Below are 1,153,433 nucleotides of genomic sequence, written 5' to 3' on the forward strand. Positions count from 1 at the left end.
CTGCATCCGTAGAGAAAAATCACATACTGGACATGGGAACAGCACATCATTCTCAACGTAGAATGGTCTTTTGCTAAAGATTCAGTTCTCGCGTGCTAGCCATCAAAATTCCTCTCTCAGCCAATGTATCTATTACTGTTACAAGAAATGTATCCATTCTAAAGTAGCCATGCATGTGAATACCTGAAAGTAAAGCAAGTCAGCAGAAATTACAGTACAATGGCTTTATGAAATGCAGCAAGTAGGAATACAGGCCTTCAGATGAAATGTTAACTTAAGACATTAAATCAATAGTGCACATTTAATATGCATTCGCACATCTAAACATATGCAAATATAATATTCTTTAGCACTTTTTGGTAATTTGGTATTAATACACAGTAAATTATCAATTTGCACAATAATAAGAATGACAGAGAACTATATTTTAAAGTGCATACGTGTAACATTAATGTATATATTGCTAAATCTTTCTCGTTTGACAGGTACTAATATGCTACACATATAAGGATGCCTAGAAGTCAATAATATAATCTTTACAAGTTACACAGACAATGTAGCACACGTTTAGGGATCATGAGTCAGATTTTAGTATGAGTAAAGATGGTTTGAAATGAACTACACAATAATAATGTTATCTATGCAATGTAGCACACATTTTAATTGAAAATTCTCTTAGTTGCAATGAAGCATATATGTTTTGTTATAAAATGTAAGTCACTTTTGTAATCAACATCAAATGGTTATGCTTATATCATTTCTATTAACTGCATTTCTGTTTAGTAAAGACAGTTACTAAGTTAACACCAAAAATATTTCTTTCGACATTGATAGACATTGTATGCAAGAAACTATAAATTCTCCAGTAAGGACACTCTGCAGTCGTGTTGTCGGATGCAAAGTGTGCGTAAATCATGTTTTTTCTAAACAATCATGTGCTAAGTGCACATTCATTTTATATGTCAGATTTTGTTCTTGTTAGATTTTGTTATGACTAAACAGTGGGCAACTTTGCACTGCACTAATCACCCCTCTGGTGGTGAATCAAGCAATCACATTAATCTCTTATTAGATGTTCAGATTACAGTTTTGTTGTATTCATCATTTTCTGTCCTCCAGAAATTTCATTTCGTCATAAAGTTTACTCTGTCTCTCTTCTAGTTCTACATCTGTTATCTTTCTCTTCACTCCCTTTTTGACTTGTGTATGTTTGTACACTTTAATAAAGTAATCCACAATGAGCAATTATCACTAATGGTGTCAAGATACTTACAGCAATTCCACTCCCTAAGTTTCCACATCATCTGCCTATAGCAGAAATCCATTCCCTATTGCTTCCCAAGTACCTGTTGTTGTTAACCCTTTCAAATCTTTCTTCAGGTCAGAAATGGCACTAATGTATTTCTTTAGGCCCTTACTTTCATCTGGGATGTAAGTGCAACAATATTGAAACTTTAACATCCTACAGACTCCACCCTCCTTCGCGAGAAGGATGTCTAAAGCAAGGTAGTTCGGTAAAACCATCAATTTGATGGCAACCATTTCTGTGTCTATAACTAAGATTCCTCCATCTGAACTAGTAGCCAATTTGTCAACTTCAGTAAAAACTTTCTAATCTTAAATGAGTTGAGTATCACTCCTACGATTGGAATCAAAGCACCAAAAATATCCCCTACTATTTGACAAGCACTGACTCCTCTCTTTGTCCTCACATATTTTCCCCTTGTTAAGTCATCAATTTGGTCCACATGGTAAATCTCTGGAAAAACTTCTCCCAGATAACATGCTCCATACCATCTCTTGGGTAACTTGTAAAATGTACTTTCCCCACAAATGTAGTAAACTCCAGGGAACACAGAATCTCCTCAATCCAAATATAACTCCAATTTCCTCGAACTTCAAATGTGTGGTCACCTTCACTTGTTCCTACAAAATACGTATCAGTTGTGTATTTTCTAATGGAAATATACAATATCCCTTTGTCTTGCCAATCTAGAGCTAATGCAGCCATGTTTCCCACTATTCTGTGTGCAGCTTTAGCTGAAAGATCTCTCCTATCTTCTACAGAGTCAAAGAATTTCTTTTCTACACTTGTCAAGAAACAGGTTAAATTGTGTCTATGTGTATAAGCAGGTCCAGCATCATAATGGGTATACAGAAATGTCCCATTATGTCAGCATTTTTAGCATCCTGCTGTGTATTCAGCGTCAGCACAGAAACTTCCTTAAGAACATGGGGCCTGTTTACGAGTGTGGTGATCTTATCGCCATTCCACTGCTGCAACAATCCCAATTGCTCTGTGGAGTTGAGGGTCTTTTGCCTGCCCTATTTAGATACATGCAGCTTGAACCATCAACCGCATCAATGAAGTGTGCCCCGTCTGTGAAACGGCAGACTGCAATGCTGGCGATTAGTACTCTGACGCTGTCAGGGCTGCACGCTGCATCCTACCTTACACTGTACCCAAGGGGTCTATTTTCAAAAGAATAATAGTGGGAACAGTAGGAGAATAATGGCAATGTTAAGTGTAATCAGGAGTGCCATGCAGACAAAGGGTAATGTACAATTAGGCTGTCCGGTTTTAGGTTTAAACCTATAATAACTGATAATACCCCACTGAAAGAGAAATACCCCTCACAAGTGAAAACAGATAAACACTGAAAAAACACCTGCACAACCACATATTACATGACATTCAAAGAAAGGAAAAAGAGAGTGAAAGAGTAAGTTTTTAACTTCCTGAAGTGGCCAATACAATGTAACATTGTTATAATGCTAGCAGTAAGAAAGACTGGGCTAACATTTTTCTGCTGGACTTTTGTTGTATAGGGTTGCCACTAAAATAGTATTTCTTCTTCCTTTAGTTTTTTTCAGTTTTGTGGTCTTAGTCTAAAAATGCAGGGTTTGGAAGCATGTTTTAGGTTTCGTTTTAATTATTTTATAAACTGAAGAGAATCAGGAAATATCAAAATCATATTTTACTTTTTGGATGCGTTTCGTTCTTTCAATGATAGGTGAAATGGCTGGTTTCATAAGAATCTTTCCCAAAATGTGTCATCACATTTACCCACAGAGAATGGATAAAAACCATTAATACATCAGCCGCCAGTTTCTAGTGAGTCAGTATTGATAGTGGCGAATTGCCAACACCTCAGGCTCTAAACATTCAATGCAAGGTATGGTGACAAGTATATGTGAAAAGAGAGCTATCTTCAAGCATCTGGGATAATAATTAAAACATGACACCAGACTTTTGGAAAATACAGAACTCAGTGTTACTTGAAATGCGCCGTGAAAACAGGTTCTTTCCAAGTTCAACAAAGGTTGGAGTGATATTATGTGTATTTGCAGTGATTCAGCTACGTATATGAAAACGTTGTGTGATGACCTGTTAAAATTGATACCTGAGCTGAGGTGCTTCCCTGTAAGAGTTCATTGCCATCTATTAGATGATATGCTGAAAGCATCTTTACAATCTTCAGAGTTAATGAGGAATGCTATTGACTTTTTGTCCATTCTGGTGCAGTTTTCTTATGCAGAGGAACTAAAATGCAAATATGTATAATTTTGTGGTTTGTGTAGCATCAAAGAAAGAGTCATCCCAACTGTGTCCCTTAGCTGATGGTTCTCAATCCAAGGAGCTATGAATGCTATATTATACGTGTGGCAACCGTTTACAGAATTTCTGCTGAGTGATGTTGCCAAAGGCAAGAAATGTGAGTATCTGTGGTCACATTTTGATAGTGATGTGAATAAAGTACACTCTACTGCATTCTCAGATTTTTACAAGAAAACATAACTGCTGTAATGGACAGAATAAAAAAACTAGAGTCTGAAAACACCCTTGTCTGCCAAGTGTTCAGCATAATTGGTGTAGATGTGAAACATCTCCTTGAGAGTAGGCTGGGCAACACTTTTGGTGACATTGGCAATGTAACATGTTCCATGTTAGAGTGCTTGCCACTTGGTAAGCAAAGCAATGGTGAAGAGCAATTCAGGAACTTTTATTTTACAATGTATGAGAAATGGCTGGCAATGATGCATAGAAATGGCCCTTCACCACCAATGGCATTTGAAGTCAATAAAACCTCACTGTGGTACTCTGTTCTAGATCCCTTCAATAAAAGGGAATTTCTTCCGTAGTTTCAAAAGTGCTGCTTCATTTGTGACCGCTTCAATAACTCTGAGCGGTACAAAAGGAGGTGGTGATGGGCGGAGCATCTGAACCAATCAAACACTCACACCCAGTCAACAGAGGGTTTAATCCATCACCGTTCTTTAGCCCACTCTGCCACTCCAGTTCAGACATGGCCATATGCAAATCAGTCTGACCCTGTGCCTCAAGGGAACAGTCCAGCCCGAACTGCCAAGCCATGCCTTTCCTGGACCGGAAACAAGCTTCCGAGGATCGGTGTCTGGCATTTCAGCCGTCTTCAGCACGGCTTGCTTGAATCCAGTGGCAAAGTGAGCAAGGGACTTAAGTCTGAGCATACCCTGCCAACTTATGGTGAACAAAGCGGTACAAAAGGGGGCGGTGATGGACGGAGCATCTGAACCAATAAAACACTCACACCCAGTCAACAGATCTGGGTTTAATCCATCACCGTTCTTTAGCCCACTCTGCCACCCCAGTTCATACATGGCCATATGCAAATCAGTCTGACACTGTGCCTCATGGGAACAGTCCAGCCCGAACTGCCAAAGTGTCCCTTGCTCACTTTGCCACTGGATTCAAGCAAGCCGGGCTGAAGACGGCTGAAATGCTAGAAACCGGTCTTCGGAAGCTTGTTTCCGGTCCAGGGAAGGCATGGCTTGGCAGTTTGGGCTGGACTGTTCCCATGAGGCACCGGGTCAGACTGATTTGCATATGGCCATGTCTGAACTGGGGTTTTTTAAGGTATTGAAATCACTTGGAAACACTGAAAAAACTCCACCAGAGTTTACCAAAAATAGAAACTGAAAACAGGAAAGCCTATGTACAATATAAGAGAAAGGTCAAAAGGTCTGCTAATCAGTCCATCATTTTATATTTAACATAGCATTGTAACATTCCAAAGTAACATAGTGTCAAAACAAATCAAGAGGTTGCACCTCCTGCAGCAACCTCTTGGTGGGGGCCCACAAACCCACACTGACTTACTCCTTTCTACTGACGCACTGAATCGTTCAGCCCTTGAACAGTGAGTTTTTGCTGGCAAAGCAGGTTAATCTGGGATTTGTAAACTCGCCCTCTCTGGTTCACCACCAGAGAGTCACCGCAGGCAAGTAAGGAGGCACAAGGTCGCCTCTCCGGTATCTAGGGGCGAAGGCAGCAAATCAGCAGCTAAAAAACTATTTTAGATGAACATAAGCAGACAAGAAACATTTTGGTCAGACAGCACATTAGAAATAACAGACCATCCGTTATTACATATAAAAGAGCCCAAATCAACTTCTCCCCTCTGGTAACCAGGGCACTCTCTACCTCGATACCATCAGAGACCCCCTAGGGGCCAGGCACCCACAACCATGTGAAAGACAGAAACGCGGGGGGACACCCCTTCGAAGAAGTGAATCCCACTGTCAACGAGAAAAGGCAAGTCAGAAGGACCCCAACCCTCTCTAGAAGGATCACCACCTTCTTCTACTGCCCTATATAAACATGAAACTTGTGGTATACCTAATCCATGCACCCCAAAGATATGCACTCACCTTTGCCTGGGACAGCCCCAGCACAAACACTAAAATCAATCCAGACAAACCAGCTCGAAATCGAAAACACACCCTCCCAGAGGACAGTGGCCGCCCAGGCATCCAAATGAAGGACCTCTGACTACCAGCATCCGTTGAGCACAGGATGAGTCAGATGAGATTTACCCAAGTGAGTGTACACCCACCCACCAAGATATGTCACGGCACAGATTGCGGCATGTGGAGCATGGGAAACAGTGTGTCAGGGATGGAGCAAATAACCAAAAGCTCGGAAACTGTTCGAGAGAACAGCCATGAAAATATATGTTAAAAGAGAAATATTGCAGCGTCAAAACCCTTACATATGCACATAGGCAGCAAGACAGGGTGCCCCTCACCCAGCGTCAAAACCAAAGTATTCCAATCTGTAACCAAGTGTGCTGCACTACTCAAAAAACACACAATAAATGACCAAAGCAAACAAAGTACAAACAAAAGAGAGAAAACAATATACAAGCCAGGGGATTCATCACTGTGTGCTGAGAGGAGCCTGGGGAAAGGTGGATCAAGAGCAACCAGAGATGTAACAACTATTAACGGCTGAAAGAAGCATTCAACCCCAGAATGGAGGGGGAGAGTGAGACCTCGAAGAGAGGGAAGCATCTTGGTCAGACCTTCACAGGAGGGAGAAGGCAGCTGAACGCCGCAGAAGTCAGCAGTTCAGGTGCCACATTCTTCACCAACTGTAGAATCCTGATAAAATAAATACAAACTCTGTCACCACATATGATGAAAGAGAACATTTATTATAATACGTGATGCATGGGGACAGTTAGCTGGCAGTCAGGTGCTTGATAATAGTAAGCCTCACACAATCATGTATTGTCTAAAACTACAAAAAGGGTGTTGCAATACCTGACCAGTAAAATCACAAGAATAAGACAATTTCTCAGAAATGATGGGTGGGGGTATCAAATGTCAATCACCAAATTCTGCAGGTTACACAGTTATTGAACACCAGGCCAATCAGGAGAGGCCAACACTGTGTGACACCTGCATGGTGTAAAATGATGGGGCTTTTTCTACCCTCGTGTCATTTGATAGTTACAGTTGTGACTTTCCAAGCTACTGCAATGTGCTAGTAACTGCAACTGTTGTCTGAAAGATTTGTAATATTTGTCCGAACAGGGACACATGGGCTTTTCCACTTCTAAATATGGTGTGGCCAAATGTTTGTTGTTAAGCTAGCATCTTGTGCTGTGTGGATGATGTCCTTGAGCAAGCCGTGCACTGTGATACCAGCTTGCTTACAGCAAAAGTACATTAGTTCACCCCAGGTCATTTCTATTCTGTGCACATTCCAAAGGCCTTATCATCATTGTTTATCACAGATCTCAGCAAGACAAAATGGATTCCATGCATGGCAGAAAAAAATGATTCTACACCTTGGAGAGTGGGTGGTGCGGTGGCAGTGCTTGTTGTGGCATCTGGGGTCGAGAGTGATGGTGTGTCATCGGGGGTGAGAGGCCCAGGGCCCGTGGCGCTGGGTGCGGTCCAGGCTTGGACAGGCACAGACGGGCCTAACTTTGATGCTGGGAGGAACAGTGAGTGGATAAACCCGGTCGGGAAAACCCCAGTAAAAAAACCCAGGCAGCTGTGGTGTCACTGGATCAGTCTGGCACAGGCAGTAACTGGAGGCCACAGACAAGTGGCAAGCTAGGTGTCTAGGTGCCTACCAGGTGACTTTTGTGGTTCATCCTGACACCCCCTCAAATAACACTCCAATTTGTTACATTTGAAAACATCCACTGTATTCCCAAAAGCCTTTTTTAGGGACTGAAGAAGGCTGCATGAGAGATAGCGTTATAGAACGCAAGTGAGAGGTCTGATGATCCTGTATGGTGAACACAACCCTTCCTTAATATTTTCACGTTTTGCTTCCTTGACATGCCAGATAACTGGATGATTCATGGTTAGTTGTGGACCCAGTGTACTCTTGTTTCCTGTAGTCTCTCTCAACACCCAGATGATGGTGTACCTTCCTTGCATCTAAAGCATTAACATTCAGACACTGCTGCAACAATCAACATGATTTGCAATTTGGTGTTCTTTGCTCTGTGCTGTTAGGATGGTTGTGATGGAGCGAGGGTGAAAATAAAAAAATTTGTATACCCCTCGTAAAGTCTCTTTCCCATAACTGTAATATGTATTAATCATGTGATTTTAAAATGAACCAACATAGAATAGAAAGCACACACACAAATACACGAGGGATACTAATATGCTTGTGTTGCAAACCATAATCCATTAATTATGTGAAACTGTCTTACTAATATAGTGCGGAAATGCTTTAATCTAATATAAGGCTATGCATGAATGCTTTCTAAATGTATAATTGTGGCAGAAATGATGGAGAATGGTAAGAAAACAGCGCATATGTGTGGTCTGAAGCTAGGTAACCACTAACAGGATGAGCTTAGATTGGGGGGAGGTAAACAGAAGGGTTTTACTTCGAAATCTAACGTTTAATTGTGTTTGTTTTTATAATAGTTCCCGTATGGCCCATGCGGCCTCGTAAAACATGGAGGGTTTACGAGACTCCAAAAGAATATCTTTCCACGCATGCGTGACTGTGCTCGAGAGATGTGCAAGCAGCCTGTGTCTGCACGGCTGGTGTCAAGGTCAGCGTGGCCCGAAGAGCAGAATGGTGCCAAGTTAAAGCTGTCCGTGTCGTGAGCTTGGGAATGTACATAAAACTGACAAGGGTGAAAGAATGTAATAACGAACAATCAGAAACTTATTGTGTTTGGAGCAATGACTAGGCGCAAATATGGACAGTGAGGAGATGAGGTTATCCTCATCTACCCCTTAAATGGACCAATGAGAATTGAAATCGGACCTGTCAGGACTTTTGTCCCGGCTACTAGGCACACGAAGGTAGAAGCGAGTCTGGGGGTATGGTTTACCAGCTTTATTGGTTCTTTTTGGCTTAGTATGCTCTTGCTGGCTCATGAAACAAGGTAGTGAGATCTATGTGGTCAGTTATATAGTCACTTACTAAACATAGGAAAATAACAGGAAGTCTCTTATACAGTATTGGCGCTCTGTCACTGGTCCGGAGTCTTTGTCCCCTTCTTCGGGAGTAGACGTCGTTGACCGGCCTCCAGATACCCAGAAGGGAAAAGAAACAAAACAAGGGTCAGGTCTCTGCCTATTTTGGGGGCGTGGCTTGGACGCCGATCGGGATGGCGGCGTGAGCTCGCAGCTCCGCGCGGAATCCCGCTAATTCTCCTGTTTTTCGGGACCCTAGGCGACCCGGAGACGACGTTCCTGCCCTCTGAAGTGTAAGGGGACAGCTGGACGTAAGCGGTGAATCGCTGGGGGACTGCTGGCCCCGAGGAGATCGAGGAAGAGGCGGCCGAGGTGTAGTCCGGGGTGTGAAGAAAATGGCGGCGAGGAGGTCGGACGGTCCCGAACTTCAGCCCTGAGTCCGGCTGTCGCCGAGCAGTGAGGGACCCTGCATTCGGCTGCCCAACGCACTGGGATTGGCGGCGCGAAGCCCTGAGATCGGGGGACGCTGCCCGATTCACCCAGGAGATCAGGGGTTCTCGTCGACCACCGCCCTACGACTCATCCTCCCCCCACAGACCCAGTGGGGGTGACGGAACGGAGCTCGTCCGCCTGGTCATTGCTCCTGAGACCATTGGCGGTGACATAGCACTGCCCGGTGCCCGGTGACCGGCACGGACCCACGGGGGAACCCGCAGTACGGGTGGCCGGACTTGTGACGCAGCGCCCTAACATGGCGGCGATCGGAGGGCCGAAGCCCGGGAGCCGCGAGGGGGACGCGGCGACATCGACCCAGCTGAAGGAGTGTCCCTCCCCGGAGCTTGACCAGGAACAGCGGCTGAACCGGCGCTTGGATGCCATCCTTGAGGCGATCACCTCCACTAAGGAGGCGTTGCACAATGACATTGCCCAAGTGGCCACGGGCCTGGGGCTGCTACGCGCGGATCACGCGAAGCTGGCGGATCGGGTCAAGGATCATGACCAACTGTTGCTGGACCTGAAGCCATCGGTGGTGACCGCGGAGCACAGGATTACAGACATTTTGGCCCGACTGGACACTCTAGAGCGGAGGGCGGAGGATGCCGAAGGCCGCAATAGGCGGAACAACGTGCGGGTCGTAGGCCTGCCGGAACGGATTGAGGGGGAGGATGCGGTGGCCTACATGGAGAACTGGTTCCGCACTGTGGTGGCACCGGAGGGGCTTACTCCATTTTTCACTCTGGAGCGGGCTCACCGGGTGCCCGCTCGCCCGCCGGGGCTTGGCCGCCCCCCCCGACCAATGGTGGTGCGGCTCCTCCACTACAAGGACCGAGACCTCCTCATCCAGCGGGCCAGGATGTCGGGCCCTTATGAGGTGGAGAACAGCAAGGTAACGATCTTTCCGGACTACACGCAGGCGGTCCAGAAGGACAGGGCATCGTTCCTTGCTGTGAAGAAGGAGCTCAGGGAGGAAGGCATTCAGTACTCCTTGCTCTACCCGGCCAAGCTGCGGATTATCATGGATGGCACCACACACTTTTTCCAGACTCCGGACGAAGTTTGGCAATGGCTTGAGTCGTACAGAGCAGGGACGGATAGGACGCACCAAAGTCGGCGAGACCAGCCCAAGCCGCCCCGGGTGCGGCAGTCACAACGCATCAGGTCCCGCAACAGGCGCCAGCGGGAGAAGCGGGAGGCTCAAATGGCGGCGGAGAAGAGGGATGCACTCGCGGCGACGGCGGCCATTACAGGGTCGCAACAGAACAGTGAACGGGCCGAAACGGACTCGGGAGGAGAAGGCAGCAGAACAGGAGAGGAACTTTCGGAGGCAGAGAGCCAGAAGGGGCCGACAGTGACCCCACAGACTTCGGATACTATTTTCTGCGGCTGAGATAGACTTGGGACTAGATCGGGACTTCATGGTAGGGTGATATCCTGTTGCTGGAGGGCGGGTTGCCGGGTGGGGGAGCTGAGTGTATCGGAGGGGATGAAGGGCGGGACGCGGGCTCCGCTAGCTGGGGTCGGCGGCGACTCACCCCCCTAGGCCCTTAAGGTCGACTGTGGTGGAGACCACAGGGTAAGTGTGTGAGAAGTTGGATCAAGGTTTGGATGGGGGCGGCCGTTGGGTTCGCGTGCTCTGTCCTGGGGAGTGGGGTTTGGGGAATGTTTCAGTTTTGGGGTTGTTTGGGGGGGGCAACTGCATTGGGGGGGTCATGGACCGTTGTTGTTTGACTCGGACTGTACGGAATTGGAATGGGGACATTACCTAATTTGAAATGCCTAACGTGGAATGTCCGGGGGCTGCGGACTATGGTGAAACGTCACAAAGTACATGCATACCTGGTACGCAGGGGGGTTCAGATAGCTATGCTCCAGGAGACTCACCTCACCAAAAAAGAGTGCGCTGCCTTGCAGAAAAGATGGCGGGCCAGGTTTTTGGCACCACTTACTCAGCGTATGCCAGGGGGGTCTTGATCTGGGTGAGGGCGGGGATACCCTTTCAAGTGCTGAATCAGGTAATAGATCCGGATGGCAGGTTTGTAGCGGTGGAGGGGAGATTGTATGGACGGGATGTGGTTTTCTGTTGTGTTTATGCACCGAACACTGACCAAGGCCGATACTTTGATAGCCTCTCGGGGTCCTTGGCCTCTTTCCTGGCGGGTCCGATAGTGCTAGGGGGGGACTTCAACTCGATTACCGATGTGGCTCTGGATAGGTCCCATCCCCCCCTAGTAGACTCTCCTGTGCGCAGGCTGGCCGCGCACAGGAAGGACTGGCAAGAACGATGGGGGTTGCTGGATGTCTGGAGGGAGAGGCACAGGGGAACCAGGGATTACTCCTTTTATTCCGCTCTCCATGATTTACATGTCAGGATTGATTCGGTGCTTTGCGGGAGCTCCCTAGCCCCATTGATTACCCATGCTGAGTACCTTGCTAGGACGATATCAGATCATAACCCCCTGTTGGTGCATATTCAATGGCAGAGGGAGCGCTCAGTAATACCAACATGGCGGCTTCGTCCGGAGACGCTAGAGGATTCTGTGTTCGACGATGCGGTCCGGCAGGGCATTGATAGTTATTTCGGTGTGAATGAAGGAACGGCGACGAGTAGGTCTACTGAATGGGATGCAATGAAAGTGGTGGTGAGAGGGGTGTGCTTGGGCAGGTTCTCGAATGCTCGAACGACTGTGCTGAATGACTTAATGAAAGCGGAGGAAACTTTGAGGGACTTGGAGCGCCGCAGGCCAACTAGGCCAGGTTTACAGGCCCAGTTATTGGAGGCGAAGGAAGTGGTAGCCACGGAGACGGAACGTTTGAGATGTTATGACTATAGGCAGTACATTATCAGGGCACACGCAGAAAGGGACAAGGTGGGTACCCTCTTAGCCAGACTAGCTAGCCCGGAACTTAGGGGTTGCCCGATCCTCAGCATTACTAACGCGCAGGGAGAGATGGTGTACTCCCAGGCAGCTGTATTGGACCGCTTTAGGGGTTACTATGAGGAATTGTACCGGAGTCAGTTGGGAGTGGGGGTTCAGGACATCGTGGAGTACCTGGGGGAGAGGCCGCTTCCGGTCTTGGACGAGGACGACGCGAAGGACCTGGGTAGCCCGATCACGCTTACGGAAATTCGAGTGGCTATCAAACATATGGCCCGTAACAAGACGCCCGGGGTGGACGGACTCCCAGTCGAGTTCTATCAGCACTATGTAGACGCTCTGGCGCTCAGGCTGCTGGTGGTGTATACGGAGGCCTTCGAGAAGGGGGCATTGCCGGGCTCCATGCGGGAGGCCTTGATAGTACCACTCCTCAAGCCTGGCCGGGATGCCGCGGACGTGAGGTCTTATCGCCCGCTGTCCATGCTGACGGTGGACTATAAGATCCTGAGTCGCATCCTGGCCACTAGATTGGCCCCGCACATGACGGGCCTGGTGCACAGGGATCAAGCCGGGTTTATACCCACGAGGAGCACGGCGATGAATATCCGCCGCCTGGTGGGAATAATGGACGCCATCTTGGATGGGGAGGGAACGCCGGCGGTTCTGTCCGTGGATGTCGAGAAGGCCTTCGACAGTTTGGAATGGCCTTTCTTGGATGGAGTGCTGGAGCGGTTCGGCATGGGCGATGGGTTTCGAAGGTGGACGAGGGTCTTGTATGCCTCGGCGACGGCGAGAGTTCGATTGGGCGGCTTGGTATCTGCCGCGTATCCGGTGGGCAGGGGAACACGACAGGGATGCTCTCTCTCCCCTCTGTTGTTTGCCCTGGCGATGGAACCCTTGGCGGTCCATGCGAGGTCAGGCGACCGATACGCGGGAATAGTGAGTGATGGGCAATGGCATTATATATCGCTCTATGCAGATGACCTGCTCCTGTACCTAGCTGACGCTTCGGGGGCACTGGTTGGAGCGATGGATCTGCTGTCCGAGTTCGGCCGACTGTCGGGCCTTAAGGTCAATTGGGCAAAGACCTGCGTGTTTCCGCTGAGAGCGGGATCGCCAGCCCCTAGCAGCGACTTGGGTGTGACATGGGAACCCTCTTGCATCACCTACTTGGGTGTCCGCATTTACCACTCGGCTGCTGACCTTTTGGAGGGTAACATTGGCCGTTGTGTCCGGTCACTGCGGGGTAGCTTGTCTTTCTGGTCGACCCTCCCGCTGACAGTCCTGGGCAGGATAGCATTGTTGAAAATGGTGGCGCTCCCCCGCTTCCTTTATTATTTCCGAACGCTACCTGTCTGGATTCCCCAGGGGGTGTTTAGGGAACTGCGGTCACTGATTATTGGCTTTCTGTGGGGGCATGGCCGTCGCAGAATAGCCTTGAGCACGCTACTTCGCCCCAAGATGGAGGGGGGCATGGCCGTGCCCGACCTTGAGCTGTATTATCTAGCAGCGCAGTTGCAGGTCCTTACGCAGAACGTAGCCAGGGTGTTCCGGGGGCCGGAGGAGGACCGGGGTCGGGGGATACAGCACCACGTGCTGTCGTACATCATTATGCAGCAACGGCTTGAGTTACGGGCCCTCACCATGGAGGAGCGGACGCTCCGGCTGTGCTGGCAGAGGAGCCTTCGGAGAGCGAGGGCATCGCGGCCTTATGCCCCGGAGATCCCGATCGGGATGTTGACGGCTTTGCCGCACGGAGGGGATTGGTCCCCGTTGCTGGACTGGGAGGACGCGGGGTTGCAGGTGGTGGGTGACTTGTATATAGATGGGGCGTTGGCGCCGTTCGACGTGCTCCGGGACCAGTTCGGACTGCCTGAGGGGGGCTTCCTACTACACGCGGCTGTAGTGGCTGCCATGCAAAAGCACTGGAAAGAGGGGCTCCTGGAGCCCGCGACGACTATGGCATGCCAATATGTGGTGATGGCAGCTGGTACATTCAAAGCTGTGACGTGCCTCCATAATAGGATGCTGAACGAAGGGCTGGAACCACTCCATGGGCTCAAAGCTAAATGGGAGGGGAGCGTTGGCCGGCCCATACCGGATACGGCATGGGGCCATATCCTGCGACGCACGTGGAAGGGCACCAGGAACGCGCGCTTTCAGCAGGTCCATTTTTATGTGCTCCATAGGGCCTATTTAACTCCAGAGAAACTACAGCGGCACTTTCGGGTGCCGGATGCCTGTTGCCCCCGGTGCTCGTCCCTTGGGGCGGACATGGACCACTTGTTTTGGGGGTGTCCACAACTGGGAACTTATTGGGCGGAGGTAGGGGAACTCCTGAACGAAGTGACTGACAGGGAGGTAGAATTCGACATGGCGGCGTGTCTATTGCTCTGGTTCCCGCATACTAAGCACACCAAGGTGACAAGTAAATTCATAGATCTGGGCCTGATATTGGCTCAAAGGGAAATATCGTGGCACTGGAAGGCCAGGGGGGGTCCCTCACTGCGTAGATGGAAGAATGAGTTGCTGCGATGGTCTGACTGCGAGAGCGTGCTCCGGATGAAGCAAGCAGTGAAGTTGGGGAATGAGAAAGCTCTGGATGCGGCGCGTGCATGGGAGTTAGTGGTACAGGCTCTGCGTGATGCTTTGGTTGAGGATGAGGACGGCGAGAACTAAGCCGCTGGACACCGCGGGGCGAACACAGAAGAATCTCACTACGCACTGTAGTGGAACCATCCAGTTCAGTAGAGCGAAGCACACACCTTAGCAGTTGCCAGGGGGTGGGGGCGTTGGGGGGGTTAGTTGTAGAGGGGCTTGGGGAGGGCCGGAAGCCATTGGAGGGTTGCTGGAGGAGGCCTTGGAACTACTGGGACAGGGGGTATTGAGTGGCGGGCAGACTGATTGGGTGGGACGGCCTGGCACGGAGGCCCGAATAGCCTAGAGTAGGCCTCGACGGGGGCAATTACGTTGATTCCACGGAGATGGCTGACGGGAATGTTGTTGCGGGTGGGGGGGTAAAAGCAGATACGTAAAACGACCTTCCGCCAGGGTCCCAATGGGACGTACACTGTGTTGTGTTCCTCTCGAGCGATCTGATATGCCGCCCGGCCTCCGGGATGCGGGCTGAATGGCTGTGTACAACTGTGAACTGTCATTGGACGGGGGGAGCCCACAAATGCACTGGCTGTTTACTTTTTCCTGCTGTTTATAACTCTGCAATAAAAATATAATTTAAAAAAAAAAAGGTCTCTGCCTATTTTCAAAATACGTGTGGGGGAAGGGATGTGCACACCTCACACCGGTCCCTAACAGTGCCGTGCCTAAGTGAGGGATAATAGTGCTAGTGACGTAGTGTGGTGCTAAGGCGGCCTTTCCACCACCCTTTAAACCAGCCCCCAGTCTCCCCCGTCACTTGCCTGACGCCACGGTCCCAGGTGACCGTGGTATCATGAGATCCTGCCTCCTCTGGTTCCGTCAGGGGGCCGGTCTCGCTCGCGTTCTCTGGGGTTCTTGTGTTGTCTTCGGGTTGGTCCCTCGGGCTCGGGACGTTCTTCTGCCTCTCCTTGTTCTCGCCGACGTCCCCTCCTTGCTCTCTCGGCCTCGAAGCGCTCTCGAAGGTCTCCTCTGTTCCTTCCGGTCCCGACTCCGGCTCTGCGCACCGGCCTCCTGTGGACGCTCCCATTTGTGTTCGGAAAGCGGAAACAGCGCTCTCCCTGGCCACAGCTGGTACGCCGACCTGACTTCCGGCCGCGTCCGTTCCCGCGGCCATCTTGGGTTGGGTCGGGGTCGCGGCTTCCTCACAGGACCCTAAAAGTTTCAAATTTTATTTAGATAGCTAGGGAAAATGGGTATAAAAGAGGTCGTTTGGAAGAGAGAAAAAAGCTTGCTTTTGAATTATTTTTCGTACCACGGCATGCTGTCGGACTGATCGATTTTCCTTGGTGCAAAGACTTAGAAATTTTTCCTGACATTAATTTTTGATGGGGACGGATTCCTGATGAATGGTGAACATCGAGAAAGAATAGAGAGGCTGTTTTTGGGAACTCTTCTGCTTTAACCCTGATTTCTATTGCAGAAGAAGATTGGTAATATGTCTTTGACTTCTTTTTCTGAACTATTCTGCAAAATAAATGTAAACTGTTTGAATTTACATTTTCTCTTTCTTTAGGTGAATTAATAAAATGTTAAACTGAATTTGAACTAAGTGCTTAATAAAATAAGGTAATGCTAGGAGATCTAGAAATTTTAAATAAAAATTAAAAATGGAGAATTAAGCTGGTCTTGTTGTACATTAGTTAACTTTTACTAGCTGATCCATTGACCAAACAGTGGGGTGTCTCTAATGTTTTCTCGAGAATTAAAAACCACGGTAAGATCTTATAAACTGCAGATGTATATATAATGTATAGAATTTAAATTAACTAGATGAAGTAGGACACTCCGCTATTCCAGCAGCTTATCCTCTGGTTTTCACTGATCTTGGGAGCAGGGTGATTTGTGTGAATGAGTGATTTGCGGTGTTATTGGCCCCACCAACGAGTAAAGTGTGATAGCTCCTAGGATATATAGTGATGGTTTGGAGGTTTGTTTAAGAGTAGCGCTGGATCAGTTTTTCTTGGTAGCAGGAGTCTGGTTGCTATAGGTTAACCTGGACAGGTAATGTATAGATTTAGCAGGGTAATGTATATAGAGTTTTGATGTACAGAAATTATGACTAACATTATATGTTGAGTCTGTATTACATTATGTGCAGTCAGAATTGTGAGGCTTCTGGGAAGTAGGAAGCTGGTTACTCTGCTTAAGAAGAGGAAAAGTGTGGCAAGTAAGTCGCACATTACATAGTCTGTTTCAAAATGGTAACATCATCTTGTGTTACAAGTTAGGGACATTTTACGTGTAAAAGTGGTGAATGTATCGTAAAGTGTACCTTTAAAATCTTGGCTCTAAGCACAGGAGTCAAATGTACTCTGATTAAAACTTAGCCCTAAGAGAGTAGCAGAGTTGTTACCGGAGCTTGAGAGAAGGGTAAGGTAGAGGGAAGTGCAATTTTATCGGCAAAAGTAAAATTCTGTGGTAGAGAAGAGGTAAGCGCTGTCTACTGGAAATACAGAATTCTTGCGAGTTTGAGAAAACTATCACTTTGGTTTAGCGAAACAGATGAATGGAAATGTTTTGTGTCCTTACTAACTGATTTTAGTGTATAAAGGTGTAAATATAGTGTGTCGATAATTTTTTTAAAGGAGGGGTCAGTCGAAGCTGCAGAAACCGGAGCAGGGTTGACGTCAGAAGTGTCGCGCTGGGATTGGTCCACGTGACTAGACTGTAGTGAGCACTGATTGGTGTGCTAGCAAAAACTGTGTAAGCGATTGGTTGAAAGCGATCGGAACGTATTCTGTTCTGATTGGTGCATTAGTGTGAAACGCACTGTGATAGGTTGGTGCAGCAAAGCAGTTTGTGGACCAGTGCGCAATTGTTTGAAAGTCAGGAAACAATCAGAAAAATAGAGTTCAATTATGGAGAAGAAAAATAAAAACCTACGTGGTTTAAGAAATTAAAGAACGTGTTTAAGAAGGATAAAGAAATAGTGACAAGAGAGTGAAAATTGCTTCCTCCACCTAAAAATCCTGCATCGTACATGATGACAAAATATGGCTATCATACCTGCATATGGTTAGATAATTGGGCTAGGTAGACTAAGAATGATGGAGTATTGGCATTTCCAGAAGTAAGTTCTTTTAGCACTGCTGTATTACGAAATTTGAGAGAAAAAATGACTAAACTGGAACTGAGACCTAGACCAACTCAATTTGAGGCATTGACCAAGTGGGAAGATGAGATGCATGAATTGGAGCGAGAAAGATTTGAGGGTTTCAGAGGACCTAGAGGTAGAGTGCGAGGTTTATGGGCAACGACTCATGAGAGTAGAATGTGAAGATGGAGAAATTCTGATATGTGTGATGGAATGTATCTGGTAAGAACAGTTGATGAAATGGTAGGACGGAAGTGTAGGGAAAAGAGAAATAATGTGGAAACAGAAAGAAAGAGTTATGGGGATTGTGAGATAGAGGATGAGGTACCGGAGGAGAAATTAAATAGAAGACCCCCTCCATATCACCCGAGTCCTGTAACAGTGACTCCAAATGCACCGCCAATGGAAATCAGATTTACTGGTACACCAAAACGATTTTCTGAGAATAAAGACAGTGCAGAGAGGGAGGAATTGAGATATGAGTCTAATGCCTCATTAATGGAAACCAGACTTACTGGTACTCCAAGACAAAATTGTGAAAGTAGAGGTAGTATGGATAGAGCAGAAAGGAGATTTGAAGGAAACCCAAGTACGTCCGAATATGTGCGATCTACTAATGAATTGACTGAAAAGATACAGGAACTCACTAAGAATATAGAAGCTGTGACTGTCCCAGTAACAATAGGTCATGTGATTCCGGTGTTTGAAAATCAGAAAATAAAAGAACCATCGTTAACTATCCCTTTGAACCAAAGTTTACAAAAAGTAAGAGAAAAGGTTTATCAAGATTTGTCTGAAGTTAGGCATACTAGTCATATGACACCGCCTGATTTTACCTTAAATCAAAGTCTTCCATATAAGTTTCCAACATGTGCGGAGTCAGATTCTGCAACACCCGAAAGAAGTATAGAGAAAATTGATTTATCACAAACTCCTGTAGGACCGACAGAAAAAGAATTAAGTGATTGGCTTAAAACGTAGAAATTAAAGGATCAAGAACCAAAAGTGTTAGACGTGGTCAGATTAAAAATTGACATGGAAGAATTAATAATTGGAACAATTGGAACAGATAGGTTAAAAGCATACCAAGATGATGAATTAATGTTCATGTGCAAAAGCATTACATGGAGAGCTAAAAATCTGCATGACCAACTAGAAGGACTGGCAAATGAACTTAATATAGACTTTGCAAAGATTAAAATGTTACAGAAGCCTTAAAGAGTAGATTTTACAGAAAAAGATATTGACAATAGGAATACTGCCGGAAGATTAACTCAGATAAAAGAATTAATTGTATTGTTGAGGAAGTGGGGTGATGTGGAACAGTGGAAAAGTAAATGGACAAAGAAAAGGGAAGAAATCAATGACAAAACATCATTAGCATTTCCAGTTAGAGAAAAAGAGGCGGTAGAGAATGAATTCCCTATGAGAGAAATATCGGGAGGTGGGTATGTGCTTGTTCCTTGGACTAGACAAGATATATTGTCATTTACAATTGATTTCCCTAGGTTACAAGAAAAAAAACTATGGAATGGTACCGACAAGTGGATCAATTTGTAAAAGTCTCAAAAGTGTTGTGGGAAGATTTGGATGGGTTGTTTGACATAGTAGTACCAGCAGATTTATAGTCTGAATGCAAGATTTCTGTGGATTGACCAAAAGCCGAGTATCCAAGAGATACTAGAACAGGTGCCCCTGGACCTGAGGTAATTCAAAAATATGAACAGGTGATAGTGTTCTTGAAAAATAAAATCCGTCCAAAAGAAACAGATTGGATGAAGTATGACAGGACATTGAAAGAACCCAAAGAATCAGTACACTAATTTTATGAAAGATTGTTATTAGTATTTAAGCAGTACAGTGGATATGAGGAATTGAGCGAAAAGAACATGAGTCATTTTGTGTATTGTTTTGTTTTTGAATTAAGACCAGAGATAGGGGATATGATCAAGCATAACTTGATGGGTTGGCAGTCATATTCTGTCGACGAAGTGTTGAAGCATGCAAAATATTGTATTGATGAGATTGAGGCTAAGCAAAGTAGGTTTAAAGCAAAGCCACGTGGGCACAAGTGAAAGTGGCTGAACATCAAGTGGCTCAATTGGAGAACAAAAGTCATGATGGAGGTCAAGTAAAAATGAAAGGAAACCCAAATAAAGGAAAAGGAATGGGTAATGTAGAAGAAAAAGTTCCCATGTCACAATTGCGGCAGGTTAGGGCATTGGAAGAACAAGTGTAAGTTGCCACCGAGAGTTAATCCCAAAAATACATCATTGACTCCACAGGTGCAGAATGAGGTAATTCAGCAGTCATCGCCACAGCAACAGGTAGTTACCCTACAGAGTCATGTGCCACAGCCACCACTTCCATACAGTGTAAATCTATAGAAATACAGTGCAGAGACAGGATTCTTCGGAGGAGAACAGGTAACAAGATCACCTAGAGTGAATGTGAGTCCACCGTATTGGCTGAAGGAAGATGGGAATGAGTCCGATGAGAGTTATTGACGGTGCCTAGGAGAGGGAGAAGAGTGCGTACTTGGGGCAACTCTACAGGTAGATCAATCTGGTCCTTTTGTGAATGGAAAGCTGAATGATGTAAATTTGGCTTTCCTAGTGGACACAGGTGCTACCCATTCTACTGTTAGATCAGTAGAAGTTCAAAATCCCTCTCTCTCAGGAGACAGCATCCAAGTAGTAGGCGTAGCAAATAGGCAGATTAAAACATCCCTGACAGAACCCGTTGAAGTGGAAATTGGCAATTTCAAAAATATGCATCGATTTGTAGTGTGTGACAGTAGTACTGTTAACCTCCTTGGAAGGGACATGCTGTGCAAAATGAACTGTGCCATTTACTGTTTACCAGATGGCATTGAACTCCAAACTCCAGATGAAGATAGATTGTATAACATGATCATGTCACTGATAGATTCAGAACAAAATAGCATGTTTCCTGTATTTGATAAAGAAAAGATACCTGGTGAATTAAAAAAGACAGTAAAGGAAATGGTGTGGGATTTCACAGGAGAAGATATTGGATTCATGAAAGGTGTGGATCCTGTGAAAGTTTCTGTAAAGGACGGAGTGAGCTACCCAAATATTCCTCAGTATAAATTGACAGCAGAAATAATTGAAGGAATAAGTCTGGTGATAAACAAAATGATTGAACAGGAAATATTGAGAGAAATAATAAGCAGTCCATGTAATTCTCCTATAATGGGATTGAAAAAGCCTAATGGAACCTTTAGGATAGAGCAGGATTTACGAAGAGTTAATAAAATTGTTGTCCCATGCTGTCTTGTTGTGCCAAATCCAGCAGTGATCCTGTACCAAATTGCACATGATGCAGAATGGTATACAGTCATTGACCTATGTAATGCGTTCTCTATGGTTCCATTACACCCTGATAGCCAGCCAATATTTGCTTTCCGGTTTGGAGACCGTATTTTGTGCTGGTGTCAAATTCCTCAGGGGTATACTGAGAGTCCCTCCATCTTTAATAAGTTATTAAAGAAATCATTGGAAAGTTTGAACATGCCTTGAAATTCGGAATTGGTTCAGTATAATGATGACCTGTTGGTGGCATCAAGAACAAAGGATGCATGTGTTTTAGATACCATTGCATTGCTGAATCATTTGGCAGAAGGAGGACATAAGGTGTCACCATCAAAGTTACAATTCTGTCAGAAAGAAGTACAGTATCTAGGTCACAAGATTGCCCAAGGAGTCAGACAAGTTACCATAGAAAGGATCAAAATGCTACAGGGAATGAAACCTCCTAAAACTCAGAAACAAGTGAGAATGTTCCTAGGAATAGTAGGGTACTGCCGGCAGTGGACTAGTGGATTCTCCCTGATAGCCAAGCCATTGCAGAGACTGACAAGAGCAGATGTAAAAGACCCCATAGTGCTAAAAAAGGCAGAAATGGAGGCTTTTGAACAACTGAAAACCAGCCTGTGTGAAGCACCAGCATTGGGTATGCCTGAATATGAAAAAGAGTTTGAATTATATTACAGTGAATGAGAGGGATGTGCATTATCAGTTCTAATTCAGAGACATGGGAAATTGAGAAAGCCAATTGCATATTTCTCAGCTGTTTTGGATCCAGTTGCTAGGGCATTGCCAGGATGTCTGAAAGCAGTAGCTGCTACACGTGTGAGTTTGGAACAGAGTGAAGGTATAGCCACATCACTCCCCACCTGAGAGACCTACACTGGCTCCCCATCAACAAGAGGACAACCTTCAAGCTCCTCATCCACGTACACAAAGCCCTCCACGGCACTGGCCCAGCGTACCTCAACAAACGACTTAGCTTCTACACCCCCACCCGCAAGCTCCACTCTGCCGACCTCGCCCTTACCGCTGTCCCCCACATCCGAAGAATGACAGCCAGAGGCAGATCCTTCTCCCACCTCGCCGTCAAGACCTGGAACACCCTCCCCACCAACCTATGGCAGACCCAAGACCTACTGACCTTCAGAAGACTACTCAACACCTGGCTCTTCGATCAGTAGCAGCAAGCCCCCCTCACCCCCCAGCGCCTTGTGACCCTCACTGGTATGTAGTGCGCTCTACAAGTGCCCTGATTGATTGATTGATAGTGATGGGATATCCGTTGAAGGTATATGTACCTTATTCAGTGGAAATTCTCCTCACTAGGACCAAAACACAGTTCCTTACCAATAACAGGATGACAAAGTATGAAAAGGTAATTCTGGGTGCACATAATGTGACAATAGTGCGATGTGTAAATGTGAATCCACCTACTTTGTTGCCTGATGCCATGGATGTGGAGGTGAGAAATGAAGTCGATGATAAGTGTATGGATGTTCTGGAGTATTGTACCAAACCAAGACCTGACATTAAAGATGAGCCATTGCCTGAATCTGATTATGTAATGTTTGTAGATGGGTCATGCCTGAGAACAGATGAGGGTGTTTTGAGTGCTGCATATGCTGTATGTAAAGTGGCAGACGTTCTGGAAGCATCTTGTCTGAAAGGAATTCGTTCTGCTCAAATAGCAGCGCTGATTGCTTTGATTCGAGCATGTGAACTGGGAAAAGAAATCAGAGTCACCATATTGGCTGACAGTCAGTATGGCTTTGGGGTTGTCCATGATTATGGTCAACTGTGGTCACAAAGAGGTTATTTAACTTCTGCAGGATCCCCTATCAGAAATGCTGAGTTTATGACAATGTTGATTGATGCAATTCAGTTACCTGAGAAAATTGCTGTTGTAAAATGTGCAGCTCACAATAAAGGATATGATGAAGTTACCAGAGGCAACCGCCTTGTTGACTCTATTGCTAAGTATTGTGCAAAAAATCTAGCATCCATAAATAAGGACAGAAAAGAGGAACATGTTTCAAGTCCTTTAATGCTAACAACAATAGTTGAGACCTGGCAGGAGGTAAAACAGATGCAGGAAGAAGCAAGTGAGGAAGAAAAAGACATTTGGTTAAATGCAGGATGTAGACAAAGAGTAGAAGATGAAGTTTGGGTTTGCAAAGATGAAAGACCAGTAATGCCTGATAGCATGATCTCTAATATGGCCAGAATGTACCATGGTCAGGCTCATATTGGGAGGGAGGGGATGATAAGGATGTTTAGGCAGACCTGGTATAATCCCAAGTTCAGGAAGATCGCTGAGAACATTTGTCAGCGATGTCTTGTTTGCCAGCAGATAAACCCAAGAAGAAAAACAGTTGAGAGTTTGGGAACCATAGGACGGGAGGGAGGTCCATTTACAAGAATGCAATTGGATTTCATTGAGTTGCCACCCTGCAATAGGCTCCGATATGTACTTGTGATCATTTGTCTATTTTCCCAGTGGGTGGAGGCCTTCCCTACCAGACGAAATGATGGAGTAACTGTTGCAGAGAGAAATCATTCCACGTTTTGGTTTACCAGTAACGATTGAGACTGACCGTGGGACTCACTTTCATAATGAGTTAATACAGATGATTTGTGAGGCACTGGACATTCGTCAGAAATTACATTGTGCTTACAGACCAGAGGCTTCTGGGGTAGTTGAGCAAGTAAACGGAACAATAAAGAACAGAATTGCAAAAATGTGTTTGGCCACAGGAAAGAAATGGCCTGATGCTTTGCCACTTGTTCTGATGACCCTAAGGAGCATACCTGATAAAAAGAAAGGATTGAGCCCTCATGAGATTCTGATGGGAAGAGTGATGAGGCAAGCATTTGTGCCAGTTGATAAACTATTGACTATTAATGATGATATCATACTGGATTACTGCAAAAACCTGCATGACATGGTAACTTCTGTGTTCCATCAGGTGGGAACTGAGGGAAACTCAAAAGAGAAACATCCAGCTCATGATCTAGTCCATGGAGATTGGGTTCAGATAAATGTACACAGGAGAAGAAACTGCCTAGTTCCTCATTGGCAGAAGCCAAGACAAGTCATTCCAGTTAGCACGACTACAGTTAAGTGTACTTGTGTAAAGAGATGGGTGCACGCCAGCCACACAATCCGTGTGCCTGAGCCTGAAAATCCACTGGACGAAGCAGAAATCACAACTGACTCAGATTCTGAAGGTGAACCAGATGAAAATCCAGATACTGAAGCTCAACCTGTTTGTCGACATCTGGAAATATCAGATGCGAGCTCTGCATCTGAAGAAGAAAGTGAAGTTATTGAAGTACCAAATTCTGAAGATCGACCTGAAAGTCGAGATTTGGTAAGGGCTGATACCAGTGCGAACACTGATCAAAATAAAGACAAAACTGGTAGTCAGACAAGTACTGAAGGACAGTCTGAAAGCTCTGAAAGCAGGAACAGAAATCTTGAAACTGGTGAAAAGAAACAACTCACGATAAGGATGAGCTTCTAAGTACCAGCTACGGAGAGGTTCCTAACAGAGTGAAAGAGCTGACCAAAGAAAAAACAGATTCAGTAGAAAAAATAGATATTATAAAGTTCACCATAAAAGAAACTGACGAGAAATCTGAAAAGCTGAAGTGAGGATGAAACTCAATTAAGGAGAAGTTCAAAAAAGAGTGCTTGGAGAGTGGAACGTGACACTGTCAAACCTGTAAACAAAAAAATTCAAACTGGTAAATAAAGCTCAAGTCCAAGAAGATCAAGTAAATGAAATACCCAGTCAAAAGGAGTTGTTGGGAGAAAAGATAGAGATTGTGCAAAGGCCAAAAGGAGTAAGAAGACCATATCAAAAATACAATACAAGCCACCTGAATGGTCATACATTGCTTTGCCTCTAATAAGGGAAGTAAATAGCAGTCAAGAAAAATTGTAATTATCAAAGTGAAGCAAAAGAAAGCGAGTGAATTGAAAACTCAAAAGAAAGAAAAGAGTACCTAAAAGTGGGAAACCAAAGAAAGAAAGGTGAAGGAACAGGATTGTTGATGTTATTGATGATAAGGACACTTTTTGAGTGCAAAAGGATTTGAAAGAGACAATATAAGATCAGTAAAATTGTAAAAAACGCGGTGTAAAAAAATAAAAAAATAAAATGGCTACTAATGATGTAACAAGATCGAAATGTACTATTTTTAGAAAATGGTGTAGAATGTGGTTAATATGCACAGGGTTATTAATGTTGGTATGGTTGATATTAGCTATTGTGATTCCTTTTAGGCCTGATTTTGAAAAAGCAAAGGCAAATGAGAGTATAAGCGAAAAGGCCTGTAAATCAAAGGGTGAAATTAAACACATGTATAGACCTGAAGTACATCAAGATAATTGCATCAGCGATTATACAAAGAATACATTTTCGAAGTTATTGTCTGAATATGTGAAAACTATGGATGCCAGTGACTGTTATGTTTGTGTGAAATTACCTGCTTCTGTATCCTTGGGTGTGACATACCACCACCTTCCATTAATGTATGGGGTTACATGTAGTGTGTTAACTACTTTGTTTTATAAAACAGGTAAATTAGAGTACTATTATTCAAATTCTGATGATGTTTTTGCAAAATTGAAAATCGGAGCTGAATTGAATCAAAACAAAACAAATCTGCGAAAGTTTTTGGAGAATATTTTTGGGAAACACAAGAATTGACCCATGATTATACGTTCAAACATAATTTGACTTGTAAAATGAGAAATGAGGAGAAAGCCTTTTTGGACATGGTAGAAGAAAGACGAAACCAATATATAAGAAAAGAAAAAGCAAAGAAATCTAAATCTACAATGTGGACATTTGAGGATGAGAATATAGAAGGGTGTAATGTGAATGTGGGTATAAATATAGATTCACTACTATTAGGGAAGCTATGTTTTCAAAGAGATAACACTGTGTATGATAATTATTTTGTGGGAGCGAGTCAATGTGAAGATACATATATTATAAAAGGGGGTTGGGGATTTAAAGGAGGTAATGATCTAGTTTTTCCCGGCATATACTTTTTGTGCGGGAACAAAGCTTATTATAGTTTGCCTGATCACTGGTATGGGTCCTGCTATATAGGCCTGCTCTTTCCTAAAAATGTTCATGTAGATAGAAGAACTAATGGAATTCATGAGATAGGTCAACCTTTAAGTCGTAGAAGAAGGGAGAGTGTGATAGAAATAACATGTAATGTTTTTGGAGCATTGATACCAGCAGTGGGTATATCTTTTAATGCAAATAGAATTCGGAAGATGTCAACCATAGTAGATCGTTTTACAACAGATACTGCAGGGGGATTTTTAATGGTAAACATGGAAATGGTGGCTATGAGAGCTATGGTGATGCAAAATCGACTTGTTCTTGACAAAATTTTGGCAAAAGAAGGAGGAGTCTGTGGAATTTTGAAGGTACAGCACTGTTGTACCTATATTCCTGATAGAAGTCAAAACATTGAAAGTATATTACAAACCTTACAGAATTGCATAAAGAAATTATACCAATGGAGGTTGATGGTGTTCTTGAGAAACTTGGTAGGAGTTTTTCAGCTGTTAAGAATTGGTTTTATGAAATAGGTAGATCAATAATAGGGAAACTATTAATTCCAATAACTATAATAATAGTGATAACCTTAGTCTTAAGATTAGGTTGTAAACTTAGAAAAAGAAGAAATCTTAAAAAGTCTATAAAAAAGGAATTTGAAGAAAGACAATAAAGAGAACGTGAAAGGAGGACATTGAAATGGAGAGATTAAAGAGAAACTTTATCAAGACAAAAAGAACATAGAAGAGTATAAACCATACTATTTGAAAAGAATTTGAAACATGTTTTTGAACATTTTATAAAAATTTTGGGTGTTATTTGGTGATAAATTACCAAAGGGGGGGAGTTAATGGAGCGAGGGTGAACATTTTTTTTGTATACCCCTCGTAAAGTCTCTTTCCCATAACTGTAATATGTATTAATCGTGTGGTTTTAAAATTAACCAATGTAGAATAGAAAGCACACACACAAATACATGTAGGATACTAATATGCTTGTGTTGCAAACCGTAATCCATTAATTATGTCAAACTGACTTACTAATATAGGGCGGAAATGCTATAATCTAATGAAAGGCTATGCATGCATGCTTTCTAAATGTATAATTGTGGCAAAAATGATGAAGAATGGTAAGAAAACAGCGCATATGTGTGGCCTGAAGCTAGGTAACCACTAACAGGGGGAACTTAGATTGGGGGAAGGTAAACAGAAGGGTTTTACTTTGAAATCTAACGTTTAATTGTGTTTGTTTCTATGATAGTTCCCGTTATGACCCATGCAGCCTAGTAAAACATGGAGGGTTTACGAGACTCCAAAAGACTATCTTTTCACGCATGCGCGACTGTGCTCGAGAAATGTGCAAGCAGCCTGTGCCTGTGCGGCTGGTGTTAAGGTCAGAGTGGCCTGAAGAGCAGAATGGTGCCAAGTTAAAGATGTCCGTGTCGTGAGCCTGGGAAAGTACATGAAAGTGACAAGTTAAAGGACAAGGGTGAAAGAATGTAATAATGAACAATCAGAACCTTATTGTGTTTGGAGCTATGACTAGGCAAAAATATGGACAATGAGGAGATGAGGTTATCCTCATCCACCCCTTGAATGGACCAATGAGAATTGAATGTGGACCCTAAAAGTTTCAAATTTTAATTAGATAGTTAGGGAAAAAGGGTATAAAGAGGTCGTTTTGAAGAGAGAAAAAAGCTTGCTTTTGAATTATTTTTCGCACCACGACATGCTGTCGGACTGATCGATTTTTCTTGGTGCAAAGACTTTCAAATTTTTCCTGGCTTTAACTTTTGATGGGGACGGAGTCCTGATGAATGGTGAACATCGAGAAAGAATAGAGAGGCTGTTTTTGGGAAATCTTCTGCTTTAACCCTGATTTCTATTGCCGAAGAAGATTGATAATATGTCTTTGACTTATTTTTCGGAACTATTCTGCTAAATAAATGTAAACTGCTTGAATTTAAATTTTCTCTTTCTTTAGGTGAATTAATAAAATGTTACACTGAATTTGACCTAAGGGTTTAATAAAATAAGGTCATGCTAGGAGATCTAGAAATTTTAAATAAAAATTTAATAAATGAAGAATTAAGATGGTCTTGTTGTCTATTAGGTAACTTTTACTAGCTGATCCATTTACCAAACAGTGGGGTGTCTCTAATTTTTTCTCGAGAATTAAAACCATGGTAAGATCTTATAAACTGCAGATGTATATATAATGTATGGAATTTAAATGAACTAGATGAAGTAGGACACTCCGCTATTCCAGCAGCTTATCCTCTGGTTTTCACTGATCTTGGGAGCAGGGTGATTTGTGTGAATGAGTGACTCGCGGTGTTATGGGCCCCACCGATGAGTAAAGTGTGATCGCTCCTAGGATATATAGTGATTGTTTGGAGGTTTGTTTAAGAGTAGCACTGGATCAGTTGCAAGTATTTAGGGATGTGATCCTAAATCAGTGCTGACGGTACACCAAGTAATCTGTTTCACAGTGAAAAGATTGTGATCCTTCCCTTAGCTGCATACTTTTTAAACTTTGCAAACAGGATTCGAACCTGGTGCTCTCATATTAACATTTCAGTACATCATTGTGTTGGTTCTGTGTTTCTTAGATTATTAGGGGCCTATATATGAGGCTGTTTGCATCACTCTTGCACCATGCGATGTGGTGCAAGAGCAATCCAAACCTTAAGACAGATTTTTGCAGCCACACAAAGACATTTTGCCTGGCTCTGAGTGGCTCCAAAAATCGGGACTAAAGCAGCATAAATCACTGCGTTGCATCATTCTGCTCGGGAAGGTGTTCCATGGTCATGGTGTTTGTATTCCCTCCCACGGATTGTGATGAAATATCCGGACAAGGAGAAATATCTCTATTTCCCCAGACTATGCCTCTTCCTGCACATAAACATTCCTGCGTGCAATAGAGACACCCTTACATCATGGTGCAAGGCTGCCTGCATTGGCGCTAAGCTGCCATAAGGGCACCAGCACAAGGGAAAGGACATACGGTGCATTTCTGGCACGCAGCGCTGCCGACAGCAATACTCATTGCACACCCCTTTCACGCTAAGTGATGCGTGTGAAGGGGCCTTATTTATAAGGGCCAGTTAAACCACAAAAATTGGCTTAACGCCGCTTTGTAAATATAGAGAAGGGCATATCGCAACCAGAACGTCACTTCCCCCACACATCCGTAAAGAAGAAAACTACGCTAGGTTCCGAAAGAATATTAAAACTTGGCTTTTCCAGAAACAACTATGCTAAAACCATGCTCATCATATACCTTTGCTCATCCATATGCCACAGGCGCCGGGAAACCCTTTTTGGGTAGCTGTCCGCCATATAAATGTAAAAAACAAATAAATAAATAAATAAATAAATAAACGTCGCTAAAAGTGCCCTGATGACCTTGAATAATTCTTAAACATAGGTGATTTTAAGTACTGTTTTTCTTTAATTTATTGTTAATACCATAATGTGTGGGAGTCTGTTACAGACATTTTTCAGAGAAAGAGGGCATGAAAGAGATGTAATTAGATCATAAATTCAAATCTATTCCGAACAGGGGCCCCCAAAATACGTTTGGCCTGAGGCCCCCAAAATCGTTAAGATGTCCCTGCTCCGTGGTATATTGAGCACTGCCTATCAGGGACCCTCAGCCCTTTTTAGTTGTGAGAGCTCAGTGGTCCCTGTGACTGTATGTCCTGGAAAACCCTGCTTGACAGTCAAGCATGAAAAAGGATGCAGCGGAGGAGCTTCGCGGGCAAGCAAGATGGCCGCGTAAGCTCGGAGCTCCGCAGACCCTCCGACCCTCCGCAATAATCCTGCTTAAAATCCTGTTCCACGTAGGTGGATTCCGACTGCTGACGGGTCACTGATGCGGAGCCTGCCTCCCGCTTTCGAATCGGAGGTTCCTACGCTGAGCTACGTCGTGTGATGTCCCTTGCCAAGGAAGCGCCATTGTCTCCTCGGTCTCCGTCACTCCGCATGATTGGGATGCGTAGTGCAGGGTGGTGAACCCCGCTGGCGGAATTTCCGATACGGCCGTGTCTCCTACCACTAGACTGTGTTCCACATCTGTTCTACAACCTCGGCCTGTCGCACCTTGGACTCGGAGCTGTGTGTGGTGGCCCCTCGGTCTCATCGGACCCAACATGGCGGGCAAGGGTGACCCGGACAAGACATCGAACAAAGGAGTCCGTGGCAAGTCCCAAGTGCAGCAGAACAGGATTAATAGATATGCCCAACTGCGCGTATCGCCTGCACCGGGGGTATCCACTAAGGACATCCCTTCATCGGGCTCGCCAGACGGGTCCGAGCCCACCCTCAGTGACATTATGGGGGCCATCTCGGGCATACGAGCTGAAATACAGAAACAGCACGAGGTCTTGACCCACAAAGTGGACACATTGGCGGTGGATCTCACCCTCATCAGAGCTGATCTGGGTAAAACCAACGATCGGGTGAAATCGCTGGACTTAAAAACCTCGAGCCTTACCACCGACGTCTCGGACCTGCAAACCGAGGTCCGCACCCTGCAGCTCGCCTCGGACCAATTCTCCAGGAGACTGGACGACTATGAAGGCCGTGCCAGGCGACAGAATGTCCGCATCATTGGCGTTCCGGAAGGGTCGGAAGAGGCATCGGCAGACCTGTTCGTTGAGGACCTGATACAGAACCATCTTACTCCCCCCGGGTTGAGCAAATTCTTCTCGGTGGAGCGAGCACATCGGGTGCCAGGTGGCCCGCCAAAGTCGGGCGCGGCACCTAGACCCATCATTGCTAGGTTCCTCAACTTCAGGGATCGGGACGCAATTCTACAGGCGTCCAGAAGGCACGGATCGTTACAATACCAGAACTCTGAGGTGCACTTCTATCCTGACTTTACCAGGGCGGTACAGAGACAACGGCAGAGCTACGGGGGAGTGAAACGGCGACTGAGGGACATGGGACTCAAGTATTCGATGATGTTCCCGGCCAAGCTGCGGGTCGAGCACGAAGGCCGAGCATTGTTCTTTGACTTTCCGGACAACGTAAGCGAATGGCTCGACACTCTACCACAGCGTAGCGACGACCGGGACAACAGTGAAGGGGGCGCCGCTGGTGGCGCGGACTTGTGAGAACTGGCTCTACTACAAGGACAATGGCGGTTGGTGCCCCTGCTATATGTGACATTCGTCCCTTTTCCAGTGTAATAGCAATTGAATTTCCTGTTGTTTCATGGGGGACGGCGGGAGGTGTCCGCGGGGAATCTTACTCCTCTTGGGGCTTTTTGTAGACTAGTTAATGGGGCGACAGGCACACTGCTGGTTGGGGGGGCTTTTTAGTCTGCTGCAGGGGTGCAGGGTGGGGGGTGTTTTGGGACAAGTTCGAATGTCTCTCAGTGTGGAATTGTTTTCTTTCTTTCGGCAATGGGTGATGTATATTGTTGCACTTTTGATTCTGCAAGGGTCTCTCGGGCCGGGTGGGGGAGGGTGCCATGATGTTGGGGGGTAGGAAATTAAAAGTTATCAGTTGGAATGTCAATGGGTTGGGTGACCGAATCAAACGGGGAATTGTGCTTCAAATGCTCAAGCGTCACATGCCCGATGTGGTTTTTCTACAGGAAACACATTTGATTGGGAACACATGCAAGGCGCTCAATCGCAAAGGGTACAAGATGGTGGCACACTCAGGGTTCACTTCAGGCTCTCGGGGGGCAGGCGTTCTTGTCCGGGCTTCCCTTCCGCTGGAGATTGACGTCACTACGATAGATGATAGGGGACGCTACGCAGTGGTGGCTGGGCGGTGGGAGGGGAGGGCCCTCATCCTACTTTCAGTTTACGTCCCGCCTGGCCTACAGACCAGCACGTTCCATGACCTTGGTGGCGCCATTTTAGCTTTGCCTGACGGGTTACTTATTGTTGGGGGTGACTTCAACTCGGTCTGTTCTGGCACCCTGGACCGACAGCCGTCTAGAGACCTTCGCCACTCTCAACTGTGGTTGCCCACGTTTATAGACTCGATGGGCCTTGTGGATAGTTGGAGACTCTTGCACCCCACGCTTCGTCAGTACTCCTTCCTGTCCAGCGCACATGGTAGCTTGTCCCGTATAGACTACATCCTTACCTTGGCAGCTCACGCTACGGCCGTGTCTGAGGCTCGTTTTCTGGTGCGAGGAGTTTCGGATCACTCGCCGCTCTTGGTCTCCTTCGACTTCGATATCGCCCTGTCGGTGCGACCGGCAACGGTCAATCCTTGGTACTTTCGGAACCCGAAAACCCGTGCCCTGCTGGCCAAGGCTATAGACCTTTACTTCTCCGAGAATGAGGGTTCGGTTGGGTCGGCCGCGACCCTGTGGGAAGCGTTCAAGACCGTCCTGAGAGGCGAGGCATTTGCTTTAATAGCGGAGGCCCGTTGGAATAGAGATGCCGATCTCCTTTGTATCGAGGAAGAGATCTTGAACCTCGAAGCCCAACTGGATCCTGAGACTAACCCAGACCTCCTTCATGAGCTTTCCCTGAAGCAGTTGGAGTACCGAGATCTCGCTACGAATGCCGCCCAGACCATGGCTAGGGAACAGCAAGGCCGCATCTACGACGTGGGTGACAAGGCTGGCAAGCTGTTGGCCTGGTTGGACAGGAGGGAGTTGGCTAGTCGGGTTGTACCTGAGATCCTGGGGGCAGATGGAACCCCTGTCACTGACCCTTCCGCCATTGCCGAGTCTTTTGCCGATTATTTCAGGGGCGTCTACACCTCCACCTCTGACTGCTCAGAGGCCGACTCGGCAGAACTTCTTTCGACCGTGGATCTTCCCTGTCTCTCTGAGGCGGATCGCGATGATCTAGATAGGGATATATCTTCTGACGAGATTGCCCTTGCGATCCGCTCCTTGAGATCTGGCAAGGCGCCGGGTCCCAACGGAATCCCGGCTGAGCTCTACAAGATACGGCCTGATGTGGTCTCCCCGCATCTCCGTTCTATGTTCTTGGAGGCGCGAGACGCCGGCATTCTCCCCCTGGACCAGAGGGTGGCCACTATTGTAGTTATCCACAAAGACGGTAAACCAAGGGATGTGTGTCGTTCGTATCGACCTATCTCCCTCCTGAACACCGAACCTAAGGTCCTCGCCAAATTGCTTGCCAACCGACTGGTTGGGGTTATTGGCGACTTGGTGCACCCGGACCAGTCGGGCTTTATTCCGCACCGCAACACTGCCCTCAATCTGAGACGGCTTCATGGCGCCCTGGCTAGGGCGCACACTCTCACGGAGCCAGCTGTGCTGGCATCCCTCGATGCCACCATGGCGTTTGACTCCATCGAGTGGAATTACCTCTGGGCAGTGTTAGCTAAGCTCGGTTTTGGCCCGGTCTTCCTTAGCTGGGTGAAACTTCTTTATGCCAGCCCGATGGCTAATGTATATGTGAATGGACGCCTGTCGACGTCTTTTGCTCTTCACAGGGGTACAAGGCAGGGCTGCCCCCTGTCGCCTCTCCTTTTTGCCCTGGCTCTCGAGCCCTTGGCGGCTACGCTTCGCTTTCACCCTGACCTCCATGGTATCACCTGGGCACCTGACTTCGAGGACCATATCTCCCTGTACGCAGACGACATCCTTCTATATTTGACGTCCCCGTACAAGTCTCTCATTGTTGCCTGTGATGTGCTCAGACACTTCGGGAGATACTCTGGCCTGATTATCAACTGGGCCAAGTCCTCCCTATACGTATTGAAAGGGGACACGCCGCGCCTCCCCAGAGGCTGCAACATTCAGGTGGCCACGCAGGGCTTCAAGTACCTAGGGATCTATATCTCTGGGAACCGGAAGGTTCGATACGACCAGAATTTGCTCCCCCCACTGCAGCGCCTTCGACGCGACGTGGAGGGTTGGCGTAAGCTCCCGCTCTCCCTGCTTGGCCGAGCGGCCCTGTTTAAAATGATGTCCTTGCCCAGACTCCTGTATGCCCTGCAAAACACCCAAGACCCAGTACAGGCCTGATATTTCCGGGAAGTTGAGAGCCTTCAGCGGGCCCTACTTTGGGATGGCCGCCCTCGGGTGGCGATCGCGAAACTCACGCTCCCGTGGTATGACGGGGGCATAGCGCTACCGGATGTACGTAGGTATTACTGGGCCTCCCAGCTTGCAGCCCTCAACTACGGGTTTTATGGGCCGGTGAATAGTCCCGGATACGCCATGGACAGGTGGCTTATGGGCGGTGGTAATTATTACCGAGCCCTGTACTCCAGATCTCTGGATCGGCGGATGTCCGGTCCCACGAAGACGGCCGTATCTATTTGGCGCACGATCACCAAGGTGCAGGGCTGGCAGGGCAGACTGACCAGCTTCACTCCTCTGTATGAATCCGATATGTTGGGCAGGCTATGGCACACCAAGGGCTTTGATAAATGGGACCTCATTGGCATCTCTAGGGTGGGGGATGTGATTTCCAAAGGGGCTATCAAGACCTTCCCCCAGCTACAGACTGAGTACTACCTGGGTGCCTCGGAGTTCTTCCGATATGCCCAGCTGAAGCATGCCTTGCTTTCTGCTACCACCCCGGGGGAGGATATCCCGGAAAGCTCACCGCTGGAGGACAGAGTGCTGGACGGCCATATGCCCGATAGCGCGATCTCACTGTCTTACAAAAAGCTAATTAATGTCCGCACTGACCTTCTCCTTGGGTTGCGAGACCAGTGGGTGGCGGATGGCCTGGAGATCGACGAGGAGGACTGGCAGAGTGCGGTGTCCTCCCCTAAGGAGGTTGCCATCTCATCTCGGCTTCGTGTGGTCCAATTTAAAATCCTGCACAGGGTATACGTTACTGGCCCCCGCCTTATACACATGGGTTACTCGCCCGATGGCCTCTGTCGTCGAGGCTGTGGTGCCCTCGCCACCTTCTTACACATATTGTGGGAATGTCCGGCCATAGCGTCCTACTGGAGGAGGATTCACAGGGTCATGAGCGAAGTGTCGGGAGTGGGGATTGCGGCGGAAGCACGTAGGTGCCTCCTCAACATTTGGGAGCCAACGGATCACAACACAGCCCAAACTCAGTGGGTGACCCTAGGCAATATGGTGGCCAAGAGAGACATCGCTCAGAGGTGGGGAGCCAATACGGCACCCCTTGTGGTACAATGGAAAGCCAACATGGATTGGTGTATGTTCGGGGAGAAGACTGTCTATGCTGCCAGGGGTAAACCTAACAAATGGAACAGGGTGTGGGGTGCTTGGAACTCTTACCGGGGGGATGTGTGCCTGCCCCCTGAGCCTGCTTCATTGGATGAGCACCTGTCACTGTGACCTACGACACCGACTGTGCACGATAACTGATTGATCCTGTATTTCCCTCCTCCCCCTCCTATCATCCTCCACTCTTCTGTACTTCTGAGCTGCTGGTCTCTTTCTCCTCCCGGCCTTCTACTCCTTGCTGTATTCTTCTCCCATTGCCACTTCTCGGCGCCACTTGGCGTCTTTCTTCTTATCGTTATAAAATTATAAAATAAACCTATAATTTCCTGCCGTACCTGATTTGCACTACTATGCTTTGCCTACTATGCTGCCTTGCCTCCGGGATGTTAGGCTGAATAGCTGTGTGCTCTTGTGAAATAAAGGTTTTCAAAAAATTAAAAAAAAAAAAAAGAAAAAGGATGCAGCCTGAGGGCAGGGTACATTTTGGTCTTTATTCCTTCTGCAGCAATGATATAGTTGGAAGCCATGAGGAGGGCCAATTTATTGTTCACAAAGTCTATCTCATAGAACTACTCTAGGCATCATGCACCAATGGCTTGCACTAGAACAATATATTTTATGCTATAGTGCATTGTGCAAAAGGCATTAACAAAGAATTATAAGTCTATATAAGTGCAGATACTTTAACTGGAAGGTATGTTATAAATTCAGACTCTCATGGGAAGGGCAGTCGTGTGAATAGGGCACTGGATTTGCAGACTTTGTGAAGCCTGGGGCCTATGTTGGGTACTGTAACCTCTAAAGAATGCCAGAGTGCCCACGTGCCAGTCAAAACAATGCATGCAATGCTGGGGTTGAATCTGAAGAGAAGCGTCAGTTGCTTGTGATTTCAAAAGGGGGTGGCTAATACTCATATGGAGAGTCCTTCATGGTTCGGAAGGCAGCTGCAAGAATGTGGATCAGCCTCTAATTCTCCCAGAACAAAGATTGCAATCTTGTTTAGGTTCATTCAAAAGAAGTTCCAATTAACTACGTGGTTCCCACAGGGCGTGACCTGGATCCTTATCTGGTTTTCCACTAGTAAGTAGATTTTGGTCCATCAGCATGCATCTCCAAGTGCACATATGGGAGTTCATTAGCTGTACCAAAACATGCATACCGAGCAGTAAACATGCCCCTGCCACTCACCTCACCTTCCTAGGAAAATGTCAGCCTGCTGATTGGTCGTGTAATATGTGCTCTGTTTTATTTTTCTTGATGTTAGACAGGTTAGCGTCAGTGCCCACTGTAGATCTAGACCCTGCCTGATAATAATGAAGGGGCACATCCCGTTCCATTTATTCTTGAAATGTTATCATGATCTATTTCCCCTTCTTTTTTGGCAGTATGTAAACTTGGAGGGTGGAGTAGGTAAGTTTGGAGACTAGATGACAGTTACCCAGCATCCTAAGGCCTGCTTATGGCTTTTTAGGAGAGGTATGATGATGAAATGTTTCAGGAGGTTTACCAGTAGGATGTGGTGGGTGTGCTGTCTTAGCACTGGATCTTCATGCACTCGCAGCACCCAGAGGCCAGACAATTCAAACCTTACTTGCCATTTGCCGAAGATTTGAGCATCCGATTGATCCTCACTCCCTGATGATGGAGGATTCGGAAGTAAGTCTGTTTTAAGGTGTATCAACCACGTCAGATCCACTTACCCAAATGTACTATTCTTGTCTTTCATATTTTTGCAACTCAAATTATTTCTGATTAATGTGGCCAACACCATAGAACACTGTCCCCCATGCTACTAAAATCCTGGAAGTGCTAGAAACTGCAGTCTTTGGCACTGGCACCTGGGTGTGGTGCTGCACAGTGTGTAGATAACTCCCCAAGGTGGGGGTAGGAGGATCTGTTCAGGACAGTACCCCGTGACTTGAAGGTGCCCTTGTGTGCCAGAGTATTCATCTGGGGTCAAAGTTGGTGGTGTGCTGATCTGGGGCGGTTCCTTCCTGTCTACCTCTACTTGGTCTCATACATCTCTTGTATGAGACTTTGGCGTCCCGCAACCAAGACCACCCTAACACCAGGACGTGCTGCCCCCGCACACACAAGCCATAATTCTGCCATGAAGGAGGGAAGCGAATGGTGGTGGTTGCCTGTCGATCACTCGTAAAAAGCTTAATAGCTTTGACAATCCTGCACCCCCGCATTTTCTTACCAGATCTTTTTTCCTCATACCCAGGACCACATCAGTCATTATTTGGAAAGGTACAGAGAATTGGAGAGACTGTACCCGTAGTATGTAAAAAGCCCAGTCCGAAATTAACCAGATCACTGTCAGAAAGCATACATTTCTTTACTTATTGTGTCCTGGCTGTCCCAAATGCAATAGTTGTGCCAGATTGACCTGGAATGCCATTTATTTTTACCATCTGAATGCTTTGGTAGTTACCTTTATGTGACTGTTTCTGTTGAGTGTAACCCCATCGGTAACGACATACAGCCCCCATTCTGTCTTCTGTGAGATATACACGTTTTTCTACTGTGAAAAGTGTTCCATACTGATGCACTACTTTTATCAATCCTGCTCCCCAGGTGATGCTATTTGCACTGTACTCATGGGTAAATTGGTCAAACCTCACTGGCCCTTTATGCAGTGTGGTAGGTAGGGTGACATGCTGACTACTTCTCCTCCTGCACACATCTGCTCCCAAAATGGATGCTGTCAAGCTATATTGGTTACTATACTGACTGTATTATACCAAACCTTCTGAATTGAGCAACCTATATATATGGTGCCATGCACGTATATCACGTTTTCTAAACATACTTCACACATTACTGCCTCCTCCACCCAAATTGTACTTATTGTGCGTTCACAACTCCAAAGACAGAAAGTTCTATAATCAATTTGAACTTGCACTAAGGGGTAAACCAGAGCTTTGTGAGAGGGCAACACTCAAACATATTTAGTGGTCGAAGGTGTTTATTTTCGTGACTGGACAAATATTCCATACTTCATGTTCTCTGGGCCTTGACCCTCTTCAAAGTGAACACTGATCAGAAACAACCTCAATTCTTCCTTCAGCCGTGGGGTAGGAAGCACATCACCATCTGTGTGTGTGTATGTATGAAGCTTATATAGCGCATGACTTACCCTGGGGCATCTCCGCGCTTGCTTAGGGAACCCGTCCTGGTATTCCCCTGTGAGATAACCCTGGCAGGGTATCCACAAGGTGAAAGCCAGGCATCCCACCGCGAGGGGCCGATGTGGAGATTCAGCAAGCTATTGCCCAGAGTCGCAGAGTGTGAACCCGTGAGTCGAGAAGGCACCGGAGCGAGAATTATCGAGTCCGTGGGATTATTGAGCCCAAGACCCGCCGAGGCGGGGAATTGAACCCTGGTCCAGGGCCGAACTCAAGCTCCAGGTCTGCCGCCTCTAACCCCTGAGCCACACTTCTCCACAGATCTCACATCTTGCACCTCTTAGGACTTATTGGGCTTTCAGAAGGTGTGAAAATTGATAGCAGCCTAAAGGTGGATGTGCTTCCCCTAAATAGGACACCTCATCATGTAGCTCTGTTATTATGTTTGCATGTTAGAATATTGATTCTAAAATATAGTCTTCCAGAAGTACTGTGTCCTAAATATTGTTTACAAAATATCGTCCCATTAGGTGTAGATTTCTAAACTTGAGACACTGAAATGCCATGCTATGTGACACGCACGCATTAGGTGCTGACATCTGCCTTCAGAAGCAGGTGTGCCAGGTCGGATCTCAGAGACATGACTGACGCCTGCAGGGCACCACGCTCTACTCTCTGGCGAGTGCAGGACTCTGCATCTGTATCAGGCCCAGAAGTGTGCAGTTGGTTCGCGGTGGGTGAGTGGAAGCCACCAACACTTTGGTGATCGAGGGCACAAGTCCTAGAAAAGAAGTGAGGGGACTCACCAAGTTAGGCAGAATTGGTGTGACATCACCACACTTGACATCACTGTGTGTGACATCACCGCATGTGACATTACTGCTCATGACATCACTGCACGTGACATCAAAGCATCACAGGAAGTGGCATCACAACCCATGACCACAGAGGAAGTGATATCAGATCTTAAGCTCTCACATATGTTTAGCAGGTCTATTGTGAGTACATTTGAGCACATTAGAATATTTAACAAATTAGATTTTGCATTGAAGTTGTGCCAAAATGCAGACGCAACCCAGGCGCAAATTCTGTGCCTCAACTTAAATTTTTTTTTTTTAAGCAGCCAAAAAGGAATTGGCAACAAAGAGAAATGTGGCAGTAAATCCGTTCTGTTTAATTGGTTGCAATGTCTGCATTTTAAATTATCTTATGGGGTTACAGCACCTGCACCAGAGATCTTTGTGTGGCAGCTAAATCTCAGGGAATGATAATAATGGTTAGATAACTCTGGAGGAGAAATTATTTTCTGGAGAGATCTGTATTTCGCCTAGTCCTAGTTTTGAATCATAGTAGCATAGAGGGTTAATATGTCTCCTGCACAGCACATTATGCATCTCGCTGATGACAGATTTTTATTTTAAGTAAATGGAAAAGCGGGTTACCGCTTTTAAAACAGAGATCCTTTTGTTACTTGCAGTTCATAAATTGTAATCTTTCTAACACAGCACAGTGAGGTATGAAGGACATGGGGCTCCCACACTGTGATCCTCACTGTCTTATGTAACACATCCATTATATTGTTTAAATACATATGATTTATTGTCAAGGGTATATTTGTCATTGTATGATCTGGATGTGCGATGTAGTCGCGCTACTCATCCCAACGTAAAGTGTCAGAGCGTGTTACATCACATGCACACAAATAACAATTTAAATACCACTGTTTTGTTTTATTTCTTTTATAGCACATTAGCTCTATTATAGTGCTAAAGCAATGTAAAAGAAATAAAACTAAGTGTTGGTATTTTAATAGTTATTTCGTGTATTACTGGGGCGACTAACACATCTGACATTCTTACAATGCATGCATATATATCTCTTATATTCAGGGACTGAACAAAGTCAAAAACATTTCTCTCTTAAGTACCTGTGAAGTAATGTCTTTGTTTCCCCTCCATTGCATCTAGGTGCAAGCCTCCCGATAGCTCCCAGCCAGGATACTCCAACAAAAAGAGGCATATAGCCCCTTAACTTCGCCCTTTGTTATGCGGCCAGATTGCATCTGCGAAGCCCATTCTCCGTCTGCTGCTCAGAACAAAAGCAGACAACGTGCAGGCGCTGCTGAAAGTGCCCCTGTCTTAGAAAATGACGCTAGGAGGAGTTCAGCATATTTCTGTAAATCCTGGAGAAGTAGGAGGAATGTGGCACTCTGCTGAAAGCGTAATAGAAGATGAGAGGTGGCTCCGCTGTCCTAGGGGACCGAGCACTCAATTGCAGTGAAAAAGCAAAAGACTCCCCTAGCGCAATACACACAACACACACTTCTATTCTTCCACCCATCAGGTAAACGTCTATCATTCACTTTCCCATCCTAACATTGGAGCATTGATTTTTCTTAACGGGGGCCCCTATATAATTCAAGAGGAGCCCGACAATAAATCCCTCAAATTCAGATATAGCTCCTACAAATGAATAGTTTTATCAAAATGACCAGTGTCAAAAATTAAAAGGAGAGGGAGCAGTTCTCCCAACAACAGATTCAGCACCAACACAGACCCTAATAGTACAGTAGTTAAAAACACATCACAGACATACAATTATATTCAGTGCAAAGGCATGCGATCTGTATTATACAAAATACAGAATACATGAAAATCAATTGACATGAGGAAACCCTATAGACACAAATATAAATTCTGTTTTCAAGATAGATCCAACAATGTTATTCTAGAGGGGGAAGCCTGATGAGAGCCCTGCTCTTATCCTTCGGGTTCCTCCCTGCTGGATTCTTTAGAAAAAAATAGTGTCAACACATTTCGGTAGGTCTAAGGAAGAATAAAGGACCACCTTCTTCAGGACTCTTCAGGACTCAACATATACGGGAATTTACTCCTCCATCATTAGACCTTTGCGACCGTCAAACAGGTTTCCGTTTTCACTCTCTTGTTTTTCCAACACTGTTATTTTTGTGGAGGACACACACTTAGATATTGGCACCTCAACACTTGTTTCACTGCCCTTGTACTGCTTCTGGCGGCCGGATTAAAACACTCTCAACTACTTTGTGTAGGGGCAAAAACTGATTCTCTCTTGTAACTTTGTTTGAACCTCTGTGAGTTTGTTATATGGAGTTTGTGGCAAAGAGAAAGGTACATAACATCCAGGAGACCCTCTTGTATTTGGTCTTCCTGTTAGAAGTCCGTCCGCCTCGTCGAGGTCAGATTGAGACTTGCACTCTTAAAACCTTTCCGTTTGCCTTTGTGATTCGATGAAATCTGTTTGGCTCCTCTTTAATTATATAGGGGGGCTCCCTTTAAGAAAAATCAATGCTCCAATGTTAGGATGGGAAAGTGAACGTGAGACGTTTACCTGAAGAATAGAAGTGTGTGTGTGTGTGTGTATTGTGCTAGGGAAGTCTTCTGTTTTTTCACTCTGCTGAAAGCGGCCAGCTTTGTATCAGGGAAGACGGCGTCTATGCTCTGAAAATAGTGGGTAGACTACGTTTACCCGCGTCTTCCCTCGACTCGAGCCCAGGGTGAATCTGATCGCACCATAAATTATAATTTATTTTGTGTTTTTACCTGTGTTGCAGATTTCCTCTCACCATCTTGCTTGTTCTTTTGAGTTGGACAGTCGGAAACCTAGTGGTGAAAACTTGAATACCCAGGAAATATGTTGCATATGCCCTATATTTACAAATATTTTCAACCAAATCGAAGATGAAGAACCTTTATACTTACAGGGTGTTGAGGAAACACTTTATGGAGACCAAATAAAAGGAACGTAAGGCTTGCAAAGGGAGTGCCACAATGGACTAAGTAAGTTGTTTTGTCTGATCATGCCCCCTTGCGCCTTAATCCCTTGTTTCTTTACGTTCTTTTTGCTGGTTCTTGTGAGTAATGTTATATTTTGTCTCTAAAATAAGTAACGTGAGTTTGACACCTACTCTTACTTTCCCCCTGCTTGCTTTATGATCAGAGACTGGCAAGGTGGAGTTCGGGAAAGATGTCAATATCTTCCCACAAGGTGCCACCATGATAAGATGAATGCTCTTCGGCCATCTCTAAACAGGTTGGGGCAGATTTATGAGGCCCTCGCGCCACGTTTACACCGCTGTTGCGTCACGCAAGGCGGCGTAAACGTGGCGCATCCCTACGAACGATTTACAACATGACGCATCTAGGCAGATGCGTCACGTTGTAAAGCCCTGCGCCGCTTGTGGGCGTTCCGGCGCAGGGTGGGCGTTCCGGGGCAGGTGCGCCTCGCAAAAGTGGCTGAGTGAAATCTATGAGATTTCACTCAGTCACTTTTAAGCCAATGCTGCGTCAAAAGCCTGCGCCTGCTTGAAGCAGGCGTAGGTCTTGACGCAGCATTGTTAAAATGGGGCACCCCCGAGCCTTGCTGGAGCAGCGTCGCGCTTGCGACGCAACTCCAGCAATGCGCCACATTTCCGGCACAGATGCGTCACGCATCTGTGCCGTTTTTGCACCATGGTGCGCCGCATTATAAATGCGGAGCACCATGGCTGGCGGAGCTGTGGCGCACTGTGGCGCATGTTAACTGGCGCATCCCTGGGGATGCGCCAGTTAACATAAATCTGCCCTGTTGTATTGCCGAAAAATTTTAAAGGTTCGTGAGACAATGGCGCAAATGCAGGACATTTTGGCTGCATTCCAGGAGTTAAGGTCTAGGGTGCAATAACTTTCAGATAAAAATGCGGTCTTACTTCAAACCATCACTGCTGGGGAGCAAGAGCCTATCGCTTTAGATCTTCAGCAGCAGGTGTTGGCGTTTCTAAGTTTGATGGGATCCAGGGAAGGTGAAATATTTTTTTAATGATTGTACTATCAAAATCACTTTAAAACCCCATCAGTTTTATTGAACACTGAAACTCCTAAATGGTGGACGAGTTAGCAATTTGTGTTTGTTACCTAAAAGTTAATGGGCCACATTATTTTTTTCACTTGATATGCACAAAACTATACTTACGTCATAATTCTGGACTGTCTACAATGCGCTATATGATAAACTGCAAAATGTAAGAAAAAGGTTATTAAAAACATCAGTTTTGTTTGGGCAGAGAAAAGTGTGGTTTTATAATAGGAAAACTAAGAGAAAATGCTCTTTCTTGGGCAAACTTCAATTGTCACCAATAGTGACGATATGTTTTCGGAAGGAAACACTGAAAGGTCTGACTTAAGGACCCTGTACTGACTTCTGTGGTCTAAATAAAGTTACTGTATATAATGGATATCCTCTACCTTTATTCAGAGATATTCTCGAATGATTGCATGATGCAAACGTGTTCCAAAGCATGACTTGGTTGGAGCCTATCCTCTTTTAAGGACAAAGGAGGGAGAGGGATGGAAACCTGCTTTTATAACACCATGCGGGCATTATGACTAGAGCGTTCTGCTGTTCAAACTGTTTTCCAGTGGGTTATTGATTCCATTTTTTGAGATAATAAACAATAGTGTACCTGGTTGACATCTTTGTATTTTCTCCTTCTTCCGACCCACTGAATATGTTTGTCCGGTATCGAAATGTTTGAGAGGCAATAAATTGATTTGCAAACATGAGAAAATGCATTTTGACAGCGATCATGTGGAATACTTGGCAATGTTGTTCTCCCTATGGTCTCTGTGGTGTCTTGTTATATATTCATAGTATTGTTTTATCTTGGTTTGGCCCCTTTTGTATAATTCTCCCCTGTAGGTTTATGGTCGATTCTCCCCTGTTTTCTTATTCGAATATTTATGTTCAAGGCGAGACTATGATTGTTAGTTGCCAGATACCTTCTATCTACTGTGGCTGGAGTTTCTTCTCCTGTACCAATAAATCTTTATTTTATGTCTATCTAAATGAGCCTGTTAATTTGTTCTTCAATATCCTAAATGTGGGTTTCACTGTCTCTTCATGGATCCAGGTAAGGTGGAGGCAGTCACTGATTGGCTGGTCCTACTTCAGTTCAGGAAGTACAGTGTGTAGTTGACATTGCAAATTCCTATCAGACATGTAGTCATAATATTTGTTTTGCTTATACTGTGCATATTACTGTTTATCAAGATAGGTGCAATATTTCAATGGGACTTGCAAGCTGACCACGCTTTTGAAGAATTAAAGTAGGGGGTTATTTCAAGCCCCATTTTATTGCATTGAAGCCGCTTGCTCCTTTTTGTGGATGAAGCCGACGCCTCAGCTAGGGCTATCAGTTTTGCTTCAACAAGAGGATGATATACCGGGACATCCGGTGTATTTTTGTCCATAACTACATCTTCTTGTAAAATTACGTATTCAGTATGGAGAAAGAGCTTCTAGTGATGAAGGAAGCTTGGAATGAATTGTGTCATCTTCCTTTTGGAATAAATCATGAATCCGAACTAAGAATAGACCATCACAAAATAGAAATCCTGGAGTAAAGGCAGTGTTGTAACTGTTTTACGAGCTAAGTAGGTATATTGTTTTCAAATTTGCCTTTTAAATCACATTTATTACAGGTTGTACGAACATTGTAGCTGATGCATTATCTAGACAGTACCCTGAATTACATCATTCCGGCATTGAGCCTTATCCCATTTTTGGTAAGCAACACTTGTTGGCTGCAATTCCACCTTTCTTTAGATGGGGTTAAGGGAACATACGGTTCTTTGCATATTCAAATTGATTATTACATAAAACCTCCAGAATTGTTCTCCTTGTTTTCCTAATACGGCTGCTCTATAAAGGAGCGACATTCCCTTGCTCAACTACCAGCAGGGAATGCGGGTCCAGATTCAAGAAAGAGGCACATGAGCTGCTCCTGAGTTCTCGTGACAGGTTCCCGCCAGGTATTCAGAGGAGGTAAGCATGGTCTCGCTCTAAAAGAAGGTCTTCCTAATGAATTTGTTCTTTTAAGGACAACTGTGAAGTAGTAAAGGATGCAATTTGTTCAGAGCTTAATCTGGCATGTTTGAGTAAGAACATAATTGGTGAACACAGAAGTGAGAAAAAGTAAAAAAGAACACGCTTGTCTGAGACACAGAAGTTTGCATACTGAGATAATTCATCTGCAGTGCAAGATCTACATGTTGATGAGAATGGTGCCAGAAATCTTGCCACTGGAGAAACTTGGAATGCGTTGATAATTACAAACAGCAAGAGCTTTTGATAAAGGCTTTGAAAACTCTCAAGACGTAGAATTTCCAGTGAACTGTGCTGATCTCTTTGGGCACGTTCAATTGGGACCATGGAAGTGTGTTCTATTTTTGTAAGGGACATATACATGTATGTTTCTCTACTCTATTTTATGATGAATGTATTTAATTTGTACTTTTATGGTTTTTTTGTACGCTGAAACCGAATAAAGTTTACTACTACTACTACTACAATTGGGACCATGGAAGTGTGTTCTATTTTTTTAAGGGACATATACATGTATGTTTCTCCACTCTATTTTATGATGAATGTATTTAATTTGTACTTTTATGGTTTTTTTGTACGCTGAAACCGAATAAAGTTTACTACTACTACTACTACAATTGGGACCATGGAAGTGTGTTCTATTTTTTTAAGGGACATATACATGTATGTTTCTCCACTCTATTTTATGATGAATGTATTTAATTTGTACTTTTATGGTTTTTTTGTACGCTGAAACCGAATAAAGTTTACTACTACTACTACTACTACTACAATTGGGACCATGGAAGTGTGTTCTATTTTTTTAAGGGACATATACATGTATGTTTCTCCACTCTATTTTATGATGAATGTATTTAATTTGTATTTTTATGGTTTTATTGTACGCTGAAACCAAATAAAATTTACTACTACTACTACTACAATTGGGACCATGGAAGTTTGCTCTATTTTTGTAAGGGACATATACATGTATGTTTCTCCACTCTATTTTATGATGAATGTATTTAATTTGTACTTTTATGTTTTTTTTGTACGCTGAAACCGAATAAAGTTTACTACTTCTACTACTACAATTGGGACCAGGGAAGTGTGTTCTATTTTTTTAAGGGACAGACGCTAATGCAACCCGTTTTGCCAGTGAGTATGACACATTAGGAATTGGAATTGTAATGTATGGCTTTACTGATGTTAATCTTGTTCTCCTTCTATAAAAACCTGACCAATCCCAATCTTTCCGTTTCTGGGCGAGTCGTTTTCCACTCTTCTTTCTGTCGCTTGTCAATGGAGCTTGAACTCTCAGGTTGGGATCTTCCTACTGGTCTCTTCCTTTCGGCAGGATCTACTCCTGAGTGCGGACTCCCAACCCTAACCCCCTGCTCCTGCCACTTGTCACCATTCACCGCTCATTGCTCTTGCCGCTGCTGTCCCAAGTTGAAGGTGGAGAGTTACTGAGGTTACTTTCCGCTCCTGCATTCTGCTCCTGCATCTACTTAACCAGTTAGACAGTTTTATGTTAACTACATCACTAAAGTTGATTTATTCTCTTTCCCTCTGTTCGCCTTGTCGTGCCTAGCCGTACCTTGCCAAAGCCACGCCCCGCCAGACCAAGCGCGGCGATCGCCGAAATTCAGAGTGGAGTAAGGAGCACGGAGCAAGCCCTTGTCAGCCGGATTTCAGCAGCAGGAGAGCAAGCGGGCTAAACGAAAAAGATTTCCTCCCCTGCCTCGGAGAACAGCGGAGCCCTCGGGGAGAGGCAGGGAGAGACGAGGGGAGCGGGTGCGGGAGCGGCGCAAGCAGGAGGGCTCGCCGAGCACAACGAGCCTCTGCACACGTAGCGGAGGCAGAGAACGCCACTGACCGCCAGCCCCAACTTAGCCCCCTTTCAGCCCCCATTCCTGCAGACTCGGACTATTAGCTGAATCAGTGAATCCAGCTGAGTCTGCAAGGCAATACCTTGCGAAACCTCGGAGTTATAAGCTGGCAAGAAAGGGCGTGTAATTGAAGCACCAGCCCTCAGAAGACCAAACACCAACGGAGAAGTCGCAGACTTTAAATTCGACAGAAAGTATCAGTGGGGCAAGGCAGCAGGCGGAAGGCAACTAAGGCAGAACAGAGGTAAGTGAACAACTTTTAACAAAAGTAAATTTAATAATTAAGAGTTACCACCCTTAGTATAACATCAGTTTTTTGACTAGAAATGGCACCTAAAAGAGGGCAAAAATTACTGGATGAACTAGGAAGGAGTAAATCTTTGGAGGGCTCAAAATCACTGGATGAAAGCCAGGAAAGTCATGCATCATCTATGGAAAATAGTAAGGGGAGACGAAAGAAAAGAAAAGTCAAAAGAGCAACGAAGAATGCCCAGAAGGCAAAAAGAGGGTGCAATCAAACAACCAATAAACAGAAAGGCAAACATTATAAATCATTAAACCCCGCAATAACATCGGATATAGATGGAGAAATAGTGGAAATTGGCGGAGAAATTGGTGAAAACTCAGGCTTGCTAGATGAAAATCAAAGACGGTCAAATAAGGGAGAACTCCAGGAAGAAGTTAATCTTGATAACGAGGATGATGGGGTGAGCCGCAAATCGTTAAACCAGACACTGCAGAGCCAAAATCACCAAATCTCGGCGCCTCGACTATCATCATCGCCAAAGATGTTCTCACTGTTGTCACCAGGGATTGAAGATCACAGGGGAAACGAAGGCCAGAACCAGAGCGTTATCTGGGGAGGTGCACAAGATCAATTCCAGCAGCACCATCCACTGCAAAAATCCCCAATACATCAAGAGAGCCTAAGGACTAGTTACCCAGCAAACCCAGTCAGAAATACCACACAGGACTCGGTGCTCTCTGAAACTCCAACATCCTCGCTGATGGATTTAATCTTGTTACTGCAGAAGGCAATTCAAGGAATCCTGGAAGTAACCCTTTCAAACAACGGAGTGATGAAAGCTCAGAAACAACATCTAAAGAAAATAGAAGAAGAACTCAGAGAAATAAAGAGCCAACTGCCAAGCAGGGTAAAGCCAACTGATATATCCCCACCAAATGAGGAAAGTGGCAGGATAATACCAGAAGAAGAAAGCATGGTAATCCTTGAAAGATCGCCTAAACCCGTAGAACAAACAGCAAAGAATGCTGCAGAATCTATTGACAATGTGTACATATCAAAAAGACCTATGCTGATAAAAAGGCGCGGTGGGTATGTCACACTCGGGACCAGGAACAGGATAGGAAAGCCCAGGCAAATGAAACATGTAGGAATGAGAAAAGGGAAGGAAACAACGAAGGGGAGGTGCAGTCAGGATTAAATGCCTCAGCCCCAACATTTATAACACAGAGACTTACACAGGTAGAGGCAAAAACTTCAATGACCCCAAAGACCCCGAGAGCACCAAGGAAAAAGCAGACTCACAGGGAGGAAACTGAGAACCCGCCCTCAACCTGTACGACGAGACAAAAAGTAAGGCTAATGGATGAACGGGGTACTGAACAAAGGTCTGTAAGATCACAGATACACGAAGAACCCAACATGAGAAATAAAGGTCGGAAAGGAGGGAGAACATTCACCAGCCAACAAGCGCATGAAATAAACACGAACTTATATGAGAGAGAGGTTAACAAATGGTTATTTCTGGACCTGATACCAGCAGGGAGGAAAGAGAAGCTGACAAGAAAAATTAATCCCCTGAATAGGGCACTGATCTTGGCCACATTTGCAAAATGCGGCAGTCTGAGGGGGATCGGTACTAAAGACCCCCAGCATGTTGGCTCTGTAGAAAACAGGCATGTTAAGGAAATAACAAAAATCACCCTTTATTCAGACCTGGTAAAAAGGGCAATCCTGAAAGCCTCAAATGAGATAACGCAACAGGGAATAAGGATTATCCCAGAGAGAGATATAAAAACCTCTAAAGATAACAATTTCTTAAAACAGCATGCCGGGCTACAGAAGAGACAAGTGATTCTCTATAAAGAAACAAAAGGAGATCGAAGCTCTCTGAACATTGTAATAGACAACACAGGGAATGATTCCTCATGGGGCAACTGGTCGTTACATAGTAATCGCACGGGAGAATGCAATGAAAGTAATTCGGTGGATACAGACGAAGAAGGTGCTCTGAGTGACGTTGAATAGGATGGAGGGGGTTCGCAAGAACTAGGTCTCTTAACCTGGAATGTAAATGGGCTAGGCAACGAGCAAAAATGGGAATATGTAAAGGAATCCATAAATAAAGTGGACATTGCCTGCCTGCAAGAGACCTGGTTATGCGACGACACCCCAACCCTTGATGGTTATGCCCAGATACATCAGCCTGCCATAAAGAAAAATCGTGGGAGGCCCTCGGGGGGGCTGATGACATTGGTATCAAAAAAAGTAATGAGGGAAATAAAACTGTTGAATACAAAATGTAAATGGGTACAATCAAGCAGAATTGAACTCATGACGGTGGATCTAAACTATAAAATGTTGATTTTAATGAATGTATACATGCAGTGGGACAATGGGGAGGAGTATGAAAGGGAAATGAGGTGTTTTAAAGAGGATGTAGACAGTACTCTAGAAAATTATCCCGCAGACATAATAATGATAATGGGTGATTTCAATCATAAACTAAACCCAAAAAAGGCTGACCTTTGGAATAGGGAACAGTTAGAGGTATACGGAATAAACCCGGCAAGGTTCCCTGCTGGGGAAACTTCGAAACAAGACCTAGAATTAATACACACCCTAGGAGGCAGGGGTTTTCACTGCGTAAATGGGAGAACAGAGACAGACTCACCGGCAGGAAAAACGTTTATCCAAGGGCAACAGAACTGCCCAATTGACTATATATTCCTGCAGGCCTGGAACTTTCACCAAATTAGGGACTTTAAGTTAGTTCAAAAAGAGGTGAGTGATCACAAACTCCTACACATAGTAATATCGGGGGGAAGGAAATTACAGAGAGAAACAGTGATTACCCAGGAGGTTGAGTACCCCAAACGCGTGACGACACGTTTAACTGTGGAATATATGGAAAAACTGAAGGCCATGCAAACAAAAATGGCACCTGAAAACTGTGAGAATAAAAATCTGAAATGGTTTATTGGAAAATTAGAAGAAGTTGTGCAATGCCTAAAGATAAAATTAAAATGGAATAATCCCATAAGGGTAAAACAAACAAACCGTGGTAAAGGGTTTTCTGTGGCGTGCCAAAATAAGAAAAGGGAGATAAGAGCAGCACAAAGGAAACAAAAAAAGAACTTTACACAAGAGAGACAGGAACAGTTAGTCAAGCAGAAAAAAGAACTCAAGCAAATGGTACTCTCCGCAAAAAGGTTATATAAAGAAAAATGCTGGTTAGAATTATTAGAAGCCATAGAGAACAAAAACCTAAGGCAATTTTGGCAACTAGTAAAGGCTGCAGCTGGAACAACAGATGGTGAACTAAATTGTGTGGTGAGTGAGGCAGCATGGGAAGAGTACATAAGGGAATTGTACGGGGCAAGGACTCCCAGCGAGGAGATAGAGATCAAAACATGGCAAGAAATCTCAGAAGACCTTTTATTCAAATTTAATGAAGAACAAGTTGAGCTCACAATAAAAGAACTTAAGCTAACCCGGGCAGCAGGCCCAGATAATCTTCCTGCAATAATTCTGAAGACTGAGGTTAAATGGTGGGCAAGATTTCTTGCCAAAATGTTCCAGGTAGTACTAAAAGAAGGGGTGATGCCTCCTACCTGGAAGGGGGCCGTAATTAGGCCGATCCACAAAAAGGGAGCAAAGAGGCGCCAAAATATTACCGGCTGATTAATCTCCTAGATATAGGTGAGAAAGTGTTTTCTAAAATTGTATTGAAACAACTGAATGCATGGGTAGACGAGTACCAAATAATTCCCATAGAACAGGGTGGTTTTAGAGCGGGCCACTCCACAATAGACTACGGATTTGCTCTAAGGGCGATGGCGAGGAAGTCGACGGAACAAAATGGCAAGCTATGCTGCTGCTTCGTCGACTTCAAAGCAGCCTTTGATTCTGTGGATCGGGCCTGCCTATGGGAGACCCTAAAGAAGTTAAATATTCCAAAAGACCTACTTACTATAATAAAAGAACTACACAGGGAAAACTGGGGGCAAGTAATTAAAGATACGGTGGGCTCCTTGACCCCAAAAATACCCATTGCTAATGGATTAAGACAGGGCTGTGTGCTGGCCCCCCAGCTTTTCTCGATCTTCCTGTCAGATCTCCCGGCATATCTAGAGGTGGAGGGTAGTGCCAGCCCTAAAATGGATGGAAACAAGATACCCTGCCTATTGTACGCGGATGATCTGGTAATAGTAGATCAGACTGAGAGGGGCCTTCAAAGGAAGCTTAATGCCTTCAATACATATTGTGCCAGCAAATTTCTAACTATCAACCTGGATAAAACTAAAACCCTATGCTTTGGGAAAAAGTTAAGCAGATTCAGTTGGTACATAGGTGATCTCAAATTGGAGACAGTTAATGAGTACCGATATTTGGGTATATGGTTCGATAGGACTCTAAATTGGAATACCCATTTGGAAACTCAAAAGGCAAAGGCATCTCTTCCATATGTGGCCTAAAAAGGTTTAATGGGGACTATGGTGAGATGTCACACCGACCACTGCTTAGAGCTTTTGATGCAATGATCCCCCCCATGTTTTATATGGCGCAGAGATCCTTTATTTGAGCGGTAAGGGATCTTGGGACGTGATAGAGGGGAATTGCATAAAAAGGCTCCTATTACTTCCCCAATCTGCTATGATACAAGCCATCAGAACTGAAATAGGCACAAAGTCCTGGGTGATTCTAACCGAGATGGCTGAGATCAGATTCTGGAAGAGACTAGAAGACCCTGAAAGTAAAAAAGTAGCATACTGGTGTCGCAATGAAATTCAGAAAAGCGAGCTAAAATGGGCGAAGGCCAGTAGGGAAAAATTGAAGGGAATCTGTAATTCATTAGAGTTCGACTTGGACCTGGGAACATACCAAATCCCTAGTACCAAAGGTAATCTGAAGCAAAGGGGAAAATAAGTTTCTAAACTGCTTGATATAGGTTATTTAACAAAGAAAAAATCAGTGGCGCATATGCTAAATGCTTGGTCCCAAGAAAACTGGTTCCCCTACCTTGATAGATTAACCAATCGTGGACTCAGGCAAGAGATCCTGAGGCTTCGAATTGGGATCAACCCATGGCTAATAAACAGAGACCTTAAAATAAAAATGTTAGATCAGGAAGGTCGCTGCAGGTGTAATTTGGGAACTAAGGGAGACCTGCTGCATATCATGTTAGATTGTCTGACACTCCTAGAACATAGAAAACTTTGGCTGCGCCCAGTTTTTATAAAATATGATGTAAAAACAAGGTCGCAGGCGGCCAGCCTCTTAACAGAAATCCCCTACATCGATATTGCAATTGCCCTCGGGAAATTTATAAAGGTGGCCCTGGGTGCATTGAGAGCCAAAGAATAATATGTAGTACTGTATGGATCTTAGCGGAATGAAATCGTTTTGAGTAGTAAGAATGTGAATAGGTTTTAATATACAAAAATAAGTTTTAAGATAATTGTAACGTTTACTGAATTTTGTACTTTTGATAACGGTGTGTATGATCTTTTAATGGACAAGTTTTAAAAAATAAGTGTATGAATTTATGGTGCATACTCCATTCTGCGTTATGTTCACTGTATTGTTTAAAGACCATGGTCATAATAAACATATATTTTGACTTGACTTGACTTGATTTATTCTCTCTCCAAAACGTGTACTGTTAACAAGTGCTTTTGTTGTAAGTTTATGGATATGTTACCATCTGTGTAGAAGTCATCCCTTTATGCACATGCTAGGTTGTGAGTGTCTACTCTCTAAACGGAACAGCATTACTGTGGTTGGCGTTCTTTCATTTTAATGTATCTGTCTGAGAAACAGAACAAAGCTATGAGCAATTACATTAGAAAATTAAAACATAATTCTATATACCTTAAACATGCAGACAGGACAGATAGCTCAGCCTCTTTAGGTCCATTTGTATAGAAAAATAAACCATTTGTCTGGTTACTTTGGAGTAGGCACGGAAGAAACTAAAAGAGTTAGGAGCGTGCGCACCAAATGAATACGACATAAATAATTGTAAACAACATACAGTGATATAATCTCCACCACGTTAAACCCATGTCAGATCACTCATTCACAAAAAGTGCTGGCAGCATGCTGTTACTGCCTTCAGTCTGTAGAGGTCATAATGCAGCACGTTTGTTGAAAGAGAAGGCAACGAAATGAAAGGGAAGGCTTTTTTTAATCACTGACGCTATACAATGCAGAGTGAAAGGGTGTTTACTGGTGACCTGGTTTTTAGGTATGGAAAATTATCATCATCAACTGTAGCTGTCTCTCCCGCCTCATTTTCAAAAGTAAGTATATATATATATATATATACATGTATGTATGCATAGAGGGGCTTTCGGGAAAGCCTCTGCACCCAGTGCTCTGTTCAAGCATCGTTCACATTTTACTTCTGCGCATTGCAGCCTCGAGCATTTGACAATGGTTCAGAACTTCTCCTCATCGTGAGTGACAGCATTTGCATCAAGGTGCCACTAGGAGAAGCCAATACGGATAACCCTAAAAATTGAGCACACATGCCACGGAATTACCACCATTGTGCCAGGCTAAACATAATGCCATGTTTTGGCAATATTCTCCAATGGATGCTCCCATGAAGCCTAGATTTACCCCCATATGGCCAAGACTGTCATTATGGTATGAGTGGGCATCACTGTGCTATTGGCACACAGAATATGCCAAGAAGTACTGCAATTTTACAAGGACCACCATTATGCCTTTGATAAGCACCATCACATCATGGATACATACAATACACCAAGAATTACCACCATTATGCCAGGGTCATTTTATCAAGGGTGGGTAACATGCCATATTTGATACCAACAGCCAAAAATTCCCACCATTGTGCAAGCGGCAGCAATATGCCAGGGTTCTCATCATCTTTCGGATGTACACAAGTTGCTAAGAATTACCACCATTTTCTGAAGGTCATCAGGTTTCAGGGCTAGCAATGGGCATCCTCAAATTGATGCCCCCAGATGCCCACAGGTTGCCAAGAATTACCCTCATTGTGCAATAGCCAGCATTACACTAGGGTGCCTAGCACACATAATACCATGGATGCTTACAAGTTGCCAAGATTTACCACCATTGCACTAGGGTCAGCATTTTATCACAGTGCACAATGAGCATCATCCCAAGTGAGCATACCATTTGCCCAAAAATGATCGCCATTATACAAGGGCCAGTATTTCACCAGGATGAGTAGTGTGCACAAAACCGAAAAACATAGAGACACTTACAGACATGTACACATACATTCACATACCCAAAGAAACAAACATAAACACACATACATACACACAAGCATGTGCATATACAAAGCATCAACACTTTTTTTCAACTTGATTTATCCTGCTGAGCTGCCATCCTATCTCCTGCTAATGCTATGGGCTGCAACTCATCTCGGGTTTATGTTCAGCTACTGCTCCCATTCAATGCTCCAAGGAAGAATGTAGGCAAACAGGAGCACCACAGGACACCAGAGGGCAGGGGTAAGTGAGAGTGCCTTATGGGTAAACATCAGATGTTACAATGTGGGTATTTAACTCTAATGCTTTTTACACCACAGGCATTAAAATGCACCATTCTTCCTATATATATATATATATATATATATATATATATATATATATATATATATATATATATATATATATATATATATATATATATATATATATATATATTCACTGAAAAAACCATAGGTGATGTCATTTGAGATGTCATCAGTGATGTCATCAGTGATGTCACTGACCATGTCATGAATGATGTAATATGTGACATCATCAGCAGTGGATTGCGGGTGCGCGATATATAGTTAGTGCAACATATATATATGGAATTTCAATGGTTTTGTGTGAGTAAAATAAGGTTTTGTAAATGCGAATTCCTAACTATATATGGTCTATAACCTATGGTTTTTTCAGTGAATTTTCAAGGTTTTGTAAATGCTAATTCCTAACTATATATGGTCTATAACCTATGGTTTTTTCAGTGAATTTTCAAGGTTTTGTAAATGCTAATTCCTAACTATATATGGTCTATAGCCTATGGTTTTTTCAGTGAATATATATATATACATACATATATAAACATATATCATCTGTATATCTATATAAATACAAACATAAATGCATGCATACATTTACTTATATGCATACAGATGCATGTTATTTACATGAAAGTTGAATAAACACTAATAAAAGCAAAGCTAAAAAGCCACCTCATTACAAACAGAATGGCTTTAACTTAAACGAGGGCGAGATCTATTGCATTTTCAATGCTTGTTTACTTTGGTTCCATCAAGAAGGCATTCAGATGTGTCACACATTTGCCATAAATTCTGAATGTTAGCACTCTAGTTGCACATTAGATCACTGTAGTAAAGCTACTGCTCACCAGGGACGTCTGCTGCTGGTATTCAAAGTGCATGTTTCAGTCTGCATGTCAGAATTTTTTTAATGAAATAGAAGAGGATTTGAGAAGTCACTCAAAATGATCCCTAATTTTTCTTTCTGAAGCACTAATCATACTTTCTATGGCAAAATTAACCCCCTCATGTTGTTCCTTTTTAAATTGAGTGTTTTCAGACTTACCACTTCATTCCAATCAAGATGGCTTCTGGTGTGCCATACTTTTGTCATAAGTAAGACTGTTAGCGCTCTAGTTGTTCTTTAGAACACTCTGGGACATTCTGTCATTGGGCTATACTTGGGGTACATCTGGGTGATATTTGGGCTACATTTAGGCTCTTTTGTCTCTGGTGGCCATCTTGGGAGACTGTATGTCAGAATTTTTTAATGAAATTGAAGAGGGTTTGAGAAGTCACTCAAAATGTGCCCTAATTTTTCTTTCTGCAGCACTAATCATAATTCATATGGCAAAATATACCCCCTCATTTTGTTCCTTTTTAAATTAAATATTTTAAGAGTTACCACTTTATTCCAATCAAGATGGCTTCAGGTGTGCCATACCTTTGTAATAAGTAGGACTGTTAGCGCTCTAGTTGTTCTTTAGAACACTCTGGGACATTCTGTCATTGGGCTATACTTGGGCTACATCTGGGTGATATTTGGGCTACATTTGGGCTCTTTTGTCTCCGGTGGCCATTTTCAGAGACTGCATGTCAGAATTTTTTTATGAAATAGAAGAGGATTTGAAAAGTCACTCAAAATGTGCCCTAATTTTTCTTTCTGCAGCACTAATAATACCTTCTATTGCATAATATACCCCCTCATTTTGTTCCTTTTTAAATTAAATGTTTTAAGAGTTACCACTTTATTCCCATCACGATGGCTCCAGGTGTGCTATACCTTTGTAATAAGTAGGACTGTTAGCGCTCTAGTTGTTCTTTAGAACACTCTGGGACATTCTGTCATTGGGCTATACTTGGGCTACATCTGGGTGATATTTGGGCTACATTTGGGCTCTTTTGTCTCTGGTGGCCATTTTGGGAGACTGCATGTCAGAATGTTTTAATGAAATAGAAAAGGATTTGAGAAGTCACTCAAAATGTGCCCTAATTTTTCATTATGCAGCAATAATCATACTTTCTATGGCAAAATATACCCCCTCATGTTGTTTCTTTTTAAATTAAATGTTTTAAGAGTTACCACTTTATTCCAATCAAGATGGCTTCAGGTGTGCCATACCTTTGTAATAAGTAGGACTGTTAGCGCTCTAGTTGTTCTTTAGAACACTCTGGGACATTCTGTCATTGGGCTATACTTGGGCTACATCTGGGTGATATTTGGGCTACATTTGGGCTCTTTTGTCTCTGGTGGCCATTTTGGGAGACTGCATGTCAGAATGTTTTAATGAAATAGAAAAGGATTTGAGAAGTCACTCAAAATGTGCCCTAATTTTTCATTCTGCAGCACTAATCATACTTTCTATGGCAAAATATACCCCCTCATGTTGTTTCTTTTTAAATTAAATGTTTTAAGAGTTACCACTTTATTCCAATCAAGATGGCTTCAGGTGTGCCATACCTTTGTAATAAGTTGGACTGTTAGCGCTCTAGTTGTTCTTTAGAACACTCTAGGAGGCTGCAGTAGAACACAAAGGAATCAACTGACAGTCTCTGTCCTTGTTGGATGTACATGTTTTACTGAGAATGTCAGACTTCATTTTCACATGACTGAGAAAGATAATGTGAATTTACAGAAAATATGCCTTCAGTTTAGCTTATAGATCCCCTTCCAAACCACTGTGGGAAAATCATGAGATATTAGTTTTCTTTCAAACAATATTCATGATATCACAGCAGAAGGTTTTTTCACATGGTAAAATCACCTTAGAACCCACCAAAATTCCTAAAACGAGTATGGTACCATCAACAAATGATTTATAATGTAACTAAAGTCCTAAAACCCTCTATTAACTACAATGCTTTTTAATGGGGTGCTATCATGTATATTGGTCCCAAGATGGCTGCCAACACTTCTTGGATGAAGTGCTGACAGCCAATCAGATCAGATGTGTGGTTAGGCTCCGCCCAGATATATATCTTTTTTTGAACCTAAATTACTCAAAATCCACTGGAGCACATATATTGAGACCTAGCAAAGGCACATCGGGCTAACAGCCCCTACAATTTTGCCAAGTTTCGTGCAAATCCATTCAGCCGTTCGAGCTAAAAGTGAGGCCAACCGCCCTATGGAAATTAACATGGGAAAAACGCGTTTTGGGACCCCCCTTTTTTCTCGGCCCCCCCTTGATGAAACCCCCCCAAATTGTCAGGGGCTGCTCAGAAACAAAATGTTCCATTTTCCTGAAAATTTCAGCCAATTCCGTCCACAAACGCCAAAGTTATTAGACATAGAATTTTCAAAAATCCCATAGAGAAAAAATCCTAACTATATATACCTACTGGCGACCGCCAGTAGGTAATATATATATATATTACCTACTGGCGGTCGCCAGTAGGTAGTTATAGTTAGGATTTTTTTCAATGTTAAATCTGAAAATTCTATTTGGAATAACTTTGGCGCCGGTTGACGAATCTGCCTGAAAATTTCCTCAAAATGGCCTCGCGGCGTTCCGGTCCTTCCCTGAAAGTTTGGGGGGGATTCGTCAAGCGGGGGCTGAGATAAAAGGGGGGTCCCAAAACGCGTTTTCCCCATGTTAATTTCCATAGGGCGGTCGATTTCACTTTTAGCCCGAACGGCTGAATGGATTTCCACCAAACTTGGCAAAATTGTAGGGACTGGTAGCCCGATGTGCCTTTGCTATGTCTCAAGATATGTGCTCCAGTGGATTTTGAGTAATTAAGGTTCAAAAAAATATATATATCTATAGCCGCGCTCCGGTACGCGCACCGGTACGCGCACCGGGCGCTTACCGCGACTTGCGTGCAGAAAGCTGATTGGCTCTGGGATGTCTGTAAACATTCTAAACAGTCCGGAGCGGCCGCCATCTTGTGTCTCGGTAGGATCGAGACACGAGAGGTGGCCAAAACAAAGAGGGAAATGACCATAAGGGGGCAGAGTAGACCCCCCTTGACCCCCTAGGTTTGATGTGGGGGCCATAAAAGGGCCCCGCGGAGCAAAAAAAAAATTAAACAAAATTTTGATTTTCGCGGGGTGAGCGCCCGGTACGCGCACCGGTACGCGCACCGGTAAGCGTACCGGGGAGCATACCATGGGGAAAAAGAATGACAGTTTTAAAAGTAGCTGTTTAAAAAAAAAATGTTTTGTTGTTTTTTTTTATACATACACATACATATATATATAAATGCATATGCATATATATATATATGCATATATGTGTATATGTGTGCGTGTAGAGAGAGGTAGAGAGGTAGAGGTGTAGAGGTAGAGAGGTAGAGAGGTAGCGGTAGAGAGGTAGAGATTAGTAGAGAGAGAAGAAGAGAGAGGTAGAGAGGTAGAGAGTAGAGAGTTAGTAATAGAGAGTAGAGAGTGAGTAGTAGAGAGTAGTAGAGAGCAGTAGAGAGAGTAGCAGAGAGTGAGTAGTAGAGAGTAGTAGAGTGAATAGTAGAGTGAGTAGTAGAGAGTAGTAGAGAGTGAGTAGTAGAGAGTGAGTAGTAGACAGTAGTAGAGAGTAAGTAGTAGAGTGAGTAGTAGAGAGCAGTAGAAAGTGAGTAGTAGAGAGTAGTAAAGAGTGAGTAGTAGAGAGTGAGTAGTAGAGAGTGAGTAGTAGAGAGTAGTAGAGAATGAGTAGCAGAGAGAATAGTAGTGAGTAGTAGAGAGTGAGTAGTAGAGTGAGTAGTAGAGACTAGTAGAGAGAGAGTAGTAGAGAGTGAGTAGTAGACAGTAGTAGAGAGTGAGAAGTAGAGAGTGAGTAGTAGAGAGTAGTAGTGAGTAGTAAAGAGTGAGTAGTAGAGAGAGAGTAGTAGAGAGTGAGTAGTAGAGAGTAGTAGATAGTGAGTAGTAGGGAGTAGTGAGTAGCGAGTAGTAGGGAGTGAGTAGTAGAGAGAGAGTAGTAGAGAGTAGTAGAGTAGTAGAGAATGAGTAGTAGACAGTGAGTATTTGAGAGTAGTGGAGTAGGAGAGAGTAAGTAGTAGAGAGTAGTGGAGAATATTCCAAAGTTTGGCACAGCACCACTTTCACAATGAGTCCAATCAAATCATATCACTTAGAGTCCTTATTGAAGCGCTGAATCTTGGTGTATATTCAAATGCTTTTATTTTCCTTAAGTTTATGTACCACAGCCAGCCGAAAGGTTTCGTTCTGTACAACAGAACTTCTTCAGGGCGTTCTTATTTCCTTCAAGTTATGTCGGTATCCAGTTGTCATATAACTAGATATTTCTTCCAAATGTTAGACGAGACATAAGTATATTCTTATTCAAAGTGACTAGGTATCAATTTTACCCACACAATTCGGGCAGACTTGAGTAATTTATAGCATCCTCAAAGTCAGTCTTTCAAAAATTCCAAAGTATAGGACATGATAATCCAAATCCAAATGTTTCTCAAGAAAAGTAATTTACAATCGTTCGGAATATCGGTGTTTGGGCAGATATGATCCAGGGACCCCCAGTATGCAAGGGGAATTAGTCCCCCCTCTACAAACGTGCCAGTGGCCTGCATTGCAGAGAGGTGTAACAAGGGTGTGGCCTCATTACACTTCTCTGCAATGCAGCTCCCTCGCGCATACTGGAGGCTCCTGGTGGACCAGTTGACCCCAGGGACCCCCAGTATGCAAGGGGAATTAGTTCCCCCTCTGCAAACGCGGCAGTGGGCTGCGTTGCAGAGAGGTGTAACAAGGGGAATAGTCTCATTACACCTCTGCAATGCAGCCCCTGGCGCATACTGGAGGTTCCAGGTGGGCTAATTGGCCCCCAGGGGCCCCCAGTATGCAAGGGGAATTAGTTCCCCCTCTTCAAACATGCACGGGGGCTGCGTTGCAGAGAGGTGTAAAAAGGGTTGTGGCTTCATTACACCTCTCTGCAATGCAGTCCCCTGGCGCATACTGGAGATTCCTGGTGGGCTTTCAGGTCTTATATAGTTAGGAATTAGCATTAAAAAAACCTTTGAAATTCACTGAAAAAACCATAGGTTTCACACCAGTTATAGTTAGGAATTAGCATTTAAAAAACCTTTGAAATTCACTGAAAAAACCATAGGTTTCACACCAGTTATAGTTAGGAATTAGCATTTAAAAAACCTATTAAATTCACTGACAAAACCATAGATTTCACACCATTTATAGTTAGCTGGAAATTTTACTGACATAAAACCATTGAAATTCCCACGTTATAGTTAGTTGGACTCACTATAACTTGCGCGCCTGTAATGCACTGCTGATGACGTCACATATTACATCACTCATGACATGGTCAGTGACATCACTCATGACATCACTGATGACACCATCCTTGTGACAGAGTGACAGACCTAATTTCAGTGTAATGTAACGCTTGAAACACATATTCAAAAATAGAAACAAACATTTTCAAAAAAATGGAGATACCCAAACCAGTAACAACAACCAATTCAGTAATTCCACCATCTATATACACATCCACTCATTCACCAACAGTTCTATATAGTCACTCATATATATACTCACTCATCATATGTAGTGATACACCTATACATCCTGTTACACATCAGCAGTCATCCAAAAGTTACTCACACACATACTCACACATGCAAATAAACTATTGAACATCCATTTATTTGCATATACATTTATACACACACTACCACCTTACTTCTAAGGAAACTTACCCATACTTACTCTCTTAAACAATCACTTATAGAAACACATACTTATTTAAACAGGAACTCCTACAATCTCTCACTATATATACTATACTCACTTATATACATCAATACTCACATATACTAGATTAAAACATATGTCGTTACTAATGAAGACACTAGTGAGACAGTCATTCACTCACTAACACACACATATACACACTCATCCACCCATACAGTCCTGCACATATGCTGTCTTCAAAACACATACAAACAGTGAGTCAGTCACCAACCCCTGCAGCCACTTATACACAAAGAGAAACACTGATACAAACATTTAAATATTTAAACAATACTCGCTAATATATGTATTCACTAAGATACACGTAATAAGCCAGTTACCCAACCAATTTTTTTTTATAAAAAAATCCATTTACACACTTATTTAAACATTTATTCTTCCATCGACCTTTACAAATACATATATAAAACAAATTTATTTTTCAGAAAGACACACATTCACTGGATGGTGTCATCAGTGATGTCATGAGTGATGTCACTGACCATGTCATGAGTGATGTAATATGTGACGTCATCAGCAGTGCATTACAGGCGCGCAAGTTATAGTGAGTCCAACTAACTATAACGTGGGAATTTCAATGGTTTTATGTCAGTAAAATTTCCAGCTAACTATAAATGGTGTGAAATCTATGGTTTTGTCAGTGAATTTAATAGGTTTTTTAAATGCTAATTCCTAACTATAACTGGTGTGAAACCTATGGTTTTTTCAGTGAATATATATATATATATATATATATATATATATATATATATATATATATATATATATATATAAAATGTCCAGCTCACTATAACAGCCTTGAAACCTATGGTTTTTTCAGTAAATATATATGGCTATATATATATATATATATATATATATATATATATATATATATATATATATATATACATATATTACCTACTGGCGTTCGCCAGTAGGTATATATAGTTAGGATTATTTGTCTATGGAACTTTTGAAAATTCTATGTCTAATAACTTTGGCGTTTGTGGACGGAATCGGCTGAAATTTCCAGGAAAATGGCACATTTTGTTTCTGAGCAGCCCCTGAAAATTTGGGGGGGTTTCCTCAAGGGGGGGCCGAGAAAAAAGGGGGGTCCCAAAACGCGTTTTTCCCATGTTAATTTCCATAGGGCCTTTGGCCTCACTTTTAGCTCAAATGGCTGAATGGATTTGCACGAAACTTGGCAAAATTGTAGGGACTGTTAGCCCGATGTGCCTTTGCTAGGTCTCAATATATGTGCTCCAGTGGATTTTGAGAAATTAACGTTCAAAACAAGATATATATCTGTAACAGCGCTCCGGGCTGCGCTCCGGTCCGCTTACTTTTCGCGAAACGGAACTTTGCGATGCGAAGCTGATTGGCTCCCCGTGTCTGTCAACATTCTAAACAGTCCGGAGCGGCCGCCATCTTATCTCTCGGTAGGATCGAGAGAGAAGAAGAGGTGAAAAACGAAGGGGGAATTTAATGAAAGGGGGCAAGGTATACCCCTCTTGACCCCCTAGGAATGTTGTTGGGGTTATTAAAGGGTCCCGTGAGGAAAATAAAAAAAAAAATTTTTTTTACGGTAGAAGCGCTTCTCGGGCCGCGAACTGGGCCGCAAACTGGTAGCGAAACGGGAATTCGCCATTTTGTGCTTCGTTTTAATTAAATTACTAGGTATAAGGGGGTGCGGGAGACGTATCCTAATCCCTTATGTTTCCTGAGGGTGGCTGAGGAGGCTCATATATGTTGATATATGTCTTCCAGCGGCTGTGCGTGCGCCATCTTGTCTCTCGGTAGGATCGAGAGAGAAGAAGAGGTGAAAAACGAAGGGGGAATTTAATGAAAGGGGGCAAGGTATTCCCCTCTTGACCCCCTAGGAATGATGTTGGGGTTATTAAAGGGTCCTGTGGGGAAAAAACAATTGATTTTTCACGGTAGAAGCGCTTCCCGGGCCGCAAACTGGTAGCGAAACGGGAATTCGCCATTTTGTGTTTTGTTTTAATTAAATTACTAGGTATAAGGGGGTGCGGGAGACGTATCCTGATCCCTTATGTTTTCTGAGGGTGGCTGAGGAGGCTCATATATGTTGATACATGTCTTCCAGCGGCTGTGCGTGAGCTTTTTATTTATTTTGCTGCGTGATGTCTGTTAACGTTCGATTCGATGGAAATCAGGAAGTGTTGACCGCCAATTTGTCAGTGCGATAAAATATTTTGTTATAAATAAATCCTTATTGATAAACATTGTCTGCGCCATCTTGCCTTTTTTCCACTGCCACAATTTTGTCGTGCACGGCAGCCATTTTAGATGCCAGGCCGGTCCCAGGCTATCACCTAGCCCTGCGGATGTAGTTTATGGCCCCAGCTGTAGAGAATCCAGACATGCCAACCCTCCCGATTCAGGCGTGAGACTACTGATTTCAGTGCTAGTCTCCCGCCTCCCGATTTCTGCAAGCAAAAACCCGGGGGCATATTACCAACAACTAGCGATAATTTTTGTCTCTAACTTGTTTAGAGACAAAAATTATCGCCGCACATCGGCGATTTTTATCGCAGATAAACCTTGCTATTAGCAAGGTTTATTGCAAATGCGATAAAAAACGGCCGCAATGCATGAATATCGCTGAAAAGTCAGCGATATTCATGCATTATCGAGCAAATGCTCTTAGCCATGTTATCCACCTCCCATTGGATAACATGGCTAAGAACTGCTCAGGGCAGGTGTTAGCTTTTGGAGATATTCGCGCTTAGCGCGAATATCTCCAAAAGTTGGTAATAGGAGATAGCGATGTTAGGGACTGTTTCCAGTCGCTAACATCTTGGCACGCCCACTTTGCATGTCATTAGTGATAAATATCACTGACATGCAAAGCGGGGCCCAAGATGGTCGCTATCTCCTTTTAGCTGTCACTAACTGGTGTTAGCGACAGCTTGGTAATAGGGAGATAATTTTATCTCCGCTTTCTTGGCTTTTAAAGCCAAAAAAGCGGAGATAAACCCCCTTGATAATATGCCCCACGATTCCTCGGGGGTTTCAGGTGACAGGGCTTGGTATTGTGTTACGTGGTAATTCTTCCAGGAAACGTCAGAGGGTCGATGCAGGGGTTCTAGAAGGGGTGATAAACCATTTAAGCCTCATGGTCTTTTAAAGATCTGTGAAGTACTCGGGGCGGCGGTGTGTGTGTGTCCTCTTTCAGGAGCGGGCGGGGGGGGGGGGCACTGCCAGCAACTTGCCAGGCCAGGCAGTGTTCAACACTTGCATCACCCTTTCTCTGCCTGCTATTGCGCTCCATGCTTCGGAAAGGTGAGAAAAAGAACGTGCATTTGAGTTTGAAATGTTCGATCCTGTAGCAGTACACTTGCAAAGCCCACACATGACAATAACCCGATTCAAGGTCCCATTCACCCGATTTTTAAAAAATATATAGCACTCCAACAAAGTAGGATTATAAAACTTTATTAACTTTTAAATATAACGAACGCAACAAAAACTGTAAATACATTTAAACATTTTTTAACAAAAAAAACAACAATGGTCAGAAGCTGTCTTTTGTGCGAATAGTCCCAAGGCAGCACAACGTGCTGAGTTCTGGACGGCACTGGTTTTTGGTTTCCTACAATGCAGCTCAGAAAAACAGCGTGGGGCGTCCCGGGTGGTGCGGGGGGAGGCCTCGTCAGTAGCGGTCTGTTGTGCGAATAGTCCCAAGGCAGCAGAACGCGCTGAGATGTGGATGGCACCCAGGTGATGTCCAGTAAACTGCCGCACTGGTTCTGGTATCCTACAATGCTGCTCTGAAAATTGGCGTGGGGCGGCCCGGGGGGGGGGGGGCGTGGGGGAGGCGGCGTGAACGGGCCTCCCCAGGTGGCGGCCATCCAGCTGAGTTGCGCCCGCTCTTGCGGCTACAGCGTCTCGCTCACCATGTTGTTGACTTCCGCCCACTCTTGCAGTGCAGCGATAGGCGGCTGCCACAGGACTCTTAAAATGGCGGACGGCTCTTCGGTTTTGGGCCTGGTCCACTAAAATGGCCCTGGGACACCTTGGAACTCGGACGCTTGCCTGCTAGGGCTTGGGCTCCATTCTCGAAAGCGTCCCCTCAGCCGTGAAGATTCTACAAAAGTCTTGGGGGCCCTCGACTCCTGCAGGCTTCCGGTGGGGAGCGGCTGCCATGATTGCTCGCGGAATGACCACGACGGAGCCACGAGATGGTGGTGCTCTCATGCTGACGCCAGCTTCAGTCTGAATCATCCAGAAACAAGGTGGGGCTTTCATCGTTTGGGGAAAAAAAATGTTCTAAACCAATGAAAAGTGTTATTGTTAGGTCATATGACCAAGCCTTCCATCTTTAGGAAACCAAAAGTAAAATGAACCAATGAAAAGTTTTATAAACAAGTCACATGACCTGTTATGCGGCATAGGGCTACAAAAAGCGTAGAAAATCCGTTGGCACGTGAGGCGGCGTCAGTAGCGGACCGATGTGCGAATAGGCCGAAGGCAGCACAACGCGCCGAGATCCGGATGGCACCGAGTTAGTGTCCAGCAAGTTGCTGCACTGGTGTGGCTATCTTACAATGCTGCGCCGAAAGTCGGCGTGGGGCGCCCCATTGGCCTGTGAGGTCGCGTCAGTCAGTGGGGGCTGTGCGTCTCCCCCAAGATGGAGGCTCCTCGGCTGCAGTGGGGCGCCCCTTAGCGTTTCACTCGCCGCCCAACTGAGTTGCGTCCGCACTTGCGGCTACAATAGGCCGAAGGCAGCACAGCGCGCCGAGATCCGGATGGCACCGAGGTGGTGTCCAGCAAGTTGCCGCACTGGTGTGGCCATCCTACAATGCTGCGCCGAAAGACGGCGTGTCCAGCTGAGTTCCGGTCACTTTTGCGGTACAGTGACTCGAACGCGCCGAGATCCGGATGGCACCGAGGTGGTGTCCAGCAAGTTGCCGCACTGGTGTGGCCATCCTACAATGCTGCGCCGAAAGTCGGCGTGGGGTGCCCCGTTGGCTTATGAGGTGATGTCAGTAGTGGACCGATGTGTGAATAGGTCGGAACCAGCACAAGGCGCCAAGATCCGAATGACAAGTCCTGGATGTTGAGTGCCATAGTTGAGAGTTCTGAGCAGTGCTTGTAAGACTGTCTGAAGCTTATTTGCACCTGCTGCAGCTTCACTATTGCCCTGGTGTGGCCAAAGATCGCACATGACATAGGCGGCCGGCTCCCGAGGTCCGGCGGAACTTTTTTCCTTTTCCTTTTTGCTTCTTGTCCTACAATCCGTTTCACCTGAATACATGACCAGGTCCCTGAATGTGTGCAGGGGGACGTTATTGATTGAATCAAAATGGCGGCTTCACACAAAGCTGACTCAAGTGTTGCTGTTGATGCTATACAGACAAAAATTGGTTTTCAGTTTCTACATTCTTCAGGATTTTTTTTCCATCCAAGGCTGATTGAGAGTTTGTAGAAAAATGGCTTCAGATTTTCCACATACTACTCTTCAACATTCTTCCTAAATGTAACAATGTGAGACTCACTAGGAGAACGGCTGTTTATCTTTCCTTTCAAAATGCTGCCAACAATATTTTCTGAATGGAAGACACCATCTTGTAGCATAAAGGGCCGAAATGGGTTCTGGTCTGGCCGATGGTTGGTGGAGACATTTTGACTATATCTTGGACCTGCCCGGCCTCGCCCAAAATGGCGCCGGTATAAATGGGACTCGTAACTCCTTGTTGTGTACTGGTTGAACAACCTTGATATCACAAGATATGAATGCAGTTTTGATGCTCATGGCGGGCGGGGACGAGAATTGATTGAATATTTTGACATCCCTATTGATATTAAGTTCTGATTTGTTATTGATTACTGTAGTATTGAAAGTTCGAATTAACGTCACCCATGGTACTTGCCCGCAAATGTATATTTAGATAATTTTTTTGTAACTGGCCCTGTCGTAATTTAATTACAAAATGTACGTCCACCGATTCCGCAACTGTTAGACACCTTAGTTCTTGCAACCTAATGGCCCGCTCGTTACGTTCCTCTATAATGTAAATGTCTCCTCATCATATACGATTTCAGTTTGCTCCGTGGCCGGCCCACGTGGTTATAGGCCCGTATTTGTATACTGACATTTTCACAATAAAGGTTTTTAAAACAAAACATGGTAGTAGTATTTACATTGGTAAAGTTTTTACTTTTAGTCACTGTTTTCGAATCAGTAAAAGGCAAGTGAAATAAAGCAGTCCAATTACATGACGGATAAAAGGTATAATACGTAGGAACGCAGTAAAGATAAATGGTCAAGGGCAGTTGTGTTTTCCACTCCTGCAACATAAAGTGATCGATAAGAATCTGATAATCAGGCGTATCGGCGACTAAGACAGCAGGCCGAGTGTCTTTTACTCAACGGCCCCGTCATGGGACGAAGAAATGCCCTTTTTCTCGAAAAAGGAATATATTTTACTTGCAGGACAGTTGTAAATTTTCCAGGAAAGTACATTAGCCTGGAATATTATAACATATATGTTTTAAAAAAAAAAGTTCGAAATCAATAAAAAGCGTATTTTTTAGGTCATATGACCAAGCTTTTCATTATTAAAATAACAAAAGTAAAATGAACCAATAAAAAGTTTTATTAACAAGTCACATGACCTGTTATGCTTACGTTACGCGCTGCGCGCCGCGCCCCGGATCCCTTCCGGGTGCGCTAACGCGGCGTATCATATAACGCATTACGCGACAACGTAGGTCAAGAATATAGTCAAAATGTCTCCACCAACCAGCGTTCGGAACACAACCCCTTTCAGCAGTCCAAAAACTTCTGTTAAATGACAACAGAGGGGACAGGCAACAAGAACCATCAGTCAAAGAGGGGAGGGCAAGTTCTTCTCTACCGGGTCATGTTGGGGCGCTACCGGAACTGATCGGATTGGTAGTCTACAGTGTTTCTGGATGTTTCAGACTAAAGCTGGCGTCAGCATGAGAGCACTACCATCTCGTAGGTCCGTCGTGGCCATTCCACGAGCAAACATGGCAGCCGCTCCCCACCAGAAGCCTGCGGGAGTCGGGGCCCCCCAAGACTTTTGTAGAATCTTCACGGCTGAGGGGACGCTTTCGAGAATGGGACCCAAGCCCTATCAGGGAAGCGTCCGAGTTCCAAGGTGTCCCAGGGCCATTTTAGTGGACCACGCCCAAATCTGAAGAGCCGGCTGCCATTTTGAGAGTCCTGTGGCAGTCGCTTATCGTTGCATCGCAAGAGCGGGAGCAACTCAACTACATGGTGAGCGAGACGCTGTAGTCGCAAGAGCGGGCGGTAAACAGCTGAATGGCGGAAGAGGCACAGTGTAGCAAAAGCGGGCGGAATGGCAACTAAAACGGTAAAGGGGCGCCCCACTACAGCGTGTCTTCAGGTCAAACGGATTGTGGGACAAGGTCCAGAATAGAAGAGTCATCAAAAGGCAAAAAGTTCCGCCGGACCCCGGGAGCCGGCCGCCTATGTCGGGGGCGATCTCAGGCTACACCGGTGCTATAAGACTTGGGGAGGGGGTCGGAGCCAAGCGTCTTCTCCGAGTCCGTGCCATCACACCGCCCCTCGGGGGCCTCCATCAAGTGGTTTAGGGAGGTACCATATAACATTGTTTTCAAATGCAGTCAGGTCCACAAACGACCCCCACTTACTTTGAGAATAGTGAAGCTGCAGTAGGTGGAAATAAGCTTCAGACAGTGTTACAAGCGCTGCTCAGAACTCTGAACTATGGCACCCAACATCCAGGACTTGCCATCCGGATCTTGGCGCCTTGTGCTGCTTCCGACCTATTCACACATCGGTCCACTACTGACATCATCTCATAAACCAACGTAATGTAAATAGTTATTTAATAAGATGTTTTACCCTGTTATTTTGCTGGTGTGTTGTCTATATTTTTAATATTTGCATAGGGTTTGTCGTTATTTTGGGCGGGGTGGGTGACGTAGCCGAGCTGTCTTGCAGCCCTCATGGTGTGGAGCTCAGTTCATCTCACTATTTTTGTATTTCTCATGAAGGGTTGTTCCTAATGTTTCTATTTTAGCGAGGTCAAAAAGAGATCCAATTAGTGGTCTACTGATTTTGCTCGATTACTTTTAATTTTTTACACGATTTTTCACTATCTGCAAAGACTAAACAGAGTATTGCGACTTTGTGCTTGTTTGTAAATAGAGAATGAACCAAAGAGAACCAATTCTAAAATAGTAAATGCTTGGATAACAATCAATCAAATGGAGAGACAAGCAGGCACGACGGATTACAACGGGGGTAAAGGTCTGCGTTAACTACCCTTCACTATCTGCAAAGAGAGAGTACTACTAAGAGAAAAGAGGGGAGGGGGGGGCAGCGTTCAAAGCACATCAGCGTGCATAAACACGAAAACGTTTTTACCTATCACGTACTTGACATTTGACAGCTTTTGATATTTGCTATTAAAAAACCATTGAAATTCACAGAAAAAAACATAGGTTATAGTCCATATATAGTTAGGAATTTGCATTTACAAAACCTTGAAAATTCACTGAAAAAACCATTGGTTATAGACCATATATAGTTAGGGATTAGCCTTTTCAAAACCTTATTTTACTCGCATAAAACCATTGAAATTCCATATATAGTTAGATGCGCTAACTATATATCGCGCACCCGCAATCCACTGCTGATGATGTCACATATTACATCATTCATGACATGGTTAGTGACATCACTGATGACATCACTGATGACATCTCAAATGACATCACTGATAAAATCACTGATAACATCTCATTTGACATTACTGATCACATCACTGATGATATCATTCATGTGATAATACCATGAACCTCTTCAGACTCTAATATAACCTTAGATACAATCAGTGTAAACAGACAGTCACAGACTGTCACTCATCCATGGAGTTACTCACACACCTAGTCAGTCATGCAAAGAATCAATCACACCTCCATTTCCTCAACTATACAGTTATACACACCTTACTTATTCAAACATATACTAACACATATTTACTCTCTTATACAATCCCTGATACATGTTCACAATGATCCATACAGCCACTCACACATTCACTGGCTCTTATGCACAGTTATTTATATATGTCAACTCTCACATGTACTGTGTTTTACATATGTACTTACTTTGACATGTAGCACTGAGATATCCATTCACTCAGCAATACACTCATGCACAGTCAACCGCCCATACAGCTGTTTCCACATGCAGTTTTGAACCCACACATATAGTGAATCAACTACTCACACATCTATGTACAGAGTCACACACCTCCCAGCCACCCATACACACACACTCAGTGTCCCATACAAATACTTGGACAACCAATCAATAACCCATACAGTTATTCATATAGCTACTGATCAACACATGCAGCAGTTTGTAGAACAACAGATATAATGATGCACAAATTAAGATAGTTTAGTCACTAACCCATGCACTCATTAAGACACATTTAATCATTCTCTCATACAGTCAGTCATGCACCTACTAAATCCTTCTTCCAGACACTTATACATCCACTCATTCTTCAATATGTAAGACATATTTTAACTTTACAGAAACATACAGTCACTGGATGTTGTCATCAGTGATGTCATCAGTGATGTCATTTGAGATGTCATCAGTGATGTCATTTGAGATGTCATCAGTGATGTCACTAACCATGTCATGAATGATGTAATATGTGACATCATCAGCAGTGGATTGCGGGTGCGCGATATATAGTTAGCGCATCTAACTATATATGGAATTTCAATGGTTTTATGCGAGTAAAATAAGGTTTTGAAAAGGCTAATCCCTAACTATATATGGTCTATAACCAATGGTTTTTTCAGTGAATTTTCAAGGTTTTGTAAATGCAAATTCCTAACTATATATGGACTATAACCTATGGTTTTTCCTGTGAATATATATATATATATATATATATATATATATATATATATAGCCATATATATTCACTGAAAAAACCATAGGTTTCAAGGCTGTTATAGTTAGCTGGACATTTCACTCGTACAAAACCATTGAAGTTCTGCTAACTTTAACTCGCAATCCACTGCTGATGATGTCACATATTACATCATTCATGACATGGTCAGTGACATCACTGATGACATCTCAAATGACATCACTGACGACATCATCCAGTGAATGTGGTTTGGTTTGTTAATTAAATATGTATTATATATATAGCAATCTGCATTGAAGAATGAGTGGATAAATAAATATAAATATATGGATGGAGGATTTAGTAGCAGTGTGATTGACTGTTTACTTGACTAATTTATAGTGTCTCACCAGTGGCGTAACAAAACTTGAGGGGGCCCCCCTGCAAAGTACATGAAGGGGGCCCCCCTGTCAACCCGGTCCATCCCCTTCCCCCCACCGCCAACAAATCAGGTACATTTTGATTTGAAACTTCCAATATTTAATGAAATGCCTCTATTGTCTTGCTCAAAGTTCTAATGAGAAAGTAGGAAACACTTAACATATCAAAACTATGTCATTTGTAAGATCGTCAAGAGCAGATTATTTAATTGAGACAGCTATCAGAACTGGGCGGTCCTGTTGTCTCTGGAACTGCCTATCGCTGAAGATCAAAGGACAACTATGTAGGGCGTGAATTAGAAGTTAAATTGATGGACATTAACTTGGAACTGTCCGAGCAGCTCTACGGAATTGATTGTCATCATTAATGCCAACTGCTGAGAAAAATAGCTGAAGTGTATTTCAAATTTAAGGAAGCCAGGCAGTGTTGTGTTCCGTCATTACCACCCACTTGAGTTCAGGATTCAAAGACACTGTGCCGGGCTAACATTATTTACATTCTGTTACTCCCTGCAGGAGTGCCCAAGTCATTCAACTTATTTCTTGTGAGTTTTCTGGTAAATAACATTGGAGATGGAAAGTATTACCTCCCATCTGAATGATGAATACTTTTTTTTAAAACATGCTTTTGATTATAATTTAGACCTTGTTACGTTGCTCATTTGGTTGTACCATTCTTGATGATATGAAGTGAGAATATTTGCTATTTTGACATTAGGCAGTCTACAAAAGAAGAAGTTAGTGAAATCAATAGAGTGTGTAACTTCCGAATACTACCAATGTTTCTTACATTTTAGAGTAGTGTAACACATATTAAAATAAATGCCAGACTACCCACTCCCCATGTTACACACCCAAAAACCTCAAGCTCACATTTGAAAAAGGCTTTGAGGGTTCAACTAACCCTGAATTCTGTGAATTTTGGGTGATGCAGAATTCATCAACCTTTATTTCCTAAGGGGAAACAACCTTAAGAAATCGGTCATCACATCGCGTTACCTTTACAACGCGGTTGTTAAAACGACTACGCTGTTACATCGCAGTACATTACAATGCAGGTCATTACAACGACTTGCTCTAGATGGCGCTCTAAAGTAAGGAATAGTGTAATTTACTATTCCAACCCCTTCCCTACTTTTGCACGCACTGGAGTTGGAATAGTAAATTATACTACTCCTAAGTCCAGCGCGCCATCTAGAGCATGTCGTTGTAATGTACTGCAATGTAACAACGCAGTATTAGCATGCGTTGTAAATGCTTGCGATGTAATGGTATAGATTCTTACTAAGAGATTTGTGAATGAAGTATATCTGTAGATTTACGGTTAGTTTCTGCATCATGATGCTCTTTCCCTAAGGTAATATTTCGCATTGAGAGAATGTGATGTGAGCACACTTGTAATACAAAGAGAACTGATGTACAATGCCTGTGGCATTTTATATAACCTCAGAAACACTTTAGTTTAAACATTCTGAAGCTTTCCTATAATTTGCTTTTTTTTGGAACTTTGTGCACAAAATGTCTTTGCCATGGGCCTAGACGTGCTAGCACACGTGGGAATTGGGGCCATCATATTCGCAGATGGCGGCACTAGGGACATCCTAAGGAAAGTGGGAGACAAGGGCCAAGCTTATTTTGGGGGCCCCTGTAAGGAACAGTTTTGAATTTATGATTCTATTTCACCTCTTTCATGCCTCTTTGGCCAAGTCACTGACAGTGCACAGACGCTCTTGTCCAAATTCTTAATGTGTTACATGTAATATTCACGGATAGTGATGTGTGTTTTCAATATTGTAACACAGCAGATGTTTGCTAATATTATTGCCAATAATCTCTGTGACACACTCCCATTTCCCATACGCGAGGTCATTATTTGATTCAAAGGAAACTATTTCATGGATGTTGCATGAAACAAATACAAATTTAGCTACCAAATTTAATAGACACACAACACCCACAGTGAAAATAAAGCAAAGGAAAATGGTATTTAAAACAATCTTTTTAAGAATCATTCAAAGCAATCAGGGCGAGCAAGACTCTACAGAACAAAGCTGGCTCTATCAGGGGGCCCCCTGAAATGCTGGGGCCCTGGGCTAGAGCCCACTATGCCCATGCCTTAAAACATCTCTGACATTGGCCCTTAATTGGTTGCAACAATCTCCCATCCAGTAATGGCAACCTAATAAGAGGCAGCAATCATGACCTGGGGGAAAACAAGGAGGCTTTAGCAAGAGGGCTGCATAGACCTACTGAGACAAGGGCCCACTTTGATGGACCTAGTGGCAGAGAGCAAACCCCAAAAAAGGCAGCATTGCCATCACAACCTCCATAGAAACTCCAATCAGCCCCTCCCTCCCTTGCAGCAACCAGAGTCACTGGACCCTCCATTAAAAAAATATCACTCAATCCAATGCCTTCGCAGGGTTCCATGCAGGCTAGACTAGGCTGCATCTAAAATGTTTGCAGTGAAAAGCCTTACCTACGAAAGCTTGATATATAGTAAAAAAGGCAGGGCCAGCTGCAAAGACCATTGTTACATCTTTAAAAAGCTTTAGAGTGTAAATTAGAAACGTGATGTCCCTTCTGCCTCAAGTCAGGCCACAGCGCCGTGCGTTATTAAGACGCTGCTTTTGAGCAGCGAACACTTTTTAAATTGGTCAGCCGTTTTCATTTTTTTAACATTTGTTGTTTATACCCAAGAGGGTACACCAGGGGCAAGAAAATGTATTCCCCAAGCCAACTGCTGTCATACAAGTTGGAGAACAGCAATAATAATAACAGCTTACTGAAAATCCAGCCGTCACACTGAAAGTGCTGTCAATAAAACATGGCACATAAGGCTTTGCTGTACCGGGAGAGAGAGTGAAGCCACCTTCCGCCGCTAGAAATGAAAGCAGGGCCACAGAATCAAAACTCTCAGAACACTTTTGGTCCCCTAACTCATAGAACGTTGGCAGCATGCCTGACTGTGGATCAGACTCAGGCTAAATGGACATATGTCAAAAAATACAAATAATCACGTGTACATAAGAAGAAGAATAAGGGACTAGGACCGCAATTTTAATTATGGCCACACTCACCATCTCAGCGTCCCAGACCCACCGGTATTCCGCCTCACGTGCAGTGTGCACTGCGCATTAACAGTCCAGTCCAGCCCTGCCCCATCCTTGTCCCCGCCCTTAGACCGAAGAACACGAAGCTGTGCGCTGCACTCTGCGCAACACACAGCATTTCATTTATTGTGAGGGGACTGACCGCATGCCCCACCAGGAGGCTGACATCCACAAAGCTGTGTGCTGCGCACGGCGCACCATGCAGCACTTCATTCATTTTGAGGGGACTGGCAGTATACCCTTCCCTGAGGCCAAAATCCACAAAGCTGTGTGCAGCGCACAGGGCACCATGCACATAGCTGCCAGGGTTAGAGATTGCTTATGTTTGACATTTTCATAGTTTTACTGAAATTATGAGTGACGTTCAACAACCAATGTGTGACACCTAGGAAAAATACCAAAAGTTACACCCATATGAGCAATGAGAAACTAAAAATTATCTTGAAACTGCTGCAATGCACCATTACTAGTGTAGGGTGTCAGAACTTTACATCATGCACACATTATAGAGAGACAATGAATCATACGTGTCTAATCAGTCTGACGGAAATGTTACATACGACAGTGAGGATTATAAATTGCAAGAGTCACATGTCATCCACACTGGTAGACAGTATATTGTCAGTGTTTGGTCTGGAGAAACTCAAACTCAGGGCTTAAAACTTACCACAGTGGTTGGTTATACTAAGAACAATCTATTTCTCCCCCCCAAAAACCTTTTTCGCAACATTAGGATAATGAAAGTCTGGGGGGGGGGGAAATTACGTTGTAAACTTACCACGCAGTTTGAATACAAACTCTTTACTGCAGTTCAGAAGTAATTGTGTTATATTAGGATTGTAATTTATGAACTGTAAGTAACTAAAGAATCTCTGTGACAAAAGCAGTAACCCACTGATCTACCTACCCACATAAAATACACTTTGTGATCTGTATGTACACGTTTTTGCAGCATGCAAATTATCATACTATGCTACTTCAGGATGGGTGAAAACCGCTACTGGACAAAAGGCGAATCGTGCTTCAGCAGGAGAATTATTCATAAGAGTTACCTTGGCATGATTTTAATTGTCGCCAGAAAGCTCCTGAACACACACGTTTTTTGGCAGGTGTTTTTTTATTTGTGCAAACACAGCACCTAAGGGAAGAGGGGGGTCCCCACATTGTCGTAGTTAAAAGCCGATTTCAGGATTCCTTTCAATCGCAGAAAGAACAAGTAAAACAAAAGTAAGCAGGAGTAGCACTGGCTGTAACCCTTTACAAGTACACAGAACACACAGGCTTCTGCACTGCAAGAAGCAAAAGTAAAAGCAAACAGAAACACCGTCTGGAGAGTCAAACCTGTCGTATGCAACATTCACCACAACATTCGAAACAAACAATACTCCATTATTAAAAAGAAAAACTGTTCCTACCATAGAACTTAAAAACTTTAGGAAAGGAGGCCCCTGCACTGCGAGGGAAGCATGCAGCAACCTTCAGAATAAGCTAGGCCCATGATGTCAGACACCAGGCCCATGCTGTCATAAACTCTGTGCCACACCGTCCTGCTGCCGTGGGCTGCCCTGAAGTGTCCGTCCATCTGTCGAGGCGAGGCAGGACAATAAAACTGCGCAGCAGCAATTAATGGGGGCCCCTGAGGTTCACGGGCAGGAACGAAACTGAAGAAATAAAAAACACATCATGCTGCCCCAGCCTGTGCTGAGTCCGGAGACTGCAGCAAAGTTAAGTCTGTTCACGTGACCTGACAGGCGCCAGCGGCCCAGTCTAGCAGCAGATGGCGCTAATTCATGATAGTTAAATGCTTATGTGATCATCTGCATGTTCAGGGGCCACAAAAAGGTCTCAGTGGCTCTAACCGGGTGTCGATGGGGTGGCGCCAGTTAGCCAGCATGTCATTTATTTGAGGGGACTGTCGGACTGGAGCTATAACTTCGAAACTACATCCCGACCCAGCCTGGTGGGCGGACTTACAACCTTGCTGTCAATTGTGCTAAGGGGCCCCCCTGGAGCTCGAGGCCCCCCCGCAATGCGGGGGCTGCAGGGCCCTGTGTTACGCCCCTGTGTCTCACTAAATATATTGGATAGTGACTAAACTGTGTGAATATCTGTATCACTTTGTCAGTTGTTGTGTAAACTGCTGCACCAGTTGGTTACTAGCTATGTGAAAGTCTATATTTATTAGTGATTAGTTAACTGAGTATTTGTATGGGAGAGTGAATGTGTGTGTGGTTCGGTGGGGGGTGCGTGACTGCCCAAGGATGTGTGAATAGTTGATTCAGTAGATATATGACGTTAGGACTACATGTTATAACAGTTGTTTGGGTCAGTGTATATCTTTATGGGTGTGGTGATGAGCAAATATATCTCGCAATGGTACATGTCCAACAATCTAGAAAAATAAAAGGCAGTGTATGTGAAAGATATAAATACGTATGCATAAGACTCAGTGATTGTATGGATAACTGTATACTTGTAATAGTGATTTTATAACACACTTAGGAGTCGATTAGGATGGCGGACGGAAGGACGACCGCCGGCCTGGAGTAGGCGGAAAATGCCTTTTTTCAGTCCGCCAGCAGCGGCCAGTCCGTCCGCCATATTAGGATGGGAAGCACTGCCAAATTTCCGTACGCCACGGAAGAACAAGCACCGCGGCGTAAATATACCCGACCCGGCGGCGGACATACCCAATCCAGAGACACCGCCGTACGGAATGACGTCTCCGACCGTCCACGTAATCACAATGGCGTAAAAGACACAGCAAATCGCAGCGGAAAAACCACCAGCCTGAACACGGCGGATTCACCACAGCAGAGAAGCAAACATTGCAGAGAGATACCCACCATAGGCAGATCGCCGTCATGGAAACAGCTCTTCACGCATTTCCGCTCCTCTTCGTGCTCCACCACCAGCAAGTCATGGACCGTCGCCGACGACGACGCAGGTACGCAAACACACCAATCGCTATCGGAAGGGGAGTACCTGCCGGGGCTGTGACGTGGGGAGGGGGAGGGGCATGTTGGGGACACAGCATTTATGATACCACCAATATATCAACAATGCAAGGAGACAACCAGGAATGACACAGCGAAACCACTACACAGGAATGGCTTGCTTTATTGCATATAATAGGGGTTGGCTCCCAGAGTAGCCAGGAGCATGGGCACTGGATAGAACAGAACAGGTACATCTGAAGCAGCACATGAGAGGGGCAACGAGCATCAACAGGCCATGGTACAGAACAGAGCAGGTACATCTGAGGCAGCATATGAGAGGGGATAAGTGCATCAACAGTCCATGGCAAACAACAGGTCCATCTGAGGCAGCACATGAGAGGGCACAATGCAGCATCTTAACAGCAACAGGGCAGTGTTCACAACAGAGCAGGTACATCTGAGGCAGCACATGAGAGGGGATAAGTACATCAACAGTCCATGGCAAAGAACAGGTACATCTGAGGCAGGACATGAGAGGGGCAACGAGCATCAACAGTCCATGGCACAGAACAGAGCAGGTACATCTGAGGCAGCACATGAGAGGGGATAAGTGAATCAACAGTCCATGGCAAAGAACAGGTACATCTGAGGCAGCACATGAGAGGGGCAACGAGCATCAACAGTCCATGGCACAGAACAGAGCAGGTACATCTGAGGCAGCACATGAGACGGGATAAGTGCATCAACAGTCCATGGCAAAGAACAGGTACATCTGAGGCAGCACATGAGAGGGGAACCGAGCATCAACAGTCCATGGCACAGAACAGAGCAGGTACATCTGAGGCAGAACATGAGAGGGGATAAGTGCATCAACAGTCCATGGCAAAGAACAGGTCCATCTGATGCAGCACATGAGAGGGGCACAGAGCATCAACAGTCCATGGCAAAGAACAGAGCAGGTACATCTGAGGTAGCATATGAGAGGGGATAAGTGCATCAACAGTCCATGGCAAACAACAGGTCCATCTGATGCAGCACATGAGAGGGCATAATGCAGCGTCCTAACAGCAACAGGGCAGTGTTCACAGCAGAGCAGGTCCATCTGAGGCAGCACATGAGAGGGCACAATGCAGCATCCTAACAGCAACAGGGCAGTGTTCACAACAGAGCAGGTACATCTGAGGCCGCACATGAGAGGGGCAACGAGCATCAACAGTCCAATGCACAGAACAGAGCAGGTACATCTGAGGCAGCACATGAGAGGGGATAAGTGCATCAACAGTCCATGACAAAGAACAGGTCCATCTGATGCGGCACATGAGAGGGGCAACAAGCATCAACAGTCCATGGCACAGAACAGAGCAGGTACATCTGAGGCGGCATATGAGAGGGGATAAGTGCATCAACAGTCCATGGCAAACAACAGGTCCATCTGATGCAGCACATGAGAGGGCACAATGCAGCATCCTAACAGCAACATGGCAGTGTTCACAACAGAGCAGGTACATCTGAGGCAGCACATGAGAGGGGATACGTGCATCAACAGTCCATGGCAAAGAACAGAGCAGGTACATCTGAGGCAGCACATGAGAGGGGATAAGTGCATCAACAGTCCATGACAAAGAACAGGTCCATCTGATGCAGCACATGAGAGGGGCAACGAGCATCAACAGTCCATGGCACAGAACAGAGCAGGTACATCTGAGGCAGCATATGAGAGGGGATAAGTGCATCAACAGTCCATGGCAAACAACAGGTCCATCTGATGCAGCACATGAGAGGACACAATGCAACATCCTAACAGCAACATGGCAGTGTTCACAACAGAGCAGGTACATCTGAGGCAGCACATGAGAGGGGATACGTGCATCAACAGTCCATGGCAAAGAACAGGACCATCTGATGCAGCACATGAGAGGGGCACAGAGCATCAACAGGCCATGGCAAAGAACAGGTACATCTTAGGCAGCACATGAGAGGGGCAACGAGCATCCACAGGCCATGGTACAGAACAGAGCAGGTACATCTGATGCAGCACATGAGAGGGGCACAGAGCATCAACAGGCCATGGCAAAGAACAGGTACATCTTAGGCAGCACATGAGAGGGGCAACGAGCATCCACAGGCCATGGTACAGAACAGAGCAGGTACATCTGATGCAGCACATGAGAGGGCCAACAAGCATCAACAGGCCATGGTACAGAACAGAGCAGGTACATCTGATGCAGCACATAAGAGGGGCACAGAGCATCAACAGGCCATGGCAAAGAACAGGTACATCTGAGGCAGCACATGAGAGGGGCAACGAGCATCAACAGGCCATGGCACAGAACAGAGCAGGTACATCTGATGCAGCACATGAGAGGGCCAACAAGCATCAACAGGCCATGGTACAGAACATAGCAGGTACATCTGATGCAGCACATGAGAGGGGCAACGAGCATCAACAGGCCATGGTACAGAACAGAGCAGGTACATCTGAGGCAGCACAAGGACGTGTGTCATGCGCCCTGTCCCATGGACATTAATAATGCACGGGTGGTCACAATGGACAATCCAGACACCAAGTACAATGACATGTGAGTGATGGAACTGCACCTCACAGCACAGAATCAGGTGGACTGATTGACCTATTAGCTTCGGACACAGTGGCAGGATCTGATACAGGATTGGGAGATACAGCCACAGTACCAGTGACTGACACATGAGCCATAGACCCAGACACACTGGCAGCACCAGAAATAGGAGTGTGGGACACAGCCACAGCTCTAGCGACTGACACATGAGCCAGAGACCCAGACACACTGGCAGCACCAGAAACAGGAGTGTGAGCCACAGCTCTAGTGACTGACACATGAGCCATAGACCCAGACACACTGGCAGCACCAGAAACAGGAGTGTGAGACACAGCCACAGATGTAGTGACTGACACATGAGCCATAGATCCAGACACACTGCCAGCACCAGATACAGGAGTGTGAGACACAGCCACAGATCTACTGACTGACAAATGAGCCATAGACCCAGACACACTGCCAGCACCAGATACAGGAGTGTGAGACACCGCCACAGATCTACTGACTGACACATGAGCCATAGACCCAGACACACTGCCAGCACCAGATACAGAAGTGTGAGACACCGCCACAGATCTACTGACTGACACATGAGCCATAGACCCAGACACACAGCCAGCACCAGATACAGGAGTGTGAGACACCGCCACAGATCTACTGACTGACACATGAACCATAGACCCAGACACACTGCCAGGACATGTCCCTGTACAGTGACCAACAATTACCATGCCAGCATCTGAGACATGAGAGTGGCGGACACACACAGTAGCAGTACCTGAAACAAGAGAGGGCACAACTGACACAGTGCTACTACATGAGGCATGACAGCGAACAACAGACACAGTGCCACTATCTGACACATGAGAGTGAACTGCATGTGACCCACTAGGACCACTGAACTGATGAGCCACAGGGCTGTATGGGCCAGGAGGCAGGGTGGCTCTGGGAGCTGGGGACAGCTGTATTGGAGCGACATTGGGGTGGTCAGGTGTCACTGGTGTGTGTCTCCGTTTCTTTGGGATATGCAAGGTAACCCTGGACATGACTGGACTGGTACGTGGTGCAGGCTCATCTGAAACATCACCCATCAAAGGTGGTTCATGTGCTGGTGGTGGTCTGCTCTCTGGGGACGTGCTGGACCCTGCTTGACGCTTGCTATGGCCCTGCCTTCTGCCCTCTGCATCATGTGTAATGGGGGATGCAATAACAGTGTACTCCTTCCTCTGCTTCACCAGGGTATGGATGAGAGTAGAGGTATGGGGGGACTCCACCTCTGACACATGTGGTGTACGTTCCTTCAACAACACCTGATGTATGCCTGTCCTTGGTGGATGTCCTGTGAATGGGAGAAGCCTTGGCCCTGGGAGGTGTCCTGTCTTTGGAATGTGCCATATCCATTGGCGGTGCTCTGGCCCTGGGAGTTGCCCTGTCCTTTGTAGTGCCCTTGTCCTTGGGAGTGTCCCTGGCCTTGGGAGTTTCCCTGTCCTTTGTAGTGTCCTTGTCCTTGGGAGTGTCCCTGGCCTTGGGAGTTTCCCTGTCCTTTGTAGTGTCCTTGTCCTTGGGAGTGTCCCTGCCCTTGGGAGTCGCCCTGTCCTTTTTAGTGTCCTTGTCCTTGGGAGTGTCCCTGGCCTTGGGAGTTGCCCTGTCCTTTTTAGTGTCCTTGTACTTGGGAGTGTCCCTGGCCTTGGGATGTGCCCTGTCCTTTGTAGTGTCCTTGTCCTTGGGAGTGTCCCTGGCTTTGGGAGGTGCCCTGTCCTTTGTAGTGTCCTTGTTCTTGGGAGTGTCCCTAGCCTTGGGAGGTGCCCTTGCCTTGGGAGTACCTTTTGAGGGGGATGCCTGTGTTACATGTGAATCCCTGTCCCCTAACACCCTTTGAGGATCCTGTGTGTCAACTCCAGGGTAGCTGATGTTGTGTTCTGTGAAAGCTTTCCCTGTCCTAGGGGATGGTGTCTGTGGCCTCTGTGCCCTGCCTTGCTGCCTGTGCCTGCTTCTAATGCAATACCCAGAAAATGAAGCCTGGTCAGAAATGTTACTCTCCCCGGAGACATCAAGTGGTGTGGATGGAGGAACTGAAGTAGAACCTTGTCCATGCGACTGTTGAATGGCTGCAGACACTGTGTTGGATAATGACTGAACTGTTCCGTGGAGACCAGCAACATCACCATGCATCCCCTCCATAAATGCTACCACCTGCCGCAACTTCCTATCGTGGTCTTGGAATGCATTGATAATGTTGTTCTGCCCTACACACAGCTGTCGCAACAGATCAACTGCCTCAGCACAAAGGGCAGTTTGTGTCACAGGGGCAGGGGCAGCGGTGCCTGCACCGAAGGCCACTCTGCTCTCCCTACTCTGGCGAGCACGAGCAGTACTTGTTGCAGTTGGTGGCAGTGTGGGCCCAGTGTGCTGTGTACCGACTGAAGGTAAAGATTGCCCTCTCCCTGTGTCTACCAACAGTGCTGACTCACCAACACTGTCTGAAGATGAGGACGATGGTGTCTCCACATGTGAGTCCTCAGGGACAGTTCTGTCCCCCTCTCCGGGGCTGCTCTCTTCAGTCTCATTCTGCGTGTGTGTGATCTCTGATCCGGATGCATTTCCACCACTAAGCTCCGTCGTTCGTGGGTCAGTGCCCTCGGCCAAAGCTGAAAGAGAGTGATAAGAGGTATACCTAAGTGCCACACTCACGTACTGCAAATTACAAAATCAAAACTTCCTTGACTGCTGACCAACATGTAGCACCCATCCTGCACACGAACCACCCCTACCAGACATCCTCATGTCATAGAACCGGGGGTGCCTGTGAAACATGTACATTTGTATTTGTATTTGTATTCGGTATTTGTAGAGCGCGACTGCCGCTCCGAAAGGAGCATCCTGGCGCTGAAACAAACAGGGCAAGTGCATGCTGACCACCACACATGTGATGCCATGGGACCACAGACCTCAACGGCATGTCCTGGGACCCGGCACTACAATGCAACTGGTATGTCCACCGGGCTGACATGGATGCTAACGCTCACTCCGCTTATGGCACCAACATGCAATTGCAGCACAACATACACACCACGGATGTCACTACTGTGTCTGAGCAGCAATACATGCATGCACTCACAAGTCACAAACCCATTCAGTCTGCTTACCGCTAGTTTGCTGCTGCTCCCCTCTCAACCGGGCGGACAGGTCAGGATGTGTCCCAGCTATGATAAGTAGCATTAGAGGGGTGATGGTACGTCGTGCAAGCCGACCTGATCTTGGAATCATCCCCAGTGTCATCTCTGCCACATTCTTGCTGAGCCTGGAGATGTCGTCCCACTGCTTGTGGCAGTGTGTGTGTCGCCTATTGCACACCCCCACTGCCCGTACATCACGTGCTATGATCCTCCACACGGCCTTGCGAAGGTGCAGCTTGACCTACCATGATGGGAGACAAGAGGGTGCAAGTCAGTGGACAGTTGGCTATTCACACAGATAGGAGCAACACATATCTTTCAGCAGCCATGCACAGTACAACACATGTGAAGGTCACACAGCACACCGCCAAGATTGCAGAAGCCAGGAGTCAGTGACCACCTCATGCACACCAATATGTCCGCCACTGCTCTTACCACCTGTCCGGGGGCACCGTAGAGCCGTTCATAGTGGCGGAGCACACCGTCCACAAGGACTGCCAGCTCCGTTGTGGTGAAGGGACGAGAACGGATCTCTCGAACTCTGGGAATGGAAAGGTCCAGGACTGTGGCACAACAGCAGCAGTTGGTGGATTGCTCAGCAGCAGCAGGTAGAGGTGATGGGTTCAGGCAGCAGTTGTTGGATTGCTCGGCAGCAGCAGGTAGAGGTGATGGGTGCAGGCAGCAGTTGTTGGATTGCTCGGCAGCAGCAGGTAGAGGGGATGGGTGCAGGCAGCAGTTGGTGGATTTCTCGGCAGCAGCAGGTAGAGGTGATGTGCGCAGGCAGCAGTGGCTGGAAGCAGTGGATGTGTGCTGCTGAAATTCACACATTTATAGTGCCCTGAGCTCATATCAGTGGCACACGTCTGCAGCAATTGGTTTTCCCGGGCTGCCTCATTCAAAATGAGCCAATGACTGGCCCTGCTGTGGCGGTGCACAGCTTCCTCTAATTTTAAAATCGCTTACGTGTCCCGTGTTACCTGTTTCCATTGGCTATATGTGCAAGGACCATCACGGTCACATTCCGCCAACCTCATGTGCGCGCTACTGCGGTGGTGCATCTTTTGAAAATCATCACTCACTGGCATTGCAATGGCGGAGCACGCATTCCGCGGGGGCGGGGCAGGCTAACACATACACCTGAATGTGCAAGTGGAAATGGTAGTTGGTATCCCCCCTTTCAGTCACTTAGCAGCACCCACTGCTGACCGCCGGGTGCGGGCGGTCGCCCACCGCCGGGTGCGGGCGGTGGCCACGGAAGTGAACGAAATAGGTTTGCTGCAGGGAGCCGCCGGCTGAATAGTAGCGTGGCGTGAAGATTACCTCTTCCGTGGTTACCCATGGAGTGTTGACCCAACCTTTGGGATAAATCGGGCCCCAGTAAATACTGTGAGTGCCCCCACGGGTAATACCGTGAGTAACAAAATAACTATTTATCACTTTTTCACATTGATATCTTCACGGACGGGTGCACCTTAGCGCGTGCACACCGCCGGGAGATTGTTTAGTAGGTCCTGATGAATGCAGAGCGATTTATTTGGCTCATTGCAGAAACATGTTGACCATTTTATTAAGGACTTTTGGTTTTCATTAACAGAACCACTGTGAAAGTCCTTTGTTCACCTATTTTAACTAATGTGAGTTGGACTCTAAATAAAATTGTTGATAGTCACAACTCGACATTTTTTAATTTCTACACATTCTCTCACTTGTTTGGTTAGCACTACTCAACACACACTAAACCCGCTCCGCTGTAAGCAGGCGTAGTAGCACACTGGGAGGACATTCTGTCCTTCCAGTGAGAACCCAATGATGAAGCATGTCACCACCAGGTGGTGAGTGAGGGTTCTTTTTATCACTAACTGTGTGTTTTTTCAATTCACTGGGTTTAGTTCCTTGTTTAGCTATTTTGACTGAGTACCTCTTGGCACTCAATTGCATCGCTCTTTTGTTGTTATTATATTGATTTATTCTGGGGTAGAAGGGCGATAGCAATATACCCTAACTCTCTTATTGTAGTTCGGTTCCATTGATGGCACACATATTGGTCTGATTCCACCCCAGGATCGTGAACCCATCTATCGCAATCGGAAGCACTACCATTCCATCAATGTGCAAGTGGTGTGCCTGACTGACAACATCATCTCCCATGTGTGTGCCAGATTTCCCTTGTCCGCACATGACTCCCACATCCTGCGGAGCAGCATTGTCCCCCAACTGATGGCTAATCTGCGTCAAGAACGTGCATGGCTTGTAGGTGAGTGTGCTGTGATGACTACTGTGTTGTATGTGTGCCATGCTGTTCACACCAATCCTGGCAATGATGTATGTGTCTGTCATTCCCCAACCTAGGCGACTCTGCGTACCCAAACTGCCCGTGGCTGCTAAGCTCCCTACGGAATCCAACTACCCCAGGTGAAATGCGCTATAATGAGGCCCATGGGAAGACACGTCGGGTGGTGGAACGTACATTTGGACTGCTGAATTCTAGGTTTCGCTGCCTGGATAAAACCGAAGGGGCCCTACAATACTCACCCGGCAAAGTATGCAAAATAGTGATTGCCTGCTGCATGCTCCACAACCTGGCCTTACACAAGAACATTGAACTGATCATGGACCCTGCAGACCAACAGGTTGCTCCGCCTCCCATACCCCCCATGTCCAGTGATGAGGATAGTGGGGAGGAAGAATGTGTGGACCAGAGGCGTCAGCTCATTGATCGCTACTTTCCTTGATTGTGAGTAACTACCTCTTGTGCTGCTGTTCAATGCGTGACGTATGTCTGCTGGTGATGGGTGGATGTGGTGTGTATGCTGCCTGTTATGTTCTGTTTGCACATGTGTGTGGGACATGATGTACAAGCAATGCTCCCATATGTGTGTTCCGTGATCCGCTTACTTTGAGATGATTGTGGGATGTGGGATGTTGCAGTACGTTGTTGTGTGATGGGTATGATTCAGTTTCCTGACCTGTGCTTGTTGTTCTCTGATTGTCCATAGTTCCCTCACACAGAGCCATGATTCCAAACAACATTAATCCCTGCACCTGGTGATGAAAACAACTGTGACAAACCTGTGTTTCAACATGGAGATCACACAGCCTTCAGTGTTTCCGTGACTTTTATTTACAGGGTGTGGATTACTGTTAGTGCATATTTACAAATAGGTGTTGGGGGGTAAGTGTGAGTTGAAGGTCATGTCAGATGACAACACCGTGGGGACACCACATTGTGTGATGTACAGCTAGTCCAACAGACGTGTGCCAATGCTTGGCATTGTGGGGCAAGATAGTTCGCAGAGTGAATGCCAGGCTCAACGAAGGGTGAAGTCAGTGATGGCCCCTCTTTGAGCGGGTGGATGGTGCATTGCCACTGCTCTGTGCTGGATCCAGCCCCGGACGGCCCCTCCGTCTTGGAGCCAGAGCGGAGCCAGCTGTGGGGGCAGGTTGTTCTGGGACCACCTCCCTGTCAGTGGCCTCAGGTGATGGTGGCAGTGGTGTTGGTGCCCTGTCCCACTGGCCACTTGGGGGAGTAGGAGGTGGTGTTGGTGCCCTGTCCCGCTGGCCACTTGGGGAGGAGGAGGTGGTATTGGTACCCTGTCCCGCTGGCCACTTGGGGGAGGGGGAGGTGGTGTGGCGCGGGATAGCCACTCCCTCCAGAGAGCTGTTTGCTGCCCCATGAGGTCAACAATTTGTCCATGGACCGCAACAGCTGGCAGGTCTGTAGCAAGTCTTGGTGTGCCCGATCCGCCTGTGTCTGCGACCGCTCGTTGGAGGCTTGCACTCTGGCAATGGCATCTAGGGTCTCGGTCCCAGGATGGGCTGGGTGTTGTTCCTGACCTCGCCGTGCACCTGCACTCCTGTTTGTGAGCTGAGGCCTCACCTGTGTCCTCCCCATCCACTCTCCCTGCTAGCCTGAGATGTTGATGGACCATCATCGGACGATGGGTCAGGCAGGGTGGCACTGGCAGGAGTGGTGGTGGTGGTGGTGGTGGTAGCTGCACAGCTCACAATGGCAGGTGTTGATGTTGTGACACTGGGCCAAGGTGGTGGAGGCAGGGATGTCCTGGGAGCCTGATGGCCCTGGGAGTGTGCTTGGGCCCACATTGTCCTCTGCACCTGAAGTGTCCATGGAATCTTTACCGGAGAGTCCAGGCTGTGAGGGGGGCGACTGGTGCTGGCGGTTGCTGGTTTTGCCTGTCAAGTTGCGATCACCTGAGGGACAATAATTTAATAATCAATGCTGTGGACATGGCAGGTTTGTTGTTGTTACATTACAAATTTCCAGGGAATCAGGACATGGTTGTTGGTGTCATCATGTTGGTGTGGTAGACAGTATAGGGCATTATGGTGGTGTGGAGGTGGGGAGACAATACTTGTTTTTGTGTGTTCCGGTCCTGCTATTGGATGGTGCCCCTGTGAAGATGGCTAACTACCTGTAAGTTTGACAAGGGAGATGCACTGGTCAGCAATTGGTGGTACGGACTCCATCTTGCTCTGTGATGGGACATGGGGGCCTGTTGGGAGTTGTAGTGCTGGACCCCCCACACACCCACCCACCCCACCCTCCCTGTGGACATGGGGGCCTGTTGGGAGTTGTAGTGCTGAACCCCCACCCCATCACCACCACCCTCCATGTGGACATGGGGGCCTGTTGGGAGTTGTAGTGCTGGACCCCCCCGCACCCCCACCACCCTCCATGTGGACATGGGGGCCTGTTGGGAGTTGTAGTGCTGGACCCTCCCACCCCCCCACCACCACCCTCCATGTGGACATGGGGGCCTGTTGGGTGTTGTAGTGCTGGACCCGCCCACCACCACCACCCTCCCTGTGGACATAGGGGCCTGTTGGGAGTTGTAGTGCTGGACTCTCAACCCCCCACCACCACCCTCCCTGTGGACATGGGGGCCTGTTGGGAGTTGTAGTGCTGGACCACCCCACCCCCCACCACCACCCTCCATGTGGACATGGGGGCCTGTTGGGAGTTGTGGTGTTAGCTGCTTTGTGAACATGCAAGCCTGGGAACGTAGGAGGCAACATTTGTGGTTGATCCTGGTGGGTGCATTTGAACCCTGGACTTCACATTTGGGTGACTGTGTGGTCCACATGCATTGCCTGGAGCCTGGGAGATGTGTCTTGGCAGTTGTGCAAGGCAGGCCATGACAGTGTGATAGTGGTCATTGGTTTGTATTTACCAGCCTCTAGTCCCTCTTCTATTCCTTCCAGGCTCTCAGGGTGCAGTATGCCCAGCACCTTCCCTTCCCATTCGGAAAATGGTATAGGCTCCGGGGGAGTGCCGCCGCCAGTGTGTTGTGCCCGCAGGTGGTTCTTGGCCCTGATGCCTTTCACCCTTGCCTTGAGGTCCTACCACCGCCTCTGGATCTCGTGTTTGTTGCGTGGCACGTTCCCTGAATCATTGAGTCTGGTCATTATTCTGTCCAACATGGTGGTTTTGGTTGCCAAGGTGGTCTGCTGGACCAGGGTACTGAACAGATGTGGTTCGACACGGATGATTTCATCCACCATGACCTTCAACTCACTCTCTGTGAACTTGGGGTTTTTCTTGGGTGCCATGGTGAGTGATGTGCAAGGTGTTGGTGGGGTGTGGTGGGGTATGCAGGTGTGTGGTATGTAGGGTTGGTGTTGTTGGGGTTTGTGTGGTGGGTGTGTTGGTGTGCAAGTTGTATGTGTGTTTGTGTGTGTCTGCTGTTTGTGCTATTCTGCCTTTTTCTTCAATCTGTGCTGTGATGCAAAGGATTATGGTAATGGGAGGGATTCATTTTATACTCTGTGTGGTGGTTGTGTCCCAATGGTTGTTGCCAGTCAGGTGTTCTGTGGGTGTGGTGACTTGGGTGCTCTTGTTTGTGGTGGGGGGGTGTCATTGGGGCGTGTAGTTGTTGGGGTTGGGTGTTTCAGGTGGGTGTGTGTCCTGTTTTTTGTGTTTTCTATTTACTTCCGTCCGCCATTTTTTTAACGGTTTGACGGCAGGGGTGATGTTCGTTTGGTCCTTCCACAGTCAAGCTCAGTTGGTGCTTTTTTTCCGCGGCAGTCGAGGAAAGTGGTGAGTTCCGTTGGGATGGCAGGGTTATCCTAATCGCACGGCCGGACCCTGCGCAGGTCTGGCGGCGGTTGGGCCTGTTTCCGCGGTCAATGCGTCCGCGGCGGACGGTGTTTCTGTGGTACCGTCCGCTTGCGGTGGTCTTTGATGTGATCCGTCCGCCGCGGTCGGAGTGTGATGACAGAAATATCCTAATCACAACCGCAAATTACCTGCAGTGCGGTCGGGAGTATTTTTGCTGCGACCATGGCGGGTGGGACCCGTTTCCGTCCGCCATCCTAATGTGCCTCTAAGTATGAGTTACTGAATAAATGAAGTGGTGTTTGTATAAGTGTGTAGCTGAGTAAATATAAGTATGACCCGTTGTTTGCATACGTGAGTAGGATGACTGCATACGTGAATAGGATGTGTGCTGGTGTGTAATGTTGATATAGGTGTATAAGTATATTTGATAGTGTTCTATTGATCATTGACAGCATGTATGAGTGAATCTATAGGTAAGTGATTAGATATGTGTGTAAATCTAGGAATAAATTAGTGGGTTTTTAGAAACTTGTATTGGTGTGTCAGTGGATTCAAATATGGTACTCTGTATTTTACAGTGAGTGATGAAAGGTTATACTAGTGTATGATGAGGTGTATCGGATTGTCATGTGGATGATATCATCAGTGATGTCATTTGAGATGTCATCAGTGATGTCACTGACCGTGTCATGAATGATGTAATATGTGACATCATCAGCAGTGGATCGAGGGCGCGCGAGTTATAGTTAGCAGAACTAACTATAAAGAAGGAATTTCAATGGTTTTGTACGAGTGAAATGTCCAGCTAACTATAACAGCCCTGAAACCTGTGGTTTTTTCAGTAAATTTCTAAGGTTTTTAAATGCTAATTCCTAACTATAACATGTCTGAAAGCTATGGTTTTTTCAGTGAATTTCAAAGGTTTTTTAAATGATCATTTTTAAATGTAATAATAGTTATATGTATTTCTTTTATACTGATTTCCTACAATTTTTAACTGTTTATTTTTACATATTTTATTTTTCAAATTACATTATATACTTTTAATATACATGGACATAAAAATGTTATTTAAAATATTGAAACTGAAATATTGTTTTGTTTTTTTAAATGTATAAGTGCAGAATAATAGGTGTGTTAGTTAGGGGACTGCATGCATAGTGGATAGGGGTTTGAAGCAGTCCATGTGCTAAGGCCTGGCTCAGTTCATGAGTACTTGGGTACTGACTGAATGATTAGAGTACTGCAAGGAGAGTGACTGGGTTAATTTATAAGTATTTGGCTTTTGGTGCAGTTAAAGGATTAGTACTGTAGTGTAGTTCCTATTTTCCCTAAAGGCTCTGCGCATTGGAATAACATAAACAGCAGTGTAGACGTAGGACTGCGGTCTTATAGGTCTCTACTGACTATGTTAGACTTAATTTAGGTTTGCGCCAGCTAGCTCAGAGGTCACTGGAAACTTTCTTGACTGAATAGGAAGTGATCAGCTTCCCTGGCTCAGATAAGAAGGGATTCAGCTTCCGACAACCGCATAAACATGACAACTTTGCTCCTCAGAATAAGAGTCAATCTCTAGAGTTGTGTGAAACAATAGACAGCTATTTCACTCAGTCAGTTGTGCAGATTTTACTTTCACCAGGATGCAGAGAATAGAGAGACGGGCGTTTTCAGTTAAAGATATTATTTATTGAGTAGTCTTCCTTCTCATGCAAGAGAAATGAATTGCCACAATTGCAAGGCTTGTTATTATGAAAAGTGCGTACAGTAAAAGGAGTATTACGAAATAATACTGTAAAAGCATTTATATGGTTTCCTAGCCATAAGATAGTTAAAATGAATAAAATATATACATTCATATATACATTGGCTAACGACCTCAACTGGTGCTTCTAACTATGCCTACCCCGGTGTACCTGACCTAAGCCTAATACATGGGAGGGAGTAAGTAAGTTGCAGTTTAAGTTAAGTTGGTTTTGCCAAGAGTTTGTTTCAAGAATTCTCTCTAAGGGTTTAGTCAGCACCGTACCGCTGGAATAGAATGCAGGAGGTCTGGTATCTCCTCTCAGGACCCGATATCCCAGTTACCCGCAAGGGTAGGCTGGAAACGCCGGAGCTGGATTTTCTCGGCAGGAGAAAAGACAGCGTCTTTCTCAGCGCGTCAAGGAGGAGGAGGGGCAGCGTCCGTGGGCTTCTCGCATCTGCTGGGCTCTGCAAGGGACAGCTGTTCTGCTCCAGTATTCACCACCACTGTGTGCTTGCTTAAGGTAACGTTGCTATATATATATATGAAAGGTGCAGAGTTTGACGTAAGTTTTTGGACATAAGACGTCAATAAAGATGTCACTAAGAACTGGTCGTTCTTACAGTGCTCGCAGGAGTTCTATTTCTAATCAAAACAAAGCAAGCGGGGCTTTCCCAGGTTGCTGGGGGGTTTGAGATGTCGAAAGAACTCTGTGTGTTTTCTAGGACTCTAAGGAAGTGGCTCTGCTGTGTCATGGACTGTCATGAGCTGCAGAGACGAGTTACTGAAATATGGCTCTGATCGTTTATGCCATTATAGGGATATGTATTGATTATAGCCGTATAGGGACATGAGGTTACAATATTGATCGGGGTCCTAGATAGAACACAACATCCACTCCACGAATTTATGTCCATCAAATTACTAAAACTAAAGCAATAAGAAGCACGTGTATTCATACCCACCCCAAAATACATTTCGCATTTGAAATGGTGTATTTGAAATACATGGAAATGAATTTGTACTGTACGTTATCAAGCATAGTAATCATTCAAAAAAAAATTATTGCATATGTATTCAGTTAAACGACTTTGCGAAGAATTACACATGAAATGTCTCTAAATACAGAAGAGAAGGGCGAGACTATTTCATCACATATGAATGCAATTGCTGTAAAATGTGCTAGAGGCTAAGGTAATTTTGTCTCTAGATCCACTAAAAATAGAAGCTCTGTTCTTTATGAATAGTTCTACTTTAAGCAAAGGACGTGTGCCAGAAAAAAAGGTAAATATTTTGAAAAAATTAATTTCTTGGTGAGCGGGGAAAAAATAGTTCAAAACGCTTTTCAGTAGCTTTTGTTGTTCAAAGCTGAAGGCCGAATTCAGAGTTCATGGGAACGCTGTGTGCCGGATTGTTTTCCCAAAAAGTTATTGTTTCTGTTCAGGAGAGAACATCATTTCAGACAGGCTCGCAAAGAATTGGTCTATATATTCAGGTGACAGTTCGACCAAGTTCGATAATGCTGTAACTTGGCAGTTGTGAGAATGATTGCTATCATCGATTTCAGGATCAGCAATGCTCACAGAAGGTCGTACCTGGGTGATGCTGCTTTCATTTCTTGCTTCACTGCCACCACCTAGTCGTAGTGCAGAAGTCTCAACGAATGCCGTCATCAGGATTGGTAACAGCTGGGGACAACACGATGCGTGAGCCGTTACTGGACTTAGCAAAGTATCGACGTCCATTGGTATTGCTGATGGTAGTGCAAGACAGGTGTCTAACACGCATTCCTCTCCGCATAGCATACATCGAAGCACAGGTAAGATGCAGGTCTGCCATATAGGTCTGAATGAAATAAACCAGGTCATATTCAGATCTCGTAACCAAGCTATCCCAAGGACTCTAGTTATGCGGTCCCGGTAGCGTATTGCTAGGATCGTTTCTTCCATCCGTGCCGGAGTCATGTCTGCATTTTGGTTTGCCATATCGGAGCAGGAGAGTCAAAAATAAAATACCTACTACGAGTCCCAAAAGTAGTGGTACACCATCAAAAATCGAATGTACAAAATTTGGAAAGATACCCAGGACCGCTTCAAATGGTGTTAACAGTCCCGAAAAAACTGTCTTAAATACATTCGAGATACCACTGGCATTCGACATATTTAGTATTTGGCTGAGCATTTCTTTGAAATGCACCGGGCAATTTGTTGATAAAAGTGCATGTATCTCTGCCGCCGTCCTTGCAACTTGGAGATCATACGTCTCTTTTGATGACGTGATGGGCACTGTTGTCTGCAAAAGTACAGACTTCATTCTGCTTAAAATATCAATTCGTATACAAGAGATTTTCAAATTAGGCCAAATCGGAGTCACTGAGTCTCCAGGGCCGTTTGGATACAATGCTTGCATACAGCAAGTGACCATGGACCATGGAACTCACGCTTAAGAGATATGCTTTCCCTGGCACTAAGCCACAACAGCTGTGATCCGTTATTAGAACGTAACTCCCGTTAGAAAGTTGCCTAAAGAATGGCTCTATTTGTGCTGCAGGTGTGCCATGCTGGTGGCATGAAAGGTTGTTTGAAGTACCCTCACAGGCCCCATGTAAGTTAATACCTTGGCACAAAAGTATACCGCTTAGTGAATGTTTACACTCATTACCACTAAGAAATACATTTTTGTTGTTGTCACTATAACATGTGTGTGTATAAGGTAATTTCCATGATGACTTAATGTATCCTTTACCCAACTTTTCATACTGGCCTACCGGTATATATTCAAGGCAATTTTTAAATTGGAAAGTTGTGTATTATCCATTCAATGACAGGTCTTTCTGACATTGTCAATGGTAATCTCTCAAGTTTTTCAATGCTCAGGATTGTATAGTCTGCTCCTTTCTGTGCCAAACTGATTTGTTTATCAGTAAGGTAAAAGATGGAAAACAATGACGTTGTGTTGATTAAACGCCATGGTACATAGCCCGAACAGAGATTTTTAAAACGTCCATCCTAGCTGTACAATAGAACGTAATTGGGACTGGCCATGTTGTAACATTAGCAAGTCCTGGTCTATTATATCAATAGCAGATGATACAATACTGTCCAGTGAATATATTCTGGAGGACAGAATCATTAACCCATTATCCACAACAGAAAGTGATTTTTCCAAATTAATACGATCAATTTCTCGTATTTTCTTGGCTGTTTCAATTTGAATTTCTTTCCAAGCCTCGTTGTATGCCGCATATATGCTGGCCGCTATGAAAAGTTTTTGACGCTGTTTGCGTGGTCCCATAATGAAATCGCGCAAGTCAGCACCATCTTTAAGTAAAGACAAGTGTTGCTTAATTTGTGCCAGTGTGGATGTTTGTAGCCATTCAAGGCAGAGTTTCCCTAGACTGTATGTTGTTACTATCCCTGGATGTTGTCTCTGGGAATATCTAGGGTCTGCTCTAGACATTTTTAACCCCTGTGATTTGTTCAGGAATCTATCTTGACAGTTATTCGTGTCTGCAGGCCAGATTAACCACTTTTTCCAATCAGGATGTGTTCTGTTTTCGTTTAAAATTTGGGATACGTCTATCTCAATATCTGTGGTTGCATTGTCAGGTATTGGCTTTGGAATAGACGGTTTGTTAAGGTCTTTAATCTTAGCTAGGCCAAGACAGGTTGTTTGTTGAATTGTGTCATTCAGGAACATTATTTGTTCTGGGATCATGCAGGCTCGAAATAATGCTTCTTGGCCTTGTACCTGCCAATCTTTTGTACCCCAGATGGTTTTTGTTTCAATTTTATTTTTCCAGAAATCAAAACCAAATGTAATCATTTTTTCATAAAATGCTTCTGAATATATCAGTTTAGTATTTGTCAGCATGGTTTTCGTCCCTGTTTTATCCAACAGTTTATAATAAAATGTTTCTGCATTACTCGTGTTAAACCCTGAGAAGTATTGGAATTTCTCATAGAATGTTTTTGAACTGCTTTTAGGTGGAGTAGCACAATGTTCCCATTGGTTATATTTAAAAACATTTCTAGGTTGAGCAGATTTATGTAAATAGTGGTCTGCGTAATGCGAAAAACAGTACATCTGTTCATAATTAGATGAACCTTGTAAATAATCATATTCTGTAAATTTTGCTGACAACACCAAATCTGACATCATATCATTTATACTTTTAAAGTCCCAATCATCAGAGAATGTACTTGGTTTTACAATGTCACTTAATGAAACCTTGAACTGGTGAGGATATTTCAAGATCTCGACCGGGCCATATATTTCATACTCTGTCTTGTCCCAAACTACCCCGCCAGGTATTGGAATGGCTGTCCTATCTTAAGTGTGTAACACACTTAACCTCGATGCACTGTTGCTATATGTGGTTCAGGAAACGAACAACACCTTTTTTTTAAAACAGACTTTTCAGTATTTTTTCAAAAATAGACATCAATTTTTCAACTGTTTATACTCGTCAAATTTACTTCACAGAATTACAAACAAAATTCTCATGTTCACATTCCAACGTCAACATAAAATTATTTCCAAGACATTATTAAGTAACACATATTCAAAAACGATGAATCTTCTCTTGTGCCCATTGCATTTCGAGCTATGGAAGCTCTTCATCAGGGGCCTGAAACTAAAATGGACATAATGTCAACTTTCTCAATTACAAGGATATCAAGGATACTCAAGGTACATGGCAAGGTAATTCAAAGAATGATATGAAAAACTTATTTGAAAGGTGAATCAAAAAGAAGAAGAATAGAACCTTATCCCCCACCACTTTGTGTGGAAACTGCCTCAAATACTCACTATTTCCAAAACAACGACGATCAGTGTCCTGCAAAAAACAGGGTGGTATGGTAAAACTTGTTCTATATAATCACCTGAATCAAAGTAGTGGTGATGGCAGTGAAAGCCTAACCACTGTCTTACCTGGGAGTCAACTAAATGGTGAGTTGGTCATACATCTTCTACCAAGCTATCATCGACGTTTACAACTGCCGTGGTCTGCACCCTGATAACATTAAAGAAATCGAGCTTACAAACACATTCTCCATTCTCGAAACTCAGTCATAGTGACAGCTCTCTCTAGCCTTACCTCTCTCTATTGGGTCAAAAGGACTTCTCCTGTTCACCCTCGGACCGTCTCGCTGTCGTTCAATGAACTACTGCTCACTCAGTTCATGTCGCTACTCTCTGATATCGGGGCTCTAGAGACTGAAAACAGACTATTCCTCGTCCCAGTATCGGAACTGGAGGCATCAAGAAAAACTACACCGAAGAATATATATATAAAAATATGAGAACGGGACCTTGAACCAGGCTGAAGCTGTGGCTAAAAACGTATAGCTCATACAATACTGGTATGCTCAAAACACTCGACAAACTCTGGAATTCGACCTATTCAAAAACGGGCACCATCTTGGAACGGGGTGGGAACCTTTAAACTCGTGAAATAAACGAGTGAAATATACAAAGAGGATAGGAAAAAGATAGAAAATATAAGAGTCACATTAGAAATTTACAACAAAAAATGTATATAAATGTTTACCACTATGAACAACTAGTAGCATTTTACCAAATACATTCGACAACCATGTGTACAGTCTCAAAGTGAAAAGGGTCACAGAAAACATGATAAATCTATTTTTTCATTAAGACCTGCTGGTTCTTGTGTTTTTTAAAATTGTATCCAGTGAATCTCTCTTTGGAGGAGGGAACTGGTGAGATCAACCCCCTCATGAATTTTAATGAGTTCTAGTATGGAAAACCTGACCTGGGAAATGTTGTGTTTATTATCTGACCAGTGTTTAGCTAAGTTGCTTTTGAAATTCTTATTCCTAATCGTACTTTTATGTTCAGAAATTCTGGTTTTCAATTTCAAGGAACGGAGTTTGCATCAATTACGTATGCATAATTAAGTGGATAGTTGACAGGTAATGCTGCACAGTTGCCTTTTGAAGACGTTTTTACCGCCAGCATGGTTTCCCCGTCTATGTATTTTTCTGAACGCTTTTCCGTGGCTACGGAAGCCGGTTTACTTGCTTCCACTATGGCTGTATTAGCCAATGAATTCCCTGCAACGTGAACGCCATCACGTCGTTGACTCAGTGTGTGTATCACGTGTGTCTTTTGTAGTTCTTTCTGTAAAAGAACTACTTGTTTCCAAAGCATCTTATGCTTGATTGTGGCACCTGTGTCATCCTTGTAATCATTTTAAACCCAGCTCAGCAAATCATTATTGTAAGAATTGATGAAAAAATGCGAATCGCACACGATTAGTGTCGGGAATTCGCGTTCAGCATTTTCAAGCGCCATCTTTAAAGATCTGATTTCAGCTCGCTGAGCCGAACATTTTCTCAGTGATTCAGTTTTTGTTATTTTCGGTCTGAATTTACTGCAGAGCCAGCGACCTTTAACAATCGCGCAGGCTGCATCGTAGGATTTATCTTCTACATTGTAATGCTGTACAAATCTGTCTGTATAGATTATACAGAATTACTGTTCAAGGGGCAGAATTTCGATTGGCAGAGGATATTCCTTTTCATATTTTAAATCATTCAGTTTTTTCATGTGCGGGGCGTAATAGTATTTCACGTCTTTTGCAGCAAGAGAATTTTCCCACTGTATCCATTTCGGATCCAGTGACACTGTAGGCAGGTTTACTGGGCTGAATAGTGCCTCGAAGGCGTATTCTGCTGTGAGAACAGTGATCCTTTTGCCTTGTGCTAGTTCTCGTTCCTTTGCTAAAGCAGTTTGCACGGCCTTCACAGTATTTTCTGTGAGACTGAATGTTTTTTCTGCTTGTGTGTACAAATGTGATTTGTAAGCTATTGGTACCGTTTCTCCCTCATTAGAGGCCAGGTACGTGAATCCGGATCTTCCTGGGATGACTCGGATTACAAGGTTGCGTGTATTGTCACGTGTTTCTAATTTTGTTTTTGCTAACATGTCTGTTTGCAATGATCTCAAAATTTCCGTGTGTTTTTGAGTCCAGTTGATTGGTTTAAAATCAGGTTTAATTAAGTCATAGAGAGGTTTAATCCTCTCTGCGTAGTATAGAATGTAAGTTCTTCCGAATTTCAGGAAGCCTAGAATCGATTGTAAGTTATTCAGCGTTTTTTGGTGCTTGGAGTACAGCGCACTTCTCTAAGAAGTTGTCCGCTAGGCTTTTTCCTTCACTTGATAATTTGTATCCTAAGAATAAGACTGTTAGATGGGCAATTCTCGACTTTTTAAAGTTGAATTTGTAACCCTCTGCTGCGAACCCAAGTATTATGGTGTTCACCCTTTTCAAGTGAGTATCCAAGTCGTTGTCTGTGAGATAGATGTCCTCGACATAAGATAATGCCCCATCATCATAGATTTTTAGTAACTCTGTTACTCTGGCTGAGAATAGTCCTGGGCTGTTCTTGAATCCCAGTGGGAGCCTACAGAAATTTTTCTGTGACCCCATTATTGAGAAAGCGGTCAAGTATCTGCTTTCTGGTGCAATGTTTTGGCAAAAGAACCCATTAGATATGTCTAATGTCGTTTTGTAATTTTTGCGAACTATGTTATTTATTAGTGCAGCACTATGCGAATTTTGTACTGCAAATGTTTTGCAACATGAGTTAAGGTGTCTATAGTCCAAGACTAGGCGAAACGAATCGTCCGGTTTGGAGACAGGAAACAAAGGATTGTTCATTTGAGAGGTGCATGTTTCAATTACCCCTTGGTATTCAAGTTGATCTAAAATCTCCCTGAACTGTTTTTTAGCTTCTTGCTTAATTGGGTACTGCCTTTGTGCAGTCGGTTGACTTTTTAAATGGATTTTGTGAGGAGGAGAGTCCTCATCCCATCCTACATGATTTTTATATAATGCTGGTGCCTGGGCTACTGCCCATTTCCTTGCATATATATATTTAGTGTGAATTGGAATTTGATTTGAGAAGGCAGGCATAATCATTTCTTTGCCATGAGGGCACTCCCTGACAAACTCTGAGGGCCAATCTTTCTCGGCTAACAGGATGTCAAAGCCTTTTGAGAGGTTATCCCAAAATAGACCCCTTATTTTTCTAGTCTTATCTCCCTCTATACGCAGTGTTATTTTGTATATCTTATGAGGTTCGCTAACTCTGGTGTCTGCAGTTTCTACCTGAATGTATTCATTCGTGTCCACTGTCTCCAGATGACTCATCAGGATCTTGCGAGCTATGGTGATTTTTGCTGCACTGTCTAGCATTGTCTGTGCCCACTCTCCATTTTTCAGCTGTGTCCTCAGTATTCTCGGCATGTTCGATTACTCTAATACTGGCTACCTTCTTCCTCGGGAATTGTAATTTTTTACTTTGAGCAGGTTCCTTTTCTTTGGACTTGGTGTGCTCTTCCCTTGGGTCTGACCGTCCTCTTCTTTCCGATTTCTGCGAAAAAGATCGAGAGGGACGTGTATCAATATTTTGATATCTATCAGGCTTTTTCAAGTTATCCCTATTTCTAAGGTTATATCTTTTCTCAGAGTGTTCCCTCTGGGGAGACTGGTGTTCTCGAGTCGGAGTTCTTTCCCTCCGTCGAGGAGACCTTCCTCTGGACTGGAAAAAAATTTCTTTGGGAGTGGATTGTTTATTTCCATCCCAGCTCTTTTTAGGAGTGTTTAGATTATTTTTAATAAATAATTTTTCAGGGTTTTTGAGTAGTTGGGGTTTTACTGGTTTCCCACCCAAACTATCTCTACCTAATTCTTCATAGCATTTTTCTATAATTCTGGCAAGCTCAATTGGTTGATCTGTTATATCTGTTTCTTTCAATTTCTGGCGGATCGCCACAGATGCTGCTTCTCCTTTTATGTTGGCTAGTAATATAGCCAAGACCTGCTTGAAGTCTTTCAGTAATTTCATACCAAGAGTTAAAGCAGGTTCTGGACCGTATTCATTCTGAATTTGTTTCAGCACATCCGGTATTACCGCCATGAACGGAACACCATGTGTTTTTCTGTAAATGGAAGCAAAGACTGTACCCCAAGTGTCACAGTCCTCCACATGTGGTGCCACCCCCATTGGAAGGCAGATAGTCAGAATTCTGTGTTTCTCAATAGGGGTAGTATTCGGGAATACTGTCTCTATTTGAGTAATTTTCTGTGCTAACCAGAAAGGAATTTGTTCCCGTTTTGCTGGAGTTTTTCCAAGACATGATTGTATGTTTTGTGGTGTAATTTTATTTGTGTCCCCTGATGAGGGGTCAGCTGTGGAACATTAACAGCTGTTTGGACTGTTGCAGTCCGCATTACATATTGGACTAACTGTCTATGTATTTTAATTAATAATTGTAGCTGTGCTAAAAGTTCTTCTCTTGACATTTTTTCAATGTCTGGATGTGGTGTGTAGCTGGCTAGAACCGGCCACGTTGCTCCTGGTCTACCTAGTGGACCGAGCCTGGTAATGTGATCATTATGTTTTAGGGCGCCTTTAAACCAGAGCATGTGCTCTTGGTATTTTAATGGGATTTCAATCTCCTCGAAAGGAGCGTACTCTTCCGGTGGTTCCTCTATTTTGTAATAGTGAAACTCGTGTGTTGTAGCGTTTGCCGCTGGAAAGTTTATCCAAGAATAGAATACCTCTGTCTGCCGATATTCGTGTGCCTCTATCATGAAAATGACTGTACCACCTCGTGATGTCAGTCTGTTTTCTATAAGTTTTGAAGTTATAGATTTTCTTATGTTTGCCGGGATGATAATTGCACCCGGTTCATTAATTCCTGTAACAGCGAAACCCGGTTGGTCCGCGTCTACTGCGACCTCATTGGTTCCGTTGTTATTGCCATTTACTGACATTGTTTTAATGAAGGTTTGCAGAGCAGGTTTCCAAGGAAACAAAGATTAGGTGCACAATATTTTGGAACACTGTATCCTTCAATGTTGACTAAACCAGAAACTTTACATAGGAATCTCTTCCTACTAAGTTCCGGCGGATTTTAACCTTTCACCCACTCCAGACGTCTATTGGAGTATTTACGGGAGAAAGGATCTGTGTGAAAAAGCACGACTGAGTTACTCTAACGTCTTGCGTTAGTTTTATCGCCTTACCAAACGTTGGGCGCCATGTAGTGTAGTTCCTATTTTCCCTATAGGCCCTGCGCATTGGAATAACATAAACAGCAGTGTAGACGTAGGACTGCGGTCTTCTAGGTCTCTACTGACTACGTTAGACTTAATTTAGGTTTGCGCCAGCTAGCTCAGAGGTCACTGGAAACTTTCTTGACTGAATAGGAAGTGATCAGCTTCCCTGGCTCAGATAAGAAGGGATTCAGCTTCCGACAACCGCATAAACATGACAACTTTGCTCCTCAGAATAAGAGTCAATCTCTAGAGTCGTGTGAAACAATAGACAGCTATTTCACTCAGTCAGTTGTGCAGATTTTACTTTCACCAAGATGCAGAGAATAGAGAGACGGGCGTTTTCAATAAAAGATATTATTTAATGAGCAGTCTTCCTTCTCATGCAAGAGAAATGAATTGCCACAATTGCAAGACTTGTTATTATGAAAAGTGCGTACAGTAAAAGGAGTATTATGAAATAATACTGTAAAAGCATTGATATGGTTTCTTAGCCATAAGATAGTTAAAATGAATAAAATATATACATTCATATATACATTGGCTAACGACCTCAACTGGTGCTTCTAACTACGCCTACCCCGGTGTACCTGACCTAAGCCTAATACATGGGAGGGAGTAAGTAAGTAGGCAGTTTAAGTTAAGTTGGTTTTGCCAAGAGTTTGTTTCAAGAATTCTCTCTAAGGTTTTAGTCAGCACCGTACCTCTTGAATAGAATGCAGGAGGTCTGGTATCTCCTCTCAGGACCCGATATCCCAGTTACCCGCAAGGGTAGGCTGGAAACGCCGGAGCTGGATTTTCTTGGCAGGAGAAAAGACAGCGTCTTTCTCAGCGCGTCAAGGAGGAGGAGGGGCAGCATCCGTAGGCTTCTCGCATCTGCTGGGCTCTGCAAGGGACAGATGTTCTGCTCCAGTATTCACCACCACTGTGTGCTTGCTTAAGGCAACGTTGGTATATTTATACCTGAAAGGTGCCGAGTTTGACGTACGTTTTTGGACATAAGACGTCAATAAAGATGTCACTAAGAACTGGTCGTTCTTACAGTGCTCGCAGGAGTTCTATTACTAATCAAAACAAAGCAAGCGGGGCTTTCCCAGGTTGCTGGGGGGTTTGAGATGTCGAAAGAACTCGGTGTGTTATCTAGGAATCTAAGGAAGTGGCTTCTGCTGTGTCATGGACTGTCATGAGCTGCAGAGACGAGTTACTGAAATATGGCTCTGATCGTTTATGCCATTATAGGGATATGTATTGATTATAGCCGTATAGGGGCATGAGGTTACAATATTGATCGGGGTCCTAGATAGAACACAACAGTACATGATGCTGAATGGGTCAATAGAGGAGTGCAAGGGGAGTGACAGGGTGTTTGCTGAAGTGTATGTATATTGACTGGGGAATTGAAGGTGTGAAAGACAAGTGTGTAGGTGATTAAAGGACTGCATGCATAGTGGATAGGCATTTGAAGCAGTCCATGTACTAAGGCCTGGCTCACTGCATGAGTGCTTGGGTACCGACTGAATGATTAGAGTACTACAAGGAGAGTGCCTGGGTAAATTTACAAGTGGTTGGGTTTTGGCGCAGTGAATGGATTAGTACATGGTGCTAAATGGGTCACTAGAGGAGTGCAAGGGGAGTGACAGGGTGTTTGATGGAAGTGTATAGATACTGACTGGGGAATTGAAGGTGTGAAAGATAAGTGTGTAGGTGTTAGAGGACTGCATGCATCGTGGATAAAGGAATTGAAGCAGTCCATGTGCTAAGGCCTGGCTAAGTACATGAGTACTTGGGTACTGACTGAATGATTAGAGTACTGCAAGAAGAGTGCCTGGGTGAATTTATAAGTGTTTGGGTTTTGGCACAGTGAATGGATAAGTACATGGTGCTGAATGGGTCACTAGAGGAGTGCAAGGGGAGTGACAGGGTGTTTGCTGAAGTGTATGTATATTGACTGGGGAATTGAAGCTGTAGAAGACAAGTGTGTAGGTGGTTAGAGGACTGCATGCATAGTGGATAGGCGTTTGACGCAGTCCATGTGCTAAGGCCTGGCTCAGTGCATGAGTACTTGGGTACCGACTGAATGATTAGAGTACTACAAGGAAAGTGCCTGAGTGAATTTATAAGTGTTTGGGTTTTGGCACAGTGCAGGGATTAGTACATGGTGCTGAATGGGTCAGTAGAGGAGCGCAAGGGGAGTGACAGGGTATTATCTGGAAGTGTATAGATACTGACTGGGGAATTGAAGGTGTGAAAGAAAAGAGTGTAGGTGGTTAGAGGACTGCATGCATAGTGGATAAAGGTTTGAAGCTGTCCATGTGCTAAGGCCTGGCTCACTGCATGAGTACTTGGGTACTGACTGTCTGATTATAGTACTACAAGGAGAGTGCCAGGGTAAATTTATAAGTGCTTGGGTTTTTGCGTAGTAAATGGACTAATACATGGTGCTGAATGGATCAGTAGAGGAGCACAAGGGGAGTGACAGGGTATTATCTGGAAGTGTATAGATACTGACTGGGGAATTGAAGGTGTGAAAGACAAGTTTGTAGGTGGTTAGAGGACTGCATGCATAGTGGATAGGCGTTTGAAGCAGTCCATGTGCTCAGGCCTGGCTCACTGCATGAGTACTTGGGTATTGACTTAATGATTAGAGTACTGCAAGGAGAGTGCCTGGGTGAATTTATAAGTGGTTGGGGTTTGGTGCAGTGAATGGATTAGTACATGGTGCTGAATGTGTCACTGGAGGAGTGCAAGGGAAGTGGCAAGGTGTTTGCTGAAGCGTATGTATACTGACTGGGGAATTGAAGGTGTGAAAGACAAGTGTGTAGGTGGTTAGAGGACTGCATGCATAGTGTATAGGGGTTTGAAGCAGTCCATGTGCTAAGGCCTTGCTCACTGCATGAGTACTTAGATACTGCCTAAATGATTAGAGAACTGGAGGAAGAGTGCGTGGGTGAATTTAAAAGTGTTTGAGTTTTGGCGCAGACAATGGATTAGTACATGGTGCTGGATGGATCAGTAGAGGAGTGCAAGGGGAGTGACAGGGTGTTTGCTGGGAGTGTATAGATACTGACTGGGGAATTGAAGGTGTGAAAGACAAGTTTGTAGGTGTTAGAGGACTGCATACATAGTGGATAGGGGTTTGAAGCAGTCCATGTGCTTCGGCCTGGCTCAGTGCATGATTACTTGGGTACTGACTGAATGATTGGAGTACTGCAAGGAGAGTGGCTTAGTGAATTTATAAGTGTTTGGGTTTTGGCGCAGTGAATGGATAAGTACATTGTGCTGTATGGGTCATTAGAGGAGTGCAAGGGGAGTGACAGGATGTTTGCTGGAGTGTTTGGATACCGACTGGGGAATTGAAGGTGTGAAAGACAAGTGTGTAGGTGGTTTGAGGATTGCATGCGTAGTGGATAGGGGTTTGAAGCAGTCCATGTGCTAAGGCCTGGCTCAGTGCATGAGTACTTGGGTACTAAATGAATGATTAGAGTACTGCAAGGAGAGTGCCTGAGTGAATTTATAAGTGTTTGGGTTTTGGCGCAGTGAATGGATTAGTACATGGTGCTGAATGGGTCACTGGAAGAGTGCAAGGGGATTGACAGGGTGTTTGCTGGAGTGTATGGATACTGACTAGGAAATTGAAGGTGTGAAAGATAACTGTGTAGGTGGTTAGAGGACTGCATGCATAGTGGATAGGCGTTTGAAGCAGTCCATGTGCTAAGGCCTGGCTAACAGCATGAGTACTTGGGTACTGACTGAATGATTAGAGTACTGCAAAGAGAGTGCCTGGGTGAATTTATACGTGTTTGGGTTTTGGCGCAGTGCATGAATTAGTACATGGTGCTGAATGGGTCACTGGAGAAGTGCATGGGGAGTGACAGGGTGTATGCTGGAGTGTTTGGATCCTGACTGGGGAATTGAAGGTGTGTAGGTGGTTAGAGGATTGCATGCATAGTGGATAGGCGTTTGAAGCAGTCCATGTGCTAAGGCCTGGCTCAGTGCATGAGTATTTTGGTAGTGACTGAATGATTAGAGTACTGCAAGGAGACTGCCAGGGTGAATTTATAAGTGTTTGGGTTTTAGTGCAGTTTTAAAAAAAAATTCAGATGGGTACTGGTGGTAACTGACTCTGACTAACCAGTCCTAGAGCCAGTGCTATTCTAAAAGACACTTAGAATACAGTTAAAACACCTACATACACTAGGGAACACTATGCGTTGGGGTACCCCTGTGATTAAAATGATTTCCTCTGTAAGCCCCTAGTACATATTAGGGCAGGGGGATTAAAACTACCTCTTAAAATGTGCCACAGGGCGCGTTTGCACACTGGTGAAGGGAAGGCGGCTGACCTGACATGTGCAAACACGCCCTGTGGCCGATTAAATTTGGGAGATAAAGTCCCCTTGAATCCTGAGTGTCACTTGGGTCCAACTAGCCCACCAGGTATCTCCAGTTAGCGCGACAGAGTTGTGCTGCAGAGAAGTGTAAAAAGTGGCACGGCCTGGATCACCTCTCTGCAATGCAGCGAGGTGGCGCTTACTGGAAGCACCTGGTGGACTAGTTGGCACCCAGGGGCCCTTAGGATTGAAGGCAAAATATTTCCCCAACTTAAAACGCGTCACAGGGCATGTTTGCACACGTCACCTCAGGCCCCATCCCCTCCCTTCAACACTGTGTAAACGTGCCCTGTGGCCGTTTTAATTTGGGAGATTAAGTCCCCTTGAATCCTGAGGGTCCCCTGGGTCCAAGTACCGCACTAGGCACATCCAGTGAGCACCACAGAGCTGCACTGCAGAGAGGTGTAAAGAAAGGGCATGGCCTGGACCCCCTCTGTGCAATGCAGCGCAGTGGCGTTACTGGAAGCACCTGGTGGACTAGTTGGCCCCCAGGGTCCCTCAGAATTGAAGGGGAATTATTTCCCCATTTTAAAACCTGCAACAGGGCGTGTTTGCACATGTCACCTCAGGCTCCATCTGTGAGAAAGTGCCATCTTTCTTGCATGGTACGCCCCCACTTTTTGCTGAATTGCTGATGTGCTTTGACTGAGTGTGCCCTGGGCTCCTGCCAATCAGGTGCCCAGGGCCTGTGTTCCTTCCGTAAAACTGTATTGAAGCTGAAACCCAATTGGCATCTCTGGCCACATGTCAGCCCCTGGTAAATGGTACCCCAGGCACCCAGGGCATTGTGATCAGAGAAGACCCCTAAGGACTGCAGCACTTATTGTGCCACCCTAAGGGGGACTGCACCATGACACCCACACACTGCCTTTGCAGACTAAGTGTCCTGGTGCAGAACTCAATAAAGAATCGACATGGCACACATCCCTGTGTGCCATGCCCACAAACCCACTGCCCTGGCATACATCATTCACCCCTCTAGCTGGGTGCCCTATGCCAGTGGTGTAGGCACAGGTGCATGAGCCCTGTGCCCCTACAGTACCCAGGGCCATTCCTGGGCACTGTAAGTGCAGTGATGCCATTAAGAGTATATGGTGCTGGGAGGTTGTCATTATGAACTCCACAGCACCATAATGGCTACACTGAAGACTGACAAGTTTGATATCAAACTTCTCAGCACATTAAACCCACACTGATGCCAGTGTGGGATTTAATGTAAATGCATTACAGAGGGCATCTTAGAGATGCCCCCTGAAAACTTACTTACAATCCACGTCTTGTCTGAGAGGCTGCCTAGGCTGCCACACAGCAGACATGTTGCTGGGCCCCTGGGTGGAGAGCCTGCAACAATGCACATCCTGGGCGCGGTGCTAGGACTCCTCCCCAAGGATGGGCAGGGGAAAGCTTCAAAGGCATACCGCCGTTGTGAGTTTCTCCAGACCACTTGCTGTACTCCACAACCGATCCCACTGGTTCTGACCCCCACTCTGGCGGGAAGACAGGCGGGAAACCCTACGTGAGGAAAGGAGGTGTGCCAGACTGTGTCAACTCCACTCCTCAGGTGGGAGAGGTGAGGTGAAGCACAACTCCAGGCCCCGGCCATCTTGAGGATGGGGAGCCCTGCCCAATCAGAGATCGGCTCATGGCCCCTCTCACAGGAGAGGAGCAGGATAGGGGGTGAACTCACCCCAGGACAGGGACCTATTGGTCCCTGCCCTTCCCCTACCTGTAACACCCCTAAATTTAGTACTTAGGGGCACCCTGAACCTTCCTTCCCCAGATCCCAATTTTGAAACAAGAAAGAAGACCAAGAAGAAGAAGACCTGCCGTGCAGCTGCTAACAAGAAGATGACACCAACTGACATGGCCCCAGCTCTGCAGGCCTGTTGATACTTGAACCTGCTCCTGCTAAATCCCGGCATTTCCTGCGTACAGCAACCTCAAGAACCCCGGAGGACCTGCCTGCCTTTACCCTCTTAATGATTGGGACTACCACGAGCAGTGGCTCTGCTCAAAACAGCAACATCCCTGGTGCTGGCCTGGAACCGCGAATCCAGCCCACTCTGCACCCGCCGAGCCCGTCCTGTGCCAGAGTAGACAAAGGCCCTGAGGACGTCACCACTGCGATTCTGTCCTGGAATCCAGTGCCCAAGGACCATCCTCGAAGACCCAGTCGATGCCTGCAGACTCAGAACCAGGGACCCCTCCAACCGCGACCTGCAGAGGGTAAGATTTCCCAACGTCCAGAGACACCTCTACACCCGGCACCCCTCGGCATCCTGTGCCCAACTCCAGGGTGCCTACCTACCCTCCAAGATCCCAACTTACCCCTCGAAGTGTTGGTCGCTCCAGAAGATCCACCGTCCCTGAGCCTGCAGCCTTTGTTCCCTTTTAAAGATCTCCATTGAATAACATTGAGCGCCCTACGGCTCAAAAGCACCCTGCACCCAGCCGCCCGAGTGCCCCTGGCAGTGCCACCTTTGTCCTATCCTACTTTCCCATTGGCCCTGAGCAAGTGACCAGGAGCCCGGCTCCCACAGCCGCTTGGCCTGCTAGCCAGCAGCCACCAACCGAAGGCCCCCTGCCTCTCATTGGATAACATTGGACCTAACTACCTCCGCACCTTGCTGCCCCTGTGCCGCTGAGGGTGTACCAACTGTACCTACCTGACCCTGGGAGACCCCTGAGTCTATGCCCAGAACATTAACTCTGCCAGTTGAGTACTTACCTAAAAGCCGATAACACACTTAAGATAAGAGACTAGGTTTCTCCCGACCACCTAAGCGCTGTGACCGCCCTGACTTCGTTAGAAGTGGTCGCTCCCTGCTGCCCTTGCTGACTCCTGCCTAATTGTGACTGGTATCGTGTGCATTGCGCTGTGGATCTCATTAACGTGTGCATCGCGCTGCTGACCCTTTTAGCGCTTGAAAGTGACTGTAGCATTACCCTATTGTGTCCATTAACTGTATTTCATTATTTTCGGCGTGCCTACCTGCTAGCTCGACTGTGCCTGCATTTGCTCATTTTATCAGTGTGCCTGTGCTGCCTAGCCCGCTTTGCTGCTTCGTTGGTCTAATAATTGAAATTGACATAATCACTCTCTCCCAATCCGGTCTGCACTCGCGTTTTCAGCCGCCATTATCTGTGTTGTTGTTGTTTTGCCTATAGCCCGCCCCCTCCACCACGCACCCGCCTCCCTGCTGCTCCTCCCTCCCACTAAGAGACTAGGTTTCTCCCGACCACCTAAGCGCTGTGACCGCCCTGACTTCGTTAGAAGTGGTCGCTCCCTGCTGCCCTTGCTGACTCCTGCCTAATTGTGACTGGTATCGTGTGCATTGCGCTGTGGATCTCATTAACGTGTGCATCGCGCTGCTGACCCTTTTAGCGCTTGAAAGTGACTGTAGCATTACCCTATTGTGTCCATTAACTGTATTTCATTATTTTCGGCGTGCCTACCTGCTAGCTCGACTGTGCCTGCATTTGCTCATTTTATCAGTTTGCCTGTGCTGCCTAGCCCGCTTTGCTGCTTCGTTGGTCTAATAATTGAAATTGACATAATCACTCTCTCCCAATCCGGTCTGCACTCGCGTTTTCAGCCGCCATTATCTGTGTTGTTGTTGTTTTGCCTATAGCCCGCCCCCTCCACCACGCACCCGCCTCCCTGCTGCTCCTCCCTCCCACTAAGAGACTAGGTTTCTCCCGACCACCTAAGCGCTTTGACCGCCCTGACTTTGTTAGAAGTGGTCGCTCCCTGCTGCCCTTGCTGACTCCTGCCTAATTGTGACTGGTATCGTGTGCATTGCGCTGTGGATCTCATTAACGTGTGCATCGCGCTGCTGACCCTTTTAGCGCTTGAAAGTGCCTGTAGCATTACCCTATTGTGTCCATTAACTGTATTTCATTATTTTCGGCGTGCCTACCTGCTAGCTCGACTGTGCCTGCATTTGCTCATTTTATCAGTTTGCCTGTGCTGCCTAGCCCGCTTTGCTGCTTCGTTGGTCTAATAATTGAAATTGACATAATCACTCTCTCCCAATCCGGTCTGCACTCGCGTTTTCAGCCGCCATTATCTGTGTTGTTGTTGTTTTGCCTATAGCCCGCCCCCTCCACCACGCACCCGCCTCCCTGCTGCTCCTCCCTCCCACTAAGAGACTAGGTTTCTCCCGACCACCTAAGCGCTTTGACCGCCCTGACTTTGTTAGAAGTGGTCGCTCCCTGCTGCCCTTGCTGACTCCTGCCTAATTGTGACTGGTATCGTGTGCATTGCGCTGTGGATCTCATTAACGTGTGCATCGCGCTGCTGACCCTTTTAGCGCTTGAAAGTGCCTGTAGCATTACCCTATTGTGTCCATTAACTTTATTTCATTATTTTCGGCGTGCCTACCTGTTAGCTCGACTGTGCCTGCATTTGCTCATTTTATCAGTGTGCCTGTGCTGCCTAGCCCGCTTTGCTGCTTCGTTGGTCTAATAATTGAAATTGACATAATCACTCTCTCCCAACCCGGTCTGCACTCGCGTTTTCAGCCGCCATTATCTGTGTTGTTGTTGTTTTGCCTATAGCCCGCCCCCTCCACCACGCACCCGCCTCCCTGCTGCTCCTCCCTCCCACTAAGAGACTAGGTTTCTCCCGACCACCTAAGCGCTGTGACCGCCCTGACTTCGTTAGAAGTGGTCGCTCCCTGCTGCCCTTGCTGACTCCTGCCTAATTGTGACTGGTATCGTGTGCATTGCGCTGTGGATCTCATTAACGTGTGCATCGCGCTGCTGACCCTTTTAGCGCTTGAAAGTGACTGTAGCATTACCCTATTGTGTCCATTAACTGTATTTCATTATTTTCGGCGTGCCTACCTGCTAGCTCGACTGTGCCTGCATTTGCTCATTTTATCAGTGTGCCTGTGCTGCCTAGCCCGCTTTGCTGCTTCGTTGGTCTAATAATTGAAATTGACATAATCACTCTCTCCCAACCCGGTCTGCACTCGCGTTTTCAGCCGCCATTATCTGTGTTGTTGTTGTTTTGCCTATAGCCCGCCCCCTCCACCACGCACCCGCCTCCCTGCTGCTCCTCCCTCCCACTAAGAGACTAGGTTTCTCCCGACCACCTAAGCGCTGTGACCGCCCTGACTTCGTTAGAAGTGGTCGCTCCCTGCTGCCCTTGCTGACTCCTGCCTAATTGTGACTGGTATTGTGTGCATTGCGCTGTGGATCTCATTAACGTGTGCATCGCGCTGCTGACCCTTTTTGCGCTTGAAAGTGCCTGTAGCATTACCCTATTGTGTCCATTAACTGTATTTCATTATTTTCGGCGTGCCTACCTGCTAGCTCGACTGTGCCTGCCTAGCCCACTTTGCTGCTTCGTTGGTCTAATAATTGAAATTGACATAATCACGCACTCGCGTTTTCAGCCGCCATTATCTGTGTTGTTGTTGTTTTGCCTATAGCCCGCCCCCTCCACCACGCACCCGCCTCCCTGCTGCTCCTTCCTCGCCCCTCCCCTCCACTATCCGCATATGATAGATGAACTCTAGCGCAGCGGTCTCGCGCAGCGGTCTCGCCGAAGGTGCGCCAAAGGTAAGCCCGTTTACGCCCGTCCGCGCCTGGACCGCGCCCAGCGCCATACCCCCTGGTCCTCGCAATGCCCACCCCTCCCGCATTACATACTCTGCCACCACCCTCCTAGCCCTTAACCCCGGCCGTTCCCCCAACTGCGTCCAAGCCGCTCCTGGACACACCCATGGACCCTTCTCTTGCAACTCCTGCAGGTTCAACGGCACCAAGAACAACTCCTCATCCACGATCACACAACAGATATCCGACCCAACCACCTACAATGCATCCTGCTCAACACCCGCTCGGTCCACAGGCACGCCATCGACTTCTGGAATCTACTAGACACCATCTCTCCGGACGTCGCCTTCCTAACAGAAACATGGATGAACGCCACATCTGCCCCAGACATCACCATTGCCATCCCGGAAGACTATAAGATCATTCGCAAGGACCATACCGGCCAAACAGGAGGAGGCATCGCTATCGTCCATAAGAAATCCATCCGCATCTCAACCAGCTCAGACGTCAATCTCGCCAACACTGAACACCTTCACTTCCAGATCCACATCGACCCCAAGACCACACTCAGAGGCACCCTCCTCTACAGGCCACCAGGACCCCGCGCCCAATTTAGTGAAGACATCACGGACTTCATCACTCCACACGCGCTCCCCTCCGAGGATTACATCCTTCTGGGAGACCTCAACTTTCACCTTGAAAAGAACAACGACCGCAACACCACCACCCTTTTGGACAACCTTGCCAACCTCGGACTTAAACAACTTGTCACTACCCCCACCCACATCGCAGGTCACACACTCGACCCTATCTTCACCTCCAGCAAACATGTCTCCTTCAGCCATACCACAGCTCTCCTTTGGACTGACCACAGCTGCGTTCACTTTACCTACAACAAGTCCACATCCAACAACCATCCCCAACCCACTCTGCGAAGAAACTGGAACAAAATCACCATCGACCAGATCTCCTCATCGCTTCTGCAAAACCCCCCCGCCCACTCCTCAAACCCCGACCAAGCAGCCACTAACCTCACCCAATAGTTATCCAACAGCGCCGACATCCTAGCACCACTGAAAAAATGACAAATCAAACTAGGCAGCAAGAAGGCCTCCTGGTTCAACGATGATCTTAAGAAATCCAAGAAACTCTGCCGCTCCCTTGAGAAGGCCTGGAAAAAAGACCCAAACACCAGTACCAAGGACGCCACCCGTATACACCACCAACTGATCCGGAATGCCAAGAAAGCCGCTTTCAAGGACCGACTAGATTGCAACGCCCACAACAGCAAGGAATTATTCAACATCGTCAAGGAATTTACCAACCCCTCAGCCAACTCCAACGACATCACCCCCTCTCAAGCCCTCTGCGACTCCCTAGCCTCATTCTTTCACAACAAAATTGCAGACATCCACAACAGCTTCGACAACCGACCCGAAGACCAACCCACCCAACCCTCTGCAGGACCCCCACCCCCTTGAACATCCTTAATGACTGGAACCCAATCTCCACTGAGGACACCATCCGTCTGATGAACTCTATCCACTCAGGATCCCCCACAGACCCATGCCCTCACCACATCTTTAACAAAGCAGACTCCATTATAGCACCGCACCTCCGAGACGTCATCAACTGCTCCCTCAACTCCGCAACCTTCCCGGAAAGTTGGAAACATGCCGAACTCAGCGCCCTTCTGTAGAAACCCACAGCTGACCCCACCGAACTCAAAAACTACCGCCCTATCTCGCTCCTTCCATTCCCGGCCAAAGTCATCGAGAAAGCGGTCAACAACCAGCTCGCTGCCTTCCTTGAAACCAACAAATCCCTCGACTCCTCACAGTCCGGCTTCCGAGCCAAACACAGCACTGAAACCGCCCTCATCGCAGCAACAGACGACATTCGAACTCTACTGGACAATGGAGACACAGTCGCCCTCATCCTCCTCGACCTCTCCGCAGCCTTCGACACAGTCTGTCATAGCATCCTTTTACAGCGCCTCAGAAACGTCGGAATCCAAGGAAAAGCACTGGAATGGATCACCTCGTTCCTCACCGGAAGAACCCAGAGAGTCCGCCTTCCACCATTCAAGTCAGAGGCCACTGAAGTCATTTGTGGCGTGCCACAAGGGTCTTCACTCAGCCCCACCCTCTTCAACGTATACATGAGCCCGCTCGCGGGCATCGCACGCCAACACAACCTCAACATCATCTCCTACGCCGATGACACTCAACTGATCCTATCACTCACTAGAGACCCTAACACTGCCAAAACCAACCTACATGAAGGAATGAAAGAAGTAGCCGATTGGATGAAGCACAGCCGTCTGAAACTGAACTCAGACAAAACAGAAGTCCTCATCCTAGGCACCTCCCCCTCTGCCTGGGATGACTCTTGGTGGCCAGAGGCCCTCGGAAAAGCACCCATCCCGACGGACCACGCACGGAACCTGGGCGTCATCCTGGATTCCTCACTATCGATGAACAGACAAGTCAACGCCGTTTCTTCATCTTGCTTCAACATTCTTCGCATGCTCAAAAAAACATTTCGCTGGATCCCCACCGAAACTAGAAAAACGATCACCCACGCACTGGTCACGAGCCGCCTGGACTACGGAAACACCCTATACGCCGGTACCACCGCAAAACTCCAGAAAAAACTCCAACGCATCCAGAACGCTTCAGCCAGGCTCATATTAGACATCCCGCGTAAAGAGCACATCTCTGGTCACCTGAAAAACCTCCACTGGCTCCCCGTCAATAAGAGGATTACTTTCCGCCTACTGACCCACGCACACAAAGCACTTTACGAACTTGGACCCGAATGCCTCAACACACGTCCTTTTACACCCCCTCCCGCCAGCTACGATCCTCCAACCAAGCCCTTGCCACTATACCTCGCATCAACAAAACCACCATGGGAGGTAGATCCTTCTCCTACCTGGCAGCTAAAACCTGGAACTCACTTCCCACTCACCTTCGCCTTACTCAGAACCACCTCACATTCAGAAAGCAACTTAAAACGTGGATATTCGACAAGTAATTCCCCACCCTTCTTCAAGCGCCTTGAGACCCTCTGGGTATGTAGCGCGCTATATAAATCTCTTGACTTGACTTGACTTGACTTCCATAGGCTAACATTGACTGGTTTCACTTGGAAATTCTTCCTAAGTGTGGAGTTTTGGAACTTTAAAATATTCATCTAAAATCAGCCGAACTAAGAATTCCGATTTACTCACCTGTTATCAGGAGAGACCTCAGTACTGCATCTTTGAGCCCAGTACTGATCCTAAAAAGTAATTCTAACCGTACTTACCAGTAACTTGAATTTCCTTCCATAGGATATCATTGCCTACTTTTTGCTGAAAAAGTTTCTAAGTTTTGATTTTTGAAACTTACAAATATTCTCTAAAAATCGTGCCAACGATAAAAACATAATTACTTGCCTGTTTTAGATAGAGGTCCCAGTGCTGAACCTAAGAGTCCAGCACTGGATTACCAAAGTAACGTGAACATACTTTACTTGCATATTGAATTTCCTTCCATAGGATAACATTGGTAATTCCAACTGAAAACGTTAACTTTTAAAATACAATAATATTCCTTAAAAATCACTACTGTAGCCAAAACGCTGTTTACAGTTCATGTCCCGGGACTGAATCTAGGATCCAGTCCTGTGGTTAGAAAAGTAATCTACAAAGTAACTAATTGCATTGAGCTCAATGTTGCATTGTGTTTGAAATTGTGTTGCCTATTGCAATACACTGTAACTATTGCATTCAAAAAGTCTATTTGAAAAGTATTTAACTAAAGTACCTCATCCTGAGAAAGTATATTTTGATTCCTTGTTGGCTCTAAAATAAAACAACTATATTGTTTGATACAAAACAATTGGCCTATAGTTCAGTTCTTGAGTGTGTGAGACCATCTGTTGACTGAGTGTGTACAACAAATGCTTTACACTGTCCACTGATATTGCCTTACTGCTCGACCAAGCTACCACTTTAGAGAGTAAGGTTATATCTAACTTTAACCTCTGCCAAACCCCAAACGCCCTGTGGCGCATTTTAAGCTGGAGAATTAATTCCTCCTCAATCCTGAGGGTCCCTGGGGGCCAACTAGCCCACCAGGTACCTCCAGTATGCGCCAGAGAGCTGCGTTGCCGAGAGGTGTTCGGAGGTCATGCCCCTTTTCCAAAACACTGCAATGCTGCTCCGTGGAACTTACTGAAGGTACCTGGTGGGCAATTTGGCCCTGGGGACCCCATGCCCCAGGGCCTGACCCCTTTTAAAAGAAAAAAATATTAGTTTTGAAGGGGGCCACCTGGCCCCCCTCCCGAGGCCATAAATGGCCCTGGAGACCCCATCCCCCGGGGCCTGGCCTTTTTTTTATTTTTTATTTTACTTTTAGGAGGGGGGCTGCACCGCCCCCCTCCTTAGGCCATTTATGGCCCCTGGAACCCTATCCCCCGGGCCGGCCTATTTTTTCCAATTTAAAAAAAAAATGTATTTCTGAGGAGGAGGGCCATGTGACCCCCCTCCCGGGCCACCCCTGGGACCCCATCCCCCGGGGATGGCCCTCTTCGTTGGGGACCATGGGGGGTCCTCAATCGCCCATGTGGAAAAGCAATCTGCTTTGCTTCACTGAAGCAAGAGCAGGTTTCCCTGCTCTCGCTTCAACAAAGCAAAGCAGTTTGCAATGATAGGGTGGGAGCCGCAAGGACACTGCAGTAGCCAGCCCTGGGGGTTGGGGGTCCCCAGGACCATGACAAGGCTCCAGGAGGGTGGCCGCGCGGCCCCCCTCCACAATTTACCAAGCCCTCGGGGGTGGTGGTCTCCGGGGCTTGGGGGTCCATAACAGACCCCCAAATTAAAAAACGTAGTGCCCCCAGGGAGGTGGCGGCCCCCGGGGCGTGTGGGGGGCTCAAGCCCCCCACACAGGTTTCTTTCATTTAAAAAAAGCCCCGGGGTGGCGGTGTCTGGGGCTTGGGGAGGCCTTTGAGCCCTCCACCCATCTTTTTTGTAGCCCCGGGGGTGGCGGTCTCCGGGGCTGGGGGGCTGAGAGCCCCCCACATATTTCAAAAAAGCCCCAGGGGGTGGTGCTCCCTCAGGCTGGGGGCCCGGTACTATGATATATTGCCCCAGGGACTTGGCCCCTCCGGGGGGCTAATTAGGAACAAAGCACGGGAGCCCGCGCTTCATTTTTTTCCCAGCAGCGGGATGCGCGGATCCTCCACACATCCCGCGATTTAAAAAATCGTGTTTTTCTCACTGCTTTATTGTGCCTGGGTTCTACCAAGGCCAAAGATGACTGCCAACACTTCCTGGTTTGAGATGTTGACAGCCAATTAGGATAAAGCTCGTGCACGGAAAGATCCGCGGCCCTAGATGTATATTTGATTTTACTTTCTATTTTCTCAGGAACTACTGAACGGACTTACACAATTTAATCAAAAGGCACGACTCTGAACCAAGGGCTCCTTTTTACCAAATTTGGTGTAAGTCCATTCAGCAGTTCGGGCTGTAGCTGCGACTAAAGGATCCTATGGGAAATTGCATGGGGAAAGCACGTTTTGGGACACACTTTTTTTCTCGGCCCCCTCTTGACGAATCACCCCGAGACTTTCAGGATAGGAGCGGACCGGAGCGCCCCACGAGTTTTGAAAACTTCGCGAAGATTTGTCAACCTATGCCAAAGTTATGCCAAATAGAATGTAGCGGATTTCCTATGTATAATAGGTCCTAACTATAAATACCTACTGGCAACCGGCAGTAAGTTATATATATATATATATATATATATATATATATATATATATATATATATATATATATATATATATATCCAAAAAGTAACGGCGTTCCTCACGAGCACTCAGACAAGGACCATCTCATCTCATGGGTGTATTCCCCTTCTCACTAACCAGAGAATTAAATCCCCAATCCCCTATCTCACTACCCAGAGGGACATATAATGCACAATCGCGTGCAGACAGTGGACAGCTCGGGTAGCCATGACTACTGTCGAAGCTTGATACACAGGGGGAGGAGTCCCGTAATATGACCCTTACGGCAATCCTTGTAACACGCCCTTCTTATGCACTCCCGATATTTTGGGCTCAACGTTCTGTCACTAAATAGAGGTTTTATATCCTTATCGCGACCAGTGTGTGTGGGAACCGAACACTGGACACGAGCAGTTCTTGTTTACCACACGTAGCCATGACTACGGCCTAGCATGACGCACACAGGGAGGAGTCCCGTAATCAGAACAACAAGTTAGTTTTCCCACATTGTATTTACAACTATTGGATTTCAAGGTTATGATTTACCCTTGACATGACTCACTATGCTATTAATTTCCTTATTACAATGTGTTCGCTTTATTAATAGCGGTCTACTAAATAATACAAGTTTTATTGCATAGAATCATTGTGATGAATTTAAAAAACAGTGATCGAGTAGGGGAGTGGACATAACTCATTTCTGCTTTGGTACTAACTTGTTAACTCATATGTTATACACCATTTCAATATGGCCTCCATAGCTGTGTTAACGTGCGGGACTGATTAAGACCATGAGTCCTTTCTTGATGTTTATGGTGCAACTAACATAAATAATGTAAATGGACTCGGTGCAAATTGTGTGATCAAGCACTCTCTGGAGTGCGAAACGCGTCACGACGAGATTTATGGAGGAATAAATCTATCATCTTGGTAACCCTGTGGTTTGCTGTGTGGTCCTTGTCTGAGTGTTCGTGAGGAACGCTGTTACTTTTTGGATATTGATTCCGGCTGCTCCGCCGGCTCGGGCCACACCCACGAAGGCGAGGGGTTGCAGTAGGAGCTTTTTTGAAGTGGATATATATATATATATATATATATATATATATATATATATATATATATATATATATATATATATATATACATATATATATATATATTTATATATATATATATATATATATATATATATATATATATATATATATATATATATATATATATATATATATATATATAATATATATCCACTCTCCAAATAAGAAAAATTCTGGCACTCCGCTTGGTAGTTTGAATTAGTTTATTCAACACACTGTGATCGCCTACGCGTTTCGAACATAACGTTCCTTCTCACGGCAGTGTCATACACTGAGAAGGAACGTTATGTTCGAAACGCGTAGGCGATCACAGTGTGTGGAATAAACTAATTCAAACTACCAAGCGGAGTGCCAGAATTTTTCCTATTTGGAGAGTGGATTAATTTCGAGACCCTGTCCTGGTCTCGATTCTGGCACCAACTCTGAGGTGCTCCCTCTGCGACAGGACAGCTCGTGTTGCATATATTTGTTTAATATATGAATATATATATTTATATATATATATATATATATATATATATATATATATATATATATATATATATATATATATATATATATATATATATTATATCTATATATATATATACAAAACCAATCATTAATGCATCTTCAAGAAAAACGATGTCCGAACCACTCAGTCCTTTCCAGCATGTTTTATTTCACGGCCTGGTCACTCGACACGTTTCGGAGGGAGACCTCCTTGGTCACGAGTATATATATATATATTCACTCAAAAAAACAAATGTTACAGAGATGTTATAGTTAGGCTCAGGTTTCACTCATACAGCAGTTATAGTCAGCTGAGCTAACTATAACTCGCCCACTGCTCATGACCTCACATATTACATCACGCATGACATGGTCAGTGACCACTGATGACATCATCCAGTGACTGTGAGTGTTTTTAAAAAGTTTGAGTGCTAAATATATATATACACCAAGGTGTACTGGTGAATCAGTGGGTATATGAGTGCCTTTCTGGAAGATTCAGTGGGTGGGTGATGACTATTAAGTGAGTGATTGGGTGTCTCAGTGAATGTATGGGTGAGTGAGTAGGTTGCGTGAATGTCTGTATCAGACTGTTAGTTGTTGTCTAAGTGGCTATATGGGTTGGTGAGTGGGTACGTGAGTGGCTGTATGGGAGATTGATTGGTTGTCGGAGTTGTATGGGTGTATGAGTGTCCGTGTGGGTGGGTGAGGAGCTGTGTGCCTGCGTGCATGGATGAGTGAGTGGGTGAGTCAGACTCTGTATGGGTTAGTGGGTGAGTCTGTGAGGGGCTGTATGGGTGATTGAGTATGTGTATGGCTGTGTTAGTGAGTGAATGGATGTGTCAGTGGTATAAGAGTGAGTAGTTGCATATTATGAAAGGCAGTATAGGTGACTGTTGGAAAATATGAGCAACTGTATGGGTGAGTGAGTGATTGTGAGAGTGGTTGTATGAGTAAGTGTGTGTGTGTGTCAGTGACTGTATAGGTGAGTGAATATGTGTTAGTATCTGTATAAATAAGTGAGTGGGTGTGTGTATGACTCTATCAGTGAGTAGATAGGTGTGTGAGTAGCTCTATGGGTGACTGACGATGTGTGACTGACTGTATGAGTGTATCAGTGGATATATCAGTGGCTGTATTAGTGAGTGAGTTGGTGTATGAGTGGACATATGGGTGACTGAGTGGATGTGTGTGTGTAGCCTATGAATCAGTGAGTGGGTGTGTTAGTACAGGTATGGGTGTGTCAATGATTTTGAGAATGGTAGTGTGTGTATGAAAGGTTATATTAGGGTGTGAGTGGTTGTGTCAGAGATTCTGTGGATATTATCAGTGATGTCATTTGAGATTTCATCAGTGATGTCCCTGACCATGTCATAAGTGATGCTTCATGGGGTCACGAGTTATAGTTAGCTCAGCTAACTACAACTGCTGAATTTCTCTGGTTTCGTAGGAGTAAAACATGAGCCTAACCTTGACATCTCTGTAACCTTTATTTTTTTCAGTAAATTTCTACGTTTTTTTAATCATTTCCTAACTATAAAGTCCCTGTAAGCTTTGTTTCTTTCAGTGAATTTCTAAGGTTTTTTAAATGCTAATTCCTAACTAGAACATCCTTGTAACCCTTGTTTTTTTCAGTGATTTTCTATGGTTTTTTAACTAGTAGTCACATTAGCAGAGTGGTGGAGAAAGGGGGCTGGGTCTCCGAAGACCTCTTAGCAATCTCGCTGTGTGGGATTTTTACTGGAGATAACAGGAGGGGTAGTTGGCCCCTAATTACGTCATTGGGGGCAACTAACCCTCCTGTTACCTCCAGGAAGTCACAGCATCCGGATTGCTGAGACCTGGTAGAAGGACACACCTTCTTTCTCTATCACTTTGCAAACGCGGCTCCTGGCACGCTACTAGTAGGGAGATGAAGTCCCCTTGGCTATTGAGGGTGCTTGGGGACTAACTACCCCTCCTGTTACCTCCAACACACACACAGTGGATTTGCTGAGAGGTTTTTGGTGGCTACGCCCCCTTTTCCCACCACTCTGCAAGCGCACCTCCTGATGCACTGCTGCTTAGGGGAAGAAGTCCACTTTAGTTCTGAGGCCTTCTGGAGAGAAGGGGACCTCATACCCACACCAGCATTGCACTGAGAGGCACATTTGCCGAGGGTGGAGAAAGGGGGAATTGCCTCCGACCACCTCCCAGCAATCCCACCATGTAGGGCTTACTAGAGGTAACAGGAAGCCTTGCTGGCCCCAAAGGACCTTCTGCAGCCAAGGGGACTTCATACCCCAATCAGAAGCGCGCCAATATGCACATTTACAGAGTGGTAGAGAATGGGGGCAGGGTCTCTGGTGAGCTGCCAGCTTTTTTTTCACATGGCCCCTTCCCTGGGCCATTTTTGGTCCCTGGGACCCCCCTCCCCCGGGGCCAGGCCTATTCTTTTTTTAAAAATATTTATTTAAAGGGAGTGGGGCCGAGCGGCCCCACTTCCGGGCCATTTTCGGCCCTGGGAACCCCATCCCCCAGAGCCTACCCCATTTCTTTTTTAAGCAAGAGAGGGGGGCCGTGGTGCCCCCTCCTTGGTTGATTTTAGCCCCAAAGGCCCCGCAGACCCGGCTGGCTCCCCGCCTCCACAGGCATTGCTTTTTTACACTCACAGAGCTACTGACATGCAGCTCCCTGTGTGAAAATGGAAAATGTGCTCCCCTTTGAGCAAGTGAGACCAAAATGCCATCGCTAGCTCAAATCAGAGCTCTATTTGCTATTGCTTGGTGGGAGTGGTACTCCCACGAAGCCATAGCAAACTCCAATGTCCCGGGTGTGGGCACCCCGGACATTGCTGGAGCCCGCCCTGGGGTGGAGGTGGTGGCGGTGGTCCCCAGGGATATGCAAGGCTCCACAAGGGGGACAGCGCACCCCCTCCTTTCTTTGTTTTAGCCTCGGGGGAGCTGGTGGTCACTGGGGCCCACAACAGACCCCCTTCATTATTGTTTTTGTGCCCCACAGAGTTGGCGGTCCCCGGGGCAGCAAGGGAGGCCCAACAGCATCCCTCACATTTCTTTAAAAAAAACAGTGTGCCCCCAAAATAATGATATTTAGTCCGGGGGGAGGTAGCAGGCCCCGGAGCAGTGGGGGATCAATTTGCCCCCTACATTTCTATTATGTTTAGTCCCGGTGAGGCGGCAGTCCCTGGGGCTCGGAAGGGGCCACATGTGCCCTCCACATTATTAAAACATTAGCCCTGGGGAGGTGGTCATCCCTAGGGTGTGGGGTTGCCGTGAGGGCAACCACTGCATAAAGAAAGAAAGATGCGCCAGCGAGGTGGCAGTCTCTGGGGCTTAAGGCATTGTAGGAGTATGCCCCTCCTAATTATTTACACATGCCCCTGTGACTTAGCCCTATATTAAATGAGGCTCCTAAGCCTGCGCTTCATTTATTTTCTTATTTCAGCGGGAGTCGCAGATCAAATGCGATTCCTAACAATTTTCGTTTTATTTTGTTTTGGCCCGGGGGGTTTGGGGGGGTCTAGGTATTTCTAACTGTACCCCTTTTCTTTTTTTAAAACTTTTTTCTTGTGACTTGGTTCAACTGAGTCACAAAATGGCTGCCAACACTTCCTGGTTTGAACTGTTGGCAGCCAATCATATCTCAGCGCGAGATCGGGAGGGGTCGTGGATTTACTGCATCCCTATATATATACAATTGGGAATTTCTTTAGAACAGTAAAAATAGGTGCGACCATCAAAGACTAATAAAGATAGGCACTACAAGACCCATAAGACATTGCGTTTTACTCACCTGAGTTAAATAAATGTGGGTGTGTCTACAAATGCACAATCTCTACGTCGAAGCCTCTGATGAGGGCGGATGCCCAGAAACGGGTCTGGCAATAATTGTCGACATGAGAACTGTAAATCAACAAAGTACGAGTTGAGCTTTTACCCGGAGGCGTTGTTGGTGGGTGCTGCTGCGCCTGAGGGCAACTTGGAGCGTGAATATGTATGCGGTCGGCCCGCCGCAGCAGCTTGCCCCACCCCGTGAGGACTGGGGGCCAGGGGGCCTTGAATCTTCGGGGCTCCGGCTGTGGACCAACAACAGGGATCTATGGCTCATCCACACTCTGGGATGTCTATTAAGGCAATTGCATCTTTCAAAAGTTATTTCAAACTAAATCCTGCCCAAGTGGGCAAATTACTTTTGAGACTAACGATACAATAACTGCAATATGATGCTATTACTGATCATATCTACAACCCCGCCCATGTGGGCATAGTTATAACTTAATCCTCAATATACTAGCTTGAATGATGCTCTGTTCTCACAAGACAAAACTAGATCATAAACTACTCCTTTCTTTACTATATGTAAACTATTTTCTGGTTTAAACCCTATTTACTTGACTGTCTAAAGTGCTTTAAAACATTTTTAAAATCATGAGTGGCAGACAATTGCTTTCTTACATTATAAATCTATATCGCTTACACATGTCGATTTTAAGGAACTTGTATTCATCATGGCTCAACAGACCCTCCTCATACCACCTTTGTAAAAGACCTTTGAAATTCTCATGACAGTTTAACATGTCTGATTCCTTGATCTTAACATAACATGTTTGATTGTTCAAGTTATGTTAAGATCAAGGAATCATGATGAGTACAAGTTCCTAAAAATCGACATGCCAGTAACCCCTGTATTTTATTTAATTCCAAAGGTACACAAAAATGTGGAAAATCCACTGGGGCGCCCAATCATTTCTGCGATAGGAAGTGCTTTTGAAAATATATCCAAGTTCATAGATTCTTTTTTAAATAGGGAGGTGCAGGCATTACCATCTTATTTGAAAGATACAGGGGACTTTTTTAAACAAATTTACGACTTGCGCTGGGAGGATGATTACCTCTTAGTCACTATTGATGTCACCACATTATACACGAGTGTAAAACATGATGACGGCTTAAGGGCAGTAAAACACTTCCTGAGCAATAGACCAATCCGGTTAAGGGCTCATACCGAGATGCTTTTGAAAATGGTTGAGACATGCCTAAAGAGTAATTTCTTTTTATTTCAGTGATACCCTGTACCATCAAATCTGTGGTACTGCTATGGGCACCTGCTTCGCCCCCAGCTATGCGAATTTGCATATGGGCTGGTGGGAGGAGCAGGTGATCCGGATGCAGTACCATACAGAGTGGAAGGAGCATATCATGCACTGGAGTTGATTTATTGACAATGTATTCTTGTTATGGAAAGGGACTAGAAACCAAGTTGAGAAATTCATTAAAAAAATCCAACATAATAACCTCCACCTGGTATTCACAAGTGAGATAGGTGAAACTAAGGTAACCTTTTTAGACCTCACAGTATACATCCATAATGGTAAGATTTCCACTAAGCTGTACAGAAAACCGACTGCAGCCAACACGGCGCTTCATACATCTGGTTTTCATCCTGTTAATCTCAAGAGAAGCATACCGTTTGGAACGCAACTCCAGGGAGGAAGTAGAGACAAAAGCAGAATTGAGGAATCTCGAACGTAGGTTCAAGAAAAGAGAATACCCAGGAGAATGTATTGATTCAGCAAACTCGAAAGTTAACAAACTAAAGAGAGAGGACATTTTATTTGGGGCCCCAAAAGAGAAAAGTACAAATAAAGAAAATCAGTGCAGACTAATTACCAAATTTAGTCTGCAGCAAGGAAAGATGAGAAGAATTTTGAACAGCCATTGGCATCAAATCAAAAATGATTCAGTTCTAGGCAAAATTGTTCCACGTAGACCTGAAATAATAACTTTCAGACAGGTGAAATCTTTCAGGCAGGCACTTGTCAGAAACATAGTCAAGAAGAAGGTAGTGAAAGGTACTTGGCTGGATAAGAAGCAGGGCTTTATAAAACGCACCAAATGTAAAGCCATTAACATGAAGGAATTCAGAGTAGGCACATCCAAAGATATGCGAAAGATAAGAGGTAAATTTAATTGCAAAACAGATTTTGCTGTATACCTACTGCAGTGCCCTTGTGTAGACATAATGTGCAAATTTCAACTTTAGCAGCACTGTAATAATAGCTCCTTAATATGTATTAATGTGCAAAATATAGCAAAAACTATGAACTTAATGTTCAAAAATCGCCCATTAAAATGACGATAAAAACATTACAATTGCAATTCAATAAAAATATATAAATATATATTCCTATATAAAACGCAAATCTTATGATGTAAAATAAAACCTGCTGTGCAATCATGGCTCATTTAAATTTCGATAAATTGTATAGCCACAAAATACGTCCAATTGTTTGTCAATGCGTCTGCTAGCTGCGATGTATTGCTGGCATCGTTATTATGTGTGTACAGCCCAAGTGGGCATTTATGACTTCTATACTGATCCAAGTCTGTTATGCTGTCAATTTCCAATGTGTAAAAAGCACATGTGTTAAATATTCTATTATATTTAAAAAGTGTAATAGTTCAAAAGTAATCTTCTTATAACCATAATATGCCCAATGCATCTCTAAAACTATAGCCTTCGCTATCTAATACCGATGCAGCACACCTCCCCAAAAGAGTGAAAACCTAAAATCTATGTTACAAATATATAAAAAAATAATGTATCAAATAGCTATTCAAATTTAGTCAGTCAATTCATTCCTATTCAATATGGGCCCATATTGATAACGAGAACAACAATAAATTTAGTCAAAGAGTGAGAAAATGATCGTGCAGAGCTAGTAGAACCCACAATTACTAAACAATTATTGCTAATTGGAGAATTCCTGAGATAGATTTACAGACAGGTATGGAAATCTTTGCTAGAGTTGAGCCCCACCGGATGCTTGGTATCAAGTTCAATTATATAACGTGTCTCTAGGAGACGAAGTTTGGCCTCTCGATTGCCACCCTGTTTCATAGGGCCAACCGTATCTATTACATAATATTATACCAAGTTGGGATTGCTGTTATGTAAATGCTCAAAATGTCTAGCCACCGGATATGATTGATCCTTACCAGTGATGGCTGTGATGTGCTGGAGTATCCGTTTGTGGGCTGGTAGTTTTGTACTGCCGATGTATCTAAGCCCACAAGGACACTCCAGCACATAAACTGCAAAGTCTGTCCGGCAGGACAATCTTTTGTTGATCGGGATAGGTTCTGCATGAAAATGACTGATGTATCGGTTTCTATTGCTGCCAAATTTGCATGCCTTGCAACTTGGACTTTTTCTAAAACCCTTAATCTGTGACATCCAAGTTCCTTGAGTCACTACTTCCAGATTGTTCTTAACCAAGCTGTTTCCCATCGATTGTGATTTTCTAAAGGTGAGAGCAGGTTTATTTGAAACCAGCCCTTCGATAACAGGGTCTCCTCTTACCAAATTCCAACTGCGGGTAAAAATCTTCCGCAATTGTTGGTGTTGTCTGCTAAATGTGACAATAATTCTAGTTGGGGCATTCGTAGAATTAGCAACTAGATTCTCACTCTGGAATTTGAGTAGCAGAGCCTCACCTCTGGTTAGGGGTTTGGTCTTACATATTGCTTCTTCTGTTATGCCAGGGGCATAGCCTCATGCCAAGAAGCGTTTCTTACTGGCCTGCTGGGCAACACGGCACTCCTCGTACGAGCTGCAAATGCGTCTGATACGCAGCATCTCCCCATACGGGATGATGCGTATCAGGTGCTGCGGAAGGTGTCTCGACGCGTGCAGTACCGTGTTGCCCGCTGTGGACTTCCTGTACAATCGGGTTGCCAAAATGTTACTCTCCACGTACACCTCTACATCCAAAACACAAACTGCCCGTAAACTCACGGTAGATGTGAAATTCAAATTAAGACAGTTCGTATTTAACTTTTCTACAAATTGCATCGCACTTGTCTCAGAGCCTTTCCAGATAAAAAATAGATCATCTATGTATCTTAAATTAATGACCACATGACCCTCCATAGTGTGCCTGTGCTCTCCCCCCAGGACTTGCTCCTCCCACAGTCCCATATGGAGACAAGAGTAGCTGGGGGAGAAGCAGGCCCCCATTGCCACGCTTCTTACTTCCTGGTAAATCTGATTGTTGAACAGAAAATAATTCTGTTCAAGACATCCTCTCACCATGGCCAACAGCATTTTGATATGGGGTGCACAATTCAAGGGTCTCAAATTAGGAAAATGCTCTACTGCTTTGATACCATCATTGTGTCTTATCGAGGTGTACAATGAAGTCATATCCAATGTCATTAATAACATATCTGGACACCAATCTACTTTTTCAATCTTTCTCAGAAAATCGGAGGTATCTTGGACATAAGAGCTTAAACTTTGAACCCATTCCTGCAGAAAAAAGTCAATATATTTTGAGGTGTTCTCCATGATGCTATCAATGGCTGAAATTATCGGTCTTCCCGGAGGCCTGGCAGTGGATTTGTGCACTTATGGAACTAAATAGAAGGTGGGGATCACTGGATGCTCCTTCTTCAGGAAACGGTACTCCGCATCACTCACCAATCCACCACCACTCTTCCAAGCCAGCAACTTTGAATAATGTTCATTCTATGCTGTTCTAACTACATGTATGTTGCTCTTCCTGTAACACGCCTGATCCGATAATTGAATTTCTGACTCTGACATGTAGAGTTGACGTGGCCATAGGACCATGTTGGACCCCTTGTCCGCTTGTCTTACAACATTAGCATCCGATTTTTTGTCGTAGAGGCGCAAATCGGTACGTGAACCGGGCAGCTAACCCGGCAGCTAACCGGCATTGTAACGGGAGTCTGAGGAGAAGCTGAATGGGTGTCAACATTGTAAACAGTCTGGAGCGGCCGCCATCTTGTTTCTCGGTAGGATCGAGAGACAAGAGGTGGTGAAAAACGAAGGGGGAAATGAAGGAAAGGGGGCAAGGTAGACCCCTCCTGACCCCCTAGGATTGATGAGGGGGATATTAAAGTGGCCCGCGGGGAAAGAAAAAAAAAAATTGCGATTTTTCGCGGTAGAGGCGCGTCCCGGTACGCGAACCGGGCAGCTAACTGGGCAGCTAGCCGGCAGCGTAACGGGAGTCTGAGGAGAAGCTGATTGGCTGTCAACATTGTAAACAGTCCGGAGCGGCCGCCATCTTGTCTCTCGGTAGGATCGAGAGACAAGAGGTGGTGAAAAACGAAGTGGGAAATGAAGGAAAGGGGGCAAGGTAGACCCCTCCTGACCCCCTAGGATTGATGAGGGGGATATTAAAGTGCCCCGCGGGGCAAAAGAAAAAAAAGAAAATTGCGATTTTTCGCGGTAGAGGCGTTTCCCGGTACGCCAACCGGGCAGCTAACCGGCAGCGTAATGGGAGTCCGACATCTTGTGTTTTTGGAGCGTCAGGTTTGTGTACCGGGTAGCGTTCCGGTAAGCGTAACAAGGGGAAAACCAAGAGAAACAGTAAAATAAAATTTAAAGGAATAGATTTCCACCAAACTTGGCAAAATTGTAGGGACTGTTTGTTTGATGTGCCTTTGCAAGGCCTCAAGATATGTGCACGTGTGGATTTTGTCTAATTAAGGTTAAAAAAATATATATATCTGTAAGCGTGCTCTGGCGCGCTTACGTTACGGGTTTTGTTTGCGCTGCAGAGACGATACGTCACGTTTATGCGACGCGTCATGAGGCGTCTCACGTGGCTACGTGATACGTCACGTAATAAAGAATATATTTTACAACTATAGATATTAGCTTTTAAAAAACCAATGAAATTCACTGAAAAAACCATAGGTTATAGACCATATATAGTTAGGAATTTGTATTTACAAAACCTTGAAAATTCATTGAAAAAACCATTGGTTATAGACCATATATAGTTAGGAATTAGCATTTACAAAACCTTGAAAATTCACTGAAAAAACCATAGGTTATAGACCATATATAGTTAGGGATTAGCATTTACAAAACCTTATTTTACTCGCATAAAACCATTGAAATTCGCATATATAGTTAGTTGCGCTAACTATATATCGCGCACCCGTAATCCACTGCTGATGATGTCACATATTACATCATTCATGACATGGTCAGTGACATCACTGATGACATCACTGATGACATTACTGATGACATCTCAAATGAGGAAAATGTTCTGACACCTCTTAAAAAACAAAATGACCTGGTGGACAGGGTCACCAGGCCCTAATAAGGCTAAAGGAGGGGGGCACATGGACACCATCCCCTTTAAAAAAAAACACAAGGTCATGTGGCTTACCCGCCCAACACACAAGGCCAAAGGTGTGTTGGAGGGGTTGCTTTATTTATTTATGGTAATAGAATATTACTTTATGTTAAAAAAAACTGAAATTTACTGACAAAAATAAAGGTAAAATTAACGTTATAGTTAGGTGAATATGTCCATGACAAGATTAACGTTTAGTAACAAAAAAAATGCTAGTTATATTTAGTAGAGCTAACTTTAACTTGCACTCCCGCCATGCACTGCTTATGACCTCACATATTACATCACTCATGACATGTTCTATGACATCATTTATGACATCACTGATGGCATCTCAAATGGCATCACTGATTACATCACTAATGACATCACTAATGACAGATTCCAAGCTTCTTTTGTAAACCTTGCTCTATAAACGGATATAGCATTAGAGCAATGAAAGTAAGTGCACAATAGCTCAGAATAATATGAAGTATCATTACTGATTTCATACATACAACCCCCATTAGTAAAGAAAGCTTGTGTCATGTGCAACATTGACCCTATATCCTACACTTCATGGTTCACTAAGTACATGCTGACTATGAACCAAAGATGAAAGGGTAACCTATCCTGCACACGGTGATGGCACGTGGAGTTACCTGCTCAATTTACAATACTCACCTGGGCCCATAAACATACACACTTTGAATAGGTTGTAGGAAGGTGGATATCTGACTATGGTTGCCCCCAACTTTTTGCCTAGTGTTTTGCTGGTTTTCGACATAGTTGGCCTGGGATCCTGCTAACGTATATAGTCTTGTCATGTGCTTAGCCCTCTGATCTCATAAAGAGTTCAGAGGTGTTTGTTAGTTAATAAATATCTTGTTTATTTTCATAACTACCTGTATGGTGTCCTTTCATTTGGTATTCAAGGGGTTATATGTGGTAAAACAGCTGGCTTCACATGCCAAAAGAGTTTAGCCTAAGACTGCTTTGTCCATGCTACAATTAGGATAGTTAGTCTATAAGGTTGACTTACAACCAATCACCATAAGGGTTGTTTGGACTGATACAAGGTGATCACTAGAATTAGTGAGCATCTAATATCAGGCCAACTTCTCACATAGGTAATCCGGCTTTTATCATTTGCCAATCAGGATTTTATTTTACTCTAGGACTTGTACCTATACACATTTGACTTACCAATCCTTGTCACCTGTATTTAAGTCCTAAGGGATCAAGAGTGTTAGAATAATAGGTAGAAAAATAACATTTACCTTCATAAAAATAACCACAGACTCGGAAAAAAAAGTTTAAACACTGTATCTATGTAAATTCTTAAATGTCAAAGTCCATATAGAAGCGAGTAAAACTTTTTCAATTAGGAAGATAATGATTAGAGCAATGATATGTAGAAACATTACGAGATTTCTTTTAGGCATTAAAAAATAGGGAGTGAGAGAGAGGGAAACAATACAATGACATACCCACACAGATTTATATTTACTTAGAATGTTGTGAAGACCAACCCTGGCCACAGGCTGGCATAAACGACAGAACTCCTAATAGTTCAGGTGGCCACAGGACAAGACAGGGGCAGACCAATAAGAATGAGGACAGGGCAGATGCAGGTCAGGACAGGTACCCTCAGCTAAGTGCAACGCCAGCGTCACAACCCTCTCTGCGGCTAACAGTCGGACCCCGATTCATCTTCCTCAGCAATTCCCGATTCTTCTGACAGAGGGCTTCACCAGCACCTATGTTCTCGATTCTTCCGACAGAGTGCTCCACCAGCACCTCTGCTCCCGATTCTTCCGACAGAGTACTCCGCCAGCACCTCTGCTCTCGATCTCCTATAGCTTGCGTTGGGTCAGTGACAGGTCAGCTTTTCGGACAAGTCGGACAATCTAACTAGCTAAGCCTACCTTAGTTATACCATTTTCCAGGACAATGTACCCCAGTGTTGCAAATGTGTGTATTCCCTTGATTTGATTGGTCAAAAGGCGAGGAGAGGTCATCACACCATACCAGTTATGAGATCATTTCATTCAATCTTCAGATCAATGTTTCCTGCCCATAATTTTATTTTCCAATGCACTTTTATTCCACCCAGCAATGAATGTTTCAATAATAAACACAATGTAGTTGATTAGTTCAATTTGGCTTCCTTTCGAGAGGTCGGAAGGTAAAGTTCCCAAGAACATCACGGGTAAGTCAGGACTTGGCTGTGTTTCAATGCCAATGCTTGAGGGATTTTGAGTTCTTTTGCGCAGACGCAGCTCTTTAAATATGAAGTTCAGTAATGACACATCAGGCCCAAATACGAGCTAGTAGCAAAGTCAAAGAGAAACAATTTAGAACAAGGAAATAAATGAATGCACTGTATACCACTTATCTCTATTCTATTCCCATTATTTCATTTTAACTATAGCATTAATAGTTAAGCAGAACGAACACGGTCTAGTCAAAGCAGCAGCAGGTGCATTAGTATGTGAAACACGAAGCAGCCATCTTTTAATACAAGTGCGCAGCTGCAAAGAATTCCCTCGAAAGCAGAAAGGACATCACACCACGTGAGTGTGGCAGACGCATGCGCAATGAAATTCCCGAGTTTCGGCGGCCATCTTTAGACACTCGGAATACCGTTTGTAAAAAGCACATTGTCAAGCTTCCCCTGGATGTGGAGCAATTATTAGTAAGACAAAACATGTTGTTTAATAGGTTACATATTATTTTGAGAGGGTTGAGTCCGAGCAAGTCTCTTTACGTATGAAACCTTGCTCCATCAACGGTGTTCAATCTGTGTACAACTGTTCAGGGAAACCAAGTTCTTCCAGATATTGAAGCCCTGTTACATAACTAGTATCCTACTATGGACAGTCTTTACCTTTAGTTGTATGAAACCCCTGACGGTCTCTTAAAATACATTGAGAAATTAAGTGGATATGTGTAGAAAGGTGTGTACTGTTAACACTGTTTACTCCATGGAGAGAGTTTACTTTGTTCTACATTGTTTGCAGACAGTGAAACTCTCATGAGAAATACACCACAGAGTATTAAAAGGAATCTACTAAGAACAGTGTACACTCTTTGCCAAACATGACCACAGAGTTATTATCCACTTGAAATAACCACAGTCTGAAGGTGCTAAAGATCATTACTATCTTCAGCCTTTTGGGAATGTATGTATGTATGTATGTATGTGTGTTCTTATATAGCGCTCAACTTACCCTAGGGCATCTCGGCGCTTGCCTTGGGAACCTGTCCTGGCTTTTCCCTGTGAGATAACCCGTACTGGGCATCCCCAAGGTGAAAGCCAGGCATCCCGCCGCGGGGGCCGTTGTGGAGATTAAGCAATCTAATGCCCAGAGTTGCAGAGTGTGAACCCGTGATTAGAGTGGGCACTGAAGCGAGAATTATTGAGTCCGTGGACAATTGGGCTCAAGACCCTGCCGCGTCGGGAATTGAACCCTGGTCCCGGGTCTGACCTCTGCTTCAGGGTATGCCTCCTCTGACCAGTGAGCCACACTTCTCCTCTGACCAGTGAGCCACACTTAATGAGAAATAAATGTCTAAATGTAGAGAAGGGGTCATGGTAGGGTTACTCTGACCCCAGGAGTGAATTGTAGGGGTCTTTGAGAGACCTGCTATGAGTTTCAAAAAGGCCAAAATAGTGTTTTATTTTACATGTGGTTGGAGTCACGGACCCATTGTGCTGCTCAGAGCGGCCCCCCACTGTGTAGCTTCATGGCAGGGTTGCAAACACTGCCAAAAAAAGAAAGACACTCACTTACACAGAAATACATGCACTCACAGACACACACACATTTATTTACACACCCACTCACAGACCCACACAGAGACTCATGCACCCACTCACAGACCCACTCAGACACTGACGCACCCACTCAGACCCATACAGACACTCACATGTTCACTTACATTCCCACACAGACACTCATGCAACCACTCACAGACCCACTCAGACACTTATGCACCCACTTACAGACACACATACACACACTTATCCCTGAAATCAACTTTTAAGGTCAAGTGGAAGGCTCAAGGGGACTAGAACATGGCTTCAAGTAAGATTACTATAGAGAAGGACAAGTGGTGGACTCTCCCACAGTAGGGTGGGCTTGTCGTCCATCAAGTTGCACTTTCTGGCAGAAGAGTGAGGACTCTTACACTACCCGATGGTGGGTGAGGCTCAACAGAACTTACATATTCTTCTGAGAGATTCTTATTTTTGTTATTTTTTCCCCCTGCTAGAAAGGCTAATTGGGGATCTCTTCAATGCTTTACCTTTTGCTTTGCAAGTGGAAGGTTTCTTCCACGTGCATAGTAACAATATAATTTACAAACTTTGAAGCACACGCCTCTCAGATCAGTTACAGTGATGTACACTTATAGAGTATAATAACATAATGGCAAAGTTCCTTATCTTCTTGTATGTTACTTTTATTCCATCCACTTCTTTTAGCCTTAGCTATCACATGTTTCATCGCTTGGGGGGATTACCCCTATGACTTCCTCAGGGCTAAAAGCAATACAAATGCCAATGTTGTAATACAAGAATAAGATGCACAATACAACTAAGAGATATAAAGCATGCTGTTGTTATTACTTGAATGCCCTGTGCAGTCTCCTACATTTCGTGTGTTGTGAAATAAATAGTGATGTGGAAATCCGTCCCAAACCTTTATAAGTTTCATTTGATCTGATCAACATGTCTGTGCATATTTGCTTATAATTTAGTGCAGAAAGAAAAAAATCTCCTGTGAAACATAAAAACACACTGTCACAAATCTCGTGACAAACATAATAATTCTAGGTGAAAAATAGTTGTAATGCCCCTATTGCAGAGTGGTCCTTAACTCTAACTATATCTCGTGATCAAGAAATTCTAGAATCCAAAACAACTAAAATAAACCTCCAAGGTGGAGCACTATGGAGGCATTCTGTACCTGTAATCTAAATGTGATTGAATATATAGACCTACGTAAATCAGGAAGAATGTATAAAGTGGCATCAGAAGCAAATTTCAGAAAGGGCCGCTCGGTCAAGAATTGCAATATCCAGAGTTAATCCCTAAATAAAGGATTACCTCCTACAATCAATGTCGATTGAGAGGTCAAACGTCCAAAATTCCGCATAAATGAATGTTCAGCATAGAGTTGTCAAAATCCAGTAGTGGAATTGACCAAGAATGTCCTTCTCTATGTAAATTAAAATTGTCAATTAAATCAACCCAATATGGGAGCGTCCGCTAAATGATTAAGTAGTAATAAATTTGACTAGAGACTTATCCCAAGAGTTATCACACTGGTCCAATGTATATAGTATATAAAGTCGATCTCTGGAAGACCAATAAGCTTCCGATTTATCAGGCTCCAAACGAGGGAACCCTGTAAAGAAAGGAGAGTGCTCCAACCATAAGTATATCCAAGTGAGAATAAAAGCCCCCAATAACCACCGCTCACTGGAGCATTAAGGAATCCTACTTATGCCGTGGTTCTCGGTACCTGAATGCAGGTAGCATGCAAGCCGGCTCCCGGCAGTGTATATCAGAAAAGCATCAAGATCAAGAAAGGACTATCTGTGATGGTAGTTCATATGTCAGCGCCATCGTAGAAGAATGAATACTTATATCGCCAAGCCGATTTCAATAAGATATTAGTCCTGATGTAACTACATGTGGCAATAAGAGGCATCGGAAAGGTAAAATCCTCTGTTAATGTAATGTGATCTGATGCCGCGATTCTAGATACCTGGTTACAAGTAGTGTGCATGCCGGCTCCTGGCAATACAGGTCTGAAGAGCATCTAAATAAAAAAGGACTAACTGTGACGTTAATTCACAAATTAGCGCCATTTTAGAAGAGTAACAGGATACCAGTGCCAAACTGACTAATTTGAGATGTGAGTCCTAATGCGACATATCTTGAATAGAAGGTACTTCGAAAAGGTATTTGACCTGAATAAATGCAAAGTGAGCAGTAACTATATATTGTTGCTGCCCATAAATCTATAAATTGACGAATGGACCCCCATGGTCAAGTTCCAGCTGGGGGCACCAAGTTAGAGAGGTGAGATTCCTAATTCAAAGGTACAAAGTTCAATCTGAGATGAATGTCAAATTACCATACTCCTCTGTATATGGCCATTTTATGGCAGAAAGGAGGCTCCGATTATGCTTTCTCTATTTCTTTACTGAAAAATACAGCAGCCAATCAGCACACAGTAAAGAAAAAAGCAACTACAATACCCATGATACCTGGGCAACCATTGAGTATACAACACTATATAAAGGATCATAGCGGTCACAACTTCCTCTTTCTTTGCTGCTTTGCAGGCAGTTAAGTGCACTTTTCTTTTTACTAATTACTGTATTGCCTTTGCGCTGTTCTTACTTGCACTTTTGCCTCTTGGTATGCTTCTATTGTTCGCGTTGTAGCGCTTTTGTAAATGCAAGTGTTTTGAATGTTTCTCTCGGCTCTTGTGCCGGCGTTTGTTTGGGAGCGTGGGACACCTCCCCGGTGCAGGCGCGCGTTGTCCGCGTCTGTTCTTCTTGTGGAGCGGGAGATAGGGGGTCGGGAGACAGGCACGAAGCTCACGCGTCTCTCCCTTCGGCAGGCGGCTGTTCGCGCATGCGTGACAGCTTTATTTTCATTCGCTCTGACTGGCTCGGCTTTCCTCTGCCGGCGCTTTGCCTCAGAAAGCGAATTTGACAGCTGTTCTTCAGTGTGCCCACAAGCCTGTCGACTGGTCTCCATTCACGCCCTCTGACAATACAGTTGGGGGGTTGTAAAATTCGCATAGGCTCTGCCTAGAGTGGCTAAGTACTTTTTGTCAAGCAAGCCTTCCCTCCACTTTTGACTTACCTTTTTTTGGCAGGTTTTCCTGCATTGTTGGCTTGCTTTGGGGCTCCACTCCCCCTGAATTAGCCGTGGCTATTGAAATTACCTTTCTCCTTCCTGTGGGCATTTATTTGGGGGACTATTGTCGCCATGGGAGATTATTACGAAGAGGAAGGATACTATTATGAGGAAGAGGAGCCCTCTGGCTCTGTGGATGATTTCATGGGTCAGGCTTTGTTTCAGGCCATTGCCCCTTTGAAACGTCACTTATCTGACTGCGCTGCGCAACAGGGTTGGTTGCCTCCATCTTCTGGGCACACTAAGAAGTCTCCCAGGAATCCTCATCATTCGGACTTCGCAAAACTGGCTATGACTCTGTCTTCCGCGCCTCCATCCAAAAAACCAGCTGCGTCTGGCCTTTCTACCCCTATTTCTGATTCTGATGATGGCTCTTCATCTTCTTCTTCATCCTCTGAACCAACAAAGCCTCCTCCTTCAAAGAAGACTCGTAAGGTACATTTTGTGATGCTCCTTCTACGCCCCAGTTGCTTACTTTTGACCCGACCGATATTATTCATCCTAATTCTTCGTCCTGGTTACCCTCTCCTGAGGTGGCGGATTATATCCTAACCCACCTTTTGAAAAGGATGTGCATGCGCGTTTGCGCTCAGAGTGTCCGCGTTTGGACCTTGCTGATAAGCTTGCTGAAACCCCTGAAGTGGACCCCACCATGGTCACTTACATGAAAAAATATTCTAAAGACCCCAAGAAAGGTTTGGACCGATTCTGGCGGTCCTGCCAGGACAAGTTGCTGGATCTGCTGGGTCCCTTAACTAAAATTCTTGACTTAGCCTTTCGGGCCAAAGAATCCGGCGCACTAATTGATCCAGACGAGTTAGTGGGATGGTCGCAATGAGCAATTTGCATCTTGGGAAATGCCAACTGTGCTCTTTCTTCAGAGCGTCGCCGCTCAATCTTGATGAAACTGGATCCCAAGCTCACGGACTTGGCTTCTTCCGAGTCGGGGCCCCAAGCCCAGGGTTTGCTGTTTGGCTCCCCTTTCCTTAAAGAACTTACTAGGTTTGTGGCCACTTTTAGTGGTTTGGATAAGGCCCAATCTAATCTGCGCCGGGCTTTTCGCCCAGTTTTTTGCAGGACTGGACGACGGGGACGCTCGTTCGGCCGTGGTTCCGATCAACACTCTCAACGAGGTTTCAAGTCCCAAAAGGGTGGTCAGGATTACTCCTCTGGAAAATCCAATTTCTATCCCTCTCGGAAAGGCAGAGGACAATACAAGAAAGGTGGTTACAACGGTAACGAGGAAGGACGTCAGGATTCTACAACCTCAGGTGAGCTTGATTCTTGCTTCAGATGTGGTTTTGGGGGGCAGACTGCAATTTTTTCTCCCAAATTGGCGATTAATCTCAAACGATGCCTGGGTGTTGGAGATGGTGCAGGGTTACAAAATAGAATTTTACAGTCACCCTCACCAACATCATCGGCCTCATCCACTTGTTTTTTCCAACAAGATCAGGAATTCATTTCCTCAGAGGTCGCTTCTCTTCTGGCCAAAGGGGCCATCGTCTCCATGACACCTCATCTGCAGGGATTCGTCAGCAATGTGTTTCTTGTAGAGAAAAAGGGAGGGGGGGCTTGTTTGGTCCTCAACCTAAAGGAGTTCAACGGCGGAGTGGTGTACCGTCATTTCAAGATGGAAGGCATCCATCTTCTGAGGGACCTGCTTCAGGAGGGCGACTGGATGGTTCGCCTGGATCTGAAGGATGCCTATCTGTCGGTTCCGATTTACGCCCCTCATCGTCGTTTCCTACAGTTTCAGTGGCTTGGGACCTGGTACAAGTACAAGGTCCTTCCATTCGGCCTCTCTTAAGCTCTGTGGTGCTTCACGAAGCTTCTTCGTCCAGTGATGGAGTCTTTGAGGTCGCGCGGGGTTCGCTTAATAGTTTATCTGGACGATGTCCTCATCTTGGCACAGTGCCCACTTCTTCTACGGTCTCATTTACAGTGGTCCATAGATCTATTGCAATCTCTGGGTTTTCTAGTGAATCCTCAGAAGTCCGACTTTGTTCCATCTCATTCGATGAATTTCCTTGGCTTTCGGATAGATTCAGTCTCTTGTCAACTCCTCTTACCCGGTCAGAAAATCAGGTCCATCAGGAGGGACTTGCAATTGCTCCTGGCTCAACGGACTGTCTCCTTGCGATCGGTGGCTCGAATAGTAGGTCTTCTGTCCTCTTCGATTCAAGCGTTCTTTCTGGGACTGTTGCATTATCGGGCGTTGCAGCGTCTAAAGATCAGACACCTGCAGAAGGGTCTTTGGTATTCGGATCACTTTCCTCTGACGGAGGATGCCCGAGCGGAGATGTTGTGGTGGTTGGACCACATGGAGTCATGGAACGGCCGTGCGCTGTTCGGGAAGACTCCGGATGTAGTGATCGAATCCGATGCCAGCCTTTGGGGTTGGAGAGCCTGATGCAGTCGGTTGTGACGGGAGGTCGATGGTCCCAGGAGGAGCTGTCCCTTCACATCAATTGCTTGGAGCTTTTGGCAGGCTCTTTCGCGATTCGGTGTCTGTCTCCTCAACGGACGAATTGTTGCATTCTACTCCGAATGGACAATATCTCGGCAGTGCGTTATGTCAACAAACTGGGGGGTACCAGGTCCAGACTTCTGGTGGAGATTGCGAAAGACTTCTGGCATCTTTGTCTGCAACGTCAGATCATAGTTATTGCAGAATACCTGCTGGGTCGCGGCAATCGGATTGCGGATTGGAATTCTCGTCATCTGAGAGATTACAGCGATTGGAGGCTTCACCATCGAATCTTTCGAATGTTATCCCGGATTTGGGGGCGTTGCCATCTCGACTTGTTTGCCTCTCGCCTCAACGCACAGGTTACCCAGTTTTACAGTTGGCGTCCGGATCCGGAGGCACTGGCCACTGACGCGTTTCTCCAGTCTTGGCCTCCTCTCCTGTGCTATGCTTTTCCACCGTTTGTGATGATTCCCCGGGTTTTGGCCCGCGCGAGACAGTTCTCCTCGGAGCTCATTCTGATCACTCCTCTTTGGAGGGCTCAGGCTTGGTTTCCGGTTCTTCTGGAGATGTGCTGCTCAACGCCGCTCCTTCTTCCTCACAAATGGAACCTGTTGCTGGACCCTCTTCATGAACCACACCCCCTAGTTCTGTCGGGTCAGCTCCATCTGGTGGCATGGAGGATTTCGGGGGACGCTGGAAGGTCCCAGGTTTATCTGGAGACGCTACCCGATTTATCAGTGAAGCTTGGGCCCCCAACACACACAAGCGTTATGAGTCAAGTTGGAAACGCTGGTGTGATTAGTGCTCACAAGGGTCGGTGGATCCCGTTACATCAGATCTCGCTTTGATTATCAATTTCCTGGCCTCCATGGCCTCGTCTGGGCTAGCTTATAGAACGGTTAACAATTTTCGTTCTGCGATTTCTGCGGGTCATGTATCTATTGATGGCAAACCCACTGGGGAACATCCCTTGATATCTAAATTACTGAGAGGCATCCGGATGGTAAAACTTCCTTGCCCTAATTATGTTGCCTTGTGGGATGTGTGAGTTGTTTTACGTTTCTTAGATTCCTGGCCTTCAAACTCTTTATTGACCCGTAAGCAACTCTCAGCTAAGCTGACTATGTTATTGTGTTTGGTTTCATGACAGGTTTCTGATGTTCGGGCTTTGTACCTCGCTGGTCGTACTTTCTCCCCAGAGGGCGTCACTTTTGTTATCTCGAGACGGACTAAGTGTAATACGTCTTCCGTTACTTATCCGTCTTTTCCTCACAACCCTCAACTGTGTGTGGTCCAATGTATCAAGGATTACAAGGTAAGCACTTCACCTTTTCGACGTGATTTACAAGGTCAATTACTGATTGCTTTGCAGAAGCCTTTCAAGCCATGTTATTCCTGCTACGCTAGCACGTTGGTTACGGTGGCTCATGCTGGAAGCAGGCATTGATGTTTCCCTCTTTGGTGCCCATTCGACACGGGGAGCTATGGCTTCCAAGGCTTATTCCATGGGTGTCAGTCTTCATGACATCATGAAGGCCGCTGATTGGTCTTCTGAATCTGTATTTAAGACATTCTATTTTAAACCTATTGTAAATGTTGCTTCAATAGTGGTGGCTAAGCTTTGAACAAGCATAATCGGAGCCTCCGTCCTGCCATAGAATAAAAAATTTGCTAACATTTGTGCCAAGAATTTTCAATTCTATTAAGGACAGGAGGCAAGGATTATCCCACCCTTATTTTATTTCTAATAATTGATTGCATTGTTTCTATGCATGTCTTCTGTGCCATTATTTTGAATGTTCTATGCAATGTTCCCGCCCTATTATGGATTCTGGTTTTAATCCTTTATGGGGATGGATTTTACGGCTCTGTTTTACTTCTTTCAGGCTCCGACCTTAAATGAAATATGTTCAGTCTACTCCTGTTGGATGGTCTATGGATGTTCCAGCGAGATTCGGATGTTGCCTCCTCACTTCGACCTGATGATAGCCTCTCCTCGGGACGTCCTTCGTGGATTGTTTGAGTTTGCCGCATTTGAACTTTTCCTTTAGTGACGGTTATGGACAAAGAAAGAGGAAGTTGTGACCTCTATGATCCTTTATATAGTGTTGTATACTCTATAATTGCCCAGGTATCATGAGTATTGTAGTTTCTTTGTTCTTTACTGTGTGTTGATTGGCTGCTGTATTTTTCAGTAAAGAAATATAGAAAGCATAATCCTCGCCTCCTGTCCTTAATAGAATTGAAAATTCTTGGCATGAATGTTAGCAAATTTTTAATTATTCATCAACTATAAGGATAAGGCCAAACTGCCCTTACTTAGTTATTGCTATGATCCTGGCTTGTGTTTCAGTACTTTGTAAAGGTGTTTCCCAGACTATCCATAAGTTTAATACGCAATCAGTCCTCCAAAAAATTTAGCAACTCCTGATCAAAGTTAAGTCCGTCTTCTACTGCTCTAAGATGCATGATCCGCTTTGCTTCATATCTTTAAAGTTAAAGTTTTCTGTTGCCCTCATGCTGATCCTGGTGCTCTGTACGAATAGGTGCAGGCGCCTTGTATTATTTTAAATTGTTGGTGTACTCTAACACTCTGCATTTGTGTGACTTACCATCTCTTGTGGCTGCACACGCCCCGGTCCATCGCGGCTCCTCTGCCGTTGCGTGGAGGGCGGCTCTTCCCTCACGGCTCTCTGTGCCGGTCGGGTGGAAAGCGGGCACCATCTTGGGAGAGCCTGAAGGACACGGAGACCAGACTAGGCGGTCTAGTTGTCCGAGGCTCTCCCGCATAAAGCGCACATGTGCTTCCGGAAGCGCAGCGGACGAGCGCAGCGGGAGAGCCGATGGCGCGCCGAAGTTGCGCCAAAGTTAAGCCCGTCTGCACCCATCCGCGGGCTACCGGGGCAAGGGGCACACCACTATGCCCATTTTTTATCATACTCCTCCACTCAATTGCGTTCCCTTCATAGAAATTGGCCTCTTAACTCTGAAACATTGTCTCGTGTTCAAGGCCTTGGTATTGCTTCGCCACGCCCACCATGCCCGCCCCCCCTCCCCTCACTGCCGCCCTCCTTTTGAACACAAGGTCTGCTGTCAAGCACCAAATTGAAATATTTGGTCTCTTAGATTCCAACTCCCCAGACCTATTGTTTTTAACTGAAACGTGGTATCGCCCTGACTCCCTACCGAGCGTCTTGGCGGCCATCCCGGCCCACTACTTTATGCTCCGTGCTGACCGACTGGAGGGGAGGGCAGGTGGCGGGGTAGCCTTGATTGCCCGTAAGGGACTCCATTTTCAGACACTTGCTTCGCCTGCGATACCAGCAGCCGACTGTCTCGTAGTACGCTCTACCTCTTTTAAGATTCCCCTGGTTTCCTCCCCGCCCTCCAGGACTTACTGGCCACCTTGGTAGTCAATAGTGCCTCTGTCCTCGTTCTGGGAGACTTTAATTTTTGGCCTACTGACCCCACCAAGGACACCATATCCAAAGATTTTACTCAAATGCTACTCAGTCTCAATTTCACCCAGCACGTTCATGGTCCTACCCACAACCGGGCCATATTCTTGATCAAATATGGACATTAAATATCCCGATTTCCGCTCCAACTATTTCGCCCTGCCCATGGTCTGATCACTCCCTGTTCTCTTTCTGCTTGGATTTGAGCCTTGAAAACACACCTCCTTTCTCCAAAAATATCAGGGCAAGGAACTGGAATCGAGTTGACATTCCATCTTTGTGCAACTCGTTAACTACCACCTGCCCGGATTTATCGGGCTGGGCCCCACATTCCCAGGTTACCACCCTAGATCGCTGGCTTACCAAAGCCTGCAACCTAGTGGCCCCTCTGAAGCGGATTACCATCAACCGCACTCACAATGCCAACAAGTGGTTCAGCCCTGGCCTTAATGCCAAGAAACTGGAGTTACGACAGGCTGAACGAGCTTGGAGAATAGCATACTGCCCGACCCGGAGGCAACACTATATTACCACTCTTAGTGAATATAAAAAAGACATCTTGGCAGCTAAGACAGAATATTTTTCGGGGCGTATTATAGCTGCGGAAAGCCAGCCACGTGAGATCTTTGCCACCGTCCACGAGCTGGCATCATCGGACAGAACTTTGCCCAAGATCCCCCCTTCTCAGGCCCTATGCGACTCGCTTAACGAGTTTTTTATTGAGAAAATAGTTTGTATCAAAGCCAATATTCCTTCCCCTTCGCCTACTTTCACTGACCCCCAACCACCAGGCAATAATCTGTCCCTTACCCACATTTCTGCACTAACCAGAGATTCCCTGCCCCCCTTACTTAGGTGTGTCAAGTCTGGCTCCCCAGCTGACATTTGCCCGGCTCGTATTCTCCGTCAGATTTTTTCTGATTGCCCATCTCCTGCCCTCACCCTTCTGAATGATTCCTTCATGCATGGTTCCGTCCCTGTCCCTTTCAAGACCGCTACAATCATTCCTATACTAAAAAATCCCGGGGCGGACCCTGCCTCCCCGGCAAACTATCGCCCTATATCCCTTCTCCCATATCTGGGAAAGGTAGCTGAGTCCATGTCACCCAGGCGCTCAGCTCCTTCATAGAGGACAGTAACTACATTGCACCCTGCCAGGCGGGCTTCCGCTCCAGCCATTCCACTGAGAAGGTGATTATCTCTGTCACGGACCAACTCAGGGAGGGGCTCGATACCAACATCCCTCAGGCCCAAGTCCTCCTAGATCTGTCCGCCGCTTTTGACACGGTGGACCACTCCATTCTCCTGTCCCGTGTCAAAGCGGCGGGCATAGGGAGACAGATATTGGCCTGGCTAGGCTCCTTCCTGTCTGACCGTACCCAGGCTGTCCATCTGGCTGAATTCTCTGCCCCGCCCGCAGGGTGCAATGCGGTGTCCCTCAGGGCTCCTCTCTTTCCCCCCTTTTGTTTAACCTTTACATTTTCCCTCTTATTTTTGCACTGCAACAAATGGAGGTCACAATGTACAACTACGCTGATGACCTCCAACTTATTTTTAATTTCTTCTCCCTCACATCAGGTATCACCAGCTTCCAGTCCGTCATGCTGTTTATCCGGGATTGGATGAATGCGAACCACCTTAAACTCAACCCGGATAAAACAGAGCTGGTTCTGACTGGTGGCAGTGGTAACCCTTGGACCCCCTCATTTTGGCCCCCCTCTCTTGGCCTACCTCCCACCCCTTCACATTCAGTTAAGACCCTCGGTATCAAACTCAATCATCATCTGACACTCCACGCCCACATTAGATCTGTTGTTTCCTCCTGTTTCTTTACTCTACGTATCATTAGGAAAATATCCTGGTTTTTCTCTCCCCCCGCACTTAAACTTATCCTAATGGCCATGGTCCTATCTAAGATCGACTATGGAAACATTCTTTACAAAACTTTTTTGTTCCAGCAAGCTTTTAGCCCCAAGCCCACTGTGTCCTCCCCGCTCTGTAATCCCCCCCGCGCCAAGAAACTGCTAGTGAACGTGCGCTCTATAAATCCCTAAAAATTCAAATTCAAATTCACGCGTGTGATGTATTGTGGGATGTAGGCAGATGACTTCCCTAAGAAAGGTGGGCAACGAGCACCAGCAGAGTATTTGAGTACTATTTGAGGGTCAATTAAGGGTACCCGAGGATCAGTGGTGGTTCTGAGTATGACCCGAGGGTTTCTGGTGTTGAATGTTATACTCCGCACACTACCTGATAGTGGATTACAGTGTCAGAGGACTGGAATAGGGTCTCTGAGGATGACTAATATCTACCATGTGATTGGCTGAGTTGGGTTGGAGGAGCCTATATGGACCCAAGGTCTGTGAGACCTGCTTGACCTTTAATATTCAACTGAAGGACCCCTAGTGACCAGTAGATGGGCTCTTAAAGCAGGTGCATAGCTAGCAATAGTACAGCAGTTTCAGTGGCCCCAGGGTACAGACGTGTGGGGCGTCCAAAGCAACCCAGGTGTGGCTTTCTGTTAAAACTTATCTGAGTGACAAAGGGGCCCATTTTCAGTGCCTAGATTAGTCACCATGGTTCCTTTACTAAGCTAATGATCTAGGCATCGACAGAAGAGGTGTAAAGGGCTGTGGGGTTCTACGGGATAACCCTGAGGTTTCTGGGGATCACTGAAGCCCTCCCAAGGGGCCTGTGCTGCCCCACAATCCTAAACAGCATGCCCCACCCTTCTGACATGATAAACCTTTGAGAACCGGAGGACTCTGGGGTGCCTCCGTTCTCCCACCTTCTGCCTGAAATGTTTTATTAGAGGGTTAAGGACATCATTGCTGGTCTTCGCACCCCCCACCTAGTTGCATACACTGTTGGGATTAGGAGGTTCTTGTAGTAGGCTTCTACCACTGCATGCGCTTTCTGCTGCACATGCTATGCCTTTTTGCCTAATTAAGTAAGCTTGCATCACTGCTGCCTGTGATGTACCAATGTTGTGTGCGAGGGAACCCTGCTCTTCTGCTACAAGGCTGTACCTGTTTTTGTTTTTGATGCAAAGCCTCCTCTTCCGCTAGTTGGGATGTGCATTTCCTCTGTGTTAGATAAACCTGCAGAGCTCCTCGCTGTACTGTATCCGTTCAGTACACGTGAGGGAAGCCTGCACTGCACTGCAAAGGCCTCTTCAACGTATACATGAGCCCCCTCGCGACCATCGCTCGCCAACACAACCTCAACATCATCTCCTACGCAGATGACACCCAACTGATCCTATCACTCACCAAAGACCCCAACACCGCCAAAACCAACCTACATGAAGGCATGAAAGAAGTAGCAGAATGGATGAAGCACAGCCGTCTGAAACTGAACTCAGACAAAACAGAAGTCCTTATCTTAGGCACCTCCCCCTCCGCTTGGGACGACTCTTGGTGGCCAGAGGCCCTTGGAAAAGCACCCATCCCGACGGACCACGCACGGAACCTGGGCATCATCCTGGACTCCTCACTCTCTATGAACAGACAAGTCAACGCAGTCTCATCTTCATGCTTCAACATCCTCCGCATGCTCAAAAAAACATTTCGCTGGATCCCCACCGAAACCAGAAAAACAGTCACCCATGCACTGGTTACAAGTCGCCTGGACTACGGAAACACCCTATACGCCGGCATCACCGCAAAACTCCAGAAAAAACTCCAACGCATCCAGAATGCATCAGCCAGACTCATACTAGACATCCCGCGTAAAGACCATATCCCTAACCACCTGAAAAACCACCACTGGCTCCCGGTCAATAAGAGGATTACTTTCCGCCTCCTAACCCACGCTCACAAAGCACTCTACGAACTTGGACCCGAATGCCTCAACACACGACTTTCCTTCTACACCCCCCCTCGCCAGCTACGATCTTCCAACCAAGCCCTTGCTACCATTCCTCGCATCAATTAAACCACCATGGGAGGTAGATCCTTCTCCTACCTCGCAGCTAAAACATGGAACTTACTCCCCACTCACCTACGTCTCACTCAGAACCACCTAGCATTCAGAAAGCAACTTAAAACCTGGATATTCGACAAGTAATTCCCATCCCTTCCTCAAGCGCCTTGAGACCCTCTGGGTATGTAGCGCGCTATATAAATTTCTGACTTGACTTGACTTGTACTATACACACTGCATTGCAGGATTTACATTTAATGCAGGTGGGGCAATTGACGCTGTATGTTTGTTCTGCTGTCGTTAATTAAGCCACAAACACACCTGATCTTTTAACAAACTATGCCAGCAGTACTAAGCATACATTTTAGAAGATCTCAGGGGTGGGAGCACAATTTTAATTTTACTCAAAGGGGGATTCAGCATCAAAAAGGTTTGTAGACCATTATTATTTTAGTGGAATAAAGACAACGATGATTGGGTGATTTTCACACCCAACGTTGTACACGGTTTGTCGCTAAAGCACTTCAACTTTGAATATTATTGGAGATGGTGAACGAAAGCTCACCACGATTGCATGTGAAAAATCCACCATCAAGACAGGCTGTGAATCCATATTGCGTTTAACGGCTCTGCTGCCTTGTTAATCTGCAATTTAACCAGATCTCGAAACTTTTCATCGTTTTTTGTTTTCTGTCCACCACAAACATGTGCCTGTATTACTGGATGTAATCGAGGACATGGTATATGAGCCTGGTTGCCCGCCACATACGACCTCGGTTGGCAGTGACAAATCACAGTGTCTTTCCCTGTAGTAAAATACTCATGGTATTTTCAACTGAAGAGGCTCCTACTCTACCTTTTATTTCCGACAGCCATTCTCCCTGAACCTCGGGAGGTAATCCATTCACATTAATAAACGGATAATCCCAAACCCTAAATTAATTTGCGAAAGTGTTAATAACAGCTTTCAGTGTGCCCTGCCCGGCGCCCTACTGCAAATTTCTAATCCTAGAAAAAAATCTCGAAATTGATAATATAGCAGTACCCTACAAAGACATATAGGAAAGCTTCCAAATTTCAACACCGTTTCCTTTTTGGACGGATTTGTAAGTATACTGACGCTGCACAAATAAATTCTGCACTACAACAGTCGTTGGCATAACAGTGAGAAAGGAAGGGGTGTGTGCTTTTCAAAATGCTGCTTCCCAGCATCAGGCATCATCATAGCTTTTGGTATCCCCAGTCTGGAAGCCTCAATGTTTTCTGCACATCGAAGCCAAGTCAGGGTTTTATATTGTTTGTTGACATTTCAGTCTTCATTCATTACGATCCCACTCAAATTCCAGCTGTAGGCATGTGATTTGGTCTTTTGTGGGCACAGAAAGCAGCTCTGGCTGCCCAGAGTTGATGCTCACAATATGTTCATTTGCACGCTCAGCCAAAGCGTGCCTGTGTGCCCGAATGCCCGCTCAGAGCACTGGCCACTGGGAATGCTTAATCCGATTAAATGAAGGCATGATGATCACCGATGAAATAGAACAACTACAAAACGAAAAAAAGTGTATTTTTCTTCTGATTTTGCACTAAAACTTGGAGGTAGACTGCGTGGTGTGGGCAAGTTGATTTCACCCAAGGTGCAATCACCCCGGAGTGGCCTAACATTTTATAAACTTTAGTGCCAATTAGGCATGTAAACATTCAAATGTAAATCAGAAAACTAATTAACAGAATCAATATTTATGGATTTTCCCACGCGCAAATGCCACTTGCTCTAGGACTGGAGAAAATCTGCAGATGGAGCATATTGTCTGCAGTCTTACTTTTGGGGGTGTGTGTTTCCGCTGTGCAAGTGCTGACCTCTGTTCCAGTGTACGTGTTTATGTTTCACTTAACAGCGTATTTATCGCTAGAACTTATGTGATCAACAAAAAAGAACTATGTTTAGTTTAACATGAGCATCGATTAAGAATAAAGGACATTTGGGGGCTCTTAGTTAATTTTAATCATAAACCCCGGTCCAATCCACTATTGTAAGCTGCCCAGGGATTTTGAAGGGCAACCGCTGGTGGCAATGTCTGACCACCTGGTAGAGAAACAATTCCAATAAAGAGCCTCTTCAAGAGCCCCCTGGGCATTGCAGTGCCAGCCCAAGGAGGAGCTCACCCAATGAAGAAGCATGCCACTCAGGAGGGTGAGAGTCAACATATCCTATTGAGGATGTCTCCTTTGACCTCAAACTGGTCCTAAAACCAGTATCTGGAAGAGAGGACCTAGACGCCGGAGTGCAGGATTACAGTTTCCAAAATCTTCATACACAGAATCCGCTTCTGTGTTGATTTGCGGTCACACATAGAACTTCAAACTGAAGAAACTCTGCTCGTCTGTGGATTTGCCACAGTTGGAACTTTAGTCTTAGGGGAGGGAAGGGGGCATATCCTGAGGGTGGCACATTCACTGACTTGTTGCCTAGCCATCACCCTTGAAACACATAAATGAACTCCAAAAAGATAGGAGCAAATGTTTTTGTAGGATAGGAATGGCAATAGGACCTTAGAATTACATTTCTTTCCAGTTGGAAAAAATAAAGTTAAATGTCATAACGCACACGTTCCAACATTTCTCCTGTGCTTTGTTCACAAGTAGTACGTTTAGAGAAAGATGAATACTTATGGAAATATAATGTTATGTCTATAATTGCAAATGTTTCCAAGCCGATGCTCATGGATTTTTGAGAATGTGCAAAATATAATAGTGCCTCTTCACCTGTAATTTTGCTGTTCTGTTTTAAAGAATAATGTTATACCAGTATCATCCCTAGGACAGTTTGCTACATCAGGCTGCTGTTCAATGACCATGTTCAGAATGGGTCTCAGTTCTCTTCAAGTGCATTTTATGCACTTCTTCGTGTATGACATACATTCAGTGGACCAGTGAATAGAATATGCATGTGCTTATCTTCATTATTGTCACCAAGTTGTACTAGACATGCTTCACTTCAAAGATATAGAAACAGGCCTTCCTTCACCACTGAATTCAGAACCTCCCCAATAATATCAGCAACAGTGTCACCCTCTCACCAACCTCAAGATGGGCTAAGGAAATCCAACTTAGTCAAATGTTATGACCTGCCTGCGGACACCAATTCAAAGGCTCCCATTGCCACTAACATTCTATCTACAAAACTTGCCTCACTACAGAAGGAAGAACAGCTACTGCTGAATGCCCTAAATTGCACAAACACCAACTGGAATGACAAATTCAATACCTTCATTAATCAACTCACCCTTCATCAAACAGCCACCAACCAAAATCATAACTGAAAAGAAGTCTCAGAGGAACACAGAGCAAAGCCCAAAAAGAATCAAACAGCATTTCTGTAACAGTGAATATGAGAATCTACAAAAGAACACAAATCCAGCTCAACACCAAATACTGCACAGGTTACTCACAACATTCCAGTCATCAGAAGCTTGAGAAAACAAACTGCACTCAAAGGCAAAGGTCTCATCTTCATAAAGTCTCTCACTACCTTATTCCGCAATTCCTTACAAGTTACTCTCAAGTGCCTTCTCCTTAACTGCTGGTCAACAGTAAAGCACAACGATGAGATAGCAGACGTTATTTTAGCAGACGTTATTTTCTCTAACAAACTGTACCTGACCTACCTGACCAGGACTTAGCATATTCGTTTCGTGATGGGCATCTTGTACCCATGGAACACTCTAACATCCGCCTCGAAAGACAAAAGACAATAGGTGGTAACGTGGCAATCAGCTGCAAAAAGATAATTACCTGTGAAAGCCGAAAAACGAAGTTGCTTTCTTTCAATGTCTCTCTATTACAATTAAAACAATTGACCTACGAGCCAATTAAGCTTCATAGCATTTATCAGCCACCAGGAGACAATAAGATAATTGTACTGCAACCGTTCGAGCTCTCATCACCGCTCCAAACACAAAATCTCCATCCACTCTAGCAATAAATCTCCCTTGGAAATTTCAACCTCCTCTTGGAGAATGAAAAAGAGTGCACAACTTCTCTGTTGACTTCTTTTCTAGTGATCTATTACCTCAACGAGCTTTGCCCATTCTCCATTTGTATGAAAGGAGCAACTCTGGACTTCCTGATTACAAGGAAAGGGAGAATTAAAACTGGCACACCAATTTAGGTCCATTGGTTTAACTATTTCCTCATACCTTTCCAAGTTTATTTTAAAATAACCATTAACAGACAACCCAGAAAACCCAAACAATTGATCAGAACATAGACACTGACAGGATGGCTTTATTCATAGAACCAGTACAATTTCACATTCCTGTTGGGATGCTGCAGAAAAAGAGAATCAATGGATGTAGAGTACATCAGAGGAAATATGTACAACAGCTCAGAAAGAGTGGTACAGTTGTTAAGGGTACGCTTGGAATACCATTCTACAGTGGCTGAGACGGAATAAGAAGGGGGCCTACCTAGCAAAATAAGAGCTAGGCCAACCAGAGACTCAGTAATGGAACAATTTGACTTGCCACTATATTTGTTGTATGTTTCCCACTGGTGTTTAGTTCATTCGCTCCGTGTGTGTATTCCTTCTCTTCAGTACCTCAAATCTTTTTGCCACTCAAGAACCTCCTGCTTGTCTCCTGTGAAGTTCTGCCTTACTATGAAGTGCATGATTTGATTGCTGCAACCCCCATGGCTTTCAGTATGGAGACTTGGTGATGCTGAGCTTTGGGCAAGCAGTTACCGAGCGGGAAGGGAGCTCTGGAAAAGATGCCTGTCTGTATACCTTATTTATCAGACTAATGTAGGGCATATATATCCGCCAAGGGAATATCCTCTGACTGAACACCAATTGAGACTACATTCACCTAACATTAGAAATGGCAGGACCTGTACCACCCTGCCCACTCCTTCCCACTTTCTCTCTCAGCTGAGAGCAGGCTCTTCCTGCTGCATGGGAGAAACAGATACATTACTTAAATTGTTACAGGCTTTAGCGGCTCTTGTGGAAAGGAGAGCAGATCGTTCAATTCTGCTTGCTTGATGACCTAAACTTTCCCCAAAAAACTGTGACATTTATTTAAAATTAACAACATCGTTTGGATACTGAAAATGTCCCCTGGAAACCGGGTTGTCTGGTCACCCTATCTTTTGGGGGATGTTACATTTTAGAATCCTGAAATCTTTTGTCAGTCTCTCGGGAAACACATCTATGTTGTTGTGGCATTGATGGTAGAAATCGAGATTTCTGTCTAAAATCACTTCCACTACTCGATTTAGTTGGTATATCAAATTATTTAGGATCTAAATGTTTTTCTCTCATTTTTCCCAGACTAAAGGGCTCCGAAGAATTTCAACACATCAATTTCCCCCATGGTTACATTTCGTGGATACACTCTTGTGACATTGTTGTGAGGTTAACAGGACCCGTGCACAAATGCTCCCATTTTTTCATGTTCATGTTTTAAGTTGCCAACTTTTTAGACAATGACTTTTAAGCACATTTTGCGTGCCTGTAATAGTGTACTCAGAATTTTTTTTGCTTACAAATACCTTTCTTTGTAGGCACAGTATCATACCAGCATACATTTTGTCCAAGGACCAAGGGGCAGATGTACCAAGTGTTTTGCATGTCGCAAAAGCTGCGAATCGCTATTTCGGAGCGTTTGCGACATGCAAAAAAGAAATTGGCATGTATGAAAGAAATCGCATCGCACAATAAGAATTTGCATGTTTGCGAATTCCTAATGTGCGAGAATAGAAAAATCGCAGAATAATTAGCGAATCCCTATTTTGCATTGTCGCATAATAGCGAAATTCGCATTGAGATGTAAGAAAAAGTCGCAAATAGCGATTTTGCCTAATTCGCACATTAAGAAATCGCTATTAACACCAGGTCGAAGCAGGTGGTAAAAAAAAAATCCTATAAATGAGCTCCCAGAATGCTTTTTCACTGTTTCCAAAATGGCGGGACTGTACCTGATTGCCAGGAGGCTGTGCATCCAAGCTCTTGGCCAGAGAAGACAACGCCAGGAAAGGATATTCCGATTACGCATTACGCTGTTCCAGCAGACACAGGAGGAGATATATGAAAAATACAGGCTACATCCTCACACCATTCTTGACCTCATTACTGAATTGAAACCATTTTTGACACACCCAACTGCCAGAACACAATCAATACCAACACATGTGCAGGTATTGTGCTCACTGCACCTTTTGGCTTCTGGCTCCTTTCAAACAGTAATAGCAGAGGTTGGTGGAGTCTAACAGAGTGCCCTATCACGTTTCTTCCATGTCTTCTTGGATGCAATGATCAGTAGACTTCAACATCATATATATTTTTCAAATACACAGCAAGCCATACAGGAAGCCAAGTTGGATTTCTATCAAATTGCAAGATTTCCACATGTGATTGGATGCATAGATGGAACCCATATTGCCATCAACCCACCAGCAGCCATTGAATATGTATTCCGCAACAGAAAAAGCTACCACTCACTGAACATCCAGGTCATATGCAATGCTAAATACCTAATCAATGACAGTGTCGCAAAGTTTCCAGGGAGTACACATGACTCTTACATCTTCAGACATAGTGCAATACATAGACGTCTCAGTGCTGGTCAGTTTGGAGATGGATACCTGCTGGGTAAGTAATACACATCCATCCACCCTTCCACCCAACAAAATATAATGGAACTTAGAGCCACTTTTTCCTCTCTAACTTGCAGGTGATAGTGCCTACGCAGTGCGTGATTTCATACTCACCCCATACTTGAATCCTGCAAATGCAAGTGAAAGACGCTACAACAGGGCACACCGGTCCACACGTGGGGTAATAGAACGTACATTTGGAATTCTGAAAAGCCGTTTCAGACGCATACACAAAAGTGGAGGTGCATTGCAATACAATCCAGAGACATGTTGCAAAATAGTGACAGCATGTGCAATGCTGCATAACATGGCAATCCGCAAAGGCACAGAAATTGAAGTGAGTGACTCAGACACATCTGATGATGAAGATGATAACCCTCCACCAAGAATGGCAGTGGCAGGAGTAGGAGCCATGGCTGGTCGTCAAAGAAGGGCAGAGATTACACATAACTATTTTTAGGTGAGAAAAAACAAGTAAACACCATTTTCACTTTGCTATTGTTCTTTTATTCAGAACATGCAAACAGTGCTATATGTATGATTCATTATTTCTAATGTTTGTGAATGTACATATCCATACTAGTAAAAGTAAACAAAAATAGACTGCTGCATAGCTACTTCAACATTGTAAGTAATTTTTTCCGTTGGCGGCTGGAAGCATGTTGCTCATGTGGAGGCATGGCCTCTTGCTCTGCTCCAGTAGTGAAACGCCTTCCACTCCTGCGTTGCACCATGATGTTAGTTGGGGTGGGGTTGTTACTACTCCTACTGGAGTTGTCCTCGCTTTCTCCCAAACACAGGAGAGCCCTTGCACCTGAGTGGGTTGTTTGCATGCTTTCCAATACCAATGTCATATTGTCCACACTCTTTCCAACTGAACGTGTGCATTCACTTAATTCACGCTGCATGTTCACACTGAGACGTGTGAAGTTGCTGGTGACTGCACATAGCCTGTTGATGGCTTTGGTGTAGTTGTGCATTGTGTCCTGGCAGCCTGTGCAGCCCTGTTCCGTGCCTCCTCTGTGTTGACAAGTGTCAGGCAAAGTTTATCTATCGCATCAGCCATGCGTTCCTGGTTTTTGTTGGATTTTAGTAGCTGCCTATTGATAGATCTCAGTGCCTTATGCTGTAGGCGCTGCACCTGAAGCATGTTGTGCTCAAGGCCTGCAAACACTGTCACTACTTCACCTTGTCCTGTGTTACTTACAGATGGCTCAAGACGGAATGCACGTGCCCTCCTTGGACTTTGGGATTGCTGTTGTGCATCTTGGGAGGACACAGTGACTGTCTCATTGGGCACTGCTTCTACATCAGAAATTTCTTCCTCTCCATTGGTTCTAGTGGTAGAACTCGTCGGCGCTTCCTTTGTATGTTCACAGGGGCATTAGTGACTTCATGTTCTTTATCTGACATCACATGGGGAGGTGACAATTCAACATCATTCTCAGTCCTGTCCTCACTGGTATGTCCTGTGAATATAGAGTGCAAATTATGAATTTGTGTTCTTGACAAAATAAAAATTTTCATGGCAGAGTATTACTTGTACTGCACTGTTTCAGCATTAGGTAGTCCCAATTTAAAAATTTATATAAGTGACTATGATTGACAGTGTTACTATGTCAATGGGACTACCACTCCCATAATGCATTGCTCTGTTCTTGTTTCACAGTGTTAATGGACTAATGGTAATCTGACATGCAGTGCACACACACACACACACATTCTTTGTACACACACATGGGTGCACTTTCCAATCCTCTTACCTTGTGCTGTTGCTGTGGGTTCAGAGCTGTCAATGTTAGCCACTGCACTCACACTTTCAGTTGACAGTGTGGATTCTATCAGTTCCTCATGGGGTGTGGGTTTGTCCACAACGGAAGTTCCACCACCTGTTAGGTTGGCATCTTTGATCCTCTCAGCAAGTCTTTCTTTGGATCTGAGTCTCATGTCATACCACCTTTTTTTAATTTCATCAATGGAGCGAGTGGTGACTCCTACAGAGTTGACTTTCTCCTGGATCTCCAGCCAGATTTTTCTTTTCCTGGAGTCAGGTACCTTAAATGATTTTTTCCCAAACAGGTCCTCATGGTTACACACCATTTCTTCTATTAACATTTCTTGCTCCTTTTCTGAAAACTTCTGCTTTCTTTTTCTCTTTTCACTTGGCTGCTCCTCCTGTGCCTTCTGTGACTCCATTGCTCAACAAACAGGTCTGCTCTGCCTCAGCACACTCTTCCAACTGCCACTGGGTGTGGCTCTGGGTAGCAGGTGCAAGCAATCACTGGGACTTCCTGGTTGTGATGTCATCAGCTTGTTCCTGCATAGCATGATTCCCGTTTCAGCGAATACTTAATTTGCGAAAATCGCAATTATGCGATTCGCTCATTATTCGCATTATTTTCTGCGAATTTTTGGAAATCGCTATTTTCTCGCATTATTTTTGTTACATTCCATTTTGCGATTCCGAAATTGCGATTCGCTACAAATCGCTATTACGGACTCACAAAATGGTTTTTTGATACATCTGCCCCCAAGTCCACTGCATAAACCGCCCTTGCATCTCATTGTCTGTTCGGAATCAGCTCTGAATTGGTAGAATCAACAATGACAGCCGAATCTGAACCTAAGCACACTGTGAATGGGTCCAGTTTTTATTATATAAACTGCCCCAAGCCTTGGTTCAACAGAGGAACATTTCCATGAATTGTTGTGGTCGCTCAATGCCTGAATTCTAGCCCATATGAATTGCATCACTATCCTGTGAGGGACAGCAGCCTGTACTACCCCAAACTGGCTTCCAGATGAAACATGCACACAGGTGAATAGGGAGCTAGACCACTCCAAATTATCTGGCTGAACCGCAAAGACCTTATGCTCTCTAGGATAGGTAGTGTTAAGTATAGGGTACAAATATATGTATTCCTATAATAAATGCAATAATTATAATGGTTTATTTATCTTTTTCAACATTGTTGAAATGCTGGTTGCAATGCTCTGTTTCCTTCTACTAATCAATGCAGTGCACATATTTTACACAAGAATCCAATAACTTTAATAAATGTTTGAAATGACAATTGGGCATTTTTTGTGTCTATATTGGGGCATCCCTGAGATAGCAACGAAAAAGTAGATCTGTTTCCACGATTTCCTTGTGGGAATTAGGATTATGTTCTGAGTTTGCAGACACCATCAGGTACCCTGTGAGGGTTAGGGGCCAGATGGCACACTGTGAGCTAGCCAGGAACCAGGGCAACATATTCTGATGGTATGAGTGGACATAGTCCCTATAGTTTTTATGCTTATGTTGCCCAAACTTATAGCCTTACTGAATTAGTAGGAACCATACAACAACACTTCTGCTTGATGAGACTTGATGTTTCTTGTTTTACATGGCAAAGTACTTTTTAAGTCTAAGTTTGCATATGAAATGAAAAACATGTATCTTAGTTTTTGTATAGTTAAAGGTACTTTGGCAGCAAAAAGAGAAACTCGGTTCCAAAACTTGTTTTCTGTTGTGGTTAGGGATCAGCGACAGAATATCGGAAACACAAATATCGAGGACAAGAATATTGAGAATGTAAGTGCAAATAAGTGAATATAAATTTGCTATTCCTAACTCCTGATCTACAGCCCTTTAAGATACATATATCGTCAAGTACAAATACGTGGAGTTATATATATTTAAAGTTTACTTACCCATAGAAAATGACCTTCACAATATTCTTGTCCTCAATATTTTTGACACAATATTCTGTCCTACGATATTTGTGTTTCCAATATTTTGTCCAAACACAGTGCTTAGCACACGGTCTGATAAACGAACTATTGTGAGCTGATTATAAGGACTGACACTTCTATTGTAGCATGAGTGTGAGTTGCTGCTCCCTGGAGTTCTGCTTCCCACTTGTTCTTTTTCTTCACTGCTCCCTCCTCTGCTGCTTTTGTTCTTTTGGCACTGACACCTCTTCATCAGCCTGGTTAAACATTTTCTGTGCCGGTTGCTTGCTGAGGCTCTTTAGATGGAATTCGACAAAAAGTCACAGTTTTATTTAGATCAGAGGTTGATGCCCTAAACATAAGATCAGAGTCCAGATGTGAGTTAATATCTGATACAGCGTTCACAGATCTTCTTCTTGTTCTGTATGGACCAAATCACAACGATTTAAATATATATATATATATGTTTTTCCTGTGAGTTTGTCATTGCTTTTCAGTTTACATTTCTGTCAATTCTTTTACTTTTATATGGTACTCATATTTTGTCAGTCTTTTCTCTATCCCAGTTTTAAAATCCCCAGATACTCTGGTTTTCATATTTTGCAAAATCACTTTTCAAGGTGTTTATTTCTTCCAACAATGATTTCCTCTCGATATTTTCATAAATGTCAAAGATCACCAACATTTTGAGCTGCTGTTAAGCTGAAAACAGTTGAAACACTTGGGCTTATGCAGTTTACACTGAGGATACATGACAGGTAGCTAGAGGATATCCTTGATAGCTCAGTGGCATAGGGCATATTAGGGGCAACAATATCACACTTGGCATTGACAAATAGGTGCAACCCATAGCCCAAAGACACAGCGCTACGAGGCCTCCGGGTTGTTTGCGCTCTATAAAACCCGATTAATAATAATAATAATTGTTCCACCTGAGATCCAAGGTGGAGTTGAAACTCCAAAATCTTGAATAAGCAGGCATTATTATGAAAGTAACCAGACCTACTCCAGTTGTTTCATCCATAGTAGTCACACAGAAGCCCAAACAAGGGCAAATGAATGGAAATGTAACTCCAAAATGTGACTGTCCAGATGACAGAAAGATAGAAGCACGCACGAACCAGGATGGCCTACGTGCTGAATGACAACTTTCCTACAACGTGAGGTACATTTTTCACATCTTCCTTTGGTGGTGACTTGGTCCTTGTCTCACCTAGACCATTCTGTGCTACTTATTGGGCCATTTCTTTGATGAGGCGGTGAATTCCCAGTCTCTGCCAGAGCATGCTACTGTATTCCCTCGCAAAGTGTCTCATCAGAAGGAGGTGACTTGAGAAGGCGGTTTCAGCCACGCCTTTTCTATTAGGATCAACTCCCTCTTAAAGGAATTGGTGGGTCTACAGATCTTTTTCTCTTGTTCCCTCCTTGACTGCCCGACTTTCATTTCTAAATGGGATTGCTTACCTTCTTAAAACGACTGCTTTAAACTATTCTTGGCATTATTAATGAAATAATGACCATTTATGTTGGAGTTTTTAATACTTTTCTGACAGAAAGTCAGTGTGGGATTAAAAGGCACATAGTTCATTCATATTATTTTTGAGAACCACATTTTATTTGGTTTTGACAAAGGGAATACAAATAAATCAAAACATCATGAACAAAAATGAAGCTCCTCCTATTCGGTCTCAGTCCTTTTCATCTCCCACCCACCCATCCCAAATCAAATCACATTAAAAGGCAAAGAATCCAACATTGAGGACAGCCCATAGTACTCCCGCCATTTCCCCACATTTTTTCGAATTTCGTTGGACATTCCTGGGCAATATAGATTGGTTCTTCCTGCTTGGCACATCAGTCCATACCAGCACGCCACTGCTTCAACTTTAGTGGGTTGGGTTGTTTCAAAGACAGAGCTTTGTCTCTTTTGGCCACCAGGACAGCAAGTCCCACCAGAGTCCTACCGCCCACGGACTCCCCAAAGTCATTCATTACACCCAACAGTGCTACCTTCAGGGTCAGTTGGATTAGGGTATCCAGGATTGCTGTCAGTGTAATGCTAATCCTAACCCAATAATGAGAAACCTTCATGCATTGACAAACCATGTGAAAGAAGTCTGCCATGGGAGATTGACAGCGGGCACCTCTGGGGTATAAAAGGATACCTGCATAACCTAGTCACCGGATAATCATGCAGGTTTGCTGTAGGTAGTGCAGGTGGATCAAATGCAGGTGGGTTGAAATCGTTAGCTCGTTTGGAACCACACATGCCTCCATCCACTCAACCTCCTCCAGCTCCCCAATCATTCCCTCACATTTCTGTTCCAGTGATTCCAGTGTTTCTGGAGCATTGCCTATAAGGGAACAATATAGTTGGGAAATACCCCTGCGTCCTAATCTCCCCATCAATAACATAGCTTGCAGCAGTTCTCGTTGGTGTTCACTGTAACACCCAAGAACGTGACGCACATGTAGGTATTTCGGAATTTGGGTACGAGAGAGAAAACTGGGTTTGAAGATTTGCAAAGAAGTACATGGTGGACCAGTGCCACACACTGGCCAACGTAGTGTTCCCTATTAAATTCCAGCTGTGGAAACCCTCTAAACGCACCAGCCGTCCCAACCAGAGACGCTTCCAAAGGGGAGTCTGTCCAGTCAGGCGCCCATCCTGTAAATCGCAGAGCCCCTCTCCACATCAAAAAGATCGATCTGGTTACCTCCAGAAGAGTGAGGGGAAGGGGTCAGACATATAGATAGTGCAGCATCCCATCGAGGCCAAGTCCGCTTAGGTCCAGCTGGTACGCCGGGTCATCCAAGCCATCCGTTAGCCAGTCATTTATAAGTTAACCAATAGGTAGGATGCCCAATCTAAACAGAGGGGTGATATTTACTCTGGGAAATGCAAGGAGGACGACCACGGCAAAGAAAGGGTCGAAAAATTGCTGCCACCTCGTTGAACCAAACGTTAGGAATGTGGAGTGGGAAGTTTTGTAGGATATACACGAATCGGGGCAGTATAATCATTTTTATTAGTGCGACTCTACCCAAAAGATTAAGAGAAAGGTTTTGCCACACTGCCAGGCTGTTCCTAGTCCGATTCAAGAGGGATGCCAGGTTAAGAGCATGAGTGAGGGCAGGTAAAGTCATGAAGTGCACCCATGAATATTTAAAGCTGAGGCGACGGATGGCACTCAGGAGGTGGGTCTCTTGCAGTAGAGCTACACTAGGCTGATGGCGATGAAGAGATTTAAGAAGTATGGTGCTTTTGATACAGTCTAGAAGACCATTTACAAGCCAGGAGATGAGGCTAAATCACATAGTTTAATTGGTTTGGGGGTAGAAGGACGCATCTAGTGGCAGCAAGAGTCGCAGGGTCTCAGAGAAGACATGACGTCAAGAGCAGCATGCAACACAAAGAAAATCATGACAAAAACAAAAAGGAGTAAACTCAATATCCACAGCAACTTTTCTCAACCTCACCTCACCCCTCACTTCTATCACGGAAGCAGCTTTCACCCAATAACACCCTTCAACAACAGAAAACATAAGTCGATATTCAAAGAGGACCTCCTCATATGCAAGAATCAAAGTGAAAGGATACGTTTAATGTTAGGTACCCTGGGTCAAGGGCAAGTCTTTGGTGGTCTGAGAATCTGTCCAGAGTTTCTATGATACTACCAAAGAGTCTATGTCTTTGGAGGCAAAGAATCCTTCAGCCTCTGACAAGGTGTGGGGTGGCGGAGGGCAGCAGCGCCATCAGTTTCTGGTTGGGATCTGAAAAGGTCGGCCTCCAAGGATGTTGGGGATTGTACACTTATCTCCATGCCTACCTCTGGACTTGGGGTGATGACGGGTCTGTGAGCAAGTAGTAGCCAGCCTCGGGGATCTAGGGCCACCTGTGAACCATCACCTGGAGAACCATTTCTAGTGAGAGATCACTGCTCAGTTGCTCATCCCCAGGCCTCCTCTGCGATATCGAAGAGCTGGGAGCGCAAGTCATGGACAGTCCACAACCTTGAGGGAAGAGCACCATATAAGGACTGAACATGTCTCTTAGTTTCTACTTTACTGCATCAAAGGATTTATGTTTCAATTGTGTTGCTCCTGTAAAGTCCTGGAAAACCATATCATGAGACGATTTGGTAAAGGAGCTTACCATAGGTGCGGGCCTCGCAAAGGATTTTGTCTCAGAAGTTCAGGATTTTGATAATTAACGGTTGAGGAGGAGCACTGGGTGGTGGCTGCTGCACCAATGAGTGATGCGCTTGCTCCGCCATGAACCATGGCGATAAGGATCCCTCTGGCATCGAGGTACGAAACCAAATCTCCAAAAAAGACGTTGAGTGGGGGCTTTAACCCCCGCTGGGAAGCCCACCATATGGAGACTGCTCCTACAGGTGTGGTTTTGGGCATCCTACGCTCTAGTCTCTAGGGTACGGACTGGTGCAAGCAATGTATTTTCTTTTGACTTGAGGTTAGAGAAATCATCCTCAAGCGTGGAAAATCTCCCCTCCACCTCTGTCCCTCACACCATCATGCTTCAGAGGTCTTGACGCAATAGGGCCACTTCAATACCAACATCCCCAATTTTAGATTCCAGGGTTTCCCGGGATGCTTGGATGGCCTGGAGGATGTAATGAATGTCAGGGGATGCAGGGGGCACCGGTGTGGGATCTTCCCCCGCAAGTCTTTTGTTAGCCTCAGAAGGGCCTAATTTATCAATCTTTGAGTTTTGACTCCGATACCGGGGGATTATCCTTTTCCATAGTCATGGCACAGGAAGTCAACCAAGGGAAGTCTTCCTACAAACCGCTGTTGCCTTAACACCTCAGGATGTACCTAAAATAAGAGGACAGGGCCTCCTCTCTAGTACAATCCAGCCCAGACACCAGACTGTTCGGGGCAGGCAATTGTATCCAACTCGACCCACCTTCCCCTGGCCAGGGGTAGCACAAGCAGTCATGGTGGGATGTATATGGCAACAGCAGCTGACAAAAGTTCAGGGTCCGCAACTCTCCAAACCTGCAACTCCGAAGTCTCCTCCGCTATTCGGCTGTGGACAATATTGTGGCCATCAGGAGGACCTGGATAATGCAGGGCACCACCATCGCAGCTTAGAACTCTCTTGGGCCCGCAGCCCATAAAGAAAAACAAATGATAGGGGAGAAGGGAAAGGCAGGTGCTCCACTCCCCCAAGGGTGGCCTCTTTTGTAGTGCATAATGTATATTTAGGACAGTCTGGCTCTTGCGGGCAAGGACAGAGGGACGGGCGCATGGGGAGGTCACCCCCATATATCGGTGCAGGCAGGGCCAAGGTACTCACCAGAGCCATGCAGGCCGCATGCATGAAGAAAAGCATGGGTAGGTCAGCGTCTTTTGAAAGGTGGTGCTCCAATCCCAAGCTGAGGTGAATGGAAGAAGAGGTTGAGTCATGCAGAGCAGTTCTTTGTATAGCCAAGGTAACACTGAAATCTGTGAAAGATCTGGGGCAAATGGTTCAATCTTTTGTCTTGATTCCTGGGGGTGTTTCATGTGCTGTGCTTATCCGACCCATATCTTTATGTCTGAAACCCGATAAGCAGGTCTCTGTTGCCAGCCTTTTATAGATTATCAAAGTATAGTGTCTGATTGTGCTGTCAATTTAATTGTGTGGATTTCTATAAATGCCAATAAACTTGATTATCAAGAAAACACTGCAATCTGTGGCTACCCTAGTGCCACCGGGCTCTAGCCACGGGGTTGGAAAAGTGCAGGGCTGCGTTAAGAGGCAAGTGGCCCTGAGCATCGATGGTCCCCTCTTGTGAGTGACCACCAGCCACCTCCAGGGTCACCATAGGACACAGATAGGTGGGGCTGTCCGGCCGACGTGAAAAGACAAGTTGTGGCCATCAAAATATTTGCTATGTTATATTAATAACATTTAAATAGCGCACAAATACCACTGGTCTCTTGGCGGGTACATGAGGGGTGAATAAAATGTTACTGCGAAGCTTGTTTAAAGAGAAGAGTTTTCAGACTTTTCCGAAAGGGAATGAGAGCAGTCTTTTTCCTCAGACTCTCCGGCAATCCATTCCAAATCTGAGGTATCAAGACTGAAAAAGCCCGGCAGCCCAAGGTTGCTTTACTAAAGTATGATAGGTCTGCAAATTCGCCTCGGAGGAACGTATACAGCGCACAGGCATAAAGTACCTCAGAGCTTCCTTAGTGTAAACTGGCACAGTACCATACAGTGTCTTGTGACAATACACAAGCCCTTAAACATAACCCTCTGTTTGACCGGCAACCTTTGAAGTTGTTCAAACAGCAGCGTGGCATGCGTCCATTTTAAGCAGCAGTCTTGTTGCTTCATTCAATGTCACCTGGGGAATTGCCCAACAGCTTAATGGGAAGGCCAATATAGAGGGCAATCCCATAATCCAGCTGTGACAATATCATTCCACCACCACTTTTGGCATAGTTAAAAATGAAAGAATTGGAACCAGTTTCTGAAGTTGTCTCAAGAGATCTGTGCAACTCCCACATACAGCCGTCACTTGCATAGACATTTATAAACTACTGTCCTTCTTAATGCCAAAGCCTTTAACTGCTGGTAAGGTGCACGTGCGGGAACCTAACTCCAGTGGCCAAAAAAGGTCCATCTAGGGGCTCCCCTTCCTTGTGATTGCCAGCACTTCAGTCTTTGTCTGGATTGATCTTCAGAAAGTTGACTATCATCCAGTTGACACAAAAGGGGATGATGGACGGAGTGTTTGAGCAAATCAAACACTCACCCCCAGTCAACTGATCTGGGTTTAATCCATCACAATTCTTTAGCTCACTCTGCCACCCCAGTTCAGACATGGCCATATGCCATGTCTGAATCTGCTTCCTCTCCCGAAGTAAGGGGGTATACCAGGGAGCACGCATAGCCCTATTCCTTACTTTTTCCCTATGTGCTGTGGCCACCATATCTATGATGTCCTGCATCCAATTAGTACTTAGTACAATGAGTACTTTCCGGTTCCACCTCCTTCCTCCTATTTGGAGATGCATTGAGGCCCGTAGGGAATCCACCAGATAAAAGTTATCAATTTTAGACCAGCTTCGTACTGTACACCAAACTGGCAGACAGCATGTGTGCTGAGTTGGCAGGCAGATAGCAAAATCATCAGTCGAAAGCTGGGCATATTATATTCAAAGTTTAACATCATCATCTCCTCCTCATCAGGAAAGCAACAATTCATCTAGAGGGTAACAGAGTGTTTATTCACTAGGATTTTGCAAAAGAAACTGTAAAAATGTGTCCACAATTCACAGGGTTAAGGCTCGACTGAAGGATGCAGGTTATAAATATGGTCTTTTTGACCCATCGACAATGCATATATGGAAAAAGAACATTTCTAAATCTTTTCGTTCTCCTTTAGATCTGATAAACTGTCTGAACCAACATCATCCCATTTCAATGGACTTGAAATATTCAGGCTCTGCATGTTTATACTGATTTCCCAACAGCATAGTATATATGTATATAAACTATACCAGGTTCATGCAATGTGTACTGTCTTGCCTTGTTACTGTCTTTCTCTCTAGTTCATATTTGGGCTTGGAATATGACTTTTTTATGTTTTGTTTGTCTTTTTATGGGCTACTCTTTATTTCTCTTCTCTTTCTTTTTCACTCACATACTCCTATGTCTGCTCAATATAAGCTAAATATTTTATCTCTAAATGTCAAATGTGTATGCCACCCAGTCAAGAGGCGTAAGATTTTTGAATATTAAAAATAATTCAATGCAGATATCTGCCTTAGTCAAGAAACACTGGTTGGTGATAAAATGTTAAATTCCATGTTTAAAAGATGGATTATAAATATTTCTTCATTTGTGGGATACAACAATGGTGGCGCTAATAATTTTTTCACGCTGTTCTCACATAAGACTGTTGTCTAACCGACATGACTCAAACTGAAGATTTGTATATGCTTGAATTAAACTTCATAAATGTATCCTTAATCTAGTTAACATTTGTGCTCCCACAATTGATGACCCTCTCTTCTGGAAAGCAATTACTACAGAAATAATAAATCTAGGTAATGCACCTCTATTAGAGAGGTGATTTCAATGTTATTTGTTATTCACTTTTATACCAATCCTCTACTTTTCAGTTCAGACCGTCTAAATCATTATACCTATTGAAATCTTTTTTTCTACTACTGAGCTTGTTGATTTTTGGAGATTAGCTTATGCTGCAGTCAAGGAGTTTACTTCTGTGTCTAATATTTATTATGCTTATTCTTGACTTGATTATCTAATAGTCTCAAGGCACTTCTGTGTTTGTAAAACCTACCATTGAACAAATTACAATTTCCAACCATACTCGAATTTCCTTCTCTCTCATTTTACATGAGAAAGGGTCGCCAAAGAACAGATAGAGAATGAATGCTGAAATAGTTTTGAATCCACCGAAGTCTGCCAAAATCTTGCTGTCATTACTGACTATTGTATGACCAATTATCCTGACCACACTCTTAAATTATTATTTGGGATGCTCGGAAGGCATATATTTGAGGTGTCACTATTTTTGTTGTGGCTTATGACAATGAAACCGTCTATGCTCATCTCTCTTCCATAGAAAAGCAAAAGCAAATTGCTGAATTAGAGAGACTTTTAATCTCTTCACACATTAATAAATACAAATCCCAACTTCAAATAATAAGATAAGAATAGAACTACATTTTAAGTAAACTGGCAGGGTTACTTGTCTCTAAAGAAAAATCAAATTACTACTTAAACTCAGATAAATCTGTAGGACTTTTGGCAAAATACTTATTTATAAAAATGATAACAATCAGATACAAGCAATTAGGAAATAAGATGGTAGCCTGCTTCTTCACACAGAAGGGATTACACATTTTTTAAAAATCTTTTTACTCCACTCTTTATGACACACCTACAGTCCTCCCAAGCGATAGCAAAGACACTTTTTTAAAACATTGAATGTCAAACAGAAATTCTTCACCTCTGTGTCATCTGGATGTCCCTCAACTGCCTTCAACTCAATGGGAGCAAAACAGAAATTCTATTGTTTGGCAAAGCTTGGAGTCTCTGACAGACGATTGGTGGCTGGCAGAACTGGGCCCCACCCCTTTGCCCAGCAGAACCACAGGAAACCTAGGCATACTCATAGATGATATACTACCAATGTGAGACCAAATATCCTCCACATGTGGCACCTGTTTTGGCACCATGCGTCTTCTCCCAAAAATCTTTAGATGGCCTCCATTACTTTCGCGCAAAACACTTACCCAGGCTCTAGTCATTAGCCACCTAGATTATGGCAATGCTGTGTTCCTTGCCAACAATGAATCTATCCTGTCGCAACAACAAGTTGTTCAAAACACTGCTGCATTTATGGTAAACAATTTGCCTCCAAGGATCCCATTCGCCCCCACACTTAGAGCCCTACACTGGCTTCCCATTCGCAAGACAGCACTGTTTAGACTTCTCTCCATAATATACAAATCCTTGTCAGGCTCAGGGCCAAAATAACTACAAAATAGATTCCTCCCTTATGTTCCAAGCAGGAACCTGCTATCAAGCAACCAATCTTTCCTACGCCTCCGGCAGAGATGCACTGCTTTATATGGCGGCCATGCCTTTTCCCATCTGGGGCTCGCTCCACTAGAACAAAATTCCTCTGTTCATTCACATGTGCCCAAGTTTAAATGAATCAACAAAACATCTTAAGACCTGGATGTTCTAATGCTGCCTCTATTACAGCTACCTTCCAATTATGCACCGAGATGTCCCAGCGGGGATGAGTTGTGCGCGATATTAAGCGCCAAACAACATAACATTGCCAATTACCCCAGATATCTACACAAGATTAACTGAAATTAGAAAATCTAATTGATATTCCAGACATTCATTTTGCAACCAATCTCTAAGAAAACTGGGCTCGATGGTATCCCAGCAGAATTTTACAATTATTTCAAACAGAACTCTCCCCCACTCTATTATAGTTATTTACTGGCTTCAAGAAATTTTCTGCTGTAAGCAGCTGTTATAAAGAAGCCATTATTATTGCAGTTCCGAAACCAAAAAAGGACTCATTAACTAGGACTTTAAGATTTATGCAAAATTTTAGCTAACAGGCTCTTGTGCAATCAGATCAGACAGGTTTTATTAAAGGAAGACTCTGTGCACATAATACATGTCTTTTATGCCATGGTTTGTCTTTTACCGATAAACTCAAAAGTACTGCTGGTCTGTTAGCTTTTGATGAGGAAAAAGCTTTTGTTAAAGTGAATTTGCAGTTTTTGTTTCAAACACTGGAAGACTTTCAGTATGGTTCCAATTTTCGGAATATGGTTCAGCTACACCTTTTATCAATGGAACTTTTCCCCCTTCATTTCATCTATACATGGGTCCTAGAGAAGGATGTCCCTTATTGACTCTTTTATTCCTTATTGCTACTAAACCTCTCTTATGCTTCTTACAAAAAGATATAGCATATACTGTTATTGTTTTAAAGGATGTTGTTTTAAAAGTTTCAGTCTGTGCTGATGATATTTTATTGTATGCTACTGATCCTGCTACATCTCTATCTACTACCAGCAGCCCGTCCCGACGTTGTCCGGGTATGAATTGCTGCCGGCCAGTAGTATATTGTTTTCTAGGATTTCGTTTTGATAGCATTTCTTATCTGTGACAGGCCTGTGAAACGCTCCGATTCACAGTGCACTGCTGATGCACTTAAGAGTGCGCGTTCAGTAGTGTGTGAACTCGAGTTTCCCTACTTTAGTTTTCCTTGCAATATTATATAGCGCGAACTCGACAACATGGCATGAGCACAATTTACATTACAGAAGAACACATTCATTTGTGGTAGGCACAGGGAGACAAAGCAATTTGCCTGGAATCACAGGATGTTGAGCTGATGCCGAGATTCGAACGTAGCTCCCCAGCTCTAAAGTTCGCAATTCTAGAACTTGTGTCGGTGCTGGCCATCAATGAGAGAGACCTGTGCATTTTTCAAATAGGTGGTGAAAAAATACTAGTATGTTGCTGGAGATGTGGGCCACCGTGCCACCAATGTACTTACCGGGGGAGGGTAAACACCCATTTTTCCGCAACTTTCTTTCCGCATACCATCACTCTGCATACTTTCATTACGAAAGTACCATGACTCCGCAATGCCATTATAACGCATGGCATTATATTTTATATGCTTTTACCACCCATACATTTACAACTAAATTCGTTGTAAATGCATGAATGGTAAAAGCATGTCTTTTTTAATGTTTGGAAAAGGTAAGTATGGGTATAGGGGTATATGTTTTGGGGTACTGAGGTATATGTTTTGGGGGTGTTTGGGCATTTTAAGGGTTCAGATATAGTTTTGGGTTATGGGGTACAGGGGTAGTTTTAGGGTTTAGGGGTAGGTATGGGTTTGGGTACAGGGGTATTTTTAGGGTTCAGTGCTAGGTTTGGGCTTTGGGGTGTAGGGGTATTTTTAGGGTTCAGGGGTAGGTTTGGGTTTTGGGGTACAGGGGTATTTTAAGGGTTCAGGGCTAGGTTTGGGTTTTGGGGTATAGGGGTATTTTTAGGGTTCAGGGCTAGGTTTGGGTTTTGGGGTACAGGGGTATTTTAGGGATCAGGGGTAGATTTGGGTTTTGGGGCACAGGTTTATTTTTAGGGTTCGGGGCTAGGTTTGGGTTTTGGGGTAGAGGGGTATTTTTAGGGTTATGGGGTAGGTTTGGGTTTTGGGGTACAGGGGTATTTTAAGGGTTCAGGGCTAGGTTTGGGTTTTGGGGTACAGGGGTATTTTAGGGTTCAGGGTAGGTTTGGGTTTTGGGGTACAGTGGTATTTTAAGGGTTCAGGGCAAGGTTTGGGTTTTGGGTACAGGGGTATTTTTAGAGTTCAGGGGTAGGTTTGGGTTTTGAGGCACAGGGGTATTTATAGGGTTCAGGGCTAGGTTTGGGTTTTGGGATACAGGGGTATTTTTAGGGTTTAGGGATAGGTTTGGGTTTTGGGGTACAGGGTATATTTATAGGGTTAAGATGGGTTAGTGTTTAAGGGTGTTGGGGTATTTTAAGGAGTAAGGGTGGGTTAGGATTATGGGGTGCAGGGGTATTTAAAGGGAGCAGGGTGGGATTAGCACACAATATGAGACATGGCATGAAGGGCGGAACGTACCACACGCCCCCAGCGTTTGTCACGCCCCCAGCACAACGCAGACACGCCCACAAGGGACTACTTTGCTGGCACGGTTCTTTTACCTTTTAAATGTATATGGTGGGCGTCTGCATAGCCTATGTCCTTCTGCTGCAACTGCCTTTTCCAAAGCTGTATTGGGTGTTGTGATTGGTGCTGTGGTTCCTGAGATTACCCGCCTCAAAGGTTTGGGCTCTCTCTTTATTATATTAGTATGGATTTTATGTATTATCAATAGGCTTAAGTTTCTGGTAAAACACTAAATGTTAAAACAGATTTTTTTTCGAACAACCAGATCTTGAGGGCTATTTAGAATTATGGAAGTCGATAATAGTCTGCAGTTGTGTGGGGAGGCTGTTCCAGGTCTTTACTGAGATGTGGGAGAAGGAGTGTCCTCCACTTCAGCTTTGATAGTGGCGGGGAGTATGGACAAGTGAGAGGTAGGTGAAGTGTAGTCTTCTCAATGCTTGGTGGAAGTTCAGGCAGTGTTCAATGTAGGCGGATCCTTGGTTCTGTAGAGCCTTGTGTGCATGGGTCAGCAGCTTGAATTGGCATCTCTTCCTACGGGGAGCCAGTGGAGTTGCCTGAGGTGGGATGTAATGTGGGTTCTTAGGGGATGGCCGATGAGCAGTCTGGCTGTGGTGTTCTGTATGGTCTGAAGTCTCTGTAGGAGGTGTGCAACTGTTCTTCATCCAGTCTGTGATGCTTGTCATGCATCTGTAGAAGTTGGTTCCAGTGGTGTTGATGTCGCCAGTGAGTGAGAGGATGAGTTGGGTGTCTGCATAGCAAATATATTGAGACCGTGGAATCTGACAGTGTTGGCCAGCTGGGTCATATACACGTTGAGGAGCATGGGGCTGAAGGATGAGACCTGGGGGACCCAGCAGGTGGTCTTCTTGGGTTCAGGGGTGAAAGGTGGATTCTCTGGGTTCTTCTGGTGAGGAAAGAGGGGATCCATCTGAGCTTGTCCCCTTATATGCTGATGTGGTGGAGTCTTTCAATCAGCATTTGATGGGACATGATGTTGAAGGCTGCTGAGAGGTCTGGGAGGATCAGAGCTGATGTTTCTCCCTGGTTGAGGAAGGTTTGAATGTGGTTGGTGGCTGCAATCAGGGTGGTTTTGGTGCTGTGATTGCTGTGGAAGCCGGATTGGGAGGCGTTGAGTAGCTGGCTCTGCTCCAGGTGTGCCATGAGTTGCTTGTTAAAGATCTTTCCAGTACCTTCGCTTGAAATGGGAGCAGGGAGATTGGCCGGTAGTTTTTGAATTCGGGGTTGATAGAGTTTTTTTTTAGTAGTGGTCTCACTTTGGCGAGTTTCCAGGCATTGCAAAATGTTGCTGTGGTGATAGACGTTCTGAGCAGGGTTGTGAGTTCATGGCTGATCCTTTAGTTCTTTTGTTGAAGATGTGGCGCGGGCATGGGTCTGTGGGAACTCTTGAGTGGATGGATTTCATTGTGGAGGTGGTGTCCTGGGTAGAAAGGAGGCTCCAGGTGTTCAGTCTGTAATTGGTGTCAGTTGCGGTGGTGGCGCATCTGTCAAGGAAGTCGGTACATGTGAGCTGGGGTTCGAAGTTTCTGTATATGGGTGCGATCTTGTAGTTGAAGAAATCGGAGAGGTTGTCGCACAGCTCCTGTGAGGGTGTGATGTTGTTTTTGCTGGAAGCCAGGTTGGAGAATTCCTTAAAGGTGTTGCAAAAGGTGTTGCAAAGCTCTTCTGAGTTGTTGGTGCTGGTTTTGGTGTGTACGGCTGGGCTGTCTTCTTTGTTGCCCTCAGCAGACAGTGGTAGAGGATGAGAGAGATTTTGAAGGCTGCCCTGTCGGAGGTGTCCTTGTTGGCGCACCATCTCCTCTCCAGCTGTTTGCTGTCTCGTTTTGCTGTTCTGAGTTCTTGGATGTAGTAGCTGGCCTATTTGGAGGATTTTCCATGGATGTTGCTCTTGATGGGGATGGTGCTGGTGGTGCAATTGATGATCCAGGCGTTGAAGTTCATCACTCCCTGAGGATAGTGCCGGTAGCGGGGTTGGAGGTGTTGAGGACATCCATCCAGCTGGTCTTTGAGATTTTGTTTCACCTCTAGTAGGGGGGCTGGTCATCTTGGGGGTGGCAGTGCGGGTGCTGGAGATGCTGAAGTGGACAATGGAGTGATTGTTCTGTGATGTGGCTGTATTTGATGTGGTTGATGGAGAGGAGAATGGGGTCCAGCATGTGTCCTGCAGTGTGTGAAGGATAGGGGATGATCTGGGTCAATCAGTGGCTGCTCATATAGTTGACAAGGTGTGTGGTGGTGTTGTTGGGGTTGTCGATGTGGAAATGTTGGTCGTCAAGGATGATGTAGATCTTGGAGTCTAAGGCTAGGGGCGCTATGAAGTCTTTGAAGGTGATGCGGAAGCTGGAGCAGAAGTCGAGTGCCTATGTTGGTTGTCTTGCCGTCCATGTGGAGCTTGAAGTTGAGATGTTCCATGGGGGTGGTGATGTTGTTGGTGTAGTGGTGCACTGTATGGTCTCCTAGTGAATAATGACTGTTCCTCCTCCAGGCTTGTTGGTGCGGTCCTGGTGAGTGATTTTATATACGTCGATGATCGCTGTGGCAATGTCTGGGGCGGATGTGGAGTCCAGCCAGGTCTCGGTGAGGAAGACTATGTCAGTGTTTGTTGCTGCTTCCGGGGTAGAGGGTATAGAGCTTGGCGATAGTGTATCTTTGGAGAGCAGGAGGAACAGGGTTTGTGGCTTTTGGGCACAGTCCAGGCGCAGATGGGCACCAATGGGCCTGCCTTTGGTGCACATGGGCGGGCCTGCAGCGGCCTGCATTAAGTAGGTCCTGGAGTTAAATTGTTCAAACCAAAATTAATTGACACACCAACCTGCTGGAATTGCAATAATAGTTAGGTTCTTTAAAACATAGGCTTCATGATTGCTCTATTATTGTCCATTTTTGGATTGAAATGTGGAAAATGATGAGAACGCTTTTTAGTTTTCAACATCGTTTATCATTCCATGTCATTATGTATACATCTAATGTTCTCAAACACCTACTTTTTAATGATTGACTGTATGATTTCTTTTTTTTTAATTCAGTTTTTTATTAACAACCTAGAACAAGACAGTGGTCATCACATTTCAAATATAGCTAAATCACATGTGCGTAGTGGGAGAACACAGATCATATAGAGCGTTTACATTATAAGAGTGTACACATCAGTGTCTCACAGTTCTATTCACAATCCAAGTGGCTCGTCCAACGGGACAGTTTTGGGGGGCTCGCATATGCCGCCTCTATACTCGTTCCATTTGGACCAAACTTCTGTCCATTTCCGTGTGCATCCACGTGCCACGTACACTGTTTTCTCCTGGAGCAAGGGCCATTCCATATCAGTCTTCCAGGAGCTTAATTTCGGCGGTTCCTTAACCCCCCACATCCGTGCTATGTTGCGTTTTGCAATGACACATCCCAACGTTGCCCAGATCCTCCCCTGGTGTGGCATTTCCGGACTGTATGATTTCTAATATATGGCATACTATTGGCTCCTATATTATCAACTGCATTGCACCATAATATTCTCAATGAATTGCTCCCTCTATCACAGATGTAGCCCTTTTAATTTTTTGGTGTATTTTAGTTAGAATATTAACCATATTTATGAAAGTTATTATTAAATTCATATTGCAATTTCATGAATTATTCCGTAGAGTTGCTGTACTGTTTTTGTATGTGTCAAATTTTATGATCTGCTTATATTTAATCAAATTTTCTGAACTGTCAAATGTCATTGCCAAAAGGCACACCTCACTACAATCATTGGCAACATCGTAAATGAACTCAGTTGAGTGGGGTGGTTCTCGAAAATGAATCTGAGATCAGTTTACCACCTTGGTTCTCTCTGCACGGTCATCCCCAAACGTTTGGCCTTAACCCACTTGTTTTTTGAACCCGTCTTTGTTGCCCTTTAGGACTCTGGGCACTTTACCAATGCTTTCCAGTGCTAAATTGCTTGTGCTCTCTCCTGTAGAGATGGTGAAATTGGCTTACATCCAATTGGCACATTTATTGTACGTGTAAGTCACTAGTAAAGCGGTATTACAGATACACAGGGCAGGTAAATTAAACCCTACTAGTGGGCCTGCTGCCCTGATTTTGCCACTCACTTAAGTAGCCTTTTAAAACATGTCCCAGGCCTGCCACTGCAGCCTGCAGGTGCTGTTTTAAACTGCCATATCGACCAACACCCAAAATAAACCCTTTGCCAGGACAAAATGTTGTTTTTTAATACATATAAGTCACCCCTAGGTAGACCCTAAACATCGCTTAGGGCAGGGTGCAGCATATTTAATAGGGTGGACATGCCTTTTATAATTTTACATGTACCGGTAGGGAAAACTGCCTAAATTTGTTTTTCTCTATTGCATGGTCTACCTCTCTCATTGGATAACATTGGGTAACCTTATTACACTTAACAAATTGCACCTTTTGATTGGGAGCAGGAGGGAAAGTCATGTTTGGTGTCCGGGGAATTGTACTTAAAAAACCTTTTTTATGGTAAAGTCGGATTTTAAATCATAATTCTGAAAATGCTACTTTAAGAAAGTTGTGTAAGAACAACAGGAGAGGACCCATAAACCACGTTGGGATGGGTGTGTCGTGTAAGCAGAAACAATTCCCAACAGGTATCATGTAAAGGCAATTTAAATAATGTATGCAATTTGCATTACAAAAAGGAAGAAACAAGGAGTCACTGGATTTTTTTGTAAAAGGCAGTATTATTCACCATGCCTTTTTTTTGTAAAAGGCAGTATTATTCACCATTTATGCTGTGAAGTCAACGGCGTTTCGATCCCCTTGATCCCCTGGAATCAGTGAGTAATACCCAGGCAGGGGAGCGTAGGTAGCTCAGGTCCATGCGGTCGCTCAAGAGTCGAAAACTGATCGCATTAACTGCTAGCAGCCCCTCACTAGAAGAGCCCCTACTGCCTTCCGCCGCCCTGATTCATTCAGGCGCTGCACGTCCCGTCCGCTGATCAGATACAATCAACGATCAGTTTTCGACTCTTGAGCGACCGCATGGACCTGAGCTACCTACGCTCCCCTGCCTGGGTATTACTCACTGATTCCATCGACAACCCTGTCCTGATGACGATCCCGACTAAAGGGGATCGAAACTCTGTCGACTTCACAGCATAAATCATATGACGCATATCACGCTTTGTGCTCCTGTTCAAATTTCAACATTCTTGTTTTAAGTGATTACAACTTGTTTTTGTGGAGCCATTATTTGATGTAAATACTTGATTTTATGCGTCGATCACGCTGTTCACTTTAGCACTTGCACCTTCACTATCACCAATTGTATATAGCACCTTGCACCAAGTGCCACTGGGTTGTCACATGATCTGCTCTGTACAGTGCTGTTTAACTGTATTGCCATGTGAAAGACCTTTCCCTTTGTTCATTGGTGAATAATACTGCCTTTTACAAAAAAATCCAGTGACTCCTTGTTTCTTCCTTTTTGTAATGCAAATTGCATACATTATTTAAATTGCCTTTACATGATACCTGTTGGGAATTGTTTCTGCTTACACTTTAAGAAAGTTGGCATTTTCTTGTCCTAACTATTTGATGCCTGCAGCTTGTTTCTGTGTCACATGACTAGGTGTAGTTGGCCTTTGTTTATTCCTTCCAGACAGCATCACAATAGAGAGTCTGGGTGCTGGCAGGATTGGCAGAATGGGGGCAGAGATGTCACCTGCCACACTTGCCCTTCAAAGGCAGCGGCCCAACTCAAACACAATAAACTTCCCGCTAACCTACTGTTGCCGCAGACAGACTGGGCCCACGACAGGGGGCAGGAAATTCCAGACCCCGCTGTAGGGGGAAACACCCCCACTTCAAAGTGGGCACCAGGTATAAAAGAGGACCTTCAGATCCACTCTTCAGTACCCTCCTGCACCTGTGGATACTATATAAGAAGGACAACCTACTGCCCTGCTGCTCGAGGCCTGCCCTGCTTGCTGAGAAGGAAGTCCAAGGGTCAGCTGACTGACCTCTTGTTCTGAGCTACAGGGACAGAACAAGCTCCAGAGGTATTCCTGCAACTGCCCAGCTGACCTGCTGTACTCAATCTGCCAGGACCTGAAACTGGACCTGCCTGAGCCCTGCTGGCCTCTGCTGGAGTGAGTTTCTGATCCCCAAGAGATGCCTCCCAGGTCATGAACCCCGGGTGTGGCATTGGCTGAGTACCTCCTTAGAGAAAAGGAGGAATCCTGATGTTTTGGGCTTTTCCCGGCCACAAACTGGTTTGTTCACACCAAGATCTTTCTGCCCTTGTCGAGTGCCAAAGAAAAGCTTTGGGTGAACCCGGCTCTTTGCTACAGCGACCATCAGCAACAACTGGCAACCCAGGCTCTGCTTTTCGTGCCACAGCATCGACAGCCCACAGTGACCGTCAAAGCGAATCTCCAGCAATGACCATTCACGACAACCAACAATATCCTCGTGCTACACTGCAGGCTGGCAGCAACGCCCAGTGTGCTCTTGGCGGTACAGCAATGCCCATCCATGACGCTTTCCCTGCTCCTCGCTGCTTTTGCCACTGACAATGGAACTCTTCGCACTGGACTTTAGAAGGTAACTTTTTCAGCTGAACTAACCTGTTCCCTGTATCCAGCCCAAACTCCATCATGGTCGACCTGATCTTGTGCCTTTCACCCGGTCTTGCAAGACCTGATAACCATGAGTGGTGCTTTGTGCTTTTAGGCGCTATACTTACCTGAAACCTTTAAAATTGCAAATCTCTGGTTCTACTGAATTGGATTTTTGTTATTTTGTTTTTAAATAATGTATTCATTGTTTCTCTATTTTTCTACATAGGTGTAGGGTTTTTCTTGTGTTGTTACCATTTAAGTGCTGCAAAAATACTTTACACATTACTTCTAAGTTCAGCCTGACTGCTTTTGTGCCAAACTACCACAGGGTTAAGGACGGGTTAATTTAGTGACATTTGTGATTCACACTGACAAAGATTGTGGCTGTTGCTTGAGAATGGCTCACACCACCTCAGCCAACAACCCAATTTCTCGCGTTACATTACGACTTTCTCTACACACATGGGCCTTTACAGGTACAAAAGGTTCAACTTTGTAATATCCAACGCAGCGGAAGTGTTATGGAATTGCATCAAGGAAGTACTGTCTGGATTGCCAGGCATCTTTAAGGTAAGTGATGGGGGTCGTGGCCAAGATGGCAGAGTGAGCAGACGTGCCTTCCTCACGCACACAAAGCACCCATAATCGCTCAAGGAGGGACCGTGTATTGTAAATCACGGGCCGACTGCCCCGGATTTGGACAGCACCAGCAGGGGAACTATCCGGTGGCATCCACAGGTGGACATGCGTTGAGGCCTACGCCGCGCTCAAAGCTTGAAGCATATGATGACCGGCCGGTGAGCGGTGGCGCCTCGGCCTTTAGCCCTGCAGCGGGTTGAAGCAGGAGAGGCTTGTTTGTGGCATTCCTCAAGCATAGGTTTTATATAGGGTCTAACAAAGGGGGACAGATGCTAGTTCATTGCTTATGTAGCAAACAATACGCACACGCAGTAAAAGCAATCCAAACACGCTCGGTTTAGAGGTAACTGACGCCTCAGCCATTGCGGCCGAATTTCAGGCGTTCTTTGCTATTGCTATGAATGAGCCACTCTTGTGGTCGGGTACTTGATGATGACCACCAACCATCACCTTCTTAAACTGACTTTAGCGTGTTATCTTATTCTAGCCTTAATGTAGACTGATATATATATATCTATATCACCAAACAACTCCTTCTATCCTGATATATATATATATATATATATATATGCCTAGTAAGAACAATTAAGTAGAATAGTACCTTTTGATATAAGCTCTTACCATTGACTTTGACATGGCCTCATGTCGATCTTATTCTTCAACTTTGTCTTGCTTCACAGTAGACTATTTGTCATAACAGCAAAGGAAAATTTCGGGAAAAGCTAGATACCAAGGAAACTAAGGAATACGTACAGGATGTAGTCGAACATTCTTGGCTGCTACCCCCATCACTAGACAATCCAACAAACTACCAGGAACTACAACTGCCTGCACCTAGCCCTACAGACTGTTGAGCCAGGGCAGTGGGAGACTCTCAAATCCTAATGGACTCTGGAGACTCAGAGGATTTTGGACTCACTCTACCATTACAGACATGAGCTGGCAGAGAACCCAGGGCGCTGTCAGCTCTGAGACCACAGTGTCATGATCCCCACTAGTATGACGACTCAGGTCCATGTACATCACCAGGGAGTAGTGAAAGCAAAAAAAATGGATATGTAGTACGGTATGGTTCCTCTACCTAGACAAGCTGGTGGAGAAGACAGTGAGAGCCTGAGTATGGTGTCAAACTGCCAGGAACCCTCAATCACCCTCACCAGATATTGCTAAAAGAGGACTGCGGCAACTGTGAGTGTATGCCAGTCTACAGTTTGGTAGCCAGTTAGATGAGCGCAGGCGCACATGCTGATAGTCATCAATGATTATTCCAAGTATCAAGCAGTAGAGCTGAAATCTACACGGGCTGTCTGTGAGGTGCTACCTAAGTTGTAGAATATCATGGCAACACATGGTTTGAGAGGAGAATTGAGAACAGATAATTGACTGTTACAACGCCAGAAATCGGTAAAGCATCTCAAGTCATGGAATATCGCACACAAGAAGATGACTTTGCAGTGGCCCCAGGCTAATGAGGTGGTTAAGAGGTTTAGGTGGACATTGAACAAAGTAATTTGCATTTCCTAAGCAAACTCTCAACCCTTGGACACTAGGCTATTTATTCGTTCCTCAGGTATTTATTTGTTCCTTAGGGAGTATTGTCAAAATCTGCATGCCACCATGGCCAGAGCTCTAGGGCACACATGCACGGGTAGGGTGATCAATCAAGTGATACCCCCATCACCCCAGTTGGAACCTGGTTGCTATTGATGACCAGGTATTGCAGCAGTATCTGGAGCAAAATGCTCAGGCCAGCCACAAGTGTGGAGCCGGGGAATCGAGCATAGTTGAAGGTGACCTAGTACTCATCAAAGACTGACATCCCAGGAGCAAGTTTAGGCTGCCGTCTGAAGTGGAGCCCTGGAAAGTGATTTGTCAGCAAGGCACCATGATAATGTCCCGGAGGGGTGAAGGAGTCACCAGAAATGCCTTATTCTTCATATTATTCAGGAGGGCCAAGGAGTCCCGACCAAGGGTATTTCCAAAACATTGATGGGGATGCTGACCTTCCGACGACGTTCTCATTTTCCCAACCTGTGGGGTTCTCAGAGTGGAAACGAGTCTGAGGGTGAGGGTATCCCTATTGTTGAGATGCTACTCAGGAAACATGTGGGTCCTCTGACTCAGCTGGTCAGAGTGGACGTACAAGACATCATTTGAGAAGTAATCCCACCCATCTAGCAGACTCTGAGACATTATGGTATCAATAGCGCTGATGTCTTGTGGAAATTCAGAGTCTAGAGATAGCAAGGTCGAGTTGTGTGCACTGATCTGAATTTGTTGTATGTTGGGAAGTAAAGCAACATCTTTGTGAAATAAAAATGTAGTGTCATAATGAGGGGTGGTTTAGTGGCCCTACCCCTAGTTTAGTGTTTGGTAGTTTTGGCTGAGAGGTTATGTGGCCAATGTAATAAAAGAAAGAGCTAGTGCCTCGACCCTGGTCTTTGGCCACAATTGCAACTAGCGTCTGGTGTAGTGTTCTTTATTACAAGTCCAGGTAGGGTAATGTATGAAATTATTTTCACATATAATACCCAGGCTAGATACAAATCAGCAGTTTGTAACTTACCCGGATATAACAAGTTGAGTGCTTTTCAACACGAGAAAAGGGTGCTAGTCAGCCTCTTTCTTATCTGTGAACAGACATTACTCCCGAAGGATTAATGCTACGGGTTTTATCCTGTGGTTCTGTGTGGATGCAGTTATCCTAAAAACAGCCATGTTTTCACCTCTGTTCTGAACTGTAAACGCTCATGGATGCTTTGAATCTTGTCTGGTAGTGAGTTCCAGACCTGGGTGGCGTATACCGAGACAGCAGTGCCTTCCAAGGATGATTTATTTGCGTGTGTGTCGCTACAGCTGTGGCGTGTGGTGATGCAAACAGAGTGAAAGTACATGTAATTGTAAGTCACTTCATTGGGCTCTTTGTGTAAGTCAGCACGTATAGCAATTATGTTTAGGTGTATCTATATACACTCACGAGTGTTTGTGAAATACTGATTTCTGCATTATGCACCAAACCACGGTTTGTAGGGGCGCAAAACCGAACTGTACCGGTGCAACTGATTCTAATCTGGCTTTTTTTATTATTGTTGCTAAATAATGTGTCACACTGGTGGAAGCAATGCTCAAAAACTAAAAACACACATAACATGTCTCGAGACTACTGATGCTCGAAACTGGATGCAATCGTCGCCTCCAGATAAAGGACGACAGATCTCGCCCTACTGAAGGCAGATCTCCCGTTTCTTTGAGGATGGGAGGGTGTGTCCCTGCGTGAGGCAGTCTGCAGCACTGCACCAGGCGGCGTCTGGACAGGAACCTGCCGCTGCCCACCAGGCATGCACCATTTGAGCACACCATATCTCAGCACTCGGGGGTGGGGGCGCAGGGGTATACTAATCACACCTGACACAGCAAGTTTCCCCCCGCCGTCTCCAGGGGAGGCATCTATCCCGCCGCTGTAGCAATTCCTTTGTCACTGTGCATGCGACGGCCCCTCCCTGTGTCTGCAGGGCAGCAGCCGTCTAAAGACGGTAGACTCGGGCTTTGCTTTTAAAATAGCGCCTACCACATTACACGTGTTGGATAAACAACTTGAACCTGTCGGTAACAAAGCTCCCTGCGATGGGCACGTTTTCAGCAGAACTAGGACATATAATACAACAAAAAGTGCAGAAGGGCACATATTTCTGCAGCGGGAACGTCAGTGACCCGAGGGTGGCAGGTTTCCGTTTCAACGGGGCTCGTCTGGTGCCTCTCATCTCGTTGTTGTGCCTCCTCACCTCATAGCATCCCCCCTCCCTCCACAGAGGTTGTGCACAGGCTCCAAGCTGGCTCCCTCCCGCTCCCCATCCCTCCCTCCAGTCCATCAGCTCACTTTCCTCCGTCTTTCGCAGCCTCCTTCCCTTCTGTCTCCTTCCATCCAGCTGCTGACGGGCAGGGGCCCCTCCTCCCCTCCGCGGAGGCCCCGCCCCTCCTCAACCACGCCCCGCTCTCTCTCCACGGCCCCTCCTTCCCCGTGGTCACCCAGTGCAGTGTCGCCATTCCTCATAGCTTGCCCCTAAGTGTCACCCTGAACCCTGGTGCCTCCGGCTCCCTCGGACTCCACCGTCCCCTCTGGTCGGGAGCCGCCTCCCATCCACCCCCGGTCACCATGGCCTCGTCCGCGCCCTTGCTCCTGGCTCTCGCCTGCCTCGCTCAGGTCTGGAGAGGTAAGCAGAAGAGGGGTGCAGCATGTCACGGGCTGCTGGGGTGGGCAGCGTCTCTGGGGTGCAGCGGGGAGGGGGCTCTGAGCTGAGCCGGGACAGGCCTCGGACTTCCCCGCAACCAGGGCTGAGGAAGGATCCCCTCTGACACCCACACCTCAGCCCGCAGTAGTGCGCCTGCAGGGTGGTGGTGGGAGGGAACAACGGAGTGCCGGTCACTGCTGGTTGCGTTGTTTGTGCATGACTTGTTGCCAGGCGAGGGGAAGAGTAAACCAGCGGGACTTCATTAGAAAGCAAATTAAAAATAACGGTACTTCTTTAAGTGTCCCGTTATTCTGAGCTGGGGGTTGGCCATTTGTTTACACTCACACCTGCAAACAATTGCCACTCAGTACTCGAGGTTTAAAACATACATTGCCATATTTGATGACACCGAAGAGCGGTAATTTGTGACAGCTGGAGTTGTATATGGTCACTGACTTGCATTGTAATAACTTAGATTTTAAGTTGTAGGTAGTAGACAAAGGTGGCATTCTGGGGTTTAAAACACTTAAATTGCATTAGTTGATAGGTTATACCTTATACTATTTTAAATCTCAGGATGTATTGTTTTTACGACAAATTGACTTAATTCTAACATCCAATCTACCAGCTGCATTGTTCATTTTTCTTTCTACCGGTCTGTTAGTGCTGACAGAATATGTATAATCAGTGCAAGGTGCCTTTGCAATAATTCTACAATTGAACTTGAAATCTAAGAAGTAACCTCTTTACTCTGATGAAGAAATCGTTTTTGTGAGTCCGAATGTGATTTCTGATGGTCCAATGGAAGTACCCAATCGCTATAGCATTATTAGTCCCTCAGGCCAACACATGGCTGCGTTAAAACCTTTCATTGTCATGGAATAAATGAGAGACAACGTTGTGTGAACTTTATCGGAAGTCTATCTTGACATGCTGCTTTAATGCATTGTTGTGTGAACGAATGTTGTTTTTGAAAGAAAAATAGTTTGCGATTTGTAGTTTTGCTGTAATAACTTCTTCGTATTCTAGCATATGGGAGTTATATATGCCCCACAAAGTATATTGAATGAGAAAGCTGTCGAATGGTTGAATTCAGAAACACAAGAAGCTGGTTCATCAGATTTTTAAAAACATGCCTTTAGTTTGCAATTGAGCTTCGCTCACGTGTGTGCTGTGCATGGGTGTTCTTGACACTTACCTGTCCAGTGAGGAGCTCTGGCCGCAGCGTTGCAGAGTCCCACAGACCAGCCCGGACGTTCCAACAAAAGACACCGTTGACATTTGAGTTGAATGATGAGTTGTAATAATATTTACCAGAGTTTTTCCACTTTTTCGTTTACATTGAGCAGTTGTAACATTTCATTTGACGAGATTTACAAAACGCAGAATCGTGTGAAACTTATCACAAAAGAGTGAGAAAAAAAAGGTAAACAAGTGACCCATTTTATATATTCTTTGGGTCTGGCATTAGTCAGCCCTGTTGTAAAAGACTCTTCAGTCTCATCACAGGGCTAATTAACATTTGAGCTCTATTTCACCTATCACAAGGCTGACTCTTCTAGATATCGTGACATGGATCCTTAAACTTTCAGACACAAAAATACTCCCTGTGACTCCCAATCCTTTCTTTCTGTGGCATCTCACTTTATTTCTTTCATGTTCTTTTAGTTTGGCACATTGTCCAACCTTAAAAAAATGCTAACTGTTCCAGTAGAGATTGATGCATTGGAAATCAGGCTTCTGTAAACAGTGTCAGTAGTGGACTTTGATATGCATCTCTTTGTGGTGACATTATGAAGCAAGCCTATTAGGGCATCACAGAACACGACTCTTGCTCGTACCCAAAACAGCATTTTTTAAAATGGTTATCAACCCCATTGGAGCCAGTACCTAATGATGATCGTCTCCACATAGCTAAGCTTTCCAAACATCATGCACACCCCCAGTAGCAGACCTCTTTGTCTAGCCTTCTGACTGCCTACCATACCTAGCTTTGGTCTTGTACTGTTGTCATTGTCCTGGTTCTTGCTTCTGCTGTCTTTGAGCGCGGAGATACTCCTGCAGGAGTTTATTCAAGCGCTTAACAAACCCGCAAATAAATAAATAAAATAGTTATATTACCTTCAGACCCCCACACCCTCCTACCCTGGATATCCTGCCACCAATCTTCTCCGCCCCCCAAAATGTCCAGAGCTTGGTTGTCTTGCTATCCCAACTGCAAAACGCTCGTACCTGGTTGACCTGTCTTTCTCGGCCAGACAGTCTCATATCAGGTTATTGAACGTTCAAATCACCTGGGCTGAAGTGAGTTTCGCTTTATGAGCACAAACTCCATTTTGATTGGGTTGATCTTTGCACTAGACATAAAGGCTTGGATGCTGATTAATCAACTTGAAATCCATTTGCTTGTCTTCAGTGTTTTGTTGCTGAGAGATATCTTGCCAAGAGTGTAGGATTCCACTTAAAAACTGAACATTATGAATGTATGTTGAGAGCCCAGGGGAACACTGACGACTGGGGAGTGAGCTATAGCTGAAGAGGCATGTGTTTGCATAAACTAATGTTTATCTGATTGGAAATAGATGAACGGGTCAAAAACTGTGAGTGATGTCTGTGTGAGAAAACTGGGTTGCTACTGACACCCGATGATATTGGGTGACACATGCCCGACAGGTCTAGGTGCATTAGGGGTCTGGTTACTTGGATGTCAGTTAAATCATGGTGTTGTTTAATGCATGTACTTTTGCTGTTATTAGTGGTGCATTAAGGGCAGTGCATGGAATCCTATGAGGGAATCATTTCATGCCAGTCAGTCACTTTTGGAGCTGCATGGCTATCACTGCCTCGAGAATTTCACCTAAAATATGTGGCAGGTGTTGGTGCAGTAATTGAAGTACTCGTGGTGGTTTGTTGTCCATTATCTGGTAAGGTTGTGTTAGGGAGGTGGGAAAAGCATCATTCTATAGAAAAAATATTGTTGTGTATCATTTAGATAGTGCACAAGTACCACCAGTGTGGCATCATGAACAAAACAAGATACGCAAATTGTGGTTCTATGCGGTCCATCCAGAAGAAGAGGGAGAACCATGCAAGGGAATCCACAGGCTCCACATAACTCTCAGTAGAGGATCTACTGAGACTGCCCTGAAGTGGTGAATGTGCATCACACTGATGCAGGTCAATTAATATTGTTGAAGGATTATGCTTAGATTAGGAAATTTAGACGAGGTGGGTGGAACATAGCTAAGATATAAGATGTTGAGGATGGTTTTGCAAGTGTTGAGAAACACTTTAGATGATGGTTGAAAGTAAGCTGTTGCGTTTGTGATTGCTACAAAAAAACATTACAATGATGGCTAGAGATTCAATGGTCTTGTTTTGAAAGGAGTGCCAGCTGGATATGTTGTGGGGATGTGTAACTAGTGTGCCCAAGTCCTTTTTTGTTAGCCCAATTTTGTCTACTCCTGTTGATTTTGTTAATAAAGAAATGGTGCATGTCCAAAATACTGAGTGAGGGATCAGGTCGGACTTGTGTTCCTTGAAGAGGACTTATTTAATTATTGGCTACCAAAATGGCCTAAAATAATAGCCTAATTTCATTGTAATAATTTGTTTGTAGACAGACATGAGTGCTTTGAGGTGATTGAGACTTGTGCCATTTTCTTTGATCTTTAAAGTGACTTTGTTGGTGTTGATTTCCTGTCTGAGTTGAGATTTTTGGTGTATGAGAGGAGCGTTTGGGCTTCTTGGTAGCAGAGGGGTTTGTTGATGGTGCCCTCTGACATACATGTCAGTTGTGATGGGTGGGTGCTATGTGGGAAGTAATTGAAGAACTGTGAGGCAAGTAGTCGGTTTAAGTTGTCATTTAAGAAGTGGTTAATCTTGTTATCTTGTGTAATATACCATCAAGAATATGACTCTCATTTCCCAGATGTCCTAAAGCATGACAACATTGTAATAATATGTTAATGCCATCATTAATTAAGTTACCTTTTGGTTCGGATCTTGATAGATTTGATTTGATTTAATTGACAAACAAGACACAGAGGAAAAGAGCACACCAAGGTTAATTTTTTTTAATTCAGCAGTTACAGGTCCAGCACAGACCTCAATCTGACAACTCTAAATGATACATTAAAGGTACAAGTTGAGTCCTCCATTGCAACAATATTTCTGAATAACACTAGATAAGCTATTGGTGCTGAGATTGCCCTCTGTGATTGGCTGGCAGCTATTTTGTGTATCAGTAGGCAGAATAGATAATCAGCCAAAAGCGTTACCTCTCTCACACAGTTTCAACATTTGCAGAGCTACTAAAAAGTTTGTCTTGCAATACAGGTGGGTTCCTTTATAAGGCATCGAATTCCAAGGGGACTTGCTATATCCTTCTAATGTACAGCGGTGTGGTGGTACTGTATTCCTTATAATACATGGTGCCACCATTCCCCTTCCCACAAAATGCTTACATTGTCGTGTGTTGCTCTTTCATGTGAAAGAGAAAGGATCTGTGTAAACGCGAAGGATCTATTTAAAATCTATAGTACAAAATTAAACACACCAAAAAGCACCAAGATATTTGTTGCAATAATATATTAAAATCAGTTTACTACAAATCGGGTAAAGAAAAGCATAGCTCTGATTATGTAGAAACATGCAGATAGATTCTGTCTTTCCTATAATTATCTAAAGCATGGAAAAATAAATGTTTCCATAAATATCTCCTTTCTGCTTATGGCTGTTCATCTTGGAAAACTGAGCTGAATAAGGAGCACACCGATTTGTTTTAGGTTTGGAAACTGTGGCTTTAATTATGCTATGCGCCCTGCCTTTTCCTCTCTGAACTGCCTTTCCCCTCGGCTGCCGGCAGAAGGCATTGGTTACATCAGAACTCAAATGTAATAAGTTATTACAGTTGAGCGGCTACATCATTTATTTATTACAGGCTGTGAGAAATTGGGTTGTTGGTTGAATGTGGTGTCAGCCCTGGTCAAACAACAGCAACAATCCTTTGCAGGGTGAACCCCTAAAAAGTCACTAAATTAACCTGTGCGTAACCCGAGGTAGCTTGTCACAAAAAGGAGTCTGGGTAAACTTTGAGGCAATTTCTAATGTATTTATGAAGCACACAAACAGTAATAAAGTGAAAACACACTACAAGAAAAATACTATCGCAATTTAGAAAAATAGAGTACATTTTAATGAATTCTTTGACATCAAAACAACAAAAACCCAATTAGATGGTGTTTTCAGTGGCTGAGGGCTTGGAGAACTCTTTGATGATGATGAAGAGTTCTTTGCTGTGGGTGGAGCTGGTTTCAATGCGGTCGTCCAAGGCGCTCTTTTATTGTCTTTTTCAGTAGTTGGTATTGGTTGAGAGACAATTTTAAGGGGGCTCGTCTGTGGGCCCATTGCTGCTGTGCCTTATCCTTTCTAGTTTCTTGCAGTTGCATTCCGCAGTTCTCAGTTCCGTGGTGTACCAGCTGACTAGCTTGGTGCGTCTCTTGAGTTTGGTGGGGTTTGACGGGGGGACACTGTCGGTTAATCGGAGATCCATGTAGAAGTTTTTGGCAGCCTGTTCTAGGTTGCGTGTGGTGTCGGGACGGGAGATGTTGAGGGTGCCAGTCCAACGGCTTCTTGATAGTTTGTTCTAGCTGCATGTGGAGAACTGGACAGCTTGTAGGTGGTGCCGGGGTGTCCTGTGAAGGTGGAGTGGAACATTGTGTGGTCTGTTTAGTGAGTAATGTCGTATGGCTGAATTTGACTCTGTTACTGGCCACGAAGATTGAGTCGAGCATGTGTCCTGCATAGTGTGTGGGGTCAATGACTAGTTGGGAGAGGCATGTTGTTCATACTTTCGAGGAGGTTGTCAGTGTTGGTATCGTTGATCATTGAGGTTAAAGTGAGGTCTTAGAGCAAGATGTTGTGTTTGGAGTCATTGATGAGCAGGGTGATGAGGTCGGGGATGGTGTCACAGAAACTGGGGCATGGTCCTGGAGATTTGTAGGTGAGGGTGCTTCTGATGGTCGTTTTGCCATTGGTTTGGAGTTGGAAATTGAGGTGTTCCATGATTGGGTTGGTGTCGTTTGCGGTGGTGGTTCAGTGGATGTTTTTTTTTGGGGATAATGGCGATTTCACCTCCTTGTTTGTTGGTGCAGTCCCGGTGTACTATCTTGTACCTGTTTGGTGTTGCTGCAGCGATGTTTGGATCGGCTGAAGGATTGAGCTATGTTTTGGTGATGAAGACAGGGATAAGGGAGGTGATGGTATCCCAGATCTCGGTGGTGTGCTTGCAGAGTGATCATGTGTTAAGCAGCAGGAGTTTGGACCCAGTCGTGGTAGGCATGGTGGTGTTTGTTGTGGGTGCGGGTGCTCCAGTGTTGCAAGAGAAGAGGTAGCACCGGCTGGAGAAAGGTCCTGACGTGAAAAGTGGAGAACTGTGTCAGCAGTTGTTGTTGCAAGGTCTTGGGTGCAGGGAATCGGAGCTTTCTAGCAATATCTTTGATAGGCGGGAGAACCATGGTGCCGGGCGCAGGTGTAGACTGATACAGATGGGCTTACCTTTGGCATGCCTTCGGCGCACCCGCTGCACTCATCTACTGCTGCTTCCATTAAGTAGGAACCTGGGGGGAGGGATGGGCTGTAGGTGGCAGTGGGCAGGCCTGGAAGATGCGGCAAAAATAGGTGAGCAAAACAAGCGGCGAGCAAGTACACAAAGCAGGAGAAAAACAATAAGGGCTAACCGAAAACATGAAGAGGACTAAAAGACAGTTACAAAAATGGCTAATCAAAGCAAACGCAATGTTAGCAAACAATGAAGACTATACAGGCAAATACAATGCAGGCAAAATAGTAAACAATGCGGGGAAAGCGGCAAAATATAGACTATACAGGCAAAAACAATGCAGGCAAAGCAAGGCAGAACTCGGGAGTGAGAAAAGGCAGTAAACAGGCCGTATAGTATACTGGAAGAGGCAAGGACAGCAAGAGCGGGAGACCTGTAGAGCAGGTCAGGTTTGATCTTAGGTTTTTTCATACATTATGTGGGGAAACAGACATGCAGGCTCTCATGAAGCTGAAATGATAGCAAGCCGATTAAAGGTTTTGTCATAAAAAAACACATGTTGTCCTAGTATTTCAGGGCACATAAGGGAACTTCTTTGTGTGGATGTGTAGCTTGTGAAAGTGTATTATGCCATCCCTCAAGTGAAGTAAGCCAGTAGCTGAAGTTGGTTGAGCCATTGCCCCACCTTGTATGCTGTAGTGGGTGGGAGAAAAATGTGAACAACACAATGACAGGCCATAACAAACCAACGGATGAAGAGGGCTGGCTGAAAGCCTTTAAGTATATTACAGCTACATTTTTGATAAAATCATAAGGTAATGGCTAGTACCAAACATAAAAAAAGAAGACATCCAGCCAAACCAAAGAACTATCACATGATAGCTTTATTATACATGGAAGCCAATGTGTATGCAGAAATCTTTCTGAATAAGTTACAGACTTGAGCTTCCAAAGAAACATGAACACTGCCTTTTCAAACAGTATTTGGTCCAGCATGAGGTGCAATTGATAATATAATGGTGAATGACTTAGTGATTTACCAATAAAGGATAGCTAAGAAGATGCCTCTTTCTGCATGCTGTGTAGATTATTCAGTCACCTTTTGACTGAGTTGATAGGAATCTTTTGTGGACAAAACTGAGGAACTGGGTGGGAGGCAGAATAATGTCCTCCAAAGGAGATTCAAATTCTGTATTATGAAACATGGTTTCAATAGAAATTGGAGCCTGGTTACGCTCTTTTTAGGCAAATCAAATTGGTCTCCTGTCATTGCCCCTTTCCTTTTTATTAGGTCTCGCCTACAGACAGATTGTAACTGTCTTTTTGCTGAAGATTTGTTGTATACAATTCCAACTTAGAGTGGCCTTTGGGTTGGCCCATTGCATACCATAGGTTGGCTTTCTTGTCAGTCACATTATTTGCTTCTTATCTAAGGTTTTTCCTTTGTCTTTTGTTTGTGCTTCACCTGTAGCATAGCTTCTTTACCATACTTTTGATTGGATTACTTGTATCCGCTCCATATCGGCCATTTTTTTCAGAACTTCATGGGAGTGCAACCCGAGTTAGATTGGTAAACAAAAAGTAATTTGAGCAAGAGCTGGGAAAGAACATGGATGAGGGGAAACATTGAGGTGGAGAAGAGACTTTAGGGGATGGAATTCAACAGAGTGGAGTGAAGCAACACAGACAGTGGGCAGACGCAACAGGGGTGTGCGGGGGAAGTGACGTGTAGGGTACAGGTGATGGTAAGCAAATAGAGGGAGCCACAACAATGTGGAGGGAGGCGAAATCCAATGAACAGACGAGAGTGCAACTTGGAGTTCAAGTACATGGTAGAGAGGCTCGAGGGGTGAAGCTAAATAAAAGTGAATGCATACGTAAGAACTACTCGAAGGACAAAGTTGTAGAAATAAAATTTGTAGGCTTTATGAACATAAATGTGCGGAATAAACAGATAGAATGAGGAAAACACGTGCACTCGGATGGAGTGCAAGGGCGGCCTTAGGCATGTGCAAGCTGTGCACCTGCACAGGGCCACCAAACCCCAGGGGCCACCATGCCAATATATATCCTTAATATAATAATCCTCTGAGGATGGATACATATTTGTGTGGCGGCCCCTGGCACGGATTTGGTGTTCCACTTCCAAACACCCTGACCCCCCCTCTTCACTGGCCTCCACGCTCCGCCCCGCCCGGACCCCCTCTTCCGGGGCCCCCTACCGACGCTCCCTGCCCAGGGCCGCCATGAGGCCCCTGTGGAGTGTTTTTAAAAGAAGTAACAAATACAAGTTCACAATAAGCAGATACATGTGGAAGAATGAAAGAAGCCGATCAGAAAGACGATAAACAGGCTGTACGCCGCTAGAGGGACACAGACTGGATGGTTGTGCTAAAACAAATTGAACCATTGAATAGAAAGCAAGAAAATCAGTGAAAAACAAAAAGTGGGCATTCCAGGTCCTATCAGCAGGTCCCTTTCGCAACCTGGCATCAGCGACCTAAAAACTGCTTGAATTTCATTCTTATTTACAAAATGTGTGTAAATTAAATAAAAACTCCGTACGATCATCTCCTGGTACTTTTGGTCCGCATCTGCTGGCGTATTTACTGTTCATTTTATCGAAAACAGAGACGCCCATGTTTTTAAAGCCCTGGTTTCTGTTTCTGAAGATGCTTGACTTTAGGTCTGCGTGAAACATTAGTCACTTTGAAGTTGTGTAGCAAAAATAAGGAAACTTTAAGTCCTATATTCTGTATGCACAGTATCAGCAAATTTAACGCAAGAGTGGTGAGCATTTTTAATGATGCTGTTTCCTAATGCCTGAATTCACGGTGTCCAAGTTTGTTGGCAGGTTGTCAATCAAACTTATTAAGCCGTTTTAAAAAAAAGCACTGTTTAAAAATGAAAGTAAAACGTTCTTAATTGAATCATGTATATTTGTATAATTGTACATGCACTATCTATTTTTGATTTATTATTTTTGTTTTTCCAATAAAATGTATTATTTTTCAAAACAGAATACAGCGTATAGTTGCCACAATAGATTTATGTTCATCATGAGTCGGAAATCAAAATCTAGTATTCAACGCCCAAGATTTAATGTTTGGATTTGGAGATTAAAAATTCAAGATTCAAAATACAGGAATCACTTAATAAAAATGCACCCTCTCTGTCACCAGTCTTGACAGCCTCTTTACATGTCACCAACAATAATAATGAGAAGTATTTAAATGAATCACAAGATCCTCTACCTCCAGACACCAAGCTTTGACATTTAGTTACATTTTCTTTTCATTTTGGAAGAGGGAATCCAGAGTTCTGACTACAGATCTATGTCCCAATTTTGTAGCAGGTATGAGGAGACAGTCCATACATGCCGCTGTATGGCTTACCATAATGCCCTTGTCGTAGCATCCAGGTTATTCTGGCTCCCTTTTATCCTCCAGGTTATTGCTCTTCGCCCTCATGAGGGCTAGAAAACGTCTGTAGGTCTCTCCTGGCCTTGTAGCAGTACTCTTGAGGGGGTGAATTAGTTCCTGTGGTACAGAACTGTCAGCTCACTCATGTACCAAGCCTTGCCCAATACCATTCCTGATACCACAAGACCAGCATCAGGCAGGTATCCACATCCTTTAGCTGACAAAGGTCCTGCAAACTGTGCTGGCACCTCATAGCAGCTGGTGTCCACCCCCACCCACCTCGCCGGACACACACTCGACGCAGTCTTCTCCTCCAGCACCGACATCGACTTCAGCCACGCCTCAGAGCTTCAATGGACGGACCACAGCTGCGTCCACTTCACCTTCAAGAGAACGACGACCCACCACCACCAGCAACAGGCCGCCCGCAGAAGCTGGAACAAGATCACAGCAGACCAGCTCGCCACCTCCCTGAGCCAGCACCCTCCCGCCAGCTCAGCGAACCCCGGCCAGGCCGCCGACAACCTCACGAAGTGGATCAGCATCTGCGCGGACGAGCTCGCCCCGCTGAGGACCCCGCCCAGCAGACCCGGCAGCAAGAAAGCCCCGTGGTTCACCGACGAACTCAAGAGCTCCAAGAAGAACTGCCGAGCCCTCGAGAAAGTCTGGAGAAGGGAACCTACACCGGACAACAGGACCACCCTCAAGCTGGCCACTCGGAAGCACCACCAGCTGATCCGCGCCGCCAAGAAAACTGCATTCAAGGACCGGCTGGACAACAACGCACGCAACAGCAAGGAACTCTTCAACATCGTGAAAGAGCTATCCAACCCCAGCGCAGGAAACAACGACATCACCCCATCGCAAGACCTCTGCAACTCCCTCGCTTCATACTTCCACAACAAGATCGCGGACATACACAACAGCTTCAACAACCAACCAACGCACACCATGACCGAACAACCACCCCCCACCACCACCCTCCACGCCTGGACCCCGATCAGCACCGAAGACACCATCCGCACGATGAACTCCATCCACTCCGGATCATCGACCGACCCCTGCCCTCACCACGTCTTCAACAAGGCCGACGCTGTCATCGCACCCCACCTGCGAGACATCATCAACACATCCTTCGACACCGCCACCTTCCCTGAGAGCTGGAAGCACGCCGAACTCAGCGCTCTACTCAAGAAACCAACAGCGGACCCCACCGAACTCAAGAACTACCGCCCCATCTCGCTCCTCCCGTTTCCAGCCAAAGTCATCGAGAAGACCGTCAACAAGCAGATGGCCGCCTTCCTCGAGACGAATGGATCCCTCGAGCCAATCACAGCACCGAGACCACCCTCATCGCCGCCACCGATGACATCCGAGCCCTGATGGACAACGGAGAAACAGCGGCCCTCATCCTCCTAGACCTCTCCGCGGCATTCGACACTGTCTGCCACCGCACCCTAGTACAGCGCCTCAGCAACGTCGGAATCCAGGACAAGGCGCTGGAATGGATCATCTCCTTCCTCGACGGGAGAACACAGAGAGTCCGCCTACCACCGTACAAGTCAGAGGCCTCCGAAGTCATCTGCGGCGTCCCTCAAGGATCCTCTCTGAGCCCCACCCTCTTCAACGTCTACATGAGCCCCCTCGCGGCCATCGCACGCCAACACAACCTCAGCATAATCTCCTACGCCGACGACACCCAGCTGATCCTCTCCCTGACCAACGACCCCGCCACCGCCAGAGCCAACCTGCATGAAGGGATGAAAGAGGTAGCCGAGTGGATGACGACCAGCCGCCTGAAACTGAACTCTGACAAGACGGAGGTCCTCATCCTGGGCTCTTCACCCTCCGCCTGGGACGACTCCTGGTGGCCTCCCGCCCTGGGCACCGCACCCAAACCGACAGACCATGCACGCAACCTGGGCTTCATCCTGGACTCCTCCCTCTCCATGACCAGGCAAGTCAACAACGTCTCCTCGGCATGCTTCAACATCCTACGCATGCTACGGAAGATCTTCTGGTGGATCCCCACCGAGACCAGGAAGACTGTCACCCAGGCCCTCGTCACTAGCCGACTGGACTACGGCAACGCCCTCTACGCCGGTACCACCGCCAAGCTCCAGAAGAGACTCCAGCGGATCCAGAACGCCTCAGCCAGACTCATCCTCGACATCCCACGAACCAGCCACATCTCCGGACATCTGAGAGACCTTCACTGGCTCCCCGTCAACAAAAGAATCACCTTCCGCCTCCTCACCCACGCACACAAAGACCTACACGACCAAGGCCCGAGCTACCTCAACAGCCGGATCAACTTCTACGCTCCCAAACGCCACCTCCGATCAGCCAACCACGCCCTCGCCGCCATCCCCCGCATCTGAAGAGCGACTACAGGAGGAAGGTCCTTCTCCTACCTGGCCGCCAAGACCTGGAACTCCCTCCCGACCGACCTGCGCCTGACCCAAGACCACCTCTCCTTCAGGAAGAAGCTGAAGACCTGGCTGTTCGAGCAGTAGCGGCACCCCCCCTCCCCCAGCGCCTTGAGACCCTACGGGTATGTAGCGCGCTCTATAAGTGTCACTGATTGATTGATTGATTGATAGCGTTGCTAGGTGGGGATGGGTAGGTGTTGTATTCATGCCGCATTGCGGTTCAGCACTTTGTTTGGGGCCTCAATTTGTCCCCCCCTCTCCCGCATCCTAGAGTGCTGCTGTCCACCACTGTGAAAGTGCAAGAAATGGACAAAGGTTCCTCCAGTCGGAAGGAGATGATCACAGGACGGCAATCTTAGTCCCTGGCGATCCCCCCTCCCGTTTTGATATTTTTTTAAAACGTCAACCATGGCATTATATTCTTTGCTTAAAGCTGTAGCTTTACACACTATTGAAAGCCAATGTAGAGCACCCTTGCTCTGTTGAAGGTAGGAGCATCCATTAACCTTAAGCCCTGAGCTTGCTTGACTAAAGCCTCCAACTGTATTCCTTTCGATTTCTTTATGGTTGAACGAGTAGAGCATCTAGAAGGTAAATGGTATTTACTCCATTTCTTTTTTAGCAGACTATTTCAATATGTCTTAGGAGCTGCAGTTTCCGACTGCATTGTCATAGCACCTGGAGGATTGAGAAGAACAGCATCTGGTTTCAGGTCTTTCAGTATACCTGAGCAGTATGTTGTGCCGTATGTACTTGTCAGCTCGGTGTCCAACTTTGTCCCACGAAGTCTGGATTTTTAGCAGACTTTCAGGTTAAACACTAATTTTAATACTTTCCCTTAAGTTTCTTTGCCTGTTAATTTTTCATATGTGAGTATCTTAAGTCTGGTTCTTCCCCATCTTCTAACCCTTTGTTATACTCCCCTCTTCTAGCTGCATAATCAACTTCATTACAGCATCAAATATGATTTTGATTTTTGTCCAAAGTCCAGCACATTTGAACAGTACAGGGAGATGTTAAGATATTATTTTAGATACGGTACCCTCTGTGGTCCACGGTCACAGATCGTAACCCCCACCCCGCTCCTCCACTCCAAGTTTTGCCAGGGCACCCGTCAGCAATAATTTGCGTAATTCAGAGAAATGATACCACGTTTAAAACCTCATTTAACCTTGTGACTACTGCCATGTATTTGTGAGGCTTTTACCATAATGTCATTGTGCCGTTTATCTTTTTTGTTCGAGATTAATTAAGCTTTGAGCTGCTGCAAAGAGCAATTGGAAATCTGCTTTTGTAGGATTAATCCTACATTTCGGGCAAGCTTTCTGATTCACAACAGGTTTCAATTGTAATCTACGTCAGTTGAAGATGTCCTGATATACTCCATACATACAAATTATGCATGTTGTTTTCCATCCGGTGGAAAATTTAACTATGGGGGATACATATGACTCCAATTGGATTTAGCACACACATCACTTCCTTTGACGGGTAAATGATTCGTCGCTGGTGGTAAATACAACCACATTTAACATCTTAGTGTTACTTCCCATTCCTACCCCGTAAATTCTCTACATGAACAAATCTGCGTGGACCTCCATTTCAAGAGGTACATTAATATCCATAAACATGAGTTTGCAAGTGTTAAGGTACTTGCGCACACTGACTCACCCAGCAACGCAGTTTCACACTTGGCTCCAAGGTTGGCAGTTAATCCTAGTGGTGGAATCTACTCATTTGAAAGTATCCGTTCCAGACAGAAAATTCCATGGCAATTTACTTTTGAAAAGTGCTGTTTTTTAACCTAATTTCAGTTTAGCTGCACAATCTGGTCTGTAGAGATGCATTGGTTCTAATGCTCATTGAAACTGCGCTCTGTGCGTCATGCACTTCAGCGCCTCATTAGAGGTATTGAGTGCTATATAAATGCAGCTACGCTATAAGGGCACCTTTTAGGAGAAGCAGCCTTGGTGAAGTTGGAACCTTAACACCAAAAGCATTGGCAAGCCTATTGGGCTTGTCCTTGAAACATATTGGCTTTGCCAATGCTTCTCCCCACCTCCCCAGATTGCAGCTGCAAATGTGCGCACATACTCGATGGACAGCTTCGAATTATTTTTTGTTGTTGTCTATGTTAAGAAACCCCATCCAAAGATGGCTGGTCACCTTGAATGTGTGCGATCCATGGTGGCCGTCTTCGACTGGGTTATCTTAAAATATATAACAAAATTATTCAGAAATGCTTGCCACTAATCGTGCATGCACATGTAACCATCTTGAAATTGTAAGGAAAAATTAAGATGCCGCCTGCCAAAAGTGCAGTGGAAAGTGATCAAAGTACAAGTGGGGTGGGAAGCCTTGGGGCAAGTGAATGTTAAAGTAGGGGAAGTCGTGTTTGATATAGAAATAGAGAGATGGGGGTGGAAGGATCCATGCTATCCAATCAAAATGCCTCGAGACCCAAATGCTTCTGGGTGGGACAAATACAAGAATGGGGACGAAAGCCTTTGAATCCCCAGCAGAGAAGGGAGATAGAAAAGAAAGCTACCCAATCGTGTGTCAGATCTGACCCAAAATATGTTGTTCACAATAGATCTTTTAAAATTTTTACCAGATATTGTTGGTATCACATAATTTTAATTTTGAAGATCACGAAATAACTTTGATATTGTCCAAAAAGTGTCACTGAAGTACTTTGAAAATGAAGTCTTATCACAAAGGTAGTCAACTCCCCTAGACTTCAATAACCTAGATGACTCCCCTCTCGTATGCCCATCAAGGATAAGTGGTTATCTGACTGTTTAGCCCCTTTGCTGCGGGGGTAATTCCCCCGCTGTGCTGGGGGTCGCGCACAGCGCCCGCATGCTCATGACGAGCTGAGCTCGTCATGAGCTACAGGGCTCCTGTGCTCATGACGATCTCAGCTCGTCACAGGTGCATTGGCTCCCGTCGAACGCTCAGCACAGCAGGTGAATTCTCCCTGCACCTGAGCGTTCCACGGCCCATGACGAGCTGAGCTCGTCATTGGCACCGGAGCACTGTGCCTCATGACGAGCTCTGCTCGTCATGAGCATGCAAGGTGTTAAACTACCTGCGTTCTTCTTCCTCCCCTGCACTGTATACCTAATGATTGTTTTTGCTTTATCTTTTTGCACCCTTATATCTTGCTATGCAATGCAATTTTTCTTTGTATATGTTAAGGGCTCTGATACCCACGGGTCAAGCTAGCGCTATATAAAACTTTTAAAACAAAAGGATGTAATAATAAGATTTTTTTTACAGCCTCTAAACTTAATATTGTTGACGGTATGTTATTAAATAGCGTGTATGTTGTAAGACCGCCATCGTAAAATGGCTTCTTGACTGGGCATGGCATATAAGAAAATAAGAACTTTGACATTAAGGCATTATAAAAATATCTGTGTTGTTTTCAATGGTGCTTGTCATTTTTTGGAGAGGTGTTGAATGAAATGACTCTGCTGTTGCTGGTGAACCTAAGTAAAACAATGATTCTGCCCCAAACATTTTTTGTACAGTTGTGGGGTAGCTTGGATGTTGAGGGTCTATTGCTGCGAGACGAACTGGTGAATGGAGGGACTGTGGTGGGTGTTCGCGTTATAGTGTGGTTGGGGTTGAGGATTTTAAAGTACAAAGAAGTTGTAGTTGAGTGATGAAGGCTTGACAGTATGGTAGGGAGGAGTGGTAATGCAATGTGGAGTGGTTGGTGGTGCAAGGATTGTGTGGGGCAGTGTGAAGTGGCGCACCAGCCTTTCTAGAGTCAGGCAGGTGGGATCACCACAGTGTTCTTGATATAAGTTCTTTTTCCCCTCACGTCAGCATTGTTTGAAAGCTGAACGTGGACTTTGTGTTGGAGACACCCAATGATTCTTACAATCCCACCAGTCAAAAAGCCATCATGCTCACTGATTCCTTTTGACATTGCGGTGTAGGGTCCGTGCTGCGGTACTGTGCGAGGTGATGAGATGCAAGTGAATTGATGCAAATGCAGTGCAAGTCTACTGCAAGAGTGATATATTGTGCCACTGTAAACAGACGGTAAATCCGAACAATGCGCCTGCCGCCCCTATAATGCTGCTTGGTGGATCCGTAAATTATACAGTATACATTTGCTCCAATACAAATGCTCATGCGCTTCACTAAACAGCAGAGGCCCTTTGTAAAGTCAATATTTCTGGAAATGAGTTACTTTTGATGCCTCTAGCTGGCATCAAAAGTGGTGGGCCAGCTTAGGATCTGCTCCTGGCAGATATTCTCGTGCCTATACTTGGTTCCCGCCTGATTCCTACAAGACCTGACTGTCCTGTTGAAGTGGGTGGACGCCAGACTCACAGTGGGGCCCGCTCACAGATCAGCAGCTTTGGAGGGCGGAGTGGGGAAACCAGAGGCTGACAAGACTCTGCTTCAGGTAGGGTTTTGTCACAGTTGTGTCGTGGCTTGGAGCAGGTGAAAGCAAAGGCAGCACAGCCGGACACTGCCACACCTTGCACTCAGACTCCGCAGCCAATCAAGGGAAACAAAGATACACCTGTGTGCCACTTCACTAGTTGGACAAATGAACGACTGAGATAGGAATTCCTTTTCACTCTGTTAAAATGCAAAGTATGTCCGGTTCGTATGTGCTTCGCTTGCATGTTATGTAGAAAAAACAATGTAAATAGCACTTAATTCAAACGGAATTGTCTCCAACCTTAACTGGTGTAAATTGCTATGCAACCCCTTAGTGACTAATGTGTCACCCATAGGAAAACACTCTAAGGTTCAGACGTACCTCTGCTTGCCTGTTAGATATAGCTGTGTGCAGTGTTCGGATAACCCACTGAGCTATTCTGCTAGCATAAGAAGTTGAGCTGCAGGTTACACAAGGATCTGAGCTTTAAATGCAGGAACGCACAGCGCTGTTACAAGCATAAACATCTGTGACTTGCAGATTACATGTAGTGTTTGCAGCAGGAACATTAAAGCTCTAAGCTGCTGCATGAGGATTCAGTCCTGTAATCAGCAGGTCACACACAGATCATTTAAGTACATTAACCACCTACTCGTTAGTGAGTGCATTAACCACCCATGCTGTTTTACCAGCTTTATGCTCTTTGTTGCTGGAAACTCACAGAGCTCTGCAGCACGCGTTTAAAGATTGTTCTTCTGCATTTCAGCATGCCCGTTTTTTTAGTGGGCAAGTTTGCAAAAAATATCTTTTAGAACGCTAACTTTAATTTTCACTGTGTGATCGTACAGATCCCTTTCCTTGGCAAAGCAACATGGCAAGTGAGGCTTTACATGCCCTGCTCTGCCTAAACAGCCCACCCACAGCAAGAATGACTCCAATGTTGCCACCTCCCATGTCCAGAGGAGGTTTTAAAGGGAGCCCATCTGTACAAAGAATTAAACCTATTATATGAAATTCTTTCCAGCTCACTGTCTTATAGTGCCTCTTCAGTGGGTCGCTGGCAGGGCCGGACTGGCCGTTGAGGGCACTGGGCAAACCCCCGGTGCACCGCAAGGGTGGGGGCCGTTTTTGATCCCTTAGGGGCCGATTTTGTTACAGGACCTGTAACAAAATCGGCCGAAAACCGGCCCTGACAAAAAGCTCTTTCTGCCACTCTAATCTATGCCACTCACCTCCACTCTGCACCACTGCCCTCTATGCCTGTGCAATGTATGCCAATCCACTCTATACCACTGCACTCTACTATGCACCACTCTCAACTATGCCACTGCATTCTATGACGCTGCATTGTATTCTGCTGAATTGTATGCCACTGCACTCTACACCACTATACTCTGCAACACTCTACGCCAAAGCACTCTACACCATCCCAGTCTACACTGCGCCACGCCACCGCATTCTACTCTGCACCACTCTACTCTATGCCACTGCAATCTACTCTGCATCACTGTACTCAACATCACTCACTACTCTCTACGCTACTCAACACCACTGTAATCTATGTCAATGCACTCAAAAAACACTGCACTTTAATAACACTCTACAGCACTGCACTCTAATCTGCACTACTGCATTCTATGCCAATGCACTTTACACCACCACTCTGGATCGCTACGCCACTACACTCTGTAGTTGCAACACTTCATTCTATGACACCATATTCTACTCTGCTCCACTCTATGCCCCTCTACTCTGCTCCACTCTATGGCACTCTACTCTGCACCACAGCACTTTACGGCACTATACTCTAAGCCGCTTTTCTACACCACTGAACTCTACTCCACTCTATTCTTCTTTGCAACACTCAAATCTGTGCCGCTGAATTCTATGCTGCTGCACTCTGCCACTATACTCTGCAACACTCTACGCCAATGCATTCTACACCAGTCCACTAGACGCCTCTTTGTGCAATTCCATCCATGCCACTTCACTACACAACTCTCTATGCCACTCCACTCTACTCCTCATCATTCCTCTTTGACATTCTGCGCAACTCTCCTCTACACCACTAACTTTTAGCCATGCTGAACAGCAGCCACGCTTGTGTACAACATGGGGGGGGCGAGTGAATGGGACAAAAAAAATGGACTTGCTTGCAACGGCCGGCCGCCGCCTCTCCTATGTTCTTGTCCTCTTCATCTTCCTGTCCTGGACGGCAGCAGGAAGTACCCGGACACACAGGCGCCCCAGAGCCAATCTCAATGATATATATATATATATATATATTGTTTTTTTTAAAGAAAAAGTTGAGGCCTGCCGATCGTGGCCATGGGCCATGCAGTGCGTCCAGCTGGAGGCGATATGTATATATTTTTTTTATAAAGAAAGAATTCATGCTTGTGGGGTTTTTTTTAAAGAGAGAATTCGGGCCCACCGCCCGTGGGGATGAAATGGTACCCATTGAGGGCAACATTTTTAAAAAGGAAAGTAAAATAATTTGCAGCAAAAAGGCCTCAATTTCATTTTTTGTGCACTTAAATTCCCGTTTTTGTGATGTTAAAGGTACTAATTTTAACTGCAGTATCCTGGTTGGAACTATTCTGTAGCTTTACCTTTGATTGCTGGATGTTGCAGTGTTAGTAAATATAGGTTTCAGAAGCTAAAAGCGTGTGTAAATTTGACAAAGAAAAAATCAAAATTTACGGAAAGGCATGTGCAGACCACCCCAACCCAGAGATCACCAAAAAGAAAACTTTGCCCCTCTTGCTTATTACCTGGAAAGACTTTTTGCTTGAGCAGATATTGCTTTTCCAGTACCAGCCAAGCTACTGGAACAGATTATCAATGCGCAACTCATTACACACTCAAGACACACATGGAGCAGAACCAGCTACTCGAACCCTCACAATCCGGATTACTAAGCAATCATGGAACTGAGAATGCCCTGATTGCAGCCACCAGCGACATCCAAACTCTCCTTGACTGAAGAGAAACAGCAGCTCTGATCCTCCTTGGCCTTTCGGAGCCTTCAATATCGTATCACACCACATGTTGATCAAAGAATAACACATTAGCTCTGAAGGGGTCTCACTCAGATTATCACCTCCTTCCTCACCGGAACAACTCAGAGGGTCCGCCTACCACTCTTAACCTCCAAAACCAAGGAGATCATCTGCAGTATCCCTCAGGGCTCATCCCCCAGTCCCATGCTCTTCAATGCATATATGACAACATTGGCCAACATCATTAGATCTCACTGCCTCAACATAATATCATACGCGGATGCTACCCCACTCATCCTCTCCCTCACGGATGACCCTACCATCACCAAGACCAACTTCCACAGATGCATGACAAGCGTCTCCGACTGGATGAATTAAAACTGCCTTAAGCTGAACACAGACAAGACTGAAATACTGATCTGCAACAACAGCAACCCCTGGAGCGACGCCTGGTGGCCCTCAGACCTGGGACCCACACCCATACTCCCCGTCCATGACAGAAATTTCACAATCATCTTCGAGAACAAGCTCACCACGAAATCATTGATGAACACTGTCTTCTCCACCTGCTTTCTCACTCTGCCTATGCTACAAAAGATCTTCAAGAGGCTACGACTGCACACCAGATGCACCGTGACACAGGCCGCCATCACCAGCCGACTGGACTATGGCAATGCTCTCTACGTAGGAATTGTTGCACACCTCCTACAGAGGCTTCAAACCATACAGAGTGCAGCAGTCAGAATAGTCCTTGACCTGCTCTGATGAACCCACATCACACCCCACCTTGGGTAACTCCATGGCTTCCCGTACAGAAGAGATGCCAATTCAAGCTGCTGACCCGCGCACACAAGCTCTACACAACCAAGGACCCGCCCTCATCAACCACCTCCTACACTTCCACCAATCATGAAGAAGATTACGCTCTGCTTCCTTTCACTTGCCCACACTCCTCACACCGAAGGAAAAGAGGAGGATGCTCCTTCTCCTACAGGTCAGCACGGACTTAGAACAGCCTCCCCACGCCATCACCTCACTGCCGGAATCCTGAATTGCCCTCAAGACCTGGCTGTTCGAATGAGCCACAGTGCTATATAAATCCTGATTGATTGATTGAGTGACTGTTGCCTGGCAGTACATTTCCTATCCTGCATTGTGGGTAAAACTTGGAAAAATAAAATACTGCAATCTTAAATGCAGTCACTGCTCTGTTGTGCACAGGAAACGAATACAGCAAAGTCTCATATATTAATGGCAACTCTGAGGACATCATACAGGCTGACGACCTCTCTATGCTGTGGTACAATATTTAAAGCGCTCTTGTGATGCACAACGCTTGTATTTCTCAGCAAGTATTGTTCAGCAGAATGTATAGTGGTAGCCTTGTATTCTCAAACAATTATAGTAAATTATGCAAACAGCAAAAATTCAAACGTAAAAATATGTTGAGTACAGGAGTCTGGCATATCACGACTGTTTTACCCCGGTGAGAATTCTTTGACATCTGTTAGAGCAATTTAACCTTAAATAATTGCCCATTGGAAACCCCATTCTGCAAATATTAACATAAAAAGAACTTTAAAGCAATAGATTTACCTCTGTTTAACAGTGGATCTTTTTATCGAGCTTTGCACCATACGTCCTCAGTTAACATAGAGGAAGCAGATGATCTATGCGAGTTTAAGATCAATGTAGTGCATTAACATAAGGAAGAATCAATCACCTGTCTATAAAGAATGCAACCGGCCCTTAATCAGTGACTCAAGCCTGGGCACCATATCGGTTGAGTAATAGGCAACTGATTCAGATTGGGTGGAGGCAGTGAAAGGCTCTGAACTAAGTAACATTTCTGCTCCACCCTCCCACTAGTACTAGCAAATGTCTACGCTCCATTTGGTTGCATAAATACCTGACCCTATTCAATTACACGGCATGACTGACGGACTGTATGAAGTCTCCTTTTAGAAGAACTGCACCCTTGAGAACATTCTGCATTTTAACTCTGCAGGGCTTAATTTTTACTTGATCTGAAAGGGCCATGGAATTTCAATCAGCCAAATGGATATCTGATTTCAGGCTGATGAAAAGAGGTTTCCAGAGACTGACTGTTCTGTTATAAGCAGACATCCTGATTTTCTTGACTGATGTTCATACTTACTTACTTACTTATGCCTACTACTTCTCCTGGGGTATAGGCCATCAATCAGGACTCTCCAGCAATCTCTGTCCCTGGCTTTTCTTTTGAATCTGACTCCAGGTGTAACCCATCTCCTTGCAGTCAGCCTCGACACCAGTGGTTTCTTGGGCTTCCTCATTTCCTACGCCCTTGAGGGTTCCAGATCAAGGCAATCCTGGTGGTGTTTGATGCAGGCTTGAGGTGGGTGTAACCTATCCAGCCCCAGTGTCTTTTCATAATCTCGTCATAAGCAGGGTGTTGAAAAGTCTCCTGCCATAGGTCGTTGTTGCTGATGCAGATTTTGAGCTTTTTCCTCAGACAGGTGTTTATGAAGCTCTGGACTTTGTTGGCAGCGGTCACTTTTGTCCTCCAAATTTCTGCTCCATACAGAAGGACTGGTTTTACACTGGTATTAAAAAGCTGGATCTTGGTTTACAGCGTTAGGTCCTCGCAGCTCCAGATTTTCTTTAGCTGAATGACATATACTGACTGGCAATGTTGGAACACCAGCCGGTGAGGCAAACTCTGTTTCTCATGCAGAACAGTCCTGGTTTGTCTTGACTACATTGAAAATAATGAAAGGTCTGGATGCTTCAGCTACATTCCTATTTGATGATGGGGCATTGTTCCCAAAATAGGCTACTAGTCTGAAAGCCTGTTTGTTGTCTTTTTTTTATAGATCTTGAAGGCCTCTCAAAAGCATAACATTTTTAATAATCTACTGAACCTAACTTTAATGTGGTTGGCCCGTAAACTGGTCTCAAATTATGAGATTCTAGGCAAATATTTTATTTTACATGACTGCCTTTTTCTGCATGATCTCAAGAGCACGTTCAAATATGCGCGTTCAGCATTGTACTAAAAAACCACTTGTTTGATTTAATATTCTACACGTTTGCTCCATATCTAATAAAAATCCAGCTCGCTTATAGGGTACGCATGACTCCTGACCACTTGTTTCACTAATAGCATTGCCGTCAGTGCGAAGGCAAGAATGTTTCTCAGTTCATGTGTAAAACTCCCTTTTAACCCCTTCCATGCTCATGATGGAACGGTTCCGTCATGACCACGCCCGTTTCTACTAGAGCTCAGCACCGAGGGGTATCGGCGCCGCACAGAAGGGGTTAATAAATGTTACTAAAACATGATGTGGTAGTGCACGGTTATTTACAGACCTATTTTCTGTAGAAATGGCCACAAACATTTGCACTAACATGCAGTTTTACTTATAAAACTATATAGTGTATAAAAAATCTTTGAAAAGTGTTTAGGCAAAAATGAATATCGCCTGCACATAACCTCGTAAAGTGTTCTGATTTTTGTTTTTATCCTATTAAAATCTTGTTTTTCGTCAGTTACAAAAAATGTGCTTTCATACCTAATGAAATATAATTTGAAATGTTTGTGCAGTTGATTTAGTAGATATTTAAATAGTGTGTTAAAAAAACTGACATCCTACAGCCTTTCATTTCACACTCTTAATTGTACATAGTCATAAAGTGACTTTTGACCTCTCTCTGAACTTTGAGCAAATGTGACAAGATAAAAACAAGATTTAAAGGTATCTGTCCTGCTCATTCACCCTGTTAATGAGCAGAACACCTGTTCTTTGTCAGCTGCCAGAACTGTCCAGAAGGTCCTAAAAATAGCTTGCACTGATAAATCTGACTCGCCTTAGCAATAGGCGAGTAGATTTCTCGAGACCTGCATTGCTTATTGATTTTATCAAAAGAATAGTAACAAATATAGAACCAACAGCCATCCCCAACCAGTTGACATAGGGGAGCAGGTCATCACAGCCCATGTCATACATTGATACAGAAGTATTAAACCCAGTTAAAACTCCTCACTAAGCATGGTATTGGACATCAAGTACCTGTATTGGTAGAATTCACTTCACTATCTGATGAGAGAACCTGTGAGCCCCTTTTGGTCTATGAACATGGCCAGCAGTCCCCTCCCCCCAATACTTCCAAGTCCTTCTCATGACTACACTTTTTGAGGTTCACCTCCTCCGCAACAGCCCATCCAGCCACATCCTTCGCCCATCTTTCCACGCTGGGGCCATTTCCTCCATCCAGGGAACCGCAGTCCTTCTCTTGGCCAATAGCATCAATAGGTGTAATAACTTAAACTCCATTTTTTGACACTTACATCATCTGATATCTCCTAACCGGTAAAATACGGGATCTGCCACTATCAGTGTTCTCACTACAGTAGCTACTCGCACCACAACAGTCATCCAGAAGGCATGTACCACTGGGCTGGTCACGCTAGATGTAAGAGAGCTGACATGTGAGCCTGGCATCTGTGGCAACCACTGGGTTTACTGGGACCTATTTTATTTAGAAGTAGTGGTGTCTCGTGTGTATGGTGCAAAAGTTTGAAGTGGAATAGATTAAACCTAGCATTACAGGAAATAGACTAGACCAACGCACAGATCATACCATTGCACGTCCTCTAGTTGGACCCCTATTTCACTGTCTCAGGTCGCCTATGTAGGGATTGGGGACCAAGGGTCGACATACCACTCTGTTCTAACAATCCCCGAAAGGTAAGCGATGTGGTCAGAGCTGAAGGGAAGGTTGGCTATATATCTCGGACTATGGCTGCTATACTGGCATAGTTAAGGATTGCCCAGGCCCTAGTCCATAGGCTTCTTACGCTGCCTCAAAGGTAATAATCTCATCATTGGTAAATAGATCTCCCAGGGTCTAGCAGCCGATCTCTTTCCAGTCATTATATTCACTGAGTCAGCAAGGATTTGGAATGCTGGTAGGTCCTAAAAGTTAAACTCTAGCAATGGGAGTCCTGCCCAACACCACCTTGACAGTCCTTTCCCAAAGGGATGCCATGTGTCTGACAAGGTATGATACAGAACCTGTATCCCATTCCACTGTCATCCGCTAATGCGGGAGAGAAGAAACTCACTTCTCATCTCCTCCGAGCAATTTCCACCAGTTACCCCCTATAGAAAGCCAATGCGTCGCATGGTGAAGCTGCAAGGCCCAAGAGTACAGTTCAAAAATCGGGACCGCCAGTGTCCCCGCATCCCCCTCTCCATCAAGGACAGAAATAGAAAGTCATTTGCCACTCTGCTTCTGCCTCCAGCCCATATCAGAGTATTAGGGAGGGAGTGCAGTCTCTAAAAGATTGCCTGGGGCAGGGTGTCAAGCTGCATAGTATGTAGGCAGCGAGGTTATAACACCATCTTGGCAACAGCCACTTGGCCCATGAGGATTGGTGGGAGGGTAGTCCAAAAGTGGACCGAGGTTCCTAATCTCAGTAATACCTTCTGTGTTATGCTGCCTGCATTTTTGTGGTGTGTGTGCAACTAGAAACTCTGATATCAGAACAGATAAAGAGGTTGGCTTCTGGAAAGTCAAATTGCCCAAAGGGAACAACAATGGTTTTCTTTGGTTAATTTTAAGACTCGTAAGTTCCCAAAAGGCTTCCAAGTAGTTTAATTAGGAGTGGGAGGGACCTCCAAGGGATAGAGATAGAAAAGCGTGGCGTCCGCGTAGAGGGATACCACATGGTTGACAGCCCGACTCTGATTCCACAGTCTGGTATGATCTGTCGAATCTGTATTGCCCAGGGTTCTAGAAATATAGCAAAGAGAAGGGGGGATAAAGGGCATCCTTAACCACTTGGATGCTAGGCGTTTTCCCGCTGGGTGCTGAATTACTCTGATTCCCACTCTTCATGACGAGCTCAGCTCGTCATCAGCACACGACCCCCGTGGGTGATGACGAGCTGAGCTCGTCATCAGCATCGAAGGGGTTAATATGTTCTCTTGCCCACTACCCATGAGTTTGAGTTTAATCGACCAACCTCCACCCTTGGCGTTGGTTCAGTATATAGGAGACACACTCAAGCCTGTAAATGTACACCAAACCCCATTTCCTCCATCACCTTCATAAGGTAGTGACTGTCAACCGTGTCAAAAGCTTTAGCAGTGTCAATGGAGACAACCACTAATTTCTTTTCTCTACCCTCCATCTCAAGAAGGACATGCATCAGCTGCCACAGGTTCATAGTGGTACTACTCCCAGGGATAAACCCACATTTGTCCTCCTGGATCAACTGAGAAATGACCGGTCGCAACCTAGGAGTCAAAGCTTTACAAAAACACCTTTGTATCCGTGTTCATCATCGTGAGTGGGCAGAGGGATCTGAGGTGTTGGAGACAGGTTTCAAAACCATAGGAAATGCAATCTAGATGGGGGCAGCACTTCAGTGTCCCTGGCTTCCTGGTACATCTTAAGCAATTGTTTTGCGAGCACAGGGGTAAAAGCCTGATAAAAGTCTCCCCCAGACAGACAGGCAAGCGCCATCCAGATCTCCCAGTCTGTTTGTTCAAATTATATTTAACTATGGCTTGGCAGCACCTCTATCATCCAAACCGTTTGTCATTAGTTAAAAAAAAACATAAATACAGTGGGCTTCGTAGGCCTATTACTCTGTCACATTACTCTGTCACCACATGTTATTGGATGTGTGATGTCTCATCTGCCTCCTTTGGAGTGCTTCCTGTGCAACTTGTGCCTTTGCAACGTGTGAGGGACTATTTCACGTTGTAAGAGTACAAACCATTGTCACAGTTTGGCACGTTCAATTCTTTATCTCGTAAGCTTTCTATGCATACACAATACTTTTTATGTATTTCCTTTCACTGCAGAAACTTTTTTTTATTGCATTTGTCAGGACTCTAGTACAGCTTGACCTTCAGGTGGCTCCCATATGAGATTGTCCCTTTGTTGATTGGGAGAGTCTGACCTCAAGCTGGCTGTAGATGCCTGTACTTGAATGATCCACACTAGCAGATAGATGAAATTCACTTTTATTGAATTTCTGATGCCAAGATGTGGAGCCCATCTGCCAGCGTCCTTCAGCTAAGTCGTTCCTTATCAACTGCCTCACAGACTACCTTTTTTCCTAGGTAGGAATGTAGAACTTGGAACAACGCTTGGAAAATGCTAAACATGCAAGCGTGTACAAAGAATATAGAAGCAGAACAAAACAGGGGCGGCTCCTCCGCTAAGGTGGAGGAGCGTTGCCCCACTGCTCATAGAGCAGAAAAAAAATGATAACCTGACTATAATTTTTTCTTTTCTTTGCTACGTGGCTCGGTTGGGGTAGGGCTGGGGTCATAGGGGGAGGAGTGATGTGCACGCTCCAAGTATGCATAGTTGCTTGGATGGCCGTCTTGGCTCAGCCAGTCATGCGCACTTTGCATGTTCCCCACCAGGCTGTATTGCACCGACCTGGTGAGAAACCGGCAAAGGCCCCCAGTTCCTGTCTGAGCGCTGAACCAAGGTGCTCTGACCAATCACAACGCTGTATTGCAGCATTGTGATTGGCTATTGGGATCCTGGCTGCTTCCTGGTTTGGACGTCGCCCAGAAGAGAAGCTGTGAGACGGCGGCCTTTTTAAAGGTATGTTTCTTTAATATATATTTCCATTCCTGCCACCACCGTTCCCTGCCACCCGCCACTGAAACTGGGATCTTACCAGGTCATGCAGCAATTATCCTATTCTCTCTCGTTGCGTTCTCTCGTCCTAATTCACCTCCTTGCTCCTCCACCCCTGTTTCCTTCCTCCCAGTCCCCTCTCTGAACCACTTGGTTTAAAAGAGAAAGCCTGTTGGACCTGAATGTCAAGTAGCTGCCTTGCTAGAAATTAGAAGCTAGTTTTACCATTGAAGAGAAGCCAAGTACTCCACCTTTATAGTTTGTGGTTTCCATACCTAAGAAACTCAGGATGATCAGATGCTTCTCTGCGATGCAGGAAGATGACGGTCTACGTTAAATAGTCAAATAGCTTTCATTGTGGAAAGGACACAGTAGTACTTTTGTGTTATGATCTGTACTAAGCAAAGTATTTTGATGTGTTGATAGCACAAAGAATACTCGGTATGTAAAGGACTTTAGGGTTCTAGACTCTGGCAGTTTGTGCTGGAACTGGTATGAAGCAAGAACCTGTTAGTGGTGTTTGAACACTTATTGGAATACATCCATCTATCAATCTACTTTGATCCAGTGTGGATTAATCTTAACACTTTGATTTGTACTACATATTTTGGACTTCATCCAAAATATTGAATGTTCGTACAGTGGTGGCTGTGACTGTTGTCTGCTAGGAGATATCTGTCTGCATCTCATGAAATATAAAACAGTGGTACCCTTGGATTCACTTATGTGCGTATAAGCCACACGTTAATTTCTAAAGCCCAAGAATAATACTCGAACGAGATGAAATGTATTCAACTTTAGGATCAAACAAACATTAAATATTCAAAATATAGGATGGAGAAGCTACTCAAGTTGTCATGTAAACACGAAGGATAAATATAAAACAGAAGAAGTTTCTAAATCCATTAGTGCAGCATTATATTTCGTAGCCGACAGCGCAGTCCATTGCTGTCAGTGTGATAATATGTAATCATCTATAGTTGTTAGCTCTTAACTTGCATGTTTCCCGTTAGAATGACAAATGTCCTCCATGACCACAGCTTTATTTTTTTAAGTCTAGTTCAACAATTAATTTCCTCTCAAATTCCACTGTAAATTGACTGTAGTCGCAGATTAAACTAGCAATGACAAAGCCAGTAACAGTAGGTCTGGCGTTTGCTCCCAGCCTTTTCGGCCTTGTCAGGGCTTGTATTGCTTTGTCTTCGCTTTTATAACACTTTATTTTTGAGGAAAAAGAACAAGCATTGCCAAAAATACCCCAACCTAGTGCCACTTATCGAAATTGAAGATGCATCAGCAGCAAGTTTTACATTCTGGTATAGTGTCATCCATGTTGAAATGAGTACCACTTTGGTTGAATTCCATCTCTATCAGTTCACTTACAAATTATGCGGATCACCTGGCAGTGGATTCAAGCTGTGAATAAGATGACTACACATGTCAGGTGTGTCAGAAATAGTTAAATCTGGATTAGGGCTCAACAGAATTATTTAAATTAAGCCTTGTGGCAGCTTGACCGCATTCAACAAGTCATTCTTCTTAGTCTGACCTGGAGATTTCACTCCAGCGGTCGTCTCTCAACCTCTGTACCCCGCTCCTCGTTGCAACAAATTTGATCCCTTTCTCGTTTGTACATTTGACTTGCAGATCCTCGCAAAACTAGTCTCATTAGCCACATTTGAGACGTGACAGCCCTTTGATGGGGCCTTTGTTTAGCCTAAGATGGAGGGTGTACATTCTGGATGTAAAAGCACTCCAGAGCTGGCTGCTTTCTCTCGCCAAACTCCTACACATTGGACTAGGACATCTCACTCCAACCCATTTTTTTCATAAACATTTAATGTTTCAACCCTTGGATTTGGGAGGGCCTGGCAAAGCTCTCTTCCTTCCCTGGGTGCATCCACTTAATCTGTCATGTTTCATTGGCAGTACATGCTTCGTTCACTCCTAAGACTTCTCATCATGTATAATGGGCAGGTATTCTTGTGAGCCACCATAAAGTGTAATGCGAGTGCTGGAATGGGATCCACTGAGTGATTTATTTCACACCTGTACAGCTCAAAAATGCTGTTGCAGGATCATCTGCTTTTGTGTTGTAATATCTTCTTTTGCTCCCTTTGGAGTGCTGTAGGTCTTTAGAATACTTTTTTTTTTATTTCAAAGTATTTTATTTATAAAGAAGTGACAAAGAATAGAAGGTACATAATATAATAAAAGTGACACAATTGAGTCAAGATAAATACACAATCAGAGGCTAAAATTGAGGTGTAAGCAAAGTAAATGCATTCAAAAGTAAAAGTAGCCTGTTATAAATAAAGGAACTAATTAGGTAAAGACTACTATCAAAGCAATAAACAAAAGTATCACTATCAAATTTTATAATCCGGGATAGGCGAGGATATAGAATAAAAGAAAGAAGAAAGAAAGAAAGAGCGATAGAAAAGATGGAAAGGGACAGAGGACAGGAAAGAGAAAGAAGAAGAAGAAAACAGAAGAAGGATTCCCACCGGACTAACCCAACACGTAAAAACATAAGACACCAATTAGACAGACAAATCAAAAGGAAACTGAGCAACCAACCCTTTTGACAACAAATCCATATAATCATCCAAAGCTTTCCAAACCCCACTAGAGATAGATGGAGAGAGATGAGCTTGATCAACCGAAGTGTGAGCGCTGCGCAAAAAGGAGACCCAAGCCCACCATGTATGATAAAAAAACGAAGAAAAGGATTTCCACTCCATAAGTATGACTTTCACCGCAACAGTCAGAAGGAGATCCATCAACTGTAATTCCATTGGATCTAAGGGGAGAGGAGTAGGGGCAGCCAATGGACCCAATAAAATTAAAAGAAAAGAGAGTTGGAACTCAATACCAAAGATTTATTTTATTTATTTATTTTGCGATTTCTAAAGCGCCTGGTGACCCGTAGGCATCCCCGCGCTGTAAATCTGTGAGGACCAGGAGAGGGGCAGAGGGAGTGAGTTATTTGGGAAACAGTAGGGTTTTGAGTTTCTTACGGAACAGAGTGTACGAGGGTTCCAGACGTAGACTGCGAGGGAGTGAGTTCCAACCTATGGAGGCTTTGACCGCAAAGCGACGACCGCCGGTGCGGGCCTTCCTGAATTTTGGTACAGTGGTCAGATGTTCGGCTTCAGAGCGGAGGGGTCTGGGGGCTTTATAAGGGGTGACCATGTGTCTCAGTGCGGCAGGGCCAACTCCATTGATAAGCTTGTGGGTGGTGCACAAGGCTTTGAACTCTACTCTCTGGCGGACAGGGAGCCAGTGTAGGGCTTTGAGGGCAGGCTTGGCCGAAACTCTGGGGGGGAGGTTCATAATGAGCCTGGCCGCCGCATTCTGGGTGCGCTGGAGTTTGGCCAGGGTGTATTCCGGGGCCCCGAGATAGATGGCGTTGCTGTAGTCGAGCCGGGCTAAGACAAGTCCCTGGACCAGTAATTTCCTGGATAGCGGGGGGAGAAGAGGTAGGATCTTGCGCACGGATCGCAGTAGACCAAAGCAGGTACCTGCTGTCTTGGCCGCCTGTGTCTTCATGGTTAGGTCGGGTTCCAGCCATACTCCTAATGTTTTGATCTCCTTTTTTGGTGAGGGGATTTCACCAAAGGTGTCAGGCCAAACTGTTGGTGGAATGGACGTCCATTTGTTGCCCAGAAGCATGATCTCGGTCTTTGCACCATTCAGCTTCAAGGCCGAGTCACACATCCAGGAATGGATGTCCTGGAGACAGTTAAGCAGGCTGTCAGGATGGTTATCCAGGTGGGACAGGGAGACGACTAGTTGAGTGTCGTCTGCGTAGTTTATCATTTTTATACCGTAGGGGGCCACTACGTCTTCCAGGGGGGCCATATAAACATTAAACAGGGTGGGGCTGAGTGACGACCCCTGGGGAACTCCGTTCTTGAGGAGAAGTGGTTCTGACCGTGAGTTGCAGTCCCACACCTGAAAGGAACGGTTGGAAAGAAAGGATTCGATCCATGCTCGCGCCGTACCCACAATTCCTGCCTTGGCCAGTCGATGTAGTAGGACACGGTGATCCACCGTATCAAAGGCAGCACTGAGGTCCAGGAGGATCACTGCCACTGATCCTCCCGAGTCCAGAATGCACCTTGCCTCCTCGATGACAGAGAGGAGGGCGGTGTCCGTGCCATGGCCGGGTCGGAACCCAGTTTGGGATTGGCGCAAGAGATGGTTAGACTCGAGGTATTGGGACAATTGCGAGTTGACTAGCTTTTCCGCCATCTTACTGATACATGGGAGCAGCGAGATAGGTCTGTAGTTAGCCATGTCGTCCGGGTTGAGTTGGGGCTTTTTCAGCAGGGCCTTAACGACTGCATTCTTCCAGTTGGGGGGCACCGTACCTTCCGAGAGGGAGATGTTGATAAGGTCCTTGATGATAGGGGCTATATTGTGAGACACCTTTTTTAGGAATCTAGCCGGGGCTGGGTCAAGGGGGGAACCACTTTTCATTTTCTCCAGCGTGGAAGTTACCTCAGTGAGGGAAACTGCTCTGAAGGTGTCCAGCTGTGGACTGTTGTTACCGTCCGCTATATCCGAGATGGAAGGGGGGCTAACGGTGGGGAGGGAGTCCAATATTCGCAAGATTTTAGATTCGAAGTAGTTGGCCAAATCCTTACTTCTGTCTGGGGGGGGGGGGGTGAGAAGAAGGTGCTGTTGGGATGTTTAATAGTTCTTTGACTATCTGGTATGATTCTTTTGAGGAGTTTGTCGCGGTTTTAATTCTGTTGTCATAAAATGTCGCTTTGGCTAGCTTCAAGGCTGTTTTGTAACGTCTTACAGCGTTGTGATACAAATCTTTGTTGCTATGGAGCCAATCTTTCCTCCATACTCTCTCGGCCTTTTTACTCTTTACGGAGCGTTCTAAGTTCGGGATTGTACCATGGTGCATGGCCCTTAATTTTATTTTTGACCTCTCGGTTTTTGATGGGGATGAGGCTGTCAAGGGAAGAGGAAATCCAGTCTCTGAACTGGGTGTCCGCAATGGCGGGGTCGGCTGTGAGACTGGGGGTGGTAGCGTCCAGGGCCAGGGCCCAGTTTTCCACCAAGAGTCTGGCCCAAGATCTGTCCTTGGTGAAGGTTGTGGATTTATGGGGTTTCTTAAAAGAGCCTGGAAGGAGGACCGAGACCAAGAAGTGATCCGTCCACGGGAGGGGGAGGGAATTCGTGAACTGAAGGGAAGGAATGTTAGAGAAAACAGGGTCGAGCAGATGTCCTTTCGCGTGCGTGGCTCCGGAATTAGCAAGGGAGAGGCCGAGGGCGCCCAGATCACAGATTAAGTCAGATGCTCCTGTGTCTGATGGGTCATCAAAATGAATGTTGAGATCACCTGTAATCAGGAAGTTAGATGTTAGGAGGGCCAGGGATGAGACGGTTTCCAGAAACGCGGCAGAGAAGGGGCCGAAATGCCCTAGGGGCCGATAGACCAGAAGGCCTGACAGGGAGTTGGTCGGGGAAAGCTGGAGCGTGAAGAGGCAGCTCTCCGACTCCTGGCTCTGAGTCTCACTAGAGCGACAGGTGAAGTAGTCTCGGTAGATGATGGCTAGTCCGCCGCCTCGACCAAGAGGACGGGGTTGGGACATGATAAGGAAGCCCGGTCGTAGGGCCGAGACTATGTCGGAGTTAGAGTGACCGGTGATCCATGTTTCGGTTAGGAAAAGTATGTCCAAATCGTGATCGACGATAAGATGGTTTATAAGTAGGGCGTGCTTAGGCAGCGATCTGCAATTGAGTGTCGCTATTTTGAGACCTGGGAGTGGGGCAGTCGCACTGGGAAGGAGTAAGTTTCCAGTTTTGCAGGTGTTGCAACCAGTGAAGGGGTCGTTGGGGTCGTATATTACATGGCAGTTGCTGTTTCTAATAGGTCTGAGGCAGAGGAGGTCTCGACGGGAGTATTGTCTCCTTGTGGCGGTAGGGTCGGGCATAGAGTCTGGCCCTAGGCCCGGTCGTGCGCGGATGGGCGCAGACGGGCTTGCCTTAGGCGCTCCCGCTGCGCTCGTCCGCTGCGCTGGTATGGCCGGCACATTTGGGGTGGAGGGAGGTGGGCGTGGCCTCAAAGTGGGCGTGTCTACCCTTCGAGCGGTGATGGCGGTTGGAGGGGAGTAACCCTGTCTCAGCGTTCAGTCAGCTGTATCAGGGGACAAATAGGCAATCCTGCTAGGCGCTAGAAGCGAGCGCTTTAAGTGCAGGTGAGTGAAGTTTAAAAACAGTGCAAATGAGGAGAATAAGTTTTTTAAAATCAAACACAGAATAACACACCTCCGGCTTCCGCCTCAGAGGTCAACACGAGACGAAAGATGAGAGAGAGATGTTTATGGATGAGGTTCCAAAAAGGCTGAAGCAGGGAACATTCAAAAAACATATGCTGAAAATCGCCCGCCAACAATCCACAACTCCAACATAAATTGTCATCTTTAAGATTGAGCGAATGTAGACGAACAGGCGTCCAATGAAGGAGGTTGACAGAGAAAAATTTAGACTGCATTAAAGATGGGGCGATTTTATTGCGAAGAGAGAGTTTACCAATCAATTGCCAAGTGTCTGAGGAAATATGATCCGTAACGTCATGATCAAATTGGTGTAACCATTTTTGTTGAGCAGCCGTATGTGCGGGTAGTGAGGCAGATGATAAAAACGTATAAATCTTGGAGACTACGTGACCAGATTTAGTCCAGATATGAAAAAGAGAAATGGTAGAAGAGGTAGGATGAAGACGTACCTTAGCAAGGGCCACTTTAATTTTAAGAAAAGTATAAAAATCAAGGTTTGTTAAAGAATGCTTTTGAGCCAAGGTGGAAAAGGGTAATGGCTCATCAGAAGCACCATAAAGATGTTTAACAAGAGAAATCCCTTTAGCCGCCCAATAGGACAGGAGGGTGGGAGTAATATTGAGTTTAATTTTATAACTCCGCCAAATAGACGACCACCTAGTTTTATGTAATGGGATTGCCACTTTCTTAGCTATACTCCTGACCGCAGCAATTGTATCAAGAATTATAGAACGAGAAAACAGGATATGCAAAGTAGATGTGGTGCAAAAAGAGGCAGTAGGCAAAGGAGATGCTAAGTCCTGTTCTATTAGTAGCCAAGAAGGAACATGAAGAGGTGGAGGAGAGAACCATAAAGCACCTTGAGAGGCCAAAAAGGCAGTTTGGTACTTTTCCCAATCAGGAAAATTGCAACCTCCCATATCACAAGGTCGTCGCAAGAATTTGTATGCAAGTCTAGCACGTTTGTCATTCCACAGAAATTTAGATGTCAGAACATCAATTTCATGAAAAAAGGAATCTGATAACTTAACCGGAAGCATGGAGAAAACGAAATTAATAATGGGTGTGATCATCATTTTAAGAGTCTGGAGGCGACCCCACCAGGAAATATGTTTCGGGGACCATGTATCCAAAAGACGACGTACTTTAAGAAGAGTCTGGGATTCGTTATAGGCAGTAGTGGCATAAAGGGTAGAACAGAAATAAATACCTAAGTATTTCAGATGTGTAGACTGCCATTTAAAGCCCGCAGAACCCATATGAGAAGGGAAACAGTAGGCATTCAAAGGGAACATTTCCGTCTTATCTTTATTTAGGGTATAACCTGAAACCGTTGAGAAGAGGGAAATGGTATTTGAAATAGCAGGTATTGCCAAGGCGATATTGTCTGAAAAAATAAGAACATCATCTGCGTAGGCAGCAGTTTTAATACAGTGAGGCCCAAAAGAAAAACCTTTAATGTCTGGGTGTAACTCAATTAGCCTAAGAAGAGGATCAATAGATAGTAAAAATAAAAGCGGAGATAAAGGACAACCTTGTCTAGTGCCCTGACCAAGATTAAAAAATGACGATGTAGCACCATTAACTCTAATGTTAGCTCTAGGTTGAGAATATAAGGACATTACCATATTAATGAAGGAGTCGCCAAGGTTGTGTGCACATAAAACAGCACGAAGAAACGGCCAAGAGACCTTGTCGAAGGCTTTTTCAGCGTCAAGGGCCAAGGCCGCGGCAGGGAGTTGAGACCGTTTAGCTGCACCAAGAATATGACAAAAAGTGCGTATATTATCTCGCGCAAGACGTCCTTTCACAAAACCGGTTTGAGAGGAATGAACAAGATGAGGGATAAAGGATTCCAATCTTTTGGCCAGGATTTTGGCAAAAATCTTAGCTTCCATGTTGAGAAGAGAAATAGGAGGGAAGTTTTTGGGATCCGAATGGTCTTTCCCTTCTTTTGGGATCACTACTATAGTAGCTTCAGCCGCAGTACCAGAAACAGACCCATCCTTAACAAAAGAATCAAAGACAGATTGCAATTTGGGAACAAGCGTAGGGAGAAGTTTTATAAAATAAAATAGGGTAACCATCAGGGCCCGGGGCCTTGCCAGATCGAGTAGCTTTAATTGCGGTAACAATTTCCTCAGGGGAAATCGGCCTATTTAAAAAAATACGATCATCCTAAGAGACCGACTGAACCGGAACCGATTTTAAAAAATCCTGACACTGGTCAAAAGAGGATTGATTAGAAGGAGTATATAATTTATTATAAAAATCACGAAAAACTTCAAGAATTTCCCCAGTTTGGAATTTTTTAGATCCCGAGTGGTCAGTAATAGAAGAAATTTGCGAGGACTTAAAGGAGAAATCCTGAAATTTTAATGTAGCTGCAAGAATCTTCCCAGCTCGATTTTTTTTTAACAGTAATTTTTTGGATTTCTGCGCTTGTACTCCAATATCGGCTCTTTTAGTAACAATAGTATTATATTTGTATTTTAGTTGCTTTATTAACTGTAAACAGGATGCATCCTTAGATTGCCTAAAGGTGGCTTCCAGAGTTTTAATTTCAGTTGATAAATCTGTAAGCTCTTTGTTAATACCGGAATTTCGTTTGGACATACATTTAATAACCTGACCACGGAAAGTGCATTTAAACGAATCCCAGAGGACGATTGGGGAAGATACAGAACCTTCATTCTCATGGAAAAAAGTTTCTATAGCCTTAGAGAATTCGGTAACCTGAGTAGCATCATGCAAAACTTCTGTATTCAATCTCCAGGAACGAGCATGTGATTTAGGTGCAAAGGATGACAGCGTAAAAGTAACCGCAGCGTGATCAGAAATCAAAATAGGATGAATAAGCGGAGAAGAGGAGGACGAAACAAGAGAAGAATGAACAAGGAGATAGTCAATACGAGAAAAGGAAGAATGAGGTGAAGAAAAGAAAGAAAAGTCACTACCTGTGGGATTGTGAAGACATATATCTTGAAGCTGAGTGAAGGAACACATGTTAAGCATTTGTTTGTGGGATTTTGGAGGGCGAAACTGAAACGCTGAATTCCTATCCAAAATAGGGTCCATCTGTAAATTAAAATCACCGCCAACAATAAGATTCCCAGAATGTGGGGTATCATTTAATTTTTTGGTAACCGATTTCCAAAAGGTCGGATCGTCAATGTTAGGAGCATAGATATTCATCACATAAAGATCATTATGTCCATCCAACAATTTAGTTAACAACCAACGACCCTCAGAATCATGAGCAGAAGAAATTATAGATAAACCTGAATTCTTCGAAATTAATGTAACGACCCCATTTCGTTTGCCAGAGGCATCAGAGCAGCAAACATCCGAAACCCATTCCTTCTTCCAAAACAACGCCTCTCTGGTAGAGACCTTGGTCTCTTTAAAAAGGATCAGGTCCGAAGAAAGAGATTTACAATAATCTAAGATTTTTGACCTCTTCACCGGATGATTTAAACCCTTAACATTAAGGGATAATACATTCAAACCCGGCATGGAAGTACATAAAAAAGAAAAAAGACGCCATGGATGACAGAGAAACAACCAACCTCACAGAGACAAGGAACCAACCAGCAAACATAAAGAACGAAAAGGGAGTATCCATGTGGGGAATCCGAAATAGAAAAAAAGACAGAAAAGAAGAAAAGAGAAAAGAGAGAAGATAGAGAAGAACCAGTAGGGGAGGCCTAAAAAAGACCAAATTCATACTAGGGAGAACGTGGAAAGGCGAGCAAGGGACCCGTACAAGGAGGAATATTAATTGACATCAATAGCCCCAAGAATATATCCAGCTGATGGCATTAAAGTAGGAAATAGGAACAATCAAACTAGCAACAAATATCAGCCTAATATTATAAATAAGCACAATGTAACCAGTAAATCTGTACAATCACACTAAGTTAATAATCCAATAACAAGAGTCATACCTATACTATGTATTAATATCAGACAATCTGATAATGAAACAAAACAATGTGGTAAAGCATGAAAAATAGATAAATACATGAAGATAATTATGTATATCCTAAAAAGAAATATTCAATTAATGAGCAATCCTTAACTGCATAAAGTTAACAATATGTAATTGAAATTGAAATTGAAATTGAAAATGCAGGAACATATAAACATATAAGAAAAGAAAGGAAGAAAATAGGAGAATAGAAACGAAGAAGAAAGAAAAGAAATGACACATATCAGAAAAAGAAAGGTAACTATTAGTAATAGACAAGAATCAAGGAAGGAAAAACTGACCTGAAATGAATGTTGACATGGAATATAGACTACTAGGGCTGAAGACAAGATAATGAAACTGAAAGAATGACCGACTAAAAAGCCAGCAAAAGAAATAGGTTAGAAAGAGTACAAAGAGGAGAAAATGAAATAGAGTAAACAACATCACTCTGAAAGAAAAAGAGAATATAGAAAGGAGATATGTTAAGGAGAGGAGTGAAATGGAAGACCGAGAAACCTATAGAAAAATAAATAGCAACAATAGTGGAAAGAGAAACGGATAAGAAATCTAAAAAGGAGAAATCTAAGGAAAAGGGATACAAAGAGAAGACAGTGCGTACATAGGGAGAACGGAAAAACTCCAGCAACGGAGTTAGAGATTAATACCGAAATATAGGATCAACAGGAGAGAGATGAGAAAAACATAGGCATACAGAAAACCACCATCAAGGAGACACAAGGAGACAGTTCAAGTGCCCGAGGCACCAGGATCCTGCAATGTCGCTCTTTGAATCTCCATCTCTATCTCCAACTGGTTGTCCAGGAATGTAGCTAAGTCAGCCGGCTCATCAAAAATTCTGGAACGTCCTTTGTAAGTAATGCGGAACTTCGACGGACCAGAAAATGAAAAGGGAATGTTCATCTCAGAAAGACGTTTCCGAAGATTAAGGAAGCCCTTTCTCCTTATGACCGTATCTCTGGCAAAGTCCTGAGAGATTGAGATTCGATGTCCTTCCCAGACGACATGTTTAGCCTTCCGCATATGAGAAAGAATCTGTTCTGTATGTTGATGTCGCAGTGGCTTAAAAATTATTGCTCTTGGCTGGGTTGCCGATTTATAACGAAACGTTGGAACACGATGTGCTCTTTCTATCTCAAATTCTCTCTGGAATGAGATTTGTAAGGTGTCAGGAAGCCAATGATATAAGAACTCAATCATAGACGAAGATGATTTCTCTGCATCCTCCGGCAGACCAAAAATGCGTAGGTTAGATCTACGATTACGGTCCTCCTGCTCAGTGAGATCTCTTCGCAATGCCGCCATTGAGCGCTCCAAGTGGCTGAGGGACCTGGATTGTTTCTGCATACCATCCTCTGCACAACTGATACGTGACTCCGTGGACGATAAACGAAGAGAAAGGGCTTTGAAGTCATTTCTAATAGCAGACACCTCCACTTGCAGTAAATCTGTATTCGTTTTTGTTGACTGCGCAATATCATGCACTTCATTAAGGCGCGTTAATATTGTGTCCAGAGTGGAGTTAGTGTCTGACTGAGCGGACTCAGGCGTAGGGGACAATGACTTAAGTCTCTTAAGCGAAGTGCCAACATCCTTTGAGTCTTTATTATTCGAGGAACGGCCCATATTTGCAGCCATGAAGGAACAGTCTTCAAGAAAAAATACACAGCCACTTGAGGAAAAGAGGAGAGCAAAAACTGTGTAGTCTGCACCCAAAAAGTGAAATACAGCACACTGAGCGTAATGGGCGCCAATTAAATAATAGCGGCGGACTTATATGCAGGGCAGGCACCAAATTGAATGATAGAGCCTCATATACAGCAGGAGGTCACAGCAAAGACATCGTAAGAAAAAGAACAGCACCAGCAATAGACAGCTGCACTGAGAAAATCAGAGCGTGGGCAACATAATATCCAGCCAAGCAGCAAAAATAGCAGAAAAAAGAAAGAAATGTTACCAACTTCAGGCACCGTAGAAAAAATGACCTGGACAGCCACCACAGCCGGCAATAAAGTATCCAAGGCGGCACTTCTGAAGAGAAATGTCAGCTCCGTCAGAAGCGGGAAAATGGCGGCCGCCCGTGAGGGAATCGAGCGTCACAGGAGCCTGACAGAGAAGACATTCAGCTGTTCGCAGAATTCGCCGAAAATGCCTTCAACCAACTCCCTTCATGTTCCGCCGCAGAAGAATGCCGTTTCTTCGCGAAGGGGCAGTCAGGAAGCGGAGGAAATAGTCCGACGGGACACTCTCGCCTCGGAGCTCAAGCGCGACACGCCATGCTGCAGCGGCGCGCAAGCCACGCCTCTTTAGAATACTTTTTAAGTGCCTTTAGCTGCTCTTGGGGTGAAAGCAAAGAGAAGTGGCCACAGATCTTGAGAATAGGTGAACTGTTATGAATAACCATTGCGTTCATTGAGGGAGTCCTATAAGGAAGGTGAAAAGTGTAAACATGAATTTTTATTTTGTTCAAATATCTTTATTGCTTAGTTAAAAAGAAATACATTTGCATTACAGTAGCAATACATAAAATCAGAGTCAAATATATAATGAAGAATTAAAAGGACTTCATGACAAAGAGCTACTGGACTGGCATGAAAAGATGTCAAAGTTATCATATGAAAATGATCAGATATGTCATGACAAATAACAAGTATTGTAAATTCATCAAATATTAAGTATAAATCCCAGGAATGTGGAACAGGTGGAGTGTCTACATATATTGCAACAAAGTCATGTGTTAGTTGTATTGCTTGATAGATAGAATACATCAGCGAGGGGAAAGAGGTGAAAGAAGGGATGAGAAAGAAAGAGGAAAGAATACTAGAGGGAAGGAAGAAGGATAAAAAGATGGGAAGGGACATCGGCTACACCTCTGAGAAAATAAATTAAGAAATTGAATCAATAGGATATTGAGCTACCATCCCCTGGGAAGACAAATCCATATAGTTATCCGAAGACTGCCACACAATACTAGCAATTGAAGACGAATACTGCATGTACATTCAAAAAATATATGTTGATGGGTGCCTAGTACTGAATTGCAGTTCGAACAAAGATCAATATCTCATAACTTCAACTTATGCAAACGGGCAGGGGTTCAGTGTAAGAGATTCAATGTCTTGTACCTTGGCAAAGATTTAAAAAAGAGGATGTTGTACTAATATCCTAATGTTAGCTTTTGGTTGCGCATAGAGAGACATAACCATATTAATAAAAGTATTACCAAGGTTATGGGATTCTAACACTGCTTGTAAAAAAGGCCAAGAAACTTTGTCAAAAGCCTTTTTGGCGTCCAGGGCAATCTCAGCAGATGGTAATGAGGAACGTTTTGCTTTTTCTAAAATGTGACAGAAGGTACGAATGTTGTCTCTGGCAAGCCTACCCTTGACAAAAACTGTTTGTGAAACATGGATAAGATTAGGAATATGACCCTCTAGACGTTTTGCGAAGATTTTTGCTTCCATGTTCAATAAGCAAATGTGACAGAAGCTTTTTGGATCGGAATGATCCTTACCTTCTTTTGGTATGACTACAATAGTAGCCTCAGCAGCCGTACCTGAAACATTGCCAGAAAGAACATAATTATCAATCTTCTTAAGATATTTAATTATTGAAGAAGTAAATGTTTTATAAAAGGCAATAGGAAAACCATCTGGTCCGGGAGCCTTCATCCAACCTGTAGCCCTAATATTCTGCATAATCTCATCTGTATTGATTTTTCCCAGCTCGATCATATCAGCATGCAAAATAGTATTATTAGGGAGAGAATTAAGAAACTGTTGGCAGGTACTCTTGGTATTTTGATCCTGAGGTGTAGATAGAGTTTCATAGAATTCCAGAAAGACCCCAAGAATTTCTTCCGTGTGAAACTTTTTTGAGCGGGGTTTATCTGTAACATGAGTAATACAAGTCGCATTGGTATTCGTATTCTGATATTTTAAAGTAGCAGCTAACAACTTACCAGCTCTATTCCATAACAATAATTGACAGGATTTTTGATCGTGCACTCAAATATAAGATTTTTTTGTGACTATGGAGCTAAAAGAATATTTTAAATGTTTTATATCCTGCAAGAGCAATTTATCATTAGTATGGTATATAATTCCTCTCTCCGCTAATATCATCTCCCAAAGACTAAAGAGACTTCCTAATGTCACTGTTTCTTTTGGCCATTTTTTAAGAATGTGACCCCTTATTGTACATTTAAATGCATCCCACAATACTATTGGTGAATCTGAGGATTCATTATCTTTGAGAAAATGATCAATCTCATCATTAAGTTCTTCATTAAGTTCTTTGACCTCATCGTTATCTTCTAAGATTTCTGTGTTTAGAGGCCAACTACGAGGACCTTTAGTATCCGTGAGATTAAAGATGATTAAAGAGAATGCATCGTGTTCAGAGACAACTATTGGATGGATCATAACATTTATAGTATGTTCTAAAAGAGAGGCGTCAACCAAAAGGTAATCAATTCGAGAAAAACTAGAATGTGGAGAGGAGAAAAAGGTGAAGTCGCTACCCGTAGAATTGTGTAATCTCCATTCATTCAAAAGACGAGACAAGCATATATTAAGCATATGCTTATGTGCCCTAGGAGGTCGACATTTAAAAGCAGAGTGTACCTAAAATAGGATCAAAAGGGAGATTAAAATCACCTCCAACGATTGTTCTTGAATTTCGTGGAATGTCAAATGTAAACATGAATTTGATTAAAACTATAGATCATGTTATGATACTGAAGAGGGCATGGAGGCTCAGGGTCACAGAAAAGAAAGTGCTTTTTCTGTGCTGCACTCAAATAGAAGCAAAATGTCTATTTTAGCACGCTGCATACAACTATAATAATAGAAATATAAGAAGTCACTGAAATAATAGAAAAGTGAGAAAATGTCGGGGTTTAAGGTGCTCTACCATGACTGCTAAGAGGTACCATTGACTCTTCTTTTAGGTAGTTGACCGATTTCAGGACTTAATAACACCAAAAGGGTCTGTATTTGTGTCTAAAAACAAACTGCAAAAAGGACATGAGAAAACAGACGAGTTATAATGGTCACAGAAAAATAGTTGTAAAGAGTAAATATTTTACATTGTGGTGCTGTTATGAGATCAGGGTAGACATCCACTGACTGCACCAGAAATAGGCCTTCTAGTCTATGGAATCTCATACAACCCCTTTTTATGTAGGGTCGTTCGTGCCTCTGGAAAGATGGAAAATCTTGTAATTGTTTCTGCGGTTTGTATTTAGTAGGAACAGCACTAAACTGCAGTCTGGATATCAAGCAGAACTGGCTAGCTTGTAAGTGAACTGGTTTGGCTCAATCGGAAAGTTGTTTTTGCACTTTGTAGATTTTGAAGCGCAGTTTACCCAAGTTACTTTGTAACTGCAGATGTTTGAATCTGGTTCCATATCTGTGGGTCCATTCCAAAGGCGACTATAAAAATAGTGCTGATGTTTTCCTTTATGTGACAGCTCTGACTTGGTGTGGAAGTACTACATAAGAGTTTGGCTACAAGAGAGGATATTTGATCAAATCATACTGTTCTCAGCTAGAGTCTGCAAATTCCTCTTTGTTTTACTTTTGGTTATTTTGCAGAACTTCAAGAGTAGTATATGGCCAGTTGCTTGAGCCCTGAATAGTTCGTGTCCTAGCACCCAAGTAGTTGGTGCCAAAGTACATCTGTTACTCGGTTTCAGACTCAATGCCTACAGGCAGTGCCTCAAGGCTTGTAGGTTCTCTCCTGTTCACTCTCCCAGTGACTTCTCAAGTTGAGCTTTCACCCTTTACTAAAGGTCAGTGTTTCACAACGGCTACCATGCACTCGGCTGCAGGACGTTTGTGCTATGCCGCACTCGAGATTGAGACGGAGCATTGCCGCTCGTTTGCCCAGATAAGACTTAGAACAAATGCTGTAGAAGTTTTCTCAAAGGAAATAGGGCTGACATGCATACTTGTTTGTGTGTTAAGCCATATTTTTATGATTATAGCCCTAAAATGTCAAGATATGGGACTATACCGTAGGTTGTAATAGCGCATCTTTATATTTGTACATCTATCCCCTGTTTACATGCTCGCAGTTCTAGTTTATTAACTCTTCTTACAGCGGTAAGTACCTTGGGCTACCATTCAGTGAGTGTCACATATGAGCTCCTCCTGGGCAGCCGAATGCCCGTAGTGATATTTGTAAGAGCCACCGCCAACCCACCCCCACCCTTCGTTTATCTCTCCCTGGGGACATGATATTCTCAACTTGATATCTATCCCCTTCGTATCTCTATTGAAGGTTCTCTGTTTTATTCTAAACAAACTTTTGAATGCATGTAGGTAGTTCTATTTAATTGTGTTCTCTCAACAGGACTGTTTTCCGTTTAACCACTAAGGATAAATACGTGGAATGATCCTTTTAGTCTGCAGGAACGTAGATAATGTGAATTCAGCTAGCCCTATTTCAACTTCTCTAGTTCTGTGTCTTTTCCTGGATTAATCTAAGGGTATGTAGTGTTCATTTAGATAGCTCCTGCTGTATATGTTGTACACCTATGTGGATATACTTATCATGTTTCCCACACAGTAACTTCTTATGTTTCTTCCTTTAATTGTAATCTACAAAGGCCTTTGTTCACTTTGCTCTGGGCACTCTGACCAGATTGTCTGCCATATCCCGGTCAGAGCACTTGACACTCTCCATTTGTGATTTGTCCGTATAAGAGAGACAGTTCATATACGGACATAGTATGAGTTTTTTTTTACTTCTGACAAGCTTCCTTTGAAACCTCACTGTGGGAATAAGGTCACTGATGTAATATGTACACATCTGCTTTTGTTGCACATTATTTTCTTTGGTCTTCAATGGAACTACACTTGGGGAGTCTTCTTAAGTCTCTTTAATCTTGATTCTCCTTTTTTCCATCGACACTGGGTGTTCTTCATGATATGGTTTTGTTGATCATTGTCGGGATACTTTTTATTCCCCACATTCCTGCAACTCTTATTTATTTATATATATATATATATATATATATATATATATATATATATATATATATATATATATATATATATATATATATATATATATATATATATATATATATATATACATATATATATATTTTGTATTCATTGTTTAATTTTCATGTTTCAGAGTGTATACATATTGAATACGAGCTCCCTGACTTTCCTGCCCTCTGTTTGGCTGGTTCATGCCACTACATAAATATTACGTTCATTGCCCTGATGAAGGAGGCATAACTATTTCCGTTTTGTCTTCTCACCGAAACGTCTGTCGGCGCACCTCTTCTGTTTATTCAAAACAATAGCAATAGATGGATTATATTGATATATATGTAAGATATGTATTGATTGATCGAAGAGCTATTTTGTATGTATAGCTATGGATATTGGTGCAAATTGATAACTGGCAAAATATTGTATAGCAAGTTTTGGGACTCTGAAGAATGTTTTTAAAGTATACGTTGGCTGGTTTACCTTCATATGACTGCGTATGGCTGCCTTGATGTGTGAGTATGTGTTTGTTATTTTGCTTTACTTTGACAGTGAGCCTAAAATAATGTTAACATTAAAGAACTGTTTGATGTAAATTAATATATACGAAATAATACAATCTAAATTGAGTAGGTCGGTCTCATGATATGGATTTATTGACTGAGTTGTACCTGTTTAAAAAATAATAAAGTAGCGTGTTTTTGTTGTTGCTTTTTGATCATTTATTGTCCCCTAGTGTTGTCTTCTTTCCTTATCTGTGTTCTGGGGCCACATTGTTTCTAGATTCTTGGCTTCCAGTTGGCAAGACAGTCCCATTACTCCAAACCTGAGACAGAAACTTCTCAAAATACCTGCTATTGATCATAGAACAGACCCTCATGTCCTAGGAGCCATCATCTGTCCTGCAGAGACGTTGGCAAAACAGAAGGCTCTTCTAATTGGAAAGAGAATGCAGACGAAAAACACATTCAAGTAGAGTAGCTCAACGTTTGGTATTAATGAAAAGGGACTTTTTAAACGTAATTACTTTGGATTTGAAGCTTCTAATGTACACAATGAACCTTGAACTTCCTTACCCATTTTACTGCAGTTATGTGTAAATATAGTAAAGCATAGCCCTCTCCGTCCACTCTTGCTGCCTTTAACAAGCTTACGTTGTATGTACTTAAACAAGCATTGGCAAAGCCAATTGTTCTTGGTTTATCTTGGCTCATTGGCGTTTTCTACCTGTTACGCTTTCTAGGGTGGAGCTCGTTTTCAGCGCCAATGTTTTGGAATGACGGGCATTGGCCCCTTACCCTCCCTTATGTCTCGAGCGGGTGCAACTGCCCTGTTGTGCCCCAGGTGAATAAAATAACAGTGCTGTTTGACTTAGTGGCAGACAATATTCCGTAGTAGGTACCTGCTTTACACTATAGTGTAAACTGATGTTACCTTTTAGGAGCCTGGTGATATAAATATTGATGTGTATACATATCTTCCTTTTCCCAGCCCTGTTATTTTAGTCACTTTATTCCTATAAATATAATAGGGAGAAAACCAAATGCCTGGTAGGTTTATTGTGTCTTTGAGTTCTACTCTGTAGTATGCCTTATTGGCATTTATTGGCGTCACTGCGCGCAAATTTATGAGTTACACGAGATTAAAAATAAGAACATCAACCCGTTATCAAATGTATATTAATGAGAACAAAATAGTAAAGTAGTAGTTCTCTTAGAGAACTGTAGTGCATCGCCGGGAATATAAATTCACAGAATAGTTCTGTAAAAAAAATATATAACAAGAAAAAACTCACGGCGTTCAGAGAAGTGATATATAAGACACAGTGCCTCAATGTGATACGACAAGGGCGGTATTTCCCACTGAGTTTGAATACCTATTCAAGCACGACCAGTGACATTGGAGGACCCTGTGGCACCTAAGAGAATTTTTTTTAACAATTTGAAACTTGTAAGGTGATGAAATGTGTGCTTACAGTCAAGTCTCTTTAAGGATCAGAAGGATGCACGTGGCCGGGTACAGCCTGCTCTCGTTTGACATGCAGAGAAGTTCAACAGGCAGGACTGCTCCCGGTCTCTGGACATAGCATCTGAACATCCACATTGTCACGAGCAGAGAAGTCATACATGTTAGCTGTGCATATTTATTCTGACAGCCTGGGGACTCGTGCGAAAGAGGGGGGGGGTGTAATTGAACCGTATGAAGAAAGATTTGAACCATAAATAACATGGCTTTGAGGCTTCACTTTACTTGAATGGATCTGCAAAATTGTGCAGTAAATTACAGGGAATAACACGAGGGGCAATCATTTAATTGAATGCAAATGTGCAGTAATACTAACAGCACACATTGAGACGCACATGGGTATTGCATTTACATCCTTTTCAAAGAATACATGTAAGCATTAAGGCAGGTACGTAAGTGAAATTACTGTCTGACAGCTTCAAAGAATCAAGGGATTCAGAAATAGGCATCCAAAACGTGCCTTAACCCCTTCGCTGCTGATGACGAGCTCAGCTCGTCATCAGCCACGGGTGGCGTGTGCTGATGACGAGCTGAGCTCATGTAACGCGGTATTTCGAAAAATGCCGCACAGCGCAAAAATCACTGCAGCAGCGATGCGGTTAAGACCGTAAGTGTGACCGCATCAAACGGGCCTTAAGAGTGATTGACTGGCTCATGGTGGCTGCTGGGATTGAAGTCAAGGTTTGTGCTTTGTCCACAAATCATGCTGGGGCAAAGGTCCTGCATACTTGCAGAAGCCAACAACTCTGTGCATAACCGCTGCAGGCCTCTGCTCAAGCTCCGCCTACTGGATCAACCATTGGTTCTTCAACAGGATGAAGCACTGTGGCAGATGTTTGGGTGTGCCTGTGGAACACCATCACCGCCAGCTTAGAGCTTAGCCCAACCACATGAAGTTCAAAAACTCCTGAAAGGTGAATCGAGATGCCTTGAGTTAGGATTGACATTGAATCAAATTTATGATGAATAACATTGGAGATGGTCTGACTGGATGCTAACTTACGCGCCTACAACCATGTTGTATTTCCATATATCTGACAGAGCTTTTCAGTTACTGAAAGACATCACTCATAACTATACACATCTACTAATAAATGCATAGACAGAGGGAAAAAAGCTTATTTTCTGCTGGTTTTGCAGGAAAGTGTAAACTCCAATTTCTTCTTGCAATATAATAGATTGCAGATGGAGTGAGATGGAAAGTGTAGACAGGGTGACAGAATGGGTTGTGAACACGTGGGGTGAGAGAGCGGGTTGTTAGAGTGGATGCCAGATTGTGTATGTGGAGTAGATTCTCAGAGGGCTGTGAAAATGGATTATAAACACAAGGGTGGATGCAGGGCCTTAGTATGTGCAGGATCTGTGTGTATAGGTTCAAAGAGTGCGGGAATATGGGGAGTACTGCTTCGGGGAGAAAGCATGGGATATGGGGGCGAGCATGGATAAGCATGACTCCTGGTTCAGCCATGCTGATGTCCGCCAGTGCACCACCATTCCATGTTACTGCTCAACCGCGCCTGTCATTAAGAGGAATTACTTCTAGTGGGAGGCTTGTGGGAAAGCAATCTGCTCTCATACTAAATCAGAAACAGTGGTTTAGGGTCAATCAGCTCCACAGACAATACAGAATTTAAGCTGACCTGAAGGAAGCATGACTTTTGGAATGCTAGAATGCTCTCTATCTAAAATGGTAACTACCCAATGTTCTTTTTTCCCCTATTTTAATGTCTTTTCTAGTTCTAGAGAAGAGCAAGACTTGTTGTCCCAGCGATCTCCTTAGCGCATACATGTGTTCTTGTCCAAGTTTAGACCATAAAATTATTACATTTTCCAGCTGAATGGGGAAAATGTAAATATGGTCGAGTTGCAGATAAGGCGAGGATTCTATTGCTAACTCCTCCTTTCCCCCTAAATGTTGTGCAATATGTCAGTTACCACTTCTTAAAGTCCTTGAACAAATTGTATTCAGTTTGTTCACAAAAACCTCCTCTGCAATTACTGCCAGCTTGACCATTATTAGTGTAGTTTCAAGGCACTCCACTCCACAGAAACGGTGATCCCTGGTGTGTCAAATATTGTCACTCCAGACTGTCACCGGAAACTCTTGTAAGCCCTTATCCTGCTTAACCAATCAGCAGCGTTGAGCACTGTTGATCATATAACACCCCGCTTGCAACTCTTGTCACCCTCTTTATCACCAGCACAGGATGTAATTCATTTCATCCTGTCATTCTAATGGACCATTGGCACACTCTGAGAGTTCAGCACCTTTCCCATCACTTGTGGTACTTCTTGATGGCCTCCGGGATAAGGTCTGAGTTTCATTACTATTGATTCAAACCTACTCTGTAAGTGTTATATTTTCTTCCTTCAACTTATCTTCCTATTTCTGTGCAATCAACTCTCATACGTTCTTTTTCCTTCCTGTATTCCCTTTCCTTCATACTTGTGCCTCTGAAAACTTAATGTAATACAACACTGGGTGTCTGTTCTTTCCTTTATGCTCCTCTCTCCAAAGAAACACAAACTCTACTTCCCAGATTCAGCAATTCCCTGGTTGCGTCCCAGTCCTATCTTCTTCCGACCAAACCTCGTAACTTTGACACTAGCATGAGACTTAAGTTGTTCATCTCCTTCACATCCACTACAAATTATACATAAGATTAATCCTTACCTTCTATATCACACTACAAAACCACTCATTAATACTATAGTTACTTGTGTGGTTCTTGTCCAGTCTATTGAATTCTGTAATATGCAAATGACAATCTCCCCAGCTCATCAGGAACTTCATTTCGAGTTGGGCAGAGGGATGGGCTAACCTCGATCTGTCTAGGTAATGCCACCCTGCCACTAACTACAGCCCAGTGAGATGGCCATAGTTCTACCTCCACTATTGAGCTTCCAAAGTCAAGCAATGTAGGATCTAAGTGGCAGTACATGGCCTGGTGAGGTGAAAGAACGGAGGGGGAGCCCGTCAGTTAATAGTTGGTAGTAGCACCCATGTACCCCTCCTTGTGCTGTGGGTATCCCCAGGATTTACATCCACATTTGCCGTGCATGCAGGGTGGTGTGATGGCAAATCCCAAGAATTCCTCAGTGCCCAGAATCAGCATGACTCCTGGTTCCGCCATCCTGATGTCCGCCAGTGCACCACCATTCCATGTTACTGCTCAACCGCGCCTGTCATCAAGAGGAATTACTTCTAGTGGGAGGCTTGTGGGAAAGCATTCTGCTCTCATACTAAATCAGAAGTCTGAAAAGATATATTTTTTTTAAGTGACATATAAACTGTGAATCACAAAGTTATATGACAATAGGATCCCCGTAAATTTCGTAAGCGTAAACTCTAAAGAACACACGTATGGACTGCAAATGTAAGTTGTTTTTTTTATTATTACATGGGGCTTAAGTAGAGATCATGTTACCGCCGAAACCAAAAGTTATCCCAGTGTAGAAATTGAAATCCTGGGTTTAGCAAGCATTCGTCCTTCGAACTGATACCAAAATGTAAACTCTTCTGGGCTGAGCAAACTGTTCAAGAGTTTAGCCTGTGATGCCTGGCTTGAGAGTGAGTTACACATCCAGATGGACACAATTTAGTAGTGCTGGTTTGGCATTGAGCACAACATGGGTGCTGCTACTATAGTCATGCCAAGTCAAAAATTCTAAAATCTGTTATTGTAAATAGCAGGGTATGGATGGGATTTAGGCCTGCTCCGAGGTGACCAAGTCTAAATTGGGGCAAAAAACTGTCAGCGTTATAATTCCTCAAGATCAGTTTGACGCTCAATGAGGTTCACCTCTCGATAGCCCCAACTCTGTAATGCAGTAACAGGGCAGAATATTGAGGTGATCCAGAGAGGGAAGGAATGGGAAGTAAACCGCGGGGAAGGAGACCTGCAGAAGAAACGCCATATCGCAAGAAGTTCTCCCACTCAGAACCTTTTGTGTCAATGTGTATTTATGGGTTCTACGATTACGTGTAAAATAATAGACCAATCTTTAATCCACAAGGATGTGTATATCAGAACTCCTTTCTCAATCACATAAAACACACAATAATAATTTGGCTCATTAATATCTGAATATATATACTCTATCAGTCTTAGACAGGGAACTTAGTGTAATGCATTACTCGAATACCCACCTCGGTTTCAATGAAGGCTTACGTCACAGGGGAGAAGAGCCAGTCTTTAGGCTCTTGTAAATATCCCTCTTAAATGACAAATTAACAGTGCAAGTGTTTCACTTCATCATCAAGGCCACAGCGCATATTACTTCCACAGCACGCATAATATAATGATCTGAAATCCCAAAGGGAAAACTAAACAAAAGTCAGGAATGGCACCGTGTTTCACAGAGCCTGTATCCACAAAGGGGATTTAAATCATAAGCTCACTGTGCTCACGAGTCCAGTGCAGATGACCCCTTTGAATCACTGTGGCCAGGGTTAGTTTGCCTGACAAACACAGCGCTGCAATAAGGACTTTCCCCACAGATTGGATAGTAAAGGAAACCACAGCACAGAGATAGTTCAAGCTCGCAAACCTCCCGCAGCATCCAGACTGAAGCACACGTTGGCAGCTTTAGGGGGTTGAGGAATATACTTGGTGCATGTGCATCCTTACTGCCAGGGCTTTATGTGGGATGAAAAAACTGGGGGTGGGGTCTCTCCAAGGGGCGTCGTAAGCTAAAAATCTGTGCTTGGCATAGCGTGCCGCCCGACTTGTATTTTGCTGTTTCTGTCATTGCATTCAGATATAGGATACAAGTAACGCTACACCTTCAACAAGCCAGGACTATTGGCTTTGCAACGGTTGTTAGTTGCATATAATAAATAAGCAATTACTATGGTTCAGTGTCTTAAATGGGAAGAAATAAGTGCAGGTATGAGTGTAGCAAGTGTGCGGGGCTAGGGACGGGGCTAAGGACAAGATATATTACACACTTCTACTATGTGGCCGAATACTTATATATTCTTGAGTGCGCACTCACAGAAACAAGCAGCAATACTCACACAAAACATTCCAAGAATGTCCTTTTAACCCCTTCCCTGCTGCCGTTGGCCGTCACAAGCACTACCTTCGTAGTGCTGCGCATGTCCAACGGCCGGCGCGGCCCCGCCCACGCAAGAGAATGCCCGCACCGCCCGAACGGGTTAAAATACCTCCCTAGTATCTGGATTCCCTCCATCTTTCACTTGCTTTTCTCTCACACACACAAAAATGCGCATACAAGCAGGCAAACACCCAGACATAAGTAGACAGACACTCACACAAAAGACTCAGGTGGGATAAAGGCCACTTTACACCCCTTATCTCCTGTGGCTTTCTGATTTGCGGCTATTGCTGCTGGCAGCAGGATGCCTGGATTCGAGTGTGTGCACAAATGCTCACCATGGTGTGTATGTGATTGACAGAATAGGTCCCTTATACTGCACTTTTGGTCGCACTTACAGTTTTGGTCACTGGGTGTTTGCACGGCTTTCACCGCAATTTATGTTATGTATAGTCCTATGTTGAATTTTTCTGGTTGTACGTCTTGTTAAGTGGAATTTATTATTTTTTTCCCCTTTCCTTATGCTCCGTCCTTTGTGGGTACACCAGGGCGTATTGTAAGCAGGCCCAATGATGAAGCATGTCACATACTTCGGTTTGTGAGTGAGGGCAGTTTTTCCAAACAGAGCGATTTGCCTGCTTGGGATTTTCATGTTTATGTCTTTTTGTGTTTTGCTTGTGTGGTCTACTCTACTCACCCCCTTCGTGTGTGTACATTTGTTATGTATGGGGGTCAGGGGAGGTAGAGTCTAAACTTTTAGGACCCTCACCCCTTTTCTGTGTTGAATATTGACAGAATAGGGCCTGAATGGACCCTGCTCTGTCAAACACAGCCTGGTGGTGAACACCAGACATTATGCAGATGAGCCCTGCGAATTGTTTAGTGGTGGCTCAGCTTGGGCTAGAGGCGCTTTGGCTGTCAGACAGCCTCGTTCGTGAGCCAAAGCAACTATTAACCTACCTTTGTGTACTGGTACTCTCCTTGGCAGCAGAGAAGGGCCGGTACTCAGTACCGGTGAGTACCGGCCCATTTAAAGCACTGCTATGGCTTGTATATAAAATCGAAAAAGCTTCCACTTAAAGCCCTGGTGACACCATAGAAAGGTAAAGATGCCTTCAAGGGACTTTGTTCAATCTAAGTTTTGTTATTTAAAATTAATATGAGAAGAACCAATTTATCGTCCTTACAATGAGTGAATCAAAACTGATCAAATTGTGTTGTCAACATGAAACATATAAACAAAGACACAGGGTGTATACGAAAAAAGTGTTTTTATCAAATAATTCATTAAGAAAAATCAGCTTCATATACAGAAAAATAAGCGAATAAGATTTTAGGACTGTGGGTACACATAAAAATAAATTGCTAAGTGACTCAACAGAACCTAAAAGACACCTATCCCAAAACACATTGAGTAAAACAAAGCAAGGGATGAAGTGCAAAGTCGACGTTTCGGTTTCTTAGCAGTTATTTGATGAAACCATCCTCAGGACTGTAATCAGTTCAGATCTGTATAGAAATATTGTAGTCTGTTTGCGGATTATCGTCATCCGCAAGAAGATCTTAGAAGGATCACAGTATCCTGGGGACCTGACTATCGAATGCGGAGATCGCTCATCCAAGTTGGATGTAGCGTCTGAACTTCACTCACATAGGGTTCACGTATTCATACACAGTAGAATTCATCCAGTGTATGTTAGGTGAATTATTATCAAATTTCTGAAAAAAATTAGGGGTCGATGCACATAATTTGCGCTTAAACGAGCCTGTGAGCAGTCAGAGATCCTGCAGTGTCTTAAGATGCAGCGAGGTGAAGTCAATAACGCGTGTCCTAAAATCTTATTCGCTTATTTTTCTGTATATGAAGCTGATTTTTCTTAATGAATTATTTGATAAAAACACTTTTTTCGTATACACCCTGTGTCTTTGTTTATATGTTTCATGTTGACAACACAATTTGATCAGTTTTGATTCACTCATTGTAAGGACGATAAATTGGTTCTTCTCATATTAATTTTAAATAACAAAACTTAGATTGAACAAAGTCCCTTGAAGGCATCTTTACCTTTCTATATTTACTTACCCAAGCCCTCAAGGGTATTCCGGGTTGCTCACTTCCTTAATAATTACTGGTGACACCATGACAATCTTGCTGCGCTTGATTTTCTAAAAGAGAAGGGAGAACTAGATAGAAAAAGACTCTCTTTAAAGGATTTCCCTTCCCCCTACAACGCTCAGCTGGCATGATGTCATTCCTTTACTTCCCCATTAGTGAGAAGTGAGCCTTGTGAGCACGCGCACATCGATTTGCCTGCTGTCACTGCAACCGTTACTTTCCAGATCACTGAATTATGCGACTCAGTGAGAATATCGTCCTAAGCGTGTTGATATGCAAGTATAATTAACTGGACATTGTGGTGTAACAAGTCCCCGAGGACCGTACGCTGTTTATTTGTTGCTGGTGGGTGCAGCCTAATAGGGGAGAGAGCGCCTCTGCCACATGAATAATGCTCTCATGGTGCAGTCCAATCAGGATAGCGGAATGTAGGTAACAAAAAATGTTTTTAAAAAAAGGTGTTTACAAAAGTAACAAACTATGCCACGTCATGCACTTATTAGACGGATCGTATTTAGTGGGGGGAACCTGGTCATGAGTAGTGGGGCCTCGTCTCTCGGCAATGGGCGTCTGATTTTCAGCATTCCCTGAGGCGCAGCATAATCATGTGACTACAGGATTTATGGGGGATCGGTGCAGCAGCCCGGGGGGCGACATAGTGTAGGTGTTGTGCTGCCCTTACAAATCCATACTGTTGGATCCATCCGAGTGAGAGCTGGATTCGGCTTCCTCACCAAGGGATTGGTTTCTTTCCGGATGTTCCCAATTTGCTAAAACCTCCGTCCATGGGCCTGCCATGGGATGCCTAGGCAGCCCTCGGGCGTCCTCCCTAGCCAAGGCCCTCTCTTCTGCTCCCGCCCAATGTGTTACATTCCTTTTCCAATTAGCTATTGTAGGCCCGTTCATTGATTTCCAAGTTATTGCTATTCTCCTTTTAGCCAAAACGAAGGTCAAGTCTATCAATCGCGCTCCCACTAACTGCTTGGGGGGGCCTCGGAAAGAGTCCCAGGATACAGACTCCGTAGTGAGCTCAAATGGACGTCCTATTGTCTTTCTAGTCTGCTCCACAGACCGTTACGGGTCTCGCCACCAAATGTGACCCAAATCCTATAAGGTATCATATACGTCCTTTGTGTATAATTAACAGAGAGTTGCTTCTCAAATTGTGTAAGTACTTACCTTTGGTCCTGATGAAAGCCCCATAGACCCGGCTGGGCATAATGGGGCTGAAACATGTCGGCCTGATATTTAATTAGACGTATAAATGATCCACTTACCCGATCCATATCTACACACAAGTATTTTTATCAATCCTCTTTTTTAGAATTGACACGCGTTATTGACTTCACCTCGCTGCATCTTAAGACACTGCAGGATCTCTGACTGCTCACAGGCTCGTTTAAGCGCAAATTATGTGCATCGACCCCTAATTTTTTTCAGAAATTTGATAATAATTCACCTAACATACACTGGATGAATTCTACTGTGTATGAATACGTGAACCCTATGTGAGTGAAGTTCAGACGCTACATCCAACTTGGATGAGCGATCTCCGCATTCGATAGTCAGGTCCCCAGGATACTGTGATCCTTCTAAGATCTTCTTGCGGATGACGATAATCCGCAAACAGACTACAATATTTCTATACAGATCTGAACTGATTACAGTCCTGAGGATGGTTTCATCAAATAACTGCTAAGAAACCGAAACGTCGACTTTGCACTTCATCCCTTGCTTTGTTTTACTCAATGTGTTTTGGGATAGGTGTCTTTTAGGTTCTGTTGAGTCACTTAGCAATTTATTTTTATGTGTACCCACAGTCCTAAAATCTTATTCGCTTATTTTTCTGTATATGAAGCTGATTTTTCTTAATGAATTATTTGATAAAAACACTTTTTTCGTATACACCCTGTGTCTTTGTTTATATGTTTCATGTTGACAACACAATTTGATCAGTTTTGATTCACTCATTGTAAGGACGATAAATTGGTTCTTCTCATATTAATTTTAAATAACAAAACTTAGATTGAACAAAGTCCCTTGAAGGCATCTTTACCTTTCTATATTTACTTACCCAAGCCCTCAAGGGTATTCCGGGTTGCTCACTTCCTTAATAATTACTGGTGACACCATGACAATCTTGCTGCGCTTGATTTTCTAAAAGAGAAGGGAGAACTAGATAGAAAAAGACTCTCTTTAAAGGATTTCCCTTCCCCCTACAACGCTCAGCTGGCATGATGTCATTCCTTTACTTCCCCATTAGTGAGAAGTGAGCCTTGTGAGCACGCGCACATCGATTTGCCTGCTGTCACTGCAACCGGTACTTTCCAGATCACTGAATTATGCGACTCAGTGAGAATATCGTCCTAAGCGTGTTGATATACAAGTATAATTAACTGGACATTGTGGTGTAACAAGTCCCCGAGGACCGTACGCTGTTTATTTGTTGCTGGTGGGTGCAGCCTAATAGGGGAGAGAGCGCCTCTGCCACATGAATAATGCTCTCATGGTGCAGTCCAATCAGGATAGCGGAATGTAGGTAACAAAAAATGTTTTTAAAAAAAGGTGTTTACAAAAGTAACAAACTATGCCACGTCATGCACTTATTAGACGGATCGTATTTAGTGGGGGGAACCTGGTCATGAGTAGTGGGGCCTCGTCTCTCGGCAATGGGCGTCTGATTTTCAGCATTCCCTGAGGCGCAGCATAATCATGTGACTACAGGATTTATGGGGGATCGGTGCAGCAGCCCGGGGGGCGACATAGTGTAGGTGTTGTGCTGCCCTTACAAATCCATACTGTTGGATCCATCCGAGTGAGAGCTGGATTCGGCTTCCTCACCAAGGGATTGGTTTCTTTCCGGATGTTCCCAATTTGCTAAAACCTCCGTCCATGGGCCTGCCATGGGATGCCTAGGCAGCCCTCGGGCGTCCTCCCTAGCCAAGGCCCTCTCTTCTGCTCCCGCCCAATGTGTTACATTCCTTTTCCAATTAGCTATTGTAGGCTCGTTCATTGATTTCCAAGTTATTGCTATTCTCCTTTTAGCCAAAACGAAGGTCAAGTCTATCAATCGCGCTCCCACTAACTGCTTGGGGGGGCCTCGGAAAGAGTCCCAGGATACAGACTCCGTAGTGAGCTCAAATGGACGTCCTATTGTCTTTCTAGTCTGCTCCACAGACCGTTACGGGTCTCGCCACCAAATGTGACCCAAATCCTATAAGGTATCATATACGTCCTTTGTGTATAATTAACAGAGAGTTGCTTCTCAAATTGTGTAAGTACTTACCTTTGGTCCTGATGAAAGCCCCATAGACCCGGCTGGGCATAATGGGGCTGAAACATGTCGGCCTGATATTTAATTAGACGTATAAATGATCCACTTACCCGATCCATATCTACACACAAGTATTTTTATCAATCCTCTTTTTTAGAATTGACACGCGTTATTGACTTCACCTCGCTGCATCTTAAGACACTGCAGGATCTCTGACTGCTCACAGGCTCGTTTAAGCGCAAATTATGTGCATCGACCCCTAATTTTTTTCAGAAATTTGATAATAATTCACCTAACATACACTGGATGAATTCTACTGTGTATGAATACGTGAACCCTATGTGAGTGAAGTTCAGACGCTACATCCAACTTGGATGAGCGATCTCCGCATTCGATAGTCAGGTCCCCAGGATACTGTGATCCTTCTAAGATCTTCTTGCGGATGACGATAATCCGCAAACAGACTACAATATTTCTATACAGATCTGAACTGATTACAGTCCTGAGGATGGTTTCATCAAATAACTGCTAAGAAACCGAAACGTCGACTTTGCACTTCATCCCTTGCTTTGTTTTACTCAATGTGTTTTGGGATAGGTGTCTTTTAGGTTCTGTTGAGTCACTTAGCAATTTATTTTTATGTGTACCCACAGTCCTAAAATCTTATTCGCTTATTTTTCTGTATATGAAGCTGATTTTTCTTAATGAATTATTTGATAAAAACACTTTTTTCGTATACACCCTGTGTCTTTGTTTATATGTTTCATGTTGACAACACAATTTGATCAGTTTTGATTCACTCATTGTAAGGACGATAAATTGGTTCTTCTCATATTAATTTTAAATAACAAAACTTAGATTGAACAAAGTCCCTTGAAGGCATCTTTACCTTTCTATATTTACTTACCCAAGCCCTCAAGGGTATTCCGGGTTGCTCACTTCCTTAATAATTACTGGTGACACCATGACAATCTTGCTGCGCTTGATTTTCTAAAAGAGAAGGGAGAACTAGATAGAAAAAGACTCTCTTTAAAGGATTTCCCTTCCCCCTACAACGCTCAGCTGGCATGATGTCATTCCTTTACTTCCCCATTAGTGAGAAGTGAGCCTTGTGAGCACGCGCACATCGATTTGCCTGCTGTCACTGCAACCGGTACTTTCCAGATCACTGAATTATGCGACTCAGTGAGAATATCGTCCTAAGCGTGTTGATATGCAAGTATAATTAACTGGACATTGTGGTGTAACAAGTCCCCGAGGACCGTACGCTGTTTATTTGTTGCTGGTGGGTGCAGCCTAATAGGGGAGAGAGCGCCTCTGCCACATGAATAATGCTCTCATGGTGCAGTCCAATCAGGATAGCGGAATGTAGGTAACAAAAAATGTTTTTAAAAAAAGGTGTTTACAAAAGTAACAAACTATGCCACGTCATGCACTTATTAGACGGATCGTATTTAGTGGGGGGAACCTGGTCATGAGTAGTGGGGCCTCGTCTCTCGGCAATGGGCGTCTGATTTTCAGCATTCCCTGAGGCGCAGCATAATCATGTGACTACAGGATTTATGGGGGATCGGTGCAGCAGCCCGGGGGGCGACATAGTGTAGGTGTTGTTCTGCCCTTACAAATCCATACTGTTGGATCCATCCGAGTGAGAGCTGGATTCGGCTTCCTCACCAAGGGATTGGTTTCTTTCCGGATGTTCCCAATTTGCTAAAACCTCCGTCCATGGGCCTGCCATGGGATGCCTAGGCAGCCCTCGGGCGTCCTCCCTAGCCAAGGCCCTCTCTTCTGCTCCCGCCCAATGTGTTACATTCCTTTTCCAATTAGCTATTGTAGGCTCGTTCATTGATTTCCAAGTTATTGCTATTCTCCTTTTAGCCAAAACGAAGGTCAAGTCTATCAATCGCGCTCCCACTAACTGCTTGGGGGGGCCTCGGAAAGAGTCCCAGGATACAGACTCCGTAGTGAGCTCAAATGGACGTCCTATTGTCTTTCTAGTCTGCTCCACAGACCGTTACGGGTCTCGCCACCAAATGTGACCCAAATCCTATAAGGTATCATATACGTCCTTTGTGTATAATTAACAGAGAGTTGCTTCTCAAATTGTGTAAGTACTTACCTTTGGTCCTGATGAAAGCCCCATAGACCCGGCTGGGCATAATGGGGCTGAAACATGTCGGCCTGATATTTAATTAGACGTATAAATGATCCACTTACCCGATCCATATCTACACACAAGTATTTTTATCAATCCTCTTTTTTAGAATAAACAAATTTACCTTGAGATGAGTAAGAATTTTTAACTCACACCTCCTTTTGAGCACTTGTAGACACTATATCTGGACACTACTACGTATCCAGTGGTTACCTCTGGCTAGAGGTAAGTATACAACAAACAACGACCCAATGATGATGCATTAGCGCATTGTAACTGGCGGGGAATCAAGATATACCGCCCTCGAACTACGTGCGTGTATGAGGGTTTTTTAATACGAAAGAAAATAACCCCTGGAAACGTAGTTACAAGTGGTCCATTCTCACCCACTTTGATTTTCTAATATTGAGCAAGGAAGCTGAATGGTCTTTACCTTCCTCCTCCCTCCCTGATGATTTTGAGTGTTGTCCGCTCCTCTGATAGGAGTGATCCAATTCATCCATGACCTAAAGGAAGTAGAATTGCCAATTGGCAACAATGGATTTACAGGCTGCTGTTAATAAGCTATAAAGTGTGCATCAGATTGGGATTGTTAACGAGGATCCATGAAACCCATCACAATCGACTGGAATTCCTGTTTGATCTGAAAACTAATAAGTGAGGAGAGGAATTCAGACACCTGGTCCCAGAACGGAGTGACAAAATTGCAAGTAAAGAGTAAGTGTGTTAGATCTCCGGTGTCACTATTACAGTTCCGGCAGGATGGTCCCTCTCTGAGGCCCACCTTATGAATGGGGGTCCGAAATATTCCATGAAGCAGCCAGATCATGGTTTGGGAGTGGTCCATTCTCCCCACTTTGATTTTCTAATAGAGCTGACAACACTGCCGTACAACACTCTCCCTGCAAACCACAACACAGACCACCATAGAACAGGCATGACACCTACCTTGCTACCACTAAACCCTCTAAAAACATAACCTACAGCGTACACCTGTCCTCCTCCTTTGGGAGACCCGTACGTCTGTTTCGTCAGCAATAAAAACCTGCTTGATGCACGCTGTCTTATACAATATTTGTATTACGAACTCCTTCTGCGCCCAGTTATACCTGAGACGTTATGCTAATCATCATCTGTACTAATCTCACCCCACTTTAGCGGCGAACTGGGTCTATCATCTGTTCTACAGTCGTCGAGCTTCTACACCTTGGTACAATTCACCCTAGACTGTCACATAGCGATCAATGCATGCCTTTACATCATTCTGTATATGCATTTTCCACCGTTTATACTGTTTTTCTTTCAATTTAAATATTAATAGAACTTCACAGTGTCTTTTTTTGTATTGTCATTTATTCTCTTTATGATATTATGTTTTATTATGTTGCATATGCTTTTCTTTTATTAAAATCTCGATAAAACTTTTTGAAATAAAAAAAGCATGCTTAGTAATTGCAATAACATTATTTAAAAAAGAACTGGAAGCCCATGTTGGAAAAAAACTAATTTCAGCACTGCTGTGTTAAATACACAGCATACACACTCTAAGTGCACATCCCAATTTTCAGATATAATTCGAAATTTTAGGCATGACTTCAAGTTTTTAAATGAACATTCTTGTTTAAGTTATTTGCCATAGGAACATATAAAACGAATTTTAAAGGAACCAACTGAAACTGACAATGAAAACATGCACATAGGTCACATCTTTTAATTGTGACAGTCCATTGGAAGACCAGCTCTCCTTCACGTGTGACACTCTAGCTCCAGGGTGTTGACAGTAAAAGAAAGTTTAATTATTCATTTCACATTAATTAAAGCACACACTACTTGGGTCACATAACAGCGACACAATATAGTCACGGATCAAGTGTACAAGCATGTTGCTACCACTGCACTGCATTAAGAACAATATTATCAAAATAACATTTAGAAAAACAGTCTAGCAATTCTAAAAACAAAGCAGAATTAACTAGAACCTGGGCATCCTCATAGAAAACGTAGTTAGTGTGTAAATGAAAACCGCTCCACAGATGAATTAGAGAGGAGTTTACTGTAGCTGCGATAAAGGACAAATTAGCAGGTGATAGATAACAGGCTCATTAAGACGTATGTTTTCCTGAAGATGGCAAAAAGTTTATTTTGTATCCCCAGATATAGAAAGTTGACATTGACATGGAAAGTTGACATAAGCCTCTAAAGTCCTACCCAAGACCTCCTTTTCTGTCCTACTAGCCTGAATAGTATTTTGTTCATTAACCAACTGAAAGGATGACTTTTTCATTTTTTTAAATACACATTGGCCAAGCCAATAGGTCTGGTAGTCTGGTATTGGTTCCCAGCCGTTTGGCTTTGTCAGTGCTTGTTTATCAATCAATCAATCAATCAATATAAACTTTATTCGGATAAAAATACATATCCATAAAAGTACAAAAACACAAAATCAATTAATATAGCCATTAAGGTTAAAATTGGGCCTCCAGTAATACAGTGCACAGACTCCTAATGAGACAATCAATAAAACAAGGAAAAAAAACATATAATGGTTGAAGTTAAAAACAAGAGGTAAAGCGCTATAATTCAGCAGGGGCGCATAAAATTACGGGTGCGCACCGCCGCCTTCAGGAAAGAACCAACCCGAAAGGTTAGTTCATCATCGTTTAGAGCAGAGGTCTTCAAACTGGGAGGGGGGTGGCTCGAGTGATCCCAGGGGGTGTGCCAGGCTGTGCACAAAAGAAGCATTATGCTCACAGCAGGGCTTTGTTTTAAGCATGGAAGAAAACGAGCAGCTGTAGCCTCTCTGTAATGTGCCATCATTAACAGCTTTTGTCATTTATATCAGGCTGGGAGAAGGTGTCAGAAGGGAAGGGACTCTAAACCTTCTTTTACACCCCCACCCCGATTTCTATTAATCACACTGTAGGTATTTTTACATGTTAGTAAGGCCTGCCTTACCACAATAGTATGTTTTGCAATCGTGTACTTGGTTGTATTTTTAAAACACTAAGAGGATTTAACTGGAATGTTTAAATATGTCTCCTGTTTAAATAAATTGAGACATATTTCAACATTTCCAATTTAATGGAACTATTGTGAAAAATTTTGAGGCTGAAGGGCCCGATTATTTAGATTTTTTCACTGGGGGGGGGCGCGGCGTTAAAAAGTTTGAAGACCAGTGGTTTAGAGCAATTTTATTTATTTATGCGTTTTTATATAGCGCGGACTTTACCCGAAGGCGTCGGAGCGCTTCACAATAGGAACAGTAATGATACATGAGGAGGAAATTACAAGTGAGCAAATTACAAAAGCAAACGGTAAGTTACATGAGGCAAAAGTGACAATTGTGAGCAAACAAAATACATGAGGTAGCAAACGGTGCAATACAGGAGGAAAAAGTGACGTGTGCAGGTTACAAGAGAAAACAAAGTACAATTAGAGGTATAATACTGCAATAAATGGCAGACACTCCAGCACAAGAACAAACGTTACGTAGGCAATGGAGGCACTTGTGCAAGTATCTAAAGCAAACAAAATGTGAGAGGTAGCAAACAGTGTGTTACAAGAGAAAAGTGGCGTGTGCATGTTACAAAAGAGTACCAAACACAGGTACAAGGATAATACTGCAATAAATGGTAAACACTCCGACCACAAGAACACACTGGGAAGGCACTTCCATAGTCATGGAGAAAAGAATTTTCAATAATGGAAGTTCTTCCTTCAGATAATCGAGAGGGTGTGAATTAAATTTAGAGGTGTCTTTGGAGGAGGAGAACGTGAGGTCCGTTTTGAAGGCCTGGGAGGAGGTGGTGGTAAGGAGCTGAGGCAGAACTGAGGTCCAGATTCTCACTGCATTGCCTGAAAAGGATTGGGCCATCGATCTTTCCTTCTTGAAAGTGGAAGGTTCAAGCATTACATTTTCTGCATTACGAGATGGTCTAGAGCCTCCAGAGAGTTTCAGTTTATTCGCCAGGTAGCGAGGAGAGGAGGAGTGCAAGGCTTTGTGGGTGATACAGGCAGTCTTGTAGATAGCTCTAGGCTCAATGGGAAGCCAGCGGAGAGTGGATAACTTCGGTGTTATGTGGTCGCTTCTTTTGGCCCCATAAATGAAATGAGCTGCTGAATGGAGAACAGATTTAAGGGGGGACAGGTGGGATTTGGGGAGGCCAGTAAGAAGAGAATTGCAGTAGTCCAGTCTGGAGACGACTAGCGATTGCACCAGGCTTTTAAGGTCTTGCTCCGGGAAAAAGCGACAAATTTCCCAAAGAAGGCACAGTTGTTATCGAGCAGACTTTGCAATGGAATTGATGTGGGAGATTAGATTGAGTTTTTTGTCGAGTATGACACCAAGGGATTTTGCGCTGTCGACAATGATGGGTTTATTGTTAAGTAGATTCATCTGATCCATCCATGATTGAACCAGGGGAGGAGAGGAGGAGGAATTCAGTTTTGGAGGGATTCAGAATCAGTTGATGAGTTGACATCCAGTTTTGAATGGAGTCGAGAGTAGAGCTTAGGATGATCACAAGATCGTGAGGGGAGGCAACCTTGAGGTAGATTTGAGTGTCATCTGCATAGAGATGATAGTGGATCCCGGATTTACTTAGGAGATTTCCCAGTCGTTCTAAAAAAAGATTGAACAATGTGGGTGCAAGTATAGAGCCGTGAGGAACACCATGACCTACCGCCAAAGGAGATGAAAGACTGTTCGCTATTTTGATCATTTGGGATCGATCAGAGAGGAAGGAAGCAAACCATTTAAGCACAGTGCCCTCCATGCCCATTCTCTGTTGCAGAGTGTTGAGGAGAGTGTTGGGATATGGGATCAAAAACCTTTTGGTGAGAATCAGATAATAAGAACAAAAAAATAAAAAGTGCAGCATTGATTGTTTGTGTTGATTATTGCAGGGACAGGGTAGAAGGTCAAGGTTAGTAGTAAAACCTACAGGAAAAGATATCATAAATTTCATAGTATCAGTCTTCAGCCGGAAGAGTAAACCCCTTTCCCAACTGCCAATCTGTTTTAACAGATAGCTAGAAACTGCGGGAATGGCATTCTCAATATGCATGTATCTGGCAACTGACATTTTTTTCCGTTCTATAGCCAATCTAGCACTTTTGTATGATGTATAGAGGGTCCTTTGGAGGGTTTTACTACTGATGGTGCCAAGGTCTGAGGGGTTTAAAAATACAGATTCTAGTTTCACACTAACTAAACTTTTGTGAACCGCAGCTAACCATGGTATATCCATCCCCATGTCACATTTCAAGCAATCTGAGATTATTTCTCTGGTTAGTTGAGCTGCGGGATTTTTCCAAATTCTCAACCAAAATAGGGTAGAGCGAGCCTTAATGTAGTCTTCAATGTATGGAAGATTGAGTTCACAATGGCTAGTGTATTTGGATGATGAGATCGGTCCGCCCAAGATTTTACGGCAAAATCTATTCTCTTCACCCTGGATGCTAGCCCTGTTAGAATGCCCCCAGACTTAAGCGCCGCAAGTTGCATCTGGTATACATTGGAGTCTGAGGATCTTAACAGTTTGGGACACCGCCTCTACATTCTTTGGCTTGGGAGTATAATGTTAATGGAGTTTGTAAACTTACTACTACGATAGACCACATGATTAGTCCACAACCCATTAGGTGCAAATACCAGACCAAGATATGGGAAAGTGCAAGTGCTCTGTAAACAGTTAGAATTTAAAACTATTGATGAATTAAAATACTTCTTAGACCCACACACCAATAAAAATGAATTTTTAAAATTGGTGCATAGATCCAGGGCTGCCATAAACTCTACGAAGCCATGAACCAAGATGCGGAGAGCTTTTGGAGTGCGCCCTATCAGCACCGCATCATCTGAGTATAACAATGCAGGGAGTTTGTTGTCATTAATAAGTCGGACATCCTGGGTTAATGTTGCCAAAGACTTATTTAAATCATTGATGTATAAGATAAATAGGAGGGGGGCCAGGATGCAGCCCTGCCTGACCCCCCTACCGACATCAATGGCTTATGAGACCTCACCATCCTTACTAATACGCACTCGGGTGTTTAGATCTTTGTGCAAATAAGCTAAAGAAGAAACAAGGGACTCATCCAATCCACAATTTAAAAGGGTTGTCCACAGCCGAGATCTATTAACAAAGTCAAAGGCCGACGTAAGGTCCATGAATGCCAGATATACAGGTGTTTTCTTAGCTATGTTATATTTGCTAATAATCAAGTTGAGGTTAAGGCATTGTTCCACAGTGCCAATGTCGCTCCTGAACCCCAACTGACACGGATGTAAAATCTGACATTCATCGGCCCATGACATAATCTTGTTGTACAGTACCCTCCCTAAGATTTTCAAGGTATTATCGATCAGGGAGATCGACCTGTAGCAACTCTGGTTTGAGCGATCCCCCTTCTTAAAAATCGGCACTATAATACTGGAGGACCAAGTGTGGGGTATAGGGAAAATGGTTAAATTGTTCAAAACGTTTAACAGTAGTGGTGCCCAAAAATCTGGGTGGCTTTTGATAAGGGCAATAGGCAGACCGTCGGGCCCGGGGGTTTTAGATCCTAGGCTCTGTTTAATGGCCTCCTCTACCTCCGATAAATCAATCGGGATCCTGGTAATTGGGGTATTCTCCTCAATGACAGAGGGAGGATCCGCGGCAACATAGATCTTACTAAAATGAGCCTCCCAAGACTCACTGGAGATATTACAACTAATTGGCAACATAGTTTCCCAGGGACCTCATACCTTTAACAGCCTGCCAAAAGTCCTTGCCGTTTTTTAAGGTATTTGCCTGAACGAGGTTGTCCCAATACTTTTATAATCTCCTCCTTTCTGATTGCGATAACTCTCTTGAACCTCAGCCTAAGTGATTTAACCGAAGAACTGTCTCTAGGTTTGTTAGCAAGCGCCCTTCAAAGGGCTCTATTAGCTGAGGAACAGTCTGCATTAAACCAACCTGGGTTTAAGTTAGTTTTCTTATTGGGCTTGGACAACAGAGATTTAATGCCGGTACAAAGCTCTGAGAAAGCACGACTACCTCCAGATTACGTTCTCTAAACATCAGACAGGTGTTACTCAAGTCGGGGTAAGACCTTACCATCCTTTCATATACCACTTTATTATCTATACCACGCCAAACCAATCTAAGGTTGTCAGTAGTAGAGGTCAAATCACTGGCATCCTGCACATTATCATAATTAGGTCTAGACGTGAAACTCCGGGTCAAATTAATCAGATTATGGTCCCCCTGAAGTGTGGGAATTACCTCCGCCTTTAACACACAGTTTTCTTAACAAGTGGTGATAAAGATATAGTCGATGGTAGAGGCTGAACCCCTACCTCTATATGTGAGTTCTTTGTGACCATCCCTAGAGGGCACAGCTGCGAGCTCCATAACATCTAAGAAGTTATTGGAGCTTAGAAGGTCCAATAACTGGTCTCCTCTGTGACAACAGTCTCGTATCGGTATGGTGAATAGCTGAATAAATACCCTTTGGGATTTTTATATTGAAATCGCCACCTAAACAAATGCCCCTGGCTTTCGCGCCACAATTAAATGTTTGTAAATTAGAAACAAATTCAAAAAACTCAATAAAGTTCATATTGGGGACGGTTTTAAAATCATCATTATAAAAATGGATCAAATAAAGTGAAATCCCCTGTGTATAGATTGTGACCTGGAATTTATCGTTATTGGTATGGAGAACCCTAGCCCGGCCCCCTGCCCTGATATTAACCCATGTTGAGAGGCCTCCAGCTAGCCAACCTGAATCTGGTAGGGGATACAATATTGAAACATTCAAACCCCTCCAGGTACAACTCCCTAGTTGAATACAAACAAGTCCTGTGCACATGTTACAAACAGTAAGTCTTTTAAAGGTTTACAAGAGTAGCACGAGCAAAGTAATAATCGTTGAAGCAAGATGGACTCGTAACGATAGATTTTCAAAAGAAATGTATTAAGCCTCCCATTCTGGAGGGGTGACATGAAGAAAAAGAACAACACAACCAGCCGACACGTGTTTCTTCACCGAGCCAATGGCTCGTGACTCTTCAGGGCTGTAATTAGTATCAAAGGTTACCGGTTATGTGGCCGGTGATAATTTCAACCCGTCGGAAACGGGTAAAAAGAACAGCGTAGTAAAATCAAGGGTAGGGAGAAAACAACGAACGGGAAACAGTCGTGTACGCGGCCAGTATAGGAGCGCCAGTGCAGGTGGTTCCGTGGTGTCTGACTTCCATGTTGAAGCGGTTTTGGGTCTCCTCTGACCTTGTTGCACCGTTCTCATATTGTTACTTTATCGTACTCCTACCTCTACCAGCATAGGCGCCATTTTTGCTTGTATACTCCAAAACCCTACACTGAACCCACTACAACTCCCTAGTTGCCCAGGTCTCTTGGAATATTACAATGTCCTGGTTGTAGATTAACTCCAGCCAGTCTGGTAAATTTAATTTAGATGCCAGACCCGCAACGTTGCAACTCAATATTTTGAGAGTACAGTCTTCATTAGATACAATTTTGGGATGTCAGGTTCACAGGGCTGGGGGCAGATTCGGCAGGGTACTGGCTCTTCTGCCTCAGTGGCTCTCGATTTACGAGGGGAATAGACAGTCAATCTTGGCAATCCAAACCTGATAAGGGCGTTAATCTGTTGAGGAGGGGAAAAGGGCGGGGAATGCAGGACATATTAGAGCGGAGTGCCTCTAGTGTAGCCTTATCAAAATAGCCCAATGGCAGAGCCCAAATACTAGTAGTAAAGTTAGCATGCTCCTCCTTCAGCATTAAAATTGCTTTTGCCACAGATGGTCTACAAAAGTTGATAACTATGCAATCCCCTTTAATGGATTTTGGGGACGTACCTACCCATCCTACTCTCCACGCCATAATAATATTCTCCATTAGTGATGGCCTAAACCTTTTATATTTGGAGAGCCAATCCAAGCCCTTACAGTGTAATTGCTCCTATGATTCTGTTTGATCATGCCTTAGAGGGGGCACTCCGGCTAAAACCACAACATAAGGGCATGCCTCCCGAGGTAGATTTAATACCTCCCTGTTGCCCCCAAGGTCTGACAAACCAGTGCGATCGACAGCACCCTCTCGTGATGTATTGCCAACAACATTAATATTAGTTGAAACCGGGGGGGCGTGGCTAGCGGCCGAGCATGGCGGCAGCGTGCAGTGGGAGCTCCTCACGGCGTAACAGCCTTCTGTAAAATCCGATAACTTGATCCGTCACAGAGCCTGCCCGAAGCGGCGGCGCCTACTCAGGAACCGAAGCTGCACCTCCTGATCCAACCCTGGTGAAAATAGGTGGTCGAGAACTGCACTTATCATCGAGTGCGGAGTGAGGCCTACAACAAGAGGGAGACCCCGGCCTGGATTATCCATCCACCCCGACGACAGTGCAACCCGCCTGGGCTGAACACAGTAGCGGCGACTGGCCCCTCCCGTGAGACGGACGGAATAACCCATTTGCAGGTGAAGGACTCTGTGAAACGGTCCAGTCTAATAATTGGAAGCAGTGGCTTGAACCATAAACATTCTAGGGAGCCAGGGAGGTGTAAGGACTGAGAACACTTCCACGGGAAGGTCGGCCCCTTGGGACCCTATTCGGCGCCATTTTTGGAGTTGTAGTCCACCCGCCCCGGGCGCCCGAGACCAGGAGCGGGCCCCTACGGGGCTTAAAGCTATACAGCGACACTCTTGTCGAGACGGCCCTTGATACACTCGTTGGCCTGCAGCCTCCACACAACAACGAACTCCTGAACAATTCCCTGGGGCAGCACTGCCGCACCGACATCTTGGGAACGCACGGCCTCGCACCATGGCGGGCAAGGGGACCAGAAGCTCGTCAACACAGGCGAAACTAGACAAGTTTGCTTATAGCCAACAAGGACACTCGCAAGTTGGCGGTCGACACTCCACGGGTGCGACCCCGGACGTGGAAGGCAACAAAAAGGTGACGCTGGAGGACATTATGAAAACTCTTTCGGAGGTGAACACGACGGTGGGATCCATTTCCTCCGAAGTCACTCCGCTGAGAGCGGACTTTCAAAAAATCACAGAGAGGGTTTCGCAAGTGGAAGTGGTAACGAAATCGCTTATCCAGGACACCTCCGACCTACAAGTGGCCATGGAACGTATGGAAAAAATCACAAAACTGTTACGTGACAAGTTGGACGACCAAGAAGGGCGTTCCCGCCGAAATAACGTGCGCATTCTTGGCCTGCCGGAATCAGAAGGGAAGGGAGCCATGGACCTCTATGTCGAGGACCTCATAAAAAATAAACTGCAGCCTAAAGGTCTGTCCCATTTCTTCTCCGTAGAGAGAGCGCACCGGGTCCCGGGTGGGACGCCCCAACCGGGTGCGACACCGCGACCTGTATTGGCCAGATTATTCAACTTTAGGGACAGAGACGCCATCTTGCAGGCGGCAAGGGTTTCTCCACCAGTCAAAATCCAGAACTCTACTTTAGCCTTCTTTCCGGATTATACGGCTGAGGTAGCCAGACGCCGGAAGTCCTTCACGGAGGTAAAGAAAGCACTGCGGGACAGGGGCCTGCAATATTCCATGTTGTTCCCCGCCAAGTTGCGCATTGTGGCCGAAGGAAAGGCATGGTTCTTCGATACGCCAGAAGTGGTGTGAGAATGGCTCGACGGGTGGAGGCAGGCAGGACAGCAACAACGTCCACACAGAGAACGACCACATCGTCGCAATGATGAACAAACGGACAACCAGCGTGACCGACCTTCACACCAAACGGAAGCTTCTGGACTAGACTCCGATTTAGAAAGGGACACTCTTGACTCTGGACAGCCGGCTTCGATCTAGAGGTGGATTCTGCACAGGTACATTTATGTGTCACACCAGGCTCCGGAGTGGCTAAGCTGAGTAAGGTGGGCATTAGCCGGTGCCTACAGGAGACTCGCCAACCCCACGAGCAAGTAACATAGTTGGGAAGGGGGAAAAGCACTCTGCCAAGTTGGGGAAGCGGGCGGGGAATGGTCCGTGGAGCAGGGGAGCAGGGTGGGGGGCTGGGGGGGTTGATTAGTTGTTAAAAATGTTATGTTTTGTCATCATGTCTACACTATGGTACACCACGCTGCTGCAGGTCACACACTTTTGGTACACTATCACACGATGCCACCTTTTGATTGGAGACGGCAGCCGTTACACTGACTACACGTCCCAATGGCTCAACAGATACAAGCGTTGCCCAGTGAGGGCGCGACGGCGGTAACTGATGTGCCTCCATTCCGGGTGTTGACGTGGAATGTTCGGGGTTTGGGAGATAAAATCAAAAGAGGTATCGTCTTGCAGGCGATCAAACGTCAGAAGCCAGACCTGGTGCTACTCCAGGAGACGCACCTTGCAGGGTCCACATGTAAAGCACTCAATAGGCGGGGATATGTTATGGCGGTGCATTCAGAATTTACATCGGGCTCCAGGGGCACTGGAATACTCATGAAAAAAACATCGTCCTTTCTTGTAGGGGGGCACAAACTAGACGACCAGGGCCGCTTCGTGGCGCTATACGGACAATGGGAGGGTCGGCCGCTGAATGTGGTCTCAGCATACATTCCCCCGGCACTTCACTCAACAGCACTGCCAGCACTTGGTAAATTTCTCCTGGACCTCCCGGAAGGGGACACAATAATTGGGGGAGATTTTAACGCTGTAATGGACCCGACACTAGACACTCTGCCCGTGCGTACTCGTTCGGGTGGTTCGGCCACACTTCACGACTTTGTAGAGGCGATGGGCCTTACGGATGTATGGCGGCATTTACACCCAACAACCTCACATTTCACGTACTACTCTGCTGTACATAGAAGCCTTTCACGAATCGATTATTTCCTATTCCAGGGGCTGAGTTTAGGTTTAGTGGACAGAATGGAAATTCTACCGAGGGGCATTTCTGACCACTCTCCGATATCCCTATCGCTTACCACCAGGGGGAGGAAGAGTGCGAGGACCTACCCACTGTATCCCAACTATCTGAAAATCCCTGAGATACGAAAAAAGCTTAAGCGAGCCACTGTACAATACTTTGCCGAAAATGAAGGGTCCGTTTCTTCGCCCTCCATCCTTTGGGAGGCCTACAAAACAGTTTTGAGGGGGGAGGCGATTGCAACTATTACGGGTCATAAAAGAGATTCGAGACGGGAGCTCATGGAACTGGAACTCACACTCCACAACGCAAATATCACCCACATGTCGAACCCCACACCGGAGATGGCACACCTGCTGCAACTCCGCCAACAGCAGTACCATGATCACCTCAAAACGAGCGTCCAAACTCAACAAGCGAGCACGATTCATTAGGTATATGATGTAGGGGACAAGGCCGGGAAAAGGCTGGCATGGCTGGACAAGAGAGGAGGTAGCAACAGAGGCATTCAGATGCTATACACACAAGATGGGCAACTACAAAAACACCCTGAACACATAGTGCATACCTTAGCAGACCACTTCCAACGCATATACACCCCAGGCCGTGAAGTCACTGCACAGACAGCGGAGCTTTCCCTAGAAAATATCCTCATCCCTACACTCACACATGAGACGCAACAAGACTTAGAGGCCGACCTTTCGGAAGAGGAAATTCATTCGGCAATCCAGAGCTTGCAATCGGGTAAAGCGCTGGGCCCCAATGGCCTGCCTGTGGAATGGTACAAGGTGATGGCTCCCGCGCTGAGCAAACCACTGCTAAACATGTATAACGACAGTCTTGACAGGGCGACTCTGCCGCTTGATCAACGCACTGCCACCATAGTGGCTATCCCTAAACCGGGTAAGCCACCGACTGCATGCACCTCCTACCGCCCCATTTCCCTGCTCAATGTAGAGGCTAAAATTCTCGCTAAGATCATGGCCAGCCGACTTACACCCCATCTTCACACACTGATTCACCCTGACCAGTCGGGCTTTATGCCACACAGGAGCACGGCAATGAATTTGAGACTGCTTCATGGGGTACTGGCTCGCGCACACCTCTTTAGTGAGCCGACAGTGATCCTCTCCCTCGATGCCACTATGGCTTTCGACTTAGTGGAATGGGAATACCTGTCGCGGTGCTTACCCGTATGGGCTTCGGACCGAAATTTCAGGCATGGCTACGCCTGCTGTACACACTGCCAGTGGCACAGGTGGTCGCTAATGGACACATCTCAGCGTCATTCCCGTTGAAGCGGGGGACGAGACAGGGGTGCCCGCTGTCCCCGTTACTCTTCACCCTGGTATTGGAGCCCTTAGCAATTCTGATCAGAGCTACACCGCTGTTTCGAGGGATCACATGGAACGAGGGATGGGAAGATAAAATCTCCCTATATGCCGACGACATGCTCATTTACATGGTTGACCCTGAGGCTGGAATTCCTGCCTTATTACAGCTTTGTGACACACACGGGGCGGCATCAGGGTACACGCTAAACTGGACTAAATCTGTGGTATATGTACTCCAGGGCCCAGAGCCATTGCTACGGGAAGATTGCCCCCTGACCTTAACAACGTCCTCCTTTAAATATCTGGGTATACACATCACAAGAAGCACCACCGACTTCTATACTGCAAATTTAAAGCCCCTTTTAGAGCGTCTGAAAGCTAATGTCAAACACTGGGCGACTCTCCCCTTGACCCTCTTGGGAAGGGCGGCTTTATACAAAATGATGGCGCTTCCCAGGTTTTTGTATGTTTTGGAAAACACCCCACACTTGGTTGCACCACACTACTTTAAACAAATTGCAGCACTGGTCTCCAGCCTCCTCTGGAACAATGGTCCAGCGCGTATCGCCCATGATAAACTGGTGAGGAGTTGGTATGGAGGAGGGATCGCTCTGCCCAACGCCCAACTGTACTATTGGGCGGCCCAACTTAAGATCATTAACCTCTGGATACATGCCTCACGTGACGATCCGGCGTACAAGGCTGATTGGTCACAGCTAGGGACAGACGGCATGCTCTCAGTACTGTATAATAAAGCCCAAGTCAAACATTTGGTCGGCCCGACACTCCACACGGCTACGTTGTGGCACAAGGCACAGGCACGATTGGGTTGGGCGGGCAAACTTACCAAGTTAACGCCACTGTGGGATACTAAGTTGTTGGGTAATCTTAGAACATGTAAAGGGTTTACACAGTGGGATCACATAGGGATCTCCACGGTGGGGGACCTGTGGGACAAGGGCACAGTGATTACTCTGCCGCAACTTCAACAACAATATGGTCTGGGCCACACCGAGACATTCAGATACATACAGATAAGTCACGCACTACTCCAGGCGATTCCGCAGGGCACCGATCTTCCAGAGTCGTCTCCGTTAGAGGACAGGCTGCTAACAGAATTTATGCCACAGAGCGCTACCTCCCTTACCTATAAAAAGTTGGTTAACAACCTGATAGATCCCACACTACAGCTACAGGAGAGGTGGATAAGGGAGATAGGGGAGGTTGATGAGACGGAGTGGAATGAGGCACTCGCCTCGCCAAAGGAAGTGGGCATATCGGCGAAATTTAGGCTCATACAACTTAAGATCCTGCACCGAGTCTATTACACGAGGACACTACTGCACAAGATACAACAGGCGCCTCACCCATTTTGCCTCAGGGGGTGCGGGGAGGAAGGGACCCTGTACCACACCCTATGGGACTGTCCACTGATACAGGAGTATTGGAAACAAGTTCTACGTACAGTTTCTCAGGCAATTAAAGTATCTGTCCTACCTGAACCTCGTAAATGCCTCTTGGACATTTGGGACCCCAACGATTTAGACCGATATGGGCAGTTGTGGGTCACATTGGCCATTACAGTAGCAAAAAGAGACATTGCACAGAAGTGGGGTGCCCAGGATCTACCCACGGCGGCAAGGTGGGCCAAGAATATGGACATGCTGATGGTAATGGAAAGGGGAGTGTTTGTACTTAGGGCAAGCCCCAGGAAATGGAATAAGATCTGGACCCCCTGGAATAGCTACAGAGGGATCATCTGTGACCCTCTGCCAGAGGACGAGGATTTGGACTCCGAGGAGGAAGATGATTAATAGGGTGGTTGTTTTGCTTTTTGTACAGTGGACTATCATACAACGGCTGCTGGTTGGGTACAGAACTGTGATGATCCTTTTATAGACTGCTCTAAGTGGAGGTGTGCAATTGACTTACGTTATATGATGACAAATATGTTGATTATTGTACCTTTGTTTTCATTGTTTGATATTCTCTTTTCTATTTCGTTAATCTCAGTTTAAACGTTACTATAACTTATCATGAAGATTAGTTTTGAGGGGGGCGCTTTAGATAGAAATAATACCGATTACTGTTGTTACGCACACTGCACTGGGACTATACACTGCGATGACGTTCACACACTCGATTAATCATCACCCAGTGCGACTAATGATTACATATCACTACGCTATGCTGCCAGTATCATATACGATGAGATTGAATTGCACTTTTCAACGGTATTGTATGTCTCATTGATGTCTTCATGTCAATAAAGATTTTCAAAAAATATTAGTTGAAACCACGGGTGGTGCTAATGGGTGGCATGATGTGTGTCGCATTTCCATCAATAGTTCTATTCATGCCATCATTCACAGTATTCCTGTTTGCCCCACTACTACCCCCAGGTTCAAAACACAAGCAAATGTTGTTACACATATCACAGTGAGTAGACCCTAAATTCAAATTAGGGGATCATTTGGGGTCTGTTGGTAGATTCAAGCGTTATTGGATGGCATATTTTGCATGGTTGGCATTCCCAAATCCATGGGCACAATCGTACTAGCGTTTTATGGGATGGACAATATTGGAGGTCACAGGTTGGGACGTAGGGGGCACAACAAGCAAACGATCCCTCAAGGTGGCAAGAAAATTATCAAGTGCGCTCTTAACACAATCAGTGATCGCATCCACAATATGGCTTATGGCTACTTCACTCCTACTGCTACTATCAAAAAGAAACTGGTCAGTCTCAGTCTGAGTTCCAATAGAGCAATAGAGAGGATTGATATCTGGAACGTGCACCTGGGCCACAACTGTTATAAGATTGTTAGGAGGGCGAATCCAAGAGTTCAACGTTGTGTGGGATGAACAAGGGCGAGTCGGTTGCTTCCTCTTGGCGCTTACTGTCTTAACAGGCTTCCTTTTGCATTTGGGTTGTAGTGTCAGTTGTGGTGTCACCTCTAGGCTCCTCACGGGTAGTAATAGAAATGTCTAAGTCACTGGTATTTGAATTGATAACTTATACTGTCGGCCTCATTGGTTGGGGTAGTACCCCCAGGCCAAGAGAGAGGCGCCTCTCAGTCAGTTCGATTTCATTACTGACAATGCTGACTGCTCTTTCCAGCATACTATCAATAGTTGTTGCGCAGGCCTAAATGCCGTTTGTCCCACACGCTTCCCCATAGTCATGTTAACATATATAACTGATTAGTATGGGAATAAATACTTAGCTCACCTAGGAGGGCTAACAATCAGCAAACACCTGTTGAAAAGGGGTTGGCCCAGTCCAGTCTCCTCCGGTCTCTGATGGGCCCGCCCTTGGCCCGGGCACGCCTGCGGGTGTCCCGCACTGCTGGAGGACCGCGCTGAATAAGAGGGGGGCCTCCTCCTGCGCCCTGCGATGGTGGTCGCACAAGGCCCTCTGGGAAATGTAGTCCGCAACCCCCTGGCTGTTCTTCTCACGGCGGCTCTGTGCATTTGAACTGCTGTGCCCCAGGAAAGCAGGTGAGAGAGCTTCTGCTGTGGCGAGTGGCAAGTGAAGAGGTAAATTAAGCCGTTCCCCTCACGGCGTTAGGGCGTTAGAGCAGAGTCTTAGAGCGTCCCGCGCTGCGGGAGGACCGCGCTGAATAAGAGGGCCTCCTCCTGCAGAGTCTTAGTGCGTCCCCCAAAATGTCAGTTAATGGCAGAATTTAGTAGTGAAAAATTGAGCGGCAGAGTTCACCAGCCACCTGCACCTGCGCCCATTGTCTCCTCGTCCTTCCTCTGCTGTCCCAGCATTCCTAGACAGATAACCACATTCCACCGTCTCTTTGATATCTTTAAATCCCCCTCGCGGTCAGCTGTTATCAATCAAAATATAAAAACCTTGCCTGCCAACATTTTTCAAGTTCCATATTGCTCCGGGCAATTGAATTAGTGCCAATTACACATTGCCGCGCAGGCTCTTACGCGACCGGGCACTTTAACTTTAACTGAGGGAACACGCACGCTGAGCGATGTCCCACCCTCATCCAAAACGCCGCCTCAGTTGCTGGAAGAAAGCCCTCCTCGGCTTCCCCCTACGGTGTCTCACTGCCTCCCAGGGCGGCGTCTTCAAACGCAGCCTTTCTCTTCCCGCTGCGGCTCAATGTATCGTGCCTTTCCCAAAAGGATTCTTGCCGGCGCCACGCTGCCTCGGGGATTCATTCACACAGCGTTCAGAGAGCACCTACGAACGCCACCACACTCGCTGCTCTGCTGGGGGTTCGCGCTGTGGGTGGGTGGATGGGGCCTATTAACCTCATGCTTGTTTAGTTTTTTAGGTCTCGCCTGTCGATGCGCATGCGCATCGAGCAAGCGAGACTATGGGGGCTTATCCACTCTTTATCCACTGCAAGGAATCGTGGCGATTCCTTGCAGTGCACGAGAAATTTAAGCTCAATGCGCATGCGCATTGAGCTTAAATGCGCGTGCACATGCCCCCAGCCGCCTGCCTTGCCTACTCTCTCTCACAGCCTCCCCCAGCTCCGCCCCCTCACTTCTTGATTGCACGGCCGCTAGGCCATGCCTCCCCTACTCTCCTCCCCCCTCCTCCTCCTACTCTCCTCCCCTACCTGCCTGCCGTGTCGCACCTCTCCCCTCTCCGCCCCCTCCCCTGCACTCCCCAGCCATATGTTGCTTTTTTCGCTGCTGCCTTTACCACAATGGCTCGTCCTTCTAAGCAGCTGGTAACACGCTACTATTACATGCCGTGTCGCACCTCTCCCCTCTCCGCCCCCTCCCCTGCACTCCCCAGCCATATGTTGCTTTTTTCGCTGCTGCCTTTACCACAATGGCTCGTCCTTCTAAGCAGCTGGTAACACGCTACTATTACATTAAGATGGATGGAAGGCTGAGTCAGAAACTCTGGGATTGAAATCGTTGATTTTGCAGGTTACCACATCATTGATACAGCAATACGTCAACCAACTGAGTTGGCTGTCCAGTTTTAACTCAGATCCACTAACCTTTCAGGAGGCATCGAGCTCACAGCATACCTGTCACACGACTGGCTGTGCCCCAGCCCTGCTGGCCATTCAGATGCATGGACATTTCATCCTATCTCCAGATGTTCCCCTAGACTAGTCGCTGGCACGGGACTCCTCATTTCAGCAGCCTTTCCGGAAACACGCAAGCATTGAATTTGTCAGCTGCCACACCCTATCCCGCGGCCACCATGAGGTTGTGTAGAGTTGTCTGCACAGCCTGCAATCAACCAGGTCGCTTCACAGATCGATGAAGAATCCGTGAAATTAGCATCTCTTTTATTGTACTGTGTTTTTTTTCTAAAGTGCTCAAAAATCTTAGCGCTTCCGTGTAACACTATTGCGTGTTGTTTAGTTTGAAAAAGAATCCATGAAAATCGCAAATAGACGTAAATAACGGCCTCCTATTTGAAGATGCAAATCCTACATAACAAGAACGTAATAGGAAGTGTGTTACAGTTGGCAAAAGGGTTCAGGAAATTACACGTGTCCCCGTTGTATTCCGATCATGGGCTTGACGGTCGAGGGTTCGAATGCCAGTATCACCCACTCTCTCTGCCGACTTCCGTAAATGACTTGCAATTAAATATGGAAATAATGACGCGCTGTTTGCAGCTCATACGGAATAGCGCTCCGAACGGCTGTATGCAGCGCTATAAAAGACAAGTTATTGTTCACACTCGTAGTGAACCATTCCACTCGCAGTGACGGGATCTGCTCGTCGATATATATCTCACATTGCCAGGGAAGTTTCCAGGCACTAAGCATAGTAGATAAATGAAAACATCTGTATAGTGCCCTTAGAGGAAACGATCCCTACGTTCTATTCATTGGAGCGACTGCAGGTTAATAGGTGTGACGTCATAAATACGGCACTCAGTTCATTTAGACATGTTGGCGCCAAAAGCTTTGTGCACTAGCGCCTCGGGAATACTGCAATCTAGCGCTCAACGAGGCCGGACAGCTGTGTTTCATCCTCTCGAGCACAGACCATATGCACAAACACAGGGGCAACCCTGACACCCAAAAGCTCACTTACGTACATTTGTAGTAAAATCATACATTTTTAAGGTAGTAAACTCACTCACTCACTCACCCTCACTCATCCCACACCCTCACTCACCCTCAACCCCTCACCCTCACTCAACCCCTCACTCACCCTCACTCTCACTCATCCTCACTCACCCTCAACCCCTCACCCTCACTCATCCTCACCCTCACTCACCCTCACCCACCCTCAACCCCTCACCCTCACTCACCCTCACCTTCACTCACCCTCACCCTCACCTTCACTCACTCTCAACCCCTCACCCTCACTCACCTTCAACGCCTCACCCACCTTCACTCACCCTCACCCACACTCACCCACACTCACCCACACTCACCCACACTCACCCTCACTCACCCTCACTCACCCTCACTCACCCTCACTCACCCTCACTCACACTCACCCACCCTCACTCACCTTCACCCACCCTCACTCACCTTCACCCACCCTCACTCACCCTCACTCACCCTCACTCACCCTCAACCCCTCACCCTCACTCACCCTCAACCCCTCACCCTCACTCACCCTCAACCCCTCACCCTCACTCACCCCCACTCACCCTCAACCCCTCACCCTCAACCCCTCACCCTCACTCACCCTCACTCACCCTCAACCCCTCACCCTCACTCACCCTCAACCCCTCACCCTCACTCACCCTCAACCCCTCACCCTCAATCCCTCACCCTTACTCACCCTCACCCACACTCACCCACACTCACCCACACTCACCCACACTCACCCTCACTCACTCTCACTCACACTCACACTCACCCACCCTCACTCACCCTCACCCTCACTCACCTTCACCCTCACTCACCCTCACCCTCACTCACCCTCACTCACCCTCACCCTCACTCACCCTCAACCCCTCACCCTCACTCACCCACCCTCAACCCCTCACCCTCACTCACCCTCAACCCCTCACCCTCAACCCCTCACCCTCAACCCCTCACCCTCAACCCCTCACTCACCCTCACTCTCACTCACCCTCACTCACCCTCAACCCCTCAGCCTCACCCTCACTCACCCTCAACCCCTCACCCTCACTCACCCTCACTCACCCTCAACGCCTCACCCTCAACACCTCACCCTCAACGCCTCACCCTCACTCACCCTCAACACCTCACCCTCACTCACCCTCACTCACCCTCAACACCTCACCCTCACTCACCCTCAACACCTCACCCTCACTCACCCTCAACCCCTCACCCTCACTCACCCTCAACCCCTCACCCCCTCACCCTCACTCACCCTCAACCCCTCAACCCCTCACCCCCTCACCCCCTCACCCTCAACCCCTCACCCCCTCACCCCCTCACCCTCACTCACTCACTCACCCTCACTCACTCACTCACCCTCACTCACTCACTCACCCTCACTCACTCACCCTCACTCACTCACCCTCACTCACTCACCCTCACTCACTCACCCTCACTCACTCACCCTCACTCACTCACCCTCACTCACCCTCACTCACCCTCACCCTCACTCACACTCACCCTCACCCTCACTCACCCTCACTCAGCGCAACCACAGCATCTTCACTAAATATATTTAATAAACTTTAAGCTATTGGCAATATAAAATAAAATCCATTTTATTTACGTATTAATTATTAATTGTTTTTTAAAGCCATTGATTTTTTTAATATCAATACATATAAGTCACATATAAGTCCCGTTAATACAAAACATGTTGCTTTACAAATGCTAGAGGTGTCACATTTACAAAAATTATAACTATTGGCTTTGTAAAGAAGAAAGCTATTAATTTAGCTATTTAGAAAAAACAATACTGCAATCTAGCGCTCAACGAGGCCGGACAGCTGTGTTTCATCCTCTCGAGCACAGACCATATGCACAAACACAGGGGCAACCCTGACACCCAAAAGCTCACTTACGTACATTTGTAGTAAAATCATACATTTTTAAGGTAGTAAACTCACTCACTCACTCACCCTCACTCATCCCACACCCTCACTCACCCTCAACCCCTCACCCTCACTCAACCCCTCACCCTCACTCACCCTCAACCCCTCACCCTCAACCCCTCACTCACCCTCACTCTCACTCATCCTCACTCACCCTCAACCCCTCACCCTCACTCATCCTCACCCTCACTCACCCTCACCCACCCTCAACCCCTCACCCTCACTCACCCTCACCTTCACTCACTCTCAACCCCTCACCCTCACTCACCCTCAACGCCTCACCCTCAATCACCCTCAACCCCTCACCCTCACCCACCTTCACTCACCCTCACCCACACTCACCCACACTCACCCACACTCACCCTCACTCACCCTCACTCACCCTCACTCACCCTCACTCACACTCACCCACCCTCACTCACCTTCACCCACCCTCACTCACCTTCACCCACCCTCACTCACCCTCACCCTCACTCACCCTCAACCCCTCACCCTCACTCACCCTCAACCCCTCACCCTCACTCACCCTCAACCCCTCACCCTCACTCACCCCCACTCACCCTCAACCCCTCACCCTCAACCCCTCACCCTCACTCACCCTCACTCACCCTCACTCACCCTCAACCCCTCACCCTCACTCACCCTCAACCCCTCACCCTCACTCACCCTCAATCCCTCACCCTCAATCCCTCACCCTCACTCACCCTCACTCACCCTCACTCACCCACACTCACCCACACTCACCCTCACTCACCCTCACCCTCACTCACCCTCACCCTCACTCACCTTCACCCTCACTCACCCTCACCCTCCCTCACCCTCACTCACCCTCACCCTCACTCACCCTCAACCCCTCACCCTCACTCACCCTCAACCCCTCACCCACCCTCAACCCCTCACCCTCAACCCCTCACTCACCCTCACTCTCACTCACCCTCACTCACCCTCAACCCCTCAGCCTCACCCTCACTCACCCTCAACCCCTCACCCTCACTCACCCTCACTCACCCTCAACGCCTCACCCTCAACACCTCACCCTCAACGCCTCACCCTCACTCACCCTCAACACCTCACCCTCACTCACCCTCACCCTCACTCACCCTCAACACCTCACCCTCACTCACCCTCAACCCCTCACCCTCACTCACCCTCAACCCCTCACCCCCTCACCCTCACTCACCCTCAACCCCTCAACCCCTCACCCCCTCACCCTCACTCACCCTCAACCCCTCACCCCCTCACCCCCTCACCCTCACTCACCCTCACTCACTCACCCTCACTCACTCACTCACCCTCACTCACTCACCCTCACTCACTCACCCTCACTCACTCACCCTCACTCACTCACCCTCACTCACTCACCCTCACTCACTCACCCTCACTCACCCTCACTCACTCACCCTCACTCACCCTCACCCTCACTCACACTCACTCACACTCACTCACCCTCACTCACCCTCACCCTCACTCACCCTCACTCAGCGCAACCACAGCATCTTCACTAAATATATTTAATAAACTTTAAGCTATTGGTAATATAAAATAAAATCCATTTTATTTACGTATTAATTATTAATTGTTTTTTAAAGCCATTGATTTTTTTAATATCAATACATATAAGTCACATATAAGTCCCGTTAATACAAAACATGTTGCTTTACAAATTCTAGAGGTGTCACATTTACAAAAATTATAACTATTGGCTTTGTAAAGAAGAAAGCTATTAATTTAGCTATTTAGAAAAAACAACACATAAATAAAAAACAAAAAAATAAATAACACCTATAGCTCAAACTTTCCTACTGCGAGACCTATTGCATTTCCAATGCAATAGGTCTCGGAGCATTTGAGTTAGAGCTTTTAGAAATGTTTATGGCTTTTTTTTTTTTAATTCTTTAGCATTGGCTACAGGAAACAAAAATGCTAAAGATTTACAAAAAAACCCATAAACAATTCTAAAAGCACTAACTCTAATGCTGCGAGATCTATTGCATTTCTAATGCTTGTGTAAAACTTTATAGTTGAGGGAAGTTGCTGGGCTGTCGTCAATCTAAAATAAACATTGACTGAAGCAAAAAATGTTTTGTTTGGTGTCATAAACCACATACTACTGTAGAAGTCACTGGCTTTGATGGTAACTACTTTGTGTATGAATGTGCTCCTAGTGGAAAGGGGTGTTTCCCTGAAACCGATTCCAGGATGCTTGTTTCCGGTCCTGGGAAGACCTGACTTAGCAGTTCGGGCTGGACTGTTCCCAAAAGGCACAGGGCAAAGACTGATTTGCAAATAGCTTGGTCTGAATTGGGGTGGCGAAGTAAGCTAAAGAACGTTGATGGATTCAACCCAGGTCTGTGACTGGGTGTGAGTCTCTGAAAAGTTTCAGCACTCTGTTCATCATCTCCTTGTGTTTGCTTTGTTCGTCCTAGTGGAAGGGCATAATACAATCATTCACAATGAAGGTAGCGAATGGCTGAAGTGGGCTAACCCACTGCTCCATGCTGTCTGTGTGTTATCGTGGGTGTGAAAGAAAATGTGAATGACACAACAGACCAATCAATGCGGAGCACTGTTTGAAAGCCTAAAAATAAGTATATCACACATAAAATTGTAATAAAATGAAAAGGGCTTTGCTCACGTCAGACCTAAAAATCGGATTTTTGCCACCTTATGGCAAGTCACAAACTACATGAGATACAACTGAACTTTGATTCCAACATTTAATGCAATTTTGGTATATACCTTTAATATGGGCTGGATGCTATCAATAAAAATCTTAGGACACAAAGAAAATATTTTATAGAGCTTTCCTTAAGCACACTAAACCCATTTACAAATCGGGTATTTTGTGGCAAGGTTAGGAAATTCGAGGTCTGGTCTAAATAGAACATGTTTTTTTTTACTTGTAAAGTACAGAGAGACCTATCCTGAATACCACTTCATACAAACATCCTAATCAAGTACATTTAGCCCAATATCACCCCCCTACATTAACTTGAGTCAAAGTTCTTGAGCACTGGTTCTTAATCTGTGGTCCGGGAAACCTTTGAGGTCCTCAACACCTACTATTAATGAAGTGTACATAAATAAAGAAGCAAATTGTAACATTTGACATTTTAAGACGTTCTGTAAATGTAAAAGAATTTGAAATTGGAGGCTAAAAATTAAGTTGGTATCTTCCGATTGATTCATTTGAGCAAGTGCATCAAACTAAGCACAGTATGTACGATGAGTGGCTTCAATTTAGTTTAGAAAAAACTCCAACCTATCCATTAAAATTATTTTTTAATATTTTGTGAATTAAATACAATATTTCATCATTTGTGTACTTGTTTGAATACTTACTTGTTTTTTTGTTTTGCATTTCAAATCATTGAAAATACTTAGGCCAGGCATGCCCCTTTCTTTCAGTGATGATTCAGTAGGGGTCACCATATTCAAATAATTATTCACTGGGGGTCTCTAAGTTCTAGTAGTGATTCAGTTCCGGTAGTGATTCAGTGGAGCCCACAGAAGTCAAACAGTTAAGAACCACTGTTCTAGAGTAAACATAATTGTGTCTTTCAGAAGCTGAGAATTGGTAGAAGTTGGTGCTTGCATATGCAGAAAATGGTAAAGGTGAAACAATAAAGATAATGAGAGGCATCTTTGGAAATAATTCATTTTGCTCTACCTTACCTACAGGAGGATACGGTGGTACCGTTCAGAGACATTACTGCTAGATCAGTTATAGGGCTAGAAGTTGGATTATTGGTATCAAAATAGCATTTCTTGCAACATTACTGTATAGATGGTAAACAGTAGGACAGTTTCAGGTATACAATATATTTAGGCGCAGAGCAACTTCACAGACATATCTGCATGTTAATAACTGTATGGTATAGAGTAGTAAACATTGACAGAGAGCAGTGTATGATTGGAGCAGATCATTGTCCCACTAGAGCTCAGACCGTACAAGATAAGCTTTTGGTTTGCTGTTCAAAGTTGGCAGAGTTGAAATGCACGTAGAACATCTTCGAGTCATTGATGGTGACTGCCCAATCCCTGCAATGGATGTACATTGTTATCAAAATTTTCTTGCTCATCTGCTCAAGAATAAACTACCTCTGCTGCTAGAGATGCAGTGCTTAATTTGAGATGGTGGTTTCCGGTGCTCTGCACCAGCACTTAATTGACAGCACCAGGGCCTGTGACAGTCTGCCACAAGGTGGCGCTGTCTGGCTAATTTAGAGATAACCACAACAACAGTTAAATATTAACTCAATATAAATTAAAAATGAATATTACCTTCTACCCAAGCCATTCTAATAGCTTTGGGGGCCTGAAACAGTCCTAACTGTCACACTTGTGGGAGTGTGAATGTTAATACTTGTATTGTCACTATCATTGGTGGTGCTGGCAGGGGCAATGTGTGGTACAAGGTGCAGTGGCCTTTTGACAAGAGCCCTGGCACTTGTATTTTTTAGCACTGTAGAGATGACACCAGCGCTTCCTGTCTTGCACTGAAATCTCGGAGACCAGCAACAGTATGGAGGGTACTCTAATTTTTCTCACACTAAGAATAATCAAGTGTACTCCCATTCCCCTCTCGTATGGACATCAATATCAAGTACTCTCATTCCCATACTAACACATCAGCAAAAAAGAGTACGCTCATTACCTTCTCATATGCACAACATTATGTATTGTTTGCCTGGAGGGTACATACTCCACTGGGTTGAATGCCCGTGTGCTGTTTGTGTGAGGGAACAGTACTCTAGTGGGAGAAATGGCTGTGCGCTGTGTTTGTGCAGGATTCGTACTCTACAACGTTCAATGCCTGTTTGATGTTTACTTTGAGGGTGAGTAATAAACTGGTTTGAAGGTGTGTGCTGTTTGCATGGGCAGTGAGTAAACCACTGGTCAGAAGGTCACTTTGCTTTTCTCATGAGGTTACATACAGCACTGGGTTGGATGCATGTGTGCTGTTTGCATGTATGGTGCAGACTCCACTGGAGGTGATGGTTGTGTACTGTTTTACGGAGTGTTCCTTCTCCACTTGGTTTTATTCCCATGTGCTCTTTGTATGGAGGGTGCTGCATGCTCTATTGAGCTGAAGGCCCATGTGTTGTGTGTATTCTAGCAGGCATTCTAATCTAGTAAATTGAGTGGGTATGCCACTGGGTTCCACTTCTGTTTGCGTGGAAAGTATACAGAGATTAATAAAGCTTGTGGTATAGTTTAAGTATCTTTGCAGTCAAGTGGCAGGGCTCGCTAGGGTATGTAGCATACTTCTTTATTTTGTAGTTCCATGCACGCTCCAAGCAGAAGTGTAGAAGGAGTAAATTGTTTAATGGGACACCCCACCAGGTGCAATGACTTTTGTGCTGAGCAGTAACTTAGACATCGGACATAAACATAGCACCCCCCGCCCCTTTTTAGGTCCCGCCTAGCGATTGGGGAGATCTATTGTTGATTTTTCTGACAAAGGAAATGTGTACGCGTACAAACAGGACATGTGCTGGCGTTTCAGCACAACACGCGCATGGCGCGCCTTTGCTTTCTCTCCCTCCCCCCGTCGGGTGCTCACTTGGTGAGATCTATTGTCGATTTTTCTCTTGAAGGGGGACAGGACATGTGCACGCGTACGGACAGGAGATGTGCACGCGTACAGGTCCCAGCGTTTCAGCACAACGCACGCAAGGCGCGCTTTCCCTTTCTCTCCTTCCCCCCTGTCGGGTACTCGCTTGGTGAGATCCATTGTCGTCGATTTTTTTTTTCTCCCAAAGTGGGACAGGAGATGTGCACACGTATGGGTCCCGGCGTTTCAGCACAACGTGTGCATGGCATGCTTTTGCTTGCATTTTACAATATGGCGGCCGTTGCGTTCAGTTTACATACTGCTCGCTGCAGCGCCGTTTTCGATTTCTATGGTGGTTCCGAAGTCGTCCATAGTTCTCTTTCATATTAGGTTGTCTTCACTGAAATTGTTAAGACGTGGCTCAAGTAACAGTTCAAGATTCAGGGGCAACCTTACCTAAGATGAACTGATGGCTGTCTGGGACTTGAAATCAGATCAGAGAATAGTGATTCAGGAGGCCGATAAAGGCAGAAACATTGTTATCCTGAATAGACAAGACTATTGTAGTGAAAGTGTTAAACAATTACAAGACAATACATGTTATATTAAGATTGCAGGAAATCCTATCAGTAATGCATCTAAGGTTATATCTGAGAGATTGTATAGTTGGAAGGAAGAAGATACTTGACTGTCATCAATCCTACTTACCCTTTTATATACATCTTACCCAAAGTTCATAAATCCAGAACTAATCCTCCCGGGTGACCTATTATTTCAGGTATTGGGAGCCTGACTGAGCACTTATCTGAATTTGTTGATTTATTCTTGAAACCATTGGTGGTGAATCTTCCAGCTTATATTAGGGACACCACAGATGTACTAAACAAACTTCAAGATATAAAATGGGAGGATGGTCTAATTCTGGCCACTCTTGATGTAGCGGGTTTATACACCTGCATTCAGAAAGCCTTTAATAATTTTTGGGTAGTCGAAGTGCCAGCTTACGAGACCACTCAAACATGTTGGTGGAGATGAGTTTACTGATATTGCACAATAACTTCTTTTTGTACAACAATGAATGGTACCATCAGATACATGGGACGGCGATGGGTTCCAGGTTTGCTCCCTCTTATGCCAATCTATTCATGGGCTGGTATGAGAGGGAGCGTGCCTGGAGCCGCAGGGCCAATCAATGGACATATCACATTATATTTTGGGCCCGATTTATTGATGATATTCTCATCATTTGGAGGGGCACTTTAATGAATCTTGAACAGTATTTTGATTACTTGAATGAGAATAATTTCAATGTCACCTTAACTTTGAACCGCAGTAGCAACAGAATTCGTTTTCTGGATATAGAACTATTTGTGGAAGGGGACAGTATCATGAGTAAATTACATAGAAAAGATACTACCACAAATTCAATACTCAGAGCTGATAGTGCCCATCCGACTGCAGTCACCAAGGGTATTCCCTGTGGTGAGATGATTAGAATACGAAGAAACTGTAGCAAGGATGAGGACTTGCATAAAGAATTGAATGAATTACAACACAGACTTCATCAGAGAGGCTATAGACATGGGGACCTCTCGAAGGCTAGATCAAGGATTATGAGAGTGGATAGGAAATTGACTTTAGAGCAAAAAAGAGGGATAATACTAGAGAACAATTGGCCTTCGTGACTACCTTTAGTGCTCAGAAGGATCATATATACAAAGCCTTAGGAAAAAATTGGGATTTTCTCAAGGGAGTGCCGGGCTTGTTACCATTAATTGGTGACAAACCCAAGGTAGTTTATAAAAGCAGTCCTACAATTAAACAACTGGTGACCTGCAATTACCTGGAACCCATAGAGACAAGAAACACTATGTGGTTGCCACAATCACCCAAAGGTTTTTATACCTGTGGGTCATGTAGTGTTTGTGACATGGGAATAAATAAAACTAAGAATTTTTCATTTAACACAACTCGGAGATTTACCATCAACGAGTTCATTAACTGCAACAGCACTGGAGTTGTATATGCCATCATTTGTCATTGCAACAAAGTATATATTGGGAGTACAAAACGAATGTTGAAAATAAGAATACAGGAACACAAACGTGCTATAGTCAATTCTGATGACTGATCTCCCCTTTATGAGCACATAAAGGAGGAGCACCCGACACAGAGTAACAAACTTCCATGGTATACAAAAGATCAGTTCAAGTAAGAGAGGTGGGGACTGGGTTCTGAAGTTAAGAAAGTAGGAAGCAAAATGGATCAGTAGGTGCAGGTCCGCCATGGTTGGTTTAAATTGTGAAACAGAATTGCATTATTTTCTTTGATTGGATGCACTTTACTTATGACAGACTACTTTGATGCAGCAGTTGGTATCAGCCCTTAAATTTACAGACGTTAGAATTCTATATGGAGTCTCACTGCTAGAGCACTAAATTACTCCTTCTTAACGAAGGTTTTAAATGTGGTACTTTGATGTATAATTGTAACATCTAATGTCAAGAATGTAGCCTGGTATAGAACTGCACATAAATGATGGGTATTGAAATTAATTTAAATATGACATCATCATGTCCCACAGTAACAGTTATTTAACTTCTCATTAATAATGGTTATTTGAACGAACAACAGTTTTCTAATTAATCTTAGAAATATAATTGCAACACTGGTTCGGATGCTTTCCATTGTCTGTTTCGGAATTTCTTTTCGTTACTGAATTAGTTTCCGGGAATGAAAACAGATCAGTGACTGACGACCGCGTTTACTCTGGGTATTGGTTGATCTATCATTTCTGGTATAGACAACAGTTTCCGGCATTATGACCACAAATTAACTCATTTAGGTTACGGAGACTAACGATTCTGATTGGCTTAAGGGTCATTTCCGGTCCTCGGAACACTAGCGGACCACATTGGAACTTACTCAGGTTACGGGGAATATTGATTCTGATTGGCCTGTGAATCGTATCCGATTTTCGAGACCACTGTGAGATTGGGCACACTGAGTTTGCGTCAAGTTACAAACATGGTTGGCTGTGACTCGGTGGACTAGATAGGAGACTACATCCTTTCCCGCCTTGGAGTCTGTTTGGATTGGATGATACATGGTTTAAAAGTGGGGACGCGGCATACAGAGAGTTGCGCCACAGGTTTATCATGACCCGCTGATGCCGAAGCCGCACACTGGCCGTCTCTACTGATATTGTTTTTGAAGGTGAGACTCTAGAACATAGGGACACCCCCAACTTAATTAGCTTGGATGTTAATACTTGTTTTAATTGGAACTAATAGTAGATATGATTTTATTCCATTTAGATTTTGTGTGAATTTCTGGTCTAATATGAAATAGCCAGGCTAATGCTGACCTTCCTTCTTGTACTAAGGAATTGAAGGTGACTCTAACTGTTTCATAAGCAAAGGTGAGGCTCTAATTAAAATCTTGTAATGGTGAGTTAAGATGCCATTGTAATACAATTTCAACTAATGGAAGGTTGTTTATCAAATTTGTATTAAGACGATTCTAAATACTTCATAAGCAAAGGTGAGATTTAAGAAGAGTCTTGTCAAATGCAGTTAGAACGTGTTTGGAGATATTTTTTGAATGGGGATATCTAATGGCTGGTCGCTTTTTTGAATTTACAGATTGATACCAAGGTTTTTTGACTGCTTTTTGATTATCTTCTCAATAATACATGAGAATCAATTGTCCCCTAATCAGTATGTATTTGTTGAATACAGATATCTGACGTCATTTTAAGATCTGACTTGGCTCTATATATTCAGCCTTAAAAAGCGAGGATATATCCGTTAACAGGTCAAGCTATGTAGAGGGGAGAGATAAAATTATTGGCATATGGTAATTTTGTCGTTTCATGATCCGATTTAGGAATCAATATTATACAATGTTTCTTTGCATAATTCTTACACTATGATTTGCTTTGAATTGTTCAAGTATTGTAATGTTCTACAATGTAATGTCGGTGGGTCCTCAAGAAAAAGTCTGTCTTTAAAAAAAATAAGCAATATACACTTGATGAATGTGACTAAACTTGAGAGAACAATCGATCAAATGACTAGAATGTAACAGTTAGCTTTGTACAATTATGTTTAGACTAATGTTTGATTTTGATATATTGTTTGTTATCTTTACAGCCCTGATGATGTCCCGTTAGGGACGAAACGCGTAGGCTGTTGATTGTTTTGTTGAGACAACATATATTCAAGACTGAATTTGGAACATTGGACAAAAGAGTTTACTTGTCATATATCGAACGCTTTTGTTGGAAACTGAATTATTATCATTGAATAAATGAATATGGACTTCAACATGGACTGTTAATTGTGAATTCATCGATTTGGGTGCTCCTTTCATCAATTTTCCTTTTGGTTCATGTGTGGGGTCTTGACGGTGGACCCAACAAAAGACCATTAGAACTGCAATTAATTTCATACACTTCTCCCTGGTGCATGCAAAGGTTTGCCCCCACCGTTGTTTCTTCTTTTGCTCGCTGCTGTCACAGCATTACAAAGGGTTAAGTGCTCAGCCCTGTCAAGTACCATTCATCAAGCGTTTTACATGCATTTTCATGTGGTGGTACTTGTCACCGAAATAAAATGAATTGTCACGCATTTTTAGCTTCTGTTGTTCACCTGCCCAGGTTGTGAGCTTGGTTAACTATTTGAATTTGCATTTTACAATATGGCGGCCGTTGCGTTCAGTTTACATACTGCTCGCTGCAGCGCCGTTTTCGATTTCTATGGTGGTTCCGAAGTCGTCGATAGTACTCTTTCATATTAGGTTGCCTTCACTGAAATTGTTAAGACGTGGCTCAAGTAACACAGTAAGCCCGGGGTGAAGATGATGAGTAACTGCGAATTTTCCACTGTAACTTAAAGTGAGTCACACATGGCGACTTTTAGGTACATGTTTAATAGATTTATAATACTGATATCTAATGCGGCATTGATACGTGTCCATTAAAGCCCTTCAGGTAATTGGGCTGGCCACTTTAAAATATTTCCATCGAGCACCAAGCGTTGCTTTTAGTCAAAAATTAAATGTATTTCAGGCTGTAGATCGTGAATTGGCAAGGTCAAAGCGTTCATTTTGCCCACTGAGCTCTGGGTCTGCTGTACCTGACTTTCCACTCTAAAGTGTAGTGGTGCTTGCAGAGCGAGGAGCAAGCACTGTTTGTTGTGTGTTTCTCATTAGCAGAGGAGCTAAGAAGTGATTTATATCAAAAGGCTCTGTAGTGACGGCTTCAAATGACAGACAGAGCCGTCACGTGTGTGAACAGAAGTATTTATTTAGCACAAGTACAACACCTGCGACCTCAGCCACAGCCTCTCGGTAACGCTGTCACGCCTCAGTGTCCCCGGCGCTCGCCTTGGAACGCTGGTCGCGGTGACATTCTAAGTGATGTCACCGCGAGCAGCACCATCACACGCGGAGCCGCCGGGGGGAACAAAGAGGGAGATACCACACATCCCCCTTCCCTGCGGAAATTGAAAACATTAGATAAAGCAATGTGCAGAAACCAGAAATAGGTTAAGACCTTACATTAGGTAGAATGGCAATAGTTACATCATTACATATTGATCAAAACGCCTGGGAGGTCTGGTCACTCTCCTGTTGGGCCTGTGGCCCGGATGAGAAACACCTGACGGTCTCCTGACAGTGAAACCACTATCCCCCCTAGGACCACTCTTTCCCCCCCCCCCCCCCCCCCCCTTCCTTGCACCTTCTGGGACCTCTACAGGAGGATGGTACTTTACAACTCTCCCTAGGTTCCATATTTTGCCTTCTTGGGTTTTGACTGCATTCTTGAAAAGTTTAGTGATTTTCGTGGGACTGCTGTACTCTGACCAGCTTGCCTTCCCTGTGGGAGCTTTGATCTTGATATTGTCACCTACTTTGAACTCAACCTCCCGTGTGGCCTTGCGTTGGTCGTAACCTTCCTTCCTCACCTTCATGGCTTGTTCATGTTTCCTCAGGCTATCCTTTTCTTTGGTTCGGTCCGACCACCCCTTTTGCCATTCCATCCACCCCGGGGTAAGCTTAGTGTTGGGTGTCCTTGCGCGGAGCAATTCGATCGGGGTGACACCCGTTGTCTGATGCGGCGTGAACCGGTACGCTTCCAGGCGCCTCCACACCTCTTCCTTCCAACTTATGCCGCTGGCTTTGGCCAGCTGGATGCTCTCCTTGATGGTTTTGTTAAAGCGTTCGACCATGCAATTGGTTTCTGGGTGGTATAATGCGCATCGCTTGTGTCTGATGCCTTTTTCTTCTAGGAAGTCTTCCATCTCTTTCGAGCATAGTTGCACTCCGTTGTCAGTGAGGATTTTGCTGGGGAGCCCCTCTCGGATGAATACCTCCTGTAAGAATCCGATGACAGTCTTGGTCGTGACTTCACTGACGAGTTTTATCTCTGGCCACCGAGAATACAAATCTACGAGCACTAGAATGTAAGGTGTCCGCAGCTTCCCAGTCATTGGGCCCACGATGTCCAAAGCCAGCTCGTCCCAAGGTCCTGACGGGGGCGGCCTACATACCATGGGTGGTGTCTGTTACTTCAAGACCTTGTCACTATTGCAGCACGGGATGCACTCCCTGATTCTCCTTTCGGTGACCAGGTCCATGTTCGGCCACCAGTAGCTCTCCCTGAGCCTTTGCTTGGTTTTGGTGATGCCCAAGTGCCCTTCGTGAGCTATCTCGATCAGGTTGTCTCCCACAGACGCTGGTGGCACGAGCCTTGTTCCCCTGAACAGGCATCCGTCAACAATAGTTAACTCGTCCTTGACGGCCAGGAAAGGCCGTAGGTCTTCATCTCGTTTGTCACTGTGCTTCCAACCATCCCTCACTCTTCTGCAAATCTCTTCCATCGTCTTGTCCTCTTCCTGTGCCTTTCTCCACGTTTCTTCACCCAACGCCTTCTGAATGGTGCAGACATTCTCAACCATGTATCCCTCTTCTTCTTCATCAGTTTTTTCTCGCATCTCACTTGCTTCTACACCGCTGACGAGTCTGGACAGGCAGTCAGCTGCAAGGTTTTGCGTTCCTGGGACGTACTCGACATGGAATGTGTACTCCTGGAGACTGACCACCCAACGCCTTATCCTGCTGGAGATGGCATCCAAACCCTTTTTACCGAACACTTCTACCAACGGTTTGTGGTCGGTTCGGAGGGTGAACTGCGTACCCCACAGGAAGTCTCTGAATTTTCCTACAGCCCATGATACCGCCAATGCCTCTTTTTCGATAACTGAGTAGTTGTTCTCAGACTTCTGGAGTGACCTCGAGGCGAAGGCTACAGTCTCTTCTCCTTCCTCGCCTTTCTGGGTGAGTACAGCTCCCAACCCTTTTGCACTTGCATCAGTGGTGAGGATCGTTGCCCGGCCGGGCAGGTACGACTTCAAACTAGGGGCTTCTGCAAGAGCCCTCCTTACATCCTCGAACTCGCTCTGGCATTCCTGGCTCCATTTGAATTCGTTATCCTTTTTTAGCAGTGCCTGATGGCGTAAGTCCTGCCTGCCAAGTTTCTTATGAACTTTCCATAGAACTCCAACATCCCCATGAACGATTTGATCTCGTCTTTGCTTTTGGGGGGTGACAGGTTCACGATGGTGTTTTGCAGTTCTGCCTTAGGACGTATGCCTTCTGTCGTTATCTTGTGACCCAGGAAATCCAACTCAGCACAACTGAAGACACATTTGTTCTTCTTTACGGTAAGGCCTTGGGACAAGAACCTCCTCAGCACACATCTCAGTCTCTCATCATGCTCAACTTGGTTCTTAGCGAAGACAAGCACGTCATCCTGGTAACACATGACGCCTGGGATGCCTTTCAGGATGTTGCCCATGATTCTTTGGAACACGGCAGCCGCCGAGACCAAACCGAACGGCATCCTTTTAAACTTGTAAGCGCCCATAGGTGTCACAAAAGCAGTGAGTTCCTGAGACTCCTCATGAAGTTTTATCTGGAAATAGGCCGAGGTGAGATCAAGGGTGGAGAACACCCTGGCACCCTCCAGCATGCTCATCATCTGGGTGATGTTCGGCAAGGGGTATCGGTCAACGACAACCTCTTTGTTGAGGGCCCTCAAATCAATGCAGAGCCGGACTGACCCATCCTTCTTCTTCGCTGCCACGATGGGCGCCAACCATTCGGTCGCTTCCACAGGTTCAATGACTCCAGCCTTACACAGTTTCTCCAATTCGGATCTGACCTCTTCCTGAATTGCTATTGGGAGTCTTCTAACTTTTGCCACAACAGGCTTGGCATTCATCTTCAATTTTATTTTGTGACAGTAGTTCTTCAAACATCCAAGCCCTTCCCTAAACACCTCTTCAAATTCTTTGGTGATGTCTGACTCACATTCTTGTATCTCCTGTATCAAAATCTGGGGATTGCTGTTGGGATTGAGATACACACCCAAACCCTTCTGAGCTCGCCACCCCAAGATGTTGTCTCCTACAGTGGATACATATACTTTAGACACAGTAGTCCTGTTCCTGTACTCAATTTTGCTCAGAAAGTACCCTTTCATGGAGATGGGGCGCCCCGCATACCCTCCTGGCCTCAGGTCTAACCTCTTCAAGATTATCTTTCCTTTAGACACCCGCGAGAACTCCTTGGCATTAATAATAGTTATTCTGGAACAGGAGTCAAACAATGCTTCTAGGTCAACCTCTCCTACTCTTATGGTGTCTTTGGGACTATCGACTTGATCTTCGTCAACCTGTGCTGTAATTTCTGCACACACTGGGCTTCTGGATCCAGGCGCCTTCAACTCTTTTACTTTCACCACAAACTCGTCGCACACCACATTCGTTCTGTCTCTACTCTGTCTACTGGCCCCCTGCCCACTCTTGCAGTATTGCTTAAAATGGCCTTTCTTACCACACTTGTTACATGTGAATCTGAGGGCGGGACACTCCTTGTCGTTGGCTAAGTGCCCTTGTTTGCCACACCTGTAGCAGGTACCTTTGAATAAACCTCCTGGCCTACCTTCCTTCTGTTCCTTGCCCACTGCCTTCTGACCTTTAACTACAGACACAGTCTCGCATTCGGACACCACCTCACTGACATTGACCTTGTCATCGTTCTTCTTCTCCCCTGCATCCTGCTTAATCTCCTTGACGCACTGCAACATGTGCTCTACCTGCTTGGCTATGATGAGAACTTCTCTCAACGGCGGGTCATCTTTAAGCCATAGCTCTTCACGCACTCGTTCCATCCTGCAGGTCAAGACAAACTGGTCCCTAATTCTCTCCTCACTCGCTCCCCCAAACTTGCACGTGGCGGCCAATTTTCTCAATTCAGACACAAAATCTTCTATAGACTCTCCTTCCTTCTGTGCTCTTTTCCCAAAGTGGTACCTCTCCATGATTGTGCTTGTCTTAGGGAGGTAGTGCAGATCTAACTTCTTTAGGCTAATTTCAAACTCATTCAGCCCTCTTGCCTCCTGTGCCCCTAAATCCGGGAAAGGGTCTAGAACTTCCTCCCCTTCTGCGCCCAGATAATAAGCTAACAAAGCAACTTTCCTTTCTAACCCTAAGTTAGGCCCACACACAGTAGCGTAATTTAAAAAAACTTTCTTCCATTTTTTCCATAAGATGGTGGGGTCACCTGGGTTTGTTAAGAAAAAGGGTGGAGGGGTTACACTTTGCATGTTTCAATCCACAACAGTCTCAGAATGAGATAGGACTCTGGAAGCCTGCACCAACCCCCCTCGTGAGACACAGAGAGGTGGACACTATCAGCCTGTACTAAGAAGGTATGCCTGGAAATACTGCTAGGGGCCCTTAAATACTTGAGCTTCAGAAGTTATTTACCATATGGAAAGGCCAGCAATGGGGAGGTGAAAGACCCAATTACTAAACGACTACACTCCCCTTATTTGTACAGACATTCACTCTGGGGCAGAATGTGCTCTGCGCTAAACCTGCCCTAAGAAAAGTCAACGTTTTGCTAAGGTGCAGTTCTCTTTTCTTAATGACATCGGTCAGGACTGGACTCCAGGGGCCTCATAAGTTGTCCATTCACATCCATATGCGTCTGCTCAATTGGGCCAAAATCGCCAACAGTTCTTTACAAGCGCAGGAAAATCCTCCGACAAACCACAGGCGGCGCGCTTACTTCCACAAACACAGCTCCCCTGTCGCTCCCTGTGGCGCCTGTCAACAGTGGTGTGAGAGGATGATGCCTGACCCACGCGCTAGCGGCAGAACCTCCTTGATCCAGCAGGGTCACAGCATGAAGAGTTCCTCACCAAACAACAGCTGCACGCAAAGCAATCCTTTAACCCACGCAGTCGTGGTATGCTCTGACTCTTTACAATGTGGTACAGTTCGAGTCTCTTCCCGTTGTTACACTATGCCTTGACTCGCAAAAGCAGTGCATGCGCCACTTTATTTCTGCACTGTTCCTGTCAACGCCTTGGCCGACCACTCACAGAGCCATTGAAGCAGTACTAAGTTCAGATTTTACTCTTTTCCGATTGCGACACAGCGCACCTGCGTTTAGACTGCGCGCTGGTCAGGTTCTCACACAAACCGGGCTTCTCTCTCACTTTGGCAGCTGTCAAAACGTAGCTCGTCAGGGTCTGGGGTAGCGCGCAGGGCTGGCACACAGGCGTACTTCACGTCTAGGGGTTACACACCAACCTGCAGGTGTCTTCACACATACTTCGCACCTTCTTTGTGTGTTCGACAAACACCATCGACGCTGACTCTTAAGGTGTCTTTGGGAAGATACTTATATGTGCGCAGGAGTGGCAGACACGCGTTACCTTACTTCAGAGAGGTGATTGCGAGATGAAGGGTAAACGCCGACCCGTGGTCGCTCCTGCATGTACTTTTCCAGGCACCGTTCCTTCCTTGCCTCTCCTTCTTCCCTGGGCTGTGAGCCCACTGCGCTGCCGTCTACGTTACCACAGCAACTCGAAACTCCTCCAGTCAGCCGGCTGCTTAACACGAGTCAGCTGTTTCTCACCGGCGTGTTGAGGTCGCAGAAGGTCACCCTCGTCGCCAGTGTAGTGACGGCTTCAAATGACAGACGGAGCCGTCACGTGTGTGAACAGAAGTATTTATTTAGCACAAGTACAACACCTGCGACCTCAGCCACAGCCTCTCGGTAACGCTGTCACGCCTCAGTGTCCCCGGCGCTCGCCTTGGAACGCTGGTCGCGGTGACATTCTAAGTGATGTCACCGCGAGCAGCACCATCGCACGCGGAGCCGCCGGGGGGAACAAAGAGGGAGATACCACAGGCTCCTAACTCCCTTTCGAGTTACAGAACTACTTCAAGCCTCAGGCTTCCACTGACAAAAGGAAAGCAAGTGAATGGTTCTCATTCTGTAGTTCTCTTCAACTGTTCACCTAGCTTATCTTTAAAGGCATTGTATAAATCCCTAAACAGCTTAAATTCTTTGATTCTGTGACAGCTGTGACGTAATATTCATGTGAGGGATAATTTACAAAACAGATTTGAGAGAAATGCACTGATCTGTGCTGTGCCAGTTTGCTTCCTTTGACTATTAGTGCGCAGGTCCCTGTTTCCTAAAGCTGGTCTGTGCACTGTAATGGGTCAGCTAAGCCCAAGTGTGGCCAGCTCCCAGAAGTGTACCCATAAATGTATTTTATGAATTCAGACGTGTATACCTTTGCAGACTTAAGCTCATACCCTACAGGGCAGCTGTGTAACCGAATGTCAAGGCTGTAAAGCAAGCACTGACAAAGCCAATTGATCTGGTATTGGCTGTGGATCTTTTGCCTTTACCAATGCTTCATTTGTGAATGTGTGTTTGAGGTCGAGCCCATTAGACGGCACATATGCTCAAGTGGTCAAGAGCTTCTTCTACTTCAAGCTCACACCTGAACTGAACTGCTGCTATGTAAAAAAATATTGTAAACTATTAAACAATGAAGCAAACTCTGTTTGGTACAGGCGGATACCACAGTGTCCATCCATTTCTGGTGCTATGCAGCAGTTTTAAGATCTTCTTAGAGTTTCTTGCTGGGACTTATACTGCACCAATACACTACTAATCATCACTCTGTTGAACCTGTGGCAATTCCAGGCCCCCTGGAATAGGTCTCGCATTTATGCAAGTTTAAGCTCTTGGCATTGTAAATGACAATGCCTTTTATTTATGTTTTAAAAACCAAAACATAAATAAAAAGCATTTTCATTTACAATGCCAATAGCTCACACTCTTGTAAATGCGAGACCTATTACATTGCAAATGCTTTTTTAATAAGAAACAAAGTTGCATATGTCAGACATCTCACTTTGAATGTGAATATTTTTTCTAAAGTGGTTGCTCACTCACTTAAGTCGCAAATCACTGAACCAGAATTTTAGTGCAAATGAAGTTTGTGTCGGGCTGAGAGACACACCCTTTATGTTTAGGTCAGGGAGCCAGGTGCTCTAAATGCGCAGGTGCCTGGCTGCCTGAGCTGAACTTTGCCAGCCGGAAGATGTCACATCCCTATGGGTGTGACATTCTAAGCTCGGCAAAGTGCTTCGAAGTCCTAGCCTTCGTGAATAGGGGGAGTGTCACTGACAGCCTCCGATCTGAGCACTTTAGTTTTATGCCCGGAAGCACCCTGGCCAAGTTTCTCGTCTCTGTCTCCTCGTCTCAAAGTAGGTTGCTGGTCCGCAATCTCATTGACCCCATCCCACTCTCTGACAAGTAAGGGACTGCCGTCTAAGGTCAGCCAATGAGAGGGGGCAGCAGTCCCAGTCGATGCTCCTAATGCAGAGACTCTATCATCCTGGCACATTGTTTGAGACTAAAAGATAAATCGGCCTATTGATAATAGTATGTTGATCTCTAAAGCCCTTTATATTATGAAAGCTGCGTAAAGGTAATGACATTTGAGGCATTGGTTGAATATAAGAAGCTTACACTTGGCACTTTACACCTCCCCTCAAAGTCTTGTTTTATTGTTACATAACATTTTTAACTATTACATTGAACTGTATTGAGGGTGACAAGTGTGACAAATAATTGTTGGAGCAAATATGTTAAGGGTTGTAAGGAGTTCGCAGCTAGCAGTTTCATAAAGCCCAGTTTTTTAGTTGTACAATATTCTCAACTTTTGAAGTGGGCTGTATTGAGGGTGTTGGAATTGATAAATGGCTGGATGAGTTGGCAGGCTAAATATGATAGAGAAGTTAGAACATATTCATGTCTGTATAGATTGCACAGTGCACTTTATTTGAAATTCTCTTTATATTCCCACTAAAATGAACTCTGTATGGAATTTGTTATAAACAATTGAATCTTGCACTTTACTTGAAATTGACTTTGTACAATTATAGAATTCTGCTGTTGCCACTTCTTGCTAAACTTAAAAAGATGGCAGATGAGAGATTGTAGAAAGAATTCTACTGAAATCAATCCGTTGTGTGGTATGAATTTGATCACAGAGGCCTCCTGTTTCTAGGCGATGGATGAAATGTTATTATAAAGTATGTGAAGGCGGGGGCAGGCATTCTAAAGTCTGTTCTTTATATGATCCTAAAGAATGAAATGGGCTGGTTTTCTTGTTATTCTTTTAGCAAAATGTATCGAAATTTGAAATCAAATTATTTTGTAACTTGGTCATTTGTTCCTAACAGATTTTCAGACACATAGTATTAATACTTTTTTATATTTATATTTGTATGTGATGATTGTAATATTTGTTTTGGCTTGTTGGCAATATATCAAACAAATAAACTTAAACTGATCTGAGTGTGTGTTGTGAATGAGTGCGCGTACGTGTGAATGAGTGCGCGTACGTGTGAATGCATGGCTGTGTCTGAGTATGCATGTGTGTTCGTACGGCCCCCCTACTCCCTCCCTGCTCACATAACTGGCCACCCCACATGCTTGTTATGATGGATGTTTCTCACACTGCGGGGGCAATTTGCGGGCTGCAGACATCCGTGACTACTGATTTAGGATGTCCATCTCCCTGTGTCATCCTCCAGGTAGGGAGTTGTCTTGTGGAGGCAGTAGGTTGTTAGCTTCCCAGGGTTTGCATTGAAGATGTCCGATGAGCGGGTCCTTCTTAGGACAGAGGGTTCTCTGTGCTGCCTCCTGGAAGCTACCAGGTGGCACAGTGATGGCATCAGCTAGATCTCAGGAAGAGGTTTTGGACACAGCACAGACTTGCCAGGAGAAATCGAACTGTCAGATGTTGTCTTATCAGAATTGTTCAGTTTTAGTTCGGCAGGGTCTCCTTCTGCTCCTTGTGGGCTGCTTGTGAGGAGCTATAGCAGTACTTTCAAGCCATTGTCACGGTCCCCATACCATCGTTTCCAAGTCTGGTGTATTCCAAGGGCACAGCTGCAGTGGTGGAGTCTCAAACAAACTGAAGCCCATTGGTTGTATTGCCCTCCCCTTCTTGCACTGTGGTCGGGTCTGGAAGAGGCTTGTCGGGCCTGGGATCAGACTTTAGTGCTCAGTTGTGAGTGGTGTCTCCCATCGTAGGGGTCCTGGTGGCAGGCAGTCTGGCAGACTGATGACCAGTTCGTTGATTCCTTGGGTGTGATGCTTGTATTGTAGTAAACGTGCAGACAAATGTTGTACCACACAATTGACCTAGGCAAATATACCCTGCTGGAGACTAAAGTAAAAATAACTGTTTTATTACATGAGTCTGACCCTGATATTTTCATTAATTTAAAATAAGTGGAAATCACATGTCCTTTGTCAACTGAGCTCTGATTTCTCCCTCACGCTCTTCTTTGGCTCATGCAAGACAAATTGATGTCCATGGCAGTAACAGCGGTGGTGCAAATCTGAAAATACATTTAGGATTGAGTGGTGGTGCAGATCTGATCATGCCATTTTGATTACACAGTGATAGACCAGCCCTAAATATGCTATAAATGACTACTGGACAGACATAAGATTCTGAGAGATACAGTAAATCTGGACATTGGGATTGATGGGTGATGGGCGATGCTGGGACTTTGTGTTAAAGTTTTCTGAGTGGTGGGGCAAATTGCCCTATCATGTGTCCGTGCTGCACTCTCATCCATCCGCGCGCTTTTTTTATTAGTCTTAATTGATTTTTTGTCCTCCACACCTCACCCTATTAAAACACCACATCACAACTAGCAGTGTGAAACCGTCGTATTGCATTACCGCTGCCAGTCCCAGATATCAGCTGCCAGTCCCATCTTACATGCATCCACACACTGTCATGCATGTATTGCCTCATTCACAAATCTACCCACCTACCCATAGACGGAGACACACACACACTTTTCTCAATCAATTGGGAAGCACTTTCTTTTATAAAAAAAAAAAGCCAGACCAATTGGCTTTGCCAAAGCGTGCTTGTGTCTGCAATCAATGAGAAGAGAACCACCTGATCGCCACGAACGAGGACACATTACCTTGATGCTTGTGACAACTCTTTACTATGGTAAGCCATCCTTGGCCAGTTCCTGTGGAAACATGTCAAACCCCCACCCGTGGTTAGGAATCTGGGCCTTCTGATGGATGCTGACATTTTTAAATCCCTAAATCGGATCAATCTCAAAAAGCTGCTTTTTAAGGGAAAGCAGATTAAATGATTCCACCCATATCTTTCTTTTCAGCGCTGCGGGACAGCTGTCAGTGTGTTTTGTATCCTCCAGCTTGGACTTTGGTAACAGTGCGCATGTGGGCTTGACTGGGTTCCCAGTTCCTCGAAAACAGTGTGTGCAGCATGCAGCGGTGATGATTCCTCCCGGTCACTGCGCTTGCTGCTCTGGATGACAGTCCGAAGTGGGATCCCTTCAAGGTCCTAGGTCTAGTCCAGCATTCTACCTATGGCTTTGGGTTAGTGACTTCTCCAAGAAATTTCAGAAGCACTTGTCTAACTTTCCCCTGGGTTCTTCGTGTAAATACTCACTGAAAAGCCCTACTTACCTCCACCCTCTATAGGTTTGGAGGTTGAACCTTTTGCAAGCTAGGAGAATCATCAGGTGCAGCCTTCTAGGTGGTACTGTGCTCTGGCACTTGGCCAACCTTGCACAACAGTTGTTTCTCAGTTAGTGATTGGAGTTTCTTAGTGTCTTGTCAGTGACTGGGCATGGTGCCTTCAAGGCGAGCCTTGGCCCTTTGTCTTTCTTAATGTGTTTTGTTTTACCCTCTTGGAACCTACAGGGTCAGAATTAGTGATTTATTTTCAAATGGTTTTAAATCCCTCTGTTTAGGTTTATAATCTTTACAATATTTGAAGTGCAGCGCTGTATTTGGAAATCCGGATGCCATCGGGAGGAAGGGAGAGGAACATGCAACTAGGATAGCAGTGCACCGTGTGTTGGATTTTTATTTTTTTAAAACATTTACATTACACATTTTATGTCGTAATACAAATGAAGTGAGAATGTATAGTTGAAGCGATATTTTTTAAACTGACATTGTTTTTCTTGGTGTTGAATTTAAAATTACAAACTTGTTCATGAGGGGTTCATCCTCCCAAAATCAGCTCTGCAGAAAGTGCATGCTTTAGGGAGTGAAAAACAAAATGCAATCTATCACAGGGAACATGCAAATTCTTTCAATTAGCATATAAAAGGGGGCCGCAAAGGGTGCCCCTGTGTCCTTGACATTCATAAGGAAGTAGAGCAATGGTTGGCCACTTCTCTGGTGATCACAAACGCTTGCCCACTCTGTGACCAGTCACACAGTGGACGCTGCCGGTGAGGGACAGCTTTCATTGTGTGAGTGACGGCTGTGGGCATGCAAGGAGAAGTAGCGGACACCTATACTATAGGTCGCTACCTGTTCCCTTTCAGAGTGGACCTCTTCTACTTGGCATTGCAACAACGGTTGATCTGCAGCCCTCGCGTAAGAGGTGGAGGCCGGCTGTACCTCAGGCCTCCTCTTCTGTATTTACAACTGGTCACATTATATGTGAAGAATCCTGCGGCTTGAATATTGATGAGGCAGGATTCTTCAACCTCTTTACTCTCAAAAAGAGTTGCAGTGCAGCCTTGCCAATGATAAATGTGCCCTCAGGTAAAAAATTAGCATCTCTACTCCAACGGGAGGATCGTTTCTCCACAAGCCAGCATTGCAGACTTGAGATTTACACAAGTGTTCCCGTGCTTAAATTGATATAACAAACTATTCCCACTGCATTGCTTGACCTGCTCACCACAGCTCTATATGTTAGACAGGTGTGGTTGGCTCTAATCCAAAATGTAAAAGCGGCTCAGAGACTGTATTTCTAAATGTAGGTCATCATAATTAATTGAATTATGGTTGGCACAGATCCAGCAGTGTGTACTGTTCAGGAGAAACTAAAGCAATGATGACATTTACTTTGGAATGGCGGTGTATGGGGGAACTTAGCCATTATCATTTAGTTTTGGAGAGTCAGCCTATTCATGAGTTAAGAATAGCCACTAATTATATGACATAATATATTGCTCCATCATGTTTATCCCCTTTATTTAGATTTTTTTTCTAAGTTTTATTTAGCTCGAACTTGACCCGAAGGTATTGGAGCGCTTTACATGAGCACCGGTTGCTTTGCACAAGGACACATTATTTTTTTTAATGTTTGGCGCAGAGAGATTAAGTGATTTGCCCAGAATCATAGGTTGTTAAGCGTCCCTGCAGAGACTCGAACCCGGTTCCCTAGTTTCAAGGTCGACCGCTCTAGCCGTAGGCCACATAGCCGGTTAATTCATGGAATACACACCCTCCTACTTGGGCTAAAAGGCTATGTCAAGTCATAGACGATTCAGTGGCCAAACAAAGGAAGTTTCTTTATATTGTCACGGAACTCAGAGGTGACTTGCAATATCCATTTTACGTATTTTATTCCGTATAATACATGGTCACACCATCACCTGCTCCCTTTATCGTTCATTTGAATTGTTGGTATCTTGCTTCTTGTAATCGGGTTGATTCAGGTTGATCCTCTGGTTGCTGTTATAATATGCGCATCATGAATCTGTAGAGTGAAGATCAGCCACCAATAAGCAGCTTGCAATTTCTTGCGCGCACATACTCGTAAGCAGTTTATTGTAAACCACTATCAAAGCTACTTTTGCGCTTTAGGATACATAAGCAAAATGTGGATATATTCCTGCTCTCATCTATTTAACCACATTAGTGCAGTAGAATAATATTTCTACCATAAATAGCTAATTAGTGTGGATTTTCAGTGTAGGATGTTCAGAAGTATAAAGAGGACTGAATATGGAGTACTCCCTTAAATTGTTTAAGTGGTGGTTAAGCATTCTGTTCAGAAAGCTGCATTTCACAGCCTCTACTGAATGTCCGATGCATTGCCACATCACTACTCAGATGTAATAGTTTATCACAGTAAAGTAGTGATACCGGTTTCTGATTTACTCAAGCACCTGGATACCCTCTCGGGTGATTAGTGCGCTATACATGTCAACATAACATACCATGACATAACATTAAAGATGACTATGGACGTTCCAAGTTGGCGGTCATAAAAACACATAGCTACTTTAAAAAACTAGATAACAGGCGCCCCCTTTCTAAACAATTCATTAAAAAAAAGTATGTCAGAAATTGCTGTATCCATGTATTGCTTTCAAATCGGTGACCTGGTCTACTAATTAATCAGCAGACAACCGACAAGTACCGCAGAGGTTGCATCGTGAGGCTAAAACAGGGTGTTCGTACAGTTAGACCCACTATTTTATAATGAATGTTTGCTCACAAAAATGGTACGTTTGTAGTTTACCTATTTACAAAAAACAGTTTTTGATTTCACTGACAACGCTTTGAGGGCGCCAGCACCGGAGGTTTACACTTGCATGATTTTCTGCCATATTTACGGTTTTGTGCGAGTATATATTCTTTTCCCTGCTGCAAAAAAGGTAAAGCAGTGGACCCTTATCTTGGGGATCCTTTTAGTCCATGCCATATCTTCCCTTCTCTTTAACCTTCTTGCTAGATCCGATGTCATCATCAAACAAAGGAACATCCTGGAATTCCTATTGTTGCCGAATGTTAGAGGTGCAGGACTAGTTGAGAACAGTTTTTTCCCTCTTTCCACATTATGGTCCCCTTAATAAAGATTTTATGATACAAATAAGTCAACTCAAAATTTGGAAACTGCTACAGACTGATTTCTGTTTTATTACATCTCTTAACCCTACTTTAGATTTTTGATTTATGGTTTAGCTTTTATTTCCACACACTTGCTTGGACATTTGATTGCACCAAGCTTGCATCACTGTGTACAGACCAAATAAGGTAAAATATATGTATATTCTAAATAGTGGTGATGATTGAGCTTGTTGCTCTCGTAGATGGGCACATCTCCTGGAACTCTCCCACTGTTCCCTCTCAAAGGCCAGGTTTGGTGGCTGGTGACATGGATAGGCTTGGAGACTAAGGAGACCAATGGGTGGACCAGCGGACCCCTGAAGAACTTCGCTGTCAGACAGGAGTAACCCATCAAGTTGGAACTGTGGAGTAAGAAGTTAATTTCTAATGCTCTGAAAACAGAGATCCAAGATGGTGTAAGGTCATACTGCGGTGTCATGAGAAGGGCTTTGGCACTGCCAGTTCTATGCTGTGAGATACCCTGAAAGGGGTGAATTCCTGAATGAGAGCATGTGGTGATACTGACTCATTCATCCTCCGAACTCCCCGCCGGATACTGGTCCTGGAGGCACTTTACCACAATCTATTAAACGCTTGGGTAGTGGTAGCGAATAAATGACCTGGAATGATGCCAAGATTCATAGTGCGCTTAACACCAAATGATTGTTGCTTTGTCTGACATTTAAGTGTTTCTCATATGTACCCAATCTCTTTACTGCCCTGTTGAAAATGAAGCACGGAAAGGCGGGACAGGTTCTTCATGCCTCAGTTGGCATCTGCTTCTTCAAAGAGCATAGAGGCACCTAATACCAAGGGACTCGCCTGGCATATCTAACCCAGGAAGAGTCCCACCTGCTGGAATACTTCCATGGTATTAGAAACACCCCCAAAGAATAGACTGGGGTTTGACTTGAGTGCACAGAAAAACAAGTCTTCCTGCAAGATGGTAGAGCAGGGGCTGGAGATAATGGACTGTGCTGTGAAGTTCCACGCACTGTTCAGAAACTGCTGGGTGTATCAGTTATGCGGCTGGATCAACAAGTAGAGCTCCTGGAAAATGCCACAAAGATACATTGATTGCGGAACCAGGGGTTTCCGATGATTAATGAACAGGAGATATTGGTGGGCTGCTGTGTCACTTTCTTTATGCAGACAGAGGACTTAAAGAGGAGGTCATGATTACATTCCAAGTACAATAGGTGCTCAAGCTTCCGATTCATGGTTCCAGTACCCAACTCGAGTGGGGATTTTGTTGGTGGAACTTGTCAATACTGTATGAAGAGAGGTGATTACATGAGTTGGGGTCCTCCTAAAAATGTACCAAGCTAAATGTATGAGCATTGCAACGTTTGGGGCAGGAATTTGGGGGCGCAATACTGATGTATCTTCTATACAAATAGTGGAAAATTCAATTTTAAGGTTTATTTTAGCTGTCCCACAGAGCTCCTCAATTTGTAATTGTCATAATGAAGTGGGGATCCCCTACATTTCTGATATTATTAAAATAAAACCTTTATTATTATGGCATCGAGTTTGGACTTCAATGAGCACAGAGTTAAATAGAGACAGTATTAGAGACTCAATGAAATTAGATAATGCAAGTAAAATTACCTGGTTGAATTATGGTAGAAGAAATTTAATGGATTTAGGCCGACTTGATTTTTATATACATCCAGAAACCATGACCTAAATGCCAAGGAAGGAATTTAAACCACTATGCATGTCACATTTTGAGTCCTTAAGACCTGTAAATGAAATGAAGTAATGTACGGTAATCCAGCTTCAACTGACTTTGGTTACTTTAAGTATACAACCCTACCTGGGCTGGTGCATTGGAGGGTACGATAGATATGTCCTCATTAGTTTTAGGTTTGGCAGTTTCCATAGTTTAGTGAGCTTTCCTATCAAAAAGGACTGGTCTAGAGATCTTTGCCATTGCCCATGCAACAAGTAGTCACCTCAATCAACAATACATGTGATTTTATTCTGTAAATTTTACTCAAACGAAAGAGCAAGATGGATTTTGCCATTTTTAAAATGAGGGGATTCGAGACCATGTCGCCCTGCCTTTTTACATTTGCATATGTTAGAAAATGTTTATTGCGTGGGCATTATGACTGGACTTTTGAAAAGCATATTGAGGAAAAGAAAAATGATCACTGGTTAATAACATACTGTGGAACTGTGTACCGTGGAGAACTTTCACTAATTGTCTCGGCTGCATGTTAAAATGAATTGATGGAAACTATATGAATGTGACATGTTTAGATGGAATTTTAGAGGATATTTTAATCATATTAATGTTTTTATATGTTACTTTTATGATTTTAAAATGTCTAAAATCGAATAAAGTATATTCTGATTCTGAGTGAGCTAAACAAAAAAGGGTTGTGATTTAGAGATTTTTAATTCGACCCAGAAGCAGAGGAAGCACGTTAAAAACATTGAGAGAAGCTAGAAATTTGACAGTTAAATGAGGTTCTCTGCTCAGTGGCAAGTATGTACAGATGATAAAATTGACACCTTCACACAGCATCCCCTAGAAAGTCTCTTTCTGCCTTTGGCTAAGTAATTCTGCTTATTGGCTGCACATGGCTTTCCATTTTATCGATCTGAACTGCGTGAGATCCGTTCCGTTCCATGCCTACCATTTTCCCTGGAACTTCCCCTGAACACAAGGATACTCTCTAAATTTCCTGATCTTCTGGTCAGGAGAGTATCAGCATGGTATGCATATTGATCCAGCCAAGGCAGACTGAACCAGGATAACGGCAACTGAAACAATTTCAATGACTGGCCTTATATGACTGAAGCAGGAAACCCCCTGAAGTTCTGCAATGCATGATCTAGGATTAACCGTTTCGATCCCACTTTATGGTTCAGATAGACTTTCACTGAGGAGCCCACCCTAAAAAAGAGGGACAGATCCCTGAAGAGCTGAAGGCTCCTCCCAGCTCAAGAAGTGATTAGCATTGATTGGCATCACTGACCCTGCATGTTTTAGGTCCTCCGTACGACCCCCGTGACATACATCTGTGGGCAAAATAGCTAAAGCTGAAGAGACCGAGGAATACTCACCTTTATCGGCACAAGAACTAACTACCAGGCCAAGGCATGCAAAATCTCCATGGTCACTGGAACCAGTGCTTTATTGCCATATTTTCTAGATATATTAGTAATGCAAAATTTCCTAGCTAACGTGCAGGAAAGTTTCAATTCTATTAAGGAGGCGGAGGCGAGGATTAGGCTTATCTTTCTTGCTTTATTTTTCTCCCGCAGCCTTTCCAAAGGTTCCAAACATCATAAACAAACATCATTTCATTGGGAAAAATGAACATAGAAAGTGTCCGATTCTCATCCTCCAATCATATTCAAAGACGCCTCATATCCTTCACTGCAGGCGCTCTATCTTCCTCTTTCTTCCTGCGACCCCTCATGGCAGCCTTTTATTCTATTCGTGTTTGCCCGTATCTGAACCTACGGTAAAGGGACATTCAGTCAGATCGAGAATACAAACCCTGTGAGCAAAAACCACAGTAAGTCACTTGTCAACTGGTCATTAGAGGAAACAATCATAACCGCTCATGAAATAAATGTATAACATAAAGAGATTACTCACCGTACCAACGAAGAATTCTGGGAGGGTTCGCATGAACATCGGGTGGGCTAATCCTCGCCTCCTTAATAGAATTGAAACTTTCCTGCACGTTAGCTAGGAAATTTTGCATTCTATGTCAGGGGCGGATGCTTCTGATTAGGCTAGTTTAAAGCTTATCCACCACCAAAGAGCCCAGGAAGACCACCGGCTTAAAGTAAAATCTCTTGAAGGTTGAATCTGAGGACCAGTCTGCTGCATTGAGGATGTCCTCGAGCCGTGCTCCCAGACTAAAGGCCTTGGACGCCATTGCACCTCTCACTCAATGAGCACCAAAGCGGGAAGTATCTATACCAGCCTCCTTCATGACCCAACAGATCCATCTAGCAATAGTAGGAGAGGAAACCGCAGCATTTGTGGTTTCGTGAGCGCAGTGAACAATTGCTTGACACCCTGTGGGCGCACATCTACTGTCGCAACCTCATAGGCCTTAAGCGCTCAGACCACACACAACTTCGGGACGTGAGGAAAAGCGGGTTGGAGACCAAACGAGAATTCCACTTAGTACGTCTAGAAATGTGAAAAGTCACCCCCTCCGGGGTAAAAACCCGACCAGTGAGATCCAGGGCTCTCACATCCGAAACTCTGCGGCAAGAAATCAGACATAACAACATCACAAGTTTCGCCGACATTTGCTTCCTGGACAAATACTTGTTAGAAGGCCACGAACGAAACAGATTCAGGACCTTATTCAATCCCATAGAACCAAGTAGCGAGGCTTGGGAGGTACCAGCAGCCTGATGCCCCTCAACAATTTACGAACCAAGGGATGCTCCCCAATCGGGTGATTATCAACTGGCACATGTCCTGCCGAAATGGCGGAACGAAAGGTATTAATCGACCTTATAGGCTAAGCCGTCACTAGCCAGCGAGGCTAAAAAATCAAGGACGTGGACAACGTCCGCCCCCAATGGATCCACCTGTCGTCGCAAACACCAACGGACCCAGAGGGACCAGGCTGATCTATACCTCTTATTTGTGCTGTCCGCCCCGGACTTCTCGAGTAACGTGGCAGCATCCTGCGAAAGGCCTGGGACTAGCCAGCATCGCCTGTAACCCTCCAAGCCATCAGGCGTAGGCTGCCCATGGCCAGAAGATGGTGAGGATTCCCTTGATGGTCCCTGAGGAGACCGGGACTGAGGGGTAGAGGGATTGGAAAATCCCAGGAAAGTTCCATCAGAACCGGAAACCAGGCTTGCAACCTCCATATCGGGGTAATTACCACCAGGTCCGCTTGCTGCCTCCTCACCTGCATTGACAACCGCATGATCATTGCAAAGGGGGGTAAAGCATACCCCTCTCCTTGCTCCAATCCTGGAGAAAGGCATCAACTGCCAGTGCCCCCGGATCCGGACGCCAACTGTAATACCGTTCCAGCTGGGCGTCCAGGCGCGAGGCAAAGAGATCCACTGAAAACGCACCGCACCGGTTCTGAATCGCCCCGAAGACTTCTGGGTGAAGTTGCCACAAACTGGTATCTTTACAGTGGAGCGAGCACCAATCTGCTACCTGATTTGACATTCCCGGTAAGTGTTCTGCTGACAGGGATATCTGGTTGGACAGAAAATATTCCCAGAGGTCGCGCGCGAGATTGGACAACGCTTGAGAACGGGTCCCCCCCCTCCCCCCGAGATGGTTGATGTAACGCACCGCCGCCACATTGTCCAATTTGAGAAGAACGCAACTCTGGACCACATCCTTCGTCCAGCATTTCACCGCAAAAGAGCCTGCCATCAGCTCCAGGCAATTGATATGAGGAGCCTTTTCTGAAGATGACCTTCTTCCGCCTGTAGACACATCGCCGCAGCGAGCGCCCCAACCCGATCCGCTGGCATCGGATTATATGATCAGGTCTGGCTTGGAGCCAAATATGCACGGCCGTTCCAAGCCTCCATGTGATCGATCCACCATCGCAGCTCTGTCCGAGCCTCGTCTGTGAGGGAACAACCTGCGAAAAGGTAAGGCCTTTCCTCAAGTGGAAGGCCTTGAGACGTTGAATGGCTCTGTAGTGCAAAGGCTCCGGGAATATCGCCTGAATTGAGGATGATAGGAGGCCCACCACTCTGGCCAGGTGACGCAACTGAATTGTGGGCCTTGCGAACGTCCGCTTCAGCTAGTGCCTGATCTTGGACAACTTCCGCGAGGGCAGGGATAAACTGGCCTCCACAGAGTTGATCAGAAAACCCAGAAACTGCATGCTCTGTGCCAGACTAAGATCGGATTTTACTTTGTTGAGGACAAACCCCAGCGACTCCAAAAGGGACACCGCCGTCTGCAACTGGGTCATCAATCTGCATGGACTCTGACACATGAGAAGTATGTTGTCTAGATAGATTATCAACCCAATACCCTCCGACCGAAGCCGCTCCACCACCGGCTTCATCACTTTGGTGAAGCACCACGGAGCGGAGTACAGTCCGAAAGGCAGGGAGGTGAACTAGAAAATTTGAGAGTTCCATTGAAACTGGAGGAAATGCCTGTGTGGGGCGAAGATCGGGATGGTCAGAAAAGCATCCTTCATGTCCAGGCGGACCATCAAGTCCCCTTCCAGGAGAAGATCGCGCAGGAGGTGAATGCCCTCCATCTTGAAATGGCGATAGATGAGCCACCCATTGAAGTCCTTGAGGTTTATCACCGGGCGGTACCCCCATCCTGTTTTTCCACTAGGGAAATATTGCTGAGGAACCCCCCAGGGTGTAGGGCAGAGTGAGTAATTGCTCCCTTCCGTAGCAGATCCGAAATTTCGTTGTCTATTAACACTTTCTGATCCCTGGTAAAAACTGTAGGCCTGGGCCGACTGGGTTGCTTGGGCAGGCCGGAGTACTCTATTTGAAACCCACAGACAGTTTGTAAAACTCAAGCGTCTGCGGTAAGCAAAGACCAATTGCGAAGAAAATATTGCGGTCTGCCCCCCAACCTCACCCCAGTCGCCCTTTGAATCCTTACCTCTTTGACTATTGTATCCGCCGTCTCCCTTGCCTCTGCCACCTCGTCGACGGGGATACCCTCTCGTCTGGTAGAAATTCCCGAATTTGTCGGGGTCCTGATATTGTCCTCTGTGGGAATCACCGGGCTTGGTGGAGGCTTTATTGTAGTGTCGGCCAGCCGAGCGCCCCCTGCCACGACTGGCTGCGCCAAAAACACGGGGGGTAAATATGCGCTTAATTGACGACTGGGCTTTGTCCAGAGAATTAAAACTGTTCACGAACTTGCAAAGTTCTTTTACAAAGGGGTCTCCAAAGAGATTCCCCTCCGCAACCTGGCCCACCTCCGAGGTGGCCAGTTCTCCCAATTTGGGGTCGATCTTGATCAGGATAGACCGGCGTCTCTCAGTAGAGCTCGCCGCGTTAGCATTGCCTAGAAAAATTATGACCCTCTAAGCCCAACCAGACAGTGTGTCCGGGTCAATCAAAGAACCTGAGGCCTTGGCATCTTCAGCCATATCTAATATTTTCGCCAAAGGCCCCGCCGCGTCTAACAATTTGTCTTGACACGCTCGCCATGAGCGGTCAATGCCTTTCTTCGGGTCCCACATAAACTTGGTCAAGAAGGTGGACATTTTGGCGTCTATCTCAGGAGTAACCGCCACTTTGCCCTCCAAAGTAGGGCGTGGGCACTCCGCCCGCAGGCAACTACGAACCTCCTGATCTAGGGGCTTACGCAACCTAGCCGCCATATAGGCCACTACCTTAGGGGCCGGAACCCATTGGCACTGTGCCTGCAGTGAATTTATTCTCTTCTCCAAGGGCTCAACCACCCTAGTCACCGCTTTCAAAATAGAGGAATCCATCACCTGACAGAAGTGATCATCGACTGGGAGGTACATGATCTCTTCCTCCTCTTCATAATAATCTTTGTACTCCATTGTGAAGTAATAGCAGGTATGTAATCTTATGTGACACAAGGGAAATTAAGGCAGGGCAGAACCCTTAGATTATCAGCCTCCCGTGAGAGGTACCTGCACAACACTGGGACCAACACCCTCTCTATTCTGAGGGAAAAAATGCACTAATCCTGCCTGGGCCGGTCCCTTCCCTAAGCTGAAGTGGTCTTACCCGCCACGCGGGTGTTCAAGCTCCAGGCAGGGGCTCCGCAAAATAGAACAAGCCCAGCGCGTCAATTCCGCATGATCCTCTGATCGTATTTCACTTCTTCCCCCGTGGCGTGCGCGTTCGTTTGAAACGGAATAAAAAGGTAAAGGCAAGACACTCATCTGAATGCTGCTGGAGCAGCGAAGAAAGAGGAAGATAGAGCCCCTGCAGGGAAGGATATGAGGCGTCCTGGAATATGATTGGATGATGAGGATCGGACACTTTCTATGTTAATTTTTCCCTATGTTCATGGGAAATGATATTTGTTTATGATGTTTGGGACCTTTGGAAAGGCTGCTGGAGAAAAATAAAGCGAGAAGGATAAGCCTAATCAGAAGCCGCCGCCCCTGACATAGAATTTGACTTCGCCTCATTTAGCAGGAAGCCCAGTTCAGTCAAGCAATAACAAAACATCTTGCTGTTGTACTTTTCCGTAGACCAGCATTGGCAAAGCCAATAGGTCTCACCTATGCAAGATCTATTGGCTTTGGCAATGTGTTTTAGCCAATATGTACACCAGCGTTGCTGCTGTTCAGTATGGCTAAAGGTTAATGGTGTGGTGTGGTGTGGTATGGGGTGGGGTATATTGGGGTTAGATTGGGGTAGAGTGGAGTGGGGGAGTTCCCTCAATTAGTGTGGTTAAATTGGAGTAGGGTAGATTGAATTGGGATAGAGTGAAGTAGACTGGGGTAGATATGAGAGGAGTAGATTGGAGTGTGGTAGCTAGGATTAGGGTAGATCGAGGTAGATTGGGGTACAGTAGAGTGGATTAGATAAACGAAGAGTGGGGTAAATTAGAGTGGAGTGGGCAGACAGGAGTAGAGACTGGTAAAGTGGGGTGGGGCAGAATGGGTGGATTATAGTAGGGTAGAATGGAATGAAGTAGGTGTAGATTGGAGTAGTTTGGTGTGGAGTCGGGTGGGGTGCGGTAGATTAGAGTGGGGTATGTTAAATTGGGGTAGGGTGAGGTGGATTTGAGTGGGTTAAATTGGGTAGTTCATGGAAGGTTAGATTGGAGTGAAGTTTGGTAGAGGGGTGGGGTTGATCGGGTTAGGGTGGCATAGATCGGGTTAAGGTGGCAATGATTGGAGTGGAGTAGGTTAAAGTGTAGCAGATTAGGTTTGATTGGAGTGAGGTAGATAGTGGGGTGGATTAGATAGGGTAGATTAGATTAGGGTAGTTTGAGATGGAGTGGGGCAGAGTTGTTTGGAGTGGGTTGAAAAGTGGAGGGGCAGGGTGGGTTGGACTGGAGTCGGGTAGATCTGGGTGGCATGTGGTAAATTGGGGTAGAGTGGAGTGGGGTAGATTGGGTGGATTAGTGTAGGGTAGATTGAATGGAGTGAAGTAGATTGAAGAGGGATAATTTGGAGTGGGGTCGTTTGGGGTGGGGTGGATTGGATAGGAGTGAGGTAGAGTGGGATGGGGTAGATTGCAGCGAGATGGAGTGGAGTAGATAGGAATAGCTTGGGGGTAGATTGGGGAGGGGTAGATTGGGGAGGGCAGATTGGGGTAGAGTGGTGTGGGGTAGATTGGAGTGGGGTGAATTCATTTGTAGTGTGGTAAATTGGAGTGTGGTAGATTGGAGTAGATTGGGTTGTATAGATTGCAGTGGAATTTTGAGTGGAGTGGGGTAAATGTGAATTGGCTGGGGTAGATTGGAGTGGAGTAGTGTGGAGTCTGGTAGATTGGAGTGGAGCGGGTTGGATTGGGGTACATTGGAGTTGATTGGAGTAGATTTGAGTGGAGTGTTGTAGATTGAAGTGGATTGGGATATATTTAAGTGGGGTGGGGTTGACTGGGCTAGATTGAGTGGAGTGGGGTAGGGTGGGGTAGATTGTATGTCATTGGAGTGGGTTGGGGTTGGAGTGGGGTAGATTTGGATTGGGAGAATTGGGATAGACTTGGAATGGGGTAGATTTGGATTGGGTGGGGTGGAGTGGGGTAGATTGGAATGGAGTAGACTGTAGAGAAGTGGGGTGTGGTACATTGGGAAAAATTGCAGTGGGACAGATAGGAGTGGATTAAGTGGAGTGGAGGGACGTAGAGTGGAGTGGCATGATATCTCATGGAGTGAGTGGCGTACATTGGAGTGGCATGTCATAGAGTGTCGTATAATGGAGAGGCGCGGCATAGAGTGGAAGGGTGTGGAGTGAAGTTGCCTAGTGTAGTAGTGCACTGCCATTACAGACACCACATTTTCAGTTGAAAGGACCATTAAATAAGCATGGAAATACAGTTTTACTGTACACCAGCAATAATGTGTGCACATGTCATCACCTACTGAATTGATGTGTTTTATTCCTATTCAAATATTTGATTCCACCACACTTTAGAATTACAAAACAAATGTGCTTAATTTGTACTAATTCTGATATATCATAAAACGTTAGCAGTTTTTTGTGTGTGATTGAAAAAAAAGATACCCTACACCCCCTGCTCTTAAATGGATAATTGTCAGGAAAAGATATCTCACTTTGAAGTCAAAGAAAGAAAAGTAGGCACAAAAGGGGTTGGTGATGGACGGAGCATCTGAATCAAACACTCACACCCAGTCAAAAGATCTGGGTTTAATCCATCACCGTTCTTTAGCCCACTCTGCCACCCCAGTTCATACATGGCTATATGCAAATCAGTCTGACCCTGTGCCTCATGGGAACAGTCCAGCCCGAACTGCCAAGCCATGTCTTCCCTGGACCAGAAACAAGCTTCCGAGGACCGGTTTCTGGCATTCCGGACGTCTTCAGCCCGGCTTGCTTGAATCCAGTGGCAAAGTGAGCAAGGGACTCACGTCTGAGCATACCCTGCCACACTTATGGCGGCCAAATGCGGTACAAAAGGGGGTGGTGATGGCCGCCATAAGTGTGGCAGGGTATGCTCAGACGTGAGTCCCTTGCTCACTTTGCACTGGATTCAAGCAAGCCGGGCTGAAGACGGCTGAAATGCCAGAAACCGGTCCTCGGAAGCTTGTTTCCGGTCCAGGGAAGACATGGCTTGGCAGTTCGGGCTGGACTGTTCCCATGAGGCACAGGGTCAGACTGATTTGCATATAGCCATGTCTGAACTGGGGTGGCAGAGTGGGCTAAAGAACGGTGATGGATTAAACCCAGATCTTTTGACTGGGTGTGAGTGTTTGATTGATTCAGATGCTCCGTCCATCACCACCCCCTTTTGTACCGCTTTTGGCCACCATAAGTGTGGCAGGGTATGCTCAGACGGGAGTCCCTTGCTCACTTTGCCACTGGATTCAAGCAAGCCGGGCTGAAGACGGCTGGAATGCCAGAAACCGGTCCTCGGAAGCTTGTTTCCGGTCCAGGGAAGACATGGCTTGGCAGTTCGGGCTGGACTGTTCCCATGAGGCACAGGGTCAGACTGATTTGCATATAGCCATGTCTGAACTGGGGTGGCAGAGTGGGCTAAAGAACGGTGATGGATTAAACCCAGATCTTTTGACTGGGTGTGAGTGTTTGATTGATTCAGATGCTCCGTCCATCACCACCCCCTTTTGTACCAAAGAAAGAAAAGTAAGCACCAAGCTCCCTCGGAAGAGAGAGCTTGACATTTGAGCTGTCTTTGAATGCAGAGCAAATGTAACAAAATAAGAACAAGATTTAAAGGCCTGTTTACAGAAAGCTAGTTTGTGGAAGAATACAGTAAACCAGGTTTGGGCAACGGGAGGGGCGAACTTAAGCTCAACAGCCTAAAGCAAATAAAGTCAGCAAATAGAAAAGCAGAATATGTGAGTTACAAACCACAAAGCCAATGGTAAGCGGAAAGCATTCCTAGGTCAGGTTTATGAATGTCCCAAAGATGTCTTTAGCAAATCAACCAGCTGCTGTTAGGCTTCGACCTAAAAATGGAATGATTAGCCAGTTGTATAAATAGTGGAAATATTAGGTTTATCTAGTTGTAGATAAGCCACAAGTGAGCATGCCAGAGGGCATGACCCTGAATTGGTAGTGAAATATCCCTTAGCGCTGACTGCACGAGTGAATGTGTACACAAAAGTAAACATCAGGAAGTTCCACCATCAGGAGAAAGTCACAGGGAGGAATCTAAGAAATCACAGATGAAAAAGTGACCATCTTGAAAGGGATGTGATTGATGGAGCGATGCGCCCCTTGCAGATCCAAGAGCAGTCAGAAGTACCTTGCTAGCAGGGTTTGATGGTATGCCTCGAGAGTAAAGACTGGATATCCTCCGACAGGTCCTGACTGTTCACCAGGGGCTTAGGCAGAGGCATGAAAGTAAACCTAAGTTAATCTGGAGCATTCAATAAGTCAGTAGAATATCCACCGTCAACAATTTCCTAAACACAGACAATTTAAATAAGAGCCATCAACACTAGATAGAACTGCTGTTTCTGCGCACCCACTGGACTGTCTCACAGGTGGCAGAATCACATCTTGGAAGTCTACAGGAGAGGCAGCAAGAACATCCATCTGTGGAAGAGAGCTATCCGTTCCCGAACCCTAGCAAAGCATGTCTTGGAACTAGAAACCTGGGATTGGCAAGAGAAACCCCAAAAATGTTGTAGTATCTTCTCAATTACCTTTTTCTGGGTCAGTTGATTCAGCTGTAGTAAACAGATTAGGAACAATTAAATACAGATGTTTAATAAGAGCCCATTTTCATCTATCCATTTTCCACAGCGACATGTGACCCTTGGCTGACATCAAAGCCCCAGAATCAGTATTGGAGCACACGAGGAGATCAAACATCACTTCCGTCACCAATAGTTGCATAGACCTCAGCAAAGCTGTTGAATTATGTCCCTCTCTGGGGGCTCTCTTACATAGATTGAAAAGCTTTATAATGCTTCTGAGACGCATTATAAGCTGAAGCCAGATTGAGAAGCTGGAAACCACAAACAAATGCTTCTGAGCTTCTTCTGCCGTTTTGTCTACAGGCAAATAATCTTCCTCCAAAGCAAGGTGTGAAATTAAAACCAGATGCCTAATTATTATGTTTTTGCATCCTTATATCCTGCTATGCAATGCAATTTTTCTTTGTATATGTAAAGCACTCTGATACCCACGGGGCAAGCTAGCGCTATATAAAACTTTTAAAATAAATACTGTAGAGAATGGAGTTAATGATTGGCACCTATGGAAGCTCCTACTAGAAGACCTCCAGCTCGCAGCGGTGAGAGAGGACCGGGTCCTCCACTCTATTAACATAATACCTCAAATGACCAGATGGAAAAGAACAGAATCCCCTTTCGGAGGCTCCTATTGGGCAAAGAAGTAGTTGGCTTTCTTCTGGACAGGCCTCTGAAACCCCTCCATGTCATGTACTTGATGCAGCTTCACTAAATAAGGCCCATTGCATATATTTGCCATTTTGCAGTTCTTTTAGGTAATGTTAAGGTCGTGCCTCCACTTGGGTGGCCACTTAAGAGCACCCAAGGCAGCTGCTTCTGCAGCATCAGTCAAGACACAAAGGTCAGACCTGGACATGGTAAGGATCCTCGTCCCCTTCTTCCCCTGTAGCATGGGACCCCATCAAGAATATCAGTGTGCTACTTTTCCAAACACGTCTGCCCATCGACTGATCTGCAATGCCCCTCTACTGTAGGCACATCTGTTCAGGCCTGCTGCCTACCAACCTGGAACAGGGGTCTAAGGAGACTTCTCTGTCAAAACAGTCTCTCATGCCGCAAGGAATGCTTGAGTGGAGACTGGAAGGAACCTGAAACAGAAGGGCAACTCTTCAGCATGTGGAATATCAGAGGAATGAGCCTTTCCCCAACAACAGCGTCTGAGTGGGGAGGGCCACAGCGCGAAGTCGCCATCGATGTGTCGTTACACACGGCTAGGCATATAACCAATAAACAGAAAGTGATTGACATGATGAATGTATTTTCTTTACACAGTTGATGCTCAAAAAGGAATGGTTGCCACCAATAAAGTCTTTAAGAAACAGCACGTATCACTGAAGGAAAAGAAAACTCCAACCATACAATCACTTCAAGGTAATCACCAGGACGACATGCAGTTTTTCTTGTTGATAATTTCATAATTTGTCTTTTTAGCCAACACGTGTTTTCTTGCACGGGTGTTATGCCTTCAACTTCATCAAAACAAAACATAACTATGTTTAAGTAACCTTGTTTGATGTACATATAGCAAGTCCCACAATAATAAACAACATAAGTATTTACAATCCAGAATTAAATTTATGGAGGGGATTCTAATACAATTTAGTCTCCCATCATGGTTTATTAATGCAGTCATCGAAAAAGGATACATTTATCATATAGTTACACCACAAAACCTCCCAGTGCACCTTGTTGTGATGATATTCCATTATGCATTTAACTTATTTAAAAAAAAATGTATATATATATATATTCTTTTAAATATATATTGTGTAAGAGACCCAGTGATGGACCAACTTGTCGAATGGTCAAGAATAAAAGAGTAGAAAGCAAAGAGATATGAGTATACCTCATAAACAATCTTCTGGCAAAAAGATCATCATAACCCTATATAGAGTATCCAGGGGATCAACCAAAAACACTCCAAGAGAATAGGAGAAAATAGGTTATGATAGGTCTACACTTACCAAGCCAGCATTCAGTTAATAGAAGTATATTCATATAGTGATATAATGGGGTAGAATGCCCCTTCGAACCTACAATTGTACAAAAGTAATCACAATATTCCCGACAGTAGCCTGTACATTTAATTATTTCTCTCAGAACGAGCCCAGAGATTCTCCAAACAAATCTACTAACCTCTGACCAAAATTAATTCGACAAGATCACGCTCATTACTCCTCTTTCTGGTAATGTGAATGTCATCAGCTCCATTGTTACATTTTCTTCCGCCGTCTGGTTCGGACATGTGCTCCTTTGCTCAGTCTTTGCATCGTGGTTGCCTAGTACTTAGACCTTAACCTCAGTATTGTTTTCGATTGCAGTTATTTCTGTATCTCCATCAGGCGTTCGTCAAACTCGTCGGAGCGACTCAAGTCGATCGCCATTCCTGGGGATGTGGTCCATCAGCGCAGTTTTCAATTTTCGACATCTCTTCCGCGCCTTGTCCATCCGGTGGAACAGACGCCCTTCCGTTCGTGCCCACGCTGCCACTCCAAGTGTCCAAGCACTAACTTACATTTGGTGTGTAACTTGTGCCTCTCTCCGACACATCAGGTAGCTACTTGGTAGCCCTGCAAGTCATTTGGTTCAAAAAGATTTTGTGTGACCGACGAGCTTGACTGCTCTAGACGTCCTGCTGAGGCGCCAAAGACACACTGAGCCTCTTTGGTTCTGAAGAATTTCAACAAGAGGCTCTCGCCCAGGTGTCGGCAGCAGATGATGGTACCTTTTTACATGAAGACAGCTCAGGATCCGAGTTGGAAATGCAAGTGACTATGAGTACTGTGCCCCCTTTGCCCCGGCCACAGCCTCAGCAAATTGTCCCAAATGGTTGTTCATCCAGTTACAACTAACCAAAGACTTCACATAGGCCACCACTGCCCTCGTGCCAGGGTCGGCACTGAAAGATAAGCAAAAGAACTCCCCAGCCATTGGAGTCAAACCAAGCCTCTAAATCGAGATTCAGCACCAAAATACCACTCTAACTCAGCACTGAAAGGGACCACCCTCTGCATCAAAACCATTGGCATCGCTGCCCACGTTGGAGCCGAAATTCTACTCCTTCTCCAAACATGCTCTGATTAGAATCTGTGGAACCGTGCTGCCACGGTTGCAGGAAGAAATAGACTAGATAAATACACCTGATTATACACTGGTCATATTCTACTTGGATCTCCTTATCCTGGAGCTCAACCAGACAATTAACATTTGAAGAATGTCATTTCCACCAAAGCACAAGAAATAGATGGAAAAGGCGACAAGCCCACCACCACCTGTTGCACCATGCGCGCACTCCCCACCCACCAAAATACAGGAAAAAAGACGAAAATGCTACAAGCCCACCACACCTCAGCCCACCAACTGTTGCACCACGTGTACACTCCCCACCGCCTTTGCCTCCTGCCTAAACCTTCCCCTCCAACGATACTACCACCTATCACGACATTACAGTTAGGGCGGCCACTATCACAAGGGTCAGCTCCACACCAAACCACTGGAGGATGATTTTTTTATTTGAAACGCTTTCCTCTAGACAACTCTTGGCACAATAATTGATGAAGCTCAAACGCATGCTGCAATGTACACCTGATATTTTCAAGGATGCATTCAAGGCCTGGGTCCTCACACCAAGGGTCGATAAAAAATATATACTGTCTGCAACCGATCCTACATACACAAAGCTCCAACTGCTAGCTTCCAACAGAGGCAACACTTCTAGAGGCAGAAGTAAGGGCAATTTCTCTAAGCCATTCACCACCGCCATAAAGCCTTCACTCACCAACCATCCCTCGCCAACCACACAACACATGTAGGGGTTCAAATGGAAGGATTTTTTCCCACCTTGCATAATATCACCTCCAACCAGTGGGTGTTATCCAACTTGGTTATAGTCAGTGCCTCCCGGGAGTGAACAACAACTTTGTAGAGTTCTTCAGCAGGAGAATGAAATTGCGGTTCGGCTTGATTCCACTGTTGGCATACAAGTATGGACGAGGGTATAAATAGACTGTAGCCACTCAGTGCTGAGCATGTGCGGGAGTAGAGGAATCTTTAAAGCCACATACTGTGTGTTAGATCTGGGGCTCTCTAGTTGGCAGAGGTAGGTACCACTATCCAAATAGGGACCCTTGCTTCTAGTCCGGGCAAGGAGGAAACCCTCTGAGATAACCCCGGCTCACCCTCTAGGTAGCTTGGCACGAGCAGTCCAGGCTAATCAGAAGGCAATGTGTAAAGTATTTGTACCAACACTCACAGTAACACAGTGAAAACACCACAAACTGACTCCACAACAGTTTAGAAAAATAAAGGTATTTAATCTAAACTACACAAGACCAAAACGACAAAAATCCAACATACACAGTTCAAGAATCTGGTTTCAAAAGAGTTCTTATGGTTGCGATAAAAGTTCTTTAGGTTGCGATAAAATAATCCACAGTTGCGTGAAAAGTTCACAGTTGCGTCACGTTTCAGACACAGTACCTTTAGTTGCGACAAAGTTCCAAAAGCAGAAGCTGGTGCGGTGGAAAACAAGCGATGCGTTGCTCCTGAGACCCTGGGAAGGCGTTTGCAACAGCCCCGCTGCAGCAGCGGGCGTGTTGCAACGAATCCGGTCTGTATGGGGAGGAAGGCAACTTGTCTGGATTCCGGTGCGTAGGTTCCGTAGGAAGTTTGTTCTCGCAAAGGCACGATGCGACGATCTCGTAGGGGTTGTGACTATCTCCGGGGCGACGATACGCGATCCAGCGGTGATCCTCTCTCTCGCAGCTCCTTGATGCGATGATTTCGGCGATGACTCTCGCAGCGACGTGATGCGGTCCGCAAGCAGGCGGTGCGGCGATCTCACCCAGCGATGACAGGCTCTGCGACGACACTCGCAGCGATGTTAGGCTTCCCGCACCGATCAGGTGCGTCCCGCAAACGAAGGATGCGACGGCTCTGACAGTGGCAACAGGCGCTGCGACTATCTCGACCTTCGTAGCGGCGGGAATTTCCTCGCACTGTCGGGGATGCGCTCCGCAGCGAGCGATGCCATAACTTCTCTGTAGCAAAGTCTCTCAAATCTTGGTTTCAAGCTTCCCAGCACAGGTACAACTTCCAGAGGCACCATACATGGGCCACGCACTCCAGGAAGGACAGAACTCTCTCAGTAGAGCTCAGGGAAAGCTGGGGGTGAAGTCCTTTTGTTCCTGGGACTACAGAACCGGGAGCCAGCTCTTCTCAGGCCCTTGGAGATTCCTTCAAGCAAGGGGACACAGCACAAAGCAAAGTCCTTCCCCTCTCCTTGGCAGCAAAGCAACAGTAGGGCAATCCAGCAGAGCAACTGCTGGACAATTTTCCTTCTTCAGTTTCAGCTTTCTCCTTGGCAGAGGTTCCTTCTTGATTCCAGGATGATCTAATTTTCTATTCTCAGGGGTCCTGTACTTATACCCCTAAAAGTCTTTGTTCTCGTTGTGCAAGTGGGCCTTGAGCCCGGTCTGAACCGGTTCTGGGTGTTCCTTGGGCACTTTGTTTTCCTGGCTTCTCCTTTCCTTTCAGAGTGAGGGGCAGGGTCGTCAGCTGCCCAGCAGGAGGTGGAGCCAACATGGTGGAAGGCAGGCACAGCTCATTCAGGCCCAGGTGCTATCTCCCCCACCACTCAAGTTACAAATGCAGTCATTCAGCCTAGGGCTGACTCAGCCAGCCTCCTGGGGAATCCCCAGCCCCTGTCACTCTCAAACCAGACAGTCAATAAACAAAGAGGCCAAGGCACACAGAAGGGTCAGACAAGAGAACAGCAACTTTCTAAAAGGGCTGTTCTCAAACACAGGATTTAAAAACAACCTTTCCTAAAAGATGTGTTATTAAATTCTGAGTTCAGGAATACTAGAGTCTTATGTCCTATCTTGTTCCTATGGGAAGAAATGCTGGTAGCCACTGTAGCCAGCATCCTCCATGTTAACCTATAGAGCAAGATAGCCTTACAACAGTGAAAAACGAAAATGGCTGTAATTCACTATCAGAGCATGTCACCTGCACCAGTACATGCTCTACCTTTCACATACACTGCACCCTGCCCAGGGGGGTACCTTGGGCCTTCCAATGGGGTGACGAATGTGCACAAAAAGGGAAGGTTTAGGCCTGGTCAGTGGGGACACTGACCAGTAGGACATTGCAGTTCACAGACTGCACACAGGCACTGCAGTGGCAGGCATGAGACACCATGTTGGGGCTACTCATCTGGGTGGCACAATCAGTGCTGCAGGCCCACTAGTGGCATTTGTCATCACCAGCCCTGGCACACCCAGTGCACTTTACTTGGGACTTCTTGGTGGTACAAATATGCCAATCATGTATATCCAATCATCATAACAATTTACACAGGGAGCACTTACACTCTGGCACTGATCAGCAGTGGCAGAGTGTCCAAAGCATCTAAACCAGCAAAAACGAAATCCAGCACATCAAAAATACAGGAGGTAGAGGCCAAAAAGACAGAGGAAACCACGCCAAAGATGCCAGGTCTAACACTATGCACCTGCTAGAAACTATGCACTTTGAGAATATATTGGCTACACCCTATTTGGCATATTTTAAATATACGGACATGTCAAGCTACTTTGGTAGAGTGCATAAAAGGTGATACCAGTGCAGCTGGCGGCACACTTCATGAAATATCTGTCTGCAGTAAAAGCAGTTTTGGACTCCTATAATCATATAGAACTATAACCCATAATGTTCTGCCAACTGTTTTAAATCCTCATGTTTAAAGTTGCCTAAATGGTGTCTGAACTTTTTTAACTCTAGAACATCAGGTTGATAAATCATCATATACCCTTTTATAATATTGGAATATATTCACTTTATTTTGTTTTTATATGGCTTGATTGCAATGATTTAAATTAATTGTGCAATAAACTCTGTTTACAAGTGGGAACTCCACCCGAAAGTACTTTTCACATACTTCCAGGAATGGAGTCAACCAGACATAGACCTTTTCACCACATTGGAAAACACCAAATATCCAAACTTCACTTCCACATTCCCACACCCACAGTTCAACGGCAACGCATTGTGGATGAGTTGGTCTGGGATATTTGCGTACGCTTTTCTACCTCTGTTCTTGGTCTGTGAACTTTGATCTGCATCTCTCACCCTCCTCCTGGTGGCTCCCACATGGGCACAGCAGCCATGGTTCGCCACTCTCCTTGAACGCTCAGTGGTCCTCCACGAGGTACTTCCAAAAAGGCAGGACCTTCTCATGCAGAGCCATGGAGAAATCAGACACCCAGACCCCAGGTCCCTCAACCTTGCAATCTGGCTTCTGAAGTCCTGGAGTTTGGCTATTTTAATCTGTCATAACCCTGTATGGACATTCTCAGAGAAGCATGCATGCCCATACTCTTGCCTTTTACTATTTAAAATGGAAAAGATTTGTTCACCATTGTGATTCCAAACACATTGAAACTTTAGGGACCAAGGTTCAAGACCTTATCTGTTACTTATTTCATTTACACACCTCTGGTTTCATTTTTACATCTAAAAGGCTATATTTAGCGGCCGTTGCAGCACATCTACAAAACAGACAACACACTTACTTCTTAAGCATTCCAGTCATAAGGCCTGCCTTCAAGGTTTTAAGAGGCATCCCTTTTAGGGTACCACCAACCCCCACTTGGAATCTCAGTATTGCATTAACCTGATTAATGGGCCCTCTATTTGAGCTCTCCCCTCCTGCCCTCTCCAGTTTTTATCCAGGAATATATTATTCTTAATTGCAATCACTTCACTCAAACATGTCAGTGAGCTTCAGGCATTAACTTTGGAAGAACCCTTCTTCCAGCTACATAGAGATAGGGTGGTAATGCGTGCCAATCTTAAATTTTGATCAACTGTAGTGTCTCAATTCCACGTTAATCAGTCTATTGAGTAACCAGTTTTTTTCCTCAATCCGATTTGGTTATGGAAACGGTCCTACATACTTTAGATGTTAAAAAGGCCTTTTGTATTACATCAATAGAACCAAAACCTTTAAAAATACATAACAATTCTTTGTTGCTTTTTCAAAACCACACTAAGGCAGGACCATATCTAAAGCTGGTATTGCCCATTGAATTGATTAATGTATACAAACCTACTATGCTAAAGTAAATAGAACTCTTCCTGTCCCTCCCGGAGCTCACTCCACTGGTAAAGAAGGCACGTCAATGGCCTCTTTATGCAATATACCTGTAGCTGGCATATGCTAGATAGCTAGCTACATGGTCTACACCACATACATTTATAAAGCATTACTGTGTAGATATGCTGGCCCATCAAACTGCGCGCATTACCTGCAAGAGGAGGAGTCGCCATACCTTGTGATACAAAAGAATTTCTTTGAAGAAAAGCAATTTGCACACATCTGAGCCTAACACTAGAAGGCAGGATTATGCTAAGCATATGAATCTAGAGCACTACATGCCACGAACAGACTCTTACTGGGGAAGTAAAATTTTCCTTCACACTATCCTGTCCCAGTACTAAATACGGAACATTATGTACAAATAACAAGTCTACAAAGTAAACTTCATCTGCACTCACCAAACACCTCCTGTGCAGTGTAACCAAAATCGTGAGCAAACTCACCATTCGCATTAATAGTGATCAATAAGTTTATCTATCGTGAAATCCACAATAAAAGCAAAAAGCAAAGAAAACATTGACAGCATCCGTTACATTTTTTAATCCTTGAAGTCTTACCTATACCATGAGAGTTCTCCCGAACAAACTTGTTTCGATCAATAGTGTTCTAGTTAAACGCCATGTTAAAACAGCTAATATTATCATATTAGAAACAGAAAGTATACAGTTCTCTGTCACTGCTACACATTGATCTGCATCTCGGCCATCTTGGTATCACCCGCCATCTTGTGTGAAGGGTTCACCACAAAAAAAAATCATAAGACCCGTGTTCCAGATTAAGGTTCAGGACAACTTGAACTCAATTATTCTCATCATTTACTTCAAGAAAGTGGGACGTTCTGAACAAATATGGATATAAAACACAGAAGACGGACTTCATCATCAGTCCACGTGGCTGCCATCTAATTATTACCAAACATGATGTGTAGTTGCAACGCCAAACCTAAAACAGTCCTCATTCCTGCATGTCGATCGGTGTCAATAAAGGTACAGTTCGTACTACATTTATGCCAATATTACACACTCATTCTAGCGTCGGCCCACCTAATATAACTGATATAATCTCAGTGACAAGCAGTTCAAGAGACTGCAATGATTGACTTACACCAAGCAGCTGAATATGGAAGAGGACATTCCCCATAGCCAAAGAGGTGTGCCATATACGACTGCTATCTTGGTGAACTTTAACAAAGGCTGGCTCCGCGGGCCCGGCTTCAGTCGTCCATCACTGTTTTCAGATTGGACACTCAAAAGGTACAAAAACGTATTTGATTATTTTGCAAGAGTGGTTGATAAAAGATATAAACATGGAATTTTGTAATAAAACGTAAAGAAAATCCCTGAAAGGCAATAGTAAATCTTGAGGCTGTGTATCGCTCTTTAAACGCCATCACATTCTATTTCATTTATTAAAGCATCACTCCTACAGGCCTTGCACTGTATCTTGGCTTAGTTTACCTTTGATAAAAACGGTGAAAACGGAAATCCTTGGTTTCCGTTCTTATGCAGATTTCAATTCCCAAAAAGAAAAAAAAAGGAAAGTATCTTTAGTTGCATTTGGAATGTGCTGCTTCCAAAGGAAATTAATGCGTCTGGGTTTTTTGGCTAAGTAGAGAACAGTTCACTTTCTATCCTTAATGGGTTTTCTGTGCTGGGCCAACCGTTTCAATCTGCCAGTGTTTAGGCACTCATTGAAAAGAATTTGCCTCTGGAAATATGATTTTAAAGATCGTGCAGTGTGAGAAGAATAGCTTTGAAACGGACAGCGTATCATCAAGAAATTGCAATCTTGTTGTATCTCACAAGCGTTTCATGCAAAAGTTTGCCTTCAAAATGGTTTCTGTAAACTGAATTTTGGGCCAGATGTACAAAGCGTTTTTTGTGCGAATCGGCCCGTTTACGAATGCAAAAATGCTTTTTGAAATGTGCAAAACCCTATTTGTGAGAATTGCAAATTGGGTTTGCTATTCAGTATTAGTAAGGGGTCTGTTTAGGGCTCCCCTTCCTAATACCGACTCGCAGTGGTATATGTGAATATTTCGCATCCGAAATGTCTTTACAGCAAGCCAGTGTAACCTGCTTGTAGCTTGAGAAGCGGAATGAAACCTAGGAACGCTCAGGAGGATGCGTGCTGCCAAATTTTGCACAACCTGAAGTTTGTTCAGAAATGTCTTTGGTAGATTTTGATACATGACATTACAATAATCTAACCTTGCTAAGGCTAGAGCGGGGACAACTGTCTTCAATGTTTCAAATCGAATGAATTGGGCAATTTTCTTTGGTTTTTAGAGTTTAATAGGAGGCAGAAATGACATTACTAACTTGATCTCTGTAAGCGAATTTCTCATCGACCATAACTCCAAGGTTTTTAATCTTCTTAATGGAGGTGGGAAGGGTCTGTATATAGACTAGCCAACATGAATGGGACCATAAGGAGATATTGTTGCCAAATAAAATGACTTCAGTTTTGGAAGAATTCAATTTGAGACAGTTATCACCCATCCAGTTACTGACTGCACTCAAGCAGTTCCGAAACGTCTCACCCATATTGCCGTTGCTCTTTGAGAGCGAGACAACAAATCTGGGTGTAGTCAGCAGCATAAGACACTCGCGAAAACCCAAATGACTTAATCAAAATAGCCATGGGTCAAACTTTGAGATTTAATTGGGCTGGGCACTGAATGCACCAAACTACAGATGAGGTGAGAGAGGAATTTCTGTAGGTGGACCCAGAGCCCACTCACTATATGTTTATCACACTAGAGATCTCTGTGCTTGCACCGCAGTGGGGTGATTTTGGCAGGGAGTATAACCCCATACATATGAGGCTTGCCTCTCTTACCCATCCCTCCCCAGCTCTACAGACTGCCCCCAGATGCCTCATGGAGTTCCCTGCGGCGTTCCGATTCTTCATGAGACGTGGTTTGCTCTAATAATTTGATTTTGAGGACAATGTCTTGTTTCCTTTACCTTGCACTATTTTCCCACTTCTTTGTGTTCTGCAATACCGTATTAGTTATTATGAGTGTTGTGTGCGTCTTGTAAAGCACTGGTGTGAGTTTTTTCCAGATATCATTTACAGGCTCGAAATGTTTGCTTTTAATTTACTTCGGAAGCAGTGGTACCTCAAATCCGAATTATGTTTTTTATTCCTTCACAACCTCGTGTTGAGTAATCCGGTCGAGATGGTGTGGTCGACGCCTGTTCTTTTCTCAGAGTAGAACCTTGCCCCCCCCTCCCCCTCCCGCATCTGTGGACGTGTTTTTAATGAAGCAAGCGCCGGCGTTCTCGAAGGTCGCATCAGACAGCCTGCGTCGTGCATCTTTTTCTTTTCTTCTTCTTTTTTTTAATGCACTTAAAGACGAGGGAAAGACAAGACAAAATGGCATATATCGCCGCTGAGTCGGAGAAGAAATTGCCGGTTAATAAATACTAATCATCCATCGCGTGGAATGGCTTTGTGCTTGTTTGGGTGAAGGTCTGTCTATTTTCATGGCTGCATCCCTTGTCACTGAGGTATTAAATATATTCATGAGGCTGTCTGGCAGTGGCTGAATCCGCTCAGCAGTCGGAGGAAGAGCCGAGCAGTTCTAGTGCCCCCTGCAGCGACACAGCTCCAACACCAGGCCAGCGCATGTTAATTACTCCGCAAGGTGTAAATATGTGAATTTATCGAATTACATGTTTGCAAAACTTGGCTACGTCCGCAATAATAGATTCTAACAAGAACAAGGCTAGGCAATGCTAGTAGGGCTGGCTTTTAAGTTGTAATGAATAACATCCGAGCCTCTATTCCGAAAAAAACTCAAGACCTTGCTCTTCTCCCTTGTCTAAATATTGTCCAATCGCAGCATCATCCCACTGCCCCTTGGTGAGGGTATATCTTCAGCGCCGGGACACCTCCGTTGGAGGTAGCTGTGCCTCTACAAACTACTAAATAAATACATAATAAATAAACATGTAACGGGTTGTAGTTGAATAGTAAAGGGTAAGTAAGTGGTTATGCAGTTAAGGAAGCTGGCTGAGTCTATATGGCCGTGGTCCTCAAGCTCTGAAATACCACCGCTGCCCCCTGCCTCTCCCTCGTATAAAATAAAGCTTCATTGCGGCCCCTCAAAATGACAGACATATTTTTTCACAAGGATTCTAAAAAATGGCATCTCTGAACATATTTAACAATTCAAACATTGCAGTTATGTTCAGCTATCCCTCTTATAAATGCAATCAAATACATGATTGCCAGCATGCTATGGGCAGCATGGTCTCCCTAAAGTATGAAAGAGTGATCATTTATCAGAAATGGCAGAGTGACTTTGAGGCTTATTTTGAGCACCCTCCCTCTGTGACACCTACTCCCAGCGAGGACATATGTGACTGTTACTGATGGTCCATTACTGAATGGCGGACTCACTAAGGATTTTTCACTAAAAACAATACTGTTTTCAGTATGATGCTGCATTTGACTAGTGCCTGGTACCACTTCCCCCAATTCTCCTCCCAGGATCAAACCGTATCCCTATGCCCCCATTTGGTGGTGGTGGGACGGGGGAAGGGCGCTTCTGTTTGAAAACCTGTCTGTAGCAGATTATGTGACTGACTTTGATGCTTGAAGAAGTTAGTGTTGCAATATGAAACACAGCTACCTAGAGCTTGGGAGAATTGGAATGAAGGGAGCAGGTGAAATATGGCCTCAGGGCTTCATATTTGAGTAAACTGGGACTTGTGTTTGAAATGCAGCTTGCTCCCACGGCGTTTCTGTTTCATAGTGTTCTGTCAGGATTTCATCTTACCTAACTTGATGCTTCGGGAGAGTATATTGGCCCCTGGATGATGGCTGATTTAGTAGGCTATGCATGGGTTTCACATGTTCACCTATAGATTGCAATGAACGTCTGAAACCATGCTGGATTCATCGAGCCATTTGACTTTGCTAAACAGAGAAATACTAAAGACCAAGAAGGTGTTTTTCTCCGTGATATCCTGCCCTGTTTCGTCATTGCCTACCAAGGAAAGAGTTGACCAGCTACACCCTGAAGTGGCTGAAGTTTGCGTGGAGTTGCACCACGATCTGCAGCTGGTGGAAGGAGGGAAAGGGGTAGTGAAGCTCGGAAGTAAGTTAGGGTCAGCCTTGCTTGAGGGAAGGCTGGCTACCTGAACACAAGGAACCATTGCCTGCCCTGTGAATCCGAAGTCCACACTACTTCGTGAGAGCTGGCAGTGTGTTGTTTCTAATACTCCAAAAATTCCTTCCGAATCGTTTTGGATGTGTGGGTCTGTAATCGTAACAGATAATGGAGTTTACAAGTTTCCCGGGCATCGTAACTTTTAAAGTTCAATATTTCAACTGCCTTCTGTTACTTGAAATTATGTAGGCATATTGGGATAAAGAAAACTACAAGCCCCAGAATCTTTTTTAATAATATTTAGAATAAAAACATACATTTGCCTGCATCCGGTGGCTAGCGAGGAATGTTTCCAAAAAAATCAACCCTAACCCTCACCCTGTGCCCAGAGTGTGACCACATCACAAAGTTCTAAACAATTCCATTGGAGTCTTCCTCTACAGGTCACTGGTCCCCTTCTCCTTTGTGCTGCTGTACTAGCAAATGCTTGACCTTAGGCCAGCTGTGAGGCATTTGCTTGGGGCTATCCGTAACAGTCTGAGATAATATGGACATGTGAACTCTCTGTATTGGTAGAAACAAAGCCTAAAAATGGCCACCAGTTTACCAATGTTTTAAAGATGTAGACATTTTCTCCATTCCCAGAACATTCTACCGTGGATATGAGCTCTCCTAATATCTTGAAGTCTTTCTTTGCTCCAAAAGGCCTTGATCACCTGTCTGGCTGCACGTAGTGCCAGTGCCATCTCTTTACACCTATGTGAATACAGAGAAAAGGTAGGCCCAGCCACATGCATGCAGGAAAGTGTAGAATATTGCTCTCTACACATGGAGTTGATTGTGTTAAGCATGTATATATAGTCAAATAAGGTGTAGTTTATGGCAGTGTCATAGTAGGTGTGACAGAACCCTCACAACCTCACAAGGTCTTCAAGAGTCCTATTTATGAAGCTTAGCGGGTATTACAAAGGTTATTTTCTTCACCATCGCCTCCTTTCCAATGTGCCTCCTGGATATTGAGTTTTCTGTAGTGTACCTATTCCCATTCCCTCCGAGAATGTCCTGCATATTTCAGTTTCCCACCTCCTCACCCTGGGTGTTTATTATACAGTTGTTATTTACATATGGATATTGATCCGTCATTGTTTTGACGAATCTTCACAAATTTTTCAACAAAAAAAAAGTCATAGTGAGTCTTGTTGTGCCTAGAAAGTTTTGAGGTGATCCGTCAAGTGGGGGCCGGGAAAAAGGGGTTTGAAAAAAAAAAATTCCTGTGTTAATTACCATAGGAGCTTTAAACACAACTACAGCCCAAACCGCTATACTGAATCACACCAAATTTAGCAGGAAGGTAGATTTTGGTTCACAGTTTACGCTTTTCAGTTATTTGGTGTAGATCCGTTCAGTAGTTGTTGAGGAATTTATGGGAAAGCCAATAAGGATATCTGGGCAGGGCCTAAGCACAGCTCTCATGGTGAGATCTGATTGGCTATCAGCACTTCAACTAGGAAGTGTTGGCAGTCATCGTGGGACCAATGTACTGGTAGCACCGCAATGAAATGCAATGTAGTGGATTGCAGGTTTTGAGGGTCACAAAAAGGAGAAATCATTTGTTGATGGTACCGTACTAATTTTAGGAATTGTGGTGTGTTCTAAGGTGATTATGCCGTATGAAAAAGCCTTCTTCTGGCATTACATCAATCATGTTTGAGATTAGGCAGTTTTGTCATGATTTTCCCATAGAGGTTATAGAAGATGCTCCAGAAGCTAAAATGTACAAGCAAAAGAAGTTTCTGTAAATTGACACTACGTTTTTCCATATGAGAATGAAGTCTGACATTCTCAGTAAAATATTTCCAAGAAGCAGCCTGTCTGTTGATTCCTGCGTGTTCTATTGCAGCCTCCCAAAGGGTTCTAAAGAACAACTAGAGTGCTAACAGACTTACTGATGAGAAAAGTATGGCACACCAGAAGCCATCTTGATTGAATTAAACCGGTAAAACTTAAAACATTTAATTTAAGAAAGAAACACAGTGAAGGAGTTCATTTTGTCATAGAAACTATGGTAAGTGCCGTAGGAGAAAGAAAAATTAGGACATGTTCTAAGTGAGATCTCAAATATCTTCCTGTTGTCCTTCAACAGGAGCAGACTGTCAGTTGGTTCCCTTGTGTTCCCCTGCAGCCTCCCAGAGTGTTCTAAAGAACAGCTAGACTGCTAACAGTCTACTTATGACAAAAGTTTGGCACGTTTGAAGCCGTTTTAATTGATTCAAACCAGTAAAACTCAAAACATTTAATTTAGAAAGGAACAAAAGGAGAGGTTTCATTTTCTCATAGTAATTATGGTTAGTGCTGTAGAAGGAAAAATTAGGAAGCGTTTTAAGTGAATTCTCAAATATCTTCCTCTTCTATTTCATTAAATCATTCTAAAATTTGGACTGAAACATGCATTTGAAAAACCACAGTAGACTGCCAGTTAACTCCCTGGTGATCAGCAGTTTATTACAGTGTTCTGATGAGCAACTAGAGTGCTAACATTCTGAATATATGCCCTAAGTATGGCACACCTGATTGCCATCTTGATGGAATCGAAGTGGAAAACTGAAAGCATTTTCTACAGAGGATAATGATGATATTAGGATATGAGGATATTAGGGAGCTTGATAATAAATAAGTCTCCCAAGATGTCAACCAGAGAGAAAAGAGCCCAAATGTAGCACATATATCTCCCAAATGAAGTCCATGTCTAGCCCAATGTCAGAAGTGTGCAAAACACCCACACATATTGGACTTCTTTATTAAAGTGCATAAAAGGGTTAACACATACTAACTATTCAGGAATGGCGTGACAAAATAAAAAGAGAAAGAGGTTTTTATTTGTTTGCTTTCCCACTATTAGAGGGTGCAAAGTTGAAAATGCTGCCATTAATGGTTGCCTTGTGTGGGAGTGGTGTGCCATTCTTATGCTTAGCTTTTACATTTCCTGACAGTATTGTATCTAGCAGACGAAAAACGATTTGATCAACAAACTCAATTTTCAGGTATGTGAAGTACATTTAATTTGGAGAAAGAAATGATTGAAATGGTACATGTGTATAAGAGCTTATCAAATAGTTTCGAGAAAATATTGAAACTATGAGATAATGTATAAGTGGGTTTGTTAGTGGCTTTGTATGTTTAATAACAGGTGAGTAAGATGCTTTACGGGTATATGAGAATGTAAGGGTTTGTCTGATTAGCAGACCAGATTTGTGAGAAGTTGGCTCACAATCTGTTGCTTTGAATTAGTATGTTGTACATTTACTGCTTACTACATGGCGCAATTGGTAATAAAAAACCCAGTAGATTAAGAGTTACACTTTTAGTTAGCAAGGCATTAGACGATGTGGGGAGTATTTACATTTGTATATATGATGTTCTGTTCTCAAAGTGCTTTTCTTTGAATTCTGAGTGTTGTAGTTCTTTTACACTGCTTTGTCAGACAGTTACAGAAGCACAGATAAATTCAGTCACTTACCCAGAAACTACTTGTGCATGCAACAGATACAAACCTAGTTGTAGTCACATCTATATTGCTGTCTTTTCCATGACACAGGCTCTGAGGTGTTGCTTTATAGCCACTTACATGGATATTTAGAGAATCATAGAGATACTAAACTAAAATACAGTCAAATACTGACACATTTATTTAAACGTCTCATAGCACTGCTAGAGTTGTACTCCTACAATTTCTCAGATATGTTGACAAGTACTGACACAAACCTCTCATTCATATAAAGAAATATTGTTTCAAACATGGATGATGCTTGGTTGTACAGGTCCTGTGTGTGTACTTTCACTTTAAGCTTGATTTGCCATGTAAAAGCTGTTTGAGTCTTAAATCCAAGTTTCAGTATGCACAAATCACATGTGAGAGATGCTGTAGGTGTGCTGTAAACCATGCTGGTTTGTGTTTAAAAGCTGAGATGTTCTTTTCAGTTCACTAAGTTATGTGTGCCCTTGCATGACCCTATTCCAAGTACTGCATAGAGTATGACTTCTCTAAAGCAACTGGCATACATGTTCAGAAAAACATAAAGCCTCTGTTTCAGCTATTGAGACAGCTACAGAAGCATATATAGATTGTCACTCACCAGAAACTATTAATAAATGCAGGAGACTCAAATGTAGTTACAGCCACACCTACATAGCTATGCATTGCCTAACACAGGCACTTAAGTATTTCTGCAGCCAATTGCATACACTTTTAGACTGCCTTAGAGGTATTATACCAGGCAGTTGCATACCAGCACCTTTACTTAAACATCTAATGACACTGATAGAGTGCTTCCAGTGTGTAGGGTACAGTCCTATCACTGGGTTTTGTCCTCAAAAAGAAGAGCCAATACATATCCGGATAGTCCATTCCCTGAATTGAACCCCATCTGTGGCCAAGCCACCCTATCACTGTGACCTCTCAGTAAATGGCACACCGGTCACCTCCCTGGTAGACACCAGATGCCTACATAGTGTGATTATGCCACAGGTACTCCCCGGCGGGATCACATTTACTTAAATATCTAATGCCAATGATAGAGGTGTACTTCTACACTGTCAAATATGTAGGGAAGTACTGACACAATCATCTCAACCATGCAGAGAAATAGTATTTCAAAATGGGTGATTGCTACTAGTGCAGACCCTGTCAGTCTACTATCACTGCAAGCTTCACTTAGCATGTTATAGGTGTTTCTGAACATTCAAACTCACGTTTTAGTGGACATAACACACTTCTAAGATATGCTGTATGTATGCTATTACTGTATTCTGCTTAAGAGATTGACTGATGTACTTTTGAGTTGAATAAATTACTTGATCACTTGTAGGCCAATATGCAAAGTACTACCTAGAGTATGCACCCGTAAAGCAACTGATATACATGTTCACAAAAGCATAGACCTTCTCTGCAACCTAATCAGACAGCTACAGAAGCACATATACATTCAGTCACTTACTAGAAACTACTTATGCCTGCAGCGGACTTAAAGGTAGTTGCAGTCACACGTTCAAAGCTCTCTATTCCCTTACAGAGGCACTGAAGTATTTGTGCATCCACTTGCATACACATTTAGACAGTCATAGAGCCACTAAAACACAAAATCATATACTAGCACATTTACTTAAACATCTTATGGCACTCGTACAGGTGTACTGCTAACCTCACTTGCATATGTAAAAAAGAATGGACACAACCTTCTGACACATGCAGAGAAATAGTTTGTGAATCATGGGTGATGGCTACCAGTGCAGACTCTGTCTGTGTATTCCTACTCCAAGCTTCACTTGGCATGTACTAGGTATTTCTCAAGTATCAAACCCACATTTTAGTGCACATAATGCACTTCTAAGATAAATGCAATAAATGATGATGTTTTGTGCTTAACATATTGAGAAATGTCTTTTTGAGTTGAATAAATTGTGCACTTGCAGGCCTATATGCCAAGCACTACATAGAGTATGCCATCTCTAAAACAATTGACATACATGTTCACAAAAGCATAGAACCTGTCTTTCAGTTACAGAGACTGCTACACAAGCACTTATACATTCAGTCACTCACCAGAAACTATTTATGCATGCAGCAGACTCAAAGGTAGTTGAAGTGACTCCTACATAGCCCTCTATTGCCCAACATAGGTACTGAAGTATTTGTGCAGCCACTTACCTACACATTTAGACAGCCATAGATGTATTCTAGCAGGCAGTTACATACCAGCACATTTACTTACACATCTCATGGAAGTGACAGAGCGGTGCTCCTACTCGCTCTTAGATATGTAGGCAAGTACTGACACAACCCTGTCAGTCATGTACAGAAATAGTCCTCCAAACATGGGCGATGGCTACTAGTGCAGACATTGTCTGTGCTCTCTCACTGCTAGCTTCACTTGGCATTTTCAAGGTATTTCACGAGTCTCAAATCTATTTAAACCCATTGACCAAGTCACTGACCCACTCAGACACTCATGCACCCACTTAGACATCTACTCAGTCACTCACTCAAACAGCGATGCGGCCACTCATACACCCATACACTTATGCAGGTAGTCCCAGGCCCACTGAGACACACACACCCAGTCACATACCCATTGAGACACTCCCCCACCTAGTCACACACCCGCTGAGGCACCCTTGCACTCACTCACACACTCATTTTCGAAGATTACTGGTAGGAACTAGAATTTAAAAAAAACCTTAGAAATTCGATGAAAAACACAAAGGTTAGAGGCATGTTATATTTAGGCTCACATTTAACTCATACCAAAGCAGTTAAATTCAGCAGTTATAGTTACCTGAGCTAACTATAACTTACACCCCCAAAATGCACTGCTTAGGATCGCACATATAACATTACTCATGACATGGTCATTGACATCACTGGTGAGATCTCAATGGATCACTGATGACCTCATCCACACAAACCCATTCACAGACTCATACAAGTACTCACACACCCACTCGCTGGTTCATCCTGCCACTCACATAACCACTAACTCACCCATATAGCCACTCATGCACCTACTCACTCACCAAAACAGACACTCACAGATACAGACATTCAGGCACTATCGCACCCACTCGTACAGGCACTCGCATGCTGAGTCCGTCACCCAATCAGCTACTCACAAACCTACTCACTCACCCATACAGTTACTCACAGACCCAATCACTTATGCAGATACTAAGACATGTACTTAATCACCTATATAGTCACTTACACAGGCAACACTCACCATACAGCCACTCTCACACCCAATCACTCACCCATACAGACACTTACCTATACAGCCTCTCACATACCCACTTACCCATACACCACTGACACATCCACACAATCACTCATTCACCCATACAGCCACTCACTCACACATCCACTCGTACACCTACTCACACATGGATACACACAGTTGCACAGCCACTCACATAATGTATTACAAATAGCATTACTGTTTAGTAGGACACAAACTATACTTATTTAACTTTTGTATCTTAGTATATCTCTTTAACACTCAGAAACTTTTTAAAACACTCACTAGATGATGTTTGTGCCCCTACACTGTTGAAACGGACAGTCTGATAGCGCTTAGCAATGCAGGGATTTGCCGATACAGGGCATTATAAACACGACTCGTGGCCATAGTGGCCTTTATGACATATAATTGAGATTTTTCCCAATGTCTATTGTGGTATTTAACCTATTTTGAAATGGCCGCTGCATTTGCATGCGCTACAAATTGTTGTCCGTTTTCAGTTTGTTGGTAAAATTTATATGTTGCTGCCAGACGGTTGAAGGTGTAAACACTGACGAAGGACTTGGCGTCCGAAACGCGTCTGTTGCACGAGTTGTTTGTGGGCTGAAAATAAAACCTTGCCGCCTTACCTCTGAAGTGCGCTTCACATTTCTCAAAGGAAATGGTTTTTGAGCCTTAATATTTACCGCGAGTATCGGCGCGGAGCCTGCACCCGCTAGTGAGTGCCTTGGGATTGCCGGTGCACTTTGGAGCTTCAATATATATACGAGAGGAAATGATGATAAGGCTTGCAAAGGAGGAAGACATAATCAAAAAAAGGAAAGCCTTTAAATTCGACCGAGACAGACTCGATTATCTCCATGGTCAGATTTTCACTTTTGCACGCCGCTTTGACAACATAAAAGCGCAAGTGGGCGAAAATAACCCAAGGACTAGGCAGGGTGTTACCACATCAGCCTCGTCCAAGGACCTGAGTTCAGCGGCGGAAAGTGACTCGGATAACGAACAAAGGAGAAAAAACTTGCAAGAGGGGTTTACCAAACTATCTCCGGCACAAGAGGTAAATTGCCTCTGCGAGAGCCGTCGAGATACCCTGAGATCAAAATCGAAGGTAAACCCCCAACAAAACAACAAAGGGCCAACATCAAACGCCTCCAGCGCCGGAAATGCCACAAGAGGAAATACGGCCGGAGGAAAGGGGGGCAATCGAGGAAAGAGGGGAAATTGGAACAGATTCCAAACTCAAGCGTTAACCTCAGCACAACAACAACAATTGTAAACTTGACCGACATTATTTTAAGCGCGAAAGAAAAGCAAATCCTGAGTTTAGGACTATCCTATTGTCCCCCAAGCAACATGAACTATGAAAATCTCGGAATGGATACTTTCCGCTTTGTCAGAAAATTAAAATTGAGCAAATATCATCGCTTGCATCTATATAAGAGCGTGACAACTTGGATGCAGTTAGCCCCACATTGCACTCAACTGGAGCAGATATAACACTCAATGAATTATGGAGCTTACAACAGGAGGGTCAGCTTGAGACACAACCCCAGCAAACAGGCAATGATGTGAACAGCATTCCAAGATTTACTTCCTTCAAAAAGAAATCAACGTTCCTGCCTATTAATACCCATGATAGTATAGATCTTTATCAGGACTTTGTCATCAAAGATTTGAAGAAACTGTATACAGCGACAAACAAGAAACATGCTATTCTGAGCAGACAGAACCATTGCTATAACAACCTGATCAAAAAACTTAAGGCTGACAAACGTCATTGTAAAACAGGCGGATAAGGAGGGAATATCGTCTTGTGGTACCGTGACGATTATGTGAAGGAAGCAGAATCCCAACTCAGCGATTTAGACTGTTACAAGAAAAGCAATCTTATCGCAGTCAAAACAGCCTGGTCAGAGCAGAACTCTAAACTTATGGCATGGAGGAGTGCAGGCCTAATTTCCAATGACAAATTTAAATTTCTCAAAAAAGACTGCCCGGTGATACCCACCTTATATCTATTGCCGAAGGTCCATAAAAATCTATCCTCACCACCCGGGAGACCCATATTATCGGCAATAAACAGCTCAACCGAAAACATTTCTAAATATATTGATTCTTTTCTAAAAGAATGGGTATTAACACTTCCATCCTATGTAAAGGATACAACAGACTTCATTTGCAAGCTTAACAATCTTGAATGGAATGACAATTCTATCTTGATGACATTGGATGTCACTGCCTTATATACTTCCATAAGACATCGGGATGGTACAAAGGCAGTTGAGTACTATTTGTCCAAATGTCCGGACAACTGTTCTAGCCATAATCGTATGATTTTAGATATGTTGAAACTCTGCCTAGAACAGAATTATTTCATCTTTAATGGACAGATTTACCAACAGTTGAGAGGGGTCGCAATGGGGGCCTGCTTCTCCCCCAGTTTTGCATGCCTGCATATGGGGCTGTGGGAGGAGCGGGTCCTCATGGGCTTGCATGGTGATATTATGAGAACACATGTCATAATGTATCTAAGATATATTGATGACCTCTTTCTGGTTTGGAATGGCTTAAAATCTGATGCAGAAGAATTTGTTAAACTGTTAAATATGAATTCGTTGAATTTGCAGTTTACTTCTCATATAGATGATGTTACTGTTAATTTTTTGGACGTTCAGATTTTCATCAAGAATCTTCAACTGGAGACTAGATTACACAGAAAAATAACTGCAGGCAAAACAGTTCTCCACGCCGCAAGTCAACATTCGCGCCACTTGATTAACAGCATCCCCTATGGGGAGATGCTGAGACTGAGGAGAATTTGTAGCACGGATGTTGACTATGAAATGGTCCAACAGGAAAGCAAAAAGCGCTTCCTGGAAAGGGGATACAAAGAGAGCATCCTTGACATAGCAATAAAGAAAACATGAGCTAAAACAAGAGAAGAATCCCTTATACCTAAGGTCAAGGAACCCACAACCAGTCTAGACAGCCTGCATGTAAATTCTAGAGTCATAGTCCCATTCTGCCAACAGCATTCAGACATCAAAAAGATTTTTTTTAAAAATTGGAACCTGATAAAGGGGGACCCAATAATTGGGGGTGATGTCTCAATTAGACCTGAGATCACCTTTCGCAAATCCCCATCGATGGAAAATGCCCTGGTTAGCAACAACCTAGAGACGACCATATCAGGGACTTGGGAGGCCCTGAGTAAAGGTTTCAGAAAATGTGCTTTTTGTAAAGCTTGTAAATACGGAGTGAAAAAAACCCACTACACAATTCCTTTTAGAGAGTGTCCCATACCCATCACTAAGAGACTAACGTGCAAAATGGAGTTTGTCGTTTATGTTCTGCAGTGCCCATGTGGCCTGAATTATGTGGGCAGCACAGGACCTTTGGCACATAAACGCATTCTCCAGCACATCAGAGCCATAACCAGCAAGGACCAATCGTATCCGGTGGCGCGCCACTTTGCAGCCATGCCTCACAGTGATACTAGTGGCCTTCAGTACTACTTAGTGGATACGATTTTGCCGTTAAAACCGGGAGGTGATAGGGAAGGCAAGCTCAGTCTCCTAGAAACAAGGTATATCCTGGAAATGAATAGTAAAAGTCCGGCTGGACTTAATGACCGAGAGGATTTATATACCTGTTTAAAAGAACTGTGAGACCCTGCCAACATGTCATGTTGAGTAGGATTTTCTTGTTGTCTATCAAACTGCCTGTGTCCGCAATTGGCTTTCTCATTAGATTTCATCGCATCTCACTTTTGATATTGTGACGTTTCTCTTTTTCCCTGTTGGGGATTGGCAGTCGCTCTTGGCCATTTCCTGGTCAGTGATGTTAATCATACCCCGGCTGACACATGAGATTTATCTTATTACAGCAATTGAAATAGCCATAGGGGTTGTTTAATTATTCTGGTTCCCACGACTTCCTTTTTCCCTGTGAAACAACTTTTCTTTTAAAAATGAAATTATTTTCCCTGTTTGAATTAGTTATGTAGCACGAGCACTTATATTATTTTTTGTATTAGATACAATTCACAGCTGCTTCTGAGGGTTTTTGCTTCTAATGATACTAGATTGATAATATATGCATATCTCTGAAATAGAACAAAAACAACTCTTTGCACATTTATCCAACAATAATCATACCAACCAGTGGATTACTAAATCCAAGTCAAACATGAGTGTACAGATATAATGTATTCCCATAAGATATGTATACATGACCAGACTTAATGTGTAGTCAAGTCAAGTCAATTTTTATTGTATAAAATTATTAAAAATCATTACAAAATGCATCTAGATCAACTTGGGGCATAAAACACATTTTAAAATATTGGCAAATAAAATTGTTTGTAAGTGGCAAGTAAGAGTCAGTTATTTCAGGTTGGTGGTATAATTCCAAGGTCAGCTTGCTGTAGGAGAGATTGGGCTTTCATCATATATTTGACCCCTCTGCAGGCCAGCATAGGACATGATCCATCTAGCCATTGGATTACGGCTTGCCTACAAGTCCGAATATTCAATTTGTTAAAAATGTTCTTTAAAAGCCGTCTCCTCAAGTCCTTAAGTGCCGGGCACACACATAGTAAGTGCGGTAGGGTTTCATTTCGATATCCACATAGGCGACAATGGGGGTCGGTCTGGCAGTTTTTCCAGGCTGGTAGCAGGTCCTTTGAGAACTGTAGACCTAATCGATGTTTTATATATCTTTGTTTTAACGAATTGTTAAAGTGACTTTCTAGGTAGGACTGCGGTTTTATCCCGGTATATGAATTTATCACGGTCCACCCGTGTCGTCTTTTTGCGGTAATTATCTTGTCTTCCAGGTAAGATTCCCATTTGACTGCATTGTTTACAATTTTATCAAAGGTGGATCTGTCTGGATTCATGTCCCAGGATTCTTCAATTCCTATGCAGATTAGGGATTGAGACAGGTAGCCTCCCCAACTGTTTGGAACTTGCTGTTTCTGTTGGGTTTCAATTTCTTTCCAGCACAAATAGTCCAATGTATTGGCTTCCGACGTGCGTATTTTATGGCAGAGTTTCACAAAGGTTCCCATACTGCGAAATTTTTGATTTAGAAGGCAAAATTCTAGGCGAACCTGCGCTGGAGCTGATGATTTTGGAAGGTTTAGTACTGCCTTGTATACTTTTGTTTGTAGGCTGTTTAACAGCCCTGCTTCTTTGCCACACCAGGTGGCCAGTGCGTATGATAAGGATGGTAGGGTTTGAGCTTTGATCACTTTCAGCAGGTGTGAATAATTTGGACAACTCAGTTTATTTTGTAATTGCCGGTATGCATAGATCAGAGACTGTGTTTTTGCTTTTAGCACGGTTTTATGTTCTTTGTTCGTCGGCCCTCGCCCCAATTTCAAACCTAAGTATTTGTATGAAGTTTCCTCCTTTATTGGGGTGCTATTTGCATACCATTTGAATATTTGCTTTTTAGGGTCCACAATGCGGACAACCTTAGTTTTTTCTTTATTCAGTTCCAAGCATTCGTGCTCCAAATAGGTTGTCAAGTTATTGATCGATCTTTGCAACCCTATTGGGGTTTGGCTCAGAACAACAATATCGTCTGCATACTGCAGGAAGGGAATTGGGATTTTTGACATGTGGGGTGGATGGCATTCCCCAATCTCCATGTGGTTGACAATATCTGCCATGTACAGGTTGAATAAACTTGGGGACAGTACACAGCCTTGTTTTAGGCCCTGTTGTGTTCTTATTTCGGCCGTTACGCTGCTACCGTCTCCCAGTTTTACTCGAGCCCAGGTGTTGCTGTGCAGTACTATAATTGCCTCCAATAACTTCTTCGGGATACACCATGATCTTAGTTTTTCCCATAGCCGGGATCTGTTCACTTTATCAAAAGCTGCTCGAAGGTCTATAAAGCAAGCATACAGTCTCGTCCCCCTTTTTGCAGCTTTTTCCTTCAGGAGCGCCAGGGTTGTTAAGTTTGTCAATGTACCCGTCTTTGGCCGGAAACCAGTTTGGAACATTGGTATTATGTTCGTATCTTCCATCCAGTCCTGAAGGAGTGATAATAGGCATGATCCATATAGTTTTGCCTCAACATCCATTAGCGATATCAGCCTGTAGTTCCCCGGCTCGTTGTGGTCACCTTGTTTAAAAATGGGGTGAATTATGCTCCCATTCCAGGATCTTGGTGGCTTGTTCTGGTTGTAGATTGCATTGAAGAGTGGAGTTAAATATTCTGCCCAAAATTCAGGCGAATATTTAAAAATAGCATTCGGGAGCCCGTTTGGACCCGCTGCACCCTCTTTTTTCAGGCGTTTTATTTTGTCTTTAAGCTGGTCTGTTGTTACTAGGGTGTCGGTCGCGGCATCCACTATTTTTTCTGATTTACTAAACTGTGAATTTTTGGGGTTGATCTCGTTTCCACTACCCAACGATTGCTTTAGTTTGTCTCCTGGAGCATTAACTCCTTTTCCCAGCAAATTTTCTGCATGTTCGCAGTTTCTAGTGCATACTTTGCACTCCGGATTACAGTGCCTTTTTTCACTTCCCGTCCTGTCGCTGAACATGTTTTCAACGTGCTGGGTCCATATACTTTCTCCAATACCTGCCTCCTGTTTTAGGGTATTCCCCCTTGTCAGTTTATTGATAATACCCCAAAATGTACTGGCATTTTTATGTTTACTAGCTATTAGTAAGTTAGTCCACATTTCCTCTTGGTACAGTGTTTTTGCGCTCCTTAGCATGAGCTTATATTTTTTTCGGCTAACTTTCAATTCCGATTTATTTGATTTTTTTCCACTTTTTATCAATGATGCCTGTTTGCGGACTTCACGTGCAATTTTTCTTTTTTCTTCCCTCAGGGTAGTAGTGTACCATGGCTTTTTGCCAGTGTTGAATCTTATTGGGTTTTGATTTGTACGTGGGGGATTACTTGTTACTGCTTCGCATAGGTGTTCCCATGTTTTTACCAGATTTCCTTTTTCTTCCGGTGTTAAACTAAGCAGTTCGTTTTTGATTTTATCCATTGTTGGTTTTATATCCTTTCCTCTCCATTTTAGTTTACGTAGATTAAATTTTTCAGTGTACTGGATGATGGTATTTTGTTTTTCCGTCTTGGTAACCAACATTATCATTTTGGTAATTAGAGGGAAATGGTCACTTTCCACACGTTGCTCCACTGAAAAAGCACTCACCGTTGGTAACAGGCTGTTGCTCAATATTGTGAAGTCTATTGTTGACTTTCGGTTACCGCTTAGAAAGGTTATAAGTATACCACTATTCCCACTGACTTCCTTATTTAGAATAACAAGGCCCAGTTCTTCAAGAGCTTGCGTTAACGTATCATCTTTTGTTAGGTTGCTATTAAAATCACCTGATATAATCATGGAATACGTCTCATGAGTGAGTTGCAAGGCCCTGATCAAGGTGAGTAGAGTAATCAGTTTTTCATTTTTTTCCTTCTTTTCCGGATGAACATAAACGTTGAGCAATAGTAGATTACAAGAGCCTGTGCCGGCGACCAAATTCTCCGTGAGTTTTTTTACTTGTATCCATTTAACCATAATGTCTACTTCTTCAGTATGCCATCTGTGTTGTTGGGCGATATACGTTGATAAGCCTCCTCTAGGATGGCCAAAGTTAGAGGGTTTTTCGGCGAGGACGTGAAATTCGATGTATCCCGGAATGGAGATTTGGCGCAGGTTCCAGGTTTCATGTAGCAGTATTAAGTCGTGTTGATCCAAGAAGTTTGCAGTTTCGTGGTCATGGCACAAGCTGTTGAAACCATGTACGTTCCAGGAACAGAGGCTGATCGTGTGCGGATTTGCAGCAATGGATTCCTCTTGATTATCAGCTGTTGACCGTGGATGTAACATGGTATCTTTTTCTAAATGACTCGTCTTGTTAGGAGCATTTTTTGCTCAAAGCCGAAGCCACCCAGGTCCAGTCTGTTGCCTGTTCACGGGTACCTCTTTGTGCCGCTGCATTTTCTTGTCTATTTTGTGGTGTATTTTTTTGCGGAGATACCGCACACGCTCCTTTTAAACATGATTTTTGGATATTCCCCTCAGCCTTTGTCTTTTTACATAGGGTTAAAGTTTTTAAAAGTGGAAAAGGATATTTTTTCCGAACGTCTCGCCTCAGTGTAATGCCCCAGGCTTCAAATGACGAACTCATTTCAAGTATTCTATCAACTATTTCTTTAGTTGACCAGGTGGTTAGGGACTCTTCTACCTCTGCCATATTTTTGATGCACTTAAATTCTACTGACGAGATCTTGAGATTCTATGTCATTCAATTCTGGAATTTCTCTTAATAGCCTCATTATGTTACCTCTATTCAGAAAATCTTGTGGTCCTTATGTCTGGTAATGTGTAAATATTGGTATGATGTATATATAGAGAAAGTTAAGAATTTATATATGTGTATATATTTTTGTATATATATATATATATATATTTTTTATATTTTTTTATATTTGTGATGTTGATATAATGAATATTTTTGGATAAAAGTGTTCATATAGATAGTTAATTATGAATGAATTGTTAATGATTGACATTTTTAAATCATTTACAGGAATAATTAATTGTGTACATAAAGTGGGAACTAACCTACCTGTATGAAATTGAATAAGCGATGACATAAGGAATTGAATGCATTGGGCACTTGCCCTCAATTCTGTTTTTGTTTTAACTTGACTAGAAATCCATGCACTGGTCACTTTAAATTAACATGATATGCCGCGCCTACAATGGCAAGTATTTAAGACCCTCTTCTGTTTCAACTTACGTCATGTGATCAAGCCTCGTTTGAGAGGTGAAACGCGTTATGACGGATGGCTGGTGTGATTGAAAAATAAATCACCGATGAACTTGCACGTATTCTGGGCTCACTCTCGTTATTCTTTAAGGAACTAGTGATGAATGGCGTTTTCGTTTTATATTTATATATATATATATATATCTATATATCTATATATATATATATATATCTATATATAGATATATATATATATATAGATATATATATATATATATATATATATAGATATATAGATATATATATATATATCCTACTGGCGGTCGCCAGTAGGTATATATAGTTAGGATTTTTTCTCTATGGAACTTTTGAAAATTCTATGTCTAATAACTTTGGCGTTTGTGGACAGATTCGGCTGAAATTTTCAGGAAAATGGCACATTTTGTTTCTGATCAGCCCCTGAAAATTTGGGGGGGTTTCGTCAAGGGGGGGCCGAGAAAAAAGGGGGGTCCCAAAACGTGTTTTTCCCATTTATTTTTCCTTAGGGCGTTTGGCCTCACTTTTAGCTCGAACGGCTGAATGGATTTGCACGAAACTTGGCAAAATTGTAGGGACTGGTAGCCCGATGTGCCTTTGCTGGGTCTCAATATATGTGCTCCAGTGGATTTTGAGAAATTAACGTTTTAAAAAACAGATATATCTGTGACAGCGTCCCGGGTAGCGCTCCGGTTCGCGAACTTTTCGCGTAACGGAACTTTGCGAAGCGAAGCTGATTGGCTCTCCGGTGTCTGTCAACATTCTAAACAGTCCGGAGCGGCCGCCATCTTGTCTCTCGGTAGGATCGAGAGACAAGAGGAGGAGAAAAACGAAGGGGGAATTTAATGAAAGGGGGCAAGGTAGACCCTTCTTGACCCCCTAGGAATGATGTTGGGGTTATTAAAGGGTCCCGTGGGGCAAATAAAAAAATATTGTTTTTTTGCGGTGGAAGCGCTTTCCGGTTCGCGAACCGGGTAGTGAACAGGGATGCGAAACGGGAATTCGCCATTTTGTGTTTCGTTTTAATTAAATTACAAGATGGAGGAAAAACAATGTGAGAAATGGGTATAAGGGGGTACGGGAGACGTATCCTGACCCCCTATGTTTTCTGAGGGTGGCTGAGGATGCTCATATATGTTGATACTTGTCTTCCAGCGGCTGCGCGTGAGCGTTTTTTTTTTTTTTTTGCTGCGTGACGTCTGTTAACGTTCGATTCGAAGGAAATCAGGAAGTGTTGACCGCCATTTTGACACTGCGAGTAAATATATTGTTAAAAATAATTGTTATAAATTAATCCGTATTGATAAACATTGTCTGCGCCATCTTGCTTTTTTTCCAATGCCACACTTTTGTCGTGCACGGCAGCCATTTTAGATGCCTTGACCAGACCCACTCTCTGCACGCCGCCGATCGTGACGTCTGTTAACGTTCGATTCGAAGGAAATCAGGAAGTGTTGACCGCCATTTTGTCACTGCGAGTAAATATATTGTTAAAAATAATTGTTATAAATTAATTCGTATTGATAAACATTGTCTGCGCCATCTTGCTTTTTTTCCAATGCCACACTTTTGTCGTGCACGGCAGCCATTTTAGATGCCTTGACCAGACCCACTCTCTGCACGCCGCCGATCCTCAGCATGGCTCCCCACCCTCGCAAGCATCTCCCCCACGCACTGGTCACCCCCACTCTCTGTCTTATGCATGGGCCATAAACCTCCCCCCATCTGCGCTGCTCTTCCCTGAGAATCACACCCTGTGCCCGCCCGACACAGCCCTTTCACCCTATTCACTACCGCACCCTCTGACATTCGTCTTCCTTTGTGTCTGATTGTCCAGGCCGGTCCCAGGCTATCACCTAGCCCTTCGGATGTAGTTTATGGCCTCAACTGTAAAGAATCACCCCTCTTCAAAGGAGTTACAGTAGATCAAGGCCCCCACCCGATGAGATATGTCACACCACATGCGTTCCTACTATCTGATAACCATCCTGTATTGTGATTGTGGAGGGGATTCTCACTGTGAGGGTGTGTGGGACCGAGCCTGAAGCGGAAGATTTCAGGGATGCCTTTTTGTACATCAAAGTCTTCACAATTATGTGTCACATTAAAAATATATAGCACTCCAACAAAGTAGTAGGATTATAACACTTTAATAACTTATAAATATATACATCGCAACAAAAACAGTAAACACCTTAATTTTTTTTTTATTAAAACAGAAGGAACAATGGTCAGTAGCGGTCTGTTGTGCGAATAGTCCCAAAGCAGCACAACGTGCTGAGTTCTGGACGGCACCCAGGTGATGTCACCTGGGTGCCGCACTGGTTTTGGTATCCTACAATGCTGCTCCGAAAAACGGCGTGGGGCGCCCCGGGATGAGGCAGCGTGAACGGGCCTACCCAGGTGGAGGCTCGTCTGTTGTAGTGGGGCGCCCCTTTAGCGTTTCACTTGCCATTCAGCGGTTTTCCGCCCGCTTTTGCTGCACTGTGCCTCGTCAGTAGCGGTCTGTTGTGCGAATAGTCCCAAGGCAGCACAACGTGCTGAGTTCTGGACGGCACCCAGGTGATGTCACCTGGGTGCCGCACTGGTTTTGGTATCCTACAATGCTGCTCCGAAAAACAGCGTGGGGCACCCCAGGGGGGGAAGGGGGGGGAGGCGGCGTGAACGGGCCTCCCCAGGTGGAGGCTCGTCTATTGTAGTGGGGCGCCCCTTTAGCGTTTCAGTTGCCATTCCGCCCGCTTTTGCTACACTGTGCCTCATCCGCCATTCAGCTGTTTACCGCCCGCTCTTGCTGCTACAGCGTCTCGCTCACCATGTAGTTGAGTTGCTCCCACTCTTGCGGTGCAGCGATAGGCGGCTGCCACAGGACTCTTAAAATGGCGGCCGGCTCTTCGGATTGGGCCTGGTCCACTAAAATGGTCCTGGGACACCTTGGAACTCGGGCACTTGTCTGCTAGGGCTTTGGCCCCATTCTCGAAAGCGTCCCCTCAGCCTTGAAGATTCTACAAAAGTCTTGGGGGCCCCCGACTCCCGCAGGCTTCCGGTGGGGAGCGGCTGCCATGATTGCTTGCGGAATGGCCACGACGGAGCTATGAGATGGTGGTGCTCTCATGCTGACGCCAGCTTCAGTCTGAAACATCCAGAAACACTGTAGACTATCAATTCGATGAGTTCCGGTGGAGCCCCAACGTGACCCGGTAGGGAAGAACTTGCCCTCCCCTTTTTTGAGTGGTGGTTCTTGTTGCCTGTCCCCTCTGTTGTCATCTAACGGAACCTTTTTTGATTGCCGAGTGAGAAAAAAAAGGTGGGTCTTTCATCGTTTGTGGAAAAAAAAATGTTTTAATCCAATGAAAAGTGTAATTTTTAGGTCATATGATCAAGCCTTCCATCATTAGGAAACCAAAAGTAAAATGAACCAATGAAAGGTTTTATAAACAAGTCACATGACCTGTTATGCGGCTTTGGGTTATAAAAAGCATACAAAACCCGTTGGCCCATGAGGCGGCGTCAGTAGCGGACCGATGTGCGAATAGGCCGAAGGCAGCACAACGCGCCGAGATCCGGATGGCACCAAGGTGGTGTCCAGCAAGTTGCACTGGTGTGGCCATCCTACAATGCTGCGCCGAAAGACGGCGTGGGGTGCCCGGGGGGAGGCGGCGCGAACGGCCTTCTTCCGCCTCCCCAGGTGGAGGCACCTCATGTGCAGTGCGGCGCCCCTTAGCGTTTCACTCGCCGTCCTGCCGAGTTGCGCCCGCACTTGCTGCTACAGTAGGCCGAAGGCAGCACAACTCGCCGAGATCCGGATGGCACCGAGGTGGTGTCCAGCAAGTTGCCGCACTGGTGTGGCCATCCTACAATGCTGCGCCGAAAGACGGCGTGTCCAGCTGAGTTTCTCCCACTCTTGCGGTACAGTGACTCAAACGCGCCGAGATCCGGATGGCACCGAGGTGGTGTCCAGCAAGTTGCCGCACTGGTGTGGCCATCCTACAATGTTGCGCCGAAAGACGGCGTGTCCAGCTGAGTTTCTCCCACTCTTGCGGTACAGTGACTCGAAGGCGCTGAGATCCGGATGGCACCGAGGTGGTGTGTAGCAAGTTTCACTGGTGTGGCCATCCTACAATGCTGCGCCGAAAGACGGCGTGTCCAGCTGAGTTGCGGTCACTCTTGCTGCTACAGTACGCCGAAGGCAGCACAACGCGCCGAGATCCGGATGGCACCGAGGTGGTGTCCAGCAAGTTGCCGCACTGGTGTGGCCATCCTACAATGCTGCGCCGAAAGACGGCGTGGGGTGCCTGGGGGGGGGGAGAGGCGGCGTAAACGGACCTCTTCCGCCTCTCCAGGTGAAGGCATCTCATCTGCAGTTTGATTTGGTGGATAATCCCCGACCTGCCAGTACATCCACCATTGAAGTGGCAGTGACACAATCAGAGGCAAGGGAAACGGTTCTAAATCTTCAGAAGAACTTTGGACAAATGAAAATGACATGTTTAACTTGCGGCAAATTAATTTCATGTGGAGAGAGGAGTGTTATTCTAATCAATAGAGCTTATGAATATCATCATAGTTGCTGGTTGGTGGAGACATTTTGACTATATCCTGGACCTGTCCGGCCTTGCCCAAAATGGCGCCGGTATACTTGGGACTCGTAACTCCTTGTTGTGTACTGGTTGCCCAACCTTGATATCACGAGATACGTATGCAGTTTTGAAGCACATGGCGGGCGGGGACGAGTACTGATTGAACATTTGGACATCCCTATTGATATTAAGTTCTGATGTGTAATTGATTACTGTACTATTGAAAGTTCGATTTAACGTCACCCATGGTACTTGCCCACAAATGTATATCTAGATAATTTTATTGTAACTGGCCCTGTCGTACTTTAATTATAAAATGTACGTCCACCGATTCCGCAAATGTTAGACACCTTAGTTCTTGCAACCTAATGGTTTGCCCTTTACGTTGTTCTACAGTGTAAATGTCCCCTCATCATATACGATTCCAGTTTGCTCCGTTGCCGGCCCACGTGGTTATAGGCCCGTATTTGTATACTGACATTTTCACAATAAAGGTTTTTAAAACAAAACATGGTAGTAGTACTTACATTGGAAAAGTTTTGAATAATAGCCACTGTTTTCGAATCAGTAAAAGGCAAGTGAAATAAAGCAGTCCAATTACATGACGGTTAAAAGGTATAATACGCAGGAACGCAGTAAAGATAAATGGTCAAGGGCTGTTGTGTTTTCTACTCCTGCAACATAAAGTGATCGATAAGAATCTGATATTCAGGCCTATCGGCGACTAAAACAGCAGGCCAAGCCTCTTTTGCTCAACGGCTCCCTCATGGGACGAAGAAACGCCCTTTTTCTCGAAATAGGAATATTTTACTTGCAGGACAGTTGTAAATTTCCCGGGAAAATACATTAGCCTGGAACATTATAACATATATGTTTAAGAAAAAAAAATGTTCGAAAGCAATGAAAAGCGTTATTATGACCAAGCCTTTCATCATTAGAATAACAAAAGTAAAATGAACCAATGAAAAGTTTTATTAACAAGTCACATGACCTGTTATGCTTATGTTACGCGCTGCGCTCTGGATCGCTTCCGGGAAGCTGCGCCTTGCGCACCGGAGTACTTCCGGGTGCGCTAACGCGGTGCGTCATATGACGCATTATGCGACAACGCAGGTCCAGAATATAGTCAAAATGTCTCCACCAACCAGCGGTCGGAACACAACCCCTTTCAGTAGTCCAAAAAGTTCTGTTAAATGACAACAGAAGGGACAGGCTACAAGAACCTTCAGTCAAAGAGGGGAGGGAAAGTTCTTCTCTACCTGTTCACGTTGGGGCTCCACCGGAACTTATAGAATTTGGGCGGGGTGGGTGGCGGAGCCGAGCTGTTTTGCAGTCATCATGGTGTCGAGCTCCGTTCATCTCACTAGTTTCGTATTTCTCATGAGGGGTTGTTCTTAATGTTTCTATTTTAGCGAGGTCAAAAAGAGATCCCATTAGTGGCCTACTGATTTTGCTCGATTCCTTTTGTTTTTTAAAACGATTTTTCACTATCTGCAAAGACTAAACGGAGTATTGCGACTCTGTGCTTGTTTGTTATTAGAGAATGAAGCAAAGAGATCCAATTCTAAAACAGTAAATGCTTGGATAACAATCAATCAAATGGAGAGAGAAGCAGGCCCGACTGATTACAACGGGGGCAAATGCCTGCGTTACCTACCCTTCACTATCTGCAAAGAGAGAATACTCCTAAAAGAAAAAAAGGGGGGGGGCAGCGTCAAAGCACATCAGCGTGCATAGACACGAAAATGTTTTTATCTACCACGTACTTGACATTTTAAAGCTTTTCATATTTGCTATTAAAAAACCATTGAAATTCACTGAAAAAACCATAGGTTATAGACCATATATAGTTAGGGATTAGCATTTACAAAACCTTATTTTACTCGCACAAAACCATTGAAATTCGCATATATAGTTAGTTGCAATAACTATGTATCGCGCACCCGCAATCCACTGCTGATGATGTCACATATTACATCATTCATGACATGGTCAGTGACATCACTGATGACATCACTGATGACATCTCAAATGACATCACTGATGACATCACTGATAACATCCAGTGACTGTATGTTTCTGTAAAGTTAAAATATGTCTTACATATTGAAGAATGAGTGGATGTATAAGTATCTGGATGAAGGATTTAGTAGGTGCATGACTGACTGTATGAGTGAGTGATTAAATGTGTCTCACTGAGTGCATGGGTTAGTGACTAAACTGTCTTAATTTGTGCATCATTATGCCTGTTGTTCTGTAAACTGCTGCATGTGTTGATCAGTAGCTATATGAGTAACTATATGGGTTATTGATTGGTTGCCCAAGTATTTGTATGGGAGACTGAGTGTGTGTGTGGGTGGCTGGGAGGTGTATGACTCTGTGCATAGATGTGTGAGCAGTTGATTCACTAGATGTATGGGTTCAAAAGTGCATGTGGAAACAGCTGTATGGGCGGTTGACTGTGTGCATGAGTGTATTGGTGAGTGAATGGATATCTCAGTGCTACATGTCAAAGTAAGTACATATGTAAAACTCAGTACATGTGAGAGTTGACATATATAAATAACTGTGCATAAGAGCCAGTGAATGTATGAGTGGCTGTATGGATCATTGTGAACTTGTATCAGGGATTGTATAAGAGAGTAAATATGTGTTAGTATATGTTTGAATAAGTAAGGTGTGTATAACTGTATAGTTGAGGAAATGGAGGTGTGATTGATTCTTTGCATGACTGACTAGGTGTGTGAGTAACTCCATGGATGAGTGACAGTCTGTGAGTGTCTGTTTACACTGAGTGTATCTAAGGTTATATTAGAGTCTGAAGAGTTTCATCGTATTATCACATGAATGATGTCATCAGTGATGTGATCAATAATGGCAAATGAGATGTCATCAGTGATGTCATCAGTGATGTCATTTGAGATGTCATCAGTGATGTCATCAGTGATGTCATCAGTGATGTCATTTGAGATGTCATCAGTGATGTCATCAGTGATGTCACTGACCATGTCATGAATGATGTAATATGTGACATCATCAGCAGTGGATTGCGGGTGCGCGATATATAGTTATTGCAACTAACTATATATGCGAATTTCAATGGTTTTGTGCGAGTAAAATAAGGTTTTGTAAATGCTAATCCCTAACTATATATGGTCTATAACCTATGGTTTTTTCAGTGAATATATATATATATATATATATAACTTACCTACTGGCAGTCGCCAGTAGGTAGTTATAGTTAGGATTTTTTTCAATGTTAAATCTCAAAATTCTATTTGGAATAACTTTGGCGCCGGTTGACGAATCTGCCTGAACATTTCCACAAAATGGCCTCGTCGAGCTCCGGTCCTTCCCTGAAAGTTTGGGGGGGATGCGTCAAGCGGGGGCCGAGATAAAAGGGGGGTCCCAAAACGCGTTTTCCCCATGTTAATTTCCACAGGGCGGTCGACCTCACTTTTAGCCCGAACGGCTGAATGGATTTACACCAAATTTGGCAAAATTGTAGGGACTGGTAGCCCGATGTGCCTTTGCTATGTCTCAAGATATGTGCTCCAGTGGATTTTGAGTAATTTAGGTTCAAAAAAATATATATATCTGTAAGCGCGCCCCGGTACGCGCTCCGGGGAGCGCTCCGGGCGCGACACGCGACTTGCGCGCAGAAAGCTGATTGGTTCTTGAGTGTCTGTAAACATTCGAAACAGTCTGGAGCGGCCGCCATTTTGTGTCTCGGTAGGATCGAGACATGAGAGGTGGCCAAAACAAAGGGGAAATGACTATAAGGGGGCAGAGTAGACCCTCCCTGACCCCCTAGGTTTGATGTGGGGGCTTTAAAAGGGCCCCGCGGGGCCAAAAAAAAGTAATTTTTCTTTCGATTTTTTGCGGGGGGAGCGCCCGGTACGCGCACCGGGGAGTGCACCGGAAAGCGTACAAAAGAGAAAAAAGAATGCCAGAGTTTAAAATTTTTGGGCAATATTTTATAAATGGGAGGTAGTTCTGAAAAGAACTTTTTTTTATTTTTTTTGTTTTATATTTTTTTATTATTTTTCTGAACATTTTTTTATTTTTTTGTGTTTTTGAACAATTTTATATATATTTTTTTTTTAAGGGAACAATCAAAAAACAGGGAATTGGAAATAGCTCAACAGGAGCAAAAAAAAGAAAAGAATTACTGTTTTCTTTCCTTGCTGCATTTGTGGTTGTCTATAGCATTATTTATTAAGGTGACGCTAAGTTCACAATAGCAAAAAGTTTTGCCACAGAAAATGCAAAGAAATTTGACCTTGCCAAATTTTGGCTGAATATTTGGCACCATTTGCCGTTCTTCGGGACCAGAAAGTGAGGGTACTGAAGAGGAAGTGCTGGCCACAGGGGGTGGGTTGGTACGAAGTTCTTGGACTTCAGCCTGAGCTAAATTATTGGGATGCCACCACTCCATGTGGCGGATCATGGTATAATTCCCAAAAGAATATTTCTTGGAGGGATTGCCCCTGCAGAGAACTTTGTCACATATAAGACAGGTGACTTTGGGGGCGTTCACCTTTTTTTGGTCATCTGGAAAATTAAAAAATTGCCAAATGAAGTGCACTTTAACGTGCCTTTTTCTGGGTTCTTCTGGGAGGAAGCGCCTTCGTTGTTGAGCCTCCTCCTCCTCTTCTTCCTCCTCTTCTTCTTGTCCTCCAAGAAACTGTGGTGGTGGACCTTCTTTTCTTGGTGGTGGGGGTGGTGGTGGGGGTGGACCAGCTGCAGCAACAAGTGAAGCCTTTGTCTCCTCCAAAATAGCTCTTTCTCTCTCAATGAAGAAAGTAAGAATGAGGAAAAAAGGAGGGGGCTTTCATTATTTGGAGAAAAAAATGATGAGAACCAATGAAAAGTGTTATTTTCAAGTCACATGACCCGATGCGCTTACGTTACGCGCTCCGGCGCGCTTACGATACGCGCTCCGGGCCGCGCCGCGGAGCGTTTCCGTGTGCGTTTACGCAGCGCGTCATAAGACGCATCACGCGGCTACGCGATACGTCACGCTTACGCGACGCGTCACGATGTTGTTTTCGATCGCGACATTGGCGCTAACGGGACGCTTCCCGGTTCGCTCACCGGGGCGCTTCAAAATACTACGCTTTCCGGGGCGCTCACCGGGGCGCGCACCGGGAGCGCTCCAAGACAAAAATTAAAAATAATTTTTTTTTTAAAAATTGCAAAATTGTAAGGACTGGTAGCCCGATGTGCGTTTGCTATGTCTCAAGATATATGCTCCAGTTCTTTTTAAGAAAATTAACTTTAAAAAAATATATATTGGCCTACTTTGGGCTTTATATATGTTAGAGCCCAAATGTAGCCCAAATGTAGCCCAAATGTAGCCCAATGTAGCCCAGTGAAGTAGTGTGGCTCACTGGTTAGAGGCGGCAGACCCGAGAGCAGAGGACGGCCCGGGACCAGGGTTCGATTCCCGGCGCGGCAGGTTTCTGGACCAGGGTGAGCGGACTCGATAATTCTCTCGCCTCGGTGCCCACTCTGATCAGCGATCACACTCGGCAACTCGGGGCATTAGCTTGCCTCATCTTCACTAACGGCCCCACCAGACCGCCGGGGATGCCTGGTCTCACCCTGGAGATACCCATTAAGGGACCATCTCTCAGGGAAGCCAGGAAGGGTTTCGCAGCGGTCGAAGCGCCTTGGGACCCTACGGGTAAGTAGTGCGCTATATAAATGCCAATACATTTACATTTACATTTACATGTAGCCCAATGTAGCCCAAAGATGGCCACCAGAGACAAAAAAATACAAATGTAGCCCAAATATCAGCCAGATGTAGAGCAAGTATAGCCCAATGATAGTATGTACCAGAGTGTTCTAAAAAACAACTAGAGCGCTAACAGTCTTACTTATAAAGTGAGAATTTTAGTTAGGAATTAGCATTAAAAAAACCTTTGAAATTCACTGAAAAAAACGTAGGTTTCACACTAGTTATAGTTAGGAATTAACATTTAAAAAACCTATTAAATTCACTGAAAAAACCATAGGTTTCACACCAGTTATAGTTAACTGGAAATTTTACTGACATAAAACCAATGAAATTCCCACGTTACAGTTAGTTGGACTCACTATAACTTGCATGTGTAATGCACTGCTGATGACATCACATATTACATCACTCATGACATGGTCAGTGACATCACTCATGACACCATCCTTGTGACAGAGTGACTGACTTCCTTTCACTGTAAAGTAACCCTTGAAACACATATTCAAAAATAGAAACTAACATTTACAAAAAAGTGGAGATACCTATACCTGTTACAACAACCAATTCAGTAATTCCACCATCTATATACACATCCACTCATTCACCAACAGTTCTATATAGTCATTCATACATATACTCACTTATCATATGTAGTGAGACACCTTTACATCCGTTAACACACCGACAGTCTTCCAAAACTTGCTCACACACATACTCACACATGCAAATAAACTATTGAACATCATTTTTTTGCATATACAGCTATACACACACTACCACCTTACTTCTAAGGAAACTTACACATACTTACTCTCTTAAAAAATCACTTATTGAAACACATACTCATTTAAACAAGAACTCTTTCAATCTCTCACTCTCACATATACTCACTTATATACATCAATACTCACATATACTAGATTAGAACAAATGTAGTTAATGATAAAGATACTAGTGTGACAGTCATTCACTCACTAACACATACATATACACACTCATCCACCCATACAGTCCTGCACATATGCTGTCTTCTAAACTCATACAAATAGTGAGTCAGTCACCAACCCATGCAGCCAATTATATACAAAATGAAACACTGATACAAACATTTAAATATTTAAACAATACTCGCTAATATATGTATTCACTAAGATACACTTAATAAGCCAGTTAACCAATCAATTATTTTTTAAAAAACATCCATTAAGACACATATTTAAACATGTATTCTTCCATCGACCTTTACATATACATATATAAAACATATTTATTTTTCAGAAAGACACACATTCGCTGGATGGTGTCATCAGTGATGTCATGAGTGATGTCACTGACCATGTCATGAGTGATGTAATATGTGATGTCATCAGCAGTGTATTACATGCGCAAGTTATAGTGAGTCCAACTAACTATAACGTGGGAATTTCATTGGTTTTATGTCAGTAAAATTTCCAGTTAACTATAACTGGTGTGAAACCTATGGTTTTTTCAGTGAATTTAATAGGTTTTTTAAATGTTAATTCCTAACTATAACTAGTGCGAAACCTACGGTTGTTTCAGTGAATATATATATATATATATAATCTGTGCTAAGTTTCGTATCCTCTTTCGATGTAATGAGCCATTTTCTGAAATGTAAGGTATCTGCTAGCATAAGGTCTGGCAAAGCTGTGCACAAGCAGTGGCCTAACTGTCCATATCGGTATCATTTGGTCACTGGTTTCTCAAAATCGTTCTTTAAATATTCAAATAACCTATGGTACATCTCATAAAAAAAGTTGCCCGCTGTCCGGGAACTTCACATTTCAAATTAGTGTTTTCCAGTCTCAGAGTAAAGTCCAGATTTTCCAGGATCGTGGTGAGTGGGGTTTTTGCCGTTCTGTCGCCTCTTATCATGAATGATCAGTAGACTTCCCATGCCCTGCATGCTTACACCATATATAGCACATTCCATGTCGCAGCAATGATCCTGTCCACAAAGCACCAGTGCTTCTCCAACTACAGTCTCTTCCATTCTACCAGGTATCTGAGTTGGGCTGCTTGATAATATCTCACAATGTTAGGAAGGCCCAGTCACTCTGCTGTAGGTTCACACTGCATTATGCATCAGCCCAACTATGTGGCTTCCCAACCCACAAAGTTATCAATAACTTTTGGAGTTAGACCAGGGTCAAAACTGGGGCCAGTAATGGTAAGGTCTGAAAGACTAAGAGAATCTGCAGCTAGGGGCATTATCTTGACCGCTGCTAGTCTATCGTACCAAGAGATGCTCCGATTGTTCATGTCTGCAGGTCCTGTTTCACCACCTGTACTACTAATGTGTTGCTAGCCTCCACCGACTAATCGTTCGAAGGAGCACTTTGAAAGCCCAGATATCCTAATGTCCATTGGAAAAGAAACCACTCGCTGAGCAATGCTTCCTGATCATGCAGTACGAAGACATTTAGTATTTGAGACTTTTGAACAATTATTGTAAACGCTGAGGATTCGTAATAGTCCTCCAGCTCCACCATCATGGCAAAGACCGGTCTAAAACTGTCAGTCAGTGACACTAATGTATCTGTGTACATCATAAAGGTATAAGCAACCTTCCCTATATTAACCTTATAGCTTTGATGGCAAGTAGGGCATCACTGCCCTGTTCCCTCAGGAGCATCAGTGGCAGTGAGGCGTCTCTGTTGATCACAAATAAGGTGGTCTGCCAAGTTAACCCCACACATGGCCCAGTCCCTGAACCTGGTCCCTAAGTCTTGAATTTGTAAGTTTACCAATTCACACATCAGATTTTTATTGTGTGCACTGAGGGACCGCAGCAAGGCTTTCTTAGAGGTCCTTCCAATACTGTCTGTTATGTGCAGGATCCTCTTCATGTTGGCCCTGCAATTTCTACTGGAGACGGAACCAGACTGATCTGTGTCCACCTGTCCCAACAGGACCACTCCAAGTCAGTTAGCCAACATTTCTGTGACTTATCTTTTCATCTACATTTAGAAGTGACTTTACGCTATGAGGACTGCACTCGGACTGATGTTTAACCATCTTAGGGATTACCAAAATCATAGCTTTGAGCATGGAGGATATCAACGATTTAGACTTGGAGAATGTGTAGAACATTTTTAAGATGGCTTTAAAGGTGTCTGTGCTCAGTCATTTACCCATCTTAAGTTTGGCTGTCTTATAGATGGTTCCTCAACTTTTATAGGAGTATTTTAGCTTGTACTTCCGAGGCACTGCAGCTCAGTGCCATGCAGGTACTTCCACTTGGGATGGTGATACCTCCTCATCTTTATACAGGTCAGTGTAGTAGTCAGTGAAGGCCTTTGCAATACAACATCATCACTTTTCAGGGCTCCTCTTGACTTGATAATACCTCCTCCCAACCCCCGCCCCACCCCAATCTTCTTCTTTGTTACTCTGGCTCATAGTTTACAGTCCTCCAGTTTACCAGTCTCATTTCCCTCACTGTAGTGATGTTGTTTAGCTCTAAGCAGTGCATAATCTGCTTGTCAGTGCCACGCATACAGACATGAGCTCTTGTAGTCACAAGCCTGATCCAGATGTTGACTGAGACAATTATTTTGTGCATGGCTTAGAGTTCATTCATTTTATTTGTGCCTTTAGTGCTTCGTGTTTTTTCCTTGTCACCTTATTTAACCTTACCGAAGCCAATAAGAGACCTCCTCTGAACGCCACTTTAAGGGCATTCAACAAGCCGCTAAATTCCGCTTCAGCAGTGTTGTTTTCGGTTAATTATCGAGTGATTTGTTCCAGTATTCTTTTTTTACCCTGGTTTGTCTTGTATGTCTGTAGCTGCCTTACCTCAATCGCCTGCACTTGAGCTACATGGAACAACCGTTGTGAGGAAGACCGGAGGAGGTCAGACAGTGTTGTGTCCGATATCCGAGGCTTTGATCCTGAGCTCCATTTTTAAGACACCAGAAAGCAGTGGAATCTAGTTAAGTAAGGTGTGATGCTACAGGTGGTGTCTGAGTATGACATAGATCCATCAACCCCCCTCTGCAAAGCCACTCCTTCCCCCTCCTGAGGGGAGGTGGCAGGCCTATGCTGTATTTGGATCTGCTCTATTACTATATTGAGGGCACCACCTACAATGAACTCTCTCTCTCTAAACTGCAAAACGTCCGTCATTGCACTGCTAAGGTATTTCTCCAGGACTGCTGTTCGAATCCTATAGATTGGCCCCTGTGATGCAGGATTGACCGAGTCTGAAAACCAGTGTCAGGCCCCTGCCTGCTGAATCCCCGCTACCACTTTAAACTCCTCCCTTTGAAAACTTTACCCCAGAGCACACAGTCGACAATTCAACAGTTCTCCCTACTATAGAAATAATGCAGGTAACCTCTTGTCTACCCGTCTCATTTTTACCAGACTTGTGATCCAGCGCCAATCAGGGATCGATAATCAATAACCTCATATCGACAGCATTCAGTGGACCCATAACACCAACTTCACCCCGGACATACTAAAGGATCTGCTGAATTGACGCTGCATATTTAGTTCCAAGACTAAATGAATCAGTGTTTCATTATACAGGCTCCCCTCTAGCACTCTAAATATCTTAACTGAGCCTGCATACCAACTTCTTTCTTTTGGTTGGTGGAACTAAAGTTGAGAAGTTGATGGTAATAATAATAACTATCAATCTATCTATAATTTTCTAAATAATCACAAACTCGGTGTAAAGTTAATTCTTTTATTACAAAATAATGTAAGAATAAAGGCTCAAACATGTACAGAAAACACAAAGCAATGTATCATTCACAAGAAGAGAGAGAGAAAAAACATATCAATGCAAATAGAATCAAACTCGTATCAAAATGAATAAATGCACATGAAGGAGTGGATAGGGGAAGAGACAGAAGTTTCAGAGTCAAAATACATTTGTAAATGATTATGCAAAGTATAAATCATCTAACTAATAATAACCCAAGGAAATAAGTAAATACACCCCTTGGCCACAGGGACAGTAGGGGGTCCGCCAAGATAGATTCAGGGAACAAGGATTACAGGATACCGATTCTGAACAGGAAACGGATAGGCCTCTGCAAACCGACGAACAGCGACAAACTCACTCTCTGCTTTTCCCAATGCCGACCTGCCTAACCATACCCCTAAAGGCACCCCAGTTATACCCTAAAACCTACATGTCCAACCCACAGTAGTTGAAACATTTACTAAACTTTGATCTCTCATTGGTTGATTCGGGGGTGTTCTGTCACACCATCATTGTCACAAACAAATTTTTTAATACTCTCTTTGTTTTCTATTCATTCTTGTTATGCTATTCACAAATTTCCTCAAGTCTGTAACATGTATTGGTAACTTACGCTTTCGATGGAAGAAGTTTAAACCTTTCCTTTCTTTCCCAAGCCATCTTTTCCGCTTTTTGGCAGGCTCACAGCATTTATTAGCGAAGGTCCGCTATCGCCTTTTTTCTTCAATCTCCGTCAGTGCTCGTTTTCCAGTATTTTATTTATTTCCGTTAATCAAATTAACCCATTAGCATTCACGCAGAATTATAGGCCTGTATGTTTTTCTAAAGTAAATAGAGGATAAACATTATTAATTTCACAAATATTACTTTTCACTGTTAACCTCCCACCATTGTACCAATCCCAATGTTATTTTTCCCTAGCAAGAGCATTAGTGGGCAGAAGCAGCATTATTTTTGTTTGTCTTTAAAAGCAGAATACAAAATACAGCCTTGTCTTTACATGCATGAGTCTTAACGTTAGTGCACGCATGTGCAAAAGCGTTTTCCACTTGTATTTGTGTCAGTGCACATTAGTCACACTTCACACTTTTAATAAGTGTTACTGGGGCGTAAATTCAAGCAGGTTTTGTACTCAAAACCATGCTCCATCAATTGTTTTCTTTTGAAACGCAAAGTCCATTTGGATTAGTTTCCCATTTCTGCCTTCGGATTCCTCTTCCCATTACCCACGATTGTCTCTCCAGTATCATACCCCTTTCATCTTTTCCCAATAGGAGTGGGTGAAGCTCGCTAGTCGCCGCCATCTTCGAAGACTTCAGATGTCTGCTCTGTACGGCCCCCAGTCTGATCCCCTGTCCCTCGAAGTTGAGCCAACATGTGTTGCTTCTCTTTAGCGACATCGTGGATGTGTTCAGTACCTTGAGCAGGCATCCCAGATTTGCCCGGACAGTCCCAGTTTTTCACTAGCTGTCCGAGTAGATTTCACGAAATTAAGCTCATGTCCCAGTTTTTAGAGAGGGTCGGCTGAAAACGGTGGGAGGTATCTTTTTATGTTTTGCACAGCAGGGATAGTTAGCAGCTGTTATGAGAAAACTGTTTAATTAAGAGGCATGCTATTGAATTTAAAAATTCTTCAACAACAAAACAACTGCCAATACTGGATATTGTTCAAATGATTTTAGTCTGACCTATATGAAACAAACATAGAGGTACGTTTTTCTGTTTACATCACTAGTTTATTTATTTATTTGAACACTAGTGGAAATTTTTCTTTTTATTATATTTTCATTAGAAACCAATGTTTGGTGTATAAACACGAAATCAATACAATGACATATTTACAAATAATACAGAAACCAATTTATCAATAATTAAATCACACATCCAAACTTGCACACTGGCCAAAAACATTCATTCGTCTACATTCATCCAACAAAAAAAACAGTACGAATCCTAAAGGTCTAATGTCAAAAAAATAGACATAAATCTTATATCAATTTCTGTAGATGTACATATATACAATATTCACAATTCTACATATTTTTTGGGTTTTTTGTGTGGAATATTTACACCTTCTTTTGTTGAATCTATTTAAACAAAAATATTTCAATTTTTTTTGACAAAATGACCACACAACCGGTCGACGCGTTTCGAACTCCCCAATTCGGAGTTCTCCTCAGGACCAACAATCTACAATGACAAACGGACAACATTTTAGAACTCACAATCTAAGACAACCATTCTCGAAATTCCAGTAACACCTCCCAGGTCTGCCTCTGCACATACCTTAGATTTGGTGAAAAAAACGCACTTTGTGGGGTAGACGGTGTGGAAAACAATATACAACTGTAAATGAGGAGACATGATAAACATTTATCTATTTGGTCTATGACAACTAAGCTAAGCCTCTAGTAGAATCAGGGGTGGAAAAAGGGGCTTACCTTAAACCACTGAAATTGATGTTATTTTCTGCAAGGAGAATAAAATAAATGACATGTAAGGACTTGAACCTGGGCTCCGATGGTAACTCGAATGCGAGTGCCTTTCAAAAGAGCTTACCGTTGTTTGTAGTATTTTGCTCCTGTCCTGGTAAAACGGCAGCGTATAAATCAGTCTCCCGAGTCCTGCAGAGACAAGCCAGGATCGGAGGTTACTACTAAGGGATCGATTAATTAATACCCCAACAGACACTCATTCTGACCCTCGGTCTGGGAGCTCACCTCAACTCTTTGTACGCCAGCACTTCGAAAATGCTATTTCCTGGTGTGCAAAGGCAATGCTGACCAACCCGCATTGTTATTGGCCGGCATTGCGATCACGTGATCGCGAGTGAATTTCAGACTATCCGGTTTTTTAAGGGTGTATAGCCTCAGGAATGGAACATTGGAACAAAACTTTATTGGTCATCTGTAGTGTGCAATATTCATTGGGAATCAGTTATGGCTCCGGACGCTTCAACGTTTAACCAGTTACGGGTGCCATGCAATTGCAATACCATTGTGGTACCACTAAACCCGGCTTTTCACCCGTGTTAGTCGCAAATCTGTGCGCAGTGAAGGCATACCAACTGAAGCAGCATTGTATACAAATGGGACCCCAGCAACTGGCCGACAGTGTGACCACCCGATCGCGACATAATTATTACGATGTTTGCACTTGTTTCCTCATACTCCCAATGATCCTGAGTTTGTCTCAATATAAGGTGGAAACTGGTGGCCCCTTCGGGTACTGCAACCTTATACGACAGCTCACATTCAGTTTTGGATACCGTGCACTGGAAATATCACGAGTACTAAGCACAGTAAACAGCGTGTTGTACATAACTATATGTCGTAAGAGTGCCTGATTGATGGCCTCCAAAGAAATGCCAAGTTCCAAGTGCATTAATCGGACTTCCAATGTAGGAAATCATATGTGTATGCCATATATTGTGCATTGGATAAGTATCAGTTTTTTAACCCTCACTCCTCATGATTTCAGAGATTTCATTAAGGCCAGTAGTGGCGGTGTTATACTTCATGATAAGCATTGCTTCTCGTTGATTCAATCTTTCTTCCAAGTTGCCTCCTCGGATGTCGCTCTCAATTTTAGAAATGACAGTCCATTGCAGATCTTCATCTTTATGTTGGTAAGTCTTCTAGTGATGTACTAATGGTGCATTGGGTGTCTCCTTTCTAAGTCTAGACTTATGTTGCGTTATCCGATGACGGATTTCCTGCGTTGTCTTCCCTATATACAACTTGGGACAAGGACATGTGACCCCGTAGACCACGTTTTTAGTAAGGCAGTTGGTAAATGTGTTATGCTTCCAATGTATCCCATTGAAAGAAAACACTGACCCTTCGTTCGTTTGTGAGCAACATGAGCAGTTACCACATTTATGATGTCCTTGAACCGGGGGGAGCCCCAGCATTCCTCTGATTGATGTTTTTTCTGCCTGGGGTAGTGCTGCCCTGACAATATGTTGTGCAATGTTTCTTTCCTTCTTAAAGGCAAAAAGTGGGGTTTCATTCAATTCACAATTGAGATCCTTGACCAAATGCCAACTTTGGATTATCATTCTTCGCAGGGTATTAGCATGAGAACTGTAGGTAGAGACACATACAATTCTTTTTTGTTCTGAATGTGTCTTTTTTTATAACAAAGTTTCCCGTGGGATCCACCACACACGTTTTAGCGTGTGCTTTAGCAGTTTTTTTGGGTATCCTCTGGAAGTTAACTTAAGCAACAGTTCATTGGCATGATGGAAATATTCCTCCCTATTGGAACAATTTCTCCTGATCCGGAGAAATTGTCCAAAAGGGAGGTTGTCCCTTAAACTTCTGGGATGATGGCTAGTATAGTGCAAGGCCTTATTCCGATCAGTCGGTTTCCTGAATAATGTTGTTGCTAATCTGCCTTCAGATGCATATACTTTTATGTCCAAAAATGTAATAGTCTTATTCGAAGAACAATGGCTGAATTTTATATCCTCCGTTCTGTTATTAATCCAGACCATGAATTCCTCCAACTTTTCCTGAGGCCCTGACCATATAATGAAAACATCATCGATAAATCGAAGGTATTTTGTAATATGTTCAAAGTAAGGATTGTCATTGTAAATAAATTTCTTTTCATAAAGTCCCATAAACAATATTGCCAATTCCGGCGCAAAAGGGCAGCCCATGGCCACCCCCTTTGTTTGGAAATAGAAGTCTTTGTCAAACAAAAAATAATTTTTCTGTAAAGCAAACTTGGCAAGTTGGATGAGAAATGAAGTAGGTACTTGTGTAGGTTGCTCCCTTTGATCCAGAAAATAAGTAAGAGTTTCCAGAGCTTGGTCTTGGGGTATCTGGGTATATAACGAAGTTACATCCATAGTAACCATGAGCTGTGTTGTTTCCTCAAATGGTACTGATGCAATCTGATTAAAAAAATCTGTGGTATCCTGCAAATGTGAAGGCACATTTGCCACCAATGGTTTTAAAAAGAAGTCAATATATTTTGAGACCGGCTCAATCAAAGATGCACACCCGGATATTATTGGGCGGCCTGGTGGGTCATTTGGGTCCTTATGTAGTTTGGGTAAAACATAAAATAAAGGTGTCCTTGGGTACTTGTTTTGAAGGTACGAAAATTCCTTTGGGCCAAGGATGCCACTGTCAAACCCTTCCTGGATAATAGAAAAGAGTTCCTTTTGTAAGTCCTCAACCGGATTTTTGTTAATCAACCTATAACATCTGGGATCACTTAGTTGACGTCTCACCTCGGTTTTTGTATTTATTTACATCCCAAAGGACTATTGCGCCGCCCTTATCTGCCTGCTTGATCACCAACGAATTATCATTTTTCAGTGAAAAGATGGCTTCTTTCTCCTTTTTAGATATGTTATAATTGACGTAATGCTTTTTATTTTCTAGAGATGATATTCCTGATAGTAGTGTTTTTTCAAACGTAATCACCTCCTTTGGGATTTTTGAACCTGGTGGGATGAATGCAGATTTATTGCGGAGGCCCGTTACCTCTTTAGATGTTTCGGAGGGTGAGTCTGCAAAAAACGTTTTGAGCCTAATTTTTCTACAAAATTCCAAAACTTCTATCTTCATTTTTGTGAAGTCTGTGGGGCGAACCGGGACATATGATAATCCCTTCCCTAGAATTGACATTTCTGTTGTTGTTAAATTCCGATTAGATAAATTGAAAACAGGTGATTGGTCTAACTCCTGTAATATTGATGACGTGTCCGCATTTCCCATGGCTGGTTGTTTTGACGATTGCGGCCCCTGCCTCTCCTTTGGCCTCTCGATAAAAAAGGTTGAGATGTCTGTGGTTGGTTCTGTTGATTACCTCTAGGGTTCTGATTTTGATTCCCTCTTATATCACTAGAGTCCGATTCACCCCCTGTTGAGGAGGAAGAGGTATCAGAAAAAGTCAAATATTTATTTAGTGATCTCCCCTGGTTCTCCTGGAAAAATCGACGTTGGTTTGGTCTCGAATATAAATCCGGTTGTAAGTATGGATAAACGGATTCCAATGAAAAGTTTTTTTGATCAAGATCGAATTTGCTACCTTTCTGGGTTACTGTGTAATCCTTAAATTCTAGTAACTCTTTTTCTATTTTTTCTAAAAGGCCCTTTGCATCCGTAATCAATTGATTGTTTTGAATTGCCGACTCTAATGCTGAAATTTCAGCTAGTTCTTTCCTCGAGAGTCTCTGCGCAGTCTCAATAGTCAGGACCATTAGGTCTCTGCTACATTTTGTCTCGATACCACTGAAACCCTTTTTGTATTCAGGGTCATCAGTAAACACCATTGGAGTGTTTCTAATTTGTAGGCCTGATGGTATTGTACCAGCTCGTAGATGTAAGAATAAAAAGTGACCATGGAGGTCTGTCCTTATTTGTTTTTTCCGTAATCTGATTAATTTATCAGACTCATTTTGAGTTTTAGGTTTTGACTGGCGATGCGTACGAAGTACGCATGCGCCAAAAAACCTTTTGATGTGTGTGTGTGGGGTCGGGAATACGCCCCCTCCTCCCATTGGCTAGCTCCATAAATGGAGGCTAGCCATTGGGAGAGGGCTCCGTCCGTCAATCTCGGACCAGATTCGGGGGCGTTCCCGAGAATTTTTGGCTTTTGGCGACGTCACGCTACGTCAGCCAAAAGCCGAGAACGCCCCCGAATCTGGTCCGGCATTGCTGGTGTTCCTGCCTTCCTGCCTATTGGTGGAATTTTGATCCTAGGGGAAGCCGATCGTGGTCTGGGTCACCAAGGGGAGCCGGTTGGCGCGTGTGCCACTGCTGAGGGGCACGGTGAACGAAGCGCACGTTTTGCGACGCGAGTCTCGGAGGTGGGCCGGTGAGTAAAGGTCGCGGCCCCCCCCCCCCCTTTTTAAAATGCGAAACCGGGCTCCAGAATGCTGGCAAGAGGCACATTCAAATTCGGCGAGGCTTAACGCTTGCCTGCCTCGCTGCACTGCCCGGCCGCTGATTTTAGAGTGCGGTCTTTCCATGTCTGGCACCGGTCGGTTCCCCTGCTTGTTGTGTTCCGGACAGCGACTTTGCGGTGAGTGCAGGGGTCAGTTTGCCGCGTCGGGTGCTGTTGCTTTCGTTCCCGTGTGGTTTCAGCGGCTGGGGAGTTTACAGTCGGCGATGGGGTGATTCGATGCAGTCCGGTTGGGTGAATGTTAGGATGCAGAGGCACGCGGGGGTCTTGCGAGAATAGGAAATTGTGTTGTACAGTACCCTGCAGTCCGTGAGAAGTCACCTAATTCCTAATGTGTTTACAGCCCCCCCCCCCCGTTTGGTATGGTGAAGTGGAGAAGTGCATTGTGGGAATTTCAGGGAAGCAGTGTAGCGCCATATTGTTGTGAACGGGAGGTGCGCTGCATCGAGAATAGGAAATTGTGTTGTACAGTACCCTGCAGTCCGTGAGAAGTCACCTTAATTCTTAATGTGTTTACAGCCCCCCCCGTTTGGTATGGTGAAGTGCATTGTGGGAATTTCAGGGAAGCAGTGTAGCGCCATAATGTTGTGAACGGGAGGTGCGCTGCATCATTGAGGCGTCTCTTGCTCGTACGAGTCTCCTTCTGGTGCGATACGTAGCTCGAATTCGTTTGGTGGGAACATTGCCTGGCTTTCAAGTTTCACACGATTGTATCGGCGGAGGGCATTTCATAAAAACATTGTTTTGTGTAATTTTTCACATCCAATCTTGCAAGGACGTGCATTTAATTTGCTAGTTGTATGTCTGCGGCATTAAGGAGATGCGCATGACGTTTCGTGGTGATCTTCATTTATCAATTTTCAAATGTCAGGGAGATAAATTATTCCTCCCGACTGAGAACTTTGAGGGGCTTTGGTGGCGGCGTACATGTCTTGTTGTTGCGTCTTTACTGCACATGGGATGCTCGAGTGGTGAGTGGGGCTTTAACTTTGTCGATTAATCAGGCACACGGTTTTTACAACCAAAGCTACCTGTGTGTGATTGTGTAAACCCCATTATCAAATAAACCTCTCTGTCTGGCAGACGCAGCAGTGTCCTCTCGGAGCGCGCGGATGATTGTGATGGGCGGCAGCTGCGCAATGGTCAAACAGGCCTCGTGCACACAGAAATCCTGCTCCGCCTGGCGGCGTGATTGCAAGTGAGATTATGTCTTGAGTAATGCCGGCCTCGGGCGCTGTGGGGCCGGCCGTCTTTGGGATGATGTTGTAGTGATCGCTCGCCCGGTATGCAATTATCCTCTTCCAAAGTAAACACTGACTATAGGCACTCATTAGAAGCACCTCCCCATTCCGCAGCCTATACTCGCCCTTGTGGCTTGCTCTTGCACAAGAGATTTCGTTGCCATCTTGTGATCCCTCACCAAGGGCAGACACACCTCTACCCTCCAGAGTGAGGTGCTCTGTACGCCACAGGCAGCTTCGCATCCAAACCGCCCCGGGCATTATCCCTCAGCGTCTGGTCCCCCCAGCTATTGTTGTTTCCTGTGTGTGACCTCGATTTCTTTGGCAGAAGCGGTACTTGAAATCCGTGTGTGTTAAAAGCTGACAAAATGAGGGCGGGAAAAGAGAGCGCGAGTGAGGGGACATTCTACGCAGGGGATACTAGCGAGCATGTTCGGTTATTTATAGTGGGGAATAATTGTTTTAAGTGATAATTGTGCATATTTTTCCTTCTTGAGCTCAATTACAGCCCTGAAGCAACAGAGCTTCATAACGCTAATGTAAAATCCGTCTGATGTTTTGCATATCACTAAGACTTCTGGAAGAACCGATCAGCTGTTGAATATTTATGTGCCCAGAGCCTGTCTCTACAGCATCTTATTTTTACAATTTGGCAAGCTTTGTTTTACGGTATGAATCAGCAGGTCAGCCCGCTCTTGAATATTCCAAGCAGAGATTAGTTTTGGAAGCTTTGGTAATTCAACTTTTATGAAATGCGCCTCTTCTGGCGATCACCTTGTCTTTACCCTCATTCTCCCAACTCTACACACATTATTTCAAGCCTCGAGCTTGGATTGGTCATGCTGTGCCGCTGAGGCCGTTATACAGTGTGTTGTTTCCATGATCTCCTCACTCGTGTGTTGGGCATAGCTTTAGATTCACTCAAAGACTGGCAGCTCCACCATCCCATGAGGTGCCGGGCAAAGACCAATCATTGCCTTATGGTTAGAAGCGCTTCAAACTGGGAGTTTCTTCCCGAACATACAGGGATAGCACGCTGATGCTCTACTGTGCATTCTGGCAATTTATGAAATCATGAACTGTGTTTTTATGGGGGATGGTGCGGTGATTGAGGTTTTGGAGGGTGGCGATTTTGGAGTGAGCGACGGGACCGTGTTGGCGCCTTAATTCACTCGCGCTGGTCTTTTGGGTGGGCTAGTATCGTTGTGGCCGTTGGCACATAATGATTTCATCTCAGAGTACCACACCAGGGCCTGAATATTAGCCGACTTGCGTTATTCATTCTAATTTTAAGTAATTGGTCTGAAGTCCGAGGGGGTGCTTTCTGAAGGCTGGGGGTGCTTTCTGAAGGCTGGGAGGTGATGTCTGAGGCTGGGAGGTGCTGGCTGGGGGTGCTGTCTGAAGGCTGGGGGTGTTTACTGAAGTCTAGCTGGTGTTTCCCAGAGAAACATATACATGATGCTTGTGAGACGGAAGGCTGTGCCCCATTGAAACAGTTACCAGCAGTCTCTGCCCTTGTGTCCTTGTATGGCGAAAAACTACTTTAATTATACCTGGGTCGGAAAATGCATAAAACCTCATGTGTGAAGGTGCCTTTAGTCCAGGCTTGTCAGAAGTGTTTGTGGGGCTTAAGTGAAAAAAAAACGAATGTGTAAGTCCAAGTTATTCAGTTTATGCAAGTTGCCAAGAGCACCTCAATGAGAGCTAAAATGATACAGTGTGTGGGGGGGCTAGAAGTGTGTGGGGGGGCTCGCAGTGTGTGGGGGGCTCTGTGTGGGTGTGTGTGGGGGGGCTCTGTGTGGGGGGGCTCTGTGTGGGTGTGTGTGTGGAGGGCTCTGTGTGGGTGTGTGTGTGGAGGGCTCTGTGTGTGTGTGTGTGGAGGGGGCTCTACGTGGGTGTTTGTGTGTGGCATTTGCGAGAGATTAAGCTATTGGCATTGTAAATGACAATGCCATTTATTTATGTTAAAAAAAAAATAACAATGTCAAGAGCAATGCCAATAGCTCTAACTTCAACAAAGGCAAAACCATTGCATTGTAAATGCTTGTTGCTGTTGCACTAAGTGTGGCAGAAGCAAAAATGGGAGGTTCACTGATTAGTTTTTGAATGTGATCCTCAGTATAAAAGAACGTGTATTTCTCAGACATAACACTTAAACACAAAAGACAACACTTAGGGTGATGTTAGTACATGTATACACACTATACCTCCTAAGAAGAGAGATGTCCTATCTTCGTAAAGAATAGAAAATGGAGAAAGAGGATAATTCAAACCTCCAACGACCTCGCGAACCAGCGTCTGCTACAAAATCAGTAACAACGACACAGGGTCGTGACTCCTAACCAGCAAGGCTGAGTCCAAACTATTCAACAACAAAACAACTGCCAATACTGGATATTGTTCAAATGATTTTAGTCTGACCTATATGAAACAAACATAGAGGTACGTTTTTCTGTTTACATCACTAGTTTATTTATTTATTTGAACACTAGTGGAAATTTTTCTTTTTATTATATTTTCATTAGAAACCAATGTTTGGTGTATAAACACGAAATCAATACAATGACATATTTACAAATAATACAGAAACCAATTTATCAATAATTAAATCACACATCCAAACTTGCACACTGGCCAAAAACATTAATTCGTCTACATTCATCCAACAAAAAAACAGTACGAATCCTAAAGGTCTAATGTAAAAAAAATAGACATAAATCTTATATCAATTTCTGTAGATGTACATATATACAATATTCACAATTCTACATATTTTTGGGGGGTGTTTTTGGAATATTTACACCTTCTTTTGTTGAATCTATTTAAACAAAAATATTTCAATTTTTTTTGACAAAATGACCACACAACCGGTCGACGCGTTTCGAACTCCCCAATTCGGAGTTCTCCTCAGGACCAACAATCTACAATGACAAACGGACAACATTTTAGAACTCACAATCTAAGACAACCATTCTCGAAATTTAAAAATGGCATTTTATGTATGTTCTTACTGCCTCTTCTGTAATTCTTTGGTAAGGAGCGCTGTGATTATGTGCGCTGGGTTGAAGTAAAATTGTAGTCCTTCTTCTATTTTGGGGTATTTCCAAGTTTTTGGCTTTAAAATTCTGTTCACCCTAACCTCGAGTTCTATACCGTTTTTCACTTCACTCTCCATGGTTTTATAGGACTTCTCTTTCAAAGGTCCATCATGAATTTATTTGGGTTCTAGTGCCAGATCGCATCACCTTTTAATATCCTATTTCTCAAAGCATAAAAATACCTTGCCTCTAAATTAACAAGGTAAATTATGGGAACAACGCGGTGGTGTCCAGATCAGAGTCTTCGCACCTATTTATATTATTCTCTAAGGCCGACTGTCCAATCTGTGTTGAAGCCCCTATTCTATGGAAGAAGCTCTCACAATGCACATCTTTGACAGGCTTCAAGTGGAACGCTGAAGTGCTACCTTTGTGGGAAAGATCAGTTCAAGAATAGTGACAAGAGGATTTCTAAGGGTGGTCATTGCTTCAACAATGCAGTCACTCACTCTGTGTGTTTTTTCAGTTCTCAAGGCCTTGCGGCTATGAAGTAGGTTTCAGAAAACTGAAAGAGAACCTGATGTAGTGGGGTATTCTCCCTATCTGTACTTGTTTCGGTTTATGCAGGGCTGTTTGAGTGATTTACTTTGCACAATATTTGAAACCAGGACAGACTTCACAATCTTCTAGAGACAAGTTGAGAATGGATCAAATTGAGGAGCTTATAAGGGCGTTTTAATGCTTTCTTAGAAAAGGCAATCAGTCTTGTTATGTGTATTTACTAATTCTTTGAAAATGAAGGGTGTGATGGGATTAAATGAGTCAAGTTTAGGTGTTTTGTGCCCTTTGCAGATTTTACTTTCCTCTCCTGTAATATTTTCCTGTTTTTTTATCATTAAAGAAGCAAGTGGCTAGTATGTATTTTTTGGATGAGCCTGTTAGAGACTTCTTCCAATGTTTGTTGCAAGACATACTGTGGACTTACCATGAACATGCAGAGGATTGGAGCCCGAGTTTATGGTGTCCTTCCACTGCTCTCTTTTTGGAACCTACTTTTTTAGGTCTCAAAGAGAGACCTGATGTATCTACTTCTCGGCCTACAGCCCGCCCATAGGCTTCCCATTTACTGACACAATCATTACTCCATTTGTTGTTCTCCCCATTTGTCAAGGACATTCAAACTTCATGTCTCTTCAGGTGTTTAGCATTCCTTGAGATGTAATTCTAACAAAGCCTTGTAGCAGCTGCCTTCTCCATGTCAGAAAAAAGATAGGGTGCATGTGCTTAATGGAGGGAGCATCTGTGATTTTGAAACGTCATTGGCTTGGAGGCGTGTTCTTCTTCATATGTTGATATAGAAAAGAGGCAATGAGTGATTCTTAGGCAGCTAGAGGCTCCCATGTTCACCATTTCGTTGATTTGAGCAGCATAGTTTAGAGTTGTAGTGAAGTATTTTATTTAGTGTCACAAAAAGAAAAAAGGGGCACTAGAAAATATTAAGCCTGTCGATTCCTTGTCTTTTTTTATTTATTCGAGAATTAGGATTTTGGTACTGCAGCAGGACTTCTGTAAATGGGACCTTATTGGTCTCTCCAAAGTGGGTTACCTATGGGCACAGGGTGAGGTCATTCCTTTCTCAGACCTACACCACGAGTACCAGATGGCCCCCACATAGACATATAGTTACTTGCAAATATGTTATGCTTTGCACCAGGTGCTGCCGAGGGGTGTGGTGCTACCTGAGACACCCCTGCTTCAAAACAGGTTATTAGATGAGCTTATGTGCAGGAAGGCAATCTCACTGACTTATCGTAAGCCGATTAACAATACGCCTGACACCTTGGTTAAACTGCTTGTGCAGGGGGACGGGGGACCTGCAGGGAGTAGAGTATGAAGAGTGGGCAGAGGCATTGGCATCCCCCCCTCCACAAGTAGCAATTAGGTCCAGGGTTTGTATTGTTCTATTAACACCATCGCTGCTGCAGCAATTCCCCTCCTGTGCTGCAGATCCTTCATTCCCATTGTTCATGAGCTCAGCTCGCCATCAGCACAGCTTGACCGTGCCTCATGACGAGCTGAGCTAGTCATGAGCATCGAAGGGGTTAAAAATCCTACATCGCAGCTACTACACATGTAACACCGTGATAAAAATTGGCAGGGCAGCAACTCCGTTGTGTCGCAGTAGCTGTGGCCAAGTTGGCACATTTTTCCATATGTGATAGGTTTGCCCTGCGGTTCAGCAATACTGGGACTCAGTGTTTCTTTGCTTGAATGCAGTGTGTGGAGGCACTATGGAGGCCGCTGCGAAGTGGTCCCTCCTTAATATTGGATGCTTGGAACAGAATTAGCGGATCACTTTGTCCACATGGGTGACAAGAGTACCCATTGTGATTAACAAGAAGCAGGTGCTCAAGCTGAGATCCCCTAAGGGTAAACTCACTGAAAAGGCCCCGCTTTGCCGATACAATGGGTGAACTCTGCCCAAATAAGGCCCTGAAAAGTGTAGGTTCTTGGGATGGGTCAAGAATGGGTGATAATTGAGACTGGTGGATGAGAAAAAAACAAAAGCGTCTTTAGGCAACCCTGGTCATTATAATGCATCCATAAATGCCATCCGTAAAGACCTGAAGAATAAAATCTACATGATCGCTGTGGGGCCCGCTGGTGGGCCTGGGCTTCCAGAGAGACAACCAGAGAGAGACTGCAGAGCAAGTCAAGACAAGCATTTACAATGCATTGGTCTCGGCATTATTAAAGGTAGAGCTATTGGCATTGCTCATGACATTTTTTTTGTTTCTTTTTTTTAATCATAAATAAATAGCATTGTCATTTACATTGCCAATAGCTTAATCGTTAAATAAATGGCATTGTCATTTACAATGCCAATAGCTCGCATATGCATGACCTATTGCATTTACACCCACACAGTGCCACACACACATAGAGAGCCACCCACACAGTCATTCACATAGAGCCACCCTCACACAGACAGAGCCACCCTCACACAGACAGAGCCACCCATACACAGACAGAGCCACCTACAAAAAAAGCTATCCACAAGGAGCCACACACACACACAATGCAGGCTGGGCAGGGGTCCTCAGTGGAAGTTGCCTCCCCTATAATGAGGTGTGGTTCACAATTGTGAACTAATCCGTGTACAAAGAGTTCTGGACGCAAAAATTAATATTAAAAATAAAACGTACCTGAACTGATGTCCTCCGCTCCGGACCTCTTCTGAGGAACTGGAGGCTGCAGTGTGGGAGACTCTGCTTTAGTGCCCAATTACACTGACTAAATGATTTCTTATTACATTCTTTAGATGAGGCTAGTTTGAACTGACTGTTGTAGGACATTCTTGCTGTTGAAGTAATGTTACCAATTTTAATGCACAGTATGTGATCGCGCCAAGAAGCATCAAAACAAAACTCCAGTGTTTACACATTCTTGCAGCCACACAGCTTTAGAATATCAAGAAATAATGGCCGACTTCGACCTCATTAGGCGCTATAACTACCAGAGCAGACAATTCAAAACCGTGTGCGCATGTAAGTTACTCTATATCGGTGCACTTAAAACAGTCGCATAGGAGGAGACTTTCTCAAATGTTTATCCAAGGTGAGCTGGAAAACATACAGGGTAGCTTCCAAACTCGAACTCGAGGAATCTTTGCTGTGCTCTAATCCACTGCAGGTTTACAGAGAACCCACGGCATGGGGGCAGCCCAAAACATCTTTGTGCCATTGGAATGCAGGTGATGGGCTGGCGCGTTCTGCATTGTGCTCAGCTACTCACGCAGCACCTCTTTACTCCTTCATGAGCCCCAACCCCCCAAGGTCATCAACCATTGCATAGAGCGCAGTGCCCCCTGGGCAAGAAGTTTTAGGAGCCCCCTGTGCTGCAAAAATGCATTTATTTTGCTTCCCGGCTGAAGGTGGGCGTGGGGGGGGGGCTCCGTCTTTACCATGGCACCCTTGCTATGCCACAGCCACCTCACCTAGCCTCGAAACAAAGCTTCCCCAGCAGAGTTGCACCTTGGGAATTCCTCCAAGGTCGGCACGTCACTCCGTGTTATTCCATCAGTTTCAGAGTCAGTAACAGGTTTACCTGAACTCCCTGGGGGCGCCTATGCTGGGCAGGGCCGCTGCGTACAGCACATCTCCTTTTCTGTCCCCTCACTGTGGTCCAGGATGAAAAGAAGACCTGAATCTCAGGTTTCTCTACTTCAAAAGTCTATAAAGTGACTCGCCCCAGGAGACGCAATATCACAGGAGGAGATAGGAGAGACTTTTATGTTATTGGCCCGAAATACCGGGACACATCACATTGGTCGGCCGTGGGAATGCTTACGGTTCTGTGAGGAGACGGCGCTGCTGAGCACAGTGGAGGAAGGTCCTCTGAAGAGACGCCACGCATTAACAAAACGGCACCTGCCACGGCTTTTTAGCGGGTTACTGCCCCAAGCGGCATAGTATTTCCCCCTTGCATCAGCAGGTAATTCGCCTGGGGGTCTGGGCGGCCTTGCGTGCGGGGGGATACTGCCTCACTGCCTCTAACTGATCCCGCATTCTGCCCGCTCTCAAATGGCGGCGCTGCCGGTGTTGAGACCGGTGGAGCCCTTATCCTCAGACCCGCTGTGCGCGCTGCTGGTCCCGGGGCGGCTGGCCGAGGCCCTGGGATCGGGCGGCGGGGTGCGGGCACTGCGGGGCGTGAGGTGCTGGTGCGGGCGGTGCCGCGGCAGGGAGAGGCCGGCCGGAGGGGTGTACGGCGAGGCCAGTGTGGAGGCCCCTCCCCCTGCAGCTTCGCTTCATGCTCATCTCTCACTTCTCTCCTGGGGGGCTCGGGGTGAAGTCCATGGCAGCGGCAGCTGTTGCGGTGCTCCAGCACAATGCCCGCTGCTGCCGCCAGAGTGAAGCTCCGGCAGTGCCTCCGGCTCCCAGTCCAGGCTCTCGCGCACGGCTCCCACCGCTGCTCACAGACCCATCAGCAGCACAGGGCAGCACTTCCTCACCGGGGCCGCCCCGAGGTTCTGCCCCGACTCCATGATTCTCACTTCTGGATAGTGGGGAGAGGCACTGGGGGTGCTGGGGCTGAGAGTGCGGGCATAGTGGGCAATTCAAGAACATAAGAGTGGGTGGCATAGCTAGCACTGAGCAGGGCACGGCGGAAGGGTAATGAAAGTTTAGTCACTGCCTTAACATCAGTTGACTATCGATGGCAGAAGGGGCTTCGAAAGATGGGGGGGGGGGGGGCGCTGGTATCCTTGGCAGGACGGTGGGGGTCTTTCCTTTGTGAAGGAAAGAAAGCATCTAGCTGGATTATAAAGTCACAAACCTGGAAATAAATGGCGGACGCAAAGCCCCGTCTCTTTCGGAATCGGGGGCGTGTTTTGACGTTCTGAGTGACGGGTGATGCCACAGTCGAAAGAACGCAAAAAAACACGCCCCCGAATCCATAAGAGATGGGGCTTTAAAGGAGTGACGCCTGTCTCCTCCTATGGCTGGCCTCTGTTTAGGAAGCCAGCCAATGGAGGAGAGAGGAGAAGAGAGGCGGGTTCAAGCCCCCATACTCCAAAACAATAAATCTCCTCCCGGAGACTGCACAACCGCAGCCTTCGGTCCTCGACCTGCAAAAAGTGAGATTGTAATGGATGAATTCTGTGCCACTACCAAAACTCATTGAGAACAAGAACAAGACCTAACATACAGTGCGAGATTCTTGGAGTACATGGCTGAGGATGTGTATATATGCATTTTTAGCCTACCTAAAAATATTGAGAGACCAGCATTTAACTGTATTTGGGGAACTGGCTACCTTTTAAAAAGGCGTTCCAGGGGCTGTCCGACTTTTTCTGTGTGAATTGTATGCAGAGGTAGGCAGCACCGCTCAGGGCCATTTCAGTGCCACAGCTGGAAGAAAGTTATGGACTGGCGCATGTTGGCGGAGAGAATGATCTTCGAAGGGAGGGGCTGTCTGAAAAAATGGGCCAAGATAGGATGTGATGATCTATGTTAGGAACATCCAGCTTCTGAGGTGGTCTGATGTCCTGTAGGGTATTGGGATTGGTGGGGCAGGAGGGTTTCTGGGACTACTGATATTTTGTTTTTATTCGGCCGTGACATGAGGCTTCTGCGCAGTGAGATTTCTTGTTATACTCTTGCTCACGTTATATGCAATAAAAAGATCTAGGGGATGAAAAAGAATACTAGCAATGGTTTGTCTTTACACTGGGCATAGCGACACTGTGCGGCACCTTTTCACTTTATAAACAGGGCTAATCATTTTAAATATTATTTGCATGTAGACCAGGACTTTTGCGACCCACCAAAAATCCGCCCAGGACCAACCAGTGGCGGACTTGCAGTTTGGGAAACATTGTTCTATAAACTATTTTGAACCCCTCCAGTATTTATTGTAAACTTTTTAGATGGGCAGACCCTTTTTGGTTTACATGCATTAGCTGAATGTTCAAAATTATTTTGTTTCTGAATACTAGGGACTGAAAAAAAGATGCACTACCTTTTGTCACCTGTTGAACCTGACATCCTTGGTGGGGTTTTCCACCAACATTTCCCAGCCTCCTGTTTTTACTGATTTCATTTTGCTGGCTTTAGGACACTGCAGGCTGTACCACTGCTAACCAGTGGTAAAGTGCTTGTGCTTTCGCCTTCAAACATGGTAACATTGGCTTACACCCTATTGGCACATTTAATTTACTTGTAAGTCCCTAGTAAAGTCTTACTACATGTAGCTTGGGCCAGTAAATAAAGTGCTACTAGTGAGCCTGAGCCTTCAGCACTTAATGTGCCACCCACCTAAGTAGCCCTTTAAACCTGTCTCAGGTCTGCCATTGGAGCCTGTGTGGGCAGTTTTAATCTACCATTTCAACATGGCAAAATATACCTTTTCCCAGACCCAACCCTTTCTTTTTAATACATATAACCCAACCCTAGGGTAGGCCATAAACAGCCCATAGGGCAGGGTACCGTGTATTCAAAACGTTGGACATGTACTTTAAGGTTTTACATATCCTTGTGAAAAAGTCTCATTTGTTTTTCACTCCTGCAAGGCCTATCTCTCCCATTCGATAACATTGGGTTAACTTATTATATATAAGTGATAGCACTCAAATGGGAGCGTTCAGTTTGGCGTCTAAAGAATTGTAACTTAAAGCCCTCTTTAATGGTAAAGTTGAATTTTAAGTCACAGTTCTGAAAATGCCACTTTTAGAAAGTTGCCATTTTCTTGTCCCTACCATTTGGTGTCTTCTATCTGTATCCTGGATACCGTGACTAGATGTAGCTGGCAGCTAGTCTTTGTGTATTGCTTCCAGACAGTGAGACATGTTGATAGTTGTGGGTGGGATGGTCCATCTTTGACTAGATGAGGGGGAGGAGCTGTAACCGACCACACTTGCACATTACAAAGACGCTGCCTGAGCACACTCACAAAGGGTTTGACACTAGTCTATTGTGACCCCAGACCATCATGGGCCAGTGCAGGGAGGCAGGAAATTCCAGCACCTCTGTGGGTGGAAACCTTGAGATTAATCTTCTCCTACTTCAAAGGGAACACCACATATATATATTGGACCCTCAGACCCAACTCTTCATACACCTTTGGACATGTGGAAGACTCAGAAGGTCTGCTGTGCTGCTCTGCTAGAACGTCTGTCGCTCTGCTGCCTACCTGTCCTATCTGAGTGAGAAGGAGTGCACCTGAATCTTGAACCCAGGACCACAAGAGGGACCCCAAGGGCCAGTTGGATGGCCTCTTGAGCAGAATCTTCAGGTACAGAACCGGCTCCAAGCACCTGGACTCAGTCTGCTGGGAGTCTTGTCCCCTAGTGGTACCACCCCAGTCCTAGACACTTAGAAGTGGAGCTGAAGGTTATCTGCCAGTCCAGCTGTGGCCCTAAGGGCAGAACTGATGCAGTGAAATGCATCTCTTTGCAGCCGCTTTGGAATGGCTGCAGGCCAATGCATCCCCAACACCGAACCATGCTTCTCAGCCAGTAGTATCCATGGAACCGCCATTGCATGACACATCAGCGACGCAGAACTTCGCATCGCAAGCTGTAGGTGAAGACATCCTTGACAGCAACGCAGGACTGTGCATCGCAAGTCCTGCAACGTCTTCGGAACTATCTGATGTGTGATGCTTTCTCGACGCAGTACTTCATATCACAAGCCCCTTGTAGACTGCATCCTCGACAAGGACGCAGGACCTCACATCGCAGCCTCCCAGCTCCTCGGTGACACATCCTCAACGTGGGATTTTGCATTGCTCTGCAATCAGGATTTTAGGTACTCTTGTTCAGTAGGCCTAACCTGGTCCTTTTATATGGCCCGTGCTCTTATCGCAGTTGGCCTGGCATTGTCCAGGTCGGGTGCGACCAGATAACCACAGTTGTCGCTTTGTGCTTCTAGGCACTATTTTCACTTGCATTTTAAAATAACATATCTTTTGCTCTACAGTTTGGATTTTTGTTGTTTTGGTGTCCAATAATTTATGACACTTTATTGTATTTTCTTTTTTTTAATTGTGGTGTGTTTTCACTCTATTACAGTTCGAATTACTGTATAAATACTTTACACATTGCCTCTAAGTTAAGCCCGGCTGCTTTTGCGTCAAGCTACCAGAGGGTTAAGCACGGGTTAATTTAGGGTTTGCTTTCGTTTCAACCTGACATAGTTTGTGATTTCTGCTTGAATAAGGTTCACCACCTTCAACCAGTAATTCAATTCCCATCATTACCACTTTAAATGTTTTTGCCTTACTGTCTGCGTTATAAATCAGAAGTGCTAAGCCTGGTATTACAAGTGAGCTCACAGCTTAGCTGTGATGGATGATGTGTGCCACATGTAGAGGGGCCGGTTTCAGTGCCTTTATTTAAAACATTACTCTATCAATTTTCGAAATGAAACTGCTGTTAATAGTGATATTTTTCCCAAACTTTACAATCATGTGGAAGATCGTCAAGGTCAGCAGTTAAAATCCATCTGTCATTAGACATCTGATCCTTTTCCTTGAGCTGGAAAAGGATAAAAAAAATGTAAAAGTTTGGAATTTAGTAATAACTCAAAGTTCGTGTGAGTAGGGACTGCAGTTTTTTGCTTCAGATGGCGTGGGTCCTCGCCCCACACTATGTTGTAAAATGAACATTCTGCAGTTCAAACCATCTAGAAGGAAAGGAAACATTCAGACTGTTGGTTGTGTGAGTTCTTGCTGATGAATAGCTTGTTTTCATGTAGTAATGCGTGACCCAGTCAATAACTAGTGTTACTTTTACCCAAATTAATGGTGCTAGAGTTTTACTAGCCTGCGAAGAATGTAAGGCTGAGTTGGCCAGGCTGGGTTTCAGACTTGTAACTCAAACCCAGAATTCTGCAGCAAGCATGTTACTCACTCCACCATCTTTAAAATACATATTTATTGTCCTCATTGTCCAATAAACAAGTTAAGATAAATTAAGGACTGCTGGGAGCCCGTTTCTAACGGTACCAGCCTGGCCTTGCCCCAGGACATACACTAGGGGGAAATGTGTGGGGATATCCTTCCTACCACTGGGCCCCCTAGCATCCCATCCTACTCTCTCCAGGTGGGGGGGCTGCATTTCTGGGGCCACTAGCGCAGGTCCCACACATATGGGTTATTGCTGTTATGCTTAATCATTGGACTTTAAATTGTCTTAAACACCTTCTGTAACTCAATCCCGTGATTTATGATGTTGCTCCCATATATCCCAGAAACCTCTTCTCTTACTTTGTCTCCCATCCCGGTCCCACTTTTTAACCCTTTGGACCGATGCTGACCATTCGCCTTGGGTTGGTGGGACATGACATATCAATTTAATACAAATCTCCCGTCTAGCCAGTAGAATTAGTACAAAACGTATGTTATTCTGTTTTTTACTTAACTTAGGGCTTCCCCCGTTACCACTTAAAACCCCAAACATACCTAAATCCGTGCTTACCTCTATGTTTGACCCAGCGCCTCTGAGAGGATCTTACCCACGTTGTTCCAGAATCCCTGGAGTTGGGGGCACAGCCGAAACATATGGTTATCATTTGCCCTCTCTTCTCTCCCCATTTGGGGCAACATCTCACCTCTTGCTTATTCAACTTTGACAGCTTCTTTGGTGTCCAGTATGTTCTATGCATCGTGAATACATGATTTTTTCTGAGAGGTGCAGATTTAATAATATACCAACATGTAGACATTTATACTTGCCATCATTTCTGTATATCCAGCGTCGGCAGGTCCGTCCCCCCCAAATCTCTGTGAGTAAGACAAAAGCCTCCTCTCCTGCTGAAATGAGCAACCAATACCAACACAACACGTCTTAATTACCACAATCCCTTGTATTTTTCTCTCAATGCCACTATTTCCTGCTCCATTCTTCCCTAGGGACCTTGCCCAGTTCGCTAGTTGATAATACTTTAGAGGGGGTGCCATTAGTGAATATTGGTGGTTGATTCCATCCTATTATTATATTTTCTTTTATCAGCTGGCCCCATTTAGTTATCCCTTCATCTCTCAGAGGTGCTGATAGCCTATCTTTCAGGCATTCTGGTGTTCCTGGAGAAATCCAGATTGAGGCATAATCACTATAGTATGGAATTTCTAACGAGCGTCTGATTTGGTACCACAGTCTGGAGGCTGACAGTAGCACCTTTAGCTTCACTTTTTTAAAGAATTTTGGATGTCCAAATTTATATAAAAATAAACTGCCTTCAAGCCGGGTCATAGCCTGCAGATATATGGGATAAGTCTGGTGTTTTTTTAAATAATATTCTTGTATTCTTTAAATGAAAAGCTCTATAGTACCAATAGAAATCTGGGCTAGCAATCCCTCCTTGTTCCTTTTTACCTTCTTAGGTTTTTCCACGCTATTCTAACCCCCTTTGCGGCCCATATAAAGCTGATCAGATCTCCTTGTAGCTTGTTAAACCATTCTCTCCTAAATTCCAGTGGTATGGTATTAAAGATCTATGTAAATTTTGGGACGACCGCCATCTTCAAGACATTAGAATGGCCCATAAATGATAGGGGGAGGCTTCCCACAATTTCAAGAGCCTTAACCAGTTTTATATTGCATAAAGGTTTTCACCTACATCTCTCAAACATATACTACTGCAAAATCCTAAGACAACTTTCTAGTAATTCATTACAGAGGTTTTTGGCAGAAAAAGCTACATGGCTCATTGGAGCATCCTGTAACAGGCTCTCGTGTGCGAAGTTCTAATATTTGGTGAAAATATTCCAGATCACCCAAAACTTTTTACTTGGTGATTGACAGGTCATTGAGTAAATAGTAACAGGAATTTCAGAGAATAGAATTCTAGATTTTAATAGCAGGCTATTAGAAACCTTGAATTTGTTTTCAGAAGCCAGCTTCCAGGTCCATTCTCTCTGCCTATTTCTTGTCTGCTCTTGACTTGAACCCGCTACTTGGTCTGTGTTTTTTAACCTGGCTGGCTAGGTACGGCTCTACATTTTTTGTCTCGAGCCTCTTTGGCAAGATTTTTCAATAGTTATCCTTTCCATGCTCAATACCACTTTTTAATATTATTCATAAGTGTCTGTGGACCACTCTCTGATGATCCCCAGTAATTTTTTGTGAGTCTCCATCTGAAAATTGTAAATCTCCTGTACTAAAGTTCCCCTAGTAGTCTGTGATCGCTATTTCTGAGGTGATTGTCTTTTATACAGTGTCCATTCGGAATTTGTGTATCTCTGCCACATTCTGTTTCCCTTTTGTCATGATGTGAGACAAACAAGGACCCCCTGATGCAGTTCAATTTCCTGGGTCAGGGCAAATTGCATATGTGAGTAAAATACCCCGGCAAATTATAGGAAACAACTAACACATAAAGAGTGGCTAAACCACAAGAAGAAAAATTACATTCCACTATTGTTTGTACATATCAAAATATAAATTTAATACAAGTTAGAATCACATTCGATAAAATTGATACATCATTTTACACAAAAAGATAAAAAAGCATTATAGCATATGCATAACTTCAATCATACGAGTAATCATTTTTTTAAAAATTGTTGGATGGTTTCCTGTCTCCTGTCTACGCGTTTCGACACTGTAAAAGTGACTTCCTCAGGACTGTACCATCGTGCAATTGTTCAGACAGAAACGAATAGAAATCACTTATTACAGCAGTTAGATGTCACGATACCACAAAGATTGGTATAAGTATCGGGGTAGGCCGAATCGTATTTGTGGGCAGATCTTTAATTGTCGCTGTTCTCAGGTTATATGGCTCTGTATTTGTCGGATAGGGTTCAGGGTACATACGACCAAAAATCTAAGTAGTCTCTCCGAGTAGACGACCTGCTAGCAATATGCGTTTGTAGTTTGGTCCCAATATTTCTACTGATATAGTTAATCTTTATTTTTATTGATCGAGAAAACAAACTGGCTGGAGCAGCGGCTCTTTGGCTCGATGTTTGCAGAGCTGACGCAGGGGTTGTATGGCGCTTTGAAGCAGCTGTATTTCAGTTTTCCACGGCGGACCGGCTCAGGCGGCGTCCCGGCGTTTCCGATATTCACGCAAGCGAATGTGATTCTAACTTGTATTAAATTTATATTTTGATATGTACAAACAATAGTGGAATGTAATTTTTCTTCTTGTGGTTTAGCCACTCTTTATGTGTTAGTTGTTTCCTATAATTTGCCTGGGTATTTTACTCACATATCCCTTTTGTCATGTACATTCTTACATTCCCAAGCATCTCCTTAGAGGTGTGTGGTGAACACCATTCATTATCCGTGCTCTTATGTCGTGTTGAGTTGGGTAAGGGCTACCCCGCGAACCTTTGTTTTTAATTCATTTAAATAGCCAGATGATGTTTTGAAGTACCTGATAGGAGTCAGCCGTTCTTCTTTCAGTCACTGCTTGCTGATAGATAATATATGCTAAGGAAGCCTTCTCTTTTCAGGAGTGTATATGTTTGTGAACTGCATTTTTAGCGAAAATCCGTTACTGAACCTATGACATCATCTGTGCTCCATTTTCATCCGCCCAGATTTGTGAGATATTTAACAGAACGTGACCTGCAGTCGACGGAAGGTCGGATCTGTACAAAATGTACTGTGTCTGTGTGTCTTCTTGCACGAGACCTGTGGTCATATAACAAGGAGAGTAAAAGGACCGTATTAAATAGTGGAAGAAAGGCTGGTTCCGCGATGTCCACTCTGTTCTAGAAATACAGAGTTCTAATCAAAGAGACGGCCTTTATTTTTCTGTCTAAAGTAATTGTATCGCCTTATTGGAGAAATAGGGCAAAATGAATTTGTCTACGTTTATATTAATGTCAGGCGTACACTTTTTAAGTTTTGCTTTTGTTACCAAAATTGGGTTGTCAGTAAGGATTGACACAAATTATTCGCCCCTTTGTTCTTGTCTAATTATTGCTAATTAACATTGGATTCTTCGATGGCGACAGGATTTGGATTTGTTTAGCTTGTATTTTTACATTTTATTGCCTTTCTAAAACCTCCCAGTTTGTGCCAGCAGGCTACTGCGAGTCTTAATTGGGTTTAAACGTTTCCTAAAACGTCTTCGTTCCCAAACACTTCATTTCTTTGTGGGGGTGTGCCTTGTTATTCTAGTGGCATTGGTATCGCGTTCAGTCCAGTATGTCTTTCACGGTCCTACAGCTGTTGCAAAGGTTGGGTTACAGTTGTCTTGTGTATACCACCACAATGTTACACACCTTGTGTGTTTTGAGCCCCCACGCTCAAGCAGTGATTGACGCGGGCTCCGTAGTTGTTGTTTCCAGTTGTGGACGTGTCAAGAGGCCTGAGACACTGTTCGAGCTCTCCTGCTGATGTCAGTTGTGTTTATTCTGCTGTACCCCTTGCTTTGTCCTCTTTTGCTGTAGGGGGGTCCTCCCATGCGGCCAACCGAGGGTGCTGCATACTCCTCATTGTGGCCCCCACTCATGGGGCCCCCGCAGGCCCCTGCGCCTTGCGTTTCAGTCCTGTCACGTTGCTCATTGAGCTCTGTTTGGTTTTGGACCCTAGCTCTTGAAGACCACATTTGTCAAATATACTCCACTTGCAACTTCTTAAGTCTCACGTAAGTGACATGGCAAAACGTACCTTTTCTGGCTTTCTTAAAATGCGGGCAGAGATTTATGTGTGTTGGCCGCATATCCGTGGAATTCTCTACCTGGCTCAGACTGGAATCGATTCACGTTCTGTAGCTGCTGAATACCTACCTTTCACAGTAGGTTTGGCCCATAGGAGTTTGTGTTCTTGTCTGTAGTGCCGGGGAGGCCTCGTGGGTGCTAGTCCTTTGTACGAATACCCCAGAACCTAAAATAACACGTCACTATATAAGCAGGAACTGGCCAGTGCTCTGTACTATAAGCATATGTTCTATCGGAAAATAAGATTTAAAAATATGAACAAACAATTCGCAAACAAAATAATGCCAGAATCTCACAGAATGCAGGCTTTCCTGTCCTCAGAGAACACATTTTTTTTATGTAGGTGAGTGTGTACATATAGATGCACGCACAGTATACACAGACACGGCTTAGAATTTCATTTGTATACTTCGTGTTTGTGTGTGCTGGTGTATTGAAACGAGTGTACCTCTTCCTCTCTGTGCCTCTGCGATGGATGCTTTCAGGGTACATTGTCCCTCTAGTCGAGGAAGTGTTTGTTTAGAGTGCCACATGTCCTGTTGAAGCAGGGAGCTGTCCAGGGTCTGCACAGATGTTATGGTAATTCATCTGTTCCTGCAGGGAGCTGGGCATGTGCTGGAGAGCGGGCAGGAGGCTTCTCTGCTTGTGGATTGCATTCCCCTGCTAGGTCTAAACAGCAGCACGTGTGTATGTCCCATAATGCCCACGCCATATTCATCGGCCTCACCATAAAAGAAACCTCGGCGAGTGTCCTTAAGGCAAGTGTGAAAGGAGGTGCTCGAGTCGCAAAACTACTTGAGTATTCAGTTTAAATTAAATGTTAAATTAGCTTTTTCACTAGTATGAAACTACTTTTCTAATTCACAAATGGTGCTTTTAAATGTGTAAGAAGATGTTCATTTGAGTGAATCTACACCTAGCGGTGGTAGTAGGCGTGAAATTGTACACCCATACAAACATGCCTCATAGGGGTGTCCATAAACTTTATTCTGAGCCATTCCCACCGTGGAAATAGTCCAAATGTACCCCTTTTAAGGGATCCCTGTACCCAAGTGATTTAGGCTTTGCCCACTCCCTAAAATTGGTGCGGCTTACCACCACCCTCTGTGCATTTGCACAGTAAGTATATTTATACATGTGAAATGCCTCTGCTCGGTTGTATGTCAAGATTCACAAAATCTTTCCACGCCTGGAACACTCTGACTAATTCCAAAGTATAAACCAGGACATTTTCACGAGCTCAGAGCATTCGGAAATTAGCACCCAGGCGAGTCTGTTATTGTGGGAGTTCAGATGTACATTCTTTGTGCTTCACCCAAATCACGGATATACTGTATCATGAAGACCTACACATAAGTGCAAGCTGCCAACTTCACCTGTTACATAAAAATAGTTCACACGCATTTTTAAACATTATACAGGCAGAAATGCAACATTTAACTAACAGGATTTTTAAGTTTGGTGTCCCTCACAGGAGTGATGAGCTCCATCCACTCTTTCCTGGTTGCTTTTAACATTTATCCTATATCCCTGTTTAAAAACGTCAGGGATCACTCCGTGCTGTATAAAGTCCGAGAGAGTCAACACTCAGGCTTATGTTTAATTCTCTACATACTCTGAGCCTGGAAAGGTGTCCAGGAAACATGTTGAATGAGCCAACACGGCCACCCAATGAAGTGCAGGAAGACGCACCTTGTATTCGTGGCAGAAAAAAGACTCTGAGTTGGTTATACCTGAATAACTTTTTGACCAGAACATCTTAGCAGAAAAGGTGCAAAACCTGGTGTAACCTTGAGGTCAGTATGTCCATCAGCCACAGGATCAGCCCAGTAGAAATAGATGGATTCTTGCTCAGACACATCCTGCCTCTAATGTCCATCCCTTTGGGGCTCGGGGTGCAGGAGCGGCTTGAAGTGGTGCATCCAAACGCAGAAGGGGTCTTATCTTGGTTCTCCATAAACGGGAACAAATCACTGCAGCCAGGAAATCGCTGCACTGGTCGCCGGTAGAAGAGATGATCCAGTTTAGGTTTGGTTGTCTAGTATTTAATGTCCACAATTTGACGCCAGCATACCTCGTAACTCAGTCACATCCGTGCTCCCTTCGAGGTCCTGGAAGTGCACATTTACACCTCATCAAAAGGCCTAAGATCAATGCTTGAATTGAAAAATAGAAGTGCCGGCACCCTGTACCAAAGTACCTGCTTGTTTCTGAGAAGTGTTGGTACTCTCCAATTAAAAGTATTACATCACTCTTTAAAAGTGCCAGTACTCTCCCTCTCAAAATGAAAAAGTGCCGGTGCTTAGTGCTGCACAATACCTGCCCATTTAAAGCACTGCCTAGAATTAAATTGGAATGTTTGCACAAATGTCCTGATGGGATAGTATTGAGTATGTATGATACTTATTATGAGATGGCATTTGTTAATTGTCTGATAAGAGGCAAACGCGCAATTAAATGCAATCATATACCCAATGGGGTGGTAAATAAGGTAAGTGTGTGTGGGATAACTCAAATCACAAAGCCGTTGTATTAATTATGCATAAGTGATACTAATTTTACACAACAGAAACTTGCATATAGTCAAATGTTTATTAAATGTTGACATGGATCCTGTTTAGGAGATGGAATATTCTATGCTCACTTGGCCCATGTAGTAATTATGAGGTTTGCTTCTCACCCAAACAAGTATGAATTACAGCGGAAAAGTGACTCAAAAGGGAAAGACTTAAGTCTTTAGTATGGCATTACTTTCACTGTTATGTTATGTTATGTTAAATTTGATTTATAAAGCGCGCGTACGCCCGTAGGCTTCATGGCGCTGTAGGAAGTTTGCTAGAAACACAACACAACAACAGAAGGACAGACTGAAACAACTAAGGATAGGCTTCTCTAAAAAGCCAGGTCTTAAAGGCTTGTCTGAAGGCCAGAATATCCTCGTGTGACCTTAAGGAAGCTGGCAGGGAATTCCAGAGGGAGGCAGCAAGAAAGTGAAAGGAGCTGCCGCCCTGACGTTGTTTCCTAACAACAGGCACCGTGAGCAGGCTTTTGTAACTGGACCGAAGGTTGCGAGAGGGGACATATTTAGCAAGCAAGTTGATGATAAATTTGGGGCCCTTTCCTTGTAGCGCCCTGAAGATGATGCAGCCGGTTTTAAAGGCAGCCCTCGGGGCTATCGGCAGCCAATGCAGATCTGCCAGGCCTGGTCTGATGGACTGCCATTTAGGAAGCCCACAGACCAGCCTGGCCGCCTGGTTTTGAACTAGCTGCAGCCTCTTGAGCTGCCCGGCTGGAAGACCCAAATATAAACTATTTGAGTAGTCCAGCCTAGACAGCACAAGGGCGATGGTCACCTGTATCAGGGCAGAGTGGGTTAGGAGATGGGCAATCTTTCTAATCTTGCGCAGCTGAAAAAAGCAGGCGGAGATAACTGTCCCTACTTGACTTTTCAAAGAGAGGTCTTCACTAAAGGTGACTCCAAGGCTCTTGACCGTGCGGGATTTGGAAGGGGGATTCCCCATCTCCGGAGGCCAAAATTGAGGTCCCCAGCTGAGTTCACTCTTCCCAGGCAAGATTAGTTCAGTCTTGCCTGGGTTGAGTTTTAGGTGGTTAAGGCCCATCCACCTCTGGATGTGAGCCATGACCTCCCTAAACTCAGTAACAGCGTCAGGCGAGCCTAGGGGGAAAATCAATTGCAGATCATCTGCATAGTTAAAGATCCACACTTTGAATTTCCTCAAGGAGTACAAGAGGGGACGCAGGTATATATTAAATAGAAGGGGGGACAGGGAAGAGCCCTGAGGGACACTGCAGTCGTTCTTAATTCTAGGGGCTGTGAAGGTGCCCAGTCTCACTGCTTGAGTCCGGTCAGACAAAAATGATTCCACCCAGCTCAGGGCAGCACCTCTGAGGCCTGCCTGCCCGACACGGCCGACCAAAATAGTGTGGTCGACCGTGTCGAATGCAGCAGACAGGTCAAGGAGTACCAGTGCCTGGTGGACGTTCCTGTCTGCATTACACCGAAGTGTGTTCTGGACTGCCAGGGTTACCGTCTCGGTCGAGTGGCCTGGACGGAACCCAGCTTGGTTGGGCTCCAAAAACCCCGTGGTTTCCACAAAGTTGGAAAGACAGTTGGAGACATGAGCCTCCAATATCTTAGATAGGAACGGCAACAGGGAAATGGGACGGTAATTTGATGAGTCCCGTGGGTCCAGACCCGGTTTTTTTATCAGAGGGATTAACAGGGCGTGTTTGAAACCAGTAGGTACCCTGCCCTGGGCCAATGATTTGTTTAGTAGAGGCAGGATACCCTGAGGAATAGTCTGACCGATTTCAGAGAAAATGTGGGGGGGGCAGATGTCATTTGGGGATCCGGACTTAACCCTCGCCAACAATGAAGAAAAAGTTTTACCATCGATGGCCGGGAAGGCATCTAGTACAGAGGGATTATAAAAAACGTCATCCAAAGGAAGTAACGTTGGGGAGCTAGCAATGCTCGACTTAATAATGACAATTTTTTCTCTGAAAAAGTTATTCAGGGAATCACATAGCTTCTGCGTGGGAGCTATTGAGGGGGCTGTCCTGTCGTTGTCACAGAGTTCATTGACTATATTAAAAATGTCTTTGGACTTGTTAAGTGAAGATAAAATATTTGTAGAAAAGTAGTTAAGTTTGTGTTGGCTTAAAATTTTTTGATAGTTTTTCCTAGTAGCGCAGAAAATTTCCCTATCCTGTGGGGAATAAGTGGCTCTCCACTGTCTTTCTTTCTGTCGAACCCCTAGTTTAAGTGCTCTAAGTTCCTGGGTGAACCATTTGTGGGCATCATTACCTCTAATGTTAGACAAGTGTACGGAGGGGGCGAACAGATCTGCTGCATGGAGGAGCCAGGAGGACAGTGCCCTCTCGTCAACCTCCAAGTCTTCGCCTGATAGGGGAAGGGTATTGTTCAACATATCCATGAACCCAGAACGGTCCATGGATTTCCATTTACGGAACTCTTTTCCCAAAGAAGGTTTGGCCTTAAACTGCCCTTGAATTACTAGCGGGAACTGGATGAAATAATGGTCTGACCAAATACAAGGACTGATAGTGGGAGAAAATGGTGGTAGATTATGTGTCCAAATTTGGTCCAGGCTATGGCCCTTCTGGTGAGTGGGTAAGTGGATGTGTTGGACCAAGTTTAGATCTGTAAGCAGGTCCTTCAGTTCTCCAGCTTGAGTGTCTGTGTCTAATCTGTCGAACCAATAATTTAAGTCCCCTACTAGGACAGTTTTGGAGTACTTTATTACGTGAGAGGCCAGTTGTTCTGCCAAGAGTACTGGGTAATTGGCCATGTATTGAGGAGGGCGGTATAGCAGAATTAGGGTGAGAGCCCCACTCACTGAGTCTAATGTGATTACCAAGTTTTCGGTATTGGGGAGAGTGAGAGGAGGTAATTCCCGGAAATGAAGTGATTTCGAAATGATTGCTGCTACCCCCCCTCCGGCCTTCCCTTGTGCACGATTGGCAGTCAGAATATAATAGTCTGAGGGAAGTGATGCAAGAATGTCCGGCAGGGAGTGGAGATTGGTCCAAGTTTCGGTCAACAGCAAAAGATCTGGTTTTTCCTCCGTCAGGAAAAGAAAAATGTTGACTTGGTTCTTAATTAGGGACCTTGTATTGAGGTAGTAGCATTGCAGGTTATGTATTGGTAAAGGAGCCGGTCGAGGTTCAGTCGTCAATGATGGAATAGACTGAATATCATCGGCCGGTAGGGGAAGGCGAGAGAGCCCCAGACTTTGAATACGTGAGCAGGTGTGCAAGGGTAGTGTAGGGAGGGCAGTTCCAGAGGGGGAGCTTGGTTGCAATGATAGTAGCTCAGAAGAGGAATACCTCAGAAAATGGCCAGGAGGGGTGGGCCCGGGTCCCGGTCGGCCGCGGACGGGCGCAGACGGGCTTAACTCAGGCGCAACTCCGGCGCGCCTTCGTCGCGCCCGCTGCGCTCGTCCGCTGCGCTGACACATATGGACCGTTTAAGTAAGGCGGCCCTCGGGGGGTGTGGCGGTGATGTCACTGGCCTCGCCTCCCACCTCACCCGAGCAACCCGGCCCAAGATGGCGGCCCCGGCCGCTGCGAGCCCGCTGAAGCGATCAGCGCTCAGCCGACCGCCGGTGCACTCAGGAGGAGTGATCAGGTGAGTGTCCTGGAGTCCGGGGGAGAGACTAGGATCACGAGAGTTCCAGATTTTAAAAAGCGCTCCTCTGCGCTTGGTGCGGCGAAGTGCTAAAAATGATCCTCAATATCACTTCCGTATTGTAAGTGCTGCTGCTGCTTCCTAGGCTACAGGCGGAGACCCCCTGCCACCGGGTCTTCAGCCTGCAAATGCCAAGGATGGTTCCAGTCGGCACTCCTAAGTAGGGCGGCCCTCGGGGGGTGTGGCGGTGATGTCACTGGCCTCGCCTCCCACCTCACCCGAGCAACCCGGCCCAAGATGGCGGCCCCGGCCGCTGCGAGCCCGCTGAAGCGATCAGCGCTCAGCCGACCGCCGGTGCACTCAGGAGGAGTGATCATGTGAGTGTCCTGGAGTCCGGGGGAGAGACTAGGATCACGAGAGTTCCAGATTTTAAAAAGCGCTCCTCTGCGCTTGGTGCGGCGAAGTGCTAAAAATGATCCTCAATATCACTTCCGTATTGTAAGTGCTGCTGCTGCTTCCTAGGCTACAGGCGGAGACCCCCTGCCACCGGGTCGTCAGCCTGCAAATGCCAAGGATGGTTCCAGTCGGCACTCCTAAGTAGGGCGGCCCTCGGGGGGTGTGGCGGTGATGTCACTGGCCTCGCCTCCCACCTCACCCGAGCAACCCGGCCCAAGATGGCGGCCCCGGCCGCTGCGAGCCCGCTGAAGCGATCAGCGCTCAGCCGACCGCCGGTGCACTCAGGAGGAGTGATCAGGTGAGTGTCCTGGAGTCCGGGGGAGAGACTAGGATCACAAGAGTTCCAGATTTTAAAAAGCGCTCCTCTGCGCTTGGTGCGGCGAAGTGCTAAAAATGATCCTCAATATCACTTCCGTATTGTAAGTGCTGCTGCTGCTTCCTAGGCTACAGGCGGAGACCCCCTGCCACCGGGTCGTCAGCCTGCTATTCACTGTGTTTACAAAACTGACAAGATGTATGATGGTGCCCACCACGATCATGGCCCGATCTTAAACACCTTGGATCTCTAGCAGCAGGGCTTTAACCTCTTCACTGCGGTGCAAGTTCCGCTGCAGAGCTGGACATTCCGATCGCGGGCATGGTCTTGACGGCTTCCGGCGGTCATGAGCACACGCCCACCGTGACTCAAGACAGCCGGGAGCCGTCATGAGCATGGAAGAGGTTAAGTGGGCCGGGGCCTGCCAGGGCTCAGCACCAGCAGTTCTAAAAAGCAGGTGCTGAGACGGGTCCGTCGGACTCTCCGTTTTTGCCCTCACCCTCAGGATGAAAAAAAAAACTTCTTAATTCTGCAGCACCACTACCCTTCAGAGCCTTTGATGTAATTTCAAAAAGACTCGTTATAGTACTTTTATAGTCTCATCATTTAAGAACAGAGGCTTTTCCCATGTTCTGTACAACAAAGCCATAGTTGTTGCTTTTTTATCTTATGCAACTAATGACAATTGACAAAGCTTTTAATCCTGGCTTGATGTAGGTGTAAGGTTACTTGTTGTATTTTAAGTCTGGATGCAATGATAGAAGCAGCAAAATACCAGAAGGGCAGCACACTATGGTAAGCACAGAATGGTAACGTAATTGTTTTTAAGCAACACCCTTAATTATATTGACCACGCCCCTTTTAAATACCTTCCAGTTTTTTGTATCCCACTTAAAGCCCTGAATAGCAGCAGCCCATTGCAGAAGAGCACTTGTTCGGAATGCATGTGCTGGTTATCTAAGCCAGCAGACATATCCTATCAGGAATGGGGCTTTCTGCTTAGTGAAAACATGGACTATATATAGATAGATAGCATCAGTAAGTTTTTTATTGAATGTTTGCCAGAAGTTTCAGAATTTGTTCCACAGAAAACAGACCGTCTCTGTGAATTATTTTCTGTAATTCACTGGGCTGACATTTGCAGGAAATGTTTCTTCTGTAATGGATGGTGAGCACAGCATTTCTCCTTTCTTTCGTGCTGTTAAAACGCTTTTACAGCAACTGTGATGCTCTCAGAGCATTAATCAGCATACCCGACAAACTCACCCTTGCATTGATATAAGCACTTACCAATGAATCCTCTCTAGTGTTTGAAAATAAACATCGTGAACACAGAAACTTGTTAGTAAGAAGTAAGTTACTCTCTTTCACTCTGCATATTATTCTACTTTTTTCAGTCGTATTAAACCTACTCTATAGTGTCAATGTACTGCGTAAGAAAATAACATTTTTGACCTCGCTATTAATTTCATTGTATTGTTACTTTAGAAATTGGCTCATAATTTGACGCAGTATTGTATGGAAACAGTTTAAATATGACCACATTATCTATTCCGTCCAAAAACAGATGTTTTTTTAAAACATTGACAAACCTATCTGCCATCTCGTGCAATAAATAAATATTAAAATTAATGCGAGAATGATGCTTAAATGCTCCAAATCTTTGCAAAGATCGCACAAATCCATTAGCAATGCATGTACTATAAAAATACAGAACTAGTTACGTGTAATATAGTTCTACTTTGCCATTTCATGGTTCTTGTAATGTTTATAGTCCACTCTCATTTTGGTCTCATGGTTTATTATGTCACCAGAACCCTTTGATCGCACTATAGGCTAATATTACATCGTTACGGTTAGATAAAAATACTGACCTCTCACATTTAAAGACATCTGAAATAATGATAATCAGAAATTAGTGTCATTCTGAATTAATGGATCCAAAATAATGGTAAGACGAAATTGTGAGGACCTACCAGTGTGATTATTGCTGACATCTACATGTAGCATACAGGTTTTTGAATTCTGGAAGGATTGGTTGAGTCCTTTATTAGGTCTCGCACCTGCGATGCAGGGCGAAGCCCTGCTGTCGCAGAGCGAGGCCTATTGTCGGCGGTTCTGCTTACAAGGACTAAAAAGAGGAGACAAGAGACTTTTCACGCGCAGCCTGCCGGAATCGGATCGGATCAGGTCGCGCGCGTGAACACGAGCTCCGATTCCGGCATGCTGTCCACACACACAGACACGCGCGCAGGCACACACACACACACGCACACAGAAACACGCGCACACATCCCCTCCCCCCCACTACAGGCACACAATGTGCCTGTCTCCCTTGCAAACCTCCGGCACAATGGCATTTTCCTCGCGCCACTAAGACTGCCTCCGACCAAGCCAGCCCCCGCCGCCCACCGCCCAAGCCAGCACCCCCGACCTCCGATCAAGCCAGCCCCTTCCCTCCCCCAGAAACATGCAAAATCACCCGGTGCTGCGGCGCGGTACTCCAGCTCCTCCAACGCAGCACAACGCGGGGCTCTCCCATTAGGCATGGGAGTCCCTGCTATTCACTGGTCTTCACCTGGGACCCGGGACTTGTTATTCCTTGTTCTGGTCTCGCTTGCGAGATCCTTTGTCGTTGAGCAGATGTGCACGCGCACGCTCACGTTCAGATGTGCACTTGCCCAGACAGCCGGCACACGTATGGCTCGCGCATTCAGCACAACGTGCGCTTTCACTTTCGCTTGCTCACCGTTCTGGAAGCTCCAGTTGTGCACGCTCTCAGTCTGTCTCCCAGTGGTTCGCGTGGAGTTTGTGGGCGGCATTCTCGTGCAGGGCAGGACGCGAGAGTAGCGCAGTCATTCTCCTGGTTCCCTCTCGTTTTCGGAGACCCTTCTTTGTGCAATTTAGATGGATATTACTGTTTTTCCACTGGCGCAATCAAAACATTGTACCCTGCCATCAGTCCTCGAATTTCTTTGGTGCTAGCAAGTAACTCCATGTTTGTGGGGCTAGGTACTCTACTGGCAAATAGCTGGGCCATTTGTTGCACATCCTGATTTCTGAGCGGATGAAAATGAGGCATTGGAGTTGTTGATGGCATAAAGCACTATTTGCAAAGCGCGTGTGATATGCCTGTGATGTGTGTTATGTTTTTTGATCCAGCCGAGTTCTGATGTTTCCTGTGTTCATACTTAAAAGGTTAATCAGGTCCCATGTTTTTGCTTTGCATACTGGGGTTTACTGCCCAGTTAATCCGATTTTACAATGAGGACTACAAGTCCCAGAATGCCAGCTGAACACTGGACGGAATGATCTAATCACTCCTTGACCTAAAAAAAAACCACTCGAGAACGTTGCTCTCTTTCCCCCGTAAACGTGATGTGTATGCTTACAAGTGTTGGCTACGGCTTGTATGTGTTACCTTCTTGTGCTTCAGGCCAGTGAAAACAAACGTGTGATTTTTGTTTGGTGTTATCTAGTTTTTTTCATTCTCTATCGGTATCTTAACAGGTTAGGAACAGGTATTGTTTGGGTGTAAACCAGTTATGGTATGGTTAGGGTTTTTTTGCAGTGTCGACTTAATACGTGAGTGTCTGATGTGATAACGTGCATTGTACAACTTGTTTTACAAACGCCACATTCCTTCTCTCCCCCAGCATTGTCTTGTCCTGTGTCACCGGGATCCCTTACTCGCCTTCCCTCTGCTCTGTTTAATTCCAATGTTATCTGATCTCCGTTCTTGTGCTGGCAGTATGGGTGGAAGGCCTGGTTACCTACCAGGAAGAGCTGAACCGAGCCTTAATCCCTCTTCGAGCTCGCTTTGTAAGAACCTCAGGTTCTGGGATGTGGGCTTAAAGGGGCCATGAAGCCCAAACAAAGGTTCTGCTTATGGACAGCGAGAGCACACTGTGTCCTGCTTAACAGTCTGTGAATAGGGAGAGGATGTGGCGATGTGGCCAGAGCTGCCTACTATGAAAGTGGGAAACTCGATTCGAGGCTCGGCAACCATTCAACACATCTTGTGATTCTGGGCAAATCACTTACTCTTCCAGTGCCTTAAAAATATGAATATATCCTTATATAATGCAACTTGTGCTCATGTTAAGTGCTCCAATATCTTCAGGTCGAGTTTGTGCTATTGTAATTGAATTTATATAGCGCTTACTACCCGTGATGAGGCGTCAATTTGCTTTTCAGTAAGTCACACTCTTCATCGGAACCCAAAACGGATTAGTGAAGAAATAGTATAGGGAAATATGAAAAATGATAATGCTGTATAAAACTGCAAAAAAAAGTATAAATGCACAGAAGCTGAGGGGCTCATCCTTTACCGCTGTTATGGCCCCGGAGAAATAAATTGCATTGTTTCCTCTCCATGCCTATCCAGCTCATTGCTGATATTTTAGCAGAAAAACTATGCCACTTTTGTTAATAAGCTGCACTGGTGCCAGTATGACAGTTTCTCATTTGTTAAACATTTGAGTAAAGACTGCATTAGCAAAGCCTTTGAACTTGGCGAGCAGATGTGCTGTATTAAAAAAAAAAAAAGTTTTTATGACCAGCAAATGCCAAAAATAGCAGCTTTTCAAAATGCATATATAAAAAGCATTGTCATTTACAATGCCAATAGCTCAAACTCTTGCAAATGCGAGACCTATTGCATTGCAAATGCTTGTTTCTTCTGATATTAATCTTTGCAATGTCATTAGCCTGGAAAGTAATAACCCTGGTTGTTTACAGTGCTATGAAAAGCAAACAAGTGGGTATAATCGTTACGTAAAAATATTTTCTTCACTTTTTTTGTGATCACTCTGGTTCCTATTCCCTTTTACTAATAAAATTCCTTATGAAGATTGGAAGTGTTCAGGTAGTGACCATTGCAGGTTCCCTCCAGCCACTCTGCCTTTGGGAAAAGTTTGAGAATTGCTGACCATGATTGACCCAGCTCTTCACTCGTTCGCGTGTATCATCCTGTGTTTCTACAGTCGTGTGAGGAGAATTCTTTGGCACCACTGGCAAACCTTCAATCTTCGTTTTATCCTCACCTGCTGTGTATCGTAACTCTGGACACACTCTGGGCAGACCAGGGTGTGCCGTGGAGCGAGAACTGTTTAGCAGTGGTGCTAACATCATCCTTTCTCAGTGATGCTAATCTTGGACATTGTCACTTGTTTCCCTGTGATTGAACAGAGCAAATATAATGGCAAAAAGAATGTTGTGTTAAAGTTGACCGCTGTCACTGTTGTGCTGTTTCTATATTTAAGGAGAACACTTGTTGCCCATTTATTCTTTATTTTTCAAAGATGAACAAGTACACAGTCCCTATGATCAACAAGTACAGATGATGGTTTAGGTAGAGACTATTCCTCGATTTGTTGACCCTCATTCATTCATTCGTATTTCAATTTCCAGTGTATGCTTGGTTGTGTAGAGTAGGCATCCTTGTTGGTTCAATAACGTTTTTATTTACATTCTGATCATCATTAGAATTTAATACAAAATTGCATTACCAGACCTGCCAACTTATAAATATATGTCACTATTTGAGGAGGAGGCGGGCCGTAAAAGGGGCAGAGCTTTGTGTCGAAATTTACCTTAGAGGCACTCTACCACCCCAGTAATCCGCACATCCTGTCTACAAAGGGTCGCTGAGGCTGTTGCTGGTGTCCTGGGGTATTTGCACACTCCTTATGGGCCATTTTCTGCTTACAGCCATCAAAGGTAAGCTGGAAAGCCAGTTTTTGCAGTGGTTCTCAGGTTGGGTTCTATCCCACAGTGTGATTTCAGCTTCTCACTGAGTAACCGTGTGACGTAAACTGAAATCTTGTGACAAATGGTGGCACTGTGTGAGTTGACAAGTCTGTATCACCCAATGTATCTCTCGGATAAACCCATGATAGTTTACCTTCTATTTGGTCTGTGGTGTGTACCACAGCTACACAACTTGTAATAGTTTAATATTTACAAACCCATGTCTGACACTTTCGTCCTTTAACACAGAGTTATCAGTATTGCCTGTGCTCACATTCATAGATACAGCTTCTGTAAGGTAGGGGGTGCATGTAGGGCCGATACATCATGCCATTTGATCTTTTGGCCAAACTCATTTAGACTTATTCTTTATTCCTCCAAAAAATGCATCCCTCCCAACAGACCCTAGTTGTATTTGCTGTCTATTTTCTCTATAAATCTGTGTTGGATATTGTGCCGCTTTCTCCCTATAAATGCCAGAAACCCAGCTATCCTGGACTGTCTTCCACATCTATATACATTTAGAACTAGTATCCTGTGCCCTACTTTTATTTTCCTGTAGTATTACAGTTATTATGTATGACTGGTCAAGGAGTTAAATGACAGGTGCTTGAACCCTTTGTACACAAGGCATTTTTCCATCCATTGTCAGTCACTTCCTCTCCAAGGTATCCAATCGCATTTCTCTTTTAGATGTCTGTACTTTAAGCATGTAGGCAAGATAACAGAAAAAAACACCCCTTTGATGCGGCTCCTGACTCTTGTATGTCAACCAGCACTGTAGCGGCATTGATGGTGGCAGGACAGATTGACACATCCCACAGGCCATGGTCTTGCCTGTTGATCTCCAAGCACCATTGAGCTTTACATTGAGGTTGAGCAGCTAGCTAGGTAAGTTTCAGTTATGGTATTCCCTAGTGTCACCCTTTTATGCTGCTGTTTATGTGTTGTAAAAGTCATGCGGCTGTGTCTCCCGTTCCTTGGAAGCTGGTGGCTTTGAAGTATTTAGGAACAGCTGGATTTATTTCGATGAATCTGAATAGAGTCCATATATATTCTCCTGTGCTACTGTGCCCATCACCAACACTGGTTAGTGGGCAAACACTCTAGTAAGTTATGTTATGTTATAAGCTGTTTTGTAACGCGCTCAATTACTACCGGAGTATCCTGGCGCGGTATACCGCTGGGGAACCCGTCCTGGCTTTCCCTGTGGGATGGTCCCTACTGGGAGTCCCCAAGGTGAAGCCAGGCATCCCCGGCGTTGATGGGGCCGTTGTGGAGATTAGGCAAGCTAATGCCCAGAGTTGCCGAGTGGGACCCCTGGTTAGAGTAGGCACCGATGCGAGAATTATCGAGTCCGCTGACCCTGGTCCACGACCCTGCCGCATCGGGAATTGAACCCTGGTCCCAGGCCGACTCTTGCTTCCGCGTCTGCCGCCTCTAACCAGTGAGCCACACCACTCCACAAGTTCATAAGTACTAACAATTTTTTATTATGTTGTGAGAGTTGAGGGCCACTGGAGTGTGGTGGATCCAACATCCTACACCTCAAGGTTTATCCCTTTTTGCAGTTGTAGGCTGAGTAGGGGATGTGGATCGCTCCTTTAGATATCTCATCACTTCTAGACAGGATTTCCCGCAGTTATTGTTCAGCCCTGCCACCAGGTAATCACAGTTGTGATCACCACTAGGAACTTAGGAACTTATAGATACCTATAATTGGTCTTCTGAAATAGACTATTAGGTTATTGTCATTTAGGTCATCTGTGGCCCCCAACTAATCACATATCCCCGGATTGCTGCCCAGACTTCTTAATGCACACTCAATGTTTAATTTCCATAGCAAAAAAGTGTTTCTGTGCAGCCTTTTCATGCCCCTTGCTGAGTTTCTCATGTTTCGACACCACATGTTGTGATTCTGATAGCGGCACATTCTGGCATCCAGTAAAGCAGGCTTAATATCGGTAACAAACCAAGAACGAGATTGCCAATACTGTGCAGTATTCTATCTCTTTTCAAATGGAACACATCCCTGACTCAATGTGACACCACGTGTTTCCACTTTACTTCTTTTTATTTTTCAAAACTTGTACTTTTTTTGTATCAAAAAATCTTTCAGCAATGTACATATATCGTATATACAACCCACACACACCTTTCATATTTTTACAAATAAAGACAACACATGTTTGGACAAAACCTAAATTTCAGCTTTTTTGGTCCTGATGAGAACCCTATTGACTATTCATTGGGTTTGAAACACGTCGTCCACGCAGGTTCTAGTACAACAAGTGCAGCCAAAAGAAAAAGCCCCCTGGGTTTCGTATCCATCAATTGGAACAAATATATTAAGGAAATAGATTATGTAATACGATCAGAGGGTGTATTGACGATAGGCACTGTTGGTTTCATGATGATTATGTAATGAACTGAAATATAGTGATTTTTTTTCATTTGTTTTTTCTTGTTATTTTTCCATGTAGGTGTGTTTAATTGTTTGTATTATTATTTTTGTGATGTTGAATTTAGGTTTTGTCCAAACATGTGTTGTCTTTATTTGTAAAAATATGAAAGGTGGGTGTGGGTTGTATATATGATATATGTACATTGTTGATAGATTTTTTGATACAAAAAAAAGTACAAGTTTTGAAAAATAAAAAGATGTATATATGATATATGTACATTGTTGATAGATTTTTTGATACAAAAAAAGTACAAGTTTTGAAAAATAAAAAGATGTAAAGTGGAAACACGTGGTGGCGCATTGAGTCAGGGATGTGTCCCATTTGAAAAGAGATAGAATAGTGCACAGTATTGGCAATCTAGTTGTTGGTTTGTTGAATAGGCCCAGCCGTACCGTTGATAGGCCGCACCTTCTGTTGCTAGTTAATATCTGTAACAGCATTTTGGATAACAGTTTAAACCATTCACACTGATTTTGCTCCATATTTTCAGGTCTCTGTTCAGCAGAGGGAGGAGTCTGTATGAGGGACAGTTAGGTTTGTGGACACCCACCTTCACGGTCTACCCCATACGACATACCTTGTACTAGTGTGACTGTATGGATGAGAGAATTCTGATAGAAATCACTCTTTGTTGTATTTTCCCCAGCCAGTGACATCTATTGATTACTTTATTTATCGAAATGTAAAATTATCCTACTTGTTTTATCGATTCTGTACTTTCGGGGCTAATTGTGTCCCTTATGAGCCCAACATGGTCTGATTTATGCGCTGTTTTCCATAATCAAGTTTATGGCAAGTACAACTTGGTGGGTGTCTTGTCGACCAATAGCATGAACCATGAATTTGCACACCCTGGAACAGGTATAATAGTGCACAGATAGGAATTTTGCACTACACCATCTTTGAAGGCTGCCAATGCCCTTGGGTTTTTAGGGAAAGGTTATGCTGTGGCCCAGGCTGCGATATAGAAATCTGAAAAATCTCTCACGGTGAAATGAGAGATATGGTCCAGGATATTTCGATGCTGGTTTTGTTTATATTTCGTTGCCCTGTAACTGAACGCTGCTTATATAACGGTTGCTTAAAGAGGATTATTTAACTATTGAAAATATAAGACATGAAATGTAATAATTAACAATTAAATTGTATGTTACTCATGTTAATTCAATTCTCTAATAGCTTTGTTCAGAACACGGTTACCACTGTAGTTTTACATGCACTCTTTTCCATTAAAACTCTGTCACTTAGAATGGTCTATATTTCAAGACCTTCTTTTCAGACTCTCCCACTTTTACCAAACCACAGTCTGGCATGCATTGCCCAGTGCTCTGATCTGTATTTCGAGTTAAATGCTACTTGAGGAGACATCCCTTTTAAAGAAACTGCCTTAGTTCTGTCTTGTATCTAAATTGTTTATAGCTGGCAAAAACTTCCCAGTTTACAGTTTGTAAATGAATTTAAAAAAGGAAATGTACCCTTTTTTACGTATAAAGGTACTCTGCAGGTTTAATCACCTTTTGTTGCTCGCACTCACAAACTGTAATAATATCAAAAGAGGACCGTTGCGCGATATATATATGCATCCATGGCGTAAAAGTGAAAAACGTAGGTCCTACATTTTGAAGAGTTTAAGCTGTGTTAAATAGGTAATTTAACATAATATGTGCTATCCCTTATTCAATATGATCTGTCTTTATTCATCTACAGATGTTTTGCATTACTCTTGATTATTTTTGTTGGATGGTTTCACTACGTGACTTTCAGCCTGATTCATCGTAGTGAAGTTTTGAGAGTCTGAAATAGCGATTAATAAGGAATCGCTATTCCAGACTCGCAAAACTGGATTCATGTAGGAATCGCAATATTTTTTGCGATTCCTACAGGTTCCTTATTTGCGATTAGCTATTGCTAATCGCAAATAAGGAATAACTCCCCATTCATTCCTATGGGCCTTAAATGTAATTCCTCGCTAATTAGCGACTTCGCTCTTACCGATTTTTGCATTTGGGATGATGAATCCCATATGCAAAAATTGCCTTCGCAAAGGGCCAGATTCTGAGAATCTGGCCCTTTGTGAGCGCAATTGAGGTTCATGAATCTGGCCGTTTATTTGCCTATTACACTGAACTGTGCATTTCCAGTATGGCCTCGGTAAATACGTTATGTACTGCGCATACTTGCTCAAGGTCCATAACACATTATGCACTTTGGAGTTGCTACCACTTACTGAATAGATGAGGCGCTTGACTCCACCCGACTCTCTAATAGCAAAATGTGGTTTCCACAAGATGATATTTCCACAAGAATTTTGGGGACAATTCGCAATGGCGCAGGCAAATTTGTATAACTTGTTCCATGGGTGGTTCTTTGTGTGCATTTGTTTAATTTACAAAGCGCAAACAGCGCCAGAAACAAATGAGTTTCTAGGCACTTCTAAACCCACTCGAAAACTAATATTTTTCAGAATTCAGGCAAGTTTCCATTGCTTAAGCGTGGCAATTGCTCCTGGTATAAATTGCTCTTGCGCATTTGAACATTTGTTATTCATAGAAACAGAGAGTTTTGGCAATTGGCACTGTTTTCTGAGCAAAGAAATTGCATGGAGCAGAATGAAATGTATTTTGTTTCAACACTTCTGTAGCTTACTACCCCAATGTGGCACCCTAAGGCGCATAACTAGCACTTGCAAGACTGTTGTTTTCAATGAAGGACTTTGATCCCGCCCATTGCTTACCACAGGTTGACTTCAGTGTCACTCTTCTTTGCTGCCTCCTAATTGTATAGCGGAGCCGATACGTCACTTCCGTTTCAGTCTGAGGAGTACCGACCAAGCACAGATTAATTCTATTTGATTAGTGCCTTGGTTTCTTCTACCCCCTCCCATTTCCCCTTTCCTCTTTGTCAATGCGTATATTTTGACTGACAGCAATGATGCAACAGAGGCACGTTCACACTCCACAGCCCATTAGCACTTTTTAGAATTCTGTGCAACTCGCTACATTTGGCCAAGATGTCTGCAGTTCTCCAATCCTAGATCACTGTACGTATTTACTTTACCTCCCACTTCCGACGACTCTGTATGTGCTTATGTGAAGAGAAGTTGCTGTGTGATAAGGAAGTGATAAGATAACAGGCAAATTACGTTTGTTTCAAGGTCCGTACCAGGCTACTAACATCAGTCTACATTCACAGTGCGTGAATTGGGTATGGAATATGTGGCCACTTTAGATTTTATTGGTCTCTAAATCTATTGGCTTTATGATGCAGTTATAAAGTGGTGCTAGCTGGCCTTTCACAGATGGGATTATGTTAAGCCAGTTTAATTTTATAGTATTAAGAGTTTGCGTTGCCTTTATCCTAGGGGGCGGTGGCTTTCATTAGAGTGTAATGGAAGCAGTTTATCTTCATAGGCCCCTGAAGTTGGTCTGTGACGGTAAAAAGCACTTATCACTAATCTTTTGCAACGCGTGTCAATACAGCCCGGTCATTGTAACCACGCATACCATTACCCCGCAAGTCATCAAAATGGCTTGCGGAGGGGGCAGAAGGTTTTGGATTTAAATTCCAACACCTTCCCTACTGTTGCACAAACTGAAGTTGTAATGGTAAATTATACAATTTCAACTCCTGTGTCCCTCTTCTTTGATGCCTCCTAATTGGTTAGCGCAGCCGATACATCACTTCCGTTCCTGCCTGAGCAGCACAGACGAACCACAGATTAATTCTGCTTGATTAGTGCCCATCCGCTGCAATGGAGTTGTGGTCTTACCAGTGCGCTTCCTGTTCTACCACAGGTGTGTGTATTCGTAAGGTGGTTTCAGGTGCTGAACTTGGTGCAGCTGTTCAGTATACCTATGCAAAAACAACAGTTGTTGGACAGAATGCAGAACAATGTCATACATTCACCCCAGTACAGAGATCTGGGCCTAAATCCATCGTTTTTTTGTACTCCACACCACCCCAGTTCAGACATGGCCATATGCAAATTAGCCTTGACCCTGTGCCTCATGGGAACAGTCCAGCCCGAACTGCCAAGCCATGTCTTCCCTGGACTGGAATCAAGCATCCTAGGACCGGTTTCTGGCTATCAGCCGTCATCAGCCAGGATAGTTTGACTCCAGTGGTGTGGAGAGCACGGGACTCACGTCTGAGCATACCCGTCCCACTCGGGGTGACAAATGCAAAAACAACAGTTGATGGACAGAATGCAGAACAATGTCATACATTCAACCCATTAAAGAGATCTGGGCCTAAATCCATCGTTTTTTTGCACTCCACACCACCCCAGTTCAGACATGGCCATATGCAAATCAGCCTTGACCTGTGCCTCATGGGAACAGTCCAGCCCGAACTGCCAAGCCATGTCTTCCCTGGACTGGAATCAAGCATCCTAGGACCGGTTTTGGGCTATCAGCCGTCATCAGTCAGGATAGGTTGACTCCAGTGGTGTGGAGAGCATGGGACTCACGTCTGAGCATACCCGTCCCACTCGGGGTGACAAATGCAAAAACAACAGTTGATGGACGGAATGTTGCACAATGGCAAAACATTCACCCCCAGTCACAGATCTGGGTTTAATCCATCGTTAGATCGGGGTGGAGTGTAGTAGTTTGGGGTACAGTAGGGTTGATTCGAGTGGAGTAGGTTCCAAAACTGATTGTTTTCCAGATTGATTCATACTTTCTTATCTTAAATCCACAGGCAACTTTGCCAAACCCTTCAAAGTGTATTTTACTCCAGCGAACAAGCTAACAAGTCTCATTTTAATAGTTAGATCTTAAGGTTCAGGGCCACATTGCAAATCTCCAGTTCAACTTTCTTGAAAACACTGTTCTTGATACAAATTGTTCTGATGTTAATTGGGTTTCAGTCGAGCACTTCAAAAGGCCTTCCTCATATGCTCATAAGATTAAAGTGTGCTTTCTTACATTTATCTCCTCTTATACCAATGTCTCCTTGTTTATAATGAGGTTGGCATCCTCTACATCTGTGGTATTGGTCTGTAACACAATCCACATGGTATGTGCTCATTTCCGGTTCCCCGCGCAGCCGATTCATCGCTGCGGCGGGAGGTCACCGACCTTTGCCATTACATCACGCCACTTTGGCGAGCGCCGAGGCCACGCCCCCTCTCGGAGGCCACGCCCACTTTCAGCGCGCTTATATAGACGCTGCCTACTAGCGTCCTGCCCAGTCTTGCGAGTCCTCCTGAGGCGGAAGCCGGGAGCGGATCCTAAGCAATTTTACCCTGAACAATAGAGAAAATTGTGTGTATTTTACTTTGTACCTGCTTTTTAAAACTACTAATTTCACCTGCTCGTTTCCGGTTCCCCGCGCAGCCGATTCATCGCTGCGGCGGGAGGTCACCGACCTTTGCCATTACATCACACCACTTTGGCGAGCGCCGAGGCCACGCCCCCTCTCGGAGGCCACGCCCACTTTCAGCGCGCTTATATAGACGCTGCCTACTAGCGTCCTGCCCAGTCTTGCGAGTCCTCCCGAGGCAGAAGCCGGGAGCGGATCCTAAGCAATTTTACCCTGAACAATAGAGAAAATTGTGTGTATTTTACTTTGTACCTGCTTTTTAAAACTACTAATTTCACCTGCTCATTTCCGGTTCCCCGCGCAGCCGATTCATCGCTGCGGCGGGAGGTCACCGACCTTTGCCATTACATCACGCCACTTTGGCGAGCGCCGAGGCCACGCCCCCTCTCGGAGGCCACGCCCACTTTCAGCGCGCTTATATAGACGCTGCCTACTAGCGTCCTGCCCAGTCTTGCGAGTCCTCATGAGGCGGAAGCCGGGAGCGGATCCTAAGCAATTTTACCCTGAACAATAGAGAAAATTGTGTGTATTTTACTTTGTACCTGCTTTTTAAAACTACTAATTTCACCTGCTCATTTCCGGTTCCCCGCGCAGCCGATTCATCGCTGCGGTGGGAGGTCACCGACCTTTGCCATTACATCACGCCACTTTGGCGAGCGCCGAGGCCACGCCCCCTCTCGGAGGCCACGCCCATGTTCTCTTTCCCTCAACTCCTATAAATCATGTGCCATCACCGGACGCGCAGCGGACGAGCGCAGCGGGCGCGCCAATTGCGCGCCGAAGGCGCGCTTAAGGCAAGCCCGTCTGCGCCCGTCCGCGACCAAACGCGCCTAGGGCCTAGGCCCCCTCACTTGTCCGGCCCATTACAATATTCATCGGCACAACTATTCGCTCTTCAGGCCAGCTGGCCCATTGAAGCCTCCCTGTCCACCCATATCAAGAATCTGGGCCTCACAGCCGCAGCTACTCCTCTTGCCCCTCTCTCTTCGTCCCTCCCTCCCCCCCGCCCTCTCCTCCCCGTCCTAACCCTCCAGCCGGACCCAGTCAGGTCCCACTTACCATATTCTACCTCAATACGCGCTCTGCGGTTAAGCATTGTCACGAACTTTCAGTTTTGCTTGATATCCATAAACCAGACCTTCTATTCCTTACGGAGACCTGGTTTCGCGACAGCTCCCTCCCCAATCTCCTTGCCTCTCTTCCTGCTACCTACTATGCCCTCCGGCCTGACCGCCCAACGGGTAAATCCGGAGGGGGTGTCGCCCTGATCGCTAGAAAGGATTTACCATTCCAACCTATCAGTTTTCCCTCGATAGGCACGTCTGACTTCTTAGTCGCTTGTTCTCTTTTTTACAATACTCCCCTCACCTGCCTACTTATGTACCGCCCTCCCCAACCGCCGCCTACCTTCCTGGAGGGATTTCAAGAACTGGTGGCCTCCCTAGCAGTCAACAATTCATCCGTCTTGGTTCTAGGTGATTTCAATTTCTGGCCTTCCGACCCAGCCGAATGCTCCACTTCCAAGGAATTCTCTGAAACCTTACGCTCTCTTAATTTCATCTCGCATGTCAACTCCCCGACCCATATACAAGGGCATACGCTCGACCAAATCTGGTCCCTGAACTGCCCTATTGCCTCTCTGTCCATCTCTCCCTGCCCCTGGTCTGATCACTCATTGATCACTTTCTCCTCTCAACTCGGACCGCCTATCAAGCCCTCGCACCCCAAAAACATCTGGGCCCGTTCCTGAGGGCGGGTAGATCTGGCTGCCTTAGCCTCCTCTCTCTCCTCCTCCTGCCCCGACCTGTCCGGACTCTCCTCAGCGGATCAAGCTAATTCCATCAACTCGTGGCTACTCTTAGCATGCGACTCCATCGCTCCTCTGAGGCGAATCTCCTCCAAACGGACTAATGATTCTAACCTGTGGTTCAACAACGAACTGAAGGCACAAAAGCTAGCGGTCCGCCACGCTGAACGAGCGTGGAGAAGACCGTACTGCCCTAACCTCAAATCACACTACACTGCCCTCTTGCAGCAATATAAGAAATCCATCTTGTCCACCAAAAAAGAGTATTTCTCCTCCAAAATCTTAGTCGCGGAGAACAAATCCAGAGAAATCTTTGCCATCATTAACAAACTCGCATACTCTGATCGAACCACCCTCAAACCCTCCCCCTCTCAACCTCTTTGTGACTCCCTGAACTCCTACTTTTTGGATAAAATCGCGACAATCAGGGCCAATATTCCTCCCCCCTCCCCCTCCTTCCGCATCCCCCCTTGTCCCCCGACAGATGCCCGTCTCCACTCATTCCCTCCCTTAACAGCAGATTCCTTCCTCTCCCTCCTCCCTTTGGTCAAATCTGGCTCCCCTCACGACCCTTGTCCTGCTCACATTCTTGCCCATGTCTTCACTAACTGTCCGCTACCCCCTCTCACCTTTCTTAACAGCTCCCTGGCCCAGGGCGTGGTCACTCCCGCTCTCAAATCTGCCATAATTCTGCCCATCCTAAAAAAACCTGGCTCAGATCTCTCTGTCCCTGCTAACTACCGCCCCATCTCCCTTCTCCCTTTCTTAGGGAAAGTCCTGGAGCGGCATGTCACCAAAGCACTATCTTCCTACGTAGAAGCAAACCGAATCCTGGCACCCCGCCAGGCCGGCTTTCGCCCGGCTCACTCCACCGAGTCGGTCGTGCTTTCAGTACCGGACAACCTTAGAGAGGGAATGGACACAAACATCCCCCAGGCCCTGGTGCTACTCGATCTCTCTGCCGCATTCGACATGGTGGATCACTCCATCTTACTCTCCCGTGTCGGAGCGGCGGGGATCGGAGGCACCGCCCTGGTCTGGCTGTCCTCCTTTCTAAGCGAACGCACCCAGGCAGTTCGCCTGGGTGACTTCTGGGCTGAACTGCGGGGTCCCCCAGGGCTCCTCCCTCTCCCCCTTACTGTTTAATCTGTATATAGCCCCCCTCATCTTTGTTCTTCAACAAATGGAGGTCTCCGTATACAACTATGCGGATGACCTCCAGCTCATTTTTTCTCTCTCTCACTCCCCTGACTCCAAATCCAAATTCCAATCCACCATGCTTTTCATCCGGGACTGGATGAATCACAACCACCTGAAACTAAATCCAGATAAGGCAGAGCTTGTTCTGACAGGTGGTTGTTCCAGTCCCTGGTCCCCCCTCTTCTGGCCTTCCTCACTTGGTCCCCCCCCCCACCCCCTACCTCCTCCGTCAAAACCCTGGGCATAAAAATCAATGATCAACTCACTATGCACTCCCAGGTGAGTTCGGTGGTCTCCTCCTCTTTTCTATCCCTCCGCACTATCCGCAAAGTCTCCCGCTTCTTCTCCTTCACAGCACTGAAACTCATTGTACTGGCTATGGTCATCTCCCGCTTGGATTATGCCAACGCTCTCTACCATGGCATGCCAGCCTACAATGTACGTCGACTTCAGCTGGTCCAGAACCAAGCGGCTCGCTTGGTATACAACCTCACGAAATCCCATCACGCCACTCCCCTCTTGAAATCCCTGCACTGGCTCCCTGTGCGCCAACGCTCCCTTTTCAAGGTGGGCTGTCTCGCCTTCCAAGCACAGCTAGGCAGGTCCCCTGCTTTTATCTCCTCAGAGATCAAACCTTATGTCCCCCCCAGGGAACTTCGCTCCTCCTCTCATCACCTACTCACAGTTCCTCGCTTCCGTCGAAAAAAATGGGGAGGGGCTAAATTCTCCACCCTTGCCCCTATCTTCTGGAACTCCCTTCCGATTCAACTCAGAACCTCCACTCAATACCAGCCCTTTCGAAAGGCCTTAAAAACCTTTCTATTCTTCAAAGCATTTCCCTCATAAGTTCTCCTCTTTCCCTCCACCTGTTTCATGTTCTCAGGGACTTCGCTTACTGTAGCGCCATGAAACCTTTTGGTGTACGTGCGCTGTATAAATATTTTAAAATTCAAATTCAAATTCATGTGTTCCATGGCAGTCACTTATAATTGATGGTGAAGTAAGTTTTTCAGGTACAGAAGCAGCAATTGCATGCCAAGTTGTCCCTCTTGGCCTCATTTCAATCTTTAAAAACATCTTAATGAGGCTGTTGGATTCTGAAGATAAGTCTTCAGATCTTCTTACCTCTTGATCTACATGGATCTTTCCGTTTTCCTGGATGTTCACAATTCAGTTATATCCAGTGGTATTCCTAATGCTTGCCTTCCCTATGGCTAAATTTAATCTTTTACTTACATATATCCTCGAGGGATCAGAGGCTTGTGATACTGAATTCCACCAGTCAAATATTGTTTTGTTCTTCTGTTTTCACCCATGACTTGGGAGGCACCTTCTGCTGGACATCGGCACAGACTCAGCAGGAGCAAGGGGCTAGGTTCTAGGAAGAACATATGGCCCAGAGTATTGATGGTTCAGGTCCTGCATTAGATGCAGTGGTTACCTATTTACACATGAGACAATAACCCCGGCAGGGAGGTGGGGGGGAAGGAGAGGGGGGGGGGGTTGGATGAGTCAGTGAAGTATGCATGTACAGTAGTATTTGTTATGAGGCTAATGTTTACTTTTCTATTCCATACATCTGCATTTTAGGCATTGTTGAATATGAGGAAATATAGAGACATCTAAATGTGTGTTCTTGTGTTTCAGCTTACGGTGGAGACTATGATGACTTTAGTTTAGAAGATGCATTGGATGATACTATAAGAAAACGTAAGTAGCACCAAAATATGTTTTATTTTTTATTTCAGTATATTCATAACTTAATGAACTGATATGTCCTTAGTAACCGTGCTAAGTCAGTGTTTATACACCAGAAATACAACTGATAAATGAGAACCAGTGGCAATGCAGTGAGGTAAAGTAACATCCGTGTACATCTTCAGTGTAATGTGCTAGTTTAAAAGTACCGATTAGGCCTGGGTAAAATTCAAATTATGAAGGCGTAATTTCAGGAATTTCAAATTGCGCTTGTTACTTGAAATCCCTGAAATTATGCCATTACTTCGGATAATTAAGTACCGGTCGCAGTAAAAAAATTAACTTGAATGCACGGGAGTAATAGAACATGAACAGGTGTTATTTGCTGTGCTTTGTTTAAATGCATCAAGGTGTCCAAAATTAATGCAAACATATATAATATATAGTGCAAAATGACGGAATTGCATTATGTATATACATGTAATTTCGCGTGATTTCACTGAAATTTCATGAAAGAAAATTACAAAAATGTCATGCACCACAGGTACCAATAAGAGTGGTCCTATACTTAAATGCATGTTAAACACAAAATTAAAAGTATTTAAACTATATAATATACAATATTCACATCTTTTGATGTCTCGAAAATAATTGTAACAAAAAAATTCAAAGCTGTATTTTTTATAATAAAATGTGTAATGAGAGTTAGGGCACTAACCCTGTATCCATTGTAGCAACAAGCATTTGCAATGCAATAGGTCTCGCATTTATGAGAGTTTGAGCTATTGGCATTGTAAATGAAAATGCCTTTTATTTAAGAGTTGGTTTTAAAACCGATCAATAAAAGGCATTGTCATTTACAATGCCAATAGCTTAAACTCTTGCACATGCGAGACCTATTGCATTGTAAATGCATTTGGCGTCCGTGCTTAATAATTTTTTTTTAAAAGCGTTAATAGAGAGTGTGTGCTGCCTGTCGGCCAAAGCTATTTGAGAAAATAGTGCTCGGAGGCTGTAATTAAAGCCTACAGAGTAACAACACACATAACCGGGGGTGACTCTAAGGGAGGGTACAAAATGAGACCAGGCAATACTAAGGAGGGACTACTAAGCCTATTGACCAATGAACAGCTACAGTTTACAGTGGCACAAGCAAATGAAAATATGGGCGGAGTGTGGGCAGATCTTAAAGTCCCTACCTGAATACAACACGCCTCGCAGAGCAGCACATGCGCTGCGGAGGCTCGAACTAAAAACAATAAAGGGCAATGAAAGTTCAATGGGATACCCCAGGGAATGTAAAGAGGACAACGAAGGGTGAGGGCATGTAGTGTAAAAAAAGGATTACGTGAAGGGCTTGATTCTTAAAAGGAGAGTGCCAGCACCCACAACACTGTTCAGAAGCCAGCAGCTGGTGCAGTTAAACGTTGGCATGCTAAATACCAAGGCTGGTAGTCTTAAATTCACCTCAAACCCCTTGAATCCCCTATCAGACATTCCCTACCCATCTATCTCTTCTTTTTTGGTTTCCTATCCAACTTTGTGGCAGTTTTTCAGTCTTTCTCTTCCTCTGTTTTTTTTTTATCTGTGTGTTTTTCCCTCTTTTGCTCTAGATAAATATCTGATGCTGAAAAATAAGTGCCAGTGCCCAATAATAAGCCACTGAAAAGCACCGGCTCAAATTAAGCACCTATTCCGCGGTGACACCATTGTAAAAGAAACCAAATAAGTTCAGCCTGTAACCCATCCTTATAAAAAAAAAGACCTTTTGTCACTCACCACACATACACAGAGAGCTCAAGCACTTTACACTGTACCACAGTGAAAAAGTGCGCAGAGGCCTAAAATCACCAACACCAGGTCACAGAAATAGGCTAGGAAAAAGCAAAAAGTCTCGGGGTGAACCTGCCAAAAGGTCCGGGTCCAACACAACCCCCTTCCAGCCAAAACGCAGGGTAGACCAATCACTCCACTGATGGGCTTCCCTGCTTTGGGCGACAAAACACAGACACGGACCCGCACGGCAGGGACACCTTCTGGTTTTTCGCCACTCTGAACCCACCTGGTTACCTCCAAACCAGAACTCTCTTCTCCTACCATATCAGGACCTCACTCCCTCACTGGTCTACCACCTGGAAACTATTTCACTTCTGAGGTACAAAGCACACAGCACAGTTCCTCTTCAAGCAGGTGGGGGGACACAGCACCCAGCAAAGTCCCCTTTCCTCTACCTTAGTGGAAACAACAAACTGCAGGTGAGCCCCAGATCACACAGCAAGGGCAGCCCCCTCTGTCTCTTCAGCGGATCCACTTTGGTAGAGATTCCTCTTGACCTGGAAGCTTCCTAATCTCCCAACCTAGGATCTAAACCCTCCGGTTGCACCGGGGTCAGAAGTACACCGTCCCTCTGCACCCCCTTCCATAGTTCTGCACCCTCCCACCTTGGAGCGGTACCCCTAGAAGCAAAAACCGGTTAGGACACTGATTACAGATGCCCTTCCCCCCAGGTCAGGCTGAACCTGAACCTGGCCTCCCCCCTCCTCGGGGAACAACCTCCAGAGGCCCCACAAATGGTCAAGCACTCTAGACGGTCAAATGCTCAGCGAGCCAGGACTTCTGCACCCTCCACTTAGGAGCGGTGCTGCCCAACACCAGGACCGCCGGAGTTCTGGTTACAGACACTCCCCGTCCTCTAGACACAGGAAGATCCTCCTCAAATGACCTGTATGTACAGCCTAGGCCCCTGACCTGGCGCTCCGTTAACGAACCCTCCAGGCCCTGAGATAGGGTTTCGGGCCAACGTGAGACACACCGTCCCACACTCACTCCGCCTCTACTGAGACAGGGCGTGAGCCCCTACACCCCTACCATACTACTGGGACCTAGCTGGGTTACACATGAACCTCTTCCCCTTCACAGGATCATCAGATACACCAGCCACTCCTTTTAGAATCACTTCCTAATGCCTCTGCAAGACATCTAGCACACCGCCAGACATCCACCTTCCTGTCCAGTGCCTCTGCAGGACCTCCTGCACACCACCAGAGGTACACCTCATGTGCAAGCTCTTCCTAATCTATGGGAACCTCCCCCTCTACTGGCGACCCGCCCTGTCAATTTCTCTCATCTGCCACCTAACATAAAGCGCAGAAACACATTTGAAAATGACACTCTTGAGGAAAAACAAAAATAAAAAACAATAATCCCAAACATGTGACTATCTATAAACTCCAGAGTTTTGTAATGTAGCCAGCTGTCACTGTGGCACTGCGCAAACACAAGTCCAAATCCCACCGCTGCCACCAATGTTAGAACTGGCTATTTCTGGTTGGCTAAGGCTGACGCCAAAGCTAGGCAGAAACCACCATTCTAGTCAGGGCAAGGGAGTCACACGCCAAGATAACCCCTGCTCATCCCCTGGTAGCTTGGCACGAGCAGTAAGGCTTAACTCGGAGGCAAAGTGTAAAGCATTTGCGCCAGCACACAACAGCAACAACATACTAGGCACACCACTAAAGGAACTCCACACAAGGTTATTATAAAATAACTTTTGTATTGTAAAAAACATATCAGATAGTATCACACAAAATGCATGGTGCCAACTGGCACGGGCAATATTCACAAGGGATTATGTACACAAGACAGGGCCACGTGGGCCACTGTCAGAATCAGAAAAAGCACTTTTAGAATAAATAATAAAAATCATAGTAGCACAAATTAGCAACTATGGCACACAACCAGTAACCACTGGTAACAGGAACCAGGACCTCACTAGGACCACTGTACTAAAAAGAACAACCACCTAAGTATCACACAGCACCTAGGGGTATAAACAAGAACACATTACCCATGATGCATTAAACACATTCAGAGGAGTAATAAAGGAAAAACACATGATGCCTAAAAACATTCAGAGGTGTAAGACAAGGGAAACACATGATGCATAAACCTACACATTCAGCGGTGTTCAGAACAAAGCACATGCTGCAATAAAATACATTCAGAGGTGCAGCACAAGAAGACACATGATGCCTAAAACATTCAGAGGTGCAGTGCAGGGAAAAGGAAGACACATGATGCCTAAAAACATTCAGAGGTGCCAGAACAACACAATAGCGCAAAAACACACAGTAGGCAATTACTATTAAAAACATAGAAATCACATTGCGCAGAAATCACATACCAGCCCCCATCTAATAAAGGGACTAAAAGAGCCCTGTGTCCAGAATGTCAGGGCGCGCTGGCATGCAGCGCCAGTCAGGGATGCGCGCCACTGGCGGAAAACCTAAACGTAGCAGGTGCCCACTACTTGCTGGGCACCTGGGAACACTCACAAGGGCCTAAACGCTCCAGCTGCCCACTAATTGCTGGGCAGCTGTGAATCCAAACTGCAACAGGGTCCTCACTGACCCTTAGGCGCAAACTGCGCCAACTGTGGGAGCCACACAGGCTCTTGCCCCACACTGCGGCCAACTGCTGGAGCCACACAGGCTCTGGGCACATCACACATGCCCCATGGTGCAGAACGTTGGAGCCCCACAGGCTCTGAAGCACTCGTGTCCCTTGGAGCCCTCAGGCTCAGAAACCAACTGTGCCCTCAAGAGCCTCTCTGCGCTCCAAGCAAAGAAATGCGGCGCCGTTGGAGTCCCCTACTGGGGACTCTGAACTCACTATGGCCCCCAGAGCCCTCTCAGGGCTCTAAAACAAGGAATGCCGTCTGGAGCCCTCGTGGCTCGAACAACACAACTGGGCCGTCGTTGGAGTCCCACTCGGGGGACTCTGAAGCCACAAATGCCCCCAAGAGCCTCGGGGCTCAAAGAACAAAATGGCCCTCGAGCCCTCTTAGGGCTTACAGACAAGTGAGGCCTCGCGGGGGCCTCTCAGTGCCCCCCGCAAGGACTCGGCACCACTGGAGGGAGGGCGGGCACCGGCAATGTGCCCCGAAGCCCTCTCCTCCTTCTGCACGCACTCACCGGCTCTCTTGGCAGCGCGGGGCTCCTCTTCGGTCCCGGAGCCCCGCCGGTACCTCCAGCCGCCTCTTCTCTGGGTGGGGGGCTCTCCCAGCCTCACGGGAGCCCCGCGCCATCTCTGCCGCACTTCTCCTTCTCTCCTCGCCTCGCGGCTGCCATTCCTCGGCACCCGGGCTGCGGGGACGGGACTTCCGGCCGGTCGCGCTAGGATTGGCCGGCCGGCCAACCACTTCCGGGTCGCTGCGGGCCGCGCAGCGGCCCCGCTTAGGCAGGCAGGCAGGCGGCTAATCACGATCCGAGGGGTGGCACCCTCGATAAAAACAATAAAAGCGCTACAAAGCGCTTGGGGGCAAAAAGACATTTCTCTCCGCGCTATAAATGAAATACAGCGCTTCTTGGCCAACATAAGGCGCTGGGGGAGAGATAAGGCGCTTCAAAGTGCTAGAGGCAATCATAAAGCAAATAAAAAGTCCTTCAGCAGTCCAGGGCCTCAGCAGTCCAGGAATAAAAGAGGGAGCAGCATAGCCCCCAGCAGGAAAATCCTCCAGCATCCAGGAAAAGTCCATCAGGTGTCCAGGGGCTGGGCAGGGCCCAGGGATTCCCCTGAGCCCAAGCAGCAGCACGCCCCTGGCAGATTCAAGTTAGAAACAAGAACAAATTGGAAGGGGACACAGCCCCTTCTTATACAGAGAAAAGTCGTTGAAGTCTTTGTGCAGGCAGTGTGAGAACCAGCTAGAAATGGTTTTAGGGAACACTTCAGTGTCAGGGACAGAGGTGACGGTCGCCCAGCGGGAGGTGGAGCCAGCATTGTGGTCAGGCAGGCACAGCCCTAGTCACTCCCAGGTGCCATCTCCTCCCACTTCCCTGGCAGCAGATACAGCCTTTCATCCACGGGCTGACTCTGACAACCTTCTGGGGCTCCCCAGCCCCTGTCACCCTCAAACCAGACAGTCAATCCACAAGCAGGCCCAGGCACTCCTGGACCAGGCTCACCAGCCAATCCCACGCCAGACACAAACTACACAAATATGTCAACTTCTAAAAGTGGCACTTCTACGCTAGACACAGTCATGCCGCATATATCATTACGCAGCATTCAATCTCACGAGTTCGTACATACCAAACTCGACCCTGCACTCCCCACACATCAGGAACTACCATGGGCATACATATTCCCCATTCATAATGGGAGGGCAGGTCACTCACCACACATACACAGAGAGCTCAAGCACTTTACACTGTACCACAGTGAAAAAGTGCGCAGAGGCCTAAAATCACCAACACCAGGTCACAGAAATAGGCTGGAAAAAGCAAAAAGTCTCGGGGTGAACCTGCCAAAAGGGCCGGGTCCAACAGGAGACTGCTGTAGATCATTTTACGTGGGACTGCGGTTCTGGTTTACAGTGTAGTTTTGGACTCTAGCTAGCATTCTGGTTTTCTGGTAGTTAACTTATGGACTAATGGTGCCCTAGTGTAAAAACCATTTCAGTAGTGTATCTTAGTTTATCTTAAAACGAGTGCCAAGTATAAAGGATTAGAGAGCAGATGTTCATAGTCGGGAATACTCTCTGAATGGTTTCTGGCTGAATCGGATTCGGGTAGTCCAATCGACCGATTACAACGGTTCCGAACACCGTTTGGTCGACTCCCATTGACTTCAATGAGAGCCTGTGTTCCGCCGGACTACATAGGCTCCCATTGAAGAAAGGGGAAGGGTGATGAAAATCGTGCACCCTGTGGCAGGTACCATATGGTGGCTGCCACACTGTGCGTGGTATTGAAGATGGGTCCCATGTGTACCCCCATTGGCCCCATTTGAAGGGCCCTGAATGATGGGGGGCCTGGTATGGGCTCCTAAAGTCAGGTTATTACAGCTGATCCATGTCGGAATAACCGATTCAGAAAGGCTGTTCAAATCCGAAATCGTAATATGTCAGTCAGAAACGCGCTCCGTAGACCAGTACGAGTTGGTTCCGAACAACTCGGTTACTTGGAATGCCGCTGGGAACCGAGTTGGAAAGTCTGAATGGTTTCCGACTATCGTAATTGGTCGGTCAGTAGGCTTTCCGAAAGTTGGAAAGACTGGTTTCGAATCTAATTCGGTCAAACCAAAAGCCTTTCCGACCGACATCGTAATGAGGCCCTTAATATTAAATATATATATTAACCTTAAGTTCAGTATCAATGTTTTTTTTTTTTAAATATTTTTTTAATATTTTTAATGGCATTTTTAAAACAGTGCGATAAAGTGTCATGTAGAAACATAAAGTAATTTAGGCACAGTAGTTTGTCAACAGAAACCAGCAGAATTACATCAATACCACAGGAGCATCTCTGTCTATCAATCAGAACATGGGTTGCCAACAAATATCGTGGTTCCAAAGCACTATTCTGAATCAGAGCTAGAGCTGTCATTATCAGAAGGTGGGTCGCAAATGTTTCCCCTGTACTTATTCCACTACCCCCAAAACCTATTCCATTTCTTGGGACAACCTCTGTTTCGGAACACCGCCTGTTCTGCCATCATCGCAGCGTCCATATCTTGCTTCCAGACCTCTATCGTTGGCGACATCCCCCCACCCCACTTCTGCGCTATATTTCTTTTTGCTACCATCATACCTAGCGTCATCCAGCTCTGCCCATATCGTGTGAGGTCATTGGGTTCCCATATGTTTAAAAGGCAACGCTTGGGGTCAGGCAGTATGGAGAGTTCCTCTGATTGTGACATGGTGCGCATCACCTGAACCCAGTAGTGTGCAATTCGGGGGCAATCCCATATCGTGTGGTAGAAGCTCCCTATTTCCCCGCATCCCCGCAGGCAGTATGGGTGTGAAATCCTTTTCATCTTATGTAGTGCGTCCCTAGTGTAGTATGATCTGTGTAGTATGCGTAGTTGCACCAGGCGGAGACGTGATGGGACGCCCACTTCTTTCGGAGACGCCGTCGCCTCCTGCCACTCTGAGTCATCAATGTCTCCACAGTTGTGTACCCACTTCTCCCGCAGGGCCTCCATAGGGTCAGGTAAATTGTTTACGAGTTTTCGGTACGTCAGAGATGTCGCCTTTGACGGCATAAAGTCAGTCAGTAGCCTGTCCTCGAGTGGGGACGCCTCCGGGATAGTTGTTCCGGACGTTAACGCTGTCGTCAATGCATGACGTACCTGCATGTATCTGAAACGTTCTGTTATCGCCAGATCATATTGCTGTTGCAGCGTCTCAAAAGGCAGCATCTGCCCCTTCTGCCATTGGTCGCCAATGGTCGAGATGCCAATAGCATCCCAGCGGTCAAAGCCTTTGGAGTGTCTGAGTTTCCCCAGCTGTTTTATATCCCACAACGGGGTTAACTGTGTCAGTACTCCCTGCCATTTCAACTTACTCAGCGCCGCGTGCCATACGGTGAGCGTGTGATGTAGTCGGCCGAACTTCGTGGCGACTAATGATTTATCATACAGGGGGGCCAGCATTCCAGAGAATCCCAACTGCGCCCTGTCCGCCTTTAGAGCTGGTTCAGACTGGGGGAGATGAAGCCATTGGTTAACAATCTTCAACTGTGATGCCCAGTAGTAAAGGGTGACGTCAGGGAGCGCTATGCCTCCGTCGTACCAGCTGCGCGTGAGCTTGGCCTGTGCTATACGTGCAGGCTTAGGACCCCATAGCAACACCGAGACTTGCGCTGCGATGGTTTTGAAGTATGTGGGAGGGACAGGGATGGGTGTATTTTCTAAAACGTAGAGGAAGCGGGGTAGGGCCATCATTTTGAAAAGAGCCGCCTTTCCTAGCAGCGTCAGCGGTAGTGATTCCCAGTGTCGGATGTCACGTTTGAGGCGATCAAGAGGGGGCTGTAGGTTGTGCGCATAGAAGTCGGCAGGGTCAGCTGTGATGTGTATCCCTAAGTATTTAAACCCGGTAGCAGAAGTCCGCAACAGGCAGGCGTCCGGCAAGAGCGGTGCGGGACCGCGCAGTATGTACATGGTAGATTTGGACCAGTTGATCGAGTAGCCGGAAGCTCGGCCGTATGCCGTGCAGACATCTAGAAGGGTGTTAATCGAGCGCTTGGGAGAGGTGAGATATAACAGAACATCGTCAGCGTATAGGGATATTCTGTCTTCCCAGTCGTCCGTCCAACGGATACCACTGACAGTGGGCTCCCATCTTATCCATTCGGCTAATGGTTCAAGAACCATGGCAAACAGTAATGGGGACAGTGGGCAACCCTGACGCGTGCCTATAGACAATGGAAAGTCCGCCGAGATGTGGCCATTGGCAGCAACATGCACTATAGGTCTTGTGTAGAGTAAACGGATCCAGGAGCAGAACTTCGGGCCAAAACCAAAGTGGCGTAGTACTGCAAATAAGAAGGGCCAGTGGACCGTGTCAAACGCCATGTGGGCGTCTAGGGACAGTATCACCGCAGGTTCTAATAGGTACGTCGCGCACGCCAGTACACCATGTACTCTTCACAAATTGAGCGCCGTGTTTCTGCCGGGCATAAAGCCGGACTGGTCTTTATGTATGAGTTTGGGTAAATGAGACATGAGGCGCAGCGCCAACAGTTTCGCGAGTATTTTAGCCTCGGCGTTGATGAGGGAAATCGGGCGGTATGACGCACATTGGTCAGCTGGTTTTCCTGGTTTTAATATAGCTACAATAGTGGCCGTGCGTTGATCTAATGGAAGTTCCCCTGCCTCCAAGCTTTCCGTAAACATGCGCAGCAAATGCGGCGCAAGCGTGTCCGCCTGTTGTTTGTATAAGTCAACTGGTATACCATTTGGTCCCAGTGCCTTACCCGTCTGCAGGGCTTTGATCGCCAATTGCACCTCGTCGGTCGTTAGATCTGTGTCCAAGGTCTGTGCCTCTTCCTCCTTCAACGCGGGCATTTTGAGATCTTTAATGTAGGTGTACGCCTCATCCTCCGAGATCGAGGACGCTGACGAGTACACCGTTTCATAGTGCAGGGCTAGCATGTGTACTATTGTGCTGGGATCTCTAGTAGGGTCACCTCCCTCCAATGTCAGTTGTGCTATCCACCTGTCCCGTCTGTCACGTCTGTCCAGCCAAGCTAGTAATTTGCCCGCTTTGTCGCCCACCTCGTAAATTTTGTGTCGTGTGGCGGACAATTGCAGCTTGACTTCCTCTGTCAGGTGTGTTCTATGGCGATATTGCGCTATTTGTAAACTGTGCGCCGTAGCGGGGTTTGGATCCGTCGCGTGCCTCGTCTCCGCCTCAGCCACCGCCGTTTCTAGAGCTAACAGTTCCGCTCGCCCCTCCCGCTTAAGCGCTGCAATGGAGACTATTGCTCGTCCTCTAACCACTGTTTTGTAGGCCTCCCACAGAGTGACAGCGGAGGACACCGAGCCAGTGTTGTCCCGGAAATAGTGTTTAGTCCCCACCTTTAGCTCCCTCTTGATCTTAGAATTATGGAGGTATGCAGCGCGGATTGGATAGGTCCGGCGCCGTGTAGGTTGGTGGTGTGCATAGGTAATTAGCAATGGAGAGTGATCTGAAATGCCTCGTGGTCGGATTTCTACCTTGAGCACAGTGCCAGGGCCACCGGGCGAGCCAAGAAAATAGTCAAGTCTGGTGAGACTACTATGGATGCTTGAGTGGTAGGTGAACAGGCGGTCTAGGGGGTTGTATTTCCTCCAGAGGTCCTCCAGTCCCATAGCAGTCAGGAAGCCCCCCCAATCGTGTTGTGCCAGCTGGAGCTAACTTCGGGGGGGACTCTATCCAGCAAGCTATCAGCCACTAAATTAAAATCCCCCCCCCCGAGAAGCAAATCCCCCTCAGGGAGCCCCAGTAGGAAAGCGCTAAGATCTGATAGGCCCGTCGCCTGTAAGGCAGGTGGAACGTAGACTGAGACAATATTAATGGGTTTCCCCTCCCACTGTGCAAGTATTGCGGCAAATCTACCCGCTGCGTCCGACCTAGCAGACTGTATGAGTAGGGGGAATTGTTTCTTTACCAGAACGCCTACTCCCCTGGACCCAGAGGTGAATTCGGAGTGGGCTACCATCTGAAAACCCCATCTGTCCATTGCTTTCGTGGCCGTGCCAGTGAGGTGTGTCTCCTGTAGGAGTATTACTGCCGCCCCCTCCCTTTTAATGCACTTCAGGACCAGACCCCGCTTGATTTTGTCACCAAGGCCTCGGACGTTCCATGAGAGTACAGAAAAGGACGGTGTTACACTAGCCGCGCCGTCCTGTAGAACAGTGCGAGTGTCAACCCCCATCATCATGGATCAGTGTGCTAAATAGACAACAATCAGTTTCCGTGACCCTAAACACCATGCCGCTCAATTTAGATTGGTGTATCGCAGTAACATAAAACACAACGAACAACAAAAAACACTCCCCCCTTCCCTCCCCCCTCCCTGCCGCGCGGACTCCAAACTGCCCGCCACCCCAACTCAGCAGAGTGCTCATGATCCCTGTCAAAAAACAACGTTGCTTATAAGAGCATAGGGGGTGAAAGTCCAAGGAGGACCAGATAGACCCCAACAGTTCCAGAGTCCCAGCTCAATCGTGAAAGTCTCAGTAGCTAGTAAGGGAGGTGAAACCCAATCGGGAAAGTTCGGGCTCACCGGCCATAGTTCACAGAGGAAAAAGAGAAGTACTTCGCTTGAGGTAGCAGGTTTCATTCCCCAGAGTCTGCTGCCGGGTCAGTCTCCTTCTTCTCCTCTTGTCCGGTCATTTCAGGCTCGTCGGTTTGTCCTTGCCTTCTGCGCCTACCGTTCTGTCTGCCAGAGCCCTCCGCCGGACGCCACCCCTCGAGCCAGTCGTGCGCCTCCTCCGGAGTATCAAAGAACCAGGTCTTTTTATCAGCCACCACCCTGAGGCGCGCCGGGAAGAGCATGGGATAGGGCAATTCGCGAGACCTCAATGTCTTTTTCACCTCAATGAAACTCCTCCGTCGCGCCGCCACCGCCGTCGTGTAGTCCGGGAAAATTGAAACTTCTGAACTTTGAATCCGTATGGGTGGCGCGACCCTCGCCGTTTGGAGAATGGCGTCGCAATCTCTGAAATTGAATATGCGCGCTATAACAGGTCTCGGTCGCGCCCCAAGGCGTGGGCGCCCCCCCCGGAACCCTGTGCGCCCGCTCCACCGAGAAAAACTTGGAGAGGCCTTTTGGTTGCAGCACGTTTCTCACAAGGTCCTCTACATACAGGCCCATGGCAGGCCCACTTCCGATTCTGGCAGCCAATAAGGCGAATCTTATTGCGCCGAGAGCGCCCTTCTTGTTCGTCCATCTTGTCTGCCAGGAATTTTTTGTCGTCCTCCAATTGCGCCACACGTTTTAACAGCGACGCAGTGTCCGAGGTAAGGGTCGTTGTGACCTGTTCCACCTTTTCGCACTCTATATGGAGCTCCTAGCGCTTAGAGTCCGCCACCATCCTCTAATCACTGGGATTAAATTCGGGGGTGATACCCACACTATTAGTCTTTATGCTGATGATATCCTGCTGTCCCTAACAGATCTGATCACGTCCGTGCGAGCCCTCTTTATTGAGCTACACAATTTTGCTCTGGGGTCGGGCTTCAAAATTAACATGGATAAATCCCTGGCTATCAGTCTTTCCCTATCTTCGCACACTCTAACCCACCTCCAGGAGGAACACCTGATGCAGTGGTCGACGGAGGCGATTCCATATCTAGGCATTCAGCTCGCGCCTACCATCCAAGCTACCTCCGATATTAACTACTCCAACCTCCGCAGTCGCGTTAGAAAGGAGATGAGCAGGTGGAAACACTGCACTATATCCTGGCTGGGTAGGATAGCGGCTACTAACATGACCATACTCTATGACAACATGACTGTTGGTAAGGCACAGCACCCGGGCATAACCAGGTCACCGGGTGGAATGTCGGGGTTGAGGGAATTCTAGGACGGGGGGTTGGGACTGGAGTGCAGGGAGATGGGAGACGAGCAATGTGATGTACTGGTGCATCCTTATGAAAATAAAACTCATTACCTTACCAATGGTGCCTGGACCTCCTTCTTTTCATTGACGAAGAGCAGGAGCTGTGTCTAGCATCTGCCCCCAGCTTTCCACATCGGTCCACATTCTGCAGGGTGTCGGTGTGGACTTTTTTGCCCACTACATTCGGCTGCAGCCTGAACGTCATGGCAAGGCGACTGTTGTAAGGTCTCCTCAGCTGTTGTCAGGGACAGTAGGCGTAGACAGTTGTAACCCATGTCTCCCGTACAGTAGTGTCAGCTTTCCATCTACGTGGATTCTGCTGCTCATTTTCACACCCACTTAAAAAAGTTTTTGAGACCGTCCAATCTTCGTATCTTCAGGCTTTAACGAGGAACAAATGCTCGGAGAGTTCCTTCCAGCAGAGCCTTCCAGTTCCCTCCAGAGCCTCCCCGTGCACCCAGTGACTCCAGGCGCTTTGACCCTGCTCACCTCACACTCACTCCTCATAAATACAGTACTCCGCCATGGAAGCCGGCAGACTACAGACAGACGGGTGACGGAATCAGCCCTGGACGGAATTGTGCTGGGATCTCTAGTAGGGTCACCTCCCTCCAATGTCAGTTGTGCTATCCACCTGTCCCGTCTGTCACGTCTGTCCAGCTAAGCTAGTAATTTGCCCGCTTTGTCGCCCACCTCGTAAATTTTGTGCCGTGTGGCGGACAATTGCAGCTTGACTTCCTCTGTCAGGTGTGTTCTATGGCGATATTGCGCTATTTGTAAACTGTGCGCCGTAGCGGGGTTTGGGTCCGTTGCGTGCCTCGTCTCCGCCTCAGCCACCGCCGTTTCTAGAGCTAACAGTTCCGCTCGCCCCTCCCACTTAAGCGCTGCAATGGAGACTATTGCTCGTCCTCTAACCACTGTTTTGTAGGCCTCCCACAGAGTGACAGCGGAGGACACCGAGCCAGTGTTGTCCCGGAAATAGTGTTTAGTGCCCACCTTTAGCTCCCTCTTGATCTTAGAATTATGGAGGTATGCAGCGCGGATTGGATAGGTCCGGCGCCGTGTAGGTTGGTGGTGTGCATAGGTAATTAGCAATGGAGAGTGATCTGAAATGCCTCGTGGTCGGATTTCTACCTTGAGCACAGTGCCAGGGCCACCCGGCGAGCCAAGTAAATAGTCAAGTCTGGTGAGACTACTATGGATGCTTGAGTGGTAGGTGAACAGGCGGTCTAGGGGGTTGTATTTCCTCCAGAGGTCCTCCAGTCCCATAGCAGTCAGGAAGCCCCCCCAATCGTGTTGTGCCAGCTGGAGCTAACTTCGGGGGGGACTCTATCCACCAAGCTATCAGCCACTAAATTAAAATCCCCCCCCCCCCCCGAGAAGCAAATCCCCCTCAGGGAGCCCCAGTAGGAAAGCGCTAAGATCTGATAGGCCCGTCGCATGTAAGGCAGGTGGAACGTAGACTGAGACAATATTAATGGGTTTCCCCTCCCACTGTGCAAGTATTGCGGCAAATCTACCCGCTGCGTCCGACCTAGCAGACTGTATGAGTAGGGGGAATTGTTTCTTTACCAGAACGCCTACTCCCCTGGACCCAGAGGTGAATTCGGAGTGGGCTACCATCTGAAAACCCCATCTGTCCATTGCTTTCGTGGCCGTGCCAGTGAGGTGTGTCTCCTGTAGGAGTATTACTGCCGCCCCCTCCCTTTTAATGCACTTCAGGACCAGACCCCGCTTGATTTTGTCACCAAGGCCTCGGACGTTCCATGAGAGTACAGAAAAGGACGGTGTTACACTAGCCGCGCCGTCCTGTAGAACAGTGCGAGTGTCAACCCCCATCATCATGCATCAGTGTGCTAAATAGACAACAATCAGTTTCCGTGACCCTAAACACCATGCCGCTCAATTTAGATTGGTGTATCGCAGTAACATAAAACACAACGAACAACAAAAAACGCTCCCCCCTTCCCTCCCCTCCCCCCTCCCTGCCGCGCGGACTCCAAACTGCCCGCCACCCCAACTCAGCAGAGTGCTCATGATCCCTGTCAAAAAACAACGTTGCTTATAAGAGCATAGGGGGTGAAAGTCCAAGGAGGACCAGATAGACCCCAACAGTTCCAGAGTCCCAGCTCAATCGTGAAAGTCTCAGTAGCTAGTAAGGGAGGTGAAACCCAATCGGGAAAGTTCGGGCTCACCGGCCATAGTTCACAGAGGAAAAAGAGAAGTACTTCCCTTGAGGTAGCAGGTTTCATTCCCCAGAGTCTGCTGCCGGGTCAGTCTCCTTCTTCTCCTCTTGTCCGGTCATTTCAGGCTCGTCGGTTTGTCCTTGCCTTCTGCGCCTACCGTTCTGTCTGCCAGAGCCCTCCGCCGGACGCCACCCCTCGAGCCAGTCGTGCGCCTCCTCCGGAGTATCAAAGAACCAGGTCTTTTTATCAGCCACCACCCTGAGGCGCGCCGGGAAGAGCATGGGATAGGGCAATTCGCGAGACCTCAATGTCTTTTTCACCTCAATGAAACTCCTCCGTCGCGCCGCCACCGCCGTCGTGTAGTCCGGGAAAATTGAAACTTCTGAACTTTGAATCCGTATGGGTGGCGCGACCCTCGCCGTTTGGAGAATGGCGTTGCGATCTCTGAAATTGAATATGCGCGCTATAACACGTCTCGGTCGCGCCCCAAGGCGTGGGCGCCCCCCCGGAACCCTGTGCGCCCGCTCCACCGAGAAAAACTTGGAGAGGCCTTTTGGTTGCAGCACGTTTCTCACAAGGTCTTCTACATACAGGCCCATGGCAGGCCCACTTCCGATTCTGGCAGGCCAATAAGGCGAATCTTATTGCGCCGAGAGCGCCCTTCTTGTTCGTCCATCTTGTCTGCCAGGAATTTTTTGTCGTCCTCCAATTGCGCCACACGTTTTAACAGCGACGCAGTGTCCGAGGTAAGGGTCGTTGTGACCTGTTCCACCTTTTCGCACTCTATATGGAGCTCCTAGCGCTTAGAGTCCGCCACCATCCTCTAATCACTGGGATTAAATTCGGGGGTGATACCCACACTATTAGTCTTTATGCTGATGATATCCTGCTGTCCCTAACAGATCTGATCACGTCCGTGCGAGCCCTCTTTATTGAGCTACACAATTTTGCTCTGGGGTCGGGCTTCAAAATTAACATGGATAAATCCCTGGCTATCAGTCTTTCCCTATCTTCGCACACTCTAACCCACCTCCAGGAGGAACACCTGATGCAGTGGTCGACGGAGGCGATTCCATATCTAGGCATTCAGCTCGCGCCTACCATCCAAGCTACCTCCGATATTAACTACTCCAACCTCCGCAGTCGCGTTAGAAAGGAGATGAGCAGGTGGAAACACTGCACTATATCCTGGCTGGGTAGGATAGCGGCTACTAACATGACCATACTCCCCCAAATATTGTACCTGTTTCAGACCCTTCCCCTCCGATCCCCTTGGGTCTGGATCCAGCAGACCTGTTGCGCTTCATATGGCACGGTCGCAAGCCGCGATTCCGCCATCAGGTCGCAATTCTTCCGCCGGAGGGGGGAGGTGTGGGGGTGCACTACCTTCAATCATACTTTCATGCTGTTCAGCTTAGATATCTCCTAGAGTGGCAGAGGCTGGAAACAGAAAAGCACTGGCAATTTCAGGACCAGGCAGTAGCGGACAGACCATTACAAGGGGTTCCCGTCCTTCACAAATGTCACCGCCCGGCCAACCTCTATGCATCACACATCACGAGCACTATTTTAGAATCCTGGGATCACACCAATATCAATGCACAACTGTCCACCTTCCCATCACCCCTCACGCCATTGTGGGACAACCCGGAATTTCAGCCGGCACAGAGGCCCGAGCTTTTCATGCCTGGCGTTCCTCTCCCTGCAGGCCCCTGGGACACCTCTTTGATCTGGAGGGCATCATCTCCTTCACACAGATTAGGGAGCATTACGGCCTCCCTGAAACTGAACGCTTCTCATATCTTCAGGTGCAGCATTGGGCACTACATCAACACATTAAGCCGCAGGCACAACGGTTACTGTCTTCTTATGAAAAGTGACTGATCACTTGTTCCGCTGACAAGAGAATCATCTCTGACTTGTATAAGTTGCTACTAGGCCCCACTACACACACCTATAATGCAGGCCGTGTTAGATGGGAGAGAGATCCGGGGAGATCCCTAAGCCACAAGGAATGAGAGGACATCTACCACAGGGCACGGCACTCGGCATATCATATGGACCTTAGGGAGACCTTGACCAAAATTGTTACCTATTGGTTCTACACGCCGGAGTGCATACAACGCTTTGACTCCCGGCGCAGTGACCTAGGCTGGAAGGAGTGTGCGGGAAAGGGTACACCGGAACATGTCCTCTGGAGCTGCGCTTGCATAAAGCCATATTGGTCACAGGCCCTGAACGAAATAGACCAACACTTGGAAACTCAACTCCCTCGCTTCCCTTCATACATACTCCTAGGTCTACCTAACCCATTAACATACCCACTCAAATCCTGGAGAGGGCTTTTGATAGCGATCGCCCTAGGAGCAGCTTTGCAGAATATCCTGATCCACTGGTGCACCACCCAACTTCCCACGTTCGCTGGCTGGTTCCAACGGCTATGGACGGTATTGGGCATGGAGATACTCACACTCTGCTTGGCTGGGAGGGGGTCTGAGTTCCCTGAGCTGTGGCGGCCCTTTTTGACTCTCCTGGTGTCTGAGTCTCGAAAGTTGACATGCGCCAGATATCTCCGACTGCTCCGTCTCCCTGACACGCAGATTCCAAAAGATAGCTCTACAAAGAGCCGTAGACAGCGCTACTGATCAGTGTGATGTCTTTCCCCACTCCCCTTCCCTTCCAATTTTCATTTTTCGGTGGACAGGGGAGGGACGGGGTTCGGGGTGGGGGGCAAGTTGGGGACACTCTTACCATGTTTTTCTTTTGCTGATTTTGTTGACCCGCTCCATGCTTATTACCTGTGGTAATGTTAACCATTGCACACTAATTGTCTTCTTTACATGCTGCCACGGTAGCTGAGGGTCTAGTTTTCTATTGTGCGTGAAAACTAATAAATATTTAAACCATAATTAGCAACACATGGAACCCAAAGCCACATGAGACATAGACTTAGCACTTTATACTCCAGTAACAATTAAGGATAAGGGCTAATGAAACTTGAGTCACCGCACTTTATGTAATTAATTTCAGGGGCGGTGGGTGACATTTGAAAGTGGTGGGGCGGAAAGTGAGTTGCATACTGCACCGTTGCGAGCGAGCGAGTGCAGCGAGCACGCCTGTACCCCACAAGGGAGGTTTGGGGGGGTAACCCCCCCCCCCCCCCCCCCCCCCAGAACATTTTGAAAAAAAAGAAGAAAAATCGTGCATTTTCAAGCACATTTGAGAAAGCAGGAAGGTTAATAAAGCAATTGTAAAAGTACAGTTATTACATTAATTGATGGCATAACATAGATAGCTGCCACTGGTTGCTAAATAGAGTCATATAGTGTGCCCATAAATCACAACAGTGTGTGGTGCTTATATACAGGACCACAGGGGATTAAGAGAGTCATCTGTAAGAGATTCACTGTCAGCAATGAAGATTAAGGTGAAGCCTGACATATTCTTTCCATGAAAAACAGCCAACCTGTGTGTGTCATGGTTCCAAAAAATGATCTTATAGTCTGGAGGGCTTGCTTTATATAAGATTGGGTGGGTTGCTGTCTATCAGCCAGACTTTTTCCAACTTTTCTATCAGGTTAACTAGTCGGTTCAAGCCATAGATAACTGAAGTAAATGTGCCGCTTGAATGGAGTGCTAACCAAGGGCCATAAATTCTGCAGCATTTAGATTAGCAGAGGGGAGGGAGCTGAGTCTGGCAAGGATGAGGAGCAAAGCAAAGAGTGACGCTAGCTCAAGACAATCTAGTTTATCTAGGAAGTCTGGTGTGGGTGAATGATCTATCTGCTGAGCGCGAGGCCTTAAGCTTGAGAACAGGCAGCCGGTGCTGAGAAGCCAAATGTGCCTTGTTTCTTTTGACAAATAAGAACCAATGAGGAATTAAATCAGAGACTGGTAGAGGGGCACTACCTTCAATAATATGAAATTGTTACTTCGAACTGCCAGAGTTCTAAAGCTTTTCTCAACATAATTTGAGATGTACATTACTTCAAAATACTACAATTTAGAAAATACAGGATAAGATATCAGCGTAAACAAGGGAACAGACTAGTTCCATCGCAAGGGATAGAAAGGAAGGACCAGGCAGACAATGAAGAAGAGAAAGGTTTATGATGGGCACCCCGCTGTGAGGGGAAAAAATATTACAAAATAAAGAAAAAGTGAATAAAAAAGGAGCAAACACTAAGAGAAAAATAATGACGGTGGGGCAAGAGTAAAAAATGGTCAGGTCTTCATTAATTACAGAAAAACATCCACCATTAACAGAAGAGATAGCCAAGAAACAGCAGATGGTTTTGTTTTGCCTTGAAACAACCCTGTCCTTTAGAAAACAACAACAGAGTAATAACAAGAAGACAGATGTGCAGGACTTGGACTTGTGATGAACGGGCTGTTGAGTCAATAGTGGTACAGCCTAGAGGTGAACCGCAAACAACTCAACGCATAATGTGCTTCATGACATGAAATGTACTAACCTTTGAGGGTGCGTTCTGCGCCCCTATAAACCAGAAGTTGAGTTACACATGCACACAGCCTGTCTGTGCTGCTAGGACTTCATTTGTTCATCAAGCCCTGTGGGAGGAATGCGGATCTCCAGATCAATCAGATCCTTGGTCAATTAGGGTGTTACATCACTCACACAAAAGAAGATGGGAGGAATTCTTGTAACTAGTCTAACTACTGGCAATCAAAATAATATGGGATGAGGTTCAGACGGGGTAAATACTAGTGACTGAGATTCATTCAAACGTTCCACCCAGCTCTGTTTTTTTTTACTTCAGTGTGATACCCTAAGAGCAATGGATATGACTCGACCTGGATCCTGTGCTCACTATGCCACTGGAACCAAAGCAGTTCAGTCTTCAGGCCCTGCCTTACACTTGTTTACTGCGGACATATGAACTGCATTTAGTCTCATCATAGTACCTTTGCAATGCAGGAGCATGCCATGTCTGGAACAGATACTGCCCTACACTCTACTGCAGCACATATGACTTTCTTTCATCCCCAGCTATATCAGGTGTTTGCTGCTTTCATCTATGTTGAGCTTAAGTGCACTGGAAGAGTTTTGTAACCCCCAGCCGCAGTACACTGCAGAAACATGCACTACTTGAACATGCAGCAGAAGCAGCAGTACACTGTAGCACATGCCCTTTTCCCTCAGCCTCAGGGCCATGTCTGCCCAACATGTGGTCTAAGGGAGGTGCACACTTTCCTTGCTTTCACTCTTCTTCCATCCTCAACACGTGCATGGACTGTGCACCCCAGTAGGAACATGTTTTATTTGGAGCTAACTATACCTATACCAACCAAAGGGGTCTGCTTCGATGGAAACCGCCTCTTCCTACCTCTACTTGCTGAGTAACTAGAGAGGTGATACTAGATAGGTACATGTAAGACTTTAAAGTTCTGTTTGTTTGAGTCAGTAGCTTTCTCTCTCTTCCTAAATCTGCCTTCAGTGCTCAATTTGTCTCCCACTGCCTTCGTCCTCACTCACTTCAATATTTCATCTTTCACTCAAGTTTTCCCTCAGCCCGTGCTTCTTCTTCTGACCATGCTTCATTCTCTCTTGTCACCACAGTAGGGCAGTTGTGCCCTGAAGCCAGCTCCGGATGACCCAGAAAAGCACACGTGCGCACAATATGACCTGTCGTTGATGCCTGCAGCAGTATTGAACAGATAGAAAAGATGTACCTGTCTCATTGAATAGATAGCATGGCCCTACAGCGACTTTGACTGTTGGTAAGGCACAGCACCCGGGCATAACCAGGTCACCGGGTGGAATGTCGGGGTTGAGGGAATTCTAGGACGGGGGGTTGGGACTGGAGTGCAGGGAGATGGGAGACGAGCAATGTGATGTACTGGTGCATCCTTATGAAAATAAAACTCATTACCTTACCAATGGTGCCTGGACCTCCTTCTTTTCATTGACGAAGAGCAGGAGCTGTGTCTAGCATCTGCCCCCAGCTTTCCACATCGGTCCACATTCTGCAGGGTGTCGGTGTGGACTTTTTTGCCCACTACATTCGGCTGCAGCCTGAACGTCATGGCAAGGCGACTGTTGTATGGTCTCCTCAGCTGTTGTCAGGGACAGTAGGCGTAGACAGTTGTAACCCATGTCTCCCGTACAGTAGTGTCAGCTTTCCATCTACGTGGATTCTGCTGCTCATTTTCACACCCACTTAAAAAAGTTTTTGAGACCGTCCAATCTTCGTATCTTCAGGCTTTAACGAGGAACAAATGCTCGGAGAGTTCCTTCCAGCAGAGCCTTCCAGTTCCCTCCAGAGCCTCCCCGTGCACCCAGTGCCTCCAGGCGCTTTGACCCTGCTCACCTCACACTCACTCCTCATAAATACAGTACTCCGCCATGGAAGCCGGCAGACTACAGACAGACGGGTGACGGAATCAGCCCTGGACGGAATTGTGTTACCCTGGTACAACCACCAGACAGAGACACTGTGCAGACATCACTCCCAGTGCGCCTGGAATATTCTGGAACACGTCACAGCCTGCTACCACCCTCAGACAAACAATAAAAGGGCCGCTTTTAGTGGTGCGTGAAGGATGAGGCCCCGTCAGTTAACGTTTCAAAATTGAAGTTGGGATGGATTGGGACATGCCAGAATGGCCAATCACTGCATGGCTTCACAATGAAGTCACACAGTGATTGGCCATGCAGTGCTGAGCCTGAGCCAGTGTGCCACCAGCCAATTCTGGCGCTGCATGCAGCGCCAGGATTGGCTAGGGGGGCACACTGACTCCTCGCCCTGGCGCCTTTGTTATGTTGTGCTTTCCCCTTTAAGGCTCGTGTGTGTGTTAGTTAGAATGTAGGATGTTAGAATGTATGTGTAGATCCTTGGTGACTGGGCCAGGACAGTTGGAGAGCTGTGCTGGAGATTGTGGATGCACCCTGGCCCTCACCTGTATTTATTACTTGCTTATTAAATATATATTCTACTTCTACGAATCTGCCTGAACCCTTCTTTACAATTGGCGACGATCGGAGAACCCAGGAAACCGTGCAAGTACTGGCCATAAAAATTTGGAGACTTCGATGGACTAACGTTATCAGCGGACATATTTTGATGTGATTTTATTATTAAGATGGCGCAGGTCGATGCATAAACGGATTTTTCCGTTGGGTTTTCGTGCTACAACGATGGGACTGATCCATTCCGAGGCTTCCACCTCCTCAATTATACCTTTAGCTAGCAAACCTTGTAGTTCGCTTTTTACCTCATCTCTTATCAGCATTGGAATCGGCCTAACCTTGTGAACCTTTGGCTCGGCATTTGCCTTAAGTAGTATTCTATGTTCAAACCCTTTCAATTTGCCCAAAACTGTACCAAAAACTCCTGGAAATTCCTTGCTCAACGTATCACTCAACTTGCTTTCATCATCCACCACCAACACCTTTTCTTCACTATTTGGGTCTAAAATTATGCTTAAACTCTTCTGGTCCCACCATCCCAAAACTGATGGTCCAGTTTTGGATATATACAATTTCCCTCTTGCAGTTCTTCCTTTAAATACGAATGTGAGCCATCTGTAACCCAGCATCTCAATTCTTTTCCCGGTGTAACCTACAGGACAAATGTCTGAGCATTTTAATTGATCACCAATCTTACCCACAAAGAATTCTTTCCAAACATCTTCATTTACAATTGTGTAAGGTGATCCTGAGTCTGCGTAAACCTCTATCACCACACCCCCTAAAGATACCTTACATAAAGGTTTCCCTTCCAACGCTTCATCTGAAATATTGATGACATAATTGCCTCTCACATTCTTTACCCAATCCAAATTCTCATCCTCATCCTCCACCACTGTCTCTTCTTCATCCCAAACATACTTCACATTACTACGTTTGCGGCACATTTTAGAGAAATGTCCTAACAAACCACAAATACTACATTTCTTATTAATGGCCGGGCAAGCTCTGCTAAATGCCAAATGTTCCTTGCTATCACACCGATAGCATCTTCTTTCTTCTCCTTTAACATCTTTTTTCTGAAACCTGTTAGGTTGAGTGTTCCATCTCCCCTGCGAACCTTGTTGGAACCTTGATTGAGTCTTCTTGTGTGGTAAAATTTTACAAACTGCACTAGATGTTTTATCATGCTCAGTCTCTTTTACCACAGAAGAACATCTTCCCGACATTTCCGCTATTTCAAAAATTAATGTATAAACTTCTAGGGGAATTAAACATGATTGCTTTCTTCCAGGATGACATTTTAGTAGCCGCAAAAGATAAAGAAGAGCATGATAAGAAATTGAGACAGGTTTTAAAAGTATTGGATGATGCTGGACTTACGGTAGAGTTGTCAAAGTGCAAATTTTGCAAAAGAAGTGTGTCATATTTGGGACATATTATTAGCGAGGAGGGGGTAAAGCCCAAACCAGCTTTGATAGAAAACATTGTAAATTCATGCACACCAAACACAAAAGAGGAGATAAGGACCTTTCTGGGAATGGCAGAATATTGTGCCAAATTTGTAAAAGATTTTGCATCAAAGGTGTTCCATATTCGGAGTCTTTTAAAAAAAAATGTCAAATTTGTCTGGACAAAAGAGTGTCAGGAAGAGTTTGATAGGATCAAAGTTGAGCTACAAAGTGTCAATGCCTTATCTAGTTTTGACCCCAACGCTAATTGTTTGTTAACTACGGATGCTAGTGACAAAGGGATCGGGGCTGTGTTGTCCCAAGTAAATGGAAGAGGTAAGGAGACCATAATCCTGTTTGCGTCCAGAGCACTTTCCCCATCTGAAACAAGATACCCCATCATTGAAAGAGAGGCGTTGGCGTGCGCATGGGCTCTTGAGCATTTTAGGGCTTTCGTGTGGGGGAAACCTGTGACCATTAGAACAGATCATCGTCCCTTGGTTAAGATTCTATCATCAGAGGGCATTTCTGGGGCTTCAGCTAGAATGGCAAGGTTGTCGATGCGAATGTGTGAGTTCGTGTATAAAATGGTTTATTTACCGGGTAGAGATAACATTATTGCTGATTGCCTGTCCAGATTACCGTCCCCTTTAGAAGAGTGTGATGACGATCCATGGGGTAACGTTAGCATTGCCTTGGTTCACGATTCTGGTGCCCCTGCCATTAGCAATAAAGTATGGATGGAAGAACAGGACAAGGATATTGAACTCAAAAAAATTAAGGAGTACATCTGTTCTGGTTGGCCTAAACAAAGTTCCTTAGAAGGAAATTTTAGAGCGTTTTGGGAGGTAAGAATGGAGTTATCACTAGAGAAAGATTTATTATTCAGAGGTGACAGGGTTATCCCTCCAAGTTCCTTAAGGAGGAAAATTTTAGAGCTTTGTCATGAAGGGCACTTTGGTATTGGAAGAAACAAGATCATGGTGAAAGGTATGTTTTGGTGGCCTGGTGTGGACAAGGACACAGAAATGTTTGTAAGAAGTTGTAACGTTTGCAATTCTGCGGACAAAACTCTTAAAACCCTAAAGCCTAGCATGAGTGAGGGGTTGATCCCTGAACTTCCGTGGGAAACCATTGCTATGGACATCATTGGGCCCATTGGGGAGCATAAGGAATTTGGTTTGGTGGCTATTGATTTATTCTCTAAATGGCCAATAGTGAAGTTTGTGGACAAAGCGGATACTTCTAGTGTCTTAAGGTTTTTGGACAAAATCTTTGTTATGGAGGGTTTACCGTGATAGATGGTAAAGTTATGCAGTGGTCACCCGTTGAAGTGAAGAATAATCTCGAATTAGTCCATTCAAAAAGTAAGGAGTTTTATGACACTCACCATGGAACAAAGGATGTGGAGATTAAGGTTGGAGAATGGGTGCATGTGAAGAAGCCTTATAAAGTACCTAAGGGTGAGAGCCGTTTTGAACCACAAAAACAAGTTGTGGAAGTTTTGAGAAATGCGGTCAGACTAAGTGATGGAAAAGTATGGAATTTAAAAAGTATAGCTATTAGTCATGACCAGCTTGAAGAATCTAAAGAAAAAAGTCAGAACATGTATGATTGGATGGAAGATAATTTTGAGGACAGCTTTTTGCAAACACAACTTGCTGGGGTGGCTGAAGACAACAATGAATTGCCGGTTGAACAGGTTATTACTGATCAGCTTGTTTGTGAGGAGGGGGGAAGTGTTGGGACTCACTGTACCGGCACTCTTCCAAGTGTTGGCGATCCTTCAAACATTATCAGTGGTGAGTTATTGGGTAAGAGATCACGCACTTCTCCCACTTGGCTAAAGGATTACGTTACTGAGTTTTAGTGTTATTTTTTTTTATTCCTTGTGTGTTTTCTTTTGTTTTTTTTTTTAGCACTTCATTTTGCTCTTTTCCTTCTTCCATTGAAGGGAGGGGGATGTGTTATGTTGTGCTTTCCCCTTTAAGGCTCGTGTGTGTGTTAGTTAGAATGTAGGATGTTAGAATGTATGTGTAGATCCTTGGTGACTGGGCCAGGACAGTTGGAGAGCTGTGCTGGAGATTGTGGATGCACCCTGGCCCTCACCTGTATTTATTACTTGCTTAATAAATATATATTCTACTTCTACGAATCTGCCTGAACCCTTCTTTACAGCCTTCCATACCACGGGGCCCGGCTACAGCAGCACCCCTCCCCTGGCTTCTTCATTCCCAGCGAGCATCTCTGGCCAGCGTACATGCTCGGGCTAGGTGCAGCCCTAAGTTTCATATGCGCACACCGTACTGCTGCTGGCCTGCTGACGTCTGCACTCTGCAGACTGTCACTCAGCAGACCAGCCAGCCCCACCCCCTGCGCACTCCACTCCCTATTCAATCGGGTGGGTCCCGACCCGCAACCCGGATAAGCGCTGCACAAAATTATTAAATTCAATAGCGCTGATTTCAATCATATTTATTTGTGTATGCGGTGCATCGCAGGCTTAGTGGGGCTACGCCCCTATGGACGCACCGCGGCTGATTAGTTTGCACACTGCACTAATGAACCCACCGACTCCAGATTTAACAATCACTTGCCCGTCTTCTGTAATGTTTGTTGGATACAACATGATTTCAAAATACTGGTGTCCCGGGACAAATACAGCGATAGTAGTACCACGCACAACAGCCATAGTGGCACGAGAGAGGATTGGAACCAAAAGTCAAGATCCTACACACCTTTACAAAACCTTTGCACACGAGACCAGGGCCCCGTCATAAGCAACCTCACACTGAAAAAGAACAAATTACAGTGAAGCGTAGCACACGATTGCCTCCTCCCTAACCTCTTACTCATAGCACGGCGACAGGATTGATAGTAAATTGTGTGACATCGCTATAATATGTTGTTTTGCACTTCATTTTACCTTTTTACTTTGTAATTGTGCTAATTGGAATAGTACAATGATTTTAAGTAATTGGGCAATAAAAATGTTCGATCATTAACCGTGCTAGTGTACGCACAAGGTGGAATAAAGCGAGTGCAGGATGTGATGTAGGCTTGTGTGAGGGCATGTTGAGGGTTGTGCCTGTATGAGTGAATGCGAGCGTATGCTTGTAGGCGTGCAGAAGGAGGGATGGCAACGGTGAATGAAGGAGAGGGGTGTGTCTATGAGTGGCGGGGAGGAGGTTGTCTACGTGCAGTGCGATGTGTGTGACTGAGTGCAAGGAGAGGGGTATGACGGAGTGAGGGGGGGGGGGTTGTCCAAGTGAGTGCAAGGTGAACAGTGTATCTGCAGGGTTGCATGGGTAACTGTCTGAATGCAAGAGGAGGCGCGTCCGTGTTAGCGTATGGTAAGTTGTGTCCTTATTGGTGCAAGGTGAGAGGTGTCCTGTATGAGGTTATGATGAAAGGTTTGACTGTGCAAGTGTAAGGGGGGGGCAGTGCTTCTGTATGAGGGCAGACGGGCAGTAAGCCTTCATGGGTGCAGGGGGAGGGTTATTGACCTGAATGCAGAGAGGGCTGTTCCTGTGTGAGTGCAGTGTCCCCCTGTGAGTACAGGACGTATGAGCCACCTAGCCTATAGTACTTAAAAATAATCATAATAAATTGTGAGCCTAATTTACACAGTCCTTGGATGCTTGATTCCGGTCTAGGAAAGACATGGCTTGGTAGTTCGGGCTGGACTGTTCCCATGAGGCACAGGGTCAAGGCTTATTTGCATATAGCCATTGTCTGACCTAGGGTGGTGAGGAGTGCAAAAAAACGATGGATTTAGGCCCAGATCTTTGTACTGGGGTGAATGTAAGACATTGTTTTGCATTCTGTCCATCAACTGTGTTTTTTTGTAATTTACATATCGGGCACACTGTCGCTGTTTGCACCACGACACACCATTAATTAGGCGCTTCTGGTGCAGAATGGGATAGTACGCCCTATTACCAAAAAATAAATAAATACTGTCCTTCAGAAAGGGGTGCACTCTGTTTTTGCCAGTGATGAGAAGAGTGCATTGATGAAAGACAGAGTCGTGGGCTGAAACTGCAGATCAGTCCTTCCCTGGAGGCAGACTAGCCTCTCTTTCAAGTAAGGACCTCCTGGAGGTTCCTAGGACCCCTCATTCTTTCTCATGGGGCTCCCGCAGTAGGCATACTTACTGTGTGCTCACTGTATGTGGCACTCAGTCCGGGCGTTCACCAACTGCGTTTGGTTCTGTTTTCATGTCTCTAATACGACACAGGCATCTAGGCAAAGGGGTCCCTCATTTGCATGGGACCCCACTCCATGCATATATCGGAATGGCCCGACTGGTCACATTGGCTGAAGGTGTGCGCAGGATGATCCATATTGTTTAAGGGGCCATGCAAGAATCTGCAGCATTTTCAGTAATACCAAAGTGCTGGGGCACATGCCATTGAGTCCCTGGACCACTTTCTGTAATAAGGCACCAAGTGTCTTGTGCATTTTCTGTTCCTGTGAGGAGGGTAGATTGGGGTAGATCCCCAAATTAGCCTTGTGAGGGGGCAGGATCTGCCCCAATCCCATCACAAGCTGGTCCCCACCTCCCCTTTTATTTTTATTTTAAAATAAATATTTATTGTGTGTTTCTCACACTTGGAGAGCAGATACACAGGGTAAATCTTCCAATCCAGAATGGGCACTGGCGGTGTGGAGTATGCAAAATGCCAGACGAGATATCAACAACATTCCCTTTTTATTGTTTTTTTTTTCTGGTATCTGTTGGGTTTTTTGCAAGTGGATGGGCAGATTGGGGCAAATCTTATACTTCCCGCAAGGAAGCAGAAAGGCTGATTTGTGTCTTAGGCCCTGAGGGTGTACAGGTATTCAGATACCTCAGTAGTGACTAGTGAGATTGTGCTCCATTTGGTGGTGGGGTTATGGGGCAAATCTTCCAATCTAAATCCCCGTGTGGGGCAGAAAATCAATTTTGGTTCTGGAGTAATAAGGGCAGCCCAATGCTTGATGGCCTGGCCACCGCCCCTATTCGATTTCGCTTACCCAATCTGCCCACCCCAGTGTAACAGAAATACCTTTGGTGGAGGCCATTTGGACATGCTTGGTGGCTGCTCCCCCCTTTTAACAACATCCCTGCTGTCAACTGGGTGACCTCTGCTAAGGGATGACACCCTGCAACTATCCTGATCTGGGATCCACTTGGGAGATGTACTTCTGGAAAGAGAATACTCTCCCTGTCAGGGGCGGCCTTAGGCATGTGCATGTTGTGCACCTGCGCAGGGCCACCAAACCCCAGGGGCCACCACACCGATATATATCCATAATAAAATAATCCTCTGAGGATGGATACATATTTGTGTGTCGGCCCCTGACAGGGATTTGGCGGCCTCCGGCTCTGTTCCACTTCCAAACACCCTGACCCTCCCCCTCTTCACTGGCCTCCCGCTCTGCCCCGCCGGGACCCCCTCTTCCGGGGCCCCCTACCTACGCTCCCTGCCCAGGGCCACCATGAGCCTAGAGCCCCCCCCTGAGTGGTACCTCCCCTGCTGTGACCGATGCTCTGGTGGGCTGAGCTATGTCCTGAATAATCACACTAAAAGCAGCCGATGTGTGTCAGAACTTTCGCTGAAACTAAAAAATAAATAGCTCTACCCTTGCTGCCCAAGTGAGGGTATAAGAAGGGAATCCCTCTGGTGGGAGCATCAGAGGAGTTTCCTGTCCTTAATTGGGGGTACGTGATGCTCACATTCTCTACACTACGAAGGTGCTGCATAAGACTCAAACATCACATAATCCAAACTTGAGGGGTTAAAATAGACAAAGGATCCAAGTAGCACGCACTTTCTAAATAAGAATAATACAAACCTCCAATTAAAATGTTGTTGTGTTAGCAAAGTAAGTAAATCAAACATCACAAAGTTGCTCAAGTCTAACAAAAGGACTACATTAGCCGCATAACCAAAACGAAATAGTAACATAAATGGAACAGTGTATCCACACGTAAAATTCCAAAGCAAAGATTGACAACCCATCCAAGCAATGACAAATGTCGAAAAACGAATGAAAACCAATGGCTGAAGAAAGGGTCTGACCCAAAGCCCCCTCTGTCTGTACTTATTTTTGGGAAGAAATATTTTATGTATTTTTTGCAGTTTTATATTGCGTGTGCTTTCAGTGCTTTCCGTGAGCACCAAATTAAATTACATGAGGTCAGCTTAATGTTTTTTTAGACACTGGGAGATTGGGTGGCTAGCAGAGATGTAAAGACCACACAAGTACTATACCTTGAGTCCCCTGTTCTAAAGACGGCATCTCTGGCATAAAGCCACATCTCCTCCCTAGAATTGATGACATGAGGTCTTCCGGACAACCAAATCTGCTTCTCTAGCCCTAAAAGTGCCAGGTGGACATTGTTCTCCTGTTCCAGTGCTCCCAGCCTGTCCCAGCACCACAGCATGGCTATAAAGTTACTTGTGGGCATGATGTATAGCATCCAGAATAAAAATGAAAAACTACGCCTGCTCTACCAAGGGCAGATATGCTCTATAATGAGGTGACATTACATGCAGAACTATATAGATTTGTTTCATTTGTACTAGAATGGTATCCTCAACTTATTGACCTTTTATCCCTCTATTTACAGCTACTCCCAAACCATCCAAGCCGGCCAAAAAGCCATCCGGAGGCACAGGTGAGATATTTTGAAACTTTTCATACAACTAGTATGTAAAGCTTACGGCTTTGGAAGCAATCTTTTCAGGTCAGTCGTCTCATCGTATTTTGTGCATTGAAGTAACATGTTGCCCCACTGCTCTCTGTTCCACTGGAGATTGCAAAATAATGTTATGAAACTCGGCGAAAAGAGATTTATAAACTAAACAAAGTAGACTCAAAGTCCTTATTTCTTCTCTTGCGAACAAAAGAAAACTTCTGCTGTAGAGAGATGGGTGGCGACACTGACCATGAATGGAAGCATTGCTGTGGAATAATGTTTTATTCCGGGTTTATTGTGCACTGCCTTTTTCCCATAATTGATTTAACCACATGGCTGCTGGGCGTTTTCCCCCCCTGTGCTGGAAAATGCCATTTTAGTGGCACCATGACGAGCTGAGCTCGTCATCAGCATCGAAAGGGTTAAGAATTGGACAAATTATCACTAACGCGGAGGTGTTTGTGTGCCCCCAATGTGCCCCGAAGAAGATGAGGGGCATGTGTCCCCTTGATCCATTACCTACATTTTGTTTCTATTATTTTGAATGTATGGAAATGTACTTACGTAATTTGTAAGAGCTGCTCATGTCACCTGATGTTTTTCTTTGCCGTTTTGTTAATAAAAAAGAATTAAAAAAGAATTTAAAAAAAAAATAATTGGATAAATTATTGCCTGTTTTTTGTTTACAGTGTCCTGATTAGTAACATGTTGTCTCTGTGCTGATAGAAATGATCAAAGTATTGTTTTATTTTTTTATATTTTTATTGCGATTTTGCGTATTCAACACATTTCAATGGTATACATACAAATAAAACCAAAGGTACATGGGAGTAAATGTATGCGACATCATGACTGCATTGACACATCTTTGTGGCTTGTGACATAAGAGATCGGTATCTGTAGAGTAACAAAGCAGCATCCAATCCCTCATACACTTTCAGGGTTGTGTGAGTCAGGGTTGTTCATCGCCTCTCCCATGACAATACCATAATATCGCAACCAAGAGCCTCATATTTTAGTAGACTTCCTTGGGTATCCCCTAGTCTTATACGTTACTTTTGTAGCCGCCATATAGAGGTCCACCCCGTTCTTCCACTTCTGCAGTACATAGGGTTCAGGTGCCACCCAGTGCTTAGCGACATCTCGCTTTGCCACCTCTAGTCCCAAATTAAGGAAAATGAGCTTGGCTCTAGGGATATCTATAGCTGTAGGAATAACCAACAATAGATACGTAGGATCCAATGGTATTGTCACATCTAATATTTTACTAAGTTCTGTTATTATTACATTCGAGTATGTGTGGATATTGGGGCATTCCCACAGCGTACTTATATATATGAGCCTCTCTCAGCCCCACATAGAAGGCAACAATAAAAGTTTTTTATGTTCATTTACACTACTGCTCTGAATTAAACAAGCTTTTTCAACACGGTTTTAGATCTAGCGTAGCGAGAGCTTCGGTCCTACAACAGCAACATGTATAAAAAAAATAAAGAAATATTTTTAAGATGCGTACATACAAGGGTTTTATTTACATCATCCTGTTAATTCCCTGTTCAACTGCCATTCAAATGTTCTTCAGCCTACTACAGCAAGTTCTTTGCAGCGCTTTCTGCTTTAGCTCTTCTGCTTTTCACCCCGTTTCTGCTTTTTGCTACAGCTCTTTTCTTCTGTTTTCTCTTTTGCTCAACCGCCTCTGTTTCAGCTACTTAATGCTTTTGCTTTAGCTCTTTTTCAGCCATTTTGCTCCTTTTCTCTTTCCTATGGGTTTTTGCTCGTTTTGCTCGTCTTAAGTTCTTTTCTGCTTTTTTCCTCCTCTGTATGCGCTTCGGCCTTCGCGACGCCCCCTCCCACACCTTTTTCCCACCTGCCCGCTTCTTGCCTACTCTCCCCCATCTTCTACCCATTCTGCTTCATAGCCCTGCCCACTGCCCCACGCATCTCTCAGGATCTACCTAGTGGGAGGTGTGCCAAAAGCAAGCCCGTCTGCCACTGGACTGTTCCCAGCGTCAGAACCCTGTCTCATCCACCCCTTCAGTGATACACCGTGTTGCTTGACACAGTGAAAATCTGCATTTGTATCCACTGCTACTTCAAAGACAGCCACTAGCCCACACTCCCTACAAATACTCCAGCCCCCACAGCAGAACTCCCACACAACACATCAGGCAACAGCAAACCAACATTCCAAAACTCACTCTCATGCATTTTACTCAGCGCTCACTCACTCAGCAAACATGCAGTCGAAAATTGGGACTTGCTGAGCAGCAACACACTGGACCTACTTTTCCTCACAGAAACCTGGCTCAGCCTAGCCTCAGCACCCGACATTGCCATGGCAATCCCTGCAGGCTAATAGACTGCATAAGACCACCATCAGAAGCCAGGAGGGCGGGTCGTGATCATCTACAAAGACACTATCATGTGCTCAACAATGATGAAGAACGCCACTCTGTTAATGGAACATCTGCACTTCAAGCTTCAAATCTCCCAAAATGTCATCCTTAACGGAACGCTCGTCTACCGAATGCCCGGACAAGCAGCCACCTTCAATAACCTTGTCACAGACTTCATTGCCTTTTTCACCATTGACTCCAAAGCAGACTTCATCATCCACCTAGAAGACAGAACCAGCGCCTGTCCCTAAGCACTCCTTGAAAGACTGACCAACATCAGACTATCCCTTCATATCACAAAACCCACACACATTGCCTGCCACACACTGGACCACATCTTTACCCCCAACAACGAAATGAAGTTCAATCTCACCTCACACTTTCCATGGACCGACCACTCCATCATCCACTTCCAAATCAACGCACTGCAGACCAAAGCAGCCACCAACATCTGCCCACCCAGCCACAGCTGGAGCAAACTCTCGGAAGTAGACTGGCTGAGCGTCCTCCACAGAGACCCACCCAACCCTGCGGAAACATCAACAAGCAAATCAACTACTTAAACAACTGGAGAAAGAGCTGAACAAACTCCTCACACCCATCAAACTCAAACAGAGAAAATCCAATAAGCAAGCCAGCTGGTGCACACAGGACCCCAAAAGACGCTGCAGACAACTAGAGAGAAAGTGGATAGCCAGCCATTATGACGCTAATAAAAATTACCTTCAAACTGCCCCCAGACGATACCACCATCAACTTAGAGAAACCAAAAAGGGGCGCTAGCTGAACGCATCGAAGGAAGCGCCAACAGAGCAAAGAAATCGTCTCAATCATCAAAGACTTCACCACACCCACGGCTTCCTTCAACAGCATCAAGAACTCTGCAACAACCTATCTAACTTTTTCCACAGCAAAATCATGAACATCTTTTACAACTTCACTCCCTAAACAGATCCCAGCGAACTCATCAACCTGCCCATCAGCACTCATGACACCTACCCAATCAGATGAAAGTCCTTCACCAGCGAAGAAACCGCTGCAATCATGCGGACCAGTCACTCCGGGGCCTCCTCGGACCTGTGCCCCTACCACATCTATAACTGTGGCCCATCACCAATCAGCACAGCTGTAACCACATCATAAACATCTCCCAACACCTTCCCAGCCTTTAAACATGCACCAGTCAACACCTTCCTCCAGAAACATTCAGTTAACCCCAATCCACTGCCCGAATTCCGACCTATCTCCCAGCTTCCCTACCCAGTGAAAGTATTCAAAACTGCCATCAATGAATATTAAAAGCCACCTCCAGAGACACCATCCACTGGACAACGCTCAAGCAGGTATCAGAAAGAAGCACAGCACAGAAACAGCACTTATCACAGACACCAGTGATATCAGGACCATACTTGACCTCATCCTGCTGAACCTCTCCGTGACTTTAGAAGAATGGATGAGAATCACCTGTTCAAAACTGAATTCTAACAAGATGGAAGTACTAGTCTTTGGAAACAAAAATCCCCATGGGACGCCACCTGGTGACCGACTGAACTACGACTCACACCAACACTCAGCAACCATGCCAGAAATCTGGGGACCATCCTGGACAACTAGTGAGTGTCGCTTCCTTCCACATCCTGCGAATGTTATGAAAAATCTTCATGTGGCTCACACAAAACACCAGACGAACCGTCACACAAGCACTCATAACAAGCTGATTTGACTACGGTAACGCATTGCGTGCTGGAATTGTCAAGCAACTCCTGAACAGAATTCAGATGGTCCAGAACGCAGCCACAATACTCTTACTCAACCTTCCCCACCGAACCTACATCTCTCTGCTCCGCAGTGAGCTACACTGGGTCCCCATTTGCAAGCCCTTGCCAAATCCAGCGCAGACCTACAAGGTTGTACCCAATACAGGATCTGCATGCCTCAACAGAAACATGTGGTTCCGCTACCTAACCGAACACTTATGCTCAGCTTCACTCGCACCCCCCAAATTCACAGATGCAGAGCAGGTAATTGCTCTTTCTCTTACATCGCCCCCAAATCATGAAACGACATTCCACAACACACCAGAGTCTCCTCGATGCTACTTGAGTTTTGCAAGAAGTTGAAGACCTGCCTCTCTGCATAATTCTGAGAGAACTACACTCCGGCACACCTGCTCAAGCTCCTGGATATCTTCGCAGGTGATTAGTGTGCTCTACAAATCAACATAATTTACCAGCAAACATCATGGAGCAGTGTTCAGCCCACTTCTTCTGTTGCTTGCTTGCACTGCACATTACTGCATTTTGACTGATCACATATGCGTAATAACCACCTGAAATGTAGTGCACTTTAATGCTTGGCCTTGGCGGTTGGGACATTATTTTGATAAGTTGACTATTTTTTTTGTACTGAATGTTTGTAATAAATAAAAAGAGCACATGAATAAATACAATGCATGATTGCCACGGCCTGATGTCTTGCAAGAAAATATGGTTACATTTGGTATAATTGCTAAGTCTGACGTGAGACGAGACCTATTCATTTTACTAAAATTATATGTATAATGTAAATACTTGCTGGCCAGCACTCTTCATCCATTGGTCTGTTATGGTGCCATTGAAAATACAGCATGGGGTAGTGGGTCAGCCCACTTCAGCCATTGGCTAACTTCACTGTGAGGGAAGGCATTCTGTTCTTTCACAAGAAGCAGGAACATCCACCCCCAAGTAGTTCCCTTCAGTGCCAGTAAGTGTTTTGACTATGTGTAAATTGTGAGACAAAACAAATATTTTTACTTCTAGCCAATGTTTGCTCTTTTAAATTGACGGTCCACAGCAAGAAAGATTTCCAAAAACCGCAGCAAAGAAAGTATTGGCAAAGGCCGGCAGCCAATGTCAGACCTATTGGCTTTCCCAATGTTAGTTGTAACTTGTGGTGCACTCTGAGTAGTTCTGGGTTTGGGTTTTTCATAGAGCTACACTCCTTGTTGGATTATTTACTGACTACCTTTTTTATGCTTAGTAAATGGCAGGGGTAAAATGACCATGAACAAAGTTGGTGGCATGTGGTCCCTGTCAAAAGATTAGGGAATGGTGTACTGCACTGAGAGGGAAACGCCATACATTAAACCCACCGTGGTTTTTTAATTGTCTCTCTTGCACATTTAAAACTAAAATATAGTCTATATTTGCACACTATACACGTGTGTTACTGCTGCATCTGTCTCATAATGCAGTCTTCAAGTGAAACCTTATGGTTCCACTGCTATCCCTCCCCTCACTCTTGGAGCATGCCCTGGAGAATCCCTTCACCCCAAGAATGGTCCTGCTTCCAGGCCCAGGTCTATCTCTGTATACTACACTTGTTCCTTCAGCCACCTCCGTCTCTGTCGTATTTCCTTCCTCGTCAAGCACAGGTCAATTTACTACCTGGAGCTACTTCAGATCTGAACACTGCCCTCTACTAGTCTTCTCAGTTGCCATTTCCCAAGCACAGTTGGATGCCTCTTCCTCTCTAAGGTTGGTTATGTCAATTAGTACCCTGTGCCCCTTCTGCACCAATCGCCATAGATCTTCTCTAAACTGGACACCCTCCTTGTAGCCTGTTCGGCTTCAGTGATCTCCCTGGCCCAGAACACATGGCCTGCTATTCCCTTTCCAAGCCGGCACACATTCTGTACCCTCCCTCTGCCTGTCAGCCTTCCTCGTTGAGTCCCCCTTTGTCTTACACATGCCAGATGTTGCCCTGTTTAGAAGTCTTTGACATGGAGAACCAACATTAAGAGGAACTTAAATCTTCGGTTCATCCAGTGCATTTATTTCCAAATGATCTATTTATAGTCCACATGGGCCATGGAGGCTGGGCAGGGCCAGCAGCCAGGAGTGTGCATGCTGTTAAGAGGAGGTGGCTACCTTTTATCATATGGCCTGGGACTGTTGTCTTATTTGCCGCAATTGCCAGCATGTTCGCGATGCCTTAGCAGGCGTCTTGGCCACTCCCACTGAGCCGGATTCTAAGACAGCATCAGGGTCGTCTTAACAGCATTATCTGCCCCGGGCAAAGCAGTGCTCTGAGCCCTTCCTTCACACCCACTCACAGGAAACAAAATGTTTAGCGGAAAATAAGTGTTAAATTTTGGTCTGGTTGGGGCCGTTCTGCTCGCGCTCCCCCCACCACCCAGCGTCCCCATGCACTGGGTTGCATTGCTGGGAATAATGGCGGGCTGGGCTCACCCCAGATCCCCAAGGGCATCTAGTTGTTCACTGATAAATGTGGTTTTGCACGCCACTGACGCCCTACTGCCGCTCCAACACACTCAGACTGGTCGCCGGGCACGGACTACTGGGCAGCTGTACAACAAATGGTTTAAATGGCGTGGGTGTGCTACGAAGCATGCGGCCATCTGGGGCCTCGACATCCGTGCACCTGGCGTTTGAGACCAGCTAGGGCTAGGCCTTGGCGTGCACCGCTGGCATAACGATTTCTATCGAAGGTTTGCGCTGAGCCACGCTTTTGTGACCGATTCACTATGTGCTTTGTTTTGCCATATTACATTTGATATCTAAAACAATAAAAAGATTTATATATTTAAAAAAAAGCAGAGGTGGAAACTGTAGTACTTCTAAGTATTTCCTTACAAAAAATGTCACAAAAATAAAAAAGGGACTCTAGTGCAGTGTGAAGCAGGGTTGAAGCTCTTCGGAGAGCACAAGAAGTCCTGCGCATATACTTGTGGGCGTGTCGCAGAACGTTTGCACAAGTTTAAACTGAGAATACACTTTGTGTGCTTCTTATTTAAATAAAAGCGCATTAAACTGAATTGGCCGAAACAAAGCCATTTTTCATATTTGGAACGTGGAGGAAATGAATTTTAGTCTTTTCTGCAGAAAAAATTGTAGTGTTTTGCTTTGCACAAATTATGCTAGTTCCATTGCATCGTACGCAGGCAGCGAACTAGCCCAAAATGGATTTGCACTGTTTTTGTACCAGTGCAAACTCGTTATGTGACGTGTTCCCTCTTCTGTTGACGGTGTTCACTCTTGGTGCATATCTTCTGGTTGTTCTTTTTTTTTTCTCCCTTTTTGTCTTTACAAAATCTGAAGGACTTTTCACAGCTCAGCATGCCATAAAAAAATAATAATGCAGAATTGTCAGGGTTTATATGTACGTTTGCTTGGAGAACACGGTGCTTATGAGCCGTGCGTTATGTTTTTAATGGTAATTTCTAGCCTGAGTACGATGTTCTTTCTTTAAAAAAAAATACACATAACAAAATTCACTGATGCTATTTTGCAGTGTTAAATATTTTAAAACATAACCCGTGTCAAAGAGAAAGTGTAACTGTATCTTTATTTCGTAATACACAATTTTAAAAGTCATTTGACAACCTTTGATGTCTCGCCTTGGACAATAAGATGATGGTAATCCATCGTAGCACCAGAAATCCGCCTAAGTTGGTTTAGAATTTAATGAAACTGACAAGAATGTGTAGCACGTCAGCAAGTGGATGTTCCCAAGAGGAAATTTTAGGACACAGTACTTGAAGGCTATTTATAGTCCAGTATCTTCTGGGTTGCGTTTTATAGCTGATACCTCCCTCGCATTCCATGATGCTCCTTCCCCGGAGATTGTGTCAAATGTGCTTTTCATGACCTGGAGATTGACGTGCATTTTATTACACAGTGCGGTCTCCGCTTCTCGTGACACAGCATCAGATGCTTCATGGCACACATTATGCGATACATAATCTGATGGGAATACGGAACCGGAAGGATATTGAATGGCGCGGTTGTTAAATAGCCTCTCATTGCACAGTTCCTGAAGGAATGTTTCCGCAGAGTGTCTGATGGGTATTTGACGGTTCTCTATCTGATGGACCTGCCTGTCTGATTTTATTTATGTAATGTAACTGTACGTAGTAGTTATTCCTAAACATGATTGATTACCTGGTGGGCATTTTTTTCCTGCTATATTTTTTTCTATTGATTTTGAACAAAAACTGTATATTACAGAGGTAATAATAACAAAACTTGTCGTTTTGTCCTCCTCGTAACCACATTGATTCAGCTAGGGGCCTAGCAACATGTATTTATCTAAAACAGCGGTATATAACCTTTTCAGCAGTGATAGCTACATCTGTTCAATGATATCCAGCCTGAGCTACTGCCTAACTTAAATTAAGCACTCTTGGAGAATTGAAGAAGAGAAAGAAAGACAAGAGCAGAGGAGGAAAGGAAGAAAAAAAAAGTGAAAAGTTAGAGAAAGGCAGGTAGAGGGACAAACAAAAAAAAATTGAAGAGTGGGAAAGGAGAGAAGGAATCAATTTAAGAAGAAAAGGAAATTAGAACAAAAGAGAAGGAAAGGGGTAAAAAAGAAGAGGAGGAAGGAAGAAGAGAGGGAGGATAACCAAGAAAGACCAAAGAAGCGAAGGAACTAGTGTGAGAAGGAGGCAATAAAAGGGGAGATTGGAAATAAGGAAAGAATACAGAGGAAAGGAAAAAGAAACAAAGAAAGGAAAGGTAAAAAGGTGAGGAAGAAATAAACAAATAGGAAAATGAGAGGCAACAGACAGTAAGGAGATCAAGAAAAGATGAGACAAAAAAAGGAAAACTGGAAGCAGAAAGAAAGACAGCAAGTAGTCAAGACCGAAGGGAGAGGAAGTGGAAGAAAACATGAGATAAAGAAAAACAAATGAGGAGAAATGGAAGAAGAAATAAATGAAAAAAGAGAGAAAGGAAGACCTAAAGCAGGAAAGAAACAAATCGGGAGAGAAAAGAAGGAAGGAGGAGAGGAAGAAAGAAAGGAGGAGAGGAAGGCAAGAGAACATAGAGGGAAAGTAGACAAAGAGGGAAAGAGAAGAGAAAGGAATAAAGAAAGGAACAAGCAAGAAAAGAAACGTAAATGTAATGCAGCTCTGAAAAATGCGTCTTTGGATGTGATCAATAACCCTTTTTTACGTTGAGCCTAATGAAATGGATGTTCTTGGAGGTTAAACGTTTCAGGATGAAGGCTTTCAAACTGTATGCTGTTATCTGAGACATTACTTTATGCCATGCCTTCTTCCCAGGCAGTAAAAGCAAAAGACACACAACGATGGAAATCCCAGGTAGTAGCATGACATTGTTAATTTACGAAGAAGGTGGCGGTGTGCTTCCCCTGCCCCCTTTCCTGCCCGCACAAGACTAGTGCACAGAGTTTTAAAATGCAACATCAGCGAGGAGACAGCAGCATACTCAACAACTCAAATGACAGGCAGCAAACTACTCCAAGACAGGCAGCGGGATACTCGTCCCACTCCCATCCCTACCTTGGGCTGTGTATTTGGTCTGTTTTGTTCTGTGTTGAGAGAGAGATGTATAGTATTCTGAAGTCCCTTTATCAGCTGTAGGAAATGCTGATACAGTTTTCTAGGGGGTGGTTTAGCTCCTTTGTTAAGTTCACGCACGTGCTGGTTTGTGTGTGTGTAGTCATCATGTGTGTTGTTTTGATTTTTCTCCTATAGCCATTAGCCTCCACATGTGCATTGCCCACGTTGGGGCGTTATTTTACCATGTTAGTGAAGGATAATATGATCTCTTCCCAGGCCAAAGTGGCATCAGCTAGATCCCGCTGTCTGTGTTGTTTGGGCCTAAGGATTGCTCCCTCTAACTCTGCCAAATACACAACTCTCTGTACCCATAGGGCAACCGGTAGAACCTTGGCAGACCTCCACACCATAGCTCCAGCTTTCTTTGCTGGGCCAAGCAAGACCTAGGAATTTATTAGAATTTCTTTTTTGCTTGGCGGATCATAATGGCCAACATGCATGACTCCGGTTTTAGAAGGCCTGTCCTTTTCATTGTCCCCTCCTATTATAGCCACAACCTGACCCCAATATGTTCTCCTTGATGGGCATGGCCACACTGTGTGATAAAACATCTGCCTCCAAATCCTTGAACCTAGTGCTTTCTGCTGGAAGCGTTTATTTTTGATCTTTGTGTTCCTGAAAATCTTTGGTGGAGCAAAAGGTCTCAAATTGTTTGAGTGCGATTTGTTTCATCCTCTTTAAGATCACCCACTAACCTCCCCCTTCGCTTCTAATTCCAATGTCAACTATTCTTATCCAGCAGAACACAGACCCCGTGGTCCTGCCATATCCCTCAACAGGTTGCTTTGGTATGTACCACTATTTGAGTTGTAAACATTAACCCCAAGATATTTAATCATGTTTGGTGCCTATTGAAGAGGCATGTCACCTGGTAGACAGCAGAATTGGTTAACACCTAGTTTCATTGGGAACAAGTGCAATTTGCTGCAGTTATTCTTCAAACCAGAGAAGTCCCCAAATCGGTAAAACAGGTAGATCATTGGGGCCAAGTTAAACATTGGCTCATGCAAGTAAAGCAGGACGTCATCTGAATATAATGAAATATTTTGGCGCTTGCAATGCTTTCTTTTACTCAAAAGACATTCTCTGCCGGTAAGTGGCCCAAAGATCATATTTGCTAGGATAACAAGAGGTAGTCCCTGTCCAGAAAATTAGTCGTCTTATCGATGTCCAGCGACGCCACAGAACCTGCACAGATTCCATTGGGTAAACCATCAAAGAAATGGAACAACCATGATAGATTAGGACACTAAAGTCTCAAATTGTTTGAGTGCGATTTGTTTCATCCTCTTTAAGATCACCCACTAACCTCCCCCTTCGCTTCTAATTCCAATGTCAACTATTCTTATCCAGCAGAACACAGACCCCGTGGTCCTGCCATATCCCTCAACAGGTTGCTTTGGTATGTACCACTATTTGAGTTGTAAACATTAACCCCAAGATATTTAATCATGTTTGGTGCCTATTGAAGAGGCATGTCACCTGGTAGACAGCAGAATTGGTTAACACCTAGTTTCATTGGGAACAAGTGCAATTTGCTGCAGTTATTCTTCAAACCAGAGAAGTCCCCAAATCGGTAAAACAGGTAGATCATTGGGGCCAAGTTAAACATTGGCTCATGCAAGTAAAGCAGGACGTCATCTGAATATAATGAAATATTTTGGCGCTTGCAATGCTTTCTTTTACTCAAAAGACATTCTCTGCCGGTAAGTGGCCCAAAGATCATATTTGCTAGGATAACAAGAGGTAGTCCCTGTCCAGAAAATTAGTCGTCTTATCGATGTCCAGCGACGCCACAGAACCTGCACAGATTCCATTGGGTAAACCATCAAAGAAATGGAACAACCATGATAGATTAGGACACTAAAGTCGTTAGCAGTTTTTAAAGTGCCCAGTTAATCCAGATGGACTGCCCCTTCGCTTGGATTACTCTCCACCGAAGCAGAAATACCTACCTAACCACCAAAAGGTCAACCTAGTAAAAAGGTAGAAAAATAAACTTTCCCAAAGAAGCTAAAAACCGAAGGCTCAGAAAACGGAGAACAATAAGAACAGATTAGCTCAGCTTGAACAAACCTGTTTTTAGATTTTCCCTGAAAGTTGCTTCTGCAGATTCCTAACTCAAATAAAGAGGCAGGGTATTCTAACATTTAGAAGCTCAAAACCCAAAGGAGCAGCTGCCCATCTTCGCAATCTTGACCATTGCTAATGTAATACGAGAAGATCGAAGGCTCTGACCTGGTGAATAAGGCTTCACTAAATTAGAGAGGTACTGAGGACCTCTGCCATTAAAAATATTTTGGAAAAGGGAGTGGTGATGAACAGAGTGTCTGAATTAAGCAGACCACTCTTACCCAGTCCAAAGATCAGGACTTGATCCATCACCGTTATTTATCTCACTGCACCATCCCAGCTCAGAACCTGGCTATATGCAAATCAGTCTGTCCCTGGCCCAGTGCATCATGGGAACAGGGCAGACTAAACTACCAAGCCAATTCTTCACCAGAAAGGAGACACGCTACCGGGTACCGGTTTCTGGCATTTCAGCCGTCTTCGGCCCGGCTTGCTTGAATCCTGATGGTGCAGTGAGAAAGGGACTCATGTCTGAGTATACCCTGCCACACCTATAGTGGCCAAAAACGATTCAGAAAAGGGAGTGGTGATGAACAGAGTGTCTGAATTAAGCAGACCACTCTTACCCAGTCCAAAGATCAGGGCTTGATCCATCACCGTTATTTATATCACTGCACCATCCCAGCTCAGAACCTGGCTATATGCAAATCAGTCTGTCCCTGGCCCAGTGCATCATGGGAACAGGGCAGACTAAACTGCCAAGCCAATTCTTCACCAGAAAGGAGACAAGCTACCGGGGACCGGTTTCTGGCATTTCAGTCGTCTTCGGCCCGGCTTGCTTGAATCCTGATGGTGCAGTGAGAAAGGGACTCTGAATCATTTTTGTCCACCATAAGCGTGGAAGGGTATACTCAGATGTGAGTCTCTTGCTCATTGCACCATCAGGATTCAAGCAAGCCGGGCCGAAGACGGCTGAAATGCCAGAAACCAGTAAAAAAAAAACAAAAAAAACCCCGGAAGCTTGTTTCCTTCCCAGTATAAGAATTGGCTTGGTAGTTTGGTCTGCCCTGTTCCCATGATGCACTGGGCCAGGGTCAGACTAATTTTCATATAGCCAAGTTCTGAGCTGGGATGGTGCAGTGAGCGAAAAAACGGTGATGGATCAAGCCCTGATCTTTGGACTGGGTAAGAGTGGTCTGCTTAATTCAGACACTCTGTTCATCACCACCCCCTTTTCTGAATCATTAAAAATATTTTGGCAGAGGCACATACCCTTAAGATATTCTTTCTTAGAGCAACAGCCAATGTAGTTCCTCCAGGGCCAGGGCCGAAGGCGCCCGTCTTGGGAGATATAATAGAAATCAGGCTGCTGCATTTTGCACTCTCTGCAACTTCAAGTTCCTGTCTTGGGTCGCTCCAATGTAAAGTATTCTGCAGTAATCTAATATTGAAATCACGAGAACCTAAACTGTTGATTTTCTGGCGACCATAGGGAGAAGACCAATAATTTTGCTAAGATTTTGAGAGTTGCAAAACTTCTTTCAGCTAAGCAGGCTATTTGACTATCAAAAGTTCACAATCCGGTGTGCATATAACAAAGGATCCAGCCGAATTCTTTCAAAGGTGCTTAGCACCCCCGTTGGATCGATTGAAACATGATGTTAAATTCTGGGCGGCGTTGCCTCTAACATTGCTAGGTAGAGCGGCGCTATATAAGATGATGTCATTGCCTCGGTTTTTGTACATCCTGGAAAATACACCATATCCGGTAGTCAAAAGATATTTTTGGAAAATATCGGCATTGATGGCAGGCCTCATGTGGAACAATAGACCGGCACGAATAGCCCAGGCTAAATTGCATAGGGGGTGGTACGACAGCGGTATTGCACTGCCAAACCTGCACCTCTATTACATGGCAGCGCAACTAAAACCCATAAACCAGTGGCTGCATGCACCTCAAGAAGACCCAGCATACAGGGCGGACAGGGAGCAATTGGTTACCCATAATATATTGGCACCTCTATATGACCAAAGGAAAGTGCACATACTCGTGGGACCCACAAGACTTACCGCATCGCTGTGGCATACAGCACAGGCAAAACTGGGCTGGAAAGGAAAAACTACCAAACTCACCCCATTGTGGGACACGCGGGCCCTGGGAAATCTGAGAAGCAGTAAGGGGTTTACGTTATGGGATAATATTGGACTATCCACAGTGGGAGATCTGTGGGATAAAGACACTGTGATCCCCTTTGACCAGTTAAATCAACAATACGAGCTGGGGCCCACCGAATTGTTTCTCTACATATAGGTGCAACATGCTTTGCTAGCAGCCATCCCACACGGCACGAAAGTCCCAGAGGCATCGCCACTCGAGGATCGCCTCCTTACGGACTACATGCAGGAAAGAGTGACGTCCCTTACATATCGTAAACTGTTAAATAACCTAGAGGATCCAACAATAAAACTGAGAGCTAAATGGGTTGAGGAACTAGGTGAAAATGCAGAATTTGAAGGGAATGCAGCATTGGCATCTCCTAAGGAGGTGGGCATATTTGCAAAGTTCGAACTCATACAACTTAAAATTTTACATATGGTATACTATACGAGGAGGATGCTCCACACAATACAGAGGGCACAACATCCATACTGTCTCCGCGGGTGTGGGGCAGAGAGTACTTTTTTTGCACACCATTTGGGATTGTCCTCGCATTCAGGAATTCTGGAGACAAGTCATGCGTACCATCTCGCAAGTTATGGAGGTCTCCCTGGTTCCGGAACCACGGAAATGCCTGCTCAACATATGGGGGCCCAACGACCTTTCCAGACACGGACAGCAATGGTCCACGATAGGCATGGTAATAGCCAAACGTGACATAGCACAGAAGTGGAGAGCAATAGATATTCCAACACTAACACAGTGGTGCGAAAACATGGACAGAGTCATGATAGTGGAGAGGACTGTATACACTAATAGAGCATGCCCGCGCAAATGGAACAAGATATGGACCCCATGGAACACATTCAGGGGGGACATATGTGAACCATTGGAGGAAGATGACACCTTGACATCAGATGAAGAGGGGGAGGATGACTAGGGTATGGGACAGGGGGGATCGAGGTAGGGATTCGAGGAACCAACGGGATGTATGTATGGAACAGGGAGGTGAGGGGGGGGGTACATAAAATAACAATTGATCATCGTGCAAAATGACCCCACCATGGCGGAATATAGTGATAGCAAACTAAGTGGTCCTTGAGCCACCTACACAAAACGAACGCTAGGCGATCTAACCAGATTAGGGGTAATATGCTTGCTCTTGTGGAACTGATGACCGAATGTGGTAACTTGTTGGTTATATTGTTTGTTGTTAAAAAATATAAAATGATACCTACATGAATCCATACTTTATTCACGGGTTAAATACACACATAAATGTTTCATGCCGCCGCACCTCCGGGTTGGCGGCTAATGGGCTGTGTACTTTCGAACATACTGCTTACGAGAAATGAGATGGCGGCCGGCCCCAGAGGTTGTAGGCCAGGAGCTGTGTATTGTTTATTAATAATAAATAAAGGTCTTTAAAAAAAAAAAAGTTCACAATCCAATGTATATAAATGTAGAACATTACTGAGCAAAAAAGCACCAAAATCAAAATTGCAAAGGTGAGCTTGAGATATTAATTATTAAATATCTAAGGAAAAAACTCCCAGAAAAGTGTGCTGATCTAAAGTATTGGTTCGAAGTTGACACAATTTCAGGCCAACCACTATGTAGTGAAGGCCATTCTAAAGTATTGGTTTGCAGATGACTGGCTGATAGGTGTGATTTCAGGCCAACTATTATGGCACAAAGGTCAGCTACATCGAGCTGACTGCACTGATCAAAGTTTTTCCCTTGGGTGTTAGTCTACTTTGTTGAGCTCAAAGTCTTCCAGCAGGGCAAGATCCAATGCTGAAGCAGGCGAGGGTCCCTTAAAGTAGCATATGTTCTGTTGAGCTCTCAATGAAGCCCTTGGTTTTGGCCCCGAATGTTCAGGGAGGGACAAAGATGGATTTCATAGTTGCCAAGTTCGCTTTGCCACTGGGACAGATTTGCTGCTTTGCTCCTGACAAAAGTATTTTGATCCTTGCAAATTAGTTATTTTTTTGGTTCTCAAAGCCCACTAGCAATGCAAGGCTTGAAGATGTAGCAGGACAGGTCTACATAAGACCTGATATCTTTACCATGATGTGGCACTGAACGAGCCTTAAGTGCGCTAAAAAGCTCTCCGTGTACGGACCTGATTTTCCGGCTTGCCAAGGGTGCATCCTCCATGGAGAAGCCTCAGCACCCTGTCCCAGACCTCCAAAAGTTTATAAAAATGAATGCCCACTTACCTCCAAATGCTGGTAATTCCTGCAGCCCCAAGGTAGGCTTCTCTTGTCCCCTGGGATGTAGCAAATGATTGGAGAATTCAGTCTGCCCAGTTGTAATGTTGAAACAGATCTCCTCACCTCCAGTCGAAGTCTGAAAGAGTTTATTAACTAAAGAAAAATAAATAGTATATTAATCAGAGTCAAATAGGCAGAGTTTCCTCTAGCACATGTGACTAGAGCAAGCTTTGTGAGCAAAGGCAAAAACACACATGTGTACACTAATGCTTGTAAGTTTCAAATAGGGTCATGTGGTTCATTCTTAAAAAAAATAGCACGTCTAGTCTGAGCTCGTAAGAGCAAACAAAATGATCTTCAAATAGTAACAATAGTATGCAAACATTTCGAGTGAGCAAGCTAGTCTTTGTTTTCTTACCTCGGGAGCCAATGCTTGGGAAAAGCTCTTCAACAGAGATGGGTAATTTATGTGGGTAATCTTAGTATTAACAAGAAAACATGGTTGAAGCAAGTTACTATTACTCAAATGTACATCCTTCACCCTAACTACTTTCTTGCAAACTCCCCACTCCTTTTGCTGTACTCCCTCTCCCTCTGCAAACATTTTCATGGACCCTCAGGCAAGATGTATTCTGCCAGCCTCTGCCTTGAAGCACTCTACTCATTTCCCTAGAGACTCAGCTATTTAGAGGAGGTGTCATCCCCTCTGTCAGGGCCCTAACAGACTCTCCTTCTTTCTGGGTTTGAGCCAGAAAGTCTAGATGGGCCATGCAGGTGAATGGCACCAACTCCTACCAGCCCCATTTGGCATCATTGAGCCAGTGGAGTGTGAAGGCTGTCATGTGTTCTACAACTGTCCATGTTCCCTGCCTGAATGGCTGATCCCTGCTAACTGTCCACTTGTTGAAAATCTCACTGCATTACTGGGCTCTGAGTCCAAGCACGAGTCATCAAAGAATAAGGATGTGAACAGCCGGGCAAGGATGGCTTAGAACCAGTTTGCTTCTCAGCTACATTTCTGCTTTCTCTTAGGCAGCACGAAGGGCATTTTTTAATGTTACGTTTCCACTAAAGATATCAATGATCTACTATCAACATTGATTTAGATTTTATGAACTACGCAAAAACGTACTTTTAAATTTCGCTATAGTACTTTTCCAGGCACATTTATAAAATAATGAGTTTGTTTACAGTTAGACCTGTTCCCAGAAAATGCAGGTATATCTACACAGTGAAAACATCTTTTAGAAAATTGTTCGCTGTGAATGCTTACTATCCTCAATGTGTGCTATGCCACATTTGTATATATTTATGACTAGTTGTTTAGGGTTCCAAGGCTCATTTTAATAATAACTTACATAATTGCACAACATAGGTTTTTTTTTTCTACAGGGCAAAGGCACCTTTCCCAGACATGTGCCACTACAGTTCAACTACTGGTGCACAAAACACACCCAATGCAACACTGTTGTGCCATCCACTAGGGTGAGCAGGCAAAACATGACTCTAGGCCTAACACTGTGGCATGGCTGCTGCAGTTGAAAACTCTCACTCTGATCTGTCAAAATAGCCCTTTTGACATGAGTAACCCTTCCTTTAAAATATTAATGACACCCTATGTAGACTTTGCAGCCCACAAATCAGGGTGCATGGTATTTAAAAGTAGGACATGTGGAAATGTAAAGTTAACATGTACTTCCAGTGAAAGTTAACATGTCCTTACAGTGAGTAGCACCCAAAAGCTATTTTCCTTTTAGAAGGCTAGCCCATAGAGAAAAACTGGGGAGTGATATTCAATAATAATTCTGCTAGCTCCGGTTAGGGACCAGCTAAAAGAAGGATCAAACAGTTATTTTTATTATGTACTAAAAGCCCAACTCCGTGGTGAAGCCAGAGGTTTAAAAACTATTAAAGAAAAGTACCTTTTTAGAGAGTTACCTTTTCTTTGCCCAGAAGCCTCCAGGGGATAATTTGCATTCGCTTTCCAGCAGTAAACAAGTAACCGATTAAACCTGATGAAGTAGGAAAACTGCTCCCAAAGTAGAAAAAAGGCCGTAGGAAAGTGTTTTTGCTCTCCTGGCAGGAAGACCAGTAGAGGTGGGCCGGAGAACGTACTTTTTTTTAAGAGTTCTTCCTTGCAGCCCTGCCATGTACCACTCATCAGGCGTTAGACTATCGCATTTCAGTGTGGTGGTCCGCATCACCGTACTAAAATGCAAGGTCACACATTTATTGTGCCTCCTCAGCTGTCAAGCCGGAGTGCTGTTTGCACCACTCACTGTCAGAAAGCTGCTTGCAGCGTGCGGGCTGCCCTGCTTGCATCACGATTGGGGGCAGCTGGTTCAGGTCACTCTGGTCTGGCTTAGGCAGGCTGAGACTACAATGTAACAAGATTAGTTCATTCACCCGCCGCATCATTCAGATTCTCTGTGACGTGACATCACGCGATGGAGTGAGCCAGTGTGCAAAATGGCCAATGGCTACTGCCGAGACAACCAGGAGTGGGCGGACACTCTGTGTCTCTCACACATTATTGGGCCGGCCGCAGCGCGGCAGACTGCAGTTTAAATTTGTCCCTGTGCCCGCCTCTGCCCTCAGCACACATTTACAACTCGCACTGTGCATGTGCAGTATGTGACACTATTGACCCATGGCTGTGGTCCTTACTCGGACCGCTGCCTAGTGGTGGCGCCTCACAGCGAGCCTGCTGTATTGCAGTCCGGCAGCTCTAAGCTCAGCAGGCATCCATAATTTCAGAAAGCTGTGGGCAGCATGGCGAGTCCTCGACTCTTGGGCTGCTGTAGAATACTGCTCAGCCTGTGCGTGTGGTTATAGAATGTGGAATGTTTGAATGTTGGATGAATGTCAGTTGCAGTATGAGTTGCAGTACGGGCTGAGCAGAGATCATACTGCTCCTGATGGGGTTCTCCATTTGAATACTTGAACCTGAATAAAATACCATCTAACAACTTATCAACCTCGCCTACCTGATCATCTGTTCTTTACAGCTGCAGCTGAGCCCGTGCAGGGGGGGGAGTCACCGGCAACTTGCTATAGTAAGTGTCACTAGTACTACTTCAATCCTCAGGTTGGTTGTGTAATGTGGAAGCTGGTTAAGGTTCTGTTCATCTCTTGATTAACAGTAAAGCGAAGTCTTATCAAAGCCTCTCCTATCTCTGCCCATGAACGTATCACTGTTCTCTGTTCCTCGTAACCTGGGGCGGGCGGGGGTCACTCAAGAGAGATCCAAGGGTGCCTCAGAGATGGGGCTGTACGATCATATCACCAAGATGAGGCGCTACATGGGTGAAACGCACTAGCGAGGTAGCATAGTGCCCAGCATTTCCAACTCTGAGATGTGTCTCAGAGGGGTAATAAATATTCTATCCGGCAATCTGTAGTGCAGTGGAGAGAAGGTATTACAAGGAAGACATGTAAAGTCTCTGTACCCTGTTTTATCTGTGCCCAATGCCTCAAGGGAGCGGGACCCCTCACTAGGAGCTCAGATGCCAACTGTTTGTGCACTGCCTAAGTACTGCAGTTTATCATTTACCACATTATCAGATGCGGTATCCTTTTAATGGGATTGGATGATTTCCTAATTATTTTACATTTTTTTCTATAATTGTACTGTATGCTTTATTATATATACAATGCCTGTTTAGAATAGTGAAAGGATTAGCTATATTTAAGAACAACACTGAGGCAAAACCGCTACTAAAACCTTTTCTGTCTAAGCTCAGAAAAAACCCTCCAAACTTATAGCCAAACCTCCATGGACTGCGCATTCTGTAAATGATACCTTCTGCGAGTAGATCTCTCAAACTAACAGGCACCATGAAATAATATTCCTGCTGCAAAGAACATTAACCACACTTATTCACAGAACTGTCTTTTTATGAGCATAGCTGTGATTTTCTGCTTTTCTCACACAGATGAGATCCGTTTTGTTTACTTGTGGAGCTTCTGTCTCACTTGAGACGTGGTGGATGCTATGTTGAAATACCATGGTTTTAAAACTAACTGGCAGTGGCGCTGAATTCTTTATGTCCAGGAGTTTTCATGCAAAATAAATATGTCAAGATAACTCTGGTGAATAATGGAGTGCTGGAGCAAGAGCAGCGTTTTGTCTAGTTTTCACAACAGATCATGAACTAGGTATATTCGCGATACTGTATTTTATGAGGATTAGCTCTGAGTTACTGCTCATTAGTAAGTTTGTGCCCTTCCATTTCTGATGCTTTTGCAGCAGCCTTAAGATGTTCTTAGAGTTTGTCTCTGCTCAAATGGGTGTCATTTCTCATATATATATATTTCCCTCATCTTCATTGCTTGATTTTGCTCGTGAGAAAGTCACTAATAGTCGTTGAATGTCTCTCATAATTATGTAATTATGAAAATGTCACACATGATCACACCTCTGGGTGGGCATATGCGCTCTGCACAAGGGAAGAAGAGTTTCTCCATCTTGGGTTTTAAGAGTGAGGGGTACTGTGGGATAGTATGCAGGAGGGAATACGGGAATTGCTGACAAAGTGGATAGGGTTACCCCTGGGAAGTTTTAGCCATTGGTTAAGGGGGGCCAGAAGTCACCACCACCACCAACTAGCTAGTGCAAGGCAAAAATGTGGCATCCCCGGGAACCCTCTTCAGACCACTGTGGGTCTGTGGAAGAACAGAAGGACTTTACTGCTGTTTGAGGTGTGTGATAAGATTTAAAGAGCTGGTCCTGCTCCCACTTGTACTCTGGACAACGACGTCGACTCCAAGGGTCAGTTGTCTGACCTCCTGTGTAAACTACTGGGTCTCAAGAAGCTGCAAGAGGCCTTTTCCCTGAAGTACCCAGCTGACCAGTACAACCTGGACCTAACCTAAACTCGACGTGGACTCTGCTGGTGGCCTCTACTGGATCGAATCTTGGCCCCTAGATGCTGTTCCTAAGGTCTTGGGACCCTCAGCTGTATCTTAATGGACTTTTCCTAGCACCTCTGAAAAGCTGGGACTTAAACCTTTTTGAGCTCTGAGTTCCCCGGAGGACCAGGACCGTGCTGGGCTCTAGCAACAGGTTCCTCCCGCTTGGAGATTCTCCAGAGTAGCAAATCTGAATCAGCAGGCCCTTGGCGAGAGAGTATACAGCCTTGTGGAACTCCTTGTCAGATACTGCCTTCAACCTTGTCCTGCTGAAGGATGATTCCGAGCTCCAGAAAAGATACCAAGTTCAAATGTAAAAATCTTGACCTGGTGAATGTGACAAAAGTATCCAGCCAATTTGGATTTACCCGCTCTAAACATTTCCTACCGAAACACCCTGAGCTACTAGCATTATTAATGACCACATCAGAAAAGATTATATTAGTTGCAACCATGTGCATGATCTGAGCAGTGATAACCTACCCTTAGCTCATCAGACATGGATGCCAGCAGTAATATAAGAAAGCAGTAGCGTAGCTAGACCTTTTGCCATCTGTGGCGGTCCTTGCTTTTGCCGCCTGCTACGGATGCATGTAATAGGTGGGTGCTGGTGATTCCTGCATTTGTTTCCCCACAATGGCCGCAGGTAAGAGTTGGGGGGAGGCCGCCACCTCCAAAACTCGTGCAGCCTAAGAAGGACCAACCCCCACCAGGCACCCCCAGACTCTCCCCTGATACTCCACTACAAGAAGGGCTTTGTCCAATGTGGAATGCCTGCATGAGTAATGCAAAACAGCCATAGCTGCACCAAGGTAATAATATTAGTAATAGGTGTCTGCAACTCACAAATCCACTTTGGAAATTCTGCCTTTTTTCTCAAAACATCTATTAATCACGTCTGAAAATACCCACATTTTCATCTCAAATACACGCTTTTCAATTTTGGTGTACATAAATTAATAAAACCAAACAAAAGCTTCGAATTTAATAGTCTGGGCTGCACACAGGCTAGCTACTAGTAGCTAGCCAGAGAGCTTACCAGTAGCTCATGAGCTACCCGATGCAGAAGCCTGATCTACAGCACAGTTGACAACAGAATCAACAGAACAACCATGATTCCGCGGAGAAACCTCTCAGATTACCAAGCATAAGAGGCCCTTTTGTTGACACAGTTAGAAACCCATACGGAAGGGCTACAAAATAAAGACAAGATTTACCGTGCTTCTGTGTTAAGATATGCCCAGGACTGATTGCCTCAAGTCCTGCCTCAGGTTACTGAAACCACAATCGTGAGAGGGTCTACTGTGAGCTTTCGGATCCCCAAACCCAATCCTGAGGCAGCTCGCCACCTCAGTCATGGGGAGGTAGACGAAGTGGATCCCTCCCCCCATATTGTCTCATCCCAGCCCCAAAAATAGAGATCCCATGTGGGAGCTCAGCTAGATCCGCCCGTCAAACTGTTAATTTAATTTAAACAAATACCCTTACCCCTTGCTTCTCTCAGTGGCGTAGCTAGACCTACTGCCGCCCGGTGCAGGTAAGAGCGGGGGAGGGGAGGAGGCAGCCGATGGACGACTTGCTCCAAAGGGGCTGGGGGCCGACTGATGACTTGTTCTCGGGGTGTGGGGTATGGTGGTAGTCGACAGACACGACTTGCTCACCACCGCTGACCCCAAAAAGAGTGCCGTCCAGTGCAAACTGCACTGCTACCCCAGCTACGCCACTGGATTCTCTGCTTGGTGCAGTAAATCTAACTGGGGCTAATTAATCTGACTTACATTTAAATTTGCAAACTGTACTCTTAGAAACATTTCACAGTAGCAAGGAAGGTGAGAAAGGTGACATTTCATTACCTGTACTTCTAAAAAAAAAATAATAATAATAGCAGATATGGCACAGTAAGAATGTGCAATTAGAGAAAGCTTATGTGATCTGAGGAAAAAGGCACTATACAAAAGATGTTTTTCATAATTAAAAAAAAGTTTCTTAAAAACTTTCCTGCAGAGTAAAGTTAGCAAAGTTACAACTTCACAAACAAATAGATAAGCTTTTTTTATATAGGAGCTCGATTTCTTGAAAATTATGTTAATTTGTTTGCAGTTTTATTTGCACGTATACGCTTGTATCCATTTTCACAGTGTCATTTTCTTTCAAGCTAATGGCAGCAGCGTCACTTGAATCCAGACATTTCAGTAAAATTACATGAAGCCTTACTACGAATTCTCGAGCCATTCCCCGAATTGCATTCTTGATGTCTGATATATTTCAGTCTTGAGGCTTGAGCCATTCTGGCGCTGTTTTACAACTTGTCACTCATTGTATTGAATAGCATATTGATAGTTCACAGAGAAGACATTCAAGAAAGCCTCAGTTAACTCCATTAATACGTGTTTTCTCTTGGAGAAAGGAGCCAGATGCATTATTTCCATCATTGTAAAAGGAGAGAACTGTCAAAAGTTCAATCTTGCGCACTGGAAGAATATGGGCAATCAGTACACATTTGCATAAATGAGTGAGCCAAGTAGGCACATCTTACTAAGAAAAACAGGAAACACCTTCAACTCTTGTCTCAAAAAGGAAGTTGGATCGAAGGGAAGGCAGCCGACCTAGCCAGATGTCTAAAACAGCTTATCCAATAATGATGTAAGATTAGTTCAGGTCTTTTTCTAAATTCTACCATTAAAGATTCATTGATGAAATAAATCAAGAAGTCATTAAGTAATCTGCAAAAACGATCCCAGTGCAAGGACTAAAGATACCATAGTGGCCAAAGACTTGATGACATCTGATTAGCTATCCAAGAAGTCAAACGTGATCTAGATTGGGCAAAATTTAGAAGCATACGCTTAGACACACTAGCATTAGAAATGTGCGAAAATGGCTTGGGGGCCATAGCTTGAGGATAAAAAGTATCACTGAGGGGACTGAAGGCCTGGTGTTTGCAACCTGGTGTATGCAACCTCATCCTGCTAATTGTTGCTCAGTTGACTCAAGATCTGCACAACCGAAATTCAGCTGTGGGCATAGTGTGGAGCATATAAGGAGACAAGTAACAGTGGATGATAGAATTATATTAACTCTTTTTATGAGTTTACACGAAACACTAGAAGAAGGAAATGCAATGCATGTGAGGACGTGTTCATTCATAGGCTCAATTGGTCGTGACACAGGCTTTGACAAACTATTTGTTTCATCTTAGTGTACCAAAGAAACAGGTGCTTTTTAGGAGGTAGTTCTGACAGTGTTGTCTAATTGTGAAGTGGAAAAGTGCAACGTCCAGCCTGCTAATGGCAGGGTTGAATTTTTCCTTCTTACCTTGGGTTCTTGTTCTGATGTGGACAGTCAAACCCAACTAAGGGCAAGTTGATAAAAGATGGCGTTGTGGCCGCCACGGAGAAGCGGATCAGATTTTAGAGGCTGTAACTCCATGAGGCTTCCGCGACCCATTTTCGAGGGGAGCGGAGGTGATTTTCTGTGACCACAACCAGAGCACGATGACTAGAGAGACCTCCCCCCCCCCCCACCAGACAGCACAAGTGAGAAGCTGGCGCTTAGGCAATGCACCAGGTGAGGAGAGGGGGGAAGAGGCAACAAGTGCGGGGGCCAGGCATGCTACGTTTTGGCACCCATTGAAACGCTGCAGCGATCACGGCACCTGTGGCATAGGGGACTACAGGACCGATGCTCCCCAGCGGCACCTGAACAAGTAAGAAAGCCCCCAAGCGGCCTGCCTGACTTCAAAATGGCGGTCGCTGGGACAAATACAGGCGTCAATACCGCCGCGAATGCCAGAGACGGCGTGTGAGGTAAATATTGTGCAGGAGGGAAGGGGCAACCATCACCTACCCAGCCGGTCCTTGGGCAAACTCTCCTCCGTCTCTCCTGGCCTTATCTCCCTCCTCCCCTACCGCTCTACTCTTCTCTTCTTTCCAGCTTTTGACCCCTGCTCTCACCCGTCCTTGCTCATGGTTTCCACCCTGTTTATCCACTGGATTTTCTTATGTGAACTTTCCCTCATCAGGATGAGACCTAGCTATTAGACTGATGCCAGAAGGAGCTACCTTGCTTAGCTAAAGGGGAGACAGGCTATGGATTCCCTCCTCAGTCGTCACCTACCCAATCGGCCTTTGGGCAGACTTCCCTTCGTCTCTCCTACCGTCTTTTCCCTCATCCTCCCCCTTCACACTCCCCCCCCCCCCCTCCTCCCTACTTCGCTCACCTTTCTTTCCTCTTTCAATGTGTTGCTTATTTTTGACGTAAGGTGTAATTATTATTTTCTGTAACATTGTGCAACCAAATGTAAAGCGCTCCGATACCTACGGGTCTAGCCAGCGCTATATAAAACTCATTAAATAAAACAAATAGTATGGAGCAGGCATTGTTGGGCAGTTAGAAGGCTGATGCTGCTTCTCTCTAGCCTTTAAGTTTAATTTTTTTTAAAGATTTATCGGATATCACTGTCTAAGATTAAAGAGCGGTCTAAATTCGTCTTTACAATACACAGGTGTTGTTTTACAAAACTGTAAATAAAGTCCATTCAGCTGTCCTGTATGAGGCATAGGGCATGCAGCAATGATCTGTACGCAACAGTTTCTTACTAAGCCATCAGTTAGAACCCAGTAAATAGGTAGTGGGCTTCATAATATATTACCACTCATTTAACCGAGTTTAAAGCATAGAAATAGTATTCTATTAAATTCTACTTTAATAAAAGTAGTTAGTGAATGTTAGAAATGAGATTTCTGGTTGGCTATGGCTTGCGCCTAAGCCAGGCAGAAAACACCAATCCAGTCAGGGCAAGGTAGTTACACACTGAAGATAACCACTGCTCACCCCATTGGTAGCTTGGCAGAGTAGTCAGGCCTATCCCAGAGGCAATGTGTAAAGCGTTTGCACAACACACTCACTGCCGAAAGCACCACAATCCCTCCGGTAGGACCACTCTCAGGGGAGGAGGCACCCGCACCATCCAAAAACTGCGAGAGCCCCCTAACTGCCAAAGTCTGGGCGGTGCACTCACACGTCCGTGGAAAGACTCCCTTGTGTTTCCCGCCTGCAGCTGCACTCTGGGTCCGCAGACTAATGCCGGGAACAGACAGTCTCTGCCGGTTCCCGCACTACCTGTGCCACTCTGCTCACTTTCCCACAGCCTTGAGAGTCCAGTCGCATCCCCGGACTCCTCTGTGACCCCACTCTTTGCTGGAGTTGGTTCCAGCTATGATGCTGCCCTGCCTTTTTCTTTTGGCTCTGAAGCCGTTGCCGGGCAACATCTGGAGTTCTTCGGAGCGGCTTCCCCTCTTTTAGGCTTTCCACTCCAATAGACCGAACCCACAGCCAGGCTCGGGAAGCACACCCGGCTTCAGGTTCGCAACACGGCTGATCTCCCCGTGTTTTCCAGAAAGAGCCCGCTTCTTGGCTCAGGGGACAATTTGTGAAGTGTCCACCACACGCTTTGGTGGTGGCACAAGTTTAAAATGATAATTAAAGCACTCAACACGCACTGAATTACAGAGGGCGCAATCAATGAGTGCTTATCCTGTCTCCCATCTGAAGACCGTGCTCTTCGCCACAAGTCTACAAGGGCAGAGCTGGACACAGGCAGGCCAGCTCGCAGGGCCTCCCAGCAGAGGGAGGCCCCTTCAACCCCCTCAGGCAGCAGCTGGTTCCCACAGTGGTTCCTTTTGGCAGAGTGCTCTCCAAATCCAAGTCAGTTCAGTTCACATGGGGTCACAGCCCCAATATTTATATTACCCAAGGTCTTTGTTATGCTCTAGTACATGGCCCAGGACCCAGTCAAAACCAGTTCTGGGGGGCACTTAACAAGTGCACAACACTTCTCATTGTAAGTGTAGGCTCTGGTGCCAGTCACACCACAGGGGGGTGGAGCCATCATTGTGGAAGGCAGGCACAGCCCTATTCAGGTTCAGGTGCTACTCCTCCCACTACTCCAAATGCAGATCAGGCCTATTCTGACTCACCCAGACTCTCTGGAGCTACTGCAGCTCCCCAGCCCCTGTCACTCCAAGGCCAGACAGTCAATACACACCAGGCAGGCACAAAGACACATAGCACACCGAAATGCCTACTTCTAAAAGTGGCATTTCGAAAATAGTGATAATAAATCTGCGAACACCAGTACACCAGCCGCGGTCACTGCTGGGCGGTGACGTGGGGAGGGGCAGGGTGGAGGGGTAGTAATCTATGGATTACGGAACTTTACAGTTAAGGAAACATATAAATAAATATATAAATAAATAAAACAAATTATGTTGCCCGCACTGCATTGCATATGGAGATGCAGTGCACGCAACAAAATTCGTTTGATTTTTTTACATGTTTACTTACATGTAAAGCTCCGTAATCCATAGATTACTACCCCCCACCCTGCCCCTCCCCCTCCATATGTCACCACCCAGCAGGTACTCCCACTACCGACCGCGGCTGCAGTACACAGCATTTATCCCCACTATTCCAAACATACCAAACTTAATCACTCTACTCCTCATGTCGGGCATTACCACTGAAGCACATATCAGGAAATCCCCAATGCAATCCTATGAGAGGGTAGCCTCACAGCAGTGAGAAACCAAATAGGCTGTTTGTCACTACCAGGACATGCCACATAGTTAAGGCACATGTCCTACCTTTTACCTACTCCGCACCCTGCCCATAGGGCCTGCTAGGGACTATCTAAGGGGCGACTGATATGTAGTAAATGGGGAGTCACGGATGTGGCAACCACTTTATGTGCCTCGTCATAGCAGCAGTAAACTGCGCGTGCAGGCCCTGCAATGGTAGAGGCCTGAGACAGTTTGAAAGGCAACTTTCGTGGGTGGCGCAAGCAGCGCTGCAATCCCGCCAGTAGCATTTCATTTACTGGCCCTGTGTATATGAAACATTTACCATAGAGAGCACATGTACTTTAACACTGAACAGCAGTGATAAAGTGCCCAGAGTCTTAAAACCACCAACAAGAGGTCAGAAAAAATACCGGAGGAAGGCAAAAATTTATGGGATGACCCTGCAAGAAGAGCCAAGTCCAACAGCGTAGTAGAAACAAAGCAAATAAAAAAAAGTCTGAAATGAAAACTCAGATGCATTAAATTTGTGATGCTCCTGGAATTTGTATTTAGTTTGGTACAAGAATGAGTGTGGGCAGGGAGTTGAACAGAAGAGAAAATGGGCAGAATGCAATTGGCTACGGTTTTCAAGGGAGGGGTGCTGTGAAGGTAGGATTTGGGCACAGGGGATTTTCAATTTGCTGGAGAATTGTGTAACAAGTGTTTTTTTCTTTTGGGGGCAGGGCAATGAGCTATGGGAGGAAGATGGGTAATGTAAGTGATCCAGGTATACGTTTTCATTGTTTGATAGTAAACTACTTTTAGAAATAAAGATTTAATTGATGTGATTTTCAAAGCATTACATTAGATGGATTAAACTTTTATAGATTTAATTAGGTGAAATGCTCTTTGACCCCTGTTTTAGTTGATATAATTTTTTGAATTTTGTTTTAAATGAGGTTGCTGATTATCCTGTAGGAGACATTCGGTTAAATGCTATTGAACCTTATTCCCATCTCTAAGCTGGACAGAGTAAAGTATAATTGATTTCTCAGTCACAGTTTGTGCTGTTTCAAAATAAAAAGGTGTGCAGCACCCTCTCTGGCAGAGATATTACCCAAACCCATAGCAGCTGAGTGTAGATTTAAATAGTTCCCTTGGTAGGTAACTGCTTATTGTTGGCATCAAAAAATCTCAATAATGTGCTGAAATGTCTGCTTGAAGCAGAAAATGGCTTCATTTCAATGAAGGGAGAAGCATTTGTAAAAGACTGAAAAAGATGATGGCAGAACAGGCAGTTACTGAATGCCCACTCTTCCAAGCTATTCTGCTGTTTTAAGTGGAGTCAGACATTACATTTGCCGCTAGAGAACACGCTGAGCTGAAGAATACGCTTCTTTGTACTAGGGCATTGTTCAGACTGAAGAACTGTCAAATAGTTCCTGCGCTTGCATGCAATTTAAATTCTATGCCGCCACTGTGCATGCGCTTGATCTTCTTCACACATATCCCGAAAGCTTGTCATTGTAACAGAAGCGCATATTTGGCTCGCCTTGCCGGCCTGCACCATGTTCAAAACCGGTGGCATTCTTTACAAAGCCATCACGACCAGCACCCCCGAAATCTTATCTTGCAGACACAGCTCACAATTGCAGCTGGTTCATGGCACACCCGGAACTAGGACACCATCAGACTGCAGACTAAGAAATGTTAAAGAGAAAAAACACGGTAGCAGGCCTTTTCCATCTATGCACCTAGGCTTTGGAGCACAGTCCTGTCAAGTATCACGCATCAGGTGTGATACTAACGCATTTCAGTGTGGTAATCCGCATTACCCCACTGAAATGCTTTGTCACGCATATGCCTACTGTCTCGGAGGTTACTGCAGACTTTTAAGCGGGGCAGGAATCAGCACGCCAGCAGCGTGTGCCCACGCAGCTCTCCCAGGCTTGGGGCTCCGTTCACAGGGAGCTAAGGCTACTCAGTAGTCAGGCTCACACTCCATGTGCTACAATGTTTAAAAATTGCAATTTCCCTGCTGTGCGGCTCTGGCTGTCAGCCTGATGTCATGGGGCCCCATCCGGTTACGTGCCGGCCGGCGCAGAGGGGGACCATTGTCACACATTTGCTTTCTGAGCTGGGAGCTGGAGTTCAATTTGTGGAGTGAGGGAGATGGCTGGTTGCTGAATTTGCCGCGCTTCCGCAAACCATTCATGTCTCTCGCAGCTTCCTGCTGCATCTCGCATCAGCCCGACCGGGCCGCAGTGTGCTCTCCGCTGCTGCACCAAATAGTCTTGCTGCAGCTGAGGGAAGGAGTCAGTCACCCGCGATGCAGCGGCCGCCAGGACAGTCTGTCACTGACTGGGCGGTCCCGCTCGGGACTCACTGGACATCCTGGACGACTCACATCTCCATTAGGAAACGTGAGTGATAAAAATTGACAATGTATAATACCGTTGTTGGTGGTGTGGTTTCTTCATTAGTGAGCCGATAAAATAGCGACATGGCTGCTGAAGCTTGTCTTTAAAACTAAGAAAAGGGGGGCGTGGCCAAGATGGCGGAGTGAGCGGTTGCACTCTCTGCGAGCTCCCGTGAACCCGAGCCCCTTTACCGCCTTTATTTGCAGATCTCCCCAAAAAAAGCCGGGGATCTGTTAAGGGATTGCGAGATCTTCCTGCAAGGACTTCAGCGGTGCTGGTAGCCCTCAGAACCGCTGCCTGAGAGCCTGAGGAGTGTGCGCGGTGGTTGAGCCGGCTGCGCTAGAAGATTGCGGGCCGCGGCCACGAGGCCGAGTCGGCCAGGGGACGTCCTGCGGTGGAACGGCTGGCTGGAGTATTGAGGCAGAACTCGCCTCGGCGGACCCCAGTACCGCACGGAGAGGTGCATATATCCAGTGCTTGGTGACTACAGGCTGTTGACCAAGGCCCCCGGGTCAGATCTTCATGCGAGACCGGGGATGAGGCCCAGCGGCAAACTCTCCTGAAGCGAAGTTTCACTGGTGGCGGAGACGCGTTGGGGGTCCGGAGTTGGAGTCCCTGTGGCTGGCCACGGCTCTGAGTGGCTGAGTGCAGATGCCCGGAGGTGTGTGGATGGGACCCGGCGTGCTAACGCAGGACACTACGCGAGGCCGGGGATGAGGCCTAGCGGGGCATGCCCTTAAAACGCACTTCTCCCGGAAGCGGAGGTTGTCGCGGAGCCGGAGCGGAACCCCTCGCAGCAGAGTACAGCGCCCAGTAGTGAAGCGCAGAGCCCCAACGCCCAGAGGAGGGAGACCAGAACCCGGAGTATCGTCGAAGACCATCGCGTGAGACCGGGGCTGGGGCCTAGCGGCTGGCTCCTTTGAGGCAGACTCCTCCCGACGGCGGCAGCTGGCCGATAGACTGGAGTCGGAACTTTCGCAGCTGACTGCCGCGGCGACTGGGGAGGCGCGACTGGCCAAGACCTGGGGATAAGAGACTTGGCCCGGGAGTGTTGGCGCAAATCGCTACGCGAGGTCGGAGGTGGGGCCTAGCGGAGATCGCCAATGCAGCGACCCTTCCAGCGTCGACAGCCCATCAGAGGAATAGAGCAGGCTCCACAATTGGGTGGGGGTACGTGTGTCTGCCGTTTGGACACGACGGACCTTGGTTCGGACCACCGGAACAGCCCACACGTGACATCAGGCCTAGTCCGGAGCTTGGAAGTGCGCCCCCTCATCGGCGATATGGCCGGCAACAGAGATAACAGGAAGGGGGACCGGACACTGCCTGAAATGTTGAACAGAGGCCCAGTGAGGCAAGAAAGGGGGCAACAATCACCGGGCCACTCGAGCAGTTCCCAAGGGGCAGCGGGGGGGAACCCCCAGTGACTAGATCCTTCCTCGAATCCCTCTTCAGCTCGCTCAGGGAAGATTTCCAAACGCTAAAGCAGGAAGTCGCAGGGGAGGTCCGGGAGGTGCGAAGAGAGGTCGATGGTCTTGGCGAGCGGGTGGCCACTATGGAAGAAGCGGGTAACTCCAGGGACGAGGAGATTGCACTGCTGCAGTAGGAGGTGCTGCGCCTATGGGATCAGCAACTCGACCTCCAATCGCATAACGAAGACCTCCAGAACCGGTCCCGTCACAACAAAATACGGGTCCAGGGAATTCCATCCAGAGACGAGGGCGAGGACGTTGCTGGGTATCTAAGGGAACTATTCAGAGAGATACTGGGAGAGCCAGATGACTTCGTCATCAGAATAGACAGGGCTCACAGGGTGGACCCGGCTCGCAGGGCCTCTGCGCCTCCCCCTGATACCTTGGCTTTCCTACCGGACTTTCCCCTGAAGGAGCGGATTATTCGTGAGGCACGTCAGCAGCAGTCTCTGTGCTTCCGGGGGCACCAGGTTGCTCTCTATCAGGATCTTTCGATAATAACTCTCCAGAAGCGTAAGGGGTTCAAAATCGCTACGGACTTCCTGAAGGATCACAATACGCAGTACTCATGGGGCCATCCCTTCCGCTTGATTTTCCGATGGAACGGGACTCTGCATCAGCTTCGCTCCCTCCAGGAAACCTGCGGGGGTACTTGGAATTACCGCGACAGACGATGCGGCTCCCACTCCCCGTCGACGACGTGCTACCAGAGACGGTTGGCAATCGATCCCAGCACGCAGGTCTTCTACTTCTTCTGCCCGTCCAGACTCACCCACTATCCGAGCGGACATGGCCAATGCAGTTCAAGAAGTGGCTAGAGACACGGCGCCTACTGAAATCGCTTTGACGGCCTGAATATTCTCCGGGGGGAGATCGACATAGCCATTCAGACAATGCAGGTTTGGGGGTTCGGGGTGGGGGAGGTGGCGGGGGGTGGGCAGTGGCTGGACGTCCACTTGAGTAACTTTCCGCAGACTTGTCCGCTGAGGACCGGACTGGGACAATGGAATCTTGGGAACAGTTGGGGGAGCAGGGGGGGAGGGGAGGGGATGGTTGGGGTGGTTCCAGTTGCGGGTCGGGGTTGGGGACAGTTGAGGAGTTGGGATGGAGGGAGGAGGGGAAGGTGGAGTGGGGAAGGAAGGGGGCAGGGTGGGTAGTTTGGGGGATGTTCCTGGGGAGTTGGAGGGGATTGGGATGGGGAAGGGATCCGGGAGTTGGGAAGGGGGGGAGGGTTGTCCAGTGCACTGTGCGGCTACTAGATATTCTGGCAATTTTCATACACCTTAGTCTGCCTGGACGGGGAAGCTGCGCAAACACCTACACTTTCTTCTTTGCCTTGCAGCTTCTGGTACTGTTAGGAGCGCTCATACACTCCGCCTTATACGAGCGGAGTCTTCACGCCTTCTTCCACATCTTTCCCGATGCCTCCTGACACTTTTAAGGTTGTGACCCTGAACGTCAGGGGTTTGAATAATCCTGTCAAGCGGCGGGCAGTGCTCTCTCTCCTGGAGAATGCATGTGCGGACATATGTCTCCTTCAAGAGACGCACCTGCTGCCACAGGACACACACAGACTGCGCTCCCACAAGTTCCTGTCACAATTCTTCTCTTCCTGTACCACTAAGACAGCGGGGGTGGCGATACTGGTGGCCAGACACTTTAAAGGGGAAATCCTCCACAAGTTCACAGAACAGAAAGGCAGGCTGTTGGCATACCGGTTTAGGATTGGGGGTCTCACTTTTACGATCGGGTCCTTGTACAGCCCTAATGAATGGCAGGAACGTTTCCTACAATCGGCGGTTGAGGATATTACTGCCTCGCAAGATAGACATATTATTCTCGGGGGAGATCTTAACATGGTTTTTGATTCCACCATGGACAGGTCGGCGCAGCGCTCCCCGCAGGTCGGGGAGTTCTCCGCTGGCTGTAGGGCGCGGCTGGCGGAGGTAGACCTCCTTGATCTTTGGCGACACATGCACCCCACGGACAGGGATTATTCGTATTATTCCCATGCACACAAGACGTATGCGAGGCTAGACCACCTTTTGGTCACGTCTCCGGTGCAAGCGCTGGTCTCGGGGTCGGATATGGGCGTGTTGTCGCTATCGAATCACGCCCCGGTCGATGCTACGTTGTGTCTGCCTCCGACAGCTCGCCCTCCCAGAACATGGCGCCTCCGCGACACCCTATTGCACAGGAAGGTGGTGGTGGACCGCATTGAGGACGCGATCCGGGAATATCTAACTCACAACGACAACTCTGACACCACCCAGGCCACACAGTGGGCAGCCTTGAAAGCAGTCCTCCGGGGGGAATTTTTGGCGATCTCCTCTGCCGAAAATAAAGAGCGACAGGCCAAGAGGGCAGAACTCACCGATAGAGTCCGCGAACTCGAACAGATACATCGAAGGACAGGGGCCCCCAGAATTTGGCGGCAGCTCAAGGAAGCGAGAAGGCTCCTGGCTTCCTGGACCTGGACCGAGCGGAGTACGCGGCACTCCGGTTGCGCCATACCTTTTACACAGGGGGGGACCATTGTGGCAAATTGCTGGCCAACAGGCTTCGAGCAGCGCGCCAGAGTCAGCTGGTGAAGGAGATCTCTGGCCCTACGGGGATGGTGGCGACGGAAGACGCTGACATTCCAGCCGTATTCCGCAGATTTTACGCGGATCTCTACACTAGTGAGCCACCGGATGAGACGGCCATGGCCGCTTATTTGGATTCGGTCTCCTTGCCCTCCCTGGATCCATTGCAGGCGGAGCACTTAAATCGAGACATCAGGATAGAGGAGGGGATTTCTGCCGTCGCCAGGCTTAAACATGGCAACGCGCCAGGCCCGGATGGATACACCTCGCTCTTTTACAAAACGTTTTGCACGTCGCTGGCCCCTATCCTTACTTGTCTCTTCAACTCGTTTACTGAACCAGGGGCCATCCCGCCTGATCTTCTACGGGCCTCCATTACAGTTATCCCCAAACCTGGGAAGGACCCGAAGCACTGTGGAGCTTATAGACCGATATCTCTTCTGAATGTAGATTTAAAATTCTACACGGGAATCCTGGCCGCTCGACTGGCCCCTCACTTATCCGGTCTCATGGACCCTGATCAGGCTGGTTTTGTGCCGGGGAGGCAGGCGGTTGACAACACGAAACCGATCGTCCACCTGCTAGATAAAGCCTCCCGGATTCCGGGGGAAAGAATGATGCTGGCGGTGGACGCGGAGAAGGCGTTCGACCGGGTGCACTGGCCTTACCTGGAACGAGTTCTGGTGAAGGCGGGCATAGGGGATAAGTTCCGCTCCATGATCCTTAACTGCTACAGACAGCCGACTGCTGTGGATCTTGTGAATGGGTATAACTCTAGGGATTTTAACATCGAAAGAGGCACTAGGCAGGGATGCCCGCTCTCGCCCTTACTCTTCGCGCTTTATATGGAGCCGTTCGCCCAACGGATCCGCGACAATCTGGCGGTGACGGGGGTGCGGATGGGAGGTTTCACACACGCTATAAGCCTCTACGCTGACGATGTCATCTTGTCACTTGACGAGCCCCGAACGGCCCTGCCGGCCTACATCGAGGAGCTGGCCTCCTTTGGCGCGGTCGCGGGGTTTAAAATGAACATGGGAAAGTCGGTGGCTCTAGACATCTCCCTTGAGCCGGCCGCTAGGACTCACCTACAGAACCAATTCCCCATGCTTTGGTCATCAGAGGCGGTACCCTATCTGGGGATCCAGATAGCTCCCACTTTACCGGCCATGGTATCAGCCAACTACAGGGCCCTGGGTGCAAAGATCAGGTAGGAATTAGGCCGGTGGAACCGCGGCACCCTCTCCTGGTTGGGCAGGATAGCCGCCGTTAAAATGACGGTCCTGCCTCAGGTGCTTTATTTGTTCCGGGCCCTACCGCTCCAACCACCGGTCGGGTGGATCCCGCAACTACAGACGGATGTTTTGCGCTTTATATGGCAGGGGAAAAAGCCCAGGATGCGCAGAGCCCTCTCACTGTTGGCCCCTGAGGCGGGAGGTTTGGGAATACCTGACTTCCGTAAATATTTCCAAGCAGCGCAGTTGCGTTATCTAGTGGAATGGAGTAAGTGGGAGTCAGATAAGCACTGGCTCTTCCAGGACCAGGCGGTGGCGGGCAGACCCCTGCAGGAAATCCCATTTCTACGCCAGCCTCACCGACCCAAAAACTTGTACGCCTCCTTTATTACAAGAGTGCCCCTGCGGGTCTGGGATGCCACTAGCATTGCATGTGGCCTCACCTTGTTCCCGTCGCTACTCACACCGATGGTGGACAATCCGGACTTTACCCCAGAAATGGAAAAGGGAGCATTCACACACTGGAGGCAGGCGGGGTGTAGAGCCCTGTGTCACATGTATGGCCCACAGGGGGTTGTCTCCTTCCCACAGTTTCGCCAGGAGTTTTCACTCCCTGAGACCGAGAGGCACCACTATATGCAGGCTCGCCACTGGGCTCTTCAACCACAGGTGCGAGAGACGGTCGATAGGCACCTCCTACCGTATGAAAAATGGCTACTGTCGCGTACATCAGATTCGAAATTGATTACGGATCTCTATAGATTGCTACAACCGCCTTCAACACACCTCTATAACCCGGGGAGAGAACGCTGGGAGCGGGAGCTGGGAAGGACATTGAGCCCTAAAGAATGGGAGCACATATCCTACAGAGCGAGGCATTCGGCATAACACATGGGTCTCACGGACACACTGACTAAGGTCTCCACCTATTGGTACTATACACCGGAGCGGGTTCACGAATGTGACCGTAGCAAGGAAGACACATGTTGGCGAGGGTGCGGGCACCGGGGAACACTTACGCACATTCTATGGGATTGCCCACTCCTGGAAACCTATTGGAAGGAAGTGCTGGATGAAATTGATTCCAACTTTGGCATTGAGCTACCACGCTTCCCAGCATACACCCTGCTGGGGCTCCCGAATGGACTGATGTACCCACTCAGATCCCGTAGGGGTAGGCAGATAGCCATCGCACTAGGTTCAGCAGTCCAAAACATCCTGATACATTGGCGCACTACCTCGACACCCTCTATCACGGGCTGGCTCCATAGATTGTGGCACGTGTTGGGCATGGAGAAATTGTCGCTCACAGCGGCGGGAGATATAGCGCAGTTTAATGAGCTTTGGCAACCATTTCATTCCTTACTGCTCACAGAATTTAAAGAACTTACCTGTCCCAAATACCTCCGCCTATTGCGGCTCACGAGCCCAGCAACGCCAGCCCCGTGAATTGATGAGGGACTCGCTTTACCTGTAGGAGGTGGCTTTGGTGTACTTTTTGGATAGGGTCTGTGCACTGGACGAAGGGTGAGGGGGGGGGTTGGGCCGGGGAGTTGGGTAGTTGGGGTTTTGGGGGGGTGTGTGCAATGGAAATGTCACCTCCCACTGCGACAATGCATACTATGTACTGCTGTAATGGACTAGCACACACGAACTGCACCTGATAGTTCTTCGCTGGGGATGAGGCTTTGCCCGCCCTAACAAGTCGCTCCATGATGATGTATGTTTGTCATTGTATGTTGTGCTGAATAAAATACTTTAAACATAAAACTAAGAAAAGACTGGCTGTGCAATTTGTATTTCTTAGCACTACCACGTGTTTAGAGCGAAACCACCAGGTTTTGCGCTGGTGCTTTCTAACATTCTTTTTCACCTTATTGCTTTAGCAATCGATTATGCCTGTCATTGTGTGATGGTATAATCTCCTAGTTGCACTTGGTATGCTATACAATTTGCTTTGTAGTCTAGCGCACAGGTCATGAATGATCAGATCAATTATATCATCTTCTGAGCAACAGTGCCTGCCCGCCTCTGTTACTAAGAACTGCAGTCACACAGTCTGTCTCGGTTAGTGCCCTTCCTTCTGTTTCTTATGCTTTGCAGTACTTTTAAGATCTTCCTAGAGCTTCCCATTGCTCAAATGGGTGTCATTACTGATATTTATATGTTTCGCCTTGTCTTCATTGCTTGATTTTGCTCCAGAGAAAGTGTCACTCATAGTCGTTGAAATGTCACTCATAATTACGCTGAACTTATGGAAATGTCACACATAGCATTCCGACGCCTTGGCAGCTATGGGAACAACATCTCTGTATCCATCAGGACTGCCCCTGTATTGCTCTAATTTAGGAGAGAGTTGAAGACTCACCTCTTTATCCCCTTCCACACTCATGACGAGCTGGGCTCGTCATGGTGTAGCCTCCTCATACACTGATGACGAGCCCAGCTCGTCATAAAACAATGAATATAGCAATTTCCCAGCACAGGAGGGGAATTGCCTTAGCAGCCATGGAGTTAAAAAAACACTTCATCACAGTGAATTAACTATTCATTAACTATCTACCTCTCCTCTCACTCATTGAATTTATGATGGTCTCAGACCTTATACTGCACTTATTGAGAAAGGAGATCCCAAAAAAATCCTTCTGACATGGACTAGGTTGTCTGAAAAGTGACGCTACACAGGTTATTTTTCCCAGGCACCACACTTTTTCAGGGGTCCGTGCTCGTTCTGAATCACATTTATTTATAGATTTTTAAGTTTAACAGTTTTTATTTGTTCACATAACTACACATTCCATGGCCTGAATCCTTTTGCCGGTAAGAATTCTGCCCATGATAAATGCTTTAAAGGAAAAAAAAAAACATTCTACCATTTCCCTCTTCATTATAACAGTCTCTCAGACCATTCTCTTAAATCTGCTGAACGTCAAAGCTTTTACATAGTGTGACGCCTCAGATCACACTAATGATACATTAGAAAGATCTGTACCGAGGCATTTAAGAGTGGTCCTCTGGAGTGACTTACATTTCTCTCAAGTAAAACAATCTTAAAGTCCCCTAAGCCAGGACTGTTATCTAAATTTGGAGATGTTTAGTAGGTAGATATTCTGCCTTTCTTACCCACGTTTGTATTTTCAGGTTTCTTTTCCTTTATGTCATACTGGCTTAAATGTGTTTGTTTGTCGCATCAAGTAGCATCACACTTGTGCCATAACTAAAACTGTAACGTATTTGACCATAAACAGGTTAAACACGTTCTTTTATATTTGTATGCATGCATACTTTGGGGAGGGAACTGGCTCAGGCCAATACTTTACCCAAAAGATCTAGCACTTCCAGCCTAAATACACAGATATCCTGTCAATATGCCAGCAGTTTTGTTTAACCCCTTCACTGCAGCGCTATTCCGCCGCAGTGCTAAGGGGGCGGGGCGATCGCGCGGCGGCCGCATGCTGGTGACGGAACCGCTCCGTCACCAGCCTCGGTTGAGCTGTGCTCATGACGGAGCGGTTCCGTCATGGTCCGCCCCGCTCAATAGAACGCTCGGCGTGGAATTCGCGCCGTGCAGGCGTTCCGAGCGGGCCATGACGGAACTGCTCCGTCGTCAGCACAGCGCACCCGCAGCTGATGACGGAGCGGTTCCGTCATCTGTGTCCAAGGGGTTAACTCAAATGTTCTGCAGCAAGTATACTGGCCTCCATGCAAAATATTAAGAATTGGATTGCTAGTCTCTGGGAAATGTTGGCGTTTTCAAACCCTACACGTGGAATTTAGTCATAAGTTTCTCGACTGCCCACTAATTTCAGAGTGATGGAAATAAATTAAAATTAGAATAATTCCCATCTTAAAATGTGATATAACTTTGTCACCTAAAGAAATTATTTTCAGTGACAAAGTAGTTTGTGTGTTACTAGGAAAGAGCAGTAAGTATGGCTATAGAGAAGGCTTATGATGGCAAAAAAAATATTATGAAAAACTGGTACTCTACCACAAATCTGCATGGTGATTCTTACATCCTTAAAAAGGCAAACCTAGTGCAAAAAGAAACCATTTCGCTCAAACATTGAGGTCAAATAGAAATATTTGATCTAATTTGGAAGATTTTCTGGGTTTAAATCTGTTTATTGGCAGGAAATATTTCGCCAACCATTTCATACTGTCATCCCCTGTCCTGGTCCCCACCCTGTCTATTGTGTGAATTATCCCTCGTCATTTGAGATCTAGCTATTTTGTCTGATGCCCGATGGAGCTACCTGGTTTAGCTAAAGGGGAGACAGGTCGGGGATTTCCTCCTTGGACGTCACCTACCCAGTCGGTCTTCAGCCAGACGTCCTTTCGTCTCTCATGTCGCCTCTTCCCACATCCTCCCTCTATTTTTGTCTCTCCTTCTCTCCTCTCTCAAAGTATTGAGACTGAACTATTTTGTTGAATGCCTGATGGAGCTACCTGGTTTAGCTATAGGGGAGATGGGCCGTGGACTCCCTCCTTGGTCATCACCTACCCAGTCGGCCGTTAGACAGATTTCATTTCGTCTCTCCCTGTTGTCTCTGCCCCTATCCCCCCCTTTCTCTCCTTCCATGCCCCCTCCCCTCTACGCTCCATTTATTTTGCCCTACAGGTTTCTTTAATTGTTTTTCCCATTGAGACCGAGCTATTTGGCCAATGCCCGGTGGAGCTACTGGATATCTATAGAGGAGATGGGTTTTGGGACTTCCCCTCAACCGTCACCTACCCAGCCGGACTTTGGACAGACTTTCCTTTCATCTCTCTACCGTATCTCCCCTCTATCCATTTACCCTAACCCCGTTCCCCTCTACACTTCAATCATCTCGTCTTCCATGCTCTTGCATTTGTTTGTCTAACATCTGATGTAAATTGGAACTGATGTAATCTTGTTATGTAATTTTTGTGGAACCTCATGTAAAGCGCTCTGATACCTCCGGGTCTAGCCAGCGCTATATAAAACTCTTGAATAAATAAATAAATAAGATACAAAGAGAATAATTGTCATAACATCTAGTTATGTTTTTCTACAAAAGACTAACTAAGTATTGAACACAGTGGTTGAAGGGGAGGAGGACATCAGAGTGAAAACAAGAAACAAACTGCTACAGGTGAAAAAGAGCAGTTCTCTTCTACCCCATCCCTGAAAAGGCATGCCCAAGCCCAGACACTGTGGAGTTGGAAATATGTCCTTCACTCTGGCAAAAAGGCAACTTTTGGAGTCGACTCCAATAGTCACTCTGGTTCTCTTCATGCACCACTTTGAAGAACACTGAGTGGCCCATCAATGCTTGACAACCCTTCTGTAGTAGAGCCTGCTTGACACGCAACAGCCCGACTTTTCAAGCCATTGTGGAGGTAAACAACAACAGACATCCCTAACATCATAGTTTTCAGTTTCTCTCTCGCCAATAGAATCCTGTCTTTGCGCTGTGCTAATGGACCACGTCCATCACTATTCCTCTTGACGTAGCACCAAATGCCTCCTTTTTTGAGAGAAACTCTGTAAGCTCTTAGGATCTCCTCATGGCTATGTTCCTGCTACAACTCCAAAATCTTACGCCTCCTCTTCCTCCTGTACTGTCTTCATTGTCAGCTCTCTACTGGCCTGGCCCTCCAGTTCCTGCTCTGTGCAACTGACCGCTCTCCTAATCTTACCAGAGATTTCATGGAGGTCTGCCGTCTTTTCTCTAAAGCAGCGCTGCCCAAACTTTTTAGAACCACAACTCACGTTTTAGAACGACAAATGTTCGTGACCCACCTAGCTTTAAAGGACATGAGGCAGGGTATTTTTTAATGTAACTAATGCATTGTGTGGTAGCGCACTGTCATTTACAGACTGCATATTTTCCATTGAAATCGCCACTAAATTTGCACACACATCGAGTTTTACTAATCGAGCATAGTGCACAGAAATGATAATGTGTGGAAAGTTGGTTTCAGTGAATATTAGCATTCGTGCATCCCCAAGGAAAGTGTCTTGATGTGTTCTGATCCTATTAAAATCTTTGTTTCCATCACACTTCAGAATTACACAAAAGTGCTTCATTTTTGCTTTCAGCTGATTGTGTACAGTTCATTTACGGGTATTTAAAATGTATTGTGTATCATACAGCCTTTCCTTTCACACTTGTGTACCCCAGCAAGATTGCCACATAATTGAGTTTACTTACCTCTGAGGTAGGAGTTTGTAAACACCAATCCCTACGTTAAAAAAATTATTTGTCAGAACCCATACCCTGACATTGGAACTCTGTCTTTGAAGCACAGCAAATGTGACGAGATAGATGCAGAATTTAAAGGCACCTTTATTTACTGCTTGGACTTTGGCGACCTATCAAAAATCGCCTCACAACCCACAGCTTGGGAAACACTGCTCTAAAGAAATTGAACACGAGTCCTGTCACTCGTCGACAATTGCACTTCTTGTATTCCAACACAAAATGTTATGTTTTGTATAGAAGGTCCCAGTCATGACAAGTAGAATTTTTCTTTAACCCTCTGCTTTCCCAGCATGGCAGCTGCACAGTGTAAAGTTGTTGCTGTCAGAAGAGGTGATTCTGATCCACCTTGTCAAGGGTCCAGACCATGGACCGCACTAATATTCAGGACAGCCCTCCAGCGAAGATGGTGTCATTGTTTTGGAGAGGATCTGTCAGCATTAGGGAAACTTCATGCCTCCCCATCGCACAATGCACCTCCTCTCTGGCGTCACCCATGCCCCCCTGGGCCATCCACAGTCCCAGTTAAATCACACCAGTCTGAGGTTGTCCCTAACATGCCAACAGAAACCAAAGTCCTGATACTCATAAAGTTGACCACCTCGCTTTTTGGGACAGGTGTCTCGGGTAACCACCATCGGGTCAATTGGATCTATGCAGATCGCAGCACTGCAACCCAAGTGTTGGCCTCACAGAGTCTACAGAAATCATCCTACCCTTCACCACATTGGGCCTGCTCAGCTCGCAGTACCTCAGGCCAGGTGTTGGCCTCAAGAACATTGCTGGAAAGAATCCCACCCGTACCACTCAAAATTAATCACAGCATGGCTCTTCATTGTTGCTCCATTGAAAGTGGATCACCATTGTCAGGCAAGAGAGTGGCTGTACACGGTTCTGATCCTGAGCTCGCTTAAGGTGTGGACTCTTGGAGCCTTGTCGGCCTAGCCCCCATAGAAGATTTTCCTATCTATATAACTGTTACTGTATTGTCTTCTTATTAGAAAAACAATTTTTCTTATATTTCAACATAAGAGTTTCCAGTGTTAAATTACACTGAATGAGTCTTAACCAGCGAGTATTCAGGGAATTGTATTATCTTTTTGGACGCTGATACTTATAATAGGCTTGCTTGTTATTGCTTTTTTAATTAAATTTTTTTAAACATCTAATAGCTGTTCAGTATTGCTTTTATCATTAAATTGTTTTCCTAAGCTATAAGAACGTTAGATAGTTAATTTTGCTCCCTGATTATGCTTGCTTTGTTTGTGATTAAGCGGATCTATTTATTGCTTATCTTCACTGACTTGCCTATGGTATTAGGATTTTGAATATCCTGCTATTTATTTGAGTACATACAGCTCCGTTATTTTAACAAAAGATGCATTGTCTCCTTCATTTTACATTCTTAATTTTCTTGTTTTAATTCGTAATCGATGAATAGTGAGTTCCTTAGATGGTAATCTTATTTGTATTCTTTGACACCCAGCCATAGAGTTGTTGTAAGCAGCAAGAGCTTCTACAGTCTTCTTACACAGCGTCGCAGTACACAAGCTTACAGTACTCACTAGTCACTCAGAAATGTTAGATTGCACTCCAGTGGACCACTCAAAATGTGTACAGCAAGTTGAGCTCTGACCTGGGCCCTCCCCTTAAACGGTCGGTGCTAGGCTGTGAGAAAATATCTGACGTGACTGCATGTGTGGAGAAGTGTGGCTCACTGGTTAGAGCAGGCAGACCCTGAAGCTGAGGTCAGACCCTGGACCAGGGTTCAATTCCCGACGCGGCAGGGTCTTGAGCTCAAATGTCCATGGACTCGATAATTCTCGCTTCGGTGCCTGACCTAATCATGGGTTCACACTCTGCAACTCTGGGCATTAAGCTTGCTTAATCTCCACAACGGCCCCCCCGCGGCGGGATGCCTGGCTTTCACCTTGGGGATGCCCTGTAGGGGCTATCTCACAGGGAAAAGCCAGGACGGGTTCCCAAGGCAAGCGCGGAGATACCCCTTCGGGGGTCGATTCAGGCGCTATATAAGAAACATAATAAGAAACATAATAATGTGCAAATCCCGCCCAATCAACGGCCTATGATCCGAGTGGGGAGACGGGAAGTGACTCCACCGAATGAAAAAGAGTTACGCAGATATTTGCGTGAAAATCACAAACCGTTACCCACATAGAACCTTCACTCCCCCACCCCAAATATTTAAAAATGAATTGGACTGCGTGATTGTTTAGAATGGTAACATGAATTAGAAAGTCTTTCACTGAAGTATAAAAATGGGGATCTTTTTCTTCATTTTGCTTTGCTATAGAATATGGTACCTGACATGTTGTTCTCCTTAACCGTGACAGACGATTGCCACGGTGAACATTTTGAATCCTAGCCTCACATTTGTTTAGTGTCTTAAGTTCGATTTTACTGATTGGTAAATGTCTGTTGCTAGTCAAGGAAACGGGTATAGTTTTTGGTTAAAATACTATTGTAGACAGATAACCTAGATCCAGTGTAGACTAGAGTTGGGTGTGCGGGTCTTCGTTTTGGATTTGATGAGCTGTGATGTATCTTTGTTTAACAGATGATTTTGACTTGTCTGACTACTTTGACACTAAACCAGCCACTAAAGCCCCTCCAAAGAAACCAGGTAAATTTAAGCCTTTTCGTTTTTTTTTTTTTTGCAAGTTTCCTTATGCATGTGATTGTACAGGTAAATTAATTTGTTAAATAAAACTAATGCCAACTCTGTGTTCCTACAAAGGAATTACTTGGCATACATATGTATGCGGAGCAATGAAAATAAATGTGTTCCAGGGAAGCATGTTATTTGGAACAATTGTAGTAATAAATTTGCATTCACTCATTTATGACTGCATGCAAAGGTCATTCTTAACATAGTACATACAGCATGATTAACTTTAGAAAATGTAGTTTACTTCATCGCAAATTCCATGTACCATTTTCTTTGCAGTGGAAAGGGGCTGGGTCCATAGTAAGAGAGGTGGCCTGTCATTACGGGCCCTGGGGCTCTGCCTTACCCCTTTTTTCAAAGCACAATAAATGTCTGTCAGGTTGGGGGGAAAGGTCTGCCTGACAGACATATGATGGTCTAGCAACCTAAGCCAGGTTTTGTGAACTGGAGATCCTAGCCCTGATGGCAATGATGTAATTAGCCTGGTAACATTCTGTAAGGCTCCTCTCTCTCATGACAAGGGGGAGCGTCACAAATAGTTATCCCTGTGCACTTCAGGATTAAGTGCTAAAGTGCTCGGGCGGGATGACTGCCTTTCAGTGACGCCTCACAGCACCCATCCCTAACTCGGCAGAGTCTTCGATGGAATCAGTAAGTCTAATTGACCCCACTCTGTAACGAGTTAGGGAAGGTACTTCTCTCATTAGCGAACCCCTGACAAGGTTGGTCAATGAGAGGAGGCAGCTGGATCTTCTGTTGTTGCGTAAGTTATGACTTTGGCAGAACTCTACAAGGCGTGCTGCTTTGATCAATTCTAATCTGGACAGATTATTAGGTATTATTCTGTCTCCCAATCCTGGGAGTCAGACAATCAGAATGTTATCGAAATTTAGGGAGTGGAAGTATTTTGGAGGTAAACCTGCAGGAGGTTTCCCAGCTTGCTTAGTTGCATTTCTATCTTGTCGATCTTCGTTTGAGATTTGGTAAGGACATCTACTCGGACAGTCTAAATTGCAGTTTTTGCCGCTTTGTCAGCTGCCAAGTTACCTTTAGTGTGAATAACACTACGCTGATTAACTAAAGTGTGCCTCACATGGACCAATGAAATCTTATTTCATAAGACAAATATCTTTCCCCAAAGCAGAATATTTTTGATAGGCTTTCCATTTGAATCCTTGAATCCATTCAGCCGGCAATGTTGCAAATCGGCATTGTAACCTTGCATACAGAAAGCTGAGTCGGACACAATAGGTGTGGGAGCTGATGAGTCAGTCTTTTGTAATGCAAATAGCAGGGCATGCAACTCTGTATGTTATGCAGTACTGTCAACTAAGAGTTTAGTGTGGGTGCGTTGTGGAATGAGCTCACAATCCTTCACTACACCTTGCACTGCATCGCAGGCTATGGTGTACTTGTATTTGGTTCCTACAGAGGGTTGGGTAGAGCCATTTGTGTTTAAGATGCTCTGGTAAGACTCAACAGACAAAGCCTCTGGAGTCGGAGCAGTCCCCTATTCATATATCAAAGAAAATATTGTGTACGAAGAGAGGCTTCATACTGAAAAGGTACATCTACTGCACTCAAAGAAGTGGCCCACTGCACCCATCTTGAATGTAGGGCATGAGCAATAGGAATGCTTGCCTTCATGGCCGCTTCTATCGCTGGTACTGGAAAAACAATAATGATATGTTTTCCCTGCACCAAAATGGCAATCCTTCAGAATAGCTGTTTGTACAGCCATCCGGATTTTTTCAATGGAAGCAAATCGTGCTTCAGCCAGGAAATACAAGTAAGACTTCTAGGCAATGGGGATGGTCTGTCCTTCATTGTAGGTTACGTAGGTGTAACCGTAGTGACTGAGTATAGCTCTGATAATCAGGTTGATTTATTTGTACTTAGTTTGTAAATATTTAGTCTCAAGCATGTCTGCTTGAAGAGCATGCAAGATATCAGTATGTGCATTCAGCCACGGTTTGGAGCAAAATGTGGTAGATATCATTTCATACAGAGGCTTCACTCTTTCTGCATAGTGAGACAAATAAGTACGTCCAAAGTTAATAAAACCCAACAGGGTTTGCAACTTTTTCAAAGTGTCGTGAGGCTGCAAGGTACCGCACTTCTGGCGGACGTCTGGAGCTAAACCTTTGCCCCCACTGGAGAATTCATATCCAAGGAAGGTCGCCATCAGGTAGGCAATCTTTGATTTCTTAAAATTAAACTTGTACCCATGTGATTTTAACATAGCCACTACTCTATTTACTCACGTAAGGTGTAGATTCAAGTCATCGCCAGTTAAGTAGATATCATCAATATAAGACATTATCTCAGGATCTGGTGTAAGATCTCCATGATTCGTGCTGAAAACAAGGCAGGGCTATTCTTATAGCTAATAGACAAACGTCGGAATCAAAACTGCACTCCCTCAAAATTGATATTGGTTACTCACTTTCAGGCGCTCTGTTTTGCCTGAAACCCCCATTGGAAATATCCAGTGTAGTTTTATGTTTTTTTCCGTACCAGGTTCAGCATTAAACCTGAGCTATGTGCATTTGCACTACATATGTTTTGGTGTGCGAAGTCAGATTTCTATAGTATGACTATTTTATAGGATCGTTCTGGTTTAGAGTGTGTTCATAAGTGAATGGCAAGGCACACTTATGCCTTGATACTACAGTTGGTGTAATATTGCTTTGATACCATGTTTTGCTTCTGGTTTTAAAAAGGGTATTGTGAATTGTGGTTCACTATGTAGGAGAATAACATTTGGACTAGTATTCGTCCGTCCACGCTTGGTTTCTTTATAGAGCTGGAGCTTGTCTCATGGCTCATTTACTCTCATAAATCACCCTGATATATTCAGGTACTTTGGTAGAGAAAGCTGCCTTATAACTTTCTCCCCCTGAGGTTCTTCCCGAATGAAAGCTGGGGGTGAGTCTTCTTCAGCTAGGATGATGTCATAATCATTGCATAATTGAGTCCAGAAGACTGCTTTGATAATATGTGGTATGTCTCTTTCAATTTGTATTCTTAGATTGTAAACCCTATCAGGAGGATTTAAATATTGATCTGGAGTCTCGATTTGTATGAAGTCATCAGTTGGATTCACATCTGGAAAACTCTGAAGCACTCTCACCCAAGTCCTGTCTTAGAATGACTAGTAGCTGGAGTGGCATGTTTTTTTAGAAAGTCTGGCCACTTTCTTCTTTTTAGGTCTCGCCTTGACAGCGCTTGCGCTGTTGCTGCAAGGCATGCTGTATTCAGCATATGGGCTTTAAAAGCTCCGCCCATTTTCAAGCACTGCCCCTGTTACATGTGTTGATACTCAAAGTTTGTGAACACTACTTCTTTCTTTAAGCTTGAGCATCTGAGACCAGTGCTCGTGATTTACAGACCTCTGTTATAAAGCTGTAAATCTTGCTCTTATCTTGCCACAGTGTCAATTGTCAGCTCATTACACGCAATAGTCTATATTGTCACTCCCTCCACCCCGTGTTTATTTGGAGAGGTGGCTACTATGTTAGTCTGAATCATGTTACCCAGTTTACCTCTTGATTTAGGTTTACTCACTCAGTCTGGGCATGGAGGGAGTAAGCACACCATTGCATTTTTCACTGTGGCTGGTGGAAGTGATAGTTTTTTGTTTTACTTAGCAGCGGGCTGGCTGGTTCGCCATATGAGGTTTACAGGCCAGCAGGGCGTCGTGTTTCTTGATTGCCCCACGCCCTGTGTTTGGGGGCTCTGCAGACAGTGTCTGCAGCTTGCTACCTGTATTTTGGGTAATTGTGCTTGGGGGGAAGTAAGGGCACACATATATCCAAGGGGTGTGGCATTTTTCAGCCGAGCCCTTTGTATTCTGTTTATTTGCAGTTATGATTGCAGTGAAATCGACGAGCAGCATTCACCCATTTTGGGTAAACGATGATGCGGGTATCTGAGAACCTGTGTTTTTGTGCCCATCAAACTCCGCGTTCGTTATGCATAGTAAAGGTGGATTGCCACTCCACCTTGGTGATCTGGAAAGCGAGGCATGCTGTCTGTATGGATTTTCATTTTGTCATGCATTCTAACATTATTAGGTGTACTCCCTGGAAACATCTTCAACTGTTGCATCTCCTTGGATCCCACTGCAGAAGATGAAAATTAAGGAACCTTTGTTAATGTAAGGCAGTGAGGAGCTGTCTGTTCCAAAAACATTATTTTGCACGGAAGCTGTCTCTGACTTAACTGTGATGTTGGAAATCTCGATTCTGTACTGCATGTTTTTTTTTGTTTTTTAAAAATCTTTATTGACATGAAGGCATAAGATGTATATACAATATTACAATCAAATTTCATTCCTGTATTCATGTATTTACGTATCTGTAGATCATTATATTCAATGCGTATTCTAATATATGCTAAGTTCAGCCCCAACAGTAACGTGTATGGTTGCTACCAGTTGACCTCAAAGCAATTTTTGGCGCATATTGTAAATGTCTTTCATCGTGTATTGTATACCACATTAACCCTCATAACATATAGTCTAATTTAAAGAAAAGAGAATAAAAAACCTAACATGAGTCATCACTCTCAGGTATGCATTTCACGTTCATATCAAACCACCAGCCACCCCACATGTCCCTTAATGTGCTTCTCAATAAAGCTTTATCAGAACGATACTTTGTTTAGTATAGTAATTTAGCAACCCATCGCCCAGCCATCTACTCATCCTCCCCTTCGGAGTCTAGATCCTCTTCTTCTGGTAAGGGTTCACAGATTTCTCCCCTATATACATTCCACGCTGCCCATACCTTGTTCCACTTACGGGGGCAAGCCCTGAGCACATACACCGCCCTTTCCGTAACCATCAGCATGTCCATATTTTTAGTCCATCTATTCGCTGTAGGCATTTCCGGAGCACCCCACTTCTGCGCAATGTCTCGTTTAGCCACTGTCATGGCTAGTGTAGCCCATATCAGTCCATATCAGTCCATATCGATCCAGATCATTGGGGTCCCAAATGTTCAACAAGCACTTGTGGGGTTCAGGTAAAATGGAGATCTTAAGTGCTTGTGAGACAGTACGCATAATTTGCTTCCAGAATTCCTGTATCTGCGGGCATTCCCATAGTGTATGAAACAGTGTCCCCTCCTCCCCGCATCCCCTAAGGCAAAAGGGATGTGGTGTCCTATGTATCTTGTGAAGCAGTGTCCTAGTGTAGTAGATGCGATGCAAAATTTTGAGTTGCACTAATCTGAACTTGGCTGAAATGCCTACTTCTCTCGGGGAGGCTAGCGCCTCGTTCCACTCCGATTCATCTACCTCACCTATCTCTCCCACCCATTTCTCTTTAAGTTTTAGTTTAGGGTCTTCCAGGTTGTTGACCAGTTGTTTATATGTTAGAGAAGTCGCACTTTGTTGCATAAAGTCTGTCAGCAGTCTATCCTCTAGTGGTGAGGACTCTGGTATTTCAGTGCCCGCTGGGATCGCCTGGAGTAGTGCGTGCCGTATCTGCACGTATCTAAACGTCTCGGTGGGGCTTAGGCCATATTGCTGTTGGAGCTGTGGAAATGCAATCACCGTGCCCTTGTCCCATAGGTCCCCCACTGTGGAGATTCCTATGCAGTCCCACTGCGTAAACCCTTTACAGGATCTGAGGTTCCCCAGTGATTTTGTGTCCCACAGTGGTGTCAGTTTGGTGATTTTTCCTTTCCAGCCCAGTCGTGTTTGTGCTACGTGCCACAGGGCCGCTGTGTGCTGCGTCGGACCCAACAGCTTTTTGACGCGCAATTTATTATATAATACTGAGAGCATGCAGTCCGTCCCCAGTTGTGACCAGTCCGCTCTGTACGCTGGGTCATCTCTCGGGGTGTGGATCCACTGGTTAATTATTTTAAGTTGGGCCGCCCAGTAGTATAATTGAACGTTGGGCAGTGCAATCCCTCCCTCATACCAACTTTTTATCAACTTGTCATACGCTATACGCGCCGGGCCATTATTCCAGAGTAGGCTTGAGACCAGTGCTGCAACTCGTTTAAAATATCGCGGTGCGACAAGATACGGGGTGTTTTCCAGCACATAAAGGAATCTGGGAAGCGCCATCATTTTATATAGAGCCGCCCGCCCGAGGAGGGTCAGGGGCAAGGTCGCCCAGTGTTTAACGTCTGTACGTAGGCGATCCATAGGCGGCTTCAAGTTTTTGTCAAAGAAGTCTGTGGCATTATTCGTAATGATAATGCCTAAGTATTTAAAGGAGGTCGTCGTCAATGCCAGGGCGCAGTCTTCCTGCAACATCGGTTCCGGGCCCTTCAGCACGTAAATTACCGACTTGGACCAGTTCAGGGTGTATCCTGACGATTCCCCATGTGTGTTACAGAGATTCAATAAGGCTGGGATCCCGTTTTCAGGGTCAACCATATAGATGAGCATATCGTCTGCGTATAGGGAGATTTTATCTTCCCAACCTTCCTCCCATGTGATTCCCTTGAACAATGGCGTTGTTCTAATCGGGATCGCCAGGGGCTCTAGCACTAAGGCAAAAAGCAAGGGCAACAAGGGGCACCCCTGCCTAGTCCCCCGTCCCAGTGGGAACGTCGGGGAGATGTGGCCATTCGATACCACCTGCGCTACTGGGTTCGTGTAGAGTAGCCGTATCCACGCAACATATTGCGGTCCAAAGCCCATATGTGTAAGTACCGCAAATAGATATTCCCACTCCACTAGATCGAAAGCCATTTTGGCATCAAGGGAGAGAATCACTGCTTGCTCCGAGAGAAGGTGTGCACGAGCCATCACCCCATGAACCCGTCTGAGATTCAGTGCTGTACTCCTGTGAGGCATAAAGCCTGACTGATCAGGGTGGATCAGAGTGTGTAGGTGTTGTGTCAGGCGGCTGGCCAGGAGTTTTGCCAGAACCTTGGCTTCTACGTTAAGCAGGGATATTGGGCGGTACGAGGTACATTCAGGCGGAGGTTTACCCGGCCTTGGTATGGCTACAATCGTGGCTGTACGCTGGTCAAGCGGTAGTTCCGCCCTTTCCAGGCTGTCCGTATACATGTCTAGAAGTGGTTTACTGAGCACGGAAGCCATCGATTTATACCATTCCACAGGCAGTCCATTGGGACCCAATGCTTTACCTGATTGCAATGCCTGAATCGCCAATTGAATTTTGTCTTCTGTCAGGTCAACCTCTAGTTCCTGCATTGCTTCCTGTGTGAGCCTGGGGATGGCAATGTTATCAAGCGAAGTCGACGCCGCTTGTGCAGTGACGTCCTGCTCTGGGGTATATATCTCTTGAAAGTGACGTGCCAAGGTGCACACTATTTTCTCAGGATGTGTCTGCAGCTGTCCGTCTTGTGTGTGAAGCCTCTGGATACCTCTTGCACTCCCCCCTCTCCTGTCTAACCATGCCAGCATTTTCCCAGCCTTATCGCCTACATCATATATTCATTGTGTTGTGTTTGCGATATAGCCTTCGACTGTTGTTTTGAGGTGGGTCTGGTATTGTTGCTGACGGAGCTGCAGTAAGTGTGTTGTTTCCGGGGTGGGATCTGCCATGTGAGTAGTGTTTGCGCTGTGGAGCGCCAGTTCTAGCTCTGTGAGGTCTCGCCGAGATTCTCGTTTGTGCCCCGTTATTGCTGCTATTGCTTCACCCCGGAGGACCGTTTTATATGCTTCCCACAGGACCAAGGGTGAGGATACCGTTCCAGCGTTTTCTTCAAAGTAATGTGTGGTCGCAAATTTAAGTTTCTTCCTGATCTTAGGGATTTTTAAATAGTTTGGGTATATTGGGTAGATTCTAGCGTATTTCTTTTCCTTGGTTGTGAGTGAGAGAGATATTGGTGAATGGTCAGATACGCCTCTAGGCAGGATGTCTATCTTATCCACTGACCCCAGCCCAACTCCCAGTAACAAAAAATAGTCTATTCGCGATAGGCTATTGTGTGCAGCGGAATAGTATGTGTATTGGGTCGCTGCGGGGTGCAGCTGTCGCCACACGTTTGTAATGCCCATTGCCTCTAGAAAGCCAGGGAGCGTTGCAGTTCCTCTGGGGCGGTCTCTGATGGGAAAGGTGTCTAACGTGGGGTCCACTATTGCATTTAGATCCCCCCCTATGATCGTATCTCCCTCTGAGAGGTCTAGGAGGAATTTACCTAGGGCAGGCAATGCCGTAGAGTGAAGTGCCGGGGGATGTACACTGAAACCACGTTGAGAGGCCTCCCCTCCCATTGGCCATGTAGTGCAGCAAAACGACCCTGATCATCCGTCCTACGGCGTTCCACCATAAAAGGCGATGTTTTTTTCATAAGTATCCCCGCCCCTCTGGAGCCTGCTGTGAATTCCGCATGCACTGCCATCACATATCCGCGTCTATCAAGCGTTTTACATGTTGTCCCGGTGAGGTGTGTCTCTTGGAGCAGTACTAGATCAGGGCCCTGGCGTTTAATTGCCTGCAGAACCAGACCCCTCTTTATTTCATCCCCTAAGCCTCTGACGTTCCAAGTAAGCAGGCGCAGGGGGGGCACTTCAATTGTCGTAGGGGCGCCCTCAACGGGTGCAGCGCATAATTGTTGGGTCATTGGATCGTGTGGGTAGTGTTGTGGATGACATGTTGCTGGTCTCAGTGCAAATGCAGCGCCCTGTGTCGGTGCATAGGAATAGTTTGGTATTTGGCGTGTTCGTGCACCATGTAGCGCGAGTGATGACTACTAACAATAACATTAACATTCGAACTCCCCCTCCATCCCCTCTCCCCTGCTCCACGGACAAACCCCCACCCGCTTCCCCAACTTTGCAGAGTGCTTTGTCCCATCCCCAGCTATCTTACTTACTCGTGGGGTTGGTGAGTCCCCTACAGGCACCAGCTTTTCCCACCCTACTCAGCTTCACCAGGTCCAGGTGCCCTTGTATCGCACTCGATCTGTCCCAGAATTATTCCATCTTTAGACCGGGGCCGGCTACCCAGAGTCAAGCGGGTCTCGTTCTACGTCGGACTCCGCTTCCGCAGTGTCATCTCTGTGTGCTGAATGACCGGTCGGCTTATCCGTGTGTTTGCCGCTGCGATGGTTCGGTCGATCCCTGTGTGGACGGTGAGGTTGTCCCACCTGCCTCCATCCATCAAGCCAGTCCTGCGCCACTTCCGGCTTGTCAAAGAACCACGTCTTCCCATCGGCTACAATCCGTAGTTTGGCAGGAAACAGCATTGAGTACGGCAATCCTCTGTCTCGCAGCGCCTTTTTCACCTCATTAAATGATTTCCGGCGTCTGGCCACTTCCGCTGTGTAGTCCGGGAAGAAAGCCAAAGTTGAGTTTTGGAGCTTGACAGGTGGTGAGACTCTCGCTGCTTGTAAGATCGCATCCCTGTCTCTAAAATTGAAAAGTCTAGCCAACACAGGCCGCGGTGTTGCTCCTGGTTTGGGCGCTCCACCAGGCACCCTGTGTGCCCTTTCTACTGAGAAGAAGTGCAATAGTCCTTTAGGTTGCAATTTATTTTTTATGAGGTCCTCGACGTACAGGTCCATTGCTTCTTTCCCTTCTGTTTCCGGAAGACCAAGGATGCGTATGTTATTTCTTCGGGAACGCCCTTCTTGGTCGTCCAGCTTGTCCTGCAGCAGCCTGGTGACTTTCTCCATGCGTTCCATAGCTATTTGCAGTTCCGAAGTGTCCTCCACAAGAGATTTCGTAACCACCTCTACCTGGGACACCCTTTCGGTCATTTTTTGGAAGTCCGCTCGCAGCAGAGTAACCTCTGAAGAGATGGAGCCCACTATCGTTTGCACTTCAGAGAGGGTCTTCATAATGTCTTCCAGTGTCACTTTCTTGGTCCCTTCCGATTCTTGATTAGCGCCTGTGGAATTTCGCCCATTGACTTGCGATTGTCCGTGCTGGCTATAGGCAAATTTATCTAGTCTGGCCTGCGTTGATCCACTCCTGGTCCCTTTGCCCGCCATGGCGCGAAGTTTGTGGATATTGGTCCCTGTCCCGGTCAGCACTGTGGCTACTGCGTTGCGATGAACTTTGCACCCTCTTCGTGGGTCAGGGGAAAGCGGTTCAGTGTGGGCCCCGCCGCCTCGTGGGTCTAGAAGTGTTTCCCACACTGGTTATCCTGATGCTCGTCAGCAGGGGTATCAAGCCCACCGCGTCTGATCCGTTTTCTAAAGAGTCACCTTCAGCGTATCTGCCTTTGTGCCTTCGCCCCGTCATTATGCGCGTAAGACTTCTATGACCCGTACCCTTTGGACCGTCTCTGGCCGGTAGGTCACTTGTCTGTTTGGGGTGTTGGTGGCTCGTATTGCCGCCACTCTTTTGTGTCTATTGCGCAGTGTCGTGGCCTGTTTCCGACTGAGCTTTGAGCGGTGACGACCTCGCTATGCCTCTCGCTGCGCTGCCCGGGCTTGCCCAATTTCGGTCCTGTATTTTCCAGGGGGTACGCCGTGTACCCTACTGCCAGCCCAGCAGGTGGGTCGCTTGCGTTTTTAGTTTCACGGGCCCGGTTAGGGTCCTACCGGAGTTTCACCCGTCGGGGCTTCCCTTGTTGCTCCTCCCCCGGGCCGGGGCCGCTGCTGCTTCTGGGGCCGAAACGGTTCTTGCTGGCTCCTCCGGCGCTCTCCCCTATTCGCCTGCTTGCTCTGCGGGATCCCGGGGGTACTTACGTGTACCGCCGAAGGCCAGCTCCACGTGTGCCCGTTTGCGCCGCCGCCGAAGGCGAAAGGGTCTCTTCGCACCCGGCGCACAAGCACTCCTCCCTCTCCACTCGCGCTGACCAGGTCTCACCTCCGTTGGGGTGCCTTATGGTAATGTGAGGCGCCGCCGTCAGCCCGGTCACTTGCACGATTCTGTTGCTGCTGTGGTTCCTCGGCGGTGTCCCCCAGCCTTCGGCAGTCGTCCCCACCGGTTCACGCCCCGGCGGCGTCTTAGAAGCTCTCACTGCTACTTTTGGTGTTGGGGCGTCCTCCGCTTCGTCCCGGTCGGGGGGCGCCTCCGAGATCAAGCCGGCCAGGTCTCACTTCCGCCGGGGCTGGGCATTCACGCAAGGCCGATGCTTCCTTCTAGTCGCAGGCCCAATTTCGCCAGTGCGGGACGATGCAGTTCCCAGCCTTCGATTTTCACCGGGGTTGGATCGGATGGTGCCGCTTGGGTTCTGGATCTGGTTACCGCTACTTCGGGTGGGTAATGCGGCGGATTAATGTGTCAGATTTTACAAAAGGCCGTTATGCCGTATGGAGCTCTCACTTCATGCTGCCGCCATGCTTGGCTGCTAGCCACGCCCCCCCTGTACTGCATGTTTATCCTAATAATTGATTTTTAGAAAGTTGTTCTGTATGGGGAAGAAGCAGTTACTAATGCACATTACAGCAGTGTGTTGTGTATGTGGAATCTATACTGGGATTTGAGGTCACAGGTTTGGTTGAAGGCATTTTTTTTAAAGGATGTACTACTTTCAGATATGGCAGATGTTGCTAAACATATTGCACTGATTATTATTTCATAGCTATGAAAATATAGTACATTTGAAGGTCACTGCTAATGACGATGTATGGTGGCATCCTAGCTATTAGCCAACAGTCCATTTAACCCCACCCACCAAGTTTATCCTTTACATTTCTGGCAAAGTCAGTGGCTGAAGGTGCTTATTATAGGGCGGTGGGTGATAGATTGAAAGGAAATGCAGAGGTAAATACGATTTCGTTTTTCTGAACCAAAAAAAACTGCCTTCATTAACATAGCTTGACATCATCTAACCTAACGAGACTATCACATGAAATAACACAACATCATACCACCAAAAAGCAACATGATTCAACTCCACATAATTGCCTTCTACTCAATACCTCATAATTACACCACACATGAAACCACTGTCACATAGCAACAATCCACATAGATTCTCCAGACCATGGCACATAATTCCAATCAGCATAATTCCACCGTACGCCGCAAAGTTTCATGCCTCGCAATTCAACTCCACACATTTCCATTCCACACCACATAATTCAACACCAAACCACATCATTCAACACAACACAATTACACAACACACCACATACATGAATGAATGAATGAATGAATGAATGAATGAATGAATGATTAGAGCCTTGTATTGCGCAACTTAGCCCGAAGGCGTCAAGGCGCTGAAGATGTAAAGAAAAAGCTGAGTGAGAAAAAGAGGAGGAATACCGGCTAGAGGTAGGCTTCTCTGAAGAGCCAGGTCTTCAAGGCCTTCCGGAACTGAGAATGAGAGGATTGATCCCTAAGTTCTGCAGGAAAGGCGTTCCACATCCTAGGGACAAGGGAGAAGAAAGCCCTCCCACATCCAATCCATACCACAGAATTACACATTGTGACACAAATATCAACTGCCCACCACATAATTAAACTCCACTACATATTACTCCACACCACAAAATTCCATTCCACATAATTACACCTCTTGACACATAGTCCCACTCCACATAATTCCAGTACATGCAATACCACAAAACAACTATCCACATAATTCCAATGCACATTAGCGCATAATTTTGCTGCACAAATCCACTCCACTACGCACAATTCCACCACACACAATTCCACAACTAACAATACAAATTCAACCCACATAATTCACCTCCACACTACATACATCCACTCCACTCCAAAGCAAAACCCATGGGTAAAAGACATTGTCATTTACAACTCCAATAGTTCTAACTCTCACAAATGCTTGTTTACTGGGCTTTTAGAATCCAATCCCTTCTCTTTTTTTATGCTGATATCAGTCTTGTCCTCCTTCACTTTTCCTACTGTACTCCTCTTTTCTTCGGTACTCTGATTGGCTCTCCCTTTTGTTTCTTTTACCTTCAATGTCCTGAAAAGAACGTGAAGAGCTGCTATCCGACTGCTGAAACCGTTCAGGCTTTTACATTTTTTTGCAGTCTCTTAAATTATAACCACCCCTGCCGGATTACAGAGAAGCAAGTGATCCAGTCCAACTTATTTTTTTCTTTTTGTTTTTTCTATTCTTCTGTTGCAGATTTCTCCGTAGTCCTTTGTGTCATTTTTTTAGGTTTTATGTGTGGCTTAACAGGTTGCTTGCCTAAGGTATTTCTACATACAGAGGTATAAGCGTCCATGATTATTTTTGGTAGTTCCCGTTCAGGGGCCAGAGCAGCTTCCACTCTCTTAAGTATAGCAAGAGCTGAGGCCTCTTAACACCCCTCCCCCCAGAGTTACTTTTGCGGTGATAGTTTTAATAGTCTGTGGACTAATGGGTCTGTATTTGTACGGGAGAAGCAGGTCCTGCTGTGATAGCAGGCCTGGAGCTGAAAGTACGTTGTACAAGCCTCCTGTATTAGGTGGCTGTTTAATTTAATACCCGTAGTACCACCACATGGGATAGAGTTTCAGGGACAGAAATAGGAGTGTAAACTGAGCAATGACAGGACTATGTAGCCAGTTTTTTCTGAGTTCCCAAATGAACATGTGTGTGCCAATTGACCACCAAACCTATTTGAGTGTTTTTAAAAAGTTAGAGTGATTTTCAAATCTGCCACCATATATTAATGAAGCTTCCCTGAGGCTGCATCGAACTCTACCCTGGAGTAAAAAAGTTTCAAAGTTATACGCTGGATGCGCAGCTATTATAAAAGTAATTGCCATCCCCTCCTTGGGGACACCTCGAACTTTGAGGTGTTGAGTAACTAATTCCCCGCAATTGGCCCATATGCCAATAGGTGCTGCCATGATAAATGGATTCAATTTGTAATTGGAAGCAAAGGATTCGAAACCCCACAGAATGGGGAATAATCTTTTATGAGTCAAAGTTGAGGAACCTACGGAAATAAGTGCTTCTTTATTTCCAATAGGAGGTAACCACAATTACTACAGACGTCTCCGTAATGACGTAATAAGGGTTCAGATGTGTGAGAGAAGTGTAAACTACTTAAGGTCTAAACGTAAGATATGAGCACCACGTTGGATGCCAACTGTTGCGTAAGTTACAACTTTGGCATAACTCTACAAGGTGTGCTTTCCCACCCACTGCTGTCACTGGTGAACTTGATTCAATGCAACAGCGATGAATGTGAAAATCAAGTTATTGTTGCCCCACAAGACACTATTCAACGTGTAACTGATATAGAAAACTTGCTTTTGGGTTACTAACAATCCCATAAAGAGATCAGGGGCACCATGGCAACAGCAACAAACCATATTTCGTTATTCACATTATCACACACACTGTACTAAGAAGAATGAGCACATTTACGTTAGAAACAGATTATCCCTGTTGTAATACATTCTTTTCAGTACATCTAAAACAACTACACAGAATATTATAAAAACAGCAACGAGACACAAATAAACATTCCCAACATTGCTAAACATTTTCTATCTAGAACCTAACACCCTAATGACTACTTCTATGCGCTATACTATGAGAACATGAAAGGCAGATCAACTTGCAATCTAGAGTTTCTTAGGAAGAAAAGACCCACTGCATACCTTGTTTACTGCAAAGTCCGTCTTTATCACTGTAGGCGTGAAGACAGTATTTCCCACGAAGGGCAAGCACCCACTTCAGTAGCAGTTGGTCTTCCTCTGGGACCTGGCTTTATCAGCTTCAGTTTTCAGATGAGATGTATCATCTGTGAATGTGCTTGCACTTGTGTGCTTTTGATTGAATGTGCGTGAGTATGTGCTTGCGTGTCTGCTTGTGCATGAATGGATGTGAGTGTGTGTACTTGTGAATGGATGGGTATTTGGCGTGTGTGTGTGTTGTGAATGGATAGTTGTGTGTGCACTTGTGAATAGATGGTTGTGAGTGTGTCTGCTTGTGGATGGGTGGAAGTAAATGTGCGTGTGTGCCTGTTCCACTACTCTTGCAAGTTGCTTTCCGCTGCTGCATATTTACAAGACCTAATAATTGAGATATTATCTCACATCGCTTATTTACTGCCTTCTGCTCTGATAAAATAAGAGTTCTAAATATAGAAAAAATACCATGTCGTATGACATATATGCACGTCTGCCAAGAGTAATTGGGTAATTACAACCATTGTTGAGGGAAACCAAAGGGCATTGTGTCCCACCTGGAGTCTCCATCTCTGATGGATCATGACCCCTTTCCACACTCAAGATTGGTGATAAATGTCGCCTGGAGGTATGTTTTTCTCTCCAGGCACAATTATGGTTCGCTTTGATTATAACATCTCAACATTTGTTTAAAAAAATCCTAAATAATTAACCTAAAAACCACAGTTTATTTGCAGTTACTGTTAAGTAATGAAAGTAGGAGCAAAGTATCCTATGTGAATTAAAGTGGGAAACAGTACGTTTGTTTTCCCTCTCCCTTTCTCTTGGCCCCTGTATGTTTCTATCTGCACAAAACCTGTCATGAAAAATCTAGAGTCAATATCATTTTCGGTAAGTTTTGTGTAGATTTGAATGGTGCCATAGTTATGAAGAATATAAAAATGTCGGAATGTCCAGGGGAGGAACATGGCGGCCGCCAGCTAAACGGTCGCGGTCCAGCTCCCCTGTGGGTCTATGACTTTCTGCTACTTTTTAGAATAAACAAAATGTGCAAAACGGTGCATCCCTATTAGATTCTCTACTACTTGCTCTTCCCAGTCTATCCCTGTAGTTAAAGCCACAGGAACATTGAACCGAGGGGATTCCTTGGGGCCCCCTATTACGTTGAATCTTCCTAAAGAAGGGAGCTCAGACATGCCATCAGGTTAGGTGGAGGTTACGATGCATCCAGCAGTTAGCCTGTCAAATAGATATTCAGCAATGGTGGCCGATGAAGCAGAAAATGTCACTATGGAACCAACAAAAGCCACCAATGCTCCTAATGCAGCGCAACCTGATAAATCACATGTACCAGATTAAAACTGGCGAGGAGGCAGACGCTCTCATAGTAAAGATCAGCGATGAGAGGGGAGGGAAGTAGGATCATGGGGATGTTTTTTGTTAATTTTGCACCGTATATTATGCTTCTAGCAGAAATTCAGTTAATCTAGAAACTTTTATTTTATCCCACAGGGGAGAGAGGGCCAAATAGGCCTTTGCCTATTGAAAGGGAGGTTTCCTCATGGGAAGAGGGGATACGGGGGCACCGGGGTTTGGGGCGGAGGGAAGGGGGGCATGAGGGTGGGGAGCAGTAGAAAAATAGAAACATAATTATCCTCATCTCAACCTTAGGTATGGAATATCACGCCATGCAGGGCAGTCCGTTTTTGCAGGTAGAGCAGGGGAATGGTAGGAAACCAAGGCCTAGGGATAGAAAGACCATCTTTATCTCTTGGAATGTTAATGGGTTAAGGTGCCCCCGAAGACAGAGGTTAATCTTTAAGTATTTGGAGCTTTCAACTGCCCAAGTCTGTATACTACAAGAGACTCATTTGAGTTTTATAGAAAGTAGTGCAATTTTCTGCAAGGTTACTTGGGTAAAATGCTTCAGTGGGTCACATCAGACGTCTCAAAGTAGAGGTGTGGCAATTTTGATTAAAAAAAAGTACTCTTTGTTATTTAAGAAAAACACAATCAGATTCTACTGAAAGGTGGTTTGTAGCCCAATTAGCATTTGAGAACGTAGACTTAACGTGTGCCTCATTCTATGGCCCAAACATGGACGATCCGACCTACATATATAAATTACAGTCAATATTGATATTAGTCGCCACCCTATGTCATCGGGGGCGATTTCAATGTTTTGTTGGATCCGTCAAAAGACCGATCCAATTTGTGTCACTATGTAGGAGCAGTAAAGATACGTCGAGCCTTATTGAATATGATGCATGATATGGATTTGAGTGATCTATGGAGGGCTCAAAGAGGTGATCAACAGGGTTTTACTTTCTATAGTAAAAAACATAGTCCTTCCTCAATGATTGATTATATTGTAGTGTAGTTCCGATATTCCCAATAGGCTCTGCGCATTGGAATAACATAAACGACGTAGGACTGAAGTCGACTAGGTCTCTATTGAGTATGTTAGACTTAATTGTGAATGCCATCTAGCTCAGAGGTCACTAGAAACTTTCTCGAATAAACAAGAAGGGATTAGCTTCTGACAGCATATAACATGACAACTTTGTTCCCCAAGAATAAGAAATATATCTTCAGAGTCGCGGAAACAATAGATGGCTATTTCAATCAGTCAATCGTGCATGCTTCGTTTCACCAGGGTTTTTGCAGAGAAATAGAGAGACAGGCGTTTTCAATAAAAAGTTTATTTATTGAGCAGTCTTCTTTCTCATGCAAGAGAAGTTAATTGCAACAATCGTAATACTTGCTATGAAGTAAAGTGCGTACAGTAAAATGAGTATTATGAAATAATACTGTAAAAGCATTTATATGGTTTCTACGCCATAAGATATTTAAAATAGATAAAATACATACAATGATAAATAATGACTTAAAGTACTCAACTGGTGCATCTAAAATACGCCAAACCCGGTGTACCTAACCTAAGTCTAGTACAAGGGAAGAAATAAGTGAGGTGTAGCTTGAGTTAAATAGTTTCTGCCAAGAATCTATCCAAGACTTCTCTAAGGGTCTAATCAGCTCCGTACCTTGGTTATAGAATGAAGGAGGTCTTGTATCTCTCTCTCAGGACTCGATCTCCCAGTACCCTGCAAGGGTAGCAGGGAAACACTGGAGCTGGATTTATCGGCAGGAGAAAAGACAGCGTCTCTCTCAGTGCGTCAGCTGGAGGGTCGGCTTCCTTCGGCACTCGCTACAGCAGGGCGTCGGGCAAGTAGTTAGTCGATCTGCTCCAAACCACCGTGTGTTTGCTAGGGCAGATGTGGGTATATTTATACCTGGAAGGTGCTGAGTTTGACGTAACGGTGGACATAATAACGTCACTAAGAACTCTAAGTTCTTTACACTCTCCAGGAGTTCTGGGACAAATCAATACTGAAGCAGGGGGAAGTCCCGTACTGCTGAAGGGTAGTTGTCTTCAAGAACTCGTTGTACTCTAGGAGCTTAGTGGAAGTAGCCATGCCGTATTTGGACTGCATTGGCTGTGCCTAAATATGGTTATGATTTTTATGCCTATATAAGGATATGATGAGTTATACCTATATAAGGGCATGAATTGGGGAAATTACACTAGAGCCCTAGATACGTTTACAACAATCACTCCACTTAGAATGTCCATCTTTACTAAATACTAAGCAGTTATAACATTTCTAAGCATGTGTTTACAATCCCACCCCAAAAATACATAAAAATGAATTTGAAATGGTTTATACATGAAAAATGAGTATTGTACTGTACGTTTTCTAAGCAGTGGTATCATTCAAATAATGCATATAGTTTTACATTTGAAATGCTGGCTGAATGATTCACGAAATTACATTTATGAAATGGCTCTTAATACAGAAGAGAAGGTCGAGACCATTTCATCACAGATTTATATAATACTGTACATGTGCTACAGGCTAAGTTTAAATATTGTCTCTAGGTATCAAAATATAGAAATCTTGTTCTCTAAGAATAGTTCTACATTAATCAGATTACTCTGTGCCAAAAAAGGTAAATATTTTGGTATTGAGAAAAAATAATTTTGTTGTAGTAAAAAATATCAAAACTGAAGGCCGAAATCAAAGTTCAGGGAACGCTGTATGCTTGTTTCTCAAGAGTTATTCTCGTTGTTAGGAGAAAACATTAACTCAGATAGGCTGGCAAAGAATTTGTCTACCACAGTCGGTGAAAGTTGGGCCATTTCCGATAAAAGTAGAAATAGCGCATATGTGAGATGCATTACCATCAGCATGATCTGGATCAGTAATGTTCACAGAAAGTTGTACCTGTGTGCCGCTTTCATCTCGTACCTCACCGCCACCTAGTCGTAATGGTGAGGTCCCAACGAATGCCGTCATCAGAATTGGTAGCCGCTGGGGACAACACGCTGCATGAGCAGTTACCGAACCAAGCAAAGTATCGACATCCATAGGTACTGCTGATGGAAGTGAGAGACAGATGTCTAACACGCATTCTTCTCCGCAGAGCAGGCATCGTAGAATAGGTAAGATGCAATGTTGCCAGATTGGTCTGAATGATAGAAACCATGTGGTATTCAGATCTCTTAGTCGAGCCAAGCCGAGGACCTGTGTTATCTTATTTCGGTACCGCATTGCCTAGATCGTTTGTTCCATGGTAATCTGGGTATCGCTGGTGACTGGACTTGCCATATCGGAGCAGAAGGAACAAAAGTAGAATTCCTGCTACGAGTCCTAAATGAGAGGCAGACCGCCGAACACAGAGTGCACGAAATGTGGAAAAATGCTCAGGACTGCTTCAAAGGATGCTAACAGTCCAGAAAAAAGTGTCTTAAATTCATGTGCGATGCCACTGGTATCGGACATGTTTAAAATTTGACCTAACATTTCTACGAAATGTACGGGGCAGTTTGTTGATAATAATGTATGTATCTCTGCTGAGGTCCTTGAACCTGCAGATCATACGTTTCTCTAGACGAGGTCAAAGGCACCGTTTTTTGTAAAAGAATGGCTTTCATTCTGCTTAATGTATCAATTCGAATAGAAGAGATATTCAATGAAGGCCAAATTGTTGCCTCCTTGTCTGGCTTGCTGTTTGGATACAATACTTGCATACAACAAGTGACCCTGGATGTAACACTGACGAGATAGGCCGTTCCTGGCAACATGCCACAACAACTGTGGTCACTTAACATAACGTAGCTGCCGTTGGAAAGCTGCCTGAAAACAGGTTCTATTTGTGTGGCTGGGGTGCCGTGCAAGTGGTAAGAAAGGTCATTAGATGAACCCTCCCAGGCTCCATGTAAATTAATTTCTTGACACAGAAGTGTAACACTTAGCGAGTTTTCACAATTTTTCCCACTAAGAAATACTTCTTTGTTACGCCCACTCCAACATCTATGTGTGTAAGGTAAATTCCAGGTCGACTTAATGTATCCTTTACCCAACCTTTCATACAGGCCCGCTGGTATATGCTGTAGGCAGTATTGAAACTGGAATGTTATGTTATGTTATGTTACAGCGCTCTTGTATAGCGCACGGCTACTCGAAAAGAGTGTCCCGGCGCTTTCCACCTGCAGCTCAGAATAAAAATAACACAACACAGCAAAAAGAATAAGAAAAAGAACTGAAACTGAAACAATAAGAATGTCGTTATTGGTATTGTTATGGTACCATGTATTATCTATTCAATGACAGGCCTCTCGGAAACTGTTAATGGTAATCTTTCTAGTTTTTCAATGCTCAGCACCGTATAGTCTGCTCCTTTTTGTGCCAAAGAAATTTGTTTATCTGTAAGGTTAAAGATAGAAAATAATGACGTAGTGTTGATTAGACGCCAAGGCACGTAGCCTGAACGCAGATTTTGTAACGTCCAGCCGAACTGTACAATAGAACGTAATTGGGACTGGCCATGTTGTAACATTAGCATATCCTGTTCTATTATATCAATAGCAGATGATACAATGCTGTCCAAAGAATAAATTCTGGTGGACAGAGTCGTTAACCCATTGTCCACTACAGACAGTGATTTTTCCAAATTAATACGATCAATTTCTCATATTTTTTCAGCTGTTTCAATTTGTGTTACTTTCCAAGCTTCGTTGTAAGAAGCATATATACCGGCGTATATGAAACGTTTTTGACACTGTTTGCGAGGTCCCAATAAGAAATCCCGCAAGTCAGCACCTTCTTTAAGTAAGGTCGAGTGTTGCTTAATTTCAGGTAGTGTGGATTTCTGTAGCCATTCGAGGCATAGTTTTCCTACACTGTTATTATCCCTGGATGTTGTCTCTGGGAATGTCTTGGGTCTGGCCTGTTCTGTTTGAACCCCTGTGTTTTGTCCAGGAATCTATCTTGACAGTTATTAGTGTCTGTGGGCCAGATCAACCATTTTTTCCAATCAGGATTAGTTCTGTTTTGGTGTAAAATATGGGGCACGTCTAACCCCTCATCTGTAGTGCTATTTCTATCAGGCATAGGCTTTGGTATAGTTCGGGTTGTTTAAATCTTTTATCTTGGCTAAGCCAAGACAGGTTGTTTGTTGAATGGTGTCATTCAGGAACATTATTTGTTCTGGGATCATGAATAAGGATTCTAATCCCTGTACTTATCAATCTTTTGAACCCCAGATTGTTTTTGTTTCAATGTTATCTTTCCAGAATTCAAAACCAAATGTAGACAAATGTTCATAAAAGTTTGCAGAATATATCTGTTTTGTATTGGTCAACATATTTTTCATACCTGTCTTATTCACGTTTTTGAAATAAAACGTTTCTGGATCTGTCATATTAAACCCTGAGAAGTATGGAAATTTCTCATAAAATGTTTTCGAGCTGCCTTTTGGCGGTGTTGGACAATGTTCCCATTGATTATAAGTAAAAACATTTCTAGGTTTTGCAGATTTATGCAAATAGTTGTACCCATAATGATCAAAGCAATACATTTCTTCATAATCAGATGAACCTTCTAAATTATCATGATCTGTAAATTTTGCTGACATTTCTAAATCAGGCATCATATTATTATTAGTCTCAAAGTCCCAATCATCTGAGAAAGTGCTCGGTGAGACAAAGTCGCTTAAAGAAACCTTGAACTGGTGTGGATACTTCAAGAGTTCAACCCGGCCATAGATGTCGTAATCAGTAGCGTCCCATGCTACACCACCAGGTATAGGAATGGCTGTGATGTTTACTGATGACAGGTCTCTTTTTTCAACATGAGATGACTTGTGAGGTTTTAGGATCAAGTTGATTTTCTGACTTGCTGTGTCCATTGTACTGTATTTTCCATCAATCATTCTTCCCAAGCGTAACCCCTTGGGTGCGACCGCGATTCTGCGCCTGTGCTGCTCTTTTAATGAGTGGGCGGGTTCATGACGGCCCCCAGCCGTCATCAGCACACGAGCACTGTGATGCATAACGGCTGGGGGCCGTCATCAGCACCGAAGGGGTTAGAACCAAAATGAGCCAGAGCAGGAGGAAAAGTACCCCTAACACAATCCACAATTCAATCCATGGTGAAATCAGATCTATTTCTCCAAGTTGATGAAAGAGTTCTGTTATTTTTTAGGTCTCGCCTTTTCCATTCCAAAGGAATGGAAAATGGAGAGAATTCAAGTGCTCAAAATACTCGTCAAACCAAGGGTTTTTTGGTGCGGTTTTCTTCGAGTTCACGTGGCCACAGGCACGCGCTTTTGGGCCATAAACTTTCACGGCCATCTGTTCCCCAGCTCCAGCACCTCCCCTCTCCTCGCACACAGCCTTACTTGGATTTCTCCTCCCCCTCCCCAGCCAGCTACCCCCAAGCCGTGTTCCCTTCCACCTTTCCTCCTCTCTGTCCCTTCTTTCATTCACAACTTGTTTTTGTAGTTTTGTAGTTTTATATAGCACGAACTCGAACAAAAGTTGTTATAGCGCTTTACATGAGGCCCAGCTACATTACACACGGACACATTCAATATTTTCTTGCGTGATTTCGTTGCAAAATGCCCGCAGATAACTTTCTCTCATGCTCTTGTTAATAGTTCAGGCACTTTTGCCAGCTTTTCGAACTAACCCCGAAGGTAAAAGTTGTTAGTTTCCACCTAATTGTATTGAACGCGTTACATGAGATTTTAATATTTATTGCATCGTCAGTTTTTAGAGTTCAGCCAATACTCCTTGGGTTCATTGTGCCAGCCCCATCAGGGCATGTATTTACAAACGATTATCGGCATTTTCAACTGTACAGACACACACATGGAGCTTGCTAGCCCCGTCTGGGCATGTCGTTAAAAACAAATACCAGCACTATTTCACTTGACCGCATCATTGTAACATCAGGCACTCTGCACTTTTAAAGATCCTGGCACACAAGGTGCTTATGCCGTCAATGGATTTTCTTCCCGTTTTTAACTCATTCACGAACCTTCACTGCGCATCAGGCTCAGCGCGCCTCCCAGCCTTGCATTTATTGAACCATCTTGCATACAGGTTCATTTCTGTTTCGGTCGTCCTTCTCGCCCTGTTTTATTTTACTGCCTCCCCCTTCTTCCCACTCCCTCATGTCCCCTCTGATATGTTCCTTTGAATTAACCCATTTGCAGAACGTTCACCGCGCATTAAACTGCCTAGGGGTTCCTATTTCCTCTCTGTTTACATTTCCCCCCCCCCCTCGCGCTTTCTTTTCTCTCCCTCTCTCGGCCCTTTGATGCTTGTTATCTTACTCTTGCGGATTTGCGCCCATTGTACTGAGGCCGAGTTCAGCCACTACAGCAGATTCATGGCGGCGGGGACGACATAAAGTGCCTTCATTCGAGGCTTATTTATTCTAACAGCTGTTCCCGCTGTACAAAGGGGAGGGGAGGGAGCAGGGAGAGCCGGGGCAGGTGAGCCACGCAGATAGCATAATGGCAGAACCCAGATCCTGCATAATCGAACCTAATTTCCCCCCTACTTCTATCAGTGTTCTCTCTTGCCAGCCTCTTCTACTCCTCTGTACTACTCACCCTTTCCCTTTTCTCCTTTCTCTGTTGCTCGTTTACACCCATTACACCCTCGACTCTTCACAGTCCGGCTTTCGAGCCAAACACAGCACCGAAACCACCCTTATTGCAGCGACAGGCGACATCCGAACGCTACTGGACAACGGAGAAAGAGTTGCCCTCATCCTACTCGACCTCTCCGCCGCCTTCGACACAGTCTGCCATAGCACCCTCATACAACGCCTCAGCAACATCGGAATACAAGGAAAAGCCTTGGACAGGATCATCTCGTTCCTCGCCGGAAGAACCCAGTGAGTTCGCCTCCCCCCTTTCAAATCAGAGGCCACCGAAGTCATCTGCGGAGTACCACAAGGATCATCACTCAGTCCCACCCTCTTCAACATCTACATGAGTCCCCTCGCATCCATCGCGCAACAACACAACCTCAACATCATCCCCTACGCTGACGACACCCAGCTGATCCTTTCCCTCACCAAAGACCCTAACATCGCCAAAACCAATCTTCATGAAGGCATGAAAGAAGTAGCCGAATGGATGAAAATCAGCCGCCTAAAACTCAACTCGGACAAAACGGAAGTTCTCATCCTAGGATCTTCCCCCTCTGCCTGGGACGATTCATGGTGGCCACCGGCCCTGGGCACAGCTCCCATACCCACAGACCACGCACCCAACCTAGGCTTCATCCTTGACTCCTCCCTCTCGATGACCAGACAAGTTAACGCCGTCTCATCTGCCTGCTTCAACGTACTTCGTATGCTTAAAAAAATCTTCCGTTGGATCCCCACCTAAACAAGAAAGACGGTCACCCACGCACTGGTCACTAGCCGACTGGACTATGGAAACACGCTCTACGCCGGAACCACAGCCAAATTACAGAAAAAACTCCAACGCGTCCAAAATGCATCAGCCAGACTCATACTGGACATCCCTCGCCAAGCTCACATTACCGGCCACCTGAAAGACCTCCACTGGCTTCCCGTCAACAAGAGAATAATGTTCTGTCTCCTCACCCACGCACACAAGGCCCTCTACAAACTAGGACCCGAATGCCTCAACACACGATTGTCCTTCTAAACACCCATCCCCCAACTAAGATCTTCCAACCAAGCACTCGCCACAGTTCCGCGCATCCACAGATCCACCATGGGAGGAAGATCTTTCTCCTACCTGGCGGGCAAGACCTGGAATTCTCTCCCCACTCACCTGCGCATCACACAGAACCACTTTTCTTTCAGAAAAGAACTTAAAACCTGGCTATTCGATAAATAACGCTCCCCCTCCCACAAGCGCCTTGAGACCTTCTGGGTGAGTAGTGCGCTATACAAATTCCTGAACTTGAACTTGAACTTTCTCCTCTCTCAGCCTCACTAGCCCCTTTTCTCGCCCCTTCATTCTGCATTGCTTTTCTCTGCTATTTTATTCTTCTGTCATTCTAGCCCTTTCTGTTTAAGTCGTCCTTCTCGCCGTGTTTTCTTTTACTCCCTCCCCCTTCTTCCCACTCCCTCATGTCCCCTCTGATATGTTCCTTTGAATTAACCCATTTGCAGAACGTTCACCGCGCATTAAACTGCCTAGGGGTTCCTATTTCCTCTCTGTTTACATTTCCCTCCCCCTCGCGCTTTCTTCTCTCCCTCTCTCGGCCCTTTGATGCTTGTTATCTTACTCTTGCGGATCGGCGCCCATTGTACTGAGGCCGAGTTCAGCCACTACAACAGATTCATGGAGGCGGGGACGACATAAAGTGCCTTCATTCGAGGCTTATTTATTCGCACAGCTGTTCCCGCTGTACAAAGGGGAGGGGAGGGAGCAGGGAGAGCCGGGGCGGGTGAGCCACGCAGATAGCATAATGGCAGAACCCAGATCCTGCATAATCAAACCTAATTTCCCCCTACTTCTATCCGTGTTCTCTCTTGCCAGTCTCTTCTACTCTTCTCTACTACTCACCCCTTCCCTTTTCTCCTTTCTCTGTTGCTCGTTTACACCCATTACACCCTTTCTCCTCTCTCAGCCTCACTAGCCCCTTTTCTCGCCCCTTCATTCTGCATTGCTTTTCTCTGCTATTTTATTCTTCTGTCATTCTAGCCCCTTCTGTTTCGGTCGTCTGTTTTCTTTTACTTCCTCCCCTTCTTCCCACTCCCTCATCACTCAGCTTCACTCAACACCACTCAACCCCACAGCATCACTCAACGCCACAGCATCACTCAGCTTCACTCAACACCACTCAACGCCACAGCATCACTAAACGCCACAGCATCACTAAACGCCTCAACATCACTCAACGCCTCAACATCACTCAACGCCACAGCATCACTCAACGCCACAGCATCACTCAACGCCACAGCATCACTAAACGCCACAGCATCACTCAACGCCACAGCATCACTCAACGCCACAGCATCACTCAACGCCACAGCATCACTCAACGCCACAGCATCACTCAACGCCACAGCATCACTCAACGCCACAGCATCACTCAACGCCACAGCATCACTCAACGCCACAGCATCACTCAACGCCACAGCATCACTCAGCTTCACTCAATACCACTCAACGCAACAGCATCACTGCACACCACAGCATCACTCAGCTTCACTCCACGCCACAGCACCACTCCACGCCACAGCACCACTCCACGCCACAGCACCACTCCACGCCACAGCACCACTCCACGCCACAGCATAATTCTACGCCACAGCATCACTCCACGCCACAGCATCACTCCACGCCACATCATCACTCAACACCACTCAATGCCACAGCACCACTCAACGCCCCAGCACCACTCAACGCCCCAGCACCACTCAACGCCCCAGCACCACTCAACGTCCTAGCACCACTCAACGTCCTAGCACCACTCAACGTCCTAGCACCACTCAACACCCCAGCACCACTCAACGCCCCAGCACCACTCGGCACCACAGCATCACTCAGCACCACAGCATCACTCAGCACCACAGCATCACTCAGCACCACAGCATCACTCAGCACCACAGCATCACTCAATGCTACAGCATCACTCAATGCTACAGCATCACTCAATGCTACAGCATCACTCAGCACCACTGAACGCCACAGCATCACTCAGCACCACTGAACGCCACAGCATCACTCAGCACCAATGACTGCCACAGCATCGCTCAGAACCACTTAACGCAACAGCATCACTCTGTGCAACCATTCAATTCAACAACAACTGGTTCAAATATGTTCTCTCAATGTTTCAAGCTTTATTACAAATGTCACCAAAAACATGTTAATATTTCACTTCTGTTCTTGGATTTTCGTCACAATAAAATACACTGAACATAATCTTCCCAAAATGTATTTACAGAAGTTTAAGCTATTGCCATTATAAATTACTATACCTTTTAATTACGTACTAATTATTTAAAAAAATAAAAGCCATTGTTATTTGTAATATCAATACATCTAAGGCACGTAAATACAACACGTATTGCATTACAAATGCTATAGGTGTCACATTTGCGAAAGTTAAAACTATTGGCATTGTAAATGACAAAGCTATTAATTTAGCTATTTTCAAAACCAACACATAAATAAAAAATTTGTCATTTACAATACCAATAGCTCAAACTTACCTATTGCATTGCAAATGCTTGTTCTTTGAAAGTTTTGTTTGCTGGCTTTTCTTCATGTTCACTAGGATCTTCAGAAAAGTCATCGAAATTGATGAAATAGCCAGAGGCAGTTCTGTCAATTGTTGGAATCCCATCTGGATTGTTATTAATCTTTGTAGTTGCTGCTTCCTTTGTCATTTTAGTATAGTCAGAGGCTACATCATTGTAGACAGGTGTATCTTGACGAACTGTTACAATTTGGGTTTCAAGAGGCACAAGTTCCATGGCTTTGTTGCATAGTCCTTCTTTATTTACTGCAGGTTTATCAAATGTGATTAGTCTCTCAGTTTGAACCTCTTGAATTGTTGCAAGGGTTGGTCTTCTGCTACATCTTGGGAGTCCACTGGGCCTACTACTTATTATTAGCCACATGATTGTGGTTTTACCAGGTCGATTGATACAACTCTGTTCTCCTTTTGACCAGCAAGGGGTGGTAGTACTACAGATCTTGTTCCGTTGATTGCTAAGACAGGTACTTCTTTACTGTAAGAAGGCCCAAATTCCTTCTTCGCGATCTTTTCTCTGACCAGATCCCCAATCTTTGGAATCCAGACAGGTCTTGCTGGGACAGGTGGTTTTTCTTCAGTGGCCGTTGGCTTTAGCTTTGTGTTACTCAGACTTCTTCTTGTTTCATTTAAGTCCTGTAAAACAGCCAAACGATCTTTGATATCAGAGGTTTTTTGTTCCACCACTGAAGTCTGACTATCGAGGTCTTCGATTATCATTCTAGTAACAAACAAAAGTTCATACGGAGTGATTCCACCCAGAGAATTTCTTAGCAGATTATTAAGACTACGTTGGACACTTATTAGACACTTATTAGATGTTTGACCCACCCATCACCCGAACCTAATATCCTCGCTGTTATAGATTGCTTTATGTCACGGATTTTTCTTTCCACTACCGCATTACCCTCAGGATGGAAGGGACTAGAGTACCGCAATGCAATGCCCAAGCTGGCCATGGCCTCCCTGTAAGCTCGAGAGCTAAACGCAGGACCCTGGTCAGAATGTAGTGCCGATTGCGTATGTGTCGATAAAGACTCGCATATCTTTTATAACAGTTCTGGCGTCAACCGAGCTCTGAGGCCACATCCAAATGAATCTTGTGCAGGAATCCACTGCGACCATGATATATTTATGGTTGCCGTCTCTTTGTAAGGGACCACAGTGGTCCAGGTAAACACTTGTTAATGGTTTATCTGAGATCAGAAGGGGCGTCTGCGCAGGACTTTTCACTGTTGATACTTTCATTTTTTGGCATATTTCACAGTCTAGAACATAGTTTCTAGTCTGTTTCCTCATGCACGGCCACCAATATCTCTGTTTTAATAAAGATACTGTGTGGAAACACCTGCGTGTGCAAAGGCAAGCCCTTCGTGCGCTGCTAAGATTAGTCCTAATCTATGTTCCATGTTTGGGATTGCCCTATCCCCCACTCCAGGGATTTGAGCAAAAGGAACATTGTTTGCATCAGTTTTATATGAGTACTTTACTGGAAAGCCTTTCAGGAGTGTCTTACCACTGTTTTTTACTGAAGCAGTGACAGCTTGCATTATTTCGCTGTCTATTTTCGTTTTTGAACGAGTGATTGCAGCTACGGAAGCCGTGTGGACGGCTGCCTTTGCGGCTTCATCAGCCAATGAATTCCCTGCAACGTGAACGCCATCACGTTGATGACTCAGTTTATGGATCACGTGAGTCTTTTGTAGTTTTTTCTGTAAAAGAACTACTTGTTCCCAAAGCATTTTATGCTTTATTGTGCCACCTTTCGCATCTTTGAAACCGTTTTGAACCCAGTTCTGCAAGTATTCATTGTAAGACTCGACGCAGTAATACGAATCCCACACTATTAATGTGGGGAATTCGCGATCGATATTCTCAAGCGCCATCTTGAAAGCCTGTAGTTCAGCTCGCTGAACTGTACAGTCTCCGAGTGATTGAGTTTTTGTGACCATAGGTCTGAATTTACCTTCGTGCCATCGACCTTTTACAATCGCGCACGCAGCACTATAGGCTTGTTTACCCCCATTTGCAGGCTGTGCTGATCCGTCTGTATATATTATACTGCCGTAATGTTCAAGAGGCAGAATGTCGGTCGGCAGAGGACATTCGTACTCGTATTGGAGAAATGCTTGTGGTTTCAAGCTAGGGTCAAAAATGTATTCAACGTCTGTTGCAGCAAGAGAATTAACCCATTGTATCCACCGTGGATGTAAAGCTTTAGCATTTGGAATGTTTGCTTTTGTCACTGCCTCTAAGGCAGGTACAGGTGTAACGACCGATATCCGTTTTCCATGTGCGAGGGCTCTTTCTTTTGCTATAGCAGTTTAAACCGCTGTCAGAATTTTCTCAGTTGAAGTGAATTTTATTTCAGTTTGTGTGTACAAGTGTGATTTGTAAGCTATTGGTACCGTTTCACCTTCGTTATAGGTCAGTTACGTGAATCCGCATCTTCCTGGGATGACTCAGATTACAAGGTTGGTATGTTTACGCGTGTTTGCAGCTTTGTTTTAGCTAACATGTCTGTTTGTATTGAACGTAAAATTTCTGTATGTTTCTGATTCCAATTAGTTTGTTTGAAATCAGGTTTTATTAATTCGTAGAGAGGTTTAACCCTCTCTGCGTAATTCAGAACGTAAGTTCTTCCAAAATTCAGGAAACCTAGAATTGATTGTAAGTTTTTCAGCGTTTTTGGTACTTGGAGCAGCACACATTTCTCTAAGAAGTTGGCTGCTAGGCTTTTCCCTTCACTTGATAACTCATATCCTAGAAATAGGACAGTGAGGGGGGCAATCCCTGAAAAGTTGAATTCGTACCCTTCAGATGCAAACCCAAGTATAATGGTGTTCATTCTTTTCAAGTGCCTGTCCAAATCATCGTCTGTTAGATAGATGTCATCGACATAAGATAATGCCTCATCATCATACATTTGTAGTAACTCTGTTACTCTGGCTGAAAATAATCCTGGGCTATTCTTGAATCCCTGGGGGAGACGGCAAAATTGCCTCTGGGTCCCCATACTTGAGAAAGCGGTCAAATACCTGCTTTCTGGGGAGTGTTGTGACCGAAGAAACCATTTGAAATATCTAATGTTGTTTTATATTTTTTGCGCACAATGTTATTCATCAGTGCTGCACTGTGTGAATTTTGTACTGAAAATGTTTTGCAACAAGAGTTTAAGTGTCTGTAGTCCAATACTAGACGATATGAATTGTCTGGTTTGGAGACAGGAAACAAAGGATTGTTCATTTGTGAGGTGCATGTTTCAATCACCCCCTGGTACTCAAGTTGATCGAAGTTGACCTGCGCCGGAGGTTCGCCAGAGGTGAGCCCATCTTTGCCCATCCGTGACCATCCGGGGCCGGGGGCCAGAACCCCTGGCCAGAATGTGGTATACTCAAGGGCCGACCTACTACAACTTAATTTGGGTAAGTCCCTTCTGGAGCCGGCTACCCTACACCGGCTGGGCTGTGAGAGTTTGCTTATGTCACCTAGAGGCGCCAGAGGGCGCCAGCGCACGCCCAACATACATACCCTGAGTTACGGTCTACTGAATACTCGCTCTCTGCCGAGCCATAGGTTAGAGGTTTTCACACTCCTGGAAGACGGGGAGTTAGATGTCCTCGCGCTTACCGAAACATGGCTGGAGGATTGCTCAGCGCCCGACTTGGTGGCGGCCCTTCCAGATAACTATTTGGCTATTCATTTTAACAGGGAGGGAGCTAAGAGAGGAGGAGGAGTAGCCCTTCTTTATCAGTCATGCCTCCGTGCCAATAGGTTCCTCTCCGAAACCCTTGGAGGAGCTGAGGTTATGGGGGTTAAGCTCAGGAGGGGAGCAGTCTGTGTGGTGTTCTTGGTGGTTTATCGGCCACCTTGGGCATCGCCTGACTTCCCTATCCTTTTTGTAAGAATGGTCCAGGACCTGTGTACAAGATACGATAAAATGGTGATCGTTGGAGACTTCAATTATCACTGGGAAAAGTCCCCTAAAGAAGGACAAGCATTACAGATCGAGGAGGCGGTTTCCTCCTTAGGTCTAATCCAACAGGTTAAGGGACCAACACATGAGAAAGGTCATGTGCTCGACTTAGTCTGGACCACCATGCCAGCCCAGGGTATCACGGAAATTCTTCCGTGTGCTTGGTCTGATCATTTTTTAATAAAGGGCAGACTCACATTGAGGGGCCCCCTGTCCAAACCCGAGGAGGGCTGGAAAACGGCCCGTAAATGGAGAAACCTTGATGGGGAAAAACTGGTCCACCTCTTAGAACACCATCCTTCAGACATAGAGCAGGATGCTAACGTTGATGCTCTATGCAGACATCTCCAGCATAAACTGGGGAGTGCCATTGATGTGGTGGCACCTCTCCGTAGGATGAAGAAGGTGGCGAGAGGAGCCGGGGCGCCTTGGTATAATGATTCCCTTAGAGAGATGAAACGCGGGGTGAGGAAGAAAGAACGGGCATGGCGTAAAAAGTACGACGCTATCTCCAAACAAGAATATACCTCATCCTTAGCCCAGTACAAACTAGCCATACAATCAAGGAAGGCAGCTTTCTTTGAGGAAAGAATAACTACTGCTAGAAATCCGCAAAAAGAAATCTTCCGGGTCCTGGCGGAGCTCAGGGTGAACAAGGAGCAAAGTCCCGAGTTCACCCAGGAGGACTGTCAGAGGTTCCAAGATTTCTTCGTAAAGAAGATATCTGACATCTTGGATGAAATTGCAGAAACTGCACCCCTCGAATGTCCGCACATACCGGACCTCACTGGCCCGCTTAACATTCCACCTCTAGCTGAGCTATCCCTTATTTCCAAACAGGAATTACTTAAAATCATAGGCCGAGTCAAATCAGGCTCCTTGGTGGACCCTTGCCCGCCTGACATATTTAAGATGGCAATGCCAGGATTAGAGGAAGAGGTTCTGCACCTATTGAACACCTCTCTTCGGACAGGACAGATCCCTTCAGTCTTTAAAGAGGCTCGCCTGATCCCCTTATTGAAGAAACCTGGAGCAGACACAAAATGTCTGAAAAATTTTCGGCCTATCTCCCAGCTGCCTTTCTTGGCCAAGGTAATTGAGCAGCATGTGTTAGCTCTATTATCGGGCCATCTAGAGAGTAACAACTTGCTGGAGACCAATCAGGCAGGGTTCCGTGCTAATCACAGCACGGAACTAGTTATGTTATCCATTCTGGATGAGCTAAGGATGCGAGCTGACGTAAAAACACCGAGCGCCCTGGTACTACTGGATCTCTCCGCGGCGTTTGACACCGTGTGCCATAAACAGCTTCTGTCGCGGTTGAGATCCTTTGGCGTCGTGGGTACAGCACATGCATGGCTCACTTCATTTCTGCAGGGTAGGACACAACGAGTACAGCTGGGGGATCTACTTTCTACCCCTGCTCCGATCACCTGCGGGGTCCCCCAGGGATCTGCCTGCAGCCACTAATTGCTCTCCTGAATAGGATGGACTGCCTAGTGTACAACTATGCCGATGACACCCAGATAATCATCCGGCTGGATGATGGTCCAGGAGCATCCACCAGGCTACAGGACATATTGAAAACTACAGTCAATTGGATGTCCGAGAACTCCTTAAAAGTTAACCCGGATAAAACGGAAGTATTACCCATTTCCATCTCGGGTAACCCTTGGAGTGATAAATTTTGGCCTAGGGAGCTGGGTGTACCCCCAAAGCCGGCAGTTGCAGTTAAAAGCCTAGGCCTACATGTGGATAATAAATTATGCATGGAAAAACAAGTTACCACCGTAGTAGGCACCAGTATAGGCTTGTTAAGACAACTTAGGAAGATCGCTGCCCTACTCTCATTCTCTACCTTGAGACACGTGGTCTCAGCCACAATTCTGGCTAGGCTGGACTACGGGAACTCCCTTTATTTAGGTTTGCCACAGCGGCTGCTGGACAAACTACAGGGAGTCATGAACGATGCAGCTAGGTTGATATTTAAAAAACCCAGAAATGCTCATGCCTCTCCCAGTTCGCCAGAGAATTGTCTTCAAAGGGATGTGCATTGCTCACAAGGCTTTGTATGGCAAAGCACCAAAATACCTAAAATCCCGACTATCCCCTTACATACCGGGTAGGACTTTGCGTTCGTCGGACGCCACTCTTCTGTCTCAGCCCCGCTTTAAATTGACCACGGTGGGGGGCCGTGCTTTCTCCAACACGATCCCAGCTTTATGGAACAAATTGGATCCAGAGCTCAGGAAGGAGAGTAATTTACTTTCCTTCAGAAAAAAACTAAAAACCGTACTATTTAAACAAGCATGGAGCAGACCTTAGGTGTACAGCTGGTTTTAAGTGAATATAACATCTATCACGGAAATCTGGTCAGACAGCGCTTAGAGACCCCTGTGGTTATAACGCGCCATACAAATTAAATAAATAAATAAAATAAATAAAGGTCTCCCTGACTTGTTTTTTAGCTTCTTGCTTAACAGGATACTGCCTTTGTGCAGTAGGTTTATTTTTTAACTGGATTTTATGGTGAGGGGATTCCTCATCCCATCCTACATGATTTTTATATAATGCAGGGGCTTTGGCCACCCCCCATTTTCTTGCATATGTGTATTTTTTATGAATTGGAATATGATTTGAGAAGGCAGGCATAATCATTTCTTCACCATGTGGGCACTCCCTAACAAATTCTGGTGGCCAGTCTTTCTCAGCTAGAAGAATATCATAGCCTTTAGATAGCTTCTCCCAAAAGAGAGTTCTTATTTTCCTAGTTATGTCCCCTTCTATACGCAATGTTATTTCATATAATTTATCGGGTACACTAACTCTGGTGTCTGCAGATTCCACCTGAATGTACTCATTCGTGTCCACTGTCTCCAGAATATTCATCAGGATCTTGCGAGCTATGGTCACTTCTGCTGCGCTGTCTAGCATTGTCTGGGCCCACTCTCCGTTCTTGAGTTGTCTCCTCAGGATCCTCGGCATGTTTTATCTTTATGCTTGCTACCTTCTTTTTGGAAAATTGAGATTTTTTACTTTGGTGAGCGGGTTCCTTGTCTTTGGACTTGAAGCACTCTTCTTTATGTTCTGACCGTCCTCTTCTTTCCGATTTCTGTGAGGAAGTCTGAAAAGATCGAGAGGGACGTGTATCATTATCTTGATATCTGTCAGATTTTTTCAAATTATCCCTATTTCTGAGGTTATATCTTTTCTCAGAGGGCTCCCGCTGTGGAGACCTACCCCCCGTTTTGGAGATCTATCTCTCCATTGGGGAGACCTTCCTCTGGACTGAAACTGTTTCTCTTTAGGAAGAGTCTGTCTTATAATTTCCCATTTCTTTTTAGGAGTAATTAAACTATTTTTAATGAAAGTTTTTTCAGGATTTTCAGATAGTTGTAGTTTTAGTGGTTTCCCACCCAAACTATCTCTACCTAATTCTTCGTAGGATTTTTCAATTATTCTGGCAAGTTCAAAAGGTTGTTCTGCTATATCTGTTTCTTTGAATTTTTGGTGGATCGCCACTGATGCTGCTTCTCCTTTTATGTTGGCTAGTATTATAGCCGAGACTTGTTTAAAATCTTTCGGTAATTTTATACTTAGATTTAAAGCAGGCTCTGGACCGTATTCATTTTGAATCTGTCTTAGTACGTCTGGTATAACCACCATAGACGGAACACCATGTGTTTTTATGTAGATTGAAGCAAAGACTGTTCCCCAAGTGTCAAAGTCTTCCACATGTAGTGTGATCCCCATTGGTAAACAGATTGTCAGAATTCTGTGTTTTTCATGAGGTGTACTATCAGGGAATACTGCCTCTATTTGAGTAATCTTTTGATCCAACCAGAACGGAATTTGTTCCCGTTTTGTGGGTAATTTACCAATAACTGATTGTATAGTCTGTGGTGTAATTTTGTTTGTATTCCCCTGGTGAGGGGTTTGCTGTGGAATTGTTATTGCTGGTTGGACTGTTAAAGTCCGCATGACATATTGGACTAAATGTATTTTAATTAATTGTTTTAGTTGAACTAACAGTTCTCTGTCTGATATTTCTTCAATGTCAGGATGTGGTGTATAGCTGGCTAGAACCGGCCATGTGGCTCCTGGTCTACCTAGTGGACCGAGCCTGGTAATGTGATTTTGATGTTTTAGTGCGCCATTAAACCAGAGCTGATGCTCCTGGTAAGTTAGTGGAATTTCGACGTCCTCGAAAGGAACGTATTCCTCTGGCGGTTCCTCTGCTTTGTAGTAGTGGAACTCCTGGTCACAGCATTTGCTGCTGGAAAAGTTATTCATGAATAGAATACCTCTGTCTGCCGATACTTGTGTGCCTCTACCACAAATTTGACTGTACCACCTCTCGATGATACTCCATTATTTATTAGTTTGTAAGTTACACTCTTTCTTACATTTACCGGGATGATTACTGCATCCGGGTTGTTTTGCTGAAGACTTGTGTCTTCTGCTAATAGTTGAGTTGCTATTCTAGCTCTCTCCCTTTCGTCGTCACTCTCCGCCATTTCACTGACAGAAAGTTTGCAGAGAATGTTTTCAAGGAAACAAAGATAAGGTGCACAATATTTTGGAACACTGTATCCTTCAACGTTGAATAAACCAAAAACTAATACATAGGATTCTCGTCCTATTTAGTACTGGCGGATACTAACCTTTTACCCACTCCAGACGTCTATTGGAGTTTTTACGGAAAAAGGGGTCTGTGTTAAAAGCACGACTGAGTTACTTTAGTATCTAGCATTTAATTATCGCCTTACCAAATGTTGGGCGTCATGTAGTGTAGTTCCTATATTCCCAATAGGCTCTGCGCATTGGAATAACCTAAACGATAATTTAGACGTAGGACTGAAGTCGACTAGGTCTCTATTGAGTATGTTAGACTTAATTGTGAATGCCAGAGGTCACTAGAAACTTTCCTGAATAAACAAGAAGGGATTCGCTTCTGACAACCATATAGCATGACAACTTTGTTCCCCAAGAATAAAAAATATATCTTCAGAGTCGCGGAAACAATAGATGGCTATTTCACTCAGTCAATCGTGCATGCTTCGTTTCACCAGGGCTTTTGCAGAGAAATAGAGAGACGGTCGTTTTCAATAAAAAGGTTATTTATTGAGCAGTCTTCTTTCTCATGCAAGAGAAGTTAATTGCTACAGTCGTAATACTTGCTATGAAGTAAAGTGCATACAGTAAAAGGAGTATTATGAAATAATACTGTAAAAGCATTTAAATGGTTTCTAAGCCATAAGATACTTAAAATAGATAAAATACATACAATGATAAATAATGACTAAAAGTACTCAACTGGTGCATCTAAAATACGCCTACCCCGGTGTACCTAACCTAAGTCTAGTACAAGGGAAGAAGTAAGTGAGGTGTAGCTTGAGTTAAATAGTTTCTGCCAAGAATCTATCCAAGAATTCTCCAAGGGTTTCCTCAGCTCCGTACTTTGGTTATAGAATGAAGGAGGTCTTGTATCTCTCTCTCAGGACTCGATCTCCCAGTAACCCGCAAGGGTAGCAGAGAAACACTGGAGCTGGATTTCTTGGCAGGAGAAAAGACAGCGTCTCTCTCAGTGCGTCAGCTGGAGGGTCGGCTTCCTTCGGCACTCGTTACAGCAGGGCGTCGGGCAAGTAGTTAGTCGATCTGCTGCAAAGCACAGTGTGTTTGCTAGGGCAGATGTGGGTATATTTATACCTGGAAGGTGCCGAGTTTGACAAAAGGGTGGACATAATAACGTCACTAAGAACTCGAAGTTCTTTACACGCTCCAGGAGTTCTGGGACAAATCAATACTGAAGCAGGGGGAAGTCCCGTACTGCTGAAGGCTGGTTGTCTTCAGGAACTCGTTGTACTCTAGGAGCTTAGTGGAAGTAGCCATGCCGTATTTGGACTGCATTGGCTGAGCTTAAATATGGTTATGATTCTTATGCCTATATAAGGATATGATGAGTTATACCTATATAAGGGCATGAATCGGGAAAATTATACTAGAGTCCTAGATATGTTTACAACCATATATTCTCAGATAGGCTGTCATTGGACAACCTAGAGGGGATATCAGTTTTGCCAAGCCACCTTTCCGATCACGCACCTCTACAATTTTCATACCAGAATAAAGGGTTGCTGCAGCAGCCGTTGAGATGGACACTGAATAGGGCCAAGTTTCTTGACCCTGAGGTCATTGAGGCAGTGCAGGCTTCCTCACTGGAATTCTTTTCATTAATATGGGCTCTACGACAATGGATGTTACTTTGGATGCGTATAAGGCTTGGTTAAGGGGGAAGCTTCATGGAATTATCTGTTTCAAGAATAGGGTTGAGGCGGAGGCATTAAAGAGTATTGGGGGGAAGATAAGCAAGCTGGAGAAAGAAGGAAATGGACTAAGCAATGGGGATTCGGAACGTCTCTCACAAGTCTTGAAGGATTTAGATGACGTAAGATCGGAATATAGAGGGAAGTTAGATGAAAAATGTAGAGCGCAATGGAACACCAGAAATATGCAGAATTTTGAATATGGGGAGAAAGCAGGAGCTCTACTGGCCTGGAAAGCGAGAACTGATTGCGCCAGGAATGATATTAAAGAACTGGTTATTAACATCAATGGGGAGACTTCAAGCAGGATTGAGGATATGCAGTCCTGTCTTCTCTTCCTCTTTACGGATCTTTATAGAGAGGATCTTGCACCCTCACCGAGCTCTATTCAGTCATTCCTGAGTAATAAACATCGCCCATCTTGTCGGAAGAAAGCAAGAACGAACTAGATGCTCCCTTTACTCTAGAGGAGATAACTGAGCAAATAAAAAAATCTAAGAACAAAAAAGCTGCAGGCTCGGTTTCACTCCCGAGTGAAGATTATAAACTCCTCGCAGAGAAGCTGATTACTGCAATGGGCATTACTTTTAACTCGGTCTACTGCCTACCTGGAAGGGTGCCCAAGTCTTGGAAGGAGGCAACAATTGTTCTGATTTTAAAACGTGGGAAGGACCCTAAAAAGGCGGATTCCTACCGTCCAATCTCCCTGCTGAATGCCGATTATAAGATCTTTATGGGCATATTGGCAGGGAGATTGGCAAAATTGGTTCCGAAATTGGTACGCTCGGATCAGAAAGGGTTTGTTATAGGAAGATACATTCAGGAGCAGACACAGCTGTTAATAGGCAATATAGATCTGGCCATTCAGAGGACTGATCCCTTGGCCGTAGTCCCCTTGGACCCGGCCAAGGCTTTTGACAAAGTTTTTTGGGTGTATCTTTGGGAGGTTCTGAAGGTAATGGGGTTCGGTTCCATCTTTATCCAAACCTTGCAGAACTGCTACCTGGGTGCCACCACCCGAATCCTTCTTAACGGGCTATTAACTTCAAGCTTTAATATCCAGAGAGGGACCAGGCAGGGTTGTCCGATCTCGCCCCTCTTATTTAATATTTATATAGAACCATTGGCACAGGCGATGAGATTGGACGATTTAATTTATCCCTTTAGATCTGAACAATATAGCTCTAAAATAGCCCTCTATGCAGATGATTTAATACTGTATACGAGCGATCCTGAGGCGGTTATTCCACGGGTAGAGGAGCTTATGGGGGAATTTGGGTCTTTATCTGGATATTTAGTTAATAAAACAAAGACAGAGGTGATGTGCTGGAACTTGGAGTGGGCAGGAAGGGTCAGCACAGAACTGAGATATCTGGGGATCTATATTGTTAAGGATTTGGAAACAAATTCCTCAGATCTATCTCAACAGAATCATTAAAAAAATAGAGAGCCTCTTTAGTAGATGGAGGAATCTTCCCTTAACCGTTTATGGAAAAACCAATTTGGTAAAGATAGTCATTCTACCTAAGCTGTCTTACGGATTTACCTCTATACCATTAACCTTCACGAAAAAAAGCTTAAGTAAGGTGCAGAGCAAGATCGGGAGCTTTGTGTGGGAGACAAGGGGGTCCGATTGGCATGGAAAAAACTTAGACGCAGATTAAAGAAAGGCGGGCTCGCCCTTCCCGATGTTAGTCTATACGCAGCAGCATTCCAGTTTAAAAGCATCCGGATGCTACTTGTTAAACCAGAGGAGTCAGCTTGGGGTAGGCTGTTAGGAGAAATGGCGAGAGCGGAAGGAGGGGGAGGCGGTGAGGCATTTTTATATAAGTTTGGATCTCCACATTTTTGTAAGCGAGTACGTTTGAAGGTTTTGAGAGCAGCCCTGGAGCTGTGGTATAGGCTGAGATGTAGTTGGGGCATAGGTTATTATTCGGACAATGCCCCTGTTTGGGATGCACCTGGAACACCGGGCTGCCTTAGAGACAGTCCGGCGTTGCTATAAGAAGGGCGAGCATCACTACCTGGGCCGAGCTGGTGGACTCTAGGGGGATTCACCCATGGGAATATCTGAGAGCAAATATCGGGCCTGGGTTTTCTAGATTCAAATACCTACAGTTGGTGTCACAGTATGACGCAGAAAAAGGGGAAGTTAGTGGGAATGGGGAGATTGAAGGGCTGTGGCAATCCACCCTCCCAATAAAGAAGGAAATCTCAGTGTGGTATAACCACTTAATGGAAGGTGAAGATCTTGAGGTCCCTCCCTTAGTGGCGGAGTGGCCTCAAACCCCCCTTGGGTCCTCAATAGAGTCACTATACGAGCCCTCATTAAATGTTTTGTATAAATATGTCAAACCTGCCTGTTTGAAAAAGAACCATTTTTTTGGTCATCAATAGACTTTATTATACTCCCGCCAAGATTGCTAAGTTTGCCCCAGAGCCGTCTCCTAAATGTCCAAGATGTCTGTTACCCCTAGCTAATGACCTACATGTTTTTTTAGAGTGTCCAGAATTGGCAATTTTTTGGAAAGAGGTGGGTGACTATTCGAGATATTTTTTATACCAATTTTGATATCAACATGTCACTGGTCTTTTTTGGGGATGACGGACGATTTTGTCAGACGACTTCACAGATAAACAGAGGTTTATTCATTTACTTGGTATTGTTAGCCCAGAGAGAAATCTGCAAGAAGTGGAAAGACCCCCTGCCACCAAAAAGAGAGGACTGGCTCATGGCCTCACTTGCCATGGCTCGTCTGGAATACGAGAGAGCAGAAGATAAGCCATTAAACATCTGGCATCCTTTTGTGAGTTGGGGCCATAATTTAAGATTAATATAATTGGTCCAATGATTACACCAAGTTCCCTCACAATAGGGATCGGTCGGGTGACCCAAGCGAGTGGGGTAAGCTGGAAGGACCACTGATCGTAACAGCGGCTTCGTAAGACCCGCAGAGGCTTGAAATGTGAGATGAGGACTAAAAAAAATGAATATAAAAATGTCAATGCAAAGTGTGACTTAACCACAACAGAGTTGATATGGCTGCCTCTGTTTTTATAATATATAGTGTGTATATTACACTGGTGTGACACTAGCACCAGTGTAATTATAGTTAGGTTAACCTTTCTGTGAGAAAGTGGATTATTAGTTGAAATGGATGGTTGTACCGTTCAAGTAATAATGGCACTGTTCTTTAGTAGGTCCAGTTATGTCTCAATAATATAAACCTGAGCTGAATCCTTGGTAGCTGTAGCAGAGAACATTCTTAAACAGCGGCGGGTGGCAAAGGTATGCGCGGTGGGGAGGGACAGCACCCAGTATGGGGGAAGCCAACAGACAACGGAATAGGCAATATTTATGTATTTAATGATATCTATTCCGTCGTCTGTCAACTTACCACACCACCCGCCCGCCTCACCGCATTTGCCTGTGCCGGGCGCCGCTGGTCTTACCTTAGGAGAAATGTGTAAAACATTTATCAGTACCAAAGTTGAAAACACAACGCAATAAAAATCCCACTCCAATGCATAAAAATAGTATACATTTTCATGTTTACAAAGATACCATAACTATAAAAAATCAGATGTAGGGAACCAATTATATGAATTTCTAAAGGTTTGAATAAAAATAGCGGCAAACGCTTTCAGCACCAAATGCTGTTGTCTGGTTGCACCTGACCGGTACTTAGGTGCCAGTTTACGCCAATACGATTGAACACGGATCAGATACAGAAAGCAAGTTCGTCCTGGTGAGGAGTTTTAACTTCTGACTTAGTCTCTGAAATGGAAGTTGAAAATCCTCAGCTGGGCAAGGCGGCTGGCTGTGGCCAAGATGTGCAATGTGTAAAGAAAAAGAGCCCCCTGTGGGTAGATGAGTTCCTCTAGGTAGGGAAAGTAGAAAGCCTACAAAACCTAGGTCAGCTCACAATGTTTCATATAAGGTATTGTAACGCCTTAAACATGTAAGGGCAACAACTCCATAGTAAAGATTAATGCATATATTTATTCAAAACATTAATAAAATCTGGACAATACAAAATGTGTTGTATACTAATTAACATCCACACTCCAGTCACATCAACAAGATGGGTTCCTTGAGGATGGATAGCTGTTGGCTACAGCGGGAAAGCTCAGAGCAGGAGAAATTCAAAATTCATGCCCAAGGAATGTCCCTTGCCGGCTGGATACTTTTGCTGCCTTTGACTGGCGATAAGACTCACACAATGTGGTCTTATCGCAGGATCGCTCCACAGCGGGTGCTGGCGTTGGGCCAGACCAATGGCCAAAAGACAATTTTTTGCACAAAGGACGCCGCACACAGCAACTTCTTTTTACTGATTTATTTCAGTGCCCAGTCTAACACCAACGCGTTTCAGCCTGACGGCCTTGCTCACGGTAAGTGCAACTACTTTCTTGCAACTGTTTATACTCTTTTTTTGATTTCTACTATTCCCATAGACTTCTGGGATATGTAGTCCATGTTAACATACAAGAATACACTTTCTGTTAGACATAGTTCTCAAATTAATTTCATGGGATAATCTTATCACAATGCATTTCAAAAAACCCCAGTGTGCACTAGGTCAGACATTTTAGCATGTGATGGGAGATCGGAAAAAGAAGCTCCGACAGTTGGAATCAAAGTACATTATAAGACTAAGAACAAAAATACCTGGAGGCATGAACTTCGACGAGGAGCTCTATGTGCATTTGGAGTAACAAGCAGAGACAGGAGGCCCTAAAAATATCTGCCTTCATTAGAGACAAAGGACATTTAGCATGGCAACATTATGTATAAGCAATCTGATATGGGTACTATACCATAATGCAAGATACAAACATAGATATAAGGTGTAATGAGCGGTTCTCATATGCACACACACACAAAAAAAAATGTTTTGAAAATACGCAAATACAACAATGTTACATGTATTCAATAGCATTGAAATACTAAAGTTGTTGAAACACATGCTAAAATGTCTGACCTAATGCACACTGGGGTTTTTTGAGGAGGGGGATGAGGGGGGAGGGGAAGGTCGTCAGTTCTCTCTTGACCGCTACAGTATGCCACACGCACAGGATGGTGCGAGTGATGGGAGATTTCTGGAAATATTTCGGTCGATCATGGCGGCAAGGAAACGGGACTTTCCAAAGAGATGTCTGGGCCATTGCCCTGTCTTGAAATAACAATCTCCTTTCAGATTCCGGTCTATACCACTCCACCAGATAACAGAGCTGGGAAACCTGGAAATACTGCAGGAGATTGGGGATCCCGAGGCCACCTTCATCTAAGCCGCGGTATGCCAGTAGTTTGTGCAAGCGCAGGCGTTTTCCCCCCCCAGACGAAAAGGTGAAGGGCCGTCTGCAGACCTGTGAGGGCACCAACCGGGGGAGTTACTGGAATGGTTTGGAAGATGTACAGAATCCTAGGCAGAGCTGACATTTTCAACTCTGCGATGTGGCCCAGCAATGAGAGCGGCTGTTTAGACCACCGCGCCAGATCAGCACGAATCCGGGAGGCGAGGGTTGCGTAATTGAGGGTGGCCGTCGAATCTGTGGAAGAGGTGAGCGTGATGCCTAAGTAAGGGAGTTGTGTTGTCGTCTGCAGGCCTCCGCCATACTGTGGCGCACCTTCCAGAGCTCGGTCATTCCTGCCTAAGGGCAGTATCAACGACTTCCCCCTGTTAGTTTTGAAGCCCGATATGGCGCTAAAGGTGTCAATCTCCTCCAAAAAACCAGGGATCTAGCGTTCCGGGTGGTCGAGAGCCACTATTATGTCATCGGCGTAAAGGCCGATCGTGTGGGGTTCCCCGCCAAACGTGATGCCGTGGATGTTGGGATTGTCACGAATTTCTTGCGCCAACGGCTCTACATAGAGAGCAAATAAGAGGGGCAAGAGTGGACACCCTTGCCTCGTGCCTCGTTGTTATTCGAAGGGGCTAGAGCGGAAGCCACCCTAGCGGACCCGCGCGAAAGAATTATGATAGCAGCTGGCAATCCAAGATTGAAATCGATCTCCGAGCTGGAACCGAGCCAAAACTTGTTGCAAAAAGGTCCAATCAACGCGATCAAACGCTTTTTCAGCGTTGATGGCAACGAGAGCGGAGTCCGATTGTTGAACATGGGCCTTGTCCACAAGATGGAGGATCCGCTTGGTGTTATCGCTACATTGGCGGCTTGGGACAAAACCAGACTGGTCGGGTTCTAGAATCCCAGGCAGGCACGGCCCAAGGCGAGCTGCCAATACTCTGGTGAAGAGTTTCAGGTCTAAGTTGAGGAGAGAGATGGGGCGGAATGCTGAGCAGTGTGTGGGGTCTTTGCCAGGTTTAGGCAGTACCAAGATTTCAGCCGCCAACATATCTGGGAGGATGGAGCCTAGACCGGAGAACGAGTTGAATAGCCGAGTGAGGATAGGAGCGATTAGTGAACTGAAAGTCTTAGAAAAACCAGCTGAGAAGCCATCAGGCTCCGGGGACTTAGGAGGGTGGAGGAGAGAGATAGCTGCCGCCACCTCCTCCAAGCGGATGGGAGCTTCCAGGGCGTCTGCCGTATCCGGGGAGAGTGTGGTGATCTTTGCCTTCTCCAGATAGCTATCGATATCCCCGCTCGGGACAGTTTCAGCGCGGTATAGTGTGCCATAAAAGTCCCTGAACGTTTCTGCAACCCTTGACTCCCCCTCAACGGCAGCGCCATTGTCATCTTGTAGGCCGGAAATCTTCTAGCGCTGGGCTTTAGCTTTCAGCGCGCTGGCTAGGAGGCGGCCAGTTCTATTCCCCCCGACGTAGTATGAATGGCGCAGTCAGAGAGCATCATACTATGCTCTGTCTGTGTTGAGCCCTGGCAGCCTTCAACTTCCTCCACACCCGTGGGGCCCCGGTGTGGCTATGCACTCTATCGAGTTCTGAAACCTGGGCAGGAAAGTCCTCACGTTTCACCTTATGAGCCTTAGCCTCTACTGCCGCTATTGCAATGAGGTCACCGCGGACAACTGATTTCAGGGCCCCCCACAGAGCTGAGACCGACGTCTCCGGCGTGTCGTTAATGGCTAAATACTCGGTGATACACGCCCTGAGCTGTTTAGTAACCTCTGGGCGCTGCAACAGAGTTTCGCGCTGCCTCCACGCCCCATGGGGACGGCTAGGGCTGGGGAGCTCAAGTGATATCTCCACAGCATCATGATGGGAGAGAGCGGCAGGGACAATGCTGACGTCAACGAGGGCATTGGCGAGATCAGAGGAGCCGAGGAAGTGGTCAAGTCTGGCATACGTGCGGTGCACGTGGGAGTAAAAAGAGAATTGGGAGGCAGTAGGATGTTTGGCCCTCCATAAATCCACCAGACCCCTGTCGTGTAACCAAGCCTTACCTGCGGTAGAAAGGGCGCCTGTATCCCCATGCCTATGTCCGGATCTGTCCAAATGAGTGTCCAACACTAGATTGAGGTCCCCCCTACAAGGAGTAAGAGAGAGTTTGGTGATTGAAGCGTCTCTGAGATGGCACCCTTCATAAAAGGTTCTTGACCCGTATCAGGAGCGTAAAGGGAACTGATGGTGAGATGTTGATCACCAATGTAAAAGCTATAAACAAGGAGCCGGCCTTTAATTTCCCCCACTTTATCCCCTACCCGCCCCTGGAAGCGCCTAGAAACCAGAATGGCCACCCCCGCTTTTTTCAATGGAAGAGAGGAAAAAAACTTCTGGGGGAAAACGCGGGAGCGCATCCTATGCCAGTCTTTCGCAAGCAAGTGGGTCTCTTGGAGTAAGCAAACCCCAGCCCCCGAATTCTCCAGGTATGAGATCACCGCCCTCCGCTTGATCGGGTTATTCAGGCCTTTCACATTAAGGACCAATACCTTCAAATCAGAATTAGCCATCGCTAGTTAGGTGGAGAAGAGGCATCGTATGTGGGTGATAGCGCCGTTCCCTAAAACGGAAGTGGATGGCGATAGATCCACTTGTTGAACCCCCCTGTGGCACACTGACTTCCTCCCCATCCCTCCCGTCCCCCCGAACCCCCCCTCAGAACTCCCATCCCCCCCACCTCCCCCATCCCCACACCAGCAGGTCCCCCAATCCCAAAACCCAACCCCCTCCTTCCCCACCCTGACCCCAACATCCCAACTGTGTGAAGACAAAGTCACAGTCCAGTTAGTCCAACACAGGGCTGTGGTAGTAGTACCTAGTGGGGTGATGTCCAGTGACAACCTTCGTGGCCCCCCGCCTGTCCCCCCCCCCCTGCCCAGCGTTTCAACGTGCTGAGATGATCCCCCCCTGGCAAGGGAAGTCAATCAGAGGACACTGTTTCTTTTGCCACCTCTAAGATGGCCATGGCTCTCTCCTGTGAGATAATGTGGGCCTCGGGTTTGGAGCGTAATTCTGGAGAGCGTCTGCGCCTCGCCGTCTGCCAACCTCCCCGGGAAGGGCACTGGGAAGACCTCAATGGTGATGTCTTCCTCCGTCAGGTCTATGCCCAGTAATGCACAGCTTTCCTTGAGTGAGCGCATCTGTTGTAAGGCTCGATTCCATTTGAATATCCGGCGGAACGGGTGTCCCCAGGAGTAAGGAATCTCTTGTTTCCGCAGAACGTCTGTGGCCACCTTAAATGCTTTCCGCTTCTGCAGAGTGATAGCTGAGAGATCTTGATACAGGGCAATGGGATGTCCGCGGAAGTGAAGGGGTTGGTTCCGCCGGGCCTCACGGAGAATCCTTTCTTTGAGCAGGAAGTCCGGGAGGAACGCTAAAATGTCCGGTGGTGGGGCAGATGATCGTCGGGGGAGCCCCACTCTATGCGCCCTGTCTATTCTAATGCAAACAAAACAGGTGATGGGCAGAATGTGGATCAATGTCACACATTCACCCCAGTCCGAAGATCTGGGCCCAAATCCATCATTTTTTTGCACTCCACACCACCCTGGGTTAGACAATGGCGATATGCAAATCAGCTCTGACCCTGTGCCCCATGGGAACAGTCCAGTCCGAACTACAAAAGCCTATTCTAATGGCAAAGTCGGAGGGTTCTACCAGGATTTTACGAAAGAGATCTTGTAGGTAACCAGTGACGTCTGTCCCCTCCGCTTTCTGAGGGGCCCCCCCGGACCCGTATGTTGTTACAGCGGGACCGGTTTTCTAAGTCTTCAGCATGGGCCTGGAGGTCTACCTGTTGATCCTTGAGCCGTAAGACCTCCTGCTGGAGTTGCTCGAGTTCCTCGCTTCTCGCGGTGTCGGCGTCCTTCATATCGACCACGCGCTCCCCAAGGCCCTCTACATCTCTCCTAAGTTCGCTAACCTCCCCAGCCACTTCCTGTTTCAAGGATTTGAAGTCGTCCCTAAGAGAGTTAAACAAGGACTCCAGAAAGGATTTAGTGATGGGCACTTGGTCGTCGGAGGGCACTGGCTGTGATTTTGTGAGTTCGGGGAAGGGTTGCCCTTTGTCGGTCCTGGCGTCGTTTTTCGCAAGCATCTCCGGAAGCGTGTGGTCTCCCTTTTTCCTGAGCCCCGCCATGTTGTCCACGGCGCCCTTTTCAGGTGTGTGCGCTAGATTTCTGAGTGGAGGCGGGGCCCCAGGTCTGAGTTTCCCAGGCGTCGCTATAGGGAGCATCTCCACTTGATTATGGGGATCTAGTGTCTCCAACCCCAGCAGCTGGCGAAGGGCAGCCCCAACTCTAGGCCGCTTGCGCAGAGTCCCGGTTAGCTGCGCAGTGGGTTCGCGGCTAGCGCCTGGTTAGGGGCGGTAGCAATCAGGTACGGCTTCAAGCAGATGTGGTCCACCAAGTCCCAGCACTTGCGGGGAGGTGGAGTACGCACCCCTGGGCAGACGATCGCTATAGCGTGGGCAGAGATCAAAAGATGGTGCCTCGGGGCCTCCAGCTACAGCTCCGCGGGCTCCTGGTGAGTGTGTGTTGGGGCCCCACTGCCCTTGACCTCCCTTGCCTCCACTCCGCAGCTTCTCACTAAATTGCGGGTCCCCCTTGCTCCGCCGCCTCCGTGCCGGGGGGGTGTAATGTGCGGGCCCTTCCAGGCCTGATGCCAGGGGCTCGATTATGCCCCCCGAGCTCCTCGCACCCACCAGTACCGGGTCGCTATTCTCACCTCTTTATGGGCCCCGTGGTCGCTGCACAATCAGCATTGTTAGGGGCTGTCAGTGGTCACTTCCAGTTCTCCCTTCCGCCGTCCGCCCCAGCATGGGGCCTCCGTTGCAGCACTCGTGTAGGCCTGGGGCCGGGGCCTCGATTACTGCGCTTCCCGCCGTTGGGGGCGTCTCGATGGTGGGTTCTCGCTCCGGCCGCTCTCTGTATCCGCCCCTGTCCTCACGCCGGCGAGTTGAAGACGCGGTTAGTGTCTTACTGCAGGCTGGCAGGCGAGCACTCGGTGGATAGAATGAGCACAGTCACACGGCGGGACCAGCCGCCATTGCGGTCCCCTGCAAGTCCGCTTGCGTCTCACGGTTCAGAGGCAGCACAGGGGGCCGCATGGGACAGGTCGCATTCACACCGGAACAGCTGCTAGGTGTCCCCTCAAGGTAGACAAGCTGTGAGGTGCAAGGGGGGGGGTCAGAGTACGGCAGAAATGGCGTTAATGGGGATCGGGACGGGGAGCCACAGAATTCATCGTCCTCTCAGGCCGCCATCTTGGCCACGCCCCCCCATAGTCACTTTTTTTACTAAACTTGTTTGTAATCTCTTTTGATCCTTTTTCGAGTCTTTGACTCTGAACGGTGCGGGTAGAGATGCCGGGTTTCAAGCCCTGTGAGGACTGCAACCGACTGATGTCAGTCACCGACCCTCACCGCCGGTGTCTTCACTGTCTCTGCGTCGACCACGACGACAAGGCCTGCCCCGACTACCGAGCCCTGACTTCCAAAGCTAGGTGGGAGCGGTCCCGCAAGCGGCTCGAGCTCCGGCAGTCGGCCCCGCGCCGTGAGAGGTCCCGGTCCGGACGGAGGTCGAGGGACCGGCCACGGGGGCGGAGCCATCATAGCTCCGGGAGTCGACATCACTCGTCAGGCTCGAAGTCGTCAGGTAAGCACAAGAAGTCGAAGAAGCGTCATCACTCTTCCGACTCCCCCCCGACGCTCGCGCGACACGGGGGTTCGGGTGACACCGCCCACGCGGCTCCGAGGGAGTCGCAGGCGTCGCAACCTGCCCCATACCCTCCGGTCCCTGGGCAGCAAGCGATGCCGGAGGAGGTCGAGCGCTTCCTCATGACCATGAGGTCCCTCTCTCCTCCGACGGGCTCCGTGGCGCCTTCGGACCCAGCGGACCCGTCTGGTGGCCCTAGCGCAGAGTTCTTCAAACTGTGGGGCGCGCCCCCCCACCATCTCAGGGGGGGCGTGCACTCCACTCTAAAATCTAACCTTTGTTCCTCTCGCTGTCACACCATGAAAGTTTTCACCCATTTAAAACGGGGTTTCTTTTTCTTGTAGAAGTCCGGTAACAGAGAGGTGGAGGGAGGGTAAATTGCCATGGCACTACGTGCCCCTGCTTTTGTTATGTTAACACAAGACACTTTAACCATCCCAGGAGGGGGTTAATTCGTACAGCTGAAATACTTCGCTGCGGTGGGAGGCAGGAAGTCTCTCTCCTCTGCTAAAACGAAAGCAAACGAACAGACAGTCCTGTTCCTTTGCTTTCTATTTCATAGCAGAGGAGACTCCTAGCCTCTCACTGCAGCTGAAGCATGTCAGCTGTACGAATTAATGACAGTGCGAGAAAAAATGACACTGCAATTTCATTACACATCCTGTTTTAATACATCAGCTACCGAGACTGAGAGCAAGCTGAGTTCACGGACCATCAGTGCACTTAGTGGACAGGTGGTCATCTTACATTTGTTGGCAGATAGTACGAGTCACCATGGCAGGGGAAATGACCGTCCTGGGATCTGCCGTTTTGGTTCTTCTGTTTGCCGCATATTTTGCACAACTGTATTTACCGCTGCCTACACCAAGAGTGATTGGAATAGATCTTGGGACAACATATTATTTTGTTGGGTTGTTCCAGCCTGGCACAGGTGAAGTGAAGGTCATATCCGATGGAAGCGGCCATCACAGTATTCCACGCATAGTGTTATTCACAGAAGGAGACGTATATGCAGGATATGATGCCTTGGATCTTGCAGATGCTAATCCCCAGAACACTGTGTATGATGCAAAACGATTCATATGCAAAGCCTTCACTCAGGATGAATTGAATCATAAAAGTAGCAGGTATCCATTCAAGGTTTTACATACCGTATTTTCCGGCGTATAAGACGACTTTTTAACCCCGTAAAATGTTCTGGAAAGTCGGGGGTCGTCTTATACGCCGGGTACCAAATTTTATGGTATGTTTTCATGCGCTTTTTCATAGCGAGGACTTCACTCGAAGGTGTCAGACCGCTTCACAATAGGAAATAACAAGAAACAACACACCTTATGTTAAAAAATACAGCCACCGGAACTGGCAACGTCCACACCCAGGCCCCGCGCCATGAACTGTGCAAGTATCGAAAGCGAGCGTTTTTTTTCATAGCGAGGACTTCACTCGAAGGTGTCAGACCGCTTCACAATAGGAAATAACAAGAAACAACACACCTTATGTTAAAAAATACAGCCACCGGCACTGGCAACGTCCACACCCAGGCCCCGCGCCATGAACTGTGCAAGTATCGAAAGCGAGCGTTTTTTCATAGCGAGGACTTCATTTGAAGGTGTCAGACCGCTTCACAAGCGAGCAAATGGCGCCATGAGTCTTACCTCGACTGCCGCTGCCGCTGCACACGCTCCTCCAACCGCTTGCACATCCCCAGGCAGACGAGGCAGCAGGACGAGGCAGCAGGACGTCCGAAATATATAACGGGCAGCCAGCGCCGAAGATGGCAGCCCCGCTGTGTTGCACGTTTGGCACGCGCTCCTCTCTCCATGACATGGGCATGGGCATAGAAAGGGGACTGAGGAATGTTCCCGAAGGCAGTAGAGCACTTGCCGTGATTGGCTGGTTGTTGCGAAGAGGAAAGGCAGTCTGGTGAGCAGATATTTGCCGTACCGCACCTGTTCATACTGTACAGCACCAGTCCATCCAGTGCAAATGGCTGACAGTCAAGAACCCGGCAAGGCTCCAGCAGTACATCCAGTGCAAATGGCAGACAGTGAAGAACCCGGCAAGGCTCCAGCAGTACATCCAGTGCAAATGGCTGGCAGTCAAGAACCCAGCAAGGCTCCAGCGGTGGCAAGAAGAAGGAAATATGAAGCCAATTACAAACTTAAAGTTGTGGATTTTGCCACGGAACATAATAACTGTGCTGCTGCAAGACAATATGGAGTGACAGAAAAGATGGTTCGGGCCTGGAAGGCAAATGAGAAAGCATTACGGAGTATGCCAAGGGGTAAGTGTGCATTAAGAAGAGGCACCCCACATTGGCCAGAACTCGAAAAGCATGTAGCAGACATGGTGGCCGATCATCGCCAAAGCGGTTATGTTGTGACCCGAAATAAAATCCGATTGGTTGCACTTCAGTGGGCCAAATCTAACCCAGATCTCAGCAACAGATTTAAGGCCACTGTATCCTGGTGTACCAGATTCTTGGGAAGGCATAATCTGGTATTGCGGCAAAAGACAAAAATTGCCCAAAAATTACCTGCGGATCTTGATGCCAAAATGCATAGCTTCCATTGCTACGTTATTAGGCTGCGCAATGAACATGGCTATGCGCTAAGTAGCATCGGAAATATGAATGAAACTCCAATGAATTTCGATATGATTGCAAACAAAACTGTCCATCAAAAAGGTGAAAAGACAATTTTAATAAAAACAGGACATGAGAAGTCCAGTTTCACAGTGGTACTAGCATGCACAGCTGATGGCGCAAAACTGAGACCAATGGTTATTTTCAAAAGAAAAACAATGCCGAAACTCAAGTTTCCTGTTGGTTGTTTTGTGCATGTGAATGAGAAAGGATGGATGGATGAAGAAGGGGTAAAGCTATGGCTTGATAATGTATGGAGCAGGCGACCAGGTGGACTTCTACAAAGACGTAGTCTACTGGTGTGGGATATGTTCAGGGCTCATTTAACTCCAAGCACCAAGCAAAGGCTGGCAAGACTAAAAACAGATGCTCCAGTTATACCTGGACGATTGACATCGTTGGTGCAGCCACTGGATGTGTGTCTAAACAAGCCTTTTAAAGATCGCATCCGAGAACAGTGGAATGAGTGGATGGTTAGCGGTGAAAAAACATTCACAAAAGGAGGAAACATGCGTGCTCCACAGTTGGATGTTTTGTGCACCTTTGTCATAAAGGCCTGGAACGACATCGATGCAGAAACTGTCATAAAGTCTTTCAAGAAGTGTGGCATATCAAATTCATTAGATGGTATGGAGGACGAGTACTTGTGGCAAGATGAAGAGGATGCCGAAGCAGAGACCACATCATCTGATACAGAATGGGTACCAGATCCATACGATGACTGCCTTACAGATGTACCACACGATCTCATTGACTTACTTATGAGATCAGATGAAGAAGAGCAGTATTTTGAAGGCTTTTAAAGAGAACGTTGTAAATCCTGTAGAAATCGCTTGGATTTATGAAAAGTTATGGAAAGTTTAATCCACTTGCACTGTTTCATGCACTAATTTATGTTTGATGACAAACAGGTACTGTATGTTCACAAGTGACAGTTTTTCATATGGTTCTAAATAAAAATATTGCGAGTAAAGCAATATTGTTTATACAACCAATTTGTTTGAGTTCAGTCTTTGAGTTTGTAAAATAAACGCTTAACACTGTCCACTGATAAAGCCTTACTGCTCACCCACAGGGAGGAGGATTAGAATCAGTAATACGGTAAGTTCAAAATACATTCTCGGAATGGCTATGCAGGACTGCGTTGGACTGCGCTGGAAGTGGGGGGTAGTCTTATACGGCGAGTATAGCACGAAACCTAAATTTTATCAAGCAAAGTAGGGGGTCCTCTTATACGCCGGGTCGTCTTATACGCCGGAAAATACGAGAATGGAGCTGTTGAATTTCCTGTAACCACCAATGAAACCTTAACTGTAACTCCTCAGTATATTGGATCTCAACTCTTGCTAAAGTTAAAGAAGATGGCTGAGAGACATCTCGACATTCCAGTTTCAAAGGCTGTCATTTCAGTACCAGCAGAGTTTGATGACAGTGCATAATTTGTAAAATAAAAAAGTGCTGGTGCTAAAGATTTCTCAGAAGAACGGGGTCATTGCTATCAAAGGTTGGGGTGGTGAATACTAAGGCTGCGTTGTCTTGATTTCACCTCATGCCTCTCGCATTCACCACCAGAACTCCCTGCAATTTACCTCACACTTTCACATTCATTTTCCTCCTTTTTCTCCCTTTGTCAGTACTTTTCTGTTTTTCTCTTCCTCCTTCTTTTCCCTTTTTTAATTTTCTCTCTTACTTGGGATCAAATTATGTTAAGAAAAAATAAGTACTAGTACCTAAAATAAGTGTTGGTGGATCCTACCGGCAAAAACTGTCTTGAAATAAAGATTGCAATACTTTAAATGGGACAGAACTTAAAACCTTATATATTCAAGTACAAAGTGCCTGCCCTGTTCAAAAGCAAGCAATACTTTTAATGAACCGATTTTCAATATATCAGGCACTGTTCAGCAGAAGTACATTACTCTACATGGGAACAGACACTCCAAAACATAACTATTTTTAGTGGCACAGCACTGACAGCATCAATATAGCAACGAAGAGTCTGTCACTCCCCAGAACAGCAACTCTTCTGTCTTGTACTTTTGGGGGGCCGTACATAAGCACCTGGTTTTTGTTTCTATCCTCATTTGTTTTTAACCCACACCAGAGCTAATGCATGTATAAATTAGTAACGTAAATCAGGTGTCAAGTGTGAGGATCGCTGATGATGGCGAGCATGAGAGAGAAAGGGAAAGAGCAACTAAGTGAGATAGAACAGAAAAGAGAGGAACGGAATACGAGGCAGAGTGTGATGGAGATCAAATGAAGGAGAGAATTAGAAGGAGAGATTGCTCTGTTTTCCTATGCAACGTGAAATGACAAAACGTGCTGTAGCAACCGCTATGTAAAAGCAAAATAACAATGCACTCTCTAATTTCATGCCCTGAAGGTACTAATTCAAGAATTCACATTTGCATTCTTAGTATGCTGAGCTATATAGAGAAGTTATTTAATAATAATATTATTAACCACCCTGAGGCAATTTAAGTTGTGCCATGCAACATACAGTGGCCCATAGTAACACCGATACTGTAGAACACAAAAGGTCTGGACTAGATATCCAGAGTTGTGTGTCTTAGCAGTCACGTACTTCGATGGGGTTAGGAATTACAAATACTCGGTTATGCAGGCATGAATCTTGGCTCACGCTCTCACAGCCGTAACACTCACCGGGACTCGAGAGAGAAGAACACTCTGCGCAGTCAGAGAGGTAATTATATCATGAATGCCATATGTGATGTGAAGACGCGTGTAGACCAGGCCCTGACATGTAAGTGCCGGTGCTAAGCACCGGAAAGCACTGGCACAAATTAAGCACTGATTAATGAATGGTGTACAGTATAACCAATGAGACGTTGAAACAAATAAAATATGCACAAAGAAACACGAACAAATATAATAAATATTAATATGTATTTATTGTCATTATTTGCTGGATATGGCTCAGGATATGCATGTGGCGTCGATTATGTAGTGTACCAGATTCCAGAAATTTCTGTCAGGTGGTGGGGGGGGCTCAACATCTAAAAATATCCAGCTAGGGGGGCTGAACTTCCAAAAGTTTGAAGACCTCTGCCCTAGCGGGTCGGGTGCTTCAGCCTGACGCCGGTGGGTGCTTCGGCCCAGATGCCGCCGACGCCGCAAGGCCCCCCTGGATCCACTTCCGGATCCCGCTCGTCACCGGTTGACCTAACGACCTCACCGGCGCCGGTCCCTAGGGTGTCACCTCCGGCGCCGTCTTCGGGCGGCGCCGTCCCCGATACCTCCCTTGATCCGGTTCCGGCGTCGGAACGGCACCGCTGGGAACCGCTTTCGACGCTGCTTGGAGAGTTTTACTTCAATGAATGTCCCCATCTTTTGACAACCCTGAATTTCAGTACATGGGTGATGAGGAGTATTGGGAGGGGTCTGAGGACCCTCTGACACGTGAGTGTCAGTCCCAAGAGGACTGGACAGGTGAACCTGGGGATGCTAGTGGTCTGGACACTTCGCCAGACACTGGTTTTGTCTCACCCCCTACCGGGGCTACGGAGTAGGGGGCAACCTTCAGTGTGGTGTTAACGCGGGCGGCCAAGGCCTTGGGCCTTGAGCTCCCCGTCGCGGCCGTGAGGACTAACCTCCTCACGAGGTCCTTAAACCGCAGTCAAGCTCGGCCGAGCCTCTCATGTCGTTTAATGAGGCCTTGACTGACGTTCTTTTGGGCCCTTGGTCCAGGCCCGCTACACGTGCGCCTGTAGATAGGAACGTGGCCAGACCCTGGTTTCCTGTCCACCCATCCCACCCCCGAGAGCCTGGTGATCCAGGCCTCCAACTCCCAGACCGCATTCCCGTCGGCTCCGCCCGATCGGGAATCCAAGAGGTATGAGCAATACGGCAAGAAGGTATTCTCCACCCTCATTTTGGGACTGCGGTCTTCCAACACAGCATGCCTCTTGGGCTGCTACACCCACTCTCTGTGGGACACGGTCGCGGACATGCGGCCACAATGCCCGGCGGAGGTCAAAGCTAAACTCACCCAAGCCCTTGTGGAGGGTCGAGATGCAGCACGCTATTCCATCCGGTGTGGGCTGGATACCACCGACTCACTGGGCAGAGCGATGACAACAATGGTGGCGATTCGTGGCCACGCCTGGTTGAGGTCCGCCAACTTTTCGGCCAATGTCCAGAATACCCTTATGGACATGCCGTTTGCCTGTTTGGCGACAAGGCAGACCATGCGCTTGAGCGCTTTAAGGACTCCAGGGCTACGGCCAAGTCCTTGGGCCTCTCGGCCCCACGGCAGCAATCGGGTGCCTTTGCTCCTTTCGTGCCTAGTCCGTGCTTTCAGGCCCATGTGACGCCATTGGGGGGCAGGGTTCGCCATCACCACTTCCACTGGCGCACTGTCACATCGGACAGGTGGGTGCTGCAAATCGTCCAAAGGGGCTACTCCCTCCCCTTCGAGACGATCCCTCCAGCCATGCCACCGCAATTTCACTGCGTGTCGGGGGATCATTTGCGACTTCTGCAGGAGGAAGTTACGGCCCTCTTGGCCAAGGTGGCCATCAAGTGTGTTCCTGGGCCAGAAGTAGGGTGTGGTTGCTATTCGCACTACTTTCTGTTACCCAAGAAGGGCAAAGGGGGCGTACGCCCTATCTTGGATCTAAGGAACGTCAATGGCTTCCTCTGTAAGGGGAAGTTCAAAATGCTGACACTGGCTCAGGTCTTAGCTGCCCTGGACCCAGGAGATTGGATGGTAGCATTGGACTTGCAGGACGCTTATTTCCACATCCTCGTCCTGCCGGCCCACCGGCGCTATCTGTGGTTCACGGTAGGCCACGAGCACTTTCAGTTTACCGTGCTCCCTTTCGGCCTTACCAGCGCGCCACGGGTGTTCACGAAGGTGATGGCGGTGGTCGCAGCTCATCTGCGCAGGTTAGGGGTTTCAGTATTCCCCTACCTCGATGACTGGTTTTTGAAGGCGGGCTCGCCCCAGACAGTCGTCAGCCACCTCCAGACGACGGCAGACCTCCTGCACCTGCTGCGGTTCTCCATCAATGTGCCGAAGTCACACCTGTGTCCCTCTCAAAAGCTCCTATTCATCAGAGCGGTTCTGGACTCGGCGCAGTTTCGGGTTTATCCTCCCGAGCAGTGGGTTCGGGATATTCAGGCTCTGATTCCGGTCTTTCAGCCTTTATCCCGAGTCTCGGTCAGGTTAACGCTGCGGCTTCTGGGGCTGATGGTCTCCTGCATCCTTCTGGTGCATCACGCCCTATGGCGGATGCGGGCTCTACAGTGGGACCTGAAGTTTCAGTGGGCCCAGCATCAGGGTAACCTGTCCGACCATGTCCTGATCTCGGAGGGCACTGCGAGACAGCTGCAGTGGTGGCTCATGGACCGCGATTGGGTCAGCGGCAGATCCCTCTCCCTACCCCAACCGGAGCACGTAGTTGTGACGGACGCGTCCCTCCAGGGCTGGGGAGGCCACATGGGAGAGGCGAAGATCAGAGGCCTCTGGCCTCCGGCGGAGTCCCGGCTCCATATCAACCTTTTGGAGCTGCGGGCGATTCGTCTTGCACTGAAGGCATTCCTCCCCTCTGTCCGGGGGAGTGTAGTGCAGGTGTTCACAGACAACACCACCGCCATGTGGTACTGCATAAACAGGGCGGGGTGGGGTCGTGGACCCTCTGCCAGGAGGCTCTGCGCCTTTGGCAGTGGCTGGAACATCAGGGCGTGACCCTGGTCGTTCAACACCTGGCAGGTTCTCTGAACGCCAGGGCGGACGAACTCAGCCGCCGGTGCATGATGGATCACGAATGGCGTCTGAACTCTGACGTGGCACAAGGTCTCTTTCTGCAGTGGGGAGAGCCTTGGTTAGATCTATTTGCCACAGAAGAGAACGCGCAATGTCATCAGTTCTGCGCGTTGGAATTTCCAAGGCAGCACTCGCTCGGAGACGTTTTTGTCGCGAGTGGAGTTGCGGTCTGTTGTACGCCTTTCCACCTATACCACTTCTGCCCAGAGTGCTGAAGAAGATCAAACGCGACCGGGCCCAAGTCATCCTTGTGGCTCCGGACTGGGCACGAAGGTACTGGTATCCCGAGCTACTCAGTATGTCAGTCGATCCCCCGGTTTGTCTGCCTCTTCAGGAGGACCTTCTGTCGCAGCAGCAGGTGACGGTCCTCCACCCGTACCTGTCCAGTCTCCACCTCCATGCTTGGAGATTGAGCGGAGACAGTTGAGGCCATTTGACTTGCCTCCTGAAGTCTGTAACATCATTCTGGCAGCCAGGCGTCCCTCCACAAAGTCGGTATACGCCTGTAGGTGGAACAGATTTGTGGCATGGTGCACCGCAAAAGCTGTGGGTCCTCTCTCTGCCCCTCTTTCTGAGGTTCTTCTTCCTTCTTTCTCTTGCCCAGCAGGGCTCTGCTCTGGGCACTATCAAGGGCTACCTTTCTGCTCTTTCAGCCTTTCTAAGGCTGCCTGATCAACCATCTTTGTTCAAGTCCCCTATTTTAACTCGTTTTCTGAAAGGCATCACACACACGTTTTCACCTGTTCCATTCGTGATGCCTCAGTGGGACTTGAACCTGGTTCTTACTTATCTGATGTGCTCTCCCTTTGAGCCACTTCACAACTGTCCTATCCGCCTTCTTACTCTGAAGACTGCTCTCCTGGTTGCCATCACCTCTGCCAGGAGAGTGAGTGAGCTCCAGGCTCTATCATCCAAACCTCCTTTCCTTTCTGTCCATCCGGACAAGGTTGTGTTGCGGACTAGACCTTCTTTCCTGCCCAAGGTTGTCACAGCCTTCCACATCGGGCAGTCTATTACCCTGCCCACCTTCTGTCCACCTCCGTATCCCTCTAAAGAGGAAGAGTGGCTCCACTGTCTGGACCCAAAACGTGCACTCTCTTTTTATTTGGATCGCACACGCCAGTTCCGGGTGGATGGCCAACTCTTTGTTGGTTATGTGGGCGCTAAGAAGGGACAGCGATGCACAAACGGACCATCTCTCGGTGGGTCGTCTTGTGTATCAAGGCATGCTACTCCTTGGCTAAGGAGCCTCCTGAGAGCTCATTCCTCTCGGGCCACGGCGGCTACCACTGCCCTGGGCCGGGGAGTCCCCTTGCAGGACATCTGTCAGGCAGCTACGTGGGCATCAATGCACACGTTTGCAAGACTCTACTGCCTGCACAGCCAAGTCCGGAGAGATGGCTTCTTTGGCCGTTCCGTCCTCCAGGACTTTCTGGTGTGATTATTGGTTTGCTGACCCACCACCGGGGTTGGTATTGCTGGGGTATCTATTCTAAGGTAAGGAATCTAATACTAACCTGTTTCTTTCAGATGAACAAGTTACTTACCTTCAGTCACGATATATCTGTAAGAAACAGTAGTTAGTATTAGATTCCTTACCTCCCCACCCATCCTCCCCGTTCTGCGAACCGATATCTAGGGTTAAAGTCATCCCCTTTCAGGGCCCTAGTTTCGATGGCACCAGTGATGGTTTTTAACATGGCTCTGCGTTTCTGGCGCGGAAAAGCTGTGTCTAAGAAATGACGTCAGCGCTCGGAGGCGGCGTCTAAGTACTTCAACGTCATCACGGCGCCCACAACGCCGACGACGGACGCGGAGCAGCAGACGACACCTACAGACACGCAAGGGTACTGCTACGCAAAAATTTGCGGATTCAGTCTGACGCCTGGGGATATTCTAAGGTGAGGAATCTAATACTAACTACTGTTTCTTACAGATATATCGTTACCGAAGGTAAGTAACTTGTTCTTTAGTCTCCAAGAAAGATCTGCAATAAATTTGGCAGTCGCATGGCGTAGTAAGCTAAGTTCAAGCATGTCATTTTGTCACAGAACAAAGTAGAGGGGGATAACAAAAAAAGTGTTTTTCCATTTTTGCTCCTGTAGGACATTTTGCTCCTGTAGGACATTTTGCTCATACCTGCAACCCAAACTATTGAATGGAAACACACCAGACTTTGCATGAAAGTAGAACTTTAATAAAAAAATAGGGCTTTCGTTAGATTTGTTATCTGTTCAGTAGTTTTGGAGATAAAAGTATTTTTTTAAAGTTGGTGAGCAGTCTTTAACCCCTTCCATGCTGGGCCGATTTTCCTCGTGTGCTAAGCTTTTAAAGAATCAATGGCTTTATGACGGCCCCCAGCCGTCATCAGCACACGAGCACTGTAATGCATGACGGATGGGGGCCGTCATCAGCATGGAAGGGGTTAAAGTGTTAACACATTTCTATGTTCCTTCCACAAATGTAAAAAACAAAGGGATCCCAGTTGATGAGGGACGCTTTTCTCCCAATGTTCCTTTCCATGCTTTGGTTTCAGAATAAAAAGTGTGGTTACGAGAGCTCTGATTGGCTGCTGCAAGACAGAGTTATCTCGCAGCACCCATGCAGGAAGAAGGGCCACATATGGGGGCAGGGTGAATACACCCTGACTCAACAGGCCAAATTAGGTGAACCCTGAAAGATCGCAGGAGGAAAAAACAGTTTAAAAGTAGCTTGATACCTTTATGGGGTTGGCGAATACACAACCAATCCAATCCAATCCAATCCAATCCAAAAATTCTTTATTTCGTTCATTTAGACCATAAAAGATGCAATAAAAACATACAACATTAAAAGACATTCATTCATATAAAAAACATTTCATAAAAATTCATTTCCTTGGGAGTCTATTCATGAGTTGGAGTAGCATTACAGTTCATATGAATATTCAGTCTTTTAATAGTTTTTTCCTTATCTGCCACATGGCCATTATGAATTTGGCAACTGCAAAGACTATGTGGGGAAGAGTACTTGTTTTCAATATTCTGTACGAGTACTGGTGGCTCCTTATGCCCAAGTTCCTACATAGAGGCGCAAGCCAATATTTCCTTGGTCTCTTGTAAGCTGGGCAGAAGAACAGAACATGAATTTCCTCCTCGTCATTAATACAGTACCCTTGACAGATTTTATCATCCCTCTTTGTCCATTTACAGGTAAAGGTTTTAATAGGCAGGGTGCCTAACCTCCATTGGATAAACAATTTTCGTGCTAAAACAAGAAATATAGTGTCCATAAAACCTTCAAATTGATAGGAATTTTTGGAATCCAAGAATCGGTCGGTTAAAATGCCATTATTGGGTGCAGATCCCACAGTAGCTAAACTTTTCTCCTTGTATATTTCCACAAGTCTTTTACGGGAGACTCTTTGACAGCCTTGTTCAGGGACCTCCCATAACTCGGGGATTCTCAAGCGATACAGTTCTTTCTTTATAAAGGCCAACCAAGGGATTCTATCACGCTGGTTCAAGTTCATTACATGAAGGAGGTCTTTCCTGTAGTGTGAGAGCTCACTTGTAGTCCAGAGCCTGTGCCAGAATCTTAGTGGCTTTAAATCCAGATCCTCAGCTATGGAGGGGAGACCTACATCTAGTCTCAGAGGGAGCAAAGGTGTGCCACGGGGGAGAGCTAGGAGACGTCTGAGGAAATTATTTTCTACACTAACAAGTTCTGTCCCTGCTTTGTGCCCCCATAGCTCACTACCATAAGAAGCGGCCGCTTTAGCATGGGCTTTATACATTTCTACTGCCGGACTGATGGGTTTAAAAGTAGAAGTGTTTGCGACCTTCAAAATTGCCCCCGACAATTGGGACAGCTTTAGCCTGGATCTTGCTATTTGGGGTTCCCAAGATAAATTCTCGTGTAGGGTTATGCCCAAATACTGGAAAGTTTTAACCCTTTCCAGTCTTGCTGAACCCAATGATGGATTGGGTCTAGTTTTAGGGGAGGGGTTGAATATCATGAATTTGGTCTTTTCTGTATTGATCTCTAGACCGTGTTGTCTACAGAAAAGGCCAAATCCATCTAGAATCCGTTGGATCCCCATTGGGGATTTGGAAAGTAGGAGGGTATCGTCGGCAAACATGATAGCCGGTACCCTCCTGCCTGCCAAAAGAGGAGCGTCATTGTCCCTAACATTGTCAAGATGGGATATGACACTGTTGACGAAGAGGCAAAACAGAGTTGGCGCCAAGACGCCACCCTGTCTTACCCCTCTAAGAACTGGGTACCTAGATGACAACGCTCCATCCCTCCCACACCTAACCTGTGCAAAATTGTTGGCGTGGAGCCTGACTAAAGCATGTAATAGATGGGTTGGAACACTCAGCTCCTTTAAGACCTCCCACAATTTCTTGCGGGGGACAGTTCTTTCTTTATAAAGGGCAACCAAGGGATTCTGTCACGCTGGTTCAAGTTCATTACATGAATGAGGTCTTTCCTGTAGTGTGAGAGCTCACTTGTGGTCCAGAGCCTGTGCCAGATCTTAGTGGCTTTAAATCCAGATCCTCAGCTATGGAGCGGAGAACTACATCTAGTCTCAGAGGGAGCAAAGGTGTGCCACGGGGGAGAGCTAGGAGACGTCTGAGGAAATTATTTTCTACACAAACAAGTTCTGTCCCTGCTTTGTGCCCCCATAGCTCACTACCATAAGAAGCGGCCGCTTTAGCCTGGGTTTTATACATTTCTACTGCCGGACTGATGGGTTTAAAAGTAGAAGTGTTTGCGACCTTCAAAATTGCCCCAGACAATTGGGACAGCTTTAGCCTGGATCTTGCTATTTGGGGTTCCCAAGATAAATTCTCGTGTAGGGTTACGCCCAAATACTGGAAAGTTTTAACCCTTTCCAGTCTTGCTGAACCCAGTGAAGGGTTGGGTCTAGTTTTAGGGGAGGGGTTGAATATCATGAATTTGGTCTTTTCTGTATTGATCTCTAGACCGTGTTGTCTACAGAAAAGGCCAAATCCATCTAGAATCCGTTGGATCCCCATTGGGGATTTGGAAAGTAGGAGGGTATCGTCGGCAAACATGATAGCCGGTACCCTCCTGCCTGCCAAAAGAGGAGCGTCATTGTCCCTAACATTGTCAAGATGGGATATGACACTGTTGACGAAGAGGCAAAACAGAGTTGGCGCCAAGACGCCACCCTGTCTTACCCCTCTAAGAACTGGGAACCTAGATGACAACGCTCCATCCCTCCCACACCTAACCTGTGCAAAATTGTTGGCGTGGAGCCTGACTTAAGCATGTAATAGATGGGTAGGAACACCCAGCTCCTTTAGGACCTCCCACAATATCTTGCGGGGAACCAGGTCAAAGGCTGACCTCAGGTCCACCAACACCATGTACAGCCTCCCCCCCTCGATCCTCACAGTTTTCCAGTAAAGGAGAACGAGGCAGAAAATATGGTCCATGGTGGACGTGTTTTTCCTGAAGCCAGCCTGGAGGGGACTCAGAATTTCATTTTCCTCCATCCAGTCTAGAAGGCAGTCCAAGAGAAGGCGGGGACATCTATGAGGCTGATCGGCCTGTAGTTGGCTGGGAGAAGAGGAGAACCCTTTTTGAAAATCGGCACTATCCCCGCCCCCAGCCAAGTACAGGGGATCTCCATACCTCCTGCGATGGAATTGAAGAAAATGAGGAGGGATGATGTCTAGAGAGGTCACCGGGCAATCTGTCAAGTCCCGGGGCCTTCCCCTTCGTGAGTCTCTCTAGTGCACTGACCACCTCGCCGAGGGTAAATTCCAATCTGGGTACAGTGTTGGATGTAACATCAGGGGCCACATCATTGGCAGATTCAGAGGTATACACAACCCTAAAAATGGCAGCTGGGGTCTGTAGTACCAAAGTGCAGTTAACCCCATATGACATTGGAGACGTAGGTGAACTTCAAGTTCCAAAAAATGCCAACTAGTTATTCAATCCAAGCCCTGTGAGTAGCTGGGGTTGGGCCCCTGACTTGGCTGCCTGCGGTTAGCCTTCGTGTACACGGCCAAAGGCTGTGCTCAATGGGGCTTGGCCACAAGCAGGTGGAGTAGGCTACCTGCAGGGGTTGCTTGCAGGGACTGGCTGGAGGCTGTGCCTCGTAAGGGTTTGTTGCATGCAATGTTTTGACTGGCCGCAATGTGGTTTGGCTGCATGCTGAGGGTGAGCAGCAAAAACAGATTGATGAATGGAGTGCTTGAATTGAAGTCAGCCACTGGCAATAGCTCGGGTCTCATCCAAATCCATCATCAAGCAATCCCCACCAGACATGTCCAAAGACTGTGCATAACTGTGGTTTTCCTCCTTGGGGAAATCGAGTGCAGGACCCAACCAGGTCATTTTGTGTGGCACCACCCATGCATGCATTGCTTTATTTACTCATCTCATATATCCATCACATTTACACGCCGTCACTTGCACTCAGTGACACGCCAAAAACATATATGTTCTCTCTTTTTAAACCGTGTAAACCATTGTTTTGTTTTTTAAGTTATTGTTTCTCTCAGCGCACATCCTTTGACTTCTGGACAGCCAGCACCCCCCTGCACAAAGCATTTTGCTACCTTCCCAAGAATTGGTTCCTGAGTTAAAACCTTAGCTGGCCTGGCTCATCACCTATGGTTGGTGAAGTATGTGTTTTTTCAGGTTTTTCAATGAAGCCTGCTATTTTATCTTTGTTTTGATCTGTTTTTATTTATTTGTTTTGTTTGAAGCAAGATGGACTTTTCTTAAGAGAATATTTGCAAACTTTCTATATTTTACACTTTCAAAAAAGCGCCAATGGAGCTTTTTTTTTAATTTCAATTGTTTTTTATTGGTTGTTTTTGAACAGATCTTAACAAATAATATAGCACATATGGAAAGACAAATGAATATAGGCCTTGAGAGATGACATAATACAATAAGGATTGGAATGAAGGTGACACCATGGCAATGTAAGAACAACGAGCAGGATAAACAATCAGCAACAAGTTGAGATAAACAAAAGGCTGTAGCTGTCACCTCATATAACCTCCGACCTGCGATAATGTAATATGATATACATAAACAAAATTTTTTAATTTTTTAACAGTGTTTATTTTACAATAGTCAGATTACACAGCCAGTTGCCTACAACCCTGAGGCCGATGGCGCCATTATTGGAAATCACATTACACAGCTGTATATGCCAACAACCCCATGGTCAGGCAGCGATTAGCAATCCCTGGGCATCTCGCCGCATAATGCAATCATTACAATGTAATCTTATATTTAGGTTGTAGCACTAACGGACCTTGAGTTACCCCGCCCCCTCCCCCCTCTGCCAGTATGATAAATCCATATGTTAACTGTGATAGGCGATGTCCTACCCTCCTGCCAACCAAACCATGCATATACAATTTGCACATATCGACATTCTGCAGCTTTTTAGGCGGTCTCTTACACTTGGGCCATGGGCTATGTCCTTCCGTTTCCCAACAATTCTCATTCGAATCTTATTTTCCCCACCCTACGTGGAGTGAGGCATCTGCAAGTCTGACCCACCCGATCTCTTCCAACCAGCAAAAGGTTCCCAGATGTCAGTTGGTCTAGCTCTGCTGGGCATTCATTCCCAGAAAGTGGACAGTTGGTCCCTACAATATGTGACTGCCTTAATCCATCCCGCTATCGTGGGAGGGTTTTGTTTTTTCCAATTTATGGCTACTTGCCGTTTCGCCAGCAGCACCAGCATAGCCGTGAGCTTACGGTGTTCCTTTGGTATGTCCCTTACACACCCCAACAGTGCCAGCAGCGGCGAAGCTAATAGTGGAGCATTTAATATATGTCCTATGTGTCTAATTATGTCTGCCCAATATTGCGCTATTTGTCCACAATCCCAAGCCAAGTGAGCAAACGTGGCGCACTGAGCCCCACATCTCACATCCGGGTGTATCCCCATACGATGCAGTTGCGATGGGGTACTGTTGGAAATGCATTCCTGTTGACTCGAGCTGTCACGAGCGTTCAGGCATGTCTGGATGCTCGTGACAAGCTCGTGTTCCTTGCTTTGTGTTATGTTTTGAAATACCTAGAATGTGATGGCTGTAACACATTCTGTTGGTCTGGCATTACTGATTTGATCTTCTAGACGTGAGCATCAAAATAAACTCCGTCTTTACTACAACGTTATTGCGTCCTTCTTTCGACTTTCCTACACTGGCGACGAGCGGGAGCTTCATCACCTGCGCCTAAGACCTTGGATTATTGATATTTATTACTATTCCGATTTTTTTTTTTGTTCGGAAATCTCCGGCACTACCAAAACAGCGTTGGATTACGGCTGTTAGGGAAAGCGGAAGGACTACTGGATTGTCGAGTTTCGGACCAAAGCTCTACCAAAACAGCGTTGGATTACGGCTGTTAAGGAAAGCGGAAGGACTACTGGATTGTCGAGTTTCGGAAGGAAACGTAATTTCTTACTTGGTTTTCTTCTACCGGCATTATTTGAAATCCTGCTGCAAGAGATCAGTGCGCTCCATTCTAATTGCGCAATCCTACGTTTACCATCGCGCGACCTCAGGCATCACCACGCACGACGACCAACGTGACGTTTTGCATCATCGCGCACATCAATTACCACGCAGCGTTGCTAAGCAACTCATTGCCGGTTTTCAAGCATCTCATTGCCGGTTTTCCTTCGCGCAGAACCAGAAATCGTTTGTACCCTTTTCTAAAGTACTTTGGAACTATTACTGGAACTCAACTAAGGATAACTAACACTAAATAACTATATTTATTCGTTTTTTTCCTTTTTGACTGTATTGCATGATTTTGGTCATTATTCATTCGTATTTTACAATTTCTCATGAAGTACAATGCATGTGTTTTCTTAAGTAATCATACATAGTTTTACAACAGTTTTAAGAGCATTCATAGTGTATAAATATTTAAGGTAACATGTCTGGTATTGTACCTCCTCCCTCATTTTTGTCAACACCTGGAGAGCCACCCATGGCTTGGGAGATTTGGGAACCTGTCTTTTTGGCTTATGTTGACGTATTAGAAGAAGGGGAGTGTGAACCAGAAAGGAAATTGTCTTTGTTAAAACATTGTTTAGGCGGCATTGCTCTGAAGGAATTTAAAACTTTACCTGTTTTAGTGAACCCTGGAGAAATAGATGTTTATGAGTATGCTTCACAACAGTTGTGTTTGAGATATGGGAAAAAGAAGAACGTGGTCATGGAGAGGTTTATTTTTTATTCTCGGAAACAACGTTCTGATGAACCTGTTGAGGATTTTGTTTCAGCCTTAAGATCATTGGCTGTGACATGTGATTTCGAACATATCTCTTATGAGCAAGTTCTAAGGGACCAGATTTTAATGAGAACTAATAACAAAAAAGTACAAGAGCGTCTTTGGACTACCTCTGATATGTCTCTCAACAATGCCATAGACATTGCTAAATCCATAGAACATTCAGAAAAGTTTGTTAAAGAAATCAGAGGTAATGACAAGAGTGATGTTTTCAGTGTATCTAAAGACAGGGATAAATATAAGAAGAGTTTTTCTCAGAGAAATGAATTGTCTGCTAGGACAGATAACAAATATAGGAATCAGAAATATGACAAAAGAACCACTAAACTATTGTGTTTTAGGTGTGGAAGTGATGGTCATTTAGCAGATAATAAGAATTGTCCAACACTAGGTAAAACTTGTTCAAAGTGCTATAAAAAAGGCCATTTTACCAAATATTGCAAATCCACTTCTGGTAAGACGAATTGTGTACATGAATGCTGTGAAGAGTCTCAATCTGATGATGAAGGAATGTTCCAAGTTAACACCGTTATCAATGTTTGTGAGGATGGTGATTGCAAAAAATTCCCATCTTGTTTTATAACCGTTGATAATGTGAGTTTAGAAATTTTTGTAGACTCATGTGCTTGGTACACATTAATTTCCTTACACGTTTTTAAAGATAAATTCCCAAATAAGAATCTATTTGATTCTGATATTTCCCCTGGTGGTTATACGGGGCACAGAATTGATTTAATTGGATATTTCATAGCAGATATACAATTTTCTGGCAACCACATTTCAGGGAAGATCTATGTGTCAAGATCTGGGTTGTCACTTTTGAGCTGGCCACACCAATACCAATTGGGAATGAAAATTGACCCAAGGGCTGATCCTCCCGTGTATATTGCACAACCTGTGAGTGTATCTAGTGTCTCTCCGGACAGTTCCTTACTTGTTGAGGAGTTACGCCAATCCTTTCCCACAGTATTTAGTGGTACCTTGGGTCGGTACAAGGGCTTTGAACATGTCATCAAATTGAATGAGAATTCTATCCCTGTAAGGCACAGAGTAAGAAATGTCCCATTATCCTATAGAGTCAAACTTAAGGATATGCTAAAAGATTTGTGCGAGAAGAACATTATTGAACCTATCGAGTCGTCACCTTGGGTTTCTCCGATTGTCATTTCAATTAAATCCAATGGTGAACTTAGGCTATGCATTGACCTTCGCAGCGTCAATAATGCCATTTGGGTTGATTCTCACCCTTTACCAAACCTCCATGAGATGGTGTCAACATTGGCTGGTGCACAAGTTTTTTCATGTGTTGACCTAGCCAGTGCTTACCACCAGGTTGTACTTGCTGAAGAGTCCAAAAACATTACTGCCTTTATCACACCTGAAGGGTTATATAGATTTTGTCGCATGCCCTTTGGACTGGCAAGTGCTGCCTCCGTGTTCCAGAGGTTAATGAGAGATACCCTGGAAGGTTTGAGTGGTGCAATAGCTTTCCAGGACGACATTTTAGTTCATGGGAAGGATGACTATGAGCATGATAGTAATCTGAGGTGTGTGATTGCTGCATTGGCACAGAAGGGCCTTACACTTCGCCTTGATAAATGCAAATTTAGGCAAAAGGAGGTAGAATATCTTGGTCACACTATTAGTGGAATGGGAATCAAACCAAAGAAGAATCACGTTAAGAGCATTGTGGATGCTCCTGTGCCTACATCAAAAGAGCAACTTGTAGCTTTTCTAGGTCTCATTGAGTTTTACGCTAAGTTCATCCCAAATTTTTCAGTAAAAGTTGACCCATTCAGATGTCTGTTGAAGAAAAATGCAAAGTTTGTTTGGACTGATATAATGACACAAGCCTTTGAATCCTTAAAATTGTTCATAGTGAATGCCCCCTGTTTAAAACCCTTTGTCATTGGTGTGAAATGCATTATCATGGTAGACGCCAGTGCTTCTGGTTTGGGTGGAGTTCTTTTGCAGAAAGACTGTGAGAAAGAATGGGTTGTGGCATATGCATCTAGGGCTCTACGTGATGCTGAAAAGAATTACTCCGTTATAGAGAGGGAGTTACTGGCGTGTGTTTGGGGTGCTGAACACTTCAGACCCTTTTTGTGGGGGACAAAATTTTTGATAAAAACCGATCATAAGCCACTGGTTTACCTCATGGCCCCGGGTGGAGGAAGGACTATGTCAGCACGACTTGCAAGATTAGCTTCTAGGTTGCAATCTTTTCAATATACTATTGAATATGTTCAAGGGAAGGCGAATGTTCATGCAGATTGCATGTCCAGACTGATTTCTGAATCTGACATTCCGGGAGTTGTGCATGAAGAGGAGTGTGAAGTTGCTTTCAATTTTAAAGACGTCAATTCTGTGTCCAGCGAACGTCTTTCTTTACAGGAGGATGTCTGGATGGAAGAGATGGATAAAGATGTGGAGTTAAGCTGTGTGAAGAAGTACCTCATACAGGGATTTCCTGAACAGAGGAAGTTATCTGGTAACATGATAGGGTTTTTTAAGGTCCAGGAGGAACTTGCTGTCGAGAATGGTTTGATTCTTCGTGGCGACAAGATTGTTCCACCCTTTCAACTTAGGAATTCCCTACTTGAAATTGCGCATGAAGGACACCTGGGGATCTCTTTTACCAGGAGGCGTCTGAAGGAGTCTTTTTGGTGGCCAGGTATTGACTCGTGTGTTGAACATTTTGTGCGGAAGTGTACCCAGTGTTCTAACAGTGATAAATCTGCAGTTGCTTTACGCCCTGAGCCATGTCCCATCGATTTACCCTTAGGGCCCTGGCGGAAATTGGGGTTAGACATCATTGGGCCTTTCAGTTGTTTACCAAAGCAAGAGGCTTTCGGCATTGTTCTTATAGACTATTTTTCTAAATGGCCTGAGGTCAAAATGGTTAGGGAGGTCACTTCAAATCAAGTCATAGAATTTTTAGATGAGACCTTTTGTAGGGAAGGGATTCCTGAGGAAATTGTGACTGACAATGGCCCACAGTTTGTGAGTAAGGAGATAGAGCTTTTCTTCACTAAATGTGGTATTGTCCATAGGAAGATTGCAGTTTTCCATCCTGAGGCGAATGGTCAGGTTGAACGCTTCAACCGTGTGGTCAAAGAAGCCATACAGCTCTCTATCAAGGGTAATCTAAACTGGAGGAATGCTTTGCAATCTATGTTATTGGCTTATAGAACTTCTCCCAACTCTGTGACTTTGGTCACACCTTTTGAGCTTTTGAGAGGGCGGAAGCCCAGCACCAAGCTAGTCCCTTGGTGGCTAAAAAAACATTTAGCTGGTTTCGAAAATTGTTCTAAAGTTGACTTTGAAGCTGTTCTACACAGGGTTCAGTCGTATAAGGAAAAGATGAAACGCGATATGGCCAAAAGAATTGGTTCCACGTCTAGTCGTTCTATCAAGGTTGGCGATCTTGTTCGCATTAAAAAGAAAGAGGGTGTGAGTAAAGGTTTTCCTGTTTGGTCAAATCCCAAGAAGGTTGTTGAAGTTTTTAGAAATGCAGTTAGACTTGATGGTGGTTCTGTCTGGAATTTGAGCAGGGTTTCCTTGTTCAATGGTCCTTTTCAATTGATGGAAGATTCGGACAGCAGTGTTTTTTATGATGTTGGAAGAATGAGTGATAATGGCGAGTGCTCTCACATGAGTGATAATGGGGAAAGCTCCCAAGCTGTGTGTGATTCTGACAACACCAGAGCCGTTCGCTCACATCGCTTACCTGCCAGGTTTAATGATTTTGTGATGAACTGATCTTGTTTTTTTTTTGTGTTTTTTTTTTGTTTTCTTTCTTTTAAGGGGGGAAGGTGTGTTGGAAATGCATTCCTGTTGACTCGAGCTGTCACGAGCGTTCAGGCATGTCTGGATGCTCGTGACAAGCTCGTGTTCCTTGCTTTGTGTTATGTTTTGAAATACCTAGAATGTGATGGCTGTAACACATTCTGTTGGTCTGGCATTACTGATTTGATCTTCTAGACGTGAGCATCAAAATAAACTCCGTCTTTACTACAACGTTATTGCGTCCTTCTTTCGACTTTCCTACACGTACAATATAACCTATGTAGGAAATTGAAATGGATTCTTCTTAGCATATAGTTTGGTGAGAGCTGCTCCAGCTGGGAGCAACAGAATTGCCATTGGCTGTCTGTTATATGTAGCGCTGTATCCCTCTGCCAGTCTTCCTTGGATGTAATGCGGGTGACTGGAGATTCTCCCTGTGTTATGCTGTATATACGAGTGATTAGTTTGCGGAGAGGGGATTAACCAACACATTCTTTAATACTGGCAGGTTAGGTGGTGCGCCAGGGAACTCGGCGTACCTGGGCCTGCATGCTGCCCTGATCTGATAGTACAACAGCATATCTGATGCGGTGGGTGTCTGTGAATCACACATCTGTGATAGTGTTAAAATTCACCGTTCGGGAAATGATTGCTTCCTTTCACCAAGCCTCTGCTCTCTTTTTAATTGCCAGTGAGAGGCCAAGCAGTGGATTCTCTCCTATGGGCATAGATGGCGCATATATCACCTCCTGTCTCGCTCTGTTAGCAATACCTTTCCACGTCCATCTCATCGTTTCCACCGTATCAATTTGCTGATGTGGACGTTTGTAGGGCGCATACACCGCCGTTTTTATTGGGAGTGGTGCAACTCTGTCTATTTCTATCGCCACATGGGGCTGAAATGGCGTGCGGTGATGCCAATAGTGCAGGAATTGTGCCTGTGCACTGTAGGCATATAGTTCAAAGTCCAGAGCATGTAGCCCTTCCTGCGCAAACGGCAGCGTCAGTATTTTCCATGAGATTTGTGGCTGTCTGCCTGCCCAAACTAACTCTAATATGTTGGATCACAGCCTTTTAAAACATTGAGGGTGTAGTAGCATGGGAATATTCACAAACAGGTATAGTAGCTTAGGCAGTATAACCATTTTTGTAATGGCTAGTCGCCCGTTATGGACAGTGCCAGCGTCTTCCATCTCTGAATTTTGCTTTCCAACCAGTCTATAGCTTTGCCATAATTAGCCAGCCATAACTCTTGCTACGATCTGCTTTTTCTGATACCCAGATATTGTGTCTCCTCTTCTACCCACTGTATTGGGAATTTGGTGTCAAATTGTGCTGTACAGTCCATTAGTGGCAGTAGCACACATTTCGACCAGTTAATCTGAATCCCAGTCAATCCTCCATATTTTATCAATTCCCTCATCACCGTATTAACGTTTTCCCTAGGGTTAGTCAGATATATCGTCATGTCATCTGCGTACATTGATATTAACAGGTCTCTTGTTGTAAACCCAATGCTCCTTTGTGTGTGATGTTGCCTGAGTTTGGCAGCCAGCGGTTCCATGGCTACAGCGAATAACAACGGCGACAGTGGACATCCCTGCCTCGTCCCTCTTGTTATATCGAAGGGAACAGATTCCTGTCCATTAACCTTCACCCGTGCTGTTTGGTTTGTATATTGTATTCAAATCTTTCTGATGAATATGGGGCTGAGACCCATATGGGTGAGTAAATTAAATAGTAATTTCCATTCTAGGGAGTCAAACGCTTTTGTGACGTCTCATAGTGCCGCAAAGGCCTGGACATGAGGGGTTAGATAGTGTGGCGTGCCAAAAAGTGTTCTCCAGTTATGGGCAGTGGAGCGACCTGGTATAAACCCCGGCTGGTCCGGGAATGCTATTTGCGGGAGCATGGGTTGAAGTCTGTTTGCTATTAACTTGGCGTATATTTTGGGGTCCAAATTAATCCGAGACAGTGGTCGATATGAATCTGGATTAATCGGGTCCTTGTCCGGCTTTAATATGGTTATTATTGTGGCCTCATGCAGCGTTGGGAGTAGTTCACCAGTTTCCATTGCCTCCAGGAATACCTGCAGCAGTTTGGGGGCCAAGACATCAGCATATTCCTTATAAAATGCTGCAGTCAACCCGTCTGCTTCTGGGAGCTTGTCACCCGGCATACTATTTATTACTTGTCTATTGTCTTCTGTCGTGATTGGCAGTTCCATGTATTCTCTGGCGCCGTTGTTAAACCATGCCAGTGCTATATCATCTAGATAGTCGTGTATGTCTGCCTGGGGCGGGTCCGTTTGTAAGATGTATAACCGTTTATAATATGATCCCATTTCATGTAGAATATCAGGTGGTGTTCTAAATATGTCCCCGCTGTCTGAGCGTAGTTCTGTTACGTAAGCTGTCCCTCTGGGTGTGCGTAGCAAACCTGCTAATGTTTTTCCGGTTCTGTCACTTTCCCCGTAGCGTCTTGCCTGTGTGTACTTATCGATATATACCGTTTCCCTTTCTGCTTCTTCCTGAAATTCTGTCAGTTTAGCCCTAATCTGTGCTATGGTGTCAGTAGATGGGTTTACATAATCAAAATTCAATGGAATGTAAAATAGAATAATAGAAACCTAAAGAAATAAGAATATAGAAAAACTAGGAAGCAAAACAAATATCGCTAATTATAGATACCGAATAGGTTAAGGTATGCGTATATAGGACATATGTACTTTTGAGGTACTGAGAGCAAGTGTGAGGGCAATGATATGGTCCTTTAGCTGGACCTTCGTGACAACCAGATCATGGCGGTTTGTGAGATGTGAAATATCGATCTAGGCCATGGGTACTCACAAACTTTCTCACAGGGGCCAAATTTACAGTGTGGTTTGCGGCCGAGGGCCGCACCGGTGGGGGCGGGGTCAGTGAGAGAGGGGGCGGGGCTAGAGCAAAAAAAAATGTGTGACCATGAGGTTGAACACAGGCCCCTGCAGCAGACGTCTTCGTCCACTGACTCACCAGATCCAGCATACACACATATCTCTCTCTCTCTCTCTCTCTCTCCCTCTCTCTCTTCCTCTCCCTCCCTCCCTGTCTTTCTCTCCCTCTTCCCTCTCTCCCTCTCCCTCCCTCTGTCTCCCTCCCTCTCTGTCTCCCTCCCTCCCGCCCTCCCTGTCTCCCTTCCTCTCTCTGTCTCCCTCCCTCTCTCGGTCTCCCTCCCTCCCTCTCTCTCCCTTCTTCCCTGTCTCCCTCCCTCCCTGCCTGTCTCCCTCCCTGCCTGTCTCCCTCCCTGCCTGTCTCCCTCCCTGCCTGTTTCCCTCCCTGCCTGTCTCCCTCCCTGCCTGTCTCCCTCCCTCTCTGTCTCCCTCCCTCTCTCTGTCTCCCTCCCTCTCTCTGTCTCCCTCCCTCTCTCTGTCTCCCTCTCTCTCTCCCTCCCTCTCTCCCTCCATCTCTCCCTCCCTCTCTCTGTCTCCCTCCCACTCTCTGTCTCCCTCCCACTCTCTGTCTCCCTCCCTCTCTGTCTCCCTCCCTCTCTGTCTCCCTCCTTCTCTGTCTCCCTCCCCCTCTCTGTCTCCCTCCCTCTCTCTGTCTCCCTCCCTCTCTCTGTCTCCCTCCCTCTCTGTCTCCCTTCTTTTTCCCTGTCTCCCTCCCTTTCCCTGTCTCCCTCCCTTTCCCTGTCTCCCTCCCTCTGTCTCCCTCCCTCTCTGTCTCCCTCCCTCCCTGTCTCCCTCCCTCCCCGTCTCCCTCCCTCCATACCTCCCTCTCTGTCTCCTTCCCTCTCTGTCTCCCTCCTTCCCTTTCTGTCTCCCTCCCTGTCTCCCTCCCTCCATGTCTCCCTGTCTCCCTCCCTCCCTCCCTCTATGACTCCCTCCCTCTCTCTGTCTCCCTCCCTCTCTCTGTCTCCCTCCCTCCCTCTCTCTCCTTCCCTGTGTCCCTCCCTCCCTCTCTCCCTCCCCCATCTCCCTCCCTCCATACCTCCCTCCCTGTCTCCCTCCCTCTATACCTCCCTCCCTCCCTGTCTCCCTCCCCGTCTCCCTCCCTTTCTGTGTCTCCCTCCCTCTCTCTTTCTCCCTCCCTCTCTCTCTTTCTCATCATCCCTCCCTTGGTCTCCCTCCCTCCCTTGGTCTCCCTCCCTCCCTCTGTCGCCCTCCCTCTTCCTTTGTCTCCCTCCTTCTCACCCTGTCGCCATCCCTCCCTCTGTCTTCATCCCTGTCTCCATCCCTCCCTCCCTCTTCCTCCCTCTGTCTCCCTCCCCCTCCCCCTCTCTCTGTCTTTCTCTCTCTGTCTCCCTCCCTCTGCATCCCTCCATCTCTCTCTCTCTGTCTCCCTCCCTCCCTCTGTCTCCCTCCCTCCTGCTCTCTGTCTTCCTCCCTTCCTCCTTTTCCTTCCCTCCCTCCCTCTCTGTCTCCCTCTCTCTGTCTCCCTCTCTCTCGCTGTCTCCCTCCCTCTCTCTCGCTGTCTCCCTCCATCTCTTTCGGTCTCCCTCCCTCTCTCCCTCCCGCTGTCTCCCTACCTCTCTCTCCATTCCTACTTCTGCCTTCCTCCCTCCCCCTTCTCTACCTCTCTCCCTCCCCTGACTCGCCCTCCCCCTCCCTCCTTCACTCTCCCCTGACTCTCCCTCTCTCACTCCCCTGACTCTCTCCTTTCCCTCTCTCCCTCCCTCTCCCTCCTTTGCCCTCCCCTGTCTCTCTCCCTCTCTCACCCTCCCCTCACTCTCCATCCCTCCCTCGCCCTGGCTCTCCCTCCCTCGCCTTGGCTCTCCCTCACTCTCCCTCCAGCCTCGCTCTCCCTCCCTCTGTCTCTCCCTCCCTCGCCCTCCCCTGACTCTCCCTCCCTGTCTCTCCCTCGCCCTCCCCTGACTCTCTTCCGACCTCGCCCTCCCCTGATTCTCCCTCTCTCCCCCTCCCTCACCCTCCCCTGACTCTCTTCCTACCTCGCCCTCCCCTGATTCTCCCTCTCTCCCCCTCCCTCACCCTCCCCTGACTCGCTTCCTACCTCGCCCTCCCCTGATTCTCCCTCTCTCCCCCTCCCTCACCCTCCCCTGACTCGCTTCCTACCTCGCCCTCCCCTGATTCTCCCTCTCTCCCCCTCCCTCACCCTCCCCTGACTCTCTTCCTACCTCGCCCTCCCCTGATTCTCCCTCTCTCCCCCTCCCTCACCCTCCCCTGACTCGCTTCCTACCTCGCCCTCCCCTGATTCTCCCTCTCTCCCCCTCCCTCACCCTCCCCTGACTATCCCTCTCTCTTCCTCCATCGCCCTCCCCTGACTCTCCCTCTCTCCCTCCATCGCCCTCCCCTGACTATCCCTCTCTCTCCCCCTCCCTCTCTCTCCCTCCCCTAACTTTCCCTCCCGGGAGCCCACCAAGCCCCAGCAATGCCTTCTTGGGGGCAAAGGGCAGCAATGCTGGTAAAATTTAAAATATGCATTTTAGCAACTCTGCAAGTCGCGCTCTGACAGCAATGTAAAGGCTGGTCAGCAGCACACGCACACTCCGGCCACCCACTTTCCCTGTGCCTGTGTCCAGCACCGTGATAAGAAAAAGAGTGTTCAGAGTTGTAGTTGGCAGTTTGGTTCCTGTTGCGAAGCACGTTATTTAAGTAATTCTTTCAAGTGCAGATGTACTTGGCACAACGTTTAACATTTGCTGGTTAAAGACGACATACACTGAAGTTCTTAACAAAAGCACCGTAATAGAAAGGAAATTGTGGCAGACTGGAAGAAGCCTCATTGCACGTACTGCCGTAAACTGCTTTTGGGAACAAGCCTGTAAAACCCTGTCAAGATTTTCCACCAGAGAGCCTGGAAAAAAAGCTAAAACACGCCGTTACCTTACCAGTGCCACGAAATGATTGACATGTCATTAAAAAACAATAACTCTGTGCACCAGACTCGCACTGTTTTCTTGAATGGAGCTACTCCTACCACATCATAGTGCAAAGCAGGGTGTACATGCCTGAGCGGACACAAGTATACCTGGGTGCAGGCTGCTGGTGAAAAGAACGACGGCGATGTGCGAAACATTTTAATTCTTAAATAATACCTGACGGGTGCGTGGTGCCTGCTGGCTCACTGATGGGGCCCCTGGAGCGCAGGGGCACCCCGCAATGCTGGGACTGCGGGGGGCCTGTGTTATGCCCCTGCCACCCCCTTGTCAGCCCGGGATGAGACAGCTTGCCTGGCGCGCGCACAGCCGCGCCGGAGCATTTCACACGTCTTTAAAGACCATTAACTTTTTAATGAGTCTTTGTTCTGTTTCACCTCTTCTGAGGCCCCTGCAGCTCCACTCTATGGCTGTAATCTCTCAGCCCCCAGAGAGCAGAGCCTCTCCAGGCTGCTGCAAACGGTGGTGTTTACTGACACTCGAGAATTATTTTTTTTTTTTAAGTGGAACATGTCTGTAAGGTCCGCGGGCCGCCAAGGAAGGCTTGCCGGGCCGCCACCGGCCCGCGGGCCGTACTATGAGTACCCCTGATCTAGGCTGTCCCACATGTGTCTGAGTGGGGGTTTCCATGGAGAATTGTGCAGGGCCAGATTGTCAGCACCCCTTAAGTTGGAGACCCGGTTCAGCCAGCATTTGAAAGAAGCTTTCCGTGTGTCTTTCCAATTATTTAGGATGATCTTAATTGCTGCTGTCAGGAGTAGGTCTAGAAGCGCCCTATCGTTGTCAGTTAGGGTTTCTACTCTGAGGAACCCAAATGTCAGCGTGGAAAGTTCTCTTTTGAGGGAGCATGGAAAGAGATTGGAGAAGAAGTAAAGAATACTGTCCTAAAAGGGTGTCACACATTTGCAAAATAGTAATAGATGGGCTAGGTCTCCTACCTCTTCATTACAGTTCCAACATGTAGGATTGTCACAGATTTTGTGTGTATGTAGGCGGGCTGGTGTCCAGTAGGCCTTATTTAGAAGCCAGAATTTAGTCTGGGAAAGGGCTAGTGAGATTTTATTCCTCGAGACAGAGTGCCAAGTATTGAACCAATCAGCCTCGGACAGCAGGGAAGAGGAGTGTGACTCCCAGAAGGATACAATCTTCTTGTTGATGGTGGAGTGTTGTGGGCGGATTAATTTGTAGATCCAAGAGACTTGATGTCCTGATTTGTTTATTCTTGCTATGTATTGTGGCAGGGAGGGTGGTGAGGGCAAAAGTTTAGCTTTCGTCAGTGCTACTTTTATTCTAAAAAAATGATAGAACTCTAAGGGTTTTAGGTTGTATCTAGTCTGGATTTCTTTGAATGTTAAGGGGTAAGCTGAGACGAACAGCTGATATGGAAAAAATATTCCACTATCAATCCAGGTTTCGTTGTGTAGTGTGTTCCCTTTGTATAGGATTTTGTGATTATCCCAGAGGGACTAGAGATTAGAGCTTGAAATGCTGGTATCTAAGTGTTTGTCCACTTTCAATAGCGCAGCCTTAGTGTTTTAAAAAATAGATTTTGAACAAGTGACGTTATTGAAGTTTGAGGTTAGAAGGGCTGCTGGGGTGAGATTTTTGAGTAATGATTTTTCTATTTCTAGCCAGACAGGGGTATATTCTTCTGGTGGTACAAGCCAGTACTAACCCTGTTTTGCAATAAATGCTGTTTGGTAGAGTTTGAAGTCCGCCAGGTTTACACCCACCAAACGTCTTGTAGAAAGAAGCTGAGAAGCCATCGGTGTCCGGGGCTTTGTTGCTTTTGAGATATTTTATCGAGTTGGTTAATTATTTTTCAGATATGGGTTTCCCTAGTTCTTCATTTTCTGATTCTGGAAATCTCGGTAGGTTTAGGGAGTCTAAATAACTAGTACATACTCCGAGTTTATGGTTTGTTCACTTTTATATAGATCTTTGTAGAAGGAGTGGAAGGCTTGTAGGAACTCTTTTTGTTTGTTTTAATGTTATTATTAGAGTCTTTGATCGAGGAAACCGTGAACTGTCCTTGTTTGTCTGCTTATCCATGTTCACATGATCTGGGGGGTTCAACCCTGCAATTTGCCAACACTCTGATTGGTTGACTCAGTTTTTCCTCCTTAGCCACTACTTACTCTCTCCCCCAGGATGCCAAGACTAGGTGCACCGGTTAAGGGTGTCTAGACTTCCTGTTGGTCTTGTAAGCAGTTCTTTTTTTTATTTTTTTTAACAATTCTTTTTTTATTAACAATAATAGACTTCAATTATTAAATCGGGCACATTACAGTTATGTATACAATTTGGTCAGGCACAAGCAAAGTAATTCACAACTAAACATCGTACACACGAAGGGGTAGATCAGGGAGAAAGCATATCATCAAGGGTTAGCTGCAATGGAGGGGTACATATGTTACCTCTGTATCGATTCCAGGGTCCCCAAACACGGGACCATTTCCCGGGGCAGCCACGGGTCACATACACAGTCTTTTCACGGAACATGCACCAGTACACGCTGGTCTTCCAGTCTTTCAGCTTTGGAGAGGCAGCCGCCTCCCAGGCCTGGGCAATATTCCTTTTGGCAACCATGAAGCCCAGCGTGGACCACATTGTTTGGTGTACACTCAGGTCAGTAGGCTCCCATATATTAAGCAAACATCTCCGCACCTCTGGGAGCAGGGGGATTCCCAAGACCGCCCCATCACCCTGTGGATTTCCCTCCAATAGGACTGAAAATGCGGGCATTCCCAGATGATATGTAGGAACGTACCCAGTGGCCACACCTTTGACAGTCCCCCGTAGGTGCCCTACCCATCAACACCAATCTAAGCCCTGTCATGTATATTCTGTGTAGAATTTTAAGTTGGACCAGTCGCAGTCGTGCAGGGATAGCCACCACTCTGGGAGATGAAACGGCCTCCTGCCAGTCCTCGTCATCTAATTCGATACCATCTGCTACCCATTTTTGCCGAAGTTGTATGAGAGAGTCTTCCATGTTATATATCAGCTTATTGTAGATCAAGGAGATAGCCTTCTCGGGAAGGTGACCGTCTAGTATCCTATCTTCCAATGGGGAGGACTCAGGGGAGGGTGGGGAGACCCGGCGGGGAATGCAGAGGGCAGAGCATGCCGCACTTGTATGTAACAGAAGTGTTCTGAGTTGGCCAGGTCGTGTTGTTCTTGCAGGGAAGCAAATGTTTTTATGTCACCTTTTTCCCACATATCCTGGACACAGGAAATGCCAATTAGATCCCACTTATTGAATCCCTTCGTCCGCCATAGTTTCCCTAGCTTCTCAGAATCCCATATGGGGGAGGGGGGGCTAATGTCAGTTTGCCCTCCCATCCCAGAGATCTGGTGGCAGTATGCCAGGTGGTTATGGAGTGTCCTTGTAAGCAGTTCTTGGCACTCTTTACCACACTAATAGTCCTCCACACTCTCTTAGCTGGCTGGTGCAGCAAATTTGGAACCTATTGAAGACTAGCCTTCTACGTGCCTGCTCTGGGGGTCATAAACTACATGTAAACTGCAGTGACTTGCTTAAAAACCCAAGACTTGAAAACTGTCCCTTCCTGTGTCTTTCAATGGGTTGAATCCCTACTACCTTCAGACCCATTAGATTAGTAATAACTGGGAAGCTGCATTTTCCAGTAGGTTGCACATCTTCTGCTCCTGGGTAGAAACCATAGATTCTTAATACAGTTTTGGTTTTTAGAGAATTGGGTTGTTTTGGTAGATTGCACCTTTCACAGATATAACATTCCCTGGCAATTTTGTGCTGTGGATGGATAATTCCGCAATCCTTCCAAAGCTCTCATATGTGCCCCATGCTTCCTTGAGAGATCATTTTCCATCCATATTATTCCCACTTTCCACATTCTTTTCTTTGTTCTTCTTTTGCTTGTCTCCTCTCCCCCTGTTGCGTCCTCTCCTCTCTCCTTACTTGACCGTCTGCATATCATTCCAAGCAGTTGCTCTCCTGTCCCATTTTTCTCTTTCACTTCCAACTTGTCTGTTGTCCAGTCCTGCGTCCTGTGCTAGTTATCCCTTTCCTATCTTTGGCTTACTCCCGTAGCCCTACCTCTCTTGCCCTTCCACCATCAACCCTACCTAAATTCCATTCTTCCCTCTACTTGTCCTATCTTTATCTGTGGCACTTTCACCCTTCACTCCTCTGGTTTTCTCTCTTCATTTAATCTCTCCCATACTCTCCACATCCTCAGAACAAATCCCTGACATCTCTTCCTTCAAATCTCTCCAATCTTTATCTGACTGCTACGTCCATCCAACTTTATCCATTCAGTGTCCCTTAAACTGTGACCAGGGGCCTGAAGTAGCCTACCTGCCACCTTCTGATCCGATGAATTCGTCATCCTCTCTATCCACTTACTCTTCTCCTACCCAGCCTGGTTTGTAATTATTAAGCTTGAGGACTGATTTGCATTGGTGATGGCACTGTTAATACCTGCCATGGAGGTATGACTATGTTGTAATACTACTTAAGCTTTTTGCACTCCCCATGAGCCACACCAGCCCTAAGAAGTTATCCGGACCATGTGTTTCAAGTTTTGGGTATTTTTGTTCAAAATTCTTCAAACTTTCCCAATCTCCTACAGAATTTGGTTTAATCTCTACACTCCAGTCCAGCTTGATCGCTAACCATTTCTTTTCATATTCAGGTGCTTACTACGATAATCTTCCTGATGTGTCAAAACTGACACAGTGGAATAAGAGTACCACTGTTATTCAGTTGGTTGGCCTCAAGTGGGTCATTATCAACGAGAAGGGAATTTGCAAGTGGACAAAGCACCTTTGTAATTATTGGGATGATTGGTCTCAAATGGGTCATTTTCAACAAAAAGGAAATTGGCTTGGAACCTATTAAGAGACAAAGGATCCTTGATTGACCTAGATGTCTTCCTGTAAGTCTACTGATGCTTCGAGAGAATCGTTTATACAGTACAGAGGGGAATAAATTAAGCATGGTTGGTTACGTTGATAATTATTCTATGTCCTCAAAGAAGAGGGAAGCAGCTATTCCACTTTCCATTCCAATGCTACCATGAATCTCATAGAGATGTGAGATTATAGTGTATTGGTATATGTATATTGCATTTTCTATACAACTTGCAAGGCCTAAACAGTTTTTCCTAGTTGTCCAGTTGCACAATCTATATAGCGTTTCATACCCTTAGCAAGGTTGTAAAGCAGTCTAATTGGCATCAGATCCTTGGTTGCCCCTCGAAGTGCATGGTTGAAAGGGTGTTTATGGCTTCGCCTATGAAACTATCGGGACACCTGTCCCAGGAGGCCACGGAGGAGGAGGGGGCGTGGTGACCAGGCCACTGCGCTATATAGCACGACTGTGTAAAACACGGTGTGGGATGTACTTTTGAATCTAAAGGGACTTCCTGTCCCAGGAGGCTACCAGCAGGAGGAGGAGGGTGCGTGTTGACCGAGCCCCTGCGCTATATACCGCGTCCCTCTACAGCACGGCACGATTGACGCTTTTCAATCAAAAAAGGCTACCTGTCCCAGCAGGAGGAGGTGTGGTGACCGAGCCTCTTCGCTTTGTAGTGCAACCCTCTACAACACGCGTGGGCCACACACGGACCAAGGGCAGGCCCATCCTGCACCTGTCAACGCCAGGAAGAGCCAGGGCATGGCCACCCCCTTGGATTTTGTCGGTTGCTGATGGACTCCGTTTTTAAATCCAGGTACAATATTAACATTCCTGTTTTGCTGATTGACTTTGTGCAAGGGGCGGGTCTCCGTAACCTGGCTGCCTGTGCTTAGAATCTCAGTGATTGCAAGGACTGTGGGCTGCTTGCTCTTCCTTTTGCTGGAAACTCATATATTTTTGCTGCCCCCTTCCCTATCCACATCTTTCCATTCTTTCTCTGTCTCCTCTCACTAATATTGATTACCCTAACATCCAAGGGTCGGGATGGGTAACAACAGAGAGAGACAAGCTTGCATTATCATCGCCCTTGCTCATTCATATTACACTTGACTTTTTTCTGGCAAGAGCTGTGGGGGTCATTGCCCCGGAAATAGACTTGGCTGAGTAACTGCTCTTTTTTTTGGTGCAGGGCGCCCCCCTACTAATATGCTGCCTATTTCCTGCCTTGAAAAGGACAAAGGCCCAAATAGCACATTCGAACCCCCCACTAAGCAGTTGGAAACCACAGATAATAACTGTGCTGATTTACCTCATGTTTCACAGATACATTCTCAGGAGATTGGTTCTTCATCAGAGGAAGGCCCATCAGTGAAAAATAAATGCCAGACCAGGGCCAGATAAGTTATTGATAACTGTGTTCCCCTTGGGTTAGGACAGAGGATCTGCCCTGGTGCTTTAACATGGGATCCCATGTTGAGTCAGATGCTCGGTAAATTGGAGGTTTTAATCCAAGCAGCCATAGCCCCCAAATAGATACAATAACAAACCTTGAATCTATTATCTCAAAATTCCCTAGCTGCGATTCTATTCACAACATGGTAGCAGAGCAAGCCAGCATTCGCAGTACATGGCCCTTTTTTGCATTGATATCAAAGGAGGACCTATGGGGGCTAATCCACCTCACTCTGAGTGTGCGGGATGGGGTTCCTCTGCCTGTTCGATTCATAGAAAACGGTGCTGTCAACTTAAACCATGAGCCTATTGAGAGTGCCAGGCTACATATCCCTTGCCCCCTAGTAGCTAACGCCACTGGTCTCAACCTCCCATCCAAATGCAGTCCTTATGTCGTGGTTCTGACCAATTTGCCATGATTATCTCAAACCAAAGAAGAAACATACATCAAACTAAAAAAAAATATATGTCATTGGCTAAATATGGACCTTGGTTTTGCAGCGTTTGAGCACATTTTATTTGTCAGAAGGGTGGGTTAGATTGGTGCTTCTTTTAAGGTTCTGTCAAGGGGCTGTGTGTTGTTGACTACAGGGATCTGGTCCTTGCTGAATGCTTAATTTTGTTACATGCTTCTCTCCTTTCCACCTCTATTAGATTCAGTGCTTTATCTGGTATGGAGGAACTGAGGGCCAGAGGATCAGGAAATAGATTGGGCTGACCAAACCAGGGACTCTCCAGCTCCAGTGATACAGCCCGCTTGTGTGGAATCAATTGTTATGTCCCAGATTATGCTAATATTCTGGAATATTGTAGGGCTGCGAGCCAAACAAGAATATCCAAACTGCCTTTCCTTTATTTCAAAATATGACATTATAATGTTGCAGGAAACATGGACAATTGGGGAGATTACTTGGGACTGGTTTGAAGCCTTCATTATCCTAGTAATATGCTCAACAGGAGGGAGACTTGGGAGGGGCTGGCGATCATGGTGTGGGCCACTAACCTTTTTACAACTATCACCATTGTATGTATCCACCCAGAGACTGATCTTATGGGTTTTTCATCCCACTACTTCAAATTTTTTGTGGTCAACTTTTATAATTCGGTTGTGGAATTGGGTTGCCAAATTAGGGTGCTATTTAAAGATATTGGGATGCTAAAACATAGAGCCGAGCTCACCCTTGGTGCATTTGTGGTTATGGGGGGTGGGGGGATTTTAATGCTAAAATTGTTTTTTGTGATACTACCTCTGACCCTTTTTCCGAGGCAACTCCAGTAGGGTCCAGTTGTGAAATCGATTGCAGAGGGTGCACACTCTTGAATAGTCTATTGGAATAACATTTTTGTAACTTGTCCGAATTCGGGGGGGGGGGGGAGGGGGGGGTCGGCAAGAACCATATTTCCCGATATTTAAATGCGAGGGGCAGGGCACCATCATAGGTTGCGTCTTCTTTTCCCGGGAGTTGACTAACCGTGTAGTGACTGGGGTTGTCATTTCGAACAGTTTCAGTGACCACAACCCCATCTTACTGACCCTAGATTTACCAATAGGGTAGAAACCCATCCTGTTGAAAGGAGTAAACAACCTGGTCATCAAGGACGAGAGACTCCAGGTCAGATGGAGGGGGCTAGATATCCCCTGTGTAAAAGCCAAGGTAGTTCATGCAAACCTGAGTCTCATCATGGACCGTCTTCTATCTGAAAATTAAATCCTTACTTTTAGTCATGCACATCCATTCAGTTGCCACCTGCCCAGGGTAGTTTGACAGGGAGTGTAGGGTTGCAAATCAACATTTGAGAGATGCCCTAAATTCCAGTCCTAGAGACCAGGAAAACGTACTTAAACTAGACATCATTATGAGTTTACAATTAAAAATCTGAAGGCTGCCATCAAAGAAGAAGCTTGGAGCAGCCTTGTTGCTGCACGGCAGAAAAGGGACCCTAAAATATTTTGGGCAATTGTAAATTCCAAACAGCATCCCATAAATAAGGACAAAGGTTTGGGCTCAAACATTACTCCCCAAGGCTGGACCGACTATTTCAAGCTTATATACTCTTTTGAGAACCAAATGCCTGAAGAGTTTGACAATGCCTATTCCTCTTTTCCTTTAGTAATTAGGTTTGAGGGGGTAATAAAAGGCCATAAATGGCAGCCCCGCCAATAAAGCACCGGGACTGGATGGGGCTCCCATGGACATGTATTTAATTAATTCTTTATTGTTTGATTACTTAAAATCTTACAATTTGACACATAACATCTACTGTGATGTAAAATCACTAAAACAAGATTAAAAATGCAACATCAAATTCTGAACTAGTTATAATAAAAATATACCAAAAGTGTAAACACTGTTTCATACTGTGCAAAAGTTTTGCTTTTACTCTTAATAAAAACTTTACAAATGCAGAATTCATACTTATATAATTAGAATGCATACACCTTATCAAAGCTTGCCTACATGTCCTTATTCCTCGCGCATTAAAACATGTTTTAAGTATAGTTTTTCGTTCAATTTGGATTTCAGGGCAGATATATAACAAATGGACAATATTTTCCTCTCCGGTTTTACACAATCTGCATACTGTATCCCCCTCCGACTTCATCCATGGGGGAAGATGACTTGGTCCAGGGAGTACACCAAATCTTGCTTTTGTAAAGATTTGTTTATTTTTTAATGCCCATGGTATTTCTAAATAGGCTTGAATCTGCTTTTTTGTAAACCCATTAATTATTGGCCATGCATGTTTTCTTTTTGCCAATATATCTTTATCTCGTATGATTGATATATGGACATGTATAAAGCTAATGTTGATCTGTGGACCCCCATTAATACCTCTGCTTTGAATATTTCAGTATTCTGTAAGATCTCTTCCTCTTGGCTGCAAGCTATCATAGTACTCCTATTTAAGAAAGGCCTTAGTCAGGATCCTCACTGCTACAGCCCAATTTCACTCCTTGACTCTGTTGTCAAGTTTGCTGGTCGTGTGATACTCAACAGGATCGAGGACTGGGTTACGCAGAAATGAGTTATGAGTAGGGCTCAATATGGTCTTTTGGGAGGGCCTGGGGACACAGGAGCAATGACTTAACCTAAATCTATAAGTGGGAAATCCACAATTGTGAAGAAATGCCCATTATACCTCGCTTTCATGGACCTGAGCAGCACATTCAACAGAGTCAACCAATCCATTGTGGTCCATTCTTTAGCGGGTTTGTATGCCGCAGAATATGGTTGACTTCTTGCATGCACTACACTGAGAGGTCTCAGCAAGCTGCAGTTTGGTATAGATGGGGATTGTCTGCCAAAGGTATGTTTTGGCACCTATCCTTTTCCTCCTATGTAATGAAAGTAACATCACCAAGGTCAGTGAATTCCCTTATTTGGGAGTGATTTTTGATACCAACAAAAGTTTTGCGCCCTGCCTTTCCAACGGCTGTTCACAATTCAAAAGCGCAGTGGGGGCTCTATTTAATGTATCCACCAGAGTAGGTGGCAAACCGATTGTCCCTTTGTTGGAAATCTATAAATTGAAATGCCTCCTTGTCCTAACGAGCCGTAATAGGGGGATACAAGACTTTAGTAGCCTGCAGAGTAAGGAAACCCATGTCTGCAGGCGACTTCTTGGCCTTGACCAGGCAGCTCACAGCACTTTATACATGAGGAACTGGGTCTTGCTTATACCATGGACTTAGTGGGGCTTGCCCCCCTCCTTCCATGGATCTTCAAATGGAGCAACCCAGAGGGTTCTTTCAACTGTGAGATTATAGAAGATTGGTTGTCTTGTGATTACGGCCTAAGAATCCTATTTCTGAAATATATACAAACAAGCATTTTCAATGCAATAGGCCTCGCATTTGCAAGAGTTAGAGCAATTGATGTTGGAAATGTTTTTTTTACTTCTGTGTTTTGGAATGAAGAGTATGTATGTGGCGTGTAGTGGAATTGTGTGGTATGTCGTGCAGTGAAATTATGTGGATATAAATTATGTGGTATGTAGTGTATAGGAGTTATGTGGAGTGGAACTGTGTTATGGAGAAAAATATGTGGTATTGTATTTTGTGTTGTGAAGTGTAATGTACTGGAGTTTAATAATGTGGTGCGCTGTTTCATTTTGTAGTGCGATGTATATTTATGTTGTGTGTATTGTATATATGTGGTGTGTTTGGATCATGGATCACAAGTGTTCGTTAGCACATTTAAAGTTCTGTGCATCTGCAAGACCTAAACAATTGGATGAAATCCATAATATGTACAACTATTGGCAATGCTAATAGGTTTTGTATTTGCAAAACTATGCAAGTATAAAAAGGTGCAGTATTGAAATGCAGAAATGCAACCTCAAAAGAAATCACTGTTAGATTGTACCAAATCTGTTAATGTTGATAAAGTAATGTAATAACATACTGCAAATATTAATAAATATTTTTTTTAATGCGCAATGGCGACTTTCTACAAAATTATGCAAAATTTGTAGCGTTTGTGAAAATAACATTTTGAAACCATGTGCGTACATGCTTGTTACCAACAAAACCCTTTCTGATCTAAACAAATAAATGATCTTAAAAGGCACGCTGCCTCTCAGGTTCCAGAGAAGCACTTTTGAAAATGGGAATCGATAAGTAAGACAGCGGGCTGCCTTATATCGCACACAAGTACATGGATAACAAGAGGGGGCACCAGATAGAACCTCTTTTCTGTAAATGAGAGATAAATGCCAACGGTGCTTGCTTGTCTGACTCCCGCACTGCCCACATTTCCACATAAGAACTAACTTGATTTCCTTGAGCACGTAAAATTACGCTGTCGTCAGATGAAATGCTACTGCATAAAGGGGTGAGTTTTTGTGCCTGTAACTGGTGCAGCAAAAGGTCTTACCCACTACAAGAACCCAAGACTCCCTCTTTGAAAGGGTTGTGTTCACTGTGTGATATCGGCTCTTCACTGGATAACCATGTGAAGAGTGCGGATATCTTATGAATAGGGCCTCTGGAATTATGCGATTGTGCTGTCAGAGATTGCCACATAACTGTAGTTTTGCTGCATTTGCCAATTAATTATCTGTTGCATAATCTGCAGATTTTAACAAAAACTAAATCATTCTAACTCAAACAGCTCAAAAGTTAATAAAGATGCAGCAACACATTGTTGTGCAGTGGAAGGCCCTTTAGAAAGCTGGACTGCTCACCTTTCTGTTGCTTATTGCTATATTTGGGTGTTAAACTGGTACTAATGAGGTGCAAGCAATGCCCAGACAGTGGTACCAAGTTTACAAATGTTGTAAAACTGAAGTAATACCATTACAAAATGTGCTGCATTATGCCACATGATTTGCCTTTTCTTGCCATATAATTTACTCAACCCTTGGCCAACTCCTGCCGCATAAGTCCAGTGCGGTACAAAAGGGGGTGGTGATGGACGGAGCATCTGAACCAATCAAACACTCACACCAAGTCCACAGATCTGGGTTTAATCCATCACCGTTCTTTAGCCCACTCTGCCACCCCAGTTCAGACATGGCCATATGCAGATCAGTCTGACCCTGTGCCTCATGGGAACAGTCCAGCCTGAACTGCCAAGCCATGCCTTCCCTGGACCGGAAACAAGCTTCCTAGGACGGGTTTCTGGAATTCCAGCTGTCTTCAGCCAGGCTTGCTTGAATCCAGTGGCAAAGTGAGCAAGGGACTCACGTCTGAGCATACCCTGCCAACTTATGGCGAACAAAGCGGTACAAAAGGGGGTGGTGATGGACAGAGCATCTGAACCAATCAAACACTCACACCCAGTCAACAGATCTGGGTTTAATCCATCACCGTTCTTTACCCCCACTCTGCCACACCAGTTCAGACATGGCCATATGCAAATCAGTCTGACCCTGTGCCTCATGGGAACAGTCCAGCCCGAACTGCCAGCCCATGCCTTCCCTGGACCGGAAACAAGCTTCCTAGGACTGGTTTCTGGCATTCCAGCCGTCTTCAGCCAGACTTGCTTGAATCCAGTGGCAAAGTGAGCAAGGGCCTCACGTCTGAGCATACCCTGCCAACTTATGGCGAACAAAGCGGTACAAATGGGGGTGGTGATGGACGGAGCATCTGAACCAATCAAACACTCACACCCAGTCAGCAGATCTGGGTTTAATCCATCACCGTTCTTTAGCCCACTCTGTTTCCGGTCCAGGGAAGGCATGGCTTGGCAGTTCGGGCTGGACTGTTTGAAGGGGCATCCATCTTTGAACGATTTTCTTCTACCAGGGCTCTGGACTGAGTTGTACACTTGTTGAGGGAAGACTCCAGATTAGTGAGTTCTTGAGGGTCAACGGTTGGGATAATTAATGAAGACATTATCCCCCCAGTACGCTTAGTGGACAATGAATGAGTCCTTTAAGCTTAATCTGCATCCACCAGGGGGCAGTGAGTGATTTTAGTGCTGGTGTGATGTGGTTAGATTTGTGAAGGTTCAGGTAGGGCAGCATAACTGAGGGGCATAATACCAAGGGCCTTATCACCGCTTTAGCGGGAATTTTTCCCGCTAAAGAGGCGATAATTTTATCGCCCTATTACCTAGCTGTCGCTAACACCATTTAGCGACAGCTAGTAGGTGATAGCGATCATCTTGGGGCCCACTTTGCATGTCAGCGATATTTATCGCTAATGACATGCAAAGTGGGCGTGCCAAGATGTTAGCGACTGTAAACAGTTGCTAACATCGCTATCTCCTATTACCTACAAAGGCGTACTTTTGGAAATATTTGCGCTACGCGCGAATATCTCCAAAAGCTAACGCCTGCCCAGAGCACTTCTTAGCCATGTTATCCAATGGTAGGTGGATAACATGGCTAAGAGCATTAGCTCTGTAATGCATGAATATCGCTGACTTTTCAGCGATATTCATGCATTTCCGCCGATTTTTATCGCTTTTGAGATAAACCTTGATAATAGCAAGGTTTATCTGCGATAAAAATCCGCGGAGCTCGGCGATAATGATATTGCCGCTAACCGTGTTAAGCGATGATTATCGCTTGATCTTGGTAATAGGCCCATCAGTTCTGTATGTGCACACAGTCTCGCAGATTTCCTCCCTTTGTTGGTGGTTAGGATAATCTGTCTGTTTGTAATTTTGCTTCTAGAATAACAGATGAGAAAAACCATTAAGGTTCACTTATTTACGGCAATGCACATTTTTTTTAAAAACTTAAGATTGCGTACGGGGAGTCTTGTTTCTTCGAAAGCGCACACGTTGCTTCTTAATGCCTCTGTTTCTTAATAAAGTTTGATGTTTCTAAATTTAAAAAATAGAATAAATCTCACGATTTGTGTAACACATGCGTTGACGCTATAGTTAGACTCCAGAGTAAAATAGGCACCGTGCAAGAATATAAGTACACTGACGAAGGATGGAAACATACATGGTAAAGCCTGCAACCTTTGTAATGTTTTTGGCTATTCTCTGGTCATTGCAAAAGATTTCTAATGTTTTTTTGTATGTCTGTTTGCCATTTAGATGACAGTTTATGGGACTTGTTACACACAACCACAACAAAAAAGCCAAAAGCTACCAGAGCACCAGTGCCCCCAAAAAAGCCAGGTAAGCTCTACCATCTGAATTGTGGTTTATGCATTAATGCTTGCATGTTAGTTGAAATGTAGAAGTATTTTGAAAGCATTCTCTATTTCATCATTTTTATTCAATGTGATTTTCAAAAGGCACATTTACTTATTATCTCAAAAACGTGTAGTTAGTGTCCCATTGCATAAGGAAATAGCTACTCATTGTCGAAAATTGGGTGATTGGTTGAGGGAATGAAACGCTACTGAGGCGGAAACCACAATTCTAATCAGGGTAAAACACCAGCAAACTAACAATTAACCTGTGCATAACCGTCTGGTAACTTGGCACAAAAACAGTCCTGCTTTCGGTAATATTGATATGCAAGAAATGTGACCAAGGTCGTTGGGGAGGGGGGATTTTTATTAGGGGATGTTCTATTGTTCCTTGTTCTTTAAGACGAATATGTACTCCTCAATATATATATACGATATTTGTAAATGATGAATGTATATGTAACACAACTGTGATACTGCTGGATCCTTCGGAAATACTTCAATAATGTAAACTAAAGGTCAACTGTTATGTGTTCATAATGGACTATGACTATTAATGTTAGATGTGTTAATGGAGTCCAAAACAAAAACAATACTGCATGGATGTATATGGAAATTTAAAGCTCAATAAAATATGTTTTTTTTAAAAACCAGTCCTGCTTAACTTAGAGGCAATGTGTAAATTATTTGTGAGGGAGGCAAAGACTTGTAAACAGGAGTTCCTCAACCAACAGAGACCTATTCAGGTTGACATGTTGAACTGCACATTTGAAGAGGAGGGAGAGATCCAACCTGTTCTGAATATAGAACAAGGATATAATGGTTGACATACTGGAACTGAGTTAAGGCAAGCATGGGGATACTCAGAGATTGATATTGTGTTCTTTAATGATCAGTTAATCCTATTTTGTTGTTTCAAATAAGTATTTATGAAGAAGGCTATGTCACTGATTCACCCTTTCTTCTTGAGAGAAGGCTCTAGAGGTATGCTTGGCACCCAGGTGGCCATGTCTTGAGGTCAAATTCAGAACATCATCATAGATCAATCATGCCTTTTAATCCTACCAGATCATTACCGGGCAGGCAGAGACACAAAGTCCATTTCCCGTCAAGGGTTACCTTTGTTAGAGCCATAAGACAGATGCATTCAGGTAAAATCACTGGTTATAACAGTCTGGCTAGTAAACTGTTTATAAGATTGAGTGATCTTGGTCCACAGTGGCTGCATCTATTTTAGGGTGTTAGAGGAGAGGGGGTTGTGTCACCTGATACATGTCACGTGATAGAAGTGCTGATCAATAAACAGAGCAAGAATGCATCAATATGACAATTGTATCGCCCAGTCTCACTTGACACTGTTGAGACTAATTTTCTTGCAAAAATGTTAGTGAACCAGTTGTTGCCTCTTCTGTTTACATCTGAGCGCCACCAGACTAAAACTCTACTATGTCCACAACTGTTCGGATTTTGCAGAAAATATCAAAGGTTCCTTGGCTGCATTATCCCTTGATGCCGCAAAGTTTTTGGACTCTGAGTGGCAGTTCTTGTTTAGTGTCTGGATGGCAATAGGTGTGGGGCCTAATTTTTTTTTGTGGGCCTCCCTGTTATTGAAACACCCAAAATGAATCAGTAAGGGTCAACGGGAAACTGACATTAAATGTCTCTGAGTTTGGGGGAGCACACAAGGGTATCCTTTCACTGCTGCTGTTCACAGCAGAAACTCCAACAAGCTGGATGAGAGGGGATCTGGACATGCAGGAGGGATGGCATGGAAGATCAAATTTCCCTTTATGTGAATGATGCATTGTTCTGTATGGCTAAGAGTGACTCCACCATACCATGTCTGTTAGCAATCTTTGCAGAGTTTGGAAGTTATTTAGGGTTTTCTGTTAATTGAGATAAATGCACCCTTTTTGCAGTGCAGCAGTGGAATTTGTATCCAAGCGGTGGCCATTAACTCAGTGAACAGCGGGGCCTAGATAGTTAGGTTTTGAGCTCAATAGTGCTTGGACTGCCCATTATGAACATAACCAGAATCCACCGCGCAGGACGTTTAGAGATGAGACTGTTCATTGGAATACGTTCCCTTTATCGTTGCTGATGAGGGTGATGCTATTCAAAATTATATAATTACCCAGGTATTTTTATATATTGCATAATACCCTATTGCTGAACCTGGAATTTTTTTTCTCATCAAGTTGGAAGTATTCATCATAAGTTAATGTGGTGGATAAAACTCCCCATTTAACATTCTCTAAGCTCGAACATTTTGCATATGTTAAGGGTATATGTTTGCCAGATAGCCGATTCTTGGAGTTTAAATAGTACGCCATCTACTTGAATATTTACAAGAGCAAAGCTACTGTCTGTGTCTTTAAACAAAATTGATACACTGCTACTTTTACTCTCATAAATACTTTATATGTCTCTAATAAATGTCCCTCTTTTTAAATAAAGATAGTTGTTGCAGAAAGATCACCAGAGCCTTTTTTCCCTAAGCATTGTTAAAAATAAAATTCTGTTTTACAGGGACTGTCTCTATTATTCCACATTAGAAACTTACATCCCACCATTATGACGTAATGGATTGGTCCTTACATGCCCTGCACAGTAGACAATTGCGGTAAAAGACCTACAAGCATTACCAATTTTCCCAATACTCTCATATATCATTAAAGGAAGCCTCTTACCCAAGAGTGACATGAAAGAAAGTGAACATACAATGCACAGTTGTTAAATCTACCATGTGATCTATAAAAACGCCCCAATTAACATGGGAATATCAGGTATGCATTCAAAACAGGTATTGGAAAACCCAGTAGTCCTGGATGTGGCTGTCAGACTTTTAACTTTGTTAATGCTAGACTTGTCAAGTGTTTTGTACAGCTTGATTTCTTGGGTCGCTGCACGGCCCTTGCCAAGATGAAACAAAACATTGTCTTAAAGAACAAATGTTTTTGGTCTCAAAAGCACACATTACCCTGGTACTGAAGCGAAGCACTTTGTGTGTGGGTGTACTTCTTGTCAAAGAGCAGAATGCTATCACTCATAATGAAGGTAGCCAATGGATGAAGAGGAATGGCTGAAAACCCCTCTAAGTATATTACATATATAATTTTAGGAAAAACCAAAGTGTTTGGTTAAGCATACCTAAAAACTATGACCAATACCTATCTTGAGACTTTTAAGAAATTAAGTAATAATTTGCACTACCCTCACCCATCGTTGGTAATGTAAACTGGATAGTTCTGGTCTACATCATTGTTTTAAACAATGTCAAAACCCTCATAATTCTGTTCTTTTGGTTTTAGATTTATAGGATACAAACATTATAGTACATACTTGAAAAGCCCCAAGTCACCCAACTTTGATCACAAAAAAACCTTATTGTAGAGTGTTTATTAGATATTTATTTTTAATGCTTTCTATGGTAAAACATATTAAAATTGATTTGCAAACCATCTACGGAGGACTTTTTGCACGCGCCGGTGGTGTATGTTCCTCATTTACATTGTGATAATGCAAATGCTACTGACTTCTCTGTGCTAGTGGAAAGACCCAAACACCACAACCTATTCTTGCTTTGTATGTACTGAGGGCCACCTATCCAGCCCTTTCCTTCACCATTCAACTAGTTACTCCATTTTTGGTCTCATGTTTTTGTTTTAAGTAGGTTTGAGTTTGTTTTAGAAGTGTTTCTCTGTATAGTAACTTCCTAATTGTTTACCTTGACATTTCTTTGGTCTTGACCTGTGATCTGAGAAACTTTCTAATCTTTGAGGCAGCACCCCATTAAAGGGAGGTGATTCATTCAAAATATCAGAGTAGAATTACTGTAGACGACAATAACTGATTACTACCAGCTTTATATCACAAACGTAATGTGCTCTGTTCATGATATATTTACCTCCTCTAACCGCTTCCGATAACTTAATAGGTGGATTGAAGAAAAATTTAGTGATATTTGTATGTACTCTGTATATCACATTCTCAAGCTTTTCCCTGCCTTCTCAATAATTCCTCAAAGTGATGAGTGGTGATGTGAGCTTACTACTTAATTGGAAATATCAAAACAGCCATGTAGGTGATTCTGTCGAACTGTTACCTATGTTGCTAGACTCTCTTCTTCTTTAAATGTTTTAGCCCCAAAGCACAGCATTATCATGTTCCTTTGGGAAATGAATTAGCAATGATATTTTTGGAAGTTCAATTAACTTTTCCTCATAGATTCATTCACATCGATTTACATAGTAGTCAAACAGCTACCCCTTATATAATGATTCACAATGATGACTTTTGTTTGTTAACGTATACCTACGATTACAGCAGATTTCTCAAACGTCTGGGAATTCTCAAAATACTCTGGGAGGAGTAGTTCAGAAAGTCTACACAAGTTATAGACTTCTAAGAGTTCTCCACTTCCGCTAAATTGACTCCTATGAAAAAGCCAGAGGAGTATGTTTAGGCTAAGTGTGCATTAACATATTTTAGTTCTCCTTCAGGAATATACTTCGACTCGTGGAGAAAACCCCTTTGCGTCATACATTTTTGGCTGTGTTCCCTCTCCATTCCCACTCTTGAAACTCACTTACACCAGGATGTTTTGAAGTATATTTAGAAATGTTTTCAGGATGTGAATGGCAGGGGCGTAATCATGCACCTGCTGCGCATGCGCGCCCCCTTCAGGCAAAGGAAAATGAATATCTGTGAGGTATGTGAGACTCAGAAGCCCCACATATCATTCTGCCATGGGCGGGGGGGGGGATTGTTTTGCGTTACGCCACTGAGGAATGGGGTTGTGAAATGTTTGTGAATACCCACAAAGATTTTCCTTTTGGTGTGCCGTGCATTTGCTATGGCCAGACCCCATCGAGACTGCCCATTCCCGAAAACTCCTGTTCTGACTGCTGAACTACTAGTAGACTTTCCATAGTAGGACGTTCCATTTGCTGGTGTAAATCCATGCAGATTCCGAATCTGTGTATCGGAATGTGTGAAATGTTTACTTACAGGTGTTCATTCCTCTGCACCCAAGTTAAACTTGTGTACACAAAAGCTAAGTACCTAATGTTTCAATAAATTTTATTTTGTAGCTAAAAATCCTTCAGATTTGGATTTGGCGGATGCATTGGATGACAGAAATGACGATAAAGGAGGGAAGCCGAAGCCTGGCACTGGAGGCGGTATGTAATGAGGACAACACAAAGTACTTAAAATGGAGAGTGTTACACTGCAGAGTCTTTTATGGTTGTATTTCATTATGCAAGTAGGAATATATACATTTGACTACAAAGAGTGTCTAAAGTATAAAGATTTTGCTTTTGGAGACAAAAGATCTGATTTAGAGTTTGCAGACGGCTACTCCATCTTGAACATGGCGGATAGCCCTCCCACCGTATTAAAGGTGCATCTTTTCCGATGGCGCTTGTAATATGGTGGGCTGGATAACCGTCACGTCTTTGACACAGTAATGGTCCAAGAAACTCTAAATCAGTCCCAGAGGATTGACACCGTACTCGTATTATCAATATTTTCATTAGACAATATTGTACCAAAGTAAAATGGTTGTTATCGATGTCATTCTGTGCACTACAGTGGAGAGGAACTGGTAATTGGACTTCAGTCTGGCCAGTGTTATGGTGCTAGACCTGAGGGGCAATTTATGAAGACATCTAACTTGAAACACTTCTATATTGTGCCCATATAGAGTTTCAATCTACACCTGTGTGTAGTGTGTGATATTTGTTCTGCAAGTCCCAACACGACTAACATAAGGCTGTTGCAAGAAGAACTTGGTTCATGCGGATATTCGGCATATTTTGAAGCTCACTTTTTGTTTCTGAGCTGCAATGATGTTTTTTAACCTGACCCTTCTTACCCAGTCATCTCCCTTGTGAATGAGGGTCTCATTGGTGCATTTTTCCTCAATTAGTGAATCACTTATACTTGGATATTTCAGGTATAGTTTCATATGCAGAAAGTTGTGGGAAAAACATTTACAGGTGTCTGCGAATCCTCACTAAATTACACCTTAAAGGCTGATGACCACGTTTGGAACAGTTTTCCATTAATTAATTTTCGCTGTATTTAGAGAAAAACATGCAATCTAAAAAAAATACGTGAAACTGACCACCCTTTTTTCTATCCCTTATTCAGAGGCTTAAAGTGTGGGCTTTTGAGTTTGTAAACACGTATATTAAATGTTTGCATAAACATTGCTATCAAACTGTCTCAAGTGGTATCCTCAATGCCCAGAAGCCTAAAATGTGGAAAACATTTTCCCCACTTGTGGCATCGGGCAACAGTGTGTAAATAACTTAAATACGTGTACAATGCTCCTACAGAAACACCAGTAATGGTGGTGCATGCTTTCCCAGCATCATCTATTATTACAGTAGTTAATAAACATGCAAGTCACAATGTATAGGAAAAAATCATAAGAACTGCACAAGTGAGTGGCAGAAACTGTTGAATTGATTCATACGTAAGCAGATAACCTATACACTCCTAATTCTGTAGCTGTAGATAGCTTCACACTCATATTTGTCAGGAAATAGTGTACAGCAACTCACTCACTTTTCAGCTACACACGCTTGATCTACATCATACTTGGGTGGTCCAAACTGATACTGGAATGACCTGTTGCAACTATGCCACAATGTCAGACCAGCATCAACCCCAAATTCAAAAGTACAAGAGCACCCTCGCAAATCCTGAGACTGTGTACGTAGTCATGTATGTGGAAAAGAACTGTCCTGTCCTCTTTGCCACCGATGGTGAACAAATGAGTCTTGCTTTCCACGCACTCCAGAATATATAAACTGACAATGCTCGGACACTCTGTAGTGAGTCCTTGAGTGTGGATAAGGTGTGGAGGAAATGGCAGGAGATAAAAGCATTGTTTAAAGGGGAAATGATTTGGGCTTACAACATGCTACCCGAATCCATAGAGATGACTGGGCCTGCACAAAGACTTATAATCCGGAAGGAAAATACATGCTCTACATTTCTCCCCAGTTTCGGGATGCTTGTTTCGGGTCCACAAAGGTCCTGGCTTGGCAGTTCTGTCTGGACTGTTCCCATGTGGAGCTGGGTCAAGATTGATTTGCATATGGCTTGGTTTAAACTGGGGTGGCGTAGTGAGCAAAAGAACAATGACTTTAACCCAGATCCCTTGACTGCAGCTTGATTTTTTTCAGCATTTTGTCCATCATTTGTTGCTGCAGCACTACATTTCTCTTGGGCATCTCCATAAGAGTCCAATTTGGTTATTTCAAGCTGTCAATGTCCAAAGTACATTTACAGGTCATAGTCCTCTGAATACACGACAATGTCAAGGTGTTGCCCATTTGTTCTTCACAAGAGTTATCATCTCACTAGACTGGGTGTTGTCTTGTCAAACATTTGAGGATAGCACTCTTACAAGATTCTTCTAAACCTCGTCATCTTTGATGGCAGGTACAGGCATACTTTTTTAAGATATGTATAGGGTTGGAATTGTGGTCGTTGCGACAAACAATTCCACCTGCCACTGCCACAGCTAGCATCAATGGTTACATGTCTACTACTCCCCTTCAGGTAGTGCTTCAGATTGTACTGGAAGGATGTGTGTGTGTAGGGGGGTATATGAGTGTGTGCCTGGAGATAGCAATAGTACATCAGTATACCTGTGAGGCAAGCCCTTGGTTCTTTAAACAAACTTCCACCAATTGCAGTGCCAGTCCTAAACGGCGTATCAGTCAAGGAATACAGTATTGTCATTTAATTCATTGATATTTACGTGTGCTTATGGATTGGACATAAATCACCAACACAGGGCATAAGCGAACAAACAAACAAGACATTATGCACATTCGGCATCCTTAACCATACTTATGCCGAATGTTTCAGAAATCAAACTCCTACATTGCAGCATTTGATAGAGGACAGATGGGGTTTTTATGTTTACTAGCATGTGAAGCTTGTACAGTGTTTATGTGGACTTTTCCAAGGTAGGTACTTGCACAACAAAAATACATGTCCGCGTCACCATATCTGAAGTTGGTGAATGTAAAACAAAATGTGTGACATATACATAAAACATTATGTATTGATTTATTATAATATCTTTATTCAAAGCGCTTAACAAGCAAGTAAAAACAAACGGTACACTACCAAAGTAAAATATAGCCATCACTTTATCATCTGCAAATGTATTTCAGAAGCATCTTAAAGACAGATGGAGAAGGGGTACAATGAATATTAAATGGAAGGGTAATTCAAAAATAAGGAACAAGAATTATATAGAGAACAAAAGCGAGAAAAAGTGCATGGAGGTTGGGTAAGAGAAGAAACTGTGAGCCGGAACGTAGAAAACGAGTTGGGGAATATGGAGAGATCATAGGATGGAGCAAGTGAATGCTGATGTTGAAACCGATAGAGCGATAACAAAATCCGAGTAGAGATCGAAATGGAAGCCACTAAAGACAGGGTGAAAGGAGTTTGATAGTCATGAGAAAATAGAAGCCGAATGCCGTACTTTTGAATCAGTTGATGCAGGTTGAGGAGATATTTTGGGAGAACAAGGTGTAGTACAGAGCAGTATTTCATATGAAAAATAAGACCGGCTTTGGCGAGTGGTTGAGTGAGTAAAAAGGTAGGAAATAATTTATAATGCTGACGTTATGGAGATGCAAACAACAGTTTTTGGCATTAGGCGCAGGCTGTTCAGAAAAAGCCAATGACGAATTAAAGACATTTCAAAATTTCTAGCTGAGGAAGGAAATAGAATAGGAATCGGAGACTTGAATAGAAGGTGGAGTAAGTTAATAGATCTGGGAATCTTCAGCATAAAAGTGTGAGTTAAAAACAAAAGAGTAAATAATAGAAGCTAGAGGAATGGGACACACGGATGATAGAACACCATGAAGAAAAGGTTAAGTAGAAGATACAGTGCCTTACTGCCTTCCAGGAAACCGAGAGAGAAGCAAAGAACCGAGACAGAAACTCCAAAATTAGAAAGAGAACAAATAAGAATAGAATGATCCATTCTATTGAAAACAGCAGAAGGATCAATAAGAATAGATATTGTGACAAGCCTGAAGTAGAGTGTTAGCTAGAGAAAGTGCTGATTCAGTACTTTAAAAAAGTTTGAAAACTAGATTAAAGAGAATAAAGGTTATTAGTCTGAAAAAAGAGAAAGGGTGTTAGAAAACATTACTATATTTAGGTTGGACTGTCAACCACCTCAAGGAAAAATACCACTATCTTGTGAGGGTGAACCCCAAAAGACACTAAATTAACTTTAGCTGAGCATCCTGGTAACTGGCACAAAGCAGACCGGCTTAACTCAGGGCAATGTGTAAAGTATTTATGCAGTAACAAAACAGTAATAAAGGGAAATTATCAATCAGTGAAAATCTTGAACTGAGTTAGAGAAATAGTGTACATTTTAATAAACAAAATGACCCCACACCAACAGCAATTGAGGGAGGGGAACAAGAGATATGAGTTTTTAAAGTGTTAAGTGGAAATAGCTCCAGAAAATGTTTAGTGCCAATGTCTGTGGTCTGGATAGATTGGAAACTAGGAGCACTTTCAGGCCAATCCCCAAGTCTAATACACCAAGCGGGATGGCCAGGTCAAGGATTACTTTTGGACTTAGTCTACAAAATGGAAATCTGAATCTCTCAATGGAGAAAGGCTACAGGCTTGTTCTGGAAAGGTCTCACGAAGTCCGGTGGGCATTGAGGGAGGTTCTGCTGAAGCTGTTGATTTTGGTGGAAACATAACGGTGAGCGTAAAAGTCAAATTTTGCATCTGTGACCTTGGTCTTGTCAGTCGGATACTTTCAGGTTCTTTGCCCGGTCAAGATTTCTAAATGGAGACTTAGTCTCTGAAATGGAGCTAAGATCTCTCAAGTAGGACGAGGCAACAGGCTGTATTGGAAGAGGTCTTTTATATCTTCTCGTGGAGGGCCCACTGACACCTACTTACTGTTTTGGAGAAGCTTCACGCAGGACAAACCTGTTTCATTAGCCCAGTGAAGTAGCTATTTTACTGGATCTATTGTGGTGGTTTGTCCCATCCTCCGATGGCTGGAAGTGAGAATTTGTCTTTGGTGTGCCCTTTCTTCTTTTTTAGGGCTCACTACAGACCCAGTTGTAACTGGGCAACTGGTCATCCAGGAAATGTGGGTCTTGAGCTTGTTGCATCCCTGTAGGCGAGATGAGGCCAGACAACTGATCCTTGGAGTCCACTTCTTTGTCATGAGAACAGGACGGAGCAGGTCCAGCCTTTCCCTGCTCCTCTCAAGATACAGCAAGCAGGGTTCAGTCCTCTACTGTTCTTCCACAGGTCCAGAAAGTGTTCTGAGGAGGGTGCCTTGCGGTGCCAAATTTATAGTTGACATTAGATAGTGGTTGAGTGACTCCTGGATCCACCCTGATCCTTGGCACAGATGAGGCCAGGTTGCTAACCCATGGAATCCAATTCTTTGTCTTGAGTACAGAAGAAAGCAGGTTCAGTCTTTCGTACCCTCTCTAAAGTCACAGCAAGCAGGGTTAAATTCTCTTCTGTTCTTCCACAGGTCCAGAAAGTGTTGTGAGGATGATGTCCTGCAGAGCCCACGTTATGTTTTGCACTAGCTAGTGGATGGGAGTGACTCCTGGCTGCTCCCTGACCAATGGTGGAAACGTTCTCTAGGATAACCCCACCCACATATTCAGCAGTTTCTGCTTTCTTACTGCAAACAATTCCACAGTCCACCTTACTGAAACTCCTAGATGGGGAGCCCCTTTATCCTGTGTGCAGAACCTGCGTGGTCGCACAGATGTGTGCCAAGAGAAACGAATAGCTCCTTCCTGTGTGGTCACTCAAAACTGGTTCTGGGGTTTGATTTCCTAACACTGGGTTTGGAGCCAGCCTGGCTGTGGGGAACAAGGCTTAGCCGTACCCAGGTTTCACCTTACATTTACTTGTGAAAGGGCAAGCTCTTTACAAGTTAATGAAGTTCCTGAGTCCACCCTAACTGGTCTTCCTCCAAGGGCTGGAACAACAGCTCTCCACACTCGGGCCATTGTTTTTGCTCTGGGAGCTGTTTTCACACCTCATTAAGGTCAAGCACTAGCAGACCCAGTTATTAGTAGGCCAATGCTAATTATCCCACTGGAGGTTCAGGCAGGTAAACTGTAACATTGTTAAAGTTGCTTTTCCTAAATATCTAATAAAAATCCAAATTTACCATTAAATTGGATGTTTAATAAATATGAAAAATAGTTTTTGAATGACTTTTCTTTAGCTGTTTTCTGTCAATAACAGATTAATTTTGATAGTCTATACTCTGACAATTTCTTGGATTCAGCTACAGCCCTGGCAGTGAAAACAGCTTTTGAGTCTAGATTCTAGAGGAACATGTCAACTTTAATTTTACACATGTTCCACTTTTAAGTGTAGAGCACCCTACTTTGTGGGTAGCAAGATGTACATTGGGGTGACTTATTAATATTTAACAACAGGGTTTCCCGCCTGTAAAAAAGGGTGAATTTGGCAGGTTTGATAGAATGTTTTTAGGCTGCTTCAGCCAGGCTAAGCATGATAGACCTGAAGCCATGTTTTACAGGCCCACTGTTTGGATGGTACAATAGGTGCTGCAGGCCATAGGTGGCATTTAACTTCTAGGCCCTGGGTTATTTTTTTAATCCATATGGTAGGGTCTTGTAGTCAAGTTAAATGTGTCAGTCATGAATTAGCCAATATAACCATGTTTAAAGGAGGAGCACAGGCACTTCATTCATGTTTAATAGGGTTAAAAATGCACATAGTTCGAAGTCCAGCAAAACAGGCAAGAAATTGGAGGGAAATCGTTAGGGTCAAGAGTGGACTTTTTAAAGTAACAAAATATCTGTCAGATTTAAAAGGAAGAGGAGAAACCCATTTGAAGGAAGAGGAGAATACGCCTAGAAGTGAGATAATTGGAAAAGGGTGACAAGATAAGGAGTTAGCAAAAGATACACATTTTTCACCAAAGGGGCGATTAGTGAATCAGGAGGATGCAGTAGATTTTGCCCTAGGTAGATCTGAACTCTGAGTTCCGAAATAGCCTGGAAGTCTCACAATTTAGGTTGTGTAGAATGTTGAGAAAATCCGCAAAGATGAGAGTGAGAATGGATAAGAAGAGAAAGAACTTGCTAATGGGGAAGTGGGAAAACAAAGATAGGACAGATATTAGGAATATTTGAGGTGAAATACAAAGCCAATTGATCAGCAGTGTGCAAAGAGTGACATGACGTATCTGGAGGAGAGGAAAGCAAACAAATAATTGTGCTAAATAGACAAAGAGCATCATGAAAGTGACTGAAAGAAGTGTTCCTTATCAGAGTTAAGTTGAGAGGCAAAGTGATAAGGGACAGAGAGTGAGTCAAAGGCATTCAAAATTACATATAGTGTTACAAAGGGACTTTATCTCGGGGGACAGCAAAGGCATTATGTTTGAAGGGATCAAATATGCACAGATATTCACTATCAGAGAGAGAAAAGAAAAGTGAGAAAGTATATTAATTTAGATGATATCTGGAAGAGAATGAGTCAACAAAAGGTAACGTGACTGGGACCAAGGCTGCTAACAGAATTGAAGAACTTTTGTTTGCAGATACAGCTACAAATTGCAGCACAGGAGCAGTACACTTAAAGGCAGAAGATACCAAAAAATCATCAGAAGGTGAAATTATGGATGGATTAGATGGAAAGATAGAGTGGAAGCAAGAAGAAAAGAAAATAAGATTGAGTGTACCTCAAGAATGAGCATAGTCGCGGACTGCAAAAGTGAAAGCTCAAAAGATCCCATACTAATGTGTTTAACGGAAACACAGTTGTATTACTAGAAACCTATGAATTGAAGTCTACCTAAACAAATGCAGATAAAGTGTCCAGGAAACATGTACTTTTTTTACCAAGTACATGTTCAAGAAAGCGACAACCACGAACCTCAGTTAACGTTCTTCTTTTAAGTCACACACAGTAAGTCGGTGAGTGGCATAGGAGATTAAATGGAATTTTGCTAGTAGCAACAATTCAGATTATATGTCTAAAAAGATTCAATTCTACATGAGCCCCCTCGCGGCCATCGCACGCCAGCACAACCTCAACATCATCTCCTACGCTGACGACACCCAGCTGATCCTCTCCCTGACCAACGACCCCGCCGCCGCCAGAGCCGACCTTCACGAAGGGATGAAAGACGTAGCCGAGTGGATGACAACCAGCCTCCTGAAACTGAACTCAGACAAGACGGAAGTCCTCATCATGGGTTCCTCGCCCTCCGCCTGGGACGACTCCTGGTGGCCCCCCGCCCTGGGCACCGCACCCAAACCGACAGACCACGCACGCAACCTGGGCGTCATCCTGGACTCCTCCCTCTCCATGACCAGACAAGTCAACGCCGTCTCCTCGTCGTGCTTCAACATCCTGCGCATGCTACGGAAGATCTTCCGGTGGATCCCCACCGAGACCAGGAAGACGGTCACCCAGGCCCTCGTCACCAGCCGACTGGACTACCGCAACGCCCTCTACGCCGGAACCACCGCCACACTCCAGAAGAGACTCCAGCGGATCCAGAACACCTCAGCCAGACTCATCCTCGACATCCCACGACACAGCCACATCTCCGGACATCTGAGAGACCTGCATTGGCTCCCCGTCAACAAAAGAATCACCTTCCGTCTCCTCACCCACGCACACAAAGCCCTACACGATCAAGGCCCGAGCTACCTCAACAACCGCATCAACTTCTACGCTCCCAAATGCCATCTCCGATCAGCCAGTCACGCCCTCGCCGCCGTCCCCCGCATCCGAAGAACGACAACAGGAGGAAGGTCCTTCTCCTACCTGGCCGCCAAGACCTGGAACTCCCTCCCTCCCGACCTGTGCCTGACCCAAGACCACCTCTCCTTCAGGAAGAAGCTCAAGACCTGTCTGTTCGAGCAGTAGCAGCAAACCCCCCCCTCTCCCCGCCCCCCCCCCCCCAAGCGCCTTGAGACCCTCCGGGTAAGTAGTGCGCTCTACAAATGTCTTTGATTGATTGATTGAATATCACCAGGGAAGAATCCCAACTGTAAATTTTGAGGTCACAGATTTACATCTTGCTTATAAAGGTGTCTATTAAACGTGTCATGGTTACAAATATAATGTTGCGTCAGTGCCTTGTCTCTTGCCAGGCACACTGTTGTCTCACTGGCTGCAGATACAGTCGGTGAAGCAACCTATTGTCCGAACCGATGCTCTAAAGTCATCATTAAAAGCTCAGAATGTGAGAAATGTATAATCTCATTCTGGTTCAAGACCCTTAATTCTATCAGAAACCTATCTATGCTTTTACCGTAAAGTTGCACCACATTTGCAGGATCCTTATTTCACCTGCTAGGAACCCCAGCTGCAGCTGTTTTGTCCATAACTTGGCAACACTCCAGATGTGGCCTCCAGAACTGAACATAGTATGCGGCGTAAAGTTCCCCTGCCCTACTTTATAAAGATATTGCAAGTCGCGACGACTTTTGTTACCATGTAGAGGGACGAGGCTGAAGTAATAGATTTTTGTAAAGTGAATGTTTTCACAGTGTTATTCCAAAGTGCGCTGACACATTCCTGTAGCACCCCGATGCCAAGCGAGAACAGGCCAATTAATTCTGATGCTGGTGGTTTGTGTTAGATGCTTTTTCTTTCTCACTAAAGACTTTAGTTGCTAAAATAAAAAATTCACATTCTTTTTTGTAAAAATATGCATTGTGTCTGAAAACAGTTGTTACCACCACCACATTGTTTTACCACAAAGGAAAGTGCTAAAGATGTAACAGATTTTAGAAATAAAATCATTAGTGTCAAATCACGTCTGCCCATCCATCTTTTATTGTTGTAAATAATGAGTATTTCTTTTAAATGTTTTTTTTAGTGTGCACTCACTACTGAACTCGATACAACTTGAATATGTGTTGCAAACAAAATGCCTTATAAAATGTTCGTCCGTCAATGTTACATGTTATGAATTTAACAATGGTAAATCCTATTCCAGGCTCCAAAAAGACAGATAGCACCTCTGGCGGTACAAAACCGGGTAAGGTTTCCACTGGCTGCAGCTCTCCAGCTGTGCACTGCCCTTCTCTTTGGGTCTCTGCTTCCAGCGCTCTTGGCTCGCTGGCACTCTCTGTGTCCTGTTACCTAACCCATCCTACTGCACGGGCTGAGAGGATATAATACAGTGTAAACCTTTGCTTCTCTTCCTACCGATGTAACTCCTTGTTTTGTACAAACCTGTTGAGCTGCTTGTCCTTTGTGCATGGTTTTTCTTACTTTTCTCATTCATAAATAATAATTAACTGGGCGTCTGTATCCACTGCTCCTGTGTTTCACGTCACATTGATAGGACTAATCTTTTGTTTTAACGTTAATTGCATCCATATTTAGAGTTTAATTCCAAAGATTTCTGCTAAAAGTGTATCGGAGGCTGGTTGTGCAAAGCCGGCAGTGAGGTTGGAAGGTGAGGTACTGTGTCTGTGGGTGTGTGAAGCGTGAGCTCCTGTGATGGACATCTGGTGCATGGAATCTATGAATCTGATCGATACTTCTACCTGCAGGTTCCTCATCTCTTGAATCACCCAAGGCACCAGACTGGATCCCGAAATACTGCTCTCCTATGCTGGTTGGTGGCATTCAACTCTGCCCCAATGCTGAGCACCACCACGGAAGTGACATCACCAGATCCATACAAGCACCACTGTGGCACACAGACTTCATTTTCTTTTTTCTGCTTCCATCAGCGTGGATCCTGAGGGCTGCCCTGTTCCAATTATCCCTTCAAGATAATTGCTGATCTGCAGTTCTGTCAGTATATAACTCCCTAGATAGCCTAAAGTTAAGATTTGAGACATTTTAGTCCTGCCACAAGCGGGTGTCTATTGCGGATTGCCAGAAGGTAGTCTTGTGTTGGTAGGGGCCAAAGCACAAGGTCATGTGAAACATTTAGCCTGGTACACGCAAGTCATCGAAGAGCAGGCTGCCAAGTTGACCATGGGCATTCCTCTGCTGAACATCAAACCCAATGTTGGTCCTGATCCAGGTCACGCTCCTGATCCACCGCCTCACTCCTCAACCGCAAATCATCCAAGACATTGAAGGATAGATTGGAGGAGAGATTCTTTGGTTTAGAGTCGGCACTCTCTTTCATACATTCAGTCTATAGAATGGTGGCACAAGTACCTGCCTAAGGCTTTGTCCTTTGTGCCAGACCCTGCACTGTTCCGCAGCCTTCTCACAGGTGATGCTGGAATTGTTTTGCCATGCTCCCACTGTTGCACACTCAGGCCTCATGGAGCTGCCGAGTCTCCTGACTGAGCTTCCACAGGAGTATATTCTCTCAGTGCCAGTCTGCCTTGCTTGGCTTTTTTTTAGTACTGTTTCTGCACCATGCTTTCACCAAAGGCCTCACCGGATGTACCCCTACCAGCGGCATTGTCTACTGTAGCGAATTTTCTGAAAACAAAGAAATAGTAATGTTCTCTAAATGCCATGTTCAGCACTTAGTGGAGCAGTCTCATTATAGGCCCTTTACAAAGGACCACTACTGGTTCTGGTTCTGTAACCTATTTGGTTCAGATTCAGATGCCTGAAATGATACCACATGACACTGATGATGGGAGTGAGGTGGGCAATCTTCTCCCTCCTGCAAAGACTCATACCGTTGAATATTTGGCCCTACAGAATGTGAGGAGCCTAGATATTTCTCTCGACGTGGCCATGGAGTGCTATTCACCATGGAGCCCATACTTTCATTGATTGAAGCCTTAACACAGCCTATTCTATTCTAATTGTATGGGTCAAGCCATCATTTGCCACAGCTGTCACCGCCAGGTTGGCCCCTCATTGCCAGCCTCTGGGGACCCAAAGTTCCTGGCAACTCATCCCTCACCAGAGAATCTTCCAACTCTAGGCGGCCCTGGCTCATTTCCTATTTCTCTCCTGGTCATGGATCCAACAAGATAGAGGCCACAAGGAAAAAGTGTTTTCATCATGGAGCTTAAGATTCCGTACCTCAAACGTGACCTGCCTTCTAGCGTGCCGCCCCTATGTGCTGTGGGAGAGGTCTCAGATGGTTGCTGCAAATGTTTGGACAGAGCCATTCGGAAAAGAGTACTTTTCAAGTGGATTATTTTGTGCATTAAGACTCACTGTGCTGTTGTCAAGAACGAGCCTGATGAGTACATCAAGGCCCATTCCACCAAGGGGAAGGCCCCTTCTTCGATGTTCTCCCGTAGTGCTCTAATCTGGACATCTGTCCGAATAGGAACACTACTTTCGTTTACACAGTTATCTTTACCAAATATTCCTGCCTTGATTCTGCTGGCATAGCCACTTTGCAAGCTCTGTTCTGAAGGTTTTTTCGGTTTGACCACTTCATCAGAGACTCCACGATGGAAGGACTGCTCTTGTATGGATTCAAGAGGAGAGGAATCTGCAGGTAAGACTTTTCATCAAATGAACAAGTTACTTACCTTTGGTAATGATCTTTCTAGTTGTGCACATTCCTCAATTATCCTGTTCCCAAATCTGATGATAGGTATTGGGTACATTAATAAGGCCCCACTTGAAGTTTGGTGCAGTGAATAAATTGTTTCTTCCTCTGTGGACATGGGAAAACGGATGTATGACGGTACAATGCGTGCTTTTACAACGCGTACCGTTACGACGCAGGTTTTACAACGCAAGTCGTTAGGGGGCGCTGGATAGTGAATAGTTTAATTTACTATTCCAACTCCAGTCCCCGTGGATAGTAGGGAAGGTGTTGGATAGTAAATTAAACTATTCCCTAGCCTAGAGTGTCCTCCAGAGAAAGTCGTTGTAACGACTTTCGTTGTAAAACCTGTGTGGTAATGGTACTGCGTTGTAAATGTTTTGTGGTTAAGGATGTTCCCCTGGGAAAACATACGAGGAATTGACATTTGTACTCCAAGATGACGCTTATATGATTCCGGTGACGTCATTTACAGAGTGATGCCTGATGTAATGACTGAGTATAACAGCACTTACTCACGAAGAAGAGCAGCTTCAACTTTTCCAGATCCAATCTGGCACTTCGGGAGATTCAGAAAGTGAGGAATCTGCGGGAAGATATGAAGTATCTACGATAAATATTGTTATTGAATATAAGAAACTAGATCGTTTGTGCTATAGTGGCTGCTTCTAAAAGGTTTGGGTAGACTTTGACTGGACTTTGTACTGCTCTCTTTCTCAGTTAGTGGGTTAATTAATGCAGTGCACCACTGTGGGTTTTGCAGTATAGATCTACGACATGCTCTGTTTGCCATCACAACGCACACGAATGTCAACGTCCACACTATCCTTGCATGAATAGTGTGTAGCATAATCTGGTAAAAGCACATTTGTACTTGGAAGTTGCAGTCAAAAGGGGACTGGTTTTTACTCAGTGGTGGCAAACACTGCCATCTGTTTCTAAGGCTCAGGAGTATAGCTGGAATAAGTGTTTCTGTTCTGGTTGAAACTTTCCAAGGTGATAGAGATGGTATTTCAGAGAAGTTTAAAGCGGTATCTGAAGAGGTGCAACATCACTGGAACTGAAAGTGGATACAGCTTTAGAACTGGTTTGCTGAGTGTTTTGAGTAAAGGGTTTCTAGTATTATGTGGGATGATGAGCAGTGTTCAAGGTGGTTAGTTCGGGCTTGGATGACTGAGGAAATCGGACACCATATCAAGTACTGTAGATTTTTCTCTGTGTTGAACCATTTATTGTATGATGTGTTATGGGTTGTGGAGTTCTATATTGTGTGTTTTTTGTAGGAATATTCAGGTTGGTGCTTCATCTTGTGACATTCATTTTTTTGCCAAACACTGACTACTGGAGAATTAGTTCAGAGATGTTATTTTTATTATTTATTATTATTTGAGCCCCATGCTGCACCAGGACAGTTATTTCTTATTATAACTTTTGAATTATATTTTGATACCAGTAGTTGAGCATGCCATGAAAAGAGAAAAGTGGGAAAATGTCTTGAGCATTACATCGCTGCAAATTGTTTGTGCAGACTATGGATGACAGATATCCCGTCCGCCGAAATCTAAATCCCATAAGTTATAATGAGATTTATATAAATTGTATAGGTTATAATGGGATTTATATTTTGGCCGACGGGATGTCTGTCACCGTTGTGACTGAGTAACCCGTCCGCCAAGATCTAAATCAGGCCCTTTACTTATGAGAGCAATGCTGCTTTATTGATGCATCGTTGATGCGCAGAAGAGCAGCATGTCTCGTTGCTTCTGGCCCTGTGAGAAGAAGATGGAGTAGAAGGTCTGAATGAACATGAATGTTGCTGAAGAAGTCTGATTCACATTACGGTTGCACAGTGGGCACTGATAGTGAATAGTGTGCAGAAAATTTCAGAGAATCCTTAGTGGGGCTCCAGAGGTAGCACGTTTTGACCAGACTGTTTCAAGCATAATTCCTCATTCTCCAGTATTTGGGGTGTCTTTCATAGATTCACATGCCTGAATCATTCCCCGTCGTCGGAGTGGGAGTCCCACGGTATATACAAAAGCAATAATATGCTTATACTAACCAAAAGAAAACCTTGGTAATAACCAACCAGGAAGTAAAGTAGCCCTAGCTACAGGAGCAAAAAGCTCCCACACTCATGACTATCCTAGTCATTTTGTTAGACCAAACTGCAGCCAATCAGGCGACAGCACCCACCAGAATGTTCTCCCCAGAGGCTCAGGCTCTCAGATTTTCTACTGCACGTCGTGTGAAGGGAGTCTCCCTGAGCTCTGCTCAGTTTCTTCTTACTTTGGTTGGTTTTTTGACCTACAAAGGATGTCTACTTCTAAACCCCTTTTTAGGGCTTGTGATTCCTGTGGAAAGCTAAGGCTGTTCAAGGAGGATCCTCACAAGAAATGCATATACTGTCTGTATCCGGATCATGAGGCGAAGGAATGTAAAATCTGCAGAACCTTCCCTCAAAAGACCCTCAGGGACAGAGAGGGTCGCCTTCTCCTGTGGCTTCAGAGGATAAAGGACAAGGATAACCCTGTATCAGAGGTAGGGAGCATTGCCTCAGGGTCTTCTGTCTCCTCAAGGAAGAGAAAAACTGAGGTTGAGTTGGCTTCTCCTAGGGCTAAGGTATTGAAGAAGGCCCAATCCTCTCAGGATTCTGGTTTGCCTACTACCTCTAAGAAGGTGTCTCCACCTGTGACATCTGCGCCCTCAGGAAAATCTGGAAAATCTACAGTTTCCAAGGCACCTGCTCTTAAGGTTTCACCTCAGTTTACACCTCTGGCCATGGCAGACTCAAGAGCAGCCTCATTATCGCCATCTCTTCATGTGGCTATTTCTTCCACTTCAACGGTGACTTTCTCCTCACCAAACTCTGCTATGGTGATGTCTTCAGCCTCCTCACCGTCGATGGTGGTTCAGGTACAAGTGAGACCCAGCCCGTCGACGAAGATAGTTCCATCGATCGTCAACGCTCCACCGTCGACGGGAATCCTGAAGGTACCGTCGACGAGCTCTTCGTCGTCGACTCAGGCGTCGACTACTTTCTTGCCGTCGACAAAGAAGTCCTTTCCGTCGACGACATCTCCGTCGACGAAGTTACCGTCGACGTCTTCGACGAAGTTACCGTCGACGACACCCTCGTCGACGAAGTTACCGTCGACGACACCTTCGTCGACGAAGTTACAGTCGACGAAGAAAATGGATCCGTCGACGACCTCCTCGTCGCCGAAGAAAATGAATCCGTCGACGACCTCCTCGTCGACGAAGCAGACAATTCCGTCGACGTCAACACCGTCGACGAAGAAGAAAACAACCTCGTCGACGAGTTCATCGTCGATAAAGCCGCTACCGTCGACGGGCGCTCTGTCGACGACGGATCTAGCAGAATCAAGCTTGTTATCAGCATCGGTGACTCCCTCAACGCCCCCACTGTCAACCTGTACGGCAATTCAAGTGTGGTCGGCAGGAGCATCCACAATACCTTTGCCATCACCGGCTACCACTGCTTCACTCCTACAGAAGCGGGCTTCATCCTCCACAGCTTTGTCTCCTTTAAAGCTACCAGATAAATTGTTGGATTCTGAGGAAGAAGAATCCTATGAGGACGACACTTTCCGTGCGGCCAGGAGCCCTTCGGACTTGCTCATTAAAGTTCAAGACTTAGATCAGGAGGAGGAGGAGAGTTTCCAGGAGCACGCTAGTCGGGAGACTGGGTCTACACCTGGCATGCAAATGCCAATGGAATTGTTCCAAAACCTCCAATATATGTTAAGCGATTATTATCGCAGGTTTCCACCTTCAGAATCGGGTGATTCTCATGTCTCTACACCTAGGCCAAGAACATCTGCGGCAACTTTAGGATTTCAGGAATCAACTTCTCAAGTGGCAGCTGAAGAAGCACGGTCCACACTACCTTCTTCACCAGTACCATCCCATCAGGCAGGGGGTGAAAATTCATCGGAAGACGAGCGAGAAGACGGCGAATTGGACGACAAATCGGTTTCGTCGGAGTGGGACGACTATCGGGCACAAACCCCTTCCCCAGCGGCCCCGCCTGTGGCGGATTCTCCGCCGGTGGACATTGCCAGCTTCCATAAGATTATGGATAGAGCTACGAAAAGGTTCCTCATCTCAATGGAGGCTAAACAAGACAAATGCTTCCTCTATGATTTTAAAGACTTGCCACAAAGACAAAGTTGGTCTATTCCAATCATTGGCTTTATATGGAAGGAAGGTCTGAAGATAATAAAAACACCAAATTTTCTACCCGCAGTACTACCTAGGGTAGATAAAAAATATAGAGCGCCTAGTTCATCACCAGCATGCCTGGTTAGTCAGGCTAAGACGAAGTCCATAGTCACACAGGCAGCACAAAGGAGAGCCAAGAATCCATCTACACAGGTCTCCGCTCCCCCTGATAAAGACGGTAGACGTCTTGACTCAATAGGGAAGAAGGTGTCAACGATTGGGGCAACCACGGTCCGAGCCGCAAATTCACTGGCAATATTTGGAAGGTATGATAGGCAAATGTGGTCCGACATATCGCCCTTCATCGAGAAGCTTGTAGAGTCTGATAGGTCTGAAGCAAAAAAGATCCTACTAGAGGGAGAGAGCATTTCCTCTGAAATAATTGATGCTGCAGTGGACGTGGCAGCCACAGGTTTTAGACAGCTGGCGGGAGCAGCTGTTCTCCGGAGGCAAGGATGGTTAAAGGCTACATCTTTTCGTCTAGAGGTCCAGACAAAGATCATGGACATGGCTTATGATGGAGAGTTCCTTTTTGGTCAACATGTTGACGAGGCATTACAAGCCATAAAGAAAGACACAGAGACGGCAAGGTCGCTCGGCTCTCTCCAATTTCGGAAGTCTTCCTTTCGTGGCGCAAGAGGAAGAGGCAATTTCTCGAACAGAGGAGTTTATGCACAGCAACGCTCCTACAGTAACACCCAAGGAAATCCGAGATACCAGCCATACCGTGAACAAACATATGGCCAAAGGAGAAATAATTACTCTCAATCAAGAGGAAAAACCTCTTATCGAGGGAGAGACAACAAGAGCAAGTGAGAGACACATCCTGCCACCACTTTGTCCCAGCCTGAAACAAATTGGAGGAAGAATATCCCTACATTACTCAAATTGGTCCAAGATTACCACGGACAGATGGGTCCTGGACGTGGTTTCCAGAGGTCACATTCTCGAATTCGTCAAAGCCCCTCCAAATTCTCCCCCAAGAGGACCGCCTCCAGCTCATCTTAAGGAGCTGTTTTCCCAAATACACTCTATGATTCGGAAAGGAGCAATAGAAAGGGTACCTCAATATCAAAAGGGAACAGGATTTTATTCAAGATTTTTCCTGATCCGCAAGAAGTCGGGGAATGGCGCCCCATGCTCGACCTGCGTGCCCTCAACAAGTACCTCAAGAAATTATCTTTCAGAATGTTGACGCTTCAAGAAATCCTCCAGTTTCTCTCAGCAGGGGATCACATGGCAACACTCGACCTTCAGGACGCATACTTCCATGTGCCCATTTTTCCCAGACACCGGAAATTCTTACGATTCAGAGTGGCTGGCAGGGACTTCCAGTTCAAAGTACTCTCCTTTGGACTACGTTCGGCCCCCAGAGTCTGAGACTAGAGGGAGTTCAAATGTATCCATATTTGGACGACTGCCTTATTAAGGCCAGTTCCATCGGCTTGGCAAAAACTCACGTTCAGAGATGTCTATCACTATTCCAGAGCCTGGGTTTTTCGGTGAATTTCAAAAAGTCTCACCTGACTCCATCACAAAGGAAGTCGTTTTTGGGAGCCACGCTGGACACAAAGCTCGCCCAAGTGTTCCTATCAAAAGAAAGGCAAGGGAAGATTCGCAAGATGTCCTCATCATTGCTAAAAAGAAAGTGCGTTTCTGTTCGCAAGTTCAAGTCTTTCCTCGGGATGATCTTGTCCTGTATCCCTCTCACCCCCAACTGTCGCCTGCGAATGAGACCTTTGCAAGAGGAACTCAGTCGTCAGTGGGTGCAAGTAACAGGCTCATTCGAGGACGTCATCAATATAACTCCTCGGATGAGAAACTCCATCCAGTGGTGGGGACAAGAGGGTAACCTGCAGGTGGGATGCGCATTCCTGACAGAAGGACCCAGATTCATGGTGACCACGGATGCTTCTCTGGAGGGCTGGGGCGCCCATCTCCAAGGGATGACAGTCAGTGGCAAATGGAACATTCAACAGAAAAAATGGCACATGAATCTGCTGGAATTAAGAGCCATTTTTCTCGCCATGAAATCCTTTCTGGCGATTTTGGAGGGCTCGACCGTGTTGATACGAATGGACAACACAACAAGCATGCATTACCTGAACAAGCAGGGAGGCACAAGATCGGCCCGGTTGTTCCATCAGGCGCAGGAGATTTGGAATTGGGCCCTGGATCACAACATCAATCTATCGGCGGTCCATGTCCCAGGGGTTGCCAATGTCCTAGCGGACTCACTCAGCAGGTCCGCATAAAGCAATCACGAATGGGAACTGCATCAACCACAGATTACAGTTAAGTAACTATTGTTCTTCTAGAGCCTTTTCATATAGAAGCAGTTTGCAGGGATGGCAAAACACTACCGCATTTGCTTCAGACTATGCTGGGCCATCGTTTAGGTGCCAGTGTTTGAAGATGTTTGGGGCTTTATATTCTCAAGTACTGTTTACTGTTTGATGCTTTGTGTGTCCTACCTTCATTTTCAAAGTCACGCTAAAAGTTGGAGAAGGACCTGCTCCTACCAATTTATGAATGGCTATTTTTCCGTCCGTCTTACAGTGATATATTTTTTCTCGTTATTTGTTTTAAGCAAATGTGCAAGATATAATATTCATAATCCCTTTGTGAGATTTGCAAACGTAAAGTGAAACAGGGTGAACGAGACCCTGGTTTTAGTGATATTCAAATAGGACGGAGGAGTGTTTGCTGTTGGGTTATTGTGTATCTGGTGGTTGAGTAGGTGAGCCACAGGTAAAGGAATGTGCTGGCCACAGGGAGATGTATGTTCCAGGTGACTCAGGAGTCCTTGAAGATGATTGACAAAAGAAAAACTGAGCATGATGCCATTTTTTTTCTCGTTTAGAAAATGTTTTCTACCAGAAAGAATAACAATTCGGTGGTTGTATTTTTGTGGGGTTTATCGAGTTTGTTATTGCAATGTAATGTGCAGCAGTTAAGAGGCAGCGTGATCTATAAGGGGTTATCTGACTTGTTCCCAACAGCATTTTGCGCACGGTATTGCTCATTTATAACTATGTTGTCCATCTCCATTTCATCATGGACTCTATTTCCGGTCTTAGATTTTTTCTGACAACCTAATGCTTTGTGGGTGTTGTAGGCTTGGTTTGGTTCTATTGAATTTATTAGAGTAATACACCTCACGGCAGTGAGACTAGCAACAGTATTCGTGATTACATGGAAAGATCTGGTCACCCTACTTCCTACCAACATTACAACTTAAAAATTTTATGCACAGAAGCTAAAACTGCAAAAAACGTTGTCCGAACAGCACACAACGTTATACGTGTTATGGTTATATAAACTGCAATAATTTCCTTAATATTTACTACACTCCGATTATTATAGAAAGTTCTGGATGTTCGAACATAAAATCTAGGTTTTTCATAAAATGTATTATTCCGATTCATACCTATAATCGCAGACTCGTCGCCTCTTCTATAGCTTCAGGCATCTGACTGGTTCTGTAATGTTACATGGCAGCTATTATAGTATTAATTCGACAAGAGTTTTGTTTTATCGTACTTATCCCTGAGGAAGGGCAGTTGTTGCACCAAATGCATTGGGTTAAATATTCAATGTTGCACTTTGAGGAATGGTCAATGCCGATTTGTTTTGAAGAAAAGCCTGAATAGGTATATGTTGAGATTATGGCTGAAAATAGAATTTTGGAAACGCTTGGGCTAAAACAGACTATGGATGAAATTTGGAGGAAATACAATGGATTATTAACTAAAAATAGTGTTGGAACATAACCCCTTCGAAGCAGGGGTAATTCCCCCGCTGTGCTGGGGGGCGCACACAGCGCCCCGTGCTCATGACGAGCTCAGCTCGTCATGAGGCACAGTGCTCGTGTGCTCATGACGAGCCGAGCTCGACATGACCACACCCGTTCCCGTGGAACGTTCAGCACAGCAGGGGAATTATCCCCACGTGTGAGCGTTTCACGGCTCATGACGAGCTCAGCTCGTCATGAGCACCGGAGCACCATGCCTCATGACGAGCTGAGCTCGTCATGGGCACGGAAAGAGTTAATGATTTGTGGGTGGATTTCATTTCATGGCTGTGCATCCTGGGTTGAGACCAGACGTCGTTCCAACATATATGCCAGCTACTCATGTATGCCAGCATGTGGTCCTAACCGACTTCCCCCGTTACCTCGCACCGCCACCACAAGTGATGTGGCATAGCGGCATATAGGCTTGTGAGATGATATCAGTTCCTATCTCTCCCCTCCCATCCACACTGAGCCAGAGCTCAGCCCCCTACTTTGTCAGGTTCCAGTTCTTAATCTGTACAACAAATAAGTGCCAGGTCTCTCATGAGGAGGCCACTGCGGCTTGCACCACACATTGCCCCTGCTATGCAGCCAATGATAGTAACAACACAATTACTAACCATCAAACTCCTTCCTACAAGTGTGACAATTTAGACTATTTCAGGTCCCCATAGCTGTAAGAATGGCTTGAGCGACCGGTGATAGTCATTTTTAATTATATTAAATTAATAATTAACTGTTGTTGTGGTCATCTCTAAATTAGTCAGACAGCGCCACCTTGTGGCAGACTATCACAGGTGCCGTTGTTGAGAATTAACTGCCGGTGCAACCACCAGCTCAAATTAAGCACTAGTTTTAACGTATACCTGATTTTTGTTCTACAGAAAGTGTGCCAAGATAAATGTCTCTCCGAAAATGACAGGCTTCAAATCATGCCGTGACTGCAGGAAACAGATGTCATCACAGATCTGCATGATGTTTAGCAGTGGTGTCCAGTGTCTACGCAAGTCTCAAGGTGACTCAACATATGCTGCCTGATGCACCCTAATGCTACCAGGCAGCGGAAGGAAAGCAACACTATATATCACTGAGCACAAAAATTGAGTCCGGTCTCACTCCTTAGGGTCTGACCTTCTCCAACTCAATTGGTTTCTCTCCAGATTCTGGTCTCGCTCAAAGTCTGCCACTTCGGGCAAGTCGAGGTTTAAGTCCAAGACAAATCATGCCACAGGAAACATCTGGAACAACGAGGCCAGAGCCACAAGTTCCGGAAGCCTCAAGCCGAACAAGGGTTTGGGAGTGGAGGGGTTCAGGGTAGTTTTTAGGGGGTGGGGGTTCGGGTTGTTTTTAGGTGGTTGGAGGGGTTTGGGTAGTTTTTAGGGGGTGGGATGGTGCAAAGTAGTTTTTAGGGGGTGTGGGTTCGGAGTAGTTTTTAGGGGGTGGGGATTCGGGGTAGTTTTTAGGGGGTGGGGTTTCGGGGTCGTTTTTAAGGGGTGGGGGATTTGGGGAAGTTTTTAGGAGGTTGGAGTGTATTTAGTAGTTTGGGGAGAAGGAGGGGGTGGTAACCTTAGTCACGGATAGGCGTTTACCATGCATGCCTTTACCACAAAACAAATTGTTAAGGAACACTTTGTAAAGGTAGGCGGGGTAGAGGAAGTCAGTGTTGCGACATACAACACAAGCACAAGAAGTCCAAGAGGGGCTCGTCTCTGTTTCAGTCCTTCCATGCCAGGGACATGCCATGCAGTCAGCAAGTCAGGTCTGTGAGCCTCACATTGTAGGCATTGATCTCAAAGTAAGTGGTCTTTTAATGGGGCACTCAGGCTTAGGAAAATCACAAAATTCGACATTTCTTGTTAAGTTCGAATGCCTTGAACCCTAAACATGTACATAATAAGAAGCCTTGTGCAGGACTGTATCTTAAAAGAGCTTTGAAAAGTTGTATAGTGTGATCAAGAGGTAACTCTGAAACTGGAAACAAGTTTTAGAACATAATAGGATCCACCAAATAAATGAGGCATACCATTTAATCTAGATGCTTGTACGGTTAGGCGTGATTTCTGCAAGAGTGGATATGGTTCACACATTCAGTTTCCCTCTAGGATAATTTAATTGAAATGGATGCAGTATCCATACAAGCCAAAATTATTTATTGTTGTTGAATAACATTTTGAACAGGGACCTCTAAATGTGTAGTTATTTTTTTTCTTTAGAAACTCATGCATTTTTATAGGTCTAGAAGCCCTCTTGTGCTAATGTGTTAACATTTCAAACTTGTTAGGCAGTAATTTCAATAGGATGTGCTACATAATTCGCTTTCATCACATACTATGCCACATAATTTGACATTGATTGTCAAATAATTAAGTCACCCATGAGCCAGGATTTGAACCTCCACTGCCATAAAATTCCAGTGATCCTGACTGTAGTAGAAAAGCTGGGCAAAGGATACACTTTGGAAGGTAGGATTTAATTACGACAATGGAACTTCTGTCACAACCAGGGGTCGAAATTTCACATTTTGTGCAGTTGGATGCAGGCACCGGGCCTCACTTACAGATTGCATGAGTGTGTCTGTTGCCAGGTACCTATTGGGTACAATACCAACACTAAGTAAGGGCTGTGGTTCAGCGGCAGTGCTGAGTACCAGCACTTTTTTATTTTGAGAGAGAAAGTACCTGCACCTCTCAAGGGAGACATAATACTTTTAATTTGAGTGTACCTGCCCTTCTCAGAAACATGCAGGTACTCTGGTACAGGGCACCAGCACTTCTTTTATCCCATTTCAAGCACTGGTTCAGCCCAATGCTTGTCATTTTTAGGTCTCGCCTGAGCCAGCGCATGCGCTACTCTGCAAGACATTTAGTAAGTGGGTTTTCAAAGTGCTACCAAACGCTTTTGATAGCCTCAAGCTTGCGGTTACGCGCACGTGCACGCGTGCAGCCGCCATCTGCATTCCCTCTTGGATTTTAGCCGTCGCTCTCCCTCAGAGCCTCCTCTTCGCCCCCTTCCCTGCTGCTCTTTCCCACTAGCCACTTCACGTGCCGCGCCATCTCGCTTCCCTCGCGGCCTTTAGCCGTTGCTCTCCCTCAGAGCCTCCTCTCCGCCCTCTCATTTATTCACTGCTGATCCTCTCCTGCCCTCTACATTTGATACTTTCTTTTTTCTTATTTTTTTCTGCCACACGTTTCTACCTTTCATTGTTGTTTCCTAGCCCCACCCCGTCTAGTGTTGTCCCTCTTCATTACTTTCCTGCTTCCCCCATTGCTCACCTTTCACCGTCTCCCCTCATCTTTCCCCTCTCACTGCTTCTCCCTCCTCCTTTCACTCCTACTCTCTTTCACTGTTGGCACACCTCTCTGCCTTTCTCCGGTGTCATCCTCATCTCCTTTCACTCAATGACTACACAGAGAACCCTGCCACAGCCTGTTAACTGTACAGAGAATCCCTCCACAGCCGTAGAACTACACAGAGAACCCCTCCACAGCAGGTTACATTTAATTGTGCTGAAAAGGTCTTCACAAAAACGCAGAAGAGCTGAACTGAGCGTCAAGACACAGGCTGAAAGCTGCGATTTTCCCACAGAACTTTGTCTGAATCTGCAGACCGCGTCAGGCCACTTTTTCACTTTTACATTTTTAAAGCTCCATGGGAGGCGAATGTGCCCTTTACAGAACACTAACTGCTCATAGGTCTTGGCAACATCCAGAACTGAAGCGCCTCATGGCGTGAAACCCAAGTTTATGATACTTTAAATTTAACCAATACAAGCACATTCTAAGAAGGACAACTGTACTGTGTTAAGAAGTCTGCATACATTCGCTGCCTGTGCCCCCTCCTGCAGGGAACCCCTTGGCAAGAGTCAGGGGCGAACGATAACACTTATCTCCTCTACACAACAGTGATTTATTTTTACTTTCAAAAGAAGCTGAAGTAATTTGGCATTTGCCAGCCCCACCTTTCATAACTCTCGAAGCATGCCAGCTCAATCACGTAAAAAACTCGCCTCAGGAACGGGGTAAGTTAACAACACCATGCAACATTTCATGTTGCCTATTAAGAGCTTCCGAGGCCAGAATAGACAGCCTTTTAAAGTTGTTTTGCTGTTACTGACCGCTGCTAGATGGCGCTGCAGCATCACTGTCTTGATTCTCCTTCTGGAGGCGATGTGTCCCTCGGCCGAAGCAATAAGCCGAATAGTGCAGTATCATTTTAAGCCCATGATGAGTGCGTAATTTTGGGACTATAAGAAGTGCTGAGCCACAGTAAGAACATTTTATAGAGTGAAAATATAGAGTATTTATAATAAATGTATAGCATATCTAAATGTATACTGTCACTAGCGACAATGAGCCAAGCTGTGCATGCACCCGTTTGGGGATTCTGAGCTGAAAAACCCTCAATAAATAGCTGCAGGGAAGGAGCTGTGAGACTTGGACAGGACCACGTGGGGTTCAGTTCCTTCCTAACGAACAAAAAAGCGAACAACTAATCAACAGTGGAATACTTCATTTGCCAACTTCGCCCAACTTCTTTTACGGAATATAACTTGTCCACACAAAGGAAGTTTTTACAAGAGAAATTTCTCAAACAACTTTCGGCAACAGAACTGACCACCTAAAAAGCACCTTGGTTCATTTCACTATGCAGGCCTAGTTTTAGCAAAACGTTTTCTTCAAAAGCTTGCAAAGATCCTGACACACATACATTTTTGTGAAGTAAAAAAAAATACAGGTAGTTGACAAGAAAAAATCCCTTGCAAATCCCGACCGAATACGGGGTGGCGGGGGGAGCACGTGCTGCAACTGTCACTAGGGGCATCAAAGCTTTCTTTTCTAATTGTATTTGTATTTTCTTTTTCCAAAAATTAAACACACGTTCCACACATTTATCATTAAACTCAAGTTTATGTCAATGTAAAGGTATGTACATTGTAGTATAAATTAACACAGCTAGTCAAAAGTATACAATAATGAGAAGCAAATCCATATGTAACAGCCCAGCCTATACCATAGATGTCCTTCTATGTGGGAATGTATTAATATCTTCAAAACAAGCATTGGCATAGCCTATAGGTCTTGCCTTTGGGACTTTGTACGTGTTTAACCATGCAACAGTTAATGTTTTTGCACCAAGGATATTGTGCTGCATAACTAAATACTTATAAGGTCCAAAAGCGAGACCTATTGGCTATGTCAATGCTTGTTTGGGTTTTGTTATCAGTCTCTATTGCTTGTTTCTTATTCAATGGCTTTTCTTCCTCTTCTTCAGTTTGCCCCCCCACTGGAGCACAGCTTCTTCCCCATCCTTTTGACTGGATGACTTGGGTCCTTCCATGAGTCACATCAAGGAGAGGAGATGCCTTCCCTTATTTAGCATTCCTTGGGCTGTAATCAGTAAACTTCACTGGTTGCCGGTCAGGAAGCGGGTGTGTTTCAAGGCCTTGTGTATTGTGTTCAAGGCTCTTCAGTGTACAGGCCCTGAGTTTCTGAAACAAAACATTCGATGGTACTGGCCTAAAAGGACGCTGCGCTCCATGGACGCCAAGTTGGTTACGGTACCACTTTTAAGAAAAGGCTCCAGGGCGGAAGAAGTTTTACTGTGCGGGCCACAAAGGCCTGGAATGCCCTTCTGCTCCACCTAAGAAAAAGCCCAGACCTCCTGACTTTTAGGAAGAGTCTTAAGACCTGGCTTTTTAACCTGTAATAAGCTCTCTAGGGTCCTTATCCTCCCCTCCCCGTTCTGTAGGAGTTAGCCTGTCTCCCAGCGCCGGGACACCCCATTGCCGGGGTAGCTGTTGCGCTTTACCAAACCTAGAAATTAGAAATTAGAAATAGCAGTTCACCGTCTCTTACTTAGGAATAATAATCAGCGCCAGGACACCTCTGGGTAATCGTTGCGCTATATAAGTCCCCTTAACATAAGTGTATACGTTTCCTTCCTCTCTCTTACATGTGCTACCCCTCACATCCCCACACTCGCCATTTTGCTCCATGCGGTCTTACTGTATTTCATAGCTGGTCCCTAAGAGCACAGCAACTTGTATATTTTTGCAGAGGTTTGACTAAAGAGCAGATGTTATAGGTTTGTTTTGTTTTATCTCCTTCGTTCCACACGTCCCACGAAAGCCCAGGCCTCTTGTCACAAGGCAGCATGTATGGCACTGAGAGGGGCGGTCTGCTGCTCCCACTCATCCCGCATTTGAGGCAAGTGATGTGCCCCAGGCTGAGACCAAACATCAAATACCTGAAGTATTGTTCCAGTGCTGAGCTTGTCTTGGCAAGCTTTCCTCTTTAAATGTGGATGCCACACTTAGCTCTTATGTTATATTAACCACTTACAATTAATATTGTTTTATTTTGTGCTTTTCCGTGCACAGCACGTTTTCAGTTTCCTGCGTGAAAAGTATTCGAAAAATAAACCATGGAGTTTAGAAAGATTGAAAATACGTGATTTCGTTGTCAGTGTCTGGGTGCTTTAAGATGTGCCCGCGTTTCCTCACTATTTCTGAGTTTTTTTCCTTTCAGTTTTTATAAACTATGCTTTGAGTGAGCTTTGGAAACCCAATAGCTCGACATTCGCATTATGAAGGCTTCGCCAATGCTTGTTCGGCACTGGGACGTATTTTTCATCACTCGCCTGTGACTCGGAGAAGGAAAAGTCAGAACAAGGAGAAGGAAGGAGGAAAACAGTGACATGTTGAGACAGCAGGGATGAAAAAGAGCCTGCAAGAGGAAGAAAGAGCCGAAAGGGGCAGGGCAGTGGAAGAAAGAGGCCGGAGGTGGAATGAAGGCTGGCCAGCAGGTGTATTTGACAGTAGCCACATTTTGTAGTTCCGGCGGCAGGCTCCCATGAACAACTTTGCACACTGTCACTTTTTCTATTCGATTTCATTTTTCTGCTTATTAAGCACTGGTTTGATTCACAATTCTGCAAACGCAAACACAATTTAATGGAGCACTAAAAACTGCAATTCACATATTATGGCCCAGTGAAGCTAACTCTTGGGAACTGATTTAGTATCTCGCGAGCGCGAGAGCCCCAAGCAGCTGTTGCCGTCTAATGGTTATCATTTGAAAGCCTAAGCTGCATTTCTGAAATTCAAGTGCAACTAAATATGGTATTATTTTTGCATGAACATCTGGTTAATAGTAAACATATCACAGAATGTTATGGCTGATAAGGGCAACAGTTTAGCCTCGCCTGCCCTTGTACTGGTCCACTCTGCACAAGCACTCACGAGAGTAGCTGTGCGCGGTTTACATCTATATAACATAACATGCGAAGCATCCGTAGGGCCCGGCTTTGCTCTTTTCTGCACTTTGCAAGCACACACTTGGCTTATGAGAAGTGCCGTAGAGGCTCGGGTGCTCGCACTGGACCCACATGAACCCAAAAGGACACTTGTGGACACGCACTTGTCTTCACCGACACATTGACAGCGGCGGCCACAAGATGCCTCTCAGACTCTTTCAAGGAACTCATAACACGTTTGCTGCTGAAGTTAGGACATTTGGGGAAGAAAGTGCAGGCGGGCGTAGATTTGTAGACCATGTAGGACAAGACTTTTGAAGAGGTTAGGCTGGGCAGTGAGCAGCCAGGGGAGATTAAGAGAAGTGCAGCCAGATAGACTACAAGTAAAGCAGGCCCAGGGTTTCGGAAACATCTGAAAGGAATAAAATCGAGACTCAAGAAGTCTTGGTGGAACTGAGCAGAATCATAATGCAGTAAATTGTCAACGTTGTGAAGACTGAATACTCGATCAAACTAAGAACTGCCTAGAAAGAACCGTAGCTTTGTGAGAAGGGAGAAAGGCATTTGGAGTGACTGTGAGGCAATGTGAGAGTGCACAGGAGAAAGAGGTAAGACCGAGAAGGAATAACCAAGGCTCTCGGTTTGTTAGGGGTGCATAGGGAGAGAGCAGATATGCATTCCAAGAATGCGAAGCAGAGAGGTAGAAGGAGACAGGCTAGCCCAGTGAACTGGAAAAAGAAGAAGCGGTAGAAGGAGTTAGGCTAGAACAGTGAACTGGAAAAAGAAGAAGCGATGAAGATCTCTGAATAAATGACATTCGAGCCTAAAAGACTGGACAAGTGCAGAAAGAAGCAAGACAGAGGCTAAGGATAGACCTTCGGTACCAGGAAAATTCTGATAGGCAGCGCAATTAGACCCCAGAAACAGAAGCAGAGAAGAGAGATGAGGAAAACTAGGAAAGAACTAGTGCATCTTTGAACAGAAAATGTTCCCATACCATTCCCCATGATGTTTACAATTCAAACACGCATTGGTAAAGTCAACACCACTGGGATTTGTTAGGGGAAGTGTCTGGTAGTAGTTGGGCAACACTATATGCGTTGTATGTGCCCTAGAAAACACGTGAAAGGTGGAAGTAGGGCACCTCAGTTTAACAGGTCACAATAGAAGAGTTAAACTGTACCCTGAACGCGTGTGTCTGGGCTACAGATACAGGATCTATTGGTAATCACTGCTATATGTTTGTAGCTGCTGCCCAGTATCTATAAATAATTCAGCATGTCCAGACATGCATAGGAAGTCCATGTTCTACGACCTGCATCTTGGGCAGGCATAAGGCATTCTAGTGTACATTTTGCTCAAATGCTATGGGTAGTATGTTGCATTGAATGAACTAGAACCTGGCATTCCTTGAGACCTTGGCAGAGTATTTCCGTGCAAAACTATCAGTGCTAAATAAAGTCCATTCTGTTCAAAATCCTGTGTCTGTACGTCTCCAGGAGTGTCTAGTGTTACCTCCGCCATCTTTCACACACCTAAACGTACTAGTGTGATGGATTTTCAAGTACCACCAAATTATAAAGTATATGTAATCCACCTCCAAGATATTTTGAAGCCCTTGAACGATGACAAACTGATCTGAACAAGACTTCAGGCCTCTTATAGTCCTGGAATCAAGGGAGAAGCTAAAAATCCCCAAAGTTGGGGGCTGTGCCTTGGTGATCTCACAAGGAGTCCTAGGCTTGGTGCTTGTTGAACTCTGTTCAGGAACTGAGATAGGTGTCAGGATTGCACCCGCTGCTGGCCCCACAGGAATATGAGTCCGTGCCAAGGCAGCTAACAGTGAAGATGCCTACAGTGCCAAAGTAGAGGCCTGGATCGGTTCTGGCAATTCCTACAATAAGAGGATAAATACTTGTGAGGTTCAATCCTAGAAGTAGATATTATTGTTTTAAAATCCTAGATCTACATACTATTAAATCTGGGAGCAGGTCACCAGTGTGTAGCCCCATTTCCTATCATTTTAGGAGGAGATTAGTAACATAGGCAATATATTTTCCTTTGATTGGTTTTGCTGAGGATTCATTGGAGCGAAATTTTTCTGAATAAGTACTACATGACAATTGTTTTAATATACTAGTCCTGATGAATTCTATGTCTTAATTTTATGGTCAGAAGAACATATTGATACATTTTCTTAAGAAGATGAGAAAGAAATATTATTTCACCGAAACACGTTGATGAAAACATTTATAACAATCTTCCTGCATTGATTAATTGTACTTGAAAAATTCATTCATAAGTGTACAGTGCAGAATCTGATAGATGTGTAGTTTTAATTCTTCCATATTGATGTGTAAAAGGTCTTGTGTTACTTATGTTGTATACATTTTGTTGAATTGATAAAAAATATTTTATATAATTGGAATTACCTTATAATTTTCTATATATATGGCATCTGTAAGGTTTTGTTGCACAGTGATCACTGAGTTAAATGATAAGAGGAAGAAGTGTGAAAGTAGATCTATTTTTCGTTGATTGATCGGTGCATTTGGGCGTGCTATTTAGTTTGGTGTATCTACCCTGTCTCCAAGGTTTAAAGAGTTGCAGTCTGTTTTTAATTCTGAGTCTAATGGTATGATAGTAAGCTTTAAGCAGAAGCTATGTACGTGCTCTATGTAAAGTGTTTACAATATTTCAAATGAGCATAGGCATTCAAACTAGTTGGCGCGATGTAATATGACGTCAATGCAACTTGTGCTAATGTTTGCAGAATGCTTTCTACATTTAGCATGATGTTTGTGACGAGTCTGTAATCAAAGACGTTGATCGAGTTATTCATGCAGTGGTGGTACACGTCACTCCATTGGAGCGCTGACAAATATTCTCTAGGCCAGGGGGCTATGTGAAATATGCAGCCATAGTGACAGAACCAGCTAAATGAGGAATAGAGCAAGGCTGTCTACATTCTGTGATTCTTATTGTGCTCCCCCAATTTGGGACGTGGGAGAACCATTATAGAGCAGTTTGCTACTTAGAGATTAGGAGCGCTTTCTCAACACAATGATACTGATACCAGTTTGGATGTTTTTCATTTGCTCATGTGGAAGATTGGTTTAGTTTAGTAGAGATTGATGCAGAAAATGTGAAAGTTTTGTTTTGGTGGACACTGTTGAAGTGTGATTGGCAATAAGTAAACATGGTACATTTTTGGGTCATTTTAGCTTTTTCGGTTATGAGCTAGATCTGGTTTACAGTGAGAGTACCCAGACTGGTGGGACACCTCTTAGGGGGCCAGGATTCACTCAGGCTGGGCCCAGGTGTGAGTTCAAGATGGTGGGAGCCTTTTATGTCACAGTGACTCTGAACAGGAGGCCAGTAAAATACCCTTTGGAGTCACTTTTGTAGTCCAGAGTACAGATGAAGATGCAGGGCTCAACAGCAGGGCTGGCCTCTGAGAGTTCAAGGCAGGTTCTTGTCAACAAAGCAGTCCTTCCAGGTACAGCAGCAGTCTGGCAGAGTGCACAGCTGGTCACAGCAGCAGGCAGTCCTCTGAGAGTCCTTTCTCGGGTCCTATAGTGAACTGACCAGTGGGTCTGAAGGTCGTTATTTATTATTCAAGTGGCTGGGAACATCAGGTTTTTTAGACCTATTTGAAGGCTTTTCTATTTTCAGTTAGTAGTTTATAGTAAACTGAAGTGCTTTGAGTGGTGTGTCCATTCACACTGCAAGCTATGGATTTGTCAGTGCCAAGAGGGCTGCCCTTGTCACTGTGTTGCACAAATAAGTCTTAAGATATCATTTACAGGTAAAATGGGAATGTAACATAAAAACGTGCGGTTCTGAGGAAGGCTGAACTGCCTAAAAATTTTGCTGCTCATGTTAGACTTGAGCTCAGCACATGGCAGGCCCGGTTCTCTCTGAAACTAGCCAAGGGAACACACATCTTTTTGATATACTTTGCCTTTGGATACAAGTACAATCTTTCCTCAAAACAACACCTGTACATTAGAGAAGTGTCTAACTCTTCATTGTGTTCACTTGCAAATTGCTCAGTGTAAAGTTTGTGAACAGAGGACAAAATAATGGGACAGGTAGTAAACCTAGAATCCACATTCTTCATGAAATTTTATTTCCAAGTATTTTTTAAGCATTGTATTACAGGAAGCCAGCCAGCTCATTTTACTTACAGGTAGCCATCCCCTGTAGGAACACTGTGTTACCTCTTTAGTACGCTTGATGTTTTCCGGCTTCCAAAATTGTAACTGCTTGAGTAGAGTTTGCACCTCCTGTACACCCTTAGCCAAGGTATCATGTGACATGTCCAGCAATATTATGTATATTTAGATCACTTTATCAATTTAGGCTCATCCTGATGCTTAACCACAGGAGCTGTGATCTGAGACCAGTAAATTCTCAAACTTAACGGATTCCAAATTCTGCTCTTATGCAGGTTGGTGGGGTGCTTCCGGTCATGCCTATTAGTATCTTAAGAAGTTTCAGCTCCGCGACTTAGATGTAGGTCCTTAAACGTGGGTACCTTAAAGCTCCTAACTCTGTAAAACTCTAAGGCTTTGTTTTTGTGGAAACTTTGTTTCTAGATACTTTTTTAAAATAGTTAATAGCCTGTAAAACTAGTATGGTATTGTCTTTCTCAATTTGTGCCACTAATGAATGACCGTCTGCTTAGCAAACTCCTAAACCAAACTCCTAAATAGTTAAGTCTATACGAGGCCTGGGTGAAATGTAAATTATGCTGGCATAATTTCAGAAATTTCTCGTTATGCTTCTTGCGCAAGCACACAAACAACAAAACTTGTTTTGCTATTTGCGATACTTGTATGTTTTTTGCTTTTTTACTTGAAATGCATCCTTCCATCAAAAATTGATGCGAGGACACATTCCACACTAAAATGTATCGCTAAAAGACTGATTTGCGTTTTGCGTAATTACGCAGATTTGTGGCAAAATGTCACAAACGTTGCACATTTCTGACATCCCTAGTCTTTACACTCTCATGTGAAGCCGTGTAAATGAACGGAGAATCGTATTCTGGATCATTACCCCTAGACACCCCTTTTGCTCGGTAACTGCCAGTTTATTTCTAGTAAAATGATTGGTGAGTTCTTGAAGTTTTTTGCTGATTTTGTATATAGTGCTAGCAACTCAGCAGAGTCCTCAAATAGCAACACTAAAACTGGGCAACCGGTTATTTTATTGACGTCGACATCCACATCCACTAAAAAAAATCGTTAACATAATTAATAAGAGGCTGGGTACCAACTCTCTTCCTTGAGGCACAGGAATAAGTGACATAGTTTTCCTTTTCTACAAAACAAACCAAACTATTGTTGTGTTGCATTAATATTAGGAAACTTACTAAAGTTGTGTCCATCATCAAATTAATTGACGTCTCCCAAATCGATTAATGGCTGCATCAACTGTCCCTTTAAGGTCAATCAAGACTAAAACAAGTGTATCTCCTTCAAAAAAGGTATTTATTCATAATTCTCTGTGCAGGAAGATATTGGGCTAGGATGCTCTCACCTTTATGAAAATTAGCTTGTGCAGCAGACAGCGCCTCGCTCTCCTCCATGCATAATAGTATTTTATTCACTATCACCCTATGAGGTATTTTGAGAACATCACCATATAAGAAGATGGATGACTGCACATAAGAACCCACCCTGTTTCATAATTATTGCAGTTAATTTAATTGTTTTTTTTTTAAAGATAACATTTTATTGTAAGCATATGGCCGCCACATTTAGGTGGTGGCATATTTTTCTTTTTATTTCTGTGTATGTTATTTTCTTTCTCGTTTTAAGGCGGTGTTCGCAATTAAAAAGAAATAAGCAGCACATCAGATTGCCAAAGCAATTGCCATCATAAATGTGCTCTTACCGTATATCTGCATGAATATTGTTTGTTAAAAAAAGCAATACAGTTGCTCAAATCAGATGGGGAAATGCCAACTAGCAGGAAGTCGTGGCAATCTGCTTTATTTATATTCTGCTTTTGGAGAGGTGTATCTCTGAAAGCACTACTGTCTTATTGCAGGTCATGGGGTATTTGCAACATCCATTTGCAGCCAGAACGTGCTTACCAGGTTTACGTTGGTCATCTCTCCTGTAGTCCTATAGGACAGTAAAATGTTGCACAGAAGCAGACATAACATTGACGTTAAGATGGATGGTCCCTCACACCCTCTTTTTTAGTTTATCAAACAATCATCTTGTACTCCATTCATCATTTCTGTCTAGGCAGAGGTTGTCCAATCTCAGCGGAACACAGTTCTCTTTTTGTCTTAATATGTACCTTGTCGAAACACCCCGATGCGGATTGATTTGGCATAGATTTGCTGGAGATGTAGGTTAACAATTTGCTTGTAGTCGCTGTCACATTACAAAAAGAATGCAGAATAGAACTGCTTTAGCCTCACAAGACAGGGCTCCATATAAATTAGGCAAATTGGCAAACAGTTTAAGCAAGAGGATGTCTAGTAAAAGTGAAGTTCAGTCTGTACATCTGCAGTTGGAAGTCAGTCTTAAATTGTTATCCTGTGGCAGTCCGCTATGGCAGTTGGAGGACAAGGATGTGTACCGCTGGATAATGATCCACCTCTGTCAGCTGCGTAAGTCACTGACCTTTGGTCAGAGATTGACAGTGGTAAAAATAAAGTCAATTAGGCTTTCGTACTGCCTTAGAGAAATGTTGGGTCCATATGAAGATTGGCCTCAGAGTAGCCACTTAATATCTGACGTTCATGATTTTGCAAAATGTTATACAAGGGGTGTCCCGCGTTTGTGGAATTTACCTTGGGGAACGCAACTTGAGGAATTCCCAGAACCTCATCCAAAAATGTGACCCCTACCTTGTACTTCAGATCAACCAAAGTAGATGCACTGAAGTTTCACAGTAGGATGACCACATTTAGTTCTGTTAACTTCATAGCCAAGAACAGCTTCTACAATACGTCTGAGCCTCTATTAATCTCCACATCGCTAAGGTATGCATTCACTAAGTCTAGCCCCATGCCATTCTCCTCAAAATGTCTGAACAGGTTTAAAATGTCCATATTGTCATTATCCCTTAACTTTCGAGAACAGATTAGCTCATCAGTATTCCAAATTAATAATCCACCCGAGCAACCCACTTTGACGCTGGTTTTGACTGGAAGAGATAAGTGGAAAATCCTCCTTTTTCAGTGCTATGCATATAACAGAGTTCCTAGAAACAGCATTTATCCTGGGCAGAATGGAGGTCCACCAATCATTGTCAGTTGGAAGTTGTTTAAACCCTGCTATGTTGTAAAAAAAAAAGACTTAAACTGCACTTTTTTCCCTAATATTAGACTGTGCATGGGAAATTGGAATTAACACAATTTTCTGGAAAAAGTTCGAGGTACAACGGGTCAGGCCGCACCCTTGCCCAATGCAGGGGTGGCTGAAGTGGACCCTCTTTTTGGCCTATTTAGCAGAACAAAAGAAGCACTAGCATAGTGCATACCTAATTATGCAAACAGTAATAGTTGCTGTGCTCTGTTAAGTGATGCACAGTTAAAAACTAATGAGGACTTCAGCCCAGCTATGACAGTCCGTGCTCAGGTTGCTTGTCCCTCAGGAACAGAAGCATTCATGTCTACTTTTCTCTTTGCTCCCAACCTTCAGAGCAGTGGGATGATAACTGCCAAGTTCTTACCCAGTCACTGAGTCCATGCTCCCTCCTCTGATCTAGAATCACAAAAAAGACCATGTTAACCACTGAATGTTGACTTTAAATGTGGAGTACTCAGTGACTTGTGATGTTTTTTTCTGTTGGGAGCAACACTTCAACAAATATTTCTTTTGAGATTACCTTCATCATTTTGTGCAAGGCTTCATGTTATACCTTGGATTTCATTGGACAACAACGTCACTAGTCAAGACAGGTATCCTTGTTTATTATGAAACCAGTGTAAAACGTTATTAAGAATGGAATTGCCAGATTCTCTAATGTTCTTAACAAGTTGTGATACTCCAGTTAGATATGCAGTTTCATGATAGGTTCCGTAAAGTCCTGGACCACTATTTATCCTAGTTGGTCCACTCTCTGACAATTTTTACAGTACGTCACATAAGACCTAAGCCTAGGTAATTATGGTCTTTGAATGGCAGAGCTTGCCTTTTTTTCCCAAAATTTTGAATAATTTTATGCACCTCCTCCACTATAGAGGAGCTGTCCCTTACTTGAGTGATACTTTTTACGCAAGAAAACCATTAAAGCTTTTTTGACCAGTGATTAGTTGAGGTATTCTAGTCAACAATAGTTTGCGTACATTACTCAATACTATTCCATTTAAACGTGAAAACCTTCATTCTCTCCTCCACAAATATAACTGTCAGTGAGGTAAACTTTTCGTTTAGCTCTCTTAATAGAACTTGTTGCACCCTTCAGACCCAACAATCTGCCCTTCTAAAGCTAAATATGGCCAGTGTGGAGGGCAGAGATAGTAAGAATTTAATTGTCGCCAACTAAAGAACCAAAAGCAAAAAAAAGATTCAAGAGGTTTAAAACAGTTACAGTGTCTGGGCAGGTCTCTGGTGCGACCACAGTACACTCATTTGGCTTCTGGTTGATGTCATGGCGCTACCCCTTGCTAAATTAAAGGACAGGCACCAAATATTAGTTGAAGCAGCAGGAGCTCTGTGACACAAAGTCCCTCAGGGTGTCCCTTTTGTTGGTCCTTCAAAAACAGAGCTGCTGGTGGTCTGTAGCCTCTCTAGCAGCAGGCCTGAGGAGAGCGCTGCAAACATCAGTGGCTACCTGCTACCGGGCTGAAATCCTTTCAAACTAGTTAACTGGTTAAAAGTACTTTGGGAGGCATTCATTAGTTACTTCACATGAGAAATGTGGTTATTGCTTTATTGGGGTGTGGGCCCTGGTCCAGCAGCAGCCACAATCTCTGGCAGGGTGAACCTCAAAAAGTCATAAAATTAGCCTGTGCTTAACCCTGGTTAGCTTGACACAAAAAAGCAGTCAGGCTTAACTTAGAGGCAATGTGTAAAGTATTTATACAGCATATAAACCGTAAAAAGGTGAAATCACAACACAAGATAAATCCCAAACCAATGTAGAAAAATAGAGTATATTTCAATAAATCATTTAACACCAAAACAACAAAGCATCCAATCAGTAGAACTGGAGTTATGAGTTTCTAGAGCTTTAAGTGAAATCTAGCGCCTAAAAGATCACAGCGCCAATCGGAGAAATCTAAATGAAAGTTAAGGCCTGCCGTTCTGGAGTGCGGTTCAGATACAAGAAGAGGGTTGGGGCCCAGTCAGCTCTTACCTTCGGACTTGGAAAAATTATTGAAGAAAAATGTATGACAAGGTAAAGTTGAGTGAGGCAAGGCTGCAGGAGGTGTCTAAGAAGAGAGCGTCATCCTTGGATGGCCTTGGGTTAAAGCCGTGATGAAGATTTCCATGTTAGGACGTATTAGCAAAAATGGAAGTCGAAAAACTCTAGTGGTCGAAGCAGAGGGCTGGAGCTGAAGACAGTTCCCTGAGGTCGGATACCCTTTGGCAAAGGACTTCAGAAACAGATTTCCTGCTGCGTTGAAGAACGTAGCAGGAGAAACTGCAAAGACAATCCGGCCGGTGATGCACATCAGGTGAATAGACAAGCAGGTTGGTCTCACTCCTTTCTTGGTAGTCAGAACACTTTTTAGGCCAAATGTGCTCTATGTTCTCAGTTTTGGAAATTGGCCTCCTTTGCACCTTTAGAACCACAACCAAGGGTCCATGACTGGTGGGACACTTCTTGGGGGTTCAAGACTCACTCAGGCTGGGTCCAGATGTGGGTTCAAGATGGTGGGATACTTTTATGTCCCTGTGGCTCTGAACATGAGGCCAGCAAACTAGCCCTTGGAGTCAACTGTGGTAGCATTGGGTGCAGTTGAGGATGCAGGGTTCAGCAGCTGGACTTGCCTGTGAGGGTTCAAATCAGACTCCAGGTAGCAAAGCAGCCCATCCAGGTACAATAGTAGTCTGACAGAGTGCACAGTATTGGAATAGTAGCAGACAGTCCTCTTAAAGTCCTTCTGCAGGTCCAGTAGTTTACTGGTGAGTGGATCTGAAGGTCCTATTGTATACCCTGGTGCCCGTCTTCTGGAAAGTGGTAGAAGCTTCTGGAAAAGTTCTTTGAAATGCATGAAATTTCCTGGCTCACCTGCCCTGGCTCCAAGCTGGCTGAAGTGACAATAGAGGGTCTTTAGGCCCTTTTTTTGAAGGCAGAGCACAGGTTATTCAGGTGTAAGTGGGGCTGTGCTTGGCTCAGCCCCCGCATCCTGCAAGCAGATGGCCCACTGAGGCACACCTAATCACTGTATTGTTTGATGTCTGGGAGGAATTCTCAAAGTCCCACAGTCCACTAGAACCAGTCACGTGACCCAAGACAGTCCACTACACCCAGTCATGTGACCCAAGACATGCTGCAGGCACAAACGGCTCAGGGCATCCCCTTTATCTTTCCAAACATTTACAATTGGTTCAAAACCCGGCGGCTCGTTTGCTTGTTCATCAACCCAGACACCTTCATGTCACTCCCCTCCTGAAGCAACTTCATTGGCTTCCGGTAATCCAGCGTTGCGCCTTCAAGACCTCATTTTTAAATCACTCAATGGGAAAAGTCCTAAATTTGTGAACAACTTGATCCACAAGCACGTTCCTACGCAAAATCTTCGCTCAGCACACAGGCTCCTTCTGTCCAACCCCTCCTTCAAATTAAAGCGTACTGGTGGTGCCAGGTTTGCCATTCTGGCCCCCATGCTTTGGAATTGTCTTCCCGCCGAAATACGCCTCTGTACCACTCTCCTCAGTTTTAGAGGTTGTCTTAAAACCTGGCTATTTCTTCAGGCCTTCTAATTGCGCATCTGGACTTGGGTTCTAAGCATAGGAGCGCCAAGAGACCTCCCCGGTGTACGTGCGCTTTACAAATGTATTTTAATATAACATGCAGAAGCTAACTTTGTAAGAGTGTCATTATGAAAATTGTAATAAAAAATACGACTTTACCATTACAGAGGGTTTATTATTACAACTTCATAGGTACCAAACGGGGCATATCTATCTGCTCCCAATTTGGAATTGCAGCTTATTAAATGTAATTAGGAAACCCCAATGTTATCCTAAGGGAGGTGTAGACCTCACAGTAGTGAAAACTGATTTTGGAGTTTTTCACTACCAGGACATGTAAAACTTTAAAGTGCATGTTCAACCTTTTAACTACCCAGAACCCTGCCCTCTTGGCTACCCAGGGCCTACCTTAGAGGTAACTTATATATAATAAAAGGGGTGTTTAAGGCTTGGAAATGGAGTTTAAAAGCCAAGTCGACATGGCAGCACAATGGCAGGCATTGGGCTTGTTTTAGAATGCTACTTCAAGGGGTAGGACAATAAGTGCTGCAGTCCCACTGGTATTATAGTGAACAAGTGGGCCTTGACATAGATTCAACACAGTTTATAAATTCTAGTTCAATTGTTTTTTAGTCAGCTCTAGATTAAATCTATATAGTTGGTGGAATAGATACATTAGCCCAAAATGACAAGCTTATACATAAAGAGTTACCCGACACTCAAAAATTCAATTGAATCCAACTGGATTCTCTGATTTAATATATAATTTTGAAAAAAGAGAATACAAATATTTACATGTTATAATCAACAAAAATCTTATTTAGTATAAAAAGATGAACGTACACAGAGAAAGATAAAGATTGGTGCTCAAGTGATTGATCGAAGAGATCAGGAAAACAAGGTGTGAAATTTTGCTATATACAGAGAAATGAGCCTGCCCTAACTCACGCTTGTAAAAAATTGGATTCTTTTTACTCGCTTCTAATTGTCAAACACAACCTCCATTGTCCTTAATTTGCACTCTTGGCAAGGGGATTCGGAGGAAGAGGGGGAGGGAAGGGGGGGGCAAAAACAAATAGATGCAGGCTCCAAAGGGAGAAGTGTCGACGTTTCGACCCACATATAATCCGGGTGATTAGATTCCTCAACTTAGGGTCTTCATCAGGACGGGATCGGGGAGGGATAGGGAATGTTTCCAAGTGCACGTCGGTTAGAAACCAATGTCAATGGGCACCTGTAATAGCAAACGGGAGAAGGGCTACGTATCATTTAAACATGACTACGTTTCAATATGTAGCATGGATGGCATAAAATTGCACTCACGCTTTTGTGGTGAAATACCATGCGTGCGACGAATAGTCCGCACCAAAGGTTTGTTTTAATTAGGCGCTGAAACGAATGAAAAAATGAAGGGTAGCCATTAGTGCTACTCATATTTCCAATGCAATTTAGGATATATACATAGAGAACATTCTACTATCTGTCCTTTGTTAAATGACTCCTGCAAGTCTTATTACAGACATTCAATAAATGATCTTTGGGCTGCATATCAACCCCTTACTTAGTTAACCATTGCCTGTGACTCGAATCAATGGTTGAGCCACATTTTATCTTATTGGTCCATGGAAACAATTATTCATACTCACCACCGAATCTTTCGGGGCGGTGTTGTCCAAGAAGTTAATCGGTGCAATCTATACAGAAAATCAATAAAAAGGTGTCTCTATTAAATACTCAAACGTACTGAATGTAGCGTCGGTCTAAGCTTGTCATAGCCAGACCTTCAAAGTAAGCCTACCTCTAATTCTTCTTGAAAGCGCGGAGAGTTCAAAAAACGCTGCCTTTCTCGTTCCTTCGTCTTCACAATGCGGAAGCGAGCGTGATTAGCGTGTATGCCTGGTTGCTTAGTAACCGGCGTCACTGCGTCACGGGGGTACAATCTAAGCAAGAAATCAATAAAAACGATGTCTCAATTAAAATCTCCAGCATTCTGGATGTAGCGTTGGTCTAAGCTTCTCATGGCCAGACCTTCAAAGTAAACCTACCTCTACTTATTTGAAAAGACGCGGAGAGGTCAAAACGCTGCCTTTCTCGTTCCTCGCGTCTGCGGAATGCGGAGGCGAACGTGAACGCCGTGTATGCCTGGTTGCTAAGTAACCGGCGTCACTACGTCACAAAGGGGAGTCTCGTAGTGCGTCCACCTAGTTTCAGCGTCTTATGGTTTTGATGCCTTCCGAGTATCTAATGCCGAATACAACCTGCCTATCAGCAGTTCGTTAGAGAAACGAATGCTTGGTACATTCTAACTTTGTCAGTCGCAATGTCTATTCATTGTAAAAACCTCAGTCCCACTGGTAGCATTTAATTTACTGACCCTGGGTATATCGTATACCACTCTACAAGGGACATATATGTAAATTAAATATGCCAGTTAGGTATATGCTAATCAAGCCATGTTTAGGAAAGTGAGCAAAAGCACTTTATTCTGGTTAGCAGCGGTAAAGCACAGAGAGTCCTAAGGCCAACAAAACCAAATTCAGCAAAAAGTAGATAGTAAAAGGCAAAAGGTTAGGGGGTGACTCTGCAGAGAGGCCAGGTCGAACACTTCATATTTAAATACTTGGGGAATGTACACTAGATTACATACCTTATATGGAAATCTCTGTTTTACAGTAGGCTGATAGGGCAGCATTGAGCCTTTCACAAAGATGACTGCCTGTCATGCCATTGATTCTGACTTTGTGATGGACCAGCCTTTGAATTCCTAATACATTTTCAGGGAAACTGGATCAAGTGATATTTTCTCCTTTAGAATTGATAAGAACACTTATTGAATGGATAGTAGCATAATGTGCACTGATGTTACATAATGTACTAATTAATAGAAGTGATCATGGGAGGTCAATACACTCTTTCATTTTCTTTATTATTTGTGACTTTTAAAATGTTACTTCAAATGGAACATTTAATAACATCCTCTTTCACCTCTTCCATAGCTGATGAAAGCCTCACACAGAGCTTGCATCACCTTTGAAATATTCCTTAACCATGCTGCTTTTTATAGCATTGCCTTGTAAATTATCAGAGAAAATGTGCATAAAGCAGAAATTTTACTTTTTCGCTTGCTGTGAATAGATCTGTGTATGTTTGAACGTAGTTTAAAAGGCAATGGTCTCTTGCTTTTCTGAGAAAGAAGCATTATCTCCTGAAACAGTGGCTACCTGTATGTGATCTGTGATTGGAGTAGGGTTGTTTAGTATGCAACAGGTGACAATTGTATCCTAATTTTTTAGCACTTTTTGTCGGGCTCATTTAATTTGAAAGTAATTGATTTAGTTATTGAACATCTTGGATTTTTTTTGTTGAACACTACTTTGTTAGTTGATGCACTGACAGAGAACCATACTTGGAGAAACATTAGAAATTTAAACTGTTATCAATGTCTGCATTGTGTTTTTTACCTTTCATGGTGTCTAGTTTGTTTTAATTTGCTATAATTTGAGGCACATTTATATTTCACTCAATGCGAGTATGCAGTGCTTGAAAGATTTTAAAGGCTTGCTTTCAATAGTTTCAAAGATTTTTGTAGGTAAGGGAAAAAGGCTAATTATACCCTTCTGTTTTGAAGATCAGTGACTGTGTTGTGTCATGAAATGTCTCAAGCAAGAGCCCATTGCAACTCATCAACCCTCTTGTGTTCAATTCAAAGCACACAAGACTAGGAACAGCAGACAACAAAATTAAAATGCCGAATTACCTAAAAACAAAACGTGAAGATGCCTGATAACTGAATTTGTACTAAAATTGCATATTTCTTTGCAGAATGGTCAGACAAGGATCTTGATGACATTCTTGATGACGGCTACCGTCCAGATAAGAACAAAGGTAAGGCATTGTGCAGTAGAAGCCGGTGGTCGAGCCAGATAGAGTTAAATGATGGGTGAGATGCTGAATAATTTAGACTTGGGTTCAACATACTCTTCATATCAGGAAGGATGCAGCTTTGACTAAATGTTGAGAAAGTTATTGACAAAGACACACGCATTAATATCATGAAGGTGTATTTATGTGCTTCATTGTTTTTTTCATTAATGATGCAAGCAGATTCCATTTAATCCTCGGTGTATAGAAGAGCTGAGGCTTCTAATCCATGGAGAATATGTCTGCTGATGGTTTGCAGTCGATGCTGAAGGTTAACTTTGCATTCATGTAACATAGCTGTACAGGTTTGCTGAATGCTGTGCCACCTAGAGGTAGATGGTTTTGATAAAGCCACTGTTTACTCCAAGTCTGACGTGAATTATCATTCTGTTAGTAATTTGTGACAACCTGTATTTCGGGCTGCTGTGTTCAAATTGGAGGTGGGTCAAGACTGGCTTGCACATACCTGGGTCCAGACCGAGGTGGCTTGGTATGCAAATATAGATGGACTGGGATGCGGCCCGAGTAATTACCAGTGGCTAAGATTAAATCAAGCATTTCATTCATCACTTTTTTGTATACTTTAGGGTGTACCTTTATGACGTCAGAAAATTTCCTAATCTGAATTAGGTTTGCAAAACACAACCCTCTATGTTCATTTAAAAATAAAATCATTGCAATCAATGCTTGTTGAGAAGTATATTCTCTGGTAAACTGAAATCTAACTTCCTTCCCCGTTTCTAGCTAATGACATGGGCAGGTAGACACGCATTCCTCTTGTCGCACCAAAGGTTTTGACTTTTGCCCTAGAAGAAAAGCTATTGTAGTTGTTTCAGAGTAGGTGTCGATTTACTTTGGTTTCTGATGCTGTGCAGTAGTATGCTGGACCTATTTTTATAAGACAGGTGGATGCTGATGATTTATTATAAATAAGTCTCATTGTTTTGGAAGTAAAGCAGGCTGCAGGTGGAGCCAATTTAACACCTTCGGTGCTCAGGACGGCACCCGGCCATCCGACGTCACAGTGGGTGTGTGCTAAGGATGGCGGGGGGCATCCGAATCCCGCCCACTTGTTAATTCTCCCGATATGTAATGGAACTCTTAATACGGCGGAAGGGATATCTGTCACGTTTTGTGATGGAGTAACCCATCAGCCAAACTCTTAATCAGGCCCTTAGAGTAGTGTGTGTGTGTCCAAGGCTTGTCTTTCATTTAAGCAGCTTTCTCCCTATTCGCTTAGAAGGTCTGTCCTTGGGGTCATTAGGAGTTCTTGCAAGTCTGTCAGGTTCCTTATGTACCATGGTCTGTTATCAGGGCTGTGCTCTCCATAGCAGACTGGTAGGGTTGGTCTGTTGCTGCTGGGAGTTCTGAGAACATGTGTCTTTGCTTGGTTCTCGAATAGGTCATTAATCGCAGTTCTTTTAGAGTCAATAATTTTTATTATGCGGGAAAGCATCTTAGTACACAGCCCAGCTGCCTACATCAACTTGCCGGCAAGGCGTACTCTCACAGCAATAACACAGCGCCTGGACCTACACCCCGGAGGGCGACCCAGCGTAGAGGAAGAAGCTCGAAGAGCAGCCCCGTCTGAGCTATAACCACCGCTTTTGTAAGAGCACAAACAAGTGAAACAAAGACCCCTCAACACCCTCCCCCCTGACCATCCCCCTCCCTTCCCACCCCGCTCCGCATCAGTTTCTACCTTCACTCTCCAGGATCCGCCAGATCTACCAAGCATCACTCAAACAGCAGACATAACCCCCTTAGGCTCTAAAGGAATGAGTTGCAGGGTATGAAAATACTACGGGCATGTCACTTCTCAAAGGTCTTTAGAAAGGAATTGTAAGAATGGACCCCAGAGCTTCGCATATTCAGAGGCCTTCCCATCCATGCACAGCGAAAGCCATTCCAGGGCTAGAATGAGCCAAAGCCTTTGAATCCAATCTCGGGGATCGGGTAAGGCCGGGGAACCTCATTGCGCCAATAGAACCTGCCTTGCAGCCAGCAAAGCCAAAGCAAATTGTCGACCCCTCAGCGAGCGCAAGGGAAGGAACTTGGGGGGGGGGAAGCCCCAACAGCACATGCTCAGGCATCCGGGGGAATGTAATCTGAAACGCTTCATCTGACTCATCCAATACCATTTTCCAATACCGCCCCAACTTCGGGCAATGCCACAGCAAGTGCACCATTGTCCCTGAAAGGCCACACCTCCGCCAGCAGAGGCCTGACTTCGTAACATCCCATGCCTTGACGCGCGCCGGGGTATAGTACCAACAGGCCCCCACTTTGTAGGCCGACTCAGTACCTGCTGTGTTAGAAGCCGTGTGATGTGTGCGATAGAAAACGTGCTCCCACTCCTTTCTCGTCAAGGGACGCCCAGCGGACTTGCTCCTTCGTACGCTGTTTCTTAGGATGGCGCAGAATCATCGCATATAGCTTCGAAATATTCCTGCGGTCGTCTTTCTTGCAGACTAACCCTTTATCAAACGCTGTCAAGGGCCTAGACATAGAGGCAACATTGGCTGGTTGGGTCACCCAATGTGCCACCTGCGAATAGCGGAAAGCATCAGCCCCCGGGAGCTGGAAGTATTCTGTACATAACCGGGCAAACGGAATCAGGCCCACCCTCTTACAGCCTTCCTCTTGCCAGCGATGGAAGACTGGAAACGTGCATCCCGGCGGAGAGTCCGGGTTATCAACGATAGGGGTCATTGGAGAGGGGAAAGTAGTCCACCCCCTGCGCCGCGCCAATTGGTCCCATGCCTTTAGGGTCGGGAAAGTCACCGGGGAAGAATAAAGACCCCATGCCCTACGCTTGTGCCGCAACCACATCTCCCGCCATATGTTACAACCTGCCACCGTTTGGTCCATAAAGTACCAATGTTTACTAGACAGGGGCCTGTTCCACTCTCCGATGTAACGAAGACAGGACGCTTGAAAGTACGCCGTCAACAAGGGAAAGCCCAGCCCACCCGCAGCCTTCGGGGTAGTAGCTATGGACAACGCCAGCCACGGCCGCTTATTGTTCCATAAAAACCTATTGAGGAGCCCCTGTAGCTTCCGCAGAGTGCCCGGAGGGTGACTCAAAGGTAGCATTTGGAAGAGATACAGTATACATGGGAGTCTAGCCATTTTGACCGCAGCCAGCCGCCCACACCAGGCCAAATTGAGACGGGACCAGTCTGAAAGGGCTTTGGCGACATGTTCAACAAGCGAGCTATAATTAAGGGACACCGTTTTAGCAATAGATGGGGACAGCCGGATATCCAGGTATGGAATATCGGATTGCACCCACTGAAAGGCAAAGTCTTGCCGCAGATCCTGTACGTCTGCATCGGGGACAGAGATGTTAAGAATTTGTGATTTTGAAAAGTTCACTTTAAAGCCCGCTACCTTCTAGAAATCAAGGAGTTCTGTCTACAGACACCGCAGGGAGGAGTGAGGTTGGGTTAATGACAGAATGACGTTGTCCGTGTACAGGCTGATCTTATGGGTATCAGCACCAAATTTGATTCCGGAGATACCGATGTTGGACCGAACGTGCTGTGCGAATGTCTACATATGGAGCACAAAGAGCAACAGGAAAGGGGACATCCCTGTCGCGTTCCCCTAGTAATGGGGCAAAGTGACGATTTACAGTCATTCACTCGCACTGCCGCCTTAGGGGCTGCATAGAGGCACTGAACCCACCGCAGGAAATTATCCCCCACTCCGAATGCCCTCAAAACAGCGAAAATATAATCCCAGTCTACACGGTCAAAGGCCTTCTCCGCATCAATAGAAAGCAAGAAGGCCTGAGTCCGAGAGCGATGAATTAGATCCATGAGGTGGAGCAACCGCTTGGTATTATCCCCCCCTTGCCGAGTTGGGATAAATCCCGCTTGATCCGGTATAATAACTCCTTCCATTAAGGGGGTTAAGTATCGCAGCCAGCGCTCCCGCAAACAGTTTGGCGTCAATATTGAGTAGCGAGATCGTCCTATACGAGCCACAATCTTTAGGGTCCTTCCCAGGTTTAAGAATGACCATAATCGCCGCACATCTTGCTGAAGTTGGTGGATGTCCTCCGCCGTTCCCAGGTCATGCTCATCTAGGGTCGCCACCAGCTCCCCCACTCCGTCGACATCATGCCTCATCTCGCGCAGGTCTGACGCAAGTTGTGAGCGGAGCTCTAAAATGTCCTCCTTAATGGCCGAGAACAATTCTAACATGAAGGCCTTGGTGGACGGCGCCTCACTGTCATCAGGTCGCGGTGATTTGTCAGCAGACTGAGAGGTTGACTGCCCCGCCACCTTCTGAGGTACATCCTTGAGGGGTTTATCTTTCAGATTTCTGGCCGCCGCCACCTCGCCCCTAGAGGGGGCCCGAGCCCCAGTGTACTGAGCTAGGGTAGAGGCGCAGCCAACATTACGGGACCCGGGCGAGAGCCCCGGTGCTCGCCCCCAGACGCAGGCTCAGCACCGCAAAGGACCTACAAATCCTCTCACCGCAGGGGGGGGAGGGGAAGCAGGACCACCACTCGCCCAGGGCTTTGATCAATGTCCCAGAGGCCCAGCCATTTTACCAGGTCGCAGTAGTCTATCGCCAGGAGGAGAGGGGCAGCCCTGGAAAGGCAAGTTCAAAAGCCAGTCCCCCCCCTCTGGGGGGGGAGCCGTCCGCTGATGTCCGGGCCGACTCCCAGCGCCGCGAAACTCCCAGGACACCAGGCCCCGTTCAGACATCAAAGTCCCCAGCCACCGAGTCCAAAGGGCAGCCGGGATCGGGGGAGAAAGGCCGCACACGCCCTCAGTGTCGGGCCCCAGCGCCAGCTCCCCCCGCACAGGCCCCACTCCCTCCGCCGGTCTGCGGACTGAGTCCCAGGTCTCCCGAGAGCTGCCCCCTCGCTACTCACCTCTCTCCAATGCGGGCCGGGCCGTGAAGTGCAGGCGGCCTCCGTTCGGGCCCTCGCAGCCGAGCAGCCCCGGACACACCAGCTCCCCCCATTCAGGCTGCAGCGTCTCACAGCAACCAGCACGGCTCCGTGCTCAGCAGCGGCACCTGTCCCTTCTGTCGCCCTCGCTACAGCTCCACCCTCTGCACCGCCTTCACAGAGTCAGCGGCACTCAGCCGCTGAGGCGCCGCTCTGCTAGGCACAGGCCTCTGCTCTCCCCGAGGCTCGCCGGGCCCGGAGTCAGTCACGGCCACAGTGCACGTATCAACCCGATTTCTGCACAAAGCACACAAATAGGGGCCCGATGGCATCAGGACAGCTTGGGGACAGAGGGCCGCACCGTTTCTAGCGTGGATGGGCACTAGGCAAGGCGATAAAGCTAATCGTCAGGCAGCGCTAGAGGGACAAGGAAGCACGTCTTACTCCGCCGCCATCTTGGCTGCGCCCCCCATCGCAGTTCTTATAAACTGCACCAATTGCTGTACTTATTACTGCACCGCGGAGCATGTACGCCCTGTTCGTCTGGCTCACAGCAGACTCCTTTCTCATCACTGAAGGTTTATTCTGGTATTTATAACATGAAACTCGTTAGCGATGTCATAGGCATTAACACCAAGACTTGGCGCTACTTTTCTGAAGAAGAACGTAACCTTCGTGGAGCTCTGCACACTGATCTAGGAGAATGTAATAATTGTTCAGTGCCTGACCTAAGATGTTTGTGCAGCATTGATTGACAATTGTACAACGATTGATGATTCCTTCTGCTTTGGTTTGTTAAAACTTCCAATCAGCTATTAGAGTTGTTTTGTGATCATTTAATGCAGTGAACTCTGATATGATTTCCTTTTTCTTCAAAGCATGTGTTTTTAAAATGTGTGATGGTGGCTTGCTTTGTTTAATTATCGACTGTCTTTAATTCGGTCTCTGTGCGTGATGATAGGTCTGGAAGTCGCCGAGATCTTTTAATTTTAATAAAAGTGTGTGAGCGTGTGTTTGTTTTTAGAGGAGCGTTCAGCCAGCTTTCTTCCTCTATTGGTCTCTCAGTGTGTCGTACACATTTTTGTTCAGCCCACCACAGTTTGACGCACAGTCAACTCAACTTTTAGTGACAGTATTCTGTTCTTGCATAATTTCTCCTTTAAAACACAAAAGTAGTCTTCTTCCACAATCAAAAACACTGGCAAAGCCAAACGTTGGCAGTAAAGCCCAGACTTCTTGGCTTTGCAATGCTTGTTTCACGTTGTAACAGTTTGACATGAAGTGAGCCTGTGTTCCTTTGGCCTTGGTTAAGTCACCTCCCTTTCGAAGCAAGTAATGAATCATGGTCCATTGGTGCTAGTGATGGTTTGCCTTATAACTACTCACCTTCCACTCAGAAGTAGATGGGTGTGGTTTGGTATTTTCTAATTCTGCATTTGAAAAAAGTAACAATGGTGCGTTAGACGTATGAAGATCCTTGCAGCTATGTCAAAACCAAGACTTGGTTGGGCCATACGGTGCACTAGTGTTAATATGCTAATATGATTGTGTTTAATGTTCTGTTTAACATGCAGAAGCTTTGTATACACATATTAAATATTAATATCTAATGCAGTTGCTGTACGAAAGTTAATAAGTAAATGGCACTATTACTTTTTCTTTACCCTACTTTTTAAAGCTACCAGGCATTCCTGCCATCGCACAGACCGACGGGTGGTGTTTGTTATCGTGGCTACTGCTTGACCGGTTTGATTACCATATTGTCTTACTTTTCCGTACATGCTCAATTCTTATCTTTTCAGGATCTTGTCAATATTCATTTTGAGGATTATTGTTCAAATCAAAAACGAGTGTGTCAATTTTCTTATCAAGCCAGTTGGATGCTTTGTTTTTAAGAATGGACCTGGATTCTGGTTCACATGATGGGCAAGCATGTGAAATGATGACATTCTTCAGGTCTGCATGGGTTCTCAGTGCTGACCCGAGGTCATTTGTGGCATAGTATTGAACTTCTCTGTCAAGACTGCAGCTTCCCTGCCTCCTGAGACGTCTTGCACAATCCATAAGAAAATGAGAATCCTTTGAACCTGGACTTTTTTTTAACAGTGTGCCGGGCATCCACTTTCCTATGGAGTTCACCTACATTTAATATGTGTTCCAGTACTATGGTCATTCTCCATTCTATGGCCTTATTATGGCCATTCCTTTGGGAAGAGGTACAACTTACTACCATACTCAGCATCACCATTTTGGGAGAATTTTGTTTTTGTTAAGAGGGCTTTAGGGAACACGCCACAGACAGATATACAGTGTGTGACTGCACCTGCTCTGATGGCTACTTAGGGTGTCCTGTGTGCTACTTAGGGGCACACTAACTGTGTGTCACTTCCAAAGTGCATACAGTTAGTGCACCTCCTTCAGCCAGTGGCCCAACTAAACTTGAGGGTGTCCGCCTGTAAGGTACACGGCACGGAAAGGGGCTCCCTCCGGACTCAACCAGGAGCTCTCAGGCTAGGGTACTGTGCTGAGGGGGCCCCCTGGAGCTCAGGCCCCCTCACCCCCGCACCGTGGGGGCTGCGGAGGCTGTTATGCACTGCCTTCAGCTTGTTTGCCATGGTTTGGTAATATGGCGCTAATTCAGAGGCACAGTAATTTCCTCATTTGCAGGGGACGCGACCACATGCAGATGGACGGAACGCAACTTTGAGATTAGACAGGTGCATCATGTTTAGCCACTAAGTCAGTTTTACTAAAGGGCTTTGCAGACATCTGTGGCCACTCACTCAGTTTTACTGAATGTCTGTGCAAACACCTGTGGCGCCTTTATTAATATGGAAGCTCCACAGGGATGTATGTTCAAAAGCCTATCGTGCCCCAGGACATTTGTGTAATATGCACCCAGATATTCAGCCATCAATTACGGTGTCGAATGAGCAGATGTGCGTAAACCACTGTAGTGAATACTTTTTTACTGACTTGTTCCTGGTTCACTACTTTTAAGATGGAGATAAGGTCCTCAGTAGTCTTACTTGTTTAGGATTCACTCCTTTTATCGCGCTGCAATCTTGAGCAGTCTGTTAAGGATTGCGTACAGGTGGGTCTTCCTTCTCCATTCTTGAGTCCTCAGCAGTTTCTACTTCAGCCTTTCAGCCTCTGTTGATGAGTTTAGAAAAACCTAGGTATGTTTTGTTAATGTGTGGGGCCAAATTTTCATTGTTTCAGCAGATACATCAGAGAGCTTGAAAGATTTAATTATTTTCAATTTGGAGGGCCTTATTCCAGATGTACTTCCTTTTGCTGAAACATGATACTAAGGTAGATTGACCTAATTCCAGACTAATTTTTCCCATGCTTTTTTTGTATAAGACTGAAAGTTTGAGGTGGAGGTATCACTCTTATAATTCACCCTCACCGGTGTGACAGTATAAAAGTTTGGGGTACCCTTCTTCAACTACATCCTGCAACATATTTCCCACTCCTTGTATATGGGCTCTTTAAATCGGAGGCAGGTGATAAGTAAGTCGCAAGAAACGCATCTTGTCACCAGGGGAGCTACCATCTCTGAGCATTTAATCTGTCACTGGCAGCGGGTGCTTCAATACCTCATGTACCACCGTAAGGATCCCTTTACCAGTAGGCCTGCCCAGAGCAGGAACGCTGTTTCACATTGGATTCATCTGCTGCACACATTTTCCTGCATTGGCTGTAAAGTGGGCTGCTACATCGTGTTGGAATCCTTAAAATTGAGTTCTTTTGCACAACATAATGTTGAGTTTAGGTAGAGAAGGGCACTTTTGGATTGTTTTCAATAGGGCACATATGAACTGATGCAAAAGTGGGTAGGATTAGCCCTATCCACCTATTGGTCAGGGTGGGGCCAGAAGTCACCCCCACCCACAGACTAGTGGCAGGCATAAACGTGGCACCCCTGGACACCCTCTTCAGAATACTACTGGACCTATGGGAGACTGGACTTGTGCAAGACAGGAGAAGGACTGCAACTGCCTTTGTGACCTGTGAGGAGAACCCTAAGGGTTGGACCTGTTGCTTCTTGTACCCAGGACAAAGACATGGACTCCAAGTGTCAGTGGGCTAATCGCTTGTTAAGCTACAGTGACATTCAAGCTGAAAGAAGCCCATTTCCTGAGGCAGATCAGCTAAGTAGTTTCAACAGGTCTTGCCCTGGCCCCTAATGGTGGTTTCCGTCAAGTAAGGCCTGACCTCCAAGTCTTGTTCCTGAGATCCTGGAACCATTGACTAGTGTCAGAGTGTACTCCTCCTGCCTAACCCTAAAACCTGGGACTTAAAAAGGTTTTCATAACTTTTTGTGTGGAGAACCGACAGCAGACTGGGACAATGGTGCATTGTGGCTGTGCCAAAGATTCAGGTTGCTCCCTCTCTGAGCAGTCCAACAGCATCAAATCCCTTTCAGCAGGACATTGTAGAGAAGGTATGCGGCATTGTGCGGCCCTGTTAGGCTAAAGCTTTCAGCCTTCCCCCACTGGAGAAATTCACGGTCCAAAAAGTTTACTAAGTCCAATGGTAGAAAACTTCACCTGGCAAAGGCGCCTAAAGTATCCAGACCCTCAGGGCATGAGTTTTGATTTTTTCCCAATCTGAGCTTTTCCTCTAAAAGTAAACAGCTTCAGCGGGACTCAACCGCCAACTATTCGGCCTTGAGGAATCCATCTCTGCCAAAGCCTGCGGCTTTGCCCCACGTAGGATTTTTTTCTTCAGTTTTGGAGACCAAGTTAGAAGTTAAAATTTCCAAACCGGATGAACCTGGTCTCTGTATCCAACCGGGCTCTATCTCAGTCAGCCTTAACTCATGCCTTGGCACCAGTGAAGCGCAGCCAGATGGCCTCAGTTGGCACTAAATGTCTTTTGGCGCTGTGTTTATTTAAAACTTTGACAATTCTTATCTCTGGCTACCCCTAATGGATTTTTGTCATTTTCTTTGTCATTTTTCGCATTAAAATCGTCTCTTATTTTCTAAGTTGGAATGGGATTTTTATTAAGGTGTTTTCGAATTTGTAACAGTTTTGTTACTTTAATATGCTTTACACATTTTCTTAAATTAAGCCTGTCTGCTCTGTACTATACCTGTACCCACACAAAGAGGAAAAGGAGGAAAAAATGGGTGTTCTGTTGGACCCGCATATAAATATATATGCGGATGACATGCATGCGATCATTCCATTCGACAACATTCACAGTGGGGGTAGGGATGCACTCCTGTTTTAACTATTGTGTCAAACTTGTCCAATATTGTTTTTAAATGCGTGCAGTTTGGATTAGTGCCATGCCCATATGGCACCTGAATAAGAGTCCTACTTTAATTGGGGGCAATCTGTGCCCCCAACCAAACGCAGAGCTGAAAGTCGCCGTCCTGGCGGTCAAAATTGATTCAAAAAATGACTCTCTGTACTCCTTATAATCCATGTTTTAACATCATTTGTCTTCAATTTATATTCAATCGTTTTTTAATCCACACGCGGAGTGGTATGCCAATTTTCTCGTTTTCTTATGTCAAAGCTGGGCCATCCGAACCTCTAGCTAAAACATGAATGACGCAAATTCGTCCGAGGCAGTGTTTTGTTTATTAAAACCCAATGCATTTCGGGCCTCTGGTGCCCTTCATCTGGGGTCACTACAATTGACAAGAAATAAGGCTTACATTTAGAAAAAATGTCACCTCTTAAATCAGTGATATTTATTCATGTTTTAGCTAGAGGTTCGGATGGCCCAGCTTTGACATAAGAAAACGAGAAAATTGGCATACCACTCCGCGTGTGGATTAAAAAACGATTGAATATAAATTGAAGACAAATGATGTTAAAACATGGATTATAAGGAGTACAGAGAGTCATTTTTTGAATCAATTTTGACCGCCAGGACGGCGACTTTCAGCTGTGCGTTTGGTTGGGGGCACAGATTGCCCCCAATTAAAGTAGGACTCTTATTCAGGTGCCATATGGGCATGGCACTAATCCAAACTGCACGCATTTAAAAACAATATTGGACAAGTTTGACACAATAGTTAAAACAGGAGTGCATCCCTACCCCCACTGTGAATGTTGTCGTAATAATGCCCTACATTGGGATAGCACCCAACAAGAAATGAAGAAAGACGAAAGAAGGACTAATTAAGCAACTTTCCACACGGCTGGTGAGACATCGTGGTTCGTACATTGAAGACAGTGTTGTAATATTATGAACGATAACCTTCATCAAACACCGGAAGGCATTTTAAGTAGTTTAAAGGTTTACACTAATTAAATTGACTTTTGGATCGTGATGGAATACTTTGTTTATGATGCGGTTGCACTGAAACCCAACTTTTAAACTGCATTATGGGAGTCGGAGTTCTGAGATTGCTAAGCTATTTTTTCAAGTGACTCTGTTGGTGGAAAATTGTCCAATAGGGGCCGATTGCCATGGGTGCATGTGATTAAATAATGGGCTGGAGCAGGGAGGGAACCATCATCTGTTGAACGGAAATGAGGACTGTTGTAGTTTAAACATCGAGGCAGGTACGGAATGATGTTTGTCAAATAATAATAGGGATGTGTTAAGTCTGGCGAGAAAGTGCGTGATGATTTGAAATGTGAGTTTAGTAGTTATTTAGCTGTGGATTAACTGAATGGTTACATGTGAATGTGTGAGTGTGAGGTTGAAATACTTGTGGCTTAGGAGAGACGTTTTTTCACAGCATTAAGGGAAAATGGGTAAAGGAGGAGTTTGGGAGTAAGAGCGCAGGGATAGGAGAAAGTATGAAAGTTAAATGAAAACGGGGCGATGGTTTGAGTAGGTAATCTGGTTGATTAAAACATGTCAGCGCAATCGGTATGCATGAGGCAAGAGAGAAATAATCGAATAAATGGGAGCAATAACCAATGAACCGCATAAGATAATGGCAGAGTATGGACTGAGAATAAGATGTGATAGATGACGGTTTTGAGAGTTGATTGGGAGTGATATCTGAACATTTAGGAATGAGCTACTGAAAGATTTGTTTTGCTGAGGGGTGTGCAATATTGCTATAGAATATAAGGTGGGCAACACAGATAAGTATACATGTAATAAACATTTAGTAAAATTGTAAAGTGTAAATATCACTGATTTAAGAGGTGACATTTTTTCTAAATGTAAGCCTTATTTCTTGTCAATTGTAGTGACCCCAGATGAAGGGCACCACAGGCCCGAAATGCATTGGGTTTTAATAAACAAAACACTGCCTCGGACGAATTTGCGTCATTCATGTTTTAGCTAGAGGTTTGGATGGCCCAGCTTTGACATAAGAAAACGAGAAAATTGGCATACCACTCCGCGTGTGGATTAAAAAACGATTGAATATAAATTGAAGACAAATGATGTTAAAACATGGATTATAATGAGTACAGAGAGTCATTTTTTGAATCAATTTTGACCGCCAGGACGGCGACTTTCAGCTGTGCGTTTGGTTGGGGACACAGATTGCCCCCAATTAAAGTAGGACTATCATTCCATTCGAATCAGACCCTGCTGTCACCAGAGCCAAGTTCAAGACCTGTATGCTGAACATAGTGGAATGGATGGGGTACAATTTCCTCCAGCTGAACTCCAATAAAACGGAGATTGTCCTGTTTGGGAAGGCAGAGGAACTTTGGACGCCAGATTGGTGGCCCACTGAGCTGGGGGAACCCCCTTCCCCTACAAACCAGGTCAGGAATCTGGGAGTTCTGCTGGACAGCAAACTGTTGTCCGAAGATCATGTAAAATCACTTTCGGGCACTTGTTTTGGAATCCTGAAGATGATGAGAACAGTATTTCCTTGGATCCCCCTGGGTGCAAGAAAGTCCCTGATTCAGGCGCTAATTGCATGCAGGTTGGACTATGGCAACGCCCTATTGGTCGTAGCCAGGGAAGAACTGTTCACTATGCTCCAAGTCCTGTACTTTTCTGGGACACTTTAAAAAAGCCTAAAAACCTGGATATTTTAGGGATTTTTACTGCTCCTGGTTCCTGTTAGTGTCATGCCAAGGCGCCAAGAGATCCCCTTGGGGATGATCCGCCGCGCTATACAAGTGCTAAAAAATAAATAAATATAGGGAAAACGCAAGGTTTTGTAAAAACGCCCTCACCCACTAATATTGTCATGCTTCATCATTGGGCTGCTGCAACATCCCTGTGCTGACCAACACCTGGGATGGAAAGGGAGGGGGAAGACCGTACAAACAAATATGTTGGGATCCACACAGTAAAATACACAAAGACAAACAATAAAGATGGAGTAATAAAACTGTCTCAGGGATGCCCTCAACCATCTTTACTCATGGACTACCCGGACAGGGTTAGAAAATGGAGATGACTATGGGGGTAATTAGTGCCCCTTCATCCCTCCTTGCTGCCTTTTTTGTCTAATACCATACCTACCACGGATTGAGTTTAGGTTTAAATTACTGAAAGCTTTGCTGGACAGAACAAGAATACTGCCATTATTGCTTGGGGTGAACTACCATCCACCTCAGCTGTAATTCACTCTCTAAAACCAAAAAGATGCAGGGCGACGGACCCGTAGCACCTCACTGTTGTACTGCAAATGAACCTTTGAGAATTTGTGCACACTGATCAAGCACCTGTCACCCTTTGGTGTCGCTGAGTACAGATCATAATACAAATTAAACAAAAGAGTTGCACCAAAGAAAGTAAATCTAGTCCTTAATGATTTCTAGTTTCTTTATTCCAAAATTCATAATCAATCATAAAAACAGCCAACATGTTTCATTCCCAAAATGAAACTTGAGGAACGTCATCAGGGCTTAATAAGGTTGTAATCTGTGACACCGTGAGGGTATATCTTGTAACGTAGTTTCACCTTATGGTAAAGGTAAGCTCCAAAAGCTACAGCTTAACACCTTGCTAAACATCAACACTTTCCTTCCATGGTGCCGTATGAGTTTCATTATGGGAACGAAATGCGTTGGCTGTTTTTATGATTGAATATGAATAATAATCCACTCTCTGGCATGCTACAACACTGAGGAGCCGCTCCTGGCCGCTCGGCCACCCATCCTCACGCGGCTGGGGAAGGGACACGTCAAACTGCACCATAAATTTGCTTGTGTGCATGCACAGGCAAACCTTTCAGATTATTCAAGATGGTGCAACTATCAAGAGAAGATTGTGTATTTTTTGAAGTATGTATGTCCCTCAAGTTTTACATGGACATAATCACATATAAGAGTTTGATAGTGAGCTACACCCTTAATTGTACACGTACACCGCTTTAAGTTATGCTTCGATTGCATGGGTTGTTATTGTAACTTCATATACTGATTATTAAAAAGTACTCAAATGAATATATTCCAAGTACGGTTCTTAAAATCTGACTTAATGTATCCAAGAAGTAGACTAGAGCCAAATTCATTAAGACATGGTCATTGGCTACGGCATAGCGGTTTTGGAATAGGTTCAATCAGATCATTATTTACTGTGTTGTGTGACAGGACGTTGTTGCATGAATAAATAGGTTTTTCTGTAAGATTCGCAAATCGCAGCTAACAAAGGAGTGCCACTGGAAGTTGAAATAACATTGGATCGATACACTAAAAACAATTTTAAAACATGTAGGTAGATGTTGGGAAAATTTCCATGTGTTAAACCTATTGGGTGGAAGAACACAGGAGTTATATAAGAAATAATTCATGCACAGGCTCGTGATCCAGATCTCTCTTCCAGAATTCTTGATCTGCAGTCAAGATCCAGTGGACCGTTCTTGTTCTGACTAGGGCTTGCTAGTTCTAGGCTCTCTCTCCTTAAATCTATATGATCTCTTGATTTATTTATTGTTGTAACCTTGTTTTCTTCTTAAAATTATTAACCATTATGGAACACAAAAAATAAATGAGTGCAAATGGCCTGCTGTGAGAACTTTTGTTTAGAAGATTATCGATCCTGCAGTATGTGTAATAGTTTTAGGAAGCTGTGTCTCTTTAAGAAATCTGTTTCCACCGTCATGACGAACCACGTTAGGATAACGTGGTGATGGCAGTACATTATTTGTCTCAGCACCCTATGTGCCGTGGGCATATGACATGTTCTGTAATACTAGTTCCCTTCTGCCCTGCTGAGAGAGTCTCACACTCTGAAAAGTCACATGTTAATTTCCCTAGCAACGGGAGACCCGTGACATAATGCTGTTATGACTGAGGATTAATTTGAAGTGTGAATGTTTGCTAAACATACACGTGAATTGCAGAGAAGAGAATCAACTGTTTTTGCCGAGGATAAATTTATTGAAATGCATTTCTAAACTGTTTGATATAGAGAATGTTGCCCATGGGCTATTTCATGGCTAGGCATCCAGAGAGGTTGTTAATTCCACATTTGGGATTATTTCTTTTAGCAGTCATACCTGGGGGCAAACAGTACTTGGTATACCAATATTACTAATCAGGTACTTCAAAAATAGACAAAAAAACTTTTTAAAATCATGAAATTATGTTCATCTCCTTGTCAGTTTGCATATTTAGCAAGGAGGGAAACTAAATGTGCTGTAGACCTTTGGGAAGCTGCTACATAAGGAATGCCAGAATGCATTGTTAGGCACAGACTGTGGAGGGACAAAGATGTGCAAACATTTTTGCGACCTGTTGGCTATGATTATTCATCTTTCATAGAATTTTTGTTGGTATTTACACTGGTTTGTAGGAGAAATATTCCTCAATGGGAAATGTTTACTCCGATGATTGAAAATAAGCTCACAATGCTGTAAGAAGTATTGAGAAGGAAAGGAAAGCGAATAGGGAATTGAGTCCATTGCAGTAGTGATAATTGTGACTTGCTTATCGCGTACACTGCAAAAGTAATGGACTTTAATAGTAGTTGTTGGTATTACCCATCTAAATTCAGGCACATATCCCCTTACTTACTTAAGTAAGCAAAATTCCCCCACTCCTTTAAATGTCTGTTGCTGCTAATGGTGAGACTGGTCTTTACCTAGTGTTATTCCTATGAATTTTTACCTTATCATTCAGGACTGCGCACATCTACAGGTATGGTGAGAGATTTCTTTGTGGTCTGACAGTGTAGGCTGGTGGTGCTGCGGCATTCACCTAGCCGAGGGGCGAACCACCTCATCATCTCTTCCACCTTCCATCCCACATTGGAAGTGGAGCTCCGCCCTCCTGGCCTCTCAGACTGGAGTAGTCAATCACAGCACCTGGTCGGGCATGCATTCGCAGCAGCACACCTGCTGCACGTGAGAGAGGCATCCTTCCAAACAGTCACAGCAGTGCACTAGGGAACCCTCTGCGTCTTAGCATCCACCCCGGAAGAGTAATGTGGCTGAAACTGATGTAAAAACACAGCATTTGGCCTCGTGTTATCAAAATTTGTTTTTAGGAGGTACCCAGTCCCAACTTCCCTGTAGACTTGTCAAATTCACAGCATGTAATATAGTGCTGGTATTACTATATTCTTCAGGTTTGTTGGTTTCCTAGTCATGCCCTAGGCTCGTCCATGTGCTTGCACCATCTACTTTAATGTTTATTTTAATGTTTGATGACTGAATTCTTTTTTTAGGTATTTAACATCTTAACTTCAAACTGTATATATTACTATAAAGCAATAAATATAAAACAATTGCAGCCTGTAATACAGAAACTATGATTTAATATTTCTCGGAAGTTAAACTGTTAATTTAGTAAAATGAAGTTCCAAGACCGTGCACATTTTCATGGATTATCTTTGTTCACTACTAACAGAATCGTGGGATCTTCCTAGCTGGGATGATCTGTTCTGTCTGCTTATACTGGGTGTAGCAATACTGCTGGATTCCAAAGCAGGTTCCCTCTGAATGTTTGTTCAAGCTCCAGCCCTACACGTCCGTGCTTAGAGAATGTACTCCAAGCACACTTAATGTATTGCATTTGTCTTCTTCAGGTGGTGGCCGTGGAGGGGGAGAAAGCGGTAGCAGCGACAGCGGGTTCAGTAAGTAACTCCTCAATGCAACCTTCCTGTTCTTAGTAAGCGTTTTATTTCTGTTGATTCGGATATGTAAATACTGGAAATTGGGTGTCTGGATCAATAGATCCATATACTAAAATGTTATTTTTTTTAAGGATATTTCTGGGACTGAGTATTTTTTTGCAGGAGAGACTAGAATCTTAGAACTTCTGCAAGCATTTCTTGTAGTACTGCATTTACATTGGGTGTAATCCATGTTTTTTGTTGTATTTTTCACCTTAGACAGTGCTGCAGAGACGGGAACAATTGCAGGAATAGCCAGTGCGCTGGCAATGGCATTGATCGGTGCAGTGTCCAGTTACATCTCGTATCAGCAAAAGAAATTCTGCTTCAATATACAACGTAAGTTGGGACAGTTGTGTCAGCCTTTGCACTGCTTAAACCTTAGGAGTTCATTTATTTTTGGATATAGATCCTTTGTTACATGTAAGGGCCATATGAGCCCACAAACAATCGACATATTGATATATTTTACTCCCAATAATAATGCAAATTATCCAAACAGAAGAAGCAGAACGTTAACTATGCAAATGAGCCTACACAAGCTTCCCCCTACACAGTCCTTCTGATGTGTCCATATCCGCAGTCACCTGCTACAAGAATTGTTATTGGTGCCTGACCTGAAGAGAACTCTGTATGTTGTGTTTGGTGCAATATCCCACTACAAAAAAAATATATAGTTCACAACAGGTATTGCCACAATTTAAAATACTCCTGTCAGGAAAAATAATTACCTTTTTCTACCAAACTACCAGGCCAACATACCTCTTTATGTGCACTGTCTTTGCAATTTCTAGAGAACTTATTTTGTACTGTCATTGTGGGCACAAATTAGAAATCCAGTTGGACTGCAACCCATACACAGCCCACTGTTGAGGGTTTTTTTCTGGTCCTGATTAGTCATACTGGATGAGGTCAGGGAAACAGTGGAACTTCAAAACCATCTTTTGTAAAGAAATAGTACACTCAAGATAGCACTAAGAAACATAGGATAAAACTCTAAAATGTTTAGTTCTAAAACCAAAGTACAGTGCATAAAATGTGAACGATAATGACACAGAATGGGAAAATAAATTCAACAATGCATGACATGGCCAGCGAAAGCAAGATTAACATTCCTAACAGGTTAGCAAGTTCTGCACAGCTCTGGAGAGTTTGGCTTAAGAGTTCTGTTGTGAAGCCTCTCCCATTAATGGTCACATTCCTGACTTTTTATAGTATCTGGCGATTTTATTTCATGTTTCTAAGTGTGGAGACACTAAAGTTCCAACAAGACAAAATAAGTGTGGTGATAAATGCCTTGCCTCAATTTACATGTAGATAATTTGCAGTTCTAACTAAAACAGTTGAAACATGTCGGCTTTCACTGACAGCGTCCTGAATGTTATGGCAGGGACCTTAATATGAACAAAAGAAATATGTCAACCTAGATGGGATTCGGACATGAGGCTAACACCTCCATGCGAGTGTCTAAAACTTCACACTTTCTCTTAGAAAGAGACAAAAGAATTTGCAGATAAGCACATGATAAAAATACAAAAGGTTTCAATGGGACCTGTCAAAGTGTTCACAACTCATCATGACACTCGAAGATGCTCTTACTGAACCTACTGAGACCAAAAGAGTAGGGGGTAAGTGGAGTCAAATGATTACTAGAAAACGAATTTGTTGAGGGATTTCATGAAATGCAGATGGTTAGGCTGGTTTAACCGGTTAAACGGAAGACAATTCCACATTTTAGGTCCAGGCAAGCGTAGCAAGCAACTCACAATATGAGACCACTTTATCTTGTGGACCAAAAACGGAAACAATGAGATTGGAGCATTGGAAAGGCTGTGATTCGAAAACACTATCCTTAAAGCAACATTTCTCCAGTTTTAGAGCACTTTGCACATGATACAAAGGGTTATGAAAATGTATCCACTGATTAACCAGAAACTAGTATGTTTTCTTCCTGGCCCAAGGTAAATGGTAAAATTGTCTGAGCCCTATTACATTTTCATGACAAAATTTTCAATGTTTTGGAGTTTGTTGAATGCAGTCTGGAAGGGCCAGGTAGAGTCCATTTCCTAAAAAAAAAATAAAAAAAAAGTTATGGGGTACCCCCGAAATAAAAAAAATATTTTCCAACGGAACAGGTGCAAATGAAATAATGCCATCAAAAAGAATTTCCATTTAACCAAGTGATTTAATCACAATGTGGACAGGCATTGTATATACATCAATTCATGTATTTCTTTTATTATTAATCCTCATATTTATTCGCTAATCATGAAATACAAAAATAGCTTAACATTGTTTTTTAGATCTTTAACACCCAACAAATATGCAAAGAAATTCACTCATGTCTCACATATATCTGGATATTGAGCAAGCAATACTCCTGAAACAGTCGCCCATTATTAAATATATGTGCGTACAGAAAATACAAACAGGTAGTGTTTGAACGGTTCCTTGTTATTGTTGTCATAAAACAATAATAAAGTAATTTTCAAGTAGAGACCATTACACTATTCCGGTTGGGATAGAACATTGGTATGAAGGGGTTTTGGAATGAAGGACAGGACTTTCCTTGATTAAAGAAATATATGAAACAAAGAGGAAGAAACAGCTTTGATTTGCTAGTTAAATTAGATTCTCATCAATCCACACTTCAAATGATTTAAAATTTGGAGTGTCAAAAGCAGAGACCATGCAAGCATCGTTCTAAGATGGCCGCGTAAAGTGAGGCTCCGATACCCGTCCCTTCCACGTGTCTTTCCTGATTCATAATCCGTCCCATCTGACGACGACCCCGTGTAGCGGAAAAGTAGCGGGCATCAACCTGCTTATCCCGGCTCGCCTCACACATTGGAAACAGAAGATACGGGCCCCGGAGAGGTGAGGCCTGCACACAAAACGCAAGCTGGGACCCACAGTACCGGTGGAGGCTGAGGGAGAGGCCCGATCGTTTAGACGACTTCGCACGGTGGCGCCGGATACTGTGGGCGCCGCCGCAGGCAAAACAGAGCTGCGCTGCTGAGCGGAGGCCTGGGTCGGACTAGTTTGGCAGTGATCGAAGGCCCATAGAGAGGAATTGGTGTAGCAAGAGGGGCACAGTTATCGAAGCCGGCATAGAGCACAACAGCCGTTGATCAGCAGATGGCAGTGGCGCGCCCGTGAACCTTGGCGTGCTCTTCTTCACTCCTCCATCAGTGGCTGTATTTTCCGACCTAGCTGGCCGGGCTTGACTTCACAGAGCCCATCTGCTGCCCTAAAGCGGTAAAGAACGGTGCCCCAGAGTTTCAGGGGGTGACGTGAAAAGGTTGATGGCCTCCCATAATGCAATCAGTGACTAACATAATTCAACACTGGTAAGGTGGAGGTGGTCCTCCCAGGGGAGGTCTGTGGGGAGCATGCAGCCGGGCACTATAGAAGACACAACCTTAAGGACCGGTCACGTCCGAGACGGCCTGGTTCCCGGCACTGCCGCTGCCACTGAGGACTGTGTCGAAGAGTGCCTTTCCCCAGAGGGGGCCAGAATTGGTGTTGTGTCCCGGGTGTCCGGACCTGAACATTGGTGCCCTGACCGGCCGGCCCTTCTGGCATGAGGTGAGAGAGGCTGCACATCCGCTTGCCCTGAGTGCTCTGGGCCTGTCGCGGGTAGGCACTTGGCAACAAAATGGAGCGTAATAAAGGCTCAGGGGCCGAGGGACCAAACCGACGCAGACTAACAAACTGGACCGATTCACGGTATCAAAAGAAGTACAGCAGAACCGGTTATGTAGAGATGCCGCCCAGGGGGAGCCTGGGCGAGGAGGAACAGGAACTCACTGAAGGATGTTATGGAAGCTATTACCGGAGTCAAAACCTCGTTGGAGCACAAAATGGACACTATGGCGATCGACGCTAACCTTATCAGGGCCGATCTGGCGAAACTCAATGAAAAGGTTAGACAGGTAGAAATAACAACCTCCAGTCTTGTCGGTGATGTCCCGCAACTGCAAGGGGAAGTCCACGAGCTCCAAGACTCTCGCAAACTCACAGACATCAAGTTGGATGACTATGAAGGCCGTCTTCGGCGCAACAACCTCCGCATTCTAGATTGTTGCGGAAAAATCGCAGGGGCAATCCCCTGATCTTTTTTGTTGAAGACCTCATTCTCAAACATTTGCAGCCCAAAGGCCTCAGTAAATTCTTTGTCATCGAACGAGCTCATAGTGTCCCGGGTGGCCGTCCCAAACCGGGCGCTCCCCCGCGGCCCATGCTAGCTCAGGTCTTGAACTATCGGGACAGAGATGTTATCCTCCAGAACTCTAGAGCAGGGGCCCCCCCTTCATTACGAAAACGCCAATATTTCCTTTTTCCCGGACTTCACGCAGAGGGTACAGAGGCAAAGGAGGTCATTCCTTTCCGTGAAACGCGACCTCAGAGAAAGGGGGCTGAAATGCTCAATGCTGTTCCCGGCGCACCTCCGGGTTGAAGTGGAGAGTTAGAGCGTCATTCTTCGAGCAACTGGAGGCAGTGGCGGAAAGGATTAACAATCCGGTATGAGGAGCCCGGACGACCGCAGTAGCAGGGAGTGTGTGGACAATCGACCTGGCTGAGAGGGAGACTTGGTTGACTGCGGCATTTAAACTGAGTGGGGCCTGGAGTGGGGTGGGCCTGGGAGGGGGGTTTCTTGTTTTTAATTGTCTAGGCCTGTAGACTTATATGATTCAGAGTTACTTGCTTTCATGGGATCTACATGGGACATGGTTGGGGGTAGGGACGCGGAGCTCTTTAATTCCCCCCTTATCCTCAACTTTGAGTTCTTTACAAGGGCGACAGGCACTCTGCAAGTTTTCAATGGTCAGTTTTAGGCCCAGAGTACAGGGCAGCGGGTGGGGGGGTGTTGAGAGGTGGTGTTTTGTTATGTTTTTATTGTATTCATTATTTCAGCAACGTCTTTCGTAATTTCAGAAGGGGAAGTAGGCACGCTTACTGCACTCTCGCGTAAAGGAGGTGAAGAGATTTTTCAATTGGTCATGGCTACACGAGGTGACTGCTGGATTAAATTGTTAAGCTGGAATGTCAACGGGTTGGGGGACAAGATAAAGCGTAGTGTTGTCCTCCAATACATCAAGCATCATACCCCTGATTTTATTTTGCTTCAGGAAACGCATCTTATTGGAAATGCATGCAAGGCCCTGCATCGAGGGGGTTACATATTGTTGGCACATGCAGGACTTACCTCTAGCTCACAAGGGGTGGGTATTATGATGAAGAAATCTTTTCCCCTTGTGGTACAGGCGACCTGGACAGATGACCGAGGACGATACATTGGGGTTTCGGGCACATGGGAAGGACAGCCCATCACACATCTGTTGGTTTATGTGCCCCCGGCTTACAAGCTACAACCTTTAGAGACCTAGGGGCGACATTGTTACCCAGAGGGTCTGTTAATATTGGGAGGAGACCTGAACTCCGTTGTCTCGGGTACACTAGATTGCCACACCTGTGCAGTTAACCCACCTCTTGTTGGCTCCCCGACTTCCTTGAAACTATGGGATTGGTAGATGTTTGGTGGTCCTATCACCCAAACACAGTGCAGCACACCTTCCACTCCGGGGCTCATGGGAGCCTATCACGTATAGATTATCTTCTCATCCCCCGCATCCCAAATTGCCCACATTCATGAGATCAAACATCTTGCTAGAGGCATCTCTAACCACTCGACAGTTTGGCTCCACATGGTCCTCCGCTACAAACAGTTGTGACGGGTGGCCCCCATCAACCCGTGGGACTTCCGAGATCCTAAAATCTGCTAGGAACTCCTCACAGCCATAGATAACTATTTTATTGACAATGAGGGCTCAGTGGAATCCCCGCAGATTCTGTGGGAGGCCTTTAAGACGGTGATCCGGGGTCAGGCCCTCTCCTCAATCTCAGGAAAGAAGAAAGAGCACCTGAGGGAAATAAAGGCCATTGAGACGGAGATTAGCCAACTGGATACTGACCTGATATCAGACGTCACACCCGACTTCACCATCTCAAATTCAAACAGCAGGAATTTAGAGCGTTGGCAATTGACCAGGCTAAAGCCCTGGGGAGAGCAGCGCAAGGGCGGTTATACGAGGTGGGAGACAAGGCAGAGAAACTACTAGCGTGGTTAGACAAGAAAGAGTTGGCCAGCCGCCTAGTGCCGGAGCTTCATGGGCAGGGGGGTAGGTCCCTCACAGATCCCCAGACATTGTGGACATGTTTTCAGCTCACTTCGGCGCTGTCTACTCCTCAGTGACTCCCTATTCTATAGAAGACTCCTGCCAGATGTTAGTTGACATAACATTGCCCGGGCTTTCTGTTACTGACCGTGACTTCCTAGATAGGGCTATAACTAATGAGGAAATTGCAACAGCAGTCAGGTCCCTCAAATCGTGTAAAGCCACAGGCCCTAATGGATTACCGATCAAACTCTACAAACTTAAACCAGACAGGCTGGCCCCATATCTTAAGAATATGTATGAGGATTCCAGGGTCAAGGGGTATCTACCGATAGACCAGATGATGCAACCATAATCACCATTCACAAGGATGGGAAGCCCTAAACGGAGTGTGGGTCGTACCGGCCGATATCGCTTTTAGATGCAGAGCCCAAGATTCTGGCTAAACTGCTGGCCAGCCAGCTGATCACAGTGATCGGTGCACTGGCTGATCCAGATCAACCGGGTTTTAGTTAACATCGAAACACTGCAATTAACTTGTGTAGGGTGCATGGCGTTCGGGGGCAGGGCGGCCTCCATCCTGGAACCAGCTATTATAGTCTCCCTCGATGCCACCATGGCCTTCAACACCATTGAATGGCCGTATCGTTGGGCAGTGTTGGAGAAGATGGGGTTTGGCCCGAAATACATTCAGTGGGTAAAACTGTTATTTGCTAGGCCTCTTGCCCAAGTGGTAGTTAATAACAAAAAATCTGCAACCTTCGAGTTGGGTCGAGGGACCTGGCAGGGATGTCCGTTGTCCCCCTCCTGTTTGCTCTAGCACTGGAACCGCTGGCAGCCTGGATCCGCAGAGACCTAATGATTAGAGGCATGCGCTGGTCTCCAGAGTGGGAGGACAGTATCTCCCTTTACGCAGACAATATTCTGCTTTATCTGACGTAACCGAGGCGGACCTTGGTTGTGGTCTTAGATATCCTCACTGTTTTCTGTAGATTTTCTGGATACTCTATTAAATGAAGTAAATCACTGCTATTTGTGGTGGCGGGAGAGCTGCCAGTCCCACCGCAGGGATGTCCAATACAGACACGCACTGAGGGCTTCAGGTATCTGGAAATTTTTCTTTCCCTGGACCCTTCACTTCGTTATACCCAGAACCTACACCCACTTTGATTAGGCTGTGAAAAGACATAAATAACTGGGAAAGGAGTCTCTTTTTAAAATGATGTCCTTACCCCGATGTTTATATGTCCTTCAGAATTCCTTAGATCCGGTCTCGGAGTCCTACTTCAGGGAGGTGGAGGGCCTCCAGCGAGATTTGGTATAGAATAGAAAGCCACGTATCGCTCTTAGCAAACTCCCCCTGAATTGGTATGATCAGCCTCCCCAGCATCAAAAAGTATTTACTGGGCGGCTCACCTGGCCTCTGTCAACCACGGTACCTACGCCCGACCTGATGATCCAGGTTATAATATGGACAGATTACCTCTCTCTGGTGGGAACTACAATAGAGCCCTTTATTCCAACCGCGACTCTTTCCACTTACGGGCCCCAAACATTCGGTACATGTCTGGCACACGGCCTCTAAGGTCATGGGTTGGGAACGCAGACTTACACTTGCGACACCGTTATGGGACTCAGAACAGCTGGGTAGTTTGTGGAAAAGCAAGGGGTTTGACAAATGGGACCTAATAGGCCTCTCGCACGTCTGTGATCTGTGGGACAAGTTGGATATTAAACCATTCTCTGCACTGCAACAACAATTTGAATTGGCCGACTCAGAACTTTTCCGCTGAACACAGGTTAGGCACGCCTTGCTCTCCCACTTGCAGAGGGGTAGTACCCTTCCCGAATCCTCCCCACTGGACGATATAGTACTAGATGGCCACATCCCAGATAGGACTATCTCGTTCATATGTAAAAAACGTATAAATAACATGCCAGACCCTCTTCACACACTTCGAGAGAAATGGTCCATAGATGGTATCGAGATGGATGATGAGGAATGGCAAGATGCCGTTTCCTCTCCCGGAGTCGTGGCAATACCTGCTCACCTCCAATTAGTCTAACTTAAAATCCTCCATAGGGTTTATGTGACAGGACCTCAGTTGGTACGGATGAGAAGATTGGACGGGGTGAATGCAGACGGGGATGCATATAATTTGGGATTGCGAGTCGATACAATCTTATTGGCGCCTCATACACAACACCATTAACGCAGTCTTGTCCATACATCTTCTCCTGGAAGCCTGTAGATGCTTATTAAATATATGGGAGCCAACAGATCTAAATGATTACACAACACAATGGGTTACTTTGGGGCTTATGATTGCCAAGCGAAATGCCCAGCGGTGGGGAGCGCTACTCCCACCTACAGTGAGAGACTGGGAGAATGACTTGGACTGGTCAAAGTTTCAGGAAAAAACAGTATATGTGGCCTGAGGGTGCCCTAAGAAGTGGACTAGAGTATGGGGCTTGTGGACTGCCTATCGAGGGGATATATGTCAACCTCCTCTTGCCACCAGCAATGAAGATCCCCCTTCACCCTAGACTTTCCAGGCTATATTCTGTAAGGTTTATAAGGCCTATTGTTATCATGTTCCCGGATTTATTACTTTCTCTGAAATGTGATTGATATGCTGATATCTCTTAATAAAAAGTATTTTTTTTAAAAAGGAGAGACAATGGGAGGGGCTATATAGCAATACTGTTTGTTTGGCTCAGGCCATTGTTCGGTCTTGTTCCCTTTGACCATCTTTGAAAACTCATTCACATCCAGCCTTGAAATTCTTTCAGGCAGATTCTGAGATTCAGAAGGAGTTTGAGCTGCATCAACAAGTGGGTGCCATCAGTGTACATTACTGTCATGCATCTGTGGTGTTTCATTGGAAGGATTAATGGTCCAGCATAGCCAATATATAAGTAATGAAGTTACAATCAAAGAGGCCCATGACAACCCATTAATGGCAGGATCTCCATTAGAGTGGTGATGAGGTAGATAGAGGAACAGAGTACAGGGAGAAGGAAAAAGATCCCCCACATGCCCCAAAATAGCCATTTTTTGGAGCTGGTTGAGAAGAATTGTGTTGTCTAACGCATCTAAAGAGGTCGGCAGATCTAAGAAAGAAATCTGTTGAGTTGTCCTAATTCACCATTTTTCCAGTTTGTCAATTGCTTATAGCAGTGCCTTCTCTGGGTCCCTTTTCTGGCGGAAATCGAGCTCCCAGGGATCAAGGAGTGCTGACACTTCCAAAATGGAGAATATGTGCTCAACTGCTAGGCTTTTTTCCATTATTTCGTCTAGGGCAGGGTGCAGCATATTAGGGTGATAGTTTCTACTAGTGAGTTCTCCAGGGTGTGCTTCTTTAAAAGTGGAGTCACAACTCCTTCTTTGCAGAGATCAGGTATACAACCTGATGACAATGAGGTTTTCAAGATTTCAGTAATCAAACCATCAGTGGAGGGTGCAGGGGTTTAAGAAACCAAGAGGCAGGTGTCAGGAGAACCTCATTTCAGACAGTTGAGCAGTTTTAGAAGGAGGTCATAAATGATGGTTTTAAAAGTGAACCAGCACTTAGTGACATTTGGAGCCACTGCTGACATTTTTTTTGTTGTAAAACTTTTTATTCGTGACTGTATCAGATATTACATGGTACATTTATTCCATTTACATTATATCAGTCTTTTCCATTTTCTTTAACGTAACTGTGGCATAATATTTATCATATCCAGTTTTTCGTCATATCTTACATTTTTCCAAGTATTGTGCTATTGCGTCAATTATCATTAACACTCTAATTGCAGTATCGCCGCATGTGAACTGTCCCTTAACTCCCTCCCTCCCCCCACCCCGTCTCCCGGCTATTCCCTCCGTACACACTTATATTTTGGATACATTAGCTTGTAGCTTTTCCAGAGAATATTACTGTCCACAGGCCTGGTTGACCACTACATTTGTCTAGATACCTGTATTTGTAGGCTATCCGTACAACTGGCATATAATCGGCAGGTACATCACTGCGTCATTTCTACGTCTACATCGTCTAGGTCCAACAGCATTCGTTCCCATTCCTACGCAACTGGATATTTACGTAGGCCCTTCTCTTCCTCCCTATGCAGCGCAGCAGTTTCCGCCTTTCCCCATTTCAGCAGGTCTGATCGCCAAGTTTCTGCGTTCGGGGAACTGGACGATTTCCACCTCATGGTGATCACTCTAATTGCTAATAAGAGGGCTAAATCCTGAAATTTCAGTTGTGCCTTACAATTCTTTGGTCTCTTCCTGTGTCCTATCAGGCAGGGTAGCGCCCCCGCAGGGATCTGCAAGGCTGTTACAGAGTACAATATGTGACTAATCGTCCCCCAGTAGTTGCGTATTCTCGGGCATGTCCACAACAATAGAGGGTGTTTGCTTCGTCTCCCTGACATCTAGGGCAAGTGTGGGGGGTGGCAGGGAACATCCTGTGGAGCCTATGGGGGGTGAGATACGCTCTATGTAGAACCATGGCTTGTATAAATTTGAATTTAACATTTCTGGACACCTTCCTATAATGACCCAGGATGATCTTCAATTCCCCGTCTGTTATGGCCTCCCCAGTATCCGTAGCCCAAGTCTCCCTGAGTGCGGTGAGGGGCAAAGCCGCATGTTCCCTGATGCCCACGTAAAGCCACTTTACTAGGTGTCCGCCCGTCCCCATATAATGAAGGAGATGAACTAATTCGTGCTGTTCAGGCTTGGTGCGTTGTGGGGCCCAGGTGCGTCTGACATAATGGGTCACCGAGGCGTGTAGGAGATATAAGCGTTGTGGGGCGCCTGTGTATTGTGCGAAAGAGGCATGATCAAGTAGAGTGTCGTCCCCAAACAGGTCCCCCACTCTGTCCACCCCGGCCGTCAACCAGGGTTGTAATCTGCGTCGTGTCAGGGTCCCATGTGGCGTTGGGAGTCCTAGGAGGTGGATGTTGTCTGCGTAGGGAGTGGTTCCTGCCGTATACGACAGCGCCTTTTGCCAACATTTCAAAGCAACATACAGTAGGGGGTGGCAGTTTCTGGGGATCTTAGCAGCGGGAAATAAAAGGGAGTGGAGATCTCCACATGCCAGTACGTCTGCCGTGAGAGCAATCTTGTGTAAATTCCTACCCGCCACCCACCTCGACAGCCATTGAAGTTGGCTTGCGTAGTAGTAGCTTTGTAGGTCTGGTACCCCCAGACCTCCCTGTCTGGTGTTCAGTTGCAATTTCTTGAGGCTTATTCGCCGCCTTCCTGACCCCCATATGTGATTTATTAATAGTGTGTTTAGTGTGGCAAAAATATGCTGCGGGAGTAATACTGGTAAGTTTACGAAGTAATACAGAATCCGGGGAAGTAGGACCATTTTTGATATCACCACCCGGCCCATTACAGAGAGGGGCAGGGATGTCCAGAAGTTCACGCTGCCCCGAAGGCCATTGATTGCTTTCTGTATATTACCCTCTATTTGGTCCTCCGGACTCCGAAATACATTAATACCGAGGTATTTAAACGTGGTTGGTGCTACCTGGATCTCGTGAGTTCCAAACTGTATTTGGGTGGGTCTCTGCCCGTCCCGGAAAAAGAAGCCTAGTGATTTTCTCGGGTTTATGGCCAGGCCAGATATTTTCTCAAATCGGTCAAAGATGGCCGCTAGTTGTGAGTGGTCATCCTGCAAACTACGGAGGAACACCAGTATGTCGTCGGCGTATATGGAGAGCAAGTTATGATTGTCCCCAACTAATATTCCCGACTCCGCCGCCCTATTTCGGAGTGCAATCACTAGGGGTTCTAGTGTAAGTACAAACAACAATGGCGACAGCAGGCATCCCTGTCGGGTGCCCCTGTGAACATCGTAGCTGTCCGAGGTGTACCTGCCCGTGCGTGCCTTAGCCGTCGGGTTCGTGTATAGTAGACGAATCCATTTAATCAGGGCTTCCGGGAAGCCGAAACGGCGTAGAACTTCAAACATAAAGTCCCAGGCTAGGGAATCAAACACCTGTCTGAGATCTAGGGCTATGCAGCCAGCATGCGGCAGGTCTTGTGGGGTGGCCAACATGAGGGCATGGAGTCTCCTCGTATTCTGAGAGGTGCTTCTCTCTGGGAGGAAGCCACATTGGTCAGTGTGGATCAGGCCAGGGAGATGGGCTTATATTCGTAAGTTGATGACTTTACTGAGTATCTTATATTCCGAGGAGAGCATGGAGAGGGGTCTATAGTTGCCCACATCCAGGGTGTCTCTGCCGGGTTTCGGAATTGATATCACCAAGGCCTGCATAGTCGTGACTGGTAGATGGCCTGTTTCATAAGCGGTTTTATACATTTTTTCTAACACGGGTGTCAGTGTCTCAGAGTAGACTTGGTAAAACTCTCCAGGCAATCCGTCCATACCCGGAGTCTTGCCCCGATTAAGTGTGCGGATAGCTATTTTTATTTCCTGTTGCGTTATGGGTCCGGCTAGGGCCGTCTGAGTCTCAGGGGTCAGGGCCGGAATCGTCAAGTCTGCTAGGAAGTCAGTCACGTCATCTCTATCAGTTTCAGGGTGGGGGAGCATAGAGTTCTTCTAGATGGGACTTAAACACATTGTTAATTTCTAGCTGCGTGTGGACTTGTCTGCCTGTTGCATCCCGGACGCTCGTAATTACTGGGGTTTCAGGGGTATCTCGGATCAGCCTGGCAAGCAACGCGCCGGATCTATCCGCTTCCGCCTGCTGTCGTCTCAAGTATTCTCCATAATCAATAACCCTTAAGGTCTCTAGTATTTCTGCGTGCTCTATGTTACTTAGTTGTAGGTCGCCTTTGCGCTCTGGATCCTGTCCCACCTCAGTCTCAAGCTCCTTCAGGCGGTTCTCCACTTCACAGAGTTTTCCATGAATTTCTTGTCTGGCTCCTACCAATCTACCAATCGCAGCCCCTCGTATCACGGCCTTCATTGCGTCCCACACTACCAAGTTCGAGGACGTGGAGTCCCAATTTTCCCTGAAGTAATTGGTTAATGTGTCGGCAAGGTGTGAGCGGAACGGGCCGTCGTCAAGCAGGGAGGGATTGAGTCTCCAAGTTGGGACTGGTGAGGGTACCCTACCCCAGTGCAAGTCTAGTGTTTGCGGTCTATGGTCCGAAAAGGTTTTGGCAAGATAGTCTGAGGATGTGCACTTAGCTATTATGGAGGTGGTGCAGATGAATCTATCTAGTCTGGTATGCAGGTTATGCAATGGGGAGTAGTATGAGTATTCTTTGTGTGCTGGGTGTAGCGAGCGCCATATATCCGTCATGCCCCATCCCTGGAGCCATATCCTAAATAGTCAGACAGTTTGTGTACCCCTGTCGCCTGGAGGGGAGGGTGTGATCTATCCAGGTCTGCATCTAACACCATGTTCCAGTCACCCCCTAAGATCCAGGGAATGTCCACCCAGTCTGCCAAGGCCCGTCCGACGGTTGTGAGGAATCTGTCCTGATCTGGAGAAAGCAGAGTATGTAGTGGAGAAGATGGTACCTCTCCACTTTTTCCGTAGTGTGTGTGCTTCGGACTGTGTCAGGTCGGATTCCTGTAAGAACACTATGTGTGTTTGATGTCGAATCAAAAAGGCATGTACCCTATGTCTCTTCTGTATCGCTCCTAACCCTCTCACATTCCAGGTAACCAGCCTGTATTTCCCTTTCGCATCAGCCATATCCAGATTCAGGTATTATCATAAGCATTAGTTTACATTTCAGTGTGTACTTCTTCCTTACTAGCCAGGAGATGTTTCCCTCCCCTTCCCAACCACTAACTCTGCAGGCGCAGCTTCGGGACCTCGCTGTGCCGAACATGGAACAGTAAGACATAACTAAACATTCTGTGTTGCATACGCTTCTGGGGAGTCGGCTAAGCTTGGGCCGTGTCAAAAGAGCCATACTTGTCTGTGCTGCCGGCTCAACCGTGCCGCCGGGAGAGGAACACACAATCACCTATTTCTGGTAGCGGTGTTTTTGGAGGGGGGGGGGGCCCTGATGTCCTGCTTATACAATACTATATTCCTGTGTGATACGGGGGTACGGGGAGCATGAGGTATTTGTGTCAGAGATAGTAGTTAGAGAACTCAGCTCGGTCATCACAAGTGTCAACATATTACCATGCAGTCCCAATCCTGCACCCCGTCTATGAGTCCCCCTCACCCCTCAAAGTTCGGCTGTACCTTCAGGTTATACTAAAGAAAGGATACCAGTTTGACTTGGGGTTCCACTTCCCATCCATGGAAGGGGTCATTCTTGGGCATTGTCCAGCAGGTCATCTGCCGTTCTGGGTGTTACTGTTGGAAATAACACCATGCTATTTTCCGAGTCCGAATGTACCGTGCTGTCTTCAGTGTCCGTGGGTATTGTTTCATGTTCCTCCCTGAAGGAGCCCAACATTGCTATGGCATCTTCCTGTCCTTGTTTCTGTTGTTGGGCAGTAGGTTTTCGCCGTTTCGGTTCTACGTTCCGTGCACCTGATTTGTCCTCTGCTTGATTCAATCCATCCTTGGAGCCGCTGGCCGTTGAGTCTTGGGTCGGGTCCTGGTTCTCCTCAATGTCCATCACTTCCAGCCACTCTTCCACGTCAGTGGGACTTTCAAAGTAATGAGTTTTATTGTCGTGGATCACCTTGAGACGCGCATGGAACAACAGGGCATAGCGGAGTTTGGCTCTCTGGAGTCTCTTTTTCACCTCGTAGTAAGAGGACCTCTGTTTCTGCACCAGGTTGGTATAATCCGGGTATAGTGAGATACGTTTGTTTTCGTACTCTATGATGGATTTCATCCGGGCCTGTCTAAGCAGCGTGTCCCTATCTCTGTAGTTGAGGATCTTTACGATCAGTGGCCGTGGTAGCTGTCCCGGTTTTGGTCTGCCAGTAGGTATCCTGTGTGCTCTCTCCACACAGAAGAACGGCGATAATCCCTCTACAGCCACATTATCTCGGAACCACTGCTCCATGAATTCCGTCGCGTGGGGCCCCTCACTGCGTTCCGGAAGTCCAATGACGCATATATTATTGCGTTGATTGCGGCCTTCTGCGTCCTCCACACGTTCCGTAAGAGTTTTCACCTGGTGTTGGATTTGGTTGATTGACGCAGTGTGTTCCGCCACAGTCGGGGTGAGATCTGTCAGCGTCATCCCCTGGTCGTTGACTTTGTCCGCCAGTTTGTTGTGGTCGGCTTTAAGCAATGAGAGATTAGTGGTGAGAGTGCCCATTTGCGTCTCCATTGTGGCTCTGGAGTCTCTGATTTCTTTAAGGATTAGGTCCAGTTTGTCCCCCTGTTGGTCTTCTGAGAGGGTAGAGGTCAATGTTAGAGGTGTGGAACCTCCTAGGCTCGCGTCCGGGGTGGGCCCCGCAGATGCCCCGTCCCTGCCCTCCGTGATCTTCGCCCCTTTCCGTACCATGATTGTAGGTCATTCTCGCCTTCCGTCAGTTCGAGGGGGGTGCCAGGGATCAGTGCGCAGGATGGGCACCAGTTTCCGCCGTGTCCCGAGGGGGCTAGGCCGGGCGAGCTTGCACTCTTCACCCAGGTCAGCAATGGCGTCTAGCTTCGCGCTTCTCGTCGGTTCTCAGGCCGTTCCGGCGCCTTCGCTGGGTTTGTGGGCGCCTATCCAGCTTCCTCACCCTTCCGGCGCAGCGCCGTCCCAGACCAATGGTCTCCTCCAGACCACCACCTCCACCTCACCCCGGGTAGCTCTGGTGTCTCCGCTTACGTCTCCAACCCCGTTCTAGGCCGCCAACACTCGCAGTGTCCCGCCTTCGCGCTCCTCCGGTGGCAGCAATGTCCGTGGGGAGGGGAGGAAGGGGGGAGGAGATGGGTAGCGGGGGACGGCAATTAAGGTCAGCGCAGCTCTATCCCTGGTGTCCCGTGTGGCCCCCGCTCAGCGCTAGCCCTACCAGGCTCTAGTCCAGGGCGTCAGTGTGGTGCGGTCTCGGGGACCCAGCAGGCAGGGCTCTCGCCCACGCGGCAGTCTCCTCCGACGAGCCGCCGTTCCTAGACTCCTCGGTTCCTGCACCAGTGGCAGTGGGAAGGAAGGGGGGGTGGTCTCAGCTTGCACCCCCCGGGCTCCTCTATCCGTTGGGCGTCGCACCAGCCAAACACTGCAGGGCAACCTACGACTCCGCGGCAGACAGCGTACCGCGTCCCGGGCTCAGCCCGCACTCGAGGCCCCGGCTTTCAATTAGGGGCAAGGCCGCATACGCATGCTCACCGTCCGCCGGACATCCGCAGCACCCAGGGCCTCCAAACCTCCGTCGCGGCAAGCGGAGCACTTTATAGGCAGAATCCCACCTTCGGAGACGCAGGACGGCCCCCCGTCACGGCGGTCAGGATCTTCTTTCCCCCGGCGGCACCGGAGCTCTAGCAGACTCCGCCCGCCATGCTGGCTTGCTAGCCATACCCCCCTGGAGCCACTGCTGACATAAAGTGATTCTGGGTCAGATGCACATTTTTTATTTCTTGCAAGATAGTCTGGATTTTGGAAATGAAAAAGGTAGCTAGCTTACCACAAAACTGTAGAAGTTGTTGCCTATTTATTCATTTGATTAGGCATTCCGATCGATTTTAACATTTTCCATATACCCCCTGAAAGAAAATCAGGCCTTTAATCTTTAGTAGAAGTTATCAGGCAAGTCATTCAGACGGTGTCTGACTTTCATGTGAAATGTCCTCATGAGGTAAGTATCAAAATATATTCTTGTACCGTTTGTGGATAACATCCTTCAACCATTGTTATTTTTTTACAGGCACGTGTTTCTAAGCAAGGGACCAATGTTCCCTTAAATCATAAAACCAGTAAGATACTCAACTAGTTAAGAGACTGGCTTGCGTCTATCTACCTCAGATACAAATTTTGGGCATTGCCTCTATAGCTTGTCGTCATTTCAGAGGAACAACATTGCCCCCATGACATACAGGTTATAACTTGCTGTATAGTAATACCCAGTGAAGATGGGTTACAAGGCATTTATTGTCTTCCAAGAAGAGAACGCAGGAATATACTTTCCTGCCAATTGTTTCTGGCTGTCCACTGGACCTTGGAGTGGACATGTTTTCTGTGCTCTGAACCTCTGTGAGAGTAGATGGGGTGTGGTAGTATCCTCTACACATCAGCAGGTTCCAAGGAAACTCCCTGCTTCCCCTACCCTCCAACATAGTCCACATTTAAATCCTCAATATACTGTTGTAAGTGAAGGGTCTTGTTTGCCCTAGCAGCGCTGGCCCAGTAATCCTACACTGGCATTCAGCACCGTTCTTTTGCAACATTTACATGGTTTCACCCCAGTGCGAATGAGGCATCCTTTTACTAGTTAATATTAGAAATTGCATAAGTGGCAATTGAATTGAATTACACATTTGTTACGCGCACAGCTACCCGTAGGCATCCCGGCGCCCTTTGCTCATTCATTCACAGAGTTAGGCAAATTTTTGATGATTGGGTTCCAATCTAATGGAGTCAGGAAGACTATTCCATAGTTTGGTTGCCTGTAGCGAAAAGCGTCTCCCGCCTGTACGTGTTCTTTTTGTTTTAGGGACCACTAACAGATTCTTATTATTAGATCTGAGGGTCCGTTGAGGGCAATAGGGGGAGAACATGGCTTGAATTAGTACAGGGCCAGTCTTATAGAAGGCTTTATGCACCGTGGTCAAGGACTTAAACTCCACTCTCCTTTGCACTGGGAGCCAGTGTAATTGGCGCAAACCAGATCTGGCAGAGGTCCGTCGTGGGATTTCCAGTAACAGACGTGCGGCACAGTTTTGGACCGTCTGGAGGATTTTAATAGCGCCTTGTGGAGCTCCCAGATAGAGTACATTGGAGTAGTCAAGGCGCGATAATATCAGGGATTGTACCAGTATTCTCCTGGAACTGAACGGGAGGAGTTTAATGGTTTTCCTCAGTTGTCTCAGTAAGGCATAACAGATCGCTGCTACCTTGCGCACCTGTACTCCAAGATTAAGGGCAGGGTCGAGCCAGACCCCCAGGCTCTTAATTTGGCTTTTTGGTGGGGGGGGGGGCTGTCCAAGGCAAAGTGGCCACCAGTTGTCAATGGTGGACGGAGGCTTCTGTCCCAGTAACATTACCTCTGTTTTCGCACCGTTCAATTTAAGAAAGGATGTATCCATCCATGCGTGGATATCCGTTAGACAAGAGGAGAGATTTTTATAGGGGCATTCTGAGACGCTAGTGAGATGATCAATTGCGTATCATCTGCATACGTCACCAGCTGTACTCCCCAGGGCAGAATCACCTCAGCCAAAGGCCTCATATAGATATTAAATAGTGTAGGGCTGAGGGAAGAGCCCTGGGGAACACCACACTGGAGACGCATTTGGGGTGAAGAAGCGTTGTCCTCAAAGACCGTGAAGGTCCTTTCCGTTAGAAAGGAACGCAGCCAATTGAGCACTTGCCCCCCAACCCCTACTTCTCTCCGCCTCTGCAGCAAGATGTTATGATTCACGGTATCGAATGCCGCACTGAGGTCTAAGAGAAGTATGGCGGCATTGCAGCCGGTGTCAAGGATCTTCCTAGTCTCCTCTACCACCGTAATAAGGGCGGTCTCTGTTCCCTGAAGACTCCGAAAGCCAGTTTGCGTAGGGTGCAGTACATTCCTTTCCTCCAGAAATGCAGAAAGCTGGGCATTTACATACTTTTCGGCAAGCTTACTGACTGTTGGCAGCAAGGATATAGGCCGATAATTAGCCCAGTCATCTGGGTTAAGTTTGGTTTTTTTAGAAGAGCCTTTACTCTGGCTTGTTTCACCTCCTGAATAAGTGGAGTCACCGTCTCCGATACCAGCTGTAAAATCGTAGGGGGTGCTGGATCCAACGGGGACCCAGATTTTAAGTTTTTAAGCAGTCCCTGAGTAGTCAAAACATCCATGGGAGGAAATTCTTTAAACTCCGCCATGTCTTCACCCACAGGAGTAGACGGTTCTGTAGGGGCGTGGGGGAAGGAGGAATAGATATTTATCACTTTCTCCGAGAAAAATGTGGCCAGCTCATTACAACGTAGTTGCGCTTTGTTGCGATCGGCCAATGAGGTCGGTGATGTAATCAATAATTTAAAGATTTTAAACATTTCACGGGGAGCATTGGCTGAGGTATAAATGTTATCCTGGAAATACTTAGATTGTGTAGTTTTAATTTCCCGTTTGTATTTCCTAAGAGCAGTCTTATAGTTCTCCTTCGTATCAGGAGTGGAGTTCTTCCTCCACTTTCTTTCCTCCTGTTTACAACACCGCTTGAGTGCCTTTAATTCTTCGGTGTACCAAGGTTTCTTATTCTCCCCACGTCTGTGGGAGAGTTGGGATTTAGGGAGGGTAAGGTAGAGGTAATTTTCTACCCACTGGTTGAACTGGGCATTAGCTTCTATAGGGTCATTCTTTAAACTAGGTAGGGATTCCCTAAGATTAAGGTTCCAGTTATCCACTGGGAGCTTAGACCATATCCGGGTTATTCTCTTAGATGTTATTGCAGGTCTGTCTTGTTCTGTCAAAGGCAGCGTGAAGAGTAGCAGATAATGGTCTTACCAGGGGACCCTGATTGAATTGGTAAATTTAAGGTTACCCAGATTAGTATAGCAGTGATCTAAGGTATGTCCTGCTTTATGAGTAGGGCCTAGTACCAGTTGAGTGAACTGAAGTGCTTCCAAGCTAGAAGTTAATTTTAGACATGCAGATGAATCCGGTTCGTCTAAATGTATGTTAAAGTCACCTAAAATGGTGAAATTGGGGGAAGCACTCGCTAGGGTAATAGCGTTCGTAAATAATTCCTCACAGAATTGCCCATATGTGCCAGGGAGTCTGTAAACTAACAGCCCCGATAGTGTGGAAGTGGAGGAGAGGGTAATGGTAAACAAGAGACCTTCAGCTCCAGAAATGTTTACTTTCTCGATTCTAGCTGCCATTTCCCTCCTAAGGATAATACCAATACCTCCACCTCGTGTATATACCCGATTCTGCCTCAGGAAGGTGTAGTCACGGGGGAGTGCCCGAACAATGTCAGGGTCGGAGCTTTCGGAGGTCCATGTCTCCTTGAGAAATAGTACGTCAAGTTCTTGCTCCTCCACAAGAAGGTGGAGCTGGGTAGCATGCGCAGGAAGGGATCTGCAATTAAGTAGCCCTAAGGAGATTGGGCAGGAGGTGGTCTTATTATGGCCAGACGTCTCAGAAGTGAAACGATACCTACATCCTGTGCAGGGAGGTGAAATTCTGGTGTGTACTCGTAATTTGCTGCATTGCCCAGTTACATTCTTCCTTAACGCTAATAGAGCGTTGCGACTATACGTTAAGTGAGGGAGTTTGGGCTTGGGCGACGCAGAGTGACTGGGCCCTGGGTCCGTCCTGGCCCGGATGGGCCCAGACGGGCTTACCTCAGGCGCTCCTCCGGCGCAATTACGGCGCGTCCGCATAGCGCGTCCACTGCGCTGAGGCAGAAGGGCGTGTTTAAGTAACAGCACCGAGTGCCTGTGTGCTGATGAGCTAGAGCTCCAACTGACCAGGGGAAAACCTCCCCAAGATGTCCGACGCCTAATTCCCCTCGCCTCCTAGTTCGAGGCTGGCATGAGAGCATAGATCTGTCCCAAATGTCCCAATGGAATTGCGCTAGTAATTTTAAAAGTGCCACTAAGCAAAATGAATAATAACAGAATGATAAAATGCAATTTTTAAAAAACGATCTTTTCACTTTTTTAAAGCAATCTAATCAGGCTATCTACGATGTGTAGAGGAGTGAGGGTGTAAGTGTAGCTCTTCCGGCAGCCGCCTGCGAAGAGTGAGCAAATCTTGAAATGAAAAGTTTGCCTTCCTTAAGTAACAGCACCGAGTGCCTGTGTGCTGATGAGCTAGAGCTCCAACTGACCAGGGGAAAACCTCCCCAAGATGGCCAACGCCTAATTCCCCTCGCCTCCTAGTTCGAGGCTGGCTTGAGAGCTTAGATCTGTCCCAAATGTCCCAATGGAATTGCGCTAGTAATTTTAAAAGTGCCACTAAGCAAAATGAATAATAACAGAATGATAAAATGCAATTTTTAAAAAACGATCTTTTCACTTTTTTAAAGCAATCTAATCAGGCTATCTACGATGTGTAGAGGAGTGAGGGTGTAAGTGTAGCTGTTCCGGCAGCTGCCTGTGAAGAGTGAGCAAATCTCGAAATGAAAAGTTTGCCTTCCTTAAGTAACAGCACCGAGTGCCTGTGTGCTGATGAGCTAGAGCTCCAACTGACCAGGGGAAAACCTCCCCAAGATGGCCGACGCCTAATTCCCCTCGCCTCCTAGTTCGAGGCTGGCTTGAGAGCTTAGATCTGTCCCAATGGAATTGCGCTAGTAATTTTAAAAGTGCCACTAAGCAAAATGAATAATAACAGAATGATAAAATGCAATTTTTAAAAAACGATCTTTTCACTTTTTTAAAGCAATCTAATCAGGCTATCTACGATGTGTAGAGGAGTGAGGGTGTAAGTGTAGCTCTTCCGGCAGCCGCCTGCGAAGAGTGAGCAAAAATTCACACAAGACTTAGCTGTCAATGGTTAAACAGTTTACAAATCAAAGAGTTATACAACAAAAGAATGATCCATCAGTTAAAGATTACATTTTAAAAAGTAAATTCAGTGCTTCCATAGCCCAATATGAAGCAGACAGTCTACACTAGTACTTCTGAGCTCTCGATGTAATCGTATTCCTCTGGTCAATTGGTAGTTTCCCTTTCTCAGTGTAACTATAGAACGAGTCTCTGTGAAAATAACCTGGTGAGCACACACGGTTATTCAAGGAAAAATCCCAGTTCTAAAAGCCAATATGTCTTTATCAGGCTCTCCTAAATATTTCCAAAATATGTCTAGCACCTGTAAATAAGCTTAGCTTTTTGTCTTGGTTCCAACTACCTGCCTAAAACTGTTTAAGGATTTGTTCTTAACAACCTAAACCTGGTTCCTTAAGGCAACATTTGAAGCCTTCTCTCCGAATCAGTAATATATCTTCTGTTGAGTGTTAGAGGTGTTTTAAGTTGTTAGCACCTATACAGTACCTAATTGCTGCTTTTTTTTTAGTGGGCCTGTGCGAACGTGAAGTCAGACAGTCAATAACTTTGCAGTGTTCGGAAAAGTGGGGTACATGTTGGATATCACGCTTAAGCGTAGCTCGACATTAGTCAATTTATCAAGGCCAACCCCTCTACTGGAAATACACACCAGAGAGAGTGCTGTATTGAGGGGAAAAAATTCCGAAAAAAGCACGTTCCCTGCAGATTTACATAGACATCTAACAAATGTTATTACCCAATTTCTTTGCGAACATGTGTTCTTGACCAATGTGTGGTGGTATTACTTCAACACTAAGAAATTATCACTTAGAAATTCAGCACTTCTAAAATTATACTTCTCTTTTGAAATGATAAATATTCACATGTTGAAAAAAAAATATTTGAAACAGGAAAATGATGGAAGGTCGGGAGCTAGGAAAGAAGAAAAAAATGGGATAAAGAATATGATAGCGAAGAGGTAGAAAAGGTGATTTGGAAGACTACCATATATGAATAAAGATGGGTAATAAAAAAAAGATGAGTGGCTTGACTCACCATTGTGGTATGCATGCTGTCTTAGAACTCCAGAAATAATTTCACCAAAGAACTCCAGCAAAGTGAATCATTGATATGAAGGCCATACACATTGGAGGAAACACAATATGAGAAGGGTAGACGAAGGCACTGATAATGTTGGCTAGAGTGTGGCCAGGAATACAAACTAGTTTGAGGCCCGGGCAGATAGGAGAGCAGTCGGCAGATGTTTAGCCTTCGGACACTTGGAGCAGTGAATGACGTGTGATCTCCACACTGCTCTCTGAATAGGTGGTGGAGAGAGGGATATGCAGTCAAAGGAAAGTGCTGAGGAGCCTGCAGCGGGTTGGCTGCAGATGGAGGTGTATCATCGAGGCACCGAGAAGACTCAAGATTCAAGTCTGCTAACAACAGCTGCTGCAAAGACCAGACTGGTGAGGGACTCCCAGGCCAACGGCAAACAGTGCTGAAAGATTGAGCAGGCACAACGGTAGAGATTAGCAACAGGTCGCTGTACCCTGCCAATGGCAGCTAAGCAGAGGACCTGGAGATCTTACTCTTACCGTTTGGCCCGTTGTGGTGCAACAGGGACCAATCTGAGTGAAAAGCATTATCACAGTGGAAGGAGAGCAAGATGAGTCAGGCGCAACATAAGGGAAAACACAATCTAAAACCACAAATGGTAGAGCCATCTAACAAAACACATAGATACAGAAACTAATGACTGGCTGTGCCCTAGTAGCTGGGTGGAGGGTGGGGGAGTTCCTCCAAGACTTGTATCCTTAATGCCTTTGATACAATGTCATGGTCCCCGGCCTGTACAGAGAAGTCGTAAGGTTGCAAGCCTAAAAGTTTAGATCGAGGTCTGGCTCGCATCTGTTGGAGTAAAGCTATATTGTCCATATATATAGCTATTCTTGATAGTAGGCCAAGGCACTCGGTTGTGGGGCCTAGGTCTTTGCCAGCTCTGGCACCACAAGCCCCCACCTTGGATCCAGGCCTGGATCCGGATCATAACACCTCCACCAGCGCCGCTTCTTCTGGCACCTCTACCACATTCGGCGTCGGTCATCTACCTGGCCGGCTTCGACCCCGGCCTCCATCCCGACGTTGACACGGAGCCGGACCGGCGTCGTTCGGTCCCAGATCCAACGCCAATGGGTACTTTTGTCCCTGTGTTCCACCCTGGCCACTTTCAGCCTGTTTGGCAGCCAGATGAGGGTGAGGAGGACTGGAAGATGTCAGGTGACCCTTTAACTGACCAGCTAGAGACTGAGCAGGACTGAAGAGATGAACTGGGGGATGCCAATAGTCTTGACACTTCACCCGAGCTTGGCATGTTGTCTGCTCCTACCGTGGCTACGGGGGAGGGAGCGTCATACCCTGTGGTGTTGCGTAGGGCGGCCGAGGCTCTCAACCTCAAGCTTCCTACGGTGGCGGTCGGGACTAACCTCTTGACTGAGATACTTCAACCGGCAGCGAGCTCTTCAGAGCCCCTGCTGGCATTTAATGAGGCCCTTACCAACGTCCGTTTGGGCATGTGGTCCAGGCCCAACACGGGTGCTCCCGTGGACAGGAAGATCGCCCTACGCCATCGCCCTGCTCCTGGCGACCCCACTTTCCTCTCTCAACACCCCACCCCGGAGAGCTTGGTGGTCCAAGCCTACACCTCCAAAAGCGCCTTCCCTACCATTCCACTGGAAAGGAAAACCAAGAAGCTGGACCACCTTGGCAAAAAAATGTTCTCTTCCACCAGCTTAGGACTGCGGTCTGTAAAACTGCATGTCTCTTGGGCTGTTATTCGCACTCAGTGTGGGATGTGTTGGTGCACGTTCTGCCTCAGTGTACGGAGGAGGCGCGGGCAGTGCTCTCCCAGGCTGTCGCCGCCGGGAGGGATGCAGCAAAGTTTACGATCCGTTGTGGGCTGGACACTGCCAACTCTCTGGGCAGGACCATTTCAACGTCGGTAGCGCTTCACCGCTACACCTGGATGAGGTCCACTGGCTTTTCAGGGGATATACAGAACACTCTGATGGACATGCCCTTTGATCGACTGCGCCTTTTTTGGCGACAAAGCAGACACTGCCCTAGAGCGCTTCAAGGACTCACGGGCTACGGCCAAGTCCTTGGGCCTCTCCTCCCGTCTGGCGCAGTCTGTTTTTTGCCCCTTTTGTGGCTACAGAAGGGGTGCCCCGCCACATCCCAACCAGGTCCACAGGTCGCAGCAAGTTACCCAGTCTTTGCACGGCCGGGGCGTGGAAACAACCGGCGAGGTTCTGGGGGCCAGCGGGCAGCCAGTCCACCGATACCCTCTCCCCCTCTGCAGCAGCCTCCAAACCCTCCTAGTCCGGCCTTTCAGGCACATCAAATGCCAGTGGGCCGCAGGATTCGCCATAGAGTAGAGTTGGACTTGCAGGACGCTTACTTTCACATCCTTGTCCTGCCGGCCCACCCGCGTTACCTGCGGTTCATGGTAGGCCACAAGCACTTTCAGTTTACAGTGCTCCCCTTTGGCCTTATCAGCGCCCCTCGGGTTTTAACGAAAGTGATGGCGGTGGTCGCAGCTCATCTGCGCAGGTCAGGAGTTTGTCTTCCCCTATCTTAACGGCTGTCTGTTGAAGGCGGGCTCGCCTCAGGCAGTCGTCTCCCACCTCCAGACTATGGCCAACCTCCTGCATGTGCTGGGGTTCTCCATCAATGTGCCGAAGTCGCACCTGATTCCCTCTCAGAAGCTCCTCTAGATCAGAGAGGTTCTGGACACAAGGCGGTTTCGGGTCTATCCTCCCAAAAAGCGAGTCCGGGGTATTCGGGCTATGATTGTGATCTTTCAGCCTTTGTCAAGGGTTTCGGTCGGAATGACCCTGAGACTGCTAGGCCTCTTGGCCTCCTGCATCCTGCTGATCGATCATGCCAGATGACATATGTGGGCTCTGCAGTGGGACCTGAAGTTCCAGTGGGCGCAGCATCAGGTGAATCTGTCCTATTGCGTTAAGATCTCAGAGGACACTGCTCAACAACTCCAGTGTTGGCTTATGAACCAGGATTGGGTAATTGGCAGATCGCTCTCCCTTCCCCAACCAGACAACACTGTGGTGACGGATGCCTCCCTTCTGGGATAGGCACCCACATGGTAGAGGCGGAGATCAGAGGCCTCTGGTCTCCGGCGGAGTCCGAGCTCCACATCAACCTTCTGGAGCTCCGGGCGATCCGTCTTCCCTGCAGGTATTCCTTCCCTCTGTCCCGGGAAGAGTAGTGCAGGTGTTCACGGACAACACCACCGCCTTGAGGTATTGCAACAAACAAACAGGGCAGGGTGGGGTCGTGGACCCTATGTCAGGAGACCCTCCGCCTCTGGACATTGCTGGAACATCAAGGCATTTTCTTGGTGGTTCAACACCTTACTGAACGCCAGGGCCAACGAACTCAGCCGCAGGTGCATGATTGATCATGAATGGCGTCTTCACTTGAGAGGTGGTGCAAGGTCTCTTTCAACAGTAGGGAGAGCCTTGGTTATATCTATTCGACACCGAAGAGAACGCGTAATGTCAGCACTTCTGCGCGTTGGAATTTCCATGGCAGCACTCGCTCTGCAACGCTTTTCGTCACGAGTGGAGTTGCGGTCCGTTGGACACCTTTCCGCCTATACCACTTCTGCCCAGAATGCTGAAAAAGATCAAGCGTGACCGCGCCCAAGTCATTTATGTGGCTCCGGATTGGGCATGAAGAGTCTGGTATCCCGAGCTGCTCAACATGGTCATCGATCCTCCGATCAGACTGCCTCTTCGGGAGGATCTTCGGTCGCAGCAACAGGGGACAGTCCTCCACCCAAATCTGTCCAGTCTTCACCTCCTTGCGTGGAGATTGAGTGGGGGCAGTTGACGTCTTTCGACCCGCTCCCGAAGTCTGTGATGTAATCTTGGCAGCCAGGCGTCCCTCCACTACGATGGTATACGCCTGTAGGTGGAACAAATTTGTGGCATGGTGCACATCAAAGGCTGTGGAGCCCCTTTCTGCCCCTCTTTCTGAAGTACTATTGTTTCTTCTCTCTTTGGCCTGGCAGGGCTCTGATCTAGGCACTATCCAGGGCTATCTTTCAGCCATCTCTGCCTTCCTTCGGTTGCCAGATCAGCCTTCTCTTTTCAAGTCCCCGGTAGTTAACCGTTTGCTCAAAGGCTTAACGCATCTGTTTCCTCCAATCCCCTTCGTTATGCCTCAGTGGGACTTGAACCTTGTGCTTTACCTATCTCATGTGGGCTCCCTTTGAGCCATTGTATAACTGTCCTTTACGCCTTCTGACTCTTAAAACTACTTTCCTGGTAGCCATCACCTCTGCTAGAAGAGTGAGTGAGCTCCAGGGTCTTTTTTTAAACCTCCTTTCTTATCTGTTCATCCGGACAAGGTGGTTTTCCGGACCTGTCCATCCTTCCTTCCTAAGGTGGTCACTGCCTTTCACATCGGGCAGACCATTCTGCCTCTGCATCCTTCCAGTTCCGGGTGGATGATCAACTGTTTGTTGGTTACCTGGTTGCGAAGAAGGGTCGGGCCATACACAAACTCACCCTTTCTCGATGGATTGTGTTGTGTATTAAGGCTTGTTACTCTCAGGCTAAAAAGGAGCCTCCGGTCGAGCTATGTGCTCACTCCACCAGGGCGACAGCAGCCACTACTGCCTTGGGAAGGCGAGTGCCTCTGAATGACATCTGTCAGGCACCCACTTGGGCATCGCTGCACACGTTCACCAAACACTACTGCCTGTACAGCCAAGTACTGAGAGATGGCTTCTTTGGCCGTTCTATTCTCCAGGACCTTCTGGTGTGATCTTAGTTCGCAGACCCACCACCGGGGTTGGTATTACTAGGGTATCTATTCTCAGGTAAGGAATCTATAACCAACGTGTTTCTTTCAGATGCACAAGTTACTTAACTTTGGTAACGATATTTCTGTAAGAAAAATTAGTTAGGTATAGATTCCTTACCGCCCCTCCCATCCTCACTGTTCTGCGAACTGATTTCTAGGGTAAAGGATATCCTTTCAGGGCCCTAGTTCTGTGCACCAATGGTCAGTGTCTTGCATGGCTCTGCGTGTCTGGCGCAGAAAGTTGTGTACAGAACTGACGTCAGCTCAAGAGGGCGGTGTCTAAGTAGCTGCCGCAACGTCATCCCGGCGACCATGACACCAACAACGGGCACAGAGCACACCGACTGTAGTGTGTTAGATCTTGTCATTATTGTTCTCGTGCTGATGATTGTTATTATCTCGTGTGCACATGCCTGTGCATGTGCATAGAATGTATAATTGTATTCTTTTAATTGTGGAGTCGCTCTCAGAAGCCAGGTGTCCGTTGTGCTTGGTCAGTTGCTACTTGGACTCCTGGCTGATGAGGCGCTCCTCCTGTGATCGGAAACCTTATCCAATAAACCTCATTTGGATTACTTACCTGTTCTGGATCTTTATTCAAGACCTTTGGTCTTCTACATATTGGCGACGATCGGGATTTGTTTCCATCACCGACCCACGCAAAAGGATTTTGACGAATTCGCGTCAAATTTGAACTTTGGAGATCGATCCTTTGATGACCCTTATTCAATACTTGTTTATTTAGTCATCTCAAGCGGATCGTCGGATTATTTGCGACACGTTTACATGTGAGAGGAGGAGCGGATTCAAATTTGTTTTCACCGACACTTTTCCCGGATTTAAGTGTCGTCGGTGTTTCTGGAGACTATAAACTTTTCCAAAGACGTTTGGGGATTTAATACTATCATCGGATTTATTTTAAGACTTGAAAATAAACTTGCCTCGCTTTTCTTTTTGAATTACGCGCTTACCGGTCTCTTGGAACTCCGGCAGCGCGTCTTGGAATCTTCGGAACGTTTGGAACTCTGCATACGAGTGGAATTCTGGGATTCCACGCTTACGACGCTACGCTCTGACGTCACGCCGCACGTTGGACGCTACGCAAGGCGGCCATCTTGGTAAAGGGTGAAGGTTCGCGCTCGGTGATTCACTCGCCTCACCGACAGTTCTAACGGCAGGCAGTTCAAGCGGCAAACAGTGCATCACAGCTTCTAGCGATAAGCTGTACAAGCGGCGGTAGGCTGTTCTAGCGGCAAGCTGTTCAAGTGGCAGGCAGTGCAAGCGACAGGCAGTTTAAACCACGGACTGTTCAAGTCACAGTCAGCAACACTTCAAGCTTTATTCCTGCGTGTGTACCGGCGATTCACACGCCTGACTACTAATTGTAACAGTAACTATATTTGGTGCCTTTTAACCAAAACGTTTTCCTTCTGCAAATTGTGTTTTTCAGGTTTTATGGTTTTCTCTATGTTATAGATTTTACATATTAACTTCCTTGTTTTATTTGTAATATGGCTTCTGTTAGGGAGGTCACTCAACCCCCTCCTTTCCTGGAAAAACCTGGAAAACCTACGTTATTATGGTCAGAGTGGTTTGGCCTGTTTGAGAATCACATTTTAGCAATTGATGCTTCTGACTATTCTCCTCCTAGGAAATTTGCTCTTCTTTTTGGCAGTCTTGGGTTGGCTGCACAACGCATTTTTAAGAGCCTTGTCCCCATTCCCCCTCCAGCTGCTACTGGTTCAGGTGATAACGAATGGAATATTTATGTAGAGGCCATTGCCAGATTAAAGAAGCAATTTGAGGAATCTCCTAATATCATGCTGGAGAGGCACAACTTCTATAAAAGAAAGCAAAAGGAGGATGAAAAAATTGACGAATATATTTCAGCATTGAGGGTGTTAGCTATCACCTGTGATTTTGGTCCTCTGCTGGACAATTATATTCGTGATCAATTTGTGTTCAATTGTTCTTCTACCAAGGTGAAAGAAAGAATTCTTAGTTGTAAGAATCCTTCATTGTCCGAAGTTATTGATCTTAGCCTTAGTATCGAAAGATCCGTAACTTCTACTAAAGCCATGGCTCTAGATGCTGTCACTAAGGTTAACTTCATTTCAGAGGATATGTCTGACGATGGCCTATATGCCATTTCTAGTAAGGAAACTAAGGAAAAGTGGCAGAGTAGATCTAGTGGTAATACTAATAAGCAAAATTTTTGTTTTAGGTGCGGGTCCAAATTCCACATTGGGAATTTCAAAGGGTGTCCCGCCATGAACAAACGGTGTGTTGGGTGTAAAAAAGTTGGGCACTTCCAAAAGGTTTGCAGATTCCAAAAGAAATCTGTCAAGGTCAATTATGTAGATATGGATGAATGTAATGACACCTTTGATAATCTTATGTTAATGGTGGAGTGTGATGATTCTGAACCTATTAAGGGACCTTTGTGTGAAGCCATAATTGACAACATTAAATTGCAGGTAATGGCGGATTCTGGAGCTCCCATTACTATACTCAGAGACTCTACATTTTTTGATAAATGGGGAAAGGATGTGAAATTAAGTCAATCTGATGTTAATTCAAAAGCTTTCGGCGAGAAAGATATTGACATGTTAGGCTTTTTCTTAACGAGTGTGGAGGTCCTGGGTAGGTCCATTATTACTAAAGTCTACGTGGCAATTAAAGGAAAAGATATCGTAGGTTGGAAAGACCTCGCAAAAATGGGTTTATACCTTGTACCAGGGGATGAAAATCCAATTAAAGTACGTGACTTTCCTATCTGTTTTATTGAGGACACAAAAATTAACAGAGCTGATTTGCTAAGTGAGTTTAAAAATGTATTTAGTAATAAAATTGGACTGGTGAGTGGTGCAGAACACAAGATTAGGCTCATCCCTGGGGCATCTCCTGTTTTTCACAAGGTCCGCCCCGTTCCCCTTAGTGTCAGGGCGGAACTTAAAAAGATGCTTGAGGACCTGGTTAAGGACAAAATCATAGAACCTTCTGAATCCTCTCAATGGGTTGCGCCCATCGTCGTAGCGCGCAAGAAAAATAACGAGATTAGGCTATGTGCGGACCTCAGGGGTCTCAATAAAAACATTAAAATTGACTGTCACCCTCTCCCTAAAATTCAAGAACTGTTGGCAAACCTGGGTGGTGCCAGATGGTTTTCTTTGTTGGACTTAAAGTCCGCTTACCATCAGATTCCCTTGTCTAAGGATTCACAGGAGTTAACAACCTTTGTGACCCCATTTGGAGCTTTCAAGTTTTTGAGGCTCCCATTCGGGTTAGCTTCAGCAGCTAGCGTTTTTCAAAGGTTAATGGACTCTTTGTTTGGGGATCTGGTGGGGGTCCAAGCATACTTGGATGACATTTTGATTTTTGCAAAAACAATGGAGGAACATAATGTTCTACTTAAAAAGGTTTTGTCCATTCTAGGCAGTAGAGGTATGACAGTCAGGGAGGACAAGTGCAAGTTTGGAGTGTCTGAGTTAGAGTATTTGGGTCATTCAATTTCGAATTCTGGCATTAGACCGAAATTTTCTGTTGTTAGGGCTTTAACAGAAGCTAAACCTCCTAGTGATAATGATGCCCTACGTTCGTTTCTAGGCCTAGCCGAGTACTACGCCAGATTTGTTGAAGGGTACGCTCAAGTGGTGGAACCTCTGAGATTACTCCTTAAGAAAGGTCAAAAGTTTGTTTGGTCAAAAGATTTGGATGACACTTTCACTAAGGTCAAAGATTTAATTGTCTCGGCACGCTCCCTTCAGGCGTTTAGGGATGATGCCATGTGCATTATTGCAGTGGATGCGAGCATGAAAGGTCTCGGAGCAGTGCTTTGCCAACAGGTGGAGGGCAAGGAACACACGGTAGCTTTTGCCTCTAGATCTTTGAAGGAGTTTGAAAAGCACTACAGCACAATTGAAAGGGAGGCGTTAGCCTGTGTGTGGGCGGCCCAAAAGTTTAAAATGTACATCTGGGGTCGCAAATTCGTTATTCTGTCTGATCACAAACCTCTTTCATTTATTTTTAGCAAGGTTTCAGGTACCAATAGTCTTTCCCCTAGGCTGACCAGATTGGTTTCTAAACTGCAGGAATTCAATTTCGAGTTAAGGCACATCCCTGGGGGTAAAAACTTCAGGGCAGATTGCTTGTCCAGAATGTTAATGGACAGAGATGATGAGGATGATCTAGTTGAGGAAGATGTGGAATGTGTCTCTATGATTGATGCTATTGAGGAGTGGAATTCAGTCATTACGGAAAAGGATTGGTTAGAGGCTAGTGAGATGGATGGTGTTTTATCTCAGGCTTTGGAGTTTTCAGCCAAGACTTGGCCAGACGTTAGGAATCTCTCTGGGGATCTAAAGAATTTTGCTCAGGTGGCAGAGGAACTCTCAGTCAAAGATGGAGTTTTGTTAAGGGGTGATAAGTTTGTTCCGCCCAGTGGTTTAAGGAACACTATTATCAAGTTAGCCCACGAGGGTCACCTGGGTGTGACCAAGACTTGTATGAGAATCAAAACCCATTATTGGTGGCCGGGTATTGACGCACAGGTAAGGGCTACTGTGGACAGTTGCGAGGAATGTTTGTTGTCTGATAAACATTGGAAGACCCATCAGCCCCCTTTACAGCCTTCTCAATTACCAGGGGCGGCCTGGGAGAAAGTCGCTTTGGATTTCTCCGGCCCATATAAAGTTCTTCCGGAAGGGAAGAGGTACCTTATCTTAGCAATTGATTACTTTTCTAAATGGATGTATTATAGGTTTGTTGAGGCGCCGGATTCAAATAATACCATTGCTTTTCTGGAAAGATTGTTCTTGTTAGAAGGAGCCCCTCGAACCTTAGTAACTGACAATGGAACCCATTTTGTCTCTGACAAGATGTGTAAATTTTTGAAAACACATGACGTTAAACAATTGAAGGTGGCACTTTATTCGCCCTCATCTAATGGTCTGGTTGAGCGTGGGAATAAAGTTTTGAAAGAGGGAATCCAGACAGCCATAGCATCTGGGGTGGATGTTTTCAAATTTTTAGAGAAGAAAATTTGGAATTATAATGTCTCACCCCATTGTACTACTCAAATGTCCCCTTTTCAATTGTTGCGGGGAAGGGATTTCCATTCTCCTTTGTTTCCTGCTTGGTTGAGGAAAGTGGAGGGTTTACAATTTTCTCCTGTTAGGGATAATGTTGACTCCTCAGTCAAACAGAAGCAGGCAGTAATGAAGGAAAATTATGACAAGTCAAAATGTGTAAAGGACATTCAAATGTTGGTGGGGGATTGGGTCATGATCAAGAAGCCCTATAAAGTTGCAAAGGGTTTGTCTATGTTCTCAAGTCCTGTACAAATCCTTAAAGTCAGTAAAAATGCAGTTTTTTTGGGGGACAAAGGTTGGTGGAACGTGAGACAGTTAGCAAGGTTGACTTCAGATCAAGCTGCCCTCATTTCTAGGAGGAAAAATTTATCCACTCAGGAGGGTTGTGATTGGTCTCATTGGCTTCAGCCAAAAATATTTCAAGCTAACGTAGATTTACCCTCTACGACACCGGTTCATGCTTCCCCTGCTGTTGTTTCCCCTACAGTCCCGTCTTGCAGTCGCAGTGGTCGTATGAGAAGACCTCCTGCAAGATATAACGAGTTTATTTCTTTTTAATTGTTTTATTAATTCTCTTTTCTGCATTTGCATAAGGGGGAAGGTGATGTAGTGTGTTAGATCTTGTCATTATTGTTCTCGTGCTGATGATTGTTATTATCTCGTGTGCACATGCCTGTGCATGTGCATAGAATGTATAATTGTATTCTTTTAATTGTGGAGTCGCTCTCAGAAGCCAGGTGTCCGTTGTGCTTGGTCAGTTGCTACTTGGACTCCTGGCTGATGAGGCGCTCCTCCTGTGATCGGAAACCTTATCCAATAAACCTCATTTGGATTACTTACCTGTTCTGGATCTTTATTCAAGACCTTTGGTCTTCTACACCGACACCACCTTCCGATGCGCAGAGGTACTGCTGATGAAAAAACTTTCTGTATCCAGTCTGACGCCTGCGGGTAAATCTGAGGTAAGGAATCTATAACTAACTAATGTTTCTTACAGATATATCGTTACCGAAGGTAAGTAACATGTTCATTTGGTGTTTTGATTTATTCACCATACACTTCATATTTCAAAGTATAGGGTCGGGGTTGAGGGGAAAGTTTAGTTGATTTAGAGATATGTCTGATGTTTCAATTGTGTGTTTACATTTTTGGATATACATGAATACATCATTGAACACCTTAATGAAGCTTGGCAATATGGCAGAGTAGTGAGGGTGTGATCTAGTTGTTGACATGGAATAGTCTCCTAGACAAATTCAAAAATCAAAGTTGGGGCAGTCCTAATGGCGGCCATACGGTACACCCTGTGCTCTCAATGCCACTGGAGTCTAGGTATCCTGGCTGATGAGGTCCAAACTGGAATGGCATGTTGAGCAAAAAAAACGATGGATTTAGGCCTAGATCTCTGTAATGGGGTGAATATTTGACATTGTTCTGCATTCTGTCCATCAATTGTTCTTTTTGCATTATACAGTACAACACCCCTGACATCCTAGATACAGTACACCCCCGACATTCTAGATACATCCTAGATGACATCAGAGATACATTTGATGGGGACAAAATGAAACTTCCTAGCCCGATATGGCTTTGCAACTGTTAAGCACACAAGGTTCTTATGTGGCTGAAGAGGATTGCCATCCTGTTTGCATGCAATGTCCCATTTCAACCACTCCAGATGTTTGAGAATAGGATGCTATATCGCCACTTGAGGACTTTTACAATGGTTGCCTCTGACATTCAGTCAATCAATTGGAACTGTAGAGCACTCTAATCACCCCTAGGGGTATCCAGGCGCATGCATAAGGTGGAGTTAGTCGAACAACCAGGTCTTGAGTGTACTACTGAAGTCGGCGAGGGAGGTAGATGTTTGGAGGTGGATGGGAAGGTTGTTCCAGGCTTTGGCTGCGAGGTGGAAGGAGTGTCCTCTGGCTCAGGTACGATGGATGAGAGGGACAGTGGTGGCAGATTACAGGCAGCTGGTCGAAGGTCAGGCGGTTGTTCAGGTATTCTATTCCCATGTTGTGGAGGGCTTTGTAGGCATGCACAAGCACCATTACTAAATATTTACACTCCTCCCCCAAGCACAGTAGCATTCCCGGAAACCTTTACATCCATTCTCACGCAAACCCCACCTGGCAGACTGATAGAGGGAGGTGATTTTAAAGGGGGTTCTGGGTTGGGAACTCTACAGATCACATAGTGCTGCACACTACAGGTCACATGGTTGTCCTAAATCCATGGGTCTAGGCAGATTATGGTGTCACGTTTACTATGACAAATGAGAATTCACTTTCTATTCTGAGGCACTTAGGCCCTTCCTGAGTATTGACTATTTCCATTGCCTTTGCCTTTGATACCGTCTGCCTACGCACCCTAATAAACCGCCTCGACAACACCAGAATCCAAGGAAAGTCCCTGGAATGGATCACCTCGTTCCTCTCCGGCAGAACCCAGAGAGTCCGCTCCCCCCCTTCCGCTCCGCGGCCACGGAGATCATCGGTGGCGTACCCCAAGGATCCTCACTCAGCCCAACTCTCTTCAATGTCTACATGAGCCCCCTCGCCACCATCGCACGCAAACACAACATCAACATCCTCTCCTACGCCAACGACACACAACTGATACTCTCCCTCACCAAAGACCCAGCCTTCGTCAAAACCAACCTTCAGGAAGGCATGAAAGATGTAGCGCAATGGATGAAGCACATCCGTCTGAAGCTCAACTAGGACAAGACGGAGATCCTCATCCTCGGACAATCCCCCTCAGCATAGGACGACTCCTGGTGGACCACGGCGCTGGGCACCGCACCGACCCCCACGGACCACGCACGCAACCTGGGATTCATCCTGGACTCCTCCCTCACAATGACCAAGCAAGTCAACGCCGTCTCATCCTCATGCTTCAACACCCTGCGGATGCTCCAGAAGATCTTCCGATGGATCCCCACCGAAACCAGAAGAACAGTCACCCAGGCCCTCGTCACCAGCCGACTGGACTACGGGAACGCCCTTTACGCAAGAACTACTGCCAAACTTCAGAATCGCCTCCAGCACATACAGAATGCCTCAGCACGACTCATCCTCGACATCCCTCGCTACAGCCACATATCCGCCCACCTGAGAAACCTCCACTGGCTCCCTGTCAACAAAAGGATCCCGTTCAGGCTACTCGCCCACGCACACAAGGCGCTCCACAACATGGGCCCGAATACCTCAACAGCCGACTCTCGTTCTACACCCCCACCCGCCAGCTCCGCTCCACCAGCCTTGCCCTCGCCACCGTCCCACGAATTTGCAGAACCACCACCGGAGGAAGATCGTTCTCCTACCTGGCAGCGAAGACTTGGAACTCCCTCCCCAAACACCTACGACTGACCCAGGACCACCTCACCTTCAGGAAACACCTCAAGACCTGGCTCTTCGAGCAGTAGCACCCTTTCTGGACTGCCACAAAGTTCAATACACAAACATCCTGGCCCGAGGCCTCCCTGATTCTTCTCCTCTGGCACCAATACTGGGCTATAAATAGAAGAGGGAGATAGGGCAGGAGGTGGAGATTAGATGCCTAGTGGTTTACAGACTTGAAGTTCAGGGAATTTGCAAAGGAGGAGGTTACATTTTATGTCATAATCAATTATGGCTCGGTAGACTCTGCTTTTACGAGTGGGTGAACAAAGCCAAGAAATTCCTTCATTGGTTGTCCAAATGAGACAAACTAAAACCAGATTGAAAGGCAGCTCATCACCCCATGTTGGAAATTAAAAGGACCACTAGCCGAGCTATAGCGTGGGCTTTGATTGATATTAAGGATTTTTGTGCATTTATATTTTTGTACATTTTTAACAATGTGAAGTCGTATACTTATTTTCGCATATACATACTGATATTGTGCTATTATTTGTTTTACGAGTTTCCATGCAGTAGAGTGTTTTCCTGACTCGATAGAAACCTGGCAGCCACGTTTTTTAAAATGGATGTCTTTCTGTTTTTCCACTACACATTTCACTATTTATTCCAGCAGCACACAGTCAGGCCGAATCATGTTTGTTTATTTCTGCTAGCATTGTTTGTGCTGTTCTGGAAGCGATCTTCTAGCTTGATCACAAAAAAACTGTAAATTATGTCATGGTCCTTCCTAGGCTCACTGTGCTCTATTCATTCTGAATAACTTGCTGTTGTTCATTTACCTAGTTTGTTCTACCCTCTCCGGATGGCATTAGCATAGAGTGGGCAGGATAAGTATTCAAGTAGTGGGATGGTGCTAAGGCAGTATGCTGCTTAGTAAAACTCTGTTCTGAATTCCTAATGAAATGATACATTTGCACTCATCATGATGAATTGGCATTTTCTTTTCTGTCCTATGAGAAGGTTATCTACATAGATACCTGGTTTTGGGGTTGAGCCAGAAGACTTTCCTATTCTACTAGGGTTGCTGTCCTTTTCTCTAATGATTTTGCTGCCCACACGGGACTTAGAAAATGTATGATTTTGCACTTCTCTGTAATGTTCTATTTGCTGAGAGCCTTCATGACAATTAGTCTGTACCACATGTTTTGAATTGTGTAAACCTTACATGTATTCCGCTGATCTAGAACTTTGTTACTGAGTGGGTCCTTTTACTTAATTGACTGCATTATTGATATTTTGATGTTTTGGGAGGGACCTTATCTCGGGGACACATTGCCTCATGACATTGAGGTTCACCACCATCTCAGACTCATCAATGCGTGGGCCTTCAGTTGAGGTAAATTGTTGGGGTGCAAGAATTACGGGGGAACCCGCACCCAACACCCAAATTGATTATTATCAATCTCTCTATGCTAAGAGGGATTCACTTTCCCCAGATGACTTGAATAAATTAGGAGACGTGGTGTTCCATGTGCTCTGCACTCTTATAGGCCTCCACAAGGAATTCAGACTGCATAAACACCAGTTCTTCTGATACCAAAGACTCTTCCATTCTCTCTTTCTCCTCTTAGATAATCTGGCAAATGTCCACGACTTAAATCTGCTGCAAGACAAATTATGTATGGGCGACGTAGACAAATTATTAATGGGCGACTTAGACAAATTATTAATGGCCGACTTCGACACAAAATCTCACAAATTTATAGGTCATTGGTAGTTGTCACCATGGACTCTTTTTCTGTTCTCCAGGTTAGATAGGAGACTGATATTGCGCCCCTATCATCAGTCGACTGCCATGAGGCCCTGTTGGTCTTTGGAGAGGCAGGCACTGCAATGGAATTCAATTTATTTCAGTATAAGTACCTTCACTGCACTTGCATGACATTGTCCAAACTAGACGTTCCTATGGACTCCTCTCCAGACAGCTCCTGCAGAGGGTATACTTTGCTGCACACAATACCTATCTGTAGAGACCTTATGTTTTGAGACGGTGTCGCCGAACCCTGGCTTAGACCACTGGATGGTCGCTCAAACATTCAGTACAAATTATGCATCCTTTCTGACGTAGACGCAAATAGATATGTAAATTCATTCCTCATTATAGGCTGCATCATATCGTGGCCAGGAGAGACATGATGTAACGCTGACCCTCTCGCCTCACCCTCCCCGTCCCAGAACTTAAGTGCTGAGCCAGGAGAATTGACTACTGTCCATTCCAATTTACAGAGTAGGGTATGATCAAGGAACCATCAGAAAATATTGGGGCACTGCAGAAACGGGCCTATAGGAATAACATGATTCTCCCTCTTGGGTGGCAATTGACTCCGGTACATGACAGGTGGCTAAGGCCAGAGCAATGCTTGGCTTGGACAAAGTGTTTACATTCATGTGTTGTTCTTTCATCATTAAAAATGCACTGTTAAAGACTATTTTTGACCATGTTATGCATATGTCGTATATCTAAAATGCAAATAAAAGTTTTGATTTGATAAAAATAAAAATGTGAAAGGAAGCTGAGAAGATGGGGGAACTGAGAAGAAGAAATGTGATGTAAGTGAAATAGGCGGTACGCCAGTTACTCCCCTGCAAGAGAAAACCGAAAGTGAAGTTAAACAGAAATTTGAAATTATAAAAAAAAAACTTGTAAAGAGGAAAAAACGAATTGAAAAGTAAACATTTCGGACTAGTACATTTTGGAAGTAATACATTCGAAGTAATGAGGTACATTCCTTGTGAAAAGTTGTACTTCTAATGGTGCTGACTTGAAAAGGTGCTGGCCAGCTTCAGATTAAGTATGCTACCACTTAAGATGTCCGGTGGCTTTCAGAATGGCTTGTTTTTGTGTCTTTCTTCGGCTACATTACTAGAAGGGGGTTGCTGTCCACAGCAGACTTGCTTCTACTGCTTGGGGAATCTGAGTAACTTGTAAACTGGCTCTTCAAGCAAAGAGAAAGCATCTTTCTACGAAGTAGAAAGGCCCCGAGCCAGTCATAAAACAATTGGAAATCTGCACTCCAGTTTTAAGACTCCACATTTCTGATTGCTTAGATATTGTAATAGCTATCTTGCAGCCTTCCCCCCGCCCCCCTGTCCCAAAAAAACATATAGAGATGGATACAGGGGCTTTTGGTTAACACGTTTCATCTGTTGTTCTCTTAGTGTCCTTCACGTGTTGCATCCGCCATCCACAGTATACAACATGGAGCAATGGGTCGACCAGTTTTAGCTTTTGCTCTCTACTCTGCTGAGTGATAGCATTTTTCTTTGCACATCCACCTAAAAAGTAGTCCACATCAGCCTCAATGTTTTTATTTCTGCTTTAAATTATTTTTTTATTTATTTTTGCAGTATTTTGTTTTTACTTTTTTTTAAACTTTGGCATGCCTCCTTTAGACATTGGCATTTTATTCATTTTAATTATTTTACACATGTAATGTCTGTTGCATATGTTTACAAATGCATTGCCGAGTGCACCAGTGGGAAAAAAGCATGCAACTCTTAGTATCATACCTTGATGACCCGCCCCCTCATCTCTTCACCTGGATTGCTTTTAACGACTGCGAATCATACAGCAGTGTTATGAGGTGGAAGTTGGCGGAATGTGCAGATTCAACACTTTAGCATCCTATCAGTTTGCCGGCATTTAAACCTAATTTGTGTGCATGACAAAGACTAATATTTGGATAAATAGCCAAGTCTTAAAAAGCTTTTGCATCAGTTCTATACAAAAATATTTGTATTGTCACAATAAATATGCGAATGCAAATATTCGACTTGTTGTACTGAACAATTCCTTAGCTTTGTTTTTGACTTGGCGGCAGCCTGTTTGCATGATCTACGTTCTATTTGTAGGCCTCTCTCCTCAGTAGTATGCAATGACCAGTCTCCATAAATGTGCAAGAATCCCTAATGAGTTGCTAATGAAGACCCTAAGCAGATGTAACTCAGCTGATGCGAGCCACACTTTTCGACGTGAAGCTCTCAGAATGGATGAGTTTTTCAAAGAAATTGCATAGAAATGCAAATCGTAGGTTGTAGCTCTTTTGATAAAGATTCAAGCTGCAGGCTTAGATTTCGAAGTCATTTGTAGTGAGCATGGCCCGCTGAGGATGAGTATGCGTTTCCAAATTTCTCAATTCATTTAAGGAAATGTGCCCTCGGGAGTAAGGCTCGGCCTCTAAATTTGCCTCTGGTAAATCAGTCTATTTGTTAAGTGGGAATATAGTACATGGGAAAATCTAATATGTGTGGGACTATAAAGTGAATCCATTTGTCTGAAGACTAAATCAACACATGCGTTCTTGGAAATAAAGCATTGAACAGTAATGTAATGTAATACGTGTTTATAAAGAACAAAATCACCATGCGTAGACTTGGCTCTACTAACCTGTAGCTGCCCCAACTGAAATGCATGAACTATTTAGGGAACAAGCAGGATTTAAGACATCCAAAAGGATTTAACATTGACAGGTGAACTGATATCAAGAGAAAGAACATCACCAACCCTGTGGATCAAGTTGAAGAGGTGAGGTTCAGCAAGAACACAAGCCTGGGAGGTCCTAATGGTCTGAGCACGAAACTAGAACTCTAGTTTCTTTTAAAGAATGGGGGAGAAAATAAGTTTCCATACCTCAATTTTAGATTCATTGAAAGCATCATAAACCCCATTCTTGACACTTCAGAAGCCAATCTAGAGTGCAGCTAGAAGGCATAATATGGTAAGGTTGTCCCTGCCCAAGATCCAGTCCGGTAACTGCATCCTGAATGCACAAAATGCAGGAAGTTCTTCAGGAAGCCCAAGAAGACACCATTCACAAAATCCAGGTGTAATTAAATCAATGCAGTGACTGCAGTCCACCCACTGAGTATCCTGCTGGCTGGAAAAGTCTGTGAGCTAGCCAAAGGTAATAGTATGATTAGGCTGTACCTTGATGTTTAGCATCAAACATTTATCCATTAAGAATCCCATGTTCTTGGGTGAAGGTTCTCAATTAGTGGAAGGACCACCCTACACAGACCATAAATAAGGATTCCAGCCATGGGAAGCTGGCACAACAGAGGATCATCTCAGCCTTCATTGGATTGGGCTTTAAGATATTAGCCTGAAAACACTAATGTATGGGCATTAAATATTATCGCAATTGTGCTGCCTTGCCCAGTGATTGGGCAAAAGATTTTACCTGTAATTTTGTTCTCATGAGTGTACTTGTATACTGGACATCGATGCGCCTCAAAGATTCACATTGATGGTAATTAGAAAGACAGGTGGAATTTATGTTAGTAACTCTTTATATCAAAAAGTGAGAGGTACCCCTTAAAAGGATCAAGGGAAATGAGGTTAGAGCACCTAAGAAAAATATAGATCCCCTTGATCTAGCTAGACCATATGGTACATATATATACTAATCATAAGATAACAACAACATATTAAAAAGAAATATCAGTTTTATTTCATACACAAAAGTCAATTCAATACCAGATAAAAGCATAAAATATACACAATATATCAAAACAGTTCACTGACATAAAACAAGGGCACTCAAGACGCCAGCACTTTAGTATAATCACAGATTCAAGCATTGTGTATTACTAAGTGGTAAAATAGGTTATTGAGTGTACCAATTGTATTGTACAAACTGTATGTCTTACTCGTTTCTGTCCAATCCTATTATTATGCGGGTCATAATCTGTGGTGTATGATTTTGATTTTACTGTACTGCCCTTGTATTATGTCAGTGAATTGTTTTAATATATTGTGTATATTTTATGCTTTTATCTGGTATTGAATTGACTTTTGTGTATGAAATAAAACTGACATTTCTTTTTTAATATGTTGTTGTTATCTTATGATTAGTATATATATATACCATATGGTCTAGCTAGATCAAGAGGATCTACATTTTTCTTAAGTAGTCTCTTTATAGCAGACATGCTGCGATTGGAGTATTCTGAATAGTTTGTGGTATTATCACAGGGGTCATGAACGGCGTTTCATCTGAAAGAACAGTGATTTGGTTATTTTTGTGTGTGCATAAAGCAGCTCGTCACTGCTGGGCCTTGGTTATGAGTAGGTCTGAGGATTCCAACTGCTGTGCAAACCCCAGACTACGCATGAGTAAGTATTCCGAGTGGTGCGTAGTTTATCCCACCTGGTAATTTTCCGGTGCACTAAAGTACTCAACCTTCGTTAACTTTTGGCAAGTTGTACCTGCTGGAATTTCGCAGGAGAAAAAAGATCAACAAATACATATGTGAAATCCCAACATCTTCTGAAACTGGGATGTGGACGCCAGAATTGAGAGGGCACAGGATGGAAGTAGACAGCCACTGGATAGAACCAATCCACATTAATGGGGTGAGTGGAAACTGGGCTCATTAGTCCTTCATTTGGCCTAAATAAAAGGTAAAATGGGGAGAGGCAGTGGAGTAAGATAGAGAGAAATATCCTCACTACTGCCTTCTCTTTTGTCTGGCAAGTGAATGGGAGAACATGGGTTGTAGTGGAAAAAGGGGAAAGGGTGATAAATGGAATCTGAAAGAGGCACATATCCCGATTACTGAATTTTCTATTTTCTGGGAGATCAATTCCAGGACATGGAGTAAAAATAAAACGTGCTGAACCTTTCGAACTAGCACTTTCTTGAGACTGATAACTCGTGTACTCAAAATTATGGAAAACCCCTGAAAAATTAGATTTATGAGAGCTGTAATAAATTTTAAGTATCATGATTACTGTAAATAGACTTGCTTAGAGATGAGATTGTTTTTATTGTACGTACTTTTATGAATGTTATGAAATTCGAATAAAGGTCGTTTTGAATTGAATTGAAAACGTGCTGATTTGAGAGACTCTCTAAAGCCTAAGATAGCTCAACGACTTATAACACGCGGAACTCAACGACATCAGAGTGAACAGTATATGAAGTAATATCCCAATTCTGTTTCTTTCTTTGTTCCTGAGAAGTGATCGAAAGCAAATAAAACTTTGTTCTACTTCATAATTGGATCTTGCTGTCATATGTTAGCGCTGTAACTGGGAATTTGATGCAGCAGGCACCAAACTCTGCGTTTTGTGCCCCAAACATTTGGAATAGTTGCACTATATCATAGCGAATAATACTGAACCGCAGTGAATTGGATTTTATTGGTTACAACAGATAGCACCCCTGGCAGGCACTTGTAATTAGGACGCAAGTCATTTTATGGCATACTATCTTAGTTGATGCCAAACCGAATGCAAGTCACCATTGAGTAGTCATTTGAAAGCATGGATCAATGCCTCTCCCAATGGGAGTAACCAGCCAGTAGGGTTAAAGTTAATAACACTTTGTTTTAGAGGCAGTGGTGCAAATTCACCCAAACCCTCTGGTCACTTTACACCAGCTCCACCTTGAAATCTCGGGTAGATCGAATTCTTTCATTCAAGGCAACCTTTATAAACAACTTCAAAGTTGAAATGAAGTCCTAAATTGAGGAGTTTCAATTTATTATAAGATCTGTTATTCCCTTTGCCTTCTCAGACCCTGTAGAAAAATACTAGAATTCCATTATAAACGTACTCAAAATAAATCAATGTCAATAAACAAATCGATTAATAGAGGAGACACCCTTTCCAGTGGTCCCTGTCTTAGATCCTTCAAGTGTCTATTGACAGTGTTGTGATCATCTTTGGAAACTGCTAAACGCAAGGTAGGCGTTTGTAATGCACGTGTCTCCTCTGAATTGTGTTTCAGCTATTATCCTCCAGTAATTCACAGAAGTGTTTCTTGAATACATATTGAAATAAATGTGCATGTATGTTCCATAATAGGAAGGGACTGTACAGCTCAGTATGTTTCAAACTGTAGAAATAGTCACTTGACAAATGTCAAGTATTGAAGTCCTAAAATGTTATAAATGTGGCAGTTTGTGTTTATTTGTTTTAAAACATCATTTCACAGGAATGCAAAGTCGTCATGCATCTCCCTTTCAGGTCTAAGGTTCACTAGTCAAGAGTAACTGTATTTATTATAATAAATTCTCTTTTACTCCATTGGTCTGCAGTGCAGATGCTGTGTGTATCCGGCATGGCACTGGGCTGTCATACATAAACTTGGAGTTAAAGCAAAAGAGATGGGGGCTAAGTAATCTATTTTCTGTTAGAAGAAAATGGTGAGTGCTCTATACTGTCGAATTCCATAATTCTAATAGTACTCAATTCAAACACCCATTCCTATGGAAAATCAAAGAAATGTGCTATCTCGTGTTTTGATGCAGTTGGTCATTGGACTTGAGTTTTGTATTTGTGCAACAAGCTTTGCAAGATATATTGTCTGTTAACATTCCTCTTGTGCAACATGTTCAAAACCAAATTGCACCAGACCTGTAACCACATAACCAAGTAGATGTGATTTTTAGTATGTTTATATAGAGGAGGAAATAAAATACTTCTTCACTCGAGTTGCCATTCAGGGTCTATGCATTTGCTTGAAAGTGATAGCAGTGTAGTGCAAATTAGGGTTTGGCAGTAAAATCTGCTCTGCTGGCAGAGTTTGCTGATTTTTTTGTTCTGGCCAAACTCTGCCAACCACTGCGTGGCAGGGTTTTTCTCACACGTGACTCACCAATTTTAAGTTTAGAATTCCCTAGTGCGATATTTGGGTGCTAGGACGGCAGTTGGTTTGATTTTCTCAACACGGTTGGTTACAGGCAGTCGCGACCGCTCATAGTGAGAAAGCTGCAGTTGAGTGCAAAATCTACTCGAACGGCAGAAAAGAAGCAGTGCCCTCTGGCACACCAAGTGGTACTGTTTGTGCTGATTTTGCAGCACAGAAGAAGCTTCAGCTACTAAAAATTAGCATGGCGTGCTGATTCCGCCCACTCGCGGATCTCGGCGGAATCTCGCAGAGTTTTTATGCAAGGAATTCTGTGGAATGAAACTCTGCGAGTTCCGCCCTGCCCTAATGCGAGTACTCCTTGTGCTACTAAAACATGACATAAACCATGGCCGAAACTCAGAGATGGCAACAGCAAAAGGAACTCCATTTGGCTTGCCATACTAGTATTGTACATAACATGTTATGAATTATGACATTGTTTTTCTCTATATAGGTGGTTTAGGAAATGTAATTTCCCAATTAGTTTCATTACCGTTTCCAGAATTAGAAAATGTGTGTTTCATATTGCATGGATCATGACTTTGATTATTGGGAGTGCGCCTAACTTGAGACAGTGGCGGGGAAATTTAACATCCAGGGCCCGTATTACGATAAGGGGGCACTTTGCCTGTTTGCGCCCATCGCACCGTAAAACAGGTCTGCCGCGTGCAAACAGGGAACGTGTGCCCAGGGGGCTGCGCATATAAGTGAAATACAGAGCGACTGCTTCAAAGCTGCTCTGTGTTGCACATTGCTGATGGCACCCACCTACACTTTGAAAAGGTGAGCGAGAGCCCCTTGCAGGCGGGTGCAGTGAGTGACTGCAGTTAACAAACAAATCGAATCCACCAGGGTGGGACAGGAAAAAATGGGGACACAAGGTCAAGGTTTAAGTGTGTTCCCTACAAAGGTGGGGAGCACACTGTGTTCTTTAAATACCCCTCACACACCAAAAGGGCCCTTGGTGTCATGCTTCATCATAGGGGTCTTCGCATAGAAATATACAGCCTTCAGTTAGCGCCATACAGAGTACTCACTTGGTGGCAGCAGGGGTGCTCTCGTTGGTTTTAGGTCGTCTATGCGTACTTCTGAAGCAGTACTACCTTCAACAACCGTCCCGTCCGCGGCTCCGTGGTTGACTGTGGAGTGCGGTGGTGCGGGTAGATATACCTTCCCTAATTGTCAATTACTTGTTAATTAAATCCCGCTGACCCCAAGTCTACGTGCCAAATGGAGTGTGTTGCTGGGATCTGGCCCCGAAGGGCGAATGAAGGGGCGTCTTTTCTGCGGCTGTGTGAGTGACTGCACCCTCGTGCAAGGGGATGTCTGGGAGGTCAATGGAACCCCCTTTTTCCCCTTCAGAAGCCTGCCATTAAGAGGCTCACTGAAAGTGCACCACCTTTTTGTGGCGCCCTTTGTCTGCCTCCTAAAGACATGTTTGCCTCCTCTGCGCCTGCGTGGGCGCAGAGACAAAGTGATTCCTTCATTTGGATGGGGCCACACCCCTATGCCATTGAGGGAATGCCCTCTTGAGGTAGTGCTGGTGCTAAATATATGTCAGCGCTATCAGTATTACAGAAGGGGATGCACAAGCTTCTGCACTCCCTTCTGGAATACCATAGTGCCACGTGGTCGCACAAAGCAGGTGCACATGCCTTTTGCGCCCCAAGGGCACTTTCTGTAATATGGCCCCAGGTTGACTCATTGCTTTCCACGTTGTCTCAAGTTGGAGCCATTACCAAATGTTATGTGTTTCAGAGCTGTTTGTTAACCTCATGTCTTGATCTTTTCAGCTAAACTTAATTTTTACTCGCCAACTCTGCATGACAGGATTTTTAAATCCCATATTTGTCAAAAGTGAGGCCACAAGTCCCAGAAAACAAATTGCTTTTGGCATAGAAGCAAAGAGAGGCTCAAGTTGTCCAAAATGATGTAGGTAGGTCCACTTGGCAGCTATGTTTCCGGATCATTGAACTACTATCACAAGCACTTGTGTGTATTTATGATTTATCAAAACCGCTCCCTAAAAGAAAGTATCACCTAGCCTGAAAAAATATAAAAGTTGGCTCATTTGTACTTTAGTCCAAAAAATTCCTTCATGATTTTTCTGCAACTGTACATCTTTTTTTTTACTTCCATTGGACAGCGCAGAGAGATATTTTATGTGCTATAGCCCAGTTCAGAACTTACGACATGACAGAAGTGTTTTTTCTAGTGCATTGAACCCTAAGGAAGATTAGAAGCAGTAGTGTAATTTTCTCAATAGGTGCTGTGTCTAATTAAATGGGTGGAGGGAAGATGATTGAACACAAGGATTTCACCTTATGAAAACGAATTAAAAAAGTTTATGAATCAGCAAAATGAAAATCTATAGATATGTTGTTATGATGGGAAAGCCTGATGGTTAACAGTAAATTATTTGTTTTGCTTTCTATGTTTGACTTCACAGAAGGTCTTAACGCAGAATATGTAAAAGGAGAAAATATGGAGGCTGTGGTCAGTGAAGAACCCCAAGGTGAGTGAGTCATTTACCTGCTTTAAGTGTTGAAAGTGTAGATAATGTCCCCTGAATGTGGACCATGTATTAAATGACTCTGCACATGTGTTTTTGAAAAGACCCTAATTGGAAGGAATTTGCAGCAAACCGCAAGCTATAGGACCCTGCAGGTGTTTCGTGTTACGGTGGGCAGGCACACCCCAAGAATCAAGGAGAGGGGAGTGGAGAGGCATTGCAACTTGGCTGGAGCACGGCAGCGCAGCAAAATTTGCTAGAATTTTCCTGCTTCTAAATATAAATACAGACAAAGGAAAAATATTTTTCTGTCTGTATGTATATGTAAATATCCGTTTAAACGGAAAACCGGGAGCCCTAATCATAATACAAAGAAATGGTGAACTGTTCTTGTGCCTGGGGATTCCAACTGGAATTTGTATCAGCCTCTTAAAAATAAATATGATTTCTCATCAAGTTATGGTTTTGTTTTCCATTAGATAAGTTTATAATGTGTGCACATTGATAATTGATTGTGCATATGGTCGCTGCCTGAGACCTGTTTCCATAGATGAACAAAATCATTGGTACAAGTTGTAAAGCTAATCAGTGCTAAGTGTATAAAACTACCAAATTGTCAACCTTTATTTAAAGTGTTCAGAGCTGGGTTCTGCTCTCAGGAGGCATGCTGTTCCATGTTATAGATCCAGTCAAAGTGTTTCAACTTGCACTTCAGCATCTTAGAAGGTGGAACTAATCAAAGATGTATGTGTAGCTCACCCATTCATTCATCCTCTCATCCATCTATCCACAGCCTGCAATCTATAAATCATCTTGTCTTCTGCTCACACATCCACTCCTGGGCATCCGCTCCCTTGTCTATCTATTCACGCATTCTACTTAAACCCACAACCCTACACACAGAATCACAACTTTTATTACACACCACATACACACCCTCTCAACAATCCATTCACTCTTTCACTTCACCCATCCACTCAATACACTATCCATTGGACCCATTTGCTCACTCATACATCTATACATCTATACATGAATCTGGGCACTGGTTGACCCCTTCTACTCATTCTCTCACCCATTCACCCATCTATCTACCCACTCCAAAACGCAAGCAAGCATTTCGATCAATAAATGCTAAATAAATACCAGATGTAGCCTTCAGAACTGGACCCACTGAGCCAGAGCTGTCACTAGAACTGGACTCCGTAACGCAGTGATGCCGATATCGCCTCTAGAAAGGAAAATAATATTCTAGATGAGACTGTGAGAATTTACTGGACACAGCACTCCAGATACGACCTCAAGTAGTGAACACTGCAGGAAAGTGCCCCTTTTTGCATGATTACCCCCTAACTTTTTGCCAGATACCTAATGTCAACTTGACTGAGTGCGTGCTGGGACCCTGCTAACCAGGCCCCAGCACCTGTGTTATTTCCCAAAACTGTACATCTGAGGGCTGCAGTATAATACATTATGCCACCCTTAGAGACTCCTCACCTTAACCCCCACACACTGCCAGTGCAGAATGCATGTTTTGATGCAGACCAAGCTGAAGAGTCGACATGGCACACATCCCTGTATGCTGTGCCCCCCCAACACTGCCTATGGCATGGGTAAGTCACAACACTGGCAGGCCTTACAGCCCTAAGGCAGGATGCACCATACCTCAGGTGAGGGCATAGCTGCCTGAATACTATTCCCCCTCACTGTCTGTGCCATTCACAGATATTGTAAGTGCAGGGAAGCCATTTTGAGTACATGGGCTGGGAGTTTGTCATTACAAACTCCATAGCTCCAAGATGGCTTTACTGAAAACTGGTAAGTTTGGTACCAAACCTCTCAGCATAATAAACCTGCACCGATGCCAGTGTTGTATTTATTATAAAATACATGCAGAGGGCATCCTAGGGATTCCCCTGGAAAACAACCAACTTCTAGTGTATTGGCTGACTGGTCCCCGCCAGCCAGCCACCACCAGACAGGCTTCTGCCCTCATGAGTTGAGAGCTGCTGTGCTCTCGGGAGGTCAGGAACAAAGCATGCTCTGGGTGGAGGTGCTTCACAAGGCAGGAACAGCAACACTTGGCGGTGAGCCTCAAAGGCTCTCACATTGTGATGTGCTGATTTGGGCAGCTCCAACTAGTAGAAATGCCCACCCCCCTGTCCAGGCCCTACTTTTGGCAAAAGGCAGGCAGGAAAATTAGTAAGTAGAGTAGGAGTGTCCCCCCCTCAGCCTGGCACACGCCTAGGGTCGCCAGGAGCTGAGTTAACCCCTCTCTCAGAAATACTCCATAGAAACAGGGATGTGCTCCTCTCCCCAAAGGGAGAGGGCAGCCAAAGGGCGTATTCAACCTAAGGGACAGTAGACATTGGTTACTGCCCACGACCTCAGTAACCCCCTCAAATTTAGTATTTAAGGGCCCCCGTGAACCTTGTTCCTCAGATTTGATGACCTACGAAAAAGAGGACTGAAGAGCTGTGCAGCAGACGACGACTGACTTGGCTGCAGCCCTACCGACCTGTCTCATCCTCCAGTAGCCCTCCTCCAAGAGCTTTGGCCTCAGTCTCAGCTGCTCCATTTCATACCACTTTTATGCTGATGACACTCGTATATCTGAAAATAATCTATAGGAAAGATGTGAAATTCATGGGCCAGACGCCTGATGATATTCAAGCCTCGATGCCCCACCACCACCTTAGAATAAAGCTGCTCAAAAGTTATTCCTGATCTTCCCACTGAGCTACCAAGTAGTTTCCAAACCTGGACCACCTCACTTGCAGTGTTAAACTGCAACCCTTCCATTGTGAAGAGTGCTATATGTGTTGGCTTCTTTTTGGACAAGACTCTTGTCCTCGAAGCACACATCAGCACATTGGCCAAAGGGGCTCAAATGCAACTATAACGTAACTGTGAAGTCAAACCTTTTTATCACAGGTACGAATTTTCAAACAGGTAATTCAATCCCTAATGCTGCAGTGATTGGACTATCCTAATTCCCTACTCATAGAATTCCCAGACTGTATATCGAACCATTTAAGGAAGCCTAAGGGAAGCCCTCCACCCAGCTGCCAGCCAGTCCAACTAAGCAAGAATGTTCATCACATCTTGCCTCTTCCGATTTCCCTGAAGCGGCTCCCATTGAGGCAAGGAGTGTTTATGCACCTCACATGAGGTTCTGTCTTTGGGAATTATTATCGTGCTTGAGAACTCGTCATTTCAGACAGCCAGCACCATTTTTGGAACATGGGCCTCTTGCTCCTTAAATTTCTAGTTTTCTAAAAATTCTGAAATGAAGGGTGTGGAACTCCATTACTCCATCCCACTGTCCTTTTAGACAGCCATGCCCTATGAAACTTTCAGAAGGGAAATTGAAAAGCCTGTTGTGTCAGCGCCACTTCCACCTACACTAAGACCCTAGGCTGGTCAGCAACGGCACTGTTTTGCCTCTCTGCCCAGGATCACCACTGCTAGTAGCTTTATAGATGCTTTATATTTTATGTTTTATCATTTGTAAATATCTAAACATATATTCTGTATGATAATGTTGGAGTCACACGTAATGTTGTTTGTCCTTTTTACTGTTCTCACGACAGTTCCTACATGAAGTGCAGAGTCCCTCTATGGGCTTTATCCTCACTATATAATACTGTTACAAAATAAATAAACACACACAAATGTACAAATAATTTGCATATGGTATAGTGTTAATGATTCGAATTAACAAGCGACACTTACATGATAAGTCCAGTCCTATACATCTTATTACAAACCTGAAACACGCTTAATGTCTTTCAAGCACTGCAAATTTTGATTGTATTTACAGCAGAAAAGGTTTATTTTGAATAGGTTATCTTGGCATTGACATCACATATTTCTTGCGGCTTAACCAGGATAACATATTCTGTTACATCATATTAAATTAGGGCATTTTCTCAATTGCCACAAAATAGTATCTCTACCAACTCTTGTGAAATTCACGAAGGATTGGTTCAGTCCTTTCTCATCAGTAGAGTAGGCAATGGAACACAAAAAATTAAAGTGCTTGTGGTGGCATCCCTACACAACGCATTAACTTTCCTACAGACCACTTGTGTGACTGGGATAACAATAGCCTAGGCTTCCGACCCTGTCAAAAACTGCTTCTGACCAGAAAGTTGCTCACAGCCCATGCCCTATGCATTTCTAGATTTATCTTTGAGCAGTTTATGCTTAATAATTCAGAACGTTCCTAGTACTTTGTTCGTTTTTTTCCACCTAATATGGTTGCCGTCTTCTTAATTAACCGAGTAGCCTCAAAAAAATATCAGAATGCTGGGTAGCAAGGAAGATTTGTACGTTTTACTGGGATGAGAAAAAGGGGGGAAAAACACTGTTGCTGAAAGGTCTGGTCATCCTCCAGGTCTGTGGAGTTTTATGACCAACTTGTATTGACAGGGTCCCCAGCGAAGTCCTAGGGCTGGCTAAAAAATTATTTTAGTGAGATGACTACATTTGCTGTGCATTTTAATCAACTTACTCTAGCCAGATTATCCATAAAGACTAAATGGCGCCAAATGATATGAATGCACCCAAGTAAATGAAATCAATAAATGGAAGGATGTGGTTTGACGTCCTATAGTAAATGAGGCTGAATTGAGCCCCAAAGTACATCGATGAACGATAAGAAGAGAAGATCCTAGAAATGCGTATCCCTTCTTGCAAGGGATAGCATTGAAATAAGACCCAAATAGAGGCATTGCTTTGATGGCATAAACCGTGTGTTGAAATAGGACTGGGATTGGAATATGTGTAGTATCCTACAACTAAAATTACACTAGTAAGCACCTATTTTACTCCTTCGGAGGGTGCAGATGTAACACTCAGTTGGCTCACCAACTATAAAGAGCCTGCGGAATCAAATACGTGTTTTGGAGCTGACTAGAAGTTGACACCAGAACAGCTTCAATGTTTCAGTTTGACACTTGTACAAGATTTTGGCTGTTACCATTGATGTTAACAATTTACTAATCATCTGTGCTCCTAAACCGTGCATGAAGGGTAGATGTTTTAGCACCCTGAATGTGTGCTTGCCCAGGAGAATGAGGGAAGTTTTATTCTGTGATTTAATCCAAAATGTTGGGAGAGGATTTGAGGCGAAGAAGGGTCTAAGGATTTAGCTAGTCTAGCAAACTGATGAACAAATTGCATCTCAGTTGGTTTAATTTTTTTCATTATGGGATTGACGGTTTGATAGTTTTGCAGTCTTTCACACTGAGTACATTCAGTCTTTGAATACTATTGATGGACGGTATTATCCGTCTATCTGTTCAGCTGAGGTAAAGTGGGTATGTGATGTTGCAGTTGTTTGCAGGGAACACCTCACTGCTTCAGATATTTGTAAATAATGTAGACAAAATAAAAACTCCTATTAACCGTCTGAACTGATTGAAAGTGGATGGATGAGACATACTGCTGGACGGAGTTAGAGGGTTTTCCCTTTTGAGGGTGTTAGTGCTCCCTATTTGCCCAGTCTGATTACTAAAATGTCCCATTTCTTTTTAAAAGGTCCTGATTTCTTGCATGCTTTCCTGGTTAAAAAAAACAACAACTTTGTTTATTGATCAGTGTCCTTTATATCCCTTCCTGCCAACTTTGGACTTTAAATAATACTAAGAGTTATTACTGCCTCGCTTTTTGTATATACCCTAAGCGTTTTTAAGAGCCAAGGGAAGCAAGTTGGAGATTCACCTTACACCATAAAGTAGACTGTGTCCCTCACAAAGAAATAATAAAAGGCGCCGGACATTCTTTTTTTATTTATCCTGATCAAAGCAGAAAACATTTATCTATTATATAGATGAGTATATTTTGATTAGAGTTTATGTAACCATCAGATTTAAAACATCCAGCTATTAGCTTCACTTTGATGTGATTCCTCCTCGCAACCTAGGCATTAGCTTCTTATTGGTCCACAGCGTCCCCATTTCCGTCTCTACAGAGGAAAGAGCACCTCCCCATTTCACCCTGCCTACCACAGAACCCACAAAACTAAAGAAATTAAATGGTGGGTTTTGAGCTTTAGCCTGAATCTTTATCCCCTGGATTTTCCCAGACGCGTGGGATTTTGTGGAATTACAGGTCTTGGTCTGTCGTGTTCTTCCGCAGTCTCCCGCTTTGCTCCAGGTGAAGCAGCGGAATAGAAGTTGCTGTATTGTTGACACCTGCTGGGTCCCCACCCTTATGCCGTGTACCGACCCGCAAGAATTCATGGACTTCAGCAGTGCATGGCAGCATGGACGTCCATTCACCAAAATCCTGGGGTTGCAGAAGGAACATCACATGCCCTTAGTCCTTCGCCTTCACTCACACACAGTATTCACACATACACACACACTGCTTACATATACACACACATTCACTAATACATGAACGCCAGCAAGCATGCACACATTTAAAAGCATTTCTTTTAATTTACCTCATCTTTAAGGAAAAGTAATTTTTCAGCTACTTGGACTCCATTTTTATAACCCTAATAGTGAATAATGTAACATTATTCACTATTAGTATAAATAGATTGACAGAAAACAAGGAGAGCTGGGTCCCAGCCAATGTCTAGAAGGACAAGGGGTCGCAAAGTCAGTGCCAGGGGTCAAGCCAGAGGGTCGCAGGAGCGACCCCTGGGCACCCCTAAATGACGTCCATGCATGGAAGCGACTTTGTCAGTGTGACAGAACGATGCTTAGTGGCAGCTTAATCCCCTCGTCTCCCGCCCACCCACAATTATAGACAGGTTGATGGTGGGGGACAAGACACATCAGTAGCCTGGGATGTGGCAGGATAAGGATATTCTGTAATGTTGGTGGCAGGGCACCTTTTAAAATATTTAAAGGAATATCTGCAGAAAACACCCCCCTTGTGTAATTTCAATATCTAGACTTCTTTATATTTTGGAAGAGAGTTGACACGCAGAAGGGTCTGCCTTTAAAATACATTGTGGGTTTAAGTATATTTACATCCCCTTTAAATTCTGCTGGTTTCTATTTTAAAAAGTTTACATTGCACGTCTCTCCTACTGAAATCCTCGAACCACTAGACATCAGAGCAATAATGGAACGTTACATGACGCACAACATTTTACCAGCCCTAAAACATACGCATTTCAGGCCCTTCATGGTTGTTGGTCTCATGTACTTGAGCGCATCCCCGCAGGTCTCCGAGGACAAACCACTACAGACCAAACACTCGAAGCAAAGGGAAAATGTGCTGTAGTAGCCATCTGGAAAAAAAAGACAGAGGAAGGGGTGGAGAGGAGAGAAAAGTCAGTTTGTGATTCATAGCCGTGCAAGAGAGCTGACTCCCTGCCGAGGTTTTGGTTGCCGATTCTTTGGCAGAAGAGCGTAAATTATGCAAATAGCAATTACGTCGCGGTGATTGGTCCGCAGGCACCTAGAGCAATTCAGCCGCCCTGCATTGTGTAAACATGAAATATTGCAGAACGGTTTGCATTGTTTCAGAAGCAAATACCTCACTGGCGCTTTCTGTAAAAAAAAAAAAACAGTCTTTTCAGCGTAAAATTCAAAGGGTCGATGAGACAGACTGTGCGTTCGGGAGCACTGAGTTTGCCTGCGACGCCGAGACAATAAAAGCACCCGCGCGGCCCTCGGCTCTGACGCACTTCAGCGCCCCAGACCCGCAAGGGGGCACCGAGAGCCAGCCGGGAATTGTAGAGACCTTCTCTTCACTCTTTCTCTTGCGCCCAAGTGTGAGCGCGCGCATCACCGTTTCTTTAGTGCGACAGCATTCTTGTATAATGTAGAAAAAGCACCGTGATTAACATTAGCACAAGCAAGCTTCTGCTTTGTGTGATATTCAGTGGTGGAACTGGAAAAAATGTACGCGGGGAACCCATTAATTGGGGGTCCAGGGGTTCTGTTATAACATGGGACATTTTTAGAAGAGAAAAGAGGGAGATCTTTAATCTGGAGGATGTATTTCTTCCATTGACTTCTATTGAAACCCGAATCGGGTCTATTGTAAAGACTGGGACCAAATGCAAATATGGATTTGTTCCCCTTACCAGTCAGGAGCACGGAGAGAGCTCTATGGTAGGCGGAGAGTGGCCTGCAGCAGTGGGTTACACTTACAGCAGGCGCACAACACCCATTGGACTCACCGGGCTTCAGCCCCCCAAAATCCCCCCCCCCCCCCCCTCCCCGTCGTGTGTGGCAGCCCGGGATGAGACAGATCCCGGGCACACACAGAGCCGTACCTGAACGTTTCACAGGTCTTTAAAAGGCCATTTGAATGTTAATTAGGCCTTGCAGTTGTTTCACCCCTTCTAAGAGCCCCTGCAGCTCCACTCTGCCTACTGATTGAAGGTTTAGCCCCCCCCCCCCGAAATTTGGCTCTAGTTGCGCCTCTGACTTACAGGCAGTGTATACTCCGAGGCACACAAGACCAGTCCCTGTCTGCAGAAGCCAGCCGAGGAATCGGGTTGTTGCATACAGGAATCGGGAGGCGGAAGAGTCGGAAGACTAACCTTGAAATCGTTAGTCTCCGGCCTGAACTTGGAGGGTTGGCATGTATGTGCTATGTGTGTCTTTAAAGCACTAAACATCCGTTAGGGTATCCAAGCGCTTGCGGTAAGTGTGTGAGGCTCACCCTGGAGGGCTTGGTTGAAGAGCCAAGTCTTCAGCTTCTTGCGGAGTTCAAGAAGGGAGGAGGAGGCTCTGATGTGTTGAGGGCGGCTGTTCCTGCTTTAGGAGCCAGATAATAGAAGGCGTGACCCTCTAGTCTACATTTGTAGGGTGTGTACTACTATATGTGCGGTGGAGCTGAAGTATCTGGAAGCAGGGGTGTAACAAAGGCCCCCGCAGGGCGGGGGGTGGGGGCACAGGCTTCAGGGGCTCCCCCAGCCTAGCAAACTGGCCGAGAGTTTCAGAGTGAATACGGAGGGGGGCCCTCCATGCACTTTGCAGGGGGGCCCTCTCAAGTTTTGTTAAGCCAGTGTCTGGAAGGTTTGCAGAAAAGAATGCTCCATTCAGAGTCATTTTGAAGTAAGAGTTATTCTCAGGCCTGATTCCTCAGGAAGAGGAGTTGCATGAGCTGCAGGGATCTCTATCATAGAGTGCTCATACACAGCCCCTTTCTCAAAGTTTATATCCCCAACGGAAAGCAGTGTTCACGTAAGATCCTTAACTCTGGGTAGACACAGATGATCAGACCAAAGATTAACCTGAGATGATGTGTGGGATGAGGCTAGGGGAAGATCAACACAGTTACTAAGGCAACAATAGCTGTAAATATGTAGCCACAGTTGTGCATCTATAGAAAGCACGAAACGTAGTAATAATCATAACACATTAATTAAAACTAATGTAAGAATGGTAAACTTGCATAAGTTACTGGCATCCGTTCTAGCAGTTAGAACACTCTAGCCCTTTTTACAAGTGACCTGGAGTGATATTCCCCGGGAAGATATCACCCCAGGCCATTCCAACTAGTTTGCTTTTTTCAGGAATGGAATTATTGGGTCTGCAAACTCAGGACCAGGTAATTCTATTGATACTAAACCCATGTGCAGTTCTGCTGGTACTTATGCACCATCTCCTCTGTTCCTGCTGCTAGTGCTCACCCTGCTCTTCCCTCACCTGCTCGGCTATCCCTCGCACCACAGAATCTAACAGATAACACATTTTCCATCTTCTCCAAGCAGGTGGTAAACAGATGCAGAGTTTAGGTGTGATGTTAATTCCTCCTTGCACCCTCCACCAGCACGGGGTCTTCATGTTATTCTCCATTCATAGGGAAGAAATTCCTAACCCCTGGATTTACACTTGGCGATACCGGCTGGAATTAAAGAGTCCAGCCCTCTGGTATTGCCGCATCTAATTCTGGACAGCTCAGAATGAGGCCATATTTCGGTGTTAAACCAGTGCCCCTAGTAAATCGCACTGTATAAGGTTCGTGATCAGTTAATGTTTGCTAGGCTTCAGTGATTGTGAAGCTGGGAACAACTAGAACGGAAATGGTGACGCACAAATTCAGTTCTTGAACTTCCATTGTTGAGGTTGATTATTTAGTAGCGTGCTGCAATCTAATGGTGATGGGTACATTGGGCACAGACTATCTGTTGAAATGCAGGAATCCTTGGGCTGGTTAGAGGCTTCCAAGTACACTGCACGAAGTCAGCAGGAGGACAGACAAGCAGAGCATCTGCAAGGCCACAGGCTTAAAGTCTGTCGGAATGAAAAGGGCAGCGCGCCATCGCTACACTCAATATGGGTCCATACAGGTCCAAGTCAAAGAGATGGCCAGTGAGCTACTGGACAGCTCAAGCTCCATTGCGAAGATTTGCTGGGGCTCTTCGAGACTGTGATTTCAAATATTTGTGACACTATCGTTAGCAAAACCTCACTGTGATTTTACCAACGTCCTGTTCTTTTATACTACAGATGGCGTAGGTCGTAATTGTGCCCTCCTGCTTATGCACTTTCAGGAATTTCCAAATTAAGTGTATGCGCTTTAGACAGTGCAATGTCCTAAACCCAAGCACACAGCTCTGCTCTATGCCAGCTCACCTTTTCATGAAAGGGCTCTAGGAGCTCAGCAAAGTCTTCATCGACCATTGTTGCTGCAGATAATGCTTGCAAATACTTACCACTAACTAATTATCATCGTGGTATTTATTAGCCTTCAGAACTAGGTTCAGGGTCTTTGAGGAGCTACATAGAGCCCCATTTAGTTCCCTACACTGAGTGTTCTCTCAAAAGTCAGTACCATCTTCTAGTTTAGAGAACATCAGATATGTTCACACCAATTGAGATAACTGAGGGGTCATCAAGTGGGCTCTTCTTTTTAGGAATTAAAGGCTAGTAGTTTTCCCCACATCTTGTCATGTTGCATTGGAACACCTCTACCCTCCTCTTCTAAACTGGGAGAATAGTGTGTTGCATGAACTGAATGTTCTCCTCCCCTGAAAGCTCTGGACGTTCTTTAAGGTACCCAAGACCCAGAGCAAAGCCTTCTTTGTCACCATATCTGTGTTTGTTCGTGGCAGGGTAGGTTCTAAGTTCTCCATGTCAGACTCCAGCTGGGATTGATAAGGACACTGTATTGAAAATACAATAAAAGTGTTTCTTGACTCCTATAGCAATCTCTACTTGATCATACAACTACCCCAACAAAGAAGATAATCACTAGAAATGTGATGCAGCTTTCACTAACATCAGACCTGAATTTAGAGAAATAAAAGCTTACATCAAGTCCCACATTTTCTGCTGTTTGCTGACTCGCGGTACTCCCACAAAAGCGAGCATTATCAGCCTGGCCAAAATGTCTGACTACAGGTTTCCTGCTCTGCATCATAACTACAGATTGGGATATTTGTCTAGATCTTGCAAGTTTTCTACTTGCTTTCGACCTATCTGTCATTATAGGTGCCTAGAGGTCGAAAGGAAAACTGTTCCTTTCTTGACCATACCTTTATCATTTGGCTTCGCTTAGTGCACTGGAGGCCCCAACCACCTACCTGCCCACACTCACCGGTCAGGTCTGTGAGGGGACAGGTGAGGGTGCTCATCACGTCCCCCCCGCATCAGGTAACTCAGTCTCTGTAGCGCCGTGAGTAGATGGATGTTAAAAAGGAGGTTATTTTAGAAAGAGCTCTATCCCAGGAGAGGTAGTGCTTTTTGCCAGATCCACGAAGTTGTGGAATCACACACCAATAGCACTGCAATAATTCTGATTGGGATGCCCTGAACTTGGTTGGAAGCGGAATGATGGCACATAGCATCCTTGACTATTTGGGTAGCTTGGTTAAGAAGTCAAGATTGAGGTCTAAGGTGATTGGTGGAGAGTGGTTCTGGGTGCTGTGGGACAGCATCTCTGAACTCCTTGAGCTCACCAGCATCTTTAATGTTGGCAAGGGCAGCAGCAGAACATCCACACAGCAATAGGTTTAGTTCCATCCTAGAGAGCATGGGCAGTAGCTAGTTCCACATGCAGGGAGGCATTTGGACAAGATCCATGTGAGGTTATTCAAACTGGTAGAGTGATAACCCAGTGTTTATACTCAAACTGTGGAAGTTGGGTAACCGTTACGGCCCGTCAATTTGGGCGCATCGTCAATAATTCCGATTCCAGACTCTCAGGTTGGGCTTGGGTTTCCCACTTCCACTAAGGTTATGGTATTGTTATTAAAGTAGTTTCAGATGGCTCCTCCATTGAAACATCCAGTTCATCCACATGTAATAGATGTAGTTCAAAGAGAATGAAAAGATCCTGACACAATTTGTATTCTCAGGTTTAAAATGAAGCAGCATCGCCTAAAAGAGATGGACAAAAAACTACCAGACAATGTCTGCAGATTCCTTCATGGAGAGCCTTGTTGGAAGAACAACTATGTGGGATGAGGCGATAGTTAAAGGTTGAATGGACAAAAAAGTGGATTCATCACTTAAGAAAGCATACGCTGGATCTTATCTGGCCTTGGGAGCTGGGATTTATAGAGCATATACATCACAGTTGCTGATGATGAACTTTAAAGTTATGTTTAAAGCTGTAGAAGAGGAAACCAAATGCTCTGCGATTCTGAAAGGAATGGAAAAAGATAAAAAAATCATTTTAAATTTATTTATTTGCATTTGTTTAATATACATAACAGTGGAGATAGAATTATGTAGCTAGCACTAAAATTTAATTATGAATAGCACCACAACATTGAGATCCTGTACAGACACAGATGCAATGGGAAAGACATAATGAAGTCAATGCAAATATTAGCAAAGGAAGGAAGAGCAGATGGCAAAACTAAGTCAGATTAAAGCTGTGAGTAGTCCTACCACTGGCTCCATATTATAGAATGTTCTCTCAGGACGCCACAGGCTTTATGTACCACCTCCTCAGCCTTTGCACAGAAGTCTGTCGTTAGTCCACTCTTTTACAGTGGGGACCTCAGTGCCACTTCAGTTACATGCTAGGTCTCTCTTAGCCGCCAATATTCCAACAGAAACATAATAACGTTAATAACGTGGACCTCCTCCAATCTCAATCAGTCCCAATAAAAACATCTTAGGTTCTCGTGTCATAGGTCGACCTATTACGCTGCTGAGGACTGAGCATATCTTGTGCCAGTATTTGATCCAAATCAAATCTAAATAATATGAAATAGGTGACCCTCCATTAAATATGTATTTGGTTTGATTAAGGTGCTGAGTCCTTCCTATATGCCAATGTTTTGGTGCGTATTAGTAAGTATGAAGGTACTTAAATTGAACTCGACGCAGGCGAGAATATACAGCCAAGGACCATGGGTCCATCAGAGTCTCAATCCACTTGTCGTACCCCAACCTGCCCAAATCCCATTCCCACTTATGCCTCCGTTTTAACAGAAGGTCAGGGGCTTTGGTCACCAGGGCTCTTTAGAGTCTGTAATTATCCTTTTTTTCCTTATTGTTCAAAAAGTCTTTTGTCTCCAGTAAGTTGTAATCTTGGACACCCATCAGTTTATCTCTGTGATATGATAGAGCATATCTTAGTTGGAGATAGTGTAAAAACTGAGAATTGTGGAGTGAGAATGCTGTCTTGAGGTCTTCAAATGATTTGATGTGGTCGCAAGACCATATATCATCCAGGGTGGATTTACCAGATAGGTCCCACTAGGCAAACCGGGGGAGTCTTGCCATGTGCAGGAACCATGAACTGTGCCATAATGGGGTAACCGTTATGGGGACACCATGACACTTAATACATTTCCGTGCCTCATGCCAGCATACTAGAGGCAACCTGGAAACTGGAGGGAGGGTGTGTGGAACCTATCTATCATAAACCGTCTGCATTCATCAGTGTTTCTCCATACTTTGTCAGTTCTAGTTTATCCAGCATATCATTCCAATTCCCCAAACAGGGGATGCGTTCAAGACAACCATTTCCAATTTCGGGTCCTACCATTTGGACTTGAATCAGTACCATGAGTCTTCACAAAAATAGTAGCACCATTGCTGGCATTGTACCATCTTCAGTGTTCGAGACTTTATCCATACCTTGAGGATTAGCTACTGCATATGCCTTTCCCAACACAGATCGGGAAGGGCATGTAAGTGTTGCAGAAGTGTCTAGAACACCATGAGTTCCAAATTAATTGGGCAGATATCAGGTGGATCCTTCCATGGACAGATTACACCTAGGAATTCGTATCAGGACAGATCTGAACATGGTATTTCTACCAGGCTACATAGTACTGTCTATACAACAGAGGATCTTGTCGTGGTGTTGATTTTGGAGGTTCTGGTGGCAAAGACGTTGTTAAGATTGCATGGTCATATGTCCTATATTTTTATGGTTCTAGGGGGCTCATCTGCACATGTAACAATTAGTTCTTCATCTACACAAGGTTTAGTCTCCCGTGACTCAGAACTTAGACATGTTGATGCCATTCACAGATCAAGTAAAGACGTCTCTTCAATGGTGGTTGGGGGGGAGGGGGACAATCCTAGGAAAGGCATTCCTCATAATTAGGGGAACTATTGCAGAATAACAAAAGATAGAAGTTCCTTTAGTTTTGGTGCTACATTTGGAGATCGTGCAAAGAAAACGAATTACAGCTCATTTAATAAAATAGTCCAGAATTCTACCAAAGCCTCTACTTTTAAAGTCATATTTGAGGCACTGGGTTAATTTCCAGCAGTGGTTTGATACTAAATCCTGATTTCCCATTGCATTGTTAAGCATTTATGAATCATCAGTTTCTTTGGAAAGGCTTTGCAACGAATTTGCCAGTTACTACCCTCAAGGCACAGTGATTGGTAATACGAGAATTTAGAGAACCCAGGGAGAATTTGGGGGTGGGAAAGACTCTAGCACCTCTCCTACCGAAACGCTTTTTTATGGCCTGGATTCAGATGAGAGCATTGGCTCCTCTCTGAGATCTTCCTTTAGTCCCTTCAGCTCTTCAAGGGCAACCATTTGAGCCAATAGATCAAGTGGATATCAATTCCTTACTATGAAATTGACATTGATTGCTATTACTAACCAGAAGGATAGGAGAACTTGGTGCCCACTTCATTTTTGACAATCATGGAAGATAACATAATTTTAAATCCAGATCCAGCTGTGACTCGTGAGGTTTCGATGTGATCTTATTTTTTTCCCCATCACCTCCAGCAGATGCTTGTTTGCATCTTTTGAATGTGCTAAGGGTTCTTTTGCATTACATTCAGAGGTTAAAGGAATTACGAACATCAGATCATTTACTGATGACCTTACGTTATTCTGGTCTAGGAGTAGGAGGACCTTCACAATGATGAACAGCAATTTCCTTAGTCTACTCAGTGGCTGGTCATACTTATCCTGTAGGCATTCAATGAAGATCTACTAGATTGATGGTCGCATCTTGGGCTGAAGTGAAAGGGGTTCAGCAGGCTGAAATATGCGGAGCAGCTACCTGTTCCTCATCCAATACTTTTGTTCAACATTATAGCTAGCCGAACATTGAAGATGTGACCAAAGTTTTAAGGGTGGGGGTTTTGAGCTTGATCTTGTCTGGTCTTGCTTGTTTGAAACATTATTTAATACTTCTATTAAATCACTGTTTGTTGCTCTAGCTTAGTGATGAAGTATTTATTTTGAATCAAATATGGGCCTGAAGCCTGTGTTTATCTCACAAGTAATGACTGGAATGAGGACAGAGAGGTAATGTCCCAGATTAATTACTTGTAATCGTTGTTACGCTTAGTCCTTAAGTCCTTGTATTCGTCATTTCAACCTACCTGTCCCCCCACTTCTGTTCTTCGTTATTTTTAGCATGGGTAAGACAGGAGGATGTTGGGAAGCCAAGACATTTATGGTGCTTAGAGGAATGGATAGGACTTGGTTTCCAGCATTTCCTGTTTTCTTTCCCCCCATCATGGAAGTAACTGTTATAAGCAATGACTGTACAAGGATGTAGAACAGAAGTACTGTGAGGGTTGTGTTTAAAGTGACACCCTATTAGTGGGTTTTCTGTTAGCTGTGTTGTAGTTGCAAAGCAATCGTTGGGGGTATGGAAAGTGGGGTATTTGCATATATACCTCTCTGGACCCAGCCCCCCACCCTAAAACTGGCCCCAGGCCCTAAAACATACCCTGACCCCCTGCCCTGAGCCCTAAATCCCAGCCCTAAAAACTACCCCAGCCTTAAAATCTACCCAACCCCCTGCCCGAAGCCCTAAAATCCAGCACTGAGCCTTGTTAAATACCCCGATCCCAGCCCAACATAAAAATCTTTAAAACTACTCACCACACGGTCTTTCCTTAGTCGTCAGCAGGAAATTTTCAAAACCTCCCACTCACTCCAATGATAGACTGCTGACTGACTTTACCTCACATATCTTTACCGCCTTTACAACAGAAATCGTTGTAAAGGAATATGCGTGGTAAAAGCATATGCGTGGTAAAGGCAATCAAGGTGATGCTTCCGTCGAAACGACACATGTTTACATCACATTGTTAATGTTGTTTACCATCGCCCGACATACACTGCAGCTCTGGTGTAGTAGACAACAGCAACTTATCAGCTCCATGAAGAGCACGACGCACTGCCCCGACTTGCACCTCAGAACCGACTTCCCTGATGACAGTGCTCCGCACCGACACTGCGCCACTGCCTGCACCGGAGCCAGCTCTCGTGAATAGCACGACGCACAGCCCCGACTTGCACCACAGCAACTGCCCAGCTGATGCCAGCACCTCAATCGCAACACCATGGCATTGATAACCTACGTGTGTGACCTCACAAACTTATCAACACCGCACCATCGAAAGGAACTGACGCATTGCAGACGCCACATCACCTCCCCTGTAACAGTGAGGAACCAACGCATCACCTCCCCTGTCTAGCAGTAAGGAACCGACTCCTAACCTCCCCTGTGGCAGTAAGGAACAAACGCCGCCCAAGCCCAGCGATGCCTCACCTCCCTGATAACTTCTTTGTATTCCTCGTTCCAATTGGTACTGTAACCGGGGTCAATGTCACTACGCAGCCGGCCCGCCGGCCTCACTGTCGGCGCTAAACTGTTGGATTAGTATTTGTCACAACTTCGAGATTGCCCCAGTTGGAGCTATTGATTTCCAAGAACTATACTTTTAAGTGATCTTTTCAAAAGTGATATCTTGATTTGTGTATGTTGGATTTTTGTCATTTTGGTCTTGTTTCATTCAGATAAATATTGGCTAGTTTTCTAAACTGGAGTGCACTCCTTTTGTAGTGTTTGTACTGTGTGTGTCTGTGTGTGTGTGTGTGTGTGTGTGTGTGTGTGTGTGTGTGTGTATGTTTACAACTGCTTTACACATTGCCTCTGAGATGGGTCTGACTGCTCCTGCCAAGCTACCAAGTGGGCAAGAAGGGGTTAGCTTAGCTGTGTGATTCCCTCACCTTGACTACAGTGGCAGTCCTTTCTTGGACAGGGTACAAACCACTGGCAAGTAGAGACCCCATGTCTAACACTCAACCAGATCAGGATTTTTCTTTGTATGCTGGGACTCATATTCCTGATATTATAATGACAGAAATAGGGCTAAAAAATATAGAATGAAAAACAAATTTTGGCCTGGATGTACTACTCACACATGCCCCCTGTAAACTTGGGAGTTCTGAAAGTATTGGAAAGTGAAGCAGAGTCCCGCTTTACCATATAAAGGCCTTAAGCTAAAGCGAACAGTGGTCCTATACAAGTTAGATAAGTACAATATCACAATTTAGTAATCAAACGTTGGAATTACAATTTGTATCAATGCAAAATATGGTTTGTGAAAATGTAGGTGACACTTACATCTTCAACTCTGTACTCTATCCTACTGTGGAGTATGAGATGTAACTCTGATTGCGGCTTTCTGCTTACCTACATTTTCACAAATTGAAAAGTCACTTTTTAAGTCACTTGTCGGTGGTAAGGAAATCGGCTGATTTCCCTTTACCTTGTCAAGTCCTGCTCACTCACCCCTGTTTTGTATATTATCCTTACGCTGCACTCAATTGTTAATTAAACCGTATTTTGCATTGATACAAATTGTAATTCCAATTTTTGATTACTAAATTTTGATATTGTACTAAACTAACTTGTATGGGACCACTGTTCGCTTTTAGCATATGTCCACCCTTGGTCCCATCAAACTTGTAGGGTCTCCTTGATCCTTTTTGATATAAATGCCTTAAGCCATTCCTGCCCCACACCTGCAGAATTAACAAATAAACAAAGTTACTAAAGCCCCCACTGGTCTCAAATGTGCATTTTTGTTGTACACACCACAGTGAGACAGCACAGACACGAAACATCCCTTCGAGAAATAACATGGGCAAGAATTGGGTGGAGGCCAGCTGGTACATTTTAATGCTCCATATCTGATATTTGATGTTTTTCTGCTAGCCTTTGGAACTACGACAGCAACAACTTGCCATGAGAACATGACCTATAACCTTTGTAAAAGTTCTGCTTTCTCAAAAAAGTTTCTGAGAAAGTGATGCAAATCATTTTTGATATTTGTCTAATTTCATTATGATCTGCGGTCAAGCATCAGTTAACCATGCAATAACACCCTTTGCACCATGGTGTTGCTTCTGCATTTTTAATATTTTGACAAACTAACTGAAGGTCTGCAGTCAAGAGCATCTGTTAATGTTTTGATCCTGTGGTTAATAGTTCAGCATTTAACAAGTATAAAAGATCTGCTTCACTGCCCATGCGTTGACCACCTTCTGCAGTGTTTAGCACGCGTTGGTGTTCCCGGTCGACCACTCTATTTTGAGCATCGTCTATTTGAGGTTGTAGTGTTCATGATAGCTTGAAAATCCTTGAGGGCATTGTTTCCAGAACTCTGATCCTTTGTGTCTACTGGTTCTACAGGTTTTCATAAAAGTTATGTTAATTTGTTTAGATGTATGTAGGAACCTAATGGCCTGGTCTTTATCAGCAAGACTCTCAGTGGTCATGGTTAGCTCAAGATCCATCATGGATCCCCAAAAACAAATTCAGTTAAGGACTTGTTTTGGAAGTATTTACTACCAGGTCTTTGTCTTTTTCCTTGTCCAAGCTGTATAGAATTGCAGCTATCCACAAATGTTTTGTGTTGTGCTATGTCTTTTTAACGACTGTCTTGCTACAAAATCTAATACCCTTAGTATGATACCTGCCGATCACTTTATTCCCAGTAAGGGTGCCCTTTCCTCGAGCGAGAAGGAAATTTGCGTCATGCTACAATGAGTCTTAAGAACCTAAGCGTATTTTGTGTTTCCTTTCCCATCATTGTAGTGGCAAGAAAGTAAGGTGTGGCTTTTTGCTGCCTGTTTTAGCAGTGGGAACAGGGGTTAAAGGACCCTAATCCATGTCCAGCCTACTGAGGGAAATTTGAATTATGTATTTAGCCTGGAGTCTGGTTCATCACTCATGGATAAGTTATGACAGGTTGCTAATCTTATAGTTTTGAGTCAAAATATTTTTCCTGTGGAGTAACCCCTTCCCCCTCATACATTATGCGGGTTTCTTACCCACTCTAAACAGACGCTTCCTCCTGCCTTTTTTATTACATTTGCATCGGTTTCCAGGATGAGAACTGCTGGCAAAATGTGAATATGCACAACATTTCATCATTGTAGGTGCTCGCTGTATTTGCTGGTCTACCCCCTCCCGAGAGAAGGGTCACCCTGAGATGTCATTGAGTGGTCCAAGAGTGCAGTAGCATTTTGCTGAATTAACGTCCATGAATAACTATAAGCTACTAGTCAGCTTACCAGTTTCTTACAGTGTGCAGTCCATTAGCTTCACAGAACTCTCGAGCCCCAGAACTGCCCAGGACCCTATTATGATGCTCCCGCTTCCATGTATCCTTTTAGGGTGGGCTTTTCACCTTGATCACAGACAGAGCCATGCAGTGCACTTGTGCACAAGCCTTGGGTAAGGACATGCCCCGAAAGAGCCAGGAGGAGCACGACTGGGCCACTCCTTTGAAATCTGACTTCAGATACAGTCTCTTCCTTTAACCAAAGTACATTCTCGAGCAGTATGAGTTTTAATTCACACCTGTGTGCAAAACCTCAGGATGGAGCGAGGCAAAGGCATGGTCAGTGTGCTCCCTGTAAGCCAACCAGGCATTCCTCCCTCACATTGAGCTGGAGGCCACTGGATGCCATCAAGTCTGCACTAAAAAGAATGCCACGTGTGGTGTAGTGTCCCTCTGGTGTTTCACGATTAAGAACTATCATCAATCTAGTTGACGAAGAAGCAGTGGGGACGCACATCAACCTCAGTTCCACATACAAATGCATAGTGCAGGAAGGGGAAATATGTTTGGGGGGGAAGCCAACATGTAGCCAACTATGCAGCTAGTAGCAGAGGTGAAGGCAGAGGGGATCTCTAAGTGTGTTACTGGATATTGTTAGTAGAGGGGCCACTAAGGTGAAGCCCAAAGAAAAAAATGCCCAAGTCCACTGGTGAAGTAAAAACATCATTATCTTGATCTAAAGGGGGCAAAAGGTGTTCAGCTCAAGTAATAAGAGTGGCTCCCCATGTGTTCACGTGTAGGATAGGAGTAGGGCGCATATCGCGATAAAAAGGATAAGAGATTTTTACTCTCTTTATAAAGCTGTATGTTCCACTAGGAGGAAAAGCAAGGTATAGAGGTAAGGAAGCTTGGTGACGCCTGTGTGTACTATGTATGTGACCTTCTTGAGGCTCATGCAAGAGAAATGCAAAAGCTAGGAGAGGATGTGAAAAACAGGTTTGAGTTTCTGATAAAGGTCATTGGGGAGCTGTTGGTGCTCAATAATCTGGATCAAGTGTTAATCATAATCCATTCTCTGATGTGGGTGCATCAGTATTTAGGGAGTTCAGCACAAAGCTCAACAGAGAATTTCTTCTCGCCCTAACTGTTAATTGCAGATCCTGTGGATTGTGTGAAGTCTTGAGGAGTGTTACAAACATTTTTCTATCTTACCATCAGCTTCCATGTTGCAAGTCTAGTGTATTTTTGATGATTCCACTACAGATGGTGTCATTTCCAGTCATGTCACAGCGGTCAAAAGTCTTATGCTGTACAGCTTGGAGCTCCCTTTCCCCTCATCCCTCAAACCCAGAAATATGTAAAAGTTGCTTTTCAAGCAAGGCCTCCCCTGGAGAAGGAGCGTAAGTGAGTACAGAGGTACGGGTAGGTGTGAGAGGCTCCAGGGTTAGTTCTCTGTACTGCTGTTGCTTGGCTCCATGCTGGAACCCCAAGTCTTCTGCTGCTAATGGGCAGGAGTGACCGATGACAACCAATTATGATGTTTAGCAATGGGTGACGTTTAGGAGAATCCGGCTTTGTGCCACATATTAAGTGCGTGTAGTTCCTCTGCTGACAGAGGGAGATATTAACCTTAGAGGTGGGTGTAATTCGCATAATTTGCTGTAGCGTAATTACACAAAATTACTAGATGTAGGGGCTAACTTGCATGATTTGCTATAGCGTAATTAGACGAAATTACAGCAAAATGACATGAGATTACACAGAATAATGGAAGGAGCGTAACTCAGCATTAATCACTGTTTTCGTAGCTCAAAATGCACGTGTGCCCCAGGGGCATGTCTTCCCTTTCACCCCATTACCTGTGTTCCCCTGGAGAATACACTGCCTGAACTCCCTGCCACTTCATCCATGCACTGCAGAAACATGCCCTGCTTTCCATCCCAGCTGCCACACCTGCCCACTGCAGTAACAGTCACATTCAGATACTGAATAGCAGCATTGCACTGCTGTGCACTGCATTAAGATACACTGCCGGAAACCCCAGATGATGCACCTTTACACTAGAAGTGTGTCCTACTTGCTTTCTCCCTCAGGTGGCTACTTCCCTCAACAGTTGACGCACTCATGCAGTGCAGAAACCGACACTGCCTTTGCTCCAGCACCCATGCACTACATTAATCCTCGACTGCAGTGCCTGTGCCTAGTAAGGTTCTGCCATCTCACCCAGGCGTTGGAGCTGGGCCTTGTATGACCATGAGGCACTCAACCCTAACCGCAGCGCCTGGAATCCTGCAGCAGAATGCTCTGCCCGCACTCCTCTCCCAACCTTGATACGGGTGTGCGTGTAGTGCAGAAGGTCCCACTCGCACCCTTAAGCTTGGCAGACCTAGTCTGTACTGTACAGACCACCTGTGCTTGGGGCCACATGCCGAGAAGGAAGAGGATGCAACACTTCCATTCCTCAACAACCTGAACGTTTTTGCCCTTTTCAAGACAGAGGGCATATTTACAAGGGAAGTGGCGGAGTGAGGCGTTAGCCTTCCTGAATTAACGCCTCACTCTACCACTTCAGAAACGCTAGGCTGCACCATATTTACAAGAATATGGTGCAGCCCTGCATTTCCCCCTGTGTTGCCGCTACACTTAGCAGCCTAGTGCCAACACAGGCACCGTGCAAGGGTGTCTGCGTGCAGTGGAAGATTGTTTATGTGGAGGAAGGTCACCCTTCCTGCACATAAACGATCTTTGTAGCGCCAATATGTGCTGCTTGATGCAGCACACATAGAATTTGCTAAACGGCTTTTAAAAAAAAAAAATGAGTGTTTATGTGCAGGAAGGTAGACCTTCCTGTACATAGACAATCATTGGCCTTTAGCTATTTTCTTGTGTGCTTCACAACGCAACCACACATTAAAACAGCAAAAACATGGAGAAATGAAACATTTCTCCTAGTTGCGCCAGGGTAAGACCAGGTTTTCCCTGGTCTTAATTCTGGTGCTGCCTGCTATTTACACCTCCCTTGTAAATAGGGGGCAGCGTCAGAATCAATGGATGTTGCGGTGGAACACCTACAGCAACACCCATTGCCCTCCCCTTTCACACTAAGCATAGCGTGAAAGGGGGCCGTCTTTACAGGGCAGCGTTAAGCCACGTTAACTGGCTTAACGCTGCCTTGTAAATAAGGCTAAGCCTCTATCGCCATCACAGCGTCACTGAAAGTGACATTATTGTGGTGTTAACGACTTGTAAATATGCCCCTCTGTCTCTCCCTTCGTCTGCCATCCCAGCTGCAACTTTCTCAGCGTACTCCCCTCTCACCTCATTTTCACCCTCTATGTATGCTTTTTCATTCTCCATTTTGTCCTCTCGCTTCACTAGTCCCCAAATTAACCTTGAGATAACGTCACTGGCAAACTTTAAGCCCTGACAGTCTCTTCAGTATGGGAGATGAGATCCCCTCCTAGTCCAAGTTGAACACTTTGACAAGTACCCATATGCAGCCTACAGGCAAATCTGTAAACATCACGCACACACAAACAGAAGGTAGGAGTTACGGGAGGCGATGCGAGTAGGGCTTCAACTGCTTAGCAAACTGTTGCTTGGTAGAAAGCTTGAGTGATGCAGGTGAGCACACTCTACTACGCTCTGGAGGGGATTCCTGCTGCTTCGCTGCTGGAGACAGGCAGCCGCCGACTGCAGCAGGGGTCCTTCTGAAGAGGGCAGAAGTCTGTCACGGTACATGTCTCGAACCAATTTCATTGCCTCCTAATAACGATTTCAGGAAGTCTACTTCTTTCTGGTGTACACTGTGTGCTGGAGGGAGTGGTTGAAGAAGGGAATAGTTCTGCTTGACCATCTACTAACTAGAGAGGTGTTCAAGTCTCCTTCGAGACATTGCAGACCATTGAAAGTTCAGTGTCAGCCTAGACCACCACTGGAGATAGGTGCAACCGAAACACGGTCTTCACTCCAAACCATGTAACTTACCTGGTGTCTTACACTATTTACCCCATATATCTTTACCTTAAGAGACTGAGCAACTTCAGAGGGGTCACAGTTGGACTGTACAACACCCTAATAGGGAATGTTCACTTAAAGCTAGTTCAGCAGTACCTCAAGGAAATAGTAAATCAAACTCTCCAAGGATTGCACAGATGAAGACTTGTCTACTTCGCCAGAAACTCCTAACAGCATCCTTCGTGAAGCAAGGCTAAAGTTCAGCATCTTTAGATTGTTACATGGCTCACATTGATCTCGGCAAATACTACAGCGAGCCAATCAGAGCTTTGCCACCACTCTTGGAGATCCTAATGGAGACATGATGAATCTGGTTTGGTCGTGATCCACCCTCTGGATATATTAGCAAAATATTGAATCCACGACGAAAAGGAACAGTGACATTGATTTAGACTTTTCCCGTCCACCAGTAGTATTACATGATACCCTTGAACATCCTGACGTAATGAAGAAAGATGGATCGACTCAGCCTGGCAGACACCAAGATGTGTATCCTGCGTATATAGAAACTAAAGGCCCCTCCTGCTCACAATGACTGGCTGAACGACTTGGCTATGGCAGCAACTTGCATGAGAATTTCTTTATCCATTAGATTAACACCATTTAAAAAAACCATGGAACACCTTCCTCTGGGTTTTGCAGTAGAGATTGCAGCGCTCCCCACACATTCTTCTCCTGTCCTGGAGTTAGTTCAAGGGGGTTTGAAATTTCATGTTCGGATTTGACTCCTGTTTGCCCACATATCTATTTTTTATTACCTAATATCACCCACTTTGCCATGAGATGATTAACTCCTATTGACATATTTCATTTCTTGTGATACGTTTTGTGCAGTTCTGTATTCTGTACGTAAATCGTTTTGTTATTGGGATTGTTCCCAAGCCAGATTCATGAATCTTGGAATTGTTCGTTCTTATTGAACCTTAAAGACTCACTTTTTCACTTGCTTTACACATCACAATGACCTTTTTGTCCTTTTGCCATTGATTGTTGTCTGATATTGGATATGTAGTGATTAGTTTCATAGGCAAACTACTTTTTACCATTCTGAGTGCCTAATTTGGTATTTATTTTATTTATTTAGGAAGCTTATAAAGCGCACAGCTACCCCCAAGGGGGGTGTCCCGGCGCTACAGAAAACTTGTCAGTCAAAGGGGAATGAGCGGAGCAGGTAGGATAGAGGGAGAAGAAGTTTAAGGGAGAGTGAACAGCCAGGTCTTAAGTTTACAACGGAACACTTGCTCTGAGTCAATAAACCTGAGGTCCAATGGAAGGCTGTTCCAATATTTGGCGGCGGCCACTCCAAACGTTCTGCCACCGCTCCTGGCTCGGCGAAATCTGGGTACCACCAGGAGACGTAGGCTGTTAGATCTTAATGTTCTGACAGAACGGGATAGTTTAAGTCTTGTACTCAGGTAGGCAGGACCAGAGCCATTAATGGCACGAAAGGCCAGGATCAGGACTTTAAACTGAATACGTCTGGAGATGGGAAGCCAGTGCAACTCTTTCCGATAAGCAGCAACAGAGTGGCGGAAGGGAATATTTCCAATTAATCTGGCGGCGGCATTTTGAACCACTTGTAACCTTTCAACAAGGTAGAGAGGGGCGCCTGCATAGAGACTATTGGCATAGTCTAAATGCGACGTGATCAGGGCATGGACAACAGTCTTACGGGAGTCCAAAGGGAGGAAAGGAAAAATCTTCCTGATCATGCGCAGTTTGCCAAAGCAGGCGGATGTCACTTTGTTGATCTGGGCTTTGCAGGACAAACTGTTATCAAAAAGAAAACCCAAATTACGGGCAGACTGAACTGGAATAGGCGGAGGATTCAAAACAGCAGGCCACCAAAGGGTGGAGGAGGGAGCAGTTTTTTGGTTGAAAAATAGGACCTCCGTTTTGTCAGCGTTTAGAACCAGATGGTTAGCAGCCATCCAGGAGCAAATATTGCCCAGGCAGTTGCGGAAATTAGAGAAGTGGTGATCAGAGTGGTCTCTAAAAGAGAAAATAAGCTGCGTATCATCAGCATAAGAGACCACCCTGACCCCCTGGTAAATGACCAAAAAAAATAAGGTTCACTGTGTGATTGTATTTACAGGTCATTGACAGTTAGTTCCCCTGTACCAACATAACTGGCCTCTGGCATTGGTCTCCAATAGTAAAGTATTTACTTGCACTTCTGTGCACCAAGGCCCAGATTTACAAAGATTTTGCATCAGGGTTACACCCCTTATGTGGCGCAACCCAGACGCAAAATCCTTTTTTGATTTACCAAGCCCGATTTTCCTGGTTTTGTTTTAAAAAAAAAAAGGTAGTAACATATTGGATAGCAAAGTGCATGGGCGTTCCTGCTCATTTATCCATGTACTTTGATACAAATCCATATTTACTAAAACTTCTAAACATCGGTTTGCAACAAAAGGGTTTGCCTACCTGAGGTTTGCGTAACAAGGAGAAGTCTGTATTTCTCCACATATATTTCTTCTTTATGTACCCTTTGCATGTGTGCTGCATTCATCAGCACATGTAAAAAGAGGAGGTAGTCTCAAAGAACACTTTCCATGCAGTAAGGTACCCCCTCCTGCACAAAAACTATCTTGACCACAATGTGGCACTAGGCACAATTACTAAGAGAGCAGAACTGTGTCAAATCTTTGAAAATATGGCACTGTTCTGCTCGCTCTCTTTCACACAATACAGTGCAGCAACTTTACTTGCTGTGCTGTGGTGCGTGAAAGTTTAATAAAATGCCCCCAAGTCTTTTAACATACATAATGAACAGTTATAACCTTCATGAGCTCACGCCATCATATATGCTTAGGTCTCGCCTGCCGACAGCACATGTACTGTCGCTGCAAGACGTTTTCTTTACTATAAGAAGTTGGAGATTGCCAAAATCCATGTTAAGGCTTGCCATTTGTTGGCTTCATTGTCACTCTGCGTTGCTCTATCCTAATTGGGCAGGGCTTGCCGCTGTCACTTCCTATTCTTTCGTTTGGAGCATGGACCAAGTACTGATTGATTTGTTATGTTATAAATTTTATTAAGTGCTCAATTACCCGTGAGGGTGTCTTGGCGCTGATGACTGGAAGGCAATGTTATACTAAGCTAGGAAGGTCTAATGAGGAGAATTAAAGAACCAGGCTTTGAGAGATTTTCTGAATCCTAAGAGATCAGGAGAAGCTTTATTGTAGTTTAGTTTGATTAGTGTCTTTCTGCTGTTCATCCATTTCTTGCTGTGATTAACGTACTGTTTTCTTTATTATTCAGCTACATGTTGCTTCTTCCCTTCCCCACACTCTGCTTCTTACCTTCCCACTCCCATCCTTGTCCATGTTGCTTCGTTCCTCCCATCACCACCCTCCATGTTATATTGCTGCTTTTAAGAATGTTTTATCTGAAAACGTTTGGAAATATGTGGATTGGGATATACGTATTTACAGTTTATTTTCCTTTTCATGGTATGCCTTCCGTTGAAAAACGTGCTATTGATTATTTGAATGTTCGAAATCACGTTCAAATTAAACTTCAAGTGCAGTCTCGGAGGTACTTGCGTAATAGAATATAGTAGTAATTGGGATAAAAAAACGGATAAACTTATTAAATATTATGCTTTATCTCTGTTTGTTTCACAGTTAAATACACAGCCCTGGATTCGCAATCGGCCGAGCCTCCAAAACCAGACACTGCGCAGGTTTAAACCAGGAAGGAGCGTCGACGCAATCCAGCCGCTGGAGTTATCAATGCTTGCAGTTTACAGTCGTGTTTTTTTTTTTTTTATGATTTTAAGCTATTTAATGTGGTATGGTCGGTTGGAAGCTGGCGTTTTTCCACTCTACTGTAGGGTTTTTTTGGGGGGAGCTTTAAGTTTACATTTGACTAATGGTCACTTGGATGAAAAACAAGGACGCTTTTAACAAACTCACATGGATGAAAAACAAGGACGTTTCTAACAAACAGTTCATTCTAGGATTTGCACTAAAAGGAATTTGCGCGGGTAATTTTGTGTATGAATTACCAAAGGCACTGTGCCCATGGACTATCCTCACTAAAATGAACAAAATGCAATTTGTCAATCGGTGCTTTTTGCAAGTTTGTGCAACAGTTGCAAGGTGATACAGCAAAAGTAAGAGTGCACCACACAAAACAGTGCAACAATAACACACTGCAGGCATGTCAATTAAATTATGCTTGTATGAAGTTTTCACAAAAATGGAAATATGAAAATGTTAAATGTTGTTTGGTGGCTCTTGGCTTCTACATGATGAATGTGCGCATGCTCCGTATCATGCACAAACAAAAATGAGTGCACAAATAAACATATTGTTAGTACATTTACTTAGCAGCACCTGTCTAAATGTGATAACATATTAATCTTGCTAAATGTGTGTGGGCACATGAGATTTAATGAAGTATCTAAACAAATCAATATGTGCAGTAATGCAGCTTAATCTAAGGGGATTCAGCATCCAAGTAGACACACAATTCTTCCAGGGTAACCAGAGCCACCCTCGACTAGCTTTATCAGAAGGTAGGACACACATGCAGCCTGTTGTATTACTCCTGGTGCATATATAAGCCCAATCGGATATTTATGAGACAAATGGGTTTTTCGTATAATAAGAAGGATGTTTGAAGGTTGTTCATCCTAGGGGAGCCTCCATTCACGAGGCCTTTCTGAGAAAACAGTTAATATCAAGCTGGTTAGGTAACCAGTTACTATTGCGGTTGCTCTGGCATTGTTGGCTCTGTAGATAGACTTTGAGTTATTATGTAGACTATTTTCAGTGCCTCATAATAATTACTGAGTATGTTGGACTATTTGAAAGTCTACTGTTAGTAGCATAGCATCACTTGAATTGTCCTCCTGCTCAGCCTTTCCACAGTGGAAAATTGTGCCTCGCTAGTTGTTCAAATGTTTAATAGTTCACCGGTTCTGGATTTTTTTTAGAATTCTATATTTTCATCACTTCCACCCCCATTTGTAGGGGGGAGGATCTGGAATGAGTGCTGCTTTTAGACAGTCGTTTGTTGGTATTGTCACAAGTACCTATCCAATTCTGGTTTTTAGAACTCCATGGATGCTTTGATGGGGTTTTCAAATAGAAAATACTATAATTTGCTACCATACGTTTTCAACAGTGCTGTGGTCTTCATTGGGATATTTAAATAGTTTTTTTTCCCGTTTTACCTATCTTTAGATCAAGGCATGATCATGTATAGAACCAATGAAATGCATTGATCTCAAACTTCTCAGACATTTCAATAGTTTAGTTGTACTCCATTTACCTAGCTTGGGAGGGTGGAAGACTGAGTTGGCCTTGCTGCAGTATGGGCAAGTTTTCTTGACCACAACCAAAGGAGAATCTTTGGCTGTTGAAAGTGATCTTCTTTTGGCTAATTAGGTGCCTGTGGATCGCTTGGGGGTTATCGTACCCCTTTTCACACTAAGACGATTTGATGATCTTCCTTTGGGAATATGTCTAACCAGTAATTAAGATTGGTACCTGTTGTAGTAAATGTACATTGACCTGTTTCCGGACAGCTATCCCTGTTGTGGTCATTCATGAGTGTCCTGTCTTTGTGTTGTATCCAAGTCCCTCCAGCCTTTCCCAACCATACGATTTACACCTGCAAATTTCTCATTCTATCTTGCAAGGAGTACTGCGCTTCTCCACATTCATGAAGGCTGTTTCAAAATGGCGTCTACCTCTAGAACGCCGAAAAGGTCCCTCTATGCAGTAAACCTCTCTTAGGGAATCTCTACTCGGAGAATTGTGAAAATGGCATAATGTAGTCATTTATTTTGGTCGGGGAAATTCACAGTGGAACAGAGTGGTTATATTATATTAGGCCTATTGTGCCTTCCTCTTGCAGTAATCTGAAGTTCATGAGTAAGCCAGCAGTACTACAAGAGTAAGTCACACCTACTTATACACGAGGCCTTGTAATTCAGGCCCTCCATCTCCCAATTTTTTCACAACCTAATAATACAATGGCATAGTAAGGAAGGCAGTGTTTTTCAGGTGTACCTCTGTTAAAACACTCAGCAGAAGATCTCATGTTTTTTACATGTGTATATATATATATATATATATATATATATATATATATATATATATGCAGGTAACCTCCTCCCAAAGAAAAGAGCAGTGACCCGAAGGAGAGTTCAAGGAAACACTTTAATGTGGGATTTTGTCAGGCGAATGCATTTCGGCGTTTCTTGCCTTCCTCAGCGCCCCTCTCGAAAATGCTTCCTCTGCTGTTGTGGCAAATGCAGTCCCGCCTCATTTTCATATCCATTGTTCCGCCCCCTAATAATAACGAGGCTCACCTGTGCAGTCCTTCTGTAGTGAACTACACAACCCACAATGCCTCTGTATGGTGCATTTGGTTCCGATGATGCCGGGGGAAAGATACACTGAAGGAACTGGATGTAGAGACAGGCACAGCACCAGATGAAATCACGGAGGTAACAGAGCCCCTCAATCAGCGTTGTCCTCGAGTCCCCTTATATATATATATATATATGTGTGTGTGTGTGATCCACTTAGACTTCCCGATGCCATCTGGCAAGTGCACTTTTGGACCAACTTGAGCTGGGATGACAGATAGGCTGTGACCCACGCACATCTCACAACTTCCTTGATTATAATACCTTTCGAGTTAGCATCAGTTCTGTCCAAGACTGCCAGGAATATATTTATATGTTGGTGATTTCAGGAACACCTTCCCGCAAAAGATGGACACTTACACGAAATCAACACTATTTACCTTTTTAAAAGGTGTTATTAAAAATTAAAGTCCGGGTTTAGTGCAGATTATATGGATGAACGTTATTGAAAATCTAAAAATCATAGGGAAAATAATAAATGTACCACAGGAAAAAACAATGAAAGTTGACAATATATTAGATGCAGTCATTAAATCAAATCAGGGATGGAATCTGATCCTCAGTTAGTACATTCCTGTCACCTGCAAGCAGACTCTGACTTACTTTCTCCTTCCAAATGCTGGAGCTTCTTTGTTCCTTGTGTCTGGGATTTGATCTCATATACTGAATCCCAACATTGTTCTGCGAAAAACGGGCCTTGTGATGTAAGGTGTGAAAGAAAACGTGTGATTTCTCTTGCATATTTGTCTAAACCTATTGTGTTTCTTTATATAAACCTCATTTGAGGAATACATAACATAAGCACTGTTGATTCTATATCAAAACAGAATTATTCTGTAAATCATGCATCCTAAAATATATGCATGAATCATAATAAGTAGATGAATAAATAAAAAAAATATTCTATTAGGGTTCAAAAAGCAGGAAAGGGGCAAACCACATGCCAGTACAAGGATCCATGTGTGCTCTTAACTGACATAGTGGTAGTTATCTCTATGCAACTGAAGTGTTGACATTCAGCATAGAGATAACTACCAGAATGTCAACAATTCAGTTGCATCAAGAAAACAGTATAAAGCGTCCTCTCCAATCTGCATTGGCTTCCTATGAAGGATTACATTAAATTTAAGTTACTAGTAACTTTAGTTCCTTGTCTGGTATGGTGCAAGAGTGCCTGTGCTGGCGCATGGCAGCAGTGTGTGTGCCAGTGCTGGGGAAGCACAGAGATGCAAAATATTGTTGTGAATAGGTTGCATCCCTGTGCTTTGAAAGTAACATCGCACGGTGCAGCAAAATGACTTGTCGCATCGCGCTGCGTTAGTTTCTTGTAAATCTGCTCCAAAGAATTGAAATGGTTCCTATTAAACTCTGTTGCTTAGTAAGGATCTGGCAGGTGGACTAACAAACCTTTTGGGGAGTTTCCTACTGCTATGCTGTGGCATTATTTGAGAAAGTCCTCTCACCAGTAAGGTGGGAGTCCTATAGAGGTTTCTCCTATGCTTCGAGAAACCTTGTAGCCTTATGAGAGCTGGGCAGCCTGATAAAGGTTTCTGATGGCAGTGAGCTGAGGCAAGGCATTAGAAACCAGGCAGTTCTGCCACACCTGAAAGAGGTGGCAAGACCACCGTTTCTTGTCACAGCAGGACATCCACTTCTGTGGGGAGAGGATTGTTAGTCTCATCAAAGCTTAAATGAGTCTGCTCACTTTTTCCATCCAGCACTTTCCTGTATGTTTTCCCATTTCTTAAATAGACAGCTTTGTACATTTTCGTAAATAAATTTTTCTGTGGGGTTCGTGTATTCTGTTTTTTTGGCATCTAAACAGTTGCTAGAGTTCATAGAGCATGGATTCTTAACAAAATCGTAGGTTAAATGTGTGTCAGAAACATTCATACCTTTCAAAGTTCAGTCGGAAGGTGTAGACATCCTCAGCTTGGATAAGAATGTTTATCAGACACATAGGGCCAGCATCGTAGTTTCCATTTTTCGTTACTGTTCTATTCCTGCAATAAGCCTATTTACTATAGCATTATTATTCTTAACTAGCAGCCAATTGTATTTTAACAAGTAGCATGTCATGTTATGCTCTAAAACCTCTCATCTCTTGCACCCGTGCCCATTCCAGTAATTCATTATTGTGAATTTGTATCCCCTCCTGAGGAGACAGTAAACTGAATAGTATCAAGCAATGTGTTTTCCAAATGTAATATTTCTCACTGATGCAGGAATTCCGTCATCGAAATTAAATTAATGTTTTACTATGTATGAATCCTTGTCATGTATTTCCGATTTGTTATTCCCACGCGCAAAAAGGTGCTGACAGTTCTCAGGATGGTTTTTTTGTTGCTGATTTGTCCATCACCCTTTCCTCTGAACACAATTCTAGCCTAGTGGTCGAAGTGGGAGGGAAAAAAGTAGGGGAACTGTGGGTGGAGAATCAGAGGGCGGGAATAAACAAAGATTGGATCAGTGGGCGGAGGTAGGGGTGTGGCTAGAAATAGCAAAACACACCATTTTTAGTACGTTTAGCATTTCACTGACCAGTTACAGCTTATAACGTTATTTAATTCAAACAATGGATAAACATGTTTATTTGAGGTTTAATACAGGAAAAAGCAAACACTCGTAGGGAATACAGGTGTATGTAAAGATTGTGAAATATAAGCAGGAACAACATGTTACCTTAATGCTTTTACTCTCATTGTTCAGAAATCCATGAGTAATTTTTTTGTCTCAAATATTGAGGACATGAATACAGGGCTCCTCCTGTACACATGTGTGTACAGGAGGCTCAGAAGAGAAAGGGACTTGTCAGGAGAATCTAGACTCACGGAAACCCACAAAGGATCCTTCATATTCATGTCAGCCAGCTAGCTGCTCAACCATATTATAGCAAAAAGAACAACTGGTGGACAAAATGCAGAACAATGTCATACATTCACCCTAGTACACAGATCTGGGCCTAAATCCATCGTTTTTTTGCTCACCATGCCATTCCAGTTTGGACCCAGCCATATGCAAATCAGTCTTGATCCTGCGCCCAATGGGAACAGTCCAGCCCGAACTGCCAGGCCATATGTATTCAAGTGTCCTTTCATTCGGGAAGTGAACACAAAGCAGTACCCACTGAACTATGCACATAAAATATTGCTCTTTGATATGCATGGTACAAGTTCTTTGCTGCAGGCATATTACCCCTCTGCGCTACCTTAGGTGAGTTAAACAGCCACTAGACAAAACTTGCTCCCATCTCTCTCCAGCAGGTACATTGATCACCAAAGTTATCTTGACACTTGGACACTTGTATTGTTGACCGAAACCTGCTGAATATACAAAGAACTTTGCTGTGATTTTAAAACTCCTGCACTTGTAGTGTAAAAGTTCAGAACCAGGGGTCAAAATTCACAACAAAAATTCAGGACAGGAGGTCAAAATTCAGGATAAAAATTCAGGGCAACAGGTATGCTTTGCAGACACATCAGTGGATGTCATGCAATAGTATATAGATAAATAGGCAAGGAACATAAGTACAAGTCACTTCTCCTGTCCTGTCACTTTCTCCTACCAGGCCACTTCTCCTACCCCATCACCGCTCCTTCCCTGTGATTTCCCCTGCCCCGTTCACTGCTCCTGACCCGTCACTGCTCCTGCCCAGTCACTGCTCCTGCCCGCTATCTGCTCCTGCCCGTTATCTTCTCCTACCCATTCACCACTCCTGCTCATGCCTAATCACTTCTCCTGCCCCGTTGCCTCTCCTGCCTTGTCGCATCTCCTGCCCCGTCACTGCTCCTGTCCCGTCACTGCTCCTGCCCAGTTACTGCTCATGCCCTTTCACTGCTCCTGTCCAGTCAGTACTCCTGCTCATGCACGATCAACGCTCCTGCCGCGTCAATTCCCCTGCCCCCCCTTCTCCTGCCCCGTCACTTCTCCTGCCCCGTCACTTCTCCTGGCCCGTCACTTCTCATGGCCCGTTCACCTCTCCTGCCCCGTTCACTGCTCCTGCCCCGTTCACTGCTCCTGCCCCGTTCACTGCTCCTGCCCCGTTCACTGCTCCTGCCCCGTTCACTGCTCCTGCCCCGTTCACTGCTCCTCCCCCGTTCACTGCTCCTCCCCCGTTAACTGCTCCTCCCCCGTTCACTGCTCCTGTCCGTTCACCGCTCTTGCCCGGTTACAGCTTCTGCTCCTGCTCATGCCTAATCACTGCTCCTGCCCCATTACTTCTCCTGCCCCATCACCTCTCCTGCCCTGTCACCTCTCCTACCCCGTCACCTCTCCTACCCAGTCACCTCTCCTGCCCGGTCACCTCTCCTGCCCCGTTCACCTCTCCTGCCCCGTTCACCTCTCCTGCCCCGTTCACCTCTCCTGCCCCGTTCACCTCTCCTGCCCCGTTCACTGCTCCTGCCCCGTTCACTGCTCCTGCCCCGTTCACTGCTCCTGCCCCGTTCACTGCTCCTGCCCCGTTCACTGCTCCTCCCCCGTTCACTGCTCCTCCCCCGTTAACTGCTCCTCCCCCGTTCACTGCTCCTGTCCGTTCACCGCTCTTGCCCGGTTACAGCTTCTGCTCCTGCTCATGCCTAATCACTGCTCCTGCCCCATTACTTCTCCTGCCCCATCACCTCTCCTGCCCATCACCTCTCCTGCCCATCACTTCTCCTGCCCTGTCGCCTCTCCTGCCCATCACTGCTCCTGCCCCATCGCTTCTCCTGCCCCGTTCCCTGCCCCGGCCCCATTCACGGCTCCTGCCCCGTTCACCTTTACTGCCCCGTTCATCTTTACTGCCCCGTTCATCTTTACTGCCCCGTTCACCTTTACTGCCCCGTTCACCGCTCCTGCCCCGTTCACCGCTCCCGCCCGGTTACCGCTCCTGCCATGTCACCGCTCCTGCCATGTCACCGCTCCTGCCCTGTCACCTCTTCTGCCCAGTCACCTCTTCTGCCCCGTCACCTCTCCTGCCCCGTCACCTCTCCTGCCCCGTCACCTCTCCTGCCCCGTCACCTCTCCTGCCCCGTCACCTCTCCTGCCCCGTCACTTCTCCTGCCCGTGACTTCTTCTTCCCGGACACCTCTTCTTCCCCTTTACTTCTCCTTCCCCTTTACTTCTCCTTTCCTGTCGCCTCTTCTGTCCCGTCACTGCTCCTGCCCAGTTCACTCTGTGTACAAGATTGACAAATTACACAAGGGGGCAAATTCCCCGTTTGGTGAAAGCTCCTCTGTAATCACTAACTCTGCAGGTGGGCGTCGCATTGTCATTCAAAAGGGGATAATCGGCCTCAATCAGAATGACAATGGGCCAGCCCACAGTCTGTGAGAACTTAGGGAGGGGCTGCGCAGCCTCTGGAGTTCAACAGAGAATTGCGAGCAGCCCCTGGAAGCAGAATGAAAAAGTTATTGTTTTTAATTAGGACTATTCTTGCCGTCCGGGACAATTTTAAGTAGGGGCACGCCGTGCCCTTCCGATCCGCCCACTTCTACCACTGTTCTAGCCTCACTGCCACCATAGAGCAACATTCAGCCTGATCAGTCTTCTAGAGCACCATCCTATACAATGCTGTGCAGCCTTCTATGCTTCTTGCCTTACATACTCTGGGAGAGTTTTATCAAGGGATTGCATTACAGTTACGCTGCACAAGTCAGATTTACCAAACAACGCAAGGCCACCATGTGTGGCCCTGCTGTACTTGGTAAATCTGGAGTCATGCATGGCAGCTGAAGTTGCTGCCTTGCGTTACTCTGACCTGGAAAGCCGTTCCATGGGTGGAGCATACCTGTTCCCACCTATCCACCCATGGATTTTGGCGCATTCCCAGGTTTACCAACACTGGTGAACCTGGGAGTTCGTCAAAATCCAATGCCTTCCCAGGGACGGTGCAACAAGGAGAAATAGCTTTACTTATCCTGGTTACCTCTTTCTACGTGAGCTGCATTCGGCAGCACTCTTAGAAAGAGTAAAAGCCTCTAAGGCTGTGGCAGCTGGTGACATTTGGAAGTGGTAGGGCGTAAAGGTTTGGAATGGCACCAGCACATGTGGTCTGGAACCTCTTAGGAAAGCCAAGAAATGCCTTGTACAGTATGCCTGTATGGGGTCAAGGAATTTAGAAGAACGGTTACATTTTTATGCATCTTGTAAATACTTATGTGCTTCATACAGTTCCCACAATGTGAATGCTTCCATATAAAGAAGACAACAGGTACTTCCCATTAAACACAGTATCACAGCAATCACACTTTTCATAAACATCAGACCACCAGCAACACAGTTGCTACCGCTAGCTATGGTTGATCCATGGCATAGAGACTTCAGGACGTCAGTGTAGACCCACCATCCCTAAAGTCGACCCGGGCAGACAAGCTTACCAAGTCTCAAATTGACCTGTGGGCAGCAGGGCAAGGCCAGTCTCGTGCTACGTGATCGGAGCATACCTCCCTGAGTGTAAATGAGGCTGACTGGAGATTCTCCAACTGGTTACTGGAACAATCTTGGAGCGCCCTGCTGTAAGGTATCTCTGGATCTGATGACACTACTGTGGTCATAGGGGTTAGATCGATCGGTAACCTGATGCAGGACATGGAGTGAGTGTTGGACTCAGACCTATCATTTGTAACCCAAGGACACTGCGAGTGAAGGTCCCTCCCGTATGGGTGATGAAGGCGGGGGGAGCTGTACAGCACCGGCTTGAAAGTAAAACTTTAGCTAGCATTATCTCTAAGGGATTCCACAGAAATAGAACTAAGTCATCCATGTAGTAGAGAGCAGGTTGTGATTTAAGGCGGGTGCCTTTTGAAATAGGGGAAAGTTCTGAGAACCGACCTTAACTGAAACTGCAGCTAGAATTAAAAACAGAAACAGGATTGAGTCTTCCATGTAGTAGCAGCTATTTTTTTCTGAAACTGCAGCTAGAATTAAAAACAGAAACAGGATTGAGTCTTCCATGTAGTAGCAGCTATTTTTTCCTCTGACAGTAACTTATAACTGGCTTAATATCTTGCAGTATGGTCCCTTACACTAACAAATTGTAGTACACACAACTCTCGTCTGTGAAATAGTATAACATCCATGACCGCTTGGATTTCTTATGGGATCTATCTGTGATCTATTATTTAATACAACACTGATTGAGAGTTCCAACTACTGACAAAGACCATTGCCTAGACATAAATCGAAAAGCTATCTATGTCTTAGTCTGTCGGCAATAAACAACATTGGATCTTTTAACACAAGACCCTGTTCAGTGGAAAATAGGCCAATGAGTGTTGAAATCTGAAACTGCCAGAATCATTACATAGGGAGGAGGACCACTGGAACCTTCTCAAGATGGCGAGGCACTTGGAGGACAAAAATCGAAAAGCCATCAGATTCTCAAGGAACCCATAGAAATTAGAAAATACCATGACCACTTTCCTCACTAGAATCATCCCACAACTCCATAGGTGTCCTTTGGCCTGCAATTAAAGTTATAGAGGTTGTATAGCATCAGAAGGCGGGCTTACCGTAAGAAAGTGGACCGACACAAATGATGGCCCGCTCTTTACTACACTAGCAAGGATGTCAGGTCCTAATGGCAGCCAAGCAACAGGGCCCTTTACAGTATGCGGACCACAACATTTATGCCTGACAGTATTTCTCCTCCGAAACTAACTGGAAAAGGAAAACGTTCTTTTCACTCAAGTGTAGCATGGAATAAATGCAAGGTACACTTTGAATTAGTTGACTTGGCTAACAGGGAGTAAGAGGATCCTGATTCACTAGAAATACTCCTGGGCCTCCTGGGTGAGTCAGCAATTGGCACTTCTCACTTGGAGTCTTACCAATCAATGAACCAAATGCCACGTAAGAAATTGGATTGCAATTCATATGCAAGAAGAGAGAGAGAAAGTTTGGCAGTCAAGTCAAGTCAAGTCATAAAATTTGTATAGCGCACTACATACCCAGAGGGTTTCAAGGCGCTTATGAAGGGGAGGAGGATTATTTGTCAAATATCCACGTTTTAAGCTGCTTTCTGAACGCTAGGTGATTCTGGGTGAGGCGAAGGTAAGCGGGGAGTGAGTTCCATGTTTTGGCAGCCAGGTATGAAAAGGATCTGCCTCCCATGGTGGTCTTGTTGATGCGAGGTACAGTGGCGAAGGCTTGACTGGAGGAGCGAAGTTGGCGGGAAGGGGTGTAGAAGGACAGTCGAGAGTTGAGGCAATCTGGTCCGATGTCGTAGAGTGATTTGTGTGCGTGGGTAAGCAGTCGGAAAGTGATCCTCTTATTGACGGGTAGCCAGTGGAGGTCTTTAAGGTGACCAGAAATGTGTTCGTTGCGTGGGATGTCTAGTATGAGCCTGGCTGAGGCGTTTTGGATTCGTTGTAGTTTCTTCTGGAGTTTAGCGGTGGTGCCTGCGTAGAGGGTGTTTCCGTAGTCCAGTCGGCTCGTGACTAGAGCGTGGGTGACTGTTTTTCTTGTTTCAGAGGGGATCCAGCGAAATGTTTTTCTGAGCATGCGAAGAATGTTAAAGCAGGAAGAGGATACGGCGTTGACTTGTCTGTTCATGGAGAGTGAAGAGTCCAGGATGACGCCAAGGTTCCGTGCGTGGTCTGTCGGGATGGGTGCTTTTCCGAGGGCTTCCGGCCACCAGGAGTCGTCCCATGCAGAAGGGGATGTACCTAAGATGAGGACTTCTGTTTTGTCTGAATTCAGTTTCAGACGGCTTTGTTTCATCCATTCGGCGACTTCTTTCATTCCTTCGTGTAGGTTAGTTTTGGCGGTGCTGGGGTCCTTGGTGAGAGAAAGGATCAGTTGAGTGTCGTCCGCGTAAGAGATGATGTTGAGGTTGTGTTGGCGGGCGATGGTCGCGAGGGGGCTCATGTATACGTTGAAGAGGGTGGGACTGAGTGAGGATCCTTGAGGTACGCCACAAATGATTTCAGAGGCCTCGGACTTGAATGGTGGGAGGCGGACTCTCTGGGTTCTTCCGGTGAGGAACGAGGTGATCCATTCCAGTGCTTTTCCTTGGATTCCGATGTTTCTGAGGCGTTGTAAAAGGGTGCTGTGGCAGACTGTGTCGAAGGCTGCAGAGAGGTCGAGGAGGATGAGGGCGACTGTGTCTCCATTGTCCAGTAGAGTTCGAATGTCGTCTGTTGCTGCGATGAGGGCGGTCTCAGTGCTGTGTTTGGCTCGGAAGCCAGATTGTGAGGGGTCGAGGGATTTGTTGGCTTCGAGGAAGGCGGCGAGCTGGTTGTTGACGGCTTTCTCGATGACTTTGGCCGGGAATGGAAGAAGCGAGATGGGGCGGTAGTTTTTGAGTTCGGTGGGGTCTGCTGTTGGTTTTTTCAGAAGGGTGGTGAGTTCAGCGTGTTTCCAGTCTTCTGGGAAGGTAGCGGAGTTGAAGGAGCAGTTGATGACGTCTCGGAGGTGCGGGGCTATGACGGAGTCTGCTTTGTTGAAGATGTGGTGAGGGCATGGGTCTGTGGGGGATCCAGAGTGGATGGAATTCATCAGGCGGATGGTGTCCTCAGTGGAGATTAGGTTCCAGGCGTTAAGGGTGTTTACGGGGGGAAGATGGTCAGCAGATGGTAGGGTGGGTTGGCTTCCGGGTTGGTTGTCAAAGCTGTTGTGGATGTCAGCAATCTTGTTGTGGAAAAAAGAGGCTAGGGAGTCGCAGAGGGTTTGAGAGGGGGTGATGTCGTTGGAGTTGGCCGAGGGGTTGGAAAATTCCTTGACGATGTTGAAAAGTTCCTTGCTGTTGTGGGCGTTGTTGTCAAGTCGATCCTTGAATGCTGTTTTCTTGGCTTTTTGGATCAGTTGGTGGTGAGTACGGGTGGCGCTTTTGAAGGCGTCCTTGTTGCTGGTGGATGGGTCTTTTTTCCAGGCCTTTTCAAGGGAGCGGCACAGTTTCTTGGACTTCTTGAGATCATCGTTGAACCATGAGGCCTTCTTGTTGCCAAGTTTGTGTTGACGTTTTTTCAGTGGTGCTAAGGTGTCGGCGGTGTTGGATAACCAAAGGGTGAGGTTGGAGGCGGCTTCGTTGGCGTTAGAAGAGAGGGCTGGGGAGGTTCGAAGGAGCGATGTGGAGATCTGATCCGTGGTGATTTTGTTCCAGTTTCTTTGTAGAGTTGGTTGGAGGTGGATGATGGGTTTCGGCTTGTTGTAGGTGAAGTGAACGCAGCTGTGGTCAGTCCAGATGAGATCCGTAGTGTGGCTGAAGGAGACATGGTTGCTGGAGGTGAAGATGGGGTCGAGTGTGTGACCTGCGATGTGGGTGGGGGAAGTGACCAGTTGTTTAAGTCCGAGGTTGGCGAGGTTGTCTAAGAGGGTGGCGGTGTTGCGGTCGTTGATCTTTTCAAGGTGGAAGTTGAGGTCTCCCAGAAGGATGTAGTCTTTGGAGGGGAGCGCGTGTGGAGTGATGAAGTCCGTGATGTCTTCACTGAATTTAGCGCGGGGTCCTGGTGGTCTGTAGAGGAGGGTGCCTCTGAGAGTTGTCTTGGGGTCGATGTGGATCTGGAAGTGAAGGTGTTCGGAGTTAGCGAGGTTGGCGTCGGAGCTGGTAGAGATGCGGATGGATTTCTTATGGACGATAGCGATTCCTCCTCCTGTATGGTCGGTGCGGTCCTTGCGTGTGATTTTATAGTCATCAGGGATAGCGATGGCGATGTCAGGGGCGGAGGAAGCGTTCATCCATGTTTCCGTTAGGAAGGCGACGTCAGGAGAGATGGTGTCTAGGAGGTTCCAAAGGTCGATGGCGTGCCTGTGGACCGAGCGGGTGTTGAGAAGGATGCATTGTAGGTGGTTGGGGTCTGGAATCTGTGGTGTGGTCGTAGCGGAGATGTTGTCGGTGCCGCTAAATTTGCAGGAGAGGCAGGAGAACGGTCCATGGGTGCGTCCAGGAGCGGCTTGGACGCAGTTGGGGGCGCGACCAGGGTTAAGGGCTAGGAGGGTGGCGGCATCGTAGGTAATGCGGGAGGGCTGGGGAGCGCGAGGGGCAGGGGTTCTGGCGCTGGGCGCGGTCCAGGCGCGGACGGGCGTAGACGGGCTTACCTTTGGCGCACCTTCGGCGCGGGTTGGGCGCGGACGCTGCGCGTGAACGCTGCGCGCGGGAGCTACTGTCATATATGGATAGTGGAGGGGGAGGGGCGAGGGCGGCTCAGCTGGGAGGCGTGGCGGGCTCAGGGGAACACAACAACAGCAGTATCAAAATGGAGGGGAGGTCAGAGCAGGGCGCCGGGGGAAATCACACACAAAAATGCAATCAAAGCAATGTAAGCGCTGTGGGATAATAGCGCTATGAAATAACGAAGCTTACTAAAAATTGGAGCTATGCAAATAATACAACTTGGTTACAATGCGCTATGCAGATATCACTATTTGGCTCCAATGCAGCAATACGATACCACGCTGTGAGGAGCAGCGAGGGGAGCGATCACTCAAGGCGGAAGCAGCGAGTGAATCACAGCGCTGCGAGGTTTGGGGAATGCTTTTCAGTGCTTGTGGGAGGGCGGCTCAGCTGGGAGGCGTGGCGGGCTCAGGGGAACACAACAACAGCAGTATCAAAATGGAGGGGAGGTCAGAGCAGGGCGCCGGGGGAAATCACACACAAAAATGCAATCAAAGCAATGTAAGCGCTGTGGGATAATAGCGCTATGAAATAACGAAGCTTACTAAAAATTGGAGCTATGCAAATAATACAACTTGGTTACAATGCGCTATGCAGATATCACTATTTGGTTCCAATGCAGCAATACGATACCACGCTGTGAGGAGCAGCGAGGGGAGCGATCACTCAAGGCGGAAGCAGCGAGTGAATCACAGCGCTGCGAGGTTTGGGGAATGCTTTTCAGTGCTTGTGGGAGGGCGGCTCAGCTGGGAGGCGTGGCGGGCTCAGGGGAACACAACAACAGCAGTATCAAAATGGAGGGGAGGTCAGAGCAGGGCGCCGGGGGAAATCACACACAAAAATGCAATCAAAGCAATGTAAGCGCTGTGGGATAATAGCGCTATGAAATAACGAAGCTTACTAAAAATTGGAGCTATGCAAATAATACAACTTGGTTACAATGCGCTATGCAGATATCACTATTTGGTTCCAATGCAGCAATACGATACCACGCTGTGAGGAGCAGCGAGGGGAGCGATCACTCAAGGCGGAAGCAGCGAGTGAATCACAGCGCTGCGAGGTTTGGGGAATGCTTTTCAGTGCTTGTGGGAGGGCGGCTCAGCTGGGAGGCGTGGCGGGCTCAGGGGAACACAACAACAGCAGTATCAAAATGGAGGGGAGGTCAGAGCAGGGCGCCGGGGGAAATCACACACAAAAATGCAATCAAAGCAATGTAAGCGCTGTGGGATAATAGCGCTATGAAATAACGAAGCTTACTAAAAATTGGAGCTATGCAAATAATACAACTTGGTTACAATGCGCTATGCTGATATCACTATTTGGTTCCAATGCAGCAATACGATACCACGCTGTGAGGAGCAGCGAGGGGAGCGATCACTCAAGGCGGACACTTGGCATCAGGAGAGAGTTCAATGCATGATGGGAGCCTGGCAAGAAGAGGAAAGTCATGACTCTCAAATGATGAAAAGGAAGTATGTACTTAAAGCGTATTCCCAGCTTGGGTACCCGCCAATGACCATGCCACAGACGGAGCTTAGTATTTCACGTCTTTATTCTGCTGCATGCAACTGTGAACTTCACATTCTAAAACAAGTTTTCATGGCATTGCGCTCTGACACCTGCATCACAGTTCTATGGAGTCCATTAGGAGCCAAAAGGGTTCAGTTATAAAATGTCACAAGGCACCACATTTCCCCCTCTGTTAAATAAAAAATAGTTTTTTTATTTTGTTTACAAATTGACTAATACAAACAATCACATTTCTTCAATCAACCTTCTCGGCGCTTTAATTAACGGTCTGATCTGGTTAGTGGAAGCTGGGAGCTGTGACCTTCCCTGTCAGAGATCTTCAAAGACAGTAAAAAAAGTAACAGCAGGCACTGGGTTCACGGGTTCAGGCTTACTTTCACAGTCCTGGATCAGAAGACCGATGATTCAAATGCTGAAAATGGAGAGTCTCTGGTAACTGACTTCCCAGGACGCTGGGCAGTCCCCATATGTCCCTTGTTGCACACAACGTGGAAATGGGCAGCATCATATGGAGCATCAGATTTTCTTCTTCGCAGGTAAGATATCCTGTTTTAAACTCCATGTTCTTTTCATGTCGCCTCTTGTCGGCGTCGGTTTTCATCTTTTCTTTATGAACCAATTCCTTTATTCGATTTGTATCATCATCCCCTTCTCTTTTGTTGGTCCATTGAATTAACTTGGTTGTCATTGCTCTCCCAAACATCAAAGTTGCAGGACTTTCACCCGCAGTTGAGTGAGGTGTTGAACGATAGGCCCGTAGGGTGGAATTCAACACAGTTTGCAAATTGAGCCTCTCAAGAGTTGCACACTGAACTGCTTTCTTTAGCATGCTCATAAAACGCTCAACTAGACCGCTGACCTGCGGCCACAAAGGTGTACTCTTCTAATGCTTTACCTTCAGATGCTCCAGAAAAGTGTCTGGAATGCCCCATGTTGCAAAAATGTGACGTCAAGTCTCTCTGTGTTTCGCTCATGTTTACCCTCATTACAAACCTTCAGAAATTCTGATTTGGTCAAAAAAGAGTTTTGCATTTGAATGTGGATTTATAGCATTGAGTATTAATAGGATATCCTGTTTTAGTTTAAACCTATAATAACTGACAAAACCCCACTGAACGGGAAATAGCCCTCACTAGTGTAAACATATAAACACTGAAAAAACACCTGCACAGCCACAAACTAATGCTATTCAAAGAAAGGTAAAGGAGAGTGAAAGAGCCATTTTTATTTCTTCATGAAGGGGCCAACACAATGTAACTGTTATGCAAGGTAGCGACATGAAAGACGGGGCTAACCTTATTATGTTTGTTTTGTTGTGTAGGGATGTCATTAAAATATTGTTTCATCTTCCTTTTGTTTTTTTCAGTATTGTGGTCTTTGGTTTAAAGATTCAGGGTTTAGAAACAATTATTAGGTCTTGTTTAATTATTTTATAAACTGTAGCGAATCAGGAAATATCAAAATATTTTTTTATATTTTGGCTATGTTTGATTCTTTCACTGATAGGTAAAATGGCTGGTTTCATAAGAATCTTTCCCAATATGTACCATCACATTTACCCACAGAGAAGGGGTAAAACCCCTTGATACATTAGCCCCCGTTTCTATTGAGTCAGTATTGATAGTAGATAACTTGCCGAACACCCCAGGCTTTAAACATTCATTGCAATGTGTAGTCACAGGTATATGTGAAAAGAGTGCTGTCACCAAGCATCTTGGATAGTGGTGAAAACAAGGCACCAGACCTTTAGATAACATGGAACAAAGTCTCACTAGAAATGCTGCTGCAAAAAGTTCTCACCAAGTTCAACTAAGATTTGAGTGATATTGTTGGTATCTGCAGTAATTCAGCTGCGTATATGAAAAAGTTTGTGTGAAGACCTATCAGAATCGATACTTGAGCTGAAGTGTTTCCCTGTAATTTATTTATTTTTACCATTTGTTGAGCGCGCTGTTACCGGGCGGTGTCCTGGCGCTGAAACGATACATTATCTCCAAGAGGCAAAGAAAGTTACTGGAGGTTAAAAAGCCATGTTTTGATATTTTTCCTGAAGGTCAGGAGATCATTGCTTTGTTTTAGGGCGAGAGGCAATTCATTCCAGATGTTAGATGGTCCGTGGAAGAAGCTACGGCCTCCCCAACGGGCTTTCCTAATACGGTTAGTCATGACCAGGCTTTTATTAGCAGATCTTAGTTGTCGCCCTGGTTTGTACAGTTGGAGGTGTTCTTGAAAGAAGGATGGACCTATTCCATTTACTGCCTTGAATACCATACAAAGAGCCTTAAACATGATACGTTTCCGTATTGGAAGCCAGTGTAGATTTTTTAATTCCTGAGCTACCGATGCAAACTTAGGTAGACCAGTAATCAGTCGGGCAGCAGCATTTTGTAGCGTTTGCAATTTGTTCAGAACTCCCTGCTGGGCCTCCAGATACATACTATTGCAGTAGTCAAGGCGAGACAGCACAAGTGCTGTCACCACCGTTTTCCTGCTATCACTGGAGAGGAAAGGAAGGATTTTCCTAATAGTTTTTATTATCCAGTGAATGGAGGATGATAAGGCATTAGCCTGTGCTTTAAAGGAGAGTTGGGAGTCAATAATTACCCCCAGGTTTTTTACTGTAGTGGCTGGAATGGGTAGGGATCCCATTTCGTGAGGCCACCAGTCAGGGGTCCAGAGATTGGTCACATTTCCAAAGAGAAGAACCTCAGTTTTAGAGGAATTCAATTTAAGGCAGTTCTTAGCCATCCATGAACTTACTGCCATCATGCAATCCTGGAATCTGGCCGCAATTCCTTCCTCTCGCCCCGGGAGCAGAGATACCACAATTTGAGTATCATCTGCATACGATGTTAATTCGAAGCCAAAAGAACGAATCACCGGGGCGAGGGAGGTAACATAAACATTAAATAGGGTAGGGCTCAGGGAGGAGCCTTGAGGAACCCCTCCTGGAAGGGTAAAAGGGCTCGATTCAAAATCTCCCATGGCCACCACTTGTATCCTGTCTGCTAGAAAGGATTTCAGCATGGTCAATGCGACTCCTTGGATTCCGCAGCCCTCAAGACGGTCCAATAGAATGTCATGGTGGACCGTATCAAAGGCTGCGGATAGGTCCAGGAGCACCAGGACTGCCCGTCCTCCAGCATCCATCACCTTCCTGATTTCCTCAGTGGATTTAATGAGGGCGGACTCGGTGCTGTGACCTTCCCTAAACCCATGTTGAGCAGGGTCCAAGCCCCCAGAGGAACAGAGGAAGTCACAGAGCTGAACGTTCATGATCCTTTCAATAAGCTTGGCCGGTAGAGGGAGTCTAGATATGGGTCGATAGCTACTAGGGTCATAAATGTTTAGATTAGATTTTTTCAGCAGAGGAGCTATTGAAACTTGTTTCCAACATAGTGGATATGCTCCCTCTTTGAACATTTTATTGAACAAATCTGCTAGCAAGACAGATATAGGGGCGGCTGCCAGATGGGCCACTGAGACTGGGCAGGGATCCCGGGGGGAGCCAGATTTGGTTCTCAGTAGTAGTTTCTTTACTACTTCTGTTGTTACTGGCCCGAATTCCCTGAATTCCAAACTATGTGGATTTGTTGGCGTAGTCGTATGTGCTCCCTCGGTAAGAGTGAGCCCCACATGAGGTTCAAGGGCTGCGAAGATTTGCTCCACTTTATTTAAAAAGTACTTGGCGAGGGTCTCGCAGAGCTCCAAACTGGGAGGGACAGTGACAGAATTTGGAGTGGACAAAGTGGTCACCGTCTGGAAAAGTTCTTTGGAGGAGTTTTTAGCTCCCTCAATTCTAGCAGAGAAATATTCAATTTTTGCTTTTTTTAATAGATCCTTACCACTCAATCTTCAGAGTTAATGAAGAATGCTATTGACTTTGTAGTCCATAAACGTTTCTTATTCTGTGCTCTGTGTGGCATCAAAGAGAGTCACCCCAACTGTGGCATTTAGCCGGTGGTTCTCAGTCCTAGAGGCCGTGAATGCTATATTATCCATGTGGAAATCATTTACAGAATTTCTGCTGAGTGATGATGCGAAAGGCAAAAAATGTGAGGATCTACAGTCGCATGTTGATAGTGATGTGGAAAATCCCCTTCACCCACCATGGCATTTGAAGTATATGAAGCCTCCCTGTGGTACTCTGCACAATTTCTAGAGCTAGAAATTTTCTCTGAATTTTCAAAAGCGCTGCTTCATTTCTGACTGCTACATAACTCTGAGGAAATATACATGTAAATTGCCCAATATATTTACAGCGTTATCCCCTATGCCCTGTCGTTCACCTCTGAATGCGCTCTATAGCTTAGTTACCAATATGTAAGCTGCTATTAAAACCTGGTGCTGGTGAACATGCAAAAATATGTATTTATAAGGTTTCTCTGAACACGGAGTCAATACCAAAACAATGTTTACTTTCGGCTTGAAAATGAATTCTTATTTCAGAATATTGGCACCTTTAAAGGCTTATTAATTAAATAGCAAATCTATATTATAGGGATTGCAAAAGTATAGCTACTATTTTTGATTCACCATTTTTCATGTAATAAATGTCAGGGGGAAATCAAAATGAAAATTCCAGTAGACAGTCCTGTGTTCAGACCACAAAAAATAATTCTAGACTGCACCATTTCATATCTGCAGTACCAAGTTAGACAGTTCTTGATGAGAGCAACTTTTACCACCGTATTATAAAAGCAGATCATTGGAGGATGATTTGTGGAATATTTGTGCACTCCTTGTGTTACATTTTGTTGTGGTGTGATTTGTTTTTTTGTGCTCTTTCGTTGTTGTGTTGCATCCATTTTGTTTGTTTTGTCCTATGTTATTGTGTTCTGTTATTATTTTTGAGATGTCAACAAATTTTAACCAAGATCTTCTGGTCAAAAGGAAGGAAACCTAGCCACTACACTACTTCCTTTCCGCCTCTCACCATGCAACTGTTACATCGGTTTCAACCATTCTTTCTTTGCTCCCTTTTTTTTTCTTTAACTTACCTTCCTTCATCCATTACTTTCTGTTGCTTCCCTTCTTCCTGCTGCTCCTTTAAATTTCCTCTGTCATGTTGTCCCTTAACTTGTTTTCCCCTATCCTTCTATATCACTGTCCTTTTTTTTTTTGCTGGTCTCTGGTCCAGTCTCTTTAAAACACGACTAGTAAGATAGTTTACTCTCAATGAACCTGTTGGAGATGGATGCATGCAATCACATGGTTTTGGAAGCATGTAGCACAACATGGCCAACAGCCTTTCATCTCTAAAATATTGGTAACATTTCCATTATTGATCTGGCTTAATGATAGTAACCTCTGTTACCAGCACATTCAATTTATGATAGCCACCAAACACATGTCCACTGTGCCCTGTCAACTGCCTTACTAATAGAGCGCAACATTGACATAGTGATCTTCTAATAGAGAATCAAGACAAACCTAGAAGACTAGTGGTGAATCAGTCAACTAGGAGTCTAACACCCATTGAACAAAAGGTCCTAGAAAAAGGCCTCAGCTTTGAACCAACACCACGTGCGGATAATTTCCGCCTGACAAACGAGTTGCACAACCACTTCAGGAAACTCAAACTCCGAGCGTTCTTTCAGAGGAAAAGCCTGCCTGAAATTGAAGACTCAGGCTTCTATCTCCCTTCCAGGTTTACCCCACACAAGGGCATGACACCTTGTGAGATCCTCACCTTTGAACAAGCTCTCATCAAAAATGTGTACAAACTTGACAACCAAAGGCCCTTCTACAATATGAATTACCCAGAGAGGACAGCAATCAGTCTGAAGACAACTCAATGATAATAAAACCAGCTGATAAAAGAGGTGCCATAATGATCCTATAAACAAGCGACTACAATCATGAGTGCCTCTGCCACCTCTGATGAAAAATATTACCGTCAAATAACCAGAGCCCCAACAGCAACTTTAAAGACTAAAATAGAAACACTTGTCAACAAGGCTGGATCTCCCACAAGGAAACAGAATTATAGCAATGCTATGCTAGAAAACCTTATTTTTACATCCTACCCAAAATACACAAGGGCATCTCCCCTTCAGAGACCAATTGTGTCAGGGATTGGATCCCTATTGGAACCTCTCAGCAAATTTTGCGATTACGTTTTACAACCCCTGGTGAAGAAAACCCCATCTTAGCTAAAGGACACAAGAGATGTCTGGAATCTGATTTCAGCAAGTACAGTCTTTAATGACATTATCCTTCTGATGACCCTAGACGTGGAAGCCCTCTACACCAACAGGAGAAACAGTAGATGTGATGGAGACTTGCCTCCTGGCGGAGACATGAACATCCCCCGCCCCAGTAGCTTCTTAATGGAACGTGCAACCACAGCCCTCAAAGAAAATTTCTTTCAGTTGGTGCTCTTTCACCAGATCCAGGAGACTTCCATAGGCAGCGCATTCACCCCCAGCTTGGACTGCTTATACATGGCAGAGTTTGAACACCTTCACATCTCCAATAATAATCTTTTTCAGGACAATATAAAACTGTGGGAATGCTACATAGACAACATCATCATCTTTAGGAGCGGTGATCTTCTAAGATGTGAGGCCTTCTACCAATAGATCAAGTCACCCCTCAACCTTTTTCTAAACTTCACCAAAACTGTTTGAGACCACAGTCACGTTTTTGGATCTTATGTCCACTGTGAGCAACTGACTACTAACGACCACTACCTTCAAAAAAGAAACGGACTGGAATAAATAAACAACCTGTTACTATACAGCAGCCACCACCCAAAAGCTCTCAGTGATAATCTCCAATTCAGTCATTTCCTGCGCCTACTCCGGAACTGCAACCTCACCACAGACTATGAGAAGGAGGCAGCCATACGGCAAACAATTTCAAGGCACATAATTACCCACCATTGATCTTCAAAAGAGCATGGAAGAGGGTGAGGAATAACCATAGGGAGGCTCTACTGGAGCACAGAACCAGACAGAAGGAGGGCACTATCACGTGTCACAACCTTTACCCCAAATTCCAATCAGATTAAGAACATCATATGTAAACACTGGCACAGTCTTCAATCTAAAACTCTGGATATACCTATTTATTTATCTATAAAGTTTTATACGGCGCGAACTTGATCCAAGAGGGTATCAGAGCACTTTACATTTAGGATCATTGCATTACAAGATACATCAGATACAAGAGCATAGAAAGGTACAGTACACATAAACAATGTTTTAATAATTCATACGAGGAAGGAGTGAAAGCGGGGAGACGAGGAGGAACAATGCCAATGTCCGGCTGGATAGGTGAGGGTAAAGGGGGAAAACCAGGGCCAGACTCCTCATTAGCTGTCAAGCAGCTCCACCGGTCATCAGCCATGTTGCTCAGGTCTCAGCGTTCAGGAAAAAACTGTTTTTAGTTTATTTGAATTTGCAAAGGTTATATAGCGCTATCTAGACCCGGAGGTATCAGTGCGCATGACCAGGGGTAACGTTGCATTAGAAGGTACCTCAAAAGGATTATAAAGCGCTGGCTAGACCCATAGGTATCAGAGTGCTATAGCAGAGGAACATTGCGTTACAAATTACATCAGTTACAATAGCGTAGTAAGGTACAGTAACAAACAACGTGGTTGAGAGAATTTATAGGAAAGAGCCATAGCAGGGAGACGAGGAAGAACTGTGTCCAATGTACGGAGAGACAAAGAGAGAGGGAAAGGGTAGAGGTGGAGTTAGAAGGGAGAGGACGAGGGGCAAGACAGAAAAGAGATAAAGGGAAAGTCAGCCCAGAGACTGGGTAGGTGACAGCCAGGGAGATAATCCAAGGCCAGTCTCCTCTATAGCTCTCTAGGAAGCTCCAACGGGCATCGGTCAGAAAAAAGGAAAGAAAGGGGAAAAGGCAGAACGGCAGAAATATGCAGGGGGGCGAGAAAGGGATAAACAGTTTCCAGTGTCCGGCTGGGCAGGTGACGGTCAGGGGATAAACCAAGGCCGATCTCCTCAATTAGCTAGACAGAGCAGCTCCACCAGGCGTTGGACAAAATGCTCGAACTCCGCAGTCCGGGTAGGGGTCAAGTGTACTCAGGGGGATTGTCAGAATAGTGCGGGTGGGCGCCATGGTCCAAGGAAATTCCAAACGTTCTTTTGAGTTCAGGCACAGTCCTGGGAGGGTTTTGTAAGTAAAAGATCAGCAAGGGGGGAAAAAGGGCACCACTGTCAGCCATGTTGGGGTCGGGCATCCGGGAACCCTTTTCCACACCATGAGTGTGCCAAGAATGACAGAGGTTGACAGGGAAGGAAGGACCAGACTCCCAATAGTACTTAAAAAGGACTCTAGGTCTCACTGTTGCCCTCAACCAGGGGTGGAAGGGGGTTTGAAGAGGTGGCATAGGGCCGGAGAAACGCATCTTCCTCTACTGGGTTGCAAGCCACCCCTCTGGATGAAAGCCGACCAGGAACTGTTGAGACAAGTGGGTAGTGTGCTCCCTTCAGAGGATATACCGTTTTACCACGAATGTGGCCAGATTAAATGATGATATCCCTTGGAATGAACTTGATTAAGTGAACAACACAACACAAATACTTCCCATCAGATATCATGGATATTGAATACTTATCTGTACACTAAAATTCTCTACCCTACACTTCCTAGCACAACTGACCTCTAGATTCCAATATACTACTCAGACTAGTCCTCTAAAAACTGGCAGAAGTGACTGCACTGGGAACACTCTACAAGCCTCTATCAATTTTCTTTACAATCTATATATAAAATCTGTAAAATGGCTTGACCTTGATTACTGTCTTGATATCAGGCACACTTCTTCTGCTATACCCTTACAACTCTAAAGAGCCAAACACCTCCTCTCATTACAAAGTCAAATCTAGTTCACAATCCTGAAGTAAAAAGGGACTCGCTCTGTTGAACTTTTGTTTAAACTTTAACACACAGACTAAATATAACCAGTCTTTTTAACAAAATAATGTTGAAGAAATAAATTGGGCTACAGTTTGCGAATAGGTCCTTCGATACATGAGTGCCCACTTTAAGATCGCCGCCGGCACTGTGCACACATTCCTACCATACCAGTCTGACTAGCACAACAGTACATTGCACATTGACACCACTGATGTCCTACGTTGTGACTCGAGTGCCGGGTCAGTAACATGATTCACATACAATTCTTGCTACATCGATGTGGGAAATACAATCCTTTCGCCCATCCTGAATCCATGCCACAACTCTGGTCTGACCTTGAGACTCAAAAAACCAGAGCCCTCTTAATCACAATAGGCGATCACAGCTGCGTGTAAAGAAAAAAACGACAGTCGTTCTCTACTTGAAACAAGCACCTTCCCCTCACTCGATACCTACAGACTGGCAGAGGAAAGTAGGTCAAGGACACCGCTCCCGCAAGGATCACGTGAGTTTTGTAACTTTTTTTTTTCTTTTCAGTTCAAGAAAATTTTATTGACAAATATAAAGGTGTCTATAATTACATAAAAGTATCTTAATATCTAAATATTCAAAGTAAGCATATTTGCGAGTATACAAATCAAACTTATGATTGACAATATATGAAAAACAAATCATACATGTAAAATCTACATACCAATAAAATATAGAAGAAAATAGGAACAGATAGGGGATCGGGGGGTTTAGGAACTTCTTGTTGTGATGGTTTTGGCTTAGAGAACCTCTTAGCACTAACATCAAAAAATGTTGTAACAGGTGACCATAAGTATAAATGTTTTGTTGCCAAGTTTATAGGATAAACTAAAGCAGTGTCTAACCTATGGTTGTGGCAAACGGCATACCACAAAGCCCTATAGGAAATTTTTGTAAAGTCTTTCCAGTTTATAGTAATTTGTTGAAAAGCAAGAGCTAATAACAGATCAATGATTTTAACATTAAACTTCAAATTTTCCCAAACAGGTGAGAGGCTTCCTAAGAAAACATTGGTGAAGGAAAAGGGGAACTTGGTGTCAAAAATGGAGTTGATTTGAGTCCATACTTGCATGCAGAAGTGACATACAGATGCACAAGAGAATAACATGTGGAATAAATCTGCGTTTGGTGATGAACATGTCCAGCAAGCATCTGACACAGTTGAAAAACGTTTACTTACAACGAGCAGTGATAATAAAAGTCTATTATAAACAAAAAACAGTGTTTGTGTTGGGTTTGCTGCCCTGGAGGATTTACGTAATTTGATCCATAAGTTTTTTTTAATAAAGGAATTGGCCACGAGGTCTGAAAATCTTGTTCCCACGCCTCTTCTATTTTAGATTTCTGCCTATTAATAGCAGTACCTTGTAGGAAGCTGTATATAGTGGAAGTTTTAGGCGTGCTTTTTTAATAAAGTGTGCAGTTGTGAAAGGGAGTCCGGGTTAATAGAAGTGGTATGTGTACTAGATATTGGAGTATAAATAGTCATCACAGTTTCCTTTAATAGGTTATATTTGTGAATGAGGTAGGCAGGTTAGACAATTGGCTAAGTGAGGAAAAAGATAAAAAAAAGTTGATTGGGAGAATAACTGGCGAACCCAAATTAATCCTCTCTGTCTCCAAGTTTTCCAATAGAAGGGTTTATTGTGAATAGGCACATTTTTATTATGCCAAATGGTCGAACTGAGAAGGGAATCTATGGGGTGTTGTGAAGGAGGAGATGATGGCTGGAGGAGTTTAGAATTCGGTTTGAATATGTGGGTAGAAAGAGTTTGCGGTTTGGTGAGAAGGAAAGATACTCCTGAAAAGAAAAGGGAGAAAGAACTCGACGTTCTATTGAGGTCCACAAGGGGCAGTCATTTGTGGGCTCCAGTAACCAAAAAGATGCCTGACGTTAAAGAAAAGCTTTCCGATACGCCCGAAAATCTGGAAAATGAACTCCGCATTCAGCCTTGGAACAAATTAACCTCTTCAGAGACATTCTATATTTTTTGTTGCTCCATAAAAAGGAAGAGAGAATTGATTTAACCATGTTAAATGATTTAACCAGGATTAGAACTGGTATATTGGATATAGTGTATAAGACTATGGGCGACAACATCATCTTATTGGTATCTAAGCCTCCCCACCAAGATAGGTAAAGGGGATGCCATTTGGTGGTCAAGTTTAAGAGCTTTTGAATGCATTTATTCATGCATAGTGCTACTGTGTCTGGGATGTTAGGTGTAATATATAGGCCTAAATATTTAATATGATTAGGGTTCCATGTAAAATTTGAAGGACTAAAATCCGGTTTTAAAGTATATTTGGTTAGGGGCAGAATTTTGCATTTATCATTGTTTAGCTTATATCCAGAAATAAGGGAATATGCTTGGATTTCAGCTAATAAGGCAGGAATTGATTCAATTGGATTAGAAATAAAAAGCAAGATATCATCAGCATAAACTGCAAGTTTAATATGGTAATGAGTAGTTTGGAACCCATGTAAATTTGGGTTTTGGCGCAATTTGGAGAGGAAAGGTTCCAGAGCTAGATTAAATAAAAAGGGAGATAGAGAGCAACCTTGACGAACTCCTCTACCCCAATTAAAAAACGAGGAGATCAAACCATTGGCAAAGACTGCAGCACGAGGGTTGGAGTAAAGATGAGAAATCAAAGATATAAATTTAGGACCAAAGCCAAACCATTTAAGAGTGTAAAACAAATAGGTCCATTCAACCCTGTCAAACGCTTTCTCAGCGTCTAATGCAATTGCTGCCAGGGAGTGTTTTAAGCGCGAAGACTTGGACAAAATGTTAAAGAGAAGCTGACTAGTGTCTGTAATGTAGCACCCTTTACCAAAGCCAGACTGTTCCTTTCCCAGCAAATTTGGCAGATAGGAATCAAATCTAGTAGCTAGTGCTTTTGAAAATGTTTTATAATCAATGTTAACCAGGGATATAGGCCTATAGTTCTTACAGAATTTTGAATCTTTACCTTCCTTAGGGATAAGGAAAATATGTGCCTCTGAAAAGGATCCAGAGGATTTATTTAAGGAGCTAAAAAAATTCATCAAAACGTGTAATTTAGGCAAAAGGATTTTAGAAAAATTTAGATAAAATTCAACGTAAAGCCGCCTGGACCCGGTGCCTTGTCTTTCTTAAGATGTTGAAGTGCGGATAATAGTTCCTTTTGTGTAAGTGAGTTTTGTAACTTAATACCCCTCTATCTATTCATGGTGGGGTTTCAAACACCTTATACTGGCCCTATTTTCTGGCACCAATTGGGTGTACCAGTATCTCCGTAGCCCTGTGCCTCACCTAAGGGGTACTTCTTCCCGAAATCCTGGCTGAGTACATTTTAAAATATGAAACACATGCTGCCAAATGCAAACTATGAAATCTTGGCAAAATGAGATACTTGATAAGTATATGAAAAAAAAGTTCTACTTTTTTCTGTTAAAAAGCGCCTCGAACCTTACTCTTCAAGCAAGAAGAACAAGTTACTTACCTTCGGTAATGCTTTTTCTGGTGGATACAGTATCTGCCTGTGGATTGCTCACCTTGTGAATATCCCCTGCGTCAGCAACATTCGGATATTCTTTGTAGCTCCTCACACTGACGTGGACGACGTCACAGAAGCAAGGCATCACGCGCGGCTCCGCTGATGTCACTGAATCCATAATAGGACCCCGTCGGCGTGATGACATCAGTTCCACCCTTTTTTCCGTGCCCTCGAGGCACACGGACGGTCCGACAACAGAATATATACACACTGTACACAGTACAAAATAATCGAGGTAACACACAGTGTGAAGACAATGCAGTAGAGCAAAAAGAAAGAAGACATTGCCTTAAAAACAACATGCACAAAAGCAATAGCAACTATTATAGGTATACAAGGGTGGACAACGGGGAGGCGGGTGGGTCAGTGAGGAATCCACAGGCAGATACTGTATCCACCAGAAAAAGCATTACCGAAGGTAAGTAACTTGTTCTTCTGATGTATACATCTGCCAGTGAATTCCTCACCTTGTGAATAGATTCCCACAGCAGTCCCACTCCCGGAGGAGGGTGTCCACCCTTCTATACCAAGAAGTCCTGAAGGACGGAACGAGCAAAGTGTCCGTCCCTCCTCATCTCTGCATCTAAACAATAATGCTTTGCGAAAGTGTGGAGGGAGGCCCAAGTTGCCGCCCTGCAAATGTCCTCCACAGGAACACCCCTAGACAAGGCAGATGTAGATGACTTTGCCCTAGTAGAATGAGCTCTCAAACCTTCTGGAGGTTCCTTACCGGCCAGGGAGTAGCATATCTTGATACACAAGACAATCCATCTAGACAGCGTGCGCTTGTGCAACGCTCTGCCTTTCCTGCAGCCAACGAAACCCACGAAGAGTTGGTCATCAATTCGGAACTCCCTGGTTCTGTCAAGGTAGAAGCTCACCGCCCTCTTAGGGTCCAGACAGTGAAGTCTCTCCTCCTCCTTGGAAGGGTGAGGGGGAGGATAGAAGGTAGGGAGGGTAATGGACTGCCCCAGATGGAAGGGAGTTACCACCTTAGGCAGAAAAGCAGCCCTGGTCCTGAGTACCACTCTTTCAGCATGAATAGTCAAGAACGGGGGTTTTGAACTTAGAGCTTGAAGCTCACTTTCCCTCCTTGCCGAGGTAATCGCAATCCAAAAGACCGTTTTAAATGATAAAAACCTCAAGGGACACCTGTGCAAGGGCTCGAAGGGTGAACCCATTAAGAAAGTTAGGACAAGATTCAAGTCCCATTGAGGCACAATAAAATGAGTGGGAGGAAATTTATTTGTAAGACCTTTTAAGAAACTTAAAACAATAGGTGACTTGAATAAGGACGGCTGGTCCGGCAGACAAAGGAATGCTGACAAGGCCGAAAGATAACCTTTCACTGTCACTACAGCAAATCCTTGCTGAGCCAAAGAGAGTGCAAACTGAAGAATATCGGACAAGCAAGCCTTCAAGGGGTCAATGGACATCTCTCCACACCATGAGACAAACTTGGACCACCTATAAGAATAGATAGACTTGGTTGAGTGCCACCTGGCTGATAAAATAACATCCACCATGTCAGGTGGGAGAGAAAAATAATTCAGGTTGCCCCGTTCAATCTCCAGGCATGAAGGTGTAAGCTCTGGAGGTGGGGGTGCAGAACCTGCCCCTACGACTGAGAGAGGAGGTCTGCCCTGAGTGGGAGACTGAGCGGAGGGCACAAGGAGAGGTGAAGAAGATCTGTATACCACACCCTTCTTGGCCAATCCGGAGCGATCAATATAACTTGGTCTTGGCGAACCTTCCTCAGAACCCGAGGAATCAAGGGTATGGGAGGAAACGTGTAAAGGAGTCGTGAGCCCCAACTCATCTGAAAAACATCCCCAAAAGCTCCCTGCATCGGATACTGGAGACTGCAGAATGACGGGCAGTGAGTGTTCTCGTGAGTGACAAACCGGTCCGCCCGAGGAGTTCCCCACATCCGAAAGACGTGACTTGCACCAACTGACCGCGAAGGGAATGGAGGAAAGCCTTGAGCGCCAAACGAATCGCCCGCAACTCTAGAAGGTTTATGTGAAGCAACCTTTCCTCTGGAGACCAAAGACCCTTGATCTCCTTGATCTCCAGATCCCCCAGATGAGCACCCCACCCTAGGGTGGATGCATCCATTATCACTGTGGCCACCGATGGAGGCAGATGAAAGGGCTTTCCTTGAGACAGATTGCCTTTCACGCTCCACCAAGACAGATCCGCCACAGCTTCTCTGGAGATCCTCACAGACTCCCTGAGATCTCCGTTGTGCTGATACTACTGTCTGCGGAGACACCACTGGAGTGCCCTCATGTGTCAGCGTGCATGGTTGACCAACAGAATACAGGAAGCCCTCAGACCGAGCAGACGGAGGACCTTCAGTACTGGAACGACCGCTCCATTGTAAAATAAAGGAACCATTTCCTGTATGTCGAGAATTCTTTGTGGAGGAGGGAATGCATGACACACAGTGGTATCCAGTACCGCACCTATGAACAGGTTGCGCTGAGAGGGCACCAGGTGAGATTTGGGCACGTTGATCGAGAAACCCAACCTGTACAACAACTGAGTTGTAATTGCAGATGATGGAGCACCTTCTCTGGCGACTCTGCTTTGATCAGCCAGTCGTCCAGATAAGGGAATACTGGTATCCCCGATCTTCTGAGATGGGCTGCCACCACCGCCATCACCTTGGTGATGACTCGAGGTGCAGTAGTAAGACCAAACGGAAGAACCGCAAACTGGTAATGTTGCGATCCTTCCGTAAAATGGAGATACTTCCTGTGCGACTTCAGGATTGGAATGTGGAAATACGCATCCTGCAAGTCGATCGACACCATCCAGTCTTCTTGCTGCAGCTCTTGAAGAACCTGCACAAGGGTGAGCATCTTGAACTTCTCTTGCTTCAAAAAGAAGTTCAAGATCCTGAGGTCCAGGATTGGACGAAGCCTGTCATCCTTCTTGGGTATCAAGAAATACCGGGAGTAGCATCCCTGACCCCTTTCCTGCTCCGGAACCACCTCTATCGCACCTTTTCTCAGTAACGCCAGCACTTCCTCCTGCAGGAGAAGTAGGTGGTCCTCTGTGCAAAATCATTGACAAGGAGGGTAATTTGGGGGAAATTTCCAAAAGGGAAGAGCATACCCATTCTCTACAAGATTGAGAACCCAAAGGTCTGATGTGACAGATTCCCAATCTTGTAGAAAATGAGTAAACCGACCCCCCACAGAACCAACATGATCCAGAATGGTGGATCTAGGGCTGCTTTGCTGTGGCAGGAGGGGGGTGGGAAGAGGAAGAGGAGGAGGAGGAGGAGGAAGAGGAGGCTTGACGACCTCGAGCACAGCCCCTGTAGGATTTGTACAGGGAATTCTGCTGCTGCTGCTGTGGCTGTTTGTATGAGCGAAAGGAAGACCTCCCGAATCCTCTGAATCTCTTATTCGAAGAACCTCTGGTTTGCAGACCTAGAGACCTAGCTGTCGCCTTACTCTCCGTGAACCTTTCCAAGGCAGTGTCTGCCTTCTTGCCAAACAGACCAGAACCATCAAATGGGAGATCTATCAAAGTCACCTGCACAACAGGAGAAAACTCAGAAGTCTTCAGCCAAGCAGCCCTCCTGGTGGCAACAGATCAATCAATCAATCAATCAGGAGTTTGTTAAAGCGTGACTACTCACCCGTAAGGGTCTGAAGGAGCTAGGGGTGGGGAGGGGTTGGGTGTGTGCAGGTTCCATTCCATCAAGGAGGGGGTCTGTCGAATAGCCAGGTTTTGAGGTTTCTTGTGAAGATTGGGAGCGATGTTGTCTGTCTGAGGTGGAGCGGAAGGGCGTTCCATGCTTTGCCCGCGAGGAAGGAGAAGGAGCGGCCTCCCGATCTGGTCTTTCTGGTGCGGGGGACCACGGCGTAGGAAAGCTGGGCTGATCGTAGGGTCCTCTGGGGTGCGTGGAATTTGAGTCGGCTGTTCAGGTATGCTGGTCCGGTGCCGTGGAGGGCCTTGTGTGCGTGGGTGAGCATCTTAAAGGTGATTCTCGCCTCGACAGGGAGCCAGTGGAGTGTGCGCAGGTGCTGGGAGATGTGGCAGTGTTTTGGCAGGTTGAGGACCAGTCTTGCGGCTGCATTCTGGATGTTCTGTAGCTTGGGGATGAGGTTTTTGTTTATTCCGGCGTAGAGTGCGTTGCCGTAGTCGAGTCTGCTGGTGACCAGGGCGTGAGTGACTGTCTTTCGGTGTTCGAGGGGGATCCATTTGAAGGTCTTACGAAGGAGGCGGAGGGTGTGGAAGCAGGAAGATGAGATAGAGTTGATCTGGCGGTCCATTTTGAGCTCGGAGTCCAGGATGATTCCCAGGTTGCGTGCGTGGTCTGTGGGGGTTGGCGGATTTCCGAGGGCAGTGGGCCACCAGGTGTCGCTCCAGGCGTCGGGGTTTGGGCCCATGATGAGTACTTCTGTTTTGTTGGTGTTTAGTTGTAGGCAGCTGTTTTTCATCCATTTGGCGATGGCTTCCATGCCTTCTCGAAAGTTGCCTCTGGCGGTGTTGGGCTCGTTGGATAGGGAGAGGATGAGCTGGGTGTCGTCTGCGTATGACACAATGTTGAGTCCGTAGGTTCTGACGATGGGGGCAAGTGGAGCCATGTAGACGTTGAAGAGCGTCGGGCTGAGGGAGGAGCCCTGGGGGACTCCGCAGGTGATAGGTGTAGGGTCCGAGAGGAAAGGGGGGAGTCTGACCCGCTGCGTCCTGCCGGAGAGGAAGGAGCAGATCCAGTCGAGGGCCTTGTCCTGGATTCCTGCATCGTAGAGTCTGCGTATTAGGGTGCAGTGGGAGACTGTGTCGAACGCAGCTGATAGGTCGAGGAGGATGAGGGCTACTGTTTCTCCTTTGTCCAGTAAGGTGCGGATGTCGTCTGTTGCGGCGAGGAGGGCGGTTTCCGTACTGTGGTTTTTTCTGATGCCGGATTGGGAGGAGTCGAGGATGTTGTGTTCTTCAATGAATGTGGCGAGTTGGCTGTTGATGGCTTTCTCGATGACTTTCGCTGGGAACGGGAGCAGGGAGATGGGTCTGTAGTTTTTGAGGTCGGTGGGGTCCGCTGAGGGTTTCTTTAGGAGGGGGTTGACCTCGGCGTGTTTCATGTCATCGGGGAACGAGGCGGTCGCCAGGGAGCGGTTGATGGTTTGGCGGAGCATGGGTGCAATGGTGTTGGCGGCTCTGTTGAAGATGTGGTGGGGGCCCCTGAGTGGATTGACTTCATTGTCTTCAGTGTGTCTTCGGTGGTGAGGGCTGTCCAGTCATCAATTGCTGGTTTCCTGGTGTCGGGGGTGGCTGGTGAGGGTTCAGTGTGTTGGTTGTCTTCGTTGAAGTTGTCGTAGATGCTCTTGATTTTGTGGTGGAAAAAGATGCTGAGTTTGTCGCAGAGGTCTTGTGAGGGAGGGATGTCGGTAGACTCGCTGGTGGGTTGGGTGAACTCCTTGATGATGCTGAAGAGTTCCTTGCTGTTGTGTGCGTGGGTGGAGATTCTGTCTTCAATTGCTTTTTTCCTTGTTTCTCTGATGAGTTGATGGTTGGCGTTGGTGGCGGCTCTGAAGTTGTTGTGGGCTTCTGTGGATTTGGTGTTTCTCCAGGCCTTTTCGAGGCGGCGGCATGTGCGCCTGGACTCTCGAAGTTCGGTGGTAAACCATCTGGCTTTCTTGGCACGGGTATTGTTGTTTTTCTTGAGGGGGGCTATGGTGTTGGTGCTGTCCGAGATCCATCTATGCAGGGTTCGGGTTGCGGTGTTGGGGTCGTCGTTTTCCGCGATGGTTGGGGTGGAGTTGTTGAGTGAGGAGGTGAGCTGGTCATTGGTGATTTTGGTCCAGTTTCTTTGTGAAAGCAGGTGCTGGTGTCTGTGGATGGTGGGTGTTCTGAAGGTGAAGTGGACGCAATGATGGTCGGTCCATGGGAGTTTGGTGGTGTGGCTGAAGGTGATGGAGTTTCCTGTAGTGAAGAGGGGGTCGAGGGTGTGTCCTGCTGAGTGCGTGGGCTCGGTCACGATCTGGCGGAGTCCAATGTTGTAGAGGTTGTCCAGGAGGCATGTGGTGTTGGGGTCCAGTTGATTGTCGAGGTGGAAGTTGAGGTCTCCCAGCAGGGTGTAGTTGGTGGATGCGATGGCCTGCGGGGAGATAATGTCCGTGATGGACGGCGGGAGCGGGGAGGGGAGCTGGATTGGGCCGGTCGCGCTGGGGGGGGGGGGGCCGCGGGGGCAGCAGCGGCGGGGAAAGGTAAAGGGAGGAAAGAAGGGATAAAGAAAAAAAGGGAAAATAAGCAGAAATAAGGCACAAAAGAGCAGAGATACAGAAAAGAGCAGAAAGGTGAAAGATAGAAAGGGTAGAAAAACGAGTGAAGGAGCAGAGGGAGAGAAAGGGAAAATGGGCAGAAATAAGGCACAAAAGAGCAGAGGTGCAGAAAGGTGAAAGATAGAAAGGGGAGAAAAACGAGTGAAGGAGCAGAGGGAGAGAAAGGAAAAATGGGCAGAAATAAGGCGCAAAAGAGCAGAGGTGCAGAAAGGTGAAAGATAGAAAGGGGAGAAAAACGAGTGAAGGAGCAGAAAGAAAGAAAGGAGACAGAGGTCCACTGGACCACCAGGGATGAGGCGCAGGGAAACCTGCGGGTGGAGGAGGGCCTCGATCACCAACACTCAAGAGTGCAGGGGCAGGGGCACCTCACTTAATGGTGGAGCTGCGAGGGTGGGAGAGCAATTTCACTGACAATGAGTCAGTGGTCTTGCTCGCCTGTCCCCGCAGTGGCCGCCATTAAGTAGGGGTCGGGGAGGGCTGGACAGCTGGGAGGCGGGGAGGGGAGATGGATTGGGCCGGTCGCGCTGGGGGGGAGGGGCCGCGGGGGCAGCAGCGGCGGGGAAAGGTAAAGGGAGGAAAGAAGGGATAAAGAAAAAAGGGAAAATACGCAGAAATAAGGCACAAAAGCGAAGAGATGCAGAAAAGAGGTGCAAGATAGAAAGGGTAGAAAAACGAGTGAAAACGAGTGAAGTAGCAGAGGGAGAGAAAGGGAAAATGGGCAGAAACAAGGCACAAAAGAGCAGAGGTGCAGAAAGGTGAAAGATAGAAAGGGGAGAAAAACGAGTGAAAACGAGTGAAGGAGCAGAGGAAGAGAAAGGGAAAATGGGCAGAAATAAGGCGCAAAAGAGCAGAGGTGCAGAAATGTGAAAGATAGAAAGGGGAGAAAAACAAGTGAAGGAGCAGAAAGAAAGAAAGGAGACAGCGATCCACTGGACCACCAAGGATGAGGCGCAGGGAAACCTGGGGCTGGAGGAGGGCCTCGATCACCAACACTCAAGAGTGCAGGGGCAGGGGCACCTCACTTAATGGTGGAGCTGCGAGGGTGGGAGAGCAATTTCACTGACAATGAGTCAGTGGTCTTGCCCACCTGTCCCCACAGTGGCCGCCATTAAGTAGGGGTCGGGGAGGGCTGGACAGCTGGGAGGCGGGAGCGGGGAGGGGAGCTGGATTGGGCTGGTCGCGCGGGGGGGAGAGGGGCCGCGGGGGCAGCAGCGGCGGGGAAAGGTAAAGGGAGGAAAGCAGGGATAAAGAAAAAAAGGGAAAATAAGCAGAAATAAGGCACAAAAGAGCAGAGATGCAGAAAAGAGCAGAAAGGTGAAAGATAGAAAGGGTAGAAAAACGAGTGAAAACGAGTGAAGGAGCAGAGGGAGAGAAAGGGAAAATGGGCAGAAATAAGGAACAAAAGAGCAGAGGTGCAGAAAGGTGAAAGATAGAAAGGGGAGAAAAACGAGTGAAGGAACAGAAAGAAAGAAAGGAGACAGAGGTCCACTGGACCACCAGGGATGAGGCGCAGGGAAACCTGCGGGTGGAGGAGGGCCTCGATCATCAACACTCAAGAGTGCAGGGGCACCTCACTTAATGATGGAGCTGCGAGGGTGGGAGAGCAATTTCACTGGCAATGAGTCAGTGGTCTTGCTCAGATGATCCCATGACCCTTGCCACAGAGTCCGCTGTATCCAAACCGCTCTGGATTACCTTGAGAGCGGCAGCCTGTGTATCTGCTAGAACCTCACTGAAGTTCTGCCTGTCCTCTTCAGGTATCTTTGGTACCAATTGCTTCGCGGAGTCCATAAGTGTGTGAATATAACGCCCCAAAGGCATGTTGCATTCGTATATTTTAAGGCCATGCTGGCCGATGAGAAAACCTTTTTTGCCGATTGGTCCAATCTCTTTGACTCCCTATCACTTGGTACTGGAGGGAAGGCACCGGTAGACTTCTTGGAGCAGGCTACCTGAACTACCAGGCTCTCAGGAGACGGATGTGATGACAAAAAGTCCGAATCCCCAGGAGCAACCCTATACCTTCTTGCTACAGCCTTTGATACCTCAGGAGACGAAAATTACCTCCATTACCGGCCCAGTAATAGCTTCATTAAATGGAAGCATTGGCTCCACAACTGAAGAGGTAGAATGAAGTACCTCCGTTTAAATATTAGACTTAAACTCTGCAGTAGGCATATTCAAATCCAAGAGCTCAGCCGCCTTTTTAATGACTGTGTGGTACGGTGAGACATCCTTTGATGGGTCATCAGGAGTCGAAGAAAGCTCCCACTCCGGAGATAACTCCAGGCCACTTGCCTCTTTAAGCTCTTCAAACAAGTCCCCAGACTCCTGCAGTTCTCCCTCCTCCATCTCCTCTGCTCGATACCTTTGCTCCTCCAGTAGCCTTTGAGCCTCCCGCTTAGATCTCATCCTCGGGATCTGTGTCGATGGAGCCACAACCGAGTCCGACGGAGCCGGTGTCGGCATCGTGCCTGGATCCGGAGGAACAGACTGGAACGTACGAGGTCGAGTCGGAATCGAAGCCGGTGAGGATGGTATCGGTGTCGATGACCTCGGAGCCGAGAATTGCCAGGACAGCGCCACCGGCAGAAAAGACATAAATGGTGCCTGTGCATAAGTCTGCGGGACACCCAAATTGTAGGCCATTGGACCCATGGCACTGGATGGTGCTCCAGATGGGTACATGGCTCTTGAAAAGACCCCGTACATCGCATTTAAATAATGCGTCGGGTCTTGACCCGGGCCTGGAAAGGGTGGGTATGGCCCCAAACACTGCTCCTGTAGTGGTACAATCGGAGTCGGACCGACCGGACCCAAGGGAGGATCCATCGGAGTCGAAGACCCTTCAGGCAGTGGAGCCTCCGCCTCCTCCCGAGATGGAGAGTGCATAGGCGCCGGGGAAGGATTCGAAGCCGGAGCCGGGGAATGCTCCGGAGAAGCCACAGGAGAAGGCTCACCTTGCGACTCTGGATTCGATGGAATAGGCGAAGGAGAGACATAGTCCTTCAGATGTCGACGTTTTGGAGATTTCGACTTCGGATCCGACTCTCTTCCAGAGTGACAGCGCGACCCATGCTTCTTCTTCTTGTGCTTCTTCTTAGATCGAGAAGCATGCCCCGAAGACGACCTCGAAGCCGATCTCGACTTCGAGCGGGACCTCTAACGCCTCCTACCTCTCTTCTCCTTCAGTTTCGCTATGAGCAACTTCGCCTCTCGCAACTTCGCCTCTCTCTCTCGCAGCGCCTTCGGGTTCATCTTATTACAGCTGGAGCATCCTTGGACGTCGTGGTCTGATGACAGGCACCAAACACAGTCCTCGTGCGGATACAATATCAACATTAACTTTCCACACGCCCCACAGGGCTTGAACCCAGATTTCCCCGAAGACATATCAACAGGAAACAAGATTTAACACGAAACAAGTCTCAGTAACAAATTAATCAAACGAGCTACTGAGGATCCCGAGAAAATCCGTTAGCCTCCACGACACGGAAATAAGGGAACTGATGTCATCACGCCGACGGGGTCCTATTATGGATTCAGTGACGTCAGCGAAGCTGCCGCAATGCCATGCTTCTGTGACGTCGTCCACGTCGGTGTGAGGAGCTACGAAAGAATTTCCGAATGTTGCGGACGCAAGGAATATTCACAAGGTGAGAAATGCACTGTCAGATATATCCATCAGAAATACTGGTTACAATGAATGACTATGTTCTAGAACTGCTCTGGAACTGTTTCAGTGTGTTTTATCTGTCTCACTTTTAATAAACACCTATATCTCATCAGTGTAATGTCATTGTAGGGAGGGCAACAGAATAACTGATCACTATGTTGTGTGAGTGAATCCCTAGGTCTACAGGCAAACACCTTATGACCATTATTCTCCTTTCTTTCCCCCGTGTGTGTGTGTGTGTGTGTATATATATATATATATATATATATATATATATATATATATATATATGTGGAACCGTTCCAACTGCATCAAAACAGGTGCAGCTTCTTTAACCTTTAGAGGGTACAGGACACAATTTACTGACCCTTGGAAATCAATACTTCCAAGGGGGAGGGGGGGGGGGGGCGGCCAAGCACTTTGCCGGGGCCGGTTGTGGTTCCCAGTCCGGCCCTGCCCGTTTACTTTGGGCAGGGCCATAACTCCTCTCAACAGGCAAATGCTTTGAAATATTTGATGGAGACACTCCTTATACTAAGATTCTACAACTGTTTGTAAGAGTAGTGGTGAAAGAGGGCGAGCACAATAGTTAGCATTAGCACATGAGACCTGCAGAGAGCATGGTTGTCACTCAATGGATGCAGGCCCATTCACAATCATCTGCAGCACTGTCTGTCATCCGTTATGGAACTACTTTCCTTAAGTGAACTGTTGGCCTTATACATCCGTGCTTGTTTGAAAGTTATTCGGTCAGAAAGAGAAAAATCTGCAAGAATGTTACACCATGCAAAAGAAATTTGTATAATGTAACAATTGCATGGTTTTTGGTGAAGGGGTGATTAAGTGTTATTCTTGGCATGCTGCATCACAATCTTTTTTTTCTATCACTTCAGACATATGACCACCACCTAATCATTTCTTTCAGCTTAGTTTGTGATGTGTGATATTTTTAAATCTGTTTCGATGGCAAAATAGTGCAGCCTGAAATAGAGTGAAGGAGTCCGGTGGATTAGCCCAGAAAAAGATTGAACTGTGAGCCATATTAGGTTGAATTAAAATTAGAAAGTGTTATAATAAGGTAAACAATGTAGGAAATGCTTGAGGGGAAATTGTAACTTTTATTACGGGTCACTCTTTCTTTTGCAAACTAAATATTAAAGGAGTACATTCAGAATGTTTGTATTCACAAATTCACCTCGGATGCACAAAAATGGAATGTGCACACGTAAATGACATGCCCAGATTTATGAAATCAGGATTTGTGAATTTCTGCAGCCACAAGAACAGTGAATTTGCAACAGACATAAAGCTAGGGAATGAATTTTCCCAGGGGAAAGCCGGGATTTCACTATTGGGAACGTAGTGAAGCCCCACTTTGTGGGTAATTACAAACCTTTTCAATGTTTCTGCTATTTGTGCACAAACACTTGTAACATGGACGACTGAGGCAGATGTGCAAAAACGGGTGAGAAAACCACCCAAATATTCCACAAAGAAGGGAGACTGTTTTCTACAGGCAGTTTTTCTTTTTGGAACATAAAAGCTAAAATGCACCTTTAAGAATTAGGCATAGAAATGGAAACCTATGTTGTTGCAGCATAAATCTTGGTTAGATTCTTATGCTGTGCCATTCAGTAAAAGAAATTATGTAAAAACTGTTTCTGGCCGGACATCACCTCAAGCAGTAATTGTTATGTTAAGTTTAATTTCTATAGCGCATAGCTACTCCTACGGAGTGTCCCGGCGCTTTATATTGGCAGCTCATAAAAAGAAAAACATAACAGATGAAGACATTCAGAAGAGCAAGATAACACAACTAAAGGGTAAAAAGCCAAGTTTTTAAGCCTTTCCTAAAAGACAGCAGATTAGAGGTACTGCGTAAGGCCAGTGGGAGAGTGTTCCAAAGCTGGGGCGCCCTCAATCTAAAGGAGCGCCCCCCAAAACGGGCCTTCCTAACTCGGGGGACCACCGCAAGAGACAAAGATTCAGAACGCAGAGCTCTGGTGGGGCGATAAAAAACAAGCCTGCGTTGGAGATAATTAGGATGCGGACTGAAGTTCACAATGCCCTCTAACGTGATCTCATTTTTTATCCTTGTTTTTCCCCACTCAGGAGTTCGAAGGTGTGTCGAGACAGCTCCTGAGAAGTCGTCAAAGGAAAGACGAAGACATTGCTCGAGGATTCAGTTTTTTCCAGGGAGGTTCTGTGACATAATTGGAGAATGGGTGGTGGAAAAGTTGGCGTCCCCAAGATGCCTCAATGACATTTTGTAGCATGACAACTGAATGCACTTAATGATGAACTCCCATCATGCATGTTTTGCCTCCCAAAAAGACCATACATACGTCTTTGGATTGTTATGCATGTTCACTTTTTGAAACAACGACATTAGTCTAGTGAAACAAAATTTTGTAGGCACACTGGACCACAATGGACATGTTGGGGCAGACAGAGTTTGAGAGGCAAAAGAAAACCACTCCATTGATGGGCGAAATCGAGTTTTCAAAACAGCTTGAAATAGCAGCCTTCGAGGAGGCTCAAGGGGAACATATTGTATTCAGACCTTGTAGAAGTTTCATATTACAAATTTGAGGCATAAGGATCTGCCCATAAGAAGAGGTTCAGCCATAAATCTCTGTGCTACACGCTAAAAAGCTTACAGAATCATCAAAAGTTATCCAAGACCATATCAAAAATGCTGAACTCAATATCTTTGAATGAACAGGAAGGGTCACTTAAGGACAAACCCTGGATGCTGTATAAAGATAAAAGTTATCAAACATCCCATTCTACTGGGACCAAGAAAATACACCAGAAAGGATCATCCTATAGGGCACTGGTTCAAGTTTAGAAAAAGCTTGAAAGGGGAAATAGAGGCATTCAATCTCAAAAGATAATCAGCAAAAAGAAAAAGATCTTTTGGCAACAAGAAGAGAAAGAGGGCACTCAATGTTGACATTGTAAATCTCATTTAACAGACAATTTTATTTTGCTGCAAGCAAGACGACCGGATGTATGACGTACAACGCGTACCGTTACACCGCGTACCTTTACGACGCAGGTTTAACAACGCAAGTCGTTACAACGACTTGCTTTGGGGGGCGCTGGATAGTGAATAGTTTAATTTACTATTCCAACTCTAGTCCCCGTGGATAGTAGGGAAGGTGTTGGATAGTAAATTAAACTATCCCCTATCCTAGAGCGCCCTCCAGCGAAAGTCGTTGTAACGACTTACGTTGTAAATCCTGCGTTGTAACTGTTCCGTTGTAAAGGATGTTTCCCAAGACGACCACACCCTTAGGAATTAAAAAACCAATGCAAGAGACAAAGTGTCCAAAACAGAGGGAAAAGAGTAGACCGAAAGGCAGCCAAGAACTAGGAGAGGCAGACATGTATCCTTCCAGATGGTAATTTCCTGTATCATGAGGTGGAAGAGTTTCAGCTTTTGATGTTCAAATGGAGGTAGAACAAAAGGATTCATGTTTCTTACTAGAGACTCCTAAGTCCTCTGCATAGAAAGAAATATTGCCTTCCAATGATGATACATTCTCTGAAAAAGACACGTTAGTGATAGATTACTTACCTTAGAATATCCCCAGGCGTCAGACTGGATCCGGAAAGTTTTGCTAGCAGTACCCTTGTGCATCAATAGGTGGCTTTGTGCGGCTCCGCGTCCATCGCTGGCATCGTATGTGCCAAGATTACGTCACAGAGACTACTTAGACGCCACCCATGCGCGCTGACCTAAGTTCTTTCTTTTTCTGCACCAGTAAGCGCAGATCCGGTTAGAGCACGTACCTTAGTCACTTTCTTAATATCTTTTTTGGGGCTTTTGTCGCTTGTTGGTTTTTTCTGGTGCGTAGGGATGCCCGGTTTTAAGTCCTGTGGGGCCTGCCGTCGCAATATGTCGGCGGTGGACCCCCATGACGTCGGTCTCTACTGCCTGGAGCTTGACCACGACTCCCGGTCCTGTCTGGACTGTCAGGCCATGGTCCGAAGGCCTTGAGGGAGCGGCGCCGAAAGTTGCTTGAAGTTCGGCACTCGTCCCAGAGCCGCACCCGGTCCAGGGGCCGCTCTCATGAACGCTCACAGGGCCACCATCATTGCTCCTCGGGCTCAAAGTCTTCTCCCTCGGATTTGGGTAAGAAATGACACAAAAAGAAGTCAAAGAAGCGTTGTCACTCTCTGACGTCCCCCCCATCTGTCCTCGGATGTGGAAGAGGGGGACAGGTGATCCGCCCTCGTGGCTCCTGTGGAGCCTGGGAGTCCTGCGGTCTACCCGCCTTACCCTGGTCCATCGGCGACTCCCGAACAGGTGCAAGAGTTTCATGCTGCCATGGACCGCCTATTTAGGCTCCGGCCCCGCAGGATCCTGCGCCGTCGGCTCTGGCACCAAGAGGTCCTACGCTGCCAGCTCTGCCTGTGGCGCCACAGTGGATGTAGTTGGTTCCGCCTCTGCCCCGGTTCCCGGACTGTTTTGTCCCTGCCTGGGATCTGATTTGGGACAAGGTGCCGGTTCGTCCCCAGCCAGTGCCGTTCCCTGCACCGTTTCCGACACCGTGTGTTTTTTCACCGATCCCTGTCTCGCCACTGCGGTCGGCACCACACGCGAGGATGACTGGGAGGGGTCCGAGGACTCGCTTGCTCGTCAGTGCGACTCCGAGCAGGATTGGGCGGACGACTTGGAGGAGGCCAGCGGCCTTGACGTCTCCGTGGACCCGGGGTTTGCCTCTCCCCGGTCCACTGTAGAGGAAGGTGCCTCGTATAAGGCGGTGCGCCGTCGGGCAGCTGAGGTCCTTAACCTTGATCTCCCTACGGTGGCCCTTGAGCTCCCTACGGTGGCCCTGAAAACGAATCTCACGGAAGTGCTCCAGTCGGCGTCCACTTCATCAGAGCCACTGCTGCAGTTTAATGATACCCTTACTGAGGTCTTGTTGGGCATTTGGTCATGGCTGGCCACAGGGGCGCCTGTGGATAAGAATGTCGCCAGGCGTCATCACCCGGCACCGGGTAAACCTGCCTTTCTGACCACTCATCCTACACCGAGAGGCAGATAATTCAGGCTTCAACGTCCCAGAGTGCCTTACTCACGGCGCCGGCAGATAAGGACTCTTAGAAGCAGGAGCAGTTTGGCAAGCGGTTGTTCTCGTCGGCCATCCTGGGCTGGGGTCGGTGAGCTACGCATGTCTATTGAGCCGCTATTCCCACGTGGTATGGGATACCGTTGCTGAGGTGTTGCAAGTGTTCTGAAGAGGTCCAGGCTGTGCTGTCCCAGTCTTTGGCAGAGGGCAAGGACGCGGCTAAATTCGCCATTTGTTGTGACTTAGATACCACAGACTCTGTCGGTAGGGCGATTTCCATGACTGTGGCACTTAGTTGCCACGTCTGGTTGAGGTTCTCCCCGGATGTCCAGAGCTCGCTCATGGACATGCCCTTCGATGGCACTCGTCTGTTTGGGGACAAGGCCGACAGTGCGCTGGAGCGTTTTAAAGACTCTCTCATAACTGCCAAGTCCTTGGGCCTTTCCGCCACGAGCCCGGTGTTGTACCTTGGATCATCTCCAGACCCCCCCAGGATATAGCGGCATGGATTAGCAAATTTAAAGGCACAAATATGGAAAATTAGCGGCACCAATATGGGAATTTAGCTGCATTTTTGCGGCACTGTATTTGTCTCATAATCGTTCCTTTTCAACCTTAAATCAATTAAAACTGTTTTAGCAGAGTATTTCAATTTGAAATAGGCATGTTTAAAGTGTCAGAGAGTGTTTGTTTGCTATATTCTCCTGTGTGGTAACATTTTGGAGCATAGTTTGATCCAAGCACAATAGCACAGGCTTGCTGTTCATCCTGCTGCCTCTGTGGGAGTGAGTCCTAACCCCAAGGGATGTCCTTGAGGTCCTGGATCCTTGCTTCAAGTTAGAGTGTACTCTCCCGGCTGACCTGAGGGTTTCACTAGTTCCCCAGCAGATTTATGCAGAGCCATGAATCACAGCACTGTGTGGCTCCTCATTGGCGGCTTCACCAAATCCAACAAAGAACCTTGATTTCAGTACACCTCAGCTCCTGATCGGCGACTGCACAGGACCCAATGCAGAGCGATGCAAAGACTTGCTTCAAGGCACTGTGTAGTCCCTAATTGATCAGCGGCTTCAACGGATTGCAGCACCAAAAAAACAGACAAGAATCCAAAGCAGGCATAGTTACAACAAAGAGAGACATGCAAACATCCAAGTTGTACCATGTCCCCAAATACCTTAAGTGCCTCAAAGAATAAAAATGAAAAATAGTGAAAGACCCTATATCGGGCTGGTTTTGCCAAGGATGAAAGGGAGCGAACACTAGTGGCCATCCTAGTGATAGTAGGAGGGCCATTTGGAGACAGAAACAAATTGAGCTAAATAAAGCTCTTAAACACTGGTAAAGAGCAAGTAGCCAAACCATAAAAAAGATTACTGATGAAAGAGACAATCAGCACAAAAGGAAGCAAGCCCATGTTGTGCCAAGTGCACTCGGCTTGTTAAGAAACAAAGAGTGGCCCTGCAGAAGTGAGCTATTGGCTAATAATTTACTGCGAGACAGCAAAAGGCACAAAGATGATGGACGGAATGCAGAGCAAATCAAACATTCACCCCCGGTCAAGAGCTCTGTGTTAAATCCATTGTTTATCGTAGTGGACATAAGTCACTTCAAAGAGATGTATGGTAATGATCCAAATGCCCACTGTAATGAATAACGGGACTCCAGCAGAATACCTTTGAACATGAACATTACATGAAAAGAGAAGCAGACTAAATACATTTATTTAAAGCCGAAAAAAGACTCACAGACTCAACAACAAAACCACCACTCTGAAAGGAACAAATGACACGCGGCACGTCATAATGTTAAATTGTCTATAATGTCTGGTATTTGTAGAAATATCCCAGACACCTATTATTCTGAATAACAGATACCGCAAAAAGCCTGTGAAAATGAACATTGTATAAGAGAAGCAGAATGCACGGGAGCAGACTGATTTAAGCGTATGGGGATGGACATTATATAAGAGGCAGCACAAAGTTAACTGATTGAAATTATATAAAGTCGGAAAGGAGGTCAACGGGTCAACAAGAGCATACATCATTCTGAGACAGGTACTTGCTAAACATCGCAAAAAATATTCTGTGTGAATTAGATGCAACCATGTGAAAACTTACAAGCCCTTCAATAATGCCATATTGAAAGAGTGAAATGTTTGGTGCCAAATACACCAAACGTCAAGAACACAACCACGATGTAAATACGCCTGAAGAAAAGTTAAAAATGAATAATCCCTAGTAGTACTCAACTAAACGTAAAGGGTCCATACTATGCTTACTAGAAACGTGGGGTATACATTTACCTGTTCATAACAGATGCAGAAGAAGCAGAACCACTCCAAGCTGTAAAAACACGCTGTCTGCGAAGAGGAAGAGAGTATCGTAATCTCAGTGTAGGCCTCAAACTTTTGGGGCTGTAAATCACTGCCCACGAGTGTGCAGAAGATGGTTGATTAATGCACTGCTAAACTCGAATGATTTCTGTAGACTGAATGTCTAACAGCTGTGAAAACAAAAACAGACACATGGCAAGAAGCACACAAAAAAAAACACCCTTCGGAGAAATGTAAAAAACACCACTTTCTTATCTCCGAATATTATGCAAGCTGCATCCAACCAGACCTACCGTGTGGCCAGATTATGTCCACAATGCCATTTAAGAGCGGTTTAAAACTATTGGTTTCGAAACCCTTCCTGCTCCCGGTGACTCTTGTGTGTCCTCTTATCACAGCGGTCTATCTCTTTGATGTGAACTAGAGGCGCTAGGTCGTGAAATATGTTAACTATTGACGCCGATTACGACTAATCAGCCCTCCGAGGTGCTTGCAATACCCGATTTCGCGGGCACTTTTGTAAAAGCGCGGCCTTTTTGCAAAAGAGCCTATTTCGCGATTATTTTGCAAATCGCGAAATCCTGGAGGGTCTGCTTGTTAGCTGCTCAGCCAGTATGAATGTGATGTCTGCGTGGAATGTTGTCCCGGTAACGTCTACTTTTCACTCCTTTCGTGGCCAGGGAAGAGGCGCCCCTGCCCTTTCATTCAGTCAAAAGACTACGCAGAACCAAACTCAGCGTGGCTGTGGGTGTGGAGACCGCCATGGCTGCTCCGGGGCCGCCGTGAGGGCCAGTCCACCTCCGCCGCGACATCCGCCTCAAAGCCTTCCTAGTCTGAGCTTTAGGCCGCACCCCACGCCAGTGGGTGGAAAGATTTGTCATCACTTTCCCCATTGGCGATCTGTCAGTTACGACAGGTGGGTGCTGCAACTTGTCCGGAGAGGTTACTCCCTTCCCTTCGAGACTGCCCCCCTGCCCATGCCACCTCAGTTCCACCACATGTCGGGGGATCACTTAGCGCTTCTCCAGCACGAAGTCATGGCCCTCTTGGTCAAGGGGGCCATCAAATGTGTTCCTGGGCCAGAAGTAGGGTGTGGTTGTTATTCTCACTACTTTCTGGTCCCCAAGAAAGACAAGGGTGGCTTGCGCCCCAACTTGAAAATCAGGAAAGTCAATCACTTCCTCCGAAAGGAAAAGTTCAAGATGTTGACTCTGGCTCAGGTCTTGGCTGCCCTCGACCCGGAACACTGGCTGGTGGCGTTGGACTTGCAGGACGCTTATTTTCACATCCCAATCCTGCCGGCCCATTGGCGTTAAATTCGGTTCACGGTAGGCCAGGAGCATTTTCAATTTGTCGTGCTCCCTTTCGGCCTTACCAGCACCCCTCGGGTGTTCACAAAAGTGATGGTGGTGGTGACAGCTCATCTGCGCAGGTCAGGGGTGTCAGTCTTCCCCTACCTCGACGACTGGTTGTTGAAGGGGGGCTCGCCCCAGACAGTTGTCACCCACCTCCAGACAACGGCTGACCACCTGCAGTTGCTGGGGTTCTCAATCAATGTGCCGAAGTAGCACCTGAGCCCCTCTTAGAAACTCCCCTTCATCGAAGCGGTTCTGGATTCAACGCGGTTTTGGGTTTATCCTCCCGAGCAGCGAGTCCGGGATATTCAGGCTATGATTCTGATCTTTCGCCTTCTATCTCGGGTTTCAGTCAGGATGACGTTCCGGCTCCTGGGCCTGATAGCCTCCTGCATCCTGCTAGTGCAACATGCCAGATGGCACATGCGGGCTCTGCAGTGGGACCAAGTTCCAGTGGGTGCAGCATCAGGGCAACCTGTCCGATCACATCCAGATCTCGGAGGGCACTGCATGTCAATTGCAGTGGTGGCTCACGAATCGAGATTGGGACAATGACAGATCCCTCTCCCTTCCCCAACCGGAGCACACAGTGGTGACGGATGCGTCCCTCCTGGGATGAGGAGGCCACTGGGGAGAGGCAGAGATCAGAGGCCTCAGGTCTCCGGTGGAGTACCGACTCCGTATCAACCTTATGGAGCTTCGGGCGAGCCGACTGGAACCGAAGGCATTTCTTCCCTCTGTCAGGGGAAGTGTACTGCAGGTGTTCACGGACAACACCACCGCCATGTAGTACTGCTACAAATACGGTGGGGTGGGGTGGGGTGGGGGTCTTGGCTCCTATGTCAGGAGGCTCTGCGCCTCTGGACATGGCTGGAACATCAATGCATTTCCTTGGTGGTTGAACACCTGGCTGGTTCTCTGAACACCAGGGCGGACAAACTCAGCCGCCAGTGCTTGATGGATCACGAATGGCATCTGAACTCGGATGTGGCGCAAGGTCTCTTTCTGCAGTGGGTGGAGCCTTGGTTAGATCTATTCGCCATGAAGAGAATGCGCAATGTCATGAGTTCTGCACGTTGGAATTTACAAGGCGGCACTTGTTAGGCGACGCTTTTCATCGCGAGTGGAGTTGCGGTCTATAGTGCGCCTTTCCGCCTATACCACTTCTGCCCAGAGTGCTTAAGAAGATTCGGCGCGACCGGGCTCAAGTCATTCTTGTGGCTCCGGATTGGACATGAAGATACTGGTATCCAGAGCTACTCAGCATGGCGATCGATCCCCTGATCCGCCTGCCTCTTCGGGAGGATCTTCTGTGTCGCAGGAGCAGAGGACGGTCCTCCACCCGAACCTGTTCAGCCTCCACCTCCATTTGTTTTTTTAGTTTTTTTTTAAGACCTTTATTATTCAAGTTGCACATTACACAGCGTTTAGCTTACAACCCCTCCGGGCCAGCCGCAGCATTCAATAAACGTATAAACTTTATCTGTTGAACACAGCCTTAAGGCCGACAACCCTGAGGTTTAGCGGCGCAAGTCTTTCCATGGCAGCACTTCTCAATGAGCAAATCAGTTAGTGTAATAAATACATAGGTCTGTAGATTTTCTTGTTTTTTTATAACGTTTAACGTATTTCCTTGGTTACCAAACTATGATGATATTTCTCAATGTCACCAGACGGATAGTGGCCCTTTCTCACTAATAGGTGTTATGGATAAGTGTTTCGGCGAAGTTCGCCTGATGAGTGGGCATATTGCATTAATTTCAGAAGACATGGCTGTGCGACATCATGAGTGGGTCGATGTGTGAGTGTTTTATTTGGCACATTAATCCTAGCAGGAGAAGTGGATGTTGGCGGTGGTGCCCAATTGGGATCACCCTGACCATGATTGTCATGCTCAGAAATCCCATAATGTAATGTGTAGAGGAACAAACGTCAAGGAGCTTGGTCAAGAGAAAAATAAAAAATAAAAATAAAAAGGAGAACGGGCCAGTGTGACAGTTAAACAACAGAACGATAACTCGGGGAGTATGCGTTAAAGGGAGGGGGAGCCTGGGTTATCGTGTCCTCGTGCGTAGGGAAAGATACGCGGTGTCGTTGTGTCAGTAGTAGTCCAATGAGGGGGTAGGAGGGTGCAGTCTACGGTCCGTGTCTGTATCGACATGATAAGGGGGGTGATCTCCACTATGAGGGCGTGTCGAATGCGACCCTAGGATATGGTTCGTGAGGCGATCTGTGGTTAGAGTACACAATAAGGGTTGGATATACTAGGGTGCGGGCTGGGGGGCGCCAAGGGCGACACTGCTAAGCAATCAGACAAGCAACGTACGCTTCTCGGAGCATGGGTTCAGCATAGGTGGTGGTTAGTGTGGTATGTAGCATGCGAGAACGGTGCATGGGCGCGGGGGGTGGAAATAAGCTATACGAGTGGGGGGGGGCTGGTAGGCCCAGGCGTGCCCCAAAGTGTCCCCTGTAGAGGGGGGCACGGGGGCGGGACACAGCTTCCTTCACGTGATCCCCTGTTCCAGGCATTTTTGTTGGAAAGATTGAAGGATATCATCCCATTGTTGTGCAATCGGGAATTTCCTGAGCCCTGCCGTCTCTTCCCGGCATAAGACTGTGCTCTCCGCTCGCGCCCAGTTCATGAGAGATAGGCTCCAATGCCGAATATGTGGGGGTGTGTTGGCTTTCCACCGCTTGGTAAGCAGCCGCTTAGCCGTGATCAGCCCGAGATCCCAGTATCGGGCCTGCACCTTGTTTAGTTTTGTACGTTTGTAGAGGCCCAGTAGGCAGGACTCCCAAGACAGTGGCACGCGCTCACCAGTGCATTGTGTGAGTATCGCAGTCACCCTATCCCAATACTGCTGGAGGGCAGGACATAACCAAAGCATATGAAGGAGATCTGCCCCAACAAAGGAGCAAAGTTTGCAGGCAGTGTCCGTTACCGAGAAATATCTGTTGATTATGTCCGGGGTGAGGTATGCGCGGTGCAGTATGTAGAGCTGTATAATTTTAAAACGAGGATTACGTGGGATATTGACCGGTCCAACCAGTATCATTGCCCAATCCTTGTCCGTCCAATCCCTCCCTCGGTCTGCCGCCCATTTGTCTCTCAGCTGCAGGGTGGTAGGTTGGGTGTGAAGGAGGAGAGCCTGCGCTAGCCAGTGAATTATGTGGGAGCCATTGCTCATAACGTGCAGTTATTGAATAAAGTGGTGCATGGGCAGTTCTTCGGACAGGTCACCCCAGGCGGCAGTCAATGTGTGGACGAGAGACGCGTGCAATAGGAACTGTCCAGCTGGGAGAGACGTATCCTCTGCAAGGCTCGCGAAAGCGATGAGAGTGCCATCTGAGTATAGGCCCCCTAGGGTTTCCACCCCTGGAGTGGTCCAACTGCCTAATACCGCCGTCGTAAGCGCCCCGGTTGTTGTCGGGGTGCCCAAAAGTGGGAGTACCGGAGCATATGGTACCATCGTTCGAGTGAGACGCAGGCAGCGTTGGAAACATCTGCGCGCTACTGCAAGATACAGCTGCGATGGACGAGGAGTCCGGGTCAGTGGGTGAAACAACACGTGGATCTGCAGCGGAGTCCAGACAATAGCGTCCGTGGCCGTATCTCCCAGGTTTCTACCGCCCAGCCACCCTGACACCCACTGCATCTGCGCCGCCAGGTAATATAGTTCCATGTTGGGAACTGCTAGTCCTCCCGCCGTTGTGGGCATATATAGCTTCGTCAGCGCAATGCGTGGTCAGCCTTTATTCCAGATTAGGTCGCGAAGCAAGGCTTCTAGGTTCCGGAACACCCGGTTGGGGACGTAGGATGGGATATTGGCGAAATAATACAATAGCCTGGGTAGGACTATCATTTTTGCCAAGGCAACCCGGCTGGGAACGTTTAGCGGCAGAGTTTTCCAGAACCCTATTTGCGACCGGATGGATGCAATCGCCCGCATCAGATTCCCTTCTAATATATCCGATGGGTTACGGTAGATGTAAATACCTAGGTACCTGAATGTCGTGGGATACCACTGTAGTTTTTCACCACCCAGGTATATCTCACTCTCGGGCGCATCTGGGTCAAAGGAATAGGCCCCTGATTTGGCCCAATTGACCTTTAAGCCCAACATCTCTTCAAAGGTGTGGAAAATGTCAGCAAGGGACGCTGGGATATTAGTCAGATCTTTAATATAGAGGAGGAGATCGTCCGCATACAGTGATACTATGTGAAGGCCATCCGCCATCGGTATACCCCACTCTGCGCCTCGGGACCTGAGTATTGCAGCTAGGGGTTCCACGGCCAAGGAGAACAGCAAGGGTGACAGGGGGCAGCCCAGCCTGGTGCCCCTCCGCACACGAATTGGGTCAGAGAACAGTGCACCTGTACGGACACAAACTGTGGGTTTGCGGTACAATAATCCAACCATGGTCTCGTAGTCATCCCCCAATTCGAATTTGTCCATGACCGCCCGCAGGTACGGCCATTCCACCAAATCAAACGCCTTCTCCAGGTCCAGCACAAGACAGCCAGCGCGTGGCCACTGGTGTGGAGCGTATGCCTGTATGCGGAATAGACGGATGTTATGGGAGGTGTGGCGTGTAGGTACAAACCCATTCTGGTCATGGTGTACTAAGGTGGGCACCAGGGGGGCCAGTCTTCGGGCTAGTGTGGAAGCGAGTATTTTATAGTCAGTATTGAGAAGGGCCAGGGGACTGTAGGAGCCTAGTTGTGTGCCATCTCTGTCGGGTTTGAGTAAGGATACAAGTGTGGCGTCATTAAGCATTGGGGGAAGGGAGAAGTCTTCAGTGGCTGCAGTATACATTTTTAACAGTTGGGGAATGAGGATGTCCGAGCCGGCCTTGTAGAATTCGGCTGGCAAGCCATCTGGGCCTGGCGATTTGCCATTCGAAAGGTTGAAAATCGTGTCGCGGAGTTCCTCGGGATCTAGTGGTGCTCCGAGGTCATCCTGCTGCGCAGTCGTTAAGGCGGGCAGATGGAGGGGTAAGAGATACTCGGCAATGTTAGGCAGTGGGATACTCAGCCAGGAGCAATATAACCCCGAATAATGATCTATGAACGCCTCATGTATTTGGCGCTGGGTGTAGAGTAGCCTGCCCCCCCTCCGCCTGTATTGCCGATATAGGAGTCGTGCGGTCTTCTCGTGAAATCAGCCAGGTCAACAGTTTGCCGGGCCTGTCACCCTGGCGATGTGTGCGAGCGGAGTGTGCAGCGAAATTAATGTTGCGCAAGCGCTCCATGAGGCGATCATGTTCCGCTCTGGTCTCCGCCAGGCGAGCATCCGCACCTCCCACTGCTTCCCGTTCATGGCCCAGCAGTTCGGTCTCCAGTCGCGCCAGGTCGTCTTCTAGCTTTCGCCGTATGTGTCCCTGTGTGCCCAAACAGTGTCCCCGTGTTACCACCTTGAATGCATCCCATTCTATCTGGGGGGAGGATGCCGTATCAGCATTGAGCTCAAAGTATTGAGCTACTTGTGCGAGTAGGGAGTCGCAGAAGTTCGCGTCTAATAGGAGGTCTGGTTGGAGGCGCCAAGTAGGAATAGGGGGGTGCGGACGCTCCCACGCAATTGCCAACGTGTGGGGGTTATGATCTGAATGTGTGCGGCCCATATATTGCACGTCCGTGAGTAGTGGGAGAAGATCAGAGGTGACCATGTATCGGTCTATGCGCACATGTAGGGCATGCGCACCTGGCCAGTAGGAATATGTCCTTGTTGTTAGGTTCCGCGTCCGCCATGCATCGTGTAGGTCCCACTGCGCGGCCCAGTTGATGAGGGCTTTCGTAGTAGTGTGTGCTTGGGCATTAGCCGGGGGTGCGGAGGACCTGTCCAGGCCTACATCTAAGACACAATTTAGTCGCCTCCTAGAACCCACGGGATCCCATGCCAGGCTGCTAGCGCAGTTGAGAGGCGATCAAAGAAATTGCCCTGATCAGTATTTGGGGAGTACAGCGAAGCCAGTACAACAGGGTGCCCATCGAGCCTGCCCCGTACCATGACGTATCTACCCTCCGTGTCTATCTGTGTGTCCATGATCGCCCATGGGGTACCTGGTCGGATCCACAGGAGCGCCCCGCAAGCAAAGGAGGAATACTCAGTGGCGTAAAGCTGTCCGCGCCATCTGCAGCGCAGTGCGTGTACCTCCGCCCTATTTAAGTGTGTCTCCTGTAGTAGTGCTACATGAAATTTGTGGCGTTTCAAGTAGGAATAGATCTGATAGCGCCTCAACAGTGTATGCATGCCCCTAACATTCCACGTACATATCTTGACTTCATCCATAGTCGTCACCTGTGCGAGAATCACCTCCCTCCCCCACTCTTCACCCCTCAGGTGTGAACCTCCACCGATCTCTTGGTCCCCCTCTACCGCCCAGAACAGACACTAGCACTGACACATGTAGAAATAACCCAGGCAGTATCCCGAGGGTGGGGTCGGGATAAAAAGCATACAGTCCAAATAATGCAAAACAGTAACAAATTCCAAAAGGTCGGCTTCGCAACATGTCGCCGTCCAAACACTCTAATGAGTTAAAGAAGCTATACAAATCTAGGGGGTGGTAAGTGGTCGGCTGCAATGGTGACAACGCAATATTGTTCACAATAGAGAAAAGAGGAAAGGGACAGGTCAGGGGGGGGATTTCGCTGCCCACCCCAGGCCGTGGAATTCTTGCCACGGCTGGTGGGTGTCCTCGGCTGTCAACCCACCTGGTTAACGAGGGATATATGTCCGCTTAAAGTCACACAATGCAGGAGAGGCAGTGTGGAAGGTACAAGTCATTAGCAAGCAGTGGTCACACAGCTCCACAAGAGAGGTAGCCCTAGCAACAGGAAAAGGGCCTTAGTGTCTCTTGACAAGTGTACATGATGGGTGCAAGGGATTACTCACTGCGTCTCGCTGATGTCAGTATTCGGAGAGCAAAGGCATCTCACCTTCACTCCCTTCCATCAAACCTCTAGGAGACCATGGTGAGCCAGGGCCGCGTCGCCGAGGCCAGTCGTCGTCCAGCCTCCACCTCCATTCGTGGAGATTGAGCAGCGACAGTTGACAGCTTTCTATCTTCCTCCCGATGTCTGTCATTCTGGCAACCAGGCGTCCCACCACGAAAACGGTATACGACTGCAGGTGGAACAAGTATAAGGCATGGTGCACAGCTAAGTCTGTGGATCTCCTTTCTGCCCCCTCTTTCTGATGTCCTTTTGTTCCTTCTTTCTTTGGCCCAGCAGGGCTCTGCTCTGGGCACTATCAAAGGTTATCTTTCGGCCATCTCTGCCTTTCTACGGCTTCCAGATCACTCTCAAGACGGCTTTCCTGGTAGCTATCGCCTCTGCCAGAAGAACGAGTGAGCTCCAGGCTTTTTCTTCTAAACCTCCCTTCCTTTCTGCTCATCCGGACAAGGTGGTTCTGAGGACCCGTCCTTCTTTCTTGTCAAAGGTTGTCACGCCCTTCCACATCGGGCAGACCATCACTTTGCCCACCTTCTTTCCGCCTTCGCATCCTTCCAAAGAAGAAGAGAGGCTCCCCCGTCTGGACCCAGAACATGCGCTCTCCTTCTATCGAAGCCGCACACAACAGTTCCTGGTGGATGACCAGCTCTTTGTTGGCTATGTTGGTGCCAAAAAAAGGTCAGGCCGTAGACAAACGGACTATCTCTCGCTGGGTCATTCTCGGCATCAAGAAGGAGCCTCCTGTGGAGCTGCGTGCCCATTCCACCAGGGCAACTGCAGCCACTACTCTCTTGGGACGCAGAGTTACCTTGCAGGACATTTGTCAGACAGCTATGTGGGCCTCGCCACCCACGTTTACCAAGCATTACTGCCTTGACAGTCAAGTCCGGAGAGACAGCTTCTTTGGCAGTTCTGTTCTCTGTGACTTTCTGGTGTAATCTTTTTTGCAAACCCACCACCGGGGTTGGTATTGCTGGGGTATCTATTCTAAGGTAAGGAATCTATCAGTAACGTGTCTCTTTCAGATACACAAGTTACTACTTGTGTAAAGATATATCTGTAAGAGACATAAGTTAGCAATAGATTCCTTACCGACCCACCCATCCTCCCTGTTCTGCTAACTGATTACTAGGGTTAAGGACGTCCCTTTCAGGGCCCTAGTTTCATGGCACCAGTGGCCAGTTTCTTGCATGCCTCTGCGTTCTTGGCGCGGAAAGTCGTGTACAGAACTGATGTCAGCACGCATGGGTGGCGCCAAAGTAGTCTCCGTGAGGTCATCTCGGCGCATATGACGCCAGCTCCGGATGGGGAGAGGCATGACGCCACCTACTGATGCGCAGGGGTACTGCTAGCAAAACTTTACGGATCCAGTCTGACACCTGGCGATAGTCTAAGGTAAGGAATCTATCACTAACTAATGTCTCTTACAGATATATCGTTACACACGTAGTAACTTCTCCTTTATAGCAGAGCAGCGAGGTCTTCTCAAGGCTGAACACATCAAAAGCGATTACCAGACTTATAGAAAAGACCCACTACATACTAGAATCATCTGGAACCCAATTCACTTATAGTCTCTATAGCAAGAAAGAGGGCACAATTTCGAGCTTCACAGGACTAATACCACCAGACAAGATAGTAAGAGACTGGTAGTTGTAGTGAGAAAAACTGAAAGGGCAACAGGTACTCAGTGGCAAATAGCCAACCTTAATGTGTCATTTAACAGATACTCACACCAACAGTGGAATGATATGGAAGACTTAAACACTTGCTTGAAGATTTCAAAAGAAAGTAAAATCTTTGGAGAAGAGGGGAAGGGAGAATTATCTTCAAATCATGTCTAAAATCAGCACTGTACTCTGCTGACACAAAAAGATGGCAACTCACAAAGCAATTGGGACTTCTTTGCGTAGATATGCATAGTTAAGCATAGTACATTCAAAGCAGAATTTCAATCTAATGTGACATGTCTTTTATAGATAGTCATGTATTTGGACCAGAAGACGATAGCTCTCTGAAAATCATGAAGAAGACAAATGAAACAGCTTAAGTGTTGGGGGCACTGCAAATCAAGAGATGTACATATAAAAAGAGAAGCTTCTCAGACAGGAAAGACAAGGTGGACAACCCTATACCACCGCATTTCAAAGACAATTGTCAGGAATGACATTCGCTCAGTCACCACATTAGCAGCACCCCACTACTTTTCGTGGTAGAAGAATATCCGAAGGAAGGTCTCAAGAGAGTCTATGATATATCACAAAAAATCAAGTTTAGCCTGCATTTCTTCAGTCACAGGATAAATCACATAATAATAACTGATTCATAAACATATATTTAATCAAAAATAAGCATTTCTTTGTTACTTTATACAAATATAGATATAGGGTGCCTCAATCTGTTATGTCACATTCCAATATAAAAAAATACATCTCACACTATTCATATTCTTATAATAAGAAATACAATTTATCATTCAAAAACTCCAATCACATCTACAACTACTCAAATATACTTCTAACACTAATTCATGTGTGCCACATAATCCTTGAAACCTCAAAAAAGACATTTAACATTTGTCTCTTCCACAGTTGTAGGGTCATGACACAGATACTAAGAATGGTCAACACAGGTTTTGGTGGTAGTACTATTTTCATTCCTTCAAGACCCCCATTGTTACACGCATATTGTCATTCTGTTAGGGGTAGCGTGCTCTAAAGACAATAAAAACATTACTTTTATTAAGGGTCAAAGTATAACCCCACTTTACTGTTATTCAATTTCATATGCCATATATCTTCATCTATGATGTATGTCTAAAGTTCAAAAATGCTTATTGGGATAACGCTTAAATCATGCTGAACTGGTTCCCACAACCATGTGGTATTTGCCTCTATTTTCATACAAACTAGCACCTAACTACCACCCTATAGTGTTCGCCAAAGTGATGCATGCATTGTGCTGGTGTAATACAAATGTGTGCTTTTCTCTCCCATATAACATTTGGTAGTGATCAAACTCAGAAACAAAACACAGTGAATTTTACTAGTGTGCACAACAGTACAATATGCCTCTCTGCTCTCTTATTTGCAAACGTATGACTTATACCTTCCTTACCTGGTAGGCACCAGATACTAAACAACAGGAATCAAGTATTTAATAGAGGGAAATTCCCAATTATAGAAACAACATATAAAAAAATGTTATGAGTATTAAGCCTACTTTCCTATAAATAGTTACATTTCATAAAATTACATGAATGAATGGAAAATGCTACTTACCGGTATGCATCTGTTCTTGGCATGTAGGGCTGCAGAACCACACACTATTACATTAGATCACTATCTGGTGGTGGGCCCGGATGATTTCACTTTGTTGTTGTCTTGGAAGAGTCTTTGTCAGTTAGATAACTCCTCCCTTAGATCGTAGTGCGCATGGGCATAAAAAACAATCTGAAGATGGAGTCGATGCCCATGCGCACTACGATCTAAGGGAGGAGTCAAAGCCATTACCACATATACCAAGGGTATGCAAAAAACAGCAAGCTTTTTCAATCCTAGTCATCCAAAGTTTCCTGGAATGCATAAAAAGGCTAGATTTTGCACAACATGTTCTACCACCACATTGAAATTGAAATCTAGTATTAGCAGGACTATCCTTAGAACCAATGCATAAATCGTCTCTAAAACATTTAACACTAAAGATGGCCACCTTAATTGCCATTATCTCTTTAAGAAGGATCTGAAATGCAGGCAGTCACACCATATTTAATTATACAACAAGACAGTGATTATGAGAATTCATGCAAAATATGCCTAAGGTAGTCTCATCTTTTCATGTTAATCAAAAAACAAACACAACAAGCACCCTTTTATTCAAAAGCCAATTTATGTAGCAGGGAGAGTGATGCACAAGTTAGATGCAAGGAGAGCCAGAAAGTAATTCAAAGAACATCACGAAAACTAAACAATTCTTTGTAGACCAGGCACCACGAGCATTGAGTTCAGCTGTATGTTATGTTATGTTAAAAAAATTTAATACCGCGCACATACACCAATTGGTTTCTTGGCGCTCAAGGACCATGGGACAGGACACAGGGAGTGTAGGCAGCTAACCGTGAGCAAGACGGAACAAATGAGTTTTCAGAAATTTGCGGAAAGTGGGGTAATCAGAAGTGAGCCGAATTGGGAGGGGAAGGGAGTTCCAGGTGGAAGGGGCAAGAAAAGAGAAGCCAGCACCACCGTGCTTCTTGCGCCTGAACCTGGGAATGACCAACAGGTTGTGGGCAGAGGATCTAAGGTGTCGGGGGGGGCACATAAGGTTGTAGGCAAAGAGAAATAAAAGCAGGAGCAGAAACAAAAAGATTTGAAAATAGTGCAGCCAAGTTTGAAGATGCATCGTTGCGCAACCGGGAGCCAGTGCAGGGTTTTTAACAGCGGGGTGACATGTTGGTGTTTGGGTTGCTGGAAAATCAATCTGGCTGCCTGGTTTTAAGTTTAAAGCATTTTATTAAGACAAAAACATAGGGAGAGGGAATAGGAGGTTAGAGTTACATACATCATAGCAAGGAAATAAGCTGATATCACGAATGTGACGGTGGACTAGGCCGCTGTAAAAAAGGAAGCAACAGCAAATAATAAAGGCTCAATATATGCAATACCTCCATTCTGAGCATAGTCAACACCATCAGTCTGAGCATTGAAAATAATAGGCAATAATACACAGAAACCCAACCCGCCTTCTCCTGCTCGAGAACCCATTTTACGCACAACCTCCTCCAGTCCCTTTAACCCTATTTCGGCCGAGATAACTTTTCTATTCTGGGTGACTTTAACTATCACTTAGAACGGCATGACCTTTCTGATACCTCCTGTCTCACTGAGGCCCTGGAATCATGTGGGCTCACGCAACGTGTTACCGGAGCCACACATCATGCAGGACATACTCTGGATGGTATCTTCTCCAATGACCCCCGTCTGACTATTAAGGATCCGATTCATCTATCTTGGTCTGACCATCTGGCGGTCCCTTTCCTTTTGGAACGCCATAGGGTGGACTCCTGCAAAAAAGGGAATCACATAATGGAGACTGCCAGAAACTTCAGGAATATCAATAGCGATTCCTTCGTGCCCTGGGCTGCAAGCCTTTCTATCACTGGCTTAGATAGCGTACAGACTGCAGTCGCTCATTTTGAACAGGTCACCACCGAGGCCTTGAATAAATTGGCCCCAGTACAGTCTCGGCGCCGAGCCAGAAAGAGACCATCTGCCCCCTGGTTCTCTGACTCCCTCAGACTTCTTAGGCAAGAAGTGAGGAGAAAGGAGAGGCTTTGGCATGCTAGTTGGGACCTCAAGAACAAGGAAGCCCATAAACTCCTTGTTAAAAAATACAAAGCTGAAATTGTGCAGGCTAAACAAGAATACTTTGTTACCATGACCACCTCGCTTTCCTCGCCGAAGGAGCTCTTTAAAACTGTTGACTCTTTAGTCAAATTGCAAGCCCCCGATCCTGTCATTCCTTCGCAGGACCTATGTGATAAGATTGCCTCCTTCTTCCACACTAAAATTCAGGATATTCACCTGGCCCTCGAGGAACAAAGAGCTTGCATCAGTACGTCCACATCAGGGGTTGAGATGAGTTTGATTACCACAGACATCTCCCCACCATGCACCCTGGACTCTTTCCCCCCCGCTGGCCTTGCAAGATCTTGAGTTACTGCTAAATAAGACCAAGTCTGGTTCTCCCCTGGATACCTGCCCACTGAAAGTCATCAAGCAGTGTAGGGAGACCCTCCTGCCACCGCTGCTAGAGGTAATGAATCTAGCCATTAGAGACGGTATTTTCCCTATAGAATGGAAGAAGGCGGTAGTAAAACCCCTGTTAAAAAAGGCCTCCCTGGATCCGGGGGTCCTAAAAAACTTCCGGCCTATCTCACTGCTCCCTGCCCCAGCGAAGATGCTTGAGGCACATCTTAACAAGCATCTCGCTGTTTTTGTGGAAAGCTCGGGATGCCTAGACTCCTCCCAGCATGGATTTAGGAGAGAATTTAGCACCGAGTCAGCCCTCACCATCGTGCTCGATAAGATCCGCACGACAGTAGATGGGGGCCAGACCTCCCTCCTGGTCCTGCTTGATCTAACTGCGGCTTTCGATACCCTCTCCCCCTCAGTACTTTCATCTCGGCTGAGGGAGGTGGGGGTGAAGAGCACAGCTCTGGATCTTTTGACCTCTTTCCTCACGGGGAGGGAACAAAGAGTCAAGCTGGGGGAGTTCCTATCTCCATCCCGACCAGTGCTATGTGGGGTCCCCCAAGGGTCGGCACTCAGCCCGACCCTTTTCAACATCTATGTGACCCCACTAGCCAAATTAATAAGATCTTTCGGGATGGAGGTAGTCTCTTACGCAGACGACACCCAAAACCTCGTCTCTCTCCCCCATTCAGATGTACTAATCGCCTCCAAGTTCAGATCTTGTATGGAGGCGGTTGGTCATTGGATGATTCAGAACTCTCTTAAACTGAATGGGGAGAAGACTGAGGTGATGGTGTTTGGGGGGAAAGAAAACATCTGGTCAGCCAACTGGTGGCCCGACTCACTAGGAACATGCCCTTCCCCTACAACATCTGCCAAGAATCTCGGGGTGTTGATAGACCCTGCCCTTGATTTGGGCAGCCAGGTGAGCAGAACCGTCTCCACCTGCTGGGGTTTGATTCACACCCTACGAAGGATTAGGAAATATCTCTCCTTGCAGGCTAGAAAACAAATAGCCGTCGCACTCATTGGTTCTCGTTTGCACTACTGTAATGCACTGTATGCTGGGCTTAACAAGAGCCACCTGCAGCGCTTACAGGTAGTCCAAAACGCCATAGCCAGATTTGTTCTGGATATTCCCAGACGCTCTTCGGCCACTGCGGCCAGGAAAACGCTGCATTGGCTGCCGGTGGAACATCGAATCCGGTTCAAAGTTCTATGCATGACCTACAGAGCCATCGCCAAAAATAGCGACACGGGAATTGGGTCCATCATTTCCCACTATATCCCCGGAAGGAACCTGCGTTCCTCTGGGAAATTGCGTCTGACAGCCCCCCGTGTACGAAGAGCTAGATGGGGTGGCAGAGCCTTCTCCACTCTAGCTCCTAAGTGGTGGAATGACCTTCCCCTGGACCTGAGATCTCTTCCGTCTTTACAGAACTTCCGCACTGCTCTAAAAACTCTTCTCTTTCGGCAAGCTTATATGTAAGGTTTTCTGTCTCATTTTCTGATCATTTTGTTAGGCGCCTTGATACCTGCGGGTTATTGTTCTTGCGCATTATAAATCTCCATTCAATTCAATTCCTAGAACCCTCCCCCAAAGACCCCAACTTCCCCCACCACCCCCGTCCAATGTGCCGCTGAAAACGCCACCTGCCCCTCACCGCACCCCACCCCTCCCGGAACCCAACCCTTCCACCCCTCTAGTCAGCTGGAATCACCGGTGGCGTCAACTTCAGGAGCCTAAGGTACCTCGGACAGGTGAGTTCCCTAAATTCAGTAGTTAACAGTGCCTGAAAGGGTTGCCGCAGTTCGTCAAATTGGTCTATCTCCCCTGCCACCGTAAGTGACAATTTTTCCATACCTAACACATGCCAAAGCCTGTGCAACCAGCCGGTGATGGAGGGGACCGTGGTAGTGCGCCAGTGGATGAGGATATTCTGAACCGCTGAGCCCAGCGCAATCGCGATTTGCCTGCCCCTACGAGACTTCAGCGGGTACATCAGGCCATTAGGAAGGCCCAGGAGTACATACGCTGGAAAGCGCGGCAACTCAGTTTCAAAGTGCGTATCCACCTCATCAAGAACCTCCTTCCAATATGCGGCCAACAAGGGGCAATCCCAAAGAATATGCGTGAGGGTCCCCACCTGACCGCAACCTCTCCAGCACCCCTTCTCAATATGTCTACTCATCTCGTGCAGTCTCTCAGGGGTGTAATACCAGTACGTGGATACCTTGGTGAATGTCTCAGTGAGGCCGGTGTGATACGCTGAATGTCTCGCCCGATGTGCAATCTGGTCCCACTCTTTGTGGCTAAGTGTCCTGCCCAATTCCCTGTGCCATCGTTCCCTACCCGGATTATAATAGTGAAACGGAGGAGGCTGTAAGAACTTGTAGAGATCAGTGATCAGTTTAGCATCCGAGGCGCGGGTCACCAGCCACCGCTCATATGGTGTTATCTGACGAGCAGCGGTGTCCCGCACCTGGGGTTGAAGCGCCCAGTGCCGGACCTGCATATAACGCAGTCTATCAGACTCCGTCAGGCGGAATTCCTGTTGAAGCTGCTGAAAGGGGACCACCCCCTCCGGCCCATAGATCTGAAAGAGCGCCCAGCAGCCCGCTAACCGCCAATGGGAGAAGGCGCCCGGCTCCATCCCTGGGGAGAAATCCGTATTATCCACAATGGGCGTAAACGGCAAGGGGAACGTGGTGAGGTCCCGAGTCTCGCAGACCGTGTCCCACACTCTCAGGGGGACCCTTGTGACAAAGGAAGCATAGAGGTTGGGAGGGCGGTGAGCCCGACGCAAGAATGGGACTTCCTGGAGGGTGCGCCCCGCTACCGCCTGGTCCTGAAAGAGCCAGTGCTTATCGGATTCCCACCTGCTCCACTCCACAAGGTATTGCAACTGCGACGCTTGAAAGTATTTCCGGAGGTCCGGAATACCAAGACCCCGTGCCTCCGGAGCAAGCGTGGAAAGAACTCTCTTCATCCGTGGTTTGCGACCCCGCCAGACAAAGCGCGCGATATCAGCTTGCGTCTGCCTAATCTAACCCACCGGAGGCTGGAGCGGCAAGGCTCGGAAAAGATATAGGATCTGGGGTAGAACCGTCATCTTGACCGCCGCAATCCTGCCAAGCCAAGACAACAGACCCTTGCCCCAGCGGCCAAGTTCCTCCTTGATCTTCTTGGTGAGAGAGGTGTAGTTAGCCGTTACCATCGCTGGCAACGTCGGCGCCAGTAGAATCCCCAAGTATGGCACCAGGGACGACGACCACTGCATGTGGAAGAGCCGCTGGAGGTCCCGTCTAGTGTCCGCAGCCAAGGACACGTCCAAAGCCACCGACTTGCCCATGTTCATTTTGAAACCGGCCACGCGTGAAAAAGCATCCAACTCGTGGACGCAGGCAGGAAGGGATCTCCTGGGGTCATCCAGGGTCAGCAGGACATCATCCGCATAGAGGCTAACCGCGTGAACATACTGCCCCATCCTGATCCCTATGGCGTCCGGGTTTTGGCGGATCCTCTGAGCGAACGGCTCAATGTATAGAGCAAAGAGGAGTGGGGAAAGGGGACACCCCTGTCTCGTGTCGCGCTCGATCGCAAAACTGCGGGAGCTACACCCGTTGACCCTCACCACAGCGGAAGGGTGCCTGTAGCAGTTGAAAACCATCGAGCAGAATTTATCACCGATGCCAAATTTTTTGAGCACCTGCTCGAGATAAGGCCAGTGAACTCTGTCGAAGGCCTTCTCGGCATCCACCGACAGCAGCATCCTCTCGCCCGGAATCCGCGACGCCTTCTCTAGAATGTGCGTCACGCGCTTGGTGTTGTCGACAGTTTGTCTGCCGGGCACAAAACCGGCCTGGTCGGCCTCAACCAGGCCCGGGAGGTGCAGGGCCAGCCTGGACGCCAGAATCCCAGTATACAACTTAAGGTCAACGTTCAGGAGCGAAATGGGCCTGTACGAGCCGCATAAGGCCCGATCCTTCCCGGGTTTCGGAATCACCGAGACCGTCGCTCTCAGGAGGTCCGGTGGGATGGCTCCCGATTCGGAGAAGGAGTTAAACAGCCGAGCAAGGATAGGGGCCACAACCGGGCAAAAGGTTTTGTAAAACAGGGACGTGTAACCGTCCGGGCCCAGGGCCTTCCCGTGCTTAAGTCTGGCAATCGAGGAAATCACCTCCTCAACGTGGATATCGCGCTCAAGATATTCCGCCTGAGCGGAGTCCAGTGCCGGAAGGGCCACCGATTCCAGATAGTCCGCAGATTCCCGCGGCGAGGAGGGCTCCCCGCTATACAGGGCCTCATAGAAACCACAAAAGGCTTCCGCCACCTCCGCGTCCCCCGAGACAGCCACCCCGTCCGCACCCAAGAGCTCCTTCACCACATTTCGCTGTTGCGCGACTCGGAGCCTATGCGCCAGGAGTTTGCCACACCTATCCCCCCCGGTGTAGAATGCATGCTTCAAACGCAACGCTGCGTATTCTGCTCTGTCCATGTCCAGCGCCGACAATGCCTTCCTGGCAGCCTTCAACTGCCTCCAAACCCTCGGGGCACCCGTGCGGCGGTGGACCTGTTCAAGCTCCCTGATCTGGGAAGTCAACTCCTCCCTCTTCCGTTGCCGCTCCCTGTTGTCTGCCGAGGAGATAGAGATGAATTCCCCCCTGAGGACTGCCTTCAGCGCCGCCCACTGTGTCGCCAACGAGGTGTCCGAGTTGCTATTGTGTGCCTGGAAGTCCCGTATCGCCTCCTCAATGTGTTTTACCACTGTCTTCTTGTGCAGCAAGGTGTCCCTAAGGCGCCACACCCCACGAGAGGGGAAGGGCGCCGGCCACGCAAACTCACCCACGACCGGCGCATGATCCGACAGTGTCAGGACCCCAATGTCCGCCGCCGTAGCAGCGGCGCGCATCGGTCCGCTAACCAGAAAGTAGTCCAACCGTGCGTAGGTCCGGTGCGCATGCGAGTAATAGGAGTAATCCCTATCTGTCGGGTGGAGGGTGCGCCAAAGATCATGCAGATCCATTTCGGCGACACGGGACTTCCCGGCCTGGGAAAGTTCCCCAGTCTGCGGGAACCGCTGCGCCGATCTATCTACAGCAGAATCAAAAACAATGTTCAAGTCACCCCCTAGTATGACATGACGATCGGGGGAAGCAGTGACATCCACCAGCACTGAATCCAGAAAACGTTCCTGATGGTCATTCGGGCTATATAGGGAGTCCTAGGCGGAGGCGGTATGCCAAAAGCCTCCCCTTTTGTTCAGCAAATTTATACAACACCTCCCCCTTAAAGGAGCTCGCTAACAGAATAGCCACCCCTGCAGTTTTGGACGCAGCAGAGGAGAAAAACTGGGTGGGAAACCTAGCAGAGCGCATTCTATGGCAGTCGCGGGATAGCAAATGGGTTTCTTGCAGGAGGCAGATATCAGCTTGCGTCCCCTCTAACAGAGACAAAATCGCCCTGCGCTTAACAGGGTTATTCAAGCCCTTAACATTAAGGGTCACCACCTTCAGGGACGACATATCTCCCAGAGGCCGGAGACGCTACGTCGCGGGCAGGCAACCGGAGGGGAAGGGGCGCGGGGCAGCAGCGCAGGACAAGCAGAAGTAAGCCAAGTGCGTACACAGGAAACATCGGACGGTTCGTTCCCAACCCCAGAACAACACCCAACCCCACCCCAAACGAACCACTGGCAACTAGCCAAATACCAACACAAACAACCCATTGTCTCAGTCATGCCCCAAAACGGACAGATCTGTAGAAAGTACCAAAAGTGGACGTCCGGCCACTCACCTCACCCGCTCCCCCCCGATCCCCCCCTCCAACCCCCAAACCCGGCACCGAAGAAGCTATGTCTGTCTCCCCCCGGAGTGATTTAGGCCGTCAAGGCCACACCGTTCGAGTCAGCGGAATCCCTGGCCGCTTCTCTCAGGGCCCTGGCCATGTCCGCTTTGATGGTGGGCGAGTCAGGCCGCCCGGCACTCGCCGCCGATCTCCGTCTCGCTGATCTCCGTCGACCTCCCCTATCCGAACGACTCCAAGACGGCGTCGCTCCATCCTCTTCCGTTGCCATGAGCCCCAAAACTCCGCAAACGTCCTGCAGGGAACGTAGCTGGTGCAGCACCCCGTTCCAACGAAATATCAAGCGAAAAGGATGCCCCCAGGAATACGGCGTTTCGTGCTCGTGCAGGAAATCGGTCGCAATCTTGAAAGACCTGCGTTTCTGCAATGTGATGGCAGATAGGTCCTGATATAGCGCCACAGGTCGCTCCCTAAACATCAGAGGCTGTTTCCTGAGGGCCTCGGACATGATGCGCTCCTTCATCGAAAAGTCAGGAAGATAGGCCAAGATGTCAGGCGGGGGTGCTGCTGACTGTCGCTGCCGGCCGACCCTGTGGGCCCTATCAATGCGGATCGGAAAGTCCGCGGCCTCTCCTAGGACGTCCCGGAACAGGTCTTGCAAGTAGCCCACCAGGTCTGTCCCCTCATCTGCAGACGGTACTCCCCGTACCCGGATGTTATTCCGCCTCGACCTGTTCTCTAGGTCCTCGGTGTGGGCCTGGAGCTCAACACACTGCTCCCGGAGACGGAGAACGTCTTGTTGCAAGTGGACAATCTCGTCGTCCCGGCGTTGGCCCGCTGTCTCCACTGTCTCTACCCGCTCACCAAGGCCCTCCACTTCCCTGCGGACTTCCTGCTTGAGCGTCTGGAAGTCTGCTTTAAGCGAGCTGAACAGTTCCTCCATGAAGGATCTTGTGACGGGGGGCTCTCCCCCGCCCGTGTCTGTAGTGGCCCGGGAAGAGCCCGGAGACGGTTGCGTCCTGTCCCGTTGTTGCTGGGCCCTGCCAAGCATGTCCGGCAGGGTACGATCCCCCTTCCTCGATCCTCCTCTTCCAGTCATTCGTGCCTCGTACCTTGTCGCGGCCAACTGAAGCAGGGACACGGGCTCCAGTCACCTTGGGGAGTGTCCAGCAGCCAACAGAGTCCCACAAAAAGGACCTCCCAGCCAGATAGGGAACCTGCGCCACAGATGACAAAATGGCGGGCCAGTCCAAACACAAAGGGCCGATCGACACCCGGCCAAGAGAGCAATAGGGGCTCTCGTCGGGGGACCTCCAACCGAAGCGTCCCGCAGGAAGGAAGAGGCGTGCAATAGTGAAGGCGTGGTGAGCGGGTCCAAGCGATCTCAAAGGAGGGTCGCCTCACCGTCGCTGTGAAGACAAGATGGCGGTTGGGCGGGGCCGGGAAGATCGTCCAAGCCCGGCGATGACACCGGGGACATTCCAGAAGCCAGGCCCACGGGGTAAAGTCCCAACCAAGGCCGTCGGGCAAAGAAGGAGAAACAGTAAATCTGGCTCCGATTCCAATCGTCGGCGTCGACCGGCCACAGGCCGGGGCTCACACCCCCCGGGAGGCCACCACCGCAGTCCGTGCGTCACCTCGCTCATCCGGCAGGGTCTCCGTGCAGGGAAGTCACACAGCAGTACCCCTCAGGCGGTCCCCGTCGAGCATCGGGGCGATCTCCGCACCAGAGCGCTAGACATCAGCACCAGTCCCCAGCCGGGATGTCCGGACAGCCCTCCGATCAGCTCCGCCTCCAAGGCGCTCCGCTGTCCTGAAATAGTCTTTTAAGGTGCTTCCACCGGGGCGATCGGGACCAAAGTAGGATCAATACGTGCCCCAAGGCCTCCGCCGCTCGCCTGTCATCCGCAAAGCTTCAGCAGGGGGAGAGAAGCTGATGAAAAAGGGCTCTGGCCTAGTCGGGTCGGAGGAGCTGCGGGAAGAAGCGTCCGCTCACCCCGCCATCTTGGCCACGCCCCCTGGCTGCCTGGTTTTGCACCAGTTGAAGCCGTTGGAGATGGTATGCTGGAATCCCCACGTACAGACAGTTGGCATAGTCTAAACGTGAGGTAACCAGGGCCAAGATGACAATAATAAGAGCCTCTGGAGATAGGTACCTTCGGATCTTCCCGATCCTGCGAAGATGGAAGAAGCAGGCCGAGGTAACAGCATTGATGTGCGGCCGCATCGAGAGGTCACTGGAGATGATAACACCTAGGCTCTTCACGGAGTCAACTGGGCAGGGGGGGGGGGCGAGGGCAGTGGGCCAGAAGCTGAGAGTCCAAGGATGTGGGGGCACACCAATCAGGACCAGCTCTGTCTTGCTAGGATTGAGCTTCAGCTGGCTGAAGTTCATCCACTCATAGATGGAAAGCATGGTGGTTTGGAAGTTAGTGCAGGAGAGAGGAGAGGAGTCGATAGGAAAGATAAGTTGCAGATCATCTGCGTAATTAAAAGTGGTAACAGAAGAGTGACGGAGAGAGACCAAGAGAGGCTGCATATAAAGATTAAACAGAAGGGGAGATAAAGCAGAACCCTGGGGGACACCGCAGGAAAGTGAAGTGCAGGGGGCAGAAAAGGAAGATAAATGTACAGATTGGGTCCGGAGTTGGAGAAAGGACACAATCCAAGACAGGGCCAGGCCCGAGATCCCAGCATTTCTGACACGGTCGACCAGGATGTCATGGTCGACCGTGTCGAAAGCGGCCGAGAGATCAAGTAGCACTAGGGCCTGGGCCATGTTCTTATCAGCCCCCTGTCTCAGCGTGTCCATAACCGCTATCACCACTGCCTCCGTGGAATGGGAGGGTCTGAATCCGGCCTGTTGATCATTGAGGAAATGAGTTTCCTCGATGAAGGTGCTCAGGCAACGGGTGACGTAGGTTTCCAAAACCTTCCCCAGGTATGGGAGAAGGGAGATAGGTCGGTAGTTGCCCAGTACCGCAGGGTCGGAACCGGGTTTTTTCAGAATAGGTACCACCACAGCGCTTTTGAAAGCATTGGGGACAGAGCCTATGGAGAGTGAACGATTTAGGAGGTCCAGAGGAGGGCCGGGACATGCCATAAAGGCGTCTCTAAGGATTTGGGGAGGGCAGCAGTCCTTGGGGAACCTGAGCCCACAGCCGAGAGTAATGAACGAAAAGTGTCTAAAGAGATCGGGTGAAAAACATTCAGGGAGTGAGGATTCGAGGGAGGAAGGGTGCTGATCTGAGACATAGTGGTGGGGGGAATATTGTTTTTAATCGTGGCGATTTTGTCTATAAAAAAAGAGTTAAGAGAGTCGCACAAAGCTTGTGATGGCTGATGCTGAGGTGTTACAGGGTCAGGTAAAGAAAGTTCAGCTACAATTGAGAACATTTCTTTTGTCTTGGATGCAGAGTTGATTACTTTTTGGGAGAAATACGCGGATTTGGCTAAAATAATGGATTTTTTGTAAGCTTTTAGTAAATCAGTGTAGGCAGACTTCAATAAGGGATCATAGTTACGCCTCCAACGGCGCTCAGCCTGACGAAGAAGGAGTTTGCTGGCCTTAAGTTGGTCAGTGAACCAGCGCTGAGCGTTGTGGGGTCGCTTAGATTTAATGGATTTGGCTGGAGCGACTACGTCACTGGCTTGAGACAGCCATTGATCCACTGCAGCTGCTTGAGAGTTCAAATCAGGGTGGCTAGGGGGGAGGGTGGAAGCAAGGGTCGAGTGAAAGAGAGAAGTATCGGCGTGCTTCCAGTTACGTGCAGAGAAGTTGGAGGCTAGTGGGGGGCGGGTGGGTACAGAGATTTGTAGGGCAAAAGAAATGAAAAAGTGGTCGGACCAGGTGCAGGGATACACCAGAGGAGAGGTAATATCCAAATTGGTGGTCCAAACCTGGTCCAGGGTATGGCCCTTGATGTGAGTAGCAACAGAAATATGTTGCGAGAAATTTAGGCCAGATAGAAAACCAGAAAATCTAAAGGCTTTATTGTCGGATGGGTAATTCAAAGAATAAAACGTCCTACAATTTAGTGAACACATCTTTGGGAGTGAGATACACCCTACTAGAAAGACGGGGGCAAATATAGTTTTTCTGTCTGATGTATCCTCGCAAGACATGTAATGCACCAACATGGTCATCAAAACATACCTTCATTAAATACTAGTGAGTGGATAAAAACAATGAAGGAAGCAGTAGCAAGTCAAAAAGAGTGCCACTTCCTGCAAAAACACATACGGCTAGACAATCAATTCACAGCATGTGAATCTAAAATGATTTATACTGCAAAAGAGACCAGGTACGTATCTGTTATATTGACGTGGAAGCTTAAAGATCTTCTAGATTCACTGGTTAGCCTTCTTCCTCCCTGGTAAATACATAAATAAAAATATCCAAAATGCATGCCCTGTGAGGATGAATTTTAAGCTTATAGGTGGATGTCCTAGTGAGTTAAACTGACTCCGCCTGTTCAACACCCAACGAGAAAAAACGTTTATAAACACTTGTGGTGGCAGCCATTTGATGACCGAATAATGCAAAGTATGTAAATTTAGCAACAAACTCATTATTACGGGTAACTGGTTGTTTTTTATAGATTTTCATGCGTAGCTGAGATATCTAGAAATTGCCAAAAAGTAATAATGTTACCAAGTTTGTAAAATTACTTTCCATTGTTATGCTTATGCAAGTAAATAATTAAATCTTAAAACAAAGGCTATTTTAATCCTCCCCTGCATATCTTTTTTGGTTAAACAGTCAACAGAATATTGTATGTAAGAAATCTTTGCAGGTGAGAAATAGAGCTCCGATTTCTAAATTTCTGATTGGGTTGTAGCGTCTTCAGATAAACACAAGATACTAAATAATTTCTACCGTAATCAGAGACATTTGTTGATAAGGATTCTAATGTAGTCTTGCTGTGAGAGTAGCCCAGTTCCAAAATTTCAGTAGCCAAGCTCAATAAAAAGGTGCCCGGATGCAAATAGCTTTTTTTCAAGCAACACCATGTGCATTCATTGTTGAAAACCAATAAAAGGCATGACCGATAGAGCAGGAACTATTAGGACTAGCTCTCTTGGAAAATTTGATGTTTTGGCTCATTCTGCAGACAATGGGAAGAGGCAAAACAAGAGTGAAGATAAATTGTGTTGTATCCTTTGTTACATGTCCGTAAATCTCATGGAAAGTGAAGATAAATTGTGTTGTATCCTTTGTTACATGTCCGTAAATCTCATGGAAAGTGAAACCTAGAAGTACACAGGATAGCAATTCCTTCAAAAACATACTTTTTCAGCAGATGACACATTAAAACATTTAACAAGTACCTGCATTTAGTAGCATAGTAAAAATATTTCTCTCAGCATCCAGCGCTAATTTCATATAAACCTAAATAAAACATTAACTCACTACTTAAAGTGGAGGTAGGTGGTGTTAGTTGTTCATGCATCGAGACGGATTTGTGCAGGAATGAACAGGATGAACTTTCACAACAATAAATCTACTGTCATTGAACCACAGTCACTAAGCTAATACTTCTTGGTGTACCTTTTCAGTTTGTACAATGGTGAGCGTCAATGATAATTCTCATATGAATTTTTTTTAAATAAATATTTACTGCAGATTAGACAGGATGCAGAGGGTACTAGACTATTCAAGAAAAAAAATTAAAACAGAAATCATCACTTTGAAAGGTTTAATTTACAAAAATAAATCAATATACCACAGTTTTCTGTATACCATATCAAGGAAAGACAATATATTTAACATGTCAAGTAAGAAATGCAATCAAAATATTTCTGAAGATAATGGAATGATAAAAGTCAAAGCTTGAATTCATACTTCACAAATGACAACACAATATATGTACTTGTGTGCAGTAGTTCAGTCAGTATACATCTATTAATGAACATACCACAAATTACGTAATTACAACACATGCTCTAGTACAAAACACACTATACACTGTGAGCTGCCACTAGTAAATGGTTCTCCTTTTGTTTGTCAATGTCAAAAAGGTGTCAATGATACACTGTTTACATATAATATACATTTTGTTTTATGCATAAATTATTAATACCTGGCAAAATCCACCTTTTACCATATGCAACTATTTGAGAAAATGTTCGCTGGAACTACAAAAAAATAGACTCATCGTCCCACCTCAACCCTATTCAGTCTGTGTAAAGGAAGAGGAGAATAAAAAAAGAATACAGTTATGTATGCAAACGTTTTAACTAAAATCAAACCCTAAATAAAATCCCTACTTCCTTACTAGAATCAAAGTCCTTCCTCATTTTAGTAAAAACCCTGTTATAAATTAAATCCATTGTAAATGCACCATTTGAAGGAAAGCGTATCCTCCAGGTGTGGTATTGTTTTGTTCCCCAAATTCAACATGGTTAAATGCAGTAAGACTGAAAAGTAACAGAACACTGACCAGGGAACACATTTAAAGTGAAAATGTAGCGAAGTAAAATATAGTAGATATAATTAAGGAAGATGTACATTAATGAATTCCTTATGTAACTTGCCGACATCCCTTCTTCAGGGTAACATTTTACAAAATGCATTTCAGACTTTGTTTCCTGGGGGGCATGTAAATAACTAGATGTGCGCGTCAGTGTTGAAGAAGGACACATTGATTTTAAGAATAGTGATGGTCACAGGTCTGCCTAGAACCATCCAGATCACATTCCCTTATTTCCTTCGGAACAGGCCTGTATATAGGCTGCTGCTAATGATAAAGGGGTTTAGGCATACATAGGCCCAATTTACATTTGAGCTAGTGGAGCTCAAGCTCACACTCTATTCAATGAGCACCACCCATACTTTCCAGAATGTCTGCAAAAAAAAGTAATACATAAAAAAGTAACAAAAATGGCAATTGTATTGAAATTCCCGACCACTTCAAAACTCCTTTACACTCCCGTCCCACCTACGCTTTTCATTTACTTTTCTGTCTGACCCAGCTGTACATGTTTCTGTGAAACAAGCTCCTATGAATTCAATTCATAGACAAAAACTTAACATATACAAAGTGTGTACCTAGTTAAGACTTGCTCCCTGGTTGCAGGCTTCTAAAAGGGCGAATTTTATACATTTGCACAGAGTACTGCAACATAATATTGTCAAAAGACAATCACATAAGGCATTTAAAATACATCAATTATTTGAAAGGAAGGACATTTTTATCACTGTTCCTTTCATAAACATCTTTCAGTATTCTAGTCTTTTCAAACAAAATTGGGCAGACATTATTAGACAGATGTGTGAACTGGAGTAGCAGAGTGGGATGGCGAGGAACCCCGATCAGAAGAAGATGAAATGGATCTTGTAGTTGTTTCACGTTGTAATTCCTCAACCTTCTTCTGAAGTTCAGCTCTAATAATAAGCAGGTCTTTGAGATTCTGATGAATTGGCATCTAGATGTAAAAGAAAAGCGAAACATGTTGAAAGACAACTAGTGTGTGCTGGAAAAAGAGTAAGTGCATTTTAAAACATTTAGAACAATTAACTATGTGAAAACTCAAGTAAGCAGGTTGAACAACAAGCATGGCATTATGGTGCTGGAAATAATAGTTGACTGACAGAGACAAAATTCATTTTAAAGCACAACCTTGGTTAAATATTTTCACACACTGTTGAACTGTGTGTCCTAAGGTGATACACTGCTACTTCACAAATAACTTCGCCTTCAAACCATTTTGAATTATCTTCACTATCACTTTGCGTGGGACTATCTAAACTAAATTGACAATAGTCAACCCCGAAGAACAATGCAAAAATATCCAATATACTTTGCTGGAGCTCTACAACCAAAAACAGTCACAAACATAATGGAGACAGTAGCCCCACTTACCTTCAAAAAGGAGAAAAACAAATACTCCCACCTTTTGGACTTTCTCAATGGGTTGCCAACAGCACTCATTCTGGGGGCCACACCATTGATTTGGTTTTCTCCACTTTCAGTTTAGTTATGCTTGACCCTACTCCACTGGCTTGGACTGGTCAGTATGGGATCCAATTTAATTGGCTCATCTCACCACAGGGCAGTCTCAGGATCCATGCTACTTCACAAGACATTTTTCTAAGTTCGCTCAAATCAGCTTGCTGCCTGCCTTGGCAAGCAATAAACCGATTCTTTGGGGCTCCATAGACTCTGACATGGCCAAGATGGATAACTGGCTGCACACCACAATAGAGAATTTGCACCTGTAACAGGTTGTGCTCATAGCAAATACAGGGTCTCGGGCCCCTTTGTTTTGTGAGGTGCTCAGGAAGAAGAAAAACTGTATAAGGGTGGAAACGGAATTGCGAAAGAATTACAGTGCGGAGTCTCAAGCATTGTAAAAAAGGGCTCTCAAAAGCAATGTGACACTGATAAATCTTTCAAAGAAAGAATACTATGGAAGCAGGATCAAAATGGCAAGTGACAAATTGAGAGCATTCTTTAAGATTATAAAAAAGAATTCTGGGACCAAGCTGCATGCCACAGAAGTGAGGCTCCCTCTGCCAAATGGTGCGAAGATATGGCCTCTTTTTATTCACAACAAAATACAGGCGATCCAGAATAGTCTAATAACAGCTGTGCCATTGGGTTTAATGAGATTTCTGTAAAAGACTCAAGAAGGCCTACTGTTAATCTTAAATCTGGCTCACCAACTGATCTTTGCCCTCTTTTCCTCTTGGCTTTGGATTTGACGTTATTCAGAAGGGCGTTCATAGTAGGATTAATAAGTCCCTGAACACAGCTACAGTTCTGGAAGCAGGCTAAAATCTTACCGCTTTTAAAAAAGCGAAGTGCAGATCCTGACATTCAGCCAACTACAGGCCAATTTCCATTTTGCTTGCGCCATCCACGTTTCTAGAAAAGTTTGTGAATGGCCAACTCTCAAAGCATATTGTAGTTAATAATTTATTACACCCTAGTCAGTCTGGCTTCAGACCAAGGTTCAGCACTGAGACAGCCCTCCTGGAGGTCTCTGAACTGATCAAAGGCACCATCGATGCTGGCAGTGGGGCAGTCTTGATACTACTAGACCTGTCTGCAGCATTCAATACAGTCCCGCATGCAATGCTTCAGGAGACTGGCGTCTGAGACAAGACTTGGAAGTGGTTGAAATCTTTCCTAGATGACAGGAAGCACGATGTTAGGTTGGCTCGCTTCTCCTCAGACAGCAAAAATGTCTCGGTCGGGGACCCTCGGAGGTCAGCTTTAAGCCCCACATTATTTAATATTCATATGATGCCATTCGCTGAACTCGTTATGTCATTTGGGGCCAAAATAATGTCCTATGCTGATGACACCCAGATTATTTTCAAATTTGACAAAGGGATGCCAGTTGAACAAGATAGTATTAAGCTAGGTCTCTTGGACGTTTTCTGTTGGATGAGCTTCTTCCAACTGAAGTGTAATACCGAAAAGACAGAGGTAGGTGCTCTGCGTGTGGCATAATTTTGAGCTCAAGGTGGAAGTGCACTGGGTGTGAAATTTGATAATAAATAGTCCTTTCATAATCAAATTAATTCCGTGGTTGGCAAATGTTCTGGCATACTACGCATGCTCAAGAAATACCTACACTTTTTTGCCAGTCTCCATGTGGATCATGGTAATCTTGGTGTTGTTCATGTCCAGGCTGGACTACGCCAATGCCCTACTCGTTGGTCTCCCACAATAGCTGTTGAGGAAACTTCAAGCTATATGGAATTTTGCTGCTAGACTTGTTCTCAGCTTACCTAGAAGGGAGCCCATTTCTCCTCATCTACAGAATGTGCACTGGCTTCCTGTGTACAAACAGAATGTTTTTAAGACCGCTCTCTTTTTGAACAGAGCGATTTACCACTCGGGTCCAGACTATCTGTTTTCTAGGATTTCCTTCTAAAGCCTTTCGAGAAAGCTGCACTCCTCCAACAACCACTTGGCTACAGTTCAGAGAGTCCGCCTTGCAAGAGTTGGAGGGTGGTCTTTCTCTCTTTTGGGGCAAGTGGGCTGGAACAACCTTCCTTTAGAACTCACGCGTAGGGAGGATAAAAGACTGTTCAGGAGAATGCTTAAAACCTTGCTAGAAAGAGGTTTAGTTCTCTCCCTTGCCCTTACTGTTCCAATAGCGCTGGAACACTCTTGAGTAGCTGCACATTTTATAAATCCCACTTAACATAACATTTGGTACAATCAAAATGAAAATGATGAAAGGAAGGGTCTCAGGTGTGCTGAGATCACAACTCGATAATGCAATAAACCAACCAAGTAAACATTTTGAAATTGTCACTCAACAACCAGGACCAGAATTAACTCAAAAGGAAACTGTCAAGCTTTCTCAACTTTTTCGAAGAGAAAGTTTTAGAGATTGAAAAATCAATCACTTGCAACAGAGAAAGGTTTCAAGTTACGACAGTCCACAAACATCTTTCCAAATACGAATTTCCATCCCCAGTGGAGGATCAAATCACCAACCATCCACCAAACACTAAAAAGCAGGTAACCTGGAGCAAGATCAAAACACTAAACAAAGATGAGTTCTGTAAAATCCTATTCTATACTCCCCCTATTGACTTTGATAGTAACTTCATCGCTAAGTCAAGGTACAATACTGGACTGCCTGAAGGTGGGGCAAGTCACACCCCTTTAAAAAACACATACACGCGGACCACACAACCCTGTACAATTTTCATCCGTTGTTGACTATACCCTTCCTTGCCAAATGTTGGAAAATTGTGTACACAACCAACTGTTTCAACACACTGAACAGTTCAACCTACTAGACAAATTTCAAACAGGGTTCAGATCTCGCACATAGCACAGAAGCAACTATCGTACATTTTTTGGACGACATCCTCAAGATGCTAGACTGCAATCATTTCTGACTACTCATCCTCCTAGATCTCTAGTTGGCAGTTGAAGCGGTCAATCACAACAGTCAGTCAGAACTACTAGAAAGCAGAAAAGGGATATCAGGAAACGTACTCAACTGGTTTGCATATTTCTCACAGACCATTCAGACTGATGATGGCACCACAGAATTAACAAAACAGTGGGAGGTTGTTGCGGCTTCACTGCGAAGGTGAAGAATTCACCAAATTTCATAGTTGAATGACTGCTTAGTGAAAGCAGAGTACCTGGCTGGTCAAAAACAGCTCAAGTGGATACTGTTACTTCTCTATGACTTGGTGTTAGAAATTGAGTTTCTGGTTGGCTGGGGTGTGCACCTAAGCCAGGCAGAACCCAGTTACACCCAAGATAACCCCTGTTCACTCCCTTGGTTAGCTTGACCGAGGAGTCAGGCTTACCCCCGAGGCAATGTGTAAAGCATTTGCACAACACACACCAGTGACAGCTCTAAGCACATACCAAAAAGAGACTCCACACAAGGGTATATAACAATATCCTTTGTATTAGACCGAAAACAAATTAGACCACAATCACATCAAGATCACTTTGGCAACGAGGCAATTGTGATGACATCACCTAGATCATAAATCACTGTGCCAACCAGGTAATTGTCATTAAATCACAGTTAGTACACTAAAGTAAATACTCCTAGGTGGCACAGGTCATGAAAACATCCTGAAAACAACACCATACACCATCACGGTACATATACTGCAGTTTCTTAAATATTACTCACTATTTGGGGCAATAGAAGGCATCAAAACGTCATACATCCATATCAGAACACATATGCAGCATTTAAGGTAGAAAGACATGTAACATCAACAGATCACCATATGCCACCCTAAACACATCAGCAGCGATAATCTTACAGAGTCCAGTACTCTGGCACTCCTCTTGGCGGGGTTACAGCAATCCTAGAGGGGCTGACTGTAAAAGGACAGGTAGCTAGCTTGCTGATGTACCAAGTAGGCGTAGGAGCAACCGAGCGCCTAACAGTAGGGATACAGTAATATTTAGGCAGTTTTCACTACAGGCATCCACTTTCCATAACCACACACTGCCGCCTCTGACCGTACCTGATTCAGCCCTGAGGCGGGGCTAGAAGCAAGCCCGATGCCTCTGATGCAGCTCCGTGAGCAGAAGAAGTGGACACTGCTACTGTGTTGGGAAGCCCTCCTTGGGTGTCCGCTAATGAGCCTGGCTGGAAGGTGGCGGAATACAATACTCACATTGGAGTTCCTCCCCGGGCCTCAGAGGAGAAGGGGCACGAGGCTCGTAGCATTATGCTGCCTTTTGGCCTGGTGCAGCTGGGAGGCTCCTGCAACGTTCGCTCGAAGCCTGGTCAGCAGAGAGCCTCAGTCTCCGCCTGGTTCCAGCTGCGACTTAAGCAGGTGCTTCCTGGTTGCCAGGGGCAATGGAGGGGGGCTCCTCCCCGAGTGGTCATGGCCTTGGCTAAGGCTCTGGACTTACGAGGCAGGTTCGGTGGCAAGGCGATCACAAAAAGCTTTTGTGAACAGCTAACGTGCTAAGGAGCATACAAATGAGGCCAGCCCCGGAAAGCTTTTGCAAAGCAGGTGACATGCTCCAAACAGTACCCACGCTTCAAATTGGCCCCAACAAAGTGCTCAATATGCACTGGAGGGAAAAGAGAAGCGCTCTGCCTGTATTAGAAGGTGAAGCAGGGCTCCCCCATATATACTCTCTCATCAGAAGAGGTCTCCAAGAGCTGTATGCCGGAAAAGCATAAAGCAAAACAGGAAAGGGGGGCACGCCACTCAGTTGCTGGAGAACACTGAGGGAAGCCAAGGCAGGAATGTAGGCAGCAGGCTAGTACACAGAGTCTTTCAGGTCAAAGAGGCAGTTCTTCTTGCAGCTCAGCAGGCCACAGGTCATCAGCACAACAAGCAAGGGAGCCCTATTGGTGGATCCTCCTGACAACATAACCGATCCTTCTGGCCAAGTGCAGTCTGTAGAGCCAGCAGCATCTCGTTACAAGTCCCACACAAAGTCTAAAATCATGGGGTCACAGCCCTTTTGTACTCTACCTCTGTGCACTGTTGCTACCACAAATGTGATTTACTAGAACTCAAAACAATTTTTAGAACTTTCTTCAGACTTCTCAAAAGTCTCCCTTTTCAACAAATTTAGAATAGCACAAATAATACTCATAAACAATGCTGCTTCTACTCAAGCGTTATCGTTGATTTATAAAGGTTTTCTCTAATTTTCCTAACTTAAATATGCATTTTTAAACAATAAACAAACAGTATTGTTTCAACATTATTCATATAATTTCTTGTTGAATCTGGTGAATGCCCAATGCATTTCGAGCCCGATTGGGCTCTTCTTCAGGGGCCTGAAAAACAAAACCTATGTAAAAATGTTATTGACATGTACAAACTCAATGTGGCTATAAACTTTCTCATACTAAGCATCCAATCATGCCAAGGATCACAATGTTCTTTATATCTGGTCTCCACGTTCGCACCGTTTGACAAAGAATGAATGAAAATGAAAAAATAAAAATAAAATGAAAATGCATTCAGAAAATGAAATTCGGCGCTCTTCTACCCCCTTCATCACCACCGTGACGATACGTGCTCTTTAAACATACGAGTACTCACTCAATTCCCGTTGCCAAGTGTCGTCTTTTCCTTTGCAAAACTGAAAAACCAAGAAACATCCTAAAAATAGCCGCTTTGAAAACACAAATAAAACCGCCAACTCTATCGACCTGTTCGCTTACCTCAATGTTTCTCAAAAAACGTCTTAAGATCAATGTCCTCAGAGGGTCTTGCGCTCCTCTTAATAACAATTTTGCTTCTCGTACACCTTTAAAAAATATGCGCATGGTGAGAACCAGCTAAGAACTTCACTGGGTTAACACCCTCATGTTCCTATTTCGAGACACTTCAAATACCCCTACACTTACCGATTAAACCAACTCGCTAAGCGTCCCACAAGCACCAGGGCTGTAGAGTTTTCAATCTCTACAGCCCCTGCGCTTGTGGGACAATCTGGTCTCCACGTTCGCACTGTTTGACAAAGAATGAATGAAAATGAAAAAATAAATAAAAAATGAAAATGCATTCAGAAAATGAAATTCGTGACTCTTCTACCCCCTGCAACACCACCGTGACGATACGTGCTCTTTAAACATACGAGTACTCACTCAATTCCCGTTGCCAAGTGTCGTCTTTGCCTTTGCAAAACTGAAAAGACAAGCAACATCCTAAAAATTGCCGCTTTAAAAACACAAATAAAAATGCCAACTCTATCGACCTGTTCGCTTACCTCAATGTTTCTCAAAAAACGCCTTAAGATCAATGTCATCAGAGGGTCTTGCGCTCCTCTTAATAACAATCTTGCTTCTCGTACACCTTTAAAAAATATGTGCATGGTGAGAACCGGCTAAGAACTTCACTGGGTTAACACCCTCATGTTCCTTTTTCGAGACCCTTCAAATAGCCCTACACTTACCGATTAAACCAACTCGCTAAGCCTCCCACAAGCGCCGGGCTGTAGAGTTTTCCCAATCCCTGGGTATATGGAATACAACTGTACAAGGGACTTACAGGTAAATTAAATATGCCAAACAGGTGTATACCAATCTTAGACAGGCACTTTAGCACTGATCAGCAGTGGTAAAGCGCCCAGAGTCATACAACCAACAAAAACAGGTCAGAATAAATACAGGAGAAAGGTAAAAGGTTCTAGGATAACCCTGCAAAAAGGGCCATGTCCAACACTTCGGCTTTACCATCAACGGCCGAAAAACGTACCTCTCCTAAACAGAGACCTTCATTGTGCTAGTACTGTCCACGAGCCACATGAAAGCCTTTCCACTTCCACAGAGAATTGAAGATATTCAGTGGAATATTCCAAGCTTTCTTACTCAGACTCTGAACCCCGGTTGTGAAAGTCTTGTGTCCTCTTTGTCAGTTGTAGTCACATGCCAGAACTCTCTAGTAACATTAACAACTACAGAACGCCTAAGCTGCAGAGAGACGTCTTGATCCATAGGCTCATTAAGACTTTATAATGTTTATTTAGGCCGAGCAGATAGGATGTGACTAGATATCTTACAAGGATTACAGAATAAGCAGCTTGTGCCTGCAAGGGACAGGAACAGAACTATCCACTGCTGTTCACTACCCAAGACATGACCTCAAGTAGGCAGTGTTAACTTCATTACAAGTAGTTTTTTAAAGGAATTTCTTAATGTTTTTAGTGACTGTAGATTTCATAAGTATAAAGTTAATACCTTTATTACAAACATATATAAATAGAACCTACTGTCTATACTGCGGCATGCAATGGAGGCGGCATGTGTAGCTAAGGTCAGGTGGCAGCCAGTTTGATGCATCTGGCTCTGCACTTGTATGACCTCTGGGTGGTGTGAGAGGACAATGGTAATGCATGGCCAAGCGTGCTCAATGTATCAGGGGCTCCCAAGGGCTGTCCTACAAATCTTGCAAACTGTCTGCCATGCCACTGCAAACCTACTCCAAACCTGAACATTTTCTTTTTCATTACCTCTTTCAAATTGCCACTTTTTGATAATACAATGATTTTTAATATTCTATTTTGGCGACCTGATCAGGTGTCTGGGGAGGGATAGGAATCCATAAACTAGCTGAAATTTAGCCCTTGGAAGATTTCGGGGAATGTAGGGGGTTTCCCCAAACTGACAGCCGAGACTTGCTATACAGGCATGTTAAAGAATTTTGCCACGTTTTATTTATACCTTAATTCTTATACAAAAGTAGTTACTAGAAATTTAAAATTACGTTTTGAATTGCTGGGTAGCACAGACGAAACCTGTAATACTAGTCCTGACTTTCTGTTGCCCAGTTAGACATTCGATCTGGCAGCTTTTCTACGAGCATTCCATATTCATAAATTCATAAAACGTTATTAGCACTTGTATTCGGGCATACTTTTTCAATGCAGCGATAGACAATAGTAACAGTATTATTATTCAATTGCAAGGCTAAAGTGATTCTTTTTACTGTGCTTTTCAGCACAGCTGACTGTATCGCTTGCTCAAGGCCAGCTATTTATTACCTAGCAATTTCTGCACAAACATGTTTTTCTGTTCTACTTTAGCAAACGATAAAACGTGGCTGTAGGTGAATTCTATTGTGGGATATCAGATCCATAAAGGAGCCAGTTTCTGTGCAGAAAGATCACAACAACAGAACCCATTCGATGTAATAAAATAGGGAGATCAAACTGTATTGCTGTGTTGTGAGCCTGCCTACAAAGCCTGTGAATGTGAGAGTCAATGTTTTCTGGGCTACCAAATTCATTAATGTTGCTACCTTTATTTGCAATCATGCAGATCCAATAATAATGCCTCGTGGCTGTGAATTCTCACATCCCCATATGTTTCTAGGAAATTCAATAAAAATACATTAAATACAATAAAAAAGAATCTTATCAAGGAAACAGCGAATTTCTGATCGCAGTCGGTTTTGAACTACCACACTCAACTATGTGTAAAGGAAAAAATAACTACTATCTCACCAGCCATTTTGACTAAGTGTAATTCCAGAAAAACATTTGCGTGCATGCGTGCGAATAATACAGAAGTATTTCTATAGCGCCCACTGACGCGCTTCTGGGAGGACCCGCAAGTCAGTCCTCTATTGTCTGTGATTCGAAAAGTGTAGCCTACGTGGAAAATGTTTTGTTGTCGTGCATGGGGTGAGGAGAGGGATTCCAAATGTGTCCCACAACTTGTGGCTGTAACTAAGCTTAAAGTGAAGCAGAAAGACGTCATCCAAAATAGATAGACTTGTGCTCGACTACATTTACCATCCTCAGGTGTGTTTGTAGTTTTAAATCCAACATAATGGATGCCCAACTGTAGGATTCCCTGGGACCCCACAATATCCTTCACACCACAGGGACACGTACATTCCTCTAGCATAAGGAACAGCCCAGCATTTTTTGGTAATTACTCCTCTTTGAGGGCACTACTGAGGCTGGACCTACCACTTACTAGGAGTGGTGAATGCCCTTCTTCAAATAGATTTCTCCCTTGTTTTGTAAAATAATCTATTGCACGGCTAACAACCGTGGGAGCACCTTAAGGTGGGTATGATCCATTCTATCCCCTCCCCGCCCCCCCGGTACCCTCTACCCTCCTTGAGGGTCCCAATATCATCCACTAATTGTATGATTTGTATACTCCTCACTTCCAGAAGCTCACCATGGACGGGCAAGGCTTGAGCTTTGGAGAAGATGATGCAGCAGCAATCCTTAGAACACCATCAATACTAGGCCTAGAGACTGAGAGCGCCACTGAGAGCAGTTCAGCTGATTGGCAGACTCTTGCAGATCTCAAAAGAGAATGGGTGAGAATCTCACTACATGGCGCCCTTATGGCATAATATTTTAAAGCCAAGATAGCACCTACCGGTTTAATTGTCAAGAACTTCCCCTGGATATTTTGGGAAGATGGCCAGTTTAACATAGAATGGTCCCAAATTTCCTGGAAATGCACCCATGACCTGTTGATCCCGATAGTAAACACGGCAAAACGGCTAGCAGATGAGTTATTAGTGCAAATCCAGGCTTTGGAAAGCACACTCAAGAGCGCGGTCCCCAACCCTGGCTTCAAAACCAAGCTGGTTGAAATAAATAAGGAATTGTCTGAACATAAGGAATATCTTATGAAACAAAAAATAACCAAACTCCAGAAGGATATCCAACGATTTGAAAAAGAGAAGGTCTACCCTTACCTGAAAGCGGATTACACTCCCCCAGGTACAGGCTACCTCTCCGACTCTAGCGCCAATTACTCGAGGCGAAGCTCCAACAGTGAAAGCAACTCAAGTGGGGATGATTGGCAACCCCGTCAACGCAGAGGGGCCAGAGGGGGTAGGAGAGGACAGAACAACTACTCACAACCACCCTATCATGGACTACCTTTCTGGCAATACCCAACATTCCCTCAAATGATGCCGCAATCTGGTCCTCAATACCCGCCACAGTCCGCCCAACAAGGTATCAACCGCCCTTTTGTAGACAGAGGCTGGGGTAGAGGGCGAGGGCGAAAGAGAGACAAAGGGCCAGAGAAACGAGTACAATGGGAGGATACCACAACTCAGGGAATGGACACCAGGAGCAAGACCACCAAGAAGTGAGTCTGGTAGTTAACCTTTCTACACGCCAACTCAACCCAGATGAAGAAAGCGTCCTACAGAGGGGCCTTGGATTTGTTCCAACCCCTAGAGTAGACAACTTCCAGCAAACAGTGGGAATACAAAAGTTCTTCCGCAAAAATTTGGCTAAAGGCTTTCTTTGAGGGGAAACCCATGGAAACGGATGAGGACTCTGGCCTCCGGAATCCCTCCACCTTCACACCGCACAGCGGTATGGTCCCAAATGAAATATTGACCTTTAAACAGGCGGCATTGAAAGACTTGAAAACTATCACTGTACACAACAATCATACCAATATCTCCAAGAAAGAACTGGAGATATTAGAATCCCTGGCCAATGACCCTAAAATCACGATCAAACAGACGGATAAGGGGGGTGCCACGGTGTTGATGAACACGACTGACTACGACACTGAGTGCCAGAGTCAATTGGGCAACACACGCTACTACACACCCATTCCCCTGAACCCAACTGAACATCTAAAGAACACCATCTCAGGGATGGTTGAGTCAGCAGAATGCCAAGGGTGGATTAGTAAGATGGAGGCGGACTTTCTGGTCAAAAAGGATCCCAAGGTCCCATATTTCTATATTCTCCCAAAGATTCATAAGGAGATCACTCCAGTCCCTGGCCGCCCAACAGTCTTCAGGATTGACTCAATACTGGAGCCCTTGTCTCAAGTCTGCGACCACTTCCTCCAGCCACTGGTAAAAAACACCCCTTCCTACATACAGGACACCATGGACATGTTGCGCTTACTGCACGACTTCCAGGACTATACCCAGTTCGACTTCCTCATCACGCTCGATGTGGAGGCCCTCTACACTAACATCCCACAGAGGGCCACACTCGGGGTGATTGAGGAAGCATTTAATACAGGCTCATGGGAATCACCAACACCCACAACATTCATTATGGAATGTGCAGAAAAAGCCTTAACTGAGAACTCTTTTGAGTTCAAGGGCCAATACTACCACCAGACACAGGGTACCTCGATGGGTAGCACCTTTGCCCCAAGCGTGGCCTGTCTATATGTGGCAGACTTTGAGGGCAAATACATCTCGCCACAGACAAACCCCTACAAGAACGATTTATAGACGATATTCTGGTCTTCTGGGAAGGGAACAGAGAATCATATACTGAATTTTTCATCTGGCTCAATACACTGAATCCCTACTTGAACTTCACAATGACAGCATCTGCTTCCCAGATCGCCTTTCTAGACCTTACCATTCAGAGAGGGACAGATGGGAGACTAAGTATTTTTTTATTTTTATTTATTTATGCAATTTTATATAGCGCGGACTTTACCCGAAGGCGTCAGAGCGCTTCACAAAAGGAACAGAAATGATACAAACTGAGAACATTACACGAACAACAGATTGCAAAAGCATACGTTACGTTACATACGGTAAAGTGATAATTGTGAGCAAACAAAAATACATGAGGTAGTAAAAATTGTGAGCAACCAAAAATACATGAGGTAGACAAGGTAATAGTGACACTTGTGAGCAAACAAAATACATGAGGTAGTAAAAATGTGAGCTGCCAAAAATACATGAGGTAGTAAAAAGTGCACAGGAGGAAAAAGTGACAAGTGTGCAGGCTACAAGAGAAAATAAGAGTATAATTTGCGGTATAATACTGCAATATATGCTAGACACTCATGCACAAGAACAAACGTTACGTAGGCAAAGGTGGCACTTGTGCAAGTATCAAAGGTATAAAACATGTGAGAGGAAGCAAACCGTGTGTTACAGGGGCAAAGTGGTGAATGCAAGTTGCAAGAGGGTACCAAACACAAGTACATGGATAATACTGCAATAAAAGGCAAACACTCTAACCACAAGAACACACTGGGAAGGCACTTCCATGGACATGAGAAGTAGAAATTTTCAGTAGTGGGAGGTCTTCCTTCAGATAAAAGAGAGGACGTGAATTACTTTTGGAGGTGTCTCTGGAGGAGGAGAGCTTTGAGGTCCCTTTTAAAGGCCTGAGAGGAGGCGGTGGTCCGGAGCTGAGGCGGGAATGAGTTCCAGATTCTCACTGCGTTGCCTGAAAAGGATTGGGCCATCGTTCTTTCCTTCTTGAAAGTGGGAGGTTCAAGCAGTAGATTCTCCGCATTGCGTGAAGGTCTAGAACCTCCAGAGAGTTTCAGTTTATTCGCCAGGTAGCGAGGAGAAGAGGAGTGCAGGGCTTTGTGGGTGATACAGGCGATCTTGTAGATAGCTCTAGCCTCAAAGGGAAGCCAGCGGAGGGTAGATAACATCGGTGTGATGTGATCGCTTCTTTTGGCCCCATAAATGAAACGAGCTGCTGAGTGGAAAACAGACTTAAGTGGGGACAAGTGGGATTTGGGGAGGCCAGTAAGAAGAGAATTGCAGTAGTCGAGTCTGGAGAGGACCAGTGCTTGCACCAGGATTATAAGGTCCCACTCCGGGAAGAAGCGACGGATTCCCCAAAGAAGGCGCAGTTGGTATCGAGCAGATTTTGCAATGGAATTGATGTGGGGAATTAGATTGAGTTTTTTGTCTAGTATGACACCAAGGGATTTGGCGCTGTCGACAATGATGGGTTTATTGTTTAGTAGATTCATCTGATCGATCCATCCATGATTGAACCGGGGGAGGAGAGAGTGAGGAGGAGAATAGGAGGAATTCAGTTTTGGAGGGATTCAGAATCAGTTGATGAGTTGACATCCAGTTTTGAATGGAGTCGAGAGTGGAGCTTAGGATGGAGAGATCGTGACTAGAGGCAATCTTGAGGTAGAGTTGAGTGTCGTCAGCATAGAGATGATAGTGAATCCCGGATTTACTTAGGAGATTTCCCAGTGGTTCTAAATAGAGATTGAACAGTGTGGGAGCAAGTATCGAGCCTTGGGGAACACCTTGACCTACCGCCACAGGAGGTGAAAGACTGTTCGCTATTTTGATCACTTGGGATCTGCCAGAAAGGAAGGATGCAAACCATTTAAGCACAGTGCCCTCCATGCCCATTCTCTGTTGAAGAATATTGAGGAGGGTGTTGTGATTGACAGTGTCAAAGGCTGCGGAAAGGTCAAGGAGAATTAGAAGACAGGACCCCCCTGAATCGAGTATCCTCAACGCGTCATCAACCACTTGCAGTAGGGCTGTTTCAGTGCTGCAGTTTTGGATGAAGCCAGATTGACAGTTGTCAAGAAGATCATTGTCCTTGATATGACGGGTGAGTTGTTTTGCTACACATCTTTCTGTGATCTTCGCCAGAAAGGGAAGGTTAGTGATGGGGCGGAAGTTGTTGAGGTCATTCGCATCAGCAGTGGGTTTTTTAAGAAGAGGGGTGACCTGCCCAGTTTTGAAGAAGGCAGGAAGGGAGCCTTGCCAGAGGGAGAGGTTGATCAGGGTGGTCCAATAGGAGAGGGAATGGGTATAGAATTCAATGGCAATGGCACTGGGGATAGGGTCAAGAGAATGGTTGGATGGCTTCGTTTCTCGTATACACTTGAGAAGGGCATCTTCAGATATGGGGTCAAAGCTCTGCCAAATGGCTAAGGATTTGCGTTCCTCTGGAGGGGTAGGATGAGCGACATGATCCACAAGTGATTTCACTTTTTCATCGAAGAAAGTAGCAAAATCCGCTGCTCTCTTTGTAGAGTCATCCACCTTGGAGGTTGGGGGAGAGCAATTAGGCATTTTGATGAGATTGAATAGTTGTTTGGGTCTATTTTTGGCGGAGTCAAGGAGGGTTTTGAAGTGTGTCGCTTTCCCAAGGAAGATGTGCTTGTGGTACTTGGATCTTGCTGAGCGAAGCATGGCCAAATTGTCGGAGGAGGGCACTTGCCTCCATTGTTTCTCCAGGGATCTTAGCTGCTTCCTTTCCTCATAAAGGGATTTGTTGAACCAGGGTGCTGAGGGAGTGGGCCTTAACCTTTTGCTTTTGAGTGGAGCGACGTTATTAATTTCAGCTGCAAGAACTATGAGGCTTTGGGAGGTGAGTTCGTCAACATTTAGGTTCGGGTCAAGCCTTGGAAGTGATGACAAAGGTTGGCCAAGAGTTATAGAGTGTGAAATTTGAAGAGAGAATGGGATGATGAGGTGGTCAGACCAATCTACATGAATTGGGGTAGTGGTAGAGAGCATGCCTGCTTTAGAAATAACAAGGTCCAGGATTGCGCCCTTAGAATGCGTTGATTCAGTGCAGTGTTGGATAAGATCGTTTGCAGAGAGGAAAGTGGCCAGTGAGTTCGCAGAGGAGTCTTGCGGTACTCCCCAGTGGAGATTGAAGTCACCCACGAAGGTCTGATTGTCACTTTGCGAGTATTGGTCGCTGATGAAGTCGGTGAGTTCATCCATAAACGAAGGGCCACTACGAGGCGGGCGGTAAATGACATGGAATCTGAGGGGTGAACGGTGTTGCAATTGAAGCTCAAGAGAAAGGCATTCAAAGGTTTTGGAGGAGCTGTTAGGAGAGGCCTTGAGTTGGAGGGTGTTTCTAAAGATGACTGCAACACCTCCCCCCGAGTTGTCAGTTCTGTCATTCCTAAATAAAGAGTAGCCTGTGGGTAATTGGAGATCAAATATAGAGTGAGATGTATCTTTGAACCAGGTCTCTGTGAGGAAGAGCATGTCAATATTATGAAGGGTGATGGTATCGGAGATTTCAAGTTTGTGTTTTACTGCAGATCTGCAGTTGTGAAGCATGCAGCGCAGCTCTGTCAAGACTGTTTTGGCGACGGGGGCACTAGGGCTCTGAAGGGTGATCGGGATATTGTATTTATGAGGGGGTGCTCGGGAGGGTCTAGGTGGATGCTTTGTTCTGACAGAGGTGATGATCGGAATGGTGTAGATAGTGGGGTTGCTAGGGTATGCCGGTTGAGGAAGGGTGGCGTTCAGGGGCTTGAGTGAGTTAACAGAGTTTTCCGACGATAGGTTAAGTTTGGCTGTGCTGGGGTGAGGGGGCGAGGTGCATCCCGTGGGAAGTTGGGAAGGAGTAGCGGTGCAAGAAGGGGTGACCATCTTAGAGCATAACAGTGAAATGGCAGCTGTAAGCTGAGAGATGGAGGTGATAAGAGTGCCTAGCGTGTTTTCCAGTGAGAATGAGGCAGAGCACGGAAGGTTGGGTTGGGGAAGGTTGGGTGGCTCGATTGAAACAAGGGGGGGGTGGAGTAGGTGGTGGCAGGCAGGGAGAGGTGGCAGGATAGGAGGTAATTTGGGGTGTGGGGTTCATAAGTGGGGAAGGGTGGTGGGTGAGAGCGGGAGTTAGTGAAACGGAGGTTAAGGGAGAGTTGTCTTTGTTGGTGTTGCAAGGGGGAGAGGAATTAAGGACAAATTTAGGGGGAGAGGGGTGCGGAACACGGCGGTGGGGTAGAAGGAGAGGAGAGGCCTGTGTGGCGTCATGAGAATATAGGAGGTTTGGGAGGAAAAGAGGTACGGTGGTTGTGGAGGACCTGTCAGCTAGGAGAGGTGGCTGTGAGGGAACGGGCATCTGGCAGAGTGAGGGGGGTTGGGAGAAAGGGAAGTTGGGGAAAGGAAGTGGTTCTGCTGGGCCCGAGGGAGGGAAGTGGAAGGGGTTACTGGGCGGGGAAGGGGAGTAGTGCAGCATTACTGGAGGAGTAGGAGGGAGGAGAGAGATGCAGTGGGATTGAGGGGAAGACGGAGTGAATAGCGACAGGAGGAGGGGGTGGGGAGGAGGGATGGAAGGGATGAGGGGAGCATAGGGAAAGTACACGGGGGGAGAGGGACGGAGGAGAGGTGGACTAAAAAGGGGGGAGATGGGAAGGAATATGGGGGAGGAGAAGAGATTGGAGAATCGGGATGGTGCAGATGGGACGAGGAGCGTATTGGCTTGAGGTAACCCTGATGTGATGTGTGAAGGGACATACTGTGAGGGGGGAGGAATGGGAGGGGAGGTCACCAGGGAGGGGGAAGGAAGGGGGCCGACCTGTGCTTCTCGAGGGAGCAGCCAATTGGAGTGAGGTGGGGTCTGAGGAGGAGAAAGGGAGTAATGGGTAGAGCTGGAAGGAGAGTCATGGGGAAATCCGGTTGCAGAGGAGGGGAGTAAGGAGGGGAAGAGGCAGTCAAAGAGCGAGAGGCAGTTGTCTTTGCCTTGGATCAAGACAGTACCGTTGTTATAGAGTGAGATAGTGAGGTTACCTTTGAAGCAAGCAGAGGGGGAAATTTTTAGTTTTTTCCCATGGGGGATAGAGGAGGAGGAGGTGACGTTAAGGGAATAGTAAAAACTGCTGGACCAGGAGGGGATGTCGTGAGTGAAGAAAATGAAATCATTTTTAAGCCTCCCAAAACGACTATTGTAAAATTGATCAACAAAAAGGGAATCTGGGAAACGTTCAATGGTGTTATGTTTCCATCATTTAGTTGCAGCTTTAGACAGGCTGGGAGGATAAATGATTTTGTAGCAATTAGTTCCAGCCTTAACTCGAGGGGTGGCCATGATGGTAAAATGTGGCGAAGGAGTGTGGGGGGGATAAGAGGAAGGTGTTGCTGGGAAAGCGGTGGAGAAGAGAAATAGAAGAGCATAAAGGGGGCACATAGTCCGGACGTTAAGGTGAGGATATCAGAGCTAGTGTGCCGTTTGGGACTAGCAAGGCCTAGGTGTGCACACCAGCCTCAACATCTCAAGACTATCAGTAGAGGTGCTCAAAGCAGGGATGGAGAACATACTATATGAAAAACAATTTCTAACACCAACATATATCTACTGGCCTGGCCCCCTACAAGTCTTGCAGACTGCTTGTCCAACTGGCCATCTCAGATGGGGACTCACATGGCCTAAAACCATAGTGTCAATGGTGCTGTCTCTGCAGTAGGATTTCATCTTAATCAGATCTGACCCCAAGGAGAAGTAACTAAAGCTGGGTGCAGAAGGGCTAATAGCCGCACAGCTGAAAAGGGTCAAAAACAGTGCAGCTGTAAGCAGCTCTGCTTGCTGCACATCTGTTAACGGCCTAAACGACGCAGCTGGGACTACTTGCTGCGCAGCTGAAGAAGCTGAAAAGGCCTAAACGGTGCGGCTGGCACTACTTGCTGCGCAGCTGTAGAAGCTGAAAAGGCCTAAACGGTGCAGCTGGCGCTACTTGCTGCGCAGCTGTAGAAGCTGAAAAGGCCTAAACGGTGCAGCTGGCGCTACTTGCTGCGCAGCTGTCGAAGCTGAAAAGGCCTAAACGGTGCAGCTGGCGCTACTTGCTGCGCAGCTGTAGAAGGCAAAGAAGGTGCATCTGGCACTGGAATGAAGTCTGTTTCCGACAGCCATTTGGTTAAGCTTGTCCAAGGCAGTAGATTGGCAGCGGGGATTTTATCACTCAAGCGCTGTGCCCAACAAGTTCACCATGACTTCATCGCCGATCCGACGCTCTACCATGCTCTACGCAAGTACTACCATGTTCAGGAAGAATACCGACAGAAACAGTCTTCTGCATTTCACAAGCCACCATCCCAGGGCTCTCAGAGTAAATCTAACCTTTGGGCAGTTTTTAAGGGTCAGACGTAACTGTAGTAGCCTTGAGAACTACAAAACAGAATCCTCAATCCTATCCAGCAACCTAGAAGAGAGAGGGTACCCCACAAGAGAAATCTGCAGAGCTAGGAAAAGGGCAAAAAACAACCATAGAGAGAGTCTGCTTGAACACATGGTAAAATAACCCTTAGAAAGCCAACCAATGACATGCGTCACGACTTATACACCCACCTCTAACGAAGTGAGGAAAATTGTGAAAAAACACTGGCAGATTCTAAACACAGGGACTTTGGAATTAGAACCACCTAGGTTCGCATTCAAAAGATCAAAAAACATCAAGGATATGCTGGTTCACACTAGACCCAAGATGTAACAGAAGGCGAGAGTTCACACCACGTTGTGGCAACTACCCTCAGTCAAGGGACACTACCCATGTGGTGGCTGCAGTGCGTGCCCATTTACTAAAATACATAAGACCATCACTTTGTCCAACTCATTCACTTGGGAGATGAGGGTGCACACAAACTGCAACAGTACCAATAGCATTTACCTCTTAATATGCCCGTGTGACCTGTACTACATTGGCATGACGACCCGCCCAATCAAGACACGTATTTCAGAACATAGAAGCAACATTCGTTGTAAAAAGAGTAACACAAAGATGTGTAGACACTACCTTGAACTGAACCACCCACATAATTCACTGCAGTGGCTGGTTCTTGAAGCCAGAACTAGAACATCAAAACAGAACCTGTTCTTCAAAGAACAGCGCTGGCTACATAGGCTATCTACTGATAGCAGAGGCCTGAACGAAGAAATCCCATGGAGTACACTGTGAACCTATAGCCCCAGTATGCACCAATACTGATATTTTCCACTATAGAACGCCTCTGTGTCATGGCCGCCTGCTTCACACTCTAGATCATGTGACTTTTAATACAGCAAGGTAACCTTAACTGACGTTAAGGGATTTGGACCAACATGACCAATTGAGCTCCATATCTCTTGCACAGCATCAAGATACTTGGCATAAAATGTCCTACCCATTGACATGAACATGGCCTAACCATATTGTAGGGGACGGAGACGACATTGGTTAATAGTATTGTAACCACCTTTTACTTAAATGTTAATCCTTGACCCTATGTTGAGCCCAAACTAAACGGTAAGAGGCTTCAGCATTCACTTAGCACGGCTGGGGCTCGTAATAACTTATGATGAGGCCTAGAAACACAGCGTAATTATTGACAGGGCCCCACTCTAAGATGGCCGCCACGACCACCGAGTGAAACGATAGAATGCTCCCTTCCACTTAGTCACAGCGGGTTTGTGTACTTGAGGCAAGTCGCCGGACCGCTTACTACCACCCGGGTCCGGCGGCGAGGGGTAGGTGTTTGAAGAGACGACGCATGATTAACCAAGTAACTGAAAAGAGTCCTACTAGAACCTATGGAGAAGGATAGGGATCCGCCCTTCTCTGCTCCCTCACCTAGCCTCCTCGCTAACGCAAACTGTGTATGGAGGGCTTAATATAGTAAGGCGCCACACCCTGCCGCTTCTGTTATAATATTCAGTATAGTTTGTAGATACTGGGCACTAAGAGGCTTACCCCGAGAATAACGCTCATCTACAAGCGGACATACCGTAAGGTGTCTTAAGCTCTAGCAACTGTAGCCGACACCGGGGTAACCACGAGCAGTACTCACCATGCTCTGTACTTAATTATCCTGGTTTACAAACTTACTCTGCCTCCTATGCATGATAACTTTGAATAGCCCATACGTTCTTAAGCCAGATACCACATTCGCCACATCGCAATAGTTGCGACACCAGCAACTTAAAGCTAAATCTCGGGGAGCACTGCAGCCACAGACAGGGGCTAATGGATCAGCACCCTTGGTTCATTATAAACGGGCCAATGACCGTGGGCCCCATGACCCTTGGGGTTTAAACTGACTATATGTTTCTTCTGTTTCTAATAATAGTCAGGCTCGATTGGATATCATGCCATGATTGTAATTTACCCAGTAGCCTATGACTCACACCACCAGCGACACGGCTTTACATTTACATTATGATTTACTCCTGTGACCCGCCAGATACTTGAAGGTTCTACATGCCATACAACCCGCCGGACACTGTTGGGCTCTGTATACTTAGCCTATTAGGTGAGACAAATGTCACACCACCTTGAAATGTTGAAGCTGTACATGTGTGTCTTGAATTGTTTTTAACAAATTTTAACCAACAAAGTTTTTTACAGTTTGTTTATGATTGCCCACATGAGCATGCCCACGAAAATGCTCACTAAGGAGTTGCACAAACACCAATTTCTTTACAGTTTAATTCACATGCTAGCAGCACCTGTTCTAGCATGGCACAAGGAATGTTCATCCATTGCCCTCTGGTTTTATCTGTTCCTGTTGTGATTTGCTTTTTTTCTCCCAATCCAGGTATATGCAGTCCGACATAGATAACACGCAGGAAACACTCATTTTTCTGTGAGTTACACACACTTGAATGTTTGTCTGAATATAAGACATACACCACACTGACGTAGACAGTTAACACCATGGATACACTTTCTACTGATAGGTCCTGAAGAATCGCTAGCCAACAGCGTTAGAGCGAGAAAACATGTCGACCGAGCACAGCACATACTAATCTGCGACTTGTAAACAGGAAGCATAATACTCCAAAGAGTACCGGATAGTTTTCATTTTAATTAGAGCAGGGGACCGCCAGAATAAAGTCATTCTTGGTACTCCGAGCTTAATTTTAACTCACACTACCAAGGCTACGCACCTCTGGCCCCACACCTGCACATCATCTAAACTGCAGTTGGATAAAAGATCTCCGCCAAAGAGCCCCTCTTTGAGGTGTTGCCTGTTGGGTATTGCACCGCCGACCCAACGAGGAGCAAGCCCAGATGATGAAGCATGACACCTGAAAGGGTGTGTGAGGGCATTACATCCAACATAATGGATGCCCAACTGTAGGATCCCCTGGGACCCCACAACATCCTTCACACCACAGGGACGTACATTCCGCTAGCATAATGAACAGCCCAGCATTTTTTGGTAATTATTTGTAGTTTTAAAAACATAACAAAGGGTGAACACCCACAAATATGGCACAAATGACACCACTGGTTTAAACCCACCATTACAAAGAGCTTTTATTTATTATTATTATTATTATTATTATTAAATAGACCTTCTATATCGCACACAGCACCATTGGGAGGGCAATATAGCACCTGTCAGCAGTCCGGAATGAGAATTTCCAAACATTTTGTCGTTGGCAAAGCATTATAACTTCAAATTGTCATTAAGGCTTTCGTTTTTACTGATTTTTACAGATAAATGCAGACAGAAAACAATCTATTTCCTGCCTGTATTTATTATTAAAAGCTGAAAAATGTAGAAAATGTTGCTTCCTGTAGCTGACTCTCCTTGTTGCCCTTCATGAATACCAGACCATCTGCTAAGAAGATAGACACCATGGGGAATTAGAAACATGATCAGATTCTCTTCAATACAGGACTATGGTAACATATATTTACATGTAATGCTAATATTTGCCTGTCGGTGTAGTGTTTTGTTTTGTAAATGTACTAAAAACACGACAGGCATCAAAGTACAAGTGAATGCATATCAGTTAAAGAAATGTGGAAATATACAATTTTACGACTCCATTTATTCTCAAAATCTAAAAGAAATATGGATAAATGCCAATAAAACGGCCATAAAATAAACATGGCTAGATACAGACATAAAACTGTGAGCCCTAATTATCATTAGTGTACTGTGCTACACAGGCGGGCAACCAGAGCCAAATTTCGGGGGGTGGGGGGCTGAAAAATATTTCGGGGGGGGGGGGGGGGGCTAATTCTTCCAATAATAGACAGAGTGGCTGTAAGAAGGGGTGAACACACAACAAAAGCCTCATTTACAAGTCAATGGTCTTTTAAAGACCTGTTAAGTACTCGGGTGCGGCTGCAATTAGATGCTCGCCAGCCCGCGAAGCTGTCGCAGCCCGGGCTGTCACACACGACAGGGGGGGCTGAAGCCACGTGAGCCCAATGGGTGTTGCGCGCCTGGTGCTCCATGCAAAAAGTGTGTAAAGACAACTTGTGTATGCGCACTTCACATCGGAAACTATGGAGGTCCCTCAATGCCTTTTCTTTCACATTTGACCCACTGCGATACCTATCTCACTGCATTCCATCACATAAACACCGTACCTAGAGTCCCCGAACTCTATAAGAAGCCCCCCACTTGCTCCCCCATCAGCTGAGATCGTTTCTTATAGGATTGTTTCACGATTTCCTATAATGTGTCGTAGATAACTTGCTACCTCCTCTATTGTACACCTGTAATATCATTTTATCATAGATCAAATGTAGACTGTGACATTCATAGTCCACCTGTACCTCTCTTATATAACTACATTTCCTACTGCAATGCACTCGGATAACTTGCTATCCTTTTTCTCCTTTTAAAAAATGTTTCCTTGCTTTTATCATATGTCAGTATTATTGTTATTTATGTTATTATTACTGTGATTTCATTTATTTTTGTTCCTTTCTTGAAAAATCAATAAAAACAACTTGAATTAAAAAACAAAAAATGTAAAAGAGACACCAGGTTTCTTTCCTCGGTTTGTGTATCCCGTTTACATTTCATCATTGAGGTGGTCAGCCAGAAGCAGAAAGAGCCAACGGATCGGTGAAGGAGCGGTGCTTTCACTTCACCGAATGGCTCGTGCTTACGTGGGGGCCTCGTTATCAAAAGCCACCTGACCATGCCGGCTTCCAAGACCAGCACCGGTCTCAGTGGTCAACTGTACCCACCGTCCTATTTGCGAAGCAAAAAAACACAAGTGCAGAACAGCTGGATAGATAAGTCAGAATGCCTGGGGTCTTGAAGGGGATCTAGAGTCGGCTCCGCTATATCCTTTTGTGTATCATTTTCCCACTGGAGAATTTTCTTGGGACACTAGTGGCGAGACACAAGAAGCAATACAGAAATAACCATGGGCAGAGTCAAGGCAGCCCATTTCACCTTAAGGATGTTAACAGATCTATACCACTAGAGTGACCAACCCATGCCATTACAGTAAACCGGGCTTAAGCAATGTGGGGGGACTATAGGAGAGTTTGCACTGTACAAAAGATTTGTGGATAGTTTGTTAACATTAGGGTACTTTAGTGAAGTCAACCTATGGATCAGGAAACAGATGTGAAGTGATGAGAGCCAGCGTCCGACGCAAATCACTAGTAACTGTATCACGTAAAGAGCTGCTCACCATGGACACCATTGCTGAGTGAGGGTGGGCTGAAAGGTATGCTAAAAGAAGAAAAAACTGTAAAAATGACTTGTGTTTGTTCTAATTCAACCCCCTTCCGCCCCTCCATTTAGCCCCAAACAGCTTACCCTGACACGCAACCAGCGGGTGAGTAATTTTTTTTCTTAATTATTTTTATTGAGAGTTTATAGACTTGACAACATACAATAATATCATATATAAATACATATTTCAAAATAGTCAAAAAGAAAAAAATTAGTTTAAGTCTAGAGTACAATGTATTACAGTGTTATAAATGTACATTTCGAAATGCTTGGTAGTGCAATCACAATATTCCAGTAACACAGAAAAAAATTCTAGTAGGTTAAGGTGGAAAGTGCTAAATCAGAATACTTACTCATATATAGGCCCTATCTTTTTGTACCAAATATAATAAAAGTGCAAAAAAGATCAACATGAGCTAAAGTGCAGAGTGCTATATCTGAACCTTTAAAAATATTCAGTAGTGCAATCACGACATTCCCATAATACAGAAAAAGCTCCTAGTAAGTTAAAGTCCTAAATCAGGATACAGACTTACATATATGCCCAATCTTTTTGTACCAAATGTAACAAAACTACAGAAAAAGATCAACTTAAGCTAAAGCGCAGAGTGCTATATCTGAACAGATACCTATATATATGTTCTATCCTTTTATACCCACTACAAGATGTTATCTTATATTTCAAATACACTCCAATATTTCTCATACTTTCTTACTGCTCCTTTCTTATTGCATATTTCTTTTCCAATTCTTGTATTCTAGACAATTTTGCCCTCCATGTGTTGAAGGTAGGTTCCTAATCCGTTCTCCACAATTGCAGGATTAGAGATCTTGCTAGTAAAGCTGCAATAAACAAGCCTTCCCCGTGTGCAGAGGTAGCAGGAAAGCAGCCCAAAACTGCTGTGGATGTATCAAGTGAGATGAGGGTATCAAATATAAATGTAAGATATTTCTTGATCTCCTTCCAGAAACTCTAGATTTTTGGGCATTCCCAAATGATATGCGTCCAGGTTCCTTTCTCTGCACAGCGAAAACATTTATCTACCATTTGCGGGTATATTTTCTGAAGAAAAGATGGTGTTCTATGTATATCAACCATTTCGAATAGTATTGCACGTGTTCAAAGTTTGCCCTTCTGAATATAACTGCATTAAGTTTATTAAGCCTTATCCAGGTTGGTTTAGAAATCTGTATATCTTCCCTTTTGTTCCATCTATCCCTCACTGTTTCATATAGTGAAAGAGATTTATTGTCATCAAAGATTTTAATCCAGTTACTAATTTTACGTTGTGTGGAGCAATTAAGGGCTTCACTAATAATAGTTTTATAAGGCAGGCTTTCCATATCTAGTTTTTCCAATATGGGTTTCAATCTAATGAATGACCATTTTAAGACTGTGTTTGGATGTTGAAGCCCCGTTTCACTCTCCGCCCAGGTTTTCCAGCAGTTCCCCTTGGTGAAATCCTGGATCTGGATTTACCCGTTTTCTTCACACAACCTTAATATAATGTTCTCTACCAGACCTGTTTATATATATATATATATATATATATATATATATATATATATATATATATATATATATTATATATATATATAACCATGATCACTTCATGTTAAAATAAGTACTTGACCCTTGGAGAGAACACCATTCCAAGATGGCGCCCACAGTGGCGTAAGGGTTGTAGTCCTATGTCCATGACAATGCCTATGGTTTGTGTGTATGTTTATAACATGGACTGTTAGATGTGGACGAATGACACACTGACGAAGGCTCACGCCGAAACGCGTCTGTGCTTTTTCCTTTTTCCCTCTAATTAAAACCCTGGTCTGACTTTGCTCCGCGAGTGCTGCCTCTTTCTTTTTGACTTTGGGAGAGTCGAGCGTAATGTAAGGCGGTTTCCCCACGAGCCGCTAGCAGCACCCGTTCCTGAGTGCACAGCTTTTCTGTGGGAATTGAGCGTGTTCCGAAGAGGAGTTATGCTGTGCACCACTGTAGCTGCTGGAAAACGATAACGTAAGGAGAACGCTGAAAACCGGCGAGGACGCCGTGGCTGGGCAGCGCTGGACTGGTCTGGGGCTCCTGAGATCGACGATCCTACCGGTGAGCTATCTGCTTTCTTTCCGTGTATCACGCATATGCTTAGCGTGTAGCAGCATTGAACAGTAGAACGTCAGCGGGATCAAAGTCAGCCGGGCGCGAGGGAAATAACAAGCACCAGGGGTTGCCTAGCAACAGTCTGAGCAATACCCTTTGTGATCATCTACAGTCACAAAACACGGAAGAATGTTTTCTGACTCAGAGCGCATGAGTGCAGCAAAGGACATGTTTAAGCGCAAGGGGGCTCCAGCAAAAGCGGCGGATAAAACAACAGTCCCTGTTGAATCTACACAGGAGCGCAAATTAAAAGATATTTTCATCAAGTTGGAGAAACTACATGAGCGCGAAGTGCGCAAGTGGTGGGAGGCGACGAGCCTCACTAACTACATTGAGGAGAAAAGAGTACCAAGGGGGCTGAGAGTACACACAGTACCTTCATATGAGCATCCTGATCCCCAGCTTCTAACAGACTGGTTCGACCACACGGCTTCCTATTGCGAGGGCACACTGAAAATTCTAGTCAAGTATGCCTGGAGCGATAGGGGCAAAGTATTGGAAGAAATTGATGCCATAAATGAAGAGCTTGACGCAGAAACGGATACGGGGGCCAAGGCAATAATATCCCAGCACCGAGACCAGATGAAAGGCAGGCTGGCAAAGTACGAGCAAAAAATCAGGATGCGCAAGCAGGAGAAATATGAGCGTGATGCTAATGATTATGCAACCGGGCGCGTCCTAACGTACGCAAAGAAGTTTGATGCCCCGCGAAAAGCCCTTCAAAAGAGAACGCAGACAGCATCAACAGCCCCTAGACCGGAAACTGAACCAGCCACATCAGAATCGGACCTGACGGAGAATGAGTCAGGAGACGAACAACGGAGGCAGAATGATCAAGATTCGGAAGGCGGACGTCAAAATACACAAGGTGCCCTACGTGAGCTGACTCCTTTTCAGGAGGAATACGAAGTCCTCAAGAGCACATGGCTAAGGGGCGGAAAGAACAAACCGCCAGACGTGGAAACAAGCACGGATGCAAGTGCCAGTACCAGTGCCAATGCCAGTGCGGCAACATCATCAAATGGAGGAGGAGGACGAGGAGGGCAGGGGGCGGGAAAAACAGGCAGAGGAAGCGCCAGAACATCCCGCTGGACGAGCCGCCAAACAGCCAAGAAATAGGAACTATGAAATTAACAACTGGTACCGATCAAATCAATCAAACCAACCTAACTGTAGTAAATCTGACCAACAAACGATTGACGGAGGCGGAATTGGAAGTTCTGAGTTTGGGTCTCACGTTTTGTCCCTCCAATGACCTCGAGTATACACAGACTAGGATCGATTTATTTCGCTTCACTAGGAAGTTGAAGTTACATAAATACTTCAAAATGCGCCCGCACTTGAGAAGCACCAAGAGAGGCCCAAAAGTCAATGAAATGGACATCTTAAGTGCTAAAGATCTACCAGCTATCGAGGCACTGGAGGACCTACGATTGGAGCAGGATTTGCAACAAGAACAAACGAACCTGACTATTGCCCAACGGGCAGTTCTTCAAGGGGTCGAACAGGAAAGAGAAGAGAGCACTTTCAAACCTGCTTCGACCTTCGTGCCACAAACACCCTGGGACGCTATCGACGTCTTCACAGAGGCAATGAAAAGAGACCTGACCGCCTACAGAAAATCCAAACCGTCAATACCTACCAACAACATCACTGAGGATCAACGCCAAGCCTTGAAGGGGCTGATGAATGAAGAATCTATTGTCATCAAGCCCTCTGACAAAGGGGGCAATGTGGTTCTTATGAGTCGGGAAATGTACCGAGCTGAAGCTTTAAGGCAACTTGCAGACAACACCTACTACAGGGAATGCACGAATGCGGCATATCAAACCAGCATAATGAGATACGATGCCTTAGTACAGAAATGGTACAACCAGAACATGCTCGGGAAGGATGAAAATCTCTTTCTCAGGAACCACACCCCCATGCTACCAACCTTTTACCATCTCCCGAAACTCCACAAAGACATGGGAAAACCTCCGGGACGACCAATAATTTCATCCATTGGGAGCTTGACCGAGAACATGTCACGCTTCGTGGACAACATTCTGTTTCCCTTAGTAACCAAATTGGAATCGTATATAAGGGACACGAAAGACTTCCTGACCAAGATCCAGGAAATGACATGGAACACTGGATACCTGCTAATGGTGTTAGATATAACTAGCCTCTACACCCGTATAGACCATGGGCAGGGTCTGGAGGCCATAAAACATGCTCTAGGCCAGCGTCCAATGAAATATGCATGCCACAACCAAATGATTTTGGAATTCATTGAGTTCTGCCTTACAAACAACATTTTCCTCTTCGAGGATCAGATGTATATTCAAACATCTGGGACAGCGATGGGTACCTGCTTTGCCCCCAGCTATGCGAACCTCTTCGTGGGCTGGTGGGAGGAGCAGGTACCCAGGAGCTGCACGGCAGGGACGGAGACAGGGCAGGTGATAAGTTGGTATCGATATATCGACGACCTGTTCATTGTGTGGGATGGAGGGATGGACTCAGCAGAGGAATTTATCAAGATCCTTAACAACAACGATCTCAATCTGCACTTCTCAGGCTCGGTAAGTCCGGTGAGAGCGGAGTACCTAGACCTGAGAGTGTACATTGAAAATAATCAGATGCATACCACCCTGCATAGAAAGGACACTGCTGGCAATTCGACACTCTTTGCCAGCAGTAGTCATCCCACCCCACTCAAGAACAGCATTCCCTACGGAGAACTCCTGAGGATCCGTAGGAACTGCTCCAAGGATTCCGATTTCGAGGCGGCCGCCTCGGAATGCATAGAAAGATTTTCCATGAGGGGGTATGGTACCACCTTACTTTCTAAAACCCTCAAAAAAGTAAGGAGGATACAGAGATCGCAACTATTGGCTACGGAAAGTCCTATAGTTGGTAGGAACAGAAACTCCAAAAAGAGTGAAGGCAAATTCAGACTCATCACTCCTTATTCCAAAGGGGCGAGGGATCTGAAAGCTATGTTAGCTAAGAATTGGAACATTTTGAAAACTGACAGTGTCCTTGCAGATGACCTACCAGCCTACCCCTTAATTACATTCAGCAGGGCTAGGTCGCTCAGTGACATGCTTGTCTCAAGCCATTTTAGGAAACCATCACCTAAAGGTAACTACTTGAAGCGGATGGCAGGCTTCTTTCCTTGCGGCCACTGCAAGGCTTGCAGTGGCAGCAAACGGGTGCTATCATTTGAAATACCAGATACCGGGATGAAAGTGCCCATAAAGCACTTCATTACATGTAGTTCCCAGTTTGTGGTCTATTGCTTGATCTGCCCGTGTGGCTTACGCTACATCGGCAGTACGATCAAGGAGCTCAAACTGAGGATCCTGGAGCACCAACGGGCGATCGAGAAAGTTGACACCTCATATCCGGTCGCCCGGCACTTTGCAGATGAGCATAGCAAAGATCGTAAACTACTCCGATTCTTTGGCTTGGACATGGTTCCACCAAACGTAAGAGGAGGTGATAGGCTGAGACGACTCCGCAGACTAGAGTCCAGGTATATTGTAGATCTCTCCACGAAACAACCTGGTGGGCTCAACAGCGGGGAGGAACTAGCATATCACTTGGGCAAGTAACGATATGGGATGATTAGAGCGTTTGTCCCTATAGGTAGCCATATATACTGTGACGAAAATCCATCTGAAAGAGGTTTGCGCCATGGGACAACCTCTACCTTCACATATATGGACTCTGCAAGATCAGTAACATCTCTCCCACTTTGTTTGGATGACAGTCTTCAAATCATAAGATCTGTGAACCGGACTTATGAGTTTCTGTACAACCTGTATATCTGTATATATGCCTTCTGAATTACTATGTAGAATTTGCAACATTTATACATCTTTGCCCCCTGATGAAACCGAGCATGGACTACCATGGACGTGTGTATATACCCAGAGATACTTCATCCCAAATGATATATACAGACACTATATACGTTAAGTGTGTGATTCCGCTAGTAGATGTACTTGTATATAACTGGGTGATGGGTACAACTTTGGGAGTATAGGTGTGTCTGTGACTTTGGTATTTCCATCTTGACAGACAACTATGCACTCAATCTCCAATTTCATTTTCACTACGATACACACGTAGAAATGGTTTAGCCCGACTCTATCCATGTAAATAGTGTAAATAGACAATCCCTTTGCAAGCTTTAGGAATTCAAAAGAGTTTTTTCCTGTTATATATCCTGTAAACAGCATTATTTATGAACCGTGACGAATTATCACAGAATGTTTGGGTTTATTGACTGTTATAGGACAGGTACTATCTCTAACTTAATTTTGATTCTCCTTTTGATTCCTCTTATCCTCTACTTTTTGCTTTCATGTGCTTGAGAATTTATATGACTTCTTACATGTTTTCTTTGCACTGATATGACCATATTAGCATTGTAGATACATGCCATAGGACACTTGCCGATCCACGGCTTTATTTTTAACCATGATCACTTCATGTTAAAATAAGTACTTGACCCTTGGAGAGAACACCATTCCAAGATGGCGCCCACAGTGGCGTAAGGGTTGTAGTCCTATGTCCATGACAATGCCTATGGTTTGTGTGTATGTTTATAACATGGACTGTTAGATGTGGACGAATGACACACTGACGAAGGCTCACGCCGAAACGCGTCTGTGCTTTTTCCTTTTTCCCTCTAATTAAAACCCTGGTCTGACTTTGCTCCGCGAGTGCTGCCTCTTTCTTTTTGACTTTGGGAGAGTCGAGCGTAATATATATATATATATATATATATATATATATATATATATATATATATATATATATATATATATATATATGAGCCTAGTTGAGATATTGCTGCTTAGAATATCGTAGTGTATTAAGAGCCGAATTTTTTGTTTGAGTAGCCATTGTAGGGTCTTGTAGAGTTCTTTGTTAGGGCACTTAGTAACTCTTGTGGGGTCTATTATATGTTATACTCCTTTAGAATCTTTTTCATGAAGAAGTTATCTGCCTCTTGAGGATTTAAAAAAAAGAATCTAAAACTGTGATGTGCAATGTTGCATAAAAATAATTTCTGATATTCGGAAGAGATAGTCCTCCATCAGCGACAGGATAATTTAAAGTGCTGAGTGCCAATCTTGGTATCTTATTTGTCCATAAGAAAGAGGAAAACCTACTGTTGATTTCTTTAAAAAAAAAAAAAAGGTCTGTATTGCACAAGGAGCTGCACTAAAAAGAAAATTAAACGACGGAAGAATAGACATTCTAATTAACGCAACTCGTCCTATTATTGATAACGGTAACTGATTCCATCGTGTTATCTGAGAGTGTACCGTTTTCGACAATGGAATACAGTTTAGGGAAAAAAAAATTTATACTCTCTCAGTCACATAAATCCCCAAATACCTCTTTGGATGGGAGTTTTATGTCCGTCTAAATTCTAGCAAGAGATAATTCATACCGGAATTTCATAATATAATTTCTGTTTTGGCCTTATTGATCCTATAGCCCGCTATTTTTTCAAAGTCTGCAAAGATTCTCATAACTTCCATCTGGGTATCTATCTTTGGGTTGAGAAAGAGAACGATCTCATCAGCATATAATTTTATGTTCATCATTCCTTAAACCGGAACCGTGTGGGCTCTTTTCCCCTGATTGCAATTGCTAATGGCTCTATAAATAGGGCGAATAAAATCGGGGAGAGGGGACCGCCTTGTCTGGTGCCTCTATTTATTTGGCATGTCCACATATTGACAGTTGATTAAAATCTGGGCCTGTGAATGTTATGTTATGTTATGTTATTTTATTTTATATAGTGCAGATGCCGCAGCCAAGAGGCGTCCCGGCGCTTTAGGAGATGGTGGAACACAACACAGCAGAAATAACCAGATAGGAAAGGGACTAAACTGTGGAAAATAGGAAGGTTTTTAATGCTTTCCTAAAAGGGAGCAGGTCAGGGATGGAACGGAGAGGGGCAGGCAAAAAGTTCCAGAGAGCTGCCGCCAGCACTTAAAAAGAACGTCCACCCATTCTAGCTCTCTTAAAGCGTGGCACGATGGCAAGATTTAACCCTGAGGATCGAAGGGCTCTGGAGGGGACATAGTGAAGGATTGTCTGCGAGAGGATAGGAGGGGAGGCTGACTTAAGAATTTTAAAAGTTAAGCAGAGAGCTTTAAACTTAATTTTTTGCCCTACAGGTAACCAGTGGAGATCTTGGATAGTTCGACGAGCAGAGACGAACTTCGGAAGGCCGACCAGCATCCTGGCCGCCGCATTTTGAACCCTCTGAAGGGGAACTAGTTCTGCTTGATTCACGCCCAAAAACAGAGAGCTGGCATAGTCCAATCTGGTGAGAACCAGAGCTTGGACTATGATCTGTCTGGTGTCCGCATCAAAAAACTTGAAGATAGGTCGAAGGCACTGCAGGGCACCAAAACATGTGCCAGCTACACGTTTAGTGTGGGAGGTGAAAGAGAGTTTGTCGTCGAGCCACACCCCGAGATTTCTAACTTCAGCTACAGGAGTGGGAACAGGGCCCAATTCGGATGGCCACCATTCATCTCCCCAAAGCCCGCTTTCCCTACCAAAAATGATAACCTCGGTCTTAGAGGCATTGAGTTGGAGTCGATTATTCGCCATCCAGCCAGCCACAGCTTTAAGACCTGACTGAAAGGTAGGGGCATCCATGTTGGAGTCACCATTAAGTGCCACCGCCAGCTGCGTGTCATCGGCGTATGACACCATGGTGAGACCATAACTGTGGGCTACCTCCGCCAACGGCTGAACATACAAATTAAATAAGGTAGGGCTAAGGGCCGATCCCTGCGGGACACCCTGAGGAATGGGGCGAGGAGCAGAGACATAGGGTGGTGTATTCATATAAAGTTGTTTCAATAAAAATATAAACTCATTTGGGAAGCCAAACTTTTCTAAAATTGTAAAAAGACAGTTCCGAGAAACAAGATCAAATGCTTTTTCGGCGTCAAAAACCAAACCTGTGCCTCAATCTTATTGATATAAAAAAAATTGAGTGCCTCCAATAAAAAAATGGTATTAGTATAAAGCTGTCTCCCTGCTACAAACCCCCATATCTGTCCCGATAAGTGATCTCACCATCTTATTTAGCCTATTGGCAAGGAGTTTAGTGAACATTTTGTAATCAGTATTTAAAAGGCTTATTATAGTGTTTAAGAAACACCTCACCTATAAGTGGTGTGGTTTTTACGCAAGTTTTAGTTACTTTGTCCTGAATGTATCCGACTATTTCGGACTTGCTTTTCCTTTACTTGCTAAGCTAGCAGTCTTCCTGTATACTTGCTATCTTCATAGCTTGTCTGAAGATATCATCTACTTGCCTTATCCCCTAAGTCATAATAGAATTCCCTCATTCTTATTTTTGCATTCAGTACTTCTTGACTATTATCCAAAGTCCTATTTCTGAAGGATTCTTGATTTGCATGGGCTAGACTATTTTCTATTGCCATTCTCTCCTCCTCCTTAGCTTTTTGTTTTGGTATCTCTTTTGAGGTGATTGTGCCTCTTAGTGTAGCCTTAAAAGCATCCCATATAACGTTAATTGGGGCAGAATCCTTATTTATAGCAAATGAGGAACTAATCCTCTTCTCTAAATCTGCACACCATTGCTTATCCGCTAAGTTAAATTTATTAAAATACCACCTTCTTGATGCTTCTTCGTCTTTCTTCCCTAGAAGGATTTCCATCTTAATGAGGGCATGATCTGAGAAGGCATTCGCTATATGTTCATATTTACTGACGTCCAGATTATGGGAGGTTGGAAAAAGTCTAGCCTTGATGACGAGTCATATTGCCGAATAAGGAGAGTACTCATGTTTGATCGGATTGTTGAGCTGTCAGTTATCTAAAATATCTAAATCTGTCTTACAACTCAACAGTGCAGTGGCTACTTGTGGTTTATTTTGCCTTCGATCTTTTTTTGTAGAATCAACCACTGGGTTTTGCAAAAAATTAAAATCACCTCCCCATATAATCTGACCAGGTACAAGTAAATTTGGCAGCCAGATACCAAATAAGTAACACAAAGGCTAAAAAAGGACAACCGCAAAGAAAAGGATAAACAGTTTCACATCGTGGAAGGAACAGAAAATATCATCTGACAGCATACTGTATTACTAAGTTTAAATTAAAATGGTCGCCAAAGCTACTGTGTCCAAACAATAAAGGTAACAAGAATGAGAATTAGGGCTATTGGCGTTGTAAATCTCAATCTGTATTACCCGTTTGTTTTGAAAGCAATGAGACCGTTACAGAGAGCAATGGCTAAAGTAGAAGCAGGCAGACAGAAAAAGAATAAGTTCCCAATTACAACTTCATATGGGAGGGAGGTATGCAGTAACAGACAGATGGGAATAAGTAATGTGTGGTGGGTGCGAAGTATGCAGGCATAACTGTTTGTTAGGCAGACAGGGGGCAGAGACTGAGGGGCCAAGGAAAGGAGGTGCTGTGCCATGCACTGTTGGCATTTCTGAAATTAATATGGGGCCAAAGGGCTTCATTAGAGCTAAATAATGCATTCTGTGATATATACTCTGAAAAATAATGAACACATTTTGGAAAATAAATTATGAGAAAAATGAGAGGATCCATTATATTTCTAGGAGGAATCATTTCCATGGCACGAGGCACTCGCTCTGCTTTGCCAAGCGGGCCCGAGTTTTAACAGAATAAGTATAGGAGTGTTTTAATAAGATAGACTCTGTGCAGGCAGCAGGCAGCTGTACACATGGGTACATATGTACCTCCTGTGTCACCTGGAAACAGTGGCCCCAACCATCAGGAAACAGTTCCTCCCTCCAGCCTGATTCATGCCATAATTAAAATAAAACAATGCATTTTCAGACCTAGGTTGCAACCTCCACTAGTTGGGCTTTCCTGTAGGCTACTGGCTAGGCAGGATTAATGAACTGGGCCCAATAAGCTTCAGAGGGCTGAAATTGATCTTGTCAGGTCTTGCCTAATGTCGGAACTTTTTGTCAGATACATCCTTGATGGTGTTGTATTTGTGAAACCCCCATTCAACTCACTGTGCCCTGCGCCGTCCGCACGTCTGCTAACATAGTAACTCATTACAGAGGACGTTCAGAGTGTTTACATCAATAGCTTTGATCTCAGGAATTCACACTTCTAATGTTGTAGCTGGGAAATGTGGAGTGTGGTAAATTGTGGACTGCAAAAGTTGAACCATGAGATCCGAGTTCCTGTCTCAGCTTACCGACATGGCCAAAGTATTGAATTGTGGACAACTCATTGTCATACTCTCTCCCTTTTTCCATATCTTCTGAAAACATTAGAGGTGCTTCAAAACAGGTGAATCACAGCAAGAAAGCACTATACAGAAAAAGCAGATTTAATGTAAAGAGGGCAATACATCCACAACAGAAACCCTGCCAGAAGTCTTCAAGTATATTATTAGAAAGCAACCCCAAGTCCAAAGAAAACAGGAGTCGGTAAACAGCTATTACCAAGTACAAATTAATCTGCAGGCGGGAAAGGTGAGGTACGAGTCAGCCTTGTGCCCAGGCAGCAGTCATAGCTGTGCAGCTTGTAATCTGGCCAAGGTACAGTGCTAGGAGATGTATACAGACAAGCCATTTAATTGCTAAGCAAAACACGCTTTGAACTCTAGTGTGATCAAGGTGTGTATTAAACTGTACTGTAGTCCCCATAAAAAGCGCTTCAGACCTACCTCCCACCCCACAACTGTCTGAGAAGACGCTAAAGCTCATGGTCTGTACATTGCTCTGTGGAAGCGAGGAGCCTGGAACAGCGCCTCTTTTAGGTTGAATTTACAGCACTCACTGTGGACCAAAGAAGCGCTTCAAGCACACATATAGTAGCATGCCAATTTTTCCAACACTTGGTAAAAAGCAGTAGGCAGTATATACCGGATTATGTGTTTCTTATATGAGAATAATCGTGTGATAGTTAATACCATGAACTGAATTTTATACTCGTGCTTAAATACCGTGTATACAGGATCGAAAACGTGGTGGAAGCAATTAAAAGAATAAGCAGCAACGGGCAAGCAACAATAACAAATAAAAAAAGAAGTTCTCACAAAACACTAGATAAAGAATGAAGGAGGAAGGAATTTGCCCTTGACAGGTGCTCCTCTGCCTCCAACAGAACTGAGGTATCGGGTGCGTAAACCAATTAGGAGGCAACAAAGAAGAGCAACGCTGCAGTCACCCTGTGGTAAGCAGCAGGCGGGATCAAAGTCTTTTTACTGATTACACCAGGTCTTGCAGACAGTGCATGCGCGCTGCCAAGGCTCAACCTAAAAACTTGTTCTCTTAATTGAATCTTCTTTCTGAAAACTCATCTCTTCTAAGACTCATTTAGAAAGATGGCCCAAAATGTCCCTACCTTGGAATTCAGACCAGGGAGGACACATAAGAACCAGTTATAACAATAACAGCAGGAGCACTGCATAGCCACATTTTCCCCCCAGTTTAAAAAAATTAATGCCTTGTGAAAGGATGAACAGATATTCAAGTCAGGGATAGCAACTCCTTTCAGAAATGCTAAAGTTTCTCCTCTCCCCAGTGTAATGTGGGTGCTGAATCTGAAGATGGTTTTTTTGGAAACTGCCTCATTTATTTGACATTTTTACATTTAGGGTTTTACAAAGCACAAACCTATTTCATTATGGCTGTCTCAGATGACAAGTGGAAAAAAGGGAGAGCACTACACAACATAAGGCAGGGCTGAAACCCTCTTCTGATCCTCAGGTAGTCACTGATATAGGCAATACAACGAATAGAGAGTACCAATGGAATGCAATCTGCAAATGTAGTTTAGGTGGAAAAGCCTTCAATTGCTATATAATTCATCAAAGGCATCGGACGGGTTTAGGTCCAGATCTGGAGATGAACGGTAGGCAGTATATGTCTCGTAAATGTCTAATTTGTGGTTGTCCAACCATAAGGTAAATGAACAGGTCGGTTTTCAGATTTTTTCTAAACTTTAACAAGTTTCTTTATGTTGACTAAAAGAGAAGTAAGGTGTTCCAGTGTCTTTTACACAAGAAGTTCTTCCAATGAATCTTTTGATACTGTATGGTCCTGCCGACAGCGGGTTCACAGAAGGTGATCTCAGGCACCTGGGATACTGGCGGACATGGAAAACTGGTGAGGTGAAAGGCCCAAAAAAATATTTTGGACTATATAAAGGAACCTGAATTGTGATCTATTTTGGACCAGAAGCTAGTGGAGTGCAGTGAAGGGGAGAGAATGTGGCCCAACGGCTAGGGCGGTCGACCTCGGAGCTGGGGACCCCAATTCGAGTCTCGGCAGGGACACTATTCACTCGGTGATTCTGGGCAAATCACTTAAATCTCCCCATGCCTAACAAAAATTAATGTGTCCGTCTGTAATGTAACTGGTGCTCATGTGAAACACTCTGATACCTTCAGGTCTAGTTTGTGCTACATAAACCCCCCCTCCAAAAAAAGAAGCTGGTAATCCAGATGGTGGTCTTTGGGTCTGTCGGCAAACAATGGGTCCTCCTGAGTTCAAGGGGTGTAAACGCACCTCTGGGTTAGAAAGATGAAAAAGGGGTAAAATGTTAGAACTCTGTGCTTCTGCAACTTAGCACAAAAGAAACCTAATCTTATAACAAAATCAGACAGGAACAGTGTGAAAACGGGTCTACACAAAGTGGCTGAAACTCCAAAACTCTGCATCAAAAAGACTGCTTTAAACAAGAAAAGATTCTTTGTCAGGATCGGAGGCGAGGATTATGCTCATTCTCTCTTCGCTTTTATTCAACAAAATGTCACAGCAGCTCATCAACAAACTTGTAAAACTACATTTCCCAGAAACAGGAAAAACACAACAGTCTCTTTGCAGTCCTTCTATAGTGTCCATGAATCCTGGCCAATAACCGATGCTGACACCCCTTGCACTTCCTCTTTCTTCGCTGCTCGGCAGCTCGAGATAAGTGCATTCCTTTTGCTCCTGTTGTGGGGTTTTTGTGGTTAGCCTACGGGCGGTTGCTTGAGGGTATTTGTATATGTTTGGTTCTTTTACAGATTGCCTATCTAGCCGCGGGAACGTAAGCGCGCTCCTGGCGTTGCTCCGTCACTTTCCCGACCGCGGTGCGGTCCTCCGTCCGCCAGAGGGCGCTGTGGGTGGTGTCGCGACTCGGTGCCCGGAGCGTGTATCCTGTCAGTTACTGCAACACACACAACGCGCTACGGTCACCGCAATAGTCTGCGCTTTGCCTGACCTGCTAATCGCCCAGTTCTGGCCTGGGTCGGTACGTTTTGCCCATTTCAATAATGCCCGCTTCGCGGGTAGGTAGTTGTGCGCTGCACACGAGGGGCTCGCCCTACTTCGCCCGGTGGCACGGGTCTGTACCACCTGTGAAGGGGCTTGAGGCCACTGCTCACAAGGACACCTGAGCAGGCAGGAGCGATTCCCTAGAGATTTGTTGGGAGAGTAAGGTGTCCTGGGGGGGTTAACTGCCCTGTAAATTCTGGTGCCTCTGGCCCTTCTGTCACGCCTGAGAGACCCTCAGCCCTAAATCTATATATATATACCTATATATATATATATAAGGGCCCTCCCTTGTGTTGATTGTAAGGGTTTCCAGTCTCTATTAAACGTGTGGGTGTGCTGACTGCGGCTTCTTTGGTCCTAATGGATACCACAGTAGAACAGGACTATTATGAGGAAGAGGATTCGTTGGCCTACTTATAGTGGGATGATGAGTTTTATTCTAAGGTGGATAACTCCATTTACAGGGAGGTCAACGAGCTGATGACCCCCATGGAACAACGCTTAGCGGATCGCATTGATCAACTATGTGCAAAGGTCGCCCCGGGCACGTCAACCCCTGCGGGGGCGACTGCGTCATCTCAGTCCAGTAGCGAGGGTCCCCCTCACCCCAAGAAATAGTGCGAGGAGGGCGTTGACAAAGACGCGTTAGAACGCCTAAAGCAGGCGTTCTTGGAGCATACTGCCCCCATTGAGTTGCCCCAACCTGTTCCCCAGGTAGAAGACCCCCCTCCAGCTTCCCCGCAGACCCAAGGGAGGGACACCCCGGATGCTTCAGATGACGAAGCTGGCTCCTCGAGGTCGTGGAGGCCTTCGGGGTCTACTGACCCTCCGAGGACTGGAGTAGCAGATATGCTTGATCCCGACGACATTGTGCACACTAGATCAGCAGAGTGGGTCCCAGCTGAAAAAGCAGCGCTATATGTGGCGTCCCGTCTAAGAAAACCCCTAGAAAACGAATGTCCCCACCCTACGCTGGCAGGCAAAGTGGCAATCACCCCGGAGATTGAGGGAAAGATGGCGACCTTCCTCGCCAAATTTATCAAGGACCCCAAGAAAGGGATAGATAGGTCCTGGCGCGCATGCCAGGACAAGTTATTGGATGCCATCGGTCCCATGACAAAAATATTGGACATGGCAGAGGAAGCTCGGAGTTCAGGTGCCCTGATTGACCCTGAGGTTTTGTCGGTGTGGGCGCAGCGCGCGATTTGCTTTATGGGGAACGCAAACTGCGCCCTGTCCACAGAAAGGCGTAGGTCTCTCTTGATCAAAGTGGACCCCAAGCTAGGGGATTTGGCCTGTTCAGAGGCAGGGGCCTCGGCGCAAGGCGGCTTATTTGGCGAGCCGTTTATTAAAGAGCTCGGAAAGTTTGTCGCGACCTTCACATCCTTAGATAAGGTGCAGGCGAACATAAAGCGGGTTTTTAACCCTCAGGTTTTCCGCGGGGCCAGTCGGGGCAGGAGCCGCCCGCCCGGCCGGGGACAGAATCAGCAACCCCAAGGAAGGGGGCAAGGCTCCGGACGCGGCCAATACCAGGCGGACCAACGCTTTAACAACTTCTATCCCACAAGAGGGCAGAAATTCCGCGGACGAGGAAGCTACAGAGGACAGGATGGCAATGTCAATGGTGAGTGTTTGGCCCGTGGCGCAACTGCGAGTGGGGGGCAGGCTGGCGCAGTTCTTCCCCGCTTGGGAAGCGTTAACGGGGGACGCAAGGGTGCTTCAGACTGTAAGGGGCTTCCAGATAGAGTTTTTTGGGACCCCCAGACAAAGAGTGCGGCCCCGGCCACTAGTATTCTCGTCAGCAGATGATGCGCTGGTGAGCGAGGAGGTAGCGGAGTTGCTGCGGAAAGGGGTGATTTGTCGCACAGATATTCACCCTACGGGGTTTCTCAGCAACATCTTTTTAGTGGACAAAGCAGATGGGGGTCAACGACCAGCGATCAGTCTGCGAGATTTCAACGAATGGCTGGTGTACAGACACTTCAAAATGGAAGGTATGCACCTGCTTCGGGATGTACTCCAGCCACTCGATTGGATGGTGAGATTGGATTTGAAGGATGCGTACCTAGTGGTACCAATTTTTCCTCCACACAGGCGGTTTGTTCAGTTTCTTTGGCAGGGTCAAGCCTACGAGTTTTGTTGTCTTCCGTTCGGCCTCTCCTCTGCCCCATGGTGCTTCACCAAGGTCCTCAAACCGGCCGTGGAGTACCTGCGGGCTCGGGGTGTCAGGTTGATCGTCTATTTGGATGACATCCTTATCATGGCCCAGAGTCCGGTGACACTCAGGACTCAACTGGTGTTCCTGCTCCAACAGTTGGGATTCGTGATCAACAAGAAGAAATCTCTTCTCGCCCGACTCAGCAGGCCTCCTTCTTCGGGTCTGTGATATATTCCGTATCGGTAACTCTCAGCCTCCCTTCTCGAAAGGTAGCGAAGATCCGCCACGAGATTCGTCAGACCTTAGCCAAGCAAGGGACATCCTTGCTTCAGATAGTTCGGCTTGTGGGTCTTTTCTCAGCCTCCATTCAGGCAATCTTTCCGGGGCCGTCACACTACAGGGCCCTGCAGCGTTTAAAGGCGCACCACCTCCAGAAGGGCCTCACGTATTCTCAGGTGGTTCCGCTGACTGGCGAAGTTAGCGACGAATTGGAGTGGTGGCTTTCCCACATGGAGGCTTGGAACCGGAGAGTCATCTTCGGCTCGGCCCCTGACTTGGTCATATAGTCAGAGCCAGTCGGTCCGGCTGGGGGGCACGGTGTGGGAAATTCTCCACAGGAGGAAGCTGGTCTCCGCAAGAACAGCAACTTCATATCAACTGCCTCGAATTGCTAGCGGGCTCTTTTGCGGTCCGCTGTTGGACCAAAGACAGGGTTCAGGCATCGGGCATTGTCCATCTTCTGAAGATGGACAATGTGACCGCAGTCAGGTACATCAATCACCTGGTCGGCACACGTTCCAAGGCTCTAGCAACCTTGGAGAAGCAGTTTTGTGAGTTTTGCCTCTCCAATCAGGTATCGGTCATAACGGAATACCTTCCGTCGACGCAGAACTTGGTGGCCAACTGGCACTCCCGTCAACTCCGAGATGCCAGTGTTTGGAAATTGGACCCGGAGGTCTTCCGCTGGATTCAGGACTGTTGTGGTCCTTTCTCCATAGACCTTTTTGCGTGTTGTGTGGACCACCAACTTCCCCGGTTCTTCAGTTGGAGACCGGACCCCTTGGCGGTGGCGTCCAATGCATTCACCCAGGACTGGAGAAGGGTTATGCATTTCCACTGTTCTCCATGATCACCAGGGTGGCAGCCCAGGTGCGCAGAGGTCCTCGGTGGTCCTGATAACACCATGTTGGAGGTCGAATGTTTGGTTTCCAGTTCTACTGGAACTTTCTTGGGATTCTCCAATCCGACTCCCAACTCCCCGCCTCCTGTTGAGTCCGGAGGGGACTCTCCACCGGCTGGTGGAGGAGGGCTTGCGCCAGCTGATGGCATGGCGGATTACAGGCAACGATGGCGCCTGCCTGGCCTTTCGCGCCACGCTGAACTCTTGCTGTCCAGAGCGTGGGCAGACAGCACGCCTAAGCAGTACCGATCAGCATGGACATGGTCGGTATGTTGGTGTATGCGGCGGGAAGTGGATCCCGTGGTCGCCAATCTGACTCATGTTTTGAACTACCTAGCGGAAATGGCTCAGAAAGGCCTAGCCTATAGATCGGTCAATACTGTCCGCTGGGCCATCTCGGCAGGACATGTTCCGCTTGACGGAGCACCCTTGGGGGAACATCCTTTTGTATGCAAACTACTTAGGGGCATTAGGTTGTCTCTTCCTCCGGAACCACGCTTTTCGGTCCTTTGGGACGTGAATCAAGTGTTGAACTTGCTGTTATCTTGGCAACCAAATTGTTTTCTGTCACAGAAGGAATTGTCCACCAAGTTGGCGATGTTGCTTTGCCTGGTGTCATGTAGAAGAGTCTCAGATGTTTGAGCTCTTGATATTACGGCAAGAGTTTTCTCCCCGGAAGGGGTGACCTTTACGGTGAGTAGGAGGATCAAATCTAATACTCGCACGATTTCTTATCCTGCTTTTGTGGAAACACCAAAACTCTGTGTGGTGCAATGTTTGAAAGCTTATGAGGAAGCTACGGAGGAAGTTCGACATCCGGGCGAATGACAACTCCTGATAGCCCTCAAAAAGCCTTTCAAGGCGGTGTCCTCGCCCACGATAGCCCGTTGGGTGCATTGGATTATGCAGGAATCGGGCATTAGTACAAGCACTTTCGGTGCACATTCTGCCAGAGGAGCAATGGCTTCAAAGGCGTTCAGCCTAGGGGCGCGCCTGGAAGATTTGATGAGAGCAGCGGATTGGTCCTCGGATTCAACCTTTAAAAGGTTTTACTTTACACCGCTGCTGAATGTGGCTCAGGTGGTGATTGACAAACTTTGAAGGAGCATAATCCTCGCATCCGGTCCTGACATAGAATAGAAATTTGCCTAGCCTACGAGAAGGTAAGTTTCAATTCTATTAAGGACGCGGAGGCGAAGATTATCCCTCCCAACAAGCGCGTGGGTTGCTGTCCCGCCCCGTATGGTGGTAAGTAGTTGCCTTTTGACTTTTCTGATTTATGAAACTCCCTCGAATGGTTCTATGCCTTAATGATGGAAGTAGTAATGTTATAATACTGACCTGATTCAGTTGTGTTGCTATTTTACTTGGCTTCCTTCATGGTTGAGGAATGGTGTTTGATTACTGTGATTTCTTTCAGGAAACGACAATGCGAAGCTGACTGGTTAATGATGGAAGGGATCCTCCAGCGAAGAAAGAGGAAGTGCAAGGGGTGTCAGCATCGGTTATTGGCCAGGATTCATGGACACTATAGAAGGACTGCAAAGAGACTGTTGTGTTTTTCCTGTTTCTGGGAAATGTAGTTTTACAAGTTTGGTGATGAGCTGATGTGAAATTTTGTTGAATAAAAGCGAAGAGAGAATGAGCATAATCCTCGCCTTCGCGTCCTTAATAGAATTGAAACTTACCTTCTCATAGTCTAGGCAAATTTCTATTCTGCATCTATTATTACATCAACTCTATTGTCATTTATTGTGCACCCTAGTTGTAACTTTGAATGCTGTAATGTTGCAGCATTAGGTACTGCTGTTCAAGAACTGCATTTACAAACTATTTCACAGCAACCACAATAGAGCATGTATCCCCAATGAAGTGTTGCTATCTGTGCAACTCTGCTTGGAATTAAAAATCAAAAAGGGCTGCTTATATTTTCATGCTGAAGATGGTTAACCGTGGTGCAAACGAACGTTAAAATAGAGAATTGTGCCTTCTTTCACTACAGACACATTATTTAGTTTGCTGTACAACAGCTTGAAAGTGCCACAAATAAATCCATGTTATGAAGCATGTAGCAAGCTTTGCATTCATGTCATTACAACTCCCCAGAACTCACAGGATCCATATTCACCTTACAATGTTTTTGCGTGATCTCTAAAGGAAGCTGTTGTAGCTGGATGATATCTGATTATTTTAGAAAGCAAAATACTCATCAAAAGACATAGCAAGCAGAAACCAAAGAAGAAGGTTATTCATTATAAATACCTGAGGTCTCATCCTCGGATTCCATCGCACATAATAGTTCACCCACAATTCCAAATGGCTCAGACTGGCGACAGGATATAGCACATGATTCTCATAATTTACATAGAAGGGGTTAGTAAATTCTTCTACTTGACTGTTGACGTAGGACCACAATGAAATTGTTCTTGTGTGCAGCTCCTAACCAGGGAAGAAATCAGGATTTTAATATTTTATCATTTATCAAAATATTCCCACATTCAAATGTATTTATTTACTTCACCCTTACCAGTGGCAATACAAGATAGGTTTTAAAATACTTAGATATACATGATAAGACTCAGTACAATCTGAAACAAATGCACTGCACATCTTAAAATAATCGAATCCTCTTATAATTTAGTAAGAGCTTTCTATCCAAGTATCAACTCTACCGAAACATACAATCATTTCATGTGCAGCTCAATAAAAGATCAAAATGTAAAGGTGTCAAATCCCAAATTAATAGTTTTGGGTCAAATGACCCATAAAACCAGCTTCAATACTTCTTACTTTAAAATAACTTCATACATTGTTCCGGGCAGATTATACAGTTTGAATAGTGTACATGTGTTCTGGTGAAAATTATTGTAGCTATAGGGTATAATAACCTATGGGTAAACAAGAAGAAATGAAATGCATTAAAACCAACAGATTCATAATATAGCAAAAAACCTACCTGGGTAGAACCTGCACCAATTCCACAGTAACAATGATAATCATTATTAGTGCTAATGCAAGTCACTAATACAACCAATCGACTGGGACAATTCAGCCAGTTGGCCACAATGAACACCCATTTTTCACCTGTGTGCACTAGCTTCATAAAAGAAGGCCCGAGGGGCGCTCTAATAAAGTCCAGAAGCCAACATGCCCTCAAGATAACAACCCTCCTGCTTCTAGTACTAACCTCGAGCTGCTGAAAAACAAAACCGAGACAACAGCCATGCTTTTATCAGCGGCCACCTTAGTTTTCTGCCCCAGCTACAAATCTTGAGGACCTTGGGACATTTTAAATAGGTCAACATATTCAACATTTTTTCTGCCCTCCCAGGACTGGATAAAATGAACACTAAAGATTTGGACTATGTAGCGTTCTTGGTGCCAGGACCAGGAGAGAAAAGGGAATCTACCAAAATACATTTTCAAAAGGCCTAATTCATGGTGTGCATACTAGGCCACAGTGCCGGGGAAGCACTTTGCACTGTTTGCTCGCAGAGATATACCCTCATTTGCTGAACCTGCAGCCAACAGCACATCCCTGTTATGACTGTAGATCCCAGAGAACGCGACAATTGTCCTAACAAACGTGAAAGATGCCTCAGATAAGCTACAGCAAACCAGTCATCATATCAGCAGCGCACATGGCTGGGTGCGCTGGTTTGACATTGACCTGCAATTTGAACATCGATTGGCTTACAGACGCTCTCCATAAATGATCCTAGTACTTAGACATTGACAAGAAGTTCCATTGTAAGCCACTACAGCAAGAGCTCTCTAATATCAAGGAACATAGTAGGAGCAACCAAGATTGCGTTAGACCCGGAATTAGGAACCCACCTACGGTCGTTTGATAAAATATGTCTCCAAGAGACATGGAGCATGGGCTACTCACAGTTACACAGACCAGCTGCAAGAAGTGGAGCAAAAGGCAGGGCAAAAGGTGGGCTGAGCATCTATGTGACTCTTAACAAAGCTCCAAATGCAACCTCAATTGAGAACAGCAAGCAGTACAGATTAGGGATTGGAAAGTTGACACTAAAGAGAAATCCGTCTTAATAGTGAGTGTCTACTTGAACCCAAAGGAGGTGGTATACCAGCGCACTCAAATGTCAGAAAAATGCAATTACAGCACCAAAGGCAAATCAACATTCACATGTATCCGGACCTCACGTGCCTGCATTTAAAGAGCTAAAGAATGAATACAAAAAAAGCAATTTGGGAGGCAAGGCGAGCACAACTGGGCCCTAATTAAACAGCTAGAGCATGGCCCCACTTTTTTGTCTGGCAACCATGTCCTGCAACAAGTCTGGCTATCCCACATTGGATCCCTTTATTACTCTAGAGACCTAAGTCCATTGTATGCGGATTTCAAGATTGACACCCCAACTTTCTTTTCCAAAACCACAATTAAAGCACAAATAAAAGAAAATCAGATAAATGGGGTGCTGGGCCTAAATAGACTGCCAGCATCCATTTACAAGTATGATCTGGGGTTCTGGAGTAAACATCCCTTCCAGTAGTACAACTTCTGCCTCCAAGAAAACTTCATACCAGAGTTCCCTACTCAGGTCCAGACAGCTATCGAATGATTGCATTACTAGACACTGACTCAAATATTTTTCTCGACATCTTATTAAAAGAACTGGAATGCAGGGCGGAAAAATCAGGCCTGATTCCACGAAATCAAACAGACTTTCGGCCCAAGTCAAGTACAACCAACAATCTTGTGGCTTTCACCATGCTGACAGAGAAATATACTCAGAAAAAGGAACCATTCTGCACAAGATTAATTCATTTCTCTAAATCTTTTGACCAAGTGGATAGGAATTTGCTGTGGCAGAAACTGATATAAATGGAACATCCCGACAAAATTTCTACAAGAGGTACTGATCTTGGGCAAGGTGAGCCATGGCACGAATAAGGCAATTAGAACTGGGAGAGGTCTTAAACAAGGGTGTGTACTCGCCCCACTCTGGTTCAACCTCTTTTTCTGACCCAAGCAAAACGTTGGACAAGGCGCACTTACATTAACCAAAATTGGAGCAACAATTGCGGAAGTCAGTACAATAAGGTGATGACTATGGGGCACATGCATCAAGTATTTTGCCTTCGTAAATGGGCGGATTCGCAGAATCGGCCCGTTTGCAAACGCAAAAAAAGCTTTACAGATGCAGCAAACCCTAATTTGTGATTCTGTAACCTATTACCAATGGCAAAATAGGTTTGCAATTTGGTATTCGGAAAGGACGTGCTTAGGGCGTTCCTTCCAAAAACGGAATCCTAACTGTATGCATGAATGTTTTATGACCGTGAATGCAGTCGCAAAACATTTGCATATTACCACCTACTTCAAGTAGGTGGTAACCCATTCGCAAATGGGAAGGGGTCCCAAGGGGGACCCTTCCCCTTTGTGAATAGTTGTAAAAGCATTTTTAAGAGCAGGCAGTGGTCCCAAGGACGACTGCCTGGTCTTAAAAAATGAAAAGAAAACTTTTCATTTGACTTTTTGTAAAGCATCTTGTTTTCCTTTAAGGAAAACAGGCTGCTTCACAAAAAAAAAAGAATGCTTTATTTAAAAGCAATCACCGACATGGTGATCTGCTGACCGCAGCAGGCCACCATCCCAGTGATTTTTGCGATTCTCAGGGGATCGCAAATTGCAATCTACCGCATTAATATTAATGCCGTAGCGCAATTTACGACCCCCTAGGAATCGCTATCTGAAACTCTTTGAGTTTCATGCATTGTAAATTGCAATTATCCAATTGTAATTTTTAGGAATTCGCAATTAGGTAGTCTCAATTTTCAATTTTGATGCATGAAGCCCAAAGTTCTTCTGAGCTTAACTCCAAATGGTTTACAAAACTTGCTGAACACGCTTGCCCTATACTGTACAAACAAATGAATGTCAGTGAATCTTAAAAAAAAACAAGAGTTATCTTTGGAGGCGGTCATAAGAAGAAGGGAAAATTGCACTTGGGAGGCAATTTGGTGGAAAATATTTGGGGCTCTGGCTCCAATTCCCAGACTCCAGCTAAACACACTGAAACCTCGCCTGGCTTCACTCATCACCGCTTTAAAAAAAAACAATCAAATACCCACCCCAACCTGGAAAACTAAATTTGCTGGCAATCAAAGTAAAATTGACACGAAAATCTGCTTATGGGTCAGGAGCTTTCCCATGGAAGCTAAATTATTTCTGAACAGCTCTCAGTGCAAGGTTTTCCACCTCATATTCCACCTTTTGCAGCATACTTCACCAGCACTAATTTGCTGAGAGTTTAGACTACGAGATCAAGGGCCTGTACAGCAAGGTGTCCTTCTTAAGTATATGTCATCACTAAGAAAGTGCTTGCCGGATACACTAAGATCATTTATCTGGAAAGAGATTCATGATGGCAGCAAAACGCCAGAAGTGAGGCTTTAAAGATGGTGGACAACATCATTTCTGGGAAGAAAACATACCCAATGATGCTTTTAAACTTGCAACGAATACACAAATAAACTTATTGTTGTGGGCAAAAGATATGGAATGCTTCAAAAGCACACACACTCATGGTGATGTTTATTTGCAAATCGCCAATTCCACAGAGCTACCTGTTTTAAACAATTAAAGGCGTCCATAAAACCAGGCTCTTAGCACGGAGGCTTGGTCTATCACAAATATGCGGCACACTCCCAGTGTGGGCCTCAAAACCTAGCTTGATGCTATACACACACTTTAGAATCCTCTGTATCCCTGGGTCAACATGTTATAGCCATCACACCAATGCCTCATCGGGCTAGTTGGCTTTTGTCAGGACCTCACAAGGATCCGGTTAGTAGAAATGCAAACAGAGACCAAATGGGTTGCTATGTATGACATGTATGGGCATGGTGAACGGAATTTTCACAATTGATAGCGCACAAATAGAATACTAACTGGATCCTTGTGAGGCCCTTATGAAAGCCATTTAGCCCAATGAGACATTGGTGTGATGGCTGAAACGTGTTGACCCAGGGATACATAGGATACTCATTTGCTTGGAGCATCCCCACCGGTCTGTAACTTTGTCAGGGTGAGGTTCCGTGACGATCGTAAGTGGTGTTTTCGACTCGTACGAATATGGTCGAGTCTGGTATCTATGAACCGCAAATGACGAGTTTAGTGGGTGTACGCAGTTTCGCTGTGCTAGCCTAAACCGTTCGTTTGTTTTGTGGGTTTCTCTATCTGTACCCACGGGTTCCATCTTAGATGCGGCATCCATTTTGTCTCTTGCCCTCAAGTAGCCAGCGAACGGACGCTGTCCGCTTCGCGACCCTGGGATTCCTAAGACTCTTGCGGAAGACACGTTTCCTTTGAAAGTGTCTTTATGATGAGGGGGATGACACTGTAAGGCAGATGGCCCCGCTCGAGGCTCATCTTGCCGTGCCGGTCTATTGTCTCAGCCGTGCATCTCATTAGGCACGTCCCTTTGATGCCTGTAGCTCGTGTTTCCCGATACCACCCCTTTTACACCCTTTCCGATCTCCCCACTGTTTCCGTCTTCCTCTGCACCTGTTTTCTGTTCCTTCTTCGATCTGTTTACTGCCAATTGGAATGTACTAATGGTGGGAAGATGTGTTTTACAGTTGGGAACCAACAAATGTTTCCGCACGTATGTTCCGGGCCCTGAATGCATCAAAGCAACCCCTCTTGGAGATTACGATGGGAACCGAGTTGTAAACCTTTGTGTACAATGTTAACCTATGAGAGAAATGTGTATAAAAGGAGCGACCCGCAGTAGCAATTTGAAGCAGTCTCCTCGAACCTACACACGTTGTACTTCTCGTGACTTCTGTGTTCCCTGCAGCAATAAACCTCGAATCTTTGATGCCGAAGGAAGTGTCCCGTGTCTCTGTCATTTGTACGCCGGAACAGGTTACCCACGAAGGTTTTAGGTGTTATCCCTGGCACCGCTGGGTCTTAGCATAACCCAGTCCTTCAGTTGGCGCCCGACGTGGGGCTGCATCAGTGGTACCAGTCCCAGCCCGACGATCGTGAGGAACTTCGTGTGAAATCTCCGAGGGAAGGTGCACCCCGCTTCATCGATCCTGTTGTCGAAATAAGTGGCCCGACGACTTTTCCCGCGAAGATTCCCGCCTCCTGACGGCTGCGACGGACTGCTGCCCTGACTGTAGACCTGTTTTAGCGCCTGGCGTAGACCTTGGTACAGCGAGACGATTGACGGGCCTTCCTGGTGACGCCATCGATCTTTGAGTTAAGTATTTGTGGGTCGCTCCCAGAGTCCTTAGTTGTGGTTGCTTAGTTGTTGCATGGTTCCATTGCATTTGTGGTTCTTAGTACTTGGTTCTTTGTTGTGATATTTGACGTCTGCAGTCGCCAAAAACCGAGGGTTTTTGCTCTTTGCAGGGACTTGGTAAATCCCATAACCCTTGAAGTTTGTGAAACTCGGCTAGTGTGCAAGATGCCTGGTCGCAGTACTTTGTTCAGTTGTTTTAGACGTTGTGGTACGGATTCCCGACTGGAGGACTCGTGTCCGATACCTCCGGTTGGAACTCCAACTTATGAGCTCTATAGTAAGCACGGGTTAGGTCCGATTACCTTTAATGAATATTGGATTCGCTATACTAAAAAGGATGGTGTCCTTAGTTGACCACCTCATGGTAGCTTCGAGACCCCGATTTTAGATAATCTTGAGGCTAAATTGTTTCAGAAAAAATCAAGGCCGGCCATGTTTGATGCCTTTCGGTTGTGGCGTAAGGAAGCCAAACAGAGAGAAATCAGACAGACTAAACGTAATCAGAGGTATGGAGTTGTTACCACGGTAAGGAAAGCAGAGCAGTTTCAGCGAGATAAGGAGGAAAAGGAAAAGGAAGTTTTCGATAGATTGCAACGTATGTCTGTAGATAAGTGCTATCCTGCTTTACCGGCGGATACGGATAAAAAGGAGGAAGGTACCGAGGACCCCTTAATGTCTTATCTCATGAAGTCACCACCTCCGTATGTACAGGGTACCACCGCTCCTGTGATTCCCCCTGTTCCTGCTCCCCAACCAGCTCCTGTCCCTGTACTTCCAGCTGTCCCTGCTCCTCTACCTGCTTCTGTCCCTACTGCTCCTCCGCTTGTACTTCCTCATACTCCTGCTCCCGCTGCCTCTACTGTTCTGGTCTCTCCTGCTGCTCCCTCTGTTTCTGGTACTTCTCTTGTTACCCCGTTGGGTTACTCTTTGTCTCCGTCTGTTCGACGTCGCACCCCCTCTGTAGCTGCTAACTTCTTTAATTCTCTTGGTCCGATTCTTGAGTCCGCTGGTTCGGACGGTCCTCAAAGACGAAGTCAGCTTCCTGGTGGTAGGGAGCGTGACTCATTGTATAATATGGCTATGGGTTGGATGAAATACCCCTTTCAAAATCCTCCTCGTGTAGTGTTAGATACGTTTTGCCAATTCAATATACCGACACAAAGGTTCGTGTTTGAAGAAATGTGCAAGGCTTTACGTGACCTAATATCGGCTGACGCATCTGATGAGGTATTGACTGCTCTGACTAACCTTCAGCTCCAGTTTGCGAGCGGAATGTTGGTGGGCACCAATGTTCGACGTGCTGTCGAGCAATTATTGTCTTTTCGTCCTTCTACGTAGAAGACATTGAGGGACCGTTGGGAGCGCCTGGTCAGTATCCCATGCGTGAGGTTCCACCGGTGTATATGCCTGGCGATCCTAATGCTAATCCCATTATTCCCCCATACTTCCAGAGAGTGTGGATACACCTCCCGTGGAAACGGTCAGAAGTCTTGCAGGTAAAACAATCTTTGCCTGACCCTCGCAAAAATCCTGCAGGGTACTATAAAGAATTGTCACAGCTTGTGGATGCTACGGTCATGAACCTTGCCGACATTGATATGTTGTTCGGTAACGTAGTTCCGCAACCGGTTTGGGCAAAGATCCGCCAAGAAAACCATGTGGCAGAATTAGGTGGTGATTGGGCTGCTCTTATAGCGGCGGATGCCTTGCAAGTTGGTGGGGCTAAACCTGAACAGTTAATCACGGCCTTACCTCAGAGAATTATTACTCTAATGAAAACGCTTATGCCAGCTATGAAGGTGAATTGGGACAAACTGTCCGCTTGCAAGCAAAAGAAGGACGAGAGTGTCTCTGATTTCTTTACGAGATTTGAGGAGGCATTCATTGACCATAGTGGTCAGGATATGGGTACTGAGGGTGGACAGCGATTGTTTGTGGATAAGTTTGTTTCAAATTTGCTGCCTGACTTAAGCAACAAATTGCGTAATTCAGAAAGTGCTTGGGCTGTTTCTACTTCTGCTCAAATATTGGCCACAGCACAATATTATGAGAACAGAGAGAAAGAAGAGAATGACCGCGCTGATAAAAAGATGAAAGAGTTCAAAACTAAAGTGTTGTTGCAGCAAGCGTATCCTCCACGTTCAAATCAGAACGATTCGCAACAGCGGAATAGGCCGCAGTCTCAGTCGAGCAGATCGCAATCTCGAAATGACTCCTCTTCTTACAGATCTTCGTTGGGGTACAATCAGTGTGCCTATTGTCGGAACGAGGGTCATCTGAAATTCGATTGTCCGGTTTTGCGTGATCGAAACAGCGGTAATTCTTCTAGAGGAGGTCGTAGCGGCCCCCAACAAGCATCACGTGGTAGAGGTCGTGGTGTTCAAACTGATCGTTCCAATAATTCTTCCGATTCTAACAATTGCTTTGATCAACGTGGATCCTCACAAAGCAGATCTGCTCAGTACAATGTAGACAAATATTATGTTGATCACAATATCGATGATAGTAATTACTAGGACAGCCATGAACAAAGAGAGGGAGTAGTATCAGTTCCGGTTGATCAGAGAGGGCCTTACGTCGCAGTTGCCACCTCGGGCGTCGTTGAGCCTTTTCTGTTGGACACTGGTGCAGCGAAAAGTTCTATCATGCATTCGAAACTCCCTGGCGCACCTTTGTCTGGCTTAACAAATGTTTCCGTTGGATTCTCTGGCGCCCCTGTTAGCAATCCGGTTTCGTGCCCTTTGCCCCTTACAATTGGGCCTCGTAAGCTGCAAGCCCCGTTGATTTTAACCACTGGTTGTGGTGAAAATCTTTTGGGCCTGGATTTGCTAAAACGTCTGTATGCGACTTTGTATTGTTCTCCTGCGGGAGTGAAGCTTACGTTGGGTGAGAGAGTTATCTCTCCAATATACTTGTCTCTCGATAAACTTCCACCGGAATTGAGCTCGCTTCCTGCATCTTTGTGGGCAACAGGTCCCAATGACGTGGGCCTCCTTGACATCTCCCCTTATGTTGTTCACTTGAAATCTAATGTGCGTTTGCCACGTATTCCCCAGTATCGTATCTCCCTTGATGGTGAACGGGCATTGTTAGCTATCATCTACGATTTGATTGAGAAAGACGTTATTGAGGAGACTCGGGGAAACGTGTGCAATAGCCCTGTACTGCCCATTTTGAAGCGCACTGATCCATCAAAACCCCCTGTTTATCGTTTTGTTATCGATTTACGGGAGGTGAATAAAATTGTGATTCCTCAGTTCCCTGTGGTGCCTGACATCACGGCACTTCTCACTCTGATTCCAGCTTCTGCATCTTGGTTCTCAGTGATCGATCTGAAAAATGCGTTTTTCAGCATTCCGATTGCTGAGGAGAGTAGAGATCTTTTCGGTTTCTCTCTTGGTGGCCGTAGCTTCAGGTTTAAACGTGCTCCTCAGGGCTACTGTGAAAGTCCATCGATATACAGTCAAGCCTTGAAGGGTCAACTTGATGCATTTGTGTTGCCGGCCGGTGCGGCCTTAATCCAATATGTCGATGACTTATTGGTGGCTGCAGACACTCAGGACATTTGCAAAACTGCAACGGTGTCGTTGTTGCAACATCTCTGTGCCTTACATCACAAGGTGTCACCTTCTAAGCTACAATATTGTTGTCAAGAAGTAACCTATCTAGGTCACTTATTGTCAAAGGAGGGAAGAAGGTTGACCCCAGAGAGAATTGCAGCGATTGCCCGAATGACTGTGCCAACAACTCAGAGAGATGTGCGTGCCTTTTTAGGTATCACATCATACTGCAGGCAATGGATTCCAAATTTTTCATTGCTAGCGAAACCTTTGGTGGCTCTTACATGCAAGGATGTTCCAACTCCTTTGCCATGGACGGAAGAATGTCAGAAAAGTTTTTCTGAACTGCGTGACGCGTTGTGTTCGGCCCCTGTGTTAGGTACCCCTGACTACAGTAAGCCGTTTACACTATACGTTCACGAAAGGGAAGGTTGTGCGTTGAGTGTTTTGACGCAACAATTCGGTGTTAAGCAGCGTCCATGTGCATATTTTTCCTCGACCTTGGACCCAGTAGCTAGAGCATTGCCGAGTTGTCTGAGGGCAACAGCGGCAGCTGCGGTGTCCATCCGACAATCTGCAGTGTTGGTCATGGATAATATGCTTACGGTGATGGTTCCGCAAGCAGTCGACACTCTCTTGAATCGTACCAAAACTCAGCACTTGACGAGTGCAAGGTTGTCTGGGTATGAATTGACGCTTTTGGCAAGTTACATTCAAATAAAACGCTGTAACGTCCTGAACCCGGCGACTTTGTTACCAATCAGTATGGAATCAGATGAAGTAGCAGCTCACGACTGCTACTTACGAACCGAAGAGGAAACCAAAGGTCGTGTAGACCTGAAAAATACTCCTTTGGATAATCCCGATGGGACTCTGTATGTGGATGGGTCGTGTTTTAAATTACCGAATGGTGATGTGACGACCGCGTATGCTGTAGTGACATTGAGTACGGTTGTGGAAGCTGCAAGATTGAATCAGAATTCTGCTCAGGCTGCAGAGCTGATTGCTTTGACTAGAGCGTGTGTGTTGTCGAAAGGGAAACGGGTGAATGTGTTTACCGACAGCCAATATGCTTTTGGCGTCGCGCACAGCTTCGGACGATTGTGGCGAGAGAGAGGTTTTATGACGTCGCATGGCACTAAGATCAGCATGGACAGCTTGTGAATGATCTTCTGGATGCACTTACATTGCCTGAGCAGGTGGCGATTGTTAAATGTAGTGCGCATCGTAAGGTGACGGATGATGTTGGTCGTGGGAATGCGTTTGCAGATGAGACTGCTAAGGAGACTGCCCGGAACCTTAGCATGAGAATGTATGTGACGAGTTCGGTTAGGTGGCCTACAGAGACTGGCATGTGTGAGGATACCATCGAGAGTGTGAAAGCGATACAGAATGAGGCCACCGAGACTGAAAAGACGAAGTGGAAAGAGAGTACGGGAAAGCTGGATGCGAATGGATGTTGGATTGATTTGTCGGAGCATAAGAGATGGATGTTGCCAGATGCGTATGTGCTAGCTGTTGTGACGATGGCACACGGGTTAGCGCATATTAGTGCGAAAGGTATCTGCAAGTTGTTGTCCCCTGTGTGGAAGAATGACGGTATTACTAAATGTGCTGAGAGATTGGTCAAGAATTGTATGATATGTATGATGTACAACCCTGGAAAAGGAACCCCTACACCTCCTGGCCATTTTGCTCCCCCTTCATGTCCCTTTGAAGTCATTCAGCTAGACTTCATCCATATGGAGCGATGCAATAACCTGAAATACGTTTTAGTTGTGGTTTGCGCATTCTCCCGATGGATTGAAGCCTACCCTCTCAAAGACAATACTGCTCTATCCACTGCGAAAATCCTACTGAAGGAATACTTTCCTCGGTATGGAATGCCACGGATTGTATGGTCTGATAACGGAAGTGAGTTTGTGGGGAGTGTGATGAAGAATGTGTGTAAGGGCCTTGGAATTACTCAAAAGTTCCATGGCGCCAATCATCCTCAGTCAGCGGGTTTGGTCGAGGGCTATAATGGCACACTCAAACTAAAATTGGCGAAGATTCAGGCCACTACTGGTCTCTCATGGCCTGACGCTTTGCCTCTAGCTCTGTTGTCAACAAGGGCGACTGTACACTCCCGAGTAGGGCTCAGTCCCTACGAAATAGTGTTCGGCCGTCCTGCGAATGTTTGGGGGGTCCCTAGACCAAGTGTGTTTTCAGACCTTGAATATCCAATGTTGATCGATTATCTTCATAATCTGACTGCTAAACTCAGGTTAATTCACCAACAGGTCTTTGAAGCATTGCCGACGCAGACGGAGGGTCCAGGTCACCAGCTCCAGCCCGGAGAGTGGGTGGTGACGAGGAACTTTGGAAGGAAACGCAACCTCGAACCTCGCTTTACTGGACCCTACCAAGTCCTCCTTGCCACGAGAACTGCTGTTCGTTTGGAAGGACGAAAGCACTGGGTGCATGCCACCCACACCAAAAAGGTGCCTATACCTTTATCAGCAGACTCGTGGGTGAGGAAAGGCATTGCTTCATCGGAAACAGAAGTTGCACAGACTATCGTCCCTTTCAGCGACGCTCAACTTGTTGGAGAGCCCTCAGTGCAGCAGAAAGACATTGTTGAACCCTTACCATCGACAAACTCAAGATCTGAACAATTGACTGATCAGCAGAACTCTGTCCCACCATCGGATCAGTTGTTTGACGAACAGACACGTCCCGGGAAAACTCGCTACTCTTTGCGATCTAATACCAAGGACAAATAAATTTTCGTTTCTGTCCCTCGACATCTACGTTACCCTTTTGCCACGATCAGTCTAAACACACGTACAACTGTGATTTTTGTAAATATTGAGTTTTTCCACATGTGTTTTTGCTTCCACAGCTGAGAGACTTTGTGTATATTTGTGAATTAGAATACCTTACATCCAGGTGAGCCGTAGGGCCGCGCGTGTACTTCCTTCTGGTTAGTAGGTCCAGACACTAGGTCAGAGACCGTCAGTTCCTGGGAACTCCTGGGGATTGACTATTGCTACACAGAACGAAGTGCGTCAAGAAACGTTGCGGACGGTTTTAGGGAATGGCGTTTTCAAAGCTGATGGACTTGGAAAAAGCTCAGGCGCAAAGATTCAAACTGCAACAGATTACTCGTACCAAATGCTTTATGTTTCAGGTGTTCCTTCTGTTTCTAATTGTTTCCTCGTTATTGGCGGGTGGGGTGTATTATATGATACAGTACTTTCTACCTTCTGCCATACCTACTCCTACTTCTGAACCTAAAACTACCTCCACTGTGTCCCCTCACTCCTTCCATATCCTACCCCAACACGAACAGGCTAGACGTGCGGAATTCAGAAACAATTCCTTCATTCAGCTCCTTCATCAGCATCAGTTAGTGGTTAATACTACTAATTGTTGGGTGTGTGGGTTAATGCCACATACCACAGATAAGGGAATTCCGTATCTGGTCCTTCCTTATAGTTCCCAGGGTTCAGCTCGAGCATTACAAACAATGTTTCGTAGTGCACTAGATTCCTACCCCAATCGAGAGCCACGTCCTCCGCACTTTGGTCCAGGTCCGTATCACAAGCCTTTGGCTGTAGCGATCGCTGATTTAGATAGGGATATCTATGAGCCCTCGCTCATCCCAGAGGAAGAGGTGCGAGCCTATAGGGATCTGAGTGAGGCTGAGTATAGTGCGCTCGTGGGTGAAAGACAGCTTAAGAGCTCGTCTCCGATATGGATCGTACCCCACCTTGGTAATTTCTGTCTAAAAGGTCGTGGCCAAAGATCGAGAGCATACCTTGGAGAGAGTGCTTGCTCCGAGACGTATGTCTTACCGATGCTCTCTACCCCTGTGTTTCGGACTGCCAAGGGTACGTACTTTGTCTGTCATGATCGTGCGTATACGTGGTTGCCCTCCGACTTTGCGGGCACATGTTATATTGCAAATTTGTTGCCTCCGACGTTTACCGTTGATGCAGACTACCACAAGACTAGAGTTGTGAGGGGCGTGATTAGCGAAGAGGACACTGCCGGTCAAGAGGCAGGAGACTTTTTCAAGGGTTTCTTTCCGTTTTGGGGACCTATGGTCAATAGTAGGAACCTGAGACAGTTGACTCGAGTGGTGGAATCGACCGCTAATATCACTGCCAGTGCCCTTGGTAATATCACCGCAGAACTTCAGGCGGACAGGCTCATGACGTTACAAAACCGTATGGTTTTAGACGTTGTTTTAGCAGATCGAGGTGGAGTATGTAAAGTGATCCATTCGAGCTGCTGTATTTTCATTCCAGATAACGCTCCGACTGTCTATCAAGCCATTTCAAAGTTGCATAAGATCTCCGAGTCCATACACGTGGACGTAGGGGATTGGACGCTACTTGGGTGGTTTTGGGGCCTAATGTCGACTTGGGGTTGGAAGATTCTGATGATCATCGGGGTTGTTGCAGCATTTGTGTTCACGTGTTGCCTTTGTGTGCAGTGTGGTCCTGCCTTATGTGGCCTCTGTGCTACAACGTGTATAAGACAGCCGCCTGTTACCAAAGCAGCTCAGTTGGATAGAATGATGTTGCAGCAGCATCTGGATGGTCTGATGAATATCGAGTATGATTCCGACTAGTGCTTGCCTACATGAGGGCAAAAGGAGCGTCTGAGGTTCCGTGACGATCGTAAGTGGTGTTTTCGACTCGTATGAATATGGTCGAGTCTGGTATCTATGAACCGCAAATGACGAGTTTAGTGGGTGTACGCAGTTTCGCTGTGCTAGCCTAAACCGTTCGTTTGTTTCGTGGGTTTCTCTATCTGTACCCACGGGTTCCATCTTAGATGCGGCATCCATTTTGTCTCTTGCCCTCAAGTAGCCAGCGAACGGACGCTGTCCGCTTCGCGACCCTGGGATTCCTAAGACTCTTGCGGAAGACACGTTTCCTTTGAAAGTGTCTTTATGATGAGGGGGATGACACTGTAAGGCAGATGGCCCCGCTCGAGGCTCATCTTGCCGTGCCGGTCTATTGTCTCAGCCGTGCATCTCATTAGGCACGTCCCTTTGATGCCTGTAGCTCGTGTTTCCCGATACCACCCCTTTTACACCCTTTCCGATCTCCCCACTGTTTCCGTCTTCCTCTGCACCTGTTTTCTGTTCCTTCTTCGATCTGTTTACTGCTAATTGGAATGTACTAATGGTGGGAAGATGTGTTTTACAGTTGGGAACCAACAAATGTTTCCGCACGTATGTTCCGGGCCCTGAATGCATCAAAGCAACCCCTCTTGGAGATTACGATGGGAACCGAGTTGTAAACCTTTGTGTACAATGTTAACCTATGAGAGAAATGTGTATAAAAGGAGCGACCCGCAGTAGCAATTTGAAGCAGTCTCCTCGAACCTACACACGTTGTACTTCTTGTGACTTCTGTGTTCCCTGCAGCAATAAACCTCGAATCTTTGACGCCGAAGGAAGTGTCCCGTGTCTCTGTCATTTGTACACCGGAACAGGTTACCCACGAAGGTTTTAGGTGTTATCCCTGGCACCGCTGGGTCTTAGCATAACCCAGTCCTTCAAGGGTGCCCATTGAAAATAGAATTTAACCCTTAAGACACCCTAGACTCTTTTAAATCTAGGTTCCCACTCAATATCCAAAGAGCTCCCAGGTTACCAAGGTTTAGCCCATCCAGATATACAAGGTATCCAGGTAAGGACCCTATGATGATGCATGCCACTTGGATCCCAGTGGGAGGGATTCCTTTTAAACCCACATGGTGATCCCCTTAGGTTGGGAGGGAGAGATAGACTAAGCACAGTAGAGGTCTCGTTAATTTTAGCAAAGATCTTCCTCAGGGCATGATCTGCACGTGTGTGGGACACCGCATAAAACAGAGAACATGGGGTGGAAATTAAAGCGAGTCCTCAAAGAAAACTAAATGTATTAAAAAAAATTAAAAGCAATTCTAACTGCTGACCGCCCACGTTTATGAAAAAAACTTTTTTATTTTAAACCACAATAAGTGGAGTACTAGGAGTTTCATGGTTGACATACCATTCGAAGATTGCCAAAAGGCTCCACCTTCAAGGAGTTTTGGCAGAGTCCAGGACGTGGGACGCTTCCCTTTGCATCATCTGGTACTGGAAATTTAGTGACTAGGAATACAAAAAAGGCTGTGTATCAGGGAGACTATACAGCTCAACCTATTAACGGTGGTGACACAATATTGATTTAATAGGCATTGACTTAGCAGAAGGTAGGCAGGGCCCGCACTGCCAGTCCTGCACCTACTCCTGCTATATACTCTGCACCCCCTGCATCACCTCTATTATTCAAACTCACGACGTGCGCAAGGGGATTGCTGCTAAGTCAACACATATTACAGTCCCTTTGACAGTTTATGCTTGTGGTCCGGTTTTAAAGATGGAATATGCTACTTACCAGTATGCATCTGTTCTTGGCATAGAGGGCTGCAGAGTGGTACATTATGAATAGATCGCCATCTGGTGTTGGGCTCGGATGATTGCACTTTGTTTTTCTCTTGGAGAGTCTTTTGTATCTTGGTGACTCCTCCCTTAGTTGGTAGTGCGCATGGGCATCGGCTCCATCCTTAGATTGTTTTGCCATAGTAGGGTTAGATGGAGTAGTATAGTAGAATACAGATAAGAGTGCCCATGTAAGTGTATCTAAATAAGATAATGTTGGAACAGACACAGGTTTCCGGGGAGGCTGGGAGGGCATGTACCACTCTGCAGCCCTCTATGCCAAGAACAGATGCATACTGGTAAGTAGCATATTCCGTTCGAGGCATATGGGCTGCAGATGGTACATTATGAATAGACTATACAGCAGTTCTCTCCCTAGCGGTGGTCGCCCGTGTCTGTTGCAACTGTCTGAAACAATGTTTTTAATACTGCTTGTCCCACTCTAGCTTGTTGTGTTGTGTGCACATCTACACAATAGTGCTTTGTGAAGGTGTGCGGTGTAACCCAGGTAGCTGCTCTGCATATGTCATCTAGTGGAATGTTTCCCAAAAATGCCATAGATGCTCCTAGTTTACGTGTAGAGTGAGCTCTAGGAGGAACAGTTAATGTTCTCTTTGCCTTTAAGTAGCATATTTGAATGCATTTTACAATCCATCTGGCAATGCCCGCTTTGGAGATGGGATTGCCTTTATGTGTAGGAGAAAACGCAACAAATAGCTGTTTTGTCTTTCTGAAAGTTTGTGTTCTTTCTATATAGTACAATATGGCCCTTTTAACGTCCAGTGTATGTAGGGCTCTTTCAACTACTGTTTGTGGTTTTGGAAAGAAAACCGGTAATTCCACTGACTGATTGATGTGGAATGCTGAAATAACCTTCGGTAAAAACTTTGGGTTTGTTCTAAGAACCACTTTATTTTGGTGTAGCTGCATAAATGGTTCTTGAATCGTAAAAGCCTGCAGCTCACTTACTCTTCTAAGTGACGTGATAGCTATGAGGAAGGCCACCTTCCATGTGAGGAATTGTATTTCACACCTATGCATCGGTTCAAAGGGTGGCCCCATTAGTCTGGTAAGCACTATGTTGAGATTCCAGGCTGGGGAAGGTGGTCTTCTTGGTGGAATGACTCTTTTGAGTCCTTCCATGAAAGCTTTAATTGCTGGTACTTTAAACAGTGACAGATGTTGCCTGTTTTGTAGGTATGCCGCTATGGCTGCGAGATGAACTCTGATAGAGGTATATGCTAGATTACATTGCTGTAGGTGTAATAGATAGCAAATGATTTGTTTAGTGGATGCGTCCAGAGGGTTGATGTGCTTACTGTTACAGTGTATAGCAAACCTCTTCCATTTTGCTGCATAGCATGCTCTGGTGGTAGGACGTCTTGCTTGTTTAATGATTTCCATGCATTCTGGTGGTAAATCTAAATACCCAAACTCTATGACCTCAGGAGCCAGATCGCTAGGTTCAGTTGTTTGGGATCTGGGTGCATTATTTCTCCATGGTTCTATGTAAGATGCATGGGTAATAACCTTAGCTTTTGATGTGGTACTTGTGAGAGTTGTAGCAGCGTGGTGAACCACGGCTGTCTTGCCCACGTGGGTGCCACTAGTATCATTGTCATTGAGTGTTGCTGTAGTTTCCGAACCAGTAATGGAATTAGTGGTAGAGGAGGGAACGCGTAAGCAAATTTGTTGGACCAATTTATCCACAGTGCATTGCCCTGGGACCTTTGGTGTGGGTACCTGGATGCGAATTCTTTGCATTTTGCGTTCTGATGATTGGCAAACAGATCTATCTCTGGTTGCCCCCATTTTTGGAAGAATGGCTGTAGTATTTGGTCGTGCAGCTCCCATTCGTGTACTTGTTCTGACTGTCTGCTTAGGATGTCTGCTATTTGATTTTGAACTCCTGGTAGGTGTTCCGCTAACAGGTAGATCTTTTGAGGAATGGCCCATCTCCATATGTCCTGTGCTAGTCTGGACAGTTGGAGAGAGTGTGTCCCCCCCTGTTTTTGAATATAATACATTGCAGTCATGTTGTCTGTTCTGATCAGGACTGCTTTTCCTGCTATTTGTATTAGGAAAGCCTTTAGTGCTAGAAATATTGCTAATAGTTCTAGGTGGTTGATGTGCAGTTTCTTTTGCTGCACACTCCACTTCCCCTGTACTGTGTATCTGTCCATATGCGCTCCCCATCCGGAGAGCGATGCGTCCGCTGTTATTGTCACTTGTGGAATTGGCTCTAGGAACGACCGTCCCTTGGAAATGTTTTCTGTGTTCCACCACTTCAGAGAGCGATGCGTCCGGTCGTTTACCAACACCAGATCTGTAATCTGACCTTGAGCCTGATTCCACTGTGTCGCTAGACACTCTTGTAGTGGGCGCATTTGTAGTCTGGCATGTGGTATTAGCTGTATGCAGGAGGACATCATGCCTAATAGTTGCATAAACACTCGTGCTGGTAGTAAGTGTTGTGGTTGAAATCTTTGTATTAACCCGACCATTGTCTGTACTCTGATTGGGTTGGGGTATGCTATTGCCTTCTCTGTGTCTACTGTAGCCCCCAGGTATTGCTGAATCTGGTTTGGTTGCAGGTGTGATTTTTTGTAGTTCACCGTGAACCCTAGGTGGTGCAGCAATTGGATTGTCTTCTGTGTGTTGTGAAGACATTCTTCCTTTGACTTGGCCTTTATTAGCCAATCGTCCAAGTATGGGAAGACATGTATTTGTTGTCTTCTTAGGTGTGCTGCCACCACAGCTAGACATTTTGTGAAAACTCTTGGTGCTGTTGTGACACCGAACGGAAGGACTTTGAACTGATAGTGTTGTCCTTCTAACACAAACCTTAGGTATTTCCTGTGGGCTCTGTGAATTGGGATATGAAAGTAAGCGTCTTTTAGATCCAGTGTAGAAAGAAAGTCCCCTTTCTTCAGTAAAGGGAGTACTTGTTGGAGCGTGACCATGTGGAAGTGCTCCGAATTTATGTACGCATTGAGAGGTCTTAGGTCTAATATCGGTCTTAGGGACCCGTCCTTTTTGGGGATCAGGAAGTATAGAGAGTATACTCCCGTTCCTTGTTGATCCTTTGGGACCTTCTCTATTGCATGCTTTTGTAGAAGTGCTAGAACTTCTTCTCTTAACAATGTTAGATGATCTTGACTCATTGGACGCTGTTTGGGGGGGATGTTTGGCGGGGTAGCTGTGAGTTCTAGGCAATAACCATGTTGGATAATTTGTCTCACCCACTTGTCTGACGTGATGTTTTCCCAGACAGGTAGGAACTGTGATAGACGTCCCCCGACCGGTGTTATATGGTCTGGGGGGAGTTCTATGAAGTCACTGTTTTGGTGTTGAGGCGTTGCGGTTGTTATTATTTCCGCGGCCTCTACCCTTATTGTTGTTACCTCTGTAACTCCCTCTTGAATTACCTCTGGGTGATGTTGGTGTGAAAGATGTGGTTTGCTGATTTGTTCCTGTGTTCTTTGAGCCCCCTCAATAGGTGGATCTACGAAAGGAACCTCTGTGTGTTGGCTGTTGCAATGCTCCCATTGACTTAGCCGTTTCCGTATCTTTCTTCATTTTTTCTAATGTCTCGTCTGTGCTTGAACCAAACAATGTTTTTTGATCAAATGGTTTGTTGAGTAAGGCCGTTTGTACTTCTTGTTTGAATCCTGAGATTCTAAGCCATGCATGCCTTCTTAGCATGACACTCGTGTTAATAGACCTTGCTGCAGTGTCTGCTGCGTCTAATGCACACTTAATGGAAGTATTGGTTATTATTTTACCTTCCTGTATTAATTGATCTGCCTTTTTCTGGTGTTCTTTTGGGAGATGTATGAGAAGTTTCTCTAATTCATCGTAATGTGCCCTGTCATATCGTGCGAGTAGTGCCTGTGTATTTGCTATACGCCAGCTATTCGCTGCCTGTGATGCTACTCTTTTGCCTGATGCATCTATCAGCTTTGATTCTTTATCTGGTGGAGGTGCCTCTCCTGTAGATAGTGAGTTTGCTCTTTTACGAGCGTTTGAGACCACCAGCGAGTCTAGAGGTACATGTCCTTTAATAAAAATTGGGTCCTTTGGAGCCGCTTTGTATTTTTTATCAATTCTTGGGTTTAACACCCTGGCTCTCACTGGGTTTTCGAATATTTCCTCTGTGTGAGTAAGAAGACCCTTTAACATAGGCAGAGTACCTGATGTTCTCTGTGCATTAGGTAGAGTCTCTAACAAGAAATCTTCTATTTGAGGTTCTGTGTGCATGTCTAACTTGTGATATTTTGCTGCCCTATTAATTAGCTGCACAAAGCCTGTGTTATCATCAGGTGGTGAAGGCTTTGAGGGATATAGTTCTGGGTCATTGTCCTCATCTGACCCTACATCATAATTTTCCCATGGGTCCTCCTCATCTGGGATGGTTTCATCATCCCCCTGAGGTTCTCCCTCCCCTAGATCACTGTCTACATCTGACTGAGGTGTAGCTGGTCTTGGTGTGGAAGGTGTAGGAATATTTGGCCTATTGTGAGGAATAGGAGAAGAGGGTGTGACCCTAGGACGAGGAGAAGCAGGAGGAGTTATATTAGTCCCCATTGTTCTCTTCTTTGGAGGAAGAGGTTTATCTTCTGATTGTTCACTCTTTCTCTTCTTTGTGACCACTTTCCCAGTTTGTGGATCAATAAACAAGATCTTTTGTTTTGGATCTGTCTGTTGCTCCTGCATCGGTACCGAAGGTGCTGGTTCCGAGAGGTGCTTTTGTTTTCGATCGTCAGATCTTGTTGTTTTCGGCACCGAATGTTTGCTCGATTCCGACTTTCTTGGTATCGAGTGTCTTTTGGGCGATAAGGAATATTTATGTTTCGACATGGAGTGTTTCGGTACCGAGCTCTCCTTTGCATGTAGCCTCGGTGTCGAAGTCGATGTCGCCCTTTTGTCGGATCCGACATGGTGGGAGTCCGAGTGTTTCGGTTTCACTTTCGGTTTCGTTGCCGGGCCCGAGGGCGGGGCGTCGGAAACTTTTTTCAGCGGTTTGACCGGGCCCGAGGGCGGGGTCGTTACCGCACGGGGTCGGTTTTTCGGTAAGGGGACGTCGTCACTCACGGTTTGTTGATCGATGAGTTCCTCAGTCTCCGACTGGTCCCCTTCCGACCCCGACTGTTCTTCTTCTTCTTCCTCGATTTCGATTTGGTCGTCTCCGAACAACTCCGGGATCGCTTCCGCCTGCATTCTGGAAACCTCGTGTCTTCGAGCTCGACGATTTCTAATCGTTAGCTTGGAGGAGAATGCTGCGCAGGCTTCGCAGTCCCTGGATTCGTGTTCCGGCGACAGACAGAGGTTGCACACCTCGTGTAGGTCCTTGTGTGGGAACTTAGCACCACACTTTGGACATTTTTTGAATGGAGTCCTTTCCATGGACTCCGGGCTTGACTGCGCCGAGAAAGGTCTCCTGTTCTTCGACGTAGATCCAAGTTTTTCTCTTTGATTTTTAATTTGCAACGCGTCGGAATGGAGATGAACGCGTTCGATAACAATACCGTCGATTTGGAAAGGTAATACGCGCCGATAAATCACTTTCTTTCGAAGTTGATCTGGAGCGTCTCGATCCTCATCCGAACCCGATGGCGGAAAAAAACAATCTAAGGATGGAGCCGATGCCCATGCGCACTACCAACTAAGGGAGGAGTCACCAAGATACAAAAGACTCTCCAAGAGAAAAACAAAGTGCAATCATCCGAGCCCAACACCAGATGGCGATCTATTCATAATGTACCATCTGCTGCCCATATGCCTCGAACGTGCTGTTATCCCTAATTGAGTGCACCTCTTGTCAGGCTCCATAGAATTCAAATGCAGTTTATTCTCTAGGACGAGGTACGTCATACATTAAGCGCTGTTATGACTAGGAAGTCATGTCAGAAATCAGAGAAGGATTGTAGTTCTTCCTGTCCTGGCAAGGAAACTAGAAAAGCAGGTATGCCTACTGAATCAATATGGCGGCACCACCATTAATAAGTTGAACTGTGCAGGCTCCCTGATGAACAGCCTTTTTGTATCCCTAGTCACTGCTCCAAGATCCACTCACCACTACTAGCTGCTTACTCCGCTCCTTGCGGTCATACTGCACAGTTCCTTTGCCCTGCTGCTGCCGGCGCTGCTGCCTTTGAGCAATGGTAGGGCCAGTAATTGAGGTGTCCTCCTCCAGTGGCCCTACTCTGTTCAACGCCTACATGACTCCACCCGCCAGCATCATCTGCTCCCACGCCATCAACATCCTATGCTGACAACACCCAGCTAATACTTCCAGTATCCATGGTCGTAATCCCATGGTTGGACGACACCAGAATTTAACCTTGTCTAGTGTTGGTAGCTTTGTGTAATGTAAAGAAAACATGGCTCACATATTTTTTATACAAACCGATGTAGCAGGTTTCACTTTCTCCAAAAAACAAATAACTTTACATCAAGCAAAGCAACCTTGTTTAGCAGCAAACAATCTCCGAACTCTTCGTAGGACAACCGTTTCTAAATTGGCCACACAAGGTAGAGAAAAGAAATGTGCAGAATTACCTCTTTCATTCTGAGCTGTTCACAGTTGTGCAAAAAGGTCCCAAAGAGGCAGCTGTAAAGATGATCCAACGTGGTGATCAGGAACAGTTCATTAAACTCGAATGCTGCTGGAAACTAAACGAAAAACCTTTATGTCAGCAGGCTCAATGAAGGTAAATACAGATATTACAGATTTAAGAAGGGCGTTACCTTCCAATACTGCCAGCATTTGTGTTCTAAGCAAAGCAAGGGTGTCAAAAGCATGCTACACATATGTTTACATTTATTAAGTACGCACACACATTACCGTACGTATTTTAGGAAATAAACTGTGCTGATAGATACTGTGACTGAATACTTTACTAATAGTGCTAAAGAGTAACATAACGATTACTGATCATCTGCTAGGACACTCTAATAAAAAAATAAAATACCTTTAGTGTTACACAAAAAGCATGCCAAGGAGTAAGGGAACACAGGATTTTATGAGCAGGCTTGCATGGTTTTTTGTATGACATAGGTTTATTTAGCCATTCAATTAATGTACAGTGCAAACGTCACCATAGTATATCGTGTAACTATGAGACGTCTGTCATTAGGTTGGTTGATAGCTTTATTTCGATATGCAGATATCATAAAAGCATTACAAAAGTATATACAACAGCACATCGTAAAAAGAACTGTTACAAGTTAAAAAAGAGGTGAGATAAAAGAGTTCTATTTGTACATCAAATAAATTAATTTAAAAAGGAATTAAATTGAAATAGACAGTCTTTTTGAGCGGATCAACCATGCCCATTTAAAAAATTTAGAAACGCCACAGACTATGGGGGAGGAAGTGTCAGTTAGTAAAATCCGTAAGGCCACCGATTGCTGGCGAGTTCCCAATTGTCTACAAAGAGGTTTGAGCTAGCGTCTTCTTGGGCGGGAGTAGTCGGGGCACTCAAAAAAGAAATGTGCCTCAGTTTCAGGCCTAGTTGAACAAAGGGCACAATGTGGTGATACCTGCGCAGGCGTATTCCATCTTGAGAGCAGGTCTCCTAAGGGTAAGGTACATACTCTAAATTTGATGTAAAGTGCCCAATCAGCAGGTATTGTAATCAAGTCCAGGTAAGGCTCAAAGGCAACGACGTCTTTGATTTTCAAATAAGCTGCAGTGGAATTGCAGTGACGTGGATTGCTGATGAGCTGGGCAGAGACCCACTCCCAATATAGTTTTTTAGGGTTGCCTTCGGCGGGGCACATTTTGTAGTCCAGCAAGACCCCAAACCCAAGTCCTCCAAAAGGTTTTTGATGTCCCTTAGCCACTTGATCTTATGCCAGCCGCCCATTCCCATCACCTCTGACAGCCCATCCGCATAGGTTTTCAGTTCGGGGACCCTCCACAGACGGGCCCATAAAAGGAGTGGCCGGAGGCGAGCCTGGTCCTTAATTGATTTGCATCCCGCATCCAAAAGCACTGGGACTGTTGGGGTGCTCAGAGGAATAGCCAGAAGGTCCTTCAGAAATGTATTCTCTGCCTTGGATAGAGCCTCCGAGTTACCAAGGCCCCATAACTCAGCCCCGTAAAGTGATGCCGTGACTGCTCTGGCTTTGTAGATGTCAATTACTGGAGCTACACATTGCTTAGATGAGTTGCGATACTCCCTTAACAATGCTCCCCCTACCCTTTTGTGGCTAAGGGTCATTTTATTAATATGGGGTGTCCAACTCATGGCATCGCTCATGCGAATCCCCAAATAATCAAATTCGGAGACTCTCTCAAGGGGAACAGAATTCAGGACAGGTGGACGACCAAGTTTACGTGGAGGGTGCATGATCAAATATTTCGTTTTATTCACATTGATGACCAGCCCTCTTTTTGAGCAAAAACCTGGAATCGGTTCAGAAGCTTTTGAAGGCCCTGGGGAGTCTTTGAAATGAGGAGGGTGTCCCGGCAAACAACAGTGTTGGAATCCGCACGCCCCCCAGGGAAGGTGCATCTGCTGGTTCGTCAAGCAGGTGCTCCACCACACCATTCACATACAGGGAAAATAGTGTGGGAGCTAATACACATCCCTGTTGGACGGCCCTGTTGACCGGGATCCTATCGGTCTTTTCCCCATTCTGGCCCCATCGCACCTGTGCATAGCTGTCATTATGTAATTTAATGAGGAGCAACAGAATGTAAGGGGGCAGCCCGAGACCCTGCAGGACCCTCCAAAGTTCCTCCCTAGGAACCAGGTCAAAGGCAGTCTTTAAGTCTATAAATGCCAAGTAGAGACTGCCTTTGCCCAGCTCCACCACCTTCCAATATAGAAGCATCAGTCTGAACACTTGCTCAATAGTTCCCGTACCGGAACGAAAACCTGCCTGGAGGTCAGACAATATGTGGTTTTCATCCACCCAATGAAGAATCCTCCCCAGGATCGCCTTTCCCGCCACCTTCTGGGTTGAGTCTATGAGGCTTATCGGCCTGTAGTTCCCCGGTTGGTCCCGACAGCCATTTTTAAAAATTGGAACAACCTCTGCCCCTTTCCAAGACTCTGGGACAGGACCTCCCTCTAGGATGGCGTTCAGGAGAGCAGAAACCAGTATGCCCCAGTCACTCGGATAGGCTCGAAGTAAGTCCCCTGGAAGCCCATCAGGGCCAGCTGCTTTCAGGGGTACCAAAGATTTAATAATGTTCGTAACCTCCCTTGCAGTAAAGGGGTCGGTGGCTCTATCCAGTAGGAGTGGGGGAAGGGGAAATGGCTCGTTGAGTGGCCCTTCTACTGCTGAGTATAGGGCCTTGAAGTGGTTAAACCACGACTGGGCTGGGATGGTACAAGTCCTCAGGGTGTCATCAGGACGATTCCTGCAGCCCACCAAGTTGCAGAATCCCTTAGCGTCCCTCCCTCGACTAGCGGCCAAAAGATCCTGCCAAAAGTTATCCTCCCACTCTTTTTTTGCCATTTTCATGCAGTGTGAGTATAACTTCCTGGCCTCCCTAGTCCTTGTTTGGGACTTAGATTTCACAGCTTCGATAAGCAATGTCTTGGATTCCCTACACTTGCGGTTGAACCAACCCTGTCTTTTCCCTGGGCGTGTCTTAGCCCCATTGTGTCTAGTTGGGACAATAAACAGATTGCTTATGGCCAGGGTTAGATCGCGGAACCGGTCAAGCACCTCCGCCGGCCCACCCTCAGGAGAATCCAGATTTTCTAGGGCTGTGGCTAGGAGCTGCGTTATGATGGTCACCTTCTCAGCCGAGAGCGTGAGCTTAGCCCACTTTAGCCGACTGCCACAGTTCGAGACAACTGTTTCACCGGGAACAGTGGTGCGTGGAGGCGGACCCCCTATGCCCTCCAGCCACCAGGGAGTCAAGGAAAGGGAGAGCAGATTATGATCGCTCTCAACGGACAATATAATCTCAATATCCCTCACCGCGCTCCATAAGTGGACGTCAAGCAGAATGTAATCAATTCTTGACGTGTGGTTTGGCCTATTAAACGTATGGGCTCCCGCTTTGTCAGATCTTGTCCTACCGTTAAGGGCACGCAGGTCAAACTCCATAGTGAGAGAATTATTCTGGAGAGCCACTTCCGTCCATCTCTTGATTGGGCTTAGCTCTAGAGCTGGTATCCCCTTCCTTTGATCTTCCTCCTCCTGGTCTAGGGTGACTTCCGAGCCAAGGGGCTCGAACGTGCAGTTAAAGTCGCCCGCGACCAGGGTACATGATTTATAAGGGGACAACCTAAGCAATCTCTCTAAAAGAGCTATAGTGGCCGATTGTCTGCCTCCCTTTGTGCCTCGGGCATAAATATTGTAGATGCTTAGAATAACACGACCCCTGGAATTTTTTAAAGTAATGTTGAGGAGATCCGGGCAGTTAGTTTGGTGCTCCTCTACCTTGCAATTAAGGGAAGAGGCTACCCAAATAAGGAGGCCTCCCGAGGGACGTTCCCTACCTGATTCTGGGTAGACGGCAGGTATAGAGTGGGATGAATAACCCGCCTTGTGTGTGGGCTCCCTACTCCATGTCTCCTGGAACACACAGATGGAATACTCTTCCTCAAGGGCATTCCAGTCAGGCAAAGCCAACTTCCTATCTAGTCCAGCCATGTTCCAACTGAAAACCCTGATAGGTGGGTCCGTCACAGCTGCAGCGTTACTGGACGCGACGGTGTCAACCGTATCTGCCTCGACCAAAATAGGAGGGCCATTATCAACTTCAATCGTGTCCCGCCCCACACCTGGTTCCCGTCTAACCATTGGGGCTACCTGCTTCCCTGTAGGGGTAAGTGGGCTAGTCAGCGTTAGGGACAGGTGGAGAGCCCCACCAGATATAAAATCCCCCCGAACCTCCCCGAGGGAATCAACAAGTCAGTACCCCATAGGACCCCATCTTGACCTTGGCCATACTGCATGCGGCTGGAACTGGGGTATCACAGGATACCATTGGCTACCAGTGATGTTTTGGCAGGTATTCATAGAGGATGGGCCAAGGTATTTCATAACTGGCCGCGGGTAGAAGTATGTTAAATCCACCACGTCAATGCCTGGTCCACCTGCAACCTGATCGGAGTTGCAGATTGCGTGGGCAACTCTCGTGTCTTGAAAGTTGACTACCACACAATCGCCTTCGAATGGTTTCTTTCCCTGTCCTATCCATCCTACCCTACGCACTCCAAGAATTAACCCGTCCACACCCCTAGGTAGGGGTTTGTTGGCTTTTAGCCAATGCATAGTTTTATTCTTTAGTGCCTGGTGTGTTTCCAACTGGGCATCCTTCAGAATGGGAACATTAATGAGGACAGCTACGTATGGGTGGCACTCTGGGGGGGAGATTAACTGGCAGACATTTTGGAACCACCTTCTGCGGTATAACCGCTGGAGAAGGAGCTCCAAAATGGCTCGTAGCTGCTTTTGCCTTTGCAGCTGAGGCAGCTCCCCTGACGTCAACAGTTGGCTGAGCCGGTCGTTTTGGCTTGGGTTGGGCCCCTCCCACTTGCAACTTCTTTTGGTCTGGTTTAGTCTTTGCATTTCTCGGTAACTGGGGGTACTAGCGTGGACCTGGGCAGTATGAGTAATAGTTCCCTGTTTAACGGTAGCATTGATCACAGAGACAGTTGTCAAGTCCTTTCCTACTGCTGTAGTGGTTGCAGACGTTGACGGGAGTGTTGCCTGAGTTGGGCCCCCTATGGCCCCCTATAGCCCCCTTTCCGTCATTCCCACCCATATCGTCCTCCCTAGTTTTAGACTGGAGTTTGATAAGGGTTTTGAGGGAACAAAAGTTATATAGGGTAGTCTGTTCAAACCTATCTAGACTTTCCCCCAGACCCTTAACTTGATCAGTAAGCGGGACCAGTAGGGACTTAACCAGATTCTCAATAAGCTTTAAGGAAGGCAATTCATACTGCTGGTAGGGCAGGGGTGATAAGGTGTGCCTGTTCTGCTTCAGCCGCAGCTACCAGGGGAGCATTTCCTCCTATTGGATCCGGGGTCAGTGTAGCAGAACCACAGCTGTTTATTGGGCCGGGGCCTCTTGGGACATGCTTCCTCGGGCGCTTGTGGAGTGTTGTAAAGCTACCCTTCCCAGTACTAGCAACCCTTTTCCTTTTAATGCGAACCAAGGAGTCATGTGCCAAGCACGACAGGTTCGAGGCCGAGGGAGGGTCTTGAAGGGGTAGTTGGCAGTCCTGGCCGATGGAAAGGCTCGGAGGTGCAACAGAACGTAGTCACGAGACTGCTGGACTAGAGCCAAGGGGCAAGGATTGTTCTTCCAAACTTTCCAACCTATCAATGCTTGCCCCTATTGCTGCAATCCGTGGCTGCTCGGACTCGGTCCTAGGAGGAGGGGAGGTAGGATGGGTGAAGGTTGGGGTCAGGGCCTGTGCCACTGCTCCCAACGAGGAGCGTCTAGCCGGAAAAGATTCTTGTGAGAGGCGGCGCTCCGTCAGCGCAAACTCCTTTTCGATAACGGCAGCTACTCTTGTGATGAATTTGTCCATCGTACCTATCATGGTGCTCCCCGCAGCGCCCTCTCCCCCACCCCTCAAAGCTTTCCCAGAGCGGGTAGACATTTAGGCGGCTAAACCCCCAAGGAAACAACTAACTTTAGCGCAGGAGACAGTAGATGACAGGGGGGTGGCCCAGCCTCTGACAGCCCCTGACTGCCACAGACTGCCCGCCCTTTGCCCGGGCTTCGCTCGGCGTCCCGCTCGCGTCCCGCTGAGCGCCAGACGAGCTGATAAATGGTAGACGTTGCAGGCGGGGGGCGTGTGTCACTGGGGGCGCGGCCGTGCACACCTGAGCAGCGCAGGGACTCCTGGTCTTCAGAGTCCCTGCTTGCACACGCCCTCTGCTGTTTGTCCAATCCTCCTTACAGCGATTATGCCCTCCCAAGCTGCCTTCGCCCCTCGCTGCTGACCGCGAAGCGGGTGCGGCGAGCAGTTGCGGAAAGCGGCGGTATATCCAAAGGATAGAGGGCAGGCAGGGCAGCTCCGTGGGTCCTTCGACAACTCCCAGGTACGGATCAGCGTTTGGGCGTCCCCTGTCATTAGGATAGTGACATGGACTGAGGTAGACAAGCATCTAACTCTGGTGTAACCTGGCCAGATCCACCTACTTTGATTTTTAAAAGACTTGCCACGTTAGGCTGAGTCAGAATTTGGGTCACTCCAGTGGTGTCTACACGTAGCTTTGCAGAGTAAAGAGTTACCATCGGACTCTCGAGAATAACTTATTCTACGCCACTGGCACTCCTCAATTTCCTAGTTTGCAAGCACTGCATATCCCCGGTAAAGGATGAATTCTGCTGTCACAGAGGGCTAGCAGTACCTCACAGCTGCTCCCACAGTCAAGTCCTCCCCTGGTCATTATTGGCCATTCTGTGGGCTGCAAGCTAGAGGCTGCTTTCAGAGCTGGATGAACTGCCATGATCCAACCATGAAAGACCCCTCCCCCCACTGGTGTCTGCCTCTTGCTTTAGGGTGGTTGAAATATTTTATCTAGATCGAATTTGCAGCTCACCCACTAATCTCCAGTGGGTTTCCTTTTTTTCTTGTTGACTGCATGGTAAAGTTTTTGTACTGCACTATTAGAGAACACAGGCCACACACCCTATTGAGGGTAGGCACTTTGAAAATTACAGTCCAGCAATCAGATGCAGCCATCAGAGGGCGGTTGTCACTTGCAGCAGCTTGGTCAGCCCGAAGACTTTTAGAGAGCTCATGATTATTAGTATCCCACCCGCACATCCATCTCACACATCCCACTCTCTATCTGACATGACGTCAGCGAGTCCGCACCAATAGGTACCACGAGGCTCTTACAACCCAATGGATGAAGGAATTGGTCCGAGCAACCGCAGTAATGTTTATATTGAGAGAACTAATCTATGGTGCAGAACCATCACACACCACCATCAGCACTTTGGAGGTTTGGGAGAGACAAATTCAAAGACACGATGAGTGCTTTCATGAGACCTGGCTCTCCAGGTCTTCCCAAGTCACTGCGAGAATCATGGTTTTTCAAAGCTGGTTTTCATGGTATGGTGCAGCGTGTTACACTACCTCCTAGCCCAAGCATACTCTGGCACGGAGGCGAGACGCCAAGAGTCTCAATAGAGGTATGCAGTTGGGTGGCCATTTGACTTGCATATTTTACAAACAATATCAATTAAGTACAAATATTTTACAATTTATCATTGTCAGTTGATCACAAAGTAGGTCAATAATTAACGTCAAATATGCAACTTCATCACATGGAGCATTTGCTACAAAACCACATATGAACTAAAGAAGAGTTCTGGTTTTCTACCATACACAAGGGATCCATGTCATGTATTAACACACAGATTTATATACACACAGATGGTATCCCTAAACACCAAAACTCACTGAAACTGGGCAGTTATGGTTATTTGAAAGACCCTCTTCCTAACGCACAACACAAAATATTACATATTTATTTCTATTGAAGTGTGACCGTGGATTTCAGCTTCAAGGAGCCGCAAAAATCATTTTTCTGTAACATCCACGGTTATCTTGAGAAGTTGGCGAAACTAACATGGATGGGCGTGAACATAAATTAGGAGAGACACTGGTGGCCAATCAGAATCAGGCAGGCAAATGGAGAAATTATGCAAGCCTGCAGACTGCGAATCACAACAAACAAAAATTTCAGATTTTTTAAATCTGGTTCTGATGAGTGATCCGGTCATCATACAGCTATGCATAAAATAAATCTGTATTTGGATCTAAATGTGCATGCTCTGGGATGTTCTGGTAAGTAGCATCCTATGGGTTTACTGACAGTAGCGCATTATCGGAATCCAGAGGCAATAGGGAAATGTTTTACACCATCCAAGCCAGTCCTATAAAAAGATCTGGCTGCTCTAATCCCTTCACCCCATGAGATACACCACTTCTGTGTCGCACGCACCTCATCAACACAGATTTAGCTCACAAGAGGAGTGGGGGGAGGGGGTCTTTATGTTGCAGATTCACCAGGAATTGCTACAAAAGTTAAACACAGTCCTTCAAGTGCCACAGGTCAATGCACCTTCCTGAACATAGATCAGTCAGTCGCTATGTGTTAGAAATGGGGGTCTCTACTTTGTCCAAGTAGAGACCCTTCTTCCTAGTCAGGGTAAGAGGGATACACACCAAAAATAACCCCTGCTCACCCCCTTGGTAGCTTGGCACGAGCAGACAGGCTTATCTCAGAGGTAGCGTGTAAAGCATTTGTGCACACATACAGTAATACAGTGAAAACAGTAAAACTGGACACCAGACCAGTTTAGAAAAGCAAGTAATCTTTATCTACACCAAACAAGACCATAACAACAGAAATCCACAATACAGTAATCAAAATATGACTTTTAAAAGCTAGAAACAGTTATGTTCAAAACAAATTGCAGACACTATACTTTCCACACAAAGTACATTGGATGTGTCAAAATTAAAAGCAAGAAAAGCGGCAGGGAAGGTGATGCATTGGTTCCTTATGCGCAGGGAAGGTGATGCATTAGTCCCTTACTCCGGGGGAGGTGATGCGTCGGTTCTATACTGCCACGCAGTGGAGGTGATGCGTCAGTTCCTTACTAAAGGAGAGGTGAGGCGGCAATTTCTTACTGTGTGGAGAGGTGATGCATCGGTTTCTTACTGCAGCCCCAGCATCCTTGTGGGCTTGGCGTCCCGGTGCGATGCGTGAGGATCGGGGATGAGTTGGTTCTCGATGCGGCAGCGGCAAAGGCTCTTGCGATTTCTTCAGCCACGGTCCCATAATGCATTGGTTCTTGCATCCATACAACAGGGCCTGCATCGGAATCTGTGCGGTAATCTTTCCCTTCGTAGATTGGTGCACTCGATGCGGCGTGCAGCAATTTCTCGAGCCACGTGTAGCCACTGTGTCGGTTTCTTCAGCCATGCATTAGAAACAGGTACGGATGTGTCGTGCTTCCCCTCGTTGCATTACTTTTCCAGCTACCAACAGCAGGAACAACCTCCAGAGGCCCAGAACCGCAACAGGCACCTCTTGGCAGGTAAGAACTCTCATCAAGGGAGTTTTCAGGGGAGCTGGGGATGACGTCTTTGTATCCCTGAGAATTCAAGACAGGAGGCAAGCTCTACTTCAAGCCCTTGGAGATCTTCCTAAAGCAGGACACACAGCAAAGTCCTTGTCCTTTCCTTGACAGAAACAGCCACTGCAGGCCAACCCCAGACAGCACACAGCAAAGGGGCAGTACTTCGCCTCAGTTTCTCAAGCTCTTCTCCTTGGCAAAGGCTCCTTTTGAATTGCAGAAATTATCTAAAGTTCAGGGGGTCTGGGCCCAACTCTTTATAGCCCAAAATCATTTGTTCTCTAGTGGCAGAGAAGCACTTTGCCCAGCCCAAAACAGTTCTGTCCTCTCTGGTGCAGCTTCCTGGCAGGAGGTGGAGACAACATTGTCCAAGACAAACCTGGTCCATTCTGGTGTGAAATAAATCTTTCCCCCTACTCTGAATGCAGCTCAGGTCTATTCAGCCCAGCCCTGACTCACCCTGGAAAGGCAGGACATACCTCACCCCTCCCCCAGTGGCAGTCTGAACAGAATGCACATCTTCAGCCCCCTGTCACTCCAAAGCCAGACAGTCAATACACAACCTAGCAGTGGCACACAGGATGGCTATGTGAGAAAATAACTACTTTCTAAAAGTGGTATTTTCAAACACATAATGTAAAAATCATACTCACTAAAAGATGCCTCTTTTTCATTCTGAGTTCAGGCATACTAAACTTCATCTTCTTATCTTGTCAGTATGATGTTATATTTATAAGATGTTATAAATAAATTCCAATTCTATCCTATTGGACAGATGGCCTTTCAATAGTGAAAAACGAAATTGGCAGTATTTTACTATCAGGACATGCTACACACATAAGGGCATGTCCTACCTTTCACATACACTGCACCCTACCCACCTTAGGGGTGACTCACATGTATTAAAAGGGAAGGTTAAGCATTGGCAAGTGGGTGCACTTTCCAGTTCGAGAGGGCAGTACCAACTATGCACCGACACTGCAGTGGCGGGTATGAGTTACATTTACAGGCTGCCCATGTTGGTGGCACAATCAGTGATGCAGGCCCACTAGCAGCATTTGATTTACAGGCCCTGGGCACACACAGTGCGCTGTACTCGGAGCTGACTAGTAAATCAAATATGCCAGTCATGAAATCACCAATCCATAAAAACAATTTACAGGGAGCACTTGCACTTGGCACTGAACAGCAGTGGCAAAGGGGCCAAAGCTTCTAGACCAGTAAAAACGAAGTCCAATACACAGCAGAAACACAGGAGGCAAAGGCAAAAAATACTGGGGAAACCCACGACAATGATGCCAGGTATAACACTATGTGTTGGCATGTTCAATTCTTTCTTCCACTCATTCAAGATAGGTCATCTTATTGGGTAGTTATGTTTCTTAGATTGGCCAGGCCCTGCTTTACAAGATTTGAGTAGGAAGAATTGTATTTTTTGGACAACCACAACGCATTAATAGCAAGGAAACTGCTCTCAGATTGGGGTTCTGTGTTTGTGCATCGTACAGTTCAGAGATAACATAGATTCCTTTTAGCAGTTTTTGCTAATTTCTCGCCATTGTAATACAATTCGGGTGGATGGTAGATAAGGACTGAGTATTTTAAGAAATTGCTCTCTTCTTTCCACAAAGCAACGAACATGTTTTGACACGGTTACCATAATGACATAGACAAAACACCCCAACTACGTTCATTCCTATGAGAATCACACCATTGATTGCTCCAAGTCACATGCTTACTTTACCTCGGGCATTACACAATAGTTCAGGCCTGGCCGGGGACGCGTGCGACCAGCTCTCCCAGCTTCCTCAAACAAGCTGTGCATATGCATGGCTCCTTTTTGGCTCTGCAGCGTCTCACTGATGTACAATGAAATTGCTCAGCAGGCGACTGCTGCGAGCTGCTGGACACTGTAGATCTCCGTGCATTGCACCATTTGTGCCAACGCTGGCACATTTCAAAAAGCGAAATTCCAATAGTATCACAAGTGAGTGACTCAAGATAAATGTAATAAAAAACAAAATGAAAAACATAAGTAATATAACTGGAATCAATGAGGAGATATTAATATCCAAAATATCAGGACCTCTCTTTGCAGTGATAGAAAGTTTGCTAGCAGTTTCTGAATCCTGGATGTTTAGACATCCGGTGTAATGACTGCAGTCGCATCAAGGATTAGCAATCTGGAAATTATTTTTAATGGCTTGGGTTCAAAAGCGGGGTTACTTTCAGGTCATATGAAACTGCAAGAGACATGCAGCCCTCCTCTCCCTATCGTGGTGGCCACACGGGCAAGAACTAACAGTGTGGCCTCGAAACTTGCTCAGCATATTCGGTCGATGGTTCACAATTCTTTACCCCCAAGACTTTGTTGACTTGGAGAGTAAAGAAAAGCCCAGAGGTGAACAGTATTCCCGGTTGCATGACACAATCAAGGTTGATATTATAGATCTTAAATAATTTAACATTCACTACAATGCTTACCACTATAGCAAATATATATTTACTATTCTTACCTACACTTTTACTTAGCGTGCAATGAAGTTATCAAGTCAACTTAGGGGATGTAATATCATTGTCAACCCAATGTAACCTATGCAATATGGGGTGGAGCACTGAATGCTCACCAGCAGAATGTTGGGCCTGTGCATCATCTGGTGAGCATAACTGAAACAACGGTGGCAAGGTCACATGAAGGATGTTGATATTTCTGCTGTTTATGATCAGAAACTTGATCTGTGATTTGTTCAAAAATGGGTCACTCTTCCTCCATCAGTAATAGAGACATTCAGGGAAATTGCTCCGACTCCCCAGTCTGTCTGTGGTTGGGAAGGATCAGAGTATAGACTACATAGTTCTGGGATTATAAATCCTATAATAAATGTCTAACCTACCTCCATCCATTAAAAACCTCAGTGTGTGAGAGCATACTTGCACTGCTGCAACCTTTCAGTTGCTTTTTCAGTGCATAGAAGCTTGCAATGCTGCCATGCGATGCGTGTCCTGGTTGAAGAAAGCCTGCACAGCCGCTGCCATGCTTTGCCTTTACAGTGTCTAGGCAATCCTGCATCGCTGATGCTATTCTATGTATGAGGGAATCTCAAGCTTGCACTGCTGCGCACGCTGTCCCTCTTTCTTTCTTTGATGGAGCTCACAGTTCTGATGTTTCCATGGTATCCTGTTAGTGGTCGTAGGTTTACTGAATCCAGCAGCAACGACGACAATAAAACCCATCTTGCTGAACTTTGCGAAGTTAGGCAGGAATCATAGAACTTGGAAATGTAAGCAAACCAGATAATGAAGGTTTTTGAAAGTAGTGTCATTTAGTTTTTAGGTGTGTGGTCAAATGGTGGTAGAGTGCCTGTATACTACTTGAATACAGCAATATCGACCATTCTTGAAGAACCAGCTGCTAGCTGGGCTGGGTGCTGCACACACCACTGATTTACAGAGATCGCACTTTGCTCTACTTTTAACCCTTTTATTTTAAATACTCTAGTATTTTAATTTTTCCCATTTGCTTTTACTCCTCTATTCAGTTCTTTGTCTCAGGTGTTGCCTGTTGTCACAGTTTTGTTTGCCTTTGGTCCACTGTCTTTCCTAGTGATTTGTCATGTCTGTCAAGTCTGATGGGCTGGAGTTGTTGGCTTGCCTGGTCTCTGTTTACCCAGCTGTGTTGGTGCTTGCTTGACTTGTAGACCTCTTTTGGGGCTTGAAGTCCTCACCAGTGGGAATATATACTAGTGGGTGGCATGTCTGTACTGCTGGTGCATCAAAGACAAGCACATGTGCACCCTATTGTGCTAAGGGGACAAGAAATGTGCTACTTTAGTAATGCAATGCGCCACATACCAAACTGCACTATGCCCTACCCCAACATGAATTTTCTTAGGAAATCCCTCCAAAGGTGCCGATCTCACATAAGCCTCGTATTGAAAGTGTCCTGGTAACCTATAGAGAGTCCTATAATCCACTGCCACCGCTATGAACTCAACATACAGATATTAAACGACGACAAGGCTTCTGTATTTGAACCCTTGCCCTTCTACGGAACTCTCTCTGTTTCTCCTTTATTTCCATTTTGGTGCACAGACCTCTCAGTCCTGAAGTAACTTTCTTGACCTAGTCAGTCAAGATGTCCACCTCTCTTCCTTTCCTTTGGCTCTTCGGAACTTTAATAGCAGTGCTGATGACACATTACTCTCATCATCACTTAATTTAATCTGTAACCTTGAATGTTACAGACACTCTCAATGCATTTTGATAGTTACTCGTTAGGCTTACCATCCTCTTGAACTCACTTACTTGACTTCTAACCTGAAACATACCAAAGGTATCACACCATTGGACTTGAGAAACTATTAGCTGATTAAATTCACTATTTCTATTTCCTCTTCCATAATATTGACCAGGCTAGCTGATCTTCCCAAATGTTTAATCCTCGGAGAAAATTGACAAGGTGGGCTTCTCTGATGATAATCTTGAAGCCCTGGGACAGGTTCCCAAGACTCATGACTTTTAACAACTCACAGATTACCAAAGCCTCTCTTTAAAGAGTTCTTCTGATGAGCTCTACCTCATGTCTAGTTTTTAGAGGTTTGCTCCCACTGTTGTTACTTATTTCACTAATACTCTTAATCACTCTTTATTGTCCAGCATCCAGGAAAAAGACCTACAATCTACCATCTTTTGTAAAAGCAATCTTTTGAATCCTTCTGATGCTCTTAACTTCAGGCTTGTCCTAAGCCATTGCCAAACTGGCGAAATAACTAATTTCCAACCATTTTGGATCAACAGACCTTGGACATTGCGGCGTGGCGACGCAAGATGGCCGCCTTCTGAGGAGCTCCGGTTCTTCGAGCAGCGCTCGAGATTGTCGGGACCTTACATGGGACTCGTCGCCCCTTTCCGACGATGGAATCTGATGTCGGAATGCTCCGTGACATTAATGAGCAAGTATCAGACCTTGCTGTGGTCTGAATCACCTGTTTTTGTGCGTTTGATTTTTCCACAGCCTAGCGGCCGCCATTTTAGCTTCTCTTTCCTTCAGGCTGCCAGTTCAGTCAGCGGGATGATTTTGGGCCGCCCTGTCTTTCAAAATCTTTACTATTTTCCTCATTTCGAATGAATACTTGCTTTTTCTCTTTTTTTCTGTGCATAATTGAATCTTTAGCCCTCTTTTGTCTTTATCAGCAAGGAACAACCTGGGTTTATTGAGTCATTATTCCCTGCTCCTCTTCTGTGGTGCTGATGATGTCACAATTTACAGTTCCTAATAACTCTTGTAATTTTTCTCGACCGCCCATCACTGGTTGTCATTTTGCTGCTTCACTTGGGGTTTTTTTGACGTGATTTTTAACTACTGCCTTTCTAATAACACTTGACAGTTGTCAATCACTTTTATTACCCCTACTCTGCAGCACATATGGAGCACTCTCATAAGTCCCAGGGCTCAGCTACTGGTGGATGTAAAGATGCTAGCGCTGCACCGGGCAAGCGGTTCAAAAAAGACTCGCCTTCACCATCTAAGTCTCCTCTTCCTCTCAAACTGGAACACATTGTGGAGGAGTTGCGCCTCATTCGCCCATTTATGACGGACACTGCTGCCGCACTTCAACGTATCGAGGACAAATGAGCCAATCTTGATTTAAGACTCTCAGATGTCGAACAAAAGGTCAGCGATGCTCAAGAGGTTGTCGTCAAAGTGGAGTCTCTTACTAAGGAAATCAATCTTCTGAAGAAATCTACGGAGGATTTGGAAAATCGCAACAGACGCAATAACCTGCGTATTTATGGTGTTCCGGAGAATTCAGAAGGGGCTGACTTGATTACGTTCTTGAAAACCCAGGTTCTCCAACTTGTTGGTCTTCCAAAGTCAATGGACTTTAATATCCAAAGGGTACACAGATTGGGTCCTAAAAATGCTTCAACTTCTTCAAAGCCCAGAGGCATCATCGCTTATTTCCTTCTCTATTCTGATCTTATCGCTATCCTGAATGCTGCAAAACAAGATAAGCAGCTCCTCTGGTCTGGACACAAACTCTTCTTCACTCAAGATGTTGCAAAGTTGACTGCTAATCGTCGTAAGGAATTCTTGGATTTGCGACCTGCACTACGCTCCATGAATGCTCGCTATGGATTAATCCATCCCTGTTTCTTTAAAGTCACCTACAAGGACATGTCATTTAGTTTTGAAGACCCTGCTGAACTTCAAAAGTTTATCCATTCTCATAAAGGAGAATCTATGGAATTAAGCAAGCCATGATGCTGCTTCATTGTTTTTTAGTGTTTGTCGTGATCTCCGTTGGTTTGTTTCTCTCATCTATATACCATAGTTTATGTGGCCCTCTTTTTTGTCTTTCAGGTTTGTCTCCCCCATTGTATTTGGGACCTCTCTTCCATTTGTCGTCCATTGCTCCATCTTGCCCATATCATTTTCCTTGCGGTCCTGTTTCTCCCAGTTTTTGGTAAGCCTTCCTTCTTGTCCATTTTTATTACTTCTTTTTGCTTGTTGTTCCTCTTCTGTGTGGTAGTCTTGCCTGCCGCCGCCCCCTTCCCTCTTCAACGTTTTTTCGTATTACTCACACAATGGCCGTTGTCTTTGGACTTCTAGTCATCTTCTCTTTGTTACCTATTTTGGTGGAGTCCTTTCCTCCACTTCAATCCTCCTTTGCTCAATTCTTTTTTTCATGCTATTATATTAATTTTGTTTTCTGCTTTTATCTGTCTGTTCATCTTTCTCTTCTTGCTTTATCCCTCTTTTTTTCTCCTTTTTCTTCTGCTTTATCTTTAAACGAGTACTCTTTTTCTCTTTGTATTTCTATTTACTCTCCATTGCTCTTTGTTATCGACTTACGGTTAAGGTATTCTAGCATTATGTTTTTTTTTGTTGGATTGTCTTCATGTAATTTTTCTGTATGGTGTGTTCTTTTTTGTAGTCGTGTCCTTAAAGTGTATCTACTCCACATATCTTCCATCCTCCCATTCCTCCATTATGTGTAACTTTGTCACGTGGAACGTCCGGGGTCTTGGAAATCCAGTCAAAAGACAAAAGGTACTGTCTCATTTATCTAAACTCAACTCTCAAATTGCTTTTCTTCAAGAAACTCATTGTACAGATGTGGATTCGCTAAAGTTGAAAAGACAATGGGTGGACCAAGTTGTTGTTGCTATATTGTTTCATAAAGCTTTATCAGTTCAAATTTTGTCCACTCAAAATGATAATGATGGTCGATGGGTTATGGCTAAGATTGTGGTACAAAACAAGACATTCGTTTTGTTAAATATCTATAGTCCTGTTAAACCAGATTCACACATTTTGGAATGATATTAAAATTCTTCTCTCCTCAAGTGATTGCCCTAATATTATTGTTGCTGGTGACTTTAACCAATGGTTAGACCCCTTTTCTGATAGATTGTCCAAATGTAAATTTCAACCTGATAAATCTCATAAATCTTTTCAATCGGCCATTGCTTCTCGTCCATTATATGATGTTTGGAAAACATGTAATCCTGATTTACTTGAATACACTTTTTTCTCAAGTATGCATCACACTCGTTCTAGGATTGATTACATTTTGGTTAGTAAGTCCCTACTTCTCTCTAGTCAAAAACCTGAAATTGGATACATTTTTATTTCAGACCATGCACCTGTTTATGCTGTTTTAGACCTTTCACTTCCTCCAAATTTAGCAGATGGAAACTTAATACATTTTTATTATCTGATAGTTTTTTATCAAATAAGTTACCACTTTTATTCATGAATTCTTTAATTTCAATAACCCATTAGACACTTCTGTTCCTAATAACTGGGATGCTTTTAAATCTGCTCTCCGTGCCTTGACTATTTCTTATGTAACAGAAAAGAAGAAGGCCACAAGAAACAAATATGAGGATCAACTACAAAAAATTAAAGGATTAGAGCATGAATGTTTTATCTATAGATCTTCTAATGGCCTTCATGACTTAATTGCGGCAAAAACTGAACTTAATAAATTAGCAACAATTGAAGCATGTAACATTCTACTTAAGTTTAAGTCTAAATATCATGGAGGTCAAAATAAAGCGGGTAAGATGTTAGCAAATTACTTAAAAGTTAAGTCTGAAGGTAAAACTGTTGGTCCTATCCTCAACGAAGTTACTAAAAAACTAGTCACATCAGATAAAGATATTGCTGAGGTCTTTCATGAATATTATCAATCTCTTTATTCTGATGACACATTCCCCTCCTCTCAAAATGTAAACACCTTTTTCTCAGGTCTCCCCTCCCCACCATCTCTTCCTGATGAATTTGACGCATTAGAGAAAGATATTACTCTTCAGGAAGTAATCAATGCTATCCACTCTTTGAAAAAATCGAAGGCTCAAGGCCCTGATGGGTTACCAGTGGAATTTTATTCTTCTACCTTTGACTCAATTCTTGCCCCCAAACTCTTACAACTTTTTTACTCCTTTATTGCTGGTGCTAGAGCTTCCGGTTCTTTTATGGATGCCTTAATTGTTATAATTCCTAAACCTGATAAGGACCATTCTTACGGTAAAAATTACCGTCCTATATCATTAATTAATTATGACTGTAAACCTTTTGCCAAAATTCTTGCGTCCCGCCTTGACAGCATCATTCCTCTATTGATCAAAACTGATCAAGTTGGATTTGTGAAAGGTAGATTAGCTTCAGACAATGCTCGAATGTTTACTAATATTATTTCCCATGGCAAAAAATGTCAAGATCCCCTTGCAGCCCTATCTTTAGATGCTGAAAAAGCATTTGACTGTATTAATTGGCACTTCATGTTTCAAACTCTCCAATGGTTTGGTTTTGGACCCTCTTTTATTTCTTATATTAAACTTTTGTATTCTTATCCTCGAGCCAGTATTTTTGTTAATAATCATTTCTCCAATTTTTTTTCTTTATCTAGAGGTACTAGGCAGTGATGCCCTCTTTCTCCTCTACTATTTATCCTATGCCTTGAACCATTCTTAGAGCCTATTCGGTCTAACTCTCCGATTACTGGCTTTAAACTTACCTCTGTTGAAACTAAAATATCTGCTTATGCAGATGATATTCTGATTTATATGTCCAATCCGGTTGACTCCCTTCCACATTTTATGAATGAAGTTCGACTCTATTCCTCCATTTCTGGTTATAAACTCAATTTATCCAAAACAGAAGTTCTACCCTTAAATTCTCTCTGCTACCAATTTATGTTTAGTGATACTAATTTTGCTTGGTGTCCCTCCAAAATTAAATATCTTGGCATATGGTTCTCGTCAACCCTAACTGATATTCTTAAATTCACATTCAATGCATTAATGACAAAACTTCAATCACTCCTCCTCATATGGTCTCCCTTATATCTGTCATGGTGGGGTAGATTGGATACTATCAAAATGATGATTGCTCCTCACGTTCTGTACACAGAGCCTATGCTTCCTAATAAAATCCTGAATATATATTTCTCTCGAATAAACTATGTGTATAAAATTCTTGTGGAATAATAAACACTCACGTATTGCTCTAAACAAACTTATTCGACCTAAAAATGAAGCCTATCACTCAGCTTTTTTGATTAAACAATCTTTTTCATTAGCTTATGATTTTTTTTTTGGGATATTCCTGTCCCCAGATGGATCCTTTTTGAACGCTCATTATTAAAAGATTTTTCTTTCCAACATATTATTTTTATGTCAAATTGCACCTTTTTGTCCAAAAACCCTGTTTTGAAATACTCCCAAACCTTACTATATGATACATTTTCTAAGGATTTGACTCCTCTTCAATGTTTTTTATCATCTATTGTATGGTATAATACATTTCTTAAATATAAAAGGCAGATCCTTTTACTATAAATACTGGAAGGAAAAGGATATTACTTTTGTTTATCAATTTCTCCTTAATTATACTATTATCTCTTTCCTGAACTACAAATACGCTGTCAGTTACCCAACTCGTTTTTCAATGAATACAATATCATTGTTAATGCCATACAATCTCATTTAGTTACTTTTTCACTTCCACCTGACTCACCATCCTTAACTCCTTCCACTCCTCTCTATCCTTTATTTTCAACCCATAGACTGAAAGCCGCCTTTGTATATAGGATATTGTTATCTAATGTTATTGATCGTTCTAAGTCCAATATTGAAATTGCATGGGAAAATGATCTCCTACGCCGACGACACCCAGCTGATCCTCTCCCTGACCAACGACCCCGCCGCCGCCAGAGCCAACCTGCACGAAGGGATGAAAGAGGTAGCCGAGTGGATGACGACGAGCCGCCTGAAACTGAACTCAGATAAGACGGAGGTCCTCATCCTGGGCTCCTCGCCCTCCGCCTGGGACGACTCCTGGTGGCCCCCCGCCCTGGGCACCGCACCCAAACCAACGGACCACGCACGCAACCTGGGTTTCATCCTGGACTCCTCCCTCTCCATGACCAGGCAAGTCAACGCCGTCTCCTCGTCGTGCTTCAACATCCTGCGCATGCTGCGGAAGATCTTCTGGTGGATCCCCACAGAGACCAGGAAGACCGTCACCCAGGCCCTCGTCACCAGCCGACTGGACTACGGCAACGCTCTCTACGCCGGAACCACCGCCAAGATCCAGAAGAGACTCCAGCGCATCCAGAACGCCTCAGCTAGACTCATCCTCGACATCCCACGACACAGCCACATCTCCGGACACCTAAGAGACCTACACTGGCTCCCGGTCAACAAGAGAATCACCTTCCGCCTCCTTACCCACGCACACAAAGCTCTCCACGATCAAGGCCCGAGCTACCTCAACAACCGCATCAACTTCTACGCTCCCAAACGCCACCTCCGATCTGCCAGCCACGCCCTCGCCGCCGTCCCACGCATCCGCAGAGCCACCACAGGAGGAAGGTCCTTCTCCTACCTGGCCGCCAAGACCTGGAACTCCCTCCCGGCCGACCTGCGCCTGACCCAAGACCACCTCTCCTTCAGGAAGAAGCTCAAGACCTGGCTGTTCGAGCAGTAGCGGCACCCCCCCCTCCCAAGCGCCTCGAGACCCTACGGGTAGGTAGTGCGCTCTATAAATGTCTTTGATTGATTGATTGATTGATCTGTCCGTCTCTCCCCGTTATAACCTGGGAGAAACTCTAGTCCAAGTTGTTCAAAGTTTCTGCTGCGGGGCGTATAACTCAATCTTTGTATTTCATTTATCTTAGAGCCATTATTACTCCTGTTAGCATTTATAAGTTTTCACCAACCTCTTCTCCACTTTGTTGGTCATGTTCTAGTGAGACGGGCACGTTAAAACATCCACTATATGAGTGTTCTTCTGTTTTATCTTTTTGGAATTCAGTTTGGAATGTTTACATGTCAATATTTAACTTCAATGTTACTTTATCAGTACTGCATGTTTTTTAGGATCTTTATCACCTGATGTAGATATTGTATCCTCTGCTTCAAGACTGTTTGATCTTTTTATTACTTTAGCTTTTTAGGTAATTTTATCATCCTGGAAAAACAATTCCAAATTATCGTTACTTACTTGGTGGAATTTTATTTGTGATGAACACAGGATTGCTACTGTTTCCTCTTCTTCGGTTTCTCAAAAAATCTAATCTGATCTCCTTTGACTTCCCTTTACTACATACCTTTCTTCTAACCCTCCTATACTTTAACTCTTTTTCTTTCTTTTTCCATAATATTATCCTATATCATCTTGATTCTTCCTTTCTTTTCTTCCTTTCTTCCTATTTCCTTCTCTTCTTTACTTCTCTTTCTCTTTTCCGCTATCCTTTCTCTTTTCTCTTTCTAATCATAAATCTTATGTTATTTGCCGGATTGTTTATTTTACTTCTGTCAAGTATGTTTTATTATGGCTTTTGTTTTGTATTTGAAAAATTTTAATAAAAATGTCCTTAACAAAAAAAAAAAGAATCAACAGACCTACTTGATGCACATCAGGTTGGCTTCAGGACTGCTAGTGAGTCAGAGTAAGTTTCTGGGCAACCTGTGCTTAATCACAGTCTCAGGCAAAGGTGGTTCCATTAATATCTACTGTGTTTCAAAAGAACAACCATTGCACCCAGAATAAAGTTAGGGGCAAGCTACCTTAGCTTTTTCCTTTCCAACTGGACACTGGTTTCCCCATACCATTTTAGGTCTTGAGGTTTCCCCATTTCTCTTGGGGTGCCTCAGGTTTTGACTTATCCCTCATACTGTTCAGTCTTTGTGCAGCAGCTAACATATCTGATTATGTCACAATATGTTCCCCATGTAGGTCGCTTCTTGAAATGTGTCAGAGAACAGAAAAGAGGGGGAAGATTGTGGCTGGTAAGCGTTAACTTTCAACTTTTTATGTTAGAAAAACGTGTCCGAAGTTACATTTGAAGATATAAAATTACAAGATAATTCTATGAGTTTATATTGTGTACATTCAATGCCAAACAAGGTGTCGGGCGCAACATCTTGGTTATAAACTGGCATTGGAAGTATCCAGTCTTTCAATCAGGCACACATTGTACCGAAAGGCACATATGTTTACTTCCTCAAGCAATAAAAAAAAATGCGGATGCTACCAGCTGGAGCAAATCCTGAAGTACTGAGATATTCTATGATTTCCCACTCACAGCTAGCGGTGAAAGCAACACATTTCTAGACAATTTCCTTTCCTTGGAAAAATGTGTTGGAAAATGCACAATTTGACTGTTTATTTTAAACTCTTCCGTGCGGCCCCGATTCCCCCCGGTGCTGAGCCCTAATGAAAACGGGCGTGGTCATGACGGAACGGTTCCGTCATAAGCACAGCTCGACCGATGCTCATTACGGAACCGTTCCGTCATGAGCATGGAAGGGGTTAAGAAGGTCCTTGGCAGGAATCTCCTCCCGCAAATCCAGCTAAAAATAATCAGGTTCACTCGCTGCTCTAACTGCAATATTGTTCACAGTTCACTATTAGTGTATTGATCGAGTTCCATCTAATGTCATCGGATAGAGATATCAAGGTAGGTGAACTTGCCCACAATGACATATGACGAAGGGGTTTATGTTTGTGAAACTCAGTTGCTAGGTCAATGTTTCACTGCAGCCAGGCCATGTCTGTTTACCGTTAGGTATCTTTGGCCTCTGCTGTATAAACAATTAAACACATATTCCACCAACCGTACATGAGAACAAGCATTGAAAATGCAATAGGTCTTGCCTTTGATTAAGTTAAAGCCATTTGCTTTGCTAATGGTATTGTAGAGCAAAGCAAATTGCTTTAACTTGATGAAAGGCGAGACCTATTGCATTTTTAATGCTGGTTTCAGATGTTTGGCCAAACCACTAGCTGGCGCAGAAAGAGGTGTTACTTCAACACTTCATGGTTGTGTCAGTGTAAGGGCACAATCTTGGGCGGAAATCAGGATATGTAACTTATGCTTTTGTGTCCTTTTCAGCATTCACAAACCCCAAGTGGAATGCCTCACCACCCGAACATTACGGATTCAGGGTTCCTACACCTGGTTTTCCTCGGTCCGAGAACATCAAACTCGCTTTACAGGCCAATAATTCCAACAATTAGATTGCAATAAGGCTTTGAGTCAAGCCTCTCCTTCAGTCCTTGCCCGAGCATTTTATTCAGCAAGGGGGGCGCATGGATAGCTCCTAACCCTCACCTCCCCTCCACCTTTTCCCCTTTCCCTTTTGTCCCTTTCTTTCCCTACCCTCCCAGTCCTCTCCATCATCCTCCACCGAGCACCGGCACCCTCCTCCAGGTCACACTTACCACCTGCTCACAGAAGGTGTTAAATGTAAGTAAAATTCCATCAATAAACTCAGGCCCACGCAGTTATTGCACATTCCGAGGGCATTAGCTTATAATGACATGTTATTGACATGGTGTTACTACTGGGTTACTTTAATTTCATTTTTGTAGTATGCATCCCGCCAGTACCGTGCAACTAGTAAGTGACTTTCCTGATGGCCGATTCAGACACTTTTGCAGAGATGCACCAGCAAGAAATAGAAGAAAAGAGGGGTTATTCCACAGTAACACTAAAATCAGCCACCTTTCTCATTTTAAAGAACTGTCTTCATCAGCACATATGCCCTGATTGCAAGTACAGTGGAGTGACATCCTTGTGTGGGGTATGGATTCAGTTCAGGTGTTTAATGTTACTGCACCCATTTCTTTTTCTGGGTATGAAAAAGCCAAACCAGATTTTTCACACCGGAAAAATCTGTCTGGCAAAATTGCATTGGGAGAGGGCTGCATTGCAGCCTGGAGTAATTTCCAGCCCCCTGCACATTATGCACCCCATTGCTAAGCTGCACCCTCCCACCCTTCCCTCCATTCCCCGCTAAGGAATCCTCACACAAATTTACCACCTCCTCACAGGAGATGGTTAAAGTGTGCAATACAACCCTGGTAATCAGGAATTATGCCTGGAATATGAAAGGAGAAACCCACGTTCACACAGTTATTTTCCATTTCGAGAGGTTGAACTTGTCATAGCCGGAATTCTGTGCAGAGATTCCAGCTGGTAATAGAAATTCTGGCCACCCTGAATCTTGGCACAGAATTCCTCATTACTGGGACACAATGTGGCCGTTTCCCCATCTAATTCCATCTGTGGTCAATTTTTTTTAAAGTAAAGTTACCAGGGGTCTCCTGTACAAAGAGGTAGATTAGAGGTAGATGTACAAAAAGTGAATTCAAACTGTGGATTGTTTTTTTGCAAAGTGATCTGTGTACTTTTATATCGCATCACAAAGTACAAGTTATTTACCTTCGGTAACAATGTATCTGGTAGAGACGATCCTAGCCGCAGATTCCTTCACGTGAATTAAGCCCAGGCGTGAGACTGGATCTGGATTTTTTTTTTGCTCAGCATCACTGTGCGCCGGGGGGACAGCATCACGCGACTCCGCCCAGGTGTTGTCCGCGTACATGACGTCATCGAGGTCACATATGTCCCACCCCGGCGCGCCTATGTCAGTTTTCTTCGGAGAACTTTGCCGCGCCACAACGCGGAGCCATCGGACAAAACTGTGAGAGTATAGGAACAGTGTGTGAAGGAGCAGAAAAATTAGAAAAAGGTACCCAAAGGCAGGGAAACTAATAAAGAACAGAGCCCAGCCCTGAGCAACAAACCTGCCAGTACGGAGATAGCTTCTGCAGCAGAGGACAAAAGAAAAGACCTGCAGCAACACCCCGCAGAAGGCTTATCAAGTAGCCAAAGAGGAAAAACACAGAAGGCCCAGTTTCAGGGCCAGCATGGTGTAGAAAACCCAAAGCAAAAACACACAGTCAAGAAGGGCAGGGCAGCAGCCAACAGAACCAATGGCCACGAAGCACACAGAACAGACAACTGGGGCGACCCGCCTCAACGGAAGAACACCTACAAGAACCAGATCAGCCCACAGGTCACTGAGGGGGAGAAGAAGGGGGAGGCGGAGGAGGAGGACGAAGCCCCGCCAAGAACCTCTGGATGGCCGAGTCCACAGGGGCGTGGAACAAAAGAGCACCATCGAAGGGAAGGTCCACCAGCCGTTCTCGAACGTTCTCCGGGAACACACTGTCCGAAGCCAGGCATGGCGATGAAGGGCAACCGAAGAAGCCATGGCACGACCCAGCACCTCCAAGATGCCCAGAGCGGAGCAAAGAATAAACGCCGCCAGCTCCCGGCCATCCAACACATGGTGCCTCAAATCAACACAGGCACCCTCCTGAGAACCTGTAGAGATTAGGGACTCTGCTGAGCCCCACAAGCAAGAAGTGGCCCTAGCCAAAACACACAGCGTGTTAAGGGCCCGCAGAGCCGCACTGGTTGAGGCAAACATATTGCGCTCCCAGGAGTCCAGCCAGCGGGCCTCCTGTGACGGGGGGAGACAACAGCGGTGGCAGAGAACAAAAGGTATTCTGCAAAAGGGGGCCTCTGGTAGAGGGGTGGAGGAAGAAACACACACCGGATCAAGCGCGCGGGATGGTAGCGGTGCAGAAGGTGGTGGGGCACCGGGTCCCCCGTCGCAGGACAGACCCAAGTCCCCAAGAGAGAAGAATGGAGTGAGCCCACGAAGGGAAGCAACAGCTCCCTACCACCAGAGCCCTGATGGAGAACCTCCAGAATGTGATCTGCAGGGAAATTAGTAGCTGGATCACCCTTGCGCAAAATTCCCACAGCCGTGGAAACAGCGTGAGCGAAAGCCATACCCGCCTCAGTAGGGCCCCGCAGAGGAGAAAGCAGCTCCTCGGTAGGTGACGGCTGCAAGCTAAGGCGGCCATCCCCCAAGCCAACCAGAGAAAGGAAGGGTCAGGTCCGGAAAGAAGGACCGAGGAGTGGAGGACCTATGGCTCCTCTGGTTGAAGACCACAGCCGCGGAGACGGTGAGGAGCCGCCCTTAGACGACGTTGGGGAAAAGGCCACAACGCGGCAGCCCTTTTCCGGCAAGGACGAAACCAGCAAGCGCCGAACCTCTGGAGAAGAGGAGGCGTCCGAAGACGAGTCAACGACCCGACATCGGCCTGGCGTCGTAGAGTCTGCAATTTGAGGCAGGACCTTGACAGGCGCAGGGGGCTTCCAGCACGGCGCAAAAGACCAGGGCTGGGCCGGAGCCAGGGCGGCGAAGGAGCGGCGCCGGAAAGGCGCCTACCTGACCTCCGATGAGGCAGTCGCCTGCGTGGAGGGACGAGAGGGAACCAGGGAGGGACAAGGAATCCCCCGCCATCCTCGACCCGTGACGGGACGAGAGGGGCCCTCCGCCGACCCCTGTGGCGCCGCCAGGGCCAGCAGCCGCCAGCAACGAAGCGGCATCGCCTTGGACAAAACCGCCACCGGTCCAGAGGACCGAGAGGGGCTCGGGGGTGCGTCCCGAACCGCAGCGCCCTCTCGCAACACCACAGGGACTCCCGCAGGAGTTTGCGGCGAGGCAAAGGCGTCGTGGTCCGAAGGAGGGACTCCCAAAGGGCTGCATCCCAACGGCACCACATCCTCCGAACCTGGAACCGAGCCAGTTGGCTATACCCGCCCCGCACAATGCAAGGGATCTGCTGACGTCCCAGGAGGGGAAGGAGGAGGAGCACTTGGATAACTTTGGCCCCCAGATCATGAGGAACCAACTGCCTCTGACACATCGCAGCTGACCTGAACCCCCCAGATATGGGGAGGGGAGAGCTGATAAGGTTACAGTAAGCTATGCTTCCTTAGCCTCTACCAACATTTAAAATGCCCAGTGAGCGATAGGAGGGTAGTTTAGGTATGCCAAGCACAGGCAAACAATGAGAGAAGTCTCTGAAGGCGGTGAAACAAGTGTCCTGGAACACATGGCTGAAATACACCCAGTTTAATTACCTCCACCAAACAAACCTGATCCCAGGGCGTATTGATCACATGTACGCTGGGGCCAGTTACGCGTCTGAGGTGTCGGGAGGATAATGCAGGGATTTACCATGTGGTGTGACACTGCCCAATGATTGAGCAGAACTGGGAGAGAGGGCTGCGAGAACTGGGTGAGATCTTCCAGAAAACTTTAGAGCCCAATCCCATGGTGTGTCTGTTGGGAATACACAGTTCCAAGAGGACTAAGCACCAAATGAAATTCATCTGCTTTGCTTTAGTGCTGTTATAGAGTTGCTTAACCCTATCCTGGAGATCCCCACAGCTAGCAATAGGCACCTAGCTAACGGATTTGAGGTGATGGGCGATTGCAGAAGAGGATACCCAGAGGGAACTATGCAGAGAGAGAGAGAGAGATGGGGCCGCCAGGGCCCACAAGGGACACACACACATGTTGGCTTTGGGGACAAATTCAGAGAAGCTCTCTGAAGGGTGATGGGTGGAATGGGCACATTCCAGGCTGTAAGCAGGTAAAGAGCAACTATAAATGGAAGTTAAATGAGAAATATACTAAGATTTAAATACCCATAACATGATCACACTTCACCAGATGGAAGAGAGATCGGACCGGAAAACATATAGCTATGGTTGATGATTGCAGTTTTAACATAAAGTGTGAGGAAAACAGCATAACATTTGCTGGCGCACAGAAGTTTTGGAAATATGCCAAAGCGGGTGTTTAGTATCTGCACACATAGGACTGTGTACCGAATAGGGACGAGAAGCTGTATAGCAGGCAACTGCATTATTGCTGAGTGATCCTGTAATGTATATGCACTTTATTATAACCAAGACATATAAAAAAACTGAATAAAGAGCAATTAAAAAAAGAAATTGTAATATTTTACAGAAAACTTGAAAAGTGTAATATGGAGAGAATGCCTCTTAATTCTCATTAGGAGGGGTAGCTCACTCACTATGTAATTGTCTAGAACAATGCACACTCAAATATTCCTTTGCTACAAATATGACAAATGACAAGATGGAACTTTGGTTGAGGCTATAATACACATGAGATAAAGTACTCTCATCATACCTATTAGGCCACGAGCAGAAAAAACTCCCTAATGTCTTTTTTCGCTACCTACTAAATACTAACTCTCAGAGCAGGGGCAATTCCAAAAATTGGACAAGGTAGGCTCACTCATGTAATGTGAAATGCTTCATTTGCCACCTCGACCCACCCCGGCAAGAATCGGGGACATAGTCCGAGGGAGTAAAAACACCAAAAGCTATGATCTGTTGTAATCCTGGACTCCTGCACATCTGAGGCTCTTCCTAAAACATTTAACACTAAGGATAACTTTTGAATTTGACATTGTACTAAATTGCATCATTCCAAACTTTATGCTGAGACAATATAATATTAGAAATTGCAACAGTATATTCATTTTAACATAAAGCATGGAGTCACGCACTGCATATTATTACTTCGGCTCGGGATTCTATGTCAGGACCGGAGGCACAGATTATGCTTTTCTTTCTCCGCCTTGGATAACATACAAATTTCACAGCAGCCAGAAAAGCATCAAAAATACTTTTTTCCCACAAAATTACAAGAAGAACTGAACCAATCCAAGAAAATGTTGAATAAAGCATAAATGAACTGCAACTCCCATGGTCCCAAGGAAGGTTCCATAACAAGTCCTTCCACAGTGTTCATGACTACACATAGTCCCTCCATTTTGGCTATCCCTCCTCTTTCTTTGCTGCTTTTCAGCCTTTTAAGTCGCATTTTTCTTCTCTCTTATGTTTTATGTAACTTGTTATATTTTGGAAGTATGTATACCTACCCCACGGCGTTGTAAGTCTGAAAGCGGCGCGCGGGGGGGGGGGTAGGGTTTATTTCTTTGTTTCACTAGTGATTGTCTGTTTCAAAGGGGTTTTCCCTCCCTACAGATTCCTGGGCGACTGCGGGAGCGTTTGTGCTCCTTACGCGGTTGGCGCCATCTTGTTTTTGGTGCTTGTAGAGCCTGCTAGGGGGTCTCGCCCGTCTCGTTGCTATCCGCGGCGTGATCTCCTCAGATGAGGAGCCGCACTGCGCGAGTCGAGAGGGAGCAAGCCTTGTCACCAGCAGGCCTCACCTGAACGCCCTGCGCGGTCTGTATTTCTGGCAATTTCTTTGTTGTACACCCTGGCGGTGGGTACCTAGTGCGGTGTTATCGGCGGGTACGCCTCAGGGCGAAAATCCATGCATAATTTATATGCGCGCTGGGAGGCAGCTTAGCTTTGTCAGTATTTACTGAGGGCTGGTACGTGCAGAAGGCCAGTGCAGCCTAATTGTGGGCCTTGGGGCTGCCTGGAAAGTTTGCAGTCCTCCGGGCTGCCCATAATTATTCAGAGAGTTCTTTCCTAGTGCAAAATACAGTGTACTGCACCGTTGAAAAAGTTGTCCTGTAAATCTAGCCAATGTTGTTACCTAATCTTTATTTTTCACTTGAATTTAAACGTGGACAATGAGGTATATGAGGAGGAGGAGGTCTTGAGTACCTGCCATATGATGATGACTTTTTATTTGGAGGTAGACTCCTCTATTTATAGGGTTGTAAATGAAGTGGTGGACCCCATGGAGCAGCGCCTGTCTGACAAGACTGTGCGGGAATGAGCAAAATTGTCAAAGGCCCGCCTGGAGTCTCCTGCTCCTGCTGTGGATTCAGCCTCTGGGGAGGGGGAGGGCCATCCCCCTAGGAAAAAAGAGCTGTTCTGACCAGAAGGGTTGTCCTGAGGAGGTGCAGAGTTCCAGAGGGGTAGATAAGGACGCGTTTGCATGCCTTAAAAGTGCCTTCCTTGCTAAGGTTGTTCCCCCCCTCTCCTGCCCCTTCTAGGCGCTCTTGGCGGTCATAAGCTTTTGAATGCCATTGGCCCTGTGAACAAGATATTAGATATGGCAGAGGAGGCTAAGGTGTCCGGCTCCTCTATTTCCCCCGAAGTCCTCTCCAACTGGGCTTAGTGGGTGATAATTGTTATGGGCAATGCAAATTGCGCCCTGTTAACGGAGCGTTGTCGCTCCCTGTTAAGTTGGACCCTTAACTCTTCAGGGTCGGTGGCACAGGGAGGTCTCTTCGGGGACCCATTTGTTAAAGAGCTAGGCAAGTTTGTGGCTATGTTTTCCTTGCTGGGCAAGGCCTAATCAAACATAAAGAGGATCTTCCACTCCTGGGTTTTCCACGGGCAAGTCGTGGCAGGGGCCGTTTGGCCGGCTGTGGGTTCCAACAAAACTATAACAGGGGACCAGGCTCCAGTTGTGGACAATACAATTCCACCACCAACTACACTAACTTCTACCCCACCAGAGGCCAACGGTTCAAGGGTCGAGGAGGATTCAAGAACAACGCTGTGGCGGTAATTCCAGTGGTAAGTGTTATACCAGCAGCTCAGATTTGCATCGGGGGTCAGTTAGCGGCCTTCCGAGATGCTTGGACAGATATTACGCCAGACGCTTGGGTCTTACAAACCATCCAAGGTTTTCATATAGAGTTTTACCAACACCTCCAACAACAGGGTTTTCCTCGCCCAATTAATATAGAGTTTTACCAACACTCTTAACAACAGGGTTTTCCTCGCCCAATTTCCTTTCAGTCACAGATGCACAGCTGATCGAAGAACAAGTTTCCGCTCTGCTTCGCAAGGGGGCCGTTTGTCGGTCAGCTCTGTATCCCAATGGATTTCTGAGCAACATCTTCCTGGCTGACAAGCCCGATTTGGTGCGTCATCCGGTTATCAACCTCAAAGTGTTCAACGGGTGGTTGATTTACCGACATTTCAAGATGGAAGGGATTCCTATCCTCCGGGATATTCTGCTTCCATCCATTGGATGGTACGTCTGGCCTTCAAGGATGCTTACTTAGTGGTCCCTATTCATCCTCCGCAACGTCGGTTTCTGCAGTTCTGCTGGTGGGATCTGATTTACGAGTTAACTACCCTTCGGTTCGGCCTTTCTTCAGCACCTTGGTGCTTCACAAAGGTCCTACTTCGGCGGTGAAGTTTCTCAGAGCCCAGGGCATACGCATGACAGTCTACCTGGATGACATTCTTCTCATGGGGCAGTGTCCCAAGGTGTCTAGCCAGCTCCAACATACAGTTTCTGTCTTACAGGGGCTGGGTTTTGTGATCAATGAGGACAAGTCAGTCCTCAAGCCCTCTCAGAGTGTGATGTTCCTCTGATTTTTTGTGGATTCCACTCACTCTTCCATCTCGGAAAATGGCCAAAATCTGACTCGAGCTGAGACAAACCATCTCCAAAACTCATACTTCTCTTCTGCAAATTCCCCGGCTGGTAGGACTGCTGTCCTATTCAATCCAGGCAATTTTTCCAGGTCCCCTACACTATTGAGCGCTTCAGAAGCTTAAAGGCCTACTATTTAAGGAGAGGGTTGACCTACGATCAGTCCGTCCCCCTCTCTGCGGAGGTGAAAGAGGAGATGTTGTGGTGGCTCACGCACATGGAGGTGTGGAACGGCCAATCGATTTTCGGTTCTGTTCTGGACCTAGTCAGAGTCTGACGCCAGCAGGTCGGGTTGGGGGGGCCCGTTGTGGAGAGTTTCCACCAGAGGCGCTTGGTCATTAGAAGAACAGACCTTGCACATCAATTGTATAGAGCTCCAAGCTGGTTCTTTCGCAGTTCGATGTTCGACCAGGGACAGAGCGCGGTTGTGCATCCTGTTAAACATGGACAATTTTTCCGCAGTCCGTTACGTCAACCATCTGGGAAGGCCCCGATCCTGGGTCCTGGCAAATCTTGCAAAGGATTTTTGGAATTTCTGCCTGGCTCATCACATCTTGGTAACAGTAGAGTACCTTACGGGCAAGGACAACCAGGTGGCAGATTGGCACTACAGGCAACTCCATTATTCCAGCCGGTGGAAGCTGGATCCTCAGGTCTTCATGTGGTTACTCAACCTCTTGGGACCGTTTTCGGTGGACCTCTTCATGTCGCGCCTGGATCATCAGATCCTGCGGTTTTTCAGCTGAAGACCGGATCCGCTGATCGTGGCCACGGATGGGTTTCTGCAGGATTGGGGGCTGGAGAGAGCTTATGCTTTTCCCCCCATTCTCGATGATTGTGAGAACGGCGGCCCAAATTCACTGCCAGAGAGTGGAGGTGGTGGTGGTAACGCCGTATTGGAGATCTCAAGTTTGGTTTCCGGTTCTTCTGGAACTTTCTTGGGATTCTCTAATACTACTCCCCATGTTTCCTCATCTCCTTCTGAATCTGGACGGGGAGCCACATCATCTGGTAACCCAAGCCTGGTGGCTTGCAGGCCGCGATGGTCCCTTCCGAGACTTTCGAGACTGGCTGCGGTCCTCCAGTCAAAGGTTTGGGCAGACAGCACCACAAAGCATTATCGGCCCGCATGGGCAAGGTGGGTTTGTGATTCGTTGGTGTCTTCAACGGGATTCGGAACCCGTGGTCGCAGGTTTCATTCCAAATTTGAATTTTCTTGCGGACTTGGCAACGGGTGGCCTAGCGTACTGTTCGATTAATGCGGTGCGATCGGCGATTTCGGCAGGTTAGTGCCCGTTGGAAGGAGCTCCGGTAGGGGAACACCCTTTCGTCTGTAGGCTGCCGCTGCCCCCGGAACCGCGATAATCCATCCTTTGGGACGTCAATTTTGTTCTGAATCTTCCTCTATCTTGGCAGCCAAATAAATATCTCTCTTTGCAGGAAATCTTGTCCAAGTTGGCTATGCTGTTGTGTTTAGTTTCCTGTTGGAGAGTTTCTGACGTTTGGGCATTGGACATTTCTGAGAGTTTTTTCTCCGGATGGGGTCACATTCACGATGGGTCGTCGTACTAAGTCTCTTACAAGAACAATCTCATATCCAGCTTTGCTGGATGCTCCAAAGTTGTGTGTTGTAAATTGTCTTAAGGCATATGAGGACGTAACTCAGGAATTCCGCCCCATGAGCGAACAACAGCTGCTTATTGCCTTGAGAAAACCGCACAGGGCAGTCTCTTCCCCACTATTGCTAGGTGGGTGGGTTGGGTCATGCAGGAAGCGGGCATTGACACGAAACAGTTTGGGGCTCACTCGACCAGGCGTGTAATGACTTGATGCGTGCTGCAGATTGGTCCTCGGATTCCACCTTCAAGAGGTTTTACTTCAAACCAGTATTGGAGGTCGCTCAGTTGATGGTAAGTAAGCTTTAAACTAGCATAATCCGAGCCTCCGGTTCGGACATAGAATCGAAATTTGCCTAGTATAGTAATAGTAAGTTTCCATTCTATTAAGGACACGGAGGCGAGGATTATCCAACCCAGGGCACATCTCGTGCGAACCCTCCCTTATGTTCATAAGTAACAGCGTTTATTTATTGTTACCTTTGTGAACTTTGTCATGATTCAGAGAATTGTTTTGCAGACTCTTGTTAAACTTTGACAGTAATTAGGGAGTATCCTTGGGATGCCTTACGTTGTCTCTACTCAGTTTTAGGAAATGACGGTGCAAAACAGGACCAGTGAGAATTTGGCGTGACTCGCACGAAGAAAGAGGATGGACAGCCAAAGTGGAGGGACTATGTGTGTTCATGAACATTTTGGAAGGACTTGTTATAGAACCTTCCATTGGACCACGGGGGTTGCAGTTCGTTTATGCTTTATTCAACGTTTTCATGGATTGGTTCAGTTTGTATTGTAATTTTACGAACAAAAGGATTTTTGATGCTTTTCTGGCTGCTGTGACCTTTTTATGTTATTAAAGGCGGAGAAAGAAAAGCATAATCCTCGCCACTGTGTCCTTAATATAACTGAAACTTATTGTTACTATGCTAGGCAAATTTCGATTCTCCCTCTTAAATCTTTTACTTCTAAATGGACTTTTAATGAAAATTACAGCAGTTCATGTGACCTCTGCAATGGAGGTGTGCAAGACTTAAACCATGTATTGTTTGTTTGCCCTACCTCAACAGTTGCAGATGCTAGAAAGCGGTACTTAAAACCAATTGAAACAAAATGTAATAGCACAAGTGTTCAGAGCTTGATCTCGCTTTTTAAGTCACTGCCTGATGAATTTGTGTGTTATAATCTGTTTACATGTTTAAAAACTTTTTTTAATTGTATTAGGACAATTACCTAGTAATTAGGCAGTTTTTAATGACAAATGTATTTTTATAAATATATGTTGTTCTCAGTTGAGAACTAAATCAAATAAAATAAAACTTGAAACTTGAGTGAGCCTACCTTGTCCAATTCTTGGACTTGCCCTTACTCTAGGAGTTAGAATTTAGTAGGTAGCGAAAAAAGACATTAGGGAGTTTTTTCTTCTGGTGAGCAAGTAGGTTTGGAGCAAAACTCAGGGTGTCAGTCCATTTCTTGGTGTTGTGATTCTGCAAATAAGGGCAGGTGTGAGTCCACCAGTGCCCTTCCTCTCTCTTTTTGTGTGATACTGTATAAAGTACTCCCTGCCATGCACACTAAAAGGATATTGCAGCCAAAGCATTCTGTGAGCCTATGGAGGAATGAGGCCAAACCAGAGATTCTTTTTTGTAAGGTCATGGAACTCCGAGGTGACGTGCAATTTCCCTTTAACATATGGAAGAAGGTATTTTATTCTTTATAATATATGGTTATACCATCTTTCTGCCCACAAGCCTCTTTAATCTTTGATGTATTGCTCTTTCATATAAAAGAGATAGTAAGATTACAGACATGAAGAATAAAAGCTGAATCTGTAGTGCGAAATTAAAGACCCAAAAGTTATCAGTAATTTGTAGAAGAAAATATATTAGAATCAGTTTAATGAAAGTCAGGTTAAAATGGGGTAGGTCAGAATGTGTAGAAACATGCAGAGAGCTTCTATTTTTCCTGTAATTACCTATGTGTGCTGAAAATGAACATATTGCTATAAACATCGTTTTCACACTGATCACTGTTCAGAGGAAGCCAGTTCATTGTTTGAATGTTTAATCTGCAACTCTAATTAAACTCTGGCAACATGCATTATGGTGCCACACCTCAACTGTAATAAATCATTACGGTTTAGAAGCTGCATCATTTATTACAGGAAGCTAGAGATGTAACAACTTCACTGTAATAATGAAACTAGAGACGGACTTTTGTACAGACTCTCACTTATAATTCAGTCACTTATTACTGACTTTCAGACATAACCTACACATAGCTGCCAAGGTTTTAGATTGCTATGTGTGACATTTTCATAATTTTAGTGTAAGTATGAGTGACATTTCACCGACTGTGAGTGACACTTTTTGCGAGCAAAATCAAACTATGAAGACGAGGGAAACATATACATATATTATAAATTACACCCATTTGAGCAACGAGAAAGTCTAAGAAGATTTTTAAACTGCTGCGAAGCACTAGAAATGGAAGATACTTAAATGGAGACTGATTCCGTGCGAGTGCAGAGCAGGCATCATAGCTGCCAAGTTTTCAGATTGCTTATATGTGGCATGTCCATAGTATTAGTGGACTGGTGAATGACATTTAACTGCTAACTGTGTGTCACTTAGAGTGACACATTCTCATGAGTGAAAACCATGTAATGAGGTGCACGGAAAGAAAACAATATCAGAACCTATCCCCAATAAGTTCTAATAATATCTTACAACTGGAGCAAAACCCCTGAAATGAAAGTTTACACTTGCTTTATAATTAACTATGTCTGAAAATGTTGTGGTAGGCTAGCGTATACTGTGTGTAATACAATGTTACAACCATGTGACAATTCATGTGCCTACAGTTGCAGGCTGGGTCCTCGTAGCACTATAATATAGAAGTAACTAGCCACTACTGATCCAAGAAGGACAAACTTCTGTTCCGCTCTGGTTACAGCTATTCTGCGCTGGAAATTGCCTGACAATATATCGCAGTTACAACATCAATGCAATTTGTCCTGTGTGTAAAAAATAAACTGCCAGGCTCAGTCTGAAATGAATGGTGTGCACTAACTGGCATTGCGATCTAGTATTAATAAGCAAATGCTGCAGAGATCACCTCTACAGTACAGTCTTAGACCCAGAATGCATGAATGACTCACCTGACTGCTGGGGAGTGTATGCTCCATACTGAGCGCTTCGCCGCTTGGTTTCGTTATGGGCCTAAACTCTTCAGCAGGCAGCAGTTAAAGAGGTTACCTGAACAGATGTCGTTGGACCCTGCCAAGCAGCGACCTGTTTTTGCTTAGAAGTGTTTATTATTCCTCCTGACTGGCCGGCAGTGACACTTCATTTTTGCATGCTGTTCAGCCAGAGAGGCCTCCACAGCACCGTGACCGATCCCCCTAAATGTAAGAGCTTACTGTGACACTGAAATCATTTCTTAGGGCAAGGAGACACAGCAAAGTTAGGGTTCTCTCTTGCGTCGTTCTGTGTCGTCCTCCACAGCAGCAGTAAATCCTCCAGTCTTACGGACCACATCCTGTGAGCCTAATGTAACTACACAATAGTCGGCACAATCCTCATGGCGCTACTTTCAAGGGCGGGCACCCAGAAAGTTTCCTTTAGGCATCAATGCTGGTGCTCACTACGGATAGGCTGAGCCGGCAGCAAAGTTAAAATCGGATCCATGCACTAGTTAGACAGTCTGCCTGCCTGTGCGCCCAACACCAGTAAACTATGCGCAGCACCGCACACTACTTAATTCATGTGCCTACCGGCGCGCAGCACACCAAACTCCAGCCCGCTTAAATTCCGACCAATCCAACGTCACTTCCTTTCACAACCAGGACGTGAGGTCACACCACAGCCCGCCACAGCCAGTACGCAACCACTGCCGAGTCCAGGCCCCACCCGCTGCAGGTTATGGTGTCTGAATGGGCACAGGACTGTGAGTGACTCAGCGCGTCCGCGTAGCAGGCGGGAATTTCAGCAGAGCTAGAGACATTGTAGCAGCAGCAGTCAGTGCACAAACATTAGCTCTAGCAAGTGTCACAGGCTGGCGCCGGCGCGGGCTAGCAGTCTGGCACTGACAGTTAATTTAGCGTGGCTGGTACAGAGCAGAGAGACTGAAATGAGTGAGAGTCACATCCGTTGCGTGATACTTGGCAGGCCTGCCTACATTTTCTCAACTTTCTAGGTTACAATGTCGTTTACTAATGCTTGTTTGTCACACTCTTAGTTTTCTTTCTGCAATCATGAAAAACACAAAGAGCAGATATTAGAACATGTTTTATTTTCAAAAAGTTCTAAAGAATTTCTCAAAAGGGTATTTAGCAGAATTGTCACAAACACTTTTCCTCGGAAATGGGGTTAGTGTCACTCACAAACACGTTCATTATTCTCTCATGCCAATGTCATATATGGGTTAAAAATTGGTCCAGAACGTATTGAAAATAGGCCTATCAATTGCATAGTATTTGTTAGTTACACATGCATAAAAAGTATATTACCATCGAATCTTATGTTTTTAAGACAGCAGCAGAATAGAGATAAAACCAGCATACACGTGCTTAAATAAGTAGACACCAATGCATGATCGTTCAATGCGTGACTTCTCCAGCAAAAGAGCAAAAATTCCCAAATCACTGAGCATCTTACCTGCTTTGTCATTTGCCACACGCAGTCGATGAACTGTAGAAAAATGGGCGACCTGTCTGCATCCGCGTGGTTGTCATCCCCGTGGCCCACTCTCTGAAAAGGAGCAGGTCTGCGTGTTACTTTCGAGACATAAAAATAAATGAAAACACACAATGCCTTTATTTATAAAGGTGCAAATCTGTCATCAAACTTTCATGGATCGTGATTACTAAAGGAATCTATTGATTCACTGTTGACGAAAACTAAAGTGAATGTCACTTTTCTTTAGCACCCCACAAGGGGCGACCGCCCGCACCTCACCACGCTGCCCGGGGTAGAAAATCAGCCAACAAGGGACACAAGAGTTTTTTAAAGGGCCTTTTCGGATTGATAAATATCCCCTGAACTAGTACTTCATTAGAACACAAATATTAAACGTATCCAGATGATAACTACACAGCTTTAAGAAGTAAAACAATGGCACAATAACGCCGTGTTCACCGAATTTTTTTCCTCCGTGGCTGACCGAGAATCAGTCAAGAATGTTTGTTAATTATTCCTATGTTTACTAAAACAGGAAACAGTCAAGAATGACATGATAATAAGTAGGTAAAAAAATAAGTACATAACGAATCGTACAGTAGCTAAGGCCGATGTTCAGTGTCAGTTCTTAACTTTTTAATATACAAAAGCATAAAACACTACACGCAAAATTAAGAAGTATAAACAAAGATGAGTTGCTAGCATCGTCCTAGCCAGAGATCTGACCCCAGACAGTAATATAGCTGCCAACCACTTCACGCTATGGTTAAAGTGAACATTGAGGGTTATGGCCCATATTTGCCCAAGGAAGATATTCATAATGTTCCTGCAAGGTTCTTTAGTGCATCCAAAGCAAACAATTAAAGATCATCTTCAACAATGGTGGACCAAAATACACTAACAGTTTGAAAGAGACATTTCAAACGCTAAGATGAACAGTCTTTGGATTTAGTTGGTGTTTTAATTCCATGGATGTTTTAATTAGGTTTCCGAATGTAGTAATTTAGTTTCTACGTACCTAATATGAAACCTTAAGACCAGAGAAAGAAGTGCCTACCACAAACTTTTAAACGTTTTTTATTCGTTTGAAAGCCAACAAATAAAACAGTAAAGACGAGACTGCAAACTCCATTGAACGACCCACCCTCAGCCAGGTCCCCATTATAAAAAAACAGATTCAAACATCAATTACATGTTCTTGCGCTGCCCGTAACAATGGATTCCTACTCCTTCCTGCACACCCCAAGGTATCACTCCACTCGGCCAGAGTCCAGGCAATCAATCCAACAATCCCTCCCCCCATTGTCAAGCCTGGAACCAGCCATTGGATTCCTATACTACTGCTTCATCCTTGAGGTGTCCTACAGACCCAACTCCTTGTGTTTCTGGTCGGCGTCTCGTGACTTGCAGACCAGTTTTCCTTGTTGCATACACCATTCTAAGTTCAATCTCCAGGCCTCGGCCATTGGAGTCACCTCTGTTCCCCAATTGCAGATTATGTCCAGCTCTCTCAATATTGTTTTGATGATTGTGTCCCAATACTCATGTAAGGAAGGGCAGTCCAATTGAGTACCATGTTGTCCGCAAACTCTGCAACATCTGTCATTCTCTATCTTGCCAACCGCCAATAGCCGTTTTCTAGTATAGTATGCCCTATGGAAAATGTTTAACTGTAACAACTTAAGTCTGCACGGATCGCCATTTCCCTAGGGTAACCACACGCTTCTGGGTAGGCATCCTCATCAAGTCTCCCAAAGTCATGCTCCTAGCTAGTCCTGAGTTCTGTGAAGGGGGATCTATTGTTAAATAGTGTGGTGTCTAAGTGTGACACAGCGTGTTTGTGCAAGGGTGCCCCCAGCCCTTTCATTTTGAACAGTTTTCTTCCAGTCTGCTGGTACGGGCCCTTAATATATGCCTTATCCGCATGTACCGAGAGATATGGCTGCCTGCCAAACCATATTGCATCTGGAAGTCCTGGAATGGCATTACTTCTCCATCTTCCCAGACATCCCCTATATTGGAGATGCCCAGTTTGTCCCTTTTCTTGTACCCCTCTATGTGTGGTAGGTCTTTCAATACGTAAGGCTCCCAAAGTGGTGTTTCCAGTGTCAGCTTTAATCCCCACCCCGTGGCTAATTTTGCCTTTTTCCATAGGATGCTTGATTCTGGTCCAGGGAAGACCTGACTTGGCAGTTCGGGTTGGATTGTTCCCATGAGGAGCAGGGTCAAAACTGATTTGCATATGGTTGAGTCTAAATTGGGGTGGCATGGTGAGCAAATGAACAATGGGTTTAACCCAGATCTCTTGGCTGGGGGTGAATGTTTGGTTTGTTCCGCATTCCATCCATCATTTGTGTGTCTTGTGCTTTCTTGTCCTAAGTGCGCAGGGTATGCTAGATATGGGCCCCGGGCTCAGTGTGCCACTGGATTCAAGCTGGCCTGGCTGATGAGGGGTGATACCCTGAAACCGTTCCCAGGATGCTTGATTCTGGTCTAGGGAGGACCTGGCTTGGCAGTTTGGGCTGATTGTTCTTATGACGAGCAGGATCAAGACTGATTTGCATATGGCTCGGTTTAAACTGGGGTGGCAGGGTGAGCAAAAGAACAAAGTATTTAACCCAGATCTCTTGATTGGGGGTGAATGTTTGATTTGTTCCACATTCCGTTCATCATTTGTGTGCCTTTTGCTTTTTTCCATAGTCGCACCACTGTCGCTGTCGGGTAGGGCCACACGGCTGTTTGTTCTCCCCATACAGGTATCGTGGATATCCCTTCGGGTTCACTGCCTTTCTATCTGACATCAGAGTTTGGTCCTGTTGGCTTGCATACACCCAGTCATTAGTCACCAATAGCTGAGATGCCCAGTAGTATAAATTTAGATTTGGCAGCGATTTCCCCATTCTGGGGTTTCCTGGTCAGGGTCACTAGTGCTATACTAGGGGCTCCCCATAGCACAGGAGTTCCCTTGTCACCCCATCCACTTCCCCGAAAAAACGATCAGGGACCATGAAGGGAGTGTTCTGCAGCACGTACAAGAATTCAGGCAAGTGGATCATCTTTCTTTAGGGCTGCTCTGCCCATCATCTTTAGGGGGAGCAGTCGCTAGTGCTTGACATTGTTTTTATAGTTTTATGGGACCCTCCCCATATTATTGGTGTGGAGCCTATCCCAATACGTGTCACATTGATCTCCAGTCACCTGAGTTCCCATTCCAGAGAAGAGTCCCACTCAACCCCGGGTCCCCCCATGTTAAGGGGTAAATTGCAGATTTGGTTCAGTTTATACGGATTCCCGCGTTGGACACAAACACTTCCATGATCTGCAGGACCCGTCCTATCATGCCTACCACAAACTTGGTGGGCAAAGATTTTCCTTTGGGTAAGTTTCAGCGGTGTCATGAAGGTGTCAGAAGTCCAATCTGTAGAGCCCAATGTTGGTCATTGTACACATGAACCAAGAAGTACAGTAGCCACTTGACTACCCAGGCTGGTAAGGATGCCTGTCCACCTGAAAGTTCCTTTTGGTGATGGTCGATTCAGGGTCTGTAACTCAAAACTTGCTTGCAGCTGACACGATTTTCTTGGTGCAGGGTCATCCACAGGTCTGGGAGTACAACACAAAGCTGGAGACTAAGTTGGCACTGGGGTCCTTATTGGAGAGTTTAATGGCAATATCTCCAGAACTGCTTGAGCTAAAATGATAATGATAACTGTTCCAGAATCATCTTCACAACAGACACACAGGCTAGATGGTGTAGTTAAAGTTGCCTCAAAATGTGAGGACATCTAAAGAGAAGGGTGCAGGCTTCTTACAAATCAGGGAGAGTCAGGTTTAAAGGCGTTTGTAGAGTATTACCTTCCCCTGGGCCTCGATGACCTCATTTTGTAGTTTGTGCTTTCTGGTCAGCTGGCTGGGAGTGACCTCATGTCTCCAGGACTGAAGCAGTCTATAGGACTGATCTATTTAGGTCCTTTCAGACAGCTGGACTCTGAACTTTACTGGGGATCAGTCTCTGCATCTCAGTGACTCAGTACTGCAGCTCAATTATGAAAGCAGGGTTTTCTGTCCAAGCAGTTCAACCACAGAGATTATGGAGTTTTTTTACAGACTTGATCCCACTCCAGGTCAAGGAGAATGGTAACTAGCAAAAGTTAAACTCATGATCATCATTTCTTCTTGCTTGCAGTGGTGTGAAGACCCTCCTTCAATAAGGAGAAAATACTGAACTCTGTACTGACCATGGGGCCTATTATTTATGACCGGGTCTGGTCAATCAGGTCATTTGCATCAAAACCTCAAGTCTGGTGACCCTCAGTGCTCCACCTTGTTGTCCCATAGGTTCTGTCAGTTCAGATGTTTGCTAAATAATAATTTATGTTCACACCTATGAATCATTCAAGGCCTTGTATTATAGTAAAAACGTTGTTTTTCCCATATGATATTTAAAAACAATTCTTGTTATCCTCAAATTTCATATCAATATCAATCTCATCTTAATGGTTAGCATCTCAAATGTTGAAATTATGCTTTGTCCATCCTCACTGTATTCTGGACAGTGTGCGCTTTTTCGTGGTTCATAGCAAAATCATTCAAAATAGAATCCACATATGAACCTTTCAACCAGGTGAATGCCAGCAAAAAACTACTGCAGCTACGTTTGTTGTACTGCAACTCTGAGCTTTACATTGGTGTTAGAACTGGGGGTCTCTAGTTGGCAGAGGTAAGTACCTTTGACCAAATAGGGACTTCTACTTCTAGTCAGGGTAGAGAGATACACACTGTAGATAACTCCTGCTCACCCCCTAGGTAGCTTGGCATGAGCAGACAGGCTTATCCCCAAGGCAATATATCTTTATCTAGTTTCAGGCAGATTAAACCAAGGCAATAAAGGTACAAACTCAATGAACTCTCTTGAGGCCTTGCACTGGGTTAGGAAGTTATTTGGGATATCACAGTTCAGTCTCAGTCTTTAAAAATATTAGGTAGGGGAAGAATCTCAATTGTGGCTGTGAATGCTAGAAATATAACTCAACGCCGCCTCTAGCGCTATGCCAATGGAGCACCGGTAGCGTGTGTGCACTTGGAAGTCTCTCCACGGAGAAAAGACCTTGACGCGGCCTCTGCCGGTCCCGCTAGCTCTCCGCCCGCTCTCGACAATCCAACGAGCGGCGGGGAGCCGGATTACCTTTGGGTTGCGAGGACGGCAGGCCGGGGGTGGTTGATGCACACGGCTCCCTCGGCGGTGATCGGACGACGCTCCTGCCATTGTCCAATCCTCTTGCGGCTCTCGGGACGGGCCCCTCGTGATGTCACAGCTTCCCTGAAGTCAGCCAATTGCAGTGCGGCTTCCGGGACGAGCCCTTCGTGATGTCGCGGCTTCCTTCTGTGGCCCAATCACCTCGCGGGCTGACTGGACGAGCCTCCCGCAGCCGGCCAATGACAGCGCGGCACCTCAGGAAGCTTCTCTCGGCCAGCAAATCAGAGCGTGGCCCCTTCGTTTCTTCGGCCGCAGCTCCGCACCAGGGACAGTGTTCTTGGGATGATCTTGAGCCCGGGCAGCGGCGGTGATTAGCGGCAAGGTCCGCTCTGGGGTGCAAGTGGTCGGTAGATCACTCCCGAGGCCACACAATCTTTGGGGCGATTTCTCACGCAAGGAGGCACTACGATCCTCCGGTCCCCCGCAGATATGTGCAGATGAGCACGGCGATTTCCACACACGGCCAGCAGATAGAAAAACGCACTGAGGGCAAACACAGCACGATCTTCACAGCGTTTTGTAGTTTCTGGGGAACCTTTTGACACTGGGTTCCAGGACAGGAGGCCAGCTCTTCTCAGGCCCTTGGAGATTCTTGCAGACACAGCACACTGCAAAGTCTGGTGTTCAAGCAGGCAGGGGTCCCAGCACACAGCGAAGTCCCCTTCTTCTCTCCTTCAGTTGAACAGCAAAGCAGGTCAGCCCCAGAGCACACAGCAAGGGCAGTCTTCCTTAGTTTCTTCAGCGGTTCTTCTTCTGGCAGAGGTTCCTCTTGATTGTAGAAATCTAAAAATCTGTTGTCAGGGGTCCTTCTCCTATACCCCTAAAAGTCTTTGAAGTCTTTGTGCAAGTGGGCCCTGAGACCGGTCTATACCAGTTCTGAGTGTTGCTGGAGTACTTTGTTTTCCTGGCTTCTTCCTTCTTTTCAGAGTGAGGGGCAGAGTCGTCAGCCGCCCAGCAGGAGGTGGAGCCAGCATTGTGGCAGGCAGGCACAGCCCTATTCAATCCCAGGTGCTATCTCCTCCCACCACTCTAGTTGCAGATGCAGTCATTCAGCCTAAGGCTGACGCAGGCAACCTCCTGGGGGCTTCCCAGCCCCTGTCACCCTCAAACCAGACAGTCAATCCACAAGCAGGTCCAGGCACACAGAAAGGTCAGACAAGAGAACAGCCACTTTCTAAAAGTACCGTTCTCAAACACAGAATTTAAAAACAACCTTTCCTAAATGATGTGTTATGTTATTAAATTCTGAGTTCAGGGATATCAATCACTTATGTCCTATCTTGTTCCTATGGGAAGATAGGCTGGTAGCCATTGGGACCAGCCTCCCCCATGTTAGTCTATGGAGCAAGATAACCTGGCAGCAGTGATCACACAAAATGGCTGCTGTTCACTACCAGAGCATGTTACCTGCACTAGTACATGCTCTACCTTTCATATACACTGCACCCTGCCCAGGGGGGGTACCTTGAGCCTTCCATAGGGGTGACCAATGTGCACAAAAAGGGAAGGGTTAGGCCTAGCCAGTGGGGGCACTGACCAGGAGGACATGGCAGTTCACGGACTGCACACAGGCACTGCGGTGGCAGGCCGCAGACACCATTTTAGGGCTACTCATGTGGGTGGCACAATCTGCGCTGCAGGCCCACTAGTAGCATCTGTCATCACTAGCCCTGGCACACCCAGTGCACTTTACTAGGGACTTTGTGGTGATACAAATATGCCAATCAGGTACATCCAATCAATATAATAATTTCCATAGGGAGCACTTACACGCTGGCACTGATCAGCAGTGGCAGTGTATCCAAAACATCTAAACCAGCAAAAACGAAATCCAGCACAGCATCAAAAATACAGGAGGCAGAGGCAAAAAGATAGGGGAAAAACCACGCCAAGGGAGTCAGGTCTAACGCGTGTCCCCTCCAGCTGAAAGTGGAGAGAACTACCCACCCTCTTGGGAGTTCTCTTCACTAAGGTGGAAGAATCTGGACAAACCATCAGCGTTGGCGTGTTCTGTACCAGGGCGGTGTTATACCGTAAAGTCCATTCCCTGTAGGGAGATGGACCACCTCAACAGTTTTGGGTTCTCACCCCTCATCTGCATTAACCATCTGAGGGGCCTGTGGTCGGTCTGAACACGGAAGTGAGTTCCAAACAGGTAGGGACTCAGCTTCTTCAGAGCCCAGACCACAGCAAAAGCTTCCCTTTCAATCGCACTCCACCTCTGTTCCCTGGGGAGTAGCCTCCTACTAATGAAAGCTACAGGTTGGTCTCCGCCCTCGTCGTTGATCTGTCAGAGTACTGCTCCCACGCCTTGCTCTGAAGCGTCTGTCTGCACTATGAACTCACTGGAAAAGTCAGGTGCCTTAAGCACCGGTGCTGAGCACATGGCAGTTTTCAGGGCATCAAAAGCAGTTTGACAGGCCTCCGTCCAATTCACTTTCCTGGGCTGATTTCTAGAGGTTAGCTCTGTCAAGGGGGCAACAATGGTGCCATATCCTTTGACGAACCGTCTGTAATACCCGGTGAGGCCTAGGCAGGCTCTCACCTCTGTCTGGGACTTGAGGGGTTCCCAAGCCAGAATGGTATCAATCTTAGCCTGTAGGGGCGCCACCTGGCTGCTCCCCAATTGGTGTCCCAAGTACACTACTGATCCCTGCCCTATGTGGCACTTACTGGCCTTGATGGTGAGGCCTGCCTTTTGCAGAGCCTTCAACTTCATAGAGGTGTTGCAGGTGCTCCTCCCAAGTGGAGCTGAACACAGCAATGTCATCTAGGTATGCGGCGCTGAATTGCTCCAGCCCGGCCAGTACCTGGTTGACCAGTCTCTGGAATGTGGCAGGGGCATTTTTCAACCCAAAGGGAATGACTCGGAAAAGGAAGTGCCCCTCTGGCGTTGAAAATGCGGACCTCTCCTTGGCCCCATCAGTTAAGGCAATCTGCCAGTACCCTGAAGTCAAATCAAAGGTGCTGAGGTACTGGGCAGCTCCCAACTGATCCACGAGCTCATCAGCTCTGGGGATGGGGTGTGCGTCAGTCTTGGTGACCGCATTGAGCCCACGATAGTCCACGCAGAACCGGAGTTCTGGGGGGCCACCGGGAGTAGCAGCTTTCTTTGGCACTAAGACCACTGGGCTAGCCAAGGGGCTGCTGGAGGGCTCAATTACCCCTAGTGCCAACCTCTTGGAAACTTCTTCCTTGATGCTGGCTCTGACCTCGTCAGCCACCCTATAACATTTTTGCTTCACAGGCAGACTAGATCCAGTGTCCACATCGTGGACGCACCAATTGGTGACACCTGGTTCAGGGAGAACAGGGAGGCAAACTGACCCAAGACCTGGCGACAGTCCCTCTGCTGCTCTGGGGTCTGGGTGGGCGAGAGGACCACACCATCCACTGACCCGTCCTGCTCCTTGGCTGCCAGGAGGTCAGGGAGAGGATCACTATCCTCTTCCCCTCCAGCATCTGTAGCCATGAGCATAGTCACTTCAGACCTCTCAAAGTGGGGTTTGAGGCGGTTTACGTGCAACACTCTCAGGGGCTGCCTGGGAGTCTTCATGTTAACCAGGTAGGTTACTTCGCTTTTGCGCTCCACCACCTCATATGGCCCGGTCCACTTGTCACGGAGCGCACAAGGCTCCACCGGCGCCATCACCCACACTTTCTGACCAGGATGGAACTCAACCAGAGTGGTATTCTGGTTGTACTATCTTTTCATTTCCTCCCGGCTAGCTTCCAGGTTCTCTTGAGCGAGCTTCCTGAAGCGCTTTGTCTGGTTGCGGATGGCCAGCACATAGCTGAACACATCCTGGGGGGTTTTCCCACGGGATTTCTCCCACCCCTCTTTCACCAGAGTGAGAGGTCCTCTAACAGGGTGGCCATACAGTAATTCAAATGGACTGAACCCTAAGGATTTCTGAGGCACCTCCCTGTAGACAAACAACAGGCATAGTAACAAGACGTCCCACTTCTGTCTCATGGGTTCTTCTAGGCCCATAATCATACCTTTTAGGGTGCGGTTGAACCTTTCAACCAACCCATTTCCTTGAGGGTGGTAAGGAGTGGTGAACTTGTAGGTCACCCCACACTCCTCCCACAGAGACTTCATGTACCTAGAGATGAAGTTGGTACCCCGGTCGCAGACCACCTCTCTGGGGAACCCCACTCGGGAAAAGATCCCCATTAAGGCACAGCCCATCACTGGGGCTGTGACTGTCCTGAGAGGGACTGCTTCAGGTACCGGGTGGCATGGTCCACCAAGACCAGGATAAACCTGTTGCCTAGGGCTGTCTTGGGGTCCGGGGTCCCCACGATGTCGATGCCCAGCCGCTCAAAAGGGGTGCTCACCACAGGAAAGGGTTGAAGAGGGTGCCAGGCACTTCCCTCCGCTCTTGCCACTGGCCTGACATGTTTGGCAAGACCTACAAAAGGCACCGACGTGCTTCTTCATCTGGGGCCAGTAAAAGTGGGTGACAAGCCTGTGATAGGTCTTGTCTTGCCCCAGATGTCGTGCGAGAGGCACGTCATGAGCCAGACCCATTAGGAAGTTCCTGAAGCGCTCGGGTACCACCAGCATACGGGCTGCACCAGGCTCAGCGAACTTAAGCTCACTATAAAGTAAGTCATCTTCCCAGTAAACAAAATGCTCTTTGGACCCTAGACCTGCTGCCTGATCTGCAGCCTGCTGCCGCACACCAATAAGGCAAAGGCATTCCTGTAAACTGGTGCTGGGGGAACCCTTTTAGCAGATGATAGGAGCATTATATTACAAGCCCACAGCAAGACTACGAATGGGAGATCGTGTCACAGAAGCTTTTGAAATAAGTAGGAGGTACTAGGCAGGGCTGTCCCCTATCACCCTTATTGTATGCGTTAGTTGCGGAACCATTGGCATGCGCGATTAGGGAATACCACAGGTTCGAAGGGATCAACTTTCCAACATACCAGATTGGTATCTCTACATACGCAGATGACACATTGTTATCTGTCCGAGACCCGGAAACGAACCTCTCCTCAGTGCTAAGAGAAGTAGTAAGATTTGGGGCTCTTTCAGGACTAAAGGTGAACTGGACCAAATCAGTTGCGTTCCCATAAACACCAGTGACATTACAATTTGATATGGAATACCCGTTGCACTGGACAACGGAACCGGTCAGGTACTTAGGGATTCAGCTCCATACGGACCCGGACGTTTTAGTGCGGGAAAATTACGGGGTCGCATTTACGAAGTTGGTCGAGGATGTGGATGCATGGTGCAAGCTACCATTGTCCTTAATGGGAAGGATTGCCATCATGAAGATGGTGGTATTACCTAGATTCCTGTTCCTGTTTAATAATATCCCAGTAGTCCTATCCAAGGCCTTTTTCAAAAGCCTCACTCAAGTTCTTGTTAAACTCGCATGGGGCGGTAAACAGCCCAGAGTCCAGTGGAAAGTTTTAATGCTCCCTTATGAGATGGGAGGCTAGGTGCACCTGACATGGAAAGATATTACAGAGTCGCCCAGGCGGCTCACCTACATATACGTGGATACACAGGAAATCGGATATTCCCCACGTGATCCTTGAGCGTTTGTTTGCAGACCCTACCCCTTTACCAACCACTGTGTTTTATCCGGCTGACCGCAGTATTGGTAAACTGGACTCGATTAAGACCACGAATCACGCGTGCCATGCGCTTCTACGGCAAAAGGACTGTGTGCTGCTATACTCCCCACTTATGCCGATAGAATGGGCGGTGTGGCTTGCCCCACTGAAAGAGAAAGGAATCACTTGTGCACTGAATAAACTGGGCATCGCAAAGATGGAGGACCTATTTCTAGACGGGGTAGTAAAAACCTGGGAGCAGATTCTCTCCTCTGATGTTGAGACCACGCTATTACTACGCTTTCAGTTTCACAGGGTGCGCAGTGCGCTATTAGAACTATTGGGCGCGGATCTGGCAGAGCCGCTGGAGATCCCGGAACTCACTTACGTGATTAAAACGGCGGCTCCTCACAAGTTGATCACAAACTTATTTAAGATAGGAGTTCAACAAAAGGAACAGCATCCCTCAAAAGCTAGGATAGAGTGGCAGCGCGATTTACAAATGCAGATAGATGACAAAATGTGGAAATACTGATGTACAAATACGAGGAAGCTGTTGCATAACGGAAGGCATAGGCTGATCCATTTCAAATATTTGCAGCGTGTCTATTACACGCTAGAGAGACTGCATAGATATGGGCTTCGACAATCTGCAGAATGTTAACGTTGCCATGCACAGGAGGCAGATTTCATGCATATGGCGTGGAGCTGTCCAGGTGTTAATAAATTTTGGAAAGAAGTGTTTTTGGAAAGGAGTATGAGATAGAGATGCCGGCTAACCCTGCACTGGCACTGCTGGGTTACTCCAAGCCTCTTCCAGTTGCACTGAGACGTCTGGCGGATATAGATTTGTTAATAGCCAGGCGGGTGGTTGCTGTATGTTGGATGAGGGGTCCGTTGCCAACTAAGAGGAGGTGGGCAAGAGATCTGCTGTATTGCTGCACACAGTCTGAAACTTACTGTGAACTGCTTCCACCTAAGAGCCCGCCCAAGAATTTCTGGAGTCTGTATCGGACATATTTGCACACAGGGGATAGTGAGGAGACAACACAGGGTGAGGCGAGTGATGGACAGGAATCGCACATTGGGGTCCGGGAGGAGACAGCACAGGGTGAGGCATGTAACGGCAAGGAAATGATGGAGGAGGGGACTGGGCGGACATACAGGGGCATTTAACTGAACTAAAGAGGTATAGTGAGCAGGTGGGAACCTCTGTAAGTAGGGAGGGTGGGGGTCGGGAGCCTTGATCTAACCACTTGTTTATGCAGGGACGTAGAACTGTAGAGAGAGCTGAGATATGTTGACTTGATTGTTTTAAAAGAGCAGAACACAGAATGGGTGTAGGTTGCTCCATGGGATGAGATAGGTAGGGCGGTAAGTTAGTCTATTTCCATGATGATGGGACGGGAAGGAGAGTAGCTGGCGAGTTAGGGTGGGGGGGTTGTTGGGGTTAGAACTTGTATTTTTACGCACAAGGAACTGTTTTAGACCTGCATTTCAGTGCGTTATGCACAGCAATCATTGACAAGATACTAAATACTTACACGCAAGGAGGGCAAGACAGGTTCAGAACAGCGGAGCTGTAGATAAAATGGAGATTTTTGCGTTACATATTATTTGATTGCCGCCGGACCTCTGGGGTGGCGGCTAATTGGCTGTGTATAGTGTGACCAGATGATGCAGTCTTGCTGCCTATGATTTGCTGCCAGCCTCCGGGTTGTAGGCTACATGCTGTGTGCTAGGTTTAGTAGGTAAATAAAGGTTTTTGAAAAAAAAAGGGAAGGGCATTCCTTCTAAGTTTGGCAGAATTCCTCCCTGGAAGGACCACCCTCTTGCTGCCAATGGGTCAGTTCAGGTAATTCCCCCAGTTCGGCCACCTGCTCCCCTGTAGGTTCCAGGGCATCCCCCTCAGGTTCTGCTTCTTCCTGGACAGTGGGAACGGCGGGGGTTGGTTTCACACGCCCTCTGCCTCTTCCTCTCCTAGCAGGTCCCTGGGCATTTCTTCCAGGCTCCAGTTCTGCTGAATCACCCCTACTGGCTGCCATAGCATGTGTGGTCACATTGATCCACGCAGGCAAGCACAACATCTCCAAATGAGTTCTGTGCTCTACATCCTTCCATGGAGAACTCTCCAGGTCATTACCTAATAGACAGTCTACAAGTAAGGCATCACTGACAACAACTTCCAAAAGACCAAAGACTCCCCCCCCCATTAAAAGGGAACACGTGCCAACTTGCAGAGGCGCACTCTACTGTCAGCTGCCACCACAGGACGGAGTACATTGGGCATGATCTGCTCTTCAGACACCGACTGACACCTCACAGATGTCACGCTGGCCCCGGTGTCTCTCAGAGCCTCTATTTCCTTCCCATTGATGGTCACCTTCTGCCTGTATTTCTTAGTGTTAGGGGGCAGCAAGGTTTCCTGGACCATCTCTTTGTCTCCTAAAGAGACAAGGGTCATCACTGCTAATCCCTCCTCCCCACTGGAAATCAAATCCTCTCCCAAAGCTACACTGGCTAGCCCTGGGGCTGGAGCACCAGTGGGTGCTGGGGGTTTGTTGGGACATTTAGGGGCAATGTGTCCCACTTATCTACATGCATAGCAAGTAGGCTGAGTTCTGTTGTCCTGTTTGCCCTTAGGGGGCCAGGACTTCTTAGGCTTGGGGGTTTGGGACTCTTTCTCCTGGGAACTATTTTGGGGCCCTTTAGAGAACTCCTTACGGTTACCCTTGTCCTCCCCACCCTTCTGCTGGGGACCCTGTCCACCCTTGGCTGGGGTACTTACCACCCCTCTGTGGACCCTGGTGCTAGTCCAGCGGTCCGCCTCCTTAGCAAGCTCACTGGGATCAGTTAACTTGCTATCTAAAAGATGCTGGCGCAGCTGGAACACATAGACTACTCAAGTGCTCCCAACTAATCAAGTGACACAACCCCACATAATCAGTTACCTTGCTGCCCTTTATCCAACCTTCCAGTGCATGCGTGTAAAAACTCACACACTCCACCCAGGTACTAGAATCAAGTTTCTTGAAGTTCCTAAACTTCTGGCGGTACTGTTCTGGAGTAAGTCCATACCTGAGGCATAAGGCCTCCTTCATAGCGGGGTAGGTTAAGGTACCTGCTGCTTCTAACGGTGCCAAGACATCCGTCCCAGAGGCCTCAAAATGCTTCCACAAACCTGCCCCCAAACTCTTCTCAAGGCACTTCATTCATCTTCAAGGCAAGCTCATAGGATCTAAACCATGCATAGATATCCTCACCCCTCTGATAATTCTGCACCAAATCTTTTGGTATGTACACCTTACCCGCCTGCACTGGCTGTGCGCTGCCACCATTGGAACTGGACTCTGCTTGTTTAGATCTGAGATCCAGCTCCCTCAGACTCAACTCATGGGCCCACTGGAGTTTCTTTTCCTCCAAAGCGAGAGCGTTCCTGCTCTCCTCCGCCCTTTTCTCAGTGTCAAGGCGTAACTTCCTCTGCTTGAGCCTTGAGTTTAAAAAGCTCTAACTCATGGGCCCTTCCCCTCTGATTCTCCTCCAGCTCCTCTGGAGAAAAGCCCCTACTGGAGTGGGCGCTGCCAGCCCTAGAAGCTGGCCTATTCACGGGTGAATCATGGGATCCAAACCCATTCTCCTGCGCATCCCCCTCTCCAGTAACATCTTCTGGATCAGCTTGTTTGGCCTCCCACTAAGGCCCTTAAAGCTTTTTGTAGCTCTTCCTTATTTGAGCTACCCCTCATGGGACATCCAAGCTTTTTGCAGAATTGTTTCAAGAGCTCCTTCTTGTCGTGCTTCAACATCCTGCGCATGCTTCGGAAGATCTTCTGGTGGATCCCCACGGAGACCAGGAAGACCGTCACCCAGGCCCTCGTCACCAGCCGACTGGACTACGGCAACGCACTCTACGCCGGAACCACCGCCAAGACCCAGAAGAGACTCCAGCGCATCCAGAACGCCTCAGCCAGACTCATCCTCGACATCCCACGACACAGCCACATCTCCGGACACCTAAGAGACCTGCACTGGCTCCCGGTCAACAAGAGAATCACCTTCCGTCTCCTTACCCACGCACACAAAGCTCTCCACGATCAAGGCCCGAGCTACCTCAACAACCGCATCAACTTCTACGCTCCCAAACGCCACCTCCGATCTGCCAGCCTCGCCCTCGCCGCCGTCCCACGCATCCGTAGAGCCACCACAGGAGGAAGGTCCTTCTCCTACCTGGCCGCCAAGACCTGGAACTCCCTCCCGGCCGACCTGCGCCTGACCCAAGACCACCTCTCCTTCAGGAAGAAGCTCAAGACCTGGCTGTTCGAGCAGTAGCGGCACACCCCCCCCCCCCCCCCCAAGCGCCTTGAGACCCCACGGGTAGGTAGTGCGCTCTACAAATATTTTGATTGATTGATTGAGCAAATCGTGAATCTCGAACTCCAATTCCACCTCTTCACCTACTTCCTTCTGAGACATGATGCTTTCTATGCTTTACGAAGTGATCTGCGCTAAACTAGACTAGTGGTGTACACAAAATCACTGTAGGACAAGTGCAAATACCAGTTAAAATCCTCACCGCTATCCAACAATGTTAGAACTGGGGGTCTCTAGTTGGCAGAGGTAAGTACCTTTGACCAAATAGGGACCCCTACTTCTAGTCAGGGTAGAGAGATACACACTGTAGATAACCCCTGCTCACCCCCTGGGTAGCTTGGCACGAGCAGACAGGCTTATCCCCAAGGCAATGTGTAAGGTAGTTGCACTTAACACACACAATAACTTCAGTATACACCACAGACTGACACCACACAGGTCGGGTTGGGCTGGTGACGCGGCGGACAGCGCTACAAAAGGCGCCTGTGGCAAGGAGCCGGTAATTTCTGACATTACACGCACTCTCCCCCTCCTGAGGCGGAAGCCGGGAGGTCCTCTATCTATCCCTTGCTTTTAATAGCCGTTTTTACTTGCACAGTATTTGTTGGAACTTTGTTTGAACACCTGAGTAAAAGGTGTGCTCAGACCCTCTGATACCTCCTACGCCTAGTAGCGCTTTGGATTCATTCTTTCTCACCCCCTCCCTGTAGCTCCGGTCCTGCTCTCGGCTGAGTGTTGACGCCGAGGGCAGGGAGTCGGTTTTGACGGCCATCTTGGGTCGGGTTGGGCTGGTGACGCGGCGGACAGCGCTACAAAAGGCGCCTGTGGCAAGGAGCCGGTAATTTCTGACATTACACGCACTCTCCCCCTCCTGAGGCGGAAGCCGGGAGGTCCTCTATCTATCCCTTGCTTTTAATAGCTGTTTTTACTTGCACAGTATTTGTTGGAACTTTGTTTGAACACCTGAGTAAAAGGTGTGCTCAGACCCTCTGATACCTCCTGCGCTTAGTAGCGCTTTGGATTCATTCTTTCTCACCCCCTCCCTGTAGCTCCGGTCCTGCTCTCGGCTGAGTGTTGACGCCGAGGGCAGGGAGCCGGTTTTGGCGGCCATCTTGGGTCGGGTTGGGCTGGTGACGCGGCGGACAGCGCTATAAAAGCAGTCAGTGATGGCTCCGCGCAGCGGACGCGATCAGCGGACGCGCCGGACCTGCGCCGGAGTCGTGCCAGAGTCCTGCCCGTCTGCGCCCGTCCGCGCACGACCGGGCTCAGGGCTTAGGGACTCTGGCACACGTTCCTGCTATACTTCAGCAGATCTCCTAGCACTGAAATCTGACAGGTATACCCTATCCCCTATCATATGTGCCGCTCTTAAGGAAAATAACATCCTGCATATTCCTAGCTGTAAGAACTTCAGTCTTATACCCCCTCTAAAGCTAGCTACCCTTAATACCAGGTCTTTGCAGAAACACCACCAGGAAATTTTCACCCTTCTACAGGACGAGACTATTGATATCCTGACACTCACCGAAACCTGGCTGAGTGATACCTCTTCCCCGGATATCAGCGCCGCCCTTCCTAGCGGGTATGATATGATCTGGCATAATCGACCAGAGGGGGCCCGAGGCAGTTTACGGTAACCAAAATCCTATCGGAGACCATAAACGCCATCGATTTACTAGGGATAAAAATCATTATGAACAACTCCTGTCTTATTATCTTAACAGTGTATTGACCACCCCAAAGTACCTCTATGTTCAACGACCTCTTTTTTCCTATAATATCAGACTTATGCACACGTTACAAAAACATCTTGGTAACTGGTGACTTTAATGTCCACTGGGATAAAAGTGATCAAGATCCATTAGTCCAGAAATTACAGACCACCATGACCGCTCTTGGATTAGCACAACTAGTGGAAGCTCCAACCCACATAAAAGGCCATATTTTAGATCTCATCTGGTCCTCTATGCCAAAGGCGGTCATCACAAGCATTACACCCTGTATCTGGTCGGATCATCACCTAATCTTGTATGACATACCGCAAAATAATTCCCAGACTAAACCCCCTTTAAAAACTAAAAAAGTGCGCCAATGGAAAAAAGTGAATTCCGATACTTTGACCAAAGTTCTGCCCAAATACAAACAGAAATCCATAATTCCTTCAGATGGTACTGACCTTGACTTAAAGTATGATACGATAATAACTACCCTTAGGCAATCAATTGATGAGTTAGCCCCCGAAAAGACACAAAAAGTGAAGGGTGCAGAGAAAGGAGCCCCTTGGTTCACCCAAAGTCTACGCGACCAGAAAAGAAAGCTCTGCTATCTCGAAAGACGTTGGAGGAAATCCAAAAAGGATATCGATAGGGAATCATATAGAACATCGTTTCAAATATATAAAAAGCTCATTGTATCAGCTAAGAAGGACTATTACGAGACACGCATAAATAACGCTACAAACATCCAGAGAGAAACCTTCCAAATCCTGAAAGAGCTAAGTAAGAAGGAGGAAAAGGCAGACATACTGATTGACTGTGATACCTTTCAAGGATATTTCCTTGAAAAAGTAGCGACCATCTTGTCTGATATCAAGAAGGACAATCCAGTCATACACACCGAACCACTGCCTCCTTTAAACTCCTCAATCCCTATCTTCACCAGATTCCCCGAAATCGACCCTACCACCCTGAGACTACTAGTAGCATCCACCAAGTCAGGCTCCCCCGCCGATCCCTGCCCGCCCGACATTTTTCGACTAGCAATTCCGATTCTAGAGGATCAGATCTTAGACCTCCTAAACACCTCACTAGCTACTGGATCATTACCAACTACCTTTAAAGAAGCACGCGTCAGACCCCTGATAAAAAAGCCTGGGGCAGATCCAACCAGCCTGAAGAATTATAGGCCAATCTCCCAGCTGCCATTTCTATCAAAAGTACTAGAACAGCACGTGTTAAAATCCCTATCATCCCTCCTGGAATCTCACCCCCTTCTCCAGGAGCGGCAAGCTGGTTTTCGTGCCCACCATAGCACGGAACTAGTAATGCTGTCTGTACTAGATGAGCTCAGATGCATGGCTGACAGTAAAAAGCCAAGCGCCCTTATATTACTAGATCTTTCAGCGCCGTTTGATACTGTCAGCCATGCACTGCTCCTGGACAGACTAGCCAGGTCCGGGATAGGAGAGCAAGCCCTCAAATGGTTAACAGCCTTCTTATCAGGGAGGACTCAGAGGATCCAGCTAGCAGATCAGGTCTCCGATGTGGGCACCTTAGTTTGTGGAGTCCCGCAGGGGTCTGCGCTCTCTCCGCTCTTATTTAATCTTTACTTACAGCCATTGATAGAGGCCCTGGCAAACATGAACTGTAAAGTTTTTAACTATGCCAATGATACTCAGCTGCTGCTGAGTATCGACAACACATCATCGGCTCAGTCCATGGCCCAAGATATATTACGATTTACACTAAACTGGATGTCATCCAATTTATCGAAAATCAATCCAGACAAAACGGAAGTCCTCGTAGTTTCAACCTCCACCTCCCCCTGGAATGATTTGTTTTGGCCATAAGAACTCGGACCTACCCCAAAAGGTGGCAGTCTGGGAGTCGGCCGGTGTTGAGTGCGGTGAGGGTGGCGGCGGAGTACGTCAGGCGGGTCGGTCGGGCTCTTCGGGGGCCAGGGGTCCTGGCGCTGGTCGCGATCCGGTCGCGGACGGGCGCAGACGGGCTTACCTTTGGCGCGCCTTCGGCGCACAATCGGCGCACCCGCTGCGCGTGACCGCTGCGCGTTCGCACGGTCGCCATTTAAGGCGAAGTGCGCGGGTGGGCGCAGCAGCTGGGAGGCGGGAGCGGGGAGGGTTACAGAAGGCAAAAAGGGGCGGGGACAAGCGGCGGTGGCGGGAAGGGAGGGCGGGGGGCGTCGAGGTAGGCGGACAACCAGGAAGGAGGGCAACACGGAACAGAAATTGAAATACAGTACAAGCAGGCAGAAATGCACGAAAAAACGGGGAAAAACAAGTTTAGCCCAAACAAGCACAAAGAGCAGTCAAAACAAGGAAAAACCACTCGCAGCGGCGGCAGCCGGCAAAACGAGGCAGCAGCGAGGCAGAGGGCGGCAAGGGGCACACGCAGCAGCTGGTGGCCGTGCGGCGCGGGGGTGTCCCACACGTGACACCACACAACAGAAGAAATTACAATTTTTCAACAATTAAAATCGAAGCGAGTACCTCCAGCTCCCGGCTTCCGCCTCAGGACTGGGTCAAAGGTTTTCTGCAAGCCGCTCGTGGTCAGCGGATTAAGTACTGAAGGCAGGGGGCGTGGCCAAAAAGGGGGCGGAGTCAGCGCGCACGCCTGGACTGATGGCGGCCGCTGTGAATGAGCGAGGTGAGGCGCTGCAGCTATTATGATCAGCTGTGCACTGAGGGAAGTTAGAGCGCTGGGGTGTGCGTTGGTTTAAAAGCAGATTAACGTGACACCACACAACAGAAGAAATTACAATTTTTCAACAATTAAAATCGAAGCGAGTACCTCCAGCTCCCGGCTTCCACCTCAGGACTGGGTCAAAGGTTTTCATAGTTCAAAAGCTAATAAATCCCCAGTTTTACATAGAACCAAAGTCATTGAATGTCTCAGTACAATGAACCTGAAATGTATCATAGTTAACCCAACATCCCAGGTCACAGAAGAAGGAAGCATGCACATGTTGGGGATCTAAAAGTGTATGTGGAACCCAACATCCCAGGTCACAGAAGAAGGAAGCATGCACATGTTGGGGATCTAAAAGTGTATGTGGAACCCAACATCCCAGGTCACAGAAGAAGGAAGCATGCACATGTTGGGGATCTAAAAGTGTAAGTGGAATACAAAAGTATAAAGGGGTGTGAATTTCAAACCTGAAGAAAAATACAGAAAACTTCAAAAGACATGTAAATGAGGTTCGGATGTCTGACTTAAGTGTAAAAAAACATGAATGTCATAAAAATATACTGAAAAGGGACAGAAAATGACAATGTCAAAAGAGATCTAGGTTTAAAACGAAAGGAAAATGAACAGGACTAGGTAGGGAACAAAGAGCCACAGCATGCAAGCTATAAAGGGTTTCATTGTAAACATAAAGGAAAAGGGGACACTGAGGGTGCCGGGTGGGGTGGTATGGTGGGGAGATATTACAGCTGCCAAAATAGAGGAAATGAAACGGAACGACAAACAAGAACAATAAATAGGGGGAGTAGAGGAACTGCTTTAATCAATGTATGTGCCAGGATGGAGCTTGTGCCCAACTTGATTGCCCTAAATAGTCTCAACAGCAAGAGAGGGTTTTGGCTACAGAGGGCAGTGGACTCCCCAATATTGGGAACCAATCCGCTGGAAATAGACTACCAAATCCAGCACAAACTCATTGTCAGAGACCAGCAGAAAATGGATGTACAATCTCCACCATTCATCCTCTTTTGGGGTTACTAGAAACTCTTGAGTGGAGTCAGAGAGGATGTCTTTACAGGGAAGGATGGAAAGTCTTCGGGTAGAATGTTTTGCTGCCTCATTGACAGTGAGGGTGCCTCATACAAAATGCACTTTTCAGAGTCGTATGACTCTTTCTTGACACCTCTCTTTAGCCAAGAAATCTAGTCTCTACTGCAGGAATTAGGCACACAGACTGTGCATGCATACAAGGTATCCCCCATTGATCTTATATCAATGGTAGTAAACAAAGTACAGGCGCAGACAACATGACTTGTCACCAAAAATAAAGTAGAGAGGTTATTTGCGGCAGCTACTGGGAACAGCCAGTAACAAGATGCACATGATTCGAAGCTGTAGCCCTGTAGGATAAAATACCAGAGAGGATTGAAGAGAGTCAAAAACAGTAAAAAGCTAGAGACAGATAGGTTTGTGGACAATTAACCGTAGCTTACCAGACTTGCTTCTGACCTCCACACATACCACTATGCACAAGAAACGCATGGCCAAGTGCTCTGTACATTTGTAAAGGTGTCAGCATTTTCTTGCAGTTTTTTCTAACTCTGTCCTCGTGGAGGAACAAAGAGTGGGCATTATATGACCCGGTGACGTCACCCTGGTGGTGGTGCTGGTGAGAAAATAATGCTGTCCTCCTCACCCACTACCTGCGCCGGATAGCTATGGAAAAGTTTCCGGATCGAACCTGGCACCTAGATATATTCAACAGGTAAGGAATCATCTGCTGGTGGAAGTAGACATCAAAAATACAAGTACCTTAAAAATACATATAATATAACAACACTCAGTTTACTTTGCAAAGCTATATGGAAAATGTATATAAAATAGTGCTTTTTTCATATCCACATTATAAACAGTGATTTTCCCCAAAGCTTTTGGAATGTTTCATACAGAATATTTATCAGATGAAGTCTCAAGGCCAATATAATAAGTTACAAAACTGTGCACCAACACACATCTGGCAAATAAATAAAAAAAACAATATACATTTCAATCTTACCACAGCAAACCGGTGTCCAAAACTTATCCACTCCTTCTCTATCAGAACTTCAAAGCCTTTGATAGTTCGGTAGTAGCTGTCCAACATAAGCATAGCCAGGGATGTGAGTTGCGCTGTCCGATCCCAACCATCACTGCAATGTATCACAACCGAGGTTTTACCAGACTCTACTTTATCAGCAATTCTCACAGCTCCAGCAAGCAGCATCTGCAGTCAAAAGAAACCACGTATACATTTGTGCATTCTGTAAAGCAGAATAAACAGTTTAAATATCCTTAGGTTATGGTGCTTTAATTTCTAAATTACATTTTGACATTAGAGTCTGAACATCATGTTGATTATAAGATTGCACACTAGGCACTTGTATTTGGATGCAATGCCAAGGGTGATTTAGTAGAACGGTCTCAAAGCAACAGAATAGGTTAGGCATTATTGGTCTTCCAGATAGAGATAGGCAGCTGACTTCATACTAAGCTTTTGCAAGGATCTTCAATTGGCTTCAAAGTGTATGTCATGTGCTTTTATGAGACGAAAGTGCACTATCGTAGAGACTGGAGGTCTTTGGAGCTGTTTTTCTCTCAGCGATCTTGCCAAAGGTTGTAGGACCATGCTAATGACCTCGAGTCTGATTTACAAAGGGATTCAGTGACAGCCATTCCAATTTTACTAATGTATTAACCCCATTGTGGGATTCGTAAAACCTTTTCTAAATCACAAAGCGGAGTTAGAAAAACATACTGAATTGCAATTTGGAAGGGGAGTGTTTAAGGCATTCCTTCCAAATTGCGAGTCAATAAAGTATTTATCAATGTTTTGCGACTGCAATTCTGGTCACAAACCACTAATCTGTTACAGAATCCAAAAATAGGGTGAAAACTGCATCAAAAAGGGGAGAGGGTCAACTTGCGACTCTTATTCATTTGGGAATCAATAAGACATCTTCAGGGGGTGTAGGAAGTGGTACATAGGACCTCTGCATGGTTTCACTGATGTTTTCAAAAATAGCATTTTCCTTATAAAGCAGCTTTAAATCGTTTTGGAAAGCAATCATAAGGATGGTGATATGCTATGATATGCTGTACCTTGAAGGTCACAATTCCTGTTACGGAGCCAATCACAAGCAATTACAAATAGCGACCTAAGTAATTAATTAATATCAATTAGCTAGGTACTTGTGTGACCCCCCCCCACCCCATGATTCAGTAGTTTGTGAACTGAACTATTTGTACACAGGTTGGTCAGCGCAATCAGACTGCATTCACAAAATTTGTGACCACTTTTTGCGAGTGTAATCTTTGTACATCAGGCCCCTGGTTACATATTTGTTAGCTTTACCAGCTGGGTACCCTGATAAATGCAGTGATTGTGGGTACTGAACTTTACCTGTTTCGGTGCTTGACTGTCTTTGGAGTTTGCACACAGCTTTGAGCATGTTTTTCGCTCACTCAGTGTAGTTTTCAAATTACGCCAGGATTTTCCTATTGAAATCTGCGAGGGGAAAACATAATTGGAGTGCGAGCTTCAAGCACAACTGATAACCTGAATCAGAGTTTACGAGCTACTCTTCATGACAATCCAAGTGTGGTCAGCATAGGGCCAACTGTTATCCAGGATCTCACTAAGTAAAGTCAGAGATATTCTGCTCTCGGTGTGTCTCTATTGTTGGTGGATGGAATCCGGGTCTTTGATGTTCTGTGATTTAAGACCAGAGGGCAGTTTAGGGTGTTAGTGGGTATGTGCAACATAAGGACCCTCAAAGTACAGGGACCGGCTTACTGTCAATGTCTTCATTGTTCAGGACCTCATTCTGAGTAGCTAGTCCCCGATAAACCAGTAGTAGCCAGCCACTAAGCACTCAATGGGATTTATGTAATGTATTCGTAGTTCAAGTATTCTTTGTCTAGAAACCCACTACAAGCCCATTATTTGCTTGTTTATACAAAGCAAGGAGGGACTGTGTTGTATTCTTGAATATGATTCAAGAATATGTACATGTATATATATACCTGTAGCTTTAAATGTCTTGCATCTTTCAATGCTAGTCTAAGATTCCATAGACCAGCTGTTCCATGGCTTAACTGTAGTCTGTGATAGATCTTGATTGCCTGCAGTGTGTGTCCTGCTTGATCTTTGTACTCTTCAATAAACATATATCTTATTTATTATAATCCTCTTTATTATTGGATTACAACAATTGGCGACGATGGAACACATCAATGCTTAGCTAAGAAGAGGAGTACAGAGGGTATTATTTATTTAGGACTGTATTTTTAAGAAGAAGAGCTGATTTGAGAACCCATGAGCGTACAAGATAAAATGATCAGTGTGACTACTGGTCAAAGAAGATCTTGATTATGAGGAATTCTTAAAAAATGGTGAAGACGATCTTGGATGATGAGAGGAGTAAATCTTAATTACAAAGATTTTGAAGTGGTTGGATAAATTACCAAGAGGAAGTCCTGATTACGAGGAATTCTGGTTTGATAAATTACCAAGAGGAAGTCCTGATTACGAAGAATTCTCAAAAGGTACTGTTATTTTGGGGTACTTATAAGTCTTAGTCAGCGTTTGAATTATATGCTGGGTCAAATTTCCTTTATTCAAGGCAATTACACTCCTGCAGGTCTAGTGTAATATCGCTATTGTTGTCAGTAAAGTCGTTATATTTGTAACAAAGAAGAAACGAAAAATTGTCACTTGCACACCATTTAAAACGAGAGACATGAAGATTGTCATTTGTGCATCATTTAAATGAGTCAGCGCAACGTTAGTACCTGCATATCTCGAGCGTCTTCTTGAGGTAATCCCTGTGACGTGTGTTTGGATTCTTCGGATGTAACAGGACAGTGACGCACTCTACAACTACGAATGACGTGAGTGAAGCGTACAGTGTCATTGGCGTCACAACGTGAAATATGCGTAGATGTCATTAGAAGCCATTTTGTGTGTAACCTAGCAACAACACCACTTTGGGGAAACGATCCCATCACGGTGAAGAAAGGAAGAGAAATATAAAAAAAATAAAAAAACCTTTTGGCACAACGATTGTTTGCGACATAAGAGGACTATTTTACAAAGTATTTGGGACATTGAAATTACAAGGTATTTGGGATATTAGAATCGGAAGACGAAGGATAGACAATCGATTATATTGAAATTCTACAGTGACTTTTTAACTTTTATGATTATTACAAGACAATATCTATTTTACAGGAACTCAATGACCACATATCTACTTTGCTAATTTACTCTATGGCACAGATACAATGTTATTATGTGTTTGTTGTTTGTTATAGCAATTCGTCAGACATTATTTCTAGTATTATATTATTATAGTGTTATTTTTTTTTATCACTCTAATATGGAAGGCACTACTGTTGTTCCACCTCCATTATTTCTTCAACAAGCAGGTGAACCTCCAATAGAGTGGGATGAGTGGATAGAGATTTTTAAGAATTATATTATACCTCTAGATGGGAAAAGCTTTAGTGCAGAAAGAAAGAAAGCACTGTTATTAAGTACGTTAGGAAAAGAGGGACAACATGCTTTTAGGTTCCTACCAGTAGGGGTAGATAGTGAGGGAAGAGTAATTAGCAAGGAGTATAATGAGGCAAAAGCTAGACTTAAAAAACAGTATGCCAAAGAAGTGAATATAGCAATGTGTAGACACAAGTTCTATACACAACCACAGAAGACTGATGAGACAATTGATCTGTTTGTCACGAGGCTTCGTGTGTTATCTCTAAATTGTCGTTTTGGAACTATGAGAGATGAAATGATAAGGGACCAGTTGATAGTACAGTGTTGCAACAAGAAAATGCAAGAGAGGTTATGGGCTGTGAAGAATCCCACATTGAGCAATGCAATAGATATAGCTAAGGTTGTAGATCAATCCGAGTGTTGTAAGAAAGAGATGGAGAAGAAGACGAGAACAAACAATGTAACCTGTGTAGTAATACAAGGAGAAGAGGTGGCTGCAATAGGTCAAAACAAGAAAAATGACAATAGTGGTAGGAAAATATTTTCAAGTGGAAGGGCGTGAGGGCCCAATCAAGAACAAATCATGTTTCAAGAGAAAATGTGCACTAGATGTGGCAGTATGTATCATACTGCAGACTACAAGAGATGCTATGCGTTAGACAAACAATGTAAGAAATGTGGTAAGAAGGGCCATTTCTGTAAGATGTGCAAATCGAATAGTAGACAAAAGGTATCTGTTGTCAACGATTTAATGCAGTCAATCCCCAATATGCAAAGTAGAGGGGGTAAACAAAATATTGTGTGTTGATGATGATATTGTATGCGCGAATGATGATAGTAAAGCAATGGCGTATGGAAGAAGAAATAGACCCAAGGCCATGTTCGAAATCAATGGTAAAAAGACAGAGTTGATGGTTGACTCAGGCTCATTTTGGACTATCATTCCACTGTCCACGTTCAAGGAAAATTGGCCAAAAGAAAATCTATTGCCAAAAGATATTAATCCTGGGGGAAGCAGGGTGAGAAAAATGATATCGTAGGTTACATGTCGAGTAGCATAAAATTTCAGGGTAGGGAAGTGGAAGGTAAAGTGTATGTGGCGTATAGCGGTCCACCGATACTGGGTTGGGCACACCAATACGATCTTCATATTATAATTAACCCTAGAGCCAAACAACAAGTAATGGTGGTAGATGAGATAGATACAGAAACAAATGTCAACAGTATGAATAGCCTTTTTTCAGAAAAAATTGTGAATTAAAAGGGTATGTTCATAAAATGATCTTGAAACCTAAAGCCATACCGATGCAGCACAAAGTTAGGAACATACCAATTATAGCTAGGGATAAAGTTAAACGTATGTTGGATGAGATGGTGCGACAAGGGATGATTGAGGCGATTGAAACATCAAGTTGGATTTCTCCAGTAGTTATCACAAGCAAACCTGAAATAGTTTTAGATTCTGTGTGGATTTACGTGCATTGAACCAAAATATAGTTGTGGACAATTTCCCATTACCCAATATCAATGAGCTGGTATTGTTGTTGAAAGGAGGGAAATATTTTTGAAAACTCGATTTACGTAGTGCGTATCATCAGGTCAAATTGCACAACGACTCAAAAAAACTAACAGCGTTTATCACCCCGGAAAGAGTATTGCAATTTACAAGGATGCCGTTTGGCCTGGCATCAGCCGCTGGGGTGTTTCAAAGGATGATCGGATCTGTGTTGCAAGGAATTAAGAATGTGGTATATTTCCAAGACGATGTATTAGTATTTGGAGGGACAAGAGAACAGCATGATGTGGCGTTGAAAGATGTGTTAAACAAATGGAGGATGCTGGTTTGAGACTCAAAAAAGAGAAGTGTAAGTTTGCTGTTGAAGAGGTGGATTATTTGGGCTACACACTATCTGCCAAGGGTGTTAAACCAAGGCGTGACTTGTTGGAAGCCATACAGAAGGCCCCAGCACCAACAGATAAGGACCAATTGAGGTCATTTTTGGGCCTCAGAGTTTTATGCGAAATTTGTACAGAATTTTGCAAAAAAAACTGAAAGAATTAAAATGTTACTCAGGAAAGGCAACAAATATATTTGGTCTAAGGAACAGCAGAATGCCTTTGAACAAATTAAAATGGAGATATGTGAGGCTGACATACTCACACCATTTGACACAAAGCTACGGTCAGTCCTGACTGTTGATGCTAGTGCGGTGGGTATAAGTGCAGTACTTGCACAAGTGCATGTCCATGGTATAAAAACAGTGGCATTCGCCTCAAGATCTTTAACAGTGTCGGAAAGAAATTACTCCGTTATAGAAAAAGAGGCGTTGGCTGCTGCATGGGGGGGTGGAGTACTTCAGGACATACTTGTGGGGTTTTGATTTTACATTGCAAACCGATCATAAACAACTTATCAAAATTCTAAGTACTGGAGGTGCACATAAAACATCAGCACGTTTAGCTAGACTTGCTGCACGACTCCAGGAGTACAGGTACAAGGTAGAATACTTAGCGGAATAGAAGAATTGTCAGGCGGATGCTTTGTCGAGGCTACCTTTGCCATGGGAGGAAGTTGGCAAGATAAGTGTAGAATCTTATCATGGGGAAGGTGCTGTTGCTACGATTGAAGATGTCATGGAAGCATGTGGTGGAGCGATAAGTAAGGACCGATGGAAAGAATGTATGGACAAGGATATGACCTTGAAGGTGGTAAGAGACTTAATTGTGAAAGGGGGAAAAAGAGAAAGTTGTTTTCCCATTGCAGTTAGGCCTTTTATTAAAATTTTGGATGATCTATCTTTTTTTTTTTTTTTTTAATTTTTAAAACCTTTATTATAAAAGAGCACACAGCTATTCAGCCTAACATCCCGGAGGCAAGGCAGCATAGAATCAGGAGGAGAAAAGTGCAAGGTGATTTACATCAGAACATTGCAGGTTGTTTTTTATTATTTTCTTTTTTAAGAAAGAAAACTAAACCAAGAAAAGAAACGCCAAAAGGCGCGTAAGAGTGGCAATGGAGCAACAGAGACGTCAAGGAGTCGGCAAAAGGCAGAGGAGGCCAGGTAGAGAATCGATAAAAAGAATGAATGGTAGGATGGGGAGGGGGGGGGAGGGAAAAGCAGGAGAAGTACAAACAGCATAGAACAGTTGGTGTCACAGGTTACGGTGATAAGTGTTCATCCAGAGGGACAGGTTCCGGCGGCAGGCACACATCGCCCCTGTACGCATTCCATGCCCCCCACACTTTATTCCATGTCTGAGGCCTCCCCCTGGCGACATAGACCGTCTTTTCTCGGAACATGCACCAATCCATGTTGGCTTTCCATTGTACCACCAGTGGGGCTGTAGCTGCACCCCACTTCTGAGCAATATCACGCTTGGCAACCATATTGCCCAATGTCACCCAACGAGTCTGCGCAGTGTTGTGGTCAGACGGTTCCCAAACATTAAGATGATCTATCTTTTGTTGACGATGAGGTGTACATATTGATGAAGGGTGATAACATAATTCCACCAGAGGAGCTTAGGTTTGATGTGTTTAAGTTGGCACATGAGGGCCATCTAGGACAGTCTTTGACTACGAAAAAGGTGAAAGAACACTTTTGGTGGGCTGCTGTTGATCATCAAATTTCGGAATGGGTGGAGAAATGTGTTATATGTGTTGAGGGTGAGAATAGATTAAAGGTAGGAAGTCAATTGGATTTAGGGAAAATTGAAGATTCTGGTTTACCTTGGCACACAGTGTGTTTAGATTTCATTGGTCCGTTGGCAGGTATGGGGAGTGAATGTAGGTTTGGTGTGGTTATGGTAGATGTCATGTCTACATGGTTGATAGTGAAGTTTGCAAGAGAAATAACAACAAGGAGTACTATTAGAATATTATCTGAAGTCTTTGGTGAAGAAGGATTTCCGGAAAAATTAATACTGACAATGATACACAATTGGTATCGAATGAAATTACTCTGTTTTTGAAATCGTGTGGTATTGTGCATGTTAGAACATCTTTATATAACCCACAGGGTAATGGTATTTTGGAAAGGGCCAACCGCATGGTAAAAGGGGCAATACAAATGGTAGTGGCGAGTAGGTCTGAAGTTAGGAAATTGGTGAATGAGTTGGTGTGGGCTTACAGAACGACAGAGAACACAGATACTGGGAAGATTCCGTTTGTGTGCATGAGGGGACTACCAGCACGAAATTAAATCCAGCTTGGTTAAAAAACTGTCTTGGTTTGGCCAATTTGACTAAGGAGAAAGAGGAAGTTGTTTTGAAGAAGTCTAGCATCTTACCTAATGATTGGGTAAAGGTTAAACCGGGAAGGTTGGGTGCTGGGTTTACAAAATTCCGGGGCCCATACAAAGTCAAAAGGAGACATGTAACTTTATACAATGGTGAAAATTGGAACATGAGGAGAGTGGCATTATATAAGAGAGGGAATTTGAAAGACTCAGTTGTGAGTGAGGTAGTGGATGTGGGTCTTAATCCACATCTATTTACAGAGGATCTGGATGTTGATGGCAGTATACCCGGTGTGTCATCTGGCAATATACCTAGTGTGTCATCTGGAGGTGCTGGAGATGGATGTATGAGTTGCGCGAGATCTCAGAGACCAAGAGGTCCTCCTAGATATCTGAATGATTACATATGTGGGGATTCACGAATGTAACTTTAAAGAATGTTAATAGATTTGAGTGTATCAATTATGTATATAGTTTGTATCTTACAGTAATAAAAGAGGAAGATGTGTTGTATTCTTGAATATGATTCAAGAATATGTACATGTATATATATACCTGTAGCTTTTAATGTCTTGTATCTTACAATGCTAGTCTAAGATTCCATAGCACAGCTGTTCCATGGCTTAACTGTAGTCTGTGATAGATCTTGATTACCTGCAGTATGTGTACTGCTTGATCTCTGTACTCTTCAATAAACGTATATCTTATTTATTATAATCCTCTTTATTATTGGATTACAACAGACTGCTGTTTTCCAACTCTACTTGAAAAAGGGCTGAAGGACGGTCAGTTCTCTGTCACTCGCTTTGGATGAACACATGTAAGCATATAGAGCATGTTTCCCCTGAGGGAGCACAGTACTGTGTAATGTTTTCAATGTGTTCTGTTAATAACCGCTTTTTTAATTGACTTGACTATCAATAATGAATTGATATGAACTAAAAATTTTGATAAACAAAAATACAATGTATCGATTTACTCTATGAAGTTTTAGGACTTTTGATCCAGGTTCCATGAACCAACTCGTTAACACATCTAGCATGGGAAAAGACTCTTAGAGGCTTTACTGATTAGAAGTAGTAAACAATTTATTCTGATTTCTTCATTACACAACCAGAAAATAGCCATATATAGTACATGGCCATATAATAATACATCAAAGTTCACTTTATTAAAGCACATTTGCATACATACATGGTGGTATTAAATATGTAGTAACATACTTTGCTACATTGTTACAAACTCAACTTAGTTTCACTGGTATCCAGGCAAAGAATATCATGAAAAAGATGATAAACAGAAATATACTTTACTAATTCGCCAGTCTTATAATGGTATAGAGTTCATATGTCACGCCATTAAAACACAATTCATCTTCGTCTATGTTATATCTTGATATGGTGGCTTAGCAACATGTTCTACATTCCGGCCCAGGCAACCAGAATGTTAAGAGTTCTGGATGATGCCAGCAGAGGAGAGCTGGCAGTTGCTGAGAGGACGTGTCCAGGGGTTGTTTCCATGAACTTAATAAAGTTCCTACTTAAATTAACTTGTCTGTGTCTCTTAAAAGTGGCGACGAGGATGGGATGGATATTCCCTGAGGACAGACTCGATATGCATTGCTGAATGCTGAGCTCAACAACCCCTGGACTACAAAAAGATTCAAACTGTCAAGAGTGCCGTTATGCTGTACAATTGACAGGTCGTTGACAAGGATGCTTGTTGCACCACTATACCAGGAATACGAGTGCCCCACCAGGAATACCTCATTAAAATTGAGGCGCTCACCAAGAAAAGAAAACAAGACTTAAAGGCACATCTAAGGACAAGAGAAGAAGAAACAATGCACCGATCCTACAGATTGGAGTAAGAGTGATGAGACTTGCGAACCGATACTGCGTGTGTGCAAATCTCCCCTTTCTTCACTATTGAATTGAGCGGTATATTTGAAATACTGGGAAAGTTCGATTGAGGTGCGTTGTTATGGTAGAAAAGAAAGCGTACATTTTGGTGAAAGAAGGGTGAATGCTTAACCATGGTGATCAAAGAGTGTGACGGTAGAAAAGAAAGCGTACATCTAGGTGAAAGTAGAGTGAACGCTTAACCAAGGTGATTAAAGAAAGCGTACATCTTGATGAAAGTAGAGTGAACGCTTAACCAAGGAGATTAAAGACTCCGCGGAGTTCCGATTTTCAAGCCCAGTGAACACTGGCTGCATGTACAACTCAGCCCCGAATTGCCATTATTGTTAGAACCAAAGCAAGGTTGCAACCAACATCGCACAACAACTTGTTATCATTCAAATTTAACCCACCAGTTGCCGCTCTTGACTGCCACACTTCTGCTGCTATATTGTTCTAATCCTGTTGGTGCATGTCACTGCAGCCATTCTTCACGGAACGCCCGAGCTCCTTGCTGCCATTCCACTACAGAGACTCGTCAAGGCCGCACTGCATTATGGTAGTCGTCCTGCGTCGTGACGCACCGCCCATCGATTTCCTTCCTGTAACAGCGTGTGGTTGCCATAGCAACCCTATGTAAACACTGCAGCGCGATCACAGAAGTAAAATCCTTCAAAGGACTAAGTGTCACCAGGAATAAATTAAAGAAACTCAGCATCGGAGAGCAAAAGTGAGGATCTTTGCGGACTACATTGCTGAATAGACTTCGGTGACCATTTTAAATTGACTGTTTTTTTATTATCCTGTTTCTTTCAGATACTAGTTGCTCAAACAGCATTACACTACATTAATTTGCATGACTGTTACCATTAAGGTTTTCACTCTTCAGCTAGGATAAGTGACTGTGGAATTTCTGTGAATTGTTCATTTATCTATTCTACTGTGCAGCTAGGGTATTCAGCAGCATGGATACGTCATCTATTACTGCTCCACCTAATATTTTTCCAAAATCCTGGAGAACCCACCTTACCGTGGGAAGACTGGATAGAGTCATTTGAAACTTATTTAGAGGCTATTGGTGGAGAGGATTTTATAGCTTCTCAAAAGGTGGCATTACTTAAGCATAATTTAGGAATAGAAGGAAGGAAAGTTGTAAAAACAGTACCCATGGGGACTAATTATTATTATTATTATTATTATTAAAAGGCTCTTCTATAGCGCAAGGCCACTCGGGAGCATCCCAGCGCTAATAAGAAACAGATAATCATTAAAGAAAATACTAGCGATAATGAGAATAAAGAAGAGAGTGAAGTAACAAGCAAAAAAGAAGATGTAGATGTAAATCTACAGTATGATGAGGTGATTTTCTATGATGAATATGTTGAAGTAGTCAAAGCTCTAGAAGAAAACTATGGCAAAAGGTTAGCATAGTGGTAGAAAGACATACATTTTTCTCACGTTCCCAATTACAAGGAGAATCTGTCGAGCAATATATTTCTATATTGGGAACCCTTGCATCTACATGCAAATTTAGAGATCTTCATGAAGAGATTATAAGGACCAATTCATAAATAGAATTCTAGAAAGACTGCTTGAAATGAAAGACCTGTCCTTGCAGAAAACCATTCAAGTGGCAAGACGAATTGAGAATACTTCTAAAAGGAGCTTTCCAAATTATTAGAATGCCTTTTGGGTTGGCATCCGCCTCAGCAGTTTTCCAAAGAGTAATGTGTAAGTTATTGGCGGGATTACCCAAAGTGTTAGTTTTTCAAGATGATGTATTGGTGTGGGGAACCAATGGTGCTGAACACGATTCTATACTAAAACAAACTTTAGAAATGCAGGTCTTACCGTAGGGGTAAATAATTGCAAATTAAATTTGGTGCCAAACAAATTGGTTATTTAGGACACACTATCTAGAGATGGAGTAAAACCAAAAAAAAAGTTATCAGATGCTACCACCAATGCACCATCACCGTGTGACAAGGAGCAGTTGCGCTTATTTCTGGGCCTTGCAGAATTTTATTCAAAGTTTGTTCAGCATTTTGCTGACAAAGTTCATGTTCTCAGAACTTTAGTGAAAAACTGTGTCAATTTTGAGTGGTCGGATGAATGCCAAAAAGTCTTCATAGCAATTAAAGAACAAATAGTCAAGGCAGTAGCTTTGAAACCTTTCAATCCAGCACACCACAGCGTAATTGTAGTGGACGCCAGCGCTTACGGTCTACGAGCAGTGCTCATGCAAAAACATCTGGGACATTAATGTGTCGTAGCATTTGCATAACGCACCTTCAAGGGTGATGAGGCCACTTTACGGTCATAGAGAAAGAGGCACTTGCATGCTGGTGGGGAGTGAATTATTTCAAAACATACATTTGGGCTACACATTTTGAAATTAGGACGGACCATAACCACTCGTAGAATGGTTCACCACTAAAGGAGCGGCAAAAGCAACCCCCAGAATTGTCAAATGGTTATACAGGTTCCAAGGGTATGACTTTTCACTACAATGTGTGTCAGGCATTCGCAACGTCAATGCTGATTGTCTATCCAGTTTGCCATTGGAATGTGAGGAGGACGATGTTAATTCCAATGATGATTGTGTGGTAGCAAGTGTGACTGAGTTGTGTGATGGGGCCATTTCCATTGAAGAATGGAAAGATGCCATATCTAATGATTTCACTATCAAAGAAGTTATAAGTGAACTGTCCAATCTTTCAGGCCCCAGTTTTGTCCTTAAAAAAAGATTTGGAGAGTTAGTCTGGACATTATGGAAAAGGCGGGCGTCAGTTTGAATCGTACACAGTTGGAGTTAGTTATTGAGGCCGAGAAAGAAGGAATGGGCATGGACTCTCGTGCTGGTATAGAAGGCAGAACCAGAGTCGGAGGTCATTAAAAGGTACCAGGGATTAGACTAGCGTCCGGGGCAGACCCGCCAGTGAAAGTCTGGTGAGAGACCTCTGCAGCTCCGTGGGGAACGAAGATAGACAGAGGGAGCCACAATCGCACGATCATCTGTGCATGGCCTTGACTTGGAGTGGGAGCATGATTTCTGTTTTGACCTTGACCTCTTATATTCAGAGATGTAGTGCTTTGCCTCCGATGTCGTCTTTAGGTGCATAAGGGCACACTTGTTGCATGAATGAGAAGCTTGGCTGAATCTCAAGCAACACAAACCTACCGAATGCGGATACAGTACTGACTTCTGCTTTCTGCAGTCTTGGAACAGCTTGAATCTTGTTTCCCATCACGCGGTTTGAAGAATTTTGGAAGTCCGGACTAGAAAGTTGCAGAAAGCAAGTAACTGACATCAGCGCGTAAGGGCGCAATTTATATGTGGCTCCCATTCGTCACTACTAGGGCAGTACGGATCACAGTGGAGCTGCATGCCACCACCTAGCGGAGTGCAAGAGCACTGCTAATAAAATCTTTGGATCCAGTCTGGCACCTAGGGTTATTCTTAAGATGAAGAATCTGCAGCTATAAGTATACATCAGATGTTTGCCAAATTAGTGTTTTTGCAGTCCCAGTAGGTTCTTAGAACAGTATGTCACTGACACAAATTTAGATTCAGGGTCAAAGTTCATCAAACCAGTCTCCAAGGAATGCAACCACAGATGTACAGAGAATGACTTGGCAGTGAAGGGAAAAAGTATATGTAACATCCATTTTTTCCAACGAATATGGTAAAATACTATAAACCTTACCCTAATAAAGTTTTAACCATTGTTTGGCTGCATGACCTATGTTGGAAATCGATGCGTGTCTAAAGCCTACGCTATTTTTGGCCCGATTCCCATTTACTTGAGAAAGTTTGCTTAAGCAGGTATACAGATACCATACCTTGTATTAGACCAGTGCACCTTGGGTCTGCCCTTAAAACTGAAATATCTCAATTTTCCTCAAAGCAAGGTCAAGTTGGTAGAGTACAGGCAGTACTGCAAGAGGCACCCGATCTGTTTTAATATTAAAAGTGATATATATATATATATATATATATATATACATACACACACACACATGAATAAAACACATTAGCAGTCGCCACCTTGTAGTGAAGGTTCAAATGCACTTTCCTATGAGAATTAATTTATGATTTGTCTATATATGTAGAGAGATCTGCACCAAATTTGGCAATCAGTTAGAAGATTTAGCTAAAGTTATCTGCCTTCCATCTCAGGAATGTCTGCAATGCACAAACACGGTCTGAGGAAGCAACATCAGACACACAAAAGGTGACAGAAGCAATGCTTGCAATTTGTCAAACCACAGTTAATCACAAGAGGTAAGATTCCAACCAATCTCTCATTTGAATACCATGTCACCTCAATTTGGACCAAGTCATATGCAACTCAGCCTCGACTCTGCAGCAATATGAACAATCAAGCTCGAACTATCAGGCCAGTTCCTCCTTGAATTGGAACAAAAGCAACCCAAGACAGGTTTCACCCTGATTAGGGCTTGTCAGTCGTGTTCAGTTATTTCCCCACTTCACTGTTTATATTTCCTCACTCCAGTCTCAGGAATGTCTTAGAAATGTTAGCAGTACACTTCTATGGTCCGAGAAAGTAACCTCAACTTCATTTGTTTTCATGAACATTTGAGAATGGCTTGAACCTGTAGTCTTCGGTCACTCTAGTTCACTAAGACAATCGTTCTATATATATATATCACGCTTATCAAACACAAAATGCACATACCTATGTGCTTGGAATCTTCGCGGTAGGATAAAAAACATTTGTAGCCATGGAACTGTGCACTGGTGTCTCGTAGGCCTCCACTCTTGTGACACAGGTAAAAATGTCTGGTCACGTCATGATTTAAAAAACACAATATGGCGCCACCACAGCACTACATTCGTGAACCAGTGTCAGGGACAGTAGTTCTCTGCGGCTATGGATGGGACTGTATGACATAATATTCAATACAAAAACATTATGATACAAAAACATTGTAAAAAATATCATGTTTACATATTTTGTAAGCAAACTACAAAAACATTGAGAAAAAAACTTATCATGGACAAGAATATTGCCCAAAACAGTAAGTGTATCAATTTTACTATATAGCATCATTTGTAATTTAATTGAGTTATTAACGTTTGAAATTATAATACAATTACAAAATAGATATTTAAAATATTTTTATAAAATGTATATAACATTAAACAATCAACAAAAATAAATTACATTAAACTCTATATAAATAAAAATGTAAATGTTCCTTTGTTCAAAATCGCAAATCTGCAAAAGTTCTTCACCGATTGCTTTGAAATTTTGACACAAAGTTTGATTCGAATAGGGGGTGTTTTTATATACACAATGTTGGATTCCAATACGTGCGTGTCGAATACGCACGTGTTTTAAATCGAAAACCTGAACACACAAAAATGTCAATGTTCCTTTGTTCAAAATCTTAAATCTCCGAAAGTTCTTCACCGATTTGAAATTTTGACACAAAGTTGGATTTGATTAAGCGCGTGTTTATATATACACAACATGGGATTCGAATACGCGCGTCTCCAATACGTGCATGTTTTTAATCGAAAGGCCGAACAGACCCTATCGATTTGGTTGCTGCGCAAAAACTACAAGGGACGCATAGAGACAATAGTCTACATATATTAGGATGGACAGTTGGTGTCAGGATGGCAGACCGGGATATGGGTGGAGGGAGGGGGGAGGAGTTGGTTCACTTTGTAACATTAAGAAAGGACGCATAGAGACAATAGTCTACATATATTAGGCTGAACAGTTGGTGTCAGGATGGCAGAGCGGGAAGTGGGTGGAGGGAGCGAGGAGTTGGTTCACTTTGCAACATTAGTACGTGTTTATATATACACAACTTGACAATAGTCACAAAAACATATTGTGTGCCCACAATGATTGTGAAATTAAAATTATTAGAAACGTGGGCGTACTATTTTCTTTCTCTTCCATTTAACCAGACTGAGCTAGTTATTAATAAATAGTTATTATAAATATAAATATTAATAAAACCATAATAAACATAATAAACATTACACATATACAACACATTCTATAAAAAATACAATATATATATAAAAAAATATATAAACTAACCAAATTATAATTTATTTATTTATAATGGAATTTGGAGGGGTCAGATTTACTACCCGCAGTCCAATCTTAGCAATGGTAGGCAAAGTGCTGGACTAATGAGTAGGAACAGTAAAGCTTCTTTCTTCAACCTGAGCAATATAGTAAGGAAGATGTTGGACTTTGGAGGGGTCAGATTTACTATTACCACTCGAAGATAAGTTAAAGTAGGGAAATTTTGGACTTGAGGGGCCAGGTTTACTTTTTCCACTCCAATCTAAACAACAGTAGGGAAAGTGTTGGACATTGTAAGGGTCAGAGTTACTATTTCCACCCTAATGTAAAGCAAGAGAAAGGACTGGGTTGGACTTGGAGGGGTCAGATTTATTATTCCCACTCCAATTTTAGGAACTGTAGGGAAAGTGTTGGACATAAGAGAGTTTAGTTTTACTAGAACCCACTCAATTTCTAAGCAACAGTAGGGACACAGCTGAATTTCTTTGGGGTCAAATTTATTATTCCCATGCCAATTTTAGCAATTGCAGGAAAAGTGCTGGACTTTGAAGGGGTCAGATTTAGAACTGCCACTCCTAAATGTATTCAATAACATATTTAAATACAGACAAAAAAATTTAATGTAAAATATTATTAAAACAAACATTTATTTATTATTCCGCGCTGGGACACTTACGAGTATATGCGCGCGTTACAAATTTAAATAACATAACATAACATAAGCATAATAACAAAAACAAAATACAATTAGATTTAAAAATAAAAAAATTATATTATAATTTGAACAAGAAATTCTCTAAAAATAATTATTTTTTTCAGTTAAAACACTTCTCACCATAAAAAATAATGCTAAACATTAGAATTCGTAAAAACAAAAATATAAAAATGATACATGATAAATTATTACTATTACACCAAAATTAAATCAAACAAATAACAGTATTAAAAATAAATTGATCACTCAATTAAAAATCATCAAATAATTAAAATAACGATTACTTAATTTACATAATTATCAATTAAATAAATTGAATAAAAAATGTTTTATATAAAAAATTATAATTTATAAAAATATATAGAAAATTTTCATCCAAATCCCCTACACCCCACTACTAGATTAAAAATTACTAATTAAATTAAAAACAGGTCATACGGGGCGTGGCTTAGCGGGCGAGCATGGCGGACGTGGCTGCCTAAGAGCTCCCGCCGGCCCGCCGTTTATCCTGGCATTATCCTGGCCCTGAAGCCCAGAAAGTGCACCACATCCAGGGTAGTGCTGGCGGAGGACACCGGGAGCCGTCCGCTACGGGAGATACCGCGCCGAGACCACCTACGGCTGTGGGGCGAGTGACTGCAGCGAGAGGCCTGGTGCCCGCCGGACGAGCCGGGGCCTCGATTTTGGCGTTCCCGACGGAGGGACCTGGCCGGGAGCCGGCGCTGCCGCTCCCAGACCGCGATCCGGGGCTGCCTGCTGCCGGCGGCTCACAGCGGAGTGCCCTGCCTGTCCATACATTGCCGGTGGCGGGGGCCTGGGCCGGTGGGGGCCCTCGGAGGGGCGGCGGCCTACCTGGCCTTGCTGGAGCCGGGGCCTCGAGTTTGGCGACACCCGAGGACATTCGCACTGGTGTCCGGACACTCTGCTGCTGCTGTCCCCCGCTATTGGCTGGCGCATTACCCTCCGCTGGGACTGGCAGCGGCTCCATTACCGGTGAGAACTGTGTCTTCCACTCTTGTTGACCGGTGCAGTGGGGGCTGCTGCGTAGAGTTGTGCCAGAGGGGGTCGCGACATACCTTGGACCCTTGACCAGTGATTATCCTCCCAGGGCTTGGCTGGACCTGCAAGTGGTGTGGACGCGGCGAAGGGGCCGGAGCAGCGGGGGTCGCCTGGTGGCCCGAGCGCAGTCGGGACCTTGATTTTCGCAACCTGGGCTGGCCACGATCCCGGGTCCCTTGCTCCTGACGACCTACAGTGGGATCCTCGGCCCTTCCTCGCTGTGACTGGAGGGGGTGTCGGAAGCTCTGCGGCCTGCCGGGCCTTGGTGTAGCCGGGACCGCTGGTTTGGTGGTCCCCACCCGGAGTCACCGGCCCGGTTCTATTGCCCTATCCTGCTCCTGTAGTACCTGGGGCGGTGGCTGGAGAACTGGTAGTCCGCACTGGGGTGGCCCATATCTGCGCCGTGCCAGGAGCACCGGTGGGCGCGAAGACGATTTCCTACACCTTGGCGAGGCAGCATTGCCTGGGGTGCAACCCGATCTGTGGGCCGGTGGTGAGGGACTCTCGGGCGGCCTGGTGTGTTCGAGACGCCTGGGCCGGGGCCTGGCTGGTGGACTATTGCGAGAAGCGGCCCGGATACAGGTGCGTGTCACTGCTCACGGCCGTCATGACGAGGGGCTCGGCTGCCACTAAGACAGGACCCATTGACAAGTTCACCGGCCATGGTGGAGGAGCCGGGGCGGCTAGTGGGAGTCACCCTGCTGGACCGGACAACGCGGCGTTGATGGCGGCCATTACGCAGTCCCGCGACATGCTGGATGCGAAAATCGGCGCGGTGGGGGCCGATGTGATGCTGCTGCGTCAAGATCTTCGCAATGCAGTCGCCCGCATTACGGAAACTGAGACCAGGGTCACGGCAGTGGAGGGCGATGTTGGTGCCCTTCAGAAGAAGATTGCCGACATGGAACAGATCCAACGGGGCCTGGCGTCTCGTGTGGAGGATGCCGAGGGGCGGGCGAGGCGAAACAACCTGCGCTTCGTTGGCTTTCCGGAGGATTGCGAGAATGGACCTATGGACGCCTTCCTGTCCCGGTGGCTGGAGAGCTGGCTACCCCCGGACGCCCTGTCGCGATGCTTCATAGTGGAGCGTGCCCACCGCGCCCTGACACAGAAGCCACCAGCCAGGGGGCGGCCTCGCCCGATCATCGCCAGGCTCCTCAACTTTCACGACCGGGACGTCATGCTCCGGGAAGCGCGGTTGAAGGACACCCTGCTGTATGACAATCATAAAATAATGATTTTCCCGGACTATACCAAACTGGTCCACCAACAGCGGCACTCCTTCCTGGACGCCAAGGCCAAGCTGCGTGGCCTGAAAATTCAATACTCGCTGCTTTACCCGGCCCGCCTCCGGGTGATTTTCAACTCCAAGACCATCTTCTTTGATACGCCGGAGGCCGTCTTCAACTGGACCGATGAAACAGTCAGGATTCGACCTCACGTCCAACCGGGGCTGCACTCTGGATCATCACGTAGCTCGTCCCAGGACAGGAGCAACCCATCTGGCAAAGGGAAACGTCATCGCAAGTCCCGCTCCCGGCGGAGGTCCCTGTCCCGGGACCCCCTCTTGGGGGACACACAGCCTGATGCGGACCGATCTGATGGAGGATCCTGATCGCCCGTCACGGGGACTGTCTGCTGGTTGCCTTCTATATGTGACTACCCCTGGCGAAGGCTGAGCTGTGGTCGATGGGACATACATTGACTGGTGCAGTATTGCTTTCTTCTTGGCGAATGCCGGGGCCGTCTTGGGCTATAACCTTCTAGTGGTGCTATGCTTATGGCTTTAATGGGTGTTTGTTGGGGTTCAGGGCACGTACTTTGGGCTGCCTCCTCCTGGTGGTTCTGGGTGTGTCTGATTAGTTAAAGCGGGGACTAGTTGGGATCCATTGGTATGGCTGGCTTTGGGTGCAGTGTTTTGGGCCTGATGTACCGCATACCGCGACAGGTACTTCATTGTTCTTTGAAGTATGGGGGTGGGGGTGGGGGGAACCTGGGTGTTTGGTTACCTGTGGGTTGGGTCGGGTTCGGAGGGGTAGTAGGGTTTGGGGCTTCGGGATTTGTGGGGTCTGGGGTTCTGGTTCTGGGGGTGCACGTGGTCTCTGTGTGTTTTGCAACTGTGGGGTCTGGGAGGTGGGCCGGGGGTCGGGGAGTGTGGGGCTGGGAGCATTGTGATCATGGTTGATGTTCCTCACTTGGCGCCAAATGGCGCTTCCATGCGTGTCCTTAGCTGGAATGTACGGGGATTATTGGACAAGATTAAACGGGGAGCGGTGCTTCGATGGGCTAAGAGGGACTTGGCAGATGTGCTCCTTCTTCAAGAAACGCACATGCTAGGTACAAAAGCCCTGAGCTTGCAGCGCTTTGGCTTCCATCAAGTGTTCCATGCCGGATTTACCAGGGGCTCCAGAGGTGTGGCCATTCTTATTCATAGACGGCTAGCGTATGTACATGAGCGTCAGTGGCTTGACCCCCAGGGCCGTTTTGTCTTTGTACAGGGGAAGGTCGGAGTGGAGCCGGTTGTATTTGGCTGTGTGTATGCCCCCCCCCCCCTGCAGTGGGCCTTAGCTGAACGTTTGTTTGCTGTATGGGCCGAGCTCCCCCGCTCCATGGCTGTGATTGGCGGAGACTGGAACGACGTGATGGATGTGGCTTTGGACCGGCAGAGGAGGCCAGGAGTGGCACCTGTATCCTCCCCTACACGGTTGGGGGCTATGGTTGATGGTCTGGGCTGGGTGGATGTGTGGCGGCATATGCATGCGGGACGGCGAGAGTACACCTTTGTCTCGGCTGTCCATGGCTCCCTTTCACGTTTGGACTGTGTGTTCGTCCCGAGGGCTTTCCTTGATAGAGTGAAGGGGGCAGCGATTCGGCCCCGCGGGCTCTCTGATCATTCCCCAGTGGCGGTACAAATTGACTTGTGCAAAGCACGTTCCCCCTTCCGATGGCGAATGTCCGCGTGGCATCTGCAGCGCCCTGATTATTCCCAACATTTGCGCAGCGCGATCGCCCACTATTGGCGGGACAACCTTACCGAAGGGATGGATGCGGTGACAGTCTGGGAGGCTATGAAACCCACCCTGCGGGGCACAGATATTGCTTGGTGTGCAGCTGCTCGCCGGACTCGACTGGGGGGCATTGCCGCGGCCGCGGAGCGGGTGGAGGAGCTCGAGGCTCGGCACGGCGAGGCACCCGATGATGTGGCACTGCGGCTACTCCTGCAGGCGCAACAGTCTTATTCCTCGGTCCTGTTGGATGAGGCTCGTCAGGCGTGGCTAGCCACCCGTAGTCGGGTCTATCAGTGGGGCGACAAGTCTTGCACCATGCTCCATAGGCTGTGCCAACAGAACCTACAGCCTCTTACGCTGCCGGGCCTTGTTGATGGTGCAGGAGTGGCAATCACTGATCCGGCGGCTCTTGCAACGAGTTTTGCGCGCTATTATGGGCACCAGTATGCCTCTCGGGAGACTCTCTCCCCTGCCATCATCGCAGACTATATTGCTTCGGTTCCCCCATCTGCTGTATCTGATGAGGTACGCGAGGCCCTAGACCTTCCCCTGTCGGCTGAGGAGCTGGGTGATGCACTGGGCCAGTTAAATGTAGGCAAGGCACCGGGGCCGAGTGGCTTCCCCAGCGAATTTTATAAGAAGTTCCATCTGCAGCTCGGGCCGCACTACTTGCGGGCCCTGGAAATGGCACGAGAGCGTGGCCGCCTCCCACCGGACTGGCGTCACGCCGAAATCGTGGTGTTTCTGAAGCCAGGTAGGCCTCCCGATCGCCATGACTCTTATCGCCCCATATCCCTCATCAACTTCGAGGCTAAGCTCCTGGCAAAGGCGCTGGCGAACCGTTTACTCCCACACATTTCGGCCCTTGTCCACCCAGATCAGGCGGGCTTTATGCCGCGCAGGGCAACGAGACACAATATACGACGGGCGCAGGCCGCGATACAGGCGATCGAGTCTTCGGAGGACCCGGCGGCGCTCCTGCTGGCTGATATTGATAGTGCCTTCGATTCGGTCAGCTGGACCTTTCTTTTTACCCTGTTGCCGCTGCTGAATCTCGGCCCGGTGTTCCTCTCCTATATCAGGCTGCTCTACACTGAGATCACGGCCTCGGTGCGCATCTCGGGAACGACGTCTGCTCGCTTTCCGGTGTCCAGGGGCACGCGTCAGGGGTGTCCGCTCTCCCCTTACCTCTTCGCACTGGCCATGGAGCCGCTGGCCGCCAGGGTGCGCCGCGATGAGCTCTACCGTGGCTTCGTCTGGGGTGCGGATCACTCGGACCGCATAGCCTTATATGCGGATGATGTGCTATTTTTCATGACCGACCTGCAGCGTACGGGTCCTCGTGTCCTGGAGTTGATGCAGGAGTTTGGTCGGGCATCGGGGCTCTTCCTTAACCCGCGCAAGTCGACCATGTGGGTGCTGGGGGGTGCCGCAGTGGACTGCCCGTGGGCTGCATCCCTTCAGATGGCGGTTGAGGGTGTGAAGTACCTAGGTGTCTTCCTCTCTGCCTCGCCTACAGTGGCATGGGACCGGAACATTCTACCTATATGGGATCGGGTCCAACTAGACGTCAAGACATGGTCGCGCATGCCACTTAATATCTACGGCCGGTCGGCCATCTTCAAGATGGTGGCTTTGCCCCGTCTGCTATATCAACTGCAGAATCATCCCTTCCAGGTTGACCCGCAGTGGTTCCGTACAGTTGATTCTGTGCTGGGCCGGTTTCTGTGGGCTGGCGGTGCCGCCAGGGTGGCGCTGCGCACCTGCTTCCTCTCTACCTACTGCGGCGGCTTGGCGGCCGCGGATATTTTATCTTACTATCAGGCCTCCAATCTTCTTGTACTCAACGAGTGGTGGTATGGCGACCGTAGTGACCCAGCTTATGCCCTTGAGCATTCCCTGATGGGTGGCGCCTCCCTTCACACCCTGTTGTACTCGGCTAGGCGGAGGCGACTGCTTCCGCAAGTCACCCAGGTGGTCTTCACTGTCTGGCGGCGGGCCTTGCATCGAGTGGGCTGGTGGGGTCGGCTTACAGCCGAAACCCCGTTGTGGCGAAATGGTCTGTTACCGGCGCTGGCGTCCCTGTCCGGATTTGACGGCTGGGATGCGATTGGGATCTCGTCCCTAGGTCATGTCCTCTCTGGTACTACCCTGAAGTCCTTTCAGGAGCTTAGCTCCGAATTTAGCATGCCCAAGACCCAGTTTTTCCGCTACCTTCAATTCCGCCACGCACTTACCCCAAGTCTGGTGGGCCTGGAACAGCTCCCTGATTTTAGTCCTATCGAAGCTAAACTGTTTATGGGAGACCTGGGTGACAAGAAGGTCTCGCAGATATATCGCTCTCTGGTCACTCACTGTACCCCTTCACTCGCAGCGCTGCGGGCCTCTTGGGAGGCTGATGTAGGTCCACTGGATGATGACGACTGGCGTGAGGCCTTGGAATCTCCCAGAGGTACTGCTATAGCCATCCGCTTTCGCTTCATCCAGTTCAAATACCTCCACCGGGCGTATTATACTAGACACCGTCTATGGCGGGCAGGCCTGGTCGCGTCTCCCGAATGTCTGCGGTGTGGTTCTGAAGAGGGCACCCTGTTTCATACAGTATGGTCCTGTGAGAGACTGACTCGATTCTGGGCTGGGGTGTGGGACTGCCTTTCAGAGGTGTTGGGTTGGGACCTGCCCCGTACCCCCAGGCTGGGCCTTCTTCATGTTCTAGAGAATGTTGGAGGCAATATTTACAAGCGCCATTTGCTGTTGCTGGGGCTGGTGGTGGCGAAGAGAGACCTGGCGCAGGCCTGGAAGAGCGAGCGCGCCCCCCCCCCCTCGGGGCTTGGAGGGCGGGACTGGATTTCCTCATGGGTCTAGAACAGCCTGTTTTTGAAGCCCGGGGATGTCCCCGCAAACATTTCAAAATCTGGAAGCGGTGGGCGGATTACCGGGGCCTGCTCCTTGACCCCCCTGTGGACATTGATGATGCATTACAGCTGGATGTGGATCCCGCACTCTAGGCCGCTGGCCGGCTCCACCTTTGTAGACTGTCCCAAGTTGCTGGACTGTGATCGCGTGCACTGGGTTAGGGTGGGATAAGGGGTGGGTAGCTGTGGGCGGGGCTGGTTGGTGTTTTTGGGGTTGGGTGGGTGGGGTAGTTCGATGCCATTTACTGTATAACGATGGGTTTGATGCTGTACTAATGATATGTCTCCTTTTTTATCGGACTTTGACAGTCTCCTCCTGACTGTGGAGGGCTGTGTTGAGCTATGCTTGAACTCATAATAAAATTGGTTATGAAAAAAAAAAAACAGGTCATACAATATTATAGGCAATTACATTGAAAAGCGCAACTGCAGATTCAATAATTAAAGCCACTATATTCTTAATTTCTAAATTCTGTCCCACAATATTCTTGACATCATGATATTTTTGACGAACAAGTTACTTACCTTCGGTAACGTATTATCTGGTACATACTCTATATAGCTGCAGATTCCTTACCTTTAATTTCCCAGGCGTCGGGCTGGATCTGGAAATTTTTGGTGAGCAATACCCCTTACACAGGATGTCGGGTGGCTCCATTCGGCTCCGCGTGACATCGTCGGCGTCATCAGTGTTGGTTATGACATCATGGTGCCAATATAGGTGCCACCCAGGCGCACGGATGTCAGTTCTTTTCTTCCTGCGCCAGTTAAGCACTGATCTGGGAAGAGCTTCCCCTCTACCCTTTTTGGGAATCTTCTTATCCAATTTTGTCGAAATATTTTGATTCCAACTTCGCGTGGTATGTCTTCGAGGAAGACCGATTTCAAGCCATGCGTTACTTGTTCCAGCATGATGTAGGTCATCGATCCCCACCACGTATGTCTGTGCTGTCTCGAGTGCGACTACGATAAGAAGTCGTGTTCGGACTGGTGATCAAGTTAGTCACGGCCCGTCAGTCGATACCGTCAAGCGAGGCTCCAAGGAGGTCACAGTCCCAACCGAAGAAAAGGAGGTCGCTCACAGAGCTGTAAGTCCTCTTCCTCCCATTTGAGGTCCTCGGGACAGTCAAGGAAGAGGCATAAGAAGAAGTCGTCCAAACGGACTTCAACTTCACCTCATCTGTGGAGAAGTGTGGCTCACTGGTTAGAGCAGGCAGACCCTGAAGCAGAGGTCAGACCCGGGACCAGGGTTCAATTCCCGACGCGGCAGGGTCTTGAGCTCAAATGTCCATGCACTCGATAATTCTCGCTTCGGTGCCTGACCTAATCATGGGTTCACACTCTGCAACTCTGGGCATTAAGCTTGCTTAATCTCCACAACGGCCCCCCGCGGCGGGATGCCTGGCTTTCACCTTGGGGATGCCCTGTAGGGGCTATCTCACAGGGAAAAGCAAGGACGGGTTCCCAAGGCAAGCGCGGAGATACCCCTTCGGGGGTCGATTCCGGCGGTATATAAGAAACATAATAAAAATAATAATCTGGCGTCCGTTGTCAAGAGAGGTAAGTAGTACTGATGTTCTAGGCACGGTTCGCCGGAGCCAGAGTCGACTTCGCGTCTCCCCCCCTTTCCGGGAGCCGGCGTGTCTCCTGCTCAAATAAAATAATTTTACGACCGCATATTTGAGTTGAATGACCCTGCTAGTGAGAGGGGCCCCATTGGGTTCGACGCCAGTTGAGCCCCGGGGATCCGATCCCAGATCCGGTTTGATGCTGGTTGTGCCAACGCGACCTTTCCCAGCATCAACTCTAAAGTCGGTGCCTGCGTCGTCACCGAAGCCTGTTGGTGGCGCAATCCCCATCCTCATCGCCGACGATACGGAACCGGAATGGTGTTGATTGACGCCAATTCCGATATCAACAGAACCCAGAGGTTCTATGTTGTCGCCTGAGCACTTTGAGGATGTGCTAGGCTCGGGAGACCCTTTTGAAATCCAGTAAGTCTGGACTGGTATGGGGAACTTGGGGAGGCGAGTTGATTGGATACTTCTCCAGATAACGGGATGCTCTCTCCGCCAACAGGACTGGTATGGGGAACTTGGGTACTTCTCCAGATACCGTTCCGCCCATTCCCTTTGGGAAACGGTTGCGCGAGGGCTGCCACAAGTTCCGGAGGAGGCCCGGGCTGTACTCTCCCAAGCTGTTAAGGATGGGTGAGATGCAGCAAAATTCATTGTACGGTGTAGCCTAGATACAACAGATTTGCTGGGTAGGTCAATTTCAACAACGGTGGCCTTGAAGCGACACGCCTGGCTTCATACAACTGGCTTCTTGGGCAATGTCCAAGCCAATCTGATGGACATGCCCTTTGATGGAACCCGCCTTTTGGGGAAAAGGAAGACTCAGCCTTGTTCAGGTTCAAGGACTCTCGAGCTACGGCCAGATCCTTGGGCCTCTCCTCCACTTCCCGTGGCCAGTATTCCTTTCATCTCTTTCATGGCAACGGAAGGGGTTTCCAGCCGTGTCAACCCTATCCTAGCCACCATCCGGCACAGACTGCCCAAGCCGTGCGAGGACGTGGATGCAGTGCATTCTGAGCTCAGAATGGAGGCCAGAAGTCATCGGCCACACCACCCCCAGCAGCCGCAGCCTCCAAGAACTCCTAGGCTGATACTGCCAACTACTCCAGCTGGTGGGTAAATTTGTCATCAACTTTCCTACTGATGATCCATAACATCGGGTAAGTTAGTCTCGCAAGACGTCCAGGTGGGTTATTCTCTGCCTTTCTTTTCCTCCTCTCATTCTGCTGAATCAGGCGGAGGATCATTTAAAGTTGCTCCAAGGGGAGCTTACAGCTCTCTTGGCCACAGGGGCTATAGAAAGGGTCCCGGTTTCAGAAGTAGGCAGTGGCTGTTATTTCGGCTACTTTCTGATTCTGAAGAAGAACAAGGGGCTACTGCCCATTTTAGAGCTTCCTCAAAAAGGAGTAATTCAAAATGCTTACTCTGGCTCAGGTTTTTGTCGACCCTAGACCAGGAAGACTGGATGATAGCGTTGGACGGGCAGGATGCGTATTTCCACATTCACATCCTGCCGGGTCAAAGGCGTCACCTGCGGTTCAAGGTAGACCACAAGCACTTTCAGTTTACCAAACTCCCCTTCGGCCTTACCAGTGCCCCTCGGTGTTCACTAAGGTGATGAGGGTGGTCGCAGCTCACCTGAACAGGTTACGGGTGTCAGTATTCCCCTACCTCGACGACTGGTTGTTGAAGACATCTTCGCCCCAGGTAGTTGTCTCCCACCTTCAGACTACGGCAGACTTTCTGCATTCAGTGGGGTTCTCTATAAACGTGCTAAAGTCACACCTGACTCCTTCTCAGACGCTCCCTTTCATCTGAGCAGTTCTGGACACAGTGCGGTTTCAAGCTTATCCTCCCGAGCAGAGAATCCAGGATATTCAGGCTATGATTCCGATATCGGCCACTATCTTGGATATCAGTGAGACTGACTCTGAGGCTGTTGGGCCTCATGGCCTCCTGCATCCTGTTGGTGAGACACACCAGATGTATGCGGGACCTGCAGTGGGACTTGAAGTTACAATGGGTACAGCATAGGGGAAATCTCACAGACGTTGGGCTGATCTCAGAAGGAACTGCAAAAGATCTGCAATGGTGGTTAACAAACCACGATTGGGTCAACAGAAGACCTCTCTCCTTCCCCAACCAGATATCACAGTCGTGACAGATGCTTCACTTCTGGGTGGGGCGGCCATATAGGAGAGGTGGAGATAAGGGGACACTGGTCAACGGCGGAGTTAGGGATCCACATAAATTTATTGGAGCTCCGAGCAATTCGGTTTGAATGCATTTCTTCCCTCTGTCAAGGGTAAGTTAGTGCAAGTGTTCACAGACCACACCACCGCCATGTGGTACTACAACAAACAGGGCGGGGTGGGGTTGTGGACCCTTTGTCGAGAGGGTCTTGGTCTCTGGACATGGCTGGAACTGCAGGGCATAACCCTGTTGGTTCAACACCTGGCAGGTTCTCTGAACGCCAGGGCAGACAAACTCAGCGGTCGATGCCTAGTAAATCATGAGTGGCGTCTCCAATCACAGGTGGCGCAAGGTCTCTTTCAGCAGTGGGGAGAACCTAGTTAGATTTGTTCGCCTCCTAATAGAACATGCAGTGTCAGCGTTACTGTGCGCTGGAGTTTCCAAGGCAGTTATTGCTCGGTGGCGCATTTCATTGCAAGTGGAGCTCAGGGCTGTTGGACGCCTTTCCGCCCATACCACTCCGGCCCAGGGTTCTGGATTCCAGAACTTCTGAGAATAAGTATCGATCCTCCAATCAGGCTGCCCCTATGTGAGGATCTTCTGTTGCAGCAGCAGGGGAGGGTTCTCTAACCAAACCTGTCAACTATGCGCCTCCATGCGTTGGGATTGATAGCTTTTGACCTTCCTCCTGAATTCTGTAACGTTATTTTGGCGGCCAGGTGGCCCCCCAATAAGACGGTATACACCTGCCGCTGGCAGAAATTTGTGTTATACTGTACAGAAAGGTCTAGTGACCCTCTTTCTGCTTCTCTTTCCACTGTCCTTTTATAAATTCTAACCCTTGCCCAGCAGGGCTCTGCCATGGAAACTCTCAAGAGTTAACTTTCTGCAGTGCTTGATTTGTAAAAAATTAAGTCCAGGTGCTCAACTTACCTTTGAATACTCCCTGCACCAGCATTCCGTGCAGAGGCGTAGCTAGAGCTTGTGGCGCCCGGGGCTAACCCTCAGATTGCATTCCCTGGTGGGAGGGGTGCTGGGGAAAAAGGACGGCGAACACTTGAAAGAGGTCCGAGAGACACTAGCATTGCTGCTAATTGTTACCCCGATGACTACAGAGGGTTATGATATCATCTTTGTCATGATCTGTGGCCCATCCATTGGAGGGGTCAGACATTCATGTTACGTCATGTAACTCACCTTGCAAAACAAGAAATTAGATATGTTGATATAGGGCACCCAGCAAGAAAAGCAGGAAAAAATTTCTTATTTTTTCTTTTTTTCTGCTGTATGATGGTAGAAGTCCATGAGACGTAATTATGGTACATGCGCCTTTAGGCTGCCTACTAACATGTGGTCTAAGTTACATATAGAATAGTTTCAGTATTGGTGAAAAGGACACCCAAATGGTGGTATGGTTTTTGGGATTGTCTCATCCACCATCATTGTCTAGTAATACATAACAGGAGATGCCAGTTAATGTAGTTTTATCACGTCACCTGCAAACTTATCTCTTCATTCAGACCTTCAGTCAATGAAGGTCTGAATGAAGAGATAAGTTTTCTAACGTTTTTCACCCTGGAGGCAGTATGTGGGGAGGCCATGTAACAAAGAGAGTGATATGTGGGGTCATATTCCGAGGGGTCAGGCGCCCAGCTAGTAGAAGGTATTTTTGAGGCATACGTGTAGAGCGCGTATTGGGGAGAATTTTACAGATAGGGAACTGCTCTCTCTTTCAATGCATGAAGGAACGCACTGCTACGAGTGAACCTTCTCATGACCGGCGATAACTGTTTAGAGTACAGCAAAGATATTCCCACTTTTCTCCCAAGTTACGTCTGGCCTATGTTATTACTCCCACAGTACGACAGGATAGTAAAATTAATATTATGCTAATGCCCTTTCAGTCTGGGAGATCAGTGCTTGACGACTTTTTCCAATTGCTTGAAAACGTAGGAGGCATGAGCAGGCATTTGGAGGAAGTTATTATTAAACAGATGGGCATTTTCTTAAAAATCACATCTACGAACAACGGAGTATAATCAGATTAGCACAAATGCTGCAGGCGACTGAGTTGAAACGGGGAGGGGGCTGACTCACCGTCCTGCTCTTTATCTTGATGTTTCTTCTGGGTGCAGCTGTTGTCTCCACTTTATTCAGTCTTTTTAACGCTGGTGTCTGCGTAGTGCGGTTAGATGATGGACGGGCAAAGCAGGGCAGCCACGATTCTGCCTGTACCAGTCCCGTTGCAATCGGTGTCACTTCATGAGGAGACGTCAGGGGATGCAGAACTCTCACTCGGCCGTGCAGCAGGTGCGATCAGCGGTGCTGCCAGGCAGCCGAGCACCATTCATTATTCCGGCGCCGACTCTGCATCGCTGAGTGGCACACACAATGACGGGAGTAGAAAAGACATGCAGTGGGGGAGTGGGAATCTGCCCCGCCGGTTAATTTGCTGGCTTTGGCCTGCTCTTCAGGTACAAACTCCCTGGACCTGCCCCCAGAGGGGCTGCGGGGGGCAGCTATCCCGGGACGCTGGCGCCAGGCCTGGCCTCGCTGCCCTGGGCAGCCTGGGTCTCACAGGTCTCGAGCAGGAGGCCTGCCTAGCTGTGTCCTCTAACGGACCACCAGTGATGCGCGGCCGCCGCCCCTAAAATAGTGCCACCTGGGGCGGACCGCCCCCCAAGTTACGCCACTGATTCAGTGAGAAATTCTTTCCTAGCTCTCCCATGTCGACGAGGATGTCACAATAGACAGGCTCTGCTCGCTGCACCGTATGACATCATCGGAGCCACAAAAGGACCTCGTTGGCGTGCTGCCGTCAGTTCCACCCATTTTTTCCGTGCCACCGAGGCAAACGAGCGGACCGACACATTTTCAAATATATATATGTAGCATATCAAATAAATACACATATGTAAAATCACAAATGCATAATCAATAAAGGCAAAGAGAAATAGCAAGGGAAAAGCATTTCTCATTATTAAAACATAAACATGATTAAAATACAAAAATTAAATTGTAGAAGCAGGTGGACAACGGGGAGGCGGGTGGGACCGTGCGGAATCCATAGGTAGATATTGTATCCACCAGAAAAAGCGTTACCGAAGGTAAGTAATTTGTTCTTCTGATGGATACTTCTGCTGTGGATTCCTCACATTTTGAATAGACTCCCAAAGCCGTACCTCTACCGGAGGAGGGTGTCCCCCTGACTAGACCAAAAAATCCTGCAAAACAGAGCGAGCAAAATGGCCGTCCCTCCTATCCTCAGAGTCTAAGTAGTAATGCTTTGCAAAGGTGTGGAGGGAGGCCGATGTTGCTGTTTTACAGATATCAGGAAAAGGAACACCTCTAGCCACAGCAGAAGAAGTAGACTTAGCTCTGGTCGAATGAGCTCTAATACCTTCAGGAGGGTCCTTCTTGGCCAGGGCGTAGCAAATCTTGATGCACAAGATAATTCACCTGGAAGGAGTCCTCTCGTGCACAGCCCTGCCTTTCATCTTCCCAAGAAGAGCTGATCGTCCAGCCTAAGATCTCTTGTCCGATCCAAATAAAAGCTTACAGCTCTCTTAGAGTCCAAACCATGCAGTCTCTTCTCCTCCTTGGAAGGGGGAGGATAGAAGATGGGTAAAGTAATGAACAGCCTCATATGAAAAGGGGTAACCACCTTGGGAAGAAAAGCAGCCCTTGTCCTTAGAACCAACTTATCCGCATGAATGGTCAGGAAAGGAGGTTTTGAGCTTAGAGCCTGAAGCTCACTTACCCTTCTAGCCGAGGTAATGGCAATCAAGAAAACTGTTTTAAAAGTAAGAAGCCTCAGAAGGCAAGAATGAAGAGGCTCCAATGGAGAACCCATTAGAAAAGTAAGAACAAGATTCAAATCCCACTAAGGAATAGTGAAAAGTGATGGAGAGAACTAATTTGTAAGGACCTTAATGAACCTCATGACAATGGGGGGCTTAAATAAAGACAGTTGGTCCGGCAAACATATAAAGGCCGACAAATAGCCTTTGACTGTAGCTACAGCACAACCTTGTTGTGCCAAAAAAAGTGAAAACTCCAAAATATTAGACAAACGGGCCTTAGGAAGATCAATGTCTCTCTCTCCGCACCACTTAACAAATCTAGACCTTCTGGAAGAAAAAACAGACTTAGTGGAGTGTCGCCTGGATGATAAAATACCATCCACTATATCCGGCGGGAGAGAGAAGGAACTCAGGTTGCCCCGTCCAATCTCCAGGCATGAAGGTGCAGGCTCTGGAGGTGGGGGTGCCCCTGCGAATGCGAGAGGAGGTCCGCCCTTAGAGGGAAACGGAGCGGAGGGTGCAATGAGAGGTGAAGTAGATCTGTGTACCAAACCCTTCTTGGCCAATTCGGGGTGATCAATATGACTTGGGCCCGGTCTTGGCGAATCTTCCTCAGAACCCGAGGAATCAAGGGTATGGGAGGAAATGAATAAAGGAGTTGCGAACTCAAATCCAATTGAAACGCGTCCCACAACACCCACTGCAACGGAAACTGGAGACTGCAGAACAACGGGCAGTGCACATTCTCGTGAGTGGCAAACAGGTCAAACCGAGGAAATCCCCACATCTGAAATATGCGATGGTCCACCTCCAGAGGAAGCCACCTCTTGTCTGGGTGGTCTAAAATCAGGTGGCTTAGGGACGTCAAATTCTTGCTTGGGGAGTTGGGGCTCGGGGAGGCTTGGCTAAATAGATCTGCCCCTCCGAAGTCTGTCATCAAGAATATTTATTGGACCTGAGTAGCTGAGAGGAGTAGCACTGACCCCAAACACTGCAGAGCAACCAGTGAGTTCCTCATGATTAAGGACGTGCCCCTCCGTGAACCCTACCTCGACTTAATCGCAAAATATAAAGATAGAGCTTTGTATTTTAAGTTTAGAATAGGTATACTCCCAGTGGTGAATTGACTGCCGCTGGAAAATCCCAGCCCAAACCTCCCCTTTTTTGCCCCTTCTGTGTGCTTACGGCTGAGTCTGTTGCCCACTTCCTATTTGAATGCCCCGCCTACAAATCTCCGCGATTGAGGTGGCTGAAACCATTGTGCAAGGAGCTGGGCACCAGACACCACATAGCCGCAATGCGTATTCTGAAGTCCGATACTCGGCCTTTGTTCGCGGCATGGCTAAGTTTTTAAGTTGGGCATGGTTGATCAGATTCAAAAGGCTAAATGAAATTGTTTAATGATGGTCATTATGTTAGACCTTTTTAATTATTTTATTGTTGTTGTGTGTCTTTTTTAACCCTGTGAAGGGATTTTATCTGTGTTATGTAATGCTTTTTAAGATATGTTTTATCTAAATAAAGTCTATTGACTTGACTTGCCCCCTCTTGTGATCGGCCGAGTAAACATTTGAACATTTAGCACACCGGGCAGATGATTTGCAAACACACAAATCCGTTGGCCCTGAGCCCAGGACCAGAGTCGCAGAGCCTCTCGGCAGAGACCATACAATCCTATACCTCCCAATTTGTTGATGTACCACATCGCATTAGTGTTGTTCGTTAGGATCTGAACTGACTGACCGCGAAGGGAAGGAAGGAAAGCCTTTAGTGCCAAACATGTCGCCCGCAATTCCAACAGGTTGATATGAAGCAACCTTTCCTCGGGAGACCAAAGACCTTTGACCTCCAGATCCCCCAGATGAGCACCCCACCCTAGAGTGGAGGCATCCGTGATCACTGTGGCCACCGGCGGAGTAGATTGAAAGGGCTTCCCTTGAGCCAAGTTGCCCTGCACACTACACCCAAGACAGCTCTGCAGCAGCTTTTCTGGAGGTTCTGATATTCTTCCAGAGATCTCCGTTGTGCTGATACCACTGCCTGCGGAGGCACTACTGAAGTGCCCTCATGTGCCAGCGTGCCTGGTCGACCAACAGTATGCAGGAAGCAAACAGACCAAGCAGGCGAAGGACCTTCAGGACTGGAACAACCGCACCATTGTGAAATAAAGGAATCATTTCCTGAATGTCGAGAATCCTCTGCAGAGGCGGGTATGCTCGACACACAGAAGTGTCCAGTATTGCCCCCATGAAGAGGCTGTGCTGACAAGGCACCAGGTGAGATTCAAGTAAATTTGTCGAAAAACCCAATTTGAACAACAGATGAGTTGTCACATACAAGTGGCGCTAAACCAACTCCGGAGACTGCTTTCAACATCCAGTCGTCCAGGTAGGGGAAAACAGGAATCCCTAATCTTCTGAGATGAGCCGCTACCACCGCCATCACCTTTGTAAAGACTCGAGGTGCGGAAGTAAGACCGAACGGGAGAACCGCAAACTGATAATGTTGCAACCCTACCATGAACCGGAGATACTTCTGATGCGAGTTCAGGATGGAAAGATGAAAATACGCATCCTGTAAATCGGTGGACACCATCCAGTCTTCCTATTGCAGCACAAGAAGAACCTGAGCCAAGGTCAAAATTTTGAACTTCTCCTGCCTGAGGTAAAGGTTCAAAATCCTGAGGTCCAAGATTGATCTCATGCGACCGTCCTTTTTGGGGATCAGGAAATACCGAGAGTAGCAACCTTGACCCCTTTCCTGCTCCGGAACCACCTCTTTTGCACCATTCTGTAGCAAAGTAATAACCTCCCGCTGCAAAAGCAGTAAGTGGTCCTCTAAGCACCAACCCTGGCGAGGAGGGTAACGAGGAGGAAACTCAAAAAGGGAGGGGCGTACCTATTCTCTTCAAGATTCAAGAACCAACGATCGGATGTGATCACTCTCCAATCTTGTGGAAAGTGGGACAACCGACCTCCAAAGGAACCAACATGTTCTAAGATGGGGGATCTAGAACTGCTTTCGTGTTGTACCAACGGTGGCAGGAGGAGAGGTAGAGGAGGAGGAGGAGGATTGTTGTCGAGTTTCACCCCTGAGGCCTCTTTTATTCTTCCCTCTGTACGACTTGTACAAGGGATTCTGCTGTTGCTGAATCTGTTGAGATTGTAGGCGGCCACGAAAGAAAGCAGCCCTCCCAAATTCACGATATCGCTTGTAGCAGTATCCTCTAGACTGCACCTGGAGATTCAGAGACCTTGCAGTAGCCCTGCTGTCTTTAAAACACTAAGGCTGAATCTGCCTTTGAACCAAAGAGCTTTGACGCATCAAAGGGCAAATCCAGCAAAGTCGCCTGAACATCAGCAGAGAAACCAGATGATCTAAGCCATGCCTGTCTCCTTGCAGCCACAGAAGACCACCTCACACGAGCCACAGAGTTGGCAGTGTTGATGCCCGACTAAATCACCTGACGTGCTGCAGCTTGCGAATCCGAAAGGACTTCTAAGAAATTGGCACGATCTTCCTCAGGCAACTTCGAGGCCAATTGCACAACTGAGTCCATCAAAGCATGGATACATCGTCCAAGAAGGCAAGTTGCATTAGTGGACCTATGAGTCATACTTGCAGAAGAAAACACCTTCTTTGCAGCTTCCTCTATCTTTTTAGAATCCCTATCACCCAGAATGGTAGGGAAAGAACCAGAAGACTGCTTCGAACAAGAAGCCTGGACAACCAAACTTTCTGGCGTAGGATGTGTTGATAAAAAAGCCGGATCACCAGGGGCAGGCCTATACTTTCTCGAGATGGAATGAGAAACCGCAGGAGCAGATAAAAGCTCCTGCCACACCTCCAGGATTGGTTCAGTGAAAGCATGCGTAAAGGGAAGCAACGGCTCAGAAGTTGACGAAGATGTGTTTAGAACTTCTGTAAGAATATTAGATTTTACTTCAGCTGAGGGAAGTAAATCAGCCGCCTTCCTTATGACTACATGATATGGAGCAATGTCCTGTACAACACCTCCACTTGCAGATGGAATATTATATTCAGGGGAAGTATCAATGCCACTAGCTTCATGAAGGTCTTCAAACTCATCCATAGAGTCAATAATCTCCCCTTCCTCCTGATTCTGGGCATATTCCTCCTCTTCAAGGAGCCTCTGCGCCTCTCTTCTAGAACGTTGTTTAGGTGTAGGCGTCGGTGGAGCAACACGTGGAAGACATCAACGGCGTCGACGGAGGAGCCTCAGCTTCAAACCTCGACGTCGATCGAATTTGAGGCGACGTCGACTCAGCAGCCAAAGGATTCCAAGGTGCCTGAGTAGAGGATCTCGGCGCCGGGAAATGCCATGCCGGAGTCGACGTCAAGAATGGCATGAAGGGTGCCTGGGAATAAAATTGAGGATCACCCAGGTTAAAGGCCAAAAGACCAAAGCGGCGGATGGAGCAGAGGCCCTGGCAAACATGCCAAGCATCTCATTGAGAAAATGCGAAAAATCTGACCCAGAAGCATGAAAAGGAGGATATGGATCTGTGCCTTCCTGAAGAGGAGTCACCTGAAGTGGAACTGCCAGGCACCGGGGACGTCACTGGAGCTGGTAAATCTTCATGCTGTGTAGAACCTTTCGAAGCCGGCAACCCCGGAACCGGAGATGGAACCGGCGTCACCAGAGGAGAAGGGGATGGAGAGATAAAGCCCTTCCTTCGAGGTCGCTCAGTCGAGTCGACAACCTCAGCCTCGAAGCCCTGGCCTTCGAAGAACGAGGTCAAGAACCATGTCTTCTCTTAGATTTCTTATGTTTCTTCGACTTCGAAGTGTGAGAAGATGAAGACTTCGCCCTCTTCCGACCCCTCTTCTCCTTCTTGGCTTTGGCCATGAACAGCTTGGCTTCACGCTCCTTAATCGCCTTTGGGTTGATCTTCCTGCAGCTTCTGCACTCTTCGACGTCATTGTCCGAAGATAAACACCAAAGGCAGTCATTGTGCGGGTCAGTGATTGACATATGCCCGCCACACTCTCTGCAGGGTTTAAAACCTGTCTTCCTAGAAGTAGCCATCAGGAACAAACAAACAAGAGATACAAAGTTTTCTTAGTTGAAAATGGAGAGCCCCTAGAAAAACCCTTAAGCATCGATGGGGCGGAAAAAAAGGAACGGACGTCAGCACGCCGACACTGTCCTTTTGTGGCTCCGATGACATCATACAGTGACTCAAGCTGAGCCTGTCTATTGTGACGTCCTCGTCGACGTGGGAGAGCTAGGAAAGAATTTCCAGTGGAATGCTGGTGCAGGAGGTATTCAAAAGGTGAAGAATCCACAGGCAGAAGTATCCATCAGAAATCTAGTTACCTACCTTCATTGTGGAGAAGAGTATATTGACACTGATGTGCATTATCGGCGACCTACTTGGAAGGGGGAAGAACCAAGAGAATTTTTATTTATTTATTTATTTATTTGATGACATTTATAGAGCGCGTACAATTACCTGTGGGCGTCTCGGCGCTAATATGCGATAATGTCTCTACCTGATCAGTTGACTCAGAAGCTTGATTTACTGATTAAATAACCATGTTTTCAGTTTTTTCCTAAACTGAAGGAGTGAGGGGCTTGTTTTTATGTGGTTTGGTAGACATTATCTACAGTGTCAAATGCTACTGGCTGACCAAAGTGAATCAGAGCATTGACACCACGAGAGGTAGCTTTCATACTGAGTTTGTCGAAAGCTATCAATAGAACCCAACTGATGTTCCAGGTGAAAGAGGCTTGGGTAGTGTCCATAACAACTGCACATTCATAAAAGTTGAAGAGGTTCCTTTAAAAAAAATTGAGATGAACTGGGCAGTCTTAATTGAGAAAGCCATTCCTACCAAGGGCAAGGCCCTGCCCTTCCAGCAAGGTCCTGGCCCGGGCACGCATTGCACGTCCACTCGCACACAGACGCATGATTGCTGACGGGCCTCGGTTCACACTTCATTTATAGTCATACCAAGTCTGTTTGGCACTTAAAATAAAATGTGTCCCAACCTCTACTAGGCGATGAAATTACATAATGCAGCCTACGTTGGGTGTCCACTTTAAGTTTAAAACATAGGAGGCAGAAGTAGGAGCAGAAATGTTTAAGTGTGATCTGCATCACAGAGTTAAAGTGGGTTATATTAGATAAAATTGTGCACAGCACCATTTTGTGATTGAGCTAAGGGAATGCCTCAGTACCGAACCACCTGCATGCACAACGAGGCTTGATGACAGAAATAAACTTACAACTGGTGCATACCAACATATGGCACACCATGGAGAAGTTAAACAAGTATTATAAATACCAATATATCTGGATTCTTCCAAAAGAGATGATGAAAGTGAAAAGCACAGAAAAATTGGAAATTTTTAATGTTGTAACGATTATTAGAACAATAGAGGTTAAGTTAAGGGCAAGGCCCTGCCACGCAGGCTCCTATATATACCCATTCCAGAAAGGTTTGCGATTTAATTATACTTTGAATGCATAGATGATGCCAAAAAGCACTTATTTTGCAGTCAAGTAGGCCTGGACCTCATCTGCTGCTGTTTGGAGCAGTAGATGTCACGAAAAGTGGGTAAAACGGCTATAAACAGTAACAGCTGCTGTCCCCTGCCCCCAAGGACTGCTCCAGGGTTGTGGAACCGGTCGGGTTTGTGGAAGAGCTGGATAAAACAGAGAAATGACAAAAAAGGCAGCATGAGCAGTCAGAAAGTCCAAATTAAATTACTGGTAACGTGGTAAGTAACCAAACAACTGCTGGAACAAGCAGGTCAAATGCCTGCTGGCGCTAAAAATGCAATAGCCTTCCACAAAAATGCCTGTACCCTTTAGGAGTTTATATCCGTTGCGAATGCGAAGAGGACAACCGGTCTTCAGTCAAGTCAAGATGCACAGCTCCCAAACACAAGATGTCACGTACATGGGTTTTACGCATGTACAGACAGAGAACTATTTACAACGTCTTATACATAAAAATCTGGTGAATGTATTTCCCTTTATTAGGACACAAAAAAGATCTGATCTTGAAGTGAATGAAGTGTTCGGCGATCCCTCCACAAGTCTATGGTCACCCAACTTTGTGTGACTTGAACAGCGGCTATACTGATGACGTCTATTCTAGGGAATCCTTGATCACCTGCTATTCTTTAAAAAAGATGTGTCTGTGGACTCTGTCTCCCATGGTCTATACCAGCCTCTAGTGTAAATGACCAAACTTTAATAGAAAAGGAGAAAGTGATGAAAAAAAGTGGTGGAAACTGGCAGTGCCTCACGGGAGTAACACCATGGAAGTTTGTAGATTGGTTCTCACTTGCATCCTCAGGTTCTCATCATCAGCGACTGCCACTCCATAACAAAAAGTTGTAGTGAAATAAGAAAAGGAAAAGAAGTGCTCAGTGTGGTATAGCGTCTTGCCAGTGCACCAGATAACTTATCCTGGCATTCGGCAGTACCAACCCTGTAAGGACTAGCGGGATCTGGACTTGAATACCGCTATTCCAAATCTAAAAACGAGGTAGACAACTACTGGCTGTGTTATTTTATTCTGTGCTGTGGGTCTGCTCACTTTATAACCAGGACACACTGCTGCCTACTAGGTACGGAGTTATTAAGGGGCCAACATGTTTCATTGCTAAATGGAACTTATGGCAATTTAATTAAGGGCAATGGTTAGTTTTCACTATACTGCACCAATTTTTATCTGTTTTTTATACCGGGTTGCTGCCCATCATGGGTATACCTGCAATCCCCACAGGCACAAATTAAGCACTGTCTTTCTGCTCGGTCTGCTTTTTTGCAGCTGCCAGATCAGCCCTCTCTCTTCATATCTCCTATTGTAAATAGATTTCTAAAAGGGCTGGCTCACTTATTTCCGGTCCAGGAAAGACATAGCTTGGCAGTTCGGGCTGGACTGTTGCCATGAGGCACAGGGTCAGACTGATTTGCATATGGCCATGTCTGAACTGGGGTGGTGGAGTAAGCTAAAGAATGATGATGGATTAAACCCAGATCAGTTGACCGGGGTTGAGTGCTTGCAATGTTCAACACTCAGTCCATCATCCCCTTTGGTTTTACTTATTTTCTCCCACGCACTTTATTATGCAGCAGCGGGACCTTAATTTGGTCCTTACCTATCTTATGTTTGCTCCCTTTGAGCCTTTGCACAACTGTCCCCTCCGGCTGTTGACCATCAAAACAGCCTACCTAGTGGTGATTACATCAGCCCAGAGGGTGAGTGAGTTGTAGGCGTTATCATGCTCGCCACCTGACCTTATGTCCTTTCCGGATAAGGTGATGTTTGGCACCAAGGCTTCCTTTTTGCCAAAGGTAGTGAACCCATTCCATCTGGTACAGTACATCACTCTGCCCACCTTCTTTGTTCCTCCGCATCCCTCTAAGAAAGAGAAGCGTCTCCACCAGCTGGACCCGCAGGAGCATTGTCGTTCTACCTTGACCGCACAAAAGAGTTCCGGGTGGATGACCAACTGTTTGTGGGGTACGAGGGAGCAAAGAAGGGAAGGGCAGTGCAGAAAAGGACCATCTCTCGCTGGGTCGTCTCTGCATCAAAATCTGTTGTGCCTTGGCAAAGAAGCAGCCCCCTAAGGGATACAGAGTCCAGGCCACTAGGGGAACGGCTACGACTACGGCCTTGGCTCGGGGGGCCCAGTCCAAGACATCTGTCAGGCAGCGATGTGGGCTTCTTTGCACACCTTTGTGAAACATTACTGCTTTGATGGGCATTTTGCCCGTTCTGTCCTGCAAGACTTCTTAGTCAAGGATGCAAGTCCGCAACCCACCGGCGGGATGGTATGGCTTGGGTATTGAATTCAAAGGTAAGGAATCTGGAGCTAGAAGTCTATCAGATGAACAGGTTCCTTACTTTCGGTAATACATTATCTGGAAAAGACTTCATCTAGATGCAGATTCCTTCCAGCCCCACCCATGCCTGCCCGCTTTGTGGACTATACTGTAGACTACAGTGGTTTCCCCTTTTCAGGGTCCTAATTCTGCACACAACTACGTCAGTTACTTCGTGGCTCTGCACTTCTGACTTGGAAAAAACGAAAAGTACTGACGTCCGCGCCTGGGTGGTGCCTTTATAGGCACCACAACGTCAAAACCGATGCAGATGACGTCACATGGCGCCGAATGGAGCCACCCAATGTCGGGCGCAAGAGATATTGCTCAGCAAAAGTTTCCGGATTCAGCCTGACACCTGGGAAATTCAAAAGTAAGGAATCTGCAGCTAGAAGTCTCTATCAGATACAATATTTGTGTCCCGGCCCTCCACACATCAATAAGTGAGCATGAGTCTTGGGCCAAAATAAAAAAACAAAAACTGGGATACCAGATACTCACAGTGTGGCATGCAGGGCAGTAGGCACATTCATGTCCTAACTCATTCAAACTAATTTTATACATCAATGGACGGAAGAATTACAAATACCATACCACAACCATAGACTTGAAAAAGGGAAAAATATCACTAAAATGCACTTTTTGTCTTAAATTATTTAGCTCCTTACCTTTATGTATTCCAGCCAATGTGTAGCATCCACGTTTGATAACCAGCGTGCCTCATCAATCGTTGGATACACTACTTCTTTTAGTTTCCGCAATGATTCTCTCATCACATGAATGTTGTGTATTTCCAAAAAGATAAGCTCAGCATTCGGATAGGCACTTTCACTCTCGTAACCTCCACCTTTCGCCTGGCATTGAAAAAGATGGGTTACTACACATCATACAACCCCAGAGCAAGCAGCAGCAATGGTCAGCGAATCAGTAAAAATTTCCCTGATTTTGCATTGTTTATACTTATGCTCTGCACCATTCCTTCAGATACACAATTTATCTGACAATGTGCCTTAAAAGCAGGCATGACTGAGACATTTGTCGCTTTTAAAGGAATTAATTTTGATTTGTAAACTTACCCACTTCTATACAGACATGATTTAGCATTTTCCATACCTCGCCTAGCTTTCTCCAAATTTAAATATGAGTGAAGTCTAAACTCCTGGTTGTCTGTATCGCGTTCACACATCAAAACACCACACTTTTGAAAAGCTTAAAATACTACCTCCACTACTACATGAGCAACTCTTCTCAAAGAACTAAAAGATAAACACTAAATGGGAAGGGGAGAGGGCTACGCGCAACACAATGGTTTTGAATAACAAGTAACATTTGTATATCTAACATTCCTGCACAAACTATTTCTAACAAGCTTTTCTCTGGGCAAAATACAGCATGTTTCTTTACATGGCAGGAACACTACTTCAAACAAGCAGATTTTCATACCATATAAATGACATAAAGTGATTTGCCAGTGAACAATAAATGGGATAATGATTGTGGAGAACATTTAAATAATAAAAATTGGTCCAAGGCACTGGAGTCAGTAAAGAAAGCGTAAAGCATCACCAGATTCCAATTACATTGCACCACGAACACTGAATAAGATGAACACCAACAAACATGTAGGATGTCCTGCCCAATGGTAGAACGGTGTTGGATGGAATTAGAAACAATGTTTACACATCGTACAAAGTTGACACTGCAGTTGTCTCTAAAGGCTGGTTTTCTGCGTTTGTTGTTTTCCAAGCACAAGATACATATTTCAGATTGTGCTGTTAGTAACAAAAATAAGGCTGGCTATAAATTGGATGTCCACAGAGACAACAAGAAGCATGGCTATAAATTAGATGGCCACAGAGGCAAAAAGAAGGCTGGGTTGGATGACCAACACAGCACTAACGATGGCAGCCTCGTTGAACGACATAGCTTAATGGTCAGCAGCAGAAAAGAGTCATATGAAACTGATGTGCCCTGGTAATACGTTAGGAGATCATATGAGTAAATGGCAGCCAGTGGTAAGGGAGTTGACACCTCCAGAAGATGAACTGCCCTCATGAATGAGGCACCTAACATTTGCAATGCAAGCTGAAAGGAACAGGAGCACTGGTGCTTATGTAGGCGCAGGTGGGTGATCTCCGAGCTTAATTGTGAAGTTAAAATGTGAAGACCGAGTTCATACATCCGAGCTAAATTATGTAGTGAACACTGTAGGGTATGTTTTATGTAATCCTACCCCTCAAAATTTGTTTTTGCACAGTAGTTTTGACTGCAAAAAGCTAAAATATTCAATATATTGACATTGACAAGGTGTATCAGGTACAGCAATGTTGACAAATGCAGCAGCTTTTCCGATGACCCTTTGTAGAAGGTGTCTGAAATGTACCTCGCCTAGGTATTTCTGACCAGTAGAACTCTGGCATAGCTTCATCCTTGCTATCATTTTCTAGAATATTTTAGCTTTCCTTTTCGTCCTTATAATTCCGATCCCTCCTTGGCATACTCGGACATCTAAGACAACTTTCAGTAACAGGGAGTTGCAGATCACACTATGCAAGCAGTATGCAGGTCTTTAATTCATTTATTTCTGCAGAGGTATGGGCCCTTTTAGAAGGATTGAAGGTACTGGGAGGGTAATATCACAAAAAAACAAATCAAAACTACAATAAAATAGGGAATTCCAAGTTAAAGTTCTCTAGTAAAGTCACAAGGACTTTAAAACCGACCACGAAAGCAAAAAGATGTAACAAGTTTGCATTCTTACCTCCGAAACAGTTTACAAAAGCAGAGCCAAGAACTGTTGATCCGGTTTTTAGGAAGCCGCAAAACACCTGGTGTATCAATTGGCAAAGCTAAGCATCTTAGATCAGAGTAACCAGTGTCCCCCTGTAACAGGCATCTGCAATGCAATAGGTCTTGCATTTGCTAGAGTATAAGCTATTGGCATTAAAATGACAATGCCTTTTATTTATCCGTTTTGATAATTAACACATAAATAAAAGACAATGTCATTTACAATGCCAATAGCTCAAACTCTTGTAAATGCAAGACCTATTTCATTTCAAAGAAGCTGAGCTCCTTGGAAAGGAAAAGCGTGCATGGCACGCTGAATTCTGCAGGAAGGAATGTTGTGCCTGCAGTAGGAGAAACTCATTAAAGAAAATAGTGCTTACAGACTAAATAAGACATACTGTGTAACAACAGAAGTAAAAGGGCCAGTCCTCATGGGAGGTTACAAATGAAGACAAGGCGGTACTTAGGAGGGACTAACAAGCCTAATAATGAATCAGAAGCCAGCATTTGCGAAGGACAATGATGCAAGCCAATGACAAAAAGTGGCGGACAGTGGGTGAGGCTTCGAGTCTATACTCGAATACAGCATGACTCGCAGAGCAGCACATGCAATGCCCAGTCTGGAACTAAAAAGCACTGTTTTATTTTCAACTCACTAAAGCGGCTGATAAACTAGTATCAATTATTTTATATACTTTCTAAGGGGTACGCAAAGGCCGAATTAGCCATCCATGTTCAGCCTAATCATATTTACAATTAGCTTCTTTTGAAAAGAAAAAAAACATAAAATCTTTGGGCTGCAGAAGGGGCAAATTGTAGGAAATACATGATCTCATTCTGAGAATTCAACTTCAGTGTTTACGACCATCAGTGTAGAGCTGAGGAGGAGTCTGTAGATCCGCGATTTTAGCACTTTCATTTTAGTGGAACAAGACAACAGGGATCTGAATGCCGTGATCTCTTGAGATCACTTTTTCATAACTTCTGGGTTAGTGATCTAGTGATGAATACAGAATGTAAGCGCTCAAGGAAATGTCACCAGTTAAGTCTGTATTACGTTATTATATTGACATATGTTTCACCATATATGCACATGTGCAACATATTACATACCCGGAGCACCAAAGTATTTTATCTATTAAAAGTCAAAGCCAAATAATTTGAAAAGCTTGAATAAGGTTGAATACTAAAAAAAACCAAAATCTAAGGCATTCTCCATGCAACTACACAATTTCATCTACTCAGTTAACCCGCCTCAAAGTTGCATTAACTGCCTCTGGCTTGATATGGATTGTGCTCGAATGATCCTAATTTTCATCCCACAATGTATTAGTTTTACTCCAAATAATGAATGTGTCCGTACAGATCAGTCTAAAATCCTCTCACATGCTCCCACCTTCTGAAAGTAAGAAAGGCATTTCTTGGCATTTTTTCAGGAAGGTTCAGTCCATGAGAAATCTTGCTTTATTTGCATTAATCTAACTAACACTTATACACAATTCTGGAATGCCAGAATGTAGGCATCCCAAGAACCTTCTGGAATTTCACAGTGGAACGCTTATTTCCAATCAAGAGATTTTTCAAAACATTCATATTTGGTTTGTTCATAGCCACTGTGAGTCTGGAGCATTTGTATTCTCTTGAGTCCTGGTAGGGAGCAAATATGTATTTATTGTGATATTCCACATTTTCCTATCATTACTTTAGGGTGAGGGAGTGAGCTACATATATTTTGGGATTCAGAAGAGGCAATACATCTGCTGCAGGCCATAGGGACGGTGCAAGATCAGAAAATTAGAAAGTAGTAGGAATGAATGGGAAAGAAAAAGAAGTGGTTAGATATCATCAAAGATGTCAAGATTGTGGCAGTAAACTGACTGATCAATTCAAAATGTCTTTTAGACATGCAGGTCATTATAGCCTACACCAGGCGTCTCCAACCAGTAGCTCGGGAGCTACTGGTAGCTCACCAGCACCCTCAAAGTAGCTCTCAGAGGTGAATCCAAACCAATCCGATCTCAGGGATTTTGTGTATATTAAAGAAGGTAGCACTGCTCGTTTCGTTACCCGTAAGAGGTACAGACAGCCAAACCAATGGCAGTACCTCTTGATAACACTCAAACACACACTCTGTTGGCCTATCAATCAATCAATCATGGATTTGTAGAGTGCACTACTCATCCGTGAGGGTCTCAAATTGCTGGGGGGAGGGGGCAGGGTTTGGGCAGCTCCGGTCATTCGAAAAGCCAGGTCTTGAGGCTCTTCCTGAATGCTTTCAGTGTGGGGCTTCGTCTGATGTTGAGGGGGAGTTCGTTCCAGGTATTGGCCGCGATGTAGGAGAAGGATCTGACTTATGTTCTGGCTCTGGGTGCGAGTGATTTCGTCCAAGGCCTGGTCAGCAGAGCAGAGGTTTCACTTGGATGCGTAGAGAGAGATTTTTTTGTTGAGGTAGTGGGGTCCGGTATGTGAGCAGCTTAAAGGTCACTCTTTTTTCAAAGGGGAGCCAGCGGAGGTCTCGTAGGTGCTGAGTGATGTGGTCGTGAGATGTTGAGGACGAGTCTGGCTGCGGCATTCTGGATGGTCTAGATTGGAGTTTGTGGAGCAGAGATTTGTTGATTGCGGAATAAAGGGTATTCCGGTAGTCCAGCCTGCTGGTGACGAGTGCATGGGTGACGGTCTTCTTGGATTCGGGGGGATCCATTTAAAGGTTTTGTGAAGTATGCGGACGGTGTTGAAGCAGGTGGAGGCTACGGTGTTTGCCTATGTGTCTGCCACATGAACCACCTTTATCCACTTTAAATCTACCTAAGAATGAGATTGGCCATGTTATATGCCCTGCTCTATCAGTCACACCGTGTGTGGCATCAAAAAATAGTGGCAGCAGTGACCAGGTGTGTGACTACAAGAACTAGACTAGAGTGAAAATGTGTTAGTTGGGAGCATGATTAACCAAAGAGCTAAGGGAAGAGAGTATACATCTAGGGCAGAGAAAATTAGAAGCATCACATTCATTTTTGTGTGGGTGTGTGACATTGTGTCCTTCCCTAATAAATAGTGTTGGTTCCTTAAAACTACTCCTAGTGTCAAGGGCTGCCAAATATGTATGCTGGTCCCCATCATGAGTATTGTGCCCGTTCATGGTATAATTGTGCCATTGCCATAATATTTTCATCCATGACTATTTTGGGCATACATGTCTTGTAATTACATACTTGCTGCCATCACTGACATAGTAAGAGCATGACTGGCTTGCTTTTAGACATTCCTGACAGAGTGGCAACCACTTCTCCCATAATAATGTCCATAACGGATATCTGTTCGGCATTCAGCTGTGGCACAGTGGTAGCCCCTGTTTAATGGTGGGCAATATTGGCATAACAGATACATTAATAGTGTTATGATGCGCAAGCATGGCCTGTGATTCCAGTTGCTGGGTATTTGAAGCAGAATTTGTCCATCAGAGGCATTTTTACTCAATGAAAACGAAAAGCTGATGTTTAGGGACTGTGTATTTTCTAACAATGAAAACTGATTTTTAAAGAAAAAAAATTATGCTTTTCTGAAAAGGTTTTTCTTTTGGAAAATTGAGTTTGATTGCTTAAAGTGGAAAGTAGTTTTGATAGAAAAATGTGTATTTTTAAAAACTAATATGCTAATGAAGACAAAATATTACAATTCTAAAACACATCTAAAGTTGTTAGCTGAATGATAACTCAATTTGCGTTGGGAAGACTTACTGCTGTGGTAGTACCCTTTGTGGCACACTGCATGTGATGATTTGAATTTTACTTGATTACACACATTTAATATTAATAAACGTTTTCCTAGCATTTGGCTGAGAACGTCATCTGGAATGTTTGGGTAGTTACTACTTATAAATCGTTCTTAGGATGGTCATAGTGTAATGTTAATACCCATCATTAGCATTTTACAGTGAGAAAATATGCTAGTAGCTCGGCAGGACTTTCCTTGAGCAGAATTAGCTCTCATTACAGAAAAGGTTGGAGACCCCTGGCCTACACTACTTGATGGCACAATTCGGATAGATAAGCATTTGTGTGTGCTCTAGAAGGAAAATTGTTGGAGGAGGAGTGAATACAGTATAGCAGTAACGTTGGCCCAATGAGATATAAGAACACTATTCTTCAACACAAGAAGTGGTGGTTCCTCATTTGTACTATTACTGTAAAATTGGTTGATATTTGGATATGAGTAGACCGGGGCGCAGCTGGGGAGAATGTGGAACATATGGAATGCTTATGTAGAACAACCTACAAAGGATTTCAAGTGGCATGGGGGCCCAAGAAAAAAATAACTAGTAAAGCTCTTAAAGGTACTCAGTTTGCTTTACTAAGTTTGTTTTGTGGGAGATTTTCACGATTTGCAGTACTAAAAGCTCAATTTGTGAGTTCTAAATGTCAAAAGTAAGTAGATCTTGAGAGCTACGACTTGTTCTTATCACTTGGCTACAAGCAACAACTTGCAAAACTGTAACCTTTTGTAGTGGAAATCTCTGTATGGGCGGTGTGGGAGCTCAGCTTTTTTTCACTGCTAATACATGTGTATAGACAACATACTACAGCTAATTTAAAAGTAACAGATTGGAAGCGGATTGTCAGTCCGTGCCCAGGTCATGGTGTCTATAGACTTGACTGTTAAAAATATGCAGTTGGGATGGTGAAAGTTAATTAGCAACTCCCTATGTAATGCCTCTTTGACAACTGAGCAATGAAAAGAGAACAATTCACAACATTTTAAGCAAAACAGAGCAGTACATAGCTCATGTCTGGGTTGCAATGCATTTAGTACTTGGACGCAAAAGCTACTTCCACACAATTGAAGAGGCTAAAATATAGATTTAGCACAAGCCAAAATAAAACTTACATGATATGGAGAAGCAACATAAAGAAACTGTCCTTTGACTACATTTCTTAAAATACTTTTTCAGATTTAAATTGGTTGTACTGTGTCACTTAAGGTATGCTATTTTTTTCTCTAACTGCCTTTTAAATTGAATTTTAATTGCTGACCTTTAACTTGACTTTGTTCTTGCTATGTTTTAGATGAATGAGTCATCTTGTTTCTGAAGGTATCTAGATGGCAGGATAGCCTTGGGTTGTGTATAACTCACTGGTGTGAATATAGAAGAAATCAAGGTATGTAGTGGCAGCAGCTGTGATTAGACATTAGAACTGAGCCTAAACATTCCTTCACATGCTCTTCACTAAACCATCTGTGAGCATACATCAATTCCTGTGAACATTCTTACCATATGAATATGTGATTAGTAGAGAAGATCCTTCTGCTTTGGGGTGGGGATGGAAGTCTCTAGGAATACTCCACTCAACCATTTAACAATTTCTATTTTAGGTCAGCTGAGGCCGCTTTGGTGGCCTCATTTGTCCAAAGATCATGGGATGGAAATTAGGCATGAAGGTGAAGATGTTCATGTTTGAAATTGGCATAAATTGTATGGACTTCATAAAAAAAGTTGGTGTGAATTTAGGCCATTACTGATTATAGGTATATATTAAAACTGTAGCTATTAGAATATTACACACTTTCTCGTATTAGGTTTGCAGTCTAAGTTCCTTTATGATGGAATATTCACACAAAATTGGTCAAGGCATAGCTCAGATAAACAAGAACACTCGTCCCTTCAGCCCCTTGCTTATTAATGTAAACATTAGTATGTTTAAAATATATGTGGATAAGGACACATGTAGGCCTAGAAATATCACTTTCAATTTCAGAAGGTAGATGTGAGAAACACTGTTCTTGAGATCATGGACTTAAGAGAGTCACAGAGGATATGTGTGAAAGCAAATGGGTGAAAATGTGCTTGTGAGGAGATTTCACTGCTGAAGCCAGCCATGATCTAACAAGGGGAGCTGAGGGGGAGTGAGAGGGGGGGTGAGGGAGGGGAGGGAAGGAGGGAGATATACTACTATTATAAAGAGAGAACTGTGACCTTTGAGCCAGGTAAACTTGAAAACTACACCACCAATCCAAACACCCAATACATGTTTGAAAACGTCAGGACAAGCAGAAGGACACAGGCTATATACAAATAAAATGTATATACCTTATTTAAAAAATTTACGATTAAAAAAAAGTAGTCCCTTGGAAGTAGCGCCGGCCGGCCTCGACGTGCGTGCTGACATCAGCAGCGCAGGGAGGAGCGGCGTACAGGAGCCTGAGGAACAGCGGTGGACATGAGCGTGGGGAGGAGCTGCGGAGCGGCGAGAAGCGGAGAAGCGGAGGAGCAGTGGGGCGGTAAAATAAGCAGCGCGGGGAGGAGCGGAGGAAGAGGTAAGAGAAGCATACGCGGGTGCGCACCGAGGGACGGGCGGGGACAATGAACACTGAGTGCTCAAAAAGCCTTTTCCTCAAAGTCGGGACGTAGGGGGAAACAAAGCGTGGGCAGAAGCGGCCAGGACCAACGACGGGCGGGGGCCATAAACACTGAGTGCTCAAAAAGCATTTTCTTCAAAGTCGGGAAGGCGGGGAAAACAAAGCGTGGGCAGAAGCGGCCAAGACCAACCAAATGGCCACTCTGCTGAGCCACTCCTGCTGTGATGCTGCCCCCAGCCCCCTTCTGCCCCGGGGCGGGATATAGATATAGATATAGATATATATATATATATATATTTCTTTCAAAGACGCTGCACTCCAGAATCCAGATTTATCAAACACACATGTAACCCTTCGTTAACGCGTTTCAGCCTCACAGGGCCTTTGTAACATTAAGTGAGTCTTTGTTCCATAGCACTATTGTTCCATATCACATTGGCCTATGCGGTATTGCGGGTATTGTAGTGCACTTTATCCCATCACAATATATTACATATATTTACAAAATGTACAAATCAACTGTTGCTAGTATGTGATATGATAACTTGCTGAATCAACCAGAACAATGGTTAGTCTAGTACTTTGCATGCTTAGATCACAATTGTCGTTCATTGCCAGTCAGAAGCTTATTTCTAAACTGCTTTAACATTCTAAGAGTTGACTTTGGGAATGTTGTTCGATTCGTATGTGGTTTCTTACCATGTTATTTCGCAATTGCATGGTTAAGAATTTTATTCTCCACAATTTCTTATTAATTTGCCTGCCGTCCCGTTTCAGTAACCTTGCAGAGTTCCTTAATAGAACTGGGTTTAGTGCCCTTCATTCCCATTATTTGACCAAGGTCTTTCAACGTCCTCCAGATTTTGCTGATCTTCTTGATTTTCTATTATATCCAGCATGTTGAATATCGTTTTTTCCAACTGTTTTCCTTAGTAGGACGGATACCTCATTTTAATTTGGTTGGACAAATGTCTCTGAGCTACTGCTCAATAAAAATAATGGGAGAGGGGCCCGACCTCTGTTGTGGGGGACCTGGTCCCACCCAGGGCACCCACTTGTCACAGATGGGGACAGCAGGGGGAGCCTGAAGGCCCCAGCGGTAACCCTGGGTGTAGTTTGCGTAGTAGCGCTACTACGCGAACTGCGTAGTGCACTGTGCAAAATGCTGTTCGCACTGATTGCACAGTGCCGGATGCTTGTCCGCACTGTGCAATCCGCATCTTGCACAGTGCAAGCAGTTGTTTTCTGACCCCCAAGTAGATTTCTACTCGAGCAGCAGCTTTCTCAACGCCGACTGGTAGCCTCTTATCGCGAGCGGTCGCGAGCATACGCGACCACTCGCAATGAGAAACCTTACCTCCCCGCGTTGAGAATCTCACTGGGAGGATTATTTTCCACGCTCACGATCAGCAAAAAGTCTCGCCGGGGTGTCATTTTGCTCGCTCGCCAACTTGACGTTGAGGACCGCGAGCAAGCAAAAAATGACTGCTAGGCTACGCGTGTTTGCACTGTGCTAGGTGCAATTCGCCTAGTGCAAAGTAGAACAAACTTCGCAAACTACGCGAGCGTAGCATAGTACTTTGCCCAGGGTTACCCAGTGGTCCCTGCCGGATTCCCGCATCCTTTGGACAAAGAGAGCTGCTGGACATGCAGCTCCCTCGGTCTAATAGCAATTCTGGTCTGCTTTCAGCAAGCAAGAGCATTTTTAATGCTCGCGCTTGCTGAAAGAAGAGCAGTGTTTGCTATGGATTGGCGGGAGTGGTAGAGCTGCAGCCAAGCCATAGCAAACAGCTTTAATTTGCCAAAACCCACAGGGAGGTTGCTGTCCCTGGGGCTGAGGGGGGTCCGAGAAACCCCCATTTGATTAAAGAAGGCCCGGGTGAGTGCATAGGCAGGCATCAAAAGAGACCCACTGAACTGTTATGTTAGTTCTTACTTGGTAGCCAGGTTTGGTTCTTGGGCATACAGGGTTTTGTCCTCGTCTCATATACATCACTGGGAAGTAAGACAGGAACACTAAAGTGTATCTTTGACTGGAGTAGATAGCTGAAGGGTCATGTGACCCAAGCACTAACATCTTTCTAGGTACATGGACTAAACTAGAGGACAGCAAAAAAGGTATAACAGGCATATTTAAGCTACTGGATGTCAAATATTGGGGGAAAAATATTGTGGGCCCGAAATATTGAGGCTTAATTATCGAGAACCAAAATATTGTGAAGGTACGTGCACATGGATATGCACAGATTTACTATTCCTAACTCTTCATCTACATACTTGAAGAGATATGTATCATTAAGCAACATATCTGTGAAGTTGAGTAGTAAACCTATACTTTTCTATAAGTTCTTACTTAAACAATATTTTTGTTCTTGATAGTTAGGCCCTGCACAATCTTTTCCTTCGATAATCCGGTGGAAGACCTATACAAATTATTGACTGAGCATGTATGATTCTGGAGTTACTGCGTACCTATTCAACTTAACATACTACCAATAAGCATAAAGATTTATTTTGTTTAAATTAACAGGAGCCCCATAGAGGCACTTCAGCCACACTTGAGTGAGGTGGAAATCTCTCTCGGTCAGATCTATGAATAACAACCGATTTCAGACTGTCTGTAGAGGAGCAGCCTCCATTTCCAGTTTACCTGTACAACTGAACTCATGATACTATGGTAAAGGATCAAGCAGGCCTCTTTATTGTTAGGCATCCATCTGCTCTGTAGGGCACCTCTCACTCCCATGTCTAGAAAGCATCTGATAAAAGCCATCTGCTGACGTGGAACCCGAGAAGATTCAGCCACACGGATTGAAAGGTCTACAGTACAATACCGGCGTCAGCTATTAAAGCGAACTGTGGGGTGACGATCATTCAATACATGATTAAAAACTAAGATTACGCTGTGAGTATATGTGACAAGTACTATGAATAAACCAATCCAACACAATCAAACACCAATTAAGACTAATTGACAAAGTATCAAACCCAAGAGATTAAAATGCACATCTGCAATAGATGAGACTGTAGATTCAAAATTATAGAGATATTCCTTGACTTGGGGTATTTTTGTGTAGAAGTTGTGGTTAGAAAGAGAGAGTGTGTCAATCCTCCAGTAGTGGAAGTGATTAAAATATTCCAATTTGTACCATTCAGTTGTTTAATAGAATACTGCAGGTGTTTGATGCAACCGGTATTAGGTCAAAACATATGATCGCAGTTTAGTTAGTTTATAGTGATTCAAACGTACAAATCACAGTTTAGTTGGTTTATAGGGATTCAAACATACACATTGCAGTTTAGTTGGTTTATAGTGATTCAAACATACAAATTGCAGTTTAGTTAGATTATAGTGATTACGTACAAATCACAGTTTAGTTATTTTGTAGTGATTCAAACGTACAAATCACAGTTTAGTTTATAGCAATTCAAACATACAAATGAGTTTAAGTTAGTTTACAGTGACTCAAACGTTCAAATCGCAGTTTAGTTAGTTTATAGCGATTCATTATTTTTATTTATGGAGTTTTATATAGCGCTGACCAGACCCATGGGTATTGGAGCGCTTTACAACATTGTTTCAAGATAGTTAACATTTTAGAACATATTAGAACAATCCTCAGCAAAAAAAACGTTTGGTAGTCCAAGGGTCCTGAGGCTTCTAGAGGTAGTTGTAGAGTCCATTGCAGTTTAGTTGGTTTATAGTGATTCTAACGTACAAATTGCAGTTTAGTTAGTTTATAGTGATTCAAATGTAAAAATCACAATTTAGTTGGTTTATATTGATTCAAACGTACAAATTGCAGTTTAGTTTATAGTGATTCAAACTTACAAATCACAATTTAGTTAGTCTATAGTGATTCAAACGTACACATTGCAGTTTAGTTAGTTTATAGCTATTCAAACGCACAAATCACAGTTTAGTTTATAGCAATTCAAACATACAGATCTCAGTTTAGTTAGTTTATAGCGATTCAAACATACAAATCGCAGTCAAGGTTATAGTGATTTAAACGTACAAATCGCAGTTTAGTTAGTTTATAGTGATTCAAACATACAGCTGTGACCTGTCCCCTTTAAGACAATAGACCTACTGAGGCAAAATGGTCTGTGTGAACATTCTGGTTGTCATTCTCGGCCTCATCCACAGCGTTACCTTGTTTGTGTCAGCAACACTGTTCTGCCTGGCGTCGAAGATGATGAGCTTGTGTGACTGGGCATTGGCATCCATGATTGTCTGCAGGTACTTTTCGTCCTCTTTGCAGCGCTTGTCATTCGGACCCACTAAGGGCTGACTGCAGCGGGTGATTGTTGCCTGACTTTCAGGATGAATCCAAGACAGCACCTAAAGAATGGATGAGGACACACACTTGGATCGGTTTAGTTAGAAAGAGCAAACAACTCAATATTAAATAATGTCATGCAGTGTTTTCAGCTAACCCAATATTCTTATAACCTGTTCTTATACCTTTCACAGATCTGTCACTTTAAAACAGGAGAACACAAATATATTTGCACGCTTCCTGTTTTCATACACTGGGTTATTATTATGTGAATGTGTTAAACGGGTATCCATGATGTCACTTAGATTATCTGTGTCATGCATGTGCCCATTCATTTGCAAACAGGTAAGGAGTGATTTAAGATCGGTTAAGTAGAGTACGCTTGAGATCTACACGGAGGGCAGCTGGAGATCAGCCCGAGAGTGAAAAGGTTTCTGCCTCTGCTTTCCTCTGTCAAGACCTCCACTCCGGATAAAGAAAACCAAAACATTCATAGAATTGGTGAAGTATGAATAATAATGCCTGACATTTACGTGTGATTTTACCACCCTCTGGAATCTTACATATGTCTAAATGTGATCTAAATGCATTTCGGCACATGCAATCATCCCAAAGATACATATCCTATTTTCCTGCTAAATGTGAAGGTGTTTTTGCCACACTGTCTCCTGGAAAAGTACTAATTTATCCACCCCAACAATATTTTTCAGTGCATCCAGGACGGAGACATACGTTAGGCAAAAATATGCTTTATTTTGGCAATTGCCATAAAAGCCAACAATAATTTAAACTGTAAAAAAAGCATGAAATAAAAACACTTAAAAACATAATACATATAATATATAATAATTAAGATGCTGAAAATGCCACAATTAAAAATATTTATAGTACTCACAATCTCCCTCCTACCTTACCAGGCCAATGTTCTAGAGAAAATCATCAACCAACACCTCACTGACCACCTCAGCAACTACCAACTAGTCGATGCCATGCAGTCTGGCTTCATGCCCAACCATAGCACAGAAACAGTGCTCGTCACTACCAAAGACGACTGCCACATGATCCTGGACAGAAGAGACACAGCAGCCCTCGTCCTCGTGGACATTTTAGCAACAGTTGACACAGTACCCCACCCCATTCTCATCCAACACCTCCATGAGATAGGCATCCCTGGAGTCGCTCTCCGATTATTCTGATCCTTCTTAACAGATTCAACACAAGCACTCAGTCTGACACTGTACTTTTCATAAGGGCGCAAACTCATAATCTCCCTTTTAGACAAGACCTCCAATACAAGTAAGAAGTTCACCAACTGCATGACCGAAGTCGCCAACTGGATGAAGTCCAACTGCCTTTAAGCTCAACACTGGCAAGGCGAAAGAGGAGATCTTTGTCAAGAACACCTCACCATCGGACTCCAGCTGGTGTCCAACCACTCAGAGAACCTCAGGACCATTATAGCAGCAGCAGCTCCTCCGCAATGGCAGAGGAGCATCACCCCACTGGCTCAGAGCCAGCAGCTGAAAAATAAAACAATATCTTACTATTGCTTTATTCTTTATCTACTGGCTCTGAGCCAGCATGTGCAGGGAGGAGCGGGGTTTTAGTATGAGCACTTGTAAGTGTGCATGTCAGTTTGGACGGCCATCTCAGGATGGACAAACTGGCATGTGCATGTGCACCTAGGTTTCTCCAAACCCGGCTACATTGTACAGATGTGTTGGAGAAACAGCACTTGTTCCTGAGCGAGTATCTTTTCAGCCCGCTCAGGCCAATCCCCAGGCTGCTCTCACGCTTGACAGCAGCGCAGAGATTGGATGCAAGTCATGATACTGATCAGGAACTGCAGCCGAGGAGCGCAGTGTGGCCAGCTCCAGAAAAGTGTTTTTATTTTTTTCCCCATATTAACCCGCGCGCTTCCCGCTGGCCCCCTTTCCCCTCCGCTCCCCCTTCACCCACCCATCTGGTATTTTTTCTGTGTTGGCCGCAACTGCTTCATAGATTGCAATCTGGATATGAATGCACAAATAAATGCCATGACAGCATCCATACCCTGAAAATGCGGAGGACAACCTTCAAATGACTCCCTAACAAGAACCTTAAGACCATCACACACGCCTTCCAGCTGGAACACCCTATATGCTGGGATCAGCAAACAACTCAACAGAAGACTACCACCTATCAAGAACTCAACAGCCAAACTCTCCTTCAACATCCAAGAACACAGATCAAACTACAGCTCATGGAGCTCCACTGGCTCCCATTACAGAAACGTGCACAGTTCGAACTTGTATCTCACACCTTTAAGAAACTAAACAACATATTCCTGTATACCTGAACAGCATCTCTTTCAACCACCCACTCCAGAGACCTACACACACACGAACAACCTCCCTCTTCACATTCAAGCCTCCTCTGTTCTTGAGTTGCGCAAGAAGATGAAGGCTGGCTGTTCAAACAGCCCACCTCACCTTGCCATTGGCGAGGCAAGCGGTTTCCTTGCGGAGTGCCAGGATACCCTCACGGGTAATAGATTGCTGTATAAATACTCAAAAAATAACTTAGCAGCTCCTCCATTTTGACCATCTCTAAGACTGGATGGCTTCTATCTTTCCACTGATCACGTTTAGGGAACTACTTTTTTCTTTTTGCTTAAGTGCTCCATGAGAGAGCATTTGCTTTCCGGTTCTCTCCTTCTTATGCTTCCCCCCCCACCGAATATCCCCCAGACCCTTTTGCTTTCTCTATCGTGTTACTACTGCCCTACCAAACTCCATTCCTTCTCTATGCTGTGTGTTGCTTTCTCGCTCATATGGTTTTACCTCTGTCCTCATGTTGCTCTCCCTCATGTGCTGTTCTACTGCACTCTTGCGCTGCTTCTTTTTCTTTCCTCTGTTTTTATTTACTAATCCATCTTGAATCTGTAAATATGAAAAATGGCACTGACATTTTGTATGCGCTCATGCGTAATGATGCATGCATGCGTATACATCATCACACATGTGCATGCGTACAGAAGTAAGTGGCCGCTGGGGCTGCCTCATCATAAGTTTTTTTTTTTTGCTTTTATTTTTTTTTATGTTCTTTTGTCCATGCAGTATTGTACCTACAAAAGGAATTGGCAAAGCCAATTTGAGCCAAAGGTGGGACCTACGAGATTTCCCAATGATTCCTTTTTATGCTGGATTTGTAAATCCTGGATCATTCCTGGTCCCAAATTTCCAAATTGTGCACAAATGGCACAATAAAAAAAAAATTGGGCATTGGGGGTCCTTTTGGGGGCCCAATCACATGGAAGTGGGGGTCAGAGAAAGTTCACTCTGATCTCTTATGACCTTGTTTTCTTTTCCCAAATACAGTGCTCACGCACTATTATGGGTAATGGCGACAGCAACAGAAAGTTTTCTGTGACCACTATCAAATTGATGAGCAGCAGATTTGCCAATCTGTAATGGTGATGAGAGAAAAAGCTCTCAAGTCCAATGGTGTGTATTTTTAAAAAAAATTGGATTTAATCCACAGAGGGTCCGCAAATTGATGTTTCAGATATCAGTTTCTCAAAAACTACTTAACGGATTTAGAGAAAACCAAGCAAAGGCACTTCTCTAAGTAAAGTTCTATTTACATGCCAATTCCGTTCAGCCATTTTGTTCTGCATTGAGGAGCAAAACATCCTGAGGTTGTTAAAATGGAAAAGGTTTTCGCTGGGGGCGTTAAAATGGAAAATGTCACTTTAAACACCCCTACCATTTTCAGGCCCCGCTTGACAGATCTGCAAAAGAGTTGCAATGAAGAATCTAAAGTGGATGTACCTTTTTTGGGGAACATTTTGTGCAGATTTATCAAAGGGCAACAAAGTTACTAAGAAAACACAAATATGGCTTTTCAATGGGAAATCTGACCTCAACTACAAAGTGCCTCTGTATTATATGCATATATAAGTTATATAACTGATAAGTCTCTTAGTGAAACTTCCTCTACGAACAAACATATAAATATATATATTATATATATATATATATATAATATATATATATATATATATATATATATATATATATATATATATATATATATATATATATATATATGGTAAACAATTTCCTTCGCAAGAAATCAGAGGCCAGAGGCAGGTTCAGGGAGACAGCTCGCTTTATTCATCAGATGTCAGTGGCGGCGGATGCATTTCGGCGGGTAAGCCTTCGTCAGCGCCTCACAACTGCAAAAGTCTTTCACTTCTAGACCCCGCCTGCCGTCCAATACGTGCTTGAAACCAAGACTCATCCCTCTATTGCTGTAGGCACGCCTGTGCTGGTTCCCACTGAGTCCTTGGAACTGCACTACCCAGAATGCACTGTCGCGGCAAAAACTGGGTTGATGGTTTGGGGGAGGGGTGTTAGAACTTTCAATTCGTGCAAGCTGTCGGCGGGTAGTGAAAGGAACCATCCATCCGAATGAAGTCCACGGATGTTCCTCTTTGCCACCTCGTACTGCTACAACCGATTGCCTCAGGTAGGTGAATGGGGAGGGACTGCCAAATGCGAGGCAACTCGTCCTGTTGAGATCAATTATCTCCATCTGCCCACGTCCGCCTGAGGGTCCTGGTGGCCTTCCGCTATATCGATACCTCGATCATGTAGATGCTGCACGCAGCAGGATGCCAGAATTAGCTTGGGCTCTTGAAGTAGCAGGGCCAACTGTACTGCATCTTCCCGCAGACGCAGAATATATGGCAAACAATTTCCTTCGCAAGAAGTCAGATGCCAGAGGCAGGTTCAGGGAGACAGCTCGCTTTATTCATCAGATGTCAGTGGCGGCGGATGCATTTCGGCGGGTGAGCCTTCGTCAGCGCCTCACAACTTCAAAAGTCTTTCACTTCTAGACCCCGCCTGCCGTCCAATACGTGCTTGCAACCAAGACTCCTCCCTCTATTGCTGTAGGCACACCTGTGCTGGTTCCCAATGAGTCCTTGGAACTGCACTACCCAGAATGCACTGTCGCTGCAAAAACTGGGTTGATGGTTTGGGGGAGGGGTGTTAGAACTTTCAATATCCACCAAGAAATGCCGGTAGTTCAGGGCTTAGTTTTGCGGCGGTCCTTCTCAAAAACCGGCGTTTTTTTGTATACTGCAACAACCTTTTTTGAACTTCGAAAAAGGTACTCAGGACACTCCAGGATGCTTAATTCAGTTTATTTGCAACAGCAAGTCACAAGGTTTGTGACTTGCTGTTGCAAATAAACTGAATTAAGAATCCTGGAGTGTCCGGAGTACCTTTTTCGAAGTTCAAAAAAAAGGTTGTTGAGATATTATATATACACACACACACACACACCCACACACACACACACACACACACACACACACACACAACCACACACAACCACACACACCCACACACACAACCACACACACACACACACATACACATACACACACACACACACACCCACACATACACATACACATACACACAAACACACGCACACAGCGGAAGGAGCAGCATTGTGGAACCCTCTATTACCGTGAAGTGAACACGGAGCCTGAAACGGACCGGGATGCGACTGATTCGGAGGAACCAGTTAATCCTGTTGACTGCCAAGGTACGTGCATAACAGCGGATTTAACAAGGGGTGAGAGGTGTGCAAGCCGAAGAATTTCCGAGAGCCGATTGCAGCGGATCGGAGCTTTGAGGCAAATAAGTGAAACAAATAATTGCAGTGCAACAATGTCGTCTGACACCGTGAAAGAACGCGAGAAAGCAGCATTACGAATGTTTAAAGAGGCCAGAGTAGAACCAGATAAGGATAACAACGTTAATACCAAAAACAAAGAAACAAACACCACATTGAAAGACAAATTTAAACTACTAGAGAAAAAGAGTTGTGCTGAACAAAGCAAATGGTGGGAATCACGCTCCCTAAGAATGTTTCTGGATGTGGAAAGAGTCCCTCGTGGACTTCGTATCCTCCTTGCACCAACCTACGAGGCGCCCAATCCTTTATTGATGAGTGAATGGGCCGAATGTAATCTTGATTCCTCCAAATGTCTAATGCAAATCCTGATTAAGTACGCAGATATCAATAGAACTGTATTGTTGGAAGAGATTGAAAAAATCAATGAAGAAATTTAAACAATTAATCAAGAGGAAGAAAAACAAAAACTACGTCAGGAAATGATGGCAAGTCTTAAAAAGGAGGAAGACAAAAAAGCGTAAAACATACAAATTTTTCCGCGACAAAACAGACTACGAAATGGGCCAAATATTTACATTTTCTAAAAAATATGAGGCAATGAGAATTAATAAAAATACCACCAAAACGGCGATTTCCAAACCCAAAGGGGCGAGAACAGATACAATCTCGTTCAATTCCTGATAGTGACTCAGATCGCGAAGGGCAAGCCCGGGAAGCAATACCCAAACGCACCCTGGATGAGGAACTAGCCCTTTTTTGCGAGGACAGAAGGCAAACCCTCCGCCCCCGGACACAAAGAGCAAATTATGGCCAAGCAAAAACTGGAAATGGGGACAGCGCGGAAAGCCAAACCAAACAGGAACAACACGCAAAAAGAGAGGCGGGTGGAGAAAGGGGAAATAAGTGCTGCCCCAGGACTAAACAAAACCATTGTAAATCTGTCTGATGTGGAACTCAGTAATGAAGAAAAAGAAATCCTGAGCCTGGGTTTCATATATTGCCCCACAAGAAATTCCAATTATGTAAACACTAGACTTGACATTTTCAAAAGTACTCGGAAACTAAAACTGAAAAAGTACTATGCTCTAAATAAAAACTTAAAGGATCAAACACCGTTGCAAGTGAATGAGAATACAAATATCACTGACAATACTCAAACCACTGAAGCACTTGTCAATGAAATACAGGAGCTGTGGGATGCAGATTCCATAAGTGATACTGGAGTACAAACAAGTCAGGCAAGGCCGAAAAATGTGGATAATGTCTTATCAACATTCCAAGCGAATCAGTCACTAACTGGATTTAGATCGAAATCAACATTTAATCTAGTTATGTTGAAAGCCTCAATCGATCTTTTTCATGACCAGGTAACCAATCAATTAAAGGACCTAACCATCAAAACCCATAATGGTAAAGCAAAATATAACAAAGAAAAAGCAGAATACAACGCCTTGATAACAAAATTAACGAAAAATAACAAAGTGATAATTCGAGCATCAGACAAAGGAGGAAATATTGTTCTAATGCAGAGAGACATGTATACCAAGGAAGCTCATAACCAACTGAATGACAAATCATGTTACACTAGATACACTGGGACAGAATTAAAAACAATGTACTCCAACGTCAGTAAAAAATTGTCTAATTGGAGATCAGTGGGCCTTATCACTGAACAAGAGCATAAATTCCTCAAAAACAACTTCCCTGTAGTACCAACAATATACTTTTTACCAAAACTGCACAAGGATTCCAAACATCTCCCCGGCCGGCCCATCATCTCGGCAAGGAAGGGATGTCTTGAACATACGTCTCAGTACGTTGATTTCTTTTTGCAAAGTAATGTAAAAACTCTGCCATCTTATGTAAGTGACACCAGTGACTTCCCGCGCAAAATAGAGGACATCAACTGGGAAGAGAATTTTTTACTGATAGCTTTAGATGTCAGTTCATTATATACTAGTATTGTACACTCGGATGGCCTTAGAGCACTTGACTTTTATTTGGAGAAATCCTTGGGAAACATGCCCAAACATAAACAAATGTTGTTGGAAATGGTGGAATTTTGCTTGAATAACAATGTTTTTATGTTCAACAATCTCTTGTACAGACAGCTGCGAGGTGTTGCCATTGGGGCCAGCTTTTCCCCCAGCTACGCATGTCTTCACATGGGCTGGTGGGAGGAGCTGGTCCTCATGACGGAACACGCAGAAACAATAACTTCCAAGGTAAAAACTTGGCTGCGGTTCATAGATGATTTATTTGTAATATGGGACGGTAACATGGAGTCAGCAGAGAAGTTTGTGTAGGATATCAATGTCAACCTTAATTTGTATTTTGCTGCCAGTATAAGTTCTACCGCAGTGACATTTCTAGATACAGAGGTTTTTATTGAACAGAATAAAATTGAAACAAGGCTCCACCGCAAATCAACTGCAGGGAATTCTACACTCCATGCCAACAGTTTGCATGTAAAACACTAGGTTAACAGCATTCCATATGGAGAGATGTTGAGGTTAAAACACATCCATAGCAGGGAAAGTGACCTCAAAATAGCCCAGAGGGAGAGCAGAGAAAGATTTAAAGAAAGGGGCTATTCTGATAAAATAATTGATGCTGCTATTTCCAAATCCATGCAGAAAAACAGGCTAGAAATATTGGCTATAGGAGATAACAATACTCTGAATACAGGTAATACAGAGACCAATAAGGAGTTTAGGATCATTGTCCAATATAGTAAACAACACAAGAAAATTGAATCTATCATCAATAAGAACTGGCCCCTAGTTTTAAGTGATCTGATTATAGGTGCAGGACTATCAATAACCTATAGCAGAGGACAATCAATGAAAGATGAGCTCGTAAAAACTGCTCCAGAAGTTATTGAGTGATCAAGCAGGTTACAAACACACACAGGCTTTTTTAACTGCAAATCGTGTAAATCCTGTTTGCAAGGTGAGAATAGAACTACTTATTTCTCACCTTTTGATTTGAAGGAACACAAAATTAACAGGCTGCTCACCTGTAAAACTGATTATGCAGTTTATGTACTGTCTTGCCCGTGCAATTTGCTCTATGTGGGGAGAACCAAGCTCCCGGTTCATAAAATAATTTTGCAACATCTTAGAGCAATAAATAATCAAGATAACACATATCCGGTTGCAAGACATTTCAAAGCCAAACATGACTCAAAAAGCAGAGAGCTCAAGTATTTTGTCATTGATTATGTCCCTGCAAGCAGAAGAGGCTGAAATTGAGAGTGGAGAGTAGAAATTTCGCCACCTTGAGACCCGATATATTTTAGAATTAAACTCAAAGCAACCGTCAGGTCTCAACATTACAGAGGATTTATTTACTTGTCTTTAAACACCTCAACAAGTAAATAACAGTAATAAGTCATCTGCACTTTTATAAGGATCACATACCAGTTGGGTACATAACAACTAAAAGGACTTTTTGAAATATATGTCTTTTAAAATGAGATTTAACCATAAATTATATGAATATATTTATAGTTGATAGTTTTCTGTGGAAATTTTATGCATTTCTTATACACGAGTTAATTACAATGATAATGATTGTTAGCCAGTATTTAACCTTTTAAAGGTTTTTATTATATGGCTCATTTATTTATTATTTATTGTGTAATTATGAAATATGATGGTATGAGCATAGAATAGTCCTTTCAAATACATCTCGGATCAATAGGGGAATCTGTGAAATGTCACCCAGTACAAAAGCATATACATATCAAGATTACTGTCTGATACTTACCTGGTATTTATACCGACATATGATTAATATCTCCATCTACTGAAAGCACTTGCACTTTATACTCAACAATGTGGCACCTCAACAACGGAATAGCATTGGGGCTCCGATGCTATTGCTCTGGTTTCTCTGCTCTGGCCCGTAAAAAACATAAAAACTAAACAAATTGAAACAGAAACTATGTAAAAGAACTTAAATGCTGCTATTTCCTACAAGTAAAATTGATTTTAATTATCATGCACTATTTTGCACATATTTATTAGGATTGTTGGGTTTACACATACTAGCTTTTAATCAAATATGATTTTAGCCTGAGGTCACATATATTGCACAAGTTGTTTATTTTGTACATAATGAAATGCTGTAGTTTTTACTAGAAATAGTAACTTTTCTATGTTTATGCAACTCATGTGACTTGCAATGTGCATATTTAAACCAATACCCTAGCGATTTACTGTGTCATGTGATCAAGTGCTCTGGCCAGCGCGAAACGAGTCATGGCGATTTACTGCACTAAATAAAAAATCTCACCTGCACAAATCTTGGGTCTGTATCTGCTTCTTTACCTGCTACCATAGGAAATCCGCAACATTCTATTGGGAATATCTTTAGCGACGGTTGAGGAATTTGCGTGTAGTTTTCCAAAATTTTGACCAGCTCCGCTCCTTCCCTGAAAGTTTCAGGTGGATTCGTGAAGTGGGGGCAGAGAAAAAAGGGGGGTCCCAAAACGTGTTTTCCCCATGTTAATTTCCATAGGACGGTCTGACAAGTCTACAGCCCGAACCGCCGAACGGAATTACACCAAACTTGGTAAAAAAGTACGGACTGGTATGCAGATGTGCCTTTGCTATGTTTGGTGAAAATTGCTCAAGTGGTTTTTATGAAAATTAACTTCAAAAACACACATATATCTATAGGTGCGCTCCGAGCGCTCACTGGTACGCGTACCGGGGAGCGCACTCGGCGCGCTACGGGAGTGCGCGAGCGGAAAGCTGATTGGCTGTCGAATGTCTGTCAACATTCTAAACAGTACGGACAGTCCGCCATCTTGTGTCTCGGTAAAATCGAGACATCTGAGGTGAAAATAAAAAGTGGGAAATGATTAAAAGGGGGCAGGGTAGACACCCCCTGACCCCCTAGGTTTTCTGAGGGGGGCCTCGAAGGACCATGAAGGGCAAAAAAACTTTTTTTTTTTAATTATTCGCAGGGTAAGCGCTGGGTGCGTTCCCAAGTACGCTCTCCGGTACGTGCACCCTGAGCGCACCACAGGGTAAAACAGTGAAAGAAAATAGTTTTAAATAAGAATTTGGATTGCTTAGAGGTAGGGTAGTTCTAAAAAGAACTGTTTTTTTTCTTTTTTTAAATGTTTTTTTCTGAACAAAAACAAAAACAGGGAATGCAAAACTGCTCAACAGGAGCAAAAAAAAGGGAAAAATTAAGGCTGGGGAAGGCAGCGGTGTTCATGCCTCTTGCATGCAATGAGCTTGATGCTCTGCTCACCATAGCAAAGCATTTCATCGCATTGCTTGCACTTTATAGTAATGTCACTAAAAACAGGTTGAATGTTCGGAATCATCTCCGATTCCGCTGCACGTCCTCTCCCTGATGTTGTGGCTCCTTCTGTAGAAGTAGAGGCACAATCCCTTGGTGGATTACGTGCCAGGTCTCGGACACTCTCCCGGGCATAGTTCTGGGGGTGCCTGCGTTGGAGGTGGCGAATCATTGTTGAGTTGCCAAAACTTTACTTCCTTCTAGGGTCTCCTCGGGAAAGCACAGTTTGGCAGATTTTGCATTCAACTTTGGGAGCATTCACCTTTTTTTAAACCTTCAGGTATTGAAAAAAACTTCCAAATAAAATGTTCCTTGACCTTGGGCTGAGGAGGATCTTCATCAATGAAGCCATCTGAGTCCTCGTTGTTGCTGGGTGCTCTGGCAGCCATTTTTTTATACAAAATGGTAGGACAGACAAAAACAGGTCTTGCTGTCTCCAAAGTGAAAGAAGAAGTGAAGGAAATGGGTGGGGTTCTCATTAGTTGAAAAAAAAAACTGTTAACAACCAATGAAAAAAGTTATTTTAAGGTCACATGACTTGACGCGCTTACATGGCACGAACGTAGGCGCTTCCGGGGGCGCTTACGCGGCACGTACGTAGGCGCTTCCGGGGGCGCTTACGCGGCACGTTAGTAGGCGCTTCTGGGGGCACTGACGCGGCGCGTCTAAATGACGTTTTGCACACATTACGGAAATACGTTTAAAGTTATAATACGGGTATTTTCAATCAAAAATACTACTTTTATAAGTATGCTACTGAATGTCTTGCATTATTCTTTAGTTATATACATACTTTTTTTTCCGCATGCGGCTATAGCGCTCTCGCTGCGCTCTCGGGTGAGCTTACCGGTGCGCGCACCCTGAGCGCCCCAAGACAATATGATTAAAAAAATTAAAAAAGAAAAATACATTGAAAAAAATATTCTTGTGAAAAAAAAATTAAAAAAACAGGTAGTAAAAAAAAATTCAGTTTCAAAATCGTAGGTTACAAATTCGATATACAAAGGAATTCGCTTTTAAAAAACCATGGAAATTCACTGAAAAAACCATAGGTTTAACACTCGTTATAGTTAGTAATTAGCATTTAAAAAACTTTTGAAATTCACTGAAAAAACCATAGGTTTAACATTCGTTATAGTTAGGAATTAGCATTTAAAAAACATTTGAAATTCACTGAAAAAACCATAGGTTTAACACCAGTTATAGTTAGCTGGACATTTTACTCATACAAAACCATTGAAATTCCCACGTTATAGTTAGTTGGACTCACTATAACTTGCGCGCCCGCAATCCACTGCTGATGATGTCACATATTACATCATTCATGACATGGTCAGTGACATCACGGATGACATCTCAAATGACATCACTGATGACATCATTCATGTGATAATACAATGCACCTCCTCACACTCTAATCTAACTTTTGAGATATCCAGTGTTAAACACAGACTACCATTACAGAAACCATTGACATACCAATACCAGTTACTACATACGCACTCACTGATTACTAAGTGTACACACACATCCACTCATTCACCCATACAATCACTCATACATACAGTCACTTTTCAATACAACACTGTCATATGCACTCATACACCTATAGAGATACTCACACACTGTCACTCATCCATGGAGTTACTCACACCTAGTCAGTCATGCAAAGAATCAAGCACACTCCCATTTCCTCATTTATACAATTATACACACATAACCTTACTTATTCAAACATATACTAACACATACTTTCTCTCTTTTACAATCCCTGATACAAGTACACATTGATCTATACAGTCACTTACGCAATCACAGGCTCTCATGTATAGTCATTAATATATGCCAACTCTCACATGCACTGTGTTTTACATATGTACTTACTTGGACATGTAGCACTGAGATATCCATTCACTCACCAACACACCCATGCACACAGTCAACCGCCCATACAGCTGTTTCCACAGGCACTCTTGAACCCATACACCAAGTGAATCAACTGCTCACACATCTATGCACAGAGTCACACACCTCTCAGACACTCCCACACACACTCACCCTCATATACAAATACTTGGGCAACCAATCAATATCCCATATAGCCACTCATATAGCTACTAATCAACACATGCAGCAGCTTACACAACAACAGACATAATGATACACACATTCAGACAGTTTAGTCACTAACCTATGCATTCAGTAAGACACATCTAATCACTCACTCATACAAGTCAGTCACGCACCTACTAAATCCTTCATCCACACATTCATACATACACTCATTCTTCAATATCTCCCCAAAAGCGCCCAGGCCTCAGAGACGCACTCCTCCAGCTGGTTTGTTTCAAAACCTTTATTTGCAGAAAGTACAGGGTTACAGCGCCACTTTTACCAGTTCATTAGCCTGACGCGTTTCAGAGCATTCAGGCTCTTTCTTCAGAGGCTGTATGTTTCACACGCATTTTTTCAGGCTCCCACAGTTCCCTGCACGCTTACGTCATTAATTCATAGGCCTCCGGTGTGCCACATTTAGTTTCGTTTAATTTATTCCAATGTATGCTGGAACATGTAGGTATTTCCTTTTTACTTTTTCACCTCCAGTGGTTGCTGCATGTCAGTTTAGTCACTAACCTATGCATTCAGTAAGACACATCTAATCACTCACTCATACAAGTCAGTCACGCACCTACTAAATCCTTAATCCATACATTCATACATACACTCATTCTTCAATATGTAAATCATATTTTAACTTTACATAAACACACATTCACTGGATGATGTCATCAGTGATGTCATTTGAGATGTCATCAGTGATGTCATCAGTGATGTCACTGACCATGTCATGAATGATGTACTATGTGAGAGACTTGAACTGCCTGCATATTTTTAATAATCATTGTTGACTTAAAAACAATGTCATTGTGCTAATTGCAAAACGGAAACTTTTAATTTGCTCACTTAGGTTTAAAATTCACTTCATTTGCACGCATTGCAACATCGCCACACTTGTTGAATTGGCGCGATCTGTACCACCTTCCTAAACCTGATTACAAGGGGGAGGGAACACTCACTGTAAACCAAGAAGCCTGTGCTCGTCTTTACTCCTGCCCGCCCCGGTCCGACGCGGTAGCCAATACCGTTGCGCGGAGGGCGGGTCAGGGAGAGCCAGTCACTTCCTGCGGGGGCACTTCCTGAGCGGTTAGCGCTCTAGTGGATGCTTTCTGAGGGCCTATTTAGCCATCGCCCCCCACAAGCGCGCAGCGATCGCGCGCAGCATCGCCGAAGCGTCACCGAAGACCAGCCAAAGAGCTGCTAGTCTGCGCCCGTCCGCTACAGTACGAGGCATAGGGGCAATGGGCCCTATCTCTGCGGACTCTGACCCCGCAAGCACGAGATCCATAACATACCCCGCTAAATTTCTCCTAGATCTACAACCTACGGGAAACTGTGGCACCCGAATACCTTGTCAACACCTTGAGGGCTGCTTTTCATGCCTAAAATGCCGTTTTCAATCTCAAGCTATAAGGAAGAGCACTAATGAAAACGCTCCAATAACAATACCCTTAGAGGGATTAAAATGCCTTCTTCTAAATGTCCGGTCTCTCCCTAAACATCAACTCCAGGTATGGGATCTTATTTTCTCTACGCAACCTGACATATGTTTTTTTACCGAAATATGGATGAAACCCCACACGGTCACTGCGATAACACTAGGGGTTCCATCAGGCTACAAGATCATACACTTTGATAGAATTAACAAAGTTGGTGGTGGTTTAGCCATCATATATAAAGACACACATAAGGTAACAATCTTAGAGAAAAGGTCAAGCCCTCAATTGGAAACCATGATCTTTAAGATCAACTCGGTTGGCCATATTTCCTGGAAAGGCGCATTAGTGTATCGCCCACTGTAGTATATGCATTCCCTCGTGCTGTGCTCAGCACGAGAGATTGCCTTCTGTTGATGTGTTCTGGCCCTCCGTTCGGTTCTAGCGCTCTGGGCAACGATAGTCAGTTGCCCGGAGTCCTGGAGTCGAGCGGCGGCCTTTCTCCTGTGGGTGTTATTACGATTGAAATAAAAGAAGCCTTCAATCTGCACCTTGGCCTGGAAGCGCATTCATTTCATTTGGCGACAAGAGCTGGTCCCGAACCTGCGAAGCACCCACCAGGAAGAACTCGGCTCACTCCTCCCATGCCCGTCCTCCTGCTCCTACAAGGACCCATCTACACATTACGGACACCATTTTTCATCGACATCATGTCTACCTGGTGAGCTCATCCGTAATCTGTCTTCCGGCGATCTTCTGCAATTTTCGCCGCGTTGCCTGTCATTCCGACGGTTGCCAGCGCTCGAGCTTCGTCTGGTGAGTCACGCGATTTCAAAGCGTCATCGTCCTGCGCTTCCTCATTTCCTCGCGCAGTCGACGCAGCCACACCAGCGTCTCTCCTCATCACGCTGACACGTCATTATTCCACGTTCAGCAGCCATTTCTAGGCGTTGCCTAGCTACCACTGTCAACCTCCACTCGCTCCGCGCTGATTCTCACACGGAGTCAGTTTCCTAATGACTGACATTGCAGCGCGACCTGTACTTCGCCTCTGTGGTATTTATTCATACGCTGGATATAAACTGGTACTGTTACATTGTTTTTATCAATTTTGACAAATTTATTTGTACTTAGTGTGCTTAGTGTGTGCATTTTCCGACAGACACACTCTACCTTCATTCCATTTGTCATATACATTCTTATAATTTTCTGCTCTTTTACAATTACAGCTGTAATATTTTTAACCACAACTTTAACATTTTCATTCATATTAATGGCTTCTTCTCAGCAATTCGCTCAACCCCCTCCTTTTCTTCAACTCCCTGGAAAACCTACTATTCCATGGCGTCAATGGGTTAGAGCCTTTGCCAACCATATCGTAGCCATTGATGCAGTTAAGTTCACTCCTGAGAGGAAAGTTGCCATCTTATATGGATGTTTGGGCGTTGCTGCGCAACATACTTTTGAAAATCTCCCAAGATCCCCTCCTCCCACTGGGGATGCTGGTGATAATTGGGATGAGTATAAGGAAGCCTTATCTAGACTCGCAAGACATTATGGTGAAGAACCTAATGAAATGCTTGAGAGACATAACTTCTTTAAAAGGAGACAACGAGAAGATGAGTCCATCGAAGAGTACATTGCTCAGTTAAGGATCTTGGCTTCTACTTGCGAATTTGAGTCTAATCCCGACATTTACATTCGGGATCAATTTGTTTTTGCGTGTTTTTCGAAAAAGATTCAACAACGCCTTTTGAGCTGCAAGAAACCTACTCTTCAAGAAACTATTGACATTGCCAAGAGCATCAAAAGGTCCATCACCACCTCTAATGCACTGCAAAAAGATCAAGCTCATTCTTCTTTTCACTCTCCTTCATACGACAATGCCACTTCAATTAGTGTAGTTAACACTAATAGGTCTGTTAGATCATTTCAAAAGAAACCTAATCCTAATCCTTATTGTTACAGGTGTGGTTCCAAGTCACATATTGGCAACAACCCCTCTTGTCCTGCTTCAGGCAAAAGATGTGTTTTATGTAAAAAGTTAGGTCATTTCCAAGGTATGTGCAAATCTGTCAAGAGATCGTCCAGACCTTCTGTGAATAGTATTGTATGTCCTGATCTGGATGATTGTATTGATGAATTTCAAGACATGGTTGTTTCTATCCATTGCAACTTCATTGATACCTCTAATTTGGTTAAAGGTCCTTATTGCTCTGCACTGTTTGGGAACATTGAAGTCACAGTCATGGCAGATTCTGGATCTCCGATAACCATTCTTAATGAAGCATTTTTCCTTGAAAAATGGAACAATTCCATTTCTTTACTCAAACCTGACCTTAGTCCCAAAGCATTTAATGAATCTGATATTATTTTGCTGGGCTACTTCAACTATAGGCTTGAGTGTTTTGGGAGATCTATTATCACAAAAATTTACATTGCAACCAAGGGTCCCAATATAGTTGGCTGGCAAGATCTTGCCAAGATGGGTATCTTCCTAGTTCCTGGTTCGGATCACCCCATTAGGGTTGGTGACCCACCCGAAGGCTACTCCCCGGTTCCACCTTTTGTTTCTGTTTGTCTTCTTTCTGATAATCATGAGGCAGACATCAAACAAATTTTGGATACATTTCCCAATGTTTTTTCCAGTCAACCAGGTACCGTCAAAGGTTTTAAACATGAGATCAAACTCAAAGCCTCTGCACAACCCGTTGTTCACAAAGTCCGTCCTGTCCCCATCAGTGCCAGAGACGAACTCAAATCTGTTCTCACCTCCCTCAAAAAGGATGGCATCATTGCACCTTCGGATTCCTCCGAATGGGTTTCACCCATTGTCATCGTGCGCAAAAAGAACGGCGAGGTCAGGCTTTGCGCCGACCTTCGCACCCTCAATAAAAATATTTTGGTTGATTGCCACCCCCTCCCCAAAATTCATGACCTTCTTGCCAACCTAGGTGGTGCCAAATATTTTTCCCTTATTGACTTGCGCTCTGCATACCATCAGGTACCCCTTACTGAATCCTCTCAAGATCTTTGAAAATTCGGACTTGCTAGCGCAGCTAGTGTTTTCCAAAAAATCATGGATCATCTTTTCGAGTCTGTTCCTGGAGTTCAGGCCTATCAGGATGATATCTTGGTTTTCTCTCCTGATTGGAATTCCCATTTATCCCATCTTTCCTCTGTGTTGCGCAAGCTTAATGAAGCTGGAATGACCGTCAGGGCTGACAAATGTAAATTTGGCTCCCAGTCCCTGGATTACTTGGGTCACACTCTGACTCCCGAAGGCATAAAACCCAAGTCCTCCCTCATTGAGGCAATTTCTCAAGCGTCTCCTCCCAAAGACAAGGATGCCCTCCGCTCCTTCCTGGGTTTAGCGGAGTATTACGCCCGTTTTGTAAAAGGCTATGCCCAAATTGTTGACCCCCTTCGCTCTTTGCTTCGCAAAGGTTCCAAATTTGCTTGGACCGAGGACATCAATTCCTCTTTTTCACATGTCAAGGACATGATTATTGGTGCCCCTGCTTTGCACCCCTTTCAGGACTCTGCCAAGTGTTTCATCATGGTTGACGCCAGCTTGACTGGTTTGGGTGCTGTCCTTGGCCAGTGGGTTTCTGGTAGGGAACACACTGTTGCCTTTTCTTCTAGAACACTTAAAGCTTCTGAAACCCACTATAGCACCATTGAGCGTGAGTCATTGGCTTGTGTTTGGGCGATTGAAAAATTTAAGAACTACATTTGGGGTAGAGAATTTGATTTGTTCACTGATCACAAGCCTCTCACTCAACTTCTCAATGGTGATGGCCTAGGTAAAGCCTCTTCAAGACTTGTCAGACTTTTGTCCAAATTACATGAATTTCATTTCAATATTAAGCACATTTCAGGTGGCAAAAATTTTCGTGCCGACTGTTTATCTCGCATGTCACTCAATTCTGATTCAGATGTTCAAGATGTTGGTGATGTTGAGTGTGTTGTCGCCACTCTTGATGCCACCAAATCGTGCCCTTTCATTACTGAAGATTCTTGGTCAAAGGCTTATGAAAATGACCAGAATCTCAAGTTGGTTGCACAATACATTTCTCTGGGCTGGCCTGAGAGTAGAAATTTGTCAAATGAACTTAAGGCATTTTCCATGGTTTCTTCTGAACTCTCTCTTGTTGACAACCTAATTATGAGGCATGATGTTTTTGTTCCGCCTTCTGATGTCAGACCTGATATCATTAGATTTGCACATCAAGGACATCTTGGCATTACTAAAACATCTCAACTCATTAAATTACATTATTGGTGGCCCTCTATTGAGTCCCAGGTAAAGTTTTACATTGATTCCTGCAATGAATGTTTACTCTCTGATAAGAAATGGAAACTGATTAGTACACCCCTCCATCCCGTTCCCTTTCCACTCAAACCTTGGGAAAAGGTTGGATTGGATTTTTCTGGCCCCTTTGACGTCCTTCCCTATGACATGAAATATGTCATTCTCCTCATTGATTACCATTCCAAATGGTTGTACCACATGTTTTGTGACTCCCCTTCTTCTGCCAATGCCGTCAAATTCTTGCGCAATCTCTTCATCATCGAAGGTTGTCCTTCAGTGGTGGTCACCGATAATGGTTCCCATTTCGTATCTGAGAAATTTGACTCATTTTTAATGGAGCATGATGTTGTTCATTTCAAGGTTGCTCTCTATTCGCCCACTTCGAATGGCTTAGTTGAGCGGGCCAATAGACTGCTTAAAGATGCTGTCCAAACAGCCATTTCTTCACACAACGATGTTAGGACTTTTGTTGAGGAGAAATTTTGGTCATATAACATTTCTCCCCATTGTACTACTGGTGTTTCCCCCTTTTCTTTATTAAGAAATAGGAATGTACATACCAAATTGTGTCCCACATGGTTGTCTGCGAAAAACGTCAAGACCCTTCGACCTTCTGATGTCTCTCTTGCTGAGAAAGTTTCTCAGAAACAATCCCTTATGAAAACCAGACATGATTCAGGTAAAATTTTCACTTCTGTTGTACTTAAAGTTGGGGATTGGGTCCTCATCAAAAATCCTAGAAAGGTTGCCAAAGGTCTCTCTAAATTTTCCACACCTGTTCAGGTTACTGCTGTCAGTAAGGCCTCTGCCTTACTTGGCAGCAGAGGGTGGTGGAACAAAAGGGCTCTGGTTATCCTTTCTGACTCACAAGCTCGCTCTTTGTCGCGTTTGTCCAAACAGCAGTTTGACCAATGTGACTGGTCTTTTTGGTTAAATCCTGCATCTTCTTCTTCCTCTTCTCCTCTTTCGGATGCTTCTGTTCCTGCAACTGATTCCCCTCCTTCCTCTTCAGGTCTCTCCTCTTCTTTCCCGTCTACCTCTTCCCCTTCCATTCTTTCTGAGACTGTTGAGGAGGTTTCACTCCAAGCTTCCGCCCCATCTGTTCGATGTAGGAGGCTTCCTGTCAGGTTCAATGATTATGTTTTAAGTTGAATCTTATTTTCATGTCTCAGTTTTAAAATGTTATTCATGTCCTAACTTACATGCCTTTGCTTCCTTTACATTCTCATTTTGTTTGAAATGTTGTGGAGAGGGAGAAGTTGTAGTATATGCATTCCCTCGTGCTGTGCTCAGCACGAGAGATTGCCTCCTGTTGATGTGTTCTGGCCCTCCGTTCGGTTCTAGCGCTCTGGGCAACGATAGTCAGTTGCCCGGAGTCCTGGAGTCGAGCGGCGGCCTTTCTCCTGTGGGTGTTATTACGATTGAAATAAAAGAAGCCTTCAATCTGCACCTTGGCCTGGAAGCGCATTCATTTCACCCACCAGGTCCCAATCCAGGCCTTGCCCTATCCCTTCTGGAGCTATTAGCCCCACACATTAAAGCCAAGGAGGACTTTATCCTACTTGGTGACTTTAATGTACACATGGACAACCCAGCACATCCCGAAACTATTTCACTAACAGTAGACTTGTCTAACCTGGGGCTAAAGGCAATAAATAGCGGCGCTACCCACATAGGTGGCCACACCCTGGACTCTCTATTTTCAAACTGTACTAAAATACGATGCCTACCTGCCAAAGAAATCAACTGGTCTGACCACTTTCTAATAGAGTTTCATCTGACTGGCCCGATTAAATCCGTGCATAGAACACCACCCCGCCAATTCTGCGCCGCCAATGGGATAAAATATCGGTGGAAAAGTTGCGGGATAACTGGGTCACCAACCTTTACAGATGAGGACTCAGCAGACACGGCATTAGAAAAATTAACAACTCACTTAAGTTAGCCATCGACACCCTGGCCCCACTTAAACTCCATAAACAATATCCTCCAACCAAGCAAGAAAGCTGGTATACCCTAGATCTCAGGAAAGAGAAACAGAATTGCGGGAGACAAGAAAAAGCATGGAGGAAATCAAAAACTAGTAAGGAAAGGAAAATCTTTCAATAGGCCCAGTCAATCTATTATAAAAACATAAAGCAAGCAAGGAAAAATAGCCTCTCCTTACAACTAGCTGAGGCAGGTAACTGTCCTAGGGAGTTGTTTAAAATCTTACAAAGCTTTGTAAAACCCACAGCCAGTGAGAGCCCCAATGAATTTTCCCAATCACTCTGTGATGAGATTTCAACGTTCTTTGAGGACAAAATTAACCTCATCTATAATAAAATCCTTGCCTCTAGGGGCTCAGGAACCACGACCTCCCTCTCCGATGACCCACACATACAGAATAAAAATTCACTACTCTCCTTCCCACCAGTCAGCGATTCAGATCTGCCACCCCTCAACCACATAAAAACCGGATCTCCCAATGACTACCTCCCTGCAAAAATGGTCGCCCCTCTGATCACCCTCCTGGGACCCTCCATCCAGTCAGTGATGAACATCTCACTGACAGAAGGGCAAGTCCCAAGGGAATGGAAGATCGCGGTGGTAAACCCTATAAGGAAAAAAGCGGCCTCCCCCTGGACAGATCTCTCCAACCTTCGGCCCATCTCCCTCCTACCACACATCAGTAAGATGACTGAGAAGCACGTGAACACCCACCTTTCCAATCATATCGAGGCAACGGAAGGCCTGGACCACTCACAATCTGGGTTCAGGCCTAACCACAGCACCGAATCAGCCCTCTTTGCAGTGACCAATAACATCAGGATGACACTGGATGGGGAGGGGTCTATGATTCTGGTGCTGTTGGATTTATCCGCTGCCTTTGATACGGTGTCTCACGAAGTGCTTCTCGGGCGTCTGAGGGATGTGGGACTGGGGGGTGTAGCTCTGTCCTGGATGGAGAGCTTTCTAACAGGCCGCTTTCAAGAAGTCTGGCTGGGCTCCCATAAATCCATCTCTAGGGAGCTCACCAGGGGGGAGTGCCACAGGGCTCATGCCTAAGCCCCACATTATTCAATGTGTATGTGGCCCCCCTGGCTGACTTAGGGAGGTCCTTTGGGTTTACCCCGGTGTCATACGCCGAGAACACCCAACTTCTGTTCCCATTTAAAACCTCCACACCTGCTCTGAAAAAATCTTTTGCAGAAGGAATGAGGGCAGTGTCAGAGTGGATGGCCAAGAACTGCCTACAATGCAATGTAGGCAAAACAGAAGTACTACTGTTCGGGGAGGCTGCGACACTGTGGTATGGTGAGTGGTGGCCCCTTGAATTGGGACCTGTTCCTATCCCAAAACAGACCGTGAAAAACTTGGGAGTGCTATTCGATCAAACCCTGACATTTAAAGAACATGTCAACCAAGTTGCAGGTACTTGTTTTAGGGCCATTGGACTGTTGAGAAGGGTGTGCCCATACCTTCCTGACACACACAGGAAGACCCTAGTCCAGGCACTAGTCATCAGTAGATTGGACTACTGCAATGGCCTTCTCTTATCAACTAACGAAGGCCAATTTAACAAACTGCAAGTAGTCCAAAACATGGCAGCAAGGCTAGTCCTAAACGCTCCACCCAGGACCCCCTCCCATCCTCTGCTGGCTGAACTACACTGGCTACCAGTGTGGCAACGCACTAAGTTTAAAATTCTGTGCACCATCCACAAATGTCTGACAGGCACGGGGCCTAAATACTTAACAAAAGCCTTCCAACCTTATGTCCAATGGGTGCTCATTAGGATCAAGCAACCTCCAGCTACTACAGGTGCCCAGAATTAAAAAATCCAGACAGGGAGGCCGTGCTCTTGCACACTCTGGACCTGCTCTCTGGAACTCTCTCCCTCAGACATTAAAACTTATCACCAACCATCTATCCTTCCGGAAAATGCTCAAAACTTTTCTTTTCACTGGTAGTTAAACACTCATCACCCACTCAGTTATTCCCGAACAGGCATAGGCACATGCCTTGTTCCTCTACAGGCAAAAGCGCGGAGATACCCCTTCGGGGGTCTATTCAGGCGCTATACAAGCACATAAAATAAAATAAAAATAAATAAATGTGACATCATCAGCAGTGGATTACGGGCGCGCAAGTTATAGTGAGTCCAACTAACTATAACGTGGGAATTTCAATGGTTTTGTATGAGTAAAATGTCCAGCTAACTATAACTGGTGTTAAAGCTATGTTTTTTTCAGTGAATATATATATGTATATATATGTATATATATATATATATATATATATATATATATATATATATATATATATATATATATATATATATATATATTCAATGAAAAAACCATAGGTTATAGACCATATATAGTTAGGAATTAGCATTTTCAAAACCATATTTTACTCGCATAAAACCATTGAAATTCCATATATAGTTAGTTGCCCTAACTATATATCGCGCACCCGCAATCCACTGCTGATGATGTCACATATTACATCATTCATGACATGGTCAGTGACATCACTGATGACATCACTGATGACATCTCAAATGACATCACTGATGACATCTCAAATGACATCACTGATGACATCACTGATGACATCTCATTTGACATTACTGATCACATCACTGATGACATCATTCATGTGATTATACGATGAACCTCTTCAGACTCTGATATAACCTTAGATACAATCAGTGTAAACAGACACTCACAGACTGTCACTCATCCATGGAGTTACTCACACACCTAGTCAGTCATGCAAAGAATCAATCACACCTCCATTTCCTCAACTATACAGTTATACAAACTTTACTTACTCAAACATATACTAACACATATTTACTCTCTTATACAATCCCTGATACAAGTTCACAATGATCCATACAGCCACTCACACATTCACTGGCTCTTATGCACAGTTATTTATATATGTCAACTCTTACATGTACTGTGTTTTACATATGTACTTATTTTAACATGTAGCACTGAGATATCCATTCACTCACCAATACACTCATGCACACAGTCAACCGCTCATACAGCTGTTTCCACATGCACTTTTGAACCAATACATCTAGTGAATCAACTGCTCACACATTAATGCACAGAGTCATACACCTCCCAGCCACCCACACACACACACACTCAATCTCCCATACAAATACTTGGGCAACCAATCAATAACCCATATAGTTACTCATATAGCTACTGATCAACACATGCAACAGTTTATAGAACAACAGACATAATGATGCACAAATTAAGACAGTTTAGTCACTAACCCATGCATTCAGTGAGACACATTTAATCACTCACTCATACAGTCAGTCATGCACCTACTAAATCCTTCATCCAGACACTTATAAATCCACTCATTCTTCAATATGTAAGACATATTTTAACTTTACAGAAACATACAGTCACTGGATGTTGTCATCAGTGATGTCATTTGAGATGTCATCAGTGATGTCATCAGTGATGTCACTGACCATGTCATGAATGATGTAATATGTGACATCATCAGCAGTGGATTGCGGGTGCGCGATATATAGTTAGGGCAACTAACTATATATGGAATTTCAATGGTTTTATGCGAGTAAAATATGGTTTTGAAAATGCTAATTCCTAACTATATATGGTCTATAACCTATGGTTTTTTCATTGAATTTCAATGGTTTTTTAAAAGCTAATATCTGTAGCTGTAAAATGTCTTTTTCTTTATATCCCAAATTATATTTTATATGTTTATGATTCTTTTTTTTTAAAATATTTTTCGGGTTCGCTCCTTTTTCGCGTACCGGGAAGCTTTCCGTTAGCTCTATTTGATGCCGCGACCCGGTCCGCTAACCGGTAAACGTTCCGTTCACGCAACTACCGCATCAGAAATCAACATCGTGACGCGTCGCGGAAACGCGACATATCACGTTGTCGCGTAATACGTCTTATGACGCGCCGCGTTAGCGCTCCCGGAAGTGCTCCGGAACGCGAACCGGAAGCGATTCGAAGCGCGGCGCGCTCCGCGTAACGTGAGCGGAACAGGTCATGTGACTTATTCATTAAAGTTTTCATTGGTTCATTTCACTTTTGGTTTCCTAATGATGTAACACTAGGTCATGCGACCTAAAAATAACACTTTTCATTGGTTTAGAACTATTTCTTTTCCCAAATGATGAAAGCCCCCGCCTTTTTTCTCACTCTGACTTTCAACTTTGAGAAAGGAAGACCTGAAAGTTTTCTCTGATGGCTTCAATAGTAGCTTCAGCTTCTGCACCCCCACCACCACCACCCCCATCTCCTAATAGGAAGAGAGGACCCCCTCCACAATTTATTGGAAACATAGAGGAGGAAGAGGAAGAAGAAGACGGAGAGGAAGAAGAGGGACCACAATTTGTCCAAGAGTTACCCCGGGTATCTCATCGGAAAGAAAGCTTTATATGGCAATTTTTTAGCATTCCTTCTGGAGAAAAAAAAGTCAATGCACGATATGCTACGTGCCTTATCTGCAAAGTGAAGTTATCCAGGGGAACAAATAAAAAATACAGCTTTGGAAATCACACGATGCACCGACATATGCAGAGGTGGCATCCAATCAACTACAGTCGTGCAGAGATGCGTGAACTGCAACAAAACCCCCCAACTTCGGTGGCTACAACATCTTCTGATCTGTCTCTGTCAGTGGCAGAGGCGAACGAAACAGTGCCAAACATACAAAAAAAATTTGTGCATCTGAAGCTGACATGCTTGTATTGTGGAACACTAATTTCATGCGCTAACAAGAGTGTGAAATAGATTAATCCGTCTTTCGAGAAACACCAATGTTCCAAACGCAAGAAGTTTTAATTTTTTTTTTTGCTCCTGTTGAGCCATTTTCAATGCCTCTTTCTGTTCTTTCCCTTTAAAAAAACAACAAAAAAAACAAAAAAGTGTTCAAAAAGTACAAAAAAATGAAATAATGTTCAAAAAAGTAAAAAAAATATAAAAGAAAAAAAAAAAGTTCTTTTCAGAACTACCTCCCCTTTTTACAAAAATTGCTAGAAAGTGTAACACTCTGGCAAGCTGTTTTTTTTTTTAGTTCGCTTTCCGGTTAGCTCGCCGGTACGCGAACCGGGAGCTAACCCCAAATTAAAAAAAAAAAAATAATAAAGGATTAAGTACATGAGAAGAAAACAGAGAGTGATGTAAAAAGAAAGACAGCTATAGGGTTTAAACCAGAAATGGTGTTTAATAGATTTATTTACCTAAGAAGAGAAGTAAAAGGATATAATTGTGGAAAACAAAATACATAAGGAAGTGTAAGAATCAAGCATTGAAAATGCAATAGGTTTCACAATAGAAGAGTTTGTTCGTTTGGTTTTGCAAATGGATGAGTGGCGTTGTGTGGATGAGAGGCATTGCGTGGATAATTGGCGTTGTGTGGATTATTGGTATTGCGTGGATGAGTGGTATTGCGTGGATTAGTGGCATTGCGTGGATGAATTGCGTGTGTGAATGGCATAGTGTGTGTGAGTGACGTTGTATGTGTGAGTGGCATTGTGTGTGTGAGTGGCGTTGCGTGTGTGAATGGTGTTGCGTGTGTGAATGGCGTTGCGTGTGTGAGTGACGTTACTGTGATGGGGGGGAGAGGAGAAATGCACACGGCAGACAGGAGAGGGGACGAAGCAAGGACAGTAGAATGAGAAGGTAAAGCAGCCGGGGCGTTTATAGTGAAGCTAAACTTCACTTCAAAGGTGTGGGAGGAGTACGCCTGAGTAAACAGACGGCGATTTGGTAATGTGCACACGCATTTTAGGTCAATGCACTTGTGTATTGAACCAAAACCCACGGGCACAGCTCCAAATTTGCACATTTAAATAATCTTTGTTTAAAGCTCTATAGTCTGAAGCCCTAAAGTAGGTGAATGTGATTGAAATGTAACGAAAAGAGTAGAAAACATTTACCTTATAATTCTTGTTCATTTTTTCAATTCATTTTTCATACTTTCAATCTGTGAAAGAGAGAACAAACATTTCCAAAAATATTAAAACATGTATTTAAAAATTAGAAAAGAGAAGGGAAAAGGTTCAAAAACAAACAGTTTTTCAACAACTTTGACATTTACAGAAGCCTCTGCTTCTCTACGTCCCCTACACAATCCTAAAGATATATATTTTAAACAAACAGTATCTTCATGCTGATGAAGTGAGGCCTATTTTGGAACATGGTGCATCTTTTGCACTGCTGATGTCTCACAATAGTGATGCAATAGCAGCACAAAAGAGATGTAAAGCCATCATAAAATTGTGTCTAACATTGTAAATTATTGTTTCAGGATGCAAATAAGATGTGTCCTTTCAAGAGGTTTCTTTGAGGTGAGGCCTATTCAGTTTTTTTTTAAAAAACAGTACCCAGAAGTGCAGCACTGTAAGCATTAACTTTGACACTTACAGAAGCCTCAGTTTCTCCATATCCACCTCACATTTCTAAATGTATATCATAAGTACAAAAAGTAGAACATTAATTATACATGTTAAATGGTTTGTTTTTGCTGTTCTCAGAATGTATCAAATTTCATTTAAATCAGTGACTTGAAGGTATTCATCATGTAACAGCGGGGAAAAAAAACACAATCAAAATGATTGTGTTTAAAAAACCCATACAACCTAAGAAATCTGAATTCAAAACTCCTTAAAATTAACTTACTTTCCATAACGTCGAAGGATGTCCTATGAACAGCGTCCACTCTGTTGTGCTATAAATATTTTCAGCCCGCCACTTTCTGAAAGAAAACCTCCATCGTTTTGAAAAATATGTTACATACAATAAAAGACTTCTCACATTCTACCACATGTTTCCACTTGGCCAAATCATGTTGCAGCGATTCACAACTCTTGTAATTCTTCCAATCAAATCCCGTCATTTTCTATTTTCGCAACTTTCAAAAAGAAAACATTTAAGATTATTTTCACAATCCTGGACTACTAATATCTTACCCTTCTTTCTCACTCATGTTCTCCTTTTCCTATGACACTGATACTGCTTACTATGAAGCAGACTTACTTGCATCAGGTTTATATAGTTGGGTTTTTAAAATGACATTATAATTAAAGGTTTTGGACCAATAATCTAGACAGCATTGCAGACTTACATTCCCTCTACTTCATGAACCTTTTGCAATTCCTCAGAGGAAATGCCGAGATTCTTTCCTTAAAATTTTGGTTTTAAAAACACCAGGTAAGAATTTTTAAGGTCAAACGGCAATTTTTTTTTGAAAGTTACAACAGAATCGTTGCAGAATGACCAGCCGTTTCGAGACTTTAAATAAGCTGTGTAATGTCCTGATGTTGTTGAAGGACCATCGTGATAGATAATTGCTACAGTTACAAAAGTCCTTCCTGATATTGACAGCTGAGAAGCCACAATTTTTTTTATTAAAGTTGACAATTTTGATCCATCAGGCCTACATCGTTGGATCATTAAAATTACATACTGGCCATATCTACGTATAAATAATGTTGACATCATTTCAGATTTACATTGGCTACACTCCATGTTGTGATCCGCTGCATTTACTAGCTTATTAAAGGAGACTGATTTACTGTCTGGCAAAGTTAAATATATAAATCTTTCTGAGTCTACACTAGTAGTACTTGATACCATACAGTTCTCGCAGTCATGCTGCCATTGATAAGAAAGCCCAAACAGGTGATCTACATCTACACCCTCATCTTGCAATACATCAAGCATATACATTAAAAACTGCTGACAATCCTGCTGATTATTTTCAGAGAAGTCTGTTTGACCTGAACATTCATCTAACAGATAACGAACTTCAGACACACTTTCTACTTTTGTTCGATCAGTGCTACATTTCTCGAAAACAGAATTCAACAAACAGCATAAAGTTTGTTCTGAACTCAACACAATCTGTTCTTTTAAACTCTCTAGTGAAAAGAGAACATTAACCACTACATTTGCATAGCAGTTGACACCAGAACTGTTTTCAAATTGAAAACCGACAACATCTTCAACAGAATCCACTTTCTTTCTGCTTACAATTTTCGGTTCATCGACTTTTGGTCTTTTTGCTACAACCTCCCTACTTTTACTGATATTTCTTCGTTTCCGGCCTACCACACGTTTCTCAAACAAAGGATATTGAGGCAAATGTGGCGCATACTCTTTTCTTAACCTATTGTATTCCTTAACACAATCTAGATCCGCACAAATGTTTGTGACATCACAGTCAATCAAGTACAATCCCGATAAAGTTCTAACTCGTGACAATGCCACATATGCCATACCCTCCTTGAACACAGAACTGCCAATATTCACCAATGCACTATCTACACTTAAACCTTGCGATTTATGGATTGTCACCGCATATGCCAAGCAAACAGGAAACTGTTTACGGCGAACATATAAGTCTTTAACAAGCAAAAACTTAGCAGAACAACGACCAATTAGCTGTACTTCCTCAATACCATCAAATTTAATTTTTAAAAATTCAATTCCATCTCTATTTGGGTATTTCTCAAAATCCACAACATTACCCATTGATCCATTTACCAGACCTCTTTCAACATGTAAATTCCTTCTCAAAATGATTCGGCAATTTAAACACACATTCAAAGTCTTTTCAAAACCCGCTGTTTTAGATATAGTCTTCTCTAATGAATCCAATTTTGATTTCAAATTCTCAGACAAAATAATTGTTGATCCCATATGCTCTATTCTGTCAATAGCTTCAAGTTTTACAATCTCTTGCTTTTCTAAATTCAACATTTTGTTGTTGAAGATGGCACATTCTGCAAGAGTTGGCATCAAACATATTCCGGATTTCTTCTCAGTAATTTTCTGAAAAATATTCTCAGGCACAATGTCTTGTTCGGGATATAAATTTGAAAGTAATCGTGCATTTAAAGCTTCTTTCCCATGCTCGGTCACTTTTCCAATTCTAATATCTTGTAGAATATTCTTGTAATCTTCATCCTTCGCCTGACGCATATTTTCATGCAGTTCAGCATAATTGAAGTTTAACCATATATTGACGTTGCCAATGCTCCCTAGGCACTTCCTGGTATCTTCATGCGTGAGTATTTTGAACACAGGTTGACCTTTTACTGGTGTCAGCTGCAGAAGATCGCCGAAAACAATGATGTGTTTGCCACCAAATAACACATCATACTCAGTTTTAAGAACTTCTTGCATTCTCAAATGCACAAAGGCAAGCATGACATTGGAAACCATGCTTACTTCATCAATGATAAGAAGTTTCATTTTCCTCAAGACTCTTGAAACTTCACAACAAGCATCTCCAGATAACTTGTGGTATTGTAATTTGTTGTCATGCTCCACTGGCAGCATCAGTAGACGATGCAAAGTAATACCTTTAATGTTATGTGCTGCCAGTCCAGTAGGAGCGGTAACAACACAAGACAACGATGTCTCAGTCCTTTCCTGCAAATAACAAGAAATTGCTTTAATAAGGAAACTTTTTCCAGTTCCCGCTTCTCCACTCACGTACAGTCGGACAGGCTTCAACGATGTACATGAGCACTCTTTCTTCTCATGACTTAATCCATGCTCAATTTGCTTGGTAACTTCATCATATATTTTCCTCTGCTCAACGTTGAGTTGTTTTTCCAAGTCTTCTAAGTTAACTGAATCCTCCTGAGCATGTGCCATGGCTCTTTCCACTTCATTCATAGCAGTGGCAGCTTCATTTTCGATAATAGGTCCTCCTAGTGGATCCTGACTCAATGAAACAGAACTCTGACTATCCTGAGAACTGTCTCTGGCAATTTCGGCTGCAATCGTTGCTTCCTGCTCAATTTCCAAAGTCAACATTTCTTGATATTTGGGAAAAGCAGGACATTCTATGGTCTCCTTAGCAGCAGTGAAAGAGTCTTCGTAACAGAGGAAATCTCCAAGCAGTTCCTCTTCTGCACGCCAAGGCTTGAAAAGTTGCAAAAGTGCTAAATAGAAAAACTCCTTTTTTTCTGGAGATTCGCCACTCAATTTTCGATGGTTTACTAATTGGCATTTTCTTTGCTTGACCAGACATCCCTCACTTCCAATTACAGCATACACTCCTTTCTCAATATCTTCTTTGATGTTCCTCTTGAATATATAATTTTGGAGAACCTCATAAAGACAAACATTCTCAAGGTGACTGCTTCGATTTGGATAATATGTATCCAACATGTTGGTCTTCAAAATGTCGGTACTGTTTGGTTCCTTTTCTGCCAAATACTCAATTTCCCGGACAGGTTTCAGAACTCGATTTCGCGTTGCAGCAAGACCAAGACTCGCCCAAACGATACTCCTGGATTTGGCATAGAGACTTGCTGAAGACAACCGGTCAGAACATTCGTAAGCTCCGATTTTTCGATGCGACAACATCTTCAGACTGAAACTGTACAACTTCTTGCTGAGGCTCTTTTCATGGGAAATGTCCTCCCACATATCCTTCAATTCTGTCTTTTCTTTTTTGGTGATGTAAGATGTCACATACCGAGCCACAGCCATACAGTTGTCAGCCACAAACTGTATATCCATGTTAGCATTCCACATGGACAAAATCACTGGGTTGTAGTCGTTGATGTACTTGGACTCTTCGTTCCTTTTCAAATTGTATGTATTTTTGGGTGATTTCCTCGTCACATTATGTCGCAGCGAAGACATCAAACTGTTCACTCTTCCTTTAGAAATCACCGGTCGTGGAAAGTTGAAACGACATTTGGTGTAGAACTTGTCCTTGTTTCTGAATTTACGACGACAGTACTTTCCACAACGATGGCTTTGGAAACGTAGAACTTGTTCTCTTAGGCTTTTCTTCTCCGTTGCGTTTGGAACAGCACACGTAGAATACTGTTCTATGAAGTTCATCACTAAGTCATCCGGATCTGTTCCAAATTTAGGTGCATCCTTGATCCAAAGCAACATATGTATATGAGGAGCACCTCTTGCTTGGTACTCCTTTCTCCAGAAGAAATCCAACACCTCTCCAAGAGGTGGATTCTTCTTATTTGTGATGAAAGACATCATAGCTTCAAATCTATGATTGAAGTACCTGCATACATTCACTGGATCCAAAGAACACAGTTCTCCAGGTGTCTTGAATTCAATGTTTTCAATATTTCCATTTGCCTCTCGTAGAAATTCAAGTAAGTCTTCCCAGCCATACTCGGCACAGCTCAGAGTAAGGAACCATGTTGGAGTTCCTAAGTTCCTCAGCATACATTTTAAATCACCATGACGACGGTACCAGTACTCATTAGTACCACGCTGACACGCCATGAGATTAATTAGGTGAGAATCCAAAATACTGTCTTGGACATTGACTTTATGCATAAAGTCACTTGCCGAGATGTTTCGCATCTGTATACCACTTTTTAAGATGTGGTTCACTGCATATGACAGTCCAGACAGATCGCTTTCAAACAGGAGATGAAACAAATAGGGAATACATTGACGAAACCTAGGATCTTCTGCATACAATCGTAAAGTCCGGTATTCAGACGCAGGAATTTGATGAGGTTGCTCATCATATCTTCCTCCTTGACCTGTTGGAAATAGCTGTGGGAAACAACGAGCTTCTAAACTTTCCTCCCAAACACTAATGGGACTCCCTTTGGCTTGTTTCATTTGAAACAACTCAATTGCATTCCCCATGACTTCCTTGGAATACAAAGGATGAACACTATAATGTTCATATATTTCTTCACTTTTAGAGGCCTCTACTTGCTCAATTTGGCCAGCACACAAATCGCTATCCTCTTCATCACTTACTTCCTCCTCTGCAACATATACATTTATATAGTACTTATTATTTTTCTTCAAATACAATGTTGCCTTTTTGACTTTCCTAACATCCACTAAATCTTGCCATATTTTCTTATTCTTTGTCGGAACCCCATTAACCAAGATAACCAGAGGTTCCTCTTCTACTTTTTCTACTCCAATTGTGTTAATGTTTTTGTTCAAATCTAGAGGCAAATAAACAACTCTTCCCTTTAATCCTCTCTGTAAATCTGATGGAGGCAACTTCCCTGTCTTTGGCTCCATTCTTACAATAGCCTGAAAGGGATGGATACTTTGAATCAAAATAGATTCATAAGTATTTAAATCCTTCAATTCAGAAGGAATCTCAACCAATTCTAGATTATTATGAACCGCCCTAGCAGGTATCTGGTTTTGGTTTAATTTGTTACAACAATAAGTACATACACGTTGATCCGATCCCAAATCAAAATAATTTTCTACCATCAAGTATGTGGCAAAATCCTTCCATTCACTATTATTTTCCCTTTCACTTTTTGCATATAAATCCACTAACTTAGTCTGATTCTTATAATAAGTGCGTCGACAACACACACAAGTGAAATTAGGCCTCTCACTTGATTTCATCTGAAACGTGGCAATTTCCTTCTGAAATTTATCTGTACTAGAAACCTGTAAATTATCTTCAACATTACCCTCTACTTCTGGGTCAATTTGAACATTCTCATCTTTACTACCAAAGTAACAAAACTCAATTTCTTCACAAATATTCTTGACATCTATTTCAGAACCATGCAAAAGAGCAGCACATAATTGTTTAAGCATAATTGCTGGACTCTTAGCATAATACAACATTCTCACTAATTTTCTCACTTTATTATGATGCACTGCTAGCATCCTGAAATGATGAAAAACACTCTGGCATACTCTCCTGGAAAGACAAGCCAGTGAATGACCACGCAAACCTGTCATTTGTCTCACTCTGCAAGGATCTAAATCTTGCAACAACTTCATTTTCTGCTTCAAACTTTTCTTATTAAATGTCCGTATAAAATCACAAAGCAAATTGATGGAAACCTGTCGCACACTGCAAATAGAACTACACTTCCAAATGTACACAGGACCCTTAGGACGTCTTCCTAAAACCTCATTACCTAACACCTCGTCTGTCTCTGTTGTCACAAGTTTTTCTTTTTCAACTGGACAACCATCCTTCACTTCATAAGCTCGACCACTGGTGTCAACTGCAAACACCAAATCATTATCCTGAAAATAACTCTCCTCATTAAAAAATGCCTCACAACTTGAACTATGCATCCATTCTCCGGAAAAAACTTCACAAAAGTTACTACGATTTACTACTCTCTTCCATCTACTATTTGATTTGAAATCAGAAATTACCTTGTTTAGTTTCCTAATTCTATTGATTACCAAAATAAACAACTTTCGCTTAATTTCAAAAGCATGATCAATAATTTTCTCTACATTTTTCTTCTTCTTATAAAATGCCACTTTCTGTTGGCCTTTCTTAATATTTTTTAATAAATTAACTATTATCCTGTTGCGGAACATTCGTTTTCGAATGTCCCTAAACTGTTGTTTCCTTCTACTATCATGCACAGAGTTATCTCTTGCTCTACCAGTAACATTTTTGATGGGTCTTTCCTTTCCATTTAAATTGCTTTTCTTTTTCTGGACTGAAACATTTTTTGGAGAAATACTTTTTTTACTACAAATATTTCTTATGAATGATTTCGTGCTCTTACCCGGAGCTTTCTTGGTGATTTCACGAGTATTTTGGGTAGAGGACTGCTGCAATAATACATGATGTTGCTGTCTTTGACGTTTTCTCGCCTTTCTAATTCGATTCTTAGTTGGCATTTTTTAAATTTAGAAATGATGTGCAGTTGAATCTGTGGAAAAATATAATAGAAAATGTTATTAACCACTATTACCAAACAGTAAATGAATAACAGTCATCAAAAACTTAACACCCTACTTATTATTTAACATAGCAAATCTTTTGCACCACCACTGCGTCACAAAAATGACACACAGTGGTACAAAACAGGCATACAACAATCATAAATCTCTCCCTAACATTTTAAATGATTTATTCAGGTTGACGATAAGGTGTGGCCTATCTAGAGGTTTGTTTGGGCCCAGATCTTTGGACTGGGGTAAATGGGTGTCATTGATCCACATTCGGTCCATCACCTGTTTTGTTTGTTTGAGGTGAGGCCAACACATGGTTGCAGATGAGATTTTCACTTGTTTAAGAAAACAAAGGAGATAATACATGTGAAGGCCTAGCAATGAAGTAAGTCATGTCCACTTCACTCTTGAACAAAGGGCAGACATCTTTTGAATCTGTGGTCACACCTAAACTTCATCTGCACAATGTCATTCATAAACTTAGGAAACACTAGTGATGTAATTGAAAAATGTGAAGTTTCTTTTCCTCATTTCAGAATTACATCACCTGTGTTTCCTCATTGACTTAAAATGTCCTTAATGCACATGAAACCGTTTTTTAGATTGCCCTTGCACCATTTTTGGGTCATTTTGAACATGGCTATGTTACTCCCATAATCAAAATCTAAATTTGCCAAGCACAGGTGGGAGCGTATTTACAAGAAACTTGCCCCATGAAGAACGCTTTCCATTTAAAAAGAGAAAAATAACATCATAGACACTCAAATGCCTTCTAAATATGGCCCAAACAACCTATAAAGCTCTAGCACTACATATCCAGAAATGTAATTGATTTCAAAAAATCGTTTTTAAACACAGCATATAAATCAATTGTATACCTGCATTCAAGAGGAAATGACTGAAAATGTCCTTGAGACACATGAAAGCGTTTTATTGAATGCCCTTGCACCATTTTTGGGACATTTTTAACATGACTATGTAACTCCCATAATCAAAATCTAAATTTGCCAACCACAGGTGGGAGCGTATTTACAAGAAACTTGCCCCATGAGGAATGCTTTCCATTTAAAAAGGGAAAAATAACATCATAGACACTCAAATGCTTTATAAATATGACCCAAACAACCTATGAAGCTCTAGCAGTACATATCCAGAAATGTAATTGATTTCAAAAAATCGTTTTTAAACACAGAAAATAAATCAATTGTATACCTACATTCAAGAGGAAATGATTAAAAATGTCCTTGAAACACATGAAAGCGTTTTTAGGAATGCCCTTGCACCATTTTTGGGACATTATTAACATGGCTATTTAACTCCCATAATCAAAATCTAAATTTGCCAACCACAGGTGAGAGCGTATTTACAAGAAACTTGCCCCATGAGGAACGCTTTCCATTTAAAAAGGGAAAAATAACATCATAGACACTCAAATGCCTTATAAATATGACCCAAACAACCTATGAAGCTCTAGCAGTACATATCCAGAAATGTAATTGTTTTCAAAAATCGTTTTTAAAAACAACATATCTGTTTCAGCTTAAATGAGAGACCATGGAATGGGCTCCTTGTACAACAATAACTTGCGTTACTGCATGCAAGATTTCTACACAGAATATGCAATTACAATTTCTCCCAAAAAACAAAATCTATTTGTATATCACTTGAGACAAAGCCACATTTTAAAAACACAGCTTTCTTCATCATTTTCTCCTTAAATCATACTATTCTCTATCTAAATTAAATAAATCTTTTCTCACCTTAGCAAATACTTTTTGAGTTTCAAAACAGTCTCAAAAATACACCAAATTGTCTTCAGCAGAACAAAGAGGATGCACTCCAGAGGCTGCAGCTATAGAAATCACACAAATACAGATATTCATTACACATATCTCTCATATTAGCCAATCATAACTCTTCCCTCACTTTTTTCAAATCAAAACCCTTCCCCCCTCTGCCCTTTTTGCTTAGCAACCGCCTCCTGAAAGACCGCTCATGTTTGCAAGTTCACACAACAATGTTTCAATTGAACTCTGAACTCTCAGTGCACCTGCGTATCCAGTGCAATCTTTCATTAAATGTTTCTTCCTTGACCATTCAAATTACATCTTTCAAAGAACACATCCATGCACCCTAACTTTCTGTTTTCAGAAATGGAAATGCACCAATCACTGCTAATGAATCATTAGCACTGGAAATCCACAGTTTTTTTTCTTTACAAACTCCTACTGTTTCAACTGCCATTTCATTACCACACTTCATCTGACTGCAGCACAACCTTCTCCCACCATGTTTAATGTCTGGGTTGTTGGACATAGTTACATCTACTGGGCTCAAAGGTATACTGAGAACAGAAATTTACCTAACCTCAATTTACAAGATGTGGAAATTAAGTGGTTGGGTCAAAGAGGATTAAAATGTCACCAATTGATACCATTGGTGAAAACCTTTATGCATTTGCCAAAACCTGACCTGTTAATTGTGCACTGTGGAGGTAATGATTTGGGCACTTTGACTGGGGTAGGTCTGGAAATGCTTTTAAAAGACACCTTTGAGCAATTAATGGCACTTTTTCCTCAAACTGCCTTGGTATATTCCAATATATGCCAAAGACAGAAATGGAGGTGGTCCAAACAATTTTGTACACAAATTGAGAAAGCGAGGAAGCATGTAAACAAATCTGTTTCAGCTTACATGAGAGACCATGGAATGGGCTCCTTGTACAACAATAACTTGCGTTACTACATGCAAGATATCTACAGAGGAGATGGAGTTCACTTCTCAGATGAGGGCAACAGAATTTTCATTTTGAATTTAAGACTGTGCATTGGTACCTACTTATAAGTACCAAAATGTACCATAAACCCAAAAGCTCTTCTCAGAGCTACCCTACATCTGATCACTCATAATTATTATTTTTCTCTAACTTTTTTCTCTAATTTTCAACAAACTACGCTCAAAGAGCGCTACCCGGTACGCGAACTGGAAGCTAACCGCGCAAAATTTAAAAAAAAATGTTTTTTCCCCGCACATATGGTCCTCCTCAGCCACCCTCAGAAAACCTAGGGGGTCAAAATACTTGTACCGTGCCCCCTTCTACCCATTCTGAACATTATTTGCCCTCCATTTTATATCTTAATTCGACCGAAACACAAAATGGTGGACTTCCGTTACGCTCCTAGTTCGCGGACCGGACCGCTACCCGGAAAGCGGTCCCAAAAAAAAGGTGGGAAAGTAATTCACAGAAAAACGACTGGAGACACTCTCACCAAATAAAGATTAGCTCATACTACATAACAATTCCTTTCATTTTCACAAATTTGATTGAAATTCCATTTAGCCATTAAGCCTGTAGACCTCTCTAAATACCGTGAGGTAAATTACTTCACAAAACACATCTGAAGTGTTGGAATTGACAACCAATGAAAATGTTACTTTCATTTTCTACTTATATTACCTGACATTTGATTGGTTATATACCTGAATATATATAAAGGAAGAGAAGAAAACACAGCCATTTTGACTGCTACTTCTTGTTGAACATCACATTTGAATAGCTACCAAACACTTCAACTTGTTTGTGAAGGTAAGTTGTTATTTTTAAAACTGAAGTATATTGTGCACTATAACTTAATATGGTAGACTTTTCCTGATAGATATATACTATCCCTCTGTAGTAGTTATGGATTTAGATAGACTTCTCTGTTATAGTTATGAATGGAGTTAGGCTTGTCTTGGTTAAATCACATACACTTTTTTATAGTCCTATTTCCACTCTGATACTATACACTGCCAAAAGATAAATTCACTGATAAAAACTGCCTATCTAAAATTAATCCCAACAGTGCCCTATCTCTACTAATATATATTTTTTTAATCGAAATTTCAGGCAAAATGGAAGGCGAGCAACAAGTTAAATTTACAATTGTACTGGAGGAGAGCAGCCAAGGAAAAATTGATGATTTTATGGATCAAAGTAGAGACCAGGAACTACTACAATGTGTTGAAGCAGTGGATAACCTGCTTAAAAATGAGGACATGTTACACCCTATATTCAATTTTGAAATTTCTGACAATGAAATGTTAGAAAGTTTAATGAATTATGAAAAACAATCAAAATAAAAAAAAATACTTTAAAAATAAAGAAAACAAAAAACAACAACAAAAACAACAAACAATTAACATACAGTATTAGAAAAGTCTATCATTCTTTTATCCTTATAGTACGCTGCCCAGAACGCTTTCCGGTTCGCGAACTAGGTGCTCACCACGCAAAAAAAAAAAAATTTTTTTTTTTGGCCCTGCTGGGACCTTTTAAAACCTCCACATAAAACCTAGGGGGTCAACGAGGATCTACTATGCCCCCTTATGGTAATTTCCCCCTTTGTTGTGGCCTCCTCTTGTCTCTCGATCCTACCGAGAGACAAGATGGCGGCCGCTCCAGACTGTTTAGAATGTTGACAGACACCGAAGAGCCAATCAGCTTTCTGCGCGCAAAGTTCCGTTACGCGAAAAGTACGCGAACCGGAGCGCAGCCCGGAGCGCTGTTACAGATATATATCTTACTTTGAACGTTAATTTCTCAAAATCCACTGGAGCACATATATTGAGACCTAGCAAAGGCACATCGGGCTAACAGTCCCTACAATTTTGCCAAGTTTCGTGCAAATCCATTCAGCCGTTCGAGCTAAAAGTGAGGCCAACCGCCCTATGGAAATTAACATGGGAAAAACGCGTTTTGGGACCCCCCTTTTATCTCAGCCCCCCCTTGCCGAACACCCCCCAAATTTTCAGGGGCTGCTCAGAAACAAAATGTGCCATTTTCCTGAAAATTTCAGCCAATTCCGTCCACAAACGCCAAAGTTATTAGACATAGAATTTTCAGAAATCCCATAGGGAAAAAATCCTAACTATATATACCTACTGGCGACCGCCAGTAGGTAATATATATATATATATATATGTAAACCTTTCCAATATATAGCCATTTAGAACTATCAACAGCTTCGCCCATTGTTGCTTAATACAGTCGCAGCAAATAAAGAGCCAGTATAGAATTCTTGACTTACTGAAATTGTGTTCTTACTCTTTCATAGTAATGGTGTTCTATTGCATCCTTCCCTAATAGGCTGCATAGTCCGCAACTAATTGCGGTTGTAAGAAAATTGATTATTAGTAGGGGAAGATGCAAATCCGTCCCAAGTAAGAAGCCCAAAATATTGTCCAGTCCAACACACAAGTTTAATAAATAAACTTGGGCTTAACTCCTGATGACAATAGCACACAGCAGACAGGCGTAACTTAAGGATAAATGTGTAAAGTATTTAGTAGAAGGAAAACAACCAAATAAATATTAAAAAAATAAAAGTCCAACAAACAGTTTGTAAAAACAGAGAATAAATGAATAGGAAAAATTACATAAAAAACACTACGCCGGGATGCTCTTATGAGTAGCTGTGCGCTTTACAAATACCTAGTAACATAACATAGCATAACTACAAGCAAATAGAAGTAACCAGCGATATGAGTTTTTATAGTTTTAGGGCAAAAAGCACCAAGAAAAACTAAAGCGCAAATCAAATGACATTCTACGTGGTTAACTGGGACCTAGGAGAAATTTCAACCCAGCAGCAATAGGGCAGAATTTGGATACACTCAGTGGGTCATCTTGCTCAAAAGGTTTACCTTTTGACTTCTGAAATCTAAATTGCCAGTATCCTGCAGGAGGCAAGGTTATAGGCTTTGTCCTACAAGTACTCTCGAAGTCGGACAGCAGCTGAACAATTTCCTGCTGAAGCTGTTGGTTTTGGTAGGAAAAGCTCTGAGCAGAAAATTCAAGTGCTCTCGACGGTTGGATACTTTTCACATCTATGCCTTGGAAACATTTTTACAAAGAGACTTAGTATCTTTTTTGGACTTCAAAATCCTCTAGCGGGACAAGCCTGGAAGCTGTATATATTAAATGACGCCCCCTCAAAATCAGAAATATTTGTTGCTAAATCCAGCTGAAGTTATGATAAGAGGTTTTGGAAGTTCAGAAATGATTTTAATCCCAACTTTGCAGTCTATAGCAGTTCCCTATTCACCTTTTCTAAAGCTCCCAGGACCTCAGGGACAAAACCTAGGGTCCAGAACTCACTCCAGCAGAGACCCCCAGAAGGGCCCAGTCCAGGTACAGATTATATTGGTCAATTGTTCCCTACAAGGAAAAAGGGCTCTTGCAGCTTGTTGTGCTCCTGTCAGTACAGAAGTGGTCAGTCAATTGACCACTGGGGTCCATTTCTCAGTCCTGGGTACAGTTTGGAGCAGGTACAGCCCCTGTGGTCACAGATAGCAGATCCAGTCATCTTCTTCAACATGAACACAAAGTGTTCTGAAGAGCTGCGTTTAGGTTGCCAGTTTAGTAGGGTTCACTATACAGTAGGTGGGGTGACTCCTTGGCATCCCCTAATCAATGAAAAAAAGGTCCAAGAGGCAATCCTTGTTACATTTGCAGCACATAAATTCTGCCTTAATGCAAACTATCAAACAGTGCACTATTCTGAGTAAAATCGAACATGCAGCACCCGTCTGCCCTTGGAGGTTGCTAGTGTCTCAGCCAGGTGTGTGTGCAGGGACATTAGCGATCAGAAATTCTTGTCTGCTCATCCACACCAAAGAAGTTCTGGGCCTAACTCTCCCTCCTGCTGAGGAAAATTGGATAAAGCTGACCCAGGAAAGCAAGGCCTTCATTCCCCAGGTCTCCATTTCTACTTCACTATGAATGAGCAAGCCTCAGCCTAGTACTTTTCAAGTTAATGAAGTTCCAAAATCATTCCCAGCTGCCCTTTCTGAGCTGAGAAAAGTCACATACCTCAGACCCTGGACTTCCTGCTAATTAGTCTAAGAAATTGTTTGGTCTTGCTGAGGCAGTGCATGCTGTATCTGCTCTATGGGGTTTTGGCACACCCATCGCTTTTCATTGGTTCTTTGTATGGCGTTCAAAAATCCTCTTTATTCTGTGGTCAATCGCTACATTTGTTCCTCCTCTTGGTGTGTTGTTACCGCCCATTGATACTGGCCCTAGTACTTGTAGGCTTTCCCTTCTGCCCATTTACGTTTATTTTGGCGCACAATTTTTTGTTTTGTTTACATCGGCTCGTGCTCAGATAATGGCTTCCATGTGTTTTGTTTGTTCAATGCTACATGGCCACCGCTTCTTTAGGTCGTGCAATGTGGACGATTTTCAGCTTAGCCCCCGTATTTAATTGCATCTTCGCACAGCCCCTCCTGCACATGAAGCTTAAGTGATTTGCTCAGAATTACAGGATGTTGAGCCGAGAGTCAAACCTAGCTCCCCAGCTTTAAAGTCGACAGCTCTGGCTATTACCCCACATCCTCTCTCATGTTTCAAGTTAATGTCCCCTAAAACCTAATTAAATTTTGGTGACAGTGCATCACCATTCTAGATAGCTAAGACATTTTACAACATACCTACTTCTTTTCAGCCACCTTCTGCAGTAGATCGCTTTCACTGGTGTTTGGCTAGTTGCACCTGCGCTCAGCAATTGAATTTAGGTTTGATGCTCTCTGTATCTTATGTTCAAGGTCTTTTTTGATTGGTTGATTTTATGGGACTTGCTCGATGCTCTCCATGGCACCTTCTAGACCACGCTGCCATTCCAGGCAATGCAAACGTGATAGGAATCACCCCGCTCTCTGTCTTGGAACCGAAGCAGCACCTGACCTTAACTTGGCTACAGCTTTAGCCGCGCGCGCGGATCCAGCCACGAGTGCGTGGATCTTAGCCAAATGCCAGGCCTTCGGTTTCAGACATTCCTCTGTGCTCCATCAAACCTGTCAGCACTTCCATCTGTCCTCTCGGTTCTCTGGGTCGCATGGATACAGGAAAGAGGCGGCCATAGAATTCACACAGCAGCCCCCACCCTCTCCCGGAAGCGGGAGAGGTGTAGGTAAGACTCCTGTACAGCCCCAAAAACACTCTAAGCTCCGCTCTACCTACTGAGCCTCTTGCAGTCCGAGCAATCCCGCACAGCAACTAGGAACATGATTTGCATGCCTAAACACTTATAAGGTCCAAAATGCAAAGTACAGTTGGGTAAAGTATCAGAACTGGATGAAGGTGTCACAGAAATTATTTATGAGACTTATAATGCGTGCAGCTACCCCGAGGGGTTTACCAGCGGAGAATAGAGGCAGCTAACAGTGACCCTAACAAACAGCTAGAAAAGCTAAGTCTTCAGATTCTTACGAAAAGCAAGGAGTTGCAGTTTCTAAGAGAGGCTGGGAGAGAATTCCGCAGCTTAGGAAAAAGGTAAGCAAAGGGACGTCCCTTCATGCAGGTTAGTTAAAGCCTAGGCGTAGCGAACAGCAAGAGGCAAGATGATCTCAGCAGACACGTAGGCACATAAGGAGTCACCAGTCCAGATGTATAAGTGAGCTAGGCCGTGTTTGGCCTTGAACATATCGCGCTGTGCTTTAATTTAAATTCACTTTGCAATCTTAAGCCAGTACAGATCCTGAAGCAGAGGAGAGCCTGAGGCATACCTCGGTAGCCGAAAGAGTAACAAGGCTGCCGCATTCTGAATGATTTGTAGACGACGAATTGAGGACTTATCAGAACCCAGGTACACGCACAATCATAATCCAATCTGGATATGACCAGGGTCTGAATAACCGTTTTCTGGGCCACTAGGAGAATTAGCCAAAGGATCGTTTTTAGCCACTTGAGGATAGAGAAACAGGTAGCAGTAACCTTAGACACATGTGGCTTCAAGGAAAACTTATCATCAATAATAAAGCCGAGATTCTTGACCTTAGTAGCCGGGTTGGGTTACAGCCCAAGGGAGTCCGGCCAGTGGCTGGGTCCCCAGAGATCAGGGTTGTTTCCCAGAATCAGGACTTTGGTTATATCGTCGTTAAGCTTCAGCGCATTTTTATTCATTCATAAGGAGATATCCCGCAGACCCAATTGGAGCAACGAGAGGTAATGATGTTGGGCGGCCGACAACGAAAAGATGAACTGAGTGTTATCAGCATATGAAAAGAGTGTAAGCCCATACTTTTCAATAACATCTGCTAAAGGACAAACATAAATGGTAAAGAGCAAGGGGCTCAAAATAGATCCCTGAGGGACACCAGAAGCCAGAGCTAGTGTCTTAGATCTTGCATTGGCCGAAGAGACCTGGAAGGTGTGATCCACTAAAAAGGAGATCAAACACTTCAAGGCCAAACCTTATATGCCCAAAGACTTGAGTCTGCCAGTCAGGATAGAATGAGACACTGTGTCAAACGCCACGCTCAGGACAAGCAAAATAAGAGCAGATGTGCCTCCAGAGTCAAGATGTTGTCTAAGACATTACGTAACCCCAAGAAGAGCAGATTCGGTACTGTGCGCTGCCCTGAACCAGACTGCGAAGCAGATGAGTCTCAACAAATGTGGATTTTAACAGTCTTTTCCAAGATTTTGGAAAAGACAGGAAGGAGGGAAATAGGACAGAAACTTGACCAGTAGGAAGGGTCCAGATCAGCTTTTTTTTAGGAGGGGGAGAATAAGAGCGTCCTTCCAATTCTGGGGTATGTTGCCTTCACTTAGAGAGATATTAAGAAACGTTAGAATAACAGTTAAAACTGAGTCATCTAAAAGTCTGAGTTTCACAGGGCGGGGGTCCAGCGGGGAGCAAGTATTCATAGATTGCAGGACATTCTTTAGTGAAGCAAGATCCATAAAGGACCATGCCCTCATTTTGGAGGTCTCCTCTGGTTTATTGAAAGGAAGAGTGACTTCCTGGTGACTTCTCGGAGGGGCAACAAAATGCAAGAAGCTCTCCGTCTTTGCAGCATCAGCAGCTTATTGGCGGTGAATTTCTGCAACTTTTCCTTGAAAAACATTGGCTAACTCGTAGCACTGATTTTGTGAAAGAGAGAGTGGAGGCAGGATGTTACTAGCAGTCGAAAGTTCTTTCATCACCTTAAAGAGAGTCTTCTGGCAGTGTTGAGGGCTGTCTATCTGCTCAGTAAAGTACTTGGCAATTGCCGATTTACTGATATTTTTTCTGCGCTGCCACATACTTGCCACAAACTTGGCCTCTACAGCATAAAGTTTCTGCCATTGTCTTTCTAGTGTTTTACATCTTTTATTTTCATGTATTAGGGTGTCAGTTAACCAGGGAGCAATAGGGTGAGTTCTACACATCAGTTTAGAAGTAAGTGGCAAGATGGTGTCAATGGCCTCAGTAAGCCATTGGTGAACAGAAATTTGGGAGATAAGGGTGGACTTCGTATTAAGAAGCAGCTCATTTAACTCAGAAATACTAAGCTTAGACCAGTACCTGGCTCTGGGTTTCAAAGCAGGCCGTGAGAAGGGGTCAGAGGGGGACCCTAATTCTGAAAGGCACCGCAAAGTGATCTGACCAACAGAATTTAAGAGGTGGAGCGATTGTCAGAACTTTTAAGTTAGAAAAAATGGGGTCCAAAAGATGCCCCGCTATGTGAGTCAGTGCAGAGTTGTTGTGTATGCCTAGGTCACTGATAAAAAGCTGAGGCTATATTGTTGTTAGTATCAAAGAAGGTACTGGGCTGTTCCTAATAAAAAGGAGTGTTAGGTCCGCTCAGTTGTTTGGCTGTCGTAGGAACTAAGTGGAGTCCTACAGATGGGCATCCATTTTGTTGGATGTAATGGCCTGACACACCCTTGCAGGTGTCATGCTTCATCATCCGCAGTGCTCCTCGTTGGGTCGGCGGTGCAATACCCAACGGGCGACACCTCTAAGAGGGGCTCTTTGGCGGAGATCTTCTATCCAACTGCCGTATGGGTGAAATGCGGCTATGGGGTCAAGGTGATGTAGACGTTGCAGTAAGTTAAAATGAGGCTAAGGGTGCCAAGATCAGGTTTATTCTGGGGGTCCCTTGCTTCAATTAAAAGGGAACAATGGCAAACATTCACCCCAGTACAGAGGTCTTAGCCTAAATCCATCGTTTTTTTGCTACCCATGCCATTCCACTTTGAGCCCAGCCATAGGCAAATCAGTCTTGACCATGCTCCCAATGGGAACAGTTCAGCCCAAACTGCCAGGCCAGGTCCTCCCTGGACTGGAACAAGCATCCTAGGACCGGTTTCAGGGTTTCACCCCTCATCAGCCAGGAAAGCTTGACTCCAGTGGCATTGGGAAATGTTTGAATTATTCAGCATTCTGTCCATCAAGTGTTGCAGTTACACTTTTCGCCCTAAGTGGGATGGGTATACCCAGACGTGGGTCCCTTGCTCACTGTGCCACTGGAGTCAAGCTAGCCTGGCAGATGAGGGGAAACATACCCGAAACCGATCCCAGGATGCTGGTTTCCGGTTCAGGGAGGACCTGGCTTCGCAGTTCGGCTGGACTGTTCCCAAGAGGTTTGTATCAACAAGAGGGAACATGGGGTTAGGACAATTGTTAAAGGGGTCCAATGTATATGTCCTGGAAAGACTATCAACAAAAAGAAATACAGAGTTCCCCGGGTACAGTCAACTAGACTAGCTGACCGCCTATCTTTAATCTGGCGGTGACGCTTCCTCCTTGCAGGTGGTTCTCACCAAGTCCTGGCCCCACCAGGTCAGCTCGAGGAAGCCTCCCGAGTAAAATATACGGGTAAGATTGCTCCCTCATTCACCAACACTAGAGTATCCCGGCCTCTTGATATGGTTGACGTTAAGGGTTAGTCACCTGCAATACACTGACGCCATCTAGTGTCCTTCTTTGAATTTCTCGAAGAAATGTTTGGATATTGTTTTTTCTCTCCACAAATGTTGTCTCAATTACTACTCGCAACCACGCATGCCATTGGCACAGTGATAGCCCTTGATATTTCAAGGTTTTTATTGCATGACAAGATTTCAGCCAAACCGGTTGGCCATCACTAAGCATGCTACCTCCTAAGGCAGACCACAGGCATGCCCACCCACTGTACTATTTACACAGTCACAAAACGCGAGTTTTTCCACGTTTTTCACAATGGCTTGTGGCCTCTCTCTGATGATACCTTTCTCTCCCCTCTCTCCCATGCAGTTCTGGGAAGGGCCCTGAGGAAGGATTGCCATACGACACCTACCAGGTCGTATACTGGGCCCCCTGATCACTGGGGGTCCCCCTGCAATTATATGAGCACTTTCTGGTCCTGACGAATTGCCCCCGTGGCAAGAAACATGTTGACCATTCACCCACTAAGGGTTGAATGAGGCTAACTACCTTGAGCGTTCCGCCTCTATTCCCCTTATATATTTTTAATAAAGCAGTGAGCCATACCATTAAAAAACTTACATTTTGGACTCTACTGACTTTTTTTATCTCACCCACGCTCACTTTTGCACAAACACACATTACCCCCTCGCGTAAGGCCCCTTACATCCATACACCCTTTGGCGAAGGAATAGAAGATCCCCGCCAAAGAGCAGCATTTATTGTTGCCCGACAGGCATTGCACCGCCAGTCTGTCGCAGGGGCAGGGTACCAATGATGACGCTGGACGATCGCCGGGTGGGATTACAAATGTAGTCCAACCGGCGACCTGTGTGAGGTACCCCTATAAATTCCGAGAGAGGGTTCACAACACTCACTTTTCTCACCTGTTTTGACCTAATTAGAGAGAAGCCAATGACAGTCTTCTAGTTGACTGTACCCGGGGAACTCTGTATTTCTTTTTGTTGATAGTCTTTCCAGGACATATACATTGGACCCCTTTAACAATTGTCCTAACCCCATGTTCCCTCTTGTTGATACAATTCTTTGCGTGCCCCGTGCACGGGAACCCCTTTGTACATAGGTTACCAAGTGGCGAACATATTACTCGCCCTATTGGACCACCCTGAGACAACATTTCTAGTGGGAGAATCACACTCATCCTGACGATAACCTTACTCTGGCCGGCAGACATCCTTGGCACCGCATCCGGATCTCTACACGACCATGGAGGACGTCCCTGGACTTAGTTTCAATGAGGACACCATAGCCGAGGCCTTAAGAACGACGCCATCCCTCCTTACAAATCCGCCAACTGCATCATCCGGCGCTTCCTCCGATGAATGGTCCACACTATCGGAGATGAAAAAGGAACTCATCAGGATTACCATCCATGGAATCATGATGACTGAATACTTGAGGAGCAATATAGCTCCGCAAGGTTTGATTGTGAACATAATTCCGAGACTATTTCTAGACGACAAACGGTTTAAAGTAGAGTGGTGTCAAGTTTCGTGGAAATGTACCAAGGATCTTCTCTTTCTCATCAGTCAAACAGCGAAGCGTCTATCGGATGCATTACAAGAGAAGATCTCCGCCATGGAAGCCACCATGAAAAATGCCATATCCAAGAACAACAAAACAGCGTTCACGACCAAACTCTCGGAAATAAACCAAGAAATGGCGGATCATCATGAGTTTCTACTGAAACAAAAAACAACCAAACTCGAGAAAGATATTGCAAAATTTGCGAAAGAAAAAGTCTACCCCTACTTGAAGGATGACTTTAACGGGAAAAAGAAGACTTATTCCTCCGATGACAACTCAGGGAGTGATGCCAAACGTGGATCGGATAGCAGTGACTCCAGTGGTGGATATCCACCGAAAAATTCCCGACCACCACGTGCATGGCCACAAGGCTACTATCAAGGTCCATCCTTCCACGGACCACCGCAGATGGCACCCCCCTGGCAGTACCCCTTCTACCCACAGGGCCCCCCGCAATTCTACCCCCCCAATCCGCCACCTTTTCAAGGCAGAGGTTGGGGCAGAGGAAGAGGGCGAAAGCGAGGCGGGCAAAAGGGTGTACAGTGGCAGGACCAGACACCAGCACCAGCAGCAATGGAGACCAGGAGCACGACGTCCAGGGGGAGAAGAGCTTAATTGTCAATCTATCAAATAGAACCCTGACACCAACCGAAACGCAAGTCCTAGAGAAAGGTCTTGGATTTGTTCCTACACCGAGCCCAGATACATTCCAAGAGATGATTGAACTTAAACAATTTTTTAGGAAAATCCGCCTCCGGGCGTTCTTTGAAAACCAACCTGAGCCCCCGGATCTCGACACAGGTCTGAGAAAACCTTCCACCTTTACCCCCACTGACGGGATGGTACCACCCGAAGTCCTTACTTTTGAACGGGCGGTCCTGAGGAGCATGCGGGACATACCCCCAACCAAAACTTTTCACAATCTGTCAAATGCAGAACGACAAGCATCTAACAAACTAGGTCAAGACGCGTCAATCGTCATAAAACAAGCAGACAAGGGGGGCGCCACGGTCATACAGAATTACGAGGACTATGATCGTGAGTGCAGGAGACAATTGGCAAACACCAATCATTACAGACCTCTCCTGGAGGATCCAACCAAACGACTAACAACCACCATCACGGGCCTTGTCATTGAGGGGGAGACTAATGAGTGGATTAGTAGGAAGGAAGCAGACTTCTTGGTCACACCGGATCCTGTCACCCCTTACTTCTATACTCTACCGAAAATACACAAGGGCGTCTCTCCTGTTCCAGGGAGACCCATTGTCTCTGGAATTGGATCTCTACTAGAACCACTTTCGCAATTTTGCGATGCTTTCTTTCAACCTTACGTCAAGCAGATACCATCTTACCTGCAAGACACCAGGGATGTACTCCGTCTGATCGCAGACATAGATGGCAGAGAAGACACTGACTTGCTCCTTACCCTCGACGTGGAGGCACTATACACGAATATTCCGCAACAAGCGACTCTGGAAGCAGTTGATTCATTGATGAGAGAAGAAGAATGGCTGTCCCCAACACCAATAGCATTCATTATGGAACTTGCTCATATCGCCCTGACCGAGAACTTTTTTAGGTACGAGTCCCAGTTATACCACCAAGTCCGGGGGACTTCTATGGGTTCTACCTTCGCGCCGAGCCTGGCGTGCATTTACATGGCTTCGTTCGAAAAAAAGTACATCTACCCTCCAGAGCACAACCCATACCGAGAGAATCTCACCCTCTGGCGTCGCTTTATTGACGACATCCTCATCTTTTGGAAAGGGGACCGTCCGAGCTGTGAAGCCTTCTGTGAATGGATCAATTTACAGGACCCCTTCCTGAAATTTACTGGAACCATCTCGGAGACATCAATACCGTTTCTTGATCTTACCATCAATCTAGAATCTGAAGCCATAACCACCTCGCTGTACAAGAAGGACACGGACAGAAATAGCCTTCTTCTCTACCAAAGCCACCATACTAAAGCTCTGAGAGACAATTTGCCCTTCGGGCAATTCCTTAGGATCCGGAGAAACTGTAGCTCCGTCCAGGACTTCAGACAAGAGGCCCAGACCCTACAACATAAGCTCCAAGACAGAGGGTACCCTACCCGGCTGCTGAAGAAATCGTTCAAAAGAGCATTGAACAACCATAGAGATGCCCTTCTAGAGGTACACCCCAAAGAACCAGATGACACAATCACCTGTGTCACCTCCTACACCAGACATTCGTCATTTATCAAGAAAGCTGTGATGACACATTGGGGGATTCTGAATTCCACAGGGATGGCACTGGCACGACCACGTTTTGCTTTCAAAAGGACTGCCAACCTTAAGGACACATTGATCCACACCCGCCCAAAGAAATCACAAACTCGACCAGTCAGGACCCTATGGGATCTTCCCCCTGTCACTGGACACTACAGATGTGGCTCCTGTGTGGTATGCCCCCAAACTATTCAAGGCAAAACAATCGAACTTCCAGGAGATTTTGTCTGGACTTTAAACAAACACACCAATTGTAACAGCTCAAGATGTATATATATATTGATGTGCCCCTGTAGACTGCTGTATATCGGGATGACGATGCGCCCGGTTAAACAACGTATAATGGAGCACAACAGTAACATCCGATGCTCCAAAACACACACCGGGCTCTACGAACACTGTAAGGAACACAAACATACCACTGATGACATACAGTGGACAGTTCTAGAATGCCAACCAGGTATGAACCAACAATCCCTGTTCAGACTGGAGCAGAGATGGGTACATCGTCTGCATACTGACGAACACGGCCTTAACGATGCGGTGCCTTGGACAATGCTCACCAGATAGCTGATTGCTGGACCTCTTTGTCCTAATTATGCCAGGCACTGCTTGAAATCACAAAACAGAATGATCTTAGTATCCATTGTTACCTTGGATAGATCGGTAAGAGTGCTCATACCAGCACCCGAGCAGGATGAATACCATGTTAACGATCCCCACCCCCTTCAAAGATGGCGCCCATCTTTCCTTCCCTCCATGTCCTCGAGTGAGGGCTTTCTTCAATGTCTATTACCGGCATCCCATCGCCTGGCAAACACGCCTTGGCCACTTACTTTTCCTTCCCTCCGCGTCACCGAGCGAGGGAATCTTAGATGTCAACTACCGGCATCCGATTGCCTTGGCCACTTACTTTTCCTTCCCTCCGCGTCACCGAGCGAGGGAATCTTAGATGTCGACTACCGGCATCCGATTGCCTGGCAACACACCCTGGCCACTCCCACCCCACCTCATTGGCCACACTTATCCGTCTTAAACAGAGCTCCCGGTTAACCACAGTTCTACCGGCTGACCTGCGGGATCGTCCGTAGTGGGATGGGTAGGTGACTAGACGCCCTTCGCCAGGAACTCCAAGGTAAGGCACAACTGCTCCGTTCTAAACCACCGCGTGCGTTCCTTCCGGAGCGCCGCGACGGGACCAAGCTCCAAGTGGTTAGATGGTAAGACTAGCTGACCGCCTATCTTTAATCTGGCGGTGACGCTTCCTCCTTGCAGGTGGTTCTCACCAAGTCCTGGCCCCACCAGGTCAGCTCGAGGAAGCCTCCCGAGTAAAATATACGGGTAAGATTGCTCCCTCATTCACCAACACTAGAGTATCCCGGCCTCTTGATATGGTTGACGTTAAGGGTTAGTCACCTGCAATACACTGACGCCATCTAGTGTCCTTCTTTGAATTTCTCGAAGAAATGTTTGGATATTGTTTTTTCTCTCCACAAATGTTGTCTCAATTACTACTCGCAACCACGCATGCCATTGGCACAGTGATAGCCCTTGATATTTCAAGGTTTTTATTGCATGACAAGATTTCAGCCAAACCGGTTGGCCATCACTAAGCATGCTACCTCCTAAGGCAGACCACAGGCATGCCCACCCACTGTACTATTTACACAGTCACAAAACGCGAGTTTTTCCACGTTTTTCACAATGGCTTGTGGCCTCTCTCTGATGATACCTTTCTCTCCCCTCTCTCCCATGCAGTTCTGGGAAGGGCCCTGAGGAAGGATTGCCATACGACACCTACCAGGTCGTATACTGGGCCCCCTGATCACTGGGGGTCCCCCTGCAATTATATGAGCACTTTCTGGTCCTGACGAATTGCCCCCGTGGCAAGAAACATGTTGACCATTCACCCACTAAGGGTTGAATGAGGCTAACTACCTTGAGCGTTCCGCCTCTATTCCCCTTATATATTTTTAATAAAGCAGTGAGCCATACCATTAAAAAACTTACATTTTGGACTCTACTGACTTTTTTTTATCTCACCCACGCTCACTTTTGCACAAACACACATTACCCCCTCGCGTAAGGCCCCTTACATCCATACACCCTTTGGCGAAGGAATAGAAGATCCCCGCCAAAGAGCAGCATTTATTGTTGCCCGACAGGCATTGCACCGCCAGTCTGTCGCAGGGGCAGGGTACCAATGATGACGCTGGACGATCGCCGGGTGGGATTACAAATGTAGTCCAACCGGCGACCTGTGTGAGGTACCCCTATAAATTCCGAGAGAGGGTTCACAACACTCACTTTTCTCACCTGTTTTGACCTAATTAGAGAGAAGCCAATGACAGTCTTCTAGTTGACTGTACCCGGGGAACTCTGTATTTCTTTTTGTTGATAGGCTGTTCCCAAGAGGCACAGGGTCAAGACTAATTTGCATATGGCTGGGTCCAAACATGGGTGGCATAGTGGTCAAAAGAACGATGGATTTAACCCAGATGTCTTGAATGGGGGAGAATGTTTGAATCATTCAGCATTCCGTCCATCAATAGTTGCAGTTGGCCTGGCTCCAAAGGATCAGGGTTTCTGGCCCCAGCCGGATGTGGACGGCCACAGATGGGCTCACCTTAGTTGCGCCAGCGGCACACCTACTGCGCGCGTCCACTCAGCCATCGATTTTAAAAGGTGTTCCTTTGAGCGGCTAGACCGCTCCAACACCGGAAATGAGTGTGACCCCGAAACAATGTCACAGCAAACAAAACCATGCCGCATAAATCCACTACACACAAAACATTTAACATTCCAGAATAACATGCTACACAATTCAACTACACACACTTCTACCCCATATCATTCCACTCCATGCAACATAATAAAAAAAAACAATAAAATAAACTCAACATAATTCAATTGTGCTCCATGCCACAAAATTCCAGTTCACATAATACCACTATGCAACATAATTCACTCCACTTCGAACCATATAACACTCCACACAACACAATTCAACTCAGCATAGTTCCACTGCACATAATGCCACTTCAACCTTAATTTCACGCCACATATTTACACTCCACGTAGCTTCACAAAATCTCAAAACACATAATTACACTCCACAAAATAAATTCCACTTCGCAACAAGCCACAAAATTCTACACCTTATAATACAATGCCACACCATGTCAGATTTAAAAAAGAAAAAAGTTTTATGTAGCACAAACTAGACCCAAAGATATCAGGTATCAGAGCACTTTACATGAGCACCAGTTTCGTTACGGACAGACACATACATTTCTTTTTTGTTAGGCATGGGGAGATTAATGATTTGCCCAGAATCACAGGATGTTGAGCGTTGTTGCTGAGAGTCAAACTTGGTTCCCCAGCTTTGAGGTCGACTGCTCTAGATGTAAGGCTATATCCTCTCCCCACATAATACCACTACAAACAATCCCACGTAATTCCACACGCTACACAATTAAATGCCACACAATTCTGCACTACACAACATGATTACGCTGCACACAATACCATTCTGTGACACATAATTACACTCCACATATTTATGGTCTATTCGATACAACATAAAAACAGTCCACATAAATGCACTTTATGCCAGATACCAGTAAACCACATACATGTACTACACACCATGACAATTCCAATAAGCATAATTTCACTTATTGCCACACAGTTCCACGCTACACAATTCAACTCCACACATTACCAATACACACCACATAGTTTCACACCACACTACTTATTTTAACTATACAACACAATTCCACAACACACCACAATCCTCAAATACACACCACAGATTTCAACATTATGCCACAAGATGTAACAGCAGACCACATAATCCAATTTCACCACATGCCACTCCACAATACACAATACCCTTTGCCATAATTAACTCTATAACACACAATCTCTCTACATAATTCCAAAACAGTTAATAACATTCAATCACTATCCACATAATTCCACAGCACACCATGCCACATATTTCCACTACACAACTCCACAACAAACAATTCCAGTACCATCTGTCATTTCTCCCCCGCACACCCTCTGAACCTCTCATCTCTCCCTCACACTCCCAGTCTCATCTCGCAATTCCACTGTCCCCTCTCATCCCTCCCTCACACTCCCAGTTTGATCTCTTTACTGCCTGCTCACACATGCTACGTTCCTGTACCTTCTCGACCTGTTTACTGCCCCACCTCTCTCCTCCCCTCCTTTTTTGTACATCTCCCACTCGTATCACTCTCTCTCTCTCCCATACTCTCTCTCACACACTCTTCCCCCTCTCTCCTCTAGGTTCACTTCAGGTCTTCGATCACAGTTTTTTCCTGTGCCTTTTAAAAAATGTCCATCCTTTAAACCCACCCTCTCCTTTGTCTCTGTCGTCTGCGTACACATGCACACCCTTTTTAAGAGTCTGTGACCTGCTCTTCTCTTCTTTCTCTCACTCACACACTCTTTCTGCTCCTCTGTCCGAAGTTCATTTATCACTTCGTGCACAAACTACCTGTCCCTCTATCTTCCTTTCTATCTATTCTGTGCAGCTCTCGCCCCTATCTATTCACCTTGCCAAATAATTCCACCACACACATACACTACACACCACACAATCCATAACTAACAATTCCACTCCAAACAACATCATTCCACTCCAAACCACTTACATCCACCCCAAACCACATACATCCACCCCAAACCACATACATCCACTCCACTCCAAATCTAACCACATGGGTAAAAGACATTGTCATTTACAACGCCAATAGCTCTAACTCTCACAAATGGAAGACAGATTGCATTGCAAACGCTTTTTCTGTTCTTAGAGCTGTTTTCAAACCTCATTAAGGAGACACACTGACAGGTGCAAGCTGCAAGCAGGCTACTGCTACTTAGCCTACAGGCAAACAAAGTCTAACTTTTTAAAAGTTAATTTACCTATATATTTTTGAAAGTTTGACTTCACCACTGACTTACATTTTTTATAAATAAAAACCACAAGGCCAACTTAGGGGTGACTTATTTAATATTTAAAAGCAGGGTTCTATCTAGGTCAAAGGGGTTAATTTGACAAGTTTGACTGCATATTTAAAAGCTGCAGCAGTCAGACTACGCAGGCAAGTCTGAAGCCTTGTATTATTTGTCAGACTATCGGAAGACACAACATGTGATGGAGGCCACAGTGACATTTAACTTTCCATGTCACTGGTGTATTTTCCTGCACCGCATACTACCACCTCACTGGAAAGTTAAATATGTTAATTAGGAGTTAGCCAATCATGCCATGTCTCAGATGCCCTAGTAGATTTACTGGGGCCTGGACAGCAATGCCCTAGTGTTCCAAGTTCATAAACAATCTACATCAGTCGGCAAAACAATCGAGGTGATCACACAAAAAGAGGGGATTTCTCAGTGAAGTCTCTTTTTTTCAATGCGTACGACCAATAAAAGACTGTAAAGTAGCATTGAGAATCTATCATAAATTAAATCGACTAAAGTCCATTATTCCTTAAAGAATATAATAATCTTCAACATGCAGTGCTACCAGGAAATACAAACTATTTTCAACTATTTCCCCAACAATGACTGCCTTCACGTTGGAATTCATGATGTTTATACCATGTTTTTTTTAACACTTTAAGGTTTACAAAACAATTACCTAGCTCAAGCTCTCACAATTACCTATCTCAAGCTAATCCCAAGATCTCACGGCACTTTAAATTTCGAAGAGTACGATTACAGGGAACTCATAAATTGGCTTCCAAGATGAATTCCGGAAAAAGTAAAATAATGCACACATTTATTTTTAAAATGAATTCTATCACTCACTGGTACTCGTCCTTTTGCTCTGAAAGCCGCAACTTTAGAAAGGTCATCATCTTTTACACTAGTTGGTACAACAAAACTAGCAGGATAAGTATCACAAAACTCGTAGGTGCTGTTGATTTTTGTTATTTTCCAGCTCTCGTTGGGTAAACCCTACAAACAAGGAAAAAACACTTATGAAAAACAATAATCTGTTTCCACATATTTGTATATTATGTACTGCCATAATTCCTATTCCAGTCTTGGAAAGAAGGACTGCAATATTTTGAATAGATTCACAAAATTGAACGGACAAAGACCCTGAAGGCTGCAAATGCACAATATAATTTGGTGCTTAAATCGTTAATTAAATAAAGTGTATCAAATAAAAAGTAATGTGACGTTTCAGAAGTTAAGCGATACAACATAGTTGCTTACATGTCTGTAATATCTATATCACAACCAGATAAGACACACACGCTCCAAATGTTTGAGCAGTAGACGATATCACCATTACATTAAAATAACTGGGGGTAAATGAAAAGCAAGCACTGGCAAAGCAAACAAGTCAGATTTTAAAGTGCTAATGAATACAAACAAAGGAATTCTCAAATCCACCGACAGTATTTGTACAATGTCACTGTGTAACTTGCTGCATAGTTGTTACTGGTGTGGTCACAGCAAGCAGGAGAGTAAAATAATAAGGCAGATACATATGAACTGCAGAAAGAGGCAGGCTGATCACAGATGAGGAACAAATAGTCTGTGAATATTTGTGCACGCTTCTATTTACATGTTACGTGGAAGTATGCTGGTTGGAATAACAAAGAATGTAAACATTTGAATAAAAGTATGGCAGAAACTGTTAAAAACAAAGTCAAAAGTGTTTATTACATGAAATTCTGTATCAAATAGTGCCTCCCGGGACTGGATACCTACCTAATTTACAGCTTTCCTGTTTAAGTTTAGAAAGTGGGCATTTTCTTGTTATAACCATTTGATGCCTATAGCCTGTCCTTGGGGCACATAACTAGGTGTAGATGATATTTGTGTATTGCTCCCAGACAGTGAGACAAAGGAAGGCTAGGTGTTGGCATGATGGGCCACTCTAACTTAACAAGGAGGAGGAGCTGTCACCTGCCACACTTGCACATCACAAAGGCTTTGCCTGGACACACTCACAAAGGGTTTGTTACTAGCCTTTTGTCACTCAGGGGGCCAGGGCAGGGAGCCCTGGCCCCCTGACACCTCAGGGGGATGGAGACCTCCAGAATCTTCTCCTACTTTAAAGGGGCACCAGATACAAATAATAGTCCCCGAGACCAAGCTCTTCAGTACAGATTTGGACTTGTGGAAGACTCAGAAGTAGGACTGCTGCACTGCTTTGCTGCAAGGAGGACTGCCACTCTGCTGCCCTCCTGTCCTGCCTGATTGAGAAGGAGTGGCCCTGCATCTTCAACTGAAGACCACCAGAATGACTCCAAAGACTGGTTGGCTGGCCTCCTGATCAGAAGCTCAGGGACAGAATAGGTTCCAACAACCTTGTACAGAACACTAGGACTCTGCCAGCAGTGAGTCCTACCCTCCCAAGTGGTGCCACCCCAGTCCTGGACCCTTAGAAGTGGGCTTCAAGCTGCTCTGCCAGCCCAACTGTGGTCCCAGCAGAATCGACACGGCACGATGCATCACCTCCTAAAACTCTGCATCGGAGACGCAGCACGACACATCACCTCACAGAACTCCACATTGGAACAGCTGCACGCTAAATCCCCGACGCAGGATTTCACATAGCAGCCCACAGTCGCTTCGGAACTGCTACTGCGGCCTGCATCCTTGATGCAGGTCTTCGCATCACAGGCCCTTCCTCGACGACGACACAGGACTCAATCCCATGCCCCACAATGCAATACATCAGCCGCTGTGCAATGCATCTTCGACGCAGGCCTAAGAATTGCAAGATCGTCGTCAAAGGTATCCTCAACACAGGATCTCGCAATGCTCTACAATTAGGATTTAAGGCACACTTGTCCAGCAGGCTTAACTTGCTACCTTTTGCCTGAACTTGTGACTTTGTTCCGGTCCAGCTCGACCAGATTACTACAGTTGTCGCTTTGTGCTTTTTTACACTATTTTCACTTCAAATGTTTAAAATTGCAAATCTCCGGTTCTACTGATTGAATTTTTGTTGTTTTATTCTTAAATTATTTATTACATTTTAGTATTTTTTCAGAATTTTTCGGTCGAGACTAGGCAGCACCATTCCGCTGTCTGCAAGACCTGTTGTTATCATCTCCTCTCTCGGCTTTTGGCATGCTCATGAATTGCCATTTGTTCGTGGTTGTCCCATTTAGAAATAAGGGTTTTTTATTGGTGCATTGGATCAGATTCTCCTGCCTTTCCATGCTTGGGTCACTCCCACACGATTTCACTCATTGTTTGCTTGCATTGGCCATCCAAATACGTCCGCGGTTCCTCTTGGTCCGCCTTTTTATTTTGCACGTTATCAACATCGTTATATGTTTTCAGGCCTTCTCACAGAGCAATGGTTTGTTCGGCACTTACAAAGTGGCAATTTTTGTCTGGTAGCTGTTGAGCTATGCCAGTAGCTCTAACTCCAAAAAATGCGAGACCTACTGCATTTCTGATGATTGTTTTTTAAATTGTTTTATTGGCATTTGCATTTAATGCAACAGTTTAAATAATAAGATTCGTACTATGTACACCTGTCCCTTCCCTTCCTTCCATTATCTCGGTCTTCATTTAGTACATTTATTAATGTACACCATCCTTGAGATTTTCATCCTTTCTAACCTGTTTCATCGGAATTAACTCTGCTGCGACCATTAGCCTTTATCTTCACCGATCTATCCATGAGAGGCGGGACCGGAGTCATCCAAGAGATTGCCACTCGTCTTTTTGCTAATGCCAACCATAGGAACACAAACCTCCTGCTTAGTTTTTTCTTCAGGAGTGTGTAGTAAGCCCAAAGGCACGGCTCATATGTTCTTAGGAATTGTCCAGTACACTCTCCCAGTATTGTGTTAATGTTCGGCATGCCCACATCATAAGTATAAAGTGAGCTTCTGATTCACTGCATCTAGGACATGTGTCTGGGCGTCCCGGGTATATTTTACTTATAGTCTGCGGGGTTAGATGTAATTGGCGCACCACTTTGTGCTGTACTAACTTGCATCGTGCGGTAAAGCACACCCTTCGTACCCCTTCTCTTATCTTCGTCCACCCCCAGCTTGATATAGGTTTGCCAAGCACCGCCTCCCATCTTATATGCACTGGAAGGACGCCATGGAAGATCATCGCGAAGTGCTCTTTAAATGTGTGAAATTAGTCGTGGTCCTCCTGTCACACATAACAGTGTCATTAGTACCGATGTACTAGGGGACTCCTCAGGAAATGAGCACCATAACTCACGGACAACGGCCGATATCTTCCGTTATTCGAGAAACTGCCCAGTTCCTAAGTTAAAGGCGGTCGCAGATTCCTCTCTCAATAGAAACTGCCCATTGCAAATTAAGATCTCCCATTGTGAGGCATCCTCTTTCCCTCCATTTTCAGACTGACATAGATGCCACTACCCTTTTGAAGGGTTTTATGAACCAAAATTGCATGTCATAAGGTGTGTGCCAAACCCCCCTCCTGACCGTGGCCTCACACACCTCCGCCATGTGCCGCATTATATATAGGTACTTTTTGGGAATCTTGGCTCCCCGCATAAGTATCTCTGGGAGGGGAGCGCCACCATAGGTGCCAGCCAGTAGCCACTTGTAGGACAGTAGGATCTGCTTTTTATGGTTCCCCCAACCTTTTACTGATCTGATACTGTTTTTGACTAGTCTGATTAGGATCCTGGTAATCAGGACTCCAGTCTATTTGCTTTCTTCTTAAACTGTTGTGTTATGTACTTATGTACACCACCAGATTGTATACTGGGGTAACCTTGTCAGTCCCTAGTATATGGTAACCATGTACCAGGGAATAGGTACCCCAGAGGTCTCCCATAGGCTGCAGGATATATTATGCCACCCATGAGAGACCATTCAAAATTGAACTACAGGCCTGCCATTGCAGCCTGTGTAAGTTGGTGGAGATATAGGTTTACTATATTAAAGGGTCACTGAACTTAAAACCTATAAGTCACCCCTCTAGCAGGCCTTTATAATCCTGAGGGCAGGGTACTTGGTTCTAAGTGAGAGGGTGACCCTGCATGAGCAGGACACCCCTGCAGCTTACGGAGTCCATTCTCCCGGGTTGTCAGTGAAGCAACCATATAGTACATAGACGGGCATTGAGTGACCATTCCGAAAACGGTTGCAACAAATCCTATCATGTTCGGTATCAAACATGTTAGAATCAGACCCCCACACCGTAAACGGTGTGGGAGGTATGATTCCAAGCAATGGAAGAGCCATCCATTAGGCTCTGGGTGTTCCCGGTACCAGCCTTCTAGTCCCAGACAGCACAAAATGATTGCGGCCGACCAGAGACACATTTCTGCCCTCCTGCTGCTAAGCCAAGCTGGAGCAGGGAAAGGCAGAAAAATAGGCATTCTGTCACAGGGAGGTGACCGGATTTAGTGTATTAGGGCTGGGTGGGTACCTTTGCCAGTGCCTGAAAGTCTGCATAAGGGGCACATTTGGTGTCCCTGTGCATAGTCCAGTTCAAACCAGTCCTGGAAGCCGTTGTCTCCCACTGTGGTGCAAAATAACATGGGAGTAACCTCCCCTCTGTCCAGGCCCTCCCCTGGGATGGTCCCCTGAAACTTCCCAACCCTCTCCTTCGTGTACTTAACCCCTTCTGTGCTCATGACGAGCTGAGCTCGTCATGTCACACAGTCCCCGTGTGCTCATGACGAGCCCAGCTCGTCATGACACCCACCCACGAGGGAAGCACTGGCGATCCCCCCGTGGGCAGTCGATCTTTAAATTTGTTGCGGGGAACCCCGCCCCCCTCCACGTCATCAATGACGTCAGCGCGCGAGCCGCGCTGACGTTATTGGAGGTTCCCTTTGTTTACCAACGCGCAGGAAGCCATTTGCTTCCTGCGCGTCGGTGAAGAAAGAGGTACGTTTTGGGGCTGGTGAGGGGGGGATTTAAACAAAAGAGGCATCGGGGGAAAGGAAAGGGTTTTCCTTTCCCTCGATGCCTCTTTGATGCATTCCTGCTGCACGAACGTGCAATCGTGCAGCAGGAATGCCCACTAGCGCATTTGGCCAGTGTTTGTTGGTTGGGGGTGCAGCCCCTTGGGCAAGCGTTGCTCCCCTTTTGGGGGCAATATCACAGGCTTTGTCTGCCCCCCTGAGGGGAGGGGGGAGGCAGAGTTTGTTTATGTTTGTTTTGTTTTGGGAGCTCCCCTTTTGGGGGCCATCATCTTTGCTTTGTTTGCCCCCCTGGGGGTCGGGGGGGAGATTTAAATTTCAAAAAATGTATTCGGCACACTGGGCCAACTGAATAAATGTAGTGGGGAGTGACCCCTTGCGAAAGGGTCACTCCGCTTTTTGGGGCATATATTTTGCCTTTGTCTCCCCCCTGGGGGGGTGGGGTAGTTCTAATTTTATTTAAAAAAATCGACCCACTAGGCTAATGTAATAAATGTACTGGGGAGTGGCCCCTTGGGCAAGGGTCACCCCCCTTTGGGGGCCATTTTAGTATGCCCATGATGTTAGGTTTTGGTTGGTTTAATCCATCATCATACTTTAATCCATCATCACGCTGTAGCTCACTCCACCACCCCAGTTCAAACATGGCCATATGCAAATTAGTCTGACCCTGTGCCTCATGGGAACAGTCCAGCCCGAACTGCCAAGCCATATCTTCCCTGGCCCGGAAACAATCATCCTGGGACCGGTTTCTAGCTAACCAGCCGTCATCAGCCAGGCTATCTTGAGTCCAGTGGCAAAGTAAGCAAGGGAACCAAGTCTGGGCAAATCCTGCCAACTTAGGGCAATCAAAGTGCACAGGGTGAGTCTGATTTGCATATGACCATGTCTGAACTGGGGTGGTGGAGTGAGCTAAACAATGATGATGGATTAAACCAAGATAAATTGACGGGGGCCAGTGTTAGATTTGCTCAAGCGCTCCGTCCATCAATCCCTTTGGTATCACCTTGAGGGGCAGTATGGCAGATTTTTGTTTTTTTGTAGGGCCACTAGGGTACCAGGGTTTATTTTCATCTTGGGGAGCCACCCCTTGGACATGGGTCGCTCCTCTTTATGGGCAGATGATTGTGGCCATTTTTGCTCTCTTTGGGTGGCAGAGTATGTGTTACCTCAAAAAGTTTTGTGCCCTTGCATGTCGCAGGTACTTTGGCCTCCCCTACAAGTGAGGCACCATTTTTATCGGGAGACCTGGGGTTACGCTGGGTGGTAGGAAATTTGTGTGAGCCCACACTTTCCCACACAAAAAAAGTGTGAAAAAATGATTTTTTCAGCTAAAATTGAGGTTTGCAAGGGATTCTGGGTAAGTAAACGTTGGGGGATCCATGCAAGCCATACCTCCTTGGAAGCCCCCGGGTGTCTCGTTTTCAGAAATGTGTGGGTTTGGTAGATTTACCTAGATGGCCGCTGAGCACGGGGCCAAAAATCCAGGTGACCCCCCTTGCAAAAGCAGGTGGTTTTGAGATAGGCAATTTTGATGTCGCCTCACTACGTTTTGGGCCCTTGCCTGCCGCAGCTACTTGTGCCTCCCACACAAGTGAGGCACCATTTTTATCGGGAGAACTGGGGGAAAGATGGGGGGGTGGGAAATTTGTGGGAGCCCGGTGAAGCCACACTTTCCCACACAAAAATGTGTGAACAAAACTGATTTTTTCAGCTAAAATTGGGGTTTGCAAGGGATTCTGGGTAAGGAAACGTTCGGGGATCCACGCAAGCCATACCTCCTTGGAAGCCCCCTGGTGTCTACTTTCCAGGAATGTGTGTGTTTGGTAGGTTTTCCTATGTGCCGGCAGAGCTAGGATTTACAAAGTACAGCTAGGCACTTTGCCAAAAAAGGGTCATTTTCACTGTGAAATTGAGGTATGACCACATTGAGTTTTGCACCGTTTCCTGACGAGGGCACTAGGCCAACCCACACAAGTGAGGTACCATTTTTCTCGTAAGCCTTTGGGGAAGGCGGGGTGGTGGAAATTTCTGGATCCACGCAGATTCCAGAACTTTCCACTACAGAAATGTGGAGAAATATATTTTTGTGTCAATTTTTTAGGTTTGCAAGGGATTCTGGGTAACAGAACCTAGTGGGAGGCAGTCAAGTCACCCCATCCTGGATTCCCCTGAGTGTTTAGTTTTAAAAAATGTATAGGTTTGCTTGGTTTCCCTAGGTGCCATCAGTGCTAGGGTTCAAAAACTACAGCTAGGCACTTGGCCAAAAAAGTGTCATTTTTCACTGTGAAATTGAGGTGAGACCACGTTGCGTTTTGAGCCGCGTCCTGTAGCGGGCACTAGGCTGACCCACAGAAGTGAGGTACAATTTTTCTTGGAAGACTTTGGGGAACGCGGGGTGGGTGGAAATGTGTTGATCCACGCAGATTCCAGAACTTTCCACCACATAAATGTAGGAAAAATGTATTTTTTTGGACAATTTTTTAGGTTTGCAAGGGATTCTGGGTAACAGAACCTGATGGTAGGCAGGGAAAGCACCCCATCCTGGAATCCCCTGGGGGTCTAGTTTTTAAAAATGTATAGGTTTGCTAGGTTTACCTAGGTGTCGGCAGAGCTAGGGTTAAAAAACCACAGCTAGGCACTTTGCAAAAAAGGGTCATTTTTCACTGCCAAATTGAGGTGTGACCATTTTGCGTTTTGCGCCGTTTCCTGTCGCGGGCACTAGGCCGACCCACACAAGTGAGGTACCGTTTTTCTGGTAAGACTTTGGAGAACGCGGGGTGGGTAGAAACTTGTGGATCCACGCAGATTCCGTAACTTTCCACCACAGAAATGTGGGGAAAATGTGGCTTTTTTGACAATTTTTTAGGTTTGCAAGGGATTCTGGGTAACATAACCTGGTGGGAGGCAGTGAAGTCACCCCTTCCTGGATTCCCCTGGGGGTCTACTTTTCAAAAAGGTATAGGTTTGCTAGGTTTCCCTAGGTGCCGGCAGAGCTAGCGTTCAAATAGGACAGCTACACATTTCGTAAAAAAAGGGCAATTTTTCATTGTGAAAATGTGGTGTGTTGGGTTTTGTGCCCTTTCCGGTTGTGGACACTATGCCTACACACACAAGTGAGGTACCATTTTTATCAGGAGACTTAGGGTAACTCAGATTAGTAAAGTGACTGTTGTTACCTATTGATTTTTGATGCATTTCTGCCTTCCAAATGAAAGACAGCTAGTATGAGTATTCCCAATTTCGAAAAGGTGCACATATGTACTGTTTCTAAACTCTATAATTTGTTCCCATTTCAGAAATACATAGGTGTCTTTCATACCGATTTTTCCATGTATACATTTTCACACAATAGTTGCTATATACCCGGTACATAATAAAAAGTCATTGCTAATAGCTACTCAGTTTTTGACTCTGGGTTCGTCTGGTTCTTGGTGAACCTACAAGTCCTATATGTCCCCACAACCAGGAAAGTCCAGCGGATGTAACAGTATATTGCTTTCAAAGAGCTGTCATAATTACAAGAAGTTACAGGTGAAAATGTTGACACAAAAGGCTGTTATTTTCAATTTTTCCAATATTTAACTATTAGTTTCTATAAAGAAACCTTGATGGATCTACACAAATGACCCCTTGCTGAATTCAGAATGTTGTCTACTTTTCTAAAATGTATAGCTCTCCAGGAAAAATAGGCTAAATCCCAGAAAAATGCCAAAACTGGGTAAAAAATGTTGGTTTTATGACAAAAGTCTGCCATTCCCTAAATGCTGGGAAAATGGTTATTTCAGCCCCACACACCCATTTTTGATAACATTTGCAGGGAAAACCCCAGAGGCTTTCATTTGTAGCCAATTTTTCCCATTTTTCAGAAAAAAAAATGTTTTGCTGTATTTTGGCAAATTTCTGGGACCCCTCCAAGGGAATCTACAAACCCTGGGTACCTTTAGAATCCCCATGACATTGGAAGAAAAGGACGCAAAATTTGCGTGGATACCTTATGTGGTCAAAAAGTTACAGGGGCCTAAGCGCGCATTACCCCAAATAGCCAAGAAAAGGCTTAGCAGAGGGGGGAAAAGGCCTAGCAGTGAAGGGGTTAAGGGCTTACCTGGGTGTAGGTCCCTAGATTCGTTGCGGACAAAATTCAGAACTGAAACCACTAACCTTCTACAGTCTGGGCCCTCTGGACTTTGCCAAACTTCGTTTGGGCCTGACTTCATCTTCCTTTCAGTCTGCTACATCGTCTGTGTCTGTGCCTGTGCACCATACAGGATCCGTGCAGGACCTGTGGAGCATCCAAGACACTTGAAGATAATCTCCCTTGAAGTGAAGGAGTCCCATCCCTGCATCCACAGGCACCTCAACATTGCTGACCGGTCTGCTGATTCCGAGCTCCTGCGGACCCCGAAGGGTTTAATAACACAGGTGGTGGTTATCTACGTCTCTCGATGCCCGAGCTGCCCTTGCTCCAAATCAGAGTCAGAATCCCTCGTGGGGGCTGCATTAACCGAACCCCTCTGTACTGCATACTTTTGATAGTACAAATGCTTGTTGACAACTCTGCGACAAATTCATTGGGCTCCAAGTAGCCCCAACCTCCGGCAACTTCTTGTATCACAATCTTCAGCCACACCGTCGCCTGGACCTCGCAGCTGCAGAGTCAAGGTCACTGTCATCATTCCTGAAGCACCTACATCGGAGGGCATCCTTCTTCCTAGTCTCCTGGTCACTCCAGAGTGACACAGACACTGTCTACTCTGCTTTCAGGTACTCTTCTTCCAGAATCCACGTTTGGATTCCTCTGGACACTTTCTCCTCTTCCAGCAGCGGCACTTTCCTGAAGTCCTCCATTGAGTTCGACTGCAGTTTCCGACGCCACTTTACACCTATGCACCCAGCTTCCCTGGGATACGTAACTTGGGTATCATGGTATCCATGGGTGGGGTGGCTCTCCAACCTTCTGTATTCCACTGGGTTTCTTCAGGTTCACTGGGAAGGGTCTTTAATCTTTAAAATTCCAACGTGACTTGCACATAGACTCGTAAGGAGCACATGATCGTGTTCACACACTGCACACGCTCTCTATGGGGCTCCTAGTCTCTCACCTTGGGTCCCCAGCACTTCTACGTCGTCTGAACATGGTCTTGACACGAGTTGTGGTTCTTATACCATCCTCCCACTTTCTTTTAAGGGTTCCTAATCGTATGTACTTACACTTGATCCCCCACAGAAGATCCACCAGCAGACTGTTTAAAGTCGTAAAGTAGGGGGGCGTGGCCAAGATGGCGGCGGAGTAGGACGTGTTTCTCAGTCCCTCCGGCGGCGCCTGACATTAGCTTTGAGTATCTTCCCTCCTGATGCCCATCTGAGCCAGACACTGGGTGCTTCTGTGCCTGCTGACCCCCCAGCACCCGCGGTTTGCTTATTTTCACATTGGGAGGCGGCTTTCTGCTCTGTCTGGGCAGTCCGGACTGTGGCCCGGCGGGCCTGGTGGAGTGAGGCTGCTGCAGTTGTCCCCCTCCCCTCGGTGCCCAGACTGTTTAGCGGGGTGCCCGGAGACACAGCTGAGGCGGCGACTTAGCCGACTGGGCAGTAGCACACATTGCGGAGCGGAGGAGAGAGGGCGACGGGGCCCGCGCCGCAGCTGCTATTTTGCTGCACAGAGGAGCCGGCCTGGTCAAGGAGCACGGAGTTCAGGAAAAAAGGGCGGCCCAGCGGCGTATAGCATACGCGATCCCCACCGTGGGACTCCAGGGAGCGGTTGTTTGCTCCTACGCCGTTACCGAGAGGGGCCGAGGTGCCCGGGGCCCAGAAGAAAGGAGGTGATGAGCGGGGGGGGGGGGGGGGCAGCAGCTACCTGGTCCGGGGTCTCGGTAAGCAAGTCGGCGAATGGTGTGAAGCCTTGCCGGTGGAGGGGGCGCGGGACCTTGCTGGTTACCTGGGGATAGTGAGTTAACAATGGGGTATACCCTGAGAACTCTCTGACCTGGGTCAGTGAACAAAAGTACGTAAAGCGTGGTCAGGTTCTATGGATTATTGTTCCTGAATTAATCACAAATTACTTGTTGCAAAACAGAATTATTTATCATGAAATCCCAAAGTGTGGTACACAGAACACATTTATTTCAACATTGTTGTAGTGTTATGATTAACACGGAAGCATTAGAAAACATATAGCTAAGGAAAAACCAATTAATTCATTGGATCAAAGGAGGACCAAAGGACATAAGTCTCGAATATTTTTTTCTATAGCAACATTATATGCGAACAAATGTAAAACATCCAGTGTATAATAGTAAATATTTACAAAGTGCGCTCGAAGTGACATGGAAAAAGGAGACAGTTAGATAGGTTGGGGGGGACTTGATCTCATCCTATCTTCTTGACATAGGAATCAATTCATTGAGCAACACGTACCCTATGTTCAAAGAAATGAATGGAACTGTGGAACTAAATTAGTCTGTAAAGGATATATTTCTAACCACTGTGATTGTTTCAAGATCACAACACCCTTTACCCAGTCCTCACCGCCACCCATTCACCCCCAACCTATCTAACTGTCTCCTTTTTCCATGTCACTTCGAGCGCACTTTGTAAATATTTACTATTATACACTGGATGTTTTACATTTGTTCGCATATAATGTTGCTATAGAAAAAAATATTCGAGACTTATGTCCTTTGGTCCTCCTTTGATCCAATGAATTAATTGGTTTTTCCTTAGCTATATGTTTTCTAATGCTTCCGTGTTAATCATAACACTACAACAATGTTGAAATAAATGTGTTCTGTGTACCACACTTTGGGATTTCATGATAAATAATTCTGTTTTGCAACAAGTAATTTGTGATTAATTCAGGAACAATAATCCATAGAACCTGACCACGCTTTACGTACTTTTGGTTACCTGGGGATGGCATAGATGTCTGCGACGGCCCTTGTGCCACCCCCGCCTTACTGCGAGTTGGGACCTCGTTCTGTGTGGTGTGAGCTGGGACGGGAGGTGGAGGCCGCGCTGACTGCACCCCCCGCAGCAGTGAGGCCTGAAGGGCTGAAGCAGATGTGGGCGCCCCCCGGTGTGGTCGTTAATTGGGCCTTGCTGTGAAGCTGAGGCCTAGGGGGACTACGCTGCTGAGACTGGAGTGCCTATCTTAGGCCCGTGAGTCAGCGGGCGGTGGTCCCCATCTTGTGCTGTATCTCGCCTCGCCTGTGGGAACAGGGGAGAGTCCTGCTGGGGCCTGCTGCCCTGATTGGAGCCTAGTGGCCTGCTTCCCTATATGTGCTGCGTGGGGCGGCAGGTAGTGGAAGACGGTCGCCTGCCACCCAGTGGTGCTACTCGGTCCGGGTGTCAGCGGACGGTGTCGTGTGGCCCGGCAGTGGGGGGTGGGGGGGCATTGGCGGCAGGGGTGGCTCTGCTGAGAGCAGTGCGGGCTGCTCTCTGTCCATGGAGCTCCCTCCCCCTCCATTCCAACACATCCTGTGATCCAGTATTTCCCCTGTGACTTCCTCCATTCGCCGAAGGCCCTGAATGAGCTGGCGGAGGCCCGACCCCGCTACAGCTTGCACGCAAGACATTGCTTTGGCGGGGAGAGGCCCAGGAGTGGAAGTGTGCGCGAGGGTTACCCCCCTTTTGGATATATACCCCCCTGTGAGACCAGAGCTTTGGTTCTTTTTCTCCCTGATAGCCTTATTGGCCGTGAGGTGCAGCGAACTAGTAGCTTGCTGACTGGAGTTTGGTCTGGGCTCCGCCGGGAGTAGACCCTAGATGTGTTCCCCGAGGGGCCGGTCGCGCCTCTACATTGGTCATGCGCTATTATGCATAGGCCCCTGCCTGAGACATCATGTCTTCCTCCAGGAATAGGAAAAACAAGACTCTGAAGGATCTACTGCAGAAGACAGCAGGTCAGTCCACCTCTCAGTTGGACGCCAAATCTCCGCAACCTGAGGACAATGATTTGCCGGCGACCAAAGCCTTTATGATTGAACTGTTCTCAGACATAAAGGAGGATATCCTGTAGCTTCGCTTTCAGCTCTCTTCAGACCTAAGTGAAGTACGGCGAGATGTGGATGCCAGTGGGGAGCGAGTGGCAACCTTGGAGGAGCACGACTTAGGACATGAGGACAATCTCCACCAACTCCAGCAAGATGGAATTCGCCTCACGAAGCAGAATCTGGATCTCCAAGCCCACGCTGAGGACCTAGAAAACCAGTCCTGGCGTAACAACATTAGAATCCGGGCGGTGCCATGGAAAGGAGAAGGAGATAACCTTTGTGAGTATGTCGGCGAGCTCTTCCGTCAGATTTTAGGCGAAGGCGAGGACCAGGACATTCAGATAGACCGGATTCATTGTGTTGGATTACCGGATTGGTGTCACTACAACGCATGCTTTTACATCGCATGCCTTTACAACGCGGTTTTTACCACGCAGTCCATTACAACGCATAATGCTTTTTGGCGCTGGATAGTGAATTATTTAATTTACTATTCCAACTCCAGTCCCCGTGGATAGCAGGGAAGGTGTTGGATAGTAAATTAAATATATTCCCTATCCTAGAGCGCCCCCCAGCGCAATGCGTTGTAATGGTATGCGTTGTAATGGTTGCGATGTAATGGTAGTGCGTTGTAAAAAATGCGTTGTAACTGATGTTCCCCTGGATTACCACGTGGTGCTAAGGCTCCCCAGCCGGACATGCTTGTTTGTGTCCATGATTTTCAACTTAAGGAGCGAATCCTTCGCAAGGCCTGCAACCTCAACCCAGTGCAGTTTCGGGGTCATCAACCAGCACTCTTTCAGGATTTTGCGGCCTACACTCAGGTCAAGCGTAGGGACTTTAAGCCCATCACTAACCATCTGCGTGAACAAGGCATCCCCTAATCATGGGGCCACCCGTTTTGACTTATCTTCAAGCACCATGGCAACCTTCTGCAGATTTGCTCTTTGGACGCCGCCTACGATGTATTGGGGTTGGAGTGGTCCTCTACTCAGTCTGGGAACACCGGATCTCCTTCAAGATGAAACAGGCGCTCCACCGACTGGCAACGCATCGGGAAATCCCACCCGCCATTGAAACCAGACGGGTCCACTAGTAGGCTGCAGAGAGAGGCGGCTGTTACTTCAGTGGCACAGGTGACGGATAACACTGACATCCCTTGATCTACACACAAATGGCATCAGTTGGGCTCCTTTACAGCAACGGAGGTGGGAGATACTTTGGAAAGAATTTGTATCATCACTCAATCCTTGTACAGTGGACTTGCTCCGTATCAGGCACGTTACATAATCCAGGATGGCGCCATGTTCCCCTAAACGTTTGATTCACAAGAAAGACGGTTGTCACTGTGTGCGATTTTTGAGTTTCCTCCCTCTTTATGTTCTATGGTATTATGAACAGGGGTGGCAGAGTGAGCTAAACAATGGTGATGGATTAAACCCAGATCATTTGACTGGATGTGAGTGTTTGCATTGTTCAACACTCCGTCCATCATCCCCTTTGGTTTTGCTTTGTACAGGGGGAGGCATCAAGCCCGAGGGGGATGCAGGAGTATCTAACTTCTTGTAGCCTTACGCCTCTGTTTAAATCGTCGACTGACACATTATATGCCACTGTTCGCATAGAGGAGGTCATATCCGCAATAGCTTGTTTGAAAGTGGCCAAGTCTCCGGGGCCGGATGGCTTCTCCGCTTTGTTTTATAAAACCTTTTGTGTAGAGCTGGCTCCTCTTTTAACACAACTTTTTAACTCCTTTCTCAACACTTGGGAGGTGACTCCCTCCATGTCAGAGGCAGCGATTACGGTCATCCTTAAACCTGGGAAGGATCCTAAAGATTGCGGCTCGTACCGGACGATCTCCCTCCTAAACATCGACGCAAAGCTCTTCGCGAGTATTTTGGCAGCGCGACTTAGCCCCTTGATGGACGGCATCATTGACCCGGATCAGTCCGGCTTTATTCCGACGCGGAGGAGATAATACTTAACGACTTCTTCACCTCATAGACTTAGTCCACCGGTCTCTGGCTAAGGCTTTTTTCCTTTCGATCGACGCAGAGAAAGCCTTTGACTGAGTGGACTGGGAATACCCGTTTGTAGTCTTACGGGCTTTCGGCGATAACTTTGCTCGCTGGGTTCAATGTCTCTATGCGGTTCCTAAGGCGGCGGTGCAAGTGAACAGGTGTAAATCAGTCCTTTTCTCCATCTCCAGGGGGACACGCCAGGGGTGTCCCTTGTCCCTGCTTCTTTTTGCGCTCTATATGGAGTCTTTTGCCCAACACATACGGTCGAATATGGAAATCGTAGCGATCAAGTTTGGCGCTGACACCCACAAGATGTGTATGTATGCAAACAATGTCATCCTATCGCTCACACAACCTTATTCCACGTTGCGGTATCTGGCGGCGGAACTTCTTGAGTTCGGAAAGATTTAATATCTCTATCCCTTACAATGAGGTCCAGGATCTGCAACAGGACTTTGCCTTTCAGTGGGCGCACTCCGACATTACATATCTGGGCATCCGGTTGACTTCCTCTATTGCTAAAACGGTCTCTCTCAACTCTAAATTACTGGTGGGTCAAACTACCAAAGCGCTATCTGAATGGTCCCGCCTCAATTTGGCCTGGTACGGGAGACTAGCAGCAGTGAAATTGACTGTTCTTCCGCGTATCCTTTACCTGTTTCAGATGCTCCCAGTGAGCCCTCCGCCGGGCACCCTTTGGAAATTACAGGGGCTCCTTAATAAATTCTTGTGGAGCAACAAAAGGCCAAGACTAGCATTATCACTCGTCACTTCGCCGAAAGCGGGGGGGCTGGGCTTCCCACTAGTGGGTGCTTATCATCAAGCGTCCTGTCTCCGCTATATCACAGAATGGAATAGGCCCTTGTCCAGCAAACACTGGAACTTTATGGACCAGACAATAGCTGGCCGTAATATCTGGCGTGAACTCTGGCTCCTGCGCAAACACAAAGCGTGGGGCCTTTACTCTTCTCCGGTGACCTCGCCGACTCTTAAAGCATGGGATCATTAAGCGCGACGCAGGGGTTGGACTATGTTTCCCTCCTCTATGACACCTATCGTGGACAATCCCGATTTCCCGCCGGGGTGTGCGTCCCCGGTCTTTCACAGCAGGAGGGAGGAGGGCTGCAAAAGGGTGGGCTCCCTATTTGACCAAGAAGGCTTGGTCTCCTTCCCTCAATTGTGTAAGGAGTACTTTAATTTGCCAGAATCGGTCGCTTTCCATTACTCGCAGCTTGTACACTGGGTGACCCAACCTTCCAACTTCGTCTTAATGTCCCACCCCTTGACCACTTTCAAGAAATGGCTAGTCTGCAAGGAGGATGACCGTAAGCTCATATCTGAATTGTACGCGATGATCATGGCGTGTCCCAACAAAAAGCGTATGAAGTCGCAGGTTCGTTGGGAGACTGAATTAGGGCGTCCTTTGACGCACAAAGAATGGGAACACATTTACCGAGCGCACCACACTGCCTCCAATACCGCGGGTGCGGAATCTGCCTATAAGGAAGTCACTTATTGGTATTATACACCGGCGCACATCAAGTCCTGGGATGGAACTAAGCCAGGCCTCTGCTGGCGGGGGTGTTGCCTCCCTGGCACCTTGATACACCTGCTGTGGCACTGCCCACAACTGGTGCGATATTGGACAGCAGTTCTTGGCGACCTTGATGATGCATTTCAAATTACATTCCCATGGGCACCTAAGAACACTCTGTTGGGACTCCCCCACCCTAAGTCCTGCCCTTTATGCTCACTGAGGGGTAGACAGATAGAGTTAGCATTACTTGCGGTGCAACAGGTTCTTTTAGTGCACTGGGGTTCCTCTGCCACGCCTGACCCTCGAGACTGGATCCAGAAACGTTGGCACCTTTTGGCAATGGAGTGCCTAATGCTTAGCATTGATGGAAAGGGTTCGGAATATGCAAAGCTATGAGGTAAATTCTTGCAGCTCCTTTCCAAAGAAATGAGGGAAGTCACGTGCCCGAAATACCTACAAATCCTGCAGCTCATTCCTCTGGAACCGTTGGGGGCCACAAATGTAGTCTGAATAATTCTGAGCTGTGGCCGGCGGTCATGGGGAGGTAGGAGGGAGAGTTAGAGACTGATGCGGAGTGGAGTGGGGGTGGGGGTGGGGTTTTGGGGGGTTCGAGGGGTTGGGTGTTTGTCCATTTTCATGTTCTTTTTCTTTTATAAAAGTGGCATCTTAGCAGTTGCCTTGTCTGTATGCGGTCGTCTGAATCTTCTTTCTGCAGGGTCGTCCTCCAGGCTGTAGACATATATGCTGTGTACTGACTGTAACATTATGCTCTGCCGGCAACTGGATGTAGGCAGCTGAGCTGTGTACAATGATCCTATACCACGCAATAAAATATGATTGATTCTAAAGTCGTAAAGTATCTCCTAGGTACTTCAGAAAAGGAATGCTGAATGGCATAAAGGCATCAGGGAAGAATAATCATTTTTATAATCGCCACCCTCCCCATCAGGGACAGAGGTACATTTTTCCAGAACCTTGTGGAAGTGCGGATACCTTCCACTACCCTCTCTATATTGTTTTCCAGATAGGAAGGGCCCGTATACATCAGGCAGATCCCTAGGTATTTTGTTACCTTAGTTACCCATGGCAGGCCCACATCGGGAAGATCATTTGGCTATTTCTCTGCCAATCTCCTTACACTGACTAATTTCGATTTCCCAGGGTTAATACGGAGTCCAGAAAATGCCCCAATTTCTCCAGCTCAATAAGAAGGGCCAGCACTGCCTGTGTCGGATGCCGTAAATACAATAATGTATCATCGGCGTATAGGGACGTTACAAGCTTACTATCCCCAAGGGGATTCCCCAACCTCTCATTCTTTCCTTCAGTGTCGCCGCCAGGGGTTCCATCGCTGCCGAAAAAAAAAGCGGCGACAAGGGGCAGCCCTGTCTGGTACCTCGTGTCAATGTGAACTGTTCCGATACCATCCGGACCCGGGCTGTTGGGTTTTTATATAGCAGTTGGACCCATTGAATTAACACCAACCTCATACCCATTCTTCACAGAACTGCCGAGACATACTCCCATTCCACTGAATTTAATGCTTTTTCAATATCAAGCATTGCCAGAACACATTCCTCGTTTGCAAGGAACGGCGCGTGCCAGGCGTCTCAAGCTATGTGTGGTGTTCCTCCACGGTATAAACCCAGCTTGGTCCGGGTGTACAAGGTGGGGCATATGGGCAGTAACCTGGCCTCTAGGATCCCGCACAAGAGCTTAATATTGAGATTTAGGACTGAGATCGGCCTGTAGGAACCGGGCAGTAGAGGGTTTTTGTCAGGTTTCAATATCATAGTTATCAGCACCTCTTGCATGGATGCAGTCAAGGACTGTATTTCGAGGGCCTTATTATACACTTCTAGTAGTTTATCTGCTAGCAACGGCGCAAATCACTTATAGAACTCAGCCGGGAGTTTGTAGCTTTCGGGCCATTTGGCTGTTTTGAGACGTCGGATGGCTTCTAGTAGTTCTTCTTTAGTATTGGGGGCCACCAGCATGTCAGCGATATCATGATCTAACTGGGGCAGCTCTATCTGCTTTAGAAAGGGCTGCATTATTACTTGGGGCGGGCAAGTTTATTTTGGTAGACAGCAGCTAAGTGTTGGGCCAGTGTGTTCATATTCGAACCCTGGGTGCATATCATGTCCCCGTTGCTATTTTGTAATTGCAGTATCGGAGTTGCAAAGGACTCTGATTTAATAAGTCTCGCTAGTAGGGCTCCAGTTTTATCGTCCTGTACATGTAGGCATTGTCAGTATGCTGTGTACGGGAATTTTCCTACTCTACGTCAAGAGTCCATAGTGCCTCTTGTGCTGTACGCCACTCCTCCATGTTCTGAGGAGCCACGTGTAGGTCCAACTCCAATGTACCCAGCAGCTGCTCTTCTGTACGTATATCTCGTTCTAGTTGATGTCTGACCCTGTGGGATGTTTTAATACAAATCCACCCTTATAACCATATTTTTTTCTGAATTGCTGTGGGATTGTTCTTGTGTTGTGTGTCACTTTTTTACTGTTTGAATTGCTACATATATACTTTACACATTGCCTCTAAGTTAGGCCTGACTGCTCTGTGCCAAGCTACTAGAGGGTTGAGCACAGGTAAATTTGGGTTTGCTTGTGACTTCACGCTGATAAGGACTGTGGTTGCTGATTGAAAAGAGTTTCACTTCCCTCAACCAGTAAGCCCATTTCTTACAGTGAGCAAAAACACCCTGGACTGTAATGCAGCCCATAGTAATCATCAGTCACCTAAATCTATTTAAGCACTCCACTGATAAGTTAATGCTGTGGTCACTGTTGTGACAGTTGTTTCTGTGGTAGTTACTGCTGTCAAAACAGGTGTGGGTTATACTATGTTCCTTGCTCAGATTTACTGTGGATTTTGCCGTGGTCCAAGCTGTTTAGACAGCTGTTGTCGCTGTTATAATTAACACTGTTGTTGTCATAGTTCCTGTTGTGGTGGCAGCTGTATTCACTACTGTGGTCCCTGTTGTGGTTATATCTTTGAAGGATGCTAGAGTCTTGCAGCTGCAGTTACTATTTAGGTGATTGCTGTATTCCTTAATGTGGTAGAAGCTATTGTGACTCTATATATGCTGCTGCTGTGGCAACTCTGGTAGAGGCTGAGGTCCCAGTTGTGGTTATAGTTGTTGTTGGACTTGGCCCTTTTTGCAGGGTCATCCCTGAACTTTTTGCCTTCTTCCTCTATTTTGTCTGACCTGCTTTTTTTGGTTTTATGACTGGGCACTTTACCACTGCTGATCAGTGCTAAAGTGCATATGCTCTCCCTATTATAAATTAATGTATGAATTAGTGATTCCATGATTGGCTTATTTGGTTTACTGGTCAGACCCTAGTACAGTGCACTGAGTGTGCCCAGGGCTTGTAAACCAAATGCTGCTAGTGGGATTGCAGCACTGGTTGTGCCACCCACAGAAGCAGCCTGTAAAAGTGTGTCTAAGGCCTGCCATTGCAGAGCCTGTGTGCAGTCTGGTACTGCCATGCTGACCGGGCAAGTGCACCCACTTGCCAGTCCCTAAACCTTCCCTTGTCTTCATATCAGACACCCCTATAGTAGGACCAAGGGCAGGGTGCATTGTAAGTATAAGGTAGGACATGTCCTGGTGTGTGTGGCATGTCCTAATAGTGAATTACAGCCATTTTAGTTTTTCACTATTGCAAGGCTACCTGTTCTCCATAGTCCAGAATGGGCAGTTAGCTTATTACATTTTATATTCCTAACTGACTCAGGGAACATGGTAGAAGGAAAATGCTACTTTCCAGTATGCATCTGTTCTTGGCATGTAGAGCTGCAGAGTTGCACACTTTGCATAGATCGCCACCTAGTGTTGGGCCCGTATGTTTGCAGATTGTTGCTGTCCTGAAAAGTTCTCTGGAAATCACGAGATAGGTGACTCCTCCTTTGAACCACATTGCGCATGGGCAACGGCTCCATCCCCAGATTGTTTTCCGTCATTAGGGAAATGATGGAGCTTTGCAAGAAAAGAAAGGATGCCCATGTAATTTGCATCTAATTAAGATAATACTGGAACAGACAAGGGTAGCCGGCACGGCGGGTGGGCGTGTGCAACTCTGCAGCTCTACATGCCAAGAACAGATGCATACTGGTAGGTAGCATTTTCCGCTCGAGGCATATGTGCTGCAGATTGCACACTGTGTATAGATTGTATAGCAGTACCCATCCCTAGTGGCGACCACCCCTATCTGTTGCAGTAGTTTGGAAAAATGTTTTGAGAACAGCCTGGACCACATTAGCTTGTTGCTTGGTTTGCACATCTACACAATAGTGTTTTGTGAAAGTGTGCGGTGCAGACCATGTAGCTACTCTGCAGATGTCATCTAGGGGAATGTTCCCTAAAAATGCCATTGAAGCCCCTATTTGTCTTGTAGAATGGGCTTTAGGAGGAACAGATAACATACGTTTAGCTTTGTGGTAACAAATCTGTATGCATTTGACAATCCATCTAGCTATCCCAGATTTTGAAATGGGATTACCTTTGTGTGGTGGTGAGAAAGACACAAAGTTGTTTTGTCTTACGAAAGGGTTGTGTCCTCTGTATGTAGTATAGCAATTCTCTTTTGACATCTAATGTGTAAAGAGCTCTTACTGGTACTGTCTGGTTGCGAGAAGAAAACGGGCAGTTCCACAGATTGATTGAGATGGAAGGGAGAAATGACTCTGGGTAAGAATTTTGGATTAGTACGCAGAACTACCTTTTTGTGATGCATTTGCAAGAAGGGTTCTTGAATGGTTAGTGCTTGTAGTTCACTAACTCTCCGCAGAGAGGTAATAGCTACTAGCAACGCAACTTTCCATGTTAAAAATTGTAGTTCACATTTGTGTAAGGGTTCGAAGGGAGGTCCCATTAACAGTGTGGGAACAAAGTTTAAATTCCACACAGATGAAGGTGGTACTCTGGGAGGAATTATTCTTTTAAGGCCTTCCATAAAGGCTTTAATGGCAGGCACTCTGAATAGAGATAGATGATGTCTGTTTTGCAGATATGCTGCTATTGCAGCAAGATGTAGTCTAATAGACGTATTGGCTAAGTTGCATCTTTGGAGATGCAGTAAGTATCCTATGATGTGTCGAATAGACCCATCTAGAGGATTAATATTGTTGTTGTGACAATATATTACAAATTGTTTCCACTTGGCTGCATAACATGCCCTAGTGGTTGGACGTCTAGCTTCTTTTATGACATTCATGCAGTCTGGAGGATGGTTCAAATATCCAAATTCTAGAATTTCAGGAGCCAGATCGCAAGGTTGAGCTTAGCTGGGTCCGGTTGTCTGATCTCTCCACGGTTCTGTGTTAAGAGGTGTGGAGACAGGAGTCATTTTTGGTGCGGTACTACCGACAGTTGTAGCAGTGTGGTGTACCACGGCTGTCTGGCCCACGTTGGAGCAACCAGGATGAGGGTCAGAGAATGCTGCTGTAGATTGCGTACTACTAGTGGCATGAGTGGTAGAGGTGGAAAAGCGTACGCAAATCTGTTTGACCAGTTAATCCATATCGCATTGCCTTTGGACAGTGGGTAAGGATATCTGGCGGCGAAGCTTGGACATTTGGCGTTTTTGTGGGTGGCAAATAGGTCTATTTGAGGTTGTACCCAAATCTGAAAGAATGGCTGAAGAACTTGCATATGAAGTTCCCACTCGTGGGTCTGTTGTGTTTGACGACTTAATAGATCTGCTATGGTATTTTGTACTCCTGGAACATGCTGGGCTAAAAGGAATATATTTTGAGGTATAGCCCTCCGCTATATGTCCTGTGCTGGTTGATATAGCTGCAGGGAGTGTGTGACTCCCTGCTTCTGTATGTAATACATGGCTGTCATGTTGTCTGTGCGGACTAACACAGCTTTGTTTGATACTTGCTTTTGGAAAGCTTTTAGTGCTAGGAATATTGCTAGTAACTACAGATGATTGATGTGGAGTAACTTTTGTTGTGGGGTCCACCTGCCTTGCATGGTGTGTTGCAGTAGGTGGGCTCCCCAGCCGGAGAGCGATGCGTCCCCAGTTAAGATTATCTGAGGAACTGGCTCTAGGAACGGTCGTCCCTTGGAAAGGCTTTTGGTGTTCCACCACTGCAGAGATCGATGAGTCCGACCATCTACCAACACTAGGTCTGTCAATTGACCTTGAGCCTGGTTCCACTGACGTGATAAGCATTCTTGTAGCGGAGGCATTTCAAGTCTTGCATGGGGCACTATGAAAATGCAAGAGTCCATCATCCCTATGAGTTGCATGAACACTCTTGCTGGAAGGGAGTGTTTTAGCTGAAACCTTGTTAGAAGAGTTTGTATGCTGGCTCTCCTTGCTGGAGTGGGATAAGCGAGCGCTTTTGAGGAGTTTATTGTGGCACCGAGGTACTGTTGTACTTTGGATGGTTGTAGATGGGACTTGGCGTGGTTTATTGTAAACCCCAAGTCGTGAAGCAGTTGTATTGTGGCATGAGTGTGTTCCACGCTTAGGTTGTATGAGCTGGTTTTTATGAGCCAGTTGTCGAGGTACTGGGAGACTTTTTTTAAAAATTTATTTAAGAAGTTTTGTATAGCGCTAGCCTGACCGGAGGGTATCGGAGCGCTTCACAGCAATTGTATGGCAAGACATGCAGGAGCATACCATAATACAATAAGCGAGCAAACCAATAGCAAAACAGTGAGACAGTCCGGGTGTGAGTCGGAGTAAAGAGGATGATGAGTGGTCTATTACAAGGACTTGTTATCTCACAGCTGTCTTGTTTTCGTAAATGCGCTGCCACTACTGCTAAGCACTTTGTGAATACTCTTGGTGCTGTTGTGACTCCGAATGGGAGTACTTTGAATTGATAGTACTGTTCGTCTATTACAAATCTGAGATACTTCCTGTAAGCCTTGTGAATGGGAAAGTATGCATCCTTGAAATCTAATGTAGCAAGGAAGTCGTTTTGCGACAGAAGCAGAAGGACTTATTGTAGCGTGACCATGTGAAAATGGTCCGACTGTATGTATATGTTTAGCGGTCTGAGGTCTAGAATAGGCCTTAGAGAGCCGTCCTTTTTTGGAATCAGAAAATATAGAGAGTAAACCCCTTTGTTTTGTTGGTGCAGAGGAACTGGTTCTATTGCACTTTTTTGTAGCAGGGATTCTACTTCTTGCTTTAACAGTGCTAGATGTTGTGACATTGGACGCTGTTTGGGTGGTATGTTTGGGGGGTAGATGTTAGTTCTAGACAGTAACCTGATTGAATAATTTGTCGCACCCACCTGTCTGATGTGATGTTGGTCCAGGAATTGTTGCAGTCTTCCCCCCACAGTAGTGGAATGTTTGGGGGAGAGGGGAGGAAAGTCATTGGGTAGGGGTAGAGGCAGAGTGGGAGTTGTTGGTTTTGCCTCTGCCTTTGTTGTTGTTACCCCTGTAACCCCCTCTTTGGTAGCCCTTAGTGAATGTGGATTGGCTAGGGGTTTTGTAAGAGGTGGAGGGACTTTCGGAGGAGTAGCCTCTAGTGTTGCCTCTGTATGATGAGCAACGAAAAGAACGTCTGTGAGCTTGCTGCTGCAAGGCTCCCATAGATTTTGCTGTATTTTGCTGTATTGGTGTCTTTTTTCATCTTTTCTAAAGGCACGTCAACATTTGGGACAAATAAATGTGTCTCATCAAATGGCTGATTAAGGATGGAGTTTTGTACCTCATGTTTAAAACCTGAGATACGTAACCAAGCATGTCTACGTAGGAGGGTGCTGGTATTAATTGCTTTTGAGGCGGTATCTGCAGCATCTAGGGCACAGCGAATGGAAGTGTTGGTAATATTTTTACCTTCCTGTATAAGTTCATTGGCCCTATATCTGTATTTGTCAGGTAGATGCTGCATTATGGACTCTAGTTCATCATAATGACCTCTGTCATATCTAGCAAACAACACTTGGGTGTTGAAGATGCGCCAGATATTAGCTGCATGTGACGCTGTTCTTTTGCCTGAGGCGTCAAGTAGCTTGGATTCCTTGTCTGGTGGTGAGGCCTCTAATTCAACTACAGACCCAATCCAATGGCGTAAAGATATATCAGTGACTCAGAAAGAGGGGCGGTCAAAACATCCTGCTCCCAGATACTCTCTTATACACGTTATAAGGAGGTGATGCACTGTACTCCTCCCACGTTAAAAAACACCTGTTCTCCCGGACAGCACCACAGAACAACACAAATAGTGACCCAAAACAAAGGTTGGTCGCAAAAGTCCACACCTAATGTTGAACTAAGCTCTTAATAGAGAATAAATGTGCGAGAAGCAAGAGACGCCTCACGGAAACACCACCAACGGGGTAACTGGTATGCAATTTCCAGACAGGCCCCTGTCTCATCATCAGTAGTCACTAGCTTCTCAAAGGAAATAAGAAGAAAGAAAAGAGGTGTCCAAAACAAACAACATAAAATGTGACAAACAGTGGAGAGCAGAAAAATCTGCTGGTGACAAACACACACATATAACGGAGTGCCTAAAAACACAGCACACAAGTCCCTTAACCAACTTTATTCATAGGGAGGTGATAGTGTGCTGTTTAAATTAAAAAGGCTGGTAGCTATTCATGCATACCATTACCTAATGCCAGTGCCGACATGTTTCACTGCTATAATGCGTTAAGTAGTTTCATCAGGGCTGCACTCATATGCTGCCACTCCACTTTTGGACACTAGTTCTGTAATGCACTGCCAAAAGAGAACAGGTGACCCCTGTGCCGGACGCGGCGGCCATCTTAGCCTAGTCAAAGGACTGTGTATCGGTGCCTAAATGGGGAACTGCAGGGAATATATAGTAAGACATTGGCTATGCCCCCCCTAAGCTGGTCAACTTAAGCACAAGCCCACTAGTGTTTCTTTACGGACCAGGAGTGTTTCAAGAATTTATGGTGAAAAATTCACTACAGACTATATAAGCTATGCAATGGACAACACAGAGCTGCCAGGTTTAAAAAGAGCCCCTTCTGGTGTATTATTATAGTGTTGAAAAAACACATGTATACCCACACAGAGCTAGTATCCCCCACTCCATATGGACAGGATAGGGATGTGCACTCCATAAAGCTTATATGTATGCAACAGCTGCCCAACCAGTCATCTGGATTTTACAGCAACTCAAACAACATACGAAGGACGCTGATTGGGACCCATACCAATGTCGACAACCTGCAGTGAGCTTCACCTAGTTCAAAAACTCATAAGCACCCACTAGGGACATCAAAGTGTATAGCCCTCCCCACCCAAGCCTGGGAGGGGCAGGATGTGCCTGCTGCGTTAATCTCGGGCCTAGAAACAATGAGTGGATAAGTGTACCAGTCATAGTTTGACCTTGTTCCATTCTATAATTTCATTAAGCCCAATCCGATCAGTTTTCTCATTGTAAATCCAACGGGCTTCTTTAGCCAGCAGGATCCCATCGATGTTCTGAGGGGAACCCTTAACATTTTCCAGTACTGTCCACTGGAAGGTGTGTTTCTCAGTGAGGAGGAGGTGCTGGCGCATCAAGTGGTCTCTTTTTGGAACTGAGAGTCAATTGACCAGTCTTAGGATCCTTGACAATAGTTTTTTGGTTAGGATCAGGCGTGAAAAGTTACTCTGAACAGGGCAGATCCTTCGGTGTCGAGGTTTTCGGCCCGTAGGTTTTTTTGGCACCGAGTCGGTAGCTGATTTCGCTTTAGAAGTGTGCCCTTTTGAAGTATCCTTTATCGGAACCTGTTTCTTCGGGTTCCGGGTGTTTTTTCGGCTCCGAAGCGTGTGAATCTGGAGCTTTAGGTGTTTTTTTTAGTCGGCTCCGATTGCGGTTTCGGCATCGATGAGGAGCTGTCAGTCTTCAGTGCCATGTGCTTAGGTGTCGGAGCAAAGGTTGGTGAGGTTGACGAAGATGGCTTAGTCTTCAGTGTCGGTGCAGGATCTGCACCATGGATAGGCTGGCTCGAGCCCGAGCTGCCTAAAAGCTTAATGGGCTTCTTTGCCGGGCCCGAAGGAGGGGCGTTGGAAGCAGTCTCTCGGTGTGCACCCGGGCCCGAAGGTGAGGGTGTGCCCGAAGCCTTTTTAGAGGGTGTCGAGGAAGGGTTGGGGTCGACAATCTTACTTACGACCCGTTGAGCTGGAGTGACTTCCTCGACGTCGGAGTCTTCGGCGTCTGAGGAGCTGGTACGCTCTTCGGCGTGCTGGTGTTCTGGCACCTCGTCGCCCTCTTCGAAGATGTCGTCGGGGATCGAAGCTGACGAGCGAGCCATTGTTCTTCGAGCTCATCGGTCCCGGATCATCTTCTTGGAGCGGAAGGAGGCACAAGCGGAACAGTCTTTGGCCTCGTGCTCCGGTGAGAGGCAGATGTTGCACACCTCATGTAGGTTGGTGTGGGGAAACTTCGACCCACATGTTATGTTATGTTATGTTATGTTAGTATGAATTTGTAGAGCGCATGTTCACCCCAGGGTTTCTTGGCGCTGTGTGCCGCTGGGGAACTCGTCTTGGCTTTCCCTGTGAGATGGTCCCTATTGGGCATCCCCAAGGTGAAGCCCGGCATCCCCGGCAGCGAGGGGGCCGTTGTGGAGATTAAGCAAGCTATTGCCCAGAGTTGCAGCGTGGGACCCATAGTTAGAGAGGCACCGAGGCGAGATTTATCGAGCCCGCTGACATTGGTTCCTTACCCTGCCGAGTCGGGAATTGAACCCTGGTCCCGGGCCGACCTCTGCTTCTGGGTCTGCCGCCTCTAACCGGTGAGCCACACTTCTCCACATTGAGGACACTTCTTGAATGACGTCCTTTCCATGAGCCAGAAAGTAGGGCCTAGGTAGGCCCGAAGGCCTTCGTCGACGACCGGAATCGAAGACTTCGAAGTGGTGAAGAATCGCGTCGATGTGGAGCGCGATCAAAACAATACAGTTGAACTGGGTGAGGATTGCACGCCAAAGGAAAATCGGTTCCTAACCAGAGCACAGGAAACACATCCGAGCCCGATGGCGGAAAAAAACAATCTGGGGATGGAGCTGATGCCCATGCGCACTGTGGTCCAAAGGAGGAGTCACCTATCTCGTGACTTCCAAAGAACTTTTCAGGACAACAAACTGCAAACATCCGGGCCCAACACTAGGTGGCGATCTATGCACAGTGTGCAATCTGCAGCTCATATGCCTCGAACATTCGAGTTTAATATGCCTGGACTCAGGATGATAAAATGCATCTTTTAGTGAAGTTGGTTTTAACATTCTGTGTTTGGAAATACCACTTTTAGAAAGTAGGTATTTTCTTGTTTAACCTTCCAAGCCTGCCTCTGCTAGGTTGTGTATTCCTTGTCTGGAGTTTGTGAGTGACAGGGCTGGGGATTCCAGGAGACAGAATGAGTCAGCCCAGTGGTGAATAGAGAGATCTGCATCTCGATGGGAGGGAGGAGTTGCACCTGGGATCGAAATAGGACAGTGCCTGCCCCCTACAGTGCTGGCTCCACCCCTTTGGTGCGTCTGATGTCTCTGCCCTGCACTGTGATAAGAGAGAAGGAATCATGTCAATAAAGTGCTCCAGGGCTGTGCTTTCCCTCCACAATGCTGGCTCCACCTCCTGTGGAACGTCTGATGTTTCTGCTCTGCACAGTGAAAGGAAAGAAGGAGTCATGTAAACAGAGTGCTCCAGAACTGGTTTGGACTGGGCAAAGGCCTCTCTTCCCTCAGAGGACAAAGGATTTTGGGGTATAACTATTGAGACATGATCCCAATAAATAAGATCACTTTTGGACTACAAGAAGAAACCTCTGATGAGGAGAGGAACCAGAAGAAACAGAGGAGAGACTATTCCTAAGCTGAAGTGCTGCTTAGGGGATTGGCCTGCAGTGGTTGCCTGACTGACAAAGAGAGGAGAAAGAACTTTGTGTGCTTTACTTTCAACTTGTGAAGGATCTCCAAGGGCTTGGAACAGAGCTTGCCTCCTGCTGAAGTCTCAGAGACAACAGACTTCACCCCCAGCTCCCCAGAGTTCTTTGGAAGTGCCTGCGGCTTTGGGCCTTCTGAGGGACTGCGTGTCGCAAGGAGCTGGAAGCGCGACTCAACGAGGAAGAAGCGTGTCGCCTTCGCTGCTGCTGCCGTTGCAACTCCGAAGGAGGGTGTTGCCGCTGTAGCTGCTGTATTGCACTGCATCGAGAGAAGCATCTCACAACGAAGAGAAAACGTGTCGCCGTCGCTGCTGCTGCTGTTGCAACTCCGAAGGAGGGTGTCGCCGCTGTAGCGGTCGTATTGCACCGCATCGAGAGAAGTGTCTCGCAACGAGGAAGAAGCGTGTCGCCGTCCCTGCTGCTGCTGTTGCATCGTGAATGTCGGCGCTGTAGCTGTCGAATTGCACCACATCGAGGAAAGCGCCTTGCATCTCCCGGAGAAGCGTGCCGGCGTCGGAGCTGCTGCCGTCGCATCTCGGATGTCATCGCTGTAGTTGTCGCATTGTGCAGGAGCTTCTCGCAAACGCCAGAGAAGAGTGTCTCCGCCGAGGCTGTTGCCGTCGCATAGCTGAACAAGGGTTTCGCCGCTGCAGTTGACGCATCGAACCAAGACTTCTCGCATCATCGTAGAAGCGTGCCGCATCTGGAAGACCTTCACGCATCGCAAGGTACAATGACGCAAAGTGACGCATCTTAAGAACTGAACTGAACTAAGCTAAAACTACCATTTTTAAGTATAGTATTGTGGATTTCTGTCGTTTAATGGTCTTGTGTTAAGTCTATATAAAGAATACTTATTTTTAATATACAACTGTGCGGTGTTCATCTGTAGTTTTGTCACTGGGTTACTGTATGTGGTCACAAATGCTTTACACACTGCATTTGAGATAAGCCTGTCAACTCGTGCCAAGCTCCCAAGCAGGTGAGCATTGGTTATTTTAGGAGTGTAGCCCCTTACCCTGACTAGAGGCAAGGGTCCTATTTGCCACAAGTACCTACCTGTGCCAACTAGAGACCCCCAAATCTAACAGTTGTGATTACTGCTCTGGGCCCTACTGTGGTGGCAATTATCAACCCTGCTTTCATTACAGATGTGGTCCCTGCTGCACTTGTAGATATGGCTGCTGTGGTTGCAGTTGTAGTCTCTGCTGTGGTGGCAGTGCTTCTTAATCTTTTCCCTGGTCTTGTAGCAACAGATAGATTCTCCTCTCCCTTGTTGTTATATCTGTGTTTTCTGCTGTTGCCCAAGCCATGGGGAAGCTTTGGTTGTTACTGTGGTCCCTATAGTGTCTACAAAAGTGATTAAAGTGGTTTTCCCTAATGTGGTAGCAGTTGTTGTCCCTATCATGATGTCAGCTGCGGTACACACTGACCGCTATTATGGGAAGCGACTATTCTACTGCAATGGTATTGGATTTTGTCGCTGCAGCCGTCCCTGCTGTTGTGGCTGGAGTTGCCCCAACCATGCCAGGAGCTGTGCACTTTTGAGGACTTACTGTTACTGTTGTCTATATTTAGGGGGTAGCTGTGGTTACTACTGTGGCTCCTGAAATGTTTACAGCGTTTGTGGAAGCTATCCTCAATGCGTTGGTCTCCACTCTGCATACTGTTAATGCTACTATTAATGCTACTGTTGTAGAGGATGGAGTCGCTGCTTTTGTGAATAGTGCTTTGACCTTCACATTGCTGGTGTGGCTCTTGCTGTGGTTAATGCTCTGATGGCTCCTGTTGTTGCTGCTCCTTTGGTATCTGTGGTGATTGCTGTAGTCACTGCTCTGTTTGCCACTGTGGTTACAGAATTGGTTCATCATGTGGTCATTGGTGCCGTTACAGCTACGACCATTCATCCAGGTCCCAATGTACTTGCTGATGGGGTTCCTGTGGCAGCTGTCATTGCTGGCTTGATGGCTGCTTTGGTGGTAGCTATTGTTCCTAGTGCAGTTACAACCATGGGCACTGCTTTTGTTCCTGCCTTGCTGGCAGCTGTTGCTGATGTGGTGCCTGCCATGGTTACAGCATTAGTTGATACCGTTGTCCCTGCTGTGATGACAGCAGTTATGAATGTTGCTCCTTCCATGTTGTCCCTGTGATTCTTGATGTGGCCACTGTTTCAGCAACTAGTCACTGCTGTAGTGACAGGTTTTGCCTTTGTGGTATAAGCTGCTGTAGTACCTGCTGTGACAGAGACCACTGCAGGTAGCATTTGTATCAGGCAAACTCATTGGTAAAATTGCGAAGAGGAACTACCTTTTGTAGCCCCCTCTCCGTCAACGCAAAATACCTACTTAAATGAACACTGAAAACCCCTCTCTATATTCTCTTTTCTGCTGTCACATGAATTCTGGCAAGACCTAGAGCTGCCTCTAGCCAGTCTTAACAATCACACAAGAAAATAACATTTTGTTTTTCTATCTGTCAATAAACCAGGCCTGGATGTTTTGTGCCCACCAAAGACCAAACAAGAGTTATTTTACCTGATAGACGATCTCACTGTAACACGGTTTACATGTTCCCATATATAAATAAAAGTTTTGTTTTTCAATTATGAGGAAATAGGAAAATATACTTCCAGTTCCTTACGTTACCTGTATAAATAGTGAGACTACATCAAAAAACCAATTACCAAGATAGTCTCTGTATTTTATGGAAATTTTCCAAACAGTGCTGTATAATTGGACAAACTGACTTTATTGGTTTGGTTTTCCAGTTGTGTAAATTAATTTGTGTTACAAATATTGAACGTTTTAGCACAATACCAATGTTCTATTGTCATTTTCTCTATTGAATCTGGCATTAGAGACAGTTTTAGTCTTCTTGCTAGACAGGTGTTTTTTCCCCTCAAAAAATGAATGCATAAGAGAGATATATAGAAGTCCTTTCAGTCAGTAGGTTTCATACATTTGTTTGTTATATGGTCATTCACATTTTGCTTCCGCCAACATCAGCTCACTACTTGAGCAGTGGGTCAGCCTACGTTCTCATTGGTTGCTTTCATTTTGAGTGACTGGACAACGCCTGTGCACATTGTTCACATCCACCTAAAAATAGTTCCTTACTCTTGATTGCTAAACCGTGCTCCAAGTGTGCTTTTTAATTAGGTTATTTTAAATATATATATTTTAAAGTGAAGCTATTTATTTTGCCTACACTTTGAGTGCCCAGTTAGATAGTGACTTATTTGCTGTCTCCTTTTTTAAGTGTTTAAGTGATATTGTAGTTGCTTGTGATTTTATTGCTTGGTTAGCTGGTGATTAATTTGTGACTGGCACAATTAAAAAGAAAAGGTAGAAAACGACTGAAAGGCTTTCATTCAAAAACAAATCACTAATAAAACGACTACATCAGTGAATGTGGTTTAAATTTAACATAAGCATATGCAATTAGGTGCGCCTCTCTTCTCTTTTTGGGGCACATTCTTGCAAAAAGAAAATAAACTAACCATCGCATCCCCTTGCCAAAGCTAGACCTGTTGGCTTTGCCAAAGATTTTTTTTCATCGTGCATGGACTGCCGATCACCAAGATACACAAGACAAAGATACAGAAATAAAACATTTTAATAACAAACAACAAATGTTGAGGAGTTCTCTTTTTACCGTTAGAAAGGCATGGTTTGTCTTTGATCTGCATACTACAGCAATCCAGAATAGTAGGTTTGCCTTTCTCAAAGAGAGAAACTCTGGTGCCTTCAGGCAACTGGCCTCCCTTCGCCCCCTCCAAGCCTTTTTGCCTTTTTTCAGTACTGGGGTGAATGTATGTCATTGTTCTGCATTCCGTCCATCAATTGTTCTTTTTGCATTTGTCACCCCGAGTGGGAAGGGTATGCCCAGGCGTGGGCCCCGTGCTCTCCATGACACTGGAGTCAAGCTATCCTGGCTGATCAGGGGTGAAACCCCGAAATCGGTCCCAAGATGCTTGTTCCCAGTCCAAGGAGACCCTGGCCTGGCAGTTCGGGCTGGACTGTTCCAATGAGGCACAGTGTCGAGAGTGATTTACATATGGCTGGGTTCTAACTGGAATGGCATGGGGAGCAAAGAAATGATGGATTTAGACCTAGATCTCTGTACTGGGGTGAATGTATGACATTGTTCTGCATTCTGTCCATCAATTGTTCTTTTTGCATAAGTACATGAACTGCCAGAAAGTAACGCATGCAGAACCTGGCATCAGGCATTCGAACTATGCAGAAAGTACTGTGCTAAAAGAGCAATCTAGCTGAAGATTTGTCGAGGACATTTCAAATACTTATTGGGTTGATACGGCTTGGCTAGACCACCAAAAACAGATATTCTTACATGTTTTGCAGCGGACTGCTAGGTATACATTTTTCTCTTTTTTAATTGCAAAGTCGCAATATCATACTATTTCAAGTTTCTGAAGTGGAAAACGTAGCCTAACTCGTATTGGGTATAAAAATAATGCACATAATACGCAGGTCAGATCTTAAAAACATTTCCAGTCTAGAATAAAGTAAACTAATCACGTAAAGTAAAAAGGACCAAAATTGCCTTAAGAATAAATAAATGACTCGTAGCACTCATGAAGTTTCAATCCCCATCAAGTCATACAGATCACAATGATGGTAACTCAAACCACTCTAGACTTCGATTCAAACCTGTATGACTCGTCTGTCCTCGGATTAACAAGATCCTTTCATAGGAACCCATAGAGCAGATTAAATGTATAGGAGCTGCTCGTGCAAGGGCTTAACTGAAGAGCATTAAGACACTTCAGTAAATAGACAGGCCACTCTAGTAGTAAAAGCCATGATCTTTATGTCCCTCGTTCTCGCACTAGTAACTACTTGCGGCAAGCATTTTGGGAAAAGTAATTTAAGCACAAAATGCTGCACATGCAAGCCCTGCTGAAGCTTACTGGGTGCTACAAAGCCACTGCCATTCAGGGCATCTTCCCACTTTGTACCTGGTTTAACTGTGCCATTGGACTTCAGTATTAGATCAACATTTAATTGTGTCCTCCAAACTCATGCTTGAGTCACCCTACCTTGATAGATTCAAGGATTATTTGGGCACGCGTCTGGGGACAGCAGAATAGGTACATGGTGGACAGATCCACTTCTTGATGGACAATTATGCTGTGCAGGAAGTAGCTCTTTGTGAACGGATGTACTGAGTGGTCAACTTTATTCATTCCGGTCCCCAAGATAGATGTGAGTGAACTGTAATGGACCTCGGCTCCACCTTTAATAAAATCAACACGGATACGGTCTGGATGGAGCTGGGATCCATGGGCTTGGAACATTGCTTGGTGGATTTTCTTCGGAATTGCATAGGGGGCTAATGACCTCAGTCCACAATGGTAGCAATGGGGAATGCAAAAAGGACTTTGCACTTAAAACAGGGGTTCAGTAGGGCTGTATGTTGGCGCCCTTTATTTTTATTCTGCCTGTTGGCCACTTCAAGATGCTTCTTTCCATGCAGGGCATAGATATGCCAAGAGTCAAGAGTAGATTGCTTCTGGCTCTTTTATATGAAGACAATGCTGTTTTAATAGCCCACACCACTAGCAGTCTGCAGCCGCTCTTAGACCTCTTTTGGGATTTTATGGGCAGTTTGGACTCACAAAATGGTATTGGGGCCGAAAAATACAAAAAGTGCCATTTTTTCTGTGCAGGACAGACTTTAAGTAAAGTTGATCATTTTACCAATTAAGAATTTAAATAGATTTATGATTTGATTGGCAACCCCGAATACAACAAGAACACTGGAAACCTAAAGAGGGTGTGCACTGGGGTGAATGACATTTCCTTACGTTTAGGCCGTAAGCCTTTTAAAACCTTGTTGGAAATCTACAAAGTCAAGTGCATTACCAATCTCCACTTTTGATTGTGAGATCTGGGGTTATACGAAGCTAGGCTCCATGATGGTGGTGGAGAACACATTTTTAGGGCTCTTCTGGGGGTAGGGCAAAATACCCCAACTGAGATCCTTATCGATGAGCTAGGGATGAATTATATCACAGATTTTATTTGTTTGCCTCCCCTCTTGTTGTGGTGTGCTGTCTGGTTAAAGGAAGAATTGAGTCTCAACAGACTAGTCGTTAAGGCCCGTATGAAATTGGACAAGATGCATAATATTCCTTGGCTGGTTTACATCAAGGAAAATGTTAGTGCTCTTGGGCGACCAAAGCTATTTTCCCACCCAGAGAGCGTAATTAAACAAGATATGGTGTGGCTGAAGCAGACATTTCCGCCTATGGTGGCAGAAGAGAGGTTAGCCTCAGCCCTGGGGTCAAACCATCATACAGGAAATTTATCATGGTAAAAACAGTACCTGGGATAGGCTTAACTTCTTTACGAAATACCAAATTTTCAGCGTCGTCTTCGGACTTATTTTAGGTTGGGCTTGTTTTACCAGCTGCTCTATCCTCAGAAAACATGGTATAATCACACTGAATTGCCCTTATTTTCCTGTGATCAGTTTTCAACTTGTAAAATTAGATTTATCTGCGCTTTTTTATAAAACTCTTTGAAACAATGTTTGTAAAACCTTTATTTTAAGAGACCAATTTTTTTCAGGTAAGACCTGCCCTTTTATATTTGCAACTTTTAGCAACACAGAAAATTTGTTTTTATGTGTCCAGGTTCCTAATGAGGTCTACTGCGCAGGACGCTAGGGAAAGGTACCCGGGTGTTGGCCATAGACAACTTTTTTTGCTTGTTTTTACAAAGAATATTTTCTTTGGACTGAATATATACTTTTATCTGACAGAAGTAATACGATGTATTTTTATATATTATTCTGATGATATGACATTTTTTGTGACTACTTATATGATTTTATTTCTAATTTTATTTTGAATGAAATGCAATCACCAAACTGTGGTAATGGAGAAGGGTACAGTATTGCATTTTTTCTTTAGGTTTATGGTAATCGCCCGAGAGAGGTGGTTATCTTAAGGAAGTCCAGAATATAGCCTGCCTTGTGCAGAATGACTGCATTCAGACATTCACAGGTTTTCAGTTTCCTGAAGTTGTACAGAAAGACACCCGCTTAGATGGGATAAGAATAGCAGGTAAGATTATTATTGTACGCAGCTCAAATGGCCATCACGTGGAAGCAGTTGTGCAAAAAAGTGATCTGGTGGCGTGCTCTATTTATATCTTCGCAGTCTCCTTCATTCATTACAAGCACAAATGCAGACTTGGGACAGCTGAGAGCAAGAAAGCTGATGGAGGGGAGATGAAAGCAAGTTATTTAACTAGATTTCATAAGTGTGCGCACAGCTTAAGTCCTCTAGACATGAAGAAACCAGCTTCTCAAACAAGGAAATGCACTGAAAGGGACACACTCCACTCTGTCATAAGGCTTTCCAGCCCCAGATGTCCCAAATATCTCCTGTGGTTGCGTGCTGAGGCAGATCCAGCATTGACCTCAGTATGGGCTGCGTATTCACCAATATACTTGTGATTTTACGTTCACAGAATAGAAGCATCCAGATACATGTCTATGTTGCTAGCATTATGATATATTTGTGATCTGTTAATGGATATCGAAAAGTTGCTGCCCCAATTCGGATTCCAAGGACTAATTGTTAGCTAATCTGGCAGACAGGCCCTCCATGACAGAGGGTGTAGTAATAAGTGATGTCAATTACAATGTTGACTGTTCCTAAGTAACTGTATCCTCGATCCTATTTAGCTATTGAAGCAGGAATGTACAGGGTTTTTTACGGCACTCATCACATACATTAAGAAGCCATATAGAGAAGTGGAGGAAGGCACAGAACGCTCTGGTCCGATGGAAAGACAGACTGAGCCTCTTCACCGTTATTTGTTTGACATGGTTTGGGCTGCGGCTCCCATGGGCCGAGAGAGGCTAACTACATCTACATCTGAAAAACTGCCATATCAATACCTCTCATAAATCGAATGCCCTCGGAATGTCTTTAAAGCTCCAATGTGCCCGTCTTAGACAGTCACTTTAAGGTTTCTCAGAACTATAGTAGAAATATCACACTAGTCACAAGAGTCATGCGACTAACACAGTAAAGACTGTGGTAAACGCCCAGGATCAAAGAAACCATTAATTCAATAATGTCCACAATAGTACCAAATGTCTCCTTTCACTGCTCTTCACACCGTCATTGAATATGCTACGGAGTAGTGCTCTACTCCTAATATTCTTGCTACAGCAAGGTATTTTTCTAAAAAGCTGACATGGCTGTGGCTATAGAGATTTAAAAAAACTCCAAGAAAGCAACAATACTGTGGACATGGCGGAAATCATAGGTAAACCCTAGAGAATGTGTGTTCGGCAAACACTGAGGCTCCCCAACATGCAATAAGGCCCATCAAGTGCCCAAATCCTTGTCCTCGAGTCCATTGCCCAATTGATTACTGACACACTCATGTAAAAACACAGCTACCTAACACCTTGATAGAAGGAAAAGTGACTTCTTAAAGGATAAACTGGCAATCTGAACAAGAGCCTGGGGGAGTAAAACTTCTACGTCAACATATCATATGAAAAAAGTAAGCATCATATACTGATGGCACAACTCACCTGCCGCTTATATTCTGCAACTGGATCATACACTTTCCAACCATTCAGAGGGAATTTTTCTTTATAACTGAAGGCAAACAGAGGCTTTAAAGAAAAAATAGTATACTACATTATTAAGTGAATCCTAGAGCTCAAAACGTACCGAAATGTTAAAATTAAAATCATGATTTTATAAATGTAATCAGTCAGGATGTTCTCCACAAATACAACAGCAAAGTTTCATATAGACATTGAATGAATGAAACAGAAACACACTTTAAACCTCACTGGAGCTGTCATAAAAGGAATGTTCAGCCATTAACCCTTCTAATGATCTTCTAATGACCCATAACCAAAATCACGTAGAGTACCTATTGAACCTTGCAAGCATTATGAAAGGTCACAACACTTTAGGACTGAGGACTAAGCTTTAGATTTAGGGTAGATCAATTTGGGTGCATTTAGTTCTTATTTAAAACTTTTTTATAAATTAAGCTTCAACGAAAAATGACAGATGCCGAATAGTACAGCATCCTTCACATCAGAGTTCATTAACACACTGCGGGACAACACGAGTAGACTAGAACTTTGGAATGTTGGGAGCAGCATACAGGACAGAGTGGCAGGGGGCAACTAATGTTTGGTACAAGCCTACAGTTCCAACATTGACATGTTTATCATTCTGTTGCTCCTTGTTTTAAATATTTTACTTTTAGTTCTTAAAACCCTCACTTATAACTGTGGTAGAGGGCCTTTAACAACAGATATAATGCCTAAAAGCAGACTACAATGCTATCATCAGGCTCCTTTCCCAACCCTCACTTATAACTGTGGTAGAGGGCCTTTAACGACAGATATAATGCCTAAAAGCAGACTACAATGCTATCATCAGGCTCCTTTCCCATCTGCGTCTTCCCACCGCATCACTTACTAACTGCCCTTGCACCCTCAAACAGTATTGTGGTGCGTCTTTTTACAGTATGAAGTATCATGGAGGCATCAGTCTGGGGTTGGGAGGTGTTGTGTTAAGGCATCTGCAACGATCCCCTAGTAAGACACTGACATTGCAGAGGAGTTAGTCCAAATACCTTTGTTGAGACCTGCTCTCTACAGGCGATCATTCCCCATCAGTAGGGGCGGTGTAACCAAAGCTACTGTGAGGCCTATGAGCTTCCCTGGCTGCTTCTCTATTTTCTATTGGAGAATTGAGCAAGCATGTTAACCATGCCTAAACTCTATACTAGTCTATTAGCTTTTAATTGTTACTGGAAAACATGTACTACTGCAGTCACACAACACTTGACTGCGGACTGCTCATTACAAAGGTATCTGGGGCACCTGCGAAGTATTTCTGGCATAAAGTATGTAAACTTGTTGGAGTCAGGTCAGACGTGTAAATTTGTGGGCCTATGTCCGCGGTGGTTTCTCCCATCACGTTCAGACATGTGCTCATGAAAGACACGAGTTAATATGTTTTTGGGACGGGATTGAGGAGGGAACACCACCAAACCCGATGACATTTCAGGAGAGGTTTTTTCTTTCCAAGTGGAAAACAAGGGAAAAAGTTGTAGGAGCAAATGACCCTTTGCATTATATTGGATAATTTACATATTTAAGGCTTCCAAGTCCTCCTTATATCTGCAGGATCAAAAGAACTGGGGTGGAGGGGGGCTTTCATAGTGGAAGCATTTCTTTATTTAATGTGCTCTGAAGAAGAGCCTAGATGCACTGGGGTTGCACACAAATATCAACATGAACCAGGTGTTTAGAGAAAAATAGGTACCTATCTACATAAAACAATGTTTCAGATGAAGGCTGAAAGTAGTAAGTTAATTGAATAATGAAATAAATACAATTCTTAATAATGAAATGTGACTTTAATTTCTCAAGATACTGAAAACATAAGCTCTCAACTCTCAAAAAACTTTATTTCGGCAGGTTCTGCCATAAAAGTACAATAATATAAAAATGTTATACTCATTATAAAATCACAGAATAAAAACTGGAAAAAGAAAAAACAAAAACATAAAAAGGAACAGCACGAACAGTTTTCATATATTAGCATAATAACCCCAAAAGTATAGAGGTGGCAAAGGGGAAGGGGTCCCGCCCCCGCGGGGGAGTGACCCATAAAGTGCATTAAGCATATACAAATATCACGTTTGAGGGTAACATTAGTGGCATATTACATAACATCAGCTTATGGGACATACTAGTTAAAAATATAAATAATCGAATGTGAAGGTTAAAAGGAAATCGGCTTTAATTAATACCATTTAAAATTAGGGAAATATAACTTTTAATAGAGCGATGACAACTAAAGTCACTACTCTAACTACTGACAAGGCATCTTCGTTTGCACCACACTGCGAATGCAAATTTAGCAATTGCCACAACAAAAACTGGATGAGTGTCGTGTTTAAATGTCCTATAGACCTCTCTGTGGTTTCTAATACTCAGATTCCTACAGAGTTGAAGAACCCATTTAGATCTCGCAGCACTATATGAAGGGCAAAAAAAGATCACATGGATCTCTGTTTCTTCCTCAATCTTGCACCCGGGACAAAGCAGCTGTTTTGCACCCACCCAGTTATGGGTAAATAAATATAGGGGGAGGGTCCCGTGCCTGAATTGGAGAAACAATTTCTTAGCAAGAAGGGGTTGAATGCTATCTAACACAGGCTCCAAGCTATAGTGCTGCTTTATGTCTAGAAACCTAAAGGTAAGGCTAGCTGAGTCTACTGTCTTCAACATGTTTACTGTATTGAATTTTAAAAGAGACCACAGTTTCCAAAGTAATGTACTTGAATGTTCAGCTTCATGACTGTCTGGTAATAATGTATATTCTTTAGAGTTTGAGAGTGAGCCAACAATGTAGGTGTTAATAAAGATCAACAAGTCACGTATCTTCAGTAACACTGTTTCCGAAGGATACTCCATCTAACAGATTCTTCACCTTTAAAATATTCTCCAGGTGCCAGAATAGATCCGAAAGCTCTTTCAGCAATACTCCTGGACACCGCTAGGTGGCGCTGGCTCTGTACTAATCAGGAAATGGTAAAGCTGCATATTACCACCACCCCTGCGTGCTAACATGGGTTTCTATTTTTTTTTTTTTCGCATGGTCAGATGTGGAGCATAAAACAACTAATAGTACCGGTGTACAGATCTCTAACAAGGGGTCTAGTTAAATAGTAAAAAGAGGTCACGCCACAGAATGATAAGGAATCTGTGGTTAGAGTAGCCACCAGAATTGCATTACCGACGGTAACTTGTCCTTCTGATGTACAATCCTAATCACAGATTCCTCACCTTTAGAATAGATAACAAAGGAGTACCTCCCGAAGGTGGAGGATCTGTGGGGTGAATTCAGACAATACAAATCTTGCAGGATTGAGTGGCAAGGCAGTACTGCTTTGTGAACAGGTGCACCGACATCCAGGTTGCAGCCTGGTAGAAGACAAGGACAAGCACTCTGTGTGCCAACCCAGTGGTAGCAGCATTAGCCTTGGCGCTATGGGCTCCCAGTGTTTCCAGAGGCTGCTTTTTGGTCAGTGCGTAACAAATCTTCATGCAGAGGACTATCCATCAAGACATAGTCCTCGCCTGCACTCCTTTCCCTTTCTACACCCGTGGGAGCTAAACAAAAAACTGATTGTACAACCACCGGCCCTTGGTGAGATAGATGTAAAAGCTTAAAGCTCTCTTTGGGGTCTCCTCCTCTTTTGAGGGGTGAGGAGGGGCAAAGAACGCTGGGAGGGTGATCGAGTAACCAAAGTGTAAAGGAGTCCTGACTTTTGGCAAGAAGGCCAGCAGAGGCCGCAGTTTCAGTTTGTCTGGAAGGGCGGTTGCACTAATTGTGCCTGAAGCTCGATCAAGTGACAAGCTGAAATGATAGCAACGAGAAAGACAGTCCTTAAGGTTAGATGACACCACCAGCAGGCGTGCATCAGTTTGAAGGGCGTGCACATGAGAAACATCAAGACCAAGTAAAGGTCCCGCTCTGAAATCCCAGACAGTTTAGGAGGGAAACTTTTAATAAACCACATACCAACAGGTGATTTAAACAAGGACGGTTAGTTCCGCAAACACAAAAAGGCAAGAAGAACAGAAACAATCTTCAGTAGAGCTTACTGCAAAGTCTTGCTGGGCAAAAGACAAGACAAACAATAAAACATCCAACAATTTGACTTTTAAAGGGTCTGTCTTGCAAAACCCACACAAGGCTATAAATCTGTCCCTATATATCAGAAACAATGGTTCACGTGGCACATTAGTTGTATAATTAATCAATATAACAACCGTTACTTAATAACATTTAAAGAGTGTTTTAAGAGGATGTTCAAAAGTGAAAGAAACTCTACACATTAAGATGTTTAATCATCATTTATATTTCATTTTTTCAAATCATCATTTGAATTTTTCAATCAAATTTACAGATTCCCGTTTTAGGAAGGGCGAACACGCGATTGTGCTTGACGCTATCGGGTATCGTCCCGTTTGGATGTTGCCATTGTGCAACCACGAAATTCCTTCATTCAACTTGGCAGTGGACTATTAACATAGATAAGAGCATACCTGTAATATCGGGTGCCGCCTTGACTGCCATAATGATTTATCCAGTCTTCATCCAACCAGAGACTGTCTAATTACACCACTACAGTGTACCCGGCTGGGTTAACTGTAAGTGTATTTATTTATTTCATCACATATGGTGTTTTATCCCTATCCCAACATCAGTTTGCCAACGTGCCTTGATATAATCAGAAGTCCCCAACACTTCTCCAGTCCTGACGAGACCCACTACACTAATTGGGTCAAAACGCCGTCGACGCCCTTAGAAAACGAACCCTACAAACGGTGGCTAGGATTCATGATAGTCACTGGGACATATATTCTTGTCATTTTCATCAAATAATTGGTCGTTTTCTAATTCCTTTGTATAATAATCCCCTTAGGAACCCTATATAATTCACCTTTTAAATGTTATTTTATGTTTGTTTTTGGTTCTGCTAATACACTTTAGGTCACTTCTGCACTTTTGTACTTAAAACACTATATGTGCATAAATGTAAATTTGATTGAAAAATTCAAATGATGATTTGAAAAAATGAAATATAAATGATGATTAAACATCTTAATGTGTAGAGTTTCTTTCACTTTTGGACATCCTCTTAAAACCCTCTTTAAATGTTATTAAGTAACAGTTGTTATATTGATTAATTATACAACTAATGTGCCACGTGAACCATTGTTTCTGATATATAGTCCATACCCTGGTTCTTCTGTGAGTAGGGTTTCCTTGTCTCTGTTGTGACTATAAATCTGTCCCAGCATTCGGTGTAAAAGGACTTTGTGGAAGGGCACATAGGAGCAATAATTACATCCACAGGTCCAGAGGCAGGTCAAACCCAGTCAACTGGGGCCATTCAATATCCAAGCAAGGAGGAGTAGATTGCGCAGGTTGATTCAAGGACCCTGCCTGCTGCTGCAACAGAAGATATTCCTGAATTGGTAGCCTGATGGCAGGGAGATTCTCATACCCAGAGGTCTACGTACCACACACTCTCCTGGCCCAATCCAAAGCTACTAAGATGACCTGAGCTCGGTTGTTCATAATCTTTTTTAGAACTTGGGCAGGGAAGGTATGTCCTGGAAAGAGTGCGGGAGTCTTGTGTTCCATTCCAGGTGCAATGCATCTAAAAGCGAGTCTCTGCAAAAACTCTAATACATAAAACTTTTAACACTGAGAGAAAATGCTTGATCCTTTCCTCCAAAAGAGTAGCTTTACGCCACTAATGGAAAGCTAAAGAGGCTTGATGGCTGATGTCGAAGGGGAACGGGAGTGTGAGGACTGGTACCCTAGGTGGCTTGCACGTTACCTGCCAGATCTATGTACCTGGTCCCAAAAGGACTGGATGATTGCAGCAGAAGCTAGGGAGTCTGCTGTTACCTACATGCCAGCCCTCAAGAGTAGGCTCGCACTTTCCTAAACTGGTGAGGGAACTGTTTTGCAGGAGTCAAGAGACGCAGAGAGCGTGCAGTGGTCCTGCTCTCTTTGAAACATTCCAATTTGGAATCTTCTGTTCTGCTGAACAGGCAAAAGCCATGTAAAGGCATATCCATGAGAGAGGCATGAACATCTCGAAAAAATTATGTGGAGCGCATTCACGCGTGGCAGCGAAGCAGCACATTGGTGCCAAGCACTCTTCTCAATCAGTCGTATCAAGGTCAGCACGCATCACATATTTGGCCACATCTTGACCATCATGAATGGTTTGAGCCAGTGAGACCATAAATTCATTCAGAACCACCTGCAAGATCTCTGCACGATTTGCCATAAGTCACAAGTATATAGTTCCAATAAACAAATGCATTGACCTACCTCAAAGTTAAGCTTGCCGAAGAGTACATTAATTTTCCAAACGCCTCCATCCTCCCAAACTCCCTATTCTGTGGAGTCGTAGGGAGTCAATTGGGGTTCTCCTTGCTGGTTAAAGTCTAAACAATTAGACTCTCTGGTGTAGGATGCTTAGTAAGAAAACCTGGGTCACCATGTGCCAGTCGGTGACATCTATCTATTTACTTGTGGAAAGAATAGGGCTTTGGGAAAGGTAATTTGCCTTTCATTCTGGACTGTCTCAAAATTGTACTGGAAAATAACGTCTTTGAATTCAGAGGAAGCCTCTATCAAAAAATAAAAAGCGTTAGTATGGGCGCGTCATGTGCCCCAACAATTGCTAATATTTATGTAGCACAGTTTGAGGAGAAACATATCTTTAATGAAATGGCCCCTTTTTTTAGGTTTAAAGCATTTTATTATAACAAAAACATAGGGGGAGGGAACAGGAGGTTAGGGTTACATACATTCAAGTGAAAGAAGTTAAGCGCGATACTATAAGTGCGATGGTGGACTAGTCCGCTGTGGAAAAGGAAACAACGGCAAATGAGAAAGGCTAAATATAAGCAACACCATCAATCTGAGCATAATCAACACCGTCAGTCTGAGCAGAAAAAGAAAAGCAATAACACAAAGAAAACAAACCCACCATCCCCTAGAACCCCCCCCGAACACCCCAACTCACCCCAACTCCCCCCCACCCCCCCCATCCAATGTTCCGCTAATAACACTACCTGCCCTCCCACTACGCCCCCCCCCCCATGAGCCCAGCCCTGTTGCCCCCCTAGTCAGCTGAAATCACCGGTGGTGTCAATCTTAGAAGCCTGAGGTACCTCGGACAGGTGAGTTCCCTAAATTCCGTAGTTAAAAGCGCGTGAAAGGGTTGCCATAGCTCATCAAATTGGTCCACATCCCCCGCTATCATGAGTGATAATTTTTCCATACCCAGCACATGTCAGAGCCTGTGCAACCAGCCTGTGATGGAGGGGACCGTGGTGGTGCGCCAGTGGATCAGGATGTTCTGAACCGCTGAGCCCAGCGCTATCGCGATTTGCCTGCCCCTGCGGGACTTCAGCGGGTACATCAGACCATTAGGAAGGCCCAGCAATACATACGCCGGGAAGCGCGGTAATTCGATTTCAAAATGCACATCAATCTCATCAAGAACTTCCTTCCAATAAGCTGCCAACAAGGGACAATCCCAAAGAATATGTGAAAGGGTCCCCACATGACCACAACCTCTCCAGCACTCCTTCTCGATATGCCTGTTCATCTCGTGCAGTCTTTCCGGGGTGTAGTACCAATATGTGGACACCTTGGTGAATGTTTCGGTAAGGCCAGTGTGATATGCCGAGTGTCTCGCACGGTGTGCAATTTGGTCCCACTCCTTATGGCTAAGTGTCCTACCCAATTCCCTGTTCCATCGTTCCCTGCCTGGGTTATAGTAGTGAAACGGAGGGGGCTGCAAGAATTTATACAGATCGGTGATCAGTTTAGCATCGGAGGCGCGGGTCACCAACCACCGCTCATATGGTGTTATCTGACGATAAGCGGTGTCCCGCACCTGGGGTTGAAGCGCCCAGGACCTGCATATATCGCAGTCTATCTGACTCCGGCAGTTGGAACTCCTGTTCAAGTTGCTGAAAGGGGACCACCCCCTCCGACCCATAAATCTGAAAGAGCGCTCGGCAGCCCGCCGCCCTCCAGTGGGAAAAAGCGCCTGGCTCCATCCCAGGGGAGAAATCAGGGTTATCCGCTATCGGCGTAAAAGGCGAAGGGAACGTGGTGAGTTCCCGAACCTCCCAAACTGTGTCCCACACCCTCAGGGGAACCCACGTGACAAAGGAAGCATAGAGGTTGGGGGGGCGGTGAACCCGGCGCAAGAATGGAACCTCCTGGAGGGTACGCCCCGCCACCGCCTGGTCTTGAAAGAGCCAGTGCTTATTGGATTCCCACCTGCTCCACTCCACAAGGTAGCGCAACTGCGCCGCCTGAAAATATTTCCGGAGGTCCGGGATACCGAGGCCCCCCGCCTCCGGGGCGAGCGTGGAGAGAACCCTCTTCATCCGCGGCTTGCGGCCTTGCCAGACAAAGCGTGCGATGTCAGCTTGCGTCTGCCTGATCCAACCCACTGGAGGCTGGAGCAGCAAGGCTCGGAAAAGGTATAGAATCTGGGGCAGAACCGTCATCTTGACCGCAGCAATCCTGCCGAGCCAGGACAACAGGCTTTTGCTCCAGCGGCCAAGCTCCTCCTTGATTTTCTTGCTAAGAGAGGCGTAATTGGCCGTTACCATCTCTGGCAACGTCGGCGCCAGTAGAATCCCCAGGTATGGCACCAGGGATGATGACCACTGCATGGGAAAGAGCCGCTGGAGGTCCCGTCTAGTATCCGTGGCCAGAGACACATCTAGAGCCACCGACTTGCCCATGTTCATTTTAAAACCGGCCACTCGCGAAAAAGCGTCCAGCTCGTGAATACAGGCGGGAAGGGACCTCCTGGGATCGTCCAGGGTCAACAGGACATCATCCGCATAAAGACTGACCGTGTGGACATACTGCCCCATCTTGATCCCGATCGCATCCGGGTTTTGGCGGATCCTCTGGGCAAACGGCTCCATGTAAAGAGCAAAGAGGAGTGGGGAAAGTGGGCACCCCTGCCTAGTGCCCCGTTCGATTGCAAAGCTACGGGAGCTGCACCCATTGACTCTCACCGTCGCCGAAGGGTACTTGTAGCAATTGAAGACCATCGAGCAGAATTTGTCACCGATACCCAGTTTCCTGAGCACCTGCTCGAGGTAAGGCCAGTGAACCCTGTCGAAAGCTTTCTCAACATCCACCGCCAGCAGCATCCGCTCGCCCGGGATCCGCGAAGCCTTCTCCAGAATGTGCGCCACTCGTTTAGTATTGTCGACAGTTTGTCTACCAGACACAAAGCCAGCTTGGTCGGCCTCAACCAGACCCGGGAGGGGCAGGGCCAGCCTGGACGCCAGAATCCCCGTGTACAATTTGAGGTCGACATTCAGGAGAGAGATGGGCCTATATGAGCCGCATAAGGCCCGGGCCTTCCCAGGCTTCGGGATCACTGAGACTGTTGCTCTCAGGAGGTCTGGTGGGATGGCTCCTGATACGGAGAAGGAGTTAAACAGCCGGGCGAGGATAGGGGCCACAACCGGGCAGAAGGTTTTATAAAACAGGGACGTGTAACCGTCCGGGCCCGGAGCTTTCCCGTACTTAAGTCTGGCTATCGCGGAAATCACCTCCTCTACGTGGATGTCACGCTCAAGGTATTCCGCCTGAGCGGGGTCCAGCGCCGGAAGGGTCACGGACTCTAGATATTCCGTGGCATCCCGCGACGAAGGGGGCTCCCCGGCGTATAGCGCTTCATAGAAACTACAAAAAGTTTCCGCAACCGCCGCATCACCAGAAACCGCCACCCCGTCAGCACCCAAGAGTTCCTTCACCACGTTACGCTGGTGCGCGACACGAAGCCTATTTGCCAAGAGTTTGCCACACCTATCCCCCCCTGTGTAGAATGCATGTTTCAGACGCAACGCTACGTATTCCGCCCTGTCCATGTCCAGCGCCGACAGGAGCTTCCTGGCAGCCTTCAACTGCCTCCACACCCTCGGAGCTCCCGTACGGCGGTGGACCTGCTCCAGTTCCCGGACCTGGGAAGTCAGCTCCTCCCTCTTGCGCTGCCGCTCTCTGTTTTCTGCCGAGGAGATGGAGATGAACTCCCCCCTGAGAACCGCCTTCAGCGCCGCCCACTGTGTCCCCAGTGAAGTGTCCGAGTTATCGTTGTGTGCCTGGTATTCCTGGATCGCCTCCTCAATATGCTTTACAACCGTTTTTTTGTGCAGAAGGGTGTCCTAAGGCGCCACACCCCCCGAGAGGGGGAGGTCGTCGGCCACGCAAACGTGCCCACGACCGGCGCATGATCAGACAGTGTCAGGACCCCAATGTCCGCTGCCGTAGCAGCGGCACGCATCGGTCCACTAACCAAAAAGTAGTCCAACCGTGCGTAGGTCCGGTGTGCATGCGAGTAATAGGAATAGTCCCTATCTGTAGGGTGGAGGGTGCGCCAAAGATCATGCAAATCCATGTCAGTGATTCGGGCCTTCCCGGCTTGGGAAAGTTCCCCAGTCTGCGGGAATCGCTGCGCTGATCTATCTAATGCAGAATCAAAGACTATATTTAAGTCACCCCCTAGTATGACATGACGATCAGGGGAGGCAGTCACGTCCACCAGCACCGAGTCTAGAAAGCGTTCTTGATGGTCATTTGGGCTATATAAGGAACCAATGGTAAACGACGTGTCTCCCAGGCGGAGGCGGTATGCCAAAAGCCTCCCCTTCTGTTCGGCAAAGTTGTACAACACCTCCCCCCTGAAGGAGCTCGATAGCAGAATAGCCACCCCCGCGGTCTTGGACGTAGCAGAGGAGAAAAACTGAGTTGGAAACTTGGCAGAGCGCATTCTGTGACAATCACGGGATAATAAGTGGGTTTCTTGCAGGAGGCATATGTCAGCTTGTGTCCCCTCCAGCAGAGATAAAATCGCCCTGCGCTTCACAGGGTTATTCAGACCCTTAACATTAATGTAATGATGACACTAGTAAAGCGCACTGTTACCCCATCTCAGGGTGTCCTGGCGCTGAAGACCGCTGGGGAACCCGTCCTGGCTTTCCCTGTGAGATGGTCCCTTTCTGGGTATCTCCAAGGTGAAAAACCAGGCATCCCCGGCGTCTGTGGGGGGCCGTTGTAGAGATGAGGCAAGTTAATGCCCAGAGTTGTCGAGTGTAATCCTACTCATACACAAACAACCCATTGTCCCAGTCATGTCCCAAAACGGACAAGTCTGCAGAAAGTACCAAAAGTGGACGTCCGGCCACTCGCTCTCCCCGCCCTCCCCCGGCCCTCCCTCCAACCCCCAAACCTGGCACCGAAGAAGCTATGTCCATCTCCCCCCGGAGTGAGTCTACTCCGTCAAGGCCACACCGTTCGTGGCGGCCGAGTCCCTGGCCGCTTCTCTCAGAGCGCTGGCCATGTCCGCTCTAATGGTGGGCGAGTCAGGTCGCCCAGCGCTCGCCGCCGATCTCCTCCTCGCTGACCGCCATCGTCCTCCTCTATCCGAGCGCCTCCAGGTCGGTGTTGCTCCATCCTCCTCTGTAGCCGTAAGACCCAAGACACCGCAGATATCCTGCAAGGAGCGCAGCTGGTGCAGTACCCCGTTCCAACGGAATATCAAACGAAAGGGATGCCCCCAGGAGTACGGTGTCTCGTGCTCTCGCAGGAAATCGGTTGCAATCTTGAAGGACCTACGCTTCTGTAGTGTGATGGCAGACAGGTCCTGATACAGCGCCACAGGTCGTTCTCGGAATGTCAATGGCTGTTTTCTGCGGGCCTCGGACATGATGCGCTCCTTCACCGGGAAGTCAGGGAGGTAGGCCAAGATGTCCGGCGGAGGTGCCGCCGACTGTCGCTGTCGGCCGACTCTGTGCGCCCTGTCGATGCGGATCGGGAAGTCCGCGGGCTCTCCCAGAATCTCCCGGAACAAGTCCTGCAGGTAGCCCATCAGGTCTGTCCCCTCATCTGCGGACGGCACACCCCGTACTCGTATGTTATTCCTCCTCGACCTGTTCTCCAGGTCCTCGTTATGGGCTTGGAGTTCAACATGTTGCTCCCTGAGACGGAGAACGTCCTGTTGCAAATGGACAATCTCGTCGTCCCGACATTGGGCCGCCGCCTCCACTGTCTCCATCCGTTCGCCGAGGCCCTCCACCTCCCTGCAGACCTCGCGTACTTCACTGGCCACCTCCTACTTCAGCGTCTGGAAGTCAGCCTTAAGCGAGCTGAACAGTTCCTCCATGAAGGACCTCGTGACGGGGGGCTCACCCCCGTTCGGGTCCGCAGCAGCCCGGGAAGAGCTCGGAGACGGTTGCGCCCTGTCTCGCTGTTGCTGGGCCCTGCTAAGCATGTCCGGCAGGGTGCGGTCCCCTTTCCTCGATCCTCGGTTTCCGGACATTCGTGCCCCGTAAGCTGCCGCACTCAACTGAGTCAGGAACACTGGCTCCGGCCACCAGCAGTAGGCTCGGCCCTCGATGAGTCTCTAACGTTCGGCAGAGCACCTCCAGGGGGAACGCCCGCTTAGGTAGGGACACCAGGGGCCCTGCGCCACAGATGACAAAATGGCGGGCCAGTCCAATCGCAGAGGGCCGTTCGGTGCCCAGCCAAAGTTCCAACATAGGCCCCCGCAGGGGGAACCCAGGCTGCCGCGTCCCGCAGGAAAGAAGAGCTGTGCAAGGGTAGAGGTGCAGGAGATGACCCCAGGCGACACCGGAGGAGGGCTGCGTCACCGTCGCCGTGAAGACAAGATAGCGGTTGGGCCGGGCAGATCGTCCAGGCCCGGCGATGCCATCAGGGCCACTCTAAGAGTCAGGTATACAGAGGAAAGTTCCATCCAGGGCCGTCCAGCCAGAGAGGAGAAACAGTAGACCTGGCTCCAATCCTAAGCACTGTCGCCAACTGGCGACGGGGCCGGGGCCCGCACAACGTGAGAGGCCACCACCGCAAGTCCAAGCACCACCACGATCACACAGCAGGGTCCACGCTCAGCGATGTCACACGACAGTTGTCCCTCTGACGATCCCCGTCGAGTACCGGGGCGAGCTCCACTCCAGATCGCTAGACATCAGCACCAGGCCCCAGCCGAGGCTCCCGGACAGCGCCCCGCTCCGCTCCGCCTCCAAGGCGCTCCACCGTCCAGCTATCGGTCTCTTAGAGTGCTTCCGCCGGAGCGATCGGGGCCAAAGTAGCATCAATGTGTGCCCCAGGGTCTCCCCGCCCGTCCCTCAGCCGCCGAGCTTCGGCGGGGGGAGAGAAGCTGACGAAAAAGGGCTCGGGCTCGGGCCTAGTCGGGTCGGAGGAGCTGCAGGAAGAAGCGTCCGCTCACCCCGTCATCTTGGCCACGCCCTGGCCACTTTTTTTGAATCAATATTTTACTGGTCGAGATATATCGACGACATCATCTTTATCTGGGATGATAATGAAGATGTCTTACAAGAATTTCTATTATGGCTCAATACCTGTGATCCCAATCTAAAATTCTCAGAAAAAATAAGTAATTCACAAATAGAATTTTGGGATTTAATGATTAAACACCATGAGGGACAACTCATTATGGATCTCTTTGTAAAACCCACTGCCCGAAACACACTCCTTCATTACAGTAGCTTTCATCCTACCTCACAAAAAGATAGTATCCCTTTCAGTCAGTTTCTTAGATTGAGGAGAAACTGTACCAGACTAGTTGACTTTGATGAAAAAGCTACTGTAATGAAGGAAAAATTTAAAGAACGCAGTTACCCTCACAGATTGATAAGGGAATCGTATAAAAGAGCTAGGTATTACGACCGACAGCACCTCCTAAAAAATACCAAAAACAAGCGAGATGCCAGTCTGGTCTTTGTAACCAGACATTCGCTTCTTAACAACCAGATTCGCCGAATCATATACTCTAATTGGCACATCTTAAATGTTAACAAAATAGGTACTGAAGTAATCCCAAAACCTTTATTCAGATCGAGAATGCCAACAATCAAAAAAGACACTAATCTTAGGAATATAATTACCGGGGCTCCGGTAATAGGAAATCATAAATGCGGAATATGCAAAATTTGCCCTCAAGCAATAGAAACAGAAGAATTAAAATTCAATGACACACTGATCAGGTTATCTTCCATGACTAATTGTAAAACGACTAATATCATTTATTTACTAATATGTCCCTGCAATAAGGGATATGTTGGAGAATCTTCGCGTTCAGTTTATACGAGAGTGACTGAACATAAATCAGCAATTCGCACCAAAAAGCTAAATGCTCCAATGGTGGCTCATTATATTGAAAATGATCATAATCCGGAACAAATAAAATGGGTAGTGCTGGAAAAAATTGTGCCAAAACCAGGAGTGAACACAGACAAAATCCGTCGAAAACGCGAGGTTTTTTGGATATTTACATTAGATACTGTAAGATTAGGACTAAATTCTGAAATTCCTTGGCAGCAGGCTATTCTATGAATATCTAGTATGGTTCTAGATGTAGAATAAAGAATATAAAAAAAATTTAACAATCTATCTAGATGACTGCCAATATTATATATACTGGCAATCACTATACCCACTATATTACGTCTGCTGTTTGCTGTAATGTAAAATATGAAGACAGCATACCAAATTTTACATGATACCTGATGTCATTTGACTCTTAGGATTAAGGCGATATACTATAAGATCCTAAGAATGCAATCGGCTTTATATTAGACTAACACTTAAGGAATAAAATAGTGGAAGTCTTTTTTCCTCACTTTACCAAAGTAATATAGCTAATATTAGCACCATAAATTAAACCGTTTTTTCAATATTAAGGTTCCTCTAATGAGCGAAACATCATAAGACATGAGAATGTATTTCATCTCATTAGACTAACATTTTAGGAAAACAGCAACAGAATTTCTTTCCCGGTTTTCGTTAGAGTAATAAAGTAAACATTAGATCTATAAACGAGTTTTCCCTTTCCTCCTGAAATATAAATTCTACGCTTCATTTTTCGGTTATGGAAAGACTATAAGGCTTAAAAATCGTATTCTACCGCAACAAAACTAACACCGGAGAAACATATCACGGAAGTCTCTCTTCGCGCTTCATTAGAGTCACTAAGTCATCATCGGAACTACAATGAGTCCTTCTTTCCTTTTCACTGACCAATATCCATACAGGTAGTTTGTCGACAATAAGATACGTCATACAATCAGGACAAGTTAATTAGGGGACCAGCTGAAATCGTTTAACAGAGGCATGACCTATAAATAGTGGGCGTTTTCCAACTTAGTCTCACGCCGGCACCCGCGGAAGTGCACACCAGCAGACCCCCCGTTACGGAGAAGCACTATCAGTTTAAAGGTATGTTTTCTCGCTGAAGGCTAGGCTATATTTTAGAAACCGCCCATGTATAAAAAACTGCATAAGCAAACAAGAGATTTAATAACGTTACTCTCTTGTGTTTTGTCTGTTATTCCAGACTCCAAATTCTTCACAGACTATCAAGAAAGACCAGGACTTTTTGCACTAAATAAAAGGTAAACTGAGATTCATAAGATAAGATAGAAAAATTAAGACTTCACGCCGTATTAGACAATGGTGTGTGATTGCGCTATTTAACAATGTTTCAGGAATTAAAAGAAGGACATGGTTTCCACCAAAATATAAGGAACTAAAGAGGTTTTTACCTAAAGAGCAAATCAAGGATGATATAACTATTGAGCAAAAATTCTTTCTCTCAACACCTGAATTGAGGTAAGAAACCCGTCCCCCATGCATCTGTCCGTATTCACAATTAGAACCAGTACCCTTATATCCACCATGGTACATGAAAAATAAATGATATAATAAGGAGGAAGTAACCAAAAATAACTATGAATAATGTCTTTTGGAAATACAATGCAGACTACCATCGAGTACCAAAACTAAATATTGAACCATTAGGGTCAATAATTAAATAATAGAAAGTATCTCTGTTTATGATTCAAGACATAACTATGTTGAAATTATAAAATTAAAAAGCTGTTTTGATTTTAGATTATTACGTGGATGCGTACTGGAGTATAATATGTACCAAGGTGCATGTGACCTTCACTTCCCGTAACACCAATCTTGTGCACAACTGTAGACTTCAAGGGACATTCAAAAAGAGAGAAAAGAAATAGAAAAGAAAATACCAGGTATCTCTATATATATGACCACAATCTTACGTTAATAACGTTTTCTAAAATTCTTTTAGTATATAAATAAGATCGTATTTGTCTTTCCAGTGTTATATATATCTCGACGATGTCCCACAGATACTAAAAATAATCAATCAGCTCTCTTGAAAATATCAGTCTACGTTTCACCAAAATAAGTTAAAGTGAGTAAACAAGTAGTCCTATACTAGAAATTCTCTAACATCTAGAACATTACCCTCTACTCTACTTTTCTCTGAACATCTCTATAGCCTCAATTTTCTACTGCTGTTTTATCATCTATCTCTATGATGAGAAATATAAGATAATGTAATAGAAATATAGTCTAACAGTAATACTGCTTAGAAAGGGATAATATAACTCTGAATGTTTTAAAAGAAATGCTACATATGACTGTTTCAGATAATGTAATGAATGAGCTCTTAAAGATATCATGTAGTAAATGTGATCTACTGTGCTGATACACTTTGTACACAAAATGGAGCTGCATTATGAAATAAAAAATAACTGACCCTAAACTAATATAAAGTTGCTAAAAAATATATTTTTCTCGACCTTGCAATATATGTTCAGACAGTATATATATATCAGTGATTTACAAATATTCATATATGCACTCTATATGTTTTTTACTTCTTTCTGTATAGGTTTATGTTGTACACCAGTCTATATGTAAAATACGAATGACGGTCCCCTGACGAAGGCCTCCGGCCGAAACGCGTTGTGTTCCATTCTACCGCATTTGCCTTCTTCATAAATCTTTCCCATCGACTGAATATATCGTATAGCACTTTTTTTGTATCTATGTTGAAACTGTTCTGTTCTTTGTCAATATGAGCATTGTATGTCACTAAATGTTATTTATATGAATCACATATGTCTTTTATGAACTAAGCAAGAAGAAATATAGACTTTTTTCAAACATCAAAAAAAATACAAAAAGTAAATAAATAGAATGAAAAATAAAATAATCAAATAATTTTGATATATTACTGTCTCAGTGAATTATTATTGTCTATCAGACAGTATTTGAAATGAGGTCGAAATAAGGGCGATAAAACTATCACTGGTTTGCTGTATATATTACCTTTCTTAAATTGTGTTTATGTATTCCCTACGATTAGCAAACTAACTAGTATGTAGGGGTCCCCATTTTTTCCAACCAAGAATAGGGCTTTGACCAGGTGCCCATTAAAGTGTTAGCAATTGTACGTGAGCAAGGGTCAGATGTGAGTGGACGGGCTTTAAGAGTTCCATCAGGGCATTTGTCTTAACCTCAATAGAAGGTAGCTATGAGCCCTGCTGCCCGTTGAAATACCACTGCAATGATGCACTCTCTTCCTTTAGAGGTCCAAATGGCGAGTTTAGCACTATTTCAGGGGAAGTACCAAGCCCACTGGCGTCTTGCAAGTCCATGTAAAACTGTCTTCATCATAATGAGGGGGTAAATAATCCCCATCCCCACTATCATCATCTTGTTGTGTTTTATCTAAGACCCAGATCAATATTGTGACCTCATGCCCCTATACGGCTATAATCAATACATATCCCTATAATGGCATAACGATCAGAGCCATATTTCACTAACTCGTCTCTGCAGCTCATGACAGTCCATGACACAGCAGAAGCCACTTCCTTAGATTCCTAGATAGCACACCGAGTTCTTTCGACATCTCAAATCCCCCAGCAACCTGGGAAAGCCCCGCTTGTTTTTTTTGGATTAGTTATAGAACTCCTGCGAGCACTGTAAGAACGACCAGTTCTTAGTGACATCTTTATTGACGTCTTATGTCCAAAAACTTACGTCAAACGCGGCACCTTTCAGGTATAAATATACCAACGTTGCCTTAAGCAAGCACACGGTGGTGGTGAATACTGGACAGATCAGCTGCAGATCAGCTGTCCCCTTGCAGAGCCCAGCAGATGCGAGAAGCCCACGGACGCTGCCCCTCCTCCTTGACGCACTGAGAAAGACGCTGTCTTTTCTCCTGCTGAGAAAATCCAGCTCCGGCGTTTCCAGCCTACCCTTGCGGGTGACTGGGATATCGGGTCCTGAGAGGAGATACCAGACCTCCTGCATTCTATTCCAGAGGTACGGTGCGGACTAAACCATTAGAGAGAATTCCTGAAACAAACTCTTGGCAAAACCAACTTAACTTAAACTGCTACTTACTCCCTCCCTTGTATTAGGCTTAGATCAGGTACACTGGGGTAGGCGTAGTTAGAAGCACCAGTTGAGGTCGTTAGCCAATGTATATATGAATGTATATATTTTATTCATTTTAACTATCTTATCGCTAAGAAACCATATTAATGCTTTTACAGTATTATTTCGTAATACTCATTTTACTGTACTCACTTTTCATAATAACAAGTTTTGCAATTGTGGCAAATCATTTCTCTTGTATGAGAAGGAAGACTGCTCAATAAATAATATCTTTTATTGAAAACGCCCGTCTCTCTATTCTCTGCATCCTGGTGAAAGTAAAACTGCACAACTGACTGAGTGAAATAGCTGTCTATTGTTTCACACGACTCTAGAGATTGACTCTTATTCTGAGGAGCAAAGTTGTCATGTTAATGCGGTTGTCGGAAGCTGAATCCCTTCTTGTCTGAGCCAGGGAAGCTGATCACTTCCCATTCAGTCAAGAAAGTTTCCAGTGACCTCTGAGCTAGCTGGCGCAAACCTAAATTAAGTCTAACATAGTCAGTAGAGACCTATAATACCGCAGTCCTACGTCTACACTGCTGTTTATGTTATTCCAATGCGCAGGGCCTATAGGGAAAATAGGAACTACACTACAATCTAAGAGGGGTGGGAAGTGTAGGTCATAATTGGAGATAAAAGATAATGGAGCCTCTAAAGGCACATTTGCTTTTGTAAAAGCAAAAGGCTAGAATAAGGCAGTATAGTGATAATTTGCGCTTTAGTAATTTTATAGCGCAATATCGGTCAAGACCATGCTGAAGTCAATTCGGGATCAATGCAAAAAGGCCTGACATTTTTCACTGCATGAAAGGCCATCTCCTTATTGTATAGTTAAGTTTGTGTTTTAAAGAGTTCTCAGCCTAAGCTATGCTCTTGAGATTTTTCTGGGCCAAATGGTTTTCTTCTTCTTGGCTTACTCCTTTTGCAGCCTTTGTAGTGTTTCCTATGTCATTTCGATAGGCTATAGCTACGTTTTGGCTTAGATATACTTTAACTGCTTTATGTTATGGCTGAACAATTCTCCCTAAAGGCCATCGCATCTATTTTCAGCTTGCAAGACGTGACCTACACAATCTATTTTCAGAAGACCCATATATCCTCTTGTGGATTCATTTGGCAATATATATTTGACAATTAGAAAGCATGTAGAGTCTTCTGCATCTGTTGGTTATTGGGTAAAAGGTGGAGACTTAAATCTTTCCTCGGGCCCCCACCCAACTGCTCTGCGATGTGAAGAAATGGTGGGCACAATTACTGTACAGCTTCTCATCAATGACACATACTGGGCCACCACTGCTTCTAGCGTGAAGCGTTTAGTACCTATTTCAGTCTGCACAATTGCCACTAGCCTAACTGCCTACCACTACCGTGGCAACGTCACCCTCTTAATTCATAATGACATCCATTTCCTCCACTGCCAGCAAGTACATGTTAAGGGTTTGGGGGTATTTCTAGTGCCCCACTACTCACGGTTTTGAATTTTTTTGTGTCAGGATTCTATTCTGTAAACGCAGGTAGTGGCAGAGCTATTAGAACTTTGCAATGGTCTGCCTATTCCCACATTGAAAAACTGTGATGAGGAGCCACTATTCCTCAAGACTGACAGACTGAACTTACTGGGTTTGTTTTTGTGATTCTGAGCAACTTCCTTTTGAAGAATCCACAAGAACATGTCAGACTCAAAGTGATCCCTAATTTAAGAGTTTTATAAACAGTTGTCTTAACAGTTAGGCCCTGCCTGTTCAGTATAACCATCACCACTGACAATGACAATATAACTTCAGTAAATGCATATGCCCCTTGGAAATGTACTACATGGTCCACTGCTTGTTTCAATATATTTTTCCCTACAGTCAATCAATTCCAACATAAGCCAGGCAGCTACGTTTTGTTTAGCTATGTGAGAAGTATTTAAAGAAAAGCAGCCTATCAAGTTTCTTGGCATCAAGTAGAAAACCTTGAAAGGAGGAAATGTTACATTTTGCTTTTACATTCCAATGTCCCCTTCTCTTAGCACAACCAAGGATTTGTCTTTTAGACTTCCTGCTTCTCCAATTAGTTTTCAAAAACTCATTGAATGCTTGAAATGTAATTGTTTGAGCCTAGTGAAGAGTCGGACTCACCCTGTGCAGCACTCATGAAATCGATAACGATTGGGAAAGAGTGGAAACATTTATAAAGAATCAAGTTAAGGTAGAGGAGTAAATATGGAGTGCTCAAGGACTACGTTTGCTCCTTGGACATATTTTGCTTTTAAACATTATCCATAAGGCACAAGTCGAGCTGAGTTCCAGAGCAGGTGCATCAACTTGGAGTTCCAGCATGGCTCCCCTTTCCTGAAGCCTCTTGGGGTAAGAGTGCCGGCTGGCATGGCTGCCAAAGGCAGTATGGATGTCAGCGATCCTACAGCAGGGCATACCGAAATGGCAGCAGCCACGCAGTACTGCCAAGGCATTGGGCCAAGAAAATGAGCCACCTGATGATTGGGCCACTCAATCCCCTAAATGAATGTGAGGAAGGGCCACAACTCTCACCTAGAGACCCCGGACCGGTTCAGGAGAGCCTCAGGTGGCTGTAGACAACTCTAGAGCAGGGAAGAAGGGAAACATAGCCTGGGACTGGTCGGGGGCTCTAGGTTGGATCGGTGATCTTAACCCTGAGAAGGATTATAACCTGCGCGATTTCTATGGCTAACTTCCAAAGAAAGTCTTGACCTCAAGCTGTTACAACCCTAAGGCCACACCCAAAGATTATACTGTTAAAAACAAAAGGTCCAAAATGACTTTTTCTCAGTCAAGCACCAGACAAATCAGGGAGAGAGTGCACCTGTGTTGCCTAAGCCAAGCAAACTAAGACCGATGGGGAAAGTCACTGAACTTAGCAGTCTTAAGAGATATACAGCACACTACACCTGACATCAAGGAGACCGTAACCTTGATCAACACTAACACGGTCTCTCTTCAGCAATCACTAGCTACAATGGAGGATGAAGTACAAGAAACCACTGCTAAGATTGTACGGTTGGAAGCCTCAATGTCATCATTGCAGGATGACAGTAAGACACCAACGGTTTAGGAATCGCACTGTTTCAGGTCGGATTCACATGGAGACACAGTTGAATCAATTGGAGGCCCAGTCACATGCAAGCAATATCCAAATTCTATAGTTTTGAGAATGTTGTCAGTGGAGGGGTCCTTAAGTGTCGCAATCCAGACGTTTTTTTAAATGGAGATGCTGATAACAGAGATGTTTTAAGACATGGGCAAAGAGGGCAATTGCCCAGGCCCCCAACTTTCCAAGGGCTTCCTAGGAAATGAACTAATTCTCCTGCATCACACCCAAGACATGGAACGACCTACCATCAGAGCCTTCTCCTCACTTCTTGAGTTCTGTAAGAAACTGAATACCTGGCTCTTCGTAAAAGCACTATGGGGACCACAAACCTACACACCTGCCCAAGCACCTGGACACCCTCTTGGGTGATTAGTACACTATACAAATCCATATAACATAACAGAGCTTTCTCACTATTAGACCTCTATCTAATCTAATTCTTTATCTAAAACTCTATTCCTCTGGCTACTTATATCGCTTAGTGTCTTTGCACACAGTGTCATTGTAAGGATTTCTGGGGTCCCACCAACACATATTCCAACTGTTTCTGCGACCCTGTTAAAGTGTAACATATCATTTAGTATTTTTAGTATTGTTTGTGATCATGCAGGATTGCATTAGCAGTAAATGGATAACAAAATCCACATCTGTAATGTATGGTGCTCCCCAAAATATGCCTTCTCCAGGGCCCTCAAAATCCTTAATAGGACACTGGCTGATAATATACTGTGAGTCATAGTGAGAAAGGCAGACTTTCGAGAGGCAAGAGCTAAGATAAAGACTCTGGGAGTTCCATCACCGCAGAACTTAGAAGCATGTAAGACATGGAAGGGATTCTGAGAATCTGAGCAATGAGAGACATCCATTGAAAGCAAGAGCATCTTAATATTTCTGGACTATAGTTCCTCGATACATATTCGCTGTCAAAGTATGAGCAGTCAAAAAAAGTAATGTTGCAGTTGTCATGGTTTTACTACGATGCAATCAGCAAAAAACATTTTAAGGCAATGAGAGAGGAGCATTTAAGTCACTTCATATCAGAGGGTGATCAGAGCGTCTATTACAAACACACGTTGTGGGATTAATTCTCCATGCCATATACAGTCTTTTTTTTCAGGTACTCCTTAAAGGGCAAGTTAACATAGTTATTGCATGCACAAATATTTTTTGTCTGCATGCCACCTACTATCATCATAGGACACAATATGGTGTAATTGGGAGAGCAATAATAGTTTTCCACCCTGACGAATGTCCAGGACCTTTTTTTTTAGGTCAATAATGTAGGGCAGAAACATGTTGGCGTTTTAATAGGGTCTTTGGATCACAATATAGTGAATGCCCTTTAACTGTTTTTAATCTTTCCAATCCTCCCCACTAATAAAGAGATACCTTGGGGCTGGTTGAGGAATTGTATTTAATTGTATAACCCCCCTAGAAATACATTTTCAAAAAGCTACCTGGAATACGGTTCAGCCCACCCTGGCCTGTAGGAGTCAGGATGAACCCGGTGATGAAGCATGCCACTACTAGAGTGGGCGAGGGTTATATGAAAAAATACTCTTTTCCCCATTTCCACCTCTGAGAAAGGTTGTGTCTAGGCGTGTCTCATTTTACCTCCTCGTGAGAATTGAATTTTCTATGATAGGAATACCATAGAGGTAATTTGGAGAAAAAAATTAAACAATTCATGCAACTCCATTTTTACATTTCAAAAGCCTGTAGCATCTACAGTAAAAAAAAAAATGCCCCCTTCTTAAGAGACCCCAGAAGCACATTCATGAACCAAGGGTCCAAGAGGATACCAACTTTCAAAGTTCTGGAGAAATAGGCCCCAGAGAACAATCATAAATACCAATCCTAAATCCGAAGCACAGGAGTTCCATCCTGCCCCGAAGCTCCCATCTCCCTGTGAGAGTAACAAAGATGTGGAGCCTTACACTTGAGAGACAACATATTATCATAATTACTACTCCCAGAAAGATAAAGCATGAACCTAGGAGAGCCTTTAACTTGGCTAACAAAGAAAGTAGGCTCCTGGGAAAGTGTGTCTTTCAGACCATGTCCACTGGCATGCATATTAGGGACCAAATGCCAACTGTCATGATTCTAGCAGTCGGTTAAGGGGAAAGTAAGCATACAATTTCATACTAAGCCTGTCACGGATCCCATCTTCAAATTTTATTGAGTATTATCCTAATCTGTACTTACACCGCCTATATTTGCTTTAAAAATCTTACTAGACTTGGGCAAGGTTTCTGACAGCACAATGAAGGCCAAAGTTTCACTTTCTTAAACTCAAAAAAAGGTAACACAGATTCACATATTACCATTCAATGGCCTTGGTCAATCTTTTTTGCAAAAAAGCTCTATTAATGAATTTTATGATAAGCGTAAAGAGATGGGAAGAATACTATGAAGACATGAAATGCCTTTTGAAAGGGATTCTTGAAGAAACAACCATAAAATGCCATCAATAGCATAACCTGTGAAATGAAGGCAACTAAATGCTTTATAACTAATCTGGATGCAATCCAACTTCATCAACATATCATCAGACCTTCCCGCATCAACACATCACTGTTCTTAATTAGGTTCTTGATATTTACAAAGGTGAAGAGCGATCATGCAATCCCTTTAACCCTGGGATTCTCTGCGGAGTAGAATGCGAAACTTCAACCAATGAAATCAAGTACCACGTCACAATCTTGAGGATTATATGAAAACTGGAGTTCTGTCCCCACTCCTGAAACGCTGAATTACAGCCTTGTTGGTTAAATTTTCAAACAGGTTCCAATGGAGACAGGTTTTCTTGCATTTCTCTAAAATTGTCAATACTTCATCACCATGGTTTGGATGGATATGGCAACTTCACCTGTATTATACAGCTATCAGGTATTTTAGTACACTAAGCTGCTGTGGCAAGTGTGGCACAACATAATCTGGGCTCTTTTTTTGGGCCCCAAATAGGACGCCAACTCTTTTCATAGAAAGCTGACAACTTTGAGGCTGTCCAACCTTATAGCATGGCACAACTCCTGCCCTATCACATCACATCCCAACATTACCAAGCGTAGATGCAGCACCATGTTCTTTGGAATAGGACAGGCCCTCACACATTACACCAGCACTTCCATCCAAGGATACAAATGATCCAGACACACACACAAGTGCCAAATTGTCTACACAGCAGACGAGGTAGCAGTGCTGCAAGGTGAACTATGGGGCAGCTACACACTATAGAAATTGTAATGACAATCTGGACAACTGGCAGTAGCTGCAACCTCTTCAACGTGTGAAAAGCACAGACTGCCCACAAAAAAACATTTAGAATGCTTTAGAGAATATTTTTACGTCTCACTAAAGTAGGCAAATTTCGCCTTAGAAAAACAGGTATAACTTCGTGGAAGAAGGGCATGGGCTTTTGTATGGGTTTGAAGATGCCGGTATTTCGGGCCACGGCATGTCACCAGAAGCATTTATGCATTTGGAAGCATTGGGCAGACAAGAGAGGTCTTACCTTGGACTCACCGCTATCGATGACTCCAACACTTGATTCGGAGGTTCGGTCCTATGGTCAAGATAAATAACATGATGTATTGTCAGCTGTTTGGTGGAAGGAGGCACTGCATGGGGTTTAAACAAAGCGGCACAGACAAGTTTTCTTGCAGCTCGTTACACTGTTTAGTTCATATAATATTATTCTGTTTTATCATGCCAACTTCTGCAAATATATCTATACATGTATATGAATACTCCGCTAGGCACTGTCATGGCAGAAATTCAATGAAATATGCTGTGAAAAATAAAGAAAAACAGGCATAGGGTGGAGAGGATGTGTTAATATAAGACCCACGCTCCAACTCAGAAAGTGGACATTCCCTTACCAGCATCATTTTGGCATGGGTTCAATTTGCCCACTAAGAACACAGTAGGAGGCCCGACGAACCTTCAGAAGACTGTACTTCCTACCAATCCATCTTAATAATTAACATTGAATCAAAAATACTTGCCAAAGAAATGGCCACTGAACAGGTCAAGGTTATCCATCTATTGATATACGAGGACCAAAATGCCTTTATGCCCAATAGGGGTACAAGGCACTGTCTGCAACGCCTTCATATTTCACTAGCCCGCAAAGAAGAAACGCCTGAGGCTAGTGCCCCTTTGCATATGGATATAAAATGTGCCTTCGATTCAGTCCGGAAGCCAATCATGATGCAAAGACTTCACAAGATGCAACATGGTCCCTGTCTTCTCACACTCGTTGAAATGTTACACACTGGCACATGTGCTAAGTCAGGGTCAATGGTCTATTGTCTCCTCCTTTTAAAACTGAACAGGGCATGCTGCAGGGCGGTCCTCTTTCGCCCTTGGTGTTCGCTCTAGTGGTTGAGCCGCTTGTGGAATTCATTAGCAGGGATACCGTGTTAGGGGCTTTTAGTGGTAAGGGGGTTGTGAGGACAGAGTTTCATAATACACAGAAGACATGCTTCTCTATGTAAAGCAACCCAATATTACAGTCCCTTGCCTTATTGAAGTCCTGCAGATCTATGGGGAGACATCAGGACTTAAAGCTGAACTGAGACAAATCTAATTTCACACTGGTGAAGAAGAGTCTGCCGTCTTGCCTTTCCGGTACTGGACTTAGAGTGGCTACCACCCACTTTTGATATCGGTTTATGACAGAACGTTTTGGGAACTAAACATTGCACCTCTCCTTTCTAAAGTAAAAAAAAATCCTAAAAGCGGAGTCATCACTCCCTTTCACAATAGCTGGGCTGTGGTGCATTCTTTAAAAATTATTTCTCTCCCTCAATTATTATTGGTATGTGTCACAGAATTACCTCTACATATTACCACCCACATTTTTCAAAGATCTGCATGCCTATGGGCTGGTAAACCCCTGTGTATCTCATTCGAAAAATGCGACCAATCAGGACTAGAGTGAGCAGTGTAAACTTAAGATTACTTGGCTGCCCTGATGGTTACCAATCAATGACTGGCTGTACAGACCCGATTAACAGGCTGGAACTCGACGTGGTTAACAAGGAAGGTTTACTGAACCTGCTGTATGGCAAGGTTCAACTGGCAGCCTGCATCCTACAGCCCTTAGCCCAACTTCCCATCCTATGCTGGCAAGCAGCTCTGAAACATAATAAATTGCACAATACGCTCATGTAAACAACTCCCATCTGGCACGGCACTTGGCTTGCACAGACAGGGGAACTAAGTTCACACAGTGGAAGTTGGTAGCCATTTCAAATCGTGGAGATGTTTGGAAGGGGGACCACATTAAATCATTCAAAGAATTAGCAGATTAAAGGAATATCTTGACAAGCTCTCATTAGTCCCTGAATACATCCCTTTAAAAGCTCAATTGATTATCCAGGGCCCTAGTAGAGGTGGGCATCTCAAAACTATGCAAAGCTCTAGTGATAAATTCACCTGACCCCACACGACAACTAAGGCAAACCTGGGTATCCGACTAGAGGGACCTTGACGAGGATGACTCGACAGAAGCCAAAATGGCCCGCAGACAACTTGCCATTTTTACTCTATTTCGCCTTAATAAGTTTAAAAATCTACATAGGAATTATTATTCCTACCTCACAACTTTAGCGCATGGGAAGGGCAAAAACACCATTATGTCGAAGGTGCAAATTTACATTGGGCACTTTCTTTTCCATACAGTGTGGGACCGCCCTGTCATTCAAGCCTATTGACTAACCATCTGGAGATACCTGGGACGTGCAGTAGACAGAGCATTAGACCTTGATCCCAAAATGATACTCCTTGGGATAATGGGTACCCTGGGTGGTCTACACAAAACTCAGACCCTGTATCTATTGCATACCGGGTTGCTAAAAGGGACTTAGCTGCATTAGTGAGACCAATGTGCCCCAACTATTCAACAGTCATAGAATGGACCAGTGGCATGAATCATTGTGCCAAACAGGAGGAATTGGTGTATAAAGCTTGAGGCATGCTAGCCAAACACGCCAAAATATGGGGCCCATGTTTCAACTCAGCTATTGCAGTGCGATTTCATGGTCTGCAGTGATGCCGTTGTTGACTGTGAAACAGGACTTCATTTTATGTTTGGTTGATCCCTAACGCCCCTTGCCATGCAATGCACCAATTCATCATGTGTCTATGTTCCTGAAGTTCACACAACTGCCTGTTATTTTTTTTTCTTATCACAGGTTCAAAATCTATAAAAAGAATTATAAAAAAAATATAACAGGGCTCCTAGGGAGCTGGTGATCTCCTCTTGCCTGCGTATGGTCCAGGTAAGTTTACTTGCATGTGACTTATAGAATCCCTAGTCGCATGCAGCAGATGTTATATACTGCCCAGGCTGCATGCGCACGTTGTGCAGTCCCTGCCTCACATTATTTACACGTGGCAAAGTATTGCCGGCCACTATGCTCCTTCTGACATAGGGTGGGGCGGGAGATCTTGGAGGTTTTAGGGTGCTCAATTGACTTGTGCCCGCAGAATGCACTGCTGGGGCTTGTGGAGGAGCTTGGATGTCCACGTGCTGAACAAATCTTTATTGGGGTGGCATGCCTGGTGGCCAAGAGGGACATTGCCTGTCTGTGGAGGCAACCTACGCCCCGCCCCCCCTCGATCCAGATGTCGTGCCGGGGAGGTGACTGGTGTGCTCCACGAGAAAAGCCAATCTATGCAACACGTGGATGTCCTCAGAAACATGATAGGGTAGGGGGGAAATGAGGTCTTACTATGGACTTTCAGTGAGAAGATACCGACCTCGGCCAAAATTGTATCATACATTGGTATGACTCTGAATGAGCAGCTTTCACGGATTGTAAAGTGCTTGCTGTATGATCGAAATAAAGTTGGTTGTAAAAAATATATATATACAACAGGAGTTCTACTCTTCTGCAACCTACCTTGAGGTGCCCCAGTCAAAGTCTTTTAGTAATTCTATCGAATGACCAGATAGCAATTTCATGACTGTACAAAAAAAATTCTTTTTACATAGACATACACAGCAGTGGCATATACAGCAAAAACTAGCCTGTGAAAACAATTACTAACTCACAATTCTTAGTTATTCTTATTTATTGGGGCGAGACTGGAAATGTAATTGTCACTACAAAGGAAAATATGTTTTCTACAAAACTTGTTGTAGTCATTCTATTGGTGAGGTAACTGTTATGAGCAAAACAGAAACGTCTAATTGTGGATTATAGTTGATGGCTCAAGTGCAGTCCTAGTACTTACACCATTTATCCTTATAACGATCTGTTTGCTTGGAAATTACTGAATGCCTGAAATGGCGCAGGTTGCCCTTTGGTTTATTGTCCCTGTGCCATAGACCAGGACTCTTTTTTTGCCATGACAGTTGTTTCCAAATGTTATCATGTTTGCTACTCTTGGTCGCCCATTCTCCCCACTGTAAGAATTAATCACCACACAGAGTTACATTCTGAAAGGGAAGTGGGTAAGATATGAAGCATCACATAGAATGACATTCTGAAAGGGTAATGGGGTACAAAATGACAGGTGTCTTGCAGTCTGCCTAATAGGGCTTACTATAGATGGTTCTAATACGGATGATGGATTGCACGGGGCTATTATGTTCGCAGGTAATGGGGTAATTCAGCCCCCTTTTTGCTAGCAGGGATCTCTTAGGAAGGCTATCATCATGGAAGAAGGTTGCATGGGCATATGTGGGCCCATGATCGGGTGGTGAGGAGGGAGTATCAGGATCATAGACTAAGTTAACTACCATGTTGAGCTCGTACACCTTTCGCGGTTGTTTGTATCTTCTGGATTGAGACTGTGGATCATGTAGATCTGCGATCATAATTCTGAATGCAAGACCATGGTTACTTGTTTCAGAGAGCATATATTTTCTTTTTCTGAAGATAAGGAGGAAGAAAGCATTTATGCTATGTTAATTATATAGCTCGATATCTTATGGCTGCAACAGCCATTTCCAAGACATTCCCAAAGACAATCTAGTCCTAGGACATAACATGTCCAACAGTTTTCAGATTGCAATGCTCATAAGATGGAAAAAGGTATCTAAAACTACAAATTATTGAAACCAGCAGCACTACTACTGCTGGAATGTAAAGTAATTCAACACATAATAGTTCGTTTCAAAGGCACAGTCTAAAATGAACTTGATATCTATGCGAGAGAGAGCCATTTACATTAAGATATTTCTCATTGTAAATAGTCCCTTAAACTCCGAGTGGAATTATGGGGTTCCTAATGGTGAGGACAATCCATGAAGGCCCAGGCACGGTGTCCATCAATGTACAAGAATTCTACAATGCTGCCTTTATTTGAGCACTTTTATTAATGGAGGGTAAGAGGTGAACATGTATGCATGGACTCTGCTGGACAAAGACATTGACATTGCTTTCTTCTGCTCCACAATGCATCAAGGACACTCAGAGCTTTCGAACTGTTTCCTGGTTCTCTACCTCGAACAGGGTTCATAAAGAGACTATAAATACATCACAGCGCTTACAATCAAACCCACTAGCCCTCAGTTCAACAAATGCTTTTGTATAAACGTTTGACAATGATAAAAGCAGACTTAATAACAGAGTACAGTAGGGCAGGGTGCAACTTACCAGACCATGAGAGAGGGGAAATGCATGCTTTGTTAGGTTTTCAAATATCTCCAGCTTACTCTGCTCTTCCTGTTTATAGGCAAGCCGCAGGTTTCTCATATCCTGTCCAAAAGACACAATTAACTCAATGAACTGCAAGACCAAGTATGCCAGAAGTTACAACAACGCAAACTGGTTTTATTTACTACATTCATCGATGCTTGTTTTAAAAGATTGTTTTCTTTAAAACACCAACATCCAAGTCAAATTCTTTGATGTGTTTTACAATTAATAAAGCAGACAAGCAACAGAACCAAAACAGGCAATTGAATTGAGAGCGAGGCAGGTGTATTGACTGCACCATTGTATCTACGTGACCACATAACTGCGAAATGCCCTCTCCTGCTGTGTACAAAGCTCTCCCCTCACATTAAAAAAAGGCATACTTGATCTGTGTAATGCTATGCACCATGATTTCTGCTGCTAAGGAATGCCCTATGTAGCTTCTTGAGGCTAGCTCCACATTATGAAAAACACTACATTGAAATAAATATTACAAGATTATTTATGTTTGTCATGGATGCAAAAGTAAAGTGGCAGTCATAGACCAGCAACAGGCTTTCATCCCTCATATGGAACTTTTCAAGACGTCCAATATCTTTTTGATTTGTCAGCATGTGAAGCTACAAAACAATTATCAATAGGCATACATATTGCAGCCATAACACCATCAGAGGTCCTAGTTCCAGCGTTCCTGGTTTTCATGAAAGGACTCAGTCAGTGGGATGAAAAAACTGGGCGGTCTCTCAAAGGGGCGTGGTTGATGTAATTAAGGGCATAGCTTAAAACATTTACTATAGAAATCTGTGCTTAGCATAGTGTGCCACAGGAGTAGCATTCATTCAAAAGTGCTTTATTCGAGTAATTACTCATAAAAGCAGACAAACAAACACATAATAAAATACAATTAAATTACAGAGTCAGCATGACTTTAAGCACAAACGCGTTAAAAAGAAAGTTTTAAAACAGATTTCATCAAGTTATAACCATCAAGGTGCAAAGTTCATATTGTAAAATCATACATAATTAAAAATTAATTTAAGTATCTTTTCGTCAGATAGACTCCAGGCATGGGATCAGAGAATAGATAAACTAGCAGTCTCTGAACAACTAGGCAGAGAGTAGTCACCCTACTAGCAATCTCTGCCTAATTACCCACGCCCACCCCAAATACTTTGCAGTCGCTATGATAATCCAGTTTAAGGGGGTAGTTTTAACAATGCGTAAGGCTACCATGGAGCTTTTAGTACCCAAATTTCTGCACATGGGGGCCAACCAGACACGTCTAGGAACAGAATATGCTTGACAAACAAACAAAAAATGCCCCAGGGTCTCTTTCCCTTCCCCACAAACTAAGCAAGTTGCTGGACCTCTATTTCTCCATTTAGATGTTAAGTTACCAAGAGGTAGAGAGCCAGCCCTCATTTGAAAAAACAGTTTCCTGTCCATGGGTTTAGTTATGATGTCCCAGTACATTTCAAACATTGGAAACAGTTTAGCTTCAAGGAAGGCAGTCGACATAGACCCGTTGTTATTACTAAGGAGACTCATATTTTCAACATGTTCCCAATAAAGGTTTTTTATAAACAACTTTGATGGAGTAGCAGCACTTTGCCTCTTCTATCATCGTATCCAGATATATAACATAACTCGTAACATTACACCTACAACAAGCCAGGACTACTGGCTTTGTCAATGGATGTTAGTGCATAAGCTAAATAAGCAACAACTACGTCTTCAGTGCAAATAATATGAAAATACTTCAGTTCTGAAATGATGAGACTGTGAAAGAAATGTAAGAAGTATCTTTGAAGTTACCCCAACAACAGTGAAGGGTGGTCCTTCTGCAGAGTTACGATTTTTTTTCACCCTAATGGTGAGGGCAAACATGTAGAGTCCGGTAGGGGCCCGTCTCAGCACCTGCTTTTTAGAACTGCTGGTCGTGAGCACTGCCAAGACGGGGCCCACTTAAAGCCCTGGGCTCAGTACCTATGATCTGTTAAATAATGTATCCTGCGGGTTTCAAATGTGCTGCCTTCAGGCAGACCCCACAGACTTTTAAGAACATGATGGTTTTTGAACGCTGAGACTGACTGTGTGTTGTCCCTTCGCTGTTTCTAGGTGGACCCTAAAGTCCATCTATATGCCTGGATGTTGGAAATTAAGCATTTCATTAAGTTATGGAGAGGACGTCACACTCCAAAAGTACCTTGTGATTTGGACATCAGGCTTCTGCTACTCATTGTAAAAACATTGACTCCCGGACTATTTTTCTAAACTAATGCTCACGGAGGATAGACTGTGTCAGATAAAAGTTATGTAACAAAATGCAATAACCTACATGCATCATTAGATGACCCGGCGAGAAATCCCCACCCCAGTGTGACGATCCCATGCAAAGGACAAATGTGCACTACATAAATGCTTCACATTAGTGAATAAAACTTTTTACAGCTAAAAAGCTTTCGTTAAATAGTCAACAATCTAGCTAGGAAATAGTTAAAAATACAGAAGTCATGAGATTGTGAACTATACCTTGCATACAATTTCGATGCCACAGGAGTTATCTCCATGACTCTGGACTCCAATTTTTTCGACTCTGCTGATCACTCCAAGTGGAACATCAAGAATAAAATTTGGGTCCTAATAAATAAAACACAATTATATTAAAATAATATCTTACTGCTCAAAAATTGAGAATATAAAAGAACGCTGTAAAATGGACCGTGATATTGTAAGAGACGTGGGTAGTTTGGATAGAGTTCTGAAATAGCACATGATTTAGATCTTGCAGATAGGAAATGTGTTGTGTCCAGAAGGAATGAAAGCTTGTGCAACAACTCACAAACCTTCAGATGTAATTGACAGATGCCATATTGAAATAAACAATTCAATCTGATGGAGCTGGAAATCTTTCACCGAATTGCCTGCTGTTGCACCCACATTGTGAAATCTGATAGGATTACTGATACTGCGTGTTTTCAGTCTGTTGACAACAAGGTGCTCTCTACCACAATATATGGCAATGCATTGAGATACAGGTAAATTAAATTTATACAGGCAACAAAGTTTCTTTGGTCTCAATAAAACAAACATTACCATAGTACTCCCTGGCACTGAAGGCATGCTGTAACTCATAGTAAAGTCAACCAATGGCTGAAGTGGGCTGATGGATTGCACCTAATGCATTCCAGCTTGAGTAGAATAAAAATGTAAATGACACCAACCACAGCCTAATGGATGAGGTGCGGCTAGAAACCCCTAATAGTAACTATGGCATGCACATAATTTTAGAAAAATCAAAAGGTCTTGGCCTACACAGACTTAAAAAAGTCAAGCTGTCTGGCATTGGCTACAAGCCTTGTACCTCTGGGAAAGAAGGAATAAAACAAGGAAAGAAAATGGAAAAGGAGAGAAATAAGGAAAGAAAAGAGTGAAAGAAGGAAAGAATAAACACTGGAAAAAAGGCTAGAAAGAAAGAAGGCAGAAAAGAAAGAAATCAAGTAAGAAGGAATGAAGACAAAGAAAGAAGGAATGAAGACAAAGAAAGAAGGAATGAAGACAAAGAAAGAAGGAATGAAGAGAAAGAAAGAAGGAATGAAGAGAAAGAAAGAAAGAAAGAAAGAAAGAAAGAAAGAAAGAAAGTAGAACAGAAGGAAAAAGAAACAAGCACTGGCGTTGCCAATAGGTCTCGCAGTAGGAAAGTTGGAGCTATTGGTTTTGTAAATGACAAAGCCCTTTATGTTTTAAAATTGATAAAAAAATAAAAGGCATTGTTATTTGCAATTGTAATGGCTCCAACTTTCCTACTGCGATACCTATTGGCAACGTGAGTGGCGTTGCGTGTGTGAGTGGCGTTGCGTGTGTGAGTGGCGTTGCGTGTGTGAGTGGCGTTGCGTGTGTGAGTGGCGTTGCGTGTGTGAGTGGCGTTGCGTGTGTGAGTGGCGTTGCGTGTGTGAGTGGCGTTGCATGTGTGAGTGGCGTTGCATGTGTGAGTGGCGTTGCATGTGTGACTTGCGTTGCATGTGTGAGTGGCGTTGCATGTGTGAGTGGCGTTGCATGTGTGAGTGGCGTTGCATTTTTTATTGGTGTTGCATGTGTGAGTTCCGTGTCATGTGTGAGTGGCGTTGCATGTGTGTGTTGCGTGCGTGTGCGAGTAGTGTTGCGTGGATGAGTGTTGTTGCGTGGATGAGTGGTGTTGCGTGGGTGAGTGGCATTTCGTGTGTGAGTGGCGTTGCGTGAGTGAGTTGCGTTGCTTTGAGTGAGTTGCGTTGCATGTGTCAGTGGCGTTGCATGTGTGAGTGGCGTATCATGTGTGAGTGGTGTTGCATGTGTGAGTGGTGTTGCGTGGGTGCGTTGCGTTGCATGTGTGAGTGGCGTTGCATGTGTGAGTGGCGTTGCCTGTGTGAGTGGCGTTGCCTGTGTGAGTGGCGTTGCCTGTGTGAGTGGCGTTGCGTGTGTGAGTGGCGTTGCGTGTGTGAGTTGTGTTGTGTGTGTGCATGGCGTTGCGTGTGTGAGTGTAGTTGCGTGTGTGAGTGGCGTTGCTTGTGTGAGTGGTGTTGCTTGTGTGAGTGGTGTTGCGTGTGTGAGTGGCGTTGCGTGTGTGCGTGGCGTTGCGTGTGTGAGTGGAGTTGCGTGTGTGAGTGGGCTTGCGTGTGTGAGTGGTGTTGCGTGTGTGAGTGGCGTTGCGTGTGTGAGTGGCGTTGCGTGTGTGAGTGGCGTAGCGTGTGTGAGTGGCGTAGCGTGTGTGAGTGGCGTTGCGTGTGTGACTTACGTAGTGTGTGTGAGTGACGTAGAGTGTGTGACTTGCGTTGCGTGTGTGACTTACGTTGTGTGTGTGCGTGGCGTTGTGTGTGTGCGTGGCGTTGCGTGTGTGCGTGGCGTGTGTGCGTGGCGTTGCGTGTGTGCGTGGCGTTGCGTGTGTGACTGGTGTTGCGTGTGTGAGTGGCGTTGCGTGTGTGAGTGGCGTTGCATGTGTGAGTGGCGTTGCATGTGTGAGTGGCGTTGCATGTGTGAGTGGCGTTGCATGTGTGTGTGGCGTTGCATGTGTGTGTGGCGTTGCATGTAATGCTGGATTATTTGTGAGTGGTGCTGTCCTGTTGCAGAGATGTTGATGTGTTGGTGCTGAGTGTTGTTTGTGTTTTGCATAGTTGAGTAGTTGTGTTTTTATGATGGTGTGTATTAATAGTTTTGTATATATGTTTGTTATGTAGTGTATTATATGTTGTTGCGTTATGCTTTGTGTTTGTTGTTTTATAGCAATTGTAAGATGTGATGTGTGAGTGTTATTGTGTTGCATGTATGTATTTTATTCTAACTTGTCTTTGTATGTATTTATTTTTAAGTATGTGTTATGTGTTGTAATGTTTTTTGTTTTAACGTTGTGTATGAAGTGTTATTGAAATAAAAATGGCGGGCGCTATGTGTTTCCTTTACGTGAATCACGTTAAGTGTTTAGCGTTCTAGTCTTTTTTGTGTATTCTGAATGTGTTTGATGTATGACGTAATCCTTAGCCAATCGCAGGGCTACGTTTGGTGACGTAGCGTTGCGTTTGACGTGCGTTAATTGGGAAATCCCCAGATCTTCGGGAACTTTCGTGGGGGAAAGGCGTGTTGTTGTTCCTGTCTTCTTCCGGCGTCGTTTGACAGGTAGGTTTTTTTTTACAACTATTTAATGTATGATGTGAATGTATTATAGACTATGTAGAGATGTATTTGATTAATTTTTACAGTTTATTATTAATGTTATACTTTTGTGTATCGCAACATTGTTTACGTTATCGTATGTATATTATTAAATATGTATTGAACTTTCTAAATTGTGAATGTGAAATGTTGTAATGTAATTTTATGTAATGTATAGCAATGTATTGATTTTAAGGTATAGTCAAAGTGTGTATTTTATGCATTTATTTATTTTGTGTACTTTTTTGTTTTTGCTAATAGTATTTCCCTTTGTTTCCGAGTTGTTAATTATTAATAATGTAATGTATTAAAGTATTGTCATGCTTCGATAGAATCGGTATATCTTAAGTAGGTGTTGGGTTATTATTTCAGGTATCGTATGTACAGTATTGTTCTTGTATTGTTAATAACATGAGTGTATTACTTTTGTCCCTTTTTTAAGTGCATATTTTGGGTGTAAATTGATTTTGTTTATTGGCGTATCTACAGGAATGGTATTTTAATTGTAATTTACAAGAGTTTTTTTATGTGTTAGCAAGATCTTATTGTGTAGGTGTTATTTTTGCCGTGTTATTTAGTCCATTATTACATGAATGCATTGTATTGTTTATTATTTATTGAAATGTGGTGTAATGCTATTATTGTATAGATGTTGTTGTTAATTTGTGATTTATATAGATAGTTAGATAGGTATATTGAGGGCGAGAGCTAACAACACATGCAGCATCACTTTCCAGCAGCCTAGCAACACTTAGCAACACAGCCGCATTAATTTTTAAACATTAGTATCATTGTGGTGTTGTTGTTTTGTCCATGTGGTGATGGAGAGTGGTGTTGTGATGGTGCTGAGTACTGTTGTATTTTGGAGTGTTGGTGTGGTGCTGTGTAGTGTTAATGTGGTGTTTGCGAGTGATGATGTGGTCCTTGAGAGTGGTGTTGTGGTGTTATTGGTTGTTGTTCTGGTGTTGCTGAGCGATGTTGTAGTGTTGCAGTGTGACAATGTTAATGTGCTGAGTGTTGTTGTGTTGGTGCATTGTGTTAATGTGTTGTTGCGGAGTGATAATGTTGTGTTGAATCGTGGTGTTGGGGTGGTGGTTAGTAGTGTTGTTGTGTTGTTGAGTTGTGCTCTTTTGATGCTGTTTGATGCTGTTTTGGTGTAAGTTGTTCCTGTTGTTGTGCACTTAGCACCTCCGAAACACTTCGTGCAACAGCAGCATGAGTTAGAGCAACACCAGAGTCGCGTGCTTTTGTGATTGCGCACTTTGTTTGCGTTTTTGATTTTTGCTGGCATTGTTTAATGGTTTATTTTCCCTTACTTTAGTAAGTGCTTTATGTTGTGAATTTGTTTCCTTTAGCTCGCTTTGTCCACTTTTAAATTGTTGTATTATTTTGTGTATTTATTATCTTTGTGAAAGAAATGTTTTATTTTACAATCCCTTTATTCATTTTTGTGTATTAATTGCTGCACTGTCCTTGCGTGCATTAAGTTTACATTTTTGAATAGCTACAAGTGTGTAATCTGATTAGTACGTATTAAAATAAATGTTGCCTAACGTTATTTATGTGTGGAGTTTGAGGGTGGAGTTGTAGTTGGAGGGTAAAGTTGTAGGGTGGTATAGTAGTTATAGGGTGTAGTTGGAGGGTGGACTTGGACGGTGTGAGTGTGAGGGTGAGTGGATGTGAGTGTTTGGGTGTTTGAGGGTGTGTGACAGTGTGTGAGAGTGATTGAGCGTGACTGTTTTAGTATGAGTGAGGGTGTGAGTGTTGTGAGTGTGTGTGTGAGGATGAGGGGGTGAGGGTAAATGTTGCCTAACGCTATTTATGTTTTTTACGGTGTAGTTGGCGGGTGGACTTGGACGGTGTGAGTGTGAGTGTGAGTGGATGTGAGTGTCTGGGCGTTTGATGTTGTGAGTGAGGCTGAGCGTGTGTTGGTGAGTGATGGTGTGTGAGGGTATGAGTGTGATTGAGGGTGTGAGGTTGTGAGAGTGTGAGGGTGTGATGTAGGGTGAGGATGAGTGAGGGTGTGTTCGGGTGAGGGTGGGTGAGGGTGTGAGTCATTGTGATAATGCCTATAAGTGATCATTTTTTCTCCGTGAATATTGTACACTTCAAATGTATTAATGTTGTGAAGCGTTTTTTGAGAAAGCTAATCCTGCCCTATGTAATGTTGATTGATGCTGTTGTAAACGCTGAATCAAAAAACAAACACATCAGTAACGTTTTTTGTATAATGCATGTCAAAAGTTATTATTTTTTTGTAAGGTACACATCAATTTGCACTGCAAAAGCTTGGCTTGCATTAACATAGATGCGCATTGATTTTGTCTGTGTTTGCTTATTCGAGACAATGTTTACCTCCTTATAAATTTCCGACTACAGATGTGCATTAATTGTGGCAAAGTATAAGTATGAAGCCACCTTTAAAAATTGTATTGTTGTTGTTGTTTAGTTAGAGTGAAATACTTTCTTGTACTTATTAGTGAATTGCAAGTAGGATGTGAGGTCTAGTGCTCTTGTGATTACGCACTTTCTTTGTTTTGTGGATTCTTTCCACCATTGTTTAATGGTTTATTTATTTCCCCTTACTTTAGTGACTGCTTTATGTTGTGAATTTGTGTCCTTTAGAGGTTTTTGTCCCCTTTTAAATTGGTGTATTACTCGCTGTGTATTCAGATGTTTCCCTTTTTTCTTTGTATTTATTTTTTTCTGTAAAAAATGTTATATTTAACAATCCTTTCCTGCGTTTTTATGTATTAATTTGTGCACTGTCCTTGCGATGCATTAAGTTTTTATTTTTGAATACCTACAAGTGTGTAATCTGATGTTTTGTTATTGAATTAAATGTTGCCTAATGCTATTTACTTTTGGAGTTGGAGGGTGGATTAGTAGTTGGAGGGTGCATTAGTAGTTGGAGGGTGGATTAGTAGTTGTAGGGTGGAGTTGTAGGGTGGTGTTGTAGGGTGGAGTCGGAGGGTGGACTTGTACGGTGTGAGTGTGAGGGTGAGTGGATGTGAGGGTCAGGGGGTGTGAGGGTGTGTGATGGTGTGTAAGGGCGAGTGAGGGTGACTGTGTGAGTATGAGTGAGGGTGTGAGGGTTGTGAGGGTGAGGGGGGGTGAGGGTGTCTGAAGGTGAGGGGGTGAGGGTGTCTGAAGATGAGGGGGTGAGGGTAATGGGGTGTGAGTGTGTGTGATGCTAGGTGTGGGTGAGTGAGGGCGAGTGTTGTGAGGGTGTGAGTGTGTGAAGGTGAGTGAGGGTGTGCAAGTTTTAAGGTTGAGTGTGTGACTGTGTGTGAGGGTGGGTGAGGGTGTGTGAGGGGGTGTGAGGGTGAGGGGGTGATGTAGAGTGATGGTGTGTGAGGGTGAGTGGGGGAGGGTGAGTGAGGGTGTGTGAGGGTGAGGTTGTTGAGGGTGAGGGTGTGTTGTTGAGTGATGGTGTTTGAGGTTGTGAGGGAGTTTGAGGATGAGTGATGGTGTGTGAGGCTGTGTGTGAGGGTGTGAGTTGGTGTGAGTGAGAGTTGTTGTGATGATGGCTATAAGTGTTTATATTTTCGCCGTGAATATTGTACACTTCAAATGTATTAATGTTGTTATGCGTTGTTTCTGAAGCTAAGAGACCTATGTAATGTTTAATGATGCTGTTGTTAGCGCTGAATCCAAACTCAAAGACATCAGTATTTTTTTTTATATTATACATGTAAAATTTTTTCATTTTTTTTTTGGTAAGGTACACATCAAGTCGCACTGCAAAAGCTTTGCTTGCATTAACATAGATGCGCAGTCATTTTGGAGGGTGGAGTTGTAGGGTGGTGTTGTAGGGTGGATTAGGAGGGTGGCCTTGGACGGTGTGAGTGTGATGGTTATTGGATGTGATGTTCAAGGGGTGTGAGGGTGTGTGATGGTGTGTGAGTGTGAGTGAGGGTGACGGTGTGAGCATGAGTGAGGGTTGTGAGGGTGGACTTGGAAGGTGTGAGGGTGATTGGATGTGATGTTCAGGGGGTGTGAGGGTGTGTGATGGTGTGTGAGGGTGAGTGAGGGTGACGGTGTGAGTATGAGTGTGGGTGATGGGATGAGGGTGTGTGAAGATGAGGGGGTGAGGGTAATGGGATGTGAGAGTGTGTGATGATAGGTGTGGGTGAGTGAAGGTGAGAGTTTGAGGGTGAGTGAGGGTGAGTGTTGTGAGGGTGTGAAGGTGAGTGAGGGTGTGCGAGTTTGAATGTTGAGTGTGTGACTGTGGGTGAGGGTGTGTGAGGGTGAGGGTGAGTGAGGTGGTTTGTGGCTGAGAGTGTGTGATGTATAGTGAGTGTGAGAGTGTTGTGATGGGTGTGAGTGGATCGTGGGTGTGTGAGTGTAAGTTGTTTGAGGGTGAGGGGGTGTGTGAGTGGAGTTGCATGCGTGAGTGGCGTTGCATGCGTGAGTGGCGTTGCATGCGTGAGTGGCGTTGCATGCGTGAGTGGCGTTGCGTGGGTGAGTGGGGTTGCGTGGGTGATTGGCGTTGCGTGGGTGAGTGGCGTTGCGTGGGTGAGTGGCGTTGCGTGGGTGAGTGGCGTTGCGTGGGTGAGTGGGGTTGCGTGTGTGAGTGGCGTTGCGTGGGTGAGTGGCGTTGCGTGGGTGAGTGGCGTTGCGTGGGTGAGTGGCGTTGCGTGGGTGAGTGGCGTTGCGTGGGTGAGTGGCGTTGCGTGGGTGAGTGGCGTTGCGTGGGTGAGTGGCGTTGCGTGGGTGAGTGGCGTTGCGTTGTTGAGTGGCGTTGCGTAGTTGAGTGGCGTTGCGTAGTTGACTGTCATTGCGTTCTTGAGTGGCGTTGCGTAGTTGACTGTTGTTGCGTTCTTGAGTGTCGTTGCGTTCTTGAGTGTCGTTGCATGTGTGATTGGCGTTGCATGTGTGAGTGGCGTTGCGTGGTTGAGTGGCGTTGCATTTGTGACTGGCGTTGCATGTGTGACTGGTGTTGCATGTGGGAGTGGCGTTGCGTTATTGAGTGGCGTTTCATGTGTGAGTGGCTTTGCATGTGAGAGTGGCGTTGGATGTGTGAGTGGCGTTGCATGTTTGAGTGTTGTTGCATGTGTGAGTGGCGTTGCGTGGTTGAGTGGCGTTGCATGTGTGATTTGCGTTGCGTGTTTGAGTGGCGTTTCATGTAAGAGTGGCTTTGCATGTGAGAGTGGCGTTGCGTGTTAGAGTGGTGTTGCGTGTTAGAGTGGCGTTGCGTAGTTGAGTGGCGTTGCGTAGTTGAGTGGCGTTGCGTAGTTGAGTGGCGTTGCGTTGTTGAGTGGTGTTGCGTGGTTGAGTGGCGTTGTGTGGTTGAGTGGCGTTGTGTGGTTGAGTGGCGTTGGGTTGTAGAGTTGCGTTGCATTGTTGAGTGTCGTTGCATGGTTGAGTGGCGTTGCATGTGTGAGTGTCGTTGCATGGTTGAGTGGCGTTGCATGTGTGAGTGGCGTTGCATGTGTGACTGGCGTTGCATGGTGGAGTGGCGTTGCATGTGTGAGTGGCGTTGCATGTGTGAGTGGCGTTACATGTACGTGTGGCTTTACATGTACGAGTGGCGTTACATGTACGAGTGGCGTTGCATGTGTGTGTGGCGTTGCATTGTTGAGTGTCGTTGCGTTGTTGAGTGGCGTTGTGTTGTTGAGTTGTGTTGTGTGTTTGAGTGGCGTTGTGTGTTTGAGTGGCGTTGCATTGGTGAGTGGGGTTGCATGATGTGTGATTAGGCGTAAGCACTCTCTGCAACCTGAGGCGACCCCGTGATTAGAAAACAAGGGAATACAAAAGAACATATAGCAATATCAACCTTTCACAAACTATCACAAAGCTCAAATGCATTAAGGGCCTATTGCTAGCCAACTTGCTGGTACATACAAAGTTGGCAAAAATGTCATAAGAGGTGCGGCGACTAGAATCTCTTGATTCACTAAAACAACATGGCGTCGACATATTATATATAAGTAGTAGTTCTCCTAAAGCCAACTTGTTGCTACAGGTCTGGCAATTTTTTGTGACACGTTTAAACCAAGCGACACAAAAAATCCACTTTGAAAACAGTTTCGTATGTAAACATCGGACAAAAATATGCATTTGTTTAGCGTATGCGTTTAAAATACTATTTGCCTTCTTATTATCTCGAAGTTAACATTGGCCCTGAAGGTAGGCTGAAAGCTAGTTAGTTTATTCTTGACCTTTAAAAGTTGTGAGGCGAGTTCTTTGGCTTTGTAATGCGAACCCGGTTTAAATTTTTAACGGCAAGGGGTGCAACACAAGAATGTTCTGGACAGGCACAGCCCACACCGGCCTTTGTCATCGCGGAAATGGCGACAAACAAGGGCAGGATGGGTGCTTGATAGCAGCAGAATGGCTGCAAAGGGCACCTCATTATCCGATGCTCAGTTTAACCGGCTGGCGCCAAGCCTGCCTCACATGCCGGTGATATGCTAGGACTGTTCTAAGGAGGAGTGCTGTTACGGCCTGGGGGAAGCTGGCTGGGGAGGGGAGGAGGAATGGTGACAAAGCCAGTAGGCATGCATGGCCGGTCGGGGTAAACACTTAAGGGGGGGTTGCGGGAGTGAGCGTGGAGGAATGGTGACAAAGCCAGTAGGCATGCACGGCCGGTCGAGGTGAACGCACAGGGGGGGGGGGGCGGGTGGGAGCGTGGAGGAATGGTGACACGGTCGGGGTGAATACGCAAAGGGGGGGGGGGGTGAGCGTGGAAGAATGGTGACAAAGCCAGTAGGCATGCACGGCCGGTCGGGGTGAACGCGCAAGGGGGGGCGGGAGTGAGCGTGGAGGAATGGTGACAAAGCCAGTAGGCATGCACAGCCGGTCGGGGTGAATATGCAAAGGGGGGCTGGGAGTGAGCGTGGAGGAATGGTGAACTCGCTATACGAGTGTGTTCATGTCTTGCAAACAATTAGTATGGCATAGAGCCCAAGTGGCTTAAAATATCTAGTGATGGGAGCGGGCAATGAATCTGATGACCAGGACTTTAGATAAAGTGTTGAAGTGGAAACATTTTGCTCGTAAAAGTAAGATTAGAGTGCTAAATTGAGCTTTTGGTTCTAAAATTCGATTTCAGTTTGCCGTTTTCGAAGCTCCTGATGCCCAGGCATATTTGTTTACCTTAAGTGTCTAAGTAAATATATAATTAAAATAAATGAGTACATGGTTTGATAATCCGTACTGCAATCTGAAGTGACTCCACTTAGACTGAAGAAATCATGCAGCCAGCGGCTGAACGCCATAAAAAGTTTCGCAGCTGGGATCCAAGGCGCAGTGGGGGTCGGTTGGTGAGTGTGGAGGCGTAGCTAGAAAGAACAACAACAATATACTTTAACTATTTCGTTGGCTCTAAACGCCCCTTAAAACAAGTGTTTGTGAAAATTTATTCCTAACTAGCTAAAAGCGTCAGAATACGTGCATGGTTATTACGATCTGAGCTATTTTGCCTCTATATTCCAATGTGATTGTCATATCGAAAATAGTATAGCTCAGCTGCTCGTGAAAACTTAAAGCTCATTTTGAAATGGGTTCTCACGAGCTGCAGTAAAAAATATGATGTCATTTGTTTTTAATTGGGTATTTTTAACGTGTTTCTATAAGGAGCCCTCGGTGGAAAAAAAGTGGTGAAGTCCGTTTTCTATGTTTACAGATGAGCGCTCCGTAATGTTGTGTGCAGCTGTCCCGGCATCCCCTTTGACTGGTGATGGCTGAATCATAGAGTGATGTTAGAGCGGAAATCCGGGTCCCCTGAATCAGAGTTGTTTTAGGATCCACAGTGTTCCGGTCAGACCTAGGCTCTCTCTCTTGAACATGGCGGCAGTGAAACAGCATCAATCGCTGCTTGAAGAACCTCCGCACCTCAATGGAGAGTTGGAAGTAGAGGACAAGGATGAGGCAGATACGTCAGAAGAGCCTGGCAAGAGGAAGAAGAGCAAGGCTCCTGGGGGTGAGAAGTAAAATAAGTGGAGGTGGAGGAGAGCAGCATGGATAGGCGGGGTGTTGTAGGAGGAGTGAGATCATGGCTGAATGAAATAAGAGGAATAAAATAACCAGACGGCAAGGCTGTGATTGCGTGGAGAGAGAGGGGAGGTGCTGGTGTGGGAGGGGGGAGGAGTGCTGCTAGGGAAAGGCTGTGATTGCGTGGAGAGAGAGGGGAGGTGCTGGTGTGGGAGGGGGGAGGTGCTGGTGTGGGAGGAGTGCTGCTAGGGAAAGGCTGTGATTGCGTGGAGAGAGAGGGGAGGTGCTGGTGTGGGAGGGGGGAGGTGCTGGTGTGGGAAAGGGCAAGGCTGTGCTTGCGGGGAGAGAGAGGGGAGGTGCTGGTGTGGGAGGGGGGAGTTGCTGGTGTGGGAGGAGTGCTGCTAGGGGAGTGAATGCTCGTGCATGTTTGATCACGTGATTCACGTGAACTGCAAGAAAACCGCGGCTGAAAGCCCTTTGGTTTGAAGAGAAAATAGCCGACTTGAATTCTCCCCATTTCCCATTCCTGCGGAATGGTAAAGGCGAGACCTAAAAAGAGGAAAACTTAATACCCCGAAACCGGTCCCAGGATGGTTGTTTCCCGTTCAAGGAAGACCTGGCTTGGCAGTTTGACCTGGACAGTTCCCATGAGGCACAGGGTCATGACTGATTTGCATATGGCTGGGTCTGAACTGAGGTGGCAAAGTGAGCTAAAGAACGATGATTGATTCAACCCAGATCTGTGACTTGGGTTGAGTGTCTGAAAAGTGTCAGCACTCCGTACATCATCTCCTTGTGTTAACTTAATACAGAACAGGTTCAAATGGACATGATCTGGTATGCTGTGAATTAGCAGCAGCCAGGAAAGCAAAGCACTTCAAAAGGGATTTACAACAGCATTGGCAGGAGATGGGATCGGATATAGATGGAATTGGCCCTGTGGTCACATCAGAAGTGTCCTGCTATTGCATCAGGCTCTAAGCACTGATCACTCTCATAGCCATGACACAATAGATCCCCCAGATTTTGCAACGCTAATTCGATTCCCTTCACAAATGAATACCATCTTTTCCTAGATCTGGACTTGCGCTTGAAGAAAAACCTGGAGAAAATACTCCCTACTACCTCGCCTCCCTCCTACCCAATCACTTGGCCCAACTGAGCCAGTCTGATAATGTCTAAACCTTGCTCCTAACACCAAATTCCGCACCCCTTCCTTTCAACTACCTAGTCTATGTTTATCGATATCTAGTAATGACACGATATGTACTTTCCTTGTGTAATACTATATGCGATTTGTTTTTTAACTTGTATACTTTTATGATGTTTTCATAACAATTGAATAAAGTTTATAAACGAAACGAAACGAAACGAAACTACCTATTCACCATAGCCAACCCTTGCACATTTTCCCTCCCATCCCCAGTTCTCGGTTACCCCCCATCAGTGTTTATATGACGGGATACACGCAACATGTTCCTATCACCTTCACAAATTTTCACCCAATCCCACCCACTAAAAGATTAGCTGACAACTAAGTGTGACTTTGTTTGTATTCATGTTTATAATATGTTTCTTTCCAATACATTGTTTCACTCCCATTATGTACCACAATGATTTGTCTTGTTACATGTGCTGTTCACAATGAAATATTTTACAAAAACAAATACCAGGCTCTAAACACAATTAATCCTAAAGTAAAAATAAAACCACTGGCACTGAAGGGGGCTAGTTTGTGTGATGATGTGCTTCTTGCGACAGAGCAAAATGGAGTAACTCAAAGTGAAATTAACATGTCGTTTAAGTAGGCTGACCCACTGCCCCATGCTATATGAAGTGGGCAAAAGCAAAATGTGAATAACACTATAACAGAGCACTCGATGAAGCGAGGCGGCTGAAAGCCCCTTTATGTACGTATAATATACATATTCTAGCAAATTGAAAAGGTCACCAGACCAAAAAAGGTTGTTGACAACGATGGACAACATCAGCAAGAAATCAAATAAGGAGCACGTGAATGAGTTTGGCAAGAAAGCCACCCAACAATAAGTAATGGGCTGACCCAAAGCCCACTCTAAGTGTTAGTATTGCACAGAATAGGTGTTTAGATAACAGGTAGAGAAAGAGGTCTGTAGGCGAGGCCTAAAAACTAGTAGAACACAATGTACTTTGTGCTGAAATGTATTCCTCTTTATTATGAGTACTATGAGAAAAGCGAATGAAATAACTCCAATGTCAATGATAAACATCTCTCACACGCAAGCATTGCAATCAGACCCTTGTCCCCTATTTTGATGAAATTCCCATTAAGTATTTTGCAGTCACTACAGATTTGGGCTGCACACTAGGCAAATAAAAAATATGGCCAGTCGCAGCCAGATAACATACATGACATATAAAAAGTTACTTACCTGCCAATGTCTCCTGTGAACCCTTAGGCTTCCCCTTTCTAAACATGTGGAAACTACCAACACATGGTATATACCAGAAGTTGACAAGACCTACAAACAGTGAGACCACTGGCATAAATGTCCTTCTCATTTGCTCTGGTCACACTCCATGTATGTTTTGTTCATGCCTCAATCTTATCGAATGAACAAGTCCTTCTTAGGATTATGCAGTTAGCAAGTCCGAACTTAAATATTATCTCCAACAACGCCTGAACTGCAGCTTCGAAGAGGAAGGCTGAGCCACACAGAGTGGAGGGAGACTAAGAGCTAAAGTCAATAACTTAAAACACAGGATACATACAATTTAGTGACTTAACTTTTAATATAGCCCACTATAATTGGTGTCTTTTTGTTATGTCTAGGGAATCTTCAATGGGCTTGGACCCCTTTCTCATAGTTCTTCCGGCTTACCCAAGGAGCCATTAGCATTAATGTAGAGCTTAGATGTATTTGTTTGGTTTTTACTATTTACTATGTTCAGTAGATCTTGTATTCACCCTTCCTCCTCTCCTCCTCAGGGATTGCCACCTAGCTTCTGTCCACTTTCCATGGAGATTCTATAAAGGAATTTAAAACCGCTAGAGACAGTGTCTGCACACTCAGCATATTCTATTTGGTACAACAGTTAGCAACCCACGGATTCTGGTCACTGTACTGTTCAATGTTCTCAGGAAAATACAGTTAAAGTGGGGGACATAAGACAAGATGCTTTACAGTAAGTATTAAATCAGAATGCTCAAGTAATTTATGAATCGATTTTGCAGAAAAGTATTGCGCATTAATACTGTAGGAAAATGTTCATACCTTTTATGGGTAGGGGTGTGAGTATGCCATTTGTTTTGCCAGATAAGATTAAACTCAGCCAGGAAACAAGGTGCACCCCCAGAATGCTTGGAGTAGCAGCACTAAAATGTTGTACATATGCAATCCAGATGGCATACCCTTGGAGACAGATAGGCTAGCTCTGAAAAGAGTTTATCCTTCTTGGGGGATATTGCTGAAACCGTGGCAATGTCAAACTGGGAATCTGCTATGCCTCCTATGCAGGTTAAAGTGGAGGAATTAGAGAACCAATGTTGTAGGTGCAATGTGTGCATTTTGAGCGCAGCCAAATGGACACTGATAGGAGTCACTCTAAAGGAACTCAAGTGAAGCACATCACCATAAGCAATTTAAAGTTGAAATGTCATACAAGTCTTTGGTGAGATCACTACAAGACGCAATTTAAAGCTGAGAGGCCATTAAGGTCTTTGGTGAGCATTTTAAAGCCTACCATTCTTTTTCATAGCTCATCTGCTCAAACACAAAGAATGTGAAACAGCACTATGATTGATGCGAGGTAAGATGGGCATGACACATAGTATCTCCAAATTAATGTTTTTATCACAATCCATCCTGCCCCATTCAAAATGGTTGTCAAATCAATCCTGGAAATTAAGAAGACATGCAGTAACATAGAACGCATGGTCTCTTCAATAGCAGAATCCATGAGCCGATCTAATTTCTTTAGCCCCCAACAAAGAATGCAGTGGTACATAGAGGCAGGAATATCCATGAAAGAAAGGTGGGGGTAAAAGAAAGAGAGAGGTAACAAAAAATGTACAAGTAGCTTGTATGGTGAGGAATGAAGGTCAATCACATTGTGAAGGTCAATAAGTATACAGCCATGGAACTTGAGGCGGTAAATGGTCATTTATTATTTATTTATTTATTTATTTTTAACACTTGTAAAGCGCACTGTTACCGTACGGTGTCCTGGCGCTGAAGTGATGAGGTAATAATGACCATAATAATAAAAATAATAATACATTGCTGGTTGAGGGTGTAGCAGGCGGCCACATCTGGTGCCCTGAGGAGCTGATATGGCGTCTTTCCTTAAAATACCTTGAGATTTTCATCTCATTCCTCCCAGATCTGGTGTGGACCCTTAATTTCCAACCTCTTATGACGGCCTGGAATAGAGACTTGTGGAAGTGGGGCCCCCCGCCTCTGAACCCTATGGGGTCCCCACCCCTGAACCCTATGGGACACATAGCCTTATTTAAGATGATGTGCCTTCCTCGCTTCCTATACGTCATAGCAAACGTTCCCCACCTGATTCCCTCAGAAATTGTTTCAAACACTCACATTGAGGATTACCACCTACTTCTGGGGTCTAACATCTCTGCGAGGAAATTCCCGTATGACGGGGACCTTGGAATGGCCGAACTTGACAGTTACTATCTTGCTGCACAAATAGCAATGATCAACGACTGATTTTATGGACTTTGGGACGTCCCCACCTATTGTATTGAACTACATTTCCCGGGTCTTGTTAGTCTTCTTAAACTACTCAATGATACAACGATACTACACACACTTCAGCGGGGACAATACTCTGCTGCTGGAGTGTGGCCCTACGTTTTATCCACTGGGATAGCAGACTTCCCGGAATGACGTCACTTGGCAGGGTACGTGGCTCAAGCAGGTGTTAGGACTCCAGGGTTTTACAAAGCGGAACAGAATTGGGTTTACAAATCTGGATGATGTTCAATGAGGGGAGACCTTGATGTCATTTCAGGAGTTACAGGATCTTTACCAGTTTACCCCAGACGCAATTCTATTTTTACCTCCAATTGCGCCATGCCCTGCACACCCATGTGCCGGTGGATGCCCAGTTGGCCGAATACAACCCCCTCAAAGCTAAACTTCTGCTGGGGAGATTGGGCAAGGGAGCAGTTTCCATGCTTTACCGCTTATTGATGGTTAAAATGCTAGATAGCTTCCTTGTCCTGTGATGAAAGTGGGAGGTTAGGGTTGGAGAGTTAGATGATAATGATGACTGGAGGGAAGCATGTATGGCCCGAAAGAGTGGTCAATGTCCTCACGCCTCCTAATGGCCCAGCTTAACTATCCATGCAACGAATCTGACCCCCCTGCGAATGCAGCGGACTGGCCAGGCTGCTCAGGCAGCATGTAAGAGGTGCGCCCTACCTTCAGCGGACGCTTTTTCATATGGTCTGGTCGTGCCCAGCATCATCAGGTTTTGGGGTGGTTGGAGGGGGGATAGGACGTGTGCTCTCTGCCGTACTGGGCTGCCAAATTGATCTTGGCCCCCGGGCAGATCACCTGGGTCTCCTAGAGGAAGTCATGGGTCCACGATTTGAAAACACATTTATTGGAGTAGCCACACTAGTGGCCAAAAGGGATGCTGCCCACACTTGGAAGCTGCCGGAGCCCCCCTAATTGAAAGTATGGAGGAAAGGGGTGGATTGGTGTGCTCGCCAGGAAAAGCTGTTCTAAGAGGCACAGGGATACCACCGAAGCATGATAAGATATGGGGTGGTGAAGAGCTAATCATAGACTGCTGGAGTAATGATGTTTGTGTTTAGAGATGCATATATTGTGTTCCAATATTCGATACACACTGTGGTGACGTTAACTGATTGTTGGTGGATGATGCTGGTACTTGTTAAAATTAATAACATGTGGTTATTAAAAAAATGATATATTTATGTATTGAATAAACTACAGCACTTTCTTTCAAAGCGCTTTAAAATAATTAATGACATGGAACAATAAATAAAGATAACAAATGACAAAGAACGGTAAAGACAGTAAGAACCAGTTGAAATACCAATGTGAAAAAAGCAGTAGTCTAAGTCATAGTTAAGAATTTCAAATAATAATGGCTTCTTTTTTCTATAGTAATACATTTGACATATCTGCTGATTTGAACACCATAAATAACAAGTCTCACTGTTATACAGTTTATGGCGCTTCATTCACTGATCTCGGAAAGATGGAAGGCCCACTTGAGGGGATTCAAAGTTGTGACCAGCAGTTCCAAAAAGATGCCAGTGGTAAGCGTTTACCTTGATGAGCAGTAAATGTACAGACGGATGGGGCTCTTATACATTCAAATAACAGTATAGGGCATACACAGTTGTAATGTGAGCATGAACAAAATAGCACCTGATATTCATGAAGATTGCACTAATGCACAATGCCGAGATAAGATATGTGTATATGATTATGACCCAAAGTTAGACGACAAAGAATTGGATGAGGTGACTAAAAGGTAGTGGTGTAAGAATAAATCAAGTGTGTTCTCCTAATTTGTATTTGTAATTTCAGATTATTGATATCATGTATAGACAGACACTTTAGGTCTTGTATTGTTTGCAATGATTTTCGGTTTTATTTTCTAGTTAGGATTCTCATCATACTTCCAATGTTTGCATTGTCGATTGGTAACTTTCGGCAGCCGCCACGTCTTTCTCCCACAGTGGCTTTTAGGCCTGGGGCTTTCTAAAGGCTTTAGTAGTCTTTGGAACATCATTGCTGTGGTGTGATGCATATAATGACATTCAGCAAAATAGTTTCCACAGGAAGATTGAAAGAGCAAAGCTTATTCAGTTTGACGTTTGACGTTTGATGCCTGGCCTCCACCTTGGGGGTGCCCAGGAGTGGACGCCTCACAGGGAAAGCCAGGATAGGTTCCACAGCGGTATTCGTACAAGCGCCTTGAGACCCTTGCGGGTGAGTAGTGCGCTATACAAGTATCGATTTACATTTACGTCGTGTTAGAACAGGTCCTGGATGAATTCCATGTTCTCGATCTGCGCTGTAGAAGAGGAAGTGGTGTGAATCTAAATAGATTCTTACAATTTGTTTACATAGGTAACTTCAGTACGATGAATGACAGAGTCTGCAATCTCTTGGCACTTAAATGTTAATCCACCAGACTCATAACTCAATGGTGAGAAATTTGGGAACTGGGTGTTTATGGTGACATATTCAGCCTAAATCTAGGGGGTACACAAAACACTATAGATCATGAAGCACCGTCTAGAGCTGAATGGTTGTTGAGTTAAAAGAGCAACTGTATACAGTAGACAATGCTAAGATATTGCAAAGGGCGATATGTGGCCTCTAATCAGGTAACTGGAAATCAGGAGAGCAGGGTTTTTGCAAACACAAGTTCCAAGTGAGTGGGATGTGTCAGAGGTGGGCAAGTCTGTGAAAGCTCGAGCCTGGATCAAGCTAGATCATGTCTCTCATCGAGGTCCTTTAGGACCCTCGAGCCCGAATTGAAACACATTTTTATGTGGCTTTTGCCAGTCATCCATGCTCTAGCCTCATGCACCAAGGAAAAATAAAAACTAAACATTAACCTTTCATGTAAAAATGGAAAGAGTAAGAGATATCCATATAATTTCTGAATTGCATATTGTGTAACTAGAAAATATGGGATCAATCCAAACTTACCTGCAAACTGCGTGATACTAGGCAAATGTTTCACCTTGCCTCCTTTTTCTTCATTATTGCGTAACAATGCATCCTGAAATATATGAGTTCAGGATGTGCACTGAACAAAACCCTCTATTTTTATTTATTAGACTAGAATGCTACTCCAGGTTAATACAAATCTCGGCCACACATAGGGTGCACATGACACCTGCCTGACTTTCCTCTTAGTACATTAGTGCCATTTTCATCAGGGAGGGGTGGAGCCTGAATGCATGTAAGTTTGTGTTTAAAACTATCACTTAACAAATGCCTCAGTGCAGTGATATAAGCTGGTAACCAGGCATCAGCTGGACTGGACTGTTCCCATGAGGCACAGGGTCAAGACTGATTTGCATATGGCCAGGTCTAAACTGGGATGGCATGGTGAGCAAAAGAATGATGGATTTAACCCAGATCTCCTGACTGGGGGTGAATGTTTTGATTTGTTCTGCATTGTGTCTATCAATTGTGTGTCTTTTGCTTTCTCGCCTTAAGCGCGCCATGTATGCCTAGACGTGGGTCCCAGGCTCACTGTGCCACTGGATTCAAGCTATCCTGGCGCATGAGCAGTGAAACAACACATAATAGAAAATATAATTATAAAACAACTAAAACTGAATCCAATAAATAAAACGATAGTCACTGCCATCTATTTCAAAGTGATCAGGGTAATGTGATATGTAATCTAATAGGTAAAATTACTTGCAACATTTGCAATTGCATCAGTTGCATGAGGAGTGAGATCATGATCATGTATTGGTGTGCAAGTCATGGTTTGCACTGTTGCTAAACACATTTTTGATTGTGGTTTAAACCATAACTTGCAAATGTCAGTGTTTTTTGGGTTTCATTTAATACACATAGCCTACACTTTCACTATTGTGTTTTATTTGAATTTCTGCAAAGTTTTCAGACATATGTTGAGGAATTTTAACCAAAGCTAGCCATAACTTCACTTTAACCTTTGTTTGTGTCAGTGAATATATATTTTAAACAGAGGCAGTTGGCACTGTGTACTGATAGCTCAGTCGCTTTTTCCACTGAAAAATCATTTTTGATTTGCTTGTAACTTTGAACTCCAGCAACGGATCTGCAACAAATTTGGCACTCACTTAGCATAGTCAATTAAGGCCCGCACACTAACGGTCATTCAGTTCTATGGAGGGAAAAGGGTTAAGGGGGAGCACAAAAGATGCACTTTCCCATTTCAACTCCAGAGTGTATTTTGCTTGCGCATACATCCAAAACCACTATACAGATTTACACCAAAGTTGGCATGAATGTAAAGTTGTACCGTAAAAGAATGCTTTTTTAATCTAGAGTACATCTGTGCAGTAGTGTTTCAGATAACAGCGTTAGAAAAACGTGGCGGTGGTCTTGAAAGGCTGAACACTTTAGTATATCTTGGCAGATGAAAAGCCATCTGTTAATGTGCCTATAACTTCTGCATTGTTTGACGAATATGTATGGAATTTGCGAGACGCTAAGTAGATCGAGATTACTTTGGTATGTTTCTATTCGTGCAGATCCATCAAGGGGGCCCAATTAAAGAAAAGAAAGGAAAGGAAACGAGCTCATTTGATAATGAGTTTGTCATTCGAAGATGGATCTGCACAACATTTTGCATAACCTTGAAAGGATTCTATTGCAGGTTTTGTGCCAATCCATCAAGGGTGAGGTGATATTTATTTACTTATAACTTAAGTGCTGTTAGATGAAACCTCACCAAATGTGGCTGGCAGTTAGCACGGTACACCCATGCAGGTTTTTCAGAATTTGTGCAGATCCAATGGGAGCAGGGTAAAAGGGAGGAAGGTCAAATATTTTTTTTGTATAAAACAGTGTTTTGCCTTTATACATTTAGTTTGCGCTTCAGCTATATTCATTACAAGATCAGTATAAGAAATGTCAGATAAAACCATCGGCAATCACCAAGCCTATATCAAATATACATACTCAGACTTTCGAACTTGAATCTAACAACACTCAATCGCAAAGTCAGAATATTTGAGTCAATTCCCCAATACTTTGGTAAGCATTGCATGGGTACCCCTCCCTTTATATAAAAATCGTTCTGCTCTGACACAGTAGTCCATTTCACTTGTCCATTCAGCCAGTGTTGGGACTATTATAGATCTTCAATGTCTTGCCATGTCTCTCTTGGCTAAGAGGAAGCCCATGGCCACCAGCAAGATGGTGTGCCTCGTACCACCCCAGTCATTTATCAGCCCAGTGACATCATACTGGGTTCCGGTTCTACAGGTCTGTTCACAACCTGCAATAGGATGCCACATATATGGTGCCAGTACCTTCGTATTTTGAAGCTGTCCCATATCATATGTTAGAAAGTTCCCTGCTCTGTATCTCAATGCTATGCAGCAGGGATCTGTTAGATCTGGGGGTCTCTAGTTGGCAATGGTAATCACCTTTGTCCAAATACCTTACCCTTACTTCTAAGTCAGGAAAAGGGGATTACACTCCTTAATAACCCCTGCTCACCCCCCTTGGTAGGTTGGCACAAGCAGACAGGCTTATCTCAGAGGCAGTGTGTTAAGCATTTGTGAATATACACAGTAATACAGTGAAAAAACTACAGATGGACAAAACACAGGTTTTATAAAAATAAGTATTCTTTATATAGACTTAAACACAAGACCACAAACAACACAAATCCACAATACTACACTTAAGATTGCTTTAAAGATGATCAAAGTTACTTAGTTCAAGTTGATGATAGATGTGACAAAGTTCTCAACAAAGTACCTGGATGTGATTTAGAAACTGCCTTGGAAACATCTGTACCTGGATGTCTGCTAATCATCTTGCCCTGAACACCGATAAAACGGAGGTTCTTTTCTTTAGTAAGAAATCTCCCCCTCCTGCAAACCTCTGGTGGCCTCCCATCTTGAATCCCCCTCCCTCTCCGGTGCAGGCAGCTCGCAATCTTGGCTTCATTTTTGACAATTCTCTGTCTGGAAGTGTTCAAGTCAACAAAGTAGTAGGGTCCTGTTTCTCCAAACTACGTATGCTCCGGAAAATCTTTCCCTTCCTCCCTCAATCTTATCGCAAAACTGTGGTTCAGGCTCTTATCACTACCCATTTAGACTATGCCAACAGTCTATATGCAGGTGCTCCCCTTTACCTCATAGATCGTCTGCAAATAGTCCAAAATGCGGCAGCCCGGCTTATCGGTAATATCCCGGCCCGTACTTCAGCCAGAGCCTATCGACAAGAGCTTCACTGGCTCCCCATTCTACGGCGCATTGATTTCAAAATACTGATCCTGACATTTCGGGCAATCCATGGATCCGGCCCGTTATACTTGAGAAAGCGTCTCAAAATTTCTGCCTCAGTCAGACATCTTAGATCCAACAATCTGCGTCTGCTGATGGTCCCTAGATTCAAGCTTTCTCGGACTGGCGGCAGATCCTTCACCGTCACTGCCGCCAAGCTCTGGAACGGTCTCCCCCTTGACCTCAGGTTTTGCGAATCTGAGCCTATCTTTCGTCGCAAACTCAAAACCTGGCTGTTCACTAAGCAGTAGGATCGGACACGATCAATTGTGCTTTTCCTAGTCCATCTGTATGATTTGATTCTGGTCTCTCTTTATGGGGATAATCATGTAATTATAGCGCCGGGACACCTCCGTCGGAGGTAGCTGTGCGCTCTATAAGCTTCAAAATAAATAAATAAATAAATAAATGTGTAACGCAAAGTAAACAAAAGCCTTGCAAAAGGGAGGATGAGTCGGTTCCGTGATCCGCGGGGGGGGGGTGAAAGTCCTTAAAAAGTTCCTTCTCCTTTCCTTGGCAATGAAGCAACCATTACAGACCAACCAAGCAAACAGCACACTGGCAGAGGGGCAGTAAAACTCCTGCAGCTTCCTTGGTTCTTCTCCTTGGCAAAAGGTTTCTTGTTCCCGAAGTGATCTAATTTCTTGGGATCAGGGTCCCAATATTTATTCCCCAAAATCCTTTGTTCTCTGAAGGCAGAGAGGCCTCGGCCTGGTCCAAACCTGTTCCTGAGCACTTTGTTTACATGACTCTCTTCATCCTTTCACTGTGCAGGGCAGAGACATCAGCCGCCACACAGGAGGTTGAGCCAGCACAGGTGAAGAAAGATACAGCTCTGGAGCACTTTGTTGACATGATTCCTTCTCTCCTTTCACAGTGCAGGGCAAAGACATCAGACAAGCCACAGGAGGTGGAGCCAGCATTGTAGAGGGAAGGCAAAGCCCTATTCAGGGTGAAACTCCTCCCTCCCATCTAGATGCAGATCTCTCTATTCACCACAGGGCTGTCCCAGCCTGTCTCCTGGAATCCCCCAGCCCTGTCACTCACAAACCCAGACAAGGAATACACAACCTAGCAGAGGCAGGCCTGGACAGTTAGGCAAGAAAATACCTACTTTCTAAAAGTGGTATTTTTAAACACAGAACATTAAAACTAACTTTACTAAAAGATGTATTTTAATTTTCTGAGTTCAGGCATACTAAATTCGAATTTCTACCATGTTCCCAGAGTCAGTTAGGATGATAAGAATGTAATCATCCTAACTTCTAGCCTATGGAGAACAGGTAGCCTTCAACAGTGACAAACGAAAATGACTGTAATTCACTGTTAGAACATGCTACACACATCAGAGCATGTCCTACCTTATACTTACAATGCACCCTACCTTGGGCCTACCATAGGGGTGTCTAATATGAAGCAAAGGGAAGGTTTAGGGACTGGCAAGTGGGTACACTTGGCAAAGTCGACATAGTAGTGCTAGAATTGAAACACAGGACTTGCAATAGCAGGCCTGAGACACATTTTACAAGCTGCTTCTGTGGGTGGCACAACCAGTGCTGCAAGCCCACCATCAGCATTTGATTTACAAGCCCTGGACACACATGGTGCACAGTACTAGGGTCTGACAAGTAAATCAAATAACCCAATCATGGAATCACCAATTAGTACATCAATTTAACATAGGGAGCACTTGCAAAGTGGCACTGTATAGCAGTGGCACAGTGCCCAAAGCACAAAGCCAGCAAAAACATATCAAAACAGAGGAGGCAATCCGTCAAAATGGAAGAGAGACTCACGCCAATGATGCCGGGTCTAACATGTGTCCCCTCCAGCTGAAATGTGGGGAGAACTACCATTCCCCTTGGGAGTTCTCTTCACTAAGGCAGAAAAATCTGGACAGTCCATCAGCGTTGACGTATTCTGTATCAGGGCGGTTTTGCACCGTAAAGGCCATACCCTGTAGGGAAATGGACCACCTCAACAACTTTGGGTTCTCACCCCTCATCTGAATCAGCCATCTGAAGGGCCTGTGGTCGGTCTGAACAAAGAAGTGAGTTCAAAACAAGTATGGTTTCAACTTCTTCAGCGTCCAGACCACAGCAAATGCCTCACGCTCAATTGCACTCCACCTCTGTTCCCATGGAAGTAACCTCCTACTGATGAAGGCTACAGGTTGGTCTAGGCCCTCTTCAATAATCTGTGATAGACCAGCCCCCACACCATGCTCTGAAGCGTCTGTCTGAACAATAAATTCATTTGCGAAGTTGGGTGCCTGAAGCACGGGTGCTGTGCACATGGCAGTCTTCAGGGCGTCAAAGGCCTTCTGACAGGTGTCAGTCCAGTTCACTTTCTTGGGCTGCTTCCTAGAAGTCAGCTCAGTCAAGGGTGCGACAATGTTGCCATACCCTTTGACAAACCTCCTGTAGTACCCTGTGAGTCCTAAAAAGGCTCTCATCTGTCTCTGAGTCTTTGGGGGTTCCCATGCTAGGATGGTATCAATCTTGGGTTGTAGGGGCGCCACCTGGCCGCTTCCTACCTGGTGACCCAAGTACACCATGGAACCCTGCCCGATCTGGCACTTACTCGCCTTGATCGGGAGGCCTGCCTTGCGCAGTGCCATCAACACTTCCCAGAGGTGCTGCAGATGTTCTTCCCAACTGTCATCCAGTTAACACCTTGTTGACCAACCTCTGAAAGGTGGCTGGGGCACTCTTCATCCCAAAGGGCATAACCCGGAATTGGTAGTACCTGTCTACAGTTGAAGAGGGGCCTTGTGCCTCTTCCACTTTTCCACTTGCCTGGCAAGTTTGACAGGTCCTACAAGGAGTATCTGAACTCCTCCGCATCTGAGGCCAATAAAAGTGGGAGACAAGCCTTTCAAAGGCCTTGTTCTGTCCCAGATGACCAGCTAAAGGAAAGAAAGAAGATCATTTGTTTTAACTTATAAGTCTGTCCTGAAGAAGGTGCTTAAAGACCTTTACGCACCGAAACGCGTCGACAAGGGACTTTCTTCAACCCATGTATTTTGAGGTTAGAATACCATAATTTTAATGTATGAATTTTAAATTTGTTTCTTTGAGCATTAAACTAGAATAGGAATTGTTTTATGTATTAGAACAGGATTGTTTTCGAGTGTATGCTTGAAAAAATGTTTTGTTATTAGTATTACACGTACACCTACTAAGAGAGGGTACGTGTGTTGCTGCACTCTACCAGAATTGAAAACTTTAATTAATCATCTGCAGGGGCATGATTTAGGTGTCACCTTGCGCTGCATTTGTTTTAAATTCTTGTTGCATTTCAGGCAGGGGGTACGATTGAGGTGCTCGCACTGCAACCCATTGACCTTTTAATTGTTCTCTGAGCATTGCTAGCTCCTGGGGTGCACGCTGCTATGAGAGGGCAGGGGGGCACTTCAACAGGCACCTGTACTGCGTGTTTTTTAAAAATCCTTGTGGAAATAATTTGCGCCACTGTCACTGTATTTTTGTGTACTCCAACTCCCCGTTCCTCCCCGAGCTGTGCTCGTGGTGTGGAGGGAGGTCTTACTTTCTCTTTTTTACTCACTTCCGGCGGAAGCGGGGGGAACGGTCTAGTCTTCCTGCCGCCTCCTCCCTACATAACGCAGGAGAGAGCCGGGCACTGGACCTACTAAGAGAGGGTACGTGTGTTGCTGCACTCTACCAGAATTGAAAACTTTAATTAATCATCTGCAGGGGCACGATTTAGGTGTCACCTTGCGCTGCATTCGTTTTAAATTCTTGTTGCATTTCAGGCAGGGGGCACGATTGAGGTGCTCGCACTGCGACCCATTGACCTTTTAATTGTTCTCTGAGCATTGCTAGCTCCTGGGGTGAACGCTGCTGTGAGAGGGCAGGGGGGCACTTCAACAGGTGCCTGCACTGCGTGCTTTTTTAAAATCTTTGTGGAAATAATTTGCGCCACTGTCACTGTATTTTTGTGTACTCCCACTCCCCGTTCCTCCCCGAGCCGTGCTCGTGGTGTGGAGGGAGGTCTTACTTTCTCTTTTTTACTCACTTCCGGCGGAAGCGGGGGGAGCGGTCTAGTCTTCCTGCCGCCTCCTACATAACCGATGTGCTGGCCGACGTGCAGCGAACGAGTGCAGCGGGCGCGACGGTGGTGCGCCGGAGTCGTGCCAGAGTCCTGCCCGACTGCGCCCGTCTGCGACCAGCAGGGACCAGGGGCCCCTCCCCATGCCTCTATAAAATCCACACTCTCGTACTCCAGTGAGACCCTGACGAGCCTCAGGCCTTTACAATGCCTGCGTCATCCTACTCTGTCTTGCCATCTTGCCCCTCTAAGCTGCCCAGAGTGCCATTTGTCCTTATCATCCCTTCCTTCTTCGCTGGACATCACCTCCTCTACTTTTCTGCAAACCTCATCACGGCACAAACCCCTCAATTCCCCTCCTGACCTCACTTTCATTAGTCTAAATTGCAGGTCCTTACCGAAACATAGGAATGACATCTTTGACCTTATCACCTCCGCTCAACCAGCCGCTATGTTTCTCACGGAGACTTGGCTGAACAACAGCTCTAGCCCTGACATAGCCTCTGCCCTCCCAGATTACTATACTTATGTAGGTAAAAATAGAGCGGATAAGGAGGGAGGCGGTATAGCAATCATTTTTAAAAGAATTTACTTGTGGAAGTGGGAAGACTTAGCTATTCCTAATTGCGAAGCCGGCTTGTTTAAACTGCTGCTCTCCCCTAACTACACTCTTTCTGGCATTCTCATCTACCGTCTACCCGGTACAGCCAGTACTTGGGCCTCTTCACTTCCGGATTACATTGCTCCACTACTTTTGCACTCAACTAATTTCTTGGTCCTTGGAGACCTTAACTTACATCTTAACAACGCATCCTGCCCCACCAGCACACATCTTATACCAGATTTAGCAGCACTTAATCTTTCTCTTCATAACTCTGGCCCCACTCACAAGGCAGGAAATCTACTGGATCCCATCTTTTCTAACTTAGACACCATATCTTGTAACCCCCCCTGGCCCATTCCCTGGTCAGATCACTACATAATTAGTTTCTCTATAAAAACTGACTGGGCACCGAACATCCCTGGAAATTCCACGCTTCCTAGAGCTGGCAGAAACTGGAAGAATCTAGTTTCCAAAAAATTAAACTCCTGTCTTGAACACACCAGACCTCCTACCAATATGGCCATCATTGAGGAGGCGGCTGCTCTGCATAATTGGTTAACCTCCGCGGTCAATACTTGTCTCCCCCTACGCAAATTTAAACATAACTCTCATCACCCCCCTGCCCCATGGTTTACTGAACAACTAAAAGTTGAGAAATCTATATGTAAAAAGTTGGAACGTAAATGGCGTGTGCACTATGATCTTAGGGCCAAACAAACTTACAAAGATGCCCTTACCAAATACCATTCTCTTTGTAATATAGCCAGGGCGGAGCATGTTAATCGTACCATTGTAAATGCTCAGAATCGACCTAAAGCCTTATTTAAAGCTGTGCAGGAACTATCGGGCATGTCTTGCCTGCCCAAAGCTCCATGCCTGGACGAAACGCAATGCAACTCCCTGGCAGAATTTTTCACGACCAAAATCGAAACCATCTATGCTAACTTTGGAGTTCCCACGCACACTGCATCCTCCCCTGAGCTGGGCATGTCTGAACCCTTGTATGAATCAGAAACGAATACGCAAATGTGTCCGCACTCTTCGCCCCAGTTGACGGCATGGGACCCTCTTACTAATACTTCTTTACAGAAAATCCTGGGATGCATTAAATCTGGTTCCCCCTTGGATCCCATGCCCCCCCAAATCCTTCTAACTCTTGATCTTCCTGCACTCACTCTAATCCTAGAACTCCTGAATGCCTCACTCAGAGAAGCTAAGGTCCCGAGCATGTGGAAGCACGCGATGATTGTGCCCCTACTAAAGAAAGCCAATGCTGATCCCAATAATCCTGCTAATTCCCGTCCCATCTCTCTCCTTCCGATCTGGTCCAAAATCTTGGAAAAGCACATTAATAAACAGCTCACCACTTACATTGAAGCAGGCAACTTCCTCCATCAGTCCCAGTCTGGTTTTAGGGCTGGTTTCTCGACCGAGTCGACTCTTCTCGGGGTCTCTGAGACCATTCGATGCCAGGTAGACAAAGGGGAAACAGTGGCACTCATCCTATTGGATTTGAGTGCCGCTTGTCATACTGTTTCCCATTCCATCCTTCTTACTGCCATAAAATCCATCGGCATCAGTGGCTCAGCTCTCGGTTGGGTGGCCAGCTATCTCTCTGACCGTACGTTCCAAGTTTTCTCCCCTTCCTCAGCCTCTAAAATTCATCACTCCACCCGTGGTGACCCTCAGGGCTCTATTTTGAGCCCATTGTTCTTTAACTTATATGTTAGACCCCTTGCCACCATTGCGGAGCAAGCCGGACTAATCATCTCTTCTTACGCTGATGATACTCAGATCATCTTTTCACTCTCCACAGGTCAAAACTCCTCTACTTCATCCCTTCACTCTGGTATTAATAACATAGCTAGTTGGATGCATGACAACAAATTAAAATGAAATGGGGATAAGACCAAGCTTCTTTTGTTTGGCCCCAATACCACACTTTGGGGTCACCACCATTGGCCACAGCAGTTGGGTTCCCTACCTATTCCCTCCAAGACAGCTCGCAACCTAGGCATCCTATTTGATGATCAGCTGTCGATGAGGCAACATGTGATCAAGGTCTCGGCCACCTGTACTACCATCATCAAGTGGCTGAGAAAAATCATATGGATGCTTCCCCATGACACCCAGAGAACTGTAGTCCAAGCGTTAATTACGTCCCGGCTGGACTATGGGATTGTTCTTTTTCTGGGTGCATGCAAGGAGGTTCAAAATATGGCCGTTCGATTACTCTGCAATCTTCCCAGAACCACTCCCACTTTGGCTTCGCTGCGCAGCCTTCATTGGCTCCGCATTGAAAACTGCTCTAAATTCAAGGCCCTCTGTATCATGCATTGCATTAAGTCAGGCAATGCCTCTCTCTACTTAAGAACTTTGGTTCATCAATATTGTCCCCCCCGCACTCTCCGTTCATCGACCCAAGAAAGATACCAGGTCCTTCGCATCAGGAGAGCCAGAATGGGCGGTCGCTCATTTGCTTATTTAGCCCCTTCCCTGTGGAACGCCCTACCTCTTTCCCTACGTCTGAATCCTGCTATCTTAGGTTCTGCAGAGACCTCAAGACCTGGTTATTCAACCTTTAGACCCTCCAGACTCTTTAGAGACCTTTCTGCAATTAACTGTTCCTCTCTCTTCTGTTTAGCGCTGGAAAACCTCCGGGTAGCTGCACGCTGTATAAAATTAAACATAATAATAATAATAATAATTATGAAAATGATTTTAACTGGATGAGAATAAAATGTTGAGAGACATAAGTAACTTCAGTGTTGTACAGTAATAAATACCTAAAGTCACGGTTTGAACACTAGTAACGCAAGATTAGTGTGTAGACCAGTTGGTCACAAAGTGAAAGTTAATGACACAGAAATCAATTTCTTTTGATACTGTCTGACACCCAGTCCTTTCTGGTTCTCTGGGAAACTCTCTTCTTTTGAAGGAAGACTCAACATCTCTAAATGCGCCTTCCTCTCCCCCTTAGCCCAAGGTGAGCTTTCTAAATCATGGCCTAACAGACAATCAACAGGCATGGATGGCCTCACAGCTACTTTAAGAGTTCCAGGGACCCCCCCACTCAAACGGAACTTGAGCCACCTTGCAACCGCTCTCTGTGTTGTCAGCGGCAACAACTGGGAAGAATGCATTGGGGACTACCTGCTCTTCAGACACCAAGTGACACTTGACAGCTGTCACACTTGCTCCTGTGCCTCTCAGAGCCTCCACTCTATGGCCATTGATGATCACCCTCTGCCTTTATTTCTTAGTGTTATCAGGCAGTTGAGTTCTAGGGACCATCTCAAAGTCTCCTAATGAGACAAGGGACATTTCTGCAGGACCCCACCCACCTTGGGTACCCATCTCCTCCCCACCCAGAGCTACACTGGCCATCTGACGGGGTGGTGCACGGGGTGGCACATACTGACCCTTTTGGGGACACTGGGGATCATATCACGGTGTCCCACCGCTTACACTGAAAGTAGGTAACATGCCCCCTATGAACAGATTTACCTGTCGGGGGGTCTGACTTCTTCTCAGGGGGAGGCTGAGCTCCCTTACCTTGGTTGCCTTGGGAATTACTTTGGGGCCCTTTCTGGAACTCCCTCTGTTTACCCCTGTCCCCCCTCACTCTTCTGCTGGGGACCCTGCCCACCTTTGGAAAGTCTCCCACAAGACTCTTGTGGACCCTGGTACTGACCCAGCGGTCCGCCTCTTCAGCAAGCTTTCTAAGGTTAGTCAACTTGCTATCAATAAGGTGCTGGCGTAGCTCTGGAAAACAATTGGCAGACAAGTGCTCCCTAGCAATCAAATCATAGAGCGCTTGAAAATTTTTAACCTGCTACCCCTCACCCAACCATCCATAGCTCTGCAAAAGGAAGACACATATTCTACCCAAGTGGTTCCCTCGAACTTCTTACAATTCCTGAACCTCTGTCTATAGAGTTCTGGAGTTAACCCATACCTTGTAATCAGTGCTTCTTTCATGTGGGCATAAGGCATCCTATGATCACTGGGCAAGTCTAACAAAGTATCCCTACCTTCAGTTAAAAAGGGGCCCCACAACCCCGCTCCCCAATCCTTCTCAGGGACCCGGTGGGCCAACATTGCTATTTTATAGGCCGCAAACCACTGCCTAATATCTTCACTTTTGTGGAAATCTTTGATGACATCCTTGGGAATATGTACCCTGCCTTCTGAAGGCACAGACGGTGTGCTGCCACCAGAGGGATTGATTTCTAAGTCCATGGCCTTGATCTCAAACTCCCTCAACACCCTCTCATGTTCCATTCTTATTCTCTCTCTTTCCAAAGACAACCTGTTATTCTCTGTTTCCCTCTGACTCTCCATCTTAAGCTTAGCCAACTTCAGCTTCAGAGCCCTATTTCTCTCCCTGTCTTCTAACTCTCTGGGGGACAGGCCTTTGGAAGAGCTACTGCTGCCAGGTGGAGAGAGTCCCCCTCCCCTAGCTGAAAACACTTGTCTCTCAATAGGCCCATCTGCATCCACAACTGGCTCCACCACAAGATCAGGGGCATTTCTTGTTTCTACCCAGGCCCTCAGCGCCTTTTGGTAGTCTTCCTTTTTAGAAATGCCTGGTGTAGCAACTTTCAATTTCCTGCACAGATGTTTGAGCTGTTTCACAGTGTAGGTATCCAACCTCTCTTCCTCAAATTCAAGATCCATAGATGCAACAGATGCTGGTTTACTCATGGTAGTAAAAAAATGGGAGTTTTTAGGAAAAACTAACAGTCCAAGAAAAAAGATTCTAAACAAAATTATGTGGTCATGTTTGGTTTGCACTCACTAGTAGTGTACACCAATAACTGTATATGAAACACAAATGCAAAATCCAAATCCTCACCGCTGACCACCAATGTTAGATCTGGGGGTCTCTAGTTGGCAATGATATTCACCTTTGTCCAAATAGGGACCCTTACTTATAAGTGTGGGTAAGGGGATTACACTCCTTAATAACCCCTGCTCACCCCCCTTGGTAGCTTGGCATGAGCAGACAGGCTTCTCTCAGAGGCAGTGTGTTAAGCATTTGTGAATATACACAGTAAATCAGTGAAAACACTACAGATGGACACAACTTAGGTTTAATAAAAATAAGTATTTTTTATGTAGACTGAAACACAAGACCACAAACGACAAAAATCCACAATACTACACTTAAGATTGCTTTAAAGATGATCAAAGTTACTTAGTTCAAGTTGATGATAGAAGCGACAAAGTTCTCAACAAAGTACCTGGATGCGTAACACAAAGTACACAAAAGCTCGCAAAAGGGGAGATGCCTCGGTTCCGTGATCCAGGGAGATGATGCATCATGCCTCAATGCTTGCGCAGAGTAGGGGATGCGTCGTAATCCTTACAGGTGCGAGGTGATGTGTAGATTCTCGGCCTGCGGGCCCATTGCGGTGCGCAAGCTGGCGCCTTGATGCAATGATTCGGTTGCGATGCGAGAAGATGGCGCCCTTGATGCGGCGATGTGGGGACGATGCGTAGACGCCCTGGCAGCCTTGCGACGACTCTGTAATTTGGAGCTGCGACAGGCCCTGCGACATGCTTCTCCGGTGATGTGAGGGCGACTCTCTATCGCGTCACGCTTCTCTGGTGATGCGACATTAGGCATCTTCGATGAACACACGCTTTCAGGGAGATGTGGCGAAGGCTCGCTTCCCCGGTGATGCGACGATTTCACGGGTGCACTTGGCCAAGTCGACATGGCAGTGCTAGACTGCACACAGGCCTTGCAATGGCAGGCCTGAGACACATTTTACCAGCTGCTTCTGTGGGTGGCACAACCAGTGCTGCAAGCCCACCAGCAGCATTTGATTTATAAGCCCTGGGCACACACGGTGCACAGTACTAGGGTCTGACAAGTAAATCAAATAACCCAATAATGCAATCACCAATTAGTACATCAATTTAACATAGAAGCCAAAGACAACATGAAAAGACAAGCTGACAGACATGGACGTCCTGCCCCTAATTATGTGGTCGGTGATCGGGTGTGGCTAGCATCCATCAATCTCAGGTTGGAAGGACCACGTAAATTACAACCTAGATATGTAGGACCCTTCACAGTCTCCAAGATTATCAATCCTGAGGCCATTAAGCTAGATCTACCACCAGAAATGCAAATACATCCAGTCTTTCACACTTCCCTGCTTAAGCCCTACCAAGTACCCTCCTGTCCAGAACCTCGACCACCCCCCATTGATGTGAATGGTGACTTAGAATACAAAGTGAGGCGTATTCTAGATTCCAGATGAGTAAGAAGTAGATTACAGTACCTAGTAGATTGGGTTGGATATCCCCCAGAGGATAGGTCTTGGGAACCTGCAGAACAGGTACATGCACCTTCGTTAATCAGAAGGTTCCACGCATTGTATCCCACTAAACCACGGCCTGTGAGGAGACCTTTAGGGGGGAGAACTGTTAGACCTCGAACAAGGGCTACACGACAAACACTAAGAAGACCATAATGCCTTGTATGGGGTTTGAACCATGTGCTATCCCATACTGCTTTGCGCTGAGTCACCTGATGTCAGGGGAGGTTCTTAAACTATCAGAGACGTAATGGCGGCGCTTGGCTTTCCAGCTCAGTCCTGCAGTGTCCTGTTTTGGATTCCCTTTTTTCCTGCCTCACTACATTGGGAGATACGCTTAACCTTTGGACTACGGATTCCCTCCTGGTTTGGCAACTTGCTGGTTCGTGTGCCTGCGTGTTTGTTTGTCGCCTTTGCGGCATCCTGCCGAGTCTGGTCTCCCATCACCCCCTCCCTTGATGTCCCAGAGTTGCGGATATTCGACAGCGGCTTACCTGGAAAACCACTGGGTGATTCACTCCCTCGTGTGTGCGCTGCCTGTCCCGGCATCTAGCATACGCGCCTGAACTATGATACTGGGCGTTCCTGTGGAGAAAAGGGTAGAGGCTTCCTTCCATTTTTTTTAGTTTGAGAACTTTACGCGAACAAACGCCTGTGCTAATCCTTGTGCGCCGAAGCATCTGGACAACACGCATTGATCCATTGCGTGTGACTCGCTGGGTGCTTTTTCCTACTTGAAGAGTTTCCTGGATATCACGCATCGATCCTTCTCCTAAGTCTTACCCGGATACTTGGGTTGCTACTGACTTTACTTTGTTGCTCTACGAACTCCTTAGAAAGACTTTTGTTTTTTTTTCTTGTTCTCACTAAGGATTCCTGGAACTTCCCTTACTCGTTTATTTGGGACCTTGGTGCAACATTTGCACAAACCTTTTGTTTTATTCAAGAGACCACGACCTTAGGTATCGAGCTTTCCTACCTTATGTTCGCTGGTGAGTATGGGATAGCCCATAGTTGGAGAGTGTAACATTGACTCAGTTTGTTATTTCCTGCCTTGATAAGCATTATAATTAGTTCTTGTTTTGTGTTCTCCTCCTCTGTAGTGATTCCCTATTCCAGTGAGAGCCACTCCACCCTTCCTGATTAAGGCTCTTAGCTGCGGACATATTGACTTGGTCTCTTCATTTTCTGAAGAGGTTCTTTCCTCACTGTTGTGTTTTCTGTGACACAGAGAGGAAAACCCCTTTGGGAAACATGGAGGCATAGCTTCGCTTCTGGGATATTGGTATTCCTGCCTGGACACATCTTGCGCCCGACACATCCCATCTATAGGCGGGAGTGAGACGGGGAGGTGTCCCAAGGTGCCCCAACCGCAGTCACAGGGCCTGGAGAGTTCTTTTAGGGAACCCCAGGTTGGGAGCCGAGGCTGTCCTGATGTGCCATCCAGTGGAAGGGATCCACTTATGTCAGGAGAACCCGGAGCATCAGTAATCGGAGCTCCAGTGGTTCGGGGGTCTGACCAGTCACAGGGTTTAGATCCTGGACTGGGGTTCCAGGTTCAGGGGTTGCCTCACCTGGAGGGTGGGGTACCTGTAATTAAGGCCCATACCAGTTTGACTCCCAGGGGTACTTCTCCCGGTGGGAGGGTGCGGAACTCTGGGAGGGGGTGCAGAGGGAGGAAGGTCTCTCCTCTGTCACCGGCTCAGCCACAGGGCGCAGATCCCAGGTTGGGTGGCCAGGTTGAGGGTTTGCAGGACCTGGCGGGTGGGACATCTGTAATCAGAGTCCCCCCGTATTTGACACTCATTGGTACTACTCTAGTTATGAGGGTGCGGAACTCTGGGAGGGAGTGCAGGGGGAGGGAGGACTCGCCCTGTCACCAGTTCAACCTAAGGGTTTCGGCCCTGGTTGGGGAGAGAGAGGTTGTCTGAGGGTGTCCCCGGGAGAAGGAGATGGCGGAACCCTAGGAGGCGAGGTAGGGGGAGGAGAGCCTCGCCCCTAAGGGCTGGTCAGCCTGAGGGTGTAGACCCCAGATGGGTGGACCAGTGGTAATTTGGAAGGAGGAGAGTGGTCCAAGGGTACTACAAGCCTGAGGCTAGAGCCTCCCACTCTGTGAAGGAACAAGGGCCAGAGACCGTCCTGGCCACACCCCACTAGAGAACACCAGTGGGGTGGTTTGGTTGTTAAAGGGAGGGTGGCGAGAGAGAACCATCTGGTTCCAGAGTGGAGAGGAAACAGCAGGTGCTCCTGTAGTTGCGGGCCTTGGTCAACCTTTTTCCGCCCCAAGCAGGGAAGTCCATCAAGGCAATGATTGGCCTACCCTGGGGGGGGGGGGGAGGGGGGTGGGGAGTTGTGTTGGACCTGGCCCTTTACCCCCAGAATTTTTCGCTTTTTGACCCCCTAATTTGGGAAGTCTCACCCATGGTAATAAACCTGTATAGGCCATGTGTGGTAAGAGTTGCTCTGTTTTAGAATGTAATGTCACGAAATGGTGTGCAGGAAATATTCCCCCATTTTAGAAATGCACCTGACTGAAATGTTCTGATTGCGCCTGGGGACGGAAATCACCGCCGCGGCCCGGCGCTGTCGAGGAGATCCCCCTCCCCCCCCCGCTGTGGTGGGCATCGTTGCGGCGGCCCCCGGAGTGAAGAAAGGGCCGCGTTAGGCCCTGAGGCCGCCGTCATCCGCATCACGTGACGCGGGCGCCCGGCCGCGTCACTGGCCGCACCCCCGCCTTTCCGGCACTGCGATTGGTCCTCACCGCGGATTGGGAGTGAGGCCGATTGGGGGCCGGAAGAACCCAGCCGGCAGTGTTGCGGAGCTCCCGGGGCGAAGAGGGAGCTCCGTTGGTGTATTGAGACCGGAGCGGGTGCCCACCCCGCCGGTCAGTGCCTTGCACAGGAGCAGAGAAGAAAGATTGCCCGCGCCGGAAAGAAGCCTGCAGCCTCGTGGAGGCTGCCTCGAAGTCCCGGGTCCCCGTGAGAGAGGAGGGGCCCGGGTGAAGCTGAAGCCGGCCGGAGGGCTGCCCCGCCTGTCTGTGCTCCCGTGAGGAGGAGCAACACCCGAGGAAGCCCCGGGTCCCCGTGGGAGAGAGAGGGACCCGGGTGAGAAGCTAAGCTGTTGGCTGGGCTCCCGCGAGAGAGAGGGAAGCCCCGCTGTGCCACCGATACGGAGTGAGAGGGAGGAGGCGTCGAGGCACGTGTCGGTGCCTGCCCCTCCCCCCACCTTGAGTGAAATTCCCCGAGGACCCCTCCGAAGGGGGTCAGAGCCCACAGGAGAAGACCGCGTGGAGCCTCCTGACCGGCCCCCTCGACAAAGGGGCCAGCAGTGTGGTGAGAGCCCGGAGCCAGGACGTACCAAGGAGCCCGGTGAGTGGGGGCTCAGCTGCGTGGCGGTTGGGGGCTTGAGTCGGGGCACACGGTCGGTGCCCGCCCCCCTTTCCTTAGGAGACTGTTGTTGGGCCCTGGTGCCCCCCCGCAAGGCGACTGAACCGGGCCAGAGCCCGCCGGTCAAGTACTGAGCGACCATCTGTTGTGGGTCTACAGCTCCTCTAAGGGAGTGTTATTCGCATGATGAGAGATTTGGGTTTACCCTAAGGAAATATTTATTCCGGCACAGTGACCGGGTTATAGAAAATGTTTGATTATCCCTGCCCATGATTGGAGGTGTCCGGCCTGGGGTTCCCATCCTACCTTCGATACCTAGTGTGTATGCCTAAGGTTTTATTGAATACAAGGTGCCTACTTACCTGATGAGATGGTTATCTCCCTGGCCTAAGGTGATGAGACCGATACCTAATGTTGATGCCCTCATGCTTTCATGAAGGTCCTGGGCCGAGTAGTTATCCAGTACCGGTTGATTCCTGATATGTTTTGGAGGCCCTGTGTTTAATGAGTTTGTGCCTAAAGTTGGATACCCACAGGTTGAGGCATCACAAGCGGCCTAGTGTTTTATTCCCACAGGCAGATGGTGGAGTAAACCTTGATGTGCCGTCTATTACAGGTGTTCCTGCTTGATGTTAATGCTGGGTGATCCCTATTCTTTTTGCAGGAGACGCCAATGCCAGCTATTTTGGGTTCTTACCCCAAATGTTTGATTTCATGCTTAATGGGCTTCCACGCCAAGTGTTTTCTTCCCTCATATGGATGTCGCTGACGTTATATGCCAAGTGCTAACCTTTTTATATTTCAGCTAGACACTATGGACTTATTTACAGTTTCAGCCTTGTTCCCAATTCCCTTGTAAATAATCCCCCAGGCATAGACTGCCCTGGCGCTCGCTAGCGCCCCTTTGTGATTACGGCCTATATTATGTTTACCCTTGGAGGTTGGAGACAATAGAGAACTTATTATTTTTCCAACTCAAGCAGTGTCGTGCCTCTTTTGTGGTGTGCCTGGTGTGTCGTTTGTGGGTACTGCTTGAGTGCTTCACATGTCCTCCGAAGTTTGGCCTGCCCGCTCTGCTCCATGCTACCCCCCCTGGAGATTTGGTAACCCCATTTCTTACACCTTCACTTCTTCCTCATCCCTCTTCAAAGGACTACACAGGCAGGGGTGAATGGCCTCTGCTTCTATGTGGTTTGTACTCTCAGCATTGTCTTTATGAAGGAGATGAATTCCTGCTCAATGCTCGGCAACAGTAGCAGAGGGAGGGCACTTTCCTAAAGATACCTGTAAAATACAGGTCAGGGCGCCATAGTAGGTACCCACTATAATTTCCTCAGCCTATATATCCTCCCACAACTCGTCACTTCCACATTGTCACCTATAGGGGGCTCGATGCTTTCCCTTCCAACCAACAAGCTCATCATGGGGAGTGACTTTAATCACATGATGGGTCCCACGGATTCCCTTTGAGGCCCCGGGGCAGAACCCAGGAAAAGGAGGAGCCTTGCCCGGAAAGGGAGGAGCCTTGAGTCAAGATGAAGAATCTGATGAGAGAAGCAGACATATTGATTGGGGAGTACAAGCAGGCTATTGCAGTAGCTTGTTCTGCTCATTAATAGAGTGTTGGTAAGGGATTTGTTAGTGTGGAGGAACAGGCGACTTCAGATTCTCTTGATACTGAGTGGCTTATTCAGGTCACTCTTATAGTAAGGAAAGATTCTAACTCAACACTGTTTATAAAAAAGAATGTGCTTTGGGAGAGGGTGTTTGGATGGTGTTGGGGAAGTTTGAGAAAGCAGATGAGGCTTGAAGATAGATTATTTCAATCTTTACAAAGTTAAGCTGTGGGAAGTACCATCTCTTGTCAAACTGAAATGAGACAGTCTGAGATTCTGGATTAAAGGAGGTGTGTGAAGCAGGGTTTCGGAGGTGTGGGGGTGAAGCTCTGAGTGTATTATAGAGGGCCCACGGTGGATACTTGAGTTGCAGATGGATCAGCCTCTGGTCTATTAACCATACTAACTGATTAACATTACTGTATTTACTTATTGTGAACATATGTAACAAGCAAAAGGTTACTCTAAACCTACTGTGTGCTGTAAACTACTGTCCCAAGGCTAATCTTATCAACAAACATAACACATCAGAATCAAAATACTTTAGGATAACTGAAACCGCAATTATAAATATTTCCTTTGATTATAACAAAAGAGCACTTTACGGAACAAGTTGGTTTGGGTGCATACATGCCCCAAAAACATTTTCTACTTGGAGCATTTGGAATTTGCCAGAAATTAAATGCTACTTCCCACTACTGTCAATTCACAAGAAAAGTGCAAAATTCAAGTATGGCCTTATTGTGATTCTACAAATTTCATCTACAAATATTAACACCACAAACATGATCTACCCATTATTAGAGGTGCACAAAATTATCACGCATCACAGATAGAGGATTAGATGCCATACACTGAGTCCTCATCTATTGGCTCACTATTTACAGAAAAAGCACACACCTGATGAAATACAATGGTTGGTTCTATACAAAGCACAACTAGAACAGAGAGGTGATAATTGAAAAGTCCTCTTTGAGAATAAAGAAGCACTTGTATTGGACTTATTAATGCAGTATGACAAGAACATCAAGAAAAAGAAGAGATGGTAAGACAGCCATTTATTCTCTTGCAACCAGACACAGTTAGTTTCACTTAAAATGGGACAGCACATACAACCAAATATCGCTTATCAGTTCACCACACCAAATCTCTCCTGTAGCGGCATTTACATTTTTAATATGGATTGTTCAGTTCTTTGAGCATGTTTGAAAGAAATAAGGTGTGATTATGTTTGTTTTTTATTCAAGTTATTTATTTCAGCATTTAACCACGAACATCACACATTGTTAATCTGGTTTCAGAATGATATAGTGTAAAATGTCCGTTGTCGAAGTGCCATCAGTAAATGTATTTCTGTGTATAACCCATACAATTGTCAAATACGTGCTATGAACATTGCTGTACTACCTACTAACAATTCAATAACCTTATCTTTCGAAATGGCACAGCTGAGTTAAAATGACGTATGAGGGTATGTTCACGTCCCTTTCATCATCGCCACCTTTTTCTTTGATGTTTTTTTTGTGTGAGGCCAAAACAATTCCATTGACCGCACTCCACTTCAACTTTTCTTGTGCAAACATCTTGGCTGATACCTACGTCTGAACGATTTCATTTTTTAGTCACATTATTATCTTTATTTTGCCGTCTGAGGAGGTGTAATCATTTGGGATATGCTTTCAATTTTAAAAACTTCCAGTGCATTGATTCAGTCTCTTTGAAGAATTTCTATAGCGAGTTAAATATACTATATTACTCTCCATAACGAGTACTTTTTAAGATGTGATCGACCTTGACACTTGTATAAAAAAAATCTTTCACGTCCATCACTCCTGACAAAAGGACTTGAGGTGTATTTGCTGTTATAGGATGATGACTGACCAGTTGGAAGCACTAACAATATTAAAACTTTGTGCAATGGATAAAAGACTGGTAGACAATCATATCTGTAACTGATGAACATTTAAATCCCTGGGTATTTGGTCATATAAACTTCTGCAGAACAAAATTGTTATTTAGAAAATGTAAACATGTGTAACATAATGTCTTAACTGTGGAACTTCAAGGTATATTGAATCGCAAATATGTAATATATATTTCGAATGCATAATTTTGAGAGAAATTTCTGTAAGGATAAGCATTCAATTTTAATACCTTGTTTTAAGAATGGCATTCAATTTTACAGTGAATGAATGCTGATTTAGAAGGCCAGGGGTGATTGAGGTGTATCTCAAGAAAGTTTATTTAGCCACGTCCAGTTATTTTATGAGGGTAAGGGCTGTGTAGTAAATGATGAAGAATATGAAAGAAATAGTGATACAGCTGAAGTTTAGGCTTTGTCCTCCTGACAATTTAAATTATTAAAATGTGATCCCTTGCTGGGTCCAATGTTATTTGCTTCTGAAACTATGTAAGGCACTTCAGGTGAAAGGGCTGGTGACTGAAAGGGCTGGTGACTGAAACATCAATGTACTAAAGTTTAAAATTGGCCACCGGCCCTGGGCACCGCACCCAAGCCAACGGACCATGCACGCAATCTGGAAACAGCAATGCTCTCACACACACTCACAAGGTATAATACTGGTAGTAAATTCATGAAAAACAAAGCATGTGTAACAAAAAGTAGACAGATGCAGAATCCCGGGTATATTTCTTAAGGTGGGTTGTTTAATGAGTCCACAACCGGCTTTGTACGGTCCACAACCAGCCGACACGTGTTTCGTCGTGTGAGGATAAGTCACAACGACTCTTCAGGGCTTGTGGCACAATCTGCGCGTAAGCAGGTCAGCAAGGAAGAAATTCCTGAGGATAATATTCAGTGCTTAAATGGTATTGTATCTGTAGAAATTATATCCGATTCAACGTGTTTCCAGCGAACAGGAGTGTGTTCTACTGTCGACAATGAGCCCACAATGTAAACGGGTGCTCAATAAATATACGCTTAATACGTGTGTGTGTTAGGCAGGTACCGGGGGGGATCCACCTCTTGTTCGTGACACAGCAAAAAAGTAGTTTCGCTCGCAGTCTCGGTGTTATGTTCAGATCTATGGTATCCCTCCTCTTGTGTTTCCCGGTCGCCGTTTTCCGAGGGACGGACGGAAAACGGCGACCGGGAAACACAAGAGGAGGGATACCATAGATCTGAACATAACGCCGAGACTGCGAGCGAAACTACTTTTTTGCTGTGTCACGAACAAGAGGTGGACCCCCCCTCGGTACCTGCCTTATACACACACGTATTAAGCGTATATTTATTGAGCACCCGTTTACATTGTGGGCTCATTGTCAACAGTAGAACACACTCATGTTCGCTGGAAACACGTTGAATCGGATATAATTTCTACAGATACAATACCATTTAAGCACTGAATATTATCCTCAGGAATTTCTTCCTTTCTGACCTGCTTACGCGCAGGTTGTGCCACAAGCCCTGAAGAATCGTTGTGACTTATCCTCACACGACGAAACACGTGTCGGCTGGTTGTGGACCGTACAAAGCCGGTTGTGGAATCATTAAACAACCCACCTTAAGATATATATCCGGGATTCTGCATCTGTCTACTTTTTGTTACACATGCTTTATGTTTTTCATTAATTTACTACCAGTATTATACCTTGTGAGTGTGTGCGAGAGCATTGCTGTTTCTATGTAATGTGAGAGTCTTTCATGATTTTCCTCTGAACGGTTAAGGGCTTTTCCGTTCGCTCTAACGCACCATACTTTTACCTAGCTATTAACACCTTGGCTGCTAATGGTTTTCCCCTCCTGTGCTGATAGATCTAGAACCCTATAGTTTCATGACGAGCTCAGCTCGTCATCAGCACAGCTCAACCGTGCCTCATGACGAGCTAAGCTCGTCATGAGCATCGAAGGGGTTAAGAACTCCTTAACGTAAACACTAGGCAAAGCGCCTTGCTTATCTGAAATCTTTGGTCAAAAAAAAACCCTTGCAGCTGCATGCACGCAACCTGGGCTTCATCCTGGACTCCTCCCTCATGATGACCAAGCAAGTCAACGCCGTCTCATCGTCCTGTTTCAACACCCTGCGCATGCTCCGAAAAATCTACCAATGGATCCCCACCGAAACCAGGAAGACAGTCACCCAGGCCCTCGTCACCAGCCGCCTGGACTACGGAAACACCCTCTACGCCGGAACCACAGCCAAGCTCCAGAAAAGACTACAGTGCATCCAAAACGCCTCGGCAAGACTCATCTTGGACATCCCCCGCCACAGCCACATCTCAGCCCATCTGAAGAACCTGCGCTGGCTCCCCGTCAGCAAGAGAATCACATTCCGACTCCTCACCCACGCACACAAGGCTCTCCACGATGCGGGCCCCAAGTACCTCAATAACTGCCTCGCATTCTACACGCCTACCCGCCAGCTCCGCTCCGCCAGCCTCGCCCTCGCCACCATCCCACGTATTCGCAAAGCCAACGCCGGCGGAAGATCCTTCTCCTACCTTGCAGCCAAGACATGGAACTCCCTCCCCACCCACCTCCGGCTGACACAGGACCATCTTGCCTTCAGGAAGCAACTCAAGACCTGGTTGTTTGAGCAGTAGCGACCCCCGCTCAGCACCTTGAGACCCTAACTGGTGAGTGGCGCGCTCTACAAATTCCTTGATTGATTGATTGACCGATATTCAGAGCTTCAACATCTTTGGAACAATCAGTACTGTTTCCATACAACTGCTGCTTAAGGGAGGAAAGGTTTATCTAAATTTCCTCAACTCTCTTCCTGCAACCCTCTTTTAGCCAATTATACCCACCTATCATCTCCAAACACTTGATAGTTATGTGACATGTTGCACTGTACAAATACACAAAATACATCAAAAGAATGAAAGGTAAGAGAATCTGCACAACTCACCCTTTCAGCGCTCTTGAAGTACATTTTGAAGTCGGTGACGGTTAGTGTTCCACTCACTGCACCCATAAAGGGGCAGATATACATTACGTCTTTCACTGTGGAAAAGCAAAGCTTGCAGGAGTTAATGCTGAGGTTATGATATGGTTATGCAATGAAGATTAAATATTCAGTGAATTTCTCTACAGCCTCAGACAAAAGTGCCTTTGCTCATTAGATTCAGAAAAGGGGGTGGTGATGACCATAAGTGTGGAAGGGTATACTCAGATGTGAGTCCCTTGCTCACTGCACCATCAGGATTCAAGCAAGCCGGGCCGAAGACGGCTGAAATGCCAGAAACCGGTCCCCGGAAGCTTGTTTCCTTCCCAGTATAAGAATTGGCTTGGTAGTTTGGTCTGCCCTGTTCCCCTGATGCACTGGGCCAGGGACAGACTAATTTGCATGTAGCCAGGTTCTGAGCTGGGATGGTGCAGTGAGCTAAAAAACGGTGATGGATCAAGCCCTGATCATTGGACGGGGTAGGAGTGGTCTGCTTAATTCAGATACTCTGTCCATCACCACCCCCTTTTCTGAAATGTTTTGTCCACCATAAGCGTGGAAGGGTATACTCAGATGTGAGTCCCTTGCTCACTGCACCATCAGGATTCAAGCAAGCCGGGCCGAAGACGGCTGAAATGCCAGAAACCGGTCCTCGGAAGCTTGTTTCCTTCCCAGTATAAGAATTGGCTTGGTAGTTTGGTCTGCCCTGTTCCCATGATGCACTGGGCCAGGGACAGACTAATTTGCATGTAGCCAGGTTCTGAGCTGGGATGGTGCAGTGAGCTAAAAAACGGTGATGGATCAAGCCCTGATCTTTGGACGGGGTAGGAGTGTTCTGCTTAATTCAGATACTCTGTCCATCACCACCCCCTTTTCTGAATCGTTTGCTCATTAGAGACATTTTTAAAAACTAAATGTGAAAAACTGAGATTAAATACTAATGGACAGTATATAAAATATCACCATTGACACAAACAATACGATGCATTCTTTAATTTATTCTTTATATTGATGATAGTTTCGAAAGCAGATGAGGGGGAAGGCTGCTAAATTCTGGAGTGGATTGTGGGAGCAAATACCATCCAGGACTGTGCCGTACACATGACAGACACTTGAATTCTTTCAGGATTACGCAACAACATACAGCTCTCCTTAAAGTGGGCAGTGGTTGCAGGATTGCTTAGAAGCCAAGGGAAAGGGCTACTGAAGGACACTGTAGAAACATCTTGAACCTCCGTTTTTATTGTATTCCCTTATTAATTGATTTAGTTTTTGCATACAGACCAATGATACCCGACTAGGGCCAGAGCTACATTGAGGCCATTCCTGGAAGGCAGCTGCACATGGCTAAAAGATGGTGTTAGATTAAACAACATGACATTTTGTAGCAGTTTTCTTATGTGAAATGGAGCTTGCTCTTGGGGCCGTACAAATTATTGCTTCAGATTGGCAACTAAATAATGGTGTGTCTTATATCCTCCGTGTTTTGGCAGTCATGTACAGCGTTGGTCTTGGGAGGAACTGACTAAGCAGGATTGTAACCAAAAAAGCTAAACTGAAATGAACTGACAGGAATAAATAATGTTCACTCTTACTTTTGCTGACACCTAGTTGCACAAACAATTGCAGAAACTGAACTTAGTGAAAAGTTAGGAGGTTCCCTTAGGCAACAGTTGCAGGCTCTGACCAAAGCTCTTAGACCTTAGCAATGGCTAAATGTCCAATTACATTTTCATCCATCAGAAACCTTGGAATCCTAACTAACATAAGTAAACGTTATTTGCAAATTGTTTATTAAAGTCACTGAATGGGAGAACATTCACTGAATATAAATGTCTTATCAAGCAGAAAGCTTAGTACTAAATTCAAATTCTATTCCATCAACATGTGCCTACGTCTCAAGGAGCAGAAGAGGAAATAAGCAAAATTGATAACTTCATATGTGTTCCTAAATCTAACTCCTGATTTCATGCTATTAAGAGTTCAAGTTTCCTGCAAACAAGGACGTTTTTTGTGATAGAATATATTTTTCCCTTTTACTCAAGAGATGCTTGTGTGCACGTGATCAATTCGGTCCTTCAGATTAGACTATGGCTAGAGCTTCTCTCCTCGCCCTAGTGCAATGCACCTGAAATAACTTAGAGAACTCAATTTTTTAAGTGCAAAAGTATGCACGTTTAACGTGGCCTCATATTAATACTAAGAGAGAGAAATTGCCTTGTTCTTAAAGATCCCACAGAGCACATATGAGAGGCAGACCCATTTTGGTACTGGGTACATAACTATGTAATTCCTTTACTTTGTAGATCATGTGGAGTATAGATGAACATCAGACCATTTGAAGGTATGTGAGGACCTAGATATCCATACAGGTTCACTGTTGACAGGCTAGATTTACTGAAAACACCAAACCTCTCTCACCCAAATTAGGGAACAAAAAATGCCCTAATGCTCAACTTCTTCATTGGGCTAAGAAGCTGCATGGCTTACTGAATGACTGAACATAAAAGTTCATCAGTTTTCAGGGCAAACCTATTTACACGTAGTCCATTTTGTATTTTAAATTAGGGTCACTGGATACGGTTTACAAAATCCTATTTACCTGCAAAAAGTTAAAATGCAAATGAAAAGATTTATCTTTAAATTTTCAGACAATATTGATCGGTCTTTGAAACGTATTCTCAGAAAGATGATCTTCTCAAACATAGGGCCATAGATTAGTTCGCACATATGCCTTAATTATTAATATTATTAGTATTATTATTAACTATTTATAGATACCCTGGCTACCCTTAGGCATCCCTGCGCTATCAGTGACAAGAAAAGTCAGAAGGCAGGATGATTATGGCGAGATTTGAAACTGCCAAGTCTTCAACTGTTTACAAAAGATAAGATGGTGTGGGTGGAACATAATTGAAACGGGAGGGTGTTCCAGAGCTTAGCTGCATTATAGGAGAACATGCGGCCTCCAGATTGTACACTTTTAATTTTTTGGGACCACTGCCAAAAATTGATCTGCAGACCTGAGGCGTCTCGTGGGTTGGTAAAAAGCCACCACAGATTGAATTATCTTGGGTCCAGTCCCACAAAGTTTTGAACTTGATCCACTCTGTAATTGGCAGCCAGTGAAGTTTTTTTAGCACAGGCTTCACTGACTCACCTTGGGGCACAAGCAAGAGTAGCCTAGCTGCACAGTTTTGTACCACCTGTATTGTCTTTATAGTGGCTTTTGTGGTGCCCAAGTGAAGGGAGTTTCCATAGTCCATCCGTGAGAGTACCAATGCCTGTACTATCACTCTTCCAGCCTGGACTGGGAGCAGTGGGGGGATTTTCCTTAACATTCTGATCATTCCAAAGCATGTGGAGGCTAGCTTAATTGCTTGGCTGTTGAAGTTAAGAGCTTGATCTAACCATACTCCTAAACATTTTGGGAGTTGGTGGAGGACCAAGGCATTTGGGCCAGCATATTCCTGCTGCCTCTATAGCCACCCCGGGGCGGTTACTTAAAATCATTAGCTTTGTCTGGTCTCCATTGAGTTTGAGACAAGACTGATCCATCCACAAGGCCACCGCTTTCATACATGCTTCAATAATGATGGTTGACTTTGTAGGGTGCTTTAGGGCTACCACCAATTGTGTATCCTCATCGTAGGTGACAATTTGAATCCCATAAGGTAGGACTAGTTTGACAAGTAGTTTAAGGTATATATTAAAAAGAGTGGGACTCAATGATGAGCCCTGGGGGACTCCGCACGAGAGCTGTAAACATTTTGAAGTACACTCCCCCTCGAACACCTGGAAAGTTCTATCCTTCAGGAAAGATGTAATCCAAGACAGCGCCTTACCCGTGACTCCGACCACTCTGAGCCTGTCAATCAGAATGTTATAATTGACAGTGTCAAATGCGGAGCTCAGGTCCAATAAGATGACCGACACTGTCCCTCCTTGATCAAGAATCTTTCCGGATTCCTCCACAACTGCTAACAAAGCTGTTTCTGTCCTATGGTTTGGGTGGAAGCCTGTCTGGGAGGGATTCAGAAGAGAGTGGTTCTCCAGGTGCTCAGAGAGTAGTTTATTTACATATTTTTCCAGTATTTTACTGGTCGCCGGAAGTAAAGAAACCGGTCGATAATTGCTCCACACCTCTGGGTCGAGGATAGACTTTTTCAGGAGCGCCTTTATCATGGCGTGTTTTCATGTTAGCGGTACCTGTCCACTAGCTAACGAAGAATTTAAAACCTCCAACGAGACCGGGAGCACAGTTCCTTCTACCTTACGGAGCTTTTGGAGGCATGCCGGATCAATGGGGGAGGCCGATTTAACCTGGACAAAGAGTTGTGCTAGTGTGGTCATGTCCAACCCTGGAACCGCTACCAGGCTGGGAGCGCTACTGCTTGCGAGGTCTGTATTCTGCTCCCTCTTATCAATACTTCTGCTTTGAGGGAATGTATTATGAATATCTAAAGAAAAAATTATTAAATAGCTCCGCAAGTTCATCGCATTGTACTTGTGCGGAATTCGCGATGGTCTGGTGCGCAGTATTTGGTCACTTTTTTTGTGATTTGGAATAGTTCCCTGGGTGCATTTGCAGCTGTGATTATTTTTTATTCGTAGTATAAGGCTTGGGCTTTCTTTATTTCTGATTGATACATTTTTATGGCCTCTCTATAGGTCTGTTTTTTTCTGCATTTTAATCTTTTCTCCATGCTCTCTCTAATTTCTTACAGTTTTCTTTTAATTCTCTTGATTTAGGCGAGTACCATGGAGTATGTTTTTCCTTCAATTTTTCCGTGATCCATTTATGTGGGATCGTAACATCCAATGCAGATTTGATCCAATGGTGGTAGTTATCAGATGCTATAGTTGTATTGGTTTCTTTCACTGGTCTGGATCTCTCCAGCGTCTCGGACCAAGCCTCTGTCGATATGTTTTGCCCAGGGTCGAACCCACGATTTCCCCCTTTGAGTCCCCACTCTCTGATATGAGGTATTCCAGATCATCAGAATTAGGAAATGGTCAGACCATGGCATTGGGATTGGCCTTTCATTGAGGAGCTGTTTGTCATTTGAAAAAGACTGGGTCAAACATGTGACCCTTTTCATGTGTGTGGCTAGCCACGATTGGTATTAGCTGAATGGCCTAGAGACTATGTACTAGGTCTGCTGGATCCCCCTTGGTGGTGTTCTCTACATGTAGATTCAGATCACCTAATAGAATAAAGTTAGGTGTTTTACATGCTAATCTGGCGGTGGAATCTATTAGTGTTTTTATAAAGTTACAACAAGGGCCTGGGGACGTTAGACCAGGGTCCCTAAAAGGGAACACGTTGCTGTAAAAGAAATTGAAAATGACATACTTTCGCAGTCTAAAATAGCTCCCGTCTCAACACGTCCCCTCAAGTGATTTTTCAAAATAATGGCAATTCCTCCCTTCTTTTTCTCTCGGTCTGATCTTAAAATATGATATCCAGGTGCCAGCGCTTTTATTATATCTGGGTCAGAGTCCTTATGCAGCCAAGTTTCTGTGAGGAACAGGATCTCTGGCAGTTCCTTCGCTAGTAGGGTATTGATTTCTCCCGCATGTTTCGGGAGAGACCTACAGTTCAGGAGGAGCATTTTATATTTAATTTGCCTATGAATTTTGGCCTGTGTTGATATCAATTTTGCTGGGTCAAAATGACAGTGTTAACACCGTGTTGGGCCGTCTGTGAAATTGAATGTCGGCATCTATCGGCGGTAGGGGGCTGCAGTCAATACAATTGTGAAGCAGAGTACTTTAAAACATCATTCAATTCTTGGCCAGTGGTTCTGGCCCCTGGTCCCGGCTGGGCGCAGACTGGCTTGCATTTGGCACGCCGGCTGCACCCACTCGGGATTTGCATGCCACTTTTAAGGCTGCCTCTCCTTCCGCCCGATTCTCTTGGCCCCGCCTCCTCCCTCCACACAACCGGAAGCTTCCGTGGAGGACCGGGGATTCGGCTTGCGGACAGCCTTAGAAGAACCGAGCACTGAGTCTCAGATAATATCAGATGGGTAGAGAAAAGTAATTTATTTATACTTCTTTTTATATAATTTGTTGTTAAAGATTTACATATCGGACACTATTATACATTATCGATATACTCTTTGAAATCCCTTATGTAGTTATGGTTGTCCCCATTAGGTGATTTAATTTGGTTCTCTTAAGTGCAGGAGTTAGTTCGAGTATCATTTACCCTGTGATGTTACATGTTGCTTCTACTCCAAACCACTGGTCTCTACTCCAGGCCACTACCATACTATTCTGTTGCCCAAGGTGGAGGTGTGGTTAGGATTCTGTGCCCAGGTAGGTGACGCAATGTCGTCTAAACGATTGCCATGATGTACATTTTCCAGAACGTGCAATTGAGCTTCTTAACAGAGGCTCTCCTCAATACAGAATGGTGGCCCCATAGGAAATCTCAGAAGTGCCCTCTCCTTCAAGGTAGATTGAAAATTGCTTGTTCTTACCCTGTGGTATATATATATATATTTTAAATGCTAGGATCCTTTCCTAAATACTTGTAACACACTGTTCATAAACAGAGACTTGTTTCTACCCACAGGCTTTTCCCACCATCAGGTGGCTCACATCTGTGGAGAATATTTGCTCTTTTAGTGCTGTAGATGAAAACTTCAAAATGGATTCTCAAGAAATTGCCTTTACTTACACAGGCTTTGTGAGCTATGCCAAAATCTCAAACACACACATGCTTTTTGAGAAGCGACTTCTGATCCATGATATAAAACTTAATCTAAGCAAAAGCTGAAACCCTAACAAGAAATAGCATTTGCAATTTTAAAGTCAAAGTAACTTGTGCACCAACAACACTGGTGCATACAAGGCAGTGAGACAGCCTTTTCCTACCCATGCATCTTTCCACTTACCTATTGCTTTGATTGCTTCACCAGGAAAAAGTGGTGCCTCTTCCATCTGTGCTAGCTTATTGCCATCCCTCAGCGCCTACCAAAATCGAAAGAACGCATTATTTCACATTTTTCATTTTCATGGGTACTCTAAAACATGGTACATCTTTTTGTTGTTAGGTTTCATTTTAGATTTTTTAAGAGTGTATTGCAATGAGGATAGCTTGCAGACATGTTGACTGTTTATTGGAGAGTTTTGCGCTACGTTTCTTCATGATTACACTGAATTACTTCGGCATACAATTGGACTGCTAAAACATTGTTCGAGGATACATGAACAGTCAAGAAGCAAAAACAGTAGTTGTCATTGCCATTGGTAAAAAAATGTGAAAGGCTAGATAAAAATATTTAAATGCATGTCCACACGCAAAGATGGCAAACAGGATTAGGCATAAAATAACAGACCTGCTTAGCTGACCATCCTAAAAAACGCCTTGGGCACATGCTCATCACGCAACAACAATGAAGACAAGCGTTTGCAATGCAATAGGTCTCGCATTAGGAAAGTTTGAGCTTTTGATATTGTAAATGACAAATTTGTTATTTATGTGTTGGTTTTGAAAATAGGGAAATAGCTTTGTCATTTACAATGCCAATAGTTATAACTTTCGCAAATGGGACACCTATAGCATTTGTAATGCAATAGGTGTTGTATTTCTGTGACTTACATGTATTGATATTACAAATAACAATGGCTTTTATTTTTTTTAATAATTAATACTTAAATAAAAGTTATTGTAATTTATAATGACAATAGCTTAAACTTTTGTAAAGAACTTGTGAAGATTATGTTCAGTGTATTTTATTGTGATGAAAATCCAAGAACAGAAGTGAAATATTAACATCTTTTTGTGACATTTGTAATGAAGCTTGAAACATTGAGAGAACATATTTGAACCAGTTGTTGTTGAATGGTTGCACAGATTGATGCTGTGGTGGCGCTGAGTGATGTTGAGGTGGCTAACGAGTGATGCTGTTGCGTTCAGTGATGCTGTGGTAGCGCATAGTGATGTTGTGGTGCCCCCGAGTGATGCTGTGGTGGTGCTGATTGATGCTGTATGCTATGCTATGTTTTGTTTTGCTATCCTATGTTTTGTTTTGTTATGCTATGCTATGTTTTGCTATCCTATGCTTTGATTTGTTATGCTATGCTGTGTTTTTTTATGCTATGCTATGTTTTGTTATGCTATGTTTTGCTTTGCTATGCTTTGTTATGCTGTGCTATGTTTTGTTATGCTATGCTATGTTTTCTGTGTTTTGCTATGCTATGCTTTGTTATGCTATGCTGTTTTGTTATGCTATGCTGTTTTGTTGTGCTTTATTATGCTATGCTTTGTTTTGCTATGCTATGTTTTGTTGTGCTATGTTTCGTTATGCTATGCTATGCTTTCTTATGCTATGTTTTGTTGTGTTTGGTATGCTATGCTATATGTTTTGCTACGCTATATGTTTTGTTTTGTTATGCTATGCTTTGCTATGCTATGCTTTGTTATGCTATGTTTTGTTGTGTTGTGTTATGCTATGCTATGTTTTGTTGTGTTTGGTATGCTATGCTAGGTTTTGCAATGCTATGATATGTTTTGTTTTGTTATGCATTGCTATGCTATGTTTTGTTTTGTTATGCTACGTTTTGTTATGCTATGCTATGTTTTGTTGTGTTTTGCTATGTTTTGTTATGCTATGTGTTGTGTTTTGTTATGCTGTGTTTTGTTTTGTTATGCTATGTTTGTTTTGCTATCCTATGCTTTGTGTTGCTATGTTATGCTATGCTTTGTTTTGTTATGCTATGTTGTTTTGGTGTGTTTTGTTATGCTATGCTATGTTTTGTTGTGTTTTGCTATGCTATGCTATGTTTTGTTATGCTATGCTATGTCCTGTTATGCTATGTTTTGTTATGATATGGTATGTTTTGTTATGCTTCGCTATGTTTTGTTGTGTTTTGCTATGCTATGCTATGTTTTGGTATGTTATGCTGTTTTGTTGTGTTTTATTATGCCTGCTTTGTTTTGCTATGCTATGTTTTGTTATGCTATGTTTAGTTATGCTATGTTTAGTTATGCTATGTTTAGTTATGCTATGCTATGTTTTGTTGTGTTTTGTTATACTATGCTATGTTTTGCTATGCTATATGTTTTGTTTTGTTATACTATGCTTTGCTATGCTACGTTTTGTTATGCTATGCTATGTTTTGTTGTATTTTGTTATGCTATGCTATATTTTGTTGTGTTTTGCTGTTTTGTTATGCTGTTTTATTGTGTTTTGTTATGCTATGTTATGTTTTGTTATCCTATGCTATGTTTTGTTATGCTATGATAGGTTTTGTTATGCTATGCTAAGCTTTGTTGTGTTTTGTTATGCTATGCTATGTTTTGTTATGCTGTTCTAAACTTTATTATGCTGTACTGTTTGTTGTGTTTTGTTATGCTATGGTATGTTGTGTTCTGTTATGCTATGCTTTGTTGTGTTTTGTTGTGCTATGCTGTTTTGTTATGCACTGCTATGCTGTGTTTTATGCTATGCTATGTTTTGATGTCTTTTGCTATGCTATGCTATGTTTTGTTATGCTATAAATTGTTGTGTTGTTATGCTATGCTATGTTTTGTTATGCTATGTTATGCTATGTTTTGTTGTGTTTTGTTATGCTATGTATTATGCTGTGCTATGTTTTGTTTTGTTATGCTGTGCTTTATTATGCTATGCTATGCTGTGTTTTGTTTTGTTATGCTATGTTTTGTTATGCTATGCTTCGTTGTGTTTGGTTATGCTATGCTTTGTTATGCTATGCTATGTTTTGTTGTGTTATGCTATGCTTTCCTTTATTTTGTTATACTATGCTATGTTTTGTTGTATTTTGTTATGTTATGCTATATATTGTTATGCTATGTTTTGTTGTGTTTTGTTATGCTATGCTATGTTTTGTTCGGCTGTGGTATGCTTTGTTATGCTGTTCTGTTTTGTTGTGTTTTGTTGTGCTATGCTTTGTTGTATTTTGTTATGCTATGCTATGTTTTGTTATGCTATGCTGTGCTTTTTGTGTTTTGTTATGCTATGCTATGTTTTGTTGTGTTGTGCTATGCTATGTTATGCTATGCTATATTTTTTTATGCTATGTTTTGTTGTGTTTTGTTATGCTATGCTATGTTTGTTATGCTATGCTATGTTTTGTTATGCAATGCTATGTATTATGTTATGCTAGGTTTTGTTTTGTTATGCTGTGCTTTGTTATGCTAGGATATGTTTTGTGATGCTAGCTATGTTTTGTTGTGTTTTGTTATGCTATGCTAGGCTTTGTTTTGTTATGCTATGTTTTGTTATGCCTAGCTATGTTCTGTTGTGTTTTGTTATGCCATGTTTTGTTGTGTTTTGTTATGCTTTACTATGTTTTGTTATGCTATGCTATATTTTGTTTTGCTGTGCTATGTTTTGGTATCCTGGTGTGTGGTTGTGTGTGGTTGTGGTTGTGTGTGTGTGTGGGGATGTGTGTGTGTAGTTGTGTGTGTGGGATTGTGTGTGTGGGATTGTGTGTGTGGGGTTGTGTGCGGGGCTGTGTGTGTGCGGGGCTGTGTGTGTGGGGGGGTTGTGTGTGTGGGGGGGTTGTGTGTGTGGGGGGGTTGTGTGTGTGGAGTTGTGTGTGTGTGGGTTTGTGTGTGTGTGTGGGGGGGTTGTGGTGTGGGGTTGTGTGCGTGGGGGGTTGTGGTTGTGTGTGTGGGGTGGTTGTGTGTGTGGGGGGGTTGTGTGTGTATGGGGGTTGTGTGTGTGGGGTTGTGTGTGGGGTTGTGTGTGGGGCTGTGTGTGTGGGTGTGTGTGTGGGGTTGTGTGTGTGGGGGGTTGTGTGTGTGTGGGGGGTTGTGTGTGTGTGGGGGGGGTTGTGTGTGTGTGTGGGGGGTTGTGTGTGTGTGGGGGGGGTTGTGTGTGTGTGTGGGGTTGTGCGTGTGTGTGTGGGCTCGTGCGTGTGGGGTTGTGTGTGTGGGGTTGTGTGTGGGGTTGTGTGTGTGGGGTTTTGTATGTGTGTGGCGGAAAAATAGGGTAAAGTAAGGGATTTTAGGCAGACAAGAGAAGGCAGAAATGCGAAGCAAAGAAGATGGCACGGCACAAAGGAGCTGTACGTGAGAGGTGACTAACACAGGTCAAGAAATGCGAGGTGGCACATAGGCAGCAGGAGGGTAGATGGAGGAGAAAGAAGAAATGAGCATGTAAGGCATCGGGAAATCAAGGACGAGCAGAAGGTGGAAACAGAAGGACTGCAAAGGCGTGTGACTCAGTGTGGACGGAGAGAGATGAGAAGGAGAAAGGGATCAAGGAAGGAGAGAGAAAGTAAAGCTAACAAGCTTTGCGTGCTTGAACGATGGGTACATTCAGGTTTTGCTGTTAGTATTTAGATTTCAATGAATTAGAGCGTGTGTACAGAAGAAGGTAGGGGGCATCCTTATCAACCATTATTATAATATTCTTCTACCACCACCGTTGTCCTTGGATTGGGGATGCTCCTCCTTGTATTTTGTTTACCGGTGACAAATGCAAGCATCGTTTCGAAAATTACTTGCCAGCTTGGGAACTGTAGTCTCCTGCAGCAGGTTACATGCACGCAGCTCACATAGGCAACCTCTGAGCTAATCTGGCGGAGAACCTGCGGGCATGCTCAGTACAGCTGTGTGGAAGTAGAAGCTCCTGTGTTGGCTCAGAGATCGTGTATAAGACTCCAGAAATGCCCGGAGTCGTTCCGACAGTACGTGTGCATCCGCATAGGCAGAGAAGAGGCACTCTGTCAGTATGTGACAGAGGTATTAAGTAGACTGTCGAGAGGTCTCTGAGATTCTGTGAGACTGAAGAGACAGCTAGGAAGCACCTTGACAGTCTGCTCTTCTGAACAGACAGTGCAGAGGCACTGGGACAATGTGTGAGTCTAAAGAGATAGCACGGAAGACTCTGATGGAGCCTGTGTGTGTGTGCCGGGTGCATTGATAGGAACGTCTTCTGAGTCCACATGTGAGACGGGAGAAAGCGCCTAGAAGCTGTCTGACAGTACGAGTGTCTAAAGAGGCAGCCAAGATTACTCCGACAGTTTATGGGAGTTTTGAAAACCCCAAAAGCTGCCTAAAGAGCAGTTCATTGACCCACAATATTCCTAAAACGGTCACCATGCGTGCTTGGAATGAATTCTATTGTCCCGGGGCCTCCCTGCGATGGTTTAAAGGTCTCTGAACCCGGTGACGCTGACATGCAGTCTACAATGAGAGGACGTCACATCAGCTGGGTTTCTAGCGGGCTCCCCGCCGTTAGGAAGGAACACAAGCTGTTACCATCACGCTTACCCCTGCACTGCAAACAGAACGATAATGCATTTGTCAGGACAGGCGGCTTAAGAACAGCAAAGAAAGCCCTGGCGTGCAGTGTTCCATAGAGGACAAAAACCACAGCAAACATTGTAAACAGCCGCATCAGTGTAAAAATGTAAAGTTGCGATCTCGGAACGGTGATGGGGTGGGCAAACCGGGCAGAAAGTGGGCATGGCGTGCTGAATGTAGCAAAACACGTCGTGCCTGCAAATAAGAAACAAGCTGTCTCCATAATGCTTTCACTTTAATGAAAACAAGCATAATAGCACGACCAGCTAAAGCAATCTCGGCACAATATAACAGCGAATTGCTTAAATCTTTGAAAGTCTCAACAACAAGTTCTGCAGGACACGTTTGCATTGTTCTGTCAGATGTAGGGAGGGGGTGGGCAGGCTGATTAGCTGCGGAGCGGATCTCTTTGAAGTAGCTCACGGCCTTGAGGCCGTGAAAATTAAGGCAATTAGGGGGAGGTGGGAGGGAGGCTGATAGGCAGAAGGCTCGGGGAAGATGTCAGATTAGAGGGAGGGGGTGGGCTGCCTGCAACTTGAGCGACCATATGGAGAGGGAGTGGGGTGGGCTGCCTGCTGGGAGAAGCTTGTGTGCCTTTGATGATCGAATGCAAGCTCGTGCACGAGGAGCTTGTGGTCACGTGATTCACGTGAACTGTGGAAAATCCTCATCGTAAAAAGTCAGCTTTGTGGATGGGTGGTAATAGGTCTCTCTGCGAGACCTAAAAATTAATATGAGGCTCCCAGTGTAATACTATAGCCTTATAGCCCGCTGTAGCAGGCTACACATGCCATTAAACGCCTGCTCCAGCATTAACAAGGGAGCGGGCCTATAAAGGCCGGTATAGGCCAGTTACAGCAAACAAAAACGTTATTAAAACATTACGCCCCTTGAGGGCAGAATGTCCTAATTCTAAAAACAAAGGCATTGAAACTCAAAGGGAGTTGAAATCCCCGCAGCTCCGACGCCTTTGATTCACAACTCTTGATTGTTCAACACGTACAGGGCCATGGCTGTCATCTGTTGAACATTCATGACAAGAGCTATGAAAGGGGGATAAAGTTAGCCCCTGGCTCTCCACAACTTGGCTAAACTGTTTGTTTTTTTTTTTTGCATTCAGCTAACCCAGGGTGACCTAGGAACTGATACTAAGAGCACAGAATGCCAAGTGATGTTTCAAAAACAGGCTGTTTTTGAAACATGTGTAACAAGGAGAGAGGATTGACACTCTTGTTCCCCGGTCAATAATCAATAATCAAAAGAAGAGTGTCTTCAGGAAAAGCTCAGCCGTCATAAGGAGCACAAAAAACAACCACACTGGGATGTTGAAGAAAGCCCTCACTCACCACCTAGTGATGACATGCTTCATCATCGGGCCCCACCAAAGAGACCGAGTGTCTCTTTGGTGTGCTGCAACGCCAGGATTACTGCGGAGCGGGATAGTGAGTTCAGGGCGTGTTGAGTGCAATTAGACTAGTGAGTGATGGGGGTATTAAAATAGTCAGTAGTGTATCTGAGGTAATAATTTTATTCTATGATCACTAGAGACAGAGATATTAAAATATGTGAGGAAACAGTCCACTTTAATTGAGTGGTGGGTTCCTATAAGTTAGTCAACATGTTTCTTGCCATCGAAACGGTGTTAATTTACCCGGCAATTCTTCAGGACTGTGTGTGATAAACCCTGGCGGTATGGGCACTCTAAGGCCCACCCTTACCTAGGGGCGTGAGAGTGAAAATTAAATAAAAGTGAAAAAGTGCAAAAAAATTAGGAATGATTAAACTATTCCTAATTACTCCTGGTTTAGGAGGCTTCTACTTAAGGTTTCTGCACTTTATAGGTGTTGGAAATGAACACCATGGGTCTCAGGAGGAAAACCGGGGTCCGGTTCGAGGGCGACGTAGGCATACTGAGGGTGCTAAGCGTCAAGGGCGGTGTGCCGAATACACTTCCACCCCCTCCTGAGACCCATGGTGTTCATTTCCAACACCTATAAAGTGCATAAACCTTAAGTTGTTTAACTAACAAAATGCTTTCGTCCCTTAGGTTGAGTTAAATGGGTTGTTATTGTTAACCCCTCTTGTTCTTTTTCCCATTCAGTTTAAGTAATGGACTTCGAGGGTTGTCCCTACACCTATCCGTGTTATCCTTGCGTCAGTCTTGTCCCTTACCACCAATTGTCTTTGTCATTATTAGTAGGTCTTTGGTCCTATTTATCATCATATTCTTGTTTGAGATAGTCTAGTTTTGCTTCTATATTTCTGATCTTCATTCACCTTTCACGGTCTCTCTTTATTTTCTTCCTAAAATAGCTGTGTCAATGTTCCTCTCTGTTCGGAGCCAGGATTGGGGCATCTTCATTAAGTGTTCCATACTCCCTTTATCCATCGGGATGTGCTGTTCTGTCACTTCTATTTCACCCACCATTAAGGATCTTTTTCCTACATTGCCTCTTAGAGCTCTTATTCCATACACCCATATCCTGAATTCTGGTAATAGATTTCCCCAAACTTCACACAAGATTACTCTAAAATGTTATATATGATGGAGACTGCAATCAGGTGGGTTGGTGAGGGGCTGGGAGCTTGTACGAGATGTTTGGTTAGATATGCTTGAAGGCAAGGATTCCATGCTTGTGGGAGATTCCAAGCCCAGATAAGTGTGGTCAATAATAGTTTTCGCTGTTGACAAGAAGTTAAAACCTGGCTAAGGGAAAAACAACTGTGCTAATAATCTGACTTTTGGGGTTGTCCTGGTGACGTGAAGGTCTGTCTTGGAAAGTAAAAAGGCAAGAGGATGGGGCTCTGAGGTGGGTTAGGGGGGTTCTTACAGGGAGAGAACGTAGCATCATATTGTACAGCATGTGAAGGAGGCCAAAATACCAGTTGAAGACCAACTTCGTGAAGGAGGCCAAACAAAGTACCAATTGAAGACCAACTTCTTTCTGCCCGTTGAGCGTCACTATTTCTGCCTGCTGTTAGTATCTGATCCCAGTGCTAGATGATCAAACTACTAGGTCATTGCAGAGTCATGATTTCCGGCTAGGGCATCAACAATGCAATTTTCTGCAATATTAGAAATTAATGTCAGTCTTATGTTATTGACCTGTAGGGGCACCTTACATCAAGCATCATTGTGTGGTAGCAGATATATATACTATGAGTATTAGGTTTTTTTTCTGCTTCAACTCCGAGTCAGTACTCCATAGAAACAAGAAAGTACTTCAGATCCATTAGTCTTCATACATTCATTCCCAAGGTGAGTTCAGAAAGCCAGCTCATCAATGTACTGTAAAGCCACAGGAGAGGTTTCATAAACTCAAAAGTAAATATGTGCTCAGGTTCAACACTGAATGCACTCTAGAGTTTACGTACATGCTTTAGGGTTTGGAACACGTATAGAAAATATCTCTGCCAGAAGAACCATCCAGATATCCATTTCACCTTGGCTTGTGCAATGTATCCCTCATTTTCAGCTACTTGCCACAATACCTGACAAAGGTAACAACATAACGCTGAATCTCACTACTGAATTCAGTAATGGTGAGAGATCTGGCTAAGAAAATAGCACCCAAAAGTTTGAAGGGATCCACACTATGTAGCTCATGGTCAAACTATTTTTGAAATGCTGTAAAACCAAGAGTGCGACTGGTGTACGTAACCATATGGCTAAACATAAACTAAGGAAGGATTCTTTTGTACTGATAGTAACGGCAACATCACCTTTAGAACAGTGGGCATGGCATATGTAAAACATACAAAAACACACTCCTTATACAATTAATAAGCAAAATAACTTGCCCCCTGATCAGCGTCTCCTCCTGACTGATAACCATTGCGTCCGTCCTGAATCTCCTGCATAGCATGAGGCCGCAATTGGAAAACATGCAGACAACAGGTGAAAGGAGAGAATCATTTTCCTTTTAAAGAGACAGTAAATACTTTCACACCAAACCCTCACAAACAACGTTTTTTCTAAACGGGAGACACGGTCATGTGGCATGCAAACACTGCAATGTATGGTCTTTTAACGGATGGCCTTTTGCATCATTTGAATGCGCGAAAAATAAAGCTGTCATTGTGTACAACTACTGGTGCAGGCACAACAACGCAAAGTATGTACTGTCTTTTTAAAACAAGCAATTTTAGAGCAGAGGACATGCAAATTAAAACATAACAAAGTGTGCAGTGCAGCATGCTTAAAAATCAATCCAAGTGTATCTAAACGTGCAGAGAAAACACACTAAAATACACTGACAATAGGAGGTACACGTAAAAATAAAGGTTAGAAACAGGAAGGACATTATTAACAAGCATTTACAAAGCAATGGTCTCGGCATTATTAAAGGTAGAGCTATTGGCATTGCTTATGACTTTTTTTTTTTTTTAAATCATAAATACATGGCATTGTCATTTACATTGCCAATAGCGTAATCGTTAAATAAATGGCATTTCTGCACTCTGCACCATCACAAAGCAAATTTGGTCAAAGTAGAACAGATTATAAACGAAATGGATAATCCGGGCCAGGGTTTCTCGTTGCATTCTGGGGTCTGTAGTCCATTTTCTCCTATTTTAAGACCAGGACTACAAGACCCAGAATGCAAAGGAAACCCGTGGACTGAAGAGGTCTCAAGGGGGAGCTTCCCTGCTGCAGTGGGTTTACAATACCCCTTCCGGATATGGCCCTCCCCGGGCCCCCTCCCTGCCTGACTTCAGTGTCCCCGGGGAGGGGCCCTCGGACATCCGGGTCTGACTAAGATCTAAAGCACGGAAGTGACGTGGCCACTGACCTCTCGCTGTGTTCCCCTTTTTTATGCACTCAACTCATCTCACCCAATATTTCAAAACCGGAAGCGCCCCCCCCCAGCTCAGTCTATCCGGGGCCTGGAGGCTGCCTCGGTGGGCGTAGCGCCTGCTGCAGTGTGTCAGCGGCGCTTGGTCACAGACCCCACCAGTGATGAGGCAGCTCAGTGGGTCAAAGCGCCTGTGGCAGACATCGGAGTCTGCTGCCTTGGTGGGTGTAGCGCCTGCTGCCGATCTGTGTGTCAGAGCCGCTTGGTCACAGGCGCCACCAATGATGAGGCAGCTCAGCGGGTCTAAGCGCCTGTGGCAGAGATCGGAGTCTGCTGCCTCGGTGGGTGTAGCGCCTGCTGCCGATCCGTGTGTAAGAGGAGCTTAGTCTCGGTGGGTGTAGTCTGCAGAGGCGTGACTCACCTCTGCAGATCGGACTAGGACAGCTCACTCGGCTGCAGCACAGACCTGTGTTTACACAGTTCCCAGTAAGCTGACTTGTTGGTTAATGCACCTACTGCAGAGGGGGCTGATTGGGTAACACACATGCGCAATAGCGTGCCGAAGTACTCGGTAAGTAACCTAGCTGGGTCCGTTCGTGCTCCTCCTGCAGAGGGCTCCATGCACAGGCTCCAGTCCGTGGTGTTAACGCGCCTGCTGCTCTGATCGCTCTCTCTCTGCGTCTGGTTGAAGTCTGCAGGTACCTTGAGTGCGAGTGAGTGAGATAGCTCAGCGGTTCATGCCCCTGCTGCTGAGATCTCTCTGTACCCTGCAGAGCACTGTCTGCACGTCCCCGAAGGCCAGCGTGGTGGGTTCAAGCGCCTCCTGCAGGGCTGATCCGTGCTTCGCACATTCTGGTAACATAGTCCATGGGGTTACCGCGCCCCCCGCTGTGGCCTCTCTCTGCCTCTGTGCATAAAACCCACTGGTTTGGGGAGTAGTAAGATAGCTCCAAGGACTGTGCGCCTGCTGCAGAGATATTCATACAACCCTCAGCAGGGTGAGCTCCAAACAGTTATAAAGATGCTGAGTGGGTTAATGCGCCTGCCGCCTCCAAGGACAGCGTGTCCCACCCACCCAGTGCCAGCCCCCGGGGGTGGAGGGGGGGCGAGAGTGGGACGGAGGAGGGCTGCGGGCAGAAGTCAGTCCTGGGAGGATTTGTGTTCGCACTGCGCATCGTGAAGCGTATCTCTGACAGAATGGGGCGTCTTCTTACGGTTTCACAATGCCTACTCAGCTGCGGGTGTTGTGTTCGGATTGGTTTAGTGTTGTCATGGAGCCGCAGCTTGTTTTTATGAAGCGTGAAGGGCTGCTGTGGAAACGTGAGGCCCAATTATAGGGTTAATCCAAGCTGGTTTGAATGTAAAGTTTTACTTTGGAGGTTGTGATCAAGGTGTGTCCATTATGGTTGGTGCGGTGTGAGCTAAGGAATACCCAACTTTATAGAAAATCTTAGGTATGCGAGTTCAGTGTTCAAGGAATCCAAATGAGGCAAGAATCCAGCTTTGGGGCGAGCAGGACGAAGGAGAGCTGCGGGCAGAGGAAAGGGAGGGGGCAAGGCGAGACGAAGGAGAGCTGCGGGCGGAGGGAAGGGGGGCGAGAGCGGGACGAAGGAGAGCTGCGGGAGGAGGCAAGGGGGGCGAGAGCGGGACGGAGGAGGGCTGCGGGCAGAGGGAAGGGGGGATGAACAATGAACAAATCTGCTTTCTTGAAAATTGAAAAACCACAATGCAATGGGCTCTTATATCCACTAACTGCGCGCAGTGGAAACGCTTCTGTTTGTGAAACTATCAGGTGGAGAGAGAAAAAGGTATAACTACATACCACATAAATATACCTCGGGGGACCAGGTACCCTGACGCAAGCGAGAGGCACCTCAGTTGTAACAACAATAGTAATCATTTGTTATGACTGAAACGGCAGGTGCAGTTAGCCCGGGAGCCACTACAAGTGCTGCACGAAAGACAGGCACGCCCTGCTTTGCTTCCTTCAACGGCTTGCTGTTGCTGCATGTCTAAAATTTAAAAAAACAGACCGCTTAAGCCACTTAGGTAGACCGTGGCTACGTAATTCCATCTTCTGTTCCCCCGCCACGGGCTGTCGCACCCCACCTCTGTCTCGTGCCTGCAGCTCCCGGGAGCACCCCTCGCCCCAGAGGAGGCGCGCGTCGGCTGAGGCCTTCAGTGCACATTGCACACATGGCTTGTGCGGCAGTGGCCTGCTCCGGCTAGCAGCAGCACAGCTGGGCGGCGGGCAGCCCCCTCCAGAGCAGCAGCGCAGAGCCGGGCCTGGCTGCGAGATCAAGAGGAAGAACTGGGGAAGCGAGGAACCTGCCGGAGCCTCCCTGTGCTGTGAAGCCCACCTGAGATGAGTGCTGGGTGCCGTGGAGCAGGGGTCCGACGCTGGTGGAGCTGGGCTGCACTGCGGAGGTTGCTGGGCATTGCAGGGACTGCTGGCTGGTGAAACGTGTGCCTTGTGCATGTCTGTCGCATCAGGCGGTCGGGGAGCAATGGTGGCCGCAAAGCTCCGCACATTTCGGATTCGGGGGAGTGTTTGGACGTCCCCAAAAGGGGCGGTGCTTAAAAGTGGAAAGAACAGAACCAACACGCCCCCGAATCCGAAAGAGATGGAGCTTCTTTCGAGTGACACCTCTCTCCTCAAATGGCTGGCCTCTGTTCAGGAAGCCAGCCAATGGAGGAGAGAGGTGGGTTTAAGCACCCTACTGAAAGACATTAAATCTCCGACTTCCGGCTGGCAAGCCAGCCTTCGGTCCTCGACCTAAAAACTTGCATAATTTTGCATGAGTAAAGCACCCTTGAGTGACACGTCAGAATGTTTCAGGAATTCGAAACAAAAAACCATTACAATATGAACAGTTATCTTGGTTTCTTAGGCTTCCTATTACAAGTAAATGCAACCAGTTTAAGAACGCATTTTGGAATTTGCCTTCATTTATTGTCTTACACAAACTCCACCAGCAGGGGGTCCCCTACGACTAGTCAGGAATCTGAGAAGGTCAGCAAGAAAGCAGGGATGGCCAACCAACTGAATATAGGCATGTAGGGGAGCAATAGTAGCATTTGGTATCACAGAAGTATACTGTATGGTGTAAGAGAAACATAAAAGTCGGTTTAAAAAGCTGAAATAAAAAAAATAAAAAAATAACATTTTCGTTGCAGACAGGCAAGTGCAAACATTTTTAAAATCACGAGAAGAGCAATTCAACCATGCAAGCAATGCATTAAACAGCAGAAAAAGCACATATTCAATTAGCATATAGAGACATACTGCTGAAGCAAATACGAAGGAGGGGGGACTAGTAGGAATGAAAGCAACATAGATAAAGGAAGACATCTCAAATTAATTGGAGAAAGAAAACACGTTTGAATTTAAATAGGTAAACAGAGACAGAAAGCAGTCTAAGATAGGAAAATAAGTGTCAGATGACTAGCCATTGAGATGGGACACATGACTGGAGAGAGTAAACATCAAAATACCGATTTTCCCAAGGAGCATGTTTTTAAGAGACTTAAAAAAAGAAAAGAATGATCATTCTTCAGATGAATAAGTAGGCCGTAATAGATTCTATGTCAAAACTGGGGTCGTGGAATATGCAACATCTGACTTTATTTATTTCTCAGCAACCAAAACTCTGAATAAGAACACGTGGACAAACCAACAATATCTTCTGGCACTACAACCTACTGAATATCAACAGTCATGAACCAATAGAGGGCCACTATCCATAAACAGTCTCCCTCAGGAGAATCATCACTTCCTCTTTCGTTGCTGTACAGCAGCCAGATAAGTGTCCCACCTGGGACTTTTATGGAGATTTCCAGTTTGGTCTATTTTCATTCTGCTTGAGCTGTGGAAAACGTGTGAAATTCGCATATCAGCCTCTTTCATCATTTAATTGCGGCCTGAAGGGCTTACGAGGAGGATCACGAGAACTGGTCAAAATTGGAACCTAGCACAAGCAGGCCTTCGCGGCCAATGTGTGTCTCAAAACATCTCACTCTTGTTGGGTCTGGGGCAGATAAAAAGAGATAGGGAGTACGTTAAGAGCAGACGGACGAAAATCCTGAATAAAGTTCTTGGAGCACCTTTTGGCAGAATGCAGACACTCATCCCTAAATGTTAAGACTGCCCTCACACTGTCAACTGATGGTACGATGGCCACTTTCATGGCCAAATTTGTAAAGAATACCAAATAATGTATAGATAGGTCTTTGCAGGCCAGCCAGGATAAGCTCCTTGACATTTCTTGAATCCATACAAAATCCCACAACACAGCAGAAGAAGCCAGGGGGACACAACAGGGGTGTCCACTCTCCCCCTTGCTGTTCACCCTGGCAATGGAGCCACTGGCATGCCAGCTTCGTAGGGTTCTCCTGGGACACAGTATCCAAATTGGAACCCGAGAACACATACTGTCACTGTATGCGGACGACACTCTGGTGTATTTACGGGAGCCGTCCCGTTCGCTCCCGCTGCTGATGACGGCCCTTGGGCAGTTTGGGGGAGTCTTGGGGGTACACGTTAATAATGCAAAGTCGCAAATCTACCCGATAGGCTCCGAGACTGAGAGGGGTGAATCTCAGCTCCCAGAAGTGGGGATCCCCTGGGAGCTAGGGGTGTTGCGTTACCTAGGGATTTGGATCAGCAGGGACTGGGAAGTTTTTTACCAGCACGATATGGGGAGGAGAATTCGGGGCCTCCGTGGCAGCATCGATTTTTGGAACATGCTCCGGCTTTCACTGATGGAAAAGATCGCCCTCATCAAAATGGTGGTGTTACCCCGATGCCTTTACACAATAAAGGGCTCGTTTTTTGAGCTCCCACACCAGGTCTTTCGGGACATAGATGCTATGTTGATTCAATTACTGTGGAATGGCAAAAGATGTTGTGTGAGCCTCGAGGTAATGAAACGCACTTGGGGCAGAGGTGGATTAGAAATCCCCGACCTTGAGCTTTATTATTTTGCGTCCCAATTACAGCACGCAGTGGCATGGCTTGACACGGATCCATCGTGGGAACGCTCACTCCTGGCTGATACGTACGGAGATCGGCCATTGGGGGCGCTTGTGGCTTGCGAAGGGACAACAAGCCGGTGCCCCCCACTGGGGCGGCTGCTGGCGGCCATATGGGACAGGGTGATTAAACGGCTTCTTTGGGTGCAGCCGTTTGCCCCAGAGGCAGGTTTTTGGTTGATGCCACCATTCGCGCACATTGACCGGGTCATGTCTACTGACAAATTGAAAGCAGGAGGTTGTCTTATGCTAGCAGATCGATATCCCGACCAACGGTTCATTTCCTACCAAGATGCAGTGGACACCTTCGAGCTGGGCCCGGGGCAATTCTTACAATATGACAAGATAGTGGCGATGGCACGACATCTATGGCCCACTTTTCCGGACACCCCTGGGCACACGCACACCTTAGTCACCCTGATAGCAATGGCGAGAGGGCCGAAACTGGTCACTCACCTGTATACGGCACTTAGGGAGGATAGACCATGCACACCACTCGCAGTAGAAAATAGGTGGCAAGAGGTGAGCACCCAAGAGATCACATCACGTGACTGGGAGAAGATCCATAATGGGGTCCGTAAAGTGGCGGTTTCTAATATATTCAAACTTATTCAGTTTAATGTGGTTCACATGACCTACCTCTCTCCTAGGCGCATCCATGTTATTGATAACACGAGAAATCCACGGTGCCCTAGGTGCCAGTACGACCCGGCAGATTTCCCATATATGGTTTGGGCATGTCCCAGTATACAGACGTACTGGACAACTATCCTAGAAGACCTGCATAGAATAACGGGATGGAAGGTGGCCCTGGAATTGCGCACATGTCTCCTGGGACTGATCCCCCGGGACCCGAAACGCAAAACTAGCCGAAAATTCCTGATATTGGGACTAGTTATAGCTCGAAGGCGGATAGCAATTCACTGGCTGACACAGACTGGGTCCCCTGGTGATGAACTGGAAGGCGGATCTAAGGGAGTGGGCATTGGCAGAGGAAGGACACATGCACAGCACAAATAGGGATGCCAAACTCCCAGAGGTATTACAGGCATGGGGGTTGATGAGCCAGGAAATAGGGGGGAGTGCCCCGGATTCTGCACAGACGGTGTCCTCTTCCGATAGCCCAGAGAGGACCGCATCCCCTAGGCGGGAGGAGGTACGGGAGGTCACCCCTATTTAAGTTGGTTTGAGGAGACCCTTTGACTGAGTGGGCCCGATAGGGCGGGAGGGTGCTGGGAGGGTGGCGGGGGGGGGGTCTGGTTACGCTGTTCATGCGCTTGGGACGGCCATTATCAGCACCACTTGCTGATTTCCTGTGAGCCACCGCTGAGTCTTGGCTCGGACTACTGGTTGCCGGAGAGATTGATGGCGGCTTGCTATGCACTTTTTATGATGACAATAATTCTTTCTTCGAATTCGATACTTACGCTGCCGGCCTGTGAATAGTTGTAGGCATCACGCCGTGTTCGAAAATGCATGTCTTTAATAAAGATTTTTGAAACTTAAAAAAAAAAAAACACAGCAGAAGAGGCCAAGTAGTCGGAAATTTTTTTTTGCACCTAATATTTTGTCCTGCTGGGCCTAGCCTGTAAATTGCTTTTTTAGGAAATGCAATCGGTACACGCTCCATGGGCGCACATTCTCCCTCCTCAATGAGGTGGACCCCAAACGTGAAAAACTGGCCAAATCTGAAGCAGAAGAGGTAAAGGTTGTTGGCCTATTTGGTAATCCTTTTGTTAAAGTGTCTTTCAACAAAGCACATGTCTTGGTCAAAAAGATGTATGGATCCAAGACTTTTGCAGGATCCACTCAGTTGACTCTCTTGGATTTAAAGGTCCCCAAGAGGCCATGGAGGTACACGAGGCAGCCAGTACCTAGTAGCTAGATCAAAGGAGATGGTGGTGCTTCCCCACGAGAGGAGAGGTTTGTGGACACTGTGATAGAGGGGCCAACAAAGACGCAGCTGATGCCCCCAAGATGTTAGACAGGTAAGGACTACTCTTTCTCATGTAGCATGAGTAGGACATCAGATGCCTCTGTTTGCTCTCAAATGTCAGGAATTGACATGGCCAGTTAGTAAGAGGCTTACAAACAGAGTTCTACTGATCTCCAAAGAACTGAGAATACACAGGTCATTAGTTTTCTCACGAAAAGAGTGCATCCTTAGAGACAAGAAAGTGGCAGAGTTGTAGAGGAAAAGTGCAGTGGTCAGGACTGTATTACATCCCAGGGATTTCCTGAGCAATCTGTGTTGTTGGAGAAGAGTAAGGGTCACTGACTGGCCATCAGCCTTCACCTATCCAAAGAGTGGTTGGAGTACAATTTTTTAAATGGAGGACATTTATTTTCTCAGGAACATACTTCTGTTGAAGAACTAGATGTTCAGGCTGCATCGAAGGGATGCTTGCCTGACAATTCCCATCTTTTCTCCCATCAGCACTTACTGTTTTTCAAGTGGAAGTCGGAGGTGTTTGAGTTTGTAACCCTCCCTCTCAGTCACAACTGCCCCTTTGTCCTTCACCAAGATTATGCACCCAGTAATGACGTTTTTGCGACCAATAGGGATTTGTCTTAGTGTACCTCAATGATATTTTCCTGATGACCTGTGCCCAACCTGCCTGGAGGCACACCTAAAGAGAGCAGTGAGCCTTATCCAGGGTCTGCACTTTGGTGTTGATGAGGACAAGTCATATTAAGTTCAAATAGAGTTAACAGTTTTATGGAAATTGTTGTTGATTTGCAGTCAGCTACAGTCTAGCTCCTGCAGTAACACATTATGGGCATCATGAAAGTGCTAGCTAAGGAAAGGACTTTGTTGAGACAGCTGGCCAGACTGGTGGATCTCCGAGACGCCTCGGTCCTGGTAACTTTCAAGGGCTGTTTCACTACACAGGACACAGGACTCCAAGCCACCAATTTGAGGTGGGGAGTCACTTACTCAGTGAGGATACATTTGATGGACGAGGCCACACAATGGAAGAACCGTTTAGGGGCAATTCCAAATCTACAATAGTATACCAGCCGCCTGGGCTGGGGAGCTAAATGTGGGGATATATCAACAGGATGACAGTGGACAGGCACAGAAGGTACACCCCTCATTAACTGCCTAGGGCTCTTGGTACGCTTGTTCACAGTGAAATTCCATACTAAGGTCAGAGTTACCTGTTGCACACGGATTAAAATGGAATAATGCATCAGGAGTAATAAATAGCAACTGCCTGGGAGGCCTAATCAAAGGCATAGAAGGATCTAGCCAGAGATTTCTGGAATTTCTGCTTGGACATATGAATCTTTGTGAGAAGAAAATATCTTCCAGGTTAACAGCAGGTGAGTGTAGACTTACACGTATATGGAGAGAAGACAGAGGTGATGGTGTTCGGAGGGAAAGAGGAAATATGGTCTTCCAGCTGGTGGCCAGACTCACTAGGAGCCTGTCCCACCCCCACCTCCTCCGCAAAAAATCTGGGGGTTATGATAGACCCTGCCCTTGACATGAGCAAGCAGGTCAGTCGCACCATCTCTACCTGCTGGGGCATTATCCATATCCTGAGAAGGATTAGGAACTACCTTTCCCTTCAGGCAAGGAAACAGCTAGCTGTTGCCCTTATCGGCTCCAGAATGGACTACTGCAATGCGCTGTATGCTGGCTTGAAAAAGAGCCTACTGCAGCGCTTGCAGGTAGTCCAGAATGCCGCTGCCAGGTTCGTCCTGGATCTTCCCAGGCGCACCTCAGCTACAGCGGCTAGAAAGCTGCTACATTGGCTCCCTGTTGAGGCGCGGATCCACTTTAAGACCGTATGCTTGACATACAGGGCTCTGGCCAGAAATATCCCCACTGGTCTAGGATCCATCCTGTCCCGCTATTCTCCCACTAGGAATCTACCGTCCTCCGGTAGACTCCTGTTATCGACCCTCTGTTTCAGGAGAGTGAAATGGGGAGGTAGGGCCTTCTCCACCCTGGCCCCTAAGTGGTGGAATGCTCTTCCCCTGGAAATAAGATCACTACCCACCTTTCAGGCATTCAAAAGGGCTTTGAAAACTCACCTTTTTGCGCAAGCGTACCTGTAGCGATGTAGCGAATTTTATTTTTGATCTGTTTTGTTAGGCGCCTTGATGCCTTCGGGTTATTGTTTGCGCGTTATAAATTTTGTTCATTCATTCATTCATTCATTCATTATTCATTCATATTTCCAGGACTTCTGCGCACAGAACCTTCATCCAGGTGTTACCCAAGAAATGAAGGACAGATGGGAGCTGTGTGAGGTAAACCACTTTGCTTGGAGACTGGATCATTAACTCCTGAGATATTTCAACTGGAGTCGTATCTGGGTGCAGAGGCAGTAAATATTTTCCTGCAAGATTGGCGTAAGAGTTGCAATTATGCCTTTTCCCACTTTGTGATAAACGCAAGTTGGACAACTTGGTTGTGCAGATAAATCATCATACCCAATTTGTCAACTAGGGACATCTCAATTGTGGTTTCCAGTTTTACTGGAACTTTCCTGGGATTGTCTATTCCTACTTTCCAGCCTGCTGAATTTTCTGATGAATTGCAATCTGACACTGCACCAGTTGCAGTCCTTGTATCCAAATGCATGGAGGATTACCAGAGACACTTGTAAATCCTTGGATGTTTGCTCCAGTCTGAGCATTTGAGCAGAGAGTACACTTAAGCACTATGCTTTGGCATGGAGATGGTAGTCCCACTGGTGTATGGGACAGGATCTGGATCCCATGGTTGCAACAATGTGTTTCTGAATCGACAATCAAGCTGAAGCAGAAGACAATTAACACAATTAGGTCAACCATTTTGGCTGGCCACATCCTCATCTATTAGTCATGCCTAGGGGTGAACTCCCTTTAGTATGAAGACTGGTGATTGGTATTACATTAGCTTTTCCTACAACATCCAAATGTTCTTAATTAAGGTACATGAATATTGAACTGAATTTCTTCTTTTCATTTCCTTTTTAAAATCCCTATGTGAAAAGAAGTTAATCAGCAAATGCTCCTTTCGATAGTATCTTGCAGGAGGATCTCAGATGTTAATGTCTTGGATCTAACAAGCAGTGAGTTTATTCCTGGAGAGGTACCGGTCATTATCACTAGGAAAATGAAGTTGAAGACTTTTTCTATTTTAGATCCCGTTCTTCAGAATGAGCAGAACCTCTCTGTATTTAAATTCCTCAAAGCATACTAGAAGATGATAGGTGAGTAATGCCATGTACAAATTCAGCAGTTATCACTATCTATCAAGGAGGTTTTGGAGTCAGTTTTTCTTCACCCACCATAGGTAGAAGGGTTATGCATGGCAAAGGTTGTTACTGATGTGTTCATCCTTAAGGCCAAATTGAAAAGAGGCGCCATGGCATCCCAAGCCTTTCCTTAGGGCAGTCGTATCGAAGACATTATGAATGTAGCAAATGGTTTTCCAAAACCACATTTAAGGATTTTTATTTTAGATGATGAGGGTGGCTATATTGGTAGAGAGCAATCTTTGAATATGCATAAGCCTCACCTCCCAGCTTTGTAGAATATAATATTTTCTAGAGAATGCAAAGAAAAGTTTCAATTCTATTAAAGACATGGAGGTGAGGATTATCACACGTATCAACAGGTATTCTATTCTACTCTTCCCTCTCAGGAAAACTGATGACATTCTTAGAATTAATGTAGGGCATGAGTAACAAATTCTTGACTTTTTACTCTAAGGCAATTTCTTGTTTGAAGAAACAGTATTGACATGTTGGTAAATTGACTGTTGGTTGCTTTAGATAACTTATGACAGTATTGTAGAGCTTTATCTATTTGCACTTGTGACTGGGCTTTTTGGTTTCATCACACAATCAGAGAAGAAAGTGGAGTTATTAGCCAGACAAACAGTCCCTTTATGACGATTAGCTCCATCCACTCGTGAATGCTGTGCAACAAACATAGTACCTTGGTACCAAGGTATAGTACCAAGGGAGTCCACTTTGAGATACAAGTGGGTATCACCTGCACATTCATAAAATAACTCATACAGATCTTTAAAACATTCATCCAAAGTTGATGGACACTTCAAATGATAAGGGTGTGATAAAAAACATTAGTAACTAATTTTAACCAGATAAAAGAACACTGAGAAATAACAGTGAAAATATTTCAAAGCGGTTTCCTCCACACCTGTCCGATTATTCACACTGTCCTGGAGAATGTGATGGTCTATGGTCCAAATGCCACGTAACATCCAGGATGTATAACTTCAATTACCATTTATGTTTCAGATTCAGTACAGTGACTAGCCCTAAAACATGACCAGAAGGTAATTAACCACAACCTGGTTAATCAAGTATGCAACACATCTCTTCATAACCTCAGCGAGAATAGAAAGATCATATTTTAGGCAATATTTCTTATGATTTGATGGATCAAGCTTAGTTTTTTTTGCTCGTTCTTTTTAAAAGGTATTTGATATGTGCTGTTTTGAGGCAGTTCGGTACAACCCCACTTTAAAAGATAAAATTCGTTTGTGAGGGAGAAAGACTTGACCAAGTTCTTTGACAATGGCATGAGGGTTTGGGCCACCAGTGTACAAAGAGGATTAATTCCTGAAGACAGTGAAAGCTACTAAAATACTAACTCTAAGTGTACATATGCAAAAATGAAAACAGAGAAACTGTCACCATAATTCAAGTCAAATTCAATCAATAGGACAACTTCCAGTTGTTCATTTATTAAGTTAATGCACATGTCAAGAGCATATGAAGTTTCTTCTATATTTTACAATGATTTATAAAATATGCTTGCACGAAATCTTCTGTTATCCTAAAATGACAATAAAATGTTTTTAAAAAAGTTCAGGAGACACAGCAGAGAAGAAATGAGAGAAAAAAAGCTTTGGTGCGAGTATGGCATGAGGAGATAGGAAAGTTCAGTCCTAACAGACAAGATATTTTAAGAAACTTCAGGTTCTTGGCATATTTTGTTAATTTTATTAGATAAAAATTAGGCACATTTCTTTCATCGAGACACATCGGAATTAGAAAAAGAGGGGTTATAAGTAATTTGATAATTTCAAACTTTTTTTGATCTTTTGTTAGAGGTGTTTATTCAAGAATTCAGACATGCTGTTTTCACTCAGGAAATAGAGAACCTGTAGCTTTTTCTTTTATATTTGAGCTAAGTAAGCCACAGAGGATTTTTCTTGACACTCCACACCCTTCCAACTCTTTTGACAGTGCATCTTTTCATATGGAGTCTGAATGTGAAGCATTTCGGTATTCACAATTTCTTGGAGAGTAAGGTGAAATAATCGATAATGCCTTTGCTAGAAGAGTTGTACTTTTAAAGTAGCAGATTAGTGTTATAGGAGGCAAATGGCTGGATGAAGACGGAGAAGATTGAAAAGCTTAGGTTATTTGTATTTAGAAGTTGATAGAGGCCACAGGTATACAATACTTTGGTTTGAGCCCAAGAAGCAGTTATATTAGATGATGAAACGAAGATTAACAGGAAATTATCACACCCTTCACAGATGATGGTACCAACAATCCAATGCAATCTTGTTTGGCAATAATGAGATTAATGACAGAGCCTTTGGTGTCAAAAGGTTTAATACAAAATTGAAGAAGATTATTTATTGAGAGAAAATACACTAGTTCAGAAGTGATCGAGTAAGAGATTTATTGCACCTGATATTAAACTCTCCCAGAAGACCATAGCCATTGGGGAGAAAGAGGCTGGAAGTGGGGAGTTTGGTGGGCTCATAAAAAACATCAGAGTTGTTCCCAGGATTGCAATAGATAGTTTCGGAATGCTAATGCTAGGATGGAAGAGATGAAGTTCAAGGAGCTTAGAGATAAGACAGGAGCTAGTAAATAGGATTGATTATTTTGTAGATGACAGCAACCCACACCGTTTTCCTAAGTCAGTCTGACTGATGAGGAAGTAGTTGGTGTGCAACGGACAATAATGTTTGCAACTGGGGCAGAGGAATGGCTTAGACATGCCTTAAGCAAACAGAGGACATCGAGGTTACGATCCAAACGGCAGCAGAGACATTATCACAGTTAGAAACTGCATATCTACAGCTGGAAGACAGAGTTTAGAAATGAAAAGAGTGAAGAGTCCATACAGGAACTTTTGTGTGAGACATCAATGTTGATGAAAATTCGCAACACTGGGCGTTCTAGCTAGAAAATGGGATTTCAAAGAGTCCTGGATCACAGGAGCAAAGGGAGCATGAGCAGCAAAAGTTGCGGGAGGAAGTACATAGTTGGAGAAGGCAAGGACTCAAGCAGCAGGGTGAGCACATCAGGAATTGGGGGAAGAGATGCTAGACAATGGTTACTAGCGTTTTCAGAGCAGAAAGATACAGATTAGCCATCAAATTAGGTTAGATTTTAAAAGAGCAAGCTAATGGACAATGACATTGTGTGTCAATAACAGGTGGAGAAAGGTGGCTTCTTGGTGAAATGGGGTGCCTGCCACCATCCACGGTAAAAAACATGTTTAATATTTGATAGTGGACAACCTGCTTGGTGACAACTGAGTGGTGTGGGCGAATCCCCTGTGAGGAGACCAATAAAGGATTAGTTTCCTTAAGGCAAGTTCAAAATTCGTAGCATTGAAGAAGCAACTCCCCTAACCCACATCTCCACATCTCCACTCCGGTCCGGTCTCTCATCAAGTGTGGCCTGCGCCTGAATTCATCAAATTCATCATCTATGGAACACCACATAGGCACTTAAAAAAAGTGATGATTTCTATTGTGATTTTTTTTATATTTTTAGTTTCTAGAATTAATTTGATTTAACTTTTTTATTGAAAAGAGCATAGTAGTTCGCAGGTATGCCACAAGAGCAATTCCGCATTTCAAAAACCTTAGCTCAGTGGCTATCACCATAGTTAGCTTAATAAATGTAGTGAAGAAGTAGGAGACATTGGCTGATCCTGCATGCACATTATCTATGGGCATCTACCCCACCCTAAAGAAAGAAGATTAATTTTAGATGGACTCATCAAACTAAACTGTCCAAATAAAGATTTAAAAAAGGCAAGGACTGACGAGAAAAAGGCGATGGCATATAAACAATATAAAAATATGATCTAGGAACGAATGGTATAACGAACAAATGATTTCAACCCTGATAGAATTCAATAATATTTGGGACTCTGAAGTGTCTCCATAAGATCTGTTCCACTGGTACTCTTACTGAAAACCTTGTGCACCTTCTTACTATAACGTCCTTCACAGGAAAGGTAATTTATCTGAAAGGGTGACAATCTGTAAAGCAGTAATGAGTGAAAGCCTTTTCCGTGGCAACTGATTCTGCAAAGGTTTTGCTGGCAGCCCTTCTAAAATCTGAGAAGGTGGGGAGGAAAACAGTCAAGCTAATGAGCTGAAGCGTATATCAGAACGTATTTGAAAATAAAGTCCTAATCAGTCTGATATTTTTATTGACAACACTACCGTAGCAAAGACAAGAGTGATCCATTTGTATTTAATCAATGTTTAATTATAAAGAGTAATGAACTACTTTGAGGTTTCTTTTTTGAATTTGGAATCCTTATTTACAATCCACAATACAAAATGTGGCCAATGTTAAGAAATTGTCAGATATATCGCCCATCCAACACTTAGTACAAACCTCCGCTAGTGTATTTCGCTTATCATTGGAACAGAAGCGTGAACTTGAGGAGGAATCAAGATTTTTAGAGCAATCAGACACTGAAGACCAAAATTAAATGGATTTTGTTCGTGTGCAAGCCAGTACTCAGATGATCAGGTATGGACAACATACATAGCATACAATGGACAGTAATGCAATCCTGATCATTACATGATTAGATGTAACCCCAAGACTAAAGAAAAGCCACAGCTGTTGCAAAAAGTTAGATTATTATCGGACGTGGACGTTATTTCTGCACACAAAGCATGTCTATTGCATACACATAAGACAAGTATTGCTGTGCTTTGCAAACAATTTTGCAGGACAGAAAATGCAACGATTGTAAGCAAAAACACATCGCACACAAAGACCTTATCACAGCATGGACGACACACCGGAAGGCCAATATGCTGGTAGCCACATGTAATCTTACCCTTATTTGTGGCCGCCTGTAAACCTGTTAAAATACATAGGGGCATCATAAGCAACGTGTACAATTTTTTAAAACTTTTACTTTAGTTGTTATGGCAGCCCCCTAAGAGTCCCTATAATTAAACAAATTGTCAATGACGGAGCGTTTCAATGGGCGATCATGGTTTCAAATGACTTCGGTCTTTATACATTTTCATCATCAAGATCGGTTTCTGAAACGTCGTTGCTCTGACTCAACATTTGATTAGGAACCTAATTTATAATTATTATAATTCATTCATCTGGTCACACCCGCCACACACATTACAGCCTCCTTCAAATTACTGTGAAGTACAATGAAATCCTGACCCAGGGAATGGAGGAACCCTGATCCAAAGTATTTAGTAAGGCCTACATTTTGTGATCGGCCAAACTGAGAACAATTACATCTACAGGTAATACTTACAGGAGTTTTAAGTACCATAGACTACAATTACATGTAAGTCATAATAATTCATATTTCCATTAAAACAGAGGCAAAAGCTCGGTAGTGCACCTTGGAAGTGAATAATAAGGAAACTATTTTCATTTATATAAACACTGTCGTTGAGTAGCATGTCATCTAGAGATCTTCAGGTACCTGCATCAGTGTAGGCGTTTGAGATTCCTTAATTGCGATTATTAAGGAATCACAATTAAGGAATTGCAAAAGCCTTTGCATGTAGGAATCGCTCTAACATTAGCGATTCTCAGACAATCCTTAATGGCGACTCTCAAATTGCGAGTCGCAATTTAGGAATGCCTCTAGGAGATTGCATGCGCAATTTGAATTGCGCATGCAATTACAAGGGTGCAAGGGTGTCAAAAGGACACCCTGTTGCACCCCTGAAATTGCTCTTTGCACACATTTTGCGCACACACATGCCCCCAGGGCATATGTGTGTGTAACCTACTACTTTGAAGAATGCACTTTAGTGCATTTTTCAAAGCTTTTGCAAACTACCATCAAGTTCAACTTATGGTAATTTGCACCCCCTAGTAGCGAAATCGCTATTCTAAAGTGGTTCTTGCAATTCATTTATTGAATCGCAAATTGCGATTCCATGAATGCAAACACAATTTGACAAATCACAATTAGTTGCGAATTCTCAAATTAGGAGTGCCTTGAACCTTGATGCATCGCAAATGCCCTTTTTGTGGGCGCTAATGGCCGATTTTTGCGAATTGCACCGTTTGCGCTTGCAGAAAGAGTTGATGCATGTGCCTGGTTGTACTATGACCGGTCATCAAAAGTATAGCCTCATTCAAATTGCAGAGTGTCCATGCTGGCAATACTCAACAGTTTCTGTTGCTTTCCAAGAAAACTAGATAAATAAATCACTCCCACTACAGAAAATTAAAAGAATGTCATCTTTTTCAGGGAAGGCTCTCTTCAGAAACACCAACTGGTCCTTCTCCAGTAATAAGAAATATACGTTAACCAGGTTACCAAACAAAAAAATAAAAATACATTAATTAATTAGTTAGTTAATCAATAGAGCACTGTTGTGGGCACAAAAAAAAAATCAGATATTATTAAGGCCTCAACAGACACAAAATGAATGCTAATGGAAACTTTGTGTGCACTTGGAGTTTATTTACAGGAATTTCAAAGGTTTGTTTGATCTTAAGTATGTGATGAGACTTCAGTATAAATTGCCAGCTGACATATCCACTGCCTCCCACAGGTTAGGACAAACCTAAACCTGAGCTCGATATCTCTTTGCAGTGACAGGAACTCTGGCCATCTCTATGGGGTAGATACGACTCTCACTACCTAACTGAGAGAGACAGCAGGGTCTCAAGAGTGGGAAGGCCAGATGAAGGTGTGAGAAAATGGCAGGATTTAGGGCGCTGGCAATATTCTATTTTGCCACTCCCGCCACCATGGCCAGCCAGAGTTCCCCATATCTGGTCCAATCAGTAGGCCCTTTTTTAATATTTTGAGCTGCACCAGCCAGAACCAGACCGCAATTTCTCGTGGACTCTGCAGGGAGTCCTGAGAGTCGTCGTCCTCTAAGGGACCCAAGTTCCGAAGTCGCCTTCAGGGACACCAAGGGATCAGGCATGTTGTTTATTAACTTGCGATAGATCGTGGACGTGGGCTTGTCAATGATGGGATCAAGAAGTAGTCGATCCTCCATCTGGGAATATTCCGGGACCGGGGAGCCCTCCCAGATATGGGAACGCAAGGCGTGTATGAGACGTACGTAATATCGCTGCGAGTCCCGCAGGTCATATTCCTGCTGCAGATATTCAAATGAACGGGGCGTCCCCTTTCCACACATCCTCCAAGTAGTCAATGCCAATGAGTTGCCAGCCCCTAAAACCCTCCAATCGAACTACCGCGCTCAGCTGCTCCCCAATCCATAGGGGGGTCCTACCGGTCAGGGATCCTGTCCACCCCAGGAATCTATTCGCCTCCCTCCAGCAGTGGACTACCACTCCAGTATGGGAGGGCCAATCTGCCCTTGTCCTTTTGGTGTATAACAAGGATTCGCAATTACCGCCCAACATTACAAACCGATCCACGCTATAGGCCGGTTCCGACGAGTCGGGGTATACCCAGTCGCTAACAACCTGTAGCTGGGACGCCCAGTAATACAATTGCACGTCCGGCAGGGCCAGCCACTGTAGTACACTCCCCTTGTTAGTTTGCACAACGCAATCCGAGGGGTGCCTCCATCCCAGAGAAGTGTCCGCACCGCCTGGGAGACCCGCTTGAAGAATCCCGGCGGGATCGGATACGGCGTGTTTTGTAAGACATATAGGAAGCAGGGCAACGCAAACATTTTAAACATCTTGGCTTGACCTATCAGGGACAAAGGCAGCGTGCGGCAATGGCTTACATCAGTGAGAAGGCGTGACAACTGAGGCTCAAGGTTCTTAGCCGGAAACTCTGTTTTGTCTCTGATAAAGAACAACCCCAGATACCTGAAACCATCTCTCGCTACCACCGCAGGGCACCTGGGCGGCATCCGTGGAGGAGGGCCAGAGAGGGGAAAGATAACTGATTTCGCCCAATCGATCTTATAGCCCGAATAGCTCCCAAAGAGCTCGAAGAGGTGGAGTGCCTGCGCCATCGACTGGTAAGGCCTGGCCATGTATAGCACAATGTCGTCAGCGTTATGCTGATGCGCTCCTCCCATTCATCATTCAGCACTAGGCCCCAAAACGAGCAATCTCTTCTGACCCTATGAGCCAGAGGCTCCAGCGCTAAGGCGAACAAGAGAGGGGGCAGGGGGCATCCCTGCCTCGTGCCCCGCCGGAGCTGGAAGGCTCTGGACACCGTTCTATTAACTCGTACACGTGCTAATGGCTGTTGATACAGGAGGCGCACCCAGCTGCAGAAAATTGGCCGAAGCGCCCACACTCCGTCATATATAGTACGCCATACAAACGTCGCAAATTATGTCTGGTGCTTCTTCGCGGCATGAACCCAGACTGGTCTACATGAATCAAGTCCGGTAGTAGCGGGAGCAACCTGTCCGCCAGGACCTTTGCTAACACCTTCGCCTCCACATTTATGAGGGAGATCGGCCGATAAGAAGAGCAACAATTAACCGGTTTGTGGATGACCACGATCATGACCTCTCTCTGATCAGGCGGTAGCATCACCACCTGGCGCGCCTCTAGATACATCCTCAAAAGGTGCCCTGTGACAATGTTCGACTGTCTCTTAAAAATCTCAATCGGGAGCCCGTTGGGGCCCTGCGCCTTCTCGGACTGCAGAGAGTTAAGTGCTGCCCCTATCTCCTCACTAGACAAGGCCGTCTCCAGGGCATCACTCTGAGACTGAGACAGAGTGGGAAGCGCAAAGTCACACAGGAAAACCTCCCAGATCTGCTCCGTCCTGGTACAGACCAGGGTACAGACCGCTTCAAAGTGCGTCGCGAACGCCTCCGCAATGTCAGTACTAGTGGTCACGTGGGAGCCCGACTTATCCTAGACCGCCATCACCCAGGAGCGCTCTCTATCTCTGCGTTCCAACCAAGCTAGAAGCTTTAGGCCTTTATCTCCGACATCATAGATATGGTGTTGCGTGGCCAGGGCAAAGGCCCTCGCCTCGCCCTCTGCTAGGGCCATGAGGTCTTTCTGCTCAAGTGCCAGAGTATGGCGACTGTCCAGCGAGGACACAGCCTCCTCCTGTTGTTCTAGCTCGGTGATCTCATCCTCTAGCCCCCTAATCTGTAAGGATTCCTCTTTCTTTTTGGCTCCAATCAGTGCCTGTGCCAGCCCCCTCAAGACGGTCTTGCACGCCTCCCACAGTAATAAGTGTGATTCTACAGACCCCTGGTTTTCCTCAAAGTAGAGCCGGGAGCCCTCTCTAAGTTTGTCGCTTATCTTTTCATCCCTTAGGTGCCATGGGTCTATACGTGGGAACACCGCCCGGGAATGGTCGGAGAGACTCCTCACCAGAATCTGGGGATCCGAGAAGTCTCCCAATTTATCAGTTCATGTCAGCAGGTTATCCAGTCTAGGTTATTTTACTTCCTCAAAATAAATACCAGTCATGGTACTGCATACTATATTTAGGGTATTGACCTCTATGTTAATTGATTTGATCAGAGGCATTTGAAGAAGCAGAGGCGCTCTTAGTAAGCTTCTGTTCCTTTTTGAGAAAGGTGGAATAGATGTTCCCAGTTATGAACTGCATTACTTGGCGGTACAGCTACAATAGTTGTACCAGTTGTTATCCGATGAGAAACCAGATGGCATCTGTCATTTGGAATTGGAACTGTGATGAAACACAATAGTCATGACACTGCTTAGGGACAAGAAGACGCCTTCAATATTTTACAAAGTAATGCATGCAACACTTCACTGCTATAAGAGGTGGTGTATTCACACCAAAACATAAATGGCATATGAACAAGACATACCACTAAAGTGGATCAGTGGTGGATTAGTATAGGGAAACACAAGTTAACTGGGGCGGTAGACATGTGGGTCTGTTAGTTGGACTGAAAAGGATAAAGGAGGGATAGAGGAGGTAAGAGTCTAGAAAGTGTAATTTAGGAGATCACAGTAGTATAATTAGGTTTGGGATGAGTGAGTGGGGGTAGAGGATAAATTGAAAAGACAGTAGTGAATTGGAGAAAGTTGAAGGTTTTCTTTCTTCTACAGTGTATAGTAATAAATATATAGATACATAACTACATAAAAAGGTATACATGTATATGGAAAATAAACAGATATACAACTGTATTGTATAAAGTTCCATATGCGCATGTATGGATAAATATTTTGAAACTCAGACTTTTAAGCGTTGCTGTATATAATGTTAATTTGTGTATTATTTTATTTTTTGAAAACTTTTTTTTCATTCCTTATTTATATTTATTTATATTTTACATTTCCCCCAATATTTGTGTCAAAAAAGAAAGTACTTGATGCACCAGTGCTTTATATATTCTATTTCAATATATGTTACAAAGAAAAATATCAACAGATATGAAAGTGAAAAATTCAATCTGTGCAACAACTTTTCACTTGGTCAAAATCAAAACAAATATACTGACCATCTAAAATTGGTATGTCCGCGTAGTCCCTAACTGTACACAAAAATTATATACCATGCATTTTTGTTACACAGATCTCTTTGAAGGCCAGGGAGAAGAACCCTGCTGCAGCGTGATATACACCATGGTCCAATGC

General features: G+C 45.2%; 2 protein-coding genes across 15 annotated transcripts in view; one reads left to right on the top strand and one right to left on the bottom strand.

The window, feature by feature from the left end:
• The first annotated feature begins 180,033 nt into the window (after positions 1-180,033).
• CD99L2 (CD99 molecule like 2) lies at positions 180,034-696,511 on the top strand. Of its 3 annotated transcripts, XM_086918585.1 has the most exons (12): positions 180,034-180,236; positions 392,312-392,374; positions 422,438-422,485; positions 466,701-466,766; positions 556,528-556,611; positions 561,722-561,811; positions 571,672-571,713; positions 604,180-604,242; positions 621,113-621,160; positions 621,419-621,538; positions 668,367-668,432; positions 695,809-696,511. In XM_086918585.1, exons 1-12 carry the CDS (start codon positions 180,179-180,181, stop codon positions 695,871-695,873), a joined length of 813 nt encoding a protein of 270 aa, XP_086774711.1. In that variant the 5' UTR covers positions 180,034-180,178; the 3' UTR covers positions 695,874-696,511. The 3 variants fall into 3 exon arrangements, with proteins under 3 accessions (XP_086774711.1, XP_086774712.1, XP_086774713.1); XM_086918586.1 differs by lacking the exon at positions 571,672-571,713; XM_086918587.1 differs by lacking the exon at positions 466,701-466,766.
• A 70,082-nt stretch (positions 696,512-766,593) lies between these two features.
• The window catches only part of MTMR1 (myotubularin related protein 1), a 449,026-nt gene continuing 62,186 nt past the window's right edge, over positions 766,594-1,153,433 (bottom strand). For 2 of the 12 annotated variants that reach the window (XM_086918589.1, XM_086918599.1), the window contains exons 3-18: positions 1,147,759-1,147,782; positions 1,131,647-1,131,700; positions 1,122,462-1,122,537; positions 1,115,521-1,115,615; positions 1,072,536-1,072,643; positions 1,069,962-1,070,063; positions 1,064,864-1,064,914; positions 1,039,848-1,039,931; positions 1,002,742-1,002,891; positions 946,668-946,856; positions 934,036-934,221; positions 893,538-893,744; positions 871,835-871,927; positions 834,465-834,578; positions 811,858-812,034; positions 766,594-768,336 (exon numbers count right to left, since the gene is read on the bottom strand). In XM_086918589.1, coding sequence (XP_086774715.1) covers positions 768,172-768,336; positions 811,858-812,034; positions 834,465-834,578; positions 871,835-871,927; positions 893,538-893,744; positions 934,036-934,221; positions 946,668-946,856; positions 1,002,742-1,002,891; positions 1,039,848-1,039,931; positions 1,064,864-1,064,914; positions 1,069,962-1,070,063; positions 1,072,536-1,072,643; positions 1,115,521-1,115,615; positions 1,122,462-1,122,537; positions 1,131,647-1,131,700; positions 1,147,759-1,147,782 — 1,875 coding nt within the window. In that variant the 3' untranslated portion in view covers positions 766,594-768,171. The remainder of the gene's footprint in view (positions 768,337-811,857; positions 812,035-834,464; positions 834,579-871,834; positions 871,928-893,537; positions 893,745-934,035; positions 934,222-946,667; positions 946,857-1,002,741; positions 1,002,892-1,039,847; positions 1,039,932-1,064,863; positions 1,064,915-1,069,961; positions 1,070,064-1,072,535; positions 1,072,644-1,115,520; positions 1,115,616-1,122,461; positions 1,122,538-1,131,646; positions 1,131,701-1,147,758; positions 1,147,783-1,153,433) is intronic. The other 10 variants (XM_086918590.1, XM_086918598.1, XM_086918594.1 and 7 more) reach the window with 7 other exon arrangements.

The sequence above is a fragment of the Lissotriton vulgaris genome, chromosome 4_1, assembly GCF_964263255.1.
Source record: "Lissotriton vulgaris chromosome 4_1, aLisVul1.2, whole genome shotgun sequence".
In the NCBI taxonomy this organism is placed as follows: Eukaryota; Metazoa; Chordata; class Amphibia; order Caudata; family Salamandridae; genus Lissotriton; species Lissotriton vulgaris.

Bases quoted from the DNA above. Each gene is read 5' to 3' on its own strand.
- CD99L2 (XM_086918585.1), top strand. From the start codon at position 180,179: ATGGCCTCGTCCGCGCCCTTGCTCCTGGCTCTCGCCTGCCTCGCTCAG. The intron at 392,375-422,437 runs GTAAGTAGCACC...CTCTATTTACAG, and splicing joins GGATGATACTATAAGAAAAC to CTACTCCCAAACCATCCAAG. The intron at 621,161-621,418 runs GTAAGTAACTCC...TTTTCACCTTAG, and splicing joins TAGCAGCGACAGCGGGTTCA to ACAGTGCTGCAGAGACGGGA.